The following is a 938,036-nucleotide window of genomic DNA, read 5'->3' as shown; positions in this document are numbered from 1 at the left end:
CTCATTTTATTCATTTCTTAACCTGCTCCCCTGTCTCTGGAAAGAGCTGCCCCTGAACGGGTGTTTGAGACTTGGAGTCAGTGTGTGTTCCAGGCAGCGGCACACACTGTTCCCAGCGCTGAGGAGGCAATTGTGGGCAGGCAGATCTCAAACACAGGGCTTTGCTGTAGTTGCTCTCACCCTCCTTTGGATACCTAGGCCGGGTTTCCAAAAGTGAAGTCAGAGTGGCTCAGCCTGCGACGGGCCGCCTTTGTTCTGGAGCCTGAAACTGTAAATTAAACAAGCTCCTTCCTGTGTTCCAGGCACTCGGCTAGGCTGCTTTCCTGCACGTTGCCGGCTTGTCCCGTAAAAACAACCAACAAGAACAATGAAGGAAAAACAAAAAAGGAAGCTCTTAAAGAGGTTAACGCTTTATTCCAGGTTATCCAGCCAAGGCAAGAACTAACCCACCCCGCCACTATCCGAGAGGTTCCAGATCGATGACAGTACAGACATTGGCAGGTAGTTTTGGAAGCACCTTATGGGTCCTAAGGACTATAATACAGCCAGGGATTCTGGAATTATATGCTGGACTATCGACGCGTTTCCAAACGGAAAATGATTGTGTTTTGTAGAAAGCAGCGGAGTCACATGTTAAGATTGCAGGTCCCAACCTCCTCTTTCTCAGATCTGGCTGCCTTCCTCGCCTTGTCAGGCACAGAGCGGTTCCCACCGGCCACCAACCCTCAGTTATGGCGTAATCCAAACTGCACCCCCAGAATCTCACTGGAGCGCGTCACGGTCCGTGTGTTCAGCAAATGTTTGCAGTCCTCTGCTGGGAACCTCATTCCAGGTCACACCAACAGGCAGATCACTGGCAGCCTGTGACCGGGTCTGGCCCACGCAGAGGGAAAGTGGGCATTTTGTTCTCAGGCTGGGGGAGGGAGCAGCAAGAGAAAGCTCATCTGCCGTCCATGGCTATGACATTCTTCCTGCTTCACTGACTCCGTTCCTGCTTGTGACCAGTGGCCAAATTTTACGCTTACTTAGATGTATTTTAAAGACTTGGATACTCTTTTGTTCCACTCAGCCTTCTGGGAACTGTCAAATTTCTTGGCTACCAAATATCTAAAGATGGAAGAAAGGATAAGATTAATGGTAGACTAAGAAGAGCCTGGGAATGCCTGTTGGCATTAGGGCGGGCTGCCTTTGGTAATAATGTAATAATATTTAACATGTATCTTGGGCTCTCCCTGTCACACACTGAGTTAAATACATTGTCTTAATCAACACTCATTCTCATTTTGCAAACAAGGAATCTGAGGCTCAGAGAGGTTGTGCACTTTGTCCGAGGTTACCCAACTAGCATGTGGTAGAGCTGAAAACCTACCTTATGTCCATCTGTTTAACAAGCCAAACGGGTCACAGTGGCTGTCCTTACAAGGTCTGGGAGTGGAAGATGAATGAATGGAAGATGAATGGTCTCTCTCCCAGCACTCTCTGAAGCAAACATAATTATACTTCCTCCTCCTTTCCTAGAGCTTTTCTCTTCTCATATCCCCTTTGTTCACTAAACCACAGTTTCGTCTAATATTTTACCCAGCTGGTTCTTGGAACCACATAAATCTTGGATGTTTTCATGAAAAAAAAAATTATGAGAGAACAGAAAAAAAAATGCAGCTTGCTGTCTTTTCCCACATGAATATCAGATGTGCTCAGTCAGCTATAAAGAAAAGAGAGAATTTTTTTTAAAAAATACCGAGTCCCTAAACCATTCTTGAGAAATCCAGTCTCCTAGGAACCAGGTCGTGCACAAACTCAGTGTCACCTAAAGGCAAGGCCGACTCCCCAAAGGGGGAAGGATTCAGTTGTTGCCATTTTGGAGTCAAAGCCCCAGGGTATGTGTCTGGGAAGGTTGAACTTGAGGGAATTCAGCTCTTCAGATAAAGAGTTTATTGAAATTAATCATGAAGCATTTTGCAAAAGTAGATGTACTATCCAGAAGCAAAATGATCAAAACGAATGCAAGATCCTGGAACAGAAAGAGATCATTAAAGAAAAAACTGGTGAAAACCAAATAAAGACTAGAGTTTAGTTCCTAGCGATATGTCATTGTTGGTTTCTTCGTTTTGACAAGTGTCCCACAGTCATGTAAACTGACAACATTAAGGGGAGCAAACTAGGTGAGGAGTGTATGGGAATTCTCTGCACTACCTTTGCAACTTTTCTGTAAATTTAAATTATGCCAAAATGAAAAGTTTACTTAAAAAATTTCAATACCAGTGAACTGATATTATTTCTTGTAGCAGTCACGGAAGGGGCCTGCAGAGCTTAAATGTCTTTCAAGCAAGATAAAGCTTGCTTCTCTTGACACCTTTGAACCTTGGCATAAAGAATAGTTACCAACAATGGAGCGTTTGTGCTTTTTTAAAAAAGACAAAACCAAACGCAGAGCCAATTACTGCTGCGGGTCAATGCCAAATGAAACAGAGAGCTGTGCGATATCCTTGCACTTTTCAAACGAATCTTTTCCTTTTGTTGTCGTGCCTTTTCAGTCCCTGTTTAATTGACTGGGCAAATGAATTGCAGCATTTTGCAGCAGCCAAAGGAGTATTGAATTTCTTAGAACCCTAATGCACACAAGTGAACTTCAGGAAGTGTTGCAACTTTTTTCCCAGAATGGGGTAGGCAGCTGCGGGACCGAAGGAAATAGTCGTCAACACGACCAAGAGCATTTCCTGCCCACATCCTCGGCGTCTCAATGTTACTTAAACGGTTCATAAATGTCCTTCTTTAAAAACATACTAATAAAAGTAAACAAGAACACTAGGATCAATAGGCCTAGCAAACCAAAATGACTTCAGTCATTTCTAGAGGGTAATGAAGTCCTACGCACCCAGGTTGGTTTCTTAATTGTGACGGATGTGCCACATTTAAGATGGCAACATTAGGGGAAATTGAAACTGAGAGGAGGGTACATGGCACTTTCTGCAAGGTTAAGATTCAATTTTCCTATTAGAACAATGAGCAGTGTGACTTCCTTGCTAGAATCTGCCTCTTGAGTATAGCATGGGAATCTATAAAACACAACACCAAGCAAAGGCATGAGACACAGGCGTCTTTAACAATGAGTGTCAAAATCCTGGCATGGGGAGCCCAGATTCCTGAATTCTATTCCCATTCTTCTCCCGAATCATTTTAAAATCTATTTAGTTCAGGCCAGGTGGGCGCAGTAGCACATACCTGTAATCCTAGCACTTTTGGAGGCCAAAGTGGGAGGATCGCTTGAGGCCAGGAGTTTGAGACCAGCTTGGACAACATAGCAAGACCCCATCTCTACAAAAAATAGAAAAATCAGCTGGGCAGGGTGGCACACACTTGTAGTCCCAGCTACTTGGGAGGCTGAGGCAGAAGGATCACTTGAGCCCAGGAGTTTGAGGTTGCAAGTGAGCTATGATGACACCACTACACTCTAGCCTGGGTGACAGAGCGAGACCCTGTCTCAAAAAAAAAATCTATTTGGTCAATAAACATAGAGATACAAAGATGAGACAGATGTAGTCCCTGCCTTCGAGAAGCTTGCAGTCCAATACAGAGATACAGACAGGTGAACTGAACCATCGAGTGTCGCAAGTGTTACGCTGGAAGTCTGGAGGGACTGCATGGGAACAAAGCAGGTGCAGATTGGAGTGATGTTTGACCGGACTTTAGAGCAGTGGGTCTCAACTGGGGGAGATCTTGCCACCCAAGGGACATTCAGCAATGCCCAAAGACAACTTTGGTTGTCACAACTGTTGGGGGAGGTGCTACTGGCATCTAGTGGGTAGAGGCCAGGGATGTTGCTAAACATCCTGCAAGGCACAGGACAGTCCCCCACCACAAAGAATTGTCCAGCCCCAAATGTCAATAATGCTGAAGTTGAGAAACTGGTTTAAACAGAGAGGAGAAATGGAATTTGCCAGGAAAACTAAGGGGAGAAGGGAAGGACATTCCAGGAAGATAGTAAGACTGGAGTGAAGGATGGACGGATAAGCTAGAGACGTAATCTACAGCCTTACGCTGCTTATTTCTTCCCTTTGAACTTCAATTTCCCCATCCACAAAATAGTAGTGTTATAATGTGAAATGACTCATCTCTTTTCCTGGTATCAGAAGAAAGTACCACTGATAAAAATTACGTCCTTGGGACGCACCTATGTCCAGCTGCCCTACTCAAGCATACTTGTTCCTCAGCAGTGCTCGTGGCCTATTCATGAGAGCAACAAAGACAGTGGTGGGAAACCTAACTCAGGGCAACGTGGGAGTAAAAGTGAGGACTGTGTTCAATGGCATGTAACAAGAACCCAGCTACCAGGTATTTATAGTTCTCACGTAACTTGACATCAGGAAGTGGGCAGTCTAGAGCTAGGAGGCCACGCCATGATGCCATCAGGAGCCCAGGTCCCTTCTGTCTTTCCCCTGTGGCATCCTTGGCACGTGACTTCCTTCCTCAGGCTTGCAAGATGGTTTGCTGAACCTTCTCGGTCTTTGGAACTTTTGTCAGCATTCCAGGCACGAAGGAGGAGAGAGGTGGAAAAAGGGCAACGGGAAAAAGGTAAAAGGCTTCCCAGTTGAGTCTCCTCCATTTAACAAACTTTTCTGGAATCCTCTGTGCCTAGAACTTCCGCTCACACATCGGCCCGAACTGAATTACAGGGGCTGTTCATAGTTTCAAGGGAATCTGAAGCTGAGTATTTTCAAGTGGGCATCTTGAACAAAATTGATTTTTTTTTGGTAAGGAATAAAAGTAGAATAGATGCTGTGTAGTTAACTAGAAATGTTGTCTTAGTGCTTTAAAATGAGTACATTCCAGGCTTTTATAATGAGCCTGAGATAGATCAACCTGAAGCTGAATTCTGATTTCAAGAGAATGGTATTATATAGCAATCTTATAGGGTACTTTAAAAGCTGTTCTATCATTTAAAGCATATTGCAGACAATCTAACTGTTCAATACTCACTCAAAAAATATTTATTGAGAAGGGGAGAGGGATTAAAAAAATATTTATTGAATGACTACTATAACTCAGCACTATAGTAAACACAGAAGAACAAAAGAAGTGTAACTATGGCCTCTGCTTTGAATGAGCTTGTTGAAGTCCAATTGGAAAAAACATACAACATAAACAAATGAAAAACTGAGCAACAATGAAAGAGTTAAATATTAATAACAATCTGGAAGAGCAATACATGAAATCAATACAGTGCTGGTGGGAATGTAGAATGGTATAACCACTTTGGAAAGCTAGTAGTTTCTAAAAAATTTAAACACACATATACCATACGATCCCACAATTCCACTCCTAAGGATTCACCCATGAGAAACGAAAATATAAAGATTTCTTTCATACATAGATTTGTACACAAATCTTCAAACCAGCTTTATTCACAAAAGCCCAAAACTGGAAACTATTCAATTTCAAAACCTAAAAGACAATGGTCGGTCTTAACTCTGCAGAGGAAACTGGGGTCAAACTTTGCGAATGTTTCTGTGTTGAAAAAAACATGTGTGTTGTTGGTTGAGAGGAAAATTCTCTATGAGATCAACCTTGTCAATTGAACTATTCAAATCTTTTTCATCCGCTCCTTCTGTTGATTCTGAGAGAGGCATATTTACCTCCCATTGTACTTGTGGATTGGTCATTTTCACCATTCACTATCAGTCTTTGTTTTATGCATTCCAAAGTTATGCTACTCTGTTCATAAAGATGCATGATGGCTAATTTTTAAATTTTTTGTAGAGACAGTGTCTCATTATGTTGCCCAGACTGGTCTCGAACTCTTGGCCTCAAGGAATCCTCCTGCCTTGGCCTCCCAAAGTACCAGGCTTACAGGCATGAGTACCTGGCCCTACATATGCTTTCTTCCTGTAAATATTTGTCTGGCAAGCCATTTGCCATTCTTATACTGTTTTGTTTTACATGTATCTCTTTATAAACAGAATATAGCTGGATTTGTTTTTTTCCCCCTCAATCAGAGCCTCTCTCTTTGAAGAACAGAATATAATCCATTCACATTTACTTTTGCTTATTTACATATTTGGACTTATTCCTACCACGTTATTTCACATTTTCCACTTATAATGTTTCTGTGTTTCCTTCTTACATTTTCTGGAATGATTGTTTCTTGTTCTCTGTCTGTCTCACTCGCTCACTGTCGTGTATTCTCTGTCTCTCTCTGTCCTGATGTTTTAGTTCTATTCTTCTATTACAGTGGTCTTCACACCTTTTTGTTCACATGGTCCCTAAAATAATTTAGCAAAACCATATATTCTCGACAAACTTTGCTTGGCTAAATCAGGCTTCTGAATCTTCCCCTAGGCACATCTGTATACTGCCTTGTAAAATCCAATTTCTGCAAGGAACCCTGCTAAGTCAGTTTGGCAGGAACCCTCACCGTCCATCTTATCGGGTTCCTCAGCCTCCAATATCCCTGAGGTGATGTCTGCTCACTGTGGCCCGTCTTCAGCAAAGAATCCTGTTAGGTCAGTTTAGCCCAGAATCCCTCTTACTCCTGATGTTTCCTCTTAGTAATTTTCCATCCACCGACATCCGCACTTGCTCCTTGGCTACAAAATTCCCACTTGCCCCTGCTGTATTTGGAGTAGAGTCCAATCTCCCTCCTCCACTGCAAAATCCCATTGCTGTGGTCACTATACCTATTTTGATGATCCTGGATAAAGTCTCCCTTACCATGCTTTAACAAGTGTCATTAAATCATTTTTTCTTTAAGATGCTTCACACATTTTTTTTTTCTTTTTTTGAAACAGGATCTTGCTCTGTCACCCAGGCTGGAGTACAATAGCGTCATCATAGCTCAGTGCAACCTCAAACTCCTGGGCTCAAGCAATCCTCCTGCCTCAGCCTCTGAGTAGCTGGGACTGGTTAATTTAAAATTTGTTTGTAGAGACCAGATCTAACTATGCTGCCCAGGCTGGTCTCAAACTCCTGACCTGAAGCTGATCCTCCCACCACAGCCTCCCAAAGTGTTAAGATTACAGGTGTGAGCCACCGAGCCTGGCCATGATGAGAAATTTTAGATGTTAAATAAAAAATTTTTTGTTTGCCCAGGTGTGGTGGCCCATCCCTATAATCCCAGCACCTTGGCAAGCTGAGGTGGGAGGATCGCTTGAGCCCAGGAGTTGGAGACCAGCCTGGACATCATAATGAGACCTCATCTCAAAAAAAAACAAAAGGAAACACAAAACCAAACCACCAAATCCCAGATGATCTTAATAAACATTACAGAGCAAGAAAGTGGCGCTTTGTGAGGGTGTTTCCAACCGTCCATCAGCTCTTAGGACTAACATTCCAAGAAGAATGAAAAAATCATTTGTGTAGAACAACACACGAAGGGTCATTAGCAGAATAAAACATTTTTTAAACAAAGGATATAACCATATTTAGCTGTATAGTGAGAGAAATTTATCTGTGCATAGAGCATAAAGTTAATTTTTTCAAGCATTGAAATATATCTTTTGTAAGGTTTTTTAATAAAGGCAGATTGAATTGAGTTTATTAAAACTTAAAAAAAAAGTTTAACCTCATAAAAGCTTTCCTCTAACCATAAAAAATCATTCTGCATTGAGCTATCATAAGCAATTAAAATCTGTAAATATTTTATAAAAATTTATCAAAAGTATATATATTCTAAATTTTGATAAATAACTATTAAACATCAAAAGTCAAATATTAAAATGGCTCTCTGGATTCATGAATCAATGGATGAATAGCACTTATTGCTTGAATTTAACAAAGTTCGGCACAAATTTCATTCCTTTTTTAAAAATTCCATAAAGAAATTTTATTTTTTAGAGCAGTTTTAGGTTCCTGGCACAATTGAGCAGAAAGTACAGAGAGTTCCCATATGCCCTCATCCTCACACATACACAACTCCCCCCACTATTGAAATTCTCCACCACAGAGTGGTGCATTTGTTACAATCAGTGAACCTACATCAACACATCATTATCACCCAATGTCCACAATTTACATTATGGTTCATTATAAAATTTTATATAATAAAGTTAATCAACACTCTTGGTGTTGGACATTCTTTGAGGTTTTTGTTTTTCTTAGAGACAGAGTCTTGATGGAGTGCAGTGACATAATTATAGCTCACTGTAACCTCAAACTTCTGGGCTCAAATGATCCTCTGCCTCAAACTTTCAAGTGGCTAGGACCACCATGTCCAGCTACTTTTAAAATTTGTTGTAGAGATGGGAGTCTTGCTGTGTTGCCCAGGCTGGTCTTGAACTCCTGGCCTCAAGTGATCCTCCCACGTTGTCCTCCCAAAAGTGATGCAATTACAGGCATGAGCCACTGTGCCACATCTGAATTTTGACAAATGGATAATGACATGTATCCAATACTGTAGTATCATACAGAATCGTTTTACCACCCTAGAAATGTTCCTTTTTCATTAAAAAAATGTAATTGCCCCAAAACTCTGCTTGTATAACCAAGTGAATGGGGATAGAAGGCGTTTTGTTATAACAAAGTCCTTCGATTCTTGGAACAACTTTCAAGTTAGAAGCCCAATCACATAGTGATCTATCATCAAAAATTATATTTACTAAACTCTGAGCTGACAATTCAATTTTGTCTTCTATTAACTTTATTGAAAATGAAGACTTAGAACCACTGGAGTTGGAAACGGACTTGATATTCAGTGATGAGGGAGGGTCATTTCCTTTCTCAATACCGTCACCAATTGCTACATTGCTCTATTTGTTTGGAGCCCTAGAGGTTTTTCTACTTCAGAGCAACATAGCTCAGGAAGATTAAACCTGGGTGAGAAGAGGATCTCCTCCCTTGCAGGCTGTGGGAGAGAGGTAGGAAAAACCACCTGCTGCAGAGGCACTGTTTTCTTAGACACATGGATTTTGAAAAAAGATTTTATCCATGTACCCATATGTGGCTTGAAAAGTCTTTAAGACCCTTAGGAATACATGCACTCAGTTCTAAAATCACTATTAACACATCTATCCACGCTAATAGTGTCTGGGATTAATCATTCTGCATACCTTTCCCCTCCCCCAACAAGGCAGGAATAGAGCACACTTTTTTTTTTTTTTGGCCTATGCTAATATTCTAGGAAGAAGATATTTCTAGGTCTGTATGGAAGCTTTGGAATTTCTTTTCATTATTATTATTATTATTTCAGCATATTGTGGGGGTACAAAAATTTAGGTTACGTATATTGCCCTTGCCCCCCACCCTCCCAGTCAGAGCTTTAAACGTGTCCATCCCCTAGACAGTCTGCATTGCACTCATTATGTAGGTATACACCCATGCCCTCCCCCCATCTGCCCTCACCCGATTAATGTTATTCCTGAATGTGTAGAGGACACTTTTATTTTCCTTCCTTCTCTCCTTTTTACCTGTGCCACCTTCCACAATGAAATCATCTAGACCAGCACTGTCTAATGGAAATACAATGCAAGCGAGGGTGGGCACGGTGGCTCACGCCTGTAATCCTAGCACTTTGGGAGAACAAACTGGGAGGATCACTTGAGGCCAGGAGTTCCAGACTAGCCTGAGCAAAAGCAAGACCCCATCTCTCCAAAATAGAAAAATTAGTGGGGCATGGTGGCACACACCTGTGGTTCCAGCTATTTGGGAGGTTGAGGCAGGACGATCGCTTGAGCCCAGGAGTTTGAGGTTGCAGTGAGCTATGATCATGCCACTGCACTCTAGCCCAGGTGACAGAGCAAGGTGAGACCCTGTCTCCAAAAAAAAAAAAAAAAAGAAAAAAAACTAATAATGCAAGCCACTTATGTAATTTAAAATTTCATATAAAATTAATTTTAATAAACCAGTGTATTTAACCTCCAATATTAAACATACTATCATTTCAACATATAATCAATATAAAAAATGACTGAGATATTTTTGTTTTTCATGCTAAGTCTTCAAATCCAGTGTGTATTTCATACTTGCAGCACAGTTTTGGGGGGTCTTTTAATTATGGTAAAATGCATGTAATATAAAATTTAACATCTTAACCATTTCTATTTAATAGTACATTCAAATTGTTGCACAACCATGCAGACATTTTTATTCAGACTAGCCATATTTCAAGTGTTCAGTAGCCACATGTGGCCAGTAGCTACCGTATTAGCACAGTTCTTGAATTTAGTTTCATATTTTTGCTTTTTTTCCTCTTTTCACATTGATATTTATTTAGACTTACTGTTTTACTTGCCTATTTGCTCATCACTGCTTCTTGAATTTCACAAAGACTGAGAACTTTGTATTTTATATATACAGGTCTTATCACAGGTTAGTAAATGTTTTAAAACATTAATGGCACCTGATGCAAGAATTATCGGACTAATCTTAGAGGATATGAAACTGATCAAGGGTTTAGACTTGAGTGTTCAAGACTTCAGGGACAGCAATCTGCAGTGGGTCAAATTACTGTTTTCAGTATGGTTTAAAATGTTTGTTAAAAAGATAAAAGCGTTGGGAAAAAAAGCTGGGGGAGTGAATTTCAGCATTCCACTCCCATCTCATTAACCAAGACCAAAGTGCAATCCCATCCACTTTTTCTCCTGTGTCTTGTGCTATCTCCATACAGTTATTCATTCATACCCTGCTATCCTAAAAGGGGCCTCAGGCATTTTCTTTTTATGGTTTAAATTTCTCTTCATTTCCCTGGGATTTCTCACACAGTGCCAGACATTCTCTTGGCGTTAATGACTGTTAGCTTAATAAATAAAAGGTTGCATGACAGTGACATGACTTTTCTGAGCCTCTTACAGCTTTCCAAGGTCTTTAACATAAACCTGTAGGTTTCCACCAGAAGACACCGCCAAAGGCTTCTCTCAAATGATCCCAGAGGCCAGGAGCCACATCTGGAGGGACATCAGAACCCAGGTAGCCCAAGCTGATGAGCATTAAAAAGGAGGCAGGTTTCTTTGTGCTGCAGAAACTCTGATCATTCCCATCTCTTTTCCAGCCCTCAGAAACAGCATGTGCTCACGACGCCCTGTGTAGGTTGCCCAATTTAAGGAAATGGTGGTGGATTTCCCTTTGCCAACACGGAGAAAGAGAAAACGTGTTAGGAGACACATGGCCCGGTCCTGGGAAAAAAACTGTGTTCCTTTAAAGGGCCTAGATATCAGGAGATGGAATTGCTTTTAGTTCCTTTTTTCCATCCTGTTCCCTCCCTACCAAAATATAATTGATCAGCTAATCTGACTTAAGAACACCAAAGAATTACTTAGAAACCTGCTAATCTTAACATTTCGTTTTTTACATATCTTCCAACTACCAACCTTACTAATCTTTGCATCCCTAGAACCTGGAACAGCGCTGAGCACAGAGGAGGGAGCAATAACTACTGTTAAAGAAAGTATTGCTTTGTAATTCTAGGGAACTGAACATTTTGTAATCAGCTTCAAAAGAGTGAACATGTTTTTCTCAATTTCGCATGGAACAGAAAAATTTAAGAAACGGAAAGAAAGCGAAACATACATTATGCGGAGCGTTTCCCGGGTTTCTCCATATTATTATGCACGTGTCTAAATTGCTCCCTTGTCGATGTCTGCAGGCCTCGCTTTGGCAAGGCCTGGACGCACCACAAACGCCAGGCAGGAGCCTCGACCTCCTCGCGCTGGGGGGCTCAGGGGAGACCCCGGGGTCTCCGTTTGTACCCGAGACTTTCTTGTCTCCTCATTAAAATAAGAACAATATACGCTCATAGTCCAAAGTTTAGAAATGCAAAAAACTATGTATTCCCACCACCCGGAGATATTAATACCACCTATTGTTTATTAAGCCCTCACTATTGCTAAACTTAGTTTTAAAACGAGCGATCTCATTTCCTAAAGACCCTATTTCGCAGTTTTTTTCCAGGCTTTCGTCTATCCCGGCTTTCTGCGCCCCTCGGGGCCCCAAGTGACGCCCGAGATGAGATGTTGTCAGGCTGAGGTAATAATCTGTTAGTCCCGGTAAAAACGCGTCAGTCTGGAAAGCTCTCGGTTTGGAGTTAAATTCTGTCACTCCGGGTGAAAATGAGTCAGCCAAGAGGGAATATCCGTTGGCTGAGGAAACTGTCCGCCCCGTTCCGGGCCCCTCCCGCGAGAGCCAGGGTCCCCTCGGCTCCCCTGGCCAGGACGGCGGCCGCCACGCTGGACGCGCTAGCCACGCCCCCCACGTGCCCTCCGGACCAATGGGCGCCGAGCTCGGCCGGGCGTCACGTAGCGCTGGCCAATCGCGGAGGGCCACGACTGTAGAAAGTCTGGGCGCGGCGGGGGTGGCCGCTGGACAGCGGCGGCGGACGCTCGCGTAGACGGTCTGGGGCCATGGTGGTGGTGGCAGCCGCGCCGAGCCCGGCGGACGGGGCCCCCAAAGTACTTCTTCTGTCCGGTCAGGCCGCCGCCGCCGCCGGAGCCCCGGCCGGCCGGGCGCTGCCGCTCATGGTGCCGGCCCCGAGAGGGGCCAGCCCCGAGGGGGCGAGCGGGGAGCCACCCCAGGCGCGCAAGCGACAGCGCCTCACGCACCTGAGCCCCGAGGAGAAGGCGCTGAGGAGGTGGGCGAGGGGCCGGGTCGGGGCCGGGAGCGGGGCCCGGGCGCCGGCCGCCTTTGGCCCTGCGGGTGCGGTGCCTGCGTGGCGCGGGCGGGGCGGGGCAGGAAGCCGGCCCGACCGGATCCGCCGCGCGGGGTGGAATCCAGGGCTGCCCAGGCCTCCTTTCTTCCCTTCCCCGTCTCATTAGTGGTGATTAGAGCTGGGGACGCGGGCACCTGGGTTCCAGGCCCTCCTTGCTCTGTGTCCACAGACCGGTGGTTCATGCTCCCTGAACTCTGCTGTAACCTGGAGTCGATTAACCTTTTCTTGATTTAGCTACTTTTTTGTGGAGGGGCGTGGAGCTGACATGACAGCGCTCCTGAAAGGGCTGGGAGCTCTTCAAGGCTCACTGGTCAAGCTCAGTCTCTGCGCTCTTACGACCTACCTCAAGAGGTCATTTGGAAGATTGAGACATGTATATAATGCCCTCCGTAAATGTTCATTCTTTTGTGATCATGGTGCCTTTTGTGATTTATTAAGGGTTTCCTTGAGCAAACACGGGCCCAGTCATCAGGCACCGCCTAGGATCTCAACACTAGGGCGAGAGGCATTAGCCTCTCCCTGTTCTAAATTGGGCTTGGGGAGGGAGGCGTTATGTCATAGCAGGATTGCAGCCTTCACTAGGTAGATTTAATCAGTCCAGGTTGGGAGAACTGGAGTCAGGAAACAGCGGGGGAGTAGAAGGGGGAGGAGGAAAGTTTCTTATGATGCAAGATGAATTGTGTCTAGCCCTCTTGCTGAGGCCGGGACGAGGCGGAGGTGGATGATGCAATTGGGAGAGAATAAAGCAGGTCTTCAAACTAGATGGACCGAAGACTGTATTTTTTATTTTATTGAGGGGAAGAGCCTGAAGTGTATTTTACCATTAGTCTTATACTGTACATTAAAATGAAAGCACCAGCTGGTCATGTTTTCAAGTAAGATATAAATAAGGTTTGAGATGACTCAGTGCGGTGTGTTTCTTCTCTTCTCAGGAAACTGAAAAACAGAGTAGCAGCTCAGACTGCCAGAGATAGAAAGAAAGCTCGAATGAGTGAGCTGGAACAGCAAGTGGTAGATTTGGAAGAAGAGGTAAAACTACTTAAGGCCAAACTCTTTTATCCACTGTGTATCTTTCCCTTGTGAATGTTCTGATGTTTGCTGCCCATCCCAAGACGTTTTGAGCCCTTGTTAGAATACAGTTGATTATGTGATAAAAAGTTAAACTAAGTTAGACAAGTAGTTGGGAAGTGGTAAAGCTTGAGAGCAGTCGTGATTGATCCTCTGGCATTTGGTGCTAGATCTATCTCAAAGTTGGTGAATTCAATAATGTTTAGCAAGTTTGGGCTAAGAAATTAGGAAATCATTGCTTAAACTTTACATTATTCCTGGCTTGACCAAAAGTTCACTAAAGGTTCTCTTCCTCTTCTAGGTCCACCTGTTATCTAATCTTAAATTGTTGCCAGTTACACATCTTCAAAATACAAGGATTATTTACATTGTTCTGTTTAAAGTTTGAGTCATTAGCTGGTTCTTGTAAAAACACGAATCATTCAGGAACAGGGGTTTTTAAAATTTATTTTGGTTTTTATAGTCTACCACTATTACTTTTATTATTACTTGCCAGTTCAAGATAGTTTTTTAAAACATCATATCTAAAATGAAGCTACAAATCACCCTTTGCTGAAGTCTATATTAGTAGTTGGAGGCATTGTGTTATTCTGGACCCCATGAAATGGCACTTCTTAGTTTATTTCTCATAATTATGGCCAAGCCTTCTAATACCAATCCTGAACAACTGCATAAGCATAGAGTATTCCAAAAGCTCAAGAAGGAAAGGAAACCAGTTGTAGAGAAACTTCATCAAACAGGTTTTTCCCCCCAAGCACTAAACTACAAGGAAATCAAGTGAAAGAATTAAGTGTTTTAATAGCGTCCTATGAACTATCTTCCAGAACCAAAAACTTTTGCTAGAAAATCAGCTTTTACGAGAGAAAACTCATGGCCTTGTAGCTGAGAACCAGGAGTTAAGACAGCGCTTGGGAATGGATGCCCTGGTTACTGAAGAGGAGGCAGAAGCCAAGGTAAACCATCTCTTTTACATGGTGTGCCTGTGAGAACTGGTTCCAAGTGACATGACCCAGTGATTATGTTTACAGACTTAGACCTCTGATCAAACATGTTCATGAAATTTTCCTTTAGGTTTAAGACATTTCCATGTAGGCAGGGTATTCTTTAATGACACACTTTTTTTTTTTTTTTTTTTTTTTTTTTTTAAGATAGAGTCTCTCTTGGTTGCCCGGGCTAGAGTGAGTGCCGTGGCGTCAGCCTAGCTCACAGCAACCTCAAACTCCTGGGCTTAAGCGATCCTACTGCCTCAGCCTCCCGAGTAGCTGGTACAGGCATGCGCCACCATGCCCAGCTAATTTTTTCTATATATATTTTTAGTTGTCCAGATAATTTTTATTTCTATTTTTCGTAGAGATGGGGTCTCGCTCAGGCTGGTCTCGAACTCCTGACCTCCAGCGATCCACCCGCCTCGGCCTCCCAGAGGGCTAGGATTACAGGCGTGAGCCACCGCACCTGGCCAACACACTCATTTTTTAAGTGTTTAGTGAACAGTGCTAAGTTCTAATTATTAAAACAAGTTACATGGCTCTCTAAGAACAAGTACTAACAAATGCCAGCAGCCAACAAGATGCACAATGCAAGCATCAAGGAGAACCAGAGTTAAGAGAGCCAGTCAAATCAGACTTTGCTACTAAAATTATAGTAGTTCTTTGATGAATATGAATAAGGAATAGATTCATTGTGATAGTGATAATAGAAGGGTGACATACAGGTTTTAGTGTATGCATTATGGCTAATTTGATGACAACAGGGCAGTTTTACTCTGTGAAGGTAATATTCAGGAAGAACTTTAAAATCACTATTCAAAAAGATTCTAGGCCAAAATTGCTATACAACTTTAAGAGAACATTCTTGAGAAAATAATTGTCAGTTCTGCCTGAATCTTTGCTTGGGGAGGAAGAATGTTTCATTTGCATAGAAAGTCACAGTGAGAAGTTAGTCCTCCCCTGTCCCCCACTTTTCTTGTCTTTTGAGAAGGACTTAAGAAAATGGAATTTAAAATGGCTCTGAAGAATAGTTTTCTATTGAAAGTTGAGAATCACAGCTGTCGCCTGGCAAGCATCTCCTTGGGGATTTGCACCTGTTTATTCACTTTGGTCTTTCCTCCCAGGGGAATGGAGTGAGGCCGGTGGCCGGGTCTGCTGAGTCCGCAGCACTCAGACTACGTGCACCTCTGCAGCAGGTGCAGGCCCAGTTGTCACCCCTCCAGAGCATCTCCCCGTGGATTCTGATGGTGTTGACTCTTCAGACTCAGAGGTAGGGATCATTCTTACTGAAGAGCTGTTTCACTACTTAATTCCATCTGTTTGATGCCTGACATCCTTAACCAGACAGAGGATTTTGGTGGGTTAGAGGTGAACATCGATTACCTTTCCAGGCGATTCAGGACATGGAGTGAGGTGGAGACAAATGGGTCTGTGGGTCCTGAGATCATCTTGTAGCATAATGATCAATTTACATTATGGAACCCAGTACTAAGTGTTCTCGCTGTCATAGATTCTCAAGTGTATTCTTTTTATTTTTTTTGAGAGTGTCTCACTATATTGCCCAAGCTAGAATGCAGCGGCATCGTCATAGCTCACTGCAATCTCAAATGCCTGGGCTCAAGTGATCCTCCACCCTCAGCTTCCTGACAACAGGTGTACACCGTCATGCCTGGCTAATTTTTCTAATTTTTACAGAAACAGGGTCTCACTATATTGCTCAGACTGTCCTTGAACTTGTGGCCTCCCAAAGTGCTAGGATTACAGGTGTGAACCTTCATGCCCAGCCTCTCAAATGTGTCCTAACAATTGTACTCCATTTGATTTTTGCCTCTTGCAGTCTGATATCCTGTTGGGCATTCTGGACAACCTGGACCCAGTCATGTTCTTCAGATGTCCTTCCCCAGAGTCTACCAGCCTGGAGGAGCTCCCAGAGGTCTACCCAGAAGAACCCAGTTCCTTACCGGCCTCCCTTTCTCTGTCAATGGGGACGTCATCAGCCAAGCTGGAAGCCATTAATGAACTAATTCGTTTTGACCACATATATACCAAGCCCTTAGTCTTAGAGATACCCTCTGAGACAGAGAGCCAAACTAATGTGGTAGTGAAAATCGAGGAAGCACCTCCTAGTCCCTCAGAGAATGATCACCCTGAATTCATTGTCTCAGTGAAGGAAGAACCTGCAGAAGATGACTTCATTCCAGAGTTGGGTATCTCAAATCTGCTTTCATCCAGCCACTGCCTGAAGCCATCTTCCTGCCTACTGGATGCTTATAGTGACTGTGGATATGAGGGCTCCTCTTCCCCCTTCAGTGACATGTCCTCTCCGCTTGGTGTAAACCATTCTTGGGAGGACACTTTTGCCAATGAACTCTTTCCCCAGCTGATCAGTGTCTAAGGAATGATCCAATGCTGTTGCCCTTTTTCTTGACTATCACTGCCTGGAGGTTAGCAGAGAAGCCCATCTGTGCTTCATTCAAAAAGCCAAAGTAGAGAATGTAAAGCCCTAGAGCATTCCTCTAAAGTATTTGTCTGTTCAAATCTCATAGATGACCCCAAATACTGTCTTTTGACATCTGGCAGTACAAAGTATTCAGATACATTACTATAAATCAGAACTATAGCTTTTGAGGTTATACTTTTAAGGGTGGTAGTTTGCCCTAAAGTACTTATGTAAGGGTCATTGCACAAGTGTCTTAAAGCAGACATGGGATTTATGAATGGCTCTTTATCATTTCTCTTCCCCCTTTTTGGCATCCCAGGCTTGCCTCCAATTTTAGATCCTTTAGTTTGCTACTGCAAGCAGAGAGAACACCTATCTGAGGGGGCTCCTTCTCCCTCATGGACAGTTCAAGGAAAGATCAAGAATCTTTTGTAAAATTATGGAAATTTACTATGTAAATGCTTGATGGAATCTTTTCCTGCTAGTATATCTTCTGAAAGGTGCTTTCTCCATTTATTTAAAACTACCCATGCAATTAAAAAGTGCAATGCAGCATCCTTGTTCTTTGATTTCTTCTAGGGCCATAAGTCTTATTTTCTCTCTAGATGTTTCCATTTGCTATGGAAGTAATTTATCCAACTAAAGTAAGCATGCCACTTTTTAAAGTGACTGAAGGCTTTTCCACCTTAATTACTGCCTACTTCAATTCCTGACTGCCATAAGCGATATAATCTATAATTTGAGCAAGGATTATCTTTCTGAGACAGTTTCTTCAATATAATCGACCCATTTCACAACTAGTAAGAGGCAAAATTAGAACCCTAACCACTGTTTGTTATGCCATCTTGTAAATGTTAAAGGAAGACACGACATCAAAGATGAAAAATTCTCTTGCCATTATGGGGATTACAAGCATTTTCTAGGTTCAAATTTCTTGGTTTCAAACTCCACCACTGGTGAGCTGAGTAACCTGGAATATGTCCTTATTTCCTCATCTGTAAAGGGGGGAATAATAGTATCTCTAAGAGTTGAGAGGATTCAGAGATGATGGCATTATAAGCATTTAGTATATGCCAAGTACCATCCTAAACACTCAAACATTAGCAATTATCTCCTAATCTACTTTGGAAAGTTTTTGTTTTTATTTTGAGACAGGGTCTCACTCTGCTGCCAGGGCTAGAGTGCAGTAACATCATCATAGTTCACTGTAACGTCAAACTCCTGGGCTCAAGTAATCCTGCCTCAGCCTTCCGAGTAGCTGAGACTACAGGCGTGCACCACCACACCCAGCTAATTTTTCTATTTTTTGTAGAGATGGGGGGGTCTTGCTCTTTTTCAGGCTGGTCTCGAACTCCTGACCTCAAGCAACCCTCCTGCCTTGGCCTCCCAAAGTGCCAGAATTATAGTCGTAAGCCACTGTGCCCAGCCTGGAAGGGTTTTTAATCTCTTCCAGGATTACATTTACTCAAGAACTTGTTTCACCAAACAATAAACCTGTTCAAGAAAAAATCCTGGTGTGGACATGGTAGCTCACACCTGTAATGCCCAGCACTTTGGGAGGCTGAGGCAAGAGGATTGCTTGAGGCTAGGAATTTGAGGTTATAGTGAGTTATAAGCCACTACTCTCCCTGGCTGACAGAGCGAGTCTGTCTCTCAAAAAAAAAAAAACAAAACCTAGAGACATCAATACAATCCCAGTACTACAGAGACATGATAACCTCATCTTTCACAGTGCATCTTTTCCTTGGGAATCTTCTTAAAAGGTATGAGAGGAGTTCCCACATTTATAAAAATTATTTCACTTACCCCAGCCGATGAAATCATTCTATGCCAATTTAGCAATTAAATGGTATGTTCCCTATTTATTAAGACTCTTAATAAAGAGCCAAAGTGAGTGAGTAGACAAAAGGAGGCAGGATTCATAGAATCGCAAGCAGCAAGGTGAAGCCAGCTACAGTTTCAGCCAAGTACAAGGGAATGACTTTGGTGTGGTGACTGGAGGCATGTCCATAAGCATACTTGAAGGTAAGTCAGCCTAAGATCTGGCCGCTGAAGTCAGAGCCCAATCCTAGTGCTCAGCAACGCAAGCTAGCTTAGGCTCTGGGTTTCTGTATTGTAAACGTTAAGGACAGCCTGCAGCTATTGCCATCATCAAAAATCTTATCTCACCTGATTTTCTATAACTGAAAACTTAAGTCCCAAGAATCTATTTAGGGATTTTTATAGGCAGAGGTAAAATGCAAATGTATATTACCCTCTATCATAATAGCATATGCATCTGGAGGCTGAAGCTCAAGTCATTTACATTCAATGACATCACATGAAAGCAGCAGCTGTACTAACAGGACAGGACATATGTAACCTGTGTAGATTATCAGAGTTTTCATTTCCGGCACAGATGGATGAAAATTACTAAGCATTGTGCTCAGCTTTGAGAAAACACCTGGTATTCAGTAAAATGTGGTGGTATTCAAGAACATTTTCATATTGAAACACTAAATTGAATGGTTAGAATTAAAAATCAAGGCCTTCCTGCAAAACCAAAACAAGATTTCCATTAAGTGCAGAGGGTTATTTCATAACTGATGTTAAAGATGCAGGTGACAAGATGTCTGCACACCATTTCCCTGAGCCTTTAACACCAATCTACATCTGCCTCCTTGCTTTTTTACTGAGCAGAGACAAAGTAGGGACTGAACTCTAGGCAGAAGGTAATACTGTCCACTCCAGGCATATTTTAAGGCATCAGTTAAATTCTTATCTCCTAAGAACTGAATCTTTACTTTTGTGACTTCTAATTCTAAAGTTCATTAAGAAACAGGAAGACTGGCTTGTTTACCCACCAAACAATTGTTGAAAGACATCACAACATCATCTTGCTAGAGCTGTAGTCTGAACACTATTCTAATTTCATCTACTTCATCTCTCTCTCAAATGCCACTTGGTAGTCTGAAGAACTAGAGAAATAACGGAGCTGGACGATTTGAACCAACTGATACATACTAAATATACTAAACTATATTCCCTCAAGGAGTTTAATGTTACAGTGCCTGAACCATACTTTATTGTAGATTATTTCAATGAAATCTAAATGATAACATCTAGGCCAGGCATGGTAGTTCATGCTTGTAATCCCAGCACTATGGGAGGCTGAGGCAGGAGGACCACTTGAGACCAGGAGTTCGAGACCAGCCTGGGCAACATAGTGAGGCCTCATCTCTACAAAAATTTAAAAAATTAGGTAGGCATGGTGATGCATGCCTATAGTCCTACCTATTTGGGAGGCTCAGGTGGGAGGATCACTTGAACTCAGGAATTCCAGGTTACGGTGAACTATGATCAGGCCACAGAACAAGACCTTATCTCAAAAAAAAAAAAAAAAAAAAAGACATCATCTTAGGTATTGCTGCAAAAAGACTCTGAAAACTAACTGGTCAAGTGGAAAGAACACCGGACCTGAGGAGTGCTAAATTGTCACTATCTACTAGGCTTTAGTCTCCAAACCTGTAAAATAAATTAGATAAATTTTAGCTATGATTTCCAAATTCTGGTTAAAAACAATATCCTTTGTTTTCTGTAACTGCAACCCAAACTTAACTCCCCTGCCCAACAAGTCAGGGAAGTACATTTATCAAAGAATAGTTGTAAGTATGCAGGCAATACTGCCACCCAGTGACCTGTCAACTCTTAGGAAAGGAACAACCATGTAGCAATATCATTGAATTTTCTATTCCCCATTTCAAATGTCCCAAACCCCTCTCTGTAAACTCTATGTATCAATTCCAACTCCACATTTGAAGACACAGTCACCACTACCATCTGAATACTGACAATCAACAGCAGTGAACTGCTCTGAGTGGAAACCTTCTACAGATTTTAGAATGGCAAAATATAGGCTGCTTATTTTGGAAATAGCTAGTTCAATTATGAAAAAACCTTTAACTTAACATAACCTTTCAGGATAAATTTAAGTAAGTCCCTCACTGATATGAATGCTGCCTCAATTATAATTTACAGGAAAGCAAAGAGATATCTGATTTCATTTACTTAAGTGCAGAAATAACAAATTTATCTCAAAAAGTCCAAAACACTTAAGTTTTATTGAAAATGATAAAATACAGAAACACCAGATTCTCATTGTAAAGTAAAATTGACAGCATCTTCAAGAACTTTCCTAGTACTGAACCATTCTTGTCACTACTGAAAAACAAAGCCAAGTTCCAGATCCAGATAACACATGAACCTGCTGGTAAATATTCTTCTCATGGCTCTAGTCCCTACCTTATTTTTCTAAATTTTACATTTGTACCTTTTTAAGAATAATGTTTTTTTTAACTGATTAATATTTGTGAGAACTGGACTTTCTTCATATTAATTACCAACCCCCCCCAAACAAAAACCACACACACCCTACTCAAACTCAGATAAAATATACATTTGTTCATGAAAGCTCACCTGCTTTCGATAATTTTTTCTCTTCACACATTAGCATAGTAAGCCAATGTTTGATCCATGCTGCAAAAGCTATACAAAATGAAAAGCCCTGTTAATTCCCTAGGGAAACCTTAAGGCAAAAGCAAAAGCCTTATGCTACAAAAGAAAAACAAAAAGCAGAGGCATTGGGACGGTGGAGATGGCTCAGATGAATAAGCACCACAAGGATGAAAATGACAATTTTTATACAAACATATATGCAAGAAGATAAAGCCCCAAAAGAAACATTAAACATCCATTTTCCTGCAGAAATAATCATGTCAGATAACTTGACTCCTGAAACAAATTCTGTTTGGATTTTAATAAACAGAATCTTAATTCTCTCCTGTATTTACCAATAGTATCAGAGCCTTGTTCTGGGGCTCTTCTTTCCTCTTTTCATCATATAGACCTTGAATCAGAGGACTGCCCAGGAATCCCTTTAGAAGACAATCTTGGCATGTTTTACGTCCTTCTTTGGAAAGCTGTCATCTCTCTTTCCACTGTAACACTAAGACTAACTCAAACTCCAGGCAGTTATTTTATGGTTTTGAGTTGTACTAGAACACATCTTTTAGCCCAGAGATTGCTTTAAGGCTACAAACTTTACAAGTTGGTCCCATTAAATAATGGCCTCAAGGCAGGAATTTTTCAAATGGCATGAATCAAACGTGTGCACATTTCAACAGAATACAGTTTACATTCATCTCTAAGTCTGAGATTAAGAAACTATTAGCTGGTTTCCAACTGGTTTCAATACTGGTTTGAAGTTTGAATAATTTCACTGTGTAGACATAAATATTTTGTTTAAATATTAAACATTAAATCTTTTCCTGACTATCCAGACAGAAACAGAGAAAGCAGGAACAACAGGCAAGAGAAGAAACAGTCCAATTAACAGACTTGTGACTTCTACGCCATCTGTAACAAGGAGAGGGATTTCAGTATGGGTTTCAAAAATGCCTGGAAGCTGGTTTCTAAAAATTCACCTCTACTTAGCATAAACCATTTTTTTTTCTACAAAAGGTATTTGATTCCTACAAAGAGAGAAGAAACACAGAAAACAAAATGAAAAGAACTGGGGTGGTCGCCTGCTGTGTGATGGAAGGGCCAGTATTACACTATTACACTCATTTAATAACTTACAGTGAATATTCTGTACCAATAAAGGAACTGTCATTTTACTTTGCACTATGAGTCCTTGTTGCACAGAAGAGCTCTTCCTGAGAAATTAAAAAATTCAATCCTGGTTATCCCTAAAGGACACCTTGAGCTTGGTTTAGGTACTCAAGATGATTTCCTGCTAGCAGGAATCTATTCTCCACTAGCTTTTAGGCTTACTGCACAATAATTTTAAGCACCAGACAAATTGGCTAGTTCAGTAAACCTCAATGTCACTTGCCCATATATTCCCAGTTAATTATTCATCATTGTCTAAATTTAACATTAAAAAACTCAACTTGCTAATACAAGTAAAACTTTTTTTTTTAAACTACTGAAGTTATCGATGCTGGGTTTAGCTGACAAAGCACTTCCTTAGGATTAACTAAAGGATGCTTCTCCCACAGGCAATCTGCAGATGAGTTACCTCATAATCATTTTAACTATCAAAGTTAATTAAGTTGTAAACATTACTGAATAATTGGGCCTATCAATTATGCAAAGGAAACCAAGGAGCAACAGTAGCACAAGGCAAAGCCTTAAAGGAAAAACCTTTTCTTTGTACTTTCATTGCATTTTCAGAGGCAAAGAGGAGAGCTACAATGCTACTGGCTATTTAATCAACATAGTTATAAAGAATTGACAACGAATTTATAAGTTTCAAGGCCTCTCTTAAACTTCTTAGCAATAAGCTTAAGCTACTGCTTTTTTCCCTCTTTCTCCTCAATCATATATAGTCACCACTGCTCATATCTACAGACTGATGTGTGACTTAAGGTACTTGTAGGAACACCCTTCGTTCTTAATCATCTTTTTCAACTCAAGGAGAATATTCTGCAAGTTCTGAATAGTTTAGACAACAGGGACAGATAGCTTCAGTTACTCTTACACACACAGCTTCTATACTTGCCTTTGAAGAGACTGTCATCCAACATTCCTTTAAAAAGCCCCATAGAAAACTGCTTTTCCCGTGAGACAAACTTCCTTGGCAAAAAAGTTGAATTCAATAAATGGCTACCCAAAATGAGAGTCCCACCCCAAATCACAGGTGGAGATATTATTACACCCGTTTCATAAAACTTTCAAGTCCCTATACTACGCAAGTAGGTTCATGACTGAACACAGGAGTCTTCTAAAATTTGACAACTTTAGTGTAGAAACTGGTTTCTAGAGTTCCATCTCTTCTTCTGTGCTAGCAGCTGTCTCCAAACTATTGTAAAGAGGCATCCCTGTTTGCCGAGGTTCTAAGAACAGTTCAGTTCTCTGAGGGAAGGCAGTGCTGACAGCTGCATGCTTAGTTTGGCTCTCTCCTGTGTAGGTCTTAGCATTAGACGATGGCTTTGGCTTATCAGAAAGGAGTTCAGGGAGAGGTTTCCAGAGCACAAGCTCCATGGAAGGACGGCTCCTAAGACAAAAAAAATACCAATTTTTATCAAAAATTCTAGAACATGGAAATAAAAGCTATATGTTGAAAAGCTAACGTTTGCTACCTAATACCTTATAGTCAAGAACTGATGGCATCAAAACAGTTTGGATTTAGGACAATCCAAACTGATCTTTGAAAAATAGAGCCCTTGATTTAATTTAATGTTACAAATTTTTCTTAAGGTTGTGCTTAATATTAGCAGATATGGGCAGCTATCTTGTACTAAATCATTATAAATGAAAATAAAACACTGGACAAATACATTAAAAGTGTCTCAGCTGCCTTTTGCTTAGTAGAGCTATGAAGTATAATGCTATGCAGTTAAGGCAGAATGACTACGTTGTGCACACGTGCATCCCCCGCCCCCCCTGCCCCCGGAGGAAGTGATGGTTTCTGGGACCCAGAGGCAAGTAAGGCAAAAATAAAACACAAAACAATGAAGAACATCCCAAAAGGCTAGCTTCTGGAAAACTACCAAGAGAGAAAATGCTATGTTTTCTGCTGGAGGGTACTTTTGGCTAAACTATTTACTCACCCTCAGGGCTGGGTAGTTAATTATAAGCTCAAGCTCCGATGCTAAAGCAAAACCTCTGTGATCTAACACCAGAACTTCTGAGCACAAATCACTTCCATTGTGTCCAAAGGCAATAATGGCTCATCTACCTGGCTTCACTGGGCCTAGTGTCCTAAGAGGCTTTTTCAGATATCTGAAACTTACCCTCATTGAGTACCAAGTCTTTTAAAGTCTTTTCTAGACAATACCTAAATGGCACTTTATAACGTCCCTATTATACATAGCAGATAATGATGAATTGAGATCATGTAGGCTCAGGGACTACAGAATTACAGGGCTAATCATTAGTTCTTTAATAGGCCCCAGGCCACTACGCTTTTTAGGTTCTTGTGTTTGCTTTCCAGTTTCCTCTCTTGTCCTCACACTGTAGTCACAACTCCCTAGTAGGAGTTTGTTCTGTTCTCACTTGATGTTTCTCTTTCTACTCTGATGATCTAGGAAACCAGATAACTGAGCTTATTAAATTAAGAGCAAAATAGCTCTGCTAAGGGCCCTGAGGGACTATGCTATGAGTCAAGAATATGATCTTACTGCTGGGACACTTTATTTTTTTGTTTCCTAAGTCGCAACGGTGTTCCTGGATAACTTAGAGAGCCAGGTAAAAAAAAAAAAGAGGCTTTGAAATGTGGTTCCTATATGCTATCACAAGAATTTCAGAGAATGGGCTCTCTCTTGCCAGTCATCCCATTCCCAAATACTAGACCGAAGTGCATTTCAGGACTTCAGAACCAAGGGGTAAGTAGGCAAGGAGCCACTCCTGCACACTTGAAACTCCCGCTTGCAAACATTTTGCTCATCCCCAATGAACTAAGAAAAGGCCTCTCTCTAACCTGGGCTAAATACAAAATCTACTGTGCTTTCACTTGCCTGATGATCAGGAGATGATGAGCTAACTAGGATATAGGAAGGACAGTATCTAGACACTGGGTTTTCCCTCTAAGATCATAATTAAACAGAAACCAAATACCAAAACTTACATGGACTCAATCATTTTCTTTGTAAACACTTCATCAAATTCCCTCTTCAAACCAGTTTTCATGGTATCAGAAAGGACAAGACTGGGGAGATGATCAACATTTCTGTCAGCTTCAACCTCTTCATCTTCATCAATTATCCTAAATAAATTAACGCAGCAGATGCAGAGAAAGAAAAATATTTGAGGTATTATATATTCTTCTAGTAATTCGATAAAATTTGAAAAATAAAAAAAAGGATAAAAGCAACAAGTGCTACTTGCAAAAGACCTAGTAAAAAATAAGATTATATCTGGGTGAAAAAAGTATATACAGAAGGTTGTTCAACATTTCATTTAACAAAAAAGTTTCACATAGGATGCAATCAAATTTGAAGAATGTATCCAGAAAACCATCTCATAAACCAAAAATTAATATTCAGAGGTAGTAAGTGAAAATGCTTAGTATAGTTCTATGAGAAGAACTCACTTCAAAAGTGTACACTCTGAATTCTCTGATTTCTAAAGTCTCTCTGAGAGGTTGAGGATCAAGGTATTATCAAATGATGAATAAGACTAGCTTAGAAGAGTAGATTCTCCAGAGACAGAAAAAAAGAAAAAAGAAAAAGAGGAGATACATAGGAACAGCAACAAACCAGCTATAGGCACTACCCATTTACCTGTCCTCAATCTCCTGAAGCTTCCTTCTGGCAACTTCACACTGTGGTTCTCCAGTCGTCTGATCCATTTCTTCACAAATAACATCTAACATGCCAGGTACAGAAAGGCCACTAGTGCACGGATTTACTCCATGACCCTCCACACCCTGATGTGCACCAAGAATCCAGTCATTAGGACCAGCACAGAGCTCTGCTTCAATTAGCCTTTTCTTTCTTACAGGACAACTGAAAAAGAAAAAAAGAAAAAGAAAATTCAATAAAAACCTCAACTACTATAAATGAAATATATATCATCTCTATCTCTAATCAAATTTTTGTATGAAAAACTCTAGCTTTTTGAACAGTATGATTACAAGATGGAAACTCATGCACTTTTTCCCTGTTATTCTCACAGATGTTTTCTTCTACTGCTCTTCACCAAATTAGGCTGTACCTGCTAGATTTTGCCTCTTCAGATTATAAGGGTTCAATGTGAGAACTTGTCATTCCTACTTATTTGGCTCTGGAAAGGTCAAGTGGGAAGTAAAGAAACCAAAAACAGCAATTCAGCATGAACCATATTTTGTTTTACTGCTGCTTTTCCATCAAACATAATGGGGGGATGGTCGGGCAGCCATCCTATACTCCTGCAGGGCAAAAATGTACGCCTCATCAGGTGTGTTCCAAATACTACAGGTGGTGGTGATATCACTGATTTCTTGGTCCCCTCCAAAATGTCAGAGGCTGTCATCTGGCTCTATCAGTCCCCAACCAATAACAGGGTCAGCTTTCCTCCCACCCTGCAACACATTGTCTTCACTTCCTAGGCAAATTCACACTTTACAGAAACTTTAGAATTCATCAAATCTAATTTCTTTCTTCTGCAGATTTGTAGTAGGACCTAGAAAAGCTAACCTACCCCTCCAAAGTGTCACAGTAAAGTTGTGAGTTGCACGTTGGGGAGCCAGACCCCAGAGCTCCTGAATCCAACTTCTATGCCGTTTTTATGAAATCCCTCTGCCTCCTTAGGGCATAACCAGAATGTGCAAGCATTAAGACATGCCCAGTGTTTAGCTTAAAGCTGTCTGAAGCAAGTTAAATAGACAACCGGGCCTGTTCTATTTAAGTATTTATACCAAAAGTACTTTGGGCTGGGTGTGGTGGCTCACACCTATAACCTCAGCACTTTGGGAGGCCTAGGAGGGAGGATCACTTGAGGCCAGAAGTTAGACCAGCTGGGGAAACAGTGAGATCCCATCTCTACAAAAAATAAAATAAAAAATATTTTTTAGTTTTCAAAAAGCCAGATGTGGTGGTATGTGCTTATAGTCCCAGCTACTTGGGAGGCTGAGGCAGGAGGACTGCTTGAGCCCAGAGTTTGAAGTTATAGTGATCTATGATCATGCCACTGTACTCTAGCCTGGGCCCCAGAGTGAGACCCTGTCTCTTTTTTTTTTTTTTTTTTGAGACAGAGTCTCACTTTGTTGCCCAGGCTAGAGTGAGTGCCGTGGCGTCAGCCTAGCTCACAGCAACCTCACACTCCTGGGCTTAAGCGATCCTACTGCCTCAGCCTCCCGAGTAGCTGGGACTACAGGCATGTGCCACCATGCCCGGCTAATTTTTTTTTGCTATATATATTTTTAGTTGGCCAGATAATTTCTTTCTATTTTTAGTAGAGACGGGGTCTCACTCAGGCTGGTCTCGAACTCCTGACCTCGAGCGATCCACCCGCCTCGGCCTCCCAGAGTGCTAGGATTACAGGCGTGAGCCACCGCGCCCGGCCGAGACCCTGTCTCTTTAAAAAAAAAAAAAAAAAAAAGCACTTCATTGCCCAGGTATAATAAGCAAGTACCATCTCAAGACCAGAACACAGCTCTATGACCAAAATAATCACTAATGGCTACCACAGCCTCTGATTCTTTAAACTGAGGGTCAAAAGAAGTGGCATGTATTTTACAAGGGGAAATTTCCATTCCATATTAAGAATAAAAACCAATGTTAAAGTCTCCGGCAATATAAAATCTGACAAGTAATAAGGCTTTCAAAAACCTAGATTTTTGATCAGAATCAACTAGTAAATAGAATGTATGGTTTATGATTAGTTTTAAGTCATAAGAAAGCGTTAAAAATGTCTAGCTATACATCAAATACTTCTGTAATATTTGGATAGTTTAAAGTATATGATATTTTGGGAAAATGAAAATAAAGTTGGCCAGGCGAGGTGGCTCACTCTGGGAGGTCGAGGCAGGAGGATCACTTGAGGTCAGGAGTTCGAGACCAGCCTGAAAAAGAGCGAGAGTCCGTCACTACCAGAAATAGAAAAAATTAGCCAGGTATGGTGTTGCACACCTGTATTCCCAGCTACTCGAGAGGCTGAGGCAGGAGGATTCCTTGAGCCCAGGAGTTTGAGGTTGCAGTGAGCTATGATGATGCCACTGCACTCTAGCCTGAGCAACAGAGAGAGACCCTGTCTCAAGGAAAAAAAAAAAAGTTACATTTATACATATATGTATTAAAAAAAATAGCTAAGAAAAAGCAAATAAGCTGGGTGTGGTGGGACATGTCTGCAGGAGGATTGACCAAGCTCAGAGTTTCAGAACAGCCTGGGCAACATAGCCAGGTGACACCAACATCTATCCCAACCCTCTATTCCTCACGACCCCCATATCAAAAAAAAAAAGAAAGGCCAGTCCGATGGTAGTGGGTTATCAGAACTTATTAACATTAGTGTCACTAAAGTTGGTATACAACCCCCCACTGCTAAATTTGACTAGAAAATTAAAATAAAATAAAATGCAATCAGAATAAGTCTAAAAGGAACAGGTAATTTCCTACCACATCTAACTATTCAACTCTAAAATACAGCTAAGTACAAGAGGCAGGTGGGTTCTGCCCTCTGACCTCCAACAACATGATTTTGGCTAAGTTACTTCATGCCAAAGGTCCGCAGGTCCATTTTCCAAATAATTAGAGACTGATGATGATTAAGTCCCCAGGAAAATATGATATAAAAGACTTCTAGGTACTAACAGGAGCCATGGAGATAGCAGCTGGATTGCACACCTCTGGGTATTAGACATCCATATGTTTAGTCCTACCTGCTCCCAGGGTCACAATCTCTCAATTTGTAAATTAAAGGTGGTTAACTTTTTAAGCCAATAGTTTCCAAACTTTAAACTTTTTTATTTATTTTAGCACTGGAACCCTTTATTCAATAACATCTTATTAGGAATCCCAAAAGATAAAATCAAAAAGGTTTTCCTGTGTTATCCACAGAAATCCCAAGGCAATAAAGAACATAAATATTGTCTGGTCCAGTAGTTTTTAAACTAAGGCAACTTTCAAATCTACTGTTTTATGAATCTATGTATCAACAAATTTAGAAAATTTCAAGTTTCTGATGGCAAAAAAAAAATTCATATACAAAGTTAAAAGACAAAGGACAAATTTGAAGAAAACATTTGCAACACATATAATAAACTAACTTCCTTAATAAAGACTTCTTACAAATCAACAGACCAATAAACCAATAAAAATTTGCATGAACATGTATAATTGACACAAAATTAAATGCAAATGGCTTAATGAAAAGATGTTCAATATCACTTATAATGAACAAACACATGCTGGGCATGGTGGCTCATGCCTGTAATTCCAGCACTTTTGGAGGCTGAGGCAGGAGGATCACTTGAGGCCAGGAGTTTGAGATCAGCCTGGGCAATATAGTGAGACCCTGTCTCTATAAAAAAAAAAAAAAAAAATAGGAAAAATTAGCCAGGGGTGGGGAGTAGGAGTTGGAGGCTGCAGTGAGCCATGATTGTACCACTGCACTTCAGCCCAGTGACAGTGACAAATTCTATCTCTAAAAAAATAAAATTTAAAAATGAACAAGTACAAATTAAAAGTGATCCAATTTAACCTTTTTAACTATAAAATCCTACACACGTAAAAGTACATCAAACATACAACTTAATGAATAATTATTGAACAAACATCCATGAAAATATCATCTAAGGTAAACAATGCATCCCCAAATATAATCTATCCCTTCTTTCTAGAGGTAAACACTCAACTCTCAATCTTTTACATTCTATTTTCAATCTTTTACAGTAATTACTTCCTTTAAAAAAAAAAATACATTACCACCTACATAGGTATGTATTCCTAAACAATGTTTAGTTTTGCCTGTTTTTGAACTTTCTGTTTAGGAAATTATACTATATGCATTCTTGTAATGTTTCTTTTGCTCTTAATATGTTTACAAGACACAGTTATGTTGATAAGTGTAGTTTGTTTTTGTTTTTCTTGCATAGAACTCCAATGCATGAATTTGTAATTTATTTTACCCATTTCACTATCAGAGACATTTGGGTTGCTTCCAGTTTTGAGCCATTCTTAACAAGAATGCTATGAGACAAGGTCTCACTCTGTTGCCTAGGCTAGAGTGCAGTGGCATGATCATAGCTCACTGCAATCTCAAAGTCCTGGGCTCAAGGGATACTCCCACTTCAGCCTCCTGAGTAGCTGGGACTACAGTCACATGCCACCACACCTGGCCAATCTTTAAAATTTCTTGTAGAGACAGGGTCTCAATATGTTGCCTAGACTGGTCTCCAACTCCTGGCCTCAAGCCATCCTCCTGCCTCAGTCTCCCAAAGTGCTGGGGGATTACAGGAGTGAACTTCAGCTCCCTACCTGCTATGAACTTTCTTGTATGTGTCTCCTGGTATACATGTGTATGAACATCTCTAGGAGGGGAATTTTTGGCTCAAAGGCTTCAGGCTGTGCACCGTGGTGGCTCATACATATAATCCTAGCATTCTGGGAGGCCAAGGTGGGAGGACTGCTTGAAGCCAGGACTTCGGGACCAGCCTAAGTAAGAGCAAGACCCCATCTCTACCAAAAATAGAAAAATTAGCCGGGTGTGGTGGCACGTACCTGTAGTCCCAGCTACTCGGGAGGCTGAGGCAGGAGAGCCTACGAGTCTGGGGTTGCAGTGGGCTGTCATGACACCACTGCACTCCAGCAGAGGAAACAGATCAGAACTCTGTCTCAAAAAAACAAACAAACAACAAAAAAAAGGTGCCTTCAAATTTATTAGATAATGCCACACTGTTTTCTATAGTGTTTACACCAACTTATACTCCCACCCATAGTGTTTAATAAGAGTTCCTAATGCTCCACATGCACTCCACTATCTGAGGGTAGAGTGGTAGGTATCTCATTGTGGTTTTAATTTGCATTTCCCTAATGACTGATGAGGTTGAACACTTTCTCACTTGGTTGGTCATTTGGATATCCTCTGTGGAGAACTCTTTTCCTCCTTTTTCCATTAGACTGCCTGTCTATGAGATGCAATTTTTCACCTATCATTTAAGCAGTGATACAAAATTTGAAAATAGTTGTGGTGAGAAGATGGAGAAACAGGCATTTTCAGTGTTAATAAGAATAAACTGGCAAAAACTTCTGTTCACAATTTGAAATGCACACACTTGAAAACCCAGCAATTCTGCATTAAGGAACCCATTCATCTACTTGCAAACATACACAAAGAACTTCCAAAGAATGGTCATGGTAGATTTGTAATAGCAAAAGATTAGAAATAACTTAAAAATCCATCAATAGGAGACTGGGTAATTATCCATACCTAGTCCTACAACTGAATTCCATTCAACTATTGAAAAGAAATTAGGTAAAACTGTTATGTGCTAATATGGAAACAAGCTGCAGTAAAAGGAAAAAATAATGTGTTGCACAGTTATGAACAGTATCTTTCTACAAATGTAAAAAACTAGGGGCATATACAATTATAAACTTGTAAGTTTTTAGATTATCTTCCAAAGGAAACATAGGAAACAGGTAACACAGGTTGCCTCTGGGGAGAACTGTGCCTGGCCTGCGGAGTACAAGACATTTCTACTACATGTATTCTTTGAATTCTTTTACTCTGTGCATGTACTAGTTACATGGTTCAAAATTCAAACATTACAACTGGTTTTAGAGTGACAAGTTTCCCTAACCTGTCTCCCAGCCACCCAGTTACTTTGCCTAAAAGAAACCTGATGTTACTACTTTCTTGTGCCTCCCTCCAGATACATGCCTAATGTTTTTTCACTTAAAACAAGCAGTTTAGGATAATGTAAAGTAGGTTAAATTAACAGTGGCCACAATGTGAATAAATGGCCCCTGAAACTTACTCATCATCTTCCTCCTCTCGCTTGTGTTTCTTTTTACAGTGAACGGAAACACTGTTGAAACAAAAAAACAAAAATCAGTCAACTGGGAAATCTGCGCATCTCTTTTTCCTTGCTCCAATAATCTTGCTCACCCCCCCATTCCGTATGTCCCTTTCTTTGCCGAGTGGGATAGATACAGGTCACAAGGTCAGCCAGGTAATGTCGAGCGGTCCCGACATAACGAGACATTGAAACTTAAACTTGCCATTATCAAGTTAATGGGAAATAGATTAGGGAGGACCAGGGTAGGGAAAACGTTCACCGTGCAGGCGTCCTTATTTCTGTGCTCAAACTAGGAGGACCCATTCCTGTCTCTCCCTTTGTGGATAAGGAAACTGAGTGTCCGAGAGGCACTGAAAGTTGTCACCATCAGCGGCCGCGCCGGGGTCTGGAAAGGGAGCGCGGCACACGCCGAGGGGACACCGGGCTCGAGTCGTCCGGGTTGCAATTGGAAAAGTCTCACTCCTCGGGGCCGCGGTTCGAAGCCGGGTCCCGGGCTCCGCCGCCTCAGGCGACTTACAGTTAACGTCTCAGGAGATCAGTTTCCTCATCTGTGCACTGGGCTGAGCAGCCTCCCGCGGAAGGTCGCGGGGAGAGGTGACCAGCCCCCGCCCGCCCGCCCGCCCGCCGGGCTCCTCACCGTCCGCGCGCTGCGCTCCCGCCGGGGCCGCTCGGGACTGCGCGGAGTCCTGCCCGCGGGGCCAGCTCGGCGCCGTCCGTCCCCAGCGGGAAGGCCCGGCCGGGGAAGGCCGGCGGCGGCTGCAGGAAGTCCGAGCTGCCGCTCAGGGGGAGGCCGCTGAAGGGCCGGCCGAGTGCGGCCATGGCCGGCGAGACGAGGAAGCTACGATCGCGACCCCGGCCGCCCGCGTCCCCAGGTCCGGCAGCTGCGGCCACGGCGACAGCCGAGAGGCTCCCGCCTCTAACCCCGCTCCGGAGCCCGCTCTCGACCCCACGTCACACCTTCTAGAACCCTCCACTCTGGGCCGCCCAGGGGCATGCCGGGATTTGTTGTGTGTGGAGGACCGCTACCGCGAGGGTTGCTGGGAGTTGCAGTCCATACAGACTACAAACAAGATGGCTGCCTCTAGCTTTCTTTGCCAGGGCTTGAGGATGGCTCCGCCTGGCCCATAAGATGACATAGGTTCAAATCCTCACTCTGCAAGTTATGTAACTTCTCCGTACCTCAGTCTCCACAGTAGTAAAATGGGATAATAATAGTACCTACCTTCATAGTGTTGATATGAGTAAATGAATTAAAACATATAGAGCCCTTAGAAGACTGCCTGGCACACAGTACACACTCATTAAATACCAGCTATTAATATAAATGAATCTATTAATACAAACAAAACGGTTTTTTGTTTTTTTTTTGAGACAGAGTCTCATTCTGTTGCCCAGGCTAGAGTGAGTGCCGTGGTGTCAGCCTAGCTCACAGCAACCTCAAACTCCTAGGCTTAAACGATCCTCCTGCCTCAGCCTCCCCCCGAGTAGCTGGGACTACAGGTATGCGCCACCATGCCCAGCTAATTTTTTTTCCTACATATATTGTTAGTTGGCCAGATAATTTGTTTCTATTTTTAGTAGAGATGGGGGTCTCGCTCCTGCTGAGGCTGGTCTCGAACTCCTGACCTTGAGCGATCCACCCGCCTCGGCCTCCCAGAGGGCTAGGATTACAGGCGTGAGCCACCGCGCCCGGCCCAAACAAAACAGTTTTAATGTAAAAGAAGTTGGTGATGAGTTAGAGGGAACAGCATGGAGGATCAGTAACCTAGTGCTGTGAGAAGTACTGGCCTGGGGCATCCAGAGACAGTTGACGGTATGTGGTATCTGCTGCCTGGGGTTGGCAGACCGGCTTGCAGAGTTGGTCAATCCCAACCACTGGTCATGCCCTACTTTTTCCATCCCAAGAAATGGCACCATCATCCACCCTAAGTTGCTTATGCTAATGTCAATGCCCTTCAGCCAAAGACCACCCAGAACACACCTGTGCATAATTGAATAAAGATCAATCAGCCTGAGCTACAGCAAGACCCCATCTCTGATAAAAAACAGAAAAATTAGCCAGGTATGGTGGAGCACTCTTGTAGTCCCAGCTACTCGAGAGGCTGAGGCAGGAGGATTCCTTGAGCCCAGGAGTTTGAGGTTGCAGTGAGCTATGATGATGCCACTGCACTCTAGCCTGGGCAACACAGCCAGACCATGTCTCAAAAAAAAAAAAAAAATCAACTTATTGACTCATCTCTGTGAGGGAATGTGTTCTTAAGGAGGCGTTAGAAAGTGCTTCTTATAGGATTTGGGCTTGTGTTGGGTGATTTGGGGGAAAGTTCAAGAAAGCAGTTTTGCTGTGGAATTAATACTGTCAGGAAGCAGGAATAAATCTGTGATTGGGTATCTTAGCCAGTCTTTTCTAGAAGGTGGGAGGAATGAAAGGAGGCTAGACCTGTCATTGGTAAAGAAGCAACAGGCCATATTAGCCAGGATAGGGGGATGTGTGGCCATTTTTGTGGTTTGGACAGTGTTCGTGTTTTTGTCTGTGTTCAGACATGATTAAGTAGTGTTGTTTTTATCTTGATCCAGGAGGTCACAGAGTACCCTTGTTTGATGATGACGTTCTGTGAAATTATGCTTAACAGGAGGACACCAAGCCTAGCTAGTGGTATCAGGTCAGTTTCCCCTGTCAGAAGATACTTTCCTCTTTCTGACCAAAAAACTAGGCATCATCATTGATGCCTCTTTTTTGTTCACACCCATATCTAATCAGTTAGCAAGTCCTACGGGCTTTACTTGTAAAATGCTTCCAGATTCTCCTCCATCTTTCCATGCCCTTGAAATGATCTAAGAAAAAACTAATGAACTTCCTTTGACTAATCTAATCAAATGGATTAGCTTTCAGTTTTCTTAGTGGCATTTACAATCCAGTTTTGCCTCCCTAAAGTAATACCCTGCTTAACTCAACTAAAAGATACTTTCTTGAGTTTTTTTGTTTTTGTTTTTTGTTTGTTTGTTTGTTTTTTGAGACAGAATCCAGCTCTGTTGCTCAGGCTAGAGTGCTGTGGCATCTTCATAGCTCATTGCAAAACTCAAACTCCTGGGCTCAAGGGATCTTCCTGCCTCAGCCTCCCGAGTAGCTGGGACTGCAGGTATGTGCCACCATGCCTGGCTAATTTTTCCATTTTTGGTAGAGACTTGATCTTGCTCTTGCTCAGGCTAGTCTCAAACTCCTCACCTCAAGCAATCTTCCTGCCTCGGCCTCCCAGAGGACTAGGATTACAGGCGTGACCACCATACCCAGCCTCCAAGGTCATTTCTACTAATAGGCTCCTCATTCCTCACCTTAAAAAATATCCTTCTAGGCCAGGTGCAGCCTTCCAATTTCAAGACTGTTCTTTTTTAAACACCAAAGGAGACAAGAAAAGCTTCATCTTTCTCTACTGCACCCCTTTTAATAAAAGGATTTGCTCTGTAAAATTTGGATTCAGTCAAAAGGCCACATTCAACGATCCAGAATCTCCCTCCAGTCTTTTTTCTTATTTGTATGTTTGTGTGCAGAGTTCATGTATTACCATGAACTTAGGCTCCATTATCTCTTGCCAGCTGGAGCCTCCTAACTGGTCTCCCTGCTGCCACTCTTGACCCTCCAGCCCATTAGCCACAGCACAGCCAGAGAGATTTGTTCACCATCTAATGCTGATGTGCTGCTCTCCCGCTGTAACCTTTCCATGACTCCCTATTACTCTTGGAAGAAGACCTAACCTCCTTAACAGTCTTCAAATTCCTTCAGGATCCCTCCCCGCCTACCTCTTCATCTCCTCCCACTCTCTACCTGATCTCTACATCTACCTGTTTGGATTTTCTCCCATTTTCTTTTTCTTTTAATAGATTTAGGGTATGCAAGTTGAATTCCATTACATGTATATACTGTGTAGCAGTGGAGTCTGGGCTTTTGGTGTACCTATTGCCGGAATAGTGTACGTTGTAACTCATAGGTAATTTTTCATCCCTCCCCTCCTCTCCCTACTTTTATGTCTCCAATGTCCATTATTCCACTCTGTGTGTCCTTTCATAGCCATAGTTTAGCTTTCACCAATAAGTGAGAACATGTGGCATTTATTTTTCTGTTCCAGAGTTACTTCACTTAGGATAATGGACTCCAGTTCCATCCAAGTTGCTGCAAAAGATAGTATTTCATTCTTTCTTAAGGCTGAATAGTGCTCCGTGGTGTATATAAATATATACACCAATTTTCTGTATCCACTCAGTTGATGGGCACTTAGGTTGATTCCATATCTTTGTGATTGTGAATTGTGCTATGGATTTTACTTGTTTTCTATAGACTTTCTCTTGGTTCCTTTCTCCTGCCTCCAAACTTTTTGTATATATTTCTCGTTCTCCCTGGTTAACAACTGCTATCTTTTGCATCCAAACAGAGCTTTCCAGTCTGTCAAATGTTTGTGGTGCTTTTGGAGCCAGAAGGAGAGAGATACTGTAGATTGCAGTAAGTAGTCCTACGTTAAACTCTTGGAATACCTTGTGAAATGTATTCTATCGAGAACAGGCTTCAAAACAGGAAAATAGGGATTTTCACGTGGCCTGTTGGGTTAATATCAGTGAGAATGCCCACAATGTTCCTTGGTTTGTTTGTGCCCACGACTGGGGCAAAACAAATGGGCAATTTGTCTGAGCAGTGAAGCATCTCCCTTGTTGGCATTGTAACGTGTCCTACAATTTTCTTTATATTATTTCTGCACAGACAGTGTGATAGAATGTGGATGTTGGCATTGGTCCACCTCAGGGTGGGTGTGCTCTTCTCTAACCACAATGCATATTCCTAGGGTGGTTAGGAGATTTAATCAAAGGTCACTCTTCGAAAGCAGCTATTACAAGTGCACTAGCTACCTTTCACTCTTCTGAACTCTAGAGGTTTCTGCTCATTAACATTATCAGTGTTAGAATGGGTTTTTCATTGACAAGTGGTGTTTAATATATGTGAATTAACTAGAATTGCTTTAGAAGTGTCTTGATGGTGGCCAGGTGCTATGGCTCACACCTGTAATCCCAGCACTTTGGGAGATTGAGGTGGGAGGATCATTTGAGTCCAAGAGTTTTAGGCTGCAGTGAGCTATGATTATGTCACTGCACTCCAGCCTGGGGGACAGGGAAAGACCATGTCTCACAAAAAAAAAAAAAGTGTCTTTATGCTGGCATTGATAACAGAGAGAAACACAGCTGGGACTTGGAGCTTCTGGAATAAGTTGTATGGTTGCTTCATGCCTGCTTGCTAAATGTCTTTATAGGAGACAAAATTCTGTGTGAGACTTGCTTTCATTAAAACCTGGTTGACCCAAAGGGCCAAAGAAGAAATCACACGGGAAATTATGAAACACTTTGAGTGAATGAAAATAAAAATACAATAAAACTTTTAGAATTAAGCAAAAGCTTGGAGGGAAATTTATAGCTATGAACACCTATTTTTAGAAAAGAAGATCTCAAATCAATAACCTAAATTTCCTCTTTAAGAAATTAGAAAGGGAAGAGCAAACTAAACCCAAAGTGAGCAGAAGGAAGCAAATAAAGATTAGAGCAGAAATAAATGAAATAGAGAGTAGAGGAAAATCAGCCAAACCAAAAGTTGGTTCTCTGAAAGATCAACGCAATAGACAAACCTTTAGTTAGTCAGACAAAGAAACAGAGATTGAAGATTCAAATTACTGAAATCAGGAATGAAAGAGGGAATTATAATGGAATACTATGAACAAATGTATGCCAATAAATTAGACAATTTAGAAGAAATGGATAAATTCCTAGAAAGATAAAAATTAACAAAACTGATTCAAGAAGAAAACAAATTCTGAATAGACTTATCAATCTTCCTACAAAGAAAAGACCACATCCACATGGATCAACAAGCAAACTCTACTGGATATTTAAAGAAGAATCAACAACAATCCTTCACAAACTCTTCCAGAAAATAGAGCAGGGAAAATTTTCCATCTCTTTCTATAAGGCCAGTATTACCCTGATACCAAAACCAGACAAAAAGATGTCACAAGACAACCACAGACCAATATCTTTTATGAATATAGCTACAAAAATCCTTAAGAAAATACTAGCAAACCAAATCCAGCAACATATAAAAAAGATTATAGATCATGACCAAATGGGATTTATTTCAGATATTTAAGCCTGATTTAATAAATCAAAAATCAACGAATTCAACCCACCACATAAACAGGTTAAAGAGTAATAATCATGTGATCATTTCAATAGACACAGAAAAAGCATTTGACCAAATCCAACACCCTTTATGATGAAAACATTCAACAAGCTAGGAATAGGAGGGACATTCATTCCTTAACCTGACAAAAGGCATCTATGAAAAACCTATAGCTAACATTGTACTAAATTGCAAAAAAAATGAATGTTTGCCCCTAAGGTTGTGAACAAGACAGAGATGTGTATTCTTGCCACTTCTTTTCAACATTGTACTGGAGGTTCTAGCCAGACCAGATCCTGCCTGTCTTTAAGCAAGATAAAGAAACAAAAGGCATCCAGATTGGAAAGGAAGAAGTAAAACTATATTTATTTGTATATGACATGATTGGAACTATAGAAAGTACTACTGAAGAAATCTACTAAAAAACATATTAGGACTAATAATTGAGTTTAGCAAGGTTGTAGGATATAAGTTCAATATTCCAAAAATCAACTGTATTTCTATACACTAGCAATACATAATCAGAAAATGAAATTGAGAAAATAATTCCATTTATAAGAGCATAAAAAAGAATAAATTATTTAGGAATAACTTTTAACAAAAAAGTATGGGATGTTTACACTGGAATTATAAAACTGTTGAAAAAATTAAAGGCGGTCTAAATAAATGAAAAGATAGCCCATGTTCATGGATCAAAACACTTAATATTGTTTTAATTGAATATTGAGTACTCCCCACATTGATCTACAGATTGAATGCAATCATTTTTCTTTTTTTTCTTTTTAGATTTTTTTCTTCTATTTCCATTTATATGTACTTCTTTATTTACTCCTCTCATCATCATTCTCAATCAATACAATCCTTATCAAAATTCCAGTAAACTTTTTTTGCAGAGACCGATGAGCTGATTATAAAATTCTTACAGAAATGCAAGTGTATAATAAAGAATTTGGTTGGACTTTGTCTCTTCTTTCTGGAGAAAGACCATAATTCCTTGTAATTTCCTGAGTAATTATGAATCCCTTGGATCACACCAGAGTTTATGCTAGTAAGGTGAGAAGACTCAGATGGGTGCTGGTGGTCACCAGAAAAACCAACCATGTGGTTAGAAGGTTGGGGCTTTGGGCTGGATGCAGTGGCTCATGCCTGTAATCCCAGCATTTGGGAGACTGAGGTGGGAGGATTGCTTAGGGCCAGGACCTTCAGACCAACCTGGGCAACACAGAAAGACCCCTGTCTGCCCGGGCATGGTGGCTTACACCTGTAATCCTAGCACTCTTGGAAACTGAGGCGGGAGGATCGCTTGAGGTCAGGAGTTCAAGACCAGCCTGAGCAAGAACAAGACCCCATCTCTACTAAAAATACAAAGAAAATTAGCTGGGCAACTAAAAATAGAAAAAATTAGGCGGGCGTGGTGGCACACTCCTGTAGTCCCAGCTACTGGGGAGGCTTAGGCAGGAGGATCGCTTTAGCCCAAGAGTTCAAGGCTGCAGTGAGCTATGATCACGTCACTGTACTCCAGCCTGGGTGACAGAGTGAGACCGTCTCTTTTTTTAATTTTTAATTTTTAAAAAAATTTTTTGTGGAGATGGGGTCTCGCTATGTTGTTCAGGCTGGTCTCGAACCCCTGGCCTGAAGTGATCCTCCCACCTTGGCCTCTCAAAGTACTAGGATTATAGGTGTGAGCCACAGTGCCTGGTCAACTCTGTCACTCAGTAGATAGATAGATAGACAGATGTTTGGGGCTTTGAGCTAGCCCGGTCTTCAGAGAGAGGGAAGGAGACTGAAGATCAGCTATAATACATAGCCAATGATTCAGTCAATAATGTTTACATTAAAAGCCCCACTAAAATTTCTCGGCACTGAAGCTCAGTGGAGCTTCCTGGCTGATGAACATATCAATGTGCTTGGAGGGTGACAGTGCCCTGGTATCACGGTTGGTGGGCATGGGAGCTCTAAGTTCAGGACTCTCTCAGATGTTGCACTGTGTGTACCAGATACTAAACCCACCAGATGTATCAGTTCTGCCTGACTTGACGAAATTAGTAGTTTAACAAACATAATTTGTAACTTAAAATCTTCTGCTGCACTTCGTCTACCTGATGAGCTCTGTCTCATTTTTTTCACTTATTGGTTAAAAAAATCACACATCACTTCCTCTGCAAAGCCTCTTCCCTTTCCTCAGCTGAGTTAGCTGTTTCCTGCTTGATGTTTTCATGAGACCTGGCAGCCTCGGGGAAATTTTCTATTAAAAATTGCAATTCCGGCCGGGCGCGGTGGCTCACGCCTGTAATCCTAGCTCTGGGAGGCCGAGGCGGGTGGATCGCTCGAGGTCAGGAGTTCGAGACCAGCCTGAGCAAGAGTGAGACCCCGTCTCTACTAAAAATAGAAAGAAATTATCTGGCCAACTAAAAAATATATATACAAAAAAATTAGCCGGGCATGGTGGCTCATGCCTGTAGTCCCAGCTACTAGGGAGGCTGAGGCAGTAGGATCCCTTAAGCCCAGGAGTCTGAGGTTGCTGTGAGCTAGGCTGATGCCACGGCACTCACTCTAGCCCGGGCAACAAAGTGACACTCTGTCTCAAAAAAAAAAAAAAAAAAAAAATTGCAATTCCTTCCAAACTTTCAGGATGTTAAAAAAATTGCAATTCCAGCTTCTCTTGAAAACATCAAGAGATTGTCAAAGCAATGTCTGAACCTCTTCATGGACGCAATTACCAGGGTCAAGTAGTGTTTCCCTGCTTCCTCCTCAGTTTTGACATAGTGCACGTGCTCTCCACTTCCTCAAAGACTCCACCCCTTCTCAGTTAACACCAGTGTTACCAGTGTGTGTTTCCTGCCTGGCCCCCTTGCTCCCCTGTACTCTTCTCAGTCTCTCTTGCCCTGCTGATAGCAACCCCTAAAAAGAAAAAGAGGGTGTCTTGTCTTTATTTATTCATCTGGCCATATCTGATATATCCAACATGTCACAAAAAGTGACAGAAACAATGAAATCTTTTGTTAAAGCAAAGATTAGGTCCAGGTCTGCTGTGGCCATTTGTCACCTGCCAATATCAACCATTGTCTCTCTGGCCTGACTGAGAGACCAACTCTCCAAAGCAGAGAGTTTATTTGGGAATAGCAAGGGATTGCAATCTGGGGTCCATGTGCTATGGTGGACCACAGGTGCATCTAAGCAGGTGGGGCAAAGGGGAAGCTTTTAAAGACAAAAAGGAGAAGTCAATATAAGTTTTTTTTTGAAACAAAGACCATTTGATACAGGGGCTTATTGCAAGATTTGGCATTAGCTCATTGATGGAGACAGGCGTTGTTAGGTCACTGTCCCTGTGCAAGCAGTTTTAAACTAGAAGGCTGAGGTTTTGAAGAATTCTTTGTGTAGTTCCCCTCATAGGCATATGCACATGAGGGCCCCTCCTTCATGGCCTCCCGGCTCCATTTTGTTAGGATTTGACATTAGTGACTCCATTTTGTTATTAATGACTTTTACACTATTGAACACGCTAGGTGGCATGACTGCTTTGTTGACTCAGAAAGTAGCATTTTTCTCTTTGCCTGGAGGAGGCCACAGATACAGGCAAAAGCCCTTCAGCAATGGAGTGCCTTCCTCTTTGGTTATGGATTATTTGTTATATTAGATGATGAAATATGAAATGTCTGATTTTGATTCAAAAGCATAGTTTATTATCTCTCAAACAAGAAGCAGTACAATTAATCTAAGTATGCACGTAAACTATTGACATGGTTTTGGCGTCTTAACAGTAGCTTGTTTATGCCAGCAGCGAAGAAGCCTAGAGAACAAGTGGCAATGAAATCCCAAAGGCTTTTTCCACAGCTTGTTAAGACTAGAATATTTTTCCTTGCAAGAAGTGGTCCAAAGCCTGGAAGGAACGGTAGTCAGTTGGTGCAAGGTCTGGTGAATACAGTGGATGACAGAGAGTTTCAAAGTCCAGCTTCTATAGTTTGAACAGTGTTGTTTTTTGTGACATGTGGTCTTGCAAGAGGACTGGCCTGTCTGTGTTGACCAATGTCAGCTGTTTAATTGCAAGCATCTTCATTATTCATCCAATTGGTTGCAGTAGACATCCACCATAATCAATTGACCAAGTTTCATGAAGCTGTAGGGGATAATACCAGCACTGCACCACCAAACAGACACCATTAGGTTTTTGTGATGAATATTTGGTTTTGGACTGTGTTTTAGCATTTCATCTTTATCCAACCATTGTGCAGAATGCTTGCGATGGTCAACAAGAATCCATTTTTCATCACATGTAACAATACGGTATAAAAATGGTTTGCCTTTATGTTGTGACAGCAAAGAAAGGCAAGCTTTGAGACGATTTCTCTTCTGACGCTTGTTTAATTCATGCGGAATTCATCTATCCAGCTTCTTTATCTTGCTGATTTGTTTCAAATGGTCCAGTATTGTTGAAATAGTAATGTCAAACCTTGCTGCCAATTCACATGTAGGTTGAGATGGATTCCCTTCCACTACAGTTTTCAGCTCATCATTATCCACCTTGGTCTCTGGTAGCCCATGTGGCTCATTTTCAAGACTAAAATTACCAGAATGGAACTTCTCAAACCAATGACGTACTGTGCGTTCATTAGCCACATCCTTCCCAAACACTTCATTGGTATTTTTAACTGTCTTTACTGCATTGGTTCCACAATGGAACTCTTTTTCAAAAATAACACAATTTTTTGATTTATCCATGGTTTCACAAAAATTGCTCTAAAAAAAATTTGAAAGATAATCACAAACCAAAATGTGCGTTTGAAAGAATGAGGATGTACCTTCACACACACACACACACACACACACACACACACACACACACACACAAAACCCACCCCCCAAAACCCAAAGAAATGTCAAAGTGAAATGTTAGAGACAGCAAATGTCAAACTTAGTACTTAAGGAAATCGGACATTCCATACTTAATAACCTAATATATTTCCCTTGCTATGATGGGACCCCTTCACTTTGGCTTTTTTGCAGAAAAGAGTTAAACATATAGCAGGCCTGAGATTGCACATCCTTACAAAGTTTTGCTTACATGGTCAGCTCTTGGCTAATGTCTGGAACTTGGACTTTGTGAAGATTCCCTAAACCCAGAACTGGTAAGAGTAGCCCACTGTGCCTAAATTGTTTGTATAAACAATGTAGTTTATGCCTGCTTTCCTTCTGGGAGTCTGGAATCTTGGTATAGAGTAGCCAGATGGTGCTTATGTGACCATCCCCCCATGAAAAACCCTTGGTACTGAGTCTCTAACAAGCTTCCATTGTAGACATGTGTTGTCACAATTGGGGAAATTAAGTATGTCTTGTGTGACTCCATTGGAAGAGAACTTGGAAGCTTGCACCTGATTTCTATCAGACTTTGTCCCCTGAGCCTTTTCCCTTTTTTTTTTTTGAGACAGAGTCCAGCTTTGTCACCCCAGGTAAAGTGCAGTGGCATCATCCTAGCTCACTGCAACCTCAAACTCCTGGGCTCAAGCAATCCTCCTGCCTCAGCCTCCTGAGTAGCTGGGACTATAGGCACGAGCCATGATGTCTGGCTAATTTTTCTATTTTTAATAGAGACGGGTCTTGGTCTTTCTCAGGCTGATCTCAAACTCCTGAGCTCAAGTGATCCTCATGCCTAGGCCTTCCGGAGTGCTGGGATTACAGGCGTGAGTCACCAAGCCCAACCAGTCTTTTCCCTTTGTATTCTTTTGCTATACTAAATCATAGCCATAGATAGTGCTCTATATTGAGTCCTTTGAGTTCTGCTGACAAATCATCAAACCTGGGGGTGGTTTTGGGGGCATCTGACACAGCTTCTCTCTGCCTGTCTGGATTCTATTCCTCTGCTTCCCTGAAGCTCTATTCCCTGGTTACTGCACCGGGAAGTGTCCCTCCCTAGGCTTAGAGACGCTGTATGCAATAGGCTTTGGAAATAGAAACTCAGATCAAACAGTGCCTCTGCAACCAGAACCGTTGTTATGAATTGTTTAACCTCCTTGGCTAGTACTTAATCTTGGGGGGTTCAGCCTCCCAAGAACACAGGCTTTGCAGATAGACTTGGGTTTATTTTATTTATATATTTTGAGATGGAGTCTAGCTCTGTTGCCCAGGCTGGAGTGCAGTGGCACTATCATAGTTCACTGTAACCTTGAACTCCTGGGCTGAAGGGATCCTCCTGCCTCAGCCTCCTGAGTATCTAGAACTACAGGTGTGTGCCACCATGCCTGGCTAAATTTTTAAATTTTTTGTAGAGATGGGGTCCCTTTGCCATGTTGCCCCAGGCTAGTCTTGTATTCCTGGCCTCAAGTGATCCTCGCTCTTTGGCCTCCCAAAGTACGGGGATCACAGGCATGAGCCACCATGCCTGGAGTTAGATTTGGGTTTAAATACCAGCTTTTGACCCTTACCTTTGTTACTGAAAGCTCTGCACTTGTCCTTGAGGCCGCATCAGAAGAATGAGAATAAGAGGTTTGAGGAGAAGGGAAGAGAAGTTTATTATTTTGCTGGCAAAGGAGGAAAAATGGTAGATCATTGTCTCAAAATCCAAATTCCTGTCCATAAGCAGAAATACAGAGCTTGTAAAGGGAAAGACCTCAGTTCTAGGCTATTGTTAAGACAAACCTGCCTGTGACCTCTGCCCATCTGGGAGGCCCACCCAGCTCTCCTGCAAGCCAGGCTGACAGTTCAGCCCAGCCATCTCTTGCAACACAAAGAACAAAAGACACTCCCCTGCTCCTCACAACCACCTGCCTGCCCACCCCCACCCCCAGGTGGGGATGCAGACCTCAGTTCCCAAAAAGAGTGGGAGAAGTTTTAAAGAGACAGAAAACATCTTTTTTTTTTTTTTCCAGGCCATTCCCTCTGCCACACACTCCCCACTCTCAACTCTGTTTCCATATCTATGGGAGGAGCGGTGACCAGTCTGTTATACCTTCTCAGGGCCTGTTTCTTCATCTGTAAAATGAGTTGAATTGGGTTTAAATGGATAGAATCATGCAAAGTACTGCCACAGTGCCTGGCATACAGTAATGACGCAGCAAACGGGAACTTTTACTATTGATTTGGTTATTGATGTAAAAGCCATCGCCCCAGACAGACACGAAGCATCTGTTTTGTGTTTCTCTCCCAGGGCTAAGCAGTTCTTACACAAAGTAGGTGCTTGGAACTTTGTTGAGAGAATAATATTTGCTCTGCAATGAAAGGCCTGATTGTGTTGCCAAAGTAAAAATAGTAAGAGTAGTAATTATAATTTAAAATATCACATTTAAATGCTTACTGTGTGCCATGTACTATGTTAAGCAGCTTGTATAGATAATTTATTTCATTTAACCTTCATAATGACTATGTGAGATAGGTACTATTACCTTTGCCCTTTTAAAGATGATGAAATAGTGGGAGAGCTGGGTTCCAAGCCCAGGGGTATCAGTCTGCCTAGGCTACCATAATAAAATGCCATAGACTAGGTGGCTTAAGTAACAGAAATTCATTTTCTCCCAGTTCTGGAGGCTGGAGTCTAAGATCAAGGTGTCAGCATGGTCACTTTCAGTTTCCCTGGCTTGAAAAATCTTAATTATTTCCTTAGAGGCCCTGTCCAAATACAACCACCTTGGGGGTTGGAGCTTCAACATATGAATTTTGAGGGGACATGTTCAGTCTATAACATCAGCACTGTTTGACACCAGAACCTGGGAAGACATAGCCACAAATTAGTCGAAATCTCTGATTTGTTTTGACATGATATTAAGAACAAAGTGGGGAAAGGGGGGGGGGTAGGTGCTTAATTTGCTTCACTTGTTGGTCAGAAACTTTAATCCAAATTGGGCAGCCAACTTTTCAGGCCTCTATAGCATACCTCCCACAGAGCTTTGACAGGGAACACTTGAAAAGGTTCCTGGATTTACAAATCCAGCTAAACTTGGGGTTTAGACGAGGGAATTTGAAAGAGAAAAACAAAAAAAAAAGAGAGAAAGAAAGTAATCCCACTGACCTCAAAAGCCATGACTCAGAAACAATGTCTTTCTGATTTATTCCCCGAATCAGATATGGTTTGCTGGGAGGCCCAGCAGCCTTTCCAGCTGATGGCAACAGGTAAGGGAAAGTTTCTTTGAAGTTCCTCCAAAGATGTTGTTTGACGCAACGTTAATCTGATTTCTTTTTGTGGTCACATTTTGTTTTCCTTCTGATCACCGTTCTGAAGAAGGAATGAAGATTATCTGCACAAGTATTTCAAACCCTCCTTTCATTTTCTCCTTTTTTGCGGAAGCACCTAATTTAATCAGGACGTTTGCTTGCATTGCAATTATTTACTTAAAGGACTCCTGCTGTGTTTTCAGACAAGTAATTCATTCTCCCTGTAAATTGTGAGGGTGGAGAATGTACTGATACTCCCAAGGATCGTTAAGCCAGACAGCTGCTGTGGTTAATTTGCTTTCTGAAATTCAGTAAATCCTAAAATGTTAACTGAGTATAACTGAAGCAGGATTCACAAGATACAGATTTTTAGACAAGGACAAGGAGCTGAAGTTTTAAGCTCTTGGAGTAGTATTTAAACCTTGGTTCAGACCCCTGACTTTTTCCAATTGTAATCAAGCTGTCCTCCATAAGAGTTCAAATGTTCTCTTTTTTTTTTTTTTTTTGGCGATTGGCTCTTGTTCTGTTTCCTGGGCCAGAGCACAGTGGTTATCATGGCTTGAAATCCTGGGCTCAAGCGATTCTCCTGTCCTCAGCCTCCCGTGTAACTGGGACTACGTGTGCCTGCCACCATGCCTGGCTAAATTTTTCTGTTTTTTGTAGAGACAGGGTCTTGCTATGTTGCTCAGGCTGGTCTTGGACTCCTGGCCTCAAGCCATCCTTCTACCTCGGCCTCCCAAAGTGCTGGGATTACAGGCATGAGCCACCGAACTGGCCCAATTTAAGTTCTTGATCTGTTTCCAGAAAAAACCAAACATTTTTACAGTGTCTAGATCAGGGATGATTAAAATAGCAAACAAAATTCTGATTAAAAAATTCCGAGAAACAGGCTGGGTGTGCCTGTAGTCCTAGCTTCTTGGGAGGCTGAAGTGGGAGGATGGCTTCGGCCCAGGAGTTCCAGGCTGCCGTGAGCTGTGATTGTGCCACTGCACTCCAACCTGGGTGACAGAGCAAGATCTTGTCTCTTAAAATGAAGGAAATAAAAATAAAGAACTTTAAGACCTTAAACTGAATTGCCAAAAATCCAGAATGGGAAGTGGAGCTGCTTTGGGCTGAATTAGAAGAGGATGGAAATAGTGACAAGAGTGTCAACTGTCCAGAGAGTAATTAAAACTGCTCTATCCCACTTAGGTGGAGTAGAAAATGTGGTTAGTGTTTAATATCAGATTAATTCTTTTTAATATTAGCTATAGCTTGAAATGTAGGCCAAAGAGACCCTTATGCAGCTTTGTGTGGTACCAAATGGAATGGCCCAAGGCCACACAAAGAGGACTATCTATCTTAGTGAAGCTCATGCCATTAGAAAGTTGGGGCTCTTGGGCTATGGTTGGCAGAGTCATGGTGAAATCTGGCCCACCACCTGTTTTGTAAATAAAGTGTGCTTGAAACACAGCCCAGTCTGTTTGTTTACAGATTGTCTATGGCTGATTTTGTGCTACAAAGGCAGGGTATGGTTACAACAAAGGCCATTTGGTCGACAAAGCCTAAAATAGTCACTATTTGGCCCTTTGCTGAAAAAGTTTTTTTTTAAAAATATAATTTAATTTTTTTAATTTCAAAATATTAAGGGGGTACAAATGTTTTTGTTACATGAATAACTTTTGTAATGCTTGAGTCAGGGCTATTAGTATGTCCACCACCCAAATAGTGTTCATTGTACCTGTCAGGTAGGTTGTTGCCCCACCCCTGCTCCAAAGTTTTTGGACCTCTCCTTGTGGGGCCTCAAGTTGGCCCCACCCCACCTCCTTACCCACTGGCCCAGGCTGGGGCATGTTGTATGAAGTATCAGATGAAGAATTGACCACCCAAGCTCTGAGTGGGCTGTTTCTTCTGGCATGACAAACTGCCATCCACTAACGCTCAAGCCACAGGTTTAATTAAGAGGATATAAAATAGTTAAAGCATACTTATTCTCAGTTAGCAGAGGCCAGAAAAGAAATATATAAAAACTTTATTTTTTAAAACATTAAATTAGGAACCATTAGAGGGGAAACTTCTTTAACTTGATCTTTTCTTCTACATTTGAAAAGTATCTCATCTTTGTTAAAATTTCCTTGGCTCCTTCAAAGTCATCTGAAATAAACAGAGACATTGATGTCAGGCTTCATTTCAAGCAAGAATAAAACCAACTCTAGGTGACCAAGGCAGCCAGATAAAAGCTGAGCCCTGGGCCCACTGAACACTCAGTAAATCTGAGCAATGGAGAGGGAGAACATCTAGATTGTTAAGGAGACAAAGGGGTTAACCAAAATGGGGCCAGAGCATGCTTGTTTACACGATTCAGATAAATTAAAGAAGCTGATTGTCTTCAGGGGAGTCCCAAGTAATAAATGCATATGTTTTAAAAGTTTTCCCCTAACACACATGGTGTTAGAACCACATAGTTGCTTCCTATGTGCCAGATGCTGAGGCACAGAGCTGCCTTCAGGGAGCTTCCAGTCTCTTGGAATGATGTTCTTAGACCAGTGGTTTTCAAATGGAGGTGATTTTGCCCCCACAGGGACATCTGGCAATGTCTGGAGATATTTTTGGTTGTCACAACTGGGGATGTGGTACTGACTTCTAGAGGGTAGAGGCCAGGGATGCTGCTAGACATCTTATGGCGCACAAGACAGTCTCCCACAACAAAAAATTATCTGGGTCAAAGTGTCAGTAGTGCCAAGGTTGAGAAACCCTGACTTAGATAAATACAATACAAGGAGTGCTAAAATGAAGGTATCTTATAACTACTGCATCATGCCAGATGACTCCAAAAATACAATATTAAGCAAAAAAAGCAAGTCATATAAGGACGTATAAGGTTTGATGCTATTTATATAAAGATCAGAATAATGCAAAACCAGATATATTGTTATATTCATATATGGTTAAAACTATCAAGAAAAGCAAGGGAATGACTAACACAAAGTTTGGGAGAGTAGTTACCATGGAAGGGAGATATTAATATAATTAATATAAATATTAATATAATGGCAAAGGGCTTACTGGGGGCTTGGAAGGCTGTGATCATGCTAAAAAATTTTTAATTGCGATAAAATACACATAACACAAAATTTACCACATTAACCATTTTCTTTTTTTTTTTTTTGAGACAGAGTCTTGCTTTGTTGCCCGGGGTAGAGTGAGTGCCATGGCGTCAGCCTAGCTCACAGCAACCTCAAACTCCTGGGCTCAAGCAATCCTACTGCCTCAGCCTCCCTAGTAGCTGGGACTACAGGCATGTGCCACCATGCCCGGCTAATTTTTTCTATATATATTTTAGTTGGCCAGATAATTTGTTTCTATTTTTAGTAGAGATGGGGTCTCACTCTTGCTCAGGCTGGTCTCGAACTCCTGACCTCGAGCGATCCACCTGCCTCGGCCTCCTAGAGTGCTAGGATTACAGGCGTGAGCCACCGCGCCCGGCCACCATTTTCTTTTTTGAGACAGGGTCTCACTTTCTTGGCCTGGGTAGAGTGCAGTGGCATCACCATAGCTCATTGCAGCCTCAAACTCCTGGGCTCAAGTGATCTTCCTGCCTCAGTCTCCTGAGCAGCTGGTACTACAGGCATGTACCACCATGCCTGGTTAATTTTTAAAAATTTTTTATAGAGCTAGGGGTCTCGCTATGTTGCCCAGGTTGGGCTTGAACTCCTGGTCTCAATTGGTCTTCCCACCTTAGCCTCCCAAAGTGCTAGGATTACAGGTGCGAGCCACTGCATTTGACAAGGTCTTATTTTTTGATCCACTCTGATAATCTCTGTTTTTCAACTGGTACATTTAAATGTTCAAAGTGATTATTGATATAGTTACATTAATATCTACCATATTTGTTAGTTTTCTAATTGTTTCTAATTGTTGCCCTTGTTTCTGGTTCCTATTTTTGTCTTCCATACTTTTTCTGCCTTTTATGGTTTTGGCTGAACATTTTAAATAATTCCATTTTCTCTCTTTTCTTAGCACATACTTCTTTTCTATTTCCCTTATGTACCTATCATAGGATGGGTATATAAAAACTACTTATTGAATGAATGATTATGGCTCAATGCTTATAATTTCTTTCCATATTTAAGAAAATCAAGAAACAAAGAAAGTACCTTGTTCAAAAGCTCTGCTCACATTGTCAGTACATTCTTTCTGTTTAGCTGAAAGAGAAAAACATTATCTTAATTTTTCTATTTAAATAGACTTGTAATATGAAGACAATACTTTGTTATCATGGTGGTTTAAACACAACAAAGAAGGGAGCTTGGAATTGGGGTAAGGCTTCCTAACCTTTGTTTCCACATGTACCATGATGGCAGCTGTTGTTTAGTGCAGCACTGGTCGATCCTAGTTACACTCTGTTTTTCTACCCATGAAAGGTCTGAGGGGCAATCACCAAGGCTTATAAAATGGCCATAAAATCATTAAAAAGAAATAAAAGAACAAGGATATGCCTTGATTATCTCCATGAAGCAGTCTGAATCTCCCAAATTTTAGCAAGGAGAAAAATGAACATGCTGGGATCACCCACCAGCAAGGTATGACTGTTTCAAGCAACCACTTGCAAACTACATAGCCTCCCAGGAAAATGAAAACATTTAGATCATATTGTGTCATAAGAGAGATGATGCCAAATAAAATAAAGGAGCAACTACTTCCTATTTCTCATTTCCTTGTTAGAAAATGAGGAGTTTTACAGTAAGTGCATTTTTCAGATATAAATAGTATCAGCGTTTCATATGGTTTCTTTTTTCAAAGCACTTTCAAATACATTATACTCCAAGGTAGGCAATGATAGGTATTGGGGGAATCATCCCATGGTCGCATGGTTGATGAGTGGAATTGCTGGAAATGGAATCCAAGTCACTTGATTCCTAGCCCAGTGTTTGAAATTTACCTCTTAGGTAGCAATGCAGTGTAGACAAAAGAACATTGGATTAGGAGTCTGGAGACTCTTAAGTCCTGACCCCCAAATTAACTAGCTCTATGCCTTTGAACAATCACTTTACCTGAGCCTTAGCAGGTACCTTAAGGGAAGAAATTTAGGAATTAATCTAAATTAACATTAGTGACCTGCTCAAAGTCAAATGTTCACTGTAGGGTTATAAGTGCTTTCCATGCTTTACCTCATTTAATTTAATCCCTGCAACAACTAGGGAAACTAAGACTCAAAGGGGATAAAGTTACTTGCTCAAGGTCACATGAAAAGTCAGTAGTAGTGCTGGTACTGAGCCCAAGTCTACCTTACTCCACCCAGAGCTTCCTGCTGCCCTGTCTTCCAAAATATGCAACACCTGGGTGTCTCTTTACCCCACATCACCCAGCTGACAGTCACCTTACCACAGCTTCTATATTACTGCTTTAAACTTCTTTGTTCATTATTATTCACTTATTTCATAAATAATTAGAGAACCTATTATACTCCAAGTACTTTTCTGTGAGCTGAGGATGTGAGGGAAGCAAAAAGCAGACATAATTTCTGCTTCTGCAGAACTTCCAGTGTAATGAGGGAGGCTGACATTTGATCAAATAATGTCATATAGAACAGTAAAGTTATAACTGTGATTAGCTGTACAAAGGAGAGGTACCCACTACTGAAAAGTATAGACAGGTCAAAAAAAGCTTCCCTGAGGAAGTGATGATTGTCCTCAAATCTGAAGGAGGAAGAGTTAACTTAGATAGGGCAGAGGAGAGGAGGGTTTCAGGCAGAAACAGCAGCACATGCAAAGGTCCTGGGGTAGGAGGGTGCCCAGTACAGAAGAGGAACTGGAAGTGGCCAGAGTGGCTGGGGCAAAATGGAGGGAAGCAGAGGCCAGGCCATGCAGGGCCCTTGTAAGGCATGCGAAAGAGTTTGCTCTTAAACCTCAGAGCAGTGGGAAGCCACTTAGTTTTTAAGCAAGAGCAAGGGTGGTGATTAGATTTGGGTTTCAAAAAGATCACACAGTGACAGTGTAGGGATGTGTTAGATGGGGCCTGAAGGTTTTTGACAGAGCAGTCAAAAGCCACTGCACAATTGTCCAGGTAAGACAAGATAGTAGCTTAGAAAAGGGTGGTGGCAGTGAAAATAGAGACGGGTGGATAGATTTGAGACACATTTAGGTCAGTTCTTGAAGACTTGGTGATGGATTGACTACGGTAGATTCACACTGTGCAACTAGATGGTATCAGTCACTTAGAGAGGGAACACTGGAAGAGGGACAGGTTTTTGGGAGGGAGGCAGGGAATTCCATTTTGGACACGTTGAGTTGGAAGTATACAAACTCCATGAAGGCACAGGCCAGGCCAGGTCTTTCTTGTTTCTTGCTGTATCCTCAGTGCCATGTGCAGTGCCTGATACATAGTAGGCACATCATGAATATTTGTGAAAGTACATAAGTGCATATAATCTGAGAGAGAACCTTGGAGCCTTTTCTATGTGGAATGGCTAATTTTATGCATCAACTTGGCTAGGCTATGGTGCCCAGTTGTTTGATCAAACACTAGTCTAGTCTAGATGATGGTGTGGAAGTGTTTTGGAGATGTGATTAACATTTAAATCAGTTAATTTTAAGTATAGGAGTTTACCCCTGGTAATTTGGGTGGGGCTCATCTAATCAAGTAAAGGCATTAAGTACAAAAACAGGATTCCTGGAGAAGGAATTCTGCCTCTAGACTGTAACATAGAACTCCTACCTGAATTTCCAGACTGCCAGCCTGCCCTATAAACTTTGGATGTGCGAGCCCCCACAATCATTTGAGCGAATTCCTTAAAATATCTATCTGTCTATCTACCTATCTATCCATCTATTCAGTGGGTTCTCTGGAGAATCCTAGCTGATAAACTGTGGAATAAAGTGGAAAATAAAGCAATATGAGATCCGAAGATCAGGTTTTTAATCTTTGCCCAGTTGCATATCTGCTGTGTGACCTTGAACAGGTTCGTTAACTTCTGAAGCCCATTTTCCTTGTTAGAGATAAATAATGGTATCTAAATGATGTCATGGGAGGGAAAGATCATTGCAATATGCAAAATATGATTACATTCTTGGTTTAAGCTGCCTTCCATAAGGTTAGAGATGACGTAGATTTAACCTCCAGATGAAACTTGTTTCAGTATGATTAAAAAAAATACTGAGTGATTATGATGACCAATACGTATTCTTACATTAATTTTTCACTAAACTGTGGACAAGTGCTCATAATAGCAATAAAATGTGTTCAGTGGTATTTTATCTTTTACCTCTGACAATGGATTCAATCTCTTTCATGGCAGCTTCACTTTGAGCTTCTGCGAGTTTCTCATTGATTTCCATTATTTCCATGAGGAATTGCCTGTCCATTTCATAATCTGTTCCTTCAGAAATCTGTATTCCACGGAGCTTTAGCTATTGTGGCAGAAAGCAAGAAAAATAAGTTCAAGAAGCTATGGCCAGAGTCATGTAAATCCTACTCATCCTTCAGAACATACTACTACTCATGGAGAAAACTGGAGCTGTCTCAATAATGAAAAAAGCAGGGTAGGGTGTCAAAAGCTTGGACTGACACAGGAATGCTAGGACAGGATGCCGCTTGTGCTACCTGAACTGTGTGATCTTGGGGTAGTCATTACTCTACTTGGAGGCTGAACTAGATGTTTGTAAAGATTTTATTTGGTTCTAAAATTTTCTGGATTCTAAGATGCTCCTGAAAAAAAAAACACCCCAAATTACTCTCCCCTAAAATCCATCATCATCAAATCCTTGAAATTCATAGAAAATGGTTTAAAAAATGCATTTGGGGCAAATAAGATTTACAGAGAATACTCAGATTACTGAGACTACTCAGAGAAAACTATACTTGTGTAGTATCTTTGAGGGTAAATATCATTGGGTCCCTGGGCTACCTCAGGCCTCAAGCACTCTCCTGCTGAATACAAGGGAAGGAGCTGTCCTACACTACAATGGGCACCAGGAAGCCATACATAGAAGGGTTGGGAAATCACCTTACAAGGTACAGTCCCCTGCTCAGGGGGGCCAGAAGGGTCTTATAGGCATCATTCACCAGGGTCGAATGCTTCTCTGAGAATTCCTTTTCAGTCTGTTAGTGGAGATGAAGACAGTCTTATTACCATCCAGATCAGTCAGCTTATATCCACAAATTTTATAAAATGTTGGGCAGGCAGAAGATGGCTAAAATAGAACTGGGGATGGATGAGGTGTCTTTATTTTCAGCTGATGGGTTCTAAGTTGTCTGGGAAGTCAGAGAAAAGACGTGCGTGAATGACAGCTCTGTGGCACAGTTGGCTGGGGTCAGGCTGCCACAGGGTGGAGCTGGTTCTTCAGCTTTGTCCCTGACAATCACATAACCACACGGCCACTACCATGCAGTATGCACATGTTTGGGATTATTGGGGGTGGCCAATAAGCTACCTGAGACCTCTGGCTGAAGAAATCTGGATGGACAAGACGCTGTAGTTGCTGGTACCTGTGCTGGAGCTTTGTAGTGTCAACTCTGAAGGAACAGTTGCTGGAAGGAAATTGGGAGATGAAATTAATGCAACAAATATATATAGATTTGTCTACCATGGGCCTGGTTCCTGCTCTTATGAGGAAGATGCAGTAAACATAGAAACATACTTCCAAAAAGTGGTAGGTGCTATGAAGGGAAACAGAACAGGGTCAGAGAGAGTGGGAGATACGGTGAATAAAGAGGTGACACCTGAGCTGGGACCTGAATGATGACAATGAGTAATCAAAGATCAGAGGAAAGAGCTATGTAGGTAGAGGGAACTGCAAGTCCAAAGACCCTGTGGTGGGAGCTAGATTGGGATGCTTAAGAAACTTAAAGATCAGTGTTCTAGCAGCTCATCATAAGTGCTCAGAGACTGGTGGGGGCGGATCCCATAGTTAAGGGGAAAGGGCATTCCTGAATCTCACTGACAAAGATTCTTTGCTTGGCCAAACTTCAGACAGGCTTCTGAACCTTTTCCAAGGCCCATCTGTGCCCTTCCTTGTAAAATGCATTTTTAGCAAAAAACCCTCCTAATTCAGTTTAGCAGAACCCATCATCCTGGATATTTGATCATCCTGGGTATCTGATCAGGTTCTTCACCCTCCCCCTCATCTTCCTCCCCCCAGGTGATGTCTGATCACTCTGCCTGTCTTCAGCAAGAATCCCATTAGGTAGGTTTAGCCAGAATCTCCCTGACCCCTGATGTTTCCTCTTAGTAATTTTCCATCCACTGACCCCCATTCTGTTCTTTGGCTATAAATTCCCTTTTGCTCATGCTGTATTCAGAGTTCAGACCAATGTTTTTCCCCCACCGCAAGACCTCATTGCGGTGGTCCTTTTACCTATGCAGATGATCCTGAAGAAAGTTTTTCCTCCTGTGCTTTAACAAGTGTCACTGAATAATGTTTTGTTCATCGCCATCCTATCTTTCCACAACCCCGGATCCCTTCATCCCTGTCTCCCACTTTATTTTAATCTAACCCCTTTCGCTTTCTATTCCCAGAACCTTCTCTATTTCCTCACCAGTTGAGCTCTGCCCACACTTCCCCATTTTTCCAAGCTCCTCAACCTCAGAGTAAAAGCGCCATTTCTTGGTCCTGCTCCCTCCAATTCCCACTTTTCCCTTAAGCCTCACCCACAATACTGTCTTTCATGCTTTTACCCCCCAATCTTAGACCACACTTCAATACTCTTTGCTTAAAAGTCTAAACCCAATTTTAAACTTTTCTGTCCCTATTCTTCAAGTCTCCCTTCTCCCAGGTCCCACCCCTCCAGTCTCTCTCCACTGTAGCATCTGTCGCCCTATTTTCCCCAACTAGGTTCCCCGCCCCTCCATTCCCAGTTCCCCGTCTCGGTACCTCTCGCCGCTGGCCTCAGTCCCCGCCCCTCAATTTGCACTCCCATGTACACATCTCCAACCCCTGCTCTCGAGGGCTCCGCCCTCCTATCTTACCAGTCCCGCCTTCTCCTTCCCTAGCGTGATCGACCCTCCCCTCTCGCAGGCCAGCCCCTGACGTCTCTCTCGCCACGGCCCGTTTCCTGACATCGTCATGCATACCAATCCATGAGGCTGAAGTAATCTCGAGTGGGGTCAGGTGGCTGCAGCGCGCGGCACTGCGGACAGAAGAACCGGTCCCCTTGCCCAGGGCCCCCTGGGCTGCCGCAGTTCCAACAGCGGGGTGAACTGTTTCCCGCCTGAGACGCAGCATCGCAGCTTAGCAGTCTCCTTCTGGGGACCCCTGCCGGCCATAACCCCCACACCCGGAGCAAGGCTCCGGCTTTCCCCTTCCACATCTGGCCAGCGGCCTATGTCGCCGCGGTCACCTGTGGCAGGAAAACCAGCAAGCGGGGCCGACCAGACTAACGCTGCTGATTGGTTGGAGCGCTGAGGGGGCGGGATCACCCGGGGGAAACCTAAATTCTGAGTTCCGCTCTGCCTTGTAAACTACAACTCCCAGCAAGCATTGAGGCTGCGCCTAGCGGCCATATCTGCTGCTCCTCATTGGTCCGCCGGCGGGGGAGGGCGTTTTGATTGGCTGAGGGTGGAGTTTGTATCTGCAGGTTTAGCGCCACTCTGCTGGCTGCGGCTGCTGAGAGTGTGGGGCGCCAGGTGGGCTCCCGCGGTGAGTCATAGTGGGGAACTTCTCTTGGGTGTTTGGTGGTTCGAATCCCATCCTCAGCACCTTATGCGAGTGGAATCTCCCGAGCTTCGCTTTGTCTGTATTTTTGAGCTGGAAGGGGTGTGTGTGGGCGACTCTCTTAATCGTCGAGGCGAAGTTCACTTCCCCTTTCACAAGCTGAAACAGGCCTGGACGTACAGGCCGAGAACGAACAGAATTGTGCTCTTCAGTATCTAAGCGAAGTTACTTTGTAAAGAGTTTAGGAAAAAAAATTTAGTAATTATTACCATTAAAGAATGGTAATTTAGGTTCAATCTCAAAAATGCTTGTAGAAAATCCAGTTCTTAGCTACTAGGCACTGCAGGAACTGGAAACGCACTGAGCCTGTGTATCAGGATGTCCTGCGAGTGTCCATAAGTAAGTGTGGGATGGGGTGGCGAAGAGTGGGTAGGAGGGCACCAGTCCTCCTTGGGACTCAGTTTCCCTAGTTTGAAAAAAGGTTGTGTTGCAATTGTAAGGCCTCTTGAATTTTTTGGGAGTGGAATTCTGTTCACCGTCCTGGAGTTTTGCCGCGGTCAGCTTGGCTGAAGAATAGCTCCCAATTAGCAAGCGTTCGGGGGAGGGGGAGCGTTACCTGCATCACCTCATTGAATCCTTTCGATCATGCCATGGCTTATGAGGGGCTGTGAAAAAAAAAAAAAACAAACCTCATTATATATCTACTCTTTTCAGATGAGAAAACAGGCTCAGAGAGGTTGTGATCTACCTAAAGGTTATGTGAAGGTTTCACGCAAAGGTGTGACTTCAGACCCGCTTGCCTGTAACCTCTCACAGCTATCTGTTGACACATTGTCTTTCTCTAGTTGTCAAGGCAGAGAAGTCTTGCTCAAAAAGCTGCAGGAAGGACCTAGCCTGGCTGGTATTAGACCAGCAGGTCAGGAGTGGCAGACTCAGCTGTGGCATCACCTTCCTGGTATGTTTTAAAGAGAACTCATTAGGACCTTTATATCTTGAAAGCTGTATAAATGCAGTAGGTGTGAGTACAGTTAGCCGTTATCTGAAGTTTTGCTTGCTGTGGTTTTAGTTACCTGAGGTCAACTGCAAATATGAAATGGAAAATTCCAGAAATGAACAATTCATAAGTTTTAAATTTTGTGGTTTCACAGTTCTTGTGTTCAATTCACCCTTATTTTACTTAATAATGGCCCTAAAGGGCAAGAGTAATGATGCCGACAATTCAGATATGCCAAAGAGATGCCGGAAAGTGCTTCCTTTAAGTGTAAAGCTGAAAGTTCTCAACTGAAGGAAAGAAAAAAAAAATTGTGTGCTGAGGTTGCTAAGATCTACAGTAAGAATGTATCTTCTACCCCTGAAATTGTGAAGATGGAAAAGGAAAGTTGTGCATAGTATGTATAGGGTTTGGTACCATCCACAGTTTCAGACATCCACTGGGGTCTTGGGCTGTATTTCCCTTAGATAAGGGAGGGCAACATAATGTTGGTTATTGTGTTCTACTGGAGTAGTAGCTTAAGTGTGGGCAGGAGGAAGAGAGTGTACCTTTTTTGTTGTTGTTTATGTCAGCGTTGAAAGTTACTTAGACTGTCTTTCAGGTTAATTCTAAGACAAGGGTGGGAGCTTTTGTTATGGTCTTTTGTGAATCAACAAGTGGTTCCTGCAAGATTCCAGCAAGGCTGGAAGGCCATTTAGGGTGCTGAAAAGATGATCTCCACAGTTACTTAGCATCACAAAGGGTTAGGTGGAGTTGTTTACAGCAGTCTTTCTTCGTGGCTCGGCCCTTAGTTAGGTGTCTGGAAATCTAGATTGAACAAACAGGGTGTGATTGCTTTGCTGGAAGAGCAAGCCTGGGGTAGGAGTAGCAGTGAGGGTTTATGTAAATGGACTCCCTGGAGTGCTGCAGGGAGTTATTGCAGTAATTTTTTTTCGTGTCTTCTATCCCATGCCATCTGTTCCTTCTCCTTCTTTTCCTTTCCAAAATATACAGATGCTCCTCGATGATGGGGTTACATCCAGAGAAACCTATTGTAACCTGAAAATATTGTCAAGTTGAAAATGCATTTAATACACCTAACATACATTTAACCTACCGAATATCATAGCTTAGCCTAGCCTACCTTAAACATGCTCAGAACACTTACATTAGCCTACAGTTGGGCAAAATCATCTAACACAAAGATTGTTTTATAATAAAGTGGTGAATATCTCATGTAATTATTTGGAGACTGTACTGAAAGTGAAAACAAGAATGGTTATGGGTACTCGGAAATATGGTTTCTACTGAAAGCATATTGCTTTCACACCTTTATAAAGTTGAACATTTGTTAAATTTAACCATCATAAGAGTGTCTATATGAAATTCAAGTGCAGTATTGATTGAATTAATATGTTAGGTTTCATTCCTAATTTTTGAAAATTGAATGAATGTAAGCTTTTATGAGTCCCTGCCCAACTCAATTTTATTGCTTTCTATTTATTTGTAGCGTTCAAATTTTTGTTGTTGTTGTTGTTTTTCCCCCGTGGTTTATGGCTGTCAAAAAATTCTGATCTGGTGACAATGATCTGAAGAAAAGCTAAGCCCAGAAGAACTGCAGGTCTAGACTGTTAGGATTTTAATTTTTGCAGAGCATGCTTGCCCTGGATTTTTTTTTAATGCTGTTGCAATATGGCCATCCTTTAATTTTGAACTTTAAGTCTTGCTCCTTGAAACTCACCTTATGTTGGACACTTCCTTTTTGAGGTCGTGATGTCTCGGGAGACAGATGCGGAGGACCAGCAGTCCCACGGCAGTGCCTCCTCGCAGTCCCTCGGAGTTGGTGCCTCTGCACAGCCCCAAGGTGGCTTCACCCAGTCCCAAGGCTGTTTCTCACAGTCCCACGGCTCCTCCTCGCAGTACCAGGGCTCATCTACCTCCTCTACCAGCACGATGCCCACCTCCAGCCAGTCCTCCTACTCCAGCTCTGGGACACTGAGCTCCTTAGAGACAGTGTCCACTCAGGAACTCTATTCTATTCCTGAGGACCAAGAACCTGAGGAGCCTGTTCCTGCCCCTTGGGGTCGATTATGGTCCCTTCAGGATGGATTCTCCAATCTTGGTAAGACCTTTTGTTGTTATATAGGGTAGTGTTTTGTTTGGAAAAACAGTCACAGAAAGTTGTTGAGGGAGAAAGCTTGAGATTGAAGGTGATGAAAGATAAAACCTATTACACTGGCTCTTGTTTTTTTTTTTTAAATTTTTTTTTTTTTTTTTTTTTTTAGACAGAGTCTCGCTTTGTTGCCCGGGCTAGAGTGAGTGCCATGGCGTCAGCCTCGCTCACAGCAACCTCAAACTCCTGGGCTTAAGCAATCCTACTGCCTCAGCCTCCTGAGTAGCTGGGACTACAGGCATGCGCCACCATGCCCGGCTAATTCTTTTTCTATATATATTTTAGTTGGCCAGATAATTTCTTTCTATTTTTAGTAGAGACGGGGTCTCGCTCTTGCTCAGGCTGGTCTCGAACTCCTGACCTTGAGCGATCCACCCGCCTCGGCCTCCCAGTTTTTTTTTAAATTTTATAAAAATAATTTAATTTACAGAAGGAGCCTGAGACCTGAAACCCTCAAGTCCCACCTGGAGGTCAGGGTCTACCACCTCCCTGCACTGGCTCTTAACCTGCTGTTAATTGGGCATTTGCAGTGTGCTGTCTCAATCTGAGGATCTGAAGGGAGCTGTGGAACTTCTCCCTAAAAAAATGTAGATTTATGTAAACACACAGACATTGTAATCTAATCACAGAACCTTGGCCAGTTAACCCCTGCTGTGGTTTGCCACACCTTCAGAGCACCAGAGCTGTTCAGAATAGGGAAGGCTATTTGTTGACTGTTATTTGTTTTTGTCTCAAAATAACCAGCATTGCAATTTAAATATGTTGATCCTCTCTAACACCTGGTTCCAATAGTAACTCCCACGAATATGCTTGAAATAGCATTTTTTCCTCCCTCTTACATTAAAATGACCTCTTCGTTTAAAAAAAATGGGAACTTGATATTAATGAAATAGAAAATATTAATCTAAAGAAATGAACGACTAATGTATCACTTTGTACCTTGTCACTCGTCACCCTTTTGCTTTATTTCGTGTCCAACTTTGATGTCTTGAAAAAAACAGGAAAGGCTGGTCTGAGTGCAGTGGTGTTTACAACTAATTGATCACAACCAGTTACAGATTCCTTTGTTCCTTCTCCACTCCCACTGCTTCACTTGACCAGCCTTAAATGAAAAGAAAAAAAAAAAAAGAGAAAAACCAGTAAAAAAAAAAATGGAGAAATACTACAGCAATATTCTACTATACAACTTTAAATTTAGAAGTAAATATTTGAAGCTAATTTTTACTCATTTAAGTCATATTTTTAAGATAGGCTTTTAGGCTTAGATGAGTGGCAAACAGAAATGGTGAGAAAGGGTGAAGTGGGTTGTAGCTCCTTTAAAAATGAGAAAACATAAAGAACCTGATAGAGGGACAAGCATAAAGTAGATGCCCAATAAACAGAGGCTATTTATTATTATTATTATTATTTGTTAATGATTTATGTCTATGTTTTCTTCTAAAAATTTAATCGTTTTACCTCCTACATTTAGGTTTTTGATCCATTTTTAGTTGATTTTTGTAGATGGTGTGAATTAGGGGTCAAAATTCATCCTTTTGCATGTGGATATCCAGTTGTCCCAGTGCTATTTCTAGGAAAGACTATTCTTTCCCCCATTGAATGAGCATGGCACTCTTGTCAAGAATCATTTCATGATCCTCGGTGTCAATTATGCAAAAAAAAAAAAAGAATCATTTGACCATAAATGTGAGGGATTATTTCTGGATTCTCAATTTTTTTCCATTAACCTATATGTCTATTCTTTTTTTTTTTTTTTTTTTTTTGAGACAGAGTCTCACTTTGTTGCCCGGGCTAGAGTGAGTGCCATGGTGTCAGCCTAGCTCACAGCAACCTCAGACTCCTGGGCTTAAGCGATCCTACTGCCTCAGCCTCCCGAGTAGCTGGGACTACAGGCATGTGCCACCATGCCCGGCTAATTTTTTCTATATATATATTTTTTTTAGTTGTCCAGATAATTTTTATTTCTATTTTTAGTAGAGACGGGGTCTCGCTCAGGCTGGTCTCGAACTCCTGACCTCCAGCGATCCACCCGCCTCGGCCTCCCAGAGTGCTAGGATTACAGGCGTGAGCCACCGCGCCCGGCCTCTATGTCTATTCTTATGCCAGTACCAAAAATCTTAATTATTGTAGCTTTGTAGTAAAGTTTTTTTTGTTTTGTTTTTAGAGACAGGGTCTTGCTCTGTTGCCTAGGCTAGAGTGCAGTGGCGTGATCATAGGTCACTGTAACCTGGAACTCTTGGGCTTAAGTGATCCTCCTGCCTTAGTCTCCCGAGTAGCTAGGACTACAGGTGCCCACCACCATGCCTGGCTAATTTTTAAAAAAATTTTTTAACTTTTTATAGAGATGGGGGTGGGGTCTCACCATGTTGCCCAGGCTGGTCTCGAACTCCTGGCCTCAAGCCATCCTCCCACCTCCCAAAGTGCTAGGATTACAGGAATGAACCATCATGCTTGGCCTGTGATAATTTTTGAAATATAGAACTGTGAATCCCAATTTTTTCTTTTTTAAGACTGTTTTGACTATTCTGGATCCCTTGCATTTCCATATGTACTTTAGGATAAGCTTGTCATTTCCTGCAAAGACAGCAGCTGGGATTTTGATAGGGATTACAATTCAATCTGTAGATCAATTTGGAGAATATTGACATCTTAATAATAAGTCTTCTGCTCTATGAATGTGGGCCATCTTTCTATTTATTACAATCTTCTTTAATTTCTTTAAACAATGTTTTATAGTTTTCAACATATAAGTCTTATACTTGTGAATGAAAAATTTATTCCTAAGTATTAATATTTATTTTAATATTGACTTATTTTTTTTTTTTTTTGAGACAGGGTCTTGCTTTGTCATCCAGACTAGAGTACAGTGTTATCATCATAGCTCACTCCAACCTCAAACTCCTGGGCTCAAGCGATACTTCTGCCTCAGCCTCCCAAGTAGCTGGTACTACAGGCACACACCACCATGCCTGGCTAATTTTTCTACTTTTTTTGTAGAGACAGGGTCTTACTATGTTGCCCAGGCTGGTCTTAAACTCCTGGCTTCAAGCGATCCTCCCTCCTTGGCCTTCCAAAGTACTGGAATTACAGGCATGAGCCACTGCACTGGCCCTTAGCCTGTCTTTCAATGAACATTAATTACCTACTCATGTGCATTGTCCCAGGTGATAGAACTGTACTCTTTTTTTTTTTTTCAAGATATAGGTAGCAAGAACTGTACTCTTAACCAAGGCTGCTCTCCTGGTGTTCATGTTCTAACAGGGGGTTGTGGGAAGACAATATACAAATAATCAAGGTAATTTCCAGTTATGGTCCATACTTAGAAATAAAACAGGATATCATTATGGTAACAGGTGGGTAGTACATATATAGAAAGCTGAATGAGAGATGATATTTGAGTTCAGACATAATAGGCAAGATGCAACAAGCCATTCAAGGGGTTGAGGAAGAGGAAGTGTAAAGGCCACAAGGCAGGCTGAGCCCAGCATACCTGGGGCAATGAAAGGAGGCCAGAGGTGCTAGGTGTCCTGAGCAAAGGGAGAAAGGTACCAGGTGAGGCTGGAATGGAGGCAGGGGCCAGACTCTGAGCCATGAGGAAGACTGCAGATTTTATACTAAGTGTGGTGGGAAGTCTCTGGAAGGTAATAAGCAGGAAGTTATTGTATTGTAAGTATTCTTCCAAGTCATTAAAAATTTGATCTGTGTCCACTCCGAGGGGACTTAAATTATTAAAAAAATTATTTGAGAACTTCTAGTGGCTATTATTTCATGGTTATATATAAACCATCATTTATTAAACTCGTTGGAAAATTTTGTTTTCTTTTCCTCCTAATTCTTAATGTTATAAAATATTGATAAGCAAATCAAGATTTGCAAAGCAAAAGAGCAAGCAAATCTCTATAATTTTGATTGCCTTTTTAAGCTATTTTCCTACAAGTAGATTTATGAGGAATTTTTAAAGATATTTGATACATGAAATTCAACAGCCCTCTCATATGTGCTTTTGTTTTACAGACTGTGTTAATGATAGCTACTGGTTTGGGAGGGACAAAAGCTGTGACTATTGCTTTGATGAACCACTACTGAAAAAAACAGATAAATACCGGACATATAGCAAGAAACACTTTCGGATTTTTAGGGTAGGTGACTAATATCCATATACTTGGGAGATCTGGTAGTCTAGTCATTGCTCTTATAAATTTTCCCACTTTAAATCCCTGCTGTTAAAAGTTTGAAATAAAATGTTCTCTATTTTAGGAAATGGGTCCTAAAAACTCTTACATTGCGTACATAGAAGATCACAGTGGGAATGGAACTTTTGTAAATACTGAGCTTGTAGGGAAAGGAAAACGCCGTCCTTTGAGTAACAATTCTGAAATTGCACTTTCACTGTGCAGAAATAAAGGTAATACTATTATCTTATTGTTGCTGGATTTTTTTTCCCTCCTAAGTAAAAGGAAACTTCATGTTGTCTCCTTACAGGATATGGTTTAAGTAAGTAAAGTTAAGTAAGTTAGCATTTAAGATTAAACTTTGCTGTCCTAGTTGCATTTTTAAATTATGAAAAAGACAGATTTTTAAGGTTTAATTGGTTTTATTTAAAGCTACCTGCTATTGAATTATTATATTGGTTAAAATAAGTTATAGTTCATTCATTGATTTAGTTGACACCATATTAGTCTTAGATATCTGTGAGTTGTTTTAGGCCATTAATTCATTTTTTCTCCCTCCCTTATTGTTTCCTTTCTTCATTCCTTCCATTCGTTCATTTCTGTGTGCATTTATTGAGCTCCTATTATATGCCAGGCATTAGGCTATGGGTGTTTATGTCAGGTTCACTTAAATACCAGATAATTATCCTGTACAAGTGGAGATGTTTATTGTCATCATCAGGTAGCATTTTATAAGCATCCACTCCCAAAACTTTGTGAACATCAAATCTAAAATGAACAATTGTTGTTCAGGATATGGTCTAGAAAGAATAACCAACAAAAACAACCTACTAAGTAACTCACAATGATTTTAAATCCTTGGACAAGAGGAATACTCTTTCTTTAATTGAAAAAATTATAGAGCTTCTCAAACCAAGGGTGTGTGTGTGTGTGTGTGTGTGTGTGTGTGTGTGTGTGTATGTGTATGTGTTACTTTTATTTATTTCTTTCTTTTTGAGACAGGGTCTCACTCTGTCACCCAAGCTGGAGTGCAGTGGCACGATCTTAGCTCACATCTTGAAAATATAAGTTTACACAAGCGCTTTCCTACAGATTCTGATACTGTAGTTCTGGGAATTTAAAGACTCATTCTGCTAGGCTTGGTGGCACACACCTATAATATCAGCTACTTGGGAGGCTGAGGCAGGAGGATCGCCTCAGCCCAGGAGTTCAAAGCTCTAGTGCGCTATCATTATATCTATGAATAGCTACTGACTCCAGCCTGGGCAACATAGTGAGACCCCCATCTTAAAAAAAATCATGCCCAAAGATTCTCATGCAGTGAAGTCTTCAGACTGGCCTCTGGGAACTATGTCTTTATTGGACATCCTAAAACATATTTTATGATTGACTTAGTTTTTTTCTGTTTTGGACTATTTTGTTTTCTATCTGATGATTATAGTCAGGGCAGCTGCATAGGGTTTTGCTATTTGTGGGCACATAGTGGAGGGGGCAACTGAGCACTGAAATTTGGTCTGCCCTATACTTGACAAGCTATGTGATCCCTTTTTCTCATGGGTCTGCCCAAAGGGCAACTTTTCTTTTTTTTATTCAGTAAAATTTTAAAATCAATTTATTTCAATTGACAAATAAAAATTGTATATATTTACCATGTGAAATGATTTGAAATGTGTATTGTGGAATGGCCAATCTGTGGCATCAGCCTAGCTCGCAGCAACCTCAATCTCCTGGGCTTAAGTGATCTTCCTGCCTCAGCCTCCCGAGTAACTGGGACTACAGGTGTGTACCACTACGCTCGGCTAATTTTTTCTCTTTTTAATAGAGAGGGGGTCTTGCTCTTGTTGAGGCTGGTCTCAAACTCCTGATCTGAAACAATCCTCCCGCTCGGCCTACCTAACACATATTGTAAATGTTTCATGTTAAATGTAATTAAAAACAACTCTGAGTGACAGAGCTGTAAATTAATTAAATATAACTAAAAACATCTGTCTTCTATGCCATATGAATATTAAATTTAGAATCAATTATGTTCTCTTTTTTGAATAAGTTAATGAACTATTTCTGCCCTTTTTTTCCCTTAGTTTTTGTATTTTTTGATCTGACTGTAGATGATCAGTCAATTTATCCTAAGGAATTAAGAGATGAATACATCATGTCAAAAACTCTTGGAAGGTAAATTATTTTTTTCTTGTATAAATTGTACTTCAGATTTTCCCTACACATTTGTCATTGGGTAATTTTTCATTTCTGATTTCATAACATTATTTATTGATAACATATTTGTAGAACTTTTATTTCTGATAAGAATTTTATTTTTTTATTTTTATTTTTTGTGTGTTATTTGATGCTGATTTTACTTTAAATTTTTTATTTTTAATTGACAAATAATTGTGTATATTTATGTGGTACAATGTGACATTTTGATGTATGTGTTCATTGTAGAAAAATTCAATAAAGATAATTAACATATCTATCACCTCATCAATTTATCATTTTTTTGTGGTAAGAACGTTAAAAATGTATTATAGCAATTTTGAAATATAGACTACATTATTATTGTGGTCCCCATACAGTGTAATAGATCACTAAAACTTCTCCAGTCTAACTGAAACTGTATTCTGTGGTCAGCATCCTCCCTTTTACTGTCTCTTCCCTCCAGTCTCTGGTATCAACTTTTCTACTCTGTTTCTATGAGATTGACTTTTTAAGCTTCTACATATAAGTGAGATCATATATTAATAGTATTTGTCTTCCTTTGCCTGGCTTCTTTCGTTTAGCATAGTTTCCTCCACTTCCATCTGTGTTGTTGCAGATGACAGGATTTCCTTCTTTTTTTAAGGATGTATAGTATTCCCTTGTGTATATATATACCACATTTTCTTCATTCATTTATTGGTAGACACTTAGGTTGCTTCCATGTCTTGGCTGTTGAGAATAATGTTGAAATGAACATGGGAGTGCACGTAGCCCTTTGACATACCAATTTCCATTCTTTGGATATATATCCAGAAGTGGGATTGCTGAATCATGTGGTATTAATAACTCTACTTTTAGTTGTTGGTTCTTTTTTTTTTTTTTTGAGACAGAGTCTTGCTCTGTTGCTAAGGCTAAAGTGCAGTGGCTTGATCATAGCTTACTGCAGCCTCAACTCCTGGGCCCAAGCAATCCTCCTGTCTCAGATTCCTGAGTAGCTGGGACTACAGGCACACACTACTATGCCTGGCTAATTTTTTTTTTTTTTTGTATATATATTTTGTAAGAAATGGGGTCTTGCTTTGTTGCCCAAGTTTAGTCTTGAACTCCTGGCCGCAAGCAATCCTCCTGTCTCAGCCTCCTGAGTCACTGGGATTACAGGCATGAGCTACCATGCCCAACTCAGCTTACCATACGGTTTTCCAAAATGGCTGTACTAATTTACATTCCCACCAACAGTGTACTAAGATTCCCTTTTCTCCACATTCTCTCCAACGCTTACCATTTGTGTTTTTGATAGTAGCCATTCTAATAGGCATGAGGGGATATCTCATTGTGGTTTTAATTTTTATTTCCCTAATGACTAGAGATGTTGAGCACTTTGTCATATATTCTGATAGGTGTCTTATTGATTTATTTGATAATGGTCAATTGGGATGAACTCTTTCCTTACAAATTTTATTGGTGATAACTTTTTAAAAGCAGCTTTATTGAGATAAAATTTATATAACATAATTTACCTATTTAAAGTGTATAATTAACTGATTAGTATATTCAAGAGTTGTGAGCCCATTGACACAATCAATTTTAGAACATTTAAAAAAATTTTTTTTTCTTTTTCATTTTTATTTTCTTTTATTTTTTTTTGAGACAGAGTCACTCTGTTGCCTGGACTAGAGTGCCGTGGCATCAGCCTAGCTCACAGCAACGTCAAACTCCTGGGCTCAAGCAATCCTTCTGCCTCAGCCTCCCGGGTACCTGGGATTACAGTCATGCGCCACCATGCCTGGCTAATTTTTTCTGTATATTTTTTAGTTGTCCAGCTAATTTTCTTTCTATTTTTAGTAGAGATGGGGTCTCGCTCTTGCTCAGCCTAGTCTCAAACTCCTGAGCTCAAACGATCCACCTGCCTCGGCCTCCCAGAGTGCTAGGATTACGGGTGTGAGCCACCGCGCCCAGCCTAGAACATTTTGATTGCCTGCCAAAAACATAAAATTACTGCATTTTTTCACTGTTCAGAATTTTGTCATCTTGGATGTGAAGTGAAGCTGACAAAAGTGAATGTAACCTAGGGCAAAGTTCTCAATTTTTGGTCTCAGGACCCCTTACACTGTTAAGTTATTGAGGACCCCAAAGAGCTTTTGTTTATACAGCTTAAATGTATTGTTATTTACTGTATTAGAAATTAAAATTGAGAAATTTTTGTTAATTCATTAAATAAACTCACATCCTTTTAAGATAAGTAACTTTCTAATGAAAAATAATTATTAATGAAAAGATTAGTGGGAAGAGAGGCATTGTTCTACATTTTTGCAAATCTTTTTGATACCTGGCTTTCTTAGAAGGTGGCTAGATTCTGATATTTGCTTTTTCATTCAGTCTGTTATGACATCACATGTCATGTAGCCTCTGGAAAACACTGTGCACTCATGAGCTGATGAGAATGCCAAAAACAATGTCTTAGTATTATTCTGAAAATAGTTTTGACCTTGTGGATGCCCTGCAAGGTCTTGGGGTTCTCTAGTGGTTGTCCAATCATTCTCTGAGAACCACTTCCTTAGAGAAGGTATTCAGGACGCTGTTACCATATTACACAATGTCTGTTGCCCCTCATGCCCCACTCACAAAGGCCTTGCTATCAATATTTTTGGAAACGTGAAAGTTAAAAATACATAGAAGGAAATAATCGCCCATATTCCCACCACATAGAATCAAGCACAGTATCCTTTTTATGACCATCTGTAGAAAATTCTGGTTTATAAATAACTGATTGGGTTTCCCTATTTGCATTGACTGCTTGGAATCTCACAACCAAACCCTTGCCTAAGAAATATAGGGAATTCAATGTTTTCTTAAGGAGGATTTAACACAGATTCTCTTAACTTATATCAGGTGGCAGAGTCTCAACACAGAGGAGTCCGGTAAGAAGAGAAATTTATTGGTTGTTGTAACTGGGAAATACAGGGGCAAGCAAATCTGGCTTCAGGCTTAGTTGGATCCAGAAGGTCATTAGGGCTTTATTTCATTGCTTTTGAGTTCTGATGATCTGTTTGACTTTATCTTTGACAGGGTCTAAGGGCTCCCACAGTGTTACCAGGGCTCTAGCTCCATTTCTTGATTCAGCTGTTTGTTGCTTCCCTATAGAATTGCTCTATGTGGCAGGAAAAATGGCTACCAGGAGCTGCAGATTTGTATTTTCATTGTCTAAACTACAGCAGAGAGGATTGTTTCTCTCCTAGCATCAGCATTTGATTTCAAGGGAAACTCTGATTGGCTCAGTTTTGATTATGTATCTACCCTGTGGTCTTAGAAGTAGGGATTATGTCATAGCAGACACCCAACTTGGGCTACATGGACTCGAGGAGGATTCCCCCAAGCAAAAGGTGGCTGTTTCTAGGAGAATAGAAATTGGACAGTGCTTTGAGCTGACTTAAAAAATAATAGTTACATGGACCCTTACCTCATACTGTGTATAAAAATTAATTCAAAATGGAACCAAGAACTAAATATAAGAGGTAAAACTATAAAACTCTAGGAAGAAAACATAGGGAGAGTTCTTCATGACCTTAGATTTGGCAATGGTCTTTTAAATATGATACCAAAAGCACAGTGACAAAAAAGAAATAGATAAATTAGATTTCAAAATTAAAAGTGTTTCTGCTTCAAAAGACAACTGTAAAGAGAGTGAAAACACAACCCACAGAATGAGAGAAAATATTTGCAAATCATATATCTGATAAGGATTTATACCCAGAATAGGTAAAGAAATCTTAGAGCTCAACACCAGAAAGACAGCTGGCAATTTAAAAGTAGCCCAAGGGCTTGAATAGACATTTCTCTAAAGAAGATGTACAAATGGCCAAAAAGCACGTGAAAAGATGCCCATCATCATTGGTCTTTAGGGAAGTGCACACCAAAACCACAATGAGATACAACTTCACACCCACCCACTAGGGTGGCCATAATAAAGAAACAGAAAATGACAAATATTGGTGAGGATGTGGAGAAACTGGAACCCCCATACACTAATGGTGGGAATGTAAAATAGTGTAGCCGCTGTAGAAAAGTTTGGTGCTTTCTCAAAATGTTAGACACTGAATTACTGTGTGACCCAGAAATTCTCCTCCTAGGTATTTGTATGCCCCCAAAGTGTAAACGGGTTCAGACAAAAGCTTGTACATGAATGTTCATAGCAGCTCTAGTCACAGTGATGAAGTCTAATTTATCTTTTTTCTTTCACTGCTTGTGCTTTTGGTGTCATATTTAAGAAACCATTTAGAAAAGGTGGAAGCAACCCTAATAAATGTCCATCAAAAGATGAATGGATAAACAAAATTTGGTATTTCCGTACAGCGGAGTAGTATTCAGGTATAAAAAGGAAGGAAGTACTGACGGATACTATAGCATGGATGAACCTTGAAAATATTATGCTAAGTGAAAAAAGCCACAAGAGGCTACATGTTGTAAGAGTTCAGTGATGTGAAATAGTCAGAATTGGCAAGTCAATAGAGACAGAAAGCAGATTAGTGGTTGCTGGGGCTGAGGCAGGGTAGAATGGGTAGTGACTGCTTAACAGGTATGGGGTTTCCACTTGGGCTGATGAAAAAGTTCTGGTCTTGGTTGTAGAACTCTGGCAGTGTACTTAATGCCACTGAACTGTACACTTGAAAATGATTACAGTGGTAAATTTTATGTTATGTATATTTAACACAGTAAAAAAGATGTCTTGGTAAACCCCTCACCTCATCCCCTCAAATCCCACGGTAGTAGCAATAGCCTACTTCAGGCAAGTAATGCGTGATGGATACGCTAGTAGCCATTACCTTGGGCTGGCCCAAGCTTTGGAGAACAGATCCTGGTTAGGATTAAGTATATGCTGGGTAGCATTCCTCCTCCATTAGTAGTCTCTCAATTAATTGTAAATTTTTGTGAGAGATTGCTGCAAGCAGGCTAATTGTGTATTCTGATTTGATTTAGGGTACAATTCGTGCTATCGATTGCTTATGCACTTTCTTTGAAAACAGAGAATAAGTAGGAAAGAGAAATAAATGTACCAGTGGAAGTAATTCATTTATGGATTCTGTTCATTGTTTTTTGTTTGGGGTGCTCATTTTGACCAGGGAAGATTGTTCTATCTGATATTTTTCTGACTTCTGGGATAAATAATTTCTTTCTTATTTGTTCTTAGTGTCTTTTTGAGAATTTCACAATCTGGGGCTGCAGTCAGATTTATGTCTCTATCACTCAGCTCAAAAGTGCAATTTGGAGCTGACTCAGTGTTGCTGGATGGCTCTTATCCACTAATGCCCTTGACATTTTACACTGGTGAGGTTTCACTGTGTACTCTGAAAACAAGGACAATGGAAGGGTTGTTATATGGACTGTCTTTAACTTATAATACACAAGGTAGACTCAGGGGTAGTGGGTCTCATGATTAAAAACATCCTGACAATCACTGTCTATGCTTTTCCCCTTTAGCGGTGCCTGTGGAGAGGTAAAGCTGGCCTTTGAGAGGAAAACATGTAAAAAAGTAGCTATAAAGATCATTAGCAAAAGGAAGTTTGCTATTGGCTCAGCGAGAGAGGCAGTAAGTACCTGTGTTTGGTTGCTCACTTTGTCTTGACACTTTTTCGTAACTTCCCAGAATAGTCTTAGAGCAATGATTTTCAATCTCAGGAATAGCTCACCACTCAGATATGCGAATTTGTGAGTATCAAAGAGCATGGACAATTTTCTAGTATCTTTAATTAATCTAGAATCTTTTACTTATAGATAATTTGGTTCCAAAAATATTTGGTTGTACGTAATAATGTACATAGCAGGAAGTTTTTTTTTTTTCCTTCCAAGTTCAAAGTAGATTGTTTTTACAATAAATGAGAGGAAATTAGAGAAAAAATCCAGCCATAATACCCCCTGTAACTCCACAGCTGTTTTCAGTTTTCCTTTTCCTCCTAGTCTTTGTTCATATGAATTCATGTTTTTAGGTGGTTGAAATCATATTGTATATACAATTTTGTATTGTGCTTTTCCACATGAACATTACAGCGTAAACTTTTCTCTAATACATCCTTTTTGATGATTAAGTGTCCATGTCATCAATTTTATCATAATTTATTCAGGCATTTCTCTGGTTGATCATTTAGGTAATTTCCAATTCTTTGCTCTTCTGGGTAATACGACAATGAGTATCTTTTGTTTATGAATTAGTTATAATTTTATAAATTTTTAATTAAATTATTTTAGTGGCCTTTCTATGTAGTGGCCATTTGTTTTATTATATTTTTTAAAATCCACATTTACTGTATGGGTGAGATGGCTAAATGTATTGATCTTTCCACACATGACCCAATAAAGTAATGTAAAACACACTCTAATCACATTTGCCTTTTTGGCCAGCTGTTTCTTGCTATTATACTTTTAACATTCTTTAAAGATCAATTTTTTTTTTTCCCCCTAGACAATGCCATTCTCACATGGCAAGAGGAATTTCCTTTCTGTGTTCACTTTGTTATAGATCTTTTCCCCTGTGATTCTGGATTTGTTTTCCATTTGGGGGAGAAGAAAATATCTACCAGATTGTTAAAAACTTGGAGTAAGATTTTACTTCTTAATTTCATACTTCAAATCATATTGGACTCTTTATGATCACTGTTTTATCAGAGTACACCCCAACTTGGTAATGAGTTTAACGGCTTACAGGAAGAGACAGGCTCTTAAAATTAAACATCTGGGTTTCTTAGCTGAAGCCCATTTTACATAAATATGTAATTCTATCTCCTCTTTGCTTGTGGAGGGTGTAGCCCAGGAAGTAGAGTTACTTGATTCATCCTTATGGAATTGTAACAGAGAACAGCTTTAGTACCCTGAAGCTTCCTTTCGTCAGAGCCTCAGTAAATATGTTAGCCTCAGTTGAAGTTGGAACCTCTCTCTGCTCTATTAGTAGTAATTTGACTTGACATGTTCTTCATACAACTGTTAAATACTTTGTCCATGATTTTTGTTTATTTCATCATTTTTATCAATGTAAATAATTCCATAGCTAATGACAAGTAGGGTTTACCAGTTAATTATGAAAACAGTAGAAACACACTTGTTTCTCTGGCTATGGGAACTGGGGCAAGTGGTTTCTCTCCTCTCAGCCTTGGTTGTCGCATCTGTAAAATGGGGAAAATTATACAATCCAGTTCAGTTGGGGATTCTGAGGCTTAGGTGAGATGATCCTTGGAAATAAAGAACTTGGCACAGGGCCTGGCCATTTATTGAATCCTTACTATTTGCCAAGTACTTTGCAAAGTGATTTTATGTAAGTTATTTAATTCATTGACTTCTGGGCTTTGATTTCTTTGTATGAATAGAACTGGGTTTGGAACTTAGGTAGCCTTTAGTCAACTAAGTTTAATTGCAAATATTTTTTAAAATATTGGCTATTATTATTATTAATAATAAACTCCAATGCTATTCTGTTTTGTATCAAAGGACCCGGCTCTCAATGTTGAAACAGAAATAGAAATTTTGAAAAAACTAGATCATGTAAGTATTGCTGTAAATATGACCCATAGTTACATCATTTATCTCAAAATGCAGGAAGAGTGTAAAGCATTTCAATGTAATATAGCTAGTATTAACGTGGGTTCCTTAATTTGTATGGATATGCACTTGCATACACACCTGGCTGTCATTTAGCTGGGAAGAGTTTTACCCCAAAATTTTGAGAGGACAATACTGTATAAAGATTTCATGATTAAATAATTTTGTGATATTTCTGCTGAGTTAGTTCTTGACCAAAAGACATAGTAATCATTCTATCTCATAGAGACTTGGTCAACTGATTGTGTTTGTGAAGATAATGCTAATTTTGGTAAATTTGGTTTAATTATACCTGAAGTTTCAATGCCTTTAAATACCTTTTATTTGGAGTTAACCAAATAAATTCAAGGGTATCCAATAAGTATGATAGCATCCTATCCTTATGTCTGATTAAATGGTATCTGTGGCCTTGTTGGATGTAAATAGTTCTTATTTTTTGTACAATAATGACTTTGTCCCAATGGAAAGTGTGTCTCACTTTAAAAAAGTGAGAAGGAAAATTTAGCATGTGGGACTGATCCCATCTTCCTTTTTACTGATTCTTTGAATTTCTTCACTCATTTATGAGCACCTATGAAGGAATAAGCTTGGGAGGCACTGGATTAAACTTGAAACAAGACCTCTAGCCTGTCCTGCTAATGATTGTCTTATTTTGGCTCTTCTTCTCCAAACAACACAAATATTTCTTTTCTTTTACCTCCCCAAATCCCTCAAAGAACAAATAGAAACTAAGAAGAAAATGACTGCTGTTGACACAATACTTCAACAGGCTCTTCTAGAACTCAATAGCTGGACTTGAAAACCATTGAGAATCTGACTGACTTTCCTGCTTGGCTTTCTTCTAATTCTTTTGGAACTTCCTCCTCCTTGAATTTGCCAGGTCCTTTTTCCAAGAGATTGCGAGTTTCTCATTAAGAGGAGCCCTCTAATTTTCTGGGGTGGAGTTGCAGCAAACATACCCTTAAGATAAACACTTAGGATTCTCAGAGAATTTTCTCTGATGTCAGAGGATTCCCAAACATAACATTTATAGAAATCTGGTGTTCAGTGCAATGGAGAAGAATTCAGAACCCTATAAAAAGGTCCTTGAACATATTTCTTGGCACATGGAATCCTTGGGAATGAAACATGGGCCGTGAGTTCATTTTGATGTTGGGAACAATGAGTAGAGTCTAGTGGCCAAGAGCCTGGCCTTTGGAATCAGATATTGATTTGGTCAGTTGTCAAACACTTATCATGCCAGGCTGTCTTCTAGGTCCGAGCAGTGTTAAGCACAGATGGAGCTGTCCATCACTCCCCTCATGTGACTTCAGTCAGGTATGGAGACAGACCTGGGTTCTATCCCATTTCTATTACCTCCTGTCTCTCAGAAGGTCATTTTACTTTTAGAAGCCTCTGTTTCATCATCTGTACAGTGGAGACAATAAAGATACTTACCTCACAAGGTCAATGTGAGAATTCAATGAAATCTGCTCCTGAAACTTTCAGCATAGAGTACATACTAGGGGAATGATAGTGATCTGTAATTCCCTGAATCCTTCCCAGTGTGACCTAAGTGGAAAGTCTGGGTTAGCAGCCTCTGGTTCCTCTGGTAGAGAGACACTTTCAGCTGGGACATCCCCAGCCAGTGACCCCAGAAGTGGTACAGATTAGAGAGGACAGTTTACTCTGGTTGTGACTTTTTTTTTAATATTTATGTATGTATGTATGTATGTTTTTTAGAGACACAGGTCTTGCTCTGTTGTCCAGGCTGGGGTATAGTGGTGTGGTCATAGCTCACTGCAGCCTTGAACTTCTGGGCTCAGGTAATCCTTCTGCCTTAGCCTTATGAGTAGCTGGGACTACAGGCACACATTACCATGCCTGGCCCATTTATTTTTTATTTTTTTAGAGATGGGGTCTTGCTATATTGTCCAGGCTGGTCTCAAACTCCTGGCCTCAGGTGATCCTCCTATCTCAGCCTCCCAAGTAGCTGGGATTACAGATGTGAGCCCCCAAACCAGGCTCTGGCTCTGACTATTGGGCACCTCTTCATGCTTTATGAGCTTCCAGCCCCACCCATGCCCATATGAGTATTGGCAATGCCCATTATAAGGCCATGCAGAACCAGGCAGTTCTCAGTTTTCCTTCTAATTGTGCCTTTTCTTCTGCTTCTTCTTTAAAAGTTAATTTTATTAAGATGTCAAGTGTATAAAGAGTCAAATAGTGGTAAAAGTTTTATTACACAAACCAGTAGCTCCTTGTTCTTCCGAATAGCCCCCTCCTCAAACGTTTTACAACTCTTAGCTGTTTTTGCTAGAATTTACTCCATATTTCTACATAATGTGCATAAACTACTGTCTCTTGGTTTATCAATTTTAGATAGCTTGTAGACTTCCTGCTATGGTATGTGAGGATTTTTGCTGTCTCTCCTGTCTATTCTTCTATATTAATATAATACTACAATGTGTATCACTGTTTTCATTATTGTTATAATAACAACTGTTCATGCAGAGCCAAGTACTCTACTATGATCTTAGGTAAGGAGTGGTAGAACTGGTTTGTTCTTAGACCAATCCTCATGACCTTATGCTCCATGAGTAAAACCTGGCTGACAGAGTCTGCCCTCAGTGGGTGCTATAGCTGTTTTTGAGGTTGTTGCTGTTAATCTGGGCAGCATAGGCATGTCTCCTCTGTGCCATGCTGGATGTTGGGCCTAGAAAGATCAATAAAACTTGACTAAGCCCATTTGGTGTCTGGTGAAAGGAGACCCATGGTGGGTGTTAGTTTTCTTTCTCTGCCCTCTTGGAGCTCACAGCGTGGTGGGGAGACAGATAGTAAGATGCAGTGTGGGGTGACACAGATTAGAACCACTGTAGGGCATGTGGATGTGTCCGAGGGGACATCTGAGTTGAGGCTGGATGCCTGAGGCCAAGTGTACTGAGAGGGCTGGATCCCTTGCCAAGAGTGTAGTATGAGCAATGGTGTAAACACCAGGAAAGAGTACAGAGAGCCTGGGGTGGGCAGGGAGTTTTGTTGTCTGGAGAGGAGTATGCATGGCACCAGGAACAGGAGATGGGGAGGGGGTGGTGGTCAGGTGGCAGGATGAAGTTGAGTCACAATTGTTTGGTAGTCCCTGATGATAAATTGGATTTTAGCAGCAAGACAGCAAGAGGCCAAAAGTTTTCTTTCTTCTTGCCGTGCATAATACTGCTCAACGTTCTTTTTGTGCACCCTGCAGTGATAAGTGGTCACGAACTGTCAGCCATAGGGGGGTGTGGGTGTCCCCCCCCAACTACCACCTAGGTGTGCTTTAGAGTTGTTATAAAATTACAATTTCCCTCTTCCTTTGAAAACTGGTAGGATCTTGGTGTGGGGTCCAGTGCAACCCCCGCCCCCCCCCCCCCCAGGTTCCAGTTGCCTGGAGCTAAGTAACCTTTGTTGACTGGCAACATGGCAGGGCTCCCCACCTGGCCCCCTTCTTTTATTCATGCTACTTGTCAAGCTCCCCCAGGGGTCTTTAGGTTGTCCTTGAGTGGCTCTGCTCTGGGGCAGTGAGGAGGAATGCTGGAAAGAGACCCAGCCTTCGTTCTTAGATGGCACCTTTGGATATGGGATATAAGCAAGTCTCTCACTAACATGGAGGGGCGGAAAGTTTTTTGTATGTTCTCACTGAGGAGTGGATAGGTTCTGTTCTGTCGTCTCCCCTGTTTGAACTTCAAAGCCTTCTTCGGGCAGGGAGCCAAATGCCTGGTCTTGGCCTCCCTGACCCTCTGGGCAGATGTTCCAAGTTATACCGCACTTGTGGTTTTCCTTTTGGGAGTTTCTCACTACTTTTCCTTTTTCTCCCCCTCTTTTTAGCCTTGCATCATCAAGATTAAAAACTTTTTTGATGCAGAAGATTATTATATTGTTTTGGAATTGTAAGTAGTAAACTTTTTTAAAATTTATGTTCCCAAGTAAATGTTTATAAACCACCGAACAATCTAATATAGACTTGCCGTTCTCATCCTGGGCGCCCTCGATGTGTGTATGTGGTGGTGGGGCCTACAAAGTTGTGTGTGTGGGGGCGTTAATATCAATTCTGAATCACCCCCTCCCCAGTGTTTCTAAAAGCAGATAGTGTGGGATTCCAGGCCCTGGATCTGTGGCCTGGTTTTGAACTCCACTCTTCAGATGACTAGCTGACCACCCAAGGGGTGAGTTTACTTCACCTCTGTGAGTCTTGTTTTCTTAGTGTTAAATGGGAATAATAATGATACCCCCACATGCAGAGTTCTTGTAAGAATTAAATGCTATGAATGACAGAAAGCCCCTGGCAAAGCACCTATCACATGTCGGCACTCGCCAGAGGTCGATATTATTATAGTTCGCCCTCTGTATCTGCAGTTTCTACCGTGGGTTCAACCAACCTTAGATTGAAAATACTCAGAAACCTAAAATGGATGGGTTGCATCTGTACTGAACATGTATAGGCTTTTTTTCTTATTATTTCCTAAACAATACAGTATGATAACTATTTACATAGCATTTACATTTTATTAGGTATTGTAAGTAATCTAGAGATGATTTAAAGTATAAGGAAGGATATGCATAGGTTATATGCAAATATTATCCCATTTTATGTAAGGGGCTTGAGCACCCATGGATTCTGGTATCCTAGGGGGGTCCTGGAATCAACCCCCCGTGGGTACTGTGGGATGACCATACTCTGGGATATCTGTCTGGGTGGACCTTTCTGCTCAGGATCACGGGACCAGCTTGTGTGGTGGTACCTGCGTATCTTTCAGTGTCTTATTCGTTTAATTCAAGGGCCATAATGTCCTGTGTTACTTGGTGTGATCAGGATAATTTTTGTCTCATTCCTGGAAGAAGCCTGGCTTTGTGTCTGTCCCTGCATACATGTGCAGTGGTTCTGGGAGCAGCTGTTGTGGCAAGCAGGGAATGCTTTGCTCCCGACTAGGAAACAGTGGCTGTGCAGACTGACCATTAAGACTATGTCATAAACAGCAGCCCCGGTCATAGCACCAGGAGAGGCCTTTATGGCTGTGCTGGTGGGTGCTTAAGGGAGTATCTGTTGTTTTCAAATAGGAGAGTGTTACCTGGTTGGATACAGTTAACACAGTTTAATAAAAGTGATAATAATAATATAGTAACAGTAGCTGATATTTATTAAGCAATGATTGTGATTCAAGTACTCTTATGAGCATTTTACTTATTTTTCACAGCAGTTGTACAGCTGATTACTTACAGGTTACAGCTGGGTTACTATTTTTAGCCTCACATTAAAGAAAACTGAATCAATAACCTTGTCAAGCACCTGTGCCAGGTGCTTTACGTACATCAATTATCTCTTAATTTTTACAACAACCATCAAGGTAGGCGGCAGCATCCCTATTTTTTAAATGGTAGAAACAAGCTCAGAGAGGTTACATAGCTTGCCCAAAGTCGCACAGCTGGGACATGGTGGAGCAGGAGTTCAGACCCCAGTTCTCTGTTTTTTTTTTTTTTTGAGACAGAGTCTCGCTCTGTTGCCCGGGCTAGAGTGAGTGCCGTGGCATCAGCCTGGCTCACAGCAACCTCAGACTCCTGGGCTTAAGCGATCCTACTGCCTCAGCCTCCCGAGTAGCTGGGACTACAGGCATGAGCCACCATGCCCGGCTAATTTTTTTGTATATATATTTTTAGTTGGCCAGATAATTTCTTTCTATCTTTAGTAGAGACGGGGTCTCGCTCTTGCTCAGGCTGGTCTCGAACTCCTGACCTTGAGCAATCCACCCGCCTCGGCCTCCCAGAGCTAGGATTACAGGCGTGAGCCACCGCGCCCGGCCCGGACCCCAGTTCTCTGACTGTAAACTCCTGTTTGCTCTTCTATATCAGTCTCAGAATCACGTGGGGTGTGTGATAAAAATGCAGAATCAGATTTTAAAGTTTCCCAAGTATCTCCAATGCCCACTCCTTTCCTCTTGTTCCTTAGTTTATAACTGGGACATCTGATTGTAGATGAGCCTTATTACCTCATTAGCTTTAAAAATGGGATTCAGGAGTGAAAAAAAATGGCAACCATTTGCTTGTCTTAATGAGTTTGTTTTTATCTTCTGTCCAAGTGAGCTTCCCTCCAGGAATGAACCCCCTGCTTTGCTTGTGTGTTTCAGGATGGAAGGAGGAGAGCTGTTCGACAAGGTGGTGGGGAATAAACGCCTGAAAGAAGCTACCTGCAAGCTCTATTTTTACCAAATGCTCTTGGCTGTGCAGGTAAGAGAAGCCCTCAATTCTTTTGACAACCTACTTTCTTTTAGGTAAGTTACTCCCTGAGGTAGGCAGAAACCGATTGTGGATTAAAATTCAGAAGAGAATCTGTATGTTTGTTCTGTTCTTTGCAAAAACATCCTACTCCTTTGACTCAGATGACAAAGCTCTCACGGTGAAGTTTAAGAAACAGTAGGAAAGGCAATTACAGAGATCAACACTCATTCCTATGTCTCCTCTCTTTAGCTTGGAGGTATTTCTGGAGGGACATTGATTTCTAGGTCTGCCTGATCCTTGCAGAAATCCTCCTTCACTCCTCGAGTGGGAGCTGGGCAGGTATGAGGGCAAGGCTGGCAAGTTGGGGTCACTATGACAGATGGGTTGCTCCCCTATGGCTCAGTACTAGGTGTTCCCTTCAGGTGCAACATCTTGTTAAAAGCGGCAGGCAGGTGGGCAGGTCAGTCGGACATGTGTGCAGCTTTCTATATTCAGTGAAAGTGTTGGATGGAGGAATAGCTGGTGGCACTTCGCTTTGAGGAAATGTCACCATTTCCCAGACAAAATTTGGTTGTGACTATATCCTGCCAAGGTTTCTTCTCTTGAAAACCTACTCCATGCAGGAAATGTAGCCATTGGGAGCAGTTCTTGTATTGAGTGAGGATTGAGAGAGATTTTTCTATGGTTGGTCCACCTGAGTTTGCCCTCCCAGAGGTTTCACCAGATCCGTGATGGAAATTTCTGGGAAGAATTTTTGCTCCAGCCCAGAAGGACGTCCAGAGAGGGTTGAAGCCCATGAACAAAAGTCCTTTTTAGTGGTGGCTGTCACCTACCTAGTGTTCTACCTCCTTATTGGTTTATTCCCTCACTTATAGTGACCAAGAATATTAAGATAAATTGAGTGCAGATCAGTGAGTATGGGAAATTTTTATTTCCTAAAGAAATATGACATAGTATGTCATATTTTCTTCTGTTCATTTTTATCTACTAGACAATAGAGTTTTCAAAGACTAAGTTTACATCAAGTTAACTCTGAGTATTTAAACAGATAATTTACAAAATGTATTTTTACAGATTCCCTTTAAAAATATTCTCAGGGCTATAATAACCAAATATACCATTTTGGTGAAAGTTTTATGTTTACTTTGAAAAAAAATTTAAAAACATTAAAAAATGTTTACTTTGGTGTGTTCTCAAAATATTTTATATCACCTATTTAATTTTTTATTGACATCAACACCTTATATTTCTACCAACATGTGAAGGGTTATTATCTTGAAAAGCAAAATCAAAATAAGTTTACTGTTCTAAGTTGCTTTTTTGGTTTTTCTGCTTTTTAAGTCTTAAACAATTTTGTAAACACTAACCCCTTTACCCCAGCAGTTTTCTGATTTTGAGGAATATGGTTGTGCATATCATGGCTTACAGTTTCACTCAGCTGTGAAATGTGTGTGTGTTGGTGACTGTCTCTGCTTATGTACCTACTGCATAAATCCAAGGGTCATGCCTCCATTTCTGTGTAGTACCTTCATGAAAATGGCATTATACATCGGGACTTAAAGCCAGAGAATGTTCTTCTGTCGTCTCAGAAAGAGGACTGTCTGATAAAGGTAAGAAACTTATGCTCTGTATATGGCCACTACAGTAGATTTCTGTTCAGAAACTCTTTTAATTCCCCAAGTAAAAAGTGGGAGCCTGAAAAGATTGAGAATTTGACCTGTCCACTCTTACCAATTATTTGAGATCAGGTGTTATTGCTTTTATCCAGATTCTAATGAGCTCCATTGTGTACAAGTCACTTTTGTTCTCAGAGTGAGAGAGGGGAGTCTGAATGGACAAGTGAATCACATGTATTGCCTTTCCCTGTTTCTTAAGCCTGGCTTCACTTCAGAATCTCCTGTTAGGATTTAAAAATATAATGACACCTAGGCTGGGCACGGTGGCTCACACCTGTAATCGTAGCACTTTGGAAGGCTAAGGTGGCAGGATCTCTTGAAGCCTGGAGTCAGAGACCAGCCTGGGCAACATAGTGAGACCCCGTTTCTACCAAAAGAAAAATTTAAAAATTAGCCAGGCATGGTGGAGCGTGCCTATAGTCCCAGCTACTCGGGAGGCTGAGGCAGGAGGATCACCTGAGCCCAGGAGCTTGAGATTGCAGTGAGCTATGATCACACCACTACACCCCAGCCTGGGTGACAGAGTGAGATCCTGTCTCTTAAAAAACAAAACAAAACAAAACAAAAAAACCAACATGACCCCCAGGCTGCACCTCAGACACTAAGGGTGACATCCAGGTGTAAGTATCTTTTCCCAAGCTCCCCAGGTATTCCATGGTGCAGCCCAGTTTGAGAAACTGGGGTCTAAGAAGGACCATGTATAACTAATTAGAATTCCAAGTATCTGTGATAAGGGTTATAAGCTTTTTGTAAGATTACAGAACATAGGTAAGTTGGAAAACCTGAGTCTTGAGGTCCCTAGGCTCAGGAATTTTAATTTAAGCAAAATTAAATACCTTAACTTGCAAAGACTTGAATTTGTAGATTTCAGATTAACGGCAGGTGTGTGTGAATTATACACTAGAAACTGATCTAGCCTACATTTTTTCAAACTGGCAGACTATGTTAATCTTTTTATGTTGTGACATTGATAAAAATTTATGTCCTTTTGTCCTTAATTTTAGATTACTGATTTTGGGCAGTCCAAGATTTTGGGGGAGACTTCTCTGATGAGAACCTTATGTGGTACCCCCACCTACTTGGCTCCTGAGGTTCTTGTTTCCGTTGGGACTGCTGGGTATAACCGTGCTGTAGACTGCTGGAGTTTAGGAGTTATTCTTTTTATCTGGTAAGAGAAGTTTTTATTGCTTCATAGTCTGGTTGTATGTGATTAGGTGAAATCATAATGTGTCCAGGTAGAAAGCTTATATTTAATTTAGGTCACTTTTGGACCATCGATTTGAAGAAAAATCTGATTTTTCATTATGCTGAAAGAGAAATCTATATATCCAAATGCCACTGAGAATGCCACTTGATTTCTTTTCCTTTCTCTCTCTACCGATATTAAGCCTTAGTGGGTATCCACCTTTTTCTGAGCATAAGACTCAAGTGTCCCTGAAGGATCAGATCACCAGTGGAAAATACAACTTCATTCCCGAAGTCTGGGCAGATGTCTCAGAGAAGGGTATGAATACGAAAGGGTTAAGAATTTGTGGTTTGCTAAAATGTATATGTGCTGTGGTGGGAGTTTCTTCTCAAAATTCCATGGTATTTTCTCCTGTCAATTCTGCTCTTATTTTCTATAGTTAGTTTTGCACCATTTGAGAGGCAGAGGAAATTATTAAGAGCATGCACTCAAGTCCTGGGTCTGCTACTTCTTAGTTGTGTGACCTTAGGCAAGTTATTTAACCTGAGTTCCCATTTTCTTTACTTGTAAAGGGGGCCTCAGTAACCCCTACTTTAAAGGGTTTTTGTGAGGGTTAAGGATAATGTACTCAAGTGCCTGATAATCTATTTAAATGTGTAAAATAATAAGTAAATTTTTCATTACAAAGTTTCCTTTGAGTAAGTAAGCATGTAAAAGCTAAATGTCATTAGTTACCTTGTATTTTATAATTTAAAAGTGCAACTTTTTAGTTCCCTGAAGGAAAAATAGAAGGTTAAATGTTGCAATTAAATGTCAAATAATGTAACTGTAGGTGATTTTAATAAATGTCAGAATATTTAAGGAATAATACTGTTGCAGTATACAAGCCAGCTTGCAGTTGTTGCTTGCTGAAGTAGTCATTTTATTTCTGACAAGTCTGTAGTTCCAGGGAGCCTCTCTCTGGCTTAATAACTCTAACCATTAATCTATGGGTCTCAGGGAGAGTTTTCTGTGAATTCTGAGTATCTTAGACCTGGGCGGAAGTTCAAATTTAATTAGTTTGAACTCGAGTCTAGCAATAAGAGAGGTACCAGGGAGCTGAGAGGTTGTGATGTCACAGCAGGAAGATATCGGGAGTGTCATTATCATTCCTAGCGTTTTCAGGGTACTCAGAATGCAGAGTGAGGAGGATTAGAGGGTACTGCCCACTATGTCTGCTGACTCCCTGATCTCAGACCTTCTTTCCTCTTTCTGGATGGTGGTCTGTAATTCTAGCATGCTATAATACTGCCGATTTAATATATTTATCCTTTTTACTATGATTTGCCCAATTATCTTGTTGCTTTAGCTTTGGACCTTGTCAAGAAGTTGTTGGTAGTGGATCCAAAGGCGCGTTATACAACAGAAGAAGCCTTACAACACCCGTGGCTTCAGGTGGGTGTGAGGCAGTGCCTGCTACCGTAACATACATGGAGAGCCCTGTTGCCAGATAGAGATGAGCAAGAGGACAGAAACATGTCTGCTTTGTTGGGTCTGTTTAATTGTTTTAGATCATGCTTTAGGTGTACGGAGTATGTGTGTGTGTGTGTATGTGTGCAGGGGTGGGGTAAAGGGGATGGGGGGTATGTATAGGGGTTTGTTTGCAGAGGGGACAACCTTTTTGACATTATTCATGGCTCTTGGATGTACAAGCTCACTTTAGGGCCTGTTCTGATTCCACTTGGCTGCCTTGAGTCTGCAGTTTGGCCTGTGTTCCTTTGAGAGGCTGTTGTGGCTCCACCCTCCCAACCTTGTCCCCTTCTACCCCACAGATGGGGTGAGCTGCATTCCAGCCATCTTCAGCCATAAATCAGAGAAGCTGGGGGCGGGGGACGTGGAGGAGGGCAGCCTCCCTGGAGAGAATCTAGCTTTTTCTCAAGCCCAAGTGATTGGGTATGAAGGGTCCCACTTGTTCATTGTGAGTAACCATGCCATCAGCGTAGGCATCTTTCAAGTCTGCATTACCTTCAGCACAGCCATATTCCTTTCTATTAACTCTTTTTTGGTTTCTCTGTTTCCTGTGGGTAGCTTGAGCTAGAGGCTGTTACTTGAGCTAGAGGCTTTTCCCTGGGGGAATTACTGGTCCAGGAACTCCTTGGACAACTCAGCTTCAGCTCTGTACTTCTGGGACTCTGGGAAGACTGTCCCCACTCTCAGTTCCAACTGTCCACACCTAATAGTTTTGCTCAGGCCAGCTCAGGTTGAGAACAACAAATTCTTAAAAAGGCAGATATATGTGTTTTGGATGTTGCTCTGGAAACTGCAGTTCCCCCAGAAGAAATCTGTCAGATGATTTATCATTTAATAGACCACACAGATTTGAACAGCAGGACCCTGGAGAAAAGGAGTTTGGAAACAAAGGGTGCCTTTGCATGTGGGGATTTAATTTTGATGAAAAAGAGAAATACGCCTTTTGGCTCTTTTCATGTGTCCTAATAGGGGGACTTTTGGGTCTAAATGCAGAGGTAGAAGAACTGTTAGTCTTAACAAAAAAAAAAAAAAAAAAGGAGCTGGCCATTTAGGCCTGGGAACAAGGTTTACATCTGCCTGAAATTTACAAGCAAGCATAGCCTTGTACTTTTTTGTCTCAAAAGAAAATTGTTATTAACAATCAAGGAAAAGGTGAAGTTCAGCTCTGCCACAGGGGTTTTACTTGAATACTCCTTATGCACATTTTGTTTTTGCAGCAAAAGATGGAGCCAATGTTGAATGAGGACAAGGATGCAGATTGCCCATCTAAAACATCTGTTAGTGATAATTTAGGTTTTATTTTGGGAAACTTCAGTGTTTTTGAACAAACTGAATGGTTTTGTGGGTCTTGCACTGCACTATGCATTGAATGTGGGCTCTGGTCTCTGCTCATAAACAGAGCGTCCAGTTTTGGGAGCATCCCTTCTGTCCACTTTCTGCTTCATGTTTACTACCTGAAATAGAGGATTCCTTCCTGTTTGTCTTCAAGGTATATTATATAATAATTTATTTTTTTCCTTTCTTTCCGGCCCTTTGTGAATAAAATTTTAGTATTTGTGAACAGGTTGTAGACCTCTCAAAGGAAGGATATTTACAGATAAACATTGCTACCTGTGGTAACAATGAACTCCATCTTCGTATTATTGCTAATTTATGACGTTTTAAATATAGGCCTAAATAGACATGTGGCCCCTCTGACAGCACTGAAGGGCTGCCATGTGGAGGACACTCCATTGTTGTTTCATTTGTTCATGCATTCATTTCTTCAGAGCACAGTTAATGAGCTTGTGTGTCAAGCACTGTTAGTCACTGAATGCAAAAAGGAATAGGATAAGACCTTGCCGTGGGGATCTGACAGTCTGGGTCAGGGCCAGCCCTGTCCAGTCACTATAGAGCAGTGCGATCTATGTGGTAACAGGGGTTGGTGTGCAGAGCATGGTTCTAAACCAGGACTAGGCAGGGCCACTGCTCACAGGGCTCTGGGTACCCACATCTTCACACACTGTGAGGAATGTCTTCAGGCTGAATGGCCTGGCGATAATGTGGGGGATGAGTGGGTCAGCATTTTCAAACATTTGCTGAATCCCTCTGATATGGAGACCCTGTGCCTATTAGAGTACCTGGCCTCTGAGGGTGCTCAGGAAATATTTGTTCACTGAATGAGGAAGGTGGGTGAGATGGATGGGCAGGAAGGCAAGGAAGGGCATTCCTGGTGGAGATCCTAAGGCCACGAGAGAGTGTGAAGTGGAATACAAATGAGTGTGGTGCTATCAAAGTGGCAGAGTATTAATAACTCTGTAAAACAGTGATGGAAGCAGGTGGTGATTGTAGTTACTAGTTAGAGGACAGTTGAACCTGTTATTATATTCTCTAGTACTGTAGTCCCCAACCTCTGGGCCACAGAGCTTCCCCCCAATCTTCCATGAAACTTAGGAATGGGGGTCTGGACAGCAGGGGATGAGCAGCTGGCAAGAGAGGGAAACGTCATCTGTATTTATAGCTGCTTCCCATTGCTCACATCACCGCCTGAGCTCTGCCTCCCTCGCCTCTTCCATCGCTGTCTGTAGAAAAATTGTCTTCCATGCAATCAATCCCTGATGTTAAAAAGGTTGGGGACCTGCTCTAGTACTATAAATTTCTGTATCCATCAAATTGCTAAATGTTGGAGGCCTTTGTTCCTGTGTCCTCTGCCTTTGTCTGCTTGGCTTAGTGGGAGTCGGGGGTGGGGTTGGGTGGGAAAGTACACAGTGAGACTTTGGAATCAGACAGCTCTGGGTCTGTGTCCTGCACAGACCACTGTGAGTGGCTGAGCTGGGCTTCTGGCCAGCCCCGCAGCCCACATTCCTAGTCATAGATGTTTCTTTCACCTTTCTGAAGGTGGGGAGTGCTGTACTAGCCCACCTCTCAGGGCTCCCAAATGCAAATCCTTGAACCTTGCAGAAGTAAGCATCCAGGGAGGTGGGAGCTACCCTCATACACATCTAGGCAGGAGTTCTCTGTGCTCTCCCCTCCTCCTCCTCTTGTAACACTTGTAATGCTATGTTCTGTTCAGTGTCTTCCTTTCTCATTAGACCTGAGCTCTGGGATATTGTGGGCTTGAAGTCCTTCTGGCAACTTGTACAGTATCTTCTGGGTGAATTTTTGTAGGGTGCTGGGCTGGTTGTTAGGATGGCCTGGGTAAATGGCAGGGGTTGGGGGGTGGAAGGTGGTAAATGGTAGGGGTTGGGGGGTGGAAGGTGGTGATCCCCAAAGGATTCGGGGAGCTACATGTAGTCAGGCCCAGCCTCTGGCCTCCTGATTACCATTTTTTTAAATTAATTTTTTTAGAGACAGGGTCTTGCTATGTTGTCCAGTCTGGAGCACAGTGGCTATTCACAAATGTGATCATAGTGCACTGCAGCTTTGGATTCCTGGGCTCAATTGATCCTCCTGCCTCAGCCTACTGAGTAGCTGGGACTACAGGCGGGTGCTACTGCACCTAGCTCCCAATTGCCATCTTTCTCAGGATCTGGGGTGCTGGTTCTGAAAGTCTTTTGACCACTAGGGACTGTGGTTCTCTCACCCACTGAGAGCTCTAAGGTACGTGGGTTAGATTCAACCAGTGTTGATGGAGAACTGACTGCTGACTACTCTGGGAAGGCAGAGGGGAGTAGCACATGATCCTTTTGCTCTGGGAGCTTTAGCAAGGGGATGATCCTTGGTGGACAGACTAGATGTCTATGCCTGCTTCCCTTATTCCAGGGGTATCTTAGCCCTGTAATACTAGGACCTTTCTTTCATTCAGACACAGTCTACTTATGTTTTAATTTCTTCACAGGATGAGGATATGAAGAGAACATTTCAGAATCTGCTGTCTGAGGAAAATAAATCCTCAATTTTACCCCAGGTTCCGGCTCAGGTATTGTATTCCTTGCGATCATTAAATGTAGGCTGGGTTTAAAGAGCTGGTGAGTGAGGATGATGAATTTGAAGGTTCTCCTGAGTAGCAATTGCTGAACAATTTTTTAGCTATAATGTAGCAGATACTTTTTTTTTTTTTTTTTGGAGAAAGAGTCTCACTTTCTTGCCCAGGGTAGAGTGCAGTGGCATCATCACAGCTCACTGCAATCTCAAACTCCTGGGCTCAAGTGATCTTCCTGTCTCAGCCTCCCAAGTAGCTGGGACTACAGGTGAGCTCCACCACTTGCAGCTAATTTTTTCTATTTTTGGTAGCGATGGGGTCTTGCCCTTGCTCAGGCTGGTCTCACACTCCTGACCTTAAGGGGTCCTCCTGCCTCTGCCTCCCAGAGTGCTAGGATTACAGGCATGAACCACTATGCCCGGTCCTGTAGTAGATACTTTGTTTTAACTTTCCCTGTTCCAGTACCCTTGGAAGACTTAAAAATGCAGGGTATGTTTAATACATTAGAGAAGCATAGCTAGGGATCATTATTCAAAAAGTTTCCTGCAAGGCGAGTTTGGAAGACTGTATTAGAGGCTCAAATTTAAATTTGTTGGAAAAATTAAAATTTGAATGAGCGGTTGATTCCTGGATTACAATTTTATTCTTCTAAATTTCTTTTAAGTTAATATGTGTTTATTCCTGTCTTGCTTTCTTTTGGTGAATGGTCTCTCTTCTTTTTCCCACTGCTCCCTCTCAATTTTATAATTGGGAAAACAACTAAGGCACAAAAAAGATTGTCTTCCCACACAAGAGCAAGACTTGGGGCTCCAAGTGAAAGGTATCATAGTCCTATTAAACTTGATTATTTAGGAGAAGATGATCAAGAGGAAGCTGTTTATGCTGGTTGTTTTCTGTAAATGTCATTTAGTGGGCAGAAGCCACAAGAGAAAGAAATATCAATTAGATAAATGTGTCTGAGTTGGGGATGTAGTGGAGAGTCAGTTGTCAATGAATGGTACTATAAGTTTAACATGAAATATTCCCATATTACTAGAAGCATATGGGGAAACTTTGATAATCTTAAAGAAGCCAGTGATTTTCTTTTGAACATTTCTCCATTTTCCCCCTTAATTCCAGCCTTCCACTAGTCGAAAGCGGGCCCCTGACGTGGAAGCAGAGGATGCTGAGACCACAAAGCGCCGGGCTGTGTATGCTGCTGTGTCTTGATCACTGTGGTTTGAACATGAAAGAAATCTACCTTCTTTCACTCTGTTGACATCCTTTCTTTAAGTTTTTTTTTTAATAGTATTTTAATTATGGGAATAATTGCTTTTTATACAATCATTGATGTACAATTAAAAACCAAATGGAACCTGGGCTTTGTGCATATGCTTGATAAACAGCAGTTTAGCTAAATGCCTTTTTTTATGTTTGAAGTTGTGTGCCTTTCATCTGAAGCTACACCTTGGCTGTCACCAGGCAGGTTTCTCAGGATGTCACCCTGATCTTAGCCTATGAGAGCTGAATACAAATTCTAAAGGCCCCTTTAGGAAGTTGCAGGGAAAGGGGCATAGCGAGTTTGGGGTGGAATACATACACACTGGCTGGCTGGCTGCCAGTGTCCTTGTGGGATGGCAGGTACCTTGGTGCATAATAACAGGCCAGTTTTCAATTGTCATCCTCACCTTCTTAAAGATACAGGTCTACAGTTCCTGAAACCTTGGGGCTAGATAAGTTACAAAATTCAGTTTTCCAATTTTAGGAAGATGATAGGGCACGTCTGTGTATTATGTATAGTATCCCAGTGGAGTCCTGTACCCAAACATGTTAATATTTCTGCAGCAAATATTTAAGCAAGAGGGATGGCGAAAGATTATAAGTAGCCTCATTTCACTTCATGTCAGTCTTTTCTGCCACATGAGTTATGGATGACCTGTTTTTCAGAACTGTTTGGCTATTGGAAGTGGAGAGAAGGCATGTGGTTATGTCATGTTGACTCAGTAATGACCAGGGAGGCCCTGTGCAAAGCCTTACCCTTGGCTAGTCTTGTCCTCATGGTGATCCTATGAGCTAGGTCCTCCATCAACCCTGGGGTTACAGGTGAGAAACCCAGGCTTAGAGGAGGAAGGTCACTTTTCCAGTGTCCCATAGCTGGTAAGACATTGTGGCATAGCTGGGACCCAATCTGGGTCTTTCTGACTCTATAACTAATATTCCTTGTTTTCTCAGTCACATGTGCAGTCACACTCAGGTTGACCCACACTGACAAAACTCTTAAGAGACTGATCTAAATCCTGAATGTCAGTGTGTTTAATTATAGTTTGTTTTAAAACAGAGCAGGGATTAGGATGATCCCTGAGTGAGGAATTGCCACTTGTCTGCCCATCAAGTGTGTTCAGTCCCTGCAGGCTTGCTCTAGGAACAGCCCTGTGATTGGTGGAAGTGGGAACATCTTGGTGGCAAGGACCAGAAGACCACTCAACTTCGTGGAAATGAAGATTTGTTTCAGGGTTACAGATGTCTGGGCCTGGGAGCCTTCAGGAGTGCAGACAGTTCTAATGGCTGGCTTCTCTTGTCTCTTTCTGACCCACTGAGTCTGCTTCTTTTGCTAGGTCACATTGTAGCTCACTGGCCATGCCATGAATTGAGCATCACACCACTGGTGATTTGGCCAGGGCAGGGTCAAGGGCACACAGCCGTTTCCCCAGGCAATCAGGGTGGTGGTTGGCAGTTTCCATTAGAAGGGTATACAGGCATTCTGAGGCTTGGCTGGCCTGAGGCAGGGGGGCTAGATGGGGATTTAGGTGGTTTGCTTGTTTAAAGGAATGAGGCTGAGATTGCCAAGTTAGATGGGTTTTAGCTCATTTGAATATTTAATATAGAGGCTTTGGTGTCCTAGGGCATTTTCCCCACTTGAGGCAGGAGTTAGCCAGCCCTTCTGTTTCCAGAGCATTTTGTATTGGCATCCTCTGCTTATATCTACCCTGGTAGGCTGAATGATGGCTCCCAAAAGGTGTCCTCATTCTAATCCCCAAAACCCGTGTATATATTCCTTTACATGACAAAAGGGACTTTGTAGATGTGATTAAGGATCTTGAGATGGGGAGATTATCTTGTTTTATCCCAGGAGCCCAGTGTCATCACAGTGCTCTTTTAAGAGGGATATAGGAGGAATCAGAGTTAGAGGAGATGGTAATGTGATGACTGTCTTAGTCCGTTTTGTGTTGCTAGAATAGAACACCTGAGACTGGGTAATTTATAAAGATTTATTTCCTACAGTTCTAGAGGCTGGAAAGTCCAAGGTCCAGGGGCCCACATCTGGTGAGAGTCCTCGTGCTGTGTCATTCCATAGCAGAAGGCATCACATGGGCGAGAGAGAAAGGGGGCTGAACTCAACCTTTTATTCCTAATATTAATTAGGAACCCACTCTTGTGATAATACCATTAATGACCCAATCACCTCTGAAAGGTCCCACCTCACTGTTGCTTTGGGGATTAAGTTTCCAACACACAAATTTCAGGGGATACTTTCAAATCATAGCAATGAGCAGAGACTGGAGTGATGCACTTTGATGCTGGAGGGAGAAGCAACACTCCATGGAATACTGGCAGCCACTACACGCTGAAAAAGGCAAGAAAATGGGTTTTCCTTTCAAAATCTGAAACAACCAGTCCTTTACAACTTGACTTTAGTGAAGTGAAACCGGTTTCAGGCTTCTGACCTATAAAACTAAGGCTAAGTTTGTGTTTTAAGCCACCAGTTTGTGGTATTAATCATTTGGTATAGGCCCGGTGTGGTGGCTCATGCCTGTAATCCTAGCACTCTAGGAGGCTGAGGCGGGAGGATCGCTCAAGGTCAGGAGTTCGAGACCAGCCTGATCAAGAGTGAGACCCCCGTCTCTACTAAAAAAATAGAAAGTATCTGAACAACTAAAAATATATGTAGAAAAAAAATTAGCCGGGCATGGTGGTGCATGCCTGTAGTCCCAGCTACTTGGGAGGCTGAGGCAGGAGGATCGCTTGAGCCCAGGAGTTTGAGGTTGCTGTGAGCTAGACTGATGCCATGGTACTCTAGCCCAGGCAACAGAGTGAGACTCTGTCTCAAAATAATAATAATAATAATAATAATAATAATAATAATAATAATAATTTGGTATAACAGCCATAGGAAACTAATACACCTAGCAATGGGAGACAGCTGCTGATTTGGGGCCACCCAGTAACTACTCCCTCTCCTAACCTCACTTTAATTTTCTTTTGGAGGAATTCTTTTCCCTATTCCGTGAAGTCATTGAGGGGTGGGAAGGATGCTAAAGCTAGTGTCTGCACCCTCACTATGGAAGCTGAAGGGGTCCCCAGAGGCTCCTGCTGTAGTGCTCCTCCCACTGGTCACCTAGCTAGAGGTGGGTACAGGACTTTGAAATATGAGTAAATGGAGCTGGGGTGGCTCATTAATGATGGGAACAATACTGTGCTAACCTGAGCTCTGCACTTCCTAACTTTGGCTTTGGATAAGTGACCTCATATTGCTGAGCCTTTGTTTCATGATCTATAAAATGGGTGCAGTAAGAGTACCAACCTCCAATGCTGTTTGTGAAAATTCAATGGAGGAGAGTTCATAAAGTGTCTGGCACGTGGTAAGGGATTCATCAATATTAGCATAAATGATGGGAGAGCCACATAAGTAGCCAGAGGGAGTCATAGAAAGTTCTTGAGCCAGGAAAGTAACATCTATTCAGCTTTTTGGGGGACATGCAATATGGGTAATTAGGTTACTTTTGACCAAGCAGATTTGGGAAATGCCAGGCCTTGGGTGGGTGATGGGAGCAGAGGTGGGGGCATAACTGCCACTACCTTTTGTGGAGCAGGCAAGTTGCTCCATGGTGGACCCACTGCATGCCTACATGATGGTGCAGTGGATGCTTGTTTGTGCCAGCCCTGTAACCAGGGTGGTACTTGCATCCCTATTTTTCAGGGGGAAGCAGCCCTTCTCTTAATTCCCCATTTTCTCCATGTCCTTCTGGGGGGATGGCCCCAACCCCTTCCTAGAGGGGCTCCCTATAGGCAGGTGTGGCTAGTCTGGCTGTGGTAATTGGCTCAAGTAGGGACATGTGGCTCTGATGGGTCCAATGAAAGTCAACCCTGGGAATTTGGCTGGAACTATTGGGAAACGGCCCCTGCTTTTTTGGGGCAGATGCGAGTTAGGAATGACTTCTTAGGCTACTATGTGGAAAGAACTGCATAAGAGTGAAGTTATCACAGGAGGAAGCAAGAGGCAAGAGATTAGCGAGACTGAGGTGGTTTGAGTGCCTGGGTGCCGCTATGTCTAAAGTGAGGCACCAACCCAGGCCTTTTGAATTATGTGATCAGGGATCAGGTATGTTCCCTTTTTTTACTTGAGAAGTTTTCTTATTTGTGGTCACTTGTATATGAAAAAGGCCGGGCTAATATATGGAAACACTCACAAACTCTGAGAGACTTTTGAAGATTCTTCTTTGTTCTAGTAGGGAAAAAACATTCTCTGCTGTTTTTCTGCCAACTTTAGGGTTTTCAGAGAGGTTTGGGGGAGAGAATGGAAAGTGAAAATGTGGGAAGAGTCCCTGCAGCCCCAGGGTTGGATGAACTCCTCCCAGCTAATTATACCACAGGGTTTGGGAGCGGAGCCCCGTTCATTAAACTTTTCGGAGTCTTGGACGGATAGGGCAGGAATTACACCAGTGAACCTCAGAGAGCTTGGTGTGTGCCAGGCATTGTGCTCTGGGACTCACAGTTGTTCGCTGAATAATGACATTTTGGTCAACAGTTGACCCCATATAAGTCAGTGGCCCCATAAGATTATATTAAATTCCTATCTTCCAAGGATGTAGCCATCATAATGTTGGTAGGGTAATGAATTACTCATGTGTTTGTGGTGATGCTGGTATAAACAAGCCTACTGTGCTGCTGGTACTATAAAAGTATAGCACATACAATTATATACAGCACATAATACTTGATAATAAACGACTGTGTTTATTACTGGTTTATGTATTTACATTATAGTTTTTATCATCATCATTTTCTTGTATACTCCTACTTATTAAAAAAAAAGTTAACTGCAAAACAGCTTCAGGCAGGTCCTTCAGGAGGTATTCTAGAAGAAGGCATTGTTATAGGAGATGACAACTCCATGAATGTTATTGCCCCTGAAGACCTTCCAGTGGGACATGATGTGGAGGTGGAAGACAGTGATATTGATGATCCTGACCCTATGTAGGCCCAGGCTAATGTGTTTGTGTCTTAGCAAATTTTAAAAAGTAAAACAAAATTTTTGTTTAAATAGAAAAAAAAGCTTATAGGATAGGAATATAAAGAAAGAAAATATTTTTGTACAGCTGTACAATGTGTTTGTGTTTTAAACTAAGTATTGTTATCAAAGAATCCAAAAGTTAAAAAATTTATAAGATAAAAAAGTTACTGTAAGCTATGGTTAATTTATTATTGAAGAAAGAAAAATAATTTTTAATTTAGTGTAAGTGTTCAGGATCCTAGGCCTTCACTGTCTCTCCCCACTCACTGGCTAACGCAGCTAGAGCAACTGCCCTATACTATTTTTTCTTTTATACTGTATTTTTACTGTATCTTTCCTATGTTTAGATACACAAATACTTACCATCATATTACAGTTGCCTTCAGTATTCAATACAGTAACATGCCGTTCAGGTTGTAGCCTAGGAGCAATAGGCTATGCCATATAACCTAGGTGTGTAGTAGGCTATCCCATCTATTAATAGGTTTGTGTAAGTACACTCTGTGGTGTTAGCATGACAACAAAATCGCCTGGGGCATCTCAGAACTATCCCGTGGTTAACCACTGAGTGACTATACAGGCATCTCCTAGAAAGCTCAGGGTAACTTTGTGAAGTACTACTGTCCCTCTCCCCTTTGCACATGTAGAAATCAAGGCCCTCTGGCTTGGTCAAGTGACCTGTTCAAGGGTTTCCCAGTTTTCGAGAGATGGAGGTGGGACGTGAAACGAGATTTTCCTTTCTCGAGAACCTGGGTTCTTAACCATTAATTACTACTTCAAGAGGTCTTAGCTCACCACCTGCTAAGTACTAGGCGCAGGGCTGAGGCAGATTATTTTGAGTCCTCAGGGTGTAGAGAAAACAGGTCCTGAACACCTGACCCTAATCATGCGAGGGTTAATGGAGATGCGGACCTTGAATTGAGATTCTCCACTGAGTCAGGCTCTCCCCGGGACGTGGGCGTCCACTTTGCCACTTACACTCGCGCACGTGGTGCCCATCTCCACGATGAGGCTCTCATCAGCTTAGCGGCACCCCTTCCCCGGCACTTCTTGGGGGTAAGTCCCTCCTGGCCCGGACCCTCGCCCGCCGGGCCCCGCGCTGCGGGCCAAGCAAAAGGGGCGGTGTGGGGAAAGGGTCGAGGGGTCTGGCCCGGGGTGGTCCGCACTGCGGCGGACGGCGGTGCCGAACCGGGAATGGCGAGCTCTGCAGCCAGGCCGGACGGGCGCGGCGGGGGTGGGCGCAACGCCGGGAACAGCGGCCAGCTCCGGAGGGCGAAAGGCGGGGCGCACGGGGAGGGGGCGCGGCGATCGCGCGCGTGCGTGGTGCGTGTGTGGCTCGCGGGGGCGCGCGTGCGCGCTGGGGGGGCAGTGTACATTGCCGCGGCGGCGCGCGGCACGGCGGGAACATGGCGCGCGGGGTCGGCGCGCGCGCCTAGCTGGCGGGACCGTTAGCTCGAGGCGGACGCGGCCCGGGACCCGTGGGGATGGAGCAGTCGCCGCCGCCGGCTCCCGAGCCGACCCCAGGGCTCACTCCGGCACGGAACCGCAGGCGGCGTGAGCCCGAGTCGCCGCCGGCGCCGGCGCCGGTGAGTGCGTGAGGGGCTCGGGCCGGGAGACTTTCTTTGTGAAACTCCGTCGGTGCGAGCCGGGCCGGGCCTCAGCGGCTGAGGAGCGCCCGCCTCGCGGTCCGGGTTCGATCCCCTCTGCGAGCCGTCAGGCGGCGGGACCCGGTCACTGCCTGCCGGCCCGAGTTTCCGCGGGAGTGTGTGTGTGTGCGCGCGCGAGGGGTGGGGGTGTGGTATACAGTCGGCGCCGACAGCGCGAGGCGCCTCCTCAGCGCCCCCGTCCCCTTGGGGCGGGCCCCGGGGACCGAGCCCGCGGGAGCGGCAGACGGCATCCACGGGCAGACAGGTGTTGGCCAGCCAGGGGAGGCTCAGGTGCTGCCAATCCCGGGTGGGGTTTGTAAGAAGTGAGCTCTCCGTCCCCGGAAGGGAGCAAGTCTGTCCGTGGCTGACCACAGAGATGTTGTAAAGCTTTCCAGTTACCTCGCCTTCGTGGTGTGTTTGGGCTGTCTGTCAGGGTGAAGGATGCTGAGCGAAAGGGACTTTGCAGGTGGGGCTCCCGCTGGACGGGACGGATGGCCCTGAGCTCTGGGCTCTAGGGCTGTTTTCTTTTTCGGGCTCCCAAACCGGTTAGGGCTTAGGAGCAATCCGGAGCATCTGTTAAAAACACAGGCTTCACGCCCCTCCCCAAGCCCACGGACTCTGGCTGTCCAAGGCAGGGGAGCAGATTTTGAATTTGTAACAAGCTCCGAAGTTGTTATGAGCAGGCGAGTTTGGCAAGCCCTGTTTTAGAGAGTAAGCTTCCTGTGAGCAGGACCTGTTCTGTTTATACCTCACCGTGGCGTGCTGGTACCAGGCATGATGCCCGGCACATGGTAGATGGTTGGTAAATGTTTTTAGGAAGACCAGATGACTAGGGAGTGTGCAAAATAGGAGTTCTTGAGACGTTTTCAGGAGCTTGAGATTAATTTCGCTGTCAGGTTTACAGTATAGTATGTGATTTTTGTTAGCTCCCAACTTTTGTGGCTGTTTAAAATGCCATGTTTTCAGTATGTTCTAGGCAAAAAGGAGGATATGTGTTGCTTAGTGTAAATCAGCAACTGTGTATACCCCAGCTTGGTTAAAATTCTGGAACGGAACTGTGAATAAAAAGATGCATATTTCTTTCTCTTCATCATTTGGGAACCCTAGATGTAGAGGATTTTGTTCCTTTGAGGCAGGTAAATACATACATTTTCATTCAAAGCAAATCTTAATTACTGTTTATTCAGGAAAAGTTGGCAATTTGCTTAAACCTGAGCATTTGTAGTCTTTATGTGATATTTTGAAATTGAGAAATTGAAATTTATGTTTAGTTCAGAGTCAATGCTAAAATGGAATTGTTTGAAAATTATTTTAGTTTTTTTCATTAAGGTGAATTTCATCTAGTTGGTTTCATTTTAATAGGATTTGTTCACTGGACAAAATATGTATGTATAGGAAGACAAGACTTTTGGAATTGAGATTGCACTGAAGAAGAAAAATCGAAAAATTAGGCACTTCAGTCTCTCAGTGTGTTTTTTAAAGTTTCGCAGATGTGTCTTTAAAAACTTAATTAAGATAAATGAGGTAAATTCACCTACTGTGAAATTAACACCTTTAGTGTAGAAGGGTGCAACCATCACCATTATCTACTTTTGTTTTTTCTTCTGAGGCAGAGTCTTGCTCTGTCACCGTGGCTAGAGTGCAGTGGTGTAATCATAGCTCACTGCAACCTCGAACTCCTGGGCTCGAGCCATCCTCCCCACCTACCCCCAGTAGCTGGTACTACAGGTGTGCACCACCACACCGGGGTAACTTTTTCTATTTTTAGTAGAGACAGGTGTTGCTCTTGCTCAGGTGGTCTCGAACCCGTGAGCTCAAGTGGTCCTCCCACTTCAGCCTCCCAGAATGCTAGGATTACAACCATGATCTACCATGCCCAGCCACCATTATTTACTTTTAAAGCATTTTCATCATCGCACAAGAAATCCCATGCTTAGGCACAGTCACTCCTTATTGCCTTTTCCCTCAGCCCCTGGCAATAATCAGCCTAATTTCTGTTTCTATGAATGTAGCTATTTCACATAATGGAATCGTACAATATGTGGTCTTTTGTGACTGACTTCTTTTATTTAGCACACTGTTTCTAAAGTTCATCCATGTTGTAGCATATATGTACTTCATTCCTTTTTATTTTTTTGAGGCAGTCTCACCCTGTTGCCCTGGCTAGAGTGCTGTGGCATAAGCCTAGCTCACAGCAACCTTAAACTCCTGGGCTCAAGTGATTCTTCTACCTCGGCATTCCAGAGTGCCAGGATTACAGGTGTGAGCCACCGTGCCTGGCCTATACTTCATTCCTTTTTGTTGCTGAATATATTCTATTGAATGGATATACCACATTTTGTTTATTGATTTATCTGTTGATAGACATGTGGGGTTTTCCCCAGTTTTTGGCTGTTATGAATAGTGCTTGTTTGTGTACAAGTTTTAGTATGAATGTATGTTTTCATTTCTTTTGGTTGTATCTGTAGGAGTAGAATGCTGGGTCACATGATAACTTTTTTAACCTTTTGAGGAACTGCCAAATCATTTTCTAAGGTGCTGCACAACTTTATCATCCCCACCAGCAATGTATTAAGGTTCTAGTTTTTCTACCTCCTGGCCAATATGCATTATTTTAAACTTTAGCCATCCTGGTAGGTGTGAAGTGGTATCTCCTTGTGGTTTTGATTTGGATTTCCCTGATGACTAATGAAGTTGGATGTGTTTTCCTGTGCTTATTGGCCATTTGCTTATCGTCTTTGAATAAATGTCTATTCAAATCCTTTGTCCATTTTTTTTTTGCTCATTTTTAAATTGGGTCATTTATCTTTATTATTGAGTTGTAGTTCTTTAAATATTCTGGATATTAAAACCTTATCAGATGTGATTTGCAAATTTTTTCCCCCATTTTATAGGTTGTCTTTTCACTTTTTAAAATTTAATTTAATTTTTTTTTTTTTTTTGAGGCAGGGTCTTGCTCCATGGTTGCAGAGCCTTGTCATTGCAGCCTTGAACTCCTAGGCTTGACTATTCCTCCTGCCTCAGCCTCCCAAGTAGCTAGGACCACAGGCACACACTACCACAGGGGCTAATTTTTTTATTTTTTGTAGAGACAGATCTTGCTATATTGCCCAGGCTGGTCTTGAACTCCTGGCCTTAAGCAGTCTTCCCCTCTTGCCTCTCAAAGTACTAGGATTACAGGTGTTAGCCACTGCTCTTGGCCTGATACTGTCCTTTGATGCCAAAAAAGTTTTTAATTTTGTTGAAGTTCAGTGTATTTGTTTTTTCTTTTGCTGCTCATGCTTTTTGGTTTCATATCTAAGAATCCATTGCCAAATTCAAGGTCATGAAGATTTGCCCCTATGTTTTCTTTAATAGTTTTATGCTTTTAGCCCTTATATTCAGGGCGTTGATCCATTTTGAGTTAATTTTTGTGTGTGGTGTGAGGTAGTGGTCCAAATTCTTTGTTTTGTATTTAGATATCCAGTCCTCCCAGCATTATATATTGGAAAGACTATTCTTTCCCCAGCTGAATGGTCTTCTAACCCTTATTGAAAATCAGTTGACCATATGTGAGGTTTTATTTCTGGACTCACAATTCTGTTCTCTTGATCTGTATGTCTTTAAGGCAGTACTACATTATTTGATTACTGTAGCTTGGTAATAGGTTTTCAAATTAAGTGTATGACCTCTTTGTTCTTTTTCAAGACCATTTGGCTATTCTGGGTCCCTTGTATTTCCATATGGATTTTAGTATAAACTTACCAATTTCAGCAAAAAAGGCAACTGAGATTTTTATAGTGATCATGTTTAATCTGCTCTTCCAATAATGTTTTGTAGTTTTCAGCATACAAATCTTAGAGTTTAAAAAATTTTTTCGTAAGTATTTTATTCTATTTGATGCTATTGTACATGGAACTATTTTTAAAATTTCATTTCATATTGTTCATTGCTAGAAATACAGTTGATTTTTTGATATGTCCTTTAACTTCATCATTTAGTGGTTGTCCATTCTAATTTTTTGTTTTAAGATCTACCCCCAAAATTAATGAAGAAGAATGGTCCTTGAAAGTTTAAGTATGAACTTTGATGCATATCTAGGTTCATATGTCTGTGTTTTGGCTCCACTACTTACAAACTGTATGAGCTTTGACAAGTCTTAACTATTATGAATCTCAGTGTTCTCATATGTATAATCTGACAGTAGTATCCATCCCAAAGAATTGTTAAAGAGGATGTAGGTAGATTTTTAGAACAATGCCTGCATGTGGTAGGGATCTGATATTTGCTGTTTATCTTCTGCTAATTAACTCCAGTTAAAAGCTAAAACCCAAAAGGAAAACAAAGCCAAAAATGACCCAAATCAAGAAAAACAAAAAACCGCAAAACCGCAGACTACAAAAAAAAATTAAAAAAAAAAAAAAAAAGAAAACCCACAAGGAAAAAACCACAAACAAAAACCCCAAGCCTCTTCCTGTCCCTGTCACTTTTCTATAACCCAAGAAATCCCTGTGAGTGCTTGAGGAACTGTGAAAGAAGACGTCTTTCATACCACATAATTGTGTTGTAAAAGCTTGCAAAATCTAAGCTGTTACATATTGTATTTGAGAATGTATTTTAAAGTATTACTCAAAATAATAAAAGTGTGATTCAAAGCTGTTTATTTTTACCCCATGGTTATTATTTAATGTGCTGTTCTTTTACTTTTTCTCCTAAAAGTAGAAGCAGTATTTTTTCATTAAATTTGATGGTTACAATTATTGCCTCCTTTGAATAATTACTGTTTTAAAAAAAAACTCTTATTAGCAAACCTGGTGTTTCCACTTCAACTGAGTAGCACTTTTATTTTGGTGTCTCTTTAGGAATAGGGATAGATTGTTATTTTGTAAGGGGAGAAACTAGAGGCACAATATGATACAAATATGATGCTTTGAACATATTAATTGAAGGTATATTCACTGTGAATGCAAAAAAAAATTGTTTACTCTGTAATTATTTTAGCAATAAAAATTTACCTTCAAAATCACAAGTGTGTTTATAACCCCCAAACCCACAAATTGATTACCCACAGACATTTATATAAGAAAATTTCCTTTTTTAAATCAAAGTTGATCTTTATTTTCAAAAACCTTTTTATTATGTATGCATTGTATAAAATTAGAAAATGTAAGACAAGCAACCCCCCAAAACTCCACAACATTACCAATACCCAGCGATTACTATTATCAATACCTTAATATATCCTTCTGGAACTTTTACTGTGCATCTTTCTATTTAACATATTCTATTATACATATACACACAAAAATATTAATATATAGGTATTTTACCTAAAATAAGATCAAACTGTTCAAAATGTCTTTAATTTTCGTATTTAAAATCAGCTTTATTTAGGCATAATTTACATACAATAAAATTTACCAATTTTAAGTGTATAGTTCTGTGAGTTCTGACAAATGTATACAGTTGTATAATCACTACTAGTAAGCAGAAGTAATAGAAGGTTGTTCCATTTTATTACTCAATACTACTCTATTGTGTGTGTATGTTGCAATTTGTTGTCTATTCACTAGTTGATACTTGGGTTGTTTTCAGTTTTTGGTGATTATGAATAGAGCTGCTGTGAACATTCATATACAAATATTTTATATGTTTCATGTTTCTCTTTTTTTTTTTTTTTGGTTGAGGGAGGTAAGTAAGTGGGATTGCTGGTTTGTAGATGTGCTGCCAAGGTGAGCATTGGAATTGCTGATTTGTATAGTAAACACATAGAGATACTGCTTTGAAATCTTTTTTTTAAGTCAACAATCCCCCTTACTTTCCATTTAAGGGAATTTTCCTTAAATACTCAGATAATATCAAAATTTTTCAAAAGCTGTTGTGTCTATCTAAATCAGTATCTAATTCAAGACCATGCCTTAATTCGTGTCCCTTAAGTATCTCTTATTCTAGCATAGTCCCTTTTTTCATGAAACAGATACATTGCAGAGACCAGGACAGTTGTCCTGTAGAATGCTCTTCCTTCTGAATTTGTCTGATAGCTTCCATGTGGTGTCATTTATCTTGTTCCTCTGTTTCCTATAAACTGTATAAAAGCTGTATGGAGACTTGATGGATTCAAGTTAAATATTTTTGGATAGATCATGTCTTTGATAATGTCTACTTAATCTTCCAGTATAAGGCTTTATTGCTAAAAATAAAGCCTTATCAATATAAAATAAAGCTTTTATCACAAAATTAAAATTGAAATAAAGCCTTTATCACTAAAAAAGTTTTAATTATTAAAAATCGTGGCTGGGAGTGGTGTCTCATGCCTGTAATAACCAGAAATTTGGGAGGCTGCGGCAGAAGGATTGCTTGAGGGCAGGAGTTTGAGACTAGCCTGGGCAATGTAGCAAAACCCCATCTCTATAAAAAAGAAAATAAGAAAAATTATCTAGGTGTAGTGGTGCTCTCCCGTAGTCCCAGGTACTTGGGAGGCTGAGGCAGGAGAAATACCAGAGGCCAAGAGTTTGAGAATGCAGTGAGCTGTGATTGAGTCACTGCAATCCAGACTGGGCAACAGACTGAGACCTGTTTTGAAAAAAAAATCATTAGCATTTTCTTGCTGTTGGGAAAGGGAAAGCAATAATAATGTCCTTCTATTCTTTGACTAGATACCAGCGACTAGTTCTTTTACTGGAGACCAAAAATAGTATTGAGAGAATTGAGGAGGCAGTAATATTAGGTCACTAAGTATGAAATGTCCAATTTCCTTAAGTACTAAGTTTGACAGTTGATATCTCTGAGATTTTCACTTTGACAATTCTTGTTTTATTTTTATTGTGAAGGTACATCCTCAGTCTTTCAAACACATGGTTTTTGTCTTGTGATTATCTTTCAAATGTTTTTTAGAACAATTTTTGTGAAACTATGGATAAGGCAAAATTTCATGTTATTTTTGAATGTGAGTTCCATCGTGGAACAAATACTGCGCAGACAGCTCAAAATATCAGCAAAGTATTTGGGAAGGATGTGGCTCATGATCACATATTATGTCAATGGTTCCAGAAGTTCCTTTCTGGTGATTTGAATCTTGAAAATGAGCCACATGGGTGACCTGAGACTAAAGTTGATAATGATGAGCTGAAGAAAGCTGTAGTGGAAGGGAATCCATCTCAACCTGCATATATATGAATTAGCAAGGTTTGACATTACTATTCCAACAATACTGGACCATTTGAAACAAATCAGCAAGGTAAAGAAGCTGGATAGATGGGTACTGTATGAATTAAACAAGTGTCAGAAGAGAAATTGTCTCGAAGCTTGCCTTTCTTTGCTGTCATGACAGAAAAGCGAACCATTTCTACACTGTATTGTTATGTGTGATGAAAAATGGATTCTTTTTGATAATCACAAGCATTTGGCACAATGGTTGGATAAAGATGAAGTGCTGAAACATGGTCCAAAACTGAATATATATCCAGAAAAGCTAATGGTGTCTGTTTGTTGGTCCAGTGCTGGTATTCCACTACAGCTTCATGAAACCTGGTCAGTGACAGTGGATGTCTACTGCAACCAAGTAGACGGAAAGCAGCCACGCACGATTGGTCAATAGAGACAGGCCAGTCCTCTTGCAAGACCACATGTCACTCCTCAAACTACAGAAGCTGTACTTGGAAACTCTCTGTCATCTACCGTATTCACTAGACCTTGCACCAACTAACTACCACTTCTTCCAGGCTTTGGACCACTTCTTGTAAGGAAAAACATTCAATTCGCAACACATTGTGGAAAATGCCTTTGGTGATTTCGTCGCTGCTTGCTCTCCAGGCTTCTTAGCTGCTGGCATAAACAAGCTACTCTTAAGTTGGCAAAACTGTGTCTATAGTTTAGGCGCATACTTGGATTAATTGTACTGCTTGTTTGAGATATTATAATCTTTTAATTTGAAATCAGACATTTCATGTTTAATGACCGAATAGTAACTGGTCAGTAAAGCAGAAAAGGGGGAGAAATAGGTATCATTGTATGGCTCTAATTGGCCTCTCTGTGACCACTACAAAAAACCCCTTTTTTATCTCATGGTTATACTACCTCTAGGAGAGAGGACATCTCTTTCTGAAAAACATGCCTTATTTTATTTTATTTATTTATTTTTCCAGGGACAGGGTCTTGCTTTTTTGCTGAGGCTGAATTGCAGTGGTACTACAGGCATGCATCCATGATACTTGGCTAATTAAAAAAAAAAATTTTTTTTTATTTTTGTAGAGACAGGGTGATCTTATGTTGCTAAGCTGGTCTCTCAAACTTCTGGCCTCAAGTAATTCTTCTATCTTGGCTTCCCTGAGTGCTAGGATTACAGACATGAGCCACTATGCCCAGTCTATGCCTTATTTTAAGTGATTAATAGTGTAAAGTTAATGTACAGTAGTCTGGCATGTGATTTTTTGAGATTCTACCTGACAAATAATTGATTTTTAATGAAGATGTGGTTCTATTTTGTGGATAAAGAGCAGGATTGCTAACAAATAGCAGGTGGTCTGAATAACACAACAGACCTGACTTTGTGGTATTGTCTTGCAGGAGTGAAAAAATAAAAAGTTAACTGTGAATGTTAAATAAGGGAAGGCACCCTTATTATACATGGTTTTCCCATTCCTGGAACGTACTTGGCATTTCCATGCTATCACTGGCTAGATGAGGAGGGGAAAGAAATGATATAATAAAGGAAAGGAATGTACTGGAAAAGAATCATCCGAATATGTAGAAAGTAGAATCAGCTGGAGATGGGAGGAGAGAAGAGGGTGATGATTAGATTTAAAGGACAGATTCTAACAAAATATTGGAATCTCTTTGTAACTGGGCCATTTGTCTTTCTTTTGTGATTGAACTCTGCAGCATTAAGTGAAGCTGGAATGGATTCGGTTCTTTAGGGCTGAAGGTATTTTGCTTGGTTATTTTGTTTTTAGCAGTTGGACTGGGATGTTTCAGAAATGTAATTTTAAAATAAGAATAAATCTAATCTTGACATCCCATGTTCATGGACCAGAAGATTTAACATCGTTAATTTGGCAGTATACCCCCATATGTTTTATAAATTAAACACAATCCCTATCAAAATCTCATCTGCCTTTTTTTTTTTTTTTGGCAGAAACTGACAAACTGATTTTCAAATCCATATGGAAATGCAGGGTACCCAGAATTGCCAAGATAATCTTGAAAAAGAACAAAGGTGGAGGGTTTAAACTTCCCAGTTTCAAAACCACTGCAAAGCTTCAGTAATCAAGACAGTGTGGTACTGGCATAAGGATAACACGTAGATCAATGGAATTGAGAGTCCAAAAATAAACCATTACAGTTATGGTCATTTGATTCTTAATGGTCCAAAGACCATTCAGTAGGGGAAAGAATGGATTTTCCAACAAGTTGTGCTGTACAATTAGATATCCTCTTGCAAAAGAATGAATTTTGACCCTTACCTCACACATTGCACAAAAATTAACTAAAAGTAGACCAAATACTTAAATATAAGAGCAAAAAGAATAAAACTCTTAGAAGAAAACATTGGAGTAAATCTTTGTGACCTTGAGTTAGGCAATGATTTCTTAGATATGAAGCCAAAAGCACAAACAGCAAAAGAAAGAATAGAAAAATTGGATTTCATCAAAATTAAAAACTTTTGGGTGTCAAAGGACACCATCCAAGAGTGAAAAGAACATCTACGTATTAGAAGAGAATATTTGCAAACTGTATATTTGATAAGGGACTTGTATCCAGAATGTATAAAGAAGTCTTACAACTCAATAAAAAGACAATCCAATTAAAAATGGACAAAGGATTTGAATAGACATTTCTCAAAGAAGATATACAAATGGCCAATAAGCACATGAAAAAGGTATGCAGCATTATTAGTTATTAGGAAAACTCACATCAAAACCACAATGAGATACCACTTCACATCTACTAGGATGGCTAAAGTAAAAAAGACAATAAAAAGTGTTGATGAGTATGTGGAGAATTTGGAGCCCTCATACACTGCTAGAATGTAAAGTGGTGCAGCTATCTTGGAAAACATTTGGCAGTTCCTCAGAATGTTAAACATAGAGATGCCGTATGGCCCAGTAATTTTACTGCTAGGTAGATACCCAAGGGAAATGAAAACACTTGCTCACACAAAAACTTGTAAATGAATGTTCATAGCTTCATTATTTATAATAGCCAAAAAGTGGAAACAACCCACAAGTGCATCAACTGGCACAACACTGATGAACCTTGAAAACATTCTGAGTGAAAGAAACCAGTCGCAAAAGTTCACATATTATGTGATTATATTTATGTGAAATAATTCAGCATAGGCAAATCCGTAAAGGCCGAAAGTGGATTTATGTTTGTCAGGGACTTGGGGAGGAGAAGTAGGGAATGACTGCTAATGGGTATGAGGCTTATTTTAGGGGTGATGAAAATATTCTAAAGTTAGAATGCAGTAATGATTGCAAAAGTCTGAATAAACTAAAAGCCACTGAACTGTATACATTAAATTAGTGAATTTTGTGATATGTGAAATATATTTCAATAGGGATGTAGAAATGAGGAAAGAATTAGAAAATAAGTCTAACCCTTAAAAATCATTAAATTTATTGTCCTTAGGATTCTTCAGCAAAAAAAAAAATTATTAAAGATACTCTCTTCAAGTCTTGTCTCCTCTCTCACTTTTATTTTCATTAGTATGTGGTAAAATGAGTAGGATTACTTGATCCTGTCATTTACAGCTGTCTTATGGAGAGACAAACTAAATCCAACACTGATAGTTAAAATAGAGTATATACTGTGTGTATAAAAAATTTCAAACATATGGAAAATTGGATTGAATTCAATAATAAATGTTTATATTTTCTCATTACTTCAATTTAATAATTAACATTTTGTCAATACTTGAATATATTTTGAGAAATAGCAGAATAAAGATTTGTGGAGCCTTTTACATCTTCCAAAATAAGTTTTCACTAAGCATTTATATAGCAAACACCTGAAATTAAGATGGATAAGAGGCTGGGCATGGTGGCTTATACCTATAATCCTAGCACTTTGGAAGGCTGAGGCGGGAAGATCACTTGAGGCCAGAAGTTTGAGACTGGTCTGGGCAGCATAGTGAGACACCTGTCCCTACAAAATATAAAAGAATTAGCTGGACGTGGTAGCATGTGCCTGTAGTCCCAGCTACTTGGGAGGTGGACGTGGGAGGATTGTTTGAGCCAGGAGTTCAAGGTTGCAGTGAGCTGTGATTGCACTGCTGCACTCCTCCAGCCTGGGCAACAGAGTGAGACCCTGTCTCAAAAAAAAAAAAGAAAAGAAAAGAAAAGTCACGTGAACATATTAAGAAATCTGAACTGTTTTTGTAAATAACATTTTTAACATAAGCATGTTAACCTTCTTGGGTTTATGAGGTTATTGTGCCAAATTGTAGAAAAACCAAGGAAACTGACAACATAAGATTTTCTCTTTGACCTCCTGTCTTCTACTAGGAACTTGGTTTCCTGATTTTTTGTTAGTGCAATTTGATATTGAGGAATATATATTTAATAAGGCTAGGTGCTTAGGTTGGGGTTGTACGTTTTATTTTGGAGTTAACTGGTGATACATTTGAGTATATTCTTCCCCTCTCAGGAATGTGCATGTTACCTTAAGATTTTGGAATCCAGGCACATTTGGCCCTGTGTATTTCTTATCATTAAGAAAATTATATTGCAGCAGGTTGCACAGAAGGTACCAAAACCACGGCCACAATTGCTTCTCTATGTAATATTTGTGTTCTGAGTTCTGTCTGAGATCCACGTGGTTTTAGCTTATGTAGCAACAGGAGTTTTGAATGTTCGTACACTGTTTGAATAATGCTCTTGTTAAATTCATTGCTTCCTAATCTTCACAAAGATTTATGGAAAGCATTTATAATAATTGTTCAAGAAGTTGGCCACAAATTCCAAATATATTTAATGAAAAATAAAATTTTCATTAGATACTTGGAGGAACCCTGTAAGTTACAGTGTATTTGTGTGGAAGCAATCTTTCCTAAGTATAGGTGTTTCGGATTATTATAGTTAACATTTATATTGTACTTACTCTGTGTCAGGTGCTGTTTAAGTACTTTACATATATTAACTAATTTGATTCTCACTATAACCTTGTGAAGTACGTAGGATTATCCCTATTTTATGTATGGGGAAACTGAGGTACAGAGAGGTTAACGACCTTGCTTAAGATCATATAGCTAGGAAACTGAGTTGCCCTGAATTCTAATTTAGTGTCTGGCTCTGGAGTCTGTGCTTCTAACCATTGCATTTGACTGTCTTTGATTTATATGATTACTAAGCAGGTAGTGACCAATTATAACTATCTTTTGTATCAGTTGTATCTGACATAATTTTTTTTTTTTTTTTGAGACAGAGTCTTGCTCTGTTGCCCAGGCTAGAGTGCTGTGGCATCAGCCTAGCTGACAGCAACCTCAAACTCCTGGGCTCAAGCAATCTTCCCGCCTCAGCCTCCTGAGTACCTGGGACTGCAGGCATGCCCTGCCATGCCTGGCTAATTTTTTCCATTTTTTAGAGATGTGGTCTTGCTATGTTGCCCAGGCTGGTCTTGAACTCTTGGCCTTAAATGATCCTCCTGCCTTAGCATCCCAAATTGTTGGGATTACAGATATGAGCCACCATAGCCAGTGGAATCCTATACTTCTATACTTAGTCCTGCATTTCTCTCTCTCTTGGATGATGCTGAATATAGAGAATTATATTTTCATTAATTATGCATTTCTAAGTTCCTGTTGGGTTGACCATATTCATTTCTAGCACCACTACTTTCTAATTATCTCATGACAGACTCCTTTTAATCATATTTATTTCAATAAAAGATAGCTTCTTTTTCCACATTCTAAGTGTACTGTTCTTTGGGACTGTCAGGAAAAATTGTGAAAGACTTGAAATGAACCAAAAAGATTACGGGATGTCTTCAATGGAAAACTAGGTTGTCTGGAATTCAGTGTACCCTTCTGTTTTATCTGATTTTATGAGGTTTGCACCTTTCTCTGTCTTTGAGTTACTTTATAGTCTTATGCATTGTAGATAACTGATAGCAGTGCAAGTGATTCTTGTTTGCAGGTATGCAAATAATTCTTTCCAGAGAGAGAGGCAATTGATTTTCCTTTCCTCCTCCCTTAAAAAGGCCAGTTTTGTGTCTAGTATTTAGAAATTCATTTCAGCATTTGTGATTGCCTTTACATACATGGTACTTTGAATTTTGTGAAGTGGTTATAATATTTTACTGGGTCACTCATTAATTAATTAGTTAAATAAAGTCTTTGACATATGTTCATTTTGTGTTTGTATGAGAGGGATGATTTTACCTTTACAAAAATTGATATTTTAAAAGGAACAAGGTCCTTTATTGGTTTTTATTCATAGTTCCCCCTCTCACAAAGCTTATCAGAAAAAGAGGGTTGAAAGTACCAATAAGTTCAGAGACCAGTAATAGCCTCAGGGATTTTTATTATTTGTCATAATTGCTGAAAAATAATGCTTTTAAAATTTAATGGCATATGATATAAATTATTCATGCTTATCTGTGTGTTTAATGTTTAAATTACATGTATTTGTAAGTGGGTTGAATTTGAAATTTTAATAATTAATTTTGACCTTATGTATTTGAATTTCTGTCATTATGAGTAAACAAGCAAAACTGTTTTCTCCATTAGCCTTAAAAGAGGTTGGCTATTTACCATATAAAATGGTAGTGACTTATTTATAACCATCTCAAGTGAAGAGAACATTGTAGAAGATACAAAAGTTATGAATATTAGAATTATGTTGTGATAAATCTTCAAATCAGAGTTTGTAATGAATGGATTGTGATTTAGTTTCTACAGTATTATTCATGGGCATGAAACTATGGGAATTAACAAGTAAATACAATTTGGGGCTGATCAAATTAGACTTTCTTAAAACCAAACCTCAGCAGGTTACAAAAACTACAAACTAGGAACTGGAATATTTTTAAATGAGCAAAAGTAATCTTGGACAGGGTCTTACTCTGTGGCAGTGGCGTCCTCATAGCTCACTGTAACCTCCAATGCTGGGGCTTGAGCAATTCTCCTGCCTCAGCCTCCCAAGTAGCTTGGACTACCAGGCGTGTGCCACCATGCTTGGCTAATTTTTTTACTTTTTGTAGAGATGGGGTCTTGCTATGTTGCTCAGGCTGGTCTCGAACTCCTGGCCTCAAACGATTTTCCTCCTCTGCCTCCCAAAGAGCTAGGATTACAGGTGTGAGCTACTGTGCCCGATCCATAATTGTCATGTTTTAAAAATAAATAATGTTTGACTCATTCACTCCCTTTGGCCATAGAAAACTTAGTGATTTTGAAAAATCAACATGAAAAACATGGCAATTCTTAAATTGCCAGAATACAACTTACAGCTGAATATTTTTTCTTTGGTGGTCTCCAGAAACTGGTGTTTGTCTTTGAAGTTTCATGGTAGTATCCAAATTATAGTTACCACATTTGCTGGTCCAAAAAAATTCAGTGGTACATCAAAACATTTTTTAAGAGTTTATTTCTTTATTTTAAAATGTGCATATGCTCATTGCCTAACATTTGGATATGGGAGAGAAATTTAAGAAAATTAAAATACCCCATAATTTTTTTTTGAGACAGGGTCTTGCTCTGTTATGTGGGCTGGAGTACAGTATAGTTAATATTTTGGTCTTGTTCATTATTTTATTTCAGTTTACTTTTTATAGAGATGGGGTCCTGCTATGTTGCCTAGGCTGGAGTGCAGTGGTTATTCACAGGTGTGATCACAGCACATTACAGCCTTGGGCTCTTGGGCTCAAGTGATCCTCCTGCCTCCCTCTGTTCAGTAGCTGGGACTATAGGTGCACGCCACTCCACCCATCTTCATTATTTTTAAGTACAGTCATCTTAACATAGTTGAGATTATACTATCTGTATAGGTTTGTATTTTGTTTTTTCCCTAATACAACTTTAAATTGCCAAGGAAATGCCTGGTACTCTTTTGCATTCATTCATTCATTGTGTCCATCAACAAATACGTACTTATATAAATATGTGTATATATGTAACTATCATACATATCCACATATGCATTCAAGGCACTTTGTTGGCTGCTTTGAGGGAAGTTTGCTGTCTTTCAGGGCACAAAAGTTGATACAATGCAAAGCAGATCAGGAAGAACATTTGTGTTTGAGGTTCAGATGACGTCTTAGTCTGTTTTGTGTTACTATAAAGGAATACCTGACACTGAGTAATTCATAAGGAAAAAGGTTTATTTGACTCAGGATTCTGATGGCTGGAAAGTTCAAGATTGGGCATCTGCCTCTGGTGAGGGCCTCATGCTGCTTCTGCTCATGGCGGAAGGTGAAGGGGAGCTGGTTTGTGCAGAGAATACATGACAAGAGGAAGCAAGAGAGAGTGGGGAGGTGCCAAGCTTTTTTTACAACTAGCTTTTCTTAGGAGTTAATAGAATGAGAATTCACTCAACTCCTCCTTCCCAAGGGAGGGCATTAATCTATTCATGAGGGATCGACCCCCATGACCAAAACACCTCCCATTAGGCCCCACCTCCAACATTTGGGATCAAATTTTAACATGAGATTTGGAGGGGACAAACATCCAAACCGTAACAGGGGAGGAACCCATATGGATTATCTGAACTTTGACAAAGTCTCTTTGTTTGTAGATTCCTCTCTTTGGTGCTAAGACTATTGGCCAGAGAAGTCCTGATGGACCGGCACTGAGCAAAGCTGAATTTGTTGAAAAAGTTCGTCAGAGTAACCAGGCCTGTCATGATGGAGATTTCCACACAGCTATTGTTCTGTATAATGAAGCCCTTGCTGTTGACCCTCAGAACTGCATCTTATACAGCAATAGATCTGCAGCCTACATGAAAATCCAGCAGTATGACAAGGCACTGGATGATGCAATTAAAGCCCGACTTCTGAATCCCAAATGGCCAAAGGTAGAAATTTTATTTACTTTCACAGAATCTTCTGTGCTGGCTTCTTATTTTAATGTAATATTTTATTGATTTAGTGCAGTTATTGATGTTTTAATAATGTATACTTTGGCAAAATGTAGATTGACTTCATTGAGTTGGAACACTAGGGGAATGGCTTCCTTTTCTATGTTGTAGAAGTGTGCTTTCTCTGTTCACGTTTGATTATTTTCCTGTATGTTTGAGATTTGAATTTTTTTCTTTTCACGCAGCCTCTTGATAGGATACATTCTAGTTATGTATATAAATTTTGGACATCTTGTTTTGAACAGATGTTTTACATGAGGTATGATGATCATGTTTCTTTCCTTCAATTTAAGATAATTAATTCCCTGTCAATGACTGTTTTTTTTTTCAGAGTGATATTTTTTCAGGGAAATTTCTTGTTTTTTCTAATAAATCATTGTAATTATCTGTATTCCCTTGAATAGTGCAAGACTTCAGTTGTTACCTTTGTTTTGTATGCACTTTATTTTCAGTGTGCCTACTCCCAGCCTAACCCCTAGTTTATTTTATAAACAATTTCTTAAGGTGTGACTAAAGCTGGCGGGGAAGGTTGGAGGGAGGAAATGAGGAGATGCAGGTCAGAGGATACAAAGTTGCAGATATGTAGGATGAATAAGTCTAGAAACCTGATGTACAATTTGAGAACTATAGTTAATAATACTGTATTGTATTTGGGATAATTGTTAAGAGAGTAGATTTTAGATGCTCTTACAACACACAGACGCAGAAAGGGTTACAATGTGAGATGATGGATACGTTAATTTACTTGACTACACTTACCATTTCACTGTGTATAAGTATATAAAAACATCATGTTGTACACTTTAAATATATACCAAAAAAAAGATGTGACTGAAGTGTTATAGAACCACGAAGCCATTTGATCCCATTCTTAGCTCTCTGTTGGGTTAACAAAGACAATGGATATTTCCTAGAGATTTAAAATAGGTTCTTACTGTCTTACTAATAATATATCATAATACTTTATCCTTTGACTTGGGGGGATCTTTTTTGGCCTCATTTAGTAGAATTTCCAGTATTTCTGCTGCCTTGTAAAGTGTTTCCTATTCTGTAATTCCCTAAAGGATTTCTTTTATAACCATGGTTATTATAAATGAAACAAAAACTGTTTAGAAATATTGTGTATGACACCATTTGGGAGTTAGAATGCTGTTTTCAAAGGGCACACCTAGGTTCACTTTCCTGCTCCTCTATTTTTTTTTTTTTTTAAAGGGATGGAGTCTCACTTTGTCACCCAGGCTGGAGTGTAGTACCATGATCATAGCTCACTGCAGCCATTTGTGGGCTCAAGTGATCTTTCTGCCTCAGCCTCCCAAGAAGCTAGGACTACAGGCAGGTACCACCACACTTAGCTAAGTTTGTTTTTTCCAGAGAGACGAGGTCTTGCTATGTTGCTCATGCTGCTCTTGAACTCTTGGCCTCAAGCTATCCTCTCATCTCAGTCTCCCAAAGTGCTGGGGTTATAGATGTGAGCTACCATGGCCAGCCCTTACTCCTCTATTAATGACAGTATGGCTTTGAGTAAATCTTTTTACCTCTCTGATGTTAAGACAAATGGATATAATAATACCTATCTTGGAAGGTTATCGTTTAAGAATTAGAGATAATTTGTTAGTTTTATAGAGATGTTTGGTAAGTAATAGTTATGATTGTGACATTTTTACTGAAGGTTTGGATTAGTAGTAGATTATTCTAGCAAGACATGGCCTCCCCTCCCACCACCTTCCACAACTGTGGTTGATGCCATCAGTGAGCCTTATAAATAGAGAGCACTTAATTTTTAAGTTAAGTATCATTTCTTTTCGTTTTTTGATCCATTTGTCTCCTTTCTATATTTGTGAACATCTTTAAACTTTTATATTTTTCATTTTTCTGTGTCATTTCTACTTTCTTCTGTCACTTTTGTGACACAAAAAAATGGCTAAAAAAAGTGTGCTTTTAGCCAGGTGCAGTGATTCACTCCTGTAATCTGAGCTACTGGGGAGGCTGAAGGCAGGAGGATCGCTTGAGCCCAGGAGTTTAAGACCACCCTGGGCAACATAGTGAGATCCCATCTCTTAAAAAAAATGTACTTTTACTATTATAGAAGAAAAATCAGCCTTATGGGATAATTTCTATTAAGTTTGTCTCTGATTTTTCTCCTCATAAGTGAGGTTATTATTTCTTTAAAATGTGCATTAATATTTCAGCTCTGTATGTAGCTTTAAGCAAACCTAACTTAGGAACATCCATAAATATATAAAATATAGAATTCATTATTGAAATCATAATAGGATCTTTCTAAACAGTATGGTAATGAAATTGATTGATAAAGAAATTTTACCACTGCAGGCCTGGCGCTATGGCTCACGCCTGTAATCCTAGCACTCTGGGAGGCCGAGGCGGGTGGATCGCTCAAGGTCAGGAGTTCAAGACCAGCTTGAGCAAGAGCAAGACCCCGTCTCTACTAAAAAAAAAATAGAAAGAAATGATCTGGCCAACTAAAATATATATATAGAAAAAATTAGCTGGGCATGGTGGCGCATGCCTGTAGTCCCAGCTACTTGGGAGGCTGAGGCAGTAGGATCGCTTAAGCCCAGGAGTTTGAGGTTGCTGTGAGCTAGGCTGATGCCACGGCACTCACTCTAGCCCGGGCAACAAAGCGAGACTCTGTCTCAAAAAAAAAAAAAAAAAAAGAAATTTTACCACTGCATAAAAATGTTTCATTTTATAGAAATACGATTTTATACTTATTTTTTTAGGAATATACTCACTATGTAAAACAAGTTTCTTTTATACTCTCTTGTCATAAAGATATATCTGGTGAAAATTTACCAATTCTTTTTTCTTTTAATTTTGACTTTTTAAACTCTGGCTTTTTCATTATAGTGCTTTGCCTTTATAAAGTCTTTCTCTGAAATGTTTTTATCTAGTTTGATATGGGAAAAGCTACCTTCCAATTTCTGTTTTTCTCCTTAAGTATTAATTTTTCATGTAAAGATTCAAAGGCTCCAGAGTAGATGGAGAGTCTTTTATTCATGTCTGTTTTGTCTGAATGAAAGAATGATTTTTCTGTGATATAGGTTGCAAAAGAGTATGAACAAAGCCCTATGAGAAAACCCCAAAAGCAGTAAGTCCAGTCCTATTACTAAGTTATGATACCTTATGTCCAGCTGCTTGCTAGATGTTTTTTCTTTGACTTCTTTTTATATTTGTTCTTTTTATGTCCTGTTTTCTTAAATCTTTGTCTTACCCAAGATTACAAAGATTTTCTCCCATGATTTCTTCTAGAATTTTTATAGTTTTTACCTTTAGGTCTATAAGTTGTTTTGAGTTAATTTTTCATATTGTATGAGATAAGAGTCAAGGTTTATTTATTTTTTTCCTATATAGATAGCCAAAGTCCAACAACGTTTGTTTAAAAGACTATCCTTTCCCCGTTGAATTATATTGGCACCTTTGTCACAAATCATTTGATCATGTAAGTATGGAGCTATTACTGGATTCTCTATTTCATTGATCTATATGTCCTCCTCCTTTCTTTCTTTTCTTTTTTTTTTTTTTAAAGAGACAAGGTCCCTCTGTTGCTTATGCTGGAGTGTAATGGCATAATCACAGCTCACTGCAGCTTTGACCTCCTGGCTCAAGCAATCCTCTCACCTCCCACTCAGCTTCCTGAGTAGCTGGGACTACAGGTGTGTGCCACCACACCCAGCTAATTTTATTTTTTTGAGAGATGACGTCTCACTATGTTGCCCATCCCAGGCTGGTCTCGAACTCCCAGCCTCAAGTGATCCACCTACCTTGACCCCCTAAAGTGCTGGGATTACAGGCATGAGCCACCGTGCCTGGCCTAAGTGTCTACCTTTATTCCCTAACCATAATGTCTTAATTATTGTAGATTTATAGTAAGTCTGATGTCAGATATTGTAAATCCCCCAACCTTGTTCTTCTTTTTATAGGTTGTTTTTGCTATTCTGTGTCTTTGCATTCCTATGTAATGTATAGAATCAGCCTATCAATTTCTTCAAAAAACTTTCTTGGATGTTAATGAGATTGCATTATATTTTTAGACCAATTTGGAGAGAATGCCATCTTAATGTTATTAAGTCTTGATAATCCATGAATGTGGTATATCTCTTCATTTATTTAGGCCTTCTTTTATTTCCCTTTGCAACTTTTTGTAGTTTTCAGTGTTCAGGTCTTACACATCTTTTGTTAAATTTATTCCTGTATATTTTGGTTTTTTCATTCTCTAAGGTCCATGTGTAAAAAAAAAAAAACAAAAAATATTTTGTTTTTTGATGCTATTATAAATGGATTATTTTTTTTCATTTTCTAATTCATTGAGTATCTATAGAAATACAATGTAGTTTTGTAGTTTGTGTCGTGTAAAGTAACTCTGTTAAACTCTTAAGTTCTAGTAGGGTTTTTTTTGCAGATTCTGTGCTCATGATCATGTTGTCTGCAAGTAATCACAGTTCTGCTTCTTCCTTTCTTTTACGTATGCCCTTTCTTTCTTTCTTTTCTTTCTTCTCTCTCTCTTTCTTTTCCTCTTTCTCCTCCCTCCCTCTCTCCCTTTCTTCCTTCCTTCCTGCCCCCTTCCCTTTCTTCCTTCCTTCCTTCCTCCCCTCCCTTCTTCCTTCCCTCCCCTCTCCTCCCCTCTGCCTTCCCCTTTCCCCTTCCCCTTCCCTTTCCCCTTCCTTTCCCTTCTCCTCTCCTCCCCTCTACTCCCCTCCCCTCTCCTCCATCTTTACCTGCACTTTTCTTTGTGGGAAAGTTTTAATTATAAATTCAATTTCTTTGATTTTTATAGAGCTATTCAAGTTTTCTTATTCCTTTTGGATCAGTTTTGGTAACTGTTTCTCTCAATTAATTTTTTATTTAATCTAAGTTGTCAAATTTATTGGCATAAAGTTGTTACTAATATTGCCTTATTATCCTTTTTAATATCTGAAGGATCTGTAGTGATGTTCTTTCTTTTATTCCTGATCTTGTTAATTTGTGTCTTCTCTTTTATCAGTCTACCTATAAATTGTGTTCGTCTTTCTAGACCATCAGTTATTAGTCTCATTTATTTTCTGTATTCCTGTGCATTTTCTCTTTCACTGATTTCTGCTCTTTATTATTTCTTTCTACTTATTTTGCGTTTAATTTGCTCTATTTTTCAATTCTGAAGATGGGAACAAAGGCCATTGACTTTAGATCTTTCTTTAAAAAATATGAGCATTTAAAGCTGAACATTTCTCTCTCAATACTGTTTTTGCTGCATCTCATGAATTTTGACATGTATTTCAGTATCATTAAGTTCAGAATATTTTCTAATTTTCCTTGTTAGTACATCTTTGATCCATGGATTATTGAGAAGTTTGTTGTTTAATTCCCAAATATTTACATTTTCTTAGTTATCTTATTGTTGATTTCTAATTTAATTCCATTGTAGTCAAAGAACATACTCTTTATGCTATTAATGCTTTTAAATGTACTGAGGCTAGTTTTATGGCCCAGCATATGGCTTTTCCTGGTTCATCTACCATGAGCACTTGGAAAGAACATGTGTTCTGCAGTTGTGGGGTATAGTCCTATAGATAGATATCAATTAAGTCCAGGTGGTTGATCGTGTTGCTCATATCATCTATGTCTTTGCAGACTTTTTTAATCTAGTTATTCTTTCAGTTGCTGGCATTAAGAACTTAAAATCTCCAGCTAAGATTTTGGAATTGTCTATCCCTTTAATATTGTCAAGTTTTGCTTCATGTATTTTGAAGCTCTATTATTAACATATAACATACTATTTGTCTGCTTGATGAACTGATCCTTTCATCACCATGCAATGCTATTTGTTTACCTCTAGTAGTAATTTTTGTCTTAAAATCTATTTTGTCTAGGCCAGGAGCTGTGGCATGTACCTGTAGTCTCAGCTACTCAGGAGGCTGAGATGGGAGGATCACTGGAGCCTAGTTGTGGGAGTCCAGTCTGGGCAACATAGTGAGACCCCATCTCAAAAAAAAAGTCTATTTTGTCTGATATTAATATAGGCACTCCAGCTTTTTTCTACTTATTCTGTTATGTATCTTTTTCTTTCCGTATATTTTCAACTTCTTTATGCCTTTACATCTAAAATTTATCTCTTTTGGACAACGTACAGTTGTGTCTTGCTTTTTCAATCAGTTTTGTCAATTTCTGCCTTTTAATTGGAATTTCTGTTCATTAACACTTAATACAGTTATTGATGCTGTTGCTTTTGTATTGCCATTTTATTATTTTTTTGCCTTCTCTATTTTTTGTTCTTCAGTTAATCTTTTCCTGCCATTTATTGGTTTATCTGAATACTTTTCAGAGTAGATTTTTTTTCCTCTTGAGAACATTTTCCATTGTTGTTAATGTTGTTTGGCAGGTAATTATCTTGGTTAGAATAGAACTGCAAATTCTGTTTCTTGAGTGGCAGCTCTGGTATCAGTTCAGATGTCTTGATTTTTGTTGAACTGCTTTGAATTTGCGTGTATATGTGACGCAATGGTTTGGGTAGACAGAAGTTTTTTACTTTTGGGGGAAGAACTTGAGTATCCTTTTCTTGTCTCTTTTCCTTTGGGAGTCTTCTTCCCTCTTCTCCAGAGGCCAAGGTTTCCTGGGCTTCGTTGCTCTTCTGGTTCCCCAAGCCAGAAAGACTGTTTTTCTCCCCCAGTGTTTCTGTTCCCCACTCCATTCTAACTGTACTTGACCCTTGAACCTTGAAAATGGAAACTCACTTCACAGCTCTCTTCTTCCAGAATCTGCCTGTTTTTCTTCACTTTCCAGTGCTTTCAGGTAGCTCTTTTTATATTATGTCTAGATTTTATAGTTTTCTCTGTGTGGGTGACTCCAGTAGGAACCCGCCCAGTCATTACTGGAAGTGAAAGTGATACCTTTTCAGTGGTCTAAGCTTCCTCACCATCAACGGATCTCCAACAAACTCATCTTGCCTCTTTGACCAGGTGACTTTCTTGATGTTTTGAGTTCCCTCACTGTGGTCATTGCTTCCACTTAGCTAGTTTCATACATTTAGGATATTTATCTTTTTCTTTTTTTAATTTTTTGTATCAAATTGGTCAATGATTCCTCTATACCCTTTCTTAAATATATTCCACATATATCTTTTTTTTTTTTTTTTTGAGACAGAGTCTCGCTTTGGTCACCTGGGCTAGAATGCAATGGCGTCATCATAGCTCACTGCAACCTCAAACTCCTGGGCTCAAGTGATCCTCCTGCCTCAGCCTCCCCAGTAGCTGGGACTACAGGCATGCATCATTGTGCCTGACTAATTTTTCTATTTTTTAGTAGAGACTGGGTCTCGTCCTTGCTCGGGCTGATCTCAAACTCCTGAGCTCAAGCGATCCTCCTGCCTCATCCTCCCAGAGTGCTAGGATTATAGGTGTCAGCCACTGTACCTGGCCTTAACATTTTAATTTAAAACAATAGGCAGGGCGTGGTGGCTCACGCCTGTAATCCCAGCACTCTGGGAGGCCAAGGCGGGTGGATCGCTCAAGGTCAGGAGTTCAAGACCACCCTGAGCAAGAGTGAGACCCTGTCTCTAATAAAAATAGAAAGAAATTATCTGGCCAACTAAAATATACATAGAAAAAATTAGCTGGGCATGGTGGCGCACGCCTGTAGTCCCAGCTACTGGGGAGGCTGAGGTAGTAGGATCGCTTAAGCCCAGGAGTTTGAGGTTGCTGTGAGCTAGGCTGACGCCACGGCACTCACTCTAGCCAGGGAAACAAAGCGACACTCTGTCTCAATCAATCAATCAATCAATCAATCAATCAATAAATACATACATACATACATACATAAATAAATAAATACATAAATAAATAAATAAATAAATAAATGTAAATATAGTTGGAATTTATAATATTTATATTTTAGTAGTATACAGAAACCTTGCTCTCATATAGCTCCATTCCCTTCTCCCTTTTTTTGTGCTATTGTTCTCATACAAATTACATTTTTATACATTAGAAGCCTAACAGTTTTATAATTATCACTTTATGCCATTGTTTTTAAATCAGATAGAAAAGAGTTGCAAACAAAATACACTTACACTGTCTTTTATATTTTCCTATATGGTTATCTTTATTGGTCTTCTTTATTTCCTAATATGGATTCAAGTCATTGTATAGTGAAAGATATCAGCCTGAAAGATTTTCCCTTAGTATTTCTTGTAGAGTAGGTCTGCTAGTGGCAAATTCTTGCAGTTTTTATTTATCTGGAAATGTCTCAATTTCTTCTTCATTTTTGAAGGATAGTTTTGCTGGATGTAGAATTCTTTTATTTTTTTGTCTTATAGATACAGGGTCTCACTCTGTCACCCAGGCATTGGCACAATCATAGCTCACTGTAGCCTCAAACTCCTAGGCTCAAGTGATCCTCCTGCCTAAGCCTCCCAAAGTGTTGAGGTTTCAGGCATGAGCCACTGTACCGGCTGGGATGTAGAATTCTTGGTTGACATTCTTTTTCAGTCCTTATGCTATGGTTTCTGATGAGATGTCAGTTGTTAACATTATAGAGGCTCTTTTGTATGTGATGAGTCACTTTGCTCTTGCTGTTTTCAACATTGTTTCTTTAATTTTGGCTTTTGACCATTTGAGTATCATGTGTGTAGATGTAGATTTCTTTGAGTTTATCCTACGTGAAGTTCATTGAGCTTCTTGGATGTATGATGTTTTTCATAAAATTTGGGAAGTTTTCTTCAGCCACTATTTCTTCACGTGTTCTTTTTGACCCTTTCTCATTCTTCCTATCCTTCTGTGAGTCTCATTATGCATATGTTGGTATGTTTGATAGTGTTCCACTTTTCTCTGAATTTCTGTTCATTTTTTAAATTGTTTTCTTTCTGTTCCTCAGAAATTTACGTATATTTCAGTTGGATGATTTTTTTCTTTGTCCATTCAGATTTGCTCTGGATCCCCTCTAGTGAATTTTTTATTTCAGTTACTGTAGTTTTTCTATTCAGTTTTAAAAATATATTTCGGTATCTTTACTGATAATTCTCTATTTGTTGAGACATCATGCTCACATTTTCCTTTAATTCTTTAGATATAGTTTCCTTTAGTTCTTTGAACATATTTATAATGACTAAATTAATGTTTTTGTCTAGTAAGTCCAACATCCGGACTTCCTCAGGGACAGTTCTTTTTTTTTTTTTTTTTACTACTTTCCCCCGCGGTGTTTTGGCTATATCTACCTGTTTGTACTTATGTCTCACCATTTTTTTGTTGAAAACTGGACATTTAGGTAATATAATGTGGCAGCTTTGGAAATCGGATCCTCCTCTTCTCCAGAGTTTGTTGTTGCTATTTGTTGTTGTTATTGCCTTTTGAGTATTAGTGATTTTCCTATACTAATTCTTTTTTTTATTTTTTGAGGCAGAATCCCACTCTGTCACCCTGGCTAGAGTGCCGTGGCATCAGCCTAGCTCACAGCAACCTCAGACTCCTGGGCTCAAGCAATCCTTCTGCCTCAGCCTCCCAAGTAGATGGGACTACAGGCATGCGCCACCATGCCCAGCTAATTTTTTCTATATATTTTTAGTTGTCCAGCTAATTTCTTTTTATTTTTTAGTAGAGACAGGGTCTTGCTCTTGCTCAGGTTGGTTTCGAACTCCTGAGCTCAAATGATCTGCCTGCCTCGGCCTCCCAGAGTGCTAGGATTACAGGCGTGAGCCACTGTGCCCAGCCTATACTAATTCTTTAAAGCTTGTATTCTTTGTCATGTGTAGCCACTAATGTCTCTGCTTATTTAGCTTGGTGGTCAGATAATGATTGGATAGAGGTTCTTTAAATGTCTTGAACCAATAATTCTCCCAGCCTTTACCAAAGATTCTCTGTGTGTGCTGGAGCACACCTTCAGCATTCTGGCAGTTTAGAACTCTTAGTCTTCACTTCCTGATTGTGTAGAACCTCAAGGTCATCTAGAGATGAGAGATTAGGATTTTCTCAGATCTTTTTTGGACATGCTCATAGTCCTGCACATTCCTAGATTCCCAGGAATATTTTGGAGTTTTTCAAAGCCCCCTGTGGACATCTTATTCTCCAGATTTTTCTTTTGGTGTTTTCCATTAGACTCTTGTTTATTCAACTTATATTGCTGCTTCAGGCAGCTGGGATGTTAAACAATGGCCACTGATTTTGTTTAACACATGCCCTGTGAAGAGGCCTGTTCACACTGAGCTACCTCTGAGGTGGGTCAAATAAAGTCCTGCACATGGAGCTTTTCCAGTGAGCTGCCAGACAGGTCAAATAGTGGTAATTTTCTGGGCTTGGGTGTTTTGGGGAGCTCCAAACCACTCTGACCCTTCCATTGGCTCCAAAGTGTGTGACTTTCATGTCCATTGTGGCAGAAAGGCTGCTAGTTTTCATGTGTGTCACATAACCTGGGAAAACAGGGATAGAAATGGTGCAAATTAGAATCCCATAAAGCTTGCTACTCTGACTGAGATTCAGCTGTTTCTTTTACTGAGATTCAGTTGTTTCTCTTGAAGAAATACTTCTTGGGTTGCTCCAAGTTGTTGGTTAATTCCCAGAATTCTAAAGAAGTTGATTTTGAATAGTTTTGCTAGTAATCTCATTGCTTTTTGGAAGAATAGATTTTTGGAAGTCTTTGCTATTTTTGGAGTGCTTTTCTGTAATTTAATTTATGGGAAAATATAAACAACCACTCTGAGGGAAATGAAAAGTAGTAGGGTGAAAGCAGAAGCAGGGAGACTAATGATGATGCTAACTTGGAGTAAAGTAGTTAGTGGTAGAAATGGAGAGAAGTTGAGGGATTTGGGATATGCTTTGTAGAGGCTCCCTGAACTTCGTAAGTGAAAGGCTGATCCTCGTAACACTCATTTGTTATGAGTGGTGCTGTCTCCATTTCATAGGTAAGGTGATGTGCAGGGAGACTTAAGTAATTTGCCCAGAGTCACAGAGTAAGAAAAAACCAGGATTTTAGAACCTTTGTTTACCTGACTCCAAATTTTCTTAACATCTCTGCATACTTGACATGAAAATCAGTTGAGTCAAACATAATTTCACAACAAATATTTATAATAAAATTGACTATCTTTCTTACATAATTATTTTTGCATAATTTTATTGTTTTTAAAGAGGTAAAAATTTGATTTTTCAGAAGCGTTTTATAGACAGTCGGAATGATAATCAGGAATGGGGATTTTTTATATATATGACTGTGACAGTTCCTATAAATTTAAGTTAAACTTTATATTCTGGTGTGGGGGAGAAAAATCCATTTCCTTCTGTCTTTTTTAGTTCGCAGATGGGACCCCTGTGACAAAAGGGAGATTAACAAAAAAAGCATACAAATGTATTTAATGTAAGTCTTACATGAGAGCTTCATAAGGAACTGAAAGTCCAAAGAAATGGTTAAACTTGAGCATTTTTATGCTAGGTTTGATAAAGAGTGGAAAGTCATTAAAAAATGTGAGAGGACAAAGGGTGTATGAGTTAAGAGTAATAAACTGGGGGAAACTTATCAAAGCCTGTTTGTTTGGATTCTTCTCAGTGTACTTTCATCTTTGGAGATAAAAATGTTCCTTTTCTCTGCATATAGGGAAGGCACTTCTTACATGGTCTTATGACCTGCTTCAGGGGAAGGTCAGAGAGTTCTTCCCACATCTACCATTTCTTAAATTCCTGTAGCTTAAAATATTTAACATGTCAAGGTGTCACTACCATAAGATGAAACCATCAAAGCAAACTGTCATTTCTTTTCCTGTTATGGATTTCATTACCAGAACAATTGCTATTACCAGTTTATCTTTGGGAATAAATTGTTTACTGTTATTAACGTAGGCCATTATTTCATATGCCTTAAACACATGATCTTATGACAGGTTTATAATTTGTATGCATTTAAATCTATGTTCAGGTCTTTATGGTAAATCTATACATTGCACTCACACACATATATAAATGTTTTCTATTACAAAAGTAACTCAGTTATTTTTGGAAAAATTTTAAACAAAAATTTTATTTCCCTGTTGTCTTCTAATCACCCCATTTCCCATTCTAGTCCCTAGAGTTAACTATTTTTATGCAGTTTGAACATCTTTTGAGACTTTTTGCAAAATATCTATAACTCTACACATGTATGTACACATGCACTCACAAACATACCCCTACATAACTTCTTCTCTTTTCTTTTCTTTTCTTTTGTTTTTGAGACAGGATCTCACTCTGTCACCTACGCTAGAGGCTAAAGTGCAGTGGTGTCATCATAGCTCGCTACAGATTCCAACTCCTGGGCTGAAGTGATTTTCCTGCTTCAGCCTCCTAAGTATCTGGGACCACAGGTGCAAGCCTCCATGCCTGGCTAATTTTTTTATATTTTTGTAGAGGTGAAGTCTTGCTGTTGCCCAGGCTGGTCATGAACTCCTGGGCTTAATCGATCCTCCCACCTTGGCCTCCAGAAGTGCTGGGATTATATACTTTTGAAAGAAAAGGGATACTTAAAAAAATTTTTAAACTGACAAATAATAATTGTGTATATTTATGATGTACAATAATGTTTTGATCTATACCTCATAGATTCAGTCAAGCTAATTAGCATGTTGATCACCTTTCAAATTTATTTTTTTGTGGTGAGAACATTAAAAATCTATTTTAGCAGTTTTTAAATAAACAGTACACTTTTTTTTTTTTTTGAGACAGTATCTCACTCTGTCACCCTGGGTACAGTACAGTGGTGTAAGAATAGCTCACTGCAACCTCAAACTCTTGGGCTCAAGTGATCCTCCTGCCTCAGCCTCCTGAGTAGCTGGGACTACAGGTATGCACCACCATGCCCAGCTAATTTTTTCTATTTTTTGGTAGAGTAGGGGGTCTCAGTCTCAGGCTTGCTCAGGCTGGTCTTGAGCTCCTGACCTCAAGTGATCCTCCCACCTCAGCCTCCCAGAGTGCTAGAATTCCAGGGATGAACCACCCCACCTGGCCAAACAATATATTTTTATTAACTATGGTCACCATGCAGTGCAAAAGATGACTAAAACATTCTTCCAATCTAACTGAAACTTTGTACCCTTTGATCAACATCTTCCTAAAAAGGAATACTTTTGATTTTTTATTTTACTTTACTTTTATTATTTTTCTTTTTAGAGACAGGGACTCACTCTTGTCTCTCAGGCTAGAGTACATTGGTGTGATCATATCTCACTGCAGCCTCAAATTCCTTGGCTCAAGTGATCCTCCTGACTCAGCCTCCTGAGTAGTTAGGACTACAAGTATACGCCACCACGCCTGGCTATTTTTGTTTTCTTTTTTTTTGTAGAGACAGGATCTCACTATGTTGCCCAGGCTGGTCTCAAACTCCTGGCCTCAAGTGATCCTCCCACCTCAGCCTCCCAAAGTGCTGGGATTACAGGCCTGAGGCACTATACTCAGCCTCAAGGATGACCTTCCCCAATAGGGGAGCATGGTTTTTTGATGGAGGGTATGCAAGTAGCTGTACTCCCTGCTAGAACCTCCAAATAAGCTCTCATCTCTAATTATAGATTTTTATCTTCTTAGTAAGTAAAAACTCAAAAATATTAAATGGGTACATTCATAATATAGGATATTATGTAGCTATTAAAAATAATTAGATGTTTTCAGAAATATATCTACCTCTGGGAAAAAAGAAAAGAAAAAAGTAATTAGTTCTATAAATTGCCAGAGAAAAATGAACACATTGCAAGTCTCACATTAAAAAATATCCCATCCAACCACAGTGGCTCATGCCTGTAATCGCAGCCCTCTGAGAAGCCAAGTCAAAAATAAGCTGGATGTGGTGGCACACCTGTAGTCCCAGCTACTTTTGGGAGGTTGAGACAAGAGGATCGCTTGAGTCCAGGAGTTTGAGGTTGCAGTGAGCTATGATCATGCCATTGTACTCTAGCCCGAGCAAGAGAGTGTTGCAAAAAAATAAAAGTGGTTGAAAGGTTTCTATTTTCTCTTGGATACATGTAAGAAGACACAAAGTAGTGTTTGTGTCTTTATTGTTCAAGAAAAGACTACAAACAAAAGTATGTTTTTTAGTTGTCACCATTTGATTGGTATTAATAGCTTTTCTACTTGGTGTTGAAATGAGTCTCTCTTAAGCCCACACATCATTGTTTACTTATTTGTACATTTAGTTTTTATTTTACTATTGTTGATCTAAAAGGAGAATTACAGTTTTGGCTAAGAGGGATTTTTTTTCTCATAAATGTCAGCCTAAAGTAATGTTGGATTCTACAGCATCTCCTTGGAAACTAGCCTTTTGTGGAATAGAAACAACTACTTTAAGATGGACGCTGTCTCCCTAGGAAGTGATTCAGGAAGTCTGGCAAAAAGGAAAGTCTTGCTATGAAGGAAATAGGAACTCAGTTATTTAAGTTTTCAGGTTTGTCACAATTTGTTTTAAGAATTTTCCATCCTAATGACCAAGTTATAAACATGTGATAAGTAGTAAGTTTCACTTCCAACTCCCAGATGGTATGTATTTATCACTAAGGAGTGTGGATGTATTGTTTTAAATGAAGTGAAAGTTTTGTTGTCATATATGCTTGACAATGACATTGATTAAAATGTACATAATATGCCTTGTGGGTGCTATTTAATATTTAAAATGTATTAGGGCATGTAACTTTTAAAGGTTTCTATTGGTCTTATCTCTTGTAATAAAAATTTGGTAGCATTTTCTATCTCAATGAAAGGAGAAAACTATCTCGGGGCTTCCAGATTCATTTCGTAGAAACACTTTTTACTATTCTCAAAAAAGGATTTCAGATTAGAAGTTATGAAAGCAACTCCAGAAGTACTGACAAAGAAAATTTTTCCAAAAAAACTTTTAAAGTGATAAGATGCTAGATGAGCAATATACTTAAATAAAATTAATCTCTTTTGGAAATTAAAGTATTACTAGTACCAGAATTGAAATATTCTCCTTGTATTTGTGTTATAGCAATACTAGAAGTGGTTAAACAAATTTAGTCATTGGTTAAATTTAGTGATTTATTTTTTTCCTACAGAGATTGGCTAATATTTCTGAAGTACACTGTTTCAGTTTTGAAGAGGGATATGTAAAGCACTGTTTTTACATTATTGTATTTTAAAAGTTACCTGTATATAACTTCATAGAATGTTTACATTATTACCTTTATTTGAATTCTCTAGAACGAGTACCTTCTAATTTAATTTAATGGAAATATTTCCTTTTCACTGAAGTCCAGTGAGACTTTTAAGAACTAAATTAGAATTGCTTCATGTATTTATTTAGTTAATTTTTTTTTTTTTTTTTTTTTTTTGAGACAGAGTCTCACTCTGTCGCCCTGGCAGCTAGAGTGCCATGGCATCAGCATAGCTCACAGCAACCTCAAACTCCTGGGCTCAAGCAATTCTTCTGCCTCAGCCTCCTGAGTAGCTACAGGCATGCGCCACCATGCCTGGCTAATTTTTCCTGTATATTTTTAGTTCTCCAGCTAATTTCTGTCTATTTTTAGTAGAGACTGGGTCTTGCTCTTACTCAGGCTGGTCTTGAACTCCTCTGCTCAAATGATCCTCCTGCCTCGGTCTCCCAGAGTGCTAGGATTACAGGCGTGAGCCACCACATCCGTTCGATTTTTTGAGATGTACTATACGTCACTATCAAAGCATTTTATTTATTTTATTTTTAAACTTTTCTTTCTTTCTGTTTTTTTTTTTTTTGTAGAGACAGGGTCTCACTATGTTGCTCAGGCTGGTCCCGAATTCCTGAGTTCAAGCGGTCCTCCTGCCTTGGCTTCCCAGAGTGTTAGGATTACAGGCGTGAGCCACCACACCTGGTCTAGATATTTCTTTTAAAATATACTACACTTCATTGTCAAAGCATTTAAAATTTTATTTCTGTAGTTTTTAATTTTAAATTTTGAAATAATATAAACCTTAGAGAAAAAGTGCAGGGACTAGTATAAAGGACTCCTGTATGCCTTTTAGCTAGATCCCCCAGGTGTTAACATTTTACAGATTTGGCTTATAATTCCCTATTTATTAATATTGTTGTTTTCCAAACTATTTCAAAGTAAGTTGTGTACATGATGTCCCATCACCGTGAAATCCTTGAAAATGTAGAGAACACTCTGATGTAAAGCCACAGTATTTAGGACATTACCATTGATACAGTACTACTATCCAATCCACAAAACCACTTCAAATTTTAGTGATTGCTCCAATCATGTCCTTACAGACACCCTTTCCTTTCTGGTCCAGGGTCAATTTCCTGGGAAAAAGTATACTAGGAGTGGCTGGTTTAGATAGACTGTAGAGTCATGTCTGTAGTAGCTTCCCACATTATAAGTAACTTACTTTGTTTACTGGGTTTTGACCAGTCTTGGGTTCCTGATGATTATTTTCTTGGTTGGCATCTTGACCTTTGGTCACTATAGTAATATATTCCATATCCTTTTCTCGTACTGTCAGCCTTCGCTCATACTACACAACCTGTGGTTCAGTGCAGCTAGCCTGCGCTGCTTGCCTGACTCTCTTGCTCCTAGCAGTTCCTCTCATTGTCCTTAGTTTGATAATATGTAAGGGATAAGTAATATTTTTGTGCCTGTGTCTACCAGGGGTACTCATGTCAGGTGCCTCCTCTGTGTAGGAGTTAGGCAGAATACACCAGAATAGGAGTTGGCATTCAGAATAATTTCATTTGTCTCAGCCAGCATTAATGCTATGTAAAACTGAAGAGAGCTGCACACCTGCAATTGCGTGTGTGTGTATGTGTGTGTGCGTGTGCACACGTGTGTGTTTAGAGTATACTCTGCTGTGAATCTTGGGTTAGGTAGAATGTACCCCTGAATTATTTTGAATTATGTTTCTGCCGATAGGCTCTATAATCTTAGTACAGTTGTCCCTCAGTATCTGTGGGGAATTGGTTCCAGGATCTCTCATGGAGAGAAAATCTGTGGATGCTCAAGTTTCTTATATAAAATGGCATAATGTTTGTATATAAGCTATACACATCCTTCTGTATACTTTAAATCATTTCTAGATTACATATAATATTTACCACAATGTAAATGCAATGTAAATAATTGTTATACTGTATTGTTTAGGGAATAATGATAAGAAAAAGGTCTGTATATGTTCAGTACAGCCACAGGGTGTTTTGGGGGGAAGGGGTTTGTTTTTAATATTTTTGATCTGCAGTTGGTTGAATCCATGGATGCAGAACTCATGGATACAGAGGGCTGACTGTATATAATCTCCTTAGGTGGTGGCTTGTAATTTTGTGAGAGGGTGAACCAATGACATTGTGGCCTACCATTTGGGATCAGTTGGCAAATCTTGGAATAGAACATTATAGGTAGAATATTCACTGCTCAATAATTAAACAGCTAATATAGTATGATATTGATTTGCATAAATTAATTTCTTTCTTTCTTTTCCTTCTTTTCTTTCTTTTCTTTCTTTTCTTCTTTTCTTTCTTTCTTTTCTTTCCTTTTTTGAGGCAGAGTCTTATTCTGTTGCCCTGGCTAGAGTGCGGTGGCATCATCGTAGCTCACTGCAACCTCAAACTACTGTGCTCAAGCGATTCTCTTGCCTCAGGCTCGTGAGTAGTTGGGACTGCAGGCAAGTGCCACTATGTCCAGCTAATTTTTCTATTTTTAGTAGAGGTGTGGGGTTTTGCTCTTGCTCAGGCTGGTCTTGAACTCCTGACCTCAAGTAGGCCTCCTGCCCCAGCCTCCCGTAGTGTTAGAATTACAGGTGTGAGCCACTGTGGCTGGCCTGATTTGCATAAATTTCTAAAAATTGGAGGACTATTTCGTATAAGTAGGTTTGTTATGATTCTAATCATTCAGTTGCTAAGCTTTAATGATATTTGAAAATAAACCGTTTAAGAGTTGACTAGTTTCTAAACAGTAGATCTTCCAAGGAGAAGGTAGACTAAAAGGTGGCATTAACTTCTGAATAAAAGTCATACTTTTTCTTAATGATAAAATGTTAAATTTAGGCTTAAAGTCAATTTAGATAAGGAATTTGGATTATTGGAGAAGCAGTGATTTGATTTCTGGAAAGTATATTGAGAAAGTGGACTTGGCCTCGAGTACATACAGGAAGAATCCTTTATACATCCTTGTTGCCCATGTTTTAAAAGCTGCAAATTGTTGAGTGAAATGCAACTTGCCTTTGGTTTTGTGAATTTTCCAGACTTGTGCGCCCTCTTGTGTTTAACTTAGTTAAAATTATTCTATATTATGTGGCTTTTAGTAGTCTTGTGTAGATTGATGGGTTGGTTGTTACATGTGTATTCTTTGAGGACATTATAAGTGTTCAAGTATAACGATAAATATCCAATACATGTTACCAAATCTCATTATTATAACAGTCTTATAACATCTTTGTAGAACTGCACAATTGGAAAGAGTATTACGTATTCCCCTGGTTCTATTTTCTACATTTACTTTTGCATACTCTGTATCAATTTTTCTTGTATTTAATGAATGCATTCATTGAGATACATGTCCTTGAACACAAATTATTTCTAAAAAGGCTAAGCAACAAGGTTTAATTATATTATTATTTTTATATGAAGGCTCTGTGGCAGTTGTAAGCTATGTTGGCTGACCAAGCTAGTAAGTGCCTAGTACATTGTAAGCCTTCAGAAATATCTGTTGAAAGGAAGATTGTGGAAGAATCAGGGCTGATGGCCTTTATTTTTTTGTTGAATGAAAGACCTTAAATTAGTTGGATGGTTGCCAGATTGTTATATTCTGAGGGACAGTTTGTTACTCTGGTTCCAGATAACCTGGGGAACATATGACTTTTAACCTTTGGGTCAGTATTTAATTGAAATAGGATCTTTATACTTCCTTGTACTTATAACCATATTAAAATCTCTATAAACAGCCTTCTTCTAATTGACATGAAACTAGGGTTTCTCTTATCTGGACCCTTCATGGACTGAATTACTTTGATTTTGTGGATCCCATCATAGTCAGATCAACCTTGGTGCTGGATTATGAGCCATTATGCCAAGCTGATAGAAGTTTAGCAAATAGTGTCCTAAGTGAACTGCTCCTTTCAAATGGGGGAGGAATTGAAAAGGTGATTCTAAAGAGTTAGTTACCAAAGGTTCAGAATTTGATAATTCCTTGCCTGCTTACTAGATAAGTCCTCTTACATTTGGTTTGTATAGGCAAAATATAAGCTAAATCATATAATTTAGAAGTGGAGATAAAGGACTTGCCTTTTATCTGCCCTTATAAGACATGGCTATTCCTTTCTCTTTTAATCCTTATGAGTCGAAAGGATTTTAAATGGCCTTCTTGATTATATTCTCAAAATTAATACAACCTACCCTTTAAGGAATGAGATTCTTCATGTGAGTCCCACATAGTTTTGTAACTATATAATGTCTCAGAGAAGTAGTTTTGTTCTTGATTTTAGTGTTAATTTGGCTTGTAAGAATTTGGCCTGTGCTTGTGCTCTGGTAATTTTCATTGAACAAGCATTTCACTGATAGTTTTGCAATCTACCAAATCACTAATTCAAAAAGTAATAACTTTTGGAAAAAGTTACATGTATTTCTCCAAAGAATTGCTGCTATGTGTCGTAAATAAGTACACCTAAAATCATTTCCTTTCATGTATTTATTTTTAATTGTTTTAGAGACAAGGTCTCACTCTGTCACACAGGATGGAGTGCAGTGGTGCAATCACAGCTCACTATTACCTTGAACTCCTGGGCTCAAGTGATCCTCCCACCTCAGCCTCCTAGGTAGCTAGGACTACAGGTGTGAGCTACCATGTCTGGCTATTTTTTTTTTCTTTCTCCTAAATGTTCTTGAGGATGCCTGACTACTTAAAAAAAAATTGTAGAGATGGATCTTGCTATGTTGCTCAGCCTGGTCTCAAACTCCTGATCTCAAATGATCCTCTCATCTCAGCCTCAGAAAGTGCTGAGATCACAGGTGGGAGCTACCATGCTCTGCCATTAATCCTGTCTCTTTAATGTGGGAATAAGTTGTGCTTCCCTTTTGTTCTTGTTATATGTAGTATGTAGATTTATATTTTATATTTTGATTTTTTGAAAACTTTGAGCTCACTTTTAGTAGATTAAAGAGAGTTTGTTTTCTGTGCTCCAAATGGATAGAGAAAATTTTGCTGCCTCTTCATATTCAGGATGCTCTATAAATTATTTGACAAATATTTAATAAATAGGAATTGCATGCATAGCACCATGTCGACTATTTTCCTTGGTTAGAAGTAATGCATTTTTTGATTTTTTTTTTTTTTTTTTTGAGATAGAGTCTCATTCTGTTGCCTGAACTAGAGTGCAGTGTCATCATCATGGCTTACTGCAACCTCAAACTCCTGGACTCACGTGATCTTCCTGCCTTAGCCTCCTGAGTAGCTGGGACTACAGGCATGCACCACCATGCCCAGCTGATTTTTTTTCTATTTTTTGTAGAGATTTGGTCTCATTCTTACTCAGGCTTGTTTCAAAGCATTTTTTAAATTTAGCTTTAGGCAATTTATATATATGTAGTAGTGTTTATAACTTTTATATTGCATAACATTTATTATTTTTTTCTGGGTTCAACCTTGTGAGGTCAGCATGGTGGATATTTTTATTCCTGTTTTATAGATGAAGAAAACTGAGATCTGGAGGGATTATGACTTGACTAAGTGAATTGGTGTATGTGGAAGTTCCTTGTAAAATATAAAAGCCTAAAAATATCTATTAAGCTATTCTCAAACTTAGGTCTTTTAATTTTAGGTCCAATATTCATTGTATGTATGTACTATGTATTTTTCCATATAAATATATCATAGCACATTTGCTAGTTGCCAATAACCCTACTTCTCCATATTAATTGGTGGTACTCATGGTGGATTAGAGATAGTGCAGTGTATATTACAATATATTTCTTAGTCACTTCTTCTGTGTTCCTGTCTACATATTAGAGGCAATTCTTAGCCCTTCCACTATACATATTTTGGTTTAGGAAATGGGGATGGAATGATGTTTTAAACAAAAACAAACTAAAAGACGGCCTCAAATGCTTGTGTACATAGTTTCTTTTGTAGAGGCTTAGGTATTGTTACAATGTAATATTATAAGTTAAAAATAGAAAGTAATATAGAAAGTAGAATGGTGGTTGCTAGGGGCTGGGACGATGGGAAAAATGGGGGGTTATTGTTTGGGTATAGAGTTTCAGTTTTGCAAGATGAAAATGTTCTGGAAATCTTTTGTACAACGATACGAATATACTTAACACCACTGAACTGAACTCTTAATAATGGCTAACATGGTAAATTTTGTGTTTTTCTTTTTAATGATAATTATGAAACATACTAAAAAGGTAGAAAATACACAAAGTTTAATACAACAAATGTTCAAGAACCTACCACCCAGAATGAGGAAATGATAATATTTTCTCTGCAGTGATTATTTGTGAGATTGAATTTAATGAATCTTGGTGTTATGGCTTGGTATTAGCCTTGAGGCTTTCCGAAGAACCTATATCATCTTAGGTGAAATATGAACCTGACCTTAATTTCTAGGCTGTTGCTGTATTTTGTTCAGATAATTCGGTGAAAAGTGTTCTCTCTTCTAAATGTATGTTACTTTTTCATTCTGGTTTCTCTGGTAAGAGGAAGAGATTTATTATGTTTAATGCCACTTTCATACTTTCACTGAGGAGCCTCCTGCTCTCCAGATATCTGTCTGGCACTCATCAGGAGCTATTTGGAGATATCTTAGGCTTTGCAAAATTAATAGGTGATTAGCATAAGATCCTAGTACAGTCATCTATAATGTATAGTGGTTTATGCAGGAGCTCTTCAATTTCTTCCAATAATGACTGTCAAAATCTCATTATTCTAACTTCTATTAAAATGTTAGTAGACACTGCTGTTTTATCCTTTAGTCTGAGGATTTAATTATAAAATAACTTTTCACTAAAAAGTAATTTATTAAAACAGAAAAGCTTCCTAACCAATAGCATAGTAATTTTCCTTTCTAAGTATTAATTTTCCTTTTAGTGCTACCTATTAGGCAAATAGAGCAATTTAAATCAGCAAATATGTATTATGGAGCCTTAAATAACTTCGCATCTCACTTAGAATAAAATTCTTAGCATGGCCCATGAAAACTCTGTTCTGACCTCTGCCCCACTCTCTGATTTCATCCTTTATACTAACTGCTTTCTCCACTATAACCACAGTCTTTTTTGTTGTTGTTGTTCAGTTCTTTAAACGTTTGCATTTCTTCCCCATTTTGGACCTTTTATACTTGCCACCTGGAATTGTCTTTTCCTCAAGTGGTTATGACTGGTTCTTTCTTAGATTCAGATATCAGTTTGAATATCATTGCCTAATCTATTATAACCACTTAGTCACATCATTCTATTTGAATTTTCTCTCTAGCTCTTCTTACTACCTGATTGTTTGGGTGTTTTTTGTTTGTTATCTGCCTTTCTTCATAGAATGTATACCCCATAACAATAGTGAGCTTGGCTTTGTTACTCACTACTGTATCTCCTGTGTGTAGAACAGTGAATATATGTAGCAGATGCTTAATAGTTTGTTGAACAAATGACTGAATGATTCATTGTTATGTCTTACTATGTGCTAGACACTGTGCAAAGTCTTCTAGAGGAGCAGAGTTTAGTCAGAGAGACTGACAATCCAACAACTATAATACAAAATTGTTAAGTCCTATAAAATGCTATGGGGCCACAGATGAGAGTAATTAATTTCTCCTAGAGGTAGGTCAGGGGGTATTAGAGATAAGTTAATGTATTAGTGTTTCGTATTTTACATTAAACCATCCTCCTGAGGCACTTTGCTGATTAGTTACTGACCAGTTCTTGAATTTCTAATACTTCATTTAACCTTGTTATTTACTTTTCCGTAAAAAGATGGTGGTAATATTGACCTCAAGAGTGCTGTAAGGATTAATCATTTAATGTTGAATAAGTGCTTTGAAAATGCAAAATGCTATATAAGCCCTTATGTTCTTAATCATTTTAACAACCACTTTCTATAATTAAGTTTTATTATGTACTTAGTTCTTGATTATTCAGATAGAAATAACTCCGACACTTAAAAAGAGATTATTTAGGAAAGACCTACTTGTTATTAAAAGGCCTATATGGACCTTTTACATTGTATTATTAGTAGAAAATAATGTGTATTTTCTATTTATTATAGTATTATTTCTCAGCAGAGTAGTAATGTACTGTAACCCCCAGGAGGCAGTAGTATACCAAGAAGATTGTGTGCTTAGGCATGCTAAACAGCAGGGCAAATCTGTTAGTGATTAGTGACTTGATTTAACATGCAGGGGCTTCCCTTCTTATTGATCAGAGAGTGAAGATTTCAGGAGATATTTTAACTTTCCTTTTCCTATAGCATTATATTATCTTGTGTTTAAGTGTTTTTTCTTCCTCAAAGAGAGGATCCTGTCTATTTCAGTACTTGGAGTATAATATCTAGGGATTGTTATATACGCAGGACTACCTCACTATAGGTTTTTTCCTGAAAGTTTATGAATATGTTTAAATTTTTGTAAATTGAATCTTACTTTAAATTCATTATGGCAATGACTCTCAACCTTTTTTCCTGCCCCAATGTACTAAGGGATAAGATAAACTTAAAATCCCAACAGCGGCTTGCTGCTTCAATTATTTCCAATTTATGGCAATTTTTTCCCCAGATCTCAGAGGGTTTCATGTTACATTATCTAATTAAAGAATCTTACTTAGGAGAGTTAGGGTCAGCCATCTTTACAGAATTAGGGTTAGTGGCTGTTAAAAGAATATTATTCTTAATATTTAACCCCTGCATACCACTTATCCTTAAGGGTTTTTTTAAAAAATTAACATATTAGCAACAGCATTTTCCTAAGGCGTGAAAAATTTTTTTTTTTTTGAGACAGAATCTCACTTTGTTGCCTGGGCTAGAGTGAGTGCCGTGGCGTCAGCCTAGCTCACAGCAACCTCAAACTCCAGGGCTTAAGCGATCCTACGGCCTCAGCCTCCGAGTAGCTGGGACTACAGGCATGTGCCACCATGCCCGGCTAATTTTTTTTTTTATATATATATTTTTAGTTGTCCAGATAATTTTTTTACTTCTATTTTTAGTAGAGATGGGGTCTCGCTCAGGCTGGTCTCAAAACTAAGTTGTTTATCTGGCTTTCCAGGAAATCAGGAGAGAGAGACAATAGCCAACTCCCCAAACAGGCCAGTAGCAGCCCTTGTGACAAGAAGTCACCTCTGTTTTAACCTTTACAAGGAAAGTAACTTTGAAAGGACCAATCCGTTTTTTGTTCCTTGTTTCTGCCTTCTTCATCCTCTTCATGTCTTATTGCCCACATTGCAGAGGGGAACTCTCTGAACCTCCTCTGGTTCAGAGGGTTGTCTGATTTATGAATCATTCTTTGCCCAAATAAATTCTGTTAAATTTATTTTGTCTAAAGTTTTTCTTTTATGATCTGAGATTGTTATATGTAAATTCAGGGTTATGGAGTCTATGAGGTTTTTGGTAACTTCCTGCAATTATCCCTAGTTGAACTAGAAAAATAACAGGAAACCTGACAATGTTCCTATAACTTCCTATTTCATGTCATGAGGATTTTTTGTTTTGTTTTGTTTTTTGTTTTTGAGACAGAGTCTTGCTCCTTCACCCTGGGCAGAGTGCAGTGGTGTCATCACAGCTCACTGCAACCTCAAACTCCTAGGCTCAAGAGATCCTCTTGCCTCAGCCTTCCAAGTAAGATAGACCCTTCCAGCACCTTGACATGTTCACCAACTTGGAAGCTTTCTGAACCCTGTTGTTTAGGGATTTTTATAGGAGGTTTAATTATATAGGCACAATTGATTAAATCATTGGCCACTGGTGATTGAGCTTAATCTCTAGCCCCTTTCTCTCCTCCCTGGAGTTTGGGGGTGGGTTTGTAAGTTCCAACCGTCTAATCAAGGCTTAGTCTTTCTGGCAACCAGCCCCCATCTTGAAGCTACCTAGGAGTCCTCTCAGAGTCACCCTATTAGCATAAACTCAGAGGCTAGTTATGAATAACAGATAATGCTCCTATCTCAGGAAATTCCAAGGGGTTAAGGAGCCATGTATCATGAAGAAGAGACAAAGACCAAATATATATTTTTCATTATATCACATCTTGTGTTTTCTTCTTTAAGTAGGGAGATGAGCCATAAGAAAATGACTGACACCACTATCATAGGTTGCTTTAGTAGAAGTTTAGAATCTAAACTTCGTGGGAGAGTACAGTGCAGGGCCAGATGAAGTCAGAGTAAGTTTCTCAGGTTTATTCTTTGGGTCTGTTCCCTCCATGTGTATAAAGCATTACATAATGTTATGGTGCTGGTTGGTGTTTGATAGAGTTCAATCTCCATGATTCTCTCTGGAGAGAAAGTAGCCTAAAGCAGAAGGGTTGATTTCATCTGTGAAGACAAACTGATCTATGTACTGTCCAGCTTCTTGGAGAGCCTTTGTTATTGGAGATATTTAGTGGATTCCTGGTATATACAGGAATTCCCTCAGGTATGTCATTAGTAATCAATCTTTGTTCTAGAGTTTGGCCTAGCAAAAGAGAATTTGTTGTCCAGTCTTGGCAGCCTGGAGTTCTATATGGTAATAACTAACAATAGGAGCGGTGTTAGATAAGATGACATAGCAGAAAGGGATATTTTCTATTGAGGCATAGATTGAAATGTTATAACAAAATTGGCTGTTAGAATCAGGTATCTTGTAGATATATAACCAGCAAAGTAGCACTTGAGGTTCTGATGGTCTGATTTGACTGAATATTGACTTTCTGTGGACATGAATACTAGATAGACTTTTACTTGTAGAGCAAAGGAAAATAACTTTGTATGTCATTGCTAGTGTATGTCATTGAGCCTGTCATCCTTTTAAAGAAAGAAGTTGCTGCTCTTATGCTAGCCCATACTTGGTTTTAGTGATTTGTTACCCATTTTAGCTGAATTTTTTTTCTACCAGGTATATAGCAAATGGTGTCTGCTCCAGGTAAATAAGTGCTTGCCCCCTGTTTCTCCTCGGAGATACCTGTCTTTAAATTTCAGGGTAGTTGGTTGTCCTGCAACTTTAGCTCTCTGGGGTTTCCTAGAAAAGTTGTATTTGTTCAGATTATCTATCTCTTTTGTATTGTAAGGGCAGGAGCAGTCCTATTTCCAGCATTCTAAATCCTAAGTGGAAGCCACAAATTATTTATGGTATTTTAAAATTTTAAACTTTGTTCTTATCACAGCCAAGCTTAAATGGCATTTAAAGGTAAATTATAGTTACTGATGACAGACAGTGTAATGTTCCATTACTGAAGGTCACAGATTTATACATATATTAGATTACATTTTACTCTTAATAGCAGCATGTTTTTGTAAGTATTTATTTTTTTCTACTTTAGGGAAAATCAATAATACTTTAGAGGTTTAAAAACCGTTTGACTTTGAATGTTTGTTTAAGTTAGGAGGATTCTTTTAGAGTTCAGGATTCAAGATAATAGATCTGAAAGTTCTTTATAAAAAATTAAATTGTGCTACAAATGCATGGTTTTAGCATTATTAATTATAAAATTATTAATCACATTTGGTTTCCCCTAATTTGTAGTAATTCCAGTGGAAAGTGACACTTTCATATCTTTGTGTTATTTGTGAAAAAAATATAGCTGAGAACTGTATAAGTGTGAAAAGAATTTTGATTCACACAAGAGAACATTGGTTTAAGCACTTTCTATACATGCTTTGAAAGTTTCAGGTACCCAGCTTTATTAGTTAAATATCAAGATCCAAGGACTAAAAACAAACACCACATGTACTCTCTAATAAATTGGAACTAACCGATGGGCATACAAGTGCGCAGGGGGAAGTAAAAGTCATTGGAAATCAAGCAGGGGAGAGGGAGGACGAGGGGAGGGGCAAAAACCTGCCTAATGGGTACAATGAACACTACTCAGGTGATGGGCTCACTTTCATAGTCCTAACTCAAGCTATGTAACTAAAACATTTGTACCACCTTAATATTTTGAAATTAAAAAAAAAAAATCCAAGGACTGATGATAAAAGGGCAGTAGTTTTTCTGGTATGAGGTCCATTTCTCCCTTGTTTCCCATAGTGGCTAGGTCAAAATATCATCTGTAAACTTTCCTTTTTGCTTTCATCTTGTCACACAGGGTCTTGCTTTCTGCTTTACAGGGAAAACAAAGATCAGGTTTTAATTTCATCTATTTCCTGTCATCCCTAAACCCCGTGTACTATAAATATATGTACATTTATACTCGATTTCTGTCTTTCCATCTCAGAGGAAGTGATTGTCCTCCTCCCATGCAAGGTTAATATGTCTTGCCTGGACTCTGAGTTCCATTTCTACTTATCTTTTCCAGAGCCTTGCCCCATCAATTATTCTCTCACTCTCTTATGTCTTTAATCATTCCATAGATCCTTTACTACTTCAATCCTACATTTTTCTCTATGTTGACCTTTAAGAGAATGAGTTTTGGCATGAAAAAGACCCAGTTTTATAATCCCAGCCCCAGCAGGATGTTCCTAGCCAAATCACTTAGCCCCTCTGAGGCTTAATTTCAATAAAATGGAGATAAGGTTTACTACAAATTTGTTTTGAGGATTATGTTAAGTTAAATGGAGTAAGTTAATATGAATGTCCTTATTCCAAATTCTAGCACAAGATAATTTCTCCATGATGTTCATTCTCCGCTTTCTTTCTTCCTTCCTTCAGAGTCAGACTTCTTGAAAGAATGGTCTATATTTGTACTCACTACTTCCAGTCTAGGTTTCTACTCCCAGTACTTTCCTATAACTCCTCAGTCTGAGTTTACCAGTGATCTCCCAATTGCCATATCTGATGAGCACTTTTCAGACCTTCAGCATTTGCTTTTTCTTCCCAGTCCTTAAAATCATTCTCCCACAAAGCAGCGAGAGAGAGCTTTCTAAATGTAAAGCTTTCTGAAATGTAAATCCAACTTTTTAGTAACTCTCCATCATCTGAAGGATAAAGTAAATCATTTCTGGTAGGAATAAAAGCACTTTTGATCTAGAGCTGCACTGTCCAGTAGTAGGTACTTATTGTATGTAGCTATTTAAATTTAGATTCAAGTTAATTACAATGAAAGAAAATATAAAAAAAACAACAGTTTCTCAGTCACATTAGCTACATTTCAAACATTGAATAGCAATATGTGACTAATGGCTACCATATTATTATAGTTGGCTCAGATATAAAATATTCATTATCACATAAAGTTCTATCGGACAGCACTGATCTGGATTCAAGATATTAAAAAAATGAGAGAGACAGATTGGAATTACACCAAAGTTAGCTGGGTTGGACAGGGAAGCAGAGGGGATGATGCTACAGAGCTCATATTGTTAATCTGCAGAGTCTTGGGATCCTGGGTTCCTGGGGAGAAGCTGGAGCTGCCTTGAAATGAGGAATACTTTGAACGAGCAGCAGGAGCAAGGGTGGTGTCAGGAGAGGCAGAAGCTACTTTTGTCATTATGTTGCACCATGGCTGAGGAAGAAAAGGAACCACATTGAACGAAAGAAATGGAATACTGCTGGAAATTTTGCTTTTTGCATCAGGCTGAGTATTTCAGAAGGAAAAGACATGGTCTTTACTTTTATTATTAAGAGGAAAGAATAAATGATTGAGAAACAGTTTCTTGTGATGTTAGACCTCATATTAACCCATCTACTGTTTAGGTTTAAAAGAATTTTGCAGGTATAAATGCTTTTGCCAGGTTGAAAGAGATATTTTTATGTTTATATTCTGTAAAAAGTCATCTCCAGTTGTTAGATTTATTTTCTGTTCAGCTTATAGTCAGGAATGCTGTGACTGTTTTACTCCATCTGTGTAAGTTATTAATGCTATGATTTTTTAAAGCTCCTGGATATTAATACTTTCAGTTCCTGAACTTCTGCAAGACGAGTCCATACTGAAAGAAGCAGCTGTAAAATGCAGATGCTGACAAGCAGAAAAACAAAGAGATTTTTCACAAGGAATTGTGGGTATTTAATGTAACTCTTTAGTTCACAGTTCAATAAAACTGTGTTGTTTCCATAGCATTACATTCTATATTAACCTTCTGGTGTACTGCACAGCTAATTTTAAGGAAGAAAGATGCATTACATTTGTCATCTGCTTTTTATCCTGCATTTTAACTTTCAGTCCTCAGAAGGCAGGAATTCTGCTGTTCCAGCATAATTTAATGTATTTAAAATAGTATTGTACACATTCGTAACTACTTAATTATTAAAGAGAAAACTTCAGTTTGTATTTTATTATGCTTGTGAAAGTGAAAATGAACACGAATTATAAGTGAAACTGATCTTTTATTTGCACTTGCTTTGTTTTTTTCATGATGTTCTTTTAAAAAAGTGATTTTGTAAAATGAAAAGAACACTGAGGTGGTTGCATTGTGGGGGTGGATAAGGGAGCGGGCATTGAGATCACTAGGCAACAGGCTGTGAGAAATGTAGCATTTCTCATTTGTGTCGTCATGTAACTATGGAAGAACTGCCATCAGCCTAACCTGGTATTTCTTTTTAATCAAGTACAGCTGTTGATCATGTGAACATACTCTTCCTCTGGGTACTAAGGGTGTGTTTCCTCCTTTTCTATGGTATCTTAAATTGCTACTTACATATCACCTGGAATGCACCCATGTGCTCTAGGAGTCCCTGTTACGCTGACCATTTTTCTTTATGAATCACAAGTAAAATGCTCACCCCAAGTTGCATATAAAAACTTTAGAACAAAGAATGTGACTTGACCACATAAGTATTCCTTTTTTTTTTTTTTATGAATAGAACTCTTGTTTTTAATTTGATGAGCAGGGAACTTTCCAACTCTAACCCTTCTTTACAATCTGTCTTTAATTTGTAAAAAAGATGCATTCCAGTTTTTCAGACATAAAACTGTTTAATGGATTTTTTGGGATTCGCTAGTTTTCTAGTCATGTAGGGTTATCCTGAAATTCAACACATATCATTTAATAGATTTCAATATCCTTTTCTCATTTGCACGTTTACATTTACTACTTTAATATGAAAAAATAATTAGATGGTGCCTTTCCTCAATCCTCCTCAAATAATACACAGTTAAAGCCGTTAGACTATTTTTTATAGAGTGCTTTTACCAATCAGGTCTTCCTTGAAAGAAATATGAAAGAATTTTCAACATCTTGGATTACTTAGTTCATTTTACTTATCCTCTGTGAGACATAATTTGTGTGTAATTTTAAGGCTGTTCTGTGTTTGAAATATGGAACTTTTATACTCCATTATATGTTCTTGGTGGCACTAAGAAATAAACATTTTTTCTTCTGGATTCCTTTTTGGAATCTTCTTCTCCTTGTCACCTCTTAATGCTGTAGCAAATATTGAAGGCATTCTAAGTCCCAATACCAGACAGAACTTGGTCAGTTAATCATCCTAATATATTCAGATAAGATAAATTAGAAAACCTGTACAGTAATCATCTATTTTTAGCTGAGCAAAATGGGTAGTAATTATAGGTATGAATATTTCCTTTATAATAAAGGCCATAAAATTATTATAATGATGTTGCTTTATTTTTTAAAAAAGGAACTAACTTAATATTATTTTGAGATTAAAGACATTGTACTTGCCAAAATGTTTTAAGTAATACATTTTTTCAAAAATCTATAAATAAAAACTGACCTGTCGGGGAACAGTGAATACTGTTTGGGTGATGGGCACACTAAAAGCCTGACTTAAGCATTATATATATCTTTTTTATATTTATATTTATTTATTTTGAGACAGGGTGGTGCTCTGTTGCCCAGCGTAGAGTGCAGTGGCATTAGTTATAGCTTACTGCAACCTCAAACTCCTGGGCTCAAGCAATCTTGTTGCCTCAGCCTCCCAAGTAGCTGGGACTATGGGTGCATGGCACTATGCCAGGCTAATTTTTCTATTTTTTTGTAGAGACGGGATATTACTCTGGCTCAGGCTGGTCTCCAACTCCTGGCCTCGAGCAGTCCTCCTGTCTCAGCCTTCCAAAGTGCTGGGATTATATGCATGAGCTACCACATCCGGCCCCAACTTAAGCATTATAAAAGATATCCATGTCACAAAAGCATTTGTACCCCATTAATATTTTTTGGGGAAAAGTCTATTAAGTCCTTACCTCTGTTTCATGCCTTGTGTCAGATACTTGAGATGCCACATATATCAGTGTATTGTGCTTACAGATACATGATTTATTTGAAAGAGAATGCCAAGTAACACAGATATGTATGAAAATAAACCATGTGACAAAAGGAAGAAGCATTCTTGTAGTGATGTCTGCAGATCAGATTATTGAATTCTGTTTGTTAGTGGTGTCATACTCCTACCTGTTGAAATTTCAAATTGCATGTATGTGTTTGATAATTACTCATGATAATTAGTTTCCTTAAATACTTCCATTAGTTATTTAGACTTTTCTCCACTAAATCACAACATTATTTATTTATTCCTTGGAATTTTCTGATACTGTTTAGTTTACTACCAAGTCCCTATTTTGTGACAAGGGTGTATTAGTTATCTCAAGAGATGTATAAACGTATGAAAATAAAATTAGTTTTTATTTTACTTTGTATAATTGTTTTTCTTAACTATTTATTGAGGAAGAGAGCTTTTGCAAAGTCAAACATTGATAAAAGGAGAATATTTGATTTGAATAAATGCTAATTTTTATTTAGTCCCAAAGGATATAGTTTGAAACCTCTGGGATTTTAGCTTCCTAAGACAGCCTTTTCAGTACTTTCGGAATGAAATAGATAGCTGTAACCTGAAGAGTCACTGGTTTTCTCCCAAAATGTCATATTTTATGAATTACTTTAGGAATTTATACCAGAATTGTCAAAGAAAAGTGTATGGATTCAGGTAAAAATAATTATAATTCTGCATTCAGTAGGAAGAAAGTTTACTTCTAGATCTTATATAGTGTTTAGTACATTACTGACATTTGGTAAATATTTTTATAATTATTTACTTAATTTAAATATAGCTAGGTTTGAAATTTGTATAAAAATGGCATTAGTACCAGCCTGAGCAAGAGCGAGACCCTGTCTCTACTAAAAATGGAAAGAAATTATATGGCCAACTAGACATCTATATACAAAAAATTAGCCAGGCATGGTGACGCATGCCTGTAATCCCAGCTACTCGGGAGGCTGAGGCAGTAGGATCGCTTAAGCTGAGGAGTCTGAGGTTGCTGTGAGCTAGGCTGACGCCACAGCACTCATTCTAGCCTGGGCAACAAAGCGAGACTCTGTCTCAAAAAAAAAAAAAAAAAATGGCATTAGTCTTAGGTAAATTCATGAGACTCATGAAAAAATAAATTGAATATAGCATAAAGGAAATCTTTGTAGAGAGGTAAAGAGATAGTGCAAGATGGCATGGTAGCTTAATAAGATTTGGAGAATCACATTGTAAGACACAGCCCTATAATGAGAAAATCAGGAAGGTGCAGTTTTCCATTCAGCCTATATAATTGCCTATTATATGGTAGAAAAGGAATAAGAAGTCAAAAACTACCTCCAGGTTGGACAGAGTGTCCCTTCTTTGTGATTCTTTATTACCCTATGTGTGTCCTTATTGCTGACTTTATCACACAATGCATTGAAATCATCTGTTTAACTAGATATATATTTCAAAGAAATATTAATATATAAAGTCCTAATAATGTAAAGTACAGGTAAAGATTTTTCAATAAGATGTCTGTTATAGCATTATTTAAAAATAACAAAGAACTGCGAACAACCTAAAAGTCTTATGTTAGTTAGATGATCATATAAATTTCAGTTCATCCGTATCAGGGAATGTATTATGTTGGCCTTGTCCTCAGACTGGTGGCAAGTTGGCCACAGAAGTTCCAGACACACACAATCTCCAGAGGGAGAAGAGGAGTTATCTATACAGACAGAAAAAAAATGCCAGCTTTAAAATTACCAGATTCATAGTTTTCATTTTTGTCAAAGTTATGCATATACCTTGTTCAGAGGCTCAAGGAACTCCCATGCTCCCCTGCAGTGCCTCTCCGTGCCTCCCCACAACCATCTAACTTCCGTGATCTTTTTAAAACATTTAAAAACATTCTTTTATTTTTTTGAGTCTCTCTATAATATTACCCGGCCTGGTCTCGAACTCCTGGGCTCAAGCAGTCCTCCCACCCCAGTCTCCTAAGTAGCTGGGATTACAGGCATGTACCACCCTGCCTGGCCCTTGATCTTTGGAGACAAGAAAATTCGACTCTTTTATCATTTTGTTTTGGAATTTACCTGCCATATGCTTTTGCTTTACTTTTTTTATTGTGATAAAATATACAGAACATAAAATTGATCATTTTAACCATTTTTAAGTGTACAGTTCCATTAAATATACTCACATTGTTGTGCAACCATCACTACCTTTGCTGTTACTTCTTAAAATATTATCTATTTTCTCTCTGCAACAGAAAATGTGGATTTAATTCTCTCTCTTTTCTGGCACACATTCTGTATTCCCATTTTCCCAATATAATTATATCATATTATAATTTTGTATAGATTAGAATTGATTGTTTATATTAGTATAATGTTACTCTGAAAAGGCAATTCACAGCTGAATCATTTGCTATACTATGATTACTTTTCCTTTCTTATAAAACTTTGTTTTCCTTTGAGTTAATATTATACTAATTATTTTTCCCATTTTTTGTTTTCTGTGTATTTACCACTAATTCATTCCCAAATTATCCCCCAAGACTCTAAATCTCCTCTTACTACATTTCAAACACATTGAGTATTCTGTAAATTTCATTTTCTTGAGGTCATCTCTTCTGACTGGTGTTAGTAAGGACTGGTTGCTCTTTCCCTTTATGCACAGTTGTTATGTTGACATCTCCCTTCCTCATCAGTCTGAAATTTCCCTTTGCCTACGTTTTATGTTGAATCTTGATTTCTGATTCCATGTCTTCATTCTTCATTCGTTCCCTTATTTTGGTGGTGTACTTCCTCCAGCAGCTTCCTGACAAAGGATGGATGGGAAGTAAATGGAAACCCTGCAAGTCTGAAAAATACCTTTTTCTTCTTCCTGGGACTTGATATTTTGACTTACTATAGAATGCTAGGTTAGAAACAATTTTCCCTTAGAATTTTGCTTGGTTTCTGCCTGGGTTGGTCTTCTACCAGGCTTTCTCATTATGAAGCCATTCTGAATCATAATCTTTTATACCAGAGGTCCCCAACCATTTTGGCACCAGGGACTGGTTTCATGGAAGATAATTTTTCCACAGACCAGGGGGGTGAGGGTGGGGATGGTTTTGGGATGATTCCAGTGCATTACATTTACTGTGCACTTTATTTCTGTTATTATTATATTGTCACTTGCCACTCACTGATAGGGTTTTGATATGGGTCTGCAGCAATTGATTTATTATGGTCTCTGTGCAGTCCAACCTCTCTGCTAATGATAATCTATATTTGCAGCCGCTCCCCAGCGCTAACATCACTGCCTCAGCTCCACCTCAGGTCATCAGGCATTACATTCTCACAAGGAGCATACGACCTAGATCCCTCCCATGCGGTTTACAGTAGGGTTCATGTTCTTGTGAGAATCCAATGCTGCCGCTGATCTCACGGGAGGCAGAGCTCAGGCAGTGATGGGAGGGATGGGGAGTGGCTGTAAATACAGAGGAAGCTTCTCTCGCTTGTCTGCCGCTCACCTCCTGCTGTGCGGCCTGGCTCCTAACAGGCCATGGACGATACCGGTCCTTGGCCCCGGGGGTTGGGGACTGCACTTTTATATGAAACCTGTTTTTTTTCATATGGAAGTTTTAAAACATTTTGTTTTTGTTCATAGAGTTATGAAATTTCTTGATGATGTATTTTATATTGAGTGTACTATATTCAGTCTTTGATGATCTCTTTCAATCTGGAAACTCATGTCATCAATTCTATTTAATTATTGTTGATTTTCTCCTCTTGAATTTTTTTTCTTAATTTTCTTTGTGACACTTCTTTTATACAGATATTAGACCTCCTGGACTGACTCTAGTTTTTTTCTTTTCCATTTCTATGATTTTGTCTTTTTGCTCTGCTTTGTGGGATATTTTCTGTTTTATCTTCCAATCATTTTATTGAGTTTCTTATTTCTGTTATCTTCTTTCTGTTTTCCAAGAATCTTTTCTTTTCTCTTTTTTTATTTTAAAAATCACTCTGTCTTGTTTTATGGATGCAGTGTCTTATCTGACGATATTAATGTGATAGTATTTTTGAATCTTGGTTGATTTTTTTTTAAAGGAAATGAAAGACAAATCAATAAACTTAATGTAGCAAGGTTGAAAATTTCCAAAATTCAAAGTTCAAAGAAAATATAGCTTCCTTATTTTTTGTAATGACTCTGATCTTTCTCACAAGCATCTTACCCAGTAGTGATAGGCAAAGAGAGGTTCAGGGTATTAGATAGCTTAAACCTGCCAGTTCACATCTGTCTCATTAGAGAATTAATTCAGCTTCTCTTAGGTATATGCTCAGTATTTCAGATATCCTCCCTTTCTTCTTTCCCCTGCTGTGCCTCCAGATGCTGTTTAAGTGCTATAGGGTTGGTCCCTTTGTGATTTTTGTGATGGTGGTAGAAAATGTCTTGGAATTGTGCACCAGTCATTGGGCCTCACTAGTATCTTCTCTGGGGAGCTTCTTAGACTTGTTCTGAACTGTTTTGACTGCTTAGATGGAACTGGTTTCTCTGTCCTTTAGGAGTATGGACCTTCTGGATCCTCTCCATATATGGAGGCCATGGGTACTGACCCAGACTCGTTTACTTGCTGCCTGCCTCTGCTAAGGCTCTCCTTCCTCCTCCCAAACCATATTGTCCCAGGACCATCCTGCATGATGGTCGACAGTGTTTCATGTGCAGAGCTAGGCAATCCCCCACCCCCATTTGATTTTCCCCTTGTTTACCTACTAGGGATAAAAGGGGTGGGCTTTCTAGTTCCTCCTAATGTTTGGCAGGTCCTTTATCTCATAGCCCTTTCTTTTCCAGAGTAGTGTTTATCCCACCCCCTCGACTGGAACCATAATGCCAGATGAGATTTACCATTAATAAAAAAATCCCAATGTATTATCCTAATTGTATTAATTAATCATTTTATTATATAGCAGGAGAAATTTTGTCATCTCCTTTTTAAGTGATTTCAGCACTTCTATTTTTAACATGTTTAATAGTAAATGTACTTTTCTGAATCTGAATCAGTTGCTCTCAGTTATGATTTGTGAAACGTAATCTCAAAACAAAATTTGAAATTAGTAAGCACTTAGTAAAGAGCTATTTTTATACTCTTATGGCATTTCCAGAAGTTGGCTAGGATATGTAGATTCTATCATAGCTGTTTTTCATTTGGGAACTCCTGGATTAGATCCAGTTCTTTGAAAGATGGATTATGTGAATATATGTGTTAAGACCATACCAAAATGTATAATCAAGGAATCCCTTTTGATAGTGTTCTAGCACTTTAGGACTAACCACTCCAAGCACCATATCTTATTAATTCTCTGACTTTCCTTTCAGGTATCATAAAGTGTCATCATTGGTACATTTTGGGCAATTTAATTTTGTATGGAAACTTTGATAGATTAAAATTGTTCTTAATTTTCTTTTTCTGGAAACATACAGAGCATAGCCATATATTATCCAGGTATATTGTTTCTCTTGTCTTCCAGACTTGATTAATAGTTGTTCTCTGTTATGGATTAGTAAGTTGGTAACCTAGAGTACTGTACTGTATATGGATGAGCCTCTTCAAACATGGCAGAGAATTTGGCCTTTAGCAGGTGGTTATATTGCTCTTTGAGAATCTGATGAGGGCTATTGGTCACTTCCCTATCTTTTCTCCTCCAAATAATACATAAACATATTGGTTTCTACTTCTTTTTTTTTTTTGCACTGAAATATATATAATTTATAGATCAGTGGTTTTCAAGATTGGTAGCAGAGGTAGGGCCAGGTGGGAATGACAGGTGGGAGTGAAGGAGGGGAGAGGGATCAGAATGATCTGGGGTATTCTGAAATTTAAATGTGTTCTTTCATTTTCCTTGAGGTATTCTAATATACCTTGTTAGGTGAATATGCCTTGCTGTTTGAGAATCACTGCTAGAGTGAGCCACTATTCTCAATGCATTATGTGGTATTGTTCAGATGTTCAGAGTGTTGAGGGTGGAAAAACTATGGAATACTACTCTCACAGACAAAAATATAACAGATATCTATAAGGCATTATGTTAATGTCATTTTAATGTAAAAATTAATAAATTAATGGCTGCTTCCTTAGAAATTGAAGTAAAATCAAATTGGGTAAATAAAACAAAAGTCTGAATAGTCCACTAAAATTTCAGAGAATTCTTTGATGTGGCTTTTTTTTTTTGAGCTACCATCTTGTTCTGTTGCTCCAGATAGAGTACAGTGCTGTCATCATTAGCTCACTGCAACCTCAAACTCCTGGGCAAAGGAGATCCTCCTGCCTCAGCCTCCCAAGTAGCTGGGATGACAGGCACACCACGACGCCTGGCTGATTTTTCTATTTTTAGTAGAGACGGGTCTCGCTGTTGCTCAGGCTGGTCTCGAACTCCTGAGCTCAAGCAGTCCTCTTGCCTTGGCCTCCCAGAGTGCTAGGATTATAAGTGTGGGCCATTGAGCCCGTCCTGATGTGACATCTTATAAGTTCTTTGACATTTATTTGATTTCAACCTTGGGTTTTAAAAAAATTATTTAAAAAATTTCTGAACTTAAAAAAATAGGTAAAATAGACATTACATAAAAGTAATCATTTTAAAGTAAAAGTGGGATTTAGTACAGTCACAGTGTTGTGCAACTGCCACCTTTATCTAGTTCCAAAACATTTGCACCACTCCAAAAGGAAATCTCATACCCATTAAGCAGTTTCTCCCTATTTCCTCCTTCCATCAGCCCCTGGCAACCGCCAATCTGCATTCTGTCCCTATGGATTTACCTATTCTGGAATATCATATAAATAGAATCATGTGTGATTTTTTCTGTCTGGTTTCTTTTACTTAGCCTAATGTTTTTTTTTTTTTTTTTTTGAGACAGAGTCTCGCTCTGTTGCCTGGGCTAGAGTGAGTGCCGTGGCATCAGCCTAGCTCACAGCAACCTCAGACTCCTGGGCTTAAGCGATCCTACTGCCTCAGCCTCCCGAGTAGCTGGGACTACAGGCATGCGCCACCATGCCCGGCTAATTTTTTGTATATATATTTTTAGTTGGCCAGATAATTTCCTTCTATTTTTAGTAGAGACGGGGTCTCTCTCTTGCTCAGGCTGGTCTCGAACTCCTGACCTCGAGCGATCCACCTGCCTCGGCCTCCCAGAGTGCTAGAATTACAGGCGTGAGCCACTGCGCCCGGCCTACTTAGCATAATGTTTTTGAGGTTCATGCACATTGTATTAATAGTTGTACTTCATTCTTTTTTATTGCTGAATATTTCTTTGTGTGCATTACAATGTATCCATTCATTCATTGATGAGTATTTGGGCTATTTCTACTTTTTGGCTATTGTGAATAATGCTGCTGTGAACATGTGTGTACATGTATTTAGTACCTGCTTTTACTTCTTCTGGGTATATGTCTAGGTACAGAATTGCTGGGTTGTATAGTAGTTCTGTGTTTACCTTTCTGAGGAACTGTCAAACATTTTTTACTATAGCAGTTGTACCATTTGCATTCCTATCAGCAATTTACAAGGGCTCTAATTTCTCTATAACCTCACCAGCACTTTATTTTCCATTTTTTAAATTATAGTTATCCTAGTAGGTGTGAAGTGGTACCTTATTGTGGTTTTGATTTGCATCTCCCTAATGACTAATGCTGTTGAACATACTTTCATGTGCTTGTTGCCATTTGTATATCTTCTTTGGATCAATCTTTGGTTTTAATGATAAGAATTGTTAAACAGTTCTTACAGTTGATTCACAATGGTATATGGAGGCTGGACGTGGTGGCTCAAGCCTGTAATCCTTGCACTCTGGGAGGCCAAGGCGGGAGGATTGCTTGAGCTCAGGAGTTCGAGACCAGCCTGAGCAACAGCGAAACCCTGTCTCTACAAAAAAATTAAAAAAATTAGCTGGGTGTGGTGGCACGTGCCTGTAGTCCCAGCCACTCAGGAGGCTGAGGCAGGAGAATCACTGAGCCCAGGAGTTTGAGGTTGCAAGTGAGCTATGATGACACCACAGCACTCTAGCCTGGGTGATAGAGTGAGAGTCTGTCAAAAAAAAAAAAAAAAGTAGTTGGTAGCAAAGCAAATCACTTCAATCCTTATTTGGTTTGCCAGGAATTACTTATATCAATCCCAGAAATTTCCAAGGCTTTTGATTTAAATTCATGTTATATTTTCTTTGCCCTCAGGTCAATAAGGTTATCTTTAACAAGTTCAAAGCATCATTGACTCTGTCTTCAGTAGTAAGAAAAGGATGGCAAATAAACATTTCCAATTTATGGTCAATGAGCACAAAATTTCTTTTAAAATCTTTCTATAGATTTCTATTCGTCTTTTCTTGAAACACTTGAAAAGCCTTCCTCAGAGGAAGTGATTGACTTTAATGTCAGAAAGCAAGACTTATTTTTGGCTTTTGGCAATTTTTGTCAATAAGGTTTGTGGGTCGGTTGTTTAGCTATTGTTTCTCAGTTTCAGACCTACCCTTCTATACTCTTCGTGATCCTGGCCATGGGACTGGGCAGACTATTAATACATTTTTTTTTTTTTTTTTTGTCAGCTGCTCCCTTCTGCCAATACAAGGTGCTAGGAGAATGAAAGTCAGGAAGTAGGGGAAGGTATTAATACATGCTCGTTCTTGTTTGCTTCCTGCTTGTTACTGTCACTTCAGCAAGGGTACTTTAAATCTGGCAGTTGCAATTGGTTTGAGTCTCTGTTTTTTCACCATTTTTGGAACCAACCTTATCTTGCCTTCTTAGAAATACCAGCACCAACCAGTCTTCATGACAGTATTTCTCAAACTCACCTTTAGATGTCAGAAATGTAAAATAACTTTTATTTTGCTCAAATACATATACTTTTACAATGCATCTATAATGGAGAAGTTGAAAGCATTTATCATGAATGTAGATACAATTGTAGTTGTTGCAATGTAATTGATGGTCTTCTATGAAGCCATTTTTCATTAGCCTGAAAGAAAGTGGCTATATTTCTTATTCTCTTTGCTGTGTACTACATAATTTTATTTTCTATTACATTTTTTTGCCTCATTGTTTATATTTACTTAAAGTACTTAATTGCTATGCTTAATTTAGTATTTTAAAGGTTATCTAAGTGTCTAAATCATCCTTTTGTGTGAGTATACATTTTAACGATGCATTTGGGAATTCCATAAATATTTGAGTATCCCATATGTGCCAAGTATCATGTTAAATATTATACTGGAGATATAATGGTATAATTTAGACATGATCACTGCCTTGAAGGAATATGCATTTTGACAGGGCAGACATACTGAGTACTTACAAAATTAAGACTTCATAAAGAGAAGAGACAGACTACTATAAGAACATACGGCAAGAGGATTAAACATAGTTAACCTAGTTGGGTGACTCAGAGAAGGCCTCTCTGAGGTGACTGATATTTAAGATGAGAATTAAAAGAATGAGTAAATGTTAGCTGGATGTGAAGAGGAAAGGATATGGAAAAACATCCCAGGCATAGTCTTGAGAGTGTGAAGACAGTGGTTGCAGTTGAGGCAGGAACCACATCACAATTGGTTTTATAACTCATTTAAATAGATTGGACTTTATCTAAGAGCCAGTGGGAAACCATTGAGGGGTTTTTAGTAGAGAAATGACATTATATATATTAAACACATACTGCATATCGGGTACTGTTCTAGGCACTGGGAATCTAGAAGTGAACATGATAAAGTCCCTGCTTCCTAGAATTTGCATTCTGATGCAGGAAACAAACAAATATATAATATCTTTTCAGGTAATGATAAGTGCTATAGAAGAAACAAAGTAAGGAGATAGAAAATGAAGAAGCGGTAGCAATTTTAGGTAGAGAGGTCAGGGAAGTTCACTCTGAGGAGCTCATCTGGGAAGGTCTCTCTGAGTTGGTGACATTTGAACAGAAACCTGAATGAAGTAAGGCAGTGAGTCATATTAAGATCTAGGGAAAGGATGTTTCATGTGTTGGAGGAACTGTAGGAAGTTTGTGAATGAGAAGAAGGTAAGGGATGAGGCCAGACAGATAGGCAGGGCCCAAGTCCTAGGTTATAGGACCTTATAAACCATGATAAGAAGTTGAAATTTAAGTATGACTGGAAGCCATTGGAAAGTTTTGGGCAGGGGATCAATGTGATTTATGTTTTGAAAAGGTCACCCTGGCTTCTAGTAGAGAATAGAGTATAAAGAGCTAGAAGATCAATTATAAGGCTGTTGCCACAATTCAAGAAAGAAATAATGATGACTTGGACTAGGGTGGTAGTCCAAGTTGAGCAGCTGAGGTGGTGAAAATAGTTGGATTCAGGATATAGAGCCAATAGGATTTGCTGAGAGGCTTGAATGTGGGCTGTGAGAAAAAGAGAGAAATTAAGGGTGACTCCTAGGTTCTTGACTTGTGCAACTACGTGAATGCTGATGCCGGTTCTGAGATGGGAAGGATTGAAGGAGAAATAGATTTTTTTGGGTGGGGGGAGCATGGGGAAGGGAGTAATACAAAACCAAGAGTTCTGTTTTAAATGATAAACTTGAGATTCCTCTTAGAAATCCAATTGAAGAAGACAAGTAGGTTTATCTGGCCCATGGGAGAGGTCAGTGTCTGACCTATAATTTTGGGATTCACCAGCATGTAGATGGTAATTAAAGTCATAATAAGACTTAATGAGATGCTTAGAAAGTGTATATACAGAAGAGAGAAGGTCTGAAGACTGAGCCCTGTGACACTTCAACATTCAGAATTTGGGACAAGGAGGGAAGACCAGCAAAGGAGCCTGAGGAGGAACAGCCACTGTGGTAAGACAAAAAACTGGAGAACATGATATCATAGAAGTTAAGTGGAAGAGGGAATGGTCTATTGTGTCAAATGCTAAGATATGTCCTGAAGAAAGAGCACGTTGGTATGGACGACTGGACTACAGAGAGGCAAGACTGTAGCTGGGGAAGTGCAATACTGTTGCTCTACCCAGGGGAGAGATGATGAACATTGTCTTAGACTGGGGTAGTGGCAACTGGGATGGAATGTGGTAGATAAATTCAGGAGGCAGAATTAACAGACTTGGTAATTGGGTATGGGCTGAATGTTATAGATCTTAAGTTTAATTTTTTAAAAGATTGAACTTTAAAAATGAAAGTGTTTAATAAGCAAACAAAAAACCTGAAATTACTATGGCTGGAGTACTTTTAGATGCTTTGGAGGCTGAGATTTTTAGTATTTTTTGAATTGATCAAGATTATACAAGTTTGGCTAAATCAAACTGTTTAATGACATTTTAACCAACATTTTGGATTAGGGCATATCAATTGACCTTAGTAGAAAAAGTGTTTCTAAGCACGTCGATAAGATGTAGAGCATAGAAGCATGAGCCGTCTCACCTGCAGCCACCCGCGCTTGCATGAGCAGCGGACTGTACACCCCAGAGTCCCGGGCGCACATCCTCACGATTCCCTGCGCCCGCAGCTTTGGCGCCCGCGGCAGGCAATCTGGGTGACCGCATCTGCAAGGGACTTTGCCATCCATCCGCCCGGGCCTGGGGAAAAAGAACCAGCAGCTCCCCATCCTCTCCTCCTTTGCCACCATTTAGGACACCAGGCAGAGACTCGTTTTGGGGTTTCCACTGACTTTCGGGAAGGAAGTGAACTCGTCTTTGACCTCAGCTTGGGCGACCACCTGTCTTTGCCGCAGTGACCCTTCTCCCGTGACGCTGAGGTGCCTCTGGCCCTCCAGGAATGGCCTTCAGAGACGCTGAGCCAGTGGGGAACTGCCAGGCTGCTGAAGAGCTGTCCTCCAGGTGGTGTGTCTGGCTGAAGGCCCTGTGGGAGCTCAGTCAAACAGGGTGGTACTGGGGAAGTATGACTGTTAATGAAGCCAAAGAGAAATTAAAAGAGGCACCACCAGGAACTTTCTTGATAAGAGATGGTGTGCATTAAGATTACCTACCGTCTGTTAAAACATCAGCTGGACCAACTAATCTGCGAGTTGAATACCAAGATTGGCAATTCAGATTGAACTGTATCATATATGTCCAAGCTTAAACAATTACACAGTGTGCTTCATCTGATTGACTACTATGTGCAGATGTGCAAGGTTAAGTGGATGGGTCCAGAAGCTCCCCCGGAATGGTGTGCCATCTGGGGTCTGCCTTTACCAACCAGACTGAAAGATTACTTGGAGGTATATAAATTCTAGGTGTAAGTGTTTCTCTTTTTCTAAACATGCTTCACATAGAGCATATCCTAATGTAGCTATATGTAACAGAGAACCAAAACTTGAGTGACTGCTCTGGATAATGACCCAGAATTCTTTCTAAGAACAGCTGAAATCAGTCTAATTTAAATGTGTGAAGAGGTAGCTAGGTATTCAAAGTTCCTCCAAATATTTTCACCTAAGTGATGTTTCCGTTCCTAAGGCTGACCAAGACCACTGAAAGAACATTTTATCAGAATGCCTTACTTTCTGAGGTTCCCTTCCATTAGATCAAAGGTCTAAGCTCCAGTAATAAAGAGCTCCACATAGGAGTACTTAAGAAGTGGAAGAAGGAAAGCTGACATAGTCTTACCTTCAGTTTTATCTGTGATCAGAGTCTATTTTAGGACATTTTATATTTTGCATTCTGATGTACCTAGGAGCATTATTAAACAAACCATGTGTGGGTATTTATCCTTTATTTTATGCAATTAACTAAATCAACCAACAAATGTAACCATAAGACAAATCCTATATCTTTTTACGGTAAGTATGAACTCTCTCATGTGAATGAATACTGTAGTAATTCATTTTAAGGGAGTCTTATTTCATAAATATTTCAAACTAGTGCAAATGGAAAAGATTTTATCTTTTCCTTTAAGGCTAAAAACAAGAACGTCATGATGTACAGGTTCAACTCCATCCCTGTTAATAAAAACCAAGGTAGATATGTACATTTTGCCCTTTGAGGTGGCTGTGTCCCAACCTGTTACCATTGATTTATTTTGGAAATGGCTTTAGAAATTTCTAAGTTGTCTTTGAATTGTAATCATGGACATCGGCGGTTGTTTCCCTTCTACCATGTAGAATACATTGACTTAATTTTCTTCCACCTGCCTATTTTTCAAAACGTTTATTTATTGCTGTTACTATTTGATTATAATATATTAAATATAAAAACCTGACTTAAAAAACGATAAAGATTCCTAGGGGCATGCATGGTTAACACATTCATGTGAACCATTGTCAAGCATTTTTGGGTAGGCCCTCTACATGTCAGTTCTTTTTAGGGTCACCATATACTTGGAAATAAACTGAAATTCTTTAGGACATTATTTTATTAAGACTTTGCAATATTTGTGACATACTCTATCCTCACTTTATCCACATTAGTGAGGTGCTATATGATTAAAATACCCCAAGGTTTTTGGTTTCTTGGTGACAGTTTACATCTTACCATGTAAATGAACTCTGAATAACAAATTACTTATGATAAATGTTAAAATTAATCCATGATAGTTCCTTTGGAATTATTCATCAAGTAAAAAGATGAATTGATAAGAGAAGGACTTGGATCTTTCACTTCTGAAAGAATGACAGACTAAGTTATTTTAAAGGGACCTTTCAAAAAACCATTGACTATAAATCCATTGCTGGACTTGCAGAAATTAAGGGAAATCCTGTAACACTCCTCAAAAGTAAAGCAAGTCAAAATAACGGCAACAAAATCCCAACTAAAAACTGTGAACTAAAACAGGAATAGTAAAAGATAAGCACACATGAAAGGTTACCCTGGAGGTCAATTTTCATATCAGCATAGCAGTTGGGAGTTTAACACTTGAGTAGATGACAAGGTAAGGAAGCTGCTTATAAGATTCCAGCCTTAAGCCAGGGACCATAGACGGGAGTTAAAGGAGGTTGATAGAGCCCATTGTCCCTGGCAGAAGCAAATGCAAATTCTCTCTGAAGGAAAATATTCTTAATCTACTTTGTAGGATTCTCTCAGATTAAGATTAACCAGATTTGAAGTTACAATCAACGATCATCAAATACAGAAGGAAATAAGTCTTTATTAAGGAGTTGACAGTAAAAGCAGACAACAGATCCCAAGGAATTCAGATATTAGAGGGATCAGATATAAAATATTAAACAACTATGCATAACATATTTAAAGAAATAAGCGATGAATTTATAAAAATGAGCAAGCAGCAAGAGATTATCAAATATGACCAGGAAGATTTGAAAAAGAACCAAATAGAATGTCTGGAAGTGAAAAATGTAGTTGTTGGAATAAAAACTTTAACAGATTGTTTAGACAGCACATTAAACATAGCATCAGAGAGAATTAGGGAACTGGAATATAGTTTGAAGAATACGTAGAATGCAGCACAGAGGCAGAGAAATGTGGCAGAGAGGTTAAGAGAAATGGATTATGAAGATCTAGTATAAGTCTAATCAGAATCCCAGAAAGCAAGACAAGGAAATGCAGGAAAGACAATATTTGAAAAGATAATGCGCTCAGAAATGGAACCAGACAAGGTTTTGCCCTCTACCACTGCTTCTATTCAACTTAATGCTGGAAGTCCTAGCAAGAGCAATCAGAGAAGAGAAGGAAATCAAGGGCATCTAAATGGGGGCAGAAGAGGTCAAACTATCACTGTTTGCTGATGATATGATCTTATATCTAGAAAATTCCAAAGATTCTGCCATGAGACTACTGGAATTGATAAATTCAACAAAGTCTCAGGTTACAAAATCAATGTACAGAAATCAGTAGCATTCCTATACGCCAACAACAAACAGAACCAAATCAAAGACTCAATACCCTTCACAATAGCAACAAAGAAAATAAAATACCTGGGAATATATGTAACTAAGGAGGTAAAAGACTTCTACAAGGAGAACCATGAAACACTGAGGAAGGAAATAGCAGAGGACGTAAACAGGTAGAAAACCATACCATGCTCCTGGGTTGGCAGAATCAACATTGTTAAAATGTCTACACTACCCAAAGTGATCTACAGATTCAGTACAATCCCTATTAAAATACCAACATCATTTTTTGCAGATCTAGAAAAAATAATTCTACACTTCGTCTGGAATCAGAGAAGACCCCATATAGCAAAAGCAATCTTAAGCAAAAGGAACAAATTGGGAGGCATCAATTTACCAGACATCAACTTATACTATAAGGCTGTAGTAACTAAAACAGCATGGTATGGACACAAGAACAGAGACATAGACCAATGGAACAGAACTGAGAACCAAGATATACAACCATCCTCATATAGCTATCTAATCTTTGACAAAACAGACAAAAACATACACTGGGGAAAAGAATCCTTATTCAATAAATGGTTATGGGAAAATTGGATAGCACCATGTAGAAGACTGAAACAGGATCTGCACCTTTCACCTCTCAACAAAAATCAACTCACGGTGGATAACAGACTTAAACCTAAGGCATGAAACTATAAGAATTCTAGAAGAAAATGTTGGAAAAACTCCTACAGAGTTTGGCCTAGGGAAAGAATTTATGAAGAAGACCCCAAATACAATCACAGCAACAACAAAAATAAATAAATGGGACCTGATCAAATTAAAAAGCTTCTGTACAGCCAAGGAAAGTATCACAAGAGCAAACAGCCTACAGAATGGGAGAAAATATTTTCATGCTACACATCTGATAAAAGGCTGATAACTAGACTCTATATAGAACTTAGGAAAATCACCAAGAAAAAAATCAAACAACCCTATCAAATAATGGGCAAAGGATATGAACAGAAATTTTTCAAAAGAAAGTAGACTAATGGCCAACAAACATATGAAAAAATGTTTAACATCTCTAATCATCAGGGAAATGCACATCAAAACCACAATGAGATATCACTTAACTCCAGTGAGAATGGGCTTTATCAAAAAGTCCCAAAACAATAAATGTTGATGTGGATGCGGAGAGACAGGAACACTCATAAACTGCTGGTGGGACTGCAAACTAGTACAACCTCTGTGGAAAGTAATACGGAGATACCTCAGAGAACTAAAAGTAGAACTAACATTTGATCCAGCAATCCCATTACCAGGCATCTACCCGAAGGAACAAAAGACAGTCTATAAAAAAGACATCTGCACTAGAATGTTTATAGCAGCACAATTCACAATTGCAAAGGAAACAACCCAAGTGCCCATCAATACATGAGTGGATCAATAAAATGTGGTATATGTATACCATAGAGTTCTACTCAGCCACAAAAAACAATGGTGATCTAGCACCTCTTGTGTTACCCTGGATAGGGCTGGAGTCCATTCTACTAAGTGAAGTATCACAAGAATGGAAAAACAAGCACCACATGTACTCACCATCAAATTGGTATTAACTGACTTAACCGACCAACACATAAGTGCACATATAGTAGTAACATTCGAGTGTCAGGCAAGTGGGAGGGGGTAGGAGGGAGAGGATGGGTATATATACACCTAATGGGTGCAGTATGCACCATCTAGAGGATAGACATGCTTGAAGCTGTGACTAAGGTGGGGCAAAGGCAATATATGTAACCTAAACATTTGTATCCCCATAATATGCTGAAATAAAAAAAATTAAAAAAATAATGGTTGAGAATTTTCTAAAATTGTTAAAAGACTTGAATCTATAGATACAGAAAGCACAATTTTTACAAAGCAGAATGATTAAAAATAAACCAGCACCTAAACATATCATAGATGAAACTGTGCCTAGTAACCAGCCTCCAAGATGATCCCCAGTGATTCTTTCACACACTTGTATTGTTCCTGCTCATACTTAATAGGGCTGACCTTCATAAATAATAGGATATTGTGGAAATGAAGGAGTGTGACTTTTGAGGCTCTGAAAGACATGGTGGTTTCCACCTTGCCCATTTTTGGGTCACTCACTTTGGGTGAAGCCAGTCACCATGTTGTGAGGTCACTCAAGCAGCCCATGAAGAAGCCTAAATGGGGAAGAACTGAGTCTTCTGCCAATAACCAGCACCAATTTATGAGGCTTATGAGTAAACTACCTTGTAAGTGTATCCCACTGCCCTGGTCAACCTTTAGATGATTATAGCCCTAGCTAACATCTTGGCTGCAACCTCGTAAAATACCTTGAGCCAGATCAGCCAGCTAAATTACTTCTGAATTCTTGACCCATGGAAACAGCGAGCTAGTAAATGTTTATTGTTTTAAGCCACTATATTATAGGGATAACTTCTCATGCAGCATTAGATACCTAATATCCCAAGGAACATCAAAGGCAATGAGAAAAATCTTAAAAGTGAAAAAATCTTAAGAGAAGGATCACATAGAGAATAATAACACTTGAACTGAGAATAGATTTCTCAGCAGCAAAAGTGGAAGCTGGAGGCCAATGGAATCATTTCTGCATGCATAGTGTGGAGGAAAATATCTGTTGGCCTAGTGCTGTATATTTAACAAACTGATATTTTAAGAATGAGAGAGAAATGCATATTTTTTTGATAAACCACAACTGAGTTTGCTGCTAACTGACCTTTAGTAAAGAGTATGTTTTATGGTAAAGGAAAATGATCCCAGAAAAGTCTAACATGTATGATGTTGAGCAAAGAAACTATTATGTAGGTAAATTTAAAGAATCATCTATATAAAATATTAATAGTAATGTCTAATTTGTGGAATTAAAAGAGACATAACTAAAATATTGCATTTTTTTTTTTAAGAGACAAGGTCTCTCTGTGTTGCCCAGGTTGGACTTGAACTCCTGGGCTCAAGCAATCCTCTCACCTTCAGCCTCCCAGGTAACTGGGACTACATACAGGTGCATGTCACTATGCCCAGCAAATACTACATTATTTTATGCAATGAATATTTGTAGAGTGCTTGCTATATGCCAGAAATAATTTTAGACCAGTGGTCAACAAATTTTCTGTAAAGGGCTTGGTAGTAAGTATTTTAGGCTTTGCAGGCCATGTGGTCTGTGTCACAGTACTCAACTTTACTCCAGGCATGGTGGCTCACACCCATAATCCTAGCACTTTGGGAGGCCAGGGTGGGAGGATCACTTGAGGTCAGTTCGAGACCAGCCTGAGGAAGAGCAAGACCCATCTCTACAAAAAAATAGAAAAATTAGCTGGGTGTGGTGGCACCCTCAAGTAGTCTCAGCTACTCGGGAGGCTGAGGCAAGAGGGTCACTTGAGCCCACGAGTTTGAGGTGGGAATGAGCTATGGTGACGCCACTGCACTGTAGCCTGGGAGACAGAGCAAGACACTGTCTCAAAAACACACGAACAAACCAAGTACTCAATTTTGTTGTAGTACTAAAACAGTCATAGACGACACATACAAATATGAGCATGATTATGTCCAATAGATTTTATTTACAAAAACAGGCACTGGGCAAGATTGGCTCATGGGCTGTAGTTTGCTGATTTCTGCTTTAGGTACTAGGTATTGATGGGGTTCAGGGGATACACTACCCCAAAATATGGCACCTTGTCATTTGAGAAAACAGAAGCAGGAAGGTCATTCTCGTCTTCTCCCTCTAGCCACCTCCTCCTTCCCCTGGCCTTTTCTCCTGAAGCAGGTCATAAAACCTAGAAAGGATTTTCTGACCTTCTCCTGAAACAGCTTATAAGATCCTCATGTGTGACATATCCTTCCTGTACCTGGAGGAAAGAAACATCCTCATGTCTGAAGATTATGGCACACAAAAAGGAATCTGAACAAACAGGTCTTGCTAAGTTTTCCTAATTTAATAACATCAAATCAGACTCTTTTGTCCATCTATCATATTTCTCCATGACTGCCTACTTTTCAACAAACCTAGCATAAAAATATTCAGGTTTACCTGTTTATTTAGCTTTTCATTTCTGTATGAAGGCTTCATGTCACGTAAAACTTAAATAAATTTGTATGCATTTCTCTTGTTAATCTGTCTTTTGTTATGGAGACCTCAGCCATGAACCTAGGATAAATTAGGAAAAGATATTTTCCTTCTCTACAGTATTTAGTTGTAAGAAAACAGACAAATATCCTTACTTTAAAAGACCTTACATTCTAGTGGTAAAGGAAATAGTGGGTAAACTGAGGGAGAAGGAGGTTCTAGGTCCTTATATTGTTTGGAAGGAGAGTTGCTTAAGTTGTTAACATTAGATTCTGTTAAATTATGTATGCATGGTAAAACTTCAAAGGTAACAACTAAATAATATAAATAGTAGAGGGAAATATGGAATCAGGAAAACAAACAATTTTTTTTAATGTTTTTAATTACTCCATTAAAAAAGTAATACTTGGATAAGAAGTAAGTTTAATGGATCCCCTGGGTGTTCTACCAAGTGCTAATTATATTCAAAATATAAAGTTAATTGTAGATAGATGTTAACTTTTGAAAAGCCAGTAACCTTGACTTTTCCAGAATACTTTGAGTTTAATCAAGGAAATGATCAGTAAAGACTCTATTTGTTTCACAGTGAAAATACTACCAAGACTAAAATATGATAAACAGAATAGTTAGAGGCCTAATATGCATTGCATACATTCTAAAATGTTAGACATTAAATATGGGTATACAACGTGGGGAAATTAAAAAAAAAATTTTTTTTTTTTTTTGAAACAGGGTCTCACTGTGTTGCCTGGGCTAGAGTGCAGTGGCATGATCATAACTGACTGTTAACTTCAAACTCCCACCTCAGCCTCCCGGGTAGCTGGGATTACAGGTGTGGCCACAATGCCCAACTAATTGTTTCTTTATTTCTTGTAGAGAGGGGGTCTCATTATGTTGCTCAAGCTGGTTTTGAACTCTTGGCCTCAAGCAGTCCTCCTGCCTGGCCTCCCAAAGTGCTAGGATTACAGGTGTGAGCCACTGCACCTGGCCTTGTTTGTTTATTTATTGCTGAGATATCATTGATATAAAGTGAACATATATAAACTTTACAGTTAATCAGTTATAACATATGCACTCACCTGGGCAATCATCACTACACTACAATCAAGATAGTATGGGCCAGGCGTGGTGGCTCACGCCTGTAATTCTAGCACTCTGGGAGGCCGAGGCGGGTGGATCCTGTGAGCTCAGGAGTTCGAGACCAGCCTGAGCAAGAGCGAGACCCTGTCTCTACTAAAAATAGAAAGAAATTAGCTAAACAACTAAAATATATATAAAAAAATTAGCCGGGCATGGTGGCATATGCCTGTAGTCCCAGCTACTCAGGAGGCTGAGGCAGAAGGATCACCTGAGCCCAGGAGTTTGAGGTTGCTGTGAGCTAGGCTGACGCCACGGCACTCTAGCCAGGGGAACAGAGTGAGACTCTGTCTCAAAAAAAAAAAAAAAAAGATAGTATGAACATATCTATCTTCAAAAGTTTCTTTATACCTCTTTGTAATCCCCTCCTTCCCCTTCTCTATTCTCTGCTCCATTCCCAGGCTACCGCTCATCTGTCTTTATCATGATAGATTAGTTTGCATTTTCTTGTGTTGAGGGGAATATTTCTAAAACCAAAATGTACATATGGAAAAATGTACAAATATATTTCAGACATTAAATATAGGTATATTTAATTTGTCAACATACACCTATTAAATGTATATGAAATATTTTTACATATTAAACATTTATATATTTATGTTATATATATTTATTTAATATATTTTAGCTATTAGTTACTAAATATGTTATACAGTAAATATGTTTACCTCTTAAATGCACTTTGACTAATTAAATACCTGTATTTAGTGTTTGAAATACATTGGCATATATTTCCATTTGAGGGGGGTTTTGTTTTTTTGTTTCTGATAGGGAAATAAAGATAGTACCTTCTAGAAAAGTCTCTATTTATATAATATTCTACAGTTCATTTTTCATAGATGTGGAAATAGTCCATGGAAGTTAAGTAACTTTCTCAAGTCACATAAATAAAAGTGTGTTAGGATTTTGAACCTAGATCTTCCTTTTTTAAGTCTAGTGCTCTATAGGAGAAAGAACTAAAGAAGACATTTGTAATTGAATTGCTAAACAGGATGTGCTATTGTAAATATTCTATATTTTAGGATTAAGTGAATCTATCCCTTGGTTTTTAGACTAAATTTTTTCAAGATTATTGCAATAATTTTTAACATTGATGGAAGTCAGATTATGAGATGTGAGCCAAGTGAACAGTTTTGCCATTTTCCTTCTACTTAGGTAATAGATCTCCCCATATTTTACCAGCAGCTCAGGCAGCCAGGGCATTCTATGTTATCAGATCATGGATCTAATTAGCCTGTAGAAAGGTAGAACATCCAATTTATTTTAAGTGAATGATTACTGAATACACCCAGGCTTGTCCTTGGAAATCACTTAAAATAACCCCATTGTAATTTTTTGCTAGTTTTTATTTTTATTTTTTAATGCTGGGGCAGTAGGTACAATTCTGTCAAGACTTATCAAATGTTTTGCTGCAGTGCAAGCCCATTAAACCTTTGCATTGATGTCATTACATTCTAAAATAAAATTTATGGAACATGGGTACATTTTAATGTTTCATTCTTCTTATAGTTTTTCATAGAGCAAAATAATGTTAGAGATCATTTTTTGTATTAGCTTTGCTACTGATACAAATGATGGAGGTTCCTTCCTTATAGAAGTAGGGCATAGAGGCTTAATTAGTCATTAACAGTGTTGTTTGCAGGGAGAGTACATTTTAGTTACGCTTGATTCTTGAACACCAAGTTATTTAAATAGGCATGTAGAATTCTTGTGATTGATGAAATGAACTAAAACAGTCTTGTCTTTTAAGAATTTTATCTTGAATGAGGAGTAACGAAATCATAGTAATGTATTATAGATAAACCCTACTGACATTTTATGCTTTTGAAGAGAAATGAGATTTTAAGCTGCTATGGCTAGAATTTCAAAATGAATTGTAGTCACAACTCTGATATTGTGGCTTTCTGCCCCTAAGAAAATTTTTAGAAGAATTTACTATCTACTTCGGTAAAATGTCAATAATATCATTTACCTCTTTTTTTCCCGGAATGTAGTGAGGATTAAGTCTTTGAAAATGGAAAAATATTATCTGTTGTGTCTCATCACTAGAAAATACCTTTTCTGAGAAAGGTTTATCACTGATCTTAAGATTTATTTATCATACCCCGTATTGCACTAAAAATTTTCAGAATTAAAGTGCAGATCTTATTTGATTGTGAGCAGAAGAAATTTAGAAGTTTTGGCTTGTTGATATAGAAATATGGAGATTTGAGGTATGATGTAATCATTTACAATTGTGTTTTGTTAAATCAGTGATCTCCGATCTTTAAAGAAAAGCATAGAAGACTACAATTTCTACAGTTATTTATCTCTCTCAGTTAGCAAATCAAGCACATTTTTTTGTTTTGCAAATGTCTTAACTTTAAAAAGCATAAAACCACATAGCTCTTCTTTTGAAAAGGGGTCCGAACTATGGAATAGAGTTGTTACTTATTTTTAAACTTAAAGATATTCTTGTTCAATTAATTGGCAAATATTTGATTAATCATTATGTTTTATCATTATAGTAGGCACTGCAATGAATACAGAAGAATTAAGATAGACTTAAAAACAAAAAGGATAGAATCTAAGTCCTTTGAAAATAGGACCATTCTTATTTTCACGTTCCTGGTAGCTAGCACAGGGCCTGGCAGCAGTAGACATTTACTAAAGGTTAGTTGAATGAGTAGATGAATAAAAGGGACCTGATGCTTGCCTTCATGAAACCTAGTGTCCTTTGATATAATCAGATGAATATACAGAAAACCACACTGAATGATAGACAGTAATAATGTGGTAAATAATTAGAATTCAGAGATAATTAGAATTTAGAGAAAACACTAAAATAGTTTTCAGGCATGGTGTTTGGAGTGCTGTTATCAGAACTGACAGTTGCAAAGTCAGGTGAAGTCTTCATGAAGAATGTGGGACTTAAGCCCTAAAGTATTGGTAGGATTTGGATGTGAATAGGGGAGGCATCATGGGTGGGGAGAACATCATGACTGACATGGGGGTGAGAAAACATGTTTATAGGCCAATGAGAAAAAATGGCCTTATTGGAAAACATTAAACTATAATAAGGCTAGATTGGTAGGTGGTGTTTAGGCAGTGGAGTTTAGATTTCCAAATGGTAGTTTTGTCATTCACCACCAAAACCGATCTGCTGAATGCTTCCAGCCATATCCATCTGCCAGGAGCCTTCCTGGCACACTGCCTCTCAGCTACTGCTCAGATGGTTTGACAGATGCATAGGTGGTAAGAAATAGTGCTGTTAATGTCAGTAAAGCTGCCTTGTGTGAAAACTAGCCAACCAGCATGACTTCAAGCTTTATAACTGGTGATTCGTGATGCTGTTAAATCAAAAAATGTAGCTTTAAATGGTGTGGGATAGGATGAGCTTGCCTTATTATTTAGAGGTATGATACTGGGCTGGAAGGTTTCTCTGCTCACCCTACTCCATACTTGCTGAACACCCTGAGATTCCAAAATCAACTGATTATTTCTTTGTCTACTGTTGAAACATATATCCTTAGAGAAGGGTCCTTACTCAGCTAACAATGAATGCATTTTTCAATCTTTCCCTGAGACCAGGGTTTAATAGAGAGGTGGATAGAAGGGCTGACATGAAAGTCCAGCCATTTCCCTAAACACTTGACTGAATGCCTGGTGAAGTAGGAAAAACAGTAAGCAAACATCACAGACTGAGGAACAAAGGACAGAGAAGAGGCTTTGAAGAACCAGTGACAAATTTTGTCTACATAACAGTTTTGCTCAGAGCTTCACCTAGATATAATTACAGATTGGCTTAATGTTACTGTGGGTGCTTGTAGTGTATTAGTCAGGATTACATTTGGTGATTAGCTAGAACTGTACACTATGGACTGGTAATGAGAATTGAGTTCTTCTCTTGCCTGTTAATTAGATATATGGTTTTTGAGCAAAATTGTTCATTTTCCTTATTGAGGAAACCAGATTAAGAGAACCACATGAAATGATCTTTGAGTTCTTCTTTACTCCTAAAATTTTGTGAATCTCTGTGGGCAATAGAACAACGTTAAATTCCTGAGTATATAAAACCCTTGACAATTTCAGTGTGGATAAAACTATTTAATTGAGGATGTATTTGTTTTCCTAACAGAGTAAAGCTAACAGTTGTTTACAGGGTTTATACATTCTTCTTCGAAGCCAGAAATCTTTATCTTTCTGCTATTCTGCTCAGTTCTTTGTTAGCTTTGTAGTATTTATATTGTAATTTTAATGAATATATATTATGTTTTAAAATCATACATTTTTTGTTAGCTATCCAAGTGTAAGCATTGTTGATTGATTTGAGCTCCTTAATAATTTTTATTGATCCAGTAAAGGTACCATTAGACTGTAAATGACTTGAGCAGTGAGTATCAATTTAATACTAAATATAATTTTCAGCAGATACCTACTTATAAGGTCTATTTGATTTAGTAGAGCCTCAGGAATCTTGGTACTTGGTAGAAGAAGAGGTGTGGGATACTCAGTCTAGCTTTTGATGCCTCTGGTCGGAGCCCCGGGAAGATATTTTGGTTGGGGACTAAGACTGAGGACACATGGCCAAATTTATTAATTCTTCATGCTGGAGTTGGTCTCTGCCCTGCCCCAGAGCAGAGTTCAAACCCTATATTTGCTTTGGGTGTACTTTGTTCTAAGATGATCTGGGGCTAGGCTATAGCCCTCAGGGTAACTACAAATTGTGTTCCCCTCACTGTAAATCAGTGTTAAGAACATGGGTTGCTGAGATGGAAGAAAATCAAATGTCACTTGATAGAGCTTTTGTCTTTTGTTAGACACTATTTAGATAATAATAAAAAACTAGTATGTTAGAATTATATGACATGAAAGAATTCCAAAAGAAAGCAGCAATATTGGGTGATTAGCAATAGATACAAATTAGAGACCTATAATTTTAATATATAGTATTCTTGATAGAGTGATTGCAGTGCTAAAAAAAAACTATGATTTAAGATGTCCTTAAAATTATTTAATCTTTAGCTTTAACTGTTGGCTCTGGTTTTGCATAGTTTAATTTTTTTTTTTTTTTTTACTAAGGAGAGTTAAATGTTACATATTTCTAGAATTATTTTATGACACTTTTCTTTAATGTGCCTCAGCATTAAAATGTCCTTAAGAATATTGTATTATATCATAGGAGTCTGACTATGGAAAGAGTGCAACCATATTACAGTGGGTAAATTTTTCATGACTGCAGCCCGTGGATGTTAAATAAAAAATGACAGCTTCTTGGGTTTGGTTACAGTGTAAAATTGTGACTTAGAATACTAGATTTGTAGACAGAGGGTGGAAAGACAACAGACAGGAACTTAGTGTGAGAGGCAGAAAATGCTTTGCATACTTTATAAGGGAGAGACAAAACTCTTGAGTGTAGTTTTATATCATTTATTAATGGCAGAATCACTTTGTTGAAATAAGTGTAGAGGCTTGTACCATTTCACCTTCATTCAGTTGGAGTATAGGAGGATGATCGGTGGTTAAATGGATCTTTGGCTGCATTTGTGCAGGCGAGTACTTATTTGGCAGTCCCAGTCACTGGACTGCATAACCATGGATGGTTGTAGTGTAATTGCCAATGTTCCACGTGTATGTGTGTATGTGAGAGAGAAACAGAAACAGATCTCTTTAAAAAAACCACTTTAGGCTGGGCATGGTGGCCATGTCTGTAATCCTAGCACTTTGGGAAGCCAAGGCAGGAGGATTGCTTGAGACCAAGAGTTTGAGACCAGCCTGTGTAAGACCCTATCTCTACAAAAAAGTAGAAAAATTAACCAGGCATGGTGGCATGCACCTGTAGTCCCAGGAGGATCACTTGAGCCAGGGAGTTTGAGGTTGCAGAGAGCTATGATGATGCCACTGCACTCTAGCTTGGGCATCAGAGCAAGACGCTGTCTCAAAAAAAAAAAAGAAAGTCACTTTGTTGAAGTATAATTTACATGTAATCAAATGCACCCATTTAAAGTCTATAGATCAATGAACCTAACAAATATACAAACATACATAGCCTTATCAAGTGACATTTGATTTTCTTCCTCTATTCATAACCCCATGTTCTTGACACTGATTTACAGTGAGGGGACTACAATTTGTGGTCACCCTGAGGGATACAGCCTAGGCCCAGATCATCTTAGAAGAACAGGGTAACTCCAGATGTAAATACCTGATTGCACAGATTTATATGTATCTATGCAGTCAAGATATAGAACATTTCCATGACTCCAGAAAGTTCCCTGTGCCCTTTCCCAGTCACTTTATCCCCTATGACCCTGCCTGAGACAAACACTGAGTTGTTTTCTATCACTATGGGTCAGATTTGTCTTTTCCAGAGTCTCACGTGTATGGAATCACACAGCATGGATTCTTGGTGGACATGTAAAGTGGTGCAAACACTTTGGCTTCTTTTGCTCAGCCTGATGTTTTTGTGATTCATCTATGTTGCTCTTGTATTGGTCATTTATGCCTTTTTATTGCTGAGTAGTATTCTATTGTGTTATGCTAGATATACTGTGGTTTATTTATGCACTTGTTGATGGACCTTTGGGTTAGTTTTATTATTTGATATTATTAATAAAACTGCTATGAATGTTCAGTGAACAAATGTAACCAATTTCTAGGCATCCTGGACTCTGCATTTGTTCAAGAGGAAAAAGGTTCTAAAGATATAAAGAGGGAAGAAGTAACAGATGATAATGAAGTCAGACTATCCTGAGTTTAAATCCTGACCCTGACACTTGTCTCTGTGACCTCAGGGATGGTATTTTTTAACCTATCCAAGCCTATTCATCTACAAAATGGAAATAATACCTACCTGTGAGATCGATTACGTAAAGCACATAGAAATTTATTATTTATTTAGTTCAGCTTAAACAACAGGGGCCATAAGCCCAGTGGGCAGCCAGATACTGTGGAAGTAACTTGGCCTGGCAACCCTCTGGCTAAACGATGAGTGTGTCTTTTCCACACAAATCCTGTTTGAAGGCACCTTGCCTCAGTGTTGTTTTTAACCCTCAGGTAAAATGTTGTTTTCTTCCCCACTTCCGAGGCACACAAGCACTGACAGGCCAGCGCATAGTTTCCACATGTTTTCTCCCACTTTCTCCAATGGCTGTGCTCCGAAGATATTCGCTCTCTTGGTCCTTGTCATGGAATACATTATTGTATCGCCATGCATCCTGCTCTGGCTTTTAAATCACTCTCCATGTCCAGTGCTTTCAAAGACAACATTCCGGTTGTAGCAGCATACATTTACTGCAACTGCTGGCTAGTTGATCTTCCAGGCATAAGAAATACACACACACACCCTTGCCTCACAAACTCCTCTTGTTCCCATCTTCTTAAAGTAATAGTGAATGGAACACTGTCACCGTAAATAAATCTGGAAATTGACAAAATAATGTTTCCATGCCAGTGGAAGGTGGGTGGGTAGGGGAAGGGGGAGAAATACAACCAATCCCTAATGGGAATTCTCCACTCTGCTCCTGTCAGTCAGATCTGCTCAGGGATGAGACTGGACATTCTGCCAGGGTCATCTCCAGAGCCAACAAAATGTGCTTTCTCCTTGAATTGCCATGAGCTTGGGTATACCAGAGGGCTAGAGAATGAGCTCAGAATTATACTCTGGTCAGCTAAACAGAGTTGCTTTGGGGCTGTGTTGATACTCGTAAGTAGTACCTTGTCTAATGACTCCCTTCTTCCAGCCTCACAGTGTGCCATCAGACCATTGATTATACTTCGTTACTAGGTCTGCTGTGGGGCTTTGATTGACAGGTGACTTAAGCCAATCAATTTAACAGGGAGTTAATTCCACTTCATTCCCTTTCCCCCTTGTTGAGTTGCAAATATTTCATAGATATGTCCTAACTTATAAAACCTCTTTGATGGAAAAAGAATTGCAGTCTTCTCCAGTTTGCATGTCTGTTATCTCCCTGGCCATTGTGGCAAGTTCCCTGTAGCTTCTTCAGGATGAGCCAGCAATTCTCATCGATGAATATTCTTTGCATGACTTTTTGGAATGAGGTACCACTCTAGGTACTTTGCTGAGTTCAGGAAAATATCAACCAATTATTTCTAAGATCTGGCCTTCTATGTATGGGCTGTGATACATGTTCATTGGTATTTTGGTACTTGTGACAATCCAAAAATTCTCTGATTGTTTTCTCTTATGGGTTATGATATTTCCTCTATCCTAGAATTTAAGTTCCTGAAAAGTTAAAGTAGAATCAAAACTAATGTCAGCAGGAAGTCTTTTTTCTAACAGTTCACGAGAATATCTCTTCTCTCCTTTTGGGGAGATGAATACTGCTCCTCCACACAACCATAATGTTACATCTGTGCCCCACTTTAGCTACATATGATTAGCAAAGAAAAAGAGGCCGTAGTAGTTCATAAGAACACATCCTTATGTTTTAAAAGCTCTTAGGAGGGAGAAGATTTTGTAAAATTGAGCTCTTAAAATTCTCTGATGGCATGATTATTTTGTTCCAAAGTTATTAATAGATTTGTGTTGCCACATTAATAGGATGACAAGATTAGTTAATTGTATCAATGATCTATTGCTGTGTAACAAATGACCCCAAAACTTAGCAGCTGAAAACAGCAAACATTTATTATCTTACACAGTTTCTAAGGTTCAGAAATTTGGGAGCTGCTTAGCTGGGTGGCACTAGCTCAGGATCTCTCATGAGGTTGCAGTTCATCTATTGGCTGGGGCTGCAGTCACCTGAAAGCTCAACTGTGGATGGAGAATCCGCTTTCAAGTTCACTCCTGTGGTGGTTGGCAGGAGGTCTCAATTCATTGCTGGCTGTTCCAGGGGTCTCAGTTCCTTGCCGCATTGGCCTCTCTATAGGCTGCCTGAGTGTCACCCTCAAGTGGCTGGATTTCCCCAGAGGCAGTGGTCCAAGAGAGAGGAGCCCAGTACAGAAGCCACAGTCTTTGCAACCTAATCTCAGAAGTGACATACCTTCTCTTCTGCCGTATTCTATTGGTCACACGGGCCAAATCTGAAACTGTGCAGGAGGGGACTACAAAACGTCATGCATGCCAGGAGGCAGGGATCCTCAGAGCCATCCTGAAGGATATTTAACACATTGGAGAATATGTGTTGGCCAGTGGCCCAGCTTACTACAGCCTCTGCTGTGATACTAATTAAGGAAGGTTACGCCACCGAATATTCTAAAATTCGGCCATTCATTCATTTTATAAGTTCTTCTTGAGTGTCAGCTATATGCCAGTTTCTTTGTGTTTATCCTGGGTTGGATTCATTGAGCTTTTGGCTATATGGGTTTTTAGGTTTATCAAATTTGGAAAATGTTCTGCCATTACTTGTTCAGATATTTTTTTCTGACCCTCCTTCTTTCTTCACCTGTGACTTCAATTATGTATATATATAGACTGATTGATACTGTCCCTTAGGCTAGTGATGCTCTATTTATTTTTATTCAATCTTTTTTTCTCTGTGTCCTTCAATTTCTATAGATTCTATTGCTGTATCTTCAAATTTAGTGATATTTTCTTCTGTATTATCTGTTTTGTGTTTAATTTATCCAGAGAATTTTTATTTCAGATATTTTTCATTTCTAGAAGTTCTTTTTGGTTCTTCTGTGTGCTGTTTCTTTAATATATATTTTAAAAACACTTGAACGTAGCTATAGCTTTTAATTTTCTTGTTTGCTAATTTTATCATTTAGCTATTTGGCTATTTCTGTTTTTTTTTTTTTTTTTTTTTTTTAAGACAAGATCTTGCTGTGTCATCCAGGCTGGGATACAGTGGCATGATTGTATCTCATTGCAGCCTCAAACTGCTGGGCTCAAGTGATTCCCCTGCCTTTGCCTCCCGAGTCACCAGGACTATAGGCATATACCACCACATCCAGCTAATTTTTAAATTTTTTGTAGAGATAGAGTCTTGGCTGTGTTGCCCAGGCAGGTCTTGAACTCCTGGCTTCAAATAATCCTCCTGCCTTAGCCTCCCAAAGTGCTGGGATTACAGGCATGAGCCACTGTGCCTAGCCAGCTATCTTTTTACTGATTAATTTTTCTGCTGGTTATGTTTTACATTCTTCTGCCTTTTTACATTTCTGGCATTAAAAAATTGAATTACAGACATTGTTAATGTTTTCTCATTGTGCATTTGAATTTTATTCTTTTCCTTTAGAAAGTGTTCATTTGTGTCTAGTGGACAGTTATTTGAGATTTGTGGAGTTCTTTTACTGAGTGGCTTCTTTTGTGTACTCTACCCTGCCACCTTCAACTGCCTAAGCGTTCCTAATTGTAACCTCTGACCCTCCAACTCAGCAAGACCTCTGTGCTTTGCTTTGGATTCCCCTCTGTGCTTTATGGCCTCGAATATTTCTAGAAGGCAAAAAGTCCTAAAGGCAGAAAGCCAGGGCAATCATTGCACTCACTTCATTTGTATCCCTTCCCTCAGGCATCACACTTTTGTGCTGCCTATTGTTCAATTTCTAAAAACAATTGTTTTATATATTTTGTTCAGTTTTCTGGTGGTTGTGGCAAAGCATAAATGTGGTCTCTGTTACTCCATCATGGCCTAAAGTGGAAGTCACCACCTGTTTTAATGTAATTCACAACACTTTTGAGGGTGAAGTACATAATGTATCAGTATATCAGACTGGGCATGATAGCTCACACCTGTAATCTCAGCGCTTTAGGAGGCCAAAGTGGGAGGATCACTTGGGACCAGGAGTTTAAGACCAGCTTAGGCAAGGTAGTGAGACCCTGTATATACAAAAAATTAAAAAAAAATTAGTAAGGCCTAGTGACATGTGCCTGTAGTCCTAGCTACTCAGGAGGGTGGGGTGGGAGGATCGCTTGAGCTCAGGAGTTGGAAACTTCAGTGAGCTATGATTGTGCCATTGCACTCCAGTCTGGGTGACCGAGCAATACCCTGTCTCATAAAAAAAAAAAAAGGTATAACAAATATTTTTTTAAAGATTTTTTTTTGCTTTTTTGAGACAGGATCTCTGTCTGTCTTCAGGGTAGAGTGTAGTGGCATCATCATAGCTCACTGCAACCTGGAACTCCTAGGCCCCTGCAATCTTCCTGCCTCAGCCTCCCAGGTAGTTGGGACTACAGGCATGCGCCACCATGCCTTTCTAATTTTTCTGTTTTTTTCTGTAAAGATGGGGTCTCGCTCTTGCTCAGGCTTAAAGATTCATTTTGAGTAAAAGCCTGGAAGATAGTCTGATCTTCTTGTCTTTTAACTAGTCTCCCTTGTTTTATGATAGTGGAACCAGGAGTAGTTTGATTCAGTACCGCATATAGAGTAAAGACTGGATCTGGAAAGATTCAATCCCACTTGGCTACTGACTTGTGTGTATCTGTAGACATATTTACACTAATCAAATATTCATTTCTTCCTCTGTAAAATGAAAGAAGCATATTAGACTTACCTAATGTCTGAAGTCTTATTCAGTTGTGAAATTCTGTGATTCTATATTATATATATAAATGTTACTGAATGTTGAATGCCAAGCTCTGAAACCAGTTAAGCGTTGTTTAAAAATGAAGAATCTGGGTTCTGGCTCTTACAAAATTTGTTCCTAATTTGAACTAGTTAAATAATAAATCAAAGATGATAAAAATATTAAAGTATTGTACTATTTTATAGTACAGAGGGCATTTATTCATAAATATTGTACACCCTAACAGTGTTTTTTGCAAATAGATGGTGAAATGCTATTATGATATCTGTGGGTTTGCATAGGACCTCATTTAGAAACAGCTTCCTGCAGGGAGAAGCACAACTGAATATATAGATGTTAAATTCTTAATCCCCATTAAAAATTCTCACCCAAGTCCTTTAAAATACTAACGATTTTTGATTATGTAAAACATGTACATAGTTCCAAATACAAAAGGTAGTAAAGGGAATTCAGCAAAATATGTTTATCTTCTTACCACCGCACCCCAATCTTCAGCAACCTAGTGTCTCTCCAGAAGTCCTTCCCAGAAGCAACAATACCAGTTTCTTATTTGTGCTGCCACATATTGTCTATGAATATAAAGTTATACCTATAAATAGTTTGAGACCAGCCTGGGCAACATAATAAGACCCCATCTCTACAAAAAATAGAAAAATTAGTTGGGTGTGGTGGCACATACCTGTAGTCCCAGCTATTCGGGAGGCTGAAGCAGGAAAATTGGTTGATTTCAGGAATTTGAAGTTGCAGTGAGCTATGATGACACTATTGTACATTTAAAAGAACTTTCTAGGGTACCCTGAAGCTTATGGAGAGTACCCAAGAAAGGACAAAGGAAGGTTGGAAATCTTGTTGGAGAAGGTATAGTTGTAGCCCATTGGATGGCAGAGAAGTTTCTGGTTTGCCTGGGCCAGAACTAGTCTGCAGTTTCTAGGCAAGCATGAAGCAACTCTCCAGAACACAGGCAAGCCTCAGCTAGTGACAAGTCGTGTAAGAGTGTAGAGGAGGCCAGCACATTAATGCATGCAGGAGGCCTAGAGTACACCAGTATCCATGCTGGCTGTGGCATCAGGAAGTTTGCAAGACAGAAACCTCTGGGGAAATGAGTGAGCAGAGAGGTTGGGGTGCCAGTGTGGGCAGGGGTCCTGGAACATGCAGTATTTGTATTGAGTAGGCCACAGGAAGGTGATCATCAGGTTGAGCTGGTGTTGTAAATTTGCTGAGGGATTCTATGTTGTCAGCACTTGGCTGGGGCAGAGTGCCACCAGGTGTCCTCATATCCACACCACTGATCCCCTGTGCAATAGCCAGAAAAAAATCAGGAGAGAGCTTCTTCCTCCTGCAGTGATCCTCCAGTGCCCTCTACTGAGAAAGCTCAATATCATGTTCATTGTAAAGGGCATTGCAGAGCAGGTATTATAGGGTGAGTTTGGATGTAAAAGGCAATAAATTAATAACATAAATGACATATACATCCATCCTCTAACTCTTCAGGCATGTAAGACTGTGGCGTTATGCTTGGGTTCCAGCTGCTCTGCACTGTGTGGACTTGGGAGTATTCTCAGACAAATAGCATATACATGCAGTTCTTGCCCCCTGCAGTTCTCTTCTTTCAAGGGTTGACCCCTTTCCACTTTCTGTCTGATTTTGGTTGTTGTTTGCCTCCAAATGGTTATTTTTTATGCTTTGTGCAGAGTTTACAATGTTTATCTTTGGGAGTATCCATATAAGCTACTTTGTCATTATTAGAAGTAGAACCTGCCTTTTTATTATGGAAAAAGAAATTTAAAGATGAGAAAGATATTGTTAGAATAATTATATCTAATATATATTGAACATTTACCATATATCAAATGAGATATTTTATCTTATTTCAACCTTAATACTAGGAAGTTATTATCTTCAGTAGTTTTACAGGTGAGGATATTGAAGTTCAGAGAGGTCCTTATTTTACTAAGATCATATGGGAGAACTGTATTTGATTTCAATTGTGTCCCAATCCACATCTCATGTCCCATACTTTTAGCTATGACAGTAAGCACAACTTGATTCACAGTGTTAGTATCAGAAGTAAAAAAAAGTTCTGTAATTAATGTTTTGACTTGTTCGTTAGAATTCTAGTTCCTTAAGTGCTGAAATGGTGTGCCACTTCATTTTTGTGATGAATTCATATGGTACATAGAACATAGTAGATACCCAGTAGGTGTTTGTTAAGTTGAATTTATTTTAATCTAAAAAGCCATACAAATATTTATAATGTAAGTATTATATTATGGAGTTACTAAATAAAAGTGCTTTTAGATTTTTAATAGGTCAGTTAATTCTTCTTAAATGTGTATTTTGTTTTCAGATTTATTTTCATGTTCCTATAGGCTTTAATTAATATTTGGGATATAAGAATGAATTCCTTGTTATATTTGTGGTACCTGCACAGGCTCTATCTTGTAGTATTTATGTCTTCTTTGTTGGAAACCTCATGGAGTATAAATAATCATGCTATTTAAACAAACTTATTTATAAAAGAAAAAATACAGGTCTATTGTCTTAAGTTTAAATATTTTTTCCTTTCCCTAGAGTGATCTTAATTTTAATCATCTAGTTTCAAAAGATGTGAATGTGTTTCTGCCTGAAAGATTTGTACTAGGGGATAACTAATGAAAACAAAACTTTGGATTAAAAGAATTTTTAAATAACAGCACATTTTATTTTTTTTATTTTTTAAAAACTTGTGTTTCTTTTTTATTTTTAATTATGGGCACATAATAGTTGTATATCTTGATAGGGTACACATGATGTTTTGATACAGGCATACAATGTTAATTAATCAAATCAGGGTAATTAATCACCTCAGGCATTTATCATTTCTTTGTGTTATGAACATTCCAGTTCTACTCTTTTAGTTATTTTAAACTATACCTTAACTAATTGTTGATTACAGTCACTTTGTGTACTATCAAATATTGTTCATTCTATCTATCTAACTATATTTTTATATCCATCCCCATTTTATACTCCTCTGCCCACTTCCCTTGCCAGCCTCTGGTAAACATCTATCTCTGTCTCAAGGAGATCAATTTTTTTTAATATTTAGCTCCCACAACATGTAAGATTTATCTTTTTGTGTTAGGCTTATTTCGCTTAACATAATGTTCTCCAGTTCCATCCATGTTGTTGCAAATGGAAGGATTTCATTTTTTGTGGCTATATAATATTCCATTGTGTAAATGTACCACAGTTTCTTTATCCATTCATCCATTGATTCCAAATCTTGGCTATTGTGAATAGTGCTACAATAAACATGAGAGTGCAAATATCTTTTCAATATATGGATTTCCCCTCTTTTGGATACATACCCAGCAGTGGGATTGCTGGATTATATGGTAGTTCCATTTTCAGCTTTTTGAGGAACCTCCATGCTGTTCTCTATAGGGGATACACTAATTTACCTTCCCACCAACAGTGTATGAGGGTTCGCCTTTCTCCACATCCTTGCCAGCATTTGTTATTGCACATCTTTTTGTTAAAAGCCATTCTAACTGGAGTGAGATGATATCCATCGTAGTTTTGATTTGCATTTCTCTGATGATTAATGATGTTGAGCATTTTTTCATATACCTGTTGGCCATTTGTATGTCTTCTTTTGAGAAATGCCTATTCAGATCCTTTGTCCATTTTTAAATCAGATTATTTTATTTTTTTCCCTATTGAGTTGTTGGAGCTCCTTATATATTCTAATTATTAATCCCTTATCAGATAGGTAGTTTGCAAATATTTTCTCCCATTCTGTGGGTTGTTTCTTCCCTTTGTTGATTGTTTTCCTTGCTGTGCAGAAGATTTTTAGCTTGATATGATCCCATTTGTCCAATTTTGCTTTGGTTGCCTGTGCTTTGGGGGTATTACTTAAGACTTTCTTGCCCAGACCAATGTTCTAAAGCAGGGTTGGGAAACCTTTTCATGTTGGAAGGCCGCATTAATTTAGCTGTAATCAAATAAGGCTGCATTTAAGAAACTTCAACTAGATACACTTAAAAATGTGCATTATTTTGTAAAAATCTAACTACTATGTACTTAATAATTTCAAAAAGTCAACACTATTTGTTAATTTTAAAGTTAACTAATCTTTTACACTTTGTTGTGTCTGCTTTTTGTTGGAAAGCTTTTGAATATGTGGTTGCAGTATGGAGGTCGGCAGTTTCAGTTGATCCTCTAAATCAGTATCAGTCATTTGTGACCTTAAGGGCATCTTGATTTGGGTTAGGTAGGAGAATGTAGATTCACAGCAATAAGTGGCTGAAAAGCAGAAAGCATTTTTCAGGCATGTTGTCAAAGGTGTGGGTATTCTGCATTTTTCCATGTCTCAACTAGATCTTTCTTAGCATCAAACAAAGACGTTAAAATGTCATCTACTGAGAGCTCAATCAATTCCATCTGTAGTTCTTTAGGTGCCTTGATGATATCAACTAAGTGAGGCTGAAATGCTAATTTGAGTGTGATGTCATGATTCTCAAAGTCAGTGAACCTTTCATTGTATTCTCCAATTAATAGGTCTGTAACAGCTGCACATTCTTCAAATGATTTGCGTACGTCATCTTGTTCATCAGTAACTTTTGCTAACTGGGGAAAATGCTCACTCGAAATTTCCTTTTGAAGAAGTGTTTTGAAAAAAGATAGTTTTTTTCTGAAATGCTTGAATTTTTTGCCATATATCACATACAGACTTAGTTTTACCTTGCAAAGGAATATTCAAGTTGTTTTGATTTGACATGATATCACACAGAAATGCTGCATTCTTATAGAAATCTTCTTTCAATAATTCACAGTGCTGATTCTGTTCTTCATAAAATTTAACTATCTCTTCTTGCAGAGATAAAATTTTGGCTAATACCTGTACCTGCGATAGCCAACACACTTTAGAATGATCCTGCAAATCCACACTCAATACCTCATGTTAAAGTTCAACTTTAGCATGTTACGAAACTGATGATGTCATTTTGTATTTGCTTGAATGTAGTTAACCATACTTATAACTTGTTGCAAAGTGTCCCCTAAAATGGTAGCTTTAGCACAGAGATTTTGCTGTTGCAAGATACAGTGAAAAGGCCGGGCATGGTGGCTCATGCCTGTAATCCTAGCACCCTGGGAGGCCGAGGCAGGAGGATCGCTCTAGGTCAGGAGTTTGAGACCAGCCTGAGCAAGAGCGAGACCCCATCTCTACTAAAAATAGTAAGAAATTAGCTGGACAACTAAAAATACATAGAATAAAATAGCCAGACATGGTGGTGCGTGCCTGTAGTCCCAGCTACTCTGGAGGCTGAGGCAGGAGGATTGCTTGAGCCCAGGAGTTTGAGGTTGCTGTGAGCTAGGCTGATGCCATGGCACTCTAGTCAGGACAACAGAATGAGATTCTGTCTAAAAAAAAAAAAAGAAAAGATACAGTGAAAAGAAATGAGAGCATCTGGATCTGTTAATACTTTTTTTTATCTGTGCAATAAACCCTTTGTGTTTTCCTGTCATGGAAGGTGCACTGTCTGTACATACACACACTAAATTTACCAAATTCAGTCCAGCTTCACGACATTTATCTCAAAAGTTGTTGAAGATATCTAGTCCCCATGTTCTGTTCTCAAGAGTGCCCGAAGCAAGTAACTCTTTGTAGCAAAGAAAATCTTCTGTGATGACCCAAATGAAGTATGAAACCTGTGCCGAGTCAGTAGTATCAGTTGATTCATCTGAAGTGATTGAAAAATATATATTTTCCTTTTAAAGTATTGCATGAAGTTGTTCTGTTAAGTTGAAGGCTAATTCATGCTGCTGATCAGTTATGGTTCTCCTTGAAAGAGGCAGTTGTTTGTACTTGAAACATTATCATGGTCTAAGCATCCTACAACTTGGAGAATGCGTTCTTTTGCAATTTCTGCATCACTGGATGGCTTCTTTTTCCGAATACATAAGCCACTTTTTGAGTTGCTTCAGTGACATTATTTCCAGGTCTTATTGCTGCTTGAAAGAATTGTATTTGCTTTTGCTTTTCATCTTTTAATTTTTGCAGTACAACCTCTCACGCCTCTTCCTGTAATTTAAAATATTTGTGGTCCTTATGAGTGTTATAATGCTGCTGAGCATTGAATTTCTTTAATGTTGTTATTGTATTATCACAAAACAAGCAAATCATCTTTAGCAGAAACAAGATAATATTGCAGTTCCCAATCTTCATTAAAAAGTGTTTTTTTTCCTTTAGTATTCTCTTTTTTTTTGAGACAGAATCTCACTCTGGTGCCCGGGCTAGAGTGCCGTGGCGTCAGCCTAGCTCACAGCAACCTCAAACTCCTGGGCTCAAATGATCCTTCTGCCTCAGCCTCCCAAGTAGCTGGGACTACAGGCATATGCCACCATGCCCAGCTAATTTTTCTATATATATTTTAGCTGTCCATATAATTTCTTTCTATTTTTAGTAGAGATGGGGTCTCGCTCTTGCTCAGGCTGGTCTGGAACTCCTGAGTTCAAATAATCCACCCGCCTCGGCCTCCCAGAGTGCTAGGATTACAGGTGTGAGCCACTGTGCCCGGCCTCCTTTAGTATTCTCTTGGTCTTCTTTGACATGATGGGCTGTTAAACAGACAGAATTAAGAAGTACTGTCTAGCTGTGCAACTATTTGCAAATTCCCCTTCAAACAGAAACACAGTGCACCATTGTGAAAAGCTGATAACAGACTGGCATACTGGACCCTCTTAAACTCTCACCTACCAGCCTCCTGCGGTAGTGGCACCAGTCAGAGAGGGGTAGTTGGTACTAAATCATGAACATAGCAGCCACCGATTTAGCCTTTCTGGCTTACTAATGTTCTAATTGTGCCAATCGGGGAGGATTATTTAGTTGAAATTTATTTTATTTTTTGGTATTTTAAATATGTTCATTTAAAAAATAAAAAATAAGATGAACAAAAATTTATTAATAAAAATAAAAGGATGTGTTCAGTAAAATTTGGATTCAGTCAAAAGGCTGCACTTAAGGACCTAGAAGGCTGCATGTACCCTTAAGGCTGCAGGTTCCCGACCCCTGTCCTAAAGCATTTCCCCAATGTTTTCTTTTAGTGGTTTCATAGTCTCAGGTCTTAGATTTAAGTCTTTAATCCATTTTGATTCGATTTTTGTATGTGGTGAGAGAAAAGGATCCAGTTTCATTCTTCTGCATGTGGATAACCAGTTTTCCCAGCATCCTTTATTGAAGAGACTGTCCTTTCCCCACTGTATGTTTGTAGCACCTTGTTGAAGATAAGTTCACTATAAATGTGTGGATTTATTTTTGGATACTCTAGTTCATTCCATTGGTCAATGTGTCTGTTTTTATAATAACAGCACAGTTTGGTTATAGATCATTTTAAAGGTACATCAAACATAAAGAAAAATTACAATTTAACCCCCTAGCAATAAGCCCAGTGAGCATTTTTTTCCATCTCATATGTTCTAACCAGTTTTTCATGGGTATAGAAACTTTTGAAAATATAATTTGGAATAATGAAGTACTGTTTCAATATATATGGAGATAGCATAATTTTATTATGTCTTATTTATCTACTTTTCCATTAGGGGACATGATGATTGCTTCTGAATTTCAATGTTAAAATAATACTTGTATGAATCTTTGCCTATGATTCCTTCTTAGTATAAATTTTCAGAATTGGAATTACATGGTTAAAGAGTATAATGATTTTTATGGCCAATGATGTGTAATTCCAAATTGCCTCCAAAAATATACATACGAATTTATATTTTTGTCAGCAACATATGAGAGTGCTATTTCACCATGCATTTGCCAAGGCTGGAATTCATCTATTTTATTTTATTTTTTTTCTGAGACAGGATCTCACTCTGTCGCCTGGACTAGAATGTAGTATGTTATTGTCATAGCTCACTGCAATCTCAAACTCCTGGGCTCAAGTGATCCTCCTCCCTCAGCCTCCCAAGTAGCTGGGGACTACAGGTGCCACTACCACATCTGGCTAATTTTTTCTATTTTTTGTAGAGATGGGGTCTCACTGTGTTTCCCAGGCTCGTCTTGAATTCTTGGGCTCAAATGATCCTCCTACCTCAGCCTTACAAAGTACTAGGATTTCGAGTGTGAGCTACTGTACCTGGCCTGGAATTTATAATTTTTAAGAAACTTCATGTTTTTATGAAACTAAGAATAGTTTCTTTGTCAGTTTGTATTTCTTTGATTTGTAGGGAGGGGTGACATTTTGCATATATTTATTGGATACCATTAATTTCAGGGGGATATATTATGTACTCATGTTTATTCATCACCCCTCAAAAAATGACTTTTTAAAATTTCAAACAGACTCTATTAAAAAAGTTTTTAATAGAAGAACTTTGATAAAATTGTGGATTATTCAGAATTTGCGTTTTCACACTCTTCCTCCTCCAGATTTTCCGAAATACTACTTTGCTTTCACGTAAGTTTTAAGGAGGCAGAGAAAAAGGGAGGAGAAGGAAGAAAAGGAACAAAAATATGAGATTATCAATGTGAAGCTCTTAGTACTGTGCTTGGCATTTATTAAGTCCTTTATAAAAAATATTATTATTGACATTACTATTATTGTTATTACCATTAAAATTTACTTGTTTTCTATTGGATTTCTATAGGACCCTACTTTTTAAGATTTTAGCTATTTGGGTTCTAGAGTCAGGCAGATCTGGCTTTAATTTACTACTTTACTACTTAAAAGTGTAACTTTGAACAAATTTCAAATTTGCTATCTCTCTGAGCTTCAGTTTATACCTTTCTAAAATGGAAATAATATTTATCTCATGGGTTTCTTGTCAGGGTTAATGTGAAAATGAATGTACTATTTAGCTCAGTGCTAGTTACTTAGTAAACAGTCAATTGATGTTTATATTTTAAAGGATATTGTTGATTTAATGGGTAAATCTCACCAATTGTGATTTTTTTATTGACAGTATCTTTCTGAAACTCATGGTTAAATTAAAGAAGTTACTTCAGTGGTGAGGATTTTAGACAATGTCTCAGGAGGTAGAGGAAGCTGTTTGAGTAAGGAGCACATTTTGTTACTTCTTGGCATTTGTTCTTTCTATGCATGGTAGAGAGGAAGAAGCCTATAGAAAGTTAGTGCATTTTTTAAAATGAAGAAGAGAATTCACTAATACAGAGAAAAATTTTGTATGAAAGGTCCACTATTCTTAAGTGTGAAGCTCTCCCCTTAATAACTGCCACTATTGGGATGCATTTTGAATGGTGAAAACATGCTAAAAATGACATAACAGATTGATAGGAGGGGTCAAAAAATTAGTAAATAATGCCATCATTGGCTTTTTCTTTTCCTAAAGCAAATTCTAAAGGGGAGTGACTTGCTAATCAAGATGGAAAGGCTGATTTATCTTAATCTAGGTTCTGTGGTAATAGGTTATGATTAGTCTCCATAGTTCCCTGCCACATAGTATTGCAAGCTTAAAAGTTTTTATTGGTAGTGTTTTTCAAAAGTCATAGGGAGATTACTATATAAATAATATTTGGCTAGTTAGTACTCCTCCTCCTGATACTCAACAGACTTCAGACTTTGGTAAATTATAAATAACTGAAACAAATTTAAAAAGGCAGGGAAAAGATCATCATTAGCTCATTACTTGTTAAATAATTATTAACATGGTCTTCATGGTAATTTGTGTTTTGTGGCATTTAGTTAAGGGCAACCTGTCCAATTCTTTATTATTTTTTTGGCTTAAAAACCTACATTTTTATTTTGTCTTGTTCCTTAAATAAAAACCATGTTGTTTTTTTCTTATTTTATATAAACTTTTATGTAACTTAGGATAAATTGCTTAAGTGCTTCTCAGATTTTTCTACAAAAATATCCCTAAGAACAGAGTTTATTATTACCTCTTGGGAAGTTTGGCCAGAGCTGGCTGTTGTGACTGGGAGAATTCTTTTCTAAACTTAGTAATTCATGTGAATTTTACATTTTACTTACTCTATAATTTATTGGTATTTGTTTTCATAACATGATTCAGGTTACTTTTCAGTGAGCAAAATTGATACTGCAGGAAGATGCATCATGTTTTTTTACTGTGGTTTGGGTTTCTTCTCTATCGCTGCCTCTTTGCCAAGAGGTTCACCTATCAGTTTGGGAATTACTGCCTTCGGGTATTGCTTTGCCTTTTGGATAAATCTCAACTTAAATGGTGGACTGGCTAGAAGGTTATAGAGGATCTTTTGCAAAGGCTTGATCTAGGACTTACCTTGGATCACAGTGAAGCTATTTAATACCCTTTTCTTGCCTCCTTTCTGAAAAGAATACGGTCATTTCAGCAACAGGCTTGGTATTGAATCATAGTTGTATTATTTTTGCTAACTGTGTGCCCTTAATCTTTCTAAGGGCCTGTGTCCTTGTTTATAAAATGGAAGGAATGATGCAGTTGTTTTATCAGGCTATTTTGAGGGTAGATGAGACAGCATATGTAAAGGGCTGAGTGCATAGAAGGCTCTCAGATACTGAGTTTCCCTCCTTATCCCCACTTCCCACGACTTCCCCTTGAAAGCCTGAGACAGCAGAACTAGAGCAACTTCTGACTGGTTAAGGTGCCTCAGGGGTGGATCCCCATGACTATCCAAGGTGAGTATTAGCGATCTTAGTCCAGCCCTGTTCCTATGATGGTGGTAGCTGATTCAGGCAGGTGGAGGTTTTCTTTTAAAATAGCTCAGACACTTTTTAGCAGTGAAGACAGAAAGAAGCAGAATTATAGGATATAAATTTTGGAGATAGTGTTGAAGGACTTGGTAATGAAATGTGGTGTAAGGAAAAGAAAGAAGGCAAAGATGACTTTGATGTTTCTGTCTTTAGTATCTGACTCGGGAAGGAGAGGGAGGAAATGAAGAGTTCTGTTTAGGACACATTCAGTTTGAGATACCTCTAATAGACTCAAGGGGAGATATAAAATAGGCATATTTGAATTTGGAGCTCAGAGAAATCAGGGCTGGAAATAAAAATTAGAGATTATCAGCATATAAATGATACTTAAAGCCATGGCATAGGATGAGATCTCTGTTGATCATGTGTGATTTAGGTAAGAGAAGAGGGCCTGTCTGTCAGTGAATCCTAAGGAACTGCAGCATTTAGAGAGTGACCAGAAGAGCCAACAGAGGAAACTAAGAGGAAGTTCAGTGCAATAGGAGCATAACCAGAAGAGTATAGTGTCATTGAAGCTAAGAAAGAAGACTGTTTCAATAAAGGGTGACAGTCATCTGTGCTAAAGGCAAGTGAGAGGTTGAGTAAGACAATTTCAGAGAAGTGACTATTGCATTTGGCAATATGGAAATATTGTTGACTTTGATAAGTGGTTTCAGTGGAATGGTGCTGCCAGACGTTATGTTCATATGAGTGGAAGAGTGAAGTGGGGAGGAAGTTTGAGAAACTTTAGGGTTAACCAATTTTGGGGTGGGGGACAGCATTTTTAGAGAAGTATATTTGGGAAGAGAAGCAGAGAAATGGGACGGCATTTATTTATTTTTTTTATTTTTAATGTATTTTGTAGAGATGGGTTCTCCCTATGTTGCCCATGCTGGTCTAGAACTCCTGGTCTGAAGCGATCGTCCTGCCTCAGCCTCCCAAAGTGATGGGATTATAGGCATGAGCCACTGTGCCTGGCCGATATTTAATATTTTACATTACTTGGTATTGTACCTGACTTGTTCCAAACCTGTGAAAAGGAGGCATTGAAGGGCACATTTTCTATAGCTAAACTTCAAGTTCAAAGTCAACTATATAGCATAGGACTTGAATTTCATTTTTAACCTTGTTAGAACATGACAAACAATACCTTCTGCTAAAATCTTTTCTGTTCAAATTATTAAGATTCTATTAACTAAGGTATGATACTGATTTGTTATAATAAGCCTAACTGGATAGTTAATTCCTGTAGATTCTTATATATTTTCTGTCTGCTTGTTGTATCAACCATTCAAAGAGGTTTTCCGCAATTATTATGAATTTGTCTATTTTCCCCTTTTAGTTTTGTCAATCTTTGCATTATATATTTTGATATTGTATCAGTCAGCTTTTGTTATGTAACAAACAACCGCAGAAATCTCCGTGGCATATACTATGTATAAGCATTTATTGTTCTGCCCATGAATCTGGTGTTGACCGAGGGGTTCTGCTTTAGGCTGAAGGTTCAGTTTAGTTCTGCTTTATGTTCTTTGTTTTGCAGCCCTTGATGATGGGGCAAGACTATTTGGGACGTTCTTTCTTATGGTGTGTCAGCATAAGACTTAATCCAAACTGTGCAAATACATTTAAGGTATATGCTCCTGTCATGCTTTCTTTTTCTTTTCCTTTTCTTTTTTTTTTTTTTTTTTTGTGAACAAATACTTTTTAATGTTTTTTACAAATATACTGGAGAATCATGCAGTGCTGCAAGCATTGGACGCAATCCTGGGCCACAAGTGTGCACACTCCTTTGCAACGGGTCCTGTAATGGCAGAGCCTTTTGTCTCGCGTTTATTGTTTACTATGACCCCTGCATCATCTTCAAAATAAAGAAACACACCACCTTTTCTCCAGTATGACTTTCGTCATTCCGGAGAATGAATTAGCACTGAATTACCACTGCCAGATGTACCTTTTTCTGAGCTCTGGTTTGCCTTTCTTAACTGTGGCTGTCACCATGTCACCCACATCAGCAGCAGGAAGTCTGTTCAGTTGTCCCTTGATCTCCTTCACAGAGATGATATACAGATTTTTGGCTCCTGTGTTGTCACCACAGTTGATCACGGCTCCTACCAGAAGACCCAGGGAAATCTGGAATTTCGCGCCGGAGGACCCACCACGTCCTCGCTTCTATATCTTGAGGGCTGGAAAAGGACAGAAAAAGCCATGTCATGCTTTCATGTCATATTACTCACATTAGCTATTGCTCCTTAGCTGTTGGCTAATGCAAGTAACATGGCCAAGCCCAACATTTAAGAGAGTGGGGGAGAATATCTGAAGATGTGAAGGGAAAAGTATATTTGCTGATTAATAACCCAGTTTATCATGTGGGTAAATATAGATTTAGAATTGTGATATCCTCTTGCTGGATTAACCTTTAAAATTATTCTGAAGTAATTACTATTATTGCTACTATTATTATTTTAAATTATTGCTATTTATTACTATGAAATGTCTCTCTAATAATGCTTCTTTTGTTAAAGTCTGATACTCATGTAGCTATGCCAGCCTTCTTTTGGTTTGTGTTTACATGTTTTATCTTTTGCTATCCTTTTACTTTTCTTTTTTTTTTTTTCTTTTTCTTTTTTCTTTTTCACTCATATCCTTTTACTTTTGATCTTTCTGTGTTTTTAGGTGTATCTTCTATAAATCACATATTGGGTTTATTTGACTTTTTTTTCAATAAGAGCTTTATTGAAGATTGAGATATAATTCATGTACCATTAAAGTATATAATTTAGTGGTTTTTAGTATATTCATAGGGTATTTCATGTATTGCCACTATTTAATTCCAGAACATTTTTATCATTCCAGAAAGAAACTCTGTACTCATTAGTGGTTCACTCCCCATTCTCCCTCTCCCCCTTTCATCCTCGAGCCTCTGGAAACAACTAATATACTTTCTGTCAGTATGAATTTGCCTATTTTGGATATTTCATGTAAATAGAATCATACAATATCTTGTCTTTTGGGCCTGGCTTCTTTCACTGAGATGGTTTTTCAGGTTCATCCATATGGTAGCCTGTGTCAGTACTTCATTCCTTTTAGTATTTTTTCCTTGCTATTGCTTCAATTCATTATTTTCTGTTGACCTGCTTTCAGTTCTTCAGTAATCTGCTGTTAAACTCATCTATTGAGTACTAATTTCAGTAGTTTTTCAGTTCTTTCCGTTTATTTATTTATTTATTTAAGAGACTGGGTCTCACTCTGTTGCCCAGGCTGGAGTACAGTGGTGCAATCATAGCTCTCTGTAACCTTGAACTCTTGGGCTCAAGTGATCCTTCTGCCTCAGCCTGCTGAGTAGCTAGGACTATAGGCATGTGCTACCATGCCTGGCTATGTTTCCATTTATGTTTTTAATATATTTTAATTCTCTGCTGCAATTCTCAATCTTTTTTTTCAATGTCTTCCATCTGTTTCTCGGTTTTCTTGAACATGTTAATCATGGTACTATAAAAGGTCTTATTTGCTAACTCTACTTTCTGAGCCACCTGAGATTCTCTCTTGTTTTTTCTCATGGTTGTCTGTCATATAATTCTTTTTTGGCATACGTCACAGAAAGGTAGACATTGTATATAAAAATTCTTGCGTCTACAGATAATGCTGTTTTCTAGAGAAGTTCACTCTTTCCTCTGCTAGGTAGATAGAGTGGGAGCTTATCACTTTAATCCAATTAAGGATTGAGTTAAGGGCTAGTGTGCAGAACTTTTGCTTGCCCTGATGGGTTCTGAACTCTAATTCTTGTCTCCTCACTATTCTGAGACTGCTGAAAACTTTCTCCTGCTTTTCAGAGGCTTTATGCTCAGCCTCCTATCCTGCACAATTTGGCAAATGTCTTGAGGGGAAAGCTGGCTGTGTGTCAGGCTTTGTTCTCTACCTCTCTCTTCTCTCTGGGATCTCGGCCCCTTAAGTTTCTAATTTTGTCTTACTATCCCCAAGAGACAACCAAAGCTCTGTTTGTTTTTATGTTTTCCAAAAGCAATCTTATATCTGGGGGAAAGCCTGGATGGATTCTCAGTCTTTTGACCTTGGCCCAGAATTAGCAATGCCCCAAGAGAAAGAGGGGCAGTGGAGTATCTGCTCACTTCTCTGTTTTCTCCTCTCTGGAATCTTGGCTTCTCTAATCCTAGGTGCTTAATCAGCTCTCTCTGATGCCATTAAATGGATAGTTTTAAGGAATATATTATTTGGATTTTTAGTGGATATTTTAGTGAGTATTTTAATTTTTTTTAGAAAGAGTCTTGCTCTGTTACCCAGGCTGGAGTGCAGTGGCATGATCATAGCTCACTATAACCTCTAACTCCTCTGGCTCCAGTGATCCTCCCTCTTCAGCCTCCCGAGAGGCTGGAACTTACAGGGGTGCCACCACACCTGGCTAATTTTTAAATTTTTTGTAGAGATGGGGTTTTGCTGTGTTGCCCAGGCTGGACTTGAACTCCTGGCCCCAAGCAGTCCTCTCGCCTTGGCTTCCCAAAGCACTGGGATTACAAGTGTGAGCCACTTTGCCCAGCCTTAGATAGTCACATTGAATGAGTTTGCATTTAATATGTTATGAAGTATTGAAGCAATGTTGGAGAAGTAAAGAGCTGAAAGTATTTTCACTCTACAGCCTTAACTAGAGTAGTTGGAATGTTGCTTTAGTATGAATTCAGTAAGTATTACATATTTGAGAAATTTAAATGACTTTGTGAAGTTTTTTAAATTGGGATGAATTGTGGGACTCTAGGTTAACCAACAGTTAACCCCAATTCTGGCTATTGGAAACAGAAATTCTTGAAGTCTGATGGCTAAGACATCCTGTAGCTTAAGAATTTACAAATTTTCTTACCACACAGATAGCCTTGCCATTGGCTTGTATACTGTACTTAACTGGAAGTTTACTGATCATGATTCTGTCTTCCTAGGATCTACCTGGAGTTCTCTGTCTGCATTCCTTTTATTGGAGGGGAGGATGAATATTACTTTATTATGTTTTGTGGAGATTTTTATTTTTCTCTTTAGATTTCTAATTATGTTGGGTATGCCAAGTCTTTAATGATGCTCTACTTTGCCTAAGCAAAAGCTGATTGGAATAAATTCTTCAGCCACTTATTTACATTTGGTCATTTTAATGTTTAGGGCCTATCAATTTTTGCCTTTGGAAAGACAATTTTATCTGCTGGTTTTAGGGGTCTGTTATCACTGGACAACAAATAGAATGACAGAATTTTAGAAGTGGAATATATTAAGGAGTCCAGTAAATACTGGGAGTTAGGTAGTGGTTTGCTGAGTAGTTTGAATTGTATAAATATATCAACTGAATAGTTATCATATATCTTTGATCTTAGCTAATAGATTTAGTCTTTACAGAGAAAATGATTGAATTAAAAAAGATTTATTCTTTATCTTTGGCTTTCAAAGAATGCTAGAAGATTTCTGCTTTTATCCTGTTTGCTTTCACATTATAGAAACTGTATGTCTGGAGTACTACTCAGCCATAAAAAGGACGAAGTAATGTCTTTTGCAACAATTTGGATGGAACTGGAGGCCATTATCCTAAGTGAAGTATCTAAAGAATGGAAAAACAAACACCACATGTACTAGCTATTAAATTGGAACTAACTGATGCACACACGTGCACAGAGGGAAGTAAAACTCAGTGGAAATCAAGCAGAGGGAAGGGGGAGGAAGGGAGGGGCAAAAACCTACCTAACGGGTACAATGAACACTATTTGGGTGATGGGCACACTTACAGCCATGACTCAAACATTACAATAGCAATCCATGTAACCAAAAACACTTGTACCCCCTTAATATTTTGGAAAAAAAAAAGAGAAACTGTAATTTTGGTCTCAATTGCCTCAGCTATCTAACTAATCCTTAGAGAACTTGAGCTTTACAACTTTATAGTAAGTCTCTTTCAATTTGGCCAGTTTGATATAGAGGAAAGCTGGTGGGCTTTAGAGTCAGAAACACTTGGATTGAAAACCTAACTCTGCCACTTAGTAATTGTGCAACCCTTAGTAAGACAGTATTATGTCTGAGCCTCAAGTATAAAATAAGTTATAATGAGTATTATTTACTCACTATACAATAGTGAGTTGTAGTGAATATTATTCTTTATTAATCTATTATTTTTTAATTGAAAAAAGGAAAATTATATATGATATACAGTACAATGTTTTGATATATGTATACATTGTAGAATGGCTAAATCAAGCTGATTAATATATCTGCTACCTTACATACTTATCATTTTTTGTGATGATGAGTATTGTCAATAACACCTGAAAACCATTATATTATCTTGACATGTGGCACTTATTTTACAATTGAATCATTAATTTTTCAGAACCATTCTTGTGTTTTATATTTTTAGATAGATTTTATTTTTGAAATGCTTAAATAATTCTTAAGAAGCATCTAGTGTCTATTAGACAATCTTATGTCTCAGAAAATTCATAGCATTACCATATTAGTTCACTATATATGTTAAAATATGGACAATAAAATCATCCCTTTTTCAAATCATAAGTTCACTGAAATTTTCTTGTACATAGATATAAGTTACTATCTATTTTTATTAAAAAGATCTATAAGTGTATTATGTAATACTTATTTTGTAATTTATAAAATTTCAGATCCTACTGCATATACCATGTCTAGTGGCTGGCTGGTATCCCAGCCTCTTGTGAGAAGGGCAAAATGAAGAGATGCTGAGGCTTTTCAAAGAGAGTGCTCTAATCTATTGCATTGCCCAAACATTAGATTTCTTGACATTTACCTTAAAACCCTGAACAGTTTGGATAGAGAGCTCTGCTATTTGCTAAACTACCTTAGTAAACAGCGTTATGTGAAACAAGACCCCACTCGAAACATTTCAGCAATATCTTTTTATTTTAGTTTTCCTATACTTAACATGTGGTTTTGTGTTATAGACCATTGGAAAAAAATAACTTGTGTATAGTGTTGCTTTTCCCTCCAGTTTTTCATTGGTTTAAAAAATAATTAAGGCGGACCTTTAATACCTCTTTGAAAATAACTATCAAGATTTTTAACTATCTTAAAGGATCACAGAATCTACTATATAGTAATTTTAAAATCTTTTAAGTAAGATGTTTAAATCAGAAAAATCAGAACATTACTAAAAGCTTTTCTTTGATAGAGAAACTGCTTTGATTTTTATTTCATAACCATTAATTAAAAATATCAGTTACACGAATTATGATTTACAGCTTACATAGTAATTTTCATCTGTCTTCATAATAAAAATTCACTCTGTAATCTCTTCCATAAAAAGACAGTAAACAGCACCTGCCAGAGCACTTTAGCAACAAGAGCCATCAAGTATGTATTGACTTCACCATTCAAAACAACAGTGAAAGAGTTAATAATAGCTGAATACATTACAAGAGTACAAGAGTACAAGAGTTTTTATTTATTAGGGGATAGGGAGGGTATGGTATATATGGGATGAAACATTAATAACCTCTCCATTCTGCAGGACTGACCTATTGCTTTGGAACTACTCTCTTAGCCCCACAGAGACTGTGAAACTGTGTTTTGGTGGTCTATAGGAGAGGTTCAACTTGGCAAATGTAGTGGTGAGTGATGTCATTGAATGCATACCATATGTAGGGAGAGTCAGTGAATGCTGTTCTCACTGCCGTGCACAGGCATATGTAAGTGTTGGAATGGAAAAATCATTTTTGTGAAAATATAGAAAAGTAAAATAAGAATGTTCTGTCCTGAGCCTGATCAGATCACCAGTAGCTGCCAAGTACGAACACTCCCTGTAAGGTTTTCTCTTCTTAATTCTCCAGCTTCCGGCCTTTTTTTGGCTCTCAAAAGTAGTCCATTCGGAAGGCCTTATTCAGCATGTTCTTTCTATTGATATGATATGAACACCAAATGAAAGTTCCATTTTCTCCATTAAAGTAAAGCTGGGAGAGTATTTTAGTGTGCATGGTTTGCAACAGATGGAAATGATTAACTGATTTAGCTAACTTGCCAAATTGTTCTCTTTTTCCCACTAGAGCAGGGTGCTATCAGAGAGATTCATAGTGCTAATCATTATTCCACTTATTAATACATCAGAAAGAGTATAATTGTTGTGTTTTAATTATTCTCATTACTATTATTTAAGACATTATGGTCTAATGCTACATTAATGTCAAATAAATAAAGCAATTGATTCCTATTAGGGATTTATAGCCTATAAGAGTAGAAGAATACATGAAGATACAAAAACGTGAAATACCCAGTTATTTAACTCTGAAATTTTTTTAGCAAATCAGTGTCCTTAATAAAAGGACAATGTCATTTTTCTTAAGCTTGAATGGATGCCATATTAAAATCTAAACAGTTTTATATTTTATACAAAGACCACCTCAAATAACAGTATGATTTTAAAGTAATGTTTATAAAAATAAAAGCAATATTAATCCATTATAGGACATTAGAACATATAATAAATATAAATAATAAAATATATTACCAAAACAGAATTGTGTTAACATTTTCATATTTTTCCTTCTGGATTTTTTCTGTCTGTGTACATGTAGATACATGAATACATATGTGTGTATTACACATGTATATATTTTTAAAATTTTTTGTATGTATATTTTTATTTTTACAAAATTTGGAAATCCTATGAAATTAACATTTTCTCGACCATTTTTACTTAATATATCTTGAGATTTTTATCATTAAAATGTTTTTAGATGTCTCATATTTAATGAGGAAGGAGTTTTTGTTTTATTGAGGAAATGCTACCTTTATGGAATAGAAAAGGTCTATATATCCCTTCCATTTCAGTCTTAAAATTTTAACCAAGGAAGCAATGGGTAGAATTAAATAGTGAGGTGGCTGAAGCTATCACTATGACACATTAACTCTCACCTTGGCTCTTTTAATTTTGTGTTGGGGCATGACTGCTATAGGTATAAAGCAAGGGCTAATATCTTCCTGAGTTTGCATTAGAAATTCAAAGTGTGGGCTGGTTCATAATCAGTAGTTACTGTGTTGTCCCGAGTATGAGTATTGAAGAAAAAATTTCTAGGTGAAAATATCCAAAAGAAAACTTTTTAAAGTTTTATACTTTTAAAACCTCTCTCAGTTTAAAGAATGTTTATTATGAAAAATTTCAAACATATACAAAAGTAGAATTGTATAATGAACCTATGTAAAAAATTTTTAAAACTGTAGCTCATAGATGATCTTCTTTTCACTTCTAAATCCCCCTACCCTCTCCCACTGGATTTTTTTTAGAGCAAATATCAAGAAGGTATTTTTTATTAGGAGTATGTCTTCCTTTAGAGCTGGGAATGGACAAACTCAGAAGCTGATTGTTGTGTGGTGTGAGTCAGGCATCAGAAAAATGTTATGATGGGGAAAGACTGTAAAATCCATTTAGCCAACATTCACTGAGTGCCTGTTATATTGAAACATTGTGCTAGGTGCTAAGGGTACAGATTCAAAAAACATTGACCATGCCTTCAAAGAGCTCACTTTGGAGAGTGGGAGCGGACGCGCTTGGGACTCTGACTCGGGGGGATGGGCGGGACAGGGACAATGTATATGATCTGAACTTATGTACCCCCATGATGAGCTGAAATAAAAAAAAATATATTAAAAAAAAAAAAAAAAAAAAAAAAAAAAACAAAGAGCTCACTTTCTAGGAGAGGATACAGGTAAACACCAAGGAAGTTTTGAGTTCTCTCTCTCTCTATACGTGTGTGTGTGTATGTGTATGTAGGAGATAAGTACGTAGGTATACATATATATGCACATACATATGTTTGGGCCACTATAGGAATACCTGGGAAAACTATATAACCCAGGATGTAAAATTACATATGATTAATGATTACCTTTTATGTATCTAGCTTTTAGTTGTTTACATAAGATTTTAAAAACAATCTTCTCCTTCACAAGACAGTTACCAGAAAGAGGTTAATGAACAATTTGGTTTGTATTTATCACACAGATGAGAGAGGGAAAATAGATTTTTTCTGTTTACCACATTCATGATCAGAGTACTGTAGAACATAGGAAAAGAAATGTATGTTGTTTTATTGCCAGGTTTATATTAAAGATCAAAGTCTGTAAATGTAGCAAATATAACAAATTATTGATTTACATGAGTCTGTGGACTCAAGTATAATTGTGGGTGAATTGAAGAAGCTCATCTTTCACTATTGATCCCCACTTTAACTGGCGTATTTGTTCATGAGGCTGACTCCATAGGAAACGCTTCTTTCTGAAGCATGAATTGCGGTAGGCCTGCCAGGCTTTCATGTGAGATGGAAAATTATTAGGAAACTGGCAATCGTTAGATCAGCGCTTGGAATCTGTCACAGACTGCTACTGACTGGAACTAATGACTACTTATTAATTTTTGTCAGATAGTTCCATTATTTATCAGCATCTTGACAATCTATAGGATTTTTTAAAGATCTTAGCTAATATTATTAGTATTGGCTAAAGACACCATTAAATCTGAAATATCCTTGCTGAGAAAATAATAGATAAATGTTTTTATACAACATTTTGAAGTTTAGAGTTCACCATAAATCCCAGCAACTAACTGAGGTAGCATTTTTATTATCCTTATTTCATAGATTTGGAAACTTAAGCCTAATGATATTAAGTGACCTTTTAAAATTTACCTAATAGTTGTAAAGCTAGTTTTCAGGCTCATTCATTTACTCTACAAATATTCATTTTGAATCTGCTTGTAAAAGGGACTGGGGATAAAGATGTGAAAACTCATGGCACTTAACATCCTAAGGGAGCCAGATATTAAACTAATCAATCACAGAATTAATTATTTAATTACAGTAGTGATAAGTGGTACAATGGAGTATAACTCGAGTGAGAGCGTATGATAGGAGGACCTGGTTTAGTTCCTTGAAGTTCCCTGAGGAAATATTTCTGAGTTCTGAAGAAAGTGGAGGAGGAGAGGGGTGTGTTCTAAGTAGAGGGAACAGCATGGGTAGTAGTCCTGAGGGGGAAGAAATATTTTTAGGCTTCAAAACTGAAATTAGGCAAGTGTGTATGGAGCAAAAGAATGAGTGATAAAGATGTCTGGTGAGGTAGTCAGGGACCAGAGTCCAAACTTCATGCAGAAAAATTCAACAAATTGTTTAGTGTCTACCATTCATGAAGCATTGTTTGGTGTAGTCTGAAAGAATACAAACTTCCAACATAAATTAGAAAAAAGCTGACACGTAGTATACGGTAGTAAGCCAAAGCCAGTTATGGACTTTTATGGGTATTATGATATTAGATGATGAATTTTTATTAACAAAATATGTAGCCCAAACTAGGATATGCTGGTTTTTATTCTTAGTTTAAAGGTTTAACCCCCTTCCTCTCACTACTGTGAAAATTGGGGAACATCTGCATTATCCAAGTTTTCTGCAGTGACAGCCTTATTATCAGAATCTTGTGGAAAGCTTTTTAGAAGGACTTGAGAATGCTACCTTTACATTTTCCTTTATAATTTCTTCAGAAAGGAGTCTGCACGATTCCTACTGTGTTGCTAGTCAGTCAGTGATACTAATATCTAGTGATACTGAAATCAGTTGGGGAAGATTTTTCCGTGCAGCAACCGTCTCAGGTGCAGGGATAATGGAGATTAAGCTATATTAGATATCTGTGCTTCCTTGTGGAAACAGCTGTTATCTATTAACTGATTGTTATCAGATGGATTTTCAAGGCTTTAGTTATAGACTGTCACCAAAAATAGTAATTCATTTCTGTTCCATTTGGGCAATATTTATGAGAGTACTATATTAACCATGTAAGTCTTAAAAGATGAAAGATATGGTGAAAAAACATATGCTTTTATAGATAGTAGAGAAAGCTTTTAGTACCAATCAGCTTTTTGGTTTAAAACATCAGAACACACTATAAAACCCAAAACTTAATGGCATTTAAAAAATTCATTACATCAAAAGAGAATAGGTATAAAGAAGTGAATAGATAAGTCATGATTTTTAAAAAGTATATTTTCTTTTTTCTGTAGTTTAAAAAATCTATTTCAATAGATTTAGGGGATACAAGTGTATTTTGTTACATGGATGAATTATATAATTCTGAAGTGAGGGCTTTTAGTGTATCTGTCATCAGCATAATGTACATTATACCCGATAGATAGATTTTTATCCCTCACCCCCTCCCAACCTCCCCCTTCTTAGTTTTCAATGTCCATTACACCACTTTATGACCATATAGTAATATATCCCTCATTTAGTTCCCACTTAGAAGTGAGAACATGTGGTATTTGTTTTTCTATTACTGAGATACTTCACTTAGGCTAATGGTCCTTAGTTCCATCCAAGTTGCTTGAAAGGACATTATTTCATTCCTTTTTATGGCTGCGTAGTACTCCATGGTGTGTGTGTGTGTGTGTGTGTGTGTACACACACACATACACCATATACATTGTCTTTATCCACTCATTAGTTGACGGGCACTTAAGTTGATTCCATATCTTTGGAATTGTGAATTGTGCTGTGATAAACACCAAATAATGTACGTTTTACTCAATAGATAATTTTTTATCCTTCACCCTGCTTTCAACCTCTCCCTTTCTTAGTTTCCAATGTCCATTATACCATAAAAAGTATATTTTCCGACATTGCATAGATTATGTCAACCCCCCCAAAAGAATAGCATAATGAAAAGACTCGTCTCATTTATTTACATTATCATGAAAATATGAAGTTTTGAAATTTACTTGGAAAAGAACTACTTAGTAAGACGTTCATTTACGTTTTAAAAATCAACAAGTAAGATTTCTTTAAACATATAAAAGTTGTTTTGGGAGATCTTGTTAAGAAGTAAATAGTAATATCATATATATTAAACTGATTTTTATCAGTTGTGAAATATAAGCCTCCTGTGTTTTCTAGTAGTGTCCTGATCTTGTGTTTATTTTCTGTCCTTCATTACATCATATATCACATCCTGCAATTAAAAATAAAATCCATCTTCTCCTCTCCATTTGTACTACCATTGCCCTATTCTTGACCTACATTAGTTTTTAAAAACCCCGTTTTGTTTGTATATAATATACACACAGAAAAGCACACAAATCATAGGTATACAAGAGTGAACACACTCAATATAACCACTACTAAAATTGAGGAAATGGAATATTACCGACATCTTTAGCTTTCCTTCTGTATTTTTTTCTTGATCAGTCCTCTGAAGAGTTTTTAAATTTAATTAGTATTTTTAGAGAATCAAATTTTGATTTTTTTGATCATCTCTATTGAATGATTATTAAGTTTTTTATCTTTATTATTTGTTGCTTTTTAATGTTTTGAGAAGGATGCTAAGATGATTGATTTTCAGTCTCATTCTTTTTGCACATATGCATTCAAGGCTACACATTTTCCTCTGAGCCCAGCTATAGTTGTACCCCACAAATTTTGATATCTAGTACTTTATCATTTATTTAAAAATATTTTTACCTCTGTAATTTTTTTTTATCCATCGGTTATTTAGAAGTTGATTGCATATTCCCAAACACATTCTGGTTATCTCTTTTTTAGTGATTTCTAGCTTAATTGCATCATTGTCAGAAAAATACTTTATATGATGAATCCTTTAAAATTTATTGAGATTTGTTTTATGGCCAATAGTCAATTTTTTAAAAAGTCAATTTTATTGATATGTAATTTATATGTAATAAAATACACCTATTTCAAGCATATGGTTTAATGAGTTTTGACAAATGCATACAACCATGAAATTACCACCTCAATCAAGATAGAAAACATTTCCATCATCCAAACATTTTCCTCATGCCTCTCTGTGGACATTCCCACCACTACCATCCTGGTCCCAAGCAACCATTGATATTCTGTCATCATGGATTAGTTTTAACTGTTCTTGAATTTCCTATAAATGTATTTAAATTCATCTTTTGGTCAACATAATGTTTTTCAGATTTATATAAGTTGTTGCATGTACAAATAATTTGTTCCTTTTTATTACTGGGAAATATTCCATTGTGTGAATATATCACAATTAGTTTGTCTACTTGTTGAGGGATATGTGGGCTGTGTCTAGTTTTTGACTATTATGAATGAAGGTGCTATGAATTGAAGTTTTATGTAGACATACGCTTTCATTTCTCCTAGATGAATACCTATCAGTGGAATTACTAGATCAAATGGTATATATATATAACCTTATGGAAAACTGGAAGTTTTTTTCAAAGTGCTTGTTTTATACTCCCACCAGCAATGACAAGACAGGCGACTGAAATTTGAAGCTTATTGTGTTTTTAAACCTCCGTTTCTCTGACAAATAATGATGTTATACATCTTTTTCAGTGCATATTGGCAATTAGTATATCTGCTTCAGTAAAGTATCTGTTCAGATTTTTTGCCCAATTTTTAATTGTGTTTTTTTGTCTTATTGAGTTTTAAAAATATGTGTGTTCTGGATACAAATCCTTCATTAGGCATATGTATTGAGAATGTGTTTCCCTAGTCTGTAGCTTGCCTTTTGATTTTCTTAATGGCATCTCTCAAAGAACAGAAGTGTTTAATTTTGGCAAAGTCTAATTCATCAAATTTTTCTTCTATGGTTTATGCTTTTTGAGTTATATCTAGGAAATCTTTGCCTACTTGAAGGTTGTGAATATTTTCTCCTGGATTTTTTTTATAGTTTTAGCTTTTATGTTTGATCAATGATCTATTTTGAGTTAATTTTTATGGATAGTGTGAGTTAAGGATCGAGGTTCATTTTTTTTTCACATACATATATTCAGTTGTTAAAGTATCACCAGTTGAAAAACCAATTTTTTCCCCTATTGCATTAACTTGGCAATTTTATTGAAAGTCAATTGTCTGTGTATACCTAGGTCTATTTCTGGATTCTTTATTCTACTGATTTATACATGTGTCATTATAAGAATATTACATTGTCTGTCATTTTATATTAAGTCTGAAAGTCATGTAATGTGAGTCCTCCAACTTTATTTTTCTTTTTCAAAACCATTTTGGCTATTCTAGGTCCTTTGCATTTTCATGTAACTATTAGAATCAGCTTGTCAGGTTCTATAGAAATCTAGCTGGGATTTTGATTGGTAGTGTTATACATTGAATCTATACATAAATTTGGGGAGGAATGAGATCTTAACAGTACTGAATTTTCCAATTCATGAATATAGTATATACTTTATTTATATCTTCTTTATTTTTCATTAAGATGACATTGCAGAACCTCCATGATCTGACCTCTGCCAAACTTTTAGCCCCAATTCTTGCTACTTTTTACCTTTGACTTCTTTTGTCCATGTATGCTGAACTAATTACAATTCCCATCACACATCAGGCCATTTTATGCTTTTAGACTCATATGCTTTTGTTTACCTGGAACACCTTATATATCATATCTTCATGTGATTAATAACAGGCCTAAGAGCCAGAAGGCCTGGGTTTGTGTCCATCTAAAGCTTTTAATATAGTGCCTGTCTCATGGTAGGTGCTTAATAAATGTTAGCTTTTCTGATAATTATATTTTCTGCATCCACTAGTTTGTGAATTCCTTGAGAGCAGTGAATATTTTATCCTTTTTAAATATACCTAGTGCCTAATGCAATGCTCAGCATATAGTAAGGTTCTCTACAAATGTTTATTGTGTGAGTTTTTGCAAGAGCTCTAGAAAGGGAAACTGAGAAATATTATTTAAGATATTCAGACTTCACCCAGTTAAGAAATACTCTTCTGGACTCTGAAATTTTATCAAATTAGATGTCCTGTTTTTCAAGTTTGCATTTTAAGCAAATTAAAGGCAAGTAGAATGGAGTAGTAAACATTTTTTTTATTCTAACCAAAAATGCGGTGTCTCAAGTGATTGATCTGTTTCTAGTTTCTTTTCCTCTTGTCCCATTTTATGAAATTGTTTACTAAATCTTTTTTTTTTTTTTTTTTTTGAGACAGAGTCTTGCTTTGTTGCCCTGGCTAGAGTGCAGTGGCATCATCATAGCTCATTGCAACATCAAACTCCTGGGCCCAAGCGATTCTCTTGAATTGCCACCACGCCTGGCTAAGTTTTCTATTTTTTGTAGAGACAGAGTCTTGCTCTTGCTCAGGCTGGTCTTGAACTCCTGATCTCAATCAATCTTCCTGCCTCGGCCTCCCAGAGTGCTAGGATTATAGGTGTGAGCCACCGCACCCAGTCTAAGTCTTTATTTTATTCTTTCTACAGCTTTATGAAACTCAGATTATTAGGACTCATGCAGAAGATTGTTACTGCTAACAAAAATTATTAATGCTAATGAAAATTATGGGATTACTATGATAAGGAATTGTCTATTATAAATGTTAAAGTTTCTGCGTCTTGTGGACTTTAATGCATATTAGCTATGTCCTGGCAAGTCTACATATTATTCAAACAGTAAAACTAATCTGATTATTAAGGATAAAGTGGACCTACATTAGACCACTTTTACTGTTACTATTTTATAGTCATTTTCTAATTTTAATGATGGATCCTTGTTTAAGAAAAATATTTTTGAAAGATTATTACGTGTACTTGATATCACTTCTGAATTCTTCCTCTTTTGTGAGCAAACTGGATAAAGCCATGTAGGCATAACAGTGAAAACAAATGATGCTTGAACACACTGACAGGAGAATTCTAATAGCAAAATGTTAGAATGGATGATATTAGACACATTCTGTCTAGGCAGCTCATAGTAGTCTTTTAGGTTAGAGTGGTGATGGCTCCTTCTTAGGGGTTTCTCTCACTTTTGCAGGCTCTCTCAAGGGTTTAACATTAGCACATCAACTGAAAAAAATATTTATTCAGCACTTACTTATTTGTATTGTTTGGAGGGAATTTAGAATTAAGGTATGTTACTTTTTTCAAAATTCATAGTGTTGGACCCACTGGGATGGCTAAAATTTAAAAAGGCAGAAAATAACAAGTATTTGGCAAGAATGTGGACAAATCAGAATCCCACTGCTGGTGGGATTGTAAAATGGTGCAGCCACATTGGAAAACTGTTGGCGGTTCCTCAAAACTTTAAATAGAGAGTTACCATATGACCCAGCAATACTATTTCTAAGGATGTATCCGAAGGAATTGAAAACATATGTTCACACAAAAACTTTTACAAGAATGTTCACAATAGCATTATTCCTAATGGCCAAAAAGTAGAAAAAACCCCAAATCTATCAACTGTTGAATGGATAGACAAAATGTGATATATCCATACAATGGAATATTATATAGCCATAAAAAGAATGACATTTTAATATATGCTATAAGGTTAAGTGAACCTTGAAAACATTATTTTAGGTGAAAGAAGCCAGAAACAAAAGACCACACATTGTATAATTCAGTTTATATGAAATATCCACAGTTGGCAAATTCATAGGGACAGAAAGTAGATTAGTGGTTTCTAGGAGCTAGGAATAGGAAGAAATGGTGAGTGACTCCTAATGAATATGGAGTTTCTTTTTGGTGTAATATTGGTGGTGGTGATGGATGTACAACTCTGTGAATATACTAAAATCACTGCATTGTATACTTTAAAGGGTGAATTTTATGGTGTGTCAATTATATCTCAGTAGTTATTATTTAAAAAATCATAGTGTTGGAGTTTACCTAATTTAGAGCCAGAGTCTCAAGATTTTTTAATCCACATATGCTGTCTCCACACTATATTTTAAGTTCTTTCAGGACAGAAATGGTGAATTTGTGCTTCCTTTTATTTCTAGAGCCCATCAATCTCTCTATGTTATAGTTCAGTAAACATTTGTTTAATGAGTATGACAGTTTACTGTATTGCAAAAATCTATTTTTTTCCTGGGGGGAAAAAACTATTTTTGTGGTAATATAAATAGTAATTGTAAGATGGGACTAAGAGGCTGTCAACTAGTCTATTTACCCTAAAAACAGTAGCAAACTTTATATACTTAGTTAATGAAGGATGTGAAAATTACATAGTTTTTTCCTAATTCATATTCTTTCATAGTTCATATCAATTAAAGTATCAAAATTTGCTTTTTCTTTTAGATATTCAAAACTGTTGAAACGTCCTGAAGTTCTCTTTCATTTTTACCTTTCTTCATAGTCACATCTTCTTGACCAGTGATCTTACAAGGGATAGGAAAACATTTATTGAATAAATTTACTTATTAATGAATTGGCAATATTTTATTTATATTGTCCCAGTAAAATGAGAAACCATATTCCTCTTTATTTCTTATACAAGTTCAGAACTGGAGTTGCCCATGTGGTAAATCAGTAAGAATGAACTCCCACTAAGTGAATGCTTATGTCTTACTTAAGGAGTACTCATTTAAAAATAATTTCTTAAGTATTAATATATACACATACTTTTAACTCCCAACTTATATTTGAACACATTTTAGCCTGGGTTTGAGTTTTCATAATTTAAATTTTTCTACCTTTCCCTTGTCGCCTGCATAAGGACAAAGGAAAACAAAACAAAACAAAAACCCAAAGTGAGCTACATTTACTGTATTTATAGTTCCTAGCTAAGAAGTTCCTAGCTAGGATTCTAAGACTCTTACCTTCTATAGGGTTGAACTGTATTGTGACTGATTTGCTCTTTGTTTCATTAAAGAGATTTAGGCTCCTGGTGCTAGGAGAATCACCACAAATTCCTTCCTACCACCACCATTCTCATGCTTTTTTGGCTTCTTCTTCTTCTTTTTTTTTTTTTTTAAACTAAGGCTCAGGTCAATATTCTATTTATATAGCCAGCTTTATTAAATGGAATGTTTATCATTCTTTCATAGAAATGTTGGCTACTCTGTAACTGGAAATTCGTTTCTTTATGGACTCTAGCCTTGCCCTCATGTTACTGAGCCCCCACTCTTTCTTGTCTTCTTTTGCTAATTATTCCAACCTCAACATTCCCATTAAAAATTGTAAGTTTAGTTTATTAAATCAAAATTCAGAGTCTAAAATGAAATATTCAAACTGACTTACAAAAAGTAGCCATCCTCAGCCCTATTCCTCACTTCCTCCCAAAAGCAAACATTTCCAACTCTTGTAGCTGATTCTTTTTGAATTATAATGTTATTGATTTTTCACTTTTAGTAATTATCTATTGACTTTTAGTTAGGGAAGATGAAGATTTAACTCCTATTCACACCCCTTATCTCTAACATCTATATACCTATTTCTCATTCCCTAGTCTCCCACTGTAGTTTTATTATTAGATGAGTGCTTCTTAATCCTGGCAATACATTAGGATCACTGAGGAGCTTGAATGAACAAATACAGATACCTGAGACTCACCCTCACAGATTCTGCTTTATGTTTTGGGGAGGGTCCTGCATGTCAGTGTTTTTGAAAAAGTTTTCCGGTTGCTTCTAATGTGCAGCCAGATTTGAGAACCAATGAGTCATATTAATATCTATTTATTATGACTATGTAAATGCTTTTTATGGCTAAGCTATATAATATGTCATTACTTTTCCTTTCTTGGTCATATTTTCCCTTAGTGGTAAGAAATATTTTATTTTTTATTTATTTAGTTTTATATATACCTTTTTATATATTCAGTAAATGTTTATTGAACTTCTACTCTGTGTTCAGAATATAGCTGTGAAAAAAACATTAAAATTCTCCTTGTTCTACCAAAGTCTGGAGGGAATATGTACAATGAACAAAATAAATAAGTAAAATACATAATAGATGTTGATCAGTTCTGTGGAGAATACTAAAGCATGGAAAGGAGACAAGAATATTGGAGGTGGGGTGGGGTTATAATTTTAAATAGGGTCATCAGGGACAGCTTTATGGAGAAGATAACATTTAAGTAAAGACTTGAAGGCTATGAGAGAGTGATCCATGCAAATATCTGAGATAAAGGTGTTTGAGTAAGTGCAAAGGCTTGAGGTGGGATCCTTCTTCATGTTCTCAGGTGTTCTCAGGAGTAGCCAGAGGCAGTATGGATGGAGCAAGTAATTGGAGGGCTAGCAAGAGTGAATTTGGGTAAGACCTTGTGAGGCTGTTGTAATGATACTGATTTTCATTTGGAGCTAGATGAGAAGTCACAGTCTTTTTTTCTTTTATATCTTTTTTTTTAAATTTCAAAATATTATGAGGGTACAAACATTGAGGTTACATATATTGCCTTTGCACCCTTCCAGTCATAGCTACAAACATGCTCATCCCACTACTGGGTATCTATCCAAGGTCACAGTCTTTTGAGCAGAGAAGAGATATTATCTGATTCAGATTTTAAAAGGATTTCCCTGGCTTCTGCTTGGAGGCAAGGGCAGAAGAGGGCAGCCTGTTGGTAGGCTAAGGCAAAACAGAAAAGAGATGGTGATGACTTGGACAAGGGTGGTAACTAATAGCAAAGTTGATGGAAAGTGGTCAAATTCCGGGAGTTTTTTTAAAGTAGAACCAACAGGATTTTCTGATAGATTGGGTATGGTATATGAGAACAGAAAAGGAGTCAGTGATGACTCCAAGGTTTTTGGCATGAACAGTTGGAGGAATGGAATTTTTGCTAACTGAAAGGCAAAGGCTGCCAGGGGAGCAGATTTTTTTTTTTTGTGGGGGATGGGAGGAGATCTGGAGCTTCACTAGGGTGAAGTGTCAGCTATTTTCATCTCTGATTAGAGAAACGTTAAGTTAGTGGGGTAAATTGCTTGGAAGAGTAGAGCCCTGGACAACTGCTCCATTTATTCTATTGATAAGGGAGCCTAGGATCTGGAAACAGTGAATGCCTGAGGCTGTTGTTAAGTCTGTACTTCTCTCAGAGCATCCTGTGGTTCTCCATTAAAGCCTAGCAGTGGAATTATTATATAAACATTCAACTGCATTCAGCTCAGCATTTGTTTGTTTATATTACTATTGGAGGTACTATTTGAATAGTCAAAATAACTGTGTAGTGGTCCTTATTGCCATTCACCAATATTTCTGGTTCTTCTCAATCTGGGCACATGGTAGGCTTGTACTTCCCTACTCCCTTCAAGTTAGGTGTGGTCATATGACTTGCTCTGACCAAGGGAATGTCAAGGAATTAGCACACAATTTCCCAAGTTCTCTTCCATCTGCCTTGGTTGTTCCAAATGGTAGAAACTCTCAAAGCTTCCATCCCTAAATCAGGACATGTAGCAAGATCAAGGAAAAAAACTTTGTTACTTAAAACCAGGATGGGCCGGGCGCGGTGGCTCACGCCTGTAATCCTAGCACTCTGGGAGGCCGAGGCGGGTGGATCGCTCAAGGTCAAGAGTTCGAGACCAGCCTGAGAGAGACCCCGTCTCTACTAAAAATAGAAATAAATTATCTGGACAACTAAAAGTATATGTAGAAAAAATTAGCCAGGCATGGTGGCGCATGCCTTTAGTCCCAGCTACTCGGGAGGCTGAGGCAGTAGGATTGCTTAAGCCCAGGAGTTTGAGGTTGCTGTGAGCGAGGCTAATGCCACGGCACTCACTCTAGCCCAGGCAACAAAGTGAGACTCTGTCTCAAAAAAAAAAAAAAAAAAAAAAAACAAACCAGGATAATTTTGGGATTATGTTACTGTGATGTAGACTAGCCTGTCTTGACTAACACACAGTGAATGTAAGACTTAATTTCTCAGAGTTTGTGTCACAAATGTCCTACTGTTTTTCCCTGATTCTTGCTTAGAACATAGGCAGTTAAGAACAAAAAGATACAGATGATGAATTTTTTTAAAAAAAATTTATGGCTATTTTCCTTTTATTACTAAATTGTTTTTAGACAGTGGTTCTCACTCTGTCACCCAGACTGGAGTGCAGTAGTGCAACCATAGCTCACTGAAGCCTCAAATTCCCAGGCTCAAGGGATCTTCCCACCTCAGCCTCTAGAGTAGCTGGGACTATAGTAGCTGTGACTATGCCCTGCTAATTTTTTTTTTGTTGTTGTTAGAGACAAGGTCTCACTATGTTGCCCAGGCTGGTCTTGGACTCCTGGCCTCAAGTAATCTTCCTGCCTTGGCTTCCCATAGTGCTGGGATTATAGGCGTGAGCCACACCATGCCTGCCCTTTATAGGTATTTTAAAATTGAGCTTCAGTTTATTAGGGATGAAATTCTTAAATGCTTTCATGATGAGATTTTGGAGGAATATGTTCTTTACATCCTTAATAGTGAGGGTTGTATCATATGACACAGAAATAAAGCTTTTGAATTCTGAGCTTGTAAAAGAGTAATGATTTTTTAATGTTGAGAGAAAATATATCTTTCTCTTGAGAAAAGCAATGCACTTGAAGTTTCAATCTGTTGGGTTTTTTGTTTGCTTGCCTGCCTTTTCTGTCTCTTGCTCATGATGGCTTGTTTCCTTACATGTTTTAGTGATTTAAAAAAAAAAACCCTGAGTACATATTTAGTTGAACTTAATCTGAGAATCCTTATGGCCTAAATTAGAAATTATTTATTTCATGGATTGATTTACATTAATATCTGTCAGAAGCCAAAGGGTCTATAGACCTGAAATCACTTTAGCACCATTGGAAAGTCTTGGCTAAATTTAGGGGGATGAGGTTTGTTTCTCATTTGGTTCATCCAGATTTAGTCTCTCGATGCCCTCTAGTCTATCTCAGTTCATCATTCCTTTTTACTCTCTTGGAGCTTTCCCTTACTCACAAGCCCAGAAATACATTAAAATTAGAATACTTTTTTTTAAATAGCACATTCTGGATCTAGTTGTATAATAGAGAAAAAGTCTTGTTTTGTCTCTGCCATAAGCAACAGTCCTAGAAAAGTAATTTCTAAGAATACTGAAAAACATATGGTTTCTATAGAAACCATATCACAGGTAACCAAATAGCTGATGAGGTTATATCATCAGCTTTATAGAAGTTTTCCAGTTAATAAATGCAGATGGAATGAAATAATTAGAATGTCTTCATTTTGCAACCTCAAATTAATTTAAGGATCTAGACAATGATCATCAGTAGCAGCTAACATGACAAAAAGAAAAAATAAGACATTACGCCCTCATGATAGAAGTACAGCAATCCTTCTGAGGTAGTGTTATGCTTTCAATATTCATTCATAACCCATCTATTGATAATAATGATGTGTAATGTGTTATAGTCATATAATGCAGGTTTACTGAGAGTTTTCACATCTTATTTAATCTCCAGAGCAACAAAGTATAAAAACCTCAAAATAAAAAATGGTAGATTTATTATTAAACTTGTCATTTCCAAGAATGAGGAATTGGCTTTATAAATCACAATCAGGAAGGACATTTTGATAATAGTACTTATTTTTAATATCTCATTTGTTGTGTTTGACTTAAATATTTTCATGCAGCAATATAGAACATGCTTACAATGGATGACAGAAGGAATATAAAGTTATATATCTTATGTTATAATTATATATTCGTGTATTAGAAATAGACATGGCAAAAACAAAAACAGTTTAGAGTGTAGGGATATAGAAGTTGTATTCATTTTATTCTAGTGTCATTCTTATGGTTTTGTACAGTTAAATATACACACCACCTATTTAATCAGCATTAATCTGTTTTTATTAAAATTGATATATGCATTTATATAGAGAAAGAAGAAGTCTAGGATATGTATACTTATGTGTGTATTTATTTTTATATTGAAATTTTAACCACAATTATCTATGGGTGGCAAGATTTCAAGGAATTCTTAAAAATTTTATGATATTTGTATAATATCTAATTTTTCAAAACAAAGATAATTTATTAATCTTACAATTATATAAAATGACAAAGCTATTTTTATTTTGTAAAAAAGTCCCATATGCTATAAAAACTAGGCTTTGATTAAAAAATTTATCTTTTTGTAGGGCTGAGGAAGAAAAAAAAGCTTACGTCTAAAGAAAAAAATTTCACAATGATTTTTCCATAAGTCTTACCTCTATGGTGAAAGTACATATACATTGAGGACTACATCAACTCAATTTCTCAACTAAATGTTGAGAGTCATTTGGCTTCAGAAGGTTTTATACTGTACTCAAATTTTCAATAATTTAACAGTAAATCTCAAACATTTTAAATAAATGTTTGCCTTACTTATGTACTTTGTAAGGGCAATTAATATTTATTGAGGAATGAGCTAGGTACTTTATATATATGATGTTTAGTATCATAGTGATCTATAATCTCACAACAACCCTGCAGTGCTGGTATGTCCTTCATTTTGTACATACGTGAAAATTGCAATGCCAGAGATGAAATTAGTGAGGCAAAGTCATTTAACTAGGAAGTGGAAGAGTTGGAATTTAAACCCAGGTCTGAATAATTGGAAAGACTTTGCTCTGTCCACGTTACAGCATGCCCCCCCATGAAGAGTAGGTCCTTCCTGCTGTTTATCTTATTTGGTTTTGCTCTGTGTTTATACCATTTTCATTTGGCATTTGGTTATTTCAGCAAAGAAAGGTATTGAAAAATACACACCAAAGTTGATTATTTATAATTCTCATAAGATTTGAGAACCATCCTTCTCCCCCTTTGGCAGTCTACAAATGGTTAAACTTGATGAAATACTAATGAAGAATTACAGAGTTATTTGTTTGACTTTGCCACTTGGGACACTTGGCAAATGAGACAATTCATCTCAGTGTGCAGCTAGTCTCATTTCTTAAAGAAAATTAATTAATGCAGTTTGTCTTCCTTCCATATCTCTGATTATGGTGCTTTTATTATACCTTCACTTTCCTGCTTTACTTTTCTTCCCTGGAAATATCTGTTTTTCAAGCCTTCCTTGTTTCTTTCAACCTGATAAGTAAAAGCAATTTTCCTCAGTGTGAGTGTGTATTTGTAATTTAGTATACTTCAGACAAGACAAAGACATTTGTGCAATATCCCATAGGAAGAAAATTCCTAAAGAATTTCACAAGCACCAATGCCTCTTTTAAAGTGATTTTAATCAATTTTCTCTTATAATTGTCTTTATTTCTCTTTGTCTTCTTTTTGGCAAAATGGGTTAGTACAGTGTATTTCTTACCACAGTTGCCTTCTAGCACAACAGCTCATTACTTAAATTTATCAACACCATAATTTTGCTCTTAATACCTTTACAATTTTTATAATAATACCTGTGATTTTGGAGCCATATTTTAGTGGTTTTTGAAGAACAGGGAGTTGTTTTCTGTAATTTTAACAATTACAACCAGAAATGCAATTTCTTTTCAGGAAATGGCTTGAGCAGTTTGTTACTCAGTCTCTTTGAATATATTTTTCTCTATTTTCACAGTGTGGACTTCTCATTTTAAAGGTAGAATGACTACATGCTCATTTTCTTTCTCTTTTCATATTCATCTGAAAAGTAGGATTTCTGAAAAATCTAGCTTTTAAATCACTTTTAACATTTTTTTCCAGCCCACAGACTCAACAAGGAATCAGTTTAAGAAGAATAAGATTGTTATCAATCATCTCCCATACCAATGGTGTATAAAAAATTTTTAATCATACTGGTGAGAACATGGAGAATTGGTATGAATATATTTAAAGCCAACTGAATGAGAAAAGATATGGAAAAGAAAGGATGAAAGTGAAGTTAATTAGGAATCAAGCAAATACCTGTGTTAAGATAGTAGTTTGTATATTTATATTGAAATTAAATAAAAATAATATAAAATCACTGTTACAGATTATTCTTGTTTGTAGATTATTTTATTACATATATATAGAATATTGACTTCCATGTAACTAAAAATGAAATGTAATGAAATAGCTTGATTCATTACTTACTGAAGTACCGATTTAACAATGGAAGGATTTTATTTTTCCTGAGATATTGTAGTCTCTTCTAATTTTCTCATCACACTAGGTTTTAGAATTATCAGAATCATTTCATTCACTCACATCCTTTTAAAAAATGTTCACTATATAGATTAAAGAAATATTATTCCATTATTTGCCCCTGTGATAGCTGGTATGTGGCAGTTAAAGGGATGGTAACCTTTAAAATGAAATAAGCCTGTCATAATATCATGGCAGAAAACTGACAAGATAGTAAAAATATACTGGACTTTGAGGACCATTCTAGGGGGAGCAGTTTACAGATATTTTTATTAGGGAGATTTACAGATGCCATGCTATTTGGTATACTTAGTGTCAAGCTGAGGAGACAGATCAGACATATAAATCATGTTTGAGGATTCTAGAGATAACCCAGAAGAGTCTTCAGACTTCAGAGAATAGTTAATGAGTATGGTTGACTGTTCTTTTCACATTTTGCTTGCTTCTCTTATTTTATATTTTATTGAATTATTTCAATATAAATCTGTGTAGTTTTGTTGTTCTAGGCTCTTTTGAGTTTAGGGTTATAGAGGATTTTCCTTGCTGGCCCTGGTGTATTGTGAGTGTAGTATCCATGGGAGAGATCTTTGGTAGAAGATCTGGGGTTCAGGGAAAGAGGATAATTACAGAGGTATACCTAGGGCATGAGTTTAGAGGACATTTTTGAGGTTGTCTACCCGTGAGGCTTTCAGGGAGGGATCAGAGGAGCTCCAAATATTAAAAATGACAAACTGTGGGGTTTTCCTGTTTATACAAATAAGTTTTACATTCTGAAGTGATGGAGTAATAAAGCTTTTAATAAAAGTTTGGGAGTGATGAGAAATGACTGTAGCAGAGCTCTCAGAAAGCAAGGACTAAAGGCTATCATTTATTGGTCTTTACAGAGTTGAATTGTATATTATGAAAAAATGTAACCCTATTACCTACTCACCAATTCTGTTGTGAGGTAGTATATCTCATATTCCTTTTTGTATATGTAGCCAAACATTCAAAAAATTTTTCACTTATTTAGCATCCTGTTAAATTTAATAATGGATCATACACTTAATAGTAAGCTATAAACCCAGTTTCTCCTTCCAGTGATTATGAATTAAATTTATGCTATACACTTCTTCCATTGTTCAAAGATCCTTCTGGCATTGCTTACTATTCTAGAAGGCTACTCTGTTCTGATTATCAAATGATGAATAGGTAAGAATGTGTAACAGCTATGACCTGCATAAACTTTTGCCTTACAAGAACCTCAGATTCTCTGAAAAGTCTGAGTTCAAATGGGTAAAATGGAAAGATCTTTTTCTTAGAATATTAATTTGGCTGATGCTAATACTGTACTTGCCTTGAGGAGAAATGTCTGGGTTTGCATTTCAGCTCTGCTGCTTACTAGTTGTGTTACTTTGGGCAAGTGACTTAAGCTCTTTTTGTTTAGATCCTACATCTGTAAAATGTAAATAATGATACTTCTTATACAGTTGTTAGGAATATAAAATGAGATAACATGTAAGGCACATACTTAGTGGTATGTATTAAATGTTCAATAGTTGTTTCTATAAGGACATATAATTAAGTATGTTATAAGTATATAAGTATATTTTAAACACTTTAGAGCAAAATTTCATTCATTAATTTTAATCATGTTTTTGAGTACATACAATATACAAAGTACTGAAGTAGTCCTTTGGGGATGCAAAGGTGAATCAGACATAGATTCTGCCTTCACAGATGGTATAGGAATAATTATGTTAAAGAAACACTGTCTCTAGGTTCATATATTCATTCACTTAACAAATATTTATTGAGTGTCTGTTATGTGATGGGAATTTTTTTTGGTACTTGGGATACAACAATAGTCAAAACAAATCAGGTTTCTTCTCCAAAGAACTTATATTTTTCAGGGAGGAAGTTAGTGATAAATAAATATACCAGAAAAACAATTTCAAGTGTTTTGGTGTGATAGAGAGTGATTTGGTCTCACTGAGGAGGTGACATTTAAGCTGAGCCCTGAATGACAAAATGGAGTTATCTACGTGAAGATCTGGGGACAACACTTTCCAGTAGGGGAATCAGCAAATACAAAGACCCTGAGGCAGTAATGAACTTGGTGCACCAGAGGAAGAGAAAGAAAACTAGTGTGCTGGAGCATCGAGAGTGAAGAGTTGTGATAGGAAATGGTATCAGGGCGTTTGGTAGAGACTAGGTCATGAGGCTTTCTAGTAGGATATGGTAGGACATTTGGATTTTTTTTAAGTGTTGTGGAAAGCCATTATAGAGTTTTAAGCCTGGAAGTGCTGTCATCTGATCAGTGATTTAAAAAGATCACTCTGACTGCTGTGGGGGTTATAGGGTGTCAGAAAGGGAGATTAGCTAGGAGGTGAGTCCTACTGCACTGTCGTAGTAGTTTGAATGAGTAATGATGATGACTTGAACTAGGGAGATAGCAGAAAAGACAGATTCTAAATATATTTTGGTTGTAGAGCTGATAGAACTAGTAGGATAGATGTGGGAGGAGGGAAAGAGAAGAATCAAGGATAAATCCTAAGTAATCAGCCTTGAGAAATCAGTTGGATAGAGGTGCTATTTATTGCAGTAGGAAGACTAGAAGAGGAACAAACATGGCAAGGAAAATATAAAATTATGTCTTATTAAGATTGAGATGTGCTGAAATGTGGAAATGGTTTGTAGGCAGTTGGATACAGGAGCCTTTACTTCAGTGGACAGGTTAAGGCTCAAGATATAATTTGGAAGCCATAAACGTACAGATGATAGGACTGAATGAAATCATCTGAGGAGAGGGTATAGGTGGAGAATATGTTAAGTCCTAGAATATTTTTATGATAGAGAATTTTTTTCTAAAAGATTTGTTGTCTGTGAAAGAAAGAAAACTCTAATAGTTGATAATGATAGTTTTGAGTTTAGATTGAAGAAATAACAGAGGCAACTTTTGGATGAAGAGACTTAAGAAAGTTGATTTCACTTTAACCAGGAATTTGGGATTTTTAAAATATCATGGGTTTATTTATAGAAGTAAAATACTAAGAACTTAAAAATATCTTTAGTCATATTGTTAAGATCTTTCAGTATTAAAGTAGACTTTGAGTCATCAGTCTTTCTGGGTTAGAATTCTACTTTTATTGTGTATGTCTATGGGATCGCTAACATTAACTTTTGATTTCTCATGTGTAAAATGGGAATGTTTACTCATATAACATATATGTTTCTATATATATGTCATATACACGTATATTATATATATTATATATATTTTGCCTAATTTTTCCAGGCTTGTAGGCATTCAAAAGACGGCTTTAGGATATTCTGTGCTGAGCTTGTAATTTTTTCTGTATACTGCCACCATTCAGTATATATTATATGCTCAACCTAGATGGTGATCTTTTGTTTGGGGTGTAAACCTCTAACTTCTTACTGCAACTATTTAGACTGGGGTTATTCTCTAAAGTAGGATTATGGATAGTTATTTCTTCATTAAACTAAATTGACTTAAAGACAGGCGAGGCACTATGTCATTGTACCTGTATTTGGATCCTTTTAGCCAACTCTTAGAGGCTTCCAGATGCACTATTCAAAATGTATTTCTCAAACTCAAGTTTAAGACTAGAAAGACCTTAAGCAAAATATGCCCCCACCCCCCACAACCCAACCCCCAACACATACTTTCTGAAAACTGAGATCTAGAAAAGTAACTGACTTGCCCAAGGTGGTAGACCAGGAACTAGGACTGGGATTCTTTTTTTTCCTCTTTTGAGACAGGGTCTCGCTCTGTTGCTCACGCTAGAGTGCAGTTGTGTCATCATAGCTCACTGTAACCACAAAATCCTGGGCTCAAGCAATCTTCTCACCTCAGTGTCACAAGTAGCTGGGACTACGGGCATGTACCACCATGACTGGCTAATTTATTTATATACATATATTTTTTAAATTTTTTAATTTTTGAGACAGAGTCTCACTCTGTCACCCAGGCTAGAGTGCCGTGGCGTCAGCCTAGCTCACAGCAACCTCAAACTCCTGGGCTCAAGCAATCCTCCTGCCTTAGCCTCCCTAGTAGCTGGGACTACAGGTGCGTGCCACATGCCCAGCTACTTTTTTCTATTTTTAGTAGAGACGGAGTCTCGTTCCTCCTCAGGGTGGTCTCAAACTCCTAACCTCAAGCAATCCTCCTACCTCAGCCTCCCAGAGTGCTAGGATTACAGGTGGGAGCCACTGCATCTGGCCATAGAACTGGGGTTCTTAACCCTTAGCCAAGTGTATTTGCCCCACTTTTGGTGTTTAATACTTTATCTGAGTTATTCGTAATTTGCTAGTTACATTCTTTCGGGAAATTGATGGTTTAAGATTTATAGAGTCCTGGCATTCCATGACATTTTATTGGATGATTACCTTTAACTGTAATCATATTAAAAATGTAGGTTTATTACCACAGAGCATACTGGTGATCAAGAAAATTCACCAGATGGTTTTTTTTAATATTTTATGTTGTACAAAATAAATAGCAAGAATCTAGTATCTTTATATATAGTTACCAATTTGAATTAACATTCAGGAAAAAGTCACAAAGGGAACATTATTCAAACCAAAAAGATGAAAGTGCTTTGGAAAAATGTCATAAAAAAATAATGTTTCATTTAAAAAAAATGTTTCACTGACTATTGAGTCAGTATTTAATGATCTCATTTCATACTGTTCATGTATCAGAGAGGACTTTCCTGACAACTCTATATAAAATAGTACCTTCTCATCTCTAAACACTACTCTGCTTATTTTCTCACAGCATTTACTGCCATGTGACATATATACATATATATATTTAAATATATAATATAATTAATGATTACTTGTTTATTTTTTCTCATTAGAATGTAGACTTAATGAGAGCAGAGACTTTATCTGGTAAATGGTTGGTGCCTAGAAATGCTTGCTTGATTGTGGAAAACAGTTTGGCCATTTCTCAAAAAGTTAAACATAGACTTTATGACCCTACGATTTCACTTTTAGTTGTATATTCAGAAGAATTGAAAACAGGTACTCAAACAAATACGTATACACATATGTTCTTAACAGCACTATTCATAATAGCTAATCGGTGGAAACAGCCCAAATGTCCGTCAGTGGACGAATGGATAAACAAATTGTGGTATATACACCTATAATGAAATATTATTCAGCTATAAAAAGGAACGAAGTTCTGATACACGCTACAAAATAGATCAACTTCAAAAACATTATGCTGTGTGAAAGAAGCCAGAAACAAAAAGTCATATATTGTATGATTCCACTTATATGAAATGTTTGGAATAGATAAATTCATAGAGACAGAATGTGGATCAGTAGTTACCAGGGGCTGAGGGAGAGGGGAGAATGAGGAGAAACTGCTTAATGGGTATGGGATTTTACTTTGGAATGATGAAGGTATTTTGGAACTAGATAGAGATGGTAGTTGTGTAATATTGTGCAATATACTAACTGGCACTAAATTGTTCACTTTAAAATGGTTAATTTTATGGTATGTGAATTTGACCTCAATAAATTATTTTTAAAATGCTTGATGAATGAATGAATGTAATCAGTTTGTTTTGAATGCCTGCTGTGTGTAGGTGATTGTATATAAAAGTCTGCCAATTAGTAGCGCTACTGTCTGAGCAGAATGGAAGAGTGGGAACAAGCAATGATTAGACTAGAATATCTACAGTACTGTTTGGTTCGTATGAGAGAAGGAAAATATTTGATTGACGTGGAACACAGGAATAGTTCCTGAAACCTGATGTAATATGAGGGACAGAGCAGAATAAGATTGCTGATGCATATGGAATCTGTGTGCGTGTGACGTTCACTTGTCAAGTTCAGAGATGCTAATTTTTTGGCTCTTTCCTTCCCATGGGACTGCCTGCCTGCATGACAGAGCTCATTTTACCTACTCTTCCTTGCTTTACCCTTATTGTGGATCCTACATCATAGTTGAAATCCTTTGCAGCTTGGGGGTGGAGTGGAAGCATTGCAGCACAAAACCTACCTTTAATTGGCTAGAAGTATCACTCACTATTGAGTGACATGATCTTTCTTCCTAGAGGAATGAAGGAGGAGAACAATACCAAGAAATTAATCCAAATTCTATCTCAACATTTGAATTTATTCATTTTACCCCATCAGCTAGAAAGCTTGCCCTTCTTCAAAATAGAACAAATTTCTATTCCCTTAATTTTATTCTATAGCTTTGTTGGGTTCCACAGTGATTGTCACATGCACACTTTCTGCCTTTTGCTAATCAGAATCTAGATAAATTTGGATTATTATAAATTTTAATCAAGTATCCAGACTTGTTTTTCATACTAAGGTATAGGCGTTTACGTATGTTCTATGAAGTCCACAAAGTCATTGTATTTTTAAAAAACTTTTAAATTTTACTCTTACTCTCTTTTTAGTTTATAATTAATTATTAGCAATGATTTCGTATTATAGACATCTCTGAAAATGTGGAAATATCTAAGCAGTAAGCCCAGGGTTATTCTCAAATGTAGATTGTAACTGCTTTTCTGTGTAAATTAATAATGAATAACCAGAATTTCTGTGATATGTCACCTGTCATATGAGTAACAGGAATAAAAGCTCAAAAAGAAACATTTCATTCTTTTAAAAGTATCTGTCTTGAAATAGCTAGATTTTATGATGAGTAAATTTTATAGATGTAATTCAATATATAACAGAATAGAATAACAGAATAGCATAGTGGTTAAGGGATAGGGTTTTGGTATCAGACCTGAACTTGCATCCCATCTCTGCTATTTTCTAACTGTGTGACCTTGGAAAAAATCATTTAACCTCCATAGTCCTTAGTTTATGCATTTATAAAATGAGGATATAATTATGTCTCTGATATGACAAGCCCTTTAAAAAATAGGGCCCAACATACAGTCAGAAGTGATTATTCTTTTAAGTTAGTGATTTTGAAAATAGAATGAGAAAATTTGCAAGGTACTTTCTCTTCTTTGCAGCTGTGAACACTTGACTGTATTTTTTCCTTCTTGGTTTTCTTTCCTCCCGAACTATTCTCACTGTTGTCTCTCATTTGATAGGAAACAGTCTTGGAAATCATTAGCCTACTAATGACATGCCCTTTCCTTCTCTAGCTTCTGTAACCTCAGCTTTTGACTTGGTTCTTACATACGTATCCAAATGAAACACTGAAAAACTGTAGAAGGCACGTAAATAAAACATTGGTTTCAATCATCAGATTGTTAGTGCGCTAAAGAAATGTGCCAGACTGCTTTTGACAGAACCAGAACGAAAGGCTTTTTCAAACAGCATGCCAAATACTAATTAATTTCTGAACATTTCAAGATTCCTACTGAGTTTATATTCCTGAGTCTTTCTGTAGAGTCCATTACCTGACATTAGTGCCAGAAAGTTGATGATGAGGTCATAAGTGTAAAATTTTAGTTTTATGGCAAGGTGGCCGGCATAAAACCTTAGTTAGGATCTATGTATAGCTGAGTTACATGAAAAGCAAGTGTCTAAAAAAGAGAAAGCAGATTGTTGGTTATGTTTGCAAAAATGTCCCCAACTCTCATTAAACAAATGCTTTTAGAATGACTGCTTGTAGCAGCACTCCTGTTTCTCATATATAGCCATTGTGAGCTTGCTGTGGTAATCATTGTGACTGACAGTTCACATCTGGAGACTTGTAAAATCTGCATATTGATAACCCCCATTTGGCTTTGCCTCATCTTCTGTGATGTGAGCTTGCTGCTTGCCTTTTTTCTCTCCCTCAGGAAGGAGATGCTCAGTCTGATGGGTAAAAATGATATCTCTTTACAGTTTTATTTTTCATTTTTTATATTATTCAATAAATGTTTTTAAAATATGAATGAGTTTCATTTTAATGGAGGCTTAGAGGGGAATGGAAGAAAGAGAGGATAAGACAAGGGATTGGAGTAAGTGTGGAGGAACAGAAGGAAAGAGAAAAGGGAGATAAATTGAAAATGCATGGTAGGATGACAGAGAGATGGGGGTGTGGGGTTTATAGGTCAGGGAGAATGCGGAGAGAGAACAAGGAAAATTATTTTGAGGTGTCAGTGAGTTTTTATACGTTTCTGCTTATTTAAACTTTGAGATTCTGATTATCACCTATTATCTACTGTCCTTTGAAAATGTTTATTAATTATGATTCACCAGCTTTAATACTTAAGTCATTAAAGGTTTCATTCTAAATATGGAAATCAGAGCAGCCTACTAGAATAGATACTCTGTTAGATGCCACAGCAGTGACTAGTGCAAAATCATATTAAGGTCAAATTTGTCATCCTCTTTGATTAGATAGAACTTTATAATTCCAAAGAAAAGAAACACTTATTTTATTGTTTGAGAGTTCACTGTGAGTATATATGTGCAGAGCGCTGGAAGTCACCTAGTGGATTTGTAGTCATCCCTGATGCAAACGTTGGAAATGCAGTGGTGGTCACGGAGAAACTAGCCTGCTTGTAGTGAACAACCTAAGCCACAGTGGCTTTCCTCGTTCTGCCTACTGTTTGGTCAGCTTGTTACTCTGCATTAAGCACCCTTTTGGTTGTAGTTCTATGAAAACATCTCAGAGGTGTTTACCTCCCTTGTGCTTGGCCCAGCTACATTGCTTTGATTTATGCATTTGAAATGTGGTCCAGTCAGCTGTGGGTGATTTCTGTATTTTTTGAGCATTTACAATGAGCCAGATGTGTGCTAGATGCTGGGAGACCAGAAGTGAACAAGATAGGCCCCTGCTCAAATGGAGTTTATATTTTGGACTGTGGTGGTAGTGAGACAAAATAAATGAATGAACAAGGTGATTTCAGATGGTAAATCCTAAGAAGACAATAAATCAGGGTGATGTGATACAGAGTGACTTGAGGAGAGGGTCTTCTTGAGATAGGGTAGTCAAAGGGAGTAGAATCAAGTGCAAAGGCCCTGAGCTTGGATGGGTTGAATTTTTTTTAAAGCATTGTATTATGGAAAGTTTCAAACATATGTACTCATCATCAGTTTCAATAATTATCGGCTCATGGCCTATCTTGTTTCATTAATGAACCTTCCCACCCCACCTCCATATTATTTTAACATGCTGTTATTTTCTAGACATCACAGTATTTTATCTAAACGTATTTTAATATGTACGTCTAAGAGATAAGGACTCTTTTTAAAAAATATGGTCAAAATACCATTACTTTAACAAGAAAAAATTAATCATTCTTTATCATCAAATGTTTAATCTATGTTCAAACTTCCAATTGTTTCATAAACATTTTATCAGTTATCTGTTGCCACAGTTGTGTAACCACAAAACCTGAGAGGTAACAAGAATACATGTGAAGTCTGTGGATCAGCTGGGTGGTTCTGTAGCTCCGTTGTCTTTCTCACGCATCTAGGGCTTCAGGTGGACTGATCTAATTTTGTCCCACATGTCTTCCTCTGGCTGACAATGTTGGGCGTATTTTCATAGTGAAGGCAGAGGAGCTGAGCAAAGCCCAGTTGTGCAAGAGGGCAGGTGGGAATGAATGAGTGACTTTCAAGCCTCTGCTTGTCTAACCTTTGCTGACATCCCATTAGCCAAAGTCAGAGTGGGAGGCAACTACAAAGGGATACAGGACACAGCTGGGCAAATTCAGGAAAGCTATTCATTGGGTCCATTTATGTAATCAATCTACCACAAATGATATGAATGATTTTCTTTTGCATTTTGTTTGAATCAGAATCCAAAAAAAACCCAAAACTCAATACATTGTTATTATTTGCTATTTCTAGATTCCCTCCTCATATCTTTTTTTCCCTTGTATTTTACTTTTTATTTTACTTTTTTTTTTTACTTTTTAAAAGATAATTTGAAATTTCTAATAAACAGAAGGCCAGTATGTCTGGAATTTATTAATAGTAAGGAGGGGTAGAGTGAAAGGTAAAGTTTGGAGGGTGTAGACTAATTTATTCATTGTCTTGTGAATCATGGGAAGGAGTCTGGGTTTGGGTTTTATTCTAAGAGTAGTTGGGAAGCCATGCTGGGTTTGGAGCTGGGGAATGACATGATCTGATTTATGTTTTGTTTTTGGTAAATCTGAAGTACAATCACATGCAGTAAAATACACAGAGAAGTTTTGACAAATGTCTATACTCATGTAACCATTACCCCAGTCAAGATATTGAACATTTCCATCAACTTAGAAAGTGCCCTCATGCCCCTTTACAGTTAGCCTCTCCTTCTCCACTGATCTGATTACTATGGGATAGTTATACAACTGCAGCTATAAATTACTTATACCTGTTCCAGAACTTTATATCAATGGAATAATACTGATATATTCGTTTGTATCTGGCTCCCTTCACTCAACATAATGTCATCCATGTTGTTTCAGACACTAATAATTTATTTTTATTCCTGTGTAATATGTAATTGACTATCCCATAATTTATTCACCTTTTGATGGTCATTTGGGTTGTTTCCAGTTTTTTGACTGTTATGAAAAAAGTTGTTATGAGCATTCATATGTGAGTCTTTTTTTAAAACGTGTTATCTTAGCAAATACTTAAGAGTGTCCTTGTTGGGCTCTCTGGTTTAGAGTATTTCAATTTTACAAGAAACTGTCAAACTCTATTTTGAAATTGTACTATCTCATTACTAGTCAAGGAAATGCAAATAAGGACCACTGTAAGATACTATGTCCACCTAGTAGATTTATAGAAATGCTATTTAACACCGTTTTGTGGAGGATGATTATCACTAGGAACTGTTATATCTTGGTAGTGGGAATGTACATTGGTATAACTGATTCTGAAAATAGTTTGACCAGCCTAGGCAATGTGGCAAGACCCTGTCTCTACAAAAAAATTAAAAAAAATTAGCCAGGCATGGTGGTATGTACCTATAGTCCTCGCTACTTGAGAAGCTGAGCTGGGAGGATTGCTTGAGCCCAGGAGTTCAAGATTACAGTGAGCTATGATCATGCCACGGCACTCTAGCCTGGGCAACAGAGCAAGACTTCATCTCTTAAAAAAAAAAAGAAAGAAAGAAAATAGTTTGACAATATTTTGAAAGTTTAATCTTCAACTTTATAACTCAGAAGTTTGACTCCTAGGTAGAAAAACTCTTGTACAGTGGAGCTATGTTTTAGAATTTTGAGGCAATACAGCTTATAATAGGAAAATACCCAACTGTCGACTGATAGGATAAAGGATAAATAGTGCATATTCACACATTACAGTGTTATATTAATACATTAGGGGAAAATGAATGAACCATAATTACATGAATCATTGATAAAGTTAATAAACAAGCAAAACTAAATAATATTTTATTCAGGAATAATGTGATAAAACTATGTCAAAAAAGGCAAGGAGATGATACATACAACATTAACAGTAATATTTCCTGAGGCAGGTGGAGGGGTAGGGAAGGTAGGTTCTGGTTACTGGTAATGTTCTCGTCTTGGATTGCTTTATAACTTAATATAATCTTCAGTATATCTCTTGCCATATCAAATATTATATAGTATTTTAAAAGATTGTACAAATGTAAAAATTACTCTGACTTTTGTGTAGAAGAATGGAGGCAAAAGAAGGACTTATTTCATTCAAAGCAGAATGTATTGCAACCATTGCAGAAAAAAATTAGTTTAGGCCTTTTCCTAGGAAGGGAACTCTGTATTTGACAGGAGAGGATAGGCCTGGCAACCAATCCCATACACTATTGTTCTCAGGTTAGTGATTCCCCATTCATAATTCAGTGTGTAGGTCCAGATTCCCATTCATGAGTACTGGTGGCATTGAGAAACTTGGAAATAACTTACTTAAAGTACATTTATAACATTGATTTGTAACTTACTCATTCTGCAACTGACTGGCATCATCTTAGTTACTGGATTTATGTTATTACTTGTAATATAAATAAGAATACACCTTTATTGATAGATTGATTGACTAAGTCTGATTTTCCACATACACAAGAGCCAACCAAGAAGAGTAGTACAGCAGGTTCTTGAAACTGTGTTTCATTCAATATACCTGATGATAAAAAAAATGATTCCCAGTGGGGACCCCTGTCTGTGTAGAGTTTGCATGTTCTCCCCAAGTCTACATGGGTTTTCTGCTTGTATTCCTGTTTCCTCTTGCGTGCCAAAGATGTGCCTAAATGGTTCATTGGCGTGTCTAAATGGTCCCTGCTTGAGTGAGTGTGGGGGCGTGTGTGTGAGTGTGTCCTGCGATGGAATTGGCATCCTCTCCAGTGTAGGTTCCCACCTTGTGCTCTGAGCTGCAGGGATAGGCTCCGGCCACCTGCAACCCTTAACTGGAATAAGCAGGTAAATAATTATCTTGCCTGTTTTTATTATCTTTCTTAAATGTAAGTATAACTCACATTTACTTCAATGTTTGATGTTAGAAGTGTTTGGGTCTTTATTTAGAAGTTTATTGTTGTTTTTGTGACCAGAAATATGCTGTAGGAACTTAACTCTTGTTTATATGAATTAGTGTATGGTAAAACTGGTATTGCTATAGGTTGATTTGCAAGTTGCAGTTTCCAAGAACCTATTGATATTAAGTGAGGGCTTACTGTATTTTACTTCACAATTTAAGGCTTTCCTTCTCCCTTTTCCTAGTTCTATTTCTACTGTATAGTTGTTATCACAGGATTTCCCCTTTTCCATCATCTGAGGGATCTATTTGCTTCTCACTTTTTTGGATCTTCTTTTTCCCGAATCCCATGTCATCTTCTTTTTTTTTTATTGGTTTACTCTCTCATTTTGGTAGAGCATCCTTTCCAGTACCTTCCTAAGGAAGGGATCATAAGAGGTATTAATATATTTTACCCTCACAATTAATTTAATTCTGGCTGAGAAATTATTTTCCCTCAGAATTCTTAAGGCATTCATTCATTGTTTTCTAGTTTTCATTGTTGGCAATTGAAACTCCAGTGGTATTTTGATTCCTGATCCTTTGTATGAAAGTTTTTTTTTTTTTTTTACCACTTACTTTTTAGAAGCTTATAAGATATTTTCTTTATCCCTTTAGAAGCTTATAAGATCTTTTCTTTATCCCTAGTATTCTTTAATTTCACAACAATATGCATTACTATAGATCTGTTTTGATTCTCTGTGTTGAGGTAAATTTTTACAGAGTTTACAGGTAAACTTTGATAGTTTACTTCTTTCTACTTTTCTGTTCCTTTGTCCTAGAATTTCTGTTACTGGGATTTCAGATCTCTTAGACTTGTCCTTTAATTTTCTTATACTTTTTCTCCTAATTTTATCTCTTTATCATTTTGCTTTATTTTCGGGGCATCTGTCTCCTCAATCTTATATTTCAAACCTTCTATTGAGTTTTTCATTTTTTCTATCATATTTTTAATTTCAAAAATTCCTTTTGTTTCCTTATTTGAGATATAATTAATATATCATAAAAATTATTTTTTAAAAAGTGTATAATTCAGTGTTTTTCATTAATAGTATAGCCACTAATTTTACAACTATCATCACTATCTAATTCCAGAACATTATCGTCATCCCCCAAAGAAACTCTTATTCACTAGTCTTCCTCATTTCCTGATCCCTGAACTCCTGGCAACCACTAATCTACTTTCTGCCTCTATGAATTTGCCTGTATGGGGCATTTAATATAAATGGAATCATATGGTATGTGTACTCTTATTTCTGGTTATTTCTGGCTTCTTTCACTTACCATAATTTTTTAAGGTTAATCTACATTGTAGTATGTCTCCTTTTGTTTTCTGAATGTTCTTTTTTTAGTGCACCCTGTTCTTGTTTCATTCAAGCATTATCTTCCTATTATCTTTGAGGATATTAATGATAGTTTTTTGAAATTTTTATCATATATGTATTCTCAATTTTCCCCAAGTTATTTTTTCTATTTATTTTGGTGCCTGCTTTTTATATTAGATGTTTTCTAGAAAATGTCTGCCATTTTTATTTTTCTGCTTATATTTAAAAGTGAGATACAATAAAACTTAACACAAGCTCTCTGAGCAAGGGTAAGACTGGTTAAATATGCCTTTCTTCACATGGTGATCTGGCTGGGCTATATCCTTAGGGAATGCCTGATAGAATTCATTTTGGTCTTGCCCCACTCCCCTTTTGAGTGTAGTCAGAATCTCCAGGACCAACTCTTCCCCTTTTCTGCCTGAGGATACATGTTTGCCTCCATGTCAGTGTTCTGAAAGCCAAACATGTAAGCCTTTAATCCATCCACATGTTTTCATTATGGAGCCCTCTAATCATGCCTAGTATCTCACCAACCAGAGACTTTTGTTTTCCTTTCTCCAGGCTTCTACCATAAAAGGAAGGAGAGCAGTCTTCTGGGAGTACAACTGCTTCTTGAACAGAGTTTTAACCTATCTTCCTATTTCTAGCCTTGCCTTCATCTTAGATTCCAGAGATGCATGGTACTGCCACTTCCTTATAGGGCTTGTAATAGAAATACAAATTAGTTTGCTTCTGAGCTTTTCTCGCTGGCTTAAGTTTTGCTTGTGCTAAGTCAGTTTTTTGGTTCTGCTAAGTCAGTTACCATTTGTCCATCTGCTTTCTAGCTTTTAAACTTTGCTATTTTTGCCTCTTCTCCTGATCTTCTTTTTCCTTGTGAGTTTATACCATTTACAAAATCCTTTTAATGTCATTTTTGTGGGATTTTTGGAAGAGAGAGGACCTTAAATGCACGTGTTTAATCCATCATGTTTAACCAGCAATAATTATTTTAGCAGGATATTAAGAGAACTGTATTAGTTTTCTAGGGCTGCCATAACAAACTACCACACGCTGAGTGGCTTAAACAACAAAAAAATTATTTTCTCACAGTTCTAGAAGATAGAAGACTGAGATCAAGGTGCCAGCAGGGTTGATTTCTTTTGAGGCCTCTCTCTGGTTTGTAGATGGCCGTCTTCTCGCTCTATGTTCACATGGTCTTTCCTCTGTGTGTATCTGTGTCCTAGTCTCCTCTTCTTGTAAGGACACCAACATATTCGATTAGGGCCCACTCAGTGACCTCACTTTAATTCCCCCCCCCTTTTTTTTTTTGAGAGAGAGTCTCACTCTGTTGCCCAGGCTAGAGTGAGTGCCATGGCGTCAGCCTGGCTCACAGCAACCTCAACCTCCCGGGCTCAAGCGATCCTCCTGCCTCAGCCTCCCGAGTAGCTGGGACTACAGGCATGCACCACCATGCCCAGCAAATTTTTTTTCTATATATATTTTTAGTTGGCCAGATAGTTTATTTCTATTTTTAGTAGAGATGGGGTCTCGCTCTTGCTTAGGCTGGTCTCGAACTCCTGACCTTGAGCGATCCGCCTGCCTCGGCCTCCCAGAGTGCTAGGATTACAGGTGTGAGCTACCGCACCCAGCCTAATTCCCTTTTTAAAGGACTTATCTGAGTTAAATTCTGAGGTACTGAGGATTAGGACCTCAACATATGAATTCAGCCCATAACAAGAATATTTTTGATGTTTACTAAGTTGATTTTAATGTTTTTCAACCTGTATACTTTTTTTCATTTTCATTTCATCATAGTGTAAAGAAATCTTTCATGTTTATAGAAATAATTATGGGCTACTTTCTCTTTTTATTTTTTTGATTATGCTTTCCCCAAATACAATGAGATTAATAATGTTTTAGCTAAGGCACTTTAGGTTGTAAGGAATAAGAAACCTAAGCCAGCTTAAATAGAGTGTTCCTATTGAGAAATCTAAAGCCATTCTGATGTCAAATCTTTTCCTTATGACCTTTTAATATCTTCCTTTCCCTGGAAACTTACAAGATTTTCAGTGTTCTGATATTTCTTGTTACTATGCCTTGATGTGAGTATGTTTTCATGCATGGTGTTGGGCACTTGGTGGGCTTTTTCGATCTGGAAATTAATAGCCTTTGGGAATTTTCTTGAATCATTTCTTTAATGATTTCCTCCCTATGTTTTCTCTGTTCTCTTTTGTTAGAATGCTTATTACACAGATATTGGTCCTTGAATTTTTTTCCCTTATCTTTTCTCTTTTGCTTTCAATTTCTTTACCTTTTCACTCTACTTTCTGAGAGACTTCCTTAGTTTTATCTTACTGGCCTTCCAGTGAATCCTTAATTTTTGTTAAAATTTCCAAGAGTTCTTTTTAGTTCTCTGAAGTGTTGTTGTTGTGTGTGTATTTTAAAGTAACCTGTTCTTATTTGATGGTTTCAGTTTCTTTCTTCCTTTCTTTGAGAATACACACACACGTACACATACACAAATTTTCTTTTTGTCAAAATGTAATATGGAAACACAAAGGTATACAGAACAAGATGTATATAATTCAATGATTTATCAGTAAGCAAACATCTGTGAAACTACCACCCAGGACAAGTAATAGAATGCAGTTCTTTCCTTTTTGCCTCCCACCCCCTCAAGAATTATTTCTTCACTTCTTCAGGCTCATAATTCCCACTGGTAAAGAATGACTAAACAAGTCAGTCTGTACCATTATTCTTTATAAAGATAATAGCAGCCATTTAACTAAAGAGATGTCAATGTAGTTAAAAAAAAGGAGTGATAGGGACATCAGGAAGAAAATTATACAGGGTGTGGAGAATTGGAACGTGAAAGGTAGATTTGATGTTTGATGTAAATTAATAGAATGAAAGATATAAATAGATGCTCTTTTGTGTTTATTAGTTTGATTAGTGTTTGGTATTTGGGGCTTTAGTTAGCTATTCAGGAAAGGCAGATCTTTGAAGAAAGGTTTGTGATACTAACTTGTGTCATTCATCAATCAACTATATGTCATTTATTAAGTACTACAGATTCAAAGATGCATTGAGCACAGTCTCTGCCCTCCAGAGGCTCAAAGATATTTTCTGGCTTCAAATGGACCTTTTAAAAAAAGGTATATCCTAATAAAGGTCAGAACATGAAGCATTACGTTTTTACCCTCACAGACGAGATGTATCTGAGATTGGCCTCGTGAAAGATTGGAATATTATGTTAATGTTCCCAGTATTCTTTCTCATGTTATACAGAAATCACACTCCACTGATTGTAAGGTTCACTGGATTAGAGGAAAATCTTAAACCTAGGAAGATTAATTCAAATCCCGTATTAACCTATTTGATCATTTCACAGTATTATTGGATAATTTGTAATTAGTGACAAGCATTTAGAGTTCACGATTAATCCTGTTTGGGTGATTGCTCCCTTGCTCTGACCTTCCATGCTCCCTGTTGTTTCCAAGTGATAAATGGTTATCACTTGGAAACAGTTATTGTTCTGGACATTCTGATTTTTCTTTACCGAATGATACAATATCTTCCCAATTTATGTTAAGCATGCATTTCCCGCCCCCCCCCTCCCCAGGCCTTTTCTTTTGTCACAGAGGATTTTCTAGGTAAGTTTTTCTTTATTCCTGATGACTTTAGTTGTAGCATTTCAACCTGGATTAAGTTTTTATTATGTTGGGATTTTGCTTTTCTGCATCACTAATCAAACAGTCTCTAATGACATTTTGTCTTTTGATGTGAATTGAAGATTGAGGCACTAGGAGTTCTAGCACATAATGACCTATCCCATAAAGGTACCACGTGGAAGGATAACATTTTTTGGAAAAAGAGCTGTGCTGTATACTGTTATAAACTTAAAAAGGCAAGTTAAGGACTTATCAACTTGAATAATTATTTGCAAACATGCAATTTTCTAAGCTTTGAAAGATGAAAGGATTGGGTGAATCTGTTCATTTCTTATTGTTCAAAGTAGAAGACTGCTTCTTTCATTCTGTTGAGATCTGGGATTCATGTTGGGAGAGTGTAATTTGTGTACTGAGCTTTTAAGATAGGTTTGATTTGTGAAATATATTTTGGTTGCTCATTGATCTTCTAAATCTGTAGGCCTTAGGCTGAAATGGAGGGAATCTGTTCCTGTTATCTCCGTGTTTTTGAATCTAACCTTCTCTAAGTACCCACTTCTCTTGTATTGTTCTCTACCTGCTAAAACCCTCCTCCTTTTACATTATCACCTTACTGACTTTTGCCTTTTCAGATGGCTGTTTTACATTCTAGTCTCTCCTAATTTCCTTCTTACAAGTATGCACCTTATCTTTGTCCTATTTCTTTAGGGCCAAATATAAAATTCTGTGACATTATTTGCTTGATAAATCCATGCTGATGTGTTCAGTTGATGCAATTATATTGGGAAATTCCATTCTCAGGTAAAAGTAAAGTTGCATTTTAAGGCAGGGCATTCTGGAGACAATACCTAAGGCTACAAGGGTGACTTCTATGTAGAAATTTTGGACACTGTTTTTGACCTTGGGGGCAGGTACTTTTTTTTTCTGGAGACCATGAATTACAGTTTTTTCCAGCTTATACAGTATAGCTTCTTATACTCTGATTGCTTGCTTATATCTTAGTTAAGATTCTGATTGGCTTAAGCAAAATTTTAAATTTATTGTTATGAAATACTGGTATCTCTTGGCCGGGCGTGGTGGCTCACACCTGTAATCCTAGCACTCTGGGAGGCCGAAGCGGGTGGATCGCTCAAGGTCAGGAGTTCGAGACCAGCCTGAGCAAGAGTGAGACCCCGTCTCTACTAAAAATAGAAAGAAATTATCTGGCCAACTAAAAAAATATATATAGAAAAAATTAGCCGGGCATGGTGGCGCATGCCTGTAGTCCCAGCTACTCGGGAGGCTGAGGCAGGAGGATCGCTTAAGCCCAGGAGTTTGAGGTTGCTGTGAGCTAGGCTGATGCCACGGCACTCACTCTAGCCTGGGCAACAGAGTGAGACTCTGTCTCAAAAAAAAAAAAAAAAAAAAAAAAAGAAATACTGGTATCTCATGGAACCCAATGGCAAGATGTGCAAGCTAGGCCACATGAAAGAATAAAATAGAAAGCAGTTAGAAACCTAGCCAACCACCTCTCAGTCTTTCTGTTGTAGGCCATGTGGTCTCTGTATTAGTTTCCTGTTGCTGCTGTAATAAATTACCACACATATAGTGGCTTAAAAAAAAACTCATATTTATTCTCTTAAAATTCTGGAGGCTCAGAAGTCCAAAATCAATTTCACTGGGCTCAGATCAAGGTGTCTCATCAGGGCTGTGTTCCCTCTGGAAGCTCTAGAGAGCCTTACTGTTTCCGTCTTCTGGAACTATATTTTTTGCACTCCTTGACTCATGTCCCCTTCTTCCATCTCCAAAGAAGTATAGCATCTTGCTTCAGTTATCACATTGCCTTCTTCTTCTATAGTAAAATATCCCTCTGCCTCCCTCTTATAAGGGTACTTATGATTGTATTTAGGGCCCACTTGGATAACCCATAATATTCTCCCCATCTTACGATCCAAGTACCTTTTGCCATATAAGGCAACAGATTCCAGAGATTAGGACTTGGATATATTTGAGGGCCATTATTCAGTTTACCAAAGTCTCTTATTGCTGTTCCTCTCTCTACATACAGTTCTTCATGGTTCTCTGTTCTTATGAAGGCTAACTTTCTCTATTGTGGCATGCAGATGCCAAGCATATATAACCCACAATGACAGCTCTAGGTCCTAGGTTCACAAGAGAGTAGTTCAGACTGACATAATTGTTGAATATCAATTCCAGATTTCCACAAGAAGTAGTTTGAAGCCCTAACTTGGTCGTGTATCCAACCCTGGTCCAGTTTCTTAGTCCAGGGGGCACGTTTATGCAGAACAAATGTGACTTCAGACTTCTCAATCCTGTTGAGGAGGTATAGTTCTCAGAGAAAAAAAGATGAGCACAGTACCTTAATTGAGGTTGTTAATTTAGCCATAACTAGTGACAGAATAAATATATAATCTTGAAAATCATAACTGGAGTGTTAGGTTGCACCAAGTAGGGTGAATCTTACAAGAAATGATAGACACTTAATGATTATTATCCCTTTGCTCTTAAAACCAAATGAGAGGCCAGTTGTGGTGGCTCTCACCTATAATCCTAGCACTCTGGGAGGACAAGCCAGGAGGATTGCTTGAGGTAAGGAGTTCAAGACCAGCCTGAGCAAGAGTGAGACCTCCTCCCTATAAAAAATAGGAAAATTAGCTGTGTGTGGTGGTGCATGCCTGTAGTCCCAGCTGCTAGGGAGGCTGAGGCAGGAGGATCGCTTGAGCCCAGGAGTTTGAGGTTGCAGTGAGTGATGATGATGCCACTGCATTGTAGCTGGGGCGACAGAGTGAGACTCTGTCACAAAAAGCAAAACAAAACAAAGAAACCAAATGAGAGCCAATACTATAATTGCAACCCTCACAATAGCACTAAAAGAGAGGAACTCTTATATGTATGAAAGAAGTGGAGAGCAAAAGAAATCTGAGTTTAGAGGAGGTACAGGACAAACAGAGAATGAGATTATTGTATATCTTTACTGTTTGTTTCCCCTTAGATTGCTTATTTAAATAGCTTTTACCATCACTCAGATAAATAGATTCTGTGTGTCTTGTAATTGCAGACTTGGGCCTCTCCAAGTTGCATTGTGAAACTGAAGATACCCTCCCATAACTGCTCCCGCGATTGGTACCCCAGATGCAGACTTGCTGTGGGGATCCATTTAGATTCTTCTCAGAGAGGATTGTGGCAGTTGCCCCCAAATCATGCTCGCATTCTTTGAGATTTTTTTCCTTTTAAACACATGATCATATTTTCATAGCATTCTTACTTTGTACCTTATTTCTCTGAAGTAAATCTCTTCTGGGATCTTTCAGATTTGTTTTACTTTTCTGATACAGCAAAAATTCTAAGTTTGTTAATGTTTGAGGCATGTCTTAATTTTATATTTACTTGTCATGTATAATTCCTAATATGACAGTTGTATAGAGAAGACTAATTGTGGATCCATTAATTGATGGCCCTTGAGATAGAAGAAAATGACCATATTCAGCAGTATACTGTTAAGTCTAGAAACAAATTACTACCACAGCTGCCTCACTGAATAGCCTCACATGATGCGTCTGATTGGAGCTAGATAGCATCAGATCAATAAATACAGAATTATTGTAATAATTGAAATCAGTATTAAAATTTAACAAATAAAAGCCTTGGTTATAATTTGATTGCCTTTTCATGAATTCCAGTCATTAGTGTGGATTATTCTTCAATAGATGGAACAGGATTTCCACTATTCCATCTGTTTCCTGCATAGTATATGATTCTCATTTTTGGATAGGTGGTGCTGACTTTTCACAAATAGAATAAAATGTCCATTTTCAAAATTATCTTCCTAATGTGTTCTAAGGTAAAGTAATAGTTGCCTTTTCACGTCCTCCTAGTATGTTATTTAGCAAGGTCACAGAAGATGTTGGCATGGGTATATATATGTATTGGCTATGAGAATGCTGATTATGGGAAATGGGGAAAAATAAGAATTAGGGAGTTTATGCTAGGAAAGCAAGGGTGGATACTGCCCAAGCCTGGGCACCTCTAAAGTATAGAAGCTGTGGGTGCTGACCCACGAGTATATGTGAGTGCTAGTCTCTAAAACCATCTGGCTTAATGCATTTATATGAGCAAATTAGAGATGTAAATACGGCCATGCAGGATTCATCATGCACTGTGCTGCTCTTTGCTAGTCTTAGTGCCAGATCACATTTCATATTCTTGGTACTCCGTATGATTTCTTTAGATTTATTACTTTTGTTTGGTATACCATATCTTATACAGAATTAATGCTATGTAGTGAAATTTTTTGATGTCTGTACCTGTAATGCAGAGGGAAAATCTCAAGGGGAAGGAGGAAATAGAGCATCAAATCAGCATTGTTTTCTTTTATTGCTCAAATGGAACCTAAAATCTTTGGTAAATTTACTGCTGTCTTTATGTTGAGAATCTTTTGGCATTCTCTGGATAATCCTATATTTTCTGGAATTTTTCCAGTTGACCCCCTTCATGCCAAGAGTTGGGAGACTTTTTGTGAGAAAATGTAAATTTGCTTGCCTGAGGTAAGAAGTTAAGTCCTGGTGCTCAGAAACAATGACATGAGATTATCACTGTGGCAGAAATTGCTTGCTGTTCCCTAATATCCACTTCCCTTTCTTCCTTAGCAATAAACTGTGCAGTTATTAACTGACCTTTGGCCTCCCAGAACATCAGCTACATTACCCAACCTTGTAGCTAGGGTATAGTCATAAAACTAAATTCTGGCCAGTGAGGTGTAAGCAGAAGTGTCAAGTACAATTTCTAGGACATATCTTTATAAGGAGAAATGTGCTTTTCTTCTTTTCTCTTTCCTACTTCCTTTCTCTTCCTGGCTGGAATGTGGGTATGATGGCTGGTACTTAAGCAACAATCTTGGGCTGTAGTCAGAAGCTATATGTCAAGGGGTAGGGGTCAAGATAGGAAAATAGATCTCCAATGATGGCTGAGACGATATGTCTACTTTGTATTTCTGATGTCTGGACTTTGTTAATACCAGAGAAAATTAAACTTCTCTCAGTTAAGCCACTATCATTTTGAATTATCTAAGACCTGCAGCTAAATCTAACCCTAATATAATCATGGTAAGACATATTTTTGTGCCTATTATAAAGTTGAAGAATTGACAGTTTCTGAAATTTAGATTTTTTTTTAAAATTAAAAATGTAGCTTCTGGTTCTCTTCTCCATATCTATCTAGGTCTAGCCTGTTTGTACTCCTGCAATTTTCCTACATGCAGAGTTTATCATGATAATTGTATTTTAGGAAGACAACTGAAGAAAATAGTTTTCTCCCAAATGAGAAAAACCAGAGTTTGTAAACCTAAGTCAGTAACCAGAAAATATAAATCTATGATGTTTTATAATTCTGCTTGTTGTACATGATCGTTGGACACACAGAGGTACAGAAATACAGTAAGAAAGTGAAGTTTTGGGGGGTCTATAAAATGGAAAGCATCTGGTGTGAAGGCTATGAAAGACCACAATATCTGGTCATTTCAAGTTCTTTTGTGAATTGAAACTGGCTTAATATAAATGGCTTCCGAGTGGTATTGCTTCCCTCTGTTCTGGAAGAGGACTTTAAAGCAGTGAAGAATGCTGTAGTTTAGTTAGATAGACGTGAAAATCCTAGGAGGTCTGTCACTGGGTAAGTATCATCTTATCTGTATTGAAAATGAAGTGATAACAGGGGGGAAAAACTTAAAGATAGTAGAAAAAGTAGAGATAAAATACAAGTCCTGATACAGAGAGAAAGAGGATATTTCATTTTAGATTCTGTTTAAAGAAGATTCAAGTCTTCAGATTTTTTCCTTTTAACACATTAATTGCCATGTGAGTTATATTTAACTCACGCTAATTTTGAGCCCAGGGCCTCGTGTAGCATATGAAGACTCAATTCTCTGAAATAAATTCAATAAGTGTGTCGTGAGTCACGTACAACTCAATCTGCGTGCAGTGTAAAAATGAATTCTAGCGCCATATGAGTTGCATATAACTCATGCACAGAAAATAAAAAATGACAAATTTTTCATTCACTTAGAAAGGATCATTTTGTTTTTGAAGTTTTTACTCTATTTTTGTAATAAAACACTGTGGCTCCAGGGAAAATTTTTTTTTTCTAATGTGGCAGTCAATGTTTTAAAGTGTACAATTCACTGATTTTTTAAAAATATATTCACAAAGTTATACAACTAACACCACTATCTAATTCCAAAACATCTTCATCTCTCCCAAAAGAAACCCCTTACCCGTTAGCAGTCACTCTTCATTCCCCCTACATCCTGACTGCTGGCAACCACTAATCTACTTTTTGTCTCTAGGGATTTGCCTATTCTGGACATTCCATATAAATGGAATCATATAATATATGACCACATTCTTATTTAGCAGCAGGGTATCTGAATCCAAGTCTAGAAATACCAGCATTCTTACCAAAGCATATTTGAACAAAACTTCAGTTTTATTGCTAAACTGGATTCCACATCTTAGGAATTGGGTGAGACAGAAGAGTACAGATATGATGGCAAATTTATCAACCCAGTGGAGGGAGCATGGTAAGGAAGTGCTCTTTTGTTTAGAATTATTAGTGCTGCATGAGGGAGGACTACTTAGGAGAAATGTGAATATAAGTGAAAGATATATGGAAATGTGTAAGATAGTAAATGAAGAAGGCAAATAATTAAAAATAATCTTTGTACATTTCAGTTAAATCTTTAACCCTATTTTGGTGGTGTTTTGGAAGTTAGACTTGTGCTATTTATATGGTATATGCCTAACCCCAACTGCTAACATGGAAAGTTATCTCTTGCACTGTGTTCTATACCCAGAACACTGCCAATAATTGTGTGAGATGGTATAGGTGATAAGAATATTTTTGTGGGGGTTGGATCTTCTGAATTATCTCACATGAAAGTCAGTTAGTGTTTGTCTTATGTATGTACTGAGAACTTTAATGGAAAATTCTTTATGATCTTAATTGCTGTTGCTTAATTTGGTAATCAGTGTTCACTCTCTGACCCATTCATATGCTTTTGAAATAGGAAGAAAAAAGCCCTCTTATGGTTTTATATGGTGGCCAGATAGACAAGCACTTTAAAAATTAGCATATGAATGTTTTGACTATCTTACTTAAGACAGCCTGTCAGTTTGGCAGCTCTGAGCCTGTTATTTCTGTGTCTTCTCTTTTTTCATTTTTATGTTTTGACAAATAAGATTGTACTCTTGACAAGTGATTTGTACTTCATCTAAGAATTTTGAAGTGTTTTTAATTTATTTATTAAACTATGTAAAGATCATTTTATCTACCTATCTTTGAGTAATAAAGATTTTCCCTAATATAAATGAAGATAGAAAGTGATAGTACTAGAGTTCTTACAATAAAAGACATATCTGGACAATAATTATTTTCAGAATAATTATTGCTTATTTTTCAGAAGTTTATATTTCTTTCAATTCAACATCTTCTGACTTAGGCCTGGGTATAATACTAACTTAAGAGGAACGGCCTCTTTTTGTATCTCTTAGGGGAGAGTATCTTTCAAGACTGAAGGTATTTACAGGTATCCCTTGATAAGTGAATAAATGCCATGATGAAAATTTTATTGCAAAAGGAAATTCTATGTATTTAATCTTATCATATAACTGACATTATATTCATTTATTCAACAGATATTTAATGAGTACCTAATATGCTGGGAGCTGTTCTAAAGACTGGACTTGGACTAAGAGCGGTGAACAATACAGATAGCAGTCTATAAAGCTTACGAACTGTTGGGGTTCACAGAAGTTAAAGTTAATAATGGAATTTCAAATTATAAGTGGTTTCAAGAAGACAAAGCAAAGTAATAGGATATATAGTAGTTTGGGGAGGGTAATTTTGGTCATGAATGGCCTCTCTGAGGGCTTGCTCTTTAAAAAGAAACCTTGTGGAGAAGGAAACACCTATTCTGGAGGAAGAGTATTCCAGGTGGACATAACTGCGATTACCAAGGTCTTGGAGGAGGCGCAAGAAGTCAGGTGTGGCTGCAGCACAGTTAAGGGAAAGTGTGATAAGAAATGAGGGTGAAAAGTAGAGGCGAGATCATGTAGGACCTCACAGGCCATGGTTAAGGGTTTGGATTTTATTCTTCGTGCAAAGGAAAGCCTTAAGTGGGTCTTTAAACAGGGAAAATGCACAATCTGATTTTCATTATGGAGAGAGCATTCTGGCTACACGGAGAGTTGCATCACAGGAGACAGAATGGAAGCTATAGTGGTAGCCCAGATGATAATGATGGCATCTGTGGCTAAAGAGGAAGGGATAGCGGTAATGAAAAAGTGGCAGGATTTGGATTAGGTTTTGTAGAGAGAGAGCTGAGGACTTGCTAGTGGATTGGATGTTGAGGGCCAGGAAAGGAGAGGAATCAAAGGTGATTGTAAAGGTTTTGGCCTGAGCTGCTGTGTCAATAGAGATGCCATTAATTGAGATAAAATAAAACTGAAGAAGGACCGGATTCTTTGGCTATATAAGTCTGAGATGTGTGTTAGACATCTTAGCGAAGACATTGAGTAGGCAATTATTTATACAAGTCTGGAGCTTTGTAGAGAGGTAAGTATTTGAGACATAAATATGGGAGTCATGAATTAAGAGATGGTATTTACAGGCATGAGATTGGCCGAGATCTCTGAGGGAGTAATTATAGACAGAAAAGAGGGCAGAAGACCTATGGATATGTTCACACAAGAAAAATTTGTCTTCTAATGTAAACAAAATCAAATGTCCTTGTGCATTAGTAAGGTTCTGAGGTGCAAGTAACAGAAAGCAACATGACTGTTTAAGTCAAAAGGAGACTTTATTGAAAAGATGTTGCGTGGCTCATAGAATCATTAAGAAGTCTGATGAATCAGGTTTAGAAAATGGGCAGAAGCCAAAGGAGAACAGGTTACCTGCATTTCATCCATAATGATGCACAGCAACTGTTGTACCCTGGATGCCAGAGCTTGAACCACCACTGCTGGAGCTGGATGCAGGATGCCCTTATGAGATCCACTGGCACTGATGACCCTAGAAACCGGATGTTGCTGTGGCTGCTGCCAGAATAAATTCTCTCTGCTGCTATTCTTTGTGTCACTTGCTTTAATTCAAGGTTCTGGCAAAGAACTGGGCCCCTAGGTATTGTGTCTTCATCTTAGCTCAGGTCGTGGGGGAAAATAATTATCTGAACTTTGTGGTTGCTATCATGAGAGATATTCCCCACATTCCATCAAGACTTAGATAATGGGAAAGTCCCCCAAAACATAGCATAGGAGTTTAGATGAAAGGCAGTTCAAAAACAACCATAAAAATGTGCCCCACCCCCCCGCAAAAAAGACTATGGTCATTCTCTCATGTCATGACCATGTTTCAGTTCTGTGAATGTCATCCATTTGACTGTTTATCAATTCGTAATTTTGACGTTGAGCAATAAGTCATTAGAGGCCTCCAGATGGACCTCAGGAGTAATATTTTACCATACTGACTTTCTTTTCCTACAATCTCTTTCCTGTCCCAGGATTGAGAAGAGGCTCACTTTCCTTATGTCTCTTTCTCCATAGCCAAAGAAACATAGCCTCTTTTGGTTAAAACACACATGTAAGCCCCCAGTTCAAGCATCTTTCTTAAGTAAAATCTACATATTACAAAAAAGTACAATAACCATTACCACTACATACTCCGGGTTTTTTTAAAGAAGGTTACTAAATCCAAAGCTACGTATTCTGGCCCAAATGTCTGATCACTAAATCTATTCCAGATAAGGTTTAATTAGAGATAACATAAACTAAAAATTTCCCCTTTTTGGTAAATTTTATAACAGCAAAAATTACACATGCTCTATAGCTACCTGGTAGAGAAAAGTGAAAAGACTGTAGCCCAAGATATTATAGTCCACTAATCTGCTTTATATAAGATAATTTACAACACAGGCATAGCATTCTTATGATAGAAGGATTAACTGCTTGGCAAAGAGTACAATTAAAGTAGAGTAAGTCCTCACTTAACATCATTGATAAGTTCTTGGAAACTGTGACTTTAAGCAAAACAATATATAACGAAACCATTTTTTCTCATCAATTTTATAAAGAACAATGTTGAACGAAAGACATTATTCGAGGACCTGTGGTATGTCATTTTGCTTATAAGTTGCCATTTCCAAGAACCTATGTATGATGTTAAGTGAGAACTTACGTATTTCCAGGCTAGCACCCATGTCCTTTTATAAGCATCATTGGAAAATGATTGAATGCTGGCCTTTTACCTTGAGTGGTAGATTTTGTTGTCTTCCTTCAATTGAACTCTGATCTCTGTCTCCTCAACTCCACAAGACCATTGTGTTCCGCTTGGGATCCTTTTGCTGCCCTGTGGTCTGGAAAGTACCTCCAGGCAGAAAGGCAGGGTGATCGTTGGGCTCATCTCATTCGTTTTGCTTATCTAAAGGTTACTAGTACAATGCTTCCTGTTGTTTGGAACACTTTGAAAGCAGTATTTTTCCTTTATTTCATCCCATTTTTTAGTTGTGTCAGGAGAATAAGCCTGGTCCCGATTGCTATGTCATGGACAGAAGCAGAAGTGCTATTAGAAAAATGATTATACAACTGAAACACATGAGCATTAATTCTGGTACTTTGTGGCCCTTAAAATATAATCAGTACAAAATCCATGGTGAAGAAATAGAAAAAAAAAATCAGGGTTAGCATCATAAAATAACAACAATAATAACAATGCTAAACATATAGGATTATTCTGTGCATAGAATATGTGTATACATGTGTGTGGATAATTACATATATAGTTTAATTTTCCCAACAACCATGTTTAAGTAGGTACTATTATTATCTCCATTTACAGAGTTAAAAATTGAGATACAGAAAAAAAGAAGTAACACAGGGACACACAAGTAGTGAATGGTGGATCTGGTGTTTGAACCTGGCAATATTGGCCAAATAAAAATTGCTGCCTCAGAAAACTGGGTAGGTCTCCCATCCCATCTGGGCAGTGACGTGGGTTGCATTTAGAAGAATAACATTGCTCAAGACTCAATCCTGTTCTCTCTCTTTCTCTCCCTGTCTCTATTTTTAATCTTATCATTTCAAACTCCATCCCTAGAAGAATTTTTTTAACTGAAAGGTTTATATATATTATCATGTGAATGACTCCCCCATCTCTTTATAGCTACATCTGTCTTCTACCAATCGATCAATATCTATATCAGTAGATATCCTTAACTCAACTAGATCAAACCTCTGCCTGCCTACTCCACATCCCCATGTCTCTCCTGTCAGTACCTCAGACCCTAAAAGTCTCAAACTGAATTCAATATCTCTTTTTTCTATCATCCATACCTCAGTAGAGTGTCTCTTTTCCTAAAAGATGGTGAAAAATTTGGGGATCACCTTTAAATTCTCCCCTCTCTGTCCTTTTCATGAAACAAGTTCTTAGGATTTGCTTTATTTGTGAAATCTCTCTCAGGAAGGTCCTTTTTTCTGTTTCTGCGGCCGTAGTTCAAGACCTCCTCATCTCCTATTAATCTATGCAACAGAAACTTATTTGGCTTTTCTGTCTTTATTGTCCTCCTTTTTTTTCTATCCTCCACAGCACTTGCAGAATTATCAGCATAAAAGTGAAATAGAATTGCCAATACCATAATTAAAATCGTGTGCTGGCTCATCATAGTACTCTAAGTCAGGAGTTAAGAGGCTTTGAAGTCTGACTGACTTGAGTTTCCTTTCTACCACTTTTTAGCCATGATAAGTTTGGAATTTACTTAACCCTTTATCCTTAGATTCCTCTTCTATAAAATGGTCATAATAATAATTCCTCCTCATGAAAGTGTGATGAAGATGTTATTTCAGTGAAATAAAAAATGTTTAAAATATTTCAGTGCTTGGCACATACTTAATAAAAGATAGCTATTGTCATTATGGTTAAGAGGATAGCATTCACAACCTTCCAAACTTAACTCTACTACAGCTTGGCTTGCATATAGGTTTTAGATCTATTATCAGCAGTCCCCGACCTTTGTGACACCAGGAGCCAGTTTCATAGAAGACAATTTTTCCGTGGATGTTGAGGGCGGAGGGGGGTAGGCAGAGCTCAGGTAGTGATGCCAGTGATGGGGAGCCGCTGTAAATACAGATGAAGGTCAGCCCTCTTGTTGGCTGCTCACCTTCTGCTGTGTGGCCCTTGCTTCCTAGGTTTCATGGAAGAAAATTTTTCCTTTGGGAGGGGGCGGGGGCCGTTGGGGAGGTGGAGGGTGGTGCTCACCAGTGGGTCCCTAATGGGGTTGGGGACTGCAGTGTCAGATCACTTGCTAATGTGGCCCACATTTTCATACCTCCATATTTTTGCTCATGCTGTGTTCTTTCAACATGGAACCTCCCATCCTCAACCCTTTAAACCCTGCTTGTTGAAAGAATACTGTGTAACCTCTCCTGTGAAACCTTTCTTAGTTACCACAGTCAGAACTACTCTTTAGTTGTAATAAGAGAATATGTCGTTAGTTATTCTGTTCTTCAGCACTTAGCTTGGACTCTTAGAGTCAGACAAATAGCACGATGAGTTAACATTAGCTGCTACTGTTATTGTTGTTTATTTGTTGTGTACTGTCTTCTTTAACCTCCACCAGATTGCTCTCTCCGCAAGGGCAAAATCATCTGATTTGTTTTTGTCTCCTCTCACAATGCCTAGTATAGTCCCTTGTACATAATGAGTACTCTGTAAATGAGTGTTGAAGTTAAAGGGTGGAATTTCAGCCTCTCTGGAGCTACCTGATGGTGGAAAGAGGTGAGGTGGATAAGGTTAGAGGTGATCCTCTTTGGATGTTGTGGAGCAACCTGCAGTAGCTTCATGCTAGGTGGAATGGGAGCACAGTCCTCCTTCATCAACTGGGCTGTGTGGCAGAATTCTTACTGTAACGAGTTATTTTAGGTTTGTTTTTTTTTTTTCCGCAAAGCAAGGCCTTTATAGTCTCAAAGTATCCAATTGTGCGAAATATCACTTTAAGGCAGTATTTTTTTTACTTCTACCTTTGTCCCTTTATTTTCCTAACATTTCTTTAGATACTTGAAAATAATTTAGATGTCTTTAGGAAAATTAATGTATTTTCCAAATACTGTTTCACATTGAGTTAAATATTCTCCTTCTAAAATACAATAAATGTAAATAAGTATGAGGCTAGCTTTTTCAGGCATTTACCCTGTGATCAATGTCAGACATATCACTCCTTAGGAAATCTTGAAATTCACAACAGTGAAAGAAGGTGTGTTTTCTCCATTCATTTTCCTCTTTCTTGCTTTTGTTCAGATTTAAATAGACAAATAGTTATTGAGGAAAATACTATTTTAATAGACTGTTTTACAGTATCTGCTTTTAGGGAAGTGATTTGCAAAGTGCTATTTAAGAAATGAAGGAAATGTAAAAATGCCTGCAGATCTGGGAAAATGTGTTCTTACTGTTTGATGTTGGATCTTAAAAACAATAATGTTAAACTTTAACATTTTGAACTGTGCTAGCTTAGTAGCTCTATATAAATAATTCCTAATGGAGATAGGATATTGGTACAATAGTAATTCTGTAAATATTTCAGGGATAAATACTGATTCAATTTGGCTTAAGCAAGGTAAAAAAAATTAAGGACATGAAGAAAAAAATAAGGTGATTTAAAATAGTGAGTATTTAAAGACTTTTAGGTAATGGTCCTCTATCGAGTGGTACCTGTTAATGAAAGCTAAAACTTACTCACCAAACAGCATGGGAAGAAGTGCCATAGAAATTACAAATAAGTGACCTAAAGGAAATATACCTAAAAAATTGGAAACCAGTTTTAAAGACTTGCATTACTTTGAAGTTTTAGATTGATTCTATTTTTCTACAGAAAACGTACATGTATTTTCTCCTTTCCTAGTATAATACTGATCACAGATCTCCGCCATCCCCGTTTCAATAACTTTGTATTCTGTTAAGTCCAACAACATCTGAGCATGCTCTTCAGTCCACAAACCGCGCATAGTATGCATATGAGTTCACACATGCCGTCTGAAAACCACACCACAGATGAGGAATTATTGGGTCTCTTAATTTACATATGGGAAAGTGAAGCCTTGAGTGGTTTAAATCAGCAATCACAAATTAGGACTTGCAGATGGAATTTAGCCCTACAGGCATGTTTTGTTTGGCCCGTTAGGAAGCTTTAAAATTTTTGAGCAAACAGCTAAAAATCAGGAAATTTTTAGCTTCTTATGAAAATTTAGAGGATGTGACACTGTTGGACTGATATTCCAGCATGACATCAATTGACATCAATTGAGTTGCTTAGCACTCACCTCTGTTACGTGATTCATGTATCTCTAGGTTTATAAACCTCATAGTTCCCTTTTAGTTTTTTTTACCTGACTCTGTTTCACTTATTCATGTTGCCTGCCTGCCCTTCTGCAAATTTTTGTTATATAGCAAGTCAGAGACAGAGAGGAAAGTAGAAACTTCTCTCTTGGCCTCCTTAAGCAGTTGTAGGTTCCTACCCCATCACTCAGGCAGTGGTTTATGAGCTTGGGTTCTAGCCTTTATATTGCCATTGGCTTGCTGTGTGGCATCGATCACTTAACTCCTCTGAGCTCCAGTTTTGTTATCTGTCAAAAGGTCTTAATAAGCATTTTAATCATGTACATAGTTTTAAGAGACAGCTCCATAAAATCATAGTTAATATTTTGTTATATATTAGGTTGCTTAAAAATGCTGTCACAACCATGCCCTTTTCCTACTGTTCTTACCTTCAGTGCTTTGCATCCAATAGGGTAAAGTCCAAATTTCTTTGCCTTAAATTCAATGTTCCCATCTATTTGGTTCCAACATACCTTGCCAAAGTATCTTTACTTTGTAGGGAATGGAATGGAATTTCATTTATTTACCGTTCATTCTTTTTTTCCTCCCCACCATTCATTCTTTTATCCCATAAATTTGAGTACCTCTTCTGTGCCAGGTACTGTTCTAGGCATTGGGAATTGCAAAGTTGAACAAGACAAAGTCTCTGCCTCTAATATTCTCATACTTAATCCTTATATTTTAGGTGGGTTAATATTTTGTACTTTAAATATGTCTTACGTATCCTGCCTCCCTTGCTCACACTATTCTCCTTTTTCTTTTTGTTTCATTGTTTTATTCAACAAATATTTACTGCTTGCCTACTGTGTTGTCAGGCATTGTTTACTGGGTATTGGTATTATAACAGAGTAAAATTCCTGCTTCCTTAGAATTTATGTTCTTATGAAGTGAATAGACATTTTATAAATAAGCAAATACATATGTGTGTGTGTGTGTGTGTGTGTGTGTGTGTGAGAGAGAGAGAGAGAGAGAGAGAGAGAGAGTGAGTGTGTGAGACCTAAGGGCTATGAAGTAAAATGTAGCAGCATGAGGATCTTGGTGCTAGTATTTGAACAGAATCCTGAAGGACTGAAGGGGGGAGCCAAGAGCATACCTGGAGGAAGAGTGATCCAGGAAGAGAGCACAAAAAATGTGTGCTTGGCATGGTCAAGGGACAGGGAGAGGGCAGTATGGCGGGGGCTGAGTAAAGGAGTTGGAAAAGTGTAAAAGGTGAGCTCAGAAGGATAGAAGGGTCCAGATCCTGAAGGGCATTACAGACTATTATAAGCATGTTGGCTTTTGGCTCCAGATTTAGTTATGTCTTCTTTGAATTTTTACTTGAAGTTCCTTTGTGAAGCTTTCCTTGACCATCCCTGTTTATGATGATTTCTCCTAACTCCTGGAGCACCTGTTGACCACATAACTCATTTGTTGTTTAACTGACTAAGGCAGTGAGTGCCTGGTTGTCTTCTTACAGGTCTTCTGTTCTATCCTAACTTCTTTGTAACCTCCTCTAGCATAGGGACTTGGTCTTAAACCTTTCTGTCCTACATGATGCTTTGTACCTAGTTGGTATTTAATATACGTTTGTTTTGTGAGGCCCTGGCTTTAGATGTCAGCAACAGGAATTTGAAAGTGATGTCTAAGAAAGAAGTAAGGGGACTTAGTGATAGATTACACATAAGGTATGATATTAAAGTTTCAGTTTGTGGTCCTGGAAGAATAATGCTGTTATAGACATACAAAGGAAAGTTGGGAAGAGAAGCTGATTTTGGGGTAGATTGATGAATTTGGTCTGGATTTTATTGAACTTTGTATGCCAGTAGCATATCTATTAATAAGTGAGGTTGTCCAGAATGATTTAGATATGTTAGAATACACACAGAGTATTGCAGTTATTTGTGACTGCTGCCTGCAGTTATGTCATCTTCTCAGGAGGAGGGACAGCTTCTTACTCATATTTCTAGTACTTGAATAGGGACTGGCAAATAGAAGGTGCTTTAGTACTTAATAAGGTTATGGAGATGAGCAATAAGATTGGCATGTAACTATGATGCATGTCATAAAAAAGGCATAGGCTCTGAAAAGGTCATTATGGGTCTGAATTCCAGCCCCACCATGTTGTATGTGTGTGGTTTTGGTTGAACAAATGAATCTCAGTGTCCTCATCTGGAAAATGGAACAATAAAACCTTCCTTGCAGATCTGTGAGATAATGAATGTAGGCATGGGTTCTAGCATAGACCGGTGGCTCAATAAATAGTACCTATTCATTCAGCTAAAATTGTTAATATTATTCTTATAAAGATAATGCGTTCCCTATTGAATTTCAGACTCTTAGGCTTGGAAAAGATCTCAAAAGTAATCCCTGAGTTGATTGTTTTGGGTGTTTTAATGACATATTTATAATCTGATATAGTTATTGATCAATCTGCATATAATCTCATAAATTAGCCAATCCTGGCAATGCATACAGAACTCTGAGAGTACTAAATTAAATATTTTTTGAACATTGACCTCATAGTATATCAATTACTATTATTATGTACTTCAGTTGGTATTCTGGTAGTTTACACTACGTAGTATACACCCAGATATCAAAACAGCTTTATGGTGGGATAGGAGTTGATAGACATGTTAGATGATGAATAATAGCCGAATTACATAGTATTTTATATTTGTAGATGGATCTCCTTAAATAGGTTGGAATAATTTCACAGAAGTAGTAAACTCAATTCCCATACCAATATTTTTATAGTAATAAAATTAGTGCTAAATTTAGAGAAACAAATAGAATCTATTGACGTTCATTTGAGGGCAAAGTTCTTGATTAAAATTTTTTATTCTGTCAGTTACCTCAAATCTTTCTTCTTCAAATCAGAAATTAAGGTCTTTGGCTTAGAGTCCTTTCCTTTTCCTTTTTTTCTCTTGATATAACTCACACATCTAAGTATACCTTTTGAAATGGTTTCCTGCCTGTGTAGGTCTCCTTAGGCTCTGATTCCTTAGGAGCTGTTTGGTGCCTCTGAAACTGCATGCTTTACTTTTTGTGTTGGAGCAGATGTCGTGGCACTAAGACCCAGAAACCGTTTGCTCTGTGTGGCTGGAGCTGGGCAGGCTGTGTTCGCACTGAAGGGAAGGAAGTCATTAGTGCAGACTGAGCTGTGGAGTTGGGTTCTTGCAGGATATCCTTCCAGCCTTTCCCCCACTAAGGTTCTTGGGAATTAAAAAAAAAAAATCTAAACACACAAACCAAGTTTTCCTATTTACAGTGTTCAGGGAAGGTAGGCATTTCGGGAAGGGCAGATCCTTTCCCCAAGTTATCCAAGAAGGAAGAGAAAACAGCGTCAAGAAGCTCTGATTACAGATCTTTGGAATTTTCTTTGCTAAATTTTACAAACGAGAAATACACCCAGAATTTTGGGAATTGCTCCAGGCTGCGCGTGAGGGTTTGATTGCTTGTCTAATCTTTTTTGAGAAGAGGAGAATTCGCCAACAGGGGTTTGGATGGCAGGAGCCGGACTGGGATTCTGTAGCAGCTCGCGTTCTCGGTCTCTTCTCTGAGTGAGGGTCTCAGCTGCCAGCTTGGAGACCCCCTGCCGCAGGCTCCTTTTGCAGGCGCCGGCCGGGGAAAATGCCCCGCTCTGGCGGGAGTACGCCGGTGGCTGCTGGGACTTCCTAGCCCGCTGGGAAGTGTGTTCGTGGTTTGGGGATACTTTTCATTGACCTGAAGGCGAAAAGACTGGACTCTCCTGGGGTTTTTCCCTTCGCAGTGAATATGGGAGAGAATTAGGGGGTGGGAGGGAGGCAGCATGACTTGCAGTCGCCGCTGCCCTGCATCTGCCCCCAGCCCCCAGCCAACATCTTGATGTTCCACGTATCGGCTGTACAAATATGATGAAATGGCAGCCCCGGAAGAAGGTAAGTGTCCCGGAGTGGGGACGGGGCCCCAATGCCCGCCCTAGGGAAGGGTGACAGGGGGCGGTTGCCCTCAGGCCCCTCCACCCCTTCTGTAGTTCGCTGGACCAGCCGGTCCAAGCAGCCCTGGCCCCTTAGGGACTTGCTGCAGTCCCGTAGGGACGAGTTACCAAGTCCGGTCTGCGTCCACCGCCTTCTAAGTTTTTTCCTCTTGATATGCCTGGACCCTCAGGGTGACAGCTGAGATACACCCGTTTGCTTTAGAAGTCCTGTGGAGACAGCTCAACGATTAGCTTTGTGGGAGCCAGCCAAGAGCTGCCAGGGTCCAAGGACTCAGTGTCGCCCGTCTCCTGGGGGCCATGTGGGGCTGCACCCCGCGACACATTCCCAGGGCCCCCGCAGGTGGGTGCTGTAACACCGACTTCCCCAAGGGGTTAATAGGCTCGGAGCCGCCGGCAGCTGCTTCCCCAGGGCCCCGCTGGGGGGCGAGCAGCCCCAGCACAACCGCCCAGCCCCTGGTTCCGGGGCGGGGGGCCGCGGGGCCTCCCGCCCGAGCGCCCGGGGCGGCCTCGGCTGGGCTCCCGCGGCCCCGCGGGCCGAGCGAGTGTGCGCGCCGGCCATTGTGCACCGGCGTGTGTGGATCGATCGTGGGCCAGGGGGAGGGGACACTTTGCTTTTTGCGAGATTATTTCCTAATATGGCTCCTTTGTTGAGAACTCAAGAAAAAAAAAAATCCGGTGGTTCTATCAAAATAAATTACTATTGGTCCCAGAAATAACGTTTCTAAATGCGGGGCTGGTGCCTACCCCAGGACGTTGAGGGAGAAAGACAGCTTTCTTCAAGTTGTTGGCAGCTGTATGGTTGACTAGGGCTCCCTTTTGCTAACTTGTCTGACTGCCCCTAACTGTTAGGTGAACCCACTGGTTCACTGCATAACAGGACTTTTTTTTTTTAAACTTGAAATACCTCATTTGGACATGGCTTTTATTGACATTCTTCTGAAGGAAAACATAGCGAACTGAATGTGCTGTGCCCCTCCCCAGCCGTGACCTGTCTCTGTTTGCAGCTGCCTGGTGTTTTATTTGAACTAGCTAAACTGACTCTTTCTTTGTGGCATGATGTGTGATACCGTGTTTTGCATCAGAGCTGAAATAGAAATCACATGTGGTGTGAAGTGTATGAGAAGATATTGTGCATATGTTTTATTGCTAGAGAATCTAACAAACCTGGCTTCAGTGTAGCCTGGTGAATTGAAAGGTTTTCTTTGATACCTAATTGATGTGATTTTGTCCTCTGACATTGGGTCTTTTGTACCTCATCCTGAAGTCAAGAATCTCTCGTATGTTAGTTCTCATCATAGAGCTTCTTTCAGTGAGATTGGTTTCATTTACTTTGGTTGAGAGATCCATGTATTCCCCACCCCCATCTCCAACCCCTAGTAAAAACAGTTAGGATGGGGAAAACCCATAGAAGAAACCATATAATTACGCAATTTAAACAGATGCTGCATATTCCTAAAGTCCTCCATTTCTCCTATATTTGTAAATTGCATATTTATGAGTAGTTTTAAGATGTCTGCAAACTGTACATTCATAAATGTCTGTTTTTTCTATTTTACCCAATATGCAGTAACTCATGCGGTTATGTCTGTGGAAACCCCTCTGGGTACTGGTATTGCTTGAACCACGGAAGTATTATTCTTGGCAGTCAGGTAGATTTCTGGACTCTGGAAGATTCTGTTTCAAGTGCTAGGATTCACTGTGCAGTATTTACTCACTCTGTGATGCTTCAATTGCTATACCAGAAGGTTGTATTTATTCACTGTATTTATGATCTCAAATCATCATGTTATAAGGATCTAGATATAATTCTGCCGAGTTCATAGAAGATTAAAAAATAAGCTGAGCCATTAAATACTGTATGATTATTCGGTAGTGGCTTGAGAACAATTCTTGCTTCTGCTACATTAGAAATGGAAGCTTCTTTGGAAGAGACCCCATATCCAACTCTGGTAGGGCACCAATAAGTCTTTACCAAGATTAAGTTTATTTTCTTACTCTTGCCAGAATACTCATATGATCAGATCATTACCATGGTTTCTGGCTGGGTCTGCCAGCACATTTGTAGTGGTATAGTCACATGCCATGTGTTTTACCAAACTGTTTCATAAAAATCATTTACACTACAGATGAAAAGTAATACTGCATTGATGTGACTTTAATAAAGCTAGGAAGATCATACACAAAATGCTGCCCCAAGCAGCATTTGTGGTAGCTTGTTATCATGATGTCCTGTCAGCCACTACTAGTTTTGGCTTTTCTAAATGCTAGGCTCACTGTGAGAGAGTGACTATAGGTTCTAGATTTCTTTGTTTCTAACTGAGCATGCAGCTGGGGTATATGATTGAAGGGGAGCTCTTTCCTCCTCTTTTCTCTGCTTACTTGCTAGGTTAAACTAAATTCTAAAACAAGCTTTTTAAAGATGTGAATCTGGAGAATTCAATTAGAGTCTGCTACCTTTATACAAAGAAACCATCAGAATGAGATTAATCATGTTCTGCCCCCAGGACCAGTGTGGAGCTTAGGACCCAGTGTTACAGAGCACAGTGGATCTCCTACCAAGTGCCATGTAATTTCCTTACAAAGAAAGATTCACAAGAAAGAATATACTTATATCTCCAAACGCATCCAGTTGTATATATTAAATATATATAGCTTTTTCTATGTCAGTCATACCTCAAAAAAGTGGCTTAAAAAAAAAGCAAGATTCTGAGCGGTTGTCCTGATTTCATCATAGTAAGAATGGCATTTGATATCATACAAACAGCAGATACAATTTTTAAAGCATCTGCTGTGCGCTAGTCATCTCTAATTGATCTATATGCATTTATTTAATTCTTATCCAATAAGGCGGTAGGTGTTAACAATTTGCCTTTTACAGGGAAGGAAACTGAGGTTTAGAGGGCTGAAGTGCCTTACTCAGAGTCATACAGCATGGTAGGGTCAGAGCTAAGAATGGACCAGGCTTTATTTACTTTAAAAATGTGTTCTTTACCGTTGCGCTTGGGAACTTTGATGACCAGGGCTCTTTATCCAAGAAAGATAGAGCTAAGAAGATCCCAATAGATGAAATTTAGGCATAGCTTTGCACCCTTACTTCTGGATACCAGCACTAGGATGCTCTTCTCTCCCTTCCCCTTTCCTTTTAAAGAAACAGTGATTTTGCCTACCTCTGAATTTTTGGAGCTTTTAAAATACTTTAGGTGCATAGTCTTTTATAGATTGTAATCTTTGTATCTCTTTGTGCACATATCTCTGTCTCTTTATGTATATATCTAGCCTCCTCAGGATACTTTGAACTCCTTGAGTTCAGGAACCATGTCTCACATCTCTTTGTTGGCGCCAAGGATAATATAGTTGCTCAAGAAGTATTAATATTTATTTGATGTAAAAGTAAACAAGAGTGATTACTTTGTAAAACCTGTATTTTTAGACTTATGTTTCAGTTGATTCATAGATATTATGCTGTGTGGGTTATTAAAGAAAACCAGGGCCAGGCACCATCGCTCACACCTGTAATCCTAGCACTTTGGTAGGTCCAGGAGGAAGGATTGCTTGAGGCCAGGAGTTGGAGGTTACAGTGAGCTATGATCATGCCACTGCACCCCAGCCTAGGTGACAGAAGGAGACTGTGTCTCTTAAAAAACAAACAAAAAGAAAACAAAACCAGAATGTTTTGTCACTCACTTTTAGTCTTTTGCAGACAATGTCAGGATGAGGGCAGCTATACTTTCTGCAAAGTATCAAAATCTCAGTGGAAGTCATGGTTAAGACACAGTACCAGGCGCTGTAGACGAGGCTCCAGATCCAGTGTCATGATGCTTTTATTCACATAACCTTACTGGCCTGGCAAATATACTTTCCTCTGTTTTTACCTAAAGAGGTTGTCATGCATCACATTATTTTTATCATGTATTTGCAGAAATGACAGTAATTAAAATGCTCATCTCGTAAGAACATGTTTGTTTACAGTTCTGAAGCTATTTCTACTCTTTAAAATCCAAAGATTAGTATCAGATAACACTATGTAAATAAGACTGCAGTCAAAACCTTCAGGAAAGCTGCTGCTGATTGGATTTTTCATTGCTTATCTAATGTTATTTTACTGTTCACACATAATAAAAGATCATTAATAGGAATATGTCACATAAGCTACATTAATTATGTCATTTGAGAGTCATATGATATATTTATCTTGTTATACTTGTCACATTAATAAAATGTGAATCTGTCTTCTTAAATGACTTCTCTGATGGAGTTTCATTTAAAAAGCTTGTTTGGAAGCTCACTTGTGAGGATTATGTCCTGTAAATTTGTGTCTTGGAATAGCTTATTTTACAAAGGAATGTCTTTCAAATCCCTACACTTGCCCTGTAATGAAGTATTTTGTTTCTGGATTGTAAGGCTAAATCTCAAATTTTAATACCAAATTACTTAGTTACCTGCCTGGATCCTGTGCTAGTCGATATTATCATATTATTCATTTTGGGTCACAATTTGTTTACTAATTAAAATTAGACTTAAAAAGTAAGCATTGTGGACAAGAGTAGTTATAAAGAGAAATCTTAGAGATTTCACGGTAAAGATCTTTCCGCAGATCCATTCTGTAACACCATTCCGAGATCAGTGCAACCACTTTTTGGTTCCGGTACATCTCTCGACTCAAGTCCTCGGGCAGGTCATTTACTCTTTCTCATCTGACTCCCTACTGTCATAGTTTAGTACCTTAATATCACTTGCTGAATCTATTGCAAATGGCATCCTAATGACTTTTCTTTTTCTGGTCTCTTTTTTTCCCTTTGTTTTCTCCCTTCTTATTCTTTCCAAGTAAATGTTTAAAAAGCACACATATCGCATTACTCACCTTCTTAAAAGCTTGCCCTGTCTCTCCATTGTCTAGTAGAGGTCTCCAAAGTAGACAAGTGCACCCTGGGCTGAGGTAAGGGGTGGCTGGTTGCAAGAAAATAGTTTATGGGGAAAATGTGAGAACTTCTGTTTTTATGTATTTTTTAATCTAAAAGAATAAGAAATACATTAAGCTTTCCTAATCTGACATGGTTTGTCGCTTGTGCTCTCATTTCTTCAGAGGCCAAAGTGATTCTTAGTGGTGCCCACTCATTCAAATCAGCCATTTGTTCGCTTTCAGTGTGTTGTGGTGTATTGTAGTTTCCATCATAAAAGATCTGCCTTAAGTGATTTACTAAAATTAAGATAAAAAAGAAGACTGTAGTATAGATTGTATAGTGATGAAGAAGATAGGCTCTGAAGCTAGATTGCTTGGGCTTAAATTCCCACTCAGCCTCTTAGCAGCTGTGTAACCAAGCTACCTAACCCAGGGGTGGGGAACCTTGGAAGGCTGCATTAATTTAGCTGTAATTAAATAAGGCCACATTCAAGAAACTTCAATTAGATATACTTAAAAATGTACATTATTCTGTAAAAATCTAACTACCATGTACTTAACAATTGCAAAAAATGAAAACTATTTGTTAATTTTTAAAGCTAGCTAATCTTTTACTGACTTTGTTGTGTCTGCTCTTTGTTGGAAAGCTTTTGAATATGTGGTTGCAGCACGGAGGTCCGCAGTTTCAGTTGATTCTTTAAATAGGTATAGGTCATTTGTGACCTTAAGGGCATCTTGATTTGGGTTAGGTAGGAGAATGTAGATTCACAGCAATAAGTGGTCGAAAAGCATGAAAGCGTTTTTCAGGCTTGTTGCCGAAGGTGTGGGTTTTCCCATGTTTCAATTGGATCTTTCTTAGCATCAGACAATGACTTTAAAATGTCATCTATTAGGAGCTCAATCAATTCCATCTGTAGTTCTTTAGGTGCCTTGGTGATATCAACTAGGTGAGGCTGAAATGCTAATTTGAGTGTGATGTCATGATTCTCAAAGTCAGTGAACCTTTCATTGTATTCTCCAATTAATAGGTCTATAAGAGCTGTGTATTCTTCAAATGATTTGCATACATCATCCTGCTCATCAGTGACCTTTGCTAACTGGGGAAAATGCTCATCTAAAATTTCCTTTTGAGGAAGAAGTGTTTTGAAAAAAGATATATTTTTTTGAAATGCTTGGATATTTTGCCATGTATCATATACAGACTTAGTTGTACCTTGCAAAGGAATATTCAAGTTGTTTTGATTTGACATGATATCACACAGAAATGGTGCATTCTTGTAGAAATCTTTTTTCCATAATTCACAGTGCTGATTCTGTTCTGCATAAAATTTAACTATCTGTTATTGCAGAGATAAAATTTTGGCTAACACCTGTACCTGCAATAGCCAATGCATTTTAGAATGATACAGCAAATACCCACTGAATACCTCATCATTCAATTTTAGCATGTTACGAAACAGGATGCTGTGTTGTATTTGCAGGAATATAGTTAGTGATACTTATAACTTGTTGCAAAGTGTCACTTAAAATAGCAGCTTTACAGCAGAGATTTTGCTGATGCAAGATACAATGAAAAGAAATAAGAGCATCAGTATTTGTTAATACCTTTTTTATCTGTGCAATAGACTCTTCATGTTTTCCTGTCATGGAAGGCGCGCTGTCTGTACATACACTTGCTAAGTTTACCAAAGTCAGTCCAACTTCACGACATTTGTCTTGAAAATTGTTTAAGATATCTATTTCTCATATTCTGTTCTCAAGAGTGACCAAAGTGATTAGCTCTTTGTAGCAAAGAAAATCTTCTGTTATGACCTGAAGTATAAAACCTGCACCCAGTTAGTAGTATCAGTTGATAATGTGATTCAATAATATATATTTTCCTTTTGAAGTATTGCATGAAGTGGTTCTGTTAAGTTGAGGGCTAATTCATACTGCTGATCAGTTATGGTTCTCCTTGAAAGAGGCAGTTGTTTGTACTTTCAAATGTCATCGGGATCTAAACATCACACAACTTTGACAATGCATTCTTTCACAATTTCTGCATCACTGAAAAAAGGTTTCCCTTTTTTCCCTGAACATATAAACTACTTTATAAGTTATTTCAGTGGTGTTATTTCTGGGTCTTACTGCTGCTTGAAAGATCTGTCTTTGCTGTTGCTTTTCACCTTTTAATTTCTGCAATACAACATTTTGCACCTCTCCATGTAATTTAAAATATTTGTGGTCCTTATGAGTGTTATAATGCTGATGAGCATTGAATTTCTTAAATATTGATATTGCAGTATCACAAAGCAAGCAAATCATCTTATCTTTAGCAGAAACAAGGTAATATTGCATTTCCCAATCCTCATTAAAAAATTTGTTTTCTGCGGTGTTCTCTTGGTCTTCTTTGAGATGATGGAGTGTTAAGCAGAGAGAATTAAAAAACACTGTTCAGGTGTGCAACTATTCACAAATGCCACTTCAAAAAGAAACATAGTGCACTGTTGTCAAAAGCCAGTAACAGAATGGCATACTTGACCACCATAAACTCTCGCCAACTATCCTTGTGTGGTAGTGGTGCCAGGCAGGTGGGGGAAGTTAGAACTAAATCATGAGCATAGCAGGCGTGAGTTTAGCCATTATGGCTTACTAATGTTCTATTTGTGCCAGTCAATCTGGGAGGATCATTTGGTTGAAACTTACTTTATTCTTTGGTATTTTAAGTACATTCATTTTAAAAATAAAAATATAAAAGATGAAAAAAAAATATTAATAAAAATCAAAGGATTTTTTTCAGTAAAATTTGGATTCAGTCAAAAGGCCACACTTAAGGACCTGGGAGGCTGCAGGTTCCCCACCCCTGACGTGACTTCTCTGTACTTCGGAGGTCTCAGCTATTTAATATGAATGGCACCCAGCTCTTAGTATGACTTTGAAGATGTCATGTAAAATGCTTACAAGAATGCCTGGCATATAAAAAGTCCTTAACAAAATTTACCTTATAGTGTGATGATATCCTGCAGTCTGGCTGGACATGCCTCACCAGTTTTCTTTCCTCTGCCTAGAATACCTTCTTCTCAATATTCTTAACTTGCCTTCCTTTTGTTACTTGATATACCTTCAGAACTAACTCAACCTTCTCCTTATTAGTGAACCCTGCTATAAGCAGTTCTTCTATTGCTGAGCATAGTTGGTTATACTCTTCTTTGACCATACTTGTATAGGCCACAGTCTTAGCCCTGTGCTGTCACTGTCAGTATGTCTGTCTCTACCAGTTTGAGGTTTAGAGGGCATAGACATGGAGGACGAGCTGAATGAATGAATGTTTGAATGACTTAATGCATTTATGGGATGAGATGCACAGTGATCTTCAACCAGTTGGCAAGATACTTTGACTTGCCAGTTATTGCAAATGCTTAGCTTGCAAATTTATCACTATCCATTTCTCACCCTCTCAGAACACTGTATTGAATATAAGTGAGGGTGACTCATTACTAATGAAGGTGACTCATTAAAGGGATGATCTGAACTATGCACCTATTAAAAATAATGTCATAGTTATAAGGTGGTGATTGTGTAACATTGTGCTTGTACTAAATGTCACTGAGTCGAACACTTTAAAATGGTTAATTTTATGTTATATGAATTTCACCTCAACTAAAAGAGAAAAAAAGTTACAATTATTTGTTATATATCTCACAGCTAATCACAAGATATCAGTGTAGCAACGCCATGGTTGTAAACTACCAGAGTCAATCTTTATAACTTTTAGCCCTATTTTTTATTCTATAAAATTGGTGGGCAGTAGTCATCTATAGAAAAGTACTTCCAGGGACATTTGAGAAACTGGGAATAATTGATAGACTTGATAGGAAGTGAAGGAAGTCAGTGATGAGGAAATCTGAGTTGGCACCTTTACCGTTCAGGAGCTAGCCAATAAACATTGCCAGTGTGAGAGGTACAGAGTTTAATTGGCCCAACTTCAAGAAAGGGCTCCAGCAGCCACCTTCATTTTGCTAGTCAGTCACAGTGATGACATGCTGTGGAAAACACAGCGGAAGCAAGAGAAAACCTGAAATCCCGGCTGGCCTTGTCAGCTTTAGCTTCCACAGTGAATTCATTATATCATTAATAACAATGTATGTCTCAGCTTTAGGACTTTGCTTTTATTGATGTGCTAAAACCATGTCATTTTATTGAAAGCTATAAAAATTATATCATTTAACTGACATTCTCAGGATTTATATGAAGCTTTTGTCCTGAACTTTCTGTTAGTCCACCCTTTTTAGGTTTTTGTAGCTAAGAGGAGTTCTCACATTCTCACATGATTGAACCCTTTAACTGTATTCCTTTTTCAGCACGCTTTGCCATTTAGAGTATTCTGTCATTGTTATTTTGAATATTCTGTCCTTTTTGCATGTACTTTAAGTAAAGACATGACATTGTATCCTTTGACTTATACTTTTTATGCAATAAACTTAGCATTTTTAGAAAGAGTACATGAAATAAGATTGATGGCAATTGTCGAAGCTGCATATAAGCTTTTTTGCTGGTTGATACCTCTCAGTTTGAACTATTAAAGAATGAAATTTCTCTAGCTTATATCTGGTTATGTAAGCCAATGTCCATTCATGAATGCACCCATATTCCAGCATCATTTACTTTGTGGGAGGTAATGTTTTAGATTTATGTCATGTTGGGGGCTGGGGGCTGAGACTTGTGGAAACACAGATATTGAGGCAAGTCTGAGTTATGGAGCAGACCTGGTGAAGTTGAGAGCCAGGAGGTCACTGTGGGAACTCATTGTGTTTGGACACATACTCTCCCGAACACCTGATATATATATATATGTGTGTGTGTGTGTATATATATATATGTATATATACATATATATATGACTTGAACCTAGAAAGGTATTAGGGGGTTAGGGAGGGAGGAAACTCACAAGGAAAATTTGTTACACAAAATTTGTTACACACTTCGGAAAAAGTTTGTTAGAATTCTATATTGGCATAACAACATTTATTAGATTAGAAATAGTTTTTTATTGATAAATGATTCCTTATTCTGATGTGTCCAATGTTGGTGTTCCTTGTTTTAAGGAAGATAAAAATATAATATTTTAAATTTGAAAATAGGCTGATTGCTAATCTGTTTTATGTAACTGAGAAGCTTGAATGTCCATTATAGTTACCTAGGTCATTAGTTCATTGCTCTGACAATTAATTGTTAAGCATATTTTGTATTTTAGTATTTATAAATGAGCTTAGATGGAATGCACATGCACATTTTCAAGATTATGCTAGATCGTGGTATCTGTGAAAAGCCAAGGCCAAGATCTATTAGATATTTCAGGAGCTGTGTTTGTGGAGTTGAGATTCTCAGACATAAATAAGATCGTTATGTTTTTGATTGAGGAATAGAAAGAAAATGTCACAGTGAATGATGGTGGACCCACAACATTTAGGTAGACTTTGGGTCTTTATTACTTAATAATTAGTTTTTTTCTAGCAGAGGGTGGACTGGAGGAAAAAAATAAGATGCAGGCCATATTATTTTATTGTTAATAATTTTTATAAATATATTAGGTTGAACCATGTGAAATTCCTATGTGTGACCATCTTTGACCTATAAAACTAGAAATTTATTATGGTTCAACTAATATTTGTGAGGAGGGTAGGAATGGTGGTAATAAATATTGAACATAAGACTAAAATGTGTTTGGGGGATGAATTTTAATATTTCATGGTCACTATAGTGTCCATGGAAAATCATGACACTAATCTTTAATTTATCTGTATTGTTCTTGTGAATTTCCTGGTAACTCAAAGTAAATTCATTAGCTGCCAGCCTTTTAAAAATTTCAACCATTTTTTAAATGTGAAATTAAAAAAATATATATTTTTTGCCTTCTTAACTGGAAAATACTAAGAATGATTTAACCGTCTCCTGATTACTCAGGATTATTATCACAAACATGAATTATTCTAGTGCTGTAACACAGTAATCCTACAGGAGCTTTTAAGGAATGTAGAATTGTTTGTTCCTATACTGAATGACCACAGACTGATGTTTTGTTTCTTTTACTATAATTTTATGTCTTCTTTGTACAGTTTTTATTTTTCTTTCCATGTTGCCTGAAGTAATTCTACTATTAAATATCACATAGATCTACCCATTATCTATTTATTAAACTAAGAAACCCAATAAGCTCCAATTAAAGGAGCTGATGCTTTTAAAAAGCTGTCAAATCAAACCTGACTGTATCAATATTAAATCTATTGAAATATTTTAAAACTTAAGAAAGCTCAGTTTTTTAAAAAAGCTTGAGATTTTTTCTCTTTATACTTCCTGGATGTAGGTGGTGTTTTAGATAGTTGAGGTAGTGAGATATTTTTTATAATGCTTTTAATCACCAAGAGTTAGATATATTTGAGGATGCCTTGTCATAGTGACTGAAACATGTTGAATGATTTGATAAATGCCATGCCACTGTAGTTTTCCCTTTTCTGACTTTGCTTTGGTGTATCTGAGTTGGCTTTTTTTTTTTTCAATAACTTGTTCAAATATATACACACAATTAAAAGCCATGGCAGAAAGAACTAGTGTTAGTGGTTTATGTGACAGGTAGAATTGCATATCCTAGGGAGTCTATGCAATTTCCTTTAAGAAGAAATGACCCAGGAACCCACATTATTAATAAATAATTAATATTTACTTAAATATTAATTAGTTATATATTAATTAACTAAAACATTCTTTTTAGGGACACAGATATTGTTTTAAACAGCGCTTTTTGTTTTAGCGTAAATTTTGCTAGACAGTATTTATACTACTTAGACTAGAATGTTTTTTTAAAAGGAAAAAAACTTTAAGAAACATTTAATTTTGCGGATTAGGAAGCCAAGTAGAGAAAGGGTAAATTGAGTCCCTCAGGATCATATAGCTATTCAGAGACTGGCCCTTGTCCTGGGTACTCTAAAGAAAGACCATACCCACCGGGCTGCTCTGCTTCTACTTCTCCAGGAATTTGGAAGCTAGGGTTGGGTTTGTTTATGAGAAAATACAGTTATATAGATGGTACATTTTGAAGACACCAAAAAATTTATTTGCTTTCAGACATATTTTCTATAACTTATTTTTCTGAAATTTCTTGGTGCTAAAGCTTTAAAAAAGCCACAGTAAAATGCAAATATGATGGTAGCATTTGTGTGCTGTTGATTAGTTTTGCTGGCCTGTCACCCAGCAGGACCTTGAGAAATGGGATCCATATAACCACTCGATGTAGCTGATAGGGAAGACTCATTTTCATTTCATTTTCATCAGGACCGTAGTGACTGGAGAGTACTGTTTTGAAGTGGAGATGGGGCCACTTTGGTGAGGAACCTATGTAGCCAAGAAAGTATGAAGGCAATTTGTAATTTTAAGGGACAGGAGAAGAAGGTAGTGGGAGTGGAGATAGAGGGTGTTACCACAAACTTCACATACTTCATAATTTCAAGGGAGGACCAGCTCTAGGTCAGTGTAGATGATACAAAATGACCAAGAGTAAGGAACCAAAAAATTAATAGTTACTATCAATAAAGAAAAAATAACATGTGAAAAGTAAACAGTTTATATCAGTTTACACAAATACAAAATAGACCTCATTGACAAGTAAATCATATCTGAATGTACTTGTCATTGTTCTAATTTTTTCTGATGCTAGTTGTGGTTCTCAAATTTTAATGAAGCATATAAATGCTATCCCATTTATAGTGGTCGGGAAACAAACAATTTAGAAGAACTAGGGTATTTATTGTAGAACCAATGTTACTAATAAACTGTAACTTTAGGCAAATTATCTGGGTTAATTTGAGTAGAATTCTGTGATGTTATTTTTCAAAGTGAATCTTTGCATTGCCTCATACTGGAGTAAGAATGAATGAATGAGAATGTAAAAGTCCTAAAGCTAATTTTTTTTTTTTTTTTCAGAGCCAGAGTCTTGCTCTGTCACCCAGGCTGGAGAGCAGTGGTGCAATCATAACTCACTGTAGCCTCAAACTCCTTGGCTCAAGTGATGCTCTCGCCTCAGCCTCCCAAGTAGCTGGGGCTACAGGTGTGCACCACCATGCCCGGCTAATTTTTTTATTTTTTGTAGAGACAGGGTCTTGCTACATTGCTCAGGCTGGTCTTGAACTCCTGGCATCAAGCAATTCTCACACCTTGGCCTCCCAGAGTGCTGGGATTATAGGGTGAATGGCCATGCCTCATCTAATTTTTAAAGTATTATAAATCTATAGGCTACATTGTTGACATTTAACCATTGATTAAAACAGGATGAAAATATGGAGAAACTGAGTACATTTCTTTATCTTTTTTTTTTAATTTGAGCATAAAAATTCTAACCTTAAGAGATACCAGTTAAAGGAGGGATCTTAAATTACAGGTTATTGACTATGTGTAATTATATAGACAGGTAGAGTTAACACTTATACTGAGGCCAGGCACGGTGGCTCACGGCTGTAATCCTAGCACTCTGGGAGGCCGAGGCGGGCGGATCCTTTGAGCTCAGGAGTTCATGACCAGCCTGAGCAAGAGTGAGACCCCGTCTCTACTAAAACTGGAAGGAAATTAGCTGGACAACTAAAAATATATAGAAAAAATTAGCTGAGCATGGTGGCACATGCCTGTATGCAGTCCCAGCTACTAGGGAGGCTGAGGCAGGAGGATCGCTTGAGCCAAGGAGTTTGAGGTTGCTGTGAGCTAGGCGGATGCCACGGCACTCTAGCCCAGGCAACAGAGTGAGACTCTGTCTCAAAAAATAAATAAATAAATAAATAAAAATAAAATAAAATAAATTTAAAAAATTAAAAAAACCAAAAAATTATTTATACTGAACAAATAAACTATGGAAAGATTAATAGGCACAGAGGTTATAATCTCACCATGGGGGAGTTTTAAATATTAATATAAACATGTATAGTTTTTGTTAAATAAAACCAGATATTTATTTGTTTAGAGTTTAAGATATATTTTAAATTCCTTAACAGATTCTGTAGCCATTTTAGAGACTATTTAAATGGTATGTTTCTAAATGGGAATAATTTCAAAAATCAAATTTACTTTAAATGATCATATTATTAAACATTTACTGTAGTTGCAGGAGATGCAAATATGAATACAATACATTTCTCAGCTTACAGTCTAGAAGAGAGGATAAGGCAAGTGCACAAATGTGAAGTGGCATATGTTAAGTATCACAAGAGAGGCTGAAAGAGTTCTCTGGAGAGTGAATAAAAGGAGAGGTCACAGATGAGTTGGGTGGGAGAAAAGGAAGGGTTTAGAGTTGGGGGTAGGAATGAGTAGAACAAGAGGGTCTTCATCGTAGAATAGCATTTCAAGTAGACTTGAAGGGTGGGCTGATTTTTACCAGGCAAAGATGGGGAGGCCATTCCAGACAGCAAGAATAGGAAAGGCAAGCTCTGGGCATGTTTTTTACAAAGGTAAGGAATTTCAGTTTGGCTAGAGAATAGACTTCAAATGCCAGCTGAAATCCAGACGGTAATTGGCCCCAAAGATGATGAAATTAGGTTTTTACATGCTTATTCTCCTCTTGATGCTCAATGAGTAACTGGTTTTTCTCACATTTTCTTATTAAAGGAAAATGAAAAACTGAGTAGGCTGCAAATGATGGGATTTTATTTGGCTCTGCAAGGATTTTTATAAATACTACAGCAGCTGTTTACATGTTTTTCATGATTGCCCTATGCATATCAGAATGATTCTCCCCATTGTTTCATGCACACATTTGACTCAAGTTTATCTTTGAATGTTTGCCATTCTCATTTTGTTTCTTCTCCTTTGGGTGATATTAGTTACCTGATGAGGGGAATATCATAAATTTGGAATTCCAAGCTCTTCCAACTTCAGAATGCCATCTCTTTCTACATATATTATGTAGTGCAGCTAAACAATCAGTTTCAGATCTGTAGCGCAATTCACAAAGCAACAATCTCTCCTGTATTTTCAAATAAAGTATTTGAAGGGAATGATATTTGCAGAATGTGCTATAGTGGTAAATTTAGAGAGTACAAGATAATTACTTGTAATTATGGCAATTTCTGTAAGGGAAATCATCTTAATTTGTTCCCACTAAGAAATAGAATTGCTCTACTCATAGCATTTGAATCTTTTTAGGAGATTAATGCTGTGTGCCTTCATTACTTTGAATGGACATTACAGCTTTTCACTACATCTGAAATTACCCCTTTAATTCACGCTTCTGTTTGAATTTCTGTTAAATGCAGTCTTCACTTTAAAAAAAAAAATCATATTCCAGAGCTCTTGTTGGATAGAACTTACATAGCCATCCTAAGCAAATTGTAAAAGAGTAATACATCTTTACTAGGAGAATAAACCTACAAAGAGGTCACAGTCTGGATGGGGAAAACAGTCTTTAACTCATACTTGGAGCATTCTCTTGTCATGCTATTCCCTGAAGATTTTAAAATTAGATGGCCTTTAGGCTGATGGATAATTGCTGTGGCTTAAAAGGAATGCTGTGTCTCTGGGCATTTTTGTGAAGACAGAATTCTGACTACTTTTTTATATTTAAGTATTTAATTATACCATCTGGGAAAGGTAACCCATATGCAGGTTAAGACAGAAATTGGAGTGGGAAGAATAGGTTTACAATAGAGTATAATTAATTGGAAAGAATATTGAAAAAAAAAATGATGGACATATGTCTAGATAGGTGACAAAGGTGCTAAGTATAGAAAATTAACTTCTTGTTGGGCTATGATTGTCTGCAAAAATAAATGATTTCAGACTTCAGAGCTGTTGAGGTTGTTTAAAAAATTCTGAGTTTTTGCAGTTAGCACCTATTTCTTCATATTACGTAGGAATTTCTTGTGGCTGCAGTGAGTTGAGACTAGTGCCTTAGTGCTGGAATTTCTTTCTCCCCTGATGCCAAGTGCAGTGCTCTGCATTGTGAAGATGCTTCTGTATTGGAGGTCTGGGAGAGGGGAAGGTAGCTTTGGCCGTCGCTTCGCAGCAGCAGTCAGAAGCAGTACTGCTCTGGGCTCAGACCTAGTTGGCGGCCACATGGCTAAACACACCAAGAAGATTGGAATTGTGGGGACCTACAGGACTGCTGTGGTGCCTCTCTCAGGAAAATGGTGGAGAAAATTGAAATCAGCCAGTATGCCAACTCTACATGCTCCTTCTGTGACAAAACCGAGATGAAGAGATGAGCTGTGGGGTTGGCACTCTGGTTCCTGCATGAAAACAGCAGCTGGTGGTGCCAGGACCTGCAATACCACTTCTGCTGTCACAGTCAAGTCCCCCTTCAGAAGACTGAAGGAACTGAAAGACCAGTGAAGCTCCACCTTTTCAGACCACACTACCCTATGATAAATGGGTTAATTTATGTAACAACAACAAAAAGCAATACTTGAGTGCTGAAGCAGTGCTTGAGTACAGCGTCTTTTAGGTAGGAGCAGGCAGAGCTAGTGAAACACTCAAGCTACAAGTGATTCTAGCTGTTTTTTTGATTTTGAAGTGTCTAGCTCCTTCTACTAAGGTCTAAACTTAGACTTAAACTTGGATTAATTGAATAATTATTTCAATATTCATTTATCAAGGGCCTACTATGTGCCAGGAGCTATCTATTTATATCATAATGAGGAAAACTGAATAATGTTAATGGTGACTCCATTATTTCAAAATTTGGGATATCAGTTTACCCTATAAATGTTTGCTGAATTTAAGAGAACCAACTAATGTACTAACTATAATCTCTTTAATGATTTATGAAGTGTTAGACCTTGGGGAAGCAGATTCAGATATAATATGATTCCCATTCTCAGTGAACTTACAGTATAGACAGGAAGTCAGATGAGAAAATGAATTATTGCAATACAGTATGATAACAGTGGTACCACATACATGGTGCTAGGGGAACACTGAAAAGCAGGAGAAAGAAGGAGGGGGAGGTGATATGAACTAAGCAGTGAACTATGTGTAGAAGTTGTCTAGGTTAATAATCACCACACACTTCCATAGTATAGACTTTGTTATTACTTATCCCTTTATTTTAATTAGAGTGATTTTTAAAAGTGAAAGAATTCGCCATTCCAAATTCATTTATTATTTCCATGGACTCATATTGTTGTTTGTAGCTTGATTTCCTCTTAAATACTTTTGGAAGATATGCATTTCCTACCTGTTTGCCTCTGATTAGTTTTCATAGGTGAATTCTTTTTTTTTTTTTTTTCTGAGACAGAGTCTCACTTTGTTGCCCAGGCTAGAGTGAGTGCTGTGGCATCAGCCTAGCTCACAGCAACCTCAGACTCCTGGGCTCAGGCGATCCTTCTGCCTCAGCCTCCTGAGTAGCTGGGACTTCAGGCATGTGCCACCATGCCCGGCTAATTTTTTCTATATATATTTTTAGTTGTCCAGATAATTTCTTTCTATTTTTAGTGGAGACGGGGTCTCCCTCTTGTTCAGGCTGGTCTCAAGCTCCTGACCTCGAGTGATCCACCCGCCTCAGCCTCCCAGAGTGCTAGGATTACAGACGTGAGCCACCGTGCCTGGCCTATAGGTGGATTCTTAATAAATGAGTACTACCTCTTTTTTTTTTTTGTCTTTTGCCTTGTGGCATGATATATTCCTTTTTTTCAATATTTAATAGATAGACCTTTTGAATGTATTATATCTATGTTAATTTGTTTTCCCTTGATTTTTTCAATTGAGAAAGGCAGTTCTTAAAATATGTTCCACAGGATTTATTGAGGGAAAAAAAATTCAATAGTTGATAAAGTTTAGAAGACGTGTACCTACTGTCCCCTTCTTGGTTATTCATTTGGTACATTGTGAAGGTTCTGAGAAGTCCTACAATTAAAAAAGGAAGGAAGGAGGGAAGGGAAGAGAAACTTCTTTACCTTTATTTAATGAAATATTTCCCTAATACTTCTACTTTTTTTTTTTGATAACATGAAAATTTATTTGTTTTCAGAATTGCTTTCTTAACATATCTTTGTTTTGGATAGATACGAAAATTGGTATACATAGTGAATGTGGAAATATTCTTTTCCTCTTATGGTTGAAATTATTAATAATTGGAAGAAAATAAAGGAGGCAAGAGAAGGAAATAAATGAGAAGACTATAGGGACAGAGATGAAAGAGAAAAATATTGGTAGCAGCAGAAAGGTAAAAAGAAAATGTATCTTGTAAAAGCACAAAATGTTATTAAAATGTGACATAGTGAAATCCATTTATCAGTTTCCTGGATTTAATATTTCCCCAGAGACGTGAAAATATTGCTAAGTGCCAAAGTATTTTTCTCACATTTAATTTTTTTCAGTGCTTAAAACATTTCCCTACTGTTTTTCCTGAAAAATATTATCTGTGGGTTTCACTTTATTATTAAAGGACTAAAATTTTTAACAATATAAAGTTAGATAAGAGGGCGTTAGTTCCCTCGGCAAATTTCACAATTGGGAAAACATTTTTCCTTCCTGACTGTTCAGGGGCAGATAAGTTTGAGGTGATATGAAAAGAATCTCTAAGTGTGATGCTGCCTGAGATAGTGTGAACTGTAGTAGAGCACTTTAGGTCTTGAATGAAGGTATGAATTTTTGTTTGGTTATATTTTTTATGGGGTGCAATTATTCTTTTGGACCTCTACTGGGAAAAAAGGCTGTTTTTGAACTTGCTTAGAGGGGAGGTCAGGGAGGGCCATTGAGTATATCAACCCTTGTCTTGCTATTGTAGTGTAGATTAGAATAGGAATCGAGGGGGAGGAGCATGCTTTAAGTCTTGTCAAAATATTCTAGTTAGTTATTGCATGGTAAATCACCAACGGGGTCCCCTTACATCCAAGCAGCCTTAGGAAGTCGAAAGTAAGAAACTTGGGAAGCTGTACAGGTCCTTTGTGGTTAGAATGTAGCTATTTAAGATAGAATGGCCTGATCCAGCTCCTGGGGCAAACCAACTAACCATATGAAGACGGATTCTGGACTGTGTGTGTGTGTGTGTGTGTGTGTCATATTCTTTGCTTGGTTTTGTTAACCTAGGTATTTTAAGTCTTTGTGAAAATGTTACCAGCTATACTGAAGAGAACCAAAGGAAGGTTTTGTTGTTGTTTTCCTCTACTTTAGGTTGGGTCATTCATTGAACAAATGTTTACCATGTGACTATTGAATTTTGATGAGGGAAGCAACATGCCTCTAGGAGCTAGTGAGATGGTGACAGCCACTATCAAAGTAAATGGACCCCAAGGGAAAGCAAGACGGAGCAGGTATTTTGGGGCTCTGTTTTAGTGAGGAAGAGTTTCCCCTACTGTGTCCCCAGTGTTCCTCATCCCATCACAACTTGCCCACAGTGAGCTCATTCTTCAAAGCCTTCCCCAAACCTTCTCTCCATGAGGCTCTCCCAGATCAACCAGGTTAGAATTAATCCCTTCTTTTACTGCACATTTTAATTCTCATTAGAGGAATTATTGCAGTTTGATCAATTGATCAATGAATTGATTGATTATTTGTTCAACATGTATTCATTACACACAATATATCAGCCAATCAATATATCGGGGAGGGTGCTGATGAGTACAACTCCATCCTTGTCTTCAAGGAATTAATTGTGTACTCCTTTTGCTTGTTTATATTGGTTTCTCCCACTTGATCTTAAACCCCGAAGGGCAGTTATCTTCTGCCATCTACCTAGCATGGTGCCTGACTTGTAAAAGGCATTCAGCAAGTGCTTTTGAATATAATGACTTTGTTTTTGTCTCTGACACACACAGAATTGAAGACTCATAGATATTGGCCCATTATAGTTGAAATTTGTGTAACAGGTTTATATTGGAGGAAAACAGTGTTATGACAGGTTATGTTAAATGACACATCTAGCTGTATTTAGTAATCCAGTAACAGATGAATTCATATTCTGATACTTTTTATGTTAGTTTGCAAGCCACTGAACTATTGTGCCTTACTCTAGCTTATTTTAGATAAAACAAATAACTAAAGAACTGTGTTTTAAAAATGTAATTTGTAGAGAAACAAAGGGTTGGATCTTTGTTTATATGTACAATGATTTAGTAAGCAATAGAGTCAGATGTCAAAAGGCTTTCAGGTCACTGATGAGTAGCATTGTGGTTTATTATTTACCTTTTGCCTACCACAAATGTTCTTCTAATCCAAGAACCCAGAGTAAATGTTTGCTGAGAGTCTCTACAACGCCTAAACAATGAAATATTCACATGCTGTAGTGGTAGCAAAGTTGAATGGCAAACAGCTGCCAGCAGCCATTCCTTACTGATCTAATCCAGGAGGTTTGTGAAAAGGGAACATATGGATGGAGGCTAACTGGAAATTAGCAAAGATCAAAATGTTTGACTGAATGTGGTTATAGTTTGGTATGGTAAAGCCCAGAGGTGAGAAATGATCTATATCAAAGCCAGGTGGTAAGAACTTTACTGGAAACAGCTATGACACAAACACAAAATTGGGTATGAGATGCCTTTATCTGGGACTATATTCAAAGGAAGTTGTTATCAGACCTATGGCCTGGATAAAAATGACAATACTTCAAAAGGACCAAAAAAAGTCACGATGCCTGTATAGTTGGGAAGCACGTATTAATATTTGATATACCAGTGTTCCAGGTATTCTAATGGAAATATGTACTACGAATCATGGGAACAATGAGAAAGGGACATGAGGGAAATAGAGAAAGTTTCCATGTTTGAGGGAGCAGTGGGAGTTTGTCCCAGGGAGAGGGGTAAAGGATTTTGTTTCAGGTATGGCATCAGATCACCATAGACAAAGACATGAAGCTATCACATAGTGGTAGAACACGTTTGTTTATTTACTCATTTGTTTATTGTGGGAGTGTAAAATGTTATGGGCAAGTAATTATTAAGAGCCTAATTTCTATATTGAGACACCAAGGTTTATATCTTAAATATGTATAATTTCTATTTGCCACTTATATTGGAATTGCCTGGAAAACAAAGAGCCTAATTTCTTGTATTGCTTGATATAAATAGTACCAAGAATGACAAATAACCAGGAAAATATATTTCTCTGGGTCTTTATACCATTTCCTAATATTTAATGCAGCATCTGTTAAATGAATGAAAGGACAAACCTATTGCATCTTTTTATGTTCAGGCATTTTGTTAGGTATTTTTCTAAGTTATTTCATAAGGTTAATTCATATGAGCTGAGTATATCAAATAATCTTGGTGTTTCCAGATGTTAACATTCAAGATTTAAATTGTTTTAGTGATCCCAAAGAGTGGTCCAGAAATTTGTGATTTTGCTGAAGCAAATAGTGTGAGTTGCTTAGCTAATGAGTAAGCCTAACTGGCTGCCCAGCAACCATGTATCAAACCACTTTATAAATATACCCACATTTGGATTACTGCTAGTGTAATCTGACTGCTCCTTGCTGTGCAGTGCCCATCCTCCTCTTCCATCATAATGGCCTATGTGCTATGCAATGGCTATCATCAGCACTTGGAAGCATTGCTCTGATTTTACACAAACAGGTAAGGTTAATATAACTATTATAATGACGTAACTTAATGGACTTTAGAGTTTATTTGCATGGTCAGATTTGTTTTAATGGCATTATAAATTACTGTAGTCTAGTATTTACAGAACCATTGAGAGTCTGAAAAGGATTACCTAAAATTTTATCATACTTTTCTGAATTTTGTAGGGGAAGCTATATTCTGTAGTATCATTTGTAAATTTGGGGATTTAGAATGGTCCAGAGATCTTTAGGAATGTCAGGATCCACAGCAGTTTCTAACAGTTTTTTTTAATCATTTTTTTTGAATACTAATCTGGAAATTTTTACATGACAGATACATGGTGTGTAATATCTGTATTTCTTCATTAAAAAAAAAAACTCAAACTCAGGTTTCACTATTTTGAATGAAGAAGTGACTGTAAATAAGAAAATGGCAATTTGTATCATCCATTGATTGTTAGGAATCGTTAATTATGTTAATAATACAATTTATATTATTGATTTTTAAAATAAAAATTAGACTTTCAGTGTTTACAGAAAGGATTTATCTCTGATTTTTAAAATGCATTTAAGCTTCTTACAGAGACATGAATAAAAATTAATGTATTTAATGTTATTGAATGGCAAAAAGTGAAGACTACCTAAAATTTAGAGGTACATGAAATTTTAAAGCACAAATAAATGACAATATGTGAAGATCAGAGTATTTGTGGTGTTATGTGGGTCCAAAAAAGGCTTTTGACTGTTAACCTATGAAAGCCATCTATACATCTGCCCATTTAGATAAAGAAACCCTTACTGTGCATCAAAACCACTTAGCAGGAAGACCCATCAGGTATAAAGTGAGAGGAAGACAATTTCTTTCCATGTTTTTGAGCATTATACTGTTACTTTTTATTGTGTTGAGTATAACATTTTATGCTCTGCTGATTTAGCAGAGATAGTTATTTACTCCTCTCCTTTTAAAAATAATCATTGGAATTTTTTAAGAGAAATACAACTGAAGATCATAACATCCCCCATTAAATCTGTTTAAAGCTTATGTGAGACCACATTTCTTGCTCTTTGTTTTTGTTTCTGTTTCCTCTTGACTAGGTATTTATTATAGCTCTTCTTGATTTGAAGTAGCAACTGTAGGCATTTCGTTAAATGCCTTAAACAATCATAAAATTTCATCAGGACCGGGTGTGGTAGCTCATGCCTGTAATCCAGCACTTTGGGAGGCCGAGGCAGGAGGATTGCTTGAGGCCAGGAGTTTGAGACCAGCCTGGGCAACATAGTGAGACCTCGTCTCTACAAAAAAAATAATAAAAATATAAGCTGGGCATAGTGGTGCACACCTGTAATCCTAACTACTCAGGAGGCTGAGGCAGGAAAATCACTTGATCCCAGGAATTCGAGGCTGCAGTGAGCTATGTTGAAGCTACTGCACTCCAGCCTGGGCAACAGAGTGAGACCCCTGTCTCTTAAAAAAAAATTCATCAGTTCTTCTGTAAATGGTAATTTCTTTTTTAAATAGGAAATAAGTCATAAATTGATAATTATTGCTAATACATAGATGGAAAAAACATTCCAACCTCAGTAGTCATCATAGAAATGTACTATACCTTTTATGGGGTTCCATTTTGTTTTGATATGATCATTTGTAGTTTTCTTCAAAAAGCTAATAAATTACTATGTACAATGGACATAAAACAATTCTTTTTAAAGGTCTCATTCTATTACTTTTATTTTCCTAGATTGAGACAAGTTGCAGTTTAATTTTTATTTATTTATTTATTGATTAATTGATTGAGACAGGGTCTCACCCTGTTGCCAAGGCTAGAGTTCAGTGGTGTCATCATAGCTCACTGCAACTCCAAACTCCTGAGCTCAAGCAATCCTCCTACCTCAGCCTCCAGAGTAGCTGGGAATATAGTCATGTGCCACCACACCCTATAATTTTTCTATTTTTTTTTCCTATTTTTGGTAGAGATGGGGTCTCACTCCTACTCAGGCTGGTCTCCAGCTCCTGACCTCAAATGATCCTCCTGCTTCAGCCTCCCAAAGTGCTAGGATTACAGGCATGAGCCACTACACCTGGCCTTAGTTGTTTAATTTTGAAAGAGAAAGTTATCTGTAAAGCATGCTTTTAGATGTTTGCATATAAGGATGGAGCAGAATAGGGTACTGTGTGCCAGACTCCTCTTCCATAGTTAGCTGAGACAGGACAAAAGGAAGGAAGAAAGTAGAAAGAAATACTTAAACGTACAGGGAAGCACAGTTTGAGATCATATGGCTTCTTTGTAGATTACGTTGTCAGGTAAACCAGAAATATGTGGCTATTTCTGAACGCTTTGTTATTGGTCAGTATTAGCCTCTGCAGGTTGCAACTTTGTAGTATTAATCGAATAAAGTCTCTCCATACTTATATCATTGTAATGGTAAAGAACATTTTATTATATCACTCATACTTTTTGGATAAAATGTGGCATATACACTTGAATATATATCAGTTAATATAAAATATAGCAAAACGAGGGAAGGCATCTATTTTCTTTTCCAAGTGTGTCTCAGCTAAAATAGTGTTTAAAATTTTGTTTTCCTTGGTGTTATGACTATAAAAACCGAAATTAGAATTGCCTTCTTTCAACTACTTGGGGAGAAAAAAAGAGATAGCCAGAGGTCAAAGAGTTAAAGCTCACTTTCTCTCTCTTTTCTCTTTTTTTCAAGTGTAATTTTGAGAATTACTGCAGCTGCAGAGAAGAAAAACTATGAGGAAAGCACTTAACTTTCATGTGGCATTTGTGTTTAGTAATTTCTTATTGGTATTAATGTTAGAAAAATAAAACTATTTTTATCAAAGAGATAAGCTTGAACTTCTGTATTATATTAATGCTTTCTTAACTGTAACCCTAATTATTAGTTAATAGTGAATTAAAAATAGATTTTTAATAGAGGGGGAAAATTAGGCATGTTTATTACTCAAGATGAGCATTTAGGGCTGGGCGCGGTGGCTCATGCCTATAATCCTAGCACTCTGGGAGGCCGAGGCAGGTGGATCGCTCGAGGTCAGGAGTTTGAGACCAGCCTGAGCAAGAGCGAGACCCCGTCTCTACTAAAAATAGAAAGAAATTATCTGGCCAACTAAAAAATATATATATAGAAAAAAAATTAGCCGAGCATGGTGGCACATGCCTGTAGTCCCAGCTACTTGGGAGGCTGAGGCAGTAGGATCCTTAAGCCCAGGAGTTTGAGGTTGCTGTGAGCTAGGCTAATGCCAGGGCACTCACTCTAGCCTGGGCAACAGAGCGAGACTCTGTCTCAAAAAAAAAAAAAAAAAAGATGAGCATTTAGTCATCCAGCCAAAAGCTTTCATCTGTCTTCTTTTACAATTAAAACAAAGTCTATTAGTCCTGTCAATCAGTAGTCATCTGGGGTGATGACAAGGGCTGTACAAACACTATTAGCAGCTGCCAAAGAATCAAAAATGTAACTTTTCAAAATCAAACTTGCTGGATAGAAAATAAATCAGTTTTTCATAATAAGATTGGTAACTTGGTTGTTTAACTTCCGGTAAATCTATAAATTAATATCCTATAATATGGATTTCAGGACATTTTCCTTTTATTTATAATCATCTGTAGCCCTTTTTCTTGAGAATGCAATGAGTCTTAGTCTCATTTTAGAGCTGCTATTGGAAAAATAGCATTCTAAGGTGTCTGGATATTTATATTACTTCAGTGGAGTAAAACAGAGAAAAACTGTATAATCTTGAACTTAGAGTATGATTCTCAGATTTTATTTAAAGTGAAATAAACAATTTCTTTTATCATGATCAATTTGCTCACAATTGAGTGCTCTAGTTTAACCAGAATGCCAACATACCATGCCTAGAAGATGGTTGTTTTCTTATTTAGATGGTTGACTTGCTGTTTAACATGTTTTCAGCAAGAGTTCTAAGTCATCGGTTCCTTAATAATGCCCTAGGTAAGAAAAGACTAAAGTTTTCTTATACTGTGTAAGTTTAGTTCAATTAAACAAGTATGTGTGAAGCATCTACTTTGAGCAAGGAATTAGGTGCTGAAATAGATATGTAGATTAAATAGGTGAATTTTTATTGTTAAAGAGGTTAACTTCTTATCAGCTGATCAATGAAAACCTAGTGTAATATAAGACAGAATATAAGAAACATCACAAAGTCCCACAGAATGCAGAGGAAGGAACAATTCCTACTTGAGGGATCAGAGAATGCTTCTTACCAAAAATAGCATTTAATTTGTCTTGACAAATGGGTAGAATTCCAACAAGTGGACATGGTATTCATTTTTTTTTCAAGTATGAGTTTGAAAGGAGATATTGATACAATGAGAGATTGTGGTTTCAGATGTTAATAGTTATACAGAATTCTTAGTTATGATTCCTTGTTCAATTAGGGTTCTTTAGCTTTTAGGTTCTTAAGAATAACAACCGGAACAGAAGAAAAACGAAAAAGCGTGAAAACAGGTTCAATAAAATGTTAATTTGTAAACCTGGCTGGTCATTATAATCATTTAGGCCTAGGGATCTCAAAAATACATACATTTGGTCTCTGTTCCTACAGTATCTTTCTCCGTAAATCTTGAGTAGGGCTCAAGATTCTGATTTTAAGCTCTCTTTGAGCTTAAACCTGTCCAACCAGGTTTGGAAGATAACCGTCTGCATGAGCTGTCATTGCTTACATACAAATACAACTTTTCATCCTCTGAATCCTCAGTTCCCAAATTCAAACAAAACAAATGGACATATTTCAGTCTGTGTTTAGTTATTTGATCTTTGAAATTTCAATATTCAAGTGGGATTGGAATTTATTGTTATTAATAGCTATAGGCACATAGGTACTCAATAAATATTTGTTGAATAGGTAAAAAATACTAAAAAATCTTAAGGTTTTATTGGAGAGTGCCCCACAATAAATTCCTTTAAGAGACTCTCTCTCATTGTTTTTTTGTCTGTTCTAGCTTTGACTCCAGTATATGATGCTCTTAGATTTTTGGAAAAGTCCTGCAGGTTCCTTGTGGCCCACAGTTTGAGCATCACTGCTCTCTAAATTCCTGTAACATGAGGAGTGGCTAGGTAAAGCAAGTCACATGGCTGAGAATTTCTATAAGTTTAAGCTTGTTTTGTAGCATGTATTTTTGCTTCTTCAAAAAAATCTGTTTTCTAGAGATTCTGAAAAAGGAATGCATGCTGATGAGTATTTTGAAGTTCTAAGCAGTTCAACTGCTGTCATTGGGGGTTGAACTATGCAGTATATTTGATTTGTTACAGCTTCTTTATTCTACTCGCTCAGCATTTTCCTGGCAGTTAATTACACAGTGGCTTTAGGGTGCATTCCATAAGATGCTGAAGACACAGCTTCACTGAAGTCTGACACACTTTCCTCCTTGGTTACATAGCTAATGGCCACTCTGGGATAATTAGTGAGAAGAAACTCCAATGGCCCAATTACTGTCTTCTCAAGGTTTTCCCTCTTAATTCTTCTTTGCTCAAATCTTAAGAGATTGCCTCCACTGTAGATTATACTTGTGTGCTATTTAAAACTGAGTTTTCTTAGTTACAGTCAGACAAAAGGCAAAAGATCTATATTTTAGTGTGTTGGGAGTACTGGAAGAAGTTGATGGTATTTAAGAGAAACCATAGAGTAGTACCATTCAGAGCCAGAGATGGCTAATATTTTCAAAGCCACAGTAATTGCTGGCTTTTGATTTTTGGGTTAAGACTCATACCAACTGCCCTCATCTATGTTGAGAGGGCTTGAGGTTTTAGGCTCAGACCTGTTAGGGTTTCCATAGCTTTGCCTGATATGTAGATTAGTAATCAAATGTGCCATTTTTCTGTCAGGAAGCTTGACTTGGGGTATTGTAACTTACTAACGTTATGAAAATGCATGTGCATATGCCTCAATAATAAAATTATGTGAACATTTCTACCACAGTGTTTGGTAGGTAGCTAGAATCTAAATCTTGTAAATTCCTGAGTCATCTAAGTCAGCCATATGTCATCTGCCTTTCTAAGACTGTCCAGCATAGAACAAAGTGATTTCATTGTTTTTCCTAAGGCCCATGTCAGCATAAGGTAGTTCTCATTGGAACTGTGCAAGCAATCCTCTGTTTCTGAACTTTGTCCAAACTGGGAAAAAATGACTATGTTAAAAGAAACTCCTTTGAAAAATTGCTCTATGGAAAGTTGTTAATATTATGGCTGTGCTGTGGATGTGCCATTTTCTATGAATGTGCTCTTTATTTATAGAGAAGGTGCTCAGTGAATATTTGTTGATTGAATGAATGTAATGAAGTTTTATCATAGGAGTTCTAAATCTTTCTTTTCACTGCAGCCTTCCTGTTCGGCTGAAATGTTCCCAGCTCTCTTTGCAGAGCAGGCTGCTTTCTCATCAAGTCTTTTGTTTTAGTGTTGCTGTGTGTTGTGCTTTCCCAAGTGGCTTGTGAGGATTGGTAGGGGTAATCTGAAATCTTGGAGTGTTGAAACTGAGCCAAATCATGTTGGTTAGAGCTTACCCTAATGTGTCATGTATTATTGAAGAAGTAAGAATGATGGACATGAGAAAATATTTCTAGGAGTATAACAACAACAACAACAACAAGCACCATAAAAAGTTTCATTTTACAGCTTGGCAAATCATCCTCTGGTTTGTCTCCAGCAAAGTAAAGAGTTCTTTAGGGGTGGAGGTGGGGGATAGCACTCACTATGTAATGACCACATGATATTCAAATAATCTTCATTACTTCAGATTGACAAATGGAGGGGCAGCACCTTCTGAGACTGTTCAGAATCTTGTAGGAAATTGTTACTGAGTATGATATTTTCCTCTAATATCCTCTCAGTTAATAAATATTTTTGGTGAAAGAAAATCTTTCAAAGGATAAAGGAAAAAAACCCAAATCAATCCATAGATTATTCGATCTGGTACACTGAAGTTAGTAGAACCAGAGGTGAGAGAATAAGACTATTGAATGTACAACCATGAGATTGGTCTCACAATGTGTTATTTAGAGTTCAGTATACTTTCATAAAAAAAAAACAAACAACTCAGACAATTTTTATAAAGTGTTTTTTCATAGATGGGGGATGTTTAGGAAAATTCAAAATTTAATGTTGAAATGTTGGAGGCTTTGTAAAAGAAAGCTTTTTAAATCCTCCTTACTGTAGGACTTTTCCAGAAATCTATGCCTTTTGTAGATATACACATTCTTAAACCTTTTATTGAAGGTTGCAAAATGGGAAAATATATGCATTTGGTGTTTTTAAAAATTTTATGAAATTAATTTGGATTTTGCCTAGTTTGAGAGGTTGAAATACCTGATAAAGCACTGAAGGAAGATTTACAACTGTAGTAGCATAAACTTTTTTCCAATTGATGTGATCCCTTTCCTTCCATTGAAACAGAAGTTAGCAAATTTAGGTTTGCTGGCAGTCTTTTTGTGTTCCAGCTGTGTGATCGTGGGCACATTATGTGCCCATTCAGAGCCTCAGGCTTGTTATTTGTAAAATTGGATAAGGAAGTTTGCTTGTCTCAGAGGTCTGTTGTGAGCATCTTCGGGGTTAATATCTATGAAAGCATTTGGGAAACTGTAAAACAATGTCTTATGATATCTCTAAAAGGGAATTTCAAATGATATTTACCTTTTGATTGCGGTGGTGTATTATAAGTAAATCTGTATTTAAACTTTTTATTAATTTCCTAATACGATTTCACTATAATTCTAGAGTCACATCTAAAATGTTTCATTCTGATTCAATAATATGATTGATTTTTTTCCCCGTAAATCTGTATATGTATTTTTCTTATAATAAAGATTGTAACTTCTTACCTGTGGGCCTCCAAGGGATATTCTCCACTTTTTTGTAACTGTTTCTTCACTTAAAATTTCTCTTATGTATCTCAAGGAAATTTCATTTACCTGATAATCTCTGTCTCTCTTTTTTTTTTGTCATTTAAGGATTCTGTTAATTAAGCTCAGACCCAATAGCAACCCTGGGACATGCAGCAGACCCTCCTCTCATTTGACACATTTTCCTTGATCATTTTCCTATGCGATCTCAGAGCCACTTTTCAATCCATCTGGCAGTGTTCATGTTGGGCCAATTTTAATTAAGCTTGTGATTTAGACTCTAAGACCCTGTCAGATATTTTACTAGGATACAGTTTTAGATCATTGGTTTTTGCCATAATTCAACCAAATATGCAATTAAAATATTAAAAGTAAATCGATGAAGTCTGTCCAACCTGATTATACATTTTTAAGAGTTGTAAATATTATACTGATTACTGCTTATTGCTCCATATATTTCAAAGGAAAATATTTTTTGAAGTTTCTGTACAAAATTGAACTACAGAGACTGAATTTATTAGACAATTAGCAGAATTTCATTCCATTTTTGGTACTTAGATCATTGCATATTCACTTTTCCTCCCTCTGGGACTGGCTTATAACCCTGTTTTGTCCTCTCTTCAATTCTTCCCTCTTCCCACCCATTAATATAAATGATAACCTTGGCTTTTGAGATGCTTATTCCTGCTGCTCCTTGTTGATTGGCTACATTGCCCCTTCATCTCTGAAGCACACGCCTCTGGGTCCTTGTCTCCAGTTAGAATGCTTTTCCCACCATAGGCCAACTCTGCTGCAGTTTTTAACTCAGAACTGACTTCTCAATCCTGAGATATCTCGGTCTGACAAGAACCATCTCCCTAGAACGTAACACGCATAACACATCGGGCCATCCCCACACTCTGCATCACCTTACATTATTTTAGAGGCTTGCAGTTAGCATCCCAGATGTTTCAAATATTCCTTCCTGCAGGCACTCCCCAGTTGCAGTCTGATCAACTTTAGATTTACTGTTACTCTCAAGAGAGCTGTTCTCCGTGCAGGGTGTTTGTTTCTGAAAGGTCATTTCCTGGTGCAAATTCCAACCAAAGGAGATCAAGCCAGAGTGTAGTCTTTTTTTCTCTGTGTACTTACTTATTTTACTTGGGAGAGAAATTAGGGCTTCTTTCAGATGTGCTACACATCACACAAAATTAGATGATGATGTGACATGTTAATGACTGACAGACAGAAATAGGTGAAAATAAGAATATTTAAGCTCCTCTAAGCTTTGACATCTGTCTAGGTTTCATAGGGAATTAAATAGAGAATTGTTTCTGGGTTTGAACTAGTCAGTAGTTTATTCTTCTCCTTATTGTCTGTAATACACCCTGCAAAGCTTGAAGAGAACATAGCTTTCTACCTCTCTGTTGGGTTTAATGTCATTTGGCTGTCATTGTACTTTGCTTCTTAACAACACAAAGCAGGTAGTCCCCCTTCATTTATTTTGCAGTCAGTATCATCATTAGTGATATGGACTACAGCTCATGTCAATGGTGGTGGAAAGTTAACCAATTTTTTTTGAACTCTCAACCTTAATTAAAATTTTTTGAAAATACAGATTTGCTTCTTTAGCATTCTAAATGATTTTGACAGCGGGTTTTGAAATGTAAGGCATTCCTCCTGCATTATAAATTTAAAATATGTTTTCCTATAGCAAAATTAATTCTCCTTAATTACTGTAGCTGCCTTCCAGGCTGCTTTTGGTATTGGTGTAAGTACCAGAGCTCATTGCAGCATTTAAGCTTTTATTGCTCAGTATCTCATGAAAATAAAATCCAGCTTCCATTGATTTTCAATAATACATCAGGTGACTATAAACCTTCTGATCTTAAAGGAGTGATTAAGTATGTTGATGCCTGGATTCTTGATAGAAGCCCACCTGAATATATTCCTAGGCATTAGAGATCTAAATGATGGAGCAAGTGAAATGATTTTTTACAAAGCTGATAACAAAGGGTTTACATAAAATATTTTTAATGGAGAAAGTTTGACTACCACTGTATTTTGCATTACAATACTGCTGTCTTTACTTTAGGAAACTCCAGGTTTGCAGCCCACCTGCCCCATTCCCTGCCTGTTCTGTCACTAAGCATCACCATACCTAAATACACAAAGAACAAATTATAGAAAAACACAGTACATGCTAAAATGTGAAATGAACAAAACAGTAGAGTAACAACTTTAACTTTGAGAGCATAGCTGGCACTAAAGGAGTAAAATTTTGTCAGATGGAGGAAGGGTATATCCAGTGCAGAATTGTGAAAACACATGGCATACCTGGTTGGTAGAGCTCACTGTAGCAGGATCTTAATGCATGTGGTAGGAAGTTATAAAGAGGCAGTCAAGGCTAGAAGGCTAGGTTGGATCATGCTGTGAAGGACTCATATGCCAGGCTAAGGAATTTTGGTTTTTAGGAGCCAGTGAACATTCAACAGATGTTTCCCAAACTTGGTGGAGAACCATGATTCTCTCTTTCCCATTCTTTCTCTCATTCTTCCACTCTTCTGATTGCATGGTGGAGGATGAACTAGAAAGGAGTACTTGTGGAGAAAGAGGAAGCAGGAAGACCTGCTCAGCTGCCTGAGGCGGTTTGCAATAGTTCTAATCAAATAGTAACAAAGAGCCCAGCATGGTGATGGCCAGGCCTATAGTCGCAGCTACCTGGGAGGCTGAGGTAGTAGGATTGCTTAAACCTAGGAGTTTGAGATTGCAGTGCACTGTGGTGATGCTACTGCACTCTAGCCTGGGCAACAGAGTAAGACCCTGTCTCAGACCAAAAAAAAAAAAAGGTAACAAAGGGTGAACTAAATTCTGACCATCTGGCATAGCCTTCATTCATCTTCCATAGAACAAATCTTGAGACATCTGAAGGCAGTTTGGGTCCTTTATCAAGGCATATATTTGGGGAACTTATGTAGTCCCAATTCCCCTCACCAACTAGAATAGGGGATAAGGCTTGTCAACCTGCTTGTAGAACTTGCCTTACTATTCTCTACTCGTTACTTTTCTGTGACTATACTGTTCTTATTACTTTGAAGTTATAATGCTTTAACATATTTGATTATTTTCAAATAACACTGATGTAGGGTCTTTATTTTAGGAAACTCCAACAGAGTCTAGAGCTTTTGGAGGTCAGGATCCTCGAACCTGTATGTTATGATCCTGTTAGCCAGATCTCAGACTGGCAACAAAGAATTTTGGTTTTGGTTGTTTCTCATATCCCTTGTAAGAAAAACTTAAATGATTCAGATAGTACATTTGTTTCTGCTTATATACTGCTAGGGATATAGTGATTGGAGCTATTCTTTTTAAGGCACTATTTTCACTGCCTTTGTAACCATGGAGATCATCAATAGTGAAGGCTATTAATATTACTCTGACATAACTGTTGCTGTGAAACCAGTACTTTACTGCAGGCATCATTTAATCCTGTGCCTTTCTGGAAAGGTTATAGTCCTCATTTAGTTGTCAAAGAACATGGTGCTATCTTACAAACATTGCTTTCTAATGAATTCTTTCAGGAGGGACACTGGCCTTTGCAGAACCTCTGTTTGAGTTTCTGAGGATGGATAATAATGATCTTTGAATCAAAATTCTTTTCCAAGACTATGGTTTGGGAATAGACACTTGGAAGAAGTTTGCTTTTAGATCACTAGGTATGATAAACATGGCTATTCTGTGAGTGGGAATGCCTTCCCTTTAGATTAAGTTGAGCAACTCTGCAGTTGCTTTTCCTGGCTCCAGATAGCTAGAATCTGCAAGTGTTACTGTCGTCGACTCTGCAGCTGGATTTGAGAGAAATTTTTGAGGGCAACAAACCATTGTAAAAATGTAATACTTTAATCCAAAATCTGTTAGAGGAATTTGATCTGGAGTATTGCTGAATTTTTTTAAACTAATGCCTACTGAATAGACTTTTATTAGAATATAAAAAATTCACTTGTAAAGCAAGAGAATTTAATCCATCTTTTTTTAAAGCAAACCTGTAAAGAAAGGAATAGAAATTAAGACTTATCCATAGCCTACCCAAATTACTGTAGAAATAGTTGTTCAGGTTATCTCTGTGTTTTGTTTTGTTTTAATTTTATCCAAGATGAGAATTACTAATGAACAAGCTTGTATACTGAAGTTTATATTATTAAAGATGGAATTATTTTCTTTTGAAAAGGTTGACAAAAAATTCTACCCTATATATTTACTTTTTGCTAGTTCACTAAATTACTATTTTTCTCTATTTCTAGGCATTTTATCTTTTTATCTTCACAAGTGTATCCTAAATTCTTCATTTAAATACCTTTCTGATTGTATCTCACTAAATACCAGTTTTGTTACCCTCTTACAGCTTTGGTCTCTCTTAGGGTCCTCCCAACCTGCTTGGTTATCCCCTCGTTTTGAATGACTTCAGTTCTTTCTGAATCTCAGACATCTTCTGTTGATTACCAAGGTCTCAGCTTAGGATTCATAATTTCCTCTTCTCTCTCACACTAATACAATCTATGTTCCTTCTCACAATGAAATGTTTACTGGAGTTCCATAGTTTATTTTTATTCATTGTTTAGCATGTTTGTGAAAAAGCCTAACTAATTTTTAAGATGAAATGGATAAACCAGAATATGTTCAGGATAGCCACCACGGCCAGCAGAGTAGATGAGAGGGGTGGTTTTTAAATTATTTCAAATGAGGAATGAAAGAAGGAAATGGCTATGTTTAGTAGGAGGAAGAGACATACAATAACTTCCTCAAGTATTTGAAGTATTATCATATGGAAGAGGAATTAGCCTTGTTCTGTATTGTCTTAAAAGGCAGCACAAAGGTAAATTTTATGGCACATGAATTACATATATTAATATATATTTTATATATATATATTTTTTAAGTGGTGTAAGGAGCAGGTGGTAAATGACAGGAACGTGTTTTGGCTTGTTTGTTTTATTTAAGGGAGAACTTCCAAAGAGATTAGTCTCAAGATATGATGCTTTGCCTACGGAAGCAGAATTCTCAACCGTGTGTGGTAGGGCTGCTGTTGGTGGGATTTAGACATCAGATAGGAGGTTGAATTAGATGACTGGTACATTGAATTTCTTTGATTCTGAAAGGTGCACTTCTCTAAGCTCTTTAATAATATGAGTCAGTAGACAATAGATAGGATTATGAGAGTGACCTTTTGTAGTTTTAAGTTTAGAACTATTTTATTTAACAGTTATTTTTCTTCTCATGATTATCACCATTTTTTCACAGCAGGAGAAGGGTCAAGTAAAACTCCCACATTTTGAAGGCGGATATTGTCTAACATTGCAGGGAGGACAAGGCAGCAAGGATAGGAGTCATAAATTGCAGCTGGAAGCTTGGAACTGATTCCTCCACGCTACAGTAGCTCGGAAAGGATTCAGCTCTAAGTTTAATGAATAATGAAACATGATCTGAAGAAATTCTATGCAAGGAATACTGTTGCCTGGCTCTTAGGTGACTTTTAGTAACTATACTATCTGTCCTACGTGAGAAGCGGCTCTCTTTGTTCAACTTCTTTTTCAGAGTTTGAGGTGGTTCAGGATTCACTTGAAGAACTCATTTTAATTGCAGATTAAAATTTCCAACACATGTTGGTGGCCTGTGGTCATTGCAGAGCAGATGTAGCAAAGCACTGGCTTAAGATTGAGTTTTTAAAGTAACGTTGGGACTTTTTTCTCAAAGTGTTTGCCGATTGTGTGCATAATGAAGTGAAACATTACTTTGAGAATCATGGAGTCTTCTAGGTGGAACAGACTTTAGAAGACACTTGGTTAAATTTGCTTGTTCTTCCTGAGGAACTATTAATAAAACAATTCTTTGAGAAATGGGACTGGAAAGCTATGTATTTGCCAATAAAATTGTGATGTTTTAGAAACTTAATTTATTATTTTTTCAGTCCTTTGCAACTTTTAGGAAGTTTGCTTATTAACATCTTATTAATTAAATCTACTCTATAAAAATGTGTTCACAAAATAGGAAAAAACAAACTATAGCTGAATTTACAGTAATTCTTCCCATAATGTAACGAAAATAAAAGGGAAATTACTAAAATATAAAGGAAGTTAGTAAGATTTTACAAACATCTTTTCCGGAATACTTTTATTGAAAAGAACCAGCTACACCTTTACTTTTAATACTAAGCATTGATACCTTGTGGCCTTAGAAAGGATGCTGATTATGTGACATTTGATTCAGTTCCTTGGGTTATATACTTGGCATTGTGCCAGATCCAATAGGCTGACCCTTTGATCATTAAGCACCAATAGAATTGGTTGGCCATGTGAGAACTAGAGAAATAGAGGAAATAAGAATTTGTCAGCAGGGTGATTTAGTCCTTGTATTCATAATATGTGCAAGTTACAAAGCATATAATACTGCAAAAATGCTTAAAGATGTTATTGTAACTTGTAACAGCTGTAATTTTTTCTTTCATGTAAAATAAGATTAGAGCTCTGAAAAATTTAATCAGTGAAGCAATTAAGTGGATTACTAAGCCACACCTACGGTGACTCTCAGCCTTATAGAGAATTAAAAGACAATCTGTCTTGTCTAAACACCGAAACCTTTTATAAAGCAGTGTGTGTGTGTGTGTGTGTGTGTGTGTGTGTGTACACAGAACAATTCTTCCATGTTCCCAGCCCAGGGAGCCTGGGCATGCTGGGAAAGGCTTTTGTTCAGCATAGCCTTAGAGAAGTACCAGGCACAGAATACCATAAGCTCTGGAAGTTAGCATTGCTGTGCTTGTCTTTGCTTTCCTCCCTCCTACTTTCTCCAGAATTATCTTTGTCTAAGGTCTAAGAAAAGACTAGACAGGATGGACGACGAGTTCTTTCCTAATTAGGCTAGAAAACAAGTTAGAATAAATGAATGTCCACTAGTGTGCCATTTTTTGATGTATTTATTCTCTCTAAACAGGTGGAGATTTACCTTCTAATAAGTACCAAAAAATGTAGTATTTATCCAGTTGCTAAAACATAAAATATATGTTTTTTATAATTGTTGCTTTCAACACATATCCATCTTGCTTTAGGCAGGCCACTTACCTCTTTAATACAGGTTAGAATTTCTAGGGCGTGTGCCTCCTCAGAGGGCTAAAATTGGCCCGGAAAATACTTCCGTAAGTTTGTTAACATCTTTTTTAAAGATTTAAAGCATTTCCATGAATTAATAATAAGCTAAAAACAACCTAATTTCCAATAGGAAGTGAAGCATAGAATGGAACGCCATACGCATCCTGATTCTTGTTTAAGGAGAGGTTAACCAGAAGACTAGGGTTAGACCATGGACTTCTGATGTTCTCATTAGGTGTTATGAGACTTTGAAATTTAGAGACTTGTTTCTGAGATAAAACATTCCCTCCCAGTCTTAGATTTTCGTTAGTGCCAGGCTTTGGACTTTTAATGTAGCAGATGTTATCAAAGTTTATGATTGTCTTTCTGAGTGTCTCTAGGATTGTTTTGCTGGTTCCCAGTAGAAAATGCATCTCTAGGCCCACAAGGCTGTTCCTCTGCTACACAGCAGGGCCCGGCTCTTCCCCATCTGTCTCGAACATCGATTTCAGCCTGAAATTCAGGGAAACGTTTGCCGTGTTAAGTCATTAACAACTGTTTCAAAACAGTCTGATTTCTAACAGTTGGTGCATGTGGAGATACCTAATTAAAATAATTCTAGTCTCGTTAATAAGATAAGTGTGTTTTCTAGTTGCTATGGGATTATCGCTATCTGGTACAAAGGAGATGAGGCTTAGCTGAGTGAATTATGCTTTATTTCAGTCCCTGTACTAATTTCATTGTAATTTAAGAGTTAAATCCTTATATTTTTTCTTTTATTTTCATTTCAGTGAATGAAGAGGTGACTGAAGGTATATCATAGACAGCAATACTAAGAACAGACATAGTACCTGTAAATTCCATAGGCGATTTTGCTTCCCAGAGAAGTTCACAGAAATTGAAATGCTGCTATAGTGAAATAGCCTCTTGTCTGAACTACCCCCCATCACTATCTTTTCCATGAGTTCCTCAACTGAAATTGATCTCTTCCTCCTCTGAACTCCCAGAGTACTTTATCTACATACTTCTTCTGGTACTTTATACTTTCTACCTTCTGCTGCAGCTATTTATATACACACTTGTGTAAACGCTTCTCCTGGAAAGCAGGCTCTGTGACTACCCTTTTGTCTCCCGTGGAGCCTAGTGTACTTGCTTGCACATTGTGGTTTGCTCAGTAATATTTGTTGAGTGACTGACAGAAATAGCATTTTACCATAGATTTTAATCTTTTTTTATGTAGTCATATTCAAAGTCTTAAGGGACTTAGAAACTGGTTTTAGGTATATAGGGATGCTTTAATTTTTAAATCTCAAGAACACTAAAAATCATTAAAAAAAAAAAAACCCCTGCATGGTGAATTGTATATGAGAAGAAACTGATATATGAACCTTTTAGCAGAATTGACAAAGTCTTGCAGACTGAATAACAATTAAATCAAGCCTTCCTCAAGAAAACGCTGTGTGAACATAGAATTCTTCCTTCATTGTTCAGAGCTCAGAGCTATCACTTAAATCTCTTGTCTTGACAACATACACTATTAAATGATGAACTAAGGGGCAAACAGGAAAACCACCATGCATTTCAGGAGGTACTTGAAAGTAAAGTAATTAAGCCCTGCTTTTATCAGGCATTGGTCAATCTCAGCCCCGTACGACTCTAAACAAGTTTCTACCACTGCTGTCTCACACCTTTTCTGACCTGTGGTGGTGATCCTCATCATCCTCACTTCCCCAAACTTCATCGCCCCTAAAACAGTTGGGACTTTGGCATCTGATGTAAAGCCATTATTAATGCTCCCAGTATGAAGTCATATAGGTGCACCCGAGAAGACAGTGAGAGAGAAAATCAGGGTTGAGTTGGAGAGAGGTGGTAGAAAGAATGGTAGAGGGAGGAAACTGGAGGTTAGGTGCTGGGATGCAGGCCACGCGTGAGAAGCAGGAGAGGAGGGAATAGGAAAGACTGACATGTAGACAGGCACCTTGGAGAGGGTAACAAGTGTGTGTAGGAGGACAGTGGTGCACATCTTTCAACAACAGCATTTCCTTTTTGTGTGTATGTCTTAAAAAACAATGCACATATTCTAGTTTTTTCCATTTTATTAATATTTAGGATGCCTTTTCATTAGTGGTTGTGTGTCATTTGCTTCTGGAGCCTGTCATTTGAGAAGCAAAGAGATCAAAAGCCAAGCCACAGTCACATGATGATGGAGGCTTGTTACTTAAGCTTTTAGGGCAGATGTTTCTTTACTTAAAAAAAGAAAAGTCTGCCTTCCCTATTGCATTTCCAGCTCTGCCTGACCTCCTCAGACCTACGGTGTAAATGGCTGTAGAGATTGTTTTCATGAGGAAATGAGAACCATGACCGCTTTGAACAACGCAACGCTGTTTACCTCTGATGGCAAGAAACCAAGTAAAACCTGTCTAATGCTACACTATAGCCTCTCACACCCTTGTTATATGTGAAGCAGACCAAGTGGAGCATTTGTGAGACAGGATACTATTTGCAGTTAAAGAGACAGCTTTGACTGCTTGGGAGTCAAGGCCTGATTTAATACTTCTCCTGAAGCCTTTGGGTAAGGGAGCAGGAGGAAGGGCAAAATGGGCCTTCGTGGAGACACCTGGCTCAGAGTGGTGTTGTACAAGGACCTAAAACAGGGAGTAACATGAATGAAGGTTAGCAAAGCTCTGACTTTAGAACCCGGTGTCGTGTTTAACAAGGGAACAGGGCAATTGTCCACTTAATGAGTTAAACTGTCACTATGGATTCTACGTGCCCATTCACTAACCACGCCCTCTTCTGGACATTAGTATTACTAATATTATAAGGAGGTAACAACTTTATTCATAGTCAAATGGTCTGTGGCTAAAACAAAACGTTTTGGACCAGTTGTTTTTCCATGTTTTAGCTTTGTAGATAGTTGTGTTGGGTCTCTAGTGACAGTTACAATAGACTGTTGGCCAATAGCAAAGAGTAGTGATTGTGTTCTGTGTTCCCTCTGGTAAGTTTGGCAAGAGTCAGTTGGGGTAACCTTTTGTATACTTCTCTTGGTTTGAACAGATTAATGTACAGTTAAGAGATGTAAAAGCACATTTGTAGCTTTTGAGACTGCTTCTATAGGTTACCTTCTGGGGACTAGAAGATTGTATAGAAGTTGTATAGGCCTCTTACTAATCTCTGATCCAAGAGTAATTAGACTTTATAATAAAAAGGAGATCTGAAACCTTGGCTATGATTGGAAGTAAAAGTTTTGAAATTCTTTTCCAGTTTCACAGATGGAGCTAAGTGGAGGGATAGACAAACCAGAGAAAAGTTGTTAACGTTAATGGTAGTGATGGCTACCATTTACTGGGTGCATCCTGTGTGCTAGGCACTGTGCTGACATCATTACATAACTCCACATTTTAACAACACTGTGAGAGTTTTAGGATGACTGTTTTACAGGGGAGGAAGCTGAGGCTAAGAGTGGGTCAGTAACTTGCGAACAATCACAGAGTTAGTAAGTAGTGATTTGGGGTTTGAACCTGGATCTGTCTCATATGGGTGTGCTGTACAGTTCTATACTCGTATGCTTTAAAATGGGAAAGAATTACAGACAGGCCCAGAAAGTAGTACCTAAAATTTGTAAGGCATAGAAGCCCAGAAAGCATAGCTTTCAACACGTGTTATCAAGGATCACAAACCCACAACATGTGATGAGCAGAGTGAATTAAGAAGTGAGTTAACACATCGATTGCCACCCTAGAAAAAAAATTTTTTCCCTGGGGCCATGGTGCTTTATTACAACAAAACTATCCTTTCTAATTTGTTATTTTTTATTGTTTTCTATGTATGAGTTATATGCAATGCAATCCATGTTTTTAGAATTAAATTTTCAATATTAATTGTAACTATAAGACCATCAACAAGTTAAGATTTTGACAAACCAACTGCAGGGTTTTGCTTCATGAAGCACCAGGCTGAAAACTAGCCTAAATTAAATACGACTCACATGGCAGTCAATGTGTTAACTAACACTGTGAGGTAATTTTAGGTGAAGGAAAGTATTAATAGGTCTTATTTTTTGTATGTGCCACCATAGGGTTTTTAATGAACTGATTTTCTATGCTTTATAAATGGCAGTGCTTGTAAGCCTCATGTCTCCTGTCACCGCCTTGGGCATCATTCAGTGTGGACATCAGGAACTTGCTTTTTCTCCTTAATCTGTCTACCACTGCTACTGGAAACAGATGTTCTCCTGGGCCTACCATTCCAAAGCTTTCTCAGACTAGTGCATACAAAATGGTGGTATTGTGTTTGCTATTCCTATTTTACCATTTGTGGGGTTAAACAGAAGACTTCAGTCTCCAGTGCATCAGCCTTTATTGATAGATAGATGTACTCTTTGGGAGCATATATTTAAGTGTAATTAGTACTGAAGTCAGACTTTACATTTGGATTAAGGGTAGAGGAACTTACCCAGTAAGCAGATGGGTGTGAGATCTTGGCTTTTATCTAAGAAAAGGGTCAGTTAAAAAATCCTGTATATGAAACAGCTGTACATTAGATGCACAGAACTTTTCTAACAAGGTGATATTAGGTCTGGCATCACGGATCAGTAAATTAGTTGCTAGAGTGCCGTGGCGTCAGCCTCACTCATGGCAACCTCAAACTCCTGGGCTCAAACCATCCTCTTGCCTCAGCCTCCCTAGTAGCTGGGACTGCAGGCGTACATCACCACGCCCCGGCTAATTTTTTCTGGTTTTAGTAGAGACGGGGTTTTGCTCTTGCTCAGGCTGGTCTCGAACTCCTGAACTCTGATCCTCCTGCCCCAGCCTCCCAGAGTGCTATGATTATAGGCTTGAGCCACCAGGCCCAGCCTGTTATGTTTATGTTCTGTGTGAGTCTAATGGTTAAGTTTTTTAATGAGTGACTCTGATCTTCATTAGGGAACTTTAGTCCATTGAAAATATTATTTGAGCTGGGTAAAGGGATAAATTAGTTGCGCTTTTTCTTCTAATTTTAAGGACATTTTATGATTTAAAAGTCCTATTGTTATTCTAATAAAGAGACATTAATTTGATAATAATTATCTTGACATTAGGGATGTGTGACATATGCATCATTATTGCTCAGTATAGTGCTTTTCACATTGCGGATTTCAACAAATACTTGGTGAATGAGTGAAGGAACACAAATATGTTTATAAATTTGGTTTCTCTGAATTTCTTTTAAGCACATCTAAAAGCTTTGGTTTGTATTTTTATTTTGGCCATATGACTTGAATGACCACTTAGTGAGCAATAATCCTGTTGCTGCTAATGTAAGGAGATGACTTTAGTGGAAGGGCCAGGTCAGCATTCATACATTTGCTTCTGTCTCACTGGTTACTTGATTGGCTATAATATGCTTCTGAATTTTCCTTTTGTTTCTCCTTCTATCTTGCTTTCTACCAGCCCGTGTTTCTGCTCCTTTTTTAGGCTGTAAACTACTCTGTCACCTTTCTTATCATACCCCCCTGGTTTCCATTCTTCCAGCCCATACTAGTCCTTTCTCAATTCTTAATTCAATAAACAAGAATTAAAGACAATAAAACTCAACTTAAAATAAAAATAGATGGCCAGGAGCAGTGGTCACGCCTGTAATCCCAGCACTCTGGGAGGCTGAGGCAAGAAGATCGTTGGAGGTCAGGAGTTGGAGACCGGCCTGAGCAAAAGTGAGACCACATCTCTACCAAAAATAGAAAAATTAGCCAGGCATGGTGGCATGTGCCTGTAGTCCCAGCTACTCGGGAAGCTGAGGCAGGAGAATCACTTGAGCCCAGGAGTTTGAGGTTGCAGTGAGCTAAAGTGACGCCATTGCACTCTAGGTGGTGACAGAGTGAGACTCAGTCTCAAAAAACAAAAAAAAAACCAAAGAAGTAGCCTGGAGAATTGGCTGTATTGTTGTTACCAACAATACATGTTGGTATGTCATCTAAACAACAATTTGGGTTATCCTAAATGTTTTAGCTAGCCAATATTGACATATTAAGGCACAAAATTCATTTAGATCTCAATCAGTCTGCATGATATAGCCCTAACTTGAAAGTTCTACTTTTTCCAGATGAGGGAGAGCTGTTCACTAACTTAAAGAATTTTGCTTTGCTTTCAGCTTTGTGTGTGGGTGATAAGGAAATGTTTCTAAGTGCAGGCTGGTGGTATCATTGCTACTGTTGCCACTGCTACTACTACCACTGCTATATAGAACTATATGTGGATTGGGGCTTTCCTGCCCTTCCTACCTACTCCTGTCTTTTCTCAACTCAAATATAAACAAGAATTAAAGAATAGAATTGGTGCCTTCTCAATGTTTGATGAATATGTATTTGTAGCTTTTTAAGATGGGAGGAGCCCTAGCACTTTTTGAGATGTTGAGTAGAACTTGAGCTGTATAGACCGGCAAAGGGAAGAAAGCCGGTCATACCTGGCATGGGAGACAGAGCTTTAAGTAAAAATTAGTTGATGATGGCTTCAGATTTGGTACTAATTTGGACAAACCAGATGGAGTCCACCTGGGATATCTGAATTTCATCTAGGAATTAGATGAGATGAAAACTTATTGAAATGGAAAGGTGAAGATTGTTGGCTTTAAATTTCAGATTGCAGAAGAGTATGCAGAGTAAATGTTATTTTGGTGAAAACGTGTATATAAATATGTATATATGGGGCAGAGGGAAAGATAGGTGTAACAGTGTTAATAATGCTGAGCTCTCTGGATGATGGAAATGTGTAGTGTTTATTTAAAAATGTTTTGCTCATCTTCTGTGTTTTCTAATTTTCTGTGATACACATGCTTCCATTATTATGGAAGGCTGTTTTAAAAGTTGTCTGTTGAAGAGGATCATCTGGTAAATTCTCCTGTTGGTTGTAGATGAGGATGGTTTATCAGATTGCTGTGGGCATAGGTGAGGCAAAGCGAGGGATGGAGTGCTTTGAAGGCTAAAATACAGACCAGTAACACAGTAACTTTGATAACATAAAACATCAAGAATAAAAAACTTCTTATCTGTGAATTAATAGTATTTAAGATAAATTTATCAACTTGTGTGATTATAGAAATTTACTTTCCTAATTGTCTTTTCGGCTGATAATAAAATTAGTTTCTAGGCTCAGCTTATACACAGACTGTACTGGAAGAGCTCAGAGATGAGCTGAGTGGCTGTGGAAGCCAGCCTGGGATTTAAATTTTACAAAGATAATGCAGTGTTCATGGTATTATGAGTTTGCCAGAAATCCCCAGAAGTTAAGAAATTTCAAGCAAAGGTTGACAGGAGACAGTTGGATAGAAAATGAAAAAGTCTGGAAGAGTTGAAGTATATCATACATATATTAAGATCATCACCAATGTAATGCATGTTCATTGCCAAATCACTACAGTTAGAAATTTAAAAAACTGTTTTGGTTTCTGTAGTCCATATTTAAATTTAAAAATCACATGCTATCTGAACTAGCTATTGCAGTCCTGTTTTTTAAAATTGAAGTAGGAAGAAGTATACAGAAGTGATAAACTGGAAATTAGAAGGAAGAATAATGACAAAAGACTGATGATACTCAGGTGATAGAGAGGAAAAATATTATTATGAAGATATACCTTGCAAGGGGTATAGGTTCCAAAGTCAGCATATAAAGTGAAAAATGGAATAATCAAAATTACCTTGAAAAATCCCTTTAGAAATTCCATGTAAATTCAGCACAGCAGATTTTTCCTCCAGTGTTCTCACAAATCACCATTTCTTTGGTTGTGCCCCAGATATACCTGGCTTGCATTTAGGGGCCCCGATATTTAGGGAAAAGTAGTACTTTGTACACTGGAGCCACCCTCAGCATGTCGAAGAATTCACAGTGTGACAGGTTCTTAGAAACTGAGGCTGACTGAAGGAAGAGCAGATTTACATCTTCTATCCCTTACTTATGCCCACACTTCTGTTTCTTGTTCCCATATTTCCTTTCTCCTCCTCCCCTTACTCTCTACAATCATTGTGTCTCTTTCTCTTCCCCCTCTCTGTCCTCTTCCTTCCTCCTGGCCCCCTGTCCATCTCCCCTGAGCACACATGTGAGGCCACTGTAACCATTTGGGCTCCATAGTTCTCAGGATGACAATTTCAGGCACTCACTGGATCCTCTTTGATTTGAAATGGGGGTGGGGTCCAGGGTTCTAGCCTGACCAGGTTTACACTGCTCATTACACGGTACCCGCGTTTCTGGAGCCATTTAGTCTTGGGGTGGCAAGTGTTTGTTGTCTGAACTGGGCTCTCAGGGCATCCAGTCTGGTGTTTTTAAAGTGTCTGTAAAATGTTCAGGCCTTATTCATAAGTTCTGAGGATGTGTGGGATTCTAGAGGTTATTATGAGGCTACCTAAGACTTGGAATATACTCAGAGATCCTAGACTGAAAGCCCTCTGGAGTATTAAAGGAATCCTTTCCAAAGTAAAATTCACGTGACCTGGATTTCCTTTGTACGGTCTGATGCTATATTTTACAGTAGAGAGAACACAGAATGAGAGATCAGAAACTTGATTCTATACCACCACTTATTGGCTCTGTGTTCTTAAGTCAGTCTTTCTCAGCTTTTCCTGTTTGTGGCACATTTTCTAATAACAGTAATTTGGCAACACTGTTGAATTGAAGAGAAGGAAAGACTCAAAACAGCATCAATAAATCACTATGGTTCAGTAGAGTTACAGTCAGAGTATCACAGAATTTCAATGCCTGCAAAATCATCCTTGGTTTGTATACTATTTACTTGTTCGTCCTTTCAGTGCTATTTTGCTGTTAAAGCTGTTCACTCCCTGCCTGTACTCTCTCATATAATTAGGATGCAATAGCATTTGTGGTTTCATTAAATACACTCCTTCTTTGGCACTAGCTTTGTAGTGTTACTCCTCTTGCCTCTTATTCGTAGCAATTGTGACTCTGAATTTTGCTTTCAGCTGCTAAATGGGTGCAGTAAAACTATTTTTACCTACATCAGGACTCTTGTGAGGATCAGTGAGCTATAAAGGATGCACATGTTTTATAAAAGTTACGAAGGGCTGTAGAACTGTGAGAGATTTTTTTTTTTAGATTTTTTTTGTTGGTTCCATTGTTACTTTGCCTTGCTAGATAGTGAGATTATTGGGACCAGGGACTGGATTTCTTTTTTTCTTTTTTACTTTGTCCACAGCATGTGACTCAATGTTTTCCATATAAAATGTATTCAATAAATAATCATTAAATTGAAATTTAAAATCATTTTTATTCTTAATATTGGATTGGTTTGCTATACAGCCAGCCTCTTCTGTGCAAAGCAGTATCAGTAATATAGAGACTCCGCTGTGGTCTGGTAAATTGCATTGTGTACAGAGGAATAAGGTGAGTGTTTGGTGCTTCTGGTAGGTTTGGAAAGAGTGCAGGGACGAGAAAGACAATCAGAGATTTAGGTGTCCTATTTTGGAGAGCATTCTTCCTAAATGTAGTCAACTGGATTATCACATGGCTGCTGTGGGCAAATAAAGTGTAGCATTTTGTTCAGTCTGGTTTGAGACCTTCTGAGTGGTTTTTATTATTATGGTGCTTCTATTGGAGGCTCTTCCACAGCCCCTATAGATTTCATTTTCTTTAATTGAGATGGGGAGGGAGGAAGAAAACAGCATTTACTTGGCATTCTTGCCTTTTAGAGCTGTGGGTTATTGATTCAGGAGCCTAGAATAGTAATGCTTGGAAGTAAAGGTTCCCTATGGGAGCACCAGTGTTAAAGGGCAAAGGGAAAATGATTAGAATTTAAATCTCCAGACTCCACTGAATTTGTGGCTTCATTTAAAAATAGGAGGGAGAGGAGGAAATGATCTGGGCTGCTGCTGTAGGCTTTGCTTAACACTTGCATCCGCAAACTGATAACTCAGAATTACAACCTTTACAAGTTGAACTACATGGCCAAGAATGAACAGCCAGCCAGGGGACTGACTGCTTTTACTGCCAGGTGTCAGTTTGGGCCTTTCAGTGAAATATCTCTTATTTTCTAAGGGAGAATGTAATCTTTGGCTGTGGCTTTCTTTGGGCTAGTGAAATCTCTTCTGCCTGTTTATGGAACATGTAATCACCAAATTACACACATACTTTGTCTTTGATGTGTTGCTCTTTAGAAATTCTATTTCTCCAAAGTCAGGTTTCGTTTTAGACTGATACCTAGCATTGCTGCTTTAAATAGTATATTCTCTAGCCTATTAGCAGAGGGGAGCAATGTGGAATAATGAGAAGAACATTGGAGTATAATGACAAATAGGTTCTGCCACCAAACAGCTGTATGTCCTTGGATAAATCATTTAACCTCTCTGATTATCAATTCCTTTGTGTTTAAAGTACAGGAGTATTGACTTCTGAGGTTTCTTTGAGGTTGGAAATTTTATCTTTCAAAAAAATAAAATGTAGTCTGGTTAATTTTCCAACCTTCAGCTAATCAAAAAAATCATATCTGTTTTCATGATGGGTGCAGTAGCTCGCACCTGTAATCCCAGCTCTTTGGGAGGCTGAGGCAAGAGGATCACTTGAGCCAAAACCAGCCTGGACCACATAGTGAGACCCCATCTCTTCAAAATATTAAAGAAAAAAAAATTAGCCACACACAGTGGCATGAACCTGTAATACCAGCTACTCAAGAGGCTGAGGCAGGAGGATCTCTTGAGTCCAGGAATTTGAGGCTGCAGTGAGCTATGATCATGCCACTGCACTCCAGCCTGGGCAACAGAGCAAGGTCCTATCTCTAAAAAATAAAAAAAAGAAAGAAAGAAAAAATAATATCTATTTTCTTTGGAATGTATGAGAGGCCTGTAGGATAGTGGTTAAGACTATGGGCTATTGGAGCTATAATGCCTGGGATGGAATCCTTGCTTTGCAGTTAACTAGTTGATAGTTCACTCTGGCTAGATAGTCAATCTCTGTAGATCAGTTTTCTCATCTATAAAAATGGTGATATTAATACTAACCCACCTCCTAGGGTTAGTAAGGGTTAAATTAGGTAATAAATGCAAAGTACTTATTACAGTGCCTGGTACATGAGTACTTAATAAGTGTTACTATTAATTTGTTGTTTTCCCTGTGAATTTGCCTCCCTAATGATTCTACTTAAATAAATATTTAATGTAGCATATATTTTCTGGGCGCATTCCAACAGATGGAAAAGTCTGCCAAAGGTTTTTGGAGTGACAGGGGAATGTCATCTTGGACTTAAAAATATGGAACAATCCATAAGAAGAAAATAGAGTTAACGAAGTTAAATACTGTTGTTAAATAAATATACATTTCTAAAATCTGCAAAAAGTTCCTATTAGTGATATTTTACTCATACTTAAATTTATATCAAAATCTGTTTTCTATCTTTTTTTTTTTTTTAAAGCTGTGCAAAGAGGCATTGTGGTACTCAAGAATCAGCAGACCTGGAATTCTAGCATTGTGACCTTAGACCAGTCACTTCTTCACTATAGGATTTCATTTTCTCATGTGAAAATGAAGTGCTGGAATATCTGATCTCTAAAGTACCTTCAGGTTGATACTTTAGAATTCTAGAATTTGGGGACTAAAAGCATAACTCAAAAGTACTTTATAATTTGTCTATATTGGCCATAGTTGTGAATATTTTTCATATTCTTAGGGCTTCTATATGGAATTTATCAGTGCCTTCCCTGATTTTGTTTACTTTGATGAAAGATAAGCCACGGTTCATATTTAAATGGTGATTAGGCCTTGGGTGCATGATGTTTAAAAATGTCGTTGCTTTTGTTTGAATATATTTCGTAATGTAAATAATTTGGTTGAGCAGCATATGTCAGGGATGAAATAACCCTACAAGGACATGGGAGTCGTTTACTCAGGGTTAATATAAATACACAGTAACAATGACTATTGGAATTGTTGCTGTTCTATAAAGAAAAATGTTTTCTGGCACCATATCTGCCTCCCTGGTAGGGATAGGAGAAGGAAGGGAAATTAATTTGCTCTCTTTCTGTAAAAAATTATATGTGGCAGACACTTGTGTGTGTTAAAAACAAATCCTGTTGCTGTGTACATGAGAACAGGCACATAGTGTGCACATCTCTAACTTGGGTTAAAGAAGCATTGTCAGGCCTGATGGGGCATACAGTACAATGTACAATGTACTTCCAGTCTCTAAGTTTTTAAATTGAAACTCAAGTTCCTGCCTGGGAACTCGAAATTAAAGTCAAAGTGGAGGCCTTCACTTAAAATGGTATATTAGTTATTCCATCTTGTTGACAATAAGTATATCCTTTAAGCTGGTTCAAGTAGGAGTTAGAGTTCCAATGTGTTTCTATTTTGAGGAGGAGAGGGACAAAATATCAAGCAACTGGGGACAATATAATATCCTGAAAACTGAAATTCATACATTATTGAAATGCTGTGTGTTTTACATGCTCTAGGTTTCATGAAAACAAAGCAAGAGACCACCCTCATTATGGAGAGTGGGCTGTAGCCCAAGCAGCTGTGAAAATGAATAGAAAACTGTTCCTGTTTGTCTCAGCTTTTCAATTCATTTTGGCCAGAAGTTTAAATCACCAAGCAGAAAGGTCACATTGCTTATTGGGGTTTGAGAGTCATACTGATATTGTTGCCGATTAAATCTTTTTATAACAGTAAATTGAATCTAGTATTAGCAGAAGCTGTTTAATTTAAGTAGTGGTTTTGGTGCGTAAAATGGAAATCTTACCAGGGAAGGACTCCTTATGTGTGGCTGAGAGTTTTTAGGAATCCCAGGGTTTGGGGATGACAAATTGATTTTAGATTTAAGATCATGGGAATGGAGGCAAAATCAAATGTTTTTAGTTGTTTTCAAAATTGAGTACAATAATCTTTAAGTGTTATATTCAAGGCACTATGATAGTGACTTTGAATAATCAGGCATTTTACTGTGACATATATGTACATTCTACAAAATTATATACTAAAAATAACAGAGTTTATGGGAACAAATAGGGTTGGGTGCAGACCACTCCAAATCTACACAACTTTGACTCATGGAACAAAAAAAAAAAAAAAAAAAAGCTTGGACAGTCTAGGCAGACAACTCAACATGGGAGGAAGTTGCCATAGATGATATTAAAAATGCACCAAAAATAGAGTAAAAAATACTGGCTTGCAGAAATGTGAGATAATGCATTTGAAAGTGGACCCCCGAGCTAATGGGATTGCCATTAAGGTAGGCATAGAAGGAAATAAGACTAGTTCTAAGATGACAATCAGGAATTACATCTCTCTTAGCCTTGTATATAGGCATTCACTTTGTATTTTACTTAAATACAAATGAAGGGTTAATATATATGTGCAATAGCCCAGCTGAAGCAGTTTTATTTTTTCCTGCATTCTATTCTACTATTCTATTCTATTCCAGCTCTTCTTGCCTAGGAAAAACAATCACACATGAACCAATACAACTTCTGTGTTCCATTGACATGACTTAAGTGGTGCTGTAGAAAATGTGTTGTAGCAGAGCAGACTGTAAAAGTACAAGACTCTGCCTGCATGGAATTGATCATCTAGTAGAAAACAAAAGAAATAAAGTTAAATGAAGCTGAGTGGTGGCTTACGCCTGTAATCCTAGCACTCTGGGAGGCCAAGGTGGGAGGGTCACTTGAGGTCAGAGGAGTTGGAGACCAGCCATAAAAAGAGCGAGACCCTGTTTCTACTAAAAATAGAAAAAAAAAAAATTAGCCAGGCGTGGTGGTATGTGCCTGTAGTCCCAGCTATTGCGGAGGCTGAGGCAGGAGGATTGCTTGAGCCCATGAGTTTGAGGTTGCTGTGAGCTAGGCTGATGCCATGGCACTCTAGCCTGGGCAACAGAGCAAGACTGTGTCTCAAAAAAAAAAAAAAAAAAAAAAAAGAAAGTTAAATGATGACAGATTTAAAATTGTCTCAAGGAAATACTACAAGAAATGACAAAATGTGGTATATGATTATTAAATGGTTAATGCAAATAGAATTGCTCAAAGAATTTAGAGATTGGGAAAGAACTCTTCAGAAAGGGATGGGCAGGGACAGTTTAGGTCAGGACAAGGTGGGTCACTGAGTTTAGTTTCCTTTTCTAACCCTCTAACTTTCTGGGTAAAGCTAAATAAAAGCAACATTTAACTTAATGCTTCAGAGATGTTATACAATTCTTAAGTAAAGATTCTCTAGCTGTTAGATATTTAGTGTTCTTTCTCTCTCATACTTCCTTCCTTTCTCCCTTTTACCCGAATGCATTTTTTGAAAAGCTCATAGAGTAATACTTGATGAAGTCATAGCATAGAAAGAATACCTATGTCTAACTCAGTACCCTTTCAAAGATAAATATTTTAGGGATGGATTTTTAGCTTTCTCTTCCATTGTGCAGTAACTTATGATTGTATAGTCAGTAAATTAAATTATATTCAACAGACTTTTCTGAATGCCAAGTATTGCACAGCACTGTACTAATTGCTGAATAAGATGTGGTCTCTGCCCATCAGGGGAGAGCAGGAAAAAAGGCATAGGCAAAGTAACATGAAAATATGGCAGAAAGAGATAAATGCCAACTGCTAAAACTAGTGAAGTCTTCTTATAGAAAATAGGACTTGAGCTGGGCTTAGAAAGTTTGGAAGATTTTGGCAGACATACTGGAGGGAAAAAGTATTTTTGGCAGAGGTGGAGCAAAGAACAGAAGTAGGAAAATGCTGAATGTGATCAGAAATAGTGAGTAGAGTTGTGGGTGGAGTAAAGATTGTATGAGGGCCAGTGGATGGGAGTGTTTAGTGAGAGATAAAGTTGGAAAACTAGGTTGGAGCCAAATTGTGAAAGTCTTTGAATACCAGGTTGAAGAATTTGATTTATTCTATATATAAAGGTAATAAGCCAGTTAAAGTTTTGAGGTAGCAAGTGACCTGATCAGAGTTTAGAAAGGAAAAAAAAAATCAGAATGGGTGAGTGCCTACTATGTACATTACTACTAACATTATGTACCTTATATTATTTTATTTATTCCTCATAATAATCCTGAAAAGTCGGTGTTATATGTGTGGAGGGAGTGTGTGGGAACTCTGTACTTTCTGCTCAATCTTGCTGTGAACTTAAAAGTGTTTTAAAAAGTTAAAGTCTATTAGTTTTTAAAAATAGTAGATATTAATTATCTTCATTTGTAAGTGAGCAAACCGAAGCTGTGAAAATTTCAAATGATTTGTTCAAGGTCACACAGCTGGTAAATTACTGCTCCAGGAAAGTCTGTACCTGTCTACTCTTTAAAGTGACATCTTTCCACTTGGGAAATACATTAGACAAAGATTGGATGCAGAAAGAGCAGTGGTAAGTCTGTTGCGGAAGACAGATGATGAGGAGCTGATTGTTAAATGATAATAAAAATGGAGAAATGTGTAAAGAAGTGTTACAGATGTAGACTTGAAAGAACTTAGAGACTAATGGGATGTGGGTGACAAAGCAGAGGAGGTGTTGAAGATACACAGTTAATTGGAAGAATACCTTCATTTGGTCACCAGATATTTAATGTATACCTGCCACGTACCTGATACTGATTTAGGCAATAGAGATTCAGCACTGAACAAAACAAAGTCCCTGCTTTCATGGAGCTATATTCTAGTGTGAGAGAGACAATAAATACATTGTATGGAAGATGATGAGTCCTCAGAAGAAAAATAAAACAGATAAAGAGGAGAAGTAAGGAGTGCTGAAGAGGATGGGGTGCAATTTTAACCTAGGTAGAATAGAAAGGTATTTCTTAAGAAGTGACACATGAGCAGAGACCTGAAGGAAGTAAGGAAAAAAGCCATGTGGTTTCTGGGGAAGAGTAGTCCTGGCAGAGGGACCATCAAGGGTAAAAGCCCACAGGAGGGAATATGCTTGTCATGCCCACAGAATAGCAAGGAGAACAGTTGGTTGGACTGGAGTAAACAAAGGGCAGTGGTAGAAGATGAGGGCAGAGAGGTTGTGAGTGGAGGGCAGATCATGTAGGGTTTGAAGGCCATGGTAAGGACTTCAAATTTTACTCTAATGGGAGAATATGAGAGGATTTTGAACAAAGTAGTGACATGATCAGACTCATGCTTAAAAGGATCATCCTAGCTACTGTGTTAAGAATAGGCAATAGGGTTGGTGGGGCCAGACCCACGGGGCAATTGGAAGACCCATGTTGTAATCTAGGCAAGAGAAAATGATGGCTTGGAAGTGATTGGGTTCTGAACTTTTTTTTTTTTTTTTTTGAAAAGTAGGACTAACTGGATTTTCTGAAAGATTGGGTGTGGGATATGAGAGAAAGAATGGAGCCAAGTTATTTGGCCTGATCAATTGACAGATTGGAATTGCCATTTATTGAGAATGGGAAGAATATGGATAAAGAAGATTTTGGGGAAATGAAATTGGAATTAAGAGTTCAGTTTTTGATGTCTATTAGACATCCAAGTAGAGATTTGAGTACACATTTGGAATTTAATGGAGTTATAAATTTATGAGTTGTAGGTTATAACTATGGCCAACTCTTCTGAAATTGTAATCATAAGTGGAGATGGTGAGGGGCTGTGGGCAATTTGGGATTAACACATCAGTACTATGGGCAAAAGAAAGTATTTCACACTCAACAATGTCATTTTCATCAAAGAAAGTGCTTAAGTAAAACAATAGATGTCATAAGCAGCGGAGGGGTCTGAAAACCAATTCTTGGGTATTCCAATATTTAGAAAGAAAGATGGGGTCAGGAAGTAGGAAAGGAAACCAAGAAAGAATGGCCAGTGAATGAATGAATGAATACAATTTCTGGTTCTGCATCTAGTCTTTCGTATAATGCACTTGTCTGGAAAGATGATACACTTTAGAAGAATGGAGAGAGAATGGAGCCCTTGAGTCCAAAAGAGGAAAATGTTCCAAGGGTGAGGAAAATGGTAGATCAAGTAAGAAATTGAGAACTGATGATTGAATTTAACAATACCAGAGTCATTTGTGATCTTGCTTAGAGGAATTTTGGTGAAAGTGGTTCAAGAAAATGGGAGACCGAGTAGTAACAGTAAGAATAGTTTCATACAAGGCTGGGTGTGGTGGTTTATGCCTGTAATCCCAGCACTTTTGAAGGCCAAAATGGGAAGATCATTTGAGGCCAGAAGTTCGAGACCACCCTGAACAACATAGTGCGACCCTGTCTCTACATAAATAGAAAAATTAGCCAGGCATGGTGGCATGCGCCTGTAGTTCCAGCTACTTGGGAGGCTGAGGCAGGAGGATCGCTTGAGCCCAGGAGTTTAAGGTTGCAGTGAGCTATGATGACATCACTGCACTTTAGCCCAGGCAACAGAGTAAGACCCTGTCTCAAAAAACAAAAACAGCAACAACAAGAAGAATAGTTTTGTACATTTTGAGGTTCTATTGTTAGGTGCATACATATTTATGATGATATGTCTTTCTGATGAATATGCCCTTTTATAATTATAAAATTCCCATCTTTATCTCTGATTCTCTTTGTTTTGAAACCTACTTTATTTGATATTAATGTAGCCACTTGCTATAGCCACTTGAATGTTGATTTGGTCTAGTATTGTACTTTCTAGCTCTCATTTCTTTTGGTAATTAAGAGTGTAAGTTGAAAGTGTTTGTACAGAGATGTAGATTTAGTCTAATGTCATGCATTCTAGCTCTCCTGTTCATTTGATCATTTAATTGTGTTGGGTAGCTAATGAACTCAGGGACGATTACCAAAGGTCAAGTCCATAGATAATTCTGCCAAAGAATCAAATCTACTCTGTTATCTACACTTTGAATGTGGCACGAGGTGAATATCATATTTGCTGTGCCTCATTTATGTCAGAAACAGCTTTGAGGTTCAGGGAATACTCAAGTGATGATGTGGAGAAAGCAGCTTAGAGCTCTTGCCAAGTCTAATAGAGAGTAATAAAATACCCTGATATAGTTGTCATAATTGCTACTATGGTACTGTAGATTAGTATATTCCTATTTGTAACTTGAGGGAAAATGCAGAGAATTTACTTTGAAATTTGGTTAGTTTGCATGATGGTTTACTTTATTTCTTTTGATAGCTTGGATCATACCAATAGTCACATTTCTTCGTGACTACTGTTCCCATCCCTTAATGAGGCTCATGTTGCTAGTTACAATGGAATAATTAAGTTTTATTGGGTTTTGGCTGATTCCACAATGCTTGTCTTTTAGCTGTAAATCTGAATGTTGGGCTGGCTATCTACTGTTGTCCATTTTACCCTTTAGCTAAATCATGAAGAATAGACATTTTCTCTTCTAGTGCCTCCTGCCAGTTCACCTCAAGTATATCTTAGAGTAGTGCAGAGATCGAAGGGATACTTCAGTTAGTTTTTAACCCAATCGATCAGGATATCCGAGAAATATATGTTTTAGATATATAAATAGAACATAATTTTTTTAAGGAAAAAAACAGGCTTTAAATCTTACAATTTTCTTTGGCAGAAGAATAGTATTAACATCTGGTTACCAAACTGTGATACCCTTAAGAGAATTGGAGCTGGTCCAATTTCCAATAAAATATTGGATTAAGTGACTTCACATGAGTTTTTATTATTTTTAAGTACATTTTTAAACCTCTCTTCTCCCTGTAATTTGCAGTTTGCATTTACTTGCAAGCAGTGATTTTAGTTTACATGATGAATCATTCTCTATACCAACATTTGTAGGATACCACAAAAAATATCACCAGAGTGAAAATGCCAGGTTACTGAAATGCAGCAGACAGGAAGGCACCATCGACTAATAAGGCAGCTTCGTCCTTGAATTCTTTTGTTGGAAGAGAGGGAACTGATACCATTGGGCACTGATCTTATACCGGGAGCTTTCCGTATTTTATGTCTTTTTTGTTTGCAATAAACCTCTAAAGTAGGCTCATTCATTCCTCACACAAAAATATGCTGAATCAAGAAGGGCAGATATTATCGTTTCTACTGGACTGGTTGGGAATCTTAGATAGAGAGGGGTTTGTGAATTGCCTGAGGCCACACAAAGCTAATCAGTAGAGTTGGGACCAGACCCCAAATTCTTCATTTCTAGTCTGTTCCTTCCAGTGGGTCCCCTGACACTTTTTTTTTTGGAGAATGTGATGGTATTGTAGGCAACTTTAGTGCTTTGTTTTTCTAGTTCAGCCTTCCTGCCTACCATTCTCTCTTTGAACAACTGTAAATCTAGTGCACGTGTATGTCTAATACTGAGGTGAATACTGTCCTATTCTGTGGGAGGTCATATATAAGGCAGGTGTGAAACAAATGCTAGACGTGACATTTTACAAATGTTGATTTTCTAGGTCCCAGAGAAGTTGTGATTCATGTAAACTTTTCCAGTGTCATAGAGGAAGATCCTGTACTGGAGCACTCATGTTTAAAAATGAGGATAATAGTACATTCTTCTTAGGATTGTCATGAGGATTAAATGGATTATCAGAGACATCCATGTATAAAATATTTAGCATAGTACCTGGCATAGAGTAGCTGATCAGTAAATATTAGTTTCAGTTTCATGCTTTTTCTATTCCATAAAACTGCCTCTCCAGAATGAAGTAGGTAAGAAAGGTGAGAATTAAATACTTGCAGCTCATGGACAAAAACAATAAAGGAAAAAACATGCTTTTTTTTTCTTATGGGAATTTAACCAAAAAATTATTACCCTTTAGCAGAAAGGGCTGATTATAAGTCACTGGATTTTGTACCCAGCATGCAGAATTACACAAAGCAATTCTTTATTAGCATGTTCCTTATTCTTCATTCCTCCTGTATCTCTTACGTACCTAAATCCCCACATTTGTTGGATTAGTTTTGGGATTTGTTTTACTGTCACATGTGTCACAGCTTCGGGAAGCGGCATTTTTTTATTTTGTTATATGTAGACCATGAGTTTTATGCTGTTCCAGCATTGTTTGTTGACCTTATTATCCCAGATACTCCTACTTAATTAAAACAGACAAAACAAAATTGATTCTTTCTCCTATGAGTTCGACCTAAAATGTGCTCATTTTGTAGTTTATTCCTATATTAACAGTGGAGGTTTCAACTCTTGTGTTAGAAGAGCTATTCTAACCATACTTTCTTCTTTTTTTAAAGAAACTTTTTATTTTGAAATAATATTAAACTTACAGAAAAGTTGCAAAAATAGAACAGAGAGTTCCTCTATGTCCTTCATCTAGTTTTATTTAATGTGAACATTTTGAATAAGCATAGTATAATTAACATGGATACAATATTATTAACTAAATTATAGCCCAGGCAAATTTCACCAGTTTTCTCACTACTGTCCTTGTTCTGTTCTAGGATACAAATTAAGATCCCACATTACGTTTAATTGTCTCCTTAAGTCACCTCTGTGTGACTTTCCTTGTCTTTCTTTGTCAGTCTTTCCTTTACATTTCTTGTAGTGAAGGTGTTCTGCTGAAATCTTGCAGCTTAAAAAAACTCTTTATTTTATTGTATTTATTTTTAATTGTGGTAAAGTACACATAATGTAAAATTTACCATCTTAACCATTTTTAACTGTATAGTTCAGTAATGTTAAGTGCATTCATGTTATTCAACTGATCTCCAGAACTTTTTATCTTGCAAAACTGAGGCTTGGTTCCCATGAAACAACAACTCCCCATTCCCTGCTACCCTCAACCCCTGGCAACTACCATTCTACTTTCTGTTCCATGAATTTGACTACTTTAGCTACCTCATATAAATGGAATCATGTAATATTTGTCATTTTTGTGACTGGCTTATTTCACTTAGAATAATGTCCTCAAGGTTCATCCATGTTGTAACTTGTGCCATATTTTCCTTTCTTTTTAAGGCTGAATAATATTCCATTTTATGCATATACCATATTTTGTTAATCTATTCATCCATCAATAGAAACTTGGGTTACTTCCACCTTTTGGTTATTGTGAATTATGCTGCTATGAACATGGGTGTTCAAATACATATCTGAGTCCCTGCTTTGAGTTCTTTTGAGTGTATACCCAGAAGTAATTGCTGAGTCATATAATTCTGTTTCTAATTTTTGAGAAACCATCATATTGTTTCTATCTTAGCTTCTATATGTCTGAAAATATTTCTTTTTGCTTTGATGTTTGAAAGATATTTTCACTAGGTCTAGCGATTTCTTTCAGAAATTTAAGATGTTCCACTTACCTCTCTTGTATTGTTTCTGGTGAGAAGTCTGCTATGTCATTCTCAGTTTCGTTTCTCTCTCCGTAAAATCTGTATTTTTTCTGGCTGCTTCTAAGATTTTTTTCTTTATTAATGTGTTTAAGAAAATTGATCATAATGTGTGTGTTGGTGTAGTTTTCATTAAGTGTTTTTTAATTTAAAAAAGTTTTTATTAAACATGGACATTTTTCAGTTCTGATTTTCTCAAAAATGTTTTTCTGCCCTTTCTTTTCTCTCCTCTTTGGTTACATGTATATTAGGCTACTTGAAGTTGTTCACAGCTCACTGAATCTCTGTTGAAACACTGTCTTGTGTTTCATTTTCAATTGTTTCAATTGGTATAGCTTCAATTTTAGTAATCTTCCCTTTCTAATTTGCTGTTAATCCTATCCTCTGCACTTTTTATGTGAGACATTGTATTTTTATCTCTAGAACTTTGATTTGTGTCTTTTAAAAAGTATCTCCCAGTCTCTCCTTAATGTGCTCACGTTTTCCTGTAGGTTCTTGAATATATAGGATATTGTTACAATAACTTTTTTAGGAGACAATATCCTTGTCTACTAATCTATGTCATTTCTAGTTTGTTTTGTATTGGTTTATTCTTTTCCTCATTATAGGTTGTATTTTTCTGCTTATTTACATGGCTGATAATTTATGACTGGATGTCAAACATTGTGAGTTTTGCTTTGTTAGATGCTACATATTCTTGTATTTATGAAATATTTTTAACTTTGTTGTGGAGCTTTGTTGCTGTTAAGTTACTTGCAAATGGCGTGATCCTTTTGAGACTTGCTTTAAATGTCTGTTAGATGGGACCAGCATTTAGTCTAGGCTAGTTTTGCCCTATAGTGAGGCAGAACCCTTTAGAATATTTGAGATCCTATGTATTGCAAGGTTTTTCACTCTGGCTTGTGGGAGGACTAGTCCAGGCCCCGCATAAGCTCTGAAGAGTATTCTTCCTGCTGCTTTTTGGTGGTTCTTTCCTGAGTGTTGGGTAGTTTTCTCACATGGGATGTGCTGATTAGTTCTCAGCTGTCGGTTTTCTCTCAGTGCAGCTCTCTCCTTTCTAATATTTTGCCTTGTAAACTCTAGCCACTTTGGCCTCTCTGAGCTCTCTGCTTTGTCTTCTCAACTAAGAAAGACCATTGGGTTCTTCTTACGTTCCCTTTCCCAGAGCAGGAGCCTAAAAAGTCTCCAGGCAGAGAGCCTGAGTAATCATAGGATTTACCTCTTTCTTTCCCCTCTGTCAGGGATAATGTCTTATGCTGCCCTATTGCCCAGTGTCTGAAAACTGTTATTTATTATGTATTTTTCCTGAGTTTTTTAGGTATTTAAATGATTAGGTAGATAAATCTTGTCCCTGTCACTCCATCTTGGCCAGAAGCAGAATTTGAGCAAGTTATTTAATCTCCTTATGTTCTAGTTTACTCATTTATAAAATGAAGATAATACTATGGGTTTATAAAGATTGAATGAGACAGTGCATATAAAACACTTAGTATATTTCCTGGCACATAGTAAATGCTCAGTAAATGTTAGTTGCTGTTATTATTGGCACAAAAAAGAGGAGAGCATGGCTTACACCAGCCTGGGAAACTAGGATCATGAGCCAATTCATTTTATTCTGACTTGCTTTCTTTGATTTGTATTAGGGTATTCTCCAGAGAGACAAAACCAATAGGAGAGAGGGGAGAGAGAGAGAGAGAAAGAGAGAGATGATGATAGGGTATTTATTAGGGCAGTTGGCTCACGTGTTTATGGAGGCAGAGAAGTCCCATGACAGGCCATCTGCAAGCTGGAGACCCTGGCATGCTGGTAGTGTGGCTCAGTCCAAGTTCAAAAGTTTCAGAACCAGGGAAGCCAATGGTGTAATTCTCAGTCCAAGACCAAAGGCCTGAGAACTTGGGGTGGGGGGGAGGCACTGGTGTAAATCCTGGAGTCCCAAGTCTGGAGAGCCTGGAGTTCTGATATCCAAGGACAGGAGGAGGAGAGTGTCCCATCTCCTGGAGAGAGAGAGAGGGGCAATCCTTTTTCTCTCCTGTTTTGTTCTATTGAGGCCGTTAGCCAACTGGGTGGTGCCCACCCACACTGAGGGCAGATATTCCCCACTCAGTCCACCAACTCACACACCAGCCTTCTTTGGGGACACTCTTATAGACACACCCAGAAGTAATGCTTTACCTTAGTTCTCTAGGTATTCCTTAATCCTGTCAAGTTGACACCTAATATTAACTATCACAGTGGTATAAAAGGCAAGAGCTATTAGTAGAAGTGTTTTTTTACCCTTTTCTGCTCTCCTTTCCTCCCCCCTATTTATTTATTTTTACCAGGACTAAAATGGCATTCTTAATGCTCTAAATCATGTAGAAGGTAGTAACTTTCTCTGAAGCCATTTGTTGTTGTAAGTCAGAATAATATAGCAATTAGGGCACAGTCTGGAGACTCAAACCTGGCTTGAAGTCCTTGCTTTCCCTTTTATTATCTGCAGCAAAATTATTCTGCCTGCCTAATCTTTAGTTTTATAATTGAGGCAACACCACATACTTCAGAGGGTTGTTGGGAGAATAAAATAAATTAATGTACATAAAGCCCTTTTTAGCACAGTGCCTGTCACATAGTTTGGGCTTAATAAATGGTAGCTGTTATTAGCTTTTCTTGTATTAAAGTTCACACCAGGGATCTAAAACTGAAATGACCCTAATTCCAACTTCCTAGAGCCTGCTTTCATTTTTGTGACCTTTTCTTTTTAATATGTAACTTACTTAATAGTATTTATATATCACTTTATAGTTTATAGAATGTATTTACATATATTACCTTATTTGATGTCTGAATCTTTGTGTCTATTTTCTGTTGAGAAACTTGAGACTCAGAGAAGAGAAGCAATGAATTTAAGGCCAAACAACTAGTAAATGACACAGGCACAACTAGCTTAGTGTTCTTTAACACTGTCCATGTTGCTTTCTAGTGAAACATTTTACTTGTGTCTAGATTTATATACTGTTTACCAGCAATGGATTTTGTATTCTTTCAGGGCAAGGATCATAAGGAGTCTTATCCTTTTATTTCACTTAGTGGCCAGCATTTAATATATGGATGTTATTTACATGGTATCTATGAAAGAAAAAGATAATTTTTCTGTTACCCTTTACTTCCCCAAACTGAAGGCAATTATTGAGTAATTAATACATATTTGTTTAAGATATTGTTAAATGGTAATTTTTTTCTTTAAAACGTAGAAACATAACTATCCTCTTGAGAGATTTTAATTTGAAACAAATATTTTGTCTGTAGGTGAATTTACTGCATTCTCTTTTCAGTGTAAAGCTTTTCTAGAATCACATCAAATGGAGCAGCTACTTGCCAATTTCATGGAAGTTATAGTAATTCCTCTAGTAGATTCCATTTATAGATCAAATGTCTAAGACTAAATATAATTACATACAGCTAAATCTGATCAAAGCAATAAGCTCAAAATAACTTACATGGAATTTAAAGCAAGGAAGGGAAGCAGGATGTTTCAAATGATGGACATTTCCAATTGTTTCTTTTGAAAAATCGCCCTTATTTTGAAAATGGCAGTGTTCCTCCATGTTTGCTTTCAGAAAAAACAAAACAAAAGCACCTTAACTTTTTATTTCATGGTTTTTGCCTATGCTGTAGTATCCTTACAGGGAGATAATTTTCTTTGGGGCAGTTAATTATAGTTAATTATCATGGTGTATTCATGGTAATTGTTTAATTATATTTTTCTTTAGTTTTCTTGTGTTAGAACAGTGCTATTCTTTTAAGGAGCCTATTTCGACGAGTTTTTGCTTTTTTAATCTATACTGCTTATGGATTTGAGCCGAAGATTTTGTCATTTTCAGAAGCTCGTTTTGGTCAAATCACTCTATAAACTTAATACAGTTATTTGATATTATTCTTATTTATTTCCTTAGCCTACTGGTTATGCTCTTCATAATTACCTATAAAACCAGCTTGTTTGAAAACCCATTACTCTAGATGATAAATCTACATTCAATGGTACTTGCTGTCATAATTAAAATTCTAGTGAGTATAGATGTTGAACAGTGATATTTTTGAAGATGTGCTTGAAATCTGTAGACTCTGATGTTCTTCACCCGCTCTTCTCCAATCGAAGAATTCTGTGAATAGCTCCATAATACCCTAGGATGGTAAGTGATAATGTATTAGCAAAGCAGTCCAGCGCATTTGAGATCCCCTTGATTTGCTCATCTCTTATAAAACACTGGATGAGTATAAGACATTAAACCTTTATATATCATATGAAGGGCTTCATGAAATGTCTGAAGGAGTAAAGATGAAAGTCACACTCCAAGATTTTTTAAAAAAATTTGTAAAATAGGAATAAAACTTGCCTTACATTTTGATCTCTTCTATATCTTGAACATCTGGTATGGTGCCTGGCGTATAGGAGGTGCTTGATAAATATTTGTTATTTGAAAAATGAAAGGATTCAGTAAATAATGTGAAGGCACTTCCAAAGTATAAAGTTATCTTTAGGTATGAGGTCACCAATATGTAATGTTCTCTCACTCCTTTTTTTCCTTGCTCTTTGTGCTATATCACCCTGCTATTGTGGCATTCTTTGCCCATCAGTCCTTTGCTATATATTAGGAGAAAAGACGGGTTTGACTAAATGGAAGCTTCAGCTAGAAACATAGATTGTTGTTGTGGAAGGGATTTAACTAGCCCACATTTTATAGATGGAGGCATTCCTAGGCTTGGAAATGATTTTGCTCAAGGCCATTTGGTCAGTCAGTGTGTGGTTTATAGTCCCATTCTCCTGACTTCAGTGTTTGTTCCCTCACAGCACAAATCTTGCTGCTTTTTTCCCCTTTAGATGTCTGCTAGCTGGGCCATGTTGGCAGGGGTGAGGAGCCAGTGAGACTGCATGAGGGGAAAGGAAAGGAAACTCTGACCACCGGCATCCAGGAGTCCCTGGCCTGGCCCAGTGTGTAGAACAAAGAACATAATCTTGGGGAAAAAATAGACATGAGTGTCTTATACTTCTTTTCTTCCAATTTTTAAAAAATGATAAATAGGACATACTATGAACAATAGGGAGGTGGGGAGAGAAAGTGGCAGCTGGTGGAGAGTTCGTGGAACATGGCTGGGACTGTAGGGAAAGAAAAACATTGCCATGTGGGTGAGTGAATGCTGCAATTTCAAAGCAGCAGTAATTTTGCATTGAAAATCCTGTAATTATGTGCTTGGCTGTTTAATAAAAACATCCTGTAGTGAAATTACTATATATTTACTCTGTATCTGAAATGCAGAGTATCTTAAATACATGTGTCATCATAGGATGGGTGCTGCATCTTAAACTTTTTTTTTAAAAAAGGGAGATTAGATGTTTTTAGGATAGCAGCTGTTCAGAAATTTTCTAACTATGGATGATCAATTCAGAGTTACCTGATTACACCTATTATTTGTCAGTCTTGAGGGTTTCCTGTTTTCTGAACTCTTGAAAGAAAATTTCTTACCTGTGGACCCCACTGTGAAAAAAACCCTGATAGCATAGATGGTTCAGTTGAATCTGTACAGACATTCAGGCTAGCTGGCCTGAGGTTGCAGTTTATCCCGGGTTTCTAAGTGTTGGAACCTCTTGACTTTCATATAGGAGTCAGAGTTTCATGGCTTTAATGATGGTTAAAATGACTTTAACTGTAGCGTCAGTGCTTCTCAAACTTTCAAGTGCATCTGAATCACCTGAGGATATTCTTCAAAAGATTGATTCTGATTCATTAGATTTGGGCCAAGGCCTGTGATTCTGCCGTCTAACAAACTCCTGCAGTGCTAATGCTGTTGGGCCAGGGACAGCGTTGAACAGCAAGGATTTATAATATTGTCTCACCATCTTACTCTCCCCACTCTCTGTAGTTCTGTCTTTCTCTGTTTCTTGAACCATGTGTGTCTCCATCTGTCTCTTTCTGCTTCTATCTCTGTTTCTTTCTTTCTGTGTATCTCTGTCTTCCTCTCTCTGCTTGTCTCTGCTTCCTTCCTATTTTCCCCTTCTCTGCCAACCTGCTTCTCTGTTTATCTCCTCTTTTAGCCTATCCCTTTCTCTCTCTCTCTCACACACACCCACCCACTCGCCCACCCTGCACTCACAGAGTCATATGATATAGGTGAATTGTTACTTTGAATATTTGCTACCTTATACCCTGGGACAGTGCAGGGCACAGAGGCGCTCAGTGAAGAATGTTGACCAGTACTTAATGATGTTGATGGTGTATTTTCCATTTTGAGACTAAGCCAAAGCTATCTTTCTCCTTGTTTTCAGAGATAAGGACTAATGCCAAGGAGGTGGGGGATGGTTGTGTTAATGAATCCAAAAGGGGTCCAGCCTAGGTCCAGTTACTCATGGCACAGATAGCCAATTATCGAGACAACGAGGATTGCCAAGGAAGAAGGGACATTTTAATACGAAAGACATCAGTCACAGAACAGGGAATTAGCCTCAAATCTATCTCTTCGACTAATGGAGAGTACGGCTTTTTTAAAGAGAGGCTGCATGCACTGGGGAAATTACAAGAGGCTGTGCGCATTTTGGCAGGATGCGTTGAAATTAACAAGGGTCTAAGTGCATTGGGGCTCTTTAGTGAGGGGTGGTGAGACTTGGGTCAGGAAGTCTGCCCAGGGGCCTTTAGAATCTCAACTCCTTTGTCTTGAAAGTCTGCCATTTCTGGGAAACAAGTCAAAAAGTCAAGTAGTTAGTTAAGAGAGAGGATTATAAAAAAAATATAGGGGTCATTGAAATTTGTTCATAGAGCCAATTACAGTTTGAATTTTTAATCACCATTGGGATTCTGGGTACTGAGACATCCTTCTGAAGATAATCATGGTTCCCTCAAAAGTATTAGAAAATCCTAGCATTCGATAGCACAGTAAGGTGACTATAGTTAGCAATAGTGTATTGTATATCTCAAAGTAACTAGAAGAGAATCCTTGAAATGTTCCCAACACATAGAAATGATAAATACTCAAAGTGATGGATACTCTAGATACCCTATCTTGATCATTACACATTCTATGCATGTAACAAAATATCACACGTACCCCATAAATAATGGAAAATATTAGGTATCAATAAAAAAAAGTATTGGAAAGGCATATAACTGCTCCAGGCTGGTTTGGTCATTATTGAACACTATAATGATAATTGAGAATCTGGTAGCTTTAAATCCCTCCCCTTGATTTAATCACTATCCTTAACATACTTCTGCATACCCCCAAGATTTAGTCCTAATAAAGTTCAGACCAATTAGCTCTTTGAACAATTCTTTAAACCTTGGGCATTAAGTTCTTCATGTGTAAAATAAGGGTTTAACTAGATGGTCTCCAAGACTCCTTTTAGTTGTGACATTCCATGTTTTTATTGTTAGGTAAAGGGCATTTGAAATATCAGCTGTTCTGTTTAAATTCTTGATTATGTCATTTCCCCATCAAAATATAAATTTCTTTTTCTGTAAAATGAGTCTAGACTTGATGTGTTTGGGGCTTAATTTGGGGATTCATCAATCTATTGCATTCATCTCTCAATTATCTATACTAATTGAGGTGAAGGGTAGTCTAAACAAAAAAATCATTTTTATTTACCTTAGAACACATTATCTAATTATAACAGAATTTTCTTCCCAATCAGTTTGCTTGGGCTGGTATCTGACACAGTTTGTATTTTTGGAGCTATCGCTATCTGGGTGTAGTATCTAACAGTAGATAATCCGAAGCCTAAAAAGCCTAGCTGAGTGCCTTTCACTTTTTAGTGCTCTGGATACTTGTTTACGCTTTATTTATTATCACTGAACAGAAGTACAATTAATAGCTGTATCACAAGATACCACGGATCCTGGAAACATCTGTGGTATTTTCTTTTGGTTTTGGTGGAGAAGAAATGAGGATACAGGGTAAAAAGAGCAGGGCCTTGAACAACTGAGTTCCTTGTGTATCCGTATCTTTTCTTGTTTAAATGGTTCCTGCTTGTTAGAGCAGTACTCATGTACTAGTATTAGTTTGAATGTTCCTTGGATTCAGCATCCCAAAATAACACACATCATATGTTTTCTGTTATTTAATTACCAAGAAACCAGAGGTGATTCTTTATCTTGTGAGCTAAGATTTAGTCTTTTTCAGGGAAGCTTTTGGGCAAATATATAATTATAAATGTAGTGATATATGCAGCTTGGTGTATGTTCAGTCATTGGTATCACAATGAGAGTCCCAGTAGATTGAGAGTATGAGATTGAACAAGATATAGAATGTTCATTTATCCCTCAAAATAGGTGTATCTTGCTTTAAAGAAATGCTGTATGTAGAGAATCAGAGTTTAACTGAAGAGAATATAATGAGGGTGTTATTTACAGAGGTTTGAGCAGGGGTAAGGAAACTGATGATAAGGATGGTAAGATATCTGGGACAAGCTCACTGGGAAGGGAAGCTGTTACCGCCTCCTCTAGGCCCGAAGGAGAAAAGGAGGAAATAGTGTTATTGAAGCATCCCAAGATGCCTTCTGATCTCTTGCCATTGTCTCCCTTTGCCTGAGCCCAACCTGAAGCCAGGGGGCAGGAGAATCCAGTTGTCCATACAGGTTGGCCTCCTGTGCACAGAGGGAGCCAATAAGGCTGGGTATGGATATGGAGGGTGGGAATAGCAAACAACGTAATAAGCACAGAAAGGATACCTTTTGATTTATGAATAGGATTCAGCCTTAATGTAAAACGAAGTACACGTATGATTTCATCTCATGGCTACTATGTATTCCTGTCATTGTTATATGTATATTTTTAGCATTTATCCCTTATGCTTTTCACAGATAATAATTTTCACTGTGCCATGTGAATCCTTTAAAAAGAGAGACTTCCTCCAGGTGCACTGGCTTGCGCCTGTAATCCTAGCACTCTGGGAGGCTGAGGCAGGAGGATCACTTGAGCTTAGGAGTTCAAGACCCTATCTCTACAAAAGACAGAAAAATTAGCCGGGCATGGTGGCGAATGCCTGTAGTCCCAGCTACTTGGGAGGCTAAGGCAGGAGGATCCCTTGAGCCCAAGAGTTTGAGGTTGCAGTGAGTTCTGATGATGCTACTGCACTTCAGCTGGGGCAACAGAGCGAGACTCTGTTTCAATAATTAAATGAATGAATGAATGAGAGAGTTCTAGATAAATGCTAAAGCCAAATTTAGCTTGTTCTCTAGATTTTGTTTACTTCTGAAAACCTTTATTACATTCAAGAGAAGGAAATGAGCTAGTTGGTAGTGTTGACATTTCTTTTAAAGCCGATGAAAGATATTTTAAATGAAGCATAAATCTTTGAAGAACCTGCTAGTTCATTTTTAAAACATGACCAAATCTCTAAAGTACATGGACTGTATGAAGAAAGGAGTCTTTCTATTTTAGCACCTCATCTTTTCCTTTGAATGATCTGTTACTAATCTAATTATAGTGGCTGTTATAATTGTTCACATAGAGGATCACGTTTCTCAATGATTCTATAGTCGATGTGCCCCCATGATACAACTTGGGTCTCCCCATCACCTACTATCTGTCTAGAGGTTTAAAGGCTCAGCTTTATTTGTGACCCATCAGAGTCACGTACTGTGCTGTGAGACTCCATCCCCTCATTGAGAGAGTCCTGTGTTAAAACAAACCAACCCCAAAACTTTTTAGTACACAGCCAAGCAAATAAGTGATTTCGTCTGCCTTTAAATGTAGCCCTTTTTGTGTTAAAGATGTGAGAGATTTTGCCACTAACCTTGGTTCATTTGTTGTCCCTGATCATTACAATTTTTTTTTTTTTTTGAGACAGAGTCTCACTCTGTTGCCCAGGCTAGAGTACCATGGTGTCAGCCTCGCTCACAGCAACCTCAAACTCCTGGGCTCAAGCAATCCTCCTGCCTCAGCCTCCCGAGCAGCTGGGACTACAAGCATGTGCCACCATGCCCGGCTATTTTTCTGTATATTTTTAGTTGTCCATATAATTTCTTTCTATTTTTAGTAGAGACGGGGTCTCACTCTTGCTCAGGCTGGTCTCGAACTCCTGAGCTCAAATGATCCACCTGCCTCGGCCTCCCAGAGTGCTAGGATTACAGGCGTGAGCCACCGCGCCCGGCCTGATCGTTACATTCTTTAGAGCGGAATACGAGAGTACTCTAGTATTAGCTTTTCAAATATAAACTTTTAAGAAAAAATACGGTTTTGGTTTTCCTGCAAGAGTGGTTTAGCACAGACAGAAAGCAGTGGATACTTTAAGTGGTAATTGTTTGAAAAGCCAGAGACCCTTTTCAGCTCTTGATTCGGATCTAAAGTGCATCAGCTTGCCATTGTTGTTTGATAACGTAACTTCCAGGGCTTGTATCTTAGTCAGGACATGACCTCATTCTAGACGTTGGATCTCTTTCCCTTCTAATATTATTTAATAGTTGTCTTTTTTAGAATATGTATATTTTTTCCAGAGCACATAGGTAAGAAAGCTGAAGTTTTGAAGGGTATTTATTTTTGTCAGTATATTTTTATAAAATCTTGAAATGTGTGTTAAAAATTTAAAAATCTTCTCTTTTAAATGTTTTTTGCACATTTTTTAAAGCACCATCCACTGTTCTATCCATCAGTTTAAACACTCATCTTACCAGACAGAGCATTTACATGTTGTATTAATATTAATAGTATAGACACTCAAATGTGAGTTCACAGGAATATTGCAGCATCTTGTTACCATGACGGGCTGGGAACATTCTTCATAGTCTTTCATCATTATATGTAGGCAAAACAATTTAAAAATGAAGCTGCTGTATATCATTAAGCTTTTGCATTCATGGAAAAAGTAAGTTATCTGGATAATTTAAAGGAAAATAAAATAAGCAAAAGCAGCTACTTTACAAATACCAGATTTCTTATGTAGGACCTGAAAAATTTGGTCTCTACCAATTGCATATTCCATTCTTGTTTACTTTACTCACTTTATCATATGTAACCTTATCATAAATATGGGAAAATACCTGAAAATGCAAACCTCAGCTACTGTCTACATTGTAGTATTTCACATATTAAGCTCTCTTGCAAAGAAGAACGAATGAAGGGTAGAAATGAAATGATTGTTATCGCTTAAATAGAACCCTTTTATGTTTTTAAAACCTTTATCGAGATATAATTGACATAAAATAAACTGCACATATTGGATAAGTTTTGTCATAGATATACACCCATAAAACCATCATCACAATAGAGATAGTAAACATCGCCATCACCTCTAAAAATCTCCTCATACTCTTTATCCCTCCTGTTTCCCCTTGCAGTACCCTCCTCCCCAGACAACAATCTTTGTCTCCTTCCTGTCATTATAGATTACCTTGAATTTTCTAGATTTTTATGTAAATAGAATCATTCAGTATGTACTCTTTTGTGTCTGATTTCTGTCACCCAGCATAATTAGAGATTTATCCATGTTGTTGCATATATCAATAATTCATTCCATTTTATTGTCAAGCAGTATTTTATTGTATGGATATATGATATCGTACTTATCTGTTCACCTGTTAATGGACATTTGTGTTGTTTCCAGTTTTTGGTTATTACAAATAAGACTATAGCATTTGTGTGTCTTCATATGGATATATATTTCCTTTTCTCTTGGATAAATACTCAGGAATGAATGTCTGGATATGGTAGGTATATGTTTAACTTTTTAAGAGATTGCCAGCCTCTTCTGAAAATGATCACATCATTTTACATTTCCACTCACAATTTGTGAGAGTTCCAATTTCTGCATATTCTTGCTAACACTTGGTATGTGTGGTCATTCTTTTTAATTTTAGTGATTTTACTAAGTGTGCAGTGGTATTCCATGGTTTTAATTTGCATTTCTCTACTGCCTAATGATGTTGAGCATCTTTTCACGTGCATCTTTGTCATCTATATATCTTCTTTGGTGAAGCATCTAAATCTTTTACTGATTTTTTTTTTCATTGGGTTGTTTGTTTTCTTACTGTTAAGTTTTGAGAACTCTTTATAACCTAAATATAAGTCCCTTATCAGATTATATGCTTTGCAAAGATTTTCTTTCAGTCTGTGGCTTATCTTTTTATTGTCCTAATTGTCTTTTAAAAGGCACCAGTTTTTAATTTTTACAATAATAAAATTTATAGAGTATTCTTTTCATGTCATATGTAAGAAATCCTTGCCTGCCTCGAAGTCACAAAGATTTTGCTTTTGCCCTTTTTTTTTTTTTTTTTAGAAGCTTTATAGTTTAGGTTTTATAATTAGGTCTATGGTTGATTTTTATTTGATTTTTGTATTTGGTGTGAGGTATGGATCCATATTCTCCTCCTCCTCCTCCTCCTCCTCCACCACCACCCACCACCACCACCACCTCTTCCTCTTTTTCATTATCGTTATTTGTCATATGGATATTCAGTTGTTTCAGCACCCTTTGTTGAAATGGCTGTTGTTTTTCAATCGCATTGCCTTTATCCCCTTGTCGAAAAGCAAATGGGTGGGTTTTCTTTTGGGCTCTTCTGCTTTTCTCGTGTGTTGTTCAGTGCTATAAAAATGAAAGGGGAACAGATAAAGACCAAACTCTTTGGAGTAACAAACAACATCGTTAATAATCTGGCCCCAATTTAACTCTCCTTACTCATCTCCTATCATAACTGATCTCTTCCCATCTCCCCCTGTTTCAGCTGTGTGGAATTGCTCTCTGTTCCCCGTGCCATTGGCTTTAGTGCCTCTATGCCTCTCTACAAGCTCTTCCCTCTGCCTGAGATATCCTTTCTTCAGTGAAGCATCAAATGCCACCTCTGAGAAACCTCCCATGGCCTAAATTAATTGCTCCCTCGTTTGTATCACCACTGTGGCACTATAGACAGACCTCTTTTCAGTACTTATTACTTTTTATTGTGATTATCTGCATATCTATCTTTCCTAAGAGCTATGATCTAAGAAGATAGGGACAAGGGAGTATGACTAATTCATCTTCATATCCCTGTAGCTAGAACTCACTAAGTAAGAAAATGTTAAAAGAATGGGTGATTGAGAGAATAAAGAGGAAATTAAAAGTGAATATTTTAAGATACAAGCTTGTTGGTAAGAAAATACATTGTGTTTAGATTTGGTTTGCCTTTGTGGGCAGAATGTCATATGGGCTATATAGGAAATCTTAAACAGGACTGCGTATTTGTCCATAGGTTTCTTTATTAACTTCACATGATTCGTGATTGAAACTTGGCATTGTTTCTTTACACAGTTAAATGCAGTTAGTAAACGACAGAGGCAAATAGCATGGTATTTTCAACATGTATATATATAAAGGAAGAGGAAAGAAGTTGTTGAAGTAACAGCTACCAAATTGTGGCACTAGAGTGGTGGTTGCTGAAGGTTGGGGTGGTTGTGCCACAATTTTGGGTTCAGTTTTACATAGTATTTAGCACTTAGCCATGTGCAGATAGGTATTTAATAAATATTTGATTGGCATGTACCATATTTTGTGTTACTACTTTTAAGCCACTTGTGGTAAAGGACATTCAATGCTACTGCCTTTTTACACACAATTTCTTTTTTATTCCTAATCCTGATGAAAGGGATTTAATTCAAAATGTGCATGGGATCTAATTTTGGTACTATGTCTACATTGTGTCACTTGTTAGTAATGTTTGGCCATATTTCTAATAGACTAATAAATTCAAATTAAAAGAAGTAATACATAGACAAATATGCATGTGTACATGTGTTAATATCAACTCATAGATTTAATTCTTTTCTTGTTTGCAAGAATGGGCTTCACCAAAGAGAACGAGATTTGTGTTCTTTGAGCATTTGCAGAAGCAGCCTCTAAACAGAGGCCCTGAGCCCATTAGCACTAATGAAAAGAGTCACCCAAGGGAATAAGATGGATGGCTTATGTTTGTATGTGGTAATCTCATGTATGTTTTCTGTTACAAATAATTTCCTAAAGCTTGCTTCTGTGTTTTCTGGTTCATGTGCCTTTTTCCTGGCAGCTAAGCTGTTAGTAATGACGCTTATGTTTCATTACAGGCATACCTTGGAGATACTGCAGGTTTAATTCCAGACTGCTGCAATAAAGTGAATAATTGCAATAAAGCAAGTCACAAATTTTTTCATTTCCCAGTACATATAAAGTTATGTTTATACTACACTGTAATCTACTAAGTGTTCAATAGTATTATGTCTAAGAAAACAATGTAGACACCCTAATTTAAAAATTTTGCTATTAAAAAATGCTAACGATCATGTGAGCCTTCAGCAAGTCATAATCTTTTTGCTGGTGGAGGGTCTTGGCTCGATGTCGATGGCTGCTGACTGATCAGCGTGGTGGTTGCCGAAGGTTGGGGTGGTTGTGGCAATTGCTGAAAATAAGACAATGAAGTTTGCCACATAGATCGACTCTTTGTTTCATGAAAGATTTCTCTGAAGCACGCGATGCTGTTTGATAGCATTTTACCCACGGTAGAACTTCTTTCAGAATTAGTCACTCTTCTCAAACCATGCCGCTGCTTTATCAATTAAGTTGATATAATATTCTAGATCCTTCCATGTCATTTCAACAATGTTCATGGCATCTTTACCAGGAGTAGATTGCATCACAGGAAACTACTTTCTTTGCTTTTTCATAGGAAGCAACTCCTCATTTGTTCAAGTTTTATCATGAGATTGCAGCAATTCAGTCACATCTTCAGGCTCTGCTTCTAATTCTAGTTCTCTCCCTGTTTCCACCACATCTGCAGTTACTTCCTGCACTGAAGTCTTGCACCCTTTAAAGTCATTGAGGGTTGGAATCAACTTCTTCCAAACTTACGTTGATATTGATCTTTTGACCACCTCCCTTGAATCACAAGTGTTCTTAATGGCATCTAGAATGGTGAATCCTTTCCAGACGTTTTTAATTTACTTCGCTCAGATCCATCAGAGGAATCACTATCTGTGTAGCTATAGCTTTACAAAATATATTTCTTAAATAATAAGACTTGAAATTACCTCTTGATCCATGGACTGCAGAATGGATATTGTGTTAGCAGGCATGAAAACAGCATTGATCTCCTTGTACTTCATCAGAGCTTGGGTGACTAGATGGATTTTCAGCGGGCAGTAACATTTTGAAAGGTGTCTTTTTCTGAGCAGTAGGTCTCAATAGTGGGCTTAAAATATTTAGTAAACCATGCTGTAAACAGATGTGCTGTCTTCTAGATATTGTTCTTCCATTTATAGAGCATAGGCAGAGCAGTTTTAGCAGTATTCTTAAGGAACCTAGGACTTTCAGAGTGGTAAATGAGCATTGGCTTCAACTGAAAGTCCCCAGCTGCATAAGCCCCTAAGAAGAGAAACAGCCTGTTTTTTTCAAGCTTTGAAGCCAGGGATCAACTTCTTCTCTCTATGAAATTTGGTATATGGCATCTTTTCCAATAGAAGGCTGTCTCGTCTACATTGAAAATCTGTTGTTTAATGTACTGCTTTCATCAATTATCTTAGCTAGATCTTTTGCATAATTTGCTGTAGCTTCTACATCAGCGCTTGCTGCTTCACCTTGTACTTTTATGTTATGGAGTTGGGTTTTTTTCCTTAAACCTCATGAACCAATCTCTGCTAGCTTCCAACTTTTCTTGTGCAGCTTCCTTACCTCTCTCAGCCTTCATAGAATTGAGAGAGTTAGGGCCCTGCTCTGGATTAGGCTTTGGCTTAAGGGAACATTGTGGCTGGTTTTATCTTCTATCTAGACCACTAAACCTCTCTCCACATAGCAATAAGGATGTTGCGTTTTCTTATCATTTGTGTGTTCACTGGAGTAATACTTTTAATTTCCTTCAAGAGCTTGTCATTTGCAATTATAGCTGGGTTGTTAGCACAAGTGGCCTGGCTTTTAACCTGTCTTGGCTTTTGACTTGACTGCCTCACTAAGTTTAATCATTGCTAGCTTTAGGTTTAAAGTGAGAGATGTACAACTCTTTTTTCACTTGAACACTTACAGACCATTGTAGGGTTATTGACCGGCCTAGTTGCAATATTGTTGTCTCAGAGAATAGGGAGACTTGAGGAAAAGGGGAGAGATGGGGGACAGCCAGTCAGTGGAGCAGTCAGAACACACACAACATTTATTAAGTTTGCTGTCTTCTATGGGCTTAATTTGTGATGCCCCAAAACAATTACAGTAGTGACATCGAAGATCACTAATTGTGGCTCTCTGTAACAGATATAATAATAATGAAAAAGTTTGAAATATTGGGAGAATTACCAAAATGTGACACAGACATGAAATGAGCACATGCTGTTGGGAAAATGACACCAGTAGACTTGCCTGATGCAGAGTTGTCACAAACCTTCAATTTGTAAAAAATGCAGTATCTGTGAAGCACAATGAAGTGAAATACAATAAAATGAGGTACTCTTGTACTATCAATCATAGCCTTGTTTCCTAATTTTGAATACCAGCTAAATAAATCTAGCATACCATAATGGGTCATGTGTACTGATGATAGTTACAGAAAATTACTGTTTCTGAGTTTTGGATTTAATATCAATGTCTTAGTGAGAAGAATATCCTTGTACCCAGCTGAGAATGTTGGACTTTGTTTCAAAACAGAGAAAATTCAACAACAACAAAAAGCTTTTTAAAAAGAAACTGCCATCCCAAGATATATTTTATTAATGTTTTAAAAAATATTAATTTTATGTAAAAATAATATTCTAATTAGTGTTTGAAGCTAGCTTTATTTCAAGCTATCAAGGAAGTAGGTCTTCTGATTTCAGGTGCCAGTTCACAGTTTTCTACCCAGGGTCCCAGAGGAGGCTGCAGGCTCAGTTAAGGAGGCAGGATTCTAGCATATATGCTCTGCCTCTCTTTTCTGTTTGCATCTAAACAGGGCCTTTTTAATCTGTTTTATATGTTGGGCTTCTGGTTAAGGTTTTGTTTAAAGAAAGATATTAGCTGCTTAAAGATGACAATGGTGATGATAAAGAGGAAAGGAAGGAAAAAAAGTGAGAGAAGATGGAATGGGGGAAGGAGGAAGAGAGGAGAGGAGGGAGGTACATTTTTTGGATTAGTAATCAGATATTTTAGAATCAGACCTGATTCTTCTAGCTCCATGTCATCTTGGACAAATGATTTCTGGGCCTTGATTTTCTCCTCTGTAAATAAGGAGCGAAAGGGAGAGAGAGGAGGGTTTAAAGCAGATCATCTCAGGGTATGTATTATCTCTGTAATGTCATGTATATTGCTTGGAATGGGGTCTGCTGGAGTTCTCTGCCCTGACCCAGCCACTCTTATACCACTGGGCCAAATGGTGTTGTGAAGAGACATCTAAGCCTGACTTTGATAGCAGGTCTCTCTGGTGCCTGGAGCTCCTCTTGTTACCAACATGCATCTACTTGACAGTTGGCAGGTGGCACTTGGACTTACATTGAGCCAGGTTCTATTTCTTAATATCTGCCTGTACAGTTTGTTACTTGATGAACAAGTGATTATCATTGGATTCAGAAAGGATTTTTTCTTTTCTCCAAATGTCTTAGGCACTAAGAAACACTGTGGAGCAGATATAGAAGCACTTATTTTCTAACTCTAGTAAAATATGTCTCATAGGAGGAAGTATTTTTGATAGATTGTTGGATTCTGGCTAAATGGATTACTGGGTTGGGCTGGGCTGCTCTTTTCCTTGACCCAATCACTAAACCAATTTGCTCGATCAATTTAAAATCTGATTTGAGAGGCTGTCATAGACAAAGGGTTGTATAAATGAGTGAGGTACATGACTACAGTCAAAGAAACCTTTTTTTTTCCTGAAATGATTCTGATATGACATCTGAGATAGCCACCAGGGGTAATGGAAGAAGAGGTTTTCTTAAAAAGTTTTTTAGAATTCTTTCCTTTAATTTTAGTCATTCTAATCCATATTCTAGAATTCAGTCTGTAGGCTTAAGCCTATTAGTAGTTAAAAATTACACCAAAGTGCTTTTACCCTTGAAACGGACTGTTCTTATTAATGCAGTAATCTGATGATTAGAATTATTATTATTGATATTGTAGGAGTTGATTTTGTTACACAGTTCAGCAGTATTCTAGGTTAAAGGAACCAGGGTACTTCACAGGTAAGATCCCATCTGTATTTTACTTTGAAAGCTGAAGACAGGAGACGTGAAGGCTACCTAGAAAAGGGAGGGGCAGGAGCCCGAATGGAAGCCCCAGCCAGGAGGGTCAGGAATCGCAGCCATCCTCATTCACTCACTGCCTGTGGCAGCTCCATTGAAGACCGGTGGACACACGGATACCTCAGGCTGAATGCAGACAATTACTTCAAAATAATAAGGTCTTGGCATGAAATGTTTCATCTACTGAGTTAGGAGAATGAATTTTGTGATATATGAGGATATTATTGGCTCAGGACAAGGCTTTCTTTCCTAATTGGAGGTGCTTTGTGGGACCACTGTTAGCATACTGCTGATTCCTCTTGTGTTGCACTGCAAATTGCTGATTAACTGCTTTTATGTATGCAGAGCTGACAAGTTGCCTCATTTAGAAACAAACAGTAGTGCTCTAAGGAACTAGTCAGAAGTTCAAACTGACATTTAGAAATTGTAAACCCACAGACTTCGTGACAAGTAATGCTGTCAGTTTAAATTATGGCTTTTCTACCTCGAGATGGATAAAAAGAGCTAGTAATATAGCCTGTGACCAGTGTATTAGAGAGAGATTCTGCTCTAGTGAGCTGAGAGATTGTGCTATTTGGATCTAACATTCAGTTGCACTTCCTTTTTCTTGGATATTTTCTGGGTGATCAGCCAGTGTGAAGGGTCGACGCTGTGAATGGTTGTAACAAATGCATATTAGTTCAACCAGAAAAAGCTCTATTCTTGCTTTCAGGGGAGAATTTTGAATAACTGAATTAGGAAACTGGAATGAGTTTAGAGTTTAATTCTCAAAATAAGGTATTAATAGTTCATGTTAACATGAGGAAGTTTAGCAATAATTTCACTATCTGGAAAGATTGAATTATATAAATTTGTGGAATGAGGGTAAAAAAGAGTCAGTGTGAAAAAAATAGCTGCTTCCTTGATTCTGGTATCTCCTAGCCAAGTTCTTTCCCATATTACCTATTTTTACATCTATTTGGCATTTTGATGAACTTTCTACCAACTAAATCAGGGAATCAGCTCTCACATTGCATCCCAGTGTAGCACGCTCTCACCTGCTTGCTCTGGAATTCCTTGCGACTGATTTAGTGATCCAGATTGGTGGGTCAAGGTGTATATTGGATGGGTACACTGGGAAAAAAACTAACTTTTTCACCTGTTACTCTTTCTCTTTATTCTCTCAGACTACATGTTTATATAAGGCATTTGTATTTTAGAATGTAAAAAAATGAACTGAATTTTTAAAAATCTGACTGAAATTAACAGAAAATTGATAAAAGTAACTTACACCTAATGACTCAACGGTGGTTCATGTAGACAAATGGTCACTGTGCTAGTCCCCTCCCATCTACACGTGGGAGGTACATTACAATGGAGAGTCCTAGTCTGGGAGTTAGGAAGCATGGATTTAGCACCTGCTCTACCATGCCTGGGCAATGCATTTCACTTTTCTGAGTCAGTTTTTTCATTTGTAAAATGAGGATTCCTATTCATATGTATTCATAGGTTTATTGTGAAGCTAAAGGAAACTGGAATCATTTTGTGGACTATGATGTTTTATACAGATGTTACTATGATTATTATGTAGCATGGCCAGGGCCAGCTTTCTGGGCATGCCACCAGTGCAGTTGCATGGGGTCCTACACTCAGAAGTGGGTCCTGTGCTTGGAATTTAATGCTGTGTGGTTGTTGTCTTGACATTCTGAATAGTTATATTGTGGAATTTTTATTTTCTAAGGGAAGACAGACAGAACAATGGAGTATGTGCTAGGACACGAACCCTCTATGATCCAGGTTTTTGCTACTTTCTATTCCTCACAACAGGTTCCCAGCTGACCACTCCCCTGCTCCCACCCAGCGACTGCTGCCATCTTCCACCCCTGGAAGGGATTGGGTGTGGACACAAAAGCAGTGTAGATTGGGTGCACACCTTGCACACCAAGTCGTGGGTGGTATTCTGGGTGCCGGTGAGAGTCTGCAGTGCCTCAAGCATCCTTATGCCTGAGGGAGCACAATATTAAGTAAAAAATTTTAAAAAGCCATAACTTGTTGAGAGAGAAACCATAGGAAAAAAACAAAAAGCTCTTTTTCCTGCTTTTAAAACAAGAAGCCCCTCATTTTCATTTTGTACTAGCCTCCACAAATTATGTGGCTGCCCTACAAAATACATAACCAGCCCTGGCCTCAAAGAGCCCTAGCAATTTCTCAGAGCCCCATCAAGGCCCCCATGAGTAGGTAATAATGACCTTGACTAGGGCATTTGGTAGGGATAGAGTAGAGGAGAAGCCAATGTATGGAAGAGCAAGTGATAGGGATAGAGTGGAGGAGAAGCCAATGTATGGAAGAGCAAGTGAAAGGCAAGGAAGTATAGACAGCAGTGGAAACAAACTTGTTTAAAAGATTGGCCTTGAAGAGTAGGGAAGAGAGTAGCAGCTGGAGTGGGAGATAGAGAGTTTTTTGTTTGCCTTTTCTTTTTTAAAGAGAGCTGACATGTTTGAATGTAAATAAGATGAAGCTAGTTTGAAGAGGAAAAGTTAAATATGATAATTTCCAAAATATTTACTGAAAATCTATCATATAGTTTTTGCCATTCACTCTTGAACTGAGGTTCAGAAGTTTTCATTTTTCCAAAGCAACAGAAGGCACCTTAGATTTTATTCTTTATACCTAAGTGGGGGAGGGCAGTGTGAGCCCTTTTAATGTGGCTCAGGGCCATCTATATTTGGCTGTCTTTTCCTTGCAGTGGGCTGGTGCTGGAGCAGAAGGCCACACAGTCCATTCTTCTTGACTCCCTAGTAAAGCAGGGTGATCTTCTGCCCTTGAGCAATGTGTTTGGGTGTGAGATCTGTTGGGGTTCTGAATACTCAGCCATGCAGCATGCTGGGGGCAGCTGTCATATTGGCTCCTTTCAGGATCTGGGACAGCTTTTGGCAGTGACTACTATTCTTTGACTCCTTGGGGAATTGGAATTAATTGCCTCCCACTTGAAGAGAATATTCATCAGAATTTGAAAGTCGTGAATAGGAGTATTTAGGATTCCTGTATTTTTGTTTCTTTATCTGTAAAATGGATAATAATCGTTTCCTCACAAAATTTTGAGAGTATTAAATTAGGTGAGATATGTAAAATGCCTAATGCAATGTCTGGCACGTGATTAGATTCCTCTTTTTTTAAAAAAATATTAAGTATTGTGTAGATGTACTTTTCTTGACGTGCTAGAGATGGTTGCAAAAATTATGTGCAAAATCAATTTAAACTTTTAAAATATGCTAGGTGGAACTGACACTGAAAGAAAGCTTTCAGTGATAATTCCTTTTCCAAAGGGGGGAAATGTTTTTGTAAAGAAATATCTCCGGTTTACTTTTACAAACTCTTTTCCTCCATAGTATTTGTTTAAATAAGGGCAAGTAGATTTTAAACTCTGTGAATCTTCCTTTTCTTATCTGCAAAGTCAGGATTATAATACATAGCATAGTGTTCTTATGAAGTTTACATAAGAATGGTGACTAGCACAGTACATGTGCTCAATAAATATTAGCAGTAATTATTATTTTCCTCAACTGTATGTTATTTTGAGATTATTTAGGAATCCTGAGTTTCCATTTGATTCTTTTTAAAATCTGATCATTTTTCATGCTGTCCTTTTTTTTGTTATTACTTCTCTTCCTTTCTTTATCTCTTTCAACATTTTAAGCATAGTTGTTTTTAAAGTTTTCTTTAGTCTATTGAATTATATCTATCTCTTGTGGTACAAATCCTCCTATCCACATTACCACCCTGCCACGTGGCATCCCTATGTCCTGGGCAGACCTTGGTGACTCTTGGTTTAAATTTTATTTAGGTAGCTCGTGTCTACCAAGCATGCATGAAGCCTGCAGCCTGGGCACCCCTTGCTGAGGGGGTATCAGTGGGTTCTCCCCGGTCCCTGAGGCCTATGACTGATCGTAGTACTTCCCCTTCCTGGGAGCTTTATTGGCTTCAGACTCCTGCTTACCTCTCTGCCTTTCCTTCCCTGCCTCCCCCTGCCTGGAGGGGGTCTTGCTCTGTCACTCAGGCTGGAGTATAGTGGCAACAATCATAGCTCACTGCAGCCTCAAACTCTTGGCTTCAAGCGATCCTCTGGCCTCAGCTTCCAGAGTAGCTGAAACTATAGACAAGAGCTACCATGCCCAGCCTCTCTGACTTTTATTTCCTCATTGTTTCTGGCACTTGGGGATTTCCTTTCCTTGGATACGAGCTTGGACATGTAGCCTAAAATTATTTTCATATATTCTACCCTTTTTTTTTTTTTTTTTTTAGATTGGGAGCTGTGGGTCTTTCCATAGTAAAGACCTGATACACCATTTTTACCATATTGACTGGAAGCCTCTGCACTTACCGCGACATATATATGTATATGTTCCTGTCTAAAAAGTCTTTAGAGTCTTTGATTAAGCAGCTCCTCCTTTTTTCAGCCCTAGCATAGCACTTTGTACATAGTTGGTACTCAGTAACAAGCTGTTAAATGAAGGAATAAATGAATGTGATCTGAGGCATTGGTTTCTAGTTTGGAAGTCTTATAGACCATTGGTGAAACTTTAAACTTTATTGTTGCTTAATTTTGCAGTTTTCTTCTGCTTTATTTTCTTCATAAATGGAACTATATAGCCTGTATTAATTAAAGTGAACTGAATTAGAGGGTAAGTCATAGAGGGGAGAATATCTGGAAAGTAACACACAATAAAGTATTCAAAACAGTACCAGGAATCAGTGATCCAAAGAGGGAGGTAAATATCAATAAGCCACTAAAGGATATTCTTAGGCAGAATCAGTAAGATTCCCTAGGGACCCTTCTGAAAGGAGAGAGCAGTGTCATCAGATGCCCTGATTCAACCATTTGTGTGTTTTCATGAAATTCACCTCCTTATCTTTAAAGCAGACTTTGATAAAAGATTGCTGACTAAGTAGTGTGTTTTTTTCTTGACTTCCAAAGCTACTTTAATTTTCTCATAAACACCAAGATAATCTCACTTAAACTAAGTGCCTTCTTCCATTTCAGGCAGAGCCTATTTTCCTGCTCTTCAGCTTGAGGAGGGTTAATATTGGCTCTGAATGAACATCTGCTGGCCCCATATTGACACAGGAATAAATTATTCAGCATGTAGTATTTGGGAATTTAAAAGCTTCGTGATGAATTCTACAAAACTATATTATGTCTCTGACATTCTAGGGTTTCATTATTTTGTCTTCAATTATTCACAAAGGCTTTTCACCTCTCAAAGCATATATGGGATTCTTGAGATCAAGCGAGCTCACGGCTGAAGCGATGGAAGACTGTATTAAGACATGATCTTATCCTTTTGGTTTTGGTAGTATTTTTTGGGGAGGGTGGACTAAAAACCCTTTTCTCTACACACATAAAACTGAGACCTGTTTGTTACGAGAGTGAGCTCTTTTGTTTGTAGAACGCAGGTTGTCAGGAAATGCTCTGTGTGTGTGCAGTGTTGCCGGTCCTTTCCTGATAGCTCTGGAGAAATGTTTCTTAAGGCTTGTAACAGTGATTCTCAAACTTTATTTACTACAAAAAATTAACTGGGTTTACTATATGTTAATAGAGTGACACTTTAAGATCTCAAGTAAACAGGGGAGTCTCCTAAATATATTTTCAATCATTTTCTGTTTTTTTGTTTGTTTTTTTTTACTATTGGTGTATTAACTCCTGTCTTTGTTTCTGGTTGCATTGCATTTTCACTAACTCAGGGATTCTTAAGCTTGTGTGTGTGTGTGCGCGCGTGTACGTAAACGCACACATGCTCCATGAGCCCCTTTAGTGGTCTGGTGGAGCCTATGATTACAAAAGAAACTGATTACAGAAATACAGTTCCATCCACAAGAGTTCTGTGCAGCTCAAAGTGTGAAATATCTTCTAGTGTAACCTAATCCAGACCTCAAAAAATATTCCATCAAGCTAAAACTTTCCATTTCTGTGATTGACCCCAAAGCAAATTTTTCGAGAGTTTGAGTGAAACACATTAAACCATGAAAAAACTACTTTTTCTGATGAATAACTTATTAGTCCCTAAAAAAAGCTAAAAACTCAGAAGAATAGAGATCCAGATTTTCTTACAGCATTAATTCATATGGACAGTTCATGCCATTCCTAAAATTGCCAGTAAATCTGCTAGATGCACAGAATGTATACTAGGAAAATAAGTCATAATAGCTGGGAGAAAAGTGTACTTTATCTGGAATGTGGTTAATATTTAAACTAGCCACTTCAGTACTGCTCTTACAGCTTTCTTCAGGTGCTATGTTATATGCAATATGTGTAAGAAGGGACAAAGGAAGGTGAGCGATAATGGACCTGTTTCTCTCCAGTGCTTATGTCATTCTCTTCCAGTGAGTTAGATATGGAAAGAGAGATGTTTACTCCTTCAACCTTCTAGGTACACACTGGACAGGCGTGTTGACTTTGTACATGAAGATGACATTACTGTCTCTTCTTCATTGAAACATAATGTTGGGTTAATTTTTTAGAAGTGTCGGGCACTTGGAGGGATTAATAATAATGCACTGGTATCATGTCATTCATTCACTTTTTTGGGTCAACTTGTTAGTATAAAGTTAATTTAAATGTTTTTTTAGGTAACAGTAAAAACAATGTTTTGTTTTCATATTTTGCCCCAAATACGTAATGACATAATTATAATTGCTTACATTTGTACGTAACTGTTTACAAAACATTTTAGCTTATTTGATCTCATTTTATGCTCATAGTAACTAGTGACACAGATATGGCAGGGATTATTTCTATTTTGAAGAAGAGGAAACGGAGGCCCAGAGAGGCTGAGACTTTACAGAGCTAAGATGGGAACTCGAGCGTCTTGGCTCCTTTCCAGTACTCTTTTCTGTAACTCCAATCTGCGATGGTTTGCTCTTTGCTTTCTCTGCAGTATTCTTTAGTACTGCTCAGGCAGATGGATGGGCGTTTGTTCAGTTTTGGTAATGGACATGGATTATGTCCCCATCTGCTTGGTAGGAAATCAGTGACTATACTGAGCAATGTCCATTTAAAATATTAAATTGCATCAAAACTTATGACATTTAAAGTGCTTTTACAATTTAGTTAAGATAACAATTTCATCTGTTTCTATGTAATTACAGAGGTTTTGAGTCATTTTAATTTAGCAGGCTGGAAAAATATGACCTCTGGCTACATGGCCTTTTCATTTCATTTCGTGTGTGTGTGTGTGTGTGTGTGTGTGTGTGTGTGTGTGTTGTGTGTGTGTAACTGATGAACTTGGGGATGTTTCATTACTTTCTGCTCTGGTTTTTCAAAGGCTCTAATTGTCTCTACTTCAACCCTCAAGCCTCCTCCTGCTGTCTGCTGACAGCAGTCAGGATTTCCATGTGACATAGAGCAGCAGATTATTGATTTTGTTTTTTGTCAGGGCACTGTGTGTGTCATTTGAGGTGGTCTTGTGGGCATTTAGTTCATCAGTGATTATGCACAGGACCCACTTTAGCTTCATCTAGGAAGGAAATGTCAAACAGGAAAGGACTGGGACGATTCTTTTAAGAGTGAGCATCAGGGAATTTATACTAGAGAGAAACACTGACCTGTCACTTCTCCTTCAGCATTTCACTTTGATTTCCAGTTGGCATGTTTAAAGAGCCTGACATTTCGTTTCTCTGTGTTCACTTGAGCAGGGAGTATGGGATCAGAAGCCATCGATTGGTTAGCAGTAGTCTATAACTCTTAAGTGGCGTTCAGTCATGAATGAAAGCTCCACATGTTTGGAAGTCATTCCCCAAACAATTGGGTATATCTCCAGCCCGTGGAAGTCCATCTTGTTGGGGTTCAGACATGGGGAAGTAGGTTCAGTTCAGTTAAGCTGCAGGGAAGCAACACCTCCTCTAAGGTAGAAGCTAATTCCAAGGACTTTAGGAAATCTGTGTGCTTTATCTTGGCTTTGGTTCCTCAGCATGCTGGGCTTAACCTTGGAATACCCCCTGGTCTCCCCAGGTTCCCTGGCATTAATGTCCAGAGGCCTTCTAGGTAGGCCTACACCTCATACCCTCTGGGAGCCCCAGTGAATCTTGAACAGCAGCTCTTTCCCTTGGCTCTTCAGCTTCATTCTACCTTTCAAGGGAGAGAGGCATGTAAATGGACTTGAAGGCCATTGTGCATGTGGGCAATGGCAGGGGGCTACATCTCTTACTTTTAGACAACATATGAGTTCTGCAGATGCTCCTAGTCTCTAAGAGAGTAATGACGGTTTTCTCCTGTAAATTTTATGCTAGGAGAAATCTTCTATCACAGCCCTGAAGCACTAGGTGGACTGTCTGAAACCAAGGTGCAGATTCTAGACTGACTTGGTGGAAAGGCATGTATTAGGCTCTTTCCCGAGTTGTTCATACTCAAGTGGCAAGTTTGCTTTTGGTTTTGATTGGTAGTTTTGAAGGAAGGTGCCAAGACCCTGTTGCTTTAAGTCCCTCCATCAGTACATATAAGACAGTATAGGTGCTGTTCTTTCTGCTCCCCTTCTCAGTGGGCCTTGCATGGCCCGAATGGGTTAGGAGTAAACCTGCTGATCTCAGAGCCTTAGGTGCTTTATATTTATACATCTGTGTTGTGACTGAATAATATATAGATTGTTGCTTCTGAAGCTACCTGTGGCGAAACTCCAGGGATGAAATATCAAATGGGATAGAGTGCACTGTAAGTGGTAGAGAGAGATAAGTAGAAGGAAATGCAGACGCATGTACTGAGGAGAAAAAGGCAAAAGAGAAAAGCCAAAACCTCCAAAGAGGCAAAACAGAATTTCCTGTGGTCTCTTAGTGTTGTGAACAAATGTGAACTTGAAAGAGTCTATCCTTCAAGATGATTCCGAGTGGCTAACTGGCTAACTGGGCCTAAGTTTAAAATAGAGACAAGCAGCCGTTTGCTGACTAGAGGTCACATGTATACTCTGAGTTTCCTGAAAACCCACACCTCTGTTCAACTTCGGGACTTTTCAGGGCTCTCCTGAACCCACCAATCTGAGCTCACCTCCCTCTACCAATCAGGAGTCAGCTGTATCAACCAGTTGGAGCTAAGTAAGTTCACATCCTTCATTTGCATAAACAGACCTGATTGGGAACCTGGGTGGGAGGGAACTTTTGCTGTAAAACCCAAACTCTCCATTCTCTTGTTCTCTGGAATGCACCTTCTCTGAAGTCTGCACTTCCCTAGTTTGCAAATGGTTGCTGGAATAAAGTCTCTTCCCCCCGCCCCCACAGCCTTTCCTTTAAAATCTTTAGTTTGTTTCTACCCTGATTGCTTAACTGAATATTTTGTTTTGTTTTGTTTTGTTTTTTGCTTGCTTGTTCCTTGACTTACATTTTTTGGTTTTTATTTTTTTTTTATTTTATACTTTTTAGAAATGAGGTCTTGCTATGTTGCCCAGGCTGGTCTCAAATCTCAGCCTTCTGAGTAGCTGGGACTACAGGAACAAGTCACCCCAGCCCGCTTTATTTTTGTTTGTTTTTTTCCTTTGATTTAAGTTTCTTTCTTTGCTACTGTGCCATGCAGTAAGCTTATCCACAGATCTCCTCCACGTCCCAAACCATCTCCCAGAACAGTGGATCAGGCATCTTTATTTCATCCTTTCCTCTCCCTGCTTCTCTTCCTCTAAATCATCCACATTGTCTACATGTAAAGAGTCTTGTCTATCACAGAGATTGGCAATCTATGAAGTGTACACCAGGGATAGCAGTTAAGCAGTTTTCATGGATACACAAGAAGATTATGTTCACAAGTTTCACTCCTTGCAAGAACTATTGTCAGCCACCTGCCCCAACAGGTGATAGCTTTTGTAACTTTCCCCAATATTCTGTGGCCCATTGTCAGCCTTCTTGGATCTCCTGCTCTCACATTCTTATAAGAGTTTGCAGCTGGTGTCTTCCCTCCTAGTTTTCAGAAGTTTCCAATGAGTATAAAGTAGCCCCAGTGTTTCAAATAAGAGCTGTTGGCCAGTACATGTCTTTGTCCCCAGTTATTCGAATTGTGGTCACTAATCCAATCTGACACACTAGAATGAAAGTGATGCAAAACTTTGGTAGCCCATTTTGACAAATTTGGTGATATCTGGTATAAAGAGTTATGAACTATGAACCAGCATGTGGGGAGTTAGACCTGAGCTCATGCCCAGATCTTACTACCTTATGGCCTTGGGCAATTTATTTACTCTTCTAAAGCTCAATTTCTGCTTAATAAAACGGGCTAATACTACCTGTTTCATAGGTGGTAGAGATTAAATGATATCATATATGAAAAAGCATACAGCATCATGCCTGACATTTGATATTTGTTTTCCTTTCTTCTAAACAAACCACCACCTCCACCAATTCCCACCCCAAAGATTGAATAAGAACTTTTTAAGTCTGTAAGGCAGAATGAGTGACTCAGGCTAATTACAAGAAATCATTTCTTGGCTGGGTGTGGTAGCTCACTCCTGTAATTCCAGCGCTTTGGGAGGCCGAGGTGTGAGGATCCCTTGAGGCCAGGAGTTCAAGATCAGCCTGAGCAACATAGTGAGACTCTCCTTCTACAAAAAATACAAAAATTAGCAGGGCATGGTGGCATGCACCTATAGTTCTAGCTACTGGGGAGGCTGAGACAGGAGGATCGCTTGACCTCCAGGCGTTTGAGGTTGCTGTGAGCCGTGACGACACCACTGTACTCTAGCCCAGGCAACAGAGCAAGATCCTGTCTCCAAAAGAAAAAAAAATTTCTTGTCCGAGAATGCTGACTTTTTTCTGAGAGAGGGTTTTAATATTGAATGAATTCCCATGTATTTTAAATACTTGAATATGATTTTGTTTGAAATGAAGAGGATGGAGTAGGTAACTGTTCAAGATCCCTTCAAGCCTTATAGTTTTATGATTCTTTGTTGTTTTTGCAAAACCAATATAATATGCCTTTTTGGGTTTTAAGTTCTGATTTCTATGCAGTAAAAATCTTTGAAAAGAGACTAAGCTTCATTAGAAATAGTTCTTGTTTTTGTAACCAGAGCATTAATGTTTTTGTGATGATGTTTTTGTCTTAAAAATAAAAACAACTAAAAATGAGTTTCTTTGCCAAACCCTCAAAGTTGCTTTGCCTTGGGCTCTGTGAACAAGCTCAGGCAGATCCATAAAAGGTCATTGCAGGCACCTCAGCTACCCAGCCTCCTTAGCTCTCTGACAAGAGTTAGGGCTAAGGGAAATGAGAAAACAGGAGGGCTTGGAAAGGAGATGGTTCCAGACTAGAGGATTCAATAGTCCCATGTACTGTATAAGTATTTTTAGGGGGTGATTATTAGCATTTTGGCTGTAGTTATTTTTTCTCCTTCCTGTGAGTTTTTATTTCGGGGGTCTAGCTTTGGAAGTTCTGTTAACTAGAACTTTATTGGCTGCAGTATGACATATTCCTTTGTGGCTCCAAATATTTGTGGCTGTTGTGGGTTTTTCTTTGTAATTTCAGTTCCTGTGATATTAAGACCAGCTGGTTAAAGTTATTTATTTTGATATAGAAAGGTATCGTGACCAAGCTGTGTTCAGGGAGGCGGCATACTGCAGTGGAAAGAGTGGGGGCTTTGAAGTTAGATCTGAGTTTGAATCCCAACTCAATTGCTTAAGGAATGTGTGTGATATGGCATGGAGCAAACTGCTCAACCTTTCTGAGGTTCATTTCCCTCACTGGAAAAAATGAATTTGTGATTCTTATGTTTGAGGGTGGCTGAGAGCATTAATTTATGTAAAATGTCTAATATTTACAAGTATGTCATGTTAGTCCCCTCGTTGCTTCTCTTCCCTTATCTACTCCTTATTCATAAAGAATGATTCAACCTTTGATTTCACATGGGGACAAAGCCTTAGGAGCTCCTTTGGAGATGAAAAGAGAGAAAAACCCTCCCTTCCTCCTCCTAATTAAGGTCAAGGAGACTTATTTTCTCCTCCCTTCAGGAAACTTCACTATCGTAATGGTGGACTCTCTTTTACTGCATTCAGATTATAGAATTAGGATGATAAAATAACTTTGGGCATGGAGTACCTGTATGGTTGTTAGTTGTAGTAATTCTTGCCTCTAATAATACTCATCAGAAGGTTAGATCTATTATTTTCAATTGTATTTCCTTTAAACTTTCCAGATCTTTTAGCATGTTTGAGATCCATGTCTACAGTTTTCTTAATGCTTTCAGATTCTTGGTTTTTGTTAGTGATGTCATGGTTCAATACTAACAACAAGGTTATTTGTCACGTCTTAGTTCTTAAGCGTATTTCAAAAAGATCTTAACATCAGATTCTTTCAGAATCAGGAAAGAAAGCTGAAGAAAGTTTGTTGGGTGGAGATTATTTCAAAGAAAGTCTGGTTGAATTTGCTGTTATTTTCGGGATAATGTTTTAGGAAGTGTATGTTTCATTATTCTTCTCTGGTCAGTGGCATTCCTTCAAGACACAGCTTGAAGGCACTTGTTTTGAATGTTGTCTAATTTCTGAGTTGTGTTGCAGACGCCACACAAGATTGCAGGACCAGTGATCACAGGATTGATATATGTGTGGTTAGCACGTTGTTTCACAGGCATAGGCCAGATGCCAAATGACTAGTGGAATGAGGCCATTTAAAAACAGTAAATGCTATTTGTTTCTGTTGAATTTTATAGTACTGCTAAAAAATAAAAGTGACTTTATACATATATGTGGTTATCTTCATATATAAACAATGGCACCTATTTAATATTGAAATAAAGAATTTTTTTCTTTGTCCTTTCTCTAAGCTCCCAAGGAAATTTAAAATGCCAGATTTTAATCCAAGGTTTTATTATGCATGTAATTTTTTTAAATAGGTAGAAGCTAGTTTTACACGAGCATTTGAAAGCTGTAGAACAGCTGTATCTGGTGTGCAGAATGCATTGTCAGTGAAAATGTTGGTGCAGACAGAACAGGCTCCAGTAGATGTTTATAGATGTTTGCACATGTTCCAAATTAAAGTATATTATCTCCAGTGCCACATTCTACAAATCTCACAAAAAGGATTTACCTGCGTTCCGTAAAAGTAATCTTTTGGAATTCTTGCATTAGAGAGAGGACATTGTTATCCCTTTGTGTCAGAAGCTTTTAAAGAGATATCTGATTTTCCCATCCAGGTTTTTCTGTCTAAACTCTATTGTATTTTATTTTATTTTAGTTTACATTTAAACAACTTCATAGATTATACATTTTGGAGGTAGTTCTTACTATTAGGTAAATCTATAAATTTTGTATGCATCATTCATAAGGTGTACTTTTGTATTATGTGTCTGTGTGTGTGTGTTTCCTTCTGCCACCAACTAGAAGTTGTCATAGTGAAAATATTTATTTTTGCTTCCCTTTTTTTTTGTGAGAATAGCTGGTTCTCTAATAGCAGAGACTGATGTAAATTAAAAAGGGTTTGTAATTTCCGCTCGTGAGTCTAATAAAAATTTTAATCTAGGTCTGAGTGTGCTTATGTTAATTTCTTACATTTATTTGAAAAATGTTTTATACTCTACGCTATTCTAGTTTCTCTTATTTGGTTAGTCTCCATTGTGTAGTTATAATGTGATCAGCAGCTTAAAACTTAGATATACTATATAGATACATTTATTTGATAGCATTATGGTATTTTTGACTTGGGGTGACAGACCAAAAAAAATTACAGTATGATTTTAACTCTAAAATTTAAATTTGACTGGATCTGTATGAAAGATGAGCTCTTAACACATGATTTTTCATATATGCATATGTATGTGCATTTTATACACTTTTGAGTGTATCATACATATGTACATATATAAAATCATAAGTGACTTTTAACTTCATTCTGCTTTGTCCACTTTTATCTATGAGAATTATGTAACCAAATGACTATTTTAAATGAATTCAAGCCAAAAATAAAAGTTTAGAGGTATTTTAAGTTTTATAAAATAATACATGTATGAATAGAAAATATTGGCAGCATATAAACAAAAATTAAAGTGATGGTCTCTAGGTGCTGAGTTTAATTTTTTGCTCTGCTTTTAGATTTTTCCTGAATTTCCTAGAGTAAACATATATTCTTTAATTAGAATAATATAAATCTCTAAAATAAAATAAATGTAGTTGAAATCTCTTTGAAGGAAACATTTAAACTTAGTCCGTCTTTTAGTTGAGAAATGTGAGTCTTTATTTGATTAATGAATGCAGCAAATGTATTAGCATAAACTACTTAAGAGTCCAAATCTCAAACTTAACTATAAAATAATTTTTAAGTAATATTACCTTTTACCATTATAACATGTTAATCATGCACTGAGAACATAGTTTTCTAACCTAGACCACATGTAGCAATTAGGAAACTTAACACAAAAAAACCATTTTAGCTTTTATAAACCAAAGATACATCACTTTTTATTATAGAGTTTTTAACTATGTTGAGAGTACAGATACATACCAAAATTTACTAACATTAAATGTCTTTATGATATAACCTGAGCTCATTCAAAATTGCAAAAACCTGTAAGAAAAGAATCAGGAAGGCTGACAGATTCCAAAAGAAACAAGAAATTTACCCATGTTATTATGGCTTTGCAATTATTAATAATTGAGCAGTTTTTTCTTCCTGTTTTTTTTTTTTTTTTTCTGATATATTGGCCTCTAACTGCACACAATTCCTGTTTGCATTTATCTTCAATTCATCTTAATTAGCCAGTTGAACTTGGAACAAAGGCAGGACTTTTGACCTTGGAGATAGATGCATCTTAGGATCCTCAGGGCATTAGTCATCTTTGGGATTGTTTTAGGCTTCTCAAAGATGCTACATGTTGGTACTCTTTGGAGAGTTTAAAATAAACTATTTTCTCTTCCTACTCATCTAATTTAGTTCAATATTTCAGGGTATACTTCATGCTGGAAAAACGGCATCTGAGCAATAAGAAATGTGATCTTTTCAGAGCATTTATTAAACCCATAAAATGTTATTTTCTCTACTTTGGTCATTTTATAAAGGACCTTAATTGGAGACCCTGTTTATTATTAGAGGCTCCTGTGTGCATAAATCAATTTTGACATTTTCTTTGGTCTAATGATAATGTGACTTATTAATAATTACTGTAGTAACTTCTAATTAATGAGAATTGTAACTCAGATTAGGTTTCTTCTAATTAGTACTTTGTCATTTTACATCATCAGAAAACGGTGTTTGCTGGTCTGGAATTAAGGAAAGGGTTCCATTTGGCAATAGGTGGTTCATTAACACATGGAGAAAAATAGACTGGCTCACACCCTTCTTGCCAATCGCACATGTTTTTGTTATAATGAAAAGCTTGGCCTGCTTTGGGGGGATGGTGGTGGCAGATTTCTTATCTAAGACTTTATGTTAGGTTTTCTTTCTTTCCTTTTTTTTTTTGTGTGTGTGTTTTCAGGGAAAAAATGTAAGGAGAGAAGTTGACATTGAAATGAAAACAAGTGTGGTAATCGTAAGGCTCAAAATGATAGTGAATTTAGAGGCATTAAGAAGTTTGGGATGCCTCAGCAATTAGCCACTTTATAAATAAATAAAGACATAGAAGATCACATTTCATAGAGTAGAATTTTAGAATGTTATGGTTGTAAAGAACATTAAGAGGTCACTCAAACCAGCCTCTCACTTTAGAAATGATGGAACTGAGGCCCAGAGGAAGGAAAGTAATTGAGATTCACATAACTGGTCAGCAACAAGGCTACGACCAGCCCAAGGTTCGTTCCTTATTCCCTGGCCGGTGCCATCAGGAATATTAGTCTAAACGTTTTGCAGGAAATGTGATTATGAGGGAACTAGAAGTTAGAAAATGTAGTGACTCATTTTCCTTAGGTTTTTAAAAAGTGTGGTACAAAATTATGTCACCGAACTTTAACTGCTTTCACTGTAATTAACAAAGTAAGTGATAAGTATAAAAGTTTTTAAATTTGGCATGCAAAATGCTTTTTAAATTAAATATCATTTGGAATGAGGAGCTCAAATGTGTAATTTAAGAGACATTCCTGGAAATAGGTGTAGCTGCTACAGAAGTGTGGTTAGAGACACAAAATGATCAGGTCAGAATTGAATGTTGGCAGAACAATGAACATAACCTAGTTCATTTTTATCTAGAAATCACCCCCTGGCATCATAGGGCAAAGGAATATTCTTATCTCTTTACTTGAAATTCTCTCTCTGCTGCTCTAATGTTATCCCTACAGCTGAAAGGATCAGATTTTGAGTGAATATTGATGTCTGCAGACTATTTTGATTTCAAATATACTGATATCTGTATAATAAGTTATATCTATTTATGTTGAAATCAAGGGGCCTTCATTCTCAGAAGATGAGTGAGGTGGCAGAAAGAGTTCAAGTTTCTAAGCCTCCCTTTTTGTTTTTATTACAGTGTGTATTGACAGTGGTGACGTTTGTCCAGTTTTTAAAAAATTTATATTGTTTGAAACAAGCAAAAGAAAATCTGAATGATTTTCAAAAAGACTAAATTGGCTCTTGTAATTTAAAATCATTTGATTTTTGTTTGCATTGGGCCCTGCTTATTGCATTTAAATATTTCTCCAGGAAGGACCTCTTTTGATCTGTGGCCTCCCTGGCAAATGAAACCAGTGTAAGCACTTGAATTTCAAATGCATGGTTTTTACATTTAAATTGCTGTTCTCTGCTGTAGGAAGAGCTCATGAAAACTATCTATAGTTCATAAGGGTGGACTCTTGCAGTGAAATTAGAGGCCATTAGAACTATTGGTCTTATTTCCAGCTGAATTAGTTAACTGCCTGTTAAGGTTCAGAGCTTATTGACCAATAGGCATTTATTACCCTGGCCATAATGACACAATGATTTCCATTAAATTCCAGAGTTTATGGAAATAAAAAAGAGATCTTGAAAAGAAAGTGGTTAGTGGTTGCATTTAATTATTAGGATTAATTAGGCATTTAAATGTGGATATAAAGTATGTTTTAAAAATAAGTATTTCTGTTTCATTGCTCTGAGCCAATTGTGCTGAAAGGAATGAAGATTTTGTTGTTCTTTCTTGAAAGTACAGTACTACTGGTTCTCTTATTTTGCCATGTATATACACTGAAATTGCTGAGCTATATCTCCAGAGAATATGTATCAATATTAGAGAATATTGTTTGGTAATTTAACATTTGCCATTAATAATATTCAGGATAATTTTGGAAATAATCAGGATGGTTGGTATAGAATATTAAATATACTCATCTGAGAGCTTAAGGAAATGATTTGACTTTTTTAAAGGACTGTCAATATTAGAAATTTATTGTTTGTTATTTAATTTTTAAAGTTTTTTCTCAATGTTAGAAATTGAGAAACTGTATTCTTATTACTTCTATACTTTTATTATGTTCACAATTTTATAATTAACAAGGATTCTTTATATAAGATATCAATTCACTTAGGGACTTTGTGCATTGTTTTTGCACTTGAGTGGTTAAAAATGCATCTTAGGAGCTAAGTTAAAAGAACTTATTAAAAAATTGATGTATCCTGAAAAAAGGTAGAAAGGATGACAGACTATGAAGTGGAACCTAGTTTTTAAGCATTTGGGATTCTATTACATTAAAAATTGATGTGAGATCTGAATATTCATCTCTAAAACCATCTGAAATGATAAGATGCAGAATCAGAGCTACTTCTCTGTAGAAGACTCATTTGCAAGTGTCAGCCAACATTCCTTTCAAACAATTTGAAATGGGTTTCTTAATTCGCTTTAGAAGTGTAGTTTCAGAAAGTTGATGCAACCGAGTTTCATTTGCATTTCCTCTGGACAGGATAAATCCACTTCATTGATATTAGTTTGGATAATTTCTCCCCAAGGGGCAATGCATCTTTTTCAAACTCAGAGATCCAAGAGTATTATGGGTAAGCTTCCTAGGTTAAATTCATATCTGTCCTGGCTGGGGAGTCTGCTCAGCCACATAAAAGATATAAATACGGATTTATTCTCTCTGGATTTCAGCATTGAAGAAAGGAAGGAGGAAGGAACTAAGAGTTTGAAAGACATCGAGTTTAAGTAATGAATTTGGACGTGGTCAGGAGTGCATATTTAGGATAAGCAGAATGAAAGAAGGTGTGCAAGTGGGATAGAATTCTTAAATGTTAAATGTTTATCCATGGACAGATTATGTATCTTTCTTAGGCTTCGTGTGTATAGATATGAATAAAAATGACCCCTGCTTTTGAGGAGCTCATGTTCTGTTAATTTGTTTATTCATTCATCCTTTCGTTCATTCAGAAATCACTGGGTACCCATTCTATGTCAAACCCTGTACTGGAGATATAAAGATGAAAAGGCATTGTCTCTGCACTCTAGGATCTTTGGGGTTGTGATACATTGCTGACTGTCTATTTGGAACACAGAAAAAGGTTTTCCTTATAAATTCTGTTTTAAAGGGAAGCTTCATATTATAGGAGTGGAGTCTTAGTTTTGAAGACAGACAGTTCTGGGTTCGAATGTCTGTTCTGTCACTTTTAAGCTATTAGCTTGGGCAAGTTACTTAAACCTTTATCAGCCTCAGGAGTCTTACCTTTAAAGGAAGACAAAATAATCTACCTTGCAGGATTTTAAAAACTAAATAAGACTACTTGTGTGAAGGTGGTTGTAGCATACTACTGAATGTCAATTCCATTTCTTCTCCTTCTGTAATGTTGCTAATCCTACAATTCAGTGTCATTTTATATGAACTAGGCCATTGGAACTGGACAGAGAATAGAACCACCCTTTAGAGAATTTTTTTAATGGAAAAATACTTAAAACATTCTAAACAACTGACCTGAAAATGAATTTTTAAACACAATTACTTTGTAAGTTGGGGATGACCCATATTAAATTTTTATATGCGTTTGTTCTTATGTTGCTTCAAAACAATTCTTTAACTGTTTAAGGGGTAAGCAGTTACATATTTCCCGAAGTTGATTATATGCTTTTTGGCAGAGATTAAAATTATCTCTTCTTATATACCCCTGTAGCACTGAATATATTTGTACCTAGTAGGTAAAAAACACATTCTTGATGTAAGGTGAAATAATTACACACAAAAAAATGCCACAGATGCCTTTCATTAAATATATGAAATTGTTTTGATTCTGCCATTTAAAACTTTTCAACAAATAATACTAGAAAATAATACATTTCAATTTATATGTTTTATAGAAAGAATTTAAATGCCAGAGGGAATAATGTTAGCAATCTGTGATCTTTGGAAAAGGTGTGGAGACACATCATTGATGCACAAAAGGTACCTGTCAAATAGCACGCTGCAATTATGTGGTGCAAGGGACCCTCACAGGTCAAAGAAGAGAGGTTTTTAGCCATTTAACCATTGAGACACCCATTGTCTGTGAACGTTACTGTCTTTGTGTACTATTAACAAGACCTAGGTTTGTTAATAGAGTTATGCAGCTGTATTTGGTAGTTGTGCTTGCTTTCAAATGATTTGGTAAAATATAGATAATCCTAGATCATTTTTAACTGTATTGATATTATACCTGAATAAAATTTCTGAACATTTCTCAATCAAAATGACTTAAGTTTCTAGTTATGTAGGAACTGCTATGCTATTCTGGTGGCTCTTTTTAAAAGAGAATTCATTTGCCCCATCCCTGCTGTTTCTGTGTTTGGAATTACTGTCATAATTTCATACGACTGCATCACCAGTAGGACTATTACGCTGATGAATGAAAGCTTTCTGTGCCTTTTGGCAGGCACTAAGTAGGCTCTAAGCAAACTGAAATTCATTGAATCTTAGCAGAGCTATTAAGAAAATAAGTGCAGATTGTCAGGAGAAGAGAGATTTGTTCCTCAACATCATCCCTTGACTCTTGGGTAAGAAATGTTAGGCAAGAAAGAGACTGTTTCAATTTGTCATTCTCTTGAGACCTCAAGATGTTATCTGCAGTGCTGAAATAAACCATTCCTTTCTATAAGCAGAGAAAATGAGAAAATGGTTTATGCCCAGATTGGTCCATTTAGTTAGGAGGACAGTCACATAAATAACTACCTAAGAAAACAAAAACAAAGCAGGAAAATGGGAAACCTGAGTCCCTGGCACAGAACATTTCAGGATTAAAGTGTGTGTAAATACTATGTGCAAAATAAAACTGCCTGTTAGGACAACTGTAATGTGCTAAGAGGAAGACATTGTGAACTCTAACCTTTTTTTTTTTACCTTATTTTTATAAAGTAGAAGCCATTTTCTTTTCACGTCTCATTGGGGACAAGCTATATTAGTTTATGATTAAGAGAAAGCCAAGCCCTGGCATAGTGTGGTTATAGAGATGTAATGAAGATAATAATGTAATTACAAAACATGTGTCAGGAGTATGATGTGACTATTTAGAAGTACAAGACTAAGCAACAGCATATATCAGCTATACTTGTTGACATCAAGTCCTACAAGTCCTATTTATTAGGTTTCTGTGCTTTACTTATTTTTCTTTAAGCTTTGTGTGTGCGCGCGCGCGTGTGTGTGTGTGTGTGTGTGTGTGTGTGTGTGTGTGTGTATGTGTGTATTTAGAACATACAATTTGCAGGACAGTCATTGGGGGTGAGTCATAGGATAGCAGGAATAAGGTGGGAGGCAGCATCATGCAGGTATAAGAGCACCCACTTTGGAATCCATCCACTCTGAGATTGAGTTCTTGCCCACTAGCTGTGCAACTTTGACGAATTTCTTTAGCACTCTTTGCTTCCTGCCTTAGAATTCTAGGAGGAGAAGGCAATGAACAATAGGCCCCTGCATATTTGCCACTTTACTGGGAATCAGAGCCAAGGGGAATATGGTTTACTTTTCCTCTAATTAAAACATATAGTTAATTCTCATTATTTGTGGTAGTTATTTTCTATGAAGTTACTGCAAATACTGAGTTAGCAAACACTGAACCATTGCTCCTAGGGGAAATGCAGGGTTAGGTTCCTGAGAGCCTCTGGTCACAAAATTTTTGTCAGCTGATCAATATGTAGCCTTGTTTTATTTGTGCTTCTGTTTAAAGATATCTGAATTTATATATATTGTTGATTCATTGACATTGAATTCATGGCCAGTGGCACTGTAACTCTTGCCTAAATGAAGCTTACCTGACGTATTTTCTCTGTAAGGTGCATCACAGCCTTCTTGTGCTTAGAAACACTAGACAGCCATCTAGTACTATACTTGGGGCCATTTTAAACAGTGAAGTTGCCACCCACAAGAATACTTGTTTTTAGTATGAGTCCTGGGGTTACTATTAATAATGAATTTTAATAATTATGAGATTTACAAATACAGAATCTGTGAATAATGAGATTGTGTATACTTCTTCTTCTTTTTTTTTTTTTTTGAGAAAGAATCTCACTCTGTTGCCTGGGCTAGAGTGCAATGGCATCATCATAGCTCACTGCAACCTCAAATGCCTCGGCTCAAGCAGTCCTCCTGCCTCAGCCTCCCAAATAGTTGGGACTACAGGCATGTGCCACCATGCTCAGCAAATTTTTCAGTTTTTTGTAGAGTCAGGGTCTCCCTCTTGCTCAGGCTGGTCTGGAACTCCAGACCTCAAGCAATCCTCCTGCCTCCCAAACTGCTAGGTTTACAGCTGTTGTGAGCCACCACAACCTGCCTATCTTTTGTTCTTAGTCTTCATTGTAACAAAAATTTTCATCTCAACTGACTCATTTAGTGAAAACAAATTCACATGCCAGTGCTGTGATAAAATATATATGTAAAATTAAGCATTTTAACCATTTTTATGGGTACAATTCAGTGGCATTAATTACATCTAAACATATTTAAACATAGAAAAGGTATAGTAAAAATACAGTATTATAATATTAATAATATGCAACCACTGTAATATATGTGGTTCATTGTTGACCAAAACATCATTATGCAGCACATGACAGTATTTCATTGCATGTATATACCACATTTTATTTATCCTTTCATTTGAATTGTTTCTACCATTTGACTGCTGTGAATAGTGCTGGTATAAACATTCATGTAAAAGTATTTGAGTCCCTCTTGTCAATTATTTTGGAGATATACTTGGGAGTGGGATTGTTGGGTCATATGGTAATTCTGTGTTTAATTTTTCAAGGAACTGCCACATTTGTTTGGTAGAGTGGCTAAATCATTTTATGTTCCCACCAGTAATATATAAGAGTTCTAATTTCTCTACATCTTTGCCAACATTCTTCGTCATTTTAAAAAAATTATTTGGTATCTGCAGTGGTGTCCCATTGTGATTTTGATTTTTGTTTACCTAATGACTAATAATGTTGAACATCTTCTCATGTCTTTGTTGGCCATTTGTATGTCTTTGGAGAAATAGCTATTCAAATACTTTGCCCATTTTTAAATTGGGTTGTTGATCCCTCATGCATGACAAGTTGCCTCTCTCTTGATGCTTTCAATATTCTCTCTTTGTATTTGGCTTTCAACAATTTGATTATAATGTGTCTCAGTGTATATCTCTTTGTAGTTATCCTTCTTGTAGTTTGTTGAGCTTCTTGGATGTATGGATTTGTCTTTTATCAAATTTGGGAAGTTTTTGGCCATTATTTCTTCAGATATTTTTCTGGTCCATTCTTTTTTCTGCTCTCATTTTGGAATTCTCAGTGGGCACATGTTGGTACTCATGATGTCTCAACAAGTTTCTCAGGCTCTGTTCAGTTTTCTCCATACTTTTCATCTTCACAATTTTTTTCTTTTTGGTTCCTTTTTATAATTTCTTTCTCCGTAATGATATTCTGTATTTATTCATACATTGTTCTCCTGGTTCCCTTTATCTCTTTGTCCAGGGTTTCTTTTATCTCTTCATATTTAGCACAATTAATTTAAAGTCTTATCTAGTTCAGTATCTGTGCTTCCTCAAGGATAGTTTCTGTTAATTTCTTTTGTGAATGGGCCATACTTTCTTGCTTCTTGACTGCTTTGTAATACTTTTGTTGAAAACTAAACATTTAAAATATTATGTGGAAACTCTGAAAATCAGATTCTTTCACTTCAAGGTTTTTTGTTTGTTTATTTGCTCCTTTCTGGTTTTTTTGCCTGCTGTGGGCTGTAGCTGTTTGTTGGTTTGATAGAAATTTCCTTAAATAGTGGGGCAAGGTGCAGGGAAGGGAAAGAGAGAGAGAGAATGAGAATGAATGGGGGCAAGAAGAATCAAAAGGGAGAAAAAAAACCCTCTCTTCAAGTTTGTACAGATTAGCTCTGTGCTGGGAAATCCTTCAGTATTTAGGTCATTTACAACTCTGTCTTAGCCTTTACTTCCTGCTTTCACTGAACCTAGACATTATCTAGAGATGAAAGCTTAGGTTCTTCTCAGCCCTTTTCTGGCTGTGTGTCCTGCCCTGGGCATGCGCATGGCTTTCTAAATTCCCCAGTATATACGGATGCTTTTGATTGCTGTAATGCTTCAAAGAAACTCTTTCCACAGTTCGCCCTGCCCTGCCCTTCTTCTCTTCTCTTTCTTCTCTTCCTTTCCTCCCTCTCACTCCTTCTCCTTCCCCTTTGTTTCCTTTCATTCTGTGTTGTATTGCTCAACTGTAATCTTTTGCCCTTGATGGCTTGGAGTTGTTTGTTTATGTTACACTGTTTTGGAGGAATCTTTGCTGCTTTTCTGCCCTGATGGAGTTGTGAATTAGATGAAACAAAGGCAGACACCTGACATCAGTCATTTAGATAGTCTCCAAACACCTTGGATCAGATAAATATAATTATTTGAGGATAAGGTCTACTCTGCTCCCTATGGAAGCTGGGATCTAACTCCCACAATGGGAATGTAGGCTGCCAGATTTAAGACTGTCATCAAGCCAGGGAGAGGACATGGGACAAGGCTAAGTTAAAATGTCACAAATCTTTTCTACCATTTTGAAGTTGTCTTTTTCTTGGTTTAGATTTTTTTTTTTTTTTTTGCTGGTGTAAACCTGTGAGACTGTGTTCCTAAGTTCAGACAAAATTGATCCTGACAGTTTTTCTTGAGTTTTTGATGTTTCTTTGGAGGAATAGGCTGGTGGAGCTATCTACTCCAGCCATTTTTGCTCTGATTCCTCCTTAGGGTCATATTTAAGAACTTTTTATCTAACCCTAGGTTACAAACATTTTCTTCTAAAATTTTTATAGTTTAACTTTTTCATATTTAGATCTGTGGTTCAGTTTGAGTTAATTCTTGTGTAAGGTAAAAAACATGGGTTTAGGTTCATTTTTATGTATATAAATGTCCAATTATTTCAGTACCACTTGCAGAAAAGAGTAGTTTCTTGTCTTTTTTTAATTTCCTTTCCACCTTTGTAAAAATCAGTTGTTCATATTTGTGGGGTCTATTCCTGTACTTTCTGTTCTTTTCTATTGATATGTGTATAACCCTTCACAATATTATACTGTATTGATAGAGCCACTGTTTTTAAAAGTTCAGTTTTTAGTTGTTCCTTGCTAGTATGAAATATAGAATTTTATGTGTAATTCTTGTATCCATGACCTTGCTAAATTTACTTATTAGTTCTGGGAGCTTTTTTGCAGATTCCTTGGGATTGTCTATGTAGATATTCATATTGGCTACAAATAGGAATAGTTTTATTTCTTTTTCAGTTTATTCGCTATTTTTTTTATTTATTTAGACTTATTGCACTGAACTTTTCCGTTGTGTATTCTCTAGTATTTCCTTTAGTGTTTCTTTTAGAGCAGGTCTCCTGGTGACATATTCTCTTAGTTTTCCTTCATCTGATAATGTGTTTATGTTATTACCATTCCTTAAGGATATTTCACTGGAGATAAAATTCCGGGTTGAAAGTTCTTTTCTTTCAGCAATTTAAAAATGTTTTTCCACTCCTTTTTGGTCTCCATGGTTCTTATAAGAAATCTATAGTCATTTGAATTGTTGTTTCCCTGCGTGTAATGTGTCTTTTTCTCTGGCTACTTTCTATATATATATGTAGTTTTTAATTTCACTAGTTTGATTCTGATATATCTATTCATAGATTTCCTTGGATTCATCTTGTTTGGGGTTCACTGAGCTTCTTGAATCTGTAAATTTCATAAAGTGTGGGAAATTTCCAGCCATTATTTATTCAAAAATTTTTTTCTGCTCCACTCTCCTCCTTGTCTCCTACTGGGACTCCAGTGACATGAATTTTAGACCTTTTGTTATTGTTCCCCGTATCCCTGAGACTACATTCATTTTTGTTTTCAATTATTTTTCTCTCTTTTATTCAGATTAGGTAATTTCTGTTGATCTGTCTTCAAATTCTCTGTTTCTTTTCTCTGTCATCTCCATTCTGCTATTGAGCCCATCACATAAATATTTTACATCATTTATTTTTATGTTTTAAAACTTTTATTTTTCTTTATATCTTTTATTAATTTCCAGAGTGTTTCTATCTTTCCATGTGTTATAAGAGTGTTTGCCTTTATTTATTAGAACATGGTTGTAATAGCTACGTTAAAATGTTTGTGTGATAATTTTAACCTCTTTGTCATCTTGGAGTTGGTGTTTGTTGATTGTCCTGCTTCTTCATAGGCCAAGTAATTTTGGTTTCTATTATGAATGTTTTGATATTATCTTATGAATCTCTGCATCTTGTTTACATTTTTTCAAGTTTATAGACCTTATTTTACATTTTAAGAAGAATGTAGTTATTGTTTTGTTTTAACAAACAGTTTACCTGGTTTAACAAACAATTTACCTCAGGCTACAAGATTCAATCCCCATGTTGTGGACTTCAGTTCCAATGTCAATTAAGTTTTCAGAGCCTTTTTTGTTCTAGTAGGATCTGCCCTTCATATGTACCACTGAGTGGTCAGTCTGAGAACCGGATGGTAGCCTACCATGTAGCTTAGTTCTCAAGGCCTTTGGTATGCTATTTAGGGTCAGAGCCATATACTGCTGTATGAGACTGCTCTCATGAGCTCCCTCCTATATCTAATCTCTCTGACACTTTCCAGCTGCCTCCCCCACTTCCTGTCTCTGGCCCTAAGCTAGTTTGCCTGTATTGCTACACATGTCCTGTAACTGTGTCTATATGAAGTGAGGTATCCAGAAGTGAGAGGGCAGAGAGAGAGAAAAAAGTGTTGTAACTCATCCTGTGCCCTTAAGACCATAGGAGTCTGATCAGACAGAAGGGTTCCCTGCCTCAGAATTTTAGCTGCTTGCCATTAGCCAGTGCTGTTGCCATCCCTACCACTGCTGGCTTGCCTAGGATGTGGGCTGGGAGAGAATATAAAGAAGATTTTGAAAACAGAAGATTTTCTGTAGTCTCTCTGACCCTTAGGAGTCTCCTTTCTTGCTCCCTGACTAGAAGGAGAAGGTTTTTCTTGGAGCATTTTCTGTTTGTACCCAGTGAGAACATCCTGATTTTGAGCTGCCTTTGAATCCAAGTTGGGCAATAGCAGATAGGAAAGAAAAACCAAACTAAACCAAAACAGGAAACCCATTGCTGGCTTGGTATTGCTTTGAATTTTGGTCTCCTTCCTTGATTCACTTGCTACCATTTACTCTTCAGAGTCCTCATAGAGCTATTCTGTGAAGTGTTTCTAGGGTATAGTTGTAGTCAGTAGAGAAGACTGGGTGGAGTATACATACTGCATCTTGCTTAGAACTGGAACTTCTTTCCTTTCGAAAATATATAAAGTGTGTTGTATTTTTGTTCTAGTAAGTACTGAGAGGCAGTCATTTTTCTTTTCTTATTTCTCATTTTGATATGTGGCACACCCTAGCACACATGTGCCAACACAGAAAGGTTATATAATATGAGAAGGGGAAAGAGGGTAGGCTGGAAAGTTTATTATTTAGAAAAACGTGTGAAATATTTGTGCAAGTATTTTAGGCATATATTTTTGCCTTTCAGCCCTGTTGTTACCACTTGCTCGTGTCACCCTGTTCATGTCCCTTCGTCAAATGCATATTCCTTTTCTTTTTCTTTCTTTTTTTTTTTTTTTAAGTAGTGTCTCACTCTGTTGCCCAGACTGGAATGCAGTGGCCTGATCATCACTCACTGTAAACTCAAATTCTTGGTCTCAACGATCTTTCCTGCCTCAGCTTCCCAAGTAGCCAGGACTACAGACATGAGCTACCATGGCTGGCTAATTAAAAAAAAATTTTTTTTGTAGAGATTGAGTCTTTCTATGTTGCCCAGGCTGGTCTTGAACTCCTGGCCTCAAACGATCCTCCCACCTGGGCCTCTCAAAGTGCTGGGATTACAGGTGTGAGCTACTGTGCTCGCCCTCAAATGCATATTCTTTTCTGGAGACTCTTACTGCTAGCTAGCAATTGAAGCAATTAGCAAAGCTATTAGCTGTCAGTGGCTTAGCAGTATTTCTCAAATTTTGCTTTCCCAAACACCTAAAGCCAAAAGAGACTATTCCAAGAATTAGGGCTATAGGAGGAATGGAGATGGACATTTCTTTATATTAATATTTTCTCTTTTAAAAAATTCTGTCAACTCTTCATTTTCTTCTATAATTTTTTATATAAAAATAATTCTTCATAGATTATAACAAATGTACCACTGTGGTATAGATTGTCAATAGTGGGGGAGATTATGCATATGTGAGGGCAGGGGGTGTGTAAGAATGCTCTATACTTCCTGCTCAATTTTGCTGTGAACCTAAAATTTCTCTAAAAATAAAGCTTATTAATTAAAAAAGTTCTCAAAAACTTCAAATAACTTTGACATTTCAGGAGATGTGTCACGTTAGCATATGGCTTTGCTCTTCTTTCTTGTATAATGCTATGGACTCCTGTTTGAATGATAATTTGAAGAGAAAAGCAAGAGTTCATAGCCAGAAAGATCAAAGGAGTGAATCTCTAATGGTAGAATTTCATCTGCCTGAAGAAGCCTTATATAGAGATCCCATATCCCAGTGCATAGCTGCTTATAGCAATAATTTTTCATAGACTACTTTCTGGAAGGAATGGATTTCCATTAATCTGGCATGGTTTAGGTGTAGCTACATTGTGGTAGGCGAGATGCCATCTGTTTTATTTTTTTTTCAGCAGTTAGTGAGAATTTAGATGGCTTTAATTCCTGCATTGTTGGCTTCAGTGTTTTTCCTAATCCACCATTCTCTCTGTCCACCATTATTCTCCTCCATTTGCTTCTGGGTTTACCACAGTCCCCAGGACTAGGTTATGTACATGAAAGCACATGAGCTCTGTATTCTGGAGTGGGGAGAGGATTGGTAGGGCAGGGGCAGACAGCTCATGCTGAAGCCAGATGATTTCTTGGAGAATGTTCAGGAAATTTCCTCGTTTCCTTCTTGGCATGACTTTACACACTTCCTATACCACACCCATAGAATGAAGGCACAAGATATGGAAAGTTCAGAACCATTTCTCCACAGGACTGCAGACTTCTTTCACTGTTTATTTTAAAGTTTAGAAGAGAGACTTCAGATGATAGTATACACATTTTATAATCTGACGTAAACTGTAACTTTGGGAATCCCTCCAGTGCTAGAAAATGACACTTATGTAGTTATTTAATTCCTGGTTGGCATTTCATCTTTTCTTTAACTTCTTATCAAATTTCTCATTCCTTTTAAAAATATGGTTTTCTCATAAACTTGTCATCTTAATAACATTTTGATACAATTAGTTTAAAATTAATTTTGGGAAAGTAAAAGCTTATGTGCTATGAGACAATGAGGATTGAGAGCAGACTTCCTTTATAAATTGATTCTAAATGTTCTTATGATGGCCAGCGTCAGAGAGACAAACAATTCACAGCTGCAGATTTGGTTAGAACATTATGTTTAGGCCATTTGGATCCCTGGCTCTGGGTTCCAAACTAAATAATGGTGTTTTCTAAAATAGCCCCTAATCTTTTTGCACATGCTTTCAGCATACAGTGTGATAGACTGGTAAAAAAATAGAAGTGTAATTTTCTGGAGAGGTAGGAATGTTTCCTCTCAGCGGAGCAGGTAAAGCACATTGTCACATGAAGAATGTGTTCTTTGCTGATTCTCAAGGTTTTATTTTATTTTTATGTTTAATATGAAGTGTCAGCAAACAGAAGCAAGAGAAAATTCCCTTCAGAAGAAGAATAGCAAATTGCATTGCTGGTAAAAATCCATTTTAGCCACCAAACAAACAAGCCTTGGCTGAGAAGCTTGCTGATGGCTCCTTTTGTTTCTCGTTGATTTAAAGCCTCATGCCTGTAATCTAATTAACATCAAACTGAGTTGCAAGTACAGTGGCCTATTTGGTTCAATAATAATACATTTATATGAAAGGTTAATGAAATGAATTTTCCCTCCATCCAATTCATTAGAAATTGTTCTACAATCAACGGTTGCTAATGGAATAGAGATTAAATATTCATGTTCATAAATTTTCTGTGTCATTTCTGATTTTCCTTCATTTCTGCCTCCATACGTTGAATTTTATAAGTACAAGAAATTCCCAGACAAAAAGCTGATTTAGAGGTTAATCACACACCATTAATTCTTTTATCAAAGAGGCAGCGTGGAAAGTAGAAAGAGAGAGTATGGCAGCAGGTTTGTCTCACTTTGTAGCTGGATGATTTGGGGCCAGTTTTGTAACTGCCTCTCTTGTGCAGTGTCATCATAAGAACTTCTTGCAGGGTATTGTGAGGATTAGTGATAAACTATGGAAAGCACCCAGCACAGTGTCTGGTACAGAGTAGCTGTTCAGCAAATGATAACTTAGAAAAAGTTTTGGAAAATAAAATACCTACATATATGCAGTAAAACTTGAGATAATTTATAGAGGCAGGACTGATATGACAATACTGGACTCTTTTTAATTCTAAGGTCAGGCTTGGACCTCAGAAAACCCTGTAATAATTCTAATAATCAATGTGTCAGGATAAAGTCCTTGGAAGGAAGTTGTGTTTCGTGCTCCTATAGACAGATTTTTAGCCTTCCATTTTCTGCCACCTCTTTCTTCTTTTCCACCCAGGCGAAAGGACCTTATTTAACCTGCATCATTTGTTCTAAATAATGAACTTACTAGATATCTGAAGCCTACCCAGTCAACTGTCAAAGCATAAACATTTTAAAAAATGATTTTGATTGAAAATTTTCCTCAAATCTGTTATCTACTCTACAGGTTTTTGAAACAGAAGGTGACAAACATAAATTAACTACTTCCTCAATGACTCAAAGTAGTCATTATGATCATTAATTTTTTTGTGTGCTTAATTTTTGTCAGCCCCTCACCCACTTTATTAAAAGGTGATTTGTAATCTGCGAGCTGGTGAAGCAGACACACTACCTGATTAAATTTCAAGTGCCAAATCTAGAGTAACACAGTCAGTGAGAGAGTCACTTCTGTTTAGTATTTTAAAAAGCGCCTTCTCTGTGTTTTTTATTTCATGTTAGTTAGCAACCATTATTACAATCCTCTAAGGTCATGATTATCATCCCCTCTATAAGTGACTTGGCCAAAGGCACACAACTAAAAAGTAATCAGGTAGTTTCTAGAAAATGTAGTTTCTTAGTCATGTTAGCCACATTTTGAGTGCTCAGTGGCCACATGTGGCTGGTCAGAGGCTACTGTTATTAAACAGTACAGAGAACATTTCCATCATTGCAGAAAGTTGTATTGGATAGTCCTGTTCTGGATAATTTCTCCTTTGTCCTAAATGAAACAAATACATAGCAAAAGTAATTTGCATGTTTGTATCCATGCAGGTGGCTATTTGTTGCAAGACTGTGAAAACTTATTGAGGATGCAGATCCTGTGCTTTCTTTTTTATATGTAAATGAAGTGGCATAATGTATAACATGTAAACTGTAATAACTTTTATAGTAGGTAATATGTGTATATTTATATTTTTCTCATGGATATCTGTTTTAAGTAATACATGCATATTTTTTGGTTTTTTGTTTGCCCAATAATACATTCCTGAAAAAGTATATGAAAGTCAACTATGTAAAATATCAAATATGCAAATATCAAACAGAAGACTTACATGGTGGGCAACTGGAGAGTATTAATTCCCAGAGAACTAAAATAAAATCTCAGATCTTTCTTTCTTTTTATAACCATTTTTTATATATTCTCTAACTTTATTTTATTCTTTTCCATCATAGTTGAACTTAGTTGTTTTATGTACATACAGTGATGTTGAAAGTTTTCTGGTTTGGGGCTGGGCCAGGTGCCTCATGCCTGTAATCTTAGCACTTTGGGAGGCCCAGGCAGGAGGATTGCTTGAGCCCAGGTGTCTGAGGTTGCTGTGAGCTATGATGAGAACACTGCACTCTAGCCCAGGCAATAGATGGAGTCCCTGTCTCAAAAAAAAAAAAAAAAAAAGTTTTCTGGTTTGGGTATCCTATAATCATTTTATTTTTGAGCCATTTGTGTCAAATTATAAATTAGTACTGCTGCTTTTTAAAAACCAGAATCAGCATTTCTATTTTCTCCTCTTCTACTCATTTTTAAAATAAAATAACAAAGGAAAATTTAGTAAAAATTCATGTGATTTACAGACATTGTAGACCAAAGATGGCAATTATGTAGAAAGTATATATTGGCAAGCAGGTATACCACCATGTTAGGCTAGGGATAATTGTTTTTCAGGAGATGTAAAAAAGTTCAAATTCAAAATGCAAAAGATAGATTAGGAACACTAAAGTATAACATTTGAAGAAGTAAAAGAAGAAAAACTTGAAGATGTTGAAGAAGAGGGAGGAGAAAAGAAAAAAGCAGTGACAACAAAAGGAAAAGGAGGTGAAAAAGAAGATCAGAAAGGGGATGAAGAAGAGCAAAACAAAGAAGAAGATAAAGGAGAAGATGGAAAAAGAAGGCAAAGATGAGGATGCGAAGGAAGGGGAAGAAGAAGATGGAAAAGAGGACAAAGATGGAAATGAGAAAGGAGAAGATGAAAAAGAGGAAGAAGACCAAAGAGAGAAAGAAGATGGAAAGGAGATTGAAGATGGAAAAAAAAGAAGAGAGAAAAGAGAAGGGAGATAAAAATGAGGAAAAAGATGGAAAAGGCAGAAAAGAAGATGAAGAGGAGGAAGATGGAAAGAAAGAAGGAGGTGGAAATGATGATGAAGCTAGAAAAGAGAAAGAAGATGGAAAAGAGAAGGAAGAAAGAAAACAGATTAAATCAAAATCAAAGGCAGATTATTTGCAAATGCTTGAACTAAGTAATAGTTTATGCATTGTGCATATGAGTATAGAGTCTTAATTCTATATATCATTACATATTACATACATTTGTTAAATATTTTATGTTATAAATATGGAAATGTACCTGTGAACATAGTAAGTTACTTCATCACTTATCTGGGCCAAGGGAGAGTAGGGTGTTACTGACATTTTAGAATTGTGAACCAGAAATGGTGTGTTGAAAACAAAGACTTACAGAGCCTTCATTTATTCCAGGGATACTTACAGGGTGAATAGTTTACTGTTTCACGTTTAGTGTTTTTACTTTAACCCTCTTGGGGTGAGAGGAACAGCTACTTAATAGAAAGTAAATGTTAATATAATACTAACAATTTTAACAACAGGGCATAAATACTTTAGTCATTAGTTACATTTTTGTAACCTCTGAAATACTACATCATTAATTACTATTACCATTTCTGTATCTAGCAGTCAAGACATTTGTAGCTTTTTATATTTTTCCCCTCTAGACTGTGAGCACCTTGAGGAGGGTATGAGTCCTGTCTTTGTTTCTTTGCATTAGTTGTCACAGTGCCTGGCACTGTAGATTTTTAAGGAATGATAATTAAAGGAAAGAAGGAATGGAAACTTATTCTTATAATTCAGTTGTCTTTATATTATTTGTGATGTCATTTAGTAGCATACATAGAATAATCACTGTGGCATCTTTGTGGTGAACAAGAAAAAAAATAATGAATGGAACACTTGCAAATCTAGGCATCCTACTATTAGACTACATAGCTAACGCTTCAGCTAAAACCATTGTACTCAGGGTATAGGTGTTCTCAACAGTTAGTCCATGTTGCCCTTCCTTCTCCATCTACTGCATAACCAGTGATTACAATGTGGTATATATGTGGTAGGTTCATGAGGCAAGAGTATAATATTATATGATGTTGACTGGTCACCAAGTATTCAACATTGCCTTATAGACCCCCATCTTACCTCGGTATGCTGTGCACATACTGCCTGTGCTCAATCTTAGCAGAATTTGTCCCCCTCCCAGATGAAGTGGCTTCCTGTGAAACCTGTGATGGTAAGAGAAAAATTAGTAGTAGGAACGAGTAGGGGGAGAGGCAGATAGGCATCATGTCAGTTTTCTTAAAGCTTTGGTCAACAGCTATGAATCTCAGCACATCTTGACCTCTGCTTTGGAGGAGGCTGGCCAGAGGCTCCTATGGGTGACTGCTGTATCTCTCAAGACTTGATAATATACCACTTTCTTTTAGTCTGGTGGCTTAGATTTTGTCTGGAAGCCTTACGGCAATGAGAGGTCTCAATTACATAATTTCTTGGTTGTTAACAGTCTTTTATGGAACAGGGGGAGGAGTGCATGAAACAGTGATGGGAATTGAATAATGTTATATTGCATAGTGAAGTATTTTAAAATATTCATTGGACTACCTTGTATTCTGTCAGTCTATAATTATGTGTTCTTATTAAGTTTCTTTTTTCATTACTAATGAAAATAGATTTTATTGAATAGTTACTCTCTGCCAAGTACCGTAGTGAATTCTCTTTATTCTATCACAATAACCTATGATCTAGATTTTTATCGTCATCAGCTTGAACTCCTTAGTGGCGTATCTCTCACAAAAGTATAAACAACTTATTTTTATTCAACAGGTATTTGTACATGTGATGAATATCGCATGGAAAAAGTTGGGAGAGCCCCACTGTTTGAGTTTGGAACAGGGGTTTGTCAGAGCTTGACTCATTATGCTATCTTGACAGGATACAAGTCTAAGCTTTTAACCGATAAAATCTTACAAAGTTGGATTAGGGACTCTGGAAGCGGATAAGAGAGGACCAAGGAAGACTTTTGAGCCTTTTCTCCTATACCTCTTTTTAAAATCTCCTCCTGAAGAAAGGAAGCAAAGATTGTGGGAGGCATCATCCAGTGGTACCCTTTTTTCATCTAATTTCTAAGTGTCATAAAAAAAGCAGAATATATGCACTCTCCTTGAGCTGCTGTGTGAACATGAGACCATAGCTTGCATTTAACACTGAACTTTGCCTGTCTCCTAAGAGGAAGGTAAATCATACTTTTCAGTGGTTTTACTTGGCAGACAGGGAAAGCCGTTGCTCTTTCTCTGTAAAGCAACGAATGATAAAGTTTTCCTTTAAATACGTAAGAAGTTATCAAAACTCATTGAGGCTAATTTAAGATTTTTGTGTTTCTTATGATATATACCTGAAATCAATAACTGATTTTTTTGTCTTTCAGAAAATATTTACAGTATATAGGTATTTGACATATTTATATATAAAATACATATAAGTATGTATATTTTTAGTTTAGATTTAACATAGCATTTCTAGACTAACGTAAACTATAGTTATTTTTAGTTGGAATATACTATTGCCTCTTAGGTTATAGAAACTACCTAAAATGTGACATGAAAAAGGTAATGAAAAATGTTTGTAAACACATTAAAGATTAAAATAGTGGCTGAGTCCAGTGAAAGAAAGTGATCTTATGAATTAGTAATGAAAGTGCATTTATAAGTTATTGTCTTGCTGGGTTCTGAGTTTTAACAGCTGCTGATAGTTTAAAACTAATAGAAGTCTGAATAGCCCATAATAATTTAAGTATTCATTCTGTTTATGGATTGTTTCTTAATACAAACACTGAATAGCACTCATTGTCTATTTTAAATTACCTCAAAGAGTCATTGTAAAAATGAAATAAGATAAGGTAAATAAATATATTCTATAATCATGAAAGGTGCTGTCTCTCTTGCTCTCTGTGTGTATCCACGTATAATACAAAATTATAAAATCATATATTATTTGGTAGTTTTAAGAGTCTGAAATTTCATTTTGATCCTGTGAATAAGATTTGTGATAATTTCTATGTATATTAGACTGAAAAAAGTTAAGTCTGTATTATAAAACAGTATTGTAAGAGTATTTCAGTTGAATAGGAAGCCAAGTATTTTAAAAGCAGATGTTGTCACATAAGCAATGCATGCATTAATAATGTTATTTTCATGTATTATTTAATTAGGTACAAGGTCCTTTGCTGGTTGCATAGTAGTAACACTTTGTCCATTTAATTAGTTTACTCTGTGTACTTGAAAATAAACTGCAGTTTCTTGAAACTATTCTAAAATTTAAATATTTAAGCTCTAAATTTAAATATCTTATTAATTCTTTGGCCCTTTCTGCAGTTAGTTGGGAGGAGAAATGTTTTCCTATAATCACAGATGATAATACTAGTTTTTAAACTAACCCAATTAACCAAAGGACAGCAATCTTTTTTTTGTTATTTCTAAGCAAAGTACACGTATTTTAGGTAACTGCTTTTAAATATTATGTCTGAAACATTGCATTAAAAGTATGTAGCCATGTTATATTACTCATTATTAAAATCATTTTAATAGAAATCACATTAATTTTTTCTTTTAATTATTTAAGGGGAAAATATAAATAAAATAAAATGAATTTATCTCTCATTTATCTTGCACTGTGCCAGATACTTAGGTGAGATATAAATAAATCTCCAAGTCCCTGTCCTTGAGGTGCTTATGGCATTAAAAGTGGGATAAGAAATATTTTTAAAATAATCAAAAACCAATAAAAACAGTATGTGAATAAATGCCAAAGAATGTGATAAAATTGGTGTCATAGAGAAGAGTGAAAGTTTTAAATATAAATTGCCCGAAAGAAGTATGCTTACATTTTATGATGTTAGAAGAAATCAGTAGGTTTGATTAGAAACTGTTTACTGGGGTTTTGAGCCAGGGACATCTCAATCTTAGTTCTGCTGACCTGTTGTTGTAGCAAAGAATCACGACCAGCTTGTTACAGCGCAGTGTCATAAGTAAAACACATATTTGCTTTATTTTCAGGCATACTTCCGACAGGGTGTTGCCCTCCAGTACCTTGGACGTCATGCCGATGCCCTGGCGGCCTTTGCATCTGGACTGGCTCAAGACCCCAAGAGTCTTCAGCTTCTGGTGGGGATGGTAGAAGCTGCCATGAAATCTCCCATGAGAGGTAAATGAGATAAAAGTACTTGGTCTAACATTAATTCAAAGTAGAACATTTCTAGCCTTCTAAGACTTTACGCTCAGGCACAGGGAACTGATAGGTTACAAATTTGCTAAGATCGGATATTTTAGACAAAGGAAGATCAAGAATCACTGTCAATAACTGATGTTAATGAGGCACAATAGCATTGTGGAAAGGTCACTGGCCTGGAAGTTTGTGGCCCTAGATGATATTCTTAAATTTTTCATTAACTAACGGTATGACTGTAGGTAAATGAATTGACATCTTTGGATTTTAGGGTATTTTAAATAATCCTTATTTTTTTTTTTTTGTAGTTCTAAGATTTTGTAATTCTAAACCACAACACTTCCAGTAGTAAATTGATTTGCTCAGATGGACTAATGTGCCTTTTAGAAATAATCAAATAAGAGAAGACATTTGACATTCTTATATTTCATAAAAGGAAATATGTATCTAACTGTAGGCTGTCTCACATTTTTCAGAGGAGCATTAAAAGGTTATGTTGAATTTTGAAAGGAGAGAGAGAGAGAAAGAAGACAGACAGACACTAGTTTACATATTTTTTCCCTGTTCTGACTTCTACTTTATACCAGCTGGTATTCTGGAAAAATGGGAGAATGGATTGAAAAATAGTGCTGTGGAGGCTGGAGGAGTTCTGAGGTCCCCCTTTCATTTTGAAGAACATTGATTTTTGAGGAATGAGCTCTTGGGAAGATTTGACTGAAAGTGTGTACCAATTGTCATCTTTAGGGAGTGATGGATACAGTAAGGCAGATCCATGGCAAATAGTAGACAGACAATAATGTTTCATATTAATTAGGTTATGTCAAACAACTCTGTTTTTCTCTCTGAATGGTACATTTTTGAATTTTTCATATGGGAGAGTGAACCTAAAATTTCTGATGGCAGCATGATTCAACATTGAATCTAGTTTTGAAGATGTTTGCAGCATAAGATAGCTTTAATATACTGGCTCAAAATATGTGCTAAATAAAAGTTTGATGAACTAAAGGGAGCTCATGCAGTCTCTGGGCAATTAATAGCTATAAAAAATACTTTCCTGAAAGTTAGGGATCTCATGTTTTAGAAAAAAGTAGTAAGAAAACCTCTCTTCATGTGATTTTATAAACCATACAGAGCTGAGTCTTTGCTGCAGGAACCTAATGGTTGGAACCACGGGGGACCTGCTGTTAATAAACTCTGACTTGGAGCAGATGCGCTTTGAAGCTCCAGAGCTTGGGGGGCGGGGAGGTAGGGGGATAGAAAACAACAAAAAATAATCTATCTCTCCTTTCCATTTCTCCAGTTTTTTTCTTTTTCTTTCCTTATACCCCTCCACAAGGAATTTACGTGGAGCATTTTTTATTTTGTTCATAAAGGTATTACCTCTTTATTCGGAGGTATTTCTGCTGCTGCCAGAGAATATTGGAGTGAATGTGTTGAGATCAGCAGAATCATACTTAACCATTTTGCCTTTGAAGCAATCTGTTTAGATAAATGTAAGGAAATCTTCACTGCAGTGCTAGAAATAGCTCAGAGCTGCTGTCACCCTTAGGGTTTTCTGTACCAGGTTCTTTCTTTCGCATCTTAGGTGAGTGACCTAAGGCCGACCCCGGAGAAAGCTGCTTCTTACAGGTACCTGGAGTGCTGCAATATCTTCTTCTCTTCCCTTAAAGCAATTTAATTTATCTCATTCATTTGTAGCATCGCCTTTACCACTGTATCTATTCCAGGTGGGCTTCTCTTATCAACATTTTATAGAGACTGTTGCTTTGCACAGTGTTGTTCTGTGCATCAACCCATGTCTTAATGACCTCTGTTTTTGTCATATGGTTGTAATCCACAAAATCTGTCATCATTTGCTGCCAGTTCTTTTACCCACTGTTTATTTTAGCCTCCTGCAACTTTCTAAGTTTCTGCTGTTGCATAGCTGTGCAGCCTGTGTCACCTTACCTATAGGCCTGATCTGTTGTGTCCATTGTTTTTGTTTTGTAATTCTTAAATGCAACAGAGAAAACTCTCTGGTCCAGGTGCTTCTATAAGCAAAGCTCCTGTAACCTGTATAGCATTCCTGTGGTCTGTTCTTTTTAGAAGTTTTTTTTTTTTGTTTTATTTTTGTTTGTTTGTTTGTTTTGGAGACAGGCTCTGACTCTGTTACCCCAGCTAGAGTGCAATGGCATCATCATAGCTCACTGCAATCTCAAACTCTTGGGCTCAGGTGATCCTCCTGCCTCACCTCCTGAGTAGCTGGGACTACAGGTGCATGGCACCACGCTTGGCTAATTTTTTTTTCTATTTTTTGTAGAGATGGGGTCTCACTGTTGCTCAGGTTGGTCTTGAACTGTTGGCCTCAAGCAGTTCCCCTGCCTCGGCCTCCCAGGTGCTAAGATTACAGGCGAGAGCCACTGTGCCTGGCCTGGAAATTTTAAGATTTCATTTTTTTAAAAGTCTGGGTCAACATATGTTAATATACCCTTGTTCCCATATAAATGCATTATATAATATTTACATTAAAACTCATTTGATTTTTTTAATTATTGTTGCCTGTATTTCTAACTGAATTAAATCCGTTTCACTTCATTTTTATAATTTCACTCAGGCTCACAATCCAGATATCAATTAAACTATTTCTTTTGTGGATGTATTTACATTATTATACATAATGTATTTCTTTAAATCATTAATGAAAACATAAACGTAAGTATAAATATAAATTTATACTTTCTTTTACATGACTTCTCAAGTTAGCCTTTTACCATATTCCATTTCTCCTTTTTAGATAGTCTTGTAGCAGTTTCATTTCATTGTACCTTAATAAATATTTAAGCAAATTTGGATGTTGTAGCATGCTACGACTGCCAACCATGGATTTAGTAGTATAATTACAAAGTGAGATTTAGTTTACTGTTATTTGTTCCTCTAAAGGTGCCAGGGCTGCTTCTTGCTGAGGGTTCTCTTGTGTATATTATGTCCTCCCATTAATTTGTTAATCTAAAGACTTTTACATTTATGGACTGTCACCTATTGTGGTGTTTCTACCAGCTCCAGGGAATCCAAGGAAGCTGATTTTATGAAGTGCTGATAGATAAATGGCTGTTGAATGTATATTCTTTTATCTTAGGGTCAAGTTGGGGCTTTTATTTGCCTAATTGTCCACCCTCAGAGGACTCTTTCCCTCTGGTTCTCTTTTAGGTGGGAGTCACTTTTTATAGGAGGCTTACTTCTGAAATGTTATGTTAAAAACATAGGCTTTTTTCCCCCAAAAGGTTGGAGTCTAATTGGAATTAGATTGCCATTTGCTAGTCTATTGACTGAGCAAGGCTGCTTTCTTTCTCTATACTTCAGCCCTTATCTGTACAGGAAAATTATAATATTTACCTATTAATGTGGTTTTGAAAGTTAAGCACTAGAATGTAAAGGCAGGCCCCTGTAGGATGCCTTCTTTGCAGCGTGATGCCTTTTTTCTCACTGAGGAGTGGAAGCAGTAGCAGTAATAGTGGTATCAGTCTCATTCTTATGTTTATGGCAGGCATAGTGCTGTGGATGTAGAATGAACACTACACTGTACACAAGGTCCTCTTTATGAGTACTCACAATTTCTATTCAGATGTCACTTCCTCTGGGAAGCCTTCCCAGACTACCCTGGTAGAGGTAACACTTTTCTCTTCTAGGGTCCCATGGCATGGTTTACCAGTTCTAAGAACTCTGGATTGAAATTTGTGTCATTATTTTATATATTATTAAGAAAGAAGAAAATTACTAAGAAAAAGGATTATTAAATGATGACATAATCCTTTCTTATTACTTTTTATTTTGTATATATTGAAAGAGCTCTATTTAGATACAGAAGTGACAAGCCGTTGTGAGGCACCATTGAGTTCAGAGATATTAAGTCTCAAATTCAGAGATGTTAATATGTGGATAAATGTGCATCTCACAACTGATGGAATGTAGTATATCTCTTAGGTGAGTGTGGATGTTTGTTTATTATTAGCCTTTACTACATTACTATGGGCTCTTCAAGTATCAGGAAATAGACTTTGTTCATCCTAAATTCTTAAAGCCTTTATACTTCAAAAACACATGAGAGCAGATCAATTAATGTTGCAAAGGGCCTTTATGTTCTTATGGAGTTGGTTTGACATTGGCTATATCAGGTATTACATATAGATTCTAGAAAGAAAAACATCTTAATAGCTATAAGCCATCAAAGTCTCTTCCGCCTAGCTTGATAAAATCACAAAATTAGTCCCTTTGCTAATAGCCTAAATTTACTCTAAAAAAGCAATTAGAGGCTGAGTGCAGTGGCTCATGCCTGTAATCCTAGTACTCTGGGAAGCGGAGGCGGGAGGATTGCTTGAGGCTAGGAGTTCAAGACCAGCCTGAATAATGTCGAGACCCCATCTCTACAAAAAATAGAAAAATTAGCTGGGCATGGTGGCTCACACCTATAGTCCTAGCTACTCAGGAGGCTGAGGCAGGAGGATCACTTGAACCCAGTAGTTTGAAGTTGCAGTGAGCTATGGTGATGCTACCACACTCTGGCCCGGCAATAGAGTGAGACCCTGTGTTAAAAAAAAAAAAAAAAAAAGGAATTAGAATAATAAGAATAAGAGAGTTGGAAAGAATCTTACTGATTACTCACACATTAAAAAAACTTCTGCGACATAACAAAAGAAAACTAGAGACCAATATTCCTTATGAATATATGTGCATAAATCCTCAGTAAAATGCTAGCAAACCAAATTCAGCAGCTCATCAAAAAATAATCCACTATGACCAAGTGGGCTTCATCCCAGGGATGCATGGATGATTCAACACACAGATCAATAAATGTGATTCACCACATAAACAGAAGCAAAAACAAAGACCATATGATCACCTTAATAGATGCAGAAAAAACATCTGACAAAATTCAGCACTCTTTCATGATAAAAATCCTCAACAAACTTGGCATGGAAGGAACATATCTCAAAATTATAAAAGCCATATATGACAAACCCCCAGCCAACATCATGCTGACTGGGGAAAAGTTGAAAACATTCCCCCTAAGAACTGGAACAAGACAAGGGTGCCCACTGTCACCACTTCTATTCAGTATAGTGCTGGAAGTCCTAGCTGGTACAATCAGGCTAGAGAAAGCAATAAAGGCTATTCAAATCAGAAAAGAGGAGGTCAAGCTTTGCTGATGACATGATCATATACCTAGAAATTCACAAAGACTCCACCAAGAGACTCCTGGAATTGATAAATGAATTCAGCAAAGTCTCAGGATACAAAATCAATGTACATGATATACCAATAGCAGTGAAGCTGAGAGTCAAATCAGAGACTCCATACCATTCATAATAGCTACAAAGAAAATAAAATACCTAGGAATATACTTAACCAAGGAGGTAAAAGATCTCTGCAAGGAGAACTATGGAACACTGAGGAAAGAAATTGGAGAGGAAGCAAACAAATGGAAAAACATACCATGCTCATGGATTGGCAGAATCAACATTGTAAAGTGTCCATACTACCCAAAGTGATTTACAGATTCAATGCAATCCCCATCAAAATATCGTCATACTTCACAGACCTAGAAAAATCAATTCTGCACTTCGTTTGGAACCAGAAAAGAGCCTGAGTCGCCAAAGCAATCCTAAGCAAAAAGAACAAATGTGGAGGAATCACATTACCAGACTTCAAACTATACTACAAGGCTATAGTAACCAAAACAGCATGGTATTGGTACAAATATAGAGACATAGACCAATGGAACAAAAAACAGAGAACCCATATATAAAACCACCTGTGTACAGCCAACTGATCTTTGACAAAACAGACAACAATGTACACTGGGGAAAAGAAACCCTATGCAATAAATAGTGCTGGGAAAATCAGATAGCTACATGCAGAAGAATGAAACAGGATCTGTATCTCTCACCACTTAAAAAAATTAATTCAAGATGGATAAAAGACTTAAATGTAAGACATGAAACCATAAGAATTCTAGAGGAAAATGTAGGAAAAACTCTTCTAGATATCGACCTAGGCAAAGAATTTATGAAAAAGACGCCAAAGGCAATCACAGCAACAAGAAAAATAAATAAATGGGATTTGATTAAACTAAAGAGGTTCTGCACAGCTAAGGAAACAACAGAACAAATAGACAACCGACACTATGGGAGAAAATATTCACAAGCTATATATCTGATAAAGGGCTAATAACCAGAATCTACAAAGAACTCAAGCAAATCAGCAAGTAAAACAACAACAACAACAAACAATCCCATTAAAAAATGTGCAAAAAACATGAAGCTTTTCAGAAGAAGATAGACAAATGGCCAATAAACATATGAAAAAATGTTCAACATCTCTAATCTACAGGGAAATGCAAATTAAAACTACAATGAGATATTGCCTTACCCCTCTTAGAATGGCTTTTATTAAAAAGTCCAAAAACAATAGATGCTGGTGTGGATGCAGAGAGAAAGGTACACTTTTACACTGTTGGTAGGACTGCAAATTAGTACAACCTCTATGGAAAACAGTATTGAGATTCCTCAAAGAACTAAAAGTAGACTGACTTACCATTTGATCCAGCAATCTCATTACTGGGTATCTAACCAAAGGAAAAGAGGTCTTTCTATCAAAAAGACACCTGCATTCAAATGTTTGTTGCAGCACAATTCACAGTTGCAAAGATGTGGAATCAATCCAATGCCCACCAATTCATGAGTGGATTAACACATTGACAAAAAAAATCAGAAACTTTTCGTTAGGGCCACAGTGTTTTATTACGAGAATAGAATAAAAACTTTGAGTGTAATTTAAAGGTAAACATAAATAGAACAATGAAATTTGACTTCTATTCACTTAATCCATGTTTTTAGAATTAAGTTGTTAATATTAATTGTGACAATAAGAACGTCAACAAGATTTTATATATGCTTCACATGGCCCTGGGGTGAAAACTAGAGTGAGTTAAATACGACTATCATGGCAGTTAATGTGTTAATAAAATGTGGCATGTGTATACTGTGGAGTACTGCTCAGCCATAAAAAAGGATGAATCAATGCTTTTTGCAACAATTTGGATGGAACTGGAGACCATTCTTCTAAGTGAAGTATCTCAAGATTAGAAAAACAAACACCACATGTACTCATTATTAAACTGGAACTAACCAGTGAGCACACTTGTGCACAGAGGGAAGTAAAACTCGGTGGAAATCAAGCAGGGGGGAGGGGGAGCAGAGGAGGGGCAAAAACCTACCTAATGTGTACAATGAACACTGTTTGGGTGATGGGCATAGCTATAACCATGACTCAAGCATTACAAAAGTGATCCATGCAACTAAAAACATTTGTACCCCCTTAATATTTTCAAAGAGAAAAAAGAAAAGAAAAGTCTATTACCATTTTTATTTATCAAAAGCATGTTCAGTTGCTAGCTAGAGCTTCTGACTAGTGGGCTTGGGCCAGTGAGACATAATTACAGCCAAAAGCAAAGCAATTAGATGTGAAAATTTAAAAAATTTACATACAGTAAAATTGACTTTTTGTGTATATATTTGTACATATACACATATGTACATGTATACATATGTACATATGTGTTTATGTGTATATTTATCCACATAAATATATGTATACAAATATGTACATATATACAAATATAGGTTTGTGTAACCATCACCGCAATTATAGCCTATACATTTAACAAAGTGAGAAACTAAGGCTGTGTGGCTTTGAAATATAGTTCTCTTTATCTGTAGCTCAATGTTTTCTGCATTCTTCCACCTTGGCTTCCTCCCCTACAGATACTCTCTGGTCAATTCAAGCTGGCCTGTTTAGCATTCCCTGTCATTCTGTGTACCTATCTTCTTCTGGTACCTTTGTGTAGGACAGACCTTCTGCATAAAATACCTTCCACTCTCAGAGAAAAGCAAAGACTTATCTAAGTCCCACCTTTCTTCAAGAAATTAAGTTCTGGCCAGACACAGCGGCTCACATTTATAATCCTAGCACTTTGGGAGGCCAAGGCAGAAGGATTGCCTAAGGCCAGCAGTTTGAGGCTAGCCTGAGCCAAGAGTGAGACCCTGCCTCTACAAAAAAAAAAAAGGAAAAATTAGCAAAGCATGGTGGCACACGCTTGCAGTCCCATTTACTAAGGAGACTGAGGCAGGAGGATCACTTCAACCCAGGAGTTTGAGGTTGCTGTGAGCAAAAAAAAAAAAAAAGAAACAACGTTCTGTTTCCATGAAGCTTTCTAGTTACCTTTGATCATCACTTCCTTTTCCATACTCTTCTTATAACATGTATATTAGGTTTATATTTATCTTTGCATTATAACTTACCTTTTACTATATTCATATTTTCTTTCCTATATGCTGCAAATGGAAATTTTATCTTCTACTTCTCATTTCTTCAATTTCATTTTCATCTAGTGAAAATTTGCACAATTAAAGATTTATTTTTCTTTTGGGAATATCCCAGATATTTCCTTCAGTCCTCTAACTGTGGCGATGTTCTGTCTTCTTTCTACTATTGTTGTATAGTTTTATTTTTATTTATTTATTTTTTGAGACAGGGTCTCACTCTGTCACCCAGGCTCAAGCTCAATGGTGCATCACTCACAGCAGCCTTCAACTCCTGGGCTCAAGCAATCCTCCTGCCTCAGCCTCCCAAGTAGCTAGGACTGCAGGCCCTGTACCATCATAGCGGCTAATTGTTTTATTTTCTGTAGAGACAGGGTCTTGCTGTGTTGCCCAGGCTGACCCCAAACTCCTGGCCTCAAGCGATCCTCCTGCCTCAGCCTCCCAAAGCACAGGGATTACAAGTGTCAGCCACCACACCTAGCCTATTGTTGTATAATTTTAGAGGCCCAATTAAATGGCTCTTTTTCTAATTTAGCCATGGTTGCTATGGGAAAAAATGTCACCAATTGAAACATAGTATCTTTGCTGGTCATCAGTTATTTTGATCTGTCAATGTCTGAACACTTTTTCTGTTTAGAGAATTCCCCATCTTACACTTCTGCTTCCTGCTTTCCACTGTAAAAGCTGAAAACATCAGATCCTAATTTTCCCATCCTCCTTTGGAGCTGGCACTCCACCTTTGAATCAGAAGCTAAAGGTTCAAAGACAAAAAGATAGCACAGAAATTGTTCTGGTGGTGGAGGTAGCAACGCTGACATCTATTTTCCAAGGGTGGCATTCAGTAATAGTGAATTGCAAGCTGTGGAATGGTTATGTTGCATTCACCAGGCAGCTTTTGTGGCATGATTTTGTCTGTGGGTTTTGAGGCCTGTTTTTTCACCCTCCCCAGTAGTCACTCAGTGCATTTCTTTTCTACTTAAAATCAGCCAAGATTTGATTCTCTTGCTAGCAACTGATAATCTCGCCTGATAGGGTATCTTAGAGCCTGGATTTAGAGCCCTGCAGTGGATTCTTGCCTTGGCTGTGTCCCAACTTGTCTTACCTTGGGGTGAATCACCTGAATACTCAGATTCTTCATTTCTAAAATGAGGATATTTTCAAAGTCTTTTCAGCACTAAAGTTCTATTACTTTTGTTTCTGCTAATTGGCCATCAGGATGGTGATGTGATCACCACTGGCTGCCAGACTCATCGGCAGACGCAACCAGAATTCAGCTCACAGTATTTCAGTATGGTATTGTTTTTTCTATTGTAGCAATTCCTGGGTGCTTGTGCCTGTATCTAACCCTATTGGTTAGCTAGTGTTTACTGGCACTGTGCACTGCTTGCATCTTGACAGGTGTAAAAATGTTCTTTGTTCTCTGTTAGTGATCTGACTGAAGGGAAAAAATGCTTTAGGCACCAGTAGGTTTCAAGGTTTCCGTGGTAATGTTGATTCAGGCGAGAGCTTTTTAGTGGAGAGTTTAGATTCAAAGTCATAAATTGTAAAAATTACATTTTAATGCAGTACTGTTGGCGAGGAGATTCAAGATTTAAAGAGACCAACCCTTTTATAGGTTTTTTTTTTTTTTTAACATGTGCATCCTGGACAAACTAATGTGAAATAGTTTTTCAGGAGAGCTAACAATAAATGCTTTATAAGTGCCATCTCATTGTAGGGCTATAGTTAATAGCTCTGTGGTTGTCTTCAAAGAAAAAAGAAGGGGAGAATAGGGAGAAAGAGCTTGGAGATCATCTACATTCAAATGTAGAATGGAAATGAAAGGAAAGAATCTCCTTGTGGCTTACTGACCCCTAATTTATGTCCTTTAAGTATGACATGAAAAAAATGAAATCAACATTAATTTTACCTTCCCTCTTACCTTAGTAAAGTCAGATTATTTCTTTATGGTTTCATTTGTGACCACAAAAAATTGATAATTTTTTTTATTTGGGCATACTGATCTCAGAAGCAGCAGTGGACACTGGGTTACCAGTGAGAGTGACAGATATGTTACTAGGAGAGCTTCCTTTACTGCATCTTCTAGGAAAAAATATGGACAGGGTTTATTAATCAGTCATTCAAATTTATCAAATGCCAGACATATTAGGGACTTTCACCTATGTGGCAATGGTGAGTTTCCTATTGAGTGCCCACATTGTGCTACTTGCTCTGGAGTTAAAGTATTAAACAGTCCTACAGCAGTCTTTGGATTTAGCTGGGAAAATATTTTTAAAATTAACACATGCAGACTAAAATCGTTAATGACCTAACTGTGCAATACGAAATATAAAAAATGCAGCACAAGTTTGAATGCAGAGATTAATATATGCTGGAGGATGTAGGGATGTTACCCAGTGCAGGTGGGACTTGAGGGATGTGCTTGTGATATTTTGAGAGGGGAGCAGGGCCGAGGAGGGGAACCATTCAGGAAAAGTGGTATAGGTGCATCATGGTAAAAAAGAGACGAGAAAACAGAATGAGTGTGACATATGCACACAGGAATGAGAAGGAAATTACTGGATTGGGGTTGGTGATACTAGTCATATGTGGTAAGTGGACAATTAATGTGGGTGCTAGCTTAGAGGTTGAAGGGTTTATACTTGAAATAGGCCACAAAAAGGTATGATAAACATTTGTTTCTAGAGCATATTAGAAAAGCTTGTTTAATGTATCATCCTACATTCTCGTGCTTTTTTGTTGTTTATTTTCAGACTCCCTCGAGCCCACTTATCAGCAGCTTCAGAAAATGAAACTGGACAAGAGTCCCTTTGTGGTCGTGTCTGTGGTTGGGCAGGAACTCCTGACGGCCGGCCACCACGGGGCCTCTGTGGTTGTCTTAGAAGCCGCTCTGAAGATTGGCACCTGCAGCCTCAAACTGAGAGGTTCTGTTTTCTCTGCCCTGAGCAGTGCTTACTGGTCTCTTGGAAACACAGAGAAGAGCACTGGGTACATGCAGCAGGACTTGGATGTAGCCAAGACCTTAGGTAGAGTAATGCTTCTCTCCTTGATTTCAGTGCAGAAATGAAACAAACAAAGCTGATTAGCTTGCAGTGAATGGGAATGGCATGTGCAACGAAAAGTGAGTGTCTCTAGAACATTCTGTGTTTTAGAGTGCTCAGGTCCTTAGGGCTTTTTCATATGACAAGGTACCAAGGCTCCCACAAGATCAGGAGATGTGAGTTAACGTACTCAATGCCCTCCTCAGAGATTTGGGCTCACAAATTTAATATCCCAGATGTTAGCATTGGTGGATGAATCATTCTTCTTAATTTTAATTTTTTCCTCCATTAGAATGCATCATCATTTTGTCAGAGGAGATAGTGTCATGCAGAGGTTGAGAGTGTGTACCGTGGAGCCAGACTGCTGGGGTTAGAATCCTGGCTCTGCCACTTACTAGCTATATGCTTTGGGCAAGTTTGCTAATCGCTCCGTGCATCAGTTTCCTCATTTGTAAGATAAGTATGGCTTGTGATTATGATGGTCATTATGGTGATTATTCAAGGATTTACAGGATTGCAATGAGAGAAGGGATGATATGGTGAATATACCACCAGCATACTTGTAAAGAAGCACTATACTATAGTAAGTTTGGAGTCAAATGACTGAACCAACAAACTGATGGTTGTTCAGAATCAAAGGTCATTAGCAGAGCAATGAGGAGGCTCAAACAGCAGCTGGTTTGTGTCAGGGTCTTTAATGTCTTATTTCCTGGACACCTAAGTCCCTCAGTGCAGTTGTATTTTATAACGGTAATAATAGTTGTTGTCCAGAGATTTAAGCTCTTGGACTATAACTCCCCACACAGGATCTGGTGTAAGAAGCAAATACTTTTCTAAAAGAAGGTAAGTGAAATCTTAGCTAATATAATAAATCTGTGGCTCATAAATTAAGATGTCTATTATATATTATAAGTAATGCTATAACTTAGAGAAATTTTATCTTTATTTTTTAAATCCAATTCAGGTGACCAGACTGGAGAATGCCGAGCTCATGGGAATCTGGGTTCTGCATTCTTCTCCAAAGGAAATTACCGGGAAGCTCTCACTAACCACAGGCATCAGTTGGTGCTCGCCATGAAACTCAAGGATCGAGAGGTAGGAAGTTTATCTACAGGCCAAAACCAATTTTTTTTTGAAACATGAAATCCTTTTTCTATTAAAAAAATGTTTCAGGTACCTTAAAACATTACTTTCAGAAGTTGATAATCATTGATTCTGTCTTTCACCAACAATCAAGTGTTGGATGTCAACCCAATATAGCCCTTGGATAAGAACTTGTTCCTGACCTAAGGGTCTAACGGCTTGATCAGATGGGTTGCTCTTATTCTCTTCAAATGTGCTATGGAGTAGACCTATGGAAAATTAGCAAACAGCTACATCCTCATGACATAGTCATTAAATTTTAAGAAGCAAACATTATGGGTTTTTTTAGATCAGGTATTTATTACTGTAACCTCTTTGTGTAACTCATAAGCATATTAAGTTTGATTGAGAGACCTGAATTGTAATGATAAAGAAACATTCTAATGTTTATTAGAGAAGTGAAATGGAATATTCTCAAAGAGTTGATATCCAGTAGATGCACCATGATGAGAAAGTATCTGCAGAGTGGAAAGAGGGTGAGGTTTACAGTCAGATAGACCCACACTTAAAACCCAGCTATAGTACTTCCTGGCTGTGGGATCTTGGGGTAGTTATTGCCTAATTCATCTTTTTCTCCTGTTTTCTTATTTGGGAAATGATGATTATTCTATTTATTCCATACACGATTGTGGTAGGATTATACATAATACACATAAAGTGCCTATCATGGTGCCTAGATTTCCATAACGTCATTCCACAAAGGAATGCCATAATTGATAGCTTTTGTTATAATATTATTAATAAATAAGAGAAAGTTAATAGCAGAGGCAACAACAAGTTTAAGAATCAAGTGGAAGTGCAGTCAGCTCAGGCTCCTGGTCCAGCAGGCCAACCCCCCTGTGGAAACAAACAAAAAAAGAATCAATCTGTGTGTTGAGAAATACGTTTAGTTGTATTTACATCTCAGAATTCCACTATGGGACATTATAAAGATGAACTATATTATTTAACTAATCTGGCAACTTCATGTCTCTGGAATATGGTCAGTTACTAGGAAGGAATTGGGGAAGAAAAGAAAAGGCTTGAAAAGCCACTAAACAGACCGTTCAAGGGACTTTTGGCACTTATATTCTTTAGAGAGTTGCCTGAACACTTTTTTCATTGCCTATTTATTCTTAGTTTGCAAACAATTCTTATAAGTCAGATAATCTGATTTCTTGATGTTCAGGGAATGAAATGAGGGATCAGATGTCTAGAGACAGATTTACTGATGGCATTGAGAAGTGAGAGATAGGTTTAAGAATTCAAACAGCACAGTTATCTAGATAGGGCCATTTAGTGAAGGCACAGCTGTTAAATATGTCAAAAGCTACTCTTTTTTCCTAACTTTCAAGGTGTGTATATTAGCCCAATTACTGGACAGGATGGAAAGACTTTTAATTAGGTAATATCATAGGTATAAAAAGGATGAATGAAATTTTTCTGCTCTCCCTCTTCTCAATAGTGTAATTTTTTTATCATCTGTGTTCTCTGGGCTTTATAAACCTCTGCTGTACAACATGTTCTTTAAAAATCATTGAATTATGAGGATGGAAGGGACCCTGAGATAACACTGGTACCTGTTCCTTCCCCCAAACCTTCCCATCTTAGAGTTGTCACCTACCACAGTCATCTCTCTCCCTTTCTGTCCCCCTCTGCGTAGCCATCACTGGGGTCGTTCACAAGCCTGCCTCTTGGGAAATTTTCCTTTTGTGTGAGTGAGAGACCCTGGGGCTGATTTTTAAACCTTTAAAATTCCCACAGAGGGGAATTCTTCTCTGTGGGGAGAGAATGTCTAGTTACCATAATCCTTTTTCCAAGTTGAATAATGTTATTCATTTTCTCCTTAAAGTTTCTGATTATCAAGACTTTAATAATCTTCAAGACTCTATTCTGGTCATTCCCTTTTCACACTGGCCCACCTAGGTTGTCCGTTAGCCACAGCTTGACCATAGCAGAGGCCTCCTTCGGAGTTGCTGCTGTTCAGCCATGCTCCGGCTTGGTACTGCCCGGGCACGTTCATCTGATTCCTGGTCTGACATACGGAATTGCTCATATCTGTCTCTTCTGTTGTGTTTGCCTCTGGAATTATGGAGCACCATTCATTTTCTTGAGAAATTTAATGTTACTTTCTTACCATTTTTCTTAATTTTTTGTTCATAAATTTATTTCCTGTATCTGATACACACTAAGTGTTCAATAATTCTTTTTTTAACCACTTTTCTACTATGTGTGTGTAAGAACACTTGAGATCTCTCTTAGCAAATTTCGAGTATACAATATGGTATTATTAACTGTAGTCTCCTGCTGTATATTAGAGCTCTAGAACTTATTATCCTACATTACTGAAACTTTATGCTCTTTAACCAACATCTCCCCATTTCACCTCCCCTCCTCCTGCTGCTAACTATCATTCTGTCTATTCTCTGCTTCTGTGAATTTGACTTTTTAAAATTCCAAATATAAGTGAGTTCTATGTAGTATTTTTCTTTCTGTGCCTGGCTTATTCCACTTAACTAATGTCCTCCAAGTTCATCCATGTTGCAAATGGCAGGATTTCCTTCTTTTTTAAGGTTGAAGAACATTTCATTGTATGTTTATATGTGTGTGTGTGTTTGTACCACAATTTCTTTATACATTCATTCGTTGATGGACACTTAGGTTGTTTCTGTATTTTTGCTGTTGTGAATCATGCTGTAGTGAACGTGGACATTTCTCTTAATTTTTAAGGTTTTTTTTTTTTTTTTTTGAGTGCTCCTTCTTACCTGCCTGTGATTAATAGAATTTTTTATTTCTATATCCCCAAAACCAGCCACCAATTGTTAAGATTGGAGTTAATATTGGTTCAGAACTTAAAGGAATATATAAAATGTCTAAAGGGAACTATTGCAATAATATGTATTTTATTTAGGTTCAAAGTTTTCGTTGGGCGGTCTTCTGGGATTTGATTTAGTTAAGTGTGATATGTACTCAGGAAACACATAATACTGTGTTTAGGGTTCAGAGTCAGGGGTGGTGTTCTGTGGGGTCACTCCGCTTGAGGGACTTACATTCTCTTTCAAGGTAGCTTTAACACATGGAAATGTTAAAACATTGCTTCAGTAATAAATGATGAATGCTCTCTTAGTCACTACCAAGGAGGCAGAGACTGGTTTAGACTTGAGGAAGCTTTGTGAAACAGGGGAAACTCAGACTGTGGTTCTAAACCCTAGTTAGTATATCAGTCATGTTTTACCGAGTGATCGGAGAGTTTATGCCTTTAGTAAAGATCAGATATTTACCATAATCCTATTCAGTATAGGCACAGAACCTTGTTTCTTTAAAAAGTTAATATTTATTAGTTTTATCCAATCACATAAGAATTATATGAAAACAACTAACCATAAGTCTACCATTCTATTAATATTTGGGGTATACTCTTTTAGTCATATATACAATTATAATTTTTTATATCTATTCAAACAGAAATTAAAATCTTTTTGTAATACTGTTTTATGACTTTTTTTCACTTTTTTCCCCACTTAATTTTATATCTCTTAATTTAATTAAGTGTTCTATTGAAAGTCTTATGGTTGCCGGGGCATGGTGGCTCATACCTATAATCTCAACACTCTGGGAGGCCAAGGCGAGAGGATTACTTGAGCCCAGGAGTCCAAGACCAGGCTGAGCAAGAGCGAGACCCCATCTCTACTAAAAATGGAAAAATTATGCAGATGTCATGACGCATGTCTGTTGTCGCAGCTACTCTGGAGGCTGAGGCAGGAGGATCGCTTGACCCCAGGAGTTTGAGGTTGCAGTGAGCTATGATGACACCACTGTACTCTACCCGGGGTGACTGAGCAAGACTGTCTGCAAAAAAAAAAAAAGTCTTATGGTTTTCTTATAATTTATTTCATCTGTTTCTCCTACTGTTATATATGTAGATATTATAAAATCTAGAAAAACTTTTTCTTAAAGGACAAGGCTAAGGTTTAATGATGGGTTTTTTTCACATAATTTTCTCTCTCCATTTTCCCATATTTCTACAGATAAAACATATTAGGGCCAATTTATTTGTAAAATAAATTTTAAAATCATTATACTTGGCTTGAGTATTTGCTTAAAGTGCAGTAAGAATAATCATTGGCCATAGGCTTCTTTTTTTAATTGGCTTTGCTGGATGTTTTTTTCCCATAAGGAATCTTAGGTCAGACTTAAAGCTTCTTGAGCCAAGCTAAGGCTTTAACTGCCTATAGATTCCTGTGTGAGTTGGGCAAATTCCTCTTTCATTGAGGTCCCAAAGTAATTCGGGGTTCCTGGGCCTGTCAGAAAGTAACATTATTTACTTACCACAGATCAGGAAATGTTATAGTTGAGGTACAAGGCCAGTTTTTTCCAGAGGGCTTTTTATTGGCTTTATAAAGTCAACCTAAATACTCGCAGCAGTCTGGACATATCTGAAAATACGCCATTCCAGCCAAAACCTTGGTAAAATAACCAGCATCTCTAATTCTGTCCTATTATAAAAGAAAAACAGATTCTTACTGAGCTTATGCAAATAACTATATTGGCATAAAATAAGAATACTTATGAATAGTTTCAAAATTTTGGAGAAATCAAGTAGAGAGAAAAATAAACGTTTCAAATTGTTCACAAAATATATTTTACTAATTTGTTATAAGATATAAAGAGCTCAAAAGAAGAAAAAAATTTGTTAACTTTTGGAAAACAAAATATAAAAGAATCAGCAATGTTTTCAATAAATAAGAAGTCATAAAAAATTATTGTACTCCCATGTTCTTAATTTCTGTTCTGTGTGAGGTTGAGTTAGTAATCCTAATCAATGCATCAGCTTTTTAATTAAAGTCTTGGAAGTTTTTTAGTTCAAATGGTATGATCTCTAAAGTTATTGGCTACAACTATATTTTAAGGTACCTGTCAGTGTTTTTTCTATAAATTTCCATAAGGAAGCAAATTTTGGACTGTAGCCAGCTAAAAATCACTTTTTTCACCTAGAATTAAGGTAAAATAATAATTGACAAAAAGTCTTAGAATAGTCATAGTTAAAGAGACAATTGATGAAGAAATTTGGTTATTTTTGTGGCATACAAAAATTTAGCATAATAACCACAGTTATTAATGACAACATATATTAAAACCTATAAGAATATTAGGGATCTCATACAATTTTGGAACACCTATTTATTAATGTGTTTATATAAATAAAATCTGAAGGAAGTTAAACACATTTCATATTTAACAATGCTTCGTATTATAGTTTTAATACACCAAATAAGCCAAATGTGTTTCTCTTAGACTTTTAATGACCCTAATATTTAAAAAACTAGTTTGAGGTCAAAAGACTGAATTTAGAATTTTGATTTTGGAAAGTTTGTCAAATATCAAAGGTTTAAAACACTTGTCATAAAAAACTTGTCATAAATATGATTACTGGTTAGTGTAAAATAAGTCATTTATGTAGTCCAAGTGATAATTCAAAGATTTTAAAAGCAAAACTTTAATTTTTTTATTGAGTTTATAAAGTTGATTGAGAAGACACTCATTTTCCCAAACAATTATAAGACCTAATAAAGACAATCTGAAAAACAAGCTAAAAGAGGCAAACTGAATGTTTCTCTTTCTCTCTCCCCTCTGCCCTGTTTTCTTTTGTAATTTACTCAAAAGGTGAACAAAAATCTTTTGTTATATCTGCTATTATTACATGAAAATCTTGTTTAAAAGAAAAAACCAAATTTTATCTTTGTATTAGTGTATTAAATGCTAAAGCTAATTTTAATAAAATTTTATAAACAGATCTGTTTAATCTTAATTAATTTGACCATAAGGTAAGATTTCTATAATCCTTTAGATTTATTTATGTCTTTGATCTATAAATCTTTTTAGATTTATTTTTTAAAACTTTTATATCATTTAATTTTTTTAATTAACCATTTTTAAAACCTTTAAATTAGGCAAAATTATTTTTTATTTAACAAAAACTACATTTCTATGTTGTTTTATAACCTTTTTAAACCAAAAACACATCTAATTTTTTTCATATATATGTAGAAGTATTTTTCTTATATCTAGTAGTTTTAATTATATATATTAATTACAATGTTAACTCTTAGTTACCCTTATTTTTAATGAAAAACCTAGGAAATTAAAGTAGCTTTGATCTGTTATCAGTCCCCAGTTTTTATTAGCATATTTAAATCTACTTAGCTTTCTATAAAAATAAGATGTCAAAGTTTATAAACTTAAACTTATGTTTAATAATTAATGTTTTAGTATTTTAACTTACAAATAACTCAGATATTTATGATTTAATTTAATGTAACATGACTTTAAGATTTTAACACATTGACTACCGCACTAGAAAAAAAATTTTTTTTCCCTGAGGCCATGGTGTTTTATTACAAAAATAGATTAAAAACTTCAAAAACAAAACGATCCTTTCTAATTTAATGAAAAATTTTTTATTTTTGATTTTTTTCTGTGCATGAGTTATATGCAACTTGAAAAATAGTCTTCATAACTCCCAAGGTGAAGAGGTTGTGAATTATATATGCTTCATGAGGCTCTGGGCTCAAAACTAGCATGAGTTCAATACAACTCACATGATAGTTAATGTGCTAAATTACTGAAAAGAATTTTGAAACTACAACACAGATACCATCCCAGCCCTCGTAGGTCTCAAGTAACATGGCATCCAAGATGGCTACAAAGGACTGGGGCTGTCTCTGTCCTCAATACCAGGTGAAAAGCTCAGGACAGAAGACAGGATTCTTGGAGGATCCAGCCAACTCCCCCCCCCCAATAGCCAGAAGGCAAAGCTGGGGCAGGGAAGAAGGGGCCATGTTGTGCGTGATTGTGTCTTATAAGCTGGTAGTCTAGGCATCAAGAACATGTCCCCAGGCCTCACCATGGCCACCTATTGAGACCCCAGAATCCAGAGGCTCAAGACCAAAACAAGCTCAGAATCAAATTCAGCAAGTATTAAAAATATTACAGAAGCAGCAGTTTTATGACCTTAAAACATCTAGCAGAGATAACATCTGCCCTGTTAGACCAACAGGTTCAGGTGAAAATGTATAAATTAAATTTTGGAGACATTATTATTTTATTTTACCAATGATTTGAGAATTATCTTTACTCATTAAAGACTACCAAAGTCACATGAACTTGAAAAGCATTTGGACTCATTTAATTTATGACATACACACATGTATACAGGGTACATATGTGTATGCAAGAACCCTACCACCTTGATTTTAAAACTTTAGCCATGAGACTGGCAACTCACTAATCCAAAAAGGCAGCTGGATTCAAACCAGGCCATTGAGAATGGAACAAGGAAAAAAAAAAAAACTTATTTTTTTTGGTCCTACACGTGGCCTAAGTCTTCACTGAGTCTCAGAGGAAATAGTGTTAATATCTTAAAGCACAGAGAGAGAAAATCCAAGCCATTTAAGAGGGCATTTGGATGTGTTAGAGGAAGATAAAAATTAACACCAAGATAACATAAAATCACGGGAATTTATCATAAGACTTTAGAGAGAGAAGCCATGGGATGGAACCATGCAATGTTTTTGTTTTTATAATACATTTCTTATGAAGACATTTTTCAAATGTTTACACCACACCCTTTCTTATCTAAGGCCCAAAGGAGACGTTTCTAGTAGTGTATTTAGCGTCTCCAACATGGACTTTCTTGTTTAGCCATGACACATATCAAGGTCAAGATTTTCTCACGATACAAAGTAATTTTTGGTATTCTCGAAAGCCAAAGAGATCAGGTAACACAAAAGAGAGTAGAGTTTTATATCTGAGAGGAATCTGTTTATAACTCTTCAGACCCTGTAAGGAAAAAATAGAAGACCCCAAAAGAAGGGTGAGTGGAGCCTTTTTTTTTTTTTTCCTGAGATCCTTAGGGGTTTGGGTCATTACCAAAGATGGCAAAAGAGGAACAAGGAGTAGGGAGGAGTAAAAGTAAATGGAGCAGACTTTAGCCTGGACAAATAGCTGACAATTTTGCTTTTGAACTTCTCAACTAAAGTACTCTTCTAAGTGAAACCAATAAGCCTCAACCAAGGTTAATTCCTAATCAAGGAAGCATGAGGTGTTTCCAAAGAGGTGGAAAACAGTTTTTACAACATCCAGAAAAGCCACAAAAAACAGCTCAAGGAAAGGTCTCCCTAGCCATACACCACATGTAACCCACATTTCTGTCCAGCCTGTTTTCTAGGGTCTCAGCTTCTCAGCTGACCATTTAACTTAAGTGCTAGAAGTCCTGTCTTGCTCCTACAGAATACAGGAAATCAAAAGCTGTGCATGGAAGGGAAAAGAATCAATAAATGGCAAAAGTTACACAAATATCAAGCCAGAACTTACTTATTCCCCGCCTGAGAATCAAACCTAGGCTGCTGAGGTAAAAGCACAGAACTTTAACCATTAGGCCACAACGTGGACTGGCTTTTATTGTTGTTCCCACTGGGATAGTGTACAATGGATTTATATCTTTTAGGTCATATTTTGCTCTTTAATTTTTTGTCTAGAGAATTTTTAAGGGTAGCCACAACATTTATGTGTCTTTCTTATAATGTAATTACTCTATTAATACAAATAAGGCAATTGTTTTGAATAAGAGATCTCCAAAATTTATTTTTTAAAAATTTATATCTTTTTAATTTAAAGGATCCAGCTTTAGGCCACTAATAATTTTCAGTGGTGTATTTTTTTCCCCAAACAACTCAGTCCAATAAGGCTCTTCATAGAAAGCCGAGGTGGTAATTTTCTGGGTTTACAGAAACACATTTGGTACAAAGAAAGTGACACTTAGAATCTTACATATCTCACTCAGACTCCTAATCTTTTCAGTCTGGCCACCTGATGTGGTCCCCGAAAACCACACACCCTGGATGGAGGAGCCCAATGGAGAAAATTCCCACTTGGTCACAAGACAAGCTCTCAGGGACATGAAATAAGACAAGAGCGGAACCTGATATATACATTTTTTCTTTTCCAGGGAACTTAGCGAAGTTTGTCTTACTAGACGCTAGTCTAGTCAGAACCTTGTAACTGACTAGTCTGCAGGGCTGGCTTGAATGGTGGGTTCTAGGCCTGCGTCTTACCCTGTGGTATCTCTCTTTATGACAGAACGACAATGGCAAAGGAAAGCAACAAAAAGACTATTTCTGAGAGGAAAGGAATCAAAACAATATGAATATTCTTACCACAAAGTACCAAAAAAAATACACCAGCGTCACTTTACCAAGACTAGTCACATAAAATGCTTTTCGCTCATTAATCTTAAATTTGGAAAGGAAAAAGGAGACAATGATTTTTACCATCTGCTTGACTGGAGGCCAGAGAGAGAGAAATCAGGAGTGACTGGTTAAAAGTACTTAACTGTTTTGCCGGCTTTGTCAGGCCCCGGATTCCCTTCACTGCTGGAAAAGCATCTTTGTCAGTAAATCTTTGAACATCTCTTATCATTCCCTTTGGTTAAATTATTAGAAGTGGGCTGGCTTGGAAAAAGCATATTAAGGCTTCTCATACTTATTGCCAGTCGCTCCCGGGAAGGCTGCGTCTGTTTCATTCCTACCTGCAACCTATCAGAGATTTCGTTTCTCTGCACTAGCTAACGCTCGGCATTCATATTACAACCAAAAAGTCAATTTAATAGGTTTAAAAAAGTAGTTATCTTATTGTTTTAATTTGCATTTCTTTGATCACTATTTGGGTTTGACTATTTTTAAAAATGTCTTTTATAAAGAGCTTTAATACTCTTAATCTATTTTTTTCTACAGTGGTATTGGTTATTTTTTTACTGGTCCAGTTCTGGGAATTGCTATATCATTCCACTGAGCTATTGGGCAATTTGTGTTCTAATAACACACAGTTTTAATTATTATTGCCTTATAATACATTACATCTGCTACATGTCCTATACCATTTATTATTTTTTAAGAGGTCTAGGATATCCTTCTTCCCTTCCCCCACAAATAAACTTGAAAATTATTTTGTTAGGTCAGGTGCAGTGGCTCACTCCTTTAGTCCCAGCACTTTGGGAGGCCGAGATGGGAGGATTGCTCAAGGCCAGGAGTTTAAGGCCACAGTGAGCTGGAATCGTGCCATTCCATTCCAACTGGGTGACAGAGTGTGACCCTGTCTCTAAAAAAAAAATCATTTTGTTAGATTTTGGAGAATCTATCACTGGGATTTCTGTTGGATTTGTATTAAATTTGCATCTTAATTGTGGATAAATTGATTCAATGGGCTTTTGTTCAGGAGCCTGGTCTGTTCCTCCATTTATTCTTTTATGCCCCCTCACGGATGTATACTTTTGGGGAGATTTTTTTCCCATATATTTCATGTATCTCATTGGAATTGAGATATTTTTTTCTATTATGTTTTTTAAAAACTAGTTATTGATGGTATATAGGAAAGGTGTTTATCTTGCATGTTTTATAATTGGATATACGAAAATTCTCTTGTAATAGCTCATAATTTTTTCTTGATTTTCTTGTAATGTAAATTGTCTATAAATAATGATAATTTTGTACACTTTTGTCCTTATGTTATATGCCTACTTTTTCCCCTCTTAATTATTGCACTGATTAGAACTTTGAGAACTCTCTCAAACAGCAGTCATACGTTCTTTGGCATAAAAAGTTCAGAGAATGTACTTTTTTATGGTTATCTGATTCTTACATTTTTATCTGTGAATTTAAATTGTACCTTGTTTGCCCTTTTGAATTATTTTGATACTGAAATAAAATATGGTAAACTGCCTTTTGAAGCCAAAATTAATACTGTAAATGCTATGAGTGGTGAGAATACCAAACTGTATCTTTCTGCCTCTTGCATCTTTGGCTATGATAAGTTTTAGGATTTTCCCAAATAGCAAGATGGCAGCCCCAAACCAGTTTATCTGCTTGGTTTTCTCTGATACAATTACTGTCAGGCACTTAATGGGGAAGGTGATAGCTTCTCCACAGGATTTTTTATTCCGACTAACCTTCTGTCTGCTTTAATGGTTTCAAAATTAATTTCAGATGCCCACAGAGACCTTCCTGTGAGCTGATAGTAATTGTCAGAAGAGTATATAAATTACATTGTGTTAGAGACATTGTTCTCTATTCAGGAAATCTGATATGAAAGTATGCTGATGACTTCAAAATTTTTTATGAGTCTGATTTGTCTCCTGAGCTTTATATTTCTCTATCCAGCTGTCTCCTGGACGTGCGTCTTCAGCTCAGTGTACCTGACTTAGTCCTCTGTATGTGCCTACTTCTACATTCACCATTGTCCTATTGCTCAAACTACTTCCTCCTCTCATTCTCGTGTTTCTTTGCTTACTGGATTCTCTTCTTCCTGTGATGGAAATCTGTTTCCTGTCTCCTTCCTTCTGCCATACCATCTTTTACATGGACTATGGCGGGAGGAAGTTCTAATCTCAGAACTTTTTACACTTTTCTTAAAAAACAGAGATAGAGTCTCGCTATGTTGCCCACGCTGGCCTTGAACTCTTGTCTCAAGCGATCCTCCTGCCTCAGCCTTCCCAGTAGCAAGGACTACAGGTATGCGCCTCTGTGCCTGGCTTCACACTTTTTCCTAGACATTCTCCTGCAAGTAGAGGAAAAGGGTGTGTACTACATGGGTCTGTGAGCATAGCCTGAAGCTGCTGCCATGAGTAGGTAATTTCTTTCCAGGATAGTATAGTGGTTGAGAGTGTGAATTGAGATACTAGACAAACTTAGGCTTGAATTTTGGCTCTGCCATTTATAACTATGTGAACGAAAAATTATATAACTCCTTTAAGTGGACATATGAGTTGCTTCCAGTTTTTGGCTGTTTTATACAGACATATATATATGTATATAAATAAAAAAGCTGCTATAAACATTTTTGTACATGTCTTTTGATGAACATCACTTATTTCTGTTAGATATTTGGTTATAAATATGATGTTTATATGGAGGTTTTTGCCAATTTTCCAAAGTTGTTGCACCAAGTTATATCATCAGCAATATGAGGGATTATTAAACTTGAATAAAAGTAAATTAAAAGTAAAAAGAAAAAGGTATATGGAAACACATATCTGAGAAAATAACTCTATATGTGTAGTTAGATGGAGGAGGTGATTCTAATAGTATCTGCTTTGCTTAGTGTTGTGAGCATTGAATGAATTAGTGCATATAAACTGCTTGGTGAGCACGGTGCCTTAGACATCATAAGGATTCAAAAAGGTTGCTACTGTTATTATTGGCATTAATCATTGTCATCATTTAATGATTCGTATGAATATTGCATATAACTATGTAATATTAGTATTTATTTTAGTGTAAAATTGTTTTTCCCCAAATATTCAAGTAAGCTGGACACTCTTGGAAACAATGCTGTTTACGTTATTAGATAGCTTTGTATACCTCTTGTCACACTGGGGTATATAATTATTCTAATTTGTGAAGCCCAGTTTTAGCTTTGCCCAGATTGTAGTTTGATCTTGATCCAGCCCATCTTCTACAGAGTTCTTTGAGTTATTCTTTTAAAATTTAGTTCTGATCATAAATTATATGATCAGAAAAAACCTGCTTAAAAACCTTAGACAGTTTCTAGTTGCCTCTAGGATAAAGTCCAAACCCCTTCCTAACGTTTTCTCACCATTTTTCTTCATTACTCTTATAATCTATTCATGCAAGTCTACTTGCCGTATGCTTTCACCCTGCTGGTCTGGTCCCTTTGCATTGAAGACCCTGTTTTTGACTTCTTAGCAATGTTTTCCTTTTTCAGGTTTAGTTGAATCATTTCTGCCTCACTGAAGCTGTCTTACTTAATTTCCATCTTCTCTACCCAATATCATACCAAATATTGGTGAAGTCCAATTTATCAATCCTTTTGTTTAATGGGTAGTCTTTTGTGCCCTGTTTAGGAAAATGTTTGTATATCCCAAGATCATGGAGATACTCTCCTATGAGGCTTTATTGTTTTGCCATTTGCATTTAGGACTACTGCCACTTGGAATTAACTTATATGTTTGGTTTGGGGTAGAGATCAAAGTTCAGGTTTTTTCCTCATATTACTATCCAATTGACCCAGCACTGTATATTCATAAGACTTCACTGCCTGCTTCTTTTGTCATAAGTAAGATATAAAGTATATATATATATATAAGGACTTTTGCATTTTGTTCTGTTAATCTTTTTGTCTATCTTTATGCCAATAGCATATTGCTTAATTACTGTAGCTTTTTAATGAGTTTAGATATCTGATAATGTAATTCTTGTAGCTTTGTTTAACATCAAGATTGCTTTGGCTATTTAAAGTTTTATACACACACACATGTTTAAGAATTAGCTTATCAGTTCCCTTTCTCCACTTAAACATCCTACTGGAATTTTGATTGGTATATCATTGAATATATGAATATATATGTATATGAATATATATTTGAATGTTATATTCCATAAACATAGTATATTTCTCCATTTATTTATTTAGGCCTTACAAAATCTCTTCCAGCAATGCTTTATAGTATTTTTCAATGTAGAACTATTGCATATCATTCTTTAGTTTTATCCTTAGGTTGAGTTTGTGTGTGTGTGTTTGCTATTGTGAATAGTATTATTTTATTTTTCGCTAGTCCCGCTCCTTGATCTAGATATTCAGCAACTTTGGGAATAGGGTTATTTGCTCAGTCATCTGTATTTCCATCTTATTTTGTTTTTTATTGTTATAGTTTTATCATTATATAAGTAATGTATGAGTTATTGATGTAAAAGATTAAAACGCGGTCTTTTCCAGAAATAACGACTGGTACCAGTTTGAAATGTATTCTTCTAGATCTATACTGTCCACTGTGGTAGCCACTACCATGTGTGGCTGTTGAATATTTAAAATGTGGGTAGTTTGAATTGAGATGTGCTGTACATGTAAAGTATACTATGGACTTTAGAATGAACAAAAAGAATATAAAGTATCTTACTACTAAGTTTTTATATTGATTATAATATAGTGATAATATTTTGGATACATTGAATTAAATGAAATATGTTATTAAAAGTAATTTTATTTTTCTTTTTTTCACATTTTCATGTGGTTACTAGAAAGTTTAAATTACATTTGTGGCTTGTATTTCTATTAGTGAGTTTCTGGCCCATTCTCTATGTGTTTAAATATGCATGTATATATAAAATACATTGTTTTGTTTTCCATAAATGGGAATATGATATTGTTCACCAAATTGTTTTTTCACTTGATAGTCTTGAACTTCTTTTAATATCAGCACACACAGATCACATTGTTTTGAACTTCTGTGTAATGATATGTATTATGGATGTACCATTCATCTACTTAAAAATGTTCAGGAAAAAAATTTTTTTTTTTTTTTGCCTTTACAAACATGGTTGCAGTAAAAAAGACCTTATACAAATATGTTTATATACATTTAGGACTAGAGTAGCACCTGAGAAGTGGGATTTCTGGGTCAATAGGTATTATACACATTTTGCTATTTAAATTTTTTTCAGCTGTATTGAGGTATAATTGCCAAATACAAATTGTATATATTCAAGATGTACAACATGATGATTTGATATATGTATACATTGTGAATTGATTGCCACAATCAAATTAATTAACACATTCATTACCACACTAAGTTATCATTGGGGGGAGGGGGGAGGATAATTAAAATCTTCTCTCTTAGCAAATTTCAAGTAAACAATAGAGTATTATTAACTGTAGACACCATGCTGTACATTAGGTTCTCCAGAACTTACTCTTCTTTTTTTTTGAGACGTAGTCTCGCTGTGTCGCCCCATCTAGAGTGCAGTAGTGTAATCATAGCTGATTGCATCTGGGCTCAAGAAATCCTCCTGCTTCAGCCTTACAAGTAGCTGGGACTACAGGTGTGCACTCAACTAATTTTTCTTTTTTTTTTTTCTGTAGAGATGGGGTCTCACACTTGCTCAGGCTGGTCTCAAACTCCTGACCTCAGGCATGAGCCACTGCACCCAGCCCAGAACTTTACACATCTCATAACTGAAAGTTTGTACCCTTTTACCATCATCTCCCCATTTCCCCCACCTCCCAGCCCTGGCAACCACTATTCTACTCTCTACTTCTATGAGTGTGAGTTTTTAAAATTCCACATTTAATTGAGATCATACAGTATTTGTCTTTATATGTCTGGCTTATTTCACTTAGCATAATGTCCTCCACAGTCATACATGCTGTCACAAATGGCCTTATTTTTTTATGGGTGAATAATATTTCATTGTATATATATTTGTGTGTGTATATCTATCTGTGTGTGTGTGTGTGTGTGTGTGTATATATCATATTACCTGTATCCATTCATCCATCAACGGACACCTAGGTTGTTTCCATATCTTGGCTATTTTGAATAATGCTGCAGTGAACATGAGAGTGCAGATATGTCTTTGACATGCTAATTCCATTTTCTTTTGATATATATACCCAGAAATGGAATTACTGGATCGTAAGGTAGTTCTATTTTTAATTTTTTGAGGAAACTTCGTGCTGTTTTCCATATGGCCGTACGAAATTTACATTCCCACCAGCATTGTATAAAAGTTCGCTTTTCTGCATACCTTCACCACCACTTATCTCTTGTCTTCTTGATAATAGCCAACCTGGGCATGATGTGATATCTTATCGTTATTTTGTTTTGTATTTCATTAATTAGTGATGTTTAGTACCTTTTCATGTACATGTTGGCCATTTATATGTCTTCTTTGTAAAAATAACTATTCAAGTCTTTTGCTCATTTTTTAATCTGGTTATTTTCATTTATTTATTGCTATTGAGTTACATGAGTTCCCTTATCTACTATAGGGTTTGCAAATTTTTTTCCCATTCTGTAGGCTGCCTTTTCATTTGGTTGATTGTTTTCTTTGCTGTGCAGAAGCTTTTTAGTTTGATGTAGACCCACTTGTTTATTTTTTCTTTGGTTACCTGTACTTTGGTGTCATATCCAATACATATTTTAAATTAAAAGATTTTCTCAAATCTTTTAAAAGGCTCACCAAAAAGGCTACTCTAAAAATATCAGCACTTGATATCAATTTTTGAGATTTTTTTCAAATTAATTGGCAAACTGTGGCCCTCAGTGATCCCTCGGTTACATAGCACTTTTCATATATTTGTAGTAGTGGTTATCTCCCCACTGGACAACCACTACCACAACTGGAAACTTCCGGAGGGAGGGAAAGGCGCATAGCTTATTTATATTACTAACCTTATCCATTCACTCAACATGTTTTCTCTGCGCATACTATGTGCCAGGTGCTGTGATGCCTTTGGATATAAAGATGAATATGTTCCAGGCCAGTGGTGGTAATTGCTTATTGGCCTGGAGGAAGAACATTGAGAGTGACAGTAGGTAAAGAGTGCTCTTCTCTTCTTGGTTCTTATGAGTGGTGGTCTTCGTTTTATTCAGAGCTGGAGAGGAAGCCCTGTGAAACCAAGAGTAAATACCAACTGAGTTTATTCCTCTTGTCTTTTCTGCAATTACTTTGTTCTCAGCAACTGAAATCTAAAATTCACGTTCAATAAGGATACTTTTAGCCAGGTGTGGTAGCACATGCTCGGGGTACCACCTACTTGGAAGGCTGAGGTGAGAGAATGGCTTGGGCCGAAGGAGTTTGGGGCCAGCCTGGGCAACACAGCAAGACCACCAACTCTTAATAAAAAATAACTTTTTATATTCTGATGATGCCTCTGACAGAAAAAGATCTTTTCAAATGAAGTTTCATTCTTTGTGAAGAATGAATCGTTATCACTTTATGACACCTATGGGTTTGCAGGAACAGTTACTGACAGAAAGAAAAGACTATTTGAATTTGTGAGAAAATCGAGCTTTCTGGATTTCCTTTAGGATATGGCTACAGGAAATTAATTAGATGGTTTTTGATGACATCATCCTGACCGCAGCACTTTCTCTGAAAACAATGCTATTTTTCTTGGACCTTTTCGCAGACATTCTCTACATCATGTACATTATTCTATAATTTGCAGTAGTGCTAATATGAAATCCATACAAAGGTCTGTGGGGTATAGCGGTGTGTGGAGGTGTGGGAAATGCGTGTATTAGAGGGAGACAGAGAGAGAGAGAGGAAGAATGTAGTTGAGGTAATTACTTCTAGTAGTACAGGAGAGTAGATTAAAAGGTAAAAAGCATTCCATTTTCACAGAGAACCATATTGTCATAGGATGTATTAAGTTCATGGGGCGAAGGCTTGGCAGCCTTTTCTGGGGTGTGTGTCTTACAGGCTTTTGAGAAACAAATAGGATTGTTAAACTAACTCTCAAATCACTGAAAACTAGAGGACTTGGAAAGTAGGCACTTGTGAAGAATGGAGATACGACATCAATTTCTTGATTATGCTCTTTTTACTTTGTATGATAAATCAGCCGAATCAGACCTTTTGGGCCTGTAATGAGTTATAAAAGCTCTTTTCCTTCTAATAGAATAGTTATTACCTCAAAAGCAATTGCACACCCAGTGAATATGTGTGCATGTATGTGTAATGTATGATATGTTTGCAAATCATTCTGCCCTCAGCTATTCCATTTTTTCCAACTATATTTTTTCAAGTTCTACTTTGTCATTACTTTATTATAGTTTTAGTTTTCCTCTTTCAACCATAACATTGTGCAGTCTCTTCATATGTAGAGTAGAAAGAACTTCTGATTAGGAATTAGGAGATTGAAATTCAAATTCTGGTGTTGCCACCAGAGGCCATATATCATGAGCAGGCCTCTTTTGGAAGTTCTCTGGGCTGCTAGGTCATCATCTATAAAACAAGAAGACCAATCTTTTTGATTTAGATTTGGTCTAAATCTAATTTGGTGATTTTTAGAGCTGTATTGCCCATATGTATTAGGTATACGTGGTTATTTTAAATTAAATTAATTAAAATGAAATAAAGTAGAAAATTCAGTTTCACAATCACAGTAACCATATTTCAAGTGCTCAGTAGCCCATTGTGGCTAGTGGCTGCCATATTGGACAGCACAGAAAAAAAATTCCTATTATGTTAGAAAGTTCTATTGGATAGTGTGCTATTGGGTCTCTTGCAGATCTCTTTAATCAGAAGACAAAAAGTGCATCAGTGTGAATCATAGACTACCTTATTTTTACATAGTGTCTGCTGTAGCTGTTTATGTTAGGATCATTTATGTTCTCTCTGTAGCTTCATAAAGGAAAGAGGGAAGGTTCTGCTTCTGATAAGGGCAAAGTAGCTCATATCAATCTAGCCACATGTAACAATTGTAAACTCTGGGCAAAATATAAAACAAACAACTATGTGAAAGTACTGGAGGGTAACCAAAAGTAGGCAGAAATTGGAAGAGAATTAACACTTGAAAGAAGGGCATAACACTTGAGTGGATTTCCTGTTTTTGTGTCTTTTTTTTTTTTTGCCAGAGTGCAGGCCCCACTCCCACAGTGCTACTAAAACTTGCATAGAAACCTATAGTCTTATTGGTTGAGGAATCAGGGGACAGAGTTTGGGCCGTAACAGCCACCAGAAAGTGAGGGGAAAATCCTGGAAAAGAGAGAGCCACATAGGGGAGCCCCAAATTCTATATGTAAATTCTGATCATATTGCCAGGTAACCCCTGAAGTAAGCATGTAGGGGCAGATTCCAAGCAACTCAGCTAAGGCTGAAAGAACTGAACAGACATTTTAGCTGCTGCCCACTTTAGGAGAAACAATTTGGTGTTTGAGTTCATTAGAGTTAACTGCCTACTAAAACAAAAAAAGTTGATACTTTATGTAGAGTAATAGAACAAAATTTCAAGTGTCGATAGTGTATCATTCATGGTGTCTAAGGTGTATTCCAAAATTATTAGACATATGAAGAAATAGGCAAATGTAACTTATACTCAAGAAAAAAAGGCATTCAATGAGACCAATTCCAAGATGACCCTGACAGATGTCAGAATTAATAGAAAAGGGTTTTAAAAGTTATTATAACTATGTTCAAATATGTAAAGTAACATATGCTCATAATGAAAGAAGAGATAGGAAATCTCAACAGATAAATAGAAACTATAAGAAAGGAAAATGGAAAACCAAGATACCAAAATAAAAACATGCATTGGATGGGCTTAAAACATTAGAGATTACAGAGAAAGAGGCATAAATTTGAAGTTAGATCAATGGAAAGCAAGTCTGAAAATAGATTAATTTAAAAAAAAAAACAGGCCAGGTGCAGTGGTTCATGCTTATAGTCCCAGCATTTTGGGAGGCCAAGGTGGGAGGATCACTTGAGGCCAGGAGTTTGAGACCATCCTGGGCAACATAGTGAGACCCCATCTCTACAAAACACAGAAAAATTAGTTGGGCGTGGTGGCACATGCTTGTAGTCCCAAATACTTGAGAGGCTGAGGCAGGAGGATTGCTTGAGCACAGGAATTCGAGGTTGCAGTGAACTACGATGATGCCACTGCACTCTAGTCCAGGCAACAGAGCAAGATCCTATCTCAAACAAAACAGAAAAACAAAAACAAAAACAAAAAACAAACCAATAAATAAATAGTTAGTGCTATACATGCTGAAGTATAATATTTAGGGGTAAAGTATATGAATGTCTGGAACTTATTTTAAATTGTATCAAAAAACAGATTTAAGTAGAGATAGATATGTGATGAAGCACATTTACTTACAAAAGCACATTCAGCAAAATGTTAGGAATCACAGAGTTTTAATGTGGGTATATAGGTATTCACTCCACAGTTCTTTTGACTTTTCTGTATCTTTGTAAATTTTCACCCTAAAATGTTAGAAAAACATTAAGAATAGAGGATTTAGTGGTGAAAAAGAGGTGAGCTGTAATTCCAGTGATTGGATCTCTTGGTGAGAGCTAACCCATGTGGAATAAATTTCACTGGGTACCCCTGGCTCTGCCAACCTCCCCCACAACACATACACCAAGAAAACAAAACTATACCACAACTGCCTTCTCTCTCCTGGCTGTACATACATGGCATATTCTGGGACAACATCACAGCAAAATGTTCGTATGTGGCTGAAACCGGGTTCAACTAAATATCTGAAATCAACAAAGTGCACTCTGATCTAGAAGGGCAGTTTAGTTGGCAAGAGTGGATGGAGGGAGTGGCGGTCTCATCTTCTCTGCTTTAGTGATGTGGGAATGCTCATTATGATTGCGTGGCCGGTGGCCTTATAGCATTTGCTGTGGGGAGTTACCTCTCCCTTGAAAAAAGGTGGCAAAATGGGGCAGGGAATAAGATATAGGTCCCATGGGAAAAGTATGCTTTATGTAATTTAATGGAAATCACCAGGGCTAACCCTCTTATTTTTCCTGAGAAGATGGAAGCCTATAGAAATGAAAATGATTTGTCCAAAATCAAGTGAATTGCTTCAATTTGTTATATTTAAGAATAGTTTTCTTTTGTCATAACTGTGGCACTTGTACCTAAATTTGTTAAGTATTTAACTTACAATGATACAATTTGTATAATGTTAACTGGGTCCTAGTCACTTAAAATGATGATTATCATGGATAAGGAATTGGTATTTGTATGTGATTAATGTTTACCATTTACAAATTGATTTATTTTCCTGTATATTATTTCATATTATTCTCACAAAAGCCCAGAGCAGGTATTTGGGTTTCAGGAATGGTTTTATGTAGTTCGATATAGTTCAGTAAGTTCCCAGAGAGACAGGCTGCCTGGACTATACCAGAAGCCTTTTGCTTGGTAATGCATGGGTACATCATTAGAGACTGTGGACTGAACTAAGAACTAAGAGATCTGAGCATAAAGAGTCAAAATTAGAAGACTTAGGGCCGGGTATGGTGGCTAATGCCTGTAATCCTAGTGCTCTGGGAGGTGGAGGTGGGAAGAGTGCTTGAGGTCAGGAGTTTAAGACAAGCCTGAGAAAGAGCTAGACACCATCTCTACTAAAAATAGAAAAAATTAGCTGGGCATGGTGGCACAGGCCTGTAGTCCCAGGTACTAGGCAGGCTAAGGCAGGAGGATTGCTTGAGCCTGGGAGTTTGAGGTTGCAGTGAACTATGGCAATGCCACTGCACTCTATCTGGGGCGACAGAGCAAGACTCTGTCTCAAACAAACAAAAAAACAACTGAGAAGCAAATAGATTCTGACATATTGGAGACTGCAGCATCATCCAGGGACTAAGAGGAGTTTGAGTGGTATTGCTCCTAAAGGTACTAATGACATAAGAATGTCATTTTTGTAGCTAAGATGCTGTCATTCTGCTCCGATGAGTGGTGGCAGGCTGTCCTGACAGAACAGCTGCTGGATAAACTTGCACTTACTTGATTTTTTAACCTTGGAGTTACCTTTTCTGGGGAGCAGATTGGAGAAACTGAAGCAAATTAGTAGTAATAGTCCTATTTTATAGATGAGAAAATGAAGGTTTAAAGAGGATGGGTGATTTTTCACAAGGCTCACAGCTTTGTGAGTGTTATACTCATGGTTTTCAAAAATAACATGAAATATGTTCTGCTAGGTACTTGGAATAGAATTTTTTTTGTACAAATCAGTAATCCTTGCTGTAATGAAATCTACCCTATGTCCAGTTTTGAAAAAGATAATTTCCAAACAAAAATTACAGAAATGGTAATTTTGTATGGTCCATTTTAATTTTGTGAGGGCATCACTGAGGTTTGCTTAATTTTTTGTCATTGTGGGTTAGAACAATTAAAATCTGATTAGAATAAATTATAAGAACAATGCCCTTCCTATCCACTGCTACAGATGATCCAAATTAAGAATCCTTTCTTATTTTCAATTTTAGTTCACTAAAAACAGTCTGTTTTTGATGCAGTAATCAGAATCTTTTATTCTCCCTGAATAAAGGCACTTTCCTGTAATTACCATAAAACACAGATGAATCCCTAAGTTCTCCTTTTCCACAGAGAAATCATCACAAAGAAATCACCATTAAATTGCTTATTGCCTTTATCTTAATCCATATTCTTCTGCCCACTCATTTAACCAGGTGACCTCTGGTATCTGGAGGTATAGTAGAGCATATCTTTCAGCCTTTCCTGGAAGACAGAGGTTGAGAGCTCCAAGAACCTTCTATTTGTTTAGTCTCTGATAACACTTCACTAATTAATTCAGTTTACTGATTTTATTTAGATTTTGTGATAATTGGTTCAGCCTAAATTTTACCTTTTAACTATCTTTTAGGAGGTATTGCCAGGCAGACCAAGAGGCTAAAAATGAATAAAATGCTTAAGATAATAATTATTCCCAAATTCTCCAGTAATATGAGACATATAAGGAATTTTCTATGCTGATCAGAATTTATAAACAGAATGTGGTTAAGATCATAGTTAAGATCACATAGACTTTGATTGAGTCCTCACTCTGACAGTTATCTAGTTGTGTGACCTTAGGTAAGTTACTTGAACTTCTTTAAGCCTCAGTCTTCTAATCCATAAAATAGGAATAATATGTAGTAAAGTATTTAGCACAATGTTTAGCATAGAACACATGGTCAGTAAGTACTAGCTGCCAGAGCAGTTCTTGCCACAACCATCATCATCCTTAACCTCCTCCTCTAGCCTTGAAAGCCATTAGAGAAGTTCTAGTTACTGTTTATACTTGGCATTAGCATAACTTTACCTATCTGTCTAATCAAATCTTATTACTAATTCAGATCCTGAATCTAAATCAGGCAGGTATTTATTTTTCCTTTCATATACAACTTATTACATTAGTCAAGATTTTAGTGTTGCATTTTAAAATGTCCCTATAATAAAAACAATGGTAACAGTCCCTATTTTGTTGATCTCTCAGCCATCTATAGAACTATCCTCTAAAGCCCTTCACTTTCTGTATATCAATTACCTTGCTTGTTTTAGTCCAATGCTGCTTCAACTAGGTCAGAATCACTCAGCCAGCCTTTCTAAAGCAAACTTACCAGCTCCCACCTCAAACCTCCATTGACTGATTCAGTCTTCTCACCATTTCAGCATCAGAATGGAGTGGAGGGGTAGGCAGCATAGTTTGAAACAAAATTTTAAAAAATCTTTTCTCCTTTTCTCCCCTCCCACTGTGGGTTAAAAATGATTGCTTTCCTGCTGAATACCTTTACTCTCTCCAAAACAGCAGCTGGAGTGTCTTCTTTCATAAAAGAGGCAGAAAGGGGGCATTTTAATGTTAAGAGCAATTATAAATTCAGGCATGCATATTTCTATCAGAGACTATTTTTCCCAAGGGTCAGCAGAGTCTGCAGAATTTCTGGAATAGAAAAATATATAATACCTGTAAAGCCTGGACTAGGGTTTCTGGTTCCTAACACTGTACACTTTGTTTTAAAACCACCTCCACTGCATTTGAGATCCTGTAAGAAAATGATTAGGGAAAAACAACTGCCAAATCAATAGGATTGTTTTATTAACACTGTATCACAAAATATGTAATGATTTTATTGTTTGAGGCAAACTCATGATGGTAATGATGGTAATTTAATTTACGTGCCCTCTCTCCATGTTTCAGGTGAAACATGCATGTTGCCAAAGCTTTCACCAGACTGATAGATTTGCTGAAAGTTGCTTTAGAAATGCAGAGTTTCTTATAGAATTTATGTAGTACAGCCTGAATAGTCCATACTATTTTAAAGTATTTTTCTGGTTCCTCTAGTGATTGCTAAATGTTTAATCTATCACAAATGGGCTCCTTACTGTGAGGCTCAAGGCATTGTATTTATTTTCTGGATCCACTCTATCAAATTACTGATTTCCTAATGCATCCTTGCTAGCATCTTTCCTGAAATCCAGCAATCTATACTTTTATATTTGGTCACTGTGAATAAGCAATTTTTCCCCTCTTTCAGATTATTTTTGTTTTGCTTATCTCTAAAATTGGTTCCCCACAGAAACGTCTTAAATGAGATCAGGTTCCCACCCTGGCCCTTAGTACCTTACCTTATTCACTTCATGATCTACAGATGTACTATAAACTTAAGCTGCGTTTCTGAGACTGTCTCATTCCTTAGTGTCTTTTGAACCCAAAGAAGGAGTAGTTGGAAGATAGATTAACTAGTGAGTAGAAAGGAGGAAAGAAGCTGTGTATGAATCATTAGTAAGATGAATCTGCAATTTAAAGACTGTTGTTATACATTAATGTGTGTATGTGTCTAAGTAAACTTTTATTGAAGTATACAGACATATAGAAAAGTATACAAATAATTTTTAAAAATGAATTTTCTGTGTGAGTTGTCATAAACACCCCCTTCTAAGCTCTCTCCAGATCAGGAACTAGAATGTTACTAGAAACTCTCGGTAGTCTGGTTCTTGTCTCCTTCCAATATAACCACTCCCAAAGAATAACTACTATTCTGACTTATAACAGCATATACTAGTTTTTCCTATTTTTGAAGTTTATACAAATGGATTTATATAGTATATTTTCTTTAGTGCTGGTTTCTTTTGCTTACTGTCATGTTTATTAGATACATTATTGTTGATGCTCGTAGCAATAGTTCATGTATTCTCTCTTTTATACAGTATTCCATTATATGAATACATACACTATTCATTTGGGTTATTTCCATTTTTTTCTATTGAAAATACTCAGTGTAATTGTTATTGTTGGTGAAGATAATGTCTTTTATTTCTCCTTCTTCTTTAGTCTGGTTTTCAGCACTTTCACTGTGAAATTGCCTAGGTGTGGTTTGCTTGGTATTTATTCTGTGTGAGGTTCACTGAGCTTCTTGAATTTGTGGCTTGATGCTTTCATCAGTGTTGGAACATTCGCAGCGATATCTCTTCAAATTTTGCGTCCACCCCATTTTTCCTGTCCTCCCGTTCTCAGACGTCTGTTGCTTATGTTAAACCTTTGCACCATGTTCCATATGTTCCTTATGCTTCATGCTATGTTTTCCATCCCATTTTACTATCCTGTTTTCTAGATCACAGATCTTCTGTCTTTAGCTATGTCTAACTTGCTAATAAGCCTATATATCACATTCTTAATTTTATTTACTATATTTTTCCAGAATTTCAATTTGGTTATTTTTTTTATAGATTCTAGTTCTCTGATGAAATTCTCCATCTTATCATTTTTTTCTGAATGTATTACTAACAATTATTTTAAGTTCCTTGTTTAATAACTTGTGGGTTTGTTTCTATTTTCTATTTTTTCACTTGATCCTATTATTGTTGTGCTTGGTTCAGTTTTTTATTGAATGCAAGGCAATTGTGTAAAATAATATTAAGAGAATCCCAATGATATCATCTTCTTCCATATAGCATTTTCTTTCATAGCTGATAGGTATTTAGAGTAGGAGTATATCATTTTAATCCAGTCAAGAATGAGGTATTTCAAAGCTGGGTTTTAGTCAGACCAATTTCTGGTCTTCAACAGTCCCAACTTTAAACCTGAGATGGACTCTGAACTTCAGTCTATCTTTCTAGTACTATGAGAATGCCAATAACATGATTTGTTGTAATTACTTTATACTTGTCGTCTTCTCCTCCAGATGTATGCTACTTAAAAAATAGTGAGTATCTTTGGCTAGACATGGTAGCTTATGCCTGTTATCTTAGCCCTCTGGGAGGCTGAGGTAGGAGGGTTGCTTGAGGTCGGGAGTTCAAGACCAGCCTGAGCAAGAGCAAAACTTGGTCTCTAGAAAAAATAGAAAAATTAGCTAGGTGTGGTGGTGTGTGCCTATAGTCCCAGCAACTCAGGAGGCTGAGGCAGGAGGATGGCTGGAGCCCAGGAGTTTGAAGTTGCAGTGAGCTATGATGACGCCACTGTGCTCTAGCCCAAACAAGACAGTGAGACCCTGTCTCAAAAAAAAAAAAAAAAAAGATTATGTAATAACATACAGTCAAAGAAAGCTAACCCAAAGAATATTGTCTTAGACTTTTGTAATTTACTTTGACAATGTTTGGGTAATCTTATTTCTTTTATCGGTCAAATTGATAGCTTCTCTTACAAAGGATAAAGTTCTTTGCAAATTCAGAGGATATGCTATTGAATGGATGAAGCTGAGTCTGGCTAAAGAGTTTGATTTAGTTTATGAATCCCATAGAGGAGCCATTGACCTGGCCTTTTATGGTATCATAGCTTGATTACCTGGTTTCCCGTACTATACAAGGATGTACGAAGTAGCGTCTAGCTTGTATATCTATTTACCCTTTAGTTTTTATGTTAGGGAAAGTGAAACATAGGTAATGGAAATATTAAATAGAAAAAGATGTTAATGAGGAATAAATATTGCTTAGCATTTGACCTCTGTACATATAACAGCTATTTTAACGTCTGTGGAGGTTTTTTTTTTAATGTTGGAGTATAATCTGCATTTATCTGGAAATGAATTCTAGAGTTGCTTTGGGTTCTCATTTTCTCCAGACAAAGTACATTTGTTAGACAATATCTGATCCAGGGATTGCTGCTATATAATAGTATTGCCAGAGCCGTAATTTTATGTGCTTGTGACTTGTCTTCTCTCTATATATTTTGTTTTAGAATGACTATAACCCTGAATAATCACATTTGAAATATTTGCTCTTTTTTTAAAAAAAAAAAAATGCAGTTTTAGGATTCAAATGTTTCCCCAATGTGTCTTTTTGTCTTTTGCCTTTGTTTTTTTCATAAGAATTAAAGGAATATTAATTGAAGATAGTTAAGGTAAACAACAGGAAATAAATCAGTGATTCCTTTATATTCCGGCCTGAGGGACATGTAAGAATTCTAGAAACATAGAATTTTAGAGTTGGAAAGGACTTAGAGAGTAGCACTTCTTTCATTTTGTAAATGAAGAAACCAAGGGACGTGAGTCAACTGTGTAACTGGTTGGGGTGGATTTGGAACTGGTTTGCAGGCGTTCTGACTTCCAAGCTGGTGTTCTTACCAGCGGCCCCCACTTTTCTGTGTATGTTTTCTTCCAACTGAAAGTCAGCGTGCTTTCGTATTTATTGCTGTGCAGCTTGGGTTGTATCTTGGGCTTCTTCTTCAGCCACCCTTCTGATGACAGAGATTGATTGGAATGGTGCAGGTTGGATCCTATGCAAGCGCTCCGTTTATCCTAGTTACCAGAAGTAAGCCTGTTTTAAGGAAAGCACATGGCTTCCCACCTACCTCCCTTTTCATAAATGTCTTTCTTCATCCCAGTAAACCATCCTTGAAAACTGCCCTACTTCTCCAAACTTCTTTTCTGATTAGCCAGTTCTTCTGAAAGCTTGAATCCCATGTGGAATGACATCAAGTAAATTTGGCATTTTTTCATATGAAGTCTTATTTACATCATGAGCTGTTTTATTGTGTTGTAGAAATCAGTACTGGTACATTTTGCTAGAGGTCAAAAACTCATCCCCCAAGACAATGTTGTTAAATGTAGCTAAATAGGTCTGGCTAGAATGGGCAATGTTAACTGTGAAGTACAAAACCGGGAAGAGTGTTGGGAGACCACAAGGACTTGAAAGCAGAAATTAAAAGTAAAATAAAGAGAGCAAAGCAATGTGTTTCTTGTTGGGCAAAGTTCCCCCGAGAGACCTTGTATTCAAATACTCTTTGACATTGCGTTTGAATCCTTAGCTTCCAAAGGCCACCGATACCACAGAGACCCAACACTGTGTAATGGTTCCTTCATCTCCTGGGCCTCTAGACGCCTCCTATTACAGCCCCACATTTAAAAATAGCAGGGAAATGAGGGAAAATCATAAACTAGCTATAATAAAATTAGTGCTTGCGTGAAAGACTATTGCCAGAGAACAGCTTTTAGAAGGCCCAGTGCTGCCAGAAGGCCGCTGGGTGTTGGCAGTATTCAAACATTCACTGGCCAGCATGTTGAGACCTGAATTAGGCGTTTTATTAAAGATATAGCATCTTTTCTTTATGATCATGAGTGCAAAGAGGTTTTTTTAAAGTAATAGAAAATGGATTAGAAAAAAATAGATTGTCATAATAAATAAATGTTACTCTTTCTCTCCAAAATAGAGGGAAGTATAAATTAAATAACTTTGACTAAAGAGCAAATATTTCTGCTTCTCTTGAAAAGACCACGATTAAGTGAAAGGTGTCTAACATCTAAGAAACTAGATGTCTAGATGAGGAACAACAGCAAAAAACTAACTCTCCATTCATCTACAAAGGGGAAAAATGTAAGAATTAGACATGAAGGTACGGTGAGGATCATTGCATTTCCCATTAAATGCATGCTCGTCGAAGATCTGGAATTCTCATTACCACTTGAAAGGAAAACTGATTCTCTTTTAGAATCAGATATTTTCAAACTAGTGTGTCACAGAGTCCGCTCTGGTTCAATGGTTCTTGCTACTAAGTATGCATTACCATGGCAATTGGCTTTCATTCCCACATATATCATTAACATAGATGAGTCTTGAAGTCAGTCTGCTTTAAAGGATGTTTTTCAGTGACCTGGATGAAAAGATTTTTACCCAACCTCATGAATCAGTCTTTTAAAAGGAGTTTTGTTGGCACATGCCCCACACCGTCTCTGCTGCTGAACTTGTAGTACTCCTTTCCTGCGCCCACTGCAGGCGGTAGTTTGGATCACATTTCTCTGCAGTGTTCTTGTTTCTAGAAGCCTTAGAAAGAATGAGCTAGAGGATTTCAGTGCTAATGCTGTTACAAGGGCCATTCAAGTGAAAACCTTGGTTAAATCGAAAATGTTGGATCAGTATCCAAGCTTTCATTTTAAGTAAATTCTCCACTAAGGCTGCAGGGGCCAGAACATTAATCTGGTTCGCATATCCTCCATTTGCTTTTAATCTCTTGCGCATACAGAATATGCATCTCCACTCTACCCGGACAATAACGAGCCTGTTCTTGATGGCATACTAGGCTTCAACATGCTCTTTAGGTTTACATAAGATAAAATATCTGATATTAAACTTTGAAAATGTCAGTAAAAGAATTTCACTGCAGCTGACCAGTCCTCGTCCCAAAGGACTTGATCTTTGTCCTGTACTATTACATCGATATGTGAGATATAAATCATTTCAGAGAGATTGCAAAAACAATTACTGAAACCTTGAGCAAAGACATTTGAATTTAGAAATGCTCTAATTGATGTAATTGGCTTTAATATGTCTAGGGAATGCCTCCTTCTGATTAGGGACTGCAGGTTTAATTCATGTGTGCTGATTGGACAATAGGATTAATAGTACTAGGTTTATTTTATATGATGATCTTCCTCTGAATAAATAAAAATATGTTATACACATTAGCATATTCAGCATGATGACTCTCAGACATCCATATTCACTTTTTGGTCCATTTTATTACTCTTGTTTGCAAAAAGAGTCGCTCATAGGTAAAGGATCACAAGAAGACAATGACTGGGGTCCTCCTTCCACCAAATTCCAGAAACAGATATTTTGTCTTGGCTTGTTCCCATATGCTACAGTGTGATTTTCCCTGGCACCTAGCTGTTTTAGTGTCCTGAGTGACTATTAAAAGGAATGGATTTCCCAGCTTATAAAGTTTCTTCCACGTTGCTATGCCAAGATTAGACTCTTGAGAAGCCTACTGGAGAAGCTTTGCCAGGAAATAGGAATAGAAATGCAACTGCTCTTTCTTCCCACTAGAAACCAGTATTTCTGTATAGTTAGGTCACTATCTTCTTTCAAGGTATAAAGTAAGAAATCACAGAAATTAGAAATAGGAGACATATCGTAGGTCACTTAGTCCAGAGTTTAGTACAGTATCCTGCTACTCCCCCACCTGTACCTAGAGAGTCAGCTATTACATAATTTTCTCAAATAGATATAATCTTAGCAGTTTTATATCCTTGATGCCTTCTAATTTTGGGTTTAAAAGTAGTAGAATAGGAAAGGTCCTATATTTGGTGCAACTCTGTATTAAGATCTGTTTATAAACACCTGAAGAACAGTGGCTCGTATGTGCATAACTCATGTCGTTTTTGAGATGCTTCCATGTAGTCATTTTGGTGGAGTCTGATCTTTTATAAGGTTAGTAAGTAAACAATTTTCAGATGCCTAATAATAATGTATATATCAGTTTTCTGTTCCTACAGTAAGGCTCTGTGACAAAACAGCCACAAAACCTCAGTAGCCTAAAACCATACACATTTATTTTCGCTTACATATCTTTGATCTGAGCTGGACTCAGTGGGGCTTACTTATGTGTCCACAGTCAGCTGAAGTCAGCGGGGGCAGTGGCTTGGCAACTTCTCTGATCTTACCCAGCCTCTCTCACATATCTGAGGCCTCCCTGGAATAACTGTGCCCACCAGGCTCTCATCCTCCAACAGGTCACCTTGGGCGTGCTGTTATGATGAAGACAGAGAAGCAAGTACTTAGCAACCTTCTGCTTACATCACGTTTACTGACATCTTATTTGCCTGGGCTAGTGAACTTCACTGAGCCCAAAGTCAACCCACATCCCCAACTGGAGGAGTAAAGAATTGGGGTTATCAGTGCATTCACTCTACCACCGTGTGGTGGCTTCATTATCTGATAATTGAGATGGACATGACTGAAAATGATACACCCAGGTTGCAGATACCTTAATCTGTATTGTTTTCAATATGATTCCTTTTGAAAAAGTAGCAAACTTGCTGTCCGTGTTGTCAAAAGGAAGAACAGCACAAATAGAGACTAGAATCAGCTTACTCAACACTTTCATTTTTTTTCCATTTAAACTCCCCCAAAACAAGAAGAACTCTTCTATTAATTCTGATAAAGATTGCTGTCTCTAAATATTTGGGCTTTATCACCTCTATCTGGGTGCTGTTGAAAAAATATTGATGACATAATTTCTAAAGGCCATTTTCTATTCTAATATCTTTATGATTCAGTGGATACTACATAGTTTTTCTGAATATATATTTCATTTATTATGTTATCTTGGCCATATGGCTGACTTTTTGTTTCAACACTTCTCTCTCTAATATTTGTCTTGTCCCGAGAATTTTAAGTATATAAATAAGTTTGTATAGCTAGTTATCAGCAACCTGACATAGATGATTTTTGAGTAGTAGCTCATGGTCATTTGGCAAAACTGACATAATAACTAAATCTACCATTTACTAAGCCTCTTGTGTCCCATGGGGTACATGTAGTAGCTCCTCTAATCCTCATAGTCAGCCACAGATATAGGTGATATCGTCTCTATTTTGCTGATGTGGAAGTTAAGGTGCCTTCCTGGAGAATACATTTCAGCAGGTGATCTGGTACCTACCTCTTCTTATTTTCTCCCTCCGCAAGGACTGTGAGAAAGTGAATTAGTGAGCACTGATAAGCCATTTGAAAAACTATAGTTACTAGTTCCTCACATAGGCAGAAAAATCACAGGACAGATGCATGGTATGTATGACTCCAAAAAAGATATTTCCTTGAAATTATAATGGAGTAACATATCAGTCTTATAGTTCTATTAATTATATAATTTGTGCAAATTCTAATAATAATTTCACAAAATCACATTAAAAGAACAATGAGCACATGATATATAAATATATGTTAATTACTTGATTCTTCCAGGCTATTTGTGAAATAACTATTGTAGATTCTATTCTAGAAATACTTATATGTTTATATATTGCCTTATTTTCAAGAAGCTCATGGATAAAGTAGGTTGTTGTATTGAAATAGTCATTTTTGGAGGTCAAAAAAAATATTGGTAGTTTTATATGGTTCAGGCTAATACTCAATACTGCTGTGGGAGAAAATAAGAAATCACTCAGAAATTGCTAGAGATATATCTTCACCCTGGAGCTTGCCCTTAAATTTTAAACCCATATTTCAGACTTCCTCAGAAGGTACAGATACACCACCTCTACCAGTGTATGTCATAGGTACAATCAGTTCACACTCTTCCTCTCCCTTCCCTCCCATGTGGTCTCTCTGACTCTATGCAGAAACCCAGCAGTCATGCTGGCCTTTCACATTCTCCATAGTCAAGGCAGTCTTCAGGCCCCAGCTAAGCACACGTGTGTACACACACACACACACACACACACACACACACACACACACACACACACACGAATGAGTGAATGTGTTTGAATATTTGAGATATATATGTATCTATTTCTTCTAAATATCCTTTCTTCTCCTTCCTAGAACCTGTTATGGACACACTCATCATCTTCTCCTGAACACATTTAAATTTTTTTATTTATGTTCTGTGCTGTTCTACAAATGGTGGAAGAGGCACGGCCATAACAGTACCTCTGAATTGGTCTTTCTGCCTCCCCAGTCCCTCCTTTGACCCATTCTCCCTGAGACCTTAGGGCAGAATTTCAAAGTGCAAATCTAAACACAGCATCTCCCTGTATCAAATCCATCAATGACTCACCATAGCCCATAGATCAGTCTAAACTCATTAACTTTGGCCCTTTGTGATCCAGCTCCTAATTGCGTTTCCACTATCATTTACTACCACTCTGCAGATCCTATCCTCTAGTAGCCTGACTCACTGCTACTCCTTTTGTTCTGAGATCAAAACTTAGATCAAGCTTCCTCCTCTTTGGTCAGCCTTCCCTAAATGCTGCATCAATGTGATTCCTTGCCAGACAGACTCTGAGAACTGATCTGTTAACATCCCCATTAAGAATACAAAGCATCTTTTTTTTTTTTTTTTTGCTCCACATATATATAAGAATTGACACAGGAACCTACTGAATAGTGTAGATGTAGGAAAGTAGGATGGTTATATGATATGAAATGAAAGAACGACTGCATCAGTATGTGGTAAATTGTCTTCATTCAAAATTGAATGTTCATTATTAAAGAAAAAAGTAATACACATATTGCTAAATTGTTTTTGCTTGCTATTCATTTTTGTGTCACTTGGCATGAGATGTTTATTTTGAACTATTACATATAATGTAATATGTGAATTGCAAATGTAATAGAGTTTTATTGTTTAAAAAAAGTTGAGTTAGCTGCTCAGCCTCTCTAAACCTTTGTTTATTCCTCTGTAAAATGAGGATTAAAAACAGAACATATTTCAGAGGCTATTTAGGAGATTAAATGCATCTACAACATTAACATCATGCATAGTACATAGTAAGGATGTACTATGATAGATGCTAGTCATTATTATTATTGATCTCTTGATGCCAGAAACTATCTCATTTATCCCTTATTCATCTCAGTCAACACCTAACATAAAGCTTCACCATGAAAGCCTGTTGTCGGGCTTCCTTAAAAACCACTTTGGACATCTCACCTCTGACTCAAGAATTCTTCTAGACCATCTTCTTGGCTTGCTTCCTCTCCTCTTCCTCGTCTTTGCCAGTCCAAATTCATGACCCACCCTGTAACTTGGCTTCCACTCTTACACCTGGTGTTCTTGCTTGTCGGCCACATTGGACATCTGGTAGTCTCATAAAGGTCTGACTTCTGGTAGTCACTCTCAGGTCTCACAAACCATCCTCTCCCCGTAAGGAATGCCCTGGTTCTCCACTGCCACTTGGGGCTTGTGGGATGACACATTTGGCATCTTTATGTATATAATACATGAGACAGTTAGTCACTGCACCTTGGAGTACTCAGCAAATAGAAGTCTTATTCCTAGATCTGTCGGGCTAGGTCCCTTCATTAGCACTGATTTTATTTTATTCATAGCTTTTCGACTTTAAGAGGGAAATCTCATAGTTGATTGGATCAGAGATGAAGCTATAGAAATAGGCTGTTAGTTTATATTAAGCTGCAGTGGCTAAGTGATATTATGGACATACGAAATTTATTTGAGATACTTTGATGTGAATCAGAAAAGATCAAAGCAAATTGGATGGTGAATATAATGCTTTGAAAGATGTAACTTTTAGCCTTACTGCAGTGTAGAAAACTCTATTTTTCTAATTTAGTGGCTCAAAACTATTGTTTGCATAAAGTCTAATTTACAAAGTCAGTAGCTGAGATTAATAAACATTTATTTCAGATATAAATGGCTGTGGGGTTGTAATAGTTCAAGCTGTAGAACTACTCTTATGCAACAAACAAGCCACTGAGGGGTCTCTGCTTGAACTGATGACCTTACCTTTGATCTTGCCTAGTCTCACAGTATGTTGAGGGATATTTTAGCCCTGACTTTGCTTCCAAGTATTCCTGATCACCCTCTTTTTGTTATTATTTTACTCTAGCAAGAGAAAGAGAAAGGATAGACATCTAAAGCCTGAAGTTATTTAATCTATTTTGCATAACAAACTTTGTTGCACCCGTATAATGACAGTTTAGTTAGGAGTCTTCTATTAAAATGTTTCTGATTCAGAATCTTAGAATATTAGATTTCAAAGGACCTTAAAGAACATCTAGCGCAGCATTTCCTTGCCTGGGTTCCGAACTGTACTCTGTGAGGTGTTTAAAGGGTGTTCCAATGATAAGATGATTCTATGGATCTAGTAGATATATGATATCCAAAGGTTTAAGCTTGTTAGGTTTCCTTCTGCAGGAGTTCTCAGAGCTTTAAATGTGCAAAGGCACTTTGTTAATCATAAAGGAAGACATTAAGTAGGGAAGGTCACTCAAATTTATTTGAATTCTTTTTATGTGGAACACTTATAAATGTCTATCAGAAGGATCCAGTTAAAATAGTAAGTTAGACAGCGTATGCCTCTTTGCTGCTCAAAACTATCGAAATAATTATCTCACTCAAAATAAAAGCCAGGATCCTTAGAGTGGCCTTACAAGACCTTTCAGGGCCTGAGCTCCTGTTTTCTTTCTAACCTCTTCTCCTGCTACTTCTCAGTGAGGCCTGCTGGGATCATCCTGTGGCCAATATCCCTTATTCTCCTTCTTGCTCTGTCTTCTTCCTAGCACTCGATGACTTCTGCTATACTGACTACATCATTGCTGTATTTGATTTCTTTCTTTTTTTTAGAGGGGTGGGGGACAGAGTCTTGCTCTGTCGTCCACCGTAGAGTGCAGTGGTGTCATCATAGCTCATTGCAACCTCAAACTCCTGGGCCTAAGCAATCTTCCTGCCTCAGCCTCCTGAGTAGCTGGGACTACAGGTGCACACCACCACATCTAGCTGATTGTTTCTATTTTTGGTAGGGATGGGGTCTTGCTCTTGCTCAGGCTGGTCTTGAACTCCTGACCTCAAGCGATCCTCCTACCTTGGCTTCCCAGAGTACTAGGATTACAAGCAAGAGCCACCATGCCTGCCCTAATTTAATTGTCTGTTTCCTCCTACTAGAGGAATGTTGTTCTATGACAGAATTTTTTGTGCATTTATTTTAATAGTTCTCTGTTGTAACACTAGCATCTAGAATACTGCTTTGTACATAGTAGGTAACTCAATAACTATTTGTTGAATGAGCTAATTGTTCTTGGGAGAAATCAAGAGAGTCTAAATTAGGGCAGTATACTTGAGGCTAGGAAGAAAGGTACAGACTTTTACCAGCTCCATCCTTAGTGGACTGGGCAGGGGAGCAGAGGCACAAGAAGAACAGGAAGACGCCTCTAGGGAGTCCCTGTATGAGAAACAAGGAGTCTGATTATGATGATGTACGATAAATGTGGTGACAATTTCCTTTTTAGGGGCAAAGGTGAGAAGAGAAAGTAGGAGGAAATTAGGAAATCATGCTTCTGAAATAGGAGTAGATAATGGTGCTTACCTTACTGTGCTACCATCTTCTGAAATTATAACCAGTCTAACATGAAAGGATAAGGGCAGCCCTCTAGCATGGCCTAACAGTGACCCCTTAGTCTAGAGCTGAATTGATCCTGAGTCCAGGAAACACTTTTCTGTCATTCTTTAAGCACAGATTTACTGGGTAACAAATCATGTCAAACAAGTTATACAAGGAACAGATTCATTTTGGGGATGCTGTTTTTTCCAATGAAAGCTTTTGTTGTTTTGTTTTGCAAAACTTGCTCATTTTGTTTATGAGTTTTGATAATTTCACCTTTTATTTTCCAAATCTATTATGTTAAAAATGAGTTCCCTTTTTGTCTTTCAAAAAAAAAAAAAAAACCAATAGAAGGCTGGGCTGAAGTCTTAGTACTTAAATGCTAATTCTAGTTCTTGCCACAAAGAAGTAGAGTTGTTTTTTCCCCAGATGTTTAGCTTATTGGGGGTTCCCCATCTACTCTCTTGTATCTATAAAAAAGAAATAAGAGAAAGGCTTTTTAACCCCATCCTTTTCTAGATGGGTAAAATACACTCCTTCTGTTCCATTAGCTAAATAGAACAGATACAGTACTGTCCTGGAGTTAGTTCAAAATTTGTATCTTTTAATGCACAATGTTATAGTACAAAATTACAACTACTAGTTTTTTACTTCTTCCATTTCTGCTCCATAAAAAGAGAATTGTTTAGAGGCATGTTTATGTCCCGTGAGATTATGCTTTAGGACATGTGATTGCCCTGAACAAAGCACAAGCTCCACTAGTTCCTAATAAATTATTATGTCTTCCACATCTGTTCCTGTCTTTTCTCTGAAGCATTCATCCAAGAGAACACAGCATCAACTGAAAAATAAGAATTGTGGGAATACATTTTCCTGATAAATGCATAGACAGTAGATTTGTTGTGATTAGAGGAAAACCTCAGGAGTAGAGAGTTTGGGGCTGAAAACTGACTTTCTGCCTCCACTGCCAGACAGTGTCTCCTTCTGGCCTTTTCCCCTCTTCTTGCAATTTCCTCTGAGAGAAATCACGTGACCCTGTCACCATAGTTTTTAATGCCAAATATCTAAGTGTCTTTAAAATGCAGCACAACACTTTTAAAGGCAAATAGTGAAGTAGTTTCATCTGACATTTCCATTATAGCTGCTCTTAGTGGATTCTAAACATCATACGTAAATGTGGCTAGCCAACTCTGTTTTTTGAAAAAAATGATGCAAACCCATTGAGCTGTCTTTTCCTATTTGATGCTTCATCTGTTGAACATGTAGCACATTTTTTTTCCTAGAAATGTGATTTGATGTGAGGATATCTACCATAGTCTATATTAGATTTTCTTAACATTTGTATTATATTTTATAGATACAGGTATTTCTCATAGTTTTGTGACATACTTAAGTATTTCTGAACTAACATCAATTACTCTGTCATCTTTAGTGCTCTAAGTCATAACTGAAAAAAATCAAATGTTAAATTGCCACCATTTCTGCAGTTACTATCAAATTGTTGTTTTCTGTATAAGTGAAAATTGTGTTCTCAGACTTTGTATATAGTGTTTGGTTTTGCATCTTAAAAGCTTTATTCAGTGTTTTTATTCATTTATTAAATACATAATAAGAATCACTGTGGGCTAAGAACAGTGTATGATGAGTTGGATACAAAGATGAACAAGTTTCAGTCCCTGCCCTTGAAGAGCTCACAGTCCAGAAAGAAAGGCAGATGGGAGGACAGAGAAATCGCAATTACAGCAATGACAAATTTCTTCTAAAGAACTGTTGCCTGTCCATTGTATGTGCTCATCTGCCACATATTACCAATGACTCCTCCACTTGTAGACACCCAGATTGCCTCCAGCTTCCCGCCATCACAGCAGTGCTTCAGAGATCACCTTTGTATCTGTTCCTTTATGTGCCTGTATAATTTTTTTGGAATATATGCTTAGAGGTGGAAGTGTAAAGTCCTAGGATATATATACACTTAATTCAACCAAACATCGCCAGATTCCTTTGGAGTGGCTGTACCAGTCTATGCCTTCACAAATCTGTTTTTATGTCCTACATCTCCATCAACTCTTGGCATTCTTCAGCATTCTAATTTTTGTTGGTCTAAGAAGTGTAATATACTTCCTCATTGTTTTAAATTGCACTTCTTTCATGACTAATGACTTTGAACATCTATTCATATACTTGTTAGCCTTTGAGTTCCCTCTTCCGTAAATTGTTTGCTACTCATTTTTGGTTGGGGTTGCTGTCCTGTTATTTTCAGGCATTTCTCATGTGCTCTAGCGTTCAGATCACTTGCCAGTTTTAGACATACAAATATCTTTTCTTATTGCTATCTTTGTTGTAAGTTTGTGAAATTATTTGTATATTTTATTGCATTTTGCCCTTATTTATAAAAATGAAACTTAAATATAAAAGTGCTAATATTAGCAAAAAGACATATAGGTCTCATAACCTAATACAATTGCAATAAAGATGGAAAATTTTTGGCTCTTCCTCAAATAGTACATCTTTAATGTTGATCTGAATGTTTCTTTGACTTCTGCTGGTAAAGGAAGGAAAAGAACAAGACCAAAGAACATGTGTAAAATCCCGGAAATATATCTTTGAAGATCCTATCTAGCAGGATCCCTTATAACATGAAATTCCGTTGTTTGACCTCTGCACATTCAGCCTTTGTTCACATTTTTCAAAAACAAATTACACATCAAACGTCATGCACAGCTCTGTTGAAGGACCAATACAAGGACATTGCTAAGTAACATCCACCACTTTAGGGCACTGGCTAATCCCAACTATAATATATTTATAAAATTATACTTGGTTCCTGCTAATGGACGTAGAAGACAGGAGGACTAAAAAAGAGTGTAGGGGACAAGTATTTTATTCTTTAGGGGAATTTCAGGGATCTTTTACTCAATAATTTTGAATTAGTATAGAGAAAGGGAGTAGGATTTCTACAAGGACAGTGATGGTAAAAACCAACTAAGACTTCTTATACAATTTGCTGGAAGAGCTTAGGTAAGGTTAATAAGCTATATGTAGTCTCTCTTTTCTGTCTTTAACCCTTATGTTAACCTCTTTCTCTTTACCATTAGCATATAAATATGTTCAGGTCTCTTTTATCTTAGAAAAATATTGGCCCCTTTTAGCTACTGTGCAATTTCTTTACTACCAATGTGTGACCTACATTTCTTGAAAACATAACCTACCCTTAGCACTGACACTTCCTGACTATTTAGTCACTCTTCCTGTTTAAAATATCTTTAGTGATGTTAAACATATATGACATTTTACAAGTACTTCTAAATTATTCTTAATAATAGGGCAGGCTGTTATTCTAGACAGTCCTGTTCTAGACAGGGCGGGCTAGGTTATCCTTCAGTAACAAACAACCCCAAAATCTCAGTCATTTGGAACAACGAAGGTGCATATTTGGTTTATGCTGTATGTTTTTTGTAAGTCATTAGAGTCTCTGCTCATCGTAGTTACGCAGGGACCCAGACTGAGAAGTCAGCCACCATCTTGAGCGTCACCAGTTGCCATAACGGTGGAAAGGAGGGTTTCACACTGCAGCTGACACATGTCGCTCACCTAGCTCCTCCTGCAAGTGGGCCAAGAGGTGTAATCTTAGATGCCCAGAAGGCAAAGTGCTGGAAACATTTAGTGTTAGCACTAATGACAGTCACAGTTACATCATGCCACCTTTTGGGGTGCTAATTCTCAATTGATTGCGTCCTTTTACTCCCTCTTGGTGAATGGCTTTTTCTTGTGTGCGTCTATGATTTTTTCATTTTATTTTATTTTATTTTATTTTAGTTTAGTTTAGTTTAGTTTAGTTTTGTGTGTGTTTATTTATTTTTTATTTCAGAGTATTACAAATGCTTTGGTTACATCAATTACCTGTGTACCACCCAAGTCAGAGCTGCAAGGGTGCCCATCCCCCAGACTGCGTGCACTGCATCCGTTAGGTGTGAATTTACCCATCCCCTTCCTCCCTCCCACCTGCCTGACACGTGATGAATGTTACTTCCCATATGTGCACATTAGTGTTGATTGATTAGTACCAATTTAATGGTGAGTACATGTGGTGTTTGCTTTTCCATTCTTGTGACACTTTACTTAGAAGAATGGGCTCCAGCTCTATCCAGGATAATACAATAGATAGTTCACCATTTTTTTTATGGCTGAGTAGTACTCCCTGGTATACATATAACACATTTTATAAATTTACTCATGTATTTATGGGCATTTAGGTTGTTTCCACATCTTTGCAATTATGAATTGTGCTGCTATAAACATCTGAGTGCAGATGTCTTTTTTGTAGAATGCCTTTTTTTCCTTTGTCTAGATACCCAGTAGTGGGGTTGTTGGATCAAATGGTAGTTCTACTTTTAGTTCTTTGAGGTATCTCTATGCTACTTTCCATAGAGGTTGCACTAGTTTGCAATCCCACCAGCAGTGTATAAATGTCCCTATCTCTCTCCATCCACGCCAACATTTATCGTTTTGGGACTTTTTGATAAAAGCCATTCTCACTGGAGTTAAGTGATATCTCATTGTGGTTTTGATTTGCATTTATTTCCCTGATGATTAGAGATGTTGAGCATTTTTTCATATGTTTGTTGGCTATTAGTCTGTCTTCTTTTGAAAAGTTGCTGTTCGTGTCCTTTGTCCACTTTTTAATGGGGTTATTTGATTTTTTTCCTTGCTGATTTTCCTGAGTTCTGTATAGATTCTAGTTCTCAGTCTGTTATCGGATATATAGCATGCAAATATTTTCTCCCATTCTGTAGGTTGTCTATTCACTCTAATGATAGTTTCCTTGGCTGTGCAGAAGCTTTTTAATTTAATTAGGTCCCATTTATTTATTTTTGTTGTTGTCTGCTTCATAAATTCTTTGCCTAGGTTGATGTCTGTAAGAGTTTTTCCAACATTTTCTTCTAGAATTCTTATGGTTTCATGCCTTAGGTTTAAGTCTCTTATCCATTGTGAGTTGATTTTTGTGACAGGGAAGAGGTGCGGATCCTGTTTCAGTCTTCTACATGTGGCTACCCATCATTTTTCTTTGATCTAGAAAAAGTAATTCTATGTTTCATATGGAACCAGAGGAGACCCTGTATAGCCAAAGCAACCTTAAGCAAAAAGAACAAATTGGTAGGCAACAATTTACCAGACTTCAAGCTATACTACCAGGCTATACTAACCAGAACAACCTGGCACTGGCACAAGAGCAGAGACACAAACCAATGGAACAGGACTGAGAACCTGGTTATAAAACCATCCTCATATAACCATCTGATCTTTGACAAAGCAGACAAAAACACACACTGGGGAAAAGAATCTCTATTCAATAATGGTCTGTGCTTTTTAAAAAAAAATTGTAATATCATCTATCTCTGTTGGGGGTGATCATGGAAGAGTTCCTACCAAATGGCTTCTCATTTGCTTCTGCTGAAGAAACTCAGGGGTTTTTATCAGTTAAGACTTTTTCCTAATGTTTATTTTTTGGCTTGATATCTCACATAATTTAGGAGGTATAAATTCAGACTCCACAGTTATGTATCACATAAGCCCGGGGATTTCATTTGTGACTGGCAAATGGCAAGGTTTCTTGTGTCTTCCAGGGATAGTTTTTCCAGTTCCCTTTTCATGGATGGGCAAGGTCTTTCCAGGGTCCTTGCTTTATATAAGAGTATCAGTTCTGCTTCTTTGCCTTCTGTGAAACTAAGGCCAGGATTTCTCCCCTCCACCCATTCAGGTATGGTTCCTCAGGTTATGGCCCCTGAACCACCACTCTGTTGGCTTCCATACTTGAGTTGAAATGGTTTTAAGTTCTCTCTTGTTTTTAGCAACTAGGGGATTTTAACATGATACTCTATCTAACATTAATATGTCTTTTAGTGGGAGGTGGTCCACATTTGGGCTTTAGCCATTTTTCAACCATTATAACATATCTATTCTTCCCCTACCATAGTGAACCTTTTTTCCAGTGGTTTCTGGTTGACTTCCATTTTATCGAATCCCAGGGATACTTTTCAGTCTCTTATCTAACTAGACTTTTTTTTTTCACCATTAAGTATTCCTGAATAAACACTCCTTTGGAAATGCTCCTCTTCCTTGACTTTTCTTTTCTGATTCTTTTCTTGTTTGTTTGGTAGAGACAGAATCTTGCAGTGTTGCCCAGGCTGGTCTCCAACTCCTGGCCTCAAGCAATCCTCCGGCCTTGGGCTCCCAAAGTTCTGGGATTACAGGTGTGAGCCACTATGCTTGGCCTCTTTTCTGATTCTTTAGTGTTTTCTAACTGTTTCTTTGCTTTCATTTCTGGGCCTTCCCAAGTATATCCACTCACCAAATATTGATGTTCTTCAAATTTATGTTCTTTTCCATTGTGTTTTTTTCTACTTTCTCTCTTTGTATGATCGCATATATTTTCATGATTATAACTATTAACAAAAATATATTCCAGCCTCACCTTTTTCTTTCCTCATGTATTCAGTGGCCTGCTGGACATATGCATTTAGGTGCCCAAACTAAGCTTAGGTAAATGTGGACTCATTACTTTCCTTTCAAAACTCATTTCTATTTATGAATTCTTTATATTGCTTAATGATACCAACATTTACCTGTTCACTCAAACAGGAAACCTGGCCTTTCATCCTAGACTCTTCCACTCCTTCAGCCCCTCATCTAGTCAGGAACCAGAACTTGCTATTTTACCTCCTAAAAATTGTAAAATCAGTAGTCTCTTCTCTGTCTCTACCACCATACATAGTTAAGTCTTCATTGTTCATTCGTCTCTTCATTCAACAATATATACTTGTTGAATGGACAAGTACTACATGCTAGATGCTGAGGTTGCAGTCATGACTAAGACAGCAGAGTCCCTGCATCCATGGAGTTTTTATTCACATGTAGGAGACAGTAAACCACTAAATATGTAATATATATAATAATATGTTAGAGTGCAATAAGCCATTGCATTGCAGTGACAGTCCATTGTCACCTAGTGGTGATTTGGGTAATTTGTAGGCTTAGTTTTTAATAATTTTAAGAATGTGAATGAAGTCTCTTGAAGATTCCATATATAAAGAGCCAGAAAATTGCCATACTATAACTATTTCTAAGTTTCAGATATGCAAAACATAAATTTACTTAAATTGGTTTAGAAATCTGAAAATTGTTTCTATTATATTATTGAAATGTATTTTTAAACAAATTTTGATTATATAGATATGCTATTTTATATGGTTGCTTTTTCTTTAAGCTATATTTAGAAAATTTCTAAGAAGTAGAGATAAATGCTTCCTCTCAAGAGTATTTGTAAGTTTCTGTAAGTATTTGTCAGAAAAAAAATGAAATTATAGCTACTGAGTCGAGTGAGCACCAGAGTACTCAAATCCTATCTGGGCATTTAACAGGAAGGGTATATATTTGGGTATCTTTGTACCTACATAATGCTGTTCTTTTTGGCTTGCTACAGTTGGTGATGAATCAGTCAACATGTTTCTAAGACCAATAATAGCTGAGCTATGTAATTAATAACTCCCTGGAGGAGCAGCAGAACATTGATCTTGACTTGCGAGGTGAGCTAACTGCTGTCACACCTATCCCCATAGTCAGGTGCTGCCAGAGGATTGTGCCAGGTCTTTTGTGGCCTTTGAACACAAATCTGAGTCTTTCCCCTGATGTCTACATCTTTAAAAGACTCCAGCAGTGCTAATGGAGATGAACCTGGCAGTCTGAAATGAGAAAAAAAAGGATCCCAGCATCTGACTTATTGCAAGTGAATAGCTTCTCTCTGGTTTCAGCTGTTTCATTTAGATAAATGCTTCTAGGGAGCCGAGACAACAGCATTTGCATTTATGGGTTTAATCATGGCAGTTACAGCTTAACTATCTGGCTTCAGTTTTGTAGAAATATATACCATCATCCACCTCTTCCCCTCCTTTCTTGATCTTGCAGACATTCTCAACTCAGCACATTTCAACAGTTGGACTAGGGAGTAGCAGGTGTGGCAGGTTAAAAATGGTGATTGGAGACTTCATCATCTTTCTCACAGTGAAATGTTAATGCTCCGTTTTTGTTAGGGAGTTACAGCTGATGTTTCCCAATGGCTGTAGCTACTCCTGGAAAACGGGAAAAGAGCTGTTGAAAATCTGCTGGAATTGCCCTACCAAATGAGTTAGAGCATAAGATAGAAATGAAATTACTCCATATTGGCCCAGGACTGTTCTGGAAAGATAGTTATAGCATGTTACCATGTAGCCATCTCATGTGCATAAATTACGATACCAAACAATTTTATGGCTCTTCCTGACTTGTGCCAGTACTATATATTAATATAATACAACTTAATTTCCTCTTCTACAAAAATGTTAACTGAATGGATAATGGCTTGTAGCTAGTTGACATGGCTAATAATCAGTTGTTTGGGAGATCTAGGATGAATGTTTGTGGTCCTGGTGTGTCTTTTACATTTAATCACATGGAATATGGAATATTGAGAGAGAGAGAGATATATGGTTTGTGCTTCAGGATTTTTTTTTAATGGATAGGGAAGTGAAACTACCCATCTCATAGCCCTTTTAATGTTTCAAAACATGCATTTTCTCATGTTTTCGTATCATTGCTTAGAATAAGTATTAATATTCCGTACCTTAGACTGTGATACATGGCTCAAAAAGATTAAATAAATTGCTTAAGATCACAAATAAATTGCAAATCATATGCCACCTTATTTTCATGAATCACTTTACATTTAGTTAGTAATTTATGCATATTATATTTTTGTTTCTCCCAGCAGTGTTAGAGTTAGGTAGAGCATCCAGTTCTGTAGGTATTCCTCTGAACATGGTGTTGGCAAACTATTTCTATAAAGGGCCAGATGGTAAACACTTTAGGTTTTTCAAGCCCGATGGTCACACTAATCAACTCTGTCATTGTTGCATGAAAGCAGCCATAGATAATAAATAAATGGGTGTGGCTGTGTTCCAATAAAACTTTATTTATAAAAATAGGGAGTGAGTGGGATTTGACCAACCCTTCCTCTAAATCAATAGCTTCCAAACTTTTCCTTATGAAAGGGCCTTTATGGTTCCTGTCTATGACTACTTCCAGTCTTCCCCCCCGCCTTTTTTTGTTTGAGACAGAGTCTCATTCTGTTGCCCAGGCTAGAGTGCCATGGCATCAGCCTAGCTCAAAGCAACCTCAAACTCCTGGGCTTGAGCGATCCTACTGCCTCAGCCTTCTGAGTAGCTGGGACTATAGGCATGCGCCACCATGCCTGGCTAATTTTTTTTTTTAATATATTTTTAGTTGTCCAGCTAATTTCTTTCTATTTTTAGTAGAGACAAGGTCTTGCTCTTGCTCAGGCTGGTCTCAAACTCCTGAGCTCAAACGATCCTCCCGCCTCAGCCTCCCTCCCAGAGTGCTAAGATTACAGGCGTGAGCCACCGCGCCCAGCCAGTGCCCCATATTTTGAAAGTTGGACTTTCAGACAAACTTGATATTGAATAATAGTGAGTTCACACTCCCATTTTAAATTAATTAGAGGCATAAGTAAATACCGATCAAAACCTGTCATAGGTATCTTTCTTAAAAGCTGTGATGATTGAGTCAGATGTAGCTTTGTGATACCTGATTTCCTATCAAGGGCACAGCCACCTAGCTGATGACTTGGAAATTAGATAATGTTGTAACTCAAGCCCTGGATCCTGGCCCCTGGGCTGGTTGACCACCTCTTTCTTTAGCTTCTGTAGTCTGTTACTTGCCAACCTCAGAACGGGGCCTACCTTGCCATCAGGTTGTGAGACTAATCCCCTGATGTCAGCATCTTTAGGCCTGCATCTCAGCCATTCAATCCAGTCACTATGCAGCATTACCCAGACAAGACGTTAACCCCCCAAATTACTTGTGAAAATAACTCTCAATGTTGTTTGGTTTGGCTTAATCATTTCCTTAGTGAGTAAGCATTTTTTTTTAGAATTATATATTGAAGTATATAAGTAACTCAAACCCAAGTATTAATATTTTTATATTAGGGAATCATTCAGCCTTGTGATTCTTAACATATATAATTGAATAATTGATTAAACTTATGATTTTGAGTTAGAACTCTTAAGTTTGTAAACAATATTGGAATATTTTAGAGTGCCCAAGAATTATATTTCAATACTTAATTCCATGAATTACCTACATTCTTTGAAAGAGTTTGTCAGTCAGACTCTCTAACTAGAGTACAGTTAGCCCTCTGTATCTATGGGTTCCACATTGGCGGACTTAACCAACAACAGATTGAAAATACTTAAAAAAAAAAGATTGTACTGAGTCTGTTCGCAAGAGATGAAGACATCAAATAATAACATGTACTGCTGGCCTCTGATAACCACGTTCAGCTTTCAATGGATCAAAATATTGTGAAGAACAATAATCCACTTGTACTCCCTAAATCCACTTAAATAAAAAATGAGAAAAAAAAAAGGAAAAATATATTGCTATTTTTATTTTCAGAAGGAAAAATACTCTGTTTAATAAAAGAATGTGTTTCTTAAGTCATCAAAAAATATTGTGAAGAATAAAAAATGTATTTCAGTAGCATCTTTACCTTTCTTTTGGCACTTAGGTGTTTTTTTGTTTTTTTTTTTTTGAGACAGGGTCTCACTCTGTCACCTTTGGTAATACAAAGAGAATAATAAGACTAAACTTAAAATCTTGAGAGAAGTTGAATTTTGAATTTTGAAATATAACAAATGAATAAATAAACCAAAGAATGCCTGAATAATCTGTCCTGTTTCTGCCCTGTAGGACATTGCAAAGAAAACCTCACACTGAAATGATCAGTGTGAGTAATCAGTGTGTTGTGCTGTGCTGATGGAATTCTAGGCACCGCAAAGAAATGTGACATTTTAGATTGTACAGTTTACAGTTTCCTAGAGAAACCATATTTCCCTTTGAAATATTGAAAATGCTGTGTGAATCTCCACCACTGTCTTCTAGGACCATGATTTTCCACTTACTTACATGAGACTTCTCTCTTACGTGTAGAATTAATTTCTTAGTTGGCGTTAATTGAAATTTTATATTTAAGTAGCTGAGAGTCCTCATTTTAATCACAACAAGAGGAGTGAAATCCTCAACGATGCTCCTCTGAGGGACAGTGGATTGGTCTCAACATGACACAGTGAATGGCTGGTCTTCAGGCCTGACCTCTGAGGTAATGTCTCAGAACTGAGTTTTCAATAAAATAGATAAAGAATTTTTATTAAGTTTCCTGAGCTGGAAACACATCCATCCTCTCATTTTTCTGGACAATGTGTTTACCATTAAGGGCCTGCCGGTCTCAGTGAGAGTGCAAGGCAGTCATGGAGGGCACGCAGCCCTGCCTCGGGGGGAAGTGAAGCTTGGCAGAATCCCAGTTGCATTACAGTCCTGGTGGAGGTGCTGACCCTGTGCCCTTGTCCTTGGGAAATTCATCAGTTCCTAGAGCTACTAGAGTTTACAAGACATTATCTCATTCAGCCCTCTGACTCCAAGTAGGAATTCACTTAAATTATCTCTGGCAAAGGAGAATGTCTTCATGTACTACTTGTATAATTAAAAATTAATTTTAAAGATTTTTTAAAAATTACCTGTGGGAGGTTTTGTTTTACCTGTTTCTAAGATCTGTAGGGATGGTGAGTTGATGATGAAGATAATCAGAGCTTGCATATATTGAGCATTTTCTGTGTGCCAGATACTGAAGTAGAGGCTTTCTGTGCATTCACTTATTTAATCCTCAGAGCTACCCAGTGGGAGAGATACTGTTCTTGTCCTCATTTTGTAAATGGGAAAACTCAGGGTCAGAGCTCCCGAGTGAGAGAGTTGGGATTTGAAACCTTGGTTTGTCTTACTCTAAAAGCTGTGCTCTTGACCTCTGCATTATTCTGCCTTCCCTAGTTACGGTACTTAGTTTGTCTTCTTAATGTGGTCTTCTTCAGGGGCTAAATTATTAGAGTCTGTAAAGAATTATATAATACAGTGCAGACTGAAGGATTTGGAGGATTAAGGAATTAACGTTATTCCTATGAGTCTTACCTATTACTAATTAACATGTGCAATATTTATGGTTGGAAGGAAGTATTTACTACTATAGTAAAGCTGTATATAAGGAAGCAGTTTGCATAATTCTGTATTTTCCCCCTTTGCTAATTATCCCATACTGCCTTAAGGTTTAGTTTGTTCTTACTATGCGGAAAAGTGGAGAAGCTAGACCAGTGAATTACCAAGCCCTCGTGGAATGAGTTAGGAAAGAAACCTGCAAGAAAACTGTAATTTGAAATAAGAGTGTGGACTGGTTTACAAGGTACTTTGGGCAGGATCCTTTCTCTCTCCCTAAGAAAGCATCAATGGAGAGAGAACTCTAGCATGGCTTCAGTGGGTGTGTATTTTGAGAGACAGAGTGGGATCATATTCCAAGTCTTTCTTCCTCTTTAGTAATCATTGCATTGTAAAAAAGATTATCTACTTATTTGGATGGTGCATAATTTAGGGTGTTTATTGATTATCTTCACAAAATGTTTATAGTTGTCAGTGTTGAGAATTGTGTTGTATTTTAAATTCTAATGTCTTCCTTAATTTGAGTACCTCTGGAATTAACTCTCATTTTTCCATGACAAGTAAGAGCCTGAGAGAGTAGTGGAGAATAAAGTAAATTCAAGCCCCAGCCTGGCCCCTGGTTTCCAGGCTGGCTACAGTGAGAACTGTCAGGGAGATAGATGGGGGCTCTAAGGTTTCCTGGAGTTTTCAGCCATGTGTGGGCACCACATGTGGTGTGTTCAGTGAATACAAATACAAGAACACATGCTGTTTCCATTAGGACCCTTCAGACCTCTCTCTGTCCCCAGCCTTTCTGCAGAGTCGGATGGGTCATTTATCATAGGCCACTTACTGATACTGACTGGGCTTTAGGCCCTGCTACAAGTAAGCAGCAGACAGTGTGACTTGGTTCTTTTACAGTGTTTATTATACAGTGATATTGTTTCTTAACAATTCACAAATTCATTTACAAAGCAGAAGGGATTTACTAGCTGCTTCTAGAAGGGATTTATTTGTACTTAAAATGCAAATCTGATCATGTATCTATCTACCTTACTTAAACCTTTCGATGACTCACAGTAGTCAGACCATTCAAGATGGTCTTATTCTCTGCAATCTCATTGCCTTCTATCACCTCTGGAAGACTGAACTGCTTTTAGTTCTCCACATACATCACACAAATTTTAGCCTTTTCTTGACCTCTGTTTCTTTGTTCCTTTTGTTGACACGGCCTTTCTCTGCCTTCTTTGTCGAGGAAAGTATTCTCATTTTATAAGACTTAGGTCAGACATCACCCCTTCTCGCCCCAGCAAAACCTCCCTACTTCTCTTCCCCCAGTCCGGGCGTGCTGCTCAGAGAACGGTGAGATGTTATCTGTTGTCAGTAGCGCTGGTCCTGCTGGGGTGAAGCAATCTGTTTCTGTCTCTGATTCATGGGACAGCGGCCTGAAGGCTGGACTGCATCTGTCTTCTCACCTACCCCCGGGTGCCTAACCCAGTGCCTCTAGCAACGCAGAGGCAGCCACTAGTGATTCTTGAACTGAGCTGAACTGCCTGGTAAGCAACTCTCGAGCTTCACTCAGGCACAGTCACATATGATTGTCATTACTTTCTTACCCCAGGGACTTGCGCACCTGTACCATGAGAAAGTTCATGCTGAAGAACAGGCCAGCAGTGTGACTCCCTCAATTTTCTGTTATTAAAGAGCCCAGATATACAAACTGTATAGTCTGTTTTCCTTCATGAGTGTTGTCACTAGAGATGTTCCCTGTTGAGTGTTGTCCCTGCGGTCCTAGCGGACACCCAGCATCCTCATCACCTATTGTTTATGCTTATGAGAAAAGTCATGTCTTAGCAAGAGTGCCAGGTAGCTTGATCTTAATCACTTCCTTCTTTAATTTGGCAAAGCTGCCCTGGGTTGGACAGATCTTGCCCTCAACCAGGGATCTAGTAAAGTTTCCCACTGCTTCAGTGTGTGCTTGCATGCTGTTTACTTTCAACAATGCATTTTCTTCCTGACCAGGTGGTGGGGTGTGTAGAATCTTCTTCCTTTAAAAACTCGTTTTCGTTGAAGTATATATAACACAACCCTGCCTTCTGTTCTATCTTATTTTTACTAATTTGTGATACTTTGTCTTCCTTCTTCTTGTCATTTCTTCAAGAGGCCATGTAGCATAATGAGAAGAACAGGAGCTTTGAAGTCAGAAACCTGGGGTGAGAGCTGAACTCCACTACTTACTAGATTGTGGATCTTTGATGTGTTACTTAACCCCATTGATCTTTGGTTTTTCTCATTTGAAAATGAAGATAGTTCCTGTGTCATTAGGTTGGTGTGAGGATTCAGTGAGATTATTTATACAGGAAAGGTGCCAAATACTTGGTCATTGTGATCATTATCACATGCGACTATACTAGGGTCTATGTGGGATATAAAATACTGATATATGAATCAGGTAGCAAAGTACTGACACATGAATACAAGTAAATAGCAAAAAGGTATTATATGAAAAGTGGCGAGATTAGCTCATCAAAGAATCACGGAGCGTTATAGATCAGAAAAGAGCCTTAGAGACCATCTAGTCTAGCCTCTATATTTCACATATTCAGCAAATATTTATTGAATACCTGTTTTATGCCAGAACTTAGGCTGGTGTGTGTGTTGGTACATCATAACTCATTCAGTCCTCAAAATGGCACTACAGTAGATGGTTTCATCCCTGTTTTATAGATGAGGTCACATGATCTCCTTGTTAAGTGGCAAAGCATAATTCAAACCGAGGTCTCTTGTGTTCAAGTGTCATGTTCTGTTACATTATGTTCCTTCTGTTTAGCAAATATATGAATCTGTGTAGTGTGTGTAAGGCACAATATTGGGCTCTTAGAGATGAAGTTTTTCTACCAGTAAAGCTAACAGTGAATAGTAAGAATAAAACTCCCTGTTTACTTTTGGCTCCATGGAAGAGGTATACTTAAGCTGCCCCTTGAAGGATGGGTGAGAATTTGACAGGAGGAGTATATAGGAAACATTTCAGATGAGGTCACAGCATAAGTTAGGAAACAGGTGGGAAAATTCAAGGCATATTCTTGAATATTTACTATCACCCTTTGATTGGAGTGAAGAGGTTTATAAGGGAGCTAAGATTGGAAAGGAGCCTGTTGTAAGAGGTCTCACTGGCCAGGTGGAAGAGCGTAACCTTCATCCTAGAGGCAGTAGCAAGTGATAATCTGTCTGTAGTGTAGTGAGAGACTGAAAGCTGTCTCACCAGCTTGATCCAGTACTAAAGACAAAAATGCCAAGAAGGACTACCATGTTTAACATTTATTGGTGAATTGCATTTTTTAAAATCTTAGTGTATCGTATGAAAGCATTTAGCACATGCAGAGTACTGTGGCTCAGAACATTCTAATTATAGTCATAAACAAGTTTGCAGTATAGTGAGATATTCATTTCTTTTGTGATGTTTTAGAGTCCCCCCTAAAAAACAGGATTTAAGTTCTGGCTATGCATTTATTAACTGTATGACTTCAGATTCAGCCTCCTCATCTATAAAAACTAGGAAAATGATTAATATGTACCTCCTTACTTTACAGAAGTGGCCTATGGCTGAAATAGGGTCATTATTGTATGCTAGTAAATAATGGTATTGGTATTACTGTAATTGTTAATAATAGGAGCTGCATAATCTTCCTACTGCATTTTGGTTTTATATTAAATATAGTTGGAAGTCTGTGATTTTTCCCCCCACGTAATAAAGCATGGAAAACTCGTAAAATAGTTATTCAGTTTTCATGCATCTGTTAAAGAAAATTTCTGCTTCTAAACATTATCAAAACCCCAAAGGGAAGCTTCTGTTCCCTGCCATTTGTGAATATAAGCATGACTTCTGAAAAACAACTTTCCATAATATAAAAATGAAAGTCTGGCTTTGCTTTCTGTCTCCACATTCTGTTCTAGCTAGCTCTAAGGGCATTTGAATGATAACTGCTTTCTCTCTTAATACATAACGTCTCCACTTGAACTTATCTTGCTTGTAGGCATGATACAAGCAACATCAAGGCTGGGCACTCGCAGTAGACCTCCTTCTAGGTGTATGTGGATGGCCAGCTAGATCACTTTCACTTCACTGAGCTGTGAAATTGACACCAAATTGTGCCATTAGCTTGTTTCTGAAGGGTATGTTGTGGTGGATGTTCTCTATTTGCTTGCACGGTACATGAAAAAAGATGACAAGATAAAAATGTCCCATAAATGAACATGAGCAAGAAATTTAGATGTAATTTGTCATGAATTAAAAACATTGAATAATGTATCAAGAGTCCCTGGAAGCAGAGGTGCTGAGAATTCAAAGCAGGCTTTTACTACTTGGGGAAGAGAAAAGACAGAGCTTTGGTTTCTCTTTTGAAGTTTTTTCAGATTTTCATTTGCCTTCTTTATACCCTGCTAGCAAGAGGATAATTCTTGAAGTCAATTAAATCATTTAGTAGCACTTATCTGTCTGTTCACCAGTTTAGGTGTAGGGGTGTGTTTACTCAAGTCTTTTTCCTCTCTGTGGTTAAATCACCCTTGACCTACCTTCTGATTAGAAAAATCAAGATAAATTATGTCTTAGTAATTTCTTTCGCCCATATTTGAAAGGAGGTAACTACAAATGTGGTTGGAAGAGATTTCTCTGAGTGAAGAGAAGCTGAAAACATTCTGTGTGTTAAAGGAGCACGTGGTCTCCATCTAGCCTTTGCCCTTTCCCCTTTGCTCTTCTCCCAGGTACCCACTTAGCTCATCCTCTCACCTCCTCCGGGCTTTTACTCAAACCACCCCACAACCCTGCCTCACCTCCTTCCCTGCTTTATTCCCCTTCTCTCTAACTTACTGCTGTGTTTATTGATTCTTGCCATATTTTTCACATCTTAACATTTCTGAAATCAAGATATATCTGACAATAAATGACATCTTAGATTCTGCAAAATAAATGTGTATAATAATTTTTTTCTCTATTGTCTTTCCCTTGCCTCTAAAATATAAGCTCTACGAGGGCAAAAATGTCTCCTTATGTTGTGCATTCTGTCTCTCTAGTGCCTGTAACAGTGCCTGCCACATAATGAGTCCTCAATAAATATCTGTTGAATGAATTGAATGAATTGTCCAGCTTCAAGGAAGTTGGGGGAAAGCTATTCTACATTGACTCCACTATCCTTATATTCCCCTGCCTTACTTTTATCTTAACCTGCTCGTTTTTTTCTGTGTCAAAAGGCACTCTCATTATACCTGGCCCCCATGCCACCCCAAATAGCTTGTGAGGTCACTAAAGCAGTGAGGTGAGGCTTCCAGTACATTCCTGTTCCACATTCCCTAAAACTCAAGTCTCCATCTCTTAAGAATTTCCCTGCCAGGTCAAGTCTTACTTTGTCTAGCTCTGTAGTCTGCAGTACGTGACAGGAGCATCAAAACTCACATGGTATAGGGAAATGCTTTTCAAACTCTCTGTGGTTAAAAGAATAGTCTTAAATTTCCAATCCATCACAAATTTACACTTTACAAAATATTTTTAAAACACAGAAAAATGAAATAAAATGGAAAAAAAGAGTCAGATATATAAGCCCTAATTTTTTATTACTAGATTAAATAGACATAAAATGACTCAGTCAAACTGATTTTTAAAAAGTTTCTGGGCTAGGTGTGGTGGCTCATGCCTGTAATCCCAGCACTTTGGGAGGCCAAGGCACAAGGATCACCTGTGGCCCATAGTTCGAGACTAGCCTGGGCAACATAGTGAGACCCAGTCTCTACAAAAAATAAGAAAAATTAGCCAGGCATGGTGGTATATGCCTCTAGTCCCAGCTCTAGGAGGCTAAAGCAGGAGGATCACTTGAGCCCAGGAGTTTGAGGCTGCAGTGAGCTCTAATTGTGCCATTGCACTCTAGTCTGGGTGACAGAGCAAGACTCTATCTCAAAAAAACAAAAAAGAGTTTCTGAATGCTTACTCTCAATTTCTGTGCAAATCTCATCACAGACCACTAACAAACAGTTTCCAGATCAGCACCAGTCCAAGGATCACAGTTTTAGAAACAGTGTTATCAGGTCATGGTTACCCAATTTGATGTCAACTTAATTTTAACATGTGATCTGAAATGAATCTGCTTATTATTACTTCCAGTCTCTTATATGTTATTGGTCACAGATGTTAAGTAAAATAGAAGCATATCTAATCCAATCAGTACCAGTAATTGTATGGTTAATGGAAAAAATCATTTACTATAGGAATCAAAACAAGGATATATACATATTCAAACATATTATTTCAACTAAACAAACAAGAAAAAAACAGTAACCCAACAACCTTAAGATACAGAACCAATGCCTTTTCTTTAATGCAGGGCTTAGAGTGCTGTAAAGCCGTTCTTGCATAAACCATATCCATTTATAATTTCAGTTTCTTCAAAGATGTGAAAGAATTGAGCATATCATTTGCAAATAAATCTAAGGACAGAAACTCTCTATATTTTTATCATTTTTCTAATAGTTTATAGTTATTTTACCTATATCAAATTCACCTGAAATTCATTGTCTTTCTAAAGGACTCAGTGTAGCTTTTAGAGAAACAAGAACTTTATTGCATTTGTAGTTCATCAGTTTACATTACGTTAGGTAATTATTGTAACAAGTAAATGTGATATAAACTTATCTGAGAGTGGTCATAACAGGCTCTTGGTAAAGTGTACCACTCACTCTACTAGAGAAGTAAAGGTGCCAGGGAATGCTAAAGAGTAGAAGGTAGTCCCAGGTGATCAGTGGGCTGTGGCACCAGGCAGTGTGTTCGACTGAGGGAACGGAAAGCAGAGCTTAATCCGTGAGTTGTTGTGAAGATCTCCCCAAAAAGTTTCTGCTATGCCATTCAATTTATCAATGCTTCTTTTCTTATCTTCAAAGTACCACTTTTAAGTATGAATAGTACCACTTTCTAGTATTAATAGTACTCCTTCTAGAATTTTGTTGAATCTTTTTGTTGAATGAATCTTTTTTCAGACATTCTATTTGTGATTATTAATGCTTCATTTATATCCTTACTTAGATTTTGTTTGCTTACAAAAGAGCCTGTATTTTTTAAGTGTGTAACCATGAAACACATCCCCATTCTTTTAATTATTTTATTTCCCTTTGTCTAGTTTCATTATCACTTTCTTACATTGTTATAACCAAACTGCTTTGAATCCCATGCCTAAAACATGAGGGGGGAGGAAGTTTATTTTATGTACCTTTTATGTTTATGTAATTCCAAACTTACAAAAATGTTGTGAGAGTAGTATGAAGAACTCTTAGGTGCCTTTTACCCAGATTTAATCATTATTTGATTATTTTGCCCCACTTACTTTACCGTATTTTCTCTCTATATATATTTTTAATCTTGAACTTTTTTTTTTCTGTATCTGATAGGGCTAGTTAATCTTCCTTTATAACCTGAAAGCCCACTCTTATCTCACTTTAGCTAGAACCTCACTTAATGCAATTTTTTTATGTTGATATTAGAAATTATTAATAGGAGAAATTTGAGATTTAGAGGCCAATTAACTTTGCCTCTAAAGTTTTAGTGGAGGTGAAGCTGATTGTTCTTTCTTAGATGGAGTTGAGTGAAGGCAATAGACCAGTCATCAAATGCTAGTACTTCCCTAGTCTCTTGGTCTTGCCTGTTTTAGAATGGGGAAAAAAAAAAAAACACAAAACAAAACAATGAGAGGATATTATGAGAATAATTGGAAGAATAGTAAAATCTGGACTAAAAGAAAGTGATCTGAGAACTAGGAGTGTGGCTTTGCCACTAATATCCTTTGTAACTCTGGGAGAGCTGTTTCATCTCTTTGGGCTTTAATTTCCCACCTGCCATAGGAATGGGCTAGATTAAACACCCCAGGCTTTCCTTTTCTAATATAGTAGGACTAAACCTCGTAATTCTGTGTATTAGAAGAAGCTCTTGCAATATATATGAGTCCCTTCCTTGGACATAATGTAAAAGATCACAACTCAAGATGGAGGTAATCATTGGCTATCAGCGAGTATATTTTAAGAGCTTGTCACATCTAAGTTCCCATTCCCACTGGAACAATTCAGCATTGTAATTCTAGTTTAGAAGTAAACTCTTTTTTTGGGGGGGGGCAGTGCTGTGCTAGCATGCCTCTGAGGGGTCAGGGATTTTATTCATCCCTTTATTTTACTATGTATGGATAAACACTTCAGGGGATCTCGGCTTCTCCCTAATTCTGTATAGTGTTTAAATTAGAAGATGAGGCCAGCATAAGAGCAAATATAGTTTTGGATTCAGTGAGTCTCCTTTTCCCTAACAATTTTAGTGAATTCTTCCATTGTGATTTTGCTAGTGATATATAGGCTGTAGAATGAGCATTAGTTATGGCTCCTTGTGCTCTTGTAACAAATACAACACAGGGCTTTGAGTGGTGTGATGTATTGCTGGTGAATTTTTAATGTCTGAACGATACTTGGAATACATATGTCCAACTAGGGAATTAACTTCTGGGTTGTTTATCATCATTTTATTTTATTTTTAACTATTTCATTAGTTGTATAATGGACAGATATTCACATGTTAAACAATATGACAGTATTCTAGAAGAATGTATAAATAGCATATTGATAAAAATGGGTGTATTTTGTAGAGACATCTCCCTGCAATGAAGGAACATGAAAATAATTTAAATATGAGCAAAATTATGTGATAGTATGTGGTTCAATTTAAAAGCAGTAAGGTATGATTCCCTAAAACCTAGCCATAGAATAAGGCCCTAACTAGTTCATCTGGTAAAATGTACTCCCTGGGTATAGGAACGTGTTTTTCAGTCAGAGCAGTGTCCTGACCAGGTTGTACTGATAGTTCAAAATTACTTTTGAATCATGTTATATTTTGAGTAAAATAAATATGTTCTGAATCCTTGGGTGTCTACTTTCTTGAGAGAAGAAAAACCAGTATCTACCATTTTGGTGTGTAACTCTCTGAGTTCAAATCTTGATCTCATAGCTTATTATCTGTGCGACCTTAGGCAAGTTATTTAACCTCTCTGTGTCAGTTAATTCATCTGTTTTATTACAGTGACTTCAGAAGCAGACTGTGCTTATGAGCCATTCTTATATCATCTTTGATGAAGTGTCTATAATCTTTGGCCAATTTTTACATTGGTTGCCTTCTTCTTACAGAGTTTAAAGAGTTCTTTATATAGTCTGGGTACAAGGTATTTTATCAGATATATTATTCATAAATATCTTCTAGTCAGTGCTTGTCTTTTCACTTTTAAAATACTGTACTGTCCTTTGAAGCACTAAGTCTTTTGATTAAGTCCAATTTATCTGTGTTTACGCTTATGGATTGTGCTTTCATATCTAAGAACCCAAAGTTGCAAAGGTTTTCTCTGATGTTTTCTTCAAAAGGTGTTGTCATTTAACTTTTACATCCAGGTCTATGATCCATTTTGGAGTTTTTGTATATAGTGTGAGGTAAGGATCTACATTCATCTTTTGCATATAGAGATCCATGTGTTCCAGGCACCATTTTCTTTCCTTTTCTTTCTTTCTTTTCTTTTTTTTTTGGTTGAGACAGGGTTTTGTTATGTTGCCCAGGCTGGTCTCAAACTCCTGGCCTCAAGTGATCCTCCCAGCTCAGCCTCCCAAGTAGCTGGGATTACAGGTGTGAGCCACCTCACCTCGTGCCCCACACCATTTTCTGAAAAGACTGTTCATTCCCCATTGAAAAGCCTTGGCTTTTGTTGAAAATCAATTGACCATAAATGTAAGACCAATTCTGTTCCATTAATCTATTCTTATGCCAATACCACTTGATTACTTTATAGTACATTTTATAGTACACTGTGAAATCAGGAAGTCTAAGTCCTTGAACTTTGTCCTTCTTTATCAAAATCGTTTTGTCTATTCTAGGTCGTATTTCCATATAAATTTTAGGGTCATATTGTCAATTTCTGCAAAAAAGAGATTGCATTGTTTTGTTAGATTTATTCCTAAGCATTTCAATTTTTTAGTGCTATTGTGAATGGAAATTTTACTTAATTTTGTTTTTAGATTGTTTATTGCTAGTATATGGAAATAAAATATGTTTTTATATAATAAAAATAAAAGCATTAAAGTATGAGAAAAATTATACAAAAATTCAAATAGAAATCAGTTGGGAGAACTTTAGACTACTCTTTCTACTAGTGTACTTGATTTTCTCCAAAATTATCACTGAAAAAAATCCAGAATTTTAATACTCAGATAATATTGTGATATGAATAAGTATAAAGCAATAAAGGAAATAAAATTTAAAATTGAAATGGAAAAAATTTTAAACTAAACAATGTAATGTCATCAAAGGAACCCTAAACATAAGAAAGAAAAACCATTTATTCAGAAACCTGCAAGGGATACTAGTGACATTATTTTATTTGTTCACACTACTGCTCTGTCTTGAGCCACGTATAGGATTCAGTCCTAGCTCTGCCACTGAACTGATTATTTAATTACACATTGTTTCTTCATTTGTAAGGTAAAGATTATACGTGGTTTCTTTTGGTTTCAAGAAACAGGAATTTGTGAAAAGCAAGTTAAGAGAAAGGGAGTTTATAGGGATACATGCGCCCTGGAATGGAAACTCCAACAGGGACCGCAGCTTTCTCTATGTGATGGGCCACTTGGTGTGTCTCTCTCAGATCCCTGCTGCTCTCTCAGATCATTCCCTTATCATCGGGCCTTGCCATGAGCTCCTAGGCCAAAAAGGCTGCCTTAGGAGGCGTCTCCTTCTAGGCATTTTTTCAGCATTAGACTCAATCTTAACTACCTCATTCTTTTAATATTTATTAGTTTAAATTCCTAAAAGTGCACTAATCTGATTGGTTGGAACTCCTTTCTTCATCAACTCACAAAATAGGTTATTGGCCATTCTTTCAGTCAGATTGGCTGGCTTTCAGTCAGAGGCCCACGCCTGATTCAGTCAGCGGCGACGGGGTGGTTGGAATGCTGTGGTACTCCATGGTGAGCTGTGGCTGCCAGCAGGGTGGGAGGAAGAAGCAGTTTCTCTAGCACTTTGGGAGGCCGAGGTGGGAGGTTCGTTTGAGGTCAGAAGTTCAAGACCAGCCTGAGTAAGAGGGAGACCCTGTTTCTACAAAAAATAGAAAAAAATAGCCAGGCGTGGTAGTGTGCGCCTTGTAGTCTTAGCTTACTCGGGAGGCTAAGGCAGGAGGATCGCCCAAGCCCAGGAGTTTGAGGTTGCACTCTAGCCGGGGCAACAGAGTGAGACCCTGTCTCAAAAAAAAAAAAAAAAAAAAGTCCCAAAACCCAGGAAAAAATAAACCCCAAACAACAACAAACAAACAAACAACCCCCCCCCCCCAGCAGTTTCCCTTTAAAAGGGCCATGGGCTGACATTTCCCTATCTTTGGCTTGTCTGATAAAATAAAATTAATACCTGACTTACTTGTAAGTTAATACTTTAAAAAATTAGCCACTTTTCCTAATTCTCTGCTGGATACTTTGATAGACATTATGAACTACTGTGTCCACTAGGTACATAAGTCTAGAATAAGTATTTAAGAATGTCATCAGAAAAAAGACTTCTCTTATATTTGGAAGCCATTGATTCTTTGTTCATATTTGAATAAATCAAACTATTTTCAATTGTTTCTTTGCTATTATCAAAGCTGGAATAAATGTATGGTTAGAAGGATAAATGATCTGATGTTTGACTTTGGTTCTTTGAAACAACTGTCTTCCTTTCAGACGTTTGGTTTCGTGGACTCTCATAGTGGCCACGCCTGGTCTGTTAGAGCTGAGTTCCTGATGGTTCTTGCCTGGCTTGTCCCTATCAGCCATGTGTAAACTGCTAACATTCCACCACCCCCCACAGGACTTGTAAACCAAACAGAACGCAGAGCTGTTCCCAGCTGTGATCTGCAGACACCAGCAACTCTTGTATTAGGTTTATCTTGTGACTAGGAGGAGTTAGAAGAGTTATAGATACAAGTTGTGTATTTTGACCTCTGCAGGGATTTGGATTTAAAGTTTAGAAATAGGACTCTAGGCTCAATCCCCTGCCTTGTGTTTCAAAAAACCCAAGCTCAGATGTCCTGATCTTTTAGCCCCTGTGTTAAAGCATTTATCCCATGTATTAACGCATTTGTTTACATATCTGTCTCCTGCTGTTAACTATTGGTTCCTCAAGTGTGTAGACCATGTTTAATTTATCTGTGTATTTTCACCTTCTGCTTCCGACTCTAGCATAGTACCTATACATGCTAGGGTATGTAGTCAGTATTTGTGGTATGAAAAGGTTGTTGAAAGAAAAGCTAGAGATGCTAACTTTAGAACATACCTAAATAAGTTCAAATAGAAGGATCACCAAAGTTATGTACTAATATTTATTATAATTCACACCTGTAAAATACTTGGTACGTTTTTCACTAGCACAAGCTTTCCACATAGGCACACACAGCTCTCTTACTTAAATATTTTTGCTAAAAACTCCCACGCAGAATTGAGTAAGGAGGTTAGACTTCCTACTAGGTCATTTCTCTTGGCTAGGAGGATTAAAATCCAGGGATTGGAATGAATGAGAACTCAATAGTTTGCAATTATGGGAAGTTTTTCCTGTCCATACAGAAAAAATTTTGGTTTAACGTCCACTTGACTTAATGTTCTGACCCTTCCCAGCTGGCACTATAGGATATACTTCCATGGGAAAATACCCTGTTTCTGCTGAACCCCCCCCCCCCCAAGCCTCTCTCTGCATCCCAGAATATTAGTGTACTTCAAGTGAAGTACTGGGATGAATCTGTCATGGCATATAAAGGAAATGCTATGGAGCAGTTTCCTTTGAAAAACATCCTGTGATGTCTAGGTATTGCTTGAGACTAAAAGGGTTATTTTCTTTTCTGGCCAATGAGAAGACAAAGAACCTCCCCTCTTGTGTGAAGGTGCAGTCTTATGCTGTAGTCACCTGTGAATGGATTGTAATAAGTCTTGTCTGGATCTTTTGAATTAGGTTTGATAACCTGCAGAAAGCGTCAGCAGGATCAATAAGCCTTTTACAGCCACCGGGCTCTCTGCGGACTGTTGCCCATCCTTGAGAAATTCTCCCTCGGTTTAGCTGGGAGGGTCTTTCCGTGCTCAGGGATATTTGCTTGCATTCTGTGCTGTCTCTCTTGTACATCATACTGCCACTTGGGCTGATGTGACCATCGCAAGCAGAAAAGGAGCCTGAATTTTTCTTTGTCAGGTTCTGTTACCTTTCAGGGTGGAAGTGACGCCAGTCAGAATCTGCCATTGCAGGATGTAGGCTACTGCCACAATGGCTTTTTCCGCTCTTTCTTTTCCAGCTGGTGTCTGTCAGCTGGGGACCAGGCTGGATAGCAGATTTCCACTATTCAGATATTCCCTCTGGAGTCCAGGCACTTTGCGTGTGTGCATCCTACTTATTACCGCATCATGAGGCAGTCGTAAGAAATAGCATTTTGCCCTTCTTTAGATTTTTTATTAAATTTAAGCATCTCAAAATGTTTTAAAGAACTGTAATTCTCAAAATCCTTTCATAGAGAAGGGAACACATCATCATTTCTGTCTGGTAGCGGAGGAAATTTCTGAGAAATTATGCTGTATCTAACCCAGAGAGTTCAGAATAAGGCTTCAGAGTTATTACTGTCAACGCTGGATGATCATTCTTAACTCCTGATTCATATTCTTGTAGAATTGAAGGGATTGGTGGGGAATAAGCTCTTAAGACCTGGAGCCCCTAAGAACCTGCTTGTTGCCTCCCACCCTCCTAGCTGATAACATTATTTTGAGGACCCTTGATTTCAATTATTGAGTCTCAAATATATGGTTAAAAGAATAAGAAAATAGTGAAATTAGTTGAATCTGAAGTACTCAAATAAGCTCATTGCTTTCATGTTTTATTTGTCTACTTTAGACGAGGGCTACAAGGTTGAATTGAATAGTTTTGGAGTCAGCCTTTGCTGGGAACAGTTGAGAGCAGTTCATTATGCTAGCTGTTAAAAGTTAATTATCTTCTTGATCCACTTGGTCCCCCTTTATTTTATCTGGCTTAACTTAATTTTTTGGTTTGTATCTTTAAAACCAGATGGAGAGCTTATTTGTTCTGTGTGTGATTTTTAAAGGCAGTAGATATTCTACCCAGAACTGCAAGATTAGTTTATCTTCTCCCTTGAAATTGACTTTATTTTCTTATTGGGGGTGGGGTGTAGTTTTTATTTTTAAACAATCTGGAAAATATTTATATTCCTCTTATTGATTTAAAGACAATTACAGAAGTAGTTCCTACCAATAGAGGGGCCTTTACTATCTTAGAGTGACCCTCCTCAGATCTTAAGTGAAGCCTAGCATGTGTATTTTTTTTTTTTTGAGACAGAGTGTCACTTTGTTGCCCTGGCTAGAGTGAGTGCCGTGGCGTCAGCCTAGCTCACAGCAACCTCAAACTCCTGGGCTTAAGCGATCCTACTGCCTCAGCCTCCCGAGTAGCTGGGACTACAGGCATGTGCCACCATGCCCGGCTAATTTTTTCTATATATATTTTAATTGGCCAGATAATTTCTTTCTATTTTTAGTGGAGACGGGGTCTCGCTCTTGCTGAGGCTGGTCTTGAACTCCTGACCTCGAGCGATCCACCTGCCTCGGCCTCCCAGAGTGCTAGGATTACAGGCGTGAGCCACCGTGCCCGGCCAACATGTGTATTTTTTAAAATTTATTTTTATTGTAGTAAAACACACATAAAATTTTTAATACTATTTTAACAGTTTAGTGACATAAATACATTTACATTGTTGTGCAGGTATCACCACCGTCCATCTCCAGAACTATTTTATCTTCCCGACTCCAATTCTATACACGTACTGAACATGTTTCCTCGTTCTCTCCTCCCTCTCAACCCCTGGTAGCCATCATTCTACCTTCTGTCTCTAGGAATTTGACTACTCTAGGTATCTCGTGTAAGTGGAATCATACAATATTTGTCCTTTTGTGTCTGCCTTATTTCACTTATCATAATGTCGTCCAGGTTCATTCACATAGTGGCATGCATATTTTATTGTATGTGTATGCCACACTTTGTTTATCCAGTCATCTGTGATGGACACTTGGGTTGTTTCCTCCTTTTGGCTATTGTGAATAATGCTGCTATGACTAGTGGTGTGCAAATATCTTTATGTGATCCTGTTTTTGGTTCTTTTAGGTATAGACCCAGAAGTAGAATTGCTGGATCATATAGTAATTCTCTATTTAATTTTTTAAAGAAATGCCGTACTGTTTTCCACAGTGGTTATACCGTTTCACGTTCCCTTGTAGCAGTGCATAAGCAGTGCATATATCCTTGCCAACACTTATTTTCTTTTAAAAAATAAATATATAATAGCATCTTAATGGGTGTGAAGCATATCTTGTTGTAGTTTTGATTTGCATTTCCCTAATGATGTTAAGTAGATATTTAACATGTGCTCATTGGCCTTTTATAAGAAATGTCTTCAAGTTCTATTCCTGTTTTTGTATTGGGTTGTTTTTGTTGTTGGGTTGTAGGAGTTCTTTATATATTCTGGATACCAGTCCCTAATTAGGTATATGATTTGCAAATAGTTTGTTCCATTTTGTGTGTTGTCTTTTCACTCTCTTGGTAGTGACCTTTGATGCAAAAAAGTTTTTCATTTTGATAAAGTTCAGTTTATCTATTTTTAGTTTGTTGCTTGTGCTTTTGGTATCATATTTAAGAAAGCACTGCAAATTTCAAGCTCATGAAGTTTTTCCCCTATGTTTCATTCTAAGAGTTTTACGGTTTTAGCCCTTATGTTTAGGTCTTTAATCCATTTTGAATTAATTTTTGCATATGGTGTAAGGTAAGGGTTGAACTTCATTCTTTTTGCATGTGGATATCTGATTTCCTAGCCCCATTTATTGAAAAGACTGTCCTTTTTCCATTGAATGGTCTTGTCACTCCAGTAGAAAATCAATTGACCATATAGGTGAGGGTTTACTGGGCTCTCTATTTCTGTCCCATTGGCCTATATGTCTGTCTTTATCCCAGTACTACACTATTTCGATTGCTATATCTTTCCTAGTAAGTTTTGAAATTGGGAAATGTCCTCCAACTTTGTCGTTCTTCTAGATTGTTTTGGCTTTTTGGGGTCTTTTGTGATTTCATACGAATTTTAGGATGAGTTTTTCTGTTTGTGCAAAAAAATGTTATTGAGGTTTTGATAGAGATTGTGCTGAATCTATGATCACTTTGGGTCACACCGTCATCTTTTTTTTTCTTTTAGAGATAGGATCTCACTCTGTTGCCCAGGCTGCAGTGTAGTGGGCTGACCATAGCTCATTATAACCTTGAACTCATGGGCTCAAGTGATCCTCGTGCCTTAGCCTCCCAAGTAGCTAGGACTACAGGCATGCACTACCATGCCTGGCTAATTTTTTTAGTTTTTGTAGAGACAGGTCCTTGCTATGTTGCCCAAGCTGGTCTTGAACTCCTGGCCTCAAGCAATCCTCCTGCCTTGGCCTCACAAGGTGCTGGGATTATAGGTGTGAGCCGCTGTGCCCAGACTGTCATCTTAATATTATGTCTTCCAATCCACGAACATGGGATGTCTTTCCATTTATTTAGGTCTTTAATTTCTTTCAGCAATATTTTATAGTTTTCAGTACACAAGTCTTTTGCCTTCTTGGTTAAATTTATATATTTATTCAATTTTTATTATTTCAAAAATTATTTTTATTTTTGATGCTATTATAAATGGATTTAATTTTTAAAAAAAATTGTTTTCAGATTGTTCATTATTATTGCGTATTAATAGAAAGGAAACTGGTTTGAGCATGTGTATTTTTGAAAAGCTTCTTAGGGAGATCTGATGCATGTCTTTGTCTAAGCTTGCCCAAACTTTTCAGCAGGTTTTGGGACCAGAAAGTGGTCTCAGTCTCACTTCTGCCACTTACCCCCTTACCAGCTCATCACCTTGGACATTTACTCATCATTAAAATGGGAATGATATTATTGATCATACAGGGTTGTTTTAAGAATTAAATGAGATAACTGTGTATATTACCTGGAATTTACTAACCCCTTAGCAAATATTAATAAGCATCCATTTTTTTTCTTTTTATTTCACTGTTGTTCCTAGATAAGATAATGCTTGAGGTGAGTTTGAAGGCCGAGTAGAAGTTAGGTGAAGGAAGAGTGTTCCAGGCAGAAACAGCCAAGCATAGGAATATACAGCTGTGGGAAAAGGCCCATCATAACTGTATGGTGGTTAATGATACAGGCTTTGGAATTAGGGAGCTTTGGATTCAAATTCTAGCTCCTCCACTTCTTCATTTTATGTCCCTGGGTAATTCATCCTTGATGACACATGGGTCAAAAAAGAATTTAAAATGGAAATTGGAAAATATTTTGAATGCAAAAACAAAATATCAAAAATTTGTGGTATGCTGTTAAAGTGACACTTGGGGGATGTCCATAGCACTAATTATAAAAGAAGAAAGGTCTCAAGTCAATGACTTCAGCATCCACTCGAGAAACTAGAAAAAGAAAAGCAAATTAAACCCAAAATAAGCAGAAGAAAAGAAATAATAAAGATCAGATCACAAACTAGAAAGTAAAAAAACAAACAAACAGAAAATCAGTAAACCCCAAAGCTGGTACTTTGAGAAAAATCAACAGAATTGACACTCTAGCCAGACTGATAAGGGAAAAACAAAACAAAACAAAAAACAGGTAAGACACAAATTTCCAACATCATGAATTAGAGAGCAGATATCGCTACAAATATAAAAATAATAAGGCAATATTATGATTTATATCAATTTATGCCACTAAAGGTGGAAACTTAGATGAAATGGACAAAGTCTGCGAAAGATAAAAGCTACCAAAGCTTGCTCAGGAATAAATAGATGACCGGGATAGTCTTGTATCTAGTAAAGAAATAGAATTGATAAATTAGGCTTCATCAGAATTAGAACTTCTGTTCTTTGAAAGGCACCATTGAGAGGATGAAAAGAAAGCAACACAATTTAAAAATTGGCAAAAGAGTTGAACAAATACTTGATCAAAGAATGGCAATGAATTGCAAAAACAACAGCAAAAAAGGTGCTCAACATCAATTCTTTTTAGGGAAATGAAAATGCAAACCACAACAAACAACTCTACATCCCTATTAGAATGGCTATGATTTTTTTATTTGTATAAATTTATGGGACACAAATGTAATTTTGTTATATGGATATATTGCATAGTGGTGAAGTCAGGGCTTTTAGTGTATCCACTGCTAGAATAATGTACATTGTACCCATTAAGTAATTTCTCATCATCCACCCACACCCACCCCCCCCTTCCAAATCTCCATTGTCTTATCATTCCATACTCTAAATCCACGTGCACACTTTATTTAGCTTCCACTTATAAGAAAGACATGCAGTATTTGTCTTTCTGTGTCTGAGTTGTTTTATTTAAGATAATGGCCTCCAGTTCCAACTCAGTTGCTGCAAAAGATGTGATTTCAGAATAGCTTAAAAAGACTGACCACTCCACGGTGAAGATATGGAAGAACTGAATGAAACTCCCAAACACTGGTTCTGAGAATGTAAAATTGTACCATCACGCTGGAAAACAGTTCCACAGTTTCCTACCATACGACCCAACCATTTCATTTCTACATATTTATTCTAGAGAAAAGAATGCATATGTACACACAAAGACTTGTACATGAATGTTCTTAGAAGCTTTATCTATAATAGCCAAAAACTGGATACAACCCAAATATCTATCAGCAGGTGAATGGAGAAACAAAGTGTGGTAGTATATCCAAATAATAGACTGCTTCTCACTAATAAAAAGGAACAGACTCCTGATACATGCAAAACATGATTAAATCTCAAAATAATTATGTTGAGTGAAAGAAAGCCAAAAAAAAAAAAAAGTGCGTACTACACGATTTCACTTATAGAAAGTTTTATAAAATACAAACTAATCTGTAGACACAGAAAGCAAATCAGTGGTTGCCTAGGGATGGTAGTGAGGAGAGGGGCCAAAAGGTAGGGAATACAAAGAGAAATGAGGAAACTTTTAGGGGTGATAATATATGTTCACTGTGTTGTCTGTCATGGTAGTTTCACATGTGTATACTTATGTCAGAGCTTATCAAGTTGTACACTTCAAATGTATGGTTTTTTGGTCAACTACCTCAGTAAATGAATTGCATGCTATTTGGAATTATCTGCACAGTTCTACCCTTTATTCTACCCATCATTATACTTTCTTTTCATATTTGTGTTATTGTTTACCCATGGCAGAAAAGTTAATCTCAATTTGAAGAGGTGGAGCCATTTCCCTTGGTGGAAGCAGGATTGGGTAACTCGGGACGATGGAATGAAAATTTGAGGCACCCTAGTTTTTCTGGGATATGTGGCGGTAGTTTGTGAGGTTTATTGTTTGATTGCTAACAGGCAGCTTGTTCAGTTTGGAGGCAAAGAATTTGTGCTTTGCCATTTACTGGTTCTTACTAACATTGGGCAAGTTGCTTAATTTCTGAGCCATAGTTAACACATCTCAGGGTTGAAGGCAATTATTGTGGACATATTTTGGTCAGAAATCAGTTGTTTTAAGTGAAGAAACCTCCTTAAACTAGTGTAAGCAAAAAAGGGAATGTAATCACAGGATACTGAGGTATCTAATGAATTCTGGGGCAGGAAGTTCAGCTGGGGCCTCAGGAGGGACTGTGGAATGAAGATGAGATCACTTTCTTGTATTTGCTTCTCATCAGGCATTTGCTTCTCTCCTCCCCCAGCCCCAGCGCCGGCCCATTGAGCTCAGAAACTTCCGTTTCTGTGGATACACAGCCACTCTGGACCTCGCCCTCCATCACTTTCTGTCTCTCAGAATTGATTGCCAGCTCCTAGTTTTCAGCAGAAACTTTTCTAGCGTCCCTGAGGCCTGATGACAGATTCTCAGGAGAGGTAGTCTGACTGGTTCAGCTGGGTTCTGGGCTCCCTCATCAAGCTATAATGAGCCAGGGCTGGAAGGGTGGAGAAAGGTAGCTCACTCACTAGGGGCTTTGAGAACAGATTTTTGAGAAGGGCTGCATAAGACCAGCACGTTGAATACTACATGTGCTACAGAACCTTGGTGTTCCATGAACCAGCAACATCGGCATCACCTGGCGCTGGTGAGGGATGCAGAATCCCAAGCTCTGACCCAGACCTACTGCATTTTAACACAACCTCAGGTGGTGCACGCGCACATTAGAGCTTAAGAAACATTGCTATAGGAGAGGGTTTCTCCACCTCAGCACTGTTGACATATGGCAATGCGTCCTTCTTTATTGTGGGGGCTGTCCTGCACATTGTAGGATGTTGAGCAGCATCACTGACCTCTACTCTCTAGTTGCCAGTGACAACCAAACATGTCTCCAGACATTGCCACATGTCCCCAGAGGGGAAAAATTGCCCTGGTTGAATATCATTGCTATAGAAGATTAAAAGAAATAACATGTGAAGTGTTTTATAAACCATTAATATCTATACAAATATTAGTCGGTCCAATGGGATTTGCCCTCCAAAAGCCAAAGCCCATGTAAAAGGGTAGGTTTAATATCAGGCTTTTGGTGAGTTTTTATTTCTTCATAATGTCAGGGGTTTTTTATAACATTCTTGTAAACTTTATTATATTAATTTAGAAAGCCATTTCTTTTCATTTTTCAGTTACAGTGGTAAAATGTTTATTCACAGAGATATCATGTACACATTAAATTTGAACTTAGCCACTTACGTAATTGTGCTTGTTTTATGTAACATACCTCTTGTCACTGAACAGGGATCTTTTCAAAGAAACCTCTTTGGGAAGTTCAGGCTGTACTCATTCAGGAAGTTCCACTGCTGGGGCCAACTGTGGGGATGTGAAAACAGATCAAATCCAGTTAAAATAATTTAAGTTCTAACGCACGAATGTTTGAAGCTCATTGAAATAGATTATAAAAACTGGAATCATTATAGTAGCTTCCTGTAAACCTTTAACAAGAAATAATGGAAGTGAATTTTTTCTCAATTTCAAGTTCTTGTTTTGGAGAAGAAACCCAAGTATGCTTTCCAAAGGGACTTTGTTGGCCTCACCTACTGTGGTTTAAAAGTTCCCTTTTCACATCCTTCATTTATTACTTACGCTACTATTTAACTTCCCTTCTTAGAGGAAGGAGCCGATTTGTGAGATGGAAAGAAGGAAGGCTAGGGGATGGACACGCTTGAAGCTCTGATTCGGTGGAGGTGGGGGGACAAGGGCAATATATGGAACCTAAACTTTTGTACGCCCATAATATGCTGAAATAAAAAAAAAAAATCTAAAAAAAAAAAAGGAAAGAAGGAAGGACCAAAGAACAAGCAGACAAGCCAGAACGCTGCGCAAAATGCCGCTGTGGCTGCCTGTCCGTGGAACACACCTGCTGTGTTCAGGGTGGTGCTGAGAGCGTCTCGACAGAAGGGCCTTCCAGTTCCTGGACATGTTCTCTCCAGAAGCCAGACTCTAAGGGCATATTAAGCAAATTAATTCCTTTTTTGTCAGCATACCTAATGCTTGTCCCTCATTATAAATGGAGTTCCTTCATTGTCTTAGGCCAAAGGGCCATTTTAAAACATGGATGTATGCATATTTTAAAATAAAATGAAAAGATGTGCGCATAATTTGTTCCCATCTCTAGGGTTTAATATCCATATTAAGAGGTTGCAAAGGGCTTGTGCAGATTAGCTGAGGCCTTGTTTCCAGCCACTCCCTGTTGGGGTCATCCTGAACATTAACAATCAGATCTGAAAGATTCATTTCAACTTAAAGTCTTTCACCATAGAAGAGAATTGACTGATACTGTCATGCATGTCTGAGGATGATGAATAGCCCTTTCTCTCTTGCCCAATAGAAGGTAGACAGCTTCTGAAGATTTCTTAGTGCAGAACTCAATGACTAGCCTCAGAAGTAGTAATTGCTGCGTCTGCAATCCAACTTTGTGCTTGTACATTAGGTTTAGTCATTAAAGTCTCACATGCTGGGGCAGAAGGAAGACATTCTCACATGCAGAATGAATTTTGAAGAGGAAATACTTGTACTGTAGCTTCAGACATTGACGATACAAAGTGCCAAGACTTATGTTTTTCTTGTCAGCAAAGGGAGAGGGACTTAAAATCACTTTCAGGTCATGTAGATTTTCTGGGTTACCCACAGTGGCAGCCGTGAACTACACTTGGGATTTTCTCTCTTTTGAAAACATGTGGGTGTTGTGTTCTGCTTTACCTCTCACATCTGGTGATCAGAGCTCAGGGTCAACAGGGGAAATGTCTGACTGTGCACGCAGATTTGCAGTTTGTCCATAAAAGATTTAGTGCTGTTTTTTCAGCTCTCTGCGTCAGGCTTCAACTGCATTAATGCTCATTAAAGAGCAACAGCTATGGAACTCAGGCAAATACACAGAGCTCCTATCAATATTGCAAGAAGTGGGTGTGTAGCAGGGGGATGTGGGAGTGAGAACAAAATTAGGCTCCTAAGGTAAGATCAATAAAGCATCATTTAACTGCTTCCTGGATTTGTTGTTTCGATCCTTTTTATCGAGAAACCACTAGATGCCAACCACTGTTCCAGGAGGAAAGAATACAAAGTTGAATAGATAGATATAGTCCTTTCCCTTTCATACCCATAGTCAATTAGGGTAAAGACATGAAGAATAAACAATAATTTCAGCCTCACCCAGTCAATCCCTGACCAAGTCAATCTCTGGAGCAAAGGTAGCCCTGGGTTATTAGCTAATGAAATCTGGAATTAGTCTTGTGCCCTAAACTCTGGTATGCCCAGACACTCATAAGCTCCCTAAGCTCAGTAGCTGGACCCTCACTCTAGCCTTGTCCACCCAGTTTTTATGATTGTGCTTTTGCTTGGTTTTCTGTTTAGCCTCCTAGTTCTCAGTACTAGAGCTGGAACCTGGACTTTGCCTCTACCTCTTATCAGTCCTCCTCCTCCTGAGGTCTGTATTCTTCTTTCCATATTCCAGTTGCTTGCTGGAATCCTGTTCTAACTGACAACCTTCCTAGAGTCACACCATTATCACCTGCTCATTTTAAGTATCTGTGAACTCTTACAGTTGTATCCAACCCACCAAATCAGACTTTCTTACATACCAGGTACTATCTCCGCTCTATCTGGATTTGTTGCATCTCCACGGATATAGATTTAGATAGATACTAGGTCTGTACTCCTCCTTCTTCATAACTGTCAAACTCATTAATTCTCCTCACCCTAATCTTGGCTCTTCTCAACTTCTTTCTGTTCCCCACTAGCCACGTTGCATGCTCCAGCATCTGTGGCATACACACTCTTAAGGTGGTCGTCATGCTTTTCCTGGTATTCATGCTCTTGTATGATTCCCTCCCCTTGAGTCTGGGCAGGACCTGTGACTCGCCTCTAACAAACAGAACATAGTAGAAGTGACAGGGTATACATGATTATGTGCATGTGATTATGTTCTATAAGATTGTAGCATTCGTCTTGCTGGAGTCTCTCCTTTGCTGGCTATGAGGAAGCAAGTAGCCATGTTGGTGAACCCCATTTGGCAAGGAACTAAAGGTAGCCTTGAGGAGCTGTGGGCAGTCTCCACTGACAGCTAGCAAAAAGTGGAAGCTCTTAGATCTACAATTGCAAGGAACTGAATGCTGCCAACAACCCCACAAGCAGGGAAGTGGATCCTCCCCAAGCTGAGGACCCAGCTAAGCCATGTCTGGATAGCATGGTGCCACAGCCCAGATTCATGTTAAGGCTCCAGGAGGTTTTTCCTACCATTGCTTTTGTACTGTCAGTGCAAACATCAACACAATTAAAAAAAAAAAAAAAAGTCTGACTCACATAACTTTGAGATAAAAATGAGTGTTATTTTAAACTACTGAGTCTGTGGAAATATTGTCATGCAGCAATAGATAACTAATACAATGTCTCAGTGGAGCAAAACAAGAGACAGCAATTAGAATATCTGTTCTGGTTAAGTACTTGGCATCTGGTAATTAGATGTGTAATTGTGCTTTATTAAACATTTTTTTCTCTCTCCTACTAACATTCCTAACGAAATGGGAAATTTTTATTTTCTGCAAGGAATTGCTTCATCACCATAATTGTCTCATTCCTGAAACAGGTGTCCTAGACAAAGGACAGCAGATGGGATCCAGCAGCTGGAGTAGGAAAACTCTGAAATCACAGAGATTATGTTGAGTGCAACCTTGTGTGCAGGAGAGAACAAAGAAAAAAATAAAAGAATTCTTAAAGATTTTCTTGAGAGCGTTGAGGAAGGTGTCAGTAATACCTTAAGTACAGTAATAAGTGGTTCAGGATGAGTGTTTACCATCACTTCTGAAATGGAAACAGTTTACAAATGTTTACTGGCAGAAAATATAAACATCTGTCCAAAGCATTTTCAAATCTCGTGGTTTCATACCACTGTTAGGTTGATCTGTTATTTATTCATCATTCTCACAGTAATTTTTCCACTTATTGTTAGTTCTTCTGATCTTCAGTCGTTAAACCTTTCTTGGTCTTTGCATATGTGTAAAAATGGAATAATGCCCATTTTATGTAGGGGAAAGAGAGTTGAAAATAATATATTGTGAACACCTACTGAGTACTTTGCTATTTGTTTCACATCTCATATGATCTTCTCCATAGTAGGTCTATTAAATGGGTATTTTTATCTTCATTCTGTTGAGTGTGCAAGCTAAGGCCAAAAGAGGTTAAGTAATGTGCCCAAGAGCACACAGCTAGTAAGTCTCAGACAGAACCTAAAGCCTGCTGATTTCAAATGTGCCTTTCCTTGGCACCAGTGGTTCTCAAAGTATGGTTCATGGATTCCTTGGGATTCCTGAGATACTTTCAGGGAATCCATGAAGTCAAAACTATTTTCATAATAATATTAAGATATTGCTTGTCTTTTTTTTTCTTAACTCTGTTGATGTTTGCACTGACAGTACAAAAACAATGGTAGAAAAAACCTCCTGGAGCCTTAGGATGAATGTGGGGAGTGGCATCATGGTGTAATAGAAGTCATTGTGTTTATTCTTCACTGCCATAAACTTGCAGTTAAAAGCAGGAGAGAAAGCCAGTTTCTTGTTTAAAAGTGGGGAAGAAAGCCAGTTTCACTTAAGAATGTCCTTAATGAAGCAATTAAAAATATTAACTTTATTAAATCTCAACTCTTAAGTACATTTCTTTTTAATATTCTGTGTGACCAAATGTGTGGCATTCATAAACTGTATACGAACCAAAGCACTGTGGTTGTCTTCAAGAAAAACACTTGTGCAATTGTTTGAGTTGTGAGTTGAGTGGCTGTTTTTTCATGGAACACATTTTTTTTTTTTTAATGTGAAAGAAATGGACAGAAAAACTGTGGTTTTCCAGACTTGGATATTTGGAGAAACTTTATCAAAAATGAATGAGTGATGGGGGCGGTGGCGCATGCCTGTAGTCCCAGCTACTCAGAAGGCTGAGGCAGGAGGATCACTTGAATTACTTGAGCCTGGGAGTTTGAGGACAGGCTGGGCAACATAGCAACACCCTGTCTCTTTAAAAAAAAATGAGTGAGCCTATCACTTCAAGGAAAATTTAGAATTTTGGAAAACTTGTATTCACCACTGTGACTGTGAGCTTGACAATTTCCTAATATTTAAAGATTATCCTGATGAGATTGGTAGTTTTTGATATTATATGATGAAATGTGTATCAACATTTGGAAGATCTGTAGCCTCAGTGAACAACATTTTCCAAATAGCCAATGCATGATGTTATAAAATTATGAGTGGGCAAAAGATCCATTCAAAGTGTAAGATAGACCAGTGGATTTTGAAGTAATAGAGTACAAAAAGTTCATTGACATAGTCTCAGATGCCACATTGCAGCTAACCTTTAAAAAACTATTATGTGTCAAGTTTTTGAAATAGTGGTAGGGAATAGTACTCACATCATCCCTTTTCCAATTACATACTATGTGAGCCTGGGTTTTTTTAATATGTATGTATAAATATAAATATATATATATTTCAAACAAAACAACATATTTCAACAGATTGAATGCAGAAGCAGGTATGAAAGTTGTCTTCTTTTAAGCAAACATTAAAGATTTTTAAAAATGTAAAGTGATGCCATTCTTTCCATTGGCGTTTTAGAGGATATAGTTACTTTCCATAAAAATATGTTATTTATATTAAGCTGTAATGGATTTATAATTTTATGGGTTAATGAACATTGAAAAATTTTAATTTGTCACATATTATATACTGCTATGTACTGTATAAGCTACATAAACAAAGCTCTTTGAAGTTGTGCTTGGTAAGCATATAAAGGGATCCTAAGATCAAAGTGTTTCTAGAACTGATATTTTATACTGTGGTGTTATCTCTATACACCTATTCTAAAACTAAACTGAAATGTTAAAAGTAGACTAACTTGCTAAGGCACTTTAAAGATGCATGTTCCTTTAAATAATGATAATGAGGCTGTTTCACCTTTATTCTAACTATTAGCCTTGATTTTGCTGTTGAGAAAGAAGATATCATCAGGAGATTATATACAATTATCACTGTCCTCCATCACAATTCCTTTTTACTAAATGGAATCCATAAATCAGACGTGACTTGACTGAACTGATATAATAGGTATATGCTGAAATTCATTGCATATTCATTTCTGAATTTATTGTTAGGTCATCTGTAGGTTTTTCTGGCAATCTAGACTTTTCTGGCACTCAATTTTAAAGGTGCAAAACTGCAGACTGTTTTACAGGTGAGTTTATGTAGTTTACAGTCAAACTTCCCAGTGAAATAATTCCTTAGGCTTGCAGTCTAGAAGCAATATAAATTGAGGTTGTTAATTATTCCTTTTCCATCTTTTTTGCATAGCAGATTGATTCTTGGGGCCACAGCTTTAGGGCAACGTGTATCTTGTGTAGTCCTTAACACTCAGCAGTAAAGAGCAATGGGTTCTCTGACTTGGACCGTTTAATAACACCTAATGAATATGCTGTAACTGACCATAGCAAATCTCTTGCCTCTGTCTGAGGGTATTGGTATTTTCTTCACATTTAAGCTAAATGTCTTCATCACATGAAGTTTACTGTTGAAAATTAATATTTATTATCATCAACAATCCTTAGTGGACCTCAGGATCAATGACTGTGATGTTGCTGCACCTTTGTAGAAGCTGCCAATGTCCTTTCTTCCTCAGTGACTGCCTTTGGCTTTTAACTTTCTCTCACATGTAAATAAGGCCATGTAAGGCATATAAATTCAGCTTAGTAGGATTACATATAGCAAAAATGACATAAACACAATCAATTTCTGACTACTTCCCACCTTACAATATGTAACTCATGTGTTAACGTGTATCTCACTCCGAATACCTTATCGCTAAAGGAGAGTTAGATTTGTTAACGAATTTATGCACTGAAAGTTCAGTTCAAGCTCACCTCTTCGAAGGCTTTTCTTATTTTGCACCTCTACTTGCTGAACCCAGTCCATGTTGAATTGATCCCTCCTTCCTTCATCCCTGATTATATAGACTTCCTTCAAATCAGCTGTGATAGTTACTGTACTTGTTATGTGCCAGGTCTGTACAGTGCACTCTAAGCCTTTCAGAGACAGGGACCATGTCCCATTCATTCATTCTGCAAATGTTGAGTGCCTCTCCTTCTGTCTCATCGCTGTGCGAGGTCCTAAGGATGCAGCAGTGACCCAACATACCTGCCTCTCAGAACTTGGGCACATGCATCCCCAGTGCCTAGCCCCCTAGGGTCTGCTGTACAGGAAGGGCTTAACAAAAAATGTCTATTAAATGCTAGGATGCTTTTCATTCACAGTACTTTCTGGTATTTAATTTTTAAGCAAATCAAAATTTATTGAGGCTCTACTTTGTGCAAATACGGGTTTTTCTTCTCTGATTTCAAGAAAACCTTTGTGTCTAAAACTGAGGGGTTAATGAAAACATGCCTTATATTTGCACTATGCCTAACAATTTACAAATACCTTTCTACATTTATTTCATTTGATCTTATAGTAACCTTAAGATAAGTAAGGAAGGTAGTTTTATCCCCATGTTGTATGTGGCTAATGAGAGGTGGAACATCACTAGGACCTTAGTCTTCTGATTCAACCGTAACATACCTACACTTACAAACATACTCTCTCTCTCTCTCTTGCATGCACACACAAACACATGCATGCTTTAAAATCATTTTAGAGATTTGTCAACTTGAGATGGCCTTGCTTTTATTCCCATAGAGATAAATTCCATAATGAAGCCACTGTTACAGGGAAGCAAATTCATCACCAAGTAAGGAGGCAAGGAACAATGAGGGCCGAGGAGGCATTAGTTTTCACAGCCACACCCAATTACTACGTTCCATCATTGGGACCTCTGCCTTCCTTTTGTAGTGTGTGAAATGGTAGCACAGTAGTAGCAGTCACGAATGAGCATGGTATTTCATTGCTGGAAGGCGCCTTGGGTACCAGTCTCCTCTTTACAGCTAAGGAGACTGAAGTACAGAGAAGTGAAATGATTTACCTAAAGTCTCTCAGCTAGTTTGGTGGCATGAAAATCTGAAACTATAAGAACAATGGCTTCTGTTTACAATGCTGTTTACAAGACTCTGTGTCTGAGAACCCTTTTTAATTCAGCTGACCTATTTTGAGTGAATGGCTTTAAAGTAATTTTCCTGGGCAGATCCCAGGTGACTGTAATGAGCAATTGCTCTTATGAATGATTGGAGATTGACCCTCTACTATGTAGAGGATAAGCACCTTCAGTCTAAAATCTGAGCACACAATTTTCTGACATACCTCTTCTCAGAGGCTGAAATTGGTTTCTGGTCTATCGAGTCTCAGAGTCAGTTCTAGGTGTTGACTACAACTTTTCTGCATCTTTGAAGATTTGCGCATATATATATTTTTTTGGTTAGAGGTTAAAATACTATATTTTAGAAGGTCATGGACTGTGATAGCTTGAGTTCATAGACTATTAACTTGTATAGTGAAAGTCAAGTTACTATTGTGTAAGTGAGGACTGTAGCTATGCTTGGTAAACTAGGGGAGGTCACGTATGAGTGTGTGGCTATTTTTATTTCTAGATTCGTAGAATTGTTGAATTTCCTTGTTTTCTGGATCTTGGCACAAGAGATTAGAAACTGTTAAGATTCAGTTAGAGCTGAGGCTTGAACCTGGTTTTCCTGATTCCTCCAGTGTGGTTCTCTTTTCACCAATGTACTCTGCAAGTTTGTAGCTATTCCAGGAGTTTCTGCCATTTCTGTTGTTTTAGTCATGTATCATATGGATGAAGAGCCTAACATAGTGTGGAGTTTGTGACCATGGTTGGTGATGGATGATAATGAGAACCAGAGCAAAGCACTGTTAGGCTTGACTAATACTAAGTTACTTTGTCTTTAGTCATTACAAAATTTGCATTTGTGGATGTCAGTGGGTGTTATTTGGGAAACCCATGTGTCCTTTATTCATTTTGCAAACATTTAAGGATCTTGCAACATTTTAGGCAGGTTACAGAATGGAGAGGAGAGACTATACACTCACACACACGTGTATGTGTGTAAGCACACACATAACTACAAGTTCTAGGTTTAGTACATCACGGATAAAGGACTTGTTAGAAGAAAGGTGGCTACAGAGTAGTTGTGGATGGAGCGTATCGTTTTTCTTGCCCCCTGGCTGCCTGCAGGGTCCACAGCTTCTTGAGACAACCCTCATACAAGTCAAGTTCTGCCATGTCGGGTACCTCCTCCTCCCCACCCTTTCATTTTCAGGGTTCCATCACTGCTTCAAAAGACCTTACATTTGCAATCTGTGTATGTTTACAAATATAGGGCTCCCCTGGGTCCTCCACCAGGATCAGTATGAGCAATGCCAAATCCTTCCTGAGGCAGAGAAGACAGAGAACATTCCCCTGTGTCCTTGAACCATGTCTCTGCCTTAGCTTTGCAGTATCTCTGAAGTCCATCCCTTGATGCTGATTTCGATGGTTCTAATACTAAGTTTAGAAAAATCTTTTTGTTCTGTACACCTCCTTTGTTCTAGGCATTCTGTTGTAGGTTTATATAGTTAAGAACCTCAAGGGGTCAGATATTGTTGGCGTCATTTTATAGCCTGAATAAACTGAGGCCCAGAGGGATAAGTAGCTTGTCTGAGGTCATGCATAATAATTAGTAGAGCTATGATTCATTTCCACATGTTTCTGATTCCAAAGGTGGCCCCTTGCCCTTTTTAGTGTGCCATGTAGCCACGGATAGTATTTTGGGGTCAATGTTTTCCAAATCCTTTTGCACTCCTCCAGTGGAATGCTACAGTGATCTTTAGGTTGAATTAACCTAAAGTGATGTCACAGCAGTAAAGAACTATTTATTGAAGGCCTGTTATTTTGTGCTCCTTTTTATATAGCTACTCAGCCCCCATGAAATCAAGTGGCACCCTCTTCAAAGGGCTTAGTCCTTGTTAGTAATTTGCACTTTTCCCCTTAAGGGTCCTATATTCAATTTGTGGATAAATTTAGTAATAGATAAGTCCCAACTGGGACAATCCAGATGTCATTTACATTTATGGGATTGTCCCAAATTTACCTTCCTAATAGCATTGTATATTATCCAGTGTTGAAATGTTGCAGTGAATTACTCGTTCTGACTAGTCCTTCCCTTTGTCCTTCAAATTTTATTTCCTTTTCCCCCTCCCCCTCCAGGGTACAGACTTTCCCCCATTATCTGCAACAACATGAGTCAGTAGAGCTTAAATTACTTTTGAGTGGCTGTTTCTTGTAATAGTGCTGAGTAAAGTAATAATGAGAATGGCAACTAGAATGTAGTGTGGGTCCCAGGATACAAAGATGTCAGTTTTCTTTTTCTGACCTACCCATAGCCAAAATTCAGTGACTTTTCAAACCCCTGATGAGAGGACTCATCTCTTTTGTTTACGAAACCCCAGTGCTATTTAAGGCAAAATGCAGCTCCCCAGTCTTAAATGATTTAAAAGAGAAAATACTAATCAGAGCTCATCTACTGCAAGGGACATATTAACCAGATTTGTATATCAGCAGAGTAGGCTAAATTTTCCTTTATGGTCTAATGTCTGAGCAGCATGATAAACTAGGTTCTCTTGTACTGGCTCTGGACACTTAACTGCTGCTTGGGCTAGCACAAATACTGTAATTAGCATCTAATGTTACTAAAGTTGAAAGATGATTAGCAAGTGGACGTAGTTCATCACTTCTCCAAAGAATTAAACAACAGAAGATCTGGAGGTGCTTTACGACCATAACTTGTGTCAGAGCCCACAGTGAATGAATGAATATTTTATACAAAGAAATCTGAGGGAGCTAGAGCATTTGTTAACCAAAATCTTCTTAAGTTTCTCCCTTCCTTTTTTAAATGCATATATTTATCATCACTTACCAGTCTGTGATCATGGGCTGTTGTATTTTAATTAGCAATTACTGCAGAGTACCTCACAGCTGACCCAGTGCATAACTAGAATAATCATGGGAGTAGACTTTGCAAGCAGGCTTCCAGGGGACTTAGGAAGAATTTTGAAGGAATGTTTTGCTTTAGATCCTTGGACTCTAACCTCTCTGCCTTTCCCAGGTTTCAATAACGTCCACTCTTCTCTGACACCTCATGGCTACTTAGGTGTTTGTGCAGACAGGGTCTGCAGTAGCACTTTCTATTCACCAGATACTTAAACCTTAGTGTGAATCAGTGGGGGGAAAAATCAATGTTATTTCATGAAAATCAATACGCTACTTCTTCCAAAGGATTATTTCCATTTAAGCCTGATCTCCAATGGTGAAATAAATGATTCTGTGGCTTGTAAAAGGAATTCATGCATGGGGAAAGGAAAAGGATTTGGGTCTATGCCGGCCCCTTCCCTGATCTAGGAAATGATACCTTCATTTCAGAGTTGGCCCTGTTTGCATGAGTTTAATTTGTATGTATTTATCCCATCAAATGTTTTATTCTGTTTTCATTTAACATCTTCATCACTGAAAATTCTCCTTTAATTCATACTAGCCAAATAGGTCAGTCATTCACCAGTTTGACATTTTTCTATGCTAATCTCATTTCTCTCAGTCCTTTGGAAACCACTAGATGGAAGTGTCATTTTATTAAAATTTAATATCAACTTGACCCTGGAGTGTGGGCAGTTGGCAGAATTATCATCGGGTGTAAATTATAGTCTGGACTTCAGGTGCACATGATCTTTTTTGGTTTTGTCACGTGCGTTAATTACTGTGCTATACCACCTTGAACAGAGGCTCTGAGAAAAATGGGTTTTAGAAATTTGAGCATATTTATAAGGAAAGAACGTCTAACTCTACTGTGGAGAAGCAAATGAAGTTAAACAGAGTCATTTTTCTCTCTTTCTCCCTCCGCCCCTGTGGTGTGTTTCTGTGTAGCATTAAAATAAAAGAGCACCTCTTCATCTTCACTGTATTCATCTAAAAGGTTTAGGCCATTTTTATTCCCCGTTTCAGTCTGAGGTAGCAAAGGAACACAAAAACACTGTAGGTAATATTTCACAAGAACCCTTCCGATAGAGATAAGGCTGATAGTGAATTGGTTGGATGTTCCTCCACTAAGATCATATTTTACCTGGAACACATATTAGTTTTTGGCATTTGGTCTGAAATCCAAGAGACTAAATAAATAATAAACAGTTTTTTAAGAGAAGGATAGGGAAAATGCAAGTAATAAAGTAGTATTTACTGCTACCAGGAGTCCTCATCATTTAGACACTTAATTTTCTTTGAGTGAGAGCGCAGATACATGGCTGTGTTTTCCTGGTGTTCCCTGTAGTGTCTAATATCTATGAGTATGTAATAAATTGTATCATAATTAATATCCCGAATGGATTGGGATTTTCTGTGGGGAATGGTAGGACTAGAAGCTTAGGAATCTGTGGAAAAGTGTATATTTTATGAATTAGTGTTCGGCTTTGTCTGAGGGCATCCTGATTCACTTGTTCATTGTGTTCCTTGCCTGAAGCCCAGTTCTGTGTGACAGGGTAGTCTTTCCCAGGGTGATGAAAGTCAGGCTAGTGTTTATTGTGTCGGGCACATGGAATGGAAAAAGCATGGGCCTTAGAGTTGGATGGAGCTGGATTTGAATTATGGTTCTATTGCAATCTGGAAAATGGGGACAATTTCACTTTTCTTGGGGTAGTATGAGAATAGAACTACTACATGTAAAGGACCGGGCATGGCAGAGGCTCCTGATAAGGATAGCTATTCCTATTACCCCTTAGGCAGAGATATTGTGTCCATGTGGACATTAGAATAAGCAGGTTGCCCTACTCTGTGATAGTCATGGTTTGCACATTGGCTAACGTCCATCACAGTGTAGCGTACCAACTCCTAACAGTTACTGAGTTCAACTCAGCACATTCTTCATGAGTATTTCTGAATGCCTATGAGAAAAGGGAGTGGGATGTCTTTCCCTCAGGGAGCTTACAGTTTAATCTAGGGGACATGGGGCTAACTATTTGCTGGGCTTTGTGGAATAGGCACATGCTCTGGCATTCAGAGAGAGAGAGAAAGCATGCGCATTAAGGAGCACCCCATGGTGGGTCATCGGGGAGAATCGGGATGGATTTTATGACAGAGTTGGCAGGTGAGAGGAATTATGAAGAATGGGTGAAGTTTTGACAGGCACAGGTAGGTATGAGAAGTGGGATCAAGGTGTTAAAAATAAGGCAATGAATAAATATATTTTCTTTTGCTTTTTGTGTGGTTTTTTAGTGTAGCAATAACATAATCAGAAGAGCTTTGGAATGTACACCATCAGTCTCCTCGAGATGAGTTAGGAAGAGATGACAGAAACAGCAATGCTTCCACTAGTGTTCAGTCCTGAGCCCAAGTTCAGCATCTTTATTGAAAATGCAGATAAATGCTTATTAAATTTATGGATAACACAGAATTGTAGCAGGATGGATATTAGTCTACAAAAATGGGGGGCAGAGGGCTGGGGCACAGGGGTGGACTTTAAAAGACTTCTGCAAGTTAGACTCCTGATCACAGATATATCGAATGGCATTCGGTAGAGATCAAAGAATTGGTAGTTTGATTTTGTTATTAAAATAAGTAAGCCAAGCCTAGCTGGATAGGGGAATTCATAAAAATTCACAAAGACTTGACCTGGAAATAATCACAGTTCCTTTTATATGAGCACAGTCAGGCACTGGGGACCTTAGGGTCATTCTAAGACTTAGTTTTCCTAAACAAATGTGAAGAACTTTTACAGGTTGCAATAAAAATAGCTACCATTTATTGAGTGTATACTATTTTATTGTGATAAATAACAGTGAAAATTTATTGAATATTTGCTTTATGCCAGACCTGAAGATAAACATTATACTTCCCAAAAGCCTTGCAAGGTAGGTCTTTATCCTCATTTTACAAATCAAGAAATGCGCTTTGGAAGATTCACTGACTTGCCTGCGGGCCTGTGTGATGAAGCCACATTCCTGGCTGACTCAAAAGTCCATATTTGCCTCACTTCACCATGTTGTTCTTTACCAAAAAATACAAATATGTGCAAATAAGCATAGAAAATAAAATCTGCAGAATGGTATGTGCAGTATGTTATTATTTATACAAAATTTGAAAACATACAAAAACTCAGTTTTTATGGATTCATAATACACATAATGTGCATGGGAGTGGTAAATATCAGATTCAGCATTATGGTTACTCTGGAAAGGGAAGGGAGGGTAAATATATCTGTAATGTTTATTTTCCTAAAAAAAAAAAAAAAAGGAACAAGAAGAGAAAATTTGAGGCAAATATGAGAGAATGTTAAAATTTGTTAAAGCTGGATCACGTGTATTCATTATATTATTTTTTTCATATTTCCTCTGTTTGAAACATTTCAAAAGATAAAAAAGAAAAAGAAAATCAGGCCTAAATTATCAGGTAGAAAGCTTTGGTTGCACTTGCGTTGGAAGGAGGGAAGAGCTAGACAATGCATATACCTCTAAAGTACCTCTTGGCCAGCTGTAAAACTCTGAGGTTCTCTCATGACCAAGGTCCCTGCTAGTTTGACATCTTTATAGCTTTATAAATCTAGATGCAGAATGATAATGCAAAGGAGATTCTTCTACCTAACGCTTATGTCTTTTGGTTTTAAGCTATTGAATAAAAGCATGATTTTGAAGATTCTAAATCTGTTCAGATTTAATATATCTTGAGAAGAGCCGAGGCTCTAAAGTCAGACTCACTGAGATTTGAATCTCAGCCCTCCCACATGAGACTGAGGACAAGTTACTAAACCTCTCTGAGCCTCTGCTGCTCTGTGCAATGAAGATAAGATGACTTCCTAGGATTGCTGTGGGAGTTAGAGATGGCCTGTGTAGAGTCGAGCACATAGTAGGTTCTCCATAGTAGGTTATTTCATTTGGCCTCTGAAGCGCTATTAATTCCATTCAATTCTATATCCTGACTATTTCTCATATCAGTTCACTTTTCTGTAATCCCAGAGCCCTCACCCTTATTCAGGCCACATTCCTCTCTCACCTGGACTTGATGAATGGCCTCCTGACTGATTTCCCTGTGTTTGCATGGGCTCCCCTCCATTTTTTTGCTTCTCTGTAGTCAGATCTTTCAGAAACCCAAATCACACCTCTCCCTTTTTCCTTGCTTATTCCAGTCTTCCTTGTTCCCTGTTGAGCACTCTTCTGACCGTCCTTGCCATCCTCTCTAATCTTTCTCACCACTGTCACTGCACCAGAGGTTGCATTTCATGCCTCACCTATGCTGAGTTTTCTTAGTAACTTGAAAGCTCCGTGTCCTCTGTTGCCTCTTGCTTCTTGTCCTCCTCCCCTGCACCTTGCCTCACCTCACCTCACCTTTCTAATTCTTGCTCATTCTTCAGGCTTCATTTGAAATCTGTTTCTCTGGTAGGCTTTCTCTGAACCGTAGAGGAGGTTAACTCTTCTTGCTGTGTGTTCACCTCACCACCTGCCCTTTCCCAGTCCTCATCAAACGTTGTATTGTAATTTCATGTTTGAAGTCAGTGCCCTACTCTAGCCCTACACACTTCATGAAAGCAAAGTGGTCACTGTTATGTCCTCAGCCTAGCTGGCACATAGTAGGTTCTCAATAAATATTGGTTTGGTTGTTTGAATGAATTTGGAGATTGGTCAAGTCCTGCTCCTATACTTTACTGTTTGCTCCTGGTTAAATGACCTGGTGCACCCTCAGTTTTCCAGCCTCTGAAATGAGATAACAACTCACTAGTGTGCTGTGCGTTGCACGTGAGCCAATGGATGTAAACTGCCTGGCACATGGTAGATGCTAATCAGTTCCCTATTGGCCATATAGGCCATTTCTGATATTTTCTACTATCTTTGTACATGTTTCTTTGTGTTTCCCTAGAAGGTGTGTTTAGAAATAGAATTGCTGGGTTGCAAGGTGTTACTTCTGGAAATATATTTTTTAAAACGATTTGGATTTGTACAATATATTTAAATGATTTGGATTTGTACAATATATTAAACCACTCTTTATTTAGCATCATATCATGACACTGACAAAGACTGAACTATCGGTTTACCAGACCTGTTTTCTCTTTTTTCTGGACCTGTGACTAGACTGCATTTCCTAGCCTACTTTGCAGGTAGTGGTGGTTTGTGACTCAGTTCTGCAGGACAGAATGTGAGTGGAAGTAATTTTTGCTACTTCTAGGCTTGGTGCATAAGAAACTCCCAGTCATGACTGTCCATGCCCTTTCTCCAACTGCTAGGTGCATACTGACACTAAGGGTAACTTTAGAAGCTATGGAGTGAATATGATAGAGCTGCCAGCAGCCAGGGTCTCTGAATGCTTGTGTGGAACAGGGCCCTATCTCCATCCTATTCTGCCCTGTCAACCTGACACCATCTTGGACTGTTTCATGAGCAAGAATTAAACTTTTTTGTGTGTTAAGTCAGTGAATTTTGGTGCTTGTTACAGCAGCTAGCACTATCCTAATTAGTAGAGTGAGCATTTTAAAATTTTGATTATATATCTTAAAAACATTATTTTAAATAACTGTATGGTATCTCTTAACATGATTGTGCCACACTTTAATCATTCTGCTATTACTGAGCATTTAACATGTTTATAATCTTTTTCTTTAATGTGAAAACTTTACAAAAATCTTCATTCAACTTTCTCATTATTTTGTTTGTATAGAGCAGTGGTTCTCAACTGGGAAAGACTTTTCTCCCCAGGGGACATTTGGCAATGTCTGGAGACATGTGGGGGGGGTACATTTAGTAACACCTATAATAGTTACTGGCAGCCAGTGGGTGGAGGTCAGGGATGCTGCTAAACATCCTTTAAAGCACAGGACTGCTCCCCACGGCCAAGAATTATCTGGCCCAAAGTATCAATACTGCCTAAGTTGAAAATTTCTGGTTTTGAATCCAGAAAGAAAATTACTTTGTCAAAGGACATTTTAGGACTGTTGACTTGTTCTCTCAAGTTGCTTTTCAGAAAGGTTTTACCAGTTTATATTCCTACCAACAGAGCTTGAGAATACTACCTCCCCCCCAATATGGTGAGATTTTTTTCTAATTTTTTTATCCTTTACTCTTTGAAAGGTAAAGTGAAATCTTGTTTTCTTTTATGACTCTTTTTTTTGAGACAGAGTCTCACTCTGTTGCCCCGGCTAGAGTGCCATGGCATCAGCCTAGCTCACAGCAACCTCAAACTCCTGGGCTCAAGGAAGCCTCCTGCCTCAGTTTCCCGAGTAGCTAGGACTACAGGCATGCACCACCATGCCCAGCTAATTTTTCTATATATATTTTTTTAGCTGTCCATATAATTTCTTTCTATTTTTAGTAGAGACGGGGTCTCGCTCTTGCTCAGGCTGGTCTGGAACTCCTGAGTTCAAACAATCCGCCTCCCTTGGCCTCCCAGAGTGCTAGGATTACAGGTGTGAGCCACCGCACCTGGCCTCTTTTATGACTCTTAATTGCTAATGAAGATGAATTTTTCCATATGTCTGATTTTTTTTTATATTCTGTTAGCAAATTGTAATGTCTTTATGCCCATTTCTTATTTGTGGCAGATACGTTTTTTCAGGAATTTCTTTTTTGTCATTTAATTTTCTTTATAATATTATCCATGTTTTGACATAAATTTAAAAATTTCATTCAGTCATATCTTTTGATTTTATTATTTATGATTTCTGTTGTTTTTAGCCTTAGTCCTTCCACACTGAGATAAAGTAATCACTTATATTTGCTTCTAGTTTTATTCTTTATGTTTAACTTTTTTTGTCCATCTGATATTTATTTTGAAAAACTGTATAATTTTTAACCATTGGCTCCATCTCTATTTAGTTGGTAATTCTTTATTTCTCCATTGACCTTAAAACCAGAATTTTTAAAGGAAGCTTCAGCATAATTTGAAACAAATAAACCTGCACTTAAACATGTTTCTTATAATTAAAAATGTAACACAAGTGTGAACCATGGCCTAGAAGCAGGAAATGAAGAGGATGTTTAGAGAAGAACAAATATGCCAGGAGGTCTGGGTTGTAAGGAGGGAGATGATACTGATCAAGAGGGTTGGAATCACAGTGTGAAAGTCATTACTCGCCAGGCCTAGGGGTTAGATTAGTACGCACTGGGAAGTCATCAAAGGTTTTGAAACAAAGGGATGGCATAATCAGAGCTATAGTTTAGGGAAATTAATAGAGTAGAACAGAGAGGGTAGAGGCCAGGCCACCAGCTAAAAGGCTGGTAAAGCAATGCGAGTGAGAGATAAAGAGGCCCAGAGTGGGAAAGCCCTAAGGTAGGAACAGGTGTCTCAAAAAGCAAATTCCCAAATCAGTCGGGCAGTACTGCAGGTGAGTGAATTGTGTTTAGATGTGGAGAGTGGTGGGGTCTATGGGGAACTTGAAAATGCATATATATCCTCTCTAACAGGGAGAGCCACTATTCAGTCAGGTGGTTTTTCCTATGTGGGAATTTGGTTCAGTGTTGTCAGATTTGGGTTTTTTGTTCCTTAGGAAAGTTGGAAACCTGGATTTTTGTGTGAGAGTTCCTAATTAAACAAAACAGTATGTGAACCAAAGAAAACATGTTCATTGGCCACCATCTGCCACACTGGCATACCTCAGAAGTAGAATCAGAAGAACTTACCCATCATTAGATACAGAGGAACAAGGAGGAATCAAAATACTTCAGAGAAAGTGAAATGGCCTAACGGTGATGCAGCACAAGATCTTGAGCTGGAATGATTGGGCTCACATCCTAGCACTGCTTCTTATTAATTGGATGGCCCTGGGCAAATCACTTAACCTCTCATCTGTAAAGTGAGGATGATGATAATATCTATCTCATAGGATTGTTGAGAAGATTAAATGCATTAATACATGTAAAATGTTTAGGCTAGTTCTGGACACAGACTACCCCCTCAGCAGGTGATTACTGCTATTTTAAGTTGTCATTAGAATGAACACTGCAGGTAGAAGAACATGTTGTGAGCACAGCCAGCTTGGCTTTGAATCTCTGATACTTTGCAGCTCTGTGACGTGGGCAAGTTACTTCATCTCTCTGTGTCTCATCCATAGTGGAAAATAACAAATGATACCTTCCTAATTCTGTTGCTTATAAAGTGCCCAGTGCAATGCTCTAATAATAACTAGATGTGTTGAATCTTTTTTTTTCCCTTTCAGACACAGTCTTGCTCTGTTGCCAGGGCTAGAGTGCCATGGCGTCAGCCTAGCTCACAGCAACCTCAACCTTCAGGACTTAAGGGATCCTCCTGCCTCAGCCTCCCAAGTAGCTGGGACTACAGGCGCTTGCCACCACATCCAGCTAATTTTTTGTTTCTATTTTTAGTTGCCAGGCTAAGTTTTTCTATTTTTAGTAGAGACGGGTTGTTGCTCTTGCTCAGGCTAGTCTCTAATTCCAGATCTCAAGCGATCCTCCCACCTCGGCCTCCCAGAGTGCTAGGATTACAGGCATGAGCCGCTGCGCCCGGCCTGTTGAATCTTTTTGAAACTATTTAATAAGCTTAATGAGAAAGCAAAGCTGAGTGCCACTCCCAGTTGATTGACTGTGATTAGGATGACATTCCTTCCCACCGCCCTTTAATTATTCTCCCCTTGCCTTAGCCCTTCATCAGCAAGAGCCTTTGTAGTTACCGTTACAGACGGATCTTGTAAAGGAAGAAGGTACCCTGCATCTCTCCATATCCTTAAACGGGCCCCTCCTCTCCATCCCCACTCCTGCTGCTCTGGTTCAGGCCCTCATGCCCTGTTGCCAGACTATTGTTCAACTCTTAACCCACCTGCTTGTCTTTAGTCTTGCCTCTGCCACGGTCCATCCTTCATACTGCCCCAGTAATCTTTCAGTACTGCAAAATTGGACTTCATTATTACTTTGGTTTTTGTTGCAGTGGTTTTGCTTGCTTTTTTGTGTGATAATCACCATCATCAAACTGTCTGGCTGAACTATACAACTCCTTTCTAGAGTGTCAAACATATCATATAATCTATACTTTTAATTTTTTCTGGAAAAATCCTTGCAGGACTTTGTATGCTGCTCCAAACTTGACTTTTCTCTAGACCCTGCATAGCTGCCATTCTGAGACTTCCCACCCCTGTGATCCTAAGATTTCCTTTTGCCTCTTTCCTGTGTCGTAGCCTCTGTTTCCTGGCTACATCTTCTTTTAAGTTTACACTCGGGTGTTGCTGGAGTGCACTGCCATTAGCTCCCTGAGGAAAGTGCATGATAGGTAAAGTTTGTGAGACTTTGAATATCTCAAAATTCTTTAATTTTACCTTAACCTTGATTGATAGTTTGTCTAGGAATAGAATTCCAGATTGAAATGCTATTCTCTCAGAATAATGACAGTATTTTATCCATTGTCTTTTAACTTTGAATTATTGTTGAGAAGTTGAATGCTACTCTGGTTCCTAATTATTTGTATATTACCAGATTTTTCTCTCTGAAATATTTCAGGATCTTTTCTTTATCCCTGGTGTCCTGAAATTTCAGAATGGGTCTTCCCCCCCCCCCCCTTATTTTTCATTGGTTAGAGTCTCATGTGTTTAAACTCTGGGAAATTTTCTTTAAAAAAATTTTTTTCCAGCAGAAGAATTTTTTTTTGATAATTTCTTCTCCATTTTCTTTGTTTTCTATATCTAGAACTTTTATTAGTCAGATGTTAGGCTTCTTGGGTTGATCCTCTAATTTTATGATCTTCTCTCCTCTTTTCTATTTCTTTGGGTTTTAAAAAAGTCCTATTTCCTGTGAAATAATATTCTTCTTTAATTTGTTCTGCTTTATGTACTATTTTCTGCTGTCATTTAAAATTCTGAAGACTTCTTTCTTGCTTTCAGAATATTCCTTTTGTTTGGCATCCAAAAGTTTGATGGCTACAGTATGCTATGTTATGTCTGTGAAGACTATATTTTTTGAAGGGTTTTTTTGTTGTTGTTTTTTCATCCTTTTGTGTGTATATTTCCCCTGAGTTTGTTTTTTCTGTTTGTTCATTCTGTTCACTGTCTTTGAAGTGAGAGGTTTCTTCAAATGTCTAGTAATCTTTGACAGACTGCTCATATTAGGAGTGAGGCACTAAAAACTGATTAGCACCTTTGTATAGTTGTATGGTCTTGTCCACAGATGGGTTTCAATGCAGGTTGAAAAGACAGGAAGTTTTTTTTTTTTTTTTTTTTTTTGGGGGGAATCCCTTCTTGTTAGTATGTGCACATCTTTTCTTTGGGCCAATTTCCCCAGAAACTTGCATTGTAGCTGCCAGCATTCTGGAAACTGAGCAGAGCAAAGGGGCTTGTAATATGGGGAGAAAGGTGCTGGGTGAGGAGAATCTCACCTTTCGGAATGCAGACTTTCACCGATCTCCCTTATTTTTACTGTAGCATCTCATTTCTTTCTTCATCTCTACATGTGTCCAGACAGTAGGCTTCTATCTTTTGCCAGACTGGGGGAGCAGATCTAGGGTCTAAGTGCTTCTTGTGTAAGTTTATATCCCACCCTCTGTTTTCAGCCCTACACCCCTTCTCCTGAACTTCAGAAGCCCTTAGTGCCTCAATTCCTGCTCCTTTCCAGGGTTCTGCAGCTGGGCTTGGCTCGCCTCTTACTGGCTTCCCTCCTTGCAGGCAATTTGGTTTCCATTTTCCCTGTCCTACTAAATTAGTTACCATTCATCCATCTGCTTTCCGTCTTCCAAAATTTTGTGGATATCTTTCATCTGCTGTCATCTTTCTCAATCTTTTTGTTTTTATGAGCTATAACCTCTTTAAAGACTTTTTTGCACTGTTGTTTTCTGGAGTTTTTAGCAGAAGTTGAGAAACTTGGGGGTTTCCATTTGCCCTATTCCTCTGGAAGTCTGTTGGACTTACTTTTTTCCAGTCTGTCTCCTCCTAAGCTGTGAGCTACTTTGGAGCAGATGCCTAGTCGCATTAATTTTTGTATTTTTGTATTTCCAGGGCCTGGTATTAGGCCTAGTATTAGGCACTCAAATGTTTGTTGAATGAATGAGTGAATAAATAGATTGAAGTATTCTGTGTTAGTTTTGCCAAACATTCCTTTTCTTGATGTTTCTTAAAGCAAAGTGCCTACGACGACAACATGAGTCTAGATTCTGCCGTGGCGGCGAGGCTGATCTTTGAATGCAGCTGGTATTCACAGTATGTGCAAGTTACTTAGAGTTCCCAGTGGGCATTGTTATGCAGAGGATTTTATTAAGTATCCAGTGATGAATATATCTCCCAGACTCTTATTACCAAACCCCTGAAGCACATCCTTGATGCCCCCAGCTGACTTAATCACCACATTGCTCTCAAGTACCCAACACATGTTTAATGCTGCACTCTGGTTTGCCTCTGATGGCACCCATGAGAAGTCTGAGGACCACTATTTATCTTGTTAGAGAGAAGACAGTGGAAGAAGCATCCCGGGGGAAATGTATTATAACTCACCTGGATTCATCTCGATATGCTGTAAAAGATTGACAAATCCTGGGGAAAGCCTAGAGTGCGGGTTGTATATAGCGGCCTCTTCATCTTATCATTAGTTCAGCAAGTTTAATTGTGTTATACCAAAAATTAGATTAAAAAGTCAAAGTTCTGTCTTTTTGATAGCTTCCCAAATGCAAATCAAGCTGTTTTTTTAAAAAAATTAAATTCAAGTTATCATACTTTCATATTTATTAAAAACTATTTCTGATAGGTTAGTGTTTTAGTACTGGTGTTTTTCACTTTTTTCCAACCTTTATTTTGCATCCGTTCCTTACATAATAAGTTAACCGTAACCTCTTACCCTCACTTAATGACACTTTCTCTCTTCAGCATTTCTACCTGTTTTTCTTAGATGCTAGACACATAAACAAGTACCAAATGAAGTTACTACCAGTAATGTTAGAACTTGGGAAACAAAACTTATTTATTTACCTTTCTGTTTTCTTTTATATTTCTTCCTTCTCTCTTCCTCTTCTGAACTATAAAACTAGGTAAAATAAGCTAATAAGCTGATCAGGTATAATCAGACATGACACAACATGTGCTTTATTATGGGGAAGATGTGCTGCTACTTCCTTGGGAAGAAGCCCACTCGGAGCAGGGCTGTATCCCACACGGCTGGAGTGCAGCATCCGCGGGAGCGCCATTACGCACCACCTCACCTTCTCCCTGCCGTGGCTTTCTCTCTGTCACAGCGACACAGTCATCCCCTCCCTGCCACCAGGAGCAAGGTAAACCAATCCATTCCTAACCCCAGGTGTTCCCCCCGCCCCAGAAAGAGGCTTCTGAAGTTTCCATAGAATTACATGATTTCTAGCAGTCTCTATTTAATACCATAATACCTTGAATGGAACCTTCTGGAAATGGGCCTTGCCATTCTAGGAATTGATCTAATTCTTCCTTTCTGTGGAGCTCCCAGCACACATACATTACTGAGGCACATTTAAATGATCCTGTCTGAACTCACAGTCCAGTGCCACTGTTGAAAACCATCGGTATATCCCTGAGTGGAACAAACTTGTATCCGAAGCGTAGCCCATCTTCTGAATGTCTGTAATTACAGGCGTTCAGGAGCAGCTTTCAGGGATTTTTCAGGCATGCCAGACACATTAGCCAGTCCTAGGCCGGACACATTCTCTAAACTTTTCACTCTATATCTCTGCATTTATATGAATAATTCTGATGATAATATTAATCAAATAACATACATCTCTTTTTACGCTTATGGCATGTTGGCAAACTTGAAGACTTCCAAAGGTGGTTTTTATATCTAGGAAGAAGGTAGTAAAAACTTGTAAGTTGCTCAAGAAAACATCAGTATAGTAGAATTGTTGCAGATTTTTTCCTCCTTAGTCTTAATAAAATTACAAGTCTGTGTCCAGTCTATGATACCGTTTGACAATAGCCATTTTTATAAAATATTGCAAATAAGAAACACCTGCTAAGCTTTTCTAAGCACTTAATTGTAAGCAGTAATAATAAAGAGTCCTTTTTAGAGCAAATGCCCTTGCCTTTTCCCATATTCATTGTGTGGGATTTCTGGAGGAGGGAGTGTAACATGATGGAAGTGCACAGCTTTGCAGTCAGGTGGGCCTGGATTTAAATCCCAACCTTGCTGTTTATTAGTTACTTGATTTTGGGCCAGTTGGTTAATGTTTGTTTCCTTATCTAAAAAATGAGGGTAAAAATGCCTACCTCTTAGGGTCCTGTGAGGCGATTTGAGATAATGTAAGTAAATCACCTGCTACATCAGCAGTCCCCAACCTTTTTGGCACCAGGGACTGGTTTCATGGAAGACAGTTTTTCCACGGACTGGGAATGAGTGTGGCGGTGGCGGAGCTCTGCAGTACTGGTCCGTAGGGGTTGGGGACCACAGTGCTATATCGTAATTCATTGACTCTAATGCACAGTTTTTAACAGTTTAATATCTCTGAAATCAGGATGGTCTTACAGTCAATAAATAAGTATACTGTCATTGTTTAATTGCAATAATTTTTTTCCTTTATTCATGGTACATATTGTAAAGCTCTCATAATTGAGGGCAACTTCAATTGTATGAAATATGGTATGCCTTGCTCTCAATGAATAGTAGTCACACTTACATATTTTTTCTAAGAGGTTTTAATTATACCCAGAAAGAATCTGTATTCTACTAGTTTTCTCAGACTCTGATTTTGGATATCATTATAATTATTAGGAAAAAGAGTATTATAACAAAAATAACAGCAGCTCTTGTTTAATCATTTCAGGCCTGAATGTGCATGATGCAAAGGTAAAAAGGACTAGATTACATAAGACTTAGCTAGAGTGTGAATGGTTGGATGAGGAGCAGCAAGTAGAACAAGAACAGATATCGGGGACCATGAGTTCTGTGTAGACAGACATCAAGGTGGCAACTCAGAAACACCTTCTTGCAGTTGTAGGAAAAAGTAAATAAGAATGAATTTTAGAGTACCAGAATTTTGCTTAAGGAGAACTAGAGGTTGAAAGATTAGTACCACACATTCATTCTGGCATTCTTACCTTGGGGGATGGAGTTTTTTCCTTTTATATCCTTATGTAGACCAGAAGTCCCATGTCTGTCGGTTTGTTTCTTCAAGTGTGTGTTGAGCATCTGCTAGGTGCCAGGCATTATGCCAGACTCTGGAGTCACAGAGGTGAATGAAACAGCTCTTGGCTTCAGGAAGCTCCCATCTAATCTGTCTCCTGCTATGCTCCTCTTCCCTTCCCCTACATCCTTTATCTTTTATTATTATGTTAAATAGATAATCTATGAATTATTTCTTTTTTGTTATAGAACATATTTCTTTTGAAGCTTAGCTCATTTTTTAGTATTCATTTTCATTCAAAACAAGCATACCACTGAAAAACAAATTTTAAATTAACATGATAAATAATGTGATCAGACTTGTAATTAGAAATTTTATCTATTAGTATAACCTATACTTAATGCCAGTTTATATATTTTTATGGCAAGCTATTTTTTTTTTACAAGCAGTAGAACCAAGGAAGTTAAGCTAATTTTTTTTTAAAAAATTAGGATCTTAATTAAAAATTTAATTTTTCTTCAGTGAACATATTATGTTCCATTTTAAGATCTTGGTGTAATGTCTTCTTTCTTTGGGGATTTCCAAAAAGGAATATTTATGTGCTTGCATGCCCAAATAATCTCTGTGCCAAAGGAACAGTGACAAATGCCACACAGGGGAAATGACATTTTTAGGATTTTTAATTAATATAATGAGGGAGAAGAAGGAGGGCACTAATTTGGTACATTTAAATTTTAAATAAGTGTACAAAACAGATTGAATTAATATAAATAAATGACTTTAAAATTGCTTAATTTATTCAGTTTTATTGGCATTTAGCATCTATAATAATAGCTAGCAGTAACTGAATACTAGCTACATGCCAGGCACAATTCTAAGCTATTTAAATGTATGGTCATAACAATCCCATAAGGTAGATATCATTACCCACACCTTACAGATAAGTAAACAAAGAGTAAGAAACTTCCTTAAGGGAAAGTAGCCAGCAGAGACAAGATTCAGAGCTAGGCAGTTCTAATCACTGTATTATCCTTTGATTACTAAGTCCATTATTATTCAGGGGACAAAATCAGCAGTTGTTAGAAAAGTTACTAAAGTTTGATTAAAGTTATCTAAGTTTGCCATTGAATTTGTCACTGAATAGCTGGCTAGGATTTTAGAGAGCATAGCAGTATGTTTTTAAATGTATTACAGACCTCATCTGTTAACATTGTCACATTAATTTTTAAAATAATTATATTTATAATTTAAAATAAAACTTTAAGAAATGCTAAATGGGTCTTGTGTATAAATAATTGGTATTAAAATAAAGATTATTAAATAAAAACTAGTATAATTATAGTTTCAGGAGTCTAACAAAGCTGGTCTTAGATGACAGCTGAATAAGAGGGTCAAAGAACAGGGAAAAGACAATAATAATGCTGAGCTTTATGACTGGTTGTTGGAAGAACTATCAATAGCATTTGCTTCTTATGTTGATCACAGAAGCCACAAGATAGGAGAGACTCAGCGAAGGCAGTGAGGACTTGCTCTGAAGTGACTGTGAGGTGGCCTGATGAAATACCAGCAAAGCAGAGTGAGGAGGGTACCAGATGGGAGCCAAAGACCTTGAGCTCTGGTCCTACCTTTGCTGGTCATTAGTGGGTTGACCTTCAGCCAAGGTAGTTGACCCCTTTTGGCCTTAGTTTCTACATCTGAAGACACTGAGGGGTTTTATTGTTAAGTGGTTTTCAAATTCTGTTCTAGAGAGTCCTGCAGAATGCCACAGTTTCCCTTAAGGGCTGCTTAGTGAGAAACGTAGACCTTTGTTGAAGTTAACCTAAACAGCTATACTTCTAATCACAGGAATCACACACAGCTGTAATTTGGTTTGAACAAAGTTCGGAAACCAGTGGATTAGGTGATCTATGAGGACTTTTCTAGCTCTAAAATTCTTTGTCTCTTGTTTTGAAATCTGGGTTTGGAATCATCCACCAGAGGATAGAGGTTGAATCTGCTGGAATGAGTGAAAGTACAGGGAGCTGAGCTTGTGGGTCATTTGTTCTTAAGCATTCAGGAGCCATGGGCATTTCAGGAATCTCAGCCTACATTGGGAGCTATCCTTTATGGGGGAAGGCTGTAATAGTATTCCTTCACGGGTGAAAGCACAAGTTCTGAGTTGTTTCTTAATTCCCTAAGATCTCTCCAGGATCCTTGAGGATCCCTTTCCATCCAATTTAAAGATTTCTTGTTTCAATTGTTATCTGCTGTCCTCTGCAAATAAACCGTCCTTTTTTTTTCTTTTTTTCTTTTTTTTTTTTGAGCTTCCTCCCTTCCAGAAATGTTTCCTCTGCCTCTCATATGTGCACTCATGCACATGTGTGCTTTCCGTCTCTCTCCTTCTCGGAGTTTCTCCATTATATCCTGCCCAGCCAAAGCCAGATTTTATGATTCAGTGTAAATGCTGTCTTTGAAGGGTGATTGACTACATTTCAACCCCCTACAGAACAATATTTTATAGCCCAGTGAAATTCAGGTTGGCTGACAAGTGTGGAATGGAACAGTTTTGATTGGACTAAAATAGCATTTTGTTAGAATATGTTTCCTAACTCGGGTGAAATTATTACATAAGAAACTTGAGTGAATTGTGTCATAGAAAACTCACATGAGACTAGGTTATCTGCCTTCCACTTCCCCAAATAAAACTGAAGATGTAGGTGAAACTGAGAGTGGGACGTAAATTTCCAGAAATAATCTTAACTGATGTGAGTAAGGGAATTTACCCCTAGTCAAACTCAACTCCCTAATAAAACTACCAAGACCCTAGGAGTTTCACTTGGTCATCATTTTGTGGCCAAAGAGCTACATAGAATGGAGTTCTTTATAAATGTTCTAGATGGATAGCATGGCTGCAATGGAAGGTGTTAGGATGTGAAAGAAAGAGGAGAATTCTTAAGTAACCTGCGGGAGACATTAGGGAATAACATTACTCTCCTCTGATATTCATCATCAGCCTCACCATTTACAGTCCTTTAAGAGGAAGTAGCAAGCAGTCTTCCACTGGCTGCAACTTGGCATTTACAGCACATAGCACAGATGCCTCTTGTATTACATCAAGTTTACATGGAGCATCAAGTTTTTTTAAAAATAAAATCATTATAAATTCCAGCAGTTTTTATGGTATAATTAAAATGTCTAACAGGATACCTCTGGGAAACTAAATGCAGTTTTACTATTTATAGAGCCAGCAGAGGTAGTGTTTCTTGCCAACTTTCATATCTTGTGACCTATAAATTGCTCTTAATAGCTAATCTGTCATCCCAGCTTCTCATACCAGAAAGCTTGTTTTCTTATTAATCTGTTAATTTGCATCTGCAAAGGACATTTACAAATTCTTGGTTTGAAAACATTGCTGTATTAATGTTGGGCATTATAAATAATTTATCACCTGTGATAGCAACTCTTAGGTCTAGGTAGTAGATCTTTCTGACATTGTGTTATTCTTCCTACCCTAATATAATTTTGATAAACATAATTATTATGAAAGCTTCTCTGGTCCTGCAGTGTTAGAAAAGGCTGACAGGTTACCATGGAGACGCTATAACGATCACTAATAGCTCTCTAAACTCGGAGTAATAGAATCAAACCAACTTTTCCAACTATTATGGTAGAAAAGAATTCACATATGTACAAATCACTGTTTTTAGTAATAATTGCAAAGTATGCCTCCAGCGATAGGTTTAGGCATTGGGAAAAACTGGTTAGATTGATGATAATAAACCTGACACCAATTATTAAGCATGTACAGCATGGAAATGACTTAAGACTATTAAAGACCATGTAATTAAAATTTTCCCCATTTGTGTGGTGTTTAAACCTCTTCTTTGTCTGTAGGCCACGGCTATGTGTTCACATTGTTAGAGATCCCTTTGAGGAAGCTCTCTCCCTACTGAGATCTTTAATATTTAATTGTTTTTTGTTTGTGTGTCATTGATTTTTCTACTTTAATCCAAGAAGGATTTGTGGGAGCAAATCCTAAAAGGGGAGAGATCAGAGTAATGAGGGGATTAGTGTCAGATCATAGTCTGGACTTAGGACAGAATCTGCACGTATGTGGGGACTGTATCTGGCTGTTAAAGGGAGGCTCTGTGTCTGGTCATAAGCTTCCTGGTGGCCCAGAGAGGTGAACGTGATCACTTGGAAGATTACATTTTCTTAAGGTAAATCCATAGCAGCTGCATGGTAGAAGAACTGAGATCTGAAAGAAATTTTTTTCATCTTCCTTATAAAGATGATATTGGGTGGTATCATGGCCAATGTTCTCAATAATATAGATCATAAAATTTCTTTGATTATTCTTATCTAGTTTTGTGTGACTTTTGAGTGAGCAACTTCAGAAGTTTGCAATTATCATTTAACCTTTTATACACAATTACTTCATCAGTTTGGTTGCTGATTAAGAGTAGATTTTCAGGCTATAATATACTCATTTGATAGGGAGTGTATGTCATTTAAGACTAAATCCCACATTCAATCTTCTATTTCTACAGGTTTATTTTTGGGTGGCTATTGATTTCCCCTGAATAGGCCTGTAATTTGGATAAACTACTGCCATGTAGACCTTTGTATCTATATTAATACTGGTTTTTTAAAATTAACCAGGTCTCTGATTTTAGTACCCAATTCTCTTCAAATTTGTTTTTTCTATAAAAATGCCTAAAATTTTATCATCCAGAAACCTGTGGTAATTGGCACATAATTGAACCATGGGATAGTATTAACCATAATTACGATGACTAGAGCATGAAATTATCAATTTATGCTCAGTATTGTATTGGTCAGGATTGGCCAGATCATGTTATAATAACAATCAAAACAACACAGGTTTTTTTAGGCATGGGGAACCTGTGGCTTCATGGCCACATGTGGCTCTCCAGATCCCAAGGTGTGGCCCTTTGACCAAATCCAAACTTCACAGAACAAATCCCTTTATAAAAAGGGATTATAAAAATTTGGATTCAGTCAAAAGGCCGCACTCAAGGATCCAGAAGGCCACATGTGGCCCAGGGCTACACATTCCCCATTCCACATGGCTATGGTTCTTCCTTGAAGATGAATTTTTTCTTTTCTTCTCTTTTTTTTTTTTTTTTTTTTTTTGAGACAGGGTCTTGCTGTTTCCTGGGGCCAGAGTGCAGTGGAGTCATTATAGCTCACTGCAACCTCAAACTCCTGGGCTCAAGCGATCCTCCTGCCTCACCCTCCCGAGTAGCTGGGACTACCGGCATGCACCACCACACCCAGATAATTTTTTCTATTTTTTGTAGAGACAGGTTCTTATTCAGGCCGGTCTCAAACTCCTGGCCTGAAGTGATCCTCCTGCCTCAGCCTCCCAAAGTGCTAGGATTGCAGGTGTGACCCACCACGCCTGGCCTGAAGATCAACGAAAACAGTCAAGAGAAGAGAGAATGTGATGAAGCATGTATTGGTTCCTAAAGCTTTACCTGGACATGATCACATTTATTAGCTGCAGCAGGTCACCTAGCCACCCACGCCTGACTTCATGCAGGCAGGGATGTGCAATCTTATCTGCCTGAAAGGAGAGAAGTTGGCATATTTATGAACATCCCTAAAGACTATCCTAAGTATTTTAGTCCTTAAAGTATTTAATTGTATTCTAATTAGTTATTATTTTGTATAGCATTTTGTTGTTGTTGTTGTTACTACTTATGTCCTTGGTTTTCATCTACCTCATGGAAATACGCAGAAGTACAAATGATCATGTCACTCCCCTGCCTAAACCTTCTGTGGCTGCGGTTGACCCCTGGGTGAATTGTAAATTTATCAACAGAGAGGATACATTGTGTAGTCGAATATGCACAGGATCTAGAATGGATCTGAACCCCGGCTTGGTTATTAATTGTGTACTTTTGTAGGAATGCCACTTTGTATCTCTTTGAGTCTTTGCCTCTTTGGAGGCTAATTTTACCTCACAAATGGATACTGTAATAATGCACACTTAAGAGGTTTGTTATAATGATCAAATGAAACGACATACATGGAAAATACTTTAGATTTTACAACGTGATGGACAGACAGAACTCATTCAAACTTAGCTTTCCAGACTCCTCTCCAGCCACTACCCAGGTCTAAATGGCTTCTTGCTCTCCATTCATAATATACTCTGTCATGCTTCATGCCTTTGCTCATGCTGTTGCCATTTCCTAGCATTACCCACTCCCTCAGTGAGGAAAACTCCAATGTATTTATTTTTAAATAATAGAGCTATATTTTTCAGAGGAGTTTTAATTTTACAGAAAATTGAGCAAATAGTATATAGAGAGTTCCCATATATCCAGTTTCTCTCCCATTCAGTTTCCTCTATTATTAACATCCTGCATTGTGTGTGGTACATTTGTTACAATTAATGAACCAATATTGATATATAATTATTAAAGTTCATAATTTACATTAAGGTTCACTCTATATTGTACAGTTCCATGGGTTTGACGAATGTGTAACATCAATTACCCACTGTTATATTATCATGCAGAATAGTTTCATTGCTCTAAAAATCCTCTGTGCTCCACCTTCATCCCTTCCCACTCCCCTGATGCCCCTGTAACCACTGATCTTTTTATTTTCTCTATAGATTTGGCTTTTCCAGAATGTCATATAGTTGGAGTCATATAATCTGTAGACTTTTTAGACTGACTTTTTTCAATAAGCAATATACATTTAAAGTTTCCTCCATGTCTTTTCATGGCTTGATAGACCATTTTAAAAAACTTCTAAACTTTAATTAAAAAAATTTTTTTTATTTTTTAATTTTTTTTTAAGCAGGGTTTCTGTCTGTTGCCCAGGCTAGAGTACAGTGGTGTCATCATAGCTCAGTGTAACCTCAAACTCCTGGGCTCAAGCAATCCTCCTACTTCAGCCTCTCCAGCAGCTGGGACTACAGCATCACTATACCCGGCTAATTTTTAAATTTTCTGTAGAGACAGGGTCTCACTATTGCCCATACTGGTCTTTAACTCCTGGCCTCAAGTGATCCTCCCACCTTGGCCTCCCAAAGTGCTAGGATTACAGGCATGAGCCACTGCACTTGGCCAATAGACCCTTTCTTTTTAGCCCTGAAGAGTAATTCATTATATGGATGTACCACAGTTTATTTATCCATTCACCTTTTGAAAAATGTCTTGTTTTCTTCCAGTTTTTAGCAATTATGAATAAAACTGTTATAAACGTTTATGTGCAGATTTTTGTGTGGACATAAGTGTTCAACTCATTTGGGTGAATAAATACCTGGGAGTATGACTGCTGGATCAGATGGTCAGAGCATGTTTAGTTTTGTAAGAAATTGCCCAACTGTCTTCCAAAGTGGCTGTACCACTTTTTACAGCAACGAATGAGAGTTTCTGTTGCTCCATGTCCTCATCATTATCTAATATTGTCAGTTCCTTCGGATTTTAGTCGTTCTAGTAGGTGGGTAGTAGTTTCTCATTTTTGTTTTAATTTGCAGTTCTCTAATGACATGATGTTGAACATCTTTTTATATGCTTACTTGCCATCTGCATATTTTCTTTAGTGAGTTGTCTCTTCAGATATTTTGCTTATTTTTTGAGTTGTTTGTTTTCTTGTTGAGTTTTTCTATTTTGGGTACAAGTCTTTTGTCAGATGTGTGTTGTGCAAATATTTTCTCTTAGTTTGTGGGTTGTCTTTTTTTTTCTCTTAACAGTATCTTTTGCAGAGCACAGTTCTTAATTTTTAATTTTAATGAAATTCAACTTAATTTTTTTTATTGATTTATACTTTTGGTGTTATATCTAAAAAGTCACTGCCAAACCCAAGATCACCTAGATTTTCTCTTATGTTATCTTATAGGAGTTTTATAGTTTTGCATTTTACATTTAGGCCTGTAATCCATTTCAAGTTAATTTTTGTGAAATGTACAAGCTCTATGTCTAGATTTATTTTTTTCACATGTGATATCAGTTTTTCCAACACCATTTATTGAGAAGAATATCCTTTCTCCATTGAGTTGCCTTTGTACTTTCTCAAAGATTAGTTGATTATATTTGTGTGAGCCTGGAGAATTTTATTTTTTAAAAATTTACTTTTTTAATTGATAAATTGTAATTGTACATATTTATGGGGTACAATTTTATGTTTTGATACATATCTATGTTGTATAATGATTCATTCAGGGTAGTTGTATATCACCTCATTCATTTATCATTTCTTTGTAGTGAGAACATTTAGAAGCCTCTCTTCTAGCTATTTTGTAATATATAATATTTTACTGTTAGCCATAGCCACCCTACTGTGCAATAGAACACCAGAATTTATTCCTCCTATCTAATTGGACCTTTGGACCCATTGGTCAACCTCTCTCTATCTTCCCCTGCCCCCTCTCTCCCACAGTCTCTGGTAACTACTGTTCTGCTCTATGCTTCTATGATATCAACTTTTTTTTTTAGATTTATCGTATGAGTGAGATCATGCAGTATTTTTCTTTCTTTGTCTGGCTTATTTCACTTAACATCATGTCCTCCAGGTTTATCCATGTTGTCGCAAATGACAGGAATTCATTCTTTTTAATGGCTGAATGGTATTCTGTGTGTGTGTGTATACACACGACATTTTTGTTATCCAGTCATTCATTGTTGGACACTTAGGTTGATTCCATATCTTGACTGTTGTAAATAATGTTATAATAAACATGGGGGTACAGGTAACTCCTCTACATACTGATTTCATTTCCTTTGGGTATATACCCAGTAGTGGGATTGCTGGATAATATGGTGGTTCTATTTTTAATTTTTTGAGGAACCTCCATATTGTTTTCCATAATGGCTGTACTAGTTTACAATCCCATCAACAGTGTTTAAGTGTTCCTTTTTCTCCACAACACTTGTTTTCTTTTGTCTTTTGGTAATAGCCATTTAAAGTGTAGTGAAGTGGTATCTCATTGCGGTTTTTATTTGCATTTCCCTGATATTTAATGATATTGAGCATTTTTTTCATATACCTGTTGGCCATTTGTATGTCTTCTTTTGAGAAATGTCTATAAAGTTCTTTTGACATTTAATTGGGTTTTAATTGGGTTATTTGAGTTTTTTTGCTGTTGAGTTGTTTAAGTTCCTTATATATTCTGTATATTAACCTCTTGTATGGTTTGCAAATATTTTCTTCCATTCTGTAGGTTGTCTCTTCATTCTGTTAATAGTCTCCTTTGCTGGGCAAAAGCTTTTTAATTTGATGTAATTCCATTCCTTTATTTTTTGTTTTTGTTACCTGCGCTTTTGAGGTCTTATTTTAAAAATCCTTGCCCAGCTGAATGTCACAAAGTGCTTCCCCTACATTTTCTTCTAGTAGTTTCCTAGTTTGGGTTTTTACATTTTAGGTCTTTAATCTATGTTGAATGGATTTTTGTATATGTGAAAGGTAGGGATCTAGTCTCATCCTTCTGCATGTGAATATCTAATTTTTCTCCCAGCACTGTTTGTTGAAGAGACTATCTTTTCCTCAATATATGTTCTTGGCAACTCTGTCAAAAATCAGTTGGCTGTAGGTGTGTGAATCTATTTCTGGGCTTAGAGAATTTTCCTGAATGCATAAATGAATGAACAAATCAACCAACCAACCAATAGACCTAGAACACTCCAATGTTGGTGTAAGCTTTGACCACTTGAAATAAAGTACCTTTACCAAGATTATGTGCTGGATATACCAAAGATTCTAAAATATCCCTAAGTAAAGGGTAAATTTTCTCATGTATGTATTTGCAGAAGAGGAATAGTAATACTCTGGTCTTCAGTGTATGAAGTTGATGACACTTCCCACCATCGGCAAGGCAAGCTTCTTGTGTTATCTTTTCAGTTGTTGTGACATAACTTCATGGTCTATTTTCTGGTCATCTTCTACCATATCTCTGAAATGAGTAAAGCTATGTCAGTGGTATCTTGATGGGGTTAGGAAGAGAAACTGAAATCTAAAATTTTTGAGCATCGTCCATGTGCTAAGTCCTGAGCCACAGTTACTATATTATGTAGTATTCATGAAGGCTCTGTGGGATATTAATATTCCCATTTTACAGAGGTGGCAAAGAAGGCTCAAAGATGTTACATAACGTACATTATCATACATTGTGTCATTTGAACCCATATGTGCCTGGTTCCAGAGTCTATCCATATTCTTTTGTCTCTCTACCTATTGGTTTGTGGGTGGTTGATCTAGGACCTTGGGCTGTTGGGTGTGGAACTGGCAGGGAATACATGGTGCATGTGGATTTGGGCAGTAAAAAAGAAAATCAATATTTCTGGTACTAGCTGCAGGTACATCTCCCATTTTTCCAACAACATGCAATGAATCAATCAGCGATTATGTTGAAAATTCTCTATATAACACTACATTACACTGTGCGTGTAATCCTCCCACAAAATATAACTCTTGTGAAAAATACATGAAGTAAAGGAAGAAACACACTAGATAGGAGGAAAACATGTTTAAATCTTCAGCATAATATTTAATGGTACTGTCATCAGTGTGGTTATAGTTGGGTAGCTTAAACTTTATTTTTCAAACTAAAAACCCTGAAAGGTAGTTTGAAGAAATATGAGCAAATTTCTTGCTCTGGCTTCATGTCCCATGAAACTAACTTGTCACATGCAATTCTTCTGTAAATATTCAGGTCACAGAGTAAGGGGTGACTGACTCCTATGTGCCTAAGTCTGCAGCTGGAAATTATGCTTTGGCAAGGTCATGAGTAATTTATATCTTATAAAAAGAGAAAAGTGTTGTTTTATTCCAGCCAGATAGTTTGTTAGCATAACTGTTTGTGTGCATTTTAGTATTCAAATACAGATGTTCCAAAATGTTTCCACTGTGGGAAGCAGCTGCTGCTATTCTAGCACAAAAATCTCAGAGAGATTAATATACAAAGGCAGCATGAACCTTAGTGGCAAATACAGCATCTGCTTGAGGTGGGGCCTGTGATTCCCCATAGATAGTGGGTCTTCAGATTCTCATTAACAGCCTGAAACCATGTTTCAGATCTAAGCTTATTCTACAGGAACAGGAACAAAGACAAGTGATTAATTTGTAATTCACTTAGCTGATAAATATCATCACATGTTATTTGCCCAGGGGCTGTAAAACACTGTACTTTATTTCCTGTGGCAACTGATAGGAATATAGATGTTTGGTCATAACGATTAATGTTTTCAGTTGCCATTACTAGCTTCTGCATGGTAACAGAGCTCAGCTCAGCCAGCTTGCAGTCATAAAACATCCATCCACACTTCAGTGATGCATTCACAGAGCACTTTACAGTTTACTGAAGGCATTCACATGCACTAGTTCATCTGACCCATCCCAGCCCTATAAAGTATGCATAATATTGCCATTAGCACCGTTTTATAAATAAAATGTGGGTGAAAAAGTACAATGAGTTTAATTAGGGTTATATAGCCAGGGCCTCTGACTCTAAATCCTAATCTACTCTTACACTATAAAAGGCTGCCTTTGTAATTTCAGAGGCTATGATGTGTGCTTCATAAATTATACCGTCCTTTCTAGAGATGCTTACTTCCAGGACACCCACCATGAAGAGTCCCAGCCTGACAGCACTGCCTGGTAACTGGAGGATGCCAGGCAAGAGCTAATGTAGTGGTCCTTCCCTCCTTCCCCCACATCCCAGAGGGGAAATGCCCAAATATTCCCTTTCCTTATGTTCAGACAGCTTCAGTAAATGAGCTCCTGTGTCTCCCTGGCATTTGGAGAAATGAAGAGCCAGAAGCAGAAGATCCCAGGGCTGTCATTTGGAGTCGCCATAAACCAGAAGTTCCTGAGAACAGTGACGCCTGGGGTGTTGTGCCTGCCTGGAGCATTATAAATCTATCCCCTGCAGTGTTCAAGGGCTCATTGCCTCCAACCAGATCTACCATTCGGAATTATCTAGTGAATTATTTATGGTTTACACATTTGACAGGGTCTCATGGCTGGGTTTGAAAACACTCAGTTTCTGGCTTGCTGCTTGGGCCTAGAAATGTCTGTCTGGAAAACTGTGGCTCGGAGAACTTAAGTTGCTAAAGATCTCGGAGCTAGTAAAGAGCAGAGCAGTTCTGAACCAAGTGTTGGATTCTAAGCTTTGCTAGCTCCATGGTGAAAGAGCCTGTATGTTTTGCTTGGGGGCAACAAAGCTTTGTGAGGGGAGGTGGGCATTGTGGACTGTGTCCTCCCTAGGCAGGTTTGGGTAGAGAAGAACCCCAAAGAGTAAAGTGAGGAGGGCCAGCTACTGAAGTGGAGGAAAGAGGATGAGGCTCTGGGCCTGCAGCAAGGGAGCAAAAGAAGATCGTTGAGGTGGGGGACGGGTGGGGGTGTGAGCAGTAGAAAGGTCCATGTACAACGTGTTGACATGAAGTCCTCACCTCAGTCTCAAAGAGGCTCTCAAAGTGGGAACCCGAGGCCAGTATACATCCAAATGGCATGCTCTTTGGTGACATCATTGCTGCCTCTGCCAGAATCGCACTGCTGCAAGCATTGTTCCTGTCGGGGAATTGTTTCTGCTCTCCAACACTCAGGAAAAAACAAAAAAGTAAATTTATAAGTATGAATTTCCTCTCTATTTTCTAAATCTTTTTGTTGGAACATCTGTGAAATGATAAAAGCAACTTAAAACAATATAGGACACTTTGCAAATATACTATTTGCAAGCGCCGTTAAAAAAAGGTCTCAGTCATTTTGATCAAGAACTGCTATTTCACAGGCAAAGAAAATAGGGTAGCAAATCACTCACATCTATAAAGTATTAATAAAAGTGTTCTGAAGTGCACAGGCATAGAACACGTCTCATAAAGAAATGCCCTTCCTCCAGGAAGGATGGCATCCCCTCATTGTTATTCCCTAGCCCGCAGGCCCTTGGGGGAAGATTACTTGCCTACCTGTGACACCCTTTGTTCTGGCAAGATCACATGTTCCTGCTACTAAGAGGGAACACCATGAAGAAAGGGGGCTACCTGACTCTAGCTATCAGCTTGTAATGAAAGAAGGAAAGGATAGGCAAGCCTCCAACTTTTAGAATAAAAAGGTCAGAAGCAGCCCAGCATAACTTCCATTTTATATCTCTGCAAAGGAATTAGAAACCGAAGACTAGAATCTGAGACTGTATGTACTTGTTAAGATTCTAGGAACCACGTAACATCTTTGTTATTTTTGTTGTCCCTGTGTGGTTCACTGTACCAACATAGAGACATTTACCTTAAAACCTTTAAGACAAAAAGGGTTTGTGTATTTTTCTTTGGACAAAAAATAAATGAGTGGCAAGCCATGTGAAGAGCTAGGAAGATACCATCTCTCTGCAGGGAGAGGCTAAGGTTAGAAGAAACTCTAGGCAAGAAAAGAAGAGCTTGAAGAGCCACTGTGAGCCTGAGAAGGGGGACCACCCCATCCAGAGGAAGAGAGATTGTATCCCATCCCTTGTTTTCCTCTGAGACTTGTCCAAACCTAAGCCCTACAGTAACCAGCACTGAAGTTACATTGAAAGAACAAAGAGACCAGGACCCTCCACTGAATCCTGGGTCACAAAATCATCAGTCATCTTGGTAAACATCTCCTTTACCATTAGTGTATCCATCTGCTTTGGAAGAAGACACGAATAGAGAAATGCCCAGGAGTGCAAAGAGCCAAGCGTGGATTTCTCCTGTGATTTTCCTATGGTCTATTATACGTAGTAATTAATTTTGATTTTCTTCAACATTTTCTTATACCACAGAGATTAATAGGTATTAACAGAGATATAATATCATAATTAATATTAGAAATGTTGATAAGTCTTTAAACTGAAATGAAGATTATGTGGAATACAGCTTATTTCTATGAGATTAGCTATGGAAAGTTACTGATTAAACTGCCATTTTCTTTTATTAGGGAATTGTTTGGATACGCTCTTTATCAGCTCTGCATAGGTCTGTGGAGAACTGATAGAAACACCATCAGGAATTAGATTGGACGGTAACAGGCAAACTGTAAAATTTTATCTGCTGAAACATACCAAAGCCATTTTCTGATGTGTTTTCATTTTTCTGCCTTATCCTTTCTCTCCAGGCAGCTTCGTCGGCGTTGAGCAGTCTGGGCCACGTGTACACAGCCATTGGAGACTACCCCAATGCCCTGGCCAGTCACAAGCAGTGTGTTCTTCTCGCCAAGCAATCCAAAGACGAACTTTCGGAAGCCCGAGAACTTGGCAACATGGGGGCTGTGTACATTGCCATGGGTGACTTTGAGAATGCCGTGCAGTGCCACGAGCAGCATCTGAAGATAGCCAAGCACCTGGGGAACAAGCGAGAAGAGGCCCGGGCCTACAGCAACCTGGGCAGTGCTTATCATTACCGGAGGAACTTTGACAAGGCCATGTCATACCACAACTACGTGCTAGAGCTGGCACAGGAGCTGATGGAGAAGGCCATTGAGATGCGGGCCTATGCGGGCCTGGGCCATGCAGCCAGGTGCATGCAGGATTTGGAGAGGGCCAAACAGTACCATGAGCAGCAGCTGGGCATTGCTGAGGATCTCAAGGACCGGGCTGCAGAGGGGCGAGCGTCCTCCAATCTGGGTAAGGACAAGATTGCTTGCAAGACACCAGGTCAATGCCATGAGCTGAAACTAGCTGGAGTAGGCCACCAGCTTTTAAGAATCTGTGTGCTTATATTCAAAAGAATCTCCTTGTTGTGTATGTTGTATCTTTCCTTCAGACATATTTCCTTGGAGCCTACCTGCTCTAAATCACATGAGTCATCATAGTGCTCTAAGGATTAGAATTCTGAAATACTGGAAAAACAAAACACCCCAACCTTTTAATCTGTCTAGAGAGAAGAGCAACCAGATTTATCTAATTATAGAGAAGGAAAATGAAATGATTCTGTAAAGCCATGTTTGGTTTAAATGAAAGAGAAGGAGCTGAAAAATAATCAGTGGATGGGAATTTGAGAGTGTTTTTTGCTTACAGGGGTTTCTTTACTTGGTGAATTAACCCCAGAGAAAATGCATTTTTTCCTCAAAATGATGTGTATTCACAAATAATGTTGCTAGTTTTAGTATAAATGCAAAATTATGTTTTGAAAGATCTATTTAAGTAAGATAGATTTGCAGTCACTGTTTTGATTGTACCTGGTTACAGTTAAAACATTTAGAATTTGGGGAGTAGTAGAGAATGTAGTGATAAGAAACAATAAGTAATTGGTAACTGGCTACTTTTTAGAAGATATTGTTGTTATTTTATCTCTATATCCAAACAGATGTGGGTACATATGAATGAAAGATACGAATGTGTTTGGAAGTATAATATAAGCTGAACTCATCCTGGTGCCTAGAGCCACATGTTTCATTCTATTTCCACAGGGATTCAGTGGGGGGAGAGGACAAGGCAGAGGTAACCTTACTGGTATTAGTGTATGCTTATCAGATTTTAGTAGCAGTAGAAAATAAAACGCAGCCCCTTTTTCTTATGTGACCTGCCAAACCAAGGCATGTTCATCTCTATTTATTTAATTTTAGCACTAGTCTTCCCTCCTCTCTACCTCTGCTTATTTTAACCAAATGTTTCTTGAATAATTGCTAGAGAAAGTCTCGCAGATTCCTAGAGATGGTTCTGAAAATGGTATTGAGATCATAATGAGAGTCTGGAGAGTCTGACAGGAACCGTACAAGGAAGCTCTTAACTGTATGTATTCATTCAACAGATTACAAGTATTTACTGAATCCTTACTATGTGCTAAATCTTGGAATAGTTGCTTTAACATATACAGAAGTTAAAAAAAATCCTTGATCTCAAAGAGCTTATTATTTGGTTGGGAAAATAAGATTAATACATAGGATGATAGTGGCTTCCCTAGAAGACAATGTTATAATGTTGTGTGACCATGGAATTTTTAGAAGGGTGATGCTGAGGGACTGGAAATAGTCTGGAAAGCTTCTTGCCAATTAGACCCAAGTGGACCTTGAAGAATAGGTGAGATTTGTGCAGGAACTGGATGGCATTGATGGCAAGACACGTGTGAAAGGGGGTAGGAGATGCAGTAGGTTGGCATATCTGAGGGATGGTGGCATGATTAGCCTTCAGGAATGTGCTAGAGGGTGGTAGATGAGTATGAAAAGTAGGCAAGGGATGTGCTAGTGAACAGGAACTTCTAAAGCTTTTTGAAATGTAGGAGTGAGAAGATAGATTAGGTATTTAAGGCAAATGAGTAAAGCGGTGGCATGCAGGGTAAATTGCGGGCCTTGGAACCTGGAGTTTAGAAAGCTGTGTATATTGGACGATTTAGATTTTCCTTTTCAACTTGTGTCAGTTAAGTCAGTTTTCAAAAATTTTGTTCATTTCGTGTAAGTTGTTGAATTTATTGGCCTAAAGTTGTTTGTAATATTTTCTTATTATTCATTTAATGTTTGTAAGATACACAGTGCTGTGCTCTCTGTCATACCTGATACTGGTGATTTGTGTTATGCACCAGTACGCCCCTGCTTTTCTGGATCGTTCTGACTAGAGATTTGTCAATTTTCTTGATCTTTTTAAAGAACTAACTTTTGCTTTTGTTAATTTTTTTCTATTGCTTGTTTGTTTGCTTATTTCTGCTCTTTTATCATTTTCTTCCTTATAGTTACTTTGGGTCCTTTTTGTAGCTACTCCAGGTCAAGGCTTAGGTCATTTATTATAGACCCCTTCTCTTTTCTAATACAAGTATTTAAAGATATAAAACTTCCTCTAAACACTACTTGACGTGCATTCCATAATTTCTGATGTATTTTATTTTCACTTTCATTGAGTTTTTAAATTTTTCTAAGGTGATTTGTGATTTCTCTTTCACTCATTGTTTAATTTAAAAATATTTCGGGTTTTTACATATGTTTTCTTGTTACTAAATTTTAGTTTAATTTTATTGTGGTCAGAGAATATACTCTGTAGGATTTTAATGGGTGTAATGGTCTGTAGATGTTAGTTAGATCAAGGTAGTTGATATTGTCATTCAGATCATCTTTGTCTTTGTTGATTTTTTTTGCCTACATGTTTTATCAGTTGCTAAGAAGGGAGTTGTTAAACTCTCTACTTATTGTGTATTTGTCTGCTTCTCCCTTTAATCCTGTGAAACTTTGCTTCATGTATTTTAAAGCTCTCTTATTGGGTAGATAGTCATTTATGATCTTTTGTCTTCCTGAGAAAATGCTCCTTTCATCATTATGAAATGTCTCTTTTTATCTTTGGTAATGCCCTTTTGCTTCAAAGTTTACTTTATCTGATACTGATACACCCATTCCCACTTTCACATGCTTATTGTTTCTGTGGTTCTTTTTCTATTTTTATTTCTCTAATAGCTCACTGGGCTCAAGTGATCCTCCTGCCTCAGCTTCCAGAGTAGCTGGGACTGTAGGTGCTTGCCACAATGCCCTGCTAATGTTTCTTTTCTTTTTTCTTTTTTCTTAGTAGGGAGGGGCTCTTGCTCAGGCTGGTCTTGAACTCCTGAGCTCAAGCGATCCTCCCGCCTTGGTCTCCCAGAGTGCTAGGATTACAGGTGTGAGCCATTGCGCCTGGCCCGACCTCTTTATATTTTCTTACTGCTTTGGTTGCTCTCCAGTGCCTTCTGGTAGGTCTCCTGCCCACCCCCCACAGAATTTACAGTTGTTATTTATAGGACGGTTGGTCTACAAGGAGGACCTACTACTCCTCCGTTACTGGAAGCTGAACCCCTCTTATTCATTTTTAACTCTTTGCAGTTCAGTTTGCACTCTTTGTCCCCTGACAAAAGGGCAGCAGTGATTTCTCCATGGCTGAGTTGAGAGATCTTTTGACAGTTCTAGATTTCAGTATGCAGCAGTTGGGCAGCTCTGCTAACTTCTACTTGAAATTCTTTCCTCTCTAGGTTTCTGTGAGGCACCACTGTCCTGATTTTCTTCCTGCCTGCTCTTTCTGTATCTTTTTCATTGGCTTTTCTTGCCCCCTTTGAAAGATGAACAATTTTTAAAAGTTACAAAAGTGATACTTTTGTAAAAAAAAATGTTTGCAATATAAAAATGTATGAAATAGAAAAAGGTTCACCCCCTAAAATTATTACTGTCCAACACCTCAGTTAACTACTGTTAACAGTTTGATTAGAATACTTTCAGACCTTTTTTCATGTACAGAAACATGTCAGTACATGTATGTGTGTGTAAATATACACAGGTGTGTGTAGATTGTTCCTTTGTTGAAACTTGGATCATAATATATGTATTTTCCTACAGCCTGCCTTTTTTTTACTCTGCCTTCTTTCTAAGGCTTCACTCTATGTCATTATTCAGATACCCTACTTTATTTTCAATGGCTCCTTTCCATCGTATTGTCACTTGTTGAGTGCAAGAGTTCTTGTGTTTTGTTCCCTGTTTTTTTTCTGTTCCTTTTTAGTATATTTCCCTTTTTGATTTTTAACCCCAAACTTAGAGTACTGCTTCAGTGCACATTGTTTCTAAAATCTGTATTCACCAGCTCTGACTTCCTTCTGGCCTGAGCATCACTTTCACCTTTCCAACTGCCTAGTGGATGATTCCACCTGATTCTCGTGCTGAGCTGTCAAAGTTAGTGAGTCTGAACCTGAAATATCTTTTTTCTAAATTAACTCCTAGCTTTCCCAATTCTGTTCATGACAGCCCCACCCTTCAGCCATCTGTCTTAGTTTCCTATTGCCATGTAACAAATTACCATAAACTTGGTGGCTTAAAACAATGCAAATTTATTCTCGCACAGCTCTGGAGGTCAGAAACCTAAAATCATTTTCGTTGGTGTAAAGTCAAGATGTTGACAAAGGCTGGTTCCTTCCACAGAGTGCAGAGGAGAATCTGTTTCTCTGCCTTTTTCTGCTTTCCTCCTCCATCAGAATCCAGCCCTCTAATCTCTGCTTCTGTCGTCACATCTCCTTCTCTTCTGCCTCTGCCTCCAGGGTCCCTCCGATAAAGTCTGTTGTGATTGTATCAGGCTCAACTGGATAGTCCAGAATAATCTCCCTATCTCAAGATTCTTAACTTAATCATATCCGCAAAGGCCCTTTTTGCTGTATAAGGCAAGAGTCATGGGTTCCAGGGATTAGGACAGGGACATATTGTCGGGGAGGGAGATGTCATTATTCGGTCTACCATACCGTCTTGACTTAGAAAACTGAAGTCACCATTTGATTTCTTCCTTTTTTTTTTTTTTTTTTCAGGTGATTCCCAATCTAACAGTTGCCAAATAAATATTTTCATAAGGATTCTTTTCTTTCATTGCCCCATCCTAGCTGCCTGGTCTGTTGCATCAACCTAGTAGTTGGGTTTTCCTCACCATCCTTCCCTTCTTCCCATGTCTCCTCCATCCACATGTCAATGTTAGACTGACCTTCCTAAAGCTGTGCTCAAGTCAGTAGTTGCCGTGTTATGTATCAGAGTCCTTACCTTAAAATGAAGGCTGTCATGATTACAGATGTACCTAATTTTCTGTTCTTTAATTCTGCTACTTCTTTATATATATTCATTACCTAAAACTGGGCTTTTCCATCTTCACTAATCTCACCACATGAGCCATGCTTTCCTGCTTTAATAAATTTTCTCAAGCTATTTCTTCCACTTCACTCCTGTGTCTCTATCTTTCTTGTTTGTCTAAATTTTACCTCTCTTTTTAGGATTATCCCAAATACCAATCACTAATCTAAGCCCCTGTTGGTAAATTCTTTCCCTTTTTCTGAGCCCTAATAACACTTTTAAAATTTCTCCTATTCTGTTAATATTCAATCATAAATTATAGTTATTTGTATAGTTGCCTATACTGGGTTAAAGTTCATTAGAAGTATGCACTGTGTTTTACTTAGTAATATCCCTATCATCAGGTATAGCCCCTTATACAAAAATATTTGTATTTTTAGATTGAATGAGTCAAAGCTTATACCAAGAGGTTGTGCCCAGGTGATTGGAAGAATAGTGGTGCCTTTGGAAAGAAACAGGAAAGCTGGGAGGGGGAACTAGTTTGGAAAAGCACATGATAGGTTTAATTTTGTATACTACCGTATGTATTTGTCTTATTTAATGTAACACAAGCAAATAGAACTGGAAATAGTGTTTTAAGACGACATCATGCTAATGACGTCTATGAGACAGAGAAGAAAGCCAGCCCGGGAGACTGAGTCAGGCTCACAGAGGGTGGAGGGGATCCGGGTGGAGCTCAGGGAGACGAGAACTTCAGGATGTGAAAGGTATGACATTTATATCAGAGAAGCCAAGGAAAGTGAGAGTTGAGTCATTAGAAAGGTTTTTGGACAATAGAAGCTTCCTGTGTGTATTTAAGGGTGAAGTGGATAGAATTTGTGGACATGGAGAGAAAGAGAGAGAGAAGATGGAGATGACAGGAAGTCTTTGCCCTTTGGTGGTCAGCAGGTACTAATATTAATATTTATTGCCCAGCTTTTATTTGTTTTAAAACAAAGCAAGTGGAAATTATTTAGAGTCTTCAGATTTCTTATCAGTAAGTAGCCTAGCTGTTTTGTGACCATGTCTTCCTTGTGAAAATCATGTTAATGTACATTTTGGCTTAGAAAATGGCCGTCTTTTCTTTTATGCTCAAAACAACTGTAGTTGCTTGACAGTATTTCTATAGCCTCTGTTTTTTTTGGTGGCTTTCTTTATGGTTTTAATTTAGGCAGTTTGGAGTCAAACCTCAGATGTGCTACAGAGTAGGTTACTAGACCAAAGGCTCAATTAAAGTCCTTTCACTCGGATAATCACAAATCTTCTAATTTACTGGGGAACCGGGCAGAATTACCTCTCGTCTCACTTTGGGATAAACTATTAGGAAGGCGAGAAGGGAGACAATGAGAAGGTTGGCTCAGTCTCCCCCACCACGACCACCACCACCAAGGTGACCACTTGGTTTGCCACTGTGCTCCAGCAACAGATAAAGACAAAGGTGAGCACATTTCAAGAACCATTTCCCATACACATCAGTGTCAGGCCTGTTGTCTCTAGTATTGGGTCAAATACGCAAGATGGAAAGTTCTTTCCTCCAAGGCCTGAGATCAGATATCTAATAATTCATCTATGGAAAATATGGAAAATAATTGATAGCTAAAAAAAAACATTTTCGGCCAGGCAGGATGGCTTATGCCTGTAATCCTAGCACTTTGGGAGGCCAAGGCAGAAGGATTGCTTGAGGCCAGGAGTTCAAGACCAGCCTAAGCAAGAGCGAGACTCTGTCTCTACAAAGAAAATAGAAGAAATTAGCTGGGCATGATGGTGTGCACCTGTAGTCCCAGCTACTCAGGAGGGGATCGCTTGAGCACAGGAGTTGGAGGTTGCTGTGAGCTATTACCTGATGATGCTGTTGCACTCTGGCTGGGGTGACATTTTGACACTGTCTCAAAAAAAAAAAAAAAACATTTTATATCTAAAAATTGTATCATTACTGTGAACACACATGAAACTCAGTATTCTAAAGAACCTTATAATTTCATTATATATAAAATATATTTATAATATTAAATATATTTACATTTTATTAAAATGTACTTTAATAAAATATAATTTAATTAATATATTTAATTAAATTTTTGTGCCTAACACAAGCCTTGTAATGAGGACTAAATGAAACAATGAAATAATAATTTTTTAATATATTTACAGAATATATTAATAATGTATTTTTATTACTTGTTTTGTAGAAGAAAAACTTTTTCTGTAATATACCAGTCACTTTCCTTTATGTTTTTACATTTCAATTTTTATACATTGAGAATTTTTTTAAAGTGTAAAGAGGCCTGGATTTATAGGCAAAATGTTTATAATTGTTGGTAGTAATTAACTTACACTAATTAGGTATTTTCCTTTGGAAATCCTCAGAATCATATGTGGGCCTGTGTTCAAAATAACCTCTCCAGATGTCAAAAGGTCTAGGAGCCCTCACATTGAAGTTTTTGGTATAACAGTGTGAACCTGTGATATTTGTGTCTTACAGTACTTACTTGTCCTCTCAATAGCCCCATGAGGTAAACTATTATGATTCTGTTTCAGTGATGAGGATTCAGAGATTAAGGAACATGTGTGACTCACCTAAGATCATAGAGTAAGAGACAGAGTTGGAAGACCAGGTCTAGGATTTTATGTCTACAGATGTTTCCATGAGAAAACATTCCCACTGGAATGGTGGATCCTAGTGGGAGCCATGCTAGGATTACCTGGGCTAGGGCTGAAAGCCAAAGATGCTACTTCCTCCTCAACCCCCACACCCCCATCCATGGGAAGATGAAAGAGGAAAAGCACCACTAAAGGGTTATAGGCCATCATGAAAGAGTGTTTGCAGCTCATGCCCAAGAGCGAGACAGCAAGCATTCCTAGAGGAGTGTAGGTACTACCAGGACAGAAACATCCTTTCTTTTTTCCTAGAGAAGCTATTGTCTGTTTGATTACTTGCCCTGAGCTTTGCAAACATTGTTTCATTTCATCCTCACTGCAAGGCTCTGTGGTAGGCATAAAAGTAAAGGCACTAGCCCAAGTTCATATAGTTTATAAGCAGCAGAGGCAGGATCCAAACTCAGGTCAGCAAGTTCTCTTTTGCTGCGGCCCTCAGGACCCGTACACATTGATTGACCAGTTAGTTCTTCTACTTGAGAGGTACAGACAAGACTATGCAGATTGTCAGAGTCTAATAACACCCCTGATATAGCAAGTCAAACCACACACCTCTGCTTTTCATCTAAAGCAGTTCCTGCTAAGGGTCATGAAAAGGGAAAATACTAATATAAATACAGAAAATTAATATGTCCCAGGCCCTGAAACAGATTTTTCTAGACATCTAAAAGAAAGGAAGAAGAATGTCTTTTCCCTGTTTAAAAGGAGACATGAGCAATGGAGAGCATCAGCCAAAGCAGGAGATTTTTCTGATCAAGCACCAGAGGCCTCGAAGAAAATGATTCAGACCCTCATTAAGGTTATGACATGCACATCCTGTGCTGTGCCCCACACCTATCAGTGCCTAATACATATTAATAATATTTATTCTCTCCTTTAGGTCAAGATTTGTCACCCTCCTTGTCTAGACATTGCTATTTCAAAGGAGCTGTGATTTGCTTACAGATACAGCACATCTGTAAACATGTGAGCCGAGGCAGACGGGGCAGTAAATCTTGGTCAGAGCTGCACTTTGGACTGTTGCAAGAGAGGCTGCAGAACTGCTGTCGGAATAATGAAGTGGGTGCTTGCTGCCAGGTCCCGGAGTTGTGTCTCCAGCAGGCAGAATCTAGCAGTAAATTAGCTTATGTTTCAGCTTGGCAGTTGGCACTTGGTTCATTTGTAGATGCTAATTGTAATCTGATGTTATCAGCAGCAGGTAATTGAAATGGTCTTGATGAATTACTTAATTTCTTTTAATAGCTGAGTCTTCAAGAACTGAATAAAGAAGATAAGGTGGTGTGGGGGGAAACACAACAGCTCTATCTTTCTAATTAGTGCTTGGAGGTTTTTTCTTCTTTACACAAATGATTATGAACATGTGAAGCTGAATAGATTTATGAGTCAAAACCACCCCCCGGGGGCATTTCCCGTGAGGCAGCCCAGTCCTGAACATTGATAACACTTCCGTTAGGACTTCAGAAAGGAACACTTGAGTGATCACTTTGGAGAATATGGATTTCTGTACTCGATTTTGTTTTCCAGGGCACTGCCTACTAGGGGTACTGCCACCTCGGTATTCACCCTACCTTCCGCCCTTCTTTGGCAATTTTCTGTGAGCAATGCTGCCTGGCACCATTCACTGGACCTGGGAGCCTCACAATGATGTTAGTTATTGGCTCCAGTACCCACACCTGGCACTGGCACCTCCCACACCTGCCTGTCCCTAAGTCTGTCCATCTGCAACAGCTCCTGTGTAGTCCTTTGCTTTGGCAGCAGTGGTGAGTGCAGATGTGACCCTCGGTCCTGCCGTCTGTGCTGGGTGCTGCACGCTGGCCCTGTGCCACGTGACTCCTCTGAGCTTGGGGGTCTGTCTTCCGGAATCATTTGGCTCTGGTTTTAGTCTCATGTTCATTCCCTAAGTAATCCATTTGTTTTGGGATGACTGTGAAGGTGTTTGCTTTTAACTGGTTTTGAGAAAATCAAAATAACAGCAGAAAAGGTAGAGCATCAGAATCAGGTCTTTTAGCTAGACCCTTGGCGATGATACAGCAAATGATTATTCAGATCACCTCTGTGGTTCTCCTTCATGGAGGATTATGTTGGAAGACAGCTGAATTTAGAGGTGAAGATTCCAAATCTCTAAGCCACCAACAAGATTGAGGCAGGAAATGCCTTTGATGAAAAAACAAAGTGCATTTCAGGGGCTCTGATCGTGTTCTGCTTCTTGATCTGAGTGGTAGTCACACAGCTGTCCTCAACTTTGTAAAAATTGTTGATCTGTATGCTTATGATTTTATGCCTTTCTATGTTTCATACTTTAATTAAAGATTGACTGATTGATTTTTGAGATACTCTGTTGCCCAGTCATGAGTGCAGTGGTGTCTTCATAGCTCGCAACAACCTCAAACTCCTGGCCTCAAGTGATCCTTCCACATCAGACTCTCAAAGTGCTAGGATTACAGTCATGAGCCACCTCTCCTGGCCAAAGGTTGATTTTTAAAAACATATTGTACTGTGGGGCAGGGTAGAATTGGAATGATATGCCTTTCTTTTCTTCTTTTTTCCCTTTTTTACTTTTAATTGAAAAATTATAATTGTACATAGTTATACAATTATATATTGTGTTATATATAGTATATATTTATACAATATATTTGATATATGTATACATTGTAGAAAGATTAAATTAAGATAATTAACACATCTATCACCTCACCTACTTATCTTTTTTGGTGGTGAGAACATTTAAAATCTACTCTTTTAGCAGTTTTGAAATATACAATACATTGTTAACTATGGTCACCATGCTGTGCAATAGATCACTAAAACTTATTCCTTCTGTCTCACTGAAACATTGTACCCTTTGATCAACATCTGCCTTCTCTCCATCCCCCACCTCCTACTTCCAGCCTCTGGTAAGTGAAATCACACAGCATTTGTCTCTCTGTGTCTGGCTAATTTTATTTGGCATAGTGTCCTCTAGGTCATCCATGTTGTCTCAAATGACAGAATTTCCTGTTTTTAACGCTGTATAGTATTCCATTGAGTATATATTCACCACATTTTCTTTAACCATTCCTCTGTTGGTGGATACTTAGGTCGCTTCCCTATCTTGGCCATTGTGAATAATTCTTAAGTGAACATGGAGGTGTGGGTATCTCTTCCCCATTCTGATCACATTCATGCCTGTGGTTTTCACCACCATACACCAACTCCCCACACCCGTATCTGACTTCCAGCTGTGACGTCTATCTACTACTCCTGCCTCCTGGACTCCTCCATCTGCACCAAATAGGCCTCTTTCCAAGTCTGTGATTTCACATTGTATTTTTCCCATTTCTGAGAATGATAACATAATTTCCTCAGTACACAACCTAGAAATCTCAAAGTTATCCTGGAATCCCTACCCTCTTCCCTCACAGCCCAGATCTAGTTGGTCAAAGTCCTGAGAAGTTTGCTTCCCAAAGCAAGTTCTGATGTATCTACAGGGTTGTTTTCTCAGCCCCCAACCCTTGTCTTGCCCAGGTCATCGCAACAGCTTCTTCCATACTGGTCTCCCAGCTTCGTCAGTTCATTTTCAACAGTGTTACCATGGTAACCTCTCAAAACTCCAACTGCTGAATCTCAGCTTATCATTTCTATGCTTAAAACCCTGCAGTGGTTTCCCACTGTCTTCAGGATGAAGTCCAAAATCCTTGGCCTGGCATTTATGTTCTTTAACAACCTTCAACATCCAACAAGTATTTATTGATAGTGAGAATAAATGACTATGTTAGTAGTTCACATATTTACCATCTTGTAATTTTTATTGTGATTTTACTTCTACTTAAAAAAAGCAAAACAAAACAGTTAACTGTAAAACAGCCTCATGCAGGTCCTTCAGGAAATATTTAGAAGAAGGCATTGTTATCATAGCAGATGACAGCTCCATGCATGTCATTGCCCCTGAGGACCTTCCAGTGGGACAAGATATGGAGGTGGAAGCCAGCGACATTGATGATCCTGACCCTGTGTAGGCCTAGCCAGGGGTGGGGAACCTGTGGCTTTAAGGCCACATGTGGCCTTCTGAGTCCTTAATGTGGGCTTTTGACTGAATCCTAATTTTACAGAACAAATCCTTTTACTTTTATTAATATATTTTTGTTTGTTTTTATATTTTTATTTTATTTTTAAAATGAACAGATTTAAAATACCAAAGAATAAAATAAGTCTCAATGAAATAATCCTCCCAGGTTGACTGGCACAATTAGAACATTAGAAGCCATAAGGGCTAAATTGACAGCTGCTATGCTCATGATTTAGTTTTAACTTCCCCTGTCTGACTGGCACTACTACTACATGAGGCTGGTTGGTGACAGTTTGTGGGGGTCAAGTATGCCAGTCTGTTATCAGCTTTTGACAGTGGTGCACTGTGTTTCTGTTTGAAGTGGAATTTGTGAATAGTTGCACAGCTCAACAGTATGTTTTAATCCTGTCTGCTTAACAGCCCATCATGTCAAAGAAGACCAAGAGAACGCGGAAGGAAGAAAACAGATTTTTTAATGAGGATTGGGAATTACAGTATTATCTTATTTCTGCTAAAGATAGCTTATAGGATAAAGATATAAAGAAAGAAAATATTTTTGTACAGCTATACAATGTGTTATGTTTTAATGTAAGAATTATCACAGAGTCAAAAGTTAAAAAAGATGTAAAAGTTTATAAAGTAAAAAAGTTGTAGTAAGCTGGGATTCATTTATTATTGAAGAAAAACATTTTTTTAATGAATTTAGTATAGCCTAAGTGTAAAGTGTTTAGAAGATCTACAATAGAATATAGTAATGTCTTAGGCCTTCACATCACCACTCACCAGTCACTCACTGACTCACTCAGAGAAGCTTCTAGTTCTGCAAGTACCATTCATGGTAAGTGCCCTATATAGATGTACCATTTTTTATCTTTTATATCATAATTTCATTGTACCTTTCCTATATTTGGATATGTTTAGATACACAAACACTTACCATGTCACGGTTGCCTACAATATTCAATACAGTCACATGCCGTACAAGTTTGTAGCCCAGGAGCAATCACTTATACCATGTAGCTCATGTATGCAGAAGGCTATGCCATGTAGGTTTGCCCAAGTACGCTCTGTGATGTTTGCACAATGACAAAATTGTCTAATGATGCATTTCTCAAAATGTATCCCCATGAAGTGATGCATGACTGTATATATCTTGAGTAGATCAAGGACAGTGAGAGCCAAAAAGTATAAGAAATGCTAGAAACTTATAACTGGAGTGTAAAATTCAGTTACTCACCTCTTTTATATTTACTGTGCTCGTTTCTTTTGTCCCTTACTACTGTCATTAAGTCCAGACTGGCGGACTTATGATTCCAGAGCCCAGAGAGACTAGTTCTGGGAAATAATGGCAATTTCCATACATTTTATGCTGTACCATGACATTCTCATTGGTGTAAACAATCTCTAAAATTCTTTGCTACTCTAAAAAACCCAAATTCTCTGATTTTTTCCATGGAAAGAGAATTATTCCTTACAGTTAGTAGGAATACTGAATTGAGCTGATTTTTCTCCTTCCTTTACCTTACAGCTAACTGAGACAATCTGATTAGCAGACTAACTAAATAATATATTAACCTTTTTGGATCTTTATTCAAGAAGTTTACAAAGCATGACTATTTGAAGAACCCTCATGTTTATGACTTTTGGACAGAAGAATCACTAGGATATCACACTGTGTCTTCTTTTAAGTACATGAACTTAATAAGACTATCTCTGTATTTAACATCTAGCCTTAGGAAACTGATGCTAGCTTCACTTTTCTAGATATTCAAGTAACAGGTTCCATAGAGAATATATGAAAAGGCCCCTGTGATCTCTCCAGCACACCTTTGAAGTGGCTTAGAAGTCACAGTAATTATAAAAGCAATGACATTTATTGCATGCCTCTACTGTGCTTTGTACTTGGTGTATCTGCTTATGCAGTGAGTCATTTAAAAATTCAGAAAGATAGGATTTATTATTCCCATTAGAAATGAAAAACACAAAGAGCAGAGAGGTTAATTTGTCAGAGATCCTATAGCAAATGTGTGGCAGAGCCGGGGTGTGAGCCCAGAGCTGTCTAAATCCAAAGTCAGTGCTCTTTATACTATGTTGCACCACCTCTCTAAAGAAAATAGCTAAAATTATTTGGAAAAAAGATAAAACTCTAGCAATTTCTAAGTGACTGGGACAATGTGGCATTGTATTAATAACTACAAAAAACTGGAAATTGAGCATTTCTCTTTACCCACAGCTTCTTTTCATCCTCATTCACTCATCCCCATTTCATACTGGGTACACATACGTGCTCATACAGCCAAATGCAGGGTGGAGGCGTGGCTGCTCTTACACCATAACCTGAAGCGTCCCCGTCTTTTCCAGCATGAAATCTACAAGAGACTCAAGTGTTTAAAACTCTTCAGCACAATTAGTAATTTCATGGTGACTTCAAAAAATAGCTTTTCACGGAGAACCATTTTCTGCATGTTGTTCCAGAAATTCTTCTTAAGGCTGTCTCTGACACAGCAGAAAATGCGTTTGTTGAATTGGATTAAAGCCAGAATGCAACTTTCAGTTTGTATTGCTGACTCAGCCTGTTCCCGACTTGACTTTCAAACAGCTTTGTTAGCTCCTGAATACAGGCTCTCAGTTTTCAACAGATTTTTGAAAGTGATCCTTTTCTGCCCTCCTACTGAAGAGTTAAGTTACTCTGGGAAGCGAGTGCTTTCATTTCTAGTAAAAATTGCATTGGTGCCATTTAAAATGTTTCCAAGAGCAATTAAAAAGTGAAGTAAATGCTTTGTTGTTATGTGTCCAACATGCTTGTAAAGCAAGCCCTCATCAAAATAGCCCCAGTGGCAAAAAAAAGTAACGGATTTGTGTTCTTGAGCCAGATTGTCAGAGTTGGCCACTTATTTGAAACAACAGCTATTCTGTAATTGCATTTCCCTGATTCACATGGAAGGTTCCACCAAATCCATTATCTAATACCGAAAAAGACAAAGACAGCTTCTAACATGGCCCAGCTGTTGGAGTGCTCTGGAGGGAGATATAATATGCTCTGTGACTCAGTAAACAGAAGGTAATGGACTAAAAGTTATCAAGCCTTTCACAACAAGGAGATCTGGAGTTTAACCAGAAATTTCAGACTGTCAACCTTGACAAAACAGATGGCATTCTCCAGTTCGTGGCACCATCAGGCGAGTTGGCATGTCTGCTTTGACAACTCCTGGTACTTCTTAAATGCCTGGTGGAGAAAGGCACCCTCTTTGTCATCAGTAAAGAACTCGCACTGTTCTGTGTGTGACAAAGGGAATAAGAAGCACCTATGAGCTTAGGCCTGTTACTGAGCATTTTCATGATCTTTCTTCCCTGGGGCTGTGGCATTCTACATAAGCATCCTCTTGGACTGTTCTTTTACCTCCTTCTTGTAGCAAAGAAACCACTCGAATCATGTGGTGATTTCTCTCTGTTTTGATCCCTGAGTACCCCATATATAATACAAATGGCGTGCCTTCAAGCCAGTGCTATGGGCTTTTACAGGGTTGTATAGCTAGGGTAGCCGTATATTATAATTTATCAATGGGACAGTCCCACACACAACTAGGTTATAGAGTGACCCTATACATAGCATGTTTATGAAAAACGTGAGTGCTGAAGTCAGACGGCCTGCCTTTGGACCCCAGCTCTGCGGCTTACTGGCTTTGTGAGCTTGACAAGGTGCTTAGCTGCCCTCTGCCTCAGTTTCTTTTCTCTAAAATGGGGATAATTATAGCACCCATCTCTTAAGATGGCTGTAAGGATTGAATGAGTTAATATGTGTAAAGCCCTTTGAACAATGCCTGGCACATAATAAATATCTCAAAATGTTTTTAATCGTTATCATCACCATAGTTTTGTTATCATATGTGGGAAGAGTATATTATGTGTTAACACAAAACTAAATGCTAGGCTAAGTGTGGTGGCTCATGCGTGTAATCCTAGCACTTTGAGAGGCTGAGGCAGGGAGGACTACTTCAGGCCAGGAGTTCGAGACCAGCCCAATGAAAAATGAGACCCTGTCTCTACAAAAAATAGCAAAATTTTGGTGGCACGTGCCTATAGTCCCAGCTACTAAGGAGGCTGAGGCAGGAGGATCACTTGAGCCCAGGGGTTTGAGGTTACAGTGAGCTGTGATGATGCCACTGTATAGACTGGGTGACAGAGTGTAACCCTGTCTCAAAACAAAAACAAAAACAAAACCTAAATGCTAAAAGAAAGGTAAAGATGCTACTGAAATACATAACATTTTTTATTCACAGTATTTTTTGATGATTTAAGACACATATTCTTTTATTAGAATATTTTTCCTCCTCAAAATGAAATTAGCTATATATTTTTCATTTTTATTTTATTTTTTCATTTTTTATTTAAGTGGATTTAGGGGGCATGAGTGGATTATCATTCTTCACAATATTTTGATCCATTGAAAGCTGAAGGTGGTTATCAGTGGCCAGCAGTACATGTTACCATTTGATGTCTTCATCTCTTGCTAACAGACTCTCCGTTATCACTGGCTGACATCCTTCTGATAAGAGATATTTTAGATGAAAGAGACCCATAAAATAATCCAGATCAAAACATCAGCTGGGGAAAACCCACCCCAGATGCTAACTCTACCTCCACTACGTAGTGATCTTGGAGTAAGGCGATCAGTCTTGGGTACCAAACAAGGAGAAACCCCAGCAGGTGCTCTGTCTAATGTTCTGTGGTGCAGAGGTGGCTGGACTGGGAATTAGACAATCAAGGGTCCCAAAATGAGCTGTGAATCTTACTTTTTGTGTGACCTTGGGCCAGTCACCTTCCTAGGCCTCAGTTTTCTGATATGCCAAAAAAAAAAAAAAAAGGACCCATGATGATTTGTTTGATTCTCACAAGATTGTTATTAGACCCAAATGAGAACGTGAAGGTGAAAATGCTTCAATGACTAGAATCATATTAATATGACTATTGAGTACCTAGAATTTATTGTGGGGTGTTTTTTGGTTGTTGTGGCTTTCCCTGTGAAGTAAAATTTATCATGTGGCAGAGGCTTTAAGGAGATTATTTTCCTCTGAGGCCACAGGCCGTGGTGGCCAGAGTGTGGCTTCAAAGTGAGGGAAACTTGGGCTCAACCCAGTTCATAGCTGTGCGCCTTTGTGCCACTTAACCTTTCTGACCCTCAGGGTCCATCTCAACTTCAGAGGATTGTTGTGAGGAATCACGGCCGCCTCTAAGAACCTTTTTCAAACCCAAATCAGTCGTCTTCGGCACCCTCAGGGTGCTCCGTGTCTGACGGCGGACACACACTTCGCACTCCGCTGCAGTGATCGCGTGCGTGTCTGTCTCACCCGTGAGGTGGTCGGCTCTGCAGAAGCCATGGGCTCCCCATCGGGTGCATTTGTGTTCCCGGTGCTTAGCTCTTGGCTTGCTGATCTTTGATGCTGTGTAGATTGATGAGTAATGCTTAGCATGTAGCAAACACTCAGTAAATGGTACTGCTGTTATTACACAGCGAGAGATTTGTCTCTTTTAGAATAAGCTTACAGATGTCTCCACTCATCTCAATTATCTGGATGTTACAATGCAGGCTTGGGTAAGGAATGACCATAGCACAGCAATTTTGGCTTTCTAGAACGTTTTTTTTACCAAAGAAAGACAACAACTGCCAGTTGTTTTGTAACAGTAAATGTAGATTTTTTGAAACTCTGGTCTCAGCTTATGTCTTTAAACAGCTTGAGGTGGACCTGGTAGATTTCCAAACCGTCTTCTACTATGAAGCCTGGGAAAACCGTGCTTCCCGAGGGGAGGGAGACTGTGGCAGCCGAGAAAGAAAAACCGGAGCCTTGGTGTCAGCCCGGCCCTGGTTTGAATTGTAGCTCTGCCATTTATGAGCGGTGTGGCCAGGGCAAGGTTACATAAAATGTAAAATGGAGTTAAGAATAGAATCTCCAAGGTAGGAGTGAAGAGTGTAGCTCTTGTGAAGATTAGATGAGACGGTGTATGTGAAGCATTTTGCATGGTGCCCAGCACACAGGACAGGCTCAGGAAGCAGCGGCTGGCACTGGACTGAGACTTCCCCCTGCCCCGGGGGCACTGTGGCTCCACTAGACTCTCATTCCTTCTTTTTCTGTCCCTTTCCCTCCTCCTCTGAGTGATGTCAAGCCTCTGTGGGAACTTTAAAGTAGTTTTGTTTTTTTTTTGTAAAAAATTTGAAGACTCCTAACCTAGACAGATGATTGGAGCTAGTTCCTTTTGTGCAATGAGATTCAGTAGAAGAAAAGTTTCTTTCTATGTTGGTGAAAAAATAACTTTCTTCCCTTATATGGTTTTAACTTTTACTGAGCCCGTTTTTCCTGTTTTAACATTTTAGACCTTCTATATGATCTTGAAAAACCGTCTATTTTCTTCTAAATGTGTTCCTAATAATTGCAGAAGCAAGGATATGCTCGTAAACTACATGCCTTTTAGTCCATCTCTGTTCTAGGCCCCTCCGCACTTGACCTTCCCTGTCCTCCTTTATATACATCTTGAAAAAGGGATTCATACTAAATGGTCGTCAAATAATTGCTGTCTTTCTTAAGAAGCATGTTCATCCATGTTTGTTTTCACACTCATTATTCCTTTTGAGATATATACCAGTGCTCCCCATTACAATGTAATAATGGAAAAGAAAGAATTCTTGGCTTTTTTTTTTTTGGTGTTTTGGGATTTATTTTTATTTTTATTGTTGTAAAATATGTATAACATAAAATTTACCATTTTAATCATTTTTAAGTGTACAGTTAAGTGGCGTTAAGCACAGTTGATTGCACTTATTCACCCCTCCCCCATCCCCTGGTAACCATCATTCTACTTTCACTCTCTATGAATTTGACTATTCTAGGTACATCATATAAATGGAATCAAACAATATGTGTCCTTTTGTCTGGCTTATTTCACTTAGCATGTCTTTGAAGTTCATCAATGTAGCACATATCAGAATTTCATTTCTTTTTAAGGCTGAAGAATATTTCATTTATACACACACACACATGCACACACACATATTTGATGGATGTTTGAGTTGTTTTCACCTTTTGGAAAGTTTTTCCTTAAAAAATTAAACATAGAATTACCACATGATCCAAGAAATCTACTTCTGGGTATATACCCAAAAGAATTGAAAGCAGCGTTTGTACATCAGCGTTTATAGCAGCATTAAAAATGGCTTTTTGGAATGGTTGTTAAGCATGGTCCATCTGGCTTTTCAGTTCTCTATTGTATTTCTGAAGTATTTCATTGATGTGTCCCTCTTTGACCTTTTCCGACGATGAGTGTTGAATCACAGGGAATGATTCTGCTATTTGTTCATTCATTTGTCCATTTACTCACCTGTCCATCCATACCGCCATTCATCAGCCCGTCAAAGAGTTTGTGAACATCTACCGTGCTGGAGGCATCATGCTTCAAGATAAAACTCAGTGAGTTGGGAGTCAGATGTGTGTTTTATTCCCAGCTCTGCCATTAACTCAGTTTCCACAGAAAGGAAAAGGGACTTGTTCCAGTTCACTTGTGACACAGATCTCTTTTTCCTTCTGACATTTATGATATATCCCAACAGAGAATGTGACCACTGTCTAGGGTGCCATGGTTGAAGGACATTTCACACCCCTTGAGAGTCATGAAAAACATACAGGTGGCTTGGTTGTATGTACATTTAGGCACTTTAATTCATGTCAATATTCAGATATTCTTCAAAAAGCTTGTTTTATCCTGGGGACTCTCATGGTGGTGGTGATGTTTATGAATGACAGTGTGCCTATTGTATCATTTTTGGCCTGTCTGATGGTTTCCCGAATGTTGCATTTTCATTTTGTGAAACCATTAACAATGGCGGACAAAGCATGTCAGAAAAGTCCAACCATGATTTTTCTTCTTTGCCTTTCCTTTGTTCTGTTTTTATGGCTCCAGTAACAGGAGTTTTATTACAGCAGTTTGTGTCCTCAGCTCTTTTGCTGAGGCTCTGCATAATTTATGATCTAGATTCCAAAATGTTAGTGAATTGCTCCACCAGAAATAATGGAATGTGACAGCAATGGATTCCACATTCTTGGCCCAAATATTTGTGTCTGTGGTTTACAAGTCATTTCAGAGCACTATTGCTACATTGCTCAAGCTGTTACTGAGAATGAATTCTGACAAAAGAAGAGGATTTGGGTAATTATAAAAACACAAAACGGGTCTGTGCAACTGTATTCTGCTTATGAGTGTCAGGAGGAAGAACAGACTCCTCCCAACTCTTCCCCTCCCACAGACATGGTTTACCCCTCTGTTCTAGACAGAATTATGGAATATTAGATTTGTAGTTTAGAATTCAGAATATTTGTTATGTGAAAGATACACACGATCTGGTGAAGCAACATTATTGGACACTTATCATGCCTAAATAAAGCAGGTGTCTGCCTTCACGATGTTCTTTGGAGGCATCACTTTTTAAAAAAGTTTTACCTACCCAGGGAGAATGTCTGGTGAAATAGTGAATGTTAAGTCTCACATAAACCCTGATGAACGAAAAGTTCATAATCTGTTTAATTTCTTTTTCTTGACATGCATTTTTTTTTTTTTGAGACAGGGTCTTGCTCTGTTGCCCAGGCTAGATTGTAGTGGCATCATCATAGCTCACTACAGTCTCAAACTCGTGGGCTCAAGTGATCTTCCTGAGTAACTGGGACTACAGGCACATGCCACCATGGCTGGCTAATTTTTTAAAAAATTTTTATAGAGATGGGGTCTTGCTATATTGCCTAGGCTGGTCTTGAACTCCTGGGCTCAAACAATCCTCCTACCTTAGCCTCCCAAAGTGCTAGGATTACAGGTGTGAGCAGCTACCACAGCCAGCCTGAAATGCATTTTTACTATTCAGTACCTCTTCCAGCTATTTCAGAAAGATCTGGAAGTAAACCCTACTTGAAATGCAAACTCATTTATAAATGACCAAAAGCTATAGTTATTTCAGAAGTACCGAAGAGACTTTTTTGGTGTAATAAATGAATCTCTTGCCCCTGTGTTGATGTGGCTTTAGTTGGTGAGTCAGAAGAGGTTTAGTGGTTGTGGGATTAACTGTATAAAGGATCTGGGAGGTTTGTTTTGGTATTAAATTTTCCTTCATATGGCAAAAATCATCTGACCAAATTCTTGGACTTTTCATGGAAAGAGTCCTATATATTAATTCTTATAACAGAGCTGATAGGAAGGAAAGATTGTTAGTGTGGAAGAGAGCACATTGCCACAGTTGTAAGGGTGTCATTCGGTTTCCAGGAGACAGCTACTTTGTTCTCTTAGTAAAAATATTAATAATGAGTCATCTCTATAACCAACTGGAACCTCTTCTCTGTGATCACACCACCCAGATTATGGGTAGGATTAGGAGGCAGAATGCATATGTGTGTATGTATCTGCTTTCTTACCATTCCCTTTTAGTGGAATATAATGAAAAATACATGCTTTTTGGGGTTTTCTATTCATTCTTTTGTTTAGTACCAACCATGTTGCAGGCACTATTCTGGACATCAGAGACAAAGCAGTGAATAGAACAAAATCCCTGCTTGGCTTACATTCCAGTGCAGCAGACGTGGTTTTCAACAAGTAAGTTCCATGAAACACACCAAAGATGGGTAGGGGGTTAGAAAAGGACAGCGAGTTGCTAGAGGGAGGGAGTTAGGGTGATGGCTGGGATAGTTTAGGTGGTGTGGGCAAGGAAGGCCTCTGTGGGGAGGTAGCATTTGCACACATACCTGAAGGAAGCAGAGAGTGAGCCTCAGAGTGGGCGGAACTTGGGTTCGAATCCTGCCATTATAATTTACTCACTGTGGGGCCTCTCTGAATGTGTCTCATCATCTGTTAAAGTGCAGTTAATCAAACTTACTATCATGAATGTATCTGATGTTTAATGTTATTATTCTTCCTCCACCTCTTCTTCTTCTTGTGCACTTAAAAGTTAAATACAGCTTTATATTTTCTGACCATGCTGGTGAACCCAGAATTTACAATGTTTACATATTTTCCAAGTAAAAAATCAAGTGTTAAGAATCTGATCTGAAAAAAAAAATACTTATTTCCGATTTATAGGTTTACTTATTTATTTATTGAGACAGAGTCTCACTCTGTTGCCTGGGGTGGAGTGCAGTGGCATCATCATAGCTCACTGCAGCTTCAAACTCCTGGGCCCAAGGGATCCTCCTGCCTCAGGCTCTCGAGTAGCTGGGACTACAGGCACGTGCCACCACGCCCGCCTAATTTTTCTATTTTTTGTAGAGATAGAGTCTTGTTCTTGCTCAGGCTGGTCTTGAACTCCTGGCCTCAAATGATCTTTCTGCCTTGGCCTCCCAAAGTGCTAGGATTATAAATGTGAGCCACTGCGCCTGGCCTGATTTATAGGTTTATTTATATGAATAAATATCCAAGGGAGTTATAAAAATGAATCATACTTATTAATAGTTATACATTTAATTAATCTTTGGCCTTATTGAGAAGATTACATGAAGTTGGCCATTTCTAGAAAGTCCAGGCCCATGGAGAGCTTAACCATGTTAAATGCCCACAGGCCCATGAAACTCTTTTTGGGAGTCTAGAGGTCAATTTTAACAGATAGAGATCTTAACTTCTTGGAACTTTACGTAGGACGGTGGGTGGCATGAATGTTGATCTAAGTGGAAAGTGACAGAAAAGCTCTGCAGTCAGAGTTTCTAAGGCAGTGTGTTGCCGAGACTGTGATCCCAATCCAGAGAGTGGGATTGATGTGGACAGCATTACTGTCAGTTCCCAGTAACATTTAAAGCTTCTTTCGAGAAAAAGTCCGCTGGGACCTTATTAGTTCTACAGCCACTGGCTGCTCTGGGGAGGGGTTCAAAGGCACATCAGCCTTGAGGCCGTGTCTGTTTTATATCAGGTTTCTTCTCAGGGAGCAATGCAGCACACAGCTCGGTCCTGGCAAGACTTCCAGCTGAAGGATCCCCAAATCCAGAGTGTTCGATTGCCATAGTCATCACTGTGATACTCTGTATTTGTACAGTGCCCTGTGAGTCACTCCGTTTTGTCCTCACAACAGCCCTGCAGAGTGTCAGAGCAGACCCTCTTAACCTAATGGGTGAGGAAGTCACACACCCAAGATCAGCCAGGCAGTCAGGACTGCACCTACACCCAAGGCCGTGACCAAGTGTTTTTCCCTGGCCGCTTTCCTGGGAAAGACCAACCTCTTTACCCTGGGAGCTGCTGACATCTGGCAGATCTTTCTACAGAAATCATGTGGGTGACTATAATGGGTGCTGTGATCCCAGTCATTTGTGTGAGGTAAGCCGGGAGAGAAGAGAGAGGAGGTTTGACTCAGGGCCTGAAGTCAACAGAAGCTGTGCAGAGAGAGGGGGCACAAAGACGGGAAAGTCCTTGTCCTTGGAATATTATTAGGATTATAAATTGTAGATCTACAGAGGGAGCGTACGGATTGTATAATTCAGTCCCCTTAATGTTTAGAAAAACAAAGCAGAACTTCAACTCAGACAAGTGAAGGGATTTAAATCACAGAGCTGGTTCATGGCCGAGTAGTGTTTCTAATGCCCAGGCAAACCAGTTTCTGTAGTATTTTCCCTCCTCATATCGGGCTTGCTCTTCTCTTTCTCCCTCTTGCAATAGAAAGCCCTTTAATTTTCCATAGTTTTGTGTTTTAAAATGGTTCATCTAGTGCTCAGGGTTCCTAAAAGCAGTCCTGATTAAAATGTCCTTAATCAATACAAGAACAGTGATCAATACCGTTCTATCCTTGTTACTATGGATTCATGCTCCTTACCATCATCCCCTCGATTTGTGAATATACCACAAAAGTGAAGCTCCCCAGGTCCTGGAGGCAGTTGCTTCTCTCTTATAACTGTGTTTTGTTTTCTGTTGTTTCTTGTGGTGTTCTTATCTCTTCCCATGTTGCTCCTCCCATCTAGGCTGTGAGCTTCTTGAAGGCTTGTCCAGGCCTGCACCCTCTAGCACAGTGTCTGACCCGCAGAAGGCGCTCGTTAAATGTGTTTGTTTTGGTAGCTTGTTTACACCCCATCTCCCTTAATCCCTTCAACTGCGCCAGATCTCCCCCCACCCCAAAATCAGAATCAAAGCTGTTGCTCTATAATCATAATAGTTAACAGAAAGGAAAATTTGGAGCCTCGTGAGTTCATTCTCATATTTGTCTTACTTCAAAGTATCTGTATTTTGAGAACTAGTGGTCATTGTTATTCTCTGTTCATTTGAACTGTCCTCTATTCTTCGTTCGTACCTTTGAGTTCAGTTCAACAATATTGATTTCCTTTTAATGGAATAGAAGCCCCCTCAGATCCTTCCTGCATATTGAGTTGCATGTTGGTGTTTCAGAGAGGCAATGCCACCTAACGACAGAGTTCAGGCTGTGGACCCAGAGGGGCACAGGGTCTCTCCCATACTGCCTGTGGGGTCATCTGTGGGCAAGTTGTTTGGCCGTGATAAGCCTCAGGATTTTCCCAAACTATTAAAGCCAGAGCTGCATTGGGCAAATCAGTGTCATTACCATTCCAAACAGCAACGCATTCCTGGACTGTGTTTTGCTCCGATCATTCGTGCAGATGGAGGCATGGGCTTCTGCCAGAGTAGGCATCTTGATTGGTGATACTGGGTAGGAGAAAAGACAGGGAATCTCACATTTTCAACTCTCTTGTTTTATCAGTTATCAAAGCTCTCTTGTGCAAATGCTTGTAAACATTTGCTCAGGGTTTTTTAAAATTTGTGACAGAGATTTATCCGAGCATTTGAAGATTTTTGGATCTGATTTCCAAAAATGAGTCTAGCAGTACATCCCTTTACCCATTATTAAACATTCATAAAAACAAAGAGTTCTAACAGCTTTTGATGGAATCTCAAGATTCTAATGATTTGTGTCAGATGTTTGTTTGCCTCAGACTCTGGCTGGTTAATACTGTCATTAGAAAGTGTTTAAGGAACGTGGTGGTTTTAAAATATATCTGCAAATTCCTTGGCACTTCTCCCTTCAAAAAGTAGAGCCTAATTCTCCTTCCCTTGAATGTGGGCCAGACTTAGTGAGTGCCTTCTAATCAATAGAATTTGGCAGAAGTGATGCTGTGTGATTTCTGAGGCAAGGTTATAACAAGGATGCAGTTTCTGCTTGGTTCTCTCCCTCTGGGATCACTCATTCTGGAGGAAGTTGGCCGCCATGTTGAGAGGATGCTCAAGCTGCATCCTTGTGGAGAACAGAATGGGTATTCTCCCCTCCAAACCAAGAGTTCTAAGAGAACTACTCATGGCATTTGAGGTTCTTGCAGGAGTGGGCATCATAGCCTTCAGACAGGTATGATTATGTAGAGAACTTTCTGGTCTGTTCCGTGTGCCTTTCTGAGAAGGGAGAGGGAAAAGGTGGGGAGGATGGTCAGTAGCAGAGAACTGGCACTCTTTTATTTGGCGATTCATGGATGCATGAATTTCCTGTGAACCGGCATAGAAGTTGGCTTGGGACAACTCTCCAAAACTCCTCTCAAAGGGTCTGCCTGTGTGTGAGGGAGCCCCAGCAGCATGAGGCTGTGGAGTATGACCCTGTGGATGGGCTGAGAGGGTTAGACCACATCAGGGAATGGTGTAATGTGTCGGTCTCCCCATAGCAGCCCCGAAGAATTGATATAAGACAAATGAGGCTAGCATTTAGAGGCCTGCCAAAAAGGAAGCATCAGTAGCCAGTCAGTTTGGGGCACAAAGCCAGCAACAGCTAAGAAAATACTGGTTAAATAAGAGTCGCTTGTCGCATTTCATGTCCCCTAGCTCAACACACTGGAGGAGTGAGAGGAAGAAAGGAGTTCTCTACTAGTTGTTTTCCAGTAGAACCTCAGCAGGACTTCCTCTTTGTTGCTTACGATTTATGTGGTATGCCCAGGTTGTCCAGCCTCCTCAGCCAGAAGGTGTTACTGCTTCTGGCCAATAAAATATGAGGCCATGGAAGGCGCACGTGCCGGTCTCCAGTCTCTGTGTGCCTGCCGTAGCCACCCCGGTGACGGATGTGCAGAACTGAGCTTCCTGCTGACTCACCTTGGACATGCAGGGAGAGCAAGAAATAGATAAGTTAAACCTCTGAGACTAGAGCATTCTTTGTGGCTGCATAACCTTGTCTACCCTAATGAGTACAAGCAGGGGCACAGAAGTGAAATGCCCTCTTGTTAGACACTTCCCCAGACATCTGGAGCTCAGTGGAGAAGTCAGGTTTTGAACTTGAGGTCTGTGCAGCCTGAGCTCAGCTTCAGAGAACAGAGCTGCTCTAAGGGTGGGCCAGGGCTAGTTCACGAACTGTTGTCTGTCCATGACAAGGTAAGTACAGAAATCAAGAGCGAGCATCTCGAAACCTTTATAGCAACTGGACATTGCTGTGGTGTTTTATTATATTTTACAGTAGTATCATTCTGCAATGGATTGTAAAAAGCAAAAATCCCTAAAACTGACCCTGCGTCAGTGCGGTTTGAGATGCACTCTGCTCTCTAGTGTATTCACCTCAGTCCTAGATGTAGTTAAACAAGTAATCAGTTTTGGAATTCTTTCCTTTTTTATCTATTCTACATATGCATTCTTTTTCTAATGTTTCTTGAACTTTCTTTTGAAATGACCCCTAGTATAATAAAAATTACAGTAGGAATAATAGAAGCCATCAGACAGAAATTCCTTAGATTAAGGTTATTAAGTATGAAATGTCCGCTTTCCTTAGGTACTAAGTTTGACAGTTGATATCTCTGACATTTCACTTTGACACTTCTTGTTTTATGTTTATTGTGAAGATACATCCTCCATCTATCAAATGCACATTTTGGCTTGTGATTATCTTTCACATTTTTTTTCACAGCAATTTTTGTAAAACCATGGATAAGTCAAAAATTTGTGTTATTTTCGAATATGAGTTCCATTGTGGAACCAATGCAGCGCAGACAGCTCGAAATGTCAAATGTTTGGGAAGGATGTGGCTAATGAATGCATAGTATGTTGATGGTTTGAGACATTCTGTTCTGGTGATTTTAATCTTGAAAATGAGTGACATGGGTGACCAGAGACCAAGGTAGATAATGATGAGCTAAAAGCTGTAGTGGAAATGAATCCATCTCAACCTACGTGTGAATTAGCAGCAAGGTTTGATGTTAGTAGTCCAACAATATTGGACCGTTGGAAACAAATCAGCAAGGTAAAGCTGGATAGATAGGTTCCACATGAATTAAACAAGCGTCAGCAGAGAAATCACCTCGAAGCTTGTCTTTCTTTGCTGTCATGACATAAAGGCAAACCATTTCTACACTGTATTGTTACATAGGATGAAAAATGGATTCTTTTTGACAATAGCAAGCATTCATAACAATGATTGGATAAAGGGCAGTCTAGTAAGACAGAAAACGTTGAGACAATTTGCTCTACTCAAGCCAGACACCACAGAAAACTATGCCCCCATCCCCATCAGCAAAGGCTGAGCTGTAAGCCTAAACTTTACCTTTGCTAAGCTATAATGAGGCACTCTAACCTACCCTCTGGGATAGTGTCAGAGAAGGCCAAGTAGAAAGCTGGGGCCTTCATCTCTGTCAAGTGAGAGAATGAGCCTTCTCAGCCCTGTAACAGCAGAGATCACATGGGGAGCCTGAACTTTCACCCCCGTATGATGGTAACAAGGCATCTGTCCCCCTCCTTCCTGGGGTGGTATCAGAGGAGACATAGTGGAGAGTAAGGACTTTCATCACTGATCAGCAATAATGAGGCCAACTCTCTGTGCCCCAGCCCCTTCCCAGTGTCAGTAGGGAGCACATTAAGTGCCTAGACTTTGACTCCTCCCCAGCATAAATGAGGTGCCATCCTTATCTCCTCTCTGGAGGCTTATTGGGGAGTCAGGACTTTTACCATCTCTAAGCAGTACCGAGGCCACCCCTAACCATGGTGTCAGTAGATGTCATGTGGGGAGCAGTAATTAGGTGTTCCTACCCCTCTCAGCCAGGATAGTTATCAGCAGAGGCCTATTGGGGAGCCTGAATTCTCACCCTAATCCAGCAAACAAGAAGTACCTTCTCCATCCCCCCAAGAACAACTGAAACTCTTGGGCATTATATACAAAACAAACATAAGATGACTTAGAAAGGTAGAGAGAGAAGGCGGACCAGCTAGAGACCCTGGGACCCAAAGAATGATATAGCAGTGAACTCACTGGTTGTCGGTTCCATCAATAGAAGCCAAGTAGAGAACCTGACTTCCACCCCTAAGAGGTAACAAGGTAGCAACCACCCTCTCCAACACCACTTCATTCACCAGAGTGGTGTCAAAGGAAACCTGATAAAATACATTTAAGTAAGATCCAAAGTCTTATAGAATAGTATCAAAAATATCCAGGTTTCAATTGAAAATCACTTATCATATAAGACCCAGGAAGATCTCAAACTTAATGAGAAGATAATTAATAGATGCTAACACTGATGTGACACAGATGTTCAAATTATCTGAAAAATATTTTAAAGCAGACATCATAAAAATGCTTCAATGAGCAATTATGAATATGCTTGAAACAAAAGGGAAAAAAAGGGCAGCCTCAGGAAAGAAATAGAAGGTGTAAAGAAGAACCAGATGGAAAGTTTAGAGCTAAAAAATACAATAACTGAAATAAAAAGCTCAACAGATGGGCTGAACAGCAGATTGAAGAGTACAAAGGAAAGAATCAATGAACTTGAAGATAGAACAATAGAAATTACTCATCTAAGCAATGGAGAGAAAAATAGAATTAAAAAATATGAACAGAGCCTTGGGGACATGTGGGACTAAAAAGATCCAACATTTGTATCATCTGAGTCCCAGGAGGAGGAGAAAAGGAATGGGGATTAAAAAAAAGTATTTGAAGAAATATTATGGCTGAAATTTTTCAAAAATTGGCAAAAACATAAGCCTACAGATTCAGGAAGTATTTATAATATCATATATACAGTAAGTTTTAACATTATCAATAGGTTCTTAGAAACTGACACTTTAAAGGAAGCAATGTATAATGAAACCAATTTTTTTCCTCATCAGTATTGTAACAAAGTGGCATTGAATAAAACATTATCCAAGGATTGGCTGAACTTCGTTTCACTACAGATACATTCGTTACACTACAGTTGTATTTGCTGAAGAGTTTGAGGTGGCCTCTCCCCTTTGGTGCCGTTAGCTTATGACCTGAATAAAGCTGTCAGTGGGGTAGGTACTTCCCGATATTTTCAGGGTCATGTTAGAAAATCAGAAAATTAGTGTATCCAAGGGTTAAAAGGGTCTTAGAACCATGGCATGTTGAAACTGGAAAGACCTTTTATAAAATATTATTCAGTCTAGCTCTTACTTTACTGATGAAAAAAGTTATGTTTTGGGAGATTTTTTTGAATAACCTGAGATTACACAACAGATTTATGGCTGAGCCAAGAAAAGAACACATTTCTTCTGACTGCTAGTATATTGCTGTACTGCAATGAGAGTCCTATTGAAGTCACCAGGCTGGGAGTTGTGCTTATGAAGCATATTGAGACTGCTGGGTGGCTGGTTATGAATGCCTCTCTCTCTTCAATATTTCCATATCAAAAGGGTTGTCTTATTAAAATGTGTGATTTGTTAAAGCTACAAACCTGATAGTGCATAATGGCTTCCAACAAGCCACGCTCAGGGGTATGTGTGTCTAGTAATGCACATACTGGACGCCAAGATCCCAACTTTTGCAGTTGGTTGTTTTATGTCTTCTCATTTCCTTCTTTTCTCTCTTTTTATCTTAGATAACTGAGCATTTTTTTTTTCCCTTAGAGTGTGACCCTTGGAGATTGTGGTCACCAAGATGTCACAACAATAATGGTACACTAATGGTCTCTCTCTAACTTAGCATAATGCCTACACATTTCTGAAATCAAGTTTTCTGAATCTTTTGAGTAATGAATGGTATCTTCTCCCAGTGCTATTTTAGGGATTAGTCCAGGGACAAAAGAAAATAATCAGAAAAAAAAACAATTGAATATTCAGGCTATTTGTAATAAAAACTATAATAGTAACCATTTACTGAGCTTGATTTCATTCCAGGAACTGTGCCAAACCCTAATCTGCATATCACTTAGTCCATAGACCAACCCTTTGTAGCAGGTATTACTACCATTTTATAGACAGGAAACTGAGGCTTGGAGAGGATAAACAATTTACCCAAGGTCACAGTTATTACATCGTAGGTATATACAGACAGTCCTTGACTTATGCACATTCAGTAGAAACTGTACTTTGATCTTTTCTCAAGCTAGCAATATGCCATACGATACTCTCTTGGGATGCTGGACAGCGGCAGCAAGCCACAGCTCCTAGCCAGCCATGCAGTCATGATGGCCAACAACTGATCCTCTGCAGCGTAGAGAACTGTGTTGCCAGCGATCTTTGGACATTGTGTCTTGTGTTTTCACATCCCGTCATGTCTTCAAAATGCCCACTTCAACTTAAATGTTTTCAACTTATGATGGGTTTATTGGAACATAACCTCATCTCAAGTCAATAAGCATCTCTCACAGAATTGATCAGGGACTGACTGATCTTCAGCCAAAAATATTTACCTTAGGAAAAAAATTCTTTTTTTTTTTTTAGTTGAAAAACAGAAACAAGCCTCTCAACGTAATAGTCAATTGCTAGGTAAATCTTGCAAGTAAAAAGGGCCTTACTGGATTTTTAAATTCAGAATCCTTGCCTGAACACCTCCAGCACCTAGTACTGAGTTATGTACTTACGTGGCTGGTGTTCCCAGTGTTCGTTAGCTACCCTGGCTATTGCCATTGTTAATCAAAATCACTGCATGACGAAGGGCTTGATAAAGGTGATAACTGAGCATCTGCTAAGTAATTGGCAGAAATGACTCCTGGTTCCCCAGGAAGAATCTTCTTAATATATGTGTTTTAGAATTGTGTATTGTAACTTGGGAAAAAAGTATCTAAACTCATTTTTATCTTATTTGCTCTTCTCTGGTAACAGATAAAGTTGTGTTCCCCCCCCCCCCAAGAAAGCAAAAAATAAAAACAAAAAACAAAACAGAATCTGTACAGCTGGCAGGAACCTCTGTAGTGGTGATCAGTCCGCTCATGTAGCGAAATGAAAATCCAGATTTTCCAAAAGACAAAGTAAACTTTCAAAGCTGGTTTTCAAAATTATCTTTCATAGAAAACCTTAAATAGCCAGCTATCATCCTACATCTGCATTCACCCAGAAATTTTTCATGCCCATTTTTTTGAGGACATATTTTTATGTAAAGTTGGATACATATGTATAAAACCAAACTTCGCTATCATTCTGATAAGGTGTTCACAGAATCAAGATTATTATCTAAAACAAAATGACATTGTTGAGAAACACCATCATCATTATGAAGATAAAACTAAGGAATTTTTTGAAGCATGAAAAAGGCAGTTTATTATTATTTTCTAGAAGTGTTAGAAGCCCTAAGCTCCTTAGAGGTTGTAATAAATCTGCTTTTCCTCAGGAGCCAACAAAGGAAGCACTAGCCAGGCACAGTGGCTCACACCTGTAATCTCAGCACTCTGGGAGGTGGGAGGATTGTTTGAGGCCAGGAGTTTGAGAGCAGCCTGGGCAACAGAGTGAGACTCCATATCAATAAAAAATAAAACAGTTAGCCATGCGTGGTGGTATATGCCTGTTCTCTCAGAAACTAGGGCGGCTGAGGTGGGAAGATCACTTCAGCCTAGGAGTCCAGGTTACAGTGAGCTATGGTTGGGCCACTGCACGTCAGCCTGGGTAGAGCAAGACCCAGTCTCAAAAACCAAAAAAGGAGAAATATCTTTAATTGTCTTGGGGACTGGAGGGAGGCACAGAAAGTGTGTTTTCCACACTTCAGGTGTCTGTTCCTTAAGTTGAATCAAAGGTTGACTAATGGCAAAAAAAAAAAAAAAAAAAGGAAAGATTATAAGGTGAAAAACAATCAGTTTAAACTTTGGGTTTTACATATGGGATCTCTTCTTTAGATTGGTTCTTTTATAGGTGTTAAGCTTGCTTATAAAGTTTCTCAAAAACAGTTTGGAGATTTAACAGAATAGGTAATATGATGGTATTTCCCAAAAGCATGTTACGGAAATACTAGTAGTGCTTTGCTTCTGTAAAGAGCTTTGCCACGTACAGTCTTGGTACTCACGAGCATGGCCGTTGGATCAGTAGCATCTCATCTCCTGGGAGCTTGTTAGAAATTTAGAATCTCCGTTGGCCCCACCTTAGACCTGAGAAATCAGCCACTGTATGTTAACAAGGTCCCCTGTGATTCTTACGCACATTAAGTTTAGAGAAGCCTCGGTCTGCAAAGTACTTTTATGTGCATCATTCCCCTGCCAGTGTAGTGTGAACACAGGAGAAAGCGATATCAACCTCACCACATGCAGGAATCATTTTCCCTGAGGTGGAGGGAATAAGGATAATGATAATAATAGCAACTGCTGTTCTTTAAGTCCACACTGTGTGCCAGGCACTCTGCATAGGTGTTCACCTCATCCTCACCATACCTCACGAGGGAGGTATGATTAGCTCCATTTTACAGTTGAGGGGGATGGAGCCCAAGAGGGTAAGTAACTTGCCTAAGATTGCACAGCCAAGAAATGCTAGAGCCAGGATAGTTCCCTGACCTCCAAGACGCTGCCTGTTCTTTCCAAGTGTTTGAGAACATGTTAGAATGAGAAAGGTATTACAGAGGTGGAGTTTAGCCTTGGCTGTATTTTGGAATTACCTGGGGAGCATTGTAAATCACTGCTGCCCACCCTCAGAGATCCTGATTTAATTGGGCCTGGCACTGGGATTTAAAAAATCTCCCTTGGTGATTCTAATGTATACTTCAAGGTTGAGATCCTCTGGTTTATAGACTGGCTAAATGTTTGGCCCCGTTAATGGGACCTCCATCAGGAACAGTTCACCTGCCTCAGTTTACTTATTGCACGAGTATACTTTGAGATTGCTGTCATTGGGAATTCCAGAGTAGTAGCATAAGTACCTAAAGCATCTGATGCATCGTTACATGGAACAATCACCTTAGGTTCAGGGAGAGAGAAATTGATTATGGCCATCCAGATCTGGCTAAATGTCTAAAGGCCGTTAGGCATCTTTTGCAAGGTTTACAAGGAGTGCAGTTCTCATAACAGTATGGTTTTCTCATTGTCTCACTCCCCACACAGCCTGGCTCTCCTTGTCAAGCACCACTTTACTTAAAACTCTGTGTTTAGATCTGCAAGTGGGTCTCACTGTTAGGTATAGAAATGGCTGAAAATAGATACTGGAGTTCTAACCTACTCCATAATTTGGTGACAGGAGTTAGCTTTGTGCTTTCTATAAGTATTTCATTTAATCCTTACCATACCCTATTTCTCAGATGAGCAAACAGGTTCAGAGAAATTAAGCAATTTGCTGGAACTGCAGTTCAACTCAAAATAATTCCAAACAGCCCATGTTCTTTTTTCTTTACCATATTTTCTAATAGGAAAGAGGATCTAGCCCTAGAAAGCCAATCTCTGGGAATTCAAGTTAGTTCAACAAGATTTATAGAGGCTTTAATGTGAGCCAGAAGCTGAGCTCAGTTCCAGGGATCTAGAAATGAAGACGGTAAGGTCATTGTCTTCAAGGAGCTCACAGTCTTGAAGGGTAGATAAATGGGCAAGCACAGCGCTGTGGAATAGAAAAAAATGCAAGGCATGTATGTAATTTAAATTTTTCTAGTGTCTGCATTTTAAAAGGTAAAAAAAAAAAGTGAAATTAATTTTAATAATATATTAACCTAATATATCAAAATATTATTTCAACATGTAATCAATATGAACATTAATGACATTTTATATTCTTTTTCTCACACTAAGTCTGTGAAATCCTACGTCTATTTTACATCACAGCACATCTCCATTTGGACTAGCCACATTTCGAGTGCTCAGCTGCCACGTGTGGTCAGGGGCTGCCATATTGGACAGCACCACCTAGGGAGACATTCAGGAAAGCACATCTTCATTGTTGAGGGAGCAGAGATTAGGGGAGGTTGGTTGTTTGTTGCTACGACGTTCTCCTTTAAAGGGTACCTAAAAGCCCCACATTAGGGTAAGGATAATACTGGATTCCCAGGCCACGTCCCTGAACCCAGTGAAATCCTGCATTACACTTCTTAGAGACCCTCAGCGATTTTCATATATCAAAATGTCAGGAAAATTAGGAAGATTCCAATTCCTGACAATAAGTCTTTTCCTAGCTCTCCCTGGAGAAAAGCTACCGGTGTCTCCAAGGCCCAGTGACCCACTGATTCCTCCTGCCTAGAACAGATATTTTTAATAGGGCCTGACTTTGTAATGAGTATAGTTATATCAAATCTTTTAAGAATCAAGCTAAATAATAATAAATGTTTCATTTTAATTTATTAGGATATTCTAAAGAAAATTGGAGCTGGGCAGTGGCATGTTCCTAGTCTCAGCTACTCAGGAGGCTGAGGCAGGAGGATTGCATGAGCCTAGGAGTTTGAGGCCAGCCTGGGCAACATAGCAAGACACCATCTCTTAAAAAAAGAAAATTTGGCTAGATCACAAATGGTGTTCAATAGGACCGTTCTTCCAGGACATGTGTATAAGGCTGTCTTATCTCTGTGATCAAATAATTTTGGATTTTAGACCCCCTCTAGGAAATTCATCCTATGAATTAGTATATGAAAGTCTCTGAGAAGTCCTGCATTAACTTTGTGTAACCCAGTGTTTCATACCCACTTGACCATGGAAGATACATGCATCTCAAGATTTCTACAGTATTAACATCCCATGGGACACGGCTGCTGTGTGGAACAAGGTTCAGAAAATACGAAGCTAGATGATCACTTCTGTTACCTTACTGACCTTATATTTATATAATGACTGCCTTTTCCACTAGAGAAGTAAGGAATAGAACCTTTCCTTTTCCATCCAAATTAACATAGTGGATACTAGAGAGTGGCTCTTGAATCCAGCAGACCTTGAAAACTGGCATTATTTCTGTGGAAATACTGTCTTTGCACCTACTTAGACTGGGGTCACTCTGTATCTCAGTGAACCACGGTAGAAAGCAGGACTGGAAGAGGAATGCAGAGCATGGATTAACCTCAGATGCCATGAGGTGGTGGAACTGCTGCCCAGCACTGCGTTACAAAACACTGGAAACTCATGGTTCTCCATGGTCCAGCCCGACTACGGTTACATTTGTGATTTTATTCAATCTACATGATAAATGAAACCGTTATGGGATTAGATTATTTCATTGTATTAGGGAAAGGCCACTTTTCTTTTGAGGTGCACTGTCCTTTGTTGTCTGCCCTTGGCGCCATGTACTTTAGGAAATGTTATCAGGCAGGATGTTCATTATCTCAGGAGTTAGGGGACTCTGTCGATGCAGAAACCTCACAGTGTGACAGTACATCATTTCCCATCTCCTTGGAGCAGAGAGCCAGATTCATTCTTTCTCTCCACTCCTCTCCGATCCTCTCTAGGACCGAAGCATTCCCTCTTGTTTCATATGTCATTTTTCACCTCAGCGGATAGTGTCTTTCAGTAATAAAGAATACAGTGACTTTGCTGTTTTCTGATTTCCATTTTTCCAAATCCTCTAAGGACTGTAGATGGGTATGTGCAGTTTCTAAGACCCAAGTGTAGTTTTTTTTCCAGCTAATTTATGCAGATGCCTCATAAGAGAAAACTCATCCTTTTGTCTCTTATCCAGTTTTTTATAATGAGCTGTGCAACATTTTTTAATTTAATGGATGAAGCATTACTGAATTACTTATGGACATATTTTTATGCTGAATAAATTTCATTAATGGTTTTTTAAAATCACTGTTGAGCCAATTGGCTTGTCTTATTCATGATAGGTGATAATTCTTTTTTCAAACAGACCCTTATAAACTATTGCATATAAAAAGCACATCATGAAAAAAATATGAATCCTTTTGCTGCAAGCCTACACAGTATTGATCTGTACTGCTTTGTCACCCATGTTCAAGGTGTGAAAGCATTCCTTATTTTCCCCCCGACTCCCACCCCACTTAGAAGACCCTTTGGCAGCATTAGTGGTCATTAGAGTGAGCACCTGGCAGCTAGGATGGCTTGTATATGATTTTCCCACCTCCATACCTACAGCTGTTACCCTGAGTTGTGACTGTGCCTCCCTCACCAGGTTGTGAGCAGGAACCTCATGTTCGTCACCTTTTATCCCTGATGCCCACTAAGGTACTACAGTAAATGTTTGTTGAAAAAATGATAAAGGCATTTTAGCAAATTAAATCCACGCCAACAGAGATTAATAAATCAAGGTATTTTTTCACTCTGGAGGACTCACAGAACCTGATCCTAAGGAGATGAGCTAGGAAACAGGTTCATGCTAACAGTAGCCAGCTAGCTAACCCTGGGTAGGTTTCTCCCCTTCTTTGAACTTCAATTTCTGTATCTGGAAAATGAATTATTAATAACTTTGCATCCCTCTAAGTAATTCTATAAAGATTAAGGGGGGGGGAGATGAGAACATAGTGAGCTTTTAGGAGGAAAGATCTGTGTAACCCTTGGTCATTGTCATTGCCTGTTATTATTTCTCTAGGGTAGGCAGTGTATTCAGGTTTATTCCCTGATGAACACAGAAGAGAGCTAGCTGGAGTAGAGGATTCATGCTGGTGAGACATGGAAGATGAGGTTGGTCAGGCAGGCTGAGCCTAGTCTAGAATGCATCTTTTCAGTATTGGGGAACCTACAGGACTTTGTCCTAAAAATTACCTCTCTCCTCTCCCCCTACTCCAAGTGCATGAAGTGACAGCCCGAGATAACTGCAGACACATGACTAGACCCCAAGTATGCAATCTAGAGATTATTTGGAAGTCACTGGGCATAGATAGTGTCTCCCCAAATCCTACTTTCTCTACCTACATCTTGCTCACAGAAGCCTTGGTTTATTGTCCAGATGTCATTAAATGCTATAGAGTGTACTAGTTAAGAGCTTGAACTCTAGAATCAGATTTCCTGGGTTCAAACCCCAGCTCACCACTTTCTAGATCTGTGACCTTGGGCAAGTTCATTAACATCTCTATGACTCATCTGGCATATGAGGGTAATTACAGCATTGAATATATACCCTCTTGTGAGAATTAAAATAACATTTATAAAATACCTACAATAGTACCTGGCACAAAGTAAGTCCTCAAAAATTTTAGCTGTTAAAATGCATATTATTATACACTGGGAACTGAGCTAGGCACTGTGTATATTATCATTCTGTCATGTAGCTGTAGATCTGACAGAGGGATTTGGCCAGCACCCAAGCGCTTGGAGAATGGGGCCAAACCCCAGCAGAGCAGAAGCCACGTACTTTATTCGTGGGTAAATATTATGTCTAGATATGACTTGCTTTATTTGAAGGTCAAACAGGGGGAAAAAAACAAGGTAAATGAAAAACTGCTACAGAATAACGGAGAGGCAATAGTGATTCTCAGAAGATGAATAGACTTTTTAAAAGTGTTTGCCGTAAGAGCTGAGAGAAAAATTTATAAAAGTTTGGCATCCTTAGTAGGATACAACATAGAAGTAGAAAATCATTAAGAAAAATCAGGTTGATATGGGAGAAAGGATCAGATGAAAAAGAAGATGGGTGATAGAAGGAAGAATTGTAAGGAACCTAAAAATGTAACATCTGTAATAAAGGGAGAACTGAGAAAAACTGGTGCAGTGGGAAACTCAGTCAGTGAAGTGGAAGCTCCACCATTGTAGAATACTGAAGAAAAGTATAAGAAGATGGAAAGAATGGAAAGCAATGGTGTGGGGCCTGAGGGTCTGCCTTTGCTCATCTTGCTCCCATATTTCAGTTGGCTGATGTGTCGTACAGTGGCTTTTGCTGCCAAAAGAAGTTTGAGCTTGTGGTACCCATCGACTGCCCTTCTTTGGCTCCTTAGTCAAGAGAAAATGTTTCTTTTCCCACATGCTTCACTCCCCGTTTCAAATGGAATCTCTTGTCCAGTGTGATACAATCAAAAGCCGTAATTGGTGTGGTTCTGTCCCAGTACTTCCTAAAAATGGCTTAGTTTTATGTGGTGAGAACACTATCAGAACAGTTACTCAACTAAAACAGTTTTTTTTTTATCCTAAAGCAGAGTCGTAGAGAGCAATATGATGACCATTTTTACTACCTAGAAACTTGAGAAATGATTGTGTACATCCTAAAAATATATATTGAATGACCTAAGTCTAAGCAAAGACCTAATGGCAGATGGCTGTCACCAACTCTTTTTTAATTATCTTTCTTTAAGAACCTGGACTAGTTTTAATTGTTTTAAAATCAGCACATAAAATATGATCACAATAATGTAAACAGAACAATACACATCAAAACAAAACAAAGTGAAACCACCACCAACAACAACAACAAAAAAAACAGATTGTCAGGAACTATCCTAAACTGTTTGTTTTGTTTGGTTTGAGACAGAGTCTCACTCTGTTGCCCGGGCCAGAGTGAGTGCCGTGGCGTCAGCCTAGCTCACAGCAACCTCAAACTCCTGGGCTCAAGCAATGCTCCTACCTCAGCCTCCCGAGTAGCTGGGACTACAGGCGTGCACCACCATGCCCGGCTAATTTCTTCTATATATATTTTTAGTCGGCCAGATAATTTCTTTCTATTTTTAGTAGAGACGGGGTCTTGCTCTTGCTCAGGCTGGTCTCGAACTCCTGACCTCGAGCGATCCACCCGCCTCAGCCTCCCAGAGTGCTAGGATTACAGGCGTGAGCCACCGCGCCCAGCCACTAAAATGTTAATAATGATTATCTTAGTCACTAGGTAAGAGAGAGAGGATAGAGCTTTTTTTTGTATTTTTTCATATTTTCTACATTGAATATAGTAACAGGAATCTTTGGCCATCTGAAACAGAAAATTTGGTTTACAATGGCTTAAATAAATAGGGGCTTATTTTTCTCACAAAACAATAATTGTGAGGCGCATGATACTGGTTCAGAGGCTTAAGGATAAAGAGGCCTATTTCTCTGCAATTCTCTTGGCCTTTCTCCCATTCTAGTTCCTTATGCCTTATGATCACAGATGGCTGCTAACGCTCTGGACCTCGTGATTTGTTCAAATTAGTAGAAGGGAGAGCTTCTATATTTTTTTTTATCAGAAAAGCAGAACTTTTCCTTAAAGTCCTAGAAGACTTCTGCATTTGTCTTATTCACTACAATATTGTCACTTGACCAACTCTAGCTGCAAGGGAGGCTGGGAAAGTGAATATTTAGCTTTGTAGCCCTAGAGGCAGAGGCAGGCAGGAGAGAAGGTAGAAGCTGGAAATGAATGTTGTGTGAGCCAAGCTTTGCTGTCTGTCACACACATTTTTTTAATATTTATTTTAACAATTGAAAAAAAAATTTAAGACTGCTCTGTTCAATTTTGAATCTGCTATGCAGTCTCAATAATGTAAATATATGCACAGTAAAAAAACAAAAAGAAAGCCACGGAAACATGAAAATTGTCTGCTCTGGGTCTGGAGACTAGTGGTATTCTGCATTGGAGTTCCCTATTGGCTGCTGGGTGTGATCAGAGGAAGGATGATTGGGTGGCTTCTTTATTTGTATATTCGTGGAAGAAGGTGGCTGGAGTAAGGAGTGTAGACGGACAGGTCTGGCAGGATAGACAGACAGGCAAATGAATCCACCCTCCCTGACGTGTTGTAGTAGGGTTGAGGTCTGTCATGAGCCAACAAATGTTTTAGGAAACCCAAGTTCAAGTGATTTCTGCAGGTTACTCTGATCCTATGAGTCTCCAACTTGAATAGAGGAGGTGAAGGGGGTTTCAGATTTGAAGTGGATCACAGGAGCTTTCTAGGAAGGCATATTTAATAGCACCTCTGTGATGTGCACAAGTGAGCCAGCCTCAGGAGCCTCCAATTTCCTAAGTAAATCCCTCTCAATTAAACTGAAAGGGAAGAAAAACCGAAAACAGTAAATGGAGTCACAGTTTTAATCCCATTTTGCCCTTTTCCATGTTTTTGAAATTGTCTTAACCAAAAGCCCATGTACTAACAAAAATGAGCAGAATATATGAATCATTTGTTTTGATAGCATTATGCTTAAATCTAGTTAGAACGCTTCACACCATCATAGAGTTTGCATTTTCAATCCAATGTAAATTTTTAAAAGGAAGCCTTTCAGACCTGATTGCCCTGGGAAGGCAGATTTCATAATTTGCTCTCCGGCCTTGCTAGAAAATCCATCTGTCTTTGTGATTGAATTTGCAAAGGCAAAATCATTTTGAAGGGCTGTTCTTTTGACCAGCTCTTCTGCTTCTCCCTCCTTTTCCTGTCCATTTCCAGGGCCCCCTCTTGGTCTGGGAGACCATGCCAGCTCTCATCCTCTCTGGGCTGAAGGAAGCATGCTGCTGTGGGGGGGTGGGGGGGTTGTCCCCACCCCAGGTCGCACAGCTGAATTCTGCTGCACTTGCTGCGTCAGGTTCTCAGAGAGGCACAGTAACCCAGGGGAAAACGTTCTGGGCTGGGAGGTGGTGGGCTTAAGTTCAGGTCCTAGCTCTAGCAACTTAGGGACCCTGTGGCTTCTGTGAGTGTCTTCAAAAACAGACTTAGCAACCTTGTGTTTGTTCTAGGATCAGATAAGATAATGAAGGTCTGAGGGCTTGGAAAACTGACAAGTGTCATAAAATGTTAGATTGAATTCAGCTAAACGATACAACAGTTTTGAAAATATTGAATTTCAGGTTGCTGAGGTATATCCAGGTGGACTTATCTAATAGGCAGTTGGATTGATGAGACTAATGCTTAAGGGAGAACTCTTAGCTAACGGTGTCTATTTGGGAGTCACATCCTTGGTTCTTGGTGTCATGTTATTGAATGAGATCACCAAAGGGAAATTTTGTGTATTATTGACATTAATATTATTGCTGCTACTGGTTTTGATTATTAGGGAGGGTTTGCCCTTACTCTTATTAATAATTATCATGAAATTGGGAGGAAGCCCAGAGATAGGTATCTTTTAATTTATCTTCTTAATGGTAAGAAACTGGTGAGGAGGATCAATCAGTAAGTCAGATTTTAAAAGTAAGGTTTCCAGTTTCTCAGTCTTTTGCTTAAATTATTGGATACCAGCCAAAAGACTTTCCAATTAATTAGCTTTGATGATTTGTTTTAACAACGTCAACTGGCTGACAGTACAGAAATGAAGTTGTTTTTTCAGATTATTAAATAGTAGTGCCAGAATATAAAATTACATCAAAGCATCCAGTGTTTCTCAACTTGGTGCTATTGGCATTTGGGGTATGATGGTTCTTCATTGTGTAGGACTTTCCCACATTGTGCAGGCTGTTTACTATCCCTGGCCCCACCCACAGCCTGCCAGTGTGGTCCCCCAGATTTTTTTTTTTTTTGAGACAGAGTCTTGCTCTATTGCCCAGGCTGGAGTGCAGTGGTGTGATCGTAGCTTACTATGTCACTGAACTCCTAGTCTCAAGCAGTCCTCCCATCTCAGCCTCCTGAGTAGCTGGGACTACAGGCAGGTACCACCATGCCCGGCTAATTTAAAAAAATTTTTTGTAGAGGTGGGATCTCGCTATGTTGCCCAGGCTGGTCTCAAACTCCCGGCCTCAAGTGATCCTCCCACCTTGGCCTCCCAAAGTGCTGGGATTACAGGTGTGAGCCATCATGCCTGGCCTATCACCCAGATATTTGGACAATCAAAAATTTACGCCCCCTGCACATTTCCAAATGACCTCCTCTTCTACATGCACACACTAATACACTTAAGGAAATAGGTTCCAATCTCACATAACATGCAGAGCTTGGCTGTAACATTCTTAGAGTCTTTAATTTTGCACTCGCCTTAGATGAGATGATCTGGTCTCAAGTTCCCTTTGATACTTAGGAAATACCATGGCATCTAAGACTTACAGTGAATTATACTCCAGCAAAATAATGATAGAGGGAGTGGCAGAGTTTTTATTTTATTGATAATATTAAGGACTATGGTAATTGAAGCTATTTAGAATAATACCAATGCCCTAGAAAATGGAGCATCACACCATGGCATTCACTGTTTCGTTTGATCTTCCTAATAGCCTTCTGAGATAGATGGAAACCTGAGGCCAGGAGAAGTAGTAACTTTCTTAAGAGCATGTGAAAGTGAAGTGATGGAGTCAGGAATAGGGATCTTCTGATTCTGGTCACAGAGCTTTTCTATCATAAAGCACTATCTCCAAGTAACTGTTAAATAGCACTTCTGGATTATTAAAGCTGGTAGAACAGGGCCCAGAAAACAAATTGCAGTGCTTAGGCTGCAAGATTGAGAAATGGCAGGCTAAGGGGGTAGGCAGATTACCAAGGCAGAGTCAGCTGAGCATGCCACAACTATAGAAAGAGTTTTTGATTGCTTGCTTGTTTATAAGTTGTTTCATTTCACAAAGGATTTTATTTAGCTTATAATATCAAATGATGATACAATGGAAATAGAAAAGCAAGATCAAAGAGCCCAAACATTCATCACCTAGGGCTAACATAGTTATTACAGCAGAGTCTCATGTTTGACTTAGAGCTTCCTGGTGGCTGAAGCAAAGAGAGAAATACATTCATGCATCATTTAACAATGGGGATATATTCTGAGAAATGCATCATGAGATGATTTCTCATTATGTAAAACAGCATAGCGTGTACTTCCACAAACCTAGATGATATAGCCTACTGTACAGCTAGGCCATGTAGTAGAGCCTACTGCTTCTAAGCTACGAACCTGTACATCATGTTACTTTACTAATACTGTAGGCAGTTGTAACATAACGGTAAGTATTTGTGTATCTAAACAGGGAAAAGGTAGAGTGAAAACATGGTATTATAATCATATGGGACCACCATTGTATATGTGGGCTGCTGACCAGAACTTGGGTATGTGGAGCATGACTGTACGTAATTTGCACTGCCTAGAAGATGGGAACACAGGATTCCTTGGGGGAAGGGAAGCGGAATTCTAAAAGAAATTTCTCAAGAGGTTTTTTTATATAAGGGATTCTGGTGATAAAAATATATGGTATCAATAAAATTTTCATAGCAAAGATTATAATAATCAGTGTGCTTTTTCTAATAGCAAACTTTAATCAAAAACAAATCAACTAATCTGAGGGCATAATGATAACCCTTAATTCACTGAGGCCTATTCCGTGTGAGTCCAAAGCAATTTGGTTCAAGTTTATAGATTTTAGTGGTCTCACTAGATCCAGGGCTGGAATTTAGAGCATCCAGAGGCACAAGAGGACCTCAGGAAGCTTCTGTTAATAGGTATCTCTCCTGTCACACAGACTTTGTTAGGGCACTGTTTGAAATCGCAGGCTGTGACAAGGGCTTGGAGGGTTGATACTGGATGATGCCACGTTCTAGTACGGTAACAGCCTGCAAATCTTGTGGCCTAAAACAATGAAGTATTCTATTCGCACAAAGCCTAGCACAGGTTCATGCGACCCTCGGGGGCTGCTCCCTAATCCGGCCCTGCCCTGGCTCTGTCTTCCCATAGCTGCCCCATCACACAGCTGCCATGGTTGGTGAGGCCGGGGGAGGGAGCATGGAATACCGCGCTCCAGCTCTTACACGCTTCTGCCTGGAAGTAACACGTCTCTCCTACTCACATTGCACTGGGCAGAGCAGATCACCTGGCTGTGCCCGCCTTCTCATGAATCTGGAAATCCAGACCTGGACGTAGAAGAGAACCAGAGAGTAGGGAACATTAGTAAAGCCCCCCACAGACAGGGAGGAAAGGAAATCCAAGCCCAGTGCACAGGATAAGAAAGTCGCTCCCAGGCAGAAAGGGTAGGGCAGGACTGAGTGGAAGGGTATGTGGGCTGCTTCGTGGCTGGCGTAGCACAGGGAGCACTGGGCAGGGGTGGCTGGTTTGGAGCTGGATCAAGAAAGCCCATAGATGCCACTTTAATTGGTATATGCTTCGTAGGCCAGAGGGACCCTCAGAAGGTGCTCCAGGAGGTGGGACTGGTCCAGGTTTCAGGGGCTCGGCTCAAGGGAGGAGCAGAAGCCGCTATCTCAGCATTTCAGCGATTCTTGAAACAAAAGAAATGTTTGTTTCCCATTGAAGCTAACTCCTTGTAACATTCTCTGCATTGCTAACTTATGAGGCTGCCTCCCACCTCTTCTTGTGATCCGGAATGAAAACCAGGCACGCTTTGCCTTTTCCAAACAGTGACTAATGGCGGGTCTTGGCCAGGCAGGCCCAGCATATTTTTCACTCCGCTCTGGGCTTCCCACCAAGTCTCTCGCAGTGGCCCGGCCAGAGCCGTTAGGGATGACTGTGCCTAGCACTTCCTACCTCGTCATCCATCACCAGAGCACCCCTCTCCAGCCACCTCCTTTTTAATAGGTTTAATTATTACTTCCTCTGCTTCATGGCACAATTAATCTTCCCACCGCCTCAGGATTTACAGCTGCACGGGCCCAGGGAATTTCTGAGCCACTTACCTGCAGTCGTGGTCTTTAACTATCCCAGGGAAGTAGGAAGTGGGGCTACGTATGAAGGCAGTGGAATATTTGTGGGCTCCCGTGGGCTCCAGGCTGCCCTCTTGCCACTGCTCATTCGTTCCAAGCCTTTGGGATGGTGGCAGGAGGTTGACTGCAGAAGAACGGGCCTGGAGGGGCAGGGTTAAGCAATTAGGACCCGTTTCTCTACATTTGGAGAAATAAATGTATTATAAGCAAATAATACATTTAGACTATAAAATGTAGTCTCTACAAAATGACTACCTTCTGTCTCCTCTGGGTTTGTTTGAAAAGACAGGTAGTTTCCAGCGGAGCGTGCTTGTGGAAGGGAGGGTGGCGTGCAGGGGTTTCCTCGACTTTGCTACAGCGGGCTCCTCGAGTTGAGACAACAGGGAAGGGCAACCGGGATCTGGGACAGAAGTGCCACTGAACTCTCAGTGTCACTGAAGACATCCTAAAGTGCTGTTGAAGCAAAAGAAGATAACAGGCTCATAACTTCCCTTATCCTGCAGAGGAACAGGCAGAGCCTGGTGGGTTTAGTAGAAAAAGGAGACAGATGTAATTAAGTTAAAGGATGGCAGAGTAGGTGTGCGGTGGCCTAAGGGTTCTCCAGAAGTGACGCCCACGCAGATGTCTGCTTCCTCCCACTGCATTCCCGAGTCTCTTAGGATTTTCTCGTCTCTAATGTATATTTCTCAGCTCTCTAGATGCAAATTCGGCCAGGCCATCCATCCGTCCCTACACAGCTGCCGATAGCTTGGTTGGCCACAGCAGTGTGCTGATGTTAATAAAGAGGAAACGGGCACCGAGTCGTGTCTCCCTTGCACAAGAAGGCACTCCAGCGGAGGCGAGTGGGTGGGGGCACAGGGACTCCCGCGACAGAAAGACCCGGGTTCCGGTACCAACCCTGCCACCCAGAGCTGTGTGGGCCTGAGTGAGCTCTTCAACCATCTGGGTCTCGGAGACCACAGTATCAACCTGGCAGGATCGTTTTGAGGCATGAATGGGATCATGGAGTAGAAAGTCAGGCACAGAGAGTTTCTCAAGAAAAATTTACCTATCAGAAACACACTTATAGCCGAAGTCAAAGGATATGTTATTTTGGAATTACCTGCATTAAAAAATATCTGTACCTTTGCTGTCTTCCACTGGCAAAAATAATGGAGATTTGTCTCCAGGTGCATAGTCACCTGCCAATGTATTAGATAAGGTGTCTGATTGGTTGTACTTCTTACACAGCACTTTGCTGTCATGCCTTCTATCCCAGCCATCTGTTTACTAACCAGGTCTGTCCCCTCCTCGTTATCCCCAGATTTGAGCTATTTTAAATACAGTGTAGAAGAATCAAATATGAAAACTTGGGAGGGAGAGGCTTCAGGGACTCCAAAGATGTCAGGGTCAGAATCGTGGGTTCGCCGGAGAACCTGGGGCACTTCCACCAGCAGAGGAGGGTAGGGGAGCAGTTGGGACCATGCAGCGCTCTTCCTGTGAAGCAGGTTTTTCTCAGGTGTTTTTGTCATCCCCTCCCACCCTGCCTCTTTGATAGACAAAATATCACCCTATCCTTTAACATTATTTGAAAAGAAAGGTACAAATCAAAACAATGGGACAGAGTACTGTGTAGCTTTCAGTCTGCATGCTTCCTCCCAGCCTGTAGAAGGCTATGGAAGCCGATATAGCTGCAGAGGCTGGTGACCATCTGATTTCTTTCCCTACTGAGGTCCCAGAGGCAGAAAATGGGATTTAAATATCCACGTCAGGACTTAGCTACAAGGAAGAGTTTCCTGATCCAAAAGAGCTCCAGAAGAATATGCAGTGAAAACTTCTCTGCATATCTTTTTAATTTAACTTTCTATTATGGGAATGTTTACAGATGCACGCAGGTAGAAAGCATAGTATTAATGAACTCCCACGTACTTGTAAGCCAGTTATCAAAATTATGCTAGTCTTGTTTCATCTATTTTCATAAACACACATGCATGCACACACACACACATACCCACCCCACTGGAGTATTTTTAAAGCAAATCATAGACACCATGTTGTTTCATCTGTAAATGCTTCCATGTGCTTTTCTAGCTGACGAGAACTTTACAAAGCATAGCTACTGTCCCATGTCACACCTAGCAAGACTAATAACAGTTACTTCATATCTCCAGCTTATCCTGAAAGCAGATGGACTGATACCAGTAAGGGTGCAGGTGTCTGTGAGTCCTTGCCTCAGCTCTGCCACTAACTCACTTCCTCTCGCTAGGCCTCGGTCACACTCTGTAAATGCTGGTCATACCATGCTTAGACGCCATGTTATAGTTTACACGGCATATTGGTAAATACTATTATGTTTCTCATACCATGTCTTTGAGATGTGAGAGGGCCTTTTCTAGTTCCCAGATCCTGTGTTTCCTCTGAGAATCTCTGGCGAGGATGGATCATAACTCTGTTCGAAAGCAGAGGGAAAGACCAGATCAGCTCTCCAAGCCCCATTTGGGCCACGCACTATCAATAATCATAACCGCATTTTCAGTAAATGAGAAGAACGCTTCCATCGCTTGTGGAAGTGCACTGAGGCCTGACTTTCAGAGAATTCCCTAGAGAAAAGGCAGCCAGAATTCTCTGCTAAGATGCTAAACGTTCTAGTTGTAATATGTTTCTGTCACACCTCCCTAGGTGTTTGCTGGTTATGGCTAATAATAAAAGCAGAATGTACTGAGCACTTACTACGTCCCCGGCCCTAATGCCAGCTGCCACTAAGCGTGACCTCACTGGCCCTCACAGCAGCCCTCTGAAACAGGTCTGATTGTTCCCACGGCGGCGACCGCCCCTGACCCACGGGTGGAGGCCTGCGGTGGCGACGTGTGACTTCACAGCCGTGTCCTTCCTCCACGCGCCCTTGTGAGGGCTCAGCTTTGCGAGGATCTTCTGCCCCACTAATCTTCGTTTAATTCCCCTCCCCGCAGCACGCTGTCACCTAGCACGCCCCCGCTGACAGCCCCTCTGTAAGTCTTCATCTGAATGACGGCCCTGCAAGATCAAGCTGCGGTCTCGAAAGGGAAGGAGGGTCTGCAGATTATCCCCTCAGCGTGCGCACTCGCTCTGCTGGCAGCTCTGGGGCTGCTTTCGTGCTGCCTCAACAGACAGCGGCTGCCAAGAGCGTGGAATGTCCCCTTCGCAATTCCCCAGGCTGGCAGCGGCTGGGTCGGCGGAGACACAGGGAAGATGAAAAATCCCCAGCTCGGCCACATCCGCCTCCCCTTACCGCCTGTGTGTGTGGAAGTCTTTGTTTTGAGAATCTCCCTCTGATTCCTTATAGGCCCTTGGAAATGTAAGATGAGGAGGGAGGGAGGGGCACAGCAGAGTGCGTGGAGAAGCTGGCCGGAGATCAGATCGCTTTGCCATGAGCAGCAGGCAGTGCGTTTCACAAATCATCGAACCCTGGGTAGCCATTATCATCCCAACTGCTTCCTATTAACTAGCCCAGACTCCGAAGGCCGGGAGAGTGAGAGAAATACAATTCCTTGACTTTCTCACACTCCCAATACTGGTCATACCATGCTTAGATACCACGTCACGGCTTAAAAAGCATCTTGAAACATACGACTCTGTTTCTTACACCACTTCTTTGAGATGATTACAACCTGACCTTATTAGTAAGAAAAAACAAAAAATGCCCAAGTATTTTCAGTTTAAAAAAAAAACAAACACGAAAACGAAGGCTCAGAAGCATTAAGTGACTCTCTCAAAGACACTCAGCCGAACGAGGTAGGAGCCAGGCTTGTAAAACAGGACTTCTGACTCAGAGTCCTGTGCCTTTTCTCTTATGCTGTAGCTTCCTGATGCTAGCCAGGTTCCCGTAGACTGGGGTACAGTCCCACCCTGTAGGAGGGTGGGGGGCTAGCAAGGAGATCCGCTTTTGGTGGCGATGGACCATACATGAAAACCAAGCTTACTCTGATGGCCTTCTCTGAAGGTCTCTCACTGCTTTCTTCCTGTTAGCATTTTAGTAACCAAGTGATGACATTGGCTTAAAAAATTATTGCAATAAAATCCAAAAGCTGTGGGGCAAAAAAAAAAAAAAATCATTGCAAAGGCATCATTGTGGGAGAACGTGCTCCGAGGGAGATGCACGCATTCCAGCTGGCCTCCCCAGCTCTGGCTCTGTTCATAACGGTGGACTCGTGGCTGGGCAGATATTTTGCCCCCCATTTTAGAAATGATGAAGCTGAGGAAAGAGGGAGTAAATGATTAACTTCTTCTAAAAAGACCTGGAAATTTGAAATGTAAAAGTTTCTCTTTAGATAAAACTGGTTTAGGAATGCATGTTAAATTCAGGTCTTTAGAACTGAAATGTTTCTGTCACTAATAATTTTTTATCATTAAAAGGGTCCGAGGTGATGCTAAGGTATTATTTCCTCTTGAAAAGCTTAGATTTTCTAACCTTGAAACAGGTTCTGAAAAGCTCTGATCCTTCCAGCTAGGATGCTAGTGACTGCTAACCCAGGAGGGTGACCAAACCCCAATACCCAGGAATGTTACTTGTCTTATTGGAACAGTCCAAAAATAATTTTTTTAAAACCACAGATTATGTGTTCATCATAGAAAAAATATTTAAAATACAGACAAGGAAAAAGAAAAAAACCCTGCAATTCCACCACCCAAAGATTATTACTGTTAACATTTAAATAAACTTTTTGCTATAGGTGTGTATTTAAATGTACATATACACATTCTATTAAATTTTTTATAAAATGTATTGTTTTGTGCCCATATATCCCTTTAAGATATTACAAATTTCTTCCCATGTCAATATATAAACTTCTACTTCACCATTTTGAATGTCATCATGTTTATTCCATTGTATTTATTTAGTTTTAAATCCTAAAGGATTTAGTTATTTTTAAATTATGAAATATTTTACTCATTAAAAAAATATTCAGAAGAATTATCATAGTTTATTTAACCTCTGCCATCTTAAGAATTCCCTTTCCTGGAAGCACATAATGATTTCAGTAACTAATTGAATTTCACTCTGCAGTTTACAATGTACGTGCCCATATATTATTTCATTTGATCCTCACTACCGCCCTGTAAGGTTGGTATCATGATTATTATTTTCTTCATTGTATAGATGAACCTACATAAGGCTCAGAAAGGCTAAGTGATTTACCCAATACCTCAAGTCCAGTTAATGTCAGAGAGATGGCTGGGTCCCAGGTCTAGGCGTGACTGCTGTGGCAGGTCACATCCCCACGGCAGGCAGGGGAGGGAGTCGGGACCAGCACAGTGGCCCGGCAGGGTCACCCTGCACGTCCCCGCCCCCACTCTGACTTCAGCATTGATCCCGTGTACTGACATTATCCGTTTCTTGACTGTCTCCCTTTTGACCTTGTATGCTCTCTGAGGTCACAGACTCCTGTCTTCATTTCTCTCTCTACCCCTACTGCCCACCACGAGTTCTAATGTACAATAAATATTCAGTTGTTTGCTGGGTGAGGGAATGAATGAATGAATGAATGAAGGGTGTCATAGAGGTCAGCAAATTGTGGAGGCTGGGTTTTGACAGCTTTCTGTCTCAGTGCCTCTGTTTTCAGTTCAGACATTTTAACCAGATCCCACCTTGGTGTTTTTGAGTGTTTGTGCTTCTGCAGATTTTAGTCACCTCTGCAAAACTCACATATTGATGCATGGAAAAGTATATTCAAGACCAAGGGCAAAGAGAAAATTGCTTGCACGCTTGGTTCTCTCCACCTTTTCTAGTGGTGGCCCCCATGCCAGCCCCAACTGGGATGAACCAGGCTCCCCTTAAAGCCACTTCATAAGTTACCATCATATCTTTCATTCGGAAGAACTTTATAGTTATGATATTTATACATCTCATTCTGAACTGCTTGTTAAAACAGCAGCTTAGCTTAGCAGCTACAGCATAGTTGATGAGAGTTGTTTGAAGCACTATTATTGTTGACTGTAAAAGCAGTATAGCAGAATTACAAGAAATGTTAGAACAAAAATCACTAAAATCCCATCAGCTAACAAGGCAACTAGTTTTAGTCTTGCATAATCCCCTCAAGGTCTTGTCCATATGCAAATATTTATTTTCTAGTTGTCACAGGGAGCAGGCAGCATTGTTTCCTGCTTTTGTTCAGTTAACATGATTATAAGAATATTTTTTCCCAATTTTCTGCATAGACTTCATAATTATCTTTTTAATGACTACATAATCCTCAATTGAGTTGATATACCAAACTGTACTTACACAGTCCCCCAGTGGTTGGCATTAAGATGTTTCTGATTTTCCATAATGCTGCAGCGAAGACTGTCATACGTATTGTTATGCAAGCTTTTATGTTTGTCGAATGATTTCTTTGGGATACTTTCCTTTGAGTGAGATTGCTGGGTCAGAGTCGGATCGTGTTTGTGGGTCTTGCCATGATGCTTGTACAAAGGTTGTTCCTGTTTATGTCCCCAGCTGTTGATGTGTTTAGCAATTTCAGGGCAACCTCATCAGTATAGGGGTTGTGTTTAAATTTTCTTTTTGCTAATTTGGTAGACGTAAAATGGTACCTCAGGGTTTTATTTTGCATTTCATTGATTATTAAAGAAAATTAGCATTTTCCCCTGTGGTTACTCTGTGTTTCTTTGCATGTGAGTTGTCTGCTGGCACTTATAGTTCTTTGCCTATTTTAGTAAATTGGGATCTTGATTTTTTTTTTAAATCAAACCAAGTGAAATCTTTACACACAATAGCTATTGAACTTTTTCATATGTTTCATATATTTTCCAGTGTTGGGTTTGCCTTTTAATTTTAGATCTGTATTTGTAGTACAAAATTTCTTATTTTTGTAATCAAATCTGTCAATGTTTTTTTCTTTTGCTTCAAAGCTTAGAAAGCTATCCTCCCTCTGGAGAGATGATAAATATTTAATTCTACCTTCTGTTATTTTAAATTCTTTAATTCATCCGGATTGCACTTTACTATAAATTGAGTTGCAAATTACATTTTTTTCAAAGTCGCTAATCAGTTATTCCCCTCTTCTTCTCTCATTCTCAGGAATTATACACCAGATGAAAGGCGATTATGACACTGCACTGAAACTCCACAAGACCCACCTGTGCATCGCCCAGGAGCTGAGTGATTATGCTGCCCAGGGCCGTGCCTATGGGAATATGGGCAATGCCTACAACGCTCTGGGCATGTACGACCAGGCAGTCAAGTACCACCGGCAGGAGCTGCAGATCTCCATGGAAGTGAACGACCGTGCCTCACAGGCCTCCACACATGGGAACCTTGCTGTGGCCTACCAGGCCCTGGGTGCCCATGACCGGGCCCTGCAACACTATCAGAACCACCTGAACATCGCCCGGGAGCTGCGAGACATCCAGAGCGAGGCTCGGGCCCTCAGCAACCTGGGCAACTTCCACTGCTCTCGGGCAGAGTACGTCCAGGCCGCCCCCTATTACGAACAGTACCTCCGGCTTGCTCCCGACCTTCAAGACATGGAAGGAGAAGGGAAGGTCTGCCACAATCTTGGCTATGCCCATTACTGCCTTGGAAATTACCAGGAGGCGGTAAAGTACTACGAGCAGGATCTGGCACTGGCCAAAGACCTTCATGACAAATTGAGCCAAGCAAAAGCCTACTGCAACTTGGGCCTGGCATTCAAGGCTCTGTTGAATTTCAGTAAAGCTGAAGAGTGTCAAAAGTACCTACTGTCCCTAGCCCAGTCCCTGAATAATTCCCAGGCTAAATTTCGAGCCCTAGGGAACCTGGGCGATATATTCATCTGTAAAAAAGATGTAAATGGTGCAATAAAATTCTACGAGCAGCAGCTGGGCTTAGCTCATCAGGTAAAGGACAGAAGACTGGAGGCCAGTGCATATGCAGCCCTGGGCACTGCATACCGAATGATCCAGAAGTATGACAAGGCCCTGGGTTATCACACGCAGGAACTGGAGGTGTATCAGGAGCTGAGCGACTTGCCAGGGGAGTGCAGAGCTCATGGGCACCTGGCTGCTGTCTACATGGCCCTTGGGAAATACACCATGGCATTCAAGTGTTATGAAGAGCAGCTGGATCTAGGGCAGAAGCTGAAGGATCCGAGTCTAGAGGCCCAGGTCTATGGCAACATGGGCATCACAAAGATGAACATGAACGTGATGGAAGAAGCCATTGGCTACTTCGAGCAGCAGTTGGCCATGCTGCAGCAGCTAAGCGGAAATGAGTCTGTGCTTGACAGGGGCCGGGCCTATGGCAACCTGGGGGATTGCTACGAAGCCCTGGGTGACTATGAGGAAGCTATCAAATACTATGAACAGTATTTGTCTGTTGCCCAGAGTCTAAATCGCATGCAAGACCAAGCCAAGGCCTACCGGGGTCTAGGAAATGGACACAGGTAAAAATGACAGGGGACAAATGTGGTTGATAGTTCTGCAAAAAGAGTGGTTGTGACAATAATGACAACTTCATGTCTGCTTGGCAGTTTATTAATTCTAACAGTTCTTTGAATTAAGCAGGTGATATTATTACCTTTCTGTTATGGAAGAAGAAACTAAAGCCCAGAGAGGTTGGGTTAATGCCTAAGATTACACAGCTTAAAAGGGACAGTTGAGAGTCAAACCTAGGGCTCTGTCACTCCAAATGCAGTGCCTGTTTGACAGCATTATAATGAGCAGGATAAAAGAGACAATAGGGATGGGAAAGGTAAATAAATCACCTTAACTGATCTTTGCTGAAAGCCTCCCACATTATATGAGTGTGTTTATTAGTACAACATCTGTACCCACCAAATACTTGGACCTCATTGTGTTGCTTTTAGGAAAAGCCACCTGATAATAGGGGGAGTGAATAAACATGTACTAGGTATCATGCATCGTGCCAGGCACCTTGCATAGGTATCTTACTGAATAGTTAAAGCAATTTTGCGTCTACTATGGGATGTGGGATTTGTTATCACCAGAAACTGAGGCTCAGGGAAAGGAATTCCTGTGCCCTGCGCAACTGGTTTGGTCTGCTGCCAAAATCCATGTTCCTCCCACTCTTACCATGTCATCTCCTAGCAGCACAGAAAGACACACTTGGCCAAGCTGGTGCTTTTCTCCTGGATGCGGGGAACGCAAGAAGGTGTCTGTGTCTGCAGAGTATACGGCCCCCACCAGAGAGGCAGGGGATTAAGGCTCCTGGAGTGGAGGAAGGGCAAGGGTCAAACTAAATCTTCACCCACAGAGTGCTCTGAGAAGCTCAGGGTGAAAGATTTATAGCCACTGTAAAGCGATTTCACAAACATAGTCTAAGCAGTAGTGGAAATTGGGAGGCCCAAAGAACCAACCAGTTCACCTGCTATCATTGTGCCTATTAATATATTTTATGTTTCCTCTGGGGTGTATATCCCATTGAATCTCAAGCTCTTGGGAAGGTCACTAAGGGATGACTTTTGAATTGCTTTCCAGATTATGAAATTCCTCTGCATCTCACTCTAAGGGCACATGATAGATTTTAGCTAGAAGAGGAGTTAAGAGCTTCTATAGTAAGTGACAGTGACAAATGCTTTTCATTTTCTCAGGGGCTTTAGCGTGTCTGCACCTGCACAAAATAATATCATTGCTTTTGTGTCTACATCCCCACAGGGCAATGGGGAGCTTGCAGCAAGCCCTTGTGTGCTTTGAAAAGAGGCTCGTGGTTGCCCACGAGCTCGGGGAGGCCTTCAACAAAGCCCAGGCCTATGGAGAGCTGGGAAATCTGCACAGCCAATTAGGGAATTACGAACAAGCCATTTCCTGCCTCGAACGCCAGCTGAACATTGCCAGAGAGATGAAGGACCGAGCCCTGGAGAGTGACGCGGCCTGTGGCCTGGGGGGCGTTTACCAGCAGATGGGGGAGTACGACACAGCCCTGCAGTACCACCAGCTTGATCTGCAGATAGCAGAGGAAACCAACAACCCCACGTGCCAGGGCCGAGCCTACGGGAACCTGGGCCTGACTTACGAATCCCTAGGCACCTTCGAGAGGGCCGTGGTCTACCAGGAACAGCACTTGAGCATTGCTGCACAGATGAACGACTTGGTGGCCAAGACGGTGTCGTACAGTAGCCTCGGAAGGACACATCATGCCTTGCAGAACTATTCCCAGGCAGTCATGTACCTACAGGAAGGTAGGTGAAAAGGCCCACTGTGGTCTCCTGATCTACTTGGGCGCAAGTACAGAGTCAGAACGCGAGACTCGGGGGGTGGGGGGAGAGTGCGTGGTGTGAGTATGAGTGGCCACCTCTGCATGCAGTGAGGGTCTCAGACCACATTGTCAGTTCAACTCCAGAACCACAGTGTCCCTCACTGGGTGGCCCGTGATAGTGCTAGATGTTTCGTTGCCCAGAACACCTTACCCTGTTCCCTCTGGACCCAGATTGTCTTACTCTCCCAGTGACGGCATCTGCTGCCCACCAGCTGCCCAAGGAGCTGATACCTGCCTTGTTTCCAAATCCCCGTATGGGGTGAACAATATATTCTTATAGAACATGAATCACATAAGATTGCCTCCTCTAAAATGCCAAGGGTCTGCATCTGAAGAAAATGCTTATCTGCTCCAAGTTCTGTTGTCCCTCTAGAAAATATCTAAACTGTCAACACTGTGTAGAAGTCAGTTCTGACATGGCAGCTGAAGTCTGATCCAGAAGCATCAGTCTGAAGGTCACACAAGCAGAAAACCAGGCTTCCTTCCCAGTGTTTATTACCTACGGTGCTTGGGCTGGTGCCACCGTAGGGACTTGTTCCAGGCAGGCCTGGAAGCTGGAACCCGGCCATCAGGTGCCACGCAGTTTCCTGAACACGGCTGGTCCTTGGACTCTTCCTTCCTCCCAGAGCACAAGTCCCGCAGCAGCGTGTTTACCCTCCAGGTCTGGACACCCGGTGGGGCTTGCTGCTCTAGAAGCCCGGCCCCTCACCCAGGCACACGGATCCTCTCACCCTAGAAAGGAAAAGGGGGCAGGTGTGCGTTCAGCTCACTGGTAAAAGGAAAGAGTTGCTGATTTTAAGCAAACACTCTGATTTATATAAATAGTTTTCAAGGGGCTTTGCATATACAGTTTATTTAATCTGATTTAATTCTCACAATAACTTTGAGAGGTGTATCTTTTTATTCATATCGTTTTTGTAGCCAAGTCATCGGGGGCTCAGAGAAGTACAGTGACTCGATCCTGACTGTGTGGTCAGTTAGTTAAGGAGCAAGGCTCAGCCTGGGTTTTCTGACCCAGGAAGGACACCCGGTCTGGAGTTGTTTCTGACCTCACAAGAGCAAGGCAGGGGTGGGCAGTCGTCTCCCCTGTTCTCCTGAGCCCCAGTGGGGAAGCCTGGAGAGAGGGAAGCGAGAAGGGGGAACGGGCAAGGGGATGGTGGTCCACGGCCCGGGGGTTGTGCTGCTGGCAGGCTGAGAGGTTACTGAGAGGCTTCCAGCCACCTCCTAGACCTTATTTGCCCCCACTCAGTCCAGGAGGGGCTCTGCCTCAGTGTGTTAAATGGGAATGTTGGCTTTTGATTTCCTGAACCTTGACTGTGGTAACATTCCAACAGACTAGGAATGACTCTCAGTTGAGTTTGTGAAAACTATTAATTTCAGGCCCAGTGTCTGAGGACTTTTCAGCTGTGTTCTTTTGTACTTCCTGAAATACTCTTTCTATGAAACAGCTGGTTTACCTGAGACATTGTAACATAAGTCTATATGTATGGAAAACACTCAAGTTAATTTTTATTGTTTTGTAATTTTTAAGCCTTACAGAGATCTAAAACTCCTATTTGTAGCAACTCCATAGTGTCTGTTTCATGGATGTGTCCACTGGAGAGCTGGCAACCAGTGTCGTCCCTCCTGGGCCACATCAGATGCCTCTTTTCACGATCTCTGAGCTGGTACAGGTGCAGGACACCTGGAAGGTGCTTTCTGAGTCCTCTGAGTTGGGTCTGCAGCCTCTTGCAATGACTAGTTCAGCTGGAAACCACCCCGGTGCTCGCTCTCCTGGCTTTCTGAGGGGAAGGGGCTGCAGACGGCATTGCCCTGCCCCGGTGCAATAGCATCTCACCGGTGGGGCCGCTCTGAGTCTTTGAACAAGCTCTCCAGATGATTTGCATGGGCACCTCTGGTTAAAACTACCGGTCTCATCCAGCTTTTTCTCTTTTTGCAAATGAAGAAAGGGAGCCTGGAGCAACTTAGTGACTTACGGGGGTTATATAACCAATCCCTTCTGACTCATTGACCTTGACCTAGCAGGGACATCTATATTGAAGATTAATGTGGTTAGCTTGTTGAAGGTTAAAATAACCAATATCCTCCTGGTTTTCTCCCAAAAACCATCTTCTTTCATGTGTTATCCTATTCTGTGAAGTGTTTAAAAATGTGAATTATTGCCAGGCACAGTGGTGTGTGCCTACAGTATCAGCTACTCTGGAGGCTGAGGCAGGAGGATCACTTGAGGCCATGAGTTCAAGATCAGCCTGGGCAACATAGTGAGATTTCATCTCTTAAAAAAAAAAAAAAGTGAACTATCTGCAGATATTATTTTTGTTACCCAATGATATGATTTAAACTTAAAATATTGTTTCTAAGTTTTCTGAATTATGTGCATCTTGAAATGTTAATATTATGAGCTTGAACCTGAGTATCACTTTTCTCAACCGACTCAGTTCCTTTTCAAAAGGCTGAAATTGCACAGTCCCAGCGTGATTAGAGGCAGGCTCCCATCCACCCTGAATGAGATCAGAAGAAGGAAGTCCTTCCTTTGTGTGTGCGTTTGTACTGTGGGATCCTGCATGCTGTCTCTGCAGAAGGTAGCGTCTGTGTACAGAGAGCAGGATAATGAGGGCAAAGCGATTCTGAGCGCTGCCCAGTGACTGGTGCCATAAATGACGGCCTTCAGAGTTGGCTCTCACAAAACCCTGGAGGTTGCTGGTGTCCTGAAACCCAGAAGCTTGCTGTGGGTAAGTGACCCAAACTGCAGGTGTCTATCCGAGGGCTCTCAAAATAAGGACAGCCCCCTTTAAGGCTTTTGACTTATAATAGCACTCGTTTTGCAACCCCACTGAGGTGCCTCAAAGTCTCAGACTTAAAGGAAAAACAAATCGGACATGAAATATGTCAGTAGCATCGGTGACAGAAGACACGTCAGGGCGTGTGCATATCCTGCTTTCAGGAGAACATTATATGTGTCTCCCATCAACACTGATTAGATGCCGTGCACGTGAGATAGGAAAAAGTATTATCTTGGTTTCTGCATTTAACTGTCAGGAAGACCTTTCTCAGTCAAAGAAACAGATACATTTATCAGCCAGGAGTTTTCATTTGCAAAGCTAACGATTTCACATCTGGGAGGGCGGCCAGGTTAGGTTTCATTTGTTCCAGTGTTTCCGCCTGCCCTGCAGACCTGTCCCCTGCTGATAGCCATCGCCTGAGCTCTCGCTGGGGCATCTTGGAATGTCCTGGAAATGTCGCTCCCCACACAGAATTTGAAGACAATGCTTATTCTGCCTTGGCTGATTCAGCTCTTGTCCTGCATTTTATCCGCCCGTGTTGTTCACATTCTTTGCATACACCTGAAGCAAAATTAGCCTCCGGGACTCCTTGGGAGAGTGGAATTATCCGTCTTCTATGTTTCCTTAAATTCCTCCATCTGCTTTCAGGTTTAAGGTTAGCTGAGCAACTGGGCCGAAGAGAAGATGAGGCCAAGATCCGCCATGGTCTTGGCCTCTCCCTTTGGGCCAGCGGAAACCTGGAGGGGGCCCAGCACCAGGTGAGCCGGAAAACCCCTGGCGCGAGTGGGTTGTGTTTGCAGAAGCATGGAAGGCCTTGGGATTACCGCCTGGTGGTGATGACATTCGCCAGAGGTGCTGACCTCTGCCCTTGAGTTAATTCATAATTATTGATTTAATGTCTGCAGGTTTCCAGATACATCAATAGATACAATTTCTCTCTCACTGTCCAATGATAAGTCTGTGTTTCTGCATATGTACAGATAGTTGAAGAGAGGTCCATTGTTATGCGGGCTCTGGAGATGAGGATCCCTAGAGCCGTGGGCTTCCTCTGGGAGGTAGGAGGGGTAGGGAGATGGCTGCGTCTGAGATCGCACGCTCATCCCAATAGCCAGCGAACGAGTGCTGTGGGGGGCCCCGTGCTAGGCAAAGGGGGGACAAGGACGAGGAAGCCAAGGCTCCTGTCCAGAGTGCTCGCAGGAGATGAGGACATGGTGTGACTGAGTTCGTGCCATAGCAGCCCAGAACGTTAGGGTATTTTATTGCACTCTTAAAACTATTAAAGGCAATTTAAAGAGTGAATTCTCTACTTTCCTGGTTGTAAGAATTAACACTTGTATGATATAGCGAATTTTCAATTTTCAGAGTACTTTCACTCCCTGAATTTATTACTCAAAATGACCCCGTGAGGTAGAGTAACCATCCCCTTTATAGAAAGGAAGAAACCGAGGCTCCGAGTCCTGCCAAAAGTCACACAGCAAATTAGTGGCAGAGTTAGGAACACATCCCTCCCTCTTGCCTCTCTCCTGGTGTAAATCTCTTTGTCTTAGAATTCTGGGTTTTTTTTAAGTTTGGATAAATTTAAAGTTTGATACTGAGTTTCCAGCGTATAAACTATCAGAGTCAGAAAAGTCTCGTGGCCTCACTGCCGAAGGAGCCCATTAGAGCAACAGGACAGTGTCCCTGTCAGGGATGTCCGTCGTCTGGTCCCTGCTGTGTCCGTGCGAGCAGGCGTGGCTCCTTGGGGAGGTGACCCTTGGGCACTGCGGTAGGGGACAGTGCTCGATTCGGCTTTACAGCACTGAACCCCCTCAAAACGCTGTCCCCCCCGGCACTGTGGCACTCCCTTCTGCTCAGCCTCATTGTTCCCAGCATGGCTTTGCCACACCTGTGCCCACTCCCGTCCTTCCGCACTGCGGGGCAGGCAGGCGGTGAACTCCAGTTGCCTGATGACAAGAGGAGAGGCTTTTTGTTTGTTTTAATAAAAATCGGCACTTAGTTGGATTAATACCTGATTTTTTTTATATCCTTCAGACCATAAGTATATAATCCCTGTCTTTTAGATCCCCTTTATATGTAAAAAATTGATCACATAAATTATAATTTACCAGATATGATCTGATGCCTTTTCAGGTCCACACAGACCTACCTGGAAATAAAGATTCATTCTTTCAAACCTTTAACAAATGTTTAGACTGTGCACCAAGATCTGAGCCAAAGCTGTCTTTTCTGGGGAATGGGTGACGTTCTTGCCCCCTACTTGCAGCTCTACCGGGCGTCGGCCTTGTTTGAAACGATCCGACACGAGGCGCAGCTGAGCACGGACTACAAACTCTCCCTCTTCGACCTGCAGACGTCGTCCTATCAGGCCTTGCAGCGGGTGCTCGTCAGCCTAGGTGAGAGCAGCCGGGGTAGTGTGTGTGCATGTGCTAAGGTGTTTCGTGACCACTGTGACAAAATGTAATTCGTTGTCACAACAGAATATGAAGCCGCAACTACAACCAGCCAATGAACATCCACTCATTTATTCAACAAAGATGGGCAGAGCCCCTGCTGTGTACTGAGTGCCAGCCCTGGGGATTTATAGTCAAGGAGGCTGGTTGCTGACCTCAAGAAGCTCCTAACACATCAACAGACATGAGTCATTGAGTCCAGGACAGTGTGCTGGGCACTAGGATAGAGTAAACTCAGACACTGCGGAAACAGAGTTGCTTGGCTGGCAGGCCCAGGAGCCAGAGAAGGTGTCCCCAAGACAGGGACGCCTGAACCAGGTGACTTCCTCCTAGGTTCCCTCTCACCACTAACACCTGGTTCAAGCATCTAACTAAAGGGAAGTACCTGAGAAGACGCTTGGTCTCTTCCCTATTTCCTCAGCCACGCAGCTTTCAGTGTCGCTGTCTGATGAAGGTTTCTGCCGTCTGGGTCTGCCTCCTAGGCCGAGACAGAGTCAGTGATAATTTCCCCAAGCCTGTGTGCCCATCACAATGGAGCAGCGTGTATCTCCCTTCACCTGGACATTAACTGTCACAGCCAGCCCCTTCCAGCTCCCCTGTCATCTGCCTCTTCCTGGGAGGTATTCGCTGGAACTAACAAAGTCTTTGAAGTTGGATGCTGAGGTGTTTTCAATAGCCTGGCCTTTGCTGTATGTGTAGGAATACTCAAATTTCCTCTTGAAAAATGTTTCTGTTAAATGTGCTCATTGCCTGGGATTACAATTTATCTGTTATAATCACAGTTAAGTCTGTCTAGCACTTTGAGGCCAATTTTCCAATGTGCACAGAAATTGTCCCTGCTGTTCCAGTTAATAACTTAATAGAGTAAAAGAAGACATTTGCATATGCACATATCAATCTCCACTTTCTACTATACCAGAACCGCAGGAAGCAAGGCATGCTCGAAGCACTATCAGGGCTGCAGCTTCTGGTCTCCTGCTTCTGCCTGCTCTCTTTGGACCCTCGTTCTAGCACCTTTTTCATATTTATGTTTACGACACAAGTAAAACCTCTGCACTGCATTCCTTCAGTACTTATAAACAGTCCTCACTTGGAAGTATGCTGCTTTATGATTTTTGTGCTTTAATATTGGTGCATTAGCTTTTAAACTAGATTATAGACAAGTTTCTTAGAGGAAGTGGGGCTAGAAATTGGATTGCAAAACTGAGGAAAAGCTTGAAAGAGAGAAGCAATTTTAAAGGAATAGAGACCTCAGAGGCTAAAACCCTTTGCCCCTGGGGATAAGGAAGAGAAGTATGTGGGAGCCCGGAATGGAATGAGGTATCGGCTCCAACAATAATAACGCCACCTGATATACATGTGGTGCTTTAAATAACCTGCCAGGCATCTTTACAGGTAGTGCCACTCTTAATCTTTACAGTAGCCCTTTGAGCAGGGCAGCTATGACAATCCCTCTTTGGAGACAAGGTCAGAGACAGGGGAAAGGGCACACCCAGGAGAGGGACCTCCCTGCGTAAAGAGATGGAGGTGTGATCTGGGGGGAGTGGGGAGATGGGGCTGCACCGAGGAGAGAGAGAGACGGCCAGGAGACATGGCTTCTAGATCCCCTCTGCCGGTGCCCAGTCAGAGTCGAAGCTGAGCAGGGAAGTGAGAGGACAGGCAGAGTACAAAGCGTCAGGACCGGAGAACCACGGGAATAGGGCAAGTTGGGCTGTGAGGCAGAGAACGTGCAAGGCTGAGGACGAGTGCACTGAACTACGCTGGCTCTTTTTTGCTGGCTGCGAGACAGGGGAAGGTCCCAGGGCTTAGAGTAGTGTAGAATTAGTCACATTGAATCTAAAAATGTGGGGTTTTGTAATAGAGAACGCTGCACCTGCCATCTGAGGCAGGGAGTTGAGTTTGGAGCAGTGTGGCCGAGACCCTGCCGCATACTGGAGGGCAGAGGCGGTGAGGTTTCCGCCCGGGCTCTGATGGCCCTTTCGGAGTAAGCGCGCTCACTATGGACCCCCCGGCCTGGCCCTTTGCCTCCTAGGCCATCATGATGAAGCCCTGGCCGTGGCGGAGAGAGGACGGACAAGGGCCTTTGCTGATCTTCTGGTGGAACGACAGACAGGACAACAGGACTCCGACCCCTACGCCCCAATCACTGTCGATCAGATCTTGGAGACGGTCAATGGCCAGAGGGGACTGGTGCTGTACTATTCCCTGGCCGCAGGCTACCTCTACAGCTGGCTGCTGGCTCCTGGGGCAGGTGAGATCTCTCGCTGTGGGAGCAGGACAGTGAAAGCGCTAGAACCGGAAGCGGATGATAGAGGTGCAAGAGACACATCATCCTAGATCGGGCTGAGGAGCCCATGTCAGGTTTTAGCAAAACCTCAGCTGTGGTGAATAGGCCGTGGTTGAGCATTCAATTAGTAAGACAGCCCAGCGTTCTCATTCCCCTGCTGTTGAACGTGCAGATATTTATCGAGGAAGACTAAGAGCAGGAGGATTCATTGCTCTGGCGTCCCTATGTGTCGGCAGCTGCTGTTCATTAGCTAATAAAGTGATGACTGCAAGTCCGATCTTTTTCTTATCTGTATCTTTGTTTAATAATTGTGACCCTTTGTCATGGTAAAGTTAAAGACACTAAAATGATAACAGCAGCTCTATCACAGAATATAAGTAAGTCTTATGCCTGAATTTTCTGAGTTTAACAAAACCCATTTTTAACCAGTTCTGTTGTAAATCTATTTCAGAAGTAAAAAAATCCTCTTTGATTAAATCAGCATTAAATGTTCAGGCTGTAACAGTTTCACTAAATACAGAAACACTAATTAGCTGTTAGGGCCATATTTTTTGCATAATAAAATGCTGATGGCTTTACCATGTTGGAGACATACCAGATCCAATTAGAGTTTATTGACTGGGGAAGTGGATCTTATAATTGGGAATCTTGAAGAATGGGCTTCTTGAATTTCTGTAAGCTAATTTCAAAAACTTTAAGTGCCAGGGAGAATTGACAAGGCTTTCTTCATTATGTTTCTATCCCTTTGATTTAAAAAAAAAAAAAATGATGGCTGGATGACAGCTCCCAGATGCTTTTTGGATTCTGAGCATTTGTGCCTATACATTCTATGCCTCAGCATTATTTTTTATAGTCTTTCCCTTTAATTCCATGTTCTTTGTGGGCCTTCCACAAAGAGCATCCTTACCCTCTGACCGTTTTTATGCTCAAGGTTTTAAGTTGTGATTTTCCTGGTAATTTGGTGAATGCACGTTGGCCACAGTGGAATCCTTGTGTATCCCAGCTCCCAGAGTGGCACTAATACTCGTGAGGACGAGGTTGACGACAGGGAGGTATCAAGCTCTTTCTCTCTGTGGTTGTTACATTTGGGGGACATGATTTAACAGGTGGTATATCCAAAGCCCTGTAATAATGAGCCATGTATAATGAGGCTCCTATTGTTGCTTTTTCCGTTCCTTTTTGCTCTTAATGAGGCTCTGAAGCTTCCACTGGGGGCTCTAATCCAATCAGAGGGGACCGGCATGTCCCAGAGCTGACACACCTCATTACCATTTGAGAGCATGTCCTATTTATTGCCAGAAAACCACTGTGGCTTGCCTCAGTTTCACGCAGCCATCATTTTTTGCTCCTTTAATCTATTAATGACCATTGACCATTTTGTCTTATTTAAAAATGGTTTAAGGTGTTTTTATCTGGTCTTTATACTATATGTTTATTATGACTTGCTTTTGTGAAATGAAAGGTGTTTTATAACACAATTTCCATTTGGCCAGTGCTATTTTTGTTCAGGATTTCAGTTTCTGCAGAAAATATACCTTTGGCATACCATGCACTAGTCCTAAAAGGAGACTTTCCCTAGTTAGTGCTTCTAAGAAGCATCTGTTTTGGAATACATATGAAGTAGTCATAATTCCAAGAGCTTCTGAAAATACCATCAAAAGCAAGAGCTGTAGTTAGAATTCTCTGGTTTCAAGCACCAAACCTGATGGTAAAAGCTATAAAAAGGGCACTGACTAAAATAGAGAGAGCCCTCTTGAGACCTTGGATTTCAGGATTTCTTCACATGGTTTGCAGGATGGCATGCTTGTTAAAGAAGTCACATATAGCATCAGTGTTCCTTGTCCCCTGCCTTTCACTTCTCCCTCCTTCCACTCCAATCGTGTTTAATGTCGGCCGTGCCTGTCTTGCTTCAGGAATTCTGAAGTTTCACGAACACTACCTGGGTGATAATACAGTGGAAAACTCCGGTGACTTCCAGGCCAGCGGCAGCGCGGCCCTTCCAATCGCAGCCAGCTCGGCCCTGGAGCAGTACATCGCCAGTGTCCGGGAGGCCCTGGGGGTGGAGTCGTACTACCTAAGGTAGGTGGTGAAATGTTCTGAAGCCCATCTGCAGGTAAATCTCAGGGTTATGTTTTGGTAAACATCCTATCCGTACTAATGGAAGAGATCTTTTGGAATTCACACTTTTGTGCTCAGTCTCCTCACAGTTGCTGCAGCAGAAACAAATATGTGTCTCTGGAGTGCAAGCCCTGGAGTGGTCTTTTTTTTTCCTTTTCGGTAATTTTCCTTCAAACTGAGATGGGCCTCATCAGAGATGCCCATTCTCTAGGCAGGGTTTGTAAACTGTTCAGACATAAGCATGACTTTGAATGTAACATGCCAGCTAATTAAAACCGGGATTATTTTTGGTTATAAACGTTATATAATGAGTTTGTACTACAGCTGACCACCTCTTTGAGAGAGTAATTTAGCACCAGTGACAGGACATGTGCACAGATCTGTGTGTTGGGGGACTGAGGTGAAGGGAGAACTCCCAAAGATGAAGACTAGAGAAGAGAACTGCTTTTTGCAAAGGTTGTAAAAGTTGTAAGCTTATGGAAACATTTTATCATAATGACTGACTATTTTACATGTGGAAAATAATTTCCACAGAGACTCTCCTTCTGGGGAAAATCAAAAGAAGAGGGTTCTTGAGAGCTGGGTTATAACTAGATTTCTCAGGCATCAAAGTTTTCCAGCCAGTGATTAACAAGTGTCCAGAGGCTCTGTGTGTCAGAGAATCTGTCGGGTCCCTAGAACATCTGCCTGTCTCCTGAATGATTTCGTTTGTAATTATGGAGATCCTGAGGTGTCTCCATGATTTCTTTAGAGATGCTTCCCCCAGACTTCTTAGTCTATGGTGGTCATTACCAGCAGCTAGACCGATCTTTGGGGTGCTTATGAAGTCGGGAGGGAGTTCTTAGGTGAAAAATAACTATTGGATAATATCAAGATCGAAAGGGCTGTAGTGGTCATCTGGTCCAACCCCTTTATTTGACAAAAGCCAGCACTGAAATAGGACTTGCTGGCAGCCAAGTTAGTGTCAGAGCCAGAATCAAAACAATCTAGATCTCACCCAGACTTCCGGGCCAGTACTTTTTCTGTTTTTAATTATCAAAATTAATATCATATTTTTAGAAAATGGCCAAAACATGTAAGAATGTCATTCTAGCTTCTGTTTTTATGGCGTATGAACAGGCTTTAGCTGCATGCATATGCTTGTCTCATTTCTCCTATGACTGCTTTGCGTCCCGGAGTGTCACTGTCAGAACAGAATGACAGACGAGAGTTTGGCAGTTGTAGGGGGTTAACAGTATGGTAACCCCCAAGAACTTGGAAGTAAGGCTGCGCTTTGAGATTTAAATTATAAATGACCATAAAGTAGGTTAGGCCAGAGGTACACGAAGCTGCTTCAGCCGACATAAAGACACTCAGGCAGGTGTGATTAGACGGCAGCCTGGCCAAGGGTGTTGCATATCCAAAGCAAGAGTTAGAGGGGGATGGTTGGCCAGCAGTAGAAACACAAATAGGAGACAGTAAGCAGGGCAGACTCTGGCCATGTTCATTTCTGACGCTGTCAACGGGAGAGAGAATCTTGGCTTGGGGACTCAAAGTCCCATCAGCAAGGCTGATCCCGTGGTGGACATGCAGTCACGGTGCTCTCTTCTCCCTCCTGCCATCCCTCCTTCCTCGAGTGTTTGAGTTCTTACTCTGTGTGAGGTACCAGGCTAGAGACTGGGAATTGTGGTGAACAGGGCGGACATAGCCCTGCTCTCACGGACCTGAGAGCGAGCTCTGGAGTGCGGCCTTGCAAGTTTGAAAACTTCAGTGATGTTGCTAACATGCCCAGAGAGGCTTCCCTCTTGGGAGCGAACTTTCATGAACCAAGCTCAGAGAGAGCAGCACAAGCCAGCATACCCGTTATTGTGTATGTTCTCTGCCTGCAACTAGATTTACATGAGAAACCAAATGATAATCGGAAAGGTTGACAAGAAGCAGAGGACTGAACAAAGGGAGGCAGGAGGACCACCTGAGAGGTCTCCTCCACCCAGGGGTACTGAAAGCCTTTGCGCATCCCGCCTAGGGTAGCCTTTAGCAGTTTATTTCTCGTCATCCTTCTGAGCTCAGCTCAGATATCACCTCCTGAAAGAAACCTTTACAACGCTCAGAAAAGGTTTTCCAACCCCTCTACCCCCACGTTCTCATTATACTCTGCGTTTTCACTTAAGCACATACTGCAATTTTAATTAAAAGATTTTATATACTCCCTTGTTGACTACTTTTCAGTTCTGTGAGAGCAGGGCCTATGTCCGCCCTGTTCACCACAATCCCCAGTCTCTAGTGTAGTACCCTGTACACAGCAAGCACTCAAATACTTGAGGACGGAGGGACAGCAGCAGGGAGAAGAGAGCATGGTGACTGCATGTCCACCATGGGATCAGCCTTGCCGATGGGACTTTGAGTCCCCAAGCCAAGATTCTCTCTCCCTTTGATAGTGTCATAAATGGGCACTGCCAGAGTCTGCCCTGCTTACTGTGCCTGTTTTGTGTTCCCGCTGCTGGCCAGCCAAGATCATGAAGGTCCTGGGTGTACAGCACCTGCTGTTTGAAACCTCTGCACACACAAAAGTGGTTTTTTTCTATGTGCCTCTCCCTCATGGTAATGTGGGGGCCACACCCTCATCATCTCAGTCTGAACCAATCATTTATAGGGCCCAGCCCTTGTGAAAATCCAGCTACTCCTAGTTTTCAGGTATCTAGATTAAAATTCACCATAAGAAGGAAGGGGATTACCCTTTGAATTACTCTTCCCAGCTCTCCTCCTCCTTGGGCACCATGGTTTCACTCCAAACACTTGGGCCTAAGCCCTTCTTTTATATGGCACTGGGGGTGGAATAATTCTGTTTCCAGGTGCCTTTTGAATTGAAAAATGTATTTTAGATTATAGTTCATCTCTTCATCAATGGCAGGGAGAGAGGATGATGGACGGTAACTTGCTTGCGTTCCCCATGTTATTCTTTTCCCCTCTGCCCTGTACAGAAAACTAACAAGTTATGATGAGTCCTTAAGATCTCTAGCAGGTCGTGTGGCTTGATGCTCAGTATCACTCTGTTTGGCTGCCCTCACTAGCTTAGATCCTTTCCTGTTGCTGTGGAGTAATCCTGTTAGAAATTTTTTCGTATTTTGTGAGCTTAAACTCATGTTTTAGATTGTGATATTAAAATTGAACACTTCATTGGTGTTGTTTGATTTTACTGGTATGGAGTTTTGTGAGACTCCAGTTTGTGCCTCATAGCTTCATGAAAACTGAGAAAATTTCAATGATAGATTATTTTTAATCTGTAAAATTATTAAGTATTTTTTAAACCACAATGCTCAGTGATGGTAAGAATATAGTGAATGGACAGGCTCGTATCCTAGGCATATACATTGATTTAGCCTTTCTAAAACCAATTTGCAAATAGTATCAAAAATCTTGGCCGGGCGCAGTGGCTCACGCCTGTAATCCTAGCCCTCTGGGAGGCCGAGGCGGGTGGATCAATTGAGGTCAGGAGTTCGAGATCAGCCTGAGCAAGAGCGAGACCCTGTCTCTACTAAAAATAGAAAGAAATTATTTGGCCAACTAAAAATATATATAGAAAAAATTAGCCAGACATGGTGGCGCATGCCTGTAGTCCCAGCTACTCGGGAGGCTGAGGCAGGAGGATCGCTTAAGCCCAGGAGTTTGAGGTTGCTGTGAGCTAGGCTGACGCCACGGCACTCACTCTAGCCTGGGCAACAAAGTGAGATTCTGTCTCAAAAAAAAAAAAAAAAAAAATCTTTAACAGGTTCTTGCCTTTTGATCCCAAAATTCTCCATGTTAGAAATGGAGCAAAGATCTGTACATAGAAATATTCGTCATAGGCCTATATATTACTTTTAAAAATGAAAAACAACCTAAATATCCAACAATAATTGAATGTCAAATTATATTTATTCATCTATATTATGTTGCAAGTAAAATTATGTCTATAGAAAATTTTTAATCACATAGTCAAATGTTTGTGACAAAATATTGAATGAAAAAAGTAGGATATAGAATTATTATATGTAGTATAATTTCGATTTTATAATATATACCAAATATGAGTATAAAAAGAAAAAATTCTTTGAAGGAAATAGTCTTAGTGTTAGTGGCTATTAAAAGTGTTAGTGTTACCATAGTGTTAGTGGTAATTAAAAGCAGATGGTGGGATTTTAGGTGCTTTTTATTTTATTCTTTATACTTTTCCTTATTTTTTAGTTTTTTTTTTTACAATGGGCATATATTACTTTTAAAATCAGAAATTAATAGCCATGAATAAATGACTCTGCCATTTAAAAGGGAAAAAAAGAAACTTTTCTGTAATTTCACTTTACAGAGAATAAAACGCAAATTTCAGAGCCTGTCACCATGATCTGGCCCTAGGAAGGTATTCTGGGTTTATTATCTATTCTTATCTCTTGGTGAACACCATGTTTCAGTCACTGCTCCTTCCTCTCTGCTCTCTAAGGGTATATACCCTTATACCTTCTTTCCCTCTGCTCTAGCTCAGGCATCTCTGAGCTCTGGATCTGTATGTGTAGCTGCCACTAAACATCTCTGTCTGGGTACCTTATAAGCATCTCTAGTCTAAAATATCTAAAGCCCAACTCTTGAGTTTCCCCATTTCTACCTTAACCTTTATTCTGATTCCTGCACCATCATGTAGCTAATTGCTTCAGACAAAAACATTAATTATCATCCATTATTCTCTCTTTCCCTCATCCCAACCCATAAGTAAATCTTGCATATTCTCCCCATAAAATACATTTTGAACAACCTACCAAGACTGAATCATGAAGAAATAAAACATCCAAATAGATCTATAAGTAGTAAGGAGATTGATCAGTAATCAAAAACCTCCCAATTAAAAAAAAAAATCCAGGACCAGATGGTTTCACTGGAGAATTCTGCCAAACATTTAAAGAAGAATGAACACCAATCCTCAAATTCTTCCAAAAAATTGAAGAGGAAGGAATATTCCTAACTCATTTTGTGAGGCCAGAATTACCCTGATACCAAAATCAGACAAAGATACAAGAAAAAAGCTACAGATCAATATCCCTGATAAATATTGAAGTAAAAATGTTCAAACAAATACTAACAAACCAAATTCAACAACACATTAACAGGATTCTACACCACGACCAAGGGAGATTTATTCTTAGGCAAGGATGGTTCAGCTATGAAAATCAATCAATGTAATATACCACATTAACCCAATGAAGAACAAATCACAAGATCATCTCAATTGATGTAGAAGATGCATTCAGTGAAATTCGATGCCCTTTTATGATAAAAACATACAACAAACTAGCAATAGAAGGCAATTACCTCAGTATAATAAAAGCCATATATGAAAAGCCCACAGCTAACGTCATACCAACTGGCAAAAAACTGAAAGTGTTCCCTATAAGATGAGGAATCCTTGGCAAGGATGCCTTCTTTTGCCACTTCTATTCAGCGCAGTACTGGAAGTGCTAGCCGGGGCAGTTAGGCAGGGAAAGGAAATAAAAGGCATCCATATTGGAAAGGAAGAAGTAAAACCATCTCTATTCACAGATGATGTGATCTTATGTGTAGAAAACCCAAAGATTCCACCAAAAAACTGTTAGAGCTAATAAATTCAGCAATATTGCAGGATACAAAATCAGCACAGAGAAATCAGTTGTGTTTCTATACACTAACAAGGAACAATCTCAGGAGGAAATTAAGAAAATAATCTCATTAACAATAGCATCAAAAAGGATAAAATACTTAGGAATAAACTTAACCAAGGAGGCGAAAGACCTATAATCTGAAAACTATAAAACTTTGCTGAAAAGAATTAAAGATTCAAATAAATGAAAGGCATCCTATGTTCATGGATTAGAAGAGTTAATATTGTTAAAATGTCCATACTTCCCAAAGTGATTTACAGATTTCATTGTAATGCCTATCAAAATCCTAGTGGCATTTTTTTTTGCAGAAATAGAAAAAAATTCTAAAATTCATATGGAATCTCAAAGGACCCCACATAGCAAAAACAAAAACAATATTAAGGAAGAAAACCAAAAAGCTGGAAGTCTTATACTTCCTGATTTCAAAACATTATTATAAAACTACAGGAATCAAAATATTCTGGATATTAACCCTTTATGATAGTAGTATGATACTAGCATAGAGACAGACATATAAACCACTGGAATAGAATAAAGAGCCCAGAAATAAACCCTTCTGTGTATGGTCAGGTGATCTTTAGCAAGAGTGCAAAGGCTATGATGCAATGAGGAAAGGATGGCCTCTTTAACAAAGGATGTTAGGAAAACTGGATATCCACATGCAAAAAGAATGAAGTTGGACCCTCACCTTATACCATATACAAAAATTAACTCAAAATGGATTAAAGACCTAAACATAATACCTGAAATTATAAAACTCCTAGAAGAAAACACAGGGGAAAAGCTTTACAATATTGGATTGCCAATGATTTTTTAGTTATGATACCAAAAGCCCAGGCAACAAAACAAAAAAATAGACAAAGAGAACTATATCAAACTTTAAAACTTCTGCATAGCAAAGGAAATGATCAACATAGTCAAAAAGCAACCCATGGAATAGGAGAAAATATTTACAAACCATATATCTGGTAAGGGGTTAATATCCAGAATATATAATATAAAGAACTCCTACAACTCAACAACAATGAAAAAAAAAAAAACAACAAATAATCCAGTTTAAAAATGAGCAAGGGACTTGAATAGACATTTCTCCAAAGAAACACAAATGACCAACATGCATATGAAAAAAATGCTCAATATCAGTAATCATCAGTGTAATGCAAATCAAAGCCACGATGAAATACTTTTTCCCCCATTAGGATGGTCATGCTCAAAAAAAAAAAAAAAAAAAAAAAAAAACCCAGAAAATAACAGATGTTGGCAAGGATATGGAGAAATTAGAAGCCTTGTGCTTGTGCATTATTGGTGTGGATATAAAATAATGCAGCTGCTATGGAAAACAGCATGGAATTTCCTCAAAAAATTAAAAATAGGCAAATCAAAACCACAATAAGATATCCCCTAACTCCAGTGAGAATGGCTTTTATCAAAAAGTCCCAAAACAACAGATGCTGGCGTGGATGCAGAGAGAAAGGAACACTTATACACTGTTGATGGGACTGCAAACTAGTTCAACCTCTATGGAAAGTAGTATGGAGACACCTCAAAGAACTAAAAGTAGACTTACCATCTGATCCAACAATCTCTCTACTGGGCATTTACCCAAAGGGAAAAAAGACATTTTATAAAAAAGACACTTGCACTCAAATGCTTATAGCAGCACAATTCACAATTGTAAAGATGTGGAAACAACTCAAGTACCTATCACTACATGAATGCATCAATAAAATGTGGTATATGTACACCACGGAGTATTACTCAGCCATAAAAAAAATGGTGAACTAATACCTTTTGTAACAACCTAGGTGGAACTGGAGACCATCCTTTTAAGTGAAGTATCACAAGAATGGAAGAACAAAAACCACATGTACTCACTACTGAATTGAAACTTGTAGATCAACACTCATGTGCACGTATGGTAGTAAAAGTCAATGGAAATCAAGCAGGTGGGAGGGGGAGGGAGGGGATGGGTAAATTCATACCTAATGGGTACAATGTACGGTATATGGATGATGAACACACTTGTAACTTTGACTCAAACTGTACAAAAGCAATTCATGTAACCAAAATGTTTGTAGCCCCATGATATTCTGAAATAAAAATAATTAAAAACAGAGTTACTATATGATCCAGTGATCTCATTTCTCGGTATATAGCCAAAAGAATGGAAAATAGGATCTCAAAAAGATATTTGCATGCCCATGTTCATTGCGGCATTATTCACAATAGCCAAGGGGTGGAAGCAGCCTAACTGTCCTTCTGTAGGTAGGTAAAGAAAGTGCGGCATATACATACAATGAACTATGAGTGAGTCTTAATAAACAAGAAAATCCTGTCATATGCTACAACATGGATGAATTTTGAGGTCATTATGCTAAGGGACATAAGCCAGACGCAAAAAGACAAATACTACGTGATTCCATTTATATTAATATGAGGCATCTAAAGTAGCCAAACTCTTAGAAACAGAAAGTGGAATGGTTGTCCTCAGGGGTGGGTGGGGGGAGAAAGGGGAGTTGTTCAATATGAAAACATTCCAGAGATCTGTTGCATAACAAGGTGCGTGTAGTTAACACTACCATACACTTAAAAATGGTTAAGGTAGTAAATTTTAGGTTATGGGTTTTTTACCAAAATAAAAAGTATTTTAAAAAGATGTATGTAATCCATTCACTCTGTCTCCACTGCTACAAGCACAGTCCGGGACACTCTAATCTCTGTCCTGAACCGTTGTTACCGCTTCCTATCTAACCTCCCTGCTCCCTCTCCCTCTCCTGGCTTTCCAGTCCCCTTCAGCCAGAGTGGTCTTTCAGAGATACCTTTGGGACTCTGTTTTCTTCTCGCCCACCCCATCACAAAGCTTCCCAAACACCCTTAAATCGCTTCAAAGCTTCTGATGGCCTTTGAACTCCAGCTCACATCCTTTATATTGCCCCCTGTCCCCATGTGATGTGGCCTCTGCTGGCCCCTTCAGCACCTCTAGTCCCTCTTTAGCTTGGTGTCTCAATTTGCCCCGCAGCCTCTTTCCACCTCCTGGGGTTCACCAAGGGCTTTCCTACCTCAGAGTTCTACACAGGCCATTCTTTCTCTCTCAGATTCAGCCCACTGTTCTTGGTATGGCTGGTTCTTTTCATCCTTCAAATTCCTGATCAAACGGTAACTTCTCAGAAAGGCCTTTCAGAAGCTCCGTCGTCAGTTTCATTCACCTGTCTGTATATCGAGTCCCAAGGGCAGCCCTGGAACACAGTACATGCTTAATTAATGCTTGAGTGAATGACCGAGTGACTTTCTGAGTGAACGAAGTGCTTCTCCCTTCTACTCAAATTTACTCTTCGTCTTTTCCTGTAGACAGTCTAGTCACCCTTTAGATCTCTGCTCAAATCTCGCTCTCCTTCCATCAGAACTACCCCGATCCTTATGAGTCCAAACTAGGTATTTACTCTAAGTACAGCACTTATTTTGTGCTTTCTAATTTTATAATTACGCAGTTTGTGACACTCTGGAGAGTAGTGCTGTCCTCATCTCTGAATTCTCGCTAACACCGTGCCTGACCCCTGGTTAGATGTCAGTAACTTTGAAATGTAGTCGCCAGAAGATGTTCTGTGAGCAGACTCTGTTCATGCTGGGCTGGGTTACTGATTCTTTTTCCCTAGTGTTTGTAAAATATACTGTGCCCCTAAAAATTGAGTCTCTGTGCCTTGGAGAACACCTTTATTCAATTAACCACAGCTTAGCCATGGCGTCCTTGCCATTCTGCAGACTGTTTTTGCTCTCCTTAATGGCATCTTGCTGCTGAAAAGAAGTAAAATGCTACAGAGGAGTTTCTGAAAATGGATTTAAAAATAAAAGAACTGCTTTTATTAAGTGTTTAATAAGAACTTCCAGTCCCTTCCTCTGAGATCAAAAAAGGCATAGATTGAAACCACTGTATAGAACATGAACCTCCCATAAGGGAGAGGTTATGAATTTCAAAACACATCTTCAGTTTTAAACTGATATTTAACCAGCATCTTGCAGTATGTAAGTTGTTCCCTGGGCACCTGGAACAGTGCAGTGGCACTTTGGGGACTCAGACTGGTTAGAACACTGACAGGGCTGTGTTCAATAGTAGGTCAGGTCTGGAAGGAGTGCTCCCAAGGGGTTTTAAATAAATTGCAATTGTAGACTGCCCTTTTAATGGGGTAGATGTTCCTTTGTTGTAAAGGAATATTAAACCTTGATAAGCTACAGCTGTTATTTTTTTTCCCTTTTGGTGCCTTTCTATATTTCTAAATTTTCTATAGCAAAAGCTATTTTTGTAATCAAATGCATTTTCTTATTTGAAAACACTGATTAATTTAGATTATAGTCATTCATAAACGCTGATGACACCAGTTGGTTATACAATGATAACAAACAGCAAATACTAACAAATCCAACAGTACCAGGTGTTGGAGGGTCCACAAGCTATCTTATATTATATATGGCTGATGGGAAGGTAAATTGCCATAAGCATATCAGAAGAAATTTGGCTTTACCTTCTAAAATTGAATATTTGACATGGTCTTTACACCCGAGGTGTAATATCCAAGATGTGGTCTTTTGTATAAACAAGAATGTTCAAAGCTGCACTGTAAACAATAGTAAAATCCTGGAAACAGCCCACAGGCCCTCAGTGAGAGAGTGGATGGGTAAATGGAGGCACAGTTCCCAAATGGGAGGTTAGCCAGCTTTCAGAAACAAAGGAGCCATAGCGAACCCAAAGATGTGACTCTTAGAAATATAATAGTAAGGGGAAAAAGTAGGTACCAAAACATTATCTGTAGCATGACATCCTTTTCACTGAGTTAAAGACAAAACTAAAAACATGCTTTTGGAAATACACATAGATATGATAAAACCGGCATGGAAAGGACTGCCAGGAGTGGTGGCAGTGGGATTAGGATGGTTCCCACCTTGGGCTGTGGTGGCAGAGGATGGACTCAGTGGGAGGGAACAAATAATTAGAGGTGTGCTATTCTCAAGACCCTGGCTTTTGTTTTGAGTGGTGTTTCTGGGGGTGCTTGTTACATAATTAAAAATTACTAAATAAATGAAAGGAAGCCATGCATGAAGGAAGAGTGTCACAAACCAAAGACTATGTATGATTAATACAATCCCAAAGAGATTCCCTTTCACCCCCACCCCTAAAAAAAAGAGAAAAAGAAGCAGAGGTTTTTAAGCAAAAGAATTGCAAAAGCAAGATTGCAACAAGGACATGTTTAACCTATCAGTGTAAATGAACAGTTGATAGACTGAGTCAAATTATTTGTATCTGTTCTTTTTATTTTTCCTTAAGAGATGGCGGTCTTGCCCTGTTGCCCAGGCTGGAGTACAGTGGTGTCATCATAGCTCACTGCAACCTTGAACTCCTGGGCTCAAGCGATCCTCCTGCATCAGCCTCCCGAGTAGCGGGGACCACAGGTGCACCGCCACACCCAGCTAATTTGTAAAAATCTTTTTAGAGACGAGGTCTCACTATATTGCCTGTATCTGTTCTTTAAAGCAAGTACTCAAGCACTGATGACCATGCTATTGCTATGTCATTAGTCTCACGCAAGTTACAGTGGGTCTTTAAACGTTGAAAACTATCTTTACAGATATTTTCTAATTCAGGCTTTTTTTGCTAATTGAGACTGACCTCCCAGTGAATCCCAACTAGTACAGGTTTACTTTACAAGACAGTTTTTTCTTACCCCAAATCCTTTCCAGAGCTCTGTGGAGAAAAAGTGGATATAAAGCTTTTTGGCATTTATTTTGTCCCTTAAAACAAAGAGTTCCAATTTCATTCTAAACTAGGGTGGTACCATTCTGAAAATGCTTTATGAGCACGTAGTCTGTGCCAGGGCCGATGCTGAGCCTGGAGATGGATGCGTGAATAATAGCTGGAATTCTTGGCCTTCCAGTAGCTCACAGTGTGGAGCACGCAACACATGTGTAAGTTATTCAGCCCCCGCATGAGGAGTGTTATGATAAAGGTCTGAACAAGGAAGGCTGTGCCTTGCACTGCCTACCTGGGGACGCAAGGCAATGATTTGAGAGGTGACATTGGAGCTGGGCCTTGAAGGGTGAGGGGAGAAAAGGCATTCCAGGCAAAGGAGTTTCTCACCAGGCAAGGACATGGAGGAAGGAGATGGCCCAGCCCTTTGAGATGTTGGATAGTGTTTGCAAGAGGAAGATGATCTGTCCTTTGCTGCAGGAATTAGAGCCTTCTATATCACAGTCCCCCAGCCTCTGCCTGCCGAGGCTCACCTCTTTTCCTCTAAGATCCAAAGTTGGGCTCTTTCTTGAATGGGGTAGGATCGCCTGGCTGAATCTCTGTGTCCCGTCTTGCTGTGGCCCTCCACTCCTGGCATGACTGGGTTCCAAAAGGCAGGTTTAGTCTTAGCTGTGAAGTGACTCACTCAGGCTCAGCTATATCTGTCTGAGGGAAAAAAAAGAGGATGCCACGTTAGGAACTAGAGTATTGAAGAGACACAGTTGCAAGAATGACTGGAACACGCTGTAGACTCTGGTCCTGTGCTCCTGATTCTTGAATTTGGATTCCTTCCAAAAGGCTGAGACCAAAATGAGTTCAGAAGGCTTCAGGAAGCTTATTGGTGTAAGCTAGTAGCTTAGCAAGAGGATAAGTGTCGTTAGTCTTCTTGTGTGACCTCTGAGATAGCCTAAATAGAATCCCCTTTTATGTTTCCCATGATCTTTTTTAAAAGCAGAATTCTTGCCAGGCACGGTGGCTCATGCCTGTAAGTTCAGCTACTCGGGAGGCTGAGGAGGGAGGATCACTTGAGCCCAGCAGTTTGAGGCTATGGTGAGCTATGATGATGCCACTGCACTCCATCCTGGGTAACAAAGTGAGATCCTATCTCTAAAAAAAATAAATAAATAGAAGCAAAATTCTTGAAATTGCTAGATACGAGTTTTCCCATTGTACATGAAGGGGTAATCTGGTGAATGGTAGAATCAGCCTAAAGACAAAAAGCAGGTAGCACCGATGCAAGAAAAACTGTCGTGAGCCTGTCATTGGGCAAGCACGAGGGCTTAGCACTGCATGGCCGGGCTCCCCTGGGCCGGGGCTGACACTTCTGCACCACTGCCACAGGGCAGGGGCCAATTTGGTAGATGCCCTGAAGACCTGGCAGAGGCACTTTTGAACACCAGACATTTGCTTTTTTATCTCTTGTCCTAGATCCTTGGTTCATGGTCCCAAAGCTTGGAGTGGCTTTCCTGTTAGAACAGGGCTGGAGGGAGAAGGGGCAGGGTGGGATTCCGAGTCTGTTGATTAATTTAGACATTCAGTCCTTCCCTCTTTGTTTCCATGCCAACTCTTGGCCGGTTGTTGCCACAACCAATTCCGTAAAAATTCTTTGAACCTATCAAATCTCAATATCCCTGACTTTGTGTATCCTGCCCTTTGCCCCAGTTAAACTCCCTGGTCTTTTCTTTCTGATTGATTGTGTACAGCTTTATTTAGCAATCAATACTTAAGACATTTAATATGTAACTCTTGACTTACCTTGCTTTGGGAAAATAACCCCAGTATATAGTCACCAAGCTCCTCTTTGAACTGGCTGAAACAGTCATTCATTGTTTTTCATCCTGTTGGTACTTTTGTGATTTGGGCACAGTGGCAGGAGACCCAGAGGGGTGCGTCCCTAAAGGAGCACATTTGACTGTGCCAGACCCCCGACTCACCCTGTGTCAGTCAGGTTTTCCCCCGATAATGCCATTCAGCGCCCAGAATTTCAGAGACATGTAACCACAAACAAGTGTTTCTTGCTCCGGGCCTGTGGGTCAGCGGGGATGGTTCTGCTTTTTGCTGCCTGTTGGGTTTAGGTCAGCTCCCTGTGTCTCATCCTTCTATGAGCAACGGTGACTGGGAACGACTCTTCTCACGGCAAGAGTCAGGATTGCAAGAGACCAAGCAAAACAAAGAGGCACATTTCAAGCCTCTGCTCACCTCTCACACGCTCACATTCCGCTGGCTAAAGTCAGTCACACATCAAGCCCGACGTCAGAGGGGTGGGAATATATTTCTCCCACAGGAGTGGATACGTGCTGAACAGTAATCCTGTCCCCCACTCCCACCCACCACCAGACCTGGGGTGAGAGGAGGGTGGCCTTCTGTCAGGCTCCACGCTCCTCATTCCCTTCGGCATCTGATGGCTAACAACTGTTCTCCTTGTATCTCTCTCCCTTCAACACAGCACACACTCCATCTCCTTCCATGGCTTCTCTTTTTTGTTATTACTGTTTTTATCCTCTGACTGTACATAAGTCAGGATCCTTCCATGGCTTCTCATCTTCCTTTTGCTCCAAAACTGTGGGCACATCTGGTTATTGGACTTATCCTTTGAAACTTAATCTAGCTCAAGGACACGATCGACATCCCTGGCTCAGTGTCTCCCTTGGTTTCTAGGTTTGACCTTTCCCCTATATACAAGCCGTTCCCCTGGAATTCACCGCAAACTCAGCATGTCCAAAACCAGACCTTTTCTCATGCAGTTCCTCAATCAGGTGTACATTCATTCCCAACTTTTCCCATTTATTTTAAAACCTCCATCTTTTCCCTCCAAGTTCCTTAGTTTTGAGGCTTTTGAATCCTTTGTCCTTAAATCTCCTTTTCCTTTATTGTTGTTTATTTAATCGGTTACTAACCTCTGTTTGATGTTACCCGTTGGCTCCCAGAATCACCCCTGCTTCTGTCCCACACCGATGTGAGAACAGGCCTGCGTGACCAGCCTGGCCTTCCTGCCCCCTGTCTCTTCCGCCTTTTGCACTCTGGCTCTCCGCTGCCTGGGGCTTTTTCTAAGAGGCCACTGTCACCTACGTGCTCCTTGCACATCAGCCCGCGGAGGAGGGTGGCGGTGGAAGAGGGCCTGGAGATGAAGTCGGTCATCAGGCCCAATTGTTCTGCACTGCGTGTCCCACTCTATGTCCAGTGTCAACCCTCTGTTGTAACATGGGCCACCTTCCCCTACGTCTCCGCACCACGCGCATTCTAGCGAGCTTGCATTTACTTTCTTCTTCTGCCAGTTTGAGGTTCCCTGGACTTCTGTTCTCCAGGGCATGGCTTTTCCTAAAGGTCTTCAGCACATGTTAAAGGCAGGAATTGCTTACACAGGTGGGTAGGAGCCAAAAATGGGGGTTGGATTGGCTGAAGTAGAGATACCTGCTGTGGAGTTGACCCATTCGTGCTTGGCCCCATTTCTCTACCTCCCAACCGGGATTTAGCAAAGTCTGGGTATATAATACTTAGAAACCTGGTGGATATTTGTTGGTTAACTAGAATTCAGTAATACAGATGAACAAATGAACTCAGTCCCAGCGATGAACGTTCCTGCAGGCCATAGGGAGGGTGGAGCAGTGATCATGTCTAATCTCTGCGCTCCCAGCTTCTGCCAGTACCTGGGACAGAAGAGGCCCCCCCGTGAATGTGTATTGAATGAGTGGGCGAGATGGGGTGAGAGAGCAAACTGCCAGGGGCCAGGAGAATAAACCACACTTTTTCTGAACATATGGTCAATGTAGCATCATTAATGTGTGGTTAGTGTGTCATCATCAGCATGACAAGGCATGACACAACTGACAATATGTATTTCATAGTTGTTTCTTACATTTCTCTAGCTGTTTCTTTCGCATTCCTACTCTACTCCTGTGAAGTACCATGAAAGCACAATATTACCCAGATCAGATAGTTAATGACAGACCCTGAGCTAACATGTACATTTCAAAACTTGACCACAAGGCCGGCTTGTGAAACTCTTCTCAGTCCCAGTAACACATTAAGTTAAGACTTGTTAAGGCTTCAAAAGTAACGAGATGTTCTCTCCTGGCTTTTGCTAGACTTATGCTAATGCAACAAGGAGTCGTTGCTGATAAGTAGGGAGAGACAGGATTGATTTAAGGATCTGTCACTTCTAAAACACATGCTGGCCGATGGAGACAAAGTTATAAACTTATATTTTTCTTAATTTTGGTGTGTGCTCTCTGCTAATTAGAGATGTCAGGAGATAACACTTAATTCTCTGGCAGTGCTAGTAAGAAATTCCTGCTTTTAGAAAGGACTGAGTACCCCTGCGGCCTCTGGAATTGGCCCCCGGCTGCCCCGCACACAACCCCCTCCCCCCATGCCCCAACACCAGGGCCGCCTCCAGTGCGTTCCCAACACAGGCTTTGGTTCATTTTCTGTGTCCTCCCCTCCTGTCTCATGGGTGGATCATGAACAGTGGATGCGTATCCCTAAAACCAGCAGTGGAGTTGACATGTCCTGCCCACAGAAGAATACAGCCATGAGATAGCTTGCAGATCAGACTGTAAGTTAATATATATGTATGAATTTAGACTTAATAGGTTGAAACTGTATGTCACATATATTGATGATTAGTGTCTCAGGATCGAAGACAGCTTTTCTTGATGAAGATTAAACGGAAAGACCGAATGATACACGATGTTGATTTCCTTTCCTTTAGCTATCCACTTCAAACCATCCCTTCCTTCTTTTAGACTTGCTTCTTAATGACGTTTTGGGTACCACATCCTTGTAGACAACTTAAGAAATCTCTCTGGAGTTGTCTGAACAAAAGCTATTGGTTAGGTCTGAGTAGTTTTACTGTTGTAGGTTTCCACTGTCGTCTTCTATCTCAGCACCTTGTGTGTTTCCTTTTTGGCCATCCCTAATCACAGTATTATGTATGGTGTGGGGGTTCATTTTGTAATTTCTGTCTCTCCCATTGGCATAGAGGTTCACTGAGGCCGAGAATTGGGTCTGTTTGATTGATCATCAGTACAGTCCCCAGAGTGAGGTTCAGTCTCAGGGGATAGTCATTGAATGACTAAATGAATGGGCCTACCTTCCCTTCCCCCAATATAAACACTGTTTATTCATAATTATGCTAAAGTTGAAGCTAGGAAAGTTTCTGATCAATGCTAGAATGGGTCTCACTACGTTCAAGAAAAAAATAGTTTCCAAAGGAGGGTACAGAATGAGCAAACTGGGCTAATACCAGAGTAAAAGGGAAAAGAACAAGGGGAGTATGTGTTTGTATACACTTTCTTTCAGTCTAGTTTAAGATAATGCTTTATTGTATTTTTCTTTTTGTCTGTACCCTCCTACTTTGGTTCAGTGTTGAGTTTTAAGTCCTAGAGATAAAAACTCAGTAGATTTATAGTGAGTGAGGACTTTGGAATATGGTATTTTTGAATGTTATAAGTGGCTCTGTTTAAAAGGAATAAATAGAGAGACTGGGCACGGTGGCTCATACCTGTAATCCCAGCACTTTGGGAGGCTGAGGTGGGAGGATTGCTTGAGGTCAGGAGTTTGAGACCAGCATGAGCAAGAGCTGTGTCTACAAACAATTGAAAAATTAGCTGAGCATGGTGGTGCATGCATGTAGTCCCAGCTACTTAGGAGGCTGAGGCAGGAGAATTGCTTGAGCCCAGGAGTTTGAGGTTGCAGTGAGCTATGATGACACCACTGCACTCTGGCCTGGGTGACAGAGTGAGACCCTGTCTCAAGGGAAAAAAAAAGGTGGGGGGATATAGAATTATATTTGGAAGAAACTTGCAGGAAGGGAAAAAACTATTTTTCTAATTTATCTTTGAAAATGAGTCAAACAGGCAGGAGAGTCCAGATTCCATATAATACTTACCATTTCAATTTCCCATGGCAGATAGTATTTCTCAATAGATAGATACAACTTTGATTTCATTTTATGCTAGTAAATAATATTAATAAACCAAGATACACAAGATGCCTTGCTGGGTACTCTGTTATGCCAAGTTAATCCTCACGTTTTAACTTCTGTTCCCTATTAGAATCTCTCAGCTTTCTTCTTGTTGGACAAAGAGGAGAGAAATGGCCTCATTGGGGCATTTTCCATGAGCCAGACATAGGTGTGTGGACTCACTAGATGTTTGTAACGTCCTCTGAGGTGGTGGTGTGGTCTCTGTTTTACATCGCACACAGCCAGGGCTCAGGACCTTTCAACGAATTGTCTGAGGACTCACAGTTAATTAAATGATGTAACTGGAATTCAGAGGTGGGCTTTAAAAAGGACTTCTGAAAAATAGAGTGCCAACGTGCCTCTTGGGGCTCCGGAATTGCTTTCAAATGATTTTGTTTGAGGATGAGAAAAAGACCAAAAGAAAATGACTCATTCACTGCCCTTCTAGACTTTTTCTGTCCTTTGGTTTTGTTAGACTTTTCTCCTCCTCTTCTGGAGACCTCCTTTTCCTCCTTTTGGCCTTTAACTACTGGGAATTCCCCAGTCTCACTGACCTCAGCAGTACAATGGAGGAAAGAAAAATGTAGGAAAATATACAAGATGAAAGTAGAGAGATATTCTGTCACAGTGCAGTCTGACACATCATTTAAACATCTTACTATAGTGAATTTGAGAGCAAGGGAAATGATTTCTCATTGAGAAATCAAAGTCCTTTGACTTGAAGAATATTTTCAAAAACTAATCCTTCATTACCCTAGATAATTCTTGAAATAAAAATAGTTCATATCAAGCCACATCATGAAAGAAATAATTCAGCAGTCCTTGAGAATTTACCTATTTTCTATTCAAACATTAAAGTGATCGTTTAATCTTACATACAATTCCCTGAACTCCCCCAAATAATTGCTTTGGTGATTTTAGCTCAACCTTGAAACAGACTTGTATCTGTGCATATTTAACTTCATTTGCAAGAGAGAGGCAATTTTAAAGAAATAGAGACCTCAAAGGTTTAAACCCTTTGCCTGTAGGGATTAGAGAAGAAGAAAAGATGAGATGTAGGTTGTGGGAGCCTAGAATGGAATGAGGGGTGGGCTCCAACGGTAATAATACTGCCTGTTTGACATATGATGCTTTCAATGACACCTGCCAGACTTCTTCACATGGCGCCTCGTATAATCTTTACAGCAGCTCTTTGAGATGGGCAGAGAGCTATTATGATTCCTCTTTTTTGAGACAAGGAAATTGAGCCTCAAAGACTGAAGATGACAGAGTCAGAACTTGAACACAGGGCTCCAGGCTCCAGTCTACTGGTCTTTCCACCAAGCCATTTGTCTCTCTTAAGGGGCAAGCATTTACTGTAGGTAAGCTCTTGTTGGAAAGATTTGTCAAGGATCGTGTAAAGTCTTTGCTTGTAATGGACTTTTTCCTATGTTTGAAATATGTGGATGTTGCCTGGGGTTTATAACAGTATTTATAGAAATGGAATTTGAGTTGTAATAATGAAGTTGTGACTTATTTGCTGCTGTACTGCTAAGTTAGGGATGAGCTACATTTAAGTCGATAGTATATGAATAAACTGGTCCAGTCAACGTCTGCATAGCTTGGGCATGTGGGTTCCAGGATAAATCTGAAGCTGCCTAAATCAAAGTGGAACAATAAGAAGGCAGCAAAGAGGAGATAAATAAGATGTCACTTAGTGTGATATAACTCTGATTAAAAGATAAGCTGTGAAGTGTCTGGAATGAAAAGAGTACGGATAATTTTAAAAGCATTTTTTCCAAGTAAGTTAGCCTTGTGTCCAAATAGAACTTGAAATCTAGTATCCATTCATTTTTTTAAATTAATTTATTCATTCAGCAACTATTTACTGAGTAACCACGTCGGGCCAGTTGCTGTGCTGGGCCCCAAGCGTTCAGAGAGAAAACATAGTTCCTGTCCTTGAGGAGCTCATAGGTCAGCAGGTTTGTAAGTGTCAAAGTAGAGACACTCAGAAATGCCACAAAGCTCTGGCATTCGTCATATGATGGACGCCATGTTTGCCTGCCTTCCAGTTTTCCAAATCTTTTCTTTTAATTGGATTTTTCGGTATTTCATATTATAAGAGATATTGCAAGCACTCTAATTTGCAAGAAACCTACTTATTGAGACATTCATTCATTCCTTCATTCAGCAAATATTTGTCAAATGCATCCTATGTGCCTCGATTTCTGCTGAGTATTGGGGTTACAAAGATGAAGCCAGTATATTTTCCACTGTAAGGAGCTCTCACTTTAATAGGAGAGAAAAAAACAAATAAACAAATATGCCCAGTCCTGACTCTGGTACTTACTAGCTACATGACCTTTAGCAAGCAATTTAATCTCACGGAATTTTTGTAATAATAGAAAGATAATGCCTGAAAACCAGGAGAGAGCTGGGCATATAAGAAGGCTTCAAGTAGCTGCCACTGTTGGTTACTGTGAGAGAAGTCAAGGCGCGGGGAGTGGGGGGAGTTCCCAGAGGCACACAGAGTTGGGAGGGACCCTAGTGCCTGGGTGAGGGCTCAATCAGGAGGAGATTTCTGGAGAAAGTGCTGCTTGATCTGCATGGAGACATTACTGGGTTTTTGCCATGCCACAGCAGGTAAAGGTAGCAGCGTGAGCCAAGCTGAGGCAGGGGGTGCACCTTGGCCACACTTAGGGAGATGCAGGGAGGAGTACAAAGCACAGGGAGAACCCAAACTGGAACAGCCCTGGAAACAGGCTGGAGAAGTACAGGGTGGAGGGGACCAGACCCCACGTGTCCATGCAGGGTGGCGTACCCTGCAGCCAGGGGCAGGAATGTGGAATAGGCAGGTTGCATTCAAGAAAGATCCCATGGTCCCAAGTTGTCCAATGAGACCTCGTATCATTTTGCCCTGTTCTGTCTATATCTCTTAGGTCAAATATTCCACGTGGTCTGTTATTTTCAGGAGAAAAAAAAAACCAAAAACCACCATTTGTGACTGGGAATGGTGGCGCATGCCTGTAATCCCAGCACTTTGGGAGGCCAAGGCAGGAGGATTGTTTGAAGCCAGGAGTTCAAGACCAGCCTGAACAACACAGCGGGACCTCGTCTCTACGAAAAATTTAAAAATTAGCCAGACGTGGTGCACACGTGTATTTCCAGCTATAGGCTAAAGCAGGAAGATTGCTTGAGCCCAGGAGTTTGAGGCTATAGTAAGCAGTGACGATGCTACTGTACTCCATCCTAGATGACAGAGCAGGACCCTGTCTCAGGAAAAAAATAAAAATAAAAAAGTAAATAATAAATTTTAAAAATGTTTAAAAAGAACCATTTTCAAAACCTGCTGGACAGACCAATACTGTATGCGCTCCCTTATATGTGGACTCTAAAAAAGTCGAACTCACAGAAGCAGAGTAGAATGGTAGTTACCAGGGGCTTGGGGCTGGGGGTAAGGGGGAGATGTTGGTTAAAGGATACAAACTTTCACAGGTGTAGGATAAATGAGTCTAGAAATGTAATGTACAGCATGGTGACTACAGCTAATAATACTATATTGCATACTTGAAATTTGCTAAGACAGTAGATCTTGAGTTACCCCTCCCCACATGAATGGTAACTAGGTGAGGTGTCGGATGTGTTAACTGACTTGATTGTGGTAATCGTTTCACAATGTATATGTGTATCAAATTATCACATATACCTCGAAGGTAAACAATTATCAAATATATCTCAATATAGCTGAAAAATAGAGATATCTCTATTTTAAAAAACACCTGTGGACACTTAAAAATCATGTTAAGCATCTGCCTTTAAGCAAGAAATCTATGCATAAGGGGGAAGACTTGCCTTCTGGTTCTAGAGGAAACTAGAAAATTAATATTCTGGTTTGGTCCAGCAAATGCTATAAGAATAAATCAAGTATGGAATATGTACGTTTCCCAGTAATGTCTTTGACTGTGTTGGCAGAAGGTTACCTACTGGAATCAACGTTCAGGGAAACAAGGTTTTATCTGTGTGCAGACTAAACCAAAACCCCTTGTCTAAACCCACCTGACATGGCCAGGGCCTAACCTAGTGGAAGTCTACCCCATCTGGAATGGCGTCAAACTCTCTTTCTACCCCATTTTCTTTCTTTCTTTCTTTCTTTTTTTTTTGTGACAGAGTCTCACTCTCTTGCCCGGGCTAGAGTGCTATGGCGTCAGCTTAGCTCACAGCAACCTCAAACTCCTGGGCTCAAGCGATCCTCCTGCCTCAGCCTCCCGAGTAGCTGGGACTACAGGCATGCGCCACCATGCCCGGCTAATTTTTCTATATATATTTTTAGCTGTCCATATGATTTCTTTCTATTTTTAGTAGAGACGGGGTCTCGCTCTTGCTCAGGCTGGTCTCAAACTCCTGAGCTGAAGCGATCCTCCCTCCTCGGCCTCCCAGACTGCTAGGATTACAGGCATGAGCCACCGCACCCGGCCCCATTTTGTTTTAGAATTAAAGTCGAGTAATTTTTTCATGCTGTCATTCAAACATAGTGAAAAAGAAAACAAAGAAACAGTCACCTCTTTCTGAAGGGCAGACAAAGCTGTGACACTCGAGCTGCCTCAAGTACAGAGCTATCAAAGGAGCTCGCTGGCCCTCGGTTTAACCACAGAAAACATGTCTTCTTAAATGATTTTGGCCTTGCAGGGTGCTGTCTTAAATGAAAAACGATCACAGTCGGCATGCCTGACTCCTATTGGCCTGACCAGTTTATGAAGAAGAATAATGTTATTAGGGCAGAGCAGTCTGAAAAGAATGTCAGCTTGCTTGGGTTGAAGATTCTCAGTGACCTCGGAGCATACTCGAAGTGGGTAGAGGAAGAATTGAGGGCCGAATGTGTAGACTGAACCGCGGCCGAGTAACCAGTACTTTCTTCAGCATCCATGGGTTTTCACTTCCTTGTTTGGAAGAATCTCATCTTGGTGGGAGGTATAATTATCCTTGCACATGCCACTTTGGGAAGAGAACGTGTGTCCACAGTCGCTGAAAGGAAATACTCTGACTCGGTTCAGAGTCTGTCCCGGCTGACCGGATGAGGTTTAGCAGCTACCACCAAACTGCTGTGCCAGGGGCTCGGCCTGGCTGGGCTACCAGGGGCATCGCTGGTTTCTGGATGCTACAGGGGAAGCCACACATTCCTGTGTGTCATGTATCAAAATGATGCATTGATGTACTAAAGGCTCTCTTATATACTTGTACTCATTCACTATTTACATTGTTATTTTAGTGTTTGAATAACTGATACTTGCACAGGGTACAACATTCAAAGATTCAGAAGAGAAAACAGTAAAACAGTCTCTCTCCCAGCTCTTTCTCTCACCACCTGATTTTCCTCCCTGGAGTGGCCAGTGTTACAGATTCCTGTGTACAAAATGCCTTCCCAGAGATAGTCTTACTCATTTGCCCTTAAATGTCTCCTTGCTTCCTGAGGACGGCAATGGTGTTTGACGATAAATATGGTAGAACTGTTTTTCTGAGTTCTGCACATAGAGCTGATGTTCAAAGTATGAAGTTATTTGGGGAGAGGGGTGTAATTTGGCCCGTTTAACAATAAAATGTTATATATGATATTTTATAGTAGTAAATTGTTATTCCGTGTTTCATTTGACCCTTTTATAATCTAGAAAATAGACGAGAGCAGATATTATCATCCCCATTTTGCAGTTCATAAAACTGAGGTGAAGAGAAGTGGCTTTCATGGTGTCTTACAGCTACTTAGTGGCAGAATTAGGCCAGGGATGTTCTGCTGATTCCCCTTGTAGTCACGCTTCTGTCCAGTGTTGTCATTGTAGGGGGATTCTCCATTGTTGTATATCTTGAGTTGTAACTGGATTCTGTTCTGATTGTAGGAATACTTTTGCCTCTCACCTTCAATAAAATATTGAAAGAAACAATTCTAAGAAGGGTTATTAAAGAAGACCCATACCAAGAAAAATATCTCATTATAACTAGTCCCTGAGTCCTTCTCTGTGCCACGCATTGTGCTAGATGCTTTACACATACTACTCAGTGTCACAACAAACTTGTGAGGTAGACGGTATTAACCCATTTTACAGTTGAGAAAACGGAGGCACAGAGAGATGCAGTGAGTTGTCGTGGTTACACAGCTTGGAAATAGTGGCCCTGGACTTCAAATCCAGACCTGTGCCTATGACTGCCAAGCAGCGCTGTCGGGTCCCGTATTGGGTGACCAGAGCAGAAATGGTTATCTCTATAATACAGATATTTTATTTATTTAAAGATCTAGCAAATACACAAGTTTTGATTGTTAGCAGTAATTAAAAGATTATAAACTCAAGTGTTGAACTCTGTTAAAAATATCATAGAACGTTATTTAAAGAAGTAAAATTTAGTTCCTGCTTTCAGGATGTTGCCATTAAGTCGAAGGCACAGAAGTAACACAAATAAGCATCAGAACATAAATAACATGGTCATAAAAACCACACTCGGAAACATAGAATCAGAGAGGTTTGAAGTTAGGAAGGCCCAGGAGGTTATTTAGAGACTTCATCCAAGCCTGAAGTCATCCTTTTCCCTCTGATTTGTGTGTCAGTGATACCACCAGCCTCCCAAGACAACAAACCCACAGGCATGGAGTTCTAATAATTCCTTCCACTCCTTCGTCTCCAGTCTCCTGAGGATCAGCCTCGCAAACTAAATTTAAAGTAACCATCAATAGTGCACTTCTCTTTCATCTGCAGGAAAATTAATAAGCGCACGTCAGTTCTTTCACATCCATCCCCTGCCCTGCCAACCAAGCTTATCCTGTATCATGTTCCATCAAATAAGAGCTAAAAAAAAAAAAAAAAGACACTAAACCAGATTCCAGACCCCAGTCTCTTTGCGGTCCAGTTCAACAAGCACTCTCCTAAAGCACAACTTCGCTGTTCTGCCCCGATGACACCTGTGTTGACTCCTTTCTACATGGGTCCTCACTTCAGCTCGTCCCCACCTCCCCACAGCTGTGCTTCTCTGCTCTGCACCTCCTCACCTACCAGGTTCACACGCCTACCTTTCTGATTTTGCTTGGCGTGGTGTCTTCACACAGGTGCCTTCGCATCACACCTGCACTGTGTTATTTGTGTGGGTGGGAACTAGAGTCCCCCTGAGCTGGGCATCCATCACCGATAGAGGGAATAGGTAGAATGAGGCAGACGCACGCCATGGGGAATCACGCAGCAGTGGGTATTTCAATGGTCCCACTTTCAGGAGGGTGAAATAAACTCCTCCCAGGATAGTCCTCCCTCAAATAACAACTAAAAACTCTGGGAAAAATACCAACTACCTGAAGGTACTAGAGAATGAACAAAAGGAAATAGATTCTGGAGGAGTGTGAAAAGAAGGAAGAAAGGAATGGCAGAGTGTGTTTCCCATTTTTATGGCTTTTAGCCTGAGGTCAGAAAATAGCTAGTGGCCACATTTGGCATTTAAAGCTCCAATAGAAAACTACAGCCTTTCTGTTCTAAAGACCCATATGACAGCGTTCAGGGCAACCACAGCCTCTGGAAAATGAGGGGGACATGTGTATCCTGGGATGGAAAAACCCAGAGAGTGGAAAACCCAAATTTTGTGTATAAACTCTGCCTAAATCTCTGGCTCACCCCTGAATCACAAATGCATGGGACAGATTCTACCTAAAGATATAAGAACTAGACTGGTATTTGATTTGCTACTCAAGAACCAGAATTTTCCATTGGAACCCAATCAAGTTAATTACCTGCTTTGAAAAAAAAAAAATCAGTGCTCTTTAGAAGAGTAAAACAGAATCCACATCATAACCTTCACAGTGTCTAGGATACATTGCAAAATTATTTGACATGCAAAGAACCTGGAAAGTGTGACTCATTTTTAAGAGAAAAGACAGTCAACTGAGACCATCCATGAGATGATGACTCATGTAGAAATGAGCAGATAAAGATTTCAAAGCGATTATAACTATGTTCAATGAACTGTGTTCACAATGAATAGACATATAAGACATTTTATCAGAAAACTAGATAACTTTAAAAAAAGAACACAATGGGAGTTCTAAAACTGAAAAATATAGCCAAGCATGGTGGTTCACACCTATAATCCCAGTGCTTTGGAATGCTGAGACGGGAGAATCATTTGAGCCCAGGAGTTCGAGACCAGCCTGGGCAACATAGACCTATCTCTACAGAAAAATAAGAAAAATTGGCTGAGTGTGGTGGTGCACACCTGTGGTCCTAGCTACTTGGGAGGCTGAGGTGGGAGGATTGCTTGAGCCCAAGAGTTCAAGGTTACAGTGCACTATGATTGTGCCGCTTGCACTCCAACATGAGTGACAGAGCAAGACACTGTCTCTTAAAAAAAAAAAAAAGACATTGTCAAATGGATTTTTTAAAAAGCAGAACCAAAATATCTGATATTTACAGACAGATTGAAAATAAATGAGTGGAAAAAAGATACACCATGCAAGCAGTAATCATAAACGCAGATGGAGTGCCTTCAGTCCAGTAAAATAGACCTCAGGACAGAGTATTACCAAAGATAAAGAGGGACATTTCTTAATGATAAAAGAATCAACTCACCCAAAAGATATAAAAACTAAGAATTTTTTATTTGTCTATTTACAAAGTTGCAAATTATTGAAACATGAAGCAAAATTTAATAGAAGGAAGAAACAGATATTGCTATAATTTTATTGGGTGATTTTAATAACACTATTGATAAATTATTAATAACTATAATTAGAAATTGATAAAACAATTAGAAAAAATACAAACCAGTGAAACATAGATGATACAAAAACAACACCTACAACCTTAACCTTGACCTAATTTTATTTATAGAACACTATATCCCCAAACTGAAGAATACATATTCTCTTCAAGTGCCCATGGTACATTCAACAAATAGACCATAAAACAAACTTCAATAAATTAAAATGATTTAAATACTATAGAACATGTGTTCTGACCTCAGCTACTTGGAAATTAAACACACTACTGAAAAATCCATAGGCCAAAGAAGGAAACAAAAGGGAAATTTGTAGAATTTGTAGTTTTGAATGTTTATATTAGAAAAAGAGAAAAACATAAAGTTAGTGACCTAATATTCTACCTAAAGATGCTGGAGAAAGAAGAGCAGAGTAAATCCAAAGTTAAGTAGAAAGAAGAAAAGGATAAAGATAAACAGAAATCTGTGAAAGAGAAAACAGAGAAACAATATTGAAAAATTAACAAAGCTAAAATTGCTTCTTTGAAAAGAGCAAACAGTTGATAAAGCAAACCCCCAATGAGATTGACTAAGAAAAGAGAACATGAATTATTGCTAACTGAAAGGAACCTTACACAGAATAATATGTACTGTATGATCCTGTGTATATGAAGTTCCAGAACAGATTTAATTAATCTCTGGTGGGAAAAAGTCAGAAGGTTCGTCTCTGGGGTAGGGGCAAAAATGGGCTGGGAAGGATCATGAAGGAACTTTCTGGGGTGAAAATAATGTTCTAAATCTTGATAGAGTTTATGAACACAAGTGCATGCCTTTGTCACAGTTCATTGAGCATACATTATGATTTGTGCAGTTCATTTTATGTAACTTCTATTTTTTACTGTATGTAAATTTTACATTAAAAGCCATAAACAAATATGGTACTCTAGCTAATAATATGCCTTCCTGTAGTATTTAGGGGAACTTTGTAATCTGTATTATACTTTGAATTGCATTCAAATACAAAATGAATTGATGAATCGAAAAAGGGAAAAATAGTTGGATAGGTATGTGATAAAGCAATTTTATTAGAATATTAATTATAGAATCAAGGCAGTAGGTATATAGATATTCACCATAAAATTCTTTAAATTTTTATATATGTTTGATTTTTCACAATAAAATTTTAGGAAAATATACAAAGCAGCATGGACAGATTGATCTTAAAAATATAGGATGAAATGGAAAAATAAGAAAGAATGAACTATATAAGATGATATCAGATGCATGATTAAAATTCCTATATATAGACTTTGGGGGCAGAAATTCAGTCAAAGTGATACACAGTAAACACATTAGAATGGTTGCCAGAGGGGAAAAGGAATGTGAGGAGGGCCCAGGGGACAGGTGACAGGTGGGTGGTTGGATAGACAGGCCTTGCGTAGACTAAGGATGGTGATAAGGAGTGAGGGAGAGATGTGGGTGGGTGTATGGAAAAACATTAAACTTAGAGGCAAATTCTGGCCCCACAAATTACTAACTATGTCATTTGGGTCAAGTTGTTTAACAGTCTTTAGACTCAACTTTTCTCATCTGTAAAATGGGTATTGCGATCTTTACTTCAGAGAGTTGTTGTGAGTCTTAAAACCAGATCATGTCCTGGAAATTCCTAACACAGCCCTTAATCTATGGTAGACAGTAAGCAAGGGTCTATTCTTTTCTTTCTGTTCATCTAAATCTTCAGTGTCCTTCGATGGGCTTGCCTGCCTTCTCCAACTCCGGAACACCATAGCTCTCTTTCTTGTTTTTCAAACACCTTAGCACTGTAGCCCATGCCATTCCACCCCACTTTGTCTTCGCACGTACTTAGAGTTCCTTTAGAGGTGGTGTTCTGTGTATATCTTGCTCTTCCACTAACCATTCCACTGACTCTTGAGAGCTCAAAGTGTAGCTTTAAGTGTCCCTCTTCCCAGTTGTTACCCAGTATTGTTCTTGACTGGTGGCTCCAGGAGAGCAGAGACTGTGTCTGTTACTCCCTATTTTTTCTCCACGTGGAAGAGGCTCAACAAACATTTGATGGATGAATGAAGGAATGGACATTAGCTGTTTTTCACTCAGCACTAGCTAATAAACACTGATTTATCATTGCTTTTAACCCTCCCATATACTGTCAGACTTGCTGAACTTACTGAAACAAATGCAATGGTATGAGCCCAACCCAGATCTGCTGCAGGATGTGGCTCCAGAAACACACTGGACTCAAAGACAGGGGCCCCCTCACTACTGCGGCGCTGGTTCACCTATTCTGTTAAACCATGGGTGACATTTTAGAGCTGGAAATGATCGCAGAATTTATGTAATCAAATCTTCAAGTGCTGAAAGTTAGATGAAAGGATCTGTATGTTCAAAGCCAATTGGGATTGGTGAGAGCGATTGCCTTCATGGAGGAGGTAAATATTAGGCAGAGTTTATTGATGGGGAGAGATGTGGGTTGTCTGAAGACAGGGTGGAGCATTCCAAGGGTGTAGAGTGACATGAGCCGGGGATTGGAGATGGCAGCAGATCTGTGCTGGAGGGGAGCCACAGAGGAGTGCTGGCTGTACATCAGGATTATCACATTACATGAAGGGGACAAGATGGCGGGTTGATGAGTTGGAAGCCATCACCATTCCCTCTCTGCTCTGTCCTTTGCAACACCCCTCTCCTGTCCTTGATATGGTCCTGACCTCCTTATCCTTTTATCTGGGCCGAAGACATGGCTCAAACTCTGATTTTAAAATGAAATCCAAATGACACATTTGGAACCCTACATTTCAGCCTGGAAATGTTGGTTTTGCATTGTGTTTGGCGCACATAGCATCCAGCTGAGATGGCACAAACCCCAGGAGGGACCGTTGGCACAGTCTCAGCCTTGTATTTCCATGTCTTCAGATCAATCCAAGCTACTCATTAGGCAGCCTTGTTTCGGCGAGCAATCTGCCACATGCAGGGCCACCCTGGGATCATCACCGCCTTCCCTCTGGTTTGTCTCATCATTCCCTCTCCACTCTTGCCTTCATGCATTTCTGGATCCTGAAAGACAGCTGCAGGGAACCAGGCCGCTCCCTGGTATCTGGCTCCAGGAAGGCCAGATACCTAGCATATGTGCCCTTTCTTCCCCAAACAGGGTCTCCGTGTTATTTTCCTAACCCAGATCACCCCCCTTTGACTTGATAAATGTATCAGAGATTTGTTTAAGACTTCCTTTGGCTAAGAAGCATCAGGATGCATTTATATTTAAAAGAAGAATGTTTAATATGTACTTAAAGACCTTAAAAGCAAAAATGTCCAGCTGTAGTCATTACTTTTTTTTCTAAAGGATACCAATGAGCACTTTCTCCAGGTAAATACTGTTTTTTCAGAAAAGCTTACTTCTTTCTTTCCTAGGAATTTTTGGCCTGTCCTTCCTTTTCTTTTCCCTAATCATTAAAAAGGAAAAGAGGAATGTCACTGTCTCAGTAACTACCTTCCTGGATTCTGGAGCCCCTGGAATATGCACAGTCAGGGGCAGGTGATCTGTGAAACACTGCAGAGTTAAGCAGGGAGAGGGCATCGTTCAGGGTGTTAGGGATTCTGTTTAATGGGCAGCACCATCATTTCTTCATTTAACATTGCTTCACAATTTAGTCAATAAAAATAACTCTGGAGAAATCTAAGCTGTTATTACCCTGGCTCTTTAAATTTGGATTTTCCAATATTCCATCCTGAGTCTTTTTAATGATGCAGATTATTGCAATTTGTCTCTTCTCATGATGCAAATAGTAAATCCTGGATGCAGTCTCCAAGTATATTCTATCTTGATTGAGAACTACTATTCTTATTTGGTTTCTCAGCAGCCACCATCTGATTATGCTTCTTTAAGGTTAAAAAAAAAAAACGTAGACCACCAACAGAAAGATTGGGATACGTGTGGATTCCGTGCAGATGCCCAGCGGGAGAAGACAGGCCATCCTGCAGTCAGAAGGGGTGACAGACGAAGCCGCTGCCTCACACGGCTCACCGAGGACTGGTTTTCAAGGCTGACAAAGCAGAAGCCATTTCGTTCTTTGCGTTTCTTTATGGCCAGCGTGCGTTACGGTTACTGAACTATGCAGACAGCCTATGTGGCACCGACAGCTTTTATTCCTGCTTCCACCCGCTTGTAAACCTAGAAACAAATATTTAGCTGGCTGTGGAGTGCCATCCACACGAGTGCTCTCCCTCTGGAGCTCTGCTGCACACACAGTGCCTGGCTGGTCCTTCCGCATCGCACAGGACATATAATATATTTACCTCTCGTGTAACCATAGAAACCTGTTGTGTCAGAGAAGACTTTATGATTTTGCTGCTCTCCAGAAAGAGATGAATAAAGCCACAGGGCAACCTGCCACCTCTTGTTTAGTTACTTTGTAATCATTTAGCAATTAAGACTGCAGAACATATTTACTATAAATTTCACATCTTTAGACGTTTTACAGAGTATTGAATATACATAAGGAAATAAAAACACTTGAGACGTTACTTCAGAAGCCCCATAGCCAACACAGTTGTTTTTTTTTTTATTACCTATACAATTTGTGCTTCATTAATTATTCTTGAAAATGGCTGGTGTTTTTTTCTATGGGAGCATTTCCTTTGGCATCCTTGGCTTAAGGAATACATCAATTTTGTTACGCTGGCTATAAAATAGGGCTGTAGAAGGAATACCAGTTTGGGAGTTGGGAAGAGTTGGATATAAAGCCGAATTTAAATCTGGGCTCTTCTACTCACTGGCTGGGCTTCCTGGGGCAAATGACTGAATCTTGCAGAGCTTTTTTGGCTTTTAACAAAAACCTATGAAATGGCCATAATAATAATATCTACTTTGACGGATCATTCATTGTGAGGAAAGCAATAATTTAGGGAAAATGCCTGGCTCATGATAAAGAACCACTATTCGGCACTATTAGCATCGCTTTTATTCTTAACTTTCATATCTTTTGATCCAATATGGATTGCACCATAAGTACATTCTGATCCCTGCAAAAGCTTGTTTTGTTTAGCACATATATGGTACTTCATACTTATTAAAGGCTTAACAAATATTTATTAATTATAAAACCTCCAAGGGAGCTGAGGAATACAAATTCCATCTATTTTCCAATTAATTCTGTACCTTTCCATTTGGCAAATACATGTGTTTCAGGGCTTTTAATAGAGCGAGGAACCCCCTTGGCTCTTTTGTCTATGCCTTGGATTGTTTAAAGGAATTATCCACAATGTCATGGAAGCTCTGATGTAGCTGCTAGATGACTTGGGCGACCCCTGCTGGCAGCCTGCGAAATCAGGAGTGCCCACCAAGCCAAAAGCCGTACCCTCACCGGTAGGCCCTGTATAAATTCCCTGTGGCCTGTGTGGACTATGGGGGGTAGGATATAATCGTGGCAGTGAAGGCATGGAGTTTACTCTTATTGTTATTATTTTCTTTATTATTGTTATTTAAATGGAGGTATTAGAATGCAGGGGACGTTTCCTACCAGCTAATAACCATTTAAGTTGCATTTGGGGGCTTTCATGACTTGACAACAGCTTTTCAGAGTCTCAGGCTGTTAAACCCCCTACCGGGTTAATGTGGCAGAAAAAGACAAGAACGACACCAGCCAGCGGCTTTTTGTACAGTGCTGTATCTTGAGCATCTGGAAGAGAGAAAGGGAAACAGATCCTTTTAGAAAATCCAATTAGAGAGGGAAATATGCTTTGCTGAGAGAGAGAGAGGTGTGTATGAGAGGAGGAGAACAGGTCCTGCCCCAGAGCTGAAAGCCTGCGATATTAACAAAGGAAAATCCTATATTACTTTGACTTGTTTCAGAAAACCAGTGTTTCTGGATATCAGGAAACAAATAGTGCAAGCGAACAGGAAACTGTTTTCACCCAAAGTTCAATTTAGACAATAACAGATATGACTATTGAATGCGAAGGCTTTCCTTGATTCCTTCTAGAAGCACGGGAGTCACATTCACCCTCTGACTTATTTCTCAGTTTTAGATGAACTCCCCTCCCCCCAGTTGTTGCCCAACATCTGGTCACACTTTTTCTGCCAAGTGGTCCCTTCTCCAGACCAAATAGACTCGCTTTGATGGCTCTTGGTGACACTATTTGTATAGAAATTTTAAATGTTTGCAATTTACCTAGATTTAGAGGATTATAAATAAAGCTGCCACATACCCCCTCCAGTTTTCCTCATTAAGGGGATCATACTGTATTAGAATATGCATTTTCATTATGACATATTAGAGTCTGTTGTATTTATAACAACTCCAGGGGGGGCATTCTCACTGCACTCTGTGGAGGTCTAGCTGTGGGACTCCCGTTATAAGCAGGCACAGTGTGAGCTTTGCTATAATATTCTCATTATCTTAAACCCTCATCTCTTTTTCATTTGTTAAAGGGGTCATTTGGCTTCTTAATATAACTTCTATTAGTGCAATTGTAGGAAACAAAAATCTTTAAACACTGAGCCAGGCAGGTCGCTCTTTAACAGCTGGTGGAAGACAGGCCCATACTCCATACACGCTACCTTCGTGCAGCTCAAACCCCTTTATGTATAAATGCTCCTACATAATATGTAGCACATACATCATATATGCAAACGTTCCTCCCAGAGACCTTCTTGGCTCTTCGTGGACAAAAGAAATGGACCTCATGGTGATCTCTGAAGACCATTTATAGTTCTCGTAGCCTGTGTTTTCCACAAGAACGCAGGATCAAATGAAATTTAAAAGCACGCACAGCATATGGGAGCTGATGCTGCTAAGGAGGGCTGAGGTAATGGAAATGCCTCTGTGAACCTTGAACTTCTCATGCCCTGATTGCCTTTAGGAAACGTGTTCCCGGACCAGGCAGCTTCTGAGCCCGTGGAGGCTGGGACGGCGGCATGGGAAGGCACAGGCCAGGATTCAAGGCCAACTGTCTCCCAGGCCCAGTTCTGCCGCTTACTACCTGTGGGGTCCTGGCCAAGTGCCTGAGCTCCTCTGGGTCTCCCTTCAGGCGTCTTTAGCAAAGATGAGATGATCCACCTCCTCGCTGTGCTACAAGGATTAATGATAATGGACTTCAGCTGTCATTAATACCCTGCCTCAGTTGTTGCCCTTGGATTTGGAAGGAGGGAGCCCTACAGATCCGAATGGGGTCTTTATTTCAGACGCGCAGGGAAAGGGCTCAGAGCTCCTCTCCTGATAGAAGGCTCTGTCCCCACCCGCTGTTGCCCTCACACGCACCCTCACACGCTCCTCTTGTGCCCTCACAAGTATGCACGCTCACCGCCTCACGTATGCATACGTGCACGCACCCCCACACGCCCCAGGAGGAAGTGAAGTGGGGCCATCATGAGCCGCTGTACAGGCCCCAGCCAGGGCGGGGAAAGGAATAGCCAAGTGCCGTGGATTTGAGACCAGCCTCCAAGGGTCCTCCTGCGCTCCGGGGACCTGGCCCCAAACCACCTCTCCTAAAAAAAAAAAAAAAAAATCCTTTCTCTAACAATCCTTCCTTTCTCTGGGCACCTCAGAGAAAGAAAATTCAAGATTCTAGGAAGGAAATGGAAGAAAGGCATTTTACAGTTGATACGAAACCACTGTTTACTTAAAGTGCACGTTTTGTTTTTCCAGTGACTGATGTGGTCCTCCTGGGAGGGGACAGAAGCTGACCTGCATGGTGGGATTTTTTGCAGCAAAACCGTTTCACAGCTGTGTCGAGGGTATTGTGCCGGAGCCGTGGGCGGTGGGGCGTCCCCCCAGGTGCAGGAGATGAAGGCAGGGGGTCCTCAGGAGCCCTTATGCGGCCACCCAGCCTGTGCTGAGCTCTGCTGGAGCCAAGGCCCTGTGCCGGCCTCGTGAGGGTCAGGGACACGTGAGACAGGGCCCCTGCCTCCACACGTGTCCCCCCAACCAGGGGCAGAGGGGAGCAGACTGCAAGGCTCCTGACAGTCTGGATCTTGGGACTTGTTCACCCGGTGGGTGCTGCTGGAGGTGCTCAGAGAAGGAGGTACACGGCGAAGCTTTCGAAAGGGCGGAGCGTTTGAGCTCGCCTTTGAGGGAGAGGCGTGATCCCGTGTGTGTGGGCAGCTCAGGGTTGATGGAAGGGGCGAGTCCAGGTCAAGGGCACAGCCAAAGCGAAGCAGGGAAGTGGCCCGTTGCGAAGTGTGCTCACGGAATGGGGTGCTTGGATGGCGCAGGCCTGTCTCCGACAGTGGGGGGAGGTGCTCTGTGAAAGCCACACTGGTGCTAGGCGACAGCGGTCTTGACACCGTGCTCTGCACGCTCTTCTGGGCATTGGACAGCAGAGGTGAAGTCACGAGCTCATGCAGATAAAACCTAATCGAGGTGCTGGTTTGCGGAAGATTAATCTGACAGTATTTACATATTTTATCTTAATGCCACATCTGCGCTTTGCTTTAGCTGTTTCTTCCCTGCACCTTCCCCACCCCAGATATCCTGCTCTGCCATCCTCACCTGCTCCAGTCCCGGATCATTTCCCCAGCCCACCTCAAGGGCTGCTGCCCCTGGGAGGACATCAAGGATCTCCCTGTGCTGTGAGGCGCCTCTCCTCCCCGCGGCTCTGTGTCCCTCTGCGTTGCACACTTTGCAGCTCCCGGCTGTGGCAGAGGCGTGTCTGTCTGAGCTGAGTCCCCCTCCAGGGCTGGGAGCTCCTGATAGCACAGGCTCTGACACTTGTGGGGGTCTCTCATGGCATCCTGCACTTTGCAGGCCCTCCAGGACATCTGGGTGAATGAGTACGTCCCCTTCTGGACTGTGTGGTTTTGACACTTCAGAGTTCCTCACCTTCACTCCTCACAGGCGAGGAGCCCAGGCATTCATGGCTTCCCCCAGGCAGGAAAAAACCCTCCCAAGTGGGCACGAACGGCTGCCTGCCCCAACCCCTGCTGCACGGGATGGTGGCTCTGAGTTCAGGACCCCATTTTGGGGAGTGGGAAGGAGCAGGGAAGCTCTCTGCAACTTTGAGCAACAGCATACTCTGGGACAGAATCGAGGAATAGGACGAGGATGCCTCCCTTCCTCCGTGCCTAAGGGCAATATGGTTCCCTGGACCAAAAGGAAAAACTGAGCCCAGGATACACTCTTATTATCAAATAAATTGTGAAGCCACTTAAATTCTTCTTCCTGTTAACCTGACCGTGGTCGTGTGCAGCAGCCAGAGTTTGGCCCGTTGTTGCCGGGGAGAAGAGCGCATCACACTCAGCAGGCCTGCTTTGGGCTGGAGCCTGCTGTGGTGGGGGCAGGCCTGCCTCCCCCGCCACTCACTCGCCGCTGTGGCAAGGGGCTAGGAGGAGACGGACGGGACTGTTCTTGCTTGGCTGTGTAGCTTTGGGAACTTCGGGTCTGGCAGGTAGTTAAAGTGGAATCTTGTTTTCTGCGTTCCCTGCAGCTTGCTGGACCTGGGTGTACATACCTGTAGTCCTCCATTTTTCTTCTCATCCCTTGCCATCTGGTGGTGCATCTCTGCTGGCCTCTCCAGATGGCCTTGTTGGACAGAACTCGAGCCATGCCTGCTCTCCCCTCCCTGTGCACCACATTTGGTCTACAGGAAGCACCATTGCGCCCCTGACCCCGAGGAACGCCAGCAGCACGGGCTGTTCCCTCCCTAGCCTGCCCTCCTGGCGGGGCAGGGGCAGGGTGGGACAGTGGGACCCCACTCAGCGCAGGGCGGACTGCAGTCCTCCAGGTCTCTCTCCTGACTTCAGGGTGTACATTTCCAAGCTCTCTGAGTGGTGCCTCCGTGAAAATACCTCCTACAAGGCTTGAGGTGGAAGATGGTCCCCCTCACTCCCCTCCCAAAGGGGTTAGAGGAGGGACCGACTATACGGTGGTAGCTCTCTCCAAAGAAATCTCTTCCCCAGTCTCCTCACACCTTCCTTTGCTGATCCCTGGTCTAGATGGGGACCCAAAAGTCTTGAGACAGGTTCTTAAAGCCATTTCCTACATACGTCTGGACATGGGAAGGTGACACAGAGTGCCTGTTTCTTTAGTGTCTGGTATTTATGGTACTGACACCTCAGTTAAAGGGGCCCCACTCCTGTGAACACACACATAGACAAATGTACACACATGAATATGAACATACACACCCATCGTGCAGGCTGTCTGTTCATACAGCGGTAGCCGTGCTCGCTTTGTGGGAGGATAGAGGGGCTTCCCCTTTTTCACTTGGTTACCTTTAGAATCAATTTTAAATACAGTCATGCACCACATAACATTTCAGTCAAAACAAAGTATATACACAGGAGTCCCGTAAGATTACACTACTGTATTTTTACTGTACGTTTTCTGTGTTTAGATACACAAACATGTACTATCGTATCGCAGTTGCCTACAGTGTTCAGGACAGTCACATGCCGCACAGGTTTGTGGCCCAGGAGCGACAGTCTGTACCAGGTGGCCTAGGTACTATCCCATCTAGGTTTGTGTAACTACATACTGTGATGTTTGCACAGTGACAACATTGGGTAACGATGCATTTCTCAGGACATATCCCTGCTGTTAAGTGATGCCTGACTGTACTTGCCATAAGTATCTTATTTTCAGAATAAAAGAAAGTAGAGAGGATGAAGTGACTAAACATTTTTCTAGCCTTTGGCATTTTCGCCATGGATAGCACATGTTGCTGCTAAATATTGTTATAGCTAAAAATCCCATGCTACACTCACATTATTAATCCTATTATTGTCCCTATTTTACCTATACAGAAGAGAGGTTTGCCTGCCCTAAATCCCACAGGTACCATCCAGAAGGAATGGGATTCAGCCCCATGGCTCCCAGACTCCAGGGCTTTGACTGTTCATACTGTAGGCTGAGCATCCCAAATCTCACAATCCAAAATCCAGAATTCTCCAAAATTTGGAACTTTTGAGCATTGACATGACACTCAAAGGAAATGAACATTGGAGCATTTCAGATTTCAGGTTTTGGGATTTGGGATGCTCAACCGGTAAGTATAATGCAAATATTCTAGAATCCGAAAAAAAAATCCAAAATTCGTAACACTTCTGGTCTCAAGCATTTCGGGTAAGGGCTATTCAACCTTTACAACCTAGCATTCGTAACAGGTCAAATTGGGCTTTATGGATGAGACTAAACCTAATCGATGGTAGAGGGGGTTCGAGAGCCCCTTTGTCAGGGGAGAACTCCGTTGCCAACCCTTTCTCAGCAAAGACTTCAAAAATAGACACCAAGTAATGGGGACTTCCAGTCAATTACAGTCTTCATGCACACAGACTATCGAGCTAATGGAAGTGAAACCTTCTTATTTGTTTGATCACTGTGTTTACTGAAAGAAGAAAAGCTAGAGAAAAACCCAGTGTTCCTCCTTTTAACACTAAGTGCAGACTGGATAATTCCAGGCCACGAGATAAGCAGGTTGCACACAAAATGCTTCTGAATTAAAATTGCACAAATGTTCTGAATCCCAAAGGCCAGAAGGCTTTTTCTTAAAATTCAAATGATCTTAAGAAAGCATATTTGAAGAAGACTTTTATGCTTTTATCAGTTTAACAACCAGAACACACGTCAGAACTTACCGATCATTCAGACTTGTGTTTCGTGTGCATATGTGTATAGATTCTTGGCAGGTAAATGTAGTCATTTGCCTTCAGACCAACAGAGGGTTTGTTCTCTAAATAACAACTGTTAGATAATAGTATGGATTACAGTCTTGAGAGCATACAGAGAAAAGCAATTTCTAGAGTGACATGCAGGAGCAAGGAATGAAATCTAGTGTCATCCAAACCTCAGCATCTCCAGACAGACCAGCGAGTATATGATAGTGACTGGATTTCTGGTAAGAAACTGTTAACCGCCCCGTGGGTGGCGCATCAGCAAATGCTGGTGTGAGTTTGAACCAGTGGATTCAACTTCAACGTCTGGGTTTGCTGTGCCACGTTCCCTCTGGTCGTAAGGTCTGGAACATGACATGAGTGGGCTCACTGGGAGGGATTTCCTGAGAATGGCATCACATGGTCCCTCCCCTCACGGGTGATTCTAGCACATCTCTCCCTGGTGTGCAGCTTGCACTCTCTCTGCCCACCGACTGCCGTGGCCTGCGCTCCTGCGTGTCCCACGAGTTTCAGTGACCCCAGAACAACTCGGCAGCCGGGGCACTGGCCTGGTGCAGCAAGACCACGTAGTCCCTGAGAACACTTCTCAGCCCTCCTCTTCCTCTCCCTCAACAGCAATCCTCTCCAAAGCATCTATAGTCCAGAGAAGGGGATTTCTATTAATAAAACGGTTATGGGGGCGAGGAGTCCCATGAAATCCAGCGGCAAGCTTGGATCAGAAGAGGAAAGCCGGGCTGTGCGGGGCAGCCTGGGTCTCCTCATTGCTCCATCAGCAAACGCCATGGCAAATGCCCTCTGCTCCCCGAGTCCTGGAGTGGGGAAAGGGCCACCCTCTGGCTCCCGTGCTCACCCTCGGCCTACAGAACTAGCCACAGGGAGTCGCGTCCGGCTCTCCTGGAATCCCAGGGGGAAAGGAATCCGGTTGCCCCAGCTTAGCGCAGAAATCTAGCTCTGGCACAGTCAGCAATGTGGGGGAAGAGGGTCGCGGGGCGTAAACTCACAGGAACTCACCCCGGTGATGCTGTGGATCAGGGAGGCGATTTCTAGAAGTAGAATCTTGATGATTAGGGCAGCTGCTCCGAAGCTGTCTGCTACACTGCCCGCTTCTCCCCATCCCCAACACGCAGCTTCTTTAAAGACTCACGTCGGCTCCTCTGTTTCTCGGGTTCCGTGTGAGGCGGCTCGTGGAGGAGGACGGCTCGTGGAGGAGGACGCCTCCCCACTCTCCCTGCTGTCCCCTAAAAGTAAGCCCCAGGCTCCTCTCATCGTAAAGGTTTGCTAATAATCACTATGAAAACACAGACAGGGACTAGTAAGTAATTCACATGGGAAAGCTTCAAAGGTCTCAGAAATCTCGAGTTCCCAAAGTCCCATGTCCTTAGTGTCTGGCGCTCTGTTGCTAAGTGGCTTCTGGGGAAAATGGGCCCTTTCAGCTGTCAGCAGAGTGGCCACGCAAACCCAGTAAATGCCTGTGGCATTGTCATCCGTGCGTCTTTTCATGTCTCCAGGACATTCTCTGCTTCCTGGTTGTGGCATCTTCAACACACGGTGCTGGCACAGTTAGTTAGACCTGGCTCCTTGGAATCGGGGGGCGCTAAATGATTATGTGCAGTAGCAGCAAGTGAGCTCACTCTTGCTTCCTCAAGTTTTGCCAATGGTGAAGAAATCCTCGCTTTGAAAGGAGTATTTTGCTGCCTTTGATCTGCTCCCAGGGGCATGGGGCTGGTGGCATAGAACTGCCTCGCGGTCCCGGGCACAGGAAACCGAAGATGGAGTCTCTCGCCCACCGTTTCCAGCTTCAGGGGTGGGAGTGGTTGGTCTTCAACAAATAACTGGTTGTCAGTGTACGAGAAGCCTAGAGATGGAGGCAGGGGAAATGGAGAAAGGGTGAGTTAGCAAAAGGATGTCGAGACACAAATAAAAGCATGCCTGTGTGGAGGTCCAGTTGCGCTGTCGGGGGGAGGACAGGGAGTGTGTACCTGGGGGGATCGGGAGGCTGTGCTGAGAATCCTGTCTGGAGCCCCTTGCCAAGCCCTGTCCCCAAGAACAGGATGAGCTCTGGCACGGCTCCGAGGTGCTTGATTCATGGGCCGTTTCCATCTCTCTGGGGACAGCGGCCTGTGAACAGCATTTTGGAGCCGGCCTCCAGTGACGGCATGATTTACGTTCCCCAGAGCAGGCAGGAGCTGGGCTCCGGCCAGGGTCCCTGGAGCAGCTGCTGGCCGGGCAGGGGGGCACCGTGAGGAAGCCGCTGCCCGTGTCTGGACTGGCCCTGTCTCCAGCTCCCGTCTCGGCCCTTGCCAGGCCACGTACCTCCCTGCCCCGCACTGAGGCCAGCTTCTGCTGACTCTGACCTTTTGCCCTCGCTGTTCTCCATCACCACGATGATCAGACTTCAGGCAAGCGACTGGAGCGGGGTGCAGCCAGGCCTCTGGCTGACGGGCGAGTGCCAAGCAGGGGGCCTGGAGCAAGAACAGAGTCCCCTGCCACCCTCAAGGGTCCAGGAGGAAAGGGCCCGGGAAGGAAGTCTGAGCCAGAATCCTCAGGCCCAGAGAGCCATGAGGGAAGGGGAACTCGAGTGTGGCAGTCAAGTCCAGAGGGCAGGACAGGTAGGCAGGACCAAGGGTCCAGAGCTGGGCGGACAGGACTGGAACATGGGGAGAAAAGGGAGCCGGGATCGTAGCGTTCGGCACCTCCCAGCTGGCCGGTGCCGGCAGTGAGGGTCAGGGGTGCGCGCATTTCCAACCCCCCCTGCCTTGCCCCCGGCTCACGTCCCCCCTTTCCCTCGAGGTATCCTCCCTGCTGAGCTGTGACCACCACTTTTGTCTGCAAAGCCAGCGCTTCTCTATTGTTTCCTCTCTGTTTCAGAGCGTGGCCATCAGAATAGTGGCCAAAATCAGAGCATGAGTCTGAGTGCTGCAGGGTTGCTGTCTGCACAACCACTGTTTGTTTATTCATTCGTATTCTCACACTCATTCCCTCTTCTTCTCTTTCTTTCTCTTTCTCTCCCCCCTTCCACCCCGGCACCAATTGTTCATTCAATATATACACACATACACATGCCACTGTGTAATAATTTCCTTTTTGTGCTGCAGAGATTAGCATGCCTGTCTAGCACCTTCTCTGAGCTTCCCGAGGTCAGAGGCTTTCTTCGTCTGAAGTCATCCCAGCCCCAGCGAAGACCTGGCGCATACTGGTTGCACAACAAATAAATGTTTTTGAGGGTCGGTCAGGCCGGACGAATACTTGAGTGGCACCAAAGTTTATCTTACTTTTCTAACTGCCTCCCAGGGTTTGGTAATAGCTGGATTTATTTTATTTTTTACATTAACATACAGTATGTATCAGTCAGTATCAAAGCAGGAATAAGAAACCACACAGCAGTTTCAATGAACAGTTGTCAACTCTGCTAGATACTGGAGTAGAAGGGATGGGCCAGTGAGAAGTAGAGAGAACTCTAAAGAACACCAGTCACACTAGGTAGCAAGTGCCTTGAAGGTAGATAGAACGTGACTCTCGTCTGTTTAGCCCCGATAGTTCTTCCCCCGTGGGTCCCGCTCAGTCACCGTGTTGAAGCACAGTGGGTTGAGTCAGGGCCTGTGGTGACCAGACGAGGTACGACGTGGCATCTCTAGAAAGTCATCCTGAGAAGTGGGTGCGGGGCGTGATCGTGCCGTGCGTGGTGGCGAGCCATTTGGGACCCCCGCTACAGAGATGAGGCTTGTTTTGTAAATGGGCGATTCCCTTATCTGTGACATCGCCTGTTTGTTTTTCCCTTCAGTGTTAATACTTCGAAGGGTCAGGAAATAGGAAACAACCCCATTAAAGCAGGAGATGCTGAGGGCTCCGTGTGCGGCTGACAGCGAGAGTGGAACTGCAAGATAATGGGGCCGATACCGGCCCCAGCCAATCCTTCTCCCCTTTGCAAAGCGCTGAATGACAAGCAGATTTCTCAGCTCCAAGCAGGCAGTCTCATTCAGATGATGAATGTGTCCCCGGACGGAGGAGCTTGTTGAGTGATATTTACCAGGGTCTCTGCGAAGGGGCCTCGGTTCCCGAGGGAGCGTTTCAAGCCTTCGCCGGCTCGCCTGTTCAGCTGACATCCGCGGGGTGGCGAGAGGAATAAAAGCTCTCCAGCATGATGGGCGCCCTGGTGATTTGTTTAGATGCTAGAAGTTTCTTGGTTTCTCTTGCTGCCTGCATTGAGCCCCTCCCTCTTGTAGTCAGACCCCTGCAGAGAGAAGCATGGAGTCTGTGAGGAGCTTTGAGGCTTAAAGGAGGAGAGGCCGGAGGTCAGCGAGTGCCACAGACCCCAGCCCTGCCACCTACTGCTCCCGGGCCACGTTCCCTGGCTTCTCCAAACCTCCCTGTCCTCAGTGTGAGATGGTGGCAATACAAGCTACCTCCCAGGGTTGTCACAGAGATAAAACTAAATCTGTAGAAAAACACTTTGCACATTACAAAGTGCTCTCTCCAGCGTAAGTCATTCATTCATTTAGCAAGTCCTTGCTGTATACCTACCGCGTGCCAGGCACTGTGCTAGTTGAAGAGCCGGCTCCAGACGGCGCAGCTGGGAAGGAGAGCAGACTAATAGCCAGGACTTTACCAGCCGCCAGCGTGGCGCGGAGATAACTACCAGGTGTTTTTGTCCGCGTCCTCCAGAGAAACGGAACCAGTGGAAGACAGACACACGTATACATATGCATAAATAGAGTATATTCGTATATGCCAGATATATATCAATAGGACATGTTTGTATACATTTACTTACATAGAGGATAAAAGAGGTTTGCTATGAGGAATTGGCTCACACAGTTATGGAGGCTGAGAAGTCCCAGGATCTGCAGCAGCAAGGTGGGGACCAACGAGAGCCAATGTGTAAGTTGCAGCCCAAGTCTGAAGGCAGAGGACTGACGCCCCAGCTTGGGGACGGGACAGAGAGTGAATCCTCCCTTGCTCTGCCTTTTTGTTCTATCCGGGCCTTCAGTGGCTTGGTGGACGAGGTGCACTTCCCCTAGGGGAGGGAGGCATCGGCTTTGCCCCGTCCACCAACTCAGATATCAGTCTCATCCGGAAACCCGCACACACACTCCAGAATAACGTTTAACCAAATGTCTGGGCACCCCGTGGGCCAGTCAAGTTGACATGAAATTACCCGCCACACCAGGGTCGATGTTCACACACAGCATTCACACGTCTGTGGCAGCTCTGCACGCCATGTCTCCTTTGGCCACCAGGATGACCCAACGAGGGGCTTCTTACCCTCCTCTGTCCCGGGCGTCACCAGCCTGGCCGTTTGAAGTGGGCCATGTTTGCCTTAAGCCCAGATCTCCACGTGCCGAGACTCTGCCCTCCTGGATACAGGAAGCTGCTCTTTCCTGAGCCCTGTCGCCCAGTGCGGGAGAGGACTGCGGGTCTGCCTTCCACCCCCCGGGCCCTGGTGCTCCCCACTTGTCCACACGGGTCCTCAGTTGGCAGAGCGGTTGCAAAGAAATGGTCCCATGAGCTTAGAGTTATCTGTGGACTAGTTGTCACTCAGCATCTCACAAAGTCTGAGTGTGATCTTGATGCCAGAGGAAGGTGAGGGCTCGATGTAGAGGTGTGACTTTGTTGGCCCTCAGGCACGGTGTGTGTGTGGGGGGTGGCTGCAGGTGGCTGCACGGCCCGGATGTGTTTGCCCTGTCGTGCGGTGCCGTCTGTGTCTCCTCAGGGCACAGGGAGTGGCATAAAATAAGCCTTTTGTCATTGTAACCCTGCCGATGAATCGAGGCACTTTCGGGTATTTCTGTTTACTTAAAACCCCTTGTGAGACGTTCTATTACAGTGTGTCACAGGGGAAATGTGAATTTGTTAATTCCGAGATGGTCGCTGCTCACGCTGAGCTTGGCAAATGGGCCAGACTGGCAGCGTTTCTTGAGTTCACACTTCAGAAAACGCCTGCCCTGCCTGTCCCCGCAGCCACCGTGCGTGTCTGTCCCCTCACCCGCAGGATGCCTTTTCAGGCTGCACGTCCCCCACGCCTAGGATGGTACCTGGCACAGTTTAGGCGCCTAGTCACGTTTCTGGAGTGGACTGAACTTGTTCTGGGAGGGTTGTCACAGCTGCACCCACCTAGCTCTATTGGGAAGGGTGCCTGCCGCCCGTCACTGACAGTGCGTCGCCTGTGTGTGTCGTGCGTGTGCCAGACACGGGAAAGCAGGGTTCAGACGCAGCTCCTGCATATAGAGAGTTGACAGCCGAGTGAGGGTGACAGGCCATGAACACCCAAGCCCAGTTCATCGTGAAGCACTGGACAAACGAGGTTCAGGAACAGGGCAGGTGCGGGGCAATGCCAGCATCAGTACTAGGGGATCGTTGGGTGGCAGAGTGGCACGGGACCCCTCAAGTGACTCCCATAGCTCAGCACCGCCTCTCTCTGAGTGGCCTTGTCTGCGATCTTCCCTGCAGGGCCTGTGCCAGCAGCGAGACCGAGAGCGAAGCCGGAGACATCGTGGACCAGCAGTTCGAAGAGATGAACAACAAACTCAACTCGGTCACCGACCCCACTGGCTTCCTGCGGATGGTTCGCCGCAATAACCTCTTTAACAGGTGCGTGTGGGCTCCTTCTCCAGGCCCGGGGCGGGGCGCGGAGCCCTGAGCACAGATGATGTGCGTTTGGCGGGTGCTGCTCCCCGCTGGCCAGGCTTCTGGCTCGTGTCCCGCGTCTGCAGAAGCGAGCGTGGTGCTTCCGCGGCCCTGTGCCCGTCGGGGCCTCTGCTTCACACTGGCACCTCCAGCTCCAGTGAGCAAACAGTGACAGGCTTGATGTGACAATCCTCGTTTGGCTGGGATGGGAGGCCCAGGGGACGGTTGGCTGCTTCTTCACATGGCCTGAGAGCTGATTTGCTGAACACCAAGTAGAAGCCAGACAGAGTAGCTTTGTGGACATCTTTGCCAGCTTCTGCAAGTGACTCATGAGCCAGGCACCTGCACTGACCTCCTGGCCTGAGACTGGGGGGTCAGGGAGAGCGGAGATGCCGGCATTGTTGGGGGGAGAAGCTGGGCCTAGGAAGGTGCCCGTCCAGACCCGGGTTCCCCCGTCTGCCCTGAGACCTCAGTTCCTTACTACGGGACCAAATAGGCCTCAATGGCCTTAGGACGAGTTGTGGTTGAAATGACCAAGCCAGCACAGCCCTGCATCTTTTAATCAGGAGTGACACCCGAGCTGGGTCCAGATAAACAGGGACAGGTGGCCGGAGTTCAGGGGCACTTGTCCCACTGTCATTTGGTTGCATGGCAACAACATGGGAATCCATTTTGATAGACCTCTCCAGAAACACATCCCAGACTCCCAGGTCCCTGCCACAGCCCGAGGGCCCGCCTGGAAAGGGCAGCTGGTTGACCCTGGCACACAGGAGGGAAGTGACTGTGCACCGGGTAGGAGGCAGCCTCTGCTTGGCAGCCCTGCTGTGCGGGGCATTGTGTGCCCTGTCTGTTCTGCTCCAGGCCCCGGTTTCCTCTCATTATTTTGCTGTCAGGGTGACAAACGTGTGTTTACTTTCCCAGAGCTGAGCTGAGGAGGAAGGGAGCCGAGGGCCAGGGATGGAGGAACTGGCAGCTTGGTTGAAAGGAGGCCGAAGCTTCAAGCTGGTTCACCCCCAGTTCTTCTTCCCTCCCACCTTCGCAGGTGTCTGTCGTGGCTTTTGGTTTCATCCAAGGACATGACAACGTCTGAGAAGGCCTGGGGTCGGGCCTGGGCTCACAGCCTTGCTCCACCCACGTCTTGGCCAGGTGATGCTCAGCCCCACCAGGTGATGTGATTTGTGGTTATAAACTAGAAGAGCTCAGGGCTCGGCCTCTGGCCTTGTTGCCTAGCAGCTGTGCGACACTGGGCAGGCAGTTTCGCCACCGTCAGCCTCAGTTTCCTTGTCTCTGAAATGGGGACGGACTTCCTACCCTGCCTTCCTACCCTTAACTAACGTGGGAGTTAAAGGAGCTAATGTATAAATAACACGCTGACCGACTTCCTGATGCGTAAGAGGCACTGTGCACCCGATGGCGCTCCACTGTTGGGAGTCAAGTGGAAAGCACGATGCCAAGCTCGAATTCTCACGATAGTGTGGTGGACAGACTGGAAGGGATGAAGTTTCTGGGATGCGCCTGCGCAGCGGGTGTTGGCTGCCTTGGTGGCAGCCCCGCCCGCCCCGCTTCCCGTCCTACCTCACGTCCTCCAGGTGAGAGCGCTGTCAAAACAGACCATCCGGCATCCGTGGAGACCTGGTCACAGGGGCTGCAGCGGTCCCGAGCCAGTGCCACTGGGGCCTCAGGCACTACAGAGGGAAAGGGACAGGCCAGGTATATCTGGGACCCCGGCTGATCAACCCTGGGCCCAAGGCGGTGTGCATTTTGGGTGGCAGAGTTGCTCATTTGGGGAAGATGTTTTTTGTCTTTCCTAGCAGCCCTGAGATAGAGCCTATGAACACAATACTAGACATTAATTTCTTGGTTCATTTAAATAATACAATCTGTGCCCCCAGCCAGGCTGAGTACTGTTCCCAGCCCTGGGGACCTGGCAGGGAGCAGCAAGGCCCACAGCACTGGACCCTGCACCCAGCTGCCCAGCCACTCTGCACCCAGCTGCCCTGGCAGGGTCTGGCCCAGCTCGGGACCTCGGTCGCACCTGCAGGAAGACAAAGCAGTTGGGAGGGATCTGTCTCTGCAGACCCTTCCAACCCTGGACTTCTAGAGGATTCCAAGGGCAGATTGGGATTCCAAGGGCAACAGCCTGCCTTCTTTCCACTTCAAAGCTGTGAGCCCTTAAGGGCTGGAACAGTTTCCCAGGGCCAGGACAGTGTGTTCTCTGCTGCCCTCCCGACAAGCCCAGAAGGAGGGAGCGGAGCTCAGCTGAGCAAACCACGGAGGCAAAGGTCTCCTCGTTAGAGCAGCGTGAGCGCTCACAACTTCTGGAGCAGCCTCACATCTTAGGGGTGAACACACACGTGCCAGGGACGATGGGGACCTGCCCGTGAGCAGGTGCCAAAACTGGATTTCAGGACATGCCTCCCGGCTGCCCTGCCAGCCTCTCCCCTGCCTTGCTGTCGGGTCCCAGGCCTCCCTCTCTGCCCCTTCCATGACTAGGGATCTGTGCTAAGGGGTGTGCCGGCTTGTCACTGAACAGACGGTTAAAAAGGGTTAAAAAGTAGCTTTTCCGTGGACTCCTGACAGTGACTCGCGTTTGCAGAGCGCTGTCCCCTGGAGCCCGCAGAGGTGAAGCGGAAGCAGCCATGCGCGCAGGGCCTGGTTTGCTGGAGCAGTACCGGCTCCCGTCCCCAGGGACCCTCCAGCTCGGTGATTTCGTGGATGCCATGTCCCTTTTGTTCCTGGGCAGCTTGCAGACTGGCTTGGCAATGAGGCTGTTGTAGCTGATGCAAGTCAAGTGAGACTTGGCTTTAGCTTTTTCTCTCTTGCCGCTCTAGGAATTGGTCTTTGTTCTGCCGTTGTTTCTGAGGTCTCTGCAACCACTATTTTTCTTCTTGCTTGTGCACTCTGGCAGAAAACACATCTGCATTCTGTACCCAGGGCGGGCACCACTCTTGAATGAAAAACAAGGCCCCTTCTCTTGGCCGGCATCCTGCACGGCGTGGGCCCCCGCGGGCAGGGCAGCAGCCCTAGACTCTGGAAGTTATGCTGAGGGCGGGTAGGCCAGCACATGCATGTGCAGGGCTGGGGAGTATCTGTGGGAATGTATGCATGTGTTTGTGTGTTCGGGGGGTGTGGTTGGTGTGTATGTGTGTGACTGAACCTGGGGGCAGTCAGCAGGTCACATTGGCTGCAAAAAAGAGGAGGGAGACCAGTGCAGGGCTTTGCCTGCAGCCTGGATCCTAGGCCTGGGGGCAGCACCTTGGCATTAAAGGTGCACGTGTCCAGGATCATTCAGGACCAGTATCCCAGAGAAATAGCCTGACTTCTGTTGCCTGTACAATTTGCATCCTAGACTTTAATTTTCCACGTGATGGCTGTGTGTGACACGACGTGGACAGGGGCTTTCCTTTTGCCCAGAGAGCAGTGACCAGAGCCAAAAAGAGCACCAAGAAGTGTTAAGTCTCCCCATTATAAAAAGAGGTGCACGGTGGGGCTGGAGCCCTGCCTCAGGTCTCTGCAGCTCCCCCTAGCACCCGCCACACACACCCCCGACTCTCACGGAGACTGGGCAGGGAATCAGCAGGTGAAAATGCTCTGCCTGGTCGGGGGTCCCCCCGGAGAGCCACTCACAAAGAGCAGGGCCCTGCAGAAAGCGGAGAGAGGCATCTCCATCCACGGCTCCAGCCTCCCGTGACTGTGGGACAGGGGGAGAAGAAATCAGAGAGAGGGGGCTGGCCACGGCATGCTCTGCAAGCCCGCGTTTAGTGTGGCGTGGGTGTGTGCGTGTCCTGCTGGGTGGGTCACAGGGGCTCGGCCCTTCCCCATTCCCCACCCAGGAGGCTGTCTGCTGGGCAGGGGACCTCGGCAGCAAGTTACAGGGGTGCGGCCAGTAGCAGGGTGGAGTGGCCCTGGGGCAGCCAGAGGTGGCTGCCACATCACGGGGTACAGAGAATCCTGGCCTGGGGTGGAGGTGGGAGGGGATGGGGCGACCGCATAGGATATTTCCTAAAAGCTCGGGGAAGGGAGAGTCAGCAGGACAAAGTGGAGAGCTATGACTGGAGAGAACTGTCCCCACGGGCAGCCCGGCCAATAAGCTGGGACCCGTGCACACGCGTGTCTCTCCGTGTTCCTGCGGTGCCGCATCTGCATGGATGTGTGATTGTGGTTTTTTATAAACATCCTCATGGGATGCACTGAACACCCTTCAGGGACGCGCTGAAGCGCGCTCGAGCAGTGCCGGGTAGGTCCGGCGTAGACGGGGAGGCCCCGTGCACGCGCTGCTCTGTGGGCCATTGGGTTCCCAGGCCGGGGCACGTTCCCAGGAGAGGCACATAGTGCGGGGGAGGCATCTTGGGCCCTGGGGCCGGAGAGACCTTGATTGGAAACCTGGCTCCACCCTTTGTTAGCGGGTGACCTTCAGCCTTTTATTTTTCATCCAGAAAATGAGGGTTCTGATGCCGACTGACGGCGTTGTCACTGGGGTGCAGCAAGTGTGCGGTGGGCGTGATGACGGCTACACAGACCCTGCGTGTAGTAAGCAGCTTATTTCTCTCCCCACCCTGGGTCTGAGGTTTCTATGGCACCAAAGGCTCTTTCTTGGGTGCCATAACCAACACTCAAAAGGTCCACCCAGAAACCTGATTGGGTAGCTCCGTGCTTCCTCCTGCTACAGCCTCTCTTAGGTTGTAGAAAGACCTTGAATAAATGCAGAATGATGACCCAGTCAGATGGCAACCACAGCCACAGCCGTGGCTTTGAAGCCCTGAGGCTCCATACCCAGTTTTCTGGCCAGTGTTATGCCATCCCTGTCCCCTGCTCTTCGTTGCTGGCCCCATGGCTCCTGGCCCCACAAAGGGCTGAGTGTTCTCTCCAGCTCTGACCTGGGCCAGCCCCCTGTCCACGGTCACCTCACTGTGGCTATTCTGGGCAGGGGCCGTCCCTGCCGGTAGCTGCTCCAGCTGTTGGTTCCAGTCACTGGGCCTCAGGCAGGAGCTCCTGTCCTGGTACAGCGTGTCGAGGCACCAGGCTTCCCCACCCTCCAGGTCAACGGTCCCCTGGGTGCCTGCACACGTACACTCTGTCACCCTGTGTTCCACTCCAGGCAGCACAAATGCAACTGAGGCGCAGGCGTGACATTAAGAACTGTCGGAAGTCACTTCCAAAGCAGATCCATCAGGGACTGACAAGTTTGTCCCAACAGTCTGCCTCCAGGTTGTGCCAAGATATTTTAAGGCACAATTTAATTTGTAAGTAATATTTTCCTTAACATTTATTTATTTGTTTATTTTCTTTGTTCCAGAAATGATTTAAGACCGTTTACTAGAACTTACACAAATGCTACAAGATCACATAAAAAATAAGCAAATGGACGAGAAAATTCAAGATAGGGGGAAAATAAGGGTAGAAGAGGGGGAGGGAAGTTTATACACAAAACATGCACCGTTAAGCACTGCCGGGGCTGGGCGCAGATTGGACTCTGTGTTGTCCTAGCGGTCAAAGTGGAGAGGTCAGCTTCCTACCTGATTCCCTAGCTCCGGCCCAGACCTCCTGAATCAGGATCTTTGGTTGAATAAAGCCCCCAGCTGCTCCTTCGGAAAATTACAGTCTGAGTGGGGCTGCTGCCTCTCTGCCCGCAGCTCCCCCCCCGTGCATTTCTGATGGGCTCCTGGGCACTGTGCGCCAGGCCTGCTGCCCTGCTGCGTCCCCCACGCCTGTCGTGGCTCCCCCACCCCCGGCCAGCTCCTGCCCCAGACGCAATCGCCACTAAGACCTGCAGGTTCAACCCTGTCACGTTTCCGGTCTCCATCCCTCCTGTGTGTCCCCACCGCCATGCCATCACTGTTGTGATGAAATCATTGTTTCATGGAATCCCAGGAACAGCCTCGAAGGGCTGCTGGTGCCCGGCAAGGTTAAATGCCCCAAGTCTCCTCACTGGTCAGTGACAGGGATGCAGTTTGCCCCTCACTGGGTGTGACTTCATCCCCCACCCCGTAATCCCGTTACCACCCCCTTGGGGCTGGCCAGTGGCCACTGCTGTCCTCCCCTGTGGCTGGAGTGCCGTTGTGACGGCATCACTCTCTCCACGGCGGTCTCAGGAGCTCCCCGTCTCCCGTAACGTCTGCCCTCACCCTCCGTCCCAACCCAAAGGAGCCCTGGTCCTGCCCTTTCCCCCTCAGAGCCTCTGCTTGGGTGTGGGACACGGGCAAGGAGGGCTCTCCCCTGAGGTGCCATCTCAACACAGCGTCTGTCGCGAATCCATCTCGGCTTGTTCTGACTCAGAACAGTTTTTCCCTTCTCTGAAATTCCCTGGTTGATGGACCCGTCGGGTAGGGACCCGCTGCCTTGCACTCCGAGTCTGTTCCCCGTGTGCACACCCTGTCTCTGCCCAGGGCCAGGTGACATCTGCGCTCTCTGTGTCCCCCAAGGCCTAGCACAGTGCCTTCGGTTAAGTGAGTGCAGGTACTCGCTCACTTACGGAAGGAGGAAGAAAGGTCAGTCAGGATGGGAACAGACGTTTGATAACTGTGACAACAGCATAGATGATGATGACAGCAGTGAGTGTGTGTTGATTACTTGCCAAGCTCCCAGTGCCGAGCTGAGTGCTTTACACGTGTTATCTTAGTGCCTACAACGCCGTGAGGGCTACTACGATGACACTGAGGCCTGGAGAACTAAATTAGTTGCCTGAGTCTCACAGCTAGAGAGGGACAGAGCCGGCAGCAGGATCCAGGTCTCTGACTCCAAGGACAGTGCTCCAGCCCCCCTCGCCCACCCGTCTAACTCCCTTGCCGAGTGATCCACCCGTCCCTTGCCTGACCTCCTGCAGGGACCAGGTGCTTGCTACATACTGAGGCAGTGCATTCTGTCTTTGGACAACGCTGACTAATCCAGCTCTGGGGGTTCTTTGTGAGCTAGTGAGTAAGATCCCACTGGTGTGTTTGTTTGCCCGAGGGTGCAAAGCCCTTTGGAAAGGGGCTTTGGTGCAGTGCTGGGCGTGAATCAGCTGGGCAGGCTGTCACACGCTTTTCTTCTCTCCAGCCCCGAGCACTGGTGAGCCTGCCTCTAGTGACTGCCTGGCTTGGGCCTCTGTCCTGACCTCCGAATCGGGCAGCAGGAAGAGTCTGTGCAAGGGTGGCCTGGGCATCGGGTTCTTCCACGACGACCCTCTCCAGGCCTGGCTGCAGAGCCTCGTGCATGCTACAGCAAAGTGCCCTGAGTGGGCAGAGGCCGGGCACCGCCCACTGCTGCGTGGCTCCTGCAGGAGGGCAGGCCCAGGCCCTCTTGGTGGAGACGTGTGTGTCCCAGCCCTTACCCTAGCAGGGAACCGACCGTGGACCTGATGAGCCCAGAAGAGTTCAGGAGCAAAGGGAGAGAAGCCACATGCATCCCCAGGCTCATCCCTGGGCTTGAGGGGAGCCAGGCGTCGCTGGAAGAGCAGGGTTCCCTGCCTGAGCCCGCCCAGCCTGTGGCTCTTCCCCCCCGGAGGAGACAGGCACTTGGTAATGAGGAGGGCAGGCAGAAAGCGCCAACAGCTTACTGAATAAGGACTTCAAATGCAGCATTTGACAGGCTCATCTGCCAAAGGAAACGGTCTTTCGTGGAAGGAAGTCGCTGAATGGTTTCAGAATCCTTTTTTTAAAATTGAATTGAATTGAGGCATCTCTGGCCACTTGAATATAATGCATTTGCCAATTAATTTTTCTACTGGTAGTTTAAAACTCAGGTCCAAATCTCAGGCCAGTTCCCACCCCTCAGAAGATGCAGCTCAGTTCAGAGCCCCAGAGGGGATTTTGGAACATCCTGGTCAGGGCTGAGGTGAGGAAGGAAAGAGCCAGACGATTTTCCAGACAGATCCCAGGAGAGCAGGGCTGCCCTCACCGTCCGCCAGGTGCAGCCCTCGCCGGCGAGGCAGGTGGCTCCAGCCAGGAGGGGCTGAGGGGCCCGCCTGAGTGAGTGTGAGCACCCTCAGAGGAGCAATGACAGGGCTGAGAAAGGGCAGCCGTGTCTTGAATGAGCCACCACCATGGAGGAAGCTGTCTTTCCCCCTTCCTGCCCCTGCGCAGCTCTGACCTGGGGGCAGGGTCCTGCTCGCAGGTGGCCCCTGGGGACATGCTCCGTGGGGGTGTCTGCTCTTCTGGGCTCGAGGATGTGAAGGAGACGAGGGTCCGGGGCTGATGCTGAACAGCTCTAGTCCCCAGAGAACGGAGGCCCCCAGGCTGCAGGCACTGGGACCCCACCCCTGACGTGTGATGCTTCACCTGCGTCCCCGTTGACTCGTCAGTAACAGTGGAGGGGCGGGGGCGGGGGGACGACAAGAGGATTGGAACGGGGCACACACGCCACAGCCCAGCCCTGGGCCACCTGAGAAGATGCCCCATATCAGTTAGTTCCCCTCCCACCCCTCCCTTCCCGTCGTCCTAAAGACGTCATGGCCGGATGTGCCCTGTGTCTGGACAGTCCAAGAAGGACCCGTCCTCCCTGGGTGGGAGAAGCAGGCACAGGGAGTGCAGCTGGACCGGCTAGTGTGTGTCGTCGTCCCAAAGCCACAAACCCACCCCTGATGGCTCCGCCCCCTCGGTGGCCCTTGGCATCCCGTGGCTCCGCGTTTCCGCTGGCCTCACCGCTCCCGCGTCGCCACGCAGACGGCGTGCGGGGACAAAATGACTGTCTTTCCCCAGAAGTGGGTTAATAGATATCATCTGAGGAGTGAGCTGATAAAGACAGGCTGTGTGGGAGGCTCCTGCGCCGAGACTGGGGCTGTCATCGCCCCCCCCGGGTCCCCGCGGTAACGGCTGCCAGAGGAAAGCGGGCCAGCGCCACCTGCCGGGCCCGCGGCCGGGCACCTGCGAGGCCGGTAGCTCTGTGCGGGTCTCTTGTCCCCTCTGAATCCCGGTTCCTCGCTGTGAAGGAGGAGCAACCCCGCTGGGCCAGACAGATGTGGCAGGCCTGGCTGTGTCACCTCCTCTGGGCTGACTTCCCAAAGGGGCAGCGCAAGCCCCGCTGAGGCTCACACTCCTGCCCACGGGCTGCGCGTTTCCTCCCCTCCCAAAGCTCCCGTCTAAGGAGGGGAAAGCGCCTGCTCTCATCAGAGTCCGGAGAGCTGGGGCGGAGCGAGGTCAGCCGGGCTGGAAGGCCCCGCAGACATCAGAGCGGCACAGTGCCGGTGGCAGTCCCCCCAGCGCTCTGCGGCCACTCTCCGACGGAGCCGTGCACGCACCAGGCAGTCGCGACAGTGCAGGGAGGACAGCAGGGAGCGAGCGGGTCGTCCCTCACACCCTGGTTCACCCCTGCCAGCCGCGGCGAGCAGTCTGCCCGCCTGGGACTCAGAGCCCAGGGCACTGTTGCCAGCCGGCGGTGACTCAGAGGCCGCAGACTACTCTTCCCCACCGGGGCCGTGTCAGCCGTGCCAGCTTCCAGGGAGCTCGCAGCAGTCTGCACAGGGCAGCTGTGGCACTGAGGAGACCGCGGCCTGCCAGCACAGCCAGGGAGGGACAGCGCCCTGGCCTGAGTCCCTGCCTGAGACCCTGCCATGCCTGCGCCTCTGGGTGACTCCCACAGCCCAAGGGACCATCAGTCTCTCTTGGCATTGATTTTCTGTCCCCCGTTTCTCTGCCCCTGGGCCTGTCACTCCTGGAACAGCTCTCTAGTGGGGACCAGGCACATGCTGCTGCCATCGAGGCACAGAGAGACGCCGGGGCCACCAGTGTGGAGAAACCGGGGGCAGCTGCCGCCTGAGCAGCTGCAGAAGACGAGGTGTGTGCGTGAAGGCAGGCGGGGAAGCCGCTACGGGGGCTGGATGACAACGAATGCCTCCTGGGGGGGTGGGGCTTGTATGGATTTACTTTGACCGCAAGTGATGGTTGCAGGTTAGTTGGTTCTCTGTTGATTGTTTCATAACCACCGACTGACTATTTCTGGGCTTCTGTCTTTGTTTTCAAAGGGACATCCTTTGTGATCGGTGCCCTCCACCGATGGCGACACAGATCAGAGGCTGTTCTTGGGGGGCTTCCCGCCTGCGCCAGGCCCAGGTGCACCCACCCAGGAACTGCTGCACCAGAGGTGGCTGGTCTGTGCGCCACCAGCCATCAGAGGGGCCAGGGTGGGAGGCTGAGAGTCAGCACTTGACGTGGCATCCGGGGGGCAGAGGTCAGCAAGTGTCAGTGGGGCACAGGTGGGCTTGGCAGCCTGGAGAGAACAGGACAAGGTCAAGTGTCAGGCAGGGAGGCTTGGCTGAGGCTCGGAGGCCCTGCAAGCCGGGGTGCCTGCCCTGCCCACCCCCCCAGGGTCTGGTTCTTGAATGATCTGCACTGCCTGGAGACATAGCCCCGTGCCCAGAAAGGGTCTCCCAGGAAACCTCCCCGGATCAAATACGTGCTGTGAACAGCTGCGTGTTTACCAGCCCTGGCCAAAGACATCTGACTGGTTTCCCAACTGAAGCTGGCCAGTGGTGAGGGTGACACGTGGTCTGATCATGGGTGCTCTGCGCAGCCCAGCCCGGGGACAGGGGGGAAGACTCTCAGGGAGGGGAGTGACATAGATGGGCGCCCTCGGCTCATCCTCTAGGAAGCAACTGGTAGCACAGGGGGAGGAGCTTCCTGATTAGGTAAACCCGGTTGTTTAAAGGGGTGGCCGGGCCTGCTTCTCCCACAGGTAACCCCAGAGCCCCCGCCCTGGCCACCTGGCCCACTTTCCTCTCCAGCCTGCATCCCTGACCCTCCGACCTCACGCCTCCTCACTCGCACTGCCCCAAGCACCGCGGTCTCCGTTTCCCAGTGTTGTGCCTTTCCTTATGTTGTCCCCCTGCTTGGAATGACCTCTTCCACCTCGTCCACCAGGCAGGCTAACTACACATCCTCTCTCGTGGCCCAGATCAGATGGCACTCTTCCAGAAAGATCCCTCAGCTCCGCCCGACCAGCAGCTGGAACGAGGAGCTTGTGCCTCGGTGCCTTCCACCCCTGCTGGAGCCTGGTGCAGAGATCCACGGCCTGGCCCCCGTGGACCACCGTGCCTGGCACAACACGGGCAGTGGTGTGCGGCATGGGTTAGTGCTGCTGAGTCCTTTAGGGGCCTGTAGCACTCACGGCATTCAATAAAAAGACACCCCGCCGTCGGTACTTACGCTCCAGAATGCGCACCCCAGGCCCCTGTCTGTCTCGCTAAGCCTCCCAAGCCTTCCTGGTCCTGCGTGCTGTGCAGCTGCCCCTCCGATCCTCGCACCCCCTGCCTCTGGGCAGCACTGCGGACCACGGAGCGATGCCCAGAGGGTAACCGACTTGCCCAAAGCTGGGATTCGAACTCTGCTGGTCTGTTCTCCCTCCCTCCAGACCTTTTTCCTTTTGAATTGGTGGCTGGTGTCAGACTCCTGCCCTTCCCTGGCACTTCTTTGTGCTGCTCAGCATTGTCAGCCGGGGTGCCCTGCCCAGGGCCCCGGGGACTGCCCAGCCTGACGTCCTGTGCTCCTCAGGGACGGGTCAGATGGCTTGGGTGTTTGGTTCTGATTTGTTGGAATAAGTAGCCAAGCTTTGGACCAGCTGGAAGGAGCCCTGGTGTCTCCCTGGGCAGCCTGGACCATCCTGGTCCCTTATGCCCCAGGGGAGAGCAGGGGGCACTCCTAGAGCTGGGATCTGTCTCCAGTAGGAGCCTTTTTAGCTCTGAGCCACGGGGGCTTGGGGTTTGTGGAGCACCTCAGTCACCGTGAGGACCTGGGGTGACAGCATTGTCTGGGGACATGGCACTGTCGCTCCACAGCCCCAGCGGGATTGATGAGACCCAGGTGCCTTAGGTGGGGGTACCGGAGCCTGCAGTGCAGGTGGTCATTTGGGGCGTGAAACGAGAGTCGCCCAGGGACAGGGCGCCGAGGGCCCCGCTGCCCCTGTGTGCTGTCCGGGTGGTAGGGCCGGCCATTTGGGGCCACTCGCCCTGTCTGCCGAGGGCGCATGTGTGTGGGGTAACAAGCAGTGCTGTGACAGACACCGCGTGTCACGCCAGAGCGTCTCCTCCGGAGAGCAATTTGGTAATCTCTCCTTCAGGGGAGAGTTGCTCTTTGCAGCGTGTTCTGTGGAATTAAGTGAGCCTCTGAGTGTCACTCCCGGGTTGTCTGTGCTTCACTGGCTCTGATGGCCAAGATGTGCCGCGGCCCCAGTTGCTTGTAATTACACGTTTCCAGCGTGAGCGAGGCCAGGGCGCAGACAGGCAGGCTCTCCGGCCCTCCGAGCCCTGCGCTCCGCCCTTCTCGCGCAGCCGGCAGGCCGGGCCGAGGGCACCCAGAGCTTGGCGTGACCCTAGAATTTAGGTCAAGTGGGACGTCGCGGAGATGAGCGAGGGGGCTGGAGGGCTGCGGGTGGAAGCCGCACCTGGAAAGCACCAGTGAATCTTTCAAATCATTTCTTTCACTGTCACGGCTCCTGGCGTGGCCCAGGAGGGAGAGCAGCCTTCTGGTTTTTTCTCAGGCGACAATCAAGTTGCTGTCACTACCAGCAGCCCAGAGTGCTTACTGGAGCTCAGCGGCGTGTCTGGTTTAAGGGACAGTCTTTGTCCTTAGGGGTCCTGGAATAGAAGCAGAATCTCCAAAACCATACCCAGTGTCTGAGTCCCGGGCAGGAGGTCGCTGACTGTCCCACAGGCACACGGAGGATGTGGTGATGGCCTCGCTGAGGCCACACCGGCCAGGCCACAGGGCAGGTGCCGAGAGGACGCCTGTGGTCAGCCCCGCCCCTACCTTGGCAGCCGGGTCGCTTCCCCTGCCTGTGCCTCTTCTCCTGCTCCCCTGGCATTTTGTCCTCTGTAGGTCCCCAGCGACTGTGCCATCTCCGACAGCCAGCCAGGGCTCGGGAAACGTTTCCTAAGTGAAGGAAGGGGTGATTGATGCTCCCATCCTGTGTCGGGATTGTGAAAACTGGAGTCCTTGGGGTTGCAGATGCCTCTGGCTTAATAAAACTAAGCCTGGAAACACTGGAACAGAAATTGAAAAGCAAAACAAAATCAGGTAGCCGGCGACACACGAACTGACCCGCTCCGCAGGGACGGCCCGGCCGGCAGCCCCCAATGCCCCCACCTGTGGAGATGGGGGGCCGGGGCTTCCAGTGCCCTGCCGCAGAGCCGGGGCTGGGGCTCGGGTGGGTGCCTGGTGGCTGCTCTGAGCCCAGGCCGGGCCGACACACTCTGTCTCCACTGAGGCTTCTGGGCCCTGAGTTAATTGGCCCCGGGGCGCTGTCTCCCCAGCCTGGTGGCTGCACTGATTCCTGATGGTCCTTGCGTTTGTCCGCGCACAGTCACTCCGCACACGATGTCATTAAGCCCTTTGAACAGCACTTGGGGACATTCGATTGTGTAGAAAAACTCCACAGAACCCTGCAGCTGGTCTACCCCGTGTATGTGACGGTGCTCGCTGCGGTGTGAAAAGTCCCTGACGGGGAAGAGGGGGACGAGGCCGGAGGGAGCCAGCGGCACTGCTGCGTGGGGCAGCGCAGCCAGAGAGGACGGCGGTGACCCCCCCGTCCCTCACGCCCACCCGCGTGGGCCCTGACGGACGCCTCCGCCCTTCTCTCCCCAGGAGCTGCCAGAGCATGACCAGCCTGTTCAGCAGCGCCGTGTCGCCGACCCAGGACGGGACCTCGTCTCTGCCCAGGCGGCAGAGCTCCTTCCCCAAGCCCCCGCTCCGCGCGCTGTACGACCTGCTCATCGCGCCCATGGAAGGGGTGAGTGGCTCCCCGGGGCACGAGGCCCCTGGGTACTGAGGGACACGTCGTTGACCGGGCGGGGCCCCTGTGTATCCCCTTAAGTACAAAAACGGGCTCTGCAGACAACCGGAGGTTTTCCAGAACACACGGCTCCTCTGTCCAGCTTTTCAGCCTTCGGAAGCTAAAGTGGGTGCACGTTCTGGGCCGGCTGCTGGTTAGCGGACGAGGCCTTGAGCTGCAAGTGGGCAAATCTGGGCTCACGTCCTCGCTCTGCTGCTCACAAGCCAGGGTAGACGTGGCTTCCGTTACGTCACGTGCAAAGTGAAATGGTGCTCCCTTCCCGGCCTGCCCAAGGCCGTGACCTTGAGGCCCAGGCAGGTGCAGGCTACGCACATCCGAGCCGTCAGCCTGGGCCCCACATGCCCAAGGCTGAGACTGCCCTTCCCACCCGGCAGTGCCTCGGGGGACACGGCCTTGGCTCTGCTGTTCCCAGAGGGCTGCTTCTCACCTTGTCCCCACAGCCTGCTGGGACTGAGCGCTTCCCCGCCTCTCATTCCAGAATCTGGTCTGAGCGTGTTTGAGCCAGGGCTGTGCTTCCTGGTGAGGGGGAGTCAGGTCCCACCTTCCTCTGTCCCTCGGCCTCAGACTGTGTCAGGCGTCACGGACTCCGCGCCAGAGTCCGGTGTCAGAGGCACGCGTGCACACGCTGCCAGCAGGCTCGCTGTGGCGTTTCACCCGCCCTGCTCTGTGCACAGCACTCTGTAACTCAGACGCAGCTCTCTAACTGGGTGGGGGACACCAGGGGCTCAGGGTCTTTGTGGATCCCAGTGGGGAGCCTGTCACATGCCCGCGTGCCGCTTGTCGGGAGAGTGCAGGGATGCAGCAGGCCAAGGGCAGCTGGCATCTCCGCTGGGTGTGGCCCTTCCTCTGTGGCCTGTCTCGCGGGTGTCAGGTGACCCCTCAGCAGCTCTCACTTCCTCTTCAGCCACCCAGCAGAGGTGAAGCCCATCCCCAGGATACCATATCTTGACAGTGACTCCTTTGTCCCAAGAAAATGCTCATACCTTTCCCCGCCTGGCTTTCCGAGTTTGTGTTGACTTGCCTAACATCTGTAAGGAGGCCGTCCTCCTGCCAGCGCCCTCTGGAGGTTCCCTGGCGCGGGGACGTGGGGATGGCGGACAGCACGGAGCTTCTGGGAGCCGCCAGAGCTGGAGGTGCGTCTGTCTGGCGCTGCGCTTTCCCGGTTGGGCACCAGGGAGCTGCCGCCCTGCCCGGAGTGTCTGTTTCCTCCTGGAAAGTGAGGATCCTCCCACCCCGTGCAGCAGCGGCGAATGTGCCCCCGGCGAGTGTGGCTGCTGTCTGTGCCCAGGTGCTCCCTCCACGTGCGGAGTCCCCGCCACTGTCCCTCCCAGATCTGATCACAGCACGCGCAGAGGCCCGGCCCGGTCCTCTCCTCCCCTGCGGTGCCACTCCTGCGTGCACTCAGCCGGCCTTCCCTTCTTAGGGTTTGTGTCCTCTCCTGGGTCCTTTTAATGGGGGTGACCAAGGCTGGGGGAGCTCTCCACCTCTGAGCCTCTCAGATGCTGTAATTCCTTACCTGGTTTATGTGCCGTGCCTTGGAGGGAGAAATATATACCTAGACTGCGAGGCTGCTTTTTTCGAGTTTCCTTTTCTGCCATTAACTGTCATGCCGACCATTCCGGTGACTTACTGCCAGCCTTCCCTCCTGCCTGCCCTGAGGTCTGCGTCCCCCGTGGGTCCCGCTCCAGTGAAGGGTGTCTGGGCTCCATTCTTCACCCACTGGGCCTTCTCCGTCCCTTCGCATCTCTCCTCTTGCATTCGGGTCTCCAGATCACTTGCTCCATCCGTGTTGAACTGGCAGGGGCGGGGGGACTGGGAGGGGAGCAGAGCGGGGCTGGCTGTGACTGTCACCACTGGCCCTGGTGAGGCTCGGGCCATCTGGACCCGCAGGCCCCTCTTGTCTCTGGCCCATCTCAAGTGTCACCTCCTCTTTGGAGCCTTCCTGCCTCCCGAGCCCTTCACCCCGTCCCCACCACTGGGCCCCTTACGTACCCAGATGTCTTTTACGGTACCCGCTGCTGTCAGTTCTATGGTGCCTCCCACATCCACGGAGTCAACCAACAATGGATTGAAAATACTCAGCAAAAAAATTCCATGAAGTTCCAAAAAGCAAAACTTGAATGTGCCACACTCTGAGTACTACGCTGAATCCACGCGAGTGAGGTGATGTGCAGGCATCGCAGTTGGTGTTGTAAGTGATCTAGGCATGCTCAACAGCGGGCAGGAGGGGGTGTGCAGGTTGGCATAAACACTAGCCCATTTTATATCAGAGGCTTGAGCTTCCTAGGACTTTAGTATCTGTGGGCATCCCAGAATAAATCGCCTTGACTGGACTGGAACGTAGCTCTTTGCCTCTTGTCCCCTACCGTGCCTCCCTCCACACGCCCTGGAGGCAAGGACTGGCATCGGTTTCTGTGTCCCCAGGGCCGGGTACACCGTGGCACTCAGTACAGTTTATGCAATGGCATGTGGTCCAAAGCTGCATTTGCACTTTGGGTCTAGTTTTCAGAGAAAGCAGGAGGCCTAGGGAAGAGACAGGCTGATGGGACTTCTGTGGCCGCTCTTGGGAGCTTTCCGTGAGGAGACGCAGCAGGAAGGGCTGGGCCTGCTCGCGAGCTTTCCATCTAGTCAGGCCCCCCCCCCAACAAATGCCCACCAGCCAGCAGGGCTATTTCAGGGTGGGGTCACAGCCCAGTTGACACGAGTCCACGTCGAGCCAGGTGAAGGTGGTGACTGTCTTGGGGCTCTCTGCTTGAGGCTGCAATCTGCTTGGTGGAGACCACCAAGAGGAGGCTGAAGGCTGAGGGCTTCCTGGAGGCGGCCCTGCCCTGATCCCTCCCAGGGCTTCTACCTGAAAACTGCCGCAGCGCCACAGTCATCCTGCAAGGGATCCTCTGAGTTTATCTAATCTGCACTGTGTGTTTTAGACAGTTTTTCTCCCTGAGGACTTTCCCCTGTGTTAAAGAATAAAAATATGCTAATGGGGTTGGTGGTCGCTGGCACCTGGACAATGTGATTTTCCTCCAGGGGGGCTAGGAAGGGGGGAGATGTATGGACTCAAGCCTCAGACAAGTGAGAACAGTGATCAGAATAATGTCTTTACAAACTAGGACAAGGGAAAGCCCGGCCACCAGATACGTGACAGCTCCTTAAAGGCTGCCAGTGGCGCCCTGTGCATCTGCCGCTGTCAGGAGCTGTTTGCAGGGACGGGGACGAAGGTGATGGGGCTGCAGCGAAGTGGGGCGTTTGGTTAGAAAGTACATCCTCAGTTCCTGATATTCGAAAATACTCTCTTGTGAGTCACAAGTCTGAATGCAGTGAAGGAGTTTGGCTGCTTCAAATGAGACAGAGTGAAACCTTTTCAAAGCCATTAAAGTAAATTATCAGAGCAAGAGCTGTTCCTTGGCAAACTGAAATGACCCATTGTATTTCCGTAAAAATGCTTAACCGAAAAGCCGGACTCTGATTAGGAGTCTTCTCCATCCCCGGCTTTATCCATTCATTCGACAAATATTTATTTATTTATTTTTATTTCAGCATATTATGGGGTACAAAAGTTTAGGTTATGTATATTGCCCTTGCCCCACCCCCAACAAGCGTTTATTGACACGTGCTAGGCACACGCTTTCCTGAACCCGAGGGAATGGCCGAGAAGCTGGGCCAGGGCCCCCGTGCCGTCTGCCCACTCACAGGCTGTGCCAAGCGGGGTGGGCCGGCCAGCGCCAGAGGCCGGTGGGCTGCACCGAGTTGTGGCAGGTCGGCCTCGGTGGCCCCTTGGTCTCAGGAGAGTCCAGTCACCCCTCCCGACCAGGCCACCTGGGTGGCGAAGGCGGCCTCGGTCATTCTCCCAGTCCTTGCTGCAAGCAGCCCGCGCCCACTAGGGGGCGACATGACACTGTCACCCGGCCGCTGTCAGCTGCCACACACAGCCAGACCCGTCTCGTTTTCAGTGAGAACGCAAATCAAAACCGAAGGCCCCAGATTACGAATCACTGGCACTTCAAGACTAAAACGATTAGCCTCTTCACATGGGGCATATAATTATTTGAACAACCGCCTGTGTTTAGCCGCAGTCCTGTTGCTAAGGGACTAGGTCAGACAGTATGAAAAGTGGAACAGAATAATATTTTACCGTAGGCCTCGCACCAGTATTTGATTTAATTTGGCTTAAGGGAAGCCCTGTCGTGGCTTTTTCCTGGAACCACGCTGTCCTCTGCTGTCAGGGTGGGCTGAGCACGTCCACTCATCTTCGAGGCGAGCCCGGTTGCATCCGCACACGAGCCGTCATCTGACGTTAGGTCAGAGCCTGTCTGGTCCCCAAAGGAGAAAATGTCACCAAAGAAAAGCGGCAAGGGTTTAGTGTGAAAGGGACGAGGGTGTGTTTGCGTCTATGGCCCTAGTTTTTAATCCAGTTAGAGTGAAGGGTGGTAATCCGGGCTCTGACCTGGACCTTCCACTCGCTGTGAAAGGACAGATCTTGGAGCAGTCCTGGCCCCACAGCCTGAATGGCCAGGGCCACCTCAGAGCGTGCGGCAGGGCCCCCACGTGGCAAGGCCCTGTGGGGCTGCTGTAGGCGGAGCTGTTTGTGCATCCGGGTCCCTCAGTTTGCAGGTGGGGTCTTTGTGCAAAGACAAAAGCTGCCACAATCAAGGGACCAGATTTAGAGTTGGCAATTCCCCAGGTTTGGTCAAGTCACCCTTCAAAAGTCCAGATTTGGGGACCTTTTGGGATCCTTAGAGTTTCGACTTGTTCTAGTTAAAGAGTCTTTATATGTGCCATCCTTATCTTTCTTTCTTTTCCTTTATTTAAATTCCCTGTTTCCTATATTTAAAGTCTTAAAAACCAAGCTTATAGGACAGGTAGCAAGAGTGAATGGTTTGATCAGAAAGAAAAGCACTCTTCATTCACCTCTGCGCGTGATTCACAAAGCTGTGGGGTCACCTGCTCAGGAGCCTAGAAACTTCCTCAGGACTTGATGTTTGTGTCAGTGAGGCTGGTGCACTGCCTTGCCCAACACTGGAGCTCAGGGAATTCTCTGGAGACCTTTCATCTGAGACGGAAGCGGGTGCTGGCTCTGGAGGGTAGCTTGGCTTTGGCCGGGTCACGACCGTGATTACTGCTCTGGGGAAAAGGACTCTCTCAGTGTTTTGTAAAACGCCCCTTGGAAAATCAGGTAACACGATGACGCCAGTTTACCCTAGCACAGATGCAGCAGGAACAAGACTGACCATTTTGGTGCCTGTTTTCTAAACAGATTGGGCGTCTTGGAGATAGCCGGAGGGTGTTTGTCCCTAGAAACAACCAGACCTAGATTCGAGAATACGGGGTGGAGGATGGGGCCCTTGAGACCGGCAGCCCCACTGCCAGGCTGCCTAATTGATTTCTGATTGAGACAGCTGTAGTAATATTCAAATGAGGACAGACGTCACCCAAGGACAACAAGCGTTTCCACAACTGATTAGGAGGAGGAAAAATGGAGGCAATTACTGGCAAGCTGTCTACGGCTGGAACTGACGGTGAGAGCACCCAGGATAAGCGCTTCCCGCAGGTAGGTGGCATCCGCACCTGGCCCACTGCTGTTAGGCCACTGTCACCTCTGCTCTCGCTGGTGTTCGGCAAGCGGCCGTCTCGGCCTCACCCGGGCAGGTTCTGGGCAGGCCAAGGCACTTCTGCCACTGAGGCCAGAAGTCTCCGTTGTGCCAGGTCAGCCAGGATGGAGCGAGAGGTCCCCACACTGCAGAGGCTCCTGTGGCTTGAGCAGTCAGTCCCTTCAAGCTGATTTGGCTGAGGCTGGACCCGGCGTATCAGCCAGGCCCCTCTGGCTCTTGCTGGCCACGGGTCATGTTTCTCCAGCACCCAGACCCCCCACCCTGCCCTTCTTGGGTTCTTCAGACGAACCAATGGGCTGTGGTTTGGCTGACCAGTTGAATGGGTTGAATTTTCACTTTTCCATTTCCGGCTGGAATACAGTGTCTACAATCTTAGTAGGTTTCAGTCATGGCTTGAGCGTTATTCCAGTAGGTATGTGATATTTGTTGACCCTGTATATATCCACCCATCATGACAAAATTTCTCGGAAGCATCACAGAAAATGTTCCTCTGCCTTAAACAGTTCTGTTTGATCAATTAACTCAAAGGTATGAGTCAGGAAAAAATCCAAAGCCCTGTGCAGTGGTTATGGGGTATCCAGATTCCCAGCAGTCCTTTGCTGCTGGAATCCTTGTGGCATACAGTAAAGTACATTTCGCCCCAAATCTAATCAGCCCCAAAACTTACAGACCCAGGGTTTTCCTTTCCCTGCCCCCGGTGATCAGAGGTTTCCACTCCTCTGGCGTGTGGTGCTGTGAAGGCCCGAGAGGCCTCCCGCGTCCTCCAGTACTAGGGACACTCCCGGGCACAGCGCGGAGGTCACGCACTGATCCTGCGCGCCTTGGCGATGCACACGGAGCACCTACTTCTTAAGCCAAAAATGAGGCCCCATGCAATGTGACATTGGATATCGGTGCTTTCGGAACAGCCCAAGGCCTCTGGTCACCATGGATGCATACGGAGGACCCCACTGCCCAAAACGGTCACTGAATCAGAATTCCCCACCCAGACGTTCGGGGTCATGGGGGTTGCCTGGGAGAACTGCAGGCTGGACATTTGACGGCTGGACGACCGCTTGGTGGCGGCTCAGTAAGTGGCTGTGGGTGGCGATGAAGGTGGCGTGACGGGGAGGGAAGGTGGCTGTGGTGCCGTCTGTCTCTCTCGGTCCCGGGGTAACATTCAGGCCTGGCTGCTCCAGGGAGGCCGTGTATGTGTTGCAGCCGCGTGAACGTGTGTGAACGCCACAGGGAAAGGGCGAGTTGTGCTGGCAAAGTGACAAGGGCCCCGGGGAAGAGAATAGTATAAATAGCGGGGACTGTGTCAGCTTATTCCAGCCACCTGAAGACAGGTGTGAATTCGTATTGGACCCCGAGTCTGGAGTGCCAGCGGGGCGCCAGGCGTGGTGGCAGGCGCTCCACACTGCCGCAGCGCCCGCTGTCGCCCAGGCCCGGAACGAGTGGCGTTAGCGCTGTCCTGTGGGTTGGGAAGCTCGGGTGCAGGGACGTGAGTGTCTTGCGGACATGCTGGGAGCCCTACTGCTTTCTCGCCACGCGCCACCCCACCTGCCAACTCCACGTCACTGTCACCGGGAGCGCCCCGACACAGCAGGCTGACCCAGGCTCGGTGACAAAGGCCTCGCCTCGGAACCCCCGCCCTGTTCCCCAGAGAGCACCTTCCCTTCCTGGTCCACTGGACGAGGGTTTCCGTCCTTCTGGAAGCATCAGGAGACAGCAACCACCCGGCAGGCTAACCAGGGAAGTTCGGTATAAAGAATTATCACCCGTGAGAAAAGAGGGACTATGAGCTATAAGGACCATGGCTCTCCAGGGCTGCGGGAGTGTGCCCGAGGCGGGATGCGCACTGGAGAAGGCGGGGCAGGCAGCGGGCCACCCTGTGACCGGCGGGGAGAGCAGTCACTTCCAGCGGCCCGCGTGTGCCGCAGCCCTGGGAGCCCGGGCGCCTGCGGAGCGGGGGGGCTCTGCTTTCCACGTGGGGAGGGCTGTGGGGAGGTCACGGCTGGGCCAAGGGCGCGAGGCGGTGGAGGGACGGTGAGCCCGCGGCTGGGCAGGCTGCACCGGGCATCCTCGCACCCACCGCTGACCCAGGCCGCCAGGAGAGCCCCTTCCTCCTCAGCGCCCCGCACTGACGAAGCTCAGCTCAGTGGGAGAAATGGCTGCACCGGAGTGGCATCCCTGTGGTCGCGGGGCCTCCGGGCCGCCCTGCAGCGCTGTGTGCGGTGGCCTCCCCGCTGGGCCACTGTCGTTCCCTTTCCCACCACCCAGCCTGGCGCACGGCAAGTTCTCTGGTAATGCTTGCTGCCCCGACTCACACTGGCATGGCTGGGGTCGCAGCCCGCAGGGGAGAGTGACCGTAGCGCCCTTGGGGACCTAACAGGTCCGAGTACACCTGGCCTCCACGTCTTGTTCTGCTTCAGAAGATCCAATTTCTAGAAACTTCAGAGGTCAGAAAACCTGAGTCTTTGTTAGCATTTGTCGGGCTCTGTTAGTTGCCGCTGCCAGGCCGACGCCTGGGCCATTTCACCTCTCGAACCCGAGACTTAAGGACCAGCTGGTGCCCTGTCCGTGGCCGACAGCCCCAGGCGCGGGGCGGTGTTTCCCGGAACGTCTCTGCCCTGGAATGTCACCAACAAAGTGCAGCTGGGACGGAGACGTCGCCCTCTTTTCACGTTCAGGTTCACGGTGGGTGGGAGCTTGTCTTTCTGTGCGAGGGCCGCGCCCACACGCCAGGGGCGGAACTCGAAGCCAGTGTCCGGGCATCTTCTCCAACGCGTCCTGTCACTTTCCCCCGCCGCCTCCTAACGGAGCTGTCGGTCTGCCGTCCGCCCCGTGTCCCTGCCAGCCCGCGCCTTTCGCCGTCCCCCGCCTCCTTTCACGCTGCCTGGACAGGGTTCCCATCCGGGGCCTCACCCAGGGTTGTACGCACGTGCCAGGCTCGGTGCCAGCTGCTGGGCACTATCCCCCTCCTAGAAATTGGGACATGAGGCTCAGCGAGCAGCCGTCCGATCTCCCAGGCCATGGCTTTAGACTTTCCCTCGCCCCGTCCCCTCAGGTCACTCTCACCAAGTCCCGGCCAGTGTCCTTGTCCCCTTTCTTGGTGTCCCTTGCCTTGGTCTGACTCTCAGCACAGCCGCCTCGCGCAACACAGGCTGCCTCCCAGTGCGTCGTGGGGCTCAGCTGGAGAAGGCGTGGCAGGTCCCTGCAGCCAGTGAGGGCCACCTTCGTGCCTGCCCTGCAGGCTCCACGGTCTGTCCCCTCTCCAGCCTGCCCAGGCCGGGCCTTCCCCAGCCCTCGCGTGCCGGGCAGCCTCCTGGGAAGGGCTCGGCTTCGAGCGCGGGCGGGCACCCACCCGTCCGGGCCGACGTTGCACACTGCTGCGGGGCCGTTATATTTGACGTTACTGAGTGTCACTCAGTAATGGCTTCTGTGTACACTTTGTGTTTCTAAGCATATCACCGTAAGCTCACAAGCAGGGACTGTGTCCTAAACTTACCTGGCGCCCTGCAGTCCACAGTGAGCGCCAGTGCTGATGGGAAAGCCGAGGCCCGGCTTGCGACAGTGACTTCCAGCAACAGGGCCACATGAGGTGACCCTTCCCTCCGTGGAGTGTCAGAGAAGACACACGCGCTGCCTGCAGGGACGTGCGCTCGCTGGGCTTTAGGCTCGTGGCTCAGAGGGGAAGGTTTTGGGGGTGGCAGCGAGTTCCCGCACAGACACGCTGCCAGCTCCAGCCTCAGCGCCCGTCCCCTGACCTGGCCCCGCTGCTGTCATGCCCAGAGACTTAGCCACAGGTGGCAGGTGTCCCGGTGAAGGCAGTGGCCTGTGGGATGACACCTGACAGAGACCTGCTGGGGTTTGGGTGAGCCCAGCACCTTGTCACAACAAGGCCTGGTGACTCTGGGACAGTGGAGGGCGGGTCCAGTTTTGCGCGTGGAGGTGGCTCATGCCCCACGTTGCCCACATCCCAGGCAGCAAAGCTCTTGCTGAGCAGTGAGCGATCGTCTCTGTCGTAGCCACTGACCCCATCACCAAGGTCAGGACACCATCAGCTCTGCCACCGTGGCCGGGGCCAGGTTCCCTGGCACAGGCTGACAGCATGGTGACACCACCTCAGAGCAGCCCCCTCGAGCCACATCCACCTGCCGGGGCCTCAGGTGTGGCCCAAGGAGGGGTCGCAGGGCCCAGCTGCTTACAGCTCTCCCCGCCTCCCTGTGCTGACCCGGAACTGACCCCCAGACAGCGTGGGGGTCACTGTAACACCCCCACTCCTGCCTTCCTGGATCGTACACTAGCTCATTCATCCCTTCTTGGGAAACACTGTCACTCTTAAAGCAAACCAGAAACGAATCGGCCTGATGATTTTTATTTCTGCTTTCTTGAAATGTAGCTAGAATTTTTTTTTTAAATAAAGAAAAAACAATCATAAGGGGTTCGTAGAGACTGAACGTCCCGCCAGGCATGTGTCACTTTGGGTTAGCTGAGTGGCTCTGCCACCCTCAGCCACGCGCCCACAGCGGCACGTCAGATGGGTCAGGCGAGCACACTTGCTTCCCCAGGCACAGCGGTGCCCTGGTGGGGACCCCACTTGTCACCTCCCCTCGGCAGACGGGCGAGGGTGAGGGGAGCCAGCCCTGCCCCGTGGCACCTGGTACGTGTGGGCTCGGGGACCCCGGACCTTCTTTCCCTGCGGGCCCTGGGCCTGCGTAGACCCGTCTCCCCGCTGCTGCCGCGGACCTCACTGAGACTCGCGTTGCCTCGGGCTCCGTCCGCGGCCCTTGCAGAGAGAAACGTGTCCGCAGAGAACAGGGATGAGCAGCATCTGCAGCGGCTCTGCCCGCACCCCTCCCCCGCGTGCTCACGCAAGGCCTTTCAGGAGGGATGAACGTCATCGGTGCATTGGATCCCCCAGTGTCCCCAGAGGGAACAAGTGGGGACAGCACCCCCAGGCCCAGGGCTAAGGGTCCGGTCCCCTCAGAGGACGAGCACAGCTCCTCACAAAAGGTCACAAAAGGTCCTGGAGCCCAGCCCCGCGCCCCTACTTCTCCAGGGATGTCATCCCAGCCCCCAAACCTCCCATCTTCACCCTGGGTTCCAGCCCCTCATCCACTCACAGTGGAAACGGATCCCGCTCCGGTCCAGTCCTCGTCACGCGCTGAGCGAAGTCGTTCCCACGCTGTGCTCAGGGTGTCCGTGCCGGCCCCTGGGTGTTCCACGACCCGCAGAGCTCTTTCTGGGACAGCCGCGCTTCGCATTCACTCCCTGCCTCCTGCAGAGACACTGGGTCCGGCTGGGTCGGTCTGTGGCTTTGTGGGCCATCCCCGTTGGTGACCGGTGACCCTGTTCTCCCACCTGGCTCCAGGTCGCCTTCTCCTCGGGGCCTGTGAAGCAGACGGAAGCCCCCGCTGAGCCGGCCCAGCCCGTGCCCCATGTCCCCGCTCGCTATTGCGTCTTGTGGCCCGTTGCCCGGGCCGTCCCGGCACGTCATCCCCTCTGTGTTGCTCTGCAGGGCCTGATGCACTCCAGCGGCCCGGTGGGCCGGCACCGGCAGCTGACCCTGGTTCTGGAGGGGGAGCTCTACCTCATCCCCTTCGCCCTCCTGAAGGGAAGCTCCTCCAACGAGTACCTCTACGAGCGCTTCGGCCTGGTCGCCGTCCCCTCCATCCGCTCCCTCGGGCCGCAGTCCAAGGTAACGCGCACGCTGGGGGGCGCCTGGCGCTCGGGGTCTCGAGGCACAGTCTGGCCAGACTGGGCCGTGTGATTAACGCGTGGGCTGTGATCCCCGCAGAAGTGTCGATGTTATGGTTTGCTCCCAGGTAGGGTGACTTCAGAGTAGGCCTGTCCAAAGGACAGCCCTCGTGACCCTGGCAGTTCCTTACTACCTCAGGACGCCGTGAGTTTTCACATTTCTAAGTTTCTCTGCTGTGACATTGGGGTCACGAGCTGCTTAGAGACAGAAAGCCAGGCCTGACTGGGGACCTGAGGGAGCTGTCACCCAGTGAGGCACAGCAGACGCCATGCTGCTCACCCCGGGTCTCCAGCCGCCCACCGGCTGGGCACCAGGTGCCACCCACAGGCAGGGATGGCAGACAGTAACAGTGCTGTCGGGGGGAGGAGAGGCCAGTATGCCGTGCAGGGACTCGGGCCTCATTTAGCAAGCAGAGTCTGGAAAGAAACATCTGTGACAATCAAGAGGGCAGCAGTGGGCCGGCCACAGTCACGGGTCTCGCCCCACAGCCGCCCGGCCCTGCCCACCGGGGTGGAGGGACTTTTGAGCCAACCCCGAATCCTCTTCCCCTTCTCCAGACTCTCCCGGGCCGGGTCAGGAGCGGAGGCTGCAGCCGCCGCGGACCCGTCCGGGCCTCTTTGTTGGCCGCGGTCGTTGGCTCGGCCTAACAGGGGCCGGTTTCTGCCTCACAAGTATTTGGAGATCTTACTTTTGACCACTTCTGTTGCTTTATAGTAGTTTTCTGATAGAATCAGTTCAAAGCGAAAGAAATGATTTTCTCCAAGTTTCTCAGCTTTCCGTGGCCGATTCCATGACTCCCAGAATCCCAGACGTGCAGCAGGCTGACCCGGGTGTGGCCACCCAGCGGTCCCCACGGCTGCTCACAGCAGCGCCCCGGTGTCAGGCGCTGCAGCCCCCACACAGCTGCTATCTGCTGACAGCAGTAAGTTAGCTACTTGCCACCTTGGCCAGGGATGCGGAGAGTCCCGTCTCCTGACCGGCACCCGGGCTTTCTCCCACCCGGAGTAGAAGGCGTCCCTAAGCAAGAGCATCAAAAAGTTACTTTGAAATAACTTGACACTTGATGGTTCTCAGAAAGGATCAAAGTCATCACGGTGAAAAATCAGAACGTATTGCTTCTTTATGCTGGTTCGATAATTCAGTGGTATTTTTTACTTTGCAGCACATAAGGTGGAAGGGAACTGTCACCTCAGTACCCAGAGCTTCTGAAGGATTGAATTGCCCCTGAGAGTGACTTGCTTTTTTGCACAATTTAACAAAGTCGCTCCTCAAAGCCCCTGACATACCAGGAGCGGGTGTTCCTCTTACGTGGGGCAGTGCAGTCTCGGGCCAGGCGGGCCGCCCCGGCCACCCCAGCCTCTGCCGTGCTGTCCCCTCAGCCCCCTCCCCCAGCCCTCTCAGGACTTGACGACAGGAAGTGGCCCTCCTGCCATCCTGTCCTGATTGTTTCTAAGAGCTTGTCATGACAGCTGTGATTCTAAGTCAGGCACCTGTGGCAAGATGAGGAGGAGCAACTAGAGTGAGTGAGGTCACGGGGGGACGGGGCCGAGCAAGACGCGGCAGGCGGCAGAACTGGCCCCGCGGTGCTGGGCCGGCCGCTGCGGGCAGCCTGGCTGCTCTGCCTGACGGGCTCTGCTTGTCGTCCCCTCCTAGTCGCACCTGAGGAAGAACCCGCCCACCTACTCCAGCTCCACGTCCATGGCGGCCGTCATCGGCAACCCCAAGCTCCCGTCGGCTGTGATGGACCGGTGGCTGTGGGGGCCGATGCCGTCGGCCGAGGAGGAGGCCTACATGGTGTCCGAGCTGCTGGGCTGCCAGCCCCTGGTGGGCAGCGTGGCCACCAAGGAGAGGGTCCTGAGCGCCCTGACCCAGGCGGAGTGCGTCCACTTTGCTACCCACATCTCCTGGAAACTGTCCGCCCTGGTCCTCACGCCCGGCGCGGACGGCAACCCCGGCGGCAGCAAGAGCTCCTTTGGCCACCCTTACACGATCCCCGAGTCCCTGCAGGTGCAGGACGACGCCAGCGACGGGGAGAGCATCTCGGACTGCCCGCCCCTGCAGGAGCTGCTGCTCACGGCCGCCGACGTCCTGGACCTGCGGCTGCCCGTGAAGCTGGTGGTGCTCGGCTCCTGCCAGGAGTCCAACAGCAAGGTCACGGCCGACGGCGTCATCGCGCTGACGCGGGCCTTCCTGGCCGCCGGCGCGCAGTGTGTCCTCGTGTCTTTGTGGCCTGTGCCGGTGGCCGCCTCCAAGATGTTCATCCACGCCTTCTACTCGTCCCTGCTGAACGGCCTGAGGGCCAGCGCGGCCCTGGGGGAGGCCATGAAGGCCGTGCAGAGCAGCAAGGCCTTCTCACACCCCTCGCACTGGGCAGGTGGGTGCGCGGCCGCCGCCCTGCAGCTGGGGACGGGCAGGGCGGGGCGGGGCGGGGCAGCCACGCAGGATTCAGGGAGAGACCTCGTGCGCTGAGTACCTTACCTTCGGCCAGACGACCTTTTTCCTACTATGATATTAAGGTCATTTTTTAGACCAGGGAGCAGAAGTGTTCGCCATCGGAGTACGAATGTAAAACTCCTGATATTAGTGCACACGGGATGACCTACTTATAGCACCCCCATTGAAACCGTGACTGTGGGAAAGAGGTGTGTGGTGGAAAGACTGGATTTGGTCGTCAGAAGACTTAGGATTGATCTAGATCCATGTCTTGGCTGTGTGACCTGAGATAAGTTACTTACCCTCTCTGAACCTCAGTGTCCTCAGCAGTAACAAGGAGATGATGGTGCTGATGGCACCGCCCTACCCACACGGGAGAGGATCTGTAGGGAGTGCACCGAACGTCTTGTGACGCGTGGGGCCCTGCACATTCTGGAAGGCCAGCAATGCTTGCTGTTAGTGCGCCTGCCTGCAGAGGGCTCGAGGGGTCTGGGAAGTGACAATGGTCTGGGAAGACACAATGTTTCTGTGACAGTTGGTCCCAGGAGAGTGAGAAGGCAGCACCCAGCTGTGTTCAGAGCTGCCTCTCAGCTCTATATGACACCTGCCTCCCCTGGGTCCCCGGGGGGAAGGTGTCTGCAGCAGCCCCCAGGGGCTCAGCTGTGCAGGACACCCTCCTCAGTGCAGACTGAACCCTGGGCCCGTCCCCTCCCCAGTCAGGGCCGCGTCGCTAACACACCTTGTGGTCCTTAGGTCTGTGTCTTCTCTCGGCATTGGCCCTGCCACCCCCCAGGCAGTGCAAAAGGCCCCACAGTGGCTAATGACAGTCCTGACCCGACTTCAGGAGACAGAGAAACACCAAAAAATACTATTTTCTTAAAATCAATCCAGCTGACATGTTCCCATACTGCTGGTGTCATTTTCCAGAGCTGGGGAAGCCTGCAGTGGAGCCCTGGTGTCGCCAGGCCCAGGGGCCACTGCCCACAGGCCCCTGCAGGCCCGGGCGGATGGGCCAGGTTGTTGAGAAATGGAAACATTTTGTTTAATTCACAAACACAACACAGCTGTAGAGTTTTGCAAAGAGCTATTCAAAACACAACAGAATGCATCCTGTTTCCTCCAGTGGCTGAAGAGAAAACGTTCAGCTGGTCCAGCAGGCACATGCCTGGCCTGCTTTTCCCGTCTCTGCCGGGGGCGGGTGGGCAGGCAGCAGGCACAGGGGGTGCGGGCTGGCCATGGTGCCACCCTGCTTCCGCTCCCGGGATGCGGAACTCAGAGGGATCCTGCCGGACTCCATTCCTGTTCTCATCACACGATGCGTGTTTTATGCTCCCGGCATCAAAAGGGGTTTGGGGCCCCCCGAGTCCCACAGAACGTGCTGCAGGGTTGCGGGAACCTGGGCCGACTCTCTGCCTGGCCCTGCCTTCCTGCAAGGGCCCCTTCCCCTCCGTGTGGGTCTCCACCACGCGCTTGCAGACACGGGGGTTCTGAAAAGGGTCTTTGTTTCGTTTTACCGATAGACAATATAAAAGTCACGGCTTTGTTCTGGGAGAAGCAGTTTTTAATGGTGCCGCCCTGTTATCTTTAAAACAGCTCATTCTCTTAGAATCCCTCTCCCCGTATGATTTGGGGGCAGGTCCCCTGCCCGGGCCCTGCCCTCGCTGCGGGTTCATCCTGGGACCTACGTGGGCCGCAGGAACCGGGCGGGGCTGGGGGTCTCCGGCCGCCCACTGAGGCGCCCTCCCGCGCTCTCCGCAGGCTTCCTGCTCATCGGGAGTGACGTCAAGCTGAACAGTCCCTCGTCGCTCATCGGCCAGGCCCTCACGGAGATCCTGCAGCACCCGGAGCGCGCGCGGGACGCCCTGCGAGTGCTGCTGCACCTGGTAAGGGCCCGGTGGGCACCCGCACCCGAGCGCGGCTGCGGCTGTGTGCGAAGGGGACAGGGGACACGAGCGGGTGGAGGACACCTCGACTGGGGCAGCGCTGACTGGCTTCCGCAGCGTCCCCAGGGTGACGGGGTGGGCCCCGTGTGCAGCGTCATCCAGGGCGCTGTGGCCGTCCTCGCCAGGACCCCACAGCCCAGCTGCTCCAGCCGTGCAGCTCTGGGCGAGTCACTTTGGCTCTCTGAGCCTCAGTTTCCTCATCGGAAGGGGGATGATAAAACTTTAACATTTCAAGGTCATTGTGAGAAAATGTAAGTACCTGGCCTGTAGCCGAGTCCCGGTAGCTGGGAGATGTTATTATCCTGTAATCAGGTGGCACCAGCCCCCCCAAACTCCGCTGGAGGAAGAGCCCAAGTGTGAGCGAGCCCCGGCCAGCCGCCCGCTCTGTGGAGCCGGGCGAGGGACACACGGAGGCCCCACGTCCTCATCTGCTCATTTAAAAGTTATAAATTGAGTCAAGAAACGGCGACATAAAACTTGTTCTGTCTTTCCACCTTGGTAACAACCTGGCTGGAAAGGCGGTTTCAAATAATGCAGAGTCTACACCACAAAGCCCAGCCCAGCCCCAGCCCGGGAGCCCCCAGGGCACGGCAGACGCCGGCCACCGCCAAGCTCTGTCCACACCCGATGCAGACAGCCGCCCCGGGGCCACCCTGTGGGCCGGTCGCTGCACGTCCTGGCTCCGTCCCTGCTCGAGACAGAGGACCCGGGGCAGAGCCTGCACAGGGCTGGGAGTGGGCTGGCGTCTGGGTTCCAGGTGGGCAGGTCCCCTTGGCCATGCAAACTTCCTGCCTCATGGGGACGCCCACGCAGGGCCTTCTAGACCCCTCGTACGTGGGCACAGGCGTGGCGGCTCCCAGTGTCCTTCTGACGACATATGAGTTATGCACAAGTCTTAAGCTTCGGTTTTGCCCGAGGGAGGTTTCCTCGGGCCTGCGGGTCATGTGCGTGTGAAGGGGTCGGGAAGACCCTGCCCGCACACCTCCCGCAGCTCTCGAGCCAGGCCTGAGGGAGCCCTTTCGGCCAGTGCTGGGAGCTGTCTCTGCTGATGTCCCCTGGGTCTGCAGACTGCTCAGAGCCTTTCAGTGGCTCAGCACCAGGCCCCTTCTCAGCTCCCTGTCGCCCCCAAAGTCCCTCCATACCTGCCACCGCCCCTGACTGCTTTTCTTGGTTGGTGGAACTGCTGTCTCCATTCACTAGGGCGTCCTTCCCCCAGGCCAGGCCTCAGCTGCCCCCACTCAGCCTTGAGGACCCCACGGCACATTGGAGGGTTTTCTCTGCTTCCTTGGCTTTATCTCCTAGAGTGGCTGTGGCGGCTGTGGGTCAAGTTCACCAGCCCCCACCTTCTAACTACCCTGCGTCTCCTTCGCTTCAGGGGGCAGCGTGTCTCCAGGCCCTTCCGGCCCGGGGGACTCGGAGCTGGTCGCCTCCTGCCCAGGAAGGCTCGCTCCCCCTTGGCTGGTGCGAGTGCCCACTTCTTCCTGCCGGGGACACCTGGGCCCCGGCGTCCCCGGGTTTCACTGTAAGAAAAGCCTGGGGTGACACTTTGGACAACTGTCAAGCCCCCCCAGGGAGAGCACATGTGCCCCACGGGTGTTCAGTGCCTCAGGACGGACAGAAGTTTCCCTGCAGAGAGGCCTGCGGGGGAGGCCGGGTCACAGCTGTCGTGGAGGGTTACCATCCTAGTCACTTGAGGGAACTCAGCGCACAGATGCCAGGCAGGAGGACGGGGGGTGGGGGGGGGGGTGGGCCCCGGGAGGGGCATGTGGGCGGGGGCAGGGCTCTGAGCGGGGCAGCCAGGGTGTCTTAAAGGGCCCGTGGGTTCATCCTGGTTAGTGGGAGCCACTGTGTGGTTTGAGGGAGGCACCTGACCTGAGGTTTGTCTTTGGACAAATGGCTTTCGTGTCCACATGGCGGGGAGCCCGGAGGCAGGGCCGTGGTGTAGGGCAGGTCCAGAATTCTTCAGTTGCACCTGCCCTTGCTGGTTCCGACTATGGAATCCTTCCTGTCTGCAAACTCCCTTGCAGACGCCCCAGCGTCGTGTCCTGAGGCCGGGTCACTGGGCTGCCGGGGGTGGCAGCAGTCAGCCCTGCTTCGCCCCTGGGGCTCTGTGTGCCCTCAGGGTCACCCAGAGAGAAACCCAGGCTGGCCGGGTCTCTGACTCGCGCCCCGCTGCCCCACCAGGTGGAGAAGTCCCTGCAGCGCATCCAGAACGGGCAGCGCAATGCCATGTACACGTCGCAGCAGAGCGTGGAGAACAAAGTGGGCGGCATCCCCGGCTGGCAGGCCCTCCTCACTGCCGTGGGCTTCCGGCTGGACCCCCCGGCCAGCGGCCTGCCGGCAGCCGTCTTCTTCCCGACCTCTGACCCGGGCGACCGGCTGCAGCAGTGCAGCAGCACCATCCAGTCCCTGCTGGGTGAGCCGGGCGCAGGCTGCGGGGGGCGGGGCAGAGGCTGACGGCAGCTGCGGCCCCTGGGTGCGTGAGGGTGCTGGGCTTGTTGCTAGAGAGCTGGGCACAGGCTGTCCTCACTTAGAGGAAACAGTGCTTGTGACCCGATCTTCGTGTCTGCAGCGGCGAGGCATCCGTGTCGAGCAGACTCTGCCTTGGCTTGGCCCCTTCCCAGGGCGGCACGAGGCCGTGTTGGCACACGCTGCAGCCCACACTGTCATGGCAGCGGGGCTCTGACAAAGCCGTGTGGCCAGGGGGACACTGGGTGCTTGACTCGGAGGGAGCGGTGCTGCCTGAGCCCCGAGGTGGGGTCTGGGAACGTGGCTCCGCCTGGAGGACTGGGCAGGGTCAGCACGCGCCCCCCTGCCACCCACCCTCCTCAGAGACCACTGTCTCCTCTCCCGAGTCACACGTGGATGCACGTGTCCCGCTGTCCTGAGCTTTTGAAAAATTCTACCGATGCTGAGTATTTTGGGCTCTTTCCCCCGGGACGGTGGCAGAATTGTGGGTGCAGAGGCCCCTGAATAACTTCCACTCCCTTCCTCTTGGTTTAGGTCTGCCCAATCCTGCCCTCCAAGCCCTCTGCAAACTCATCACTGCCTCGGAGACGGGCGAGCAGCTCATCAGCCGGGTGAGTGGAGCCCAGGCCTGGGGCTGTGCGGAGTTGGACAGGCCGAGTGCCTTGGCCCTAAAGAGGGGCCGGCGGGCGAACATGGTCTCCTGGGCTCTGTGATTAGGAGGAGAGGCGGGGCCGGGGGTAAGGGAACGGCCCTCCCTGGTACGTGCTAGGCACAGAGGGCAAATTCTCACAGTGTTCTCTCTGGGTGCTGAGCCCCGGGGAATCGAGGGCCTTTAGAAGATGCTCTTGGGGCCCCTGTCACCTGTAGTCCAGGGCATTTCCTGAACTCTCCATGCAGTGGTCTCTATACCTTGTCACCCCCACCCCCAACTTTTGCAGCTGACTGACAAGTGTCATGGCCCCTGCCCTAAGCCAGCAGGAGCACAGCCAGCGCACGGCATGGCCACAGGTGTCCGCACTCACTCTCTGGTCAAAGTCCGCACCATGCTTGAAGCAGAATAGTCACCGAGGCACAGCAGCGAACACAGCCAGCTCCAGCACAAGATGCTGCACAGCAGTGTTTACAGATGTGCTTTCTTTTAGGAAAATGTAGATCTAATTCTGGAATCTGAGGATTGTAACTCCTGGCATCACGTAGGCCCTTCCCAGACTCCCTGCTGACTCCACCCTGGCCAGTGAGGGTCCGGGACAAGCCCCGGGGGCAGCCTGAATGCGAGGGCTGCTGGAGGGTGGAGCAGCCCTTGAGGAGCACAGAGCAGGTTTTTCAGTTCATGTTAGACTGTTATAATTTGAGGAAGTAACATGCATTGTTATTAGACATACTTGTCAGCAGGTTTCAGTTTAAGGAGCCACATTTCCATGTGGAGAGACAGCTGCTCCGTCTAGGATTGATCTCTGCGTTCTGAGTGGTGCCAGGAGCCTGCTCTGACCGGCGGCTGTTTCCACTGGGATTTGTAACACAGACCCACTCAGTGACCTGTCTCCTCCTTTGAGTTCATTTTGCAATAAGTGTGTTACACCTCTTGATGAATAGCATCAGGAAGACGTTTCCAGAACACTGCATATTGCAACAAACATCCTGAACCCAGGAGGTCTAGAGGACTGTGTTCTACAAAAAGAGAAAGCAAGAATTACATTGCATTTGCAGGGTTAGGCTGAGAGTCCGAAAGAACCACTTGCTTTATTTCTTGCTTTTGGTGTGAGCACAGGACTTCCTGCCAGATACACTGTCCGGGCCCAGGGAGGCGTCCCGAGGCTGCCTCCCATGGTGGCTGGTGAGCCTTTCCTGACTCGCTCTCAGCCAGGCTCTCTGGTTCACAGAGCGGCCTGCAAACGCCCTGCCGCGCCCCTTCCCGCTCCAGCCTCTACTGGCAGGAAGGGCAGGGCCTGGCTGACCCTGACCCTGACCCGAGCCCCTCAACCCTCGCACGTCTGCCCTGGGTGTGGCTGTTCGTTCTCCTGTGTGTCCCCTGCTGACTCTCGCTCCTCTCCCCTCCGGGTCAGAGCCTCGGGCCTGGTGCGGCGCTTCCTAAAGCAGTGATCAGCTCGTGTTGCATAACAGCCTGTGCTTGAGTCTAAACTCTTCTTTCTCTCTCTTTTTCTTTCTTTCTCTTATACTCTGCTGGCCGAAGGCTGTTAAAAATATGGTTGGAATGGTGAGTACTACTCTAAGTAGCAACTGTCGTCAGGTGAGCCCCTCTACCCGCCCACCCCCAGGCCCCCTCGCGCACTCAGAGCTCGGCGTGCACGCGCTGACGCTGACGGAGCCATGCGGGCTGCGGAGCTCCAGGCTGGGGCCCAGTGCCGGTGGCCCCGGTGGCCCATCCCCTTTCTCTGCTCTGGCTCCCCTCCTGCTCTGCCCTTCTTGCATCCTTGATTTGACCTTTTAAGTTCCACCAGAACAGCAGGGGCAGAACCAAGTTTAAGAGAGTAACACCCTGTGACCCCACACAAGACCCCTGAGGCCACAGACCAGGAAATCTGAAACGTCATGGACACCCGCGTGGGCCACCCGGGCTCTTCTTTGGGTGCCGAGGCACTGAGATGTAACGTTGGTTCCGCGTCGCCATTTATTTCAAGATCTTAAACATGACTTACATAAGTAAAACCAGAGGGAGGAGACCAGTCCCCTAACACACCCCCTTCCACTCCCCAAGCCCTGATGCGAGGCTGGAGGCAGAAGCCTGACCGTGCCATCCCCACCCCAGGAGGCCACAAGGCCTCTTGTCCCAGTGTCCCACGAGCTTCCCACAGACAGGACAGTAGGACACTAGGTACGAAGGCACCTTGAAAACAATCTCAAATCCTATATGCGCGAGAGGGTCGTTAGCAATGACAATGACAGGTGACATGAGTAACTCGGGTCAGACAGTGGGCTGAGGGACGGAGACAGCGGGCAGGGCGGGGCTCACGTCTGGCCTCCCTCCTCAGCTCCACCAGGTGCTGGTCCAGTTCCAGGCCGGCGAGAAGGAGCAAGACTTCACCGCGGCGCCCATTCAGGTCTCCATCAGCGTCCAGCTGTGGCGGCTCCCGGGATGCCACGAATTCCTGGCGGCTCTAGGTAGGACAGAGCATCCTGGATTTAATGGGTGTCTTTAATTCTATTTTTCTAAGTCTGTTTTTCCTCCTGGTTTCTGTTGGGTAAAGCTGACAGACCCTTAAGGGTCTTATATCATTGCTTTCTTAGATATTTTATTATTTAAAAACAGTTGAAGATTCTAGTGCTTTAGTGCGATTCCCAAAGGGCCCTCAGCTTTGTCCCATTTCCCCTGCATGGGATCCCGCTGGCAAGGCTTTCATATGAATCCACTAGGTTCCAGCGTTGTTGCAGGTCAAGCATGATTAGGAGCTAAAGAAAATTAAAATTAGAGTCCTAAAACAATAGTTTCAATGCTGGTCTCTGCCACTGGCTGCTGGAAACTGGCAGGAAAACAATACTATTGAAAAAGCCCCTCTGATGACTGCCGGCACCTCTAGCTGAACACAGCAGTGTCCGTGGTCCCTGCAGGATGCCCGCTTTCCCCTTCTCGCCGTTAGTCACGTCCTGACATGGCACCTGCTGTGTTGCTGTTCGCTTTCAGCAGGTGCATTTGTTGCTAGAACGTAAGAGGCTGAGCCTCTCTCCTCCCGCCCCACTTCAGTGCCTGGTGACTCGCTCGGGAGCCACTGACTCCACAGCTTTCATCTGAACGCCATCATGGGTCAGGCAGCGTTGCAGGCACTGGAGACGCAGCGGTGGGCAAAAGACTAAAGGCCCTGCCCTCCTGGAGTTTGCGTTCTAGTGGGAGAACGTGGGCAAACTCAGTGCATCCAGTACCCTGGGGGGCGCCCTAGATGGCAGAAGCAGGGGCGCGGAGGAGCCAGGTACAGGGCCTGGGGTGGGGAGAGGAGGGAGGGCAGGTCCTGTGGGCCGAGGAAGCCTTTGGAGTTTAACTGGAGGGAAGCGGATGGCCTTGTGAGCGTGACACAGTCTGACTTCACTGTACAGGGACAAGCCATCAGACGTGGCAGGGCAGCGAGTCCTTAAAAAGGAATTTTCCTTCCCGCTTGTGAAGCATGGGTATTCAGTGTTGAGCCATCTTACTAACCTTGTCATGTGACCTTGCCCAGCCCACCTCGGCTTTGGGCTGGCTCCATTTGTTTCAGACACCTTGTGTCTTTTGAAGGTAAAGGAGGAGCCCATAAAGCCCCATCAGGGCTCTGTGGCCCGTGGATTAGAAGCTTGGCATCCTTGAAGAGTTGGACTACTTGTTTTCTTTCTCCTGTGGATCTAAATCAGTCTTCTTGGTGTAAACATGTAAATTTATGCCTAAATCAATGTGGCCAGTAGCCAATGGCGGCAAGAGTGAGAAAGGCCAGTTCACACCCAGGGTGGTTCTGTCTTCACTTTTGTGACAGGCTTCTTGGGGCCAGGGACGCAGGTGAGTCAACAAGAGGACAAAGCCCAGACCTTTCTGTATAAAAGAAGCTCCCTCCTCACATGGGGCCGGAGCCTCCCTCCCCGTCTGTGCACTCCGTTGCCAGGTGTATCAAGGGGAACAGTCCAGAAGGAAACCCCCAAAATTTTAGCCTGGCTCTCTGGTGCTGGGATCGTGCATGTAATACTCGAGGGCGAGTCCGTGTGCACACGTTTACAGTCGCTAAGTCCTTCCGACTGAGCGGGGGCAGGAGAGTGGCATCCGCAGGCCTGGCATCTGGACAGGTGGCTCCACCGGCTCCTCCGGGCCTCGGCAGTGGGCACCCGCCCTCAGCACTCACCACAGGGTTGCAGGGATTGACAGGACTCTGTTCTGTTGAAGCAACTGATTTAAATCATTTTGGTAAAAGTAGAGGTTTCTAATGGAAACTATGTTTTAGTTATTAAATGCTGAATTCTCTGAAACCTTCCTGTTGCTTTCAGAGAGGAAAACGTCCCATAGTGACCAGAATGCCAAGTGGCTCCTCCAGTGAACCTAACTCTACAGGGAACGATAGCGTCAGAGCAGTGTCAGAGTCCTGGAGAGAGAACAGAAGGGCAGGAAGGATGGGGAGAGGGGCCGGGGTTGGCAGGGCACGGATTTCTCCCTGGTGACGATGCTCAGCTGTGCAGGCGTGACACGCACAGCACGCCGACGACAGCAGCACTGGGTATTACAGGTCCCTGTTATTGTCACGCTGGCGATCAGAGGAAAGGCGTGGCATCACAGGTGCCGTCCCAGGGGCTTAGCACCAGGAGTTCGGCACTGCTCCGGGTGGAGCTCAGAGATCTACCAAGGGAGGCTGAGGAAAGATTTTCAATGCTGAAGACTCTTCAGGCCCTAAATTCTTGCTTGGTGGTCCCTGTCTGTGGACACGGACCTGTCACTGGCCACAGGGTCTGTGTTTGGTTTCTCCCCAGGGAGACGTGTTTGTTGGTGTTGCTCTGATGTCTCTTAATAAGTCTAAGTGCTGTGTCAACAGCTCGTTAGCCAGCTTGTTGCTCTGGAAGCTCTGTGCCCTTTTGTCGTCCCCACTCCGAGTCTCATTAGAACCGTCAGAATCGGGGAGCAGCACCCCTGGGCTTTGGCAGAGCGGTTCAGCCAGGAGCGCAGATTCTCCATGCTCAGAGCTCACCTGAAAGCCCACAGTGGTGACGCTGAACATGAATGAAGCCGTCGTCCTTGCCTTTGAGAGCTTTCCATGCACCAGCCTTAAATATCGGTCCTGATGCTGAACCAAGTGGCCAGTTTTTGTGCTGGACGGTCTTTAAGTAGACTGTTCTCCTGTGAGAGAACGGAAAAAACAAAATATCAATGAGCCTAAGTTCTGGTCCCCAAGCTCTCAAGGACACAGTCCACAGTGCCCTATAAAGGGGCGGGGGGACCCGCACACGCAGCACAGGGGGCTGTGCCGAGTGGCTGTCCTAGGCGAGGTGGCCTGGCCCTGTCCGTTCACGTGGCTGACCACACGCAGACAGGGCGAGGCCCAGACTGGACGCTCGCTGAAGGGGCTTGCGGGTGTTCCCACGAAATGGTACCAGGAGCCCCACAGCTCTAATCATGTTCAGGATATGAGCTCTTCCCTGAGGAAGCAGATGTTTATGTTTTTTGCTCCTCCAGGTTTTGATCTCTGTGAAGTTGGTCAGGAGGAAGTAATCCTGAAAACCGGGAAGCAGGCCAATCGCCGGACCGTGCACTTCGCGCTCCAGTCCCTGCTGTCTCTCTTCGGTAAGGCACGCCCTCGGCCACCCTCCGCCACCGCCTGCCACGCCCCCGGGGCTGAATCAGCACACGCGGTTTGGGAAGGGGAAGAAAAGAGAATAAACATTTTTTTGTGTATGTGTTAGGGGCTGTTCAAGAGCAGTGAACAGAAACTCCCTGCTCCCCTGGAACTAAGGATCAGCGGGGGGACAGTCAACATGCATGTAGTACATACGAGGGGCCAAGTGCCAGGAGGAAGAGTAAAGCAGGGGAGGGTACTAGGAGCTGAGAGGGCTGCAGCGGAGCAGACAGGAGGTGGGGACTGCTTGCCTGTCCCTCTGCGGGGCCTGACAGGAGCAGGAGCCCAGGTCATGGGGGCCATACCCAGCTTGACCTGTGTTCTCAAGGGCCCAGCTGGCGGCAGAGTGAAGGGGCACGGGCCATGGTTTGCAGGCAGAACCAACAGGGTCCACTGAATGTGTGTCACGACAGAAAGGGTCAAGGGGGTGCCCTGCTGTTTGGCTGAGGTAGGAAAGAGGCGGGAGGATGGGTCTGAGTTCCATCCCAGGTACGTTCAGCATTGAAATGTCCGTGAGGCACGGTCACAGGCAGCTGGTTGTATGCTGTGGAGCTCAGCGGGGACCCGTGCAGAGACACGAATGTGCACGCAGCCACCTGGGAGTGTGTGCAGGTCAGAGGGGAAGACGACTGTGTCCTGAGGGCGCTCTGTGGTTCCAAGGTCACAAAGAGGAGGAGGGGCCCGGGAAGGAGTGGTCAGTGAGGGCAGGACTGAGCAGGGGACACTGGATCTGGCAGCATGGACCTCACTGGGGACCTTAACGAGAACAGGTGGGGACAAGAGCCTGAGTGGATAGGTGAGGAGAGGGGAGGCAGTTCTGAGAGTGACTAGACGACTCCTGAGGGGTTTGCTGGCCCAGGGGGTGACAGGATGGAGCTGGAGCGGACAGCAGGTGTGGGCTCTGGACAGGGGACATTGCAGGTTGCTCCAAGGGCCAGCCCCAGGAGCACAGGCAGCCCTGCCCAGAGCAGGAAGGCAGACGTGGGTCCCTCTGCGGCCCCCACCCCATGTGACAGGGAGCAGACTAGGGACAGGCAGAGGCAGTGGAGGTCCGGGGCGTGTGTCACTGTAAGCTTGCCTCAGTGTTTTGTCCCCGTGTAAGGTTTGCTACTGCTTCCAACAAGGCTGTGCTTTTCAAGATTGTGAGATTAATTCAAGTAATACATACAAGTAGCACCTGCATTAATTCTTTGCTCGCATCTATGCATATAAGGATGGTTTGTGATTCTGAAAGGAAAATCAAAACCATACAGAATTCTAACTGCCCTTCGGGCACTCCTATTCTGTGCTTAGATTCTACGGAGCTACCCAAGCGCCTCAGCCTCGACAGCTCCTCCTCCCTGGAGTCTCTGGCTTCGGCCCAGTCTGTTTCCAATGCCCTGCCCTTGGGCTACCAGCACCCTCCCTTCTCTCCCACGGGTGCGGACAGCATCGCCTCGGACGCCATCTCCGTGTACAGCCTGAGCTCCATCGCCTCCTCCATGAGCTTTGTCTCCAAGCCCGAGGCGGGGTCAGAGGGTGGAGGCGCCAGGGGACGGCAGGACCAGGACAGGTCCAAGAGTGCCGCGTACCCGCAGCAGCGATCCACCCTGCCCCGCAGCCAGCTGTCTCCCCAGACCGGCCCTGCAGGCAACAAAGAGGAAGAAGAATACGAAGGGTTTTCCATCATCAGCACCGAGCCTTTGGCGGCCTACCAAGAAAACAGGACGGCTCGCTTCTCGCCAGATCACAAACAGTCCAGAGCCGGGACCACCGGGGGTGTGAAAGTCTCGGTGAGCTCCAAGGGGAGCGTGAGCACTCCAAATTCCCCAGTTAAAATGACCCTCATTCCCAGCCCTAACTCACCCTTCCAAAAGGTTGGAAAACTAGCAAGTTCAGACACAGGAGAATCGGACCAGTCTAGCACAGAAACAGACAGCACCGTGAAATCCCAAGAAGAAAGCAACCCAAAGCTGGATCCACAAGAGTTAGCCCAGAAGATTCTAGAGGAGACGCAAAGTCATCTCATTGCAGTGGAGCGTCTCCAGAGGGGCGGCAGTCAGGTGAGCAAGAGTAACACTCCGGAAGATGGCGTCTCCGTGCCCACCAGCCCCGCCGTCTTCAGAGCATCAGAAACAAGTGCGTTCAGCAAGCCCGTCCTCTCGCACCAGAAGAGTCAGCCGTCACCAGTCACTGTCAAACCAAAGCCCCCAGCCAGGAGCTCATCCCTCCCCAAGGTGAGTTCCGGATACAGCAGCCCCACCACCTCCGAGACGTCCATCAAGGACAGCCTGGGCCAGCACAGTGGCCGGCCGTCGCCGGGCTCCGACTCCCAGACTTCCCTGATGGACCAGCCTCTCTTCAAACTGAAGTACCCCAGCTCTCCGTACAGTGCTCACATTTCCAAATCACCAAGGAACATGTCCCCAAGCTCCGGCCATCAGTCTCCTGCTGGCAGTGCCCCGTCCCCAGCTCTCTCCTACTCCTCAGCGGGCTCCGCTCGTTCGAGTCCAGCTGACGCTCCCGACATAGACAAACTGAAAATGGCGGCCATTGACGAGAAGGTGCAGGCCGTCCACAACCTGAAGATGTTTTGGCAGAGCACACCCCAACATTCCACAGGGCCCATGAAAATCTTCCGTGGGGCCCCTGGAACGATGACTTCCAAAAGAGATGTCCTCAGTCTATTGAATCTGTCACCGCGGCACAACAAGAAAGAGGAAGGAGTAGATAAGCTTGAACTTAAGGAGCTGTCTTTGCAGCAACGCGAGGACGCGCCGCAAAAAGCCCCTCCCAACGGCCACTGGCGCACCGAGACCACCACGCTGAGCACGCTGCCCTTGCCGGCGGGCCCTCCTGCCGGAGCCCCTGCGCGCCCTTTGAGACTTCCTTCTGGAAACGGCTACAAGTTCCTGTCCCCAGGAAGATTTTTTCCTTCTTCCAAATGCTAAAGCATCTTTTCTACCCCCCGACTCCAAGTGCAGCAGCCCACAGACAGGGGCTTGGTGCTCACTTGGGCCTGTTCCCTTGTCTGAGTGCAGTCATCCCACACGGCCACCAGCGCCACCTTCCCAGGGTGTGCTCTCTGGGAGAGGGCCACCACCATGCCGTGCCCAAAGGCCACCACACACACTGGTGGCTTCTCTGGACCTCTGGGCCAGATTCATCAAAAGCCAGGACTTCTGTGGGGTCAGTGCAGGAGGCTCATGGAATTTTCTACACACTTCACCAAATGTTTACCTTTAAACTCCCTGCTTCTCATCTTTGATATGATTCTTCAACAGGATTTTGTACAAAAATGGTCATGGTTCTGGGGTGGGGAGAGGAGAGGGAGCACATATTTTGCTAGAGGTGTATATGCAGTACCTTTTATACACAGAAATACAAATAGAGCTTTTTTTAAAGGCTTATCAGGTGCTGGTTGGGGGTGGGACATATAAAATCTAAGTTGAAGTCTACATGAAAGTGTTATATTAGCCAAAAACAGAATAATGGTTTAAAAGATGCCAATGATTTGTAATTAAATTGTAGCAATTCTGGTCTCATGACAGTGTGACATCACAGCAACGATGCAATAACTCATGCCGAAACCTGCTTCCACCCTCAGCTGCTCTGCTCCACCGAGTTCTACAAACACCCTTTGGGCCCCACTGTCAACCAAACTTGAATTTTCTTAAAAAATTTATGTAACTCTTATCCAGGCATTTTAGAACTATGCAATTGTGATTTAAAATGCAACTTTGTGCTTTTAAAACATTGATCTTTTTTGTACATGGATGAACAACTTGGTTTTATTATCAACAGTACTTTGCATTTATAGCTATTATTTTTAAAAGCTCAAAAAATTTTTTAAAATGTCAAATTTTGAATAGTCATCAATAAGTAATTATCAAGTTTGGAGGAAAAGGTTGAAATTACTCAGTTTCCTTATAAGCAAAAAAAAGGGAAAAAAAAAAAAAAGAAAAAAAATCCCTTGGCTAACTAGATTTAACCAGAATCTAGCCTTTGAGCTCCTATTCCCTTTTATTACCTGCTTAATTTTATTCTCTGTTCCCAGATCCAGGCCCCTCAGACCTCTCCTATCTAAATCCACTGCTAGGTTCCCACAGTTCCAGCACCCCCTCCATGAGCTGCACCCTCTTCTTCCTCATGGCTGGTGTCCCCTTGCTCCTGCTGTCTGAAGGACAACCCCCCTCCCCTACCGTGGAAGACTAATGTCTGTATCCTGAGAAGCAGGGGGACCTTTTGCTGGGATACACGTCTGAATTATTCCTGAACAAGGAAAGAGATAAGGTGGACTTTTCCTCCAGCTATGACAGTGTACTTCAATTGTTGCCAGCCTGGGGCAAGACAAGGGAATAGGCTAATTAGAGGTAACATTAATTTATTTTAATAAAGAAATGAAATGCTAAAAACCACATTAGTACTAAGGTTAGTTGGGGAATTTAAATAAGTCGGTTTTGTTCGATTTTTTTAGAGAGACAGTCTCACTCTGTCGCCCAGGCTAGAATGCAGTGGTGTCATAGCCCACCGCAGCCTAAAACTCCTGGGCTCAAGTGATCCTCCTGCCTCAGCCTCCCGAGTTGCTGTGACTACAGGCACATGCTGCCATGCCTGGCTAAGTTTTAAATATTTTTTTATAGAGATGAGGTTTCACTATGTCACCTAGGCTGGTCTTAAACTCCTGGGCTCAAGTGATCCTCCCTCCTCGGCCTCCCAAAGTGCTGGGATTACAGGCGTGAGCCACTATGCCCGGCCTACAAAAGTATCTTTTAGGTGATTCTGAAATTAAAATCCTACCACCCTCACTGTGAGGTTATACCACACAAAGGTGGGCAGCCACTTGGCCCAGGCACCAGCAACACATGGCCTGAACATGAGGGGCCTGGTAGGAGGGACACTTACTTACATCAAGACTCCCAGGTGGAATTTTAACCTTGGGTAGTATCTCACTTTCTAAGCACACACTGACCATTTCACCTGCTCCTCAGTGTACTCCTCTGAAAAGAAAAAAGGATAATATTTATCCAATTTGTTTTGTCATCTTGAGCTACATCATAGAGATTTTTCGTTTAACCCAACAGCCAACAATAAGGATGTCACATTCTAACCCTGATCCCAACACTAAAAATAGAAATATTTTATAAAGAAACAAGCAACTATGAGAGTGTCTTTATGTTAGTAGGGACAAAATGGTAATAAAAGTACCAGAGTAGTAAATGAAAGCCAAATTTATAGCACTGTGCATTTAGCAAAATCAGGTCCACAACAATAAAAAATAAACCTCAAATTTCTAACTCCATATGCAGGCGGTTAGGCTGTCCCCTTCTCAGCAAAGCTCTCGCAGCTTCTTTCCCAAGTGCCAAGGATCCCTGGAGTGAAGGCCTGGGGTCCCGACTTGCCCCCCTCTAGCCAACACCCTCCACCGCCCGGACCGCTGCCTGTGGTTCTCAAGCCAGCGAGGAGGCCTCGTGGACTCTAACCTGGTTTTAGTCCTAAGTACATTGTTGTTTAGGTTTCATACTGAAGAGCCAAATGGTATATGTGATTTTTTTTGTCCTAGGTATAAATTTCAATGAAGGGAAAACAAAGGTGATAAAATGATAGGCCCAACCTAAAGATCACTGTAGAGTCGCTGCTTCTTTATGTTACTCTTGGTCTTGGTGTTTCTGTATGACTGAAATGGATGTAAAATCATAAAATCAAGGGGAATTTTTCAGGCTACACTGTAAAAAGTATGCACTTAAAATTATGAGCGATTGTATGATTCACAGAGGTTTCTCTGTATAGAGCAGGGCTTGGCAACTATGACCCACAGCCGTCTGGTTTTTTACGGCCACTAGCTAAGAATGGATTCTACCTTTTCAAATGGTTATGTAAGGACGTACATATTAGTCTTGATTTTGCCTCTTGGCCCCCACAGCTAAAAATATCTAGTACCTGGCCTTTTAAGAAAAAGTTTGCCGACCCCTGGCATAGATGACAGAAGACATAACCGGAACAACAGTCTGTTTCTACAGTCTAGGAAGAGGGCCTGCAGTGGCTACGGTGGCTGGCGTGCCTGGGAACCCCGAGCACCGAGGCCACATGGATAAAAGCAAAGGACCCCTGCAGAGCCGCTGGCTCTCTGCCCCACTTGGGAGGAGTCAACAGATGTGGGTAATATTTACAAAGATCTTTTTTGCTTGCCATTTGAAGAAAGCATTGGACACATTTCCTTTTAGCTCAGGAAGCCAGAATGCCCCGCCCTCCTCCACCTCATCAGATGCAGATTCGCGGAAGACAAGCAGTACAACTCCCTCTTAGAAACCGTGGTGTGGCCACAAATCTATCTTCATTCTCACCAGCGAACTACTCAACTACTTTAATGATTTTTAACTAGTCAAAATGCCAAGAGAAAATTAGCTACTAAAATATATTTTGATCCATTTTGATTAACTGATGTGCAGCAAAATGAAATAGTTCTCACCTCAATCCCATTTGTTATAAACTCATGGTTCACACGTTACTTGCTGGGTTCAGCAGGAGACGAGGTGCCACCCACGCTATCCTGGCCTGCTCCGTCTGTCCCAGCGGCTCCCCAGCAGGCAGGCACTGTAGCAAGTCCCTGGTCTGTGCATGTCCCTTTGCCCCCCAGCCACACACACTTGCAGACCCACAAGGAGAACTGTAGCCTTGATAATTTCAGTTCAGGTTGGAAAAGTACCACGCAATAATCTGGTTTGCTCTTAGTAAGTAGGCAAAAAGTAAAAACTGTATAATTTTCATCACATATTTTGTTGTTTTATCTAAAATGAGTGTACATGTGGTTTGTGAACTGGGCCCTTGTTTGTGCCAGATCCTTCAGAGAGATGTTCCACGTCAGCACACCTGTGGTCCCCTCTCCCCTCCTCAGACACCCTCCCCACTTGGCATTCACGTCCTTATATGCAGTGTTAGCCATCTTTGGCCTATGTGGACTTTTTTGTAAATTACACAGTTTCCAGATGGCATTAAACTTTTTATATTACGAAATTTACCGTGTAAAAAGAACTTCATATTTTTATTGAGATTGCTAAGGCACTTGGCCTTCTTCCTTTGTGATTTCAGTGTCTATTAAAGCATGAATTCCCTCAGTTTTAAGTGCTGTATCTGAATCACTTTCTATACACATTCCACGCTTCCTAGGTTTCTTTGCAATACAGAGTGGTCATGTGTCAATAGTGAGCACATATCTTTGTCGGGAGTTTTAGCCTCATCTGTGAGCTGCAGCCTCACAGAGGCCAGCTGGAGAGCACGAGAAAGTGCACAGCGGAGCTGTCCTGCCTGTCCCTGGTCCCGAGGCACCCAGGCCCTCTGGGGGGTGTGGTTTGGACGGCTAAACCATAGTCGGAGGGCCAGAAAATTCTGCAGCTGGTTAATTGTTTAGACAAAAATATAATTCATCACCACTAGATCCTTATAGCTAAAGAAACTTCCAAGTAAGTATTTCAGAAAGAAAGAAAATTAACCCAACATGTGAAAGTGTGACAGCAAGAAGGGACAGTGAGGAACTAACTAGGTGAATGTGAAATGAATGAAAGCAAATACTGACTGTGTCACAGAGTAACGTCTCATTCGGGTAACAACAGAAAGTACCTGGGCAATCATATGTAAAACTATGGAGTCAAAAGTGCTGTAAGTTTGGGAAGATAGAGCAGAATAAGTTAATACATTGTTAATATGTGTAAGTTAATATGTAAACTCATCATGTATACAGAAATAGAAGGTTGTATTTCCAAACTAGTTAATGGAAGAGAAATACATTAATTTTTTAAAAACCTTGGTCAATCTAAAGGAATAGAAAAAGGAAGGAACAACAACAAACAACATTTAAAAGGCAGGATAAGTATAAAATAAGATGAAAGAAATAAAATTATCAGTAATCATGATAATGTAAGTGAACTAACAGGAAGCAGAGCTGTCCTGCCTGGAGAGGAATTATGCCGTATGCTCTTTAGAAAGCTATAAGCCATTTGAAGGAAACAAAAAACCAACCAAAAAACCCACCAAAGCACAGAGGCCCCAAATGGTTGACCGCAAAAGGACCATCAAAATGATACTATAAGGCACTAATAAGCAAGATCATTTCCTAAGGATAACCTTAGCAAAAAGGCAAGATTCTAAATTTGTATGCAGGCTAACTAGAGAGCCTCAAAATTCATAAAGGAAAAACTGGCAGAGCTACAAGTTTGGAAAAATACTATCATGATAGGAGATTTTAACCCACTACTCTAAATCATCGATAGATCAAGCAGACAAAAAATTAGAAAGCATACGGTAGGTTTAAACAGTTCAGCAAACAGGCTTATGAAATGCAGTTGTAGAGAACCTGGTCTCTGATGGTGAATCCATAATATTTCACGAAAACAGAACACATACAGGCCAGGTAACAAGTCTCAGCAAATACTGAAGAATTAGCACCATTACCACCATATAATCAGAACTCAATGCAATTAAGTTGGACATCAACAAGAAGAAGATAACCAAAAAGTTGCCAATCACTTAGATGTTTTAAAATGCATTAAACAGCATATGAACCATGGAAAAACTTGTAATAGAAATGAGAAAATACTACATATCAAAATCTGTCGATAGCTCCAGAGTCACCCTGGGAGATTCTGGGGTTTACTTCGTGAATGACAGAGGTGTGTCTTACTTGTTCCATACAAGCCTAGAAGTTTGCACAGTGGACTCCAAACAATCTCACTTGCACCCAATAAAATAAAATATACACTTATTTTTATTTCTGCTTCCATGCTATTTTCAGGAAATTTATAAATTATGACAGCTTAAAAATAAGATCAATTTATAATTCTCTAAAAATTAGTGGAAATACAGTATTTTAAAGAAAAATTTATAGCCCTAAATGTTTGCATTCAATAGTAATGTTCAAATTGTGTAACTGCAAGAAACCCAATCAACAAGGAAGGACACGGGCCCTCCGCAGCCAGTGCTGTGACACTGGGGCACTGGCGTAGGTTAGGAAAGAATAAAAACTGCCAAGCTGGGTGACCAGTTCAGAAAGTCAGAGAAAGAACGATATACCAAGAGAGAAAAGGAGGGAGGGAATTAAGAAAGGTCAGAGACAAAAGAAGACAAAGTCGAAGGTCAAGAAGGGCAAAATTTGCCAAAAAGGCAAATCAAATATACTAATTTCTGGGAAGGCTGATCCTGTATGGTAGGGGACAGGACAGGAAAGGGGCCCAGGGGTCGGGGGAGAGAGGGACAGAGGAGAGAAGGGAAGCAAAAGGGGATACAACTAAAGATGCAGCAGAGGTTGAAAAATAAGGAAATACTATGAACAAGTTTATGCCGATATATGTGAAAATGCAAACAACGTCTCCGTAGGTGAGGGATCTAGAAGTGCAGGGAAGCAAGGAATCACGTGCAGGACGGTGGCACCACCGTGAGCGAGGTGACAGATCCGAATCAAGAGCAGTATGTCGGTGACTTTGACTACAAAGTGCTGTAACATACAAGTCTACTTGTTTATTTTTCATAAGAAATTTAAGAACAAGTGAAAAGTATTATCAGCAACTATATAATAATGGATTACATAAACTTTTAGAAAAAGATGTTAAAAGTTCTGGGAAAAAAGGATAAAATGTAAAAACTGGTGGAAAAGAAGTTAGAAGAAACTTTAAACTGGCAGCCACAACTCCTTGCCCTTACCCAACTTCCCAACATCGGGCTCAGATGGTTTTACATGAACTTCACCAAATTTTAGGGGCCAGCTAATTGCTTAGAAAATATAAAAATAATAAATGATATCCAAATCATTCCATGATGCTATTCTGAATTCTAAAACAAACAGTGTATAGGAAAAGAAAATGAAAGGCCCATTTCATTTATGGAACTGGACATAAAAATACTAAATATTAATAAAATATTGGCTACTGAATCTCTAAATTTTTAAAACTAAGAAAACACAAATTGAAAGTGGATCTATTGTTAGAGACTTGAGAACATTAGTCTGTGCTGATGGTATTCCTAAGGGGGCAGAGCCCTGGCCCTGAAAGGGGCATCTGTAAACACACTGGACTAGGGAGAACCTCACTACCCTGACAGTGAGTGAGGTCTATGGCTTACCCTGCAATTACACAAGAAGCAAAATCTATTATGCTCCTGTTATACAATGAAATGTCAATGTAACAGGAATTCCAAGCAATTCTACCATTTTTTAAGAAACAATGTAAGAACTGTATCCTGCTATTACTGTTAAAGCAGACTTTTATTTTAGTATAATAATCTATAGATTAAGGATGAAAGTTAATGAAGCACAATGCAAGGATTTATGAGCACAATAGTGTGGTCCCTATTACCCTGGGAAATACAATTTATGTTCTCAGTTACTGCTAAAGAATTTGCATATTCAGTTGTGGAATACATGTTTTGTTGGATGTTTACTCAGAAGGAGACAATGGCCCCTAATGAAGATTTGATTACGTGCTTCAGGACCTCAATTGATAGCTAATACAAAAGACAGGTACAAGTAGGACTGCTCTTAGCTACTGCAGCTACTTTTTAATATTATGATTCCAATGCTTTATTTATAGTCCCTTTGTTTTATAGTTTTTAACCTCAGATGTTTTGGACAGGGGTCACAGTTTGGTACCCTTCTCAATTTAAAGCCTTTCTTCAACTTTGCGGACGAGCACGCTTGCTCCCAGCCTCTGCTACTACTAAATAACGGCAAACAGCAGGGAACTGACAGGCTAATGCTGCATCCACTCCAGCAAATGAGGCCAAACATCTGGACCCAAATACATTAAAAGGACATGTTGGCATTAAGGAAACATTTTGCTTCTAAAATGAATTTCATCCAATCTCAAGATATTTATTAAATGTGTAGCAATTGTGCATCTGGGCTTCAGGGAATAATAATATCCTTAAGTATTCTCAATATATTTATCTTAAATAAAAAGTTTTAAAATTCCAAAATAGTTTTAAATCCTAGGAGTAGAACTCAAAGTCTACCCCATTAGTTAACTGGGGCAGGTAAAGGAATTTCAATTCTGATTTGCCTGGCAGCATTTAGCCAAAAGTCTAATTTTTTTTGTTTCATGTACAGAGCTTTTTGAAGTATAGCCATTTTCTTTTTGAACCAAAAATGTAAAAGTAAAATAAAATTAATATATGATCAACAAAAAAAGGCAATTCTTAGCCATCATTTCAAAAGTCATTTGTTCTACAAATATTTGCTAAGAGTTTATGTTGTGATAAACAGAATGTAACCAATAAAAAATAAACAAGCAGAACGTTAAAATAGGTATTAAAAAGTCCATAAAATAAAGCTTATGTACTTCACTTAGATGTCATCGTCCCCTGTGATAAATTCAAACAGCTTGATGAATGAGAATGCCAACCTCTGTGCCTCCCACCCACCCACCTTGACCCAGCCCTGAGGGCTGAGATAGTGAACCTGGGTAATGGGGTGTGGAGTGAGTGAGTGAGTGAGTGAGTGAGTGAGTGAGTGAGTGAGTGTGTGTGTGTGTGTGTGTGTGTGTGTTTAGACATGCGGTCCTGCTCTGTTGCCCAGGCTGGAGTGCAGTGGTGGGATCATAGGTCACTATAGCCTTGAACCCCTAAAAGTGATCCTTTCACCTCAGACTACCAAACAGGTGGGACTGCAGACATGCACCACTGCACCCAGCTGGCAGCTGTGTTTTCTACTGAAGGACTCTACTCTCCTGGCCGCAGCTGATTAGGCCAAGAACAGGGCCCAGGCTACATGGGCAGCCAACTGGGTGGGAGGCCAGAACCTCAGGAAAAGGCCCCGGGAGCTGGCAATCGGGTTCCCATTCTCGTGAATTCAATCCAGAAAGTCTTGACAAGATCAGGTCTTTGAGACTAAAGCAAGAGCCCAAAGGTAATGACGTAAACCGAGGTCAGTGGGGCCGGCATGGCCACGTGCAGGCCAGAGTGGCAGAGGCGCCAACACTGGGAATAAGCAGAGAGGGGCAAGCTGAGTGGAGAGAACAGATGCAAAGACACCAGGAGACAGACCACAACAGCCGCTGACGTGGCCGAGTTCCAGGCCACGCTACAGCTCCAGGTTTAGTTACTTCCCACTTGGGGTAACTTAACTGGGACTCCTTTTTTTTCCTTTTGCAATTAATGGCCTTAATTGTGTATATTTGAACCTATGGCATATTAAAAGCAAGTTGGAAATGGACAGGGAGGAAGGCTATAGAATCAGGCTAACTGAAGACAGAAAAGACAGCAAAGGAAGAAGAGCTATATATAGGGAACAAAGGACAGCCCATAGAAGTGAAGGGCCACTACAGGCTTCCTCTACAGTCTTGGACAATTTGATGTAAAAGTAAGAAAGGGAATTCCCACGTCCTTTCTTGCTGACTCACGTTCTTGCCTGTCCTATCATCGTGGGAGCCATCTGGGCCCCTCTCCATGGCCAACACTTCCACCTGCTCAGACCCACTCGGCAGCACCTGCTGAAGAAGAGTGCCGGAATAGTCCTCCCCTCCCCCTGCATGGTCAGACTTTCCCTCTCAGATCAATCATTCCTATCAGCACAGCACAGCACAGTTACGCTACATACTCTCCAATTCAGCCCTAAAGCCCTAACCAGTTAATTTTCTGTTCTCCTTTCAGAACAAAGCTCCTGACTGCTCTATACTCGCTTTCCCCACATCTGATCTTCTCCTCTCTCCTGACCCACCCCCCATCAGGTTTTTGCCCCCAACCCAAGATCGATCGCTACATCCATGGTGCAAAATCTAGTGGTCAATTCTTAGTTTTTGTAACGCAATACAACAGATACAGTGTCACCTATTATACAGTCTTGAAATAAAAATTTAATCTGCATCTAATTAAGCTTTTAGATATATGTATATAACTTTCAATTTTTTGTAAATATAGAGATTTTACGAATGAGTGACACAACATCATGAGAAAACAGTGAGGCAGACCCTCATTGGAACCACCCACTACTCCAAACGGTGCTTTTCAGTAGAACTGTCTGCAACGATGAAAATTCGTGCTGATACAGTAGCCACTAGCCACATGTGGCTACTGAGCAACTGAAATGGGGTTAGTGTGATCAAGGAAATGAATTTTATTTTTATTTACGTGGATATAGCTGCAGGCTTAGTGGCCACTGGATTGGACAGTACAAGACCACTGGCCTCAGGGCTTCAACAAGCCAACGTCATAAAGAAAAAAATAGGGGATACTTACTGTTCAAGAGTAAAAGAAATTTAAGAGACATCACAACCAAAAGTAAATCCAATTGTATAACTATATACTAACAACAAACACTGGAAAATAAAATGCAAACCAATTCTATTTACCGTATCAAAAAACATAAAAGAATTTATTAAAATACATTAAACTGTATACTTAAAATGGGCACATTTATAAATTAATATGTAAATAATACCTCAACAAAGTTGATGAAAAAATATATAATACTTAGAAATAAATTTAATAAAAGACATGCAAGACTTACATATTAAAAACTATAAAACACTACTGAGAAAAATTAAAGATGACATATATATAAATGGAAAGATATACTCTGTTCATGGAGGGAACACTAAATATTATGAAGCTGGTAATTCTCCCCAAATTGATCTATAGATTCAACACAACTATAATCAAAATATTACCACGGAAAAAATCTTAGACTGTTTATTACAAACTGACAAGTTAAATCTAAAATTTATTTGGAAATGCAAAGAATCTACAAAAAGTCAAAACAAACTTGAAAAAGAGGTTGGCTTCAAGACTCACCTACTTACAGTATGTAAAACTATACGGTTCTAGCATATATACAAGTATGTTAGTGGACAGAATAGAGTTCAGAAACATATGGAGAGAAGACAGTCAAGGCATACATGGTCAAATGATTTTCAATAAAAGGTGCCAAGGTAATTCAATGGAGAAAAGACGGTATTTTCAACAAATAGTACCAAAATAACTACATATAATTTAGAAAAAGATAAACCTTGACAATTACATCTAACCATACTCAAAAATTAATTCAAGATACATCATAAACCTAGATATAAAAGCTGAAACTACAGGAAAATATCTCTTTGACCTTGGGTCAGGCAAAGATTTCTTAAGATATGAAAAGCAATAACCATAAAAAAAGTCAGATTGGATTTAATCAAAATTAAAACCTTCTCTTCAAAAGCTATCACTAAGAAAAAGAAAAGGCAAGCACAGCTTAGGAGATAGTATTTGTGGTACTTTTTCATGGTACCTTTACCTGACAAAAACCTATACCTGGAATATATATAAACCTCCCGCAACTCAATAATAAAACATCAAATTATAAAATAAAGGCAAAAGATCTGAACAGAAACTTCATGAAGATATATAAATGATCAATAAGCACATGAAAATGTGCTCAGAATCATTAGTCATCAGAATGTAAATTAAAATCACAGTGAAAAAACACTTTATATCTTTAGAATGGCTAAATTAAGAAGACTGACCATACCAAATGCTGATGAGTACAAGGAGCAACTAGAACTCTAACACATTGCCAGTGGGAGCATTAAAAGACACAACCACTTTGGAAAACTGGCATTTTCTTATAAAATTTAACACCCACCCACCCTACCACTCAGTAATTCTATGCCTAAGTATTCGCCCAGAGGAAATGAAAAGAGATGTCCACAAAGAGACTTGTACAAGAATGTTCTTAGTTGCCTCATTCATAGTAGCCCCAAACTTGAAAAAATTCAAATTTCTATGAGCAGGTAAATGGATAAACAAATTTTGGTATAGTGGTACAATGGAATACTACTCAACAATAAGAAGAAATGAACTGATATACCCAACAACATGAGTAAATATAAAAAACATTAGGGGCTAGGCACGTTGGCTCATGCCTATAATCCTAGCACTTTGGATTAGCCTGGGCAACAGAGCAAGACCCTGTCTCAAAAAAACAAACAAACAAACAAAAAAACCCCAACAATAAACAAAACAAAATCTCCCAAAACCCATTATGTTGAGCAAAAGACATCAAATACAATAGAGTTCATACTTTTTTTTCTTTGAGACAGGGTCTCCCTCTGTTGGCTGGGCTAGAATGCAGTAGCATCATCATAGTTCACTGTAACCTCAAACTCCTGGGCTTAAGAGATCCTCCTGCCTCAGCCCCCTGAGTAGCTGGGACTACAGATGTGGGCCGCCATGCCTGGCCAAGTTTTATACTTTTTGTAGAGATGGGGTCTCCCTATGTTGCTCAGCCTGGTCTCGAACTCCTGGCCTCAAGTAATCCTCCCACCTTGGCCTCCCAAAATGCTAGAATAGGCATGAGCCAGTGGACCTGGCTAGTTCATACTTTATTTCATTTATAAAATATCCTCGAACAGTCAGAACTAATTTATGGTGCTAGAAATCAGAGTGGTTGCCCCTAGTAGGAATTGGAGATTGACTAGAAAAGGCTGAGGGAACACACCAGGAGGATGAGGCTGTTCTGTATCTTGACTAGGGTGTTGACTACATGGGTGAAGACATTTGTCACAAATCATTCAATGGTACCCTCAACATTTTAATGTTTTATTCTGTATAAATTACATAAAAAGCCCCAACAGGGTTTTACTTCTGTTTTGTTAGAAATTACCAAGGCAATTCTCAATCTTATATGGAAATGCGAAAGGGCCAACCACATCCAAGGCAGTCCAGAAGAACAACAAGCTGGAGGAGTTACACTGCCAGAAGTTCAGCTCCATTACAAAGCTACAGTAATTAAGACTGAGTGGGACTGGCACACAGATAGAAAAACAGATGAATGAACACAGTAGGGAGTCCAGAAACAGACCCACACATATGTGGTCACCTGATTTATGACAAATATGACACTACAGGACACTGTAGAAAGAACACAATAAACTTTTAAATAAACAGAGCTGGGCTGATTCGATATACTTTTTTAAAAATTAATCTTGACCTCTACCTTACATCATACCATACATAAAAATCAATTCTCAGTGGGTTGCACATTTAAATGTAAAAGGTAAGACAAAAAGGCAGAAAATCCAGGGAAAGTATTTAGAAGAAAACACAAAAGACTATCACCATAACCTTGAAGTAGGCAAATGTTCTTAAACAGGACCAAAAAGTGGTAGCTGTACAGGAAACATGTGATAAATTGGACTATCAACTCTAGGGTGAGTCATGGATGGTTCCCACTCAGCGGAAGGCGTCACGGCAAGTACGTGGAACCAGGATGAATGTCTCAAATAAAATGCTGAACAAGGGAAACCAGACAGAATATCTACCTTCCACTTATACGTAGTTTGAAAACTAGCAAACCAGATTTATGGGGTTAAAAGATATTGTTTACTCTTGTGGTGGGGAAGACCACGTACTCGCTTACTGGTAGGGGGTTCACTTGGTAAAAATTCATGTTGTTTTGAGTCGTGTACTTTTCTGTACACGTTATATGTCACTATGTATAAATTTACTTAAAACTGAACACCTGATCTTTCTCCCGAGTCCTGTGCCCTCTGAAGTCTCCTACATCTCACGAATGGCAACTCCATCCTTCCAGGGGTCCAGGACAAAACCCGTGGTGCCGCCTTAAGACACGTGCGAGCCTGTGGGCTGCTCGCCTGCCTAGCGGCCCATTGGCCTGCCCATGGCTGCAGCTGTCCCCCCACCCCCCGCTGGTCCCCTGCTCTCCGCCTCCTTCCCTCTAGCCAGTTCTCCACCAGGCAACTGCAATAGCTGTTTTAAAACATACCTCAGCTCACCTCACCTGTTTGCCCACAGCCAAAGCCCTTCTGTCACCTGTAAAGTCCTCTCAGCTGGCTGCACTCCAGCGACAGTGGCCCCTTGCTGCTGCTCCTGCGGGAGCCAATGGACGTGCTGCCTCCTGGCTGGGCAGCCACATGGCTTGCGCACTCAGCCCCCCCTCGGCCTTCTGCTCTGCTTGGCCTCTGCAGAGGCCTTCCCCAGCAACGCTGTCTCACAAAGCACCCTTGCCCCTGCACGGTGGCTATGCCTGTAGTCCCAGCTATGCAGGAGGCTGAGGCAGGAGGACTGCTTGAGCCACCGCACTCCAGCCTGGGCAACACAGCAAGACCCGGTCTCTAAAAAGGAAAAAAAAAAAAAAAAAAAGCCAAAGCACTCCTGAAATTTGAATTCACTAGCAATTAGTGTGCTCTCTGTAAGATCCATCAGGGTTCACGACTATATCCCCACCACCTAGAACAGTGCCTGGTGCACACTATTCAGTGAGTGCCGTGGAATTACTAAACATAATGAAAGAGGCACAGTACTTTCATGAAGAAAATTATAAGTCTTTGTTGGAAAACATTAAAAAGAAAGATGAATTATGTTCACAAATGAGAAACCTGAATATCTTAAAGGTGCTGATTACCCCAACATTACTCTAAAAATTAGGTGTAAATCCAATTAAAATCCTGAATTTTTCATAAAATTTAACAAGATCACCCTGAAGTTCAGATGCATGCAAAGGACTTGGAATCGCCATGACAGCTGTGAGTGAAGTGCGTGCACGTGGGAGGGGGAGAGTCGTGCTACATGCGACAGGTCTGATGAAGACGACTGATGCCGACTGCCCGTGGGAGGTTCACGTCCTCCTGCCCCTGGCTCGCCTCACCTCCAGCTCACCGTGCCGCGTGGCCAGGAGCTACATGTCCCCAGGTCCCTGCCAGCAGGATTCTGCTGAGATTCGTGGGGCACTCATCTAAACTCTGAGGGCGGAAGAGAAGCAGAAGTGTATTTTTGCTCCTTTGTCAAGGATGGACAGATGCACGAACTTCAGCAGAGGTGAGATTTTGCAGCATCCTTCAGGTACCTTCTTGTAAATCACCGGCCTGAGTACTGGTGACAACTGATTACCTTCAGAGATTTTCTGTGGTTTCTGCACTTTCCTGACTCCAGGAAAGTTAGTGGTAAACTTGTGAGGTTGCGGCCTGTCACTTCCCCATGCCGTTTTCCTGCCAGTGGTTTTACAAATGCCTGATTCTCCACACTAAGTCCACTGTTGCTTGAAATACTTAGAATGCTTTGTTTTCTTGACCAGACCTTGCTGGATTCAAATGTTATGGTAAATGAGAAAGTGTGGTAATGATTAGCACAGGAAGAGGCAACAGGGCTAATGAAATAGAGAACTCAGGATCAGGCTGACACATACGTGAAAATTTGATATTTACAGAGGTGACACTGCAGGTCAGTGGGAAAAATATGAGCTATACAACAAATAACGCTGAGACTCAGAAGAAATAGCCACTCCAAAAGAAAAAAAATCTGGATATCTACTTGTCATACACAAAAGTCAATTCCAGGTGAATTAAAACCTTAAAGTGAAAAACAAAACTTTTTAAAGTTTTGTAGAAGAATATTCTTCTTCAAAAAATTCTTAAATGAGACACAAGAAAACACAAACCATAAAGGAAATTAACTTCTGTGCATCAAGAAGCACCTCCCCTATGCCTCACCAGAACATTGGGAACAAAAGGCATTAGGTGGTTCTGAGTAAGGGAGGGAGGAGCCACCGTGACCCAGGGAGGGATGCTGAAGGTGGTATTGGGGGTGGGGAAGGTGGTGCAGGATGTCAGAGCACAGGCAGGGTGAGGACGTCCCACATGGAGGAGCGTGACAATGGCCCCACGTGGTGGGTGGGAGCCTCAGTGGGGTGAGGGGCACCCACCGGGGCAGTGGTGGTGGCAGTGGGGACGTGCCACACACAGGGGGGCTGACCAAACACACAAATGTAAGAAGGAGCAGAGCAGTCAGGCTTCTCACTGTTGGAGGAGGAGTTACAAATTTAGATAACTAGAATGAAACCTATATGGTGCTGGACTGGAATTGGAGGTATCCATGTAAACTTGGGGTTTACATCAGTTATTCTTTAACTTTATTGAAAAGTTAAAGAGTGCTCAAAGAATGACTGAGACACGTCAAAAAGGCACAGATGACAATCTGAAGGAGCTCCTACTGGCCAAATCAAGTACAATTTGAGTATCAAAATAAACAATGCTAGTAAATTATGACCCATTGACTAAAATAGGAAACTGTAAACCTATACTGACATAAACACACCAAAAAAATGGAAAGTTTGATGAGGAACAAGAGCATGTCCATTTGTAGAAATTATATCTGGGTGTTTAAAAAAGATTTCCATTTCCTTCTTACCCTGCATGTGCACTCTGCTGCCTTCTGGAACATATTAAGCATGTTTATAATTGCTGTTTTAATGTCATTGCCTCTATAATCCTATCATCTGTGCCATTTCTCTGTCAGCTGTGAATAAGTTTTCCTCCTCATTAAGGCTCATATTTTCCTATTTCATTGCATCTCTGGAAATTATTAATTAGATGCTAGACATTGTAACTTCCAAATTGTGGGGTGCTCAGTTTTTGTTTTTTTGTATTCCTTTAAATATTTTTGTGCTTTGTTTTGGGACATGGTTAAGTACAGTTTGATCCTTTCAGGGCGTGCTTTTAAGCTTTGTTAGGTAGGACCAGAGCAGCCTTTAGCACAGGCTAGGTCAGCCCCTCTGCCGAGGTGGCCACCTGCTGGGAACTGTATCCAGTGCCTGCACTGGGAGGTGCCTGCACGCTGGCTGCGGGAACCTGAACTGCGCCCACCTCTGAGTGCCACCGGTGGTCCTGCCTGCCCTCCAGTGGTTCCACCCCCAGCCTCAGGTGGTTTCCTCACAAGGCCGCTGAGCACTCCAGGGGAATCTCTGCAAATCTCCAGAGCGCTCTGTTGCCTTCTCCTTTCTGGGACTCTGTCCTGTGAATTCCTGTCACGCTCACAGAGACTGCGTGGGCTGTTTGGTTCCCCTCCTGGAGCTAAGACCTGAAAACACTCCCAGGCGAAAGTTGGGGCAGTCTCGGGGCTCACCTCATTTGTTTCCTTCTCTCAGGGCACAACGTGTGACACTGCCTAGCATCCACTGTCTGGAAACTACTGTTTCCTATATTTCATCAGATTTTTTTTGGTTAATGTTTAAGACAGTAGGGTTAAGTCCAGTTCCTGCAACTCCCTCATGGCTGGAAGTGGATGTGGAAAATGGGATATTTACATTGTTTCCAAGTACCTCTCCACAAGATACTTACCAATTATAAGGAGAAAAAGAGTAACTTTACAGATGGAAGCCTGACAGATGTCATTTTAATGATGTGACTAAAATAAACATCACCAGAAATGGGAAAAATTGGCCATTTATAATAAAGATCCCTGTGGAATGCACTGAGACTATCACAGCATTACTTCGGTGATATTTCTGCCAAAGATGTACACCGTGAATTATTCATGAGGAAACACCAGACAAACCCACAATAAAAGACATTCTACAACACAACTGGCCTGTGAAATTTATAAACATTTTGGAAAGTAATTTGATAACAACTATGGAAGATGCATATTCCCTCTGACCCATCAGTTTAACTCCTAAGTACATACTCCAGAGAAACTCACACCTGTGCCCAATAAGAGACCTACTGGAATGTCCATCATGGTATTGTTTATTATAGCAAAATGCTAAAATCAAGTTAAATACCCATCAAGAGGAGAATGACAAAATGTACAGCAGTGAAAAAGAATGAACCAGAGCCATACATAGCGATATGGGCAAATCCCATGCACAGTGATAACTATAAAGAATCTATCACAGACACACACGGGAAATGTAGTTATTACAGGGTGGATATGGAGGAGAGAATACAACCTGGAAGGAACATACCAACAGTTGCTATTGCATTTATAATGTTTTATTTCCTAGGGTAGATGGTAGACACGTAGGTTTTCATTGTTATTCTCTTTACCTTTATGTCTGAAATATTTTTATTGAAAAATTATACTAATCTAAGTTGAAAATTTTCCATCCAAAATGGTCAAAATAAAAACTTTGCAAAAATAGTTTTAGCATACCACTGGTTTTCCAGAAAACATACTCATAAGGAAGTTCTATGAAGGTAATATTAGGTAAACTTTCATTGTATTAACAAATAATTTCCAAAACATTTGGCTAATTCTGACAGTGTAGCATGGCTATCCACTTCGTCTGGAATCTGACTACATTAATGATTAGTCCAATTTGAGTAAATGATGAAGCTTTAATCACCTTTAAAGACTGGGTGTGATGGCCCTGTCAACCAGCTTTGACTAGCTAATAACTACCCAGGCGGTCTGCCATGCAGTTGTGGATGGTTATATGCAGTTAACTGCATCAAAGAAAATTAGCTCACTAACCTAAAAGTTATTGTATCTTTAACCAGGAGATATGCAAACATATCAGAGGAGTGTGCGGGAAGAAATAACATTTTAGATGCCAGAAATCTAAGGTCTCCTGTCAGAGGTAACAGTGTAGAACTGTTTCTTTCCTGGTCTCTGGGCAAAAACAACTGCTTGAGAAGTGAACACTTTCTCTAAGCTGGCTATGGAGGCTAATGAATGGTTATCTTGACTTTTAAAAACAGAAGCCAGGTGCAGTGGCTCACGATTATAATCCCAGAACATTGGGAGGCTGAGACAGGAGAATCACTTGAGGCCAGGAGTTTAAGACCAACCTGAGCAACATAGTGAGGCCCCGTCTCTACCAAAAAAAAAAATTTAAATTAGCTGGGCATGGTAGCACATGGCCTGTAGAGAGAGGGAGACTGAGGCAGGAGGATTGCTTGAGCCCAGCAGTTCAAGGTTACAGTGAGCTATGATCATGCCACTGCACTCCAGCCTGGGCAACAGAGCGAGACCCTGTCTGTAAAAAAAATAAATGAATAAATGAATACAATTAAAAAACTCAAAGTGGTTACATACACAGGGCTCTAAAACACCAGTGATTTCACATCCAATAGAGTAGACAGCAGCTTGCTCTCTGAGATCATGCCCACATCTAGCCCTCTAGATCCCATCCCATCCCTACCCAGACCCTGACACACAGTCTAGCTGTAAGTGTGATTTTTTTCAAACTTTTAGAATTCACCGAACGATGCTGTGGTTCTGACAGAAGGATGTGGTTTTGATACATATTCCTGACTCCAAAAGAACCTCCGGCATTTAGCATATACTTTTTGAAGAATCAATTACAAACAATGGCTTTATTTTCTTTGAAAATTTAAAATCAAAGAATTCTTTTGAAAGAAAACTCATATGCAATAGGACCTGCACAATGCTTTCCATAAATTATGAAAAACGTGTTTTTAATCTGTGTATTAAGATATTCTTGTTACAATAATACATGTATGAATATATATATATACCTAGTCTTCAATTTCCAAAGAGGTTTTAAGGAGCTCAAAATAAAAGTACAGAGTAAAATCCATAAAAACAAAAATATAAACTGAGTCAAGTAATGAGAGGGAAAAAGAAGAAAATAACTCAATTACTCACACTGGGGGGGGTTTATCAGACTGTGATCTGTGATGGACCACACGGCAGCTGCCACAGGCTCTATCCAAGGACACTTCTCGGTGGGGGTGGTGTAGTGGGTGGCATGGCACACTTCTTACTGGCAAACTCTCGTCCACACCAGCGACAAGTGGCATCTACTCTCCTTACTCAGAGACTTGGCCTGTGGTCCACACCCTGTCCCTCCTAGAGGCTTCCACCAGCTGCCCCAGACATCAAGGAATTAAGTGACTCATCCCACACAAAGGGCCAGAATCCTTAATGTTGCTCTGTTACTTTTTTTTTTTAATCATCATTATTTTTTTAATGACTAAGAGGGCTTTGGTATGACTTCCAGAAAACATATCTGGGGAGTCCCTGCGAATCCTTGAGACCAAAGACTAGGTACTAAGTCACTGAGAGGAAAACTCACCACAGCCAAGTTCTGCTGGTCCCCACAGTGCACTAAGCATGGGACATTTGTCATGGACTTAGGGATCAGAAGGTTACTGAACATTTCCCACTGATTACTTTTGGCTTGTTCCTCTCTCCCTTGCTGTGCTCTGAACTCTAGGCAGAGGATTTTATGTTTATTGTACAATGAACTGATAAAGGCAAATGGTGGAGCTGAGAGGGCTTTCTGTTAACATGACTCATAAACTTTAATGGTTTATTACCCTGAAAGACATCCAATTACCACGGCTCTAATATCTTGCTAATCCTGTATTAAAAAGTTTTTGTAAGGGGCAAAATGCCAATGAGCACTGTCTGTACTTTCCATTTTCTGAAAATGAAGCTAAACTATGAAATTATATCCAGTGAGATATGAAGGTAATATTGTTAATTCATCAGGATTTGAATATGGTTAACAGATACACAAATATTCCCCTACTTTTATTTTCCAGATAAGCATAGCTTAGAATTTCCCTTTCAGAGCATGCCATGGGATAGTTTGCCCACAAGAGCATTCAGCATGCCCTACGGAAACACTCAGGCTGTTCCAGACCCCTAACTTGAGACGCACTCTGGATTCGCTGGCCCAGTCTCCACAGTTCATGCAACACAGTCATCTTACTTACACCTAGGACAGATTCTCCTCAACTGGTCATGAGAAAGAGAAGCGACAACACTGTCTTCTAAAATCATAATCTACTCCTTCTGTGAATCAATTATGTTTATAAATGCTCATGTAGGCAGACAAATCTAACCAAATAAAAATGATGTTACCTTAAGTCTTATTTTTAATCAATACTCTAATTCTATTACAGTAATTATGCCTAAAAATTGACGATGGAAAACTATTACATTTTTTGGTAAAACTTATCTAGAACAATCAAGCACAAAGTAGTGGTTCCAGAGGTTGGATTTATCATAACTAAACGAAAGAAATGTGGCATATCCCTTAATATTCCCTAAAGGTAAAAGAATGAGAACTACACACCTAACGGGTATAACACGCACTACCTGGGTGATGGACACACCTGTGACTTTGACTGAAACTGTACAAAAGCAATTCATGTAACCAAAATGTTTGTACCCACGTAATATTCTGAAATTTTAAAAAAATGAATGAGAACTTAAGGTCAGGCATGGTGGCTCACCCCTGTAATCCCAGCACCAGCACTCGGGAGGCTGAGGAAGGGGGATCACCCAAGACCAAGAGTTTAAGACGAGCCTGAGCAACGTAGCAAGACTTCATTTCTAAAAAAAAAAAAAAAAAAAAAAATTAGCTGGGTATGATTGTGCACGCCTGTTGTCCCAGCTACTCAGGAGTCTGAAGCAGGAGGATCAATTGAGCCCAGGACTTTAAGGTTGCAGTGAGCTATGACAGGGCCACTGCACTCCAGCCTGGGTGACAGAGCAAGACCCTGTCTCTTAAAAAATGAGAACCTAATTTTGGAATGATTTCTATGTTAAGTTTTTAACATTGTTATACTGGCCCATAGAATCGGCATCCCTTACTAACCACATAACAGACAACTGTTTCTCATTTTGAAGAAGAAATTGGTTTTAAACATTCAAAGTTTTGCATTACAAACATCCAGACTCCTTAAAATGAAGAAACAAAAATAAACATTTTTAGGGTGGGAAAAGTTTCACTGAGCTGCTGTCTTATTGAACTAGATGTCATGAAACTGGGTTTAATTTTCCACTAAAAACTGAACATTGAGTGGAGGGAAACAGGTTCTTTTATATGCTGTTCTTTAGGATTAACTCTGTAAAAAATATTTTCTATACTTAAATGATACATAAAATTATAGATAAGGGAAAATCATCCCAAATCCTACACGTAGATAAAACTACTTTTAGCATTTGCTGAGTATCCCTGCAAGCAGTTTTTATGTTAAAATATATATAAAATTTACCATTTTAATAATTTTTAAGTACACAGTTCAGTGGCATTAAGTACATGCAATGTTATACAACCATCACCACTACAAACTTCTCCAGATTTTTAGAGACAGGTTCTTACTCTGTTGCCCAGGCTACAGTGCAGTGGCTTGATCACAGATCACCATGACCCTGAACTCCTGGGCTCAAGCGATTCTCCCATTTCAGCCTCCCAAAGTACTGTGATTACAGGCATAAGCCACCTCATCTAGCCTATTTAACCTTTTAAAGAACTGCCAGACTGTTTTCCAAAATGGTGGTACCATTTTATATTTCCATTAGCAGTGGATAAAGGTTCCCATTTCTCCATATCCTAACACTTGTTATTATCTGTTGCTTTGATTATAGCTATCCTAGTAGGTTGTCAAGTGGCATCTCACTCTAATGGGTGTGAAGTGGTGGTGTGTTTGTTTTGACTTGCATTTCTCTGCCAGCTAAGGGTGTCAAGCATCTTTCCATGTCTTCTTTGGAGAAATGTCTATTGAGATCCTTTGCCCATATTTTATTTTGGTTGTCTGTGGATTGTGTTGTAGGAGTTCATATATCCAAAATACAAATCCTTTATCAAACATATCATTTACAAATATTTCCTCCCACCATGGGTTGTCTTTTCACTTCCTTGATGGGTTCTTTTGAAGCACAGAAGTTTTTTTTTTGTTTGTTGTTATTGTTTAAGGCTAGTCAAGGAAGCAACGGGAATGGAGAGGAATAAAGGAATCTGTAACTGGTTGGGATGAGTTAGTCATAAACACCACTGCACTTGAACCAGCCTGCACAGTTTTTAATTAAATGAAGTCCAATTTGTTTTTTCTCCTGTTGTTTGTTCTTTTGGTATATCTCAGAAACCACTGCTTAATCCCCAAGGTCACAATGATTTATGCCTACACTTTTTTCTAAGAGTTTTGTAGTTTTAGCTAACATTTTAGGTCTCTAATCCATTTTTAGTTCATTTTTGTATATGGTGTGAGGTAGGGGGTCCAAATTAATTCTTTTGCACCTTTGTCTTGACTGACCATAGATGTATGGGTTTATTTCTGGATTCTCAATTCTATTCCATTGGTCTGTATGTCTATCTTTATGCCAGTATCACACGCTTTTGATCACTATACCCTTGTAGTAAGTTTTGAAATAAGGATGTGTGAATCCCCCAACAAAGTTCTTTTTCAAAATTGTTTTAGTAACTCTGGATCGCCTGAATTTCCACGTGAATTTTAGGATCAGCTTATCAATTTGTGCAAAAAAGCCTGCTGGGATTTTGACATTGAATCTGTAGATCAATTTACAGAGTACTGACAGCTTAATAATATCTTCTGATCCATGAATGTAAAATGTCTCCATTTATTTAGGTCTTTCATTTCTATGTTTTGTATTCTTTTTGTATTCTTTTCTATTTGAAAAGTTTCATAATAAGTTTCATAGCGGAACAAACATGTTTACTTCTGGTACTTTAGTGGTTTTTTTCTGCTTTTTAAAAATTAAATCTGTTCCTGCCATGGATCCAAACCGTTTTAAGTATTTTAGTTTTATAGTACATTCTAGTATCTTACAGGGCAAGGCCTTCTCATACTGCCACTTCAAAATTTTCCAGGGTCTTCTCTTGTTGATGAACTTTGAAATAAATGTATTAAAACAAAAAAATCCATTCTCTTTAATTTAAAAAATAAACCCTTAAACTTCCAAGTAATCCTGTTGCTATTTTTGTTGGAATTGCATTAAGCATAATGTTATTTTAGGAGAGTTTAATAATATTGTCTTCCTATTCAGGTATGTCTCTCCATTTATTCAAATGTTTCTCATTTCCTTTAGTACAATTTTATAATTTTCTTCAAAGAGATCCTTGCATATTTCTTGTTAAATTTATTCCTAGATATTTTATAGTTTTGTTGCTATTGTAAAAGGGATCTTTCCCACCATTATATTTTCTAAATTGTTAGTTCTGGAATACAGAAAAACCACTAATTAAAATATTTTGTTTATATCTGGCTATTGTCCTGCTTCTGGGGGTCTTTTTGATTTTCAAAACACCCATAAAGTATTTGTTTTACCTGATGCAACATGACCTAAGCAAGTAGTATGGTAAGTGATAGAGGGAGTTTGCTGAGTAGGACATTAAAGTTGTATCATAATATCAAGCCAACACTTACGAGTGTTTATGGAAAGAAACTTTGCTTCATGAGAATGTATGAGAGACTTGTCAGAGAAGTAAATAATTGTAGTCAAAGAGGGACATGTTGCTAAAAGCAACTTAGTGAATGTAATTGTGAATGCTTTTACAGATACTGTGAGACAGTGTAATCTAATGTTGCATTATTTAATGTTAAATTCTTCAAATGCAAAGCCAAAAATTCTAGTATTCAAAACATACAGTATGTTATGTCCTTGTTTAGGAAGAAAATATAAATTCTTTTGATGTTAATTTATATATTTAAGGTAATTTTAATTTAAAATAAGCTTCTGGTTAGTACTAAGTTTTGTTTGTTCTGGAAGGTTTTATTGTTGCTGAACTAGATAGGGTGACTCTAAAATTTACTTGGAAATATAAAAGGTAGAAATATCTAGAGAAACTAAGGGGAAAATATAACTATGACAGGGGGACTAGGCATACCAAATAGTAAAAGCCTCAATTAAGAAAGTTGGTACTGGCATGTACTAGGCAGACCAATGAAATAAAATTGAAAGCACAGAAACAGATTCTAATAAGTGGAATATATGATAGAGTTCGCATACCAAGTCAGTAGACAGAAAATAGATTGTTCAGTAAACAGTGTCTGGACAACTCACTACTTTAAAAAAACAATAATAAAATTGGACCTGCAGCTCACACTCTACACCAGGATATATTCGATGTGAATCAAGAGTTCAATGTAAAAAATGAAACCATAAAGCTGCTAGAAAAATGCAGCAAAGTTCTTTAACTTTAGACTGGGAAAGGAGTTTTTACCTGGACCCAAAACCAATAAACCATGAAAGAAAATATATTTAACATAATAAAAATAAAAAACTTTTATACAGAAAAACAAAACAAAACCCCAGCCAGGTACGGACGGTGGCTCATGTCTGTAATCTTAGCACTCTGGGAGGCTGAGGCAGGAGGATCGCTTGAGGCTAGGCATTCAAGCCCAGCCCGAGCTAAAGCGAGACTCCATCTATACAAAAAAAATACAAAAAGTAGCTGGATGTAGCTGGGACTACAGGCATGTGCCAAGATACCCAGTTTATTTTTCAATTTTTCAGCTGGGTATGGTGGTGCATGCCTATGGTCCTAGCTACTTGGGAGGCTTGGGCAGGAGGATCTCTTGAGCCCAGGAGTTTGAAGTTGAGGTTGCAGTAAGCTATGATGACACCACTGCTCTCTAGCACTCTAGCCAAGGTGACAGGGCAAGACCCTATCTCCAAAAAAAAAAAAAAAAAAAAAAAGAAAGAAAACAAAAAGAAAGAGAAAGAAAAAAAAACCCAACCATAAGCAAACTCAAAACACAGCTGACAAAGTGGGAAAAATATTTGTAACTCATATTACAAAGGACAAATCTCCCTAATACATAAAACTGACCAAAGGTTAAAACTAAAATAAGACCATTTTTGGTAAAAATCCCAAAACTTGAGAACATATTAGGTTAGTGACACTGAGGGGAAACAGGCATTCTCATACATCACTGGTGAGAGTGTAAATTGGTACAAACGCTCTTGATGGCAATTTGCTACTACACACACACCTTTCATTTTACTTAGCAATTCTAATTCTTGGAATTTATGCTATAGATATATATACACATGTAAAATAATATATGTAATGGTTTTACCTTGCAGCATCATTTGCCATAAGAGATAGTAAACAATCTTAATGTCCACTAGGAGACTAGTTAAACTATGGAACCAGTGGAATATATTCTAGGCTGTTAATTTTTTTACAACTTAACCCCCTACCCCACCCCTAAGAACCCACCAAGAGGCTGCTTTCAACATACTGATACGTAAAAATCTTTGTGATATCATAAGTGAAGAAAACAAAGCATGGACAGTACGTGAAGCAGACTTCTGTCACTGTAAACAGGGGAAGGGGAAAAATGTTCACTTCTAAACAAAACCTTTATAGCAAACACAACAAACAAGAGCAGTCTCTTATTTTGTGGGATGAAGTGGGACTTAGATAGCAATAAAAATGGAGTAGACTAGAAATGGAACTGCTAGGTCAATGGATGAACATATATGTGATTTTGTAGATATTGTCAAATTCCCCTAGATAAGGGTTGTGCCATTTTGCCAGTGATGCCAATGATGTATGAAAGTGCCTGTTTCTCCAAAGCATCAACAGTGTTATTACATTTTTTAATTTTTGCTAAGCTGTAAGAAAATGATATCATAGTGTGGTTTTTATTTGACTGTTTTAAAATTCAGTTTTATGAGGTACAATTTATTTTAATATGTACCTTTTTTGGGTGTGTAGTCCAATGAGTTTTGACAAACATATATTCATGTAACTGCCCCACATTTTTTATCACCTCCAACAGTTCCCTCATGTCCCATCCCACTATCACCTGTCCCCAACCATCACTGATTCCTGGCCTTATTGCCTTTTTCAGAATGTCATATAATGGAACAGTATGCAGCCTTTGTGTATGGCATCCTTCACTTAACATAATATTGCAATCAACATTTTGTTCTTCCTTACTGCTGAGCAGTATTTCACTGTGTCACATCACAATGTGGTTGTAATTTGAACTTCCCTTATGAGTGGGATCGAACATTTTTTCATATATTCAAATGCCATTTGACTTTCTTTCCTGTGAACTGAATGTTCAAGTTTCTGCCTAGTTTTTAATTGGGCTTTTGATCTTTCTTCTCATGTTTTGAGAGCTTCTTGCATATTACTGAGATCAGTCCCTTGTGACAAAAATTGCAAATCTTATTTCCCAGTTTACTATTTAAAGTATTTTTTTGGATGCAAATGCTCTTTAATCTTTATGTAGCACATGTATTAGTCTTTTCCTTAATATAGTAGATTGAGTCAGAAGGGCTTTTGATTCAGGCAATGAGTTTTTGGACAGGACCCCAAAGCACAGGCAACAAAAGCAAAAACAGACAAGTAGGATTATATCAGACTAAAAAGCTTCAGGCAAATCAAACAATCAACAAAATGAAGAGACAACCCATAGATTGGGAGAAAAGATGTGCAAACCATACATCTGATAAGAGTTTAATATCAAAAATACACAAGGAATTCAACTTAATAGAAAGAAAATAAATAACCCAATCAAAAATGGGCATAGGACTGGAATTATAGGACATAAATGGCCAACAGGTATATGAAAAAAACGCTCACCATCACTAATCAGGAAAATGCAACTTAAAACCACAATGAGATACCACCTCACACTTGTTAGAATGGCTATTATAAAAAAGAAGAAAGGTGTTAGAGAGGATGTGGAGAAAAGGGGACATTTTCATGCTGTTGACGAGCATCTAAATTAGTACAGTCATGATGGAAAACAGTACGGAGGTTCCCCAAAAAACTAAAAATAGAACTACCAATCCCATTTCTGGGTATATAGCCAAAGGAAATGAAATCAGTATGTCAAAGAGATACCTGCACTCCCATGTGCAATGCAGCATTATTCACAATAGCCAAGACATGGAATCAACCTCAGTGTCCATTACCAGATGTACAGATCTTTATGTGTTCATCTGAAACACTTTCAATTGTATAATCTATAGATTAAATTTTGGATTAAAAGTTATTTGATTCAAACTAGATTAAAGATTGTTGGATTCAAAAGCATTTTACATTTGAATTCAGAGCAAATTTAGAGTTTTGGTCTTATTCTCTGTAGAAAGTATTCACATAACAAAGCTCACTCAAACACATTCTTTTAATAACAATAGGAAGAGGCAAAGGACAAAATAAAGCTAAAAGATAAAACTAGACAATTTTTCTTTAAGATGATCTTTTGAGGTTAAAATTAATGCATAATAGAGAAGCATACTTATATCAGTATCTGGAGAAAGAACTTTAGAAGTGAGCATGTTTATACTTTCACTTTTAAAAAACATGAAATGGACTTACAGTTAGTGGAAAGAAGCACTCAGTGTTTCTTCTGTATGACTGAGGTACCAATTATGACTTCTGAATTAAGGTCTATCTTAAGATAAACTGATACAGAATGCTTAAAAGTTATACTAACATTTAACCTAAAAACATTTCCATCTATTTAAACCAATCACAGAAATGAGGACTTACAAATTCAATGGAAAAAATCAGAACACGTGAAATAAAGATGACATGTCATAAGAAGTTTACTGTTCATACATATACGAGCAATAGTTTTACTATGTGTTCATTTTTATAAAGTAGAACATGCATTCACTGGCTATGATTTTGTATTACCAACAATAAAAGATTGCACAGTTTTTTCCTTTCTTTTCCTCTTCCCCACCCCCCTGGTTTTTGTTTAACTGTATAGGTGTACTATCAAGGTACTCTGTGTTGCAATACAGGCTTAATGATTATTTATCGATTGCTTCCTCAACAGTTTGGATAATTTAATGATAAATCTTTTAAAATTTGACACTGTTTCAAAAGAGCATATATTCTGGAATCTCTCCTCTGCCACTCCTTAACCTTATGAGAAGTGAACTGTAACAAAAACTAGCAGAGAAACCAGAAAACTTTATTTATTATGAATGGCAAGGAAAGGAGAACCCAGAAGTCACTGTAAAACTCTAGTTTAACAAAATATTCCCTCTAGCACCAAGTTTTATTTCTAATAGATAATATGTAAGAAGATTCTACACAAGTGAAAACAGAAAATGCAATTACGTTTTATTGCAAGAAATTTGGAAAACGTATTTTTAACAAAGTTAGCTATTCAGAAGTGTTACCTTAGGCTATCTCTTAATAGCTCCTTTTCACAAGTGTGAAATTTAATGAAGGCAACAGCATTTACAAGTAAGACCAAAATGGTATCTTAATTACTAGCTGCATTTTCTTAGGCAACAAGAGATTAAATGGAAAGAGAAATTAGTTTTACAAATGGCATCATACATCTTTATGTTATACCCCCCTCCATCAAGTCACAGATGGTTATGTATTTGAACTTCCTAATATTGTACGCAATTTTCTTTTCCTTGGGCACACCCAAATCCAACACTACTCTAAATTATATATTATTTTGGAATCATTTACAAGGGCTGAAGCTGTTTATCATGATGATTTAACATTTACTGACCACATGAAATGGGCTTTTCTGTTACTAGACTCTACATGGATATGAAAGTTAAGACTTCTGTAAACTACTGACACTGTTAAGTTTGCAGCATACTCACTACATAGTTTGAGGAATACCTTGACCTCATTTAACGAACTCTAATAAAGGGTTCCTTGTGCAGTTACTACTGCCAAATCTACCAGCCAAAACCTGGGGTAGTCATGGCTAATGTTAGTGTTGTTTGTTACGTAATTCATATCTTAAAACAGGGACTCACGAGGGCCCACATGGGGCCACTGTCCTCAGAGGAATGTCTATAAAACTGCATGCATTAAGAAGAGTCCAGGCAAGGCACAGTGGCTCACAGCTGTAATCCCAATGCAGTGGGAGGTGGGAAAATTGTCTGAGGCCAGGAATTCAAGACCAGTCCGGGCAACATAGTGAAACCCTGTCTCTACCAAAAGAAAAAAAAAATTAAAAAATAAGCTAGGTATGGTGGCACACCCTAGTCAGGAAGCTGAGACAGGAGGATAGCTTGAGCCCAGGAGTTGAAGGTTGCAGCAATGAGCTGTGATTGCACCATTGCACTGGAACCTGGGCAACAAAGCAAGATCTTGTCTCTTAAAAAAAAAAAAAAAAAAAAGAAGAAGAAGAAGAAGAAAGGAAAAAACAGCCCAGAGATTTCGCTTCCAATCATGGCCAAATGGCCAAGTAGCTATTATCACAGTAACAATTCTGCAAATATCAACTACAAACTCTTGACAAAATAGAAAAAAAAACAACTACATAAAGACACTAGAGACCAGTCAAAGCAGGAAGACTGTTCAGGGCAGGGGGACAGGGTTGAACACTGGAATGAGTTTTCCATTTTTTTCTTTGGGCCAACTCCTGCACAGATGTTAAAACTCAGAAGACATTTCAGTGCAATGCAGTAGCTAGTAATGGGGAACATGTTATAAGGGTGAGAGTCAGGGTGGAATACTCCCAAACTGTATTTGTGAACACTGCCCAAATCTCTGGCTAACCTCTGAAGCACACATGTCAAGGGCAGACTCCAAGTAGCCAAAATAAGGCTAAAAGCACCAAACTAAGATTTCAGATCCTGCCCACTGTGGAGGTAATAGAGGCTCTAGTTCCTCTAATCTAATGGCTTAATTTTTTAAAAAGAAAAAAAAAAATCAATACTCTTAGGAAGAATGTAACAGAATCCAAAGTCTTTACAATGTATTATTCAGAATGGCTACGATACTCTGAGTCCAAAGGTTGGCCGTATAAATAAAAACAGGAAAATGTGAACCATACTCAAGAGATAGTCAATGGATACTTACCCTGAGAGGACCCCAGATGTTGAAATTCACAAACAAGGAATATAAGCAGCTATTACAACTATGTTCAAGGACATAAAGAATATATTTGTAAGGAATGAAAACATTTTTAAAAATCTCAGCAGAGAAACAGAAACTGTGTAAAAGGACTAAATGGACACTTTAGGTTTGAAAATTATGATATTTGAAATATAAATTTTCTGGGTTCGTTAAGTACAGTTTGAAGATAACAGAAAATATGTGAATCTGAAGAGAGAGAAACAGAAATTAGCCAACTTTAGAGAGAAAAAAATATTTTTTAAAATGAAAAGAGCCCCAGGGACTTGATGCAACTATAAACAAAAAAACCAAAACCAAAAGGTATAACATATATGTAACTGAGATCCCAGAAAGAGAGAAAATACAGTAGAAAAAAATATTTGAAGGAATGAATAATGGCCAAACACTAACTCAGAAAGGTAAAAAACAAACTTGTAAGAAGCTGAGTGAACCCCATGAAAGATAAATATAAACAAAGCCATTCTTTGGCACATCATTGTCAAAGTGATAAAAACCAAAATTAAAGAGAAAAATTTTGGCTACATGCCTAGCTAATCCTAGCCCTCTAAGAGGCAGAGGGGGGTGGATTGCTTGAGCTCAGGAGTTCGAGACCAGCCTTAACAAGAGTGAGACCCCATCCCTACTAAAAACAGAAAAAATCAGCCGGGCATGGTGGTTGTGACTGTAGTTTCAGCTACTTGGGAGGCTGAGGCAGAAGGATGGCCTGAGCTCAGGAGTTTGAGGTTGCTGTGAGCTGTGATGACGCCACTGCAACTCTAGCTGGGGTGACAGAATATGACTCTGTCTCAAAAAAAAAAAAAAAAAAATCTTGAAAGCAGCTGGAGGAACAAAACACATTAATACACAGGGAAGAATGAAGGATTCAAAGTGTCTTCTGATTCTCATCAGAAACAACAAAAGTCAGAAGACAATGGAACATCTTTAAAGTCCTAAAAGAATAGAAAAAATTAACCCAGAATTTTATATCCAGTAAAAATATCCCTCACGAATTAAGGTAAAATAAAGATATTTTTAGATAAAAGAAAACAAAGAAAATTCATTGTCAACAGACCTGCATTAGAAGAAATGCTAAAGCAAGCCCTACAGGCAGAAGGCAAAGGATACCAGGCAGAAAAGCAGAACTTTACAAAGAGATGAGGAGGACCACCAATGGTAAATATGGGGGTAAATATAATTGTCATTTCCTACCCCCATTAATTTCATTAAAATACACATGAATATAAAAGCAAAAATTATAACATCGTATAATGGAGGTTCATCACATTTCTAGATATATTCTGTTAATAGTCATACCATAAAGGACAGGGGAATGGCATAAATGAACCAATATGGTTGAAAGTTTCTCATATTTTATATGCTGTGGTACATAAAATCTTAACATTAAGTAGATTATGAATAAGTTTATACATTTTAATTCCTATACTAACCACCTTAAAAAACACAGAAGAGTTAGAAAGCAGAAACAGAACAAAAAACAAAGGAGATGAACAACAAAACCAACTAAATCAAACCACATCAATACTTACATTAACGATCAGTAGATTAAACATTTAAAAAGCAAAGGTTGTCAGAAAGAACCAAAAAAAAAAAAAAAAAAAGAAAGAAAGAAAGAAAGAAAGAAAGAAAAAAGAAAAAACACCCAGCTAGGATGCTATATTTAAGAGATGCAATTTAAATACAAAGATACAAATAGAATGTAAATGCACCATTCCAAAACACAAAAGTATGAAGGAGATGAGTCAAGTGGCTATAATTAATATCAGATAATAAGGACCTCACAACAAAAAATATTACTAGAGATAGAGAAAAACATTTCATAATAACAACAGGTTCAATTCACCTGGAAGATGTAGCAACCATAAATATGTGTGTGTTTGTGTGTATGTATATATGTAAAAAAAAAATAACAATTGGAAATTAAAAGAAAATACCATTTATGATAACATTTAAAAACATAAAATGCTTAGGAATAAATTTAATAAAACATGTTTCAGACCTTTATAGTGAAAAGTATAAAATGCTGCCAAGAGATATCAAAGATGACCTAAAAAATTGGAGATATACTGGATTGGAAACCTCAATATTGTTAAGAGGTCAATTCTCCCCATACTGATTAACAGATTTAATGCAATCCCACTCAAAATCCCAGCAGGTTTGTTTTTATAGAAATTAACAAGCTCTTTCCAAAATTTATATGGAAATGGATAGCCAAAATAATTTTTAAAAATAACCAAAACAGAAGACTGATTTTAAGATTTACTATAAACTTACAGTAAGCAAAGCTATTATTTGGCATAAGAACAGACATACAGATGAAACTGAAACAACTGAGTATACAAAGAACAAAATGAGCCTCAATCCTTACCTTGTACCATGGGTAAAAATTAACTTGAAAGGGACTGAAGATCTAAATAAAACAATTGAAACTACAAAAGTTCTAGAAGAAAATGTAAGAGAAAAAAAATCTTTGCAATTTTGAGGTTGGAAAAAATTTCTTAGGACATAAAACAGCAGAACCATAAGATCTAAAAAATTGATAAATTGGACTTCGTCAGAAGTAAAGGCTTTTGCTTCTTAAAAAACACCATTAAGTAAATGATATATGAAGTAAATTATACATGTATCAAAGAACTCACATCCAGAATACACTACAACTCTTACAACTCAAGAAGACAAATAACCCAACTTAAAAAATGAAAGATTTGCACAGATAAACTTCACAAATGAAGATATATGAATGTCCAAAAAGCACATTAATCATCAGAAATATTAAAATTAAAACCACAATGAGATACCATTACCCATCCATCAGAATGGTTAAAATTAACAAGATTTGAGAATACCAAACTTTATGAGTTTATGAAGTGACCGGAATTCTCATGCACTTTTGATGGGAGCGTAAAACAGCACAACCACTGTTGAAAACTATCTGGCAGTTTCTTATTATCAGCAATTTCACATCTAGGTATACAAACACAATAGAAATGAGTACAAATGTCACTAAAAGACAAATAGCATTATTTGTAATAGTCAAAAACTGGAAACAACTCAAATAACTATTAACATTAAAGTGGATAAATAGTGGCATATTTCCATAAGAATAAACTGCTGTGGATGAAGCTTACACTGCGAATGGACCTCACGTAGTGCTGAGCAAAAGAAGCCAGGCACAAAAGAATGCTTATTTTATCATTCCATTTCATGTAAAAGTTCAAAATAAGGAAAAACTAATCTACAATAACATAAGATGAAATACTGATTAACTCTGGATGGTAAATACTAGCGGCTACAAAGAGGACTTCTGGGATTCTGGTAATGCTCTTTTATCTATGTACTTTACTCTTTTATTATTGAAAATGTACTAAGTATATACTTATGATTTTTGCACTTTTCTGTATGCATGTTATATTTCAATAAAAACTTTCCATTTAAAAATTAGAGAGGAAAGATGTTATCACCTACAAGGACCAGGAATTAGATGATTTCAACAAGAGCTGTAAGACAGAACAATGGTATCTTAAATATGCTCAGAGAAAACAAATCTCAACCTAGAATTCTATACCGAAGCATTTTTTAATAATGAAGACAAAATGAGACATTTTCAGACCCAAAAAAAAGACCCCAAAACTCATAATTTATCATAACCAACTTACACTCATTAAGGTAAACTTCAGAATATGAATTTCAAGCAAAAGTAAAATTACCCAAAATGGAAGGGCTGAAATGCTAAAGAGAATGGTAAGCAAATATATTGATAAATATGTGAGCAAATGTAAATAAATATTTATTGTATAAAACAGGCACAAAAATGTTTGATTTGTAAGAAAAAAACAGGATGGAACCAATATATAATCCAGTATATTGTTCAAACTCTTATTCAAAGTTAGAGCATTATAAGGTCCTTGTCTTGTTTATGAGGATAAAAATATTGTTTAAACTTTAAACATGCATGTTATAAAAGGTAGGATAATGATTGAAAGCATGTAAAAAAGCACATGGATTCAAAGAAAGTAGATAAGCAAAACTGGACAAGGTGGGGCAGGGAACCTCTTAAATCCAAAAGATAGTAAGGATGGGAAAAAGGAATACATGGGATGGACACAAAATTGTAGAAATAAAACCACAGTAAATAAAAGAGACAAATGCACCAGTTAAAAGAATATCAAGGGCCAGGCGCGGTGGCTCACGCCTGTAATCCTAGCACTCTGGGAGGCCGAGGCGGGTAGATCGCTCGAGGTCAGGAGTTCGAAAAGAGCGAGACCTCGTCTCTACTAAAAAATAGAAAGAAATCATCTGGCCAACTAAAAATATATATAGAAAAAATTAGCCGGGCATGGTGGCGCATGCCTGTAGTCCCAGCTACTCGGGAGGCTGAGGCAGTAGGATCGCTTAAGCCCAGGAGTTTGAGGTTGCTGTGAGCTAGGCTGATGCCACGGCACTCACTCTAGCCCGGGCAACAAAGCGAGACTCTGTCTCAAAAAAAAAAAAAAAAAAAGAATATCAAGATGTATAAAAAAAAATCAGAAAATCAATGTTAAACATACAAATAATCTGGTTATAATCTGTTAACAAGAGCCACACTTAGAACATAAGGTAAAGATGAAAGTCAGGGAATGGAAAACAATAACACTTACAGGAGAAATATGATATCTTTGGATTTGCTTTAAAAATATATCTCCCAAAAAAATAAATTGGAGAGGGAGAATAAACAAGAATTCCAAATTGATAATTGCTAAAGATAGGTGATGGACACATGGGAATTCATTATACTCTTCCAACTACATATGATAAAATTGGTGTTATAATAATAATCAAGTTTAAAAAAGACACAGAGATATTCCAGGAGAACACTGACCCAAAATAACTTCCTACTGTTATCTGAATATTGGATGTAAGGTAAAAGCGTATCTAAAGAGGCATGATATATGATATCAATTCATCTGAAAGAGAAAAAAGTTCTACTTTTTGTGCATCTAATAGCATAGCCTCAGAAGCACATGGCAAAAAAATGGAATAAGGAGAATAAAAACCACATCAATCACCATATTGGGAAATTTTAACATATCTCTTTCAAGTTATTGTTATCAAGTACACACCAAAAAAATCACTAAGGAGGTAGAAGAGTTGGACACAATTAATAATCTTGACCTAACAGTCACAGATAAAGCACTTCATTCAAAGGCTAGAGCAAACAGATTTTTCAAAAACAGAAATATTTAACATGTCATAGATACAGAGAGCCTGGAAAAAACTGATATATGTCAAAGTTAGCATATGTGTCAGAGGATTGACTTCAATAAATGGTGCTAAGACTATTTATTATACATGTGAAAAAAAAGTAAAAAAAAAAAGACAAAAAAAAAAAAAACTGGATCCCTACACATAACACAAAAACTAAGTCCAGGTAGATTAGAGACCCAAATTTAAAACGCAAAACTTAAAACTTTTAGAATATAAAATATTGGCGTCAGGACAGATAAGTCTATTATTTTTTAAATAGCTTAATCTATAATAATTCAAGATGTGAACCCTGGGGGAAGAGGCATGAAACAGGATGGAGGAAGGTGGAATCAGGTTCACGAGGGCTTCAACTTTACTAGCAACATTTTAGTTCTTAGCTGGTAGGCACACAGATGTTCACTATGTTAGTCTTTTACCTCTCTTCTTATGTCAGAAGTATTTTATATGGAATTCTTAAATGTGAAAAAAAAAGAGAACAAATACTCATCTATAGTGCTACAAAATACACTATGGCAACAGTTCATGCATGAGGTTAAGGTTAGGGTACAATGGATTAGATGGTACCCATGCAAATAGAAAAGAAGAGGATATGAGAAACTTGACAAAGAAAATCCTAATTAGAAGGTAGAGGAAGTGGGAGTAATTAAGAACACCTCTTCAGATATGGAACCTAAGACAATGAGTAGAACACCACCCTGTGTACAGTGCCTACTATATGTTAACATGCTTAAAAAATTTTCCATTTAATCTTGTAAGACCCTTTAAAATATATATTATTACTATATCAAAGATAAGGCTCAGATAGTATAAATGATGCAGCCAGTTTTCCTAGCTCCAAAGTCAGTATTCTTCCCAACACTGTGTAACATGCTGGCATTAACAGACATAATCCTGAGGGGAAGCTAATACACATGCGCATATGGGGATGACCATCAGTCTTTAAAAGATGTTTGCATACAACAAAAATTATATGGTTTTTGAGTCCAGTAGTGGTAACTGCCTCACCCAGATCTAGTCACAGAACCAGTATCAATCAAATAGTCAAAAGATTATGGATGTTATTCAACCCAGCATAGTTCTGCACGAAAAAAAATTTAAAAACTTCTCAAGCTACTATTTTTTTTTTTTTTTTTTTTTTTTTTTTTTTTTTTTGAGACAGAGTGTCACTTTGTTGCCTGGGCTAGAGTGAGTGCCGTGGCATCAGCCTAGCTCACAGCAACCTCAGACTCCTGGGCTTAAGCGATCCTACTGCCTCAGCCTCCCTAGTAGCTGGGACTACAGGCATGAGCCACCATGCCCGGCTAATTTTTTTGTATATATATTTTTTAGTTGGCCAGATAATTTCTTTCTATTTTTAGTAGAGACGGGGTCTCACTCTTGCTCAGGCTGGTCTCGAACTCCTGACCTCGAGCGATCCACCCGCCTCGGCCTCCCAGAGCTAGGATTACAGGCGTGAGCCACCGCGCCCGGCCTTCAAGCTACTATTTTTTTTTTTTTTGAGACAGAGTCTCACTTTGTTGACCGGGCTAGAGTGAGTGTTGTGGCGTCAGCCTAGTTCACAGCAACCTCAGACTCCTGGGCTTAAGCGATCCTACTGCCTCAGCCTCCCGAGTAGCTGGGACTACAGGCATGTGCCACCATGCCCAGCTAATTTTTTCTATATATATTTTTTAGTTGGCCAGATAATTTCTTTCTTTCTATTTTTGGCAGAGACGGGGGTCTCGCTCTTGCTGAGGCTGGTCTCGAACTCCTGACCTCGAGCAATCCACCCGCCTCGGCCTCCCAGAGTGCTAGGATTACAGGCGTGAGCCACCACGCCCGGCCTCAAGCTACTATTTTAAATATTATCTGTCCCCTGTTGCAAAGCACTACCTGAATTTCATGATGAAGCAACTTTCTGCCATAAAATATGAAATGGGGAAAATTCAACATCCACTTCAGAAATTTCCTTCAACAAAATACTTCCTTCAATAAAATATTGAGTGATTTGCGTTCTTTTTTGTGGATGTCTGCCTATGTGACTAAGTATCATCAGTATCTAGAATACAGGAGGGCCTCATAAATATTTCCTAAATGCAAATATGAAAACGCAAATGAGGAAACATTACGGCTGGTCTCCCTGCCCTCATATAAGCTCACCAAGATTCTCAGGTGATTCTAAGTGGGGGTGGGGGAGGTCCACTCTTCTAGATTGGGAAAACCTGAAGCAAGTATTTCCCACGCCCTTTACAGCTTTTAAAATCCTATGATTTTAAGTCAGGATATTTCAAAATATACATTTAAATAATTTAGCAACAAAAATTGATATCCTTTAAATCATAAAAGTAATGAAACTGAAAATTTATAGAATTTTGTGGAAGAGAACCGTAAGCAGGATGGGGAGGGAGAAATCCAAAAGACAGTTCGTTAGAAGAAACCAAGATTCTCAGTGTTGAGGAAAGGAGATGAAGAGGTTAAGTATTAATAAAAATGACATAGTCTAACTACAGTTAGAAGTTAGTATAAATTAGTATGAAAGTATAAATTCATAACATACTTTATCTTTTAAAAAGCTATTTTATATTATTTATATTATAATCTATAGGCTTAGATATTCCATTATTTATATATAACTCTAACGGAATATGTTAAATATCATATTTAGATGATATATAAATTTTACAGTTGACTCTTGAACAATGCAGGGGTTAGGGGTGCTGACCTCCACACACAGTTGAAAATCCATATGAAACTTTTGACTCCCCCAAAACTTAACTACTAACAGCCTACTGCTGACCAGAAGCCTTACTGATAACATAAACAGTCAACACATTTTGTATGCTGTATGTATTATATACTGTACTTTTAAGCTACAGGGTAAAAATTTTAAGGAAATAATAAGGAAGAGAAAATACATTTACAGTCCTGTATTTATCAATACCATAAGTTTTTTCTCTGTTTACAAGAGGAATCGTATGTCTGAAGTAGTGGGCAACCACAGCTGTAGACCCCACTCTCCGGTACCTATCAAGCAATTCAACTTTTCCTTGTAATGTCCTAAGTTTTTTCTGGGCTTCTTGGGAGCACTTTCAGCATCACTGGTAGCACTTCGTATGGGTCCCATGGTGTTATTCAAGGTTTAAGGTATTGCACTAAACACCATAAAAAAATACACAGGAACTGTGAGAAATAACTTTTTACAGCTATGCAATTTACTGGAAAGGATTGGCACCACGGCAAGTTTTAAGCGCACACTCACAACACTTGAGCTCACTGCTACAGCAACAGGAGGTGGCTGTGAAATTATTACAGTAGTACAGCATGCACTACAGTTATCTTTATGCAGTGATAATTTAATACTGCATCTTTACATTTACATTTCTCTCAACTGCAGATGGTGTCATGTGTGGTCTTTGTGTGCATTTCTACAATGGATCTGTGTATATTTTAGGGTAGTAAATAACAGACTAGTATCATATATTTTACGCATTCACAACATACCAAACTCTTTACTTTTCTCAATATTTCTAGGCTGCACAGTTTGTTTGTGATCTTAGAAGTTATCTCAAATCTCCAAAAAAATTTCCAATATATTTATTTGAAAAAATTCACATAAAAGTGGACCTAAACAGTTCAAATCCATGTTGGTCAAGGGTCAACTGTGTTTACATAATATATTAAGTGTTCATGTCTTATTCATATGATTTTTGTATGTATGCATTATCTGTATATTTCAGTGTACAAAATTTTTTAGCGCTAGCTACTAAAAAGGCCTAAAAATAATGACAAACCCAGAAGTCATGACATACCTTGGATAAGATTGTGTTGTTGAAGTACAATTAATGTTTGCCACTAAAAGAAACAAAGGTTAGCAAAATGGCATATTTCAGTCTGGAGAAACAGAAAACGTGTAAGAACAGCCTTTTGATGCTGCATCTTGTCATACCAAGAAGCTATCAAAGACTACTAGGAACATCTCAAAAGGACTCAGGAGACAATTTGAAGAGATGTGACTGGCCAAAGATAGGAGAGTCTGAGCAGTGATAAGAACAGTAAGTGAAATAGACATCAGTACTTCAAATCTGTTGACATCAACAAATAAGAAATAGTAAATGATCACTTTTTGAGGACAATAGGAAACTAATTCTCATTTTGAGAACTGGCAAATAATGGGACAAAAATAAAGGGTTTATTCTCCCTTTCCTATATAACTGCAGTGCTAAAGGACCAGTTTTCTCTTTATAGAAGTATTCTAGCCAATTAATCAAGAAATGACTAAACAGGAATACCATGGTTTTCTAGTTCCTAAATAAATGAATAAAGTTAAGGATTTAGCAGTAAAAGCTGCTATCACAACAAAAAGAAACAACATACAATACGTGTGTCTTGATGGAAGAATACATTGCCTCTTACGAAGTTAAGTCTGCCAAAAATATTACAACCGAACCTGGTCAAGCCTGTAAATCTAACAGCAGCAAAATCCAGACTGCAGAAAATTCTATAGGTCAAACAGCCCAATTTCCTCAACAAGTTGTAGGGGGGTAGGGGACAGGGAGAACAGGATTTACACATAGACTAAAAGAAACAAAAATTAAATTACAGAGTTTGGGGGATTCACACTAGGGTGATCAAAAGTGTGAAGAAAACCTAGGAAGTGATTCCCATAAAAGTCAAGAAAGCAGTTACTTTTAGCGAAGAGGGAGTAGTGACCACAACAGGGTACACGGAGGACTTGCGGGGAGACTGACAAAGTTCTATTTCTTGACCTGGTGGAAATAACTGTTGTTCTCCCTGTAGTAACTAATTTGTTTTGTGTAATTTTTGTATCTATATCATATTATACAATATAAATGTTTTAAAAAAATGTTTGAAAACACTTATGTTGGAAGAGTTGGGGAAATGGGTACTCTCACACATTGTTGGTATTAGTGTAAACTGGTACAGTCCATAAAGGACAATTACGCAAAATCTGTAAAAGCTACAAATGTACATACCCCTTGACTTAACACATTGAAATGATCTATGTAAAAGGTTACCTATTGCAGGACTCTTAAAATAGCAACTTCTGGATACAACCTAAGTGGCTACCAATAGGAGACAAATTATAGTGTATGTATACAATGGAATATAGACACTAACAAAAACGAAGCAGCCCAAAGCAATCAACAGATTTAATGCAACCCCTATCAAAATCCCAACAGCAGTTTTGTGCAGAAATAGAAAACCCATTCTAAAATTCATATGGAATCTCAAGGAACCCCGCATAATCAAAACAATCTTGGAAAAGAACAAAGTTGAAAGTTTCACATTTCCTGATTTCAAAACTTATTACAAAGCTACAGTAATCAAAATAGTGTGGTATTGGCATGAACACATAGAGACCAACAGAACAGGACAGACAGTCCAGAAATTAACCGTTGCCTATATGGTCAAATAATTTTTGACAAGGGTGCCAAAACCATTCAATGGGGAAGGAACAGTCTTTAACAAATGGTGCTGCAAAAACTGATCTCCACATGCAAAAGAATGAAGTTGGGTTCTTACCTAACACTATATACAAACATTGACTCAAAATGGATCAAAAGCCTAAATCTATGACATTGGATTTGGCCATAATTTCTTGGGTATGACACCAAAGGACAGGCAACAAAAAACAGACATACTGGATTTTATAAAAATTAAAAAATCAATATCGAGTAAAAAGGCAACTCAAAGAATGGGAGAAAATATTTGCAAATAATGTATCTGACAAGGGATTAATATCCAGAATAGAGAATTCTTAGAGCTCAACAATAAAAAAACTTGATTAAAAATGGGCAAAGGTCTTGAAAAGACATTTCTCCAAAGATAATGCAAATGGCCAAAAATCACATGAAAACATTTGGGAAATACAAAACTATGACGATTTACCACCTCATACCCATTAGGATGGCTGCTGTCAAAAAAACAGAAATAAAAAGTGTTGGCAAGGATGTGGAGTAATCAGAACCCCTGCAATGCTGACAGGAATGTAAAATGGTACAGCCATTGGGGAAAACAGTGTGGCAGTTCCTCAAAAAACTACAAACAGAATTATTATATGATCCAGCAATTCCACTTCTGGATATATACCCAAGAATTGAAAGCAGGGTCTCAAACAGATATTTGTACACCCATGTTTGTAGCAGCATTATTCACAATAGCTAAATCGTTAAAGCAACCCAAGTGCCCATCGATGGATAAAAGGATAAGCAAAATGTGGTATATACATACAACACAGCATTACTCAACCTTAAAACGGAGATATTCTGCAAAATGCTACAATATAGATGAAGCTGGAGGACACTACGCTAAGTGAAATAAGCCAGTCACAAAAAGACAAATACTGTATAATTCCACTTATATGAAATACTCAGTGATCAAAATCATAGAGGTAAATAGTAGAATGGTGATCACCCAGGGCTGGGGGTAGGGTGGATGGGGGATTATTGTTTAATGGGTACAGAATTTCTGTTTTTGGAGACAGATAGGGTCATGGTTGTGCAACATTATGAATATAATTAACACCACTGAATTGTACACTTAAAATGGTTAAGATGGTAAATTTTGTTAGGTATATTTTACCACAAAAAAAAAGTGGAAAAAAATGAAGCAGCTTTTGCATATCAATATATAAAGTTCTCTATGCTGAAGTGTGTTGTGGCAATATAGTTAAGTCTGGAACTGTGTTTTCCAAAATCCCCTTCCCTATATGGTTCTGAGTTAGATTCGGCCACCAGGAATTTGCACAAGATTTAGAAGGTAGAAGTAAAGCAGCAACCATTATTCAGTGAAGATTTCGGGATTCAGATACAGTGATGAACACACACAAAGGTACCTGGAGGGCTTCAGGCTGTCTATACTCTTCTATTTCAGTCCAGCTCTTCTTCCTGAAAGCATCCCTGCCGAACTACTATCAGCAGCTCCAGGGTCACTATAAAATCCTTGGTGGCAGATCCAGAGGAGTAACGACACATAGGCAACAGTCTCTCACAGACCTTGCCCTCTTTGCAGTCTCACTTTAGTAGCTGGATGTGTTTGGTTTGTCAGATTTTACTACAAGCTCTAACTTGTCCACCAGACTAGTCTTTCAGAAAGTGACTCCTTTTCTCACTGTCCAACTTTCCCTTCTGAACCTTTATTTTCCCAGCAACCCCTACAATTGTGTAAAGGCCAATTCATTTGATAAATGCCATGTCATCCATAACACAGTAGTAGCTCCACTTCTCTGAGTGAATTCATACATTCCCCAAGAAAAAAAGCAGGATGCAGAATGGTGTGTACACTGCAATTTATGTTTTGTTTTGTTTTTTAAAAGAGAAGGACAAATAAAATATATTTGTTTATGTATGCAAAATCTCCAGAAAAATACAAAAAAATTGGTAACATTGGCTTTTGGAGATGTCAGCACAGAAACAGAAGGGAGATATCACTGTACACTCTTTTACACAATTTGAATCATGAAACATGATTTGCATCACCTACTCAAAAATAAATGTTTGCAGAAAACCTCTCTTGGGTGAAAATAATGATATATCTTACATAGAGATCATCTTTATTTTAAGCCAGCTAATTAATAAGCCATTAGTTTACCATTTGAAATTAAAATAAGCACTATTCATAAATATCTCTCATCTTCACAATTTAAATTGTCTCAACTATCAAGCAAACCTATCTTAAAATCACAGCTGACAAATGTGAAATAAAAAACATAAAACATGATCAGCTAATGTCTACTCTAAAAATGCAGGGATGACTCAACTTCAGAAAATCTACTAATAGAATATATCACATCAACAGAACAAAGAAAAAACATGGTGATCTCAACAGATAAAGAAGCATTTCACAAAATTCAATACCAAACAATGACAAAAACTCTTAAACTAGGAAAAGAATACCCATAATGTAATAAAGAACAGCTACTGGGTTGGGCTCACTGGCTCACATCTGTAATCCTAGCACTTTGGGAGGTCAAGGCAGGAAGATCACTTGAGGTCAGGAGTTTGAGACCAGCCTGAGCAACGTAGCAAGACCCTGTCTCTACAAAAAGTTGTTTTAAAAAAGTAATGGCTTTTATCGCAAAGTCCCCAAACAACAAAATGATGGCATGGATGCAGAGACAGAAACACTCATACACTGCTGGTGGGTATGCAAACTAGTACAACCTCTATGGAAAGTAGTTTGGAGATACCTCAAGGAACTAAAAGTAGACCTACCATTTGATCCAGCAATCCCGCTACTGGGTATTTACCCAAAGGAAAAAAAAATTTTTCTAAAAAAACCACCTGCACTTGAATGTCTATAGCACCACAATTCACAATTGCAAAGATGTGGAAACCCAACTGCCTGTCAACACATGAGTGGATTAATAAAATGTGGCATATGTATATCATGTAGTACTCCTCAGCCATAAAAAAAATGTGAACTAATACTTCTTGCATTTACCTGGATGAAACTGGAGACCATTCTTTTAAGTGAAGTATCACAAGAACGGAAAAACAAACACCACATTTACTCACCATGAAATTGGAACTAATCGATCAACACCTATGTGCACATATGGAAATAACATTCACTGGAAATCAAGCACATGGCGGGGGAGGAGGGGATGGGTAAATTCACACTTAATGGGTGCAATGCACGCTATCTGGGGGAAGGGCACACTTATGGCTTTGACTCAAATGGTACAAGGGCAATTTATGTAACCTATAATACTCTGAAATTAAAAAAAGATTCAATATTGTTAAGGTGTGAATTCCCTTATTTTACAGATTGAATGAAATATCCATAAATACTCCATCAGGCTTCTTTTGGTGCAAATTAACAAGATTATTATTATTTTTTTTTTAGAGACAGGGTCTTACTCTGTCTCCCAGGCTGGAGTGCATCAGCATGATGACAGCTCACTGCAGCCTCAAACTCCTGGGCTTCAAGCAATCTTGCTTCAGCCTCCCAAGCTGGGACTACAGGCATGTGTCACCACACTAGGCTAATTTTTAAATTCTTTGTAAAGATGGGGTCTATGTTGCCCAGGCTTGTCTTCGACTCCTAGGCTCAAGCTATCCTCTGCCTTGGCCTCCCAAAGTAGTGGGATTACAGGCATGAGCCACCTTGCCCAGCCTAAATTATTTTAAATGATTACAGAAATGCAACAACGAAAACAAAGCAAAACAAAAAAAGCTAGAAGAGCCAAAACAATTTTGAAAATGTAGAAATTGGGAGGAATTAGACCACCTAACTGCAAGATTTAATGTATAGCTATAGTAATCAACAGTAATCAAAGCAGTGTGGTATTAGCATAATGATAAATGTACTGGCTAATGGAACAGAATTCAGAAATAGACCCACGTACATATGGTCAACTGATTTTAGACAAATGAGTAAAGGAAGAGTCTTTTTAGTTACTGGGGCTACAACTCGATATCCATATACAAAAAAATCAATCTTGATTCTTACATCACACATACACAAAAACTTACTTGAAATGGATCACAGACCTAAGTGTAAAAGCTGAAAGTTTAAAACTTCTAGAAGAAAACATAGTAAAATAAAGATATTTGTGTCTTGGATATAGGCAAAGATTTCTTAGAACACAAAAAGCATGAATCATAAAAGAGAAAAACTGATAAATTAGACTTCATCAGAATTTAAAACTTCTGCTGTTTGAAATTACCATTAAAATGAAAAAAAGGCAAACTGCTGACTGGGAGAAAATACTCATAAGATACATCTGAGAAAGGACTTAAATCTAGAATATACAAAGAAGTCTTACAAATCAGTAATAAAACTTGAAGATGGGAAAAAGATCTGAACAGACATGACAAAAGATGATGCACAAATGACCAATAAGTACATGAAGAAATGCTTAACATCATTAGTCTTCAGGGAAATTCAAGTTAAACTACAGGGTGTCCCAAAAGTTGCCATACTTAAGGGAAGATAGGAAATTGTAACTAAATATACATTTACAAAATATTCATTGCAGATTTATACAAAATATTCTCTATGTGTTGGTCACCTCTTTCTACACACACGAACTCTTCTCTCCCACTCATGGTGAACACGTTCCAAGATATCTGTTGTTATGCAAGTAACTGCATTTCAAATGCATTCCTGTAAATAACCCACAATTCTAATCTTTAGTTTGTACACCAAGGACTTTAAGTGGCCCCACAGGCTATTCCATGGGGCTGTGGCAACCAATCCATGAACTGGAAACTGTTGATCCAACCATCACTGTACCCTGATATCAGAATGAGGTGGTGCCCTGGTGTGTTGTAAATAAGATGGAAACTCTCCATCTTAAGACAGACGGCACTGTTATCCTGTAGCATGTTTAAGTAAAGGTCGGCAGTAAGATTTGTGTCAAAGAAAACAGGTCCAACAATTCTGTTGCCCCATATCCTGCACCACGCCATCACTTTTCCAGTACCTCGCATTTCTGACAGACTCGTCCAGTTTGGGTCGCTATCACTGCAGTAAGGCAGGTTTTGGTGATTGACTTCTCCGTTGACATAAAAATTGGCTTCATCAGTAAAGAGGATCTTGGCTGTGAAGTTTGTCTTCGCCCGGTTTGTTTGGAGCCCATTCACAAAACTCAAGCCTCTTATCTGGGTCCTCTTCACTAAGATGGTGTAGCATTTGCGTTTTGTACGGATGCTATTTTTCATAACGCACTGGACATGCGGTTTCTGCAGATAATTGTCGTATGTTTTGCAGATTCCTTGCAAGTGCTGCCAGTACCTCGACAGTGGTGCCTTTGTCAGTGGATGTCCGTGGACGTCCACTTCTCTTGATCCACAACACTTCCAGTTTTCTTGAACTTCTCAATAAGTTTGGCAACGGTGTTGTGTGTAATGTGCTTGCCATGCTTCCCGTTAAAGTCCACTGCAACCTTGCAACAGCTCCCCGAAGGAGCCATCAGGATCATTTCAATACGATCTTCTTTTGACAGTGGCATTCTTTTAGGGCAAGTGTCCCCAACCAATGGTGAGTTTTATAATTATTTCATTATATATTACAGTGTAATAATAATAAAGTGCACGATAAATGTAATGCGCTTGAATCATCCCAAAACCATTCCCCCTCACTCCCCAGTCCGTGGAAAAACTGTCTTCCACAAAAACAGTCCCTGGTGCCAAAAATGTTGGGGACCGCTATTTTAGGGTATCTGAAAGAATGAAAAAAAATATATAAAAATATTAAAAACAAAATGTAAAATGAGAGTTTATTTTTCCTATGTATGGAGACTTTTGAAACACATTGTACAATGAGATTCCACAACATTTTCACCAGAATGGCTAAAATGTGTTGATGAGGATATGGTGTAACTGGACTCTCATACATTGCTAGTGGGAATGTAAAATAGTACAACCACTTAAAAAATTGATGTAGTAGTTTCTCCTATAGTTAAACACATGTACAGGATATTAGAGAAGGCATAAAGGCCTGGGTTAAGGGACTGTGAGAAAGCTGGAAATCTGGCAGTCCTGCAAACAGGACTTGGGACATGAATGTTTATCAGTTGGCTGCACACAGCAGGCTTTGGAATGTATGGAAGCGTGACTGATGTTGGGTCCTTGCCCTTTACAGCCTTAAGGAACAACAAGGAAATAAAAAGACAATTATAAATTTAATGCATATGGTAAATAGACTTGTTTAGAACAATGTGCTTACTGTATGACACCAAAGATTTATCTATACGTTCTGTACTGCAAACACATAGGCCTTTCCCTACCATCAATACGGAGATTCAGAGACGTTCCAGAGCTCTTTGAAAGGAAAAGAGTCTCTCCTCCTCCTTCAGCCTGAGATCACGGTCTGGAGCATTCTTTGTTGTGCCATGACACTTGTACGCTGGATGATCTCTACAACATACAGTTACCTTATAATCCAAAAGAAATTTTCCCAATAAAAATGAAAACATACCCACAGAAAAACTTCTACACAGTCATAGCAGATTTACTACGACCAAACACTGAAAAGAACTCAAAAGTCCACCAACAAATTCTGGTATATATCCATACAAAGGAATACCACTGAGCAACAAAAAGGACTGAATTACACACATTGATGAATCTCAAAAACATAATGAAGGAACATTACACTGAATGAAGAATATACTGAAAGAAGATACCAAAAAACAAGATTTCTCCTCTATAAAACAGAGACAACACCACCACCTATGTCATATGCTGTTGAGATGAGTAAATAGGTAGGTTTTGTTCATGTGAAACACTTATGTCTTGCCTGGCCTATAATAAAAACTCAAAAAATGTTAGCAAGATAAAATTTTCTTAAAGATAAATAACTCTACACAACAGAGTCACTATATACCAGTGGTTCTCAACTTACGGCAATTTTGCCCACCAGGGGACAGCGGACAACGTTTGGGAAACATTTCTGATTGTCATGATTAGAGGGCTGCTACGGGCATCTAGCAAATAGAGGTAAGTGATGTTGCTAAACATCCTACATGGCACAGAATAGCTTCCACAAACAACCAAGAATTATCTGACCCCAAATGTCAACACAACAGAGGTTGGGAAACTCAGATACAAACAAAGTGATAGAACAATCCACAGACGGAAAGGAATATATTCAAAGTACTAAAGAAAATTGAATTCAGATCCAGAATATGTAAATATATACGTGTGTGTGTGTATCCTGCAAGTCAAAAAATAAAAAACAAGACCAATAGGAAAAAGAGGAAAGAATAATATGGCAGTAAACATGAAAAAATCCTTACCCTGGAGGAAACGCAAACTGTATACATGAGATAGCACTTTAAAACCAATAACGTAGCAAAATATAAAAATTCTGACAATACTAGATGTTGGTGAGGACACAGAAGAACAGAAATCTGTATTATGCACTCCAGGGAAAAGGTGAATTATCACAGCCCATATGAAAACAGGTATGAATGCACATATGCATTCTTATTTACGCATTAGAATAACAGTCATCAAAGATAGCAGTTACCTCTACGGATTTACATCTTAAATTACTGTTCCTGTTCTATAGAAGCTTTTAAATGGTTCCCATTCAGTGCATACCTATTACACATCAGGTCATGTGTAGCACAGGTACTTTATATACTTCATCTTTTATTTCTTAGAACAAATCTGTTGTAGATGTAGATACTAGTAGTCCTCTTTTAGATGCATAAATTGAGGTCTCTGAGAGATTAAGTAATTTTTCTCAGGGTTCAGACTAGCAAGTGGCAGAGCCAGGATTCAGACCCAGGTCTTTACTCCAAAGCCCAACTCTGTCTCTCCTGCAACAGCACAACATTTTGATCTGTCTAGATGTTTAACAAAATTAAAGCATTCTTGGGAATATTTCTAGTTTTCATAGACATATTCTGAATCATTTTGGAATGGAGTAAACAAAAAAGAAACCGGATGGCAAAATGCAGAGTTAAGCAAGGCAAATGAAAGAAAAATGTACATAGACATGAAGTTATGTGCATAATTTCACTGGTTCACAAATTCCCTGGAGCCCTACCAAAAGGCCTTTGGACCCCAGGTTAAGAACCCTTACCTTAGCTGCCAGGAGGGAGGCTAAGTTCAATTATTATATTTAAAGCAATGGTCCCCAACCTTTTTGGCACTAGGGACCGGTTTCATGGAAGACAATCTTTCCACAGCCCCGGGGTTGGGTGGAGGGTATGGTTTTCAAGGTGATTCAAGCACATTACATTTACTGTGCACTTTACTTCTATTATTACATTGTAATATATGATGAAATAATTATACAACTCACCATAATGCAGAATTTAATACTGCCATTGATCTGACAGGAGGCAGCACTCAGGCGGCGATGCAAGCGATGGGGAGCAGCTGTAAATACAGATGAAGCTTTGCTGCTTGCTGCTGATCACCTTGGGCTGTGCAGGCCGGTTCCTAACAGCCCACGCACTGATGCCAGCCCGCAGCCCAGGGGTTGGGGACCACAAATTTAAAGAACTGTTCAAACTTCTTTGTTTAATCAGAGTTGTGCTATATTAACCAGTGCATAAAATGAGTGTTTCAACACTGCTTGTGCTCAGAAATCTTTTGGTTTGCTTCAGTAAAATCTACCATCATTCATGCTGTAATGAGCTCTTTGCCCCAGAACTACATACAAGAGAAGTAATGAAATTCGAGGTTATATAAGGCTGGGAAAATTAGTTTAATTCAACTGGACATTTTGTGCATAAAAGTTACCTTTGTTGAGAATCGAAAGTTAGAACAAACAAGAGACATCAGGCTTATAATGAGGTTGGATCTTTTTGATATCTAGACACAATTACTAATAAGTTATATTACACTTTATATCCGTATTTACAAAAATGCACCACAGGGTTCATCTTTAGTTGTAATATAAGAAAGTATCATACAACGGAGATATTAATCCATTAGTCTTTTTTTCCACGAGTATTAGTCTTTTTCCTTATATGTCCTTCTTTCTCATTCTGAGTGTTGGTTCACGTCTTTCCAACTTTCCAGTTCCCCTCATAATTCTTTCATTCTGCCATTTTTATCCTTTAAGTAGAAGTACTGCAGGATATCGTTTCATTTTGTAGGTTTCATGTTTTCTACCCACCTAATTTTGAATTACTGTATTTTCTTTCTCTCAACAAATATAAACTGGTTACTTTCTTAATCTATCCTGTTTCTCAACTCAATCTTTTGATGATGACAAAGATTTTCTGCTTGATCAAACTTCAGTCAGGCCTAGGCTTATCTGTGCATTTACTGGTAAAATCCAGTTTTAGCAAGCACCCCTCATCTTTGCTATTTGATCACCCTTGATATCTGATCAGGTTCCTCATCCTCCGCCCTCTCCCAGATCATGTCTGATCACGTCTTCAGCAAGAATTCTGTTAGGTCACTTTAGCCAGAATCTCCCTTACCCCTGCTTTCTTCTTAGTAATTTTCCAACCACTGATTCCCCCGCTCCCTTGCTTCTTGGCTATAAATTCCCACTTGCCCATGCTGTTTTCTGAGTAGAGCCCAATCTCTCTCCCCTGCAGCAAAATCCCATTTGCAGGGGTTCCTACAGCTACTGTGAAGGTCCTAAATAAAGTCTTCCTTACCAAACTTTTACAAGTACCATTGAAATAATTTTCTTCTTTAACCATAGGAAAGCCAGACACTTTATACCGCATACTGGTTCAGAGGTATGCGCCATCCAGCCCACTGTCTTATTTATTTTATAAACATTTGAGTAACATGAGCAAGAACTATGCTATGCAGACAATGGAATTAGTGAACACTTGTGGGAAGACTTCAAAAGTTCGAGAAATGATCTGAAACGTCCCAATTTTTCTTAATGACTGATAAAGCATGTAATAAATTTATCCACGTTTAAAAAGTTATTTATACTTTCAACAAGCACATCATTTGGGGAGAGACTGCAACATGTAACAACCATTATACAAACCTGGCAACTAATCTTAGTATTACCTCCTTGGATTTTAAAGAACACCTCCTAGCTCTAGTATACTGGTGCATAGTATGCACATCTATAGTTTCTTTATTTTCGTCTCTAAACATCTAGATTTTGATAATTTCCTTCTTTCCATTAAAAAAAAGAGAACAATTATTTGTCATAAAGATTGTCTGCATGCCCCAACTTTTTTACTTTTATCTAGAAAATCAGTGTTAACAGAAGACCAGACTTCGGCTCTGCAAACAGGCTGGGTAATTTTTGCACAAGTCACTTAACTTAGCTACCTGAATCTCAGTTTTCCCCTTTCTAAAGCAAGCTAAAATACTATCTCATACTGTTTTCTAAAGGTGAATAAAGCATCTCCATTACCCAGCACAGTACTTGGCATAAAACAGGTGTCCACCCAAAGCAAGGGATTCTCTGCTTCCGAATTCCTCGAAAGAGCGAGCATGTATTTCCTTACATCCCTGCCCTCACAAAAACGAGCACCACAATTCACATACAGCATAAACTCAATGACTCCCAGACACTGCCATAGGAAGAAGTTTTAGCATTTTGGTGGACATTTTGCTTCCATTACTTTTTTTGAGGCGGCCCAAACTCTGCAGTTGTATTCCAGTGTAAGATATACAAGAGGCTCATACAGAAGAGTTTTAATGATATTTTTATTCTTTTAATTAACCTTTAAACAGCTTTCCATGGTTTGTATAGAATGTCAATTGTGATCTAATTGGTCCCAGCTTATTTTCCTCCCTAAGCTGTTCTAGCCACACCTGCCCTCTAGCTGCTCCCTAAATACCCTAAACTTATTCCAGCCTCGAAGCCTGTTTTCCTCTAACTAGAATGCCCCTCTCCCATCTTCACAGGCTGGGCTCTAACATCTTCCATTTTCACTGCTCAAACACGGCCTACTGAGACTGCCCTTCTCTTGCTACATTTGCCTCCATTGCTCTATTTTACTCACATCATAGCACTTATCACTACCCTCAAATTCTGTTTCCAGGCGAATTATCACCTCCTCTAGACTGTGAGCTTCTTGAGGACAGGAACTAGGTCTATTTTATGCCTAGGCGTATCCCTGTTGCCTAGACCTGTACCTGGCATAGAGTAAGACAGTGACCCCTGGGCTAGGAACTCATTCCAAGTCCACGTTTTGGCTTTGAAGCCGGTGGGCATTCACTGCGACGGCGCTAATGTCCTCCCAGAACGGACCCCTTCTCTGGGTCTCATGGGCAAGCGCCTCTTTTCCCCAAAGGGGACTTCGTCAGGAGTACTGGACGCGCACCCTGTCGAGTCACGTATGAGACTCTGGATTCTCGGGTGGGTTTGGGCGCGGGGAAACTCGGGTGGCCACAGCTGCCGGCCCTAGGAAGCTGAGCGCCGGCCAGGCGGCTGCACTCACGGGGCTCCTGGAACCTCCACCAGGGCCGTGCTTCGGGCGGATACATCCTCCTGCGGAGTCTGAGCTAACAGGGCCCGGAGGGAAACAGAACCCGCCAGAACTCTCTAATACGGACTTCGCGAATGAGGCGTCGGTCAAGAAGGTTGGCCCGTTCTCACAGCAGCGACACAGAGACGAGAACTCGTCACCGCTACACCAGGGAACCAACTACAAAACTCACCGGAAAGCGTAGGCTGCACAGACGCCCCGAGGGACTTCGGCTGGAGGGAGGAGCCCTTGGACGCTGACGAACGTCCGCGCGCGCTGAGGTTGCGCAGCCGCAGTAGAAGCCGCACGTGCTCCAGGGGGCCGCGCAGCCGCAGTAGAGGCCTCTTGTGCCCAGGGTGGGGCGCGGAACTGGGCGGAGCTAGACCGCCTCGCGCGCTGACGCAACGGGTCGCGGCGGAAGAGTGCAGGCGCGCAGGCGCGGCGATGGCTCCCGGGGTAGGGGGGCGGGGCCGCGCAGACGCCCTGAGAAGCGGTAGCGGCGGCGGCGGCGGCGGTGGTAGAGGCGGCAGCTGTGAGGGGGTTCCGGGAAAATGGTGCTGATTAAGGAATTGTGAGTGGGTCTGTGGGCGCGAGCGAGGCTCCGCGACGGCGGTGGGGGCAGATTTGTTGATTGAGAAGTGGCAGAATATTCCTAAGGCGGAGGGAGCCCCGGGCCAGCCGTTCCTTTTGCGCGCCCCCTCCCCCCGGCACGCGCCCCCGGCCCACCCGAGGCCCCTCCGCTGGGCGCTGCCCGACCCTCCAGGCTCGGCCGTGGTAACACGGCGGCACTCTGTCCCCAGGCGCAGGCGGCTGGGTCCAGGCCCGAGCGCATGGCTGAGGAAGGCGCGGCCGTGAGTTTCCGCTGGGACCCGCCTTCTCAGCAACCCTCCACCTCCTGTCTGGGTTTAGGCCGGTTGGTGGGACGGAGCTGTGGTCCGAGGGTGGGGGAGACGCGTTGGGTCTGACCGTGATTTGTTGTCCGGGGTGGAGCCTCCTTGTAACCCGCGGGAGATGGGTTTGTCAGGTGAAGGCAGCCTTGGTGTCAGGACTCGAGGTGGGACGTTGGCGCCCTGAAGTTCGTGCAGGAGTCCGGAGTCTAGGAAACCTGCAGTCTCCTCTGGGCTTCTCAGAGGACTTCACGGGAGAGCCATCTCTGCTCCGAGTCTTAGTTTCCGCATCTTTTAAGATGAGGTGACACTTTGGGCTCCACCCACTTCACTGAGTTAAAGTGAGGAGTTAACACATGTTCTGTCAAATGGAGGGGTTTCCAGGTGCATCAGACTGGCCAAGTGATTTTGTTGAAAAGTCGTAGTTTTTTGCACTGGCAAGGACTGTCTGGAAGTGAATGTTCAGCTGTCATAGCTGGTTCGTGTCGTCAGCATTCCTTGGGCAACCAGGGGTTTCGAGGACTGCCCCATTCTTTGTTGTTTTTCACATCCTCTTTTCATTTTAAATTCTTAGAAGTGCTTTTTGCCCAATTTAGTTATCTCCAGACACCTTATTTGTAGTGTTTCCAAACATTTCTTAAAAAGTCACTGATGTGACTTGTCTACTTAATACCTTCCAAAGACCCTCTATCACCAAGAATAAAAATCGAAGTTTCTACAGCAGTCTACAAAGCCTTACACTGTTTTTTTTTCTGCTGTGATCTCATTTACTATTTTTTTTCTCTTCCATTACAGTCTTGTTAACAAGCTTCCTTGCTGTTCCTCCACTACTCTAGAATAAGCTCAATTCAGGGCCTTTCTGCTTGCTTTTGTTCCCCTTGCTTGAAGTGCTGTTCCCTTAGGTCACTGACTCACCTCCTTCCAGGTCTTTGCTGGAATGTCATTTTCTCAGGGAATCCTCTGAAGACCTAATTGCCACTCCCACCAATTGGTATTTTCCTTCCTTTATTAGTTTGCATAGCACTTACTGACATCTAACGTGTGACAGAATTTATTTATTTTTTCTATCCTTCTAGTAGATGTGTTCTCTTTCTGCATGTAAGGTCCATGAATTTGCCTGCTTTGCTCACCTCCATATCCCCAGCTTTTGGAATAATAGGGACATAGTAGGTACTCAGTAAATATTTGTTAACAAATTGATGAAAAATTATAACTTTGATCACCTTTTGTTGTAGAATGAAATTTTGCAATGAAGCTTATTTATAGTACTGAACATTGGGTTTATATAAAGTTTTGTTACATGTTTATACAATGTATTGTGCAAGTGTTACCTTATTTGTTACTTTGACATCTCTCTGATGTAGGTAGGTAGCAGACATTAAGACAAATGGAGCAAATAAGACAGAAAGAAATTGACTTGGCTCAACTTACATAGTCAGTGAGTTTCAGAAGTGATTTTAGATCAGAGATCTAGTCATTTTTTTTTAATTAGTTATTTCCTACCTCCAAAAATGTAAATTAACTGTTCAGTAGATCCTGTGGACAGTTATGTGAGTAGTATCAAACTAACTCATGGAAAGCAGTTTCCATTGGGAATTTGCACACTATGCTTTTTGCAAACCTTTGTTTTCATTATAAGAATTTAAATGTACTGAGGTAACGAATATTGAAATGTGCCCAAAGTCTGTTTTTTCTAAAGAGTTATAAATTAAATTTCTTGATGTTCACTCCCTCATGTACATCTCCCCTAGGTTTTGTTTTTCTCTTTAGACGTTTGGAAGGTACTGTTTCTTATTTTAAGTATTCCCAGTGTCTAGCACAGCATCTAGTCTAGCTAGCACACTATCAGTCTCCAGTGTTCTTGAATGAAAAAATGACTCTTCTACTCTCAAGTCAGCTTTCTAAAATTGTTTTGGACAGGAGCAATGAATAGGTCATTCCTATGTGAAGATAGTGGTAACTAAAATACTTTGGCAGATGTTTATTGTCCTATGAAATTCATCCATTTTTGATAAGAAAAGGTTAGAAATGACTTTAGGGGTGGGCAGGTTCCCTTCAAGTTATTACTTAAACAATAGACAAATATCACTAACGTCTTGATTTTAAAGAACTACTTGCTGGTTCTCTTTGGAAACTTACTTTCAAAGATGTTTGAAAATTTTCAGATTGCACTAGAAGTTGAATACTGTTTTTAGAATGATAATGGAAAAGCAAAACTAGTATGTTCCTTTTTACTTTTGGTTGAGCAAATCTTGAAGAAGTTACCTGACTCATCATGAGAATCTTAATCAGTCACTTTCATTGTGAAAGAAATTACTCTGAAAGTGTTAAATAAAAATGGGGATCTTCCTGCTAAGTGAGTATTTGTTGAAAGTAGTCAGCTGCGATTCTTTGGTTTTGTGAAACTTCAGGGAAAACTTTTAACTCTTCCCCTTCTATTTCTTCCTTCCATTCCTTCTACAGTCCATCATCTTGGTTCAGGCCTTTGTTAATAACCCTTTCCCAGCCTCCCAAAAGGTGGCTTTTCTCCATTCTCCTGCTTCTCAGTGCTTTTAACCAACTGCAGATGGCTTCCTCGGGTCAGCTTTAATTGCCATTTACCTCTTGGAACAACTTCCCAGGATTCTTTGTTGCCTAATGAATTTAATAATTTCTTACCATATTATTCTAGGCCCTGAAAATATACTCCCAATCTGTATCTTTCTAGCCTCCCCTCCCCCAGTTTATGTTGTTTACTAAGACAGTGAGCAAGTTGGTGTGCTCCCTGAGGAGACAGCTAAGATGATTAGAGATTTTTAGGTATGGAAGGACTTACAAGAAGTTTATTCTTGATGGAGAATGGAAATTGGTAACCATTGTGACTTTGGGAATGTTCGTTGTTTTTGAATCACTATTATCAGAAAGACAAAGAGTGATGAGTGACTCCCAGTAGTCAAGGAGGAGAGAATACAGGAGATATGTTTTGGACATTTGGAGACTAAGGTGATGTGAATGTGCAGGCATAAATGATTGATGAGAATAGGGAGAGAGAAGTAGGTAGAAAGTGTAGCTGGAATGAAAACTAGATATAATATTCTGGGTAATATTCTCTCATTTCATATTTATGTATAAGAAAGACTATTAAACAAGAATGTCTAGGTGGAAAAGATTGTCACTGATACAATAAACTAAATGACTCTTACTATAAGAAAATAATAAGAGAAATTGCAGCTGAAGAAAAATTGGAATGAGGAAAGCTGTTAGGAATTTTCTGTAAAATGACAGTTGTGTAAGACGTGGAGAGAAAAGTCTGAGGACTGTGTCTCCTCCATCCCCCCCAAAAGTAAGTTGCTGTCTTGGAACCAGCTATTATTGTGAGACAGGGAGGGTCTTGGTTTTCAGAATTTATGATGGAAATAAGTTAAGGAATCTCCCTGTAAAAATCTGGAGATAAAATGCAATATTCTGACATAAAATAATAAACCATAATATTATTGGAATTCATCTTTAGGACTGTATTATAGGCAAAATGGAGCTATAATGGTAATCCTTTTGGTATGTCCAATAACAGACTCCCTTGGACAGGATCAGACACATCAACCTTACATGGAATCTACCCTGGAAGGGATTATTATATTTATAAGGTTCAAGGTAGTTTCTATGGTAAAGTTTTTTCATATTAATTTTAAAGGACCCCTTATTTTATCTTACTAAATTTGAGGAATAATTGAGTAGTGGGGGAACATTTTTTGGAAGCGTTCATTCATGATATTCAAGACATGTATTCTGTGAGAAGTATTATGAAAATAAAATGCACTGTATATAGATGGAGAATGAAACCACACTAAAAATTTCATGAGGGCAGCCTGACCAGACAATCTACAAATAATACATTCTGTACGCTGCAATTTTCAGTGATGAGTTTTCGCTTGTTTCTGTGCTCTTCACAAGAATCTCTGCTACTGCATGTTGGGGTCCCAGCACAATGAGAATGCTAAAAGCAAATGATCATTGAGATCCAGAAACCATTGTTTTAGTTTCCCAGCTTAACCCGTATTTAGGGCTATAGACGTTGTAAAGACCCTCTTCCATAAATGACATCCTCATGCTTTTGGATTTAAGTGTCTTCTTATATAGTATAATTGAATTTAAGGTAAAAGCTCTTTACAGATCTGTTTTAAAGCTGACTGTTTCATATGTAATGTATATATTTTTTTCTTTTGTCTTTTTAGCCGTGTGGTTTTGCCATGTTCTGTTCAGGAGGTAAGTCTTTCTTGCTTCTGCATCGTTTATTGGTATAGGTAGTTTATTTCGATAGGTGAATCTAAACTGGTATTTTCCTAGTATCCATTTACCTTTCGTTCCAGCTTATGTGACAGAATGAATTATGATGTGTTACACATAATTAACTGCAAATGTATTTCTTATTAACTACCTTGTTTTGGAAGAGTCTAAGGAATGTTGTTTAACCTCTGATCCAGTGCTGGAATTCTTTCTCCAACATCCCAGAGAAATGAGGCTCCAGCCTAAACTTAAGCACTTTAAGGTTAAGTAGCTTGCTCCTTAGAAAAGCAGCCTACTTTACTGTTGGACATTTTAAACATTTGTCTTTAAACCAAAATCTGCTTTAGTGTAATGTTTGACTACTATTTATGGATCATCCACCTGAGCAATGGGAAATAAGCCTGTTCTGTCTTGCGTGTGGTAACCCTTCAGGTTTTCTGATGGCAGCTGTCCCCCACCTCCCCTCAGTCCCTTTCGTTCCATCTTGAAAGGTCCCAAGGTTAAATATTCCCAGCACATTCATTTGGTCTAATATTAATTTACTAATAATATGACCTCTAGACTTCCTCACCAGCTGGTGTCATTACTGCATATGTTGTAGTTGTTGATCTGAACTGAAAACAGTATTCCAGAAATGGTCTGACCAGCACAAAACTGAGCACTTTTCTTCCACAGTCTGCATGTAATATAGAAATATATCACCTATTCAACTCCTGCATGTCCTGCAGTTGTGGTATAGCCAAGAATGAGGATAAAAGCAGAAAAGTCTTGTGAGAAATGAAGATACGTGTAGCAAAACTCATAAAACTCTCTGGGCCCCTCTGTAACTTGCACATAGTTCCCATTTGCTCAATTATCTAGTTTTCCTAGAGCTAAAGGTAGATTAGAAGCAGTGAATTGGAAGTGAGACAAAACAAACTGATAACCTAAGAAGTGACAGCTGACAGAAGACAGAAAAAAATGCAGGAACTAAAAAAGAGTAGCTGGCACTGTTTAGTGTAGACTTGAACACAGCTGTATATATCTCAGGAGTGCCTGAGGTTTCACTGTATCAAAGCACACTCCAGACCTGCCAAGCACCCCTATTCTTTATTTGCACAATTGGTTGTTTGAACTTGAATGTGGAAGTTGATATTTGTTTTGGTTAAATTTTTTCTTTTGGTTTCAGCTGGTTGAATCAGCTTGTTGAAATCTTTGAGTTTTGGTATTGTTACCCAAAATAATCTTCTTAGCTTTTTGTTATACTCGGATTTAATAGACATGTCTTCTGTATCAATTTGTTATTCTTAAAAAATGAGAATGAGAGAAAGCCTAGTAGCATGCCACAAAATATCAGTCTATTAATAACATTTTCTGGATACTGTGTTGTTTCTGTGTGTATTTTTGTTACTGTGTGTTCCTGACCAAAATGAAATTTACCTTTTGCCTTAGAGACATTTTAATCCTGTTTTAGAATATGACAGTGTTGAAAAGTACATTTTGAAGATATTTAAGGACTGTGGCATTACTAGACTAACCCAAGTATTGTATCATGGAAAGCCAAAAGGAGAAATATAGTCCTCTCTGCAGTTTCTACAGAAGTTTATTTTTGGAGCATTTAAGAAATATTTTTGGTTTCATCTTCCCAAACCCTTCCAAATTGAGTAAGATTGTGTGTGGGTCTGGGTTTTTAAATATAATTAACCTGCAAGATAGCATCATATCCCTATGAGCTTTTTAGATATGAATATTTATTGAGCTGACAACTACCCCTATTTTTTGTCCCTCAAATAAAATGCTAGTTTTGAATTACAAGTTCTTAGAGGTAGATTTTTATAGCTTTTCTTTGAAAATATGCTTACAAAGAGGAAAACACTTCTTCAGGCTATCTTCATTGGAAGGAAGAAATGTAGCCAAATTTGTAGAGTTGGAATTAGTGCCATGATTGGGTCACAGGAACAAATTAGAACACAAGAACTTTGCTTTTACAATATTTGTTGGATCTAGTGGCTCCAGACTGGCAAAGTACAGTACTGCTGACTCATGGGTATTGATGCAGACCACTGAGAATTCTGGATCACTTTAAATGAAATAAAAATTGCTACCAGCAATTTGCTGCCTCTTATGGTAATGCTTGTATATTTATAAGACTTTAAAAACAATTTCTCTTTACTGAAGAACTTCACAATTAACAGGTCTGATCCTGGGTACCCAGTCACTGTTTCTGGTTGGCTAAGGAAGGGCCAAACTGGGCATGTAATACATAAGTCATGGGGGGAAAAAGATCCCAGAGGTCTATAAAAATTGGGACTGTCATGAGTGATTCTTTGGATCTTCAGGCTTTTGTTATTACACCATATGTCCCTCCTCTGTATCAAGGTCAATATTCTGGTTGCTCAGCTTTAATTGGCAATGTGACAATTATATTCCTGGCATACTTTCTTTAGAATTTTGTGACATTGAGTGAGATATAATAGTTGTGAAAATGCTTTGGAAAGTACAAAATGTATATTGTTCAAAAGTTGAACCAAGTGGCAAGACATTTTCTTGATAAATGGATAGTATAAAAACACTAGAGTATTTGTAACTGGCAATTTTTTTTTGAATAATGGAAATCCTGTAAAATACAGAGTTTCTTAAAACTGTGATCATCTGGTGTTTGACTTCCTAAACACATTAATTTCTAATTTGAGTTGTGTTTTCTTATAGAACATATGTGCTGAATAGTGTGGATATGCTTTTCTATATCTTCTATATTAAGATTTTAGCATAGAAAATTTATGCAGTTACTGCTGACTTACTGAAATTCTGTGCTCTTTGAAATTTCAGTATCAGGTTGGGCAGCTTTACTCTGTTGCAGAAGCTAGTAAGAATGAGACTGGCGGTGGAGAAGGAATTGAAGTCTTAAAGAATGAACCTTATGAGAAGGATGGAGAAAAGGGACAGTATACACATAAAATTTATCACCTAAAGAGGTAAGCAGGGTATTCACATTTGACGCTTAGTCATTATGTTAAGTAATTATGCTGTAACTACCCAGCTTACTTACGAAGCATGTGACTATCCAAATTATTAGTGGACACGTTGAGATACATTTTTTATTTCAATGTGATAATATGTTACAATCTAATTTTTTGAGAGAACTCCCCCATTGGTTATTTTTAATTATAAAAGTAATATATCTGCTTATAACAAAAATTCAAACAACAGAGAAGACTATAAAATAAAAACTTAGCCCCCACCCCTTGCCATGAAATATCTATAACCACAGAGAGAAACACTAGAAATGGCTTAGGGTTTATCCTTCCAGATCATGTTCTGTACATATTAAAATATTTAAAAAAAAAACAGATACATCACCTGTATCATTTTTAGTTTCTACAACAAATGGGCTCATACCGTGTGGTTGTGCAGTTCGCTGAATTTTTCACGCAATGATATATCGTAAACATCCTCCATGTTATTATTTAATATCCGTGTGATTCTTTTTAGAGCTGAGTAAAATTTCTTAGTGTGGACATCACATAGTTTACTTAACCATTCCCTAAGTGATAAGTCCATTTAGGTATTGTAGGTATTTTCTAGTTTTTGTCTGTTAGAAATAATGTTTCTGTGAGCATGGTTGTCTTTATGCCTTAAGATTACTATTTCTCTAGGAAAAATTTATAAAAGTAAGTTTGCTGGGAAGACATGCACATTTTAAATATTGATATTGTTGCCAAATGCCCTCTAAAAGTTTGATAATGTACATTCTTCCATATTTTTCTATCTTTCAAATTTTTGCTAATTTCCTAAACAGAAAACTGTTGTCTCGTTTAAATTTGTATTTTCCCTCTTTCGAGATGGGGTCTTGCTGTGTTGCCTAGATTGGAGTGCAGTGGTGTGATCACAGTTCACTGCAACCTCGAATTCCTGGGCTCAAGTAATCCTCCTGCCTTAGCCTTCCAAGGAGCTAGGACTATAGGCATGCATCACTATGCCCAGCTAATTTTTTTTTATTTTTTATTTTTTGTAAAGATAGAGTCTCGCTATGTAGCCCAGGCTGGTCTTGAACTCCTGGCCTCAAGTGATCCTACCACCTCCTTGGCCTCCCAAAGTGCTAGGATTACAGGTGTGAGCCACTGCACCTGGCCTGTATTTCTTTATTAGTGAGGTAGAATGTCTTTTCATGTTAATTGACCACTTGAATTTCTTGTGTGACTTGACTGTTCAAATCCTTTGTTTATTGTTTTTTCTCTTTGGTTTGTCAAAGTTCTCTTGCATATTCCCCTACATTTGGCAGTCTAATTTCTATGTTTGGCATAAATATTTTAAAATAGAAAATGCATACTAATATAAATCTTAGGGCAAAAGACTGGTAATGGCTTTTAAGAGTCAATTTTGTTAATAGTCTCCCCAGTTTATTAAAGGTAGTAGGGAATCTGTGCTTTTCTTCTGTCTCTGTTGTCTTCGTATTGAAATGAATCATACTCAGGTTTTGTAGAGCTCCTTAAAGTTGCAGGTGAAAATTAGCTGGGCATGGTGGCACGTGCCTGTAGTCCCAGCTACTAGGGAGCCTGAGGCAAGGGGAACCCCTTGAGCCCAGGAGTTGAAGGCTGCAGTGAGCTATGATCATGCCACTGTATTCCAGCCTGGGTGTCAGAGTGAGACCTTATCTCTAAAACAATAAAAAATTAACGTTGCAAATGAGCTGTAGTGAGCAGTATTTTTCATATTTCCTCAGTTTAGCTATCCTGCTTGGTTTATAGTGACATGTAACCTACTGGTTATCACTTTATAGAATATTAAATTTTATCATTTTTTTCTACAATACAGCATTTCTTTGCTTCTGTTACAAGTTTGACTTGAGAAGTAATTCCAAGAGTAAAGGCAGTACCTCTAATCAATTATCCATAGAGACTGTCTTAGTCATATTTTCAATTAATTTGAAAAACCTGAGTTTTAAGCACCCTAAGTTCATCTGAAAAACTTTGCATTGAGAGAGAATTTTGGCATTCTAGATCGTATAGTCTATATAATATGAAAGCATTGAATTTATATATACTTGGCTTTCTTTTTCTAGCATTTTTGCATTTCTCCATTGAATGCTACTAACACATATAAGTTCTTATTATAAACATATAACTCTTCCTGGAGTTCTAAAATAAACCACAGTTTGATATGTAAAATTTTGTGTTGGTCTGTGATGTCCTTTTTAGATCACTATTCCATATGTGAATTAATTTGAAATACATTTAAAATATCTTCCAGTTGAAAGCTAAGAGTTGAAATATTGAGGAAATATATATATATGTTTTTAAGAGATAGGGCCTTGCTCTGTTGCCTAGGCTGGAGTGCGGTGGTCCAGTCAAGCTCACTTTAACTTCACTTCTGGGCTTAAGCAATTCTCTTGCCATCAGCCTCGAGAGTAGATGGGACTATAGACACCACCATACCTGGCTATGTTTTTATTTTTTGTAGAGACATTTTTATTTTCTGTAGAGATAGGGTTTCACTATGTTGCCCAAGCTGGTCTGGAACTCCTAGCCTCAATGGTTCTCCCACCCTGGCCTCCCAGAGTGCTGGGATTATAGGTGTGAGCCGCTACACCTGGCCTGAGGAAATGTTAGATCTATTACTACATGGAAAAGACCAGTTACTAAATAATATGTACATTTATAATATGTTACATGTTTTTTAAAAAATCAGAAAAACCTAGAAAGAGGTTCATTAAAATGTGAAAACTGTCACCTAGTGGTGGGATGTGGGTGATTTTTAAAATTTTTTTATTTTTCCATATTTTCATTTTTATGAGAAAGGAAAGGAATGTTAAATATTATTTTTGAAACAGTTGATTTATGTAACACTCCAGCCATAAATAATCTCTTAAGTTGAAAAGGGCTGTATAAATATGGTTAGCGCAAGAGAGATTCTTATTCTCGAGAGCTTATTTGGGCACAAGGTTCAGAATTCCTCTCAGGCTTTTAGTGGATTAAATAAAGGAAAATTCTGGCTGTCTGGAGGCCAGCCTTCTGGCACACTAGAGTCTGGAACATGTCTTCGTTCCTAGAAGGAGCTGAAATCATCTCAGAGTAGTAGCCTTTGGTTTTACCCCTTCATGCACTCGTTTACTTCTTATTGCAGTTCTGAGAAATAGACAATATATATATTGTATATAACAAGACACTAAGGCACATGTTTACCCAAGGTCACAAAGCTAATAAGTGGCAGAACGGTGACAGAGACCTGGATTCTCTGACTTCTAATCCCACACTCTTGCTTACAGTAGGAAGTCCCAGGTGCCTGGCAAGAAGCTCTCAGAACCCAGTGAGCACAGGTCTCCGTTGGAAGGGAGGGACGGAGGAGGTCTGATGGGATGATGAGGGCAATTTGATGCTCTTAGAAAGCTGGCCTTGTCACACAAAGATGGCACCTGTGGACAAAAACACAGTATATCAGGAAAGGGAAAAAGCAAAAGGGTATGGCAATAATGAGTCTCAGGCAGCATGGTAAATAACAGGCACTCTGTCAGCAATGAGAAACGACCCCAGACCTAGCCATTGATAAAGACAAAGCAGGGACCAGTTGTTGCAGGAGACTGGAGGAAGGAATGGCTGTGGGGCAAGGGCAGTCAGATGTTTACAGTAAAATTTGTCAGTGTCACATTGAAGGTACATTTGCCACAGGACAACTATTAGGAATGGCAAAGACTTATCAGAAGTAAATGGTGAGGCCTTCATTGTGCTGTAGGAAAGACCTTGATCCCAGGGCAAGGCAAGTGGTGCAGCCGCATCAGACGTGAGTTTCCTCAAGGGCATCAGTTTAGCATGCTGGAGACTCATCCATAGTCCCTGGTTTTAGAGCTCTCTCCCTGCAGAAGTGAAATTTGCATCCGGAAGTGAAATTTGCATCCGCTAATAGGTTTCCTTTTACGGCACTTCATTAGTTAACCTAAGCTGTGTGCATCATCACTGTGTAACATCAATAGAATTGCAGACTTGGCCAAGGCCTTATTTTACAGTTGAGATACTTGAAATTCGGAGGTCAGCTTTACCCAGTGTAACCAGTCTGTGGATTCCCTGGCCACTGTGCTTTCCCATTTCAGCAACACACCTCTTGATAAGATGTTTACACTTAATCTCAACCAGAAGATTGAGAAACAACATTGACAAGGTTCTAACAAAATCCAAAAGTTAATGACTCATTGCAAGGGACATTTCAAATATCTGATTTCTGTGAACCTCAGGTAATAAATTTTCTTGTGGGATAATGAATTCTCTCCATATTTTGTTTGATAACTTATAGTGAGCAGTCACCCATGGTAATTCTACATAGAGGATCTAGTACTTATCTATTCTTGCTGTGTGACAGTCACTGGGTTACTATAAGTGCTCTGGGTGGGAGCTTTTTCATTCCCCACAGGAACCTCAGCTCTGAAGAAACTGAGATCCAGAAAGGTTTTAGTAACTTGCTCCATGTCTCACTGCTGTTTGGTAGCAGAAATGGGACTTGGATCCAGGCAGGCACTGTGACTCCAGAACCTGCCCTTTTAACCACTTTGCTCTACTGCTGAGCTCTGTGGGAGAGTTAGAATGTTTTCCACTTCCTGACATTAGCTCCATGGAAGTTTACAGAGAAGTTCTTCCAAAACCTCAAGTTTCACCATATCTCATTTTCTCATAACTCTTAAAAGTCTCAAGTCTTCCTCCAAAATAAAGCTAAATTTAACAAGGTACTTAAGATTATCCATATATCCGCAATTGTTATAACTCTATCCGGAATAAAAACCCTTGGGTCTAAGCAAGCCAGTCTCTTTATTGTCCTCCTTAAGTAATCTGTGCAGCCCCCCAACTCCCACCTCCAAGCCTTTGTTCAGTCCCTTATACTTTTTTCTTCTTTTGATGTCGGGCCTCTCACAACCTGCTTGATTTTCTGAGTTCAAGACCTGCCCTGTGCAGAGGTATTCCTTGGCTACTTTTATTCATATTGGTTCCTTTTCCCTAAACTTGTCACTTTTTGTGACTTCTACTCATTTTGAGTAGTCATACATTTCCATATATGTACGTGTATTTATCTTGTTGTACCCCATTTTCCACTAAAGTCTGAGTCTGTTTCCTTATTTAATACACACTTAGTAGTGGATGATGGTAAAAGAGAAGGGAATTTATTAATACTAGGCAAAGAATTTTGAAGCAGGACAAGGAAATGTGTTACAACTTTTGAGATGGCATTTCAGAGAAAAACTTGGAGCTCCTGTGACCTCACTGAACGAACGGTGACCACTCTTTGTTTGCTCTCCCATTTGGGGGAAAGTCAGCTTTATTCTTTTTTATTCTGCATAAGCATTATGCCCCATCACTATCTTCAGTCAGTCCTGGATGATGGGGAATTTGAAAAGCTTTGCCAATTCCAGAATGGCCTTGTTTCCCGAGGTTGAAAGAGCAGAGGTTTTATTGAAAAAAATCATTATTTTAAATTTCACATGGTTCAAGGTAAGAGTTTTTTTGTAAGCAAGAGAAGACATGTGCCAGGAACCTAAATTATGTGTAAAAATGGAAAGTTTAAAATGACCTGAAAATTTAAAGATTGGTTATGTATGATGCTTCACATTCAGAGAGCATCTTGTATAAGTAAGAAATTAATAAATGTCAGCCAAATACAGTAATTCTTGAGTTGAGAATTAACCATCATAGACATAACACATTGTTTTTTCTTTGTATGTAGTTCAGAGTCTTAAATTTTACACAGTTCAAAGTTTTTCCTAAAGCAAGAATGATCATATTTTGGAAAAATACCAGAAATATTTTCTGAAAAACATTGTTTCCTCTTTATGGTATATCTCATCTTTCATTACTATTCCCCTTTTGTTGGGTGAAAAATACTTATTTTCTCTGTGTTTTATAATTCTCTAATACTCTAGAGTCTCCTTTCTCCCAGAAGTTAGCCAGTTTGTGTCTGGTATATTTTATTTCCTTCCCACAAATCAGGATTTTAAATCATTTTTGTAATTTTGCCCCCTTATGTCTCTGCATTCTTCTGTCTTCCCTCCATCTCCATTGCTGCTGTAAATGTTAAGGTACCATCATCTCTCTTGAACTTCTCCACTTGCCTCCAGATGGATATCCTGCCATCCCTTTCTTTTCTTCTGCTTTTTTTGGCTTTAAAAAAAAAAATTGTGATACAGTTTACATGCCATAGCATTCATCCTTTTAAAGTATACACTTTTGTAGTTTTTTATTATATTCACAGAGTTGTGCAACAGTTGTTATCTAATTTCAGAACATTTTCAACAACCCTCTTAAAAAACCCTGTTCCCATTAGCAATCACTGCCCCCAGTTCCTGACAACCACTGATTGCTTTCTTTCTCTGTAGCTGTGCCTGTTGTCGGCTTTTTATATAAATGGAGCTGTATAATATGTGGTCTTTTGTGATTGGCTGCTTTCACTTAGCATAATCAGTACTTCTTTCCGTTTGATTGCTGAATAATATTCCATTGTATGGAAATGCCACATTTTGTTTCCTCAGTTCATTGGTTGTTGAACATCTGGGTTGTTTCTACTTTTTGGTTGTTATAAATAATGAGATCAGAATAGTGAACAGAATAATGAATCAGAATATCAGAATAATGAGCATTTTTGTATAATTTTTTGTGCAAACATGTTTTCAGTTTTCTTGGGGAGATATATTCCTGTAAATAGAATTGGTGGAGTCTTATGATAATTTTATGTTTAGTTCTTTGAGGAACTGTCAGACTGTTTTCCAAAGCAACTGTACCGCTTTACAATCCCACCAGTGGTGTATGAGTGTTCCAGTTTCTCTGCATGCTCACTAACACTTATTATGTATGATCTTTCTTTCTGATTAGAGCCATCCAAAGTGTGTGTGAAGTATCTCATTGTGGTTTTTATTTGTATTTTTCCTGATGATTAATGATGTTAGCATTTTTTCTTGTGCTTTTAGGTCATTTGTATATCTTCTTTGGAGGAATCTCTGCTCAAATCTTTGATGAATTTTTAATTGAATTTTCTTTATTGTTGAGTTGTAAGAGTTTTTTATATATTCTGGATACTAGATCTTTATCAGATATGCAATTTGAAGATTTTTTCCCCCATTCTGTGAATTGTCTTTTCACTTTCTTGATAGTGTCTTTTAAAGCTTAAAAAGTTTATAATTTTGATCAAGTCCAGTTTGTTTTTTTTCTTTTGTTGTTTATGTTTTTGGTGTCATATCTAAGAAACCATTGCCCAGTCCAAGATCACAAAGATTTATAACTGTGTTTTCTTCTAAGAATTTTATAGTTTTAGTTCTTACCTATTTTGAGTTAATTTGAATTAATTTTTGCCACCATCCATTCTTGCCCGCTCAAATTAATTTTCTACACAAAGCCAGAATAATCTTAAAACTCAAATCCGGCTGCGTCACTTTCCTTCTTAAAGCTTTCAGTGGCTTCCCATTATACAAAGACTAAAATCTAAACTTTGGCCTGTAAGCAGGACCCATGTATCTGTATGCCCCTCCCTGCCTTGCCAGCCTTATCTCACTCCCCTCTACTCCTTCGATCACTACAGTCTAGCCATGCTGGAGACCTTAGCCTGGCTCAAACAGGCCAAGCCTTTTGCTTTCTATTCCCTTTCCCTGCTTCTGTAACCTCAGATTGCCATTGTAATGTCACTTCCTCACAGAGGCCTTCCTGACCACCCTTGCCCCACTTACTTTCCCAGTGCCGTGTTCCTTAATTTCACTTCAGTACAGGAGATTCTCTTTGTGGTGTTTTTACCAGTCTATTTTCAGCTTTCCTCCTTGGAAATTAAGCTCTGGGTAGGAATTGTCCCTTTGTGTTCACCATTATTTATACAGCCTCTGGCACAATGGACATTCAGTAAATACTCCAGTGAACGAATGAATGCTTGAATGAATGAGGTGCCCAATGTATTTTTTTACCCCTGCCCTCTCAACTCAACCTTCCTTGACTTCAAGAAGAACTGGAAAGAGAAGGCCTCCCAGTGTTTTTAAGGTATATTTCAGTTGACTGTAAAATGAAAGAATTATTAGTTTATTTATGGTAAATTAATCTCATCTTCAGATTCTTCTCTATATTTTTCTACATTTTGATGTTCTTCGGCAGAAGGAGGAAGGGTAGAAAAAAGTAGTTTTGCTCATGTTGTTTATGGGAGGACATTAAAATTTCAAGTGGATAATGTAGTTTGAAATGATTTGCAGTGGTGTTATTTATCTTAGGAATAGGATTTAAAAAAAGAAATGTCTTAGATCAGATGTTCGGTGTACATTATGGTCATTTATTCTGAATTTTTTAAACCATATAAGGCCTTTGTTTTTCTATACTACTACAACAGAGTTGCCTTGCCTGGAAACAAACAGGCTCACAACTATTGTTATATTAAACTTAGATGTTACTATTATCTCCTCTCAACACAATGGAATAAAAAACTTCTGTTGAATTTTACCCTGCAGTTAAATATTTTTAAAGTATATTCAGAGTGGGACAAGGGCTATGTATTCTTAAAGAACCTTCATGCTTTTGAATATTATGCTGTGGGTGACTCATAAACAGCTGAAATCTAGACGCATTTACCTGTCTCAATGAAGTAAGTAAGCACCGTTATGAAATTTGGCATATCACGAGAGAACACCACTTCTTGAATAGTTTGGGAGAACAAGAGGAGGACTATCCTTTTTGTGTTTGTTTTTGAAGGCCTAGCTCCATGCTCCATTTTGTTACTTTGGTTAATATTATAATTGTGCCTTTACGGAGGCTATTCTCTAAGGTTCCAAAACAGGAATTTCCTGTATTTTACTGAAGTGACAACTAAGGTAGAAAAATGATGTATATGTTTTCAATTATATATAAGTGACACACTTGAACTGCCTTGTTAGAAATATATTAAAAATACCATTAATGAAAATTCCTCTTTTAAAGTAGAATAGAAGTTTCGTTTACTCCATTTATGCATTTTCCCCAAGTTTAGTCACTTACTTAGATTCATTTGAGGTGTACTTATTAATGTTCTCATGTTAAATATTTTTAAAAAGCCAGTAAATTTGAAACACAACTAGCTCAAAGTTTGGACTTTATTAACTATTCAAACCTATAATGAATTATTGGAGTTCACATCCTGGGAAAAATATCCTGGAAACACAGATAGTAAGCATCTGGGTCTGGGTGCAGTGGCTCACGCTTGTACTCCCAGCACTTAGGGAGGCCGAGGCAGGAGGATCCCTTGAGCCCAGGAGGTTTCATGGAGCTATTATCGCACCACAGCACTTGAGCCCAGGCGACAGAGTGAGACACTATCTCTTAAAAAAATAAATTTTACCCATATGTATTTCGTATTGGACCTCACCCACTTTTAAATGGATGTTGGTTCTAGTTCTTTAACAACATGAGAAATTTTTTGGACTACTAGATATTCTTTGACTTATTATTTTCAGTTATCCTGGCTTCATAGTTCTGAAGTTTGTATGAATTGTCCCACCATTTGAAAAGAATGTTATCAAAGAATTAGGCCTCTTTGATTATTATCTTTTAAGGATATGAAGATACATGTAAATCTCTTTATGTCCTTGGACTTTCACTTGTACTGCCACATGTCATAGGGATACTTTAGTTTTTCTTTTCCATTGATTTAATTTGTCAGGATAGTGGAACCCCCAAACTGTGTACCCATTTTTACTCACAGTTGGCTCAGTGACTGAAAGGGGATGAATGAAAGGGTTGTCCACACTACATCTTCTATTGCTGTATAGCTCTCCAACTGGCATGGGGTTCCTTACTACCTACCTTGTTTAGCTTACAAAATTCAGCATAGGAATACCTCTGGCCAACTGCTCAATCTTATTCTAGTGTCAGAAGTCCTTTCTGGCTCCCAAGTTTCCTTAGTTCATTCTTTTAGTTGAAGCAGTTAAGTTGGTGCTTGAAAGTTTTCAGAGAAGCAGCTGTGATATGAAAAAAATACATGTATAGGGCTTGAAGTTTGAGGACATAGTTTTGACATACAGTTATTTACTCATTTAAATGTTGGTTACATGAAATGATGAAATAATGCTTGCTTCACAGATTTATTGGAAGATTTAAATGAAGAAAGGCATGTGAAAGTAACCAGCTCTGTGTCAGCTTATAATTATAAAGCAGTAACTACCATTTTTTGAGCTTCCATTATACTGGGCAATGTGCTAAACACATTACAGATACTATCTGATTTAATCCTCTCAAATAACCCTGCAGAGTAGGTAATATGAACTCCATTCAGCACATGAGGAAGCTTGGAGAAGCAAAGTACTACACCCAAGGTCACACAGCTAAGTGGTGATGTTGGGATTTAAATCTAGTCTGTGTGAAAAGCTTGTGCACATAAAACTGTTCTCTTTACAGTAGGCTCCACTCAATAGAAATGGTCATTTCATTTGCATTTCTTTGAAGACTGGTAAGACTGATTTTTCCATTTGTTAAGGAGTGGCATTTTCTAATTGTAATAGGTCTGTGGGTGTTCTTTACCCGTTTATGTGTTGGGATTGTTCTTGATTATCTTATGAATTTGCACAAACATCATAGAATCACATGTTAAATCCTTCTCTTTCTCTGACCATATGTGAGGCAGTGAGTGACAGCCACATATAAAATTTTATACTTGGATAATTTTTACTTTCTCATTTTCTACATGGATCCTTCATGTTGTCATTTTTCTTTGGGTCTTTTAGGTCTTATTCAGCGATATCCCTTTATTCTGGGGCTTTTGCATTAAAAAAAAACAGTGTAATATTGTCTAACTACAGGAGAGAACTTCTGTGTTGTATAAATGAGCAGATTGAGTAGTTTCAGTTAATGCTTAGATGTCACATCATAGGAGTAGATCTAAAGCCCCTAAGAAAGAATTGCTTCTATTAAAAAAACCAAAAACCTTGTATAGTTAAACATTCGTAACCATTTTGTTAGTTTTATATTAATTTTCCACTTGATTACATTGGGATTGAAATAAACTGTTGATAACAGTCTTGAATACTAGGTCATCAAATTTAGAACGTGGTCACCTTCAGTTTATAGTATTCTTTGAAGCAGTTTGATAGCTACAAAGAAAGAATTGATAGTGCTGTTGAAAACATATCTAGTATCTCTCTCCTCACAGCAAAGTTCCTGCATTCGTGAGGATGATTGCTCCTGAGGGCTCCTTGGTGTTCCATGAGAAAGCCTGGAATGCATACCCCTACTGTAGAACAAGTAAGCCTGGTCTCCAGCAGCCATTTCACCCTCCACCTTGAGGATGAAGAGAGGGACTCCCAGTGCCCACACCTTTGAAAAGGGTTATGCTGAGCAAGGCCTTCTACAGGTTCTCGGATAGTCACTGCCTGAGCAATAGCAGAGGAGAGGCTGCATTGGGCTCCTCCCCGCACACCTTCGTGAAGGGCATAAGTTCATTCCCAGATGACAGCCACATTGGGGTCCTTGCTGGCTGTACTGGCTCCAGGGATGAGCAAATGAAATCTTAAAGATCATCCACACTCAAAAGTATCTTTTGGTGTACTTTTATTGCCACATAATAGAGGAGGGATACACAGACTTCTGAAACAGCTTCTTGTCATTTCCTAAATTAACCTACAATGTTCTCCTTTTGTGACATTATTCTTTTTAGCATTATTTTAAAATTAAATTATTTTTCATATTATTTGTGCTTAGTAATCTGAAGTATCCTACAGTGTCACTTGTATAGAAACTATGTTTTGCAGATGTAAGCTATGAAATGTTTTGTGTTTTCAGGTAGTTTAGTCTTTGTGATGTTATGTATTGGGATAGATTGTTTCAACTCCAATTAATATTTTGAAATTTTTCCCCTTTTATTGCCTGCCTCTCCATTATGCCTCAGTTGTAACGGTGAGTAAAATTATTTTCGTGTCACATTACTCCTCATCTTTAAAGTTTCTTTTACATAATACTTATTTTTAACCATTCTTTGCTTTTTTATTAAAACTGCCCATCACTGCATGGCTCCCTCTTCTGTGTTCCACCCCACACTCTTTTACCACATGTTCCCAGTGTTAATGGGCTCTTTCTCCACCCTGTCTCAGAATCTCTGTGTTTTTTTTTTTTTTGAGACAGAGTCTCGCTCTGTTGCCCGGGCTAGAGTGAGTGCCGTGGCGTCAGCCTAGCTCACAGCAACCTCAAACTCCTGGGCTTAAGCGAGCCTACTGCCTCAGCCTCCCGAGTAGCTGGGACTACAAGCATGCGCCACCATGCCCAGCTAATTTTTTCTATATATATTTTTAGCTGTCCAAATCATTTCTTTCTATTTTTTGGTAGAGACGGGGTCTCACTCTTGCTCAGGCCGGTCTCGAACTCCTGACCTCGAGCGATCCACCCGCCTCGGCCTCCCAGAGTGCTAGGTTCCGTGTTGATTTTATTTTGCTTTTGCTACTTCCTTCAAGTGCCAGGTTGGCTCTCCAAACCTCAAGGCTTCTTTATTAACCCCATATACTTCATGGCAAGTAGGATTGTTTAAATTATTTAAAAGCATGGAGCATTTGGTTTGCCTGACAAGTCTGTAAAAATCGGTAGCTAATAATTGTGTGTCACCTGAGGATCAGTCTCCTTGTAGAGTCAAAGCATGGATGCTTGTACTGGGAATGGCTCCCTCAGACCTGAGCCCCAAAGAACCGGTGAGAGATCACTGTCATTTTCCTGTTGTGTTTTCTGCAGAATGAATATATGAAAGATGATTTCTTCATTAAAATTGAAACATGGCACAAACCAGACTTGGGAACACTAGAAAATGTAAGTTTCAACTCTGCACTTTTAGTGCAGAAGCCCCTGCAAATGGAAGTACTGTATGTAGTTCACTTTATCACCAAAGTAATGTCACCTGTGTTGGCCTAGCACCTGGCCACACCAAGCAAGCTGTGTCAAATTGAGGTGAGGCAAGCAACGAGAAGGCAAACAGGCTTTCCCTGTCAGTCCCCTTGCCTTGACACTTGAGTGGACTTTGGTGAGTTGCTGTTTTCATCAGCAACTCCCTTTTATCTCTTATCAGGAGAACATGGGTAAACAAAATTCACAGGTAATCCCCAACCCAATTTTAGCTATTAATTTTGCTAATTAGATTGCTTTCATCTCAGAATATTCACCAGAGCTGCTCTACGGAGCAGAATTGATTGCTTTGTTACCTCCACCCATTTGCTGGGATATGAGTTGACATTAGAGAAATGGCCAGACGGCAGGAGGGAGAAGGTTCTTTTAATAATTTACAAAAATGTTACCAAGCTCCTGGCTTATGTAATTATAAATTGGTGCACATTTATCTGTAAGTTTCAAGAATATCAGTTAGAACTCAGATGTAATCATTAACTTTTGGTAAGGTTTGCCACAGAACTTGGGAGGGCGTCTGGTATAGTTTGATGCCCTTGGCCCAGTGGTCCTCAAAAGTGTCATTGCTGGACCAGCCACAGCAATATATTATCTGTGGACTTGTTAGAAATGCCAGCAATGTTCAGGTCCCACCCAGGAGCTACTGAATCAGAATCTCTGGGGGTGGGCCCAGCAGTCTGTTTTCTGGTGTACTCTCCAGTTGAGAACTACTGTTCCAACCTTAGGATACACTGTTAGAGGAGAGTAAGTTAATGGTTGTGGCAAATTCTATTCCTGCTATGTTCTGTTATGGATGCTGATTAATAGAACTTTTGCATTTTAATTTGTAGTATTTGACTTTTCTTTCAAGTGATCATTTGATATTTCATGTAGTTTTTCATAGTCTCTAAAATTTGGGGTCTAAATGAGATGATTTGGTATGTTTTAATCTGTGTATGATTTGCCATTTTCAGCTTTCAAGTCGGCATGTCTTTGGCAGTTTTTAAACGATTCTTAATTGGTTCATAGATGAAGTTTCAAAAATAAATGAACAGCATGAAGTTTAGAGGCGCTGACGTCATATTGAAACTGAATAGCTTTAGGGCAATCAAATTCAGGAGAGATTTTAGACCATAGAATGCAGCATCTTGAAATCTAGTTATAATGTCACCTTATGTTTATATAGGATTTATAGGTTACGAGGATTTTGTTGGCTATCATTTGGGTTAAACATAAGTCACATAGATTTTGTTATATAAATCATCTCCAAGGACTACCAGAAAATAATATCGGCAAATTTTTGTTCTTTGGCAGCATCCTCAAACTCTCTCCCTCTTATTATTTGGGGTTAAAAGGGTAACAAAAGATTTCTAGATCTCTCAAGATTTCAGACAGCTAATTTAATGAAATAGTAATTTGGATTTAATTGCTTGTGATGTACCCTGAGAGACTCAAGATAAAGATTTTATATGTAAGTTAATAGTTTTACCTAACAAGAATAATCTGGTTTGTTTTGCTTCGTTTTTCTTTGTCATTTATAGGTACACGGTTTAGATCCAAACACATGGAAAACTGTTGAAATTGTCCACATAGATATTGCAGATCGAAGTCAAGTTGAACCAGCAGTAAGTATTATTTGATGACCTTTTAATTTGTTCCCCTTTACATCTAAAAATGATTTTCTTTCTTTCTTGTGTGGCCTATATTTCTACACTGAAATGAGCCTGGAGTTTAGTCTGGGTATGTGCAGCAAAAGAGACCAGAGAGAAAGAGAAAAGGTGATTTGCTTTCTGTGTGGATTTTGCCTTTGTGCAAGTGATCCCTTTAAGAGATCCCAGTATACCTGGGATGCATAGGTGTGTGTTTTCATGGGGGGGGGGGGGGGAGAAGGGAGGGAACCAGACACAGAAACCCACATTGTTTACAGAAGAATTCTTCCATAACCTTCTTTAAATAATACGGACCCCTATACTTCTCAAGTGTGATTAAGAAAGTAAAAATTAAATTTACATATAAGTTTTCAGTAACTTAGGGATAAAGTTGTCATTTGTGGAAAATCGCTGGTGTGGAGTATTTTAATTTAACAGTTGTTTAGCTTTCTATTTTGATTCTTACTAGATATAACTACTTGTACTCCAGGCTTTGACTTAGTAAAGAAATTTTTTTCTACAAGTAATGATGCTTATACCTTATGCTAAATTAAGACTATTATCTTGCCAAAGTCTGTGAATATTAAATCAGTTCTTATTTTGTAGTGCACTGGTTGGTGCTTTGGTTTTTTTAGGGCACATTTGTGTACTTTTTACATGTTAATACAGCCACGTTGGTCCTCTTCCTGCTGATCTAGAAAGCTAAAGTTTTGGAATACAAGTGGCACCCATTGTTTTATCAGGGTCAGGCACGGTGTGTTCCATCAGTGTCCCCTTCAATTTCTATTTTTGGTGCTTATTCCCTGAACTTGAGCAAAGCTAAACAGAAATAACTCAAACACCAAATGTCTGGTTTTGCTGCTGAAATTTAAAGGTAAACCTGAAACAAAGGTCCCTGACCTTGTCTCAGAAATCACTAGGGTTGGGACTGCCAGCAGTGGCCCTCTGCCAGGATGGGCTACTCTGCTAGGGCTCCCTTCCTGCTGAGAAGTGCGAGCACTGAGAAGGGACCCTTGTTCTAGAAGTTAAATTTTGGTTATGTTGTGATTTGAAGTTGTTTCAGTTTTAGGGCTATTTCCACATTTGAAATTATAGAGGGAGTTTTTTTAATCCCAAAAAGTGAAACAACATGTTAGCTATGCCCTTTTATTTCTCTTGGTATCGTTTACAGCCATGATGTGCTATATGTGAAAGAACAATGATGGGAAGAAAAGTAATTGGGAGTAATGAGTGAGTTGGTTAATGGCTAGGCCAGGCTAGCTTGCAAGCCTGGAACCATAGATCCCAAGACGATACCAAGCAGCAGCATATACGATACCAGGATTGGGAGCCCTGGGGAAGGCATTCCGCTTATGTTGTTGGTCTTGGCAGCTGCAGGGCTGGCCAAACAAAATGGTTTCACTGACCCAGTCTTGTGGTTCATAGGCTTGCAGTCCTCGGTATTCACCAGCAGAGTACAAGCTACCTTTGGTTTTGCTGGAGCATAAAAGTAGTTTCTTTGTTCCTGACCTCAGGTGAAAATGGGCACTCAGTGTGTGCAGGCATGAATATAGGTGGAAAGAACAGTGTAAGGCAGATTGTACAAGAGGCCTGGAGGCCCTGGTTCCCATTCCTTCCATCCCAGTATGCTTCAGCAGCGATGCATGGCAACAGCACTTGGCGTACGTGCTCCAGGTGGAAGGCACTGCCCTCGCAGAAGCTGAGTAGGTGGTTCTCTGCGTGGAGTGATGATGTTTGGGGTGGATTTTAGTGAGAGTGAACGGATTGGGCCCGAGAGAGGAGGCTTTGTAGGGTAAAGCCATGGCTCTGTGATTAAAATAACTAAGAACATACATGCTGAAATGAGATGGGCTTTAGATTTAAATTGTAAAGCTCTGCTGCTGGCTATTTAATCTTGGGTGGGTTACTTAACTCTCTGTGCCTGTATTACCTTTTGTAAAATGAGGCTAATTGTTGCAGAGGATTAAGTGTGAGCACGTAGAGCGGTTCCTGGTCTAATAGATACTCACTGTCATTGTCATTATTGGTCGCTACGCTTGGGCAAGAACTCTCAGTGTCCACATTCACACTAAGTGTTGTTTGTGTAGTGACTGTTCACCTCTGGATGTAGGGTTTTGTTTTTCAGTGCTCATGGCTCCAGTTTTCCCAGTCACATTTTAGATACTGGTATAATATATAATGTAAGATATAAATTTATTTTAAAGTTTATTGAATTCACAGTAGCTTTTTAAAATTGTGATAAAATACACATAATTTAAAAGTTACCCTTTTAAGCATTTTAAAATACAGAGTTTAGTGGCATTAAGTATAGTACACTCACCATGTTGTACAGCTGTCACCAGTGTCTAGCTCCAAAACATTTTCATCTCAAAAGGACACCCTGTACCCACTAACAACCACTCCCCACTGCTCCTTCCCCCCCCAGCCTTTGGCAACTACTAAGCTGTTTTCTTTCTCCTGGGATTTGCTTATTGTGGTATTTCATATAAGTGGAATCATACAATATGTGGCCTGCTTTGTCTGGCTTCTTTTTTATACTTAGCATGTTTTCAAAGTTCATCCACATCATAGCATGTGCAGTACTTCATTCCTTTTTATGGTTGAATAATATTCCAGTGTATAGACGTGCCACATTTTGTTTATGCATTTATCCATTGATGGACATTTGGGTTGTCTCCACCTGTTGGCTGTTGTGAATAGTGCTACTGTGCACATTTGTGTCACAGTAGGTTTTTGTTTATGTGCTTTCTCAGTAGTGGTTAATAAAAGTACAACTGATACCATGTAGGGGTTATCAGACCTTTTGACATGAAAAAAGAATTTTGATAGACATATTTGTCTGCTATAAAAAGAAGGAAGGGAACTTTATGGTAGCAAAGGTGCCCTTGATGGTTTATAAGCCTGCAAGTGCCAGGAGCAGAGCATTGAGCTCCCTGGAGATGTGTGAGGGCTGGGGTGGGTGGTGGCAGGAGAGTCCCCCGGCCATAGGGCCAGACCCCCATTCCAGGGAGAAAATGATTGTGAGACCTCCTGGGGCAGGGACTCTGGGTCTGCCGTCTTCTTCTGCACATCCTCATCTGTCCACTCTACTGACATAGACGGTTACCCCCATGCTTTTCTTCCCCTTAGGTTCCACTCCATTGTTTTGGCCTTGACTAGTTAATGTTTCTTTTAGGATTATCTTCTATCACAAACACCTGGACCACCTGGAGATCATTACTTCTTACCAGATCCAATTTGGTGTTCTGTTCAGTTAGTTTGCTCATTTGATTCTGCTCTTTTATGTAATTTTGTTACTTGAAAATTTTGGTCTATAGTGTTGGGAAAAGGAAGAAAGTTTTCAGAACACATTTACGGTTCTCCAATGGCAGTGCTGTCATAGTAGTCAGCAGGTACTGCGTGCCTGTCAGTGTGTACACAGTGCTGTGGTAGCTATCGACATTGGTGTAGAACCCACCAGAGGCCTAAGTCTGAGTGAGATAAGCACAATACAGTGAAATATTAACAAGTGGCAAAAGCTCATGTATGGTCCAAAGTGCTGCAGGATTTCAGACACGAGAACAAACGATGTGTGAGGACGAAAATCTTTTGAAAAGGCTGAATAAAAGCCTCCTGACATGAGGATGAGTAGGGTTTTGCTGGGTAGCGCAGTCATTACACATTTCCCTCTTACTGTCAGTGCTCTGACATGGTTTTCTCTCTCTCCCTTCCAAACAAATGGAACATCAGAGTCTTTGTACTGTTAACTAACCCCTGTTTCCCCAGCTCCTATAACAGTGCCTGGGATGCAGTAGGTACTCAATGAATGCATGTTAAATGAATGAAGGAATTGTAGGCATGCAGACTAGTAATGAAGGTCCAGGTGCATTGTCTAACACTCAGTTAAAATAGTTTTTAGAGCTGGAAGAGACCTTAGCTACCTAGGCCTCCTTGCTTTCGGACTGTGCTTTGCATAATCCTGAGAGTTTCTTGGCGCTCCGTCAGGTTGTCAGGTTGGAGTGACTAGAATATGGGGCTGACAAGTTCCTGCCCTTTCCCCTCTACCAACACAGTTCTGCTTGTCTTTCTGACATTATTCTTGACCATAAGATTTACTTTGAACACATAATTCTGCAGCTGTAGAAAGTTTGGCTTTAAGACTAACCTCCCTGTTTTAGAAGTGAGGAAACTGAAGCCTACGTAAGTAAACTAGTTTTTTTTTTAAGCTAATGCCAGAAGTGGAAATTCTAACTCTCCATTCAGTCTTCTGTCCACTGATTCCTCCCACACTAAGTCCAGGCTGTGTCAGTGGCTCTTCCAGCTGCCACTTGAGCATGATCTTCCTCTCCTCAACCTGGTCTGCACTGCGCATGTCCTGCACTTTCCTGTCCCAGCACACTGCTTGGCCTCACCTCCCGTTTGGGGCTCCTTTTGTCTGTCCAAAGCCTGCATGTCCTTCAGGATCTAGGTGAGAGCTTAGATCCTAGGGAAATCTAGGAAGATTTCACCCAAGTTGGTATCAGTCTTCCCCTCTGCTGAATTTCAGAAGCTCTCGGTCATTTCATTGATGTGTTTTGTTCTCTGTTTGTCACCTTTACCCTTTTCACAGAGTGAGTACTTCATAAATATTGGTCATATGAACCTGATGAGCTTGAGGATAATGATGCATCTAACCTATGTGAGTGAAGTTTGCACTGGAATATAGAATCAGTTTGATGGCATTTTGATAACACCTGGGTTGGCAAGGGGTGAGGAAACAGGCCCTCATACATTGCCTGTGGGAGTATAACTTGGTGTAACCGGTTTAGCTGAATTACAAATGTACATGCGTGTTGACCCAGCAAAATTCCAGCTCTAGGAATTGATCCCACCCACTGTGAAGTGACAAGTATACAAACCTAAGATTAGAAGCAGTCTGAAGTCTAAATGTTTCTCCATCAATCAGGAACTGAAGAGAAACATTATGATATGCCCATATGATGGAGTTCAGTGCAGTCATTAAAAAGGAGTGAGCTCTATTTGTACTGATAAAGAATCCTTTTCAAGATAATTTGGAAGGAGAAAGATGCAAAAGAGCCTTTCGTAATAGGCTTCCATGTGTAATGTTTTAAAAAGGAGGAAATGTATTTTTATATGTGTATACGTATTTGCTTACTTGTGTATAGATGGTCAAGAAGAATGCATGAGATGCTCATAATAGTGATTCCCTCGAGACAGGCGAGGGGGGGAGGTGGAAGGGTTGTGGTCTGATAGAGATGTGTGCCTTGGATTGGGGGGATGTACTCCTCTCACTAACTGTATCTGTTTTCTGTTGCTAAATCACACATTTAGTGGCCAGGTAATGTAACCTGATTAGCCAAGGAAATGGCGTCCTATTACTTTTGCCATAGTCTGTTGCTTAGAAACAAGTCAGAGGTTCTGCTTGCACTTAGGGAAAGGGATTATACAGGAGTCTAAGGGTTATCACCTTAGAGTGCATCTGCTGGACCAGCAGTCAATTTTCAGTGCCTAAAACGTGTTCCTTAAGGTTGGAAGTGTCACTAGAATTAATAGCTTAGTAACTATGAATAGGCCAGCAAAATGGGTGCAGGATCTTGTTGGGGTGGGACTGCACCCAGTGGATCAGATCACATGTTAGACCTGGGGAAGCTGGGGTGGGGTTGGGGCATCGGGACAGAATCCCCTTCCCAGATTTGCTGGATCTGCCTTGTTCACGGGGCCAGAGGAAGGCTTGTGGAGGCCCAGGTTGGATGGGGAATAGCTGATGGTCAGATCCCACTCCTCCACTCCAGCCCCCCAGCTCTCATCCTGCGGCTTGGCTGGAAGCATTGCTCTTCCTGCTTTGTAAATAGGGACTGATCCCCTTTCACAAGGCCACCATTATGTCTAGGCCTGTGCTAGGAGGCTGTGGCTATGTTCTGCCTTCATTTTTCTCAGTGCTGCTTTTATGACCCGAGGGCAGCACCACCTCTATGGGAGATGATGTGACTGCTTGGAATGTGTCTCCCATCTAACGCTCATCTGTTCAGTGGTAACACCTCACGTGCAGGATGTGGTTACCTCTGGAGTTGTGAATACCCAGAAGTTAGGCAGGTAAGTGTCTCTACTCCTGCCCAGTTTAAAGGTTCACGATAAGATTTGACCCTTTCTCCCTCAAATAAGTGTATTGGTGGTGATTTGGAAAAAGAAGAAAAAGGTAGGGAGACCTTCTGAAGGTGTGGTGATCTCTCAGTTCAGACTGTGGCGCCTGGACTCCTGGAGGTTTTGTTCTGACTTAATTCAGAGATTTTTCATTCTGTTTTTAATGAATTGCACTGGTTTTCCTTGAGTGAGCTAATTAAAAAAATAAAATGGTTGAGTTTCTTTCCTTCATATGATTTGCTTTAAAAGACATAAAACCATTACATTAGTAATTTTGAAAGCATAAGTAGCTAAGTCCTCTGAGAATCAGGATGAATGGGAGCATAGTCGGGAGTACAAGAAACCCAAGAATTTGAAAGTGAAGCTTGAATGTTTTAACTCCACCTGGTGGGGAGTTTCTGTCACTGCAGATGGCTTAATACAACATAGTCCTAAGTGTTTTAATTTGGAGTGACTTTTGATTACTTTTAAGGTTTAACTCTCTTTGCTGGGTTGTCAGATGGCTTGTGTACCACTCTTGTTATAGACTTGATGTTTTTTGGCCGTGCTTTTGAACTGTACTTCACCATACATAGAAGGGATTTGATTCCACCCATGTTACAACTGAATACTTGGGTGGATGCTTTGACATGTTTACATAATTGAAGGGTGACATTGTCACAATAACTCTAGGAACGAGGATTTGTTGTAAAAAATCTGTCACTGTGACCAGAGGTCACAGAGTAGTTTGCTACAGAAATCATACATATTTAAATATGTAGGTTATTAGGGCTTTTTGTTGATGACTTGTGGGATATCTGTATAAGACTATTGCTTTAGACACCGTTCTCTGTAATTTTCTAGAAGATACATCATTGCCTAAGGAAACAAGTTGAGCAGTCTGGGATTTCTGCATGCATGTCCCTACCCAGTTTCTTTTGGCCCATTAGAATATATTCACCGTACAAAACAGATTTCCTGTTTCAAGAGAAAGTGGTGTTATAGTGAAGTATTATTAAGATGTTATATCCTTTGAGAAGGAAGAGTCCTTCTGTCTGACATCCCAGCAGTCACTGAACACACCATGCTCCAGCAGGGCACACCTACTTACCCCTACAGCCTCCGTCCCCACACCCTCCTACTCACCCTCACTTTTTGCCTATCTAACCCAAGTGTTACTCCTGAAAAGCCATCCTCAGTAAATGGGGTGCCTCTTGGGAGCCAGGACTGTACTGTACTACTCACCATTTCTGTGTTTCCAGGACCTAGCAAGATGCTCAATGCCTGACATGGAGTGAGCTTTTCAGTAGGGGTTTGGCAGATCAAAGAGAATTTGTAGAACTTTTTTCTCTGTAATATTTAAAAAAAGAAGAAGAAGAAAAGGCAATTTAGAGGAATTGAAGTTTTTATTCAAGTAGTAAGTGAACAAAATGCTACTTTAATTCTTTCTTTACTTATTCTAGCTGATGAAATATATATGACATGCTTTCAATCCTAAAAATTCTGAGTGTTTCTAAATGAGCAAATTCTTTTCTGGTCAGATAAAAATTGTTCTTTGGTTAGATCAAATTGTAGCAAGAGTCAAGGTATTTGGTATAAAACACCAGACTATAAGTTTTAAAGTTTTCTTTTAATTTCTAAAGTTGTCATTGATATATAACCAAAGTAAAAAGTTGGAGATTCTTTAAATGCCCTGATGAAATGCACATGCATATCTTCAACTCATTTTCAAAATATACACAAATGAGTCAGTTGACATCTGCTTCTCCTTTTTTTTTAAGGTATAAATTTGAATCTGGCCCTTTTTAATCATCTCCAGCACTTTGTCTAAGTAGCTTTCCATGATTTGTATACAAAAGTCACTTCCCAGGAGAGGAAGACTCTTTAAAGTGTAAGCCGAAGTGTACACACGATTAACATCAGAGAGACCTTCGTTTTTGGAAGTAATTTGAAAGAAAATGAGCATGGTTAACAAAAAAAAAAAAAGAAATTGGAACCACATTTTTTGGTATTTATGTGTAACCAGAAAGGATTGTATCAGCCTTCCTCTATAATATGTACTGTGTGATTTTGTTTTTATTTCCAAGGTGGTTTTTTTCTTAGTAGAAATAATATTTAATTCAAAATTTTAAGGCTTACACATCTAAAAATGAGACAGTTTAACATCTATTTTTAAATGGCAGTAATGAGCAAATATTAATGATATAAACATATTAAATTGTTTCAGAGATGTAGTTTAACAATGTAGATCTATTTCATATTAAAATGCAGCAAATTTAAAGAGGGAATAGAATTTTGTTTCAGTGCATTTGAGTGTAATGTTTTAATTTGTGGTGAAAGATTTTTCCCAAATGAGGCATTTCAAAACCAGGAGGGTTTTTTTGTGGTGTTTCACTGAAGATGGTATTCCAGAAAGGAAGAGACAAGCTAGAAACTCTGTGCCCTGTTGTTTGCAGGTCACAGAAAGGATGTGCAGGATGTGCTCTGATTGAGGGTCCTTTACCAGGACTTCCCCACAGAGCTTGGAGGGGCCCTGTTTTGTGGGTTACCCAGTGAGCTTGTTGCTCTTTTAAGATAAAGCTTAGACTTCATTCATACTTCTCTTCCTCCTTTTTGTCCTTTTTAATCCCCTCCGCCCTAATTATTACTCTCATGCCCCTCATCCTTACCTGCCTGGTGAGTATAATTCCCATTGTCTTTCTTATTTACCCCAAATCTTCATCCTTTTTTCTGGTCCCCCTCCCTTTTTGCAGATGCTCTCCTAGAGGGTAATAGGGGATGGGGCTGTCTCACAGTTGGGCTCTGTAGCCCTGATGCCTGCCCCAGGTAGCCAGACTTACCTCCCTGGACTGTGGTCCTTGGATTGTTGCTGCTGCTGAGACTCTGGGCTGCTCTGCACCATCTCTTCCCAGCAGAAAAACTTCTTGAGAGCAGCCTTTTCAGCACCAGCTCCTGTGGCAAAGCTGTGGGTCCACTCAGTAGTCACGATTCTGTCCTTAATTCCCCAGGGGACACAAGCACTCTCAGGTGAGAGGATGAGGCTGCTGGTAGAAAGTTCAGCCTCTGTTTCAAGACTTGGAATCACCTCTGCTGAGTCCAGCTTACTCAGGCCTCCCTCATTTTGGTTTGGTCTCCTTTAGCGAACACCTCCCCCACAGCCATTAGATAGGCCTGTACATGTGTGAGTCTCACCTGTGGGCTCAGTCTGCTCACCAGTCCAGTTCTCTGACCATTACTTGGATATTAGGAGATGGTTCTTTATAGAGTCCCCTGAGGGTCTCTAGCTAACTTACAGCTTGCTTGTGGCTAACTTCAGAGCTTGCCTGTCAAAGCTTTTATTTAGGACCCAAGCCAAAATCCCAGTCCCTTTCTATTCATGCATGATCTGCGTTTAGGCAATTTATTATAATAGAAATGCAAATTCATAGCCCCTCCCTGTTTAGGTTCTCTGGAATAGGGTTCTGTTTAGCCCTCCAGGTGATTCCTGTACCTGCTGACCCTTGAGAAGCAGTGCTTTAGTTACACTATTAATAGTAAAGATTGTAGGTGTAGATTGTAGCTAGGCTCCCTTCTAGGATTTTGGAAGCAGAAGGAATCTCAGTTGTAGGGCATGGTTCGACAACATTCACCTCAACCTTTATTTTTCCTGTTAAAGGAGTTTGCAGCCCAGGGAAGTGCTGTAACTTTCCCCAGCCATATAACCAAGGGAAGGACTCAGATGTAGACCTGCTGACTTTATTTTTGTCTTTCTAGAGCATCTTCTTAATATGTAATGCTCTTTCCTTTTTAGTATGTTGATAAAGACCATTCTTAATTTATTTAAAGGAAACAATCAACTATCTCTTCTTCCACCTATCTTCTCTAGTCCCATGAAACACCAGTTTTCATCAGTGGCCTCGGTCAACTCCTCCCACAACTGCTGAACTCTGGCATATTTTGAAGTTTGCATATGTATGGTAGAATAAAAGGACTGGCGACCCAAAGATGGGTTGTGATGTGGGTACTTAAAGAGAACACCACTCATACATGTTCTCATTTGTTCATTTAATAAACACTTATTGGAACTTACACTTTTTTCTGTGTTGGTACAGTAAATGTTTTTCCAGTTAAACAGTCGTGTCTATTAAAGACAGTGCATGATTCTGAATCAGTAAATACTAAAGAATTTTTAAGTGACTTGGAGTCAGTTTGTTCCAGCTGTTGCTTGTGCAGTTATGTGGGTGCTGAGTGCCCGTCCATCAAAGGGCTGTTTTCTCTCAACTGATATAGACCAGAGCTGGGCTCCAGGCTGCAGTCGAAGTTCAAAGGCTAATCAGAGCTGAGAGGTTTGGAGTTTTGCACTTTACTAAATGAACATCCATTTTAAATGCATGTCAGAAGACTACAATGGGATTTTGGGTTCATCTGAACTGCTCATCTGAACATTTGTAGAAGTTCCAGGGAAAGCTTTTTAAGGATGGTGATGTCAAGGGAAATGAATTGGTTTTTAAGGTTTGTGCTTTTTGCTTATTCTTTCTGCCATTGACTGTTTTATTCTTTGGTTATCATCCATTTGTTTGGTGAGTATGTTTTGGTAGGCAGAACAGTGAGTGTCCCATTTTAGTTGAGGCCAGGGATGGGGCTAAGCCAGTACCTGACTTTGTGAAATTCCGTTTGCCTTTGGAAATGAACATGTACGATTCGCTTTTTCATGTATTTAGCTCCTTTCACTTTGAACATGCCATTCCATTATTGGAGCGGACAATCTTAACACTTTTTGCTTTAAGCCATAAGTATGTACTGTTTACATAAAGGTATCTGCTCTTTTAAAAGACACCTTCTCCTAAATGTTAGCCTTGGCAAGCTGATGAAACTTGGTTTAATTTATTTAGGGTTGAATCTTAGAGGCATGTAAGTTTTGGCCACACCTTGAGCAGTGCTTGTTTCTTGTGCTCTGGGAAGGACTTGGCGTAACTTTTCTTTTGATCATACGTTCTGTGAGACAGTGCCCAGATGTTACGTATTTGAGTAGATAGTCTAGATAACATATGCTTTACTGTGCTGCCTTTAGAAAAAACTTTATAATTTCAAAGACATGTAAGAATCATAAAATGTGCTTTAATCTTTATAATACTAAATTTTTTCTCTTCAAAATTAAAAAGAATGATGGAATATGACTGGAAAAAGTTAAATATTAGTTCAAAGCATGTGAACCTATTAATATTTGTCAGCTTACTTATGGGTTAACCTAATATATCCTCCATACTAACCTTTGGTAGATGATACCCTAGATGGCCAGCACTGACCATCGCTCCATTTGGTTCTCTCTCACAGCTTCAAGAGCTTTTGCATTTTGGGTGTTAATAATACGTTTGTTCCAACTGTTGCTTCTTATTTCCTAAGAAGGGCTTTCTGCTTCTTGGAGCTGTGCAGAGGCTACCCAGTTCTTTAGATCTGAAAAGAGCTTTTGTTTATTAGAAATCTGTGGCTGAGATCCAGCAAGTCCTAGGAGGGCCTGTGGTTGCCAAATGCTGCTTTGGTTGTTCTTTGGCTGTGCAGATACTTGGAGTACCTCTTCCTTTTGCTGTTAAAAGCTAGGCATTCATTTTTATCTTAAAAGTTTCTAACTTATTAACTAGTGTATGTCAGAGATCTCTAAAAGCTCTTTATAAAAGTGTGTGCATGGTAAAGACGTGAGAATTGTGAAGGAACTCCTAGCTGGTGATGAATGCGTATAATAGTAGCCTCCTTGAACAAGGAGGAAAAAAGACAACTCAAATACGAGTTTTAGGCAGCAGTGATTTTGTTTATGTTTAAGAAATTTCCACTTGTCAAATGTTCATCTCACCTTGGCTGTGCTGTGAGGCAGACCATTGTCAAGATCTTTTTAATAGTAAGTTAGAGATTTTCTCCCCCATCCTCAAAGAAGATATAAATAGATGTAGGCATGGTTCCTATTAAAAAGAAATGTGTAAATGTTTCCCAGTTTATTCAGCTGCCTTACATGGTCAGGTACTTTCAGATCACTTCCAGTAGTGGATTTAGAGAACATCCAGTATATTTGAAGGCATAGTTGGATGGCAGTGCCCTCTTGTGGGAAAATAACATAATTGCTTATTTCATGCTTGTTTAAATCTTAGCAAGGATTTTAGAGTTTGTGTTAAAAATTCTATGTGTACAAACATATTCTGCACAAAATACTTTTTCACTAGAAGCCATTATTAACTCAGTGTTTATTCCTAATTTCTTTCATGTTTTAAAAGTAAAAAGGCAGGGAGGGTAGAGGTGGTGGGGTGTAAAGCAGGATTTGCTCCAGTTCCTTGGATGGGGAAAAAAATTCTCTGCTGAGAGTCAGACAATATTGTTTTTGAGCAGCTAATGGCAGATATTTTTAAAGAAATTACTATAAAGAGCTCCAAGTTCAGTTTTTAAAGTTCATTGCTTATAAAAACCCCTTTTCAGCAGTATAAACTCTTCTTCAGGGAAAGTTCTCTTGGCTGAAAGGGAGCAGGGACCCGTTCAGGTACCTGAGTCTGATCAAATGGTAAAGTGTAAATCACATTTTTGTGATAAGTGTTGTGGTTGGCTTTGGTGTCACACAAGGGAGTCCCAGCTGTTCTGCCCAGTAATGGTGAACTTGGGCAAAGAATTTCACCCCTCCTCCCCCAGTGGTGACGACAGTACATTACCTTTATTCCAAGGTTGTGAGGGCTAAGTGAGAGAACGTGAATGCCTGGCACACAAGTAAGTGCTCCAAGAATGGTAGCAAAACAGTGCTACTTGGATTTTGCTCTTGCTATTAAAAAATGTTTGATTTTTTTCTTATTTAATGGTTATTACATTAGTGCTAATGGATTAAATGGGATCCTGGGACTTAGAAGCTGAAGGCCAAATCAAGAACCAACATTTTACTAGAGAGGGCTCACTCTGTGAGGGAGGAATCAGTAGGCTGTCCTCACCCATTTTAGCGTAAGGTGTTTGATGTAATATGTTCAATGATCTATCATTTAAGAAAACAAATGCATTTTTGTAAATAAAACTCTCCTAAACATACCACTTAATGTTTCAGGTATATGCAATTTAATTTTAAAATATGTGACATTTAACTAATGAAAATAAAATCGACTTGTTAATGTGTCTAAATGTATTTCGGTGGTGTCTAGAGTTTAAAATATCTTCATTTTTAAGTGCTATAATAAATATATACTAATAATAAATACAATGTTACAGTAATAAATATATTGTATATTTGTACATGAAACACTCAAACGAGTAACTCACCTGAGGGGGACGGCTTGGGGGAGAAGTCCTGGGACAATTGCTTAGGGCAGCCCACCAGCTCTGGGCTATCTAGGAAGACTCTTCTCAACACCCAGGAGCTTGCTCCTTTTGGCCTCACCTGCCCATCTCATTCTGGAGCACAACTCTTTGGTTTCCTTGCTGTGTTGTAGAATATGAGGTGTGTCACATCAGGCATTGAGGTGGAATCAGAATATGAGGTGTGTCACATCAGGTAGGAACCTCTTTTCAAGGCTGAAATTGTGGTTTCTTCTCTTTCTCTATTATATCTTTCCAAAGGCTTTCGGGGTCTGCCTTTATAAACATGACACTGCTGGTCATCTCTCATTGTGAAAAGGGTGAGATCAGAAAGAACGGAGGAAGCAGTTAGCCTAGTTGTGCTCCAGCCTAGCAGTGCCCTATGCTGCAGCCACCTCATGTGGATCAGAGTGGCCACACTTAGCAGACCTCTGTCAGAGAGCTCTGTTGACAACCCCTGCCCCCTCCCCCACCTGGAATGCCAAGATTACCCCACCACCACCACCCCAGGACTTGGAGGGTTTCTTTGAGATTAGAAAGATTACAAAAAAGTGTTCTGCTCAGGGCTGTAGATTTGACTGCATTTCTCAGTTCTCAATACAGTTGTTTAAAAATTCAGGTTTTAGGATTCATTGGTGGAAAGCCAGTAAAGATTAATGAGAGGGCTGAATTATAGAATATTTTTTAATGCAGTTTTGTTCCTCTGAGGTACATTCAGTAACAGAAACTAGGCCAACAAGTTATTGACAATTAGTGGTCCTTTGGGAATCTGCTTTAATGAATAGATAAGAATGATTTGTAATTAGCATAATAATTATATGCAAATGAATGCCTCTGAATTGCTCTAAAACACTTCTGAACTGTTTAAACAGCCCTCCTGAGATCTTGTTACTCTATTAATTTGTGTAGCAAATCTTTTTTTCATAGATCATGCAAAGATAAACTTCAGCCCAGCCCCTGTCCGAATGATTACGAATTCTAAGGTGGTAGGACCTGAATTAATGAGATTTACTTATACTATATTAATGGTACTCTGTGGGAACCTGAAAGGTTGAGGAGTCACTGGGGAGATGTAATTAAAAATATAAAAGAAAGCTGCTTATTTGAAAATAACTATTGAAATCGGTTTCTTAAACAAGTTAATAAATGTATTTCTCTTTACACCTATGTTATTTGCTATTGCAAAATTTAATGCAAACATATTTTTTTTAATGGGCTTATTACCCTTTGGAGTCTGGCTTTAATTTTGTCAGCTTCCGTTAGTTGTGTGTTTGGCATTAGGGTGAATGGTGATACGATCCAGGAACTCTTTTTTTTTTTTAAGTGCCGTGATACTGGAAAATTCAGGGCAGTGCTAATAAATGATCTTTGTTATTTATCTTCATATGTAATTCAGCTTTCCCCCCCATTGTGGGCTTTATTTTTAGGATGGGATTAGAGGAAATAAGCTTTGCTAAGTTAAACTGCAATACTCATGCATTTTAAACTTAGTGATTATCTTTGAACTGTATGAATAGACATCTAATTAATCATCTTATGCTAAAGGAAAGTATTTTAAAGCAAGCTTCAGGGCCCTAATATCTCTCTCAGGTTTTTATATTTACTCTGTAAAACACCTCCCCTCTCTGGGTTAGAGGCTAGGGGTTAGGGATTGATCTTATATAAGCAGGTGTCAAGGAGTTGCTAATGCTTATGGTTTGGGCACTCTCTTCCTTAGTTTACACTTAGCCTCACCTGTGATGCCTGGTTCTTTAAGCAGTTTCTGGTGTCTGGAGCTTATCTCAGTGTTCCCCAAGCTGTCAAGAAATTCCTACAAGCTTGCCCCCCCACCTCCTACTCACTTTCCCGTTCATAATTATGACTTAAATCTGGGCTCAAGGACGTTTAGGTTGGCTCAACACAGATTTTGTACTTGCATTTTGGGGGCTAGCTACTGTGCTCAAAGATTCATAAAACTAATATTCTTTGTCTTTGAAATGAATCTGGTTTCTATTGAGAATTTCTATTGAGAGCTGTAGTGAGTAACAGATGTACGCTCAAGAGGTAGCACAACTTTTGTATTCCAGTGACAGAAAACAGTTATTTATAAGAATTTAATGAATGTATTCTGTGGCTCCAGTGTGGAGACTCAGTAATCCATTTATTTACTATATTATATTTTATTGTGTTCTCCAAAGGGCGTCTTGACTTTCCACTTGCCTTTTTTACTTAAATAAGAGTTTTCAATTAAATAGAGTTGTATTAACACTAATGCGAATATACCTTATGCTGATACCATTGTATTTTTCTGTTGTTCAGGCACTATTATTGGTTCAGCAAGTAATGTCTAGGGATATTATACCTAACTTGATAATGATGGTTTTACTAAGCCCTTATCCTGGCCAGGCCTCTGGGCATTATACAGATAATTAAAATTGAATCATAAAAAAATTTAAACACAATGCACCTTAGCAATAAGATTTTTCTACTTTGAAACGTGATTTAAAACCCATTTTTAAAATGCATTTCCTTGGCCTAGTGAATTTGCTTTCTTTTTTTCCCAAGGATTACAGAAAGTGCATAGCAAATTCAGCCTTCAGAATACCCAGGAGCTAAAGACTCAAGTAGGCTACAGCTGTCTTCACCCACAGTATTCTAAAAGAACTAATGAGATGAGAAGTCTGCAGCTGGTGGCAAGCACAATAAACCATGAGCCAAGGGCTTCTCTTCATCAGAGGCTCCCCTTTCCCCATGGGATCCCAAAGGAGACAGAATACTAACAAAGCCAGCAGGCTGTCTCATTCCACACTATTGCTCATTTGCAGCTATAATTGGTAGCTGAGGTTGCATTCTGTATGCTGAAACTGTCATACATGAAGGAATATATTTGTTCATTGTGATATGGATATAAATCGGCCAGTTTTCACATACAGAAAGACCAAACTAGATGTCCAACAATGAAATTGCAGCAAAGAAGGTACCATTCAAAAAATTAAATGTTTCTTGTAGAGAAACAAAACTGAGGTTGTTAAAACTACACCTGCTTCCTGTTTTTTAGTATCTTGCCACTTAATTCACCTGATTAAACATTTACGTATTCAAACTAACATAAAACACAAAAATTCCTAGATTTTGACAAGATGCGTTTTTCTAATCTGTCAAGGTTAAGGTGCTATTGGTAGTAATTGGGTTTTGTTACATTTTCAGTATAATATCTTTAATGTTTGCTGCTTTGTATTCAAGAGGAAAAAGCAGAGAGGGGAAGACTTAGTTTCATATATGCATATATGTGGGTATAATATTTTATATACACACACTTGTGCCTCATAGGAATATCCACTCTGATATCCTTGGTGCTAAAGCTTCTTGGGTTTTTGAAATGTGTTTTGATTATCTGTGACGTTTGTTGACACCTTTTGTCGTTGTCTTGTGGGGTATACCAGAATGAGCCTGGGGCAGGAGCTAAGGAGGCTGGAGTTGAAGTGCTAGGATAGGTGAGCCATACCACCTCTGAGTCAGAGGGTGGTTTCCTCATCTTTAACACGAGGGGGCTTGGGTGGTCTTTAAGGTTCAGATCACCTCTATGATTGTGAATCCATAGTTCAGAAAAGTGTCTCAGTGAACGACTAGCACTGATAATGAAGGCTTAGAAATATACTTTTGGAACAGGACATATATGTATACTTTGGAACAGTTAGGTCCAGAGTGGAAAAGTTTGGAAGTGTTGTTCCATTAGTTAATTAATCTATGTCAAATAGGTATTGAAAATCCCTAAAGCTGTCAGCCTGATGTGGAGCTGGGCTTGGGAAGGAGAAGAAATATTGTCAAGGAAGTCCATCTAATTCATCCACTGATATTGTCGCCTTCACTGCTGCCGTAATCATGTTTTGGCCTGTTAATCTACCCCTACATGAGGATAATTTATGCTGGCCAAAATTTAGATCAAGCTCTGTTTTCTTAGTTGTTTCTTTGTTACGTGCTACCCTTATTGTATAATGTCATTGGTTTTATTCGTAATTTAGCACTAGTGATAATTGTGTGTACTTAGTCTCATGAATTTTTTTTTTTCCCTTGCAGCAGGCAAGTTTAAAATCCACAGAGGTAGTTTTTCGGTCTACATCGTCAGTTCTAAAATCCTACTCCTTTCTTTCCCCTCTTGTCATTTTAATATATCCAGAATCAAGAATTGTCTTCCAGTTATGGCATGTCTTATTGGCTGAGTGTTTTCCTTCTTAATGGGACATAAAATAATGAAGCACTGTATACCTGATGACCTCTTAGATTTGGGAAATGTGGTACTTACTGTTCAGCTCCTCCTTGCTACCTAATATCTCAGATTTTGTTTAAAAAAATATAAAATACCAAAACAAAATAACAACAGCCACAAAAACACAAAATGAAAACACTTTAGCATCATGCCCATACCAGTGTCATACCCCAGTCGCTGGTAAAAAGGAGAAAAAAGGGATTTTCCCCTGAAATGGAATAAACTGGCACTGGGCAGGCTTCTGGGCATTATACTGATACTTAGAATTAAATTAATTAAGGTGAGAGGATCCCTTGAGGCCAGGAGTTTGAGACCAACCTGGGAAACATAGTGAGAATACATCTCTTAAAAAAAAAAAAAACAAACTTTTTCTAATTAGCTGGGCATTGTGGCAGGTGTCTGTAGTCCCAGCTACTCAGGAGGCTGAGGCAGGACGATCCCTTGAGCCCAGGAATTTAAGGTTACAGTGAGCTGTGATCATGCCACTGCACTCTAGCCTGGGTGACAGAGCCAGAGCCTGCCTCTTAAAAATATACATATATATATATTTTTTTAACAGAATGCACCATAACAATAAGATTTTTCTATTTTTAAACATCATTTTAAAATTAATTTAAAAAATTGATTTCCTTGGCTGGTTTTGTTTAGTTTTGATTCTGACTGTAATTCTCTCCATTCTCTGTTAGCAGTTAACGTGCACTTCCTGGGGGTTTAATTACCTTTTCTTTGTTTGCCTCTCTTCTTTCTACCAACTAGACTGCCTTTTTGGGAGCCAGGACCATGTGTTGGTTCTCCCTTCCTTCTCTGACTCCTTGGATTACTTCTTAACATCCTGTGAGCCACCTTCTATATCGTGGCTGTTTAATAAATAGACTTTGATTGAGGGAAATGATGCTCAAAGTGATTATTTGATAGGATGTTAAATATTTTCAATTTTTGAGAAAAGTGAGCTTGTCTTTGAGTTTTAATTCCAAGCCTCTGACCTAGAAGGAAATGCTGTATGGGACTACAGGTTTATTTATGTTGGCAGAGTAGCTTATTTCTCATTGTGAATCCAGGCCTTGAGACCACCTGTGCAGTTGATCCTTTTGTTAGTCAGAATTGAAGTTGTTAATTTTCAGGATGCATTTCAAAATTGGAATTTAAGAATTCATGCTAGCTGACAGTAATTGAACTTTCTGCTGCTGTGCCCAGACGTATGAGTAGCTCCAATTGTCCGGCTCCTTGCAGCAGCTCATCCCAGTCGATGGTTCCTGGGTAAGCCCTATGACTGACCTAATGCCTGTGGCTACACATTCCATGTTTTAAAGCGTTCAGACCTCGTGTGGCCAGCTAAGTTTGCTTATTTAATTATTTTAGCCCATTATTGGGTCTTTTTGTAGCTTCTTAGATAGTCTTCAGACAGGCTTCATGTTCAGGATCACATATTTAGCCAATTATCTTTCTTTAAAGTTTTGTTTTCTTCCGGGACCTCACATTTTTCCTTCCTCACATAATTTGTTTGTAACTTTCTCTTTAGGAATTATTAACATGCCGTGTGCATTTGCTGAGAAGCTGTCGAGTCTTGAGTGGGTGCTTCTCACCATGTTTTCTTTGATTTGTGAAAAGTTCCTGTTGTACTTCAGAGCCTGTTCAGTTCTTGCTTTGTGCTTGTATCACCCTTATCCTCAGAACAGTGATTCTAGCCAGAGTTTCAGATCTGACTTGTCTGGGTGTTTTCCCCAAGGTAGGTGGTCCTCTCATGAATGCCACTGAAGGACTCCCGGTTCAGAAAGTCTGCTCAAGAAGGAAGAGGCTCTTTTTCTCTCCTTGTAGCATTTTAAACTGCGCAGCTGACCTCTGTCCACTGTTACTGTTGCAACCTTTTTTTTTTAATCTGAGGTTTAGCTCTTCAAAAGTTATTTTTTATTTCTATCCGTAGCATATGCGTGTGTATGTTGTAATGACAAGAGAACTTTTATGAAGCAGATAGGTTTAAAAAGATTTACTTTTTTATTTCCTCCTTTCTGTCAAAAAGAAGATGCTAAGGGAAACAGAATTTACATGTACTAGAACCTTGAATAAAACCTAAAATTTTAGGGCCATTTCCCTGTGGTATGATGACACCCCTCCCTTACCTCCTTTGACAGTGAGGGGCTGGCATGAATACACTCTCTATTCCGTGAAGAAGCCAAGTTATGTGCACCCCATCACTCTCTGTGAACAAGGGTTTGAGAGGCTGGTCAAGAAATTAAGGTGTCCACTGCAGACCCAACTGTAGAAGAGATAGGAGGATGCCTCAGAAGCAGTAGTTGTGATTTGTGTTTCCAGTCATAGTAGTTACTCTCTAGCAACTATATCAAAATGTTATCCCTATATCAAAATGCTGAAAATTAAAAAATGTTGGATGATTCATTATTGGAGATAGCTATCCAGTAACCAGTCAGGGTGGATTGCTAGTCCAAGACTTTTATTACTTACTGTGTAGTTGTTTTGCCTAAGGTAAAAGTTTAAAGCAAAGGAAACCAAACTGAAAACTTAATGTCACGTAGAAACATTTTCCTTCTTTTACGCAAAAGCACAGTAAGTCTAATTGGTTTCTGTTGTGTGATTTGGTAGTTGCAAAGAGCTGTTCTGGCAAGGGTAAAGAATATTCTCTGGGTTTTTTTTCTCTGCCTCTGACTTTGTTTTGCTTTGCAGGACTACAAAGCTGATGAAGACCCAGCATTATTCCAGTCAGTCAAGACCAAGAGAGGCCCTTTGGGACCCAACTGGAAGGTACTAGATGCTGACCTTTCTGACAGCAGAGTCTTGGCAACAGAACACTTGACAGGTCCCGAGTCTTGAAGAGCTGGTGACGTTTAAGCGAAAAATAGAAATGGCACAAAAATAGTTTTATTTGCGATAAGGATTTACAGCCATTTGCAGTTGGCCAGCAAGTCTGTGCTGCATTAACAAACAGAACAGAGCTAGACTGTCACTTTCAGCATAATGTTATTCTGATAACTCTTAAAAGAGACAAGTGATTTAGTCTTTGGGGATTGTAATGTTCTCTTGTGAGACTTGAAGCAGTATAAATATCCATGTTAAATGAAGGTTTATAGTTTAAGTTTAGTCTTAGTAAAAACTGAACAAGTTCCCTTTACCCAAGCTCATCCTGGCTCTTCCTGGCCTTTCAATAGTTATGTTTTTGGGAAGCAGGACACGAGAGGGCAATTTTTGTGGCAAGTAGTTGTTTTTGAATAAAGAACGCACTTTTACTCTATTTATGGAAGTAAGAAAAGTAACGTGAAGGTAATAATTTAAATTGCTATAGAAATATAATGCATTTTAAAGACAGCCTCTAAACTAAATGACAAATGCTTAAAGAAGGCTTAATGTGTGGATGGCAAGTTATTATAGCTAATTTGACAGGAGAAGAGGCACGTAAAAACCTAAACATGCCCAGAGCAGAATTTCCACCCACAGGGTTTTTTACTTAGTAACCAATCTGTCTGTGCTGAAGCCAGTCACAGGTCATCGATAAATGATGTCTAGGTGCTAGTTGTTGCTTGCAGATAGAGGGTTACTTAACAGCCCCCCAGATAACTCACTGAGTAGTTCTCCGAGGATGTCAGACTGTTTTGTGGACAGTCTTGCACATCAACTAAAAGGAAGAATAAGTCTGACTTTAATTAGAAATGATTCATAATTATATTATTTTCACATTTTTTCTTTGGGTAGTGTTCGGTTCAAAATTCTCCCAATTTAATGGCCATGACTGGAAACTTTTAATACCCAGAAAGTGATATATGTCATCTGTAAATTAAGGAATAAAGTCAGTATTTGTGTTCTAAATTTGCTCTAATGGATTTAAAAAATGTTCCCACCCTTTTCCAGATTTCTAACTGTAGACTTTAGAACTCACCGCGAGTCAGAGGAGAATCCTTCTCCTTTGAGATCTCACACTGGCCTTTAGACCAGAGCACTGTGCTGGAGCAGCAGGCAGTGGCTGCCTCCAAGGTGCCACAACTCCTAACGGGACATCTAGCTCCAATGAGAACTGGCTCTACCCAGTGACACTTTTACAGGGAATAAAGGGGCATGAGCTTGAAACACGGGTGAATTAAATACTGAAATTTCTTCAAATTACCAGTTTTTCATGTATAAACTTTAAAAAGCAATGCTACGTTATATGGTGGAGCTATTGTGTTTGGGCTTAAATCTTTCCTGTAGGAACTCCTAACTGCTATACAATAGGCAGCAAAAGTAGTTTGACACTATGGCTTTTCCCTGATTTCTAACTTTTTGGAAACTAGTGACGTATATGTTTATGATTTTTACCTTTTTTTTTTTGACTGACATGGCTTTGTCTTTTATTATTGACTAATGATTATTTAAAATTCTAGAATAAATTTATTTTTCAGAAATGATATGAATTTTAGTTTTGCAAATTGCAGAATAGCAGTCCCTTTTTTTTCCTGTGTTAATAACTTATTATTATGCTGGTAGAATGCTGGCTGATTGTGATACCTTTCTACCCATTTGCCTGTTGGTTGTTCATTTTAGCCAAATGATGATGGGTGTAGCTACTGTTATAAATTGAGTTACTGCTTAACTAAATTTCAGTGATTGACCATGATCTCAGAAATAATCAAGTGTAATCAAGAATAACTAAACTATCCTCTTACTGCTGCGAAGGGAAGAGTAAGAAGGATGACAATCCTGATAAAACAACATTCAGAAAAATAGGAACCTGTGGACTTGATCTCATCAGCAAACGTGTTTGCAGGCCTTCTTTGTCAATAACTGTCTTGACCATGGTACTCAAGGTAGTACCGGGGAAGGATGATAGTTGGAAATTTCTATACTGCTGAAATATGAGGAAGTAACAGCAAACAGTACATGGTAATTACGGTGAAAAGGAAGAAGAAATCACATTCTGAACCCACTTACTTACCCAGGGTTGTGTGGAAGAATGCTGTTGTGTATGTGCTACCTGGTAGTTCCTCAGCTGCTTTCTCATAAGGCCATCTGTGAGCCATTCCACCCACACCCTACAGCAGAAACCTGCCCTACCAGTACAGATTCCAAAGTATATTCAAGGCTAAGTGCAAATCCCATGACCTCTGAAACTTTTCCATGTGTATCCCATGGTAGCATTTTCTTTCTGAATTATTGCAGTATTTATTGGCTGTCTGCACCAGACTGGGTAGAGGGAAAGAAACTTTTCCTTGATGCCAGGTACTATACAAGGTCACATTTAATCTTCACAACCTTCCTGTGGAGTAAGTACAGCTGCTTCATTTTACAGATGGGAAACTTGGCCAGAAAAACACAGGCAATAGCTAATAGTAAAAGAAACGGAACGATGTCTGCTGTTTCTGATTCAGTGCTAGTCACAAAGGTTATGTATAAGGTGTGGAGATGTAGCAGATTCTGACCCTTAATCTAGTGACTTCCAGATCACCAGTCTGCATCTTTTGTGCCCGGTTACATCATGGCAGTTGTGTGGCTCTGTATTTGTGATATTTGCCAGATTTTGATAATTTCTGTTATACCAGTGATACATTTCCAGCGGTCAGGGAATCTGTAGGTGACAAAGGTGCTAAGGGAGATCCATTAAAAACCCATTTAGAATCTACACAAGTGTGGTTTAAATAACTTAACCCTAACTTTGAGCTTTGGTTTCCATATCTCTAAAATGGGAATGATATTAGTAGCTATTATACCTCAGAATGTTGTGCAACTAAGTGAAATAATGTTAAGTGTGGTTTAAATAACTTAACCCTAACTTTGAGCTTTGGTTTCCATATCTCTAAAATGGGAATGATATTAGTAGCTATTATACCTCAGAATGTTGTGCAACTAAGTGAAATAATGTTCCCATCGCTGAGGAAGTGTCACAATAAATGAAAAGAATTTTCAGCCTTCATCATCTCTTGAAGTTAAGTTCTATAAATATGCTATCTATCCTATTTATGACCAGTTATTCTTATCCCTGTCTAGTAGCCAGGGGTTCCCCTCATTCTAGAATCTGGGGATTGTTAAACACATCCTAGCTCACCTGTCCTTGCCCGTGTGGTAATATGTGTATTTGACTTGGGTCTGCCATAAAGCAGGGGCCATGGTTTAGAGAGGATTTGCAAGCAGGGGATGATAGGGCTGCTAAGGAATAGAATTTTTCCACGTTTGTTAAGAATACAGGCTGTTTTTTTAAGCCTATAGTATGATACATATCTTTTACTTTAAAAAAAACTATAAACCCAGAGATGGAGGCCTTAGTTATATATTCATTTTTCCCTCTAAAGAAAGAATTTTTTAAATCTGAGCACATGAATTATATTTTGTTACTTGGGGTTCAACACTTGATTAAGTGACTGTGTGCATAGTAATAGGAAAGCGATTTATAACCTGATTAAGATTTTTGCTTTAAGGCAGAATTGTGCATTTCTGATGGATATCAGTGTCTTGCTTCTCTATAGCACAAAGTGCGCGTGCGTGTGTGTGTGTATGTGTGTGTGTGTGTGTGTGTGTGTGTGTACATCTGTACATATTTTCATTTGTTTTGTGTTTGGGGGGCATTGTGTGTGGTGACATTGACATGACTACCTATTCTGATGGTTTATCAAAAACATTTTACATGTGGATTTCTTTTAGCTTTCCAGTTTGCCTTCTCTGATCTAGGTGAGGAATTGTCATTTTAGCAAGTTGAAACACTACCTCTCAAGATTATGGTGTCATTTTTACCCTAGGGCAAGGCCCCATTTCTTCGTTTAAACCAGATACTTCATGAAGACTAAAGCTTCTGTGTCTACAAATATACGATAGTTAATAATTAGGCCTCTAAAGGTCTTTGTAGGAGGCTTTGCCAAAGCATCTGTCCCTTACAGTGTTTGACATGTCTCTGAAGTCTCAGCCAGTGCTCTGAATGTTGGAGTATATAAGGGGGTCAAGTCAAATAAAGTTGATCCAGAAATTATGGTGGTTTTTATATTACCCTTATATGTGTTCTCTTTCTAATTACAAAGTTATGTCCTGTTTGTCTTCTGTGTTGATCAATCTAGTCTGAGCAAACGCTCCAGCAGTTGGAGCTGGAGCTTTCAGTTTGTCATACTGTTTACTTGCTTGGTGAGGCTTTAGATTCATTGTAGAGTAACTGTAGGGGCCATTCTAGATCCTCCAAGCCAGTGGGGGGCAGCCATTTTGTGGCTTATAGATTTCTAATTTGTTTCCTGCCACATTACCAAGATTCCTTTCTCTTTCTGCCCCACATCTGTGAAAAGATGGTGGTATCCTTGCTGTCTTTGGCCTAAGATAAAGAAACTACAAGATTCTTTTGGCTGGGGATAGGAAGAATGGAAGTGGGTGATGAGGCAGAAGTTGAAATCCAGGTGTGGAAGTCTTTTGAGGTAGAGCCTGGCAGGAAAGCCACCGAGAAGCTGAAGTGGCTGATGAGCAGTGTCCTTTACTTGGTAACTGCCCTAGTAGAAAGACCAAGGGTGCTCTCTTGTGTCTTAGTCTAGACATGTTTGTGAGGCCCAGGAAAAATATGAAGGCATTTGAAATATGCTCCTTCCCTGTAATATGTTTGAAACCCCGTAGTGTGTGGCATAAAGAGGCTTAATAAGTAGTTTGTAGTTAGACCACATTTTGGGGTATGTATTATAAAGCAGACCCTCAAACATGGCTGATTTTTTTTTTTTTGAGTACCTAATTTGGTGACTACGTTTTTAATTCAATTTTTAAAACACATTTAGCATGTAGTATGTACTAATTATACTAACTGCTACAGAGGATACCAAAAAAAACCATTCCACATGTTCAAGAATCTAAGTGCCCCCAAGAACAAGATCTGATTAGTTAGTTCTAGCCTTATCTGGGCTACTGAATCCCTCTGTTCTCAGGCAGAGCTGAAGGATTCAGGCATGGACAAATGAGTGTCTTACTCAGGTTCAAGAAGTGATTTGGCAGTGTGGGCTTCTTGCAGAGTTTCTTTCAGACACTTTGAGGAACATAAAGTTTGCTTCATGAGTTTTATTTGAAGATGAACTTGGTGTTACACTTGTATATGGTGTTGTTCCTCAAGCAGTTAGACACAAGCATGAAGCACGTGTCATAGTCCTGTTTAGTAAAATGGGTGTGAGCCACACAAAAATTAAGTTCAGAGGAACATGGAAGATGTAACTATTTTTTCGTAGCCAATAAGCTTTCCTGTCTGAGTTTCATTTTGCCTATTTTTATGAAATTAGTTTAACCTATGATTAGTTTAATCTTGTGAACTTTATCTCACACTTCCTTCTCCCATTTAACATTTCCCATTTGCCCAACCAGATGGGAATCTTCCACCTCTCAACTCCATTAGAGTCTTGTTGATGACCTTCTTGTGGCACTTAGCGTGTCTTGGGTCAGGGTGGCGGTTTATGTGTTCCCTCCATCTCCCATTGCTCACACTGAATTTTAAACTGAAAGTGCTGCCACTGAAAGCTCGGCACTTGTCCTCGAGGGCGCATCAGAAGAACGAGAACAAGTTGTTTGAGGAGAAGGAAAGAGAAGATTATACTTTGCCAGCAAAGGAGGAAAAGTGGTAGACCTTCTCATTTCAAACCACTTATCGTTCTTCTGATGTGGCCTTGAGGACAAGTGCCGAGCTTTCGGTAACAGTTCTGCCTGACTTACCTTGATATGTGGCAATACCGAGTGTGAAGGTTTGCTCAGAGTAGGTGTTTAGTCAGTATTTGCTGGATTCATGTTAATTATGTTAAACCAAATAAGAATCAGTTTAATATTGGACTTGCCATGTAGTTACAGAAATAAAACGGCCCATGTAGGTCTGTCTAAATGGCTACTGAAATAAATGGCTACCTGAATATAGTAGAGAGAGAGTGGCTGTGAGTTGGGGAATGGATTTCCCCTTGAAATTCCAGTACACTTCTTCACAAATATTCTGTAATCTTGTGTTGATATTTACTGATACACACACACTGGCAGCAGCCCCAGCAGTGTGTTTATTTTTAACTTTCTTAGTGAAAGCTGGGTTGGAAACTTACATCACAAAATCAACAGCTGAAATTGAGCATTCAAATTGCCTAACATTGAAAAATTAAAATATGAAGAGTGTGAGCCCTACAGAAACTGCTGTGTTTTTGCAAAGTATTAGTGTAGCAAATACCTATTCCATCTTCATCCCAACACATTTTTAAATAGGAACAAGCATGTGTAAAGTTAACATGTCTCATGAAACCATGAGAAGACTACATTTTAAGTTTTCAGAGTGCCTTTGGATTCTTTCTTTCTTTCTTTTTTTTTTTTTAATTTTCAATTCTCTTTTACCATTTGTATATATTTGTTTGTCACAGATTCAAGAAACTGGTTCTTGTGGATAACAGGGACTGATTGCTCACCCTTCCAGTTAAACACACTACGTTTTGTTTAGTTATGTTGTGTGGCTCTAGTATACATTACTCCCCCTTAGGCCTCGACCACATACCTTAGAGTAACCTAATACGCGTTCTTAAATTAAAAACACGATTTGAGTTTGGGAGTTTCATTTATAGTTAGAAACATGAAATGTAAGGAATTCAGTGAGTATACAAAGTATTTAAATATAACTTTGGAAACATTTCACAACTAACTAGTGCTTGCTGTGTTACAGATGAAATTTAAATCATGTAGAGATGAGTCATAATTTGGGGTTCTTCATTTAGCCCATGACATTCATCTTATAGAACTTCTGATGGTTCTTATTTTAACCAGAAGGCTTTACCTTCTTTTTAAAATTGTCCTTTTAAATTTTCATACTTTAATCTATAAAAACCCCTTCTTACTCTTAGATTAGGAAAGAGTTAATCTTAACTGTTTCGCCCTTAGGTGAGGATATGTTATATTTGAGTTTGGTTGGAGTTAATGTGTTCAATATCTTAATACAGATTTTGATTTATTTGCTTTGGGGTTATTTTTTAACCAATGAAGAGGAAAGAATCAGAAAACATTTGTATTCCTTAAGGCCAGATGGGAAGCTTTGCCTCACCCCAGGCTGTGAGCCTGCTGAGCGCTGGGCAGAACTGGAACTTCTTAGGTCTTGTGGATCCTAGAACAGTGCTCTGAGTACAGGGTCTCAAATGTTCTTCCCGTTGAGATTTTGCCTGTTTTGAAGGATACACATTTCTTCACAACAGTGTTTCCGATACTCCTGAGAAGTTGGTCATATTTTATTCTGGATGTATACCTTGTGCTTGCTTTTAAGAAAAATTAAATATAGGCTGGACTAAAGTTATATATTCAGCTTGTAGCTTGATTTCGTTTAGCTTTGTTTAGATTTGATTTATTAAACATCAAAAAGAAAAGCAGGAAAACATTTAGATTGTTTATAGTCAAAAGAGAATGAAGAATTGAAAGAATATTCAGATAATTTAGGGCAAAGTAAATCTTTGTCCTAAAATACTCAGCAAAGGGCAAAAAATTTTTTAGAGTAAATATTTTTAGGTAAATTTTTTTTTTTTTTAGTTTTTTTTCTGATTGTAAAATATGTACATTTTGAAAATAAAGAATTGTGCAAAAAAAAAAATAATAAAATGGTTGTAGTCCCACCATTTCATTACTACTATTTGGCATGTTTCCTGATTCATGTAGATTATTTTGTTAGAAACGTTTATGCCATGCATAGATAGCTATTTATTTATTTTTGTTTTAATAATTATTCTTTTTCTTCTACATCGTTAACCATTCTTTAAAAAGATGGTTTTTAATGGCTGTATGCATAATAGCCCATTGTTTGCAAGGCCTGTGAAGTATTTCACCGCTCTTCTTTAGTGAGAATGAAGTTAATAATTAGTAAGTCCAGGCTTTTTGCTGTTACAGATAAATCTTTGGTGGTGTTATTTCCTTACCTGTTAAATAGGATGTATTTCTGAAAGTGGAATTACCAGGTTCAAGAGTATAGGGTAGGTATGATAAGAACAGTGTTAACACTTTTTAGTACAGTGTGTCAGATTTCACCCCAGAAAGATGGTATCAAAATTGTTGGTTTAGGTTTTAACTTAATCGCATTTTAGGCCTTTTCACTATTTTCTGTTTCACCAGTAAGGAGAATTTTAAAGCCATATTCTTAATTTACTCAATAGTTTTAAGACCATGGCTCAAATTAATATGACTACCATGAGTCATTTTTAGAATTGGATGAGACCTTAAATGTCATGTGTATGTTAATAATAATTAAAGAAAAAATACATATACCTTATAGGTTCTCAACTTTTTCCAGGGCATTTTTATGTTTCTCGGCAGCAGGCTGTTTGTTTACTTATTTTTTAGTTGGTTTACATGTTCTTCCCTGAAAGGTTTTTTTAAAAATAATTACTTGTAAATTGGATGGAAAACAAAAAGCAAATTGAGATTGAATATATATTTTAGATCTGGAAAGATAGCTTAGAGAACTGGTTCTTTTTTGTTCCATGACTTATAGTTTAAAATAAATTTTATAGACCAATGTTACTTTATAAATTACCAGTATTAATTGATTTGAGCAGCTTGCCAGAGTCACTAAAAAGAATGTGAGAAACCAACTTGGGTAATTGTTGAAATCACGTGTGTGTGCTCTGTTCTTGGAGGCCAAGTTTGGTATAGGCCTGTTGGTATTTAGCTTATTCCTTTAATTAGAACCATGCTTCATCCTGCTGTTTTTATAAAATTTTTGGAGACTTCTGAAGAGTCAGTGTTCCACTAGGTACACCCAAGGTTTTCATTTAGAACACGGTGTCCAGTGATCTGGAGTTGCAGAATGAAGCTATCAGCAGCTCATTAGTAATAAGACCTCTGAATGTGTAATCTAGAAGGTATCTTAGGGTTAATCAGTAGTTCGGGGGCGAGGGGATGGGTACTCAGCCATAGAAGAAATTCAGTGTGGGTGTGTGGGCTGGAGATATTTTGTTAAGCCCAGGCATATTACAGAATAAAACACAAAATGATAGGCAGTTTTAGGTCAAGCCATTTGATGTCAAGGACATGTTGTGCTTACCACTTGCAGTCCAGGGCCAACCCTGGCCCTCAGGGAGCTAAGTCCACTCGCCCTTGTTTTTAGGTTCACTCTGGAGGAAAGAGAGCTCTGATAGAGTCTAGCCTTTCCTACTGCAGATGAAGAAGTGAGGCCCAGAGAGGTTAAGGATCCTGCCCATGTTACACAGGAAGTTACCTTCTATAATGGGAACTACATCCCAAGTCCCCTCATCCCTAGTCTAGTGATACTGTTTGGCAGGTGTATCTTATAATTTAAGTGCCATATTCTACATATACCCAAATGGTGTTGCATATGAGGATTTTCAGCAACACTTGTTGGATTAGAAAGTACCTCAGCATTGACTCATTGCTTATTGACAAAATGATCTCTGAAAGACCACCCTTGTCATTTCAGTAAAGCTGGGCACTCAGAAGCTAGCTGTGTCTCGGGGAAGGCCAGTTGACTGCTTCTGTATACAGGAGTCCAGCTTAAGTGCAGGGGCCTGAAGGGCAAGGAGGTGGCGGTAATATGTAGTTTGTGATTTTAGTCCAGGGCCACAGCATCACAACAGGAGGGTGTCTCCCGGGTTATTGGCACCATGGGCAGCATAATATACATAATCACACGGTTCTCTTCCAGCCATTTTTATGTCCTCTGACAACACCTAGCATGGAATGAAGTGTAAATGGTGCCCATTTAATATTTACTGAATTAAAGTTATTCATAAAGTGTGTGGTACGGTGTGCATATGTGTTTATGTATACCAACACATACATGCTGACTTTTCATGTTGGTACTCTTGTTTTACGGGAGGGAAATCATGGAAAAACAGAGCTAAACTAGCCAGGTTCTTCTGTTAGCATAGAATTTACCGGCAAAAGGACAGTTTGCTATAATATTTTTGTTTACATGCTTGCTGGTGTTAACCTCCTCGATTTAACCCAGGTGTCAGGTCATTATTCAGAAGATGAAATGTTGTTACAGAATAGATGTCCTAAGAAAAGTTGATCAGTCATGTAGTATGCTACGGAACTTTCAATCCCATTAATAATACCAAGATAGAATTTTTTCGTATAGCATATTCGTAGAATTAACTGGAAACTGGGACAGCACACTATTTGGAAAAAAATGTAGTCTGGTGCTGTGATCGCGTAAATGAAGAATGATCTTGAAATTTTAGAGTAGGACCTAGAAATTAAACATTTTTTGAATTTATGTGGCTGAATGGAAGGAACCTTTGCTCACACACAGCATATTGAAAATGGAATGTGCAAATGAATTGAAGCTGACAAGAGGCAGGGGTGGTGCACAGTGTGACTAAGACTGGTATTGTGGTGTCCGAGCGTCATATGAAGCTGAGGACAGTGGTGAAGAAGGGAGAGTTCTCGTGAAAAGCTGCTTTGGTCTTTGACCCAGTGATCTGTAGATGTTCTTATAAAAGGGGTCCCCATAGTGTTGCACATGACTTCCTACTCATATGAAGAAATTTGTTTAAAATTGCCTTGCAGATTCAGAGTGGTAAATACGACTCTCATTAAAGAATAAGGGAGAGGGGGAACTAGTATGTGTTAAGCCCTTGAGTCCCGCCTACTAGGCATGGAACATACACTGCCTTACTTAGTCCTCATAATAGTTCTAAGATGATGTAGCCTTTTTTAAAAAAAAAATCATCATCTTACAAGCATAGCAGCATTGGGCTTAGGGCTTACAGAGCTTTTCCCCAGATCATCCCTGTGGTCTGCCTTGCTTTCCTGTGTGCCTTCTGTACTGGACTGTGCGCTCCTGAGGGCAGTACCATGCCTGTGCTTGCTCACGGCCGTGAGCCCGTCCCAGGCTCTTCTGGGTCAGCTCTGGAGTGTTTTGATCTCCTGCACATGTCACCTTGGAAGTGGACTGGTACCCTAAGTGGGCCCATAGTGGAAACACTGGTGTGTGCTGCCAGTTCCTGGTCGACCCCCACTCACGCCGTCCTGAGAAGAAACGCGCTGATATATGGAACTCACAGAGCCCATGTTGATAGGTTTCACAGAAATGGTCAGTGATGCCACAGGCCGCGATCCCCACTCTAGTGTCTACAATGGAAATTTTCAGAACCAACCAGAAACCTAACAGTCTAGAACAGTAAACACGACCACCTGAATTTGCTTTCCCCTCCCCTCTTCTCCCTCTCTCCTCCTTTTCACACGAAGATATATTTTTAAATTTTTTTGGCTAAACCTAAAATTTCAGAGTGGTGTTTTATGCTCTGAACCTACAGTGACATAATCTGGGGATCTGAATTCTAATTGTTTCTTTTTTATGTTTTCTTTTGAAAGCAAATTGCAGATACATTTTTATCTCTTTAGTCTCTTTTAATCCAGATAGTCTCTCCACTTCTATCACTTGGCTTTTTTAAAAAAAATATTTTATTTTCCCTTGTTTACCAGAACAAGTCTTGATTTGATTCCTGACTACACCATTTAAACTGAGGTGTAATCATCTGTGGAATTTAAAGTCCGCATGTATAGGATTTGCCTGTGAATACTTGAAATTACAGATCATTTCTACCGTTGCTCACTTTTCACACCCCTCTTCTGTTGAGAACGCCTCAGTTAATAAACGTGGCTACTCCACTCGGCAATATTGATGGATGATACACAAGAAGACTGAACTTTCTCGTCAGTTTTTATTGTGCCTTGCCACATCCACGGTGGGAGTGTGATAATGGCATTAGGAGAACCCTTACGTATAACAATCTCACTATTGATAGGATGCGAATAGAATTTGGTATTTAATATGAAATCTGAACAGTGTAATTTGAGGCAGAGCAATGCGCCTATGAAACTGTAGAGCTAGGAAGTAACTTGGTCTGTGGAAGGAGGGTTTGCAGCAGGGGAATGTTACGGCTTCTGCTAAAATGATTTTGAATTTTCAAATATCTGAAACACTTGAGATTGTAATTTTTTCATGTATGTCTGTGATGTCGTTATATAACAGTCAGTTTTAATCAAAACATAAATATTTAAGTCATGACTTCTCCTTTGCAATTTTTCTCATCTAGAAGGAGCTCGCAAACAGCCCTGACTGCCCTCAGATGTGTGCCTATAAGCTGGTGACCATCAAATTCAAGTGGTGGGGATTGCAGAGCAAAGTAGAAAACTTCATTCAGAAGGTAAACTCTGTTACAATGTGGTGACTTAAATTTAGGGTAAGATTTGAGCTGGCTATTAGTGGGGGTTTTTTTTTCTTATTTTTTTTTTCTCCTTTATGAATGAAAATTATTGTCCCCGCATAATTCATTTTCTGCTCTTCTTATTATCTTTAGAAACAGCAAGGACAGATGCCACCAGATGTTTTAAGGGGCTTTGTTTGGAGAAGAGCACAGCGCTTTTTTGTTCAAAGTGCTTTCCTTGTGGTTTGCCCAGCACTTCCGTAGAGAGCCCTTTTCACGTACAGCATGTCCCCAAGGGGACCTGGCATTCTGGCCCTGGCTTTAAGGGGAGGACAGGCCCAGCCTGCTGAGGGGCTCCTCTGCCCTGGTTCAGCTGGACACCTCCACCCGTATGTCTCTCATGATATATGTACCTTGTGCCTTCATAGGAAATGTCTTCTTTAGAGATCCTCTCCGAGTATAGGTACACTCTGAACTAAGGTGACACAATCTGAGGATCCAAATTCTAATTGCTTCTTTTTTATGTGGTCTTTATTAAAGTGAAAGTAACATGGGAAGTTAGGTCTAGGAAGGGGGAGAATTGCAGTTGTATAAATACACATGGTTATTAATACATAGGGAATGTGGAAAGTTTCCTCAATATTTACTTTCCCTGTAGTGTGAATATTTATTCCATTATTATTATAAAGAACCCCCATGATATCTCAGATTCCCACAACTAGTTGTATCTGTTTCACTGTAACCTTTCTACTTTTAAACCACAGCCGCTGTAACATTTTAAAAGAAAAGGATCTTTTAAGTGCTGGAAACTTTGATGATTCACGGGCCTGCTTGCAGTTGGCCCACAGTAGGCACTCTGTAAATATTGGCTTCCTTCCTTCCTCTTGGATCATAATAATAGATTAACAATCCAGTTTTAATAAATAGAAGTCACACATGTAATTGATGCAAGTCTCTTCTGCTCATGGAAAAAAATTAAAAAGTTGAAGATTGTCCAGAAGTACTTACTGTTCCATGCACTTTTTCTCTCTTGGGAAAGTTGAGTAAAACTTAAATAATTCAGCAATTAAAACCAGTAATTACACACATGGTTTTATATATATAGTAGCAGTAACATGTAGTGTAGAAAAGTTAATGGAGACTATGTAATGATTCTTAATAAAACATCTTTATTCCAAAGAACCCAGGACTCTCTCAATACTTCACAATATTCCTTTGAATTGCAGGAAGGTTAAGAATGACAATGTATAGTTTTATAGCAGAAGAAATCTAGTTAACCTTTGCTCATTGACATTTAGAGAAAGGTAAAAATAAATCTGACCCAGCCAGGAGTATGTTGGATCAGATCATACACACCACGTTTTTTTTTTAGTTTCTACTAGATCGTGACACCTTTGCCAGGGGAGATTATTTTCCACTTCACAGGGAAACCTTTCTTTTTATTTTGCCATACAAAATGGTAATAGGATGGACTTAGTATTTTCACTAATCTATATAGAGTGGTCTTTTTAAACCAAGCACATGTAAATTTCATAGGTTAATTGGGACATCAAAAGTTGATGTGTCATTAATCTTAGGTTTTTGCCATCTTAAGCTACTTTCTTTTGTTTGTTTTAACAGCAGGAAAAAAGGATATTTACAAACTTTCATCGCCAGCTCTTTTGTTGGATTGACAAGTGGATCGATCTGACGATGGAAGACATCAGGAGGATGGAAGATGAGACTCAGAAAGAATTAGAAACAGTAAGACTTTCTGCTCTGTGGTAGTTCTCTAATTTCCCCTTTTCTTAAACTGTGTAGATGCTTAGTAAGTGTAGAGTTAAAATTAGGAAGAGTGTTATTAAAAGTTTTTCCCTTAATCTGTTCATCCTCCTCAAAATGGAGTTTCTTAAACACTGATACGCCTTCACGTGTTCCGATTTCTCTTTCGTTGAGCATCTTTCATGAAGGTAGACTAGAGCTTTCATGATCTAGAATTTGTTAACTGTAAAATATCCAGTGGTTTTTGTATTCTTTCTCGTGCATTAATTCTCTGTGCTGGTACCTGGTTCACAGTAGAGCAAGTTGCCTTTGGCTCAGTTTGTGACACAGCAAGTTACAAATGTCAGCACAGTAAGTCCTAGTTCCCTCTTCTGTAGAAAAGGTAAGGCTAGTGGTATTGTCACGGATTCCAGAAATGCCTCCTTCCCTTCCCCAACTAGCAGTGGATCCTTATTTCTTCATAAGCTTTAGGCAGAATCAGGAGGTCAGCATGTCATGATTCAGTGCCCCGCCACCGGTGAGCAGGCCTTGCAGCCAGTGGGCGTCTCCTCTCTCCCAGGGACAGATTCTTCTTTGGCTTCTTCTTACATGTATCTGGTTTTGTTTTTGCCTGGGCCATGCATGTCTTCAGTTGGCAGTAAAGCCCCACAGGGGAAACGAACCCAAGGAATGTCCAGGGCCTGCTGGTGGTTTCCATGCGGTCATATCGAGCCCTGCCAGCAGGCCTGGTTTTGGAAGCCCTGCAGGTGTGATTATTTGACAAATGCCTGTGTGTGAGGCAGGAACTCCATTTAATCATAGGAGAATGGCAGCAAACCAGGTTCTTTGGCACAGAAGGAAATCTGTTTCTTTGGCACATAGCATCGTTTGAATCTGCGTTTAAAATTGCTTACTTTTGGTGATTACAGCAGATCTGCTTCTAATTAGCTTTATACAAACCTTCTGAGAGGACTAGGACATATTTTCTTTATAAGGCAATAAAATGTTTTAACCTTATCTTATACATAAAGTAAACTATAGACAGACTCCAACTTATGAATGAATTTTGTTCCAGAAATTAAGTTGATTGTTTGAAATTTGGAACATATTTTCCCATAGAGACAACATTATAAATTGGGGTTTGGTTTCTAGATTCGCCAGTGGAAGCCTCTTTGGCCCCAGTTTCTCATACTGATAGCAAGACTCTGAGTTCTGGAAATTGGGAGTAGGGTGGTAAAATAGCAAGGGTGGAAGATGCTCCCTCACCCTCTTGTTTTTAACCTGACCACAAGCAAAATATTTACACAGGTGAGAGTAGGTCATGGGCACTTCCTACTTTTCATGCCTCTCTCCCACTTCTGTTCTTTCTTTCTCAAGAGTCAGGTGCCTTTTTCTGACTCTAACAAGCACCCCCATCCCCACCCCAACTCCATCTTACTCGGTTTTAGTCCCTTTTCCCTGCCTTGCCTGGTGTTACTCCCTCCAGTGGCTCCAGGCCCCAGAGATACCTGCCAGCGCTGCGTCCGCCCTCCGAGCAGCTGGTGTCCACCGGTTGTGGAAAAGAAGCAGCATGATTACCCTCACTCACGCTAAGTTCATGCTACAGCGCTGGCATTGCCAGCAAGGATTTACCAACACCAAGAGAAAACAGAAAACATTTACTTTTGTTATCTGAAACTCTCAGGAAAGAGCCTTTCTCTCAGTTTAATTTTTGTGCTGAGAAAGTGACATCACACAAGGAAGAGCCGTTACCATGGACTGGGTGATGAATGAAGCCCTCCCTGGCTTGAGCCCTTGGACGGAACTTGACTGAGAACTCTTCCTCCAGAGTGGTCCCAGTGTTGTTGTGGAGCTGGTGACTTGCACCCATCTACGGCAGTGCGTTTGCAGGCTCAGCCTCTTCTCCATGCGTGTCAGTCATTTGTGAGTGGTGAATTGCACCCAAGAAGGTGTAAGATAGACAAGTAATTACATAGAAGCCCAGTTTATTAGACAGGATCATCATTCTTGTGCCCACGTGGCATGAAGTTGGTAGAAATCTGTCACTGGTTCAAGGTGGAGGTACATAGCGGTTTCTTGGTTAAATATTTCAGAAACATTTTAAGACAGATTTCAGCATTAAGAGCTGATCATCTTAATCTAAGGCCTTTTTACTGTAGGTCACTAGGGAGTGCTTCATTGCACATGGCAGTGCTGCTGCCCTGAGTCCTGACAGCTGGTCTGTGAACATCTTCAGAATCTGGGCAGCACTGTGCCTGCAGGCCCAGAACCCCTACCCGGAAAGCACCCGCCTCCAGGAGGCTTAGCGCTTGAAAGTCCTCTTCACCACTCAGGAATTAACCCTTTTCTTGAGGTCCTGACACCTGATGTTAAAATTTGATACATTGTAGTGCTCTTAATTTGTGAATATTTTAAGAATTGGATTTCTTTCAAATGTGTTTTGGCCCTGGAAATGAGAACTAGTATCTTGTGAGGTTAGGCCCGAGAGGAATGCCCCTGCCTGTAATCCCCCCTGGAGTTAGGTTTGGCAGCTGAAGGAGTACTTTGTTAAACCTTATACCTGTTTGTTCTCAACTGGCACTTCTAGGGGTAGAGGGTGAGAGTATGTGTTGAGTTTTGGAAATGTATTTACTGCGTTTGTTTTCTGTGCATTTATTTTTTGATTTTTCTTATTGAGTTTTTTTGTCTGTGGGCCGTTACTATGAATGCTTGTCCTTTCTGGTGCATCCTGATGTCCTGCATTGTTTGCCGTACATTATTTCTGTGCTTACTGGCTCTTCCTTTCCCTCTTCCTCTTTTCAGTAAACGTCCTTCAAAGAACTCCACTCAGAGACTCTGGTCTCAGAAGTAGTCAGAGGTGGCCACACCATCATGGCTTTCTGTCTGGTCTAGGGACCATAAAAATAAAGACCAGACCATTGTGGTATTTTCTCACATTATATTGGCAAACAGTTTATTTACCCATTGGCTATCTTTGACAATTAAATATTATCAGTCTGTGAGCTTTTCTACATTCAAGAATAGATACACATTTTTTGTGCTTGTGTGAAAATAGCCTTTTGCAAGGTTATCTTTAAACCAAGATTACTAGAGGGGCCTCAGAACTTCTTTCTTAATGTAGATAACAGTTATAAACTGGCAGCCATCACTTCATAATCTCTTCTAGATCTTTTTCCTCCCCTTGCTTACTAACCCCTTATTTAGAGTCTGATTTCAGCAGCTCACAATTTTATTTTACATTTAGATGCGTAAGAAGGGTTCCGTTCGAGGCACGTCGGCTGCTGATGTCTAGATGAGTCCCCTGTAGGGTCAGAGACAATATCAAACTGTGTAAGTGAAGACCTGGGTAAAAAGACGTTTCAAAACCTGTACCTTTTTGCTGATGGGTAGTTAACTTTCTAAGCAGAGGCTCTAACTGTTAAATGTGGTTTTATTTTTAGGATTTAAAAGATAAATATTTTAGAAATTGACAGTGAACACTTGAGTTATTCTTTAAGAATTTTCTCTGTGGAACAGGTTTAATTCAGCAATCTCAGGCTGGTTGTTAGTGTTACAGGTGAGAGCCCGGCTGTTAAATGCGCATGTTCATCACATAGCATTGTCCTAGAAGCTGGCTGATTTTTTGATAGCCAGTTAATTGACCTGTTTCTCAGTAGAACCATTTGTGGTTAGTAAGGAAATATGTAAAAGCATTTTAAATCAACAAAGATTCTTCATTCCATACTATAAGGATCAACCTCAATAATTCATTTTAGTTGAAATTTTTTCTGTGCACCAGAAAGTCTTCCTTCATGTTTAATCTTCAGTTATCTTCATAGTTAGCTTTACTCTGTGTAAATTCACTGTGGTTTTAATTTACAGCATAAAACATTTCAGTGGTCTTATTTCTCTAAGACAAATTTATATGCCCAGATAACAGATTTTCCAGGGGTTGGGGGCGAAGCATCAGAATCTACCCCACATGTTGAAACCAGTGTGAGTAAACAAATATCAACAGTATATTGTTGTCATCTGTTAATGTGGAACTACAGTGTTCATTGAGGAAAAGAACAAGACAGAACACTCCTGTCCCTCCACTGTGGTTCTTTGCTGCCCCCTTACATGAGCTACCTGCTCTTTAATTATCGAACATGAAAGGATAAATGAAGTGTTCTGTTGTGAACAAAAAGTAGTTGTACGAAATAAGAATGAAGTAACTCTTCCAAGATTCCCCCAAAGCTCTTTGTTTAAATTCAGTGTTCATTAAAAAAATTTTTTTATTTTTACTTTTGTTAAGTTCTCTTAAGTTTCTGTGATTTATTTTGTGATTCTGCTTCTAATTTATTTTCCCCTCTGATGAAACAAAATGTGACGCCATTATTAGTAAGACTGAAATCTCTTTAAATAGATTAAGATTTTAAAGATGCAGTAGTTGGGGTATATTTTATGCCAAAAGTTTTGCTACGTTGAGAATTTTTTCTGGAGAGTGTGTGACAGGCTGCTGTCTCACATTTTCTGTGTCTTTCTGTATTTTAACCCATTTTGCACTGTCTTTCACTTTTCTTACAGTTACGTAATCAAGGTCAAGTGAGGGGAACAAGTGCAGCCAGTGATGAGTGAAGAAGAATCTGACCAGTATCTTACAGTGTTGAAGTTTCTCAGCGTTTGCTTGTAATGATACACACACACGCACAGGTTCCCAGCCACGTGTGTATACATGTGTGTACATCTGTAGCTGTATATAAAACGCATGTAGAGCTACAGATCCAGATACACATATTTGTGTATATATGTACATACAAACATACTGAAGGGATTAGTACAATTTCTCCCAAGTACTGTACCTATCTTCAGCAAGAATGCAAAAGAAAATATTTTCAATATATATACCTGGAACAGATTTTAATAAGTATCAGAGTAATACCATTAATGGACAAATTTGACTGCATTGTAATACTAGCTGGTATGTTTCATAAATGTCAAGCTGTGGACCAATATATATAGCCTTTTGTTATTTTTCTGTTCTTTTAAATCAGTCTCTTATAAATTTTTATTTTAGTCCCATAAGCAGCAGACTCCCACAGAAAAATTTCTTCAAAATTTTTTGGTATTCCAGTGAATCTGGAATGTAAACTCAGAATGTATTTATAACTATTTATTTCTGGACGGTTATTATCTTGTAGCCAAATTTGACAATATCTATTAAGTAAGGAGTAAAGTTACAGGCCAGTTTTTACTTATTTGCCCTGAGGGAAAAATCCTTTTAAAAAAAAATTTCTGGTTTTTATTGGATTTTTGTATTTTAAATTTCAAATATTTTTCTATATCAAACCTAGCAAAAATGGAGATGACGGTTTGTGATTTATAGTAAACACTAGACAATTTTCAGGCTCCTGTTAGACAAATTGGTGAAGAAATTAATCTTAATAATATTGTAGGCTATGTAGAAAAATTGAAAGTATGGCACTTCCATGGAGTCTTGTTTTGGAAATGATTTTTCTGGATTAACAGCTTGGAAACTATGCAAATGGTCGAGGTTCCTCATAGCTCACATGATACAATGTAGATAGTGATGACATTTTGCTCTTTCTGTGTTGAAATACACTTCAAGGAGGAGATGCTGCCTTTGAGATAGGAGTTTAAGACGCAGTGTGAGTCCTGCCTGCAAACAATGAGGGGGCCCTGCAAAGGGGCCCGTGGACCTGACTCTGGGACACGCTCCCAGGTGGGATGTCATCAGAACATATCCTGAATGGCCATCATGAGGATGCTGGTTAGAAGCCGCTGCCACCTTGTTTTGTTTTGTTTTTAAGAACAATAATAGCTAGGTAAGATTTTTATAAGCTTTCTCTATCCGAATCCAGTTTTTCCCCTGTCAGTCCTGGAAGCTTGAACAGAATAATATTGTTGAAGTCATCAGGTCACAAACTGTCTTTTTTAACCTCCCGTCCCTCCTAAAACACGCCAACCCCTGCAGTCAAATCACATTAGTGATCTGATTTGCTGACAGTCCTGCCCTCCCTGCCCCTCGTTTTCCCACATGGCCCGTGTCCCCACTGGAGCGATTGCAGCGAATCACACAAGGAAGGATGCTGAGGATCACTACTGCATTGCGATACCCTGTTATCCTCAGCAGCAAATCCCACATTTCATATATCCTTTGTGTACTCAGGATAAAGACTGATGTTTACTCTCTGGGCACTGTTGTAAGATAGGTTTTGTTAGAGCATAATCATTGTCTGCAAAGTGTTTGGTGCGAGGAAGATTATTGCTAATTTTGTGAAATAAAGAGTCTAGCCCTCTCTTTTTAATGAACTTAACTCTCACTGGCATCTGTAGTATCATTGGGAGCTTGGGCACACATGGAAATGAGAGCCCGGCGCATGGATTTTAATGTTTTTCTAACAACTGTGGAGATTGGAGGGAATGTGTGGTGAATGTAAAATACCTAGTTTACTTGGCAGTCTCTTGTGTAAATTACAGTAAAACAAAGTAAATGAAATTTAAACAAAAAATAAATTTGATCACAAAATGCCACTTGTGTGCTTGAGTGGTTGTTTCCCTGATGCCACGTCTGGTTTGGAACACTGCAGCCCACTTCTCTGCTGCTTTTCCAAGAATTCTCTAAATTGCAGCACTACCTACCACTCTGGGAAAAACAAAGGAAAAACATTTGTTATTTTTTATTGGCGACTCTTATTCTTGAAATGTACCTATACCACACTAAGTTTTTATGTTTGGTTTCTTAAATAATTTTCTGTCTTTTAAAAGCTTAGCAGTAAACTAAAGAAGGGTTATATATTACTAGTCTCAGACGTTTTTAAAAATTAGTTTTAAAAGGAAAAATAGGGAAACCCATAGTATTAAAGCACTCAGTAAAGATCTTGCCGATTATATTCTGATTGTTTGAAGATTGTGGCTTTGTGGTTTAGGGCTACCTCTTGCCTCTCCTCCTGTAGGACCGTGTCATTTCTGGTCAGCTGTTCTTTGTACGTGTAACAACTGTATTCTTGTGGTTCCAGCTGACATTCTAGGGCTGCTTGACATGAGGAGAGAGAGCCAGTTGCGTGGATGGATTTAATATGTAATGTTCTATGTTTGGGTGTTTTTTGGTTTGTTTTCTGAGGTAAGTTTCTTAATGTTGTATTTCAGACATAATGTTTGCATTTGTGGTGACAGCCTGTCATTGGTGCATTCAGCAGTCTGAGCATGCAGCACTCGGGGGCTTGCTAGAGGGACCAGGATGAAGGTGGTGCACACTCCAGTGTGGAACACAGACATGTAAACAGATAAATTACAAGTCAGTGTGCGAGTCGTTTAAGAGCAGAGAGTCGTTTGAGAGGGTCTTAGACACCGTCTTCATTGTGTGGATGAGAAAGCAAAAGTCACCAGAGGCAGCTGGGTCCCAAGGAGCGCAGGGTGCCACCTCTTTGGCAGGGTCAGGCACACCTGGGGACCCTCCTGGTTCCTGGCTGAGTCTTGCACTCCTTGTCCGTCAGTGGAGTTCATAATGCTCAGCTGCAGGGGGTGGGGTCAGTTGAGTGATCGTGTCCTCCGGCACATGGGAGGTCCTCTTTAGGGCCTGTTCCATTCGTTTACTAAACTGCCTCTTAGTTGATGTAAAATCACTTGAATGTCCTGCACTTGTGGACCTAACACCTGGCTTTTGAAGTTTACCTTTCTGTCCCTTCTTCAACTTTCACTACACTGTAAAGTTTTAAGGCCCAGCTTTCTCCACGAATCTTGTCTCTGAGGAAGTGAGAGACATTTGTTGGCATTTGTTTTGTACATCTCTCAGCAGCTTGGTTGACAAGGGCACAGTGTGCGATTCCTTGTTCTTGTTGATTTGGAAAGAGAATGTTCTGACTTTGTTCTTAGACCCTCAGATTTGGTCTCTTAAGAGCCACAGAATGTTATGGGATGGAGTGTACTGGATCCGAAATGGATTTTTTTTTTTTCCAAGTTACATTCACTGCCAATTTTAGAGTTTGGGACTTTGCCTGACTGGGCGGGGAGGAGAGTGCTGGAGAACAGGTTAAAGGTTGTCCCACTGAGCTTGGAGCATCTCCTGCCGACGAGTGCTTCCCAGGAGCCCTGCTGGTGTCACTTGGGGTTATGCTTTCTCATTTGGAAATGCTAAGCAACAGCAGGTCCCTTCAAAGCCAGTTCTTCAACTGGATTGTGATGAAAAAAGTAGAAACTGCAGATACTCTAACGCTCGCTGCCTTGCACAAAAGTGCCAGGGCCAGCCTAGCGATTTAAAACAGCGCTCAGCAGTCTGGGACACCTGACACTTTGATGTCCCTCCCTTCCACCTGAAAGTGGCCAGTGGCAAGGCATCTTCATTGTTTTAAAAGGAATTCAGAACAAACTTTTGTTTCCCCCACTCCCTCAAGATCATTTCTGTCCCCAGAGGGTCTTGTAATCTCATCTGAGGAAGCACTGCTTCATGACTTCCTTCTTATACATTTACATTTTTCTTTTTCATTGAGTTACATCATGAATTAAAACTTGTCCCTGGCTGGGCGCAGTGGCTCACGCCTGTAATCCTAGCACTCTGGGAGACTGAGGTGGGAGGATCGCTTGAGCCCAGGAGTTTGAGGTTGCTGTGAGCTAGGCTGATGCCATGGCACTCAGGGCAACAGAATGAGACTCTGTCTCAAAAAAACAAGCTTGTCCCTGATGAAAAAAGAATGTTGCCTCCATTCCAGGATCTTCTCATTGTACCCAGACTATGTCGTCAGGATTCCCATCCCTTGAGTAATGCTAGAGAAACTGGTTTGAAAAAATTCAACTCATGTAAACTAGTGTTCTCAGCCCTGGGTGCATGTTAGAATTAAGTGGGGAGCCTTTAGAAATAATCAGTTACCTTCCAGTTGTCTTTCGATGGCTTGAGTTTTGTGTGCCCTCTTTGCAGGGGATGGGTAGAGAGGGAGGAGAATCCCCATTCTCTCTTCCTGGAAGGTCACTGACTGCCTCCTCTCTGGGGAATGAGATTCCCACCCATTCTTCAAAGCCCTGGGGCCACGTGCCACTTCCTCCAGGAAGCCTGCCTTAACTTGTAGTGACTCCCTCTGCAGTGGTTTCACACCCTCGTTTGGCTCTTACAGACTCTGCGCCTTGGTTAATAGATGTCATCTTCAAATCTCTGTATGTTTTGTGTCCCATGTTTGTTTGGGAACTCCTTGAGGGTAGGTGCCATAGTTAAACCCCAAAGTCACTTACCTGGCTGGAAACTGACTCTCAAATTGCTCCTGTTTTACCGGCAATAGATAGTGGTCTATCCTATGCCAAGGCTCCTTTAGAGCCCTGGGGTTTGAGCAGAGGGGGAGTATATAACCAAAAAGTCAGTAAGATCTAATTTCTGCCCTAACTAGCTGCAACAGGATATAGTCGTTAGGTAGCTAAGAGCACAGAATACGGGGAGAGGACAGCGGAGGGAGCTCCAAGTCTGCATTTTCCTCTTTGCTTCCAGACACCTAAACTGGAGGTTTCAGAGACTCTGTAAAGGAGTCTAAAACAAAACTCTTCTTAGCCCTTACTCATTCCCCAAAATGTACTGTCTGTTCCTCCCATCAGTTAACTGCGTCACTGGTTGTGCTGCCCGAGCCAGAAATCCTAATTGGTCCCCTAGTCTCAGAAAGTGTCCCCAGATGCCTGCAAAATCCAGACCATGCTCTGCTGGACCGTTCTCTTATCTAGGGCAGGGGTCCAGAAACCCTGCAAAAGGCTAAACAGTAAATATTTTAGGCTTTGTGGACCATGTGGTCTGTTACAGCTGTTCAGTTCTGCATTTGTAATGCAAAAACCGTCATAGACAATACATAAATAGTGTGTCTGTTCCAATAAAACTTTATTGACACACAGACGGCTCGATTGGACTAGCGAGACCATAACTAGTTTGCCAAGCCCTGGTGTAGGACATTGTACGGATAACCTTCCTCAGGCTCTGCTGGAGTTAGCTTTCTAGACCATTCCTGGTGGTGCTGTGCCCCTGCTTAACCACGAGCGTCTCTCCTGAGGCCCAAAAGCCCAGTGCAGCCAAAGCCAGTGTCCAGTGTGAGCCCCTTTTGCCACTAGTAAAGGAGCCCGTGGCAGGTCGGTCACAGGTAAAGGAACTGAGCCAATTTCCCGGCGGCCCTTAATGTCTGTGTCAACCACAGAAATATTAATAGCTCTAAGCATCTGATTCCTAACGTACAGGAGCGGAAAGTTGAAGGCTGGAGCTATGATGTGTTGACAAAAGGCATTGATGTATGAAATATATGAAATACAGTGAAGATAATTCTGGTTAGTTAGACCCTTCTCAATTGGCATATTTTATTTCTCTCTCCGTTGTCCAGAAAATAGCATCGGTGCCTGTTAAACTAAATGCCATTCTCATGGAAAGGTTTGTAGATACCCTATACCTTTTCCACGATGGAAACTGGACTCTCTAGATGCCATTGCTAACATGTTAACCTGGGCTTGGTGTCGTGGCTCCTGATGGGGAACTCTAACACCAGGCCTTTGCCTAGAAAATTGACCCAGGGTTTCCCTGAGTCAGTGACACTTGACCTTGGGTTGAGTCTGTTTACTTCTTGGATTACTGGGAAGCAGTAAAGCACTGTGACATGCCTCCACCTCGTTGATCCCTTATGAACTCTGACGCCGCCTGCTCGTGAGTCGATGGCAGAGTTGCCTTGCACTCCAGATGGAGGGAGTTTCATGAAGTGGAACGGAGGAGTGGCTTACAGTGTTTACTAATGTATATGCTGAACAAAAGCTTCGCCTCTGGGCATCGCATTGCAAGCTGGGCTCCCTGCAGCCCGGAATACTGATGGCGTGTTCTCTCGGCAGCGCCTCCACGTTCCCATGGCCCGGGAGGCCCCGAAGCAACTCGTCAGCCTAGCGAGAGGTGCTGTGCGTGCTTCCCATCCAAGGTGTCCTGCAGCGCTCTCTCCCAGAACGTCCTTCCAAGAGAGGCACCGTGTAGAAGGAGAAACTTCTCCCAAGTAAGGCTGGAGGAGGTGTAGGATCAGGCCCGGAACAGCAATGCCTGGACATCACACAACCCGTTCGTTCCTTTCAGTCAGGGGCCAGCAAACTTTCCATAAAGGGCTGGGTAGTAAGTATTTTTGGCCTTGTGGGCCATGCAGTCTCTGTTGCAGCTCTGCCTTTCTAGTGGGAAAATGGCCAGAGACATTACATAAACGAATGGGCACAGCCGTGTTTCAATAAAACTTTATTTACATAAACAGGCAGCAGGTTGGATTTGGCCCAAGGGCCATAGGTTGCCAACCCCTGCTTAAGATTCTTCCTACGGTCGTTTCTCTTAACAGATTGCATTAAAAAAAAAAATACCAGCTGATACTTAATAGCACCTACAGGTGCTATTCAAAACACAACCCATAATTGGCCTTACAACCACCCTATGAGGCAGATGAAGAAACTGAGGCCCAGATTAGTCTAACTTGCCCCAGGTCATGTCACTAAAAGTGGTAGAGACAGAGTTGTCACCCGGGGGCCACTGCTCACCCTGCCTCCCTGTCTTTCAGAACCGCCAAGCTCCACGCTGGTGGCGTTTACTGAGACCCCACGTACGGAGTGGCCCTAATGATAAAAATTCTGTGACTGAACACGCTATGTTCTTAAACACCCCTTAGGAGCAAACTTCCATGACTCATTCTGCCCGGAGCTCAGAGCCAAGAAAACATTTCTTCCTAGACAGTGTTGAATTTCCCCCTCGGTCTGTGCGTCAGGAAACCCCCGTGTTGCGTTTTACGTGCGACCGAGGCGACCTCCTCAGGCGGGGCTTCCTCCCTCACTCCCCGTCCCCCTCCCTGTCCCCCTCCCTGCCCCTCACACTTGATTTTGCTGGTGACGCTTCTCCCGTTTCCGTGCCACCTATTGTAAGTCACCCCAAAGTACGTAGAGGGACAGGTTTCCAGATCATTCTGGAATGTGTGTGGAAACACGAACAGCGTCTGCGACGTCGGGCGAGCAGGGTTTTCACTCTCCTGCCGTGCAATGCCGGAAACCCTCGGGCCCGGGAACCCGGGACGGGAGCCACCGTGGTGGTCTCGTTAGCTTGGTGGGTCGCCCCCCCACCCCCAGATTGTCTAACTGCGTTTCACTTGACAATCTTCTGGAACTCTCTCTGGAGCACACAAGGCCTCAAGAGCCCTTCCCAGACGTGACTGCCCGGCGGTGCCTTCTCTGGCCGGGGGTGAGGCTTTTCGGTTCGGCATCTGGTGGCTCATGAGCTCACCCCTCTTCCCAGACGCGAGCCAGAACGCCGATGGGGGGATTGCAGGATTCCTCCCGGCCCCTTCCAGCGCGACAGGCTCAGATTTTCCGCTTGTGCGATTGAGGTCAGCGCCTGCGTCCCTGCTGGCGAGCGCCCCGCGCGTGTGAGTGCCCGGCCGCGGGCGGGGGCCTCTCCCGCCAGCGCTGGAACTCACTCTCCACGTTGGTCCCTTCTCCCCTCGGGTGGTTTGTGGGCTTCAGGGTACCCACGGGTGGCTCTGGACAGCCTGGCCCAGCCCTGGCTCTGGGCCCCCTGCGTGAGACGGTGGCCTCTGTGTTTGCTCGGGCTTCCGTGGGAGCAGGGAAGAGACCTCTGTCCGGGCAGGGGACAGTGGGATGACTGTTGCTTTTAAGGAGCTCTGTCCCCTTACTTGTCAGCCTGTCCAGAGAACGTGGAGCTCTGGCACCGTGGGGTTTTGCTAAAGGACGCTGCCGCTGGGGCTTTGGCATCCTGTGCCAGCACGTCAAGCCTGCAGCCTCCCCATGGGCTGGCAAGTCAGTCTTGGCCCCTCTGAGCCCCGGTGTCCTGCCAGCGGAAATTAGGGTGATCATAACAACACGGAATGTGTAAGTGATGCGTGAAAATCTCTGCAACCCTGGGCTTGCCCCTCCGTTGGTCTGTTAGGCAGCTAGGGCGACCAGCCCTCCCAGTTTGCCCAGCACAGAGGGTTTCCTGGGAGACCCAACTTTGGTGCTAAAATCGGGACATTCCTGGGCAAACTGGGACAGTTGGTCACCCTATTGTGACCCCAAATGTCAGCGTCCTTTAAGCCGCCAGCTTTCATTTTAAAACAAACACAAAAGCTGAACCAACATCGTATAGGAAACGGGCAACCTTGTTTTGTAACTCGATGTGCCCCGAACCGACTGCCCGCCCCCGCCCCCCCTCAGTGCTACCACTGCACAGGGTGGCAGGGTGGGGGTGACGCATGCTAGCTGAGCAGGTGCGCGTTGCTCAGACGGCTGACTCAGAGCAAATCCCTCTGCGCTGTGGTGCCCCTTTCCCTCCTGACGCCACCCAGGAGTGGGGACTTATCACCCTTGGAGGGGACTGGAGCGCACGTAGGCCAACAAGCTGCGCTCAGCTGAAAAGAGGCAGAGCTTCCTGCAGCCAAAGATCCCTCTTTGAAAGAAAAGGGGCTCGTGTCATTGCATCTTTGATTCCAGACAGAGACAAACCTCCCTGGGCCCGCGAGGCCCGGTGTGTGGGCCCGGCCACCCTCTCCATCCTTGCCCAGCCGTTGCCCCCTCACCATGGCCTGGGTCCAGCTCCTCTGAGACCATTGCCCAGTGGTGTCCTGTAGACCCAGAGTCCCTTTCCCGCCTCTGTTCCTCCTTCAACCTCAGCCCTGGAGCCACATCCTGGAAGAAGCCACCCTGGGCCTCCTGACTCCACCAGCTCCTCCAACTGTGTGCCGCCATCTTAGCCGGGCAGCTACCAGGGGCGCTGGGGACAGGCCATTGTAGGCTCAGGGCCTGCCCCTTGCCTGCCACAGCATGGGCCAGACTCAACATCTATTTCCAGTGAGTGGGGCAGAGAAGGCCAGAATTGAACCCCTCACCTCCTGTGCCTTGGCCCCCTGAGCCGCCCCATCAGCCTCCCTGAGACGTCAACCATCCCCCTGCCCCTGCCTGCGGCTGGCTCGGGCCCCGTCCCAGGAAGAGCCACTCCACCTCAATTCCCTCCCGTCCTTTGCGAGGAAATATTTCTGTTTTATGACTAACTCTGCTCCTCATTCCTCTCGCGTTATCTTAATGAATTAACTGGGTCCCCACCGTTCCCCCGGCCCCCCGCAGTTTACGAGCTGCACGGCGATACCCGCGATCTCAGTCAACCCCACACGGTGGTTGTGCTGGTTCCTATTACAGTAATTGGCATAAACTTTATTCTTTTGCGGAGAGATTTTTTGGCCCGCTGAGACTGCATAACCATCTGCCATAAATTGAGACTAGTACGGCTTATTTGGGTGAATGCAAAATTGGAACCCATTCTTTACTCTGTGGCTTGATTCAACTTCCAGATGGTTAATCCACATGAAGTAATAGGAATGCACCGCAGCTCTGCTTAGCTGAAGATGGAGACGTAATATTTATTTGCTGATGTGGAGGCCTCCGAAGCTGCCCTGTCGGGATGTCAATATATAACAGCAGCACAAAAATGTCAGCATGTTCCACGGGGGCGGCGGCGTTCCTCTGAGTTGCCATGGGGGACCCCCGGATGTCATTTTTTTTTTTTTTTGTCTGCCCTTGACCTAATCTCAAGAGGTTTTGTTCTCTCCTGGGCTGTTTCTTATCAGCTCTGTCTGCCCGTGTAGCCGGCTTCACATCTGCTTTGACTTTAGTGCCTGTGACATTTTCATTAATACTTCCCAAGGTTGAGCCTTTATTCCAAATATCCCGCAGCTCATGGAAGCCGCTGCTCAGCTGTGCCCCGCCGGGGGCTGCTGGGAAATGCGGCCCAGCCACGCGGACGCGCTCGGACACCTCCACCCACGCGGGCTAATCGACCCTGTTTAATTTTTACTTCTTCTCACACTGACCCGTCGTGCTGGGAATGTGTCCTGAAGCAGGTCTAGGTGAGCAGATTTGGGGTCTTAGATCTCACCAGCGCTTTCGCTCCGGGGGCGAGGGATGGGGGGCTTCGCTGTCCCCTCCGCCAGGATTTCCTGCCCTCTGCCGGCCAGCTTTGCCCTCGCAAACTCCTACATTTCAGAGCCCGCCCCGGGGAAGACTGGGATTCAGAGCTTCCTCTCTGCACCCACCTGGCCCTGAGGACTGCCTACAGCTGAATCACCTGCGGAGTCTGTTTCAAATGGGGACTCCTAGGTCCAGGGCGTCAGTTTGCCCAGGACTGTCCTGGTTTTAGTGCTGAAAGTCCCACCTCTTGGAGAAGGCCTCAGATCTGGACAAAGTGGGAAGGGTTGGGCACCCTACCTGGGCCCTTCCTACGGACGGACGCAGACCTGCAGAATGAAGACCTCTGAGGGCTCAGGCCTAAGGGGCTGTATTTTGATCGGTTCCCATGGGTGATTCTGACGAGCACTTGAACTTGGGAACCGGAGTGATGAGCCACAGGTGCCTTTGGGGCCCTGCTCTCTCTCTCCCGTGCCTGGCACACGGTGGACTTAGATAACATTTGGTGTGACTTTAGCACACAGTGTTGGCCTCCCTCTGCCGGGTTCACTTGACTTCTCTGTGCCTGGCCTAGAGTCACCACTCAGAACAGACTGGCTGAGGAATACGTGGATACAAGCAAATACTAGTAGGGAATGTGACCCACAGCTATTGCCCACGTACCTTTCCAAGCTTCTGTGGTGGACTCAATTAGAAACTAGATCAAGGAAATTCTACTAGGTCAGGCATCAGATCTAGGCTATTTTTTTTGTTTTTAGAGGAATGAAAACCTTGAAATTTTCAAGATGGAACAAATAAGGAATTAGATCTAAGAAATTCTAAAACGGAACGGACTGGAACGATGAACGCTGTAAGATGAAGTTGCTCTTTCTTCCTTAATCATACGGGAGCTTCTGCCAGCAGAGAGAACAAGAGGCTGGATCCCTGGTACCTTATTAACGAAGCCCAACATCCCTCAGTGCTTTCAAATGTTTAGAGTCCACAGCGCCCCGAATACTCACAGCTGTGCATGAAGCCGGACTTAAGTGTGAAGTTTGCAGGCTGCATGGGAGGGACCAGGAACTCAGGAAATAGGCCAAGCCACGGGGAGAGAGTGGGAACCAGTGTCTGGGCCCGGCAGGATCCCAGCACATGATCCTTCTCTCCTCCACCTGTGCAGGGCACACGCCGGTGACAATTGTCACCCTGTCACCTGAGCAGAACCGCCAGCTTCATTCCAAGTTGCCTTGTTGCCTTGAGCAGCAGATTTGACCACCTCTGTTCCACTCTGTACTAGGGAGATGCAAAGACTCTGCACTGACTGTGGCTTCAAAGCACCACGCATCCTGTGGCAAACATACAGTCTTACCTGTACGGGTTTTATCTGTCCGTGAAACACTGGGGCCTGGGCGCCATACCCTGCCCAAGATCCTCTTGTTGGTAAGAGAGAGTGGAGGTGAGGGGTAGGGTCTGCAGCTGCAGAAAGGGGGGCGAGTGATCACCCTACCCAGGGATCGAACCCACTGGATTTAGCATGTTTGTGCCAGTGGAGACGCTGAAGCTCCGGCCACAGGCTGCGGTGGACACAGCTGAGCAGGAGACCTGCCCCCTGACAGGGTCAGGGGTGCCTCTCACACCCCACATTGGAAGCATCAGTGGTCCTGTTGGTTCCACCTCAGAATCTGTCCAGAGTCCTGCTTTTCTCATCACCTGCCCAAGCCAAGCTGTGCGCCACCCTCTGTCCCTGGATTGTTGCTCAAGAGCTTCCTAACTGACCCCTTCCCCTCCTGTCGAGGAACCACAGTGATTCTTCTATCAAACAGGGCACATTCTTCCTCTGCTGGAAGCTTTCCCGTGTAACTCGGAGCCAGGTGCAGTTTCCCTGCTGTGACCCACCAGGGCCCTCTCTGTCCTCATCCTCTCCCAATCTTGCACCCTCCCCACCCCACTCCAGCCGCAGTGGCTGCTTCTGCACCAGGCAGGTCCCAGCGCTGTGTGTGTGTGTGTGTGTGTGTGTGTGGCTTGTCTCCCCACTGTCCTTCTGGTGCCTGGAACCAGGCTTGATCCGTCTGTCCTGTTCCTCCCCTGGCTAGAACAGCCCGGCAACTCTCTGCGAGCCACCCGGTAGCTGCAAAGATCACATAAAACTGAACAGGGCTGTCCAAATGTAATGATTGCCATTAGCGTCCCTCCACCCCAGAGCGGCGATTCTGGAGCATTCTGTGTAATTGGAGCACAATTAAGCATATGGCAGTGTTTCCACCGGGCCGAAGAACTGATTCTGAGCTTACTCAACGTGGCCTCTGGTTTCTTTCTTTTTCTCAGTAACAACAAATGCGGACCCACCATCGGGCAGGCCCTGTGGTCTGGATCACAGGGGAGTACTGGGAATGAGAATCATGCCCACAGGACTTAATACCGAGACGCTGGGCTACATACCCAGTGACGATGTCCTGGATTTTGCAGCCAACATAAATGACAGCAAGAGGATTCCCGCCGCCTCGCCTGGGCTTCCACTGACGGACCAGGCAGGGCCCCCCGATGCAGTCAGAGCTGCACCCCACTCCTCCCTGTCCCCACATGCCACGCCACTCTTCCAGGAGTGCCAGGCACCGTGTGAAGCATTCTCAGTGTGACAAGGGTTAAGAGGCCAACAACAGAGACGAGAATTAACACACCTATTCGCCACCCAACTCAGCTGTGGAGCGAGATTTCTGTGCAGCTACAAACCCTGAGTCCCCAGCTGGACGGCGGACTTCCTGGGGGTGAGGTCTGCATGGGAGGTGGCCGGCCAGTGGCAACGTGGAAGTCATCTGTGGCACTCCCTGTCACAGGTGAGATGACTAAAGAAGGACGTGAGGTCCCTAGTCGGGCAGGGTTAGAAACCACTTGCGTGTTCATCCGTGGGGGAATGGACAGGTAAAAAAAGGGATAGTCATAAAGTGGAATATTATACGGCAATTAAAAGGAGTGACCAGCAAGGATGAATCTTGAAAATAAATATTGACAGAGAAAAGAGAAAGTTGCAAATGAGTCACAAAGGGCAGTATCATTGGTGTTCATTTAAAAACCATCTACCCAGGGCGATACGATTTGTTGCTCTTGGTTACGTAAGTATATACGTGCAGGGGTGGATGACCTGGAAGAATGCAACCGTGTTAAATACATGATGACCCGTGTCTGTGGCAGTGGGGAGGGGAATGGACTGGTTTGAGGGGCTGTCTAGACCGATGGTGATATTGAGTCACTCACAGGCAAATGTCCTTGACGGAATCAATTCATTCCTGTCTAGCTGCCAATTAAGAATAAACCAGCGAGGTCCCCAGTGTCCCCAGCCTGCATGGGCATAACCCCTGTCAGGCACCCGCGAGCCACAGTGTGCCTCCCCAGGGGGTCTTCAAAAAAATGCCTCTTCAATTCGTGGGACTTCTGGATTCATAAAAACGATATAGCAGGAGCGCTTTCTTGGCCAACAAAAGATCCTTTACTGAAGCCTGAATATAAAAATTCACCCCCTAGAGCAGGGGTCCCCAACCTATGGTGACTTGTATAATTATTTCATTATATATTACAATGTAATAATAATAGCAACAAAGTGCACAATAAATGGAATGCACTTGAATCATCCTGAAACCATCCCTCCTATCCCCAGTCCATGGAAATACTGTCTTCCATGAACACGGTCCCCGGTGCCAAAAAGGTTGGGGACCACTGCCCTAGAGCATCCTCCATCCCCCTGAGAGATTCTGAGTATCCTTGGGTTTGTATGGAACATCCTTGCATCTGCTTGTTCTGGCTGTTGTTTCTGTTTGTTTTTGCTGCTCTGTCTTCTGTTTCTTGCTAAGGGAGTCTGATATGGCTGTCGCACCCCTGCGCCCACACACAGGCCTCCGTTTTGCTTCCATGATCAAACTTCTTTGGTGGTTCTTTTTTTCTTTTCCATTTCTCTATCCAAACTCACTTGTCTTACATAGCTTCTCTGTGCCACGAGCTCTGCCAGGGTGGGATCCAGATGTCAATGCAAAATAGCTCCGCCCCTCAAGGGACCGAAAATTCAGTACTTGCCCTTCCCCAGGCAGGGCAACTAGGGTACGACGGGGCCACCCGTGGAGGGACAGGAATCCCAGAAGGGAGAGGTCCCTTCTAAGCAGAAACTTTCATAAGGGCCACTGACAGCCGGGCGTGTGTGCAGAGAAGGGTGGGCAGAAGGGGGCGGGAAGTGGACAGTGGCTTTATGAGGAACGGTGGAAAGGTCTGGAAAGCAACATTGCGTTTCAGAGAGAGGATCTCCCTGCCTGTCTGCAGCCGTCAGGGATCCAGTAATGTGGGTTTGGGGCAAGGAGGGCCCCAGCTAGGAGTCCACACAGGTTGAGACGATTAGGGGGATAATTTGGGCTGACTCATCTTGGCGGAGGCCGGGAGGAGGGTGGCGGGTGGGCGGGGGCCCCATCAGCATAATTGCTCCAGACTTCTGGTTCTCTTTGACACGGCACTAAAATAAGTTAATCCACAGCTTGAAAAGTGTTGAATCTCCTCTTGCAATGTAGCATAAACAGCAAAATCTGCCTGAACCTGACTCCAGGGTGACCCGGGAAGGACCCTGTCCCAGGGGCAGGAAGCAGGGAATATAGGGGGAGTCAGGCTAATTATATCCCTGCCCCAAGCCTCAGGAACGCCCTAATCGGAGAACGGGAATAATGCTATATCCCATCAATTCTAACAAGTACTTTTTTTTTGCATTTTAATATCTCTAAGATTGGGATGTGGCTCACAACTGATGGTGTATTGTAGCAATGGTGAATTATAGTAATAAGAAGAGAAAAATAGAAGAATCATGACCATTTATGGAGTGTTTACTCTGCATGAGCCACGGTTTCCGTGAACTTTACAATTGAGTCCTCTCAGTGACCCTAGGAGATGGGTACTGATTCATGCCCATTTTATGGATGTAAAAACCAAGGTTTTGAGGGTGATTCACATGCCCATAGTGGTCACAGTCAGTATGTCGGGAGTGCAAAACCTGGCAAAGTGATTTTGACACTTACATACGCGCACATGTAATTTGGAAAGAGCGTACTTAAGTTTCCAGCTTGGTACCTGACACATAGTAGGTGCTTGGCTATTCCGCCCTTCCAGACTGTCTCTGTGCAGAGCGTAGCCCCACCAGGCACGTGGGTGCTGAAGAAGTTTGTTGCCTGTCAGACTAGATGGATGGGTGAACTTCCCGCCCACGTCTCTCGGCCACCCTGGGGGTCATCGGCAGGTGGCCCCTGCGCTCTGGCCGGGCGAGTGGGCGGGCTGGCTAGACACGATGGAGAGTTAACACCCCAGCCCCACCCCAGGAAAGTGTGGGTGTTGGCGGATAAACACCCCACTCCCTTGGCCTCCATCTCGGCCATCAGAGTGTGAGCCACAGTCTCCCGGCAGGACTGCGCCCAGCTGCCCACAGTGGTAATTCACTCCCTAATGTCACTGCCCTGCCCCGGACTCTCTTCCTGGGGTCACCTGACAGACAAAGGCCTTGCCCCCAAATCCTTTCCTTGGGGTCTGCCTTTGGGGGAGCCCAGACTGAGACAGCAATGGGGACTTCAACCTGACTGTGCTGGCCACGGTGGTCGGGCTGTCACAGGACTTGGGTGACAGTAAGGGGAGCCCACAGGAGGAAGAGGAGGGCCAAGCCCTGAGAGAACCCACAGCAAGATGCCACCAGTGGGTCACCGAGGGAGCGCTCTGCTCTCCGGCTGGAGGCCGTTAATTCCACGGATCTGCCGAGGCTACAGGTCACAGCCACGTGGCAGGAAGTTGAGGAACCGAATGGGAATCCTTCACCCGCTTCTGTGGCCAGGGTGGCGCTGGCTTCAGGGCGAGGCTAGTGCCGGCCCCGGCAGACGCTCAGAAGCTGCTGCAACAGTGACACCGTAGGAAGAGCCCCGGGCCTGGAGTCAAGCCCCCCTGGACTTAGATTCCAGCTCCCAGGCTTCCAGGCTCTGTTGCGTGGCATCCGCTTTCGGACCCTCCCTTTTCTCGTCTGGACAACAGCCCCTGCATCGCAGGTTGCTGAGAGGACTCACTGATATAACGTGGCACACAATAAACCACCTGCCACAGGGGCTGAGTGTGCGGGCTTAGAGTCAAGGATTTAGAGATGAAGTACAAGAAGCTTGGAGTCAGTGTGCAGTGGCCACATGGCACATGTTGATCACTGATGTTAAGAGTTCATCAGAATGTATTTTATTCCCTGGAGGATCGCTATACTCCTGCCGCACTGACCTTTTTTGTCCTCACCACAGGGCCTTTGCACATGCTGTTTCTGCTGCCTGGAAGCCCTCCACGACCCGACATTCTAACGCATCTCACACCCCTCCTTGCTGTTGTTCCAACCATGCAGCTTCATGCCCTTGTTGAATGTTGCCTCTTCCTTTAGTCCAAGCTCCGGGGTGGTCAGGGGCTGTGCTTGTTCGTGGCAGCTTTTCTACCTCCATGTACAGATTCTGACGTACAATCAAACCTCAATAAATGTTTGTCGAGCGAATATCTGAGTAGTGGGCTTGTGTCTCCAAAAAGCTTCCGAAGGAGTGACTTGAAAGCGAAGAGTTTGGGGCTGGCGTGGGTGAGGGAAGAGAGTCGTGGTTGTTTCAGCCATTTAGCCTGGGCTGGAGGGAAGGGGCAGGTTTGGAGCCAGATGAGCCCGGATCTAGAGCCCAGCTCTGGCTCTCACAAGTTCGATGACGCTGCCCACCGGCGGGAGAATGACATGCACCTCAGTGAGTTGTCGGGAAGAGCCGATAGGATAATATAAATACGTAGCCCTGTAAAGCCAGCTGTAAATGCTGACAGGTTGCTCCCACTTTGCTTAAAAGCAGGACCCTTTGCATGCCGTGTGATGCTCTATAACTCTCTGCAGAGCCCGGAGACCGGAGCCTGGGGACGCGCTGTGGTTATGAGGCCATTGCTTATGGAGAAGTCATAACGGCCGGGTCAGATTTAATTGCATACTGAAGAGCAGATGGCTGTGCCGCGCAGCTCCGACACATCGCTCTGTTTGCATGCCCGGCCGTGCCGCCCCGGTGGGCGCAGGGGCCTTTGTTGCTGAGACTCACACAGAGGTCGGGCTGTGGCAGTGCGGATATTTCCAGGCCATTCTTATCTGTCGTTGCGGTATCTCTGGCCATTGCTCCTTCTTGGTCTGCGATGGGGGAATTGAGACCACGTCTTAGGAGGGACAACGAGGGCACAGGAACGATCACCTAGCAGAAGAGAAGGCTCCAGCAGCAAGAGTTTTGCCTTCGGCTCCCAGGAGGGCTGCAGAAGTTGCAGGCCCAGGTAGGGGGTGACAAACAGGACCACACAGGGGCTCAGAGTCAACTGCTGGGTTTGTCCCACCAGCCACCACTTGCAAATGGCTTCGCCTCCCTGGGCCTCAATTTCCTGATCTCTAAAATGGGCATACTAGTACTTACAGGACGAGGGGATACGATCGCAAAGAAACTTTTAAAAACAGCCACAGGTGCGGCCACTGTGATCACAGAGCTGTTTCCTCCCCTGCATTTTCCGTTCCCTCCCGTCTGCACGCATTTCGCCGCCGTGGCTGCAGACACGGTGTGCGTCCTGCTTTTCCTAACCACCTGTTAGATCGCAGTTCCTCCTGTTTCCGCATGCTTCTCATAGTTCACATTTCTGATGGTTGCTAGGCTGTCTGTTGTGGCGGAGTCTCGGGAGTAACTGGATCACACACACGCAGAATCTTTGCCATCTGCGAGGCGTTCAGAGCGCTGCTAGCTTTCCGCCACGACGGGCAACGCTAGCATGAACACCTTCATGTCGATCCATTTATTTTTGCTGCTTTTGAATTCTCTCCTGAGGATGAATTCCAGAGCGAAACTTCCCTGGATCGTGCTCCATAACAGTGCCATTTAGGGTCGAGGGTGGCATCTCCAGCAGGGCTGTTCAAAAAAGGGACAGACTGCATTGGATGACAGTGAGCCTCCCATGCCTGGAGGTGTGCAAGACAACTGGGGCAGCCATCCATTGATCTGACAACTGTTTGTTGGGCCTCACAGTGTTAGGTGCTGAGGACATGGGTGACACGGTCCCTGCCTTCCTGGAGCTCACAGCCTGGGGGAGGAGACAGCGTAAAGGGACCAGGACCTCTCCGTGTGTCCCATGCCACGCCATGACCGGGGAAGCTGAGGGCTGGTGGCTCCCAGCTCCTGCTGTGAGGACCCCGCTCCAGGCAGCCACAGCTCTGCACCTCAGGGTAAATTATGCCTGGGCACCAATTTGCTGTGATACCCGGTGTTTCAAGGGACCTCAGCTCCATCAACCTGTGGCTCTTTCTTCCCCTGGTGACCGTGTAATGCAGAGAGGCCAGTGTGCGAGATGTGCTTTGTTCTGGGAGTCCCAGGTCCTGTTCGGTCCTGACTTCACACGGGCGATTGCTAGAGAGTTCTCCCCTTTTAATAGTTCCCTGCAGAACTCATTCCTCCTGTCTAACTGAAACGCTGGACTCTGACTAGTATCTTCTCATCCACCAACACCCCACCTCTGGGCCCTGGTCACACCATTCTACTCGCTGCTTCTGTGGGTTCGACCTTTTTAGCTCCCACATATAGTGAGCTCATGCAGTCTTTATCTTCCTGTGTCTGGTTTATTTCACTTATTAATAGCCTAATGTCCACCACGTTCATCCTTCTTGTCGCAAATGGCGGGATTTCCTTCTTTTATAAGGTTGAATAATATTCCGTCACATATATATGCACATTTTTATGTGTCAATTAAAAATAAATCCATTAAAAAAGATTTGCCTGCAGCATTATTGGATATTGAGATGGGGCTTGCAAGAGGGCAGCCGCCTGAGTCACTTTTTAAATTTCTGAGACTCCACAGGCGGCTTCTCTGGTCTGTTTCCAGGGAGGGGGCACAAGTCCCCGCCCGCACGAGGGCCGCGTCGTGAACGGTGGGCTCCAGGGGTGTCTGAAGGAAGTTTGAAGTCCTACTGCCCTTAGGTCACTATGCGACCTTCTGCCTGTCACTTTGTCACTCTGTTGCCACTTCAGGCAAATGGCAATGGTAATCCCGGTGGGTTCCCGCCCCGCGCTGGGGCACGCCACGCCCTCCCCTCCGTGGCCTACGGTCAAGGCTCCTGGAAACAGAACCCAGGTTTCCCCGTGGCGACCGGGCCCCTCCCAGCCCAGACTGTGGATTTGGGGCGGGGCTGATCCCACTCCCTAACTCCAGGGGCGGGCCATGATGCGGGCCTAGCCAATGAGAGACAGACACGACTGTGATTGGCTGAGGGGTGGGCCCATGGGAGTCAGCACTAGGGCTTTGGCAGGGCTGCTAAGCCACAGGAGGCAAGCCTTGAACTTCCGGGACTATTTATCATCAGAGAGGGAGGGCCTGTCTGGAAAGAAGCCAGAACGCAGCCGGGACGTGGAGAGAGACTGCTTTCTAAATGGAGCACCTGGATCCAGCCATGCCTGAAGTTTGTTAAATATATGAGTAATGAATTTCCAATTTTTTTTTTTTCTTTTAGAGACAAGGTCTTGCTATGTTGTCTCGGATGGACTTGAACTCCTGGGCTCAAGCAATCCTCCTGCCTCAGCCTCCCTAAATTTACATTTTGTCATCAGCCAGTTTGAGCTGGGTTTCTGTCACTTTCCTCCTAACAGTTCTGTTCCCTCCAGTCCCACCCCCTTCCAACACAACTGCTGTAGAACAGCTGGGATCATCTTTCCAGAGTGCAAACTTGACCTTGTCGCAGCTGTGTCAACCCTTCCATGGCTCCCCAGTGCCCTCGGGTAAAGTCCAGACCCTTTAGCCCGGTGTTCAAGCCCTAGACCTGTCAACAGTGGCCTCCTCTCCCACCCTGTCCCTCCAGGGCATTGTATTCAGCTACACACTCTCGTCTCTCTTCACCTTTGTACCCTTCCTCATGCTGTTCCCACAGCTCCAACGTCTGCCCCATCGAGCTTAGCCTTCCATGCTCAGTTCCAAGGCCATTGCCAATGGAGCTGGGTTAGGTCTTGCACATTGAAATTAGTCGCTCAAAGGAGTGTGTGTTATAAATGCATTTCCCCCAGTCCCCTACTTATGCTCCCCCACTGAGTCTCAGCTGCCTCATCTGTAAAATGGGTATCCTAAACCTACCTGAAAAGGTAACTAAGGAAGTGTGACAATGTGTGTACGCTCTAGCCCTGTAAGGGACACTGAGTCTGGGCTCCATAATGATTTTGACAGTCATATTATTGCTGTCTCTTGCAGGGTGATTAATTGTCCTCATTTGCCCTGCCTGAACTGAGGGTTTCCTTGAATTTAAGGCTTTCAGTTTAAAAACTGGGAAGGGCTCAGCCCAATCAAGATGAGTCGATGACCCTACATCTCCTGCTTTCTTTTCCCTGGAACAAAGATCTTGCTTGTCTGCCCCAACCCCACGGGCCAGCAGAAATCACTAAATCTGGCTTCCCAACAGAAAGGCAGGAAACGCAGCAAACAAAAGCACAAACCATTTTTGAAATGACTAAGAGCTGGTGTTTTCCTTCCAGGCATGATACGGTCTGCATGTTGCCCCTTATTTCACGGAAGGGGTCACATTTGGACGCCCCCTCCACTGGCCTCTCGGCCCCACCCATGTGCGTGACGGGACCAAGGAAGCCACGCTGGCCAAACTCTGCCTTGCGTTTTTCTGAGTTTTGGACACACCAAGCTATACGTCTAAATATTCCTTCCATTAGAGTCTTGGGGATTTTTTTTCTTTTTTTCTGCACTGAGTTCCTGGATTTATTTTGAGCCAAACAGCTCCTCACCCAAACTCCTCTGCCTCCTTTCAAAACCCAAGGCCACGTCCAACCTCACAGGCCCAAACCACGCTTACATAACCCGCAGTGACACTAAGTGTTTGTGAGACCAGCCGGAGCGGGGCCGGGGCCGCCTGCTCCAGAGCACAGGGGACATTTTGTCCTGCAAAATGATGCCGTTTGGGGCGTGTGCGTGCGCCTGTGTGTTTTTCCCCTCCTGAAATTCAAAAACAGCTCCTTTTGCTCAAGCTGTCAAAAAGGAGAAGAAGAAGGGAAAAGAGTCTGCAATAATTTCAGTGTTGGGCCCAGATCAAGAATTGCAAACGCTAAGAGAATATTTTCCAAAGTTACGAGGGGAGTAGGAGTCGCCGAGTTACGGGAAATTGGAGACTGACCTTGTGTAACTTCCAGGGGCCCCGTCTCCTGGCCACTCCTCAACAGCGATGGCTTCTTTCTGATCCTTACAGCTCACAGTAATCTCGTCCTTACTGGGTGCCAGGTGCCAGGTGAGCCACTTCTGTCCTTTATCGCGTTTCTTTCTCAAAAACGGGTCCTCTTCCTATCCCCATTTTGCCGAGGAGGAAAATCAAGGTCAGAGAAGTTGAAGGGATTGGTCCAAGGTCCGTTTACTGATTATTGGGGAGCAGTGATTTGAATCCAGCTCTGCCTGACTCCAAAATCCAAGCTTACACCAGCCCATGATGCTGGGCATGAGCACCTACTGTGTGCAGGTAGGTGCAGTTTCAGCTGTCGCGTGGCTTTCTTGCTGAATACCCAGCCAAGACTCCGCTTCCCGTCTAACCAGTTCTCCAAAGGTGGCGTTTGGTGTTTCCACAGGGAGAGTTCCGTTCCGGAGGTTGGTACCTGTGGCCACACTGTGTTTGAACGGATGGGCCCGTGACAATGTTCCTATAGCTGAATTCTTGGATGGAGAAATCTGAGGCATCGGCGCAACCCCGTAGGGTTACTTAACTCAGAACCTGCCTCCATGAAACAGTCCAAAGAGAGAAAGGAACTGCCATTTGGTTGAGCACCTACTATGTGCGTTATGGACTTTGTCTGATTTAATTCTTGCAACAACTTCCGAGGCCAGGCGCTGCTGTAGACACCCACCGTAGAGCCAGTGAAACTGGGCTTTGGGAGGGAGGGGATTGCCCGAGGTCACACAGCCAGGGAAGCAGTGGAGCCCATATGGAACCCACATTCACCCATTCGACCCAGGTGTCCTGAGCTCTGGCAAAGTGGAGGTGAATGCATCACACTCCTTGTCCTTAGGGGGTCTAGCTGGGGAGACAAGACAGTGACCTCACAAGGTAACGGTGCTGGGATGGGGGCAGCTGAAGGGTTCAAGGGAGCAGTCAGGGAAGGCTTCTTGGAGGCGGTGATTATCTACAGTGAGACCTGTCAGCCTGGAAGTTCCATGGTGGCAGAGGCTGCATATGTCCTGGTCACCACCGTGTCCCCAGCACAATGCCTGAGCCATTGTAGATACCCAAAATGTAGGCTTTGAATCACTGAATGAGTCGGGGTTAGTCAAGGTAAGAGGAAGTGATCATGGTAGACAAACAGCCCCCAAAGGTGTCCACGTCCTGGTCCCCAGAACCTGTGCACACATTACTTTATGTGGCAAAAGGGACTTTGCAGATATGATTAGGGTTAAGGGATCTTGAGATGGGGAGATTCTCCTGGGTTATCCAGGGAGGCCCATTCTGATCACACAGGTCCTTAAAAGCAGAGACTCTTTCCTACCTGTGTTCAGAGGAAGATGTGACTCTGGAAGAATGGTCGGAGGGACGCAACGTGGCTGGCTTTGAAGATTGAAGGAGAAAGCCGAGAGCCACGGAGTGCAGCAGCCTCCACGAGCTGGAAGAGGGGAGAGGACAGGACCTTCCCCGGAGCCCCCAGAAAGGAACGCAGCTGTGCCAACACCTCGATGTTAGCCCAGGGAGACCCATGTCAGATTTCTCACGCCCAGAACTAGAAAATAATAAATTGGTGTTGTTTTAAGCCTCTACGTTGGCGGTAACGTGTTACAGCAGCAATAAGAAACTAATACAGTGGAAGAGAGTTCCAGGCAGAGGGAACAGCATGTGCAAATGCTTGGAGGTGAGAGAACATGGCCGGCTCTGCAGGTGCCAGCAGGGGGCGCCTGCAGCTGCTCCCGCCCTTGCTCACACATTGCCGATGAGATAGGCCCACGCTTAGCACTTACCTGAAGCCTCCCCGGGTTCCTCCATATGCACACCCATGGAGCATGTTCTGGAAAGCCAGCCAGGGCAGGTCACACTCGGGGAACCCCCTCTCACCCCCGGCCTGGCTCCTTTCCAGGGATTTCGTGGACGATGTGACGTAGGGCCCTTTGGAAAAGGGAGAAAATCTTGACCCATGCAAGGGACGTCTAACTGTCAGCACGGAGCCCAAGCGTTCTGTTCCCGTAGGCTCTCGTTACCATAATACTATTCCTTTAAACCACCGTGACCTCGGGTGTCCTTGTGGTCACCCCCATGAGCCTCCCCTGAGCCCTGTGAGGTGTGCAGGGCCGAGGACAATAGCCCAATACACAGAGGAGGACAGAGATATCCAGAGAGGTGCAGCTCAGCTGGGACCTGTGTCTTCTCATGGTCTTTTCTGTCCCCCACGTCCCCCTCTTGCTTGAAAGGGGAGTGACATACAGTTGTTTTTTTTTTAAATCCTGGTAAAATATACATAACATAAAATTATTATTATTTTAGCCACTTTATGGCTGAATCATATTCCGTTGTGTAGGTAAACATTTTGTTTATTCATTCATCATTGATGGACATTTAGATCATTTCCACCCCTTGGCTCTTACGAACAATGCCGCTGGGAACATTTGCGCTCAAGTTGTGTTTGCACACCTGTTTCCAGCTCTCCTGGGCGTGGCCTAGGAGCGGAATTGCCGGGGCACGTGGCAGTTCTGAGCTGGAGCTATTGATAAACCTGCACTAATTTTTAACTTGTCCTTGGTCCCACAGTCTGTGAAAATCAAGGTAGAGCTGGCGTTTCTGGTCCGGGTCTCTGTTCTCTGCCACAGTCCTCTCCTGGGTTGGAGGGATGCGAGAAAGCCCCTGCCATCCCGGGTGCCCAATGGGCAAAGCTCGGAGGTGGGGCTGTGTTCCCTGTCTGTGGCCATCAACGACATGAAGGGAGCACACAGAAGGCAGTTTGGAGGATCCAGCAAACCTGGTTCAAGGCTGGCTCTGTTACGCGGGCCAATGCTTCTTGAAACCTCAGTATTCCCATCTGTAGAATGGCACCACCAGTCTGAATCTCTCTACGTGCTGAGGTTTGGAAGCAACGCATACAACCACGCTGGCACCCATGAGGGACTCTGTAAACTGCAGGTGGCATCGCTGTTGTGATGAGCGTGAAGAATATTTGGCCTTGGAGACTTCTCTGCCTGGTGAGGCCCAAGTCTGCCCCGAGCTAATCTCGTTCCTGACAAGAAAGCGTGGAGCAGATTCCACTGAAATGATCACCCCAACTTTGCAACGTGTTCATTAAACAGTTTCCAAACCTTTTCACAGTGTGAGCTTCCCTGCACTGCTCATATCGTCAGGGATTTAAAATATATATATATATATTTGCAACAAAGAGCCCTTTGTCTGCTGGGCCGGGCAGGCTGGTGGGGATGTTACCCGAAACCCGACCCGCAGACGTTGGCCACAAACCTGGTGCATTGTGCCCCAGTGGTGGCGGCCACCATGATGGCAGCTGGATTAAATCGGACCTTTTGTCCTGGCGGGAAGGGCCACCAGTCACGTGACACAGCGGGGCCTTAACCCTGCAGAGCCCGAGGCCGGCAGCCCCCGTCCCTGGTGTGTCCCAGCCTTGGTGATCTCATCACAGCAGCCCAGGAAGGGGGCACTAGCACTGTCCCCACTTTCCAGATATGGAGCAGGTAGGGGACTTGGCCAAGGTCACCTGGCATGTGAGTGGCACAGCTGGGATTTGAGCTTGGATCGAACCCAAGCCCTGTGCGTTGAGTTTTAAGTCCACCTATTGAGCAAACGTATGTTGAGTACCTGCTACTCATTCATTCATCCAGTACTTGCTGATCCAGGAGTTGGGGAACCCCGAAAGTTGAGCTGTCCAGTGGGTGAGGCTGTGTCACACGGACCCAGGGCTCAAGGTGGCGGCCAGGTTTCTAGCTTTTTTCCTGTTGTTTTCTCAGTGCCCAGCAGCACACCTAGCACGTAGTAGGTACTCAAAAAGAAGTTACTCCATGTACACACATGTTCACAGCAGCACTAATCACAATTGCTAAAAAGTGGAAACAACCCAAATGTCCATCGATGGATGAATAGATAGACAAAATGTGGCACATGCATACAATGGAGTATTATGCAGCCCTGAAAAAGGATGAGGTACCTATACATGCTACAACATGGGTGGACCTCAAAAACATGATGCCAAGTGAAACAAACCCGGCAGAAAGCCACATATTGTGTGATTCCACTTATACAAAGTGTCGAGAACGGGCAAACCAGTAAAGAGAGAATGTGGTTTGGTGGTTGCCAGGGGCTGGGGGAGGGAGGAATGGGGCACAGCTACTTAAAGGGGATGGGCTTTCCTTTTGGGGTGATGGAAATGTTTGGGGTTTCCTTTCGGGGTGAGAAGTGGTGGTTGTACAACATTGTGAATGTACTAAATGCCACCAAAATGTTCACTTTAAAATGGTCAATTTTATGTTATGTGGGTTTCACCTCCATTTTTTTAAAAAGTGACTTTTCACGGTGACTCTAGAGATAGGATTCCGACTGCTCTAACTTACGGCTGAGGAAGGAGAGGGTCTCGGAGGGTGTGGCCTCGCTCAGCACACAGGGGACGGACCGTGGAGCTCTGGCAGCCCAGGCCTGTCTGCTGCAGAGCCCTCCGCAGCGGTCTTGGAAAGGGGCTTTCGCATTGCCCCTGAGCGCTAGCGTCAAACCCTCCACATGGTTCCCGCAATGGCCAAGGTCAAGGTGAGTACGCAGTTCTGTCGGGAACTTGTCTTAGCAATGGGGACCCCAGAGAAGTCTGGGGAAAGCTAGTGGATCCGTTCTTCAGGGCCTGTTGTTCCAGAGACACATTTCTAACAGGCAGGGTGAGCCGCGCCTGTCACCGCCAGGAGACACTCAAATGTCCGTGTCACATTTCTCTGGACATCGGAGGCCTGGTGGAGACATGTCTGCAGCCGAGATCTTTCTCACTGTCCGAACCCAGGCCTTGTCCGTGCTCAGGGAGAGTTAAGCCCATGCTCAGGTCTCCTCCGGGGCACAGTTAGATTTTTCCGAACTTGAAGTGCTTTGTGGGTAACCGTCTCGGGTTGGATGTTTTTCTCCTTCAGCGTTTGGGAGAAGAGGGTTCTGATTTTCTGGGACTAAAGAAAATCACCATCAGGGATCAGGAGATTCGTTCTAGCCCCAGGTGGGGAGTTGTCTTTGGCTCTCTGGGTGAGGCTGAGAAGTCCCCTTGACACTCTGCAAGTTCATTTTCCTCGCTGTGCCATGCTCTGGCCCGAGTGTTAGAAGGATCCAGAAAGATCAGAAAGATGAATGTGGTGTCAGCCTGTTTTGTTTTGTTTTTAAGAGATGGGGTCTTGCTCCATCACCCAGGCTGGAGTGCAGCGGCACGACCATAGCTCACTGCAGCCTGAAACTCCCGAGCTCAAGCCACCCTCCTGCCTCAGCCCCCTGAGTAGCTGGGACTACAAGCACGTGCCACCACACTCAGCTAATTTTTGTATTTTTTTGCAGAGATGAGGGTCTCGCTATGTTGCCCAGGCTGATCTCGAATTCCTGGCCTCAAGCCATCCTCCTACCTTGGCCTTCCAAAGTGCTGGGATTACAGGCATGTGGCCCGTGCCTGGCTTTTATATTATTATACTATTCTTTATATTATTGTCACTACCCAGCCCCGGCCCTCACCCTCTTCAGACCAAACTATTATTGCACACAGATTTTTTTTTTAAATGTTAATATTTGTTTCATTTTCTGCAGCTACAAGGCTCTGAAAGTTACAGTATTTTTTTCCTGGCTTGAGCTATTATAGTTATCATTGGCAAACAATTGATCAAAAGAACAGAAGTAGTTTATGTATGTGTATACAATCCTTATAAAACACTTATGATGACTATTATAAAATAATCTTAATTATTTTATAAAATAATTATCATTCCCTATTTTGGGAAAGGTACCCTGTCATGAGCTGAATCACGATCAAACTTCTCTACTTTGAAGGAAAAATAAATGTGGAGGCTGCTTAGACCTAACCAGTTTGCACCTCGCCTGCTATTTTTCTGATAGTTGTTAATTGGTGGAAGAACCTATTAAATGTTGTGTGAGATGGAATGCAGATTGACTGTAGCTGGAATGCAATGTTTTGTGTTATGACTCAATAAAATGTATTTTAACACCTAATTGAATCACACGTGCTGAATCCGGACAACTTCGCATAACATTTTTATCTGTGGGTTTTATTCAATGTATCTTGGAAAAACTGGTGCCCCCGGAATACAGCCTAGTTGATTTCAAGGAATCAGGGTGTGCCAAGTTGACTAATGTCCCACCCAAAATTCGTGTCCACCTGGCACCTGTGAACGTCATCTTATTTGGAAATAGGGTCTTTGTGGATGTAATCGCTTTAAAATGGGGTCATATTGCATGAGGGGGCCCCAAATCCTATATGACTCGTGGTCTTCTAAGAGGGACATCTGGATCCAGAGGCACACAAGGGGACACAGAGATCGGAGTGATGTGTCTCAAGCCCAGGAAAGCCCACGCTTGCTGGGAAGGAAGCAAAGAAGCCGGAAGAGGCGAGGAAAGGTTGCCTCCTGGAGCCCTGGAGGGAGCCCGGCCCTGCCCACAGCTGGATTGTTGACTTCTGGCCTCCAGAATTGTGAGAGAATAAATCTCTGTTGTTTTAAGCCTCCCAGTGGGTGGCATTTCCTGAGCCCCTGGGACGGCCTCAGCAGTAGCACAAGGGATCCCCACCCAGTCTGTGTCGGCTGCTTGAAGGTGGTTTTGCTCCAGATGGGGACGGGATGTAGGGATAAGCATTGAGACTGAGGGAAAGGAAGGAGGGAAGGAAGGAGGGAGGGAAGGAGGGAAAAGAAAGAAAGGAGGGAGAGAGGAAAAGCATGGTTTATGTAATATCACAAATCCAATATTGAGAGGGTCAGCCCTGTGAGTTAGGGCTCTGTCAATTTTATTCAACGTTTTATTTCCAGAGCCTAGAATTGACCTATGCAAAGAAGGGCCCACAGTACAGGCGACGTGCATATTTACTGAATGAATGAGTGGGGTTCACTTCCCCTTAGACTGGCCCCTGCCACCTCCTCTGGCCTCCCTGTTCTTTCTCAGTTCTTGAACTTTCCATGCTGCTTCCTGCCTCAGGGCCTTTGCATATGCCATTCCCTCTGCCTGGAACACCCTCCCTCTCTCCCTCCCTCCTTCTGCCTAGTTAACCGCTATTTGTTCACTCCAGTACCCTGGCTTGGGTCAGACTCCTTTGTCACAGACTCCTATTGTCTTTTCTTCTTCAGAACCTTCAGGGCACTGGTCTCTTTGTCATTTTATGCTGGTCCTGGGCTGGTCGTGTTCATGCCCATCTCCCCCTGGACTGTGAGACCATAGAAGGCTCAGGCCGTGTCTGTTTTAACTCATTACTGTCGTCCTTGTGCCTGGCACATAGCAGGTGTTCAATTAAAATCTGTTGAAATAAATTGTCTTTTGCAGAAGTCCTGTCTTTGTCTCTTCCTCTCTCTGGGCCTCAGTTTCCCCAACTGCAGGGGTTCACTAGAACTGTTTGCAGGGTGCTCGGGCTGTAGCTCCACGTCTGACCCAGGGTGGTCTGGATGTGTAGTTAGATTTGTGTCAGGACCCCCGCCCCACCCACCGCCCCGAGGGGAGGAAGCCCTGGGCACGGACAGGATCTTTCCTGGTCTTTCCCTCAGACAGGGGCCTCTCAAATGCAGATGCTGGGCTGCCTGGGGCCGGGCTGGGCCGGGCCTTCCTGCCTCCCCTCCAGCTCCACTGAGTTCCCCCCATGCCTCCGCCCTGCCTCCATCCCCTTGCTTGCCTCCCCTCTGCATTTTCCTGCTTCTTCCTTCCATGCAACCTACAGTGAGGGCCGGCCCTCCCATCCCAGCCCCCCACACAGGAAGCCAGGAGCCATCTGGGGCTCTGCCCTACTGGCACGCTGTTCCACTGCCTGCAGTGCCCTTCCCTGCTTCTCCTGCAACACTCTGCTCAGGTGTCACCTCCTCCAAGAAGCCTCCCCTGACCTCCTTCCCCTCCAGGATCTCCCTTCTCTTGGAGGCCCAGAACTTTCCCCACACAGGCATTCAACAACTGTCCCTGTGTTTAATTTCCCAGCCTGAGCAAGGCTGGCCTGGCACACAGTAGGGCTCATGGAGCCTTTATGGAATGAGGAAGGACTTGACTCCTCCCAAGTCCTAGGTGTGGTGACTGCACAACCTCAGAGGGCAGTGGGAGGCAGCAAAGAGGCCGGCTCAGAGTCACACAGAACTTTCTGGCCTCAGTCTTCTTACCTGTCCAATGGGTGCTGTGAGGATTTGATGCGATAAAGATCTGCAAAGATCAAGAGGCAGGACCTGCGCTGTCCTGCTCACCTTCGCATCTCCAGGATCTTCACTGTACCTGGCACATAGTAGGTGCTCAGTAAATTGTTTTTATGAGCAAGGCAGCCATTCTGTGAAGATTAGTGCTCAGCACGTAGTAGGTACTCAAGACATTTGTTGCACAAATGAGTCAATATTTATAAAGCACTTAGCCTGGCATGCAGCAAGTGCTTAATAAATGACAGTGGTTAATATCAGTGTTATTATTAATGGAAATGGAGGCCTCGAGAGGTGAAGTGAGCTGCCCAAGTTCACATAGCCAGGGCTGGAAATCAGAGTGAATCCAAATCTGAGACTGCTGGATTCATACGTCTTGATTGTTTCTAAAAAATATGTCAGGCACCGAGCCTGGCACCTTGGGGACACAAAGACAAGCGAGACTCAGCCCTTGGCGCTGATGAGCTTGTGGTTGGATTCTGGTGATAAACAGCTAAACACAAGGTTAGACTGCAAGGGGACGTTTGCCCGGTATCGTGAGTCTGCGGCACGAAGGGGCCTGGGAAAAATTAGCTGACCTTGACCCAAAGTCGGAAATATGTTTTTTGCAAACACACACACACACACAATGAAACAAAAGTTTCACTAGATAATTCTTACTTGTAAGATACACTTACTTGTATAGTTTCAGTTTTGTTTCTATTGTGGTAAAATATACACAACAAAATTTACCGTTTGAGCTGTTGTGAAGTGTACAGTTCGGTGGCATTAAGTACATCCACGAGGTGGTACAACCATCACCACCAGCCATCTCCAGAACTTTCTCATCATCTCAAACAGAAACTCTGTACCCTTTAAATGATAACCGTTCCTCCTTGCCCCGAGGCCCTGGAATATTCTGCGTGTCCTTTCTATGAATTTGTCTATTCTGGTTACCCCATATAAGTAGAATCATACACTATTTATCTTTTTGTGTCTGGCTTATCTCACATAGCACAATGTCTTCAATGTTTATCCATGTTGTAGCATGGGTCAGAATTTCATTCCTTTTTATGGCTGATGAATATTCCGTTGCATGTTTATACCACACTCCCTAAATGGATTTTTAATCTACAAATGGGTCACAATTTGCAGTTTGAAAAGCACCAACTAGGGCTTTGCGGGATGAATAGGAGTTTGTAAGACGGGACTGCAAAGGCCCTTGCGGGTGAGTGAAACTGTTGGGCTTCATCTTAGGTCTTAGAACTGCTGCTCTGGACCCCAGCCTCGTCCCTTTCCCTGGCTGGCACAATGCCTTCACTCATTCCCTCAGCAAACGGGTGAAACACAAACAGCGGTGGTCCGAAACAGGCAGAGTCCCTGCCTGCTTGGCGCTCACGATGGAGTGGCAAGGACAGGGATGCATTAAAGGGTCCCATGAAATAATGCTGCTGGGTGTCAGGCTACCCAGACCTTGGGGCTAGGAGGGCATCCCAAGGTTGGGGTTACCCGGTAGGAGTGGCTGCGCAGGATTTCCCGGAGGACGAGGCAGCTGAGCCGAGACGTGGCTGTGCCTTCACTGAGCAAAGAGCCCCCCGCAAGCCGTGGGCACAACCCCTGCCAGGGGCTATTATAGAGGAAGACGGGAAGGGCAGAACAGGGGCTGGTGGCGCTTGGTTGGAGGGACCAGGGCGGGCGTGGCGAGGTCCCCAGGCTGGGCACGCAAGGCCTCCCAGGCCATGCTGAGGAATTTCATCCTATCCTCCAAGGAAGGGGTCCACCAAATGTGTTAGGGATGGGGGGGGTGTGGGTGACCCGATTTGGTCAGCTTTAGACCCTGGCTGCTGTCCAGTGGGGACGGTGGTGGCCAGTGCCAGGGGCGGAGGGCGGGGAGGGGGAGAGATTTCAACAGGCCCTGGGAACGGGCGGGATCCGTGCGGGCACGCGTGTGTCTGCGTGTGCATGTGTGCGCACCCCAGGCCTCTCCTTTGGAGCGTCACCGGGTCCTGCACCCCCTGTCCCTGCCCTCTCCCGGCTGCCTGTGATTTAAGAGGCATTTTCCTTTTGGGTGATACAGATTCCAAAACGCCGCATCCATCGCCTGGGCCGGGCGAAGGCAGCCCGTCTGAGTTACGGCCCATTGCTTTCTGCGTGGGGAAGGGGGCGGAGGGCACCCGTTTGCTCCCTACACTCCCCGGGTCTGGAACATTTGAGCAAACATTCCCGGCTGTTCTGGAAGTTACCAAACCCGGATGAGCTCATCGCAGCCCGAGGTGGGGGCAGCTGGCGCCTTGGAGCCTGCCTGGAGCTCACCAGGTGGCCCAGTGGCAAATGTCGGGGTGGAGGCGGCCAGGAGAGGGTGGGCCCTGCACAGCTGGGGCCCGGCCCAGGGATCCCAGGGGTGTGTCCTCTGCCCAGTGTCCCTCCTCCTTGCTGGCAGCGCGTTGGGGTGGCGAGGCCAGGAGCCTCGGGACTGTGCAGCCAGGGCCTGAGGGGGAGCAGACACATGGGCAGGCACCTCATCAATTCTCAGGGCTGCCCCGCGGGGAGCCGGCCCGCCCTGCAGGGGCCTCGCTCCATGCAGTAGCTGCCGTTTATTGAGTGTTAACTATGTGCTAAGTGCCCCATGCTGTTCGCCTCCCTGACAACCCCGTTATCCTCCTCATTTGACAGATGGGGAGACTGAGGCTCAGAGAGGTAACCTGCCTATGTGTGGCCGAGCCTGAGGTTGACCCTGTTCCCCTCTGGGCCACACTGCCCTCCTGCTACGCACAGAACAGCAGACACACGGCCGGCAGGACGGTCACAGGCGGAGCAGCAAGGATTTGTGAGCTTTCCGAGGATCTGATCAGATGGCACATCACGCTCCCTGGCCTCTGTGTCCCCGCTGGGCGGGAAGGGGCGTTCAAAGCCCACAAGCCGCATCGTCCACTTTAAGATCCCCAGGCAGCTTCGCTGGTGGCTAAGCGGGTGGGCAGTGGGGTGTCGGAGCCCTCCCTGGGGCTGTCTGTTTGTGTCCTGCCCAAGCCCTTTGGGCGACAGGTGCGCGCTCTGATTCCGGAGGCCCGCCCCCCACGCCCCTTCTCAAAGCCACGTGCCCTCCTGTCCGTCCCCTTCTCTGCAGCAGGCCCACGCACACCGTGTGGCAGCACTGACGCCAGAATTAGACAGAATTTACGGAGAGGACTCAGGGCACAGCCCAGCTCCCGGCGAGTGCTCGGGGACCGGCGGCCGCTTCCCTCCCATTGTGGGGTGCAAGAGGGTGTGCCCAAGACACCCCCACGTCCCACACGGCTCACACTTCCGGGGAGCCCTAGAGAGGACGCCTCTCTCCTCACCTCCTGGGGGTGGCACATGACTGCGACACTTAGCCTGCATCGTGTCATTCCATCCTCACAAATGCCCTTGGATGGGGGTGCTGTTGAGAACGGGTGTCACCGATGAGGAAACTGAGGCACAGAGAGGGGACAGGTGCACCTCCCTGGCAGAATGCGAATGGGACAGTGCTGAGCTAACAGCGACCTGCCTCCCAAACACAGGCTGCTGTCACCGCCGCTGATGCACACGGCCCGGCGTCAGACGCCAGCTGCACGTGGCGTTCCTTCCTGGGCGATAACCTTGGCGGGGTCTTGACCTTGGGGCGAGTCCTCCCGGTACCCCTCCGAACCCCGGTGCAGACAGTACGTGGCAGCTTCGACAAGCCTTCAGCAGGAGGGTTCGAGGCGGGAGGGGGACCGGGGACGGGGGTGCCAACAGTGTGATTGGAGAGGCTTTGGCTAATGACTGGCTCGCTCAAAGTTTCCCCATGGTACATGGTTGTTTAGTTCTGTTGATGAGGCCGGTTTTCCAGCTAGATTCTCCGCGGTAATGAGGCCACACTGCCGGCTGCCGCAGGCAGAGGACGGCGAAGAGGTTGCAAGTCGGGGGTGGGGGTCGAGATCGTGCTAAATAGGCTTGTTGAATAATTACGAACCCTGCGGAACTTCTGCCTTTTCTGCCGACTCGTGTGCTGCGTGATGCTGTGTGTGTGACGCCTGTTAGTTGTCATTGTCTCCCGTGTGGGAACTTTTCCAAGGGAAGCTAGACTGGGCCCGGGAGTCGCCGGGACCTCAATTGCAGCCTGTGGGGCTGGTTTGAGTTATTTTGGGACCGAGGCCTGGGTTCGGCACACTCCGATTACAGAGTGGAAAACAGCAGCTCATAGCAGGATGCTGTCTGGGGACGAGAAACCCGTGTAGACGGAGGTGCTGGCGGAATGGCTGGAGGACCCGATGGATGGGAGTTTGCGACCAGGCCCTGCCAAGTGGCAGCCGTGTGTCCTTGAGTGAGTCATTGCACTTCCCAGAGCCTCAGTTCCTGGGGTTAATGGGGGACTGAGCTCCTGGGGGTGGCTTTTAAGATGCAGTGAGGTCTTGGAGAGTTTCTGTGCTCAGGAAAGGGGTGGCTCTTACGCCTGCTGCTATTCCTGGTTCCAAGCAACGGTCCCGTTTTTAATTCTCCACATCACAGCTAAGCATTTTGCTGTGAACTTGAGACATTGGCCCTGGCTCTGAGCTAGACTCGTGAAAACGGAGTGTGCCCACGGGAGCGGGCGGTTGTCCAGGAAAGCGTGGGGCTGGATGCCAGCCATGGAGCCTCAGCCCGGTGTGTCTGGGTACCTGGGAAAGTTGACATGCCCGATGGGGGTGACGGCTCTTTCCCAGTGCAGGTAGCCCTGCCTGGCCAGGTGAGCTGGGAAGCAGTCACTTCCTGTTCTGGGTATCAATGAAGGGGAAATTCAGTGGCTCCCCCATATTGAAACCCTGTGGTCAGGCCCCAGGGCCTCTGGGAAGCAGAGAAATAATGAAAGGAGTGGAGAGGGAGGGGACCCCTCTGCAGGGCTGGGAGTCCCCAGGGGCTCAGACCCAGGCCCAAGCTGCAGAACTGTGGGCCAGGCTTCCTCCTTCCGGATGGGGGAGTCTTTGTGACTGGTGTGTGGGCCAATGCTGAGGTCACGCCAGGCCCGGTTTGAGTCCCGGCTCTGACTCTTAACTTGCTGTGTGACTTTGGCCAAGTCCCTTCACCTCTCTGTGCCTCAGTTTCCTCCTTTATAAAATGGGAAGAATAGAACCTACCTCTCCAGGCAGCTATATCATATACTAATATTATAATATATATTGTATATATAATTTATATGAATTATATAGTGGGGACTGGGTGCTTTCCCACACTTTTTGCCTTCCTGACACTCTTGGAGACAAGTCAGGGGGTGGCAGTACTGGGCTTTGTGCCTGGGAGATCTCGCTGTCTCGCTGTCTCGCTAATGCCCCAAGCCTACCCCAGCTGAGGAGTGGGCAGGAAGTTCTGCTCAGCAGGGAGTAGCATCTACAGTCACCAAGCTAAGAGGGGATACTTGTCTGCGCACAGCACTGAGATGGGACAGCCGGCAGGCTCTGTCCTGCTCTGTGCTGACTGCTCAGGTGCAAACTTGGAGCTTCCCCTCTCCCAGGCTCTATTTATTTCCAAGGAAACCAGGTGAAGATGGCTTCTGGGGCCACCTTGAAAGGCAAACAAGTGAGAGACTCTCAGGTCTCTAGGAACTGTTTTAGACTCACCTCTGTCTATGGTTTTGCCTAAAACCTTTCTGTGGCTCCCAGAACAATGTCCAAACTTTTTCACCCTTGAGGTCCTCCTGATCCTGCCCCTTCCTCATCCCATTCTGAACTCAAGGCTGCTTGAACCATCCCACACCTCATCTAACCTGATTCCTCTGCTTGGAAAGTCCTTTGACCCTCTCTGGTTATCAAACTCCTATTCTACCTTCAAAACCCACCATTAGGAACCCTTCTCTATTTTCCCTCCCACCAGCACAGTTATTTTATCCCTTACAGGTGTGCAATGTAGTCCTTTTCATATCAAGTACTAGGTTTCCTTTGATCTGGCTTGAGGACCAGGACTGTGTCTTCCACATCGTTGTGAGTTCCCAGGCAGACCAGGCCCTGGCACACAGTAGGTGTACAATATATGCTTAATGGACAGATGGAGGAGAGACTCCAAAAAATATTAAGCATGATGTGCAGAGATGTGGGGGTGCTGTTGCTTAGCAACATGAGGGTCTTTCCCCTTCTGACCTCTGGGCAGCTACTTTTCCTCTGTCCCAGCCACAGCTAGGGCTTCCCGGAGGCTTCAGCCCTGGGTGTTCCCTGGACATAAGCCGGGCTGGCAGCCACCTATACTAGCACAGGCGTGGGGGAGGTTGGGGTGACCTTCAAAGAGAGCCATCTTTTCTCTCGAGGCCTGGCTGGGGAGGCAAAGGTAACTTGCCAAATAAACCAGAATTCTCTGGCATCGCGGTTCTGTTCTCCACCTCCCTGGATCCAAACGCAGAAGAAATAATAATGACAACAGGAGAAGCTACCGTTTAATGAATGTCTGCCATGTGCCACACTCTGTGCCGTTCCATAAACATCGTCTCCAAGCCTTATGCTTCATGGGAACTGGCCACGACGTCCCTTTCCAACAGGGGAAACTGAGGGTCAGAGAAGAAAGTATTTCGCGTAAGGTCACATAGCCCATAAGTGGTGAAGACCAGATTTGATTCTGGGTCTACAATGTCAAAGTCCGTGATCTTTCCACCGCTGACCCATGGGAGGGGCTCGTTCTGAGGACCTTCTACCCCAGGTGTCAGTGGAAGTAGGTTCCCCTTCAGTCCTCCTAGGGCACTCTGCCTGCAGGAAGTGCTTGGGGGGCTGTGATTTTCAAGCCCTAAAGGGTGTGGGGGCTGGGGAAAGGGCTAAGGAAATGAGTGTCTATCTGTCTGTCTGTGCTAGTTTCTCATGTTTGTGTGGGTGAGAGAGACACACTGAGAATAATACTAATCATAGTTAAAATAATATTAATAATGACAATAATGGCAGTAGTAATAAAGGTTGCTAACGTTTCTTGGCCCTTACCATGTTCCCTGCATTGTGCTAAGTGTTTTACCTCAACTGTCACTTTCAGGTAGAGCAGCCAGTGATTAAGAACTAGGCCTGGTGCCGGGCAGATTAGAATCCCAGCTCTGCCACTATTTGACTTTCGGAAAGTCACTTGACCAGTCTGACTCCATATTCTCATCTGTAAAATGGGTTCAGAGTCCCGACCTTCACTGGCACAGAGGGAGCCTTCGACGCCCCGTAGCCAGTGGGCAGACACATTCACTGTGGAGGTGTGTGAGAGTGTGTGCAGAGATAGCCACACACTATGTGGAGGATGTGTGTGTGCTGACACGTCCCCTAAGAATGTGTGAGTGTGTGTGTTTGTGCTGGTGTCTCTCGGGTGACAAGCGTTGGGTGTCAGTTGTTTGGTGTTTTTGCAGAGCGGGGAGTTCACTAGCAGGCGCTTCCTGTCCTGCCGGAGCTCCCAGGCCAATTCAGCTACACCAGGCTCTCCCGACGTGGTGACAGTTCTGGGCAGCTCACTGGGGGCCATTCCAGGCTGTTACCTGCTTGTTACAGCTTGGAGCATCCTTTCCCAGCTCTGGGGCTGAGTCTCCTCCATCCCCTGCCCAGGAGGGCCCCTCTGGTTGGTGCCAGCACACCTAGGAGGGGAGGGTCCCGGGGAGGGAAGGAGTAAGGAGAAAGGCCTGGGGGGGTGGGATCCGGAGGCTCCCGCCACTGGTGGCTCTGCGCCTACGGGGACTTTGCATTCGTCTGAGCGCTAGGGGGCAATGTGTCTGTTCCAAAGAAACTCCGCGGGCCCTCGCGGGCGAACGCACACACAGGCAACGCGCAGCGGCGCCCACGCTGTGGAGGCGCACACGCCGGCTCATCCACGGGCACAGATGGGCACAGGCTGGGGCACACACCCTCACACTTGCAGAAGAAACGGACACACTCGAGCAGAGATGCAGGCACACGAGGGGTGAGGCGGCTGCACACACATCGCACAAACGCAGAGGCTCACACAGAGAGAAACATGGGGTCGGGGGCCAGACAGCACACACACATACACACACACACACACACACACACACACACACAGGCGCCCAGAGATTCGTGCACACACACACACACACACACACACACACAGACGTGCACAGAAACACACGCGGATGCCCTGCCACCCCACACAAGCGAAGACACAAAACCCAGACGCACCGCACAACATTTGCAGCGTTCAGGGAAGGTGACCCGGCCACGCGTCCCCACCAGAAACACAACTGGGCCCAAACACTGCCTTCTTTCAGACGCTCACACACCTTGTACAGCTAACTCTTGGAAAGAGCCCCAGAAAAATACTCCCACACCCCCTCTTCCTGGAGTGCACGGAATTATTCCACAGGAAACCTGCCCAGGTGTGCTGGGGACCCCTACCCGGCCCTTGCATGAAGTCATGCCTCAGCCCAGCCCACCGCCCCCCCCCAAGCCAGGTCTCCCCAGACTGCAGGCCTGTGAGCCATTCTTCCCACCCCCGGCCCACCCCAGGGCCCCAGACAGGACCCCACCTTTCACCATTTCCTCCGTAGGAGGAGACACAGGCTCCTTACATAGATGCGTCCTGAGACACCCCCGAGCTGGGGCAGATTGTGTGACCCAGTGTCATGGACTGCTCAGGCCTTTGCCCATGCGGGGCCCCCTCCTGACAACCGTTCCCCCACTGGCCCCCTCCTTGCCCAGGAGGTTCAAGGTCCCCCCTGCTCTGGCCTGAGGGGGTGCAGAGCCCTGGGGCCCTGCACCCTGGGGAGGGGCTCACTGGAGTCCCACCCAGCCCCTTTCTTTCTTTGTGCCTACATCAGCAAAGCCTCAGTCTTTTCTCTGGCTCTCACTTCCCTGTCACTTTGCTAAGTAATAATTTCCATGTCCAATTCCATTTCTTTTCTAGTTCTGAAACCTCTAAGCTATCAGCAAGAGGATAGTTCACATGAAAACTAATTACACAAAATCAATATTTAATCACAGACCAACAACCTGATCCTGCAGAAAAATCCTTTAAAAACTCCGCTGCCCTGTACAAATACTTCTTCCCCATGCTTATTTATGGACCCCATTTTTGGTGGGGGTCATTTTCATTTTTAATTTCAAAAAGAAAAAAAAATATATATCTGTAGACATCCACAACAGGGAGGCCCTGAGAAGGGCCTTGGATCTGAGCTTGCTTTGGCTTTCCGAGTTTTAAAGTTGTTGGTTTTTATTATTTGTTTTTGTTTTTATTTTATTGGGGGGGGGGGGCAGGGTATTTTCTTCCAAATTCCCTGTAGACTGTGCTTCTTATCCCTCTCCCCTAAATTTGAGACTATAGTCCAGGCATGTGGGGTCCCGAATACCCAGCGCTACCTTCCTATGGGCAGCAGCTCGGGAGAGCAATGAATCTGTGCGTGCGACGTGGTAACTTTTTAACTCCCGCCCGCGACGATGGAGTGCTTAATCTAAGGTTTTTAAATAAAAAGGGCTCAGGGGTTGGTTTTATTATAACGTTTATTTCATTTCAGATTTCATGCGCAATTTAGCAAACGCTAGACAGACTTGGGCGATAAACACTTTCTTTTGTGGGGGGAAAAGGCATTTTTATACACCGTGTTTAATTTTATTTAGATTTAACAGCGATATCGGGCCACTTTAAAGAAAGTTCTTTTTTTGCCCCTTCTCCTAAGAATGCTGGTCTGCTAGCAAAATCGCCTGGTGCTATTTTATGGCAAGGAAAATTAAAGGCCTTCTCCCCTCCCCTCCCCTTTCCTACACACACTTCAGGGAGGAAAACACACACACACACACACACACACACACACACACACACAGACACACACACAGACACACCGCGCACACATACGCGCACACACAGGCACACAGAATAAACACATCCACCATCCTGCATCACCTCTAACTTCCAACTTCTAATTGCAAGATAGATTTCAGCCTCGGTGGGGATCAGGAAGATCTAAACATTTTAACTAAGATTATTGGGATAAATATTTCATAAAGAGCAGGGCAGATATTAAATTACTCCTATTGATTTTAGTATCACAACCCAATTCCGTTCCTTGGCCTCTCCAGTTTAATTGATCTCTTAAGGAGGCCAACCTCGCACCGGCAGAAGGCCTGGGCCTCGGAAGGGGGTGGCCAGAGCAAGGTGTTCGGCCCGCGGGCGCGTCCTCTACGCGCGAGTTTCTCGGGGCTCCCAGCCGCCTCGCATCGTCGCTCCGGGGCTGGATTCATCCGATGTGTCCCCCATAAAGTGTCGGAGTGGTCTCGGCTCCTTCGGGCCCAAGGCGGCGGCTGAGACCCAGGAACCACGGACAGTGGGGTTAGGGAACAATTGTGAGCGCCCCAGTGAGGGAGGAGTGATCAAGTGCCCGGGTCTCTCGGGGAGAACCCTAACTTCGGGGTTCCCCGTCTGTTTTAACCTCCAAGAAAATCCCAGGGCCGGCTAACTTGGGCGCCGCTAGTGGAGAGCGGAGGGTTCTACTGAATTCAGCGCAGTAGACGCTTAGGGACTTTCCTTGGCGAGTCCAGGGGCTTTGACTGGCGACCCCATTGTCTGAGCGCCCCGCACCGCTCACCGCCCACCTCCCCGCCCCCTGCCCACCCGGCGGGTCTCGCTCCAGTTGGGGGTGGGGAGTTGGGAACAGTGTGAATGGGAAGGGGGGTGAACAAAGCCAAGCTCCCGCCATTCCCCTCCGCTTGCGCCCTCTATAGCCCGGTGTGCCCGGAGGCCAGGGCGCGCCCCCAGCGCATTGACGCCGGACCCCGAGGCAATGCGGGCGCTGGGGACCCCAGAGCTGGGACAGTGCGGGTTCGTGGCTGGGGCCTCGGCAGCCAGGACCCGGGACCACCTTAAGAGCGAGCCCCGCCCCGGGCCCGGAGCTTGGGCGGCGCTGATTGGTGCAAATGTAATGGCTGAAATTGATTGCTGAAATGCAAAACTTGTTGCTGCTTCTCCCGGCGCTGGGCGAGAGGCAGACACAGAGAGGGGAGCCGAGACCCTCGGAACGCCCCACGCAGAGCCCCCCCGCCAGTCGGGAGAGGGGTGCGCAGACCCCCCAGAGCTGCCCCCGCCCCCCTATTCCAGGCTCCGAGAGCGCAGCCGGAACGCCTTAGCTTGCTCGCCCAGCGTGGCCCCCCAACCCGCGTACGCCCCCCTTCCCCGGGTCCGAGGGGGACTCGCGGAGCACCTCGGCGCGGAGGCAGGGAACCGGAGCCTTGGAGCGACCCAACCCCTCTCCTCGCTGCCCTCCCGCGCCTGCGACGGTGCGCGGAGACTCGAGCGAACTCCAAGACCCAACGGCGGAGGACAGAAGCCGCAGGCGGCGGACGTGGCCGCGAAGCGGCGCGCCGGGCGCAGCGCACCCGCCGCCAAGCAGGGGAGCCGCGCCTTTCCCCCGACCCTCCGCTCCAGCCCCCGGCGCCTGCTGCCTCCCCAGCCCCTCTGCGTCCTCAGCTCGGGGGCCAGCACCCACGATGCCGAGCGGAGCCTCCAGTCTTCCGACCCGCTGAAGAAGCAGCAGCCGGTCGCCCGGAGCCGACGGGGACTGTGCAAGCCGATCGTGCTCGGTGGAGGCTTGGGCGGCGGAGCGCTGGGACTCCGGGGGGAGGGGGGAGGGACCGCTCTGTCGGTGCCCGGAGCCAGCCGCGGCTTTGAAGGGTCTCCCTCCCCTGCCCTTAACAGCTCCGCCACGGACTCCGGGAGGCTGAGGGCGGCGTCCTGGGGCTCCCCAGCCGACCCAATCGGACTTAAGAAGGTGATCGCTCTGCTCTCCCACCCCCCTTCCCTCCCCCTTTTCCCCCACTTAACTTTTTGTCTCTGTTCACCCGCGGCTCCGTCCCCTCCCCGCAGACCCACCCGCGGCTGTGCCAACTGCCCGGGGTATGGGTCCCCCAACACGGCTTTTGGAGGCCCCGCAGCCTCGCAAGATATGAGAGGCCCGCCCCGGGGCAGAGCCAGAGCTTCAGGAGCGGAGCTGGTAGCCCCCAGCCTCCCCACGCCAGGCGGGGTGGCGGAGCGCGCTGCGCCCCCGCGGTGCTGAGCGTCCCGGAGCGCCCAATCCAGGGCTGGAACGAGTAGCTGGCCGGAGGCGCGCCGCGGAGAGCAAGCTGTCATGCCCTATTGATCCCCCCTGCCCCCCGCCAAGTATGTTTGGGCTGGACCAATTCGAGCCCCAGATCAACAGCAGGAACGCCGGCCAGGGCGAGAGGAACTTTAACGAGACCGGACTGAGCATGAACACCCATTTTAAGGCTCCGGCTTTCCACACAGGGCCACCCCCTGGCCCCGTGGACCCTGCCATGAGTGCGCTGGGCGAGCCCCCGATCTTGGGCATGAACATGGAGCCATACGGCTTCCACGCGCGCGGTCACTCGGAGTTGCACGCAGGGGGGCTGCAGGCGCAGCCTGTGCACGGCTTCTTTGGCGGTCAGCAGCCTCATCACGGCCACCCGGGAAGCCACCATCCCCACCAGCATCACCCTCACTTTGGGGGCAACTTTGGTGGCCCGGATCCGGGGGCCTCGTGCCTGCATGGGGGTCGCCTGCTCGGCTACGGCGGCGCAGCCGGCGGCCTGGGCAGCCAGCCGCCCTTCGCCGAGGGTTATGAGCACATGGCGGAGAGCCAGGGGCCAGAGAGCTTCGGCCCGCAGCGACCAGGAAACCTCCCGGACTTCCACAGTTCGGGTGCCTCCGGCCACGCTGTGCCTGCCCCATGTCTGCCGCTGGACCAGAGCCCTAACCGAGCCGCCTCCTTCCACGGCCTGCCCTCCTCCAGCGGCTCCGATTCCCACAGTCTGGAGCCCCGGAGGGTGGCGAACCAAGGAGCCGTCGACTCGCTGGAATACAATTACCCGGGCGAGGCGCCCTCGGGACATTTTGACATGTTTTCGCCTTCTGACTCCGAAGGGCAGTTGCCTCATTATGCGGCGGGTCGCCAGGTTCCTGGGGGCGCTTTCCCGGGAGCCTCGGCCATGCCCAGAGCCGCGGGCATGGTGGGCTTGTCCAAAATGCACGCCCAGCAACCGCAGCAGCAGCAGCAGCAACAGCAGCAGCAGCAACAGCAGCAGCAGCAGCAGCATGGTGTGTTCTTTGAGAGGTTCGGCGGGGCCCGCAAGATGCCTGTGGGTCTGGAGCCCGGAGTGGGCTCCAGGCACCCGTTAATGCAGCCGCCCCAGCCGGCCCCGCCACCCCCTCAGCAACAGCCCCCGCAGCAGTCGCAACAGCAGCAGCAGCCGCCGCCACCCGGGCTTCTGGTCCGACAAAATTCGTGCCCGCCTGCGCTCCCTCGGCCCCAGCAGGGCGAGGCGGGCACGCCCAGCGGCGGCCTGCAGGACGGAGGCCCCATGCTGCCCAGCCAGCACGCGCAATTCGAATACCCCATCCACCGGCTGGAGAACCGGAGCATGCACCCTTACTCCGAGCCGGTTTTCAACGTGCAGCATCCTCCTCCGCAGCAGGCGCCCAACCAGCGGCTGCAGCATTTCGATGCGCCCCCCTACATGAACGTGGCCAAGAGGCCGCGCTTCGATTTCCCGGGCAGCGCGGGAGTGGACCGCTGCGCTTCGTGGAACGGCAGCATGCACAACGGCGCTCTGGACAACCACCTCTCACCCTCCGCCTACCCGGGCCTACCCGGCGAGTTCACGCCGCCCGTGCCCGACAGCTTCCCCTCCGGGCCGCCCCTGCAGCACCCTGTCCCGGACCACCAGTCCCTGCAACAGCAGCAGCAGCAGCAGCAGCAGCAGCAACAGCAGCAGCAGCAGCAACAGCAGCAGCAGCGCCAAAACGCGGCCCTCATGATTAAACAGATGGCGTCGCGGAATCAGCAGCAGCGGCTGCGCCAGCCCAGCCTCGCCCAGCTAGGCCACCCCGGGGACGTGGGCCAGGGCGGCCTGGTGCATGGCGGCCCGGTGGGCGGCTTGGCTCAGCCGAACTTTGAGCGCGAAGGCGGCAGCGCGGGCGCGGGGCGCCTGGGAACCTTCGAGCAGCAGGCGCCGCACTTGGCGCAGGAGAGCGCGTGGTTCCCAGGTCCGCACCCGCCGCCCGGAGACCTGCTACCCCCGCAGGATGGGCGGCTCGGGCCTGCCTGCTGACTGCGGTCCGCACGACCCCAGCCTGGCGCCTCCCCCTCCGCCTGGCGGGTCTGGGGTGCTGTACCGGGGCCCTCTGCAGGAGCCGCTGAGGATGCCCGGGGAGGGCCACGTGCCCGCGCTGCCTTCGCCGGGCCTGCAGTTCGGGGGCAGCCTGGCCGGCCTGGGCCAGCTGCAGTCGCCTGGGGCCGGGGTGGGGCTGCCCAGCGCTCCTTCGGAGCGCCGGCCACCGCCGCCAGACTTCGCTGCGCCCGCGCTGGGGGGCCAGCCCGGCTTTCCGTTTGGCGCAGCGAGCCGGCAGGCCACGCCACACAGTGGCCCAGGCGTGAACTCACCCCCGAGCACAGGCGGGGGCGGTGGCAGCTCGGGCGGCGGCGGGGGCGGCGGGGGTGCCTACCCGCCACAGCCTGATTTCCAGCCCAGCCAGCGCACCTCGGCCAGTAAGCTGGGCGCGCTCTCCCTGGGCTCCTTCAATAAGCCCAGCTCCAAGGACAACCTGTTCGGCCAGAGTTGCCTGGCTGCGCTTTCCACCGCTTGCCAGAACATGATCGCCAGCCTAGGGGCCCCCAACCTCAACGTGACCTTCAACAAGAAGAACCCGCCCGAGGGCAAGAGGAAACTGAGCCAGAATGAGACCGACGGCGCGGCCGTGGCCGGTAACCCGGGCTCGGATTACTTCCCGGGAGGGACTGCTCCTGGGGCCCCAGGACCGGGAGGCCCGTCCGGGACTAGTAGCAGCAGCTCCAAAGCCTCGGGGCCGCCCAACACACCCGCCCAGGGGGACGGCACCAGTCTCTCCCCCAACTACAACCTAGAATCAACGTCGGGGAATGACGGCAAGCCAGTTCCCGGGGGTGGTGGCCGGGGACGGGGTCGCAGAAAAAGGGACAGTGGTCACGTGAGCCCCGGGACCTTCTTTGACAAGTACTCAGCAGCTCCGGACAGCGGGGGCGCACCTGGGGTGAGCCCAGGGCAGCAGCCAGCCTCAGGCGCTGCCGTCGGGGGAAGCTCCGCGGGCGAGACTCGCCGGGCCACGACACCCCACGAGAAGGCGCTCACGTCACCGTCGTGGGGGAAGGGGGCTGAGTTGCTCCTGGGGGACCAGCCGGACCTTATGGCGTCCCTGGACGGCGGGGCCAAGTCGGACGGTAGTTCGCCGCACGTGGGCGAGTTCGCCTCGGACGAGGTGAGCACTAGCTACGCCAATGAGGACGAGGTGTCGTCCAGCTCCGATAACCCCCCGGCCCTGGCCAAAGCGAGCAGGAGCCCCCTGGTGACCGGCTCGCCCAAACTCCCTCCCCGTGGGGTAGGCGCCGGGGAACACGGACCGAAGGCGCCCCCGCCCGCGCTCGGCCTGGGTATCATGTCTACCTCTACCTCGACCCCTGACAGCTACGGCGGCGGTGGGGGCACGGGCCATCCGGGCACGCCGGGCCTGGAGCAGGTCCGGACCCCGACGAGCAGCAGCGGCGCCCCGCCACCCGACGAGATCCATCCCCTGGAGATCCTCCAGGCGCAGATCCAGCTGCAGAGGCAGCAGTTCAGCATCTCCGAGGACCAGCCTCTGGGGCTCAAGGGCGGCAAGAAGGGCGAGTGCGCCGTCGGGGCCGCGGGCGTGCAGAACGGCGACAGCCAGCTGGGCAGCTGCTGCTCCGAGGCTGTCAAGAGTGCCATGAGCACCATCGACCTGGACTCGTTAATGGCGGAGCACAGCGCTGCCTGGTACATGCCCTCCGACAAGGCCCTGGTGGACGGCGCGGACGATGACAAGACGCTGGCGCCTTGGGAGAAGGCCAAACCCCAGAACCCCAACAACAAAGAAGGTATATGCGCACTCCTTCCCTTCTCACTTTCCCGGTGACCCGCCCCGTCCCCAGTGCAGGCCTCAGCCTCTGCCCCTGGAGTCCCTTGGGGTTTGGGGGACACAGGTCTTCCTAATCCTCAACCCAGAGCTGCACACCCCTCCTTTGGTTACACCAAGGGCTGTGGGGACAGACCTCCACCCCCAGCTGCTGCCAGGTGGATTCTAGTGCCACAGGGTGGCAAGAACTTACTCAGCAGGCAGCCCTTTGGGAATCTTGCAGTTACCTGCCCCCACCCCCAGTTCCAGCTGAGTTGCCCAGAGAACCGGCCCCCTTCCTTTCACGCTGGGATGTCCCCCCACTGCGCCATTCAGGTTGGTTCCACTTTTGAGGAGTCCTGGGCCCCCTTTCGTGGCAGGACACCTGAGAAGTTGCGTAAACGCCTTCCCACCTTTTCCTAGTTCCCCCGCCAGCCTCCAGCTTGAGTTCTGTAAGGAGCCAGCATCTTTAGCAAAAAAGTTCCCAGCCTCGGTGCGGCAGCATCACTTGGAGGCAACGCCTAATTTGACATTTGTTCCTAATGAATAGCTGTTTTGTCTCTTCTTAACTATTAGAGTTGCATTGAAAAAGTGGAGACCTGTGGGGGTGGCAGGAGGCAGGGAACCTTTTCAGGGTGCATCTCCTTGACATTCGGTGGTGGCTGGGGGGCCGGGGAGGAGCCCGCCTGACAGAGACCAGACCACTCTTCAGGACGTCATTTGTGTATGGGGATATGGATATATATTCTTAAGACACAAAGGACCCGCGTTTGTCAATATCTCCCTTGGCTTTGGTGACAGATGTCCAGTCCCAGCTCTCGTTTGCATTCTAAGCACCCCTCCCCACCGGGCCGGCAGGCCTTTAAGGTGGGAGGGGTGGGGTTAGTGAACGCACTGCCATTCCAGTTAAACTAATAACACTTCTTTTTCACCTAAAGATGTCTAGGCTGCAGTAGATACCATTTTATTTTAATGAAGCTTTTTTATTTAAAAAAAAACTATATATATATGGCAAATGGCTTCTTAAAACCAGGTAACATCAATTTTATTTTTCTTCCTACCTTTTTCTTTTAAACCCTGGTTAAATTCCCTTGGTTTCACCGGGCAGGCTATTACCATGGAGCCAGTGGCTGGCAATTTAACCCTGTCTTTCTAAAAATGTTCCTCCTGATTCTTGCCCTCTCTTGTGTTCTTTCCTCCTCTGCCTGCGCTTTCCTCGCCCTCCCCGCATCCTGCCATCTCTTGACCCTGGGTTTAAGGTGACAGTAGGTTTTAGAATGGGAGGGGGGCTGGGAGAGGCAGGAGGAAGAGGAAGGGGAGTAGGGCGGGAGTTGGGTTCAGAACTCGGGGCTTTCAAGGCGCCTAGCTCCGGGTAGTTTTTCCCGCTTAGGTTTTCTAATTCATGAATGCGGCCTCTCTGCCTTTCTCTTTGTTCCGCGGTTACTGCCCAGCCCGGGACGCCCGGGCCGCGCTCACTCATTTGAAGCCGGGTGTTTAGCATGCACAGCAGACGCCATCGCGGCATCAGCATTCTGCAGCCTTCTCCCAGGCAAGGCCATAAATTGGTTAGTTTGGGACCCTCAGCTTCTTCTCTCTCTTTTTTTTTTTTCCTCCTTTTAAAAATGGAGTTGGACACAGCATCCTGCTTGCTAACACCCCCCCCCCCCCCGCCGCCCCCTTTTATTTTCTTGTACACAACATCTCGATCTGGCTGGATCGATAGCTGGTTAGCACAAATCTCAGCCCCTGTCACTTCTACCTGGCCTGGCCCGGCTGCCCCTCCCCCCTCATCCCCCCCCACCCCTCAGTAATTAAGAACATATTGGCTAAAATGGGGTGAGAAAAGTTAAAAAAAACCCACAAAAACAACCAAACCTGATTTAGAGAATTAATAAAGAAAAACCAGTAGCACTTCACCTTTGAGTCTTTTAAAGAGCCTTAGTAGACTAGATGCAGGGGTATAGGGTGGTTTTAATGAGATTTTTTTTTTTTTTGTAAGTGTCTCTCCCCATCCCCTTTCAAGTCATTCCTTTGGGGTGGGGAAAGATGCCGGGCTGTGACTGAAGAAATGTCAGTAAAGAAATGTTTTGTTTGTTTTATTATCACTGTCAGAGGAGCGAGAATATTTTTTTGGAAACAGATGCTAGTCACTTTCGGGTTGATTTCCCCTGTAAGGTAAATGAGGCCTCTCCTCTGCACTGGGAAGGACAGGGACTTCCTTCCTTCAGGGACCAGCGGGGGACTGGCTGCCTTATAAGCACTGGCAGGGACACCCACTTGACCTCCTTTGTTTTCCACTCTGTGAGGTGGGAAGGACAGTTTGCTGGATAAAGCACTGAATTGAGGTCACTGGAAGCTTCTGCAGCCCTGGGATTGCTAGTTAAGGCTTTATAAGATATCTGCATCCGATCCCTGCTCCCTTACTGCTAGTAAATAAGGATGATTAAACTTTTCATTATGATAACACCCCGCAGTTCCATCTGCACACGTTGTATAAATAGGTACACAGAGCTTACTACAGGCCCCTGAGTCCCCTGGCTGAAAATCAGAGTGAAGCATGCCACTTCAAAATACAGTCAAAAAAAAAAAAAAAAAAAAGGAAAGCAAAATCCTTCTGCTTTTCCTTAAAAATCATGCCCATGATCCCCTTAGCCACGAGCAGCAGTGAGCAATGGCCTTGAATACACCTTCTCTAGGTTCTAGCCCGGGCAAGCACTTTTTTCCACCCACCCCCTCCCCCCTTCCAGGCAAAGCCCATTTTTGTAATGATATTTTATTTTGTCACACCGTAAAACACGCCAGTACTAATGTGATTAAATATTAACACCGTTTCTGAAATTCTTCGCTCCAATGACAAAATACTAGTCGGTATTTAACAAAATGATCTGTGCTCGGATTGGAGGGAACGAATAAGTCTTCAGAACTGCACAAGGCGTGCGGCCACTGGGACGTGCCCAGAGTGTCTTATGGGCTTTAAGATGTCCTTGGGAGGGGAGGGGACTTGACTGGCAAGTTGCAGTTCTCACAAAGTCTAGGCGAGAATCACATGTGATTACCATTTTTTTTTTTAAACCAGGAAAGCTAACCTCTCCAAATTATGCTTCCCTTGACTTCTTAATCAACCCACCAAACAACTTTTATATAATGAAATCCTACATCTGATCATGACACTCTTTTTGCACAAAGTTGGAGTGGGGGAAGGGTGAGGTTATGGAGAAGAGGAAAAAAAAAAAACAACAGAAAACCAGCCAGCCTAAGTTTGGGCCTATTCAGACATCTCTTAAATCAGTGAGGATTACGTAAACCTAAAAATAGTTTGCGAAATCATCCGCCTATCTTCGTAATAGGTGTGTGGTTATGGAAGAATTTCAACACTGAGAGAGAGGGAGAAATAGTGATAGATTATAGATAATAAATAGTAAGTTGGAAAAAGTATGTTTTCCCTGCTCCTGCCCCGGACGATTTTCAAAAGTTGAATTAACCGTATTCTGTAGGAAGTTTCTCCTTGCCAAACTTCCTTTCCCTTGGTAGCTCTCTGTCTTGCAAACCCGGGACGGTCTAGAAATGCTCTTTCACGCACATTGAGATGGGAGCGGTCTCGGTATACGCTCTGCACTCAATCCTGCCCTTTTTGGAAGTCTGATATTTTTACAGTGATGCGGAAGAAATTTTTGGAATTTCATGCTTCTCTGTGTTCCAGTCGGAACATAGGAAGCAGCACTGAGAAATCCTAGGCTGGCAGGATTTGAACATTGAATTTCTTTAGACGTGGGGCAGATGTGGGGAGGGGCTGCCCGGGGGTAGGTCCTAGCCTCAGAGCAAAGCCCTGGTTTTTGAGTCCTTTCCCCCACTCCCCATACCGTGGAGAGAATTTTTAAAGCTCACTCAAACTTGTTTGGAGAAGGCAAGGAGCCTTGCAGTCCTGTTTCCCTGCGAAATCACCCAGCAAGGGTTGCATGCCTTCATGTGACTTTTGAGCCTCCGGAAGATGTAACCCAAAACTTTGCAGGTGTTAATCAGGGGTAATGTAAACAGATAGGGCCCCCTTTGTGCAGCTGAAGTTGGGGCCTGCCTGCTCCCTGGCTAGACCACGACATACAACTACTGTTCTTTGCTGCTTGTTTAATATTTCATGGCTGTAATAAACCTGTCTTCTTAGCCCGCCTCCCAACATAAAACCCCAACCTAGCACACATCTGCAATTATACATTTCTACTAAATATTAATAAAGGACAAGGATGTTTTAAGGGGCCAAAGCTTAGCGGTGTTGAACTTGTCATGGTTTCTGCCACTGGAGTTTTCTGGCTGTTTTGATTTTGAATAGCCATTGCCTTCTACTGGTCGATATATACTTATATATTCACATATATAAATGTGTGCAATTTTTGTAGATTGACGGGCTTTCCTCAGGTATAGCTTTCTTTAATATAAATTCATTTAGATTTCTTGCGAGGCCCCTTTAGACCAGAAATAAGAGACTGTTGAAATGTACTTCTATTTTACTGAGGTTTCTAGGAAAGGAGTGAGGGTTGGTTAATCTAATTTCTCTTTCTAGCAATGAAATTCTATGATTCCTGATATGATTTTGTTTGCCTGACAGAGGTATTTAAATTTCCACAAAGAATCTTAATAGGTTTTGAACATACGGCTGCTCTCGCCAAGAAGTTATTGGATATCCTCTGTTGATATAAAATATACATCTTTAATAAACTGTCTGGGAGGACCAGGTGAAATTAGAGGAGGAAAATTCTTCCCACTGTGGAAGGACCAACTTGAGGGCGTCGTCGGGATTGTGCGGGATCTCCTAAAGTCACCCTCTGCTGGAAAATTTAGCACAATCACTTGTGACCGACCTGTTTGTCTCCACTGGAATGACAATGACGTCGGATCGTGTTCTTTGCCCAGGGAGTGATCAGCTTTGCCGAGAGCATTTAGGCGATAAATACTCTTGGTGAGGAATACTGTATTTACCTCTGTTTGGTTATTTTTAGAGATTAAAAGGCTGTAGCTTTATATAATAGGATCAAATGTCTGGGGAGTGTGTGAGAGCAAGGAGGCCTCCCAAGCGCATCGCAACATAAAAACATCCAATCCTCTCATGCCAGAGGGGTCCTCGGTTTATAGGGGGCCCCCTGAAACCAGTGGGGTCCCCCCGTCTGTCCTGTTCTCACAGACCCCTGCTTGTTCTACCCCAGCCTTTGGTCTGGAGGGGCCGGAACAGTCCAGCCTCATCATGTTGACTCACGTCGGGATGGGGACTCGCCGGCCATGTGTTTGTTTTAGGACACCGTCTATATTTAGGTGCGTCTTGGGTGGACAGATTTGAGTGTGGGATTTGATCGCTCGTGGTGGAGTTGTTGATGTATACATGAGTGCGTGATTGAGAAGAGAGACATCTGGGGGAAAGATTTTCAAGTTTCCTTGACTTCTCGCACACACGCTGGAGCCAGCGGAAGGGGCCTGGGTCTGTGTCTCAGGGAGGGAGGCAGGACCCCGTGCAATGTGCAGTTCAGCGTGTGAAGGAGCCCCCCTCTCTCCCCCACCCCCCCCAGCATACGCACGTATACATATGCATGGCCAAGTGCATTTCCATCAGATCTGAAGTCACCCTCCAATTTCCCCCTAATCTGCTTTCCGAAGGCGAGGGGGGACAGGAGCTAACCCTTCAGTCTCAATGGCCTTAGCTGACAGGTTCTGAGTCTGCAAAGGCCTGAATGAGCTCCAGTCCTAAAAATAGAGGGAGGATTTTGAAGATCCTAATTACGAAATCTCGGCCTCTCGGGGCCTCCTGGGGCCGTGGGTGACTTTGATCCGGAGTATTTCAGTCGCAGACGCACTCGCCCCTCGTTGGGTTTCGCGCGTGAGCGTGCGTGGAGGTGTCTCTCTGGCTGAGTTCAGCTCACACCAGTTTCCTGCCAGGAGAGGAATCTTTGAATCGGCGCCTCCCCCGACCTCCCCACGGCCCCCACCCTCACCCCCACCCGTCGTGGGAAGCGAACGCTGCTTCTCATTTATGGAAATTCCACTCCTTTATTGTAATCTTTTGGTACCAACGACGCGGTGGAGACGATGCTGGGCTTTCGAATTAGTCACGGCTCTGCCTGCAGGGTCCCTCTGTGTCCTGAGGCACAACAGCTCAGCCGGAGTCCCCAGCTCAATGCCACCCAGGGTCCCCGGGAAGTGGCGAACAGGACCCGAAGGCAGAGATGGTTTGTGGGGCCTGGGCACATTTTGCTGGATGGGTCTCCGCAGCACAAACGTGGCCCTGATCATTTCCTGCCATCCTCCAGTGACACGACAGCCGGCATCCAACCCTCAGCCTCACCGTAGCAATCCGTTGCTTTGTAGAGCCTGGCTGAGAAGACACCTTGTCGTGGGGCGTGTACTTCCAGGGGGCAAACACTCCAAACTTATTTTGTGAGCAGGATCGAAAAGCAGGCTTAAGTTTCATGTGCCCGAGTGCGGAGGGACGTTTGAAAGACATCACTTTCTCAGGGTGTGATTATTATAGGATGGTGAGACCCGCTTTGTTTGCTGGTCTGCATGTTAATCAACAGCCTCCGAGGTTTGGGAAGCAAACGGAGTGTCTGCTCCCAACACGGCGTCTGCCCAGAGGGAAGGGGCACCACGGGGGAAGCTGCCACAGGTCCCCCGAGTCTTGACATCCAAGGGTCTGTTTCAGGTTCCCCAGAAGCTTCCAGTTTTGGCCCGACACGGCCACATTGGAGGCATCCTTGGTACCTGTGGAGTAGAGGGGAGGTTCATTGTCGTCCAAATTCTCCTTCTCCTGGTTGGCTGAGCAAGCTGGTAGGTTTTCCTAATCAACTGTTTCCTTGTGAAGCCGGATCCGAGGGAACTTTATAGCAAGTACGTGCGTGTCCCTTCACGATTCATACATCAGCGTGGGGACCCAGATGCCCTTTAAACACAAGGCAATTGAATTTAATAGTTTGGAGGTCTTAGCCTATTCATGATAACTTGCTGGCTCTCTTTCCGAAGGTCCCAGAAGGAACATCTTACATGGAATGGACGTGTCCAAAAAGGGAGGAAATGAAAAAAAAAAAAAAAACCCAATAAACATCCCAATTCACACCCACATTGTTGAGGGAAAGCAGGTTTTTATGTTCCCGTCTTTAAGGCTCAGAGTCCAATGAACTCCAGTTGTGCTTGTAGAATCAGCTGTGTGGGCCTAAGTCTCTGCCTGACCTCTCACTTTTGACTTCTCCGTGGAAAATCTTGGACTTGCCCAAAATGTTTGGTACTGGGGGTCTGATTCTTCCATTGGTCCCTGGTTTGCTGGGTTGCAGACTGACTCACTGGTGCTCGTATCTGGTTTGGGTGAAGTGAGCTGTGTTGGAAATGCTTCAGGGAAGGCTTATGTGGGACCCACCGCTGTCGAAGCTCTTTGGAAAGTTGGGCACTTCCAAGACACCGGGAAGAGAACCGGGTCTTGTTTTTCCCCTGCACGTCTCGAAAATCCCCTCCACAGTTCCTCAGACGTAGAGGGCCCTTGTCACGCCTTTGGAGGAAATGTGGACAAACTTTGGTGCCAAGACACTCCGACAGTTTTGTTTCTTCTGGTTTCTCTTGGAGCAGCCTGTCTTGGGAAAACTAAGTGGCCCGTAGACGCGTTCGGTTGTTGAGGCATTAAAATTAGTTTTTCCTTCTTGGTGCTGATAAGAATGGAAAGAGCTTTGGGGCATGAAGCTTTCATTTGATTTTAAAGCTTCAGGCAAAAATTTCCCTGGCGTGATGCGGGCTCCGGGCCTTTCTGATGCCCCTGGCTTTGCGTGGTGTGGCTGGGGAGACCCCTCTGCCCTGAAGTTGAGGGCCCCAGCGGCCCTATCTGGTTTTTCTGGTGGTATTTGGGAGCTCCTGGAATGTGAGATGACAGCTAATGGGTGAACCCCTCCACGCACGCATGCACACACACACACACATGCACACACGCACACGCACACTGTTTCCTGTTTGTCTAGTCATTCAGGGCAGGGTGAGGTGTCAAAAAACGATGTGAACCTTTTCGGTTACAGTGAAGCAGTGTTTTCAGATGCCCTTGCATCTTGGAATACAAGCATTGTCAAATGATTGGCAACGACCACCAGGAGTAAAATACTTCCGAGGGACCATCGTATGATCAGAGAGGGGGTGGGGAAGTCTGCAGGAAACCCAGCCTGTTTCGAAATCCCCAAAGCTCAGACTTCCAGAGAAAGCGAGGGTTGGTTGAGAATTTCCTGAGAAGTGAGTTGGTTCTCCCCTATCCTCGTGGGCCGTTTGAAAAAGCACTGGAAAATTTTAGGGCCCAGTTCCTGATGTGGACGATCTGCCCCCTTTTCCAGAAGACAGAGAGAAAAACACCCCCAGTTAGAAAGGCTGGATGGAAATTGGGGTGAGGTTCATTTTCTTGGGGTGAGGGCTGTGGTAGAGGGATGGATGGGGCCGGGAGAAATGTATGCATGTGAGTGGGCACGTTATTTACCAACTCTCGGGGTTCAGGAGTGGAAAATAATTTATAAGTGCGAAAGTCATTTACAACACCTCCTCCTGGACAAGGCTGAGGGTGTGTTGAGTTGCTCAGGGGGCCAGTGTTGGCCATCAAAAGGGACAGAAAGTGTTTGGTGAGATTTTCCTACTGGACCGGGGGCTGCCCTGTCACCGAAGATGTAGGAGAGAAATGGACACTGAGGACCCAGCTGGGGACTGGATAGCAGCATGGTGGGTCTGTTAGCAATCAGGGCCCGGCTCTGTTTGGGAATGGCCGAGGCAGGCTCATGGCAGGATGAAGTCCCAGACAGGCCCTGGGTGGGTCCAGCCCCTGCAACATGCCTGTGGCCAACTCCTGCGGAGGGGCCGAGGCCCAGACCTTTCCATAAAAGAGGGACGATGGGGGTAGGGGTGGGAAAAGGGAGTGACCTTTATCCTGGTGACCCCGTAAGGTGGCCACGGGGGCTTCTCTCTCAGCCCCAAGCCCCTTCTGGCATAATCTTGGCTTTCACAGCCACGGCAGGCAGGTCCCACTGCCTTGAAACACAAGCACGCCCCGAGATGCCCTCCCACACAATGTATATTTTTTTCCTTTTTCTGAATGGTAGGCAAAAAGGGAACCAAAGTCAGTGACAAATTCAGCAAGAGGAAGATTTCCCCGACTCGAGAAAAGCCAAATGTGGAAAGGAGCTGGAGAAATGAGAGTCTCCTCTTTCGTCCCTTTCAGGGGACCCCAGGTCCAGCCTTCAGTAGCCCTTAATGCTTTTATGGAGAGGCCTAATTGGCTAAAAACAAATTGGCCATTTTTGTCCCCTGCAATGTAACTCTGGTGGTTGTTTAGTATTTGAGGGAAGGGAGGCTGGGATCAAAATTTGGCTTTTAAAAACAGGAGCAATTTCACGATCCTTATGCCGTGACTATTTCTAAATCGTCTGGGCATAAAGGTTTGGATGCGTTTTGCCGGTTCCTGCGTGCGTGCGCGTGCGCGCGTGCACACACACACACACATACACACACACACACACACACACACGCTGGCCCGGGACGTCTTAAGGAGAAATGAAAAAATAATTTCCCCCCAAGAAGAAGCTCGTAGAAAGTTTTGGCCCTGTTCACTTTGAAGCAGACGAATATTGATCTCCATGTGGTCAATTTTTGCCGAATTTGTAATCCCGTTAGGCCTCTGGGAGAGGGATGATTAATTTACTTGTACATTTCACCATTTTGGGTCAGTTTAGTTAATAAGCATTTATTTTGTGCTCAGTGCGTGTGAAGCATTTTGCTGGGATTAGAATTGTGCGTGTGTGTGTGTGTGTGCCCATGTATGTGTGCATGTGTGTGTGTCTGTGTGTGTGTGAGGGCATTAAAGGGGCCCATCGCCCAGCATGGAATAAAGCCCCCAGTCTAGGTTCCCACAACCTCCCTGGGACAGGAAGAGAGGGCGGGTGGCGCCTTGTCCCATCACTTGTCAGGGAGGGGGAATAAAAAGCCCAGAGGTTAGCAAACCCGGCCTCCCAGAGCCTTGAGGATGTCCAGAGAACACAGGCTTCCTCCTGGTGCCTTAGTTCTCGGACCCGGGAGAGCGTCCGAGCATTAATTCTTAACTGACTGGGAGCCAAGCACCTTCGCGGACCAGAGGTCTCCGCACTTGGGCGGAGAGTTAGGGATGTTAAACCTCTTTGCAGCACCTTCCATTCTGCTGCCTTGACAAATGGTGGTGGCGGGTGTGTGTGTGTGTGTGTGTGTGTGTGTGTGTGTGTGCATGTGCGCGTGTGTGTGACTTTTAAGAAATGCATAGTTTGACTTCCAAAGAAGGAAGAAAAAGTATGCCTAAGTCTCGAAAGCTGGGAAAAGGAAAACCAAAGCAAAACAGCCCGCAGCTCTGGCCTTTCCCAACGCGGGGTCTCTAACGGGGAGCGCGTGTCACTTTGACGGTGGGAGCGCGTCAGCCGGGCTTTGCTGGGTGGGTGCCCCTTCTTTCCCTCTCTGGACTCCCCCTAGCTCTCCTGCTTCTCTGCCTCCAGATGATGGGTTAAAATTCCACTTAAAAACAAAAACAACAACCAAAAATCCAGGCTTTGACCGTAACACTTTTGGAGCAAATGGTGTCCCCAGCACCCCCAGCCTCCATGTGCTGAATCCCTCGCACATCGGTCTCCACCGGGGCCCTGCCTTTGCAGAGCGAGGGCTGGACGGAGTATTTTGCGGCACTGAGCCAGCCTGAAATGGACTGGAGGCGCTGGGGAACCAGGCATTTGCAGAGATGAGGATACAATTTCTTTTTTTATGTGGGCCCGTTAAAATCTAATGGACATTGGTGTCTGGCCTTAAATTTGGAGAGGGTCTTTATCTAACCCTTAAAACCAGAGTCGTTTCCGGTAATTACGACACCCCAGGCCAGACCACTAAATCTTCCAGAGGCTCGTCTGGGTGACCGTGCTGGGGGCTGGGAGGGGCCAGGGGGGCACACCTGTTACCTGTATCAGCTATAATTAGGACATTTCTGGACTCCTGGTTTTAAAGGAAGAATTTATGGGCCAGGCAACGCCGGAAGACAGCAGCCAGAGGCGTCCTGGCTCCTGGCAGTGAGGTTGCAGGAGCCCCCACACTGGGTGCCCATCCCAGCCCCTGCGTTTCCTTAATGAACTAATTTAGCTCCCCAACGTTTGCTAATAAGCAAGTAGTTATTTTGAGCATCCAAGAGAGAAAGAGCTGGAAGACTTCTTTTCTGAACAAAAAAAAAAAAACAAAAAAAACTTTTTGGAATAAAGAAAAAGTATTATGTTTTGAAGTTTGAGCCGACTTGGCGCCCAGGCTTGAGATGTCACAGGGGAGAACACGTTTGGGGCGACGTGGCCGGACGTGGCCGTGTGGCCGAGCCCCATCCCCGCCTGTGATTTTGCGTCTCCATGGAGGGTTTTTTTTTCCGTTGTTAGGAACGGTGGAGACCACAACACCCAGACTCCGTGAAGTTTGTTTGGAAGGACTGTTTAGATTACTCTCGCTTTTCAAATGGAGAGAAACTTGGTTTAATGGGAAAATAGCAGTATTACTATCTTGGTGTGTTTGCTTTAGCGTTTAAAAATAGTTTGTTTTCATAGCCTGAATTTCATCCTTTCCTTCTTTGCTTGTTTGATGGAAACCCGTGTGTGTGTGTGTGTGTGTGTGTGTGTGTGTGTGTGTGTGTGTAGGATCACAGCACACATCTATGTACATGCAGGCAGTGAAATGGTTGCAATCGTACAACCCGCCCCCCGCCCCCCCAAAAAATGGTTGCCATTTTACAGCTGGCTAAAGGGACCCGGAGCATTTGTTTTTAACTTAAACCATCTTTTTGTCCCTTCCTCCCTCATCAACATACACCGCTCCCAATCTCTCCCCCCCCAGCCCTAGCAATATTTATTTCTTCCTTAAAAAAGGAATGCCGGCCCGTTTGCTGAGGTCCCTGTTGGAATAGATTTTCAGAGGTTGTGTATTAAATGTGTTCGAGGGCGATTTCAGCCCTAAGCCTGCTTGTCCCGCTACTAATGTCAGCGGGGCCTATTACAGAGAGGCAAAGAATATTGTAAATGGCTTATGCAGAAAAACCATTTAGATAAAAATGCAATTTTCCCTTCTGCATAGAGTGCTAAGAATTAATAGCACATTCTTTCTAAATGGGTATTTTTATATTATATTTTCCCCCTAATGAAATTCTTTTCCCAAACAGGAGCATGTTTCATTTTAAACTTCAGAGTAAAATTGATCTGTTTTTAAGCCCACAAAAACCGGCGTCCCAGTTTCCAGCAGAGACCCCTTCCGTCCCTACTCCGCGTCTGAGATTTTTAAAGTTAGCTCATGCTGTGGACGGTGATGGCACTTCTGTCCCTGGGCTCTCCACGTGGAGGCTGAAAAGAGGGAGGGGCTGGGTTGGCCCCACCTTGGGGTTTTTCCTTCCTTGGTCGTGGGGTAAGTTTGGGGATGTTTAGTGGTTTTGACAAACAGAGAAACTGGTCCTGAGGTTTGGGCTGTTCGTGGTTGACCCTGGCCTGGCCTGGCCGTCGAGGGAGGCTCAGGAAATTCCCGTGGTCCTCTGCGGGGTGCGCCCCTCTCCCCCTGTTTCTTGCAGGGGAGGCCCAAGTGCCCCTGTCCTGCTCCCCTTCACGTGACAGCCGGGAAGGGGGCTGCTTTCAGCCCCCGAGTGACCGCCGAGGGGCCTCCGTGGGCATTTTGGGAGGAGTGGAAACTCGGAACTTCTCAGAAGGGCGATTTCAGCAGACCAGCAGAAGCTTGGGGCAGCGTTGTCGTCGTGGAAAGTCTTTGAGAGCTTGCGCTGGCTGCCACGGGCCAGTGTCTGCTGACCCAGTTTTCCCTGCCCGCTGTGTGTACGTGGAGATATTTGGTGGCCTTGCCTTGGCAGCTTAGGTGTCCAGACTTGACGGCGATGGACCCTGTGATGTCACAGTAGAAGAACATCCTAAAGCACAGCCTTGCAGTTTTCACTGTCAATGCGGCACTAAGGTGAAAGTTTAGGGAAAACTCTAGAATGGGAAAGAACTACCAGTTTTGTGCCTCTTCCCTATAACATTTTCTGGTGGAGAGAACCAAGGCCCAGAGAGGGCAGGCAACTTGGCCAAAGTCACACAGCACAGGCATAGAGCGAGGACCGGACTATAGCTGACCCTTGACCTTGCCTTCCCTTCTTGCCCCTTGACCCCTCACCTGGGAGCTACGATCCGATTTTGCCTGGCTAATCCTTGCTCAGACCACAGTTGGGTCTTCCTGAGCCAGAAGTTTGCAAACCTTTTTAGGAAGCACCACGACATACAACTTCGGATGACAGCAGCCCTCGTTCCAAGGTGGATATTGTGCAGGAAATGACTTTTTTTTTTTTTTTTAAAGACAAGGTCTCACTCTGTTGTCCAGGCAACAGTACAGGGGCGTCATCATAGCTCACTGCAACCTCAGACTCCTGGGCTCAAGTGATCCTCCTGCCTTGGCCTCCCGAGTAGCTGGGACTACAGGTGCCACCACACCCGGCTAAAGGAAATGATGCTTGACCTTGGGGAAGCCACAGTAGCACGATATCCCACCAGCTGAGTGGTCTGCATTTCAGGCCCTTTGCCTCTTCCGAGCTGTGTGACCTTAGACGAGCCACTTCACTGCTCCCAGCTTGGTTTCCTCATTGATAGAATTGCAGAAGAAAAAAAAATAGTGCTTACCTCATAGAAGTATTGTGAGGACTAAACAGGATGATTTTAGCTAGCACTGTAATAATGTTGTTGAGAGCACAGGCTCCGGAGCCAGGCAAACCTGGGTTCAAACCCTAGTAATTCCACTTCATAGCTGTGTGACCTTGGGCAGTTTACTTAACCTCTCTGTGCTTTCATTTCCTCATCAGTGAAAGAAGATAATAATAGTTCCTACCTCTTGGGGCTAGGAGGATTCAATGAGTTAATGTATGCATGAGTTGATACTCAGAGACCTGCCTAGACAGAGGAAGTGCTATGCCAGCCCCAGCTTTTATTGATCACCTACTGTATGCCACATGGTTCGTCTGAACCTACAAAGTGCACGATGACGTTGCTGCTACTGTTTATCCCATCTTAGGGATGAGGAGACAGGCACAGAGAGGCCAGCAAGTGGTGTGGGCTGGAGGAGAACCACAGCAGGCTGTGTGTCAGGCACTCAGCACTGGGTCTGGCACCAGGGACTTGCTCAGTAAATGTCACAGTGTCACAGGGCGGGGCCTGCCTGGAACCTGCCGCCCCCGCAACAGCAATTTCAGTTCTCACTGTCGGACCAGTGTGTGGCCACGGAGGGTGGGGTGGGTGTGCAGACCTACGTGTTTGGGGCAGGCAGGCCCTGAGCAGATGTCGGTGGGCCGGTCACAGCCTGGCACGGTCAGGCACGGTCGCTAGCAGCAGGATGGTAGCGCCGAGGTATTTTTTTCTGCCTGACAGCTCTCCCTGTGTTCCTAAGGAACAGCTCCCTGATATGCATGAGTAATGGTCAGCCTTCTCACTGAAGGAATGCACGAGATGAGCCGGCCCCGGGCTCGGAGCACTTTGCCGGGAGCCCGAGTCAGCCCCAGACAGGCTGGGGGAGCTGGCGTGTGTCTGGCACCTCAGGTGGGGCCCCAGGAACCTGGCAGGCTTCGGCTGAGACAGTGAGAGCCAGAGTGAACGAGGGAGGGAGAGAGAGAGAGAGAGAGAGAGAGAGAGAGAGGGAAAGAAACCTTGAGCGTCCCTGCCCCTGGTGAGGGTGGGAGGGTGTAGGAGTCAGACAAGCTGAGTTTGAATCCCGGCTCTGCCGCTTGCATGCTGTGTGACCTTGCACAGGGAATTCACTTCTCTGAGCCTCAGTTTCCTTGCCTGGAAGACAGATATAATTCCTGGGACCCTCTCAGAGGGTTGCTGTAGGGATGCACAAGCGGGTAGGCTGGCGAGAGCACGGGCTCTGGGGTCAGCTCCGGAGGGAGGCGTTCTCTGCTCCCGTGTGGGACCCCCGGCCACGTTCCAGCTCCTCTCCGAGCCCTCGGCTGCAATCCGGGCAGAGCAACGCACTTCTAACAGGGCAGTGGCAGTGGTCCTCGCCCAGGCGTGCTGTTGTTCCCCAGGGGGTACTTGGCAACGTCTAGACGTCTTTGGTTGTCACGACTGCAGGAGGGAGGATGCTACTGGCTTCTGATGGGTAGGTGTGAGGGATGGTGCCCAGTGTCCTACCTCGCACGGGACAGCCCTCACTACCCTCCTCCCCAGCAAAGACCGATCCAGCCCAAATTGTCAACAGTGCCAGGGTTGAGAAACCCTGACCTACAGTGAGTGATTGAGGTTAGGTTCAAAATGATGCCCAAGACATGGTAGTAAAGGCTGCGTTCAAAAGTGTCGGCGTATTTATTCATTCAACAAACACTATCAAGCCACTTGCCACATGGTGACATTGTTCTAGGTGCTGGGACAGACAGACAGACCGACAGACAAACAGCTAACAAGAAAAATGCAGAGAATTAGAAGGGGGTGAGTGAGGGGTCTCTAGACTGGGCCACCAGGAAGGTCTCCGTGAGGTGGTGACGGGCAAGAGGGACCCCCTGGATGGTGACAAGGAGCCAGCCGGGGGTGTTCTGGTGACTCTTCAACACCTGGCTCTTTGCGGGAGGAAATGAACGCTCTGATGTGTAGCGTCTGCCGATTCCCGTGGTGTAAATACATTCACCACCGCCCAGTGGATTTCAGGCTACCAAAGTGATGTCAACGTCAGCGTCAGCAGGTTGCAAAATTCCCGAATATCTAACACTGGGCTCCCACAGCCCGGAGCCTGCTGTGTCAAGCTCTGCGGGAAGGGTGTTGGGTGGGGGCACAGGAGGTGCGGGATCCCTGAGCCCGGACTGAGCGGGTCTGTTCCCGGAACAAGGAGGCGGCTGGGGAGGGGGAGAAACAGTCCGGGCAGGCAGAGGCCCGACTGCTCCGGTCAGGTCAACAGTTTGGATTTTATTCTAAGTGTGGCCGGGGTGGCAGGGGCGCAGGGGAGGGTGTTGAGCACAGGAGGAGTGGGGGCTGAGGGTGCATAGTAGATGTGCAATTAACAGTGCTTCATCTGAGCCCGGGGGCCTGAGCAAATGTCCGTTTCCCTTCCCTTACGCCCTGGCCCCTCTGAAGAGGCAGGAGCTCTGCCCTGACAGTCTGGGACACCCAGGTCAGAGACGAGGCAGATTAGGCCACACTGCCCCCAGGATGGGGAGCTCGGGCCCCCAGGCAAGGACCCAGCCCGCCGCAGGTAGGGGGCCGTGGGGGATGTGTGTCCTCCCCCTGAGCCGGCCAGGCCGGGATTCATGTCCTGGCCCGGGGAGACTGTGTTTCCTTCTTTCTCCAGGCCTGGCAGAGGTCACGCTGGCAGGAAAGCACAGGCCAGCTGGGGCCAGCCCGAGGAGGCGTGGAGGGCTGGGCCCCTGGGTGACCCGGGCCTGGCGTCCACGTTCTGGAAGCTTTTCCTTTGCCCCCTCCCCAACTCTCTGAGTGGCAAAGGCATCATACTGGGCTCCCATCAGGCCGAGCCCCATTTTACAGATGAGAAAACTGAGGCTCAGAGAGGTAAAGTGACCTGCCCGAGGTCGCGCGGCTGGGAGGGGGCACAGTGTGGACGCATAGCCGGGCCTTTCTGAACCTGCGCCCAGAACCGCTGAGGATACGGAGACGGGAAGCCCTATTTCCCGCCCACGGAGGCTCCAGATAAAAACCCACTCCGGGTCTTGCTCCCTCCTGGCAGTTGCCACGTCCTGCCGTCGGCTGCTCAGGCCTTCACCATTTGCTTCCCACAGGGGAAGGGGCAGCGGTCAGAGCCCCAGGCCTGGGGGCCGGGAGGGGACAGAGGGGCAAGGCCCCCTCGCCGACCCTCAGCCTGCGTCTCTGCCCAGTGGCTCAATTCTGGTATCTCGGAGGACCCCAGGGAGCCGGGAGCGTCGGCCTGTGTATCTGGTCCCTTCTGTGTGCCAGGGAGCGGGGGGGGGGCCTTTGTCGCAGGGACACGTTCTGTCCTGGTCTCAGGCCCGGGGTGTGAGTGCCCCGTCCAGTGACAGCGTTGGGTGTGGCCATCCTGACACCCTGCTGCCATTGACCCCTGAGATTTAGGAAGGGGGTGGGGGTTTCCTCCAAGGGGACTGGGGTGGGGCTGGTCCCTACCCCATCTCTGCAGGGGTGGGGAGGGGAGGAAGGGGTCCCCCACGTCCCAGCCTCTCTCCCCACCCCTATCCCCAACCCTGGTCCTCACCAGCCCCTCCTGCCGTGGGTTGTGCTTGCCTGAGCTGCTGTGGCCTGGGGCACAGCCACCGTCCCCCCCTGGGCGAGGCTCGTCACAGACGTCAGGGCCTGCTGGACCCCAGAGGATGCCGGAGTTTCCTCCATTAGTCACCTGACCACCGGCCATTGGAGGTGGATTTTGTGTCCTGGACCTCAGAGGGGAAGCCGTGCACGGAACCAGGCCCTTCCCCACCCGGGCCTCAGTTTCCCCATCTGCCTTTTGGGTTACATGGGGTTGTGGCTAGGATCAGGGGAAATGATGGAAGCACTCAGCCCGGCTCTGGCACATCAAAGACGTCACTGAGCCTTGGCAGAAGTACAGATGCGTCCTCCAGGGCGGGAGGAGCCGGGCCCCTCTGCGGGGAGGGAGCGACAGGCCGTGTGGACCGGAGCAGTGGGCGTCCCCTGCAGGATGGCTCCGTCCCCAGTGGGCAGTGACAGATTTGCCTGCAGGGTTGTGGAGGGTGGTCTCGGATGTCGTGCAAGGCAGAGATAGTGGCCACTGCGGTTGGCAGAAATTCCCCAGACAGCGAGACGTTTTAGAACGTAGGTCGGTGAGAAAATGAACCGGAGACAAAAATTGTGCCTTTTCTGGAACTCCTGCGAGTTTGCAATACCCTGCCTCTCTGCGCCCGCTTGTTAGGTTCCCTGTCTGTGCAGGGGTTGGCAAACCAGCCCCTTGCTGGCCTGAGGAAACCTTTCTAAAAATCACGGCAACGGTGCTAATAATCTTTAAAAGGATATATTAACCACACCTTCTATTCTGTAGATGCACGGTGATGTGTGCTTCATGGGCAGTTGTCAGACAAACCACGTGTCGCCCTTAAAAGCCCCTATAGCTGTTAACCGCTGCTGGGGTGACCGACTGGGGGAGAGAAGAGACACACCCTGTAGCACTTTTCTTCTCGCTCGTGTTTGTTTCTCCCCAAATCCGTGCCATGCAAGCCTGTCTGGCTGGAGGTTTCCTCTCGATTTTGCTTTTGGAAGAAATCTCTGCTGATTCTCCGCCCCCAGCATTCATGTACGATTTGATCCGACAAAGGTGGGGTGGCGGAGAGGGTTGGTTGTAGGGTGCAAAATGCTGTCTGCAGAGAGTGGGGTGTACTCATCTCCCCTCTTGCGTTTTAAAGGCCGGTGCAAAAACTTCTTTTTTTTGCACGCCAGTTCCTGGGGGACAGAAAAAATATCTCCGGCTGTGGTTCCCCAGGTGTTTGCTGTGTCCCCCTGTCCCCCGCCACCTCCCCCTCCTCCTTTTTCTCCTCTCCCTTTCATTCCTGGAACAATCGTCCCTGGCCAGCTCCTCTGGGCTCTTCCACGTTCCCTGCCAAAAACAAAAACCATTCTTAACCCCAGATGACCAGGCCTGCAGTCGTTTTGTCTGGTATGTGGCGTCCTCCTTGGGTGGGGGGGCATGCATGCTTCCAATTTATATTCCAGCGTGCCAGCTTCAAGGGAGATGGGCTTACAGGAGTGGGGAACCCAGGGCCACATTTCCAAAGAGGAGAGGGGGGTGGGGCGAGGGAGGGATGGCAAACTCCAGGTGACCAGCAGATTCTAGGTCAGGCCAGTCCCCTGTTTCAGACCCCCCCCTGCCCCACTCCCTGCCTTCTTAGCCCCGTGGTAGACTTTGGATTTTACTCTGCATTCTATTTGATTATTATTATTTTATAATGAGGTCAGGCTGAAAATCCATCTGCCTGGGCCTGCCCTGCCTAGGTTTGAAGGCAATTAAACCGGAGACTAACCTCTTAATTAGGGTTTCCCTGTGTAAATCTCATTTGATAAATTCCTTATCATCCTTGGCTTTAACTACAGTGCGTCCTCGAGACGGGATCGAGCTCCCGGGGGGCCTGTAAGTGAATCCCCCCCAGAGAGGCTGCCCCGTCCGCAAACGCCTCTAGCCAGAGCCTCCCCCAGGAAGCGGCTGGGAGAGAGGCCCCTTTCGGGGTTAATTAATCAGAAAATTTAGTGGTGCCCGGTGATTCCGGAGAACTTGTCTGCCACCTCTGAAATCTCCTGTTCCCCCTTCTGCCTCCTTTCTAGGTCTTTTTAAAAAAAAAAAAATTTTTTTTTTAGGGTGAACCAGACTCTGCTTAAAGGAAATCTGCAGCCGCCACTCCTTCCTTGTAGCTCCCCCCTCCCTCCTGCCCGACCTGTTTGTCTGTGTGGATGGTTAAAAAAATTTTTTTTTTTCCCTTCCCTTTTTTAAACGCCAGTGCGGCTGGGAGTGGAAATGTCAGAGGTCAGGCTCCAGGCAGCGGGAGCAGGGAGCAGCCTCAGCTGCCGTCTGTGCCACTCCGAGACATCAGAGCTGCGCTTAACCCTTTGGAACCCAGCCCCTGCCTGCGGCTCCCGGGGACGCCGGGCTCGTCTTGTCACTCTCTTCTCTGGAGTCGGGGTGGGGGGTGCGTTGGCCCCTGGACTCCTTTTGGAGGGTTTTAAGCTAAAAGTTACTTCTGGGGTGGAAAGGAGGGTAGTCACAGCGGCATCACTTAGAAGAATGTCCAGTTGGAGTTTTGGTCCTAGCAGCATGTGCTGAGCAGTACTGGGCCCCTACGGTGTGTTAGGATCAGGGTCGAGACGCTGTTTGTTTGGGTGCAGTCGTGTGGGGCGGGCTCAGCCACGGCCATGCTCACTGCTTTAACCCTGCCAGCATCCCGGGAGACGTCCCAGTTCACAGATGGGGAAACTGAGGCCCAGGAGGAACAGTGATGTGCTCAGGTAGGGGTGGAATCGGGACCCAGTGTTCCGAGTTCTGAACCCTCAATTCCTGCATACCAAGACCCCCCCAACCCCCTATTCCTGGAGTCTGGTAAGAGGAGAAGCCTGAGTCACACATGGAATTTGGGCTGCTTATGTCATTCTATAGCTATTAAAAGGGCGGGGGCCAGTCTGGAGGGCTGAACACGTGCTGGGGCCTTCTCTGTGTCACCCACAGCATCCTCCCAGCCCTGGGAAGCAGTGACTGCTGTGGACCCATTTTACAGATGAGGAAGGTAAAGCCCGATCTGCCCCCCCACTCTTTGTGCCCACTGGGCCAGGCTGTCTCCCCGTGGGGACGCTGCCAGTTCGTGGAAGCGGGAAAAAGAGCACAAAACACCCGCCTCCCAACCACCGGGTCTCCATCACCCGTGGAGTCCCCCAAGGGCAGTGTGACAGGGACAGTCTGTGAAGTAGGGCTCAGGAGGGGGATGTCAGGGCGACACGGGGTCTGGTCTGCCAGTGGCCCAGGTTGGTACCTGGCAGAGCCGCCCCTGGCCCCTGGGCCCCTGTGGAATTGTCACAAATGTTGTTATCGCCGTGCCTCGGTTTCCTCCTTCTGGGCAGCAAGGACAGTGGCCGTGCCAGCCCCAGGGGGCTTTGTGGGCACCAAACCTGCCTGTACACAGGAAGCGTTACCGCCGGCGACTCCCACCAGGTGAGCTTCAGCAACATGAGCTGCTGGGATTATTATTTATTCCTAATAGTGGAAGAAAAAAAGACGTAGGCACAGTGAAGTCCCCGAGGGAAGAAGCCCTGTGTGGTGACCAGCGCCTCGTGGACAGCCGGGGGCGTGGGGGTCCCAGTGGGAGCTGGAAGCAGGAGGCTCTGCCCCAGCCCGGTCCATGGGCTGGGCCTCCGACCAGGGGCTGTGTGGCCCTGGGGAAGTCACCCCACCTCTCTGCGCTCTCGGTGGTAGGGAGAAAACACCCGCTTCCTGGGTCGGTTTTGGGGGTAATTTGGGTGGTGGCCTTGGGATCCACCCTGCTGGCCAGGCCTCCGTTTCCCCGTGTGGAATGGGGAAGCTTCGGGGAGGCTCAGAGGAAGTGATATGCCCAGACGTGTTTTGCAGCCTCGGAGAAGGCTGCTCAGACGTCAGAGATTATTATTAGAATAATAGAGTGGGGTTGTTTCTCTGCAGAGCCGAGGGACATCTGAGCACGCGGGGGACGCAGCGCTTGGCTTCCAGGAGCCCCATTTAGGCTGCAGGTCTTTCGAGGGGTCTGTTTGCTCCCCGTCTCCCTCTCCCCGCAAGGGGCACCGCGGGGTTGGTGAGAGATAGTCCCGCAAATAAAAGGAGCAGGAGGATGTTTTGGGCCTGGGTCCGCCTCCCAGGCCCTCTCTCACTGTGCAGCCCTGAGCGAGTCCTCGCTGCTCTGCGCCTCTGTTTCCTGGTCTGTAAAATGGGTGCAGCGAGTTTCTACCTCTTGGGGCGGCTTTGAGGACTAAGTGAAGTGGGGCGTGTGAGGTGCCAGCCTGGGCTCTAAATGACATGCTCTGTCTCTGGTCACCGTGGGACAGCTCAGGCCCAGCTGAGCCTGGGAAGGTCCGGAGCCGCGGGCAGCAGCCCTTGAATTCTCCCTCGCGGGCCTGCGGCCTCCCTTCCTCCCTTGCTCGGAAACCAAAGCCCGGCATCTGTTTCCCCGGGAGCTGTTTAATATTCCGCCGCGGTAAAATGAACTCATCGGAGCCACCCGAAAACAGCTGAATGAACCCCCCGGCGCCCAGTTGCCTTTCAGAGCAGCTCCAGACCTCCCTCGGGCCTCAGGGAGGCTGGCAAAGGCAGCAGCTGCGGGAGAGGGGCCCCCTTTTCTTCTTGTGCCCTGGGGGAGCCTGTGCCCCTAAATGGGGCCCCTGGAAGGCTGGGTGGGGGGCTGGAGTCTGGGGAGGGGCGGCCTGGGATTCCCGGCCTGTTTGGGGCCTTGTTTGTGCTTCTTGGCTCAGAGGTTCTGTGTGTGGGGCCTCCCTGGGGAGGCTGAGGGAGCTGGGCCGTCCCCAGAGTCCGCTGCTCCTGGGCGCGGTGGAGGCAGGAAGCCCCCCCACCAATAAGCCACACTGTTTGATGATGGTGATGATGGTGATGATGATGATGATGGTGGTGGCGATATCCATGGCACTTGGCAAGTACCAAAAACCGCTAAGTGTGTTGTCTTGCCAGCTAACTGATGCCTTGAAACTACTGGGGACAGTTTACTGTCCCTATTCCCATTTGACAGGTGAGGAAACCGGGGCCCGAGAGGTGAGCCGGGCTGTCTAAGATCACGCGGCTAGGAAGTGGCCAAGCAGGGCTTCCACCAGAGTCCGCTGTCCCCACCTCACCACCGTCCTGATGCTGCCACACAGACGTCTGCACCTGCAGGGCTGCCCTGGGGTCAGGTGACATCAAAGCCATCGAGCGCTGCACCCAGGCAGGCAGCCGGCACTGCTTAAGTGCCAGCCGTCATCCCTACCTGATCACCGTGCTTCGTAACGCCGTTGCCTGTTCAGTCCAAACCTCGCGGCGCTCTCCCTGCGGCCCCTGCCCCAGCTGCTCCTCCGTTTTCAGCCCAGCTCCCTCGAAGGGTGAGCGGTAACAAAGTGCTTCCAGGTAGAAGCTGGATTAATTTCATATAATTATCCCTGACAAAATTAAATATTACTTGCAATTAGTCTGGGGCAATTTCTCTGCTGACACGTGGCGAGGCAGTGGGGGGAAAAGGGGCCGAGTTGGTGCGTGCTGGGCTGGGCGCCGGGCCTGCTGGTGGCCGGGTGTGCGTTGTACCTGCACCGCCCAGGAATGCCCCGTCACCGGGACCTGAACCCACAGCAGCGATCTCTCCCCGCGCAGAGAGCTCCAGGGAGGGCAGCTCCTTTCCTCTGTCCTTATTTTATATCCGAAAAGCCTCAGCAAATAGTGCTGGGCTTCATTTTACCAGCAGGCGGTCTGACATGGGTCTGGTCCCACGACCTCTCTGGAAGATCCTGACAATTGATCTCCGGAAATGGAACCCAAGATTTAGTGTTTTCTCCCCGGTGTTCAGACCCCAGCAACACCACCTCCCAGCTGCGAGACCTTGCTCAGATCACCTCTTTGAGCCTCAGTTTTTCTCATCTGTAAAATGGGGGTAATTTTGACCACTCAATGAGTGGAGTCAATGCAGGGGTCGGCAAACCTTTTCTGTAAATGGTCAGATGGTAAATAATTTGGATTTCGCAGGTCATAAAGTCTCCACCTAAGTACCTAAGCCTGCCCTTGTCACGCAAAAGCAGCCGCAGACAATGTGCAAATGAATGGGTGTGGCTGTGTGCTGATAAAAATGTATTTATGGAAACTGAAATTTGAATTTTATATAATGTTTTTTGGTTTTTTTTTTTTTTGGAGACAGAGTCTTGCTCTGTCACCCTGGCTAGACTGCCATGGTGTCAGCCTGCCTCACAGCAACCTCAAACCCCTGGGCTCCAGTGCTCCACCTGCTTCAGCCTCCCGAGTAGCTGGGACTATAGGTGCGCACCACCACGCCTGGCTAATTTTTTCTTTTGTTAGTAGAGACGGGGTCTCACTCTTGCTCAGGCTGGTCTTGAACTTCTGACCTCAAGCGATCCTCTCACCTCGGCCTCCCAAAGTGCTAGGATTACAAGCGTGAGCCACCACGCCTGTCGCATATAATTTTCATTTGTCATAAAATAGTCTTTTGATTTTTCCAACCATTAAAAAATGTAAAAAGAAAAAAAAAAAAGCCAAAAAGCCTCCCACATTCTTAGCTCACAGGCTGCAAAAAGATTCCAAAACCCAAATTCAGGTGGTAGACCAGATTTGCTCGTGGGCTGTAGTTTGCCAACCTCTAAGTCGACTCTTGGAAGGTGCTTAGCATGGTGCTTTGCACAGAGAAACTGCTCAAAAAATGGAAACGATGGCTATTATTATTTTCTGGCTCATAATACCTTTTATGGGTATATTTAAGAGTAAATTAAAAACAGGTTAGAACCCTGAGGTTCAGATGATGATGATATCATCGTCCCATTTTACGGTCTTCACCTGTATCTTTACATTTTTTTGTGTGTGTTCTTTGACCACGGCAGGACTGTCACTCCCATTGCAGGGAAACTGAGGCCCAGAGAGGGAAAATGCCTTGTCCAGGGTCACATGGCTGGGAAAAGGCAGAGGAGGGTCCTGAAACCATGAGGTTCTCTGCCCGGCCCAGGGTGTGCCTGGGAGGGGGCCCCAGGGTCCCCTGTGGCAGTTTCTGGGTTGGAAAGTGACTGGCCTGGTTGCCCGAGTCCTCCCTTCCGTGAGCCTCAGTTTCCCCACCTGGAAATGGCTGCCCTTCAGACCCCTGTCTGTCCACTGGACTCGGACTCTGGGTGCTGCCTGGGTGGTGGGTGATAAGAATCTTTCCCCGCGATCCTTTTAGCAGTTCTAAAATCCGGGTTCTATTTGACCCATGTTTGCATTGCCTGTGGCTAAGGATTACGGGACCCTCGGCTGTGCCGGCCAGAAAGGACTTGGGGGGAAGGCTGTGGAATGAAGCGAGGGACTGTGTTCCCCGGGTTCGGGTGAGGATGGGAAACTGGGCACGGTCACTGCTCAGCACTCCGGATGGCGTCATCAATATCGGATGATGACTGCCTTGGACGATTCCCTCTGGGTCTTTGAATCTCCCTCCACTCGGCATCTGGAAAGTGGGGACAATCATGCATACTTTGCAGGTTGTCATGAGAGTAAGGAAAGGTACCGGTGAAAACAGAGGCTTGGGGCTGGCCACGTAGCAAGTGATCAGTACATTGGTGTCACTGATACTATTCTTGCTGGGATCCTCGTTCTTCGCTTCCTGCATTTCCAGCCCTCAATTTTGAGGACTGTGAGTTTCTACCTTCCAGAGTGTTAATGGGGAAGGGCGGTGTGTGACGGGGAGAACAGGAGGGAGGAGCTAACCCTGGCCTGCCCTTGACTCGTCGTCCGACCTCAGGCAAGTCATTTTATTTCTCTGGGCCTCAGTTTCTCCCTCTCTGTGGTTGGACTAGGTCAAATTACAGACTTGATGTTGAGTGCTCATCTGGATTGATTAGTTGTGGCTTCTGGAGTGTTGTGTTGAGAAAGACTCCGAGGCCGAGTCTGGGCTCCCTAGGCAGGAGTGCTGCAGTGGATTAGTAATGTCTGCCGTGGGCTCAAGCAGGAATACATTTTGGTGGGAGTCGCAGGTGGTCGATAATCCCGAAAAAGATGACCAGCTCCTTCTAGCCCCAGATTGACTGCAATCTATGGAAGCTTCCTATTAAAAAAATGATGGGGCTTGCCTTTTGTAAGAAGACGAGTTGTCATGGCAACCGCTGATGCGGACTGGGAGAGACTTTGTAGATTTTTATTCTAGATCAGCGCCGTCCCATAGAACTTTCTACAGAGATCGAAATGTCCTATATCTGCCCCGTCCAGTACAGGACCTTCTAGCCGCTTGAAATGTTGCTAGTTGTGAGGAATTGATTTTTAAATTTTATTTCAAATTTTAAAAGCCACATGTGGCCAGTGGCTACCATACTGGGCAGCCCAGTTCTAGACTCCTAGAGCCCCTGAGCTTGTAGGGGCTCCCAAGATCAACTTGTTATGCCCTAAGGTCACCATGAACTTGGGGTGGGTCATGGGGCTTGTTGCTAGGCAACAGATGCCAGGCAGCTCTCTCTCTGTGGCTCCACCCACAGGCAGCTGGAAACCACCTTTGCAGTTTCGCTTAGGTGGGTGAACGCTGCACAGGAGGGCGAATGCTTTTCTCTTCTGCGTCGCATGCCTCTGGTTCCCAGGGCTCAGACCCTGTGAGTGGGTGAGGCCTGGCCTGGATCAGATTCGCGCCCCTGTCCCCAGAGGATGACCATGCCCAGCTCTCATCCCCCTGTGGCACCCCAGGAAACAGGCAGGTGTTTCCAGATGCAGAGTGGGCGGGCCCAGAGGGAAGGCAAGGTGACGGGCGTTGAGGAGCGTGGGAAACATTTGTTACTTTTTCCTTCCCTCCTTCCCTCTCTCTATTTCTGGCATGGGGCAAAAGTGGAAGAGGCTTGGGAAATGGACTTGGCTTCCTCCTGCCTCAGCTGTGGGGTGCTGGGCAAGTCACCCCACCTCTCCAAACCTGTCTCTGCATCCTTTGAAAAGGAGCAACAGCCCCTCCCTCCGAAGGGAGGACCCGATGGAGTAATATACATGGAACGTCTAGAATGGTGTCTGGGATGTGGTTCCCTTCCCTGGGGGGAAAATCAGTTAAATTACCCTGCAGTGCTCTGATCCCATCTCTCTCTTTCTCATCCCCCCCCTAAAAAAACCCCAACCCACGCTCCCACCCGGTCCACCCCTCCTGCCCAGAGATGACGTCAGAGCAGTGGGCAGGAATTTACCTGATTCTTGCGCCTGGAGTCCACTTAAAACTCATCATAGAGGCGATCCCGGCATGTCCGGTCTCAGGGCTGGGTGGGGGTGCTGGCTGGGAGAGGGGCCTTCTTGGATCATCTCCAGGCGGGAGGAAATTGATGGCATTTTGCTTAGCTCATTCCAAGGGACTCTGATATTTTTCTCTCCACGAAAGTCACCCCCTGTCTTGTGGTTTCTCCACACACGGGCGGGATCTGAAATAAACTGGGAGAATTCTAACCTCGGCACGTTGCAGAAAGTCTGCTGGCTGCGTTGGGGTTCTGGGAAGCGAGTGGATGGGATTCCTCCATCTCTGGGTTGTCTTGGTAAATTTTGGGAAGGAGCACCAGGCAGGACTCCCAGGGAAGCCTTGTGTTACTGGCACCCGGGAAGGCCCGCCACGTTCCCGTTCGGGTCCGTGTGGAGGCCCTGGTGATGTGGTTTGAGTCTTCCTCATTTTAGAGATTCTTTAGGGTTTGCTCCTGCCCCCATGAGTTGATGGTCAGCACACGGAGGGCCTACTATGTGCCAGGGCCACAGTAGGGGAGAGAAAAGGCCCCCAATTTCGTGGATCGCACATCCTCAGCGTTGTGGCACAGAGCAGGACAGTTGTAAAACGTGTAGCATAATCTGGGTTAACACGAGATGTTACAGAATGGGGGACACCAAAGCCCACTAATGGGCTTGAAGAGACCTCCCTGAGGAAGGAAGATACAGAAGATTTGGTCAAGTGACAGAAGAAGGGACAGTAGTGGTCCAGGAAGAAGGGGAGAGCTGGCAGGAATAGTGTTGCCGCCTCTTGGTGACAGCGTACTACAAACTCCATGGTCAAGCCTTCTAAACGAGGAAGGGACCTAGTGCTGGCTTTGGCAGTTGGGCCAAAATCCTCAGATCTTGTCACACTTCTGCCGTTAACTCACCCCTCTCTGGCCTTGGTTTCCCCAGTATGTAACGCCTGCCAGCCCGTCTTCCTAGGGTCTGATTCTGAAAATGCTTCTGAGAGGTGGAGTGTGGGTGTAGCAAAATCTGTCGTGTCCGGGGAAAATGTGATGGAAGGTGAGGCCGGGGTCAGCTTAGTCACTGAACCCCCACCCCTGCGCCTGCCGCTTCCCACACTCCCTGCCTGAGAGCAACGTGGCGGCCCCCCCTTCTCCTCTGAGCCCACACCCCACCCCCAGGTCAACGCCAGAGACAGTGCTCTGGGCGTCGCAGGCCCAGCCAGCAGGGGCACCTGGAGCCGGGCCAGTCAGCATGGCTCAGTCCCCTGTCCCACCCCCAAGGTAGAGATCGCTGGACATTTCCCAGCAGTCTGCAGGACAGTTTGGGGTGGGGACCATCCACTTGGGCGGCCTCTTCAGGTCACAGTGTCACAGCCCTGGCAGTCGGTACTCTTGCCAGTTACAAAGGGGTTGGCAGCCCAGAGAGGGCAAGTGATGTGCCTGAGGTCACACAGCCAGCTTCTGGCAGAGCCGGGGGAGGAGAGCCCAGCCTGGAGGGAAAGCGAGTTGGGGGTGTTTGTGGCAGATGCCCGTCTCCCCAGAAAGCCAAAGGCTGGATCTGTCACGGCCCTCGGGGGGTGGCAGCTGGGGATGGTGTGCCAGGCACAGGCAGCCCAGGGGCTTTGCTCCTGTTGTTTTGGTGGAAGTCATCGCTCAGCTCCTTCTAAGCGCGGACCAGGTCCTGCTGCCCCACCTGTCTCTCCCGTAGGCCAGTCAGGCACCGGCGGGTGGGGAAGAAGGCACAGGCTCTGGGCTCGCACAGACCCAGGTTCGAATCCAGGCTCTGCCATTTTCTAGCCGTGTGGCCTTGACCCTCACAGCGCGGTTGAGAGGGTCCAGGCCAGCTCCTGGGTTGGTGCTCTGCCCACCACTGCCCGCTCGGGCCCCGCCTGCCCTACCTGTCACCATCACTCTGTCCTTTCCAGAGCTGAGGCCGAGCTGCTGTTTCCCCAGCCGGGCCATGGAGCCCCATACAGGCGTCCTCAGAGGCCTTGCAGAAGTGACACGGGGGCCCCCGCCCGAGTCCCCTCTTGCCTGACGTGGCTGACTTACTCAACCCCCTCCCCACAACCAATGTTTTAATGATTTTTTTTTTTTTTGAGATAGGGTCTTGCTCTGTTGCCCAGGCTGGAGTGTCATGGCATCATCATAGCTCACTGTAACCTCCGACTCCTGGGCTCAAGTGATCCTCCTGCCTCAGCCTCCCGAGTAGCTGGGACTACAGGTGCATGCCACTGTGCCTGACTAATTTTTCTATTTTTAGTAGGGATGGGGTCTCGCTCTTGCTCAGGCTGGTCTTGAACTCCTGACCTCAAGTGATCCTCCTGCCTCGGCCTCCCTAAGTGCTAGGATTACAGGCGTGAGCCACTGTACCCGGCCTGTTTCATTGATTTTTAAGTAGGAAGACAGGAAGGTTTCTGCTGTAGCTGGAGAAGGAAGGTCAGGGCCACAGTGAACGATGAGGACATTCCTGATTCCCTAAAGGTCATGGTACGAGTCTTTACAAATCAGGAGCCTGTATCGAGCACCTACTGGATGCCTGGCTGCCGCTTCTGGCTTATGTGAACTTAGACAAGTGACGTGACCTCTCTGAGCCTCAGATGCAGGAGTCAGCAAACTCTGTAAAGGGCTGTATAGTAAATATTTTAGGTTTGTGGGTTAGACAATACGATGGTTAATTTTATGTGTTATGCATCCGGGATCATGAGGTGCCCAGATAGTTGGTTAACCATTTTTCTAGAGAAGCCAGGCCAATACATACAATCTCTGTTGCAACTGCATGGAAACAGCCATACACAAAGTGTAACCAAATGGGGGTGGCTGCGTTCCAATAAAACTTTATTTGAAAAGCAGGCAGTGGGCCAGCTTTGGCTCGTGGGCGGTCATGTGCTCATCCTAGCCGGTTGTTCATCTGTGAAATGGGGCTAAGAGCATAGATGTCGCCCTCCAGGGTTACGGTAGGGAATTGGTGAGTTTAAAAGCATGAACATGTGATGGATGTTAACTCTAGTTATCTGTGATTGTTAATGTCATTGTATGTCATTCTCCCAGCAGCCCTGCCCAGTAGAAGGTGCATGATCTCATTTCACAGATGGGGAAACTGAGACATAGAGAGATGAAGCGACTTGTCCTCAACCCTTCTTCTCACTGTTAGATGACGTGGGATGTATCTCCACCCCGCTCGGGCCTCGGTTTCCCTACCTATAGCCTCAGAGATGTAATGCACAGGGCACGATGATCACGTCCATCGTGTGGGGGGACATGGAGGCACAGAGGGGTGGAGTCCCTTGTAGGGGTCACCAGCTGAGATGCGGCAGTGCTGGGATTAGGAACCGAGCTGGGGTTCTTGGGGACCCAAGTTACCGCCGTCTGACTCAGATGCTGCCCAGGGTTCCTGGCCTCTTGTGATTCTTCTGGAGGGGTCACACCTGGGTTTGGGGTGCTCCTCTCTCTCTGTCTCCCTGCAAAGCTTCATTCTCATCCTTAAAGCCCCCTTGCACGCCCTCCCCTCTGCGAAATCTTCCGGGATCCCCACCTCTGCTCCCCAGATCCCACAGCGCAGGCCACCTTTGCCCCAGCAGGCGCTGTGCTCTATCTTGCGGGTTCGAATTTACCAGAACGTCTCTCCACCAGGCTGGGAGCTCTGGGGGTCAGGACCTATGTTGGGGTCACTTCTCGGAGCCCAGCGCCCCACTCGCAGCGGGGGTACAGTTTGGCTGGGACTAGCCCATTGCCGTGCTGTCTGTGCCCTCTCGAGGAGCTCTTCCTACAGGCTGCCCGGCCCGGGCCTGGGGCACTGATCGTAGCAGCAGGGCCCTGAGTGCCCGCTGGGTACCAGCTCATCCCCTCTTTGCAAGGCAGGAGTGACCAAACCCAGTCCCCCGCGGGGTGCAGCAGCGTGGTGGGAACTTACGTGGGCCGACACGGGAAACACCCCAGAGCTCCTGGCAGACCCGCAGACCGTGGGTGTTGGGGGGATGAGGCAGACGACCCCAGGAACCTCCACCCCAAAGCATCAGTGCTTTGAAAACTTATTTTTTAACCTTCAGACTTGTCGCTGAGTCTGGTGCTTCCTCCAATCGGGCCAAAAGCGGTGAGATTCTAATCCTAAAGCAACGCGAATGTACGTTGTTTTTTTTAGTAAAAATAATTATTTGTTGAAAGCAGAATGCCGGGAGCTCAGGGAGGTGCCGGACCTGGTGTTAAGTTGCCTCAGTTCACTCGTGAGGATGTTGGGGCTCAGAGAGGTAGAGCGTCCTGCCCAGGGCCACCCAGCGTTGGGTCTGACACCATGTGGGTGACTCTTGGGTGGGAAGACAAGGAAACAGAGAGCGGGAAGTGCGGTGCTGGACTCAGACGGGGCTGGAGAGAACCTCAAATGCCCGATACGCTAGTAACGCTGACAGCAGCTACCATTCAGTGGGGTGTGCTTGGTGCCTGGCATTGTGCCGAGCGCTGTGTTTGCATTATTGTCACTGGACCCTCCCTTCCATGAGACTGATACTGTCCCCATCCCCATTTCACGGATAAGGAAACTGAGGCGGGGAGGGGTCGATTTCCCCGGAGCAGGTAGGCAGCGCTCTCCCTGCATAAGCACCCTGGCCACACCACCGTCCGAAGGAAGGTACAGGCTGGGTGATTGGCCCCCAAGCCTGTCACTTCTCAGCAGCATGCAGGCCAGGAGTGGCCCGGGGGCGTGCAGGGCTGCATCTGTCACAGGTCACTGGCTGTGTGTGGCCGCAGGCACCGGGACAAGGAGCCCAACTGGAGACGCTCGGGCCTGGTGTGAGGAGCCTGCCTGTCCATCCTGCGGGCTGTGGGTCCCATGCGTCCCCACCTCGTGCCCTCCTCCAGGGCTGGGGACGGCCCCCAGGAGTCAGCCTCCCCCACGATGCCCGGCCCTGCCCCCCGCTCTTGGCGGCCGGGCTCCGACGATGCCCTTGCTGCCCGTCCTCCGTGGGGCCCTCGGCCAGTTCTCAATCTAAATGACAGCTGCCCGCAGCCAAGTCAACTCACATTAATCTCCGAAGGCGTCCAGAGGCCTGGCCGAGCGTCTCACCGGACGCCGCGGCCGCAGTGGCCGGTGCGAGGTCCCCTCTTCATCCTCGCGGGGCCTGGAAAGGGGGGGGCGCCCAGCCCCCTTGGGATGGTTAGTTCGGGGGCTCTCTTGGCACCCGGCCCCGTGCCCAGGGCAGAAGGGGACACAGCCCTCCCTGCCCCTCCAGCGCCCCGGAGGCGTCAGTTTCTGTCCTCAGCTGCTGTGTCCCCCTGGTAGCTCTCATCCCATCTGTGAGCCCCAGAGTTTTTTCCCCCCCGAAAGCCAGTGTGTGTGTTGGGGGGAGAGGACAAGAAAGAGACGGAGGTTGACAGAGGAGGACAGTACTTTCAAGAGAACGAGAGAGAGATTGAGGTGGGGGAGGCAGTACCTGGCACTTTGGCAGGGGCCTTGGCCCTTTTGCATGTGGCTTTGATAAAACCACACACTCTGCCATCAGCCAGCCCTGGGTGTGACCCTGGCTCTACCGCTGGCTGGCTGTGTGACTGTGGCCCTGTGACGGCTGTGCGGGGGACTGGGGCGTCAGGCCCCCTCTCCCTGGTGCCGGGGCATCCGCGAGACCGGCTGAGCCCATGGTCCGCGTTCTCTGTGACATCCTGGAGAGGACAGGCTGGAGACGTGGCCCACTTTCCTTTTTCCTTTTCTTGGTTGTCACAGCGACACCATTGCTTGACATTGTCATGGAAGGGAAGGGAGAGGAGGGGAAGGGGAGGTGGGCAGGGGGCTGGGCTGCGGAGTGGCCAGTCCCCCGGGCCTGCCTTGGGCCCTGCGTGGCCCCTGTGCGGTGGCTGGGTGAAGTGTCACTTGGGCTGCCAGCTGCCACAGCTCAGGCCCCAGTCCCTGGGGTTGTGGGTGAGGTGTCTTAGTGTCCTTAGGCTGAGGTGTCTTAGTGTCCCTCACTTCGGGAGGGCTCCTGGCGACATTGAGTATAAAATCTGATTGCCACATCCACCCACCACCAGTCATTTTAGGGAGGACCATATAGGCCCAGAGAGGCGAGTGACTTGCCCAAGGTCACACAGCAAGCAGGTGACAGAGCGGGAATGAGGATGTGAGTCATTCATGAAAACATTTGGCAGATACCTACCAGGTGCCTACTGTGTGCCAGGAAGCAGAGGGACAGCCGGGAGCCACATGGGCACGGTGGGCCTCAGGCCTCCCGGCCGTCTTCCCTGGAGGGATTGTCACCACCTTCTACCGATGGGGAAACTGAGGCTCAAGTTGACCTGCCCAAGGTCTCGGAGCTGGTGAGGGGCAGAGTGCTGAGATTCAGATCAAGGCGGGATTCGAAGCCAGGCCCCGGAGCCCAGAGTGGGGGTGGGGTGTGGCCGAGAGGTCCTAGGTTTGCTGTTCTCCTGCGAGGTTGGTGGCCACCTGGACCCTCTCTCTGCTGCGCGACATCCAGCCGAGAGTCGCTCTTCCTGTCCCTGAGCCGACAGGTGGGGGTTCCCAGGTCCCATCTCTGTCCCTGGAGGAGGGACTCGGACCAGGGGTCGAATGCGGACAGGGCTGTGGGGCCCTGCAGCTGGGGTCCCGCTGGGTCGTGGGGGCCAACTCCCCAGGGCCGGCTCCCCCATACCCGCGGTGGCGGGTCCTTGCAGACAGGCCTGGGCGCTGCGTTAAAAAGCCCGTGGCCTTGCTTGCCACTGAGCACGACTCTACTCCGGCGACTCCCGTCTGCCCTGAGAGCTGGTGGCCATTTCCTGGGCACCTGCCATATGCCAGGCACCACAGACCCTGGTGTAACTCGGCAAGGAGCTGGGCGCTGTCCTAGCCCCACTTCACAGAGAAGAAAGCCGAGGCTCACGGGCAGAAGGTGACTTGCCCAAGGTCGACCTGCTGGGCAAAATGACAGGGACGTTGGTCATCTGACTCCAGAGTCCCCCCACGATGTTCTCCGTCTCTGACAGCCTGTTGGTGGGTGGCCCTGACCTCAGGACACGCCTCTGCCAGGGTGAGAGGTGTCAGCACTCCCTGCAGCCACATAGACATAGCCCGTGGCACCATTACTCTCATGGTGGCGGGGGCAGGGGTGCCATCTGCCAGCAGGGAGGGGAGGGTCACGTGCTGCAGAGTAGGGGCGTGGAGAGACATCGCTAAGGGGCTGATAGCCAAGTAGAATGGTAGGAGTCAGCAGGGGTGAGGAGGGAGGGTGCTCTAGGCAGAAGGAACAGCAGGAGCAAAGGTGTGCAGGTGGGAAGGGAGCGCGTGGCAGGAGGGAGTGCTGAGAGATGAGGCTGGAGGCCTGAGATGGAGGCAGGCCAGGTCGCGCACAGCCAGGGGCTTTATCCTGGGGGCACTGGGGAGCCATGGAAGGTTTAAGCAGGAGAGAGGTCTGCTCTGGGGTCAGCGTGGAAGCGGTGAGAGCAGTAAGGTGGCTGCTGCAGGAAGGAGGTGGCGGAGGCCGGGCCAGGGTGGGGCAGAGGGGCAGGAGAAAAGTGGACAGCTATTAGAGGCAGCCTCTTCCCTCCCTGGTCCCCGCGCTGCCTCTGGGGGACGAGGGAGAGTGAGGAGTGACATGAGATGCCCACGGCCCGGCGCTTCTTGGGGATGGCGAGCCGGAGCCACTCAGGTCTGGGGGTCACGGATGTGTGTTTGTCGGTGGGGGGGCCCTAAGGGACGCCCAGGCCCTGAGAGGTGGTGGTCCAGCCCTCAGCTGAGTGGCAGCTGTCACAGAAACCAGCATCTCCCCCCACCAGGTCCAAATAAAGGAAAAACCAAAATACATTTCCCTTTGTCGGAATCCGGCGAGGCTGAGTCGGGCGAGAGTCATCCGCACAGTGTTCTGGGGCCCACACTGCCTCTTACATAAGCTCCGAGTTAAAAATACGCCCGGAATTCTAATGCTCCCGCTCTGCCTGGGACCGCACCCTGACCCCCAGCCGCAGCAGGCAGGGGTGGCCCGGGCCCCCGGCACCCACAGAGACAAAGAAACTGCCCCACGGCACAACGCTGGCAAACGGCAGTTCTAGCTCTGGCCGTCCCCAAAGCCTTGGGCTGTTGGAGAAGAGTAAGCGTAAGAGCAGACACTCCCCTTCTGTTTTTTTGAGACAAGGTCCCGCTATGTCACCCTGGCTAGAGTGCAGTGGTGTCATCATAGCTCACAGCAGCCTCAAACTCCTGGGCTCAAGTGATCCTCCTGCCTCAGCCTCCTGAATAGCTGGGACTATAGGTGTGTGACACCACACCTGGCTAACTTTTAAATTTTTTGTAGAGATAGAGTCTTGCTGTGTTGCTCAGGCTGGGCTCGAACTCCTGGCCTCATGGGATCCTCCCGCCTCGGCCTCCCAAATGCTGGGATTACAGGCGTGAGCCACTTCGCCTGGCCTGCCACCCTTTTCTGGGGGCTCACCAAGTGCTGAAGACTTTGCCCCTTCATCTTGCTTAATTCTCTCTGCAGCTTGTAGGGCAGGTTTGCTTCTTGTCCCCATATCACAGCCCGGGTCCCACCCTGCCCAGCCGCACCCTGGGTTGGTGCCCCGGGAGGCCTTGGTCTGGGCCTTCGCTGGACTCTGCACGCTTCCTCCACACCCTTGGCCTTGCCCGGGTGGGTCCCGGAGGTGGCTGGGCTGGATGTCCCCTTCCCGAGGGTTTGACTTGACGGTGGGAAACCACCGGGGCAGCACTTTGGCTGTCGTGGGAGGTGGCAGCCACCTCCGCCCAGCTCACGACGCCCGAGCACGCGGCCCACGCACATCAGGTCCGGGGAGTTGCAGAGCGGAGCAGGGTGATGACGGGGACCGTGTTGCCGACTTTAAAGACAGAAAGAAAACTCAGCCCCCTCCGCGGGTGGGCGGCATCTCCAGAGAGACATTGAAAATGAGTCGTCCTCAGGAAAACACAGGTGCCTCTTCCCCTTCCCCTGTCACCCCAGTCCTGGCCAGCAGAAGGGCCCCTCGGGCCTCCCCGCGCCCAGCCCTGCGGGTCCCCGCTGTGGCCCGCAGGCCGGTCAGCAGCGACAGACAGGCGACGGTCCCCACGGCCCGTGTTGGCGGGAGCGCGGCGCGCTGAGCACTTGGCACGGGTCGTTTCGCTTAATCCTGCAAACTGCCTCCGCGACGGCCCGTCTGCTGTTTCCCCGGTCCCTAGGACTGAGGTTCTGGGAGCTGAAGTGACGTGCACAAAAGTCCCTTGCTCCACAAACGGTGGCCCCTGTCGTCGTCGTCGACCCCTGTAAGAGAAATGCGGTGACATTGGTTGTTCAGGCAAGTGCCGCTTGGCACCGGCCCTCTCCCTCCCGTCCCGGGCGTGGCTGTCCCCGCGGTGGGCTGAGAAGCGGGGGAGACGGAACCCCTCCCCGGTGTCCTGGTCACAGACGCAGCCGTCCGCACCCCCGCAGCTGCGACAGCGTCGGCAGAAATGACCGAACCCGGCGCGTGGAGTTCCAGGAGTGGGTGCTGGGGTGGCGGGAAGAGGCCGCACGGGTCCCCGAGGACACGTCACATGGAGAGGGCGCTGGGAAGGGTTGGGAGGAGGACGGCAGGGCTGTCGCAGCTCCAGGCCTTGACCCTGGGAGTCGGCGAGAGGTGGTCTCTTCATAGATGTCCTCAAAGCCCATCCCGTGGTCTGTCCTACCCAGCATGCCTGTCCAGGCCCCAGGGACAAGAGGCCCCTCTCCGGGCCCCTGTGCTGCCTGTGTCCGGCGAGGCACACGTGGGTGATGTTTTAGGGTGACGCCCCGGCCTCTGGGACCGACCCCCGCCCATGCACGGGGTGTTGCCGGCCCTTTCTCTTGTGTGGTTCCCCCCAAACTGCTCTGAGCCGGGCCCACCGGGAATCACCGTCCCCAAGTCACAGATGAGGAAACTGAGGCTTTGCGGACAGGGGGCTGCCCAGGTGTGGGCCACCTGGGATTCGACCTTGGCCCGACCGGCTGAGGGAATTCTGGACTGAAAGACCAGAGCCAGCCCCAGCGTTGGTGACCTGGCCCCCCAGTGACCCCTGGGAGCTGGTGACCTGGCCCCCCAGTGACCCCTGGGAGCTGGTGACCTGGCCCCCGGTGACCCCTGGGCCTCTGCATTCCCAGCTGTCGACTAGGAGCGAGGGCCACTTCCCGGGCAATGTGTGTCCCGACTGTCCCCAGCCTGCAGAGCAGGCCAGCCCGGGCCTCCCTCCCCCGCGCAGCCCCAGTCTGATGGCGGAGGCTGGCGTCCAGCAAGTGGGAAACGGGACAGCACTCGCCGGCCCCTGGTGTCCGCCAGCGCCAGGCGCTGAGTAACTCCAGGGTCTTCCCCCAACCCTGGGAGCTGGGGAGGGCGCGATTTTATCTCTGGGTCCCCTGTGAGCGGGGACGAGAGCCTCTCCCCAGCTGGGGCAGGCCACGACTTGAGGCGGCTTCCGTGGGACTGATTTATCGGCAGCGACTCGGCAGCCCCGGGGGAGCTGCAGTCTGAGGGCGTGTTGGGTCCCCCCGGCTGGAATGAATCCAACGGGAGGATGAGTTCGGTCATGCTTGGGTTGCCGAGAGCTGAAGAATGATATTCTGTCTTAAAAATACTCCCCGTGGACACCAGACTGGCTGGCTCTCTTGCTCGTCCCCGGCGGAGGCTGGGGAATCCTGTGCCTCTGGCCTGTGCTCTGTGACATCGGGCGAGCCCCTCACCCTCTCTGAGCCGGCCCAGGTGCCCCTGCTGGCGTGGGCAGAGGGGTGACGCCGTTGGCGGGCTTGCTGGGGCGTGGGTTGGACAACACGCGGAAGCAGTCAGGTGTGTGCCTGGCACGCCCTCGGTCAACCCACCCACGTAGGAAGAGCCATCGTCTCTGGTGTCAGCGCGTGACATGGTTAACAACCGTGCGTCACTGGGGAACGAAAGCCGCTTTGGGAAATTTGGCCATTCGGGTAGGTCTGTAACCAGCGTTTTGCTCAGGAAGTGACGACTTCCTCTCACCTTCCTGGAGCTCTCGGGCACCGAGCAAGGGAGCCCGGGGTTGGAAGCTCAGACCAGGGTCTTGTCTCTCTCCTTTGGCAAGAGGCTTCATCCCTCTGAGCCTCCGTTTCCTCATCTGTGAAATGGGCGCAGGCATCGCTATGTCAGTTTCTTGAGATAAGGGTGTGTGCAAAGGGAGGGAAAAACACCCTTTCAGATTTCCGTCTCTCCGGCACATGCTGCCTCCCGCCCCCGCCCCTCCATCCAGGTCTTGCAATAAAATTTGTTTGGGGGGTGTTAAGCGGGGGGTGGTGGGGAGTGGCGCCGGGAGCCAGGCAAGCGTGGGGTGCTGTGCCTCGGTACTGCAAGGGTCCAGGGCTCGCTGTGTGCTAAGGGACTCCGCATCTGAGGCTTCAGGCCTCCTGGGGTACCTGCTCCCCAAGAAGCTCTGGGTGTGGCGTTAACAGCATCCCAGCACCGCCCCCCCACTCACCGGCTTTGAAACCTTGGGCTCAGAACCTCAGTTTCCCATTCTGTGGAATGGGGCAAAGACTCCAATGTCCTGGGCAGGAGCATGCCCACCGGGCCAGACCCCCAGGAATTTGGGGGGCCTTAGGGACATCCAGGTGGCTGCGAGGATCCCTCACCTCTGACCCTCCCAGATCCTAATGACAGTCCCAGCAGTACAGTTTGGGGATCTCTCTGGGCGCCAGACCACGACAAGGCCCCAAGCGAGATGACATCACCCCCACTTTACCAGTGGGGAAACTGAGGTTCAGAGAGGGAAAGCGGTAGAGCCCTGGCCCACGCGGTGGAGGGGCCGTGACTGCAAAGTGACTGTGCTTTTTGTCCAAAAGAGACATTATTTCCTCGCCCCACCCTCAGCTCCGGGAGGGGGCGGAGGACAGCGTCTGGGTCCGCAGGGCCGGCTCCAGGCCTGACACACAGTAGGTGCTCAGGAAAGGCCTGTTCATTGAATGAATGAGGGAAGGAGCCGAGGAAGGAAGCTTCCTCCCCCGCTCCGGCTCCTCCCAGCGTGCAGGTCCCAAAGCTTCGTGTCTCTGGGGCTGCAGGGTGGGGGCCCAAGCCCAGTTAGTCATGGCCTGTCCGCAGCTGCCTGGGCCCGTCCCTCTGGGAGGATTTTCTCTGCAGGCCACGGCTCATCTCCTGGGGGAGGCCTGAGCTAATCCCAGAGGGCAGGGCGGGCGGGGCGACTCCTGCCTGGCACGGGGCCCTGGCTGGGCTTGCACAGCGCTGAGGGCGGGCCGGCCGTCGAGGTCAGTATCTGGGTGTGCTCCTCCAGCTGGAGCGGAGCCCCCACCCCCAATTTCAGCGTTTCTCGCTCCTACCCAGGCAGAATTTCACCACCGGCCCGTATTCAAACCCGGAGTCCTGCCTCTTCCCGGTTGTGTGACCTTGGGTACCTACGTCACCTGTTCTCTCCCAGCATCAGACTCCAGAAGAGCGGAATGATGAGACTATTCACTGACATGTAGTAGCTCTCAGGACAGAGCCAGTGCTCACTTGGCAGCTGTAAATTAGACGTCCTCCAAAATGACAGTTCCATTCCTTCCCTGCCTTAGAACTCCCAGGTCTTGTGTACTGCTGGTCTACTTTATACTAAAGTGTGAGTGGTTATCAGACTCCTGTCTCCTCAAGCGTATCTAACACAGGCAGCACTGTGATCTGTGGTGTTTTCTGGTGCTGTGTGACTGAGTGAGAAGAGAATTGGGGGGATTTTCACTGGAGGAATGGGGGGAGGAATAGACTCCCATACCCCTGGCACCCAAAGTCCCTTCATGCAGCAGCTAGGAATGGTGCTTGGGTGCCAGTCTGGTCAGGGAGTCCAGACTCTCAGTCTTTACTGCCCTGAGCACTTCACCCTCTATCCCTGCAGTTCACACAAACACCGCGTACACGGCTGACAGCCTGGTTGGCCGTCAAGAGGAGGTCCGTGGGCCTGGTGGACACTCCCATTATCGGAGGAGGACGACTTGACTCGGGTCCCTTTGTGGGGCTAGAACTCGAGTCTCTCAGCCGTCGGTTTGGAGCTGTGTGACCCCAGGAAAGTTTCTGTGCCTTTCTGGGGCTCAGACTGCTCATCTGCAAAGCGGAGGCTAAGCCTGGAGGGTAGGAGGGAATGAACGACGTAATAATCGGGTGTCCCAGTGTGCCCCTCCCCTCCCATGCCCCCACTCTCAAAGCCACCTCTATGGAGTCTCAGCCCCTGCACACCAAGGAGGGGCAGACCTTCAGAGGCAGGAGGGGCTGAAAGGGGTGTTGGGAAAACACTCTCGGCTGGGGTCGGGGATCTCCCCATCCTGCCTGCTCCCCTGGGGGGGTGCTGTGTGACCCCACACTTTCTCCTGTGTGACCTGGGCAAGTCAGTTTTCCTCTCTGGGCCTCAGTTCTCTTAGCTATAAAGTAGAAGTGACCATCCTTACCTCCTGGGGTTGCTGTGCAGCCTGGCACTCTTTAAGGAGGTTCCCAGCACATGATAGTCCCTCAGCAAGTGTCTGTCCAGAGAATGGGCTGTGTTCTGGACCTGGACAATCCTCCTCTCCACCCTTTCACTGCATCTGGCGAACTCCTACACATCCTTTGATGCCCAGTTTAGATGTACCTCCTCCAGGAAGCCTTCCTGACTTACCTCATGTCCACTTAATCTTTTGGGAACTCTAGTCTATCAGAAACAGGCAAACCCTGAGTTTATCCTACCCCACTCTCCTGTTTCCCCAGGAGGAAACTGAGTCCCAACAAGGGGCCTTCCCTTGGCTGAGGCCTCACAGCTGAGTCAGAGGCAACAGCAACAGGATTCAAAGCAAACGTCTCTAGATCCACTAGGACCATTGCTAGCTGTGAAAAGAGGGCGTGGACGGTGCCTCTGTCCTCGTGCCTCGGCCACTTTGTACGTGCCACTAACGTCCTCTCTTCCTTCCTTCTCCGCAGCCCATGACCTCCCCGCAAACAAGGCCTCGGCGACCCAGCCCGGCAGCCACTTGCAGTGCCTGTCCGTCCACTGCACAGACGACGTGGGCGACGCCAAGGCCCGAGCCTCCGTGCCCACCTGGCGGTCCCTGCACTCTGACATCTCCAACAGATTCGGGACATTCGTGGCCGCCCTAACTTGAATGACAAGAAATACCCCGTCCCCTGCCAGGCCCTTCCCTCCCCCCTCTCTGTCTCCTGCCCCCTCCCCTGGCCCCACCCCCCTGTTCATTGGAAAGGGCCACTATTGCTGAGTGGATGATTTGTTTTTTTTGTTTTCTAGGTTGGTACCTGCTTAGTGGCATAAAGACCGGAAAGGGTTAATTTAAAGGGGAAAAAAAAAAAAAAAAAGCCTCAAAAGTTTTTTTTTTTTTTAAAGAAAGAAACTTGTCTGCCACAGTATGTTACCAGTGTTAATCCTTCTGCAGTTAGCAAACTTTTGCTTAAGCCTTTTTCCTGCTAGATAATCCCCCGTTTTTCTGTAATCTTGGCATACATTTTTTTAGATGACCTCTTTCCTTGTTTTACCTTCATGCTGCTGTATGTCCAAGTATTGTCATTTCATAACAAGGCAAGCGTCGCTTTCCTTTTTTTATTCTTTTTCCTTTTCTCTCCCCCTTCCCCCACCCCCCCGTTTTTTTTTTTCCTTTTTGCTTTGTTCACTGCTTATTAAAATGGAAATCGTGGAGAATAAGTAGTTCTGGAATATTGCCGGGTGAAAGTCAAATTGTCATCACAATATTATATATTGACACCCAACTGTCATCAGTCAGGCAGGAGCCAAACAATTAATGCCCCCCTTAGGTATTCCGCCTGGGATTTTGTTTTGTCTGTTCCCTGAGAAAATAGAGAGATATATTTTTGTTCCTCCAAACACATGCTCAGCCTTCAGCTCCATTTTTTTTTTTTTCCTTCTCCTGCTGGAAGCTGGACTCGAGGAGGAGCCATCCAGCCCGGCGCTGGGAGAAGGAGCTGGAACGTTCCATGGGGGTTTTCTCTCCCTTTCTGGGCCTCCGCACAGATGCCCGGGCTCTGCATTCTCACGCTGTGCCGAGCAGCCTCTGGTCGGCCTGGGGTGGGGTGCTCCTCCGGCTTCAGAGTTTCTGGAAGCTCCACGCTCCTGCCCTTGCTGCAGCCGGCCCCCCCCGAAGGTGGAGGTGGATGAGTTCTCAGCCTTTGCCTTTTTCCAGCGTCTGTTTCTGCCTGTGCATCCCAGGGCAGAAGGGGGGGGCTGAGTGGATCTCCCCCACCTCTCCCTACCCGTCCCTGGGAGGGAGGAGGCACCCCCAGGCTCAGCCCGCAAAGCCCCTCCCCTGGTGCCTGGGTGTCTTTCTTTGCAGACTCCTGAGGGCTCCAGGAGGCAGACAGCGAATATAACTGAGGACTTTGATTCTGGGGCCTTTTATTTTTGAACCCTGGAATCCCACCCTCTCCCTTTTTTTGATTTAATCTCACCCTATTGCATAACTAGAGCCATGTCCCATGTGTGTCACGAAGACATAACTCCTCTGAGCAGACATGAGTGGCAGGACCCTAAGGTGCCGTTGGTGACTGCAAAAGGCCTATGTGACTCGTGGAGGTGGGGAGGGGGCACACAGAGTCCAGGTGGCTCAGACAAGAAAGAGGTGACTGCTGTCACTTCACCAACATTGGCGACCGCTGTATTTTATTGCAGTTTTTGGTAACGGGCGTGTCTTCTTAAATGCTCCATTTTGAGCTCCCCTCCCCCGCCAGGTCCCCAGAGTTTGCAGATCTGGCATTTTTTTTTTTTTTTTTTTAGCTAGTGACCTGAAGGCTTTGGGCTCACCATCCAACACCCACATTGTTTATTTGAAAGAACTTTTCAGCAAAGGGAGAGGAGCTTCCAGAAAAACCTCAGATGCTGTCCCCTCCCTTCTCTTTCCTTCGGGTGGCCCTTTAGGCTGGGGTTTGTGTCTGGGCCGTCTGCGGTGCCCGCCGGGGGCATCTAGGCCGAGGGCAAAACCTGGCCGCAGAGGGCAGGCACGGCAGGTGGCATGAATTTATCAGAGAATCGGTCACACTCTGGGCAAACCTCCACGTCCCCTCTGATTCTGCAACGTCCAGCTGTTTGAGAGCTTCATCATTTTACTTTTCCAACACGAATGATTTCTCCTTCATTGCTTAAGGCCGGGGAGCAAAGTGTCTTAACTTCTGTCTTTGACTTTCTCAGCGCTGAGTCACTTGGCCATTAGCTCACGGTCCTCGCAACCTCGGCAACCCCTGAAGTTTGAAACTTTCTCGCTCCCCGTGACCCCGGAATGGAACAGCTTTAAAAATAGCCTTAAGCAAAAAGGATGTTATTTCATTACATTTGGCTTAATGGGAAGAATCGAAGCAAATTCAAAACACACCCCAACACGCGAGACTCCGAACACTGGTAATCGGTACTGCATAGCAAACTCTTCGGGAAAAGAAAACGAAAACGTTCTTGCACATGTAAAATATGAAAACTTAACTCTGCTGTGTGTTAGGCAATCCTGTAATCTTTTTTGACTCTTAAAAAGAAATTCATTTCTGAAATGCTTGGTTGGAAGACTGTGACGATAGCTCATGAAATTGAGTGTTATTTTTTCCTTTCTTTTTTAAAAAAAATATGTAAAGTGCAGTCTTCTGTATTCATGCATACTGTATATACCTGTATATGTTTTCCTGAGCAGCTAAATGACAATAAATATGACGTTAATGGTGACTGTGGTACATTTGTGGGTGGGGCTTGCTTGCTTTTTTTTTTTTTCCCCCTTGCCCCCTCTTTTTATCCATGGGTCTCTTCGAATTCCGTGGGATAAGGAGGGCTGGGGCTGGATGCTGTAGCGTTGTTGATGCTTGACACTATTGGCATTTGGGGGTCAGATAATTCCTCGTTGTGGGGGGGCATCTAGTGCATTGCACGATGTTTAGCGCAATCCCTGACCTCTACCTACAGCCCCTTCCCACCACTGTGACAACCAAACACACCCTTAAATGTTGCCCAGTGTCTCCTGGGTGGGGGGCAAGATCACGTGGGGGCTGAGCACACTGATACTGATCAGCGTAGGAGGGAGGGGCAAGGAAAGGCCCACCCTCCCCCAGGTGGCCGTGGTGGTGGTTATTCTTCGGGGTTCCAGCGTTTCAGTTGTAGATCCCAGGAAGCTTTGTGACCTCCTGCCGGTTACGTAGCTTCTCAGTTCCTCCTTTCTGCATCTGCGAAATGGGTCTAGCTCGGGGGGTTGTGACGGGAGACAACGGATGTGAATGGGACTTGTGGGAAGGGCTCTGTCTGCATAAACTGTCAGCACTGGTGTCACTGGAACCCGGCTGACGGCGTCCTGAAGTCGGGCTGTCCTGGGGCGGATGCTGCTTCCTGCTTTCGGGCAGGTGGTTTAACTCCAGCCTGTTTTCTTGTTTCCGCAGTGGAACAAATAAGACATCCTGCTTGAAGGGTGCTGCCTTGTTCATGGCCCTGGAAAAGCACCCGCTCTCCCACAGGCCACGCTTGGGACAACAACTTCACTCTGGCACCTGCAGCCTCAAACCTGAGGCCGTTGCAGAACCTTCTCTGCCCTTCCCTCTTGCACCTCTATCTCCCAGTGTTTCTCAAAGTATGGTCCACAGAACCCCGGCAGCAGAAACACTTCAGGGCTCTTGTTAACGTCAGATTTCTGGCCCTGCGCTAGGTTACTGACTCAGACCCTTTGAACTCTTACTTTGCACATAATTGTAACGGATGCAGTTACCTTCTTTCCCAGCCCGCAGCAGATCAGACGGCTGCTGTTGGCGGGCCCGATGCCAGGCTGAAGCGGGAAGATGAGTCAGAAACGAGAGCGGCAGATTGAGAACTGAAGCGTAGCCATTTAGCGTGGAGGCAAACAGCTTACATATGTCTCTGTGATGTATGTCTCCGAGCTGAATCTACCCCTGAAAGCGGCACACTAACGCACGTAAATGGAAGCTCCCCAGACTGGCATTCAGCTGGGAAAAAAGTTTGATTATGTGCAGGAAATTCCCCATCTCAGAAGCAAAGAACACATGCAGGAAGACGTCTCGCCATGGTTGCTTTGACGTGAGTCTGGAACCCGGAGTGGAAAGACCTAGGCAGTCACTCGGTGTCTGGGAGGCAGGCAGGGTACTCTCTCTGCCTCAGTTTCCTTGGCAGCGGAAGGGGCATGCGTGTTGCCAGTCCCACAAAGCCGATCTGTGGGCAGACTGCTGAGCGCAGTGCCAGGCACAGAGGGGAGTGGGCGGTGCCCGTCCCCGTCTGACACCTGGTAACTCCCATTGGCATCTGGCGGGTTGAGCCTCCCGGACTCTTCAGAGTTGGAAATGGTGCTCTCTCGTGACCCACCTGCAGGGAAGCGTGACCTTGGAGGACATTTGCCTCCCTGGGACCGACTCAGAGACCTGGGTCCCCACCCCTCACCAGTAACCAGAGGACACACACAGGTGCAGGCTAGTCACACTGTTTCATTTCAGCTCAACAAATTGACTCAGCTCCTACCACGTTCCGGGGACCGAGGATCCAAGTAATAGAACTGCCGTGAGTTGAGGACCAGACTCTGTTCTAGGCACTTAATAGACTAATAGCATCTCATTTAATTCTCAGGGCAACCTTGGGCCAGGACAGAATCATCCTACTTTTGCAGATGAGGAAATAGCCTCAGGGAGAGGAAGTGTCCAAGGATGTGCAGTTAAAAAGTGGCTTTGAGTCCCGTTGGGACTGAGATCATGGATCAGCCTGCCCTTAAAATACTCACAGCCTAGGAAGGAGGCATGAGGTTGGATGGGCAAGTAAGTTGACAGTTAAACGCGAGGGGAATGTGCCCAATGACCCACGGCGGTACAAGGGATGGATGTCACTCTGAGAGATTCACAAACCCCACGTAGGAGGCTTAGGGAAGGCTTTCTCCAGTAGGTCATGTCCAGGTAGGGTTTTGGAGGATGCATAGGAGTTTCTCCTATTTATCCCAGCATATAAATTGACCCTAAATTTGCAGAAGTTTTATCGTACTTTTTTTCTTCCAACTTTTAAAATTTTCTTTATATATAGCTGATGGCATATATGTCAGAACATGAGGTTTAAGGACAAGGCCTCTATATTCCCCTTAATTTGGAGAAGCTTAAAAAAAATCTCTTTAACCTTTAAAGGTCTCCTGCTCAGAGTGACAGTGGTATATGATCGTGTTCAGGACCCAGGGCAAGGAAGGAAGATGGAAGAATAATGAGCATTGAGTGTGGGATTTGGGGAGACTTCAGGTTGCTGTGAAATGAATGGATGGGTGAGTGAATGAATTCTCAGAGCGCCTAAGAACCAAAAAGGCCACAGACTGGCACATCGGTGTGTGTGTGTGTGGGGGGGCATGTGACATAGGGGCTGCAACGTTGGGGTGCATGTGGCCCTGGGGAGAGCCCGGATGGGGTTCCAGCAGCAGGTGCATCTCACAAGTGGAGCCTTTCCACATGGACAGAGAAACTTCATCTTAACTAGACGTCCCCTCTCACACCTCAGGAGGCTGCCTCCTCCCCCCCGAGTTGACAATTCTGGGGTGCTGAGGGACGGAAGGCAGCCTGGGACCCCGGCCCAGCTCAGAGTAGGAGGGTGGTGGCCCATGCAGCCCCCTGCACCGTGCACAGTACCGGGGAGGTGCGATGTCCTTCCATGGTGGATGGATGTTGAGTGAATACCATTTTTTGCAGCCTCAGAAGGGACCGTATTCTCTGGAGGACGATTCTGGACTAAATACCACAGGAAATGTCAAATCTATCCTGGAGAGATGTTGCTTGGGGTCTCAGTTTTTCTTTCTCTACAGCAGGGTGGCCTCATAATGGTCCCTGAGGTGTGAAGGAGGTGGCGGCGCAAGACCCCATTGAGTTAGGACATCTGCGACCCGATGCCCTCAACTGCAAGTTGCCAGAAACTTCACTCCATGATCAGGTTGTTTCAAAGGCATTTTTAGAGCCAGGGAGGGCCCGTCAGAGGTGGGTTAGCCCTGAGGAGGCAAAGGAGAAAAGGGGGGGGGGTGCAGAGAAGTAATGATGTCACCTCCTCTTGGGGCCCCTTAAAGGCACTGGGGGCTGGGGCCACCTGGGCTGTGTGTGTGAGAAGGAGGAGGCTTCGGGACTTGGTGGGCTCCGGCCAGAGTGGGCTTCAGATGCCCCGGGTAGATGGACGGTTGGGTCACAGCCCAGGGTCTGGAGCCTAGGGCGTCACCTCTTTGAGCCTCAGTTTCCCCATTTGTAAAATGGAGGAGGACGTCCACAGTAACAACCCTGTGACAAGCAGATGTGAGGTTCAAGTGAGGGTTTTGCACTTGTCCTGCTCACAGTAAAGTGCTCAGTGAGTAGTAACCACTGGCAACGTCAGGAATCACAGACTCCTGTGGGCATCTGCCACGTGCTGGGCACCGAGACTGGGGAGGGGTGACGCAGGCCTGAAGGAGGAGCCCCCTAAATGTCTAGACCTGCTCTGTCCGGCGCAGTCGCCACTGGCCGTGTGTGGCTCTTGAGCACTTGGAAGGTGGCTGGTCCAAATCAAGATGTTCTGTGAGAAATACTCATGGGCTTTCAAACACCTAGTACGAAAAAAAAAAAAGAATATAAAGTATCTCATTAATTAAAGTTAAAATTTTATGTAGTGATTACATGTTCAAATAATACTTTGGCTATACTTTTAATATGCCCATAAGATAACTTCATCTATTTTTTTCTTACTTTTTAAAAAAATGTGGTGTGTTACATTTTCTATTGCTCGTAACAAATTGGCAACATCCGTTCTGTGGATCAGGAGTCCAGGCATAACTGGGCTCTCCGCTCCGGGACTCACAGGCTGAAGTCAGGGTGTGGTGGGCTGTGTTCTCATCTGGAGGCTGGACCGTGGAGTCGTCCACTTCCAGGCTCATTCGGATTGTTGGCAGAATTCGTCTCCTGGAGGCCGTAGGACTGAGAGCCCCAGTTTCTCACTGGCTGATGACCGGGGCTGCCCTTAGCTCCCGCAGGTCCCTGAAGTTCACGTGGCCGATTGGCCGTGCACAGCATGGCGTTTGCTTCTTCCAGGCAAGCAGGAGGGTCTCCCACTCCAGTCTGCTGAGACGGAGTCTTACATAACGTCATGTTATTATGGGAGTGACAAGCCGTCACCTTTTGACATATTCTGTTGGTTAGAAGCAAGTCACTGGTTCCACCCACACTTAAGGAGAGGGGATTATACTAGGACATGACTCATTGGGGCCATCTTAGGGTGTGCACACCCACACATGGGACTGCTCGAGAATTCTAACCGGAGTATTACACATGCGACCCGTATTTTGTTTCTATTGGGCAGTGCTAGTCTCGAGACTACTAAATTGTGCCTTGAGGGTTATGCTGCCTTTGATCGAGGAGGAAGAGCAGGGTGGGTAAGAGAGTGGGCTTTGGGTAACTGCTGGGCATCTGTGGGCAAGTTACCGCACCTCTCTGAACCTCAGTTCCCTCAGCTGTAAGTTGGGGGTGGTGGTACCCACCCCGTGAAAGATCTATGTTTGTAAAGTGTTTCTTAACCTAGTGCCTAGCACTTAGTCAGTGCTCAATAAATAGTAAGCATGATGCATATTATTAACACATGTTGATTTTTAACCTTTAAAGGACAGGCCAGTTGACTGTCCTGAAACTTGGCTCTGCTGCTCACGTCTATGAGGCCAAAGGACTTAACATCTCAGGGCCTCAGTTTCCCCATCTGTGACATGAGGATGTTGAACTATGTTATTCCTTGAATCACTACCATTGGATGCATTCTGGGTGCTGTGGACAGGGTGACGGTGGGTAGGGAGCCTGGCAGGGCTGTGGCCACAGGCCACAAAGGAGGGAAGGATGCTCAGCCACCAAAGAGAATGGGAAAATGATCTTGGGGAGGTCACCCAAGCAGGCGACAGCCCAGGGCACCCCAGTGCCACTTGGGAGGGTGCGGAAAAGGAGTCGTGTGGGTGTTCTGTCCTTAGTGAGCCTGGGGAGGTGCCAAGAGGGAAGCCCCACCCCACTTTCTTTTTAAAAAGATTAGAAAAGGATCCGAAGACCAGAGTGCCTCACGGATTTCCCTGCATGACAAGAGGCTCAGCGGGGAGGACTGCACCCTGGGGCACTGCAGTTGAGCTGCAGAGGAGAGAGAGGGTGCGGGGGATGCCAAGCCCCTGCCCCTGGTCTGGGCTGACCTGACCCGGAAGGGATTTGGGATACTAAATCCTGCAATTATAATACAGGGATAGGGTGGGGGTAAGTCCCTGCATCTGCTGTTATAACACAGCCTGATGAGGTGCCCCAGGAACCTGGGAAAAATCTTTTTTTTTTTTTAAATTTAGATAAAATTTACATAACGTAAAACTCATCATTTTAATGATTCTAAAGTATATTATTTATTTATTGATTTTACTTTACGTTCTCACGATGTAGTAGATAACTAAACACTAAAGCACTATAAGCACTTTAATTTTAAAGTATATAGGTCAGAGGCTTTTAGTATATGTGCAGTGTTGTGCAACCATTATTGCTGTCCAATTCTGGAACATTCTCATCACCTCAGAAAGAAATCCTGTACCCATTAGCAGTCACTCCCTATCCCCCTGCCTCCCCCCACCCCCTGGCAACCACAAATCTACTTTCTGTCTTTATGGTTTTGCCAATTCTGGACATTTCATATAAACGGAATCGTATGATATGTGGTCTTTCACGTTAGACTTCTTTCATTCAGCATAATGTTTTCAAGCTTCATCTAAATGGTAGCATGGATCAATATTTTACTCTTTTTTTATAGCTGAGTAATATTCCATTATACGGCTATACCACATTTTGTTTATCCATTCATCAGTTGATGGACATTTGGGTTGCTTTTAACTTTTTAGCTATTTTGAATAATATTGCTATGAATATCTGTGTACAAGTTTTTGCATGACCATATATTTTCAGTTCTCTTGGATATAGATCTGTATATATAGGAGTGGAATTACTAGGTTGTATGATAACTCTATGTTTAACTTTTTGAGGAACTGCCAAACTCTTACAGCACTGCACCGTTTTATATCTTGGAAGGGATTTTTTTGTTTGCTTATATAACCCAGCATTGCCTGCCTTTTTCACATTTTTAAAACTAAGATATAATTTATATACAATGAAATGCACAGATCTTAAATGTATAATTTGAGTATATTTCCTTAACTGTATATACCTGTGTAACCCAAGTCCCTATCAAGATTAATCATGACAAACTCCCTAGAAAGTTCTCTCCTGCCCCCTCCCAGTCAGCTCCCCAGCCCCAAAGCAACCAATGCTCTGAGAGTTCCAGTTCCTTCTCACATTCTTGCCAACACTTGATATTGCCTGTCTTTTTAACATTAGCCATTTTACTGTGTGTGGTAATATCTCACTGTGGTGATAATTTATATTTCCCTAATGATATTGAGTATCTTTTCACGTGCTTATTTTCTATCTCTGTATCTTCTTTGGTGAGATTGCCTGTTCAATTTTTTTATTAGATTATCTTTTTATTATTGAGTTGTGAGAGCTCTTTATATATTCTGGATCCAAGCACCTTCTCTGTGTTACAAATATTTTCTCCCAGTCTGTAGTTATTCTTCGTGGTGTCTTTTTGCAAAGCAAAAGTTTTAAAATTCCCCAGTGTCCATGTTTTCAGATTTCTTTTGTGTTCTTCTAGTAGCTTTATGCTTTTAAGTTTAGCCTTTATGTTGCGCTCTGTGATACATTTTGATTTAGGTTTGCACATGGTGTGAGGCAAGGGCAATTCTTCATTTCCATTCCACCCAGGTGTCCCGGCCCCATTTGTTAGAGAGAGCTCCCATCCCCCATGGGATTGCTTTGGTGTCATTGTTGAAAATCGTTTGACGGTGCACGTCGGGTCTATTTTTGGACTCTGTTCTGTTGATCTGTTTGTCCATCCTTTTGCTACTTGGTCGGATTTTAAGCTGGGGTCACGTTGGAATTTTAGTACGTTCCCTCTGGAGCATGGCCAAGACAGGGAGTCTGGAAGAAAGGTACCCGCGTGTCCTATCATGACCCTAAAATGACAGCCTGAAAACCTGGCAGTGTCGCCATGGCCTTCTGGAGGCCTCTGGCCTGAGACCTACTCTCTGCATGAGAGAGGGTGTTAAAGGCCTAGCAGCCCTGAGCCGAGACACTCTCCTTGTAGCAACAGAAAAGCTTGGAAAGAGTTGAAAAAGGGGCGTCTTTGTCACTGGGAGGTTTGAAATTATTTGGGCTCCTCACGTGACACCCTTCTCCAGTCTTCAGAGAAACACCCTCAATTTCTCCATTTTACACCCAAAGAAATGGAGGCTCAGAGAATCATGTGTCTCGTTCAAGGTCAGCGGCAAAACCAGGGCCAGAGCCAAATTCCCGAACCTCCCTGCCCCTCCCACTAACTGTCCCTTCTCCTGTGGACCCAGGTCCCGGGAAACTGGGGGGAGAATGAGGAACCTTGGTAACCGGCACAGAGGCTGCACCCAGTAGGTCCTCACTAGACGTGGGTCGAGTGAAAGGGGCCGCTGGTGGTTTCCCCTTCCTTGCTTCGTGCCCACCGCCCTCCCCACCTTCGGCTGCTGTTGGGGTTAATGGGCGGTGGCCTGGGGCTTGTATCCAGGGACCCTGGCTGACGGCTCCGACTCTGACTCCTGGGGCCGCTCATGGCTGTGCTCAAACACACACACAACAGCTCACGAGCAAACTCCACTATGAAGACTAATATAGCCGGGGGAGGAAATAGTGGGTGACAGGGAATTTCTCAGGGACATCCCCCTGAAGACGACCAGGGGAAGAGACTGAGGGTGTTGAAGAGCGAGCCAAGCAGATATCTGAACAGAGGGAACGGCACGTGCAAAGGCCCTGTGGTGGAGCATCCTCGGCATGTTGGAGGAGCAGCGAGGTGGCCACAATGATAACAATTCCACTGGGCCCCGAGTTTGTAGCGGGCAGGACAGGGAGGGGCTCCCAGAACCCAGTCCCCATCCCATGGACCCCTTACTCTGATGCATTAGAAAGCCCACACTTAAAGGAGCTCCTGGCGTCTTCTTTCCTTCACCACTCCTCCCTGGGGTCCCAGGGTGTCCCCTTGAAGTTCTCAGTCTTGGTCCTCATGCCACCTGCTGCCTCGTTTCTTGGGTCTGGCCTGCCTCCCAGGTTCTCTGCCTCGTTCATCAAAGCTTGTTATGTGTCAGCCCTTCAACTCACTTTATTTTGCCAAGGCAGGTGACAAAAGGGCCTATATGTGCAAAAGCTGCTGGGCCCAGGGGGACAGCACCCGGATCAGGGATGCAGGGAGGGAGACCCTCAGACCCGCAGGGAATGGCTGTGAGACTCCCCGGACAGGAGCTGGCAGCTCCATTTTGCCTATGGAGGGTTTGGGGGTTGCAGAACTCTTCCTGGCTTGCTGGGACGGGGAGGGGACGGAAAATGCTGCTGCTGACACCAGCTGTCATTCAGGGAGCCCACGCCCAGGGACTTCCTGTGCATCAACTATAAGCTCGGGTTCTTGTCCCTATTTTCCAGGGAGGGAAACAGAGGCTTGAAGATAGGGAGTGATTTGCCTTGAGGTCACGCGCAAAACCTATTTGAACCGATCCAAACCTCTGCAGCCTCCGGAAGGCCCCAGTCCGGCAGGGTGGGGCGCATGGCGGGGTTTGAACAGACAGTGCAAGGAAGCCAGTGGTGAGGGTCCCTCTCTGGGCCTCAGTTTCCCCATCTAACAAATGGGCTTAAACCAGCACCTGTCCCAGGTACTTCGCAAGGCAAGGCTTCCCCGAGAGAAAGGTGGAAAAGGGAAAGTTGGAAACGGCGAACTCTAGTGGAGGTGGGGGGACGCCCCCGGACCCCCTGCTGTTATCAGAACCTGGGCAGCCAGGGGTTGCTGATCCCCTACGGTGCGCCCAGGGGCTGGCAGGGCACTCAGGCAGCCGTGCAAGACGAGGGCTCAGAATCCTCCCTGGTTTGCAGGTGAGAAACTGAGGCTCTGGGATGTGTAATCTGTGGGTCAAGTTTGCTCAGGAGGTGAGTGGCTGGCCCAGGTGCACGTCTGGGAAACTCTGAGCTCCCAGCCTGCAGGCCGGCCAGGGGGCATCTTCTGTTTGCACCGTTGTAGGGATTTGAGCCAACGGGGATAGCCACGCCCCTCCTGGCAAGGGCCTGTGGTCACCTGGTTGTTTTAAGGAGGGTTGGGACCCGGGAGGGGCCGAAGCCTGAGTCTGGCAGTGGCATTGACCTTCTTACACCAGAGCAGGGGCTGGGCGGCAGACCCTTCAGCTCTATACCCTGCTCCCTGGGCGGGTGGCCATTTGCTGAGCCTCAGTTTCCTCATCTGCAAAATGGGGCTGATTTTAGCATGAATGCAGAGAGATGTGAGGATTAAATACAGCAACAGGGACTTGCACAGGGCCTGCCCTGAGTGAGCATTCGAGATGTCAGCTGCTGTTGGTGGTAGAATGAACCAGTCTGTGCCTCGGTTCTCCTCTTTGCAAAATGGAGGTAATAATATTAATAATTAACCACAACAGAAAAAAACGTGTGATGCCTGCCCCGTGCAGGGGCCTGACCTAAGCACTGTAGAGACACACACTGATGAGACTGTGGCTGGACAGTGTGTCTCACAGGGCCAGGGCGGGCCAGGGTGATCCATACGAGGCTCAGAGAGGCTCAGCCACTTACCTGAGGCCACACAGCTAGTCCAATGCAGGGCAAGGCCAACCCGGGTCTTTCAGAGTCCAGGGGACCAGGTCTTTTATGCTCTTCCTGCCCTGCTTTGTCCCCTGCATGCAGTAAGCACTGGATAAATGCACTGCCAATGCTTTCCCGGTCCTTCTGGTTGTGTTCTCCGAGGAGGTGGGAGGCAGAGGCCAGAGGAGGAAGAGGAGGAGGAGGAGGAGGCTCCTGATCCGCGCCAGTCCCCAGGGCCTGGCAGCCTCCCGCCCGCGGGGAGGTGGGAACTCCTGCTTCTGCGGCCCCTCCTCTGGGGACCGGAGCCCTCCAGGTCAGGCCGGTGGGGTGGGGGCCGAGGGGCCACGGGGACCGCTCAGGCCAGTTCCAGTGTGTGCTGTGGCCGCAGCCTTTGTCCGCTCCTGAAGGGTGGAGGAGCCTGACCCCATGGAAATCCCACCGGCGGGAGCACGTTCTTCCCAGCCACGCCTCTGAGCCCCTCGGAGGACAAAGGGCTCATTGAGGCGCCAAGGCCAGGCGGACGGGGAGTGGGGGGAGGGCAGAGTGACCGAGCTCATAGACGGAAACCCGATCAGGACCTTCCTGAACCTCGGTTTCCTCCCGAAAGCGGCGCTGAGTTCATTTCCCTGCCTCCTGCCGCTATATATTCACTCAACAAACCCGGGCCGACTACCTGCTGCGCGCCGGGCAGGACCGAGCCGGTCTCAATGCTCCGGAAACTTCCAGTTTGGAGGACGGGGCCCTCTGTTCTCAGCCTCAGTACGCTGGCTGGCAACTCCTGGACTCTGAGACCAGAGGCCGCGACTGTGGTTGTCCCTTAAGTGGCCGGAGAGTGGAGCATCAGTGGTAGTGTCACTGAGGCGCCCTGACCCGGGCTGTGGATTGCTGAGCGTTTCAGCAGCCGGAGGGAGGGCGTTCTGGAAGAAACGGAACTCGCTGCGCACAGCCTGGGCACAGGCCTGGCAGGTAGAAAGAGTTTTGGGGGAAACTGCCAACGCCCAGGACCTTGGGGAGGAGAGGTGAGGGCGGAGAGGGGAGCTGGAGCCACAGCCCCCAGAGGGGGGGCCCAGGGGTCATGCGACTTCAGATCCTATCTCCCACCCGGGTCAGATCCTCGGCCAGGCCCCCCGCTAAGATTTCTTCTTGGAACTGGGCACTCTGCGTGGAGCTGAGGGGCTCCCGACAGCCCTGCCTCGTGGCCTAGATGTGTCAGGTTTTCCTTCCTTCCTTCCTTCCTTCCCTCCTTCCTTCCTTCCTTCCCTCCTTCCTTCCTTCCCTCCTTCCTTCCCTCCCTCCCTCCCTCCCTCCCTCCTTCCTTCCTTCCTCCTTCCTTCCTTTCTTCCTTCCTTCCTCCCCTCCTTCCTTCCTTCCCTCCCTCCTTCCTTCCTTCCTTCCTTCCCTCCTTCCTTCCTCCTTCCTTCCTTCCCTCCTTCCTTCCCTTCCTCCCTCCCTCCCTCTTTCCTTCCTTCCTTCCTTTCTTCTTTCCTTTCCTCCCACCCTCCCTCCTCCTCCTTCTCTTCCTTTTCTCTCTCCCAGGTCTAGGGCCTAGAAGTCCCCCAGCCGAGTCCCCGCATGACAACATCAGCTGCCTGGTTCGCCCAGCTCACTGCTCAGCCACCGCTGTCGCCAAGCTTCTGCGTCTTCTCGACAAATCCTCACCCAACCCTATTATTTCAGAGACAAGGAAACAGAGCTCAGACAACCGGAGCGACAGTCCCAAGGTCACTGTGAATGGGGGTGCTGGGTTCCAGCCCAGGTCCTTGCAAAGCCCCCTGTGGCCCCCGAATCCCCAGGCCTGCGCGCTCACACCTCCCTGCTCTTTCTGCCTCCATCGCCTTCCTCCTGCCTGTGAACTCCTAAGCATCCTTCAGAACACTGCTCAAATAACCCTTTGTTTCTTCGAGCACCCAAGCAAGGGACATTTCATGGCTCCTTGTGTGGTGGCAGGTCCTGGGCAAACACTGATGGAGACACTGGCCTGGGTCCCCCTGGAGCCAATGCACAAGTAAACACAAACCGACACATCGTTACTGGGTGCAAAAACAGGTAGGGAGGCCATGGGCTGGGTGCTTTGAGGAGCAGTGGGTCGGGGTTACTATGCACGGGGGTGGGGGGGGGGGGGTCAGAGAAGTCTCTGGAAGAGATGAGATGTGAGAACTCCTCCCGGGCAGAAAGGGCAGGTGTGAATACGCAGGCCCGAGGCTGGGACAGGCTGATGCACCAGAAGGAACAGCAGGTTGGCCAGTGTGGCCGCAGCGGGAGGAGAGGGGAGAGGGTGGCAGGAGAAAAGCCAGCGAGGTAGGTGGGCAACCTCACTTGGTGCAGTTCCCCAAGGCACTGAGGCTCTAGGGCCTGTCCCCTTCCTGGGGCACAGGAACCAGATCAAATGCTGTCCCCAGGGCAGCACCTGACACCCAGGAGCTGTGCAGGTGAGGGGCAGGTGAGGGACCTTCCTCGCAGCCCCCTCCCTCCTTTCCTTTGCCCAGGAAGGAGGCCGTCCCCCCCTGGCTGGCTCCTGTGGGCTCCTGAGGGACTCTGTAAGTCAGCTCGGTAGGGGGGGCGGGCGTGAGGGGTGCTGACGTCGGGCCAGGGAGGGAGCCGGGGGGGGGGTGCTCTTGTGGCAGTCAGGCACCATCTGCAGCTCATTTTTCCATGTCATTTGCATTTTCTCTGAAATCATTTTTTTTTAAAGTTTCCAGCCAAATGCTCTGTCACGCAGGCTGCAGCTTTAAAAGAGCGTGGGGGGTGAGGGAGAGCGGGTGGGCGACGGGTGCGGTCCCCCCAGGCTTCCAGCCTCCCTGGGATCTCTCTCCAACCCCCTCCCTGCCTCAGGCAACCTGGGCTGGGCTCTGGCTGTGTGTGGATAGGAGCCAGGAGTCATGCACAGCCGGTGCTGCAGGGACGTCGCGCACCGGGCTCCGTGTTCAGACAGCCCCATCCAGTCTCCCCCAGAGCCCTGCGCAAGGCAAGGGCGTCATCCACTCCACCAGGGACACTGAGGCTCAGAGCATGCGCACAGCAAGCAGAGATTTGGAACTCCCAGCGCACCTGCACGGCCACGTTAAGGGTGGGCGGATCTGTCAGGTGGAATATAGGTCCCCCGGGTTCACAGGCTGTTGTCTCCCTGCTTGGGGACAGGAAGAGTCCCCAGAGGTCCTTTAACACAACCAGCCATTGTACAGGCGAAGCAACGTGTCCTTCAAATGGTCGGGAAAGAGCAAGGTCAGGATTTGAACGAGGAATGTCTGCATCAGAGGATAGATTATGTAACTTCAGCCATAAACCAGGGGATCCCCTAAAAGTGTGGGGCCCACTCAGCTCAGAGAGCACGGAGGGGCAGGTAGCCTTCTGTGCAAAGCCCCTCTCTGGGGCATCATGCCTGCCGGTGCGTCTCGAAGGGCGGGGTGCGTTCCCCTCAGTGGGATGTGAGATAAATAATTTCGAAATCCCCGGTGAGACAGCTACGTCTTTCCGGAGAGACTCCGGTTGGTGCTACTGTGTCTTTCACACTCTCTCCAGCTCTTGCCCTTTTTCCGTTTCAACACAGAAGCCTCTTGCAGGTGATGCCGTCCAGCTGGAAGGTGGTGGTGGTTTTAAGAAGGAGTCATTTGAGCTGAGCCCTCAAGGGTCACCGGGAGTTTGACAGACAATCAGGAAGAACATTCTGTGTGGAGGGGACAGTTGGCGTGCAGTCCTGGAGACACAGGGAAGCGTGGCATGTTTTGTAGAAAGGAGAATCGTTTGATATGGCTGGGATGGGAGGGTGCGGGTGGTAAGGTGGGGAGGGTCCCGAGGTGGAAGGGCCCCACTGCCATGTGAAAGGGCTTGGGCATTATCCTGTGGTGGTGGCAGGGCTTTGGGCAGGGGCAAGGGTATTGGAGGGTGTGAGACTAGAGGCAGGTAGGCAGTTACGAGATTCTACCAGCCCTCCAAGTTAAAGATGATGGTGACCTGGACAAGGACAGTGGCTTTGGGGATGGAGCTATCAGTGCTGGCCTGGTAACTTGGCTTTGCCTGGTGGTGTTGGTGATGATGATGGTGATGGAGGTGATGGTGATGCGTATAATGATGATGAGGATGATGGTGATGGTGATAGTGATGATGATGGTGGTGATGATAGTGTTGGTGATGGTGGTGATGGTGGTGATGATGGTGATGATGGTGTTGGTGATGATGGTGATGATGGTGATGGTGATGGTGGTGATGGTGGTGATGGTGGTGATGGTGATGGTGGTGGTGTTGGTGATGGTGGTGATGATGGTGATGGTGGTGATGGTGGTGTGATGGTGATGGTGATGGTGATGATGGTGATGATGGTGATGGTGATGGTGGTGATGGTGGTGATGATGGTGATGGTGGTGATGGTGATGGTGGTGATGGTGATGATGGTGGTGATGATGGTGATGATGGTGATGGTGGTGATGGTGGTGATGGTGGTGATGGTGGTGATGGTGGTGATGATGGTGATGGTGGTGATGGTGGTGATGATGGTGATGGTGGTGATGATGGTGATGGTGGTGATGGTGGTGATGGTGGTGATGGTGGTGATGATGGTGATGGTGGTGATGGTGGTGATGGTGGTGATGATGGTGATGGTGGTGATGGTGGTGATGGTGGTGATGGTGATGGTGGTGATGGTGGTGATGGTGGTGATGGTGATGGTGGTGATGGTGGTGATGGTGGTGATGGTGATGGTGGTGATGATGGTGATGGTGGTGATGGTGGTGTGATGGTGATGGTGATGGTGGTGATGGTGGTGGTGATGGTGATGATGGTGATGGTGGTGATGGTGGTGATGGTGGTGATGATGGTGATGGTGGTGATGATGGTGATGGTGGTGATGGTGATGATGGTGATGGTGGTGATGGTGGTGATGGTGGTGATGGTGGTGATGGTGGTGATGGTGATGGTGGTGATGGTGGTGATGGTGGTGATGGTGGTGATGGTGGTGATGATGGTGATGATGGTGATGGTGGTGATGGTGATGATGGTGATGGTGGTGATGGTGGTAACAGTATAAATAGTAGTATCAACTGACATTTACATTTGTATTCCCTATTTCATTGTCATTATTAGACCACTTTCCCTTGGGATTATCACCATTTTTATCCTCATTTTTCTGATGAGGAAACTGAGGCTTGCCCATGGCCATCCAGCTAAAGGATGGCCAAGTGGGAATGGGGCGCCAGGCTGGCCTGACTCCTGCGTACCAAGCCCTGGACCCCATGCCTCCTGCTTCCAGCCAGCATCTGGGAGAGCCTGTGCCCCAGCCTTCCCCTGTGCTCAGGGCACTGAGATGCCAGGTTTCTCTCCTCCCAGGCCTTTGTACTGCTCTGACCCCGTGGGCTAAGCCTTTGAAGGCGCCGGTTGCACTTTCCGCCGCAGGCTTGTCATTCCCTTGGCATTGGCAGCTGTGCTCTGGTCCCAAGGGTGGGGGGTGGGGAGGCTTTCCACATCCCACAGCTCTTTTGTGCCAAACCCCGGCCTGAGTGAGATGAGTGTGGAGGAATTTGGTGCACATGGATCCAATTTCTCTTGAAATATACAGCAAATGGTGCTGGACAAAGGCAGCCTGCCTTGGCTGGACCTAAAATATGTGGGCGATTGCTTCCGAGATGTTTGACAACTCCAAGACTCAGCTGAACGGGCCGGCGGCTCTGGGCTGTGGCAGCCGGTCCAGGAGTGAGCAACTGAATGCCACAGCTCATTCCGTGAGGGTGCCAGGGACGCATGGACAGGGACCAAGATGCAGGGGAATCCGGCCAGGCTGGGCAAGGTGCTGAGCAGGGCTGCCCAGGCACAAGAGACCCTTCCAGAAGACGCAGCATCGCATTGTGTTGGGAGTGAAGTTTTAAAGCCTGGTTTTTCATTTTCCTGCTTTGTGACCTGAGTGAGTCTCTTGACATTGCTGGGATTTAAGGATCTATATTTGTCAAATGGGGCAAGCGGATCTTGCAGAGCCAAAACAGGCCTTTTGGTTTTATCTACCCAGAATAGACCAACCCCACCTCCCCAACCTTCCCTTCCTTTCAGACATCTCTTCTTCCTCTTTTCAACCTGTGCTTCTGATGGGGGCTGCCAATCATACTATCTCATTCTCTGACTGCAGTGATTGGTTGAAAGATGAGCATGTGACCTACACCTGGCCAATCAGAGTCCTTCCCTGGGATTTCTGCTTTGGGCTGGGTGAAGGCAGCCCCTTTTCCTCCATGGAGGTAAATCCTGAGCATCTATGACTGCGTGGAAATAAAAAAAGAAAGTGACTAGTAAAGAGAGAGGCAGATAAAGACCAAAGGAATGTCTAGATGAGGTTGGCATCCTGAAGGCCAGCCTTACACTTGTCCTCCTCACAGAATTTTCAGTAATGAGAGCCAAGAACATCTCCTGTTTTGCTTAAGCTAACTGGATTTGTGTTTCTGTCTCATATGGCTAAAACCGTACTGATAAATGCAAGCTTTTTCCGGCTTCCAAGGCACCTCCATGGTTCATTACCCTTGTTGTTCCTCAGAGCTGCTCTCTGAAATGGGTATTAATATTCCTGTTTACAGATGTTTATAATCATAACTGCTTCCATTCCCCCAAAACTCAATGCTGTGCCAGCCACCGAGCCAAGCCTCTTGTAGAAATTATTTTATCGAATCCTACAATGAGCTTGGAGGTAGTGCTTGCTATTTTCCCCATTTTAAGATAAGGAAATGAGATGCAGAGAGTCAGGGGACTCACTCCAGGTCACAGAGCTGGCGAATGGCAGAGCCATAATGTGAAGTCAGGTCAAAATTCAACTCCCACACTACTGGTCTACGTGGGTGGTGATGATGGTGAGCAAAGATTTATTGAGCAGCTACTGTGTGGCAATCACTTCACACACATTGTCTCTTTTAGTTCTCATGATGGTTCTATGAGGTAGATACTATTTTTATTCCCATTTGGCAGATGAAGAAATAGAGGCTTAGGGAAGTTGGGTGACTTACCAAATGCCACATGGCTAGAAAATGGCAGATAAATTTTATACTGTGGGGTCAGTGGTACTAGACTGATTGAAAAAGGGCTCAATTCCTCCTTCCCCACCCTTTCCCTTACTATACCTCTTTAAGATGTGGCTTTGCAGCTCCTTCCAGCAAGAGGATTCATCGCTTGAATCTGGATGTCTTAGTCAGCCCAGGCAGCCATAACAAAATACCATAGACCGGGCAGCTGGAGGCCAGAAGTCTGAGATCAGGGCACCAGCATGGTTGGATTCTGGTGAGGGCTCTCTGCCTGGCTTACAGATAGCTGCTTCCTTGCAGAGCCCTCACGTGGCAGAGATAAAGAGATCTCTCTCTCTCTCTCTCTTCATTTTCTTATAACGTCAGAATCCTGTGGGATTAGGGTCCCACCCTTATGGCTTCATTTAACCTTAATCACCTCCTATCTCCAGATAGAATCACATTGGGGCCAAGGGCATCAATATATGAATTTTAGGGGGAAACTATTCAGTCCATGGTACTGCAGTTGGCCATGTGATTGTGTTAGCCAGTACGCTGTGGCAGAAATGGCATTGTGCCCATTCCAAGTAGGGCCTTAAGGAGATTTCAGTTTCTATTCTTTTTTAAAACCCTTCCCAGCTGCTATGAAAATAAGCCTGGGGTAGCCTGCTGGAGGATGAGAGACAAGTGGTTCTAGTTGAGGCCAGTCTTGATCCACCTGGCAGCTGACTGCAGATGTATGCGTGAGCCTGGCTACGACCAGAAGAATAGCCCTGCTGAGCCCAGCCCAACCTGTAGATCAGCAGAATTGTGAGCTAAATACATTTTTTTTTAAAGCCAATGTTGTTTGTTACATAGCAAAATCTAACAGATACAGAGACATTACTGGGAGTGGGTCCAGCTGGGATTGTTTCTAAGAGATTTGGGGCTATGGAGTCAAGCCAAGGGGAAGTGAGTAGAGGCAGGGGCTGAAGTTGAAAAGCTGGAGAATATATCTTTATGCATCAAGCTGGGAGCTCCAGGAAAGGCAACAATGGAGCTAGTGTGCATCTGCAGTGATGAGCTCTGAGCAGTGAAGCAGGTTGGTTGGGCTCTCTGTCCATGGACACTGGGTCCTTGCAGGTGGGCTCCTCTGTGGGTCTCCTGTGATCCACTGTGGTCTGGGCTGGAAGCTTAAACAGCCAGCTTAAGCCTGGTATCTCACATGCATTTCCACTGCTGGGAGGCGTCAGGGCACAGCAGCAGGTACATCCTGGTATCAGACCTCCTGGATGTACATCTTGGCTCCCATTTCATTGCCAGCTGCCCCTGTTCCTTTCTCAGCCTCAGTTTCATCCTCAGTGAAATGGGGATGAAAATAGTACCTACTTCCCCAGGTGGGGAGGATTCAAGGAGATACCTGTTATCAGTGTTGGCTCTTACTGTGGGGGGCAGTTGGAGTTCTGGCTCGGGGTCCAGGATCTTGAAATTAATCTCCCCAGATGGGGATCACCTGGGCCAGCTATCAGGATGACTGACTTTTCAGGAGAGGCACAGGTTCCTCCATAAATGGGCCCACGGCAGCATTCTCCATGACACCCAAGCCAGAGGCTCTGGAAGGGGGTCTCAGGCGATGACTTCCTAATGGGCCATTTGCTTTGGCTTGCCAGAGAGTCCATGATTGAAATCTCAGCATTGGTTGAACAAAAGCAAAGCAAACATTCAGTTTGTCTTGGTTTTGTTTTTCAAGCTTGATGACAAAATGTGTCCTCATGGTGTGGCAGGAAGAAACCAAAACCACCCCCTCAATTCTACCCTTCAGGGGCTGCATTTCATGTACCTTGTGCAGCTCTAATACATTTCTGTCAGGTAACCTTCTATCCTCTTTAAAAAGGTCTTTCCTGGGAAGTTGGGGAGAGGGCTCAGGCTCCCTCTCTCAGCTCTGTGCTCACGGCCAGGAAGAGGTTGGGCAGTTTGGTCGATTGATGACAATAATCGTCCCATTTCTCCACTTCTCCCTCCAACCACACCCTTTGCCATGTGACCCTGCAGTGTCCTCCTCTTCTGACTTTGAGCTCAGCCACGTGACTTGCTTTAGCCAATGGAATGTTAGCAGACACGATGCACGCTCAGGCCTGAAAAGTCTTGCTGTGACTGGGCTTTCTAGCTCTTGCCCTCTGCTGTCACCAAGAGAAGGACGTGCCCGGGCTAGGCTGGTGGAGGGTGAGAGGAATGTGGAACAGAACCAAGTGCACCGAGTCGTCCCCGCTGAGGCCAGCCTAGATCAGCCGACAGCCAGCCGGGCCCCGGACGGGAGAGCAAACCCGGCCGAGACCGTGGAGCCGCCTGACCAGCCTCCCTAGATGTGCAAGCAATAAGTGCTCCACTGGGCCCCGCGGAGGGTATGTCATTATTGTGTCATGCAGATTTATTGTGACAGAGAGAACAGTGGGAGAGAAAGGGGTAGAAGGTGCCTTCCCTCTGCCGTCTCCAGCTGTGTCTCCTTTGCTGGATGCCACCATGGCGGACCATGTGACACCACCTGCCCACTCCCACATCCGCCCTCGCAGCGGCTCAGGAAGGGTGACGCTGGTTTCCTAGGGCTGTGCTTAAGCGCTCGTAATTAACAGCGAGGCTGACTCGGAAGCCCCGTCCCAGCCTGCCCACCCCACTCCGAGTAGAGTTTGTAGGAGTCGAGTCATTGTCTTGTTTATTGCCCTAAATGGAACATTCATCAAGCAGCTGGAAGGTGCTGAGGCTGTCCCCACGGGCCACGCTCTCCGCCGCGTGCCTAGATGGGAAGCGGACCCTCGCGGGACCTGCATGGTGGATGCGGGGAGCTCTAGCTCTAGCTTCCCAGGTGTCGTCCCCACCCCCGATGGCTCTCTGTCCTCGTGTTGGGGTTCTACTTGACAGATGTGGAAACTGAGGCCCAGAGAGTTCAAATCACTCGCTCAAGATCACCCAGCAAGCGAGGAAGGAGAGGGTTGGAAGCCAGGTGCACGTGTGTGCAGGGCCAGGCTCCTCTGGGTCATCGGCTGGCACCCAGGGGCTGCGGGTGTGTGTCTCTGAGCCTTGCCGAGCCCTTGGAGGAGAGAGGACGAGGCTGGCAGACGTGACTGGTGCACAGAGATGATTTGTCTAAAGCGGCAGAAAGACTCTGGAGCTCGGAGCTCCGTAAATCTCCGTGAAGTTGCCGTGACCCTGCGCGAGGTGGCGGGGAGGGGACAGCGTTGACAGGCGCAGCTCCGAGAAGCGTCGGGTGACTCTCCACCTCACTCCCGTGCGTGGGGAGGGGGTGTCTCTCTTCCCTCCACCTTGTGACAAGGTGGCTATTTTTAAACCCCTCTCTTTATAGCTGAAACGTGTTCATGTCAAAGTCACCGCGTAAGGAACACGTCAGGCATCCCGGGAAGTGACGTTCGGGACGGAGCTGGGTAGAAACCTTGGTGGGGGGGGTGTGCTGATGTCGGAGCAGCCAGGCAGGCAGCCTGGGGCGGGGCTCTGGTGAGTCACCCCACTCTTCCTCACTGCTGCTCTGTCCCTGGGAGCTGTCGTGTTGGGCGTTTCCTAGGGACAGGGACAGTGGGTCCAGCCAGAAGTGACCGTCCACTCAGTCTCCCAGGTGCTTTTTTCACCTCTCCTGAGCACCAGGAGCCCACCTCCCCACTCCCCCAGGCTCAAGATTACTGAACCCCTGGCAGTACAGCCCTTGCTGCAATCTGTCACCCACACCCTGGCCACGGTTCTCCTCAAAGACCAAGTCCCATCATGGCTCTCCCCTGCTCAAAACCCAGTAGGACCAGGGACTAGACCAGGATGACAAGCTAGATGATAATGGAACTGATTTGCCTTGTTGCAGCTTACCTGGGGGTCTTCAAACTTGAGTTCCCGAGAGGAGTTCCTGGAGGCCACGGCAGGGCCCGGGTCCCCACTCACTCTATTTTTCTCTCCTCTTTCACAAATCTTTCCTGGAAGATTTCACTAGGAAGAAATGTTTTGCAGACAAAAAAACAAAATTTGTTTGAAAACTCTTAAGTTTTGCAGTCAGACTGCCTATATTCATTATCCTGCTCAGCCTCCTAGCTGTGTGGCTTTGGGTGAATTACTTAACGTCTCTGAATATCATTTCCCTAATCTGTAAAATGGGAATAGTAATCGTACCTACTTCACGGTTGTTTTGAAGACTGTGGCAGATTGTATTTTTCAAAGATGTTCAATATCTCTCATCCCGCACACCCTTGTAGAATCTTGGCATTCCCTCAGCAAGAGGTTGAGTCAACGTCTCCTCGCCTTGAACTTGGGTAGGCTTTTGTGATCGCTTGATCAGCAGAGTATGGTGGAGGTGATGGGATGACTTCTGAGGCTGGATCATACGAATGCCACTTGTGCCCGGTTCTCTTAGGATGCTCATTCTTGGAACATGGCCACCCTGTTCTGACAGAGCCCATGCAGCCCATGCAAAGGCATGGAGATACCCCCTGCCCGCCTCCCCAGGGAACAGCCCCAGCTAAGCCCCCAGCCAACAGCAAGGACCAGCTCTCCAGCTGTCCTGGCAGTGGACCCTCCGCCCCGTCGGTGACCTGCCTCAGCTGATGCGGGGCGCCGAGGTGAGCTACGCCTGCCCAGCCCTGCGTAAATGAGATTGTAATGATTGTTGCTTTAAGGCACTGCATGTCGGGGTGATCTGTAATGCAGCAGTAGATTATTGGAACAAAGAATAGGTGACATCATGTTCATAAAGGCTTTAGCACCAGGACCAGGTGCACTGCAAGCGTTTTTGACACAGGAGAAATTGAGCACAGAGACAGTGGTGGGTTGGCCGGAGGTCACACAGCTACTGGGCGTGTTTTCTGTCCACTTCTTTGGCTTTCTCTCTGCATGGAGGTGGCGAGGATGTGACTTTTGGGTTCTGAACCCATCCCAGCGCTGGGGCTCTAGCCCCTCTCCCCAAGGACTTGCACCCGTTGCTCAGAGCAGGGTTTAGCAGCCAGGCCTGGGTGCCTCCAGACAGGCTGGCTGCGAGCCCGTCTCCTCCCTGCCTCGTCCCTCGTGGGGCCGAGTGGCCCAGCTGGGCGCTGGCACGTGAAAGGCCGCGGAGGTGGGAAGGGGGACATCTCCTGGCACCAGCCCCTGCTTCCTGCCTGCCTGCGGCTCGCCCTCCCGAGCACGAGCGGCTGTGAGAGAGGGTCTGGGTCACTCTTTCCTCTCGGCTTTAATAATACTGTTAGTTAAGCGGCCAAGGGAAGAACATGGCTGGCGCCAATGAGGGGACAATGGTCTGAAAAGGGGACAGAGAGAGGCATCAACAGCTTCCCAGGCGGGGCTTTCAAAAGAGCAGCTGTGAGGAGTAGGCGGGGGGTGGGGGGGACAGAAGGGATGTCGCCAGGGCCGGTCATGGCGTGGATGGGCAGGGGAGCACTGGAGCAAGCCCATGCCAGCTGCCCAGCTGTGCACCTCCCTGGCACCCCCTGTCTGCCCAGCTGGACGAGGGCTCCTCTGGATGAAACAGGCAGCCAGAGGGCACCAGCTGGTCCACACAGACTCCCTATGAGAACTCACTCTGCCTCCGTTTCCTCAGTTACAAGACAGAGGGGTTCAGCAAGATTCCAGTTCTTCCTATAAGCCCATATCCATCGAAGGTGGCTGCCTGGAACGTTGACTTGAGAATTTAGAAGCCAAATCAATGCTCCATGGAAAAGCATGCTGGGATCGATTAGTGATGTCTGCCATGAGTACAGGCTTGGTCAGCTGGGGCAGGAGTGCTACCCATGAATTGGATCTTCAAAGGTCTAGTCATTCATCCAATCTCTATTGTTCAGAGAATAACGACAAGAAAAAAAAAAGTCATGTCTGGTACAGATGCAACCATTCATTTTATTTTTGCTGAATATTTTCAATCTGTGATTTGTAGAATCCGTGGAGCCGGAACCCACATATACGGAGGGCTAACTATATTTTGTTTTTCCCTGGGCTGTGATTTTTGCAGGTAAAGGAAGAAGGAAGAGGGAAGGACCGAGAGAGAGGAGATATCAGGAGTGATAAGAAGAAAGCCTTGGTATTTGCAAATCACTTTAAATCAGAGGTTGGCAAACCACAACCCGTGGGCTACTAAATAAAGTTTTATTGGAATACGGCCACACCCATTTGTTTATACATTGTCGTGGCACAGAACTGGGGGCTACCAGGGACGGACAGCTAATGGCCGGCAAAACCTGAAGTATTTACTACCTAGCGCTTTCCAGAGAACCGCTGCCAGCCTCTGCTGTGTACTTTTCAAGGCGTTTTCCCAGTTCTCCTGTCACTTGCTTTTCATGCCAACCCTCTGAGTTTGGCAGGGCAGATAATATGAAGCCTCGTTTTTCAAAAGAGGAAACTGCAGCCTGGCCACAGGAGGCAAGACCTTGAACTTGAGCATCCTATTTCTTTCCCTGGGCTGCCTTCTCTCTCTCTCTCTCTCTCTCTTTTTTTTTTTTTTTTTGTTTTTTTGAGACAAAATCTTGCTCTGTCACCCTGGGTAGAGTGCAATGGCGTGATTATAGCTCACAGCAACCTCAAACTCTTGGGCTCAAGCGATCCTCCTGCCTCAGCCTCCCGAGTAGCTGGAATTACAGGCATGCGCCACCATGCCTGGCTAATTTTTTCTATTTTTTGTAGAGATGGGATCTCACTCTTGCTCAGGCTAGTCTTAAACTCCTGACCTCAAGAGATCCTCCTGCCTCGGCCTCCCAGAGTGCCAGGGTTACAGGTGTCAGCCACCATGCCTGGCCCCTGGGCCTCCTTACTCTGCCTTCCATCTAACCCCAAAAGCTGCCAAGCTTTTTGATTCTGCCGCTGAAATCCCTTGTCTCAGCCTCAGCCCCCAGCAATACTCACCAGAGTGATTCTAACAGCCTCCAGAATTTCTCTTTCTACATTATCCTACAGTGGCCGGAGCCTGGCTTGGTGGAAAGTCCCCCGCTGGTGCCCCACCTGGCCTCCTCCCCCTGTCCCAGGAGGCTGGACGCTGCAGCGCCTCTGTAATCTGTAATCGGCAGTGCAGGGCGAATCGATCAGCCTCTGTGTACACTGGCCACAGGGAACATAATTAACAGTGTTTGGGATCTGTTAATTGCACCAGTTAGGAATTCCAAACAACCTCATTTGAAATGTCACTTTTGAGCGTGTCTTTGCCTAGATGGCGCACGGGGAGACTGAATAGCTGCAGAGGGCAGCGGGGCAGACAGAGGCCTGTCTGTTGTCATGGGGCGGGGATGAAGGACACTGAGGCAGGGGGAGGGGAGACTTCCCTCCTCCAAGAAGCCCTCCTGGATTGCCACATGCCCCATTTCGGCTTCCAGCCTATTGCCTCCGTGGTGTGGTTTAAGGCTGTTGTCCATGGATTTGGGCCGCCTCTTTTGTGATCAGAGGTCTTGTCCCTGACACCTGTTCATGGCACCTGTTACTATTGTCATTATTATTGCTGTCATTGTTATTTACCTCTGTCCTCAAGCTAGTCAGGGCCTCGTCAGGGCCTCGGGGGAGTGGGCTTTGAGTGTTTTCCCTTCTTTGTGACACAGGGCTTTATTTGTCCTAAATGTTCCAAAAGCTCAGATCTAAGGAAATAAAAATCAAACCGGTTTGGCTGTCTTCAGACACTGAGAAAGGTTATCACTAAAAATGTGTTGAGCTTCTTAATCACCGAAATATGAAGCTCTAGTTTATAAAAAAAAAAAGAAAGAAAGGAAGAAAAAACCCTGCAAAATGTGTTGTGGTTTCTTCACGGATGTGCCTGAACCTTAAATCCCTTGCAAGCTTCTGGTGCCGTCTTATCCCAGAGCCTGAATTGCCGAGAAACCACTGAAGACCTGGCCCCAAGTCTCAATTATTGCTCGCTTCTCAAGCATCTCTCAGGCGGAAAGGTTAGGGAAGCCATTGTGGGTAAAAAGACCTTTGGCAGCATGGGTTTTGCAGGGTGAGTAGGAGTTGGACAGGTGGAGAAAAGATTTGGCAAAGGGACCCTCAGGCGGAAGAAATGGCCCATGAGGCAGCGTGAGGGGGTTGAGCAAGGTGGAAGCTGCACTGCAGATGCAACTTGATGTGAGAGTTGGACAGAACTTGAGAAACCTGGAAACTTCAGTCTTGAGTCTGGGGGCACTAGGGAGCCAAGGCAGGGCTTATCCCCACCAGGGAGGGTAGGAGAGCCCGAGTCCAGTTTAGCAGCCTCAGTAGCAGGGTCTGGCACACATTCTGCACCTTTCCTGCACTGTGCCATCTAGTTATGCCTCCAGATCTTTGTTCCTTGTGTCCTCCCCTTCCTCACTTTGCCGGCCAAGGACATTCCTACACATGTGCTGAGACCCAGCTTAGGTCTCTTTTTCTGGGAAGCGTCTCTGGTCCACCTCCTCCCCATGGGCATATCCTCCCCGTCCCCCATTCCTGTGCACATCCACCTGTCATTGCATCAATCGGACCATGTTGTGACCCCAAGCTGAGGCTGGGGACTTCTCTTTCCTCGTCTCTACACACAGATACCTGGTGCACACCTGCCACCCAGAGCCATCGGCTATAAATGTTGCTGAATGAACATCCTACCCCCGGCAAGACATTCGGGAGGGGCCCAGGTGTGCACAGGTACCTGCATGAGTGCGTGTTGTGTGTGCAGACTCTGGAGCTTGCACGTCTGCACGTGTCAAATGATGTATGTGTGTGCCCCGGGGGGAGCAGCGTGTGGTGTCTCCGAGGGGGTGGCCGGGGACCGTGAGGGTGAGTGTGGGCCACTTAGGGGACTGGATTCCTGGTGCATCAGGGTTGTGCGGGTTGTGCTCCACTGTGGCCTGAATGTTTGTGTCCCTGCAAAATTTGTACGTTGGAAACTAACACCCAAGATGACGGTGTTAGGAGGTGGGTCTTTTGGGAAGTGATTAAGTCATGAGGGTACAGCCCTCGTGAGTGGGATTAGGGACCTTATAAAATGGGACCCTGAGAGCTCCCTTGTCCCTTCCGCCACGTGAGGACACAGCAAGAAGGTGCCGTCTGTGAACCAGAAGCAAACTCGCACCTGAGTCTGATTCCACCAGGGCCTTGATCTTGGACTTCCAGCTGCCGGGAGTGTGAGCAATAAATCCCCGCGGTTTATACGCCGCCCGGTCTGTGGTGCTTTGTTAGCGGCATCTCCAAGGGACTCGGGCAGGGTTCACCTTGTGCTTTCTGCCAACGCTCCTCAGACACGACTGTGGCCACCCGTCCCCAGGGTGGGGGCAGTTAACATGCAGGTCTGGATGCAGCGTGAGTTTCCGGGATTCTGCACGTCTAGCCGTTTCCTAGATGCTGCCGACGCGCCGGTCTGTGCACCACACTTGGCGTTGTCACCAGGCGGCTGGCACCCGGAAGGGGCCCAGGATCTGCTGCAGCTCACCCAGCGAGGCCGCGCTTGGAGGAAAACCCAGGCCTCTGTCCCCAGCTCTGGAGGCTGCTGCAGTCCTGGGGACCCTGCGGCTGCCGTGAAGGTCCCAATTCTCTGCCATCCCCTATTTTACGGGCTCCGTGAGGGCGGCTCCGGCATCAGGGGGTGTCAGCGGGTGGGTTTAATGTGCTCGGGCAATTCTCACGGCTCAGGTGCCAGCGGCCATAATTCACCCGCTAAATTATGGCCATAAATTTCCTCAAAGAGATGGGTCCCCAGGCAGGTGGGTGGGTTGACGCTGGTATCATTGAGCAGAGTTCAGTCTTCTGTCCTAATTAAACGGCAGCGTGACACTGTGCAGGGCCCTGAGGCCTAAGGGGGGCAGAACGGGCAGCTGTGGGGACAGGGACAGGGCACGCGGGCTCGGGTGTGTGCCCGCGTGTAGAGCATCAATCCTGACACTGCCTGTAGCGGGTTGAATGGTGACTCCCCCCAGAGAAAATGTCCCCTGGGCCCTGTGAATGTGACTGTTTGGAAAGAGAATCTTTGCAGATGTGATTAAGTTAAGGTTCTTGAGAGGGGGTCAACCCGGGTTAGGATGGGCCCTAAATCCAGTGACAACTGTCCTTGGAAGAGGAAGGGAAGAGGACACAGAAGAGCAGGCCGTGTGGAGACGGAGGCAGAGACTGGAGTGATGCTGCCACAAGCCAAAGAGTGCCTGGGGCCACCAGAAGGTGGAAGGGGCAAGGAAGGATCCCCCTACAGCCTTTGGGGGGCGCATGGTGCTGCTGACACCTGGATTTCAGACTGGCGGCCTCCAGAACAGTGAGAGGACGTGTTTCTCTTGTGTTAAGCTGTTGAGTTTGTGCTAATTTGTTATAGCTGCTGCAGGAAACAAACAAACTGCTGTATGACTTTTGGGTAGACTGAGGGCCTCTCTGACCCTCAGTTTCCTCTTCTGGCACGTAGAGTACAAGTTGTGCCTTACACTCCAGCCAGGTGTAGGGCACGGTTTGGCGGTGTATGTAAAGTGCCCATGACAGCCTGGGATTGGCGGCTGGGATGTTTACAGGCCGTGGCCGTGGGCTTGGCCCTATAAAAAGGTATCACTGGGCAAAGGATGCATCAACAGAGACTGTGCTTGGAAAGAGCTTTTGTAAACTGCCACGGGAGGGGCTGCTATTCGTGACAAGGTGGCCCTGAGCTGGCAACCCCCACCTGCCCCGAGACAGCCCCTCCGGCTCATCATCCACCTCGCACTTTGCCGTTTTCCCCAATATCACTCCCACCGACGCTCATATTTATTCCGTACTTTTCATGAACTCGACTCACTCGTTCAAGTTAAATGACTGTATTTAAAAAGGACGCTTTATGTCACTACAGCAAACGGGAAACGCATTTGGCTTGCCCTGAACAGAAGGTGACCTTGCACAGAAATGCAGCGAAAACAAAGCGGAACAAGTCTGAAGATCCAGCCCGGCCCTGCATTCTGCTGGGGGCTCTGCGCCTGGGACCCGCTTGGGTTTCATTAAAACGAGGGGACGTGGGAGGTGGCAAAGGCGGCCAGGGCATTAAAGACACATCTAAAGACACATCGGCACCAAACCGAGACTTTCTCCTTCTTAGTAATTGGGAAGCAGTGATTCCGTTACGTAATTCTTAGCGCTGGCTGCACCCGTCCCCCTAAACTGATTTCTCAGGACACACGCCACGCCCGGGTCCATCTCTGCCCCAGACTGTCCCCTGTCTGTACTCCTGGGACGCTGGGCCTGGGCAGGGGGTTGGAGAGGCTCGTCCAGGGTTGTAAAGTGAGCGGATGGCACAACCACAACCAGAGTGTGGATGTTTAAATTCCTAACTTGTTGCTCTTTCTGCTGTGCTAGAGGCCGTCTTGCTGGCCTAAGGAGGCCTGCGTCCCACGCTGCTGTGTTCCACACGGGTTCTACGTGGCACACACAGCGCTCCTCGCATGCTCAGTCTCAGACAGGGCCACCTCCACCGACCACCCTTCAGGGCCAGTGCTCTGGGGACTGGGGTCATTGCCTTCGTGTCTTGGAACCTCAGTTTTTCTACCTGTCAGATGGGCACAAACATCCCATCCTTGAAGCGTCACTGGGGGGCTCGGCAGTGATAAGTAGGCAGTGCCCGCTGGGGGACTGAGGCAGGCATGGGCGGGGTGACTGCCACCAGCACGGCCTACAGAGCTCGAGGCTGACACCGTGCTGGACAGGGGTTGAAGCTTGGGACTGGCCGCCTTGCGTGGCCCTTACGGTGAGCCGTTGCTTTGGTGGATTTGCACGATTCCGAGGTTGGCGCAGAAGTAGGGAGCCCCTGCTTGTCCAGGTGGGCTCAAGGGGGCTGGGGTCCCATGATGCGGGCTGTGACCGGAGCCAAAACGTCTGTGGCGGTTTCCGCGGCTGTAGGAGGATGGGCATGGAGGAGGGTTGGGGCGGAGGTTCCGGGGTGTCAGCTCTTGCTCCAGACTTGCTGGGGACTTGGCCTCACTGTCTCTTCTCTCGGGCCTCGTTTTGCTCATCTGGGAAGTGGGGAGAACAAGTCGTCGGACATCCCAATTCTCACTCACCCACCCAAACAGCAAGGCCTGCGCCCCTCCTCTGTGCCCAGCTGGGTGCTGGAACCCAGCTGGAGAATGGGGACCCTACGACAAACTCACTGCGTTAGGTGACACGAGTGAGAAATGTCGGGAGCTCCAAGGCGGATCCTGGGGAGGTGACCTGGCCCTGCAGCCGGGATGGCGCAGGAAGGCGGACAAGTCTACGCGACCCTGGCCCGGGGTCTGGCAACCCCAGGCAGGTCGAGGGGTAGAGCCTGCCAGGTGTCACGCCGGGCAGTGCTTATAAATTCCCCTAGATGGGAGGGAAAAGGGACAAATGATTTTGGGGGGCTGAGAGTGAACTCCGACACTTCTCCAGCCTGCACCCGGCAAACCAGCCTGGAGTTCTTATTCTTTTATATGAACAGTGGTCGTTCCCTCAACCTGCTGGAAAATGGAGAGGACCCTGTCTCATGTCACTACCTGAAACACCACGGGCTGGGGGTGTTCTTGGGGCTCCCAGAAGGGACCCTCAGCCCCTTCTCTAACCAGAACCCCCCACCGCCCGGCCCACCTGGCTGCACCGCCCCCCCCCAACTGCTAAACAGGACCCTCTTGGGTCACGCACAGAGATGGGGTGTCCGATCACAGAGACTCTCCGAGGGAGAGCGCTCCTCGCTCAGACCCTCGTCTACACGGAAAGTCTCGGCTTGGTCCCGATGTGTCGTAGACACCTCTCTAGCCTCAGCTGACCCCGCTCTGCAGCACAGACAGAGAAGGCAGGCGCGAGGCTCAGAGCGCCAGGACAACAGCAGCACCGGTTGTCTGGGATTCAGTGACATCTTTTTGTTTTCATTGCAGTTATTTGTATTCCCTTTTCATAGCTTGTTACACTGCTTTTCCACTTTTCTGAAGGGACGATGCCTAGTTTTTCCTTGCCAAATAAATTCACGTAAGAGAATCAAAGAAAACATAGTACCCAGAAACTGTTTTCCCAGGTGCCAGCGGACAGAACAGGACTTGGGAAGGTGGGGCTGGAGTTTGGGAACGGCTGACCTGGGGGCCAGTGGGAGCCATCGCAGGTCTGTGAGCAGGGGAGGCACCACCCAGGGCTGTCTCCCCGGAGGTCCTGGGCCCCCGGAATCAGGCCCAGGCCTATCCCGAGTCCGTGAGGCCCCAGGCCCTGAACTTCCACGGTGATGGAGAAATACAGAGAGACAATAAGGCAGTGAACCGTGGCAGAGGGTTTATGAGGCGGCCATGCTCGAATGGTCGAAAGTTAGGGAAAATGTATTTATTACAACACTTTTCATGGGCAAGTTATCATTTTGTCAAACTTTATTAGAGGGACTAATTAATGGGTTGTAAAAAGTACTAGTGCGTGGCCAGAGAAAGAGCTGGTCCCGGGGACATTGGCAGCCCCAGGATTTATGACCCCTCGGGTCCCCATTTATTAATGTGGAGAAGGAGCACGGAGTGCATTATATATGGGTTGGTGCAGAGCTGCCCTCCCTCCCCGGAGGCTGCTGGGCCTGGGAGGCGGTGAAGGCAGGGGTCCTCCGGCCGCTGCCTTCTAGGGGGAAGGTAGAGAGGTGGGTGGAGAGAGGGGGAGGGAGCCTGGGCTAGGAGGGGGACACCTGGCTGTGTGACCTTGGATGACATGTTCCACTCTGAACCTCAGTTTCCTCTTCTATGCACCTCAGGGCAGATTCGAGGAGCTAAGAGGGTCCTAAGCGGGAGCACGCCTTGTAAACCATGCAGTGGTCGGCCACCGAAGGAGAGTGTGGCCGTATGGTAGAATGCTAGGGAGACATCAAGAATGACATTGAGCTCGAGCTCAGGAGTTCAAGACCAGCCTGAGCAAGAGTTAGACCCTGTTTCTACTAAAAATAAAAAAAAAATTAGCTGGGCACAGTGGCACACACCTGTAGTCCCAGCTACTCAGGAGGATTGCTTGAGCCCAGGAGTTTGAGGTTGCAGTGAGCTATGATGATGCCACGGCACTCTAGCCCGGGTGACAGAGTGAGATCCTGTCTCAAAAAAAATGGAAAAAAAAAAAAAAAGGAATGACATTGGGGAGCCCACTCTATGGGGCAGGAACTGGGCAAATGCTCCTCTTGTTTCATTCCCCTAGTCCACGCTTTTGCCCCAGACGCTGGACCCCTTCTCACCTCTACGCAGTCAGCTCAGGGGCCTCCTCCTCCAGGCAGCCCTCCTGACTCCCCCACGTGCTGCACAGTGCTCTGTTCATCTCCCCCACGGCCCCGGGCAATCTTTACTTACTTGGTGCTTGGTTCACTTCCCTGTGTATTATCTGTCTCCTCTGCGTGACAGTAGAGCAGGGACACCCATCTTGTGCCCAGCTCTGTCCCCAGCGCCTGGCACAGTGCCAGGCTGTCTGCTGAGTGGATGAGGGAGGAGCTGTGGGCGTAAAGGGTGGGGGACGGGACCAGGAGAGACACATGCAAGAAGTGAAAGAAAGTCACTCACTGGGTAGCAACCACAGTAGGTGCTCAATAAGTGCACATCATAGGTGGGAGGCTCCTCCAGACCCGCCTTGGGCAGCAGAGGGGCCGACTGGGACTCAGTCTCCTGGCACGAGCCCCCTCTGTCCGGGCCATGAGTTAGTTACGGGGCTGGCCGGGCCAGGCTCCCAGCCACCTGGCCCCGGGGGAGGTGACGCCCAGGAGCTCTGAGCGAGAACCCGTGTCTTTATTTGCTGTTTCTCAAAGGCCCCCGCGGCTGCACACACGGAACAAACAGCACGTGTGGGAGTGGGAGGACGTCCCCAGGCTGCAAACACCCTCAGCAGAAAGCCACCAAGTTAGGAAGCAGGAGGACGGGAATGTCCCAGAGACGTGGGTTCCAAGCCTGGCTCCTCCACTCCCCAGCCTTGATTTTCCCATCTGTGCGGTGGGGGTGCTAAGGGCACACCCTGCCCGTCCCCAGGCTGGCGTGGGGATTCGAGATGACGTCTGGGAAGCTCCTGGCAGCAGGAGGCCCTCGGGGACCGGGAGAGCCTCCCCCGCTCCGTGTCATCCGGGCCGGCCGAGGGCGGGGGGCCGAGGGCGGGGGGCCGGCGTCTCTGAGACTCGGGTCAGCTTTCGCCTGGGCAGAGCCCCGTGGCGTCTGTGAGGACAGCTGGCTCCTGGCTGGGCAACAAGTTCTCCTTTTGGTCTCTTGACCGGTGTGGTGTGAGGTCAGCGAGTGTTAACCTGGCAGGGACGGCTCCCTCGGCAGGGTCGGGGGGAGGACAGGAGAGGAAGGTGACTTTGAGCCGCAAGGAGGGAGCCACCCACGGTCTGCACCTCTGCTTGTGGCTTTCTTTCCCAGCAGGGGACCGACGCACAGAGGTTGTCGCCCTCACTCCCCCCAGGAGGGGGTTAGCACTGTGTCGGCCCCCAGGGCTGCCAGGAGGGGCAGCTAATGTCGTCTCCTGCCCCGTGCGCCAGGGGAAGTCGGCATGATGATCCCATTTTCCAGCTACGGACGCTGAAGCTCAGAGGTTTAAGGCATGTGACCCTATGGGACTGTGTGGTATGGGGTCCTGGCCCACTGTGAAGGGCTAAGACACAATCCCCACCCATAGAACCTTCTAGTCCAATGGTGGAGATGGAACTGGAGCATCAGACCAAGGTCAGGGACAGACTCGGGGCCAGAGGAGCTTCCTGGAGGAGGGGACATTTTAGCTGGGTATTGCACACGACTTTGCCGGGCACAGAAAGAGGGACCAGCATGTGCAAAAGTGCAGAGGATGAAAACAATGACCGCGGAGTGGTCTGCAATAAGGAGGGAAATCTGGGACGTGGGAGGGGGCGACTCAGGCAAGATCAGCAGGTGTGAGGCCATGAGGAGCCCTGGGGGTCTGGGTGAGAGGGGACATGTGATGGGAGAGGCCGCCTGTCACACATGGACTCCTTCCAGAATGAGTGCGCCGGTCTTCACGGTTTGTGACAGCTCCAACTCTTCCTCACCTCCGTGGGCAAAACCTTCCAGCTCAGGGAGAAGACCTGGCAGCAGCTCACGTGCCTGAGCCGAGGGCACAGAAGCAGGAAGGACAGGGGTCCCCGTGGGTCTCAAACCAGGGTTACCAACAGATGGCTAAAACCCTTCCCCCGGAGGCCTCTAAATTTCCATCGCTGACTCCTTTCGGCCCACCGAGCTTCACGCCATCGCGGCAGGTACTGAGCGGGTTTGGTCAATGGTGAGAATCGCCTGGTGTGAGAAGCTGGGAAGAGGGGTCCCCAGAGCGACCCGGGAAAGGCGGTGCGTTTACTGGGAAGAGGGGACTCTCTCCGGGAGCGTGTAAGAGAACCAGGGCAGGGCAGGGCGCGTGCCACCCAGACAGCCACCAAGCGCACCGTGTGATGGCCATGGATTCTTTGTGACGCCCTGTTGTGGTTCTTGCCACTATCCCTGACTTGTTTAGCCTGATTTTGAGTGATTTCATCCTTTCGAGAGGGCGGCCGAGGATTCTGGAGTTTGAGAGCATGCCAGGAGCACTGGCAGGCTGCAAGCAGCGGCCCGGAGAAAGGAGAGGGCCAGGTGCCCATGGATGCCAGGCAAGGATGCACCTGCTTCGAGCCACTTAGGAGGGCAGGGTGGAGAGGGGAGGCTCCAATTTTGCTCCAGACTTTGTCTGAGCTTCCTGTCGTCTTTAGAATCATCCCAACCTTCTCAGCTACCTGCGGGGCTCTGGGGGACCTGCCCTGTACCCTTCTGCCTCTCCCTTCTCCTCCCCGCCCTCTCCTGCTTTCTCTGCTCTTTCTCACAAACTAGGGGGCCCTGTCTATTTTGTTTTACGCCCCACCCTGGGGGCCTAGCCCAGTGCTGGTGCATAGCAGGTGCTCATTAGATGTATGTTGATTGAACAAGTGACCTTTTCGCAGGTCCTGGTGAGCACGTATCATTGAATGGCCAGAGGTCCCCTGCGGGAAGGCTGAGACAGGCCACGCTCTGCCAAGGACGGACAGCTGGGAGGAGCATTCTGAGCGTAAATTTTGGTCCCTTCTGACTGTGCCCGCCTGGCTCGTGGGATGTGTTTGATCCTACAGTGGGGTAAGGCTTGGATCTTTTGCCCTAAATTCAGAACCTGGGAGCCCTGTCTTCATCTGTTTGTTCAGAAATTTGGACGAGCACATCTTCATTCTCCCCTTGCCCCGAGCCCCCCGAACGCCACCCGGGGGGAGCCAGCACCAGGCTGGAGAAGGCTCTTTCTAGATCTTTGCAGCGTCCACGGGTGACAGGGTGAGGATGCCCAGGCCCGACGTGGGCCACTGGCATCTAGTCCAGCTGCCCCAGCTCCCTGGCTCTCCCTCCCCATCTCTTCCCTTCCTTCTGGAGAAATCTAGGAATCCCTGGCATTTCACTCCGGGCCTCTGAGATCCTGGCTCTGGCCAGGTGTGGGGGTGGGGCTGAGCCTCCAGGCTCGGAGCCAAGGAGGCGGGAACTGTGTATGTCAGCGGGCTTTGGACACTTGTGTGCCAGGCACGGGGGCACGGAGGGAAATGGGCAGGGCGCCTGCCCCAGGACGGAGCACCCTGAAGTGTCAGACACACCCAGGGACACCTGAAGTGTCGGAGGAGCCGGCCAGCGGGGCTCAGGTGGGTGGTCCGGGAAAAGGAAGGTAAGAAAGACCTCAGAGAGCTCCTGCTTGGGGGCGAATCTTACAAGATAAACCATCGTTTCCAGACAGAGAAAAGGAATTCCAGGTGGAAGGCACAGCCGAGGCAAAGGCCTGGAGGCGGAAAACCACCTGTGCCTCCAAGAGACTCCCTGAGAGTGTCCAGCGAGCTGGTGGCAGAGCCAGGCTCTTTCTAAGGGCCCGTCATTAGCAGCGAGTGCTGCCCACCGAGGTCAGGAAGCTTAGCCCTGCGAGCAGTGCCAGTTGCAGGGGGCACGTTTAATCCACTTAGGAGAACAAACTCTGCCGGGTATTCTGGGGCCTCTACCATTTGCATGCAAATGGAGGCCACTAATTGCAGCAGGAATCGGAGCCCCGTGAAAGCAGCCTTTCCCCTAGTTTGGAAGCTCTGTTGGCAGCAGGAGCCTGTGCCTGGTCCAGAGGATGCCCTGCTTTCTTTACAGAGCCGAATTGTTCAGGCAGCCGCTCAACAAACATTTATCCAGTGTGCTTTGCATGCCACGCCCTGTGCCAGGCCCTGGGGAGACCTCCCTGCCCTCGGGCGGGTGGGTGGGGGCTGGATTCCCAGTGGGGGATGTGGAGGCACAGTCTCTCTGTAGGGGCCTCGGTTTAGGTTGCTCAGGGACAGGGACTCAAGGGCAAGTGGCTTATTTGAGAGATGATTCCGGAGGCGCGTGCAGGGGCCTGGGGCATTGAGGGTGGGGAGGTGACAGCTCATACAGGGTGTGTGAGCCACGCTGGGGACCTGGAGCTCCAGCCTGTGTGGGCCTGGGAGGGACCATGCAGGACACGCCCCTCGGAGTCCCGCTTCCCCGGGGTACTGACACGCCAGCTTCCCAGAGCCATGGGTGCCCGGCACTCCCATTGTGCCTCCTCCTGCAGGCTGGCAGCCGGGCTTCCTGGAGAGCACAGAGACGGTCCGGGCTGAGGAACACGGCGGGGTGCAGGATTAGTTTCCTGTGGCTGCTGTGACAAATTGCCACAATCTCAGCGGCTTATGACAGCACACATGGATCATCTTACAGTTCTGGAGGTCAGGAGTCCTAAAATCAAGGTGTCAGCGGGGCTATGTTCCTTCTGGAGGCTCCAGGTGGAGGACCATCCATTCCCTTGCCGTTTCTAGTTTTTAGAGGCTGCCCGCATTCCTTAGCTCGTGGCGCGTTCCTCCCCCTTCAAAATGGGCCCTGTAATATCGTCCGGTCTCTCTGTTTCCGTCATCCCGTCACCTTCCCTGACTCGGATCCTCCCGCCTCCCTCTTAAGGCCCCTCGTGGTGACATTGGCTCACCCAGATAATCACGGATAATCCTCCCATCTCAGGGTCCTTGACTTAATTATGTCTGCAACGTCCCCACTGCCAGGTAAGGTAGCATAGCGACAGGTTCTGGGGATCAGGGCAGGGATGTCCCTGGAAGGCCACTATCCCTGAGGGCAAGGATGTTGAGGTTGAATCTGAAGGATGAAAGTGTTTCCCTGTGCAAGAAGAGTGGGGGCGGGGCGCAGAGGATGTGTCACCTCCGTGCAGACCCTGTGGCCTGGCTGGTGTGTTCACAGGCTTGACAAGAGGCCGCCGTGAATGGAGCAGAGTGAGCAGGTGTGGGGAGCGGGCAGGGACACCGTGAGTGATGACAGCAGACCACGTCCCCCGGGGAGCTTGTAGGCTGTGGAAGGACCTCAGAGTTTATTCTGAGCGAGAGGGAAACCGTCGGAGAATTCCAAGCATGGGAGTGATTCGGTTTGCATTCGGGGACGCTCACCCTGCCTGCTGGCCGGAGAACAGGCCAGTGGGGTCACTCAGGGAGGCGGGAGGAGCACTGTGCTCTGAGCCTGGCATGAGACATGTTTGGGGCAGAGGAGGGGCTGAGGATGAAGAAATGTAGCAGGGCTTGAGGACCAGTGAGGGCAGAAAAGGTGAGATCAAGGACAGGTTGGTACCCACAGAGGAATCAAAGTGGCCCCCTATCTCTGTTGGAGGCAATTTGGTGGCATGGACCCCAGTCATGGACTTTAGACAACGTGGCCGATCACTGTGTATGAAAACATCCTTGGAAAATGGGAAGGACCCCAACTCTGTCCTAGGAGGCACCACCAGAGCCTGTGGCCGCAGCACATAGCTGGCAGGGGTGAAGCGGGTGAGCCGTCTTGGAGGTGGGGCTGGGGCTACAAAAGCCGACTCATCTCCCCCTCCTTTTCCCTCTTTTCCTCTCTCCTTCCTCCTTTCCTTCCTTCCTTCCTTGCTTCCTTCCTCCCTCTCTCCCTTCCTTCCTTTTCAACCCAAATTTCTCATATTTTAAAACTGAAAGGAGACAGCAGCACAAATTCATTACTCTAGGAAACTGAGCTGCCTTAGTGTATTAAGCAAAAAGCCACAGTCTTGCTCCACTCTGTTCCTCCAGAGGCAGCCACTCCTCACGGTTCCTTGTACGCCTTTCCAGGCATTTTTATGGTGGTTTGCTTTCTCACGTGTTTTGTAATTTAGGATTGCAAGCTCATCTTTGGCACGGCCACCTCCGTGGGAATCCTGAATGCTTGAGGGCGTGTTTGCTTTAGCATTTGCTTCTGCCTGGTTTGTGATGATAGCATCGACCCTGCTCTGGGGTTTATGTTTTCTCTGTTTGGCACTTCCCTTCTGTGCGGAAAGTACAAACATAAACACAAATTGGTGTGATTTCAGGTCCATGGTTATGTAGTTTTAGGGGAATTTTTCCCCCTCATCCTGACCCCAAGCCGAGACAGAAAAAATTCCTCATTGCTGTCTTTTGCCTACGCACAATTTCCCCCTACTTTATTCTTCCTTTGAGAATATTGCCCTCTGGGGATCTCAGATTTAGGTGGGGGTCTCAGTTCCAATGCTCCACCTGTGGAGAGTTCCAGGCTTTGCCTTCTGTCCCCACGTGGCTACTAAAACTCTCTTTCCTTGATTCCCGGCAAACTCCTCCATACCCTGCACCTCCAGCTCTCCCCAGTCTGGAAGAAATGACAGTCTCCTGTCAGTCATTCTGCTTGTGTCTGGGAGGCAGCGTAACTTAATGGTTCTACTTCCTGGATTTGAATCCCAGCCTTGGCAGTCACTACAGATGTGACCCCCGGCACTCATTACTGAACTTCGCTGAGCCTCGGTTTCCTCATTTATAAACTGGGGATGGTAACAGTTCCTACATCATAGGATTCTTATAAGGGGCAAATGAGGCAATGAAGGTGATTTCCTAAAATAGTGTGTCTTGACCCCTCAATAAATGCCAGTGATGGTAGCAATACAACGTCCTCTTATTTTTACACAAGTGGGAGCATAGGAGGCTCACTGTTCTCCACCTGGCTTTTTCTGTAGGTTGTTCTGTATCGGCCCAAACAGCTCCACGTCATTCACTCTCTCTCTCTCTCTCTTTTTTTTTTTTGGTAGAGATGGGGTCTTGCTAGGTTGCCCAAGTTGGTCTTGAACTCCTACCCAAGCAATTCCCCCACCTTGGCCACCCAAACTGTTGGGATTACAGGTGTGAGGCATTGTGCATGGCTGATGCCATTCTTTTTAATGGCTGCATAATACTCCTTTGCATGGAGTATGCACCACACTGCATTTAACTGACATCCTGGCAGCAGGCATTTCAGATGTTTCCAGTTTCTCCCTTTGACCAGCAACTCTATGACCAGCATCCTTGTCCATCCATCCTCACCAGTCACTCTTTCCTGTTTGTCCCCAGTTCAGGTCCACAGAAGGAGACTGTTGGGTAAAAATGAAGCCTCTTTCAGAGACCATTTCCCTTCGTCTTCATTCCTTTAACTCCTTCCCTGAATGAGCCCCAGGGGACATGATGGCTGCGAGGAAATGCACATGAAGGACTCCAAAGTGGTGTGTGTGAACACTTCCCCCTTTTTTCTGTCTTTTTTTTTTCCTAGAGTGAACGATATCTTGATTAGACAGTAATTAAGAGTGTTTTGGATAGCACGAGGCACTAACAGCCTCCCAGGTGCTTAATAAGTGTCAGGGCTGCCAAAGAGAAAAATTTATTTCGCATCATAACTGGCTCTATGGATGCCAGATTTGCCTTCAGCCATGACACCGTGACACCGAGGAACAGAAGCAGGGCGAGAGCTTCCATGCCTGCTGGAGCGGGCAAAGGAGGCAGGAGTGTGGGAGGTTGGGAACATTAGTTGGGGGCCAGACAAGCCTGGATTCTAAGCCAGTCACTGCCACTTACCCGTCCCATGACCACGGCCACGTTGTGGACCGTCTCCGAGCCTTGGTGCCCTCACTTATAGAACATTGTAAGTGTTCGGCAGGGGGTTAAATGTGATAAAGCCCCTAACATATTGTAGGCTTATATTTGTCGCACTGGGTTCTAAGAGACCATTAAGAGTGAGAACTCTGGATTCTAATCTAGCCTTTCCCACTCATTAGCCGATGACCCTGGGCAGGATTCTGAACGTTTTTCAGCCTCAGTTTCCTTGTCTGTAATGTAGGTATAATAATAATAATCCTATGAGCTCACTTTGTGGAACTGTGGTTACGACAAATAACAAAATGCATGGGAAGGGCTTAGCCCAGTGTTTGACACAAAGGAAATGCTCAAAAGATCAGTAGCCTGTATTATTGGTATTAGACATTTGCTGCATTTTAAATGAGGTAATGTATATCCAACCGAAAAAAATACGTATAATGGACATGGAGCAGTTGAGGCAATGCCAGCTGCTGTAGCAGATGCAGTTGTCACTTCAGTGGTTTAACGCAACCTACGTTTATTTCTCACTGATGTCACAGTGCTGGCATTCCTGGCTGGGCCGGCCTCCTCCACACGGTGACTCAGGCACCCAGGCTTCTTCTATGTTGTGGCTCTGCCATCTTGAACACATGGCTTGGAGTCTCTGGTTGGCAGATGGGGAAGGAGAGGTTGGGGAGACAAACCTGCTTGTTAACCACCTCAGTCCTGCCATGATGGACAGCATCACTTCCTCTCACCGTCTATTGGCCAGAGCTAGTCACGTGACCCTACCTACATGCAAAGGAGCCTGGGAAATGTAGTCCCTGCCTCATCAGTAGGTTCCCAGAGCACGGATCCTTGATCCTTGGTGGGTGGTCACCTCTACTCAGCTCAGTTTCAGAGGGTGACCTGAAAATGACGCAAGGGTGGACTAGTCCTGCCCACTCCAGCCGGTTGGAGCTGGGGTGTGCAGAGGCGTGGCTCCCTTCCCTGACACCTGGATGATGTGACTGCTGGGACCTGCATCATCCCCTGGATGGAAAGTAATGGGAGCAGCGATTCCTGCTGGAGCCCCCAGACACGGAGCACATTTAGCCCCCTAAATGGCCCTCACCCGTGTCACACACAGATTAGGAAACTGAGGCACGGCACGACTCCATGCCTTGTCCAAGGTCTCCCAGCAAGGCAGGGGAAGACGCATGACTTGAACTCGGGTCTAGAGGTGAATCCAGTCATCTTGGAGGCCAGGGTCACACCCGAGGGTCCCACATTTAGGGCTGGGGAAGGGGACTCCCCGCTTGCCCCTGGCAAATTTCCGGACACTGAGTCCCGCTGGACAAGGCCGGGCTGCTGTGAGGCTGAGTAACAAACCAGCATGGGAACAAAGAAGAACAATTGTTCTTTCTGGAACCTCCAGTTTGTTCTTTGAACATATTAAACATGCCCCTGTAACCTCGCCGACTCTCTCCGTTGGCTCTGTAAACTCCCGGTGGCTGTTGTGGGCACTTCTGTGCACATAGCATTTAACACACGGCCAGCACACCGAAGGGCTCGGCGTATATTTGTTGAATAAAAGAAAGCATGCTCAAGGGAAGATTTATCCAAATTACAGCTCCTTTTCCATGTGCGTGTGTAACTGTGGGCTGCAGACATTGACCAGAGCCCCGATAGGTACTAGGCCCTTCTCGGACTCCTCTCATAGCCCTGGGAGGCAGGTCCCACTGATGGCTCCAATTAAGGGACAGGGAAACCGAGGCATTCCCCTGAGGCTCCTCATTGGTCAGGCCAGCCTGACTCCCTGTCTGCTGCCTGGCACTGCTTCAGAGTCACAAGGGGCTGAAAAGTGACCTCTGGGCATCTATAATTAGGCCCTGGCTGGTGGCGAGGCAGACAGATATTCTGTCTTGGCTAACGTTGGCCTAGCACCCACCATGTGCCAGGCACGGAGCTGAGCCCTTTGCACGCATGCTCTGACCCTTGCAACAACCTGCTGGCTGATGTTACTAGCCCCTCATTTTCCAATGGGGAAACTGAGGCCCAGGAGGGTCACGCCCTTGCCAGAGGAAACTCAGCTGGGAAGAGGTTGAGGATGGATTTGAACTTGGAGCCCTACAGCTCTGGTAACCACCAGGCTCTGTCAGTGATTGGTGGCAGCTCCATGTTTCCAGATCAAAGCAGGGTTTCAAGTGAGCAGGCAGGAAAGGGGTGGGCTGAGGGTCGGCGGGCATTGGCTGTTGGCACTTCCAGCAGCTTGCTTCCTGGTTGTCTCTGCTTCTTTTTCATTCTCTCCAACTTGATCCTACCTCGTGGCCTTTGCACATGCCTTAACCTCTGCCTGGAATGCCCTTCACCCAGATCTCCCTGTGTCTGGCTCCGTACCCATCAGCCTTCTGCGTAACTGCCACCTCCTCCAGGAAACCTTCCCGGGCCACACCTGCTCTCAGTCTTCTTTGCTCTGATCCCCAGATGAAATGATCTTTACTTGTTTACTGCTTGTCTCTGCAACTAGATGTGAACCCCACAAGGAGTGTCTCTCTTGTTCCCTGTGGTCTCTAGCCTCGGGGACACAGCTTGGCATACAGTAGGCATCCTATAAATAGTTGTCGAGTGAGTGACTGACCGAGGGTGAGGGCTTCTCACGGGCAAGAGGCCGGCAGGCTGGACGGGCAGGTGCATGTCTGTGGGAACAGAGCCCCATGTTACCTGTGTGCTCCAGAGCGGGGTCCCTTCCAGCTGTGGGGGCCAGGTGGGAGGATCCAGCCTCTGGGAGAAGAAGTCTGGGCTCTGTGCGTAGGGTACCAACGGCAGCCAGTCGAGGTCTGGGACAGCGTGGCCTCTCTTTGACGTGGGGACATTGGACACTGGTGGCTCCTGGATCAGAGCCAGTTCTGGGATTGTGGCCTGGGCACCCTGATGAGCCATTGGCCTTTGTCGGGACTGGCTCTAGGGACCTGCCCGGGCCGGGGGCAGGAAGGACTTGGAGGTGAGGCAGCTGGAAGGAAAGGGACAGAGGGGACCTGTGGGTAGGGAAGAGGGGCATTTGTCATGACGCGGCCAGGCTGCCTTCTGCCCCAGGGCCTGGCATCCCCATCAGGAAAGCTCGCTGAAGAAATGAATGAGGGGGTGATCCTACACAGACCCCAAAGCCCTTTTTTCTTTAACAAACACGAGATGCCCAACACAGCTCAAAGTGCTTTCCAAACATTGATGCTTCTTCTTCATAACAACCTATGAACTGGGGCCTGTTGTTACCCCCGTTTTACAGAGGAGGAAACTGAGGCACAGAGGAGTGAGCGATCTCCCCCGGCTGCACCTGGGATTTGACCCTGACCTTCTGGCTCCAGGGTCGGTGCCTTTAACCCTCTGCCATTTGTTTTGGGCTAAAACACTCTGACTCCAAGACTCAAAGGCAGTGGTTTGCAAACTTTTGAGAAGGAACTGGAGTTTTCCACAAGTGCAAGATAGAGATGGTGAGAGCCGCCCTGGCCGAAGGGAGAATGGGGGTCCCAGAGACCTCCACGCTCGCTTCCATGTTCCCCCACCTGCACCGTGAACCTCCCCCCACAGGTTCTGGCTCCAAGTCCTGCCTCATATCTGCTTTTCTGGAAGATTCTCACATGCTTAAAAGCTGGAAACAGACAGATTTGACCTTTCCATTGCTATTGTTGTTAAACTTTTTCTTGGGCCCCCAGGACCCTTGCAAATAATACAGGTCTGGGTGCAAGGTCACGAGGCAGAGGACCCTCCGGCACTCTTCCCCTCTAGAGACCTCTGAGGCCCCACTAGGGTCCCGTCGGGTAGGAGCATGCCCGGGAATCTCACAGGATTCTAAAATTCCAAGACATTCGATCTCCCTAAGACAGCCTGACACTCTAGTGATTTTTTTCTTTTTATCGAGAGACAATTTATATACAGCCAAGTGCACAAATTTTACATATTATACCGATAAAACTACCACCCAAATCAAGATAGGAAACATGTCTAGAATAACTGGCTTCTTACAGAAAAAGTGTGTTTAGCCCCGTTCTGAAGGAGTCCCGTCCTCTAGCACTTTCTATGATACCGGGGAGGGGTCCAGTTCTGCGCTGTCGGATAGGGTAGCCGTAAGCCCCAGTATGGCCATTGAGGACTTGAAATGTGGCTCATTAGATCAAGGAACTGAATTTGAAATTTTATCTAATGTTAATTAACTTACACTTAAGAGATCCCACTGGCTCTGGTCCTAAAAGGCTCTGAGCTAAGTGTACTGAAGATGCCAACGTCTGCACACCCGGAGAGACTCCTGCATTCTTGGGAACATGTGTGCCCGGGGCTGGGTCACGCAGGACGCCCCCTGTTCCCGGCCCTGTCTCAGGCCAGCAGCTTTGGGGTTAATGAAGAGGCAGCCTGGGACTTCTGGCATTTTCTTCAAAGATGTTGTTTGCATTGATAGATTTTTGGATGATGCTTTAGCATTAAAAAAAAAAAGAGAGAGAGAGAGAGGGAGAGAGAGGAAAAAAAAAAAAAAAAGGAAAAAAAAAAAATCAATGCTGGGCTGATTGTACCAGGAAGGGCAGTCGATTGCTGAAAAAGCTGCAGCCGCGTATTGGGAAATAGATTTTTCTGCCCTCCAGACATTAGCTTGAAATTCTTTGAAATGAGGGACCACAGTCTGTGTCAGAAATAAAAGATTAAGGAGGTTAATATGCCGGGCCTCCCCTCCTCCTTTTTAATTTCCGCGTCCCGGATGCCCTTGGCCTCCTGGGGAGGACGAACAGGGTCCTGCCACACTCCATCTGACGTCCCCTTCCCCCTTTCCCTGGGGCCTTGCGGAGGGGCAGAAGCAGACGGGATGGGGAGGCCCACAGCCCTTTGTTCCTGGAGGTGGGCTTGGGGTCTTGGGCTCTGGTGGCCTTCTCCCCGGGGGACCCTTCCCAGGGGCCGGTGGCCAGGCTCTGGTCCCACTCCCTGCCCAGCACTGACTTGCAGGGTCCCTGGGCTTCGGGCAGCTCCAGTGTAAGCCCCGAGGAGGCCCCTGGCTGGGGACACTGAAGTCCTCCCACCCCCCAATTTCACGCATTACAGATTTGCGACATGTATGAAATTCAAATGTGCGGGAATTGAGCATGGGCGTCACAGAGAGGTGAGGATCTTACCCCTGGAGAGCTAAGCTAGCTTGTCAAGTCCTGGGTAGACCATGTTTAGGCACAGTTGTCGACAGTCTATTTCCGGAATTTGGTGCGTGTCCGTTTAGTTAGCTCTTTTCCTTCCCAGTTGAACATGCACCTGGCTGACTTTTCATCCAGTAAGTGGCTGACTGGGGTGAAAGATTCACCACATCTGGCCTGCGCTGTGTGGTTTCCTTCTTGGTCTGAAAAAATACCGAGTTTACGAGGCGCGCCCTTCTTGTCTATGGGACCAACACTGTGGGCGCCTGCTCTTCACTCATTTTGGTAACACTTTGATGAAACCGCGGGCGATATAATGTCCAACCACCTGCACAGAAGTCTCTGCAGCGCATTGGCAGATGTAGAGAGAGGGGCTTGAGGAAGGCTACGTTAGGGATTCGGGGCCCTTGGGGGGACCCAGGGTCCCCACCAGCTGAGGCAACCACATGGGATGTGCTACAGGAGACACGCATGGGGGGCCATTTGGGCACTTCCTCGGGCAGGCCCTGGGCTGGGCGTCTCCACCTCGGGATCCAGGTTCAGGAAGTGCGGAGTCCAGCCCTCATTTCCTTCCCCACCCTGCAACCTGCAGGGTTGAGGTCTCCCCGTTTCCAGCAGCACATGGGGGTAGGAGCAGGCTGTGGGTGCTGGCGTAGGCTGGGACTCCCGGCTTCGGGCTGGCTCTGAGCACACACTGGGAAGAAGCTTCATCCAGGGGAATGTCCCTGCTTCGGGGGCACCCCAGGGCAGCCCGACAGCGCACGTGTGTGTATGAAGGATCAGAGAGGGCGAGGCAGGGGGTGTCTTCCTGGCCCTGCCCCTCCGAAGGCCGGGACAAGCCCCTGGCTGCTCCCCGCAGGGGCTCTGGCAGCAGGCACCCTGTGCGGTTCTTCCTCTGTTGGTGCCGCGCCTGGGTGCTGTCAATCTCCCTGCAGACTGGGGGCTCCGCGAGGCCGAGGTCCATGTCTTTTATCACTGGCCACATCGCTCTCCCAGGCTCTGTCCTTCTTGTTCATTGCCGTGTGCCTAGAACCTGGTGACGAACAGCGACGTCCGATAGATGTTAGGTGGGTGGATGAATGCACGGGGTCACTGTGAAGGTGAAAAGGTCATGCTAGCACACACTGAGCGCTTACTGCATGCCCAGTGCTGCTCTCGGCACGCCCACGTCCTAACTTCCCCTCCCCTGGGAAAAAGTCAGTAGCACAAGGAGGCCACTTCATAAATGCTTCCAGATGCCGTGGAGCTAAGCTCCACGGGGGGCCCTGGAGGGACCCCACGGCCGGCCCCAGTTCCCCCAGGCCTGCTGTTTCCTGGGTGGAGCCCGGTGCGAGGCCATCCTGAGCAGATGGGTTCAATACTCCCTTGTTGTGCAGGTGTGGGGGCTGCCCCATGCGTGTTGCTCTTGGGAAAGCCCAGATTTCTGGGCCCTGGAAGCTCGATCTGCCTGTCCCTATCCCAGCCCTGAGCCCTTGCCCTCTGTCATTGCAGCCATGTGGATGCAGTAGGACAGGCAGCAACTGGCATCAGATTTCCCGGACCAGCAGGACTCGGAATTTTATAAGAGATCTTGGATTGGAAGGCATGGGAGAGATCGATCCATTTGTTCATTCGTCCGTGGCCACTTGCTGCAGAGACGGGTTCTTCACTGACTCCATTTCCCTTCCTTCCTGGCACACAAGTAGACTGCATTTCCCAGCCTCCTTTGCACTCAGGTGTGGCCACACAGTTGAATTCTGGCCAATGGAATGTGGGCAGATGTGACATAAGCCACATTTAGGCCTGGCCCAGAAACCAATCCCTGCTCCCATAATCCTCCACTTTCTCTCTTTCTCCTTCTGCCAGTTGAAATCAGGAGACTCTGACATCGAAGAGGAGGGAAGAGCCACAACAGGGAAGGAGCCTGGGCCCTTGGACGGCTGTCTACTGAGTGAAAACACCACGTGGCTTTCACAGGACGAGAATATGTTAAAGCCACTGAGAACTTGGGACTTACCTGTTACAGCATCTAGTGTTATCCTGACTAATACAGCTCATTGATCAAATACTTACTAAGTGTCTGCTATGTTTCAGGCACCAGGTTAAGCTCTGAGATAAAGGAGTGAACAAGGGAGACAAGGTCCCTGCCCTTGGGGACCTTCCACTCTAGCTGGAGAGACAGAGCATAAACAAATATTATTTCACGTAGCTGTAAGTGCGGTAAAGAAAAAGACAGCAGGGTAATGGTAGAAAGAGGGATGGAGGTGGGAGAGGGGTTTTTTAATCAGGAGTTTTTTAATTAGGGAAGATTTCCTGGAGAAGGGAACATAGTGTCTGTCCTGAGACTTGAGGGTCGAAGAGAAGCCGGCCGTGCAGAGATCCGCAGGACGGTCGTTCCAGGCATGGAGAAGAACAAAGGCCCTGAGGTAGAAACAGAGAGGACAGCAGGGTGTCTGGAGGGGAGATGGGTTTGGAGTGGAGGGTGGGAGTCAGATCTGCAGAATGATGGAGATCATAGAAAGGAATCTGGATGCTAGCCAAAAGTATTTTAAGTGTTTTAGGACCCATGCATTGTGCTAAGCATTGAAGATAAAATGATTAGCAAAAATAGATACTGTTTAACTCTCCTGGAGCTCAGGTTCTAGGTGCCTGATTACCCATCTGAAACTTGAATCCTCTCTCAAGTATCTCTGGCAAGCTGCATTTACTTGTTTACCTCCAGTGACAGGGAGCTCACCACCTAGTCATGTAGCCCATTGCATCTCTGCCTGGTTCTGATAGCTTGAAATCCTTCCTTAAGGGGACTTTGACTCAGTGGCTCTGGGATTACATAAGTCACCCCCTCTGTCTTATAGGGGGTGCAGCACAGATACAGTTTGCCCGTCATCAAGGATATGAAAGAGAATGAGACAAGGCAAATAGCTCATGTTGTTGTAGAAGTGATCTGTTAGGCAGAGGGATAAGTCTGTGGCTTTTGGATTTCAGCAGGTTTATTTTATGTCATGAGCCTCAAAAGTAGAAGGAGCCAGGGCACGCGGTTTAGAGAAAAACAGACGATGTGGAAGATTGTGACCAGTCAAGGGTGGTTATTGGCTTCCCAGCGGCGAGGGATGTTTCTAGGCTGGGGGCAGAGGGAGGGTCTGGGAGATGAGACAGTTCCCACAGAGGGCAGTGGAAACCTTACCTCGGATGTAGGAGTGGTAGAACTGCAGAGGAGAAAATTTTCTTTTGCAGGATGCAAGGTTGGCTAGAGTGAGAAGAACAGTGACTAATATCTCACAAATACCCTGTTCCATGAGCCGGGCATTTGTTCCCACCTCCTGCTATCCTTGCTGCTAATCACGCAGTGTTTTCTCCTGTCAGTCCCGGGTTTACTGGAGAGACTCTCTTTTCTGCTGGGTTTGCTAAGCCACAGGATGTAAATTTCAGGGGGGAGCATTTTGTCACCCCGAGGGGAAAGTCTGCCTGAAAACAAAGTTAATGGAGAGGAAAATTGACTTGAAAGAGACAGGTAGCTTCCTGCTGTCATTGTTGAGACCCTGGATCCAGCCATACCTGAAGCTGTAGCTTCAAGACATTTTCAAGTATTTGAGAAAACAAATTATTGTTCTTATTTGTTTCTTAAGCCACTGGGAATTGGGTTTCTGTCACTCACAGCCAGGAGTCCTGATCATACCCTCTGGCAGTATGGAGTGGAGGTGGAGAGTGACAGGTATTGAGCAGGGCAGGTTGTTTTCTCATTCAAGTCTCCCCAGTGAGCTCGGGAGCTCGCCCATTTTACAGACACGATGGCTGAGACGCAGAAAAGGCATAGAACAAGGCGTCTACAGCACAGCAGCGGTGTGGACAGAGTTTGAACCCGGTTCTGCTTTATAATTCCCATCCATCTCACGCTTTGGGAAGGGGTGGGAGCCGAGGGTCCGTGCTCCCATGTGCTCCTGCAGCGGCTGCAGAGGAGCGATGGGAGAAGGGGTGTGTCCAGAGTCCCGAGGAGTCTGGCGAGCCGATGCAAGCATCTGGATGGGGGAGCGAAGCAGATGGCCCATCTGACTTCACCACATCGTGTAGGTTTATGGCGTCGGCAGGTTCTCCTCCCTGCTGCGTTTATAGGGATGTCTTCGGGATTTCCTTTTTGATATACGAGAGAGGCTGGTAGGCTGGGGCCCCCTCCGCCACAGGGTGATCTGTGAGTAAATCACCGCAAACCAGCAAGCAATTGTGTGCGCAGGGCCGGAGCCCTGTGCCTGCTTTGGGATAAATCTTCTCACTGAGGTGCTTGGGCGTGTGACCCCGGGGACCAAACAGCATGAAAGGGTCAATTACAGGGGGCACAAGGGAACTTGTCCTTTGCTCCCTCTCTGGAGCGGAGGACAGGGCAGGGAGATGGTGGGAGGCTGTGTTGGTTTTCTACGGCTGCCATGACAAAGTACCACAAATGGAGGGGCAGGAGACTACAGAAATGTGTTCTTGCACAGCTCTGGAGGCTGGAAGTCAGACATCAGGGTGTCCATGGGGCTACGCGCTCTCCGAAGGCTCCAGTGGAGAATGCTTCCTTGCCTCACCCTGCTCCCGATGGCCCTGGCCATCCTTGGCCATCCTTGGCCATCCCTGGCCATCCCTGGCCATCCCTGGCCATCCCTGGCCGTCCCTGGCCATCCTTGGCCATCCTTGGCTGGCAGACGCTTCAGCCCCATCTCTGCCTCCATGGTCACATGGCCTTCTCCCTGTGGGTCTGTGTCTCTGCATTCAAATCTCCCTCTTCTTTCTCTTACAAAGTCACCAGTCCCCAGACAAGGGACCACTCTAACCAGTCCGACCCCCTCTTGACTTGCTTACAGCTGCAAAGACCCTATTTCCAAAGATGGTGGCATTCCGAGGATCCAAGTAGACATGACTTGTTACTGGACACGATTCAACCCAGCACAGAAGGGGACAGGGCAGTTCTCGCACGAAGGAGGAGCTGGTCTGGAGGTGAGAGGGTTTCAGAATGTGCACATGCCCCTCTGGGGTATTTCTTTACGATGACAAATCTCAGAGCAGCTTCTATTCACCCCAACACACAGGCCTCTATGGGGCCCATAGAAACCGAATGAAGGCATTTCCTCTAACCCAGCAACTCCGTTCCTAGAAACATCCCCACTAGAAATGTGTCCTTAAGGTCATCGGAAGACATACTCTAGAATGTTCTCAGCAGAATGATTTATCTTAGCTGAAAACTGGAAAGTACCCTAATGTCTATTTTGGTAGGCTGCAAAAATAGCCACAGTTCTGTGCAGCCACCCCATCTAGAGGCAGAGTCTATTTCGTCTCCCCTCGAATATATGCCAGTCATGTGATCTGCTGCAGCCAATAGAATGTGGCAGAAACAGTGTGTGCCAGTTCCAGGGCTAGGCTGGCTTCAAGAGGCCTTGCGTGCTTCCCTTTGCTCTGTTGGCACCTGCAGTCACCACGTGAGAAGTCCAGGCTAGCCTGCTGGAGGACGGGCAGTGGGTGGAGCAGAGATGAGCTCTCCCTGCTACCATTATCTGAGACCAGCCAGCCCCAGCTGCAGAAGGCGGACACACGAGCAAGCCCCGCCAAGATCAGCCAAGCCAGGCCCAGACCAGAAGAACCACCCAGCTGATCCCAGCCCAGATCGACTTGCAGAAGCTCGTGCTAAGTAAATGGCTGTTTTTCTAAGCCACTGAGCTTTGGGATGCTTCGTTAACCCAGCAGCAGCTAATTGATACATCACCAACAGTAAAATGGGTAAATAAATTGAGGCATAGTCACACATGGGATAACAAACAGCAAATAAATAAACAACTGCTACGTAGGACAACGTGAATGAATCTCACAGATACTCTATGATTCCATTTATACAAAAAGTACAAACATAGGTGAGAGGAATCGACGGTGAGTTAAGTCAGGATGGTGGTTTTCCTTGAGGGGTAATGTCTGGAGGGGGCAGAGTTGGGGGGCTCTCTGGGGGCTGGTGACATGGGTGGGCTCACTTGGTGAACATCTGTTGAGCTGTACACTTAAAACACGTGCCTTTTTGTGCATATAGGTTATACTTTGGTAAAATGATTTTAAAAATATCAGGTGTCTTGCTTTTTTCCTAATTGCTGGAGAGCCGACAGGGTTCCTCTGATGCCGAGGACAGGTGTGTATGTTGGGGGGAGATCGTGTGCAGCCAAAATGCCCTTGGCAATTCCTCGGGAGGCTGTCGTATTGGAGCCAACTTCCATCTCTCTATAAATCCAGCACGGTCAGTGTTTCCTCCCTCGTGGGGACAGATCACTAATTCTCCCGCCAAACTTCAGATGAAGTAGAGGCTTTGTTTAGGGGTCACACGTGTGACACTCCCTGGGAGAGGGGGACCCTGCGGGAGGGCTGGGTTCGGAGCAGGCATCTCCAAAGTGAATGGGCTGGGCGAGCCCCCCGCCGTATAATCCCCCCGCTTTGGGTGGGGGGCAGATGTGTTTAGTTAAGTAGATCTCAACTAAATTTAACTCTGCAGTTCAATCCGTGTAGGATATGAGGCCAGCGTATTAAGGGCTTAACTCTTGGTTTACTGAATGTTCCTCCCCAATAACTCCCACTGCCCCTTGAGCCATCTGGAAAGTCACCTCGTCTTTTCGGGTCTCAGTGTCCTCATCTGCATATTGGAGGGAGGACATGGACTAGCACAGAATGGGCCCTGAGTGTCACTTGGAGAGTCTTCGATTCTAAGCCACCCTCTGGGAGATAAAAACACCCACGACATGGGTGGTGAGGGCCGCCACAGACCTTCTGGGTGACCCTGGGCCAGTGTTCCCTTCTTCGGCCACCTTCCATCCTGTGCAATGGGGGGCCTTCCACCCTCGGGGCCTTCCCTGGGGCTGAGGGCAGCACAGGGGTCCCCAAGCCCAGCTGCTCCCTGGGAGACGTGCCCGGGAGACCCTCCGTTGAAGAACCTTCACAGTCCTGGCCCCGACTCTGCAGATGCAGCTGCAGGGGCTGGGACCCGGGGCCTGAGCATCTGTATTTGAGCAGCCACCGCCTCCCAGGGCTCAGGGGTTGCAGGAGCCCAGGTGGTGGACACGTGTCCCTCGGGGGGGGCCTCCCCCTGGGGCTCCCGCGGCTGTCGCAGCCACACACGTCCTCTGCAAACACACACGGCCCATGATTGATTCTCGACCGTTCCCCTCACGGCCCAGCGGGGCCGATTGAATGGCCGACGTGCTGCCCAAACACCCTGCTGGAACCACTTCCCGGCCCTCTGCCCCGGAAGTCGTTTGTTTGTTTTTCGACACAGCTTTTATGTGCAGCTGAAAGGCCACCACCGGCCTCCCCGGAGCCGCCCCTCCAAGCTGGAGTCGGACTGAAGACCGTCCCGGGGCCCAGGGGACCTGGCGGGGCCTCTCCCACTCGAGGGTGGACAACGTGGCCACCCTGTGAACCCAGGGGGGACACCCCGTGTGTCCCGCGTCAAGGCGCAGTAGAATTAGTTGGGTATTTGTCCCAGGTGAGGACGTTTTCGTCCACCTTGCCACTGTGAGCAGCCCACGGGTGGGGATCCCTCCCTCCTTCTCTTCCTTTTGCATTTATTAAGCACCTGCCCTGAGCCAGGGCCCCGCTGATGCAGTGTCTTCATTCTCTGCATGAACGGCCCCATGGGGCGTTTTGTTGTCAAAAGACCAGATTCCGCAATTCAACAGAGCCCTCCCCTCTGGGTCTCGGGGTCCTTATCTGCAAAATGGGATGATAAAGCCGGCTTTGGGGGGTGGCTGGGAGGGTTCCCAGCATCCTAGATGACAGGAGGTACTCAGTGCCTCTTCCTTTCGCTCTCCTCCTCCCCATCTCTCTTAGTCATTGTCACCTGGCCTTCCACCCCACCTGGACGTGTGCTGTAGAGAGGGGAGCACGGGGCCAGGAGTCTAGAACCCTGGGGCCCAATTCTCATTTTGCTGGACCCTGCTGTGTGACCTTGGGCAGATGTCTGCCCTTCTCTGGTCTGGTCGGATCATCTCAGAAATGCTTTCTTATGTTGTGTGTCCAGATTGCGAGCTCCTGGGGGAAGCGGATTCAGTTTCCCCGAGTGGGGAACGGTAGGTGTTCCAGGGACAGACATGGAAATGAGGTGAGCCGGTCATTAGTGAGGTCTGGGCAGGGAACCGTGCAGATCTGGGTGGAGGGCTCGATGTCAGGCTGTGGCTCATTCTTCCGGGAGAGCTGGGCAGGGTGGGGTGCGGGAGGGGGCCCGTTGTTGCACTTCTACGTTTTTGGAAACCCTGCAGCCTTATGCTGTCCCTGTAGCCCCGGCCTCTACCGTTAGTGGAGCAAACATGAGGATGAGGGGGGATGGGAGCCAGCTCCGGTTCAGGGACCTTCTTTCTCCCTCCCTACCCGCCACCGTGGACTGGAAAGACACCTGGTCCCATCCTCTTCTGTTCCAGGGACCTTCCTTCCTCCCTTCCTCCCTCCCTCCCTTCCTTCCTCCCTCCTCCCTCCCTCCCTTCCTTCCTTCCTTCCTCCCTCCCTCCTCCCTCCCTCCTTCCTTCCTTCCTTCCTTAGTCCAGGAGGTCTAGGAAACAGGGCCCCATGCACACTGGCTGCTTCGCCCCCCACCCCATCCGTCCACCCACCCACCTCTCCCACAAGCACTGGCTGAGCAAGGCTGGGCCCAGGGCGAGGCAACGGGATGCCACAGGGGACAGAACAGCCCTGGTTTTACCCTCAAGAGGTCTGGAGCCTGGCGAGGTGACCAGGCAGTGGCCACGCAAGGCACCGGGGTCGGTGATGGGGATGCACGGGGCACGGAGGAGCCCACAGGAGGTCCCTAAATCAGCCTGGGCAACAGCTATCAGGGCAGGCTGCCTGGAGGAGGGGATGTTGGAGGAGACGCCTGCAGTTAACCAGGGGAGGAACGGAGGGATGGGAAGCATTCCAGGCACAGCATGCGTGAGGCTCTGGGGTGACAGCGGCACTCTGAGAAATGGCCGGAATGGCAAAGCAATCATAGTAACGACACCATGACAACAGTAATCACCACCGCCTTCCTGATAGGCCCCGTCTCCCAGTGCGGGATCTCACCGAGCCCTTCCAGGCAAACAGCCCATTTTACAGACCAGGAAACAGAGGCCGGGAGGGGTGGAGGCTTGCCCAGGCCCCGCAGGGCCTACGGGGCCTCCCCAGGACGAACAGCCCGGCTGCAGCGGGGCCAGAGAGGCAGGGTCCTGGGACACTCTGTCCCCAGAGCTCCCCTGGGCCGGCTGGGAGGCCCCGGGGAGGCGCGGGTGGGGGCGGGGCGTGGGAAGGCTGGAAACTGGTTTGGGGCGGTAGGGCTTTCCTGTCGCTGCCGGTGGCCCCCGCCTTTGTCCTCATGTGTCACTGAGGAATGCAGCTACAGTCGGATAAAGGCAGCTTTGTTTGGAGGCCTCAGGAGGGGGGAGGAGGAGGCTGGGGGGAGGGACAAGCACGGCCAGGAAAGGGTTACCATCCCTCCCTCCGGCTGACCCAGCCCAGGCTCGGGCAGGAAGCACCTCTGCCCCGCAGACACCCCGCACTCTGCTGTCCCTGAGTGCACTTCCTAGCTGTGGGCACCCAGCTCCCTCCTCTCGGAGCCTCAGTTTCCTCATCTGGATAGCGGGTGTCATCTGTCAACCTGTATGGCTAGTTCTGAGGTTCCAGCAAATAAGTCACATGGTCGATTGTGCTTGTAAGGCGAATGGACGAGTGAGAAAAAGGCAGCCCAGAGAGGTACAGCAACTTGTCCAAAGTCACACAGCTTGACCTCAGCAGGGGTGATGCAGTCGATGTTTGCCAAGTGGGGGTGGCTGGGGGAACAGGAACACAGGCGCCTGTCTGTCTCCCTCTGCAAGTGGCTGGGCTCCTTTGCCTTGGCGAGGAAGAGTGACAGGTGGTCACTCGAGGGGGTGCACTCGCTCACAGAAGCCTCACGAGGGCGGGCACTGGGTTTGCCCATGGTGCCCGCTGCCTTCATCCCCTCAGGTGCCCGGCACAGGTAGGCAGTAATGCGCCGGACGGTTCAGACCCGTGGCCACTGGCCTCAGTTTCCCCCTCTGTAAAATGGATCTCATGTGACCACCCACTTCCCAGGGCTGTTGGGAAAGTGCCGGCTGCACAAAGGATTTTCTCAAGGTCTCGGCCGAGGGGCAGCTGGGATCAGCCCGGGCTCCTCCCGGCTGCTCCTGCCCAGGAAGGAAGGGCGTGGGTGCTGGGGGGGCCGCAGTCCCGGTGAGGCGGTTGGATGGAGAAGGGGCAGGCATCACGCGCTGCCCAGCTCCAGGCTGGGACCTGCCCTTTCGGGAGGAGGTGGCACGTGGGTCTGGAGCTCGGGGACGTGGCCCCCTGGCCCCTCCTCACGGTGACGGATGTGGACAGACAGATGGGCCCGGGCTGAGCACGCTTAGTCATGGCCCAGATATAACCTTGGCCCCACGGGGCGGCCCCCTCTGTCTCGCTCCTTCGCAGCAGCTGCAGCCGATCCCAGTGTGTCCGAAGCCTCCCTTTGCTCGCTGAGTGGATCTGAGCTCACTCCCTTTGGATGCAAGAGGAAGTGGAAGCCCAGAGAGGGAGAGTGACTTACCCAAAGCTACACAGCACACGAGGGACAAAAATCATTCATTCACTCACTCACTGACGTGGCAGATATTTCTGGAGTACTAAGGGTGGGTGAAGTCCCTCAGCGGCTGTGGGAAGTCCTGGAGGAAGGCCTGGCTTGTACGAAGGTACGGGGCAGAAGTCCTTTGACGGTTAAGGGTGTGGGTGCTGCAGTCTCAGTCTGCTGGGGTCAAATTCTGGCTCTGCCACCTGCTGTGTGACCTTGAGTAAGTGAATGAGCTCCTCTCTGCCTCTGCTTCCTGCCCTGGAAGTTGGAGATATTCACAGGGCTTATGTCAGAGGGTCTTTGCAAGGATGAAATGAGACCATCCAAGTAAGGTGCAGAGCAGGGGTCCTGGTACACAGTAGGTGCTCAATAAACACGAGCTGTTAAGATGATATGGGGAGTAAAGGACATGTGGGGCTTGGGGACCACCAGCAGTGGTAGGGAAGGTCTGGAGTCCAGCGTGGGGGGTTGTGGCCCGATTTGGTTGGAAGTTTGGGGACCGTGACCTGCCACTGTGAGGACAGTGGGTGGGGGCAGGGCAGACCAGAGCTGGGGGGTTTGGGGAGGAGGCAGGTCTCCCTGTTCAAAGAGCAGGAAAAAAAATGCCAATAAAGCTCCTAAAATAGAAAACATTTTCCTTTCATCGGTGGATCCCTTTGGCGCACGTACATGAAATTATTAAGAATTTCCAGATGGCAACAGCAAAGCTTAAACCCAGCGTGGAGCCGTTCTCTCTGTGTGCAGGGCCTTGTGCGACTGCAGAGACCACAAGGCCGTAAACCCGGCCCGATCATGTCCATTTTACAGATGAGCAAACTGAGGCTCAGGGAAGTGAAATGTCCTGCTATTGTCCCTCCAATTCCAGAGTGCCCTTTATTGTCCTCCCTGCTCCTCCCGATGTCTGTTCATGTCTATTTTTTCCCCACCCATCTCAGAAGAAGAGTCTGAAGCCATTTATGGTAAAATGCAGGGGTGGGTAACACAGTCGCAAAGGGAGAAGCAACACCACCGGTGGCAGGACCCTGGCCCAGGACGTGCGTGACCTTGGACAGGTCAGGCAAACTCAGTGCTCACAGTCCCTCGACAGAGACGGCTCTGGGCTCCGAACTCCCGCTCCGCCAACCCGAGGCTCAGTGTCTGAGGCTTGAAGTGGTCATAAAAAATAAAACCACAGTCCCCCAACGCGCTGGCTGGCTTCTCAGGCCTTATTTTCTTTGGCTGCTAAGGAGACTAATAAATGGCTTGCCACTTGACGTAATCATTAAGGGCTCCACTGAGCTGTGGGCAGCGTTTCCTCTCCTCCTTGGCCGGGCCTGGGGCGCCCAGCGACCGAGGGTGGCAGTGATGGATGGTGTCATCGGGGGGCTGGCCCGGGGGGAGTGCGGGCGGTGGTCGGCCGTGGCTCCCTCTCCGGCAGGCCGCCGGGCTATTCATTATGGGAAGAGGGAGCTGGGGTGTGTGGGGGATGGCGGCTTCCAGAAGGTGCCCAGGCAGGACTTCCGAGGGCAGCGTGGGCCGGGATGAACGCAAGGACTGGTGTTTGCGTGCAAGGCGTCCACTGTGAGTGGCTGGTGAACAGAAGAAAGGAACAGACGTCAATCTCAGTAGTTCGCAATCCAACAATACACATGAAGACGTATTTTTGAAAGTTATAAAATTGGTTAAAATTTTAATTAAGAAAAAATTAAAAAAAATTTTGACATTGGTTTCATAGATGCTCTCAATTCTCTTCCCTTCCCTGTCTCTGTAGATTTTGCCACGTGGCTTTGCAGTTCCTCCCGTCAAGAGAGAGAGTCTATTTCCCACCCCTTGAATCAGAGCTCAGTCATGTGACGTGTTTTGGCCAAAAGGATGTGGCAGGGGTGATTCTGTACCAGTCCTGAGCCTCGGCCTTAAGAGACTTTGCAGTTTCCACTTGCTCTCTTGCAATCCTGCTGCCGCCGTGTGAACACGCCTGGGCTGGATTGCTGGAGGATGAGAGACCCCGTGGAGTAGAGTCATGCCCCAGACACCTGAGAGAGCCCCGTTATGATCAGCAAAGCCAGCCACAGATGCGCAAATGAGGCTGATTGACACGAGAATAATCACCTAACTGATTTGTAGATGCATGAGCCATTATAAATGCTTACTTTTTAATGCTTTGTAAGCCGTTGAGTTTTGTGATGGTTTGTTATGCGGCAGTAGCTGACTGATACAAACCATAACATCCGATGTTGGGGGTGGTGTGGAGAAATAGGCTTTCTCACACACAACTAGCAGGAGGAGAGTTTGCTACAAATTTGCACAGCCATTGAAATAACTAAAAGATGAAAAAGGGTTATTGTGGACATTCAATGCCTGGACCGAATGACCAATAGAATACCCAGCACTTACAAAATGCCCCAAATGTGGTCCCATCTCTATGAACATATCACAAACGGTGACAACACTCCGGAGAGCTTATTCATGGTTTCAGCTTTGGGGATTAATTCCACTGGAAATCCTAAAGAATTTCTTTCTTGTGGACAAAGATGTCCATGGCAGCATTGTTTATAACGAGCAAGTGGAAATAAACTAAATGACTGGCACTCAAATAACCATTGTCATTTATTTTGCTCTTTATTATTGTTTATTGTTACTAATTTTTTACTTACATTGCTTGACTAAATTAAGGTATAGTTAATGGCTGAAATACAGTTCAGCCACAAAATCAGATTTCAGAAGAGAATCTACTGACACAGGGAAATAGACTTTCTTTCATATAACCTGCAGGAGTGGAGTTTGCTAAAATTTTGTATATCCATTGAAGTAACTAAAAAATGCAAAGTCTTTATAAGTGCAAGGTGATATTATCACTTTGTGTGCAAAATGTTAAGGCTGTTAAGTGACTTTACAGGACAATGGCCATCACAAGAGGCTACAGAGTGGGAGCGGAGGAGAGTGACTGTCATGTTCCACTTGGGGCCAGTACGTTGCACTTGGAGACACCTTGACCCCCAGGGGCACTGACTGCAGACTGTCAGCTCCTTGAGGACCAGGACCCGTCTGCTCTGCGCTTGCAGAGCATCGTACTCGAGCGGACGATCTTGCGACCTGCTGGTTTTACATGGCATCCATCATGTGGACAGAAACACAGCCGTGGAACATTCCAGCATGTGGGGCTTTCTGATAGATCTCACTGGCCGCTGTGGTCTGGAGAGCACCCTGGTTTTGTAGGGAAGGATGGAAAAGGAGGAATTGGGTGCTGGGGTCCCAGCCCCCCCACTCCGAGCCCACACAGCTCTGTGTCTAGCTGCTTTGGATACTGGCGGGGCACCTGCAGGTTTGATCAAAGAGGAGATTGCTCTGCTCCAGAAAGGTCCAGCCTGGCACCTGGAGAGGAGGTCTGTTCAATGTCTCCCAGCACATCGGGGCAGACCTGGGGCGGGGACCCAGGACGTCTGCCTTGTGCGTTTATTGGACCCTCATTGGTGGCTGCTGTCAGATGGGCACCAAAGCAGAGAAGAGCAGAGCGGGCACCTTCAGGCTGGGAGGGAGTGGTGGCCTCTGGGAGGTGACCACCTGAGCTTGAGGGCTGGGAAGAGTCAAGGCCGGTGGGGACAGCCAGAGCGAAGGCCTGCAGGCTCACTCGGTGTGAGCCAGGGAAGAGCTAGAGCAGCGGGGGTCAGCGGCCTGGGCGGGGCTGGGTGGGGCCGGGGCACGCGGGGTCCTGAAGGCCGTGGTGACAGTGAACACAGGTTTTAAGCAAGGGGGAGATGTGACTGGATCCACGTCCTAAAAGGCCACTGGCTGCCGCGGGGCTGAGGCTGGAGTTCTGCCGGGGCCCTGCAAGGCCAGCCTCCCGGCGTGTGGTTCTGATGGGACCCTGTCCCCTGTTCACCCCTCTGGCATCTCTCCCGGGGAGCGCACGGTGCGTGGGTCTGTCCGCCCGGCCACAGGCCTGTCCCCCTCCTCACATGGGTGGGGAGGGTGGGGGTTGGGAACTGCCTGCCCTCGCTGCAGGGAGATGGGAACAGCAAATCCCTTCCCTGGCCTGGCCAGGGGCCTGCCTGCCATGCACGGCCCCAGTGACACTCTCCCCCTCCCCCCCGCAGTTCCAGGACATCTGCCAAAGCCAGGCCAGCCGTGTCCTGCTTTGCTCAGCCTCCCAGCGACCTCAGTGTCACGGCACGTGAGGGCCCCGGTGACCACAACTCAGCAGCCACCCCGGTCAGCCCAGAGCTTGAACCGAGCACCGTTAATCAGCCCTGCTGCGACACACCAGCCACGCGTGCTCCGACTCCACCCACGCCAGGGCCACCAAGCCACCTGCCCGGGGTCACACAGCCCGTCGGGGGTGCGGCTGGTCTGCAGGACAGTTCTGCGCAGGTCCTGTGTGGTCCCACCCTGGGCTCTATTTCTCAGCCCCTGGGGGACGCCTACCACTGGGTGGGAAGAAAGAGGATGGGGAAGGGTGTTCCCACCTCTGGGAACAGCACGTACCAAGTCCTGGAAGTCACTTTTTTGTGACGTTTTTATTGAGATATAATTTACATACTAAGCAATTCACCGATGCGAAGTATACAGTTCAGTGTATTTTTTAGCATATTCAGGAGTTGCGCGGCCAACGCCACAATCACTTTTGGGACATTTCCGTCACCTCAGAAAGAAACCCTGCACTCTCAGCTGTCACCCTCCACGTTTGCACCTGACTTCTTGGCGTGATGTCCTTGAGGCTCGTCCATGTTGCAGCGTGTGTCGCTACTGCAATTCCTTTTTACGGCGGAATAATACTCCATTACGTAGATATGCCACATTTTGTCTATCCACTCATTAGTTGAGGGACATTGGATTATTTCCATCTTTTGGCTGTCATGAGTAACGCTGCTGTGGACATTCGTGTGTATTTGCATGTTCACATGTTTTTATTACCCTTTGGCATGTCCCTAGGAGCAGAGTTGCTGGGCCAAGTGGGAACTCCAGGTCTAACTCTCTGAAGAACTGCCAGACTTTTCCGAAATATGTTTATTTATTTATTTATTTAAAAGGGACAGGGTCTCGCTGTATTGCCCAGGCTGGAGTGCTGTGGCTTGATCGTAGCTCACCGTAACCTTGAACTCCAGGGCCCAAGCCATCCTCCTGCCTCAGCCTCCCTAGCTGGGACCACACTGGTTCATGCCACCCATAACTGGCTAATTTAAAAAATTGTTTTTAGAGATGAAGTCTCTCTATGTTTCCCAGGCTGGTCTTGAACTCCTGGGCTCAAGTAAGTGATCCTCCCTCTTCAGCTTCCCAAAGTGCTGGGATTACAGGCGTGAGCCACCACAGGCAGCCTGAAATATGTTTTAAAAAACAGCGAATATATGTGTGTATGTGTGTGTGCACTTGTGTTTATGTGTTAAGTATGTGTATGTGTCTGAGTGTGATCTCGCCCTTCCTAAGTAGTTGTTGTGATGGTTTTTATCCACACACAGAGCTAGCTGGGAAGGGCATTTCTGGCAGGGAGATCAGTATGGACAAAATCCGGGAGGCAGGAGTGAGAGGTGGAAGCCAGTTCTCTCTTTGGAAAGTGCTGGAAAGTGTCTGGGCCCCCGGCGGGCCCCCGCGTGGGAGCCCACACGTCTTCTACCCACAGCCTCTCATGCAAATCTCCTGCAAATCTCCTCCCTCCCGTCAGCCCCGAGGCACCCAGAGGAGTGGGAAATATTCTCGATTGGGTCCTTCCCTTCATTAATTTCCGAGCCGTAGTACATTACTCATGGATAATTAAGAGTGAGCTATTAATACAACATTTAATATTCAAGTGCAGCGAAGAGGAGAGAACTGTAAGTCACAGGATCCTATACGACAAGACGTTGCGGTTTAGCGATGAGATATTTTTTTCGCCTTGCAGATGCTCATGACTGTTTGCATCCCAGTGTGGGCCTGAGAACTTCACTTACCGACAGACTATGGATAAAACCTTAAACCACCAGGACACCCATTTGAAGGGCCCCAGGGAGACGAGGCTGGGCAGTAATGACACCCACAAGTGTAGTTGTCTCTACGGGGCACGTCCAGAGCTGGGAGATGGCCCTGCTGCCCCTTGGCTGGCAGGGGACTGATGGCGAGGAGGTTGGGCAGAGGCAGAGACAAACGAAGACACGTGGGAAGACGGTGGTGTCTGTCCACTGCTGGAGCAGGGCTGGGGTGGGGCGTGGAGCGGCTGGATCCCGGCCACCCACGGACTCATGTTCATCCCGCCTGGAGGCTCAGACAGCCTGGATTGCCCCAACTCCCTTCCCGTGTGATCTTGACAATAAGGACTCTCCTCTGCCTCAGCCTCACTCATGCCCAGGACTTGATCCAGAAAAGGAGCTCAATAAATGTGGAGGGATGGAGCAAGACGTCTCTGAGCATCTTGGGGTCTCAGTTTCCAAAGCTATAAAATGGGCTTTCCGTGGAATTAATCTTTAAGGGCCACTTCCCACCTTCCTCTGCCTCAAGGGGGCAAGTACATGTGGCACGTGGAGGGAGGGGTCACTTAAATGCCAGTAGCTATTAGTCACAGAGGCCCCGTGACACGTATAGACGGCTTCGCACATCGCGAGTGCTCAGGAGGTGAGTGGTACCGGCTGCTGGTGGCGTGTGGCTCTGTTGCACATATGTGGCGGCAGCTTTTGCTGTGAGCTGATCGAGTGGCCCATGGGGCGGTCGGTGGAGGGAGGCAGTCCTGGGGCAGAGGTGTGGAGGGGGCAGGAAAGCCTGCTCCCTGCCAGGCATGAGCTGGGCGCTTCCCAGAGATGTGGACAGCCCGACTCTCACAACCAAACTGCCAGGTACCACCATGTTCCTCCGTTTTACAACCTTAACTAGGGAGGTCCAGAGACATTGAGGAACCTGCCCAAAGCCACCCAGCAGAGTCCAGGTCTCCTGGAATCTGTGTTTCCAAGGCCTGTGCTGTGTTCTCTTGCTCTGGACCCCAGGGGGGGTGCTTGGTGGGTGGGTGGGAACGCGGTGGCAGCTGGCTAAGGCTCAGACTGAGGTTGCCCCCGGTTTGAGCCCCAGCTCTGCCCGGTGTGATCCTGGGCCAAGATCCAGGCCCCTCTTCTTGAGGTGGGAGTAACAGAATCAGAACCAGCCTGCTGGGGTCATTCTGAAAGGCAAACAAGTCAGCGTCCTCCAGGCTGTCCCGGGACCACGGGAATTGCTCAAAGCGTCTTACCGTTGGGAATTATCCCCACACCCATTTTACAGATTGGAAAACTGAGGTTCACGGGAACAAAACAACCTCCAAAGTCATAAACAACTGCACCATCTGAATCCAGAGTGAGCCTTACTACACCCCAGCCACAATGACATTAGCGGTAATGTCATAGGTCATGCGGTAGTAAGCACAGTGACATTAGTATTAACTTCTCCCGCTGACCTCTCTTCTCCACCCTCAGAATTGGTTGGCGATGAGCCCCAGGGTCCCTCCAGCGGGGGAAGCCCAGAGAGGGACTGTGTTGTCCAAGGTCACACAACAGGTCTGAAGTGGCTGCCAGACACGGTGAGACAGTGTGACCTTCCCGAGGCGGTAGCTCCGTAGAGCACTGGGGACAGCGTCTGGGCTTTGCTCCGGGCTTGTGTATGGAATACACGGGCACCCGCCGTCTTCCTTGTGTTGGGGACTGAGATGGATTTGCCGGAGCCCCTGCACTCCTGGGGCTCACAATCTACTGGGGGACCCACATTCCGACAGTAATGTGGCTGTGCTGTCGGCATAAGACCCCCGACCCCCCGACTGTCACGAACAGCAAGCATGCTACAGTTTGCATGGCCTGCATGCGTCCTTTGTCTCATCTGAACGTCCCATACGCAGTGCCTTGGAGGTGGCGTTTGCATTCCCATTTTGCAGAGGAGCAGGCGGAGTTCGACTCAGAGAGGGCACGGCCTTGCCCAGGACGTGGTGGCATCAGCTACAATCCCAGCTACGCATCCTTACTGAGCAGTAGAGGGTCCTGTATTCCAATCCCTTCAATGCTCACAGCAGCCACAGGAGGCAGGTGCTGTTAGGGTCCTTGTTCTACAGATGAGCAGGTGACAGATTAGGAGAAGGTGTCACGGCGCGAGTTCACGTTGTCACCCGCACAGCCCGGACATGAAGGCTGGACTGCCTGACCCTGAAGCCGGGCTCTTCTCTGCTAGACCCTGCCCCGCGGGGAGGCCGAGATGTTCTGTGAGTTTTGTGAGCGTGGGGACCAGGCCTGCCTCCTTCCCCGTTAGAGCCCCGGCACTCAGAACAGGGCCTGGCTCCGGAAGGGTTTGCTGAATGGATGGAGGAATAAAGGAGGGATATTAGGCTTCGCCACCCAGCCACCCACCCACCCAGCTACTGAAGGACTCAATGTTTGTGTTCCTGCAAATTCGTACGTTGACGTCCTAATCCCCCAGTGTGACAGCATTTGAAGATGGGGCCTCTGAGGAAGTAATTAAGATGAAAAGAGGTCGTAAGGGTGGGATCCGTGTCCTCGTGAGAAGAGATACCAGAGCTCGCATCTCTCCATCTCTCTGTGCAACACAAGGACAGGCCGTGTGAGGACACAGCGAGCAGGCGGCTGTCTGCAGTCCAGGAAGAGAGTCCTCACCGGGAAACTGAGTCAGCCAGAATCTTGATCTTGGACTTCCAGCCTCCAGAATTGTGAGAAAATACATCTCTGTGATTTAAGCCACCCAGTCTGCGGTATTTTATTATGGCAGCCTGTCTTCGTCAGTTTGGGGGCGCCGTGACAACAGACACTTATTCTTGTCATCCTGGAGACTGGGAGGTCTGAGCTCAGGGTGCCGGCATGGCTGGTTCCGGGGAAGGTCGTTTTCTTGCTGGCTCCTCACTCGGTGGAGAACAGAGAAATCAAGCCCTTTCCTGTCTCTTCCTCTAAGGGCACTAATCCCAACACAAGGACTCCACCCTCATGACCTAATGACCTCCCAAAGTCCCCACCTCCTGGCACGCTGTCATTGGGGGATAGGGTTTCCACAGAGGAATTTTGGGAGGACACAGACATGGCGTCCGTAACACAGCCTGAGCAGCCTGCTACACTTCCCTTCCCTTCCCCTCTTCCTTCCTCTTGTCCTTCCTTCTCCCTCCCTCCCTTCCCTCCGTCCTCCATCCTTCCATCCATCCATCCATCCATCCATCCATCCATTCATCTGTTAATCAATCCTCCCTCCCTCCCTTCCCTCCGTCCTCCATCCTTCCATCCATCCATCCATCCATCCATCCATTCATCTGTTAATCAATCCTCCCTCCCTCCCTTCCCTCCGTCCTCCATCCTTCCATCCATCCATCCATCCATCCATCCATTCATCTGTTAATCAATCCTCCCTCCCTCCCTTCCCTCCGTCCTCCATCCTTCCATCCATCCATCAATCCATCCATCCATCCATCCATCCATTCATCCATCCATTCATCTGTTAATCAATCCTCCCTCCCTCCCTTTCCTCATCTGTCCCTCCTTCTACTCTCTCCTTCCTTCCACCGTCGTCCACCCCCCCAGGCACTGCTGGGGAGAATCACTGTCACCCCGACACCCTCACACAACACTCTGCATCGGAGCATGACCCAAAGCACATCAAAGCCTGCTTTGGGGATGCCGAGCCCAGGGCGTGATGGGGCACGTCCCTGTGTGTCCCACCCATGGGACCTTACTACGGTAGCGTCTCTTAATTCAGTTGTCACACGGGAAAACCTTAAGTCACAGTATCTGCAAACTAACCCTCCGAATTTGATAGAAAATCCCAACCAGCCGTCTGTTTGCACAATGAGGGAACAAACAGAAAATTAATTTTATTTACACAGATAGGAATGATTAAACCCTAACAGCTGTCCCGACATTTCCGTGCCGCAGAGGCTGGAGCTTTTCCGGGAGGCCTTCCCAAGGGGAGGCTGGACTGGAGAAGACAGGTATCTGGGGACAGGATCCCCCAAGGGGGGCTTGGGGACAATTCCTGACTGCCTTCCCCACCTGCTCCACCTCGGCCCCGCCCAGACAGGCAACATGTAAATCACCCAGGAGCCTCATTTGCATACACACCAGCTCATTTCCATGTCCCCCGGCTCTGGGTGGCGCGGCTGCCACAGGGCTGGTGGACAGCAGCTCCTTTTGTGTTCTCGTGCCATCCAGGGACTTGCTCCTTCATCCTTCGAATATGGGGGGGCAAAAAAAGCAAGCAAGCAAGGAGGAAAAAGAAAAGGGAAGGGGGAAAGCCCTGAAGACAAAGAGACAGGCACCATCTGGGCAACAGGAAGGGAGGAAAATGCCGCTGTCTGCAGTTTGGACCCTGGGGAAGCGGGCGACAGCGGGACGGGGCCTCGGGGCTGGCTGGAGGAGAGGATCTTAGAATTGTCAGCACTGGCTCCAGTCCCAGCCTCGTCATTCGCTTGGCTCTGGGATCCTGGGCAGGTGACCGGGAGGCTCGTGCCTCCATTTCCCCATCTGGGAAGCGGCAGTCTCTCGCGCCAGCGGCCTGTGGCTGCTCGGAGAACCCTCCGGGGGCTATGCAGATGCCGCCTGGCACGCGGCAGCCCCCGGCTCCCGCTCCTCTGGGAATTCTGCTGCAGAAACACCCCCCCGCCGCCAGGATGGGGAAGGGGCTGCAAAGGGAACAGGCAGGGCTGCCCGGCGCACCCTCTTCTGCGGCACCAGCTGGTGCCCACCCTGGCTCTGCCCTGCCCTTTCCCCTCTCTGGGCCTCAGTTTCCCCAGGGTGGTGGGACTCCAGCTCCAAGGGCTGGTTCCCTTTATTTCTCTCCTCTTTCCACAGTGTTTAGCAAACAGCCACAAAACCAAGGCATACGGTGATGGTGACAATAGTGACGGTGGACATGATGACAGTATGAATATTAATAGAGTGTACGGTGAGAACCCAGCACGGGCCACGCCCTGTACGTCTGCTTTGTCATTTTATTCCCGTGACCACCCCGTGATCTCCATTCTACAGACAAGGACGTGTGGCCCGAGCCCAGGCCTCAGCCTGAGCTTTCTGCAGCCTTCAGAGCGGCAAGTCTGCAGTCCTCCTAGCGGACTTTGCCCATGGCCCCTGCCTACTCCTGTCCCCACCAGGGAGGACTCAAGCCACCCATGCCCACAGAGCAGCCCCAGACCCCCTTGTGCAATGCATTATGGGAGGGGCAGCACTCTGGCAGCACCAAGGGCAAGGTGGCTGGGTCTGGCCCTATACCGGGGTGGGCGTGCCTGGCCTAGCAGAGCCCCGGTTTAGACAGGGTAGGCCTGGGGCCTGGTGGGCAGGAAGGTGAGGTGGCTTGGGAGTGGGGGAAAGGACAAAAATGTTTGATCCTGCACCCTGTTCCTGACCCTGTGACCCCTCCATCCCTGACCGCACCCCTGGAACTGTCTCCCCTCACTTCTCACTATGCTCCCACGTTTCTCTCATCCTCCACCTTCCTGGGTGAGGAAATGTGGTGCAAAGGTCCTGTGGTCTGCACACCCCGGAGTCTTTTGCCCTTCCATTCTTACATTTGGTTGCATCGTGTGTGTATGTGTGTGTGTATATATAATGTGTGTGTGTGTGTGTGTGTGTGTGTGTGAGTAGGCGCAGCGAGTTGGGTCTAGAATCTTACGTGAGCAGGTGTGTACACTGTGCTCATCCACACGGGCACACACACCCACATACACTCGTGTGGACGTGTGCTTGTACACACGTGCAGGCTCACACGGGCACACCCATGTGTCATGTGCCTGTGTGAATCACATGTGAAGTGTGCGCGTGAGACGAGTCGGTCAGACCCTGTAGACAAGAGCCACTTGTAAGGTGTGGATTTGTGCTTGGCCCGAACATTTTTTATCGGTGTTCATTAACGTGATTAATACCTTAACTGGTGTATTAAGCGCTTGTAGGGAACATAACTCACTGCTGCTGCAGGAAGCGTTAGTATTTGCCTCAGGGCCCAGTAAAGGGGGACTTGTCTCTCTCTCTGTCCTTACTGCTTGGAATCAGGAGCAATGCCCCCAAGGCAGGGACTAGAGAGCACTCGGGTGACCAGCGTGGGCTGGTGGCTCTCCGGCTGTCTGCAAGGCTGGCTTCGGAGCCCCTCCCCGGGCCCACCCGGCGGCCTCCCCCTGGTGTGCTCCGGGCCCGGGGAGGTGTCTGACACTCTGGATTTGCCCCCAGTCCTTGCCCCCGTGTGCTTCGACTCTGTCCTGAGGTTCACGTTGCAGTTTTAAATTTAGCAACCTGCAAAGCCTTGTGTAACCCTGGCCGATTCGTCTTTCCAACCCTGGCTCCTGGGGGCCTCTCAGAACCTTTTTTGGAAGAGAGAAAATCAGAATGATCGGGAGGGTGGTCGCAGGGGCCAAGGGACCCTAAAGTCCCGCTCAGACTCCCTTGAAACACACGCATTTCGTGACCAGACCTCTCTCTCTGAGCGCCTCTGGGCCACCCGGCCACCTGCCGCTCCGGGGGCAGATGAAGCCGGTGCCTGCACAGGAAACTTTCAGAAGTCACAAGACGCGGGTGTGAGACCTGGCTCACCTCTTCGTCTCTCTGCGACCTGGAGCGAGACCCCCTCCTCTCCGTGGACCCCAATTGCTCCACTCGCCCACGGGGGCTTTCGGTTCCTGCCCTGGGTGTCACTGAGGGTGCTGTGCAGACTCAGTGGATGGGAGGGTGTTTGCGATCTGTGACCAACTTATATCTTTGCTTGAATTTCCCCAGGAGCCTCAGCTCTAGAAATCTCTGTTGGTTAATCTGCTGCAGCAGAGGAGGGAATGGGGTGTCGGCGGGGGTGGGCCCTAAAGCGGTCTTAACTTTTGTTCCCTCGCAGCCTGGTAGGCACACAGAAGGTGCCAAGCAGTTGGCGGTCGAGTGCGTGACACCTTCCTGGAGTGATCATTTTGGGGGTGTGGCCGGTCCAAGATCACGCAGCCGGCGAGGACCAGCTGGTAGCTATGCTTTCAGGGCGGAGGGGGGGGTGACACAGGCCACCACTGTGCAAGTCCTGTGTGTGCGTGTCCAGCAGGCAGGGGGTGGGGGATTAGCACCCAGGGGACACATCGCCACCCGAGGAGGCCGCCTGCTCCCTGGGAGGCCGGAGGGGGCAGCCGCTGGGCCAACTGGTCTCAGGGGGAGGAGCGGGGAGAACATGACACCCCCAAACACTTGGTCCTGTCACTCCTGGGGGATTTGGTGAGCTGGTGGGTAACCCGGTCGGGTACATGCTGTGCTGGGTGGCCGGGAGGGGGGGAAGTTGGTACTTCCCTTGTGAGTCCAGCCCTGCGGGACGGTAGGACATGGCACATAGTAGGTGCTCCATGGATGTTTTTGTATGAGCAAGTAAACAAAAGAACTCCTGGTCTCCGCACCTGAAACCTCAACCAGTCTTTCCCGGCTCAATCTGACGTTCCTCCCACGATCCCAAAACCTTAATCCGGAAACCTGGGACCTGTGCTTTCTTCCTCCACGGGCTCACGCCCCACAACACCCCCATTTCCAAGGTCTGACAGCTCCGGCTCCCCCAAGCGCTCCCCGAACCCAGCCTCACCACCGCCTGCCACCCGATGCCTGCGGCAGCCTCTGCGGGAACCCCCTGCTTCCCACCACCCATCCTCCACCAGGCGAACTTGGCGGAGTGCAAGCGGCCCTGTCGGTCCTCTGTTTAAACCCTGTGACTTTCAAATAAAACGGAGACTCTGCCCGCAATCCCTCTTCTCCCTACTCACCAGGCCTCGGCCCCGCTCTCGGCCCGGCCCCCAAACGTGCCAAGGACGGCCAGGCTCCCCCCTAGGCCTCTCCCAGACTGCTCATTCTTTATGTGCTCAGTGCCGGTTCGCTCCTGTCTGGCAGGTCTCCTCATATTTGAAGTTTTCTTCTTATCTCCTTACACTTTTTTCTTGTAGTTGTGATCTTGATATTAAGTTACAGGGACACGCCTGCGACGGGATTGGGATGAAGAAGGTGGAGGATTGGAATGATCTGGGTGGAGGGGAGAGGCCTCCCTCGCCAGGATGGGCTGTTTGCCATGTAGTCTTCCATTAAACTATCCTCCTCTCTCCTTCCCTCTCTTCCTTCACTTACCCATCCACCCATCTATCCTTCTACCTTCCCGCTCATCCATTCACTCAACTATCCATCTCTACATCCATTTATCCATCCACCCACCCATCCATATACCCATTTTTCTATTTATCCATCCATTCATCCATCCATCCATCTATCCTCCACCTATTCATCCATCCATCTATCCATCCATCCATCTATCCATCCATCCACCCACCCATCCATCCACTCACCATACACCACCACACCTCTCCTTCCATCCATCCACTCATGCATCCACCCTACATCTATTCATCCACACACCCATACACCCATCCATCCACTCATCCATCCATCCATCCACCCATCCATCCATCCATCCATCCACCCATCCATCCATCCACCCAAACACTCATCCATCACCCCTCCTTCCACCCATCCATCCATACACTCACTCATACACCAACACACCTCTCCTTCCATCCATCCAGTCTTTATTAGGTTCTTTTTACTTGACCTGGCCAAAGTATGCCATCTTGCTGCACCTCAGTTCTCTTTCCTTTAGGATGGGCAACCACACATACCTTGTGGGGCTGCCCAGGAGACGACGTGTGGACAATTCCTATGAGAGTGCCTGGCACATAGCGGGTGCTGGCATCAGCCCCTGGATTTGGGCGGCAGACACATGCCTGCTTCTCGAGCCCCTGTGCCTTTTCCGCTCCATCTCCGCCTCCCCCAGCAAGAGCTTCCTTGAGGGCTCGGGCACATCACACCACACCCAGGGAAGGTGGGGGGAGCTGCCACCGGGGTGACCCACGGCCCAAGGGGGGAAGTGGGAGCAGGGCAGCCTGTCTCCTCGCCCCGCTGAAGGGCCAGGCTGTGTGTGTGGATGTGGGCGCTCTCTTTCCCTCTGGGTCTTTCTCTCGCTCTCTTTTCTGCCTCTCCTCACATTCCTCATTCCTCATCCCTCCTCCTCCTCCTCTTCCTCCTCCATCTATTGCAGCTCCTGGAACAGGCTGCCTGGCCATGAACTCCCCGCGTCTTCATTCCCTGTAAGAAGGGGCCGTGGGCCCTGCAGCCCTCGAGTTCAGATGGCTCAGGACTCCCCTCATCCATGTCTGGACCTTCCAAAGGCTCCCGGGACCTATCCAGGTTTGACAGGTGTGGCTTATTCATTCATTCATTCATTCATTCCTTAAACAGGTGTTTAACCAGTACCTGCCCCGGGCCATGCCCTTGGGGCTCCAGTTCTGAACAGAAGGTGGCTCCTGCCCTCCCAGAGCTCACAGTCCTGTGGGCAGCGGGATTTGTTTCAGGAAGCCCAGCGGTCTATGAGAGACCTGAGGAAGCAGCTGGCCCAGCCTGGGAAGTCCAGGAAGGCTTCCTGGTGGTGGTGATGGTGGCGATAGCAGCGGCATCCGTAGGACCTGAGCGCGGGGGCAGAGGGCGTCTGGCTTGGCAGGTGTCAGCACAGTGGGGGACCTGGACCTCATGCTATCAGGGCTTGGTGAAGAACCGCTGGGCCCAGCGTCGCTGCATTTGTCTTCCAGAGGTGGAAAACCTGTCACATCAGGTAGGTGCCTTGGCGTGCTGGGGTGGGACGTACCTCCCGTATTCTTTCCCAGCGCGATGGGAGCGAGGGCCACCCTTGCAGCACAAGTTCCCCCTCCCAAGGGGGTCCACGAGCTCGGGGTGGGGCAGCGGGGCCCTTGGGGGCAGAGGCAAGGGAGGGGGGGCCTTTCTCCTGTCTCTCAGCCCAGCCCTCTGGTTTCACTGGGGCCTCTTTGGTGTGTTCTTTTGTTTAAGGGAGACTCGAGTTTCTCTCTGGGATGCTCAGTCCCTTCCTCCCTTCCACGGCTTCTTCCTTCCCTCCCTCCCTGCCTCCCTCCGTCCTTCCTTCCGTCCACCCGGTGCATATTTATGGGGAGCCTGTTATATCCCAGGCATGGTTCTAGGCTCGGGGAAACAGCACAGAACGAATCAGGAAATAAATCCCTTCCCTGACCTCACGGAGCTTACCCTCTAGGAGAAGGAAGACCGACTAGAGATAAAGTAGGCTAGGGTATATGAGATAAAGATGAGCAGAGAGGGCCGAGTGGAGTTCTCGGGTTGACCTGCTGTCTGGAATTGCTTTCTAGCACGCCCACGCCCGGCCCGCGCTTGCCCCGTCCCCACGTGTGTCCGCGGAAGGTGCACAGGCGGGCCTGGCGTGTCGTAGAACTTCCCGTGCACGCAAGCGTCCCGTATGTAATTCTCTGATGGCTTTTTTGGCTCGACCTCCTCTTTTGAGACTGATCCTTGTTGATACGTGACGCTCCAGTTGACACACTGTCACTGCGATAGACTACCCCGCAGTATGAATATGTCACCACTCATTGAGTCACATCTTCCTGGTGACGGACATGTAGGTTGTTTCCAATTTTTTTTTTTTTCTCTCTCTCTCCTACCGCCCAAGCTGTAGGAACTTTCTCATGCCAGTCGACACCCAGTCTGGTGTTTTCTAAAGGAAAAAAGGAAAACCACCTGGAGACAGAAACCCAATAATGTCTTTCAAATTGCTCAGCCTGGTCTACAATGATGACGGTGACAATGACCAAAAAAAAAAAAAAAAAAATAGCTCCCAGGTACTGAGGGCTTACTTTGGGCAGGACTGTTCGTTCCAATCACTTCAGCCCATCGCCCCCTTTTCATCCTTACATGCTAAGGGACACATCCCACCACTGTTCTCATGTAACAACACAGGCCTGGAGCCCAGAGAGGTCAAGCAGTTTCCCCAAGGCCACTCAGCTAGGAAGGAAGAGAGAGCCAGAATGCACACCTAGAACCTCTGAGTTTAACCACTGCACTGCCTGGTCCCCCTCTTTCCCTCACTCCACTCTATCCAGAGTGGTCTCCGTCATCTCTCTCCAACACCCTCAGCTTGGTCCTGCCTCTGAGCATTCGTACCAGCTGTTCCCTCTGCTCAGGATGCTTTTCCCGTCTCATCTCTAGTGCTGCCTCTCGGACCCTTCCGGAATCCTTTACTCTCTTGTCCAAGCAGTCACTACTTCACAACTTAGTCACGTGGCTGCTGGCTTAACATCTGTGGGGCCCATCAAGGCATAAGAGGGGAAACTGAGGCCCAGAGAGGGACCAAGACTCGCCCAGGGTCACCCTGTGAGTCGGTGGCAGGCAAGGCCAAGCTGCCGTCATCTCCTGGACTCCCAGGCCAGTGAGACCCTGGCCACACTGCCTTAGGATCCACGGCCCCATCAGAATGCGGGTGACATGTGTCATGTCCGTCTCTCTATCCACCTTGGGGGCCGGTGGCCGGGGATGTGGCTGGGAAGGGAAAGCTTCCTGGGGGAGAATGAGAAGCGCGGGCCAGAGATGTGCCTGTCACTGCGGCCGGGCGCTCAAGGCAGATCCATTATTCAGGTCACCAGGCTGGAGCCAGCGGGCGGGGGAGGGAGGCCTGCTGCAGCCGGGACGGTCAGCTGGCAGGGCTGCGGGGGGGGCCGCAGGGCCCCGGGAGCTGTCACTGCTGACTGATGGATGGGGACAGCTTCCAGTCGCCGGCCATCCCCGCCACGAGCCCCGTGGCCATCTCTGTGGCCGCCCACGCTGGCCTCCCGCCCGGCGCCTCGCTTTGAACGTCCACAAGGCCTTTTGTTCCCGCAGCAGGAGCCGGGCAAGCAGCTCGAGGGGCCCCTTTCCGAGGAAGGAGCTGCCTGCCGGGGCTTCCCCTGCCCCCGACCCCCACTGTGTTCCTCTAATTACCTGTGGGCAGGAGGGGTGGCCGAGGGGTCCAGCTGAGCCCTTAGGAATCTGCTGGGGGAGGAGGGGGAGGGGGTGGGGGGGTGGCCAGAAAGGCCTGGAATTCCAGCCTGCAGAGACAAGGGGGACATGCCCCTCCAGATCAAAGACTGGAAACTGAGGCCCAGAGAGGGCAACAGCCTTGCCCGAGGTCACACAGCGAGTTAGAAGTAGGGCTTGGGCTGGACCCGGGGGCGTTTAGAGGCAAGAAGAAAACTGGCGCTTAGTAGGTTCTGAACCTCGACTTGACACCGGCCATCTTGCTGAATCAGACAGACCCGTTTCTGGTCACCCTCCGTCCCCAGAGTTAACTCTGTCTCTGAGCCCTCGTTTCTCCATCTGTGTAATAGTTATTTACTGGGGGCTCCTATACGCAGGACCACGAAGAGACATAGCTTAGACACGGGCTCTGACCGCAGGGAGCTACGATGAGCAAAGTAGGGGACATGAGCATGAGTTGGTACATGGCTGGGCTCACGTGGCAAACACTGTGGTGGATGAGCAGAGGTGGCCGTGGGACCCCAGCGGGGACGGGAAAGGCTTCATGGAGGACCCAGTGCCTGAGGATTTGACCCAGAGAGCAACGGGGGCGGCTGGAGGAGCCGAGGCAGGGGCTGCGGGTCGCCAGGAGTCTACTGCACCAGTCCAGGCAAGAGGTGACCGGGGCTGGGCTGGGCCCCAGTCTTTGCATCTTCGCATGGGCTGGGCTTTGAGCCAATGGGCTGCAGACTCTCGGTGCAGCCGCGGGTTGGCAGTTTCTTAAAAAGCTAAGCACAGATTTGCCGTATGGCCCAGATATACCACTCCGAGGAAGATACCCAGAGGAACTGTAAACAGGGACTCATACAATGCTTGTACGTCAGTGTTCACTGCGACGTTCTTCCCAGTGGCCAAAAGGTGGAAACGGCCCGAGTGTCTATGGACAGACGGACACACAAACATGGCACGGCCCTCCGATGGGATCTTGTTCAGCCCTAAAAAGGAACGAGGTTCCGAAACGTGTTGCAACAGGAATGTACCTTGACAACATTTTGCTGAGTGAAATTAGCCAGGCACAAAAGGACACAGATTGTGCGATGCCACTTACACGAAATATCTACACTAGGCAAATTCGCAGACGCAAAGCAGCCCAGTGGTTCACAGGGGCCGGGCGGGGGAACGAGGGGTTTTTGCTTCATAGCTACAGAGTTTCTTTTTGGGGTGGGGGAAAAGGTTTTGGAAATAGATGGCGGTGATGGTGTGTGATGCTACGAATGTACTTGATGCAACTGAATTGTCCACTTAGAAATGTTTAAAATGGAAAATTTTATGTTATATATACACATATAAAGCCACAATTAAAATGATATATCAAAAATAAGCATTGCATTGCACGCTTTAAATGGGTGACTTGTACGATATGTGAATTGTATCTCAATAAAGCTACTGAAAAACCAAATGGGCGGAAGCCATCGGTGGGATCCTGAGACTGCCACTAAGATGGGAAGACAGGGAAGTCCCTTAGGGGAAGTGAAGGCCACAGTATCCCCAACTTGGCAAAAGATGACCAGCTGTCCCTGTCCCTTCCCTGTGGGCATATACATTTTCCCAGAGCCTTTTGGGAGATTCCAGTCCTGCTCCCGTGCTGACGTGCTGTGCGCCCTTTGGCAGTTGCGCCACCTCTCTGAGCCTCAGTTTTCTCTTCATTCATTTGCTGAGGGCTGACTGTAGGCTGGGCACAGGGTCAGATAATCGCTCTGAATCATCTCACCAGATTTGAGAGGAGAACTGGGAGGCCCAGAAAGGGTGGGAGCCTTGCCTGGGGCTCCCAGAAAGAGCCCGGCTCGGACCCTTCCAACGCGGTCTGGGGCTGGCCCGGGGTTTGCCTCAGCCCCCAAGTCCCATTGGCCCCGGGGGCTCCCCGGCCAGCCCCCCTTCCCTCCCCTCTGTGACCGTTTGGAGCTGGTCACGGATCCTGTTCCTTCTGCAAATGATCTCCATGTGTCGGGGATTGGGTTTCTCCTCGTCTGGCCCCGGCCCTCCCGGGACCCCGGGCCCCCCACGGGCCCAAGCTGCCGGGCGGGGCCTCCCCAGCAGCCCCACGGCTCGTGCTGACCCTGAGCGGGGGCCCAGGCAGGAGGGGGCCTGGCATCTGGTTTAGCCATCAGAGCAGGGGCTTGTTTGGGTTCGAATGACCCGTGGAGCCCCCGGGAGAGGGAGGGGACAGAGGCGGGCGAGCGGGGCGCGGCGGGGCGACAGGAGGCCGGAACCCGGCAGACAAATCCCAGGGCGCCGGTGGGGGACCCACGGCAGGGACAACACGGTGACGCTCACGCACGTGACGCCTGGCCATTGTCCACACGCGCCTGTGCCCGGCCTGTCCCTCCACCTGGCACGTCCTCCTGGGCCATCCCCGCAAATGCCAGTCCTGTGCTTTCCGATGTCCCCACCTCCGCTCAGCCGCCCCCTGTGAGTGCGCTGTCCCTCACCGCCCCCGAGGTCCCAGCGCCTCTCTGTAAAAAGGCCACCCCGCACCTCACTGGATCCTCCCAGCGACCCACCTGTGATTGTTCCCGTTTTGAGGCCGAGAAAAGAGAGGCTCAGAGAAGTTTAGTAATTAGGCCAAGGCCACCCAGCAACTCTGAACGGTCAGCCTGGGAGTCAGAGGGGCCTGTGCTACTGCACCTTGGCACATCCGGGGGCCCCTTCTTGTTCCCCCGCTCCCCTTTGAGGGTCGTTATGACGGGGGATGTGATTTCTAAGGGCTCATTTCGTCCCTGCCCGGCCAGGTGGCCGTGGGCACCCGCCAGCGCTCAGCCTCTGCGTCTGCGGGTGGAGAAGAGGATTCCGATCTCTTGATCCTACCCCCCGTGCTGGGAGCGAGGCTGGGTGGGAAGAGGTGCTCCAGCCCTAACAAGGGGAAACTGAGGCCGAGCAAGCCCAGTGGCCTTTCTAAGGAGCCACAGCCAGGCCAGGGCAGAGCCGGGACTCAAACGCAGGCTTCGGACTTCCGGGCCCGGCTTTGCCGGTTGACCCCAGACTGCCCCTGCCCCTACCTGTCAAGGTCAACCCAGACCTGAGGGTGCCATGTCCATCTCGCTGATGCCGCCCCGGGCCCAGCAGGACAGGTACTAGGGCCGGCAGACTTGGGGGAGGTGATCGCAGGAGGGAACGGCTCACTGGGGACTTGGGGCTCCGTGGATCCTTCCGTCCAGCTCCTAAGTTGGGTGGCAGCTTCATTTCATCTGTCTAACGGGGACTCTGTTAGCACCTGCTCTTAGGTGGTCACGAGGATGAACGTGAGTTAGTAGAAAACGTGTCCACTGCTGACAACGGTGGCTGTCACATCCACGCACCATGTGAGCATCGGTTACTGTGTTAACGTTATTTATTAATCGTTGGCTTGGCTTGGCATTGGTTAGGTGCTGGGGCTGCCTTTTTAGCAAAAACCGAGTTCATTGTCACAGGCTGTGGGGTTGAGTTGGGGTATGGCTATGGCCTTGGCCTCTCCAAGCCTCAGTGTCCGCATCTGTGAAATGGGGATGGTGCCCACAGCCTCACCCACCATTTGCAGCCACAGAGCGTTTAGCTGCTCAGGCCTGCCGGGTGTCGGGTCTGCTGAAAGGCCCACACAGGCCTCTCTGCTCGTCTGTGACAGCAAGGACACACCCCCGGGCCTGGGCGGGGGGCGGGCAGCTGCCCTGGGTGGATGGCGGGTGGTGGCAGTGTTAGGTTTCAACGCCTGGTTTCTTTGCCTGCCAGGCTGGCCAGGGCCAGGTTGACCATCCAGACTGAAAATACCTGTGCAAATCTCTCTGTCACACCCCCAGCCTCCTCCCACTGGGGACACGCCAGAGGCTAAAATAAGACGTGAGGTCAGAGGGGCCTGTACCCGGCTGCCACCTGATTCGGCCAGTCCCTTAGGACTCAGTGCTCCTGGGACAAATTCTGCAGTGACAGTCGGCAGACTGAGCCATCTCCAATCCCCGTGGGGTTTTAGGAGGCAGATTCCCCGGCCTGACCTCGCGAGGCAGAGCCAGTGGCCCGAAGTGGGGCCCAGGGAGTCTGATTTTCACAAAGCCCCCACCCCCCGGGGATTCTGCTGCCGGCGGATGTTGGATGTCCCCCTTCTGCCACCCTTGACAATGACTTGTGCTTATTTATTCATGCCTCTGTCTCCCTTGCAGGGACACCAGGAGCCTCTGAAGGCAGGGCTGGGTCTGAGTTACTACTGTCTGTCTGAGCGAATGTGGGGTGGAATGATGAATGAATGGATGGATGGATGAATGAATGAGTGGATAACCAGCTTCCTGGAGGATTTTGGACTTTCCTCTTCCCCCTGTCAGTGGGGAGAGCTTTGGAACTGATAATCCCCTTAACATCTGAGCTCAGCGGAGAGGCGTGAGGAGATGTTTTCCTGATTGCTTGGAGCCCCCTCCTTCAGGCAGCCTTCCCAGCTTTCTTCCCCACCTGTTCTCCCCCGCCCCAATCTCCCTACTTCCCTCACCTGCATCATGCCACTCTCCTGTTTGTCTCCCTCTTCCCAGGATGCACCCTCAGCCAGGCTCAGGGTAGGTGTTAGTGACTGTTGAATGACCAAGCGGATGAATGAATGAAGCACCCGGATGTGACTGAGTCTCTCCCTGGCTTTGCCTTACCATGAAGGGAAGTCTTGGGAAAAGCTTCCCCTCTCTTGCCACGCTCTCCTTCTTTCCCTTGGCTCCCGTCCGGTTGCATTTCTTTGATTTCTCTGCGTTTTCTCCAGCCCCCAAGCCTTTGCACATATGCTGTTCCTTCTGCCTGGAACCCCCTCTGCCCTAGCTAGCTCCTCCTCCACGTTGTGGCTTCAGTGCCTCAGCTGCGTGCCCCGAATGCTCTGCCAAAGTCCCGTGTTCTAACCTAAGCCACTGTCTTCCTGCTCATAGCCCATGTTGACTTCATTGCTGCTTCTCTGCCCCCCAAGCAAGCCGGGAGTGTTTGTTGAATGAATGCATGACCTTTTTGAAAAACCTCAGCTGTGCCTTGTTAAAAATGTTGATTCTGACCCCCAGTGTGGCTGGGGGACCCAGGCTGGGGCTCCACGGAGGCAGGTGAGTCAGGAGGGGTGCAGGTGTGGTTCCAGGGCAGGGCCACTCGTCCCCTGAGCAGCGGCTCTCGGGCCTGAGGCCACACCGACACCTGCAGAGGCCAAGATGCCGGCCTCTCCCAGAGCTCAGAGAGGGACTGACCCGGCCAGAGTTCACACGGTGACAGGTGGAGAAGCAGAGGCCGGACCTGTCGCCTGGGGCCCAGAAGGCAGCTAGAGGGACTTCTGGGTCCCCACCTCCCCTCGGAACCCGGAGGGTGAAGAGGAAGCAGCTCTTGGGAAAGTGCTTGGTGACCTTACGGGCCACGTGACTGTCAGGGGCCGACAAGGTGAGCGGCTCCCACTGCCTGACCCGCCCCCCGAGTGAGGATGGCGATGGTCAGCACCCTCATGGCGGGGTGGCCACTGGCTGAGAGCGCCTGGCGGGGCTGAGTGCCGGGAGGTGGAGATACCGCAGTGAGCACGCTGTCGGCACCCGCACCTGCGGGCGCTTCCTGTTTGCACTTCCCCTGTGGTCGCATTTCGTCCTCGGGAGAACCCAGTTTACAGATGAGCCAACCGAGGCCCAGAGAGGCTAAAGGAGTCCCTTGAGGTCACAGAGCTGGTAGCAGACAGAGGCAGGATGACTCTGTGCCCCTGACCGTGACAACACGCGGTGTCTCGGCCGGCCGCGGCCCCTGCCGGGCACACAAACACTAGACTCTGAAGCTTCCGCAGCCGCCAGCTCCTTCCTCCCCACAGGGGCACACCTTCCTGTGTCCTCTCCCACTTATTCAGTCAACAAACATTTGTTGAACGCCTAGGATGTGCCAGGACTGTTCTTGGTATTGAGATATGGCGATGGACAAGAGAGCCCCGTCCAGGGGAGAAGTTGCCTTTTGAGCTTAGTCACACTCTGATGTGTGCTCCGAAGGCAAACACCAGGTAAACGGGGGACTCACCCTGTGTGTGTGTGTGTGTGTGTGTGTGTGTGTGTGTGTGCACTCACAAAATCAGGGAAGGCTTCCTGGAGGAAGGGAAATAGCAATGGGCCATAGAGGGAGCCAGCAAAGACACAGGGGCCAGGAGAGGAAAAGCCACCATGGCCAGATGATTGGTTGTCCCTCCCCCAGGCCTTTGCTTGGTCTGTTCCACTTTCTGTGACACTTTTCCCTGTTTTTAGTCCGACTCCCACTTGCCTCTGAGCTCTCAGCTAAGATGTGGGCTCCTCCGGGAAGCCAGTCTGATGCCCCCTGGGCTGGGGCAGTGGCTTGCGCCAGGTCCCCACAGCTCCCTGTGCCACCAGATTGCTCCCTAGGCTGTGAGTTCCCCGAGGTCACGGCCGGATGTAGCCACTACTCTGGTCCGCATCGGTGCCGAGGGGTGCCCAGTGAGTATTGAATAAAGGAAGGAAGGAGTGAAACTGCTCCCTGCCCGGCTTTGCTGAGGGTGAATGCGCGGAGACTGGCGCCCGACGGACCACAGACAGCCCCCTTCCGCCCCCGGGTAGCCCCGCCCGGGGCTCAGCCCCCGGCTGACGGTCCCATGTGGACCAGTATAGTGTGGCCCGGGGTGAAGGGTCCCATCACTCAAGGACAGTCTTCCCCCAGTGGGTCCCTTGCTGCTGGGCTGATTTTGTTCTCAGCTGTTTGGAAAGTTCTGCCAGGACACACACACACACACACACATACCCACACAGACACACACACACATGGACACAGGCACAGGTACATGCACGGACACACACGGACACACACGCATGCACATACACAGACACATACACAGAAATACACGTGGACACGGACTCTCACAGAGAGGCTCATAGGCATGCATGCAGATACACATACGACATTACACATGGACACATGCACACACATACACATGCACAGGGACACACACGGAAAGCATATAGACACACAGATGCACATCTGCAAGCTTTGCAGCAGGGGGGCCGCCTCTGTGTGTTCCCCCAAGGTGGTTGTGACAATTAAACGAGCAAAATCGGTGCGAGCCCACTTTGGTGCAGGCTCCCAGGAGGTGCTCAGTGGGTGTGGCAGGGCTGGTGTCACAGCTCTTGGACCCCTGCAGTCACTCAGGCCCTTTGCTCACAAGGATATGCCCTTGGTTAAACGCTCTCCTGTCACCATCTTGAAACTCTCAATTTTTGAACAAGGGACTCTGCATTTGCACTTTGCACCGGGCCCTGCAAGTTCCGCAGCTGGTGCTGCAGGTGTTCCTGCGAGCCGCAGCCTGGGCACACCGAGGTGGGGGGCCACGTGAACCCGGACTCTCGTTGGCTTGTTAGGGAGGCGACGAGGCCAGCCAGGGAGGGAGTGGAATGCCAGGCTTGAGGGCCGGGAGCCTGGCAGTTGCAGGCTGGTTTGCAGAGAGCATCTTGGGGGTTCATGAGCGGAGACGGTGGGACTGGGACCCCTGGGACCCAGCCCTGGCATCACCAGCGCCTCAGCTGCGTGGCTGCGTCCTGCGGGGCCTCGGTTGTCCCCATCTCTGCAGCGGGTGGACCGGTCTGGGTGTTGGGGCCCCATCCCTGCTTGGGCTGTCCTGCTGCCAGGTCAGAAACTGAGGCCCGATGATGTATCTATGGACGTCACAATCTGGTCTCAGCGTCTTGTCCCGAATCCGGCGCCGGGAGGCCCGTTATCTGCGGCTGAGCAGGTGGAAGGGCCGCGCGCGGGGCTGGCCGGCCGCCTGGTTTGTATTTTTAACACCCGGCTCTCGGGCGGTGACAAGGTGTCTGCTAAGTGAGGTAATAGGCAATTGAGTGGGTTCCGCTTTGCCGAGGGCGCTCATAAATCACGTCTGTCAGGGGCCCATGTCGCGGTCCGGGGCAGTGGCCGCGCGTCGGCAATTAGCCAGCTTGCGCCCGGTGGCTGGACTGCAGCCCACTGGTCCGGCATCACGGCCCTGGCAGGGCCCGAGGGGGGCTTTGGCCCCCACCCCTCCTCTTCCTCCTCTTCCTCCTCCTGGCCTCCCCCAGCTCGGCCTCAGGTAAACAAGGAGACGCTGACACCGAGCCGGGACCGGCCCCCGGGGCTTCTCAGGAGGTTTGAGGTGACCTTGGCAAGTGTCTTCCTCTCTCAGGGACTCAGTTTCCCCATCTGTAAAGTGGGTGTGATAGGACCACCTGCGGGAGGACTAATGAGTGAAAGCTGGAAGGAGATGGATGCGTCTTACCATCAGGGAGCATCCATGAGCGATGACGGTGACAGCAAACACTTCGACGGCACTTGCTAGTGCCAGCACCATCCTGAGCACTTTGCGTGCATTGACTGGCAGAGTCTCCACAACTGCTCCTCTGCAGGACACCCCGCCTCTTGTAGGGGGCTGGGAGGGCAGCGAAGCAGCTCAAATATCGTTAATGGCAGCAACCAAGGCAGAGAGGCGACCCTGCAGTCACCAACAATCCTGGGAGATGGAGACCTTTCTATCCCCGTTTTACAGACGGGAAAGTTGAGGCACTGTTAGGTCAGTGGTGAGCTCCCTATCTGGTTAGCAGCAGCTGGACAGATCGCGCACTGGTTATCGGCAAAGGGTGAGAGTCCTGTCTCAGGAGGCGGCGTGGGAGGGACCCTCTCGGGGGTCTGAACTGTTTGCGCCCCTGTGGACAGGGAAACTGAAGACAGAGAAGGGGAAGGACTTGCCTAAGGCCACACGGCCAGTCGGCAGCAGGGCAGGGCAGGCGCGACCCTCAAAGCCTGCTAGAGTCTTGTGGGTCGGGTTCTGTTCAATTCCCAGCACTTTGTCGCTCTGGGCACTGGACATATAAAATTAAGCCCTGAGCCGAGTGCGGTGGCTCACGCCTCTGATCCCGGTGACTCTGGAGGCTGCGGCGGGAGGATCACTGGAGCCCAGGAGCTTGAGGCTGCAGTGAGCTATGACAGCGCCACTGCACTCCCGCCTGGGTGACAGAGCGAGACCCTGTCCACCCCGCCCCGCAATAAAATAAAATAACTTTTAAAAAGTTAAGCCTCGAAGGGCAGCAGTCCCTCAGTGTGCCTAAGTGCCTCTCTATCCACAAGGCAGCGTCCTCTTCAGTCTTTATCTGGTCCCGGCGTCCCCACTGGGCAGCTCGGTCCTGACCCCTGGCTTCCCCCCCCAGCCTCAATCTGTGCATCCTTAAAATGGGCTCATGCCAGTAGCTTCCCGGCAGGGCTGCGAGGACCCATGGAGGCACGCAGCGAGGGCTCGGGCTCAGGCATGTTTCTAGGTGGTGTCGCTGTAGGGGGTTTTTACTTTATTCTTTTCACATCACTTCGTTCTTCTAAATTTGTCTTTTACTAGGTGTCACGCCAGGGCTGGAGTAGGGACATTCCTGAAGCGGGAGGCTGGGGCCCGAGGCCTACCTGGAGCCTCCGAGGAGGGAAGCAAAGCCCACACGTCCTTTTGCAGATACACACACTGGCCCGGAGGGAGGAAAAATGCCACGGAGACACACACACGCTCACATGCACATGCATGCTCACACACACACACGCTCACATGCACATGCATGCTCACACACACACATGCTCACATGCACACGCATGCTCACACACATGCTCACATGCACACACAAATGCTCACACACACACATGCTCACATGCATGCTCACACACACATGCTCACATGCACATGCACGCTCACACGCATGCTCACATGCACACACAAATGATCACACACGCATGCACACACATGCTCACACACATGCTCACACACATGCATGCTCACACAATGCTCGCATGCACACACATGATCACACACATGCTCACACACACATGCTCACACACGCTCACATTCACACGCATGCTCACACACATGCTCACATGCACACACATGCTCACACACATGCTCACACACACATGCTCACACACGCTCACATTCACACACATGCTCACACACATGCTCACATGCACACACATGCACACACATGCTCACACACATGCTCACATGCACACACATGCTCACACACATGCTCACACACATGCTCACATGCACACACATGCACACACATGCTCACACACATGCTCACATATACACACACATATGCACATCCCTCGCAGGCCACTTCATACAAGCTCAGAAACACAGACCCCACACAACACTTACTGTGCAAAAACCAATTAACACCGACTGTATACCCGGCATGGGGGACACCGAGCAATCTAGATACAGAGAAATCCCTGCCCCGGGCACAGGGACCCCCTGGCCCCCACATAGTTGCCCACAGAGTCTTACCCACACTGCCCCCCAAGGCACATCTAGGAGGTCCCACTCCCCTCCACACCCCCCTCTCTAATTCCAAAGCTTCCAGCCCTGTTTCCTGGGGTGGAGGGTTGGGGGCACGCACTAGGGGTGGTATCCCCCCCAAGGCCTCCTTACGACCTCCAGATGGGAGCCCTGTGGCCGCCAACAGCCCTCTCCCCTGACCCCCTGCCAGCCCCACCAACCTTTGTGATGGGCGGAGGGAGGAGGGGAGGCCCCAGGAGAAGATTCTTCAAAGAAAGCCCAGACCTCCCCCTGCCCTGCCGCATTCAGAGCCCCCTGGAGGGCCCCGCCTGGTCAGAACAGAGGCATCCCTGTGGCTGGGAGGGACAAGGATGCTCGGACCCCAGCAGGGCGGCAGGGCAGGAGTTCCTGAACATTTCTGCCTCTCTGGGAGACCGAAGACAAAGCCCAGGGGCGAGCAGGGCCCGCCAGGTGCACGATCCTCTGTCCGGCCGACGCCACCCACGGGCAGCGCTGCGGCGGGGGCGGGGGCAGAGGGCTCCGGGGACGGCCATCTGCGTGGCCGCCTTCTGCCGCCCGTCCCTGGGGGTCAAGAGAGGCCGGATCGATGCCGGGCCCAGCTGCCCAGCGCCGCCCCATGACGAGCGGGCCGGGCCTGGGTCTAATTGGAGACACTGGGGCGTCTGCGGGGGCCCAGGTGGCGAGGCCTGGGCAGCCTCTGGCTCCCCCAAGGCACGGCCCGGCTGGGGACAGCGGAGTGGGAAAGAAAGAAGGCACGGGGCGGGGTGTCTGTGAGTCCCAATTAAGCCACGAGTGGCACCGCCTGGGCTGCCCTAATTTGGTTTGGCATAATGAGCGGGAATGGGCTCCTGTGTGACTCGAGTTTAAGCCCCATCTGGGCTGGGCCCTGGGAATAGCCTCTTTGGTCCCCGCCCTGTGGGTCGGGGACGATGGCAGAGCCCGCGGCTGTGGTGGGCACAGCGCTCTACAGTGTGCGAACACTGTGTCCCGCGTGCTAGCAAGGGCGTCTGTGCTTTTTTTTGGGGCGGGGGGGGAGGCCATTACTGCCCCCTTTTACAGATCCATAAACTGAGGCCCGGAGAGGGGAAATGAAACCTCCCAGTTCACGACTGGCTCAATCTAAGACCTCAACCCAGGTCTTAGATTTTTTTCCTTTTCCTTCCTGAACTTTTTAAATTTGTTTTTTAGGATTATTCATTTGAGCCAATAAAAACACAGGATGCCCAGTGAAATTTGAATTTCAGAGAGATAGTCAATACACTTAATGTAAGTTTGTCCCATGCAATATTTGGGATATAACATACACTGAAAAAATGACATGTTCTATATTTTACCTGGCAACACGCTCCGCCATTCTTAAGGGCTGTGGGGCCCTGGGTAGAGGAAGCAAACTTCGGAGCCAGTCGGACTGGGATTCAAACTGGTTTTGCCACTTTCTTCCTGTGTGGTTGTGGTTGGCAGAATAATGTCGCACCCTCAAGACGTCCACATGCTAATCCCAAAAGAGACTTTGAAGTTAAAGATCCCGAGATGCGGAATTTGTCCTGGATATCTGGGTGGGTCCATGTCATCTCCAGCCCAGAATGATTCTCTCCTAGAGCTTTCCAGAAGGAACGCAGTCCCGCCGGTACCTTGATTTTGTCCCCATAAGATCATTTTGGGAATCTGATCTCTGGAACTGTAAGGTAATAAATTTGTGTTGTTTGAAGCCACTGCATTTGTGATAGCAGCAACAGGGAGCTGACACAGTGGCCTTGGGTGAGCTGCTTGAGCTCTGCGGGCCTCTGAATTCTCATCTGGAAAATGGGTTTGGTCCTGTTCCCCACACGGGGTGGACGGGAGGTTCATCCAGGACACAGCAGTGGGATGTCCCACTTGGTTGTGGTTGTTATAAAACCCCTTTGGAGTCCTGAAGGCCCAGCCACAGGCTCCTTCCTTGCCAAGTTCAGCCAGAGCATCGGAAATGCCCAAGGATGCCAAGGATGTGGCTTTCCAGGGGACGAGCTGGACCGGGCTCAGAGCACCTCCAAAAGCTTCCGACACTAAGGAGCAAGGGTACTTGGGTCTTACAGACCCTGCTCTGCCATTTCCCAGCTGTGTGGCCTTGGATACAGAAGTCACCTCTCTGCCTCAGTTTCCTCAATGGGGCTCAGGGTGCACCCACCTCTCAGCGCCCTTCCGAGGAAGAAATCACACGCAATCACAGGATCCGTGAGCTAGTTCCCAGCCACTCTACTGCCTTTCCGTGTCACACACGGGGAAACCACAGTCCGGCAGGATGCACTGAATGTCGCATAGCGTGTGGCTGGCAGGCCCTGGGTTGCACCCTGAACTTCCCGATGGGGCTCTCATGTTGATGAGGAGCAGCTGTGCTCAGATGCCCAGTGTCCTCTCTGGGGGTGACCACAGAGCCAGAAAGCCAGACAGCCCGCTCCTGCCCTGCCTGGCTGAGACCCTCCTTCTCTGGGGGCTCAGACTGTCCCTCCGTTCCCTGCTGGATTTGGTCAGAGCCCTCCTGGCCTCTTAGGGACAGCGATCTCAGCGGCCTTCCCCTCACCCCCACATCCTGGGTCACAGATGAGGAAACTGGGCTAGGAGTGGTGAAGCGATTTTCCCAGGGCCACTCAGCTAAAACGTGTTGGGAAGAGATTGAGCCCCGGGACTTCCGGGAAGGCCCCGAAACGGCTCACCCTTTACCGGGAAGGAGGGATAGTCTAGAGATTGCAAACAACACCTCTGATGCCAGATGAGCTGCTTGAGTTCAGACCTCATCCCTGCTTAGCACTAGCTGTGCTGCCTCAGGCGAGTCCCCCAACCTCTCTGAGCCTCAGTTTCTTCATCTGCAAAAGAAGTTGATGGTAACAGTTGTACCTACCTTGAAGACAGTGAGGGGAGTGAAATGAACTAATAGACGTGAAGTGTTCGGAACGGGGTCTGATACGTAAGAAACTCCCCTTGGAGCACTGAGATCCTTATGTTTATTTCTCGGCTAGAGATGCTACTAGTGAGACCGGGGTGACTGCTCACTGGAACATTGGACATGACATCAAGTAACCTCAAACCCCAGTGGGAAACTTTCTTTTTGTACATATCCGTTCAGTCCCCTGAGTCACTGTCCAGGCAAAAGTCTCAGCTGGGTGCTATCTGTGGTCTCACACTTGCTCGTCTTCCCGTTTTAAGGAAGAGGGGCCGGGCTGCGGGCCCCGGACGTGGCAGGCAAAGGATGCTGCCTAGAACTTACAACACGTCTTCACTGAGTTCATTTTGTTAGGTTGCTTTTATTTTGTCACAGTTGATACCGATTTCCCACTTATGCTGCTGATACCAATGTTCTTTCAAAGCAAATTGACTTGAGGTCTAAGACCATGTCATGGAGGAAGGACATGTGCCCATGGCCCAAACGTCCCTGTGCCACCAGGGGTGAGCTCCTTGGTCTCGTGTCACCATGTGAAACAGATCAGAAGTTTGGAGAGGGAGTTGCCAAAGACATTCAAAAAACTGGGATAGAAAATATTTGTTGTACAATTTCTATCTTTCTGGGATTTTGGGTTCCTAAATATACAAGACATTAATGATCATTTGAGGAGCTGACCACATTTTTGAGAGCTCAGTGTTGTGTTCCAGAAACACTCCAGGAATCTACAAGTCTTTGGAGATTTTTGAATCTCCAAAGGAGCCTACAAAAAGGATATCATCCCTGTCGCCTGCAACAAGGTCTCTGTGTCCCTCACCCCCTCCCTGCCTCCTGCTCCATAGAAAATGGTTTCTAACCACGTCTTCAGTGTCTTGGGAATTATATCATGCTTTGTTTCTTAAGACTCACGAACTCCTTAACTTTCTCCTCTCTAGTCTAGATAAACCCAGTCCCATTGTACACCCACCTTCCCTGCTGGTGAAAGTACACATCGGCATGATATTTTTTGGAGGGCAACTTGGAAGTAGACATCCAAAGCATTATATAAAAAAAATATAATTATTTATTTCTCTGCTCAGCCATTCCACTTCTAGGGCTCCATTTTTTTTTTTTTTTTTTTTTTTTTTGAGACAGAGTGTCACTTTGTTGCCCGGGCTAGAGTGAGTGCCATGGCGTCTGCCTAGCTCACAGCAACCTCAAACTCCTGGGCTTAAGCGATCCTACTGCCTCAGCCTCCCTAGTAGCTGGGACTACAGGCATGCGCCACCATGCCCGGCTAATTTTTTTTTTCTATATATATTTTTAGTTGTCCAGATAATTCCTTTCTATTTTTAGTAGAGACGGGGTCTCGCTCAGGCTGGTCTCGAACTCCTGACCTCGAGCGATCCACCCGCCTCAGCCTCCCAGAGGGCTGGGATTACAGGCGTGAGCCACCGCGCCCGGCTTGGGCTCCATTTTTAAGAAATAAATTATCACAACATCGCATAAAGATTCAGTGATAAAAGGCTGTTCCATTACAGCAAACGTTCAGAAGCAACCTAGCTGCCCACCTATAGGGGATTGGTTTAATGAGAAGCCCCCCATCCCCGCAATGGAATAGCAATACGGTCGGCTGTTAACAGGAGGTAGCAGAAGAATGTCAGCTCCACAGGGGCAGGGGTTTTGTTCACGCATTTGTTTTCTCACTACTCTAGCCCCAGGATCTAGGACAGCGGCTGGCATGCGGTAAGTAGGTGCTCAATAAAGATTTGTTGGCCGTTGAGTGAATGAATGAACGCTTAACAACATGGAAAGATCATTTCACTATTGTCAAATTATCCATGTCATCCCATTTTGTGCAAATAGGCATAATGCGTATTTAGGTAGAAAGCTGAAGGATAATAAAATGATAGGCTTGGTGATTTCCAGACTTGCTGATTTTAGGCGATGTTGCCTCATGACTCTTCAGTTACTGGTCTTTTCTAAAATGTATACAATCAATGTGCTGCGTTTGAAATAAAACAATGCAAGTGATTTCGAGATTGTGAAAATGCCTGTGGGCTGGGCCGACGATGCAGCCCTCCAAGCCCTTTTGATGAAAACATCTCCACCATGTGGACTCCAAGTTCTCGAAACTCTGAGATCACAGTTCCTGAGAACCTGTGGTTAGAGCCCCCGGGGGCCACCCATAGGTCTGTGCTGTCCAGCTCTGGTTTACGCTCTGACAGCCAGTTCAAAGCTCCATGACCAAGATGTCAAATCTGGAATTTTAATCCATGACAAAGTGGGAAATTTTCTCATGTTTCACTGTGACAAGTCGGGATGCTGCACACCCAGGAGTCTGCCCACCCCCAGCCACCCCGTCGTCTGGACGGAGCATTGAGGGTCTACGTGGATGGAGTTGGCGGGGTCTGCCGCCCCCCTGTGACCCTCCAAGGGCTGGGATTGGGGCAAAGACCCCCCATGTCCTTGAGGGCCCTCCAGCAGCCACAGAAGGGAGATGCTCTGGGCGGGGTGGGAGTGGGGCTAAACCTGACAAAGGCTGAGAGTGATCTGTAAACAAACGAACAGACAAAACCATTCTCCAATGTTGGTTAAAGGAATTCCATAAATCCAGGCAGGAAGGGGAAGGGAGGTGGGAGATTTCGGGTGGGTGGGGGAGCTGCGGGAGAGAGAGATGCACCCCCTGCTCTAACCCCACGTGAAGGAGCCTTTTTTTTTTCATTTGTAGATAAAATCAGCTACGCCAGACACTCTAGAAACTGGGAAGAAATGGGAAAAATCCCTGTCCCTGCGTTTTCATTTCTTTTCTTTTTCTGAACGTGTGTCTCCCGTCTTAGGATTTGAATACACTAAGACAAAAGCAAGGGGAGTCCCATCACCCTCACGTTTGACGGCATGCGGGTCCCGTGGGGGGGAGGCGGATTCTCAAGGGCCATTTGGACAACACACACTCACGTGAGACACCAGCCCCCCTGCACGACGGGGGCCCCAGGAAGCTCCCCTGTCCTCTCCACGACCGCACCGTGGCCTTGTGACAAGTCTTGGGGCTGACCTTCAATGAGCTTGTGGGTCCTCGGTCACAGAGGGCGACATCATTTATCGCCGTGCAGCAGTTGAACCTAGGCTCGAGTGCCCTGCTGGGATGTTAAGAGCGTGACTCTGAGTTCGAGTGATGCACTCCGGGAAGGCTGAAGTCCCTGCGAGTGTGGCTGGGCCCGAGAATGTCAGGCTGCCCTTGGAAGAACCACAGATGTCCCCAGTTAGCCCTGGAGCCCTGGCGCTGCCAGCTACTCCTGGGAGCAGCCTGTGGCGGGGACAGCTGGTCACTGGCCTCTGGAATCCTGGAACTGCCGTGGGTCCCTTGCTCAGCCAGTGTGCTTGGGTCGACGCCCTTTGGACTCTTCTCTTCTGGTGGGGCTGGGGCCCCTTCATCCACTGGGCTGGCAGGCAGCACCAAAACTTGCCTGGCACGTTTCCCCAGCCCTGGGGAGGCTGTGTCATACTAGGGATGACACTCGTCCGTGTGATGATGTGATGAAGGAAAACATCGACTCCTGGTTTCCCTTTAGGTGCCAGGAAACTCATCCTTAGAGCGTTGACAAACCCATCCTCAGAGGCCATACGACCCCAGCGTGTCCCCTGGAAGGGGTCCTCCGTCCCCTTCCCGCTGGGGCATCTCCCTCCATTCTGCCTGCCTCCGTCCTGTGGAAGCCAATGTTATTCTTACTTTTTCTTTGTAGCCGTGGCGATGTTGGTTCAAGAAGCAAAATCTCTGAAAGCCCCAGAGATAAGACGGACGAGAAGGGCTGGGCTGGCTGGGGTGGGATGGGGGCCTGGGACCCGCCCGGCTCTGCCTTCCCCCACGTAGCCCACCGGGGTGCTCGGGGAAGCTTCCCAGAACCCCTAGGGTTCCACGGAGGACAGTTTGGAAACCACTGGTGGGGCCCCTGGCCCCCCTGTCTGGGATTCAGAGCTAGTCCAAGTGCCAGCTCTGCCCTGGCTTTGACACATGGACCAGCTCCTTTCTTCTTTGGGCCTCAGTTTCCCCACTTTTTACAGACTCTCAGAGTTCGGAGGAGCCAAGATGAAAACCAAGCCTCTCATCCAACGGCCAGGAAGTGGGAGACCCAGAAAGGGGTTAGCACGTGGCCCGGGGCACGCGGCAAACATGCAGGCTGGAAAGGTCAAGGCTGCGGCCCGCACGGGGGAGAGGTCCCCAGCTGTCCCAGGCGGGTGCCCTCCGTGCTGCCACCACCCAGCGGGACGGGGACAGGCAGTCGTCAGCACCCACACGCCAGCCCTGCTCCCCTGAAGCCACGAGGCCGGCTTCCCTGTATTCATTTTACTTCTGTAAAGCAGGAAGCAGCTCTCATGGCTTGTGTGGCCGGAACACCTTCCTCCCTCTTTCAGGATTAAGACCGTAAATTCCTTCCCTGGGGTGTAATGATGTCAACACTGGGCTCTCAGGGGAGCGAGAACGGCCCCTGGGCCCTACCCCGCGTCTGCAGTCCAGGCGGGGACTGGGGCGGGGGCTGGGGGGCTTGAGATGACACCCACCCCCTCCCTGCCAGGGTCCCAGTGGCCTGGGGTCCCTTCCTCCCTGCTGGGGTTGGAACTAGGTGCAGCTTCATTTTCCTGGTGATGACGAGAGGTTGGGAGCCCCCATCGGGTGGGTGGGCAGTGGCTTTCCCTCTCTGAGCCTCTGTACCCTCCTCGTCCCTAAACCAGGAGTGACCACACAGGGGGTGCTCGGTACACTGTAGCTGCGATGATTTCTGTTACTGCCGATGCTGTTGTCATACAGTGCGGTTGAGCAGGACGCATTCCCTGTCCCCAAGCAATTGGCAAGGAATTGGGGACAGAGAGGAGGGTGGGACCAGCACTCGCAGAGACAAATGCTATGACCCCGGTGGCTGCAAGGAGGCCGAGGAGGGAAGGGTGGGCTGCGAGACGCAGCGGGGGGAAGGGACGGTGCTCCAGGCACCTGCAAAAGCCCGGCTGGGAAGCAGATCCCTGCTTGGTCACGCGATGAAGGAAGTTCAGCAAGGCTGGGTGGCCGTGCCGGGGGCCGGTGGCGGGAGGCAAGTCTGGAGCACCCTTGGTGACCCCGTCACATGCCCCTGTGAGTCCTGGCAAGGAGTGTGCAATGTCCCCCAAAATTTGCATTTTAAACACTGGACGACACCTTAAGCCCAAAGGACAATTGCCACTGAATGAATGGTGAACTTGCTGGTATCCATGAGCAATGGAGGGTTCCCTTTGGGAACTTTGAGGCTGGAGCAGGGGCCGGTGACACCAGGTGTGACCAAGTGGGGCTTTCCGCCAGCCCTCCACGGCTGGACGTGCGGGTGGCTGAAAAAGAAAAAGCAGGCGGAGTGACGTGGTGACGTTAAGTGGCGAGCAGAGCGTGGCCCCTGATTCCTGCCTCCGTGGTTAATGCGCCAGTTAAGTAGCTGTAATCGGGACCAGCTGGGAAGGAGCCCTGTAGCCGCCACCGGACGCTGGGACCCGCGGAGCCAGCTGGAGGGGGTGGCAGTGGGGTTTCCCAAGCACGGTTGCCGGGGTGGGTGAGAGGGCGGGAACAAAGTGTGGCCCCTCCCCTGCTGGGGTCTAGGATGGAGGGTGAGCAGCCCCAATGGGGCAGAGACCTGGTGCAGGGAAGCTGCCCAGGGACCTCTGCGGTAAGAGTCCCCATGCGTGCCAGGGATCTCCGTTTGACAAAGCGCTCAGGGGTGCTCCGGCATCGCGTTGGCGGTGTTGGTGGGGGTTCCGGGTTCTGATGCCACAGGTTGCATTCAAAGCCTCTCACCCCTTGAAAGCTAGCTGACCTTGGAAAAGTCCTCGTTCCTTCTGAGTGTACTTTCTCATCTGTAAAATGGGTTTGTCACTTGCCTACCGCCTAGTATTTATATTGGGAAGGGCACCAGGTAGGATGCATGCAAAGTGATGCATACAGTAGGCGCCCAAGAAGTGTCAGCTGCATGGTAACATGATGATGATGATGATTCTAAGACACTGTCTTTGCTCTATGCTTGGCCCAGGCAGGTGGGGACTCTGAGGTTAAAATGCAGAAGGTAGGTCGGGGAATCGCTCATGGATTCATTCCACCGACATTCATGGGCGCTGCCGAGGGCCAGGTTCCATGTCCAGTGGGGACACTGCCAAGCCAGGGCCCTTCCTCCCTGCTGTCTCCACGGCTCCACAGTGGGGCTGGCTTCCCGCCACCCACTGCGTTCCTCCCTGTCCCGTCAAGGACCGTCTGTCTGCCCTGTTTCCCTTTCGCTTTCCTTCAGGCTTGTCTGTGAGCTCCTCTTCTTTTTGTCTCATAGGCCGGGGCTCGCCGGGCTCAGCCCAGACCCTCTGCCTGCCCCCTCTCCTGGGACATCCCACCCACTCTCTGGGCTTGGTATTCATTTTTAACTAACACTTCCCAGCCTCTCTCCGTTTCCGGCCCAGGCTCATTCATTCATTCATTCATTCACTCACTCACAAGTATTTATTGCTGAAATATTGCCACTGTAGTGTAAGGAACTTTGTCTGCCCTGCTCAGCACCCTCTGCCCAGTCCCTGGAACAGGGCTGGCAGATGCAGCTCCTCAGTCACACTTGCTGAATGAATGAATGAATGAATGAATTGTGGGCCTCACGGGGGAGACTTCCTCTCCCAAACCTTGACATACATGACCCTGATGCCTTGGAGAGGGGAGGTCTGGGAGGAGCCCTACTTAGAGCCTAAAGTCACATACAGGAGAGTTGAAAAAGTCCCCAAAAGATCATCCTGTTCACGCCTGCCGCTCCCATTTAACAGATGAGAAAGCCGAGGCCTGAGCAACGAAGTGACTTGCCAAAGTGACGTGGCCATTCAGTGGCTGGCCTGGGACCTGGCGTGCGGGACAGGGCTCTTGTGTCTCGTCCTGCAGACCAGCGGGTCCCCGGCGGCCCCAGAAGCAGCCAACTGCAGCTGGCTGTGACGTATTTCTGTCACGTTGCATAACGGCAGGCAGGTAATAACCACTCAGTCTCCGCCGTCTCAGCGCATAATAGGCAGAAAAATGAATTCAAATGTCATTCGCCGCAATAAAAGAAAGTATTCTTAGTGCTCGCGGCGCTCGGTGGGGCTGAGGCGCGGGTGCAGCTCGCTCTCAATGAATCACCCGGCAAAGGGGGAGCGAGAGAATCTCAATTATTCCCCGGCAACGTCAGCCCCGATGAAGGGTGATCGCTGCGGTTATTTTTATAGCGGAGGCCGGTGAGTGTGTGTGTGTGTGTGCAAGGGTGAGCACGGCCAGGCGTGTGCACGTGGGGGCCTGGGGCACTTACACAAGCGTCTCTGTGGGTTGGGGGGGCACCCGGGAGGCGGTGAGAGTGGGCTTGTGCAGGGGTGCGTGTGCGTGTGCTTGCATGTGACATGCAGGTTTGGGCATAGGGTGTGCATGATGTGTGCACCCTCTGCACGGTCAGTCCCAGAGGACAGGGGTTCCCTCTCTGTGGCGTTCACCCCTGTTTCCCTGGTGCCCAGCCTGGTATCTTGCACACAGTAGGTGCTTCATAACCGTCTGTTGAATACATCAACAAATCCCCCAGCCCTGCCATTCCTTCCACCAACATAACCTCAGGTCATCCTCGGATCTGACTGCTTCTCTGCACCCTGCTTTTACTACCCCAGTCAAAGCCGCTGTCCCCCTCCCGCCCTCCCTTCCTGCCTTCCCGTCCTCCGTGGTGACCTTTCAGTCCCTGGTCCAAGTAGTGGCCAGAAGGGTCTTCTTAAAACTCAAATTGGAGCATCGTGTCACTCTCCTGATTAAGAAACAAAAGCAACCTAATGGCTCCCTAGGGCACCCAGAACAAAACCCAAACTCCGGCCTCATCTCCCAGGGCCCTACTCCCAGTTCCCCCTTCAGTTCTTCCAAGGGGTGAGCCTTTCCTGCCCCAGGGCCTTTGCACCTGCAGTCCTCTCTGCTCTCAACACAGCTGGCACTTTCTCTTCCTCAGGGACACCTTCTCCAGGAAGCCTTCCCTGTCCACACTCTCTAATCTGCCCCCTGCCCCCTCACATCGTACCGCTGTCACGTGATTTTCTCTGGCACAACTTGGGCCCTCAGGACATGAATCCCAACCTGTGAGGATCTCATGTGTCAATTTCCCTGCTAGGTCCTACGCTTTGGAGGACAAGGCTGCTCCTGTTGGATTGCACAGAGGGTTGTAAGCCGCGGGTCAGCACCGGGCACGTGGCGGGCACCTACTAAACGTTAGCACGTGGCAGATGCAGGGGCGTGAGCAGGGCACCCTCCCGGGCACAGGTGAGGCCTGGAAACTACCAACCTGTTGGGACGGGAGAAACCACACTTCTCAAACCGCCATGCGTCCCTCCCGACGTTGTTCTTTCCCTCGCGTCTCATCTGTATTGATTTTTTACTTAAGATGCATTTAAAGAAACTTTTTATTTCAACAGGCAACTTTCTATCACTATTTTGAATTGGAAATTGGCCACAAGTGCAAAGTCACCGTTGAGTTAGGAATGCAGTGTCTTCGCAGTCTGGCCACCAGCTGTGCCTTGTCCAGGGGCTCCCGGGCCAGGGGTAGCTCCTCCTCTGTCAGGTGTTCAAGACCCAGCGGAGGCTCATCTTGCTGTGATGTCCGATGGCGTTAGTCTTGCTGTCTGTAGCATCTGCTTTCCTGCCCAGAACTTTCCGGCCCCGGGGAGTGAGCTAAGCGCCTCTCCTCCTGGCTGCCCCGTGGAACCCCTGCACCACATTCCAGGAGAGGATCGGGCTGCGGAAGCCACTGGCTTGTGTTTTCCGGGGGGCCCTCAGTTTTCTCTTCCGGCAAATGGGGATGCCAATCCGGGCCTGGTTACCTGACTGTCAGGCAGCTGGGAGGATGAACCAGATCCCGGAGGGCGAATCCCTCCTGCCTGGCCGGGGAAGGGGGTCCTGGCTGCGGCCATTCCTGAGTCTCCATCTGCCTCCTGGGACAGTGCGGAATTTTTATTTTTCAGTCTTTGTCTGCAAGGGGGAAGCGCGGACCTCTGCATAATTTTCATTCCTTGGGGCCGGGAAGGGGGCTCTGCACAGGTGTCTTTGGGGGGCAGGAGGGGGAGCTGGGAGCCCCGGGGCGGCTGTCTCCCGCAGGAGGCCAGGCGTGCCTGCTTCTCAGCACAGGGGGAGAGGAGGCTGGAGGCGTGACTGAGCCTGTCTGCCTACTCCTTTGTGAACCGGCTGCCACGCACCTAACCCATGGGTCGGGTATTGCTGCCACCCATTTTAAAGAAGGGGAAACTGACACCCACGAGGGGTGGCATTTACTCAGGGTCACAGAGCTGGGAAGTGGCAGAGCCAGGATTTGGAGCCGGGTCTGTGTAACCCCAAAGCTGGGATCTTAACCACTGTTCTTTTACCTTTCTTTCCAAACAACAACGATGGTACTAACAGGAATATTAATACCCCCTCCATTTGGAGAGGTCTCTCTGAGCTCCCGGAGGGCTTCTGGGACACACGGGAAGCCCAGGGAGACAAGGTGACTTGTTCAGGGTCACACGGTGTTTCTGGGCCCCTTAGTCCTGCAGACGCTGTTTTTGTCATTGTCCCCTTTCTCCTTAGAGAATCCCACCCTGACTCACAGAGGCCCACATCCCTGACCCCAGCAGGACTGGCCAAGGGTGGGGGGTGTAATTCCTCAGAACCCAGGAACTCAGGGAACACAGGTGTCGAGTCCCCCCTGCCCACCCCATGGTGGCGAGACCTCCGGTGGCCGCGCGGGGCTGGGATGTTATTCCCCACTGCGTGGGAGGACAGATTTCTCTTCCTTGCCCGTTGCCAGGTTCCCGGCTGAGGCTCCTGTAACAGACGACAGACTCACAAGAGAAAAGCATGCACGTTTATTTAATCAGTTTTATGGGACATGGGAACGCTCAGAAATGGAGACCCAAATAAACAGAGAAATCTGTTTATGCTAAATTTGACGAAGTGTGGCCAGTCGTGGAGACGTGTGATAAGACAAAGCGCGTGTGATCTCACAGTAGTAAACTCGGGGGACTTAGCGAGGCCTGTTTGTTCTTCTGTGTCCTTGTGTCTCCAGAGATGAGGAGATGAGGACGTCCCTGTCCTCTGGGTACAAGGAGGGCACCTCTGGAATGAGGGTCTTAGGACCTGCTTCAGGGGACAAGGGCGGGAGGAAGGTGAGCGAGACCCTCCGGCTGCTGCTGTTTCCTCAAATGCCCAAGTGCAATATTTTGGGGTAACGTATCCTGAACCCTTCCTGCAGAGGAAGCATTTGGCAGGGAAATTATTGCCACGTTACATTCTTCTCTGTCCTGAAAGTGCCTCTCTAGGTCTTTTCCTCTGTCACTCTCTGTCCCTGTTTCTATTTCTCTGTCTCTGTCCTTCTCTCTGTCTCTCTTTGCTTCACTTCCATTTCACTTCAAATCCTGTCCATTTTGCCCCAAAGGATGGAATGGGATAGAGCTGCAAAAGGACGCCAGCCGTAGCTACACAAATAACCCAGTGTTCAGTGTGTGTGTGTGTGTGTGTGTGTGCGCCCGTCGGGGTGGGGAGGCAGGAGGAAGGACTCAAAGGGAAAAAAAACCCATAACAAACAAAAGAAACATGGTATGAATTGAGGAAGCCATGAGAAAAAGGGACCCAATTCAGGCAATTAAAAACAATGTAAAAACAAACATACTCAGTTCCCTCTTCCCTCACATACGGGTTCTGAGTCCCCGTCTCCACTCACCTCTTCTCTGGGCTTTTCGGAGCCCAGTTCTTTATCCCAGAAAGGAGAAAATGCCCCCCTCCCCCCACCTCCCCGGGAGGGCCGGAGGGTGAGATGCTCAGTGAAGGCCCAGTGGATGGGGACAGGCCCTTGCCTTGCACCTGCCCCAGAGTATGTGCTCATGAGACGGTTTCAGCTGTGTGCCCTTGGGCAAGTTGCTTGCCCTCTCTGAGCTTTAATTTTCTCATTTGCAAAATGAGGACAGGTTGGGGGGCCTGGCCCTGCCACTCAGGAGTGTCTCCCTTCTGTTCTGGAACCTGGAGTGGGGGAAGGGAGGGAGGACAGGGGAAGGTCGTGGAAGCTCTGGGAGGGGGGGTGGGGCAGCTGAGTCATCCAGGGACGGGCGGGGGTTTCTGAGGGGCAGCTCTGGGCACATGGCCCTGTGCCCCAGTCTTGGGTTCAAATCCCAGCCCCACCACTGACACTCATCTCCTGCCCCTCCCCTCCGGGGCTCCTGTCGGGTCCCACTTACATCCTCGCCCTTCTCGGGCACCTGCCCACCTCCTTCCTACCGCAGGGCCTTTGCTCTTGCCATTCCCTCTGCCTGGAACACTCACCCGCCACTCCTTGCCGGACGCGTCTACTTCAGCTGCTTCCAGAAAGCCCTCCTCCCCCGCAGCCTCCACCCCTGAGTCTCTGTGGCTCCTTGTCTTCCGGAGCCTCCCTCTGGGTTGGGCCTGTGACAGTGTTGGCTCTTGCGGTAGCACCAGACCCCCAGGAAACAGCTGGGATAACTACACTGCCTCCTCCCGGTGCATTAGGCTTGGGCCCCACCCAGGAGAAGAAAGGTAGTGAGCTCCCCACCCGTCCCTGGATGATAGCAGCCAGGGCCCCTAGAAGATCACTGTTCAGGGGGTCCCTCGTCCCCGCGATGCACCCACCAAGGAGCAGACTGAATCCTCACTTCAAGTCTCCCAGCTAGATTTTGTGATTCCAGATTTCCAGATGAGGAAACTGAGGCTCCCAGAGGTCTGATCGCTACACAGCCAGGAAGTGGCGCCATGGGGACTTGAACCCGGGTCCCCTGAGGGGCCGGTCTCTGGAGGCTCTTGCCCCCCCGCGACCTGCCAGGTGTGCAGGGTCCTCCGGTCCAGCCTCCCGCCGCAGGACTGGACGATCGGTGCCCGGGGCGCGGGGAGAGCAAGGCACTGGCGCCTGGGACGCGGAGATCGCGCCTGTCCCCGCGGGCGCCCCCGGGTGCGGGGCGCCCGTGACATTGGCCGGGGCGACCCGCCCGTATTTCAGCCTCCCGCCGTGGGTGCGCAGTTAATTAGCAGGTCGGCAAGTTCATCAATAATAGATCCGGCGGCGGCGGCGGCCGATTGCCGGGGGGCGGGCGGCGAGGCCCGTAAATCACCCCGACGGGTGCTGACCACGCCGGCCGCGGTGACAGCGCCGCCGGGGGCCCGGGGCGGGCGCGGAGCAGGCTCTGTCCCCTGGCTTCCTCCCCATCCCCGCCTCTCCTCTCTTCTCGCCCCCTGTCCCCAGGTGCGAGCTCCACCCCGTCGCCAGCCCACGTGGGGCCACACCCAGCCCTCAACACTCCCCTGCACAAGGGTCCTCCGGTGTTCTTGTACTTGACATCAGGCCAGCGCTGCGTGCCACGCACACGTGTGTCAGGAACACCTGCATTCATTTATGCAACACGTGTCCGCATGTACCACATCCAGGCTGCATCCCGGTTAACTATGCACATCACAGTGCGGGGAGAAGGCGCACCCGGCAGAGGAAACAGCACGTGCAAAGGCCCTGCGGTGGTAGGGGAAACAGGTACCCTCAGGGACTGAAGGACACAATTGTGGCTGCTTTGGCCACATTCCCTGGCTTTCCTCAAAGGGACCTTAGATAAACTTAGGGCAATTTTGTAGCTTAATGCAGGGCGTGACTCAGTCTCTTGCACAATGCTCCTTGGGTCGGCCCACCTCCGCTCTGACTTTAACTGCAAGTCTGCATCGCGCCCCTCCTAATCCAGCCCCCCCCCTCGTCCCCCTGCCCCACAGAGGGCCTCAGGCCTCTGTGGCCAAGCCCGGGGATCTCAGCTTTGCTGTGAGTTGGGAGGAGAAAGGCCGGGCCCGGGGTGGGGAGGCCATAAATCTCCACTGAGCTGCCGCTGGCTGTTCTCTGCTTGCTCTCCCAGGCCATAAAATTTTACTAGAGTGAGAGCTGCTGCCCGACAAGGGAGGCCATGCAGGATTAGATCCCAGCAGGGTGGCAGCCCTCAGCGCCCCTGTCACCTGCTCGGCTGCCCCACCCCAGGGCTCATCTGCTCTGCCTGCCTCCCAGGGAGAGGGTCAGTACTGGCCACCAGCTGCCTGGGGCAGAGCACTTCCTAGTTTTAGGGACTCATTCTCATTAGCCTTAGAGGAATCTTCCAGACCTCCCAGGGAGCTGGCGGGCCGAGTTACCGAGTTACCGTGCTCCTTTGACAAATGAGGAAACAAGATCAGAGAGGGTACACCGACTGACCAAGGCTGCACAGCAGATTCAGTTGAGATGCCAAATTTGAATGAAGGATTCCTGAATTCTACAGCAAAAAAAGTATTTTTTTACCCATTTTTTTTTTACTTCTCTTTTTATATCTGTCCACTCATCCATTCGTGCATCCACGCTTTGTCCTTTCAGCTACTTGTCCATCCACCCCGCTGCCTCTCCGTTCCGTAAACATTTGTGAAACACAGATTGTTTTGGAGGCACAGAGGCAAATAACACACAGGCCTGGCCTCAAGGAAACACACGTGGTGATAACACCAAGGAGGACGGTAACTGAGCGCCCCCAGCGCACCCACTGGGTGCCCCAGACTGCGGGGTGGCTGCGTAACCGATGACCGTGACCGTCCCCTCCCACTGCTGCTGACAGTCCCTCTTGTCTGGGCTCACTGTGTGGCAGGAACTGTGAAGTGTCTCAGTGTACCCTGACCAATTTCTAGTTTATTGACAGTCTTGTGCGGCTGCAGTGCTTTGACTCCTGCTGGGAAATAGGGAACTGGGGTCGGGGGCTGGGGTGTGGGGCAGTTTCGGGGTGCAGGGGAGCTGGCTGGGGTGTGCAGGGCTTTGTCCCGAGGCGGCTGAGGGGCAGAGGCTTCTGGGAGGGCTTGCGGTGGCCCCGGGCAGGTTGAGCCTGCACAGGAAACATCTTTGCCCGGGAAACAGGATGGTCGTCGCTGCCTGAGCCTCGGGCTGCACAGGCACCGGGGCCAGCAGAGCCCAGAATAGCCGCTGCCCTCCCGCTGCCCCTGCCCCAGGCCTGGCCCCTGCCAGCCTTTCCGCAGCCCGCAGCCCCCGCCCGTGCCACGGCTGGGGACTGTCACAGCGAGGCCACTTCCTCTGAGCCTCCCACGGTCCTGAGACCACAGAAGGGAAACAGAGGTTCGGAGAGGGGAAGTGGCCGGCCCTGTGTGACCCAGCCAGTGCATGGTGACCCTGACTTAAACCCACTGCCAGCTCCAGACTCGGGGCTCTTTCAGGATGTAGGGACAGGGGGAGGAAGCAGCGTCATCTGGGGGTCTTCCCTCTGGGACGCTAGCATCGGAGCAGACCTAGGTCCCCCTTTCCTTGGGGCTCCCAGCCCTTGTCCCTGCAGCCCGTTCCTCCAGGACCCCGGGAGCAGCCGGTGACAGACCCTTCCCAGGGCACTTTTTTTTTTTCAAAGACCCTTTGATGTGGGATTTCAGGCATGGCGTACAGTGACACAAGGGGGAGGCACGGGGTGATCCTTTCTGTACCCCAAGGTCAGCTGAGTCCCCTTAGGCTCTGACAAGCTCTGAGTCTCACCCGACCCAATTGCTCCCCTTCTCCCCCGCCTCGCAAAGTGCCAGTTCAGAGAAGAGAGGGACCTGCAGCTCTGCCAGGGCCTGGGAGCAGGGGACATGCTGGCCACCACTCCAGCCTACCCCTGGGGGGCCAGGAAGCCCAGCCACGCCTGCTGTGTGATCTTGGGTGGAACATACACCCTCTCTGAGCCTCATGACCGTGCTGGAAAGAACACCACTTGGGAGTCTTGCTCTTGAATTTTCTGGCTTGATGCTCTTGAGATTTCATTGCCTTCAGGTTCTATGAGTTTATTTCAAGAATATTCTGATTTTAAGATTCTATGAGTCACAGACTCCAGAATTCAAAAGTCTTTCCAGAATTTTCCCAACCGTGTGCACAGGTGAGTGTTCCGAGATGCAGTGTAGGGTGAGTGAGGGCTCTAAGAAGGCCAGCGATTCCCCAAAAGTTATTGGCACTGGCCTGTCACTCCCAGAGCTCCCGCGAGAAAAGGATGCCTCAGCTGACCTGCTCTTGGCAGAACCAAATTCCTTCCTCCCTCCTTCCCTCCTTTCTTCCCTTTTCACATTCACTTTCTCACTCCTTCACTCCTCTGTCCAATCATTTACTCATTCAACAAACACAGCACAGAAACCATCTCTCGTGGGGCATCTGTAGGCTTCTCTTCAGATGACATAAAAATGACCCAGGACCCTTTTCCAGCAAGGAGGGCAGGCTCTTTGGAATCACCCGGATCAGTTGAGGTCACTGCCCTATCACTTCCAGGCTGTGTGAGCTTGGGCCAGTCACTTCTCCACTCTGGGCCTCAGTTTCCCCATGGAACAAATGGGCCAATGGTGCCAGCTCTGCTCCTGTCCTGCCTGCTGGGGAAGGGGGTAGGGTTCCCCTCAGAGGAAGTCATGGGCCCTGATAAGCCCCCAAGCCTGTAATCCCAGCACTTTGTGAGGCAGAGGCAGGAGGATCACTTGAGGCCTGGAGTTTGAGACCAGCCGGGCAACATAGCAAGACCCCATCTCTAGAAAACACCAAAACCACCCCCCACAAAAACCAAGGGCTGCTATTTTGGCGAGGAGACAAGGCATCAGGTGGGGAAAGGGACTGTCCTGTGAGCCCCTCGAGGGCCCCTGGGTCCTAGCCTCAAAGGCCCCTCTGGGAGTGACTTTGGGAGCCACCGGGCTGCAGACTCTGTGAAGTGGGGCGTGAAATCTGGGCGCACGCGGAGCTACAAAGCCAGGGCTGGGCGGACTCCGACCGTCCTTTGATGTGCTTTTGGGGTGTGTAATTAACTGTAACTGAAATATTATTTGATCTTTTATGTGGAAAATCAAATTGTGTTGTGTCAGACATGAATAAACACACACCGGTCGGTTTGTGCAGCAGCCCCGGCTCCGCCCCGCCCCAGCCCCTCCCCACGGTGGAAACGTAATTCTCGCCTTTTAAACTTTTCCCTTTGTCTGGCTGTGAAAGGCCCCATTGTCCCGGGGCAGGGGTGGGAGGGGGCTGGGGCTCGAGCTGAGGGGCCGGGGAGGGGGAGTCCTGCCCACAGACGGGGTGGGGCTTAGGAGCTTAGCCTTTGGAGCTCCGCCCCCGTCCCTGGCCACTGGGTGACCTTGGGCAAAGCACTTCAGCTGTCTGAGCCTCAGTTTCCTCACCTGGGTCCCCAGGGCTCCTCTGGGGGAGTCACATTTGTAGGTGATGGGCCACCACAGCTCTGGTGGTGGAATCTGAGGCCCTGACATTTAGTTTTACACATGGGGTGACAGCCTCTAGGGGGACCCTAAAACCACTCCCAGTAGGTGACCTGGGTTCCGACCTTTCCCTGCAGGGAAGCCAGGGTGAGATGGGGGCACAGGGGGCGAGCACAGCCTAATGATGGACAGACTTGGGAAACAGGCAGGCCTGGGTGTAAGGTATAGTCACCGCCACTCACCAGCTCTGGGACCTCTCTGAGCCTCAGTTTCCTCCTCTGTACCATGGGGATGACCTCCCTCTCGGGGTTGAATGTCCCCTTCACCTTTGCACATTCTGTTCCACCTGCCTAAGATGCCCTTCCCTCCTCTCTCCTCCTCGCTGTCACCTTCTCCTTTGACTGGGCTCAGCTCAGCCTTCACTTAGGGGGAGCTTTTGCTGATCATCTGAACTTGACCCCCTCCAGGCTACTTTCCTCAGCTCGCCCCAACCCCGAGCACTTACTTATTCTGCATCCGCCCTGCCGTCTGCGCCGATTGCCCAGGACGCTCTGGGCAGAGGGGCGGGGCCTGGAGCCCACTGGGCTGAGCAGGTGCTCAGGAAGCGGGAGCTGCCATTACACCCTACAAACTTGGGCTCCATCGGGAGCCTCCCCAACCCCGTGGAAGGTGTTTCACCAGCCCCTACAGGATTCCTGGTGCTGGGAGCAGGAGGAACCAGAGACGGCCAAGCGAGAGCACCGGGAGCTGGGGCTGGGCCTCGTCAAACACCTGGGGATTACAAAACTCAACAAACAAACAAAAAAAAAGAGAGAGAGAAGCCACAATCATTGTGTGAACCTGTAATATTTGCGTGACTGGCAGATGAGATGATGTTTCAGAGTGGGCGGGGCTGTGGGGTGGGGGTTGCTGGATTTGGGGGCCTCCCCAGGCAGAAAGGCAGAGGCTGAGGGGCCCCCCAACTCCAGGACTCTCGCTGCACAGCTGGGCAGATGGAGGCCAGCAAGGGGACAGCTTCCAGAGGTCACATAGAGTAGGGCAGAGCCCAGAATGCTTTCTGCCCCTGACTCCTAAACCAGTGCTCGTTCCTCTGAGGTCGACACCAACAAGAACAACAGCAGAAGCCGGGTGCCAGGTCCCGGGCGGAAGGCTCTGTTTCCATGCAGGTACTTTTGTCATCTCCATTTTATAGAGGCCCCAGGATGGCTTTCGAGGGCCCCTTTCTGCATCACAGAATATTGAAACTTATATTTTATGACTACGTAAGTCAAACAATGAAAATATTAACTTTCTATATTAAAACATTTTCTTCAGAAAACTCTTTCTCTCCCTTCTGGTTCTAAAAGAAATTAAAACATTTTCAAAGCTCCTAAAGATATCAGGGCCCTAGGCTCTGTGCCTGCTGTGCCTGAGGGTTGCATAGGCTGGGTACAGAGGGGAAACTGAGGCACAGGGAGGAACCCGAGACTCAAAGAGCTAAGGCCACTCACTCGGGGACACACAACCTTGTTAACAATGGAGCTGGGATAACCAGGGCCCACAGTGTGGGGAGGGGGGCTTGCCAGTCACCCCAGCAAAGTGTGGGGCAGCCCTGCTGGGCTCTGGGTCTCGCTCCTGCCCAAAGGCCGCCCCCCCCCCCGCACCCCAGTGTCCTCCGGGGCCAGGCTGCAGCCACGCCGGCTGGTGTCCCGTGTCTGCGAGGCCCAGGGTGGTCCACGAGGTAAGACATTCCCACTGCTCCCTGGAAACCAGCTCAGCGGCCTCCTATTTTGGGCTTCTGCAGTTTTGGGGGCTTCTGTTGACTGTTGCATGGGGAGCATGAGTCAAAAGCCACTGTGGTGTGTCTGAGTCACAGGGACCCCTTGGATTGTCCCCTCCCTGCCTTGGCCAAGGTAGTTTGGGACTTTGGATCTTTCCAAGGGCTGAACTGCCCGTCCTGGGGGCGGAGAGGAGCCAGGTCAGCACAAAGGGGGTTAAGCAGCCCAAATCAGGCCACAAAAAAGTGACGCCCTTCTAGTTTTCCTTGGACCTTCTTGTAACACTGGGAAAAAGTCTCAGTTGGGTGCTAATGTAGCTTTAACACCTCTCTCTAGGGCTCGCTAATCCCCCTGTGTAAAGCCTTTCCGAGGGGGGCGTGCAACAGTTTGTCTCTTAACAGCATTGCTTTTTATTCCTCTTTATGTTTTTTTTTTTTTCCAATTTATGGGATTCGAAGCGTGTTTCCTATTGAAGACAGTGATAAAAAAGTTTTTAAAATATTTATTTGCTTCAACAAATCAGTTTATTGAAGTAAAAGAAGGAGGTCAATTGAGAAAAAAATACTAAGTAGATAATCAGGGAGAGGAAGGGAGGGGTAGAACAGAAATCACGCCCAGGGCACACGAACCAGTGAAGTTTGGACAAGCTGCTGGGGGTCCCCAATTCATCTGTGTTGATTTGACTTTGGGGCTCAGACGGGGCAGTGACTTGCCCAGGGTCACACAGCAAGTCGGGGGCACACAACTAGGACTGAAATTCAGGTTGTTGTGACTCAAAAACCTAGGCTTTTATTCCAGGAGTCTTTAACATTAGGTCAGGCTCCTCTTGGTGGACTGTTTTCTCACAAAAGTTTGTGACTATGCAGGCACAATTTGGCCTATAATTTTAGGGGTCTGGTGATTTGGGCTCAGGAGTCCTGTTGGGCATATACTCTGCCACCATGTCCTCAATGAATCCCCATCCTTGTATGATGAGAGATGTTTGCCCTGGCCGTGACTCCATCCTTCTCCTGAATACAATCAGAGTGTCCCAGTCATCCGACTGGCCCCTTCTGTAAGGACCACCATGGATGTGGGAGGGGCTAGATGTGGCTGGGGGACACGGTGTCCCTGTCATGTGTCCACATGACCCCAAAGGGTGTGCGGAGAGAAGCCTCCCCCAGTGGAAGAAAGTCCAGTGCAGTAGGGCTGCCTGGGCAGGGAGTGATCCCTCTGTCACGGGAAGTGTGCAAACACAGCTAGGGGCCTTGTGGTTGGAATTCCAAGCCTGGGAGCGAGACCCCTCCGTGGCTCCTCCTTGATCAGACACAATCCCAGCATGTCCACGGGGCTGGAGAACACATCTCCAGCACTAGCACCAGGCAGGGCTGGTGGCTCTACCTCCCCTTACGCCCCCCTTGTCCGGCCTTACCGCCTCACCTGCCTTGATTTTTCCTTCCAGCACTCACGGCTATCCCTCATTATTTTATATGCTGTTCCAGTTACCTGTTGCTGTGTAACAAACTACCCCATAGCTTAGTGGCTTAAAACAACAACCACCATTTATTTGGCTCACAAAGCTATAATTTGAATAGGGCTCAGCAGGGACGGCTCTTCTCTCCTCCAAGTGGGCGGGCGGTGGCTGGGTGATTTGATTGGTGCCTGGAAGATCCTCTTTCCAAATGGCTCACTCCGGTGATTGCCAAGTCGACTGTTGGCTGGGACTGTCTTTTCGTCTCCATGTGGGTCTCTCCTCATGCTGCTTGGGCTTCCTCTAGCATGGAGGCTGGGTTCCAAGAGGGAGTCTCCCCAGAGGGTGAGATGGAAGCACAGGACACCGATATGACCCAGGCTTGGAAGTAAAATAGCAGCACATCAGCTGGACTGTGTTGGTCAGGCAGTCATAAAGGCCTGCGTGATTTCAAGGGGAAGAGGACAAAGGCTCCACCTCTTGAGCATGAGAGACAGGAGATATCATTTTGGCCATCTTTGGAACATGAAATCTACTGCATATGTCTACTTGCTTCTTTGTTTACTGTCTCATGTCCCCGCCTTGTCTTACTCACTGTTAGATTCCCAGCTTCTGGAACAGTGCCCGGCACATAGTAGGTGCTCAATAAATGCTTGTTGAACATCTGAATGGAGAGATGAATGAAAAAAGAGGCCGAGATATGAAAAGATGATAAAG

General features: G+C 43.0%; 7 protein-coding genes, 1 long non-coding RNA gene and 1 pseudogene across 13 annotated transcripts; 6 read left to right on the top strand and 3 right to left on the bottom strand.

Moving 5' to 3' along the window:
- Nucleotides 1-12,261: 12,261 nt before the first annotated feature.
- Nucleotides 12,262-17,677, top strand: XBP1 (X-box binding protein 1). The gene is given in 6 exon segments (XM_045534381.1): nt 12,262-12,553; nt 13,564-13,660; nt 14,524-14,652; nt 15,810-15,869; nt 15,872-15,955; nt 16,523-17,677. Coding segments are annotated over 6 exon segments (1,155 nt in total). The 5' UTR covers nt 12,262-12,326; the 3' UTR covers nt 17,081-17,677.
- A 3,529-nt stretch (nt 17,678-21,206) lies between these two features.
- On the bottom strand, nt 21,207-33,616 carry CCDC117 (coiled-coil domain containing 117). Its single transcript, XM_045534380.1, has 5 exons — nt 33,247-33,616; nt 32,568-32,618; nt 26,392-26,616; nt 25,737-25,874; nt 21,207-24,164 (listed from the first exon to the last, which is right to left on the bottom strand). The coding sequence occupies exons 1-5, from the start codon at nt 33,426-33,428 to the stop codon at nt 23,927-23,929; spliced, it is 834 nt and encodes a 277-aa protein (XP_045390336.1). The 5' UTR covers nt 33,429-33,616; the 3' UTR covers nt 21,207-23,926.
- Nucleotides 33,617-48,957: 15,341 nt separating this feature from the next.
- On the bottom strand, nt 48,958-57,333 carry HSCB (HscB mitochondrial iron-sulfur cluster cochaperone). Of its 4 annotated transcripts, none has more exons than XM_045534375.1 (6): nt 57,014-57,331; nt 55,374-55,470; nt 54,952-55,041; nt 54,206-54,350; nt 51,099-51,146; nt 48,958-49,095 (listed from the first exon to the last, which is right to left on the bottom strand). In XM_045534375.1, exons 1-6 carry the CDS (start codon nt 57,247-57,249, stop codon nt 49,004-49,006), a joined length of 708 nt encoding a protein of 235 aa, XP_045390331.1. In that variant the 5' UTR covers nt 57,250-57,331; the 3' UTR covers nt 48,958-49,003. The 4 variants fall into 4 exon arrangements, with proteins under 4 accessions (XP_045390331.1, XP_045390333.1, XP_045390335.1 ...); XM_045534377.1 differs by lacking the exon at nt 57,014-57,331 and adding an exon at nt 56,814-56,986 and having other exon boundaries at nt 54,947-55,041; nt 55,429-55,470; XM_045534379.1 differs by lacking the exon at nt 57,014-57,331 and adding an exon at nt 56,814-56,985.
- Nucleotides 57,334-57,480: 147 nt separating this feature from the next.
- On the top strand, nt 57,481-90,544 carry CHEK2 (checkpoint kinase 2). 2 transcript variants are annotated; one of them, XM_045534373.1, is made up of 15 exons: nt 57,481-57,578; nt 60,331-60,685; nt 64,751-64,875; nt 64,994-65,141; nt 66,990-67,080; nt 72,580-72,688; nt 74,578-74,631; nt 78,529-78,590; nt 80,823-80,922; nt 82,437-82,523; nt 83,594-83,757; nt 83,978-84,093; nt 85,124-85,209; nt 89,102-89,182; nt 90,305-90,544. In XM_045534373.1, the coding sequence occupies exons 2-15, from the start codon at nt 60,337-60,339 to the stop codon at nt 90,392-90,394; spliced, it is 1,662 nt and encodes a 553-aa protein (XP_045390329.1). In that variant the 5' UTR covers nt 57,481-57,578; nt 60,331-60,336; the 3' UTR covers nt 90,395-90,544. The 2 variants fall into 2 exon arrangements, with proteins under 2 accessions (XP_045390329.1, XP_045390330.1); XM_045534374.1 differs by lacking the exon at nt 57,481-57,578 and adding an exon at nt 57,592-57,992.
- A 6,252-nt stretch (nt 90,545-96,796) lies between these two features.
- Nucleotides 96,797-630,418, top strand: TTC28 (tetratricopeptide repeat domain 28). The gene is made up of 23 exons (XM_045534372.1): nt 96,797-97,042; nt 112,810-113,088; nt 359,762-359,909; nt 371,041-371,313; nt 372,293-372,423; nt 479,809-480,316; nt 531,508-532,849; nt 534,081-534,604; nt 538,113-538,222; nt 539,728-539,857; nt 541,947-542,165; nt 544,115-544,280; nt 588,467-588,607; nt 602,194-602,338; nt 613,514-613,693; nt 615,407-616,127; nt 617,945-618,069; nt 620,314-620,545; nt 621,133-621,209; nt 622,790-622,813; nt 623,589-623,718; nt 626,735-626,842; nt 628,188-630,418. The coding sequence occupies exons 1-23, from the start codon at nt 96,941-96,943 to the stop codon at nt 629,822-629,824; spliced, it is 7,452 nt and encodes a 2,483-aa protein (XP_045390328.1). The 5' UTR covers nt 96,797-96,940; the 3' UTR covers nt 629,825-630,418.
- LOC123625795 lies at nt 263,954-264,305 on the top strand (annotated as a pseudogene).
- Nucleotides 623,210-626,243, bottom strand: LOC123625797. Its single transcript, XR_006730655.1, has 2 exons — nt 624,746-626,243; nt 623,210-623,714 (listed from the first exon to the last, which is right to left on the bottom strand). It is a non-coding gene; the product is annotated as an uncharacterized LOC123625797 (long non-coding RNA).
- Nucleotides 630,419-682,749: 52,331 nt separating the features above from the next.
- PITPNB (phosphatidylinositol transfer protein beta) lies at nt 682,750-745,921 on the top strand. 2 transcript variants are annotated; one of them, XM_045534370.1, is made up of 12 exons: nt 682,782-682,886; nt 687,414-687,444; nt 690,274-690,419; nt 701,566-701,657; nt 702,301-702,308; nt 703,131-703,205; nt 704,816-704,899; nt 725,244-725,321; nt 737,555-737,665; nt 739,286-739,408; nt 742,650-742,735; nt 743,954-744,043. In XM_045534370.1, exons 1-11 carry the CDS (start codon nt 682,867-682,869, stop codon nt 742,695-742,697), a joined length of 816 nt encoding a protein of 271 aa, XP_045390326.1. In that variant the 5' UTR covers nt 682,782-682,866; the 3' UTR covers nt 742,698-742,735; nt 743,954-744,043. The 2 variants fall into 2 exon arrangements, with proteins under 2 accessions (XP_045390325.1, XP_045390326.1); XM_045534369.1 differs by lacking the exon at nt 742,650-742,735 and having other exon boundaries at nt 682,750-682,886; nt 743,954-745,921.
- A 39,806-nt stretch (nt 745,922-785,727) lies between these two features.
- MN1 (MN1 proto-oncogene, transcriptional regulator) lies at nt 785,728-830,131 on the top strand. The gene is given in 3 exon segments (XM_045534368.1): nt 785,728-787,638; nt 787,640-789,494; nt 829,771-830,131. Coding segments are annotated over 3 exon segments (3,948 nt in total). The 3' UTR covers nt 829,953-830,131.
- The last annotated feature ends 107,905 nt before the right edge of the window (nt 830,132-938,036 follow it).

The sequence above is a fragment of the Lemur catta genome, chromosome 21 (genome assembly GCF_020740605.2).
Source record: "Lemur catta isolate mLemCat1 chromosome 21, mLemCat1.pri, whole genome shotgun sequence".
NCBI lineage: Eukaryota > Metazoa > Chordata > Mammalia > Primates > Lemuridae > Lemur > Lemur catta.
The sequence above is the reverse complement of the archived record's forward strand: the minus strand, read 5'-3'. Positions and strand labels throughout refer to the sequence as shown.

Bases quoted from the DNA above. Each gene is read 5' to 3' on its own strand.
- CCDC117 (XM_045534380.1), bottom strand. From the start codon at position 33,428: ATGGCCGCACTCGGCCGGCCCTTCAGCGGCCTCCCCCTGAGCGGCAGC. The intron at 32,619-33,246 runs GTGAGGAGCCCG...TTGTTTCAACAG, and splicing joins GGGAGCGCAGCGCGCGGACG to TGTTTCCGTTCACTGTAAAA. The intron at 25,875-26,391 runs GTAAATGGGTAG...TAATTTATTTAG, and splicing joins CTTCAGGAGATTGAGGACAG to GATAATTGATGAAGATGAAG.
- HSCB (XM_045534375.1), bottom strand. From the start codon at position 57,249: ATGTGGAAGGGGAAAGCCGGAGCCTTGCTCCGGGTGTGGGGGTTATGG. The intron at 55,471-57,013 runs GTATGCATGACG...ATTTCCTTCCAG, and splicing joins TACTTCAGCCTCATGGATTG to CAACTGTTCCTTCAGAGTTG. The intron at 51,147-54,205 runs GTAAAAGATAAA...TTTCTCTTTCAG, and splicing joins GATTGAATCCATTGTCAGAG to CTAAACAGAAAGAATGTACT.
- CHEK2 (XM_045534373.1), top strand. From the start codon at position 60,337: ATGTCTCGGGAGACAGATGCGGAGGACCAGCAGTCCCACGGCAGTGCC. The intron at 65,142-66,989 runs GTAATACTATTA...TTTTTCCCTTAG, and splicing joins TTCACTGTGCAGAAATAAAG to TTTTTGTATTTTTTGATCTG. The intron at 72,689-74,577 runs GTAAGTACCTGT...TTTGTATCAAAG, and splicing joins TTGGCTCAGCGAGAGAGGCA to GACCCGGCTCTCAATGTTGA.
- TTC28 (XM_045534372.1), top strand. From the start codon at position 96,941: ATGGAGCAGTCGCCGCCGCCGGCTCCCGAGCCGACCCCAGGGCTCACT. The intron at 97,043-112,809 runs GTGAGTGCGTGA...CTTTGTTTGTAG, and splicing joins CGCCGCCGGCGCCGGCGCCG to ATTCCTCTCTTTGGTGCTAA. The intron at 616,128-617,944 runs GTGGGTGCGCGG...CGCTCTCCGCAG, and splicing joins ACACCCCTCGCACTGGGCAG to GCTTCCTGCTCATCGGGAGT.
- PITPNB (XM_045534369.1), top strand. From the start codon at position 682,867: ATGGTGCTGATTAAGGAATT. The intron at 690,420-701,565 runs GTAAGCAGGGTA...CTCTCCTCACAG, and splicing joins AAAATTTATCACCTAAAGAG to CAAAGTTCCTGCATTCGTGA. The intron at 704,900-725,243 runs GTAAGTATTATT...TTTGCTTTGCAG, and splicing joins GAAGTCAAGTTGAACCAGCA to GACTACAAAGCTGATGAAGA.